This window comes from Acinonyx jubatus, chromosome B3, assembly GCF_027475565.1.
Source record: "Acinonyx jubatus isolate Ajub_Pintada_27869175 chromosome B3, VMU_Ajub_asm_v1.0, whole genome shotgun sequence".
Lineage (NCBI taxonomy): Eukaryota > Metazoa > Chordata > Mammalia > Carnivora > Felidae > Acinonyx > Acinonyx jubatus.
Window position 1 is genome coordinate 39,304,067 of NC_069386.1, and position 1,101,326 is coordinate 40,405,392.

General features: G+C 43.2%; 20 protein-coding genes, 3 long non-coding RNA genes, 4 other non-coding genes and 1 pseudogene across 84 annotated transcripts; 17 read left to right on the forward strand and 11 right to left on the reverse strand.

The window, feature by feature from the left end:
- The first annotated feature begins 7,453 nt into the window (after window positions 1-7,453).
- Window positions 7,454-27,339, forward strand: UBAP1L (ubiquitin associated protein 1 like). 2 transcript variants are annotated; one of them, XM_027067534.2, is made up of 5 exons: window positions 7,454-8,671; window positions 13,040-13,660; window positions 15,991-16,197; window positions 21,144-21,245; window positions 22,183-27,338. In XM_027067534.2, the coding sequence occupies exons 1-5, from the start codon at window positions 8,552-8,554 to the stop codon at window positions 22,315-22,317; spliced, it is 1,185 nt and encodes a 394-aa protein (XP_026923335.1). In that variant the 5' UTR covers window positions 7,454-8,551; the 3' UTR covers window positions 22,318-27,338. The 2 variants fall into 2 exon arrangements, with proteins under 2 accessions (XP_026923335.1, XP_026923337.2); XM_027067536.2 differs by lacking the exon at window positions 15,991-16,197 and having other exon boundaries at window positions 22,183-27,339.
- An 11,806-nt stretch (window positions 27,340-39,145) lies between these two features.
- Window positions 39,146-41,808, reverse strand: KBTBD13 (kelch repeat and BTB domain containing 13). Its single transcript, XM_053223871.1, has one exon. The coding sequence runs from the start codon at window positions 40,603-40,605 to the stop codon at window positions 39,226-39,228; it is 1,380 nt and encodes a 459-aa protein (XP_053079846.1). The 5' UTR covers window positions 40,606-41,808; the 3' UTR covers window positions 39,146-39,225.
- Window positions 41,809-46,325: 4,517 nt separating this feature from the next.
- RASL12 (RAS like family 12) lies at window positions 46,326-67,980 on the forward strand. Of its 2 annotated transcripts, none has more exons than XM_027067530.2 (5): window positions 46,326-46,668; window positions 48,775-48,831; window positions 55,270-55,343; window positions 56,043-56,233; window positions 58,858-60,752. In XM_027067530.2, the coding sequence occupies exons 1-5, from the start codon at window positions 46,566-46,568 to the stop codon at window positions 59,231-59,233; spliced, it is 801 nt and encodes a 266-aa protein (XP_026923331.1). In that variant the 5' UTR covers window positions 46,326-46,565; the 3' UTR covers window positions 59,234-60,752. The 2 variants fall into 2 exon arrangements, with proteins under 2 accessions (XP_026923331.1, XP_026923332.1); XM_027067531.2 differs by having other exon boundaries at window positions 46,650-46,668; window positions 55,270-55,621; window positions 58,858-67,980.
- SLC51B (solute carrier family 51 subunit beta) lies at window positions 60,998-71,744 on the reverse strand. 2 transcript variants are annotated; one of them, XM_053223872.1, is made up of 5 exons: window positions 71,441-71,744; window positions 68,346-68,464; window positions 64,678-64,778; window positions 63,549-63,639; window positions 60,998-61,324 (listed from the first exon to the last, which is right to left on the reverse strand). In XM_053223872.1, exons 3-5 carry the CDS (start codon window positions 64,772-64,774, stop codon window positions 61,111-61,113), a joined length of 402 nt encoding a protein of 133 aa, XP_053079847.1. In that variant the 5' UTR covers window positions 64,775-64,778; window positions 68,346-68,464; window positions 71,441-71,744; the 3' UTR covers window positions 60,998-61,110. The 2 variants fall into 2 exon arrangements, with proteins under 2 accessions (XP_053079847.1, XP_014943619.2); XM_015088133.3 differs by lacking the exon at window positions 68,346-68,464 and having other exon boundaries at window positions 71,441-71,733.
- A 13,873-nt stretch (window positions 71,745-85,617) lies between these two features.
- Window positions 85,618-108,579, forward strand: MTFMT (mitochondrial methionyl-tRNA formyltransferase). 2 transcript variants are annotated; one of them, XM_027067527.1, is made up of 9 exons: window positions 85,626-85,917; window positions 87,697-87,906; window positions 90,416-90,538; window positions 92,039-92,141; window positions 93,267-93,342; window positions 97,760-97,851; window positions 104,796-104,874; window positions 105,727-105,809; window positions 108,137-108,579. In XM_027067527.1, the coding sequence occupies exons 1-9, from the start codon at window positions 85,697-85,699 to the stop codon at window positions 108,332-108,334; spliced, it is 1,185 nt and encodes a 394-aa protein (XP_026923328.1). In that variant the 5' UTR covers window positions 85,626-85,696; the 3' UTR covers window positions 108,335-108,579. The 2 variants fall into 2 exon arrangements, with proteins under 2 accessions (XP_053079848.1, XP_026923328.1); XM_053223873.1 differs by lacking the exon at window positions 87,697-87,906 and having other exon boundaries at window positions 85,618-85,917.
- Window positions 108,580-117,849: 9,270 nt separating this feature from the next.
- SPG21 (SPG21 abhydrolase domain containing, maspardin) lies at window positions 117,850-137,871 on the forward strand. Of its 4 annotated transcripts, none has more exons than XM_027067525.2 (10): window positions 117,850-118,120; window positions 120,251-120,505; window positions 121,653-121,739; window positions 124,453-124,614; window positions 128,646-128,726; window positions 130,003-130,148; window positions 132,593-132,716; window positions 133,518-133,625; window positions 135,686-135,826; window positions 137,158-137,871. In XM_027067525.2, the coding sequence occupies exons 3-10, from the start codon at window positions 121,677-121,679 to the stop codon at window positions 137,272-137,274; spliced, it is 942 nt and encodes a 313-aa protein (XP_026923326.1). In that variant the 5' UTR covers window positions 117,850-118,120; window positions 120,251-120,505; window positions 121,653-121,676; the 3' UTR covers window positions 137,275-137,871. The 4 variants fall into 4 exon arrangements, with proteins under 4 accessions (XP_026923326.1, XP_053079849.1, XP_026923325.1 ...); XM_053223874.1 differs by having other exon boundaries at window positions 120,399-120,505; XM_027067524.2 differs by lacking the exon at window positions 120,251-120,505 and having other exon boundaries at window positions 117,851-118,120.
- Window positions 137,872-142,250: 4,379 nt separating this feature from the next.
- On the reverse strand, window positions 142,251-178,988 carry ANKDD1A (ankyrin repeat and death domain containing 1A). Of its 10 annotated transcripts, XM_053223882.1 has the most exons (16): window positions 178,852-178,973; window positions 175,374-175,477; window positions 173,237-173,335; window positions 169,787-169,885; window positions 164,859-164,963; window positions 164,023-164,121; window positions 159,271-159,369; window positions 158,781-158,879; window positions 156,682-156,780; window positions 150,282-150,380; window positions 149,156-149,254; window positions 148,029-148,124; window positions 147,917-147,927; window positions 145,633-145,811; window positions 143,368-143,499; window positions 142,251-142,405 (listed from the first exon to the last, which is right to left on the reverse strand). In XM_053223882.1, exons 1-16 carry the CDS (start codon window positions 178,883-178,885, stop codon window positions 142,344-142,346), a joined length of 1,515 nt encoding a protein of 504 aa, XP_053079857.1. In that variant the 5' UTR covers window positions 178,886-178,973; the 3' UTR covers window positions 142,251-142,343. The 10 variants fall into 10 exon arrangements, with proteins under 10 accessions (XP_053079857.1, XP_026923319.2, XP_053079852.1 ...); XM_027067518.2 differs by lacking the exon at window positions 147,917-147,927 and having other exon boundaries at window positions 143,431-143,499; window positions 145,633-145,837; window positions 159,271-159,387; window positions 178,852-178,981; XM_053223877.1 differs by lacking the exon at window positions 147,917-147,927 and having other exon boundaries at window positions 145,633-145,837; window positions 159,271-159,387; window positions 173,237-175,477; window positions 178,852-178,896.
- Window positions 145,819-161,841, forward strand: LOC113601844 (uncharacterized). The gene is made up of 3 exons (XR_003423129.2): window positions 145,819-146,191; window positions 149,217-149,331; window positions 161,372-161,841. It is a non-coding gene; the product is annotated as an uncharacterized LOC113601844 (long non-coding RNA).
- A 12,923-nt stretch (window positions 178,989-191,911) lies between the features above and the next one.
- LOC128315917 (uncharacterized) lies at window positions 191,912-197,736 on the reverse strand. Its single transcript, XR_008299122.1, has 2 exons — window positions 197,654-197,736; window positions 191,912-192,162 (listed from the first exon to the last, which is right to left on the reverse strand). It is a non-coding gene; the product is annotated as an uncharacterized LOC128315917 (long non-coding RNA).
- A 22,879-nt stretch (window positions 197,737-220,615) lies between these two features.
- PLEKHO2 (pleckstrin homology domain containing O2) lies at window positions 220,616-244,583 on the reverse strand. The gene is made up of 6 exons (XM_027067512.2): window positions 244,432-244,583; window positions 238,077-238,226; window positions 233,719-233,835; window positions 227,516-227,620; window positions 225,869-225,967; window positions 220,616-223,570 (listed from the first exon to the last, which is right to left on the reverse strand). The coding sequence occupies exons 1-6, from the start codon at window positions 244,441-244,443 to the stop codon at window positions 222,566-222,568; spliced, it is 1,488 nt and encodes a 495-aa protein (XP_026923313.1). The 5' UTR covers window positions 244,444-244,583; the 3' UTR covers window positions 220,616-222,565.
- Window positions 244,584-248,068: 3,485 nt separating this feature from the next.
- PIF1 (PIF1 5'-to-3' DNA helicase) lies at window positions 248,069-292,340 on the forward strand. 10 transcript variants are annotated; one of them, XM_053223884.1, is made up of 15 exons: window positions 248,069-249,813; window positions 255,061-255,637; window positions 256,554-256,686; window positions 256,772-256,897; window positions 257,024-257,177; window positions 257,269-257,383; window positions 257,460-257,566; window positions 258,917-259,056; window positions 259,409-259,515; window positions 260,205-260,292; window positions 260,429-260,574; window positions 261,252-261,443; window positions 284,286-284,492; window positions 289,591-289,729; window positions 292,115-292,340. In XM_053223884.1, the coding sequence occupies exons 2-14, from the start codon at window positions 255,080-255,082 to the stop codon at window positions 289,678-289,680; spliced, it is 2,163 nt and encodes a 720-aa protein (XP_053079859.1). In that variant the 5' UTR covers window positions 248,069-249,813; window positions 255,061-255,079; the 3' UTR covers window positions 289,681-289,729; window positions 292,115-292,340. The 10 variants fall into 10 exon arrangements, with proteins under 10 accessions (XP_053079859.1, XP_053079858.1, XP_026923311.1 ...); XM_053223883.1 differs by lacking the exon at window positions 292,115-292,340 and having other exon boundaries at window positions 289,591-289,891; XM_053223886.1 differs by lacking the exons at window positions 248,069-249,813; window positions 292,115-292,340 and adding an exon at window positions 249,879-250,020 and having other exon boundaries at window positions 289,591-289,891.
- LOC128316186 (glyceraldehyde-3-phosphate dehydrogenase-like) lies at window positions 271,774-280,605 on the forward strand (annotated as a pseudogene).
- A 5,347-nt stretch (window positions 292,341-297,687) lies between the features above and the next one.
- Window positions 297,688-325,120, forward strand: RBPMS2 (RNA binding protein, mRNA processing factor 2). 4 transcript variants are annotated; one of them, XM_053223891.1, is made up of 9 exons: window positions 297,688-298,106; window positions 314,642-314,719; window positions 315,319-315,357; window positions 315,932-315,994; window positions 316,335-316,485; window positions 317,280-317,431; window positions 321,867-321,928; window positions 323,654-323,723; window positions 323,993-325,120. In XM_053223891.1, exons 1-9 carry the CDS (start codon window positions 298,020-298,022, stop codon window positions 324,044-324,046), a joined length of 756 nt encoding a protein of 251 aa, XP_053079866.1. In that variant the 5' UTR covers window positions 297,688-298,019; the 3' UTR covers window positions 324,047-325,120. The 4 variants fall into 4 exon arrangements, 3 of the variants coding, with proteins under 3 accessions (XP_053079866.1, XP_026923305.1, XP_026923304.1); XR_008299123.1 differs by lacking the exons at window positions 321,867-321,928; window positions 323,654-323,723 and adding an exon at window positions 323,507-323,653 and having other exon boundaries at window positions 297,690-298,106; XM_027067503.2 differs by lacking the exon at window positions 321,867-321,928 and having other exon boundaries at window positions 297,691-298,106.
- Window positions 325,121-345,792: 20,672 nt separating this feature from the next.
- On the forward strand, window positions 345,793-368,654 carry OAZ2 (ornithine decarboxylase antizyme 2). The gene is given in 6 exon segments (XM_053225083.1): window positions 345,793-345,812; window positions 357,914-357,989; window positions 357,991-358,071; window positions 359,322-359,497; window positions 360,368-360,453; window positions 360,710-368,654. Coding segments are annotated over 6 exon segments (570 nt in total). The 3' UTR covers window positions 360,841-368,654.
- ZNF609 (zinc finger protein 609) lies at window positions 364,127-572,928 on the reverse strand. 4 transcript variants are annotated; one of them, XM_053223893.1, is made up of 10 exons: window positions 572,505-572,656; window positions 546,356-546,650; window positions 421,918-422,143; window positions 375,298-375,385; window positions 372,275-374,615; window positions 370,917-371,283; window positions 369,133-369,308; window positions 368,674-368,890; window positions 367,991-368,069; window positions 364,127-367,683 (listed from the first exon to the last, which is right to left on the reverse strand). In XM_053223893.1, the coding sequence occupies exons 2-9, from the start codon at window positions 546,521-546,523 to the stop codon at window positions 367,996-367,998; spliced, it is 3,657 nt and encodes a 1,218-aa protein (XP_053079868.1). In that variant the 5' UTR covers window positions 546,524-546,650; window positions 572,505-572,656; the 3' UTR covers window positions 364,127-367,683; window positions 367,991-367,995. The 4 variants fall into 4 exon arrangements, with proteins under 4 accessions (XP_053079868.1, XP_026923303.1, XP_053079867.1 ...); XM_027067502.2 differs by having other exon boundaries at window positions 545,777-546,650; XM_053223892.1 differs by lacking the exon at window positions 572,505-572,656 and adding an exon at window positions 558,959-572,140 and having other exon boundaries at window positions 545,777-546,650.
- A 4,829-nt stretch (window positions 572,929-577,757) lies between these two features.
- On the reverse strand, window positions 577,758-643,207 carry TRIP4 (thyroid hormone receptor interactor 4). Of its 4 annotated transcripts, none has more exons than XM_015085562.3 (13): window positions 643,052-643,207; window positions 639,612-639,781; window positions 638,138-638,271; window positions 626,966-627,178; window positions 625,497-625,575; window positions 618,355-618,484; window positions 615,066-615,281; window positions 610,238-610,364; window positions 606,648-606,835; window positions 602,648-602,772; window positions 601,175-601,266; window positions 585,414-585,516; window positions 577,758-578,058 (listed from the first exon to the last, which is right to left on the reverse strand). In XM_015085562.3, exons 1-13 carry the CDS (start codon window positions 643,150-643,152, stop codon window positions 577,991-577,993), a joined length of 1,746 nt encoding a protein of 581 aa, XP_014941048.1. In that variant the 5' UTR covers window positions 643,153-643,207; the 3' UTR covers window positions 577,758-577,990. The 4 variants fall into 4 exon arrangements, 3 of the variants coding, with proteins under 3 accessions (XP_014941048.1, XP_026923300.1, XP_053079870.1); XR_003423125.2 differs by lacking the exon at window positions 577,758-578,058 and adding an exon at window positions 586,137-586,241 and having other exon boundaries at window positions 585,483-585,516; XM_027067499.2 differs by lacking the exon at window positions 626,966-627,178.
- Window positions 643,208-643,250: 43 nt separating this feature from the next.
- On the forward strand, window positions 643,251-655,898 carry PCLAF (PCNA clamp associated factor). 2 transcript variants are annotated; one of them, XM_027067500.2, is made up of 6 exons: window positions 643,251-643,378; window positions 647,841-648,209; window positions 648,514-648,594; window positions 650,405-650,567; window positions 654,095-654,132; window positions 654,884-655,898. In XM_027067500.2, the coding sequence occupies exons 2-5, from the start codon at window positions 648,164-648,166 to the stop codon at window positions 654,105-654,107; spliced, it is 303 nt and encodes a 100-aa protein (XP_026923301.1). In that variant the 5' UTR covers window positions 643,251-643,378; window positions 647,841-648,163; the 3' UTR covers window positions 654,108-654,132; window positions 654,884-655,898. The 2 variants fall into 2 exon arrangements, with proteins under 2 accessions (XP_026923301.1, XP_014941046.1); XM_015085560.3 differs by lacking the exon at window positions 654,095-654,132 and having other exon boundaries at window positions 643,253-643,378.
- A 5,080-nt stretch (window positions 655,899-660,978) lies between these two features.
- On the forward strand, window positions 660,979-821,372 carry CSNK1G1 (casein kinase 1 gamma 1). 10 transcript variants are annotated; one of them, XR_008299124.1, is made up of 13 exons: window positions 660,982-661,229; window positions 716,574-716,970; window positions 737,853-737,893; window positions 744,267-744,336; window positions 773,289-773,440; window positions 774,781-775,015; window positions 780,706-780,791; window positions 782,853-782,937; window positions 783,192-783,340; window positions 784,397-784,504; window positions 795,479-795,589; window positions 806,645-807,543; window positions 815,397-815,439. XR_008299124.1 is itself a non-coding variant. In XM_015085544.3 (13 exons), exons 2-13 carry the CDS (start codon window positions 716,790-716,792, stop codon window positions 815,449-815,451), a joined length of 1,377 nt encoding a protein of 458 aa, XP_014941030.2. In that variant the 5' UTR covers window positions 660,982-661,229; window positions 716,574-716,789; the 3' UTR covers window positions 815,452-821,372. The 10 variants fall into 10 exon arrangements, 8 of the variants coding, with proteins under 8 accessions (XP_026923298.1, XP_014941030.2, XP_053079874.1 ...); XM_015085544.3 differs by having other exon boundaries at window positions 783,195-783,340; window positions 807,437-807,543; window positions 815,397-821,372; XM_027067491.2 differs by having other exon boundaries at window positions 660,985-661,229; window positions 807,437-807,543; window positions 815,397-821,372.
- Window positions 694,359-694,492, forward strand: LOC113602107 (small nucleolar RNA SNORA61). The gene has a single exon (XR_003423483.1). It is a non-coding gene; the product is annotated as a small nucleolar RNA SNORA61 (small nucleolar RNA).
- Window positions 725,850-726,039, forward strand: LOC113602088 (U2 spliceosomal RNA). The gene has a single exon (XR_003423465.1). It is a non-coding gene; the product is annotated as a U2 spliceosomal RNA (small nuclear RNA).
- Window positions 821,373-824,103: 2,731 nt separating the features above from the next.
- On the forward strand, window positions 824,104-829,902 carry PPIB (peptidylprolyl isomerase B). The gene is made up of 5 exons (XM_015085556.3): window positions 824,104-824,288; window positions 825,037-825,150; window positions 826,287-826,380; window positions 828,785-828,969; window positions 829,537-829,902. The coding sequence occupies exons 1-5, from the start codon at window positions 824,154-824,156 to the stop codon at window positions 829,657-829,659; spliced, it is 651 nt and encodes a 216-aa protein (XP_014941042.1). The 5' UTR covers window positions 824,104-824,153; the 3' UTR covers window positions 829,660-829,902.
- On the reverse strand, window positions 828,276-839,444 carry SNX22 (sorting nexin 22). Of its 4 annotated transcripts, none has more exons than XM_027067485.2 (7): window positions 833,201-839,444; window positions 832,732-832,815; window positions 832,249-832,353; window positions 831,638-831,732; window positions 831,258-831,290; window positions 830,931-830,998; window positions 828,276-830,457 (listed from the first exon to the last, which is right to left on the reverse strand). In XM_027067485.2, exons 1-7 carry the CDS (start codon window positions 833,273-833,275, stop codon window positions 830,336-830,338), a joined length of 582 nt encoding a protein of 193 aa, XP_026923286.1. In that variant the 5' UTR covers window positions 833,276-839,444; the 3' UTR covers window positions 828,276-830,335. The 4 variants fall into 4 exon arrangements, with proteins under 4 accessions (XP_026923286.1, XP_026923283.1, XP_026923282.1 ...); XM_027067482.2 differs by having other exon boundaries at window positions 831,155-831,290; XM_027067481.2 differs by having other exon boundaries at window positions 831,155-831,326.
- A 2,176-nt stretch (window positions 839,445-841,620) lies between these two features.
- Window positions 841,621-841,780, reverse strand: LOC113602077 (U1 spliceosomal RNA). Its single transcript, XR_003423454.2, has one exon. It is a non-coding gene; the product is annotated as a U1 spliceosomal RNA (small nuclear RNA).
- A 2,268-nt stretch (window positions 841,781-844,048) lies between these two features.
- SNX1 (sorting nexin 1) lies at window positions 844,049-884,831 on the reverse strand. 3 transcript variants are annotated; one of them, XM_015085542.3, is made up of 15 exons: window positions 883,066-883,306; window positions 869,596-869,704; window positions 863,746-863,873; window positions 863,132-863,198; window positions 858,172-858,215; window positions 856,057-856,198; window positions 855,286-855,364; window positions 854,764-854,839; window positions 852,024-852,137; window positions 851,744-851,837; window positions 850,307-850,512; window positions 847,415-847,558; window positions 846,762-846,842; window positions 846,224-846,295; window positions 844,049-845,167 (listed from the first exon to the last, which is right to left on the reverse strand). In XM_015085542.3, the coding sequence occupies exons 1-15, from the start codon at window positions 883,222-883,224 to the stop codon at window positions 845,081-845,083; spliced, it is 1,602 nt and encodes a 533-aa protein (XP_014941028.2). In that variant the 5' UTR covers window positions 883,225-883,306; the 3' UTR covers window positions 844,049-845,080. The 3 variants fall into 3 exon arrangements, with proteins under 3 accessions (XP_014941028.2, XP_053079871.1, XP_014941027.2); XM_053223896.1 differs by lacking the exons at window positions 844,049-845,167; window positions 883,066-883,306 and adding exons at window positions 845,206-845,636; window positions 884,802-884,831; XM_015085541.3 differs by lacking the exon at window positions 844,049-845,167 and adding an exon at window positions 845,206-845,636 and having other exon boundaries at window positions 883,066-883,300.
- Window positions 884,832-885,077: 246 nt separating this feature from the next.
- On the forward strand, window positions 885,078-900,290 carry CIAO2A (cytosolic iron-sulfur assembly component 2A). Its single transcript, XM_015085557.3, has 5 exons — window positions 885,078-885,351; window positions 890,920-891,084; window positions 895,766-895,815; window positions 897,777-897,822; window positions 899,007-900,290. The coding sequence occupies exons 1-5, from the start codon at window positions 885,228-885,230 to the stop codon at window positions 899,102-899,104; spliced, it is 483 nt and encodes a 160-aa protein (XP_014941043.1). The 5' UTR covers window positions 885,078-885,227; the 3' UTR covers window positions 899,105-900,290.
- A 21,264-nt stretch (window positions 900,291-921,554) lies between these two features.
- On the forward strand, window positions 921,555-1,040,510 carry DAPK2 (death associated protein kinase 2). Of its 8 annotated transcripts, none has more exons than XM_053223900.1 (12): window positions 921,710-922,007; window positions 927,871-927,968; window positions 986,415-986,636; window positions 994,698-994,836; window positions 1,013,923-1,014,052; window positions 1,019,490-1,019,538; window positions 1,020,337-1,020,363; window positions 1,023,241-1,023,393; window positions 1,024,420-1,024,465; window positions 1,037,194-1,037,283; window positions 1,037,393-1,037,476; window positions 1,039,873-1,040,510. In XM_053223900.1, exons 2-12 carry the CDS (start codon window positions 927,877-927,879, stop codon window positions 1,039,951-1,039,953), a joined length of 1,113 nt encoding a protein of 370 aa, XP_053079875.1. In that variant the 5' UTR covers window positions 921,710-922,007; window positions 927,871-927,876; the 3' UTR covers window positions 1,039,954-1,040,510. The 8 variants fall into 8 exon arrangements, with proteins under 8 accessions (XP_026923280.1, XP_026923279.1, XP_053079875.1 ...); XM_053223901.1 differs by lacking the exon at window positions 921,710-922,007 and adding an exon at window positions 922,032-922,513 and having other exon boundaries at window positions 1,037,393-1,037,480; window positions 1,039,873-1,040,016; XM_015085553.3 differs by lacking the exon at window positions 921,710-922,007 and adding an exon at window positions 922,035-922,513.
- Window positions 1,011,057-1,021,623, reverse strand: LOC128315919 (uncharacterized). Of its 2 annotated transcripts, none has more exons than XR_008299126.1 (2): window positions 1,021,097-1,021,623; window positions 1,011,057-1,011,321 (listed from the first exon to the last, which is right to left on the reverse strand). It is a non-coding gene; the product is annotated as an uncharacterized LOC128315919 (long non-coding RNA). The 2 variants fall into 2 exon arrangements; XR_008299125.1 differs by having other exon boundaries at window positions 1,011,057-1,011,342.
- LOC113602106 (small nucleolar RNA SNORA5) lies at window positions 1,035,275-1,035,408 on the forward strand. Its single transcript, XR_003423482.1, has one exon. It is a non-coding gene; the product is annotated as a small nucleolar RNA SNORA5 (small nucleolar RNA).
- Window positions 1,040,511-1,101,326: the final 60,816 nt, after the last annotated feature.

Genomic DNA, 1,101,326 nt, shown 5'->3' on the forward strand with positions numbered 1-1,101,326 from the left:
CTAAAAGGGGAGACATCCCCTCATCAACCATTTGGTTACTGCAGGGTACAATTGGTACAGGAAAGGCAAATACATATTTTTTTTATTTACTAGTTTTCAAATTAATGAGCTGGTTCCCTAGAATCCTCCAAAGGTAACAAGTGAGTTTTATTTTGAAGTATCATTATGAACTCAGATCTAACCATAATTGTCTTTCAACCCATTGTTATTATTTATCAATTGTCTCATCTTTGGCCACTGGGAGCCTTTTTTTTTCAATTTTTTTTTTTTTAATGTTTGTTTATTTTTGAGACAGAGACAGAGCATGAACGAGGGAGGGTCAGAGAGAGAGGGAGACACAGAATCTGAAGCAGGCTCCAGGCTCTGAGCTGTCAGCACAGAGCCTGACGCGGGGCTCGAACTCACGGACTGTGAGATCATAACCTGAGCCGAAATCGGCTGCCTAACTGACTGAACCACCCAGGCGACCCTGCTGGGAGCCTTTTTAACTCAGTTTCTGAATTCCCTTTCAATTCCAGTGTTCCATTCCAAATTTGTTTTACATATTGCCTATTCCAAACCTGGAAACATTCATTTATCTAATGATAAATTAGTGGAAAAGGTATTTATAGGCCATAATCTGCATGATAGGGGTGGTCATTGTTATTGCTGCTTCTTGTTTGTTGGTTTTTATGCTTTTCAGTCAGAACTAGGAATTACAGTTCCCTTGAGCCATCAGCCTTTTTCTAAATCATGCCTTTTTTATACCTATATTCTTTTTTTTTAATGTTTATTTAATTTTGAGAGAAAGAGAGAAAGAATCCTAAGCAGGCTCCAAGCTGCCAGTGTAGAGCCTGATGCAGGGCTTGAACCCACGAACCATGAGGTAATGACCTAGGCCGAAACCAAGAGTCGACGCTTAACCCACTGAGCCACCCAGGCACCCCTGTACCTATGTTCTTTTTATATTGAACATAAATTAATGAAAATAGAGAAATAAACTCATTCAAAGATGAACCAGAAATGTGTTGATTCATCATGTCCTGTATATACAAGAATATTGTTTATCTTATTTCCCAAAAGAGGAGACCCTGGGTTGGGAGATACTCTAACAAAAAGCATTTATTTTAAGAAATTAGGTAAATACAAGAAAGATTAAAAAATGAAATAGATTAGTTGTATGTTAAATACTAAGTGTTCTTAGTGGCTGAGTTTATGACGTCAACGAATTTGCTACAAGCCAATGAACTTAATCACTCTAAACCCATTCATGTTCCTATGTCCATGTGACTTGGGCAAGAGTGTATCAAGAAGCTTAGACAGCATTATACCATCTGCTGTAGCAATTCACTTCTACATATTTTGTCCACAGGGGAGCTACCCTGGGAATCACAAGGTAAGTACAAAGTATGTCTTGTTCCATTCAAATAATATAGAATATATAGAAGGAATGTGAGTGCTGTGAAGTATTAGCAGTGATTATTTTAGGGACTAGTGACTATATGAGGCATTTCCAACTAAATCTGTTTTTTTTCTTTTAATGCTATAACCAATAAACTATTCCTGTATAATTGTTAACTTTTTTTTTTAAAAAGTGTGAGTAATTACTACACGCAACGTGGGGCTCAAACTCATGACCCCAAGATCAAGAGTCATGTGCTCTTCCGACGAGTCAGGTGCCCCTGTTAACTTTTGGGTGTACCCATACAATAGTTCCTGACTTAGCACGTCTGGCTATCTATGAAGATTTTGTTTCCAATGCAGGTTCTGTTTGCCTTTTGGAATAAACTGAGTTTCTCACAGTCTCTGAAGCAAGGATCGAAGTCTTTGAGGCAGTTGGTGCTAGAGCACATAACTATACAGAGCAGTAGGCACCTCTCAACTTATTTAGCTCATGCTTGCCAGAATATGGATTCTAGGACTTGAACTGTGTTCTTAGAAAATGGTTTTTACCATTTGCCAGGAATGATACTAAGTGCTAGAGATGTGAAAGGGAGCAAAAAGACAGGATTCTTGCCCTCCTGGAATTAGATCTAGAGTAGAAAAGCTTAAGAATACAGATAATTAGTTGTGATATGTGCTACAAAGAAAAAGTGGTTAGTCATCATTTATATTTTCCATTGTTCAAATATTTATTAAATGCATGTTGAAACTCAGATTAATTTGCTAAGTATAAGGGCTATAATGGTGAGGGGGAATAGGTTAATATCCAATTAATGGATCCAGCAATCAAAAAATGTACTGAGTGCTTTGAAGGAAAGGTAAATGGTTCTATGAGATTAGGCCCTTTTTTTTTCCTTTTTTAATGTTTATCTATTTTGAGAGACAGAGTGCAAGTGGGGGAGGGGCAGAAAGAGGGAGACACGGAATCCAAAGGAGACTCCAGGCTCCAGGATCCTAGCTGTCCGCACAGAACCCCCCGACACAGGGCTCAAACCCACAAACTGCAAGATCATGACCTGAGCCAAGGTAGGATGCTTAACCAACTGAGCCACCCAGGTGCCCCCAGGCCCTTTAAAGTCTTAAAAGCCACTGTACTGGGTAGATCTACCCAAGTTTGGGGGGGGAGGGGGGTTGAACCGGAAAAGCTTTTTTTTTTTTTTTAATTTAAATTGTAATTAGTTAACATACTGGCTTCAAGAGTAGAATTCAGTGATCACTTACAACACCCAGTGTTCATCACAAATGCCCTCCTTAGTGCCCATCACCCATCTAGCCCATCTCTCACCCACCTCCCTCCATCAACCCAGAGTTTGTTCCCTATCATTATGAGTGTCTTGTAGTTTGTTTCCCTCTCTTCTCTTTTTCCTCCCCTTCCCATATGTTCATCTGGGTTTTTTTCTTAAATCCCATATATGAGTGAAGTCATATGGTATTTGTCTTTCTCTGATTGACTTGTTTAGCTTAACATAATAACATTCTAGCCTCATCCACATCATTGCAAACGGCAAGATTTCTTTCTTTTTGATGGCTGAGTAATATTCCAGTGTGTGTGTGTGTGTGTGTGTGTGTGTGTGTGTGCGCGCGCACGCGCGCACGTACCACTTCTTTTTTATCCGTTCATCAGTTGATGGACATTTGAGCTCTCTCCATAGTTTGGCTATTGATGTTACTATAAGCATCAGGGTACATGTACCCCTTCAAATCAGTATTTTTGTATCCTTTGGGTAAATACCTAGTAGTGCAATTGCTGAATTATAGTGTACTTCTATTTTTAGTTTTTGGAGGAACCTCCATGCTCTTCTCCAGAGTAGCTGCACCAGTTTGCCTTCCTACCAACAGTGCAAGACAGTTCCCCTTTTTCTGCATCCTTGCCAACAACTGTTGTTTCTTGTGTTGTTAATTTTAGTCATTTTGACAGGTGTGGTGGTGGTATCTCATTGTGGTTTTTATTTGTATTTCCCTGATGATGGGTGATGTTGAGCATCTTTCCATGTTTCTGTTAGCCATCTGAATGACTTCTTTGGAAAAGTGTCTATTCATGTCTTCTGCCCATTTCTTAATTGGGTTATTTGTTTTTTGGGTGTTGAGTTTGATAAGTTCTTTATAGATTTTGGATACTAACCCTTTATCAGATATGTCGTTTGCAAATATCTTCTCCCATTCTGTAGGCTGCCTTTTGTTGATTGTTTCCTTCACTGTGCAAAAGTTTTAATCCTGATGAAGTCCTAATAGTTCATGTTTACTTCTGTCTCCCTTGCCTTCAGCGACAAGGTAAGGGAGACAAAACTTCTAGTAAGAAGTTGCTCTGGCTGAGGTCAAAGAGATTGCTGCCAGTGTTCTCTAGGATTTTGATGGTTTCCTGTCTCACATTTAGGTCTTTGATCCATTTTGAATTGATTTTTGTGTATGGTGTAAGAAAGTGGTCCAGTTTCATTCTTCTACATGTAGCTGTCCAGTTTCACAACAGCATTTGTTGAAGAGTCTAGGAAAAGCTTTTCTGAGGAGATGATGTTTCAGCTAAGCTATGAGGCATAAACAGCTATTCACTAGTGCAGAGGAGACATGGAAGAAGAATGTGGCAAGAATTTGGAATAGAATATGCAAAGGCCCTGTGTTGGGCTAAGAGACCAAGGCAATTGAAGACTAGCATGGCTAGAATAAGACAAGAGGGAAGGGGGTAGGGGCCAGACACTGCAAAGCTTTGGAAGCCCTTGTCAGGAGTTTGATTTTTATTCTGAGAGAGCTGGGAACCATTTGGGGCTTCTAAGCAGGGGACTGGCTTAGTTTGCTGTTTTGAAATGATCACTTTTGTCCCAGTGTGTGAAACAATTACAATGATAGGGCATAAGAGGATATGTTGAACACAGTTGTCCAAGTGAGAGATAATGGGGGCTTGGACTCCCATGTTAGCAGTGGAGGTAGCGTGAAATGGGTGGATTTCAGAGATTTAAGAGAGGAAACTTGGCAGGGATATGAGATGAGTGGTTGTGAGGGAGAAGAGAGTGTCAGGCATGAGTCCTCAGTTTGTATATCTTAGACATTCCTTGAGACAAGAAATTCTGGGGAGGAGGAAAAGTTTGGGGGAGGGGAAATCAGGAGTTCACTTTAGATACGTAGAGTTTGAGGCACCCTTGAGAAATCTTGGAGGAGATGCCTTGTAGGCAGTGGTGTTTATGAATTTGATCTCTGAGAAGAAGTGCAGAATTTAATATGAGTCATTGGCACATAGATTATTGATGCTGTGGGCAAGGATGAAGTCATTTAGAGTATAGTGGAGACCTTTATAAAAAATAATACTTACGTCAGTGCCAGGGCTCCAGGTAGACCAATTACTACAACCCCCACTTGCCCTGCCTCTCACCCCTAGGCTCAGATGCAGCCAGACAGGCACAGACCCATGGAGAGGTCCTGGATTATAGCCTGCTGAAGCATGCACAGACTGGCCTTCCCAATATCCCCACTTCCCCATTCTCACCCCACCCCACCCCTTCAGATTCATCAAAGCTTTCTCCACTGCCTACTGAATGGAGTCAGTATCCCGTTTTCAGGGCCCTCGCCAGCTCTACCCCAATCTACCCCTTCAGTCTTAATGCAGGCTGCTTCCCAGCACAAACTATCTGAGTCATATGCTTTGTCCCCGCCCCCTCCTCCCCCTACCTCTCTCTGCCCTGCCTCTGCTCCCTGACTCAAGCTGTTCCCTCCCTGGAGTTATGCTCTCCACTCTACCTTTAACCTGCTCACAGGCTGTTCCCATACTCTTCAGGATCCAGGTCAGGGTCCTGTCAGGGTCCTTCCTGAAGCTTGCCCAACTCGCATAAGGACTAGAATACTTTCTTTCCGTTGAAGAATATCATCATTTAATGATCTGTACCATTTATTTTATACTTAGCAGGGATGACTGTCATTCTAGAGTGTGCTCTAACTAGATCATGTCTTATACTGTAGCCCTTCCTATTCCTATTTCCAGAATTCTCAAATTCTTAAATTATTCCAGAAACAAGTGTAGAACTGAGTAGAGAATATCTATTAGGATGCAGATGCTGGGTCAGAAGTGAGAGAGGAGGAGGATGGCCCTGTACCTGCTCAGTGGACAGGCGGTTCACACGTGGGTCTCAACAAAGCTGTGGCCTTTACCCACAGCTCAGAATTCTAATGACAGCTGAAAATGTGGATGATAAATCAGAGAATGCCAAAACTTGCTAACTTTCTTATGTCCCTTACAACTCCTTACGCCTCAGAGGTCCCCTGATGGAACAGGCTGATGGGGCAGATAACTTACTGATCACAATGGGACTTGTCTGATCCTGTAGCATGAAGAGCCGCTCCCAGTGCGCTGGGAGACTGTCTCCTGGCATGGGGTGGAGAAACATTTGGAGTCTTACATACAGTAGACACAGACTAGAGTGGGCAGGCAGTGGAGATGAGGGAATTAAAGGATTTGCCCATCTGGCCTCATTTGACCTCTCTGCACTCAGATTACTTACTGTGTCTCTTCTCATGATCTCCTGTGGGCATGGGGATGACCCCAGTGACCCCTCGCAACAGGGGTTTGCAACATCCTAGTAGGGATGACATTGTAGTAAGCCAGAGATACTCCCTGGTGCAGTCCCTGGTAAATCCTGATTGTTTGCAAAATGCCAGACTGTGGTCAGGAGTCTAGATTTAAGTATATATTATAGGCAGTCTCAAGAGCTTGAATTCTTTGTGAGTTTCATTATGTTAAGAGAACAGAATCTTTAGTTTAAAATACGTAACAAATAAAATCCCTTGCTGTTGTGAATATTATTAAACTAACAGATATACTTGATCTCAGCCAAAAGGCCCAGAAGCTATGTATGAATTAATTTTTCTTAGATTTCAGCTTTAGTAGTAGATACTGTTGACTAATACTAATTTAACTTTCTCAATAGTGCATGAGAGTTCATTCTCATCAATACTTGATATTGTCAGGCTTTTTAAATTTTAACCATTTGTGTGTGTGTGTGTGTGTGTGTGTGTGTGTGTGTGTGTGTGTGTGTTGGTATCTCATTGTTTTGTTTTGCATTTTCCCAATGGCTAATGAGGTTAGACAACTTTGATGTTTATTTGGATATACTCTTTTATGAAGTACCTGTTAACATCTCTTGCCCATTTTTGAATTAGGTCTTTTTCTTACTGCTTTGTAGTTCTTTGTACTTACTGGATACAAGTCCTTGGTCAGATACATGTGCTGCAAATATCTTCTCCCACTCTGATTTGTGTTTTTTATTTTTTGTTTGTGTGGTTCTGTTTTGTTGTTTTACTGTCTTAATGGTATCTTCCAATGAATGGAAGCCAGTTTGTCAGTGTTTTCCTTTATGGTTAGTTTTTTGCAACCTGCCTAAGAAATGTTTACCTATTCTAAAGTCATGAATACATTCTCCTATTTTATCTTCAAGCTTCATTTTACCTTTCACATTTAGATCTGTAGTCTACCTGGAATTGATTTGTGTGTGTGATGTGAGGTAGAGGCCAGGATTTTTTTCTAGGTGGACATCCAATTGATCCAGAACCATTTACTGAAAAGACTTTTATTTTCCTTATGCTCTCTGCAGGGCCAATTTTGTCGTAAGTTAAGGATCCATATAAATATGGATCTGTTTCTGGACTTCCTGTTCTGTTTTATTGGACTCTTTGTAAGTCCTCATGTTAGTACCACACTGTCTTAATTCCTGTAACTTTAAAGTAAGTGTTGATATAGTATAAATCTTCCAACAGTGCTGTTTCTTCTTCAAGATTGTCTTGGCTTTTCTTAGTCTTTTGCCTTTCATTTAAATTTCAGAGTTAGTTTGCCAATTTATCCCCCCAAAACAAGATGGAATTTGACATGTGGGGTCGACAAATCAATTCAGGGAGAATTAATATGTTTATGACATTGAGTCTTAACTCATGAACATGGCATGTTCCTCCAATAAATATTTTATAGTTTTTCACATAGAGGTCTTACATATCTTGTGTTAGGTTGAGTCCTAGAAGGTTGGTTGATAATATTACATGATATCTTATTTAAAATCTCACTCTCTAATGACATTTTTAAAAGACAATATTTTCATGGTTTGTTGTTTGTATAGAGAGATATAGTTGATTTTCATATATTGACCTTGTATCCAATGACCTTGCTAAATTAACTTACTAATTCTAAGAGTTTTATTTATAGATTCCTTTGGATTTTCTACATATGATTATATCATCTACAAATAATGGTAGTTTAATTTCTTTTTTTCCAATCCTTATACTTTTTTTTCTTTGCTCTTTTTACACAGGCTAGTATCTCCAGTGCAATGCTGAACAGAAGAGATAATGGGGACATCCTTGTCTCAATCTTGGGGATATCTTTCAGTATTTCACTATTAAGTGGCCTGTTTGCTTTAGATGTTTTAGTGATATTCTTGATTATGCTAAGGAAATTACTTTCTATTCCTAAGTTATTAAATGGGCTTGTTTTTTCCTAAAATCATGAACGGGCATTGATTTTATCAAGTGCTTTTTCTGCATCTACAGATATAGATAATCTATAACTTAAAATTTTTATTCTATTGACATTTATTTTTACTCCCAGTGATTGATTTTGGAATATTAAGACAATCTCTCATTCCTGAAATAAACTCAACCCAGCAATGTTGTATTTTTCTATCCAAAATTATTTTTATTGAGATTTTTGCAGTTATGTTCATGAGAGATTGACCTTAATTTTGTCAGATTTGGTATCAGGATGGTGCGGAAATAAAAATGAGTCAGGAAGTATTTCTTTTCTGGAAGTGTTTGTAATTTGACATTTTCCTTAAATGTTTGGATGAAAACTCTTGATAACATGCTTCAGCACTAGTGTCATAGGCCACATTTTGGGAAACAATTGTCTAGGGCAAGACTTAAACATGAAAGAGTCAATTCTTGTCAGTTTGAATGCTCTTGTTTTTGTTCATTTCCTCCCTATGCAGCACCAGCCGCTTTACTTTTTCCTTCCCAGCTGTGTGGGGCTCAGCTAAGTCACCACACGGGAGAGTGGTAAGGCCATTTGAAACCAAGCCTGGTTCTCAGGACTACACTCTCTCCCTGCCACCAGGCAGCCTGCCCCAGTCCTGCTCAGCCATCTCTACACTCCTCTGACAGAATGAATGCCCTCGATGATGTCCCCTTCAAGGTGCCCAATGGCTTTGTGATAGGCACAGAGCCCCTTCCTGGGCCAGAGCTCAGCGTCCCAGCTTGCAGGGAGCTTCTGCTGGGTTCTATGGTAAGTATATCTCTCTGTCCATCTATCTCCTTGTCTCTGGGTCTATAGATCTGATGCTGAGACTTGGGCTTGGTTCCTTGATTTTATTTTATTTTCATTTTTTTAAGAAAGGAGCTACAAAGCCTTTAAAAAATTTTTTTTATGTTTTTTTATTTTATATTTGAGAGAGAGACAGAGCACAAGCAGGGGAGGGGCAGAGAGATGGAGACAGAATCTGAAGCAGGCTCCAGGCTGAGTCATCAGCACAGAGCCCAACACAGGACTTGAACTCATGAACCATACATGAGATCACAACCTGAGCCGAAGTTGGATGCTCAATCGACTGAGCCACTCAGGTGTCCCAAAGCCTTTTTTTTTTTTTTAATATTTATTTATTTTTGAGAGAGAGAGAGAGACAGAGTGTGAGCAGGGTAGAGGCAGAGTGAGAGGGAGACACACAATCTGAAGATGGATCCAGGCTCTGAACTGTCAGCATAGGGCCTGATGGGGGCTTGAACTCACAAACCGTGAGACCATGACCTGAGCTGAAATCAGGAGTCGGACTCTTAACCGACTGAGCCACCCAGGTGCCCCTTGTTCCTTGATTTTAAAGGGCAACAAGGCCATTTCTGTTATATTCTAGAGAGTTTTGGAAATAACCCAAGAGGAAAGGTGTTTCATCATGAAGTCTGGTGGCTTGTGATGGGGATTATTCAGTGGGTCTTATTTTAAGCTTAGGATAACTGGAAGCCTGCCTATATGAAGCAACTGAGAGTCATTGCAAGGATACTCCAATTGCTCCCTTCTCCGTCAGCCTCCTGGCACATCTAAAATTCTACCGTTTAGGATCACTCTTATGAGCTAAGACACTATCTCCAGAATCCCCTGTTAAAATGCAGACAGTTACAGGGAACCCATTAGAGGGGATTACTATTCCATAGACCCAAAACACATCAGCCCTGGAGGCACCCTCGAAACACCCCATGCCCCACAGCTCACACACTGGGATGTGTACCCAGTGTATGTGGTGGTATCACATACCCTCGAGATAAACATGATTATTTAACTTCTGGGAGAGTCAAGTTTACTTGAAGATTTAGGGGGAGATCTATTGCATTTGTATCATAACACAGGTGTATCATGAGCTAGAACACAAAATTCACATGAATTTATAAAATGAAAAACAAGATTGCAAAGAACTGTGGAACTGATGTGGGGCCTCTCAGACTCTTGTATGTTCATTCTCCACTGTCTGCAGAGGGCTTTGTAAAAAATTCTGAGGATCTGGGTCATCCCTCACTCATTTTGCACATGGGAAACCTGAGGTCCAAAGAAGGGAAATGACTCGTCTGAATTAGTGGCCATGGCAAGACTAAAACTCAGGTCTTGACTCCAAATCATTTCATATTAGCTAAGAGCAGGATTGGAATGTAAGAGACACTGGACATGGATTGTTCCAAGGTTAAAAAAAAAAAAAAACAGGTTGTAGGAAGTCAGGTGCAGAGAGTCCAGTCCACAAAGGAGAAAGGGGCTCTAGTGGCCTGGGGGCACAGGAGCAAGAGACTCAGTGTGGTTTTTGTTTTATCTGCAGAACCTGAGGTCGCACTGAGGCTCCTTAGGACCAAGGTCTCCAGAATGGAAAGAAGCTCTGTAGAGCCCAGAGCACATGTCCAGGGGCCCATCCTCTGTAGGGCAGGAGCTCTCGCTTTCTCCAGGCAGCTTGTGCTATGGGTTCTTGCCCTGAGTCAAAGTCGGCCTCTATGGTTGGGAGTAGAAATTTGCTTTACTGGAGGTGGATCATCACAGCTTTTCCTTACATGCTGAGCTCAGGCCAAGCTGGGAAGAGGCTTTTCTGAAAGCTACTTCTCTTAGAAGCAGAACTGGGCACCTTTCTGCCAAGTCCACATCTGGTGTCCTAGCCAAGGTGCTGACCCTGGCTCTGCCCCCCTCCTCTCAGCAAGGGTATCTGCACTCCCTTGAGCCATTTCCCTTCCTGGGCCTCCATTTCTTTTACTGCTGGGCCAATCTAACAGAGAAGCATGAGACTCCAAGTATGATTTACAGCTTCTCCTGGTAAGTCCTCTGAGTTCACTGGGCTGTATTCCCAGTATTTGGAACTTGGAATACATTTTCCCATAACAATAATGTTATAGATAGAGGTTAGATTACTTGTGAAAAAATAATAACCACAGCTACTATAACTGAGCACCTGCTGTACACTGGGCCTGTGCTTAGGTGCTCTTTATACATTCACTCTTTTTTCTTTCTCATATTTATGATAACCCTTTTAGCAGGTATGTGTTCCCACCCCATAGCACAGGAAGCCAAAGCTCCCATCCAAGTGATGCACAGGGTTATGTTGCCTGTGCGTGACACACTCAGACTCCAACATGTGTCTGTCAGACCCCAAAAGCCCATGTCCACCCATCCATCTGGCTGCCCTCTCCCTTCCTTCTACACTCAGAGCCTTGGCAAGTCTGTGTTTTGTTGTTTCAGAGTTTCCCTTTAAATGAGAGTTCATCACTGTTAAAAATTTTTTTAGAGAAAAAGTACATTCACATAGTTTAAAAATGAAAAAAAAAATCTATAAAATGGTAGAGAGCAAGTGTTGACAAACATTTCCTGTAAAAGGCCAGATAGTAAAAAACTGGGGCAATTAAACTCTGTTGTAGGGAAAGAGTTATAGTTTTGGAAAGGGGTGGGTGGGAATGGTTGTGTTCCAATCACACTTTATTTATAAAAGCTAGGTGAGGGGTCAGTTTGGCCCACAGGCAGCTAGAATATCTTGGGAGAGTGAAAAGCCTCCCACTGACACCTTCTCATTCACCCACCCCCTCACTGGAGAGAGCTGTTACTCATTTTCTATGTATTCTTCCAGGGATTCTTCTGTGTATATGCACAAATAAGTACAGCTATTGCCTCCCTTTTTACACCAAAGGTAGCATTTTTTTTAATGTTTATTTATTTTTGAGAGAGAGCGAGCGAGCACGCAGAGCAGGGAAGGGGCAGAGAGAGAGGGACAGAGGATCTGAAGCAGGCCCTGTGCTGACAGCAGAGAGCTCCATGTGGGGTTCGAACTCACGAGATCATGACCTGAGTGAAAGTTGGACACTTAACCAACTAAGCCACCCAGGCGCCCCACAAAGGTAGCATTTTATACATACACTGCTCTTCTTGACTTTTTTTTAACCTAATATGTTTTAAGATCTTTCTGTATCAGTACACGGAAAGCTTCTTCAGTTTTATTTTTTGCTGTATAGCATTGTGCATTATATGGATATATCCTACTTTATTGAATGGGTGCCCTCTTGATGATCACTTGGGTTCTTCCCAGTCTTTTCCAATTATAAACAATGTTACATGGAATGACTATATGCAAATGTCCTTTTGAATTTTTGTAAGTATTTTTCCAAATTGCCCTCCATAGGGGTCACTGATTTACATCCCAGGCAGCACTCTACAAGAGGCCTGTACCTCCCACACTCTCCCACAGAATGTCCTCAGACTTTGGATCTTTGCTGAGGGCTAGGCGGATGGTATCTCAGGGTAGTTTTAATTTGCCTTTCTCTTGTCAAGAGTGAGGTTGAGCAACTGCTCGGGTGTTTAAAAGCCATTTGTATGGCTCTTTTCTGTGGCCCATCCATATCTTTTGTTCATGTTAAGCTGTTGGTCTTTTTCCAGTCTATATCTAGCACTCACTATATTAGTAAATGTAGCCCTTTGTCTGTGATGTGAGTGCTGTTTTCCCCTAGTTTGTCATTCGTTTTTGACTTCGCCTATTGTATCTTTGCCATGCAGATTTTGCATATGTGTGTATCTGTACTTTTATGGCTTTTGGATTTTGATTTACAGTGAGAAAGGTTTCCCCCACTTAAGCTTATCAAGGATTTCTTTCCTGTTTTCTCCTAGTACTTTTATGGTTTCATACATATATTTAATGTTTGATCTTTTTGGAAATCATCCTTGTATAAGAGTGAGAATTTCTTCCAGCTAGCTAACACCATTTATGTTTGTTTTTTGTTTTTGTTTTTGTTTTTAGCTAACACCATTTATTAGTTCGTCCCTCTATTTCCCATTGCTTGAGATACCACCTTTATTATTTACTAAAGCCCCACAGATATCAAAGTCTCTTTCTGGACTTCCTATTCTTTACCTGCATCCGTGGAGGCCTAATTTGCTATTCACTTGTCGTTGATATTCATCCACCCCATTGCTAGCTAAAACTGAGGGTGAGAGTCGGGTGGTGATGGATGCCTGGGATTAAGAATCGGAAGCTGCCCAGACCTGGCAAGTTTTTGGCTGAATAGGTTCCCGGAAGGCCAGGGAGTAGGAGTGCGCCCTCTGGCCCCGGTTTGGGTCCCAGAGCCTCACGTCGCCGTCTACTTGCAGCACGACTTCAGCCTGGAGAGGAGGGCGCTCTTCTGGGTAGAGGCTGTCCTCCGGGGACCCTGCCCGTTCCAATGCGACGCCCCGGGAACGGTGTCAGCGCCTCCCGCCTGGCTGTTGCTGGTCAGTCCCGACCGCGAGCCGGTGCCGATGCCTGCCGCAGACACGGGCCCTGAGGCTGGACCCCAGCAGCGGCTTGAGGAGGAGGTGGAGGAGGAAGAAAACCAGGACGAGGACCACGACGAAGAAGAAGCCGCCTCCGCCAGCGAGGAAGAGCCACGTCCCTGCAGCCCCCAGCCCGGCCCCCCTGCGAGCCCCGCCCCCCCTGCGAGTCCCGGCCCGGGCCATCCACGGTGCTCGCTGGACATGCTGCGCGGCATGAGGTCGGAGCTGGCCGGAGCGCGGCGGCGGCTCTCCGAGGGCAGGCTGGCCGCCCGCCCCCGCGCCCTCCTGCACCGCATCCGCCACCGGGCGCTGAGCCTCTGCCCCAGCCCGGCACCGAGTCAGTGCCCCGTGCCGCCCCCGGGCCCCGCGCCCCCACTCCCCAGCACCCCCGCTCCGCCCCCGCGGCCCTCCACGGCCGGCGCCATGCCCCCGCTGCGGAGTCACAAGCCCACGGTCGCGGTAAGGAACCTTCTAGCTCCGCCAAGCCCGCAGGCCAATAGTCTGGTTTCCTAGCCTGATTCGCAGCCCTAGTCTCCTCCTCTCTGCTCTCCTCCTCCTTACCTTTAACTGTTCTCATCTGGCCACGTACTATGCTGTCCTTCCTGTGGCCCTGGGCCTAGAATATTCCCTGCTCAGAGGCCCCCATTCCCTATTTCCCGCTGTTTTGCTTCTATTAGGGCACATGCCACAATAATTGTAATCATCCAGTACCTGTCCATCTCTTAGGGCAGTGATTGGATGGCGTCCATTTTTGTTGCCAGGGCACCAAGCTGCAGACTTGGCCAGTAGGGGGTGCTCAGTGAATGTCTGTTGAAGTAATGAATGTGACTCAAATCTAGGGCTTCCCACAGAGCAAGGGCTTCCTGTAGGATGGATGAGCTGGCAACTCAAAGAATACTCACTGAGTAGTTATTTGCTGCTGGGCCCTGAGTTTAAAGAGAGAAGGTCAAAACCACAGGACAAGGAGAGTTGGCCAAAGGGGTGTGGGACAAGACAGCACTGAATAGTGAGAGGGATCAGGTGTTGAGAGGAGGTGACAGTTTTTGCAGACTGGGAGGCTTTGGGACAGAGGATGTGCACCTGCAAGAAAGGGGAGCAGAAGTGAATTTAAAGTAAAACCCAGGTGACTGGGTGGCTCAGTCATTTAAGCATCTGACTTCAGCTCAGGTCATGATCTCGTGGTTTGTGAGTTCAAGCCCGAATTGGGCTCTGCACTGACAGTGTGAAGCCTGCTTGGGATTTTCTGTCTCCCTCTCTGTCTGCTCTCTCTTTCTTTCTCTCTCTCTCTCAAAATAAGTACACTTAAAAAAAAAAAAAGTAAAATCAGTGAAACTTAAGCCTCAGACCCCTCACTTTGCCTCTCCCAAGGCCTTATACCTAATTTTATCTTCACAATTGTGTGCCTTGAAAGATCCAAATTATCTAAGTACCAAACTCCATAAAACGTGGATCTGGAGCAGATGGAATGGGTCAGGATTGATAGCCAAAGGTGGCAGTTGGGCACAGCTTTCTGCCCCCCAGCTGCCCTGCAGTCAGGCCAGGAGATGCAACAGAATAAGGCCCAGCTGAAGTTTAAATCCAAAAGACAGACTAGAGGTCTGGCTTTTCCCACTCACTGGTGTGTGACCGTTGGCAAGTCACTGAACTGCTCTGAGCTATCCCTGTTCTACCTGTGAAGTGGGCCACTTGACCTCGCACAGTTGCGTAGAGCAAACTCAGAGAAGAGGCTCTGTAAATTGGACAGACCACACCGCATCAAGGGCCAGATGGTGATGCCAGGATGGCTCTTCCTGGTGCACATTAAACTTAACTCTAGCAACAACCCTGTTGGGTGGGGGAGGATTGGGGCACATGTTCTGTACAGGAGAAAATTGAGGCAGAGAGCAGCTAAGAATTTTTTTTTAAATATTTTACTTATTTTTGAGAGAAAGACAGTGTGAGTGGGGGAGAGGCAGAGAGAGAGGGAGACACAGAATCTGAAGCAGGCTCCAGGCTCTGAGCTGTCAGCACAGAGCCTGGCGTGGGGCTTGAACTCACGGACCACGAGATCATGACCTGAGCTGAAGTCAGACACTTAACTGACTGAGCCACCCAGGTGCCCCACTAAGAATCTTTTTTAAGGTCAAAAGAATAGACTCAGATCCTAAGATTTTGATGTTTTCCAGTTAAAACTGGGGGTGAAGCAGACCCTAGAGTAAGTTTCCCTGGCAGGGAACCCCTTGAAAGATAGGAATGGGTGGGGGATTCATGTCACACATACACACTCTGCCCCAAGAGCCAGGGCAGCAGCTAGGCTTCACCTGGGGAGAAGGGATCAGGGTAGTTTGTTCAGAGTTGGCAGACGGGTGCTTCTTGACAGGGAATGGGTAAGCGGTGATGCTAGCCAAACTGACTGATATGCCTTCCAGCCACCCTCCTTACTCTAGGGTCTGTGTGGGTCCTCTCAGCACAGCTATGCCCAGTCCCTGCCCTGTTCCATGCCCTGCCAAGCCCCAGTCCAGCCACACTGAAGAAGGAGGAAGATCCACCTCTGCTCTCCACTCACTAAGGTGTGGAGTAAAGAATCCTGAATTTGATTTTGAGTAGGGCTCAGCTCCCAAATGTGTGTTGCTTACTCAGTTGCTTACTCTCTGAACCTTGATTTCAGTATCTGTAAAATGGGATAATAGGATGGACCTATGATATTTCTCTTGTGGAAATATTATCATTTACTGGCCTGTCAGTAAAATGTCCTGCCCAGCCAGGTGTCACTTCCAGTAACTGACACATCCAACCTGTCTGTATTTCAGTCCCTCAGCCCGTATACCTGCCTGCCACCTCTTGGGGGGGTGTCTCAGAGTCTCAGCACCTGTAGAGCACACCCTGCTTCTGCTGACCTGCTGTCTGCCCTGAGCCAGGAGGAGCAAGATCTCATCGGGCCAGTGGTTGCCCTGGGGTATCCCCTGCACAGGGCTATCGGGGCTCTGCAGAAGACAGGGCGACAGAGCCTGAGCCAGGTAGGTGCATGGGGCCCAGAGCTGGGGGAGCTGTGGGTCTGGAGCCAGGGGAGGGGCCAAGTGGTTTTTATCTTTAATGTGAAAAAGTTTTTTCTCCTCTTTAGAAGCAGAACCTTAGCCTGGCATTAATTGTTGAGGGTTATGAGCAAGTTTCTAGACCCTAAGGCTATTTTCTCCATAAGAGTTTATCAGGAATCCCTGTGCCCAGAGAGTTTTAATATTCTATTCCTGTCCCAGTCTCTGCCCCAAGCACAGGGGGCTGGAGCTTTGGGCAACCAATAATTTTTCCAGAGATCCCCAATAGAACCTTCTGCAGAGAGAGATGTTTTATACCTGTGTTGTCTAATACAGTAGACACTAGCTGTATGTGGCTATTTGAAATATGGACAGTGTGACTAAAAAACTGAATTTTTTTACTTAATTATAATTAATTTAAATTTAAATAGCCACATGTAGCTGCTTGCTACCATATTGGAAGGCACAGCTCTAACCACTTCCTTCAATGAACAGTTTATCTGTATTCATATCCATCTCTTTCTCTTTTGATCTGCCCATCCATCCATCTAATCAACAGCATTTACTGGGAACTTCCTAGGTGTTTAGATGCAGTGGGGAGCTATGGGGAAAACTCCCTCTTGATGGAAGGGCCTGCAAAGAATTTATGGCCATTCTTAATCGACCACAAGGAGGTTCTAGTGATCAGGAAAGTCTTCATGGAGGTGGCACGTCTTCAGCTAGACTTCAAGGATGAATAAGCTCTGAATTTGAAGGAAAGAGAAGGGATGATATTCCAAGCAGGAGAAACAGTACGAGCAAAGGGGTGGAGAGACAGCAAGGAAGGGTTTGGGAGGCCCTGATCCCACCAGTCTTGCTGGAGTGCAGGGTACATGATGCAGGCTGGTAGGAGATAAGACAGGGAAAGGGAGGGGCGCCTGGGTGGCTCAGTTGGTTAAGCAACCAACTTCGGCTCAGGTTGTGATCTCACAGTTTGTGAGTTCCAGCCCTGAGTCAGGCGCTGTGCTGGCAGCTCAGAGCCTGGAGCCTGCTTCTGATTCTGTGTGTCTCTCTCTGCCCCTCCCCTGCTCATGCTCTGTCTCTCTCTGTCTCAGAAATAAATAAACATTAAAAAAAAAATTAAAAAAAAAAAAAAGACAGGGAAAGGGAGTTGAGGGCAGATTGAGGGTGCCTTGAAGACTGGGCTGAGAAGTTTATAAATGACCCACTAACAACAGGAAGGCATGGAAGGATTGTGAGTTGGGGCAGGAGGTAACATTGAATGCCACTGCCCGAACTTCCCTTCTCCCACCTGAATGTAACATCCTACTTCACGTTGTTTCTGACACATGGGAACTCTTTTGGTTGGAAAGCTGAGCTGAAGGTATCAAAAGGTCCCAGGGCAGTTGGCACTTAGTTGTCTCTGTGCCCCCCCACCATCAGAGGGCTTGGGCACTCTCTCCACAGTCATGTAGATGACTGCTATGTGCTGGGTCCCTGAGGTCTGGAGCTGCCTGCTCTTGGATAAGAAGTGACAAAAGGAGAGTAACTCTCAGACTGGAGCTGAAGCAGGATGTGCTGTTGCCAGGTTGAGGAGGTGGGCGAATGCCCCTGGCCCCCTTCCCTGCCCATATTTGCTTCCGCTCTCCTCTGGCTTCATTGGTCTGTGCCTTGTCCTGGAGGAAGACTTGCAACATGGTGACCCCCGTGTGGTTAACATGGAGGCTTCTGACATTTCTTGAACACCTTCTTTGTGCCAGTCCCTCAATCAGAGAGTATTCAATTAGGCCTTCTCAATTCCGCACAGTTGCCACCACTGTCCCCACTTTGCAGATGAGGAAATTGAGGCCAGGGAGGTTCATATAAACAATCAGTGGCAGAACTGGCATTGAGGCCAGGCTGGTTTGACTCTGAATCTTTGCTGCATGCTTCTTTTCTCTCATTTCTTGTGGGAGAACCTTCCAGGGAAGCATCCCAGGCTGATATGAAATTTAAAAGTAGACCTAAGTTGCCCCCACCTTCAGCTGCTGCTGAAAGCCAGGACCTTGGCCAAGAAACTGGCCAGGAGGACTATGAAGGACCAGGCCCATGGTGTGGGTCTGCACATTAGTTGGAGCCAGCACAGGGCACTGGCCTCCCTGTGGGTGGGCTGGAAGAATCACACTATATCAGGAACATTGTGTTTCCAGATATGTACTGACCACCTGCCTGGCCAGCCGGATCTCTGGGTGGCCTTCTTCCCTGGTGGTCAATCAGGAGCCAAGCCCTGAGGTGTGGGCCTGAAGGACTACTGGATGACTTCATCTGTCCTCCCCCACCAAGTTAATATTCCCCGCTGTTCTGTGAAGTTCCGCCATTAACTGAGCAGCTCCTTTGGGTTCAGATTCCTTCTCACCTTAAAGGATATATACTATAGTAAACCTCTTTGGCCAGAAATTAATGACAGATGGTCCAGGAGGGAGGTTATGGAGACAGAGCTCTTAGAAGAGCCAGGGAGAAAAGAGGAGATACAAAAGATAAGCTTTGTCCATGATTGCTTCGTTCCTTCCACAAGGATGGATGTGCCCACTGACTGCTTATAGGACAGCATGGGCAGTGTGTGTGAGCATCCATAGGCCAGGCACCTTGATATGGGACTCCAGGCACCTAAGGGCCCCTCTTTGAGTCTCACTTTCCCTATTCACAGAAGGGAGGGACTTACAGTCCCGTCCTGGGGTGTGAAAGTGACATCCTTACCCACCCTGGGTCCTGAGGCAGACCTGGTGGCTTCTACAGTCTTATAGGCCTAAAAGCTGACCAACCAGCAGAATCTTTACAAATGTAGATCTACAGGACCTACTCTGGAGGATCCCAGTCAGTGAATCCGGAGTGGGGCCAATGGCCTATCATTTTAAAGATCTGAAGGTGGTTCTGATATGCAGCCTGGCAAGGAGTCTACTGGTATGGATTGAGGTCAGCCGTCCCTTGAGTCAGTGGTTCTCAGCCTTGGCTGTACATTAGAATTACCTGGAAAGCTATAAAAATCCCAGGGCCCTGAAGTGCCTGGGTAGCTCAATCAGTTAAGTGTCAGACTTTGGCTCAGATCATGATCTCACGGTTTGTGGGTTCAAGCCCCATGTCAGGCGCTACACTGATAGTGTGGAGCCTGCTTGGGATTCTCTCCCCTACCCCCTCTCTCTGTCCCTCCCCTCCTCACACTCTCTGTCTCAAAATAAATAAACTTAAAAAAAAAAAAAATCCCAGTGCCCAGACTGCCCCCTAGACTGGTTATATCAGAGCCTCTGGAGGCAAGCATCAGTGGTTTATGGGTAAAGTTCCCAGGCAGCTACAGTCAACACCAAGGCCAAGAACCTTTGCTGTGGGTGAACCAAGAGGCAAAGTGCACATCCATCACCTGCTCTTGACATACTCCTGTTTCCACCTTTGGAAATCCTGTCTACTTTTCAATGCAGCTCAAAGCCCCTCCTCTAGCAGTTTGAAGCCCCTCTGCTAGCAGCTGGGCCCCTGATGGACAAGGCTGAGAGGTCAGGTGATCTAGGCTGTAGTCCTGGGTCCCTGGGCAAGCTGTCCACCCTGCTTGGACCTGTTTCTTCAATTGTGCTAGGAAGGCTTGGCTCGGTGGTTTACAAAACATGCTCAGAGCAAGGTCTAGGTGTCCTGAGGCAGGAGCATTGGACTCCTGACTCCCCTGCTCCTGCCCCCAGTTCTCCTAGAGCAGCTCCAACCTTCCTATTATTGTTGAAGCCTCCTGATGCTTGGACAGTTCAGAAGCTAAAACAGTTTGAAAACCATTAATCTGTATGATCCATGCTTTCTTCCCAGCTCTGAAGGTCTGCAGAAACCCGACCTGTTTCTTTTCCACTTATACCTGTAATTCTTGTGGTCTGCAGCCTTCACTTGGCATCAACTCTCTATAAATCTTGCTTTGATTTGCCTGGCACTCATGATTTCCCGTATCTGGTTCATCTCCCCCACTAAGCTGTGAGCTCCCTGGAGGTGGTTCTTAGTTCATTTTATAAACACAGCATACATTTCTTTAGCTCCTTCTGCCTGCCATGCTGGGTGCTCTGGGAACGCAGCAGTGAACAAGACTGATACAACCCTTCCCTCATGGAGCGAGAAGTCAGCAGATGAGAACGTTGAGGAAGATAGTAGAACAGCTACAGAGTTGTATGTGCTCGGATAGGGGAAGCATGGGTGCTGTGGGAGCAGCAGGCAAGGCACCCAGTGGAGACTGGGGGCAGAGGCTTCCCAGGGAAGAGGAGTGAGACTGACCTTGGCGGAGGGAGTTAGATATGCAGAGGCCTGGGGGTGCTGAGGGAGTCAAGGCCACTGATGGGCAGGGACAGGCCTTTGAGCTCTGGTAAGGAGGCAGTACTTCATCCTGAGGGCAAAAGCAACTTGTGGTGACTGAACACGGAGTGACTTGAACAGGTTTTCAGGCCTGTGGGATCTTCCTCTGTCCTCCCTTTTCCCGGCACTGGGGCTCACATGGTCCTGGATGGCAGACACATATGTATCCAGGGACGGGGGTGCTCACAGGTGTGGAGGGTGAGGAGGCTGCTTTCACATGGGTGGGTGCTTACCAGGGAGGGTGAACAGACCGGGATGGGTGTTGGGGAGACACCTGTGTTTCAGGCCAGTCCCACTCCCTGCTTAGGTTCTGGGAACCCTCTAGCTCATCCTGATAGCCCTTTCCCTGGATTACAGCCCCCAGTTTGGGACAGTTGGTCAGAACTTGCTGCCCACCCGTCCCTAGGTCCCCAGAGGAGGCCTTTGTCCCTCTTTTATTGGCTCACAGGGTCTCTGGGGCCATTTCATGTATGGTGGGTCGACTGGTCAGCCTGGTCTGAGCTCAGGCCTCACCGAGGTCCCCAAGGTTCCTCTTAATCTGTTGCATCGGCTGACTGTGCCACTCCTCTAACCACACCCCTTTCCTCTTTCTGGCCCAGTTTCTCAGCTACCTTAGCGCCTGTGATCGGCTGCTGCGGCAAGGCTATGAGGAGGGCCTGGTGGAAGAGGCCATGGAGATGTTCCAGTTCTCCGAGAGCCAGGTCAGCAGGGCCACCTGCCCAGGCCCAGGGGAAGGGGAGGGGAAGGATGTGGGTGCACACACGAGCCTAGCATACAGGGGCACACCAGTACCAGAGGCACAGCCTGGGGGCCATCAGGAGCTAGCCTGCTTGCTCAGCCCTGGGGAGAGGGAGACAGCCCAGGGAGGCAGAGGGAGGCAGGAAGGGAGGGAAACAGGAGGCACGGCTTTTGTGTCATGTAGCTGAATCAATACACAAATATTATAGAGTGCCTGGTCTGTCAGATACCCAGGGGAGCCAAGCGCAGCACAAAGATGCTTAAACTCTGCTTGGGGAGTTTGCTGCCTACCTGGAAACCCAGAATGCAGGCACCCGGGGGCCCAGTAGTACATTCTGAGTGGCCAATGTATATGAACTGTCCACAGTGTGCTGTTGGCCTAGGCTCTGCCGGGCAGCTCTTCACAGGGGCTGAGGGAAGGACAGAGGGATGGGAGAAATGCTGAGGAGGAGGGAGGGAGGATAAGCAGAGACTTTTCAAGCATTGGGATCAGAGGAGGAAGGAAGGCAGAGGCTGCACTGTGTGAAACCTCGGCAGGGTTTGGGGCCTGGGCAGAGACCCCAAGCTGTGCATCCTCTGGGCACCCGTATGCAGCCTCCTTCTTTCTGTCCGAGTACCAGAGCACAGAGAGTCAGGAATGGGCCAGAATGAGGGAGTAAAGCCAGGATGGAGCCAGTGGCCAAGCCAGGGCCTCCTTCCTTGGCACAGGAACGGAGGTCCACGCCCATGTCAGCCAGAGGTACAGGCAAAATGTAGGTGCTGCCCAGGATCAGGCTTACCTGGCTTGGGGAGTCCTTAGCTTTCTGGGAGTAGATACAGTGGGCACCAGGAAGGGGGCTCCACAGGGAGATGGCTGGCCTGGCAGAGTCCCCAGCACTCTCTCTGCTTCCACTTCCTCAGGCAGGGGAATTCCTGCGCCTCTGGGAACAGTTCAGTGACATGGGCTTCCAGCAGGACCGGATCAAGGAAGTACTGCTGGTCCATGGCAACCGCCGTGAGCAAGCCCTGGAGGAGCTGGTGGCCTGTGCCCAGTGACCTCGGCGCTTTCCACAATGCCTGTGCATCCCTCAACCTGTGCCAGACCTGGCAATCCATTCCAGCTCTGTTATTAAGACTATATAAGAGGGGCGCCTGGCTGGCTTAGTTGGAGCATGTGTCTCTTGGTCTCAGGGTTGTAAGTTCAAGCGCCACTTTGGATATAGGAGATTACTAAAAAAAAAAAAAATAATAAGTAAACTTACAAAAAAAAAAAGACTACATAAGAATAACAGTGAGGTGTGCTCATTGTAAAAATGTAAATAATGCCAAAGGCCAAAGGTGGAGGTAAATATTGTAGGGGAGGCCAAACTTTACCCATTTAGGTTTTCAGCTGGGGCTCTTGAACAAAAAGATTAAGAAGAGAAAAACAGTTTATTAATGCATGTGGCACACATCATGTGGGAGAAACCTCAGTAAAAAAGTAACTCAAAGCAGCAGTTACAGCTCTGGCTTCTAAAGCATTTTCAACAAAGACAGTAAATTTGTAGAGAAATACAGGACAAAGGAAACCGGTTTTAGGCTTCCAGGGATGGCATGCTGTGGGGAGGGTAAATATGTGGAAATAAACCAAGGAGTAGGAGTATTTGCAGATCCCTCTGGAGCATCACTGGGCTGATAAAAATCTACTTCCAGAAAAGGGGAATTTATACCTTAGAATTAGGCAAAATTGGGGGGTGGGGAGGCGAGGAAGGGTAGGGAGGGCCTTTTTCCTGCATTTGCTGCTCTTTTTTTTAATGTTTATTTTTGAGAGAGAGAGAAAGAGCATGCGAGTCTGAGCAGGGGAGGGGGAGGGGCAGAGAGAGAGGGAGACAGAATCCAAAGCAGGCTCCAGTCTCTGAGCTGTCAGCACAGAGCCCGACATAGGTTCGAACTCACGAACCCTGAGATCATGACCTGAGCCGGAGTCAGATGCTTAACTGACTGAGCCCCCACAAGCGCTCCTGCATTTGCTGCTTCTTAATTACCTTCAACTCAAAATAATTTTTATGTCAAAGAGGCATATTTTGGGGTGATATTCTGGTCTCCTTCAATACTAAAACAATCAGCTGAGAGTTGAAAGTGTTTGCTTCTGGGGAGGGATAGAGGGGGGAGCATGGACAAGGAACTGTGTTTTCTCATACAAGCCTTGTAAAACTACCTGTACTGGACTCTCTGTGTGCATTAGTAATTTTGATTTTAAGAATACTAAAACAGGGGCACCTGGGTGGCTCAGTTGGTTGAGCATCCGACTTTCGATCTCAGCTCAGGTCTTGATCTCAGAGTTGTGAGTTTGGATCCTGCATTGGGCTCCATGCTGGGTGTGGAGCCTACTTAAATAAATAAATAAATAAATAAATAAATAAATAAATAAATAATAAAAATAAATACATGGTGAGCAGTTCTTTTTGGTCCTGTGGGCTCCTGGTCATAGTGTGGAAAGAACATCTAACTGGTTCAGAAGACCTAATTCTTATTTTGTTTCTGCTAATGACTGGCTCAAGGCCTCTTTGGGCCTTAGTTTCCCTGGGAAAAGTGGAGAGACTGGACATGGCTACTATCCATAAAAATCCCCTGGAGAGTGTGTTAAAGAGTCCCAGGCCCTACTCCTGGGTGATTTGATTTAAAAAGTCCAGTTTGGCAGCCCCAGGAATCTGTTTTGTTTTTGTAAGAAACTCTCCAGGGTTGTTTTTGGTTTTTTTTTTTTATCTTTTTTTTTTTTTAATTGCTTTTGTTGTTGTTGACCTCCTGCACCCATTTCTTCCAGCCACTAATCTGTTCTCTGTATCTCCAAGCTTGCTTTTTGTTCTTATGGTTTTCTTTTTCAGATTCCATATACAAGAGAAATCATTGTGGTATTTGTCCTTCTCTGTCTGACTTATTTCACTTAGCATAACACCCTTGAGGTCCATCCATGTTGTCTCAAATGGCAAGATTTCATTCCATTTATGGCTGGATAATATTCCATTGTATATATACACCACAGTTCCTTTATCCGTTCATCCATGTATGGACAGTTAGGTTGTTTCCATATCTTGGTTATTGTAAATAATGCTGCAGTGAACATGGGGTGCATCTATCGTTTGAGTTAGTGTTTTTGTTTTCTTTGAATAAATATCCAGAAGTAGAACTTCTGGATCATATGGTAGATCTATTTTTAATTTTTTGAGGAGCCTCCCTAGTGTTTCCCATAGTGACTACACCAGTTGCGTTCCCACGAACAGCGCACAAGGGTTCCTTTTTTCCCACATCCTCACCAACACTTGTTATTTCGTATCATTTTGTTAATAACCATCCTAACTGTTGTGAGATGACATCTCATTGTGGTTTTGATTTGCATTTCCCTGATAATTAGTGATGTTGAGCATCTTTTCATGTACCTGTTAGCCATCTGTATGTCTTCTTTGAAAAGATGTCTATTCAGATCTTCTGCCCATTTTTAAATAGAAAAAAAAATTGTTGTTGTTGAGTTATAGGAGTTCTTTACATGGTTTGGACATTAGCCCATTATCACATATATGATTCACAAATATTTCTCCCATTCATTAGTTGCCTTTTCATTTTGTTGATGGTTTCTTTTGCTGTGCAGAATCGTTTTCTTTTCCACTTGTTCATTTTTGCTTTTGTTGCTTTTGCTTTTGATGTCAGATTAAAAAAATCATCACCAAGACCTATGTCAAGGAACTTACTGCCTATGTTGTCTTCTAGGAGTTTTATGGTTTCAGGTCTTACATTCTAGTCTTTAACCCATTTTCATTTAATTTTTATGTATGGTATAAGATGATGGCTGAGTTTTATTCTTTTGCATGTGTCTGTCCTGTTTCCCCAGCCCCATTTATTGAAGAGACTATCCTTTCCCCATTGTATATTCTTGGCTCCCTTGTTGTAAATTAATTAGCCATATATGTATGGATTTATTTCTGGGTTCTCTGTTCTGTTGCATTGATCCATGTGTCTGTTTTTACACCAGTACCTCTGAGGATTCTTATTCAATATAATGGGCCCATGGCCAGTGTGTGTGACCCTCAGGGCCAGCAGATCTAGGCCTTCTTCTGCTCTGACAATCTGGCAGTCTTTCCTCATTTGTGGAGCAGACAGGTTGGGACCAGAATTATCTCCAGTCACCCAGGCCTACCCTCTGGAGGACCCCAGGCATTGAGGGGACCAGTTGTGGGAACTGTTCCATGATGAGGCAGCAGAGGTCAGAAGCCAAGACACTAGCGCCCCCGCCCTTCCCAACTGGCCCTGTGCAAAGACCTGCAGCAGTTACCAGAGAATCAAGACCTCTCAGACATCTCCACCCAGCGAGCAGGACTGGACCTGGAGCAGAAGCCCATAAAAAAACAAAATCTTCCACGCTTCTCATGGCTTCAACCCAGACACCTTGTTGGAATGTGTAGTGAGGACTTCTGCGGGCCTATACAGGCCTAAACAACGTCTGGGACCAGAACCCAGGACTCCTCAGGTCTATCCAGCCCCTGGGTGCTTTCCACTAAGCCTCGATGCCTGCCAACTTGAAATCACATTAAAAATATTCTTTGGCCTTAAAACTTGCTTTGAGTAACTTGCGGGCAATGCAAAACTATTCGAGAACGTTGGCAAGACGGCATAAAGTTGGTCAAAAACAAAACTGCACTTGAAAAGAATAAAATTCAAGTTCAATTTCTAAAAAAGCAGTGTTAAATCCAAACCCATTTGTATTCTGTTTGTTCTTAAAGATTTTTTAAGTAATCTCTACATCTAGCATAGGGCTCAAACCCACAACCCTGAGACTGAGAGTCACATGCTCCATCGACTGAGCCAGCTAGGTGCCCCTCAAAGCTATGTGTGTTTTGATTAAGGTAGTCTGGCCTCAGCCTGCCACCTTATTAAGTGCCCTTGATTAGAAGCGGCCAATTGGTAGGCTCCTCACTCATGTTGCACGTCCTTCCACCATGCCACTCCTCCCATCCTTCGCCCACCTGCACAAAACTTCCCACTCCTAGGAAACTACTGCCTGATTTAAAATGGTGCATCAATCTGACCCCTGATTTCAGCTCAGGTCATGATCTCTCAGTTAGTGAGTTTGAACCCTATATCAGGCTCTGTGCTGATGGTGTGAGGCCTCCTTGGGATTTTCTGTCTCTCCCTCCCTCTCTTCCCCTCTCTGCTCACACCCTGTCTCTCAAAATAAATAAATAAACTTAAAAAAACAAAACTACTTTGTTAAAAAAATAAATAAAACGGGGGCATCAATCGGCACATTATAAATTTAAAATGTTTTTAGGAGGTGGGATAGTGTAGTAGTTAAAGGCATGGGTTCTGAAGCTGAAGGCGTAGATCTGAGCTGAAACTGTAGCCTTATCACTAACTAGCTGTGTCACCTCTAGAAAGTCCCATATCCTCTCTGTACCTCAGTTCCTTATCTATCAAATATGGATTCTGAAACTTCCCAGTTGGGATGACTGAATGAGATAGCACACAGGCAGCTTGTGGCATGGTATCTAGTAGCTATTTACTGGTTTATACATATTTATACCCTGCCGTGGTTCTGTAATTACTGCTACCTTTACTCTGATCATCCTCCTCATCACTTATGGTCAACAAATCTCTAGCATTTATAATGGAGCTCAGAAAACCTGGGAGAACGCCTCCAACCCCACCCATGACTCAGCCTCTCTGGTCAGCAGGATGTAAGGAAGCCACAGCAGAGGATTCTGGGAGTACCACCTGAGAGGGTAATCTCTACAGCTAATACTAAGGGTCAGGTGACTGTATTGGTGGCCCCTTGAAACAGCAGCAGATGACACACTTTGCTACCTGAAGGCAGGATCTTAACAAGATGACTCTTGGAGAGGGGGCCAGGAGGATGGCGGAGCCAGGGCACTGGGTGGCAACCAAGGTCTGGCCTGGAGAAGCAGAATGAAGCAAATTCTACCTTAGTTCTTGCTGTCACTTCTTTCCCCTCTACTCTGCCTCCTGTGTTCCCACCATGTTCCCTCAGAGCTCAGTGCCAGCAGATTGAAGAAGGCCTCCTGACTCTGGGAGTTTGGGGGTGGGGGGAGGTAGTGTCTCATAGACTATTTCTGGCTGAACTCTCAAGTTCTTTGCTCCCTTTCCGGGGTAGGGGGGTAGGTGTGCATATATTGCCCTCTAGCTGACCCTTCTGCCTCCTTCTTATAAGGACCTTTTGTGATTACATCGGACCCACCTGGATAATCTAGGATAATCTCCCATCCTGAACCCTTAACTTAATCACATCTCCAAAGTCCTTTTTACCATGTAAGGTAACATAATTCCAAGGATTAGGACATGGATGTCTTCAGGGGACCATTATTCAATGTACCACAGAGGGGCAATGCTTAACCCAAAATAATATGTGACTAATGGTGGAATTTCAAGCAGTCACATAAAGGAGTTTTGTTGTGTTTTGCATTACTCTTTATACAAAGGACGTTTCTATTTTGGAACAGAACGACTACAGAGCAGGCCTTACCCAGAGGCCAGGGTCTCAGGCAAGGCTGGGCGCTCACCAGGCTCAAGCTGACAGCTGGCTCCACTCTTCTCTCACCTCTGGTAGGAGCCTCTGGGGGCTCTTGCTTCAACTTGAGTCAGCCTTCTGCAGCTGACAACAGTCTCCTGGCACCAGGAACAGCACCAGCTGAGGGGCTGCCAGAGCCTCCTCTCAGCCCCTGACATTTCCACTCTGGGGACGGTGGAGGGGGTACACCCTCAGGTGAAGGCTGGCCTCCAACGATCAAGTGGAGAAGTCAGGATCCTCCCCTTCCTGGACCCTCCTTCTCTCTCAGCCCCCTTCCCTCCACACTTCCTCCCAGTCCCTCCCCAGGCTGACCTCTAGCTGCCCTGTCCTCTTATCTGGTGATTAGAGAATTCCTTTGGTGGCCCCTGCAGGGAGCACTCTTAGCCTGTTAAAAGAGGATTTAGGGAGAGATCAATGCTTAACTCATGAGTAGTGGCTCTTAAGTGATGGTTTTTAGGCCCAGTAAAAGCTGGCAACTGGAAGGGGTGACCCTCCCGTCTCTTCATCTCATTTGACTATCAATTCTGTCTGTTGTAAAACTCACTGCAAGGAGCATCTGAGGCTCTAGGGAGCTCTGGAAATGAGCTAATGGGGGATGGGGAGAGGTTTCCAGAGCACCCCCTTCTCCCCAGCATGGGACCTCCCAGTACATACCTCTCCTCACTCTCCATTCTCAGGGCCAGGGCTTTGTTCCCAGACATGCTGGGGTCAGAGGAAAGCTTTAAGAATCAGGACTCTCCCAGAAACTCTCTCTGGTACGCACACACCCACTGGCCTCAGGGAGGAGTTGTGGGACATATATGGCTGCGTGCTAGGGACAAGGGTGGTCCTGAGTGGGGCAAGAACTGATCACTCAGTCCTATTCCAGAGAGGACCCATTCAACTACCAAATCTTTTAAGCGTCTCCCATGAATTCAGCCCTGCACTAGTCCCTCTAAGAAGACACAGCCCCTGTTTCTAGGTGCTACACTCAGTTGGTATAGCCAAAACTACCACCAAAGAACCATTCACTTACTAATTCTTCCACCCAACAAACCTTTATTGCATACCAGCTGGGTGTCAGGCCTTGCTGGACCCACAATTAGGAAAAGGTGGGAAGAAGAATGAGAAATGGCCCGGCCTGGGGCAGGCAGGTCACCAGTGCTAGGTTGGCCAGCGTGGGTCAGCATGGCAGCTGGCTGAGAGCAGGTCTGCGCCTGTGCTGGTGACGATGGCAGTGGAGGCAGAAGCACAGGCAGGCTTTGGGCCAATGAGGGCGCTGGAGGTCGCACTTTGCCAGCTCCCCCTGTAGACCTGGGTCCTAGCCAGCACCCCTGCTGGCTCTGCTCCCAACTTAGCAGTGGGGCACTCACCCCTGTCCCTGCCTCTCTCCCTCTCCTGGCGAGTGGCCCTGCCTCCTGCCCATTCTCTTCCTGAACCTGTCCTTATAAGGCCACCCACTCAGGAGACGTGTGTGTTGTCTGTCCTCTGGGAAGTTGCCCACACAGCGTCATCGGCTGTTTTACTGTTCAAGATTTTTAATCTATGATTTTATTTATTTATTTATTTATTTATTTATTGTCATTAAAGGAATGTTTTAAGGCTTTGCAGAGACATTAACTGGGTGTTGGGTGAAGGCAGAAGGATGGAAGCCTGGGGCCCAGGACCCAGGATAGACTGGCCCCAGGGCATGGCTTAATCACAGATTCTGAATACCCTCAACAGTCAAATAATCCCATGAACCTCAGCAGGCCCTGTGCTGAGCACAAGGAAGAGAGGGAGGATGGCCATCGGAGCGGGGCATCGGGGACTCCACCATGAGGACAGAAAATCCATAAGCCACCAATTCTGGTGCAGCGAGGGCAGCCTCCAGGCAGAGGTGAGACCCCATGCTGCAGGAGCTTTGTGCCTGGCTGGGAGATCTAGGAAGGGGGCACAATTGAGCCAGGCCTGGCAGGATGGGCAGGAATTCTTCACGTAGAGAAGTGGAGGAAGGAGATTCCAGTCTGCAGTCACCCAAGCGCAGGACAACCTGGGGCTGGAGGGGAGTGGTGAACTCGTCAGGGTGCCTGGACCATTGTGGCTGGCCCTTAAGGAGTCTGGGCTTGGTGTTGCAGCCAGGGAGCAACAGTCAACACAGTGGAGCCAACAAGGATGATGGAAGAGCGACCTTAGCAGTTACTACAGTTTTCTGGACACCCATCTACTCCGTTCCCTTCTACCTATTCCATTCTATTCCAAGGTCACTCCCAATTTTAAGTGACACCAGTGAACATGGAGGAATTTCCTCCCCCAGCTGTGGGCCATCTTAGTGGGTCATCAGTCAAGATGCCCTGTCCTCCCCTGACCAGGGCATGGGCATGTGCCACCCACACAGCACCAGGCTGACTCTTCTGTGTAACCTTGGTATCTTGAGCATACTCATTCTGGCTGCAGCCTCGGAGGGCTGTAGACAGTTCCTGCTGCAGTGGACCCTTGCCACTGCTCGGCTCCTTTCCTTTCCCACACAGGTGCTCTGGCCTTCCCGGGAAGCCTGGAGCTGCCCCAAGTCCTTCCAACAGAATCCTGTTCTCCTTAACTTAGCCAAAGATGATTGCTCTTGCTGACAGCCACAGCACCCTGATGGATGCAGTGAGAGAACACGAGTAAAGGCAGCAGCCAAATGGGGTAGGGAGTGTGTCCTATCACTTCTGGAACCTAGAGAAAGGTCTAAGACTGTAAAGTGGGATGAGGGAAAGGTGGTTGGAGGCTTGCAAGCCCTGGTTCTCACTGAAGGGACTTCTCTCCATCAGGGAGCCTACCTTGTGGTCCTATAACTGCCAAAGGGGCTGCCTCCTTCATTCCTCTGTGAAGCCCTGGGTGCAGGGACTAAACCTGGTTTGTCTCTCTGACCCTGGTGCCTGCCACAACCGGTGGTTAGAGAATGTGCTCCGAAGTGTTTGCTGAATGAAGAGGAAGGAAGGAAGGGAAGGAGGAAAACCCACGAAAGTTAGCCCACTGAAGGTGGCCCATACTCAAAGGTAACTGACTTCCACAGAGGTTTCACCAAATTGCCAGGTGAAATACTCACCAGAAAGTATTAAGGAAAGCTGTGGGTACCTGGGATAACACCATCAGTGAAGTGATTTCAAGGGACAAAGGCAGCCAGTCCCCATTTCTTAAGTGCCCTGCCTCTCAGAGCCTGGAGGGACCACATGCGGGGCCTGGTGTCTACTGGGAGGGGCCTGGTGTTAATTGGCACAAGGCCTCCTAGTACCTCAGGGAAGGGATAGAGGGCCCAGTTGACTCATGACCCCTGGATGTGCTCTTTTGGAGAGAATGTGGCCCCTTTTAGATTGGCAGCAGAGCTGAGCAGAGACAAGCATGGGTCACCATCCCACAGGCCAGAAGCAGCGACCACACTCTGTGTGGTGGACCAGGCTGAGCTCTGAGGAGAAGGGCAGGTGCTGCAGGTCGAGGAAGGACCACTTCTGTCTCTATGATGAGGGCCTCTGCGAGAGCCATCCCAACCCCAGGCTAGGTGGAGACAGGTGACCAAGGAGATGGCCTAGCAGCGGTTCAGGGCTGTTTTCCAGGTTTCTAGGTCACTACTTCTGAAGCTAAGTGTTGGGTGTTCCCCCAAGGGCTCAGGGCTTTCAGTTACTGGGACCAAGAATATAGGGCTGATACTTTTCAGTATGTGGTGACAGGACTCACATGCCTGCCCCTCCACCTTACCTGGGCCTATGTCCCTAAGACAGTGCAGGGTCAAGGGGTTATATTCTGGAGACAATGCCTAATCAAGAGGAATGGTGGCAGATACCTTCAAGGCCAAAGCCCCACTCTGGCAATCTCAACCACACCATATAGTCATTAATTACCTTCTCCATCTGGAGTCAGAGCGACTACTACTGGCAGGACAACCCACTGCCCTCGCCTAAGGGCTCAGGGCTTTCTGGTTTACCGGCACTTGCTGTGGGCCTCACACTGTCCTAAGCTCCTTCTGTGTACTATCTCACTCACCTCCCAATAGCCCTCACTGACAGATGCCACCTGAGGCTCAGAGAGGTTAACAGCTGCCCTAGGTCATATGGTCAGAAAGTGCTAGAGTTAGAATCCAGAAGGTCTGAGCTAGCAGCTGGAGTATTCTGGCTCCCCTCACCATGGGCCTGGCACACACATGCCCTCATCTGACCACATGACAAACATGTGCACAGATAGGCTATCATCTTCAGTGACAGATACAATGGAGGGCTCAGAAAGGTAATGCAACCAGGCCAACATTACTCAGCAAAATGGATGGCAGCGAAGGTCTCCAGGGCCTCCCTTATGTGTCCTGTAGGATCCCTTCGTTAAACCTGGTAAAGGTCAGGTCTGGCCAGGGCTGCAGGGAACCAGGCCCTACCTAGAGGCCGGGGCTGCAGAACTGCCTGGTCCCTGGCTTGGGATGGGACAGCAGAAGCTGTGCTCCCTGAAGCTCATGCATCGGTTCTGTTTCCGTTCCCAGCCACTCCTCAGAGAGCCTCTAAAGGTCACTTTTTTCCCCTCAAATTCAAGTGGCTCGGGAGGCAAAGGCCCTAGCTTCCGGACACGGAGGCACCACCCCTTCTGGTAAGATGTTCTTCTGGTTCCCATCACTGTGTAATCAGGCCAAGGCCTGATGGACATTTTCCAGTATCCTTTGCTGTGCCCAAACCTAGCCACTCAGTGATAGAAGCCTGGAGAGACCAGGGCCAGAGGGGACAGGGCATGTATCTCAGCAGGAAAGAATGGCACACTCAAATTGGGTCACCAGAGGCTCTTTGCAAGGGCTGGAAGGCTACTACAGGAACAGTGCAAGACTAATGACAGAGAGGCTCTCACCACTCCTGGGCCTGGAGAGTGAGTGGGAGAGGAGCTGTAACTTAGGCCACTGAAGGGAGATCAGTGTGAGGCAGCCCGGCAGGGAGGGGGCTGAGAACAAAGTCCCCTGACTTCCCATCTTCCCCACCCCTCACCTTCTGCTGGTGCCTCTCTTCTGAACTGGAGTCAAGGGAGCCCAGTGATTTACCCCCCAAGGGCAGCCTCCTGGGGTGAGGAGCAGGAGAAGGGGAGAGTGGACCTGGAAGGGCAGATGGGATCCGTGCAGCAGAGGGCAGGGTGAGGGGCTTGGCACTGGAACTCAGGAAACATGTTATCTAGTTTCCATATTTACCACCTCAAACACCTGCTGTGTCTCCCCACTTCCTACAGAATAAGGACCAAGTTAGCCTGGCATTCAAGGCTGTTTACACTCAGATTCCAACCTACCTCCCTAATGGGAAGGCTAGTGGTGCCTCACATAAGTTATCTGCACAACGACTCTGTATACGGTTAAGTCTTATAATCACAAACATTTCATAAAGAAACCAAGTTTGCCCAGGTGACACAGCTGGCAAGTGATGGAGCTGGAGTATGAACCCAGGTCCCCTGATGCCAAAGCTGATGCTTACTGATCATGCCATCCTGTCTCCTCACTGAGTGATAAATGCACAGACTACAGGACAGTACTTGGCTCATCCAAAGCCTGCCTGCCTCATGAAGAGAGTCCTGATAAAGGGAGGGGGTGGAGAAAGGGATGTGGAAGGTGAGCATAACACATGGTGGCCTGTAGGTTCTCACATCACTCTTACCAACCCTCCGGGGCAGGAACTGTCCTCCCTGTTTGGAGCTGAGACACATTCATTTTAGCAACATGAAGGTACTTAGCTGTGGTCACAGGGCAGTTACTGTCAGAGCCGGGGTTGACTCCAAGATGAGCTGGCTGCCTGGCAGACACAGCTGGCCCTCTGCTGAGCCTGCAAGATCCTCAGTCCCTTCTTTCCACCCCCACCCCACTAGCAAGCTCCCTTTCTGAGCACCTGCACTTCTCTCTGCTAATCAGGACTGGGGGTGGGGGGATTAGGCGCATCCACAGAAAGCCCCTGTTGGAATGAAAATGTTACTGAAAAGCAAAGCACACTGGGCCATGCTCAGGATTATCAAAATTAGTGTGTGTGTGAGAGATTTGAAGGGCTCAGGTGCCCAGATGCCACATTAGAGTTCAATTCCTTCGTCTCTGTCCACTGAATGAAAGCGGAGGGCTGAAAGAATGGGACGCCAGAAGGGCGAGACTTAACTAGAAAAATAAGGATGGAGGTTTGGAATCAGGGAGGGCAGGCCTGATCGGTCATTTGGGGGGACCTCCCACAGGTGTCCTGCAGGCAGCACAGAGATGCAGCATGGTGTGATGGGAAGAGGATTCTGGAGATGTGGATTTTAGCTCAGGGTGGTCCCCTGCGTTGCTGTATGTCTCCGGGCTGGTTACTTCTCCCCAACCCTGACTTCCCTTTCCTCCCTGTAAAAAGAGACAGAATACCCTTGCACGAGATGTTTATACCCTGGCCCAAGACCCTGCAGCCCCACGGTAAAGAAGGCTCCCTTTACCTTGTGTTAGTTGCTGAGAAACCAGAGAGAGGGGTTCCACCTTTCCATGCTTCCCACTCCAGCTGGGGCCGAATCATGTGGGTTGCAGAGGACACCACGTGGATGAGTCCTTAAAGACCCCTCCATGGGGGTCCCATGTTCTGTGCCCAGGAGCAGGTGCTCAGAGGAGGACTCTGAGCTGACATCTGTTTCTCCCATCAGCACAGTTAGCTTGCCCCTATTCCTGGCAAATGACAGCAACCTGAAGCAAAGCAATTAGGGTGAAAATGAGACCCAGCTGCTTGGGCCAAAGGAAAATAAATGGACAGCCCTGTGCGTATTCCAGTATTCCACTGCCGAGGAGCGATTCCTCACAGGATGATTAGCACTTCCAACTCCAGTCTCCTCCCCTCTACTGAAGGCAGAGAAGCGAAGGCAGAGCTGCTGTTGTTCTCAGATCCCACTCTCCCCTGGAAGTACAGTGAACCCCACAGCGCATCACCTCCCCATGAAAGCCTCCCCTGGTCGCCGGCCCTGCCCCTGCCAGAAATGAGACTCCTCTCCTCTGAAATCTGACAGCCTCTATGAATTTTTCCTCTGATTGATCAGTTCATTCATTCATTCTTTTGACATTCATTGAGCACCATTCATTCATTAAATAATTAAGCCCCTACTATGTTCTAGTCACTGTTCTGGGTCCTGGTGATAGAGCAGGGAAAATCTCTGCCTTTGTGGAGCTCAAGTTTTAGTAGGAGGAAACAGACACTAAAGAAGTAAGTTTAGCATGGTAGATGATGCTAGATGCTATGGAGGAAAATAGGAGAAGGGAGTAGAACAGCAGAGAAGGGGGAAGTAGATTTTATGGCGGGGGGGCCGGGGGGGGGGCTCAGGAAAGTCCTCAGAATGAAAGTGGTATCTGAGCAAAGGCCTGTAGGAGGTAAGCAGTCATTCAGGGGCTAAGTGGGGGAGGTATGACTGACACAGGTACCTGTGCAAAGGCCCTGAGGTTGGAATGTGCTCAGTGTGTTTGAAGCAATGTGGCCTGGGGGAGAGTGGTAAGAGATGAAGTGAGGGAGGAAATGGGGCAGGGGATTCTGAAAGGACTTGGGCTTTCACTCGAGTGAAATGAAGAACCACCCAAGGGACTGAATGGAGAAATAACAAGGTCTGGCTGGCATTTCATTAGTATGGCTCAGGCTGACACATGAGCAGACTGAAGGGAAGCAGGCCCTGGGTGGAGGGTGGGAAGTTCCGGCTTCTCCTTCTGCCTCTGTGAGACAGGCTATATAACCAAAACAGGATAGTTTCCAGGGAAAGGAAAGCTTGGGGTGCAAGGCTTCCAGAGTCTGGGTCAAGGAGAAAGTGTGTGGCGGATTGGAGAGAGATCCAAAGAATTGGGCTGCAGGGCTGTCATGGAGGCTCAGGAAAATGTTCCTTACTGCATTAAACTCTGTGTGTGTGTGTGTGTGTGTGTGTGTGTGTGTGTGTGTGCGCGCGCGCGTGCGCGCACAGATTTCTCTGGGAGGACAGACTTCTCAAGAGTGGGTTTCCAAGCTGGGACAGAGAGATTTTTTTAAACCCTGCCATCTGGGTTTAGTAACCCCTAGGTGTCTATGTATATTTGCCCACCTGTACCTGGTTTGGCCTCCCAAACACCTTCACATGTGGTCAAGTCTAGGTGCCTGGGTATAAGAGGCTGAGAATCCCAAATCCTTGCTCTTCCACTTGACTGGCTGTGTGACTTTGGGTGACTCATTTGAGCTTTCAGGTGGTTTGCTCACCTGCACACAGACATGGTGAGTACCCTTGCAGTGGGTGGTGGGAGGAATGACAGAGCCTGACCTATAAGGTCAGAGAAGGGGGGCTGCATTATGAAAACCTCTCCACACCTTGTGAAAGGGAGGGACAATCTGTGAAAGTGCAAACAGCCCTCAGAGCCTTAACAAGTCATTAGCACCCTCAGGAAGCAGGCTCTTAGAATACCAGCTAGATCCTAAGGCAAGATAACCCAGGAAAGTTAATTTTCCTATGACAGGCAGAGGGAAAGGGCATTTAGAGGAGCAGGTAAATCCCAATAAGAGGTGGTGCAGAGAGAAGGGTAACAGGGAGAAGAGTGCTAAGGAGACTGGCAGAAACACTTTGTCCATCTCAGAATGTCCATGAAGGAGGGAAGCAGCTACAGACAATAAACATGTGGCCTTGGGTTCAAAGCTGGGCTCTGCTACTTCCTAGTTGTGCCTCTTCTAATCACGTGACCTTTGAGTGTTTGGATTTTTTTTTTTTAATCTTCAAGAGTAGGGGTTTTGCCAAGCTGTGTACCACTTAAAATTCTTACAGAGCTTAAATAAACCAACTGTAGGAAAGCTCACTGTGAACACTGCCATTATCATGCACAAAAAACATCTCAGAAAGGGCTGCTCTGAACCAAGGAATACCACCACCCCAGGAATACCACCCCACCCTGTGGACAGGTTCACACAGCGAGCTGCAAAAGCTGACAAACACAAAGCTCTGTGGTTTGAGAGGTCAGGTGAGCTGATGGATCTCAAGATGACAAATCTCAGGGTGTTCAGCACTGGTTGGGAGGAGTAAGGAGAGTGCTCTAAACTGTTAAGAGAAATTATCCATAAGTTAGGAATAGGTAGGGGCACCTGGATGGCTCAGCCAGTGAAGCATCCTACTCTTGATTTCAATTCAGGTCATGATCTCATGGTTTGTGGGTTTGAGCCCACATTGGGCTCTGTGCTGACAGGGTGGAGCCTGCTTGCACTTTTCTCTCCTTCTCTGTCTCCTCACCCCTGCTCATGCTTTCTCAAAAAATAAACATTAAAAAAAGAGAGAAATAGGTAAAAGGACTATAGATCTTTTCAATGTCATTGTGGGGCAGAGTTGAACAGTTAAGCATTATTTAATTCTCTCGGGAAAAATTAAATACCTCTGTTTTACAATGTACTATTGATTAGAGTCCTGACTTTGCAAAGCTACGTGCTAACTAGTAGCTGCATGTATAAATAGGTATATGCGTGTATGTGAAGTCCAGTACAGAACCACCAAAGTTACAGTTTTATTGCCCTGGAAGACACTAACCAGCTTCACCTCTTATTGTAGCAAAGGTACTTCAATATGTCTTTTCCAACTAAAGACACAAATCTCAAGTGGTCCTCTGAACCACTCTTTTGGTTCTCTTGTTAATGGGTTAAATAAGCCTTTGACATGTGATAAAAATTATACTTTGACAGAATCAAAAAGTGAGAGAAGGTATCCAACTCCTACAATGAGGTAGGACTGGAGAGGGAAGACGGATGTGAAAGTACTTTGCGCGTTATTCACAGGATGCAAAAATCAGGATTTATTGTTGTGATTCACCAGATTAGGCTATTCCAGGGCAAGCAGGTCCTGGGCTTCTGAGGGCAGCATTCTCCAGGGCCTGGGACATAGGTCAGGGAAAAAGGCAGCTAGAGCAGCCCTAATGCTAGGCTCCATGCTGACACTGCATTCTAGGCTTGTGATGAGGTTAGGATCTCCTATGGGTCTCAGGTCCAAGAGGATGGAGACCGTTCGGGACACCCAGAGAAGTCTGCCCAAGGGCATGGAGAAGCTGGAGGACATCTGACCAGAAATCAGGGTAGGAATATTCTAAAGAAGGCACAAGAGTCCTCATCCAACACCAGGTTCCTAAGGAGTACAGCCTCTACAGCCTGAGGTTCTTTCAGCACCTCATTATTTGATTCTGTAGGTGGGAAAGTGCTCAGGTCAGTTGACAGCACAATAGGATCTCTGCGCTTGCCATCTGCACACGTGCATGGCTTCACACATAGAATGATGTCAGTCAGGGGTCCAATGAGCAATGCAGGTAGCCAAGGTCAGGAACAGCCAACCCTGCACAGAGGAGGTGGGAACAGAGCCAAAAGAAGGGTGAGGGGTGGAGAGGAAAGGCATTCCAGGCCCAGAGAATGGCAGGAGCAGAGGCTAGAGGAGAATGAACCTGCAGAAGGTGGAGGAGGGATACAACTGAGGGAGATGTGACAGTGAGACCCGGCCAGGACTGGGCTCCTACCTTGAGTAACCTACAGTCATGGAAGTTAATAATCCACTGCCCGAAGGGTGATGGTAAATAAGTAAGTGGGCAAGGGGCTTGCAAATGAGCTCTCCCCTGCCAGTCCACATCCTGTAAGGGGGTGTGGGGAACCCTACCACCCCTCCACATCTCACTCCAGGTTTAACTCAGTTATTGTCTCTGCAAGCCATCCCAGCCTCGCCTCCTCCCCAAATGCCTCCATCCACAGCTGTTCCACCTTAAAGGCTGGGCTCTCAGAGCCTCTTGCCACCTGCCCCAGCTTTCCCCCATCTCCTCTTCTGAGCTCTGTCTGCACCTTCTGAGCCTCCCCTGCAGCAGCTAATTATCCTGCCTGTCTTCTCCATACACTTTGTATACGATCCTCCTTCCTGCAGTTACCTGTCTTTCCTCTCCTTATTTTCCCTTTGCCCGGATTTCTTCAATATTTTGTTTTATTCCATTGTGAAGGTTTTTGTTTTGCCTGTTGCCTTTAGCCCTCGTGGATCAAGACAAGTGTGTGTAAACCTTTTGCTGTCTTGGATTAGACTCTAGGGCTTTGTGGACCCCTCTGGCAACTACAGCTACATTAAGCCTAACACTGCTGGGCACACAGTGGGTGCCTAATTTTTGCCTACTGACTGGCAGTTCGATTAACATCACCTAACTCACTCCTAGCCATTCTCAATTATTGGCCCATTCACATACAAGCCTGAATTACTGAAATCCTACCCCCTCATTGGCATTGTGACCCACCATCTCTCAGCAGAGCCCAAGTAATTTGAGGGCTCAGACCCTGGCGTCGCCCTAACTCTTTGAATTTCTTGGACATGTTCATATCACCAGAATGCCCAAGACCTGGATGTCTCAATCAGGGAGACAGAAGTTCCACACAGCTCCAAAGGCCGGCTTTATAGACTCTGCCATGGCTCAGCGAAGACTCCAGGATATCCCCTCTAAGACCAGCCCAGGGTCACAGTTCTGGTGTCGTTGAGGCCACAGGCCCCGGGGCGCCAGGAGGCAGCCTAAGAAGAAAGGTCTGCAAGGAGCCGGGCCTTGGGAAACCGGCCTTCTCCCTGAGCAACCTCCAGGTGCCACCCTCGATGGCATAGAGCAGCGTAAACATGCGGTTGACCGTATAGACTGTATCGCCGCGCACCACCGCTGTGAAGAGAGCTCCCTTGCTGTTGACAAACTGGCCAGGCAGCGCCGTCCACTGGCCCGTGGCCAAGTTGAAGCAGTCGATGGCGCAGTGTAGGAAGTCGTCGGAAGGTCCATTGCGCACCACATAGAGGCTGTCGCGGTGGGCCACCATGCAGTGGCCGTAGCTCTGCGGGCGCCGCAGCTCAGCCACCGGCAGCCACGTGTCGGCCCGCACAGTGTACTCCACTATGGCCGTGGTGTCAGCCGGCCTCCATAGACACACGAAGAGGCGGCCACACGCCTGGGCGCAGGGCACGCCGGCAGCCGGCTGCGGCAGGTCGGCTACGAAGCTCCAGCAACCCGCAGCGGGGTCGTAGCGCTCCACAGAGCTCATGGGCATCCTCTGGAACTCGCCGCCTATGGCGTAGAGGCGGCCATCGAAGCCAGCCAGCGCCGTGTCGTAGCGCGGCTGGTGCGGGCTGGGGAATTCGCGCCACGTGCCGCTGGCCGGGTCATAGCAGAAGCCCAGTTCCACCACCTCCTTGCTGGCGCCCCTCACGCCACCCACGATATACAGCTTGTTGCCCAGCGTGGCTACACCCGCCAGCAGCGTGCTGGCCTCCAGTGGCAGCGCGGCCAGCGTGCGCCACGCGTCTTCCTCCTCGTCTAGGTAGCACACCGTGCGCGACGCGTCCTCCAGGAAGCCGGGCGCCGGCGTGTGCGTGCTCACGGCCACGTAGCTGCTGGGCCGCAGCGCCGCTACGTAGGCGCGCGCCTCGGGCAGCGCCAGCTCGGCCGCCAGGTCGTGTGCGCCGTCGCGGATGAAGAGCGCGGCGCTGTGGAATACGTCGTGCAGGCCGAAGACGGCGGCCGCGTCGCACAGCAGCGCGCAGTTGTCCGACGTGAGGCTGTGCTCCAGGAAGCGCGCCAGCGCTGGCGCCTGCAGGAAGGCGGCGCACTCCACGGCCTGCAGCAGCTCGTCTGCGGCCGCCAGCGCCGGCCGCTCGCCGCGCAGCACCTGCAGCATGGTGTGGAAGCCGCCAGCGCTCAGCGCGCCCAGGCGCACCTCGGCCGCGCGCGTCTCCCGCATGCCGGAGCGGAAAAGGCCACGGAAGAAGCCGCAGTGCTCCACCAGCAGGGCCCGCTCGGCCTGGAAGAGCTGGCCGCCCACCCACACTTGCACCGTGGGGGCCTCTGGGGCCCGCGGCATGGCGAGCCCGTTGGGCGGGGGGCCGCCGCGGGGGCCTGGATTCAGCGGCCACCGACTCTGGGGCTCCCCCAGAGCGGAAAAAAACTTCCCGGGGGATATAAATATCTCCCTGGCTAAAGATAGTATGGCTCATGTGATGTGGTGGCCGGCAGGCTGGATGGCTGCGGGCCGGAGGGCATCTGGGAGTCCTGCAGGGTCACTCACTTCCGTGTGGGAAATAGAAACAATAGTGACTACATATGGAGCACCTAATGCATGCGGGGCACTGTGAGAGCTGCTTACAAAGATACCCCCTTTTAACCTGTACTAAAGCGACTGTATGCTCCTGTGCAAGTATCCCAACTCGGCCTTGTTTCCTCAGAGTGTGACCAATAAGAACATCTACCAATTGGGATAATATCTGTAAGATGTTTAAAATGAGGCTGAGAGAATTTACATGACTTGTTCAAGGTCATTCAGCTGGGAAGAAGCAAGGACAGGATTAACATCGAGCCCACCCCACTGGGTTGGTGAGTAGCTAAGTTTCTTGGACGCTGGAGGGAGAGGCAGCAGAGATAAAGCAAATAGAGTGGACCGGACTGGGGTCGGGAGCAGGTTCTAATTTAGCCTGAACCTCTGCCCCTGGCTCTGGGCTGGTTCAGTCTCCTTTTCAGCCTTGATTTCATTCTCTGTAAAAAATGGGAGGGTAGCAGTTGAGCGTCCTTCAAACCTCTGAATGTGGAAGTACTCCTTGACTTGAGCTAGGAATAGGAAGCTGATGTCTGCTCCCCACTCGTCCCTCTGTTGCTGTGTAGCTCTGGACCTTGGGAAAAGGTTAGTGGGGCTGATGAGAGGATCATAAGTATATAGATGGGAAGGGGAAGGGTTCTTGAAATAATATTAGTTAACACTTAATTTGCATGGTATGTCAGGCACTTTGGTAAGCCATTCGACTCCTGTCATTCCTGCAGTAATCCTATGAATAGATACTCTCATTTTTCCTCATTTAATAGATGTTATCCATGTATTGCTCACAGAAACACTATGAGTCTCTATTTCATGGATGAAGAGACTATGGCACCAAGAGTTTAGTCACATGCCCAAGGTCACATGGCAAGAGAGTGGCAGAGCTAGGACTGGCTTGCAAACAATCTGACCATAGAGAGTGTTCCCCTGACTACTGTGCTCTGCTGCCTTTCTGTGCTACAAATGCTGGGTATTCACCTCTTGACAGGAGGTCACAATTGGAAGAAACTTCAGGCTCCTGTGGTTTAACCCCTTCATTTACAGTGGAGGACCAAAAAGGGAATTGGCCTGGGTCCTGTAGCTTGGAGTGGACAGCCCTAAGCCTCCTGCTGCTCACTGCAGGGCATTTTCCCCACTACAAGAAACTTCCTTGAGTGACCAACTAAGACTTTGGGTTCCAAAATGTCAGGTGGAAGAGAGCTTAGAGACTATTTTCTTCTGCCACCTTACTTTACAGGTGGGGAAACTGAGGCCCAGACCTGTGTAGGATGGTATCTGCCATTCAGGGCATGTTCAACTCCAGGCTTTCTTTAGGAAGATGGAGTGGCTCACAGTGACAAAGCCAGAGTTGGGAGGGGGCAGGGGAACTTCTCTCACCGCTAGGACACACACACATGCACAGATTCTCACATATGAATCTGCAGGTCAATGCAAATGTGCCTCTTCTGCCAGGGAACTCCCACCCAGTTCACTCAATCAAAGCAGGGCAGGGATATGGGGACCACTTGTGTGAGCCTGGGAAGCCAAAGGCCTGGAGGAGGCAGCCAGAAATAATCCAGGACGCTCTGCCCCAGGGACCAGACAGGAAGAGTAGGAGGAGATAGAGGGGGTGGGCAGGAGTCCTCACAAATACTATCCCAGGCCCCCTGCCAGCCTCCCTCCTTCCCTGAAGCCAGATATTGGCTGAAAGCCTGACAGTCGCCCTCCTGGAGGAAAGTGGACTCGGCGGTGCCCAGTCCTGATTCTGTCCTTGCTGGTGGCCTCAGGGGTGGGGAGAAGGTATCCAACTGTTCCCATTTCACAGATGAGGAGAGGAAGGCCTATAGATGGCTTGGGCTTTTCCTTGTTATGAACGGAGATGTGGGACAGGGTTGAATCCTGTCCACTGACCCCAGGCCCCAGCCCAGTACTAGCCTTTTCTTAGAGGAGGGAAACAGCTGCCTCCTGCCAGGCCCAACCTAAGGGACAGAGGGACACAGTTCTCCCAAATGGCCTATTCCAGGCACCTGGTAACTGGCAGATAGAGACACTGGGTGGCCCTCTTCTGAGAGGAGTGGAAGGAGAGCAACTCTTCCTGGCTGAAGCTGGCTCCCAGTCCCAGTTTTTCACTAGTCCTGCTCTGGCTTCAGTGGGTTGGGGCACTGTGTACACACCCAGCTCTGGCTTCAGCAGCCAGGCAGTGGGGAGGGGGTCACCCAAGGGGGGGTTCATGGCTCTAAGACTGGCCTGGGGATCAGCCATTTGGCCCTCCTCCCAAGGCCCCAGTGGGGTGTTGTCTGCAGCTGGTGAGAGTTTCCTCTACCAGACAGTGAGCATCCCTCTGGGACTCGGAGAGGACGAGGAACTATCCTGGCTGTAGGCAGCCCACAGAGTTCCCAGGCCCTGCCCAACCTCACACCAACCTCTCTCTCCACTTTGCACCCCCATACTGTGTGAGGTTCAGGGTGGGGCAAGGAAAGGGGGAATCTGTCTGTGTCAGACTCTGAGCCTTTCTAGAGCACTCACCTAGCCTTGTTCATCTCTCTATCCACAATACCTGGCACCAGGTCTGTTAAGTGGACTCCTGGGCCCTAAACCAAGTGGGAGTCCCCCTAAACCAAGTGTGATGGAAGAGACACAACCCCATTCCCCAAAGTGCCTGCAGTCTCATAAAGGAGACATAGCCACAAGATGCCCTGAGCCTGACGGTGGATCCCTGGCCTTGCCACCCATGGCAGTGTTTCTGCGCACAGGGTAGCGAAGCGCTTGCCTGGGCCTGAGGAAGAGCAGTGGACTAGGAGGCAGGATTCTTGCCAGGTTCTAATGCCAGTACCACCACTGACTTGCAAAAGCTACCCAATCTCTCTGGGCCTTAGTTCTTCATCTGTGAAATGGAGCTTGGATCTGACTTCTAAGGTTCTGTTTAGCTTTGACATCTGAATTTATCACTGAACGACCACAGAAGTGTTTGTCATATTGTGCTTCCAGGGAATACAGTGACGTCACAAAGGGGTCCCAAAAGCTTAGTTTTATGTGGAATGGCTCCTGGGAGGTGAGTGGCAAGGGTAGGACCTGGCATCTGGAAATCTTCACAGGCCCTACCTGTCTAGACCTATACATGTCCTACTCATTCTCTCCAGAGACATCTATCGAACACATGCTCCAGGTCCACTGCTGGGCAGGGTCATTTTGAGCACTTGAGGGCCCCTTATAGGAGCCTCAAAGATTGGGTGTAGGGGATAAGGAGGGTCGGACTACTTTGCCCTGGCAGAATAACCTGTCTCTTGACTTTCAGTGTCCGAACTTCTGTTTGCTAAACAGTTGTGGCTTCTTGGTAGATGGGTGAGAAGTATGTGCTATTCATGTCAGGGGAGTGGAGAAAACTATCTTTTGCTTTTGTGGGCCATGGGCCAAGCTCTGGGTTGGGACACTTTCATGTTATCTCATCTAATCCTTAGTATTATCCCTATTTTAAAGATGAGAAACTGAAGCCCGGGAGGGCAAAGTAGTTGATTCCATGGTCTGACAGTAAATGGCTCATTCCAAAGGCCTTTCCAGTCCAGAAGTGCAGCTGGCACTTCTGGGTGGACAAGCAGCCTACAGATGAGGAGACTGAGGATGGGGAAAGGGGCTGGTTGCAGTTGTGAGGCTGGCACTTTTATTCCCAAGCCTCATACCAGAGGCAGACTTTGGGCACTTAGCAGTCACAGCTGAGGGCTGAGTAACCAGCTGGCAACTTGTTCAAATAGTCTCTGACCTAGATGAGAGTTAAGGGTCATCTCATCCCATCTTGCAAGTCATGATGGAGTCTCCTTACAACACCTCCTGGAAGTGGTCACCCCCTTGGTTGCCTTCAATATTGGGGGGCTCACTTCCTCTAAGACAGCCCCTTCTAACTACAGCTCAGATGGTTAGCGTTCACACACCAACCTGGAACCTGCCTCCTTACAGTGCCCATCTACTGGTTGGTCTGCATTTTAAAGGAAAGTAACTTGCCCAGCATCACAGACAGGGACCTAACAGAGCCCAGGTTTACACCCAGTTGGATCTGCAGGGGTCCACAGCTTACCCTCCAGCAGTTCGCCAATGAGATTGGTTCTCTTCCCATAGACCCTTCCAGAACCAGTCTGTCCTCTCAAGACTGGGGCCAGCCCAGGGAAGTGGCTGGAACTTGGCTCCCACTTTTTCTCCACCTACAACTCAAAGGAAAACCCTTGGGCATTAGCTCTGTGAGTGATTTTGGCCCGAGGGTGTAATCTAAACAAATTTTTCCCAACACCTTTCAGTCTTAACACAGCTGGTTTACCATTATCTCCTACAAATACAATTAGGCTGAGTCAGTATTCATGTCCTATTCTGGGAAAGAATTTTCCTTCCTGGTTGAGAAGTTATTACCATCAGGCTCTGACCCCAGACTGCCTTCTGATCTGGCTTTCCATGATTTCTTTTTCACATGGGTGGGTAGATTAACTGGGGGAAAGAGAGGGAATTGGGGATGTGGGGTTGGAGGGAGAAGGGCTGCAGTGAGAGGTCTCAGACTCCTATGCCCTTTCCCACTCTAGCCTGGAGTATATTTCACAAGAGAGGCTCCACCTGGTTCTAGAAAGTACTCAGACCTAGAACGGAGGGCTGATGCTGTCACTCTCAGGCTTGAATCACATAATGGGATTTTGGATTTATTTTCCCCTTTCTTTAGTATATAGATGGGAACACCAATGCTCATAGAAGTGAGGTGACTTGCCCAAGGTCACCTAGTGAAAGAGCTGGCATTAGATTCCCTATGTAGGCCCTTTGCTCTGTCTCCATCATGATCAGATTTATCCTGGGTCCCAAAAGAAATGTCAGGTGACCCCTACCAGGCTCATCCATCAATCCTAGAATCATTATAGGCATGAGAGGGTGCCAGGTTTTAGGATAAGTAAAATGCTCCGTTTACACACTAGGCCACGAACACATGCAACTCATTAACTCCCATCAGGAGTTAATGTAATCCACAGTAATCCAGGATGGGTTAGGTTTCTTGAAGCTGGATACATATTGACCATGAAATGTTAGTAAAGTCTCTTCCCCTTCTCAGGAGTCAGGGTTCTGCCTGGAGTTTACAATGATGCCTGAGAGTCCCCACACCGAAAGGCAGGGTAATGTAGTTGGGGAAGTTGTGTGCCAAGGCTGAGCTGGCTGTGACTGTGACCTAGAGAAAGGGCAAGGCTGGGAATTGAACCGGGCAGGCTTCCCGGAGGAGGAGGCGGGGCCAGCTGCGTAGAACAAAGGAAGGAGTGGATTTTTTTGCAGGTGGAAAGAGATTGCACGGAGGTTCAGACTAGGCTGGAAACATCCCTCCCCTCACTCCGCCTACCCCAGCCTCTCTCTCTCCGGTCCTGGGCCTTGCCTGCAGGGTCCGGGGGAGCTCCAAGTGGCGACAGCGCTGTCTTCCAGGCGGAGCCTTGCTTTGGGCTGTAGGGCCGGCCAGAGCTCCCTCCCAGCGGGGGGGCTCCCGCAGCCCTTACAAGGAGTTTGGCGGCTCTCCGGGCGGCCCCGCCCGCCAGCCTCCACGGGCCCCTCCTCCCGCCCGGCTGGGCCGGGCCGCGGGAACGCAGCCCTCTCCGCTCTCGACGCCGGGCCCGGCGCGGACATCGACGGGCCCGAGCCCGCGAGTGTGAAAGGAGCCGGCGACTAGCTCTCTAGGGCCCCAACAGGCGGGCACGCGGCTCGGGGCCCTTCGGCAGAGGACTCGTGACCTTCTCAGCAGGGTCGCCATGTCCTCGGTGTTCGGGAAACCCCGCGTGGGCAGCGGGTCGCAGATCGCGCCCCTCGAGGTCAACCTGGCCATCCTGGGACGCCGCGGGGCTGGCAAGTCCGGTGAGTTGGGTAGCGGGAGGGAAGATAAGGAGTTAGGGGAAGACCCGAAAGACCGGGAGCAGGTGTGGACGCTGTGGACTTGGTTGCAGGCAGGCTCTCCCACTGGCTTTGGGGCTTCCTGCGCCCAGGTGGGTTGAGTGAGACACCGCGATTTTCTTCTTTGCCTCAGTTTTTCTGTTTCTTGTTTCTCTACTATGTTCTCAGCTCCTCCATCTCTCATCTGTCTTCTGTTCCTTGCCTGTCCTTCCCTTTGTGTCTCGGACACCAGTTGTCTTTCCTCTCTGCTTGTATCTGTGTCTCAAGGTCCTCTGCTGATCTCTCCCTTACTGTTCACTGCTTTCCATCTCCTCTCCCTGGGGCGAGCAGTCGGCCCTGGTGACTAGCACTGCAAGGACATGTTAGGGGCTGATCTCTAGCTCAGGCCCCTAGGAGCTTAGTTACAGCCTTGCTATTCTTCAATTTAGTCTGGGGATGAAGGGAGGTGGTAGAGGTCACTGGCTATTGGGATTTTCCAGGGAGGGGCCACCCCAATTCAATGGATTCTGGAACAAAGTGTGCATTCTTATCAAATGTAATTTTCAAGTTAGACCCCTCTCTTGACTTTCTGGAAACCCCTTAGACTACCATCCCAGGTGTCTGGGCCTTGTTCTTGATGAACCTAGATTTTGGGTTGCCACTGAGATCATTTCTGCCAACACCGAACTCTGGCTTAAACACTCCTGGCAGCTCTCACCCAAGTGAAGCCCAGGTGGGTGGGTGTCCCCGTAGGCAGAGACCCAGAAAAAGGTTTCGTTCCTCTGTCCTGCCACTTCACAGTCCCAGGCAGCTAAAGGTGGGCGGGCTGTTTTCCAGTTACAGCCATTAGTGACTGGCCAACAAGGGCTCAGTTAGCTATGTTTCTTTCCCCAGAGTGTTCTTTGAGACTCGCTGGGATCCTACTCTCCACTTTTGAAACCAGCCCCCTGACTCAGAGAGGGGACTCTGAATCATGTTTTCCTACAGAAAAGATTTGCCCTTTTCTCTTTGAAAATCAAATGGTAGTTCTGTCTTTGGTATAGTTTAGCCAGTGACTACATGAATGAAGGAATTTAAATTTTAAAGTATGTGTATTCCCTGGGTATTAGTTTGCAGAATGACACTGTAAGGAATCTTGGGAAGGAATTTTAAGGATTTTCTTTAAAATCTCACATTTCTTTTTAAGAGTCCGGCACAATAGTTGGCTGGCCCTGGGGCTTTATGTCACTAAATTCTGAACAAAATCAAAGTTCTATTAATGAAGTACACTTGGGGAGAACTTCATTTTAGGTTTTCCATTCTTTGGAACATCCATGATGAGTGTGGAGGCCCTAGTTGGAGCCAAGACTTGAGATATAGAGGACCAAGGGCTAGAATGTGTTTACTTGAGACATGGGTGTTCATACTCACCCTGGGGATCACAGACTGATCAACTCAGCTCTTAGTCTTTGGTGTATAGCCAAAACTGGAATAAAAGCCCCATATTTCAGAATTTTCATGACTTGACCAGGGTGGGGGATGTCTAGGTAACTGGTTGAGTGGGTCCTGGACCCCTCAGTTTGAGTCTTTAAAAACACCTGTTAGGCTTGCCTCTCATGGTTTTTCTTGCCATAAAAAAAAAAAAGGCCAGGATGCAACTAGGGGAATATGGTTCCTTATATTTCTGGTTTCTTCTGAGCTTCTTGAACCAACTCCCCAGCTTCTAGACCCATTCCCCCAAAGAGCTGAGCTTAGTGTCAGCCAGGAGTCACAGAGGCTAGATAAGTCCTCCCTAAAATGAGAGGGGCGGGGCGCCTGGGTGGCGCAGTCGGTTAAGCGTCCGACTTTAGTCAGGTCACGATCTCGCGGTCCGTGGGTTCGAGCCCCGCGTTGGGCTCTGGGCTGATGGCTCGGACCCTGGAGCCTGTTTCCGATTCTGTGTCTCCCTCTCTCTCTGCCCCTCCCCTGTTCATGCTCTGTCTCTCTCTGTCCCAAAAATAAATAAAAAACGTTGAAAAAAAATTTTTTTTTAAATGAGAGGGGCAACCTCTGGGAACCAGCAGCCAAAGACAGCAGGGGATGACTGAGCCAGCTTCTTTCTGTTTCCTGCAGCTCTGACCGTGAAGTTTCTGACCAGGAGGTTTATCAGCGAATATGACCCCAATTTGGGTAAGGAACCACTCCTCCCCATTCTCCTACTGTGTCCCACTTGGATCCCCCCTACCCCTGTCTCCATGCACCCACTTACACTGTGGTGGGCCCAGACCTGACCAGGATTGAACATCTGGGGGCAGAGGGGAGGAACCACCCAGGATGACTCAGCCCGTGGGACAAAATGTTTTAGATGCCAGAAATACATCCTTCCACAGCCCACCCCAGACAATTTGGGGGTTGGCTTAATTAGGAAAACTGAGATAGGCTGATTTGTCCTAAATTATGAGGTATGTTGAGACTTAAAAAAAATCAAACATAACAGAACGTCTGCAACCATTAAGTGTTGGTCTTCAAGATGGCCACTCAGTATACTTTTCCAGAAAAGCTGGACAAAGCATTTGAGAAACTGTCTAGTGCTACTGGTTGCTGACCCATTTTTGAACCACACAAGAAAACTCATCTTGTTTTATAGCGATATCATGATATATTGGAAAAAAGGATGCTCTGGTATCAGTCAGAGCTAAGTTTGAACCCTAGCTCTGCCAATTACTGGCTGTACAGCCTTGAAGCAGTCACCTAATCTCTCTGAGCTTCTGTTTCCTCATCTGAAAAGTGGGCGTAAAGATGCCTATCTCAGAAAATAACTGTGAGGATTGAAGAAATGACACATGTTAGCCTAGTATTTGACTCACAGTAGGCACAATGCATATTCGTTTTTCCTGCCCTTTTCCTTAACGTTTACATTTATTTTTTTTAATTTTTTTTTTAACGTTTATTTTTGAGACAGAGGCAGAGCATGAACAGGGGAGGGGCAGAGAGAGAGGGAGACACAGAATCTGAAACAGGCTCCAGGCTCTGAGCTGTCAGCACAGAGCCCGACGCGGGGCTCGAACTCACGGACCGTGAGATCATGACCTGAGCCGAAGTGGGACGCTTAACCGACCAAGCCACCCAGGCGCTCCATTAACGTTTACATTTATAACATTTGTTTTTTGTAAACTGTTCACTGAAAAAAATGGTGTGTCTGGATACTCTTAGCCTTTTGAAAATGGGGGGTTGCAGTCTTGGATTCTTTTTCACTCATTCCACTGATAAGAATGAAATGAAGCATTTGTGGGACCCTGAGGGCTCTCCAGGGAATCCCAGGGCTGTTGGGCACAGGCTGGAAACCGCAGTACAGCAGGGCATGCAGCAGGGCCCTGAGGGAATGTGCTGTAACACCTGAAGGAAAGAGCCCCTTAGCCCCTTGGTGCCCTCAGTTCACACTGGAATATTGAATCCCAGTGTCGGAGCAGGAAGGGACCTCAGGGCTATTTAGTCTATTGGGTTCTAGAATTTTTTCCCTAAGTAGCAGAATCCCTTCTTCCAAGGTGATCTTAAATAGAACCCCAAGATGTCAAAGAGAAAGCAGAGGGGGTCCCCTGGTTAAGTCAAGAGTACAGGGCAGGTGACTCACTCATAGTCCCTAAGGGATTTGTTTTCTCAAAGCTTGGTTTGACTACCTGCGCTATGACATAGCCCCTCAGTGGAACGGTGGAAGAATTAGGCCCAGGGAGCTGAGGCTTCTGGGCCAAGGTCACACAGCAGGTCTGAGGGGTCTTTTTCTTTTAATGTTTATTTTGGGAGAGAGAGCAAGCAGGGGAGGAGCAGAGAGAGAAGGAGAGAGAGAATCCCAAGCAGGCTCCATGCTGTCAGTGCAAAGCTGGACACAGAGCTTGAACTCACAAACCGTGAGATCATGACCTGAGCTGAAATCAAGAGTTGGAAGCTTAGCCAACTGAGCCACCCAGGCGCCTCCTGAGGGGAGCCTTCTTGATTAGCAGAGGTCAATGCCCATGGGGGTGGGAAACAGGATGTAATTGTGTGCTGGTCAGGGGAGTGTTGAGAGAGGCCAGAACATGGAAGCAGAAGCAGTGGGGGGATTGAAGACAGGGAGGAGGTGGGAAGGAAAGCCATACAAGCAGGGGGTATTTGGGAAGGGAAAATGAGGATTTCCAAGGGCGGTTCCTCAAAACACAGATCCTGCCTAGCTCAGATATTACATGGGGAATACTTAGGCTAAAAAACATTAGCTGTTTATCTGAAATTCAAATTTAATTGGTCATCCTATATTTTATCTGGCATCCAGCCTCCAGTTTCTTCATCCCTGCCCCCAATTCATACCTTTCCTGCCGGGTCTCGCCAGAGCCTACTACAGTGGTGGTTTGGGCTTCCTGATTGAGTAATTTTGGAGTTCTGACCTGATAGTGGAATGTGTGGTCACACTGTCTGGGGGCGGGGGGGGGGGCAGGGCAGCCCTCCACAGTGGTCAGTCACCCCAGCCTTAGGTCTCTCTCCCTGGCCTGAGAGCCTGTCAGCTGGAGAGATGACCAGATGCTCCCCTTCAGCCATTCTGGGAGACCAGTCCCACTCCTCCTTGGGATTCCGCCCCAGCATCTAAACATTCCAGCCACTATCCCATGACTGCCTGCAGCAACAGTGGACTCTAGGACCAGAGCCTTTCTTTCTGTGGAGAAAGACCAAGGAGACCAAGGAGAGAGTTAGCCATCAGGACATGTAAAACAACTGTTGCTCCTTTTCAGAGGTCTTCCTTGAACCCAAAGTGAGCTTCTCAAGCATGGAAACCTGTGTTATTCATTTCCGTTTCTAGCATGGAGTGCAGTACTGGGCATGACATATGTACTCTTAAACATGAGATTGAATTTTGGTTTTAGGTTTAGCCTTTAAAGAAGAGCTATGACTATTATCCCCATTTTACAGGTAAAGAAACTGAGGCAGAGAGGGCTCAGTGATTTCCCTATGGAGAACCTCATGTACAAAGGAAGATGAGTATCACTCCAGTGCTTCTTCACTTAGGATGGCCTTATGTTCTAGAGGGCCTGGAACCAGAGGTCTGCATAGCACTAGGCTCTGGTTTCCCCATCTGGAAGATGGGACCAATAGCTTGTACTCTGTCTGCATAAGGGTTGTGGCTGGGAATGGTGCACCTGGGTGGCTCAGTCGGTTAAGCATCTGACTTGGCTCGGGTCATGATCTCATGGTTTGTGGGTTCGAGCTTCGCGTTGGGTTCTGTGCTGACAGTGCAGAGCCTGAAGCCTGTTTCAGATTCTGTGTCTCCCTCTCTCTCTCGGCCCTCCCTCCCTTGTTCATGCCCTGTCTGTGTCTCTCTCTCTCTCAAAACTAAATAAACATTAAAAAAAATTTTTTTTAAAGCGTTGTGGCTAGGATTGCTGGTAGGAGCTGAGAGAATCAGTGCCTGTGGAAAGGCTGTGCCTGTGCTGAGCACTCCAGAAAGGGCAGGGGTCCCCAGGAGGGAGTCCTCTCAAGGAGGAGCTGGGGAGCACCTTGCCTGGCTTTCTTGGGGCAGAATGACAGCTTCTCACCTCTCTTGCCCTCATCCTGCTCCAGCAAAGATGCAGGCACCATTTCTGAGGCATCATCCTACATGCACTCTGACCAGAGCTCCCTTTGGCACCTTTATTATTATTTTTTTTAATGTTTTTATTTATTTTTGAAGGAGAGAGAGACAGAGCACGAGCCGGGGAGGAGCAGAGAGAGAGGGAGACATAGAATTTGAGGGGCGCCTGGGTGGCGCAGTCGGTTAAGCGTCTGACTTCAGCCAGGTCACGATCTCGCGGTCCGTGAGTTCAAGCCCCGCGTCGGGCTCTGGGCTGATGGCTCAGAGCCTGGAGCCTGTTTCGGATTCTGTGTCTCCCTCTCTCTCTGCCCCTCCCCCGTTCATGCTTTGTCTCTCTCTGTCCCAAAGTAAACGTTGAAAAAAAAAAAAAACTTAAGAATTTGAAGCAGGCTCCCGGCTCTGAGCTGCCAGCACAGAGCCCGACGCGGGGCTCGAACTCACGAGCTGTGAGATCATGACCTGAGCTGAAGTCGGACACTCAACCGACTAAGCCACCCAGGCTCCCCTCCTTTGGCACCTTTAAAAAGACTATTACTGGGGCGCCTGGGTGGCTCAGTCGGTTAAACGGCCGACTTCGACTCAGGTCATGATCTCGCGGTCCATCAGTTCGAGCCCCACATCAGGCTCTGTGCTGACAGCTCAGAGCCCAGAGCCTGTTTCAGATTCTGTGTCTCCCTCTCTCTCTGACCCTCCCCCGTTCATGCTCTGTCTCTGTCTCAAAAATAAACGTTAAAAAAATTAAAAAACAAAAATAAAAAAAATAAAAAGACTATTACTGTAAATGAGGGGAAAATAGTTTGGGAAAAGAAGCTTCTCTCAGCATGAAAGTCCCCAGAATGTTATTTAGAACTAGGAATTATGAAACCCATGTGATTAAGGACCCCAGAATGCTCTGGAGAGCAGGACTTGGTGATGGGAAGTTAGGACAATACTGTGACTTGGAAAGGACCCCCTACCTCACCTGCCATGGGGGAGGAAGCCAGATAAGATGACATCTGAGGCTTCTCCAAGCTCACCCATACATGTTCCTCCTCAGCTGGCCTGGGAGCTTCTGCTCTTCCCCTGTGCTCTGCCCAGAGTTGGACGATCAGCTGGTCCCCTGAGCAGAGGGTGATGGGCGGCCCCATGCCTAGATGGGGAGGCAGCCCAGTCTAGAAGGCCTGAGTTCACATTCCTTCTACTGATGGAGTGCTGTGTGGCAGTGGGCAAGGTCCCTCCTCCTCTGGGCTTCATCTCTCTCTAGTGGTGCTAACAGTAACTTTGAAAGGCTGTTATGCTGTGAGGAACCACAGGAGACCAACACTAGGCTAAGATTTTCCCCTAGACTGGGCAGGACTCAGTGACTGTTTGGGGAGGGGGGGTGTGGCACAACTAAAAGGGGTGCATCAGACAACTTTGGCAGGAAAATAAAGAAAAATCTGAACAAGATGTAGGCATCTAGGGGCAGCTCTTCTTGCACTAAATATAGTTAAACATTTGGGGCATATTTTCCATTAGATTTTTTTTTTTTGTCTTTGAATAAGAGTAGCTATTTATCCAAGTCCCCAAACAGGCTGGGGATGGGAGCTGTCTGTGATTCCTGCTGGCTGCTAGTGGACCTGGCATGTGTTCAGGCCTGGCTCAACTGCCAGTGGCCCTCAGAGAAAAGTGGTGGTGAATTCAGCCAGGGTTGGGGAGGTGGAGGAAAGCAGAGAGGGCCCCAGTTCTGCCCAGGGGTTCTTCTTGGGGTCACTTGGGGCACCCAGGGAAACATGATGGCCAAGTGGACTCATACACATGGGCCAGTGGCACAGGGGAAGGTTGGAGATAGAAAGAATGTCAATATGACAATGAGGTCCCCTTTGCATGCCAGGCCATCTGCTGCTTTCTCAGGTTTGAGGGTGTGAGATGCAAAAAAAAAAAAAAAAAAAAAGAAAGAAAAAAAGTTAAAATTCATGAAATCCAAATAAAGTCAGTAGTTTAGTTCATAGTATGGTACCAATATCAATTTCCTGGTTTTGATCATTTTACTACGGTTATGTAAGGTGTTAACCTTGTGGGGAGCAGAGGGAAGGGCACACAGGAACTCTCTGTACTATTTTGCAATTTCCACACAAGTCTAAAATTATTTCAAAAGAAAAAGAAAAAAAAATAACAGCTAGGAATGTGAACCTGCCCTGTCAGCTTTGGAGCACCACAGTCCCCTGTCCTTTACCAGACATGTATGATGGGCCAGGCCCCATGCCTGGGGGCCCATCCAGTCCTCACACAGCCCTATGAAATGCAGGAACAAGCATTTAGCACAATGCCTGGCACAGAGTAAAATCTGAAAAATGTTTAGCCAATGTTATCATGTTATCCCCATTTTAAAGTGAGGAAACAGAGCCTCAAAGAACTGCTTCAAAGACTTGGCCAAGTCACATAGCTAAAAGGTAGTTGAAGTTGGGTTTGATTCCACATTTCCAACCTAAAACGTTTGACTATGCTAGAGTCCTCTGCTATTATTTTGATGAGGAATATTTGTAAAACCTTCTTGGGACTTCTGGACACACACACACACACACACACACACACACACACACACGTTGTGTGCTTTTCTTTTCCCATCCTTGTACCACTGAGTGCAGGAGGATTGTCCTTGGGGGGTTCCTGGGGGCCAGGTATTGTGGTCAGAGGGAAGAGAGTGCAGGAGTTTGGGGTTTGGAGGGGATAGGCTGGCAGTGTAGCTCCAGAGGTCTCTGCTGCTAAACAAGACCATGGGCCACACACTTGATCCTGTAGGCTTGGTGGCCAGACCCAGAACACAATCCCAACTCCTATGGCATGTTCTGTGAGTGACCTCTTATGCTCTGACCCCTGACAGGTAGAGCAGCCTCTCCTCGGTGGGAGGTTCTGTGTTCTCCGTTTGGGTGCCAGCCAAGGCCTCCCCAGTTGTCCCAGCTCAGCCGGCTCCGGAATAGATCCCCCAGGGTCTAGCACAGGGAGGTGGGGACTCAGACACAATCACCCATTGAGCAACCTGCACTGCCTCTGACCTGGCTGACCATCTGTTGCAGAGGACACCTACAGCTCCGAAGAGACAGTGGACCACCAGCCTGTCCACCTGAGGGTTATGGATACTGCAGACCCGGTAACAGTACCCCCATTACCCCTGGAGAGCTGAGAGTCCATGCAGCCTCCTGGGAAGTCCTGGTCCCAGAGGGGATGCCTCAGATGGGAATATGTAAACTTTTTAAGCTCTAGTTTGCTGTGTGACCCTGAATGAGGTGCTGACCTCTCCATTCCGGAATCTCTTCGTTTGCCAAGTGAGAAGGGATGGGATGGGGCCTGGGGAGACCTGATGGTTGCTGGCATCAACTCAGAGATCCTCTCTTCTGGGACTTGATGCTCACATACACATGGAGACAGGTGCTTACAAGTGTTTACACAGAGACCCTCTTCGGCCCAGGTCCCCTCAGTACACACATTTTCCCTATGTTCTCACCATCCCCTGCCAGGACTGGATACCAGTTATTCTCAAAAGCCAAGGGACACCATCAACCTGACGCAAAACCAGCAGTGCCCAGGGATAGCCAGGTCTCTGTAGCAGCCATGCCAGAGTCTTGGCTCTGTGCCTCAGAGGCCAAGGTCTCCAAGTCTCTGACTGGGTGGTGGGAGTGAGGCTTACGAGACAATGTCTCTTTTCACACCAAGCCAAATCCACACTCAAGTGCCCCTTTAAAAAGGGCTCTGTTGGGAACAATATACAAAGACCCAGAGAGTGGGGAGGTGGGTGGGCAGCCCAGGTAAAGGCCTTTGCCCCCACCGAGGCTTCCCTCCTTCACCCCAGGATACCCCCAGGAACTGTGAGCGCTACCTGAACTGGGCCCACGCCTTCCTGGTGGTATACAGCATGGACAGCCGCCAGAGTTTTGAGGACAGCAGCAGCTACCTGGAGCTGCTTGCTTTGCACGCCAAGGAGACACAGCGCAGCTCCCCTGCCCTCTTGCTGGGCAACAAGCTGGACATGGCCCAGTACAGGTGAGCACAGACAGTTTGTCCTCTCTGGAGTTCACTTTCCTCATTTGTAAAGGCTGGGTGTCATCATTGGGGATTGTTTGGCTAAATTTGAATAATCCCCTCAAATTTAGGTTAAAGGTAAGTGGTCTTCCAGACAGGCAAGGGCAGGAAGGGAGGAGCTTCTGGCCCACACAGGGGTTGGACCCTGAAAGTTAGAAGAGATGCCACCCCTTCCATCCTCATGGGGCTTTGTGGTCTTTCTCGGCCTCACCCTTCTTGCCTGTCTCTAGGACATTCCATCCTCACTCTCCATAGCTTGTTGATTATTCAGTGCCCAATTCCAGGTCTGAGAAGAAAGGCTGTGATTGGCTCCTGTAATCAGGTTTCTGCTCTGGTCCAACCAGCTCTAGCCTCACCCAAGCATGGCCCCAGGCTCACTCCCAAAGTTGGCTGTGCTGAGGGCAGGTTCTCTTAGACTGAGTTGGACTTGAATCAGAGGTCACAGACTGGGCCAGAGGGCAGATTACCAGCAAATACAGCAGCATTTTGCTTGGCGAGCACAGAGTTTTAAAAGACCTAGAATTGGAATGCTTTGAGGAGGGGCATGCTCTCTCCAGCTGACCACAGGCCTTACCACTCCCCATGGCTTACCTCCACCCTCCCTATACATTTGAGCTGCTTGCCTGGCCCCTGAAAGCATGATGCTTACACTTGATGAGTGACCCCACTGGCCTTCTTCACCACTGACATTTGTCCTATGTGGCCAGCCCACCTTTGAAGTATGGCACCTTCCACCCATTTTCCACCTGTCCCTCCCTGTGCATGGCTAGTACCCTGCTTCCCCAAGCCTCAAAGGCCCATTCTGGTATTAGCAGGGAGGGGACTTAGGTGCAGAACAAATCAGATGGGCAGCGGGACAGGGGGTGCAGTCTCATGAGGAGGGGCCATGGTAGGAGCCTTTACTGGCCATTCAGCCCTCAGACCAAGACAAATTTCGTCTCAGGAAATGAAGGAAGTTGTGTGATCTTAAAACCAAAAGGTGATCTTTGAGGAATTATAGAGCTCACAGTGCCTGCCAGAGGGGTCAGAAGACTGAATTGTGGTAAGTTGTCTTTAGTATGAGGAAAAAATTTAGACAACTGTTTTGATCCTGATCTTTGCCAAAGGGATTGTCTAAAAATGGTTTGGTAGCAAATAACAAAGATTATGGGACTCAAGCAGTTTCAATTCCCTAAGAAAAGTCATGACAGTTATCTTCATTTCCTTCTTTGATCAAGTCCTGAGGTTAGTGGGTCAGGATTTGATGAGCAGTAAAACTTCTAGCTGAGCATTGGTGTGTCTCCCATAATTGTCTTGCAGCCAGAAGGTAAAATATAGGTTAGAGCAGTGGTTCCTGAACCACTGATAAAATTGTCACCAGGCTGCAACAAAATAAGAGGATAATATTACATACCTGTGTCACCCATTCACAAAAACATGTATACGTGTTCGGGGTGCTGCATATTCTAAAAATTCATGTTTCAAGCCTCTAGAGTGACAAATCTGTAGATTCAAGCCCATCATAAAAGCAAATAATACCAAGTATTCCTTCAAAAAGGTTTCTTAGGAAGCAGTGAGCTTCCAGACAGGACATCAGCCATGGGTGGGGAGTCTAGATGCTCTGCCTCTGGCCCTTTTTGTCCCAGTTACTCTCTGTCTGATACTCCCCTGGGCAACTAGCCCTCTCCCAGTCCCCCTCCCCCTCAGGAACCTCTTCCCACCAATACCCACCTGTCTCATGGGCTCTGCCACTGTCCTTGGGAATGGCGGATGGGGTGATCAACAGTGCAGGGTGATCACCAAGATCCAGCCAATGGAACCTTGGCCTCAAGACCTCAGGTACCCCCTACCCCTTCCTTCTTCTGGACATCTGACCTACACAGAGCCAGTTGTTTTCCTCTCACCTATAGTCCCATGGCTTTCAGGTCCAAAACTTCCAGGACCTCCCCAGTTAAGTATTCGATCCCACCGTCACAAAAGAGGAGTATAGGACGAAGCTGACAATGGGTGCTGTTCCCTCTCTCCTTTTATCCCTCCTTGTAATGAAATGCCACCCTTGCTCTCTCTTGCCCCTCCCCTGGACAGGCAGGCAAAACTCCCCATGGACCCTGAGAGCTCTGCTGACCACAGGCATCCTGAGTCACCTCACCCACCCTGCCTCTGTGGGTCACACCCTTCAGTCCAAACCACTGCCTTTCTCTAGAGTGAGTCCCACAGACCTGGGCTGAGGGTGGCTCATTTCCTGACCAAGGACCCATGCTGGCATAGATGCAGGGCTGGGAATGACCATCTTCCTCGGTGCACAAACAGGGTCTAACCAGTAAGCTTCTCCCTTGCCTACAGCTTTGTTTCTAAATTCTGGCTTTGGTGAGGTCAGCCATCATTCATTGAGCACTGACTCTGTGCCAGGTACTACACTAGGCACACAATACAAGTGGTTTTTCTTAATTCTTTTAACAACGCTGAGAGGTAGAGGTCACTATCCTGTTGTACAGATGAGATGACTCCAGCTCACCAAGCTGGTGAGTGGGGAGCCGAGTGCAGGCCCAAGCCTGCCCCACTTGGATGCGTGCTCCTGACCCTGCCTTGCCCTGCTTCCCCACCAGGCAGGTCACCAAGGCAGAGGGTGCAGCCTTGGCTGGCAAGTTTGGGTGCCTGTTTTTCGAGGTCTCTGCCTGCCTAGACTTTGAGCATGTGCAACATGTCTTCCACGAGGCCGTGCGGGAGGCACGGCGGGAACTGGAGAAGAATTCCCTGCCCCGGCCCCTCTTCATCTCCGAGGAGAGGGCCCTGCCACACCAGGCTCCGCTCACTGCCCGGCATGGGCTGGCCAGCTGTACCTTCAACACACTTTCCACTGTCAGTCTGAAGGAGATACCTGCCGTGGCCCAGGCCAAGCTGGTCACTGTGAAGGCATCCCGGGCCCAGAGCAAGCGCAAGGCACCTACCCTGACCCTGTTGAAGGGCTTCAAGATCTTCTGAGGGCACCCCTAAGGATCCCAGACTTAGGGGCTGTGCAGGGCTGCAGGATAGGGGCTGACTTCTCACCGCTGGCTTTCCCTCTGATGGAACAATAGCCCTCGCCCTCTGGCGGACAGTTGATCCCTCTTCCAGCACCAAGTAATTTCCCTGACACCCAGTTTACTGTGTGAGCTGGAGGGACAGGCAGAATGCTGCTCTTAGTCCCTCCAGGCCTCGGTTTCCATGGTAACCACTGCCGTTCCCCCACCCTGAAGGGAAGTAGCCACAAGACAACACGGAGACCTGGGTCTGGCTGAAGTGGAAGGAAATTGCAGTGTCCATCATGGTGCCATCACCCCTTCCTGCTCCAGCAACAGCCAGGCCAGATGTGGCCCCTAGTGGACAGCTCTGGATGGATGGTCACCACCAGTAGGCCCTGCGTACAAGGAGGCCGGAGAACATTCTACAGGAGCAGATTTGAAGTCCTGGCACCACCTAGTGGACGGAAAGGGCAGAGCGGCTACAGGTTTTGGGTGGCCTGAGCCTGGCCCTCCTGTTGTCTTCTGATTTCACAGAAGCCCCAAGCACCAAACCCCACAGTTTATCCACGTAAAATCTAGTTTAAATAATCCTATGGGACAGCCTGTGAGAAGCAAAATTCCCAGGAAGGGCTGTTTCTGGTACTTTGCCTCTCAATGAGGATAGAAGGTTGGGGGCTCTAGGTTGCCTAGGGTAGTGAGCATCCAGTGTTTTAGTCACCAGGAAGCAGACCCGCCTTGTTTTCCCATCTTAAATTAAGGATTCTCTCCACGGACCCTCAGGACCAGCTTCCTGAAGCTTAATGATCGAAGCTGCAGAAAAAAGTCATTCTCTCTAGTGACCATCACACAGGATCCAGAGAGCCTGTAACTGGCAGTGTCAGACATCCGGTAGGCACTGTTAGCCTGTCCCAGGCTCGTAGGCAGAAACACAGTAGAGCAGTTTGTAGTCTGGTCCAGCAAGACCCAGTACCTTTGGCAATGGGTCTGAATGTTCAAAGTCCACTTTTGAAAGATAGAACCTAAAGCATTTTTGGCCACCATAGCTTATACCATAACACTGTGGCTCAGATGTGGGATCAGGACAGCACTCTTGGGATTTCATTGTTAGCACAGGGAGCTCTATAGTTTTCTAACTCTGTTTACCTCAGGGCCCCTAGCCCAAAGGAAATCTCTCGTAGACCCTCAGCAGATAAGCAGGTAAAGGAAATGGTTCTGGTAGGAGGAAGGGTTGGCAAGGGGATTCTGAGCCCAGAATCCTGCTCTTGGCAATTCCAGGAGCTTGGATTAAGAACAACGGCTCTAGAGGTACCTGGGTGGTTCAGTCGGTTAAGCGTCGGCCTTCGGCTCAGGTTATGATCTCGCGGTTTGTGAGTTTGAGCCTCGTGCCAGGCTCTGTTCTGACAGCTTAGAGCCTGAAGCCAGCTTCGGATTCTGTGTCTCTTCTCTCCCTGTCCCTTCCCTGCTTGTGCTCGTGCTCTTGCTCTCTCTCTCTCTCTCTCTCTCAGAAAAAAAAAAAAAAATTTACATATAAAAAAAAAAGAAAGAACAACAGCTCTCATCCAGCCTTCAGCCCCATTATGTAGATGGAGAGGTTGAGGTCAGAGAGAGGCTATGAACTCCTCAAAACCACACTAGAAGTCGTAGCCTGGCTTCCTGACCCACAGGCCGGCTATGGATTTTGCGATTTTGCTCCAAGCCCCTTGTGTTGAACCACCCCCATTGGAACCAACTGCATTTCCAAATGCCCACTTCAGATGCATTTTAATAAAAAGGGAGGGTTTTTTTTCATAACAATATTTTGATTGCAGTTCATTCACTGAATCTGCTGACAACATGGGGCAGTGCTCTGGACCCCTCTTAGCTCTCAGATTCTTGTGGGTCTGGAAGGAGAACCAGTGGCACCTTTCTCCCTTTTAACTCAGTTTCCACCTGGGCCAAATTTTGCTTTTCTGAGAGCAAAGTCTCTCTTAGCATGTTCAGGTTGTTGTCCTCTCTGGCTCCGGCCTCAGCCAAGTCTTGGACTTCCAGAGTTGTTGTTTCCGGTTTGTTTTTCCTCAGTATCTTTTGATTTCTGGGAGGAGAGAACACGCTGTTGAATCGGGGTTCCCTGAGCTGGGGGACTGAGGGGCTGGGGCAAGACTAGGTCTCGCAAGTGGACTATCGAGGTGGAAAATCCAGTGGGCAGTTCTGGGAACTGCTGGGGGAGAAAGCCAAGATAGTGTGATGTTCTTTTGGCAGAGAAACAGTTTATACTCACCAGTGCATCGTCTCCCCAGATCCTCATTGCCACCATGAGCTCAACTATTATTGCTACAGGATCCCCTTCAAGGTGACATGTGGCTCAAAAAGGTCAAAAAGGCACATACCTTAGACATGCATTTAAGTCTCCTGACTCTGGGTTCCGTGTTCTTTTCGCCAACCCACACATTCTCTATCCCAGGACTTCATTCTACTTAGTGCAGGTCCTTGTTACCCCACACACCATCTCCACCCTCATCCCACCCCATCCTCAGACAAACTAGGGAAATTCCTAAGTAATCTTCCTGCTTCCAGGTCCTTGCTTTTCCAAACCAGCCCCCATGCACCAGTCATGTTTCTAAAACCGCAGTGTGCACACATCACGCCTTAACTCAAGCATCTTTAGTGGCTCCCGACTGCCCATGTCCTTAACCTGGCATTCAAGACCCAGCCTTCCTTCCAGTAACTCCCCTAAATGTCATCTCCCCGAAGGTGGTTTTACTCAAGGTACCCCTAGACTTCCTGGCCAGAGTAGAGGGACCGAGCTGTGGTAAGAGCTGACTGCCCAGAGAATCTGCTTGGGCCCCAGGAGGAGTAGCTCATTGTCTGCCTTTCCCATGGACGGCCACTTTGCTCCCGAGTTGACCTTGTTGAGGGCAATGCCTCCTGACAGGGTAAGAAAGGCAAGGTCACCTTTTTAGAAGCTATATCCCTTTGGTTCCTCTTATGTCCTGCATCCAGACTAACCTTGCTAAAACATAAGACTTTCATGTCCCTGTTCAAAGCTATTCCCTGGCTCCCCAGTGCCCATGAGCTAGAACCTGAATACCTTGGCATGGCCCCCAGGACCCATACATTCTGGGTCCTGCCCCCTTCTTGTCCTCCCTCTATCCCCATCCCACTTCACATGCCACAGCCACATGGCTGAGCCCTCCTCCTCCAGCATGTCAAGCTTGATATCTGCTGTCCCTCAGTCTGGAAAGCTTCCTTGGCCCACCCCCCCTCTATCTCTTTGCCCTGAAGGCCCCAGATCCCACTGCTGTGCTCCCACTGTACTCTGTATGTCCCATACTGAGCACCTGTCACTCTGAACTACACTTGTCCCTCTACCAAACTGTAAATTCTATAAGGCAGGGGCTGAATCCCTCTTGCCCGTGACTGTGGCTCCCACTCTCAGAACAGAGCTTGGCACTGAGCAGGTGCTCAGCTCTTACCTGCAGAATGAGTAGTGAATGAGGCCACAGCAATTCATAAGTACTAGTTCTCAGTGTGAACAAAGGGCACTGGGTTTGTTTTTTGTTTTTTACTTTATAGCAGAACTATGAAGAAAATTCATGCATAATATAAAAGCATAGAAGGAAGAGCACAGAAGCTAGGCCAACACTTCCTTAGATCCTCAATTACCTTATTCTGTACAATGGAAATAAATAACTTGTGCCTGCCCTACCTTACAGAGGTGTCTTGAGGGTCAAATGAGAGAATGTGAAGATACTTTTCAAATTGTAAAACATGGTACAGATATGAGGGAAGGGTTCTCATTATTTTTGTTTGAAAGTTACTGATAGTGATGACTGGTGGGTATATAGTAATTGTTGAAAGAAAAATGGAAGGGAGGGAGGGAGGAAGATGTGTGAACCAAGCATTTATTGAATCATTTCTAGAACCCAACACTGCCAGTCTCTTGGGGAAACAAAATTGAGTCAGATGTGGTCTGTGTCCTCAAGGAGCTCTCAAAAGTCAGCCCTGGAAGTTTATCATCCAGGGAATTTAGCAAAATGCCAATGACCACCCCAGACCCTTTGTATCAGAATCTCTTACTCACTTGTGAGAGTGGCAGAGCTGGGATTTGAACCCAGACCTATGTGACTCCAGAACCAGAGATCCTGACCTCTGCTTGCTGGCCAGGGACAGGGGGTAGTTTTTCAACAGCTTTGTGTTGTCAAAGGACCCCAAAGGCTGCATTTTGCTTTCCCAAAGGGTGGCTAGCCAAGCCCCTATGTGACCCCTCCCTAGATTTCCCCACCTCCCCAGAGACCACCCCTAGGCCAGCTCCTCACCTGTTTGCCTGGATGCTCTTTCTCAGGAGGACGATGCTTATCACAATCACCACACCCACCAGGGCAAAGATGGAATAATTCCAAGGAGATGCTGGGGAAGGACACACAGAATGGAGCCTTGAGGAGAGGCTGGGTGCCCCTCAGGCCCACCAACAGTTGGGGCTTGGGCTCAGCCTCAGCTCACAGCACTAATCGTCCTCTGCTGTAGGCCGGGTGTTGTAGAGAGACCCCTGCCCTGCAGGAACTCAGTTGTGGGGGAGAGAGACTGGGAGGCATGATTTCTGCTCTACAGAAGCCCTAATCTAAAGAGGGACAGCACGGCAGTTGGATAATCGTGTGGAAAGCGGGGTGTGGGTGGACATAAACTTCACACTCTTCAGAGTTGTGCCAGAGGCCAGCCCTGTGCAGTGCGAGGAAAGGAAGGAAGGAAAGGAGGCTGGGGGTGGGAAGGAAGGGATGGCTGTAAAACTGTTCCACAACTGCCGAAAGAGAACACCTGAAGTGGCTAATCTGAATTTGGATAATAAGATCTGTCCACACAGTGCCAAAGTGAGGCAGAGTCCAGCCTCAAAGCTATTGCATTAGCTGTTCCCCTGCCAGGAATGTTCTTCCCACACATAATCTGCGTGGCTAATCATTTCATCTCCTATAAGCCTTTATGCAAACAAGAGCATCTTAGTGAGGCCTTCCTTGACCATAGTACCTACACTTCTATTCCCTTTCTGTGCTTAGTTTTTCTCCTTATTACTCATCACCAACATACTATGCATTTTACTTGTGTGTCTGGTTTCTTTTCTCTTTCATTAGAATGTATGCTCCATGAGGGCATGGACATTTGTGCTTTATTCACTGCTGTAACCTCAGTGCTGAGAACAGTGCTTGCTGCACAGAAGGAACTTAATAAATACTTGTGAACGATTGAATAAATGAGTGAATGAATGACCACACCCCAAGGAGAGGAGGGTGCGGGTAGGCCAGACCCCTTGGGGAATTAAGACCCCTCAGCCTCGGTCCCCACCTTGGAGGACATGTGCAGCCTGAAGGATGAGGCTGTGTCAGGGGGCTTCAGCCAGATTCCACTCTGTGTTGAGGACAGACCCCCACCCCCCACCAGTCCCCCACCACTTACCATCTTCTACTCGAAAAAACCAAAGCATTTCTTCCAGCAGTTCCTGAGGCACCACGGTGCCAGCTGGAGCTTGGATGACCCCGTCATTGTGGTCCATGCCCCTGTTCACGGTTGGGATACGTTTCTGACAATGAAATCCTTAGGCCCCTTTGTTCCCAAGCTGCCCACCTGGCCTCCTAGGTTCTGGCCCTTTAGCAAAGCCCTGAAGACCCCTGGAAACAAAGCAGAGAGCATGGATGGATACCCCACCCCAGTTTGACCTCCCTTACTACCCTAACCCAGCTCTCCTCTGGCTCAGAGTTACTGGACCAAGACTGCCTCAGGGCAGGTAGGGTCTGGAGAGGCAGAAACCATTGAAGCGGGTGACACTCAAATATTTATTGAGACTCATCATGTGTGGAGAGGAGCACTGACCTGGGAGTAAGGAGGATTGAGTCGCTGGCAGGTTGTAAGGGACATTTTTCATTTTTGCCTGCCCAGCATCCCCATCCAGCTTCTGCTGCCCAACGCACTAGGTCACCCGGGTTTCTTAGCAAATTGTCCCACCTCTCACCATTGATGCCATGTAATAGCCTATCACAGGCTCCTGTCTCCCCACAAAGCCTGGGCCTATCAGCCTCTCTTCTGGAGACCTGAGACACAGAGCTGAGAATAGGAAAAAGTGCCAGAGAAAGGTAGTCGCCAGCTCCTGCTACTGAAAGCTGGGCTCTCCTCTTTCTCCATCACCATTCCTAGGCCAGATTGGTCAGTCCTCAGCAAACCTCTGATAACTTTTTTTTTCTTTCTCTTTTTTCTTTTTCTTTTTTTTGGACATGTTGTCAGAATTGTTTTTCTGCCATTTGCAACAGAAAAAACTGAACTCATGCTCCCTGGATAAACCCCTTCCTTAATTTGAGCCTGTTTCCATTCCCACAAAACAAAACAGGTTAAGCTAATTGTGTTTACCAAACCTCAGTCAGCCTCAAAACAGTCACACATCGTGCTTGACATATTCTTGTACTACCTATGCTATTACTGCTTCTTACAAAAATTCCCACTCTCCAGATTAAAATAAGAAATAGGTGCAATTAACTTTGTTTAATCCAACATATTTTGTTTAATCCAACATATCCCCAAAAGTACCATTTCAATGTAATCAATATAAAAATGGTTGAGATATTTTGCATTTTTTTGTACCAGGTCTTTGAAATTGGGTGTAAATTTTACACTTATTGCATGTCTCAGTTCTGACTAGACACATGAGGTTTCTGTATGATACATCCCAGGTCTGTGCCCAGGCTGGGGCCCGGCTGTGGCAGCTGATTCTCCCAGCTGTTCTGGGCTCCTGACAGGAGGCCTCAGGCCATGGGAAGTGAGCCTTGATCTAAGACCAAGGGGCTGGCCCCTCATCTGGCTCTGCCTCTGGTTAATTTGTCTAGGCAAATCCCTGGGTCCTCTGAAGAACAAAAAAGGAAATACTAAAAATAGAGGTAGAAATCAATGAAATCAAGGCAGGGGGGAATTGACAAGATGAACAAAACCAAAAACCTGTTTTTTAAAAATATATTTATAAATAAATCTCTGGCAAGATTGATCCAGAAAAAGAGAAAAGATACAAATAGAACCAAAGTTAGACCAGAGATTTAAATATATAGAAATGTGTTTTGAACCTGGGGCACCTGGCATCCAACTCTTGATTTTGGCTCAGGTCATGATCTCATGGTTCATGAGTTCAAGCCCTGTGTGGGGGTCTGTGCTGACAGTGCAGAGCCTGCTTGGGATTCTCTCTCTCCCTCTCTCTCTCCCCCTCCCCTGTTCTCTCACTCTCTCTCAAATAATTTTTTAAATGTATTTTGAACTATATACTAATAAACTTGACAAACCAGAAATGGATGAATTTCTAGAAAAATAGAAAATGTCAAAACTAGACAAGATACTTGAAACTCTCAGAAAAATAAAGTCCAGGTTTAGATGGCTTTAATTGTGAGTTCTAATAAACTCTCAATAAGCAGATAATTCTTACTTTAAATGAGTTGTCCCCCAAAATGAACAGCACCAATTGGATTGTTCTTTTAACACTGGTTTCAAAACTACATGAAGACCATGCAAAAAGAAAAGATGATAGGCCCACTCACTTATGAAAGTAGATGAAAAAATCCAAAATAAAGTACTAATTGCTCAAATTCAACAATGTATTAAGAAAATCATTACCAAGGAAGCTTAATACCAGGAATGGAAGGACAGTTTGACATTAGAAGCTTGTATGATACAACTTTTATGTGGATTCTAAAAAAAAGACTTAGGGGCACCTGGGTGACTCAGTCAGTTAAGTGCCTGACTCTTGGTTTTGGCTCAGGTCATGATCTCATGGTTTGTGAGATTGAGCACCGGGTTGGGCTCCATGCTAGGCATGGAGCCTGCCTGGGATTCTCTCTCTCCCTCTCTCTCTCTCTCTCTCTCTTTGCCCCATCTTGCTCATGTTCTCTCTCTCTCTCTCTCAAAATAAAGAACTTAAAAAAATGAATAAAAATAAAAATAAAAAATAAAAAAAATTTAAAAAGTCAAACTTGTAAAAAATGGAGGGAAATGGTAGTTGCCAGGAAATGTTGGGGGGGAGATAAGCTTTATATTATTTAAGGGTACAAACTTGCAACTAGTAGTACATAAGCCATAGTGATCTAATGCATAAAATAGACAATAATATTATGCTATAATTATGTAATGTGATAAATACAATTACAAAGACAATCATATTACAATATATAAATGTATCAAACTAATGTACACATGAAATTTACACAATATTATATGTAATGTAGATTCAATTAAATACATGAATACATAAATAAAGTGTAAAATTTGATAGGAAAGATGTAAAACTCATAATTCTCAGATGACAAGATCATCTACTTAGAAAGACACACAATTAGAACTAATAGAAGCATTTACTAAAGTTGCTATATACAAGTTCAGTAGCATTTCTCACAATATTAGTGAAATTGGAAAATTCAATAAAAATGAGACGCCACTCATAATAGCATCAAAGCCATAAAGCATCTAGATAAACTTTTCCAAGCATAGAAAAGACCTCTATGAAGAAAATTAAAACTGTAGGACAAAAAAAAAAGTTGGTCTGAATAAATGGAGAGACATCTATGATTTTGGAAAGGATAAATATATTATGAACATGTCAATTATCCCCAAGTTAATCTATTAATCCAATACAATTTCAATCAAAATTCTAGTTGGACTTTTTGAGGATCTTGATAAACTTATTCTAACATTTATATGGAAAAAGTAAACATATAAAAGTAGCTAAGTCAATCTTAAAAAAAAAAAGAGGAGAGACTGGCCCCACTAGAGGTTGAGACATAGTGATAAAAAATGTGGTTTTGGGGTGCCTGGGTGGCTCAGTCACATGAATGTCTGACTCTTGATCTTGGCTAAGGTCATGATCCAAGGGTTGTGGGATGGAACCGGCATCAGGCCCCGAGCTAAGCCTGGAGCCTGCTTAAGATTCTCTTTCTCTCTCTCCCTCTGTCCCTCTCCCCCACTCACGTGCTCTCTCAATCTCTCTCTAAACAAATTTTTAAAATACGGTTTTGACACAAGACCAAATCACTATACCAACGGATCAGAACAGAGATTTCATAGAGACCTATGTACACGTGGGAACTGGACACACTAACCAGTAGGTAAAGGAGGAATTGTTCAGTGGATGATGTCAGGGTAACTAGCTACTGATGAAGAAAAGGAAGACGAGGTGCACATCTAACAGCAAACTGAAGTAGACTCCAAAATTAAAGACCTAATTGGAAGAGGAAAAAATATAAGTTAATAGAAGCAAGGTAGGACTTCTTAAAAGCTCAAATCTTCAATAACAAAAAACTGATGGATTTGATTATATCAAAAATAAGATTATCCGTTCAATGAAGAATACCCTCAATAAAGTAACAAGCACATTTCCAGTTGGGATAAGATATTGATGACGCTTAAAATCAAGAAAAGACTGATATCTAGAGTATACAAAGAATTCTTGCAAATTAACAAGAAAAAGATAGGAACCGTAATAAAAGATAAAGGATATAAACAGGCAACTTACAAAATCAGAAACCCAAAGGCTAGCAAGCATATGAAAAAGTGATCAATCTTTTGGTAATCAAAAGAATGAAAATTAAAACAAAAATGAAATAGCACTTGACATCTATCTGATGGACATAGTTTAAATGGTAGATAATGCTGTGTGTTGGTAGAGCTCTGGGACTATAGCCTTAGGCACTAACAGAGGGCATGTAGACAGGCCGCCATCTAGAGCAAATCAGCCAAAGTGTACACGACTCACGACACAGCAGTTCTGCTCCTGAGTATGTATATATCCCAAAGAATTATCCCCAACAGATAGGGGGCATGCCATACCACTTATGAAAATTCAAAATATATGCACACAAAACTACACGTTTTACAAAACACATTTTTTAAAAAAGATACACATTACACATATTAGGATAGTTATCTCTGGGGGAAGAGGAAAAAGGGGGCAGGAATGGAAATAAAAGTAAAGAAGTAAAACAGAAGAGTTTTGAACAGACCCACGGTGAAAACGTCATGGGGCTAACCAAAAACAAACACAAAAAGAGAACAGAGGGTCTCGGAGGCAATCTCAAGCACCCCTCTTCTGATACAGCTTTCTGCAATAGCTTTGGACGCTCAGTCAGGAACATCCAAAGATAGCTGGATGGCAAACAGCCAACTAGAAAAACAAAGTACTAGTAAAAGGATTGACATCAGAGTTTTTTTCCAACTCTAAATGCTCTGCGAGAAATAAAGAAGCATCTACATATTTTGAGGAGAAATATTTTGACACAAATATAATACTAAGCAAGTTTGGGGCACCTGGGTGTCTCAGTAGGTTAAGCGTCCGACTTCAGCTCAGGTCATGATCTCACAGTTCATGGGTTCGAGCCCCACGTCGGGCTCAGTGCTGGCAGCTCAGAGCCTGGAGCCTGCTTTGCATTCTGCCCCTCCCCTGTTCATTCTCTGTCTCTATCTCTCAAAAATAAATAAACTTATAAAAATTTTTTTTAAATACTGAGCTAAGTTTTTCATATATGAATGATCATTTGCATGTCAAGATAGAGATGGAAGTCAAGGAGAAAGAAAGTGTCTTATTTTATTTTATTTTATTTTATTATTTTAAAAAATTTTAAGTAGGCTCCATGCCCAACGTGGAGTCCAATGTGGGGCTTGAACTCATGACCCTAAGATCAAAACCTGAGATGACAGTGAGCCACCCAGGCGCCCCCAAGAAAGATCTTTTTTAGACTTTCCTGGACTTGGAAGCTTACTACCTACTTACTCATTACTTACTGAACATCTGTTGAATAAGGAAAAGACAAAGTTACAGGAATGGCTAATGTATGATTTGCTGTTCCAGCTCCAGCTATCTGTCCAGAGCACTTGCTAAGAAGGGTTGTGATTTTCTGTCCAGTCTCAGATGCAGGAGGGTCTGGATTAACTAGCAACATTGGCCATAGGCTCCTGTCACATATGCAGACCCCCCCAGACCCACAGAGAAAGAGCGTGAAGGTCAAGATAGCCAACACTGACTCTTTCTGGGGAAGTGGATGGGGCCTGGATATGTGGGGTGTTCACTTTGAACATTTCTGTACTGTATACGTTTCTCATGAGTACACACTACCTTCATGCAAACAATACATGTAATTATATATTTTTTAATGTATGTATTTTGTATGTATATTTTAAGTATATATTTAGCATACTTGTATTTTTTTAGTGTTTGTATATATTCTATCTTTTGAGACAACAGCTCCAATTTTGGATGTTTAATTAATGGAACTAATAAGATGTCAGTTCTTCCCAGCTTGATCTATGGATTCAGTGCAATATCAATCCAAGATCCCAGCAAGTTATTTTATGGATATGGACAAACTGATTGTAAAGTTTATATGGAGAGGAAGACCCAGAGTTAGTCAACATAACACTGAAGGAGAAGAGAAACATCAGAGGACTGATGCTACCTGACTTCAAGACTTACTATAAAGCCACAGTGGACAAGACAGTGGTGTACAAATCTGCATGTGGGTTGATGTCCACAGTGGAATGTGTGCTTTAAATATGTATAATATTGTTGTAATAAACATACGCCAACAAACAAACAATGACAACATGAATACGAGCCTAGAACTGAGAGCCAGCCCTCCCTGCTTGTGTTAGAGGCCACAGGAACAAAGGACACGTTTCCTTCAGAGCGCTTATCCAGTTTCCTTCTAGAATGGGCATCGTATTAATATACCTGCTTTAAAAAAATTATTAACTAGGGGCACCTGGGTGGCTCAGTCACTTAAGCGTCCGACTTCAGCTCAGGTCATGATCCCACAGCTCGTGGGTCTGAGCCCCACATCAGGCTCTGTGCTGACAGCTCGGAGCCTGGAGCCTGCTTCGGATTCTGTGTCTCCCTCTTTCTCTGCCCCTCCCCCACTCATGCTTTGTCTCTGTCTCTCTCAAAAATAAATAAACATTAAAAAAATTTTTTTTAAATTATTAACTAAACTTCATGATTTATTTGGCTTTTATTTTTCTGTGAATGTCTTTTTTCCTATTCCAGGGTCCCATCCAGGATATCCCATTGCATTTAGTTATGTCTCCTTAGGCCCCTCTGGGAGATTCCTGTGTTTTACACAGGGCTTAACCATCTGCCATGGGACCATGATTCCTGCCAAAGAGCCCAAGCCACCCATCCCCATGGGAGGTTGATGACACTCACCTGGGATCTGACTTCTGGGCCTGCCTTGATCTGCTGCTGGGAGCAGCGTTGGTTTCTATGTCCTCCCCTTACCGGAGCACTGGATGGTCTCTGCGCCTGAGCACCCGTCACAGCCGTCACCTGGGGGAACAGTGCTGTAGAGCCTGTGGCAGTGGGGCCCAGCTGGTAGCTCTGCCCTTAGCACACACCCAGGCCTGGAACCTCCTCTGTCACTCCAGGGTGAATGACCTCTTGAATGAATGGCCTTAGATGACAAACAGGCTCCGCCTGGATTTCACGATCTGCAAGAGCCAGCAGCTCCATACTTTTCTTCCTATATGTTGATCTGAAGTAAAGAGAAAACATGTGGGCTGTCTTGCCAGCCCAGGCAATGGGCTGGGGAAGACCCTCAGTCTGGGGGTTCCATTACTGCAGGGGGATATGTGGTATACCTGCCCCAGGCCTCTGTTTCCTGCTAGTATCAATATTTAACCACAAAGCTGGGAGCCAAGCCTGGCCTTTTATAGCCTGTGCTTTCTCACAGTGAAGGTCATGGTCTTGTGTAAATTCCCTACAAGAAGTTGTAAAATAAGACCTTTGGAGGGCTAAGTGTTGGGGGAGGCAAGGCAAGTGACCCAGAGAGGAGGAATTCCACAGACTAGGTTGAATAGCATCAAGCGGGAAGGACTTGGTGGGGAAGCAGAGCAAGGCCAGACCCATTTGATTTTTTTTTTTTTTTTATGTTTAGTTTTGTGAGAGAGTGAGCTGGGGAGGGACAGAGAGGGAGACACAGAATCTGAAGCAGGCTCCAGGCTCTGAGCTGTCAGCACAGAGCCTGATGCAGGGCTCGAACTCACCAACTGTGAGGTCATGACCTGAGCCGAAGTCAGACATTTAACCGACTGAGCCACCCAGGTGCCCCCAGACCCATTTGATTCTGATTGTCAGTGGGCTCTGGGCTTTCCCACCCACTGGCTTCTTGCGTCTCCAACAGTCTTTGGAGTTGGCTCAGCAAGGAGTTCCCATTTCACAAATGAGCAAACAAATTGAATGAGGTCAGGTGACAGGTCCAAGTTCCTCTCTAAGTTAATACTGGTTAACGATGTGGATGATGGCACGGTGCAGAGAAAAGGAGACCCACTAGGAGAACCTAGTCCTACACGGAACCCCAGCTCCTCATCATTTCCTAACTCATTCATTCTTTCAATAAATACTACTTGAAAACCTCCTGCATGGATACATGGATACGAAGACACTGCTCTCCTGGAGCTCTCTCTTTAGGGGAGGGATGGACAAGCAATAAAAAAGTAAACAAAAGATCATTTCAGCTGGTGACAATTTCTGTGAATAATTTAAACAACAAAATGATATATAGAGAGATTGGGTGGGGGGAATGTGATTCCTATATGACTATGCTAAAGAACCGAATGCCAAGGCCCATGCAAAGATCTGGGACAGCAGGTGCAAAGGCACTGGAGAAATAATGAGCATAATGAGTTTGAGGAAAAAAATGGGGGAGGGGGTAAAGGAGTTGAGAGATAGTGATAAGGGGAAGTGACCAGAGATAAAGTTAGAAGTGGATTATGCAGAGCTTTGTAAAACAGGATGGGTTTGGGTGAGATGAGAAATCACTAGACAGGAAGTAACGTGGTCTGACTGACATTTATCTAAGATCACTTGGCCTGCTGGGTGGAGAATGGATTGTAAAAGAGCAAAAGAGGAACTAGAAGACTGTTGCATTCAGAACTAGAGACAGCAGTGGTTTGGATCAGGATAGTGACCATGGAGACAATAAGAAGTGCTCTGATTCAGCGTGCATTTTGAGGAGAAAGGCAGATGATAGTTTTCATGAGAGAGGAACTCAACACTAATTCTCTTAAGCACAGAAGGAATTCAAAAGGAATTTATTGGCTCATATAACTGGGAAAGGCAGGGTGGAGCTGACCTTAGGGATAGCTGGAACCAAGAGCCTGAAGATCCTTAGCTCTTTCTCTCTTCAGCTCTCTCCCTGCTTCTTTCTGGATATCAGGCTCCTTGTTCCCACAGGCTAGTCATCTCCAAGAACCTGGACCAGGCTGCAGGAAATCCACGCTCATATCTTTATGGATGGAAGGGAAGGAAGTCCCTTTTCTCAGATCTAGTTTGGCAATTCCTGAAAAAGGGCTCTATTTGTCCTGGCCCTGATCATATATCCATGTTTTGGATCAGTTGTTATGGCCGGGAGGTGAGGTACCTTGGATGGCTCAAATGGGTCATGCCCATCGCATAACCATGGCTGTGAGCTGGATAGCTACTCCAGTGTGGGTCCCTGGAGTGACTCCTTGACCTCAATCTTCCACTATCCTCCCTGTCTGTCTTGGAGGAATGTCATGGGGGCCTTAAGAAATAAAGCATTGCCAGAACTCAGAAGTCTTCTTGTGTCCACTTCTTGTCACTATCCCCCACAAAGGCAACCACTATTCTGACTTCTAATACCATAGATTAGTTTGGCTTAGTTTTATACTTTATGTAAATTGAATCAATCAAGTATGCAATCTTTTGTGTCTGGCTTCTTTGGCTCAGCATTAAACTTATAGCATTCATCCATGTTATTGTGTATAGTTGTGGTTCATTCATTCTTATCTACATAGTATTCCGTTGTGTGACTATGTCACAGTATTTTTTATCTATGGATCTTGTTTTCAGAAGAAAAATTTCAACCCATCTACTTCTTTCCATTGTCTTGAATACAGATAAAATGGTGAATAGGACACTTAAGGACAGAGGTCATTATATTACAACCTATGAGCCAAATTTGATCTGCGGCTTATTTTTGTAAATAAAGTTTTATTGGAACATGGCCATGCCATTTGCTTACATAATGTCTATGGCTGCTTTCACACTACATTAGCAGAATCAAGCAGTTGTGACAATGATTGTATACCCTGAAAAGCCTAAATGTTTATTCTTTGGCCCTTTACAGAGAAAGTTTGTGGACCCAGGCAATGAGATAAAGGAATCTGGCTCCCTGAATGACCTCATGGAGCAGAGCAGCCTACCTTCCCTGGACCAACTGACTACCTCTGGAGTGTTCTATGTGAGAGAAGTAAACTTTGACATGATTCGAGGTCGAGGCACTGTGCTTGGGATCTCTTCATTACAAAAATCTAGCTAGTACTGTAACTAATACATACATTATGTGTGGCTAATAACTGCTGAATAAGTGAATACCATAGCATTAGAAGAACTAAATTCTAATCCTGTTCATCCTTGCTACAACCAGCCATGCACCCCTGAGCTTGTCATGTGGACCTCTTTTTCTTATCAAACTGTATAAGCTTCAAAAAGAAGTAAAAAAGAAAGGTATTTTAGAAATTGTTATCAAGAGGAGCCAATTATGTGATGACAAAACACAGGCCCTTTAAACTCAGGAGATTTTCCCCTGGCCCAACCAATTAGCTTTTCTGTTTTAAAACAAAAACAAAACAAAGAAAAAGAGGGGCTCCTGGGTGGCTCAGTTGGTTGAGCATCAGACTCTTGATGCTTTAAAAAAAAAAATGTTAAAAAAAAAAAAACCCACCATGAAAAAGGACTTTTTTCCTAATAACAACGGGTGGTGAAAATAGAAAAATACACACTGAGTTGTCCAGGGTCTTGACTCCTCCGCTCAGGGCACTTTAATCTCAGCCCAGGGTTAAGGTACCAGGTAGGGTCCTGCCCTGCTCCAGGGTCTAAGGATAAGCATCTTCCTGCCCTCAGTCTCCTGCTTCTCACACTGAAGATATGATGTCCTCGAGGCTGACAGCCAGCAGAAGCATCAAGGTGGTGGAGACTGCTCTGTATTTCCAGGTCAGCCTGTTCTGCTCCTTGGAGTGGGCCATCTATCATCAGCTGATGCCAGGAAGGGCAGACAAGCCCTTGTTTGTTTTTACCTCCATTTTCATACGCATCACATACTCAGAAGCCAATTGAATAATTCAGTTCAAACAATAATTCTGGAAAGTCCCCAATAGCAGCACATTCTCTTCTCAGTAAAGAAAACTTAATGGAACATAAAATGAAATCTAGGGGCATCTGGGTGGTTCAGTTGGTTAAGCGATGGACTGTTGATTTTGGCTCAGGTCATGATCTCACAGTAGTGAGATCAAGCCCTGCTCTGGGCATTGAGCCTGCTTAGGATTCTCTCTCCCTCTGATCCTCTCCCACTCATACACAAGCACTCTCTAAATAAATAAATAAATAAATAAATAAATAAATAAATAAAATAAATAAATAGCAAAGGAAATCTAAAAGTAGTGATGTAAGGAAATGACAACACATGGGAGCTGAGATGGATGGATAAGGATGAAATGTTCAAGATCTGGGAAGGGGTTAAATTATGATACCAACAGAACCACATATTTCTTCTAGGGGCCAATTTTTATATTAAACCTGGAGGAAGGAAACATATAGTAGAATTAGTGGGGCATTTTTTTGAAAAGGTAGGGCAATTAATTCCAAAATTACTCGTGCTTAAGCACTGACTTGATGCCTCCATCTGCAAGATGGTGGTTGAAAAGAGAGATGGGTATCCAAAGGGAAGCCATCTTTATGCTGAAGTAAAATGATATAAGAGAGCAAATTCTTTTTCAGCAGATCCATAACTTGCTGGAAGCATTTCAGGAACATTTGCAAAGTATTGGAAGTTTGGGCAGACTGGTGTATAGCAATGGAACAAAGTATGTACTTTCTCCAAGAGAGGACATTCTGCAGCCACCACTTTCATCTTAGCTATAAGCATTTGAAACTTTCTATGTTGCTGACCCTTCTTTATAATCCTCACTTTTCTGTCTTTGACCTTTTGCTCCTGGTTACAGTCTAACCAGTTATCTCCTTCAGTTCCTGACTAAACCAAAGTCCAAGAGTAAGCAGAATAAAATCAGTCTCTCAGCCTTTCATTTTAATTATATGAGACATGTGAAGTTTAATCATTCCCGTAGACAGCCCTGTAGGAATAGCTTCGTTTGAAAATGAATTGCTAAATAATGTGAGGAATGACTAACCATTTGGTAAGAAAGCCTTGTGTATTAATCTATCTGAATTTTGTTGTTATCACCTTTCACAAGCAAGTATTCTTTCAGGGGAACTACATAGCATACAGTTGGCACCAGCATTAAAGGAAACACTTTTTTTTTTTTAATGTTTATTTATTTATTTTTGAGAGAGAGAGAGAAAGAGTGCATGTGTGCTCATGAGCAGGGGAGGGGCAGAAAGAGAAGCAGAGAGAATCCCAAGCAGGCTCTGCCTGTAGGTGCAGAGCCCAATGCAGGGCTCCAACTCACAAACCATGCATGAGGTCATGACCTGAGCTGAGATCAACAGTCAGATGCTTAACCAACTGAGCCACCCAGGTGCCCCAAAGAAAACACTTCTGACACTTTAGTTAGGACCATTTAAAGTTTTATTACAATCTTGCTATAAGGGGAAAGGCCTCTGGCACTCCTAGTTTACAAATTCACCTTTGGTAAATGGTTAGATAATCATTGTTAGACTAGATTTTTAAAAGGAGAAGAATGTTTGATGAAAAGGTCACTAAGACTCTTAACTGGTGTCAGTTGAGTGGGTGGGTGACCATTTTCTAGAACAAGTCTTAATTGTCTTAAATTTACCAGAAAATTTTCTAAGCATTTTTTTTTTTTTACCAGGAATCATAATTTCTTTCCAGAAGGAAGTTGTGAATTAAATCATTAAAAAAGGAGAAAAGTTCTTTCCTCAACCAGGTTTGGGACAATTTTTCTTTTTCTTTTTTTTTTTTTATTATGAAATTTGTTGTCAAATTGGTTTCCATACGACACCCAGTGCTCATGCCAACAGGTGCCCTCAATACCCATCACCCACCCATCCCTCCCTCCCACCCCCCATAAACCCTCAGTTGACAATTTTTCTTTTAAAGCCTCTCCTTTTGTCTCAGATTATTTTTAAAGATCTGTCTTGGTAAAAAAAAAAAAAAAAAAAAAAAAAAAAAAAAGAGCTGTCTCTATGTTAATTACATTTCTTACCTAGTTGATCACTTTTTACATCTTTTAAAATTTATTTATTTATTTTGAAAGAGAGAGAGAGAGAGCACGCGCACACAAGCTGGGGAGGGGCAGAGAGAAGATCCCAAGCAGGTTCCATGTTGTCCACCCAGAGCCCCATGTGTGGCTGGAACCCATAAACTGTGAGATCATGACCTGAGCTGAAATCAAGAGTCAGACACTTAACTGACTGAGCCACCCAGGTACCCCTGCATTTTCTTAAAAATGGAGGCAAGTAGGCATACAAAACATACACAATCATCGTTGCCAGAAGTATTCATGATCACATTAATATTATTCCTTTCAACCAGCTTTGCATATTCGGGAAGAGTTTCTAAATGAATATTGTATGATGATTCATTCTGGTGGTAACAATTTCATGCAGTTTACAAGCCTGAATTATTTAAGTGTTATTCTATGTATCATGTTTTATTTATTTATTTATTTATTTATTTATTTATTTATTTATTTATTTATTTATTACGTTTATTTTTAAAAGAGAGACAGAGCGAGCAAGGAAGGGGCAGAGAGAGAAGGAGAGGGAGTCCGAAGCAGGCTCAGCATTGTCAGCACAGAGCCCAATGTGGGGCTCAAACTCACGAACTTTGAGATCATGACCTGAGTGGAAACCAACAGTTGGATGATTAACCGACTGAGCCATCCAGGTGGCCCCTCTATGTGTCATGTTTTAATTCAGAGATCCAAAAGAGGCATCAATAAATGCACAAAGACCTTGCTGAATGGTGAGCCAAATTAGAACCATAAGATTAGAAGCAGAAAATTAACTCTTCCCTGTAAATTTTAAAAGGCCTTGGGGGCAAGTTTCCATTCTTTCCATGGTGCCAGAAATGCTTTCTACTGACCTTATCAGTGTGTTTGCTCTGAGGCCAGAAAACAAGCACCATCTAATCACCTCACCAGGTTTGGTCATCAGTTTCCAAATCTCTTCTCTAGCTCCCTAAAGTTTGTCAGTGTTTCTGGCCTGCCCAGAAATGCCAGCCTGTACTACCTTATGAATCCATAAGCCATTTCCTTGGAAGACTTTGTGGTGTCATTTGTATATATGAAATGAGGACTCACTTATCATTCTGTTTGTTTGCTTATCATTGTTTGCAGATTTTATATCTCCAAAAACTTCATGGAAGTTAATGGGTTCTTTTAATAGTCTACATTTTGGAAGTTACAACAAAAAATTTCTGTCATCTATACAAAGGAAAAATAAAAATGTATTTCACTACCTCACACTGACTCACGACTATATATACACACGGTCAGGCATGTGATCAGTGTACTAAGTTGCATTATTAATACTCTATTATATATGAGCATCCCAATTATTTAATTAATTTTGATATACCTATTACATGTGTATTTTAAATAAGTCTACTAAATATACCTCATTAAGTGTACTAATATGCCTCATTACATATATATTTTAAATAAGTGTACTAGGGGCACCTGGGTGGCTCAGTTGGTTGAGCGTCTGACTTCTGCTCAGATCATGATCTCACACAGTTTGTGAATTCAAGCCCCGAGTCGGGTTCTTTGCTGACTGCTCGTTGCCTAGAGCCTGCTTTGGGTTCTATGTCTCCCTCTGTCTCTGCCCCTCCCCTGCTGGTGCTCTGTCTCTCTCAGAAATAAAATAAACATTAAAAAAAATTTTAATATAAATAAATAAGTGTACTAAATAATGATAGGTACAATATTGTTTAAAGCTTTAAATTTTGGTTTAAAAAATAAAATTATCCTTGTGAAGTGTATGTTAAGACAATTTTACTGCATTAATTTTATTCTTGTAACTTGAATATGAGGCAAAAAGTACATTTCATACATACAAGAGTATCTGAAAACAACTTTTAAACAGGTTTATTGATTTTTTACATAGCATAGCATGATTTTTTATATAGCATACAATTTATTGATAATTTATATAACATACAATTCACTCATTTAAAGTGTACTTTAGGGGTGCCTGGGGGGCTTAGTCGGTTAAGTCTTCAACGATTTGTTTTTAATGTTTGTGTGTTTCTTTGTTTGCTTTAATTTTTAACGTTTTTATTCATTTTTGAGAGCCAGACAGAGAGACAGAGTGCTAGCAGAGGAGGGGCAGAGAGAGGGAGACACAGAATCTGAAGCAGGCTCCAGGCTCTGAGCTGTCAGCACAGAGCTCGATATGGGGCTCAAATCCACAAACTGTGAGATCATGACTTGAGCTGAAGTCGGATGCTCAACCTGAGCCACCCAGGTGCCCCAAGCCTCTGACTATTGATTCCAGCTCAGGTCATGATCTCTGGTGAGATTAAGCCCTGCATTGGGCTTTGTGCTGACAGTGCAGAGCCTCCTTGGGATTCTCTCTCTCTGTTTCTCTCACATAACAAATAAATAAACTTAAAAAAGAAAAGAAAAGAAAGTGTACTTCAATGGCTTTTAGTATGTTCAGAGTCATGTATCCATTACCAACAATTAATTTCAGAGCGTTTTCATCCACCCCAAAAGGAACCTTGTGCCAACGGCAGGCACCCCTCATTTCAACCAACACCCACCCCTACCCTACTTTCTGTCTCTATAAATTTGCCTGTTCTGGACATTTCATGTAGATGGAACCCTACATTTATTTGGTCTTTGTGACTGGTTGTAAAATATATTGTGCAATCTCCAAGTATTTGTATTGTCTCAAGCTACTTCTTTTAATTACTTAATTTTTTTTCAGATAACCAAAAATTCATTTATTAATTATTTTAGATTAATATGCCTAGCTCTTAAAGTTAATTGGTTATCTTGGAATTATGATTTAAATTGACATTAACTACTAAGTGAATAGCTGTTGGTATTAAATACACAAGCTAAATATTACTCAGGTAATGCAAGCAACGTAATTCTGTGGTTCCACATGGTTTACGACATTGCCTGAGGTTTACATACTATACTTGTTATTATAATTAAATTTAGCTGAGACCTCATGGTTATATCTACCTAGTCTTATATTTTTAGCGTTAACAATTTCAATGGCTGTAAAACAAGCACAGTGTAAGGAATTTGGAAATTTCAATTAATTAGGCTTATCAGAATATAAATCCAATCCTTACATGAGCTAAAATGGCTTTTTTGGCACTTTACTCATATTGTTATAAAATCAGAGTCTTTTTAAAAATTGGAGTATACTATACACATAGAATTCGTAAGTCACAAATGCATACCTTGATAAATTTTCACAACTGTGCAATCAGCTCCCAGACCAAGAAATGGAGTGTGACAAGCCACGTAGGAGCCCTCCTGGGCTCCCTTCCAATCACTGCTACCAAACTCCCTACAAGGATAACAACTATCTTGATTCTAACACTGTGGATTAGTTTGTGTGTTTTGAACCTTATGTAAGTGGAACCACACAGAATATACCCTTTTGTGTCTGGCTTCTTTGACTCAGTGTTATGTTGGTGACATCTATCCATGTTGTTGCACGTAGGGATAGCTGGTTCATTCCCATTGCTGTATGGTATTCCAATTTTTGACAAGTCCATAAATTGTTTATCCATTCGATTGCTTCCAGTTTGGGGCTATTATGAAGAGTCCAGCTATAACATTTGTGAATTTGTCTTTTGGTGAACGTATATACACTAGGAGTAGAGTTGCTGGGTCACAGCATATGCATATGCTGTGCATAGACACTGCTAAATGATCTTCCAGAGTAGCTCTCCCACCAATAGTGTATGAGAATTCCAGTTGTTCTACATCAGTGCCAAAATTTGGTATTATCTTTTTTGGTTTTGGCCATTCTGATAGTCATGTGTTTATATCTCATTGTAGTTTCAATATGCATTTTCTTGCTGACTAATATGCTTATTGACCCTTGGGATATCCTCTTTTGTGGGGCGTCCAGCTCTTTTTCCCACTGGGTTACCTGCCTTTTAAAATCGATCTATGGAAATTCTTTAATATTCTGAATACAAGCCCTTTTCTAGATATATGCAATGGATTTCTTTTAAACCATATTTAACACCTATTTAAAACATATTTAACTTGTCCAAGTACTTACCATAATCAAGAGTTTTGTTTGTTTTTTTAAGTAGAGCACAAGTGGGGGAGATGGACAGAGAGAAAGAGAATCTTAAGCCAGCTCCATGCTCAGCACAGAGCCAGACATGAGGCTCGATCCCATAACCCTGGGATCATGAGCTGAGCCGAAATCAAGAGTCAGACGCTTAATCAACTGAGCCACCCTGGCGCCTCACCATAATCAAGAGTATTAAGTGAAACTATAATTTTGTATAATCTGTTCTATTTGTTTATCAAGTATTGATACAACTTTTAAGAGGTTGGTTTAAAAGTCATATACAGAAAGATTTCTTAGGACTGGCCTTATATCTATTTGGATATCTTTCATTCCTTATATTGTAACCAGACACTTTCTATTAACAAAAACTCCATTGTTCTTTTTTTTTCCTCCTATTATTTTCCCAGCAGTTCTTGAGACCCTTATTCTCAAGAATAATTTTTATAAATGGTTACCAGTCTCTAGACCAGTCAAATTATGAATTCCATGAAATGTGAGAGGTATTACTATCTTGTCAATTTCCTTGCAGAGCTAGGAAAATGTACTTTATAAAAAAAAGAAATACTCCTTCCTTTTGTTAATATTGTACAGCTCTTTGCCTGGGGGGAGGGGAACCAAAGATTTTAAGATTTGATCTCTTTGTGTCTATTTTGGTATTTCTCTTGGTTTACTAGGTTACGTACAGCAGCAAAGGAAAACTTCCTTACCCTTAGGCTGCTCCTCATTCCCATAGTACCACAACTGGCTTCCCTTCCTGGGGCTCTGACATTCATCAAATGTCATTTAATCTCTCCAATCTCTCTCCTCAAGGACACCCAATCCTGTGGGCCCACGCTGCCTCTTAAGCTCTTTCCTGGGACGGAAGGACACTCAGGCTCCTAGCAGGGGACAGTCTGTCCAGAAAACAGCCTCCTTACTATTTGTGTCATCATCTATAAGAGGTGGTTGGGGCGACCTATCCCTGTCTGTCCCCAGCAGGTGGCCTTGCAGTCCCAGTCCTGCTTTACAGAGCAGGTGGACACTTGATGAGGGACGTCTACTGAAAGTAAAGAGGGCAGTAACAACACTGACAGCCAAATCTAAGTGAAAAGCACTGGAGCTTGTGAATTAATTGTCCAGCAGGCTTAACGACAGGAAAGGTTGGTGAGCAGTGCCCCCTTGCGGAATTCTGATGCAATCACAGGGGTTGGCATCCCAAAAGGCTTCATTGGACTGCAACCTGTGGTTGGGTTCCTGACTGTGGCACTGGCCAGATGCCTGTGTACGGTAGGCCTTCTCCTGGTCACATGTGGCATTGCTGTCCAGACCACATTCAGGAATTCTTGTGGATTCAGGCTTTGGCCATTTTACCAATCAGAGCTCTGACCATTTTCCTCCTTGTGCCCCTTCTCCATCTTTCCCAGTGCTCTTTCTGTTCTGTTCCTCCTTTTTTACTCTCAGCACTAAAGGGCTGATCACACACACACACGCACACACAGAAATTTAATCTGTAACAGGTCTCCCCACTCCTCAGAAATCAGATACACATATTCAGGATTAGGGTGAAATGATGGGGAATAGGGAGAGGAGATGTTCCTGCTTCCTCTCTAGATCAGCTCTCCCACCCTCCAGACATTAAGGTCAATCTAACATTCTAGATTTCCACCGAACATCTCCACTTCCATTCCAAAGCATATGAAGCTGAACCGTCATCACAGTTACCACCGAGCAGTCTTCCTGTTTGTCAATGACCCTGCTCTTGTCTTGTCACCCAGACTCAGAACGTGGAGAAATTTCATTGATTCAGCATACACACTAATTCCGCTCATCAGGAGAGAGAACTCCCTGGAAACTGGAGTACCAGGGTAATATTATATCCCAGTCCTCTTGGGTGTGCTTTCTGGACATCTTAAGTTATTACCTAAAACCCCTTGCCATCAGGGGCTGGAGTTCACATTGTCTCTGTGTGCTTTATTGTAGTTCCGTCAACGGATTTTCTGGATGTAGAAGTGGACCTCCCCATACATTGCTAAATTACTACCACGGGTTTCAGAAATATTTCCATTTTAGCATCATGGGAAAACTTCAGCCATTACAATCATATCATGTTCAATTTTTTAAAAAGAAGTTTGCTGCAAATCAAAAGACCACCCACTAGAGGGGCGCGTAGGTGGCTGAGTCGGTTGAGAAACCGACTTCAGCTCAGGTCATGATCTCATGGTTGATGGTTTAAACCCTGCATTGTGCTAACAGCTCAGAGTCTGGAGCCTGCTTCGGATTCTGTGTCTCCCTCTCTCTCTCTCTCTGCCGCTCCCCAGCTCGTGCTCTCTCGCTCTCTCTCTCAAAAGTAAATAAACGTGAAAAAGAAAAAAAGACCATCCATTAGAAAATAAGAAGTCAATGGCAGGAGACAACCCTGTAAGGGAAAGAAACCGGATTGGCCTTGGTCCTCAGACCAAGCAGTCGCTCTGTGATCGGCAGAGGGCGCTGTGAACAGCTCCTGCAACTCTAGGGAACAGGACTAGCTGTGGAGACCTTGGATTGCAGAAAATTAATCGTAGCATAATGCAGGTTAGCTCAAGGAGATGACGTAAATACAAACAGTCACACTTTAGAGGCACCTGGGTGGTTCAGTCGGTTAAGCGCCCAACTCTTCATTTCAGCTCAGGTCATGATTTCACAGTTCATGGCTCTGCACTGACAGTGTGGAGCCTGCTTGGGATTCTATCTCCCTCTCTCAAAATAAATAAATAAACTTAAAAAAAAAAAGAGTCACACTTTAGACAGCAGCCAGATTCTGGGGTGAAAACCCAAATGACTATGTGGGTTGCATTTATAGGTCATGTGGTATGGAAAAAGACCATTTTTAATATATTAGAATCATATTTTGCTTACTTGCAGAGGATACTGGAACAAAACTAGATTGAAGGAATAGAAGGTTTGGGTTCCCAGTTCACCCTCCTCATATGTGATCAGATGAGCAGAATCACTGGAAATACAGTCTCTCACTTCCTCTTTGCTTCTCTTTTCTATTCCACACAGATGAATTTGTCAATGTTTATGCATAATAAGACAACTTCCCTCAGTAATTCCAAACTGTGGTGAGAAGCAGTGATTCCCACAGAACATGAAGGAGGCACATGGAAAAGCACATTAAATCCATGCAGGCAAGAGCTAGAGGCTTCTGGGAGCATATCTGAACTTGGCATTGAATAATGGATATCATTTAGAGAGTAAGTGATGTGAGGAGAGCAGTCTAGAAAGAATAGCAAGCAAAGACACAGAAGTAGGGATGTGCAGAGCTCATAATTTAGGGAAAAGGACTGATCCAAGGTCGCTGGGTCTAAGACTATGTGATGGGAAAATGTGTTAAGAGTAAGATTAGAAAGGAATCTAATCTTCACTCTATAGCCATAAAAAAGATGTGTGATCATGCATGAGAAAGCCACTGTGTGGGCCTCCAGAATACAGAATCTAAGCACTGATGGCCCTTACAGGTCTTCTGGAGACAGCTTCTCTGATTTTTTCCCCTGAGAATCTCCCCCACAGCATCGTTCTGTGTGGGAGGGAACCCACAGGATACGGGCAAGTCTGGGGCCTTCGATTCATCAGAATGTGAGGAAATAACTGAGCCTCAGTTTCCTCAGGTACAAAATGGGGACAGTGACTTGCCTGGTACATAGGATTGCGATGAAGACCAAGTGGTTAGGATCACAGACTTTGGAACAACATGAACTAGCTGTCAGGACCTCAGGTAGGTAATTCTCTTAATTTCATTGAACCTCGGATTCTCTTCAACAAAATGATAATATTTACCTTGTATGCTTGATATGAAGATTAACTGATAAAATGGCTATAAAATGCTTAGCCAAAGCATGGCATACAATACTCGGTAAACATTACTTATCATAATTACTTAATGAATGATATTTTATTGTCTGAAAACACATGATTTGTTCCCAAAAGACTTCTTTTGGGAGACTGCCTAAATCGTGCAAACAAATGCAACAAAATTCACGGGCACCCATGAGCCCGCAAATTCCTAGTTAACGCCAACGCAGGCGGGCCACGCCTCCAACCGTGCAGGCCACGCCCCCAGTCGCTAGCAGAACCCGCCCTTCAGCTCTCCTCCCCGGCCCCGCCCCTCCGGCCTAGCACGCGCACGCCTCCCATTCCGACGCGCCTGCGCAGGATAGGCTTCCTTCAGAGGCTATGAGGGTGCTGGTGCGGCGTTGCTGGGGTTCTCGGCCGGCTGGTGGCGGTCCGGACGCAAGGCAGATCCCCCAGTGGCGAGCGCTGGCCGGGCTTGGTGCGTCCCCTGGCGGGGAAGACGGCCGGGGCGTCCGAGTCCGCGAGAAGCCGCCCTGGCGGGTGCTCTTCTTCGGTACGGACCAGTTTGCCCGAGAGGCGTTGCGGGCGCTGCACGCCGCCAGGTACCGGGGCCGGGGCTTGGGGGGCCCGGCTGCCGAAGGCGCTGCTGCCGAGCCACTGCGCCAGCTCCGAGGGCTTGGACTCCTCGTCAGGGATAGCAGCGGCGCCGTAAGGGTCTGGGCCCAGATCTTGGCGTCTCCGGGCGCCCGGAAGGTGCACCGTTCCCGTCTGGTCCCTCCGGTCTACACTCCGGCTCCCGGCTTTATCCGTTCTCCTAGCGCTACGGGGCGCTTCAAGGGGCCAAGCCCGCGCTAGTCGTTTTGCATACCTCATCCACCACAGCCACCACCCTCTTGCCCCATTTGTGTGTAAGGAAACCGGAGCTCGGAGAGGTTAGGAGATTGCCCAAGGTCATCAAATGAGCTGGTTCGGCCTTGAAACGGGGTCTGACTTCAAAGTCCTCCCCTTTCCACTTACTCCTTCTGCCTCCTCTTCATCTAATTTGTACCCTCCAATCCTTTGGGCTTCTTGCCGGTCACAGGCATACCCATGTCTCACTTTCCTGCCCCCCCCCCCATCTCCTTGTATGCAACGGGACTGTTTTCTGGAGCCAAAATGAGGACATAGTCCACAACCGAACTACTTTCAACTGAATAAATTTACAAATCAGAACTCTTAGGTATACATTTAGTATTTCTGAAATTTAACAAATCTTATTTACAGGGGAACGAATTGAGACCCACTCTGTTCTGAAAGTCCACATGGTATATGGTAGTGGCTCTACCCAAATATACTGCTCTGCCTTCTTTCTTCCAACTTCCGTTTGTTATTTCCCCACTCCGTTTTTTCCTGATGTGTCCCCAACACTCATTTCTGCCTTCTCCAAGTCTTCCCTGCAGATTCTACACAGCAGCCCTCCTATTGACTCCCCCGTCAATCCCCTTGTATCATATCCCTCCCTCCAGTGCTCTGCCCTGGCACCCAGAAACACTCCCTTCATACATGTTCCCTTTGCATACCCTCCCTGATGTACTCTCCACATGCTGCTTTCCCCAAATTGCCTCCAGAATCGCACTGCTTGTGTGCTGACCTTTCTGCTGATGTTTCACTTGGCAACTCCATTATTGTGCTTTGTCGCTATATACTCATTTTCTTATTACTTCTCCATACCTGATGCGATACCTGCTAAATTAATTAACCCCACCCCTGGGTACTGGAATACTACACAGCAGGTAAAAAGAAAGTAGTAGTACTAAATGTACTGCTATGAAATGATGCCCATGGGTGTGTGTGTGTGTGTAAAGTATTTATTGTTTGACTAGCACATGGTTGTGGTACAAAATTCAAAAGGTTCAAAGGATATACAGTGAAAAGTCAGTTCCTTCTGCCTCTATCACTTCCCAGTTCCTCTCTTCACAGACAGCTACTGTTTCCAGTTTTTTATTTTAGAAATGTTCGACAGATATACAAGCAAGTGTATATTTAACCCACTTTTTAAAAAGACTCATAAAATGGTATATATAGTGTTAAGAGGAAAAAAACAAAATGCAGAGCAATATATATAATATCCTAGTTGTGTAAAATGTCTGTACTGTATGTGTTTCTGTATGCACAGGAAATTTCTAGAGTCATGCCATCCAAACAGTAGCCACTAGCCACATGTGGCTCTTTAAAAATAATTAAAATTAAATACAAAATAAAAACTCAGTCAGTTGTACTAGTTTTAATCACTTACCCTTAAATGTTTTGTGAATTTAACCACAAAAGTACTGTGGAAGTATGGGAGGTAGTTTAGCTTTGAGTCATTGTCTTAACATTTTCTTCCAATCTTTCCAACGTAGGGAAAACAAAGAGGAAGAGTTAATTGAAAAATTGGAGGTGGTCACAGTGCCCTCCCCATCACCAAAAGGACTGCCAGTGAAGCAATATGCTGTCCAATCTCAGCTTCCCGTGTATGAGTGGCCAGATGTGGGATCTGGAGAATATGACGTTGGAGTGGTAGCTTCATTTGGCCGACTTTTGAGTGAGGCTCTTATTCTTAAATTTCCCTAGTAAGTTTTTTTTTAAAAGGAAATAAAGTATAGAGGACTTGGTCTTTGCATATGGGCCTGGTGTTTAAAGTGCAATGACTTGAATTCTAGTTCTGCTGTCTTTAGTATTTTAAGGTAAAAAAAATTGTGTTGGTGTCACGAATATATGATGCTCTTCATCTATGGGCTCTCACTCACCCTCACTTAAATTCCTTGTTTATGGGGACACCTGGGTGGCTCAGTGGGTTGAGCTTCTGATTTCAGCTCAGGTCATGATCTCACAGCTCATGAGTTCGAGCCCCCCATCGGGCTCTGCTCCTGTCAGCACACAGCCTGGTTCCAATCCTCTACCCCCCTCTCTGTGCCTCTCCCCTCCTTGCGTCTTCTCTGTCTCAAAAATAGATAAACATTAACAAGAATAATAAAATAAACTCCATGTATATGCTGATGGCTCCCAAATTTGTCCCTCCAGTTCAGATTTCTCCCTGAATTCCAGGCCGCTGATGCACACTGCCTCCTTCACAGTTCTGCTTGGGTGTCTGATAGGCGCCTTACACATAAGATGTCCTAAACTGCATTCCTGAACTTGTGCCCCAAACCTGCTTCTCCCTACGTCTTCATCTCAGCAAATGCCAACTCCACCCTTCTAGTTGTTGAGACTCAAAACCTTTTAGTCATTCTTATTGCTTATCTCACCCCACACATCCAGTCCATCAGGAAATTCTATTGGCTCTGCCTTCAAATTCTATCTAGAATCTGACTGGCTCTCTCAACACTTTTACTGCTGTTCTCACTGTCATTCTGCAGTAGCCCCCTAACTGGCGTCTATTCCTGTCCTTGGCCTTCTCAGTCTTTTACCAACCCAGCAGCCAAGCAGGGGAGAGGCAGAGGGAGAGAGAGAGAGAATCTTAAGCAGGCTCCATGCCCATCGCAGAGCCCAGCTCGGGGCTCAGTCTCACAACTGTGAAGTCATCATGACCTGAGCCAAACTCAAGAGTCAGACACTGACTGACTGAGCCACCTAGGTGCCCCAAAATGATCCTTTTAAAGCAGAAGTTTGATCATGTCATTCTGCTCAAAATTCTCTGGTGTTTTCCCATCTCAGAAGAGGTCAGAGTCCTTATATGGGCCTACCTACTGGGTTTGGTCCCCTCCTTGCTGTCTTAGTGTTATTCCTCAGGTTCACTCCGCTCCAGCCACACTACACTGGCTTCTCTGCTGTTCTTGAACTTGCCCAGCATTTACCTTCTTCAAGATCTCTGTACTTATTCCCTCTGCCTGGAATATGTTTGCATGTCTTATTCCCTCACCTCTTCACATCTTACTGATAAAATTTTCTGTGACTCCTATTAAAATTGTAGTCTCCTACCTAATACTCCTACTCCTCTGCTTTATTTTTCCCCACAGCCCTTAGAACCATCTGGCAGACTTTTTGCACTTTTTTGTTGTTGTTTATCTCCCACCCTTTGCGCGTAAGCTCCCTGAGGGCAGAATTTCTTCTCCTTTGGTTCAGTGTTGCTTGTATCCCAGCACTTAGAACAATGCCAGCACATGAACTGTGCTCAGTAAATATTTGTTGGATCAATGAGACTGGTCTGAACAGAGCTTTGAATATAAGACTCTTATCTCTTAGACATACACTCCCAAGTGCATATTCCTGCGGTGGAGACATCATTAAACTAAGATAGTTTACTTAGTAAATGATTTAAGTTGCTCATCTATGGGCAATACGTGTGTTAGGGTAAAAAAAATACATCATTGGATGGGGATTCAAGAAGCTTGTTTTAGGCATTCTATATGCAAACTAAGTGAAACAAGGGTAATTATGCGACTAAACTATAAACATTCACATTGTCCATGAGATGCACAGTAGGGTTTGAGTAGTTCTTCTCATACAGTATAAAAGGTATTTTTTGCTTTTATTTAAAAACTCCAAGGGGCGCCTGGCTGGCTCAGTCAGTGGAGTATGTGATTCTTGATCTTGGGGTTTTAAGTTCAAGCCCCATGTTGGGCGTAGAGATTACTTAAAAAGTAAAATCTTTAAGAACTCCCAGACATCACAGATTATTGTGGAACACCTTTGGAACAGTGAGTTTGTTCTTGTTCTGTTTTTAATTGAGTTTCATTGGCCTTTTATGGTAATAAAGTAAACTTAATCTCTGGCTCCCTTTACTGATGATATAAGACTAGATTTTCTTTTATTTATTTTTGAGAAAGAGAGAACACACGAGCAGGGAAGGGGCAGAGAGAGAGGAGACACAGAATCCCAAGCAGGCTCTGCACTGTGAGTGCAGAGCCCGACGCAGGGCTCAAACTCACCAACCGTGAGATCATGACCTGAACTGAAATTGAGAGTAAGGTGCTTAACCAGCTGAGCCACCCAGGCACCTCAGGTATAAGACTAGATTTAACTTTGTTTTTCAAACTTTCTCGGGAAGTATAATGATAAAAAGTAGCATATTTGTTTAGGTAGCAGGAACTAAATGGTAAAGCCCATTTGCACACTAATTTCTGCCTTTTTCTGACTCAGTGGCATATTGAATGTCCATCCCAGTTGCCTCCCGAGGTGGCGTGGTCCAGCGCCTATAATCCATACCGTGCTTCATGGAGACACAGTTACTGGAGTGACAATTATGCAAATTAGACCTAAAAGGTAGAAGATATTTTCTTTTCTCTAGATTTTGTAATTTTCAATGTTGCTGTCAATCTGTTTGGAAGGGACATAGAAGTAGATGAATGGATGGTGCTAATTCCTCTTAACTCCAGAGTGCGTTCCCTTTCTGTCTTTTCCTGGTTTCTAACACAAACTATATGTGGTTTTGTATTATGAAGTATCTCTTTAAAGTCCTTGTGAAATGTGTGGCTTGTTGATTGAAATAAATTATACCATTAACAAGTGGATTTCTTTAAAAGATGTGTAAATGAGAGGTGGATTTTTGTATATTAGTTGTTACAAATCTCAGTTCTGTTAGCCTAGGTTTCTGTGGTCAAAAATTTTTGGAACCTGAAATAAGACTATATTGTATGCCAATGTGTAATATAACTGTCTTAAACATTTAATTATTTTAAAATCATACTGTGGTTTAAGAAACAGGATTATATCAAGTTGCTATCTGTTATCACCTAATGTCCCCTTAGAAAATAATTCACAGGTTCACAAGAACAGCTGTATATCTGGGATTTGCTTTAACTAACTTCAGAAAAAGGGAGGAACATGTGAAACAAGTTGCAAAACTTTGATGATTCTAAAATCTGGGTGATGTTATTTGGGGATCAGGTGACTATTCACTCTAGTTTTATGGATGTTTGTAATTTTTCATAGTAAGAATTTTATTAAAGCTTATAGAATAGAAATTAAATTGAAATTAAATTGGAACTATAATTAACAACCACAAAGTTAAATATTTAAAATAAAGCATATTTCTAATAAAAGTTGATAGCCAGTATTTACAGAGCTAGATGTAAAAATGTAAGACTATGGGAATGCAAATACACTTGTGCCTACTTATAATCACCAGTGATTATAATCCAGGCAAAACTCTTGTCTTGTGAGAAAGGAATTATAGGAAGAAATCATTATGAATTTAATTGTACTTCCTTGGAAAATCAATTTTTTGCTCTATGCCTTCATTGTATAAATAGAAACTTTTTAAATACTATTTATTGCTAAAGGTATAATTATTATTTTTAATGTTTTTTATTTTTTATTTTTGAGAGAGAGACAGCGTGTGAGCAGGGGAGGGACAGAGAGAGAGGGAGACAAAGAATCCAAAGCAGGCTCTAGGCTCTGAGCTGTTAGCACAGAGCCCGAAGCGGGGCTCAAACCCATGAACCATGAGATCATGACCTGAGCCAAAGATGGACGCTTAACAGGCTGAGCCACCCAGGAGCACCAAGGTGGAATTATTTGTAACTGCAATTAAATCCCTAATGTGCAGCTTCATACTTATTTCCTTTGGGAAAAAATAGATTTAAGATCTAAATACAGGCAAGATTTTACTTATTTCAGACTGACCTTTCTCTTTGGCTAATGGCTAACAGTCAAATTCACAGCCAGGGTTAAACTATTCTTGTGATGTGTAAACACTCATGTAGACAAACACATTGATCTTAAAAAATAGTAATGTTATCATTTGCTTTTGCTTTTCTATAGGTTTGACGTAGGCCCAATTCTCAAACAGGAAACGGTTCCTGTGCCACCTAAGAGCACCGCAAAGGAACTGGAGGCAGTGCTGTCAAGACTGGGTGCCAACATGGTACAGTTCTCCCATATCCCACTGCTTTCTACTCATTCAGTAGGTCTCCTAACTGTTTATGATGAAAGCAACACTTTCATGATGTGAAATTTGCAGCTGTTTTCTATTAAGTGATTTCTATCCCTGGCTTTCTAAAATTTAGGTTGGCATTTCTCATGTAAGTCTTTGAGAAATTTATCGAGTACATGCTTAATAAAGGCTCTCAAATGAGATGCATGTGTTTCTGTGGTCCACCACACCACGTTTCAGAGGCCTTTAGACTCTTCTTGCCAGTCTCACCCTCAGTCTCATAGAATCACCTGGTGCCCCCGTCAGACTGGCCAGTGGCCATTCACTCGGTGACTGGGCACTTCTCCCACTTCTGTGCCTGTGCGGCCGCCATCGCCTCCACACACACTGGAGCTCTGTGGACCCCCTCGCTATACACGAGCTCTTCAGCTTTGTGTAGCTTGAATCTGCATACAGTAGGTCTGAGTGAATGCTTAGTGACCAAATTAATGATTTTCACATGAACTAGTTAATTTTCTATAGAGGACAGTTTTCCCCCATCTAGATGGTGCTTTCTAATCTAGGCACTCGCCTCAGAAGTGTTTTTGTAATAGTGGCTCTCATTTATCGAGCACTGGCTCATGTGCCAGGACTATTCTAGAAACTCTGTAGGCATTATTATTATTATTATTATTATTATTATTATTTTACCTTCCCAATAAACTTCTCAAATAACTTTTCCACAATACATGCTGGTAGGTGGTGGAATTGGGATTTGAACCCAGAACTGTGTGACTCCAGAGTACATTCTCCTTCTTTGAGGCTCCACTCCCTTCCCTCCCTCAGGGTCACAGTGTGGATTCTGGAGCACATGCTGTCCTGACACCAGAGCTTGCATAGCCAGGCAAAGCTCAGCGTTCTCTAAAAGCATAACATTGCCCCATACCCTGCAGAGAGCAACATCCACACTCAAACTCCATTGAGTAGACACATGTCATCACAGCTTAAGCCAGTTTACTGCCCTGCCCTGCCACACAGCTCCTTCAAAATGTTTGATAGTGTCATGGTACTGAATTATAATGTATTTCTGTTTTTGTTCTCATCTTGAGTGTGTTGCTCTCTCTCTTTTTTTTTAAGCTTATTTCAGTTTTGAAAAATTTGCCTGAGAGTTTGAGCAATGGAAGGCAGCAGCCAACTGAGGGAGTGACACATGGTGAGCGAGGACTGCGGAGACCCTTCCCTCCTCCATGAGGTTTTGTCGGTCTTGATAGCACCTGAACGTCCTGACTTCCTCACTTGCACATTTCTCTTAATTTTGACTAAAGATTTAGTGCCCACTTGTATGTCCCTTTCCAAAGAATGGTTGGTATGGTCTCCCTTCCCCTCTTACCCTTGTAGCCTCATGAAGGTGTAGAAATTTTTTCCCACTTCTTTATATGGAAAAGTACCAAACAGAGTGAAGTTAAAAGATGGTGAATACCTGTTTTATCCAGAGTCAACAATTATTAATGTTTGGCCACATTTTTTTTCTGTGTGTGTGTGTGTGTGTGTGTGTGTGTGTGTGTGTGTGTGTATTTATTACATATATTTTTTTTAATCTTTTTTTAATGTTTTTTATTTTTGAGAGAGAGAGAGACTGTGTGAGTGGGGGAGGGGCAGAGAGAGAGGAAGACACAGAATCTGAAGCAGGAGCAGGCTCTGAGCTGTCAGCACAGAGCCTGACATGGGGCTCAAACTCATGAACCAAGAGGTTATGACCTGAGCTGAAGTCTGACGCTTAACCAACTGAGCCACCCAGGCACCCCTATTTAGTACATATTTTTAGATTTCTGCTTAATCGTTTGGAAGTATGCATCGTAACCTGTCATCCCTAAATACTTCAGCATGCATCTCTTAAGAGAAATGAACAGTTCCCTAATAGCATCTAATATCCAGTGCATATTTAAATGTTGCTAATTGTCTAAAAACTTATTTTTTAGCCATATATTTTTTCAAACTAACATCTAATTGTAATTAGTTGTTATGTCTCCTTAATCTAGAGTAATTTCTCCACAAATTTTTTCCTTCCATGTCATTGACTTTTTGAAGAGACCAGGCTAGTTGTCTTTCCTTCCAGTGTTGTTTTAACTTGTTTTTCTAGCCCTTAGATTTCTTGTGAATTGGAAGTTTTAAAGGCTTGATTAGACTCAGGCTTGAAGTTTTTGGAAAGGGTATTTCATAGATGATATTGTGTTCCAATGATATTTGTTTCAGTTTGTTTTTAATTTTAAGGATTGCTTTTTATTTTTATGATTTGTTTCTTGAACATGTAAAACATTTACGTGATTCAAAAGTCAAAACTGTTTAAAAGGGTATACTCAGAGCTAAGTGTTGCCTCTGTCTACTCCAGTCTACTCCAGTCTTTGGATGTCACATCAGTGAGCCATAATACCAGGGTTGTATCGAGGCTGGTGAGGTTAAGTTGGATCACTTGGTTGAGTCCAGTACAAAGATTTATTTCCGCTTTTGCAGGGGTAGGTAATCTGTGGGGTAATGCTTTGGCACCATGCAAACATCCTGTTCTCTAACAGCCTTTCACATAATAATTTTGGCATGGGTTGATGCTTCTTTGTTAAATGATTTATTTCATTAGGGATTGCAAAAATGGTGATTTTCCAATTACTTTTACCTTTAATACTTGACATTATTCTGTAAAGAAGAGCTTTTCATCATTAATTGAAGATGAATTTTAGTTCATCCAAAAATGGTAGGATCAATGCTTGATTCTTTCTGTAACTACCAATTTTTAGAGTAAGAAGTGGGTGCCATAATCACCTTCAATTATGGTAGCAAATGGGATTTTGAAATTATTATATGACTCATGAATGTTCATTTATTGTGTTTTACAGTTAGTTGCATTTATAATTCTTTATACTGCTCAAGTCATCCCAAATTTGGCCAGTGGGAGCCCCTTAAAGTTGGGTCCTGTATCCTTTATTTTGTTTTTATTAATAAAAAAAATGTTTTTAATGTTTATCTACTTTTGAGAGAGACAGAGGACAGTGTGAGTAGGGGAGGGGCAGAAAGAGAGAGGGGGAAAACACAGAATCTGAAGCAGGCTCCAGGCTCTGAGCTGTCAGCACAGAGCCGGACACAGGGCTCGAACTCTGGATCATGACCTGAGCCAAAGTCGGATGCTTAACCGACTGAGCCACCCAGGTACCCCTGGTTCTGTATCCTTTGACAACCCCAGGTAGTTTTTGAGTGCTTCCTTGCTTTCTTTTTCTAAGATGTCCCAGGCTCACTTTGTGAATTCTCAGCATTGTTCATTTTAGCAGGGGGTGATATTTAGAAACAGTCTGGTGCAACTGTGTGTTCCAGGTTAAGGTGTCAATAGACAAGGTGAGGCATTATATATATATTTTTTTAATGTTTATTTTTGAGAGAGAGAGAGAGTGCGCGCGCACGTGTGAACAGGGGAGGGGCAGAGAGAGAGAGGGAGACACAGAATCTGAAAATAGGCTCCAGGCTCTGAGCTGTCAGCACAGAGCCTGACACGGGGCTTGAACTCTGAACAGCAAGATCATGACCTGAACCAAAGTCAGACACTTAATTAAGCCACCCAGGCATCCTGAGGCATTATATTTTTTAAATAATACTTGAGTTCATACTGTTACTGATTTAAATTTTAATTTCAGGGCTTTTCTTATATTTTCTTTTAAACTGTTAATACTTTCAAAAATTAACACTGACCTATTTATTTAATTGCTAGGCATAAAATAGTTTCAAAATTACAACACCAGTATTACTATAAACAGTAAAACTACTGAGTAATATTTCAGATTTCTCTGCAGTTTTTTTTGTCCATAGACTGCAAAGAGTGTGCAGTCAGAGTACCGTGTTCAAAACTTACTGGAGATGATTATTTTTTCCATGTAGTTTTGTTATCTAGTTTGATATATAGTTAAATTTATTTGCTTCAATTTGTTTTTAATTTTCAGAGTTGCTTTTTTTCCTCTTTATGATTAAATTTGATTTTTTGAATCACATAAAACATCTCTGTGATTAAAAAATTTAAGCCATTTGAGGAATTATACTCAGAGGAGTTTCACTTCCATCCCTAGTTCCTCCTTCCGGTTTCCCTCCCTCTGTAAGTAACTAAATGAGTTTCTGATTTAGCCTTCCAGTTGTTTCCTTTTATCAAAATAAGCAAAACCACATTTTTTTTTTATTGATTTTTCCTTTTTTTCTTTCACAAAAGGTGGCATAAAATATACACTCTTTTGTACCTTTGGGTTTTTTTTAACTTAACAGTGTACCCTGGAAACCCTTTCCTATCAGTAAGAAGAGATTTTCCTTGTTCCTTTTTTTTTTTTTTAATTTTTTTTAATGTTTATTTATTTTTGAGAGAGAGACAGAGAGTGAGTGGGTAGGGGTAGAGAGAGAGAGGGAGACACAGGATCTGAAGCAGGTTCCAGGCTCTGAGCTGTCAGCACAGAGCCTCATGTGGGGCTCTAACCCACAAACTGTGAGATCATGACCTGAGCTGAAGTCAGATGCTTAACTGACTGAGCCACCCAGGCGCCCCACCTTGTTCCTTTTTATGGCAGCATAGTTCTTACTTGTGTGGATAGATCATAATTTATTCAACAGAACCCCTATTGATGGGCACTTTGGGTGTTTCCAAGCTTTTGCTATTTCAAATAATCCCATTGTAGATAACTTGGAGCATATTTTACTTCCTAATCAAATAGATGAGAAATTGCATCTTGGAGTAGTTTTAGTTTACGTTACTTCTGAGTGAGGTTGAGGATCTTTTTATATGTTTAAGGACTAATTGCATTTCTTTTTTCTGGGAAAGGACATTATATCTTTTGCCCATTTTTCTATCACATTTTTGGTCTTCTCAGCTTTTAGGAGTACTTTGTATAATAGATTTTTAAAAATTTTTCTTTAATGTTTGTTTATTTTTGAGAGAGAGACAGAGCACAAGCAGGGGAGGGCCAGAGGGTGAGGGAGACACAGAATCTGAAGCAGGCTCCAGGCTCTGAACCATCAGCACAAAGCCTGATAAGGGGCTTGAACTCAGGAACTGTGAGAGCATGACCTGAGCCGAAGTCAGACTTCACTTAACTGACTGAGCCACCCAGGTGCCTCTATGTAATAGATTTAAATAAATCTATATGATATAAAGTACTCCTAGATATGTTATTATAATATTACATAGATATATATATAGGTTAGCATATAACATATTTATTATAAATCTAAAGTGTTGTGATAAAAATTATAGATACTTTCAGTTTGTTTTTTCACTTAATTTATGACCTCTCCGTCTTACAAAAGGTTGTTTTTAGTAAAAGCTTACTTTTATGTAGTCATATTTATCATTCTTTAATTGCTTCTGGATTTTGAGTCATTCTTAGGAGGGCTTTTTCTACACCCAGGTTATAAAGAAATTCACCCATTTTTCTTATAGTATTTGTATAGTTAATTTGTTTATTTTTACTTCATATTATGGAAAATTTCAAACATATTCAAAAGTTGAGAAAATAATACAAGTTCTCTTATATCTATTATTCAGCATCAATGTTACCAATTCATGGCCATCAAACCTGATATTTATTCTTGCTGTTGGCTTTATCTTTCAGCCCCTAAGATTTCTGCTGGTACCAGCTGTATAAAATGGGAGGAGCAAACTTCAGAGCAAATATTCAGACTTTATCGTGCCATTGGAAATATAGTAAGTTGGAAGTCAGATTGCAGTTTTACTTAATTGTCTGTGTGTGTGTGTGTGTGTGTGTGTGTGTGTGTGTGTGTAAATAGTTTTATTTAGGACTGAATCTCAAACCTAAGAATCCTGAAATTCATTTTATTTTTAAAACTTTAAAAAAAATTTTTGGTCAAATATAACATAAATTTACCATTTCAACAATTTTTAAGTGTATAAATCAGTAGCATTAAGTACATTCATTTCATTGTGCAAACCATTGCCACTGTCCATCTCCAGAACTTGTTCATCATCCCATACTGAAACTCTGTACCCACTGAACACTGATTCCCCCATCTCCCCTTCCCACAGTCTCTGGTAACCACTGTCCTGCTTTCTGTCTCTTAGAATTTGCTTATTCTAGGTACCTCATATAAATGGTATCATACGATATTTGTCCTTTTGTGTCTGGCTTGTTTCACTTTGCATAATGTCTTCAAGGTTCATCAATGTTGTAGCATGTATCAGAATGTCATTCCTTTAAGTTTTTATATGGGCCTTAGAATTACAAAGCACTTTTGAATATATATATATTGCAGTTTCCCATAACCAAGTTTTATTACCCATTTCATGGATGAGGGGAATGATGGGTGCCCCATCACTAAATAATATAAATCTCATTCCTAATCTATTGCTTTTTCCAGTACGTCTTTCTGCCTATAGCCAATTTTTTACAACAGAATTCTTAAATACTCAATTTCTACAGATAGTATACCAAATGGAGTTGTAACTTTAAATTACTTATTTATTACATAATTCTTTATTTGTACTTACAGTATTTATTAAATACTTACTAAAATACCTGGGGTGCCGAGCTGCCTCAGTTAGTGGAGGATGTGACTCTCAGTCTCGAGGCTGTTAAGTTCAAGCCCCACGTTGAGGGTGTAGAGATTACTTAAAATCTTTTTAAAAAACTAAAAATAAATAATTATTAAAATGCCTGAGGGACGCCTGGGTGGTTCAGTAGGTTAAGCGTCTGACTCTTGATTTCAGCTCAGGTCATGATCTCGTGGTTTGTGGGTTCGAGCCCCATGTCGGGCTCTGCACAGTACAGAGCCTGTTTGGGTCTCTCTCTCTCTCTCTCTCTCTCTCTCTCTCTCTCTCTCTCTCTCTCAAAATAAATGAGAATAAACTTTAAAAAATAAATAAAATGCCTGAGTTAAATTCTCAGTTCTTTGACAAATTTACTGTTTTTTTTCCCCTTCATTTTGATAGCCTCTTGTGTTGTTTGAACTCCAGGCCTACCAAGTGTGGGATTTTTAATGGACCACCTGTTATTAATGTTGGTTAAAAAGGAGAGCTGTCACTGAATATCTCTAGCATGCCAAGTTCTTCAGTGAAGATCACAATCACACATTGTGGGTATTATCTGATTTTAAGTTGATGAAATTGAGGCTTGAAGTAGAGAATGGATGGTTATTGAATGATGTTGCACAAGGTCACATTTTTAGTTAGTGAGAGTCAGGTTTTGAACCAGATCTGTCTCACTGTAAACCTTGTACTTTCCCCATTGCAGCAGAATGACGTAGGGAAAGGAACATGGACTTTAGAGCCAGACAGAGCTGGGTTTCCTCTTGTCTCTGCCACTTCCTAGTTTGGTAGACTTGGGAAAGTTATTTAGCTTCTGAGCTTTAGTTTGTTCATCTGAAAATTAGGGCTGATATAATGTATAAGAAGCATCTAGTATAGTTTCTGGCAAAGAGTACGTACTCATTAAATGTTATCTGCTATTATTCACATATTCGTGCATTCATTAAGCAAAATATTTTTTGAGAGCCTATTATGTGTCAGGCATTGTTCTAGGTACTAGAAATACAAATGATGTGAAAAGATGGAAACAAGCAAATAAGAAAAATATCAGTGTGAAAAATTTTTTGATGAAAATTAAAATAGGATAATGTGATAGATTAACTGGAGGTTATTTTAGATTTGGTAGATGGGGAAGGAATCTCTGAACTGAAATTTAAGTTTAGATCTGAAAGACAATAAGGAGCCAGTCATGCCAAGCTCAGGAAAAGAGCATTTCAGGCAGAGGGAGCAGCTAGTACAAAACCTAAGGAAGACTAAACAAGATAAAGACCTCACAAGAAAAGAAAGCCACGTGAATATAGCGGCTTCACAAGAATAGACTTCACAATAAAATAGGCTTTACAATATAGACTTTACAAGAAAAGAAAACCACCTTATGAATATAGCAGCAAAAATCCTCAGCAGAATTACCAAACCAAATCAAACAATGTATAAAAAAGGATTATATTCCATGACCAAGTGGGATTTATCTAAGGAATGCAAGATTGAATCAACATACAAAAATCAATCTATTAACATACCATATTAATAGAATAAAGAGCATATAATTTACTCAACAGAGGCAGAAAAAGCATTTGACAAAATCCAACACCATTTCAGGATAAAAATGTTCAACAAACTAAGAATAGAAGGGAACTTCCTCAACCTGACAAAAATCCACAGCTAACATATTTAATGGTGAAGGCCTGAAAGCTTTCCCCCTAAGATCAGGAATGAAACAAAAATGTCCACTCTCACCACTTCTCTTCAACATTCTACTGGAGGTTATAGCTAAGGCTATCAGGCAAGAAAAAAGAAACAATACAGAATCAGACTGGAAAGGAATAACTAAAGCTCTATGTACAGAATCATAAAGAATCCAAAAGAAACTTTTAGAGCTAATAAGCAATAAAGAAGACCTAAGTAAATGGAGAGACCTTGTTGTTCATGGGTTGGAAGAGTATTGGTAAGATGGCACTATTCCCCAATTGATCCACAGACTCAACGCAATTCCTATAAAAATCCCAGTTGACGTCTTTGCAGAAGTTGACATGCTTATCGTAAAATTCATATGGGATCCCAAGAGACCCAGAATAGCCAAAAAATCCTGAAAAAGAAGGACAAGATTAAAGAACTCACCGTTCCTAATTTCAGAACTTACTACAAAGCTTCACTAATGAAGACAGTTGGGTACTGATATAAGAATAGACCTGTTTCTCAATGGGATAGAATTGAGAGCCCAGAAATAAACCTTCACATTCGTGGTCAATCGATTTTTGATAAGGGTGCCACCATAATTTGATGGGAAAAGAATAGTCTTTTTTTTTTTAAGTTTATTTTTTTAGATGGAAAGTATGAGCAGGGGAGGGGCAGAGAGAGAGAGGAAGAGAGAGAATCCCAAGTAGGGTCTGTGCTGTCAGTGCAGAGCCCAATGTGGCTCAAAGTTGAGATCATGACCTGAGCCAAAACCAAGAGTCGGACACTTAACTGACTGAGCCACCCAGGCACCCCGGGAAAGAATAGTCTTTTTAACACATGGTGCTTGGACAACTGGATATCCACACTCAAACAAATTTGGATTCCTACCTCACACCATGTATAAAAACGAACTCCAAATGGATCAGAGACCTAAATATAAGAGCTGAAATGATAAGACTCTTGGAAGAAAACCTAGAGATAAATCTTCATGATCTTGAATTAGGCAATGGTTCTTAAATATGTTGCCTAAAGCTTAAGTAACCAAACTAAACATAGAGAAATTGGATTTTTTTTAATATTTATTTTTTGAGAGACTGAGACAAAGTGAGACTGGGGGAGGGGCAGAGAGAGAGGGAGACACAGGATTGGAAACAGGCTCCAGGCTCCGAGCTGTCAGCACAGAGCCTGACGCGGGGCCTGAACCCACAGACTGTGAGATCATGACCTGAGCTGAAGTTGGACGCTCAACCGACTGAGCCACCCAGGCGCCCCAGAAATTGGATTTTAAAATTAAAACCTATTGGGGCTTCAAAGAACACTGTCAAGAAAATGAAAAGACAGCTTACAGAGTGGAAGAAAATATTGGCAAATCACATATCTGATAATTGTCTAGTATCCAGAATATATAAAGATCTTATACAACTCCACAACAAAAAGACAAAACATCGTCATTAGAAAATGGGCCAAGCATCTGAATAGATATTTCTTCCAAGAAGATCTATAAATGGCCACTAACAACATGAAAAAGTGATGATTTTCATTAGTTGCCACAAAAATACAAATCAAAACTGTACAGAGATACCACTTCATACCCACTAGGATTGCTATAATTAAAAAAACAACAAGTGTTGACATGGATAGGGAGAAATTGGGAACCGTCATACATTGTTGGTGGGAATGTAAATGGGTGCAGGTGCTATGGAAAATAGTTTGATAGTTCCTTAAAATATTAAACACAGTTACATTACTATATAATGATTCTTATCTTATATAATTCACCTTTTCTCTCTGAGAACAAGCTTGTGCTATAACAGAATGAGAACCTAGGAGCCAGAAGGTAAAATTTGATTCCTAGAGCTCCCATTTACTAACCAAGAGCAAAACTCCTTTCTGGGTTTCTGCTTTTTTACCTCTAAAAGGGGTTAATGACCATGTCCACAGCTGCCAAGATCAAAGGAGATAAACCTTGTGAATTAAATCCGTGCAAACATATGATTTTGACAGTAATGATGGTGGATACTGAAATGACTATATTCTTACCATCCCTTTGCTTTCTGTAATGCTGTGATGATAAGGTGAAGATGATCTTTACCCTCCTCAAGAGCAAGAAGAATATATTCTGAACAAGAACTATATGTCTTGCATGTTTATAACTCTCAGTAAACATAAACCTTTTTTTAGTCAGCATGTTTCAAAAATATTTTGATTTCTTTGAAAGAAAAAAGTTACATGAAAATTGTTTCATAACTCTTACTGGAAGTGGGTGAAAGAAAAATAAGTCAGCAAATTTGAGAAGAGGATATTGTAGTGGGGCCCCTTGGGTGGCTCAGTCGGTTAAGTGTCCGACTGTTTATCTCAGCTCAGATATCGAAATCAGGGTCGTGAGTTCAAGACCCAAATTGGCATGAAGCCTACTTAAAAAATGTTTAAAAATTAAAAAAAAAAAGAAGAGGATATTGTACCAAGACATGTCACATTGAAGATCATGAACACCTATGAATCAAATGTATTTAATTCTTTCATGCAATGTTCAAATCTTTGCAACAACCTAATTCTTCTGAAAATTAAATTGTCCTCTTTAGGGAATCTCATAAAAAGAGCATTGAGCTGAGAATGAGAAAACACAGATTCCGGTGCTTGGCTCTCCTAACTAACTGTGTCTAAACTTGGGAATATAGCTGCATTCTCTGGGCCTCACTTTCCTCATCTATTAAATGGAGGATTGAACTACAGCCTGAAAATCAATTTATTTACTTCAGAAATTTGAGAGAACTTGTGTCCTGGTATGTGTTAATTTTTATGAGTCTAAAATCAAAAGTGACAAAAGTGGCATTTCACACTGTGGGGAAAGGTGAGATGGATTGTCCAGTAAATAGGGTTGGGACAACTGAACTGGTTAGCCATTAGAGGAGGAAGCCCTCAAATCCTGCCTTTCAAAGTCAACGTAAAATGTAGATGGATCAAGCATTTAAATATAAAAGAGTAAAGCCACAAAGAACTGGGGAAAAAACACAGTTGAATAATTTTACAATGTTAGTAATCTTAAAGTGTGGGATAGCACTTTTAAGTTTGACATGAACCACTGGAGTCATGAGAGAAAAGATTGGCTAATATTACTACAAAAAACTAAAAAAAGTTACACATAGGAAAAAATTACTGTACCCAAGATTCAAAGTCTACACACTGGGAAAAAAATATTAATAGTAATAAGAAATGGAAAGTAATTGAAATGTCCATCATAAAGGTTTTGGTTGCATAAATTATGGCATAGTCATAAAATGGAATATTGTACAAGTACAGCAGATAAAGACTGAAATAGACATGAATGCACTGATGAAAGTTGCCCACGCTTATTGTTAAGCAAAAAAGTCCCTTTGAAAAACAGTACACTCTAGATTTTTGTAATATTTGTAGAAAAAACTACAAGGTTATACACATCAAATTGTTAACAGTGGTTACTTCTAGGGATGGGAGTACAGAATACTTACTAAGTTTTTTTAATGTAATTGTGGTAATGCATTTTTTATAATGAACATAAATCTTACATTAGAAATGTTTTGGGTTTTTTTAATGTTTATTTTTGAGAGAGAGACAGGGCGTGAGCAGGGGTGGGGCAGAGAGAGAGGGAGATGCAGAATCCGAAGCAGGCTTCAGGCTCCGAGCTATCAGCACACAGCCTGACATGGGGCTTGAATCCATGAACTATGAGGTCATGACCTGAGTCGAAGTCAGCCGCTTAACCAACTGAACCGCCCCTTACATTAGAAATGTTAATAAAGATATAAACATTGATTTTTTTTTAAGTTTATTTATTGACTTTGAGAGAGCAAGCTGGAAAGGGGCAGAGAGAGAGAGAGAGAGAGAGAGAGAGAGAATCCCAAGTATACACTGCCAAGCATGGAGATCATGACCTGAGCTGAAATCCAAAGTTGGTCGCTTAACCAACTGAGCCACCCAGGCACCCCTATTGATTTTTATTTATTTATTTTATTTGTTTATTTAAAAAATTTTTTTTAATGTTTATTTATTTTTGATAGAGACAGAGCATGAGCAGGGGAGGAGCAGAAAGAGAGGGAGACACAGAATCCGAAGCAGGCTCCAGGGTCTGAGCTGTCAGCACAGAGTCCGACACGGGGCTCGAACTCACGAACCGTGAGATCATGACCTCAGCCAAATTCAGACGCTCAACCGACTGAGCCACCCAGGCGGCCCAAACATTGATTTTAAAAGAGTGTTTTAAGGTCTTACAATCTTGGAGACTTCTGTAGAAGGCCACACCTGTGTTCTGTTTTGTAAGGTTTAGAGACTTCGCTCCCAATTCCTCTGTAATTGGGAGAGAAGTCAGACCATAATAATACAAAATAGTAGTTGAAAAGGGTTTGGGGGTTAAGTGTATTCTTTTATTATACCTTCTTTAATTTTCTTTGCAGATTCCGTTGCAGACACTCTGGATGGATAATGCCATTAAACTTCTGGAACTGGTAGAAGTTAATAGTTCAATCCTCACTGGTACTAACTTTTGAATAGCTGATGTGGAAAATGTTTTCACTATAGTCCATTTGAAAATGTGTCTTTTTTACCACAGGTTACCGTTACTAAAAATAAGAGTTCTTTTAGTTTGTGTCAGTTCAATAATAATTATATTTTATATTCATTTATTGTCTTGCTCTTTGCAGTGTCCATTCACATGTATTTTTTCATTCAGTCATTGTAAGAATGTGGGAAGTAGGCAAAGCAGTGTTACTATCCTATTTTAAGCTCTGATTCTTTATACTAAGGTTTTCAGGGAGTGCAAAATGATTTGGTCAGTTTCATTCTGGTGAATATCATAATGAAAATCTTAGTGAGAATCCTAGACCAGGGTGTAGCATTTCATGACACAGTCTGTTCATTCTAAAGCCCATCAGTGCCTCCAAATGTGGTGGACTGAAGGAGTGTGAGTCACAGAGGGAGCTGGCCCAGCACAGAAGGAGTCAGAGTTCCCCAGGAATCTAAGACTAGTTTGGTCATGGATAGAAGGGCCAGCTTAGATCCTAAGCTTCCTGTATACCTCTCCACTGGTAGATAGTTATTTCCCCCAAATGGTCAAAATTTCTAAATTCAGCATTTTTAGTTTATCTTGGGAGACTAGGTGAAGGACTCATAAGTTCCTATGCATACTGAAAGCTTCCCTTTGAGTTTGAGATACACACAGCATTATGGCTCCATTGTAAGTTTGGATTACAAAGTCAGGACATCAGCAGGTATGCCCTCTCCAGTATTAGTACTGCCTCCCAGGATGTTTGTTTGATTTTTCAGAAGCGCCATGAAGTTATTTATAATAATTATTTATTCTAATATCCTTTTCCCCCCATTCTTTAGATCCAAAATTAACAGGACAACCAGTTATTCCAGGATCAGTAATATATCACAAACAGTCACAAATACTGCTGGTTTGTTGCAAGGTACATTTTTCTTTTAGTTTTAAACTATACTTGTTTTACTGAGTTTAATCATTTTTAGTTAAAATTTTACTCAGCTATCCATCAGATTGAACATTGGCTCAATCTGGGCAGTTTTTGTTGTTATTTTTAATATTTATTTAGTTTTTTGAGACAGAGCATGAACGGGGGACGGTCAGAGAGAGAGGGAGACACAGAATCTGAAACAGGCTCCAGGCTCTGAGCTGTCAGCACAGAGCCCGACGCGGGGCTCGAACTCACAGACCGTGAGATCATGACCTGAGTCGAAGTCAGACGCTCAACCGACTGAGCCACCCAGGCGCCCCTCAATCTGGGCAGTTTAATTTTCTTAAGAAATAGTTGAATCTCTAGTATAATTTTTTTTAAGTGATGTTTTACCAAAGCATTATTACTCAAAGAAGATTCAGTAACCTTAGTGCTTTCTTAAAAGAAATTTGTATATTCTCACTAATCCATTGTAATTAACAAGATCTTGTTAAAACTAACATGTCTTGGGGCGCCTGGGTGGCTCAGTCGGTTGAGCGTCCGACTTCGGCTCAGGTCATGATCTTACGGTCCATGAGTTCGAGTCCCGCATTGGGCTCTGTGCTGACAGCTCAGAGCTTGGAGCCTGCTTCGGATTCTGTGTCTCCCTCTCTCTCTGACCCTCCCCTGTTCATGCTCTGTCTCTCTCTGTCTCAAAAATAAATAAAACATTAAAAAAATTAAAAAACAAAAAACTAACAAGTCTTGGGGCACCTGGGTGGATCAGTTGGTTAAGCAACTAACTCTTGATTTTGGCTCAGGTCATGATCTCACAGCTCATGAGTTTGAGCCCCATGCTGATGGCACAGAGCCTGCTTGGGATCCTCTCTGTCCCTCCTCTGTTCTCTCTCTCTCTCTCTCTCTCTTTTTCTCTCTAAAACAAACAAACAAACAAACTTTAAAAAAACAAACTAACAAGTCTTGTTTAACTAGCAAGTTGTCTTGCTAATATGATGATCACAGAAGACAGACATATGAAAGTATGTAGCTGAACTACCACAGTGCTGGTATCCTACTTGCTTTTAGTGTTCAACAGTGGTTAAAGAGGGGATTTCTTAACTATTTAAAATGACTTGAGGGGCACCTGGGTGGCTCAGTCAGTTGAGCATCTGACTTCGGCTCAGGTCATGATCTCACTGTTGGTGAGTTTGAGCCATGCATCGGGCTCTGTGCAGACAGCTCACAGCTCAGAGCCTGAAGCTTGCTTTGGATTCTGTGTCTTCTCTCTCTCTCTGCCCTTCCCCTGCTCACAGTCTCTCTCTCTAAAATAAACATTAAAAAATGAAATAAAACAAAATAAAATGACTTTAGAACCATTATTATTTAATGACAGTGGCCTGAGAGCTGTTGCACATTTTTTCCATTTCCTGATATTTTCCTTCATGGTGTTTATGTGCAATGTTTCATGCTCAAGAGGTTGTGTTTGAAATGTGTGATAAGAGCGCCTGGGTGGCTCAGTTGGTTTAAGTGTCCAACTCTTGGTTTCAGCTCAGGTCATATCTCACAGCTTATGAGTTCAAGACCCACATTGGGCTGTGCCCTGACAGCACAGAACCTGCTTGGGATTCTCTCTCCCCCGTTCTTCCCTCCCCCACTTGTGCGCTCGCTTGCTCTCTCTCAAAATAAGTAAACATAAATAAATAATAAACTTATTAATGAATGAATGAAAGAGTGGTAGAGTGATCTGACCTACACAGACTATAGATACAGAGCTTCCGCATCAACCTCTCTTCATCTTTCTTCAACTTATTCTCGAACAATGTAGGGTGCACATGTTTGCTGTCCTTGTCTGGGTCTTTATATATCTGTATTGCAAATCTGCAGTTTACTCTCATAGAAGATGGGGTTGTCTGAACATGTAAGTTTGAGTGCCACCAGTTATGTCACGTCGGACAAATGACTCACCTCTGAGCATCGGTTTTCTCTTCTAAAATCAATTCCCTCTGGGGATGATAGTGGATCTGCCTTTTAGAGCAGTTCTATTTTTGATGACCAGTCATAGTAAGATATATGGACATACTCTAAAAACTGTAAAGTACCATGCAAATATAACATCTTTATTCTGCTTCCTTTATGTTTAAATAGGTTTAATTTATTCAGGTCTGTACATTTGTTATCACTCAGTAATAAATGCAAAGAAACGTGTATGTTACTTAGTACAGTGCTGTCTGCAGCTAGGCATTTGGTAAGATTTGTAGGTTTGTTTGTTCTCATGATAAAAGTTCTATAAACTAAAATGTAAGAGTTTTGCCACCACTGTCTAGTCACTGTCTTTTGCTCTTTAGGACGGTTGGATTGGTGTTCGATCAGTGATGTTCAAGAAAATGCTAACAGCTACTGATTTCTACAATGGATACCTGCACCCCTGGTACCAGAAAGATTCCCGAGCTCGACCAAGCCAGTGCAGATTTCAGACTCTCACACTGCCAACAAAGAAGAAGCAGGAAAACAAAATTGTTGCTATGCAACAGTACATTAAGTAGTTAGGAAGTAGATGGACAAGAATCTACTACATATTTGTAATTTATTAAAAGCCTTCTTTACAGGGAATTACCTTGACTTTCAAAGAAGATGACACTGTTGGAGGGAAAGATTATTGTCAAAAGATGAATTACCTCACTTCCCATTTTTTGTTTAACAGTAATTAAAGACTACTTTTCTATTTGAATAACCAAAAAAAGCTTTAAATAAAATTTAATTAAAATAAAATTTTTATTTATAATGTGAACTCAAGGAGATTTTATCTTCCCATAAAAGCAAATGCAACTAGTGTGTGTGTGTTTGTGTGTGTGTGTGTGCCCCATTGATTATGCTATCATTTCAGCAGTATTTAATCTACATTTCTGACTTTCAACAAGCAGTAAAGTCAGCTCTTAAAAATTTATACACCTTCGGGGCGCCTGGGTGGCTCAGTCGGTTGAGCGTCCGACTTCGGCTCAGGTCACGATCTCGCGGTCTGTGAGTTCGAGCCCCGCGTCAGGCTCTGTGCTGACAGCTCGGAGCCTGGAGCCTGCTTCGGATTCTGTGTCTCCCTCTCTCTCTGCCCCTCTCCCGCTCATGCTCTGTCTCTCTCTCTCTCTGTCAAAAATAAATAAACATTTTTTAAAAAAAATAAAAAATAATAAAAATTTATACACCTTCTAGTTTTTACAATGTAGTAAACATAATATTTAATCATCTCTGTCACATGGATTTATAGTATAAATTCATATTTTACATCTAGGTTTTCTTAAAGTAGGAATATGCTAACATTTTTCAACTTAATTGTGCAATATAGGTTATTGAGCATCTGGTCTGTACAAATTCATCTCTGTCTCCAAGAAAGTCAAGCACTTCTCAAACAGGAAGGAGATACAGTGGCCAGCTGTTGAATTTTTGAAAATCTTTACATATTGGCTCTTCCTGAAAATCTTCCATTAATTCATCCATTTCACATGTATTGACAGGGTGATTATGTAATTGGTCATTTACATTAGACACATTTGTGAGTAAAGGAAGCACTTAGAAAAATCACTCTTGGACAACAAGCATAAACCAGGACTCTCCTAGGCAAACCAGATTGTATGGACATCCATTCTATTTACTGAACGCTTACAGTGTTACCAGCCTTTGTGCTGCTTGCTGGAGATTCAGAGATTAAGTAATACTTGGAATCTTCAATCTACTGGGGAGACAAACATGTAAGCAAATATAATACTGTTAGGAATGACATAATGGAGGCATAATGGAAGCATTAAGTCTCTCTCAAGGGACTCAGTGGAGGCTTTCTAGAGGAGGTAGAGCTGACCTGAGGTTCCAAATGATGAGTTCACCATGCAGACTAAGGCATTCTAGCATGTGCAGAGGTATGGAGGCATAAAAGAACACTATCTCTCATAGGGGGTTATGGAAATGTTAACTGGATGGCGGGAGCATGATAGCCTTTTATTATCATTTTCTAAACTATAAATTTGCTATGCATTCTCTTCATTGTATGAGCCAGTTACATAAACTTACAGACATATGCAGCTAGCTGGAAAAAAGCTAACTGGATCATGGAAGAGAAACAAATGGCATGTTAAACACGGGGTGGGGGTAGGGTGGGGAAGCACAATGTTTTGAAGAACCTGAAAGAACTGACATGAAAGGAATAGGATGGATGGAGATGAGACTGGAAGAGCAAATCAGGAGGGCCACTTTGCAGAGGGCTGTGAAAACCATGAGAATCGGACCTTTGTGTTGCATGCAATAATCAGAGAAGACCAGATTTGCATTCTGGAAAGGTAACTTTGGTAGTGGGGTGGAAGATAGAGTGGAGGTAAAACCTGTGGCAGGAAGATCTGTTGGGAGGTTAGAAGTATGAATATCTGAGTTACAGCAGCAGTTATGAGGGAGAGGAAAAGGATTTACAAGATTTTTGCTTTCAGACTTCTCACTCCACCACTGACTAGCTCTTTGGTCTCTAACAAGTCCCTTAACATCACTGAACTTTAGCTTCCTCATATGTGAAATGAGGCTGAAGGTTAAACAACAACAACAACAACAACAACAACAACAAAACACTACCCAAATAGTTTTGAGAATCAGTGACTGTGTGGAAGTGCTTTTTTGCTGTTGTTTTTCAGTTAATATGCATGGAGCACTTCCCCCCTCCTTCCTCCTGTAGGGGCTACTGTCATGTTATTTCAGAGAGAGTGAGAATCAGTGCCATCTAGGAGTCTGCAGGTGTGCAGTAGGAGTGATTGCAGGCGACCTAAGTGCCCACTCAGACACTACCACAGGGAGTGGAGAACCTCACTGAGGGCACAGCTTTCCGCTTATCTCTTCTGATCTCCCACTACCTAATGGTGAATGGTGAATGGTCTCAGGTCTGCACCCCACATTTTATACTATTTCATTAGTATAAAAGGTATTTCATGGTATACCCACTATGCTAATCATGACGTCCAGCTTCCCTTTCCAGCTCACACAGCCTCACTTACAGCCCCCTACTCAGTATTAGGCTGTATTTTTTGTGCAGGTAAAATCATTGGACTGGGCTGGGCCTTGACTCACAGTCTGGCCAAGGGCTAGAGGTGGTCTATCACCAAAGATTCTGCTCAGCAAGGGCAACGGTAATTAGCTAAACAAGACAGTAACCCAAGGCACCCCAAAATAAATAAACTTTAAAAAATAAAATTGGGGCACCTGGGTGGCTGTCGGTTAAGCATCCAACTTCAGCTCAGGTCATGAACTCACAGTTCATGGGTTCGAGTCCTGCGTTGGGCTCTGTGCTGACAGCTCAGAGCCTGGAGCCTGCTTCAGATTCTGTGTCTCCCTCTCTCTCTGTCCCTCCCCTGCTTGTGCTCTCTCTCTCCCTCTCTCTCTCTCTCTCTCTCTCTTTCTCTCTCTCAAAAAAATTAACAATTAAATCTAAAAATAAAACAAAATAATAAAATGTGGATTCCTGGGCCCAACTCCAGACCTTGAATCTGAGTCTGTGGATATGGGACTCTGCCTTTTATCACACTCAACAAATAATTTTTATGCTAGAATAGTAACAGCTTTAACTAGCTTATGAGGTGCACATGGAACTATGGGCTGACCCCTAGGTCCAGGGTCCTCCTGGGAAGAGTGGAACACAGCCTATTCTGTGCTCTGGCTGAAAGGATGGATTTGCAAAAACATTGCCTCCTTATGCAAGATGCTTCTATTTGAGTTCTTGTCATTGCAGAAAAAAATCAGACTCAAAACAATTCAGTTACTCATTACAAGTTGAGTGACCTGGGACAGGTTACTTAAATTCTTTTTTTTTTAATTTTTTTAAATGTTTATTTATTTTTGAGACAGGGAAAGACAGAGCGTGAGCAGGGGAGGGTCAGAGAGAGGGAGACACAGAATCTGAAGCAGGCTCCAGGCTCCAAGCTGTCAGCACAGAGCTTGACACGGGGCTTGAACGCACAGAATGTGAGATCATGACCTGAGCCGAAGTCGGATGCTTAACCAACTGAGCCACCCAGGTGCCCCAAGTTACTTAAATTCTTTAAACTCTGACTTCTCAGTTTAAAACATGGGTTAATACCTATGATGCAGAATAGAAATACATATAGGTATGCCCAAGGAAGTGCCTGGCACAAAGTAGATACTCCATAAGTGCTACCTATTACTGTCACCACAGTCTAACACTGCTATAATGCCTTCTCTGGGCCTGCAACAATATTTCCTCCTCTGGATGGCAGCAACAGCTTGCTGAGATGCCTTTAGACCAACAGGAGGAAAAGAATTTTAGAGGGGGAAAGGATCTATAATTTAGTAACTCAAAATTTCATTTAAGAGGGGCACCTAGGTGGCTTAGTTGGTCGAGCATCCAGCTCTTGATTTCAGCTCAGGTCATGATCCTAGGGTTGTGGGATGAAGCCCCAAATCGGGCTCTGTCCTGGGCATACATTCTGCTTGAGATCCTCTGTCTCTCTCTCTCTCTCTCTCTCTCTCTCTCTCTCAATAAACATTTAAAAAAATCTTTAGGGGTGCTTGGATGGCTCAGTCAGTTAAGCATCTGACTTCGGCTCAGGTCATGATCTTGCAGTATGTGGGATTGAGCCCCACATCGGGCTCTGTGCTGACATCTCAGGGCCTGGAGCCTGCTTCGGATTCCATGTCTCCCTCTCTCTCTGCCCCTCTCCCGCTTCTACCCTATCTCTCTTCCCTCTCTCAAAAATAAATAAACATTTTTAAAAAGAACAAAAAAAGATCTTTAAAAATTTTTCATTTAAGAGATGATGAAACAAGGACTCAGCAACAGTTTGCTAGTGACAATACTAGGATTAGAACCTCAAGACCACAGTAAATTCTGTTAAAAACAAGAATTTTACTCTTGGTTTGGTTTGGGTGACAAAAAAAGTATATCTGAGCATAAACTCGAGCTCTTGAGAATGGCTGCTGAAAGATGTTTATTGTTTTATACTTTATATTTAAGCTTCTTTTCACCATTTTTCTTAATAGTCATCAAACAATTTCAAAGTAAAGATATACAATTTGGAGAGGCAGAGTCTTAGATTCAACAAACATGGCATGAGCCCTGGCCCTGCCACTGACCCTAATTCTAGGCTGGTTACTCACCTTCTCTAAATGTGTTTCCTTATCTATGAAATGAAAATTGTACCGACTTTGCAATGGGTGTCATGAGGAATATATATATATATATATATATATATATATATATATATATAATGCACCTGGTACAGTGTCTGGAACGCAGCAGGTTCTCAAAAGCATTATTAGCTAACATTGAGTGCCAGCCAGATTTCCAAGGACTTGACCTAAACTATCTCATTTTATCATTACAAATAACCTTGTGAGGCAGGTAATGTTCTCAATCCTCATTTTTCCAGAACATTAAATAGCTAATAAGCGGTACATACAGAGTTCACACTCCACTGGTCTGACACCAGTCTATGGGCCTAACCACTTTCCTACCCTGCCTCTATTTGCAAATGTTTTTATCTTTGATTAGGGAATTTAATGTGTTAGGCCTTAGTGCTCAGAAACAAAGAAATGGGAGCTGTTGTTAATTGAGTGCCTATTATATGCAGGCAATATGCTATACAACTTCTTTCAAAAAGATTTTCTCATTTCAATTACTATTTAATCACTCTCTTTACCACCTCTAAGAATTCATAAAGTTTTCTAGAACCTTACAGACAGAAGCTTATTTTGTAGTATAATAGTGCAGTTCTTGCTTTCCAAGATTCTTTATTGCAGTTTTTCTTCCAGAAGACAGATTATCACATTGTTATTTACAGAAGAAACATTAATGAGATGCTAAACTCACATTAAGAAAAAAAAAAGATGTGAGGGGCTCCTGGGTGGCTAAGTCAGTTAAGTGTCTGACCCTTGATTTCAGCTCAGGTCCTGATCTCACAGTTTGTGGGTTCAAGCCCATGTCAGGCTCTGTGCTGACAATGCGGAGCCTGCTTGGGATTCCCTCTATCCCTCTCTCTGCCCCTCTCCTGCTTGCATGTGCTCTCTCTCTCAAAATAAAAAATAAACTTAAAAAAATTTTTTTAAAGATTTGATACCTTTGCTCAGGAAAGTTTATATTAAAAAGTTAACAACGGACAAATGTTGGGGCGCCTTGGTGGCTCAGTTAGTTGAGCGTCTGACTTTGGCTCAGGTCATGATCTCACGGCTCAGCTCGTGACTTCAGCCCCGCATCAGGCTCTGTGCTGACAGCTCAGAGCCTGGAGCCTGCTTCGGATTCTGTGTCTCCCTCTCTCTCTGCCCCTAACCCACTCGCATTCTATCTCTGTCTCTCTCAAAAAGAAAGAAATAAAAATTTTTTAAAAACAATGGACAAGTGTTATCCAAGAAGTTAAAATATTGTTTCTGTAGAGAAGCATTTTTGTGTGCACACTACTTTTTTTTGGTAAGTTTGATTGGAAGGGAGAGGCAGTGGGAGATTATCAGAGAAGAGCAGCTTTGAGGCAAGGCTATTTATAAAGATTCTGTGATATATCTGTCATAAATATATAGAATCTAAAATCTCAGAAAAGGAGGGGCACCTGGGTGGCTCAGTCAGTTGAGCAAGTTGAGTGTCTAACTCTTGATTTTGGTTCAGGTCATGATCCCAGGGTCGTGGGATTGAGCCCCGTGTCAGGCTCTGCACTGAGCATGGAATCTGCTTAAAATTCTCTCTCTCTCTTTTCCTCTGCCTCTCTCTCCCACTCACGTGCTCTTTCTCTCTCTCAAACAAAACAAAGTAAAAATATTAAAAATATATAAAATAAAATCATAGAATTGCAAAGAATTTAGAGATCATTTAGTCTAACCTTGGACTCATTTTACAGAGAAGGAAACCACACTGGAGAGAAGAAGTGTCTCGCCCAAAAATAGAACTCAGATTTCTTAACTCCCGGATGGTAATGAATTATTAATTATAAATAACTGTATATAACTTGTTTGATACGACCTTTGTTCGTTAGGAAGCAAGCTATAGAGTAGACATGTCAGCATCTTTCTTGGGCAGTTCCCGAATCCCCATTCTATGTCTGATCCCCATAATTCAGTGTAGTATGTATCTGACACAGACTGGGTCTGGCAATAAGGAAACAGCATTCATTTTTCAGTCTTGGATCTCAGCATAATTTGATATACAATGCTGACATACAATGTATCCTGGACAGCTTTAAAGGATGGTATTCCAAGAACTGGTATTAGTTTAAAAAACTTAAGTGTTTTGCTTCTGTTTCACTTTTTCACACATCCATGGTTTCTGGGATAAAATAGAGGTATTTCACTCCAGTGGGTTAAGTGGAGGAGGCATTCTAAGTGGAGGGAAAAGTATATAATCACCCAGAGGTTTGAGACCTCATTGGGTATTTGGGGTCCTTTCAGAGAGCCTGACCTTCTCTCGCCTATGGACCTTGGACTTTAGTTTGAAGGCAGTAGGGAACTATTAAAGGAAGAGCAGGGTTTAGGGTATGAATATAGTTGCTTTTAATTATTATTATTTTTTATTTGAGAGAGAGAGGGAGGGAGAACATGAATGGGTAAGGGGCAGAGAGGGAGAAAGAGAGATGATCCCAAGCAGGCTCCATGCTGAGCATGGAGCCCAACGTGGGGTTCGATCTCACGACCCTGAGATCATGACCTGAGCTGAAATCAAGAGTCAGACACTTAACCAACTGAGTCACCCAGGCACCCCTTAATTATTTTTGAATCACACAATAATATATGAATACATTCTTACATAAATTGAAATACTAAATCTAGAGATGCCTGGGTGGCTCCGTCAGTTAAGTGTCCGACTTGGGCTCAGGTCATGATCTCATGGTTTGTGGGTTCGAGCCCCACATCGGGCTCTCTGCTATCAGCGCAGAGCCCGCTTCAGATCCTCTGTCTCCCTCTCTCTTTGCTCCTCCCCACCCTCTCAAAAATAAAAATGAAAATGAAAACAAATACTAAATCTAAAGCCAAGGTTCTTTACCCTTCCATCCTCTGGTTTTCCTCAGAGGTAACCACTATTCCATTTGGTGTATATACATACATGCATAGGAGATACAGCTAGGTTTATTTTGCACAAGTGTTTTAAAACAGATACTATCCTACCAAAAGATCAATTTGAAGGTTAGAGCTTGGTTTGGACAATTCTGAGAACCAGCTGGCCATCTGTTTACTTTGTTGGTGTTCACAGAGTATTTTGTGAACATTCCAGTTTTTAAGTGAGATTCTCACACAGGGATTGGTGCTGTGGGAACCATCTGGAAGACCCCAACCATGACAGCTGCAAACCCTCAAAGCCATATCCACTGGGTCTGCCTGCACTATGGCCTGCCCTGGGTCAAAAGTTTGCTCCCTGCAGTTGTGCAATTACAGGACAGCTGGAATTCACAGAGATTAAATGTTCCTTGTTCAGATTAGGGAATGGATAATGTGCCTGCCATGTGTTATAGAGCAACTGAGTATCCAAACATGACCATGGGGTCCTTTTCTCAGGGGAAAAAAAAACATTCATTACTTTGGGTTTGATCTTTTACACTGTAACAAAAGTTCACATGCAACAAAAAGTCTACATAACAAAATGGCTTTTCACTATCAACAGTTGAGTTAAAAATTATTATCAAACTAACAGAATAAGGACTTCTAATTAGGCATATCTATAGCTTAAATCTCATTAGGGCTACTACTAAAGTGAGGTCTGGGGGCGTGGGACATAAGGAAGCCGGAGTTAGGAATACATGTGGATAGATTTATTTATTCTCTCATTAACTCACTGAATATACATTTAGTACCTACTATGAGCCAAATCATGTACTAAGACACTGGTTGAATTACTCTGTTCCTTTTGCCCTAAATTAAAGTTCACAACACACCTGGGGAGACACAAATAATGTAATGAGTACCCATAGTGGTCTTTATGTGCAACCAGTGATTTGCCAGTTATTCCATTCATTAAACTATTCTGAAGTTTTGAAAAAAAGCCACAAGGTTAAAAATCTTCTGTAGAAACATGCCCTATACACTTATGTGGTACTTATAATAAATGACCACTTCCTGGTCATTACACTGACTGGAAATTCTGAAAGAAGTGATGGGGTGGGGAGCCGGAGGCTAACGAGTTACTGTGCTCCTGGGGAATGCATCTGGGATTTGTCAAAGTTCTAGACTAGGACCCAACACTCAAGAGCAGGAAAGCAGAGGTCATGACTAAGGATGCAATTTACTCAGATTCTCCCCTGACCTTAATCCCATAAACAGTTGCCTGGGTAAGGGCAAAAACCAAAGGCCTTTAAAATAGGGTATAAGCTTTCCCTAAAACAAGATTAGGGCAGGCACTTCCAACAGGACCTTGTTGCAGGATCACAAAAAGACTTCAAACAAGATTTACATGTTATCCATCCTTATCATACATTCTTTCAGCAAACTGCAAATGTTTTACTGAGTAATCTCCATTACATTTTGCTTAAGAAGAAAGTTTATAAATATATTAATATTCTCTATTCATTTAAAGGAAAGTGATGCAGGAGCTGGAGGCTTGGTTGGAGAATGACAGCACAAGTCTGCAAAGTGCTGTGAGGGGTGTTACAGTGGAGGACTATGGAGGGCGACTATGCTCGTGCCAAGAGGAAAAAATCTTGCCAAGCAAAGAGAGTATACAAAGCGCTGCTCACTAAAGCCTGTGACCCAAAGGGGGTCCCCTCAAAGCTTTACGTAGCGGAGAGAAAATGGTCCGCACCTGCTTCCTCCAGGAGGGCGCGAACTGAAGGCAGAGGGAGGTCCCAAGGGGCCAGGCGTCCCCTTCTGCCACTCGCACAATCTCTCCCTCGGTGCCCACATCAAATGGGTGACCTAGAGCTGACCCAAAGGGAACTCGAACCTCCTCCCCGCGCCCTCCACCACCTCCAGGGCGGACGCCGACTCCCAACCGGCAGGATGTACCGAGCCGGCCGGGAGTGTCTCACCTTGGTCTCCATCCCTCGCTGTCGTCATGGTGACCGCCGGAGCCACGCAACCCCGCCCCTTCCTCATGACGTGGCCCCGCCTCCTCCGAACCCGGAAGCGCGAGGCTCGCGCCCACTGCGCGAACCGTTCGGGAGGGGGGAGCGCGGCAGCTGAGGCTCGCCGGGCCGCGCGCCCCGCCCCTCGGAGGCCCGCCCTCCAGCTCGCCCCCACAGCCCGCTGTGCCTGCGGGTACTGAGCGCTCCGGCAGCAGGCGGTGACCCGGACCCAGCCGCCTCCCCGGCCCGCGCCCCTACTGGAGGGAAGAGCCGCTTTGGGGAGGAGGGAAAGGGACGTGGGGGAGGCCACGGCAGGTGAGGGGTGGGCGAGGCCCTGGAAGCGGGGTGTGGGTGTGTGATGTGTATAGGTTTGCAGGTGGGTGTGTATGTAATGTGTGCGGCTGCCTCTGTTGGTGTGACTTTGTTAGTGTGGCCCCTAGTGGGCCGGTCCATGTGATCATGCACGTGACCGCATGTCCCTCTGTGTATGTGTATCTGTCTGTCTGAGGTCAAGTTTGACTTCCTGAGGTGGTCGTTGTACTGTGACTCTGCCTTGTTGTGGCTTTCACAGGCGGGACTGGGAAAGGGTGGGGTCTGTGTTTGGATCATCTGGGGTTGGGGGTGCGGGTCTCTTGACCAGGGCATACTATTGTAATCTGGTCCCGGGGATACACTGCTGCAGCCCAGGAATATGTTTTTCAACTTTTAAGAACTCTGAGCAGAAGCTAGTTATTTTGAAGATCGCACCTCAGCCTGAAAGTGACAAATGTCTTTGTCATTGCTCAGTACCTGGTGTGAGACTTGTGAATGGGGGATGAGGAAAGTAACAGGACTAGAGTGCTTTGCTTTCCTTCTTCTGGCTTTCCTAGGGAGTTATAAATTCTGCATTTATGCTGCTGCTTTGTCTCCTTGTACACTGTTCCAGCTCCTGTTAGCAGCATGATTCAAGAGACCAAGGAGTAACTTAATAGCTGTGTGCAAATTTCCAAGAGCTTTTATACCAAGACAGTACAAGATGAGGTGTCACAGAAGAAATGTCAAGTTGGCAGCTTTTCCTCCCATGAGGTTTAGACAATAATGGAATAAGTTCCTGAAGAAGAGAGGGATAAATGTTCCCCTAAAGAAATCTGGAGGAAGAAAGGATAGCTGTGTACTGGTGTGGTGAGCTGTTGAGATTTGCATTAAAAAAGCCAACTGCATTGCCTAGAGACTCTCAGGTCCTAATATTTAGTTACTGCTGGCATTAATAATCACAGACTGTCCATATGTGGATCAACTACAGATTGAGATAAAGGATCCAAAAACCTGTGACTAGTTAATCTGGTTATGTGACTTAAACATTTTAAAAGATGATTTCATTGACTGTAAACTGGCAGGTTCTGTTGAATCCCTGAGGGGTAAGTGCATGTAATTCCTGATGCACACTCACAATTGGCAATTTTATTGTCTAGCACCACAGGGCCAGAGAGGACTGACTGTCCAAAGTACTCCCTGAGGAGGGATTTCTTTAGGCAAGATTAAGGCTGATCTCTGTAGCCCTTTTCCCACCAGCATGAACAGGTGCTTTTGTTTTTGCGAAGAATTGAATTGTGAGAGATCAGATCAGTGTTGAGCTCCTGGTCGACATTCTTTCTTATTTAATACTGACCAGTTTGGTCACAATCTCAGTTAACCTTTTTTTGCCATATACAGAATGTTCCTCTCGTGACTTGGAAAAGTATACCCCTTTAGTGAATGAAAGAGAGCTCGCAGAACAGACTTCCTTTTCATACCACTCACAGCTGCTTTCTCTTTGCAGCAGTGAGTTTTTTTTTTTTTTTTTTTTTTTTTTTTTTAACTTAGATGTCAGTTGGTCAGATGCAACATTTGGTATCTATCTTACCTTTCATGTATTGCCAAACTAACACAAGTGTTAAAATCACTTGCCTCTACAAAAATTTGGTCACAGTTGGGTGGAATCTCTCCATCCAGTGAGATTTGTTATAAAATGTTATACTGAGGTGGTTGTGAATAATGCTGAGGACTGTGGTAAGACACATCTTTCTACTTGTTGCTCTGGGAAGAAGTGGATGTCAGTGAATGTGTGTGCCTGTGTATGATCTGTATGTCTATGATAGTTTGGTTTGTACCTTGCAGCTGATTCCAAAACTGAATTCATTTATCCCAAGTCTGGCAAATCTAGAAGCTACCTTTCTGGCTTTAAGTAGCTTAGATGTTTTATAAACCTACTGAGTAGATTCCAGTGGCTTAGATTTTTTTTTTAACATGTTAATATTCGTTAAGAGAAAATGGATATGTATGCAAAGAACAATTTTCTTTATTCCAGGATGAATTATAACTACATCTGTGCACACTGATTTCAGCATAAGACTGGCTAATGATATTCTTGGTACTTTTGAGAACAGCTTATGATTTTAACAAACTTTTCTAAAATTACCATCCTAGCCTTGAGGGAACAGACCATTATTGCAATGTCAAGGTTGTAAATCAAGTTTAATAATGGATGCCTACGTCTCCCATCTCCTTGGGGTTTAGTAACCCCCCCAAGATTAGAGGTAACTGTTATGATTGCTAAGTTCCCTGAACTCCTGAGTTGGCAGATGTGGAGGGCCAAAAAGGAGTCCCCAGCTCCTGGCCAGTCCAGAGAACTGCACCCGCTGACCAACCACTCAAAATAACAATTCAGAGTCAGCCCAGGAGGTAAGTGTTATGGTCTTGAACACATCCTAGCCTTGTTAGGAAGTCCAGACTTGCTCTGGGGGTAGAGGACAGGATACACAGCAAGTATTTGAATCCTTCCACACCAGGGGGTGGAAGTTCCTCGTTTGGCAATAAGAATCTGCAACAGGGAGCTATAATTTCAAGTTCCTGTTACGACAATACAGATGCCTGAGCAAGGAGGGGCAGCCTTTCCCTTGAAGATGCCCAGCCATTCCAAAGCTGTTAGATCCCTGGGTCAGAAGAGACTCTAGGATTGCCTGATCCAGTCTCCTTAGGACATAGTCATCCATTTAGTCAACAGATAATGCCTGTTCTGTGCCAAGCACTGTTCTAGGCTTTGAAAATACAGTGGTGAAACAGTCATAGATGGGAAAGCAAGCTCAAAGAAGGTCAGTGACTCTTCCAAGGTCACGCAGCTATAAAAGCTAGAAATCACTAATCTCACCACAAGAGACTGCGTATTTCTTCTAAAGACCCATGTTTTGTTGCTGGTTATAGTGCCTTCAAGCCTGTCCTGGTATTTGATCATAGATCTTTCAGAGGAGGGTATATCACATTTAATCACATCAAGAACTGCATTAAGAACTACATGTGAGGTTCTGAAACTATGTTCTGCTAGAGTTAGATTTATGGCATTTTGTGACTTGATCAGGACGCAGGCTTCTATTACCCCCTTTCTCTAGTGTGGACTGTTCCCTGAAACTCTATCAGACATCTTTGTTAAAATGGATTCTTAAGATACTGTCAACACATAGGTGATGGTACTGCAGTTTGGAATCATTTACCTAGGACAGGCATTCTGGTGTCAGAACACACTGTCCTACCTCTGGTCCTAGCTCTGCAATAGACAGGAGATCGCTGGTAAGTCATTCAAGTTTTCTAGACCAGGTTCTTCATCCGGAGGAACTAAGAAAGTAATTATCTTTCAGGGCCCCCTCCTGCTCTGTGACTATAGGACTTCACCAAATTGTTTTTTGTAGTTTAAGTATATACTGACAAGGTAAAATAGCCCATTTCTTTGGTTTTACCATTGAAAGTATTGTTTTTATAGCTAGACCAGACTCTACATTTGGTTCTGATGTAAACATGAATTCTTGACATGAAACATCACATGCTTTTATTTCAGGGTTAACCTCCATTTCAGCTAATCATGGGAGAGATTAAAGTCTCTCCTGATTATAACTGGTTTAGAAGTACAGTTCCCCTTAAAAAGGTATGTATGGTTTTACTACACCTCTTATTTGCAAAATCTTGTATTGTTTTTGTTTGTGACTTAGATGTTATGCCTTAACAGTGTTTGAGAGTAAAGGTTATTGCCAAATATCAGGAGTCTGGGTCGTAGCGCATAAAGTTCACCCCTTCTTTGTCAAGTGCAGTGAACTCTTGAGACGCATTCAAGAGTAAAAGTGGGTATAACTGTACTCATTATTTTATAATTGCTTTTGTGTATTCAAGCAAACAGGAATATGTGTACTCTGTAGATAGTGGAAAGCTTGCCGCAACAGCAACTATATAGTACGTGCAGTCAGATTCGATTATAAAGCCTTTTCCTGTTCCTCAGATTTAAGATTTTCAATGGGCCACATTATAGATCCTCTGTAATGGTAGCCATTTTCAGGAAATCTTATTTGCCTGAGATGTCATTCACAGTGAAGTTTGACTGTCGACTCTGAGTCCCTAATTAATCCCAAATGTTTGGGGATCATACTGGACAAAAGCTAGTTAAGTCACAGAGCAAAGTCTTTGCTGATCCCTTTGCAAAAGTATGAGATGAAAATCATCTATGTCTCTGTTATAATTATTTTGTCAGGGTAGACATCTGTGGAAGTGCCATGCAGGTTTGAATTAACAACAAAACTATTCTCCATATAGAAATTTGAGATACAGTTCTCCAAGTGTAAACAGAGTATCTGCTAGACAACTGGCACTGTTGTAGGAGGTCAGCAGATACCTTATTTCATTCTTAACAGTTTAACAAAGATGGTAGTGATGTGCTCCTCTTGCAGATAAGAAAACCAAGGTCCAGAGAGGTTAACATGTTAAAGGTCACTCAGCCTGGTAGAGTCTGCCCATTAAAATTAAATTAATCTGACTTCAGAGTCAGAAGTACTTGACTGCTTACCAAAGGGAGCTGCCCTTCCTTCTTGTTCCCTGGGAAACTCCTGCCCATACTAAATGATAATTGGGTCTTGCAGTCCCTCTACCTTGTCCCATCCCCTCAAATAATTCATGTGCGCTCATCTTGATAGCTCACTTTCTCAGCAAGCTGATCACCAGACCCCAAACAACCCACACTTCTCTAAATATTCTTAGAAGTAGTTATAGGAGGTAGTTTGGTTGATGTGATTTTCTCCAGTTGTGAGATGAGTTTGGTCCACAAGTCATGATAAGTTTGCTTGAAATTTCGTGGTGCTAGATTTTAAATTATCAGATAGATATTGCATCTTCTAAGGGATTTCTGACAAAATTGCCATTCAGAGAACTCTGAGAAAATTGAAGTGATAAACAACTTTTAAGTATTTATGGCTTATATTCAGAACATACTATGTCAATTATATCTCAGTAAAGGGGGGGAGAGAACATGCTATTTTTGTTACTTTTCTCCCAAATAGATTATTGAAATAACTTCCTGGAAAATTTCAGAGATCTAAACATTCTTACCTCATATTAGTTTTATTATTACAAGATTGGGATTTACTGTGTGCACTGTCAAAAGCCATTAAGAGATTTTTACCACAATCATAGCCTCCCAAAATAAAATAAGAGCAAAATTGTGTGTGGCAAGATGCCAAGGGCAGAAACATGAGTATGAGATATTACTGTCATCATCTGTGACCTGGGGAAGTCTCACAGGGAATTGTTAGGTTCCTCTGGACTGTGCCTTGCCCCGTTTGTCTGCTCCCAGTGATGCCAGTGATCCCAGTCAGTGTGTTACCATCCACAGTGACACCAGGGGCCCACAGCACTGCCAGCTAGGAGCTCTCAGAAAATAGAACCTGGAGGCCTTAAATTTTTTAATGTAAAAGTAGGATAAATAATTGATTTGCACTGGCAAAAGTTCAGGAAGTTCAGGTACTTTTCCAAATATCACGAAAAAGTCAGCCACAGAAAACAAAAAGTAAACTATCATGCAGTGAATAATACTAATATCTAACACTCACTGAAACTCTCCCTGCCAAACTCCACGCTGAGCCCTTGACTTGTCTCAGCTCATTTAATGCTCATCTTTTTTCCCTTTGGGTTAAGAACTACTAATTCAGGAAGGTTTCTGATGCCCTTCCTCCTCCCAACCCTCTTTTCTCAAGAAAACCAGTTTTTTCCTGTGCCCATTCCTTACACCTGACTGACTGGTTTGAAACATTCTTCCAGAACAGGGACACCTACACCTGCTGTGTCCTTCCTCTTTAGCAAAAGTCTCCCCCTCAAAGACGTGGTGTAGATCAGGTTCCAGAACCATCTCCTGAGTGGTACCATCTCTCCCTAGTTTGTCCCTAGAGCCTGGAGTCTTTCCTCCCCTCCGGACAGCACTGGAGAATGACTCTGCAAATTGCCTCCTACACACACACAAAGCCAGAAGTATGGGGAAGAAATGAGATGCCAATTACAGGGTTTACTGTTTAATGGTAAACAAAACAGGCTTTTATAATCATGGATGGGAAGGAAAATGAAAAACTGATTTTAAAAAAGCTTGATAGTCTTTGGAAGGATATAAGGCAATTTTGTACAGTATGTTAGCACATAGAAGAAGGAAAAAGAGACCAAAGCAGTTTATTTATTATACATGCTAGTCTGGTGTGATCCCCAGGGTACCTTGTAACAACCAAGGCGGTGGCATTAAAATTGTCACAGAAATTATAGTGTAAAGTAACAATATCAAACCAAATCCATAAGGTTTTCCATTTTTTTTCTTATAACTTTCCCTCCAGATTATCGTGGATGATGATGATAGTAAAATATGGTCGCTGTATGATGCAGGCCCCAGAAATATCAGGTGTCCTCTGATATTTCTTCCCCCTGTCAGCGGAACTGCAGATGTATTTTTCCGGCAGATTTTGGCTTTGACTGGATGGGGTTACCGGGTTATAGCTGTAAGTATTATTGATTCACTATTACAGTTCAAGTCCACATTTTTTGGGTTTGGTTGTGTTTTTTTGTTTGTTTGTTTGTTTTTTGTATGTGGGTACTTCTGTTCCTGATTAACTATCGTAATGGGCTTTTTTTTTTTTTTTTTTTTTTTTTAGTTGAGGTAAGATTGTTTTCCTTCTTTAAAATGTGAAATGAAGCCTTTGGAAGGAAGGCGGTGTAGTACACGGACATACAGAGATGCAGAGGGTACAAACTTCTATGGAAACCTCAGTGCCCAGCTTTTATGCACATTCTCTTAACTCTGAATGGTAGGAAGCATTGTCCTTGTTTATAGATGAGGAAATGGAGGTCCAGCCATTTTGGTGATCGTGGCAGGCCATGACCACTAGGTGGTGGAAGGAGAGCCAGTCTGAGTCTTCTGACTCCATTTCCACTCCTGGTTCATTACACCACTGCCTGCAAGGGAGCTGAATGTGCAATATTATACAGCAGAGGGGTCTGCTGACATTCAGCTGACTGAAAGCTTGCTTTAATGTAAGTCTTTGACTGTTGGGATGGGTCTTATTATAGCCCATACTCTCAGCATTTACTTAAGAAGTTTTTTGTTTCTAATTGTTATTTTATCACTGAGTTTGGTCTAAATCTAGTTTCCCATTGGTCATTCTTGAATCTCTTCTGGAAGAACAGTGTAGGTGAGGAAGGCACCATTGTTCGTGACGCCTCGACTGTTTAACAACGGAGGCTGGCCAGGGGCTCCTGGGTGGCTCATTCGGTTGAGTGTACAACTCTTGATTTCTGCTCAGGTTTGTGAGATCAAACCTGATCTCACAATCTGCCTCTCTCTCTCTCTCTCTCTCTCTCTCTCAATAATAAATAAATAAATGTTAAAAACAAAAAATAATGGAGGCTGGTCTCCTTACTTCTCAGGAAGGAGAGACTCTTGGGCTTTGGAGTTGGCACTTGTTTGCGGGAGCCGGAACAGTAACATGTAAAACAGGTCTCCCTGTGGGAATATTGCTGTTACTGTACATTTTATTTACTATCTGAAGGAGAGAAAATGTGGACCAGATCTCTTTTCTCGGAAGGTAACTTAAAGTTTTACTGGGTTTACCACCAACTGGGGCCACACGGAACAAATCCAGTTCTTCCTCCTGACAGCCCTTCTCGAGAAAACTAGTTATTGTCAGCTTGCTGCCTTCCCCCCAGGTCTTTTCTTTCAGGAGAAATTCTCCACATTCTTTGATCATTCTTCATGTGGCATGTTTTGAGTCTCTGCAACATAATCCTCCCTTGTTCTGGGTTTTCATAATTCCTCTTGGTTGACGGCATTTCAGGAAAGCGGGGTGGCAAGCACACTCATCCCAGCCCTCCACAGCCTAAGACACGACAGTACCTTTCCTGGTAGCCTCTGTTGATCAGCCAGGGAGGGGAAACTGAGCGGCCACAGACGTCTCTCCCACTTCAGAGCACTGTCTGAAGTTGACTGTGTGTTTTTTGCTCCAAGCTGGCAAGTCCAAATTGCTTTGCCTTTTGGCTGGATATTTCTTCTTGCCCTCAAGCTTCTTGATGTGGGATTTCATTATTTCATTAGCTAGATAATGAATCAAGAAAGGGCCAGGGGCACCTGGCTGGCTCAGCTGGTGTAGTGTGTAACCCTTGATCTCGGGGTTGTGGGTTTGAGCCCCATATTGGGTGCAGAGATTACTTAAAAATAAAACTTAAAAAAGAAAAGGCCAGTGATGTCTTCAAAGTTACTTTGTCCTTATGTGCCTAACCCCACGAAGTTTGTTTTATTTATGTAGTTATTAAAATGTATGTATTCATTTTTGACAGAGTGAGAAAGGGGCGGAGAGGGAGGGAGGGAGAGAGAGAGAATCCCAAGCAGTCTCCACACTGTCAGCAAGGAGCCCAATGAGGGGCTTGAACCCATGAACCGTGAGATCATGACCTGAGCCAAAACAGACACCTAACCAACTGAGCCACCCAGGTGCCCCTACCTCACAAGATTTTAAAACTTATTACATACTTATCTAGCAGTTGAAAGGTACCAGTCCTTTTGTCATTTACATTTTTATTGAGATAATTATAGGTTCACCTGTAGTTTTCAGAAATGATACAGAGATATCCTTTTTATACTTTGCCCAGTTTCTCTCAATAGTAACATTTTACAAAACTGTAGTCGGATATTGTAACCAGGGTATGATATTAATACAATCCACCAATCTTAGATTTCCAGTTTTACTTGTACTCAGTTTGTGTGTGTGTGTGTGTGTTAAGTTGTGTACAGTTTTATCCCCTATCTTGGGCATAGATATTTTTAAATTAAAGGCTTCATAAAAAAATATTTTTACAATATAGGTTTCTTTTCCTTTTTGTTTTGTTTTTAATGTTTGTTTATTTTTGAGAGAGAGAGCACAATTGGGGGGCGGGTAGAGAGAGAGGGAGACAGAGAATCCGAAGCAGGCTCCAGGCTCCAAGCTGTCAGCATAGAGCCTGACGCGGGGTTCGATCCCACAAACCGAGATAGCATGACCTGAGCCAAAGTCAGACACTTAACTGATTGAGCCACCCAGATACCCTATAATAGCTTTCTTTTCTATCATCCGACTCCAGTTCTCAGATTATCTGCTAGGGAGCAGCTGTTCTTCATCCTGTCAGAATAGTGGAATCTCATCCACAAATGAAATTTTTAATAGTAAAAGTAACATAATTACAACAAATCTAAAGTTATCCTATTATATACATGACAGTATCAATTCCAGCAACTTGTTAATGACAAAAGGAATCTAAGTTCTTAAAACAACTAGCCTGTCAGACAGGTTTTGCTTATTATTAAAGAGAGTGGAATTCTTTGGTGACAAGCTGGAGTCCTCTAGAAAGGAGGTACTGACTTGTATTTCTTTTCCTCCTCCTCCTCAGCTTTTATAGGCTACTTAAGGTCAAGCACCATACTTTTTTGGCCACAAATAAAGGTACAAGAAATCAGATATGATGCCTGAGTCAATTAAGAAAAGAGGAACAATTTTATTGAATACGCACATCAAGCAATGCTGCCAAAAAGAGAGGGAATTCTCCTTAGGATTTTATTTCGAGTTCTCCTGAGCCATACTTTTAGAATTAAATTGGATTAAAGGAAAAACAGTATTTTTTCACTTGAAAGGGTTCTGCTCCTATTCACCCTTGAACCTCAGAGTTTCTTAGCTATTTGGAAAGGAAACAGACATGAATTGAAATTATTATTCACATAATACCTCTTGTGTGCTATTCTTTTTTTAAATTGGTCTGTTAGGGGGCACCTGGGAGGCTCAGTCGGTTGAACAGCGGACCAGTTTAGGTCTTGATCTTGCGGTTCGTGGGTTCAAGCCTCACATTGGGCTTGCTGCTTTCAGTGCGGAGCCTGCTTCACTCTCTGTCCCCCACTCTCTCTGCCCTTGCCCTACTTACCCTCTCTTTCTCAAAAAATAAATAAAACATTGAAAAAATAATAATAATAAAATAAATTGGTCTAGGAGCACCTGGGTGGCTTAGTTGGTTAAGCGTTTGACTTCAGCTCAGGTCATGATCTCATGGTTCATGGGTGTGAGCCCTGCATTGGGCTCTGTGCTGTCAGCTCAGAGCCTGGAGCCTGCTTCAGATTGTGTGTCTCCCTCTCTCTCTGCCCATCCCCTGCTCATGCTGTGTGTGTGTGTGTGTGTGTGTGTTTCTCTCTCTCTCTCAAAAATAAAAGGAGCAGAGCTTGAGCAAATGAGAAATGCTATTATGGGAGTCCTAAATTTTGCATATATATATATTTTTTAATTTTTTAAATATTTATTTATTTTTGAGAGACAGAGTGCAAGTGTGGGAGGAGCAGAGAGGGAGACACAGAGTCCGAAGCAGGCTCCAGGCTCTGAGCTGTCAGCACAATGCCCGACATGGGGCTCAAATTCACCAGCTGTGAGATCTTGACCTGAGCCAAAGTTGGACGCTTGAATTGACTGAGCCACCCAGGCTCCCCTGTATTTATTATTAATTAATAATGTTATTATTTCAGTTGCAGTATCCAGTTTATTGGGACCATCTTGAATTCTGTGATGGATTTAGAAAACTTTTAGACCATTTACAACTGGATAAAGTGAGTACCCTAAAACTAAATATTGACATGTGATTTTAACGCAGCATTTACATGGTAAAGCCTGGTATTGTCTTTGTTTTGTTTTTAAATGATACTTCTTTTGAGATATAATTCACATACCATTCAATTTACCCTTTTCAAGTGTGTGAGTATGGTTTTTAATATATTCATATATAGGTACAATATATATTTATATGTAAACATAAATATATTTTATATATAAATAAATATAATATAGTCATAAATAGGGTCAATTTTAGGTCATTTTTTTCACCCCAAAAAGAAACCACATATTCATTATTAGTGACTCCTCACCTTTCTTCTCCTACCCCTGGCAACTTAATCTCCTTTCTGCCTGTGTAGATGTACCCATTCTAGGTATTTTATATAAATGGAATCATGCAGTATTCATCTTTTTTTTTTAATTTTCTTAGTGTTCATCTTTTCTAACTGACTTCTTTCATTTAGCATAATGTTTGCAAGGCCCGGCTATGTTGTAGCGTGTATCAGTACTCCACCTTTTTATTGTCAAATAATATCCCACTATATAGGTGTACCCCATTTTATTTATCCATTTGTCAGTTGATGCACGTTTGGATTGTTGCCATTGTTTGGCTATTAGAAGTTACACTGCTGTGAGGTGCCTGGGTGGCTCAGTCGGTTAAGCATCTGACTTCGACTCAGGTCATGATCTCACAGCTTGCGAGTTTAAGCCCTGCATCAGGGTCTGTGCTGACAGCTCAGAGCCTGGAGCCTGCTTCAGATTCTGTGTCTCCCTGTCTCTGCCCCTCCGCTGCACTCTGTCTCTCTCTCTCTCTCTCTCTCTCTCTCTCTCTCAAAAATAAAAAATAAAACATTTTTAAAAATTAAAAAAAAAAAAAAGAAATAACACTGCTGTGAACATTTGTGGACACACGAACGTGGACATGTGTTTTCAGTTCTTTTGAGTTTGTACCTAGGAGTAGAATTACCAAATCATAGTTTTCTTAAATATAAATTACTGAGTGGTTTCATTTTCTAGTGTAATCTGTAGATAATATTTTCTTACTTGTATTTGCATGCACAGATTGTTTTCTTGACAGGATGTATATATTGTACTTAAGTGCAGTGTTTCCTAAATGTTGAACTGCTATCGATATTTTCATCTAAGGATTATGATGACATTATGTATTCTGTGGTTGGTGAGAAGTAAAACTCCTTTTTTTTTTTTTTTTTGGTATTTATGTTCAGGATTGATTGTTGTTGTAGTATCCTTCTTGTGTTTGTTTGCAATTAGGTTCACCTGTTTGGGGCTTCTTTGGGAGGCTTTTTGGCCCAGAAATTTGCTGAATACACACACACATCTCCCAGAGTCCATTCCCTCATCCTCTGCAATTCTTTCAGTGACACCTCCATCTTCAACCAAACTTGGACTGCAAACAGGTAAGAACATGAACATTTGGCCAAAATTCTTAGGATTTTCATTCAGTGGAATTTTGAAAATGTTGGCTTGGCGGGGGGTGGGGGGTTGTTGCACTAAGCGGTGGGGGTGTGGGGGTGGAAAGGGCTTGTATCTACCTCTGTCTTCTGAAACTGCCCTGGCTTTTAAAACTAGAAACAATCACCTTTGCCAAAGAAAAGAATGGAATGAACTCTGAATTTAGCTATTTCTATTACTCTGAATTATGGGTTAGCTTTGTTTACTATACATTCATGTGATCCTAAGAGGTCCTCTTCAGTTGCATATGTAACTAATATGGTGTTCTGCTTGTTCCGCCTACTGTGTTGTTAAACAGTTCTGTATATTGACGACACAGTGTTTTTAGGCATTTTGGCTTCCCCCAATTTTTCATCATGTTCTGCAAATCATTGTACATGTTGCTTTTTTCCTTCCCTTTCTGGGTTATTTCCTTGAAATGTGTTTCCAAAAACAGAGAGAATACATTTCGTCTGCCAGCACGTCTTGCACATCATGACACTTTAGTGTTAGTCTGCTTTTGGAAAGATGGAAATGGTGGCCTGCTTCGTGGGGCCACCCATGGGGCGCTTGTTTCCTCTGAGTCATCCTTTCATTGAAGAGTCCACTTTAGGAGTGCCTGGGTGCCTCAGTCAGTTGAGTGTCCGACTCTTGGTTTTGACTCAGGTCATAATCTCACAGCTTGTGGGATTGAGCCCCGTGTCAGGCTCTGCTCTGACAGTGTGGAGCCTGCTTGGGATTCTCTTTCTCTTCCTATCCCCCTCCCCCTCCCCCCACTGGAAAAAGAAAAGTTATTGAAGATAACATTTTGTTTATTTATTTTTAATTTTTTTCAATGTTTATTCATTTTTTTAAGAGACAGAGACCTAGCATGAGCGGGGGAGGGGCAGAGAGAGAGAGAGAGGGAGGGAGACAGATACAGAATCCAAAGTAGGCTCCAGGCTCTGAGCTATCGGTAGAGAGCCTGACATGGAGCTCGAACCCACACACCTCAAGATCATGACCTGAGCTAAAGTCGAATGCTTAACCGACTGAGCCACCCAGGCACCCTGAAGATAACATTTTAAGTAATTTGATAAGTATCTAATAGTACCTTAAAGCTAATTTAATGTGATTTTTTTTCATTGCTAGCAAGGCTAGACTCTACCCTAAAAGACAAAGCTCCATGAGTAAACATACCTGTATGATCAGGTTGATTTTTCACAGAATTCTCTAGGTAAACATTGTGTTTGTTATTTTCACATTTCTTTAAAATTGTAGGTAGAGCATGCAACTCTTGATCTCTGGATCATGAGTTTGAGCACCACATTGGGCGTATAGCTTACTCAAAAACAAGTTGTACTCTGTTCTCTTTAAAAATGTTTTCTGGTGTTATCTCAGTAGTTTACTCAGCATTTGTGCAACAATTTCTTACATACATTAGCTACAAATAGTTCATGTCTGGACAGTGCACTAAAGCTCATTGATTATTTTTGATGATTTTTAATGTTGTTTTAACTGTCACAAGCCAAGACTGCCCCTACTTTGTTTGTGCCCCTGCATATGAGCTACATTTTATCAGATATCTGAGTGCTTACTTTGTGCCACACATTGAGGCTACAGGGGCAAGCAAAGCCAACAGGGCCTACCCCTCACAGAGGGTACCTCATCACCTTGAGAAAATAAGGAAACCCATGGGCGGGATGGAGAAAGTTAACTGAAAGAGGGCCCACTGGCCTTGTGAGGGAAGCTCAACTTCCAACAAGCCAGTCCATTGAGAACACGCATCAGAAGGTGGTCTGCACTTTTTATAAGTCATTTTCACCATAGGTTTAGAGAAAGTAGTGTTTACCGTATATAATGGCTCTCAATTCTTGTAATTAATGGAATAAATATCAACTAAAAATCACTTACAGAAATCCATAGATTGAATTGCCTTGAATTAGCCTAATTGAATCTACTAGGAGAAATCTTTGGCAGTATAACAGCTCCTTCATTTTGCTATTTTGAAATATCAATCAATCAAGGTGATATAAACCTGAAGGTTGGGATCTTAATTTTTCAGTTTTCTAAAGGAAATAGTTTAGCCATTGGAAATAAAGCCAAATAGTAAAAAAAGAAAAAAAATAGTAATAATAATAATAATAAATAATAAATTCTCAGTATTATCAAAATGTCCACCTTGGCAAAGAAACTTGAAATACCACTTATAATTATTCTAAATTCTCAAATAAAACTTTAATCATATTAAACCGTAACTCTTTGGGAGCTCAGGAAAATGTATATAAAAACAAGATGCTTTAAAGCTAGCTCTTTGGAAGAAGAGATAGGTCTTTTTATCTCTAGATCCCAAGAACATAGCTAATACAAAGCTTCAATATTGAATGAATATTTGCTACTTTTGTGTAACCTTGCAAATTTAAATTATCAGGTCCTTGTTTTACAGCTTTTGGCTGATGCCATCATTTATGCTCAAAAAAATAGTTCTTGGAAACTTTTCATCTGGCCCAGTGGACCCTTTGATGGCTGATGCTATTGATTTCATGGTGGACAGGGTAAGGATCATGGCGTTGGGGTGGGGACACCTTATACTAGAAATTTTTGTGTCTCCTTGCTTCCTGATGATATATCTGTCTCATTGAGTATGTATTAGAGATGTTTGCTAAACCGCCTTCCATATCAACTTTAACACACCCACACAGATTATTACTGTTGATAAGTAATTCAACAGAATCACTTGGGGGAAGCTTTTAAAAATACAGATTCCAGGGGCACCTGACTGGCTCAGTCAGTATAGCATGGGACTCTTGATCTGGGGATCATGAGTTCGAGCCCCATGTTGGGCATGGAGCCTACATTTAAAAAAAAACAAAACAAAAACAGATTCCAAGGCCTTTCCAGCCCATTGAACTGGGATCCCTGGGTGTGGGATCTGGGAACCTGTATTTTTACTCTGTTCCCCCTCTTTCTCCTTGAGGTGAATCTGAAGTAGCAGGTCTACAGACTTGGATTTAGGGACTACGGGGCTAGATGGTTTTTCTGAGGTCTCTTCCAGCTCCAAAATCTCTTAAAAATGTTTATCTGTCACTTATGAGTTATAGGAAGTGGCTTGCTGCCCATAGGTACCTGGTTGAAGAAGCAATTCATGTTGAGGGCTATGGATGCCAGGTTCCCACAGTAGAAAAATGCCACCACCTGGGAGGCCCATGGTCTCACAGATACATTATATTTCCTCCTTGGTGATCTTTCTGGACCCACCACACGTGATACCACCTTTATAAGCACAAATATTACACTTAATGGAAATGTGGGAAACAAAATTAATTCAAAACCTTTGCCTGTGTTTCTTCCTACAGCTGGAAAGTTTGGGTCAGAGTGAACTGGCTTCAAGACTGACCCTGAATTGTCAAAATTCTTATGTGGAACCTCATAAAATTCGGGACATCCCTGTAACCATTATGGATGTAAGCTTCCTTTTAAGTCAAATAGATGTTTTACCCTTTTAACTGTATATATCAAAATCCTCATAATTATTTTATAATTTTTCAGTGTACCTCTTCCAATGCTGCCTTGGATTTTTTTTACACCCTCCCCCCACCCACTTTTTCAGTTCTAAAACAATCAACGTATTGCTTACCCTATTTTTTTCCTGATAGGAATAACACCATTGAAGTAGGAATAAACATAAACAAACATGGTAGTCCTTACCCATTCTGATATATTTTTGCTACAGTCATCAACAGATATTGCACTTTAGCTATTACACATCTATGTAGCAAAGAAAAGTTGCCTCATGGAGTCAGAGAATCAAGAATTCCATAAAATCTAATTAGCACAAAAGCTTGCTTCTTATATGCTCGAGTTGTGGTAAAATATATGTTACAAATTTTACCATTTTAACCATTTTTAAGTGTACATTAAGTAAACTTAAGTGGCATTAAGTACATTTACAGTGTTGTGCAACCGTCACCATCATCCATTTCCAGAACTTTTCATCATCCCAAACTGAAGCTCTGTACCCATTAAACACTAGCTCGCCATTCCCCCCTCCTTCCAGACCCTGGTACCCAACATTATACTTTCTGTCTCTATGTATTTGACTATTCTATGTACCTCACGTAAGGTACATAGACTATAAGGAATCACATAATATTTGTACTTCTGTGTCTGGCTGAATTCACTTAGCAGAATGTTTTCAAAGTCTATTCATGTCGTGGCGTGTATTAAACGCTGAATAATACTCTCTTGTATGCAGGTACCACATTTGGTTTATCCAGCATCTGTTGATGGACATTTGGGTCATTCCACCTCTGGGCTATTGTGAATAATGCTGCTGTGAGCATTGGTGTACAAATATCTGTTTGAGTACCTACTTTCACATCTTGTGGGTATATACGGAGAAGTGGAATTGCTGAGCCATATGTAATTCTGTTTAACTTTTTGAGAAACCATGATACCATTTTCCACAGTGGTTGTACCATTTTACATTCCCACCAGCAATGCACAAGGGTTCGAATTGTTCCACATCCTCCCCAACACTCGTTATTTTCTGTTTTTTGATAATAGTGATTCTAATAGATGTGAAGTGGTATTTCATTGTGGTTTGGCTTATTTTTTTTTTAAATCATGTAACTATTTTGCCTCATAAACGGGTTTATTCCTGGATTCAAATAATGTTTTTTAAGAATTGATTTTTGTCCAGAAATTTACAAGCATGTAAATAATAACTTCTCATTCTTCACTGTAATCTCTACATTCCGACATTGACCATGACACAGAACAAGCTTTTCAGTACTGTTGGTAAAATATTTTGTCCTCACAGTGCGTTTGCTCTGTTTGCCCATCTTTCAAAGCTGAGCTCATGTACCCAAAGTTTGGGTCACTGGAAACTGTGTTTAAACTTTGGCAAGTTGGAAGTGCTGTGTGTGCGTGCGCGCGTGATTAAAAAAATTACTTTTTGAAAAAATATTACTTTCTGAAAACTTGCTTGAATGTGTGTGTAAACATAAGTTTATGTGGGCAGTAAATGATGTCTAGAATCATACACTCCGAACTGTTAACAGTAGTTCCCCCAGGAAAGGATCTGGACTTTTTCTTATACTCTTAAAAATTTTGTTTTTTGTTTTTGTTTTTGTTTTTGTTTTTCACTAAGCCTATAGTATTTATGTAACTGTCTTTAAGTAGTAATAAAATTTACACGTTCTTTTGGGATTTTAGTGATCTTTTTGAATTAACTGGCATTTTCAATAATGATTGTTCACTATTAATATTCTTTTAATTCAGTTAACTCTGTTTGAGGGGAAAAAATTCATGGTAGACTTTTCTCCCAAAGAATGCAACAACAAATTCTGTAGCTTATGTTAGAAATCACCAGGGATCAGTAGGAGGAGGTGGCCCAGGCTCGCCAAGGTTCAGCAGCATCTCTTCACAAGAAAGAAATGCTTTGGGAAGCATTTTCCATGATGTGGAAAGAACATATTAAAATACCAGTAGGTTTCAGCCTTTGTTTTTTTTTTTTTTAAAGGTATTTGACCAGAGTGCACTTTCAACCGAAGCTAAAGAAGAAATGTACAAACTGTATCCTAATGCCCGGAGGGCTCACCTTAAAACAGGAGGCAATTTCCCATACCTGTGCAGAAGTGCAGAGGTGAATCTTTATGTACAGGTAAGTCCCAGCTTGGAAGCCAGGGCACTTTGAACCCACAGTGTATAGTTTGAAACACAAAGCTTGTTTTTTTTTTAATGGTGGAATAGGAGAACTACAGAATTCTCTGTAAGAATGAGGCACTTGCTTGATAAAAGTGGTTTACATTAATAATTTAAAGCAGAATTCAAGCAGGTGTGTTAGAGACAGGTGACTCTCTGCCTACCATCTCTTTTCTAAGAACAGCAGGCCTATATCCACATACCTAGAAGTAGCCATTTGGTATGATGTGACCTTGCCTCCTGGATACAATGAATTCAATCAGAACAGGATACCAGATTCATGAAGCAACTTTCCTGGTCCATTTTTAGTGCATTAAAATAATACACGCAAAAACTGACAAAAACTGCCACTTTGTCCTCTACCTTAAATGGATATTAAAATAGCAGTGAGGGGGTGTGTGGGTGGCTCAGTCGGCTAAACGTCCAACTCGGGCTCAGGTCATGATCTCACAGTTCATGGGTTCAAACCCTGCATAGGGCTCTGTGCCAACAGCTTGGAGCCTGGAGCCTGCTTCAGATTCTGTGTCTCCCTCTCTCTCTCTGCCCCTCCCCCACTTGTGTTCCCTCTCTCTTTCTCAAAAATAAATAAACATTAAAAAAAAATTTTTTTTTTAAGTTTAAATAGCAATGAGAAATTACTGCTTTGGCAGTTTGGCAAGAAGTATCAAGAACTTCAAAAAACAGTCATGTCCTTTGGTCCTGTCATCCACTTGTGGCAGTGGATCCTAAGTAGAGGACCCTAAATTCAGAAAAACTTGATGCCTGGAGCCCTTCGTGATGATCTTGCTCTGAACAGCAGAGGATGGGAAAGACCTGAGTCACAGAAGCAGGACAGGAGGGTAAACAACAACTTACGGAGTGGTGTGCCACCACTTAAGATGATGAAATTTATAGGAACTTGGGAGAGACCTGTTACATGTTAAATAAGGAACAAAGATCCCAAATTGTGGGTGTTATTTTTTAATGCTTATTTATTTTGAGAGAGGGGATCGGGAGGAGCAGAGAGAGAGGAAAAGAGAATCCCAAACGGGCTCTGCTCTGTCAGCACAGAACCTGACGCAGAGCTTGAACTTAAAAACTGCAAGATCATGACCCAGGCCCAAAATCAAGAATCAGATGCCTAAATGACTGAGCCACCCAGGCGTCCCTCAAATTGTGGTTTTTAAAAATACTTGTTTGACTTCTCTGTGTTTTCCAATTTGTCTCTTATTAGTACATATTGCTGTGTAATTTTAGAAGTATAAAATATGCCATAGTGACATTTAAAAGAACAATTCTGTGTTTCTACAGATACATTTGCTGCAATTCCATGGAACCAAATACGCGGCCATTGATCCGTCGATGGTCAGTGCCGAGGAACTTGAGGTGCAGAAAGGCAGCCTCAGCGTCAGTCAGGAGGAGCAATAGTTGTGGTGTTTGTTGTTAATGATGCGTGATCCAGAGAGTTCTTGTACAATCATGGCGTCAGTGCCCGCCCGGCGGCCTCTCCATTCGGCTGTCAGGTTCACCGGTTATCACTGTGTTTGGAAGTAGGACTGATTGTCATCTTTGTGACAGGCGGCAGCTCTTCTAAGCCAGTGTAACTGTTCCCTCTTCGGTTTTTTTAGCTTTTGAATTTGAGGAAGTACTTTTGAAGACTCCCATTTTAAGAATTGTGAAAATTTTGCTACCAAAAGTCGTCACCACTGTGTTCTTAAGCGAATATTAATTTCTGAAGTTTGGGATTTTGTGAGGGTTTGTTTCCTTTCTTTTCTTTCCTCCTTTCTTTCTTTTTATGTTATTTGCTGTAAATGCTGCACATCCAGATTGTGTATCAGAAGGACATCAGTTATTTTTATGAATTCTTGGTTATTGCCGTTATCAAGTGCCAAGCTGTCACCCTACTGTGTGCTCCCTGCAACATCAACTACTTCTACTTTCCAGTTATGCAGAATCATTTTCAGTTTTATCTGTTGTCTTTCTAGCCATTACAGTCATTTGGAATAAAAACTCACTTTCAGCGAATGGCTTTGGTGATTATTGTAGCTGCCCAACTGGGCTACATAGACATAGGACTTTCTGACAAGAAACCGTGGTGGTGTTGGCCAATTTGGTATGACATTACATAAGTTACTTAATCTCTCTAAGTTGCAGTTTGCTCATTGTAAAGTAACAGTAGGTCTCATTTATTGAGCTATTACTATGTGCCAGTTACTTTTCATACCTTCTTTCTTCCCCCTCAATGGGAATGTGTCTTAAATCTCTTAATTTTTTTTTTTTACATTTTTTTTAAGTAGGTTCCACGCCCAACTTGGAGCTTGAACTCATGACCCTGAGATTGAGAGTTGCATGCCGCACCTACTGAACCAGCCAACTGCCCCAAATCTCTTTCAAACTATATATTCCTTTTTTTTTTTTTTTCTTGCCATTAATTTGTTGAAGAAATAGGCTCATTTGCTCTATGGAATTCCCCACGATCTAGATTTGGCTGATTGCAGCCTCATGGTGTCCTTTAACTTGTTTCTGTGTCCCTGGTATTTCCCATAAGCTGGTACATACATCTAGAGGGTCAGTCAGGCTCAAATTCAGTCTTTTTGGCAGGAATGCTTCATAGGGCTGCATGCTTCCCATTATGTCACTCAGGAGGCACATAACATCTGGTGGTTTCTAAGTGGTTAACATGATGGTTTAGCTGCCCCTGCTTATCACGGCACAGATGTGTTGTTTCATTGGAGGATGCAAAACAGTGACGATAACTAATTTTTATCATTCCATTTATTAACTAGAATTCTCTGATTTAAAAACAAAAATCTTCCCCTCATCAATTATTTGGTTTCTCTGAGGTACAAGTGAGACAGAAAAATCATCATGAATGCTTCTTTCCCTTTAAGTTTTAAGAATATTGAGTTAGCCATCCTATTTCTGACTTAATCCCCACCACAACCCTGATTAAACTGATTTTTACAGGTGAGGTCATGGAGACTGGGAGGAGCCAAGAGACTTGCTCATCATCACACAGGAAAGGGCAGAGCTGGGATGTTAACTTGGATCTGACCATCACAAAACCAAGGATCTTTCCAAGTAGGCCAGTGTCTGCTCTGACTGTCTTGTGACTCGAGAACAGTCGTGAGTTATGGGAAGCACTTGGGAAGCCATGAAGGTAGGAGCTTAATGTTTTTAACTATTAGCATCTGAGACTCCTTCCCCACCAACAGGAACTCCTATGGGCAGAGCCAGGCCACACATGGCCAGTAGCCCCTTCCTCTCCTGGTACAGCAATGAACTGTGAGACTGCCCTCTGCTTTCTTTTCACATTCTCCCCGTGGGAGCCAATTTTCCCTAACAGCTTTAACTACTCCCTGGTTCTATGCCCTGAGGATTGTCATTTCCAGCCCCAACAGATTCTGAGCTGGCCTTGAATGCCTGTCCATCAGGCCAGCCTTCTACAGGCACACCAGACTCCACCTGTCAAAAGCCACACCCATGACCCCACTGCCCAAATCTAACCCTTCTCTCCTTAACCCACCGCCCCAACTCCCAGCATCACTGTTCCCCAGATGCCCCAGCTAGAAACAGCCATCTTGGATCCCACCCCATCCCCAAGTCTCAAGGTGAAGCAGATACTAAGATGAAACTTTGGGAGCAAGATGGTTATTTAGGGTCAAAGAGAAGAGGTTGTGAAGGGAAGTGGATTGGGCAGGGGAGAAGCTGAGCTGTGACACAGGCGTCCCCAAGCACCGGCTGACCACATAGAGGGCTCTTGAGCTAAGAGTGCCCATTGGAATAGTCTCCTGAGGGGCTGAAATAGCCAGGCCCTCCTGCCTCTCCAGCTCCTCTCTCCTCCTCTTCCCATGCTTCCTGTGTTCCAACCACACCATCCCCCAAATAGATACATCACACCTCCTTGCCATCACACAGACTGGTTTTTTTGCTTGGAATGTGCTTCCCCCCATTTCTGCCTTCTCTGTGAGCTTCTCAGACCTTCCTCTCCTTTCCCTTCCCCTTCTCCTTCCTCTTTCCCTTTCTCTTCCCCTTTCCCTTCCCCGAGGAAGAACAAATCCCACAGTTTTCTGTATACACCCAACACATGATAGTACATTATTGTTGTCCCAGCCCCCCCTCACCCCATCACAAGGTCTCAGAGGGCAGGAACCGTGGCTACTCAGCTCTGCAGCCCAGCTCCCAGCAGACTGCCCGGCATGGAACACACTCAGTAAATATTGACTGGTGGCAGTGAGTTGAGTGGTGTGGTTACAGACAACCAATCCACAACAGCTTGTCTGACTTGAAATTTTGCCATACTTCTCCCAAACAAAAAAACCATATTGAATGTGAAAGATGTATTTCAACATTTCAATTTTATTTTCTTTAAGAACTTGCTTTTTTGTCTCAAAACACAAAATCCATTTCACAAAATTCATCCAGATAAATAGTCTAAATCCCATGTGGTACAAAATACATTTCCTAAATGGAATATATAGAAGAGAAGATTTCTCCCCCTCAACACAGCACTTGAAGAGGAAGGGCATAGAGGCCACATGCTGCACTGGGGATCCAAACCATGCTGTGACTGTGCAGCCTCAGTCCTATAGGTGATTGTGTGTAAAATAGGTTGGTTTCAAAGGCTCTTTTTCTTTCTTTTCATAAGCCTCAGGTATTTTTTAAAAATTGTTAATAGGCTTTATTTTTAAAAACAGTTAAAAATAAAACCTGAGCAGGGATGCCTGGGTGGCTCAGTCACTTAAGTGTCCAACTTCAGCTCAGGTCATGATCTCATGGTTTGTGGGTTTGAGCCTCGCGTTGGGCCCTGTGCTGACTGCTCAGACCTTAAAGCCTGCTTTGGATTCTGTGTCTTCTCTCTCTGCCCCTCCCCCACTCACGCTCTGTCTCTCAAAAATGTTAACAGTAAAAATAAAAATCTGAGCAGATAGCACAGAGTTCCCATACACCCCTCTGCCCAGCAATTTCTGCCATATTAACTTGCATTGGTCTTGGTATCTAATGTTTGCAGGTTTATCTGTAGGATAAATTCCTCCACGTGGGATTGCTGGGTCAAAGGGCAAATGCATTTGTAATTTTGGTAGATACAATGCCGCCTGCCTTTCAGAGGATTGTTCGACTGTGACCTCCCACTGGCCATGTGTGACGGTTGAAGCCCCTTTCAGCTCTTAACAGTTTTTATTCTGTCTCTCCCTCCTGAGACTCAGACCCAGTGGATAACTCTGTGGGGAGTTTTTCTAAGACAGGGGTCCCTGGGGCACCTGGGTAGCTCAGTTGATTAAGCATCCAGCTTTTGATCTTGGCTCAGGTCTTGAATTTAGGAGTTCAAGCCCTGCATCAGGCTCTGAGCTGAGGGTGTGGAGACTGTCTCTCCCTCTCTCTCTGCCCCTCCCTCCCTGTGCACACGCAGTCTCTCTGTCTTTTAAAATAAATAAACTTAAAAAAAAAAAAAAAAAGAATGACAACTAAATGCAAGGTGTGATTCTGGACTGGATCCTGGTCCAGAAAAAGGACATGAACGGTTCAACTAACAAAATTGGAATAAGGTCTGAAGATGAGTTAATAGTATGGTATCAGTGTTAATTTCCTGGTTTTGAAAATTATACTGTGATTACGTAAGATGGTAATATTTGGGGAAGCTGTATTGTGAAGCATATTCAGAAATTCTTCATACTGTTTCTGCAATGTTTTTGTAAGTCTGAAATGATTTCAAAATAAAATTTTAAAGTTAAAAATAATTCTAGGGGTGCCTGGGTGGCTTAGTCGGTTAAGCATCCAACTCTTGATTTCAGCTCAGATCATGATCTTAGTTGTAGGATTGAGCCCCACGTGGGGCTGTGCACCGAGCATGGAACCTGCTTGGGATTCTCTCTCTCCCTGTCTCCCATGCATGCGCGCACTCTCTCTCTCTCTCAAAAAAAAAAATAATAAAACTAAATTTTTAAAATTAAATTTCTAAACAAAATGGGAAAAAAAGAATGTGTGTACCTCTTAGAACTGTCAAAGCATATAGATAAGCTTGTGAACAGAAACACTGTTTTTGTAAGCACAGCATTCATTAAAAGCCAGTGAATGAGTTAAAGGAGGTCCGTTTTGTAAGTGACAGTTGGAGTCCTTTTGCCAGGTTGGGGAGACAGGAATGCTGGGTTTGGCACCTGACCTCAACAGCCGATTAGCTGCTTATCCATTCTGAGCCTCAGTGTCCTTTCTGAAAAGATGGCCCTTGCATCTCAGGGGACTGCTGTGATGCTCCAAGAGCTGCAAAGGACTGCACCTGTGGGAAGGGATTACCTGCAAAACCTGAACTGGCCCCTGGACTAACCCCTGTGAAAGAGATTACAAACAGTGCCTGCTGGTCCTGCAGGGCTGGGTGTTTCAGTACAAGCAGCTGGAGGTCTGTTAACAGTGATTTTTTAAAAGCCCTTAAATGGTGGTCCTCTTCTGTTCAGGGGCCCCCATTCTGAGTCTCCATGCCCCTGAAGGTCTGGCCTCTCCAGTTACATGGCTGTACACCTCCTGGGGGTACCCGGGTCAGCATTTGCTTTCTTCCTGATGCTTTCTGCAAGACAGAAGAATCCTATTGCTTCACGTTGCCTAAGCTCTGCCTCACAGAGCTGGTTTTAAAAATGTTTTAATTGCCTGCGAGAGTTTGTGTTAAAAAAAAAAGATAGAGCAATAATATTTAAGAACGTTTTGAAAAAGAAAAAGTCATCCCTAATTCCTCCACTCTGAAGTGACTGTTTCCCACTTTGCCTGCAGCAGCTGTGAGATATTACAAAGGGGGGCTTTCCTTTTTCCTCTCAATAACATGCTACCCATGTTTTTACTGTTGGTGCGTGACTAACCTAGCCTTCGTTATTATTGGTGACCGCCTAACACCCTGTCCTGTGGTAGCCCCGTAATGCACCATGCCAGGGACGTGTATTACAGTATTTAAGGTTCTTTCATCATGAGCTGATTTTGTTTTTAATGAGGGATTAGTACTGAACCTTTTATCTCGCTTGCCTGATGATTCCACAGGGTGCCCTGAATCTCAAACCAGGCTTTTGGAATTGACAGACTCAAAAGGTCGTGATGGCCTCAGATATTTTATTTATTTGACCAGCTCTGACTGGTTCAACTCATATTAAGCTACTTCTGGCCTATATATATTACTGCTTGTGAAAAAAGAAGTCTATAGGCTGTTCCAGCCTTATTTTAAACTAGAAACAAAAACAAAAATCAAAGTACAGAGGGCCAGAGATGATAACACCAGTGGCTTTGGGGCTGTGAAAGCTGCAGGCATCATCTGAGCCCAAACCTTCATGGCACAGATGGGGAAATGGGGGCCAGGAGGTACTGTGGTTTGCTCAGGGCTCTGCCTGAATTCCAGTAGACAAGGCTAGGACCAGCAATCTGGAAGGTGCTGCCCCACAGCATTATGGCCTGGGCAGAACTTTGGGGACCCTGTCACACTCCAAGGTGGGCCATGCAGCTCTGATTCTGGGGCCCAGTATTGCCCTGAGCAGAGGACACTCTTACCAGCCAGGTCCCTCCTGCCAATGGCCACGAGGCCCTCGAACAGTGCTTTGTTGGGATTCTCACCGGCTATGGCCACACCATGCAGCCAGATAAGCAGCATCCGGTGGCCATGCTCCTGGTAGCTCTTGATGCCTGAGGACCATGAGGAGAGAAAGAGAAGGAGCCAAGTCTGAGCAGATGTCTGTAGTACACATGTCCAGGTGGGAAAGAGCCAAGAGGCCCTTTTCCAAGCTCCGGTGGAGCTCAGCCCAGAGATGGGGAGAGGAGGGAAGAGACAGCCTCAGATGGGGTGAGGGTGGAGGTTTTGTATCCTAGAACGTCCCCAACCCCAGGCTTTCTCCTGAGCATCCACCATGCATCCTGTTGGTGTTGCTCTGAAGAGAGAAAGATTTGGCACTTGTTGTTGTGATTCCATGATGCACACGACTGTTCCCTTCATCTCTGGCTGCTCATCTGTGCCTTGCACGCTAGCAGCCCTATTTTACAGATGAGAAAACCAGCATAGTGCGAGACACAGGTGGCCATGTTCTCTCCCCTGCACCAGTGATTCTTAGCTGTAACTGCTCATTGGAAACCCTTGGGAAGTCTTAGAAAACAGTGACACCTGGGTTCCATTACCCTCCCCAGAGATTCCAACCTACTTGGGTCTGGGTGCAGCCTGGGCGCTAAGCAGTGTTACATCTTCCCAGGTAATTCCAATGTACAGCCATGTTTGAAAATAATTGCCCACACTCTTCAGTGCCGGAGGAGGGCGTTAACTTGTTACTAAACTCTGTGACAAGGTCTGCTCTCCCAGTCGGGGACACACATGTTTGGGCACAGCCATCAGGGCCGAATCAGTCCATTCACTGGCACATTCAGCACGCACTTCCTCATGGTGCTGCCCTTGGTGTAGATGTTTCATTTGACCCATTTATTCACTATTCCTCACCCCAGCCCCATAATTTACCAGTACTCCTTTATCATCTGTGAAAGTTCTTATCCATCATAGATGCTACTTTTGGACTCCCTGCTCTATTTCACTAACTGGTGTGCATATTTTTATGTTTGGGAAAACATATGTCAGGTATCTGTCTATGCTTTATTGGAGCTTTATAAAAGGTTGGGTCTGGTTGGATTAGACCTTCTTCACTTTTCCCCCCAGAATATTCATTTAAATATTCCCTCTTTATTCTCTCAAGTGAACTCTAGAATCCTTTAGTCAAGTTTCAAAAACTTTCTATTTTGATTTGATTTGATTAAAACAATCAATTTTGGGGACACCTGGGTGGTGGCTCAGTCGATTAAGCATCTCTTGATTTTGGCTAAGGTCATGATCTCATAGTTTCATGAGTTTGAGCCCCGCATTGGGCTCTGTGCTGACAGTGCAGAGCCTGCTTGGGATTCTCTCTCTCCTCTCTCTCTCTCTGCCCCTACCCTGCTTGCTCTTTCAAAATAAATAAATAAACTTAATTTAAAAGTTTTAAAAATGAAATAAAATATATAAACATTAAAAAAAAACTTTTTAAAAAACTGATTCAAATTTTTAATCTAGTTTGGGAAAAACCAATGTCTATCTGACACTTTCTAGCCAAGAATACAGAATGTCATTCCACTTACCCAAGTCTTTTTTTAATAGTTGAACTAATTTTTACTGTTTTACTCATATGCCATTCATACTTCTTTTTAGAAACACTATTGTAAATGGAATATCTTTTCAAAAATACCCCTATATATTTTTCCCCACTTACTGATAGTACATAGGAATACTATGGTGTTTGTATACTTTATCATATCTTTAGCCATTTCACTGAATTATTTTATGCTAAGTTTTTCAGCTGATTCTTCTGGACTGCTCATGTATAGGATTATAGCACCTGAAGTTAGTAAATCTCTCTTCCTTTCCAATATTTTCAGTCTTTATTTCTGTTTCTGTTTTCTCCCTTAGTACCAGAGCCAACATTTCCAAGTAGACGTTAAATACTGGTGGCAAGAGCTGGTCCTCTACCTTTTATGGAGAGTGCCTTTAGTTTGTGTGAATGACGAGCTCATTCACAAAGAATGTGAGGTTCACAGGTCAAGGGAGAGGGAGAGGCAGAGGGCTCAGCCTGAGCAAAGGCCTGGAAGGATGGAGGAGCACACGGGATGTTGGCGATGACATGTGGCTTGCCATCCAACTTTGCCAGGTTGCACTGGCTTTTCCCCCAGAAATGCATAAAACTGAACACACAAGTGCCCCCCTTCCACCCACTGGTTGCTCTGGGGTGGGGAGAGGCCGGGTGGTACCTGTCCACTGCTGCTCGATGGCATGGACGTGGGCCTCGGTGAACTCCCAGCAATACGCAAGCTTCTTCCACTCTTGAGGCCGCAGATGCCTGGAAGCCAGTCGCCACAGCACAGAGTGGAATTGCTGCATTTCCTGCCGATGGTCCTGCTTAAAGGTCAAGTTCTTCCCAGAGGGATCCCTGGGGTCCCTGCACAACACGTGATCCTGTGGGGCAGATCCCAAAAGTGCAGCTGCCACCAGGGGGGACATCCCTGCCAGGCTCTCCCTCGGGAGCCTGGATGGGGTACTGGCATCATCACAGGCCTGGGGTTTCTGGTTTCTCACTCTGTGCCTTGCTTTGACCTCTAGACCCCCAGCTGCTCACATTGTTCCTCCATCCAGAACTCCTTTTCTCACCTCCCTGTCCCTCAACCCCATCACCACAGTCAAGAGACCATCTACATGCCATCTCTTCCAGGATGCCTTCCCAATTCCTCTCTTTTCTCTGTGTTCTCACAGCACAAGTGCCAGCAGAAGGACTCAGCAGCTGTGGCTAACACCAGTCAAGCCAAGGATCAGGTACTTAAGCAGATTTGCAGAATCTCAACAAGTAGTGAAGGGCGGGGTTACAGAATTCTTTCTATGCAAAGCAGGTGATAAAATGAGAAGTTATAAAAGAACTATGTGATAGCATCGGTTAAACCCACAAAAGCCTAAGTAAGCCCCTCTAAAGGATGTGGATACAGAGTTCTGGTTGTTAAAAAGCTCAGGTGAGTTCTGGTGTCTGCAGCTGCAAATCTTACATCCTGGTCAACAATGTTCAGTCACCTATGACATGGTGACCAGGGAGACTGGTTCTCATGTGGGTGGTTCCTCAGAGCAGTGTTCTTAGCCGCATCTGTACATTGGGATCATCCAGGAGCTTTAAGAACTACTGATGCTTGGTTCCCACACCAGAGATTCTGAATGAACTGGCCTTAGGGTGGGAGTGGGGGGCAGGCTGTGATTCTAACCACCCCGCCACCTTGACGTTGAGAACTTTTGAAGTCTGAGGTGTTAGAATTACGCACAGAGATGAATCAGTTAATCACGCCCTTGGTATTAATATTTTGGGGTTACATTGAGGAGTAACCTGTTGGACATAAAGGGGCTATGTTTTTGAGAATCTAGCATGTCCATGAAAGAGAATATCTTACGATTGCTATTGAAATGTGTTAGTAACTAATTTTGGAATAGTGATTTTTTTTTTTAATTTGAGAGGTATAAGAGAAGTTTACTCAGTTTGCAAACAATATTGAAATGTTAAAGATATTTGAGACTTACTTTATTTATAGGTTTAATTTACTGGATATACTAAGATAACTTAAGAATTTAGGAAGCATTCAAAGTACTTTTAAAAATCTATTATTCACTCAGTTTAGAATGTTTAAGATAGTTTAATTAACTAAGTTTAAACATGGATCCAAACATTAATCAAAAGGCTTCCTTGAAAGTGGAAATTCCTAAAATTCCTAAAATATAGTAGCTGTATAAATGGAATAAGATTTATAACATGAGGGGCGCCTGGGGGGCTCAGTCTGTTGAGCATCCAACTGCGGCTCAGGTCATGATCTCACGGTCCGTGAGTTCGAGCCCCGCGTCGGGCTCTGTGCTGACAGCTCAGAGCCTGGAGCCTGCTTCAGATTCTGTGTCTCCCTCTCTCTGCCCCTTCCGCACTCTCATTCTGTCTCCATCTCTCTCAAAAATAAATACACATTAAAAAAAAAAAAAGATTTATAAACTGATTTTAAAAGTTTAAGAAAAACTAGGTTTTAAAATTCATAATAAATTTAGTATTAATTTTTAAAACTCAAGTAAATGCAAAAATTGTTTTCTGTATACAAAAACAACCTTCAAAGATGTCCAAAAAAAACCCATCCCACCCCCATTTCCTGAGGACTGGAAAAGCATGGCCTTAACACCTGCTACTCTTCCCCAATTCTTCAGCAGACATCACTAATTAATCCCAGCACACTTTCCTTCTGGGCTCAGAAAGTTGCCTGAATAGAACACCCCGAACAGCAATTCCAATCACCTGAAGATGGCAGTGAGCTAAAACCAACTTGCCATCTCTTTATTCATGCATGCCGGCATGCACACATGAATCCATCAACCAGGGCCTGTAACAGAGTCCAGTAACATCTCCACACTGGCATGGACCTCAGTCTGCTTTGTTTCAGTGTGGTTTAGGTGCTCACTCATCTCCAGATGCTCACAAACAACCCTGGTGTTAGGTAAGGCAGGGATTATCACCTCCTCAGAAACTGGGGGTGGTCCTGAATTGGTCAGGGCTGGGGTTCAAAGCCAGCCCCACCTAGAGCCAAGCCCACACAGTCCCTTTGCAACATGGAGAGACCAAGTGCAGGGCCTTCAGTACCTTCTCCCATTTGTAGAGGCGATCAGCTTTTATAATCATGTCCACCAGGCTGATGTGGTTGCTGCGGGCGGCCACTGCCAGGGCAGTTTTCCCTTGCTGCAAGTAAGAAGTAAGAATGGAAGCCAAAGTTGCTACAGGTGGGGCATAGGGTAGCCTCTAGTACTGACTGCAAACATTCCTGCCCAAGGAAAGCAGTTTCCAGCAGTCTACACCGGAAAGCAGAAAAGTTTTCTGGGCATGGGGAAGGATTGAACGAGGCAAGAATAATAATTCCAGTAACCACCTCTTGTTTCTTTAGAATTTAGAAAGTCTTAGAGCTTATGAAACTCAGCCTACACAACTCCTCAACATTACCTCTGAAATAGCGGTTACCTGCCCCACTTCTCAGATGAAACCAGAGCCCAGGGAAGGGGACTGGGTTCATTAGGTCCATTTGCCCTCCCCACTTCATGCTCCCAGGCCCTTCGCTCCAGACCTCCGGCACAGGGCTGGCCTCAATCTCTCCAGGCACCTGCAGGGAGCTGGGAAGCTCCTCTTTACATATGGCCAGCTACCCTGGGGCCCAGCTCAAAGCAGGGAGTCCCTCCCAGAATCAGCCTCAGGGCCCATTTCTGCCCCCAATTCTTCCCCACACCATACTGGGCCACAGGTGCAAGCCCCTTCCACTCATGAGCCTGTGACATTCTCAGCCTCAGACCAAATCTTCAGCTGGTCTGGAACCTCCAGCACCTGAGGAAGTAGTCAGCCAAGAGGCACAAAGAGCCAGGTAGCTTCCCCACCCCTGTCCTATATTTAGGGGGCTGTGGGACCCTGCTCCTCTACTCCCTCTCCCCCTCCCCACCAGGCGACTCAAGGAGCTCAAAGTCTGAGGAGCCATGAAACAGAAGGTGACCACATCACAATTCTAGACCAGGAGAAGGGCAGGCCAAGTCCTGAGGGACCTCAGAGGAGGAAGGGGAAAGTAATGGAGGGGCAGGAAGACTTTCCGGAGGAGGATGCTTTTGAGCTAGTATATAAAGGATGGGAAGCCTTGAATAGTCTGAGAGCACGAGACATTTGTAATAGGGTCTCTGGCAAAGAGGGAGCCATGAAAGCTTGAAAGGGAGGCTGGTTGGGAGGAGAGGTACCTTATCTCTCAGGTTTAAGTTAACCCCAGTGACGAGGAGCATCTCTGCTATGTCCTGCCAGGCGTGCTCAGCAGCAAGGTGGAGGGGCGTCTGCTGCCTCTGGAGAAGCCAAAGGGACAGGGGAGTACAAAAGCATGTATGAGTGGCCCAAGACTCAAAGCCAGGACAGTTCCAAGGTGAGTACACTCTTATCTGGGCCTTAAAAGTTTCTCTAAGAAGTTATGGGAGAGGGTAAGCTGGGTTTAGTCATAAGCCTAATACCAGAGAAAACTTGGTAAAAACAAAAAGCAGAAAGAACAAAGGAAAAAATACCACTTGCTGGCTAAGTCAACCTCTGTAATGATCCTAACATATTTCTTCTAGTCTTTAATGCAGAATGCTTTTGGTTTACTGGTTTTATATGAGATCATCCCGTATATACATTTTGCATTCATTTTTCTACCTAACATAACATTTCCACATATTATAAACACTGTTTTTAACAGCTCCATAGTAGTCTACGTCTATAACCATAATCTACCTGACCACTTCTCTCTTATTAAATATTTGGGCAAGATTGCTGTTGAAGATTGATAAGCAATGCTGCAATAGATATCTTTGTGCATGAGCTTTTAATGTATTTCTTGAGGCTCAATTCACTGAAGTGCAAATACTGATAATTTTGAAGGTATGTGATATATCCTGCAAAGCTGTTTTCCACCACTAGTGGCTGTACATGCTGGCACTGAGGACTACTAGATGGTCAGGGGGAGAGTTGTGGGGATGGGGAATTAAAAGGGTGCCTGACTGAGCACAACTTCAGGACTCAGAAGCTTCTTGTTACACAAGACTGCCCCAGTCACCCCTGTCCTGGGAATTTTCCCAAAGGAAAATAGAATCAATAAAAGGGAATGGTTGAACACAGGAAGATGTTTACTACAGTGTTATATAGACCATGGCAACAGCTTGAAAACCACCAAAATGTTCAAAATAGAGTGGTTCATAAAATGATGTTCTCTTCAACAAATATTAGACAGCTTTTTACAAGCTCAAAAAATTAATTCCTCAACTCTAGGCCATGCTAGGAGATTACAGCCAAGCCCTGCCCACCTGGGAGGGTGCCCAGATGGTTTCTGCAACCACTTACATTGTCAGTGGCATCCAGGTCACTGCCTGCGTCAATGAGGAGCTGGACCAAGGCAGGGAAGTTGTGCCTCACAGCGAGGTGCATAGGAGAGGCTCCCTGCTGGGGGAGAAAACACATGAATCAATTGAACGGTCCCTCCAGGACTGTCCAGCACAGCTTGGTGCTGGGGGATCAAAGTAGGGAGGGGTATATAAATATAGTGCTTCTAGGTTTGTCCCTTCTTGCTCCTCAGAGGACATGGGTGGCTTGAGGAATCTATAACCCCAAAGGCTGAATCCCTGGAGCCCAAAACTGATCCTCAAGGTGGGTGGGAGCTTGAAGACCCAAGTTTGAGACCTTGCTATGCCAGAAACTCACTGTGGAACTGTGGGCAAGTCATGTCCCTTCTCTGCTCCTCTTCACCTAGCAAGTAATGTTTGCTGAGGTCCCTTGTAGCAACAACACTTAAAGTTTTCTAATATCTTATTGAATCCACACACGAACCTAGGAAGTATATATAGGAATGGTGTTACTAGTATTTTCAACTTACAGACAAGAACACTGAGGTTCACAAGACATAAGTGACTTGCCCAACAGCTAACAGGAACCTTGTGTTATTGGAGTTTCTCTCTTCAATACTCAGGTAGGTGCCTGATTACTGTTTATGTGTGGAAGGAAGGAACGAGGGAGCCAGCCAGGACCAGAACAGAGACCTCACTCCAAGGCAACACACATCCAAGGCCTCACTCAAGGCTGGAAGACTCCTTCATCAGTCGTCCCCTCTGATGCCTGACCACATGGCAAAGTAGAGATACTGCAATAGCATCCTTCCCTCTAGGTGATATAGTGACACACACATAGTGGAAGAGTACAAAGCCAAAACACTGATGGTGGAAAAACAGGCTCACATTTTAAGTGTAAAAAGATTACAGAACAGAGTACACACACACACACACACACACATAGATACACACCCCAAAAATGTCCACTACCAGTGTCTATTAGTTTAGGCCAGCAAATGAAAAAAAAAGGTTTATTGATATTGGAAAAGAATATTTAAACTATACAATTATTTGTAGGCAATGTGATTGTATATCTAGACAGGTTTAAAAAACCTATTACCCCCTAAAAAAAAAAAAAAACTCTAGTAAAATTAAAAGTCATAGAGCATTCCTATATTGAATGCTACAAGAAATGACATAATTAAAAAAAATATTCACAACAGTCAAAAAATATCAAGTATTTATGTAGAGTATAATTGGAAATGGACATATCAAAGGCAAACTAAAAGCTATATAACTTCACTGAAGGATATAAAAGAAGACATAAAGAAATGGCAAGACTTCATGCTCCTAGTGAAAATATATTAGAGAGGCTCCTGGGTGGCTCAGTCAGTTAACCATCTGACTTAGGCTCAGGTCATGATCTCATGGTTTGTGAGTTCGAGCCCTGCATCAGGCTGTGTGCTGACAGCTCAGACCTAAAGCTTGCCTCGGCTTCTGTCTCTCCTTCTCTCTATTCCCCTCCCCTGCTCACGCTCTGTCTCTCAAAAATAAACATTGAAAAAAATGTATAAAAAAACATATTACAAAGATGACTATTTTATATTATTTATAAGCTTAATGTAATCCCAAACTCAAATTTCAATAAATACCAAAAATTATTCTGAAACACGTCTAGAAAAAAAATTTGAACACAGGTAAAAACTACCATAAGAATTTCAACTTCAACAATGGCCTCAGATCATTGCCGGATAATAGAAATAAAAATCAGGCCCCAAAAAGGTCTGCTGTGACAGTGAACGGGCAAAAACTAGAAACTGGCTCAAATGCACGACTCAGGTGAGCCTGGAAATCTGTCCAGAACTACAAGTCTGGGCTTTCCAGGAAGCAGAAGGCCATGGAGATAAAACAACCAAATACACTGGATATAGCCTCGGTCGTCCTGGAAACGCATCTGGGGGAATGTGGTCAGAAAGGGGAGTGGAAAGAGAGCAAATATGGCTTTTAGTTGTTTTACATTTTATTTATAAAAACCAAAAGAACCAAAAAGTACACAGGTATCTAGTGAAAAGCTTTCTTCTACCTGCATTCACACACCTGCTCATACCCCCTACTCCTAAACCCCATCGGTAACCTAAATCTCTGCTTTTATGTGTGTCCTTCCAGAGACTTTTAAATTTTTTAACGGGGCAGAACTTTCTATTTTTATTTTGAAATAATTATAGCATCACATGCAATTAAGAAATAATATAGAGAGTTCTGGTGTATCCTTCACCCACTTTTCCCCAATGGTAATATCTTACAAAACCCTAGTAATATCCCAAGCAGGATAATGACTCTGACAACATCCACCATCTTATTCAGATCCCCCAGCTTCACTTGTAGTCATTTGTACATGTATGTTTAGTTCTACACCATTTTATCACATGTGTATGTTCATGTATCCACTACATAGTCAAGATACACAACAGTTTCCTCACAAGGTCCTGTGTTGTTCTTTTTTTTTTTTTAAGATCTTAATTTTTTAAGTTTATTTATTTATTTATTTATTTATTTTTGAGAGCGGTGGGGAGAGAGAATCCCAAGAAGTCTCTGCACCATCAGTGCAGAGCCCAATGTGGGGCTTGAACCTATGAACTGTGAGATGATGTCCTAAGATGAAATCAAGAGTCAGACACTGAGTAATGGACTGAGGCACCCAGGTGTTCATTTTTTAAAGTAATCTCTACACCCAACGTGGGGCTTGAACTCATGGCTCCAAGATCACGGGTCCCATGCTCTTTCTGACTGAGCCAGCCAGGCACTCCTGGGGTCTTTTTTAATTGGGAGAAAACGAAAAAGCTAATGCACACTTCGGGTGAGAGGACTAAGAAACAAGCAGCCTGGACACTGCTAGTGACTCTGCAGATTGGCACAACACTTCTAGGAAGGGTTCGGCTTATGTATCAAGAGCTAGAAAGATGCTCACGATATTTGACCTCAAATTCCCTATTTCTGAGAATCTTGCCCCCAAAGAGGTCATATGCACAAAACTATGCTACCTGCATTAGCAAGTAAACCTGATACTCTACCACAGTTGAGGAGGTTAATAAATCATGGTGCCTCCATTCATCAGACCAAATGTCATCATCAGTAGGCTCTGAGGAACCTCCATGCTGTTCTTCACAGTGGCTGCACAGTGTGCATTCCCACCAACAGGGCATGAGGGTTCCTTTTTGTCCATACCCTCGCCAACACTTATTTCTTATGTTTTTGATTTTAGCCATTCTGATTGGTGTGAGGTGATCTCTCATTGTAGTTTTGATTTGCATTTCCCTGACAATGAGTGATGTTGAACATCTTTTCATATGTCTGTTGTCCATCCATATGTCATCTTTGGAGAAATGTCTGTTCATTTCTTCTGCCTGTTTTTTAATTGGATTATTTATTTTGGGGGGTGTTGAGTTGTATCAGTTCTTTATATATTTTGGATACTAACCCTTTATCAGATATGTCATTTACAAATATCTTCTCCCATTCTGTAGGTTCCTTCTTAGTTTTGTTGACTGTTTCCTTCACTGTGTAGAAACTTTTTATTTTGATGTAGTCCCAATAGTTTACTTTTGCTTTTGTTTCCTTTGTGTCAGGACACCTAAGTAGAAAAAAGTTGCTATGGTTGATGTCAGAGAAATTACTGTCTGTGCTCTCTTCAAGGATTTTTATGGTTCCAGGTGTCACATTGAGTTCTTTAATCCATTTTGAGCTTATTTTTGTGTACGGTGAAAGAAAGGGGTCCAGTTTCATTCTTTTGCATGTGGCTGTCCAGCTTTCCCCACACCATTTGTTGAAGAGACTTTTTCCCATTGTATGTTCATTGCTCCTTTGTCAAAAACTAATTGACCATGACATTGTGGGTTCATTTCTGGGTTTTCCTTTCTATTCTATTGATCTTTGTGTTTGTTTTTATGCCAGTACTATACTGTTTTAATTACTACAGCTTTGAAATACAACTTGATACCGCTAGTTTTGTTTTCCTTTTTTAAGATTCCTTTGGCTATTCAGGTTCTTTTGGGTGTCATACAATTTTGGGGATTTTTTGTTCTAGTTCTGTGAAAAATGCTGTTGGTATTTTGATAGGGATTCCATTAAATCTGTACATTGCTTTGGGTAATATGGACATCTTAACAATATTTGTTCTTCCAACCCATGAGCATAGAATATCTTTCCATTTCTTTGCATTGTCTGGAATTTCTTTCATCAGCGTTTTATAGCTTTCAGAGCGTAGGTCTTTTATCTCTTTGGTTAAGTTTATTCCTAGATATTTTATTGTTTTTAGTGCAATTGCAGATAGGATTATTTTCTTAGTTTCACTTTCTGCTGTTTCATTATTAGTGTATAGGAAAGCAACAGATTTCTGTACATTGATTTTATATCCTGTGACTTTACTGAATTCATTTATCAACTCTAGTAGTTTTTTTGATGGAATCTTTTGGGTTTTCTATATGTAGTATCACGTCATCTGCAAATAATGAAGGTTTTACTTCTTCCTGACCACTTTGGATGCCTTTTATTTCTTTATGTTGTCTAATTGCTAGGGCTAGGACTTCCAGTGCTAAGTTGAATAAAAGTGGTGAGAATGGATATCCTTGTCTTATTCCTGACCTTAGTGGAAAACTCTCAGTTTTTCACCATTGGCTGTGGGCTTTTCATATAAAGCCTTTTATTATGTTGATATATGTTCCCACTAGACCTACTTTGCAGAGGGTTTTTATCATGAATGGATGTGTACTTTGTCAAATGCTTTTCTGCGTCTATTGAAATGATCATATGGTTTCTATACTTTCTCTTACTGATGTGATATGGGATTTTTTTTCTTAATTTCACCCTGCTGTTTCATTATGAGTATACAGGAATGCAACAGATTTCTGTACATTGATTTTGTATCCTTAAGTTTAATTTTTTAATTGAAAAAATACTTTAAATTTCAGCTGGGGAAAAAAAACATTTGAGAATACAAAAGGATAAAAGATTATACTAAGAGACAAGGATAATTAAAGGAGACTAACTTTATATGCCTTTAAAATAAATTATAAGGCAATAATAATTAATATGGTACCAGCTCAAGATTAGATATACAACTTACCGAAAGAGAATCACTTGCCCAGATATAAAGCCCATCATATATCAAACTGCAAATATGTGATAAAGAAGGAAAAAGCACTAAGAAATGTTATAATTATTTAATAAATTCACTTGACATAGAAGTATTAAAAAATTGGAGGGGAAATCTATTGAGTAATATATCACACCATATACAAAAATACATTTTAGGAAAATTAAAGAGTTAAACATAAAAAATCAAATCATAACTAGAAGATACTGAGTCCTGCTTTGGGTGAGCTCAAGCTCCGCTTTGGGTGAGCCCCACTTCTCTCTCTCTATCTCTCTCTCTGCCCCTCATGGGATTCTCTCTCTCTCCACCCTCATTCACTTGCACCCTCTCTCTCTCTCAAAAAAAAAAAAAGTTCATAAAATCATCATTTATCCTGGCAAAGGTAGAAACAACTTAAATACCAAACAGTTGAGGTACCGTTAAGTGTGATGTGGTCACTTAACTACATCTGGCATAAAAATGGTTGCTAGAAAAACTCGTAACCTTTGATACCTGAGCTGCATAATCTCCACTGGACTGGAATCAAACTTCTGATGTCTTTATGGGTAAAAACAAATAAGCATCACCCTTTCCAGAATTCTGCCTTAGCCTAGTTACCACACATATGAGGAAAACTTGTAGGGAATAAGGAAAAGTCATTGCTTTACTAGGGTGCTGGGATTAGGGATCTCTATATTCCAAAGAATTGTGTTATACTGCTTTTACAGTAATTTTAAATATAGTGTTTATTTCAGCTACAATATGACCTCTTTCTAATCTAAACAACAGATAGTTCCTCATTTACATAATGGGAATAATAAGAGTGCCTATAGATAAAGAAACAAAGGCCCAGGGAGGTCAAAGCAACTTGCCCAAGGTCGTTCAGTGCATGGCAGGGCTAGGCCTCCAAGCCAGGTTATCTGACAAAGTCCATGTCTTAACCACAGGATATACTGTCACCTGTGAGTATACCACACAATATAACAGGACAAAATGAACAACCAAGACGCTAGATTTGTAATATGAAAGATCATCACTAGGTCCCAATGGGTAAATGAGTGGAGAACACAAGCAGATAATTCACTTGGGAGGAAATGCAACTTGGTTGCTAACCCTGTTCTAGCTAGAAGCTTATCTGGCCCACCCTCATGTGGCCAGGTCCCCCAGTCCTGGCCCCCATCCCAACCCCAACGACCTAAAGTGCTCATCTCTGCCTGTTGTGCTTCACCAGTGAGGTCATGAAGACTTTGCAGTGGGGACCCCCCTCAACCCAAGCCCCCACACTTACATGATCAGCTATGTTGGTGTGGCCTCCTGCATGGATGAGGGCCCGGGCCACATCCTCAGAGCCACCAAGGGCTGCGTAGTGGAGGCAGCTTTGCTTTTTCTAGAGGGAAACAGGCATCAGTGCAATGTCCTGAAAGCCCCTCACAGTGGGGCTTTGGGATCCATTATTCCATTTATGTCTCACAACCCCGGGACTATTACCCCATTAAACCCTGAAGCTGGAGAAATCAATGTCTTGCCTAGGTCTGGTGACTGGTAAGAGGAGCTCACTGTGGTCTGAGCTTTTCCGTGCCTCCTTTCACAAACTTGAGAATGTACATCAAAGAGGGGAACAAATAAGATTTGTCAGTACAGAGTAAACCCCACCTGGTGCACACCTGCTGGAGTGGGTCTCAACGTGCCCAGGCAGGAGCCTGGCAGAGCCAGTGCAAGGGCTTCACCTTGATGGGCTTTCTAAGTGCTCTTCTTCAATCAGAGCACGCCCCTGGCCAAATGACAAGCTCACATGAAATACCCCTCCACTCCTCCGGGCAGACCCTTCTAGGTAGCCAACTGTTGCAGACTGCCCAGACTGTTCCCCAGGACTTTCACTTTCAAAACCAGGCCAGTATGGGGCAAAGTGGGACGAGCTGGTCATCCTCCCAAAGTCCTATCTGAGCTGAGTGCACAAGGGTGAATGGGAACCAGTCCACCTCCCAATGGGAAATGTAATCGCTTTGGGTCAGCCCCCTTCTCAGAGAGCCTGCAAGGGGTGGGAGTGTCCAAATAGAATGTGCCTTCTGCCAGAAACCTCAAGCCAAGGCTGGAGCACGAGGCCCAGTGCAGTGGGCAGCTCCAGCCCTGCCAATGACCGCCAGCTGGACACCACCTCCCCAGTCTCTCAACTCCTATGCTGCTACTGCTGGGGAGATAGCCTTGACATTTCACTTCTTTTGCCCCCTCTCAGTACTGAGCACTGTGCTGGGCACAGAGAAAGGGCTGCTGACCAGAGAGCAATGTCGGGCAGATGGAAGGACATAGTTGGGTGCCCTGGGGCAGGTGCTTTCCCCCTCTGGGTGGGCCTTGGTGTCACCCCAACACCCTGGGGCAGAGGGTGCTACCTGCTAGGGAAGTTCTGCAAATTAAGTGTTTTGTGACTTTTAAGCATTATTCACATTCAGGGGACTTTAACATTGATATCATTATTAAATTTACATTTGCCATTTTTCTATTTATTTTCTATATGTCTCCTGTCTTTTTTGCTCTTCTGCTTCTCCTTGACTGCCTTCTTGTGTTAAACATTTTTAGCATATTTTAATTCCTCTGCTTTTTAACTATTTTTGCTATTATTTTTATTTATTAGTATTATCGCCTTCTGATTGAAATTTAGAACAAATAGAGAATTCCAGATCCTGAAGCCATTCAATCAGCCAAGAAAGATTATTGGTCATTGATCTAAAAACAAAAAGCAAAAACAAAACAAAACAAAAACACCAACTTCCTACCTAAAGAAAGGCTACAACCTCCCTTTCCAGGGCACAGAGGAGAATTTCCAACAGCTGACTTAAGGAATACAGTAGTGAGAGAGAGGAGGCCTCTCCCAGGCTCCAGCTCTGAGGGCTGGTGTGGCCCCTTCACAGACAGGGCAAACTTTCCAGGCCATCAGCTCTGGAGTCAGGGGAATGGGCTTTTCAGACTCAGCTTTGCTTCTTACCAGCTTGTTACCTGCAAAGGCACTGAATCTCTCTACAGCTTCAGTTTCTTCATAGGTAAAACAGGGGAACTTTTTCTGAAGTAATAGTCATAAAGGGGACTCATGAACTACCAAATACCCAGCAATAAGAAGACACCAACAGGTGTTGAGCTCCTAATACATCACAGACACCATGAGGGGTATTTACTCCTCAACAGCAATGTAAAAAAAGTAACTACATAGCATCTCCATTTTGGGAAATGAGGCTCAGAGAATTTAAGTAACTTGCCCACTGTCACAGTGCTCAGTAGTGGAGAAGCCAAGACCACACCCTGGGCCTGCCCTCAGGGCCTCTATTCCCACACAATTAGGGTCAGGGCGAGCTCAGTAGCCAAGGGAAGACATCAGTCCTGGGGAGGCCTGACTACCTGGGTGAGGGCGTTCACGCTGCTCCCAGCCTCAAGGAGCAGCTGCACACAGTCAGGGTGGCTGCCTTCAACCGCTGCGTGTAGGGCAGTCAGACCTTCCTGAAACACAAGGGGAGAGGTATGAGGATGGCAGGGAGGCTGAGGCCAGACCCTGAGATGAGAAGGCCCCCCTGGCACCATGGCTCCAGGGCTATTGAAGCTCTCCACCACCATGCTACTCAGGACAATAACCTGGGTTATTTGTGGTTCCCTGAGCCCCATACCTGATTTTCTCACTTTGAGGAGCATGTGATATATTCACTCCCACCCCCACACCCCTGCTCATGTTCTCACCCTCCAAGCTGCCTCACCCCCTGCCCTCTGTCTATTCCCTTTTACTCCAGAAAGTCTCTAGCAGGGGAAAATCAGGCTGCATCACAGGCTGGGGTTCCTTGAAAGCAGGGAGTGAGCAAGCATCACGCACCTCTGCATCTTCTGGGTAGTGACTCACCACATTCTGCTCCTCCAGGTCCAGCCTGATGTCCACGAGTCGCTGCAACACAGTCAGGTGGCCGCGGCTAGCAGCCAGGTGAAGGGCTGTGTTCCCCTCCTGCAGGCAGAAGGGCTCCTGAGGGACCAGTAGAATCATAGACCCTTGAAGGCCACGGGGACCTGCTGGAACCACCCTCATTTTATAGATATGGAAGCTGAGTTCCAAAGAGGGGAAGTGACTTATCTAGGGTCACAGAACAAGTGTATAACAAACTGCAGCCCTGAACACTGGGCCAGTATCTCCCTGCCCCTGAGAAGTGTGCCTCAAACTACAACCAGGGGCACTTACAAGGGCCAAGTCCTGGTTTTTCCTATTACATGTCAAGGCAGATACATTAGTTGGGGAAAAAAAAAAAACAAAAAAAAAACCTTTCCACACTCCTCTCTAAAGCCAGCCCCTCCTAGATCCATCCCCTCCCCTGCTTAAGGCCAAGGCTCTCCTCTGTGCTCAGGCTGTGCCCAGGCAGCCAGCCACATGGCCTAGTTCAAGATGGTAGCTTCTCACCGAATAGTGTGGCCACACTGACCACACTATTTAAAACCGCAACTTCTACCCCGTGTCCTCCTGATCCCCTGATCCTGCTCTGCTCTTCTTTCCCTCTTCCCCCATAGCACTGATAACCTAACACACTCTATAATTTGCTTATATACTTTGCTTATTGTTTATTGTCTGACTCTTCCTGCTAGAACATAAATGCCTCAAGGGCAGGGATTTCTGTCTACTTTGTTCTTCAATGTTTGAGGCCTGGGGCATGTGCCAGACATTCAATAAAATAGTTGTTCAATGAGTAAATACTATGATGGAGAGACTGACATGTGTCTCCTGGAACTTGAGAGCCACAGGGCTGGTAGTTGTCTCACACTTGAGAAGTCTAAAGGTGACAGCAACAGAGCCAAGAGAGGTGGTGCCACTGGGTGGGGCAAAGGCTCCCCAACTTCTTTGTATCACAATTGGCTCCTGTCAAGGGTAGTCAGGTGGGGTTGTCCTTTTTTTTTAAATTTTTTAAAAAACATTTATTTATTTTTGAGAAAGAGAGCAAGTGAAGGGGGGGAATAGGGGAGGGACAGAGAAACAGAAAGAGAGAGACACAGAATCCGAAGCAGGCTCCAGGCCGTCAGCACAGAGCCCAACGTGGGTCTTGAACCCACAAACTGTGAGATCATGATCTGAGCCAGACTCACACGCTTAACCAACTGAGCCACCCATGTGCCCCTGGTGGGGTTGTCCTTAAAAGGATCTTTCTGCGGAGGGCAAGTGGATGGTAAAGGGGCCCAAGCAAGAAGGAGAAGAGCTGGAAGGGACCAGCCAGAGAAGAAGTATGTCCCTAAGGAAGAACCACAGATGGAAGACCAGAGCAGTGGCCCCTGAGGGAACCCACAAAGGCATGAGAAGAGATAATCCAGCTTTAGCCATTCATCATACCCACAAGGGCTATGGGACATATCTAACTGTACCAGTCATGGGGGCTTCTAGCTCAAGGTCTTTTCCTCAGCCCTGGTCTACCTCAGCACCTTCCTGAGGAAGGAATCAAGATATTCACATCAGGCACAGAACTCTTTTTGAAAAAACTTTTTTAAAGTTGTATTTATTTTTGAGAGAGAGAAAGAGTGACAGATTGTGAGCCAAGAGGGGCAGAGAGAGAGGGACACAGAATCCGAAGTAGGCTCCAGGATCTGAGTTATCAGCACAGAGCCCAACAGGCGGCTCAAACTCACAAACCATGAGATCATGACCTAAGCTGAAGTCAATGCTTAACCAACAGAGCCATCCCGGTGCCCCAAGGCACGGAACTCTGAAGGGCCCAATGAGGGTGTGAACATATGCCAATGCCAAAGGAGTACTTTAAACAGATATAGACATACCTCCCCTCAAGGTAAGTCCACACATACATAAAACAACTATAACTACCTTCTGGGCTGCAAGATGAAACATTTAAATTTCTTCTATGATCATTACCATTTTGTGTTAATAAATAAAAGTTAAGTTTAAAACATCCTCTCAACAACAATGAAATATCCCCTGGACAGCTTTGTTCACTCCTTTCTCACCTTCTCTGCAGATGTGCACACAGCTGCCTGGCTGCTGCAAGCAAGGACCAGGCTGTGGGAAGGTGGCCACGCTGTGAAGTCTGTGTTCAAAGAGACACAAAGGAAGTGGTGAGCCGTGGGGGGCCAACACATGCCCCAGGTAGCAGGACTGTGGAGACAGGGGCAGAGTTTTGTCCTCCTTCTGGGTTATAAATATCCACATCATGCTCTTTGAGGGTGCAGGTGGCACAGACCCCCTAACAGAGCACTCAGCTCTCTATCTGAGCAGGGCAGGGGGGCTCAGAGGCAGGGGAGCTAGGCAGAAGGAGGCCATGGCCTTGGGCCCAGTGCCTGCCGTCTTCTCTCCTCCTGTGAGGATGCCCAGCCTGTCCACCTCTGGGAGGCCTTGTCAGCAGCTCCTCCTTGTTCCCAGTGGAACTAATCACTCTCTCGGGCTCTCAAAGCTTCCTTATCATCACAAGGCCTGTGGTGTGCCCTGTGTTGCTGCTGGGGTGGGGGGGGGGGGGTTCTCAGAGGTCTATCTTAGCAGGCCGTGGGGTCCTAGCAGGAGTCAGACATTCAGTGGCCCAGAGCCTAGAGAAGCTTACTATGCCTCCTCCCTCAAAGAAATTCAAAATAAAAACACTTTTCACCTGAAAATACAAAACATAACAGGGGCATGCAATTTTAAAATCTTCTTTCTAGAATTTCTGATTGCAAGATTCTGGGTAAGCTCATCAAAGCTGGGCTTTGCTTGGTTTCCGGTTTTGGTGCTCCAGCCTTCCTGGCACCCTGAGTACAATCATGTTTTTGCCTCCTGGGTAGATGGGTCCTGGCAGGCACAGTCCTTTACTCCTCTCTGTACTCCCAGTTCCTGGCCCACAGCCTAGTCCAGAGCGTGACCTGCTCAGCCCATGTTTCCAGAATGAAGGAAATCAGCCTGATCTGATTCTCAGGACCAAAAGGATGAGTGTGGACAGCTGGATTGAGTGCAGACCCCAAGGGCTTAGTGCCTCATGAGGCAGCTTGAAGAGAGGCAGCAGCCCAGGGCTGGACATTAGGTTACTAATTCCAAACCCAGATGAACCTCTGTCTTTGCTGTGTGACCTTGGCTAAAGCATCCCCCTCTCTGGACCTTAGTTTCCACATCTATAAAATGAGAATGTTGAATTGGCCCTTAATGAAGAACACTTCCAGTTCTAAGACCCTGTGATGAATTTATCTATGAGCTCTCTGTCACTAACTTATAAACAGAACTCCTTTATGCTGGCCAAGCACATTAATCAGAAGATTAATAATGAAGTCGGTCCCAGGGTGCCTAGGTGGCTCAGTCAGTTAAGCTTTCGACTCTGGGTTTCAGCTCAGGTCATGATCTCACAATTTATGTGTTCAAGTCCCAGTCCTAAGCCTAACAGCATGAAGTTGCTTAGGATTCTCTCTCTCTTCCTCTCTCTCTGCCCCTCCCCCACTTGTGCTCTATTTCTCTCTCAAAATAAACTTAAAAAAATTTTTTTTAATAAAAAAATAATGAAGTCTGTCCCTTTGTTGGAAGCATTGTTTAGGATTTGCTGCAACATACTTGCGTAATGATTCACAATGGCCCCTGATAGGAGTCATTTGCAGGGTTACCTCTTCAATCCCCAGCCCTCCCCTCTTCTCAGATTGGTGAAATCCTGCTAATAAACTCTCCACCCTGAACGAACTGCTCCCTCCTCCGGCTCTCATTCTATTTTTGCCATAACCATAGGAGAAGACTAAATCACAAAGAAAGTAAATAACCAGCAGGTGTGGGGCCACCACCACCCCCTAACTCTTCCCCTCACCCCCAACAATAGACATCCTCAGGGGCATCACAGTGCTGCTCAAAACCACTCCAGGCAGCACCACCAGCTAAAAGATGTGCCATCCTGGCTCCCCACATCTGATCACAGGTTTCCACTAGGGCTGTGGCATCAGGTTCCTTGAGTGAAAAACTATGTCTTAGGGGGACGCCTGGGTGGCTCAGTTGGTTAAGCTCCTGACTTCAGCTCAGGTCATGATCTCACGGTTCGTGGGTTCGAGCCCCGTGTCAGGCTCTGTGCTGACAGTGTGAAGCCTGGAGCCTGCTTCTGATTCTGTGTCTCCCTCTCTCTCTGCCCCTCTCCTGCTCACTCGCTCTCTCTCTCTCAAAAATAAATATAAAAAAATTAAGAAAAAAAAAAAAACTATGACTCTTGGATATGTGCTTCTCACCAGCAGCACAGGGAGGACCCATAGCATGTGCTCAAGAAATGGCTGCCGGGTGAACATCAGACAGTCTCTGATCCTTAAGCTGCCTGCCCCTCCAGCACACTGGAGTCAGAAGTAGGTGCAGGTAAGGGACGCCTAGGTGGCTCAGTCAGTTAAGCATCCAACTCTTGATTTCAGCTCAGGTCATGATCTCATGGCTCATGGGTTCAAGCCCCGTGTCAACAGTGCAGGGCCTGCTTGGGATTGTCTCTCTCCCTCTCTCTCTGCCCCTCCCCAGCTTGCATGCATTCGCATGCGTGATCTCTTGCGCTCTCTCTCAAAATAAATAAATACGCTTTTAAAAGAAGAAGAAGAAGAAGAAGAAGAAGAAGACGACGAAGAAGAAGAAGGCAGCACAGGTAAGCTGCCAGTGCCACACTGGTCACCTCCCTCCCCTGGGACCCAGTTACAGTACCTTGTCTTTCACACTGTGCTCGCAGCCAGAGCCCACAAGGAAGTCCAGAGCGTCCAGCTGCCCATGCTCAGCAGCCCTGTGAAACGCTGTCCTTCCCAGCTGACGGGGGAGGGGAAGAAAGTGGCCCTTCTGCACCCTGCAGTGGGCACGCCCACCCTGCCCACCTAGCCAACTACTCTGGGCTTGCGGAGGGCCTCTCCTGACCCAGAAGCTCTCCCCTCCCCTTACCCTACATGCTTTCCCTGGAAAGCCCAGACTGAACTCTCCAACAAGATCCCACTGGGTGGGGTTCCTCCCCCACTGAAATCCTTCTGTGGCTTCCTGCTGCATACTGAATAAAGGACAGATTTCTGAGGCTTGAAGTCAGTGGAGATTTCCATGCGGGGCTCCCAACAAGCCCCCTGGCTCTCACTCCCCAAATCACAAACCATCCAAACTCACACACAAAGGGCCCTTTTCTACCTCTAAAGCTTTAGCAATGCTCTCCTCTCTATTTATAAAACCTCCCCGCTTTCCAATCTTACCAACAAAACCCAGTTCATTAACCCAGTTCATTCACCAAATGCCACCTCTTCCAGGAAGCAGAAAGCAGTGGCTCCTGTCTCTAACCTACCTAGTTAGTCCTTATCGGAACCTCTCTGAGGGAACTGATCATGTTCCTCCTTTATCTGACTCATTTGTGCCCTAATGCCCCTTCTAGGCCCGCAGTTCCCTGAGGGAGGGTCCAGTCTGCACTACCCTCATAGCTCAAAGGATGCACTTAAGGAATGGGCAGGAGTGGCCCCAGGAGCCCCAAGCCCAACGGGAAGGACAAACAGCCTTGAGGCCACTCTTACCTTGTCAGCTTGGTCCAGGGGCACATCCTCCAGGTCTTCCATTATGAATGCGAGCACTGGCACGTGGCCTTTTTGGGCTGCACAGTGTAGTAACGTCAGGCCGTCCTGGAAACAAGCCCAGGGTGGTCCCTACAGTCTACCAAAGAGGACCCTTCTCACCCACTGGCTGTCTCCCAAACGGTGAATGTTTGCAACCTAGAACACAGCTTTACCATGGAAACAACACAGTATATAAATGGGGAAAACCACAAGTGCCCACTCAGCCTCACAGAGCCTGGTAGGAATCGGGACGCCAGAGTTCAAATCCCAGCTCCAGCATTTATCAGCAATGCAGTCTGGTCTTGACCAAGTTATCTGTACCTCTATAAGCCTCCATTTTCTTATAGGTCAAATCAGGATAATAACCCCTGACTACCTCAGTGGGTGGCTGAGGGGGTTGGACAGCATCCTCTACAGCAAGTTTTGTTATACGCTGAAAAATAATTCAGGATGTAAGGTGAGGTTGTATAGCACTAATAGTCCTCAGAATACTACCCACCACAGGACATTGTTATAAGGTTCTAGCATCTGCTTACCTTGACACGGCCCCAAAAGAAGAAGGAGGTGACTAAGCACCCAGTGTCTGTCTCTAGGTGATAACCTCCTAACCTTCTGGGGAGGAGTGAGAGCTGATGGGGTCTGCAAGGACTAGGAAGTGTTAAAAAGGAGAAAACAGACCCAAAATGGAGTCACCTGTGCTAAGGCCCACCCATCACCAAATCGAGACTTTAATACCTAAGCTAACTGCAGCTTCAGCCTCTCCCAGATAAGTCATCTTAGCCAGTCAGTCTGGATCTTCCTGGTCAACAATAGGGAGGAAATCCACCTGACAGGGGCACCTGAATGGCTTAGTTGGTTAAGGGTCTAATGGTTCATGAGTTGGAGCCCTGCATTGGGCTCTGCACTGACAGTGCAGAGCCTGCCTGGGATTTTCCCTCTCTCTCTCTCTCTCTCTCTTTCTCCCTCTCTCTCTCTGTCACTCCCCCATTCTCCAAATAAATAAATAAACTTAAAAAAAAACAAACAACCACCTGATAGACCACCCCCACTGTCCCCTGAAGGAAGGTGATCTTTCCTAAAACAATCCAGTCTTTGCTGGAATAACTTCTTTGCCCCACTTCCTTTTGCCTATAAAAGTCTTTCATTTTATACAGCTCCCTGGAGCTCCTTTCTATTTGCTAGATGGGATGCTGCCCAATTCATGAATCATTGAATAAAGCCAATTAGATCTTTAAATTTACTCACTTGAATTTTGTTCTTTAACAGACAGAAGTGGCCAGGGTGGGAAAAGGGGTCGGCAGAAAGATGGTCTCTTGGCTCCAGAAGCAATATTTTAGTGAGGGAGGTTTGCAAATCCTGTTTATAGCCCAGAGCTTCTACCAAGGCATTGCATTATAGCTAGATTGTTTAGAGCACTGTTTTTCAAACGGATTGCAACCATCGATAGATCATAAAAATCAACAGAATGATGTTGTACATCTTGACAGTAATTTGGATTACGCTGAAGTAAAATTTGTCAAATCCCAGTGAATATAAACTTAAGACTTGTATATTTCATTTTAAGCAAAGAAATTGAATTCTAGTGAATGTTATGCATACGGAGTATTTAGAGGGAAGTATGGTGATGTCTATAATTTATCTTGAAACACTTCCAAAATTTATAAAGAACTCTAAAAACTCATCGATGAGATATTAAACAACCCAATTAAAAAGTCATTTGGACACAAAGAAGATATATAGGTGGCAAAGAAGCATATGATAAGATATCTAACATCATTAGTCATTATTGAAATGTAAATTAAAACCACAAAGCATTTCTGACAATAGAGTTTGGGAAGGGAAAAATGCTAACACTCCAATGGAGAAACCTGGGCGACACCACTTAACCACGTGATCAAGCGTGAAATTATGGTTTATAATAAGAAATATATATTTGGGCTTGATCCTGTTTCTGGCACATAGGTCCTAAAACCTTTGGAATTTTCTAAGTGTACAGGGCGGTTAAGACGTCTATTGTTAACGTTAATTTGGTGACAAGGGAAGCCCCAAGGTAACTGAAGACGTGGTGGGGGGAGGGGGATGGGGGACTGGTTGCCTGGGGAACCAACTAGACCAGAGGGTTGGAACTTTCAGCCCCACCCCCTGACCTCCAGGGAGGGGAGAGAGGCTGGAGGTTGAGTCAATCACCAATGGTCAAGAATTGAATCTATCCTGTCTATGAAACGAAGCCGCCATAAAAACGGGAAAGGACCGGGTTCGGAGAACTTCCAGGTTGGTGAACTCAAGAACACAGCCATGTGCCGGGTCCCATGATCCACAAGGACAGAAATTCCTTTGTTCAGGACCTCACCCTATGTATCTCTTCATCTGGCTATTGATTTGTATCCTTTAATATCCTTTGTAATAAATTTATGATCTAGTGAGTAAACTAGTTTCCTGAGTTCTGTGAGCTGCTCTAGCAAATTAATCAAAACTAAGGAGGGAGTGGTAGGAACCTCTGATTTATAGCTAATTGGTCAGAAGCCCAGGTAACAGCCTGGACTTGGGATTGGCTTCTGAAATGGGGGTGGTCTTGGAGGTCTAAACCCTTAACCAGTGGAATCTGACACTATCTTTAGGCAGATAGTATTGGAATTGAGTTAAATTTGTGGGAAACCCAGTCAGTGTCCACGGAGAATTGACTTAATTGCTTGGTGGTGTGGAAAAAAGCACACACATTGGAGTTGGTATCAGAACTGGATCAAGGTAACATCACCAGTGACAGGCCATGTTGGTACTGATAAAGTTAATTCTTATATTGAGACCTACAAAATGAAGGCTGCCCCAGTGACCTGGCCCAGGTCACAAATCTAAATCTACCTCAGCCTGCACTTACAGGAAACCTAACGTACAACAATGACGACAATCTAACATACACTCAGCTGTACTAGCTCCCCTGACCCTAGAAAACAGGACCCACTAGCCTTACAAAGAAATCCCCCTAGCAGCCAATCCTGCCATTTCTGTGTTGCTGCTTTGGGGGGCTCTATAAAATTTGCTCTTACCCAAAATCTCTCCAGAAGAGTGTTCAACTGTTGTGAAGGGCTGTACTCCCCCAACCCAGGGACTGTTTCCTTTCGAATAAAGGACATTAAACTTGCTACAAAGCTGCCTTTTGGGGGCACCTGGCTGGCTCAGTTGATCTTTAGGTTGGGAGTTCGAGTCCCACACTACCAAGGCCTTGCATTGGACACTCAGGAGTGCCTGGGTGGCTCAATGGCAGAGAGTTTATTTAAATAAATTATTTTTGTTTTGTCACTGGACAGTATCCTATATCCCCTGACAGGAGGCAATGAAGGACACTTAACCTCTGTGGTTTTCTACTCCAAATTCCATGACCCCATTCTAATCATGAGAAAAACATCAGACAAACCCAAATTAAAGGACATTGTGCACAATACCTGACCAGTGCTATTCAAAAGTGTCAAGGTCGTGAAAAACAAGGAAAGACTGAGAAATTGTCATAAAATTGGAGGAGAGTAAGGAGACAAGATGATTAAATACTTTGTAGGACATTAACAGAAAAACTGCTGAAATGTTAATACAGCCTATAGTTTGGTAAAACTCTAGATATCACCAGTGCCTGGCAAAGTAGAGCCAGGTAAACAGTGGGGGGAAAGAAAACTCCAGGGCCAAACAGAGTGTGGCGCAGTCATGGCCTGGCTCAAGGTTCCTCTACAGGTGAGATAAATACCTCCAGGGAGGTCCTCGAACAAGGAATAGAAAAGTAGTGGGTGGGACTGCTTGCAAAGATGGACACAACTATTCCTCACACCTCTGGAAACACCCAAAGCAATGGGATTGTGTACTCTTCTCATTAAGGGGGAGAATCCAATATTCTCTATCCCCTGAATCCAGGCTGGCCCTGCAAGGGGCTTCAAGCCATAAAATATAGTCGAAGTGGTATCGTGTGACTTCCCAGCCTTGGCTTCAAAAGACCATGCCACTTCCACTCTTGCATTCGCTCATCATTGCAACTAATACTAAACCTTTAAATAGAAGTTTCTAAAAATAAAAATGTCCCTTTTTTCCCCACCCTGAGTTCTAAAGGATCTCCAGATTGAGAACCCCTGGCTGACAGCGTTTGGTCCAGAAATGTTTGCATTTTCATAAGGGCCAATGACCCCCTAAAAGGTGAGACACCAGTGCAGAGATCCCCAGCAGAGATCTGACTTGCTGGGGACCCTCCTCCCTCATACCACAGAGCACACCAATGAGCCGGGAGAGACCGCCAGGTTCCCTAATGTGCCAGGCACTGAGCCAGGTACTTTACACAGAGTACTGAGTTTCTCCCTCAGCTCAGAGGTGGGTACTAGCATCCCCATTTCCCCAGTGTGAAAACTGAGGCTCAGGATGCTAAAGTAATTTGCCCAAGGTCCCAGCGTTTGGTAACCAGAACTTTCCTCCTTCCACCCAAGGGAGACAGGGCCCAGAAGAAGAGGGGAGGAGGCCCCAACCTCTCTCATTAAATCTTCCTAACCACCCTCTGAGGGTATTACTTTGACTCCTCCTGTGTGAATAAGGAGGCTGCCCAGAGGGCTAGGGACTGTTCCAACATGGCAGAGTGGTAAAGGGTCGGGGGCATTAGAAGAAAGAGGCTTTTAATGCTGATGGAAGAACCACCCCAGCAACTTCTCCCAGCCCCAGTGGAAACACTGAGCGTCCCAACTTCACGGGGCTGAGCTCAGCTGCGACTTCCAGAGGGTTCTCAGAAGGCAGGGGCAAGCTGGGGCAGCAGAGTCACCTGGGGAGTAGGAGGGAGCAGAGGTGGGAGCAGACCCATGCTGCAGGGGCAGGGCACAGAGGCGGCAGAGACTCCGGGAGCAAGGGGTCTGCCATCGAGGCCTTACCTTGTTCTTGCAGTGGATCTTGGCCCCAGAGTTGACCAAGATCTGCAGGATCTGTAAGTGGCCGAACCAGGCAGACAGGAGAAGCGAGTTCATCCCAAACTGGGGGAGAGGACACAGGGAGGAGGTGAGAAGAATGTAAACAGGTATGGCTGTGCCACCTGGGCCCATGTCTGCACTGAAAATCATACAACCATAGGGACCATAAGTGCACCCAGGCTGGGGAGCACCAAGATTTAGGAATATAAAAACCATGGCATTTTTTAAAAATAGGGGCTGGAACAAAATATAGAAATAGGACTTTTTAGTAAAGCCCAAAATAGGGGCTGATTATTGCAAACTTTTGTTTTTGCTAAATAAAATTTAAAAAGAAAACAGCTACCATCTATTCTCCCCATCATGTAATAAACAAGGAACATTTTAGGGATGCCTGGGTGGCTCAGTCGGGTAAGCGTCCAACTTCAGGTCGGGTCATGATCTCACAGTTCATGAGTTCAAGCCCCACACTGTCTGTGCTGTCAGCACAGAACCTGGTTTGGATCCTCTGTCCTCCTCTCTGTCTGCCCCTCATCCCCCCCTCAAAAATGAATAAACATTAAAAAAGTTCTTTAAAAAAAAAAAGCAGGAACATTTTAATACAAAAAGTTGGGGAGAAACTAATTAGAGAAGATGCTCTTTCCAAATACAGCTTCATGAAAAACACACTACATTGTTCTTATTTTCTGATTTGCTGTGACTGGTAAAGACCTCACCCTGGACTGGTGTTTGAGAACCAACTGTTTGAATCTCCTACAGGACGTCCTCCAGGCAGATGGCTTAAGCCAGCAGACGCCTTGCCACCTTACAAAGACATCCACTGCACTGAAAAACACCACTCACTGTTGGAAAGTCCCTCTTTCCGCTGTACTAAAATCTCAATCCCTGGTGCCTTCCACCCCACATGCCCTTTGGAACAACTGAGAATATGTCTGGGCCCTTTTTTGATGGCGGCTCACCACCTGTTTGCAGGAGCTCTTCCCCAGCATCTGTGAAGCACTCTGAGATCATCAGAGCCCCTTCCCTGACCTCTGCCCTCATGGGGTTATGCGGAAGACCCAGCACTGGGTAGAATATCAGTAATTGTGGGCTGGCTGGCTGAGGGAGAGAATGTATACTCATCCCCAGCCCCTGGCGGGTGGGGGCAGGAAGCCCACAGGAACCTGGGAATGAAAAGGATCAAGGCTCAGGGCTGGGAGAGGAGAGTCATGAGAGCCAGAGCCTCCTGTCAGTGGGAACCCCAGGGATACTTCTGCATCCTAGTTGCAAGAACTGTCCAGGACAGAGCCCTATGGCATATCCCTAGAGACCTTCCCCCCAACAGCAGGATTTCCCTCTCTTGTCTCCCTCACCCTTCTGTTACTAAAGTAGGCATATTCATCACCTTTCTTAATTTTCAAAATACATTTATTACTATTTGCAAAGAAAATAGAGAAGAGTTATAAAAGCACTCTCTCTTAACTATTCTTCCTCATACCTTCTTTTCTCACTCATTCCCTCAAGGAAGAAATAAGAAATAACAGAGCACAGTGGTAACAGTGGAGGGGTCTTTGGGGGCAAAGGCCTATCGCATGACATTCCAGTATTTTATTGGGAAACTCAGACTAAGGATCCTAGATATTCTCCTTTTAAGAGATTTTTTTTTAAATTTATTTTTGAGAGACAGAGAGAGATATAATGTGAGTGGGGGGGTGGGGGGGTGGGCGGACAGAGAGAGAGGGAGACACAGAATCAGAAGTAGGCTCCAGGCTCCAAGCTGTTAGCACAGAGCCTGACGCGGGGCTTGAACCCACCAACCGTGAGATTGTGACCTGAACCGAAGTCAGACCCTTAACCAACTGAGCCACCCAGCGCCCTGATACTCTCCTTTTAGCGACAGGTCTAAACGAGGAGATGGGGCAGGAGTGGGGAAGAAGATGTTGCTGCCGCACCCCCTAGCCCCAGTTTGTAATTAAGCTCCCCCTCATGCTGGGGCCTGGGAGCAAAGAGAATCCAGGGCAAAGAAAAGTATTTCTGTTAAAGGTAAATCTCTGCAGGGAAGTTTATAATGCCTTAAAATTTATTTATTTATCTACTTATTTTATTTAATTTTTTAACGTTTATTTATTATTGAGAGACAGAGAGAGACAGAGCATGAGCATGGGAGGGGCAGAGAGAAGAGGAGACACAGAATCCAAAGCAGGCTCCAGGCTCTGAGCTGTCAGCACAGAGCCCGACGCGGGGCTCGAAATCATGAACTGTGAGATCATGACCCGAGCTGAAGTTGGATGCTTAACTGACTGAGCCACCCAGGCACCCCATTATTTAATTATTTTGTGAGAGACAAGGAGAATGCAAGCAGAGGAGGAGCAAAGAGAGAGGGAGAGAATTCCAAGCAGGCTCTACACTGTCAGCACGGAGCCCGACACTGGGCTCAAACTTACAAACTGTGAGATCATGACCTGAGCCAAAATCAAGAGTCAGATGCTTAGACTGAGCCACCCAGGTGTTCCTTTTTTTTTTTAATTTTAGAGTGAGAGAGAGAGTGAACTGGGGAAAGGGGCAGAGGGAGAGAAAGAGAGAATCTTAAGCAGGCTCCACACTCAGCATGGAGCCTGACATGGGGTTTGATCCCACAGTGCTGGGATTATGACCTGAGCCGAAATCAAGAGTTGAGCACTCAGGAGTGCCTGGGTGACTCAGTTGGTTGAGCATCTACTTTGGCTCAGGTCATGATCTCACCGTTCTTGAGTTCAAGCCCTGCATCCAGCTCTGTGCTGACAGCTCAGAGCCTGGAGCCTGCTTCAGATTCTGTGTCTCCCTCTCTCTCTGGCCCTCCCCTGCTCACACTCTCTCTCTCTCAAAAATAAATAAACATTTAAAAAAATTAAAAATAATAATACATTAGGAGTTGGACATTCAATCCCCTGAGCTACCCATGTGCCCCTAAGCTTAGATTCTTAAGTGTATCCCTGTCAAATGTCATTGTCAGACCCAGCCCTTTCCTCAAACCTAGACCCTGTTATTCTTTAGTGCTCTCTCTCGGCAATGTGTCACCTGCCAATTTGTTAGTAAGACTGTTAGTCTTCATTCCAGTCTCTGGTTAAAGTGTTAAAGAGCAGAGTCCTGTGGCATATCATGAGAGACCTACCTCCTGAGTATTTTACTAAAAAGTCCTTTATCTATCCACCCAATTATTTGTTCTACAGCCCGTATCTCTCCCTGTTCACATGGTATCATGTGGGACTGAAAGGCTGAGAACTAAAAAGCTCTTGAAAATGGAGAGGTCCTTATGGCTGTACAGGGGAAAACTGGGATCATTGCAGTGTCACTGGCCCTTGAAGACTGAGGGAAGAGGGGTGAGGGGAGAGGCAGAGAGGCAGAGAATATGATCTCAGGATCATTTGGAAATATTAACCCGAATGAGGGGTCCCCTACCGCATCCTCATCGTCCACAGCAACCTCATGCTCCAGGAGCAGCCGCACAGCTTGCTCATGCCCTGCACCCGCAGCCCAGTGCAGGGCTACCCTGCCCACCTGCCAGGAGGGAGAGAAGAGCTGTGAGGCACCAGCTGCCTGCCTGGCCCACCTCCCCACCCCCTCCCACTTCCTTAGCTGCAATTCAGCTGGTCTGCAGGGTAGAAGGGCCTTTGCTGGCTCTAGTGACAAGAGGGCAGGGCCCCAGCCCCACTCAGGCCCCTTTCTCCTCCTCCACATGACAGCAGCTGAAATGAACATAGTCAAACACAATGACTAGACCCATCCGTCTCTCACCTAAAACTGCACAGTTTCCCACTGCTCTTGGGACAAACTCCTAACCCTAGGCCCTGTGAGGCCCTGCCTGCCACGGCTTAGAAATGCCAAACTACTCCCCCACGGCCTGTCTTTGTTCCTGCTGCTCCCTCTGCTGGACAGCCACCAGTCGGAGGATTATTGTCCTAGTCCCTGAGGGCCCCTGACTACTTGGGTCAATCCCCTTCTTCTTTCAGAATGGGCTGAAGGGGCCTGGTCCCCCACCCCTTTGTCAGACTACCCTGGAAGTTCATCATGGTCTTTGGCCTCAGCACATGTGAGCAGGACTGGGGGAATTCTCCTTCCTCCAGCTCATGACCTGCAGTTTTTAGCTTATAAGGGAACAACAAAAGGAAATGCTAATTTTCTGTGTGGTCTTCCTTCCTCAAGGCTTCTGCCCACACTATCCCCTCTTCCTGTCTTCACTCAGGCTTCTGCAAAAATCCCTGGTTGCTACAGGTAGGGGGGCCCCCTCAGACCCTCCACATGCTCTCAACTTAATCACAGTGGGAAAGAACTGTTCATGAGACACATTGTTTAATATCTGTTCTCCCCACCCGGACTCCAAGAGGGCAGGGACTCCATCTGCACAAGTTCTGCTCTGTCCCCAGCACCTAGCACAGTGTCGGCACAGAGTAAGCCCTTCAGAAATACTGACGGATTGAATGAATAAACAAACAAGTAAATGAATGAATCTGGCATTAGCATCCTATCATCCTACAAGTCCATGCTTCCTTGCAAGTGTTTGCCCAGGAGCTGAGACTGAGGCTCCAATTATCAATGAAATGTGTGACCTGAGGTGACTTGTTGACTGTCTGTGCCTGCCTTGATCTATAAATAGGACTAATCCTTCCTGCCCTCCTCACCTCTCAGGGGGTGAGTGAGGACCACCAGGAAACAGGTGGATGAGCACATCAGACATCCCTGGGAATTCCTTTTACTCTTACTGGGCCCCAGGCAGGCAGGCCCTGAAGACCCAGGTCATACCCTTGTCGTGTCACCCCAGACAGAGCAGCCTCTGCTGCATGCAGGAATCCTACATCCAACCCTTTCAGCCTCCACTGACCTCCCACCCAGGCTGACATCCCCCAAGACAAGCCTGGCAGCCAGAAGCCCCAAGGTAGGGAAAAGCTACCCTGAGTGGCACCCAGGACTATCCCCAGGGCTCCCCATCAGAAGGAATGGCTTTTCTCTGTCTCCTCCCCCAGCGGGGCTATAGATCACCCCATCGGCAGCCTTCCCTGAGGTCTGATCAGTGGGCTAGGTCTGCCTCCCTGTCTGGTCTTTGAGCCCCCCCAGGACCTGCCTGGGCCCATAGTGGGCGCTCAGAGATCTAAACTAAATTGCTTCCTCACACATGCTCAGCCTGTCTCGGTCTGGCCTTTCATGGTCTTGAACCCCTGGATTTCTGACCATAGGTATCATTTCATCTTTCTCCCTCCAGTCCTCTGCCCCTATCTGCCTATCTGTCAGCCTCTGATTCCTGACCTTCAACCCCCCTGCCCTCCTGACTCTAACCTTTGTTCCTTGTGTGTGCCTTTCAGGTGGGGGATGGGGATTGAGCGCGTGAGTTCTCAAATTGCCCAAGCCTGGCTAGGAATCCCTGACTTCAGAGAGGTCTCAGAGACCTTAAGCCAAAGTGGACAATCTGAGCCTCCCCCAAGTAACATATGCAAATGCTCCTGCCTCCGGCTCCAGGAACTGTTCCTCCTGTGTGGAGGTGTCATCATGCAGGCACTATTCCTATCCAGGCACCCTGATTTGGAAGAGCCCCTTTACGAACGTGGTTTCTGGCCCTGATGTTGACTTTCCTCTCGATCAGTTCCTTCATCCTTCCGATGTTGTTCCGACGGGCAGCTTCATGGAGCTGCCTTTCCAGAGGAAGCACTAGGGGCAGAAAAGGGGATATGGAATGAGGGGGAGAGCACCCCACACTGCATACAGAGGAGAGGTGAACAGCTCCTCCCTGGCCCTGAATGTGTCCCAGACAGGGGGTCTTCCAGGTGGAAATGGTGGCAGGGATGCCTCTCCCCCCTTTTAGGGGACGTCCCCAGACAAGCTGCTTTTCTTCACTAACTCAACCCATGTCCACACAACCAGGACTCAGCAAAACCCTAAAGATGGGACAACATGGCAAGACCATCCACAGGAGCCAGGTGTGTGCCTGTCATGGCCCCCAGAGGTGCCCCATCATCCAGTTTTCACGACCCTAAGAGCAGCTCTTGAGGAAGGGAATGGAATTCATTCCCACTGGAGTTGATGACTACCTTTCTATGGCTTTGTCCAGTGAAGAAGGCAGCCAGGATTTACTGAGCCACCTACTTCATCAGGCACGGGCAAGGCCAGAGGCATATCACCCGGCTTCTCTGTCCTCGTCCCTCCATCTCATCTCTCTTCATCCCCAATCCTAACCAGCTGTTGCCTCCCAGCTGTGGGGCCCACCCTGATTTGCCTTCTCTCAGGGCTCCTCTTGCCTCAATGCTGCACCATCATCTCCGACTAGAGGGAGCCTCAGAGCTCCCCCTGCTGGTCTCCTGCCATTGGCAGCGGTGGACTCTGCTCAGAGGGGTGGTGGCCAAGCCAGGAGGACCCGGGCCTGGTGATGTGGTCCAGGGCTCCTCTCACCAGACCCCCACACTGCTGTCATCCTGACTGCTCTTGTCTTGTGAGGATGTCTGGTGTCCTTGGCTGGACTGCAAGCTCCTTGGGGCCCTGGCCACATCTGACCCTTGCTGATCCACCTACAGCTCACAGCAGGCCCAAAGCTGGGCATAAGGAAGAACCCATAAGATTCTGCTTCTATCAGTGACACAAAAATCCTCAGACTAATAGATACCTGTCCCTCCTCCAGAAAGGTTTAGATACACTAGCACAAGGTACAAATATTTGCTGGCCCTTTGCACAGTCATCACAGGGCAGGTAATCTGTGGTTTGATTGCCCCCAAACCCACATCATCCTACATGTTTGGTCCAATGTGAATGTCCAGATCTAGCCCATTGGTGTATCCAGGGACAGGTGGCCAGTGACTTGTCAGAGAAGGCTGGAAAGCACTGAGGTGACAGGCCTGCCATCAATTTGCTTTCCAGATATGGGAGAGGGCCTTGTACTTTCCTGGGCCTCATAGATACAACCTAAGGACCTTGGAGCTGCTGCCCTTGGGCGATCACATGGCCCTAAGTTCAGCTCTGAGTCACTTCCCGGCCATGTGACTTGAGTTACTTAATTATCCTGTGCCTCAGTTCCCTCATCTGCAAAATGGGGAATGTGTGCCACCCTGTAGGGTTATTGTAATGATTAGATATAAGATATGAAAAGCCCCTAGCATGGTATCTGGCAAATAGAGCCATCATCATCATCATCACTATTATTTCTCCAAGGCAAAGGGGTCAGAGAATAAATTCTGGTGGCCAAAGACATGGAAGTGGTAGGGCCTCCTTCACTCAGGGCTCTCTAAGCCTATGAAATCCCAACCAAAGAAAGCACCTTTCCTACCTGCCCCCCTGCATTATTTTTCTCTATAGCACCCCTCACCACAGACATATGCTATACTTACATATTGATGAGGTTTATTGTCTGCTTCCCCCATTATAAGCCCATGACAGGGGAGGTCTTATTTGTTAATTGCTGAATCCCCAAATTCAGGCCTTGGCACACATTTGTTGAATGAATGAGTGACATACAAATCATTAAAACTCTTCACAGGCATTGGAACCATAAGATGCTGTCCCAATTAAGACTCATTAGTCCCCTGGAAAATCAAACCACAAGCTCAAGTAAATGGAAGGAAAGAGGCTTTGAGGGAGAGGCAGCTTCAGGTCAATATTGCAGGGGAGTGGGGAAAACACCATCTTCCAAGTGTGGTCTCCACTGCTAGCTCCACCCTTTCCCACCCCCAAAGGGGATGCCTTTCTGAAAGGTGAGAAGAGGGCTCTTCTGGAAGAACCCTTCTCAGATCTCAAACACCTCCAAAAGCACTGGGTCCCGAGCTTTTGTTTCCTTAACCTCTTGGCTGAACAACACCATGATCCAAGTTCAGGAAAAAAAGCTGGCACTTTAGATGTGAGTTTAGAGAAGCTGGGGATCTAGTACCCAGTCTGCTACTTTCTAGCAGTTCCTAAGGCTAGCCATGTGACCCTCAGAGGCCTTGGTTTCTTTGGTTGTAAAACTGCAGAAGGGTGAAGAAAGGTATCTGTAGAGATCCCTTCCAGCTCTGACTCCCTTTCTCTTAGTGGAAGCCTACAGGTGGCCTTTTAGTGGCAAACAGCCAAGGGTCTGAATGGGAGCAAGCAGACCCTGCATGACCCCAGTGAAATCAACCCTAATCTCTTTACCATCCACCTCAACCCATGCATCCTCTTTCTGGCCACATCAAATATACACTGTACCCTGGCCTGGGAGACCTTCCCATGATGCATGGTCTGCCCAAAATTCCCTCCCCCACACACTAATGCTCCATTGCTGTACATTCTTTGAGGGTGGGTTCAAGAGATCCTCTGACCCAGGCAGAACCCTGCACCCTTTGAAACAGCACCTTGATAGAGCCCCTTAACCCAGTGTGAGGACATTGGCACAATCTTTCTCTCTCCCCCTCCCAGGGTGTGCAGCCAAAGCCTCCCAGGCTGGCTGATGCCCACATGGATGCTGTCCGGCCCAGAGACACTGGCACTGAGCACACTCCTTGAGCAAGACTCTCAGGTGCCCTCATCCCACCTGCAGCACACCACAGCTCCCCTCCTGTGGGTTTCATTTTCCCCATCTGCTATGGTCTTCATTCCCCAACCAATCTCAACATTCTGGCAGAGCTGGGGCCTTCAGCATTTCTACCACTTAACGGCTGTGTGACCTTGGGTAACTTATTTAATCACCCTGGGCCTCAGCTTTCTCTTCTGCAAAATGGCGATAACAATATGTCTTACCCATAGGGCCTCTGTGAAGATCAAATAACATGCCTGTCCTGGCTCTTCCCGGCATACAAAGTAAGTACTCAATAAAGGATCGCATAACCATCTTATTTCTAGCTAATGTCTCCACCGCAGCAGCTCCCTGCTCTCGGGACCGATGGCGCCGCCAAGTCCCAGACGCGCAGCCAATGCTCCCCCCACCCCGGTGTGCGTTCCTCTGGGCGCCACAAAGAAGCCCACGACCGAGGTGGCCACGAGGACAGCGCCAATCGCAGGCTTGGTCGCTCCCCGCGGGGGTTCGGGGATCCTCTGGGCTCTGCCCACGCCCGCCCCCGGGTCCCGCGGCGCAGCTGACTCACGGCCGTCATTCTCCCACGCCGGGGGCTCCTCCATGCCGCCGCTCCGCAGCCCGGGCGCGCGCCTCTGCCCCACCGTCCGCCGCCCGCCGCGCGTCCGCCTGGGCGCGGCGCCGCGAGCGGAGGGAAGGGGGCGCTGAGTTGGGGTCGAAGGGCCTGGGTTCCCAGGCGCGCCAGGGTGCGCGCGAAAGCCGCTGCTCCAGACCCTTCGGTCCGTCCTGGCCCTTGAGCATGATGTGGGCGCAGCTGCACATCACCTACCCCCGTCCCCATCCCCGACCAGGCTGCAGGTGCCTCCTGGAGCTCCCTCGACATCCCATGCCGATGGCCCCGCGCCTTTCACATCCAAGTCTGAAGGGTCGGGGCCACTCTGGGCTCTGCAGGTCCCCGTGGATGGTGGGGGGGGGGGGGGGGGATTGTCCCAGCCTCCAGGCCCTGGACATTCGTGCAAGGCCTCTGGCAGGCCCCATCCTCAAGACTCTGGAGCCTGCTCAGCTGCCCGGAGAAGCTAAAAGACTTCAAGGGCTTAGGTGGGCATTTAAGGAACAGACACCCCAGCAAGCCTGTAAGCATATGAAGAGATGGTCAGATTATTTATGATCAGAAAAATACAAGTTAAAATGACAATGAAATATAATTTTCAATTAGACTGGCAAAATTAGAAAGGTAGGTGTTGGTAGGTAGGGGAATGAGGAGCTGTGACAGTCAGGTGGACTGCTGGTGGGAGTACCCTGGGGCAACCATTCTGGAAAAACAGTCTGGCAGTAATGAGGGAAACTAAACACAGCGAACTTTGGCCCTAAAATGCAGCTCTTTCTCTTACAGCCTCAGAAAAGGACATGTAAAAGGATGTTCTTTGCTGTGTTGTTGTTTTGTGGTTGCTGGGAGTTGGAGGTGACTTGAGGGTCAGCATTGAGGGAGTGCATGGGTAAAATGTGGTAGTATACAACCAGAGATATCAGTGTGAGGCCTCCGGATTGGGTGGGGGTTGCGGGCACAGACCATGAAAGAATTCACTCAAGGCAGAACAAAAGAGATAGAAGTTTCTTGGATACACTGCAAGGGAGCAGGGGGCAGGACAACAAAGGAGAGACTGCAACAAGGCGATGGGTGGGGAGGGTATAGTTATAGGGTGGAGTGAGGGAGTATGGGAATATATGGAATTTTCCCCTTTTTTGGTAACTGTGCCTGGTTGTATACAAGTAACCCATTGGTCATTTAGGGCTGTTTCGAGGTGGGTCACTTAATGAGCCTGTTTGTATTCAGCTTGGTGGTCACTGTGGGTCCTTTTGCCGTGCTCAAGTTCCCATTGCTCAAGTCTGTTACCTAAAAGCAGCCTCTACAACCAGGTGTGTTCATAGCAACAGGGATTCAAACAAACATCCAGTGCTGAGCTGAAAAAGTAGAAGAACCCAATGAGACCCTTAACACAATACCAATAAATGCATGCACACAAGACAACACAGATTGAAAAGACACAAACAGAAAGATACACATTAAACATCAGAATGGGTGGCATATCAGACCCCTGAGGGACTGTCCATGTCTTCTCTTCTTTGCTTTTTTGGCTTTAAGGCATTTACAGCCCCTTTAGATTTAGGGTTAGTGAAGTCCCAGGCATCTCTACCGCAAGACACAGAGCTGTTACTAGTTCTGGGATCAGAGAAGGAAGAATATATTTTAGTTGTTAGTGTAGTTCAGGAGGGCTTCCTGGAGGAGGAAGTATTGGGGATGGCTTTTGAAAAATAACATAATGAAAATAGCTAATAATTAATGAGCCTCAAGCTAAGCACATTGTGTGGATTATCTCATTTTGTCTCCCAAACCACCCTATATGAAATGGGCATTACCATTTTATGGAAGAGAAACTGAAGCACAAGAGGGTAAATAACTCTCCCTACCTCACATGGGTAAATGCTGGAGCCAGGGTGGTCTGATTCAAGAGCCAGAGCAGGAGCATCTGGCAGGTGGAGAGGACTCTGATGGAGTCAAAGCACTGACAGCAGGCAGTCAGTCACTCTCTAAGCCCTGGCTTCCCAGATGGATGCAGAAGTGCCAGGGAGCAGTTGGCTGGCATGACTGTCCACCTGCCATCTATGATATCCACTGCCCTGGGCCAGCAGAAAGAAGTGGCTGCTGCTTTCTGCATCTCAAACAAGGATGCTCATATCTTGGGATACACGGTGGTGAACGAGGGCCACAGAAACCACGGTCAGGACTTCAATTTTACATCATGCCCGGGAGAGAATAGAAAAGTTGCATTTTTATTAAAACATAAAAATGGTTGGGGCGCCTGGGTGGCTCAGTTGGTTAAGTGTCCGACTTTGGCTCAGTTCATGATCTCACAGTTCATGAGTTTAAGCCCTGCATCCAGCTCTCTGCTATCAGTGCAGAGCCATCTTCCAGTCCTCTGTCCCTGTCTCTCTGCCCCTCCTCTACGTGTGTGTGTGCATGGGCGAGTGTGCTCTCTCTCTCTCTCTCTGTCTCTCAATAATAAATAAATATTTTTTTAAAGTTTTAAATAACCAAGGTTATATGAGCAAGAGAGTAAGATGCAAAATCCAGTGGGCCACTTTGGACAAGGGCCGCAGAGTCTTGGGTGTTCACACTGCTCTATCTTTGGGAATATTTGGAGGGAGATTTTGGGGGAACCAAACCCTGGCTCTTTTTCCTGTCTCTGAGGGTATGCAGAGCCCATTTTCACTCTGCTTCTCCAGTCTTCAACCTAACCCTCCCACCCATCCTCCCCCACGCACTCACTTACTCTGGTGACCCCCAGGTCATTCTCAAAGAAGACAGTACCCAGTTCCACACATACATGCTGCCTCCATCCCTTTAGCATTAGGGACTGTGGGGTCAGAGGACAAGAAGAGGTAAATCAGAGACCAGCACAGTTGAGAGGGATAGGGAGAGAGCCTGAGAACACAGTTGCTGGAGCTTGGGGTAGGGCATGTGGGGTGGCTCCAGGACCCATGTGAGTGTGTGTGACAGGGGGACATGATTGACCTAAACACGGACTAGAAATAATGAGGAAATATCAAAGTGAGGAAACACAGATGGAAAACCTGGTTTGACTGTGGAAAAATAATGTCAATTATAGTCATTTATGAGCTCTACATATCGTTTTAGCCTTTTTGTAGCTTAGTAATGACGCACATCATTTTAATGTTTTTCAATCCCCATGTAACTGAGGCACAGGGGTGCAAGAGCACGTGGCTCTGCGGGTCCCAGACAGACCAGGCCCGACCATGGCTGCAGACAAAATCCAAAGGCAGACAGACGAGTGGTGGTGGAACAAGAAAGGAATTTATTTCAGTGAGGCCAACATCGGGAAGATAGCGGACTAGCATCTCCAAAGCGCTGAAAATACTTGCAGGATTGTATAAGGAAAATGTGGGACAAAGGTTGGTGGGTACGTGCAGGTGGGCAGTACAGGTCAGGTCCATCATTGTCCTGGGGTCAGTCACGCTGGCTTCGAGCAGTCCCTATTGCTTGAGGGGGTGGTTTTGGTTCACCGGATGCTTTGCCTGCAGGGTCTTTTGCCTGAGTTAAGAGATAAACTAGAAAGAACTTAATCAACAAATCAATCAATCAAGAACAGATGGAGTCAAAGGGAGGTAGTTGAAGTCCTCTTTCTGGGGGAGGAAAAAAAACAATTAAACTTGCTAAAGTTCCTTCAGTAGAATGAAATTTTCTCTGCCCTGCCTCAGGAGCTTTGCACTTACCATTTCCTTTTACTTGGAACAATTCTTCCCCATTCCTTTTCCATGACTAGCTCTTTGTCATTTTTTGACTGGCCTAAGTGTCAATTTCCCAATGTTAGTTGTGCCACCACTACCCTCACTGTCCCTCTCATAGCAGCCTTTTCCTCCAGGACACAGCTACAATTTGTAATTCTGTGACTCACAAATAACACTGGGACGGGGCACCTGGGTGGCTCAGTCGATTAAGCATCTGACTTTGGCTCAGTCACGATCTCACAGTTCATGAATCTGAGCCCTGCATTGGGCTCTGTGCTGACAGCTCAGAGCCTGGAGCCTGCTTCGGATTCTGTGTCTTTCTCTCTGCCCCACCACCCCGCGCGCGCGCGCTCTCTCTCTCAAAAAAAGAAAAAAAAAACCCATATATATACACGTATACATATGTATAAATAAAGATTAAAAAAAGATAAAAAAAAAAAAAGCTGAGTCTACCTATTCCTACTCAGAGTTCATTGCCCTGTCATTTCACGCACAAAAGAAACACTCGTCTGGTCCAAAGCCTTGAAAAATAATGCAAGTCATTATTTTTAAAGTGGCAGGGAATTCAGGACAGTTCAGACTGTTAAAAAGAAAATCTCAGGTCCAAGATGGTGTCACTTATGCTAGGCCAAGTCACCAAACAGGAGCGTAATACCTAAGTGCAATTTTGACGTTCCCCCCCCCCTCACAAACATAGTCCTAACTGGTCAGCCAGGAATTTTCTGGTCAGCACCAATGAGGTAATCGTCACAGGAGCCCTCTCCTTGCCTGGAACAATCCTTTCTTTTCTTTTGCTAATAATTTCTTGTCCCACCCTCCTTCCTATAAAAACCTTCCCTTTTGTAGCGCTCCTCAGGAGCTCCCCTCTATGTGCTAGATGAGCTGTGGTTTGATTCTTGAAGCGCTTAAGAAAGCCAATTAGATCTTAAACTTTACTCAGTTGATTTTTCATTTTTTTAACAAGACACAGCCAAACTTCCTGAAAGCCATACTTCAGTATCTGTTTCCCCAAAGGTCTACTGATTCCAGTGGGGCCCCCATTTCTCCCAAATCTCTGCTCCTCTTCTATTCAGATTCTCTGTTTGTAATGTCCAAATGTTCACTGCACAGCCTGATTTTTCATATAGAATAATTTTGTCTGCTCAGCTAGTCCTGCCACTGGGATCTCCCCCATCACCCCAACAGCCCTATGGGGTGTCCACAAGCAGCCAGTCACCTCCTTCAGACGCTGTAAAGACTTATAGTTTAATACTTTTGAACATGCCATGTGAATATTTATTTGTCTACTTGCTTGTTATTTACCAGCCCCACCCTTTTTTTTAAAGCAATTTCTATACCCAACATGAGGCTTAAAGAGTAATCCCAGGCTCCACTGACTAAGGAAGCCAGGTGCCCCCTCCTCTACTTCTTTAATTACTTCTATTCACCATTAAATCATGGGGAGAGAGGGAAGGACAATGAGAGGGTCAGTAGAAGGCAAGTCTTAATAGCACACAACTCCACTAGTTGATGGAAGCTCTGACATGTAGATTTGAAGTTCTAAGTGCCCCAAGCAACATTTAGAAGGAGTCCAGAGACTCCTAGATTTTACTCCTCGCTCTGACCTTGCTGGGTTTGGGGGCTGCTCCATTTGGTGGTCGGTGACCATAAGACTTCTCTCAGTTCCAAAGAACTGCTCAGAGTGGTTCCTGGGGCCCCGAGGTCTGAGCTGTGAGGCCTCTAGCTGAGATAAAAGGATCAAGACAAAGAGACGATTTTTTTCTCCTAATGTTTTACTTAGAAAAATTTCAAATTTACAGAAGAGTTGAAGGAATAGTACCACATATATTAATATTTTGCCGTATTTGCCTTATCTAAGAGACAGGAATTTTGTAAAAAAAACAACACACACACAAAAATTTACTATAGAAAATTTCAAATATACATAAAAGTAGAGTGAATGATATAATAATCCTCATATACCTATCATCCAGATTTAGCTGTTAACAATCCTAACTTCCTTCTCTCCCTTGCACTATTTTGAAAAATTTTTTTAATGTTTATTTATTTTTGAGAGACAGAGCATGAGCATGAGCAGGGGAGGGGCAGAGAGAGAGAGACACAGATTCTGAAGGAGGCTCCAGGCTCTGAGCTCTCAGCACAGAGCCTGACGTGGGGCTCGAACCCATGAACCGTGAGATCATGACCTGAAGTCTGAAGCTTAATGGACTGAACCACCCAGGCGCCCTCCCCTGCATTATTTTGAAGTAAATTCATATTCAACCATATTCAATGTGCTTTATCCATTGAAGTTATTTTCCTTATTGATGCTCAAATTATGTCCTCTTTGGCCAACTGGCACCTAAACCTTTTTACCTCAACCATAGTCAGCTTCTGACTGCTTCTGGTGTGACAAGATACTCCAGATTCATCTAGCACATTCCTCTCACCAGACCTGGAATCAGCCATCTCTCCAGGGAGTCTTGGGTCCTTTAATGGGAAAGATTTTTAGAGACCAGTCTGGGCTCTAGAGATGGTCACTGCTACTGGGTTGGTCTTATTTCTAGGACCTTTCAGTGGATAGAGCTAGGAAATGTTTCATTTGTTTCCTGATAAAATGCATCATTTATCATTCCTGATGAAATGCATTCATACTCATGACTGAATATAAGCTCAAATTCAAGACAACAGGGTTTTACCTAACATTATCAAAATTACATCTGTATTTTCTTTCTCCCATGTTGGAAGTCCCACTTCTCAGTGACTCCAACATAATTCCTCATTCACTTTACCTATAAAGTACTCACAACAGTCTGAGAATAACAATTCCAGCATAGAAAACAACAACACGATTCCTAAAAACTGTTTAGGTATTTTTAAGTTTGTCTTGTTGGGGTGCCTGGTAGAGCATGCCACTCTTGGTCTTGAGGTTGTGAGTTCGAGCCCATGTTGGGTGTAGAGATTACTTGCAAGTAAAAAAATGTATAAAAGTTTGTCTTGTCATTTGGATATATCCCACTAGGGGCATATAATCACATCACTATTTTGAAGTCACTTGGAATAGTTCCTGTGTGGGTATGCCACCAACTCAATGTGCATAGGTTTGAAAAAAAAATGCATAGGTCTCTTTCATTTTTGCTTTTTTTAAATGTTAATTTTGTTTATAATATGTAAAATATTTATATAGTTTCAAAGTCAAGTCTGTGAAGGTTGTCATGGTCAGTTGTCATAGACCAGCAGCTTCCAGCTGGTTCTTGCTCTCCTTCATTCACGTCTAGCTTTTCTTCCCACTTGATGGCCCTAATGACCAACAGTGGCCCTAGGCCACCACAGATGCTCAGAAGCAGACCGAGAGGCATCCTCTATTGAGGAAAGAGCTTCCTATAGACCTCCCTGCAGCTTCCCCTGTAATCGTTTGGGCAGCTGGACATACTTGATTTCTCATATTGGCTTGCTAGTGACTCCTCTGATCCCCCAACGCCCCCTTGCAGTCACTATCTTTGCCAGCTCCTTCCACAACTGTGCAAAGCAAATTACTATTAAGAAAGTCTGCATCCTAAAAAAAAAAGAGAAAAGAAAGTCCCTATCCTGTAATGTCAGTGATTCTGCTCTCCAACTGAATCCTAATGGACTACAATAAACTTTCTTGTTGTTGTTGCTTACCCTTATATTGTTTAATTCAATCATATATACGTATATGTAACATGATGTAAACATGTATTTTTCTCCCTTTCCTACGATAGCATACTGTATACAATTGTCTCACCTTGCCTTTTTTTGAACAGCTTTATTGAGACCATACAAGTCACCTATTTAAGTGTTCATTCCAATGGTTTTTAGCATTGTTCAGAGTTGTATTATCATCACCATTCAATTTTAGAACATTTTCATCACCCAAAAAAGAAACACCATACCTTGTAGCTCTTGTTATCCCACTACTGCTGCCACCATGGCCCCGGCAACCACTAACCTACTTTCTGTCTCTACAGATTTGCCTACTATGGACACCCACATTGCTTTATTCATAGAACCCACCAGGGTGATCTGTCTGCAGGGGCATGTCGCGATCTTCCTCATTCTTTTTGCAGCCCGAGTCCTTCATTGTGTGGCTTAGTCAACCAGTCCCTGCTGATGGATACGTGCCCTATTTCCAATCTTTTGCTATTACAATAGTTATAATGAATAGCCTCATGCATGTATCATTGGCATTTTTTTTTTTTTTTACCAGCGCATCTATGGGATCTATTCTTAGAAGCGGGGTTGCTGTGTTAAAGGGTAAACGCACATGTGATTTTGCTAGCAACTGCCAAATCCCTTCCATGGAATCTGTACTATTTTGCACTCTATCAGCAATGTATGAGAGTGCCTGTTTCCTCACAGCTTTCCCAACAGAACATGCTGTCAAACTCAGATTTTTGCCAATATGATAGGTAAAAAATGGTAACTCCATGTAATTTTAATTTGTGTTTTGAGCAAAGTTGGTTGTCTTGTCTATGTTTAAGAACTATTTTCATTTTTTTTTCTGAGAAGAATCTGTTCTTTTTTTTTTTAATTAACATTTATTTATTTTTGAGAGAGAGACAGAATGTAAGCAGGGGAGAAGCAGAGAGGAAGACACAGTATCTGAAGCAGGCTCCAGGCCCTGAGCCATCAGCACAGAGCCTGACTCAGGGCTCGAACCCACAAACTGTGAGATCATGACCTGAGACAGAGTAGGACCCCCAACCAACTGAGCAACCCAGGCACCCTGAGAACAATCTGTTCTTATTTCTAGCTCATTTTCTTTATGATTGTTGGCCTTTTCCTTAAAAGAATTTTAAAACAATTTTTATTTCCTGTCTTATTAATGAAGAAACGTTTGTTCGTTATCAAAGAAAATTTAAAGTACAGCTTTAAACAAGGAAAACTATACCCACAATTCATATACCCAAAAATGACACTGGGAATCACTTGCTGTATATTATGCTAGCCCCTTTATTTCTCTTTCTCTTTTCCTTTCTTTCTTTTTTCTTTCTTTTTTCTGAGTACAGTTTAGCTGACACACAGTGTTACATTAGTTTCAGATGAACAACATCATGATTCGGCAAGTTTAGACAAGTTTATTTTTTTTAATTAAAAAGAATTTTTTTAAGGTTTATTTATTTTTGAGAGAGAGAGAGAAAGAACGACAACGAGTGGGGGAGGGGCAGAGAGAAAGGGAGACACAGAATCCGAAGCAGGCTTCCAGGCTCTGAGCTGTTAACAGAGAGCCCGACACAAACTCACAAACTGCGAGATCATGACCTGAGCCAAAGTCAGATGCTTAACCAACTGAGCCACCCAGGCACCCTTGGACAAGTTTATAAGTTATGCTATGCTCACCATAAGTGTAGCTACCATAGCTAGCTCCATTCTAACAAAAGAAAGAAGATACTCGCGCAAGCACACACATACGCAACGGCAAAATATTTACTGGTCATGTGCCAGCACGTGGAAGCCAGAGGCTGCACTGGTCTCTCTGCTTAGAGCATCAGCCCTGTTGGGGGAGAGAGGCCTGGAATGCCTGGGAAAAGAAGAGAAGGGTGATGGCAGAAGGTTCTGACCAAGTAGGGTGAGGAGTGGCCAGTGGGCAGCCCCTGGAGAGGTGCCAGTACTGAGTGGGTAGTTTGAGTGTTGCTTACCCAGAGGGGAAGGGTAGGGGGAGGCAGCACAAGGTTAGAACTGGGCTCCAGTGCTGTTCTGCAGTGCCCATCCGTGTGACCCTGGAAAAGTCTCCCCATTTCCTCATAAGGAAATAGGCCTGGATGGTCTTTTAGTTCCCTGCCCACGCAAGCATCATACTAAAATGGGATGAATAATTCATTAGAAAAAGAAAGCATTGATTAAGGACCCAAAGGTAGGCAGGGCTGTTTTCTTTTTCAGGCCCCTGGGCAGCCCCTCAACTTACAAACCTTGGACCCCACCCACACTTCCCAACACTTGTGTACTCATGTCTTCCTGAGGCTAGTTCCAGCTCTGCCACTCTCTAGCTGTGTGACCTTGGGCAAATCACTACATCTCAATTTCTTCCCTCGATTTCTTCATCTTTGGATAATACTTTTTTATAGGGTCATTTCAAACTGCCTAAAGCAGTCCCCGGCACATACTGAGTGACTCATCACCGTGATAAGTATTATCTCCCTGCTTTCTACCCTCCACCTCGTCCCACTGAATCATCCGAACAATCCTGTGAGGCAAGAACTAGTAAATCTAAGCTCCATTTTACAGACAAGGCAAGTGAGGTTCAGAGAGGTTAATGACTTGCCCAGGGGCACACTGCGAACAGGGGAGTTGAGCGTGGAATCCAGGGGTGCCTCTCTCCGAAGGCTAACTCGGTGATCCACAGGGAACTGTAGCCCCCAGGCGAGGCCAAGAACGTCTCTTCCGTCGCGTCCCCAGAGGCGCCCCGACTCTAGGGGGCGCTCTCTTGCGGGGGTAGGAAAGCGTTTTGGAGGAAAACCTCAAGCGCAGTCACGTACTCCGGGGCGGAGGAGCCAGACGTGGGAAGCACGCAGAGGGCGCGCACGTCGCTTCTGCAGCTGCGCAGCTCGTCCAACTGCCGTTCCTGTGGTCTACACGCGGGAGAAACAAGAGCCGGCCAAGAGCTGCCGGCGGTGAATACTTTCATTGCCTCAGGTGTGCGCACCTTAGTGGGCCCCCACCACGGGCAGGAGCGTGACGGAAGCCAGAGTGGCGTGAGGAGGGAGCTGCCGGGGATGACGGGGCGGTAGTCTGACCTGAGGTTGGCTGCGTCCGCCCGCCAAGAAGGATGCTCCACGCGGAGAAGCGGGTTCCCGCCCGCCAGCTCCGAGTCTTTCGGAGCTGGTCCTTCACGCCTACTGGCTGCTGCTCTGCTTTCTGAGGCTTTCCTCAGAATCGAGGTGCAGGTCCTTGGGGGCGGGTGAAAGGGGGCAGAGTTGAAGGGATGTAAGGACCGAAGGGGGAATTGCATGTTTAATTCCCCGTCCCCTGACTTACCCCTTCACTAAGGGCCTCTCAGAGAGCCTCAGGCCTTCATTCACCTGAGCGAAAAGATACAATAACGCTATTCAAATTGAAAGTTTGGCAATTGACTATGGGCTCCTGTCGGAGTAATGGGCATTTAGAACACTGTAGCATGGAGCAAATGCTTCACCCAGAAGAACTTCTAAAGGCCCAATTTCTGAGAGGTGTTTCCCTGGAGGAGGGCTGGGATGATACGGTGTTGCGTGCTGGGAAGTGAGGCAGCGCGCCGTGACATGGGCTGCAGGGTGGGGCAGGGTGCCACCTGGGCACATGGGGTCTGCGTCTCAGCCTCTGTCAGAAGGTCACCCAACCACAGGCAGTGTCCAGAAGCAGTGCTAAAGACCCAGGGCTCTGCCTGCCCTGCCAGCATGGCTCAGAGTCCGGGCAGGAGAGGCTGGGGCTGGTGGGATGATAGTGGAAGCACAGTGATGAGAGAGGAAAAGGGAAGTTAAGAGCTCAGAGGCTGGAGCTAGGCAAGACCTTCATTCTCCAGGCCTCAGTTTCCTTATCTGGAAGATGGAGATAATAATGCTAAGGGCTACTGTGAGCATTCAATGAGTCAGCGTTCTAGATAATTCTCTGTAACCAGTGTAAAGGCTAGGCAGGAAACCTCTTCCATAGAAGCCTACCTGATTGCCTCAGACCCTGAATGCTGCTCTTTCCTGGGGGCTCCCAGAGCACATGGTCCAGCCTTCCATACCAGACCATAGCCTTGATGGGGTGACTGTTTATTTTGCAGCTACCACCATCCCACTATACCGCTTTTCCTGCCCACATCCCTGCCAGACTGAATTTCTCAAGGCAGACATGGTGGCTGATTCATCTCTGCATTAATTCAAAAACAAGGCCAGATAATACTTTGCAAAATGATACTAAAGTTCATTAAAAAAAAAAAAAAAAGTACAAAGAAGCAGCAGAGTTGTGAAAGCAAATGCAGTGGGGATGGAGGATGGGACCAGATATTGAGACAATTTGAAAAAGAGCTATCGGAATTTTTTTTAAGTGTACATATACTTTACACTCAATAACCCCATTTTGCAGAACCTTCACACAAATATTAGCAGTGATAGGGCCAAGATAAATGTTCAAGGGCATTTGCTGCAGTATTATTTGTAACTGCAGGAAAGAACTGGAAACAACCCAAGAGACCACTAATAGGGATTGGTGGTCATTTTACAGTATATGTAAATCAAACCATCACACTGTATGCTTTAAACTTACACAGTGATATGTCAGTTATTTCTCAATAAATCTGGAAAAAAATAGAGGACGGTCAAGTAAACGGAGATGCAGCCATACAGTGCAATATTGAGCAGTTGTTAAAAAGAAATGAATGGGTCTATAAGTGCTGAGGTAGGAAGAATGTCTAAGAGGCAGCAAGAAACAGAACAGGAAGTATAGTATGAGTCCCTTTCTTTAAAAACATTCTCCCACCACTGCCTTCAAGTTATCACATCTCCCTAACCCGTCTCAGGATGGCAATCTGGCAGATCCTTTGCTTTGTGGTCCCTTAAGGACATTAAAAGTCTGGTCCAACCCACTTAAAAAAATTTTTTTTCATGTTTATTTATTTTTGACAGAGACAGAGCATGAGCAGGGGAGGGGCAGAGAGAGAGGGAGACACAGAATCTGAATCGGGCTCCAGGCTCTGAGCTGCCAGCACAGAGCCTGACGTGGGGCTCAAACTCACAGACCAAGAGATCATGACCTGAGGCGAAGTCGGACGCTCAACCGACTGAGCCACCCAGGTGCCCCCATGGTCCAACCCACTTTAAATTCAAGCTCTTTGTATCTTCAAAGTACATATAGCACCGATCCATACCAGGCTTATCATTTCAAAACATTTCTTTCCTGCCACAGCCCTCTGAAATAGGCACTATGAGTATCATCCTCAATTTACAGATAAAGAAATTATGGGATAGATAGGTTAAACAATTTTCCCAAAGTCACACAGATCACAGATGGCAGAATCAGTGTTTACAGTTTCAGAACCTATGCCTTTAACTATTCTGTTATGTTACTCTAGGCTCATAGGGCCACAAATGGTGCTTTTTCTTGGTTCAGGCTTTCCATGGGTACAGCATATACCATTAACTAGATATGTTAGCCTTTCCCCTAATGAGGACAGATTGATTGTTTCCAGTCTTGTGCTATCACAAACATTGCTGCAGTGAACGTCTTTGATCAGATGTTTTTGTGCACTTATGCAAACAGTTTGGTAGATTAGATTCACAGAAGTGAAATTGCTGGGTTAAAGGGTAAATTTAAATTTGGATAGCTACTCTAGACACCTATTGCTGTATGACAAACCACTCCCAAACTCAATGCTTACCACCATTTTATTTTATTCATAATTTTGTAGGTGAGGAATTCAAGAAGGGCTCAGCGAGATGGTTTATCTTTGCTTCTGTGCCAGGCTGGCTTCATCACTCACAGGACAAGGTCTCAGTACTTCTTGACCTCTCTCTCCAAATGATGTCATACCCTCCGGGGCTCCCCCACATGGTTTGGGCTTCTCACAGCATGGTGATGTCAGGTAATTGCAGTTCAGGTAAGAGGCGGGAAGTGGAACCTGCTGGGCAAATTAAGGGATATGCTTCAAACTAGAACAGTATCACTTTTGCTAGATTTTGTTGGTCAGAGAACTTACAGACCAGCCCAAGTCAAGGGAAGGGAACATCAACCCCATCTCTCTGTGGAGGAAGTGTCAAAGAATTTGTGCCCATCTTTATTCCACCATGGTAGCTATTCCCAAATTGCCCTCCCAAATGCTGGTCAATTTACATTCCCACAGTGTTTGGGTCCGTCTTTCCCCATCCCCTCACCAACACTATACATCGTATAACATTTCACTGGTGCTAATCTGGCAGTGGAAAATGGCATTTCACTGTTATTTTGTTATGTGTTTCTTTCATTATGAGTGAAGGTGAGCGTCTTTTCATGTATTTACTGTTCATCTGAAGCTTTTCTTTCCTTGTAAATTGCCCATTTTAAAATTTGGGTACTCTTTTTTTCATGTTAATATCTAAAATGTGTATACTGAGGAAACTAGCTCTTTAGCTGACATTATGTTACAAGTAGTTTTCCCCAGTGTGTAGCCTTTTGACTTTGTTTTTTGATAATTTTCTCCGTTTGGTTTAATTAGTTACATGTTCAAATGGTCAGTCTTACTTTAACACTTCTGGGTTTTGTGTGGTGTGTTCCTTTCCTTTTTCAGAATTTTCCTGCTCATTTCAAATGTTTATTTTTCCAGAGGAAGATTAATATCATTTTCTGAGGCTCCCTCCCCCATCTTATTGGTATTTGGATTGAAATTACTTTCAGTTGATAAACCCGTTAGAGAAAATGCACAACTTTAGAATTGGAGGGCAGGGCTGATTGTCACCTTGTTTTGAGTCTTCTCTTCTGTAGGACGTTGAGGCGTATTGAGAGAGTGAGAGTGCCATCTCAGGAATGCCTCAGTACCCTGGGCACCTTGAGGGAGGGCGCCCAAGAGCCCAGTAAAGGCAGCCCTGGGGTCAGGCAGGCCCTGCACAGGCCTATCCCTGGGAACCCAAGGCTTGGCCAAGGGAGGCCTAGAATAGAACCCCACACTACAACTCTGGACCTCCATGCATGGTGAGTTCAGGCCTCCTTAAAGGAAACATTCCTTAGAGGCCAAGGAGAGAGGCCAGATGTTTCCTCAAAGAGCTGATTCATGAGGTAGGGGATTTCACAGAGTAGTGCCTTGTTCAAGAAACCAAGTAGTAAGGCATTTGCCAAGGACAATCCTACTGGTCTCCACATCACAGCCTTGGGGAGAGGCAGGGATCTGTTCTGGGAACCACAGGTACACGTGGCTGCTCTGAGCACAGAGTTTCAGGCTTGCCTTCCCAACCCTGCTGGGCTCTGCTGTCTTCTCTCCACCCCCTCCTTACCGAGGCTTACCCAAAGGCTTTCCCAGAGGCACCCAGGGAGCCTGAGTGGGCACTCATTTATTCAGGGATCATTTGATGAGTGCTTGGGATGTGCCAGTCCGTGTTCTTGGGATGCAGTAGACCAAAATCCCTGCCCTTGTGGAGTTTACAGACATAAAATAACTATGGTGATATATAAAATGTTAGGAGATAGAAGCCACGGAAGAAAATAGGGCAAGGTAAAAGGCCTTGGGGTTTGGGGTGGGAGCAGCAGAGAAGGCAGTCAGTATTGCTGGGGAACATCCATTTGCCCTCCAGCCTGGTCCACCAGTGGGGAACCCATGCAGGAAAGCCAAGAAGATGAAGAAGGTGCTCACTCCCCTGGCTCCCTCCCTGCATAGTCCCAGCTCCTGTCAGGTGGCCCTCTCCCACAGTGCTCTCCTTCCTATTTTCAGCAGCCATTTCCTTCCCTCCCCCTCAAGCCTGGGAGTAGTAAAGGTGCCCCATGCTTCTGGGCCTGGGCATTACACTCTCCCTTGGGGCTTCCTTACATCCACATCTTTGTGAATATTCATCAAATAATCCTAATCTGAGTTCTGTATCCTGCTGGAACACCGGAAAATACAGTGGCATTTGAGCAGGCTAGAAGGCAGGAAGGTGGTCTGCCATGTAGGTACCTAAGGGAAGAGTGTTCTGGGCAGGGGGAAGTATCAGGGCAAAGGCCTGGAGAGGGGAAGGCAAGTCTGAACGTTTTGAAGAAAAGCAAGAAGCCAGGGTGGCTGGAGCAGAGGGAAGGGGGGAGGAGTATAACATGGTATCAAAGAGGTGTGTGTTGGGAGGCAGGGCCCTGACTGAGGAGAGACTGATCTTTAACACTATCGTTCTGGCTGCATACGGAGAACCAACTGTGAGAGTTCAAGGGTGGAAACAGGGAGGCCAGTGAGGAGGCCTTTGCAGTATCCCTGGTGGCTCGGATGGCAGCAAGGAAGGAATGAGCCCCCAGGATTTGCTAAAGGGTTGGATGTGGGCTGCTAGAGAAAGGAGGCAAGGATGCTTCAAGGTTTCTGGCCTGTTGGATTTAGCAGGGCTGCTAGGCTTCTTGTGGCTTCCCTGCATCCACCCAGCCTGGCCTTCACATCCCATCCCTCCGGGTACCACAGACCCATCTCTTCTCTGAGAGGCCTGCCAGCCGCTGCCAGGAGGGATCCTTGAACAAGTTGCAGTGCCCTCTGCTTGGGACCATCTCTCTGCCAGTCCTTGGTCCAGTGTTAGGAGTGGATTCTGCCCCTGGGGCACTAGGAACAGAGGCTAAGCCAGATCCTAAGAGGCAGTCCCAGTGAGTTGACTATTGCCGCTTCAGTGACCTGCTTTATGGGGTACTCCCAGATCCACACTCTTCAGCCTGAGCCCTGTGGGTCAGCCAGACCCAATATGACCTGCTTCTTCTTCCATCACTCTCTCGGCTGGCTTCTTCTCAGGCTCCAGGTCTCTGTGGGGCCATCTGAGGCCACAAGTGAAGAGCCTGCCCACGGCTGGCCCAGCCCTTCCTCAGGGACATTGTGATGCTTGGCCCCTCCTGCTGGACATGGTCTTTCAGAATTCCGGTTTAGAGGGCCTCCTCCCACAGCATCCTGTGGGGTCACTTGGTGAAGCTCTCACTGCTCAGCCACTGGATACCAGCTGAGTGCCTTCTGGACCAGCTAGGCCTGGCGTCCATTGATAATAGAACCACCATATAGACTTCCGCTGAGCCGGCTCCATGCCGAGCTCTCCTCAGGCTATCCACCCAAGTCCGCTGGCGTCCATCCAGCACAGAGGGCTGGTTATAAGAGTGGGTTCTGGGGTACATACTCTGTCACTCATCTGCGTATGAGCTTGAACAGTCACCTAACTCTCCAAGCCTCCATTTCCTCAGCTGACCTCCTGGTGGCCCTCCTGCATTGGAGACCCTCATAAGCACTTTCTGAATAAGTCACTGAATGCAATACGCTTAACACAGTGCTTGACCCACAGTACGTACTTGGTAAAAGTCAGCTATTTAAATCATCCTCATCTCATGGGGTGCCTGGGTGGCTCAGTCAGTTGAGCATCTGACTTCAGCTCAGGTCATGATCATGAGTTTGAGCCCCGCATCAGGCTCTGTACTGACAGATCAGAGCCTTGAGCCTGCCTCAGACTATGTGTCTCCCTCTCTTTGTGCCCATCCCCTGCTTGTGTTCTCTCTCCCTTTCTCAAAAATAAATAAACATTAAAAAAATTTTTTTTAAATATCATCCCTGTCTCCAGATGAAGAAACTGAGGCTCAGAGAGGATAGAACTTGTACAAGGCCACAAGGCTGGGAAATGGTGGAACCAGTTTCCCCTGTGCCCTGATCCATCAGTCTATCCCCACCCATGTATTTGTCCCCTTCTTCCCTGTCTCTTTGAGGCCAGCACAGGGTGAGTGTCAGCCCACGAGGAGGCAAATGGAGAAGCTAGAAGCTTACACTCTGAGAATCCCCTAAGGGAGGGAAGACACCTGTCATCATGGGAGATACAAAGATGAATGAAACACAGTCTCAGCTCACAAAGGGCTGCTCAGTCTGGAGCTGGGAGCCACAGACCTCCAGGAGCAGCATCCTTCCCTACATAGAAGATCCAGGAAACCTCCAGGGAGAGGACACAGTTGTTGGCTCATTGGATCATATGGGTCACAAGAAATGGTGACCACACAATCTGAATTTTTTAAGACAGTCCAAGTTTTAACCATTCTAATCCATTATTGGATAAAGCTTCAAGTGCCCCCAAAGAATTCAATATGGTGGCACCTAAATGACCTCTCACAACAAAAATCTATGTTACTTCACATGTCCTCAGCTTAACTTGGAAAAATAGGGCCAGCCACACAGATGCCACCTGTCTCAGCTTTATGGGTGTGTGTATGTCCACACAGACTCTAACACCAGCCAAAGCTGAGGGTCACCCACTCTGGCGTCATTAAGTGACTCATTGGCTTGGGTAAGCACCCACTCCCCACTCAAGCAATGAAGTGCTGGGCACTGTGATGTCTGGTGGGCTGTTTGAATTTTCAGAGAAAACAGACTCTTGCCTTGCACAATTCTTGTCAGGATGAGGGGCAAGGCCTGGCATAGGCATCAGAAGGTTGCACCTAGAGTGTCTCTGACTGGACCTGCTGCCCAGGTACAATGGCTTTGTTCTCTCTGCACAGCTTTGCAACCTTAGCATTTTGCTGCAGACCTGCTTTTCACATGGACTCCTGTCAGGACTTTTGGTTTCAGTTTCTGAAAGTTGAAACAAGTCCTGCCCCTTCCCTCTGCTGCCCCTCACACTGTCCTTCCTCCTCCTCTGCCTCCGCCCTTCCTTCCCCTCTCCCTTCCTGGTCAGAAATGGCCCCCTGGTCCCTGGCTCTGTAGGGAAGGGTAAGGAAAAGAGGGGAGGGGATAGGGAAGTGAAGAGAATTACCAGAGACCTCACTCCATTTTCAAGGCTGCTCACGGTTGTGCAAATTGTGCACTGTACAACTCTAGGGGGCGCAGTCCCTTCAATGCCACCAAAGTTTGCATTATTAGCATACTTTTCAGGAAGATCAAAGTGTCCTGAGAAGAGGCATTTTTTTTCCTGAATTGTCTGAGGTGTTTCAAGTGAGATGAAGGGGCCAAGTGGATTTGGGCTCTGATTCCCCCAGAAGCCCCAGGCTGTCCTGTCCCCCCCCCCCCCCCCCCCCCCGTACCTCCTCCCAGCTCCAAATCCTTGCATTCTAACCTACTTGTCCCTCACTCCTCAACTTCTCAGCTGGGCTAGAGTTCCAGTTAGAGACTGGTTCAAAATGGACTGGCCAATCACCTCCAGGGCAATTCGCACCACCCCAAAACAAGTATCTTCCTTTCTAGGCCTCAGTTTCCACATCTGTAATATGTGTAGTGGACAAAATGATCACTAAAGGGCTCTCCAGATTTAACATCTTGAGTTTGTACCGAGGGTGCCTGGGAAGCAAATAAGTTACAGTTGAATTCAGTGGCAGGGTCCCTTTCACCCTGACGGAAGGAAGTGGAATGATGGTAGGAGCCCCAGGAAGTCACCCAGAGAGGCTGTGTGACCTGGGCAGGTCCCCTAACGTCTCTAAACCCCAGCCCCCTCCCCCAATGAAGTGGGGGTGTTAATACTCACCTTGAAAGTGTGTGGAATAAAGGGAATACCCCATGCAGCCATGCTGGCACAGAGAAGGTGCTCAGAGAGTAGAGGAGAGGGGCCCTGCAGGACTCAAGGAGCCAAGCCCTAGAGCCCTGATTCAGGCTGGGCATGTGGAGCACAGCAGGACCACCAGGCCTGGCAAGGTTTGAGCTCATGCTCCAGAGCAGGAAACCTACCTGGTTTCCTTTGGGCCTGACAGGCCACCCCCTGTCCTTCCTCCGCTGTGGGCTACCCCACCCCCTCTTTGCATGACCACACTTCCGGCAGTATGCCTAGGGACTGCGCAGCTCTGCAGGAACCCCAAAAGGCCCAAACTCTTTAGCCTGGCATGCAAGCCCCACCCTCTGCCCTACCACTCCTTCTGTTCACCAGCGACCTTGAGTCACCTGACACCCCCAAACAAGCCAAGCATTGTCACACCTCCATGCCTTTGCCATGCTCTATCCCTTCTGTGTCACATGCCCTGCCTTCTCCCCTCTCCCTGCCTCACAAGGGAGCTAAATCCCATTCATTGTTTAGAGGCCAGCTCAAATGTCACCTTCTCTGGGAAGCCTTTCCCTGTTGTCCCAGTAAAGAAAATAATCACCCTTCCTGTTGGCTCCATCAACTCAGGGCTCACAGTGAGGAGTGCTGTGGGGCTGCGTCAATCGCGTCTCCCCCCCCCCCCCCACCCCGTCTCAGTGCCCTTACCTACGAAATGTTGGCAAATCACCTATTCCTAAGGGGGACGGCGTTGGAAGACTTCAATAAAAGGGGACACATGAAGCCCCTAAGCATAGGGTGGGCATGCAGTCCATGCCCAATAACCCCTAGCTGAACGTTCAATTCCAGCCAGCCAACCCTGCAGGGAGCAGGAAGGGTGGATCAGGCATCCTTTCCATCCATTTATTCCTGCTCTTCCCACCCCGGGACGCTTCCAGCTCACTGCTCATTGGACACCAACAATGATTGACAGGCTCCAAATCCAATGATTGACCTAGTCCTTGCTGGAGCGAGTGGCCCGCCCCACTTCCCTTTTTGGAGCCTCTCTCTGAGGAAGGCAGAGGCAAGGAGTAATTTTGGGGAGATAGGTCTGATTTTCATGGGCAGCCTTGTAGCAGCCTGTGCAGCCTGCCACCCCACTGATGACTCAGGTCTACTCCCCACCCTTCCCCTTCAGGAAGAGGACATGTTATAATCGCAGTTGTGCTACCTAAAAATAGCTTCAGTTCACAGACGCTACATGACCACCAGGCCTTTCTACTTAGCAAAGAGGAAGGCCATTTCTCCACTATATTCTCCCTCAGCCCCTCTTCAAAAGTGGATCCTCTGGGGTGGAGTCCTAACACTTCTCCGCGGATAGCTTCAGCAACTGTTTCCTCTCCTGCCTTGGTGCAGAAGACTTTTTGCTGCTTTACAATCAGCTTCTCACAGGTTCCTATTTGTCCTTTACTCCAGAGATACAGGGCAGAGCAGCAGAAGTTATTGTACCCATTTTGCAGATTCAAAACCCAGACCAAGAGAGGTGAGGTCTTGCCCAAGATCACACAGTGAGCTGGTTGTGGAGCTGAGGTGTGGGTACCTGACTCCTCCTACGATGTTCTTTCTCCTCTAGCGTGTATTTCCTCCTTGGAAAATGCTGTGGTCGCATCCAAGGCAAAAAAGAGACAGGGGAAGACAGAAAGGTTGGACAGAGCGCAGATTTAAAGAGCAAGACATTCATGCAACAAACACTTATCAAGCTCCTACTATGTAACAGGCACCACACTGGACACTAGAGATATAGCAGGGAGCAAAAAGTCCACTTCCTGCCTCCATGGAGCTCTACAGTTAAATGGAATGAGAGTTAACTTTTATTGGGGATGGTTTTGTTTTTTAAGTTTATTTATTTTGAAAGAGAGAGTGAGTGCATCTGTGTGCTCACATGTGCTTGAGCACAAGCAGGGGAGGGGCAGAGAAAGGGAGAGAATCCCAAGCAGGCTCTGCACTGTCAGCATGGAGCCCTACCTGGGGCTCAATCTCATTGTGACATCATGACCTGAGTCAAAATTGAGAGTCAGAAGATTAACCAACTGAGCCATCCAGGCACCCCTGAGCATGTTCTTTACACCAGATGCTTTACAAAGCACTTTTACATGGAATATTACTTTAATTCTCACCAGCATCCCCATAAGGTAGCATATTGGACATTTGTCATTTGTGTTGGCCACCCAGCACCTGAAATCCCTTCCTATGTGTGGGGGTATTCTTCACTCATGAGGAAGAGCCCAGCTTCCACTACTGAGACTAAGTATGCCAGATACTCCATTTCCCAGCCTACCATGCAGCTTGAGGCTGGGCATGTGACCAACTTTAACCGATTAGTACAACCACCCCAGACTCTGTGTTGAGGCAGTAACTGTACTGATTCATCGTGGCAGTCAGTTAAGGACAATAGGAGCCCCATCTGGCTTCCAGAGGCACCAACAACCATTCATAGGGACAGAGTCTCTCATTCACTGCTGATGGAGCCAATGTCTGTGCCCAATGGTGGCAGGTAGTATTGTCCTTCCAGCTCTGTGGAGAGATTGAACATTAGAGCTAGTGGAGAAAGGAGAAAATCCTGCCCTGCCTGTAGGTGGGGATCCCTGTTGCTTCCCCCCAGAGGAAGTGAGTTGATGGGTAGAACCTAGAAATGTCAGGGGGTCTGGGGTGATGTTGAGACTTTGAGGCCTTCCAGCCTGAGCCCAGTGGCCTGAGCTGGGGTGGATGTGGGCACTGGGTGGTCTCCGAAGACACCACCTTGTGGCTGCATAGTCATCCCTGCCTGAATCCCTGGAGAGCCCCTGTCTGTTCTCATGCTATCTCTTTTCTCCCACCCACCCTCCTCTCCATCCTACTGATCCCTGCCTAGTTCTAGCCCCATGACCTCTGCCTGAACACCTGTAACAGCTCCTAGGTCTCCCTGCCTCAGCTTTGTGTCTTTGCATCCACTCACTACCATCCTTCTTCCTGGAGTCAGGGTGAACCTCTGGGACACAGGACTAATGGAGTCCCACCTTTCCTTAAGTATTTGCCAGGATATTCTCACCCACAAATGCCATGCCTGGCACCCAAGGCCCTTAAAACCCCCATGACTATGCATGTCAGTCCTCCAGCCCTGTCCCAGAGTTCTGGCTCCACACCTGTTTGTCCAGTCTCCCATACTCCATTGCCTCTGTGCCCTGCCCCTCACACTTTCTTGCACTGCCTTTGCTTGTGCTGTTCCCTCTGCTAGGAATGCCCTTCCCTATCCCTTCTACTCTTCTCTCTAATAAAGTTTCATTCGTTCTTTTTTTTTTTTTAATTTTTTAAATATTTATTTATTTTGAGAGAGAGAGAGAGAGAACACGAGGGGGGAAGGGACAAAGAAAGGGAGAGAAAATACCGAGGAGGCTCTCTGCACTGCCAGTGCAGAGCCCAATGCAGAGCTTAAACCACAACCTCTGAACTGTGAGATCATGACCTGAGCCAAAACCAAGAGTAAGTTGCTTAACTGGCTGAGCCACCCAGACACCTCCAAATCCTTAAACTAGTTTCAAATGCCAACTCATCCATGAAGCTTCCCTCAACCCTACCTAGACTCCCAGTACTATTATTGATTCCTTTATTTTGTTGTTGAGAAGTTCTGTGGTATTTTATAGGTACACAAGTTTGCTACTGCCTGGACCAGGTACTTTGTTATGACAAAAGTTTGGTTGTGGGACCAAGAACTTGGGCTCTTGGTCAGAGAGACCCAGGCTCAAATCTAGGCTTTGCATTTGCATGCTGAGCCATTGTGGGCAAGTCAGTTAACCTTTCCAATGCTCCATTATTTTTTTTTTAAGTCTATTTATTTATTTTGAGAGACAGCACATGCTAACATGCCTGTGAGTGAGTGGGGGAGGGGCAGAGAGCAAGGGAGAGAAAGAATCCCAAGCAGACTCTGCACTGTCAGTGCAGAGCCAGACACAGCACTCAAACCCATGGACCGTGAGATCATGACCTGAGCTGAAATCAAGTTGGAAGCTTAAATGACTGAGCCACCCAGACTCTCCTCCAATGCCCCATTTCTTCAGCCTCGTTGGGAACCCTGTGACAAATTGGTGGTTTCCCCATCAGTCTGCCCTGTGAACTATGAGCAGCCCCTCTAGGCCCAAGACTGTCTGGGGCATGGGGGCCTTTGCTACCTGCTGAAGCTGTCCTGGTCTCCATGTCTCAGCTCTCTGCCTTTCAAATCCACTTTCCACTATGGAAGCGTGAGGCAGGTCAGAGGGGACAAGCTGGGAGCCTCTAGTTTGGCGTCTCATGGCACCCAGGAGGAAGTGCATAGGTGTGTCCCATCTGTGCGCCTAAATGCTGATGAGTATAAGCAAGTGGCTTTGTGTACACAGAGCTGTGTACAGATTTGGGGGTGTGTGTGAGTGTGTCTATGTGGGGGCACGTGTGCTTGTTTGTGTGTATGTGTGTAATTGCTGTGGTGGTCAACTCAGAGCAAAAAAGCCCACACTTCCTGTTGAGTATCAATTAGAACATTTTTTATAGAAGCCCCACATCTCCCTAGAAGTGTCATCAGAGTTGGGGGAAGAAGGGTGGGAAGGCAGGGCAGGAGGATAGGAGCAGAGGGCAGGAGTCCTAGGTTCTTACCTATTTCTGCTGCCAGGTCATTGCATGACCCTAAACAAGTCACTGTACCTCTCTGGGCCTCAGTTTCCCTTTCTGTAAAAGGATGGGGGATTAGACTGGGTGATCTCTGAACCCTCCTACTCCCTCAGTTTTGGAGACCCAGATTGGTATCCAGAGTATACTCTTCAGAGGGAGACACCACTCACAATCCAGATATCCCACGGAGTGTGTCCCTCATTCTGTTGATCTAACCCTTCTCAGGCCATCCTTGGAAACACCTAGACTCTTCCTTGTGGTTTTATAGGGGAGGGGACAGGAAGGAAGTTACCACTGGGAAGGAGTTGGTGGCAGCCAGTCTCTCACCCTCATCAGTAACTTCCTCTTCGCCCCCATCCCCACCATGCCCTGCTCCCTCCCAGTTCCCACATCCTCAACCAGAAGAGAAACAAGTTAGTTCCTCAATAGGAAAAGGCAGGAGTCCCTGCCCCTTCCACCCACCCCATCTACAGTGGGCGAGAATACATGGGGCAGAGTCTGGTTTCACAGTCAAAGCTGGCCCCCTCGTTTAACAGATGAGAAAACCCATATAACAAAGAGGACCAGTGACTTGCCAGACACACAGTTGAGATGGTGGCAATGCCAGAATTGCCACAGGCAAAATCCCACAGGCTTTTGTACACCATCAGGCCACCCCTCCATGAAGAAGTCTCCCTAACTAATTCTCATTTCTACTGAGGGTAGAGCACAAGAAAAGGAGCTGACATTGCAGCACAGAGACTTGGAGTAGATGCCAGGAAGCACTTCTATACCTAGGATTTATAGACTTGGACAGGTGCCAAAGTAACACCTCCTCCCAGATGTGTTTTTAAAGTAGAATACACTGGAATGCAGTGGTTAGGAAGATGGCTGGAGAGACCAGGTTTCCTGCTTAAGTTATCTTGCAGGGAAGGGGGCAAGATTTCAGAAGGAGGAAGAAATCTACTTTGGCCAGGCCCCATGTTCAGGACTCACACCTATGCCTATGACAGCTGTAGAAGAGAGAATCCCTATTTTTAGATGAGGAAACTGAAGCTCAGAGAGGTTAAGTGAGTTTCCCAAGGTCACACAGCCAGAAAGTACAGTTGATCCTTGAATAACTCAGGGGTTAAGGGTGCTGACCATCCCCGCACAGTTAAAAATGCAAGTATAACTTTTGATTCTCCCAAAACTTAACTACTGATAGTGTACTGTTGACCTAAAGCCTTACTGATAAGTTGATTAACAGTTGATTAACATGTATTTTGGTGCTTTTTTGTTTAGGTTTTTTTTTATTAACATGTATTTTGTATATTATACATATTATATACTGCAGTCTTACAATAAAGTAAGCTAGAGAAAATAAAATGTTATTAAGAAAATCATAAGACGGGCACTTGGGTGGCTCAGTCAGTTAAGTATCTGACTCTTGATTTTGGCTTAGGTCATGAACTCACAGTTAGTGTGTTTGAGCCTCGCATCAGGCTCTGTGCTGGCAGCATGCAGCCTGCTTAGGATTCTGTCTTTCTCTTCCTCCTCCCTCTCTGCCTCTTATCCACTCACACTGTCTCTGTCTCTCAAAATAAATAAATGAACAAATAATTTTTTAAAATTAAAAAAAGAGAGAAAATACATTTACAGTACTGTACTGTGTAAAACAAAAAATCTGCATATAAGCAGACCTGCACAGTTCAAACCCATACTGTTCAAGGGTCAGCTATTGTAGGACCTGTGTGGTACAACGCCAAAATCTTTGTTCTTTCCACTAAATGACTTCCCAAAACATGGACCACAAGATGAATTTCAAAACATGGTCCATTAGATGAGTTTAGGTGATAGGTGTGTGAACTGTTTTTTTTTTTTTTCTTTTAATAATACATTGATCCAAATGCAAGTCAGTAAAGATAAATCAGCTCATCAAACTGAAGATTTCACAGATATTATTGCTTAGAAATAGGCTGAAAAAATGTTTTGTTTATCTTTTGATGCCCTTCACCCATTTCTGCCACCCTCTAACCCCCACTTCTGGCAACCACCAGTCTGTTCTCTTTCTATGAGCTTGGGGCTTGAGGTTGTTTTTGTTTTTGTTTTTTTAGATTTCACATGTAAGAGAAGTCATGTGGTATTTATCTTTCTCTATCCAACTTATTGCACTTAGCATAATGCCCTTGAGACCTATCCGTGTTGTCACAAATGGCAAGATCTCATCCTTTTTTCCAGTTTGACAAGCAATGGTTTATTAAGGGGACTTACATACAGAAGTGTGTCTTAGATGGCAGCAAGATGAGCAGATCTTCATTCCTTTTTGTGGCTGAATGATATTCTGTTGCATACATACATCCCAATTTCTTTATCTATTCATACATCAATGGACACTCAGGTTGTTTTCATCTTGGCTATTGTAAATAATGCTGCAGTGAATATGGGAGTGCAGATATCTTCTCAAATTAGTGTTTTCATTTTCTTCAGATAAATACCCAGAAGTGGAACTGCTGGATCATAGGGTCATTCTATTTTCAATTTTTTGAGGAACCACCCTACTGTTTTCCATAGTGGTTGCACCAATTTACATTCCCACCAAGAGTGCACAAAGGTTCCCTTTTCTCCACATCCTCATCAACACTTGTTATTTCTTGTCTTTTTGATACTAACCATTCTGATAGGTGTGAGGTGATATCTCATTGTGGTTCTGATTTGCATTTCCCTGATGGTTAGTGCTGTTGAGCAGCTTTTCCATGTACCTGTCAGCCATCTTGTTTGGAAATATACATATTCAGATCTTCTGCCCATTTTTCCATCACATCGTTTGTGTGTTTTTGCTACTGAGTTGTATGAGTTCTTTATATATTTTACTTTTTTTTTTAATGTTTACTTTTCTGAGAGAAAGAGAGAGCTTGTGCACAAGAACAGGGGAGGGACAGAGAGAGAGGGAGACAGAGGATCTGAAGCAGGCTCTGCACTGACAGCACAGAGCCTGCCAATGTGGGTTCAAACTCACCAACTGTGAGACCATACCTGAGCCGAAGTTGGACGCTTAACCAACTGAGCCACCCAGGCACCCCTATATATTTTAGATACTAATTCCTTATCAGATAAATGATTGGCAAATATTTTCTCCTATTCAGGAAGTTGCCTTTTTCTTTTGTTGATGGTTTCCTTTGCTGTGCAGAAGCTTTTCATTTTGATGTAGTCCTAACTGTTTGTTTTTCCTTTTGTTACTTTCGGTGTCAAATTCAAAAAACCATCACCAAGACCTATGTCAAGGGGTTTGCCTCCTACGTTTTCTTTTTTTAATGTTTATTTATTTTTGAGAGAAAGAGAGAGAGACAGAGACAGAGTGTGATTGGAATAGGGCAGAAAGAGAGGGAAATGCAGAATCTGCAGCAGGCTCCAGGCTCTGAGCTGTCAGCACAGAGCCCAATGTGGGGCTCGAACCCACAAACCGTGAGATCATAACCTGAGCCAAAGTCAGACACTTAACCGACTGAGCCACCCAGGTGCCCCAACCTCCTATGTTTTCTTGTAAGAGTTTTATGGTTTCAGGTCTTACATTCAAGTCTTTAATCTAATTTGAGTTAATTTTTGTATGTACTATAAGATAACAGCCCAGTTTCATTCTTTTGTATTCTGTTGTCCAGTTTCCCTGACACCATTTATTAAAGAGACTGTCCTTTTCCCATTGTATATTCTTGCCTCCTTTATTGAAAATTAATTGACCATATATGCATGGGCTTATTTCTGGGCTCTCTATTCTGTTCCATTGATCTGTCTGTTTTTATGCCAATACTGTACTAATTACTATTGCTTTGTAATAGAGATTTAAATCAGGGAGCATGATACCTACAACTTTGTTCTTCTTTCTCTAGACTAAGTTTTGAAAAGGAGTTGATTCAAAGAAAAATATTAAATGGATAATAAATTAGGTAGCAAAAATCTGGAAAATGATGAGTGAATGGCTGGAGATTTAGAAACAGTGCTTGAAACTACCTGGTCAGAGGCCTGTGGGTCTTTGCCTGGCCACCCTAGTTGGCAAATACCTGAGTGATTCCTGAGCGTGCCCCTCCGCCCCGCCCAAGTCCTTTGGGCCATGCAGGCCTGGGATCAGGTGTGTGTGTGTGGAGGGGGCAGTTCATCCTGGGTAACACCACTCCCAGGGAGATGTGAGATGGGGAAGGGAATGGGCCCAGCTTCTGGGGAAGGAGGCACTGTGCAGGAAGAAGGGCAGGCCTGTGGGGGCTCAGAAGTATGAGATATAGCCACAGAACACCTGCAGTCAGCTCTGAGGAGAGGCTGAAGCTCTCCACTTGGCCTGCCCAGTGTGGGTGTCCCTTCCTCCCTCAGTTTTAGGTCCTCGTTTTTGAGTCCCAGTTCCTACTCTCCTCTGTCCGTGTATCAGTTTCAGCTTTGCTCATTGTCTGAGGAGCCATCCAGGCAAGAGGGAAGCTCTAGGCCTCCCTAAGGAGGCAACTCCATTCCTGGGCCCTCCATTCGGGGCCTGGCCAAGGGAGCCAGTTCCATACGGCCGAACAGCAAGCTGGGCAGCTGGCCGGCCTCCTGGACCCAGGGGACTGAGGGAGGATGCAGAGCCCAGCGAGGGCCTGCCTGGCTGACCCTGCAGTCTGGGGGTCAGTCCCTTGGGGGCAGGTCATCAAGGAGGTCGAGTGTCTTGCTCCAAAGCTAACATAGAAGAGCCCCCGGGGCAGCAGGACAGCATCTTCCCTGTCAGTAGAAAGCTGTGGTGTGGGGTATGGGGAGGAGCTCCATTTCTCCTTAAGCCCCCTTACCATTCTCGCCCTCGGACCTGCCCAGTCTGCCTTAATCACTCATGATCTATTCACTCACTCAGGATTGGAACACTGAATAATGGTATTTTAGAGAAGTGAGCTATCTTGCCCAAGGCCAGACATAAGGCAAGAAAGAGCCAGGATTCAATCTGATTCTAAACCTCTGCTGTTTCCCCCATCCCTGTGAAAGGAGAGCTCACCATTGGAAAAGAAGTCAGTCCTTCAACTTAGACTTGACCCCCAATTTAAAGTGGTGTGTTTTTTGTTTTGTTTTGTTTTGTTTTGTTTTGTTTTGTTTTGTTTTGTTTTGTTTTTGGAGAGAGGGAGAGAGAGCAGGGGAGAGGCAGAGAGAGAGGGAGACAGAGAATCCCAAGCAAGCAGGCTCTGCGTTGCCAGCACGGAGTCTGATATGGGTCTTGAATCCGTGAATTGTGAGATCATGACCTGAACCAAAATCAAGAGTCAGACGCTTAACCTACTGAGCCACCCAGGCACCCCACTTGATCCTCAGTTTAAATACAAAGCCCACCCACTGGTGGGCTTTTTCACTGGGAAAAGCCACCCTTGAAGCTTTATCACTTTTTTCTACTTTAGTGTGAGTTGATGACCATTATGACCTTAGTATCATAAGTGTTTTCGTACCATCTCATTTAGTCCATGCCAACAAGAGCAGATATAATGTCCATTTTACAGAGGAAACCAAGACCCAGGAAAGTGGTGATGGGTCCTGCAGTGCCCTGGCCAGCCCCTCTCTCTCTGGACCTTTCTCCCAGAGCACATTTTGATAGATGGGAGAGGAGCTAGCAGGAGGGCCCAGGGCCCCGGGAGCGGGGGTGGGGGGAAACAAGTGGGCTGTAAGGAGAGAACAGAGACTTTCTGGACATTAGGGCCGTCCTGAATTTTAAACTTCATGCCCTTCCTAGGCTTCCTAGGGACCTGCAGGAATGTGAGGACGACCCTTTGTGAAAGCTAAACAGCTTCCTTTGTCCTCTTCCCCCACTAGCTCTCCCACTGTCAGCCTGTTTTCTAGCCAAAAGACCTTCAGTTCCTTAACCATTCCTCTTAGGACATTGTCTAATTATGGTGAGTGTACATGTAAAGGAAGAAAAATGTACAGAAGACTCAAGGCTGTTTCAGTTAAGTTCAACAATGTAAATGCCTGTTTGGGGGAAAGATTTTTCGGCTAATGGACTATTAGAAGCATTCAGCTGGAGAGCTGTGGATTGCTCACTGTCCAGTGATGGTGGAGAGTTGAATTTCACTTGATTAAGTAAAATACCCAGATCAGTGTTCAACTTTCCAATGTAACTGGAAAATAATCTTTAAAAAAATCAGGATCCACTTTTTAAGTGTGGGTATCTCCTAAATATTGCAGGACAGGCCTACATCAGGGGGTCATACCCTTTGTGTGAGAACATGCCACAGCCTCCTTTGTCATCTGGTAAAACCTATAGACCCTGTCTCAGAATAATGTTAAATGCACACAATAAAATAACATAACATACAGGAAAATAACTATATTAAAATATATTTATCAAAAATTTATTTAAAAAAACATTGATATAGTAACAGTGCTTCCTAATTGATGCACGAAATACCAAGATCTAGCAATAGGTCTGATAACTACTATAATTTTGAAATAGTGATGAGCGTAAACCATATTGTGAAATATCTGAAAAAGCCGTAATGGTGATTTGAAAATATCAAATCTATCTATCAGTGCCACCACTATCAGTAATTCTATCAGTGACACCATCCCAGGTCCTGCCTACAGTGCTGTGGTTTGTTGCCACATCATTGAAGAGAAAAATTCAGGTAGAGTTCAGTGAAAATAAAGATGTATTTTTTTTCTCTTCCAAATTGTTAGAGTCCTTGAATTCTATTCTCAGATCTTTGAGGATCCCACAGACCCCAACTCCCCAACTCCTAGACTAGAACTCCTGGTCTACTTCTAGCTTTTATTTCATAGCATGTATATGTAATTGTATCATAGTGTTTTTTTTTTTAAGTTTGTTTATTTATATTTAGAGAGAGAGAGAAAGAGGGAATGAGTGGGGGAGGGGGAGGGAGAGGGGGACAGAGAATCTGAAGCAGGCTCTGTGCTGACCAGAGAGCCCAGTGCAAGTCTTGAACTCACAAACTGTGAGTTCATGACTGAGCCAAAGTTGGACACTTAACCGGCTGAGCCACCCAGACATCCCTATATCATAGTTCTTAAAAATCTGCTTCAGTTTACAAACAAAGTGCCTGGCAGATAGTAGATTTCAATAACTGAGAGTCTCCTCAGGCATCTACTGTGGTTACTCCACTCAGCATTCTTCTGGGGAAAATGGACTCCTAGGGCTACATTGAAGCACTGTGCCCCAGATGCCCACAGACTGCTCAGTCCTGAGCCAGACCTTCCTCCACCAGAGTGGCTTATGTGTTCCTTCTCACACTGATACCAGTCAGCTGGAGAGGAATCGAGTTAAGTCTGGGGTTATTTTGACTTGCCCTCAACCCAGGAAGAAGGGTGGCTTCACAGCCCAGCCCTGGGAACCTCCAGCCTCCCGGGGATTCTGAGGCCTCTCAAGGCCTTCTGCACCCAGGGCCCAGAGCTGCCTGCATCACGGGAATCCCCCGGAAGCCTTTAGGCGCCTGTTTCCCCTCTTGACTCATTCGCGTGCAGGAGGAGCACAGTCACGAGCCAGTGTGACTAGGTCAGCGCTGACAGGCTCACAAGACACTTGGCTGGGAATCAGGCCACAGACATTGGCGGCAAGCTGGGAGGCCCGCAGAGCCCAGGGAACAAACAGAAGCCTAGAGAAGAGGTCCACTCCGGCCCCTCAGGCCTCAGGAAGTGGCTCAGCCAGAACTCAAGGCTCTGACTCCCCAGAGCTCATCCCCCACTCCTTGGCAGCCTCCTACCCACCACTGGGACACTCTTCCCCATGCCCATATTGTCAGTGACCTGGGGACTTGTGCCCATCCATGTGACCCAGGTCCACCACCATCCTTGCTTGCTCCTGAACATCTTCCCCTCATCCTTTCCTTTCTGCTTTCTTATCAAAACCCACCTGCTCAAACGATGAAAAATAAGAACAGTTGTTTTGTGTCCCTTCAGCCCCTGCTCTCCAGAACAACTCCCAGTTACCTGAGGTACATGGAATTTGGAATTAAAGATCTGTATTCAAGTATTGGATCTGATTAACTACAAAGTCCACTGCCTCTTGGATTCTTGTTCAGTGTCCTCATCTATTGCATGGACAAGTTTAAATTGTTACCCATGTTTAAATTCATAGCTGTTATGAGAATCAAAAACATTTTTAGATGTGAAATCACTTTATAAACTATAAAGCACTTTTATGGCTATAATATGGGACTCATGGCTGACAAGTTCAATTAGCAGGGCCTTTCTGGAGAAATGACACAATGGATGGTGTTTCAGGTGGGTGGTGGTTGGTGGGGAGATCCATCTAACCAGAGGGCCCTACCACATATTCCTACCCAGCCCTGAAATCATATCTCCACACATGTAGGCAGAGTCTGGTCTTGAATATAGGTAGGAGTTTGAAAACTCCCAAAGAATGACCACTACCACCCCCAACCCAAAACAGGAAATTGACGGAGTAGATACTGGGGTTGATAGAGACTTGCTTCTGCTTTAGATGTGATTCACCCAGCCTGTCTCAACCATTGTTGAGGGGAGAGACAATGGAATAATGAAACATCTGTTTCTGAGGAGGAAAGCCTGGGAGGTGAGGAGCTGTTGGCTCACAGGAAGGCATTTTCAAACCAGTTGTTGGCTTGGGTGCTTGGAGTGTGACCTGCTAGGAATCTTGCAGGGTTTAGCCCCAGAACGCCTGGATGGCAGACCCTGCTAAGCCACACCCAAACTGTGTGCCTGTGGGTAGGTTGCTGGTCATCTCTGGACCTAGATTTCCTATACAAGGCCTGTGATAATCCTCAAGTTAGCAGAATCTTCTGAGCATTTATGGGTTCCCAAGACAGGTGAGTTGCAGGGAAAGGTGCGCACCCACCCTGCCTCCCAGTGTTTGCAGGGCCAATGCTTCCACCCAGCACAGCCCTTGTCTAGGCTTCCTACATGTCTGTCTCCTTGTTGGGCTGATTCCTGCGAGAGAGCAGCGCCTTCCCATCTTATACTCACATCCACTGTGCACACTGGCCAAGTGGAGGCAGGGAAGGCGGTGCACCTGTGATTACTATTCCAGAACTCACATTGCAGCAGGGCCAGAAGCTCGGGAAGTCCCCTTCCTCCCTGTGAGGCTATGATCACATGTCTGCATTTGTGTTGCTTTCAGAAATTTCATTTAGCGTTCTCCTCTGGGGTCACAGACAACCTCGGGCCCAGCCAGCGGTTGCCCAGTGTCTGGGAATGTTTCATCAGTGCCCTTTCTCCTTCCTTAGAGCCAGTCTGATTCAAGCCCCAGCTCTGTTACTTACTAGCTATAACCTTGGCCAACTCAACCGTTCTGTGCCTGAGTTTCCTCTTCTGTAAAATGGGAATAATAATTCAGTCTACTATTGGATAGAAGTATATTTAGCCTTTAAGAAATGTCAGGTTTTCTTTTTTTTTTTTTTTAAGTTTATTTAGTTTTGAGAGAAATAGAGCATGAGTGGAGAAGGGGCAGAGAGAGAGGGAGACACAGAATCTGAAGTGGGCTTCAGGCTCTGAGCTGTCAGCATAGAGCCTGACACGGGGCTCGAACCCACAAACTGTGAGATCATGACCTGAGGTGAAGTGGGACGCTTAACCGACTGAGCCACCCAGGTGCCCCTGTCAAATTGTTTTCTGAGGGGGGTGTGCCAATTTATATCCCCAATAACTGCCTAAGATATGTTATGGTCCACATCCCCTTCTACCTTTGTATTGTCAAACTTTGAAAACTTTGTCAGCAAAATGGATGTACAGTGGTATTTATTATGGTGCTTATTTGCTTTTCCTGAATGCTAATGAGGTTAGGTATGCCCTCACATGTTTATTAGCCATTTATATTTTCCCTTCAGTAAAATGCCTATTCATATCTTTGGTTCATTTTTCTCTTGTATTGTTTATGTTTTTTATTAACTGATTTGTAGGAGTTCTCTATTTTTTCTCATATATTCTTACTACTAATCCTTTGGTTATATAAAATAATTTCTCTTCTCCCAGGTTGTAGCCTTATCTTTTCACTTTATTCAATGTATCTTTTGATGAGAAGTCCTTAATTGTAACAAATTAAGATATCGGATTCTTTCTAAAGGGCTTCATGTTTAACTTTGAAGTTCTCGATCCATCACTCCAGTCTAAAGTGATTTTTTTGTATGTGGTGTGAGGTAGGAGTTCTTTCTCTTCCATATGGATAACTGAATTTTCTAGGTTGAACAGTCTTAGAGCCAATCTTTTTTTCTTTTCCTGGAACCAATCTTAACTGATTTTGAGGGGGTAGGGAGGAAGGGCCCAGCGAAGTCTGACTGACACAGAATTCCCTCTAAACCTGACCAAGGACTTCTTGAGGGGGTCATATCCAAGGAGTCTAGAGACAAAAAAAAGGCCACATTGCATCTTTGCCCAAGTAACACCTGCCTGGTTCTGAGCTCGGCATTAACTATTTCATTAGTAGGCATAACATACATATATGGCAAATAATAATACGAATGGTAATAATTCAAATAGTACTGAAAAGTATCAGATGAAAGGTTAAATTCTCCCACTTCGAGAACCACTGCCCAGAGGTACCACTTTAGTAGTAAGTGATTTTTACCTTTTGTGAATTCTCTCCCTATCTGCAAGTGGTATGTTTAATGCCTCTGTTTCTTGATGTATCCACCCTAGAATAACTGTTCATTCTCTGCTGGAAAAGTTAGTTTCCTTGCATCTGCCCCGTCTCTCCTCCCTTCTTACCCCATTCTCAGTATTTGACTTTTTAAAAACGAATGCTAAATGTTATGCCAATTCCTGCAGCTGCTGCCGCAGCTATATTTCAGGAAGCCCAGCCCTGTGGGGTTGCCGCCAACCCCCCCCCCCCCCCGCTCCCCGCCGACCCAGGAGGATGTCAGAAAGGACATCCCATCACCCCATTTCCTGACTGCAGGCATCAACACTGAACTGGACAGAAGGAAAACAGCCTTTTGGTGTCTGGGGCTCTTGCCAACAGGGGTGCAAACGAGAAGAGTGGGAGTGGGAAATGAGACCCTTGGGAGAGCAGAAGACTGTTGCGCGCAGATTCTACCTGGTTGATGCCCTGCCACAGGCTCCTGTGTGACCTTGGGCAACTCTCTTCCCTGGCCTCTCCATCTGTAAATTGCAGGTTATCAGGGTCATTCCCACTGTAAACTTTCCATGCTAAGAATTAGAGTGGCAGCTCAGGGGAGGACTTTCTGATGAGGAGTAGTGACGCTCTCCAGAGAGACAGGGCGACAAACACAGTGATAGTAAGAACAGCTGCTGCTTCCTGGGTTCTTCCTGTGGGCCAGGCACTGTCCAGATGCTATGCATGCACGATCCTACTTAATCCTCGCAACCCTGAGCTGGGTGTTATTCTCCTCATTTAACAAATGAGGAAACTGGAGGATCAGAGAGGTTCAGCAACTGGTCAGAGATCACAGGGCAGAAGATCTGTACCACCAATCAAATCCATCACCCAGTCCCGTTGAAGAGCTAAGATATTTGAAAATGCTGAAAACCTCCAGAGTCCCTCTGGGCTTCCAGAAATAGGTTGGAAGGTAGGAGCTTAACCCTTCCTAAGCTCATGGAGGCGGTGATTCTCAGGCCCACTGAAAGGATTGGCCTAGCCCAGGCCCAGTGGGTCATTCTGAGACCAATTCCTTTCAGGGGACTTTTTACAGCCAGACAAAAGTGGGGGGCTCTTTGGCCTGGGGAGACCTTTGCTCACCCATAGCAAGGACCCCAAACAGTTCAGAATGGCTTGGAGGCTATTCCTTTCCCAAAGCCCTCCCCAGAGACAGAGTAGTTCACACACTCCCCACCCCACTGATAGGCACACTCTCAGCCATACCACATCCTGGGGATTCTGGGGACCCACAGGCCTCAGCCTCAGCATGGCCTGGCACTGGCCCCAGCTGGGGCAGGTCGGCTTCCCTTCAGTCCCAAGGCCACAGGCCGGGAAGGAAATGAAGGTGGGAGGGGCCCAGAAATGCTGACTTGGTTGGAAGGCTGACTGAGAGGGAAGAAGCACAGAGGGCCCAGCCCAGCGCTATGGGCAAAGCCAGAAAAGCTGCCTGGGTATCTCTGTGGATTCAGGGCCACAAGAGCCTCTCCTTGACCACCCAGCACTGTTTGTGGCCAAGAGGCTGGGGGAAGAGTCCTGAACACTGAGTCCTGTGAGAGTCCTGAACACACTGGGGGAAGTGTCACACTGAAAATAAGGGACTGAACCAGAGTCTGGCCCTGGTGGCCCAGTGTATAGGGCTTTCCCCCCACCAGCAGCCAAGTCAGGTTGGTGGGCAAAGAAATGCCCATATGTTAAATAAGCCCCTTCCCTGAGAGTCTAGCCTGTAACTCTGCACTTCTGAGCTCACTATAAAGAAATGAATGAAACAAAGAGGCACAAACAAAGCTTCTTTGCTTTTCTGTGAGGGCAGGAGCCCCACCAAGCTGGGGCAAATCTAACAAATGCCCAGAGCCCAAGTCTGAGCTGCTGAACTCCCCTGATATTGTGGCCTGCCAGGGACAGGTGTCTTACACGGCCACAAGCGACTTGTCCACTCACTCCGCATGCTCTCCTGGTTACAGCAATGAGACTAGAAATTGTCCATCTAGGTCAGGGTTTCTCAAGCTCAGCACCACCGACATCTTGGGCCAAATGTTGTGGCATGGGGGTGGGGGGGCACGGGGTGGGGTATCCTGTACATTGTAGGACGTTTAGCAGCATCCCTGGCCTTCACCCACTGGATGCCAGTAGCACCCCTCGCAGTTGTGACAAACAAAAATACCTCCAGTTTTTGCCAAATGTTCCCTGGAGGGCATCATGGCCCCCAGTTGACACCACTGCTCTAGATGCATTCTTCTGTCTTCTTTGGTAATAGGACTTGTGATTTCCAGCTGGCACACAGTCATCAGGGAAAAAAAGACCAAGAAAATGCAAGATCACCCCTGCAGCTAGGTGTGGCCATTTGTGATCAATGAGAGGTCGGCAAAGTGCAACTTCCAGGAAGTGTCTCTTTTTTTTCCAGGAAGTGTCTTTAAAGGGAAGGTGTATGTCCTTATGATCCCTTCTCCCTTCCCAGAAGTTAGAATACAAGTTATGTGACTGGCATCTTGTTGCTTGTAGGTCATGAAGTAGGAGTCAAGTGATAAGATGGCAGAACAGTAAGAGAAGAGGTGCTATAATAGATGATCATGGAGCTGCTTGCTATAATAGGGACGGACTCAACTGCCGGACTTGACTCACATGAGAGAAAATTAAACTTGTGTCACTGTTATCTTGGCCTAACACCCCCAGAGCCCAGATTCTGGCCCCTGATGAACTCTCCTGACACCATGGCCTCTAGCCAGTCACAGTCAAATCTAATCCTACAACATCTAAGATATAACTCTACCATACTCATGGCTTCAATCACCCATTGTCTGCATGTGCATGATCTTCAGATTTGCTCCAGTTCAGTTCTGGTAGTTCACTGGACCCCTCCATGTAGCTTCCATCCTCTCCTCAACCTGCCTCTTCCCTGGTGCTCCCCATCTCAGGAAAGGGCACCTCCATATCCCAAGTATTCTGTGAGTCATCTGATTTTCCTCCCTCCCATTCTAGCCCTCCCACATCCATGAGACCCAACACCCACCCTCCCCGCCCCCACCCCGGCCATCCTGCTTCCTAAAATATTCTACTCTTCCACACCTTGTCCATTGCCACCTAACTGGTCTCCCTGCCTCCAGTCTCCACACCACAGCCTGTCTCTACCCTCTTTAAAACCCACCCATGACTCCCCTCGGTCTCTAGGACAAAGTCCAAGCTTTCTGAATGAACATCACAACCTTCTGCCACCCCGTGTCCCAGCCCCCCACCCCTTCCTCAGCATCTCCTCCTGCAGGATACCACACAAAGAATTTGCTCTAGAGCCAGTAGCCTGCTGTTCCCTCTGTCTCAAACGCCCTTCCCAATTTCCCTGTTTGGTAAACTCTTACTCTTCCTTCAAGGCCCAGACAAAAGTCACCTCCTCCGGGAGGCCTTGTCTGATTCCCTCAGCAAGAGCAGCCTATTGAGCTCTGCTCTGTGCTGCTGCAGAACTTGCCCATCTAACACAGCTTATCCCACTGCACTCTCTGAGTGGGGGTGCCTGTCTTCCTGACTGGCAGTGAGCAACTTGGGGAGGGATCCCATTTTCTTGGAATCCACAGCTCCTAATATAATGTTGGCATAGAGTAGGTGCCCGGCACACAATATTGTTACCCATTCACTAAGCCCGTACTGTGCCAGGCCCTGGGCTAGATGCTTTTTATAAATTGCCTAATTTTATCCTCAAAATCACTCTGCTGGGAGAGATGAGACTGAGATTCGGGGAGGCTGAGCAACTGCTTCAGGTCACACAAATTGTGCATGGCAATGTCAGAGACCAATTCACCAGCTGCCATACTTGGTTCTCTGGTGGTCTTAGGGCTTCACTGCACTGCCAAGCCCAGATATGGTCTCCAGGGAACCACTAATCCCCACAGCTAACCACACCTGGGTGTAGATCAAGTCCTTTGTCCTTTAATTCAGTTAACATGTTGGGGTTTCTTAAAAAAAAAAATTAATGGTTGTTTATTTTTTGAGAGAGAAAGAGAAAGAGTGCTAGCCAGGGAGAGGCAGAGAGAGAGAGAGAGACACGCACACACAGAATCTGAAGCAGGCTCCAGGCTCTGAGCTGTCAGCACAGAGCCTGACACAGGGCTCAAACCCATGAACCATGAGATCATGACCTGAGCCAAAGTCAGACACTTAACTGACTGAGCCACCCAGGAGCCCCCAAGTTGGGATTTCTTAAGAAGGAACTTTTAAGAGGAAATGAAGGGAAAGTCCCTCCCCCCAAGTGTGTGTACACACACACACACACCCCTATATGTACACACACACACACACACACACATATTTTTAACACAACCAATGGGCAAATTCAGATCCTCCCTCTGAGCTATTACTTCCTCTTCTCTAAAACCAGTGAGAGGGACTTGATGGTTTCAAAGATCCTTGTCAGTCCTGATATCTGTGATTCCATGGCTAGTTTCTCAGGTGGATAGTCAGCTGGTGAATTTTGTTGGGGAGAGCAGTACCCTAAGAACACAGCTATGGGAGGAGGGGGATAGGGTCATGCTGGGCTGCAAGCAGACCAGCCCCCTCCCCTTTATGACTTGACTTGAGGGGTCCAAAGGGAGAAAGACACTTGCCCAAGAGCCTTCTCCGGCCTCCTCTCCCAGGCCCTAGGATGGCCCTGACCAATATGAAGACTGCGTGCTACCTGCTGGGCCTTCAGGGATCCTGTCCCTTCTCTTGGCCTCAGTTTGCATGTCTTCCCTTCCCTGGGCCACTGGCTGTGGTCTCCCAGGCCCTGGCTCTTTCTCCCCCCTCTAGCCAGTGGACCCTCTGGAAAGCCCCACATAGCGCAACACAGGAAGGGGAGAGAGGAGGCTGTGGGCGAGTTCCTGTGGAGGCTCGAGCTCAGCTGTAGCTGCTGGAGCCTGTCATTTCCCTTCCTCCGCCCACCCAGATGGGAGGCTGAAGAGTTTCATCACAGCTGAGTTGTTGTCCTTATAAGGGAAAGGCCTCCTGAGCCTCTCCCTTGGGCCATGGCTGGCTGGTGGAGAGCCCAGCCAGCCTGGAGTGTCCTCCAGGCTCCAGAAAAGGTGGGGATCCCCCAAGCCCCAAGTCAGCCAGAGGTTCCCTAGGCTGAGTGTCCATCTGAAGTCAGACTGTCCAGAGAAAAAGCAGGAAGCCCATGGTGGCCCCAGGCCAGGGCCCCAGGGAATCAGATCCAGATCCTGGCACTAACTTGTTGTCTCCTAGGCAAGTTGTTTAAGCTTGAATTACTAACCTGTAAATGGAGTGAACATAAATACATCTTCCTCATGAGGCCACTGTGGTGACAATGGGAGGTGAGTATAGGCCTGCTAAATAGGATGTGTCCTGTGAGGCCAGGCCACCAGGGTTTGTTAAACATTTTTTATTAGGCAGGCCACAGGCTAAGTGTTTCACAGCAACTCTGTGAAAAAGGGAGAATTAGCCCATTTTATAGACAGGAAAAACTGAGGCAGTTTGCCTAAGGTCACTCGTTCTAGATGTGTCTACCTCCAAATCTAAAGTCATGGTTTTCTACCTGCTGCTTCCTCCAGGATCTTTGTTCCTTTAATAAAATTATGACAACAGGGAGGAATGTTCACCATCATCTCTCTACCCCCATGTTCCCCCCCAGAGCCTCCTCATAACGACATAGAAACCTCCACCTGAGTGTGTATGTGGCCTTTTCTGACAGCTATGTCTCATATGTCTCTGACATGTCTTGTGTCAGGGACATGAGAGTAAAGGTCAGGAGGCAGGAAACAGGATATGGAGGAGGGACAAAACACAGTGGCACCAGAAAGACACAGGGAGCTTCCAGGGCCCAGGCTCAGGCAGGGGCAGAGGTAGGGGCAATCCAAATGCCACCCCCCCCCCCACCCCAACATTCCCTTCCCCTCTGTCTGAATATGGCCACCTTGTGGTTTGCAAAACCCTGCATTGTAACTACCCACAGGACTTCAGGCCACTGAGATATTGCAGCCACTATTCAAATGAAAGGCCTCCCCTTTTCCACATAGGCCTTCAGCCTCCAGAACCAGAGGGAAAGTTCTCACCACATCCTTCCTCAGCCCTATAGCTGGCCACTAAGACCTTCCCAGCAGCTGCTGTCTCCAAGGTGACCTTCCAGAGGGAACCTCATTCCTGGGCAAGGGGCAAGTGACACCCCTACCAATAAAGGGGTTCTTCTCCCTTACCTTGACTCCTCCTCAGAGATAAGGGACCTGTGAAGGTGAAATGATTCACCTAGGGTCTGCAGGCCACTCTCCAGCATGGCTATGACACATAGGCCAGTGGCAGGGGAATTCAGGCAGGACTCAAGGGTCATTGCCAGTCAATAGACCCTGAGTCAGGTGCTTCCTGTTATGTTGGCCACTGGACTTGTCCGGCAGCCCTCACAGAGGAGGAAGGGAGCCAGCCTTTGGGGAGCACAGCAGTGCTTTTTCACATCAGGGAGTAGGGACATTGTAAATCTTCCTTTCATAGGTGAAGAAACTGAGGCCCTTGAGGCTGAGGAGTCACCAAGGTCTCTGGGTGGGATCTGAACCTTGGCAGTTTGACCTGGAGCTCAGTACACCGGCCCAGGGGCTTCCAAAAAGCACTCAGTGAAGCCCTGGGATCCTGCTGAGATGCATTAGGGGTTCCATGGGCACATGGCAAGGCCCAGGCTAACCCCTAATCAGGACCAGGCTCTGAGGTTAAAATAACAGCTGGAATCATTTTGAATCATTATAGGGAACACCTGTTCAGGCAAGACTCCTCAATGAATACTAAATCTAGGGGGAAATTTTGATGAGGTGTAACATACTTGTGCAGTCTTAAAATATCTCCCAGATTGTTAGTTACAAGAGAAAAAAAAATCGTAACTATACAATAGAAAAATCAGACACCTTGACCAGAAGATCAAAATTGACATCACCAATGAAGGATGAATGAAGGTCATATGTCTCCAGATGTGATGCCCTGAGAAGGACCTAGTATCCCCTATACAGTTTTCTGGCTAAGAATCCATAACCTCAATCTAATTCAGAGGAAACCTCACAATGAAAAATCCCAAGTGAGGAATGATCTATTAAAAACAGAGGGGAGGAAGAACTATATTCTTCAAACATGTCCACATCATGAAAGATAAAGGCTGTGGAAACACTTCGGATTAAAGGAGACTAGAGAGACATGTATACAATATTTGAGCCTCCACTGGAGGAAAAATATGAGATTATTGGGTCAAATGACAAAACTGAAATAAGAGCGATAATAAGTATGCCAGTGTTAAACTTACTGAAGTTGATAACTGTATTATGGTTACATGAGAGAATATACTTAAGAAATACTCACTGAAGTATTTATGGATAAGGGACCATGAAAACTAATTCCCCATTTGATTCAGAAAAAAATTATATATGTTAAAGACACAAAGCACTCAAAAGATAAACCAATGGGTCAATCTGATAAAGAATACGTGGGTGTTCTTTGTACTGGTCTTATTATTGCAACTTTTCTATTCAAAATCATTTCCAAATTAAGTTTCTAAAAATTGAAAAGCATTGTGCCTTACGACACTTAGCTCCCAGCCTATAGAAACATGTAGGTAGGGGTGGGGAGGGGGTAAAATTGGAGGGCCTGGCTGAGTTTAGCAAAGATGCAGCCAAGCCTATGGGAAGGAAGCACTAGAAGGAAGCTTAAAGGACCACTGATGCCACTGACCAACCACTGCTTACCCTCTGCTTCCTTGAGGCCAGCCCTAGAGCTGGTCCCCACACCAACAAACAGGCTTGCAAGCAGAGAAGTTCCATAAAAAGGGATTTATTGCCAAACTTCAAGAAAGGCGCTTCATAAACAGAAGACATGGAATGCTATCCTCCTCAAGGAGGCAGGCCAGGCAGACCCTGCATATTCCCAATTCTTCTACCCCTCCCCTTGGGGCCCAGGTCACCAAGGCACAGGAATCCCATAAGAACCCCATAATGGCATTAGGTCACTGAGATGGCCCCAGAGCTACTTGCTCAATCTGGTCATTTATCCGAGGAGGAAACTGAGGCTCTAGTCCCTGGAAACCGGTGACTTGGCTAAAGCCCCAGCTGGTCCAGGCTGCTGGTGGGGGAAAGCTGTTCCCCAAAAGAAGAGTGCAGGGGGCCATGTGACTAGGCACCTGATGCCATTCTTGCTTTCATACTGAAGGCAGATGGAGGGATAGGCAGACCGTGGCATGGGAGCCTCGTTTGTCCAAAGAGTGTAGTTTGAGAAGGCCCGTGGGGGCTCATGGGTCAGGACATTGATGTTCACCTCCACCTCTGCCCAGTATAGGCTGCAGAGTGGATATCTGCCCCTCTTGATCCCTGGCCACTACCCTCAAGAACAAAGTAGAAGTACAGTAAAGAAGGCATTGACCTGTACTGGAAGGTCTCAGTGGGCACGACTGGTGGTGGAGCAGTGGGCAGAAAGGCCAGGACATGCAGCTGTGACCCTCCCTGTCCTCTTCCAGTAAATAAAAGTGCACATGCTAAAAACCCCCTGAGCAGGCCTTTCAGAAGCTGCTCCTACTCCTATAGGTCCCAGGGAGAGTGGCCGTGCTTCAGGGCCTCTGCACCTAGATGGAGATTGGGTGTGTTCCCAGAGTCAGGGACAAGTGCAGGGAGAATTGGGGTGGAGGGGAGGCGACAGATAGGGAGAGGCCCAGGCTGCGGGCTTGGACCAGGAAAGGGACAAAAGGAAATGCCCCTTCCACTAGGAAGTTCAGGAAGAGCAGTCCATCTACGGCCTGAGCCAGAGGGGAAGAGGGGAAAGGGAAGTGATTTCGGGCCCCAGCATACCCCCATCAGCATCCAAAGAAATGATTGGGATGTTGGGCCTGTTTGGGTTCAGGAGGAAGCATAGAGAGCCAGATATAAATCCCATCTGGGGAGGCACAGAAGTTGAGGTGGCTTCTCCTCTTAAGGTTCATTTATAATGAAGTAGGTACAGGATTTTCTGGTGTTGACCTCAGAGCCATTCTCGGGTTCACCTCTACAGGAAATGTGCAGGGCTGGACACAAGCTGGTCCAGGGGGAGAGGCTAGACTAGGAGACCCTTCTAGTTCTTCCTCTACCCTGGAGTCCTCCAATCACAGTTCATCAAAGAGGAAGGCCTGCAGAATAGGAATCCCACACAGATGCCTTCCACCTGCCTTCACAGGCCCTGGCTGGATTCCAGGTCTCACTCAGCTGACAGAAAAACCTATAACTTGGACCCAAGGCCTTGGCAGCTATTGCGAGTAGGTGGGTAGGGAGGGCTAGTTACGGCTCAAAGCTGCCTCTGCCATGACGCTCTCTGCCAGGGAACATCTGGATGTGGGAGCTGTGGAGGGGTGGGGAGGAGGGGGGGCTCAGCTGTGCTCTATTCAGAAGTCAGGAATGTAAACTACTGGGGGTGGGAAGCAGAGATGATGCCACCCCCAGAAACCCCAAGTGCCATGCTAAAGCCCTGGGGCAGTTCAGAACAACCATGCAAGCAACCAAGTGTGTGCTCCCTGCCCAAGCCCAGAAACTGGGCCAGATAGTCAGATAGTGGTCCTGGGTGGCTCCTGGCACCGTTGGCCAGGGCAGGGCAGGAAGGATACCAGGAATCTCCATAGTTCCTGGCCATACCCCCAACATGCCTGATGGCCTTTCTACGGCCTGAGCAGAAGCATGTTTTTTGGCAGGGCTGGGCTTTGATGGACTGGGTTGGCTAGGAGGGACCACGCCCTGGCCTGGCAGGCCCTAGGGTGCACTTCTCCGGTAGAGGGTCACCAGCTCTTTCCGCTTTTCCTGTAGCCCAGGTGCTTCCTGGCTCATCTCTCCCAGATCTCTGATTTCCTGCAGGGCTTGGGTGGCCTGCCTCAGCTGCTCCACAGCCTGGCTGAGCAATGTCTCAGCGCTCACAGGGGCCGGCTCACTGCCCAGCACCTGGTTCAACAGTTTCTCCGTCTGTTCTGAGGCCACCTTCACCTCCAGCTGGGCCCGATACAGCCGTTCTCCAGGCTGCCGTGGACGCCGGGGGCCTTCCCCAAGCAGGTTCCCCAGGGAGGAACAGCGGGGATGGAAATGAGATGGCAGGTCCCAGCAGGGCAGTGCTGTGGACGTTGTTGCATCCTTTGGGGTTGTTTCTGGGATGCCCGAGGCCTGGGGTGGATTGACGGGCTCCAGACTGTCATCCACGCCATTCACTGACATCTGTGCTGGATCTGGGGCTGAGGTGTCAGAGGTCTCAGGACTCTGGGCTGGCCCAGAAGCCGCCATCCCACTCATGGAAGCTCTCAGTTTCTCTGATAAGATCTTGGGTGGGGGTGTAGGAGGCTTCCCACCCTCCTTGGGCACAGCCTCAGAAGCCTCAGAACAGGGCACCTGGAGTGCTGTACTCTCAAAGTCAGGGGCATCCTCGGGGCTGGGGTTCTCCCAGCTCACCTTCAGTTTGTCAGGCAGGACCATGCTGGGGGTCTGCTCAGGGCCACTGTCCTCCTGTACTGGAGTCTCTGAGTTTGCTTGGTGGGACTCAGAGCTTGCTGAGACAGGGGATGGGGCTCTCTCCCCGGCAGGAGTCTCCACTCTGTCACTGAGGCTGGTGGTCTCCGGCAGTGGGGAAGGCTTGGTAGGAGGCATAGGGGGCCTGAGTGTCTCTTGGGGCTGGGCTGCATTGACATCATTGCTGGGGCCAAACACTGGCGGCCCACTATCTGGCACGTCGAGGTCCAGGCGCGAAAGCCCATCAGAAGCTGCATTGGCTACCTGGTAAGGGACAGTATACAGGTGTCATCTTGGATGACTGGCATTTGGATCTGTGCCCACCCATAAGGTACTCAAGTCCTCCCATCCAGGCTGTCCAGGCCCCCAGCCTCCCACTCTCCACATCCTCTGCCCTGGCTTCCAAGGTCACATGATTAGATGCTGAAGTGATTCTCTGATGAATCCTCTCCTCTCCCTCACTCCCATAGAACTCCCTGTTTTGGAATCACAAGCCAGGTCAGAGATAGGTTGTCGTCTTGGTGCCCCAGCCTGTGAAAAAGACTGCTTTTTAGTGGCAACTGTACTGGTCTGGGCAGCAAGAGACATGGCTCCAGCCCTGTTTTTGACCCCTTTCTGGCTCTATGGCCTTGAGAGAACTCCATGTGTGCAAGCACCCATCCAGGGGGGCAATGGGACCAGGACTCAAACACGGCCTCCCAAGTTGTCTCGAGCCCACTTACTTCTGCTTCCCCTCTCTGGAGACCGCTGTATGATCTGCCAGCCTCACGCCCAGCCCTCCAGCCCACATCTCTGCAGCCTTTGCCTGCCCAGCTGCTCAGCAGCCAGTGTCTACTCTCCTCATGCCGTCAGATATGACCCCAGACACAGGCAGCCCCATACCGCAGCTGACCGCCAGAGAAGAACAGCTGCACTGAGTTGGCAGCTGCCCTGCACCTGGCCCGAGGGACCTACAGAGACACCCAGCAGCCCCACGGTCATGGAGACCCTCCCAAGGAGCCTCAGAGGCCCCGGAGCAGGGCTGGGCAGGAGGCCTCTCTCAAGGTCCCTTACAGTGGGGGTCTTGGCTGAGAACCCCACTCCCATTTACCACAGGGGATCTGGCCAATACATACACTTGCTCAGTCACTGGGACAGGAGTGCCTCTCTGAATTCTTCTCAGGGGGTCCTTCTTCCCAAGACTGGCCCTTCCCCAACACGTAGCCCTCCCCCTCAGGCATTCCCTTTCTCTCTGGCTACTTCAGGCATTCCCTCTGTGGGCTTTATTCCCTCAGCTGACAGACGTGTCATTTCAAAAACAACCAAAACATTTCAAAAACAATCTCCCCAATGACCTCGGCCCCTTCCCTTCTCCCTCTTCCCTACCACGGTCCCCTTCCCTCTGGCACCCCCAGCTCTGCACCCCTTGGGAAACCTAAGCTGAGCCCTTCTCTGATGGGGTCACCGCCTGCCGCTTTCCCCAGACCTGCCCCTGTGACTTGTGGATGTCAACCTGGCTGATAACACATCCTGTGCCCTTCTCTCTCTGGAGGTGCCATTCACCTCTCTGGCTTTCTCTTCCTTGGCTGTCTACTGCCTGCCCCACCCCCCCACCACCAAATGTAGCATTTGCCGAGGTTCTTTCCTGGCCTCCAAAATCTTTCCCCTCACCATTCACCCACCATCAGCAACATTGGTCAAAAAAGGGCTCTTCCCTTACCCTCACTGTGCCCATAACTTCTCCCAATTCCTGGTCCAGGGCCTCCATTCGCCCAGTCAGGCTTGGGGCACCTCTGACAACCCTCGCCTTCTGTCTGGCCCACCTCCCCTAGCCATGTATTCAGTGGCAAGCCCAGATGTCTCTTGCTTCCCAGGGTCTCTCCCATTGGCCCCTCCTGAGCCCTGGAGGGCCCACCTCCTCCCTCTTCTTCCTGGCCCCCTGCCTCTCTCTCCCTTAACCCAACCCACGCTACCCTGGGCATCAAACTGACCTCTGGAATGTACCCTCCTATCCATCCCATCCCCAGCTCCTGCACATCCCAAAGGGATGTATAGTCAAAGGGACTCAGCACGCCCTAAACCCTCCTGCCTCAGCTCAGGTCATTCCTGTGGCCAGAGAGCTCCCTCACATCAAGTGTGACAACTGAAGCCCTTCTTGTCCTTCATGGGTCAGCTCAAGTGCCAGTGGGCCCTCTGTGGTCTCTCTTGCCTGGCTTCTGAGAGCCCTCCTCTGTATAGAAGTTAGTCATAACTCTGCTTGAAGCAGTCTGTGGACAGGTCTTTTCTCCATCTGGAAGCTGAGCTCTGAGAAGCAGGGACCAGCCTCAGGGTCTTAGTGTCCCTTAGGGACCAACTCTGAGTAAGGGCAATGTGCAGACTCAATAAGCAAAGCAGGTACATCTACACCCCAAGCACATATAACACATGAGCCTCCACACACAGACACCCCATATACCACTCAGAAAGTCCCAGCTCCAGAAGTCTCCAGGAAAAAGGTGGCCCCAAGCTTGGCTACCACCCTAAGGAGCTGTGGTCCCAGGCTCACCTGACCTCCTACCTGTCTAAGCTGGGACAAAGTCTTACCTCCTTCAGGTGGACTCTTGTAGGTGGCCGGCGCCGCTGGCCCCCACGCACCCGATCCCGTGTCACATGCTCCAGTGCACAGCTCTTGTCCACTTTTACCTGGGAAGAGGGAACAAGGTTAGTGCCCAGCAGGCCTTGGGGAGAGGAAGAAATGCCCAGACATTAACCTGACTCAGAGGCACGGTCTACACCCACATCTTCCCTTTATAGGGTCAGGGCCCTACCTCTGGCCTTCTCTTTAAGGCACCTCCCTGTGTCTGGACCTCTGCTTTGCTTCCTGTCCCTATATTGTCTTTGTCATCTCTCTGCCATCTGAGGCTCTCCCTTTCTCTGCAGCCACGCTCTCTGCCTCAGTCTTCCTGCCTGGATATGGGCTACCAGCCCTTGCCCTTCAGTATACTTGCGTATATATACAAACAGCCCTGAGGCTGTTTTTATGCTTAGCTGTGGGAGCAGAGAGAAGGCAGCCCATGATCCCCTGGTGCCTGCCTTCCAGAAAATGGACCCAGTCCTTCTCCCAGGTCCCTTGGGGATAGCCCAGGAGAGAGCAAGTCCTCTGCCCCTTTTGGGCCAGCGTGTCTAGAAGACAGAAAATCCTCTCTGATGGTAAGGAAAGACAGTCAGGAGTAGTTGGGAAGAGTAAATAAGATTTGCATGGGAAATCCAGACTCTGAACCCCGAAGTAGCTTGTCCTTGATGGGGAGTATGGCTAAGACTCTTCAGCCCTTAGGTCAGATTCAAAGTCAGGCCCACCTTGGGTGGGGATGAGGGTGAGGTTTAACTGTCTCTGTTCCTGACTGTTCCACCAAAACTGGGCTGACATCCAGCCCATGTTTCTGGGGCCTCCAATACCTACAATATGCTCTATCACCCCTCACCCATGAAACGGGGACAGTTTCTCTAGCTAGTGAAGGGCTGAGCAAGATACAGTCTCATAAAACATGACATAGAAACCACGGCTGTGAGTAAGGAGACCTGGGTGTTAAGAGGGACTTGCTTGGGAAGATTCCTCCCCTCAGGTCTTAGGCTTCTGCAATCCAAGGGGTCAGTTTAGGTGGACCCCAGGTCAATTTTAGCTCAAAGAGCTACAAAATCCATGATGTCAGAGACAATCCACCCTAGGAGATCTGGCCCCATGGGATACCCTGCCTACCTCAAACCTAATCACAGCCACTGGTGCTAGAGTCACACTACAGTACAGGGGGCTAGGTAGTCATTGCAGACAGATGGGGAGGCCCAGGGCCAAAGCCAGCCCAGCCTGGACTTTACAGCCAAACTGAAAAGAGAGCTTTCAAGCTCTCAGACACCCCCTGCCCAGACCCCTCTGGCCTGGGCCCACCTGCTGTTTTCAGCTGAGGCTGGGTTGGAAAGGATGCATGGCTGCCACCAGTTAAATTCTACTCTCCACCTATTCACTTTTTACTTTAAAACAAATTAATTTCCTGACACCTCAGTTTCTTCATCCTTAAAATGAGAACACTTTGAGGGGTGTTGTGATTAAATGAGGTAACAACAGTAGATGTCCCAGTGTCTGTAGCATAATCTCAGGGTTGTCTGAAGTGGGGGGGGGGTGCGGGGCAGGATCCTCTCTGAGATCACACATGGCGGGAAAGGAGACACAGAGCCATCCATAGGACTGCATCGCACCTCATCAAAAGCCTTGTTCTTGCCTCGGTTGATCCCTTCATTGAGGGCTTTGATCCAGGATTCCTTCTCCTCCCCACTGGTTGCTTGAAACTTGATGTCGCTGACCTGCAGGGGACATGAATGGGGTGGATGGCAGATGTTTAACAGAGTTCACATTTGGGGTCTTAAGGAAGTTTCCCATCCCAGATCCCAAAGTCTGTGATGGCACAGCTGGTCAGGAGCAAACTGAAATGTCCCCCCACAACAGGTCTGACAAGGGGCTTTGGGGGAGGGGAGGAGATAGATCAAGCAGAGAAGGGGCTGGCTCTCAGCATGATGCTGCCAGAGATTTGGATTCAAATCAGCCTTGCCCTGTGGAAAGAGCCAAGATCTGGTCTTATTCCATGTGACTTCCCCAGACCAGCTGCCTGTTTTTTCCATAAAGTAGGAGCTGTCCCAGTCTACATCCACACCAGGCTGAGTACAGTGACAGAGGTGACGGGTGTGAAGGGTGTCCATTGGTGAAGGCCCACTGGAACCAGGGCCACATGCAGCTCTCCAGAAGGCCCCCACTCAGCCCTGGCCAAGTGAAAAAGTCCCAGGGTATCCTTTCTGGCCTTGAATCATAGGTTGTATGAGAGAAAGGGCACTGAGGGTCAATTTCAACCCCCTCACCTTACAGATGAGGAAAACAGAGGCTCACAGATGGGATGAGACTTGCACAAGGTGACATAAAAGTAATCCCATGACTCAGGACTCTACACCCCATCCCACCCCAGGCATCCCTTCTCATCTCATGCAGGAGCTCCCAGTTCTTACATTAGAATCAGAGAGGGGTACCTGGCCAGCTCAGTCGGTAGAGCATGTGACTCTTGATCTTGGGGTTGTGAATTCAAGCTCTATGCTGGGTGTAGAGATTACTCAAAAATAAAAAAAAAAGGGGCACCTGGGTGGCTCAGTCATTTAAGCACCCGACATCGGCTCAGGTCATGATCTAGCAGTTTGTGAGTTCGAGCCCCACATTGGCCTCTGCTGACAGCTCAGAGCCTGGAGCCTGCTTTGGATTCTGTGTGTCCCTCTCTCTCTGCCCCTACCCTGCTCACACTCTGTCTCTGTCTATCAATAATAAATAAATGTTAAAAAAAGAAACTGCTTAAAAAATAAAAAAAATTGGGGGGCACATGGGTGGTGCAGTCGGTCAAGCGTCCTACTCTTGATTTGAGCTCATCATGATCTCACCATTCGTGGGTTTGAGCCCTACATTGGGCTCTGTGCTGGTGGTGTGGAGCCTGCTTGGGACTCTGTCTCTTTCCCTCTCTTTCTACCCTGACCCTCCTTGTGCACACGCGCGCTCTCTCTCTCTCTGTCTCAAAATAAATAAATAAACTTTAAAATAAAATAAGGAACACCTGGGTGGCTCAGTTGGTTAAGCATATTACTTCGGCTCAAGTCATGGTTTCACAGTTCGTGAGTTGGAGCCCACGTTGGGCTCTGTGCTGGCAGCTCAGAGCCTGAAGCTTGTTTCAGATTCTGTGTCTCCCTGTCTCTCTGCCCCTCCCCTGCTTGCGCTCTCTCTGTCTCTCAAAATTAAACATTAAAAAAATGTTTTTAATAAAATAAAATAAAATAAAGTAAAATTAAATTAAATTTTAATTTTAAAGTGTTTTTGGGGTGCCTAGGTGTCTCAGTCAGTTAAGCATCCGACTTCAGCTCAGGTCATGATCTTACAGTCTGTGAGTTTGAGCCCCATGTTAGGCTCTGTGCTGACGGCTCAGAGCCTGGAGCCTGCTTTAGATTCTGTGTCTCCTTCTCTCTCTGCCCCTCCCCCGCTCATGCTCTGTCTCTGTCTCTCAAAAATGAATAAATGTTTAAAAAATTTAGGGGTGCCTGGGTGGCTCAGTTGGTTAAGCAGCCGACTTTGGCTCAGGTCATGATCTCGTGGTCCATGAGTTCGAGCCCCGCATCGGGCTCTGTGCTGACAGCTCAGAGCCTGGAGCCTGTTTCAGATTCTGTGTCTCCCTCTCTCTGACCCTCCCCCGTTCATGCTCTGTCTCTCTCTGTCCCAAAAATAAATAAACGTTAAAAAAAAATTTTTTTTTTAATTAGAAAAAAATAAATGTTTTTAATCCTAAAAAAAAAAAAAGAAGAAACAGAGAGCAGCTCAGAGAACCCCCTCCCTGCCAGGATCCAAGATCAGACAAGAATTGGTAGAAGGAGCAAGACCACACAAACAGAGGGACCACTTTGCATGGCAGACACAATAGTAGTAGGTGAGTTGGACAGAACACTGCTTACAGCTGGCTGACCTTGAGCCTTAGTTTCCTCATCTGTAAGGAACCTGTGAGGCACCACAACCTGCCTCATGGAGCTGTGAAGATCAAATATGTATCTGAAGTGTTGACTGTGGAGCTGGGCATAGAGTGAGTGCTCAGCAATAGGCATTATCACTGTTGGGGGCTCAGGTGGTTAAGTGTCCGACTCCTAATTTCAGCTCAGGTCATGATCTCACAGTCCCTGAATTCGAGCTCCGTGTCAGGCTCTGTGCTGAGAGTGCAGAGTCTGCTTGGGATTCTCTCTCTCTCCCTCTCTCTGTCTCTCTCCCGTTTGTGCACGCACTTGCTCTCTCTCTTTCTCAAAAAGAATAAAGAAAAAAAAAAAGGAATTATCACTATTGCCTTCCTTCTGACAAAAGAGTCCCGGTTTCCTTATCTGGGTAAAGGCATAATGCCTAACCCAAACAATGCTGAGGGAATTAAACAGGGCTGATCCCTGCACACAGTAGGTATTCAGTAAATAGTTACTGAATGAATGAGCCAGTAAATGAATGAACTGGCCCAAAGTTCCTTCCCTTGCCCCGTTTTTGGGTCACTGCCCACTCTGACCTCAAGATGCCCTAGTTCTTTGTTGGGCGGGTCGCCAACGTGCCCATCCCCCACCCTGGTGTTAGATAGCGCCTTCCCTCCGGACACCTTCAATGTTATGTAACACCACAGTCTGCCTGGCCCCCGCAGCATCCTCGTTATATAACTTCTTCCTGGCTGCTGCCGCCTCCTCCTCATACAGGGCCCTGGGTCCCACCCACCTCCCCATGCCAGGCACAGCCAAATGCTCATTTGCATGACCAGGGTAAATTCGATCCTGGCAGCAGATCTGCAGTTAAGTCAGAAACCCCAGGGCACCTTGGCAACTGCCTCTTAGCCCAGGCATCAGGGCTGCAGGGGGCTCAGGGAGGGACAGTGGCAACATCCAGGCTCTGCAAGGGCCTACCCAGCCCTGTGATGGGGACTCCCAGAAAGGCAGCCCAGGGCCAGCCCCTTGGAGCCTAGCTGCTGCTCCTTCTTGCAGGCTCCGAGATGGTGGGGCCCCTGCTCAGTGGAGGATTCAGCATGCCGGAGAGCTGCAGAGGCATACCCTTGAAATCAGCCACAGATGGAGCAAGAGTAGGGCAGAGAAAGAGCACTGGCCTGGGAGTCAAGCTAAGAGTTCTAGTGCCACAAACCCACATTGCACAGGCTTATGCACTACTTGGGGCCTCAGTGGGACAAGATCACAGGCCCAACCCAACCTTCAATCCTTCCCCAATGACCAGCCCACCTGAGGCAGGCCTGGGCATGGAAAAGGGGTCAGCCTGTGTTCTCTTATTTATTTATTTATTTATTTATTTAATTAATTAATTTATTGAGACGAGTGGGGGAGGGGCAGAGAGAGAGAAGGAGATACAGAATCCGAAGCAGGCTCCAGGTTCCTGAAGCAGGCTCCAGGTTCTGTCAGCACAGAGCCTGACGTGGGCTCAAACTCACAAACTGTGAGATCATGACCTGAGCCAAAGTTGGATGCTTAACCGACTGAGCCACCCAGGCGCCCCAGCCCATGTTCTCTTCTGCTCCCTGTGAAGGAGGTGGCTTCAGGAAGACCTATTGTACTGGCCAAAGGAACCCCCTAGGAGAGGGAATGCAAGGTTAAATGGGACCCAGTCCCACTCTAAGGAACCTTGTTATCCTGGCTGAATGAGCCAGGCATCCCACAAGGGGGACCAGAATGGTGACAAGTGGAATACCAAGAAGTTGTTCCTCTGGCCCCACCCCTGGCCCTATGTCCTAAAGAGCCACAGGCTACACAGGTCCCTCTCAAGCCCTTCCAAGAAGCCCTGGGGCACAGGCCCTGCTTGGAGTTTCAGAACCAACAGGACTGGACACAGAATAGGCCCACATGGCCTGGGAAAGAGGGGAGGACAAAATGGCAGAGAGGAAAAAAGTGGGAGGGGGAGAGAGGCAGCAGGAAAGAGGAACAGGCCAAGCTGGCCGAGACCAGCAGGGCAGCAAGGCCCAGCTAGGCCACCCTGCTTCCTGGCAGCGTCCGCCTGTGACCTCATGGCAGGGGTGTGGGGATGGGAGGCAGGGGGAGAGGGGCATGCAAGACACTGGCGTCTTTGTTTATTTGATTAGAGGGGGGGAAAAGGCGGCCTCAGGACCAGACAGCCAGGGTCATGTGACCTCCTGGCCAGCGTGTGGCCTCACTGAGGATGGGGAACACCCAGGGCGATAGGAAAGGAGGGTGAGAAGACATGGGAGACCTGGTGCTCCGGGCGGTCCACATCTGACCCTGCTGTCTGTATGAGTTCCTCGGGCGCCGAGAGTCAGGGAGAGCTGGAACTGGATGTGCTGTCCTCCCACCGCCCTGCAGCCCCCACAACCTGCTCCACAGACTCATCTCCCTGACTTATCATCCTGTTCCCAGAGTCACCCAGAGCCAATCTGAACTCTTGGCAGGATTGGGGGGTGGAAGGCAGGGTGTTGGCCAAAGCAGCTAAGAATGCAGCTGCACAAATAGGCCTCTCTGAAGGTAAGTCCCACACTGAGCTAGGCCCCACCCACCTAAGCCCACCATCAGCTGATTGTCAGAGCTGGGGAGAGAAGAACAGCACTGGCAGAGGACAGAGAAGCATGACCCCATCTGCCTCACATCCATATAAGCTCACTCAGAGAGACACACGAAGACCCAGGCAGACCCATGGTCAGGTGAACACTCACCTCTACATAATGTACTCTGCATGTCACTCACACACATACACAACTACAGTGCCTGCTCAGAGAGGAACAGGCAGGGGCTAACTGGCCTGAAAGACCAAAATATGGCTCTCCTCTTCTTAAGAGCCCTAAGCAGCAGATGTCAAGTGAAACCTGGGCTCAACCCCCAATTCCCAGAGCTCCACAGTTGTTTCTGTGCTCCACCCACTGCAGAGTAGGACAAAGGGTTAGTAAATAACGCACCACAGCCTCCTCCAGGGCCCCAAGCCCCGAGCCCCAGCACTCAGAGGACTTAGGCTCCTGGGCCTTAAAGCTGGGGGAGAACAGAGTAGCCTCCAGCAGGCCCAGACCAGATGCTCCCCAACCCCCAGCCTCTGTGACTCAGCCTGACTCTGCGAGGCTCCACATGATGTGCATGGGTTGGGACGAGGCGTGGCCCAGCTGCAGATGGGCGCGAGCTGGAAAGAGGTGCTGTACATGCCTGCCTCAAATCTAAACTCTCTCCTGACATCTGTGAAACTATACCATGCATCAACACCCACCCAGACTCCCTGCCAGAGAAATGTGCAAGCAGCAAACATCATCTGCATACACAGCATGTCCCAGGGGGAGAACCTCCCAGGCAAGAGACTTTCTCCGGCTTCAGCCAAAAAAGGAAAGTGCAAAGGGAAGAAAGCTGGGGGGCCGCAGGTCTCTGAGCACTGAGTCCAGGACGGAGGCAGGATGGGTGGCCCACCCAAGAAGGCCTGAGATGAAGTGGAGGCCATAGCCTCCCCTCTGCCCCAGACTGTATCAGTGCTGCAGGCCTGGTGGGCTGAAGGCCTCAGTCCCCAGCTTTCCTGTCTCAGCCCCTGTGCCTCATGTGTCCAGGATGTGGGGAAAGGCCAAGGACCCCACCTCCAACTATAGCCTGGGAAGGAGACCCCAGTGCCTGGAAGGGGAGAGGGGACCAGACCTCAAAGCAGTGCCCCGAATGCATCTCCTATCAACCAGGCAGTGGGGAGACTCCAGGCCAAAATGAGCAAAAGGTCTAACCTGTGGCAGCCTCTGGGTTTGAGCCTCAGCCACACTCCAGAGACCCTCCAGGGGCTACATCCAGGGGCCTGGCCTGCATTAGAAAGCCTTCCAGGGGTGATCTTCCCAAACCAACCCAGGTGGACCTGGAGGAAGGTCAGACAGCAGTGGGCATAGCCCTACCTTGTTCCCCGGGGATCGCTGCAGGATAAAGCGGTGTTTACGCTTGAGGAGGGCACGAAGGTCCTGGCACTTCTCATAGCTTCCCAGCTCCACTGTCTCCACACACTTCTGCTCGTCCTGGGGAGGGAGATAGAGGGGCCATGAACTAGTGACAGCCAGATGCACCCAGACCCTCCAACACCCAGGCCCCACTGCAGACCCTGATCTCAGTCAGTGAGGGTATCAATCCATCAGAAGGCAACCTTGAGCTGCCAATCAATCACAAGATGTGGTATTCAAACCCCGGCAAGTAGACAGTGTTCAGTCCATGCTGGCTGGAGGGAGGCTCAAGGCTCAGCATCCACATGAGAAATGGGGCAGCCAGCCTGGAGGTGGGTAGCGGGGCTGACTCAAATGTGCCTAAGGCCAAAGGAAGAAACGGGAAGCTAGAGAAGCCTGCCTGGCGGTCCATGTAGGCCCGGAGGCCAGGCAGAGATTTGTGGAAGAGGCAGCCTGGAAGAGGGAGTAAGATATCACAAAATGAGAGAAAAAAAAACAAAACAAAACAGAAAAGGCTTTCCAGGCAGAGCCACAGAGGGAAGTTTGGGGCTGCATGCCTGCCTTTACCACAATGATCCTGAAGTGACTTCCCCACTTGGCATCTTCCTCTGCTGACCCCTGGCTAGGTGAAGAGGCCACTCTCTGTGGCCTACACAATGAAGATGGCAAGGGTTCCTTCAAAAGCAATCCCCCCACTAGCCTGCCACCCTGAGGCCTCATCACTAAGAAGACCAGTGGCCAGAACAGTGGGCCAGCCTCTTCTAGGCCACCAAGGACACTGGCAGGGCTGCCTTCCTGCCCAATAGCCCTGGCACTTGAGTATTTTCTCCATTTGGGCTCCACCTACCAGGTGCCTCTCCAGCAAGCTGCCTGGGACAAGCTCCCCAATGTTGGTCAGTTGCTTCCTCTTCCAGGGGAGACCCAGATGGAACAACTTCTCACTGTGCTGCATTCTCACCCTTGAGCATCCAGGGAAGAAGAAACCAGCCCTGGGGGTGGGAGTTAGAGGGGAGAGCTGCCCTAGATGCTGGCCAACAAGTTAAGGACATGCTTGCTACTGGACATCACTCAGAGAGCCAGCAAAAGCATCCCCAGGCACTGCGTTGGTGCTCTGCCATTTTGGGTGGGATATCTGGGAGGCAGTGACTCAACTGTTTGCAGAGGAAATGCCCTGATTTCCCTCCATGATCCTGATTTCCCTCCATGATAATCTGCATATTTTAAGAAACCCTGACACTTAGCAAGCACTTTTGCATCTCTGATTCTCCTGAACCTCTCAATCACCTGAAAGCCCAGAGCCCCAGAATTGACCTCACTGTATACAGAAAGAGAATGAGGCCTGGGGGCGAACTGATTTGCCCACGAAGCATGGACACAAATGCAAGGGGCAGAGCCAAACTCAGACCTATATCCTGATGCCCAGGCCGGAGCTCTTTCAAGCACACCACACTCCTCCCAGCCAGTCAGAGGCTTGGTGATCAATGCCTTAGCAACAGGTTGCTCTATAGTAGTGGTTCTCTACATGTAGTACCTGGGCCAGCGCAGTAGCACCACCTGAGAACTTGTTAGAAATGCCAATTCTCAGGCCCCATCCCACTAAATCATAACCATAGGAGAATGGACCTAACAATCTGACTTTTAGCAAACACCTCAGGTGATTCTGATGTATACAAAAGTTTGAGAACCTCTGCTTTACACCGTAGAATCTCAACCTTGTTAGCACCTGGGAGCTTTAAAAACCCCAATGCCCAGGCAACATCCCAGACCAATTTCATCAGGACCTGGGCATGTGGAACCCAGGCATCAGTATTTTTCAAAGGAAAGCTAAGGGTGATAACCACTGACCTGCTCTCTGTTTGGCCCCTCAAGGGAAGGAGAACAGACAGATGGTCAGGGTGGCCTGATCTTTCCCATCCAGGTTCAGTTAAGTGTCTTTTCCCGTATTTGCCTCCAAGCATCTCTTTGCAGCCCCTAGTCTCCAATCCTTTTCAAGTTCCTCCACTCAACATGAAGACTAGTAAGATCCAGGAAACTCTCCCGCCATACCCACAAGCCTGAGCCCTGATGCTTTCTCTCCTCTGAGGTCCCCCATCCACAAAGCACCTGCCAGGAGCAGGCACCATACTAGGTTCTAGGGACACCGTGCCATGGGGAAGAACAGTCCTCTAACTCCCTGCTGGGCATCTCTCTCTACCTGTGCTGCATGTGTCTGCTCTCTTTTCTGCCCTACAAAGGGCAGCCCTCAACAGGGGCACACATAGGACCAGTTTGCTGGACTGAATACCTGACTCAGAGTAAGACCCCAGGAAGTCCTCTCCCACCTGCATCCAGAGAAAGGAAGCTGCCTGGGGAAGGATGCCCAGTCCCAGAGAGAGTAGCTCCCCATGTGCAGAGGCCTCCCTCAACCGGACAACTAGTAGCCCAAATATACCCTCCTCTCTCTGAGAACAAAAAGTCAATCCATCCCCACCACCCAGCTCCCCAGGGTTGCCTGACCTGGGTCTCCTCTCCACCCGAAACGCTGAATCATCTGGCCCTTCTGCAGCTCAGAAAAACGGATAAACCAGCAGACACTGGGCGGGGGCAGCATTTTTGGAATGTCAGCCTCACTGACAGCAAAGAAACAGCCAAGAGTCATTTGCACTCGCCTAGTTCCTTACATCAGAAAGAGGAATTGAACTAATAAGCATTTCTCAATTCCTACTCCTGGGCCAACCTCCCCCACCCCTGAGTGCAAAGTTCTTGAAACTGCACTGAGGTTTTTAATAGTGATTTTTTTTAAGCCTAATTTAGATGTTTCGTGTTTACGGGATGTAAAATCCTTCCTGCTTCCCAGCTGTGGCCAGGTGCAGAGACACAGCCCAGGACAAGTCGAGCAGCGTCTGACAGGCTGACAGCTTGGGGGCTTGTCACTCAACTATTACGGCAGCTGGAACTGGAGGAAGGTGTGACAACTGCCTTTATTTATAAAAATATCCCCCTGCTGCCGCCACAGCATATCCTAATTTGGTGACGGCAGCGGTTGAGAACATCTGGGGGGCTCCCTGCATAATTCATTCCCTTGCCTTCCTCCAGCTGCTTCTCTGACACCCCAACTCCATGAGCCTGGGGACTCACGCAGGAAAGGCAAGGTGCTTCTCAAAGGCAGTTCCTCTAAACAGTTAGATCTGGTTGCCCAACCTTTCTTGGCCTGGGTCAGTTATGAATTTGCCAAGATAACCTGAGGCATGCTCAGAAAGGATGAGAGGACAGGCAGAATCCCTCTTCTGCCCCCAGACCAGTTCTTCCCCATGTATTCCATCTGTCAGAGGCACACAGTGATAGCCCACTTTCAGTGGATGGGCCTTCTAACAGCCTCAGTCCCAGAACACAAACAGCATCCACAAGCAAAATTCATCTTTCCTCCTCAGATCTCACCTAGAGCTTCATCGACTCTTACTTAACACACAATTTTAACATCCTTGGTTGTCCAAGTTTCAAGCCTACTGAAATGAGTAGGGGCACAAGCCTGAGGGGGGAGCTGAGGTCTCTGAGAAGCACAAGGACAGCAGAAGTGGCGACTGGCACTTGATGTTAAAGGAAAGAGAAAAGCTGAGAAGTACAGTCAGGCAGTATAGGATAATCTGATGATAGGGGACTCTGAGCCACGAAGGAAAGACTCACTTTAGTCCAACACCTTCTGTTGAATAAGGCAGAGGATATTCAACATATTTTAGAGGATTTCCACCAAAAATAAGTTTCAGAGTTTACTCGCCAGAATCTATGGGTAGAAAGAGCACTGGATTTGGTTTGGGTCCCAACTCCTTCATTCACAGAGATGCTGAACAATCATTTGGCCACCTTGGGCTTCAATATCTCCCTCTATAGAATGTGATGTGATAACCCTCACGGGACTACTATGAGCCTCATATGAGAGGTATGCAAGACCTCCAAACAAGCAACGTTTTGGTTGAATGGAAGAAGCTCTAGTTTTCTGGAACACTCACTCATGTTGAACCTGGCCCAATGCCAAGGAGTTACAGTATAGAAGTACACTGAGGAGACACACACATTTCTATGTACATACACTTCAAAGGGCCCCTCATGCACGAGCCTGAGACTTGCACCTGGAAGTATCGTCCCCATACCATAGAGACCCAGAGAAGATCAGGCACTTGCCCAAGGACTCAGGTCTCAAACCAAATCCAGTTGCACAGCATGTCAAAAGTGGAGCAGGTGTTCCAGTCCCAGTTCTGGGATCCTTCTGCTGGCCTGGGCTGCCATCATCCCTTTGCCTCCTGCCCCAGTAATCCCAACCTCAGGGCCAGGTGAGTCCTTACCTCATTCTCATAGACCAGCAGCTGGGCCTGGCAGAGGAGCAGATATCGGTCTTTCCAAAGCCCCAGGAGGCCTCCACTGCTCTTCTTGATCCAGCCAGCCTTGTCGGCCATCCTCGCTCCCCGAGGCTTCTCGCCCCCTTCCTTCACACCCTGTAAGATAACAACAGGACATGCCGTGAAAGCTGCTGACATGGGGTCACACAGTCCGATGGCCACACAAGGGATATGTCCCTCTGCTGGGTACCTACTCATATCATCCCACATGAGCTTCCCCACAACTCCCAAGGCAGGTATCCTTCCTTAATCAAGTATCAGAAATAACAGTAATAGAGGTGCCTGGGTGTCTCGGTTGGTTAAGTGTCCAATTCAGCTCAGGTCACAATCTCACAATTCATGGGTCCGAGCCCCACATCGGGCTTTGTGCTGACAGCACAGAGCCTGCTTCAGATTCTGTTTCCCTCTCTTTCTCCCCCTCCCCCGCTCACATGCACTTTCTCTCTCAAAAATAAATAAACGTTAAAAACAGTTATTAAAAAAAGAATTAACAGTAATGACAACAGCAACAACAATAATAATAGCAATAGCCACCTCAATACTGAACCACACATCATCCCATTTAAACGATATAACTACTCTGAGGTGGAAGCATCATTATTCACATGGTATAGCAAACTGAAGCTCAGAGAGGTACAGCAAACTGTGTGACTTCCCAAAGTCACACAGTGGGACAAACAAACCCAGAAGTCAAACCAGGTCTCTGACCCCAGGTTCTTCCAGCTCCACCATTCTGCCTCAAGGATTCATTCAACCAGTCCACAAACGCTATACTGAGCACTGACAACGTCACTGGTGCTGGAGTAAGCAGGAAACAATAAAAATAATGCATCTCTGTCCTCATAGAGCTGGCGATGCAGGGAAGGAGAAGCTGAACAAACACCAGACATAAATACATTAAGGAGCATGAAACGCTATGAAGGGAACAGTGAAAGGGGCATGAAGAAGGGAGTGAAAGTGGACAGTGGGGGACCTGGCTCAGGTCTGGGTGATGCCAGGAAGGCGTCCCAGAGAAGGACCATTCAAGCAGGAGAAGAAGGATGGAAGGAAGCAGGCAGGCAGTGGTAATCTGCCTCTCCATCCCTGCCCGTCAAGAGAATCCATTCTACGGCTTCTTGCCCCAAAGCAGGGGGTCCTCTGCTCTTGGTCCCACCACAGGCCAGGACTTGTGGGCGGCCATCCATCTGGTAAGGGCTCCAAGGACTCTGCCTTCGACCACAGGCTGGTATAGGAGGTAAACTCGAGTCCTCTTCTCAGACATGGGCAGCCACCCTGGAGCCTCCAGGCCAGCCCTCAATTATCTACTTAGGTGGCTGGGTGTCAGGTACATGCCTTTCAGATGGGCTCATTTCACCTCTGGTCCCCAGCACCTAGCACTGTTCCTTTACACATAATGGGTGCTTGAGAAATATCTGTGAAATGAAAACAAAAATACACCGATTTGCTAACCACTTTGCTTCAGTGACTGGTGCCCACAGCAGTGAGTGTGAAGGAGAGGGTAAAAGAGAGGAGGTCAAGAGCGTGTCAAATCTAGAGGATGCTAGAAGGAAATTAGCACTAATTTTGAGTACTTTATAATTTACATAAAGTTCAAAAAAGGGGCCCCAGTTAAAAGGAGCATGCCTCTCCCCAGGGATACCCTGTGGCCACAGCTGGCTTTGGAAAGACAAGCCCAGGCAGAAGCCTGGTGAGCTGTCAGGGGCTGGGCAAGGGGCTGGGCACCTCCCTGCTCGATATCATGGCAAGGGAGCCCCAGCTTGGCTCTCACTGTGGCCCCACCCCTCTGAACTGCACACTTCAGTGGTTGAGAGTCTGAGCTTTTGACACCCAAGTCACACAGACCATAGGCAAGTCACTTAACCTAAGCCTTAGTTTCTTCATCTGTGAAATGGTGATAATAACAGAAGTTGCAAGGATTTTAACTCCATGAGGGCAAAGATTTTTGCTTTGTTTCATGCAATGTCCCCAGTGCCTAGATAGCATCTGGCATACAGTAGGTACTCAATAAATGTTTGTTGAATAAAGATATGGCATATAAAGAGGTGCCTAGAATACCCTAAACTTGGGAAATGGTATCTGTCATTGTCACTGTTGTTGTCACTGGCATCCCTTCCGGCTCTCAGGGATGTTTTCCCTGGGCCTGGTTCAGAATTCGGGACAAGGCCTTTATGGGCTTAGCTGCTGGGTCTCAGTACCCTAGGAGCTTTAGGAATGTGGTGTGCCCCTCAGCATCTCTCCCTAACTTGTAGATGACTAGAGAAGTGGGGAAGTCAGATGGTCCCAAAGTATCTTCCCAGATGGGAGGAGTGTGGAAGTGGGAGGCTTGCCTATAGGCCAGTTCTGAGCCACCCTGACCACGGAGAGAGGAGACTTCAGGGACCTTTGACAAGAAGGGGGAGGCTCTCACATCCTATCGTGCACCACTCCCAACACCAGAGACCCTGTATTCAGCCCCCATTAGCTACACGACCATGACTGGCAGGGGCCTCATCTCTTCAGTGAGCCCTACAGGCTGGCCCAGGCCCAGGGCTAGAAGGGAAGAATGGGAAACCCCACCCCACATTTCACACATCACACCCCTCCATCAGCAACTACAGTGGCGCTGTTGGCCACCTCCTCGGCCTGCAGACTCTCAGTGTCTCTTGCACAGAGCAGTAGGCACTGGTCTCCCACTGCTGAGCTCCAAGCTTACCTCCTGCTTTTCAGGGGCCCACCCACCACCCCATGGGATCTCACACCCCTTTGTAAACTCCTTCCCCTTGTGACCTCCTAGGCCTGCCTCACCCACTGTCTGACACGTGAAAACTTCCTGTCAGCTGGAAGCTCCCAGGGGGCAAGGCTGAAAGCTTATGCCTTAACCACTGTCCTCTCAGGGTGTAGCAGAGCAGTGCCCAGTGAATACTGGGACTGAGTTAGTAAAGAAGCCTTTAGGGCTGGGTGGGAACAGGGTGGGACTGAGGGGAGAAGGCACTTTGGGGATGTGGGGGGAAGTGACAAGGGGCTGGAGATGGCATGAACCAAAGCCCAGGAAGGGTCTCCTTGTCAGGAATTAGCCACAGCAACAGCCACCAAAGGGAGGCCTGGCTAGAGGCCAGAGTCCTGCTTGCCTGCTACCCTCCACCCTGCCCCTCTCCCTGCCCCTCAGACACTTCCACCAGGGGGCCTGGCTATGCCCCAGTAAGTTTTAATAAGTGGCCCCTCCTCTTGGCAGGGCTCACAGGGGAGGTTTTGTCTTGCTCAGCCCAGTTTCACGGCCTTCTCTCCTCTCATTGACCAGCTGACCACTGTTCTTCCTGTTTCACCCTCTCTCTTCCCACCCATCCTCACTCAGACCCTCCCTTGCCCACTGTGAGCAGCTCCTGAGGCACCCCTGAGCACCAGACTGGCTCCCCTTTGCTTGAGGTGGGAAGATCTCTGTGTCATTCCTTTAGGACAAGAAAGAAAAGAAAAAAAAGAAAAAGATGTCAGGTCACCCTAACACTATGCACAGAAGGGAAGGGAACAGGTGGAAAGCCACAACACACGCCATGGTGGAAAGACAGAGACAAGCAGAAGAAACCTTGTTGGCATCTCACACCACAGGGAGCTTATGACAACCTTTGCCCTTTAAGCCCAATGATGTGCTGACCAAACTCTGCTAAGATCCCACCATGTCAGAGCCCTGGGATGGGGTGGGTTATCAGAGAGGAAGCATAGACTCTGCCCTGAGGGAACTTGCAGTCTGATGGGGGCAACAGAGACCCTACAAGGTAAGTCTTCAGTCTGAGGGTGGGGAGGGCATCCCCTGCTCTTGAGGGCCCCAGCCTTTTGGGAGAACATAGGACCTACCCGGAAGGAAACATGAGTCCCAGCTCTCTGGTGCAGTAGGGGTTTGGGGTTAGTTTAGGAAGTCCTTGCAGAAACTAAGGTTTTAGTAGGAGTGTGAGGCAGGCAAGAGACACACACCTTGGCCCAGAGGAGAAGGGAGGACACAAAGGGTATCAAGAGACCCTTCATTCAACCCCTTCATTATGGAATGAGAAAGTATAGCCAGAAAGGGCAAGAGATTAGCTCAAGGTCACAAAACCAGGGCTGGACAGGACACTGTCCTGCCTCTCTCTAGATGGACGTGGACAAATGAGTCGCCTGGAGCCACTAGAGGCCGAGGCAGGGAAAGGCATGACTGAGAGAGAGAAGGTGGGGGCAGAACCCCAGGGCAGAAACAGGAAAGAAACCCTAGGTTCTGGGTTTTCAACCTTACTCCAGTGGCTGCAACAATATCCCACATCTATATTCGCAGTTTTCAAAGCTTTTGCATGCATATCATCACATTTCTGGATTGCCCACCTCCCTCTTTTTGTGGATGGGGAAACTGAGGGCCTGAGAACTCAAATGGACAAATGCCCAGTGTCTGGACCCAAACTTCTTCACTAAGCCTCAGCCTCAGCCTGGTAGCCTCAGACTACCAAGCTATTGTACAGAGGAGGTCAGTGAAGCTGAGGGGGGTTGGCACTAGGGTAGCTGGGGCCCCCAGAGAGAAATGTAAGCTAGGGGAAGGGCTGCAAACAGCCATGTGGGAGTGAGGTGAGGCCAGCCTGAGGTCATGGGGCAGAGCAGGTGACTATGATCTAAGAGGTGTTTTAGAGAAACAAAGATGGGCAAGCACTGAGACCTAGAGAAACAAGAAGTGATTAGGAGAAGGAATGGGAGGACAAGAGTGAGGGATGCCTAAGACAAGGCAGGAGATAGGGAGCCCCTCTGTGTGGGAAGGAGGTGGGCAAGCCCTTAGATGGCTCAGGTATATGGGGAGCTCTTGGCATCTGGGAGTCAGTAAATGGCAATGTTAGAAACTCAGGACTAGAGGGAGTGCAGGGCTGGGCTGAGCTGGCCAGGAGACAAACCATTGGCCCAGGAGGCCCCAGGAGAACTTCCCTTAATTGGGGGCCAGAGCAGATCTGGAGATGGAGTAATCCTGTCCCACATCCTCTGGGAGAAGGGGAGGGGCCACAACCAGACAGTCTAACCCTCACAGCAGGGGCCTGGGGTGGGGGAGGGCAGCCCTACCCCTGTCAGAAAGAAACCACAGCAAATCATAGTGGCCTGACTTTGCCCCCTCCTTCCACCCACTCTGAGAGAAGGGGACACAATCACACAGGACCCAGGGAGGAGGCCAAGCCCTATATTTTATAGAAGAGGAAATGCAGGCTGAGAGGGGAAGTGACTTATCTACCATCCCACAGAAATGCAGGGCCTGGCCTGGAAGGAACCCTGACAGACAGTGGCCCCAGGAAATAGGGAGCTGGACACTGATGGGGACACAGGCAGCCTGATCCCCTCAGGGCTTTCTAGCTGGCCAGGGTTATCCCAAGAGTGAAGCCTTCATTTTTTCCCTCCATCTATCCAGGCAAACACATCCCCATCCCTTGGGCTGGGAGGGACAAAAGCTGAGATCCCCTCAGAGGACAAGAAGCAAAGTCCTTGAGACTCAGCAGGTCCCGGCTCCAATTTATTCATTCCACATGTATACATTAAGTGCTCACTGTATGCTTCGGTGATGGGGCTGATGGGAGAACTGAGTTTGCAATTCAAGGGCAGGGGTCACTGAGTGCCAGAGCAGACTCCAGATCAAGAGGGTCCTGAGGGGGAAGAGGGAAGCTCAAGGCTGTCCAGCTCCTCCAGGGAGTTGGCCCTCCCAAGGATGTGGGGAAGGTAGGGGCCAGGATCAGCCCCTATGTGGGCCTGATTCTGGGGCAAGGAAGAAGACAGGAGAAAGAGGATCACAGGGACTTATACAGGGGAGAAAAAGGCAACTTCTCCAATCCTCACCACCAGACACAGTCACAGACTCAAGATTCCTTGACACAGAGACTCCAGACCCCACAGACTCTCCAGGACACTCAATCTACCCCTTCAGGATCAGACCCGGCCGACACGGGGTGTCAACGGTAACCAGGTTCGAGCCCAGTTCCAGGCCACTTTCAGCAAGTTATCAACTGACCAGAGCTTCAGTCTCCCCCTCAATCCAATGCGAACTATAACAACCGCGATGCCGGTTGGTGTGAGAAGCTGGTGTGAGAAGCCAAAGAGATAACGTAGAAGGATGTGTCTGCGAAGTGCGGGACACGGAACACTACCCCCACCCCTGCTCTATCTGCCTAGCCTCAGCCTGGAAAGATGGGGGTGGGGTAGGGGTTAGGTGTCGGAGTCCAGAGAGAGGGCTGATCGGAACAAGGGCCTGAGCCTGCGACCCCAACAAATGTAAGGGTCTCGAAGACCCCAGCCCAGGCCCCCCCCCCCCCCCCCCGTCTGGCCTGGCCCTCACCTCCTCTTCCATCGCGAGTCCGCAGAAGTCCGGCCGCTCCGCCGCTCACTCCCCGCGCCGCGCGGGCTCCGCCACCTCCATCCACACCCGGCCGGGCGGCGTCTCTCAGCGTTCTGTCCCGCGGGCCGCCCGGGGCCCAAGAAACTTCGGGGGGGCGGGGTTGGGGGCGGGGAGAGGCTTCCGGGGGCGAGGGGGCGGGGCCCAGGGAAGGGACTAGCAGAGCTGGGAGGCCCAGGGCTGGGGCGGGAAACGGGTGGGGCGGGGCCGGGGCGGAGGGGTGGAGCCTGGACGGGGCCGGGTGGGGGTTTGGGGACTGGATGGTGGGGCCAGAAGGAGGAAGCAGGAGGGGCAGGGCGGAGAGAGGTTTCCCCGACCGCCGAGGGAGAGGGACTGGAAGGGGACAGAGGGTGCGGGGACCGGGCGGAGGGAGGGGGTGGGGGCTTCCGGCTAGAGGCCGAAGAGAGGGACGCGGGCGGGGCCCAAGGGCGGGATCGGGGTGGGGCAGGACCAGCGTGCGCCCGAGGCGCTGGCTGCTTGCGCCTTTGAAGTCTCCAGGCCCCAGAGGGCTGGGGTTGCGGGACTGGGCCACGCCGCCCTGGGCGGCCCAGAGATGGGAGCATCAAGAGGCTCCTCCTCTTTCCTCCCCGACGCTGGGGCAGTGGCGACGACTTGGTCCTCTTCTCCCAGGAGCCTCCTGGCAGGGCTGGGCCTGGACCTCTAGTCAGGTCGGGAGAGTCCGGTAACGCGAAGACTTGGGGCTGGGAGGCTGGACTTCGGGGGAGGGAGTCTTCCCCTGTTTTTCAGGGATCCTCAAATGCAGTGTTCTCCTGCCTTCATTGGACATTGCTCAGAGCTGTTCTCTCTGGTTCCTATACCTGAGGGTCACCCTCCACCCACCCCCACCCCCATCCAGCGGTGATCTTGCAACCTCGACAGCCTTGCTGGGTGGGAGTGGAGTGTTAGTTATACCGCGCGCCCTCATTTTATACTTGGGAGAAAGAGGCCCAGAGAGAGAAAGTGACTGGCTACATCCCAGCCTCCAGCTCCCCTCCTACCCCCCACCCTTTCCGTCTCAGCTCTCATAGCCAACCCTGCCCAAGCATGCTTGTGCAGGAAGAATTAAGTATGTGTGAGATCAATGGTGACCTCCTTTGGCTCTAGCTGCTATAGCAGCAGCTGCACCAGTTGACCAAGCTCCCCTTTCACTGCCTTCTGCTGGTCCTCAGGCCCCCAAGCCACTTACAGCCCTGCACGGAAAAAGGTAGCTTGGGGCCCAAGGGGGAGGAAGATGGGGGCACACATTTTCTTTATGCCTGGGCCTGGGTTCCTTTATCTAAAAGGATGAGGAAAATCCAGGCTATGGATTTGAGAAAGTCAATGTATATGGCAACCACATGGTTTTTTATTCCCTCAGTATGGTTTATTCCCTCTCCAGAGCTGGGCACCTCATGCCTGAGGACTCAGAAGATCCTGTATCTGAAAACTCAGATTCCACCTGCAAGAGCCCAGAGACCCTGAGGAATTTGTGTTGTTGCACAGCTCATGATTCGGTTGGGGTAAGGTCAGTTTTCATATCCAATGAGCTCTGTCACTTTTGGGAGTGAGCCACTGATAACCACTTTGGCATCGGTTTTCCCATCCAGCGAGCCATGCTGGCCCTCTGGTTGTTGCTCCCGCACCACATGCATTCATTCAACACAAATATTTTCTTTGCCTTGATCATCAGTCCTTACACTAATATCTGGAAGATAATGGCAAGACCCAGAGTTCCTGTCCTCCATCAGGAGAGAAAGGTGTGTAAACAGATGAGAAAACCGTTATGTTAAATGTGAGGGTAAATGCACATAGGAAGGGCACCAAAACCAGAACAAAGGGTTAACACAGGCATTCTAGACAGAGGAGAGAGTATAAGCAATGGCAAAGAAGCATGAAACAGTATAGTGTGTGTTGGCGGGGGGGGGGGGGGGGGGGGGGGAGCGGCTAAGCTGGAGAAGCCGACAGAGCTCAGTGTCTGAGAAAAGGCCTTGAAGGCTGTATTGAGGGGACTATATTTTAACCTCAGGGTAATGGGAAATCATTGAAAGTTTTTGGCTGTGGAAGTGATGGAGTCTGTTTTGCATGTACACCATTTAATCAACAAAACTTATTGGGGGCCTTTTAAGTAGGGTGCTTTCCAATACTTCATCCTGGCATTTATTCACTCAAAAGAATTTAGGGAGCCTCTGTCATCTGCTCACTGTACTAAACTCTTCACACATATCTCCTTTAATCTTCACACAAGTGGATAATGACCCGAGAGATAGATACAATTGTTATATTCATTTAACAGATCTTGAATCCAAGGCTTAGACCTGTTTAAGGTCACTTGACTGGTGAGAGGTGGTTTCAAGGATTCAAACCTCCCTTGACTCCAGAGTATGTGCTGTCTACTAAATGTTTTGGCAGCATTGTATGACCAGGCCTCACAAGATCCAGGCCCTGCCTTGGAGAGATGAAGAGCCAGTAGGAGGGTAGACAAGTCCTTAGAAGGGCTCTGATGAAAGAATACACAGTGTATGGTGAAAGCTGCTTCCCAGAGGAAGGGCTGGAGTGATTGAGTTGTATTCCACTAGGGTGGACATCTTACAAAAGCAGTAACTTTTGTAGAACATCGTGACTTGTTAGGGGAACTGTAGGCAGATTTGTGCAGTCATGTGTGTGTGGTGGTGGCGGCGGTGGTGGGAGATTTCAGAAAAGTACCATCGGGGAGGCATCAGGAGCTAGAGCATTAAGGACCTTAAGTGCTGACCTAAGGTATTTGAAATTCTTCCTGCAAATTGCAGGGGGCCACTGAAGCAGGGTGGACACGATTTTCATTTTAAAACCTCATTTTTGGGGTGCCTTAGTTGAGCATCAGACTCCTGATTTCAGCTCAGGTCATGATCCCAGGGTTGTGGGATGGAGTCCTGTGTCCACCCGTTCTGTGCTGTGAAGGCTGCTTAAGATTCTATCTCCCTATGCCCCTCTCCTTGCTCATGCACACTCTTTCTGAAATAAAAAAACCAAACCAAACCAAACAAAGACAAAACTCATTTTCATGGCTGCTATGTGAAGAATGGTGACAGAGCATGAGAGATGGGGAGGCCCACTGCGTAGGAAACTGTTACAGAAAATCCAGGTTCAAGGTGATGGAGCCTGAACCAGGCCAGTGTTTATGAGGATGGTAGGGACAGATAGAGATTCAAGAGACAGTAAGGTGGGGGTGAGGAAGGGGGTGGAATTGGGGGAAAGTGGTTAAAAGATACAAACTTCCAGTTATAAGGTAAATGAGTGCTAGACTGTAATGTATAACATGATGACTATAGTTGATACCTTTGTATGATATATAGGGAAGATGTTAAGAGAGTAGATCCTAAGAGTTCTTATCACAAGGAGAAATTTGTTTTCTTTTGTTTTTATTGGATCTATGAGATGATGGATATTAACTAAGCCTACTGTAGTACTAATTTCACAATATATGTAAATACATGGATATTTCAGCTGAGACCTGAAAGATGAAGACAGAGACAGCCACAAAAAGAGCTGAGGGGGAATGTATTTTTTTCTTCCTTTAAACAAATATTTTAAATTTTTTAAAGTAAACTCTACCCCCATCTCGGGGCTCAAACTCACGACCCCAACATCAAGAGATGTGTCCTCTACCAACTGAGCCAACCAGGCACCCTGGAGGAAGGTACTTCATGCAGAGAAAAAAAAAAAAAGTGCAAAGACTCAGGAATAGGAATGGGCTTTGGGTGTACAAGGAGCACCAAGGAGGCTATTGTGACAGAGGCATATTGAGTAAGGGAGAAAGTGGTAGACTTGAGGTCACAGTGGAAGGAAGGGAGGGAGTTGGCTGTGGTAAAGACTATGGATTTTATTCTAAGAGGAATTGCCTAGAAAGGCACGGAGGGTTTTCCCATGGAGGGAAAAGCAACATGTGTTTATATGTTTGAAAAGATCCCATCCTCTGCTGTTTGGAGAAGGACTGGATTGTAGGGGGACAGAGTGGAAGTCCGGAATCCAGTGTCATTAGGAGACTACTACTGAGATCCAGGGAGAGACGATAGGCTGCTAGCTCTAGGGTGTGGGGTGGAGACGGAGAGAATAGATCCAAATTACGTTTTGTAGGCAGACAGAACAGGTTTTGATGGTGGGTTAGATGTGGTAAGTAAAGAAGGAATCAAGGGTATGGTGGTGCATTTACTGAAATGAAGACAGGAGAAAAACAGGTGTATATGGTGTTGGAGAAGGAGATTAAAAGCTCTGTTTTGGAGAAAGTAAGTTTGACATGCCTGCTAGGCATCTGTGTGGTGATATCAGAAGAACAAATGGAGACAGTCTGGAGTTCAGGGGAGAAAGGCAGGCTAGAGATACAATATTAAGAATCAGCATATAGCTGATAATCAAGCCATGGGATTAGAAAAGATGGAAAAGAAAAAAAAAAGATAAAGTCCTCCCCACATTGAGAGGTCTGGTTGAGGAAAAGGGAGTTAGCAAAGGAGGAGCCGATAAGTATGAAGTAACGAGTATGAAGTAGACGTATGAAGAAACGAGGGGAGTGTGTTGTGGAAAAAGAGGATTTCAAGGAAGGAGGGTTACCTGTATCAGAGGCTCAATAAATGAGTGTCAGCTGTCCCGTGATGAAGCAATGCCAAGTGAAATAGTGCTCTGGAAGCTGGAAGACCATTTCAGCATCTCTACAAATTGTCCCTGTAAGCTTAGAGTTGTTAAGGCGAAAGAGAGAAAGGACCATAAAGCTTCTTTTAAGTATCAAATGAGATTATGGCCGAAAACGCATTCTGTAAGCCGCCCAGTCCTGTGATAACGTCACAGTTGGGTTTTTATTAATGAGCTGGCGATTAGAATTAAGACCACCGGTGAGGGAGAGCGCATAAGACGTACAGAAAGTTGCCAAGAAGGAAATTTCATAATGAAGAAAACTCCTGAGAGCTTGCGTCAAAACCAGGCTTGGGGTTAGGCGAGAGATACGGGAGCAATGCTGCGCTTCATTTAGAATTTAACCCTGCGGCGATAGCAGTAAGAAAAACAGGGCGGATGGAAAACTCACAGCTGAGAAGGAGGAAGTCCGGCCCCAAACGTGAGATTTCTCTGGCTCCGCCTCCCTCCTCCACGGGCCAATTAGGGTCCAACTGGCAGGACGGAGAAAGAGGGCGGAGCCTGAGGTCCGTTAATAACCGCTAAGCCCCGTTCAGTTATTCATTTGATTCCTTTCCCTCCAAGGGTTCACTGTTGCTGCTCCCACAAAACTTTGGGAGGGCATACCACTTTGGAAAAAGCTCTGGCAGTTTCATATAAAAGTAAATGTGTACCTGTTCGATGACTCAGCAGTTTCTCACCAAGGTATTTATTTTTGTTTATTTTTAATGTTTGTTTATTTTTTAGAGACAGAGTGTGAGCAGGGAAGGGGCAGAGAGAGAGGGAAACCAAGAATCTGAAGCAGGCTGTCAGCACAGATCCCGACGCGGGACTGGATCTCACCTGGAGATCATGAGCTGAGCCAAAGTCTGAAGCTTAACCAACTGAGCCATTCAGGTGCCCCTCACTGAGGTATTTATTTTTAAAAATTAAAGCATAAACCCACAGAAAGCCCAGATATCCATCAACAGTAAAATGGAAAACTAGTACAGTATATCCATACGGATGGAATACTATTTAGCAATAAAAAGGAACCAACTACTGATACAGCAACATGGATGAATCTCCAAATAATTACGCTGAAAGAAACCTGTACACAAACAATACATATTGTATAATTCCATTTACAAGAAGTTTTAGAACAACTAAATTTATGGTGAAAACCAAGTTAGAGCAGAGTTGCCTGAGGATTGAGGGTGGGAATTGAGTGGTGCAAAGTGACCTGAGGAAACTTTCTAGGTGATGATAATGTTCTTAGAACTGTGCAATGAAGAAAATGTCCCATAGCTTCTAGCCACATGCAACTACTGAGCATTTGAAGTGTGGCCAGTACGACTCAAAAACTGAATTTTAGGGCACCTGGATGACTCAGTCAATTGAGCATTGAACTTTGGCTCAGGTCATGATCCCACGGTTCTTAGGTTCAAGCCCCACCTCAGGCTATGGGCTGACAGCGTGAAGCATGTCTCCCTCTCTCTATCTCTGCCACTCCTCCGCTCGTTCGCACGGGCGCACTCTCTCAAAAAAATAAATAAAAAATAAAAGAAAACCTTTAGAAAAACAAAACTGAAGCTTAAATTTCATTTAATTTTAATTCATTTGAATTTAAAATTAGCCACATGTGGCTGGTAACTACCATATACAGCATGGTTTATATCCTGATAAGGACTTGGCTGCACAGATACATGTGTTTGTCAAAACTCTTCTCATGATAAGCGTAAGAGTTGTGCATTTCATCATTTGTGAAGTTTACATTAAAAAGATAAGCATCAGGGCACCTGGGTTCCTCCGTCCAACTTCAGCTCAGGTCATGATCTCACAGCTCCCGAGTTCGAGCCCCACGTTGGACTCTGTGCTGAAAGCTCAGAGCCTGGAGCCTCCTTCCGATTCTGTGTCTCCCTCTCTCTCTGACCCTCTCTCGCTCATGCTGTGTCTCTCTCTGCCTCTCAAAAATGAATAAACATTTAAAAAAAATTTTTTTAAGACAAGCATTAGGGGGTGCCTAGGTGGCTCAGTCGGTTAAGCATTGCACTTTGGCTCAGGTCTTGACCTCAAGGTTCCTGAATTGGAGCCCCACATCAGGCTCTCTGTTGTCAACATAGAGCCTGCTTCAGATCCTCTGTCTCCTGTTTCTCTGCCCCTGCCCCCCTCAAAAATAAATAAACTTAAAAGGGGGGAGGGGACTTGAAAAAAAAAAAAGATAAGCTTTAGGTCAACTGGCTGGATCAGTCAGTAGAGCATACTTGAATCTTGATCGTGGGGTCATGAGTTCAGTCCCCACATTGGGTGTGGAGCCTACTTAAGAAAAAAAAAGCATAAACCCTAGTTAATGCTATGCATGTTAAAGTGTTTAGACATGAAATGTACTGTTGTCTGCAACTTCAAAATGCATAATAGATGGATTCACGAATGTTGAGATGGACAGATGATCAGACATGATAAAACATTAATTGTAGCATCTTGGTGGTGGGTTTATGGGTGTTCACTGTACAATTCTTTCAACCTTTCTGTTTATGTTGGAATATGTTCAGAATAAAATGCTGGAGTTCTCAAGGGCTGAGAGGAGAAAGGAGTGGGGAGTTATTTTCTCATGGGTACAAACTTTGTTTGGGATGATGAAAATTTTGTAGAACTAGTGGTGATGGTTATGCAGTGCTTGAAAGTACTTAATGGCAATGAGTTGTACACTTAAAAATGGTTAAGGGGCACCTGGGTGGCTCAGTCAGTTAAGCATCCGACTTCAGCTCAGGTCATGATCTCATTCATGAGTTCAAGCCCTGCGTCGGGCTCTGTGCTGACAGCTCGGAGCCTGGAGCCTGCTTCGGATTCTGTGTCTCCCTCTCTCTCTCTGCCCCTTCCCTGCTTGTGCTCTCTCTCTCTCTCAAAAATAAACATTAAAAAAAAATTATTTTTAAGTGGTTAAGATGCTGGGGCACCTGGGTGGTCGATCAGTTAAACATCAACTTCGGCTCAGGTCATGGTCTCGCAGTTCCTGAGTTTGAGCCCCGTCGGGCTCTGTGCTGCCATCTCAGAGCCTGGAGTCTGCTTCAGATTCTGTGTCTCCCTCTCTCTCTGCTCCTTCCCCATTCGTGCTCAGTGCCTCTCTGTCTCTCAAAAATAAATAAACATTAAAAAATGGTTAAGATGGTAAAATTTTGATGTTATTTACATTGAACAATTTTTTTTTTTAAGTTTGAAAGCCAAAAGGAAAAAAAAACACTCGGGGAAAATCCATGTGGAAGTGTCTGTGCCTTCTCTAGAGGCAGTTAAGGGTACTGCACAGAAAGAAAGGGGAAGGAAGCAGGCTGTTTGTCAGTGTGCTGGGCCCATTTTGAGCAAAGGGTAGCGGGAAGAAAGAACAGAGGCTTTAGAAACAGACCTGGGTTCATAATCCTAGCTCTTTTCACGTTGTAGTTGTGACTGTACTTGTTTCTTAGTGCTGTTGCTGCTGTAACAAATTACCACAAATTTAGTGACTTAAAGCGACATAATCTATTATCTTGCAGTTCTAGAGGTCTGACATGTGTCTCACTGGGCTAAAATCAGGACCTGTGTTCATTATGTAGATTCTAGGGAGGAAGAACCTACTTTCTTGCCATTTCCAGCTTCTAGAAGCCTCCTCCTGTATTCTATGTCTTGATTCATGACCCTTTTCTCTGTCAAAGCCAGCAGTAACCTCTTCAAATCTTTCTCTGTTTCTCACACACACCTCTGCTTCTTTATCTCGTCTCCTGTTCTCTCTTGCTTTCCTGTTTGCTTTATAAGAATGCTTGTGATTCCATGGCCCACCCAAAAATCCAGGATAATCTTTCCATTTCAGGATCCTTAATTTATCACATCTGCAAAATCTCTTTTGCCATGTAAGGTAACATATTCATAAATTCTGGGGATTAGGATGGGGGCATCTTAGGGAGACCATTATTCTGCCTACCACAGTGATGTTGAGATTTTTCCCATGCCACTGGGGACTGATATGTCAAGATAGAACTGAAGAGGAAAAATATTTCTCCTGATTTTTTTTCTAACAGTTTTATTGAGATATAATTCATATGCCAAAAAATTTGCCCATTTAAAGCATCAGTTCACTGGTTTTTAGTATAGCCACAGAGTTCTACAATCAATGAAAATTTTCATCTTTGACCACTTTTATATATGAGGAAACAAAGTAAACTTGCTTAGAGTAACATCTAACTGGCAGGGCTGGGTCATGGCAGCAGCTGTCAGAAGCTGAGCTTCCAGTCCAGGCCTGGATTCCCTTCATGAAATTAGACGAGTCACCTGGGAGCAGTGTAGCATAATAGTTAAACAGCAGGTGTTCACGCTGGGTTAGACTTGGGTTCAAGGCTTTGCTTTGCTATCTACAAGCTATGTGATCTTTGGTAAAATCTCCTGGAGCCTTGGTTTCCTCATTTGAAAAATGAGGACAAGCCAATAAAGGAGGGGGCTGACTCACCAGTAAGATCCCTTCCAGCTATGTAATTAGAAGCGTCAATGAGGGGATTGAAAAGATAATTAAAAATACATTCTCTGAGCAGCCAGTGCATTTGACAAAAGGGATACGAACTCCTGAAGACAGAGGCTCACATGCTTCCTTTGTACTCCCTGAGCACCTGACACAGGTCTAGGAATTCCTGAACGATGGGCCTCAGCCTGCTTGGAGACAAATGCATAAAATGACCCTTACAGAGGCAGAGAAGGATGAAAAGAGGGGTAGGGGGCGGGGGCAGAGGAAGCTACAGGCCTTTGGGCGGTCGGCCCAGGGGTCCAGGAATCAGCAAGCGCCAGGTGAAGGTAAACACGGGTGGGAGGGATCAGAGGCAGCTCATCCCCCAAGGCCAAGTTCAGCCGCTGTGTGGGGGCTAAAGCAGAGAAAAAGTGTGTTGGAGGCACCGTTCTGAAAACAAATCTTCAAGCCGCGTTGTGTGACGCGACACCACGCATCGCCTTGCTGCAGCCCTCCGCCCCTTTCCACTTCCACTGGTCCACCGGCTTTGGTATGCTCGCCCACCACTATAAGCCTCCTGCCTCCAGCTTGCGATTGGTACAGCCCAAGCTCTGGGAGTTGGAACCCAATGAAAGACACGCCCGTTGTCACGCCCCTGCCTCTGATTGGCTGGAGAATTTAAAGATCCGGCCGGTGATAGGATGATTCTCTACTCCTAGATTTGAAAGTTCCTAGTGCCCAAGTTTAGTTAACTGGCCGGCTCTGCTCAGCGCGTTCCTCCGAGTGCCGGTGCAAGTGAGTGTCCACGCGATCCCGGAGGTGGGAGACAAAGTTCTGCTTTTTTCAAAAGGTCTCTGCCGGGAGGGTGCAGACGAGTGGGTCAGACGGAAGAAACAGGGATTCCTGGGCCCCAGGATCCCTCGAGATTTTCGCTGGCAAATATTCTCCACCCTATGCCCACCTTAGAGATTGGGAAGAAGAGTCAGAGCTGCGGAATCACACTAACCCTGACTCCTACCAGCCGTTGTAGCCCCTCAGTCTGTTTCTATTTCTGTACACGGGAAATAGATTGACCTGGCTGCATATAAACTAGTGAACATATCTGGAGGAAAGAAGGTGCTTATTACAAGTCAGCCCCCTGCTCATCCCTCCTCGTGCGCTTCCCCTTCTTCTTTGGGAGAGGACTGAGGATTCCCTTGTCCGCCCTGGGCCTCTTGGAAACAGGTTTCTCTTTTGTTACGGAGCCTGCTTGTCAGACAGCCGAGGCACTCCAATCCTGGGTGCATTTGATGCTGCCCATCCACCATTCTGGAAATTACTGCGTAGGAGAGTAACGTCTCTGTGAATTCTGGTTGGCCCAGGTCTCTCACCGTCTCCATGACCTCTTTGTGTTACCAGTGACAGCCTCCGTGACCTTATTTGGCTTTGACCGGGCTCCCGTCAAAGTCTCTATACCACCTATTATGCCCCTGAGTCCTCGTGACCCCTGTGCTTCCGGCCTCTTGCAGACCTCCGGAGGCGGTGGAGATGCTGTCGGGCACCCAGGCAGCGCCAGTGGAATTCGAGGACGCAGAGCTGCGGTGTCGCGTGGCTGTGGAGGAGCTGAGCCCCAGCGGGCAGCCGCGAAAGCGCCAGGCCCTACGCACCGCGGAGCTGAGCCTGGGACGAAATGAGCGCCGCGAGTTGCTGCTGCGGCTGCAAGCGCCTGGGCCCGCGGGGCGGCCGCGCTGCTTCCCTCTGAGGGCGGCGCGCCTCTTCACGCGCTTCGCAGCGGCCGGGCGCAGCACACTACGGCTCCCAGTCGACGGCACTCCCCGCGCGGGCGCTGTGCAGCTGCTGCTCTCCGACTGCCCCCCCGACCGCCTGCGACGCTTCCTGCGCACGCTGCGTCTCAAGCTGGCCGCAGCCCCGGGCCCCGGACCGGCCTCCGCCCGCGCACAGCTGCTTGGCCCGCGGCCCCGAGACTTCGTCACCATCAGCCCAGTGCAGCCGGAGGAGTTGCGGCGCGCGGCGCCCACCGGCGTCCCGCACGCCACGCCCGTGAAGCGGCCGAGGGAGCTCCGGGCGAGATCCGAGCCCAGCAACGTGAGGACCGGAAAGCGGGGACGCCTTAGGGAGTGGGTGTGCCAATGAGATGGAAGAGACCCAGGAGGTCCAAGTTTGGGGTTGGGGGGAGGATGGTGGCAGTATTCGAGGAGGTTGCTGGTTATCTCAGAGGAGATGCCCATCAGACGTAGGAGGATGACAGAGATGAGGGTTGTGCGTTATCTCCCATAGTGCAATTCCTGAGTAAACTAGAATGGGAAAAGAGGCCCAGGTCACTTTAAAAGGGAAAGAGAAGGAGGCCTAGAAAGAAAGGTGACTTTAGAAGAAAAAGTAGGAAGCTATTCAGCCTGGAGAAGGAGAGAAGCTTTTGAAAAAAAGAATTGGTCAGCAGTGTCTGGGCAGCCAACGGGTCTGATCATATTTGGGGGGGGGGGGGGGCGGTGTGCAAAGCCTGGTGGGTTTGTGAACTGGGGCAGATGGATGGTAGACTACAGGGGTTCAAGACTAAGCTGGTGAAAGGATGGAGATGGAACAAGAAAGGGGCCCTGTCCAGGCAGGGTTTTGCTGGGGTATTTTGTTTACTTTTTTTTTTTTTTTTTTAAGTAGGCCTCACATCCATTGTGGGGCTTGAACTCAGGACTCTGAGGTCAAGAGTCACATGCTCCACCAACTGAGCCAGCCAGGCACCCCATTGCTGGGGTGTTTTGAAGTGAGAGAGACAGGTTTGTGACAGAAAGAGAAGTGAGAAGAACCAGGAGATTTAGAGAAACCAGGGGAGGGAGCTGAGGGAGGTCTGGACCTCCCTTAGACCTACTTAATGCAGTAATCAGGGCACCAGGGATCAGTGGAGGGGCTTCAAGGAGTGAAGCCAGCAGAGACCTAGCATTGTGCGCAAGCTAAGGGAGGGGCAATGCCCAAGGGGTGGTAGGAAGCTCTGAGTCCTGTCCCCCTATAGGAAGCCCCAAAGTGGCCCTTGCCTGTGAAGAGGCTGAGCTTGCCCCCAAGCAAACCACAGCTTTCTGAAGAACAGGCTGCTGTGCTGAGGGTTGTCCTGAAAGGCCAGAGCATCTTCTTCACTGGGAGTGCAGGTAGTGGAGGGCAGAATAGGGGCTGGGGGAACGGAGGTGGGATACAGTGGAGGAGCAGGTGACCCTGACTTTACCCTCTGCCCAGGGACAGGGAAGTCTTATCTGCTGAAGCGTATCCTGGGCTTGCTGCCTCCCACAGGTACTGTGGCTACTGCCAGCACTGGGGTGGCAGCCTGCCACATCGGGGGTACCACTCTCCATGCCTTTGCAGGTAAGTAGGAACCTCTAGGCCTTGAGCTGGAAGCAAGCCAGGCCTCTGAGAAGGGAGGGAGAGGGGGTCAGGGTTGGGCCAGGGCCACGGTCTCAGGCTAAATACTCTCTCTCACATCACTCACAGGCATTGGCTCAGGCCAGGCTCCTCTGGCCCAATGTGTAGCCCTGGCTCAGCGGCCAGCTGTGCGGCAGGGCTGGCTGAACTGCCAGCGGCTAGTCATTGATGAGATCTCCATGGTGGAGGCCGACCTGTTTGACAAGCTGGAAGCCGTGGCCAGGTGAGTATATGCAGTAAGGGCTGTGTTCTGGTGGTTTTCCATATGGAACCTGTCCATCCCAGCTCCTAAAGTACCCCATGCTCCTCTCCAGAGCTATCCGGCAGCAGAACAAACCATTTGGAGGGATCCAGCTCATCATCTGTGGGGACTTCCTACAGCTGCCACCTGTAACCAAGGGCTCCCAGCCCCCAAAGTTCTGCTTTCAGGTATCACTCACCCTCTAGCCCTGTCCTCCATAGATGTCTGCTCTTCTCCCTAATACCCCTACTCTCCCCACACCAGGCCAAGAGCTGGAGAAGATGTGTCCCAGTGACCCTAGAGCTGACCGAGGTGTGGAGGCAGGCAGACCAGACCTTCATCTCTCTGCTGCAGGCTGTCAGGCTGGGAAGGTAGGCCCTGGTGAACAGAGAAGGGGCCACGGATGAGGATCCAAGTGTGGGTCACAGGGGAACACAGGGATCCAGAGAAGGGGGAAAAAATGCTTCATGGCCCCATAGAAGATGGTCACTATGTGAGCACTGGGACCCTGCCTCCTCCAAGGTTGGGTCCCCATCACCCAGCACAGGCCCTGGCACAGAGTAGGTGTCAGGGAAGTGTGGGCACATGGACACACAAGAGGAAATCAGAGATGTTAACACTCCTATTTCACAGATGCCGAAACAGGGGTTCAAAGAGGTGAAGTACCTTGCCCAGAGTCACAGCCAGTAAGTGCCTGGGCTGGGATTTGAACCTGGTCTGATTCTAAAGCCCAAGTTCCTTCCACTCTCAGAGCCTATGGGGTCACTTGATGAGGGAAGGAGGTTGCAGACATGATCCCACCCCAGCTAGGACAAAAGGCTGAAATGCCAGGACTAGTCTAATGTGAGAGTGGACAGGAGGACAGGAAGGTGGAAGACATGGCCCAGAGCTGGGCTTTGAAAACCAGACTGAAATGGGATGGGGAGCAAGTGGTTGTGGTGAGGGGCCTTCTATGCTTAGAGACCCCTGTCAGACAGAGGAGGCAGGTAGGAAGGTGCATAGCATACACCAGCATGTGTGGGGAACAAGAGGAAGGCTGAGTGGCAGAGCAGTGAGAGATGGTCCCGTTTTTCCCCCTTCTTCCACCTGATTTGCTGTTGTTTCCAGGCTTTCTCGTGTGGAGGAAAGCTTGAGATAGAAACACCGGCTAGGGGCACCTGGCCGGGTCAGTCGGAGAAGCATGTGATTCTTAATCTTGAGGTCCCCAGTTCAAGCCCCACATTGGGTGTACAGATTTATTAAATAAACTTTAAACACACACACACACACACACACACATATATATATACATACGCACTAGATTTTTGTCCCCAAAGCAGCAAGCAAGAGGCTAGAAGATAGTAGCCTGGAGACTGATTTGATTATAGGCTACCAGTATGACAGGTTATCGACATCAGCACCTTGTCTAGGTCCTTTAAACTTCTGGCCTATACTCACTCATCATATCCAACTTCCTCTGGAGCACTGGGGTGGGAGGGTGGCTAGCTCCTACCTGGAGGCATTCACAGGGAAGGGAGCCTGCCCATGATCATTCTCCATGTCTGGGGTCTGAGTGGGGAAGGGCAACTTGGTCAGCCTGGGGGCCAGCACATTTTGCCCTGGTGACCCTTTCTAATCCCTAAGCCTGACCCATGGCCTATTGCTTGGGCCATATCAGCTCTGTGCCCTGCCTTCCCTGGTGTTCAGGGGGGTGCTCTGCCCTGACAGCCTAGCCTCTACAGGTGCTCAGATGAAGTGACCCACCAGCTCCAGGCCACAGCCTCCCATAAGGTGGGGCGAGATGGGATTGTGGCCACGAGGCTTTGCACTCACCAGGATGATGTGGCCCTCACCAATGAGAGGCGACTGCAGGAACTGCCAGGTGAGCAGGGAGCCAGGGCTGGGCAAGACCATCTGGGAGAAGCCGTCAGGCACATGTGGGCCCTCCTCCCCCAACAGCTTGGATATTTAGGCCCCTAACTTCTCTGGCCATAAAGGCATTTACATTTGTAGATGTAACTGTAACTTGGAGAGGCAGGACTTTGAATGGGTCAAGGTCACCGAACTAGTAAATGTTGGAAGTAAGACTTCAACCCAGGCTCCTGATTCAAAAGCCCTGGCTTGCCTGAACTGTCCCCACTACCTCCTTCCATACCCTGGTCTAATATATGTTTTTGGAAACTGAACCACAAGTCAGTGACTTGTAATCTGTTTGCCCAACTCTTTTTTCCTAGGTGAGGTACACAGCTTTAAGGCCATGGACAGTGATCCCGAGCAAGCCCGAACCCTGGATGCCCATTGTCCTGTTAGCCAGATCCTTCAACTAAAGCTGGGGGCCCAGGTGAGTTGGGAAGCAGGGCCAAGACCCTGAAAGCCTGGGCCTCTCCTGTCCTTGCACCTCTCCCCAGGCTGCTTCACAGCCAGAAAGCCTAGCTGTGACCCCAGTGAACTCCCTCCCTCCCGCTTCTACCCACCTTCCCGTCTTCAGCCTCCCACTGCCCTCCTCTTGCTAGGCCTGGGAGCACCAGCAGCAATGCTTTGGACAAGTCCCTTTCTCTTGCTGAAGATCAGTTTCCACATCTGTGTAGTGTGAAAGAGCCCTGCTTCTTCCCATGGTGTTGGGGTGGGCCAAATGGGAGACTTGCCTTGGGTTCCGAAGGGCACTTAAGGGCTGGAGAGGGGTGGCAGGACCTGGGGCTGTCCCTCATGATTGCGGCCCATACACATATCGGATAACAGACATGATCATTTTCAGAGCCATGTGAGGTCTGTTACATTATTGCTCTTTCCCTCTTCCTGAGGCAAATAGCAAATGTCATTCCACTTTGACATTAGGTGCAACTGAGACCGGGGGAAATAAAGCAGCTTGCCATAGGGGTCACAGTCAGCAAATGGCAGAGTTAAGGATTAGGTCTTAGTGGCCGTCCATGAGTGCCCCCAGCCTCCTGGGACTGCTACAGCAAGTCTGGAACTGAGGCAGGGCATAGGAATGGGCTGTTCTCCATGGGTCAAGTCCTCTTTCTCTTGCAGGTGATGTTGGTGAAGAACTTAGCGGTGTCCCGAGGCCTGGTGAATGGTGCCCGTGGGGTGGTTGTTGGGTTCGAGACAGAGGGGAGAGGTAGGCAGTGGGGGAGCAGTCCTACAGCTTGGGTTTGTGGCAGGGCCCTGGGGTATGTGAGGAGGAGAAGGCCTGCTCCTCACCTCTGAGCCCTGAAGCAGGGCTGAAAGGTGGGATTTCTCCACACCTCCCTCAGGGCTGCCCCAGGTGCGGTTCCTGTGTGGAGTCACCGAGGTCATCCATGCTGACCGCTGGACGGTGCAGGCCACTGGCAGCCAACTCCTCAGTCGGCAGCAGCTGCCCCTCCAGCTGGCCTGGGCAATATCTATCCACAAGAGCCAGGTGAGCAGTCAGTGTGGGGGACGGGGACAGGGCAGGGCAGACGGGGGGACTGAATAGACCTAAGGCATGTTGAAGGGGGTTCTTAAAAGCTTTATGGAGGTTGAGTTTGCTCTGGATAGAAAGTTCCAGACCATCGCTTCTCAGCCTTTTGGCTAAGATCAAGTGTAGTCAAAGTTCCACACCAGTGGCAGAATTAACCTTTCTTTAGTGCATTTCCCATCCTGCTTCCTCTCCCTTTCCCAAACACATAATTTCCTATTCTGCCATTTTGTGAGGCACTACCAGATGTTAAATTTAATCCTTACAACTATGCGAGGTATAGATGTGATCATCATTCCTGTTCTACAGAAGAGAAAACTAAAGCTCAGAGCAGTTAAGTAACTTGCCCAAGGTTACACAGAGAGTGAGAGGCAGATCCAGGATTCATTTCCATGCTTGTCTGACCCAGGCCTGTGCTCTTTCCTTTCGCCACCATCCCTCTACTGAATTTGTGTCTCTTGGACCTCCTCCCACTCAGACACTCAGCCGCTGTCAATCTGTCCCTCTGCCTTGAGAATCTCTAGACTGGGTGAGGAGCTCCAGAGGCAGTAGCTGGACTGGTGTAGGTGGGATCAGGCTCTTGGGCACAAGGGATTTCAGGTTGAGCTGGCTCCAGCTATGTCTCCCCATTCCCCCAGGGCATGACCCTGGATTGCGTGGAGATCTCTCTGGGCCGAGTGTTTGCCAGTGGCCAGGCCTATGTGGCCCTTTCCCGGGCCCGCAGCCTGAAGGGCCTGCGTGTGCTGGACTTTGATCCCATGGTGGTTCGCTGTGACCCTCGTGTGCTGAGCTTCTATGCCACTCTGCAGAGGGACAGGAGCCTCAAGATGGTAAGATGGAATCACGTGATGGTGGGCCATATAGCGTGGGAAGCCTGGGAACTAGGACAGAGGGAAGGCCAAGGGATCCTGGGGTAGGGATGGCAGAGCCTTCTCTGGCTCTGTTGGGAACAGGGGCAAGAAGGAGATGCTGGCCCCTGGGCTGTGGCCTTAGGGGACAGCATGAACCGATGACTGGCTTTCTCTGTCTCTGATCCAGAAGTCTCCAAATGATGATGAGGCAGCCTCAGACCAAGAGAATGAGGACCCAAACCTTTGAGCCTCAAAGAGAAGACAAATGATGGTCTCCCCTACTTCTTCCTCCCTAGTGGGCCAGGCCCTCTGAAGATAACTTGGGGAAGATAGTCAACCCTTTCTCCTTCGTTAGGGCTCTCAGCCTCCTGGTCTTTCCTGGTCCAGGTTCAAGGGAGACTACTTCTTACCCCTTTTCCAGCTCTGCCTCAGTTTCTCCCTTTGCCCTGGGTAAGCTACTTCCAGGGACAGGAGTAACCCTTTCTGTGCCAACTGGGAAAGGGCTTATGGTGGCACCTGGTGTTATAGGACAAAGCTCTCTGCGAGGGCTAGCCCAGGGCCACACGGTTGTGAATGCTGCCCTCTTTGGGCTGCAGAGAGGAGAGGCAGTGAAGACAGGTGCTTCAGGAGCAGGGACAGGCTATAACAGTCCTGAACTGGGAGACTCAGGCCAAATACAGGCCCCACACAGAGAAAGGAACCTGGGGTTGTCATCACAGCTAGGCCCAGGATAGCACAAGCCAGGACACACACTCTCCTGAGCTTAACCTGAGAACACACAATGCAAACCATGTGCCTGTTATCTTAAGCTCCCTTTTTGGAGAAGAAATCATATTTAGGGGTATTGAGATGGATGTTCTCAGATCATATTTATTTAGGACAAATAAACTTGTGAATTGTGTAAGGACTCTGAGTTGAGTCTTCTGCTCTCCTTAAGAAGGCATCCCATGGGGCTCTGTTCGTTAAGCATCCAACTCTTGATTTCCACTGAGGTCATGATCATGGTCATGAGGTTGATCCCCACATTGGGCTTTGCACTGGGCATAGAGCCTGCTTAAGATTCTATCTCTCCCTCTCCCTCTGCCCATCTCTCACTCTCACATGCTTGCTCTCTCTCAAAGGCACATCCCTGCCTGAGGCACTGGCTATAAGTGTTGCCATGGCCCTCTCCCTGTGGGTACACACAGAGGTGTTTGTTTACATCACGATGGCTGAGCTCACGGTACCCTTATATGAGCTTTTATTAGGATCACCAGTTATTTGGAAAGCTGAGTTACCCAAGATTGAGACTCACAACGAAATGACAAGGTGAATCACCGTTGCCCAGTAGTCAGACAAAGGCACACAAGAGAATTCACATGGTAGGAAATGGGCCTGTCACAATGACTGAGTGCTGGGGATCTCAGTTGCAACTTTTTTATTTTGTGCCTTGCTGAGGCTCCAGCTTGAATGTTCCAATTGGGAAAGGATCATCAGCAAACTAACTTCAGTTGTTCAAAGAGTCAGGTGGAAATTGCTGAGGGGCCCTTACAGTTTGGCTAAAACTAAGGTTCCCTGCTTATGAGTAAATGTATTTTAAATATGAAGTTGACAACGGTAAGGAGTGAAACCATGCTGGTTGCAGGAAGACATGAATTCTGGGTACCTGAGAGCATTTATCCTTGTCTTCCAAGAGCCAGCAGAGGCCCCAGCACACAGAGCAGGTGCTCAAGGAGTGTCTAGTTAAATGGTGGAGACCATGGGTAGGGCAGCTCAGTGCTATGGTGCTTCGGAGGAGCTATGGATCCTCAGACCTTCCCCATGGGCTTCATGGAAGAGGCAGGGTTACAGCTTGTGGAGAATTAGACTGACAGGGGACAGACCTGGCTTTCCATCTGATTTTGCCACTCGCCAGCTGTGTAACTTTAGGCATGTTACACAGCCTCTCTGGGGGGTTTCTTTATCTGTAAAGTGCAGGTGGTAACTGTGACTTTCATGTAGGGTTGTTAGGAGAAAGGCCAGCTACATGGCAGGAACTCGGTCAGGAGCTGTCATTAACATTTATGATCACTAACGATTATCACCATAATATCTGGTTCCTACACTCCTTTGGCAGACAAGATGTGGAGCCTCAGAGGGGTGCCAGCCTCACCCCTGTACAACCCCTGCCTGTCTCCCTCTTGTCACCACTTTCCTGATCTTGAGGAGTTGATTGTTTTTCTGTAGCTTGAACCCTTTTCTTTGCCCCAAATAGAAAACACTCCTAGGAGGAACCAAGCCCATCAGGGTGACCCCCCACCCACCCACAGTGGGCAATCATGGTGGTCTTTAAATGTAGTGTCATTTGAAAGTCAGTGTTTCCCATCTGCCTATATGACATAGCCCTCCTTGCAGAACCAGCTCCTTGCAGAACCAGCTCTGAGCTGATCTCACCATGCCCTGCCCTCAAGGGGCTTACTGGTCTGGCTGCACTTGCTTTTTTCACTCTTTTCACTTAACACAGTTTGGGGACCATCCAGTTCAGCACAGATAGCACTTGCTTGTGCTTCCTAGCAGCTCTGCACCTTGGGGGTTCTTGGATGGAAACAGAAGAACTTGACTCAAGATAATGAGCAGGAAAGGAAGGTAATGGAAGGCTAGCTCAAAGAACTGATATGAAGCCCAGAAACCCAAGCTTGGATACAAGTGGGAACCAGAGAAGCTAGAACAAATGGCAAGAGTGGAGCTGGGGGCAGAGGGCTGGGGGAAGTTCTGTGTCCCCTGGACACAAGCACAGCCATCAGAGAAGGAATCCTGTATTTTCCCGCCTCCTTGCTTCACTCAGCCCACACCTAAAGGCAGGTGCAGGTATGTGGCTGGTGGGGCTTGGTCTCCAATGCAAGCCCTGCAGCTACTAGCAAGAGTACCTAGCAAGAGGTTGGATATACCATCAAGGTACGAAAGGGACCAGGGCTTCTGCCAAGAGATGAATGTCCCATCATCCCCCAGAGCCAGGCTGTTGAAGATGTTTGAGGATCCTGGCGATGCAGTCATTTCTTCTGCATCCTCTCCTGGGGCTCTCCTCTCTGACCGCTCCTTTACTACACACTAGTAGGCATGTCCCACTACCCCCAGATTTTTTCCCCTCCCCCAAGGACTGATTTTAGCTTTCCCTGGTCTCATATGGACTTGCCCTGCTTAAAGATGTCTTCCTCACGGGACTGCCTGTATACCAGAAAGTCCCTTCTTGATGTTCTCCAGAAGGCTCCAGAGAAAGGCACACATGTCCCCTGTGAGGAGGAGCTGCCCTCAGGCCAGAGGGATATGTGTAAGGAACCTCACAGTCCTTTATGTTCTTGGCATCTAATTTAATCTAACTTCAAACCTATATCCCTGAGGGCGTAGGGAAACCCCATCTTAGAATTGAGGGCTCCCCATTCACCCCTGGCATCACACAGGCTGGGAGTAGGGCTTGCAAGAGCAAGTCTCTTGTGTCCATGGCCTCATGGTGGCTGCTGACACCCACAGTGACAAGCTCCATAGGCTTTGACTCTACCCAGGCCCTAGGGAAAGGTTAAGGGTGGAGGAGAGGTCATAGCCTCTCCAGGAGCCTCACACTCTGCCCTCCAGAGCCCTGCCACCTCCTTGTGGTTCTCCCAGGGCACCTTCACTCACCCCTCACCCCTCCCTAGTTTTGGAAACCCTCCTCTCTCTGCCTCTCCTTCCCCCCAGCATAATCCCCTCAAGAAACTGGAAGCAAAAGCCAGGAGAGTGTGTTCTCAGGTAGCCTCTGGATTTGAGGCAAAGAAGCCCAAAGGCCTAGTGACCCTGCTTAGAATATGGGGGTGTGGTGGACAGGTAATTATGGTCAGAACAGAGAAAATATCTCCAGTAATCACTGTCATTCTGGGATAAAAGAGACTTCCCGCCCAGCCTGTGTGTTCATTCATGCATTGATTCCACAAATATTTACCTATTGAGCACCTATAATGTTCCAGGTGCTGGGCTAGACCCTGAAGACCCCAGTGAACCAGAAAGACATGGCCCTGGGATGCTTAGGGTGAATACAGGTAGACAGATTTATAAACAAGCAAGCAACTAACTAAGTGATCAAATAAGGAGTACCTGTGGGTGAGGAGAGCTCACTTAGAGGATAGTTGGAGAAAGGGACTGGGAGGTGGGTGCCTTCCCCCTGCATACCTTCCTGACTTGGGCTAACCTGAGATGTCCAGATTAACCCCTCAGGACTCACCTCAAACATCACCTCTGTTCCCAGGACCTAGCCCTGCCCCTTTCTAGAAAAAAGGCTCCAGTCTCAGCACATCCACTGTGTTGTCCTTGCCTGTGGGTCTGTCTCCTGCACCAGAAAGCTCCTCAGAACAGGATTGAGGCCCCTGCTTCCTGCAACCGGTGCACCCAGCCCAGCACAGGGACTGGGGCAGGCCAACAGCATGGAATGAACAAAGGATGAAAGAATGCAGAGATCCCGCAGTTAGGGGCCCAGGGGGCTTCCCACCTGCCTGAGCATGCTGTCCAGGTGATGGGGGTTCCTGTGCCACTGCTTGGGAGACCTTCTGTGTCCCCTCTAGTTGCCTAGTCATGGGCATTTCCCATCCTTCTCCCCTCCACTCTCCAGAGGAAGGCTGGAGAGAAGTTTATCAGGTGGACAAGTTGGAGAAAGCCATTTAGGAAAAGGGAACTGTGCAGTACAAAGGCATAGAAGTGTGAAAGATGGAGCTTGACATCCCACTTTAATACACTGGAAAGCAAGAGAAAATGGCTGTTGGGGGAGGCAGACATATTCCTGAGGGGGCTCGACACAGGGGTGAGAGCCCCTCCTGGGGCTAAGAGGGGCTCCTGTGAGTCCCACTTTCTGCCGCCCCACCCCCCTCTTCTGTGCCTGAAGATGGAGCACTCAGTAGTGACCTGCCTCCGATGGTAATTAGCAATTCACAAGTCTGTCTCCTCCTGGAATGAGGTGGAGCCTTTGGGAGCAAGAGACCTGGCTTCGATGTCTTTGCGTCCCCACAGCACTCAGCATGATGGACTTCAGAAAGGAGATACTTCATAAAATGTTTGATAAATGAAAGAAAAGGTCCCCTGAGAGGCAGGGATGTTTACTCTGATTTTGCAGACGAGGTAGCTGAGTCCTGGGGAGCTAGGCAGTAGCTGGGCTGGAACTAGAACTCCGTGCCCTGCCCCCCACTGTCTTCCTGGAGGCGTCCAGAGGAAGTGAAATGTGGGGCTGAGTTGGCAGACGGATGGAGTGCCCAGCTGCACCCTACCCTCAGCGGGGCGGGGGGGGGGGGGGGGGGTGCCCAGGGGAGGGCTTAGCTCAACATGATCACATCTTTCCTGAGGTCCTGGCATATTTTGCCCATCTCCACAGGGCCAATGGTCATGCTCAGACCCCCAATCCCAGAATAATAGGCCCTTCCGCTCCCCAAGCACTACACACTAGAGACCACTAGGTGGCACTAAGTGGTCATTTAGTCCCTTCCCAGAGACCTGGCACGTCCTTTGTCTCCTTGCTGTGCTAGGGAGGGGCTCGTGGACACCTCAGGAGCTGGGTGCCCTGTAGGTATAGGGAGGGGGAGGTTCCTTTGTTGAGAAACTTGCACTGGGTATGTGTGGAGTGCCTCGTGGTTTGTGTTCATTAGCCCTCTTGTTCATTTTTCCACAATAACCCTGAGAGGACGGTGGGACATTATCCCCACCGTATAGAGAGAAAACTGATTTCTTGAGAGGTTAGATGATTTAGCCACACTGCAAGCTGGGTCTAGAACCCAAGTCCCAGCTACAGGGTACTGGGGTTTTTGCAAAGTCAACAGAGAGCCCTAAAGCTCCAAATGGCTCCACCACTTCCCGTGTGACCTTGAATATGCTACCTAAATCCTCAACCCTAATTTCATCTTCAGTGAAATGGGTCTAAGAGCCATCAATGGAGTTAGGACAAGTAAAGAACTGGGGTAGAGCCAGGCATGGGTAAACCCTCACAGTTAGCTCCTATTGTCTTCATTACACTTACTTTAAGTGACCACCCTGCACTGCCCCCCTCCCTTACCCTCCCAGCCTCTTGAGTGGCCCACAGAATAACAAAGAGAATTAACAGGATCCAGAGTAAATGAATGTCCTCTTTCACAGTCTTCCCTTCTAGGGGACCCAGGCTGTGCCCACACACTATGGAGAAGGGGAGAATGAAGGCCCCCTACTTCCCCCAACAAACATAAAGTTCCAGCCCTAGTCAGTGAGTGCATTTATCAGAAATGGCCCTCTTCTTTCTTCTGTCTTTTTTTTTTTTTTAAGTAGGCTGCATGCCCAACATGGGGCTTGAACTCAAAACCCTTAACAAAACTTTGACAATTCTTTGAGGGGATCTTTAGACTGCAATTATCGAGGAGGAGACAGGCTCACAGAAGGTGGGCAGCTCACAGTTGCTTAGCCGTAAATGGCAGAGCCAGGATGGGCATAAGGCCTCACCCTGGTATTGAGAGCCTTTGAAAAAAGGAGCAGACATGAGTGCCTCTCAGCCCCCAGCTTTGTCCCAGAAACCCCACACTCAAGACTCCCTTTCTTGGGGGCTCCTAGCTGGCTCAGTCGGTAGAGCATGAGACTCTTGATCTCCAGGTTGTGAGTTTGAGCCCCATGTTGGGTGTGGAGATTAAAAATAAAATCTTTAAAAGGGGGATGGGCAGCTGGGTGGCTCAGTAGGTTAAGTGTCGGACCCTTGATCTCAGCTGAGGTCTTGATCTCAGGGTTAGGAGTTCCTTTGAGCCTGTGCTGGGCTCAAACCTAGTTTAAAAGGGGGGGAAAAAAGACTCCATTTCTTTATGATTCCAAGAGCATCACCTGCTAGGGCAGAAATGGCTAGGAGGGGCCAAGATGGAAGGGGAAGGGCTTGGACAGAGACCCTGAATAGGGAAGTGCCAGACAAGCCCCGGTGGGAGGGGGCTGACTGCTAGCCCACCTCCCACTCCTCCCACTCTTACTCCCTTGGCTCCAGCTTCCTCCTTGCCAGGAACGCCCCCTCACTTCCCTCCTGGCTGGCTGGTGTTGGGTTCAGTAAGCAGAGCCCCAGCTCCCCTGGAAGGTGTGGGGTGAGGAGGGCGTCCAATTACATGCTGGTGCTGGGGGGTCAGGCAGGGGCAACATGGGGGCAGGAGCCAAAGGCCTGGGAACTGATGGTGGGAGCAGATGTCAGGGGGAGTCCCAAGATGCCCCCACCCTGTGGGAGCCCCCCCATCCCCACCATGGGGGCCTTATCTTCTGGGCACAATTCCTCTGTGAACTCCTGGGGACTATGTGTTGTGGAGAGACCATGGCATCTGGCATCTGGTAGCTCGTGCTTGTCAGTTCCCTGAGCTGGGTCTCAGTTTCCTTATCCTCAGAATGGGGTAGGGTGAGAGTAAGCCCTGTGTGACCGATGCCCTATAGCCTGGGATTGTGCTGGGTAAACTAGAAGGGCTATGCACACCCCAGAGAAGGTCTTCTCCTCTTTCTTTTTTTCCCTCTCCACTCAGGGTGGCCTCCTCCCCCGCCTCTCACCCTGGGCCCTGGCACAGCACTCCATGCCTATTTAAGGCAAATCTCCTGATCTCCTTTTAAATAACATTCACTTCTTGTTGTGGAGAAGACCAGCAAGGCCTGAGCTTAGAGAAAGGGGAGGGGAGCCCCAGACAGCCCATCAGAGAGTGGGGGGAGGGGGATGGGGGTGAAGCAGGTATAGGAAGGTCCTTGCCCCACCTCCCACTCCCAGCCTCCCCTTTGGTCCCCTTACTGAATAGGTCCTCTATTGGCTCAAACCCCTTTAGAGGGGCTAGGGCGCTCCCAGAATGCTTCATGCAGCCCCTTATAGGCAGTGGGGTGGGGAGATGAGGACTAATGCCAGTCCCAGGGCCTAGGATGGGTGTATGTTTGGGTGAAGAAGTGGCATGACCAGGGTGACCCGTAAAGGGAATGGGAGGGTCTAGGGTAGGATTGACATCTGATCTCCACATCTTGCCTATATGAAGGATGAAACACAACAGTTCTTTGGTTCTAGAATCTGATGTTCAGAGAGGCCAAGAGACCTTCCTAGGGCCACACAGCTAGTGAGCAGAAGGGTCTGAAATACAGGCCTGGCCTGGCTTAAATTTAATGCTTTCTCCCCTTCGTACCAGGTCGCCTCATGCCTGGCATGCCTATATGTGATACCTGAGAGTGACCCTTATCAGGGACAAGGCATCCTTGAAAGCCCCCTGCACACACCCTTCCTCTGCCTGCAGAGCTCCCAGGTGGGGGTCCCTGACTCCTTCCCTTCTGCCTCCCTCCTCTTTCATCCAGGCTTACCATCCCTCTCCTTCCCCTTCTCCAGGGTTTCTGGCCCAGGCCCACTCCTTCCAGCCTGGCCCAGAACAGTTCACCTCGACTTGGTTCATACACAGAGAAAATTATAGGTGGCCGGTGGCATGACCCACAACCCTCCAGAGGAGGCAGGCTGGGTACCTTCTCACTGCAAGACCCCTGCAGGGCCCTTCCCATAGCTCAGTTCTTACCCTTTGAGATCCCAGGCCACCCTCTCCTAGTTCCTTCTCTCCCCTCTTCCTAGTCTTTCCCCCAGGTAGCCACCTCCCCAGCCTCCCATCTCTGCATGGCTAATGTCCCTGTGGTCCTCACATGACTGAGATGCCCTCTCCAGGGTTCAAAAGGAGAGGGTCAGGGATCCTTTACAGATCATGTTGCCTCTTCAGGACCAGGTACTCCCTCCCTAGGCATGTGAGCCCCAGCAACAGGACCAGCCTCAACCCATGTTAGTGTCAGACTGGATTAGGCACTAGGGGAAGCCCTAGCCTGTTTTTCTTTGGGTACTCAGAGCAGAAAGGGACCATAGCAGTCTGCTGGTCCAATGGCCTCAACAAATGAGCCAGCTGTGGCCCAGGGAATGAGAGGGGAGGCTCTGGGGTCCCACAGTAAGACAGAAGCTGAACTGGATCATACTGGAACCCCTGATAACCCCAGGTAAGGGCTTGATCCCTGGAGGAGGGGAGTCTATTATAGGAGGAAACTTGGCTCCATATTTAATGGGAGTGTCATTGAGCTGCTAAGGTTTTGTTTTTGTTTTGTTTTGGTTTTTTTAGCATGCCTCTACTATTTTATTTATTTATTTATTTATTTATTTATTTATTATTTTAATGTTTACTTATTTATTTCGAGAGAGAAAGTGTGTATGCGTGAGCTGCGGAAGGACAGAGAGAGAAGGAGGAGAGAATCACGAACAGGCTCCTGCTGTCAGCGCAGAGCCCGACACGGGGCTCTATCTCAATAACCGCAGGATCATGACCTGAGCCGAAATCAAGAGTCAGATACTTTTTTTTCTTAATTAAAAAAAAAAATATTTACTTATTTTTGAGAGAGAGAGAGGCAGAGCATGAGCAGGGGAGGAGCAGAGAGAGAGGGAGACACAGAATCTGAAGCAGGGTCCAGGCTCCGAGCTGTCAGCACAGAGCCAAACGTGGGGCTCAAAGCCATGAACCGTGAGATCATGACCTGAACCAAAGTTGGAAGCTTAACCAACTCAGCCACCTAGGCACCCATACTTTTTTTTTTTTTTTTTTTTTTTTTAAGTAAACTCTATGCCAAACCTGGGACTGAAACTCATGGCCCCAAGATCAAGAGTCCCATGATCTACTGACTGAGCCAGCAACGCACCCCAGTGTGACTCTATTGTTAACCTCTTGTGTGTCCTTAGGTAAGCCCCCTTCCTTCCTTGGGCCTCAGTTTCCTTGTGTAAAACAGATGGGTTGGGTGGATGATCTTTGAGATCCCTTCTGGCTCAGACCTCCTGCACCTTCCATCAGCCCCACCCATCCCCAAAGGCCTCTATTTCTTGGCTCTTGCCCTGGCCCAGACCTCCCTCGTGGCTCACGAAGATTGCTCCAACAGTCTCTGCACTGTCTCTGGTCTCCACTCTTTTCTCCTCCACCCCACACATCACCCAGGTAAAATGGCTTTAGGAACCTCCTGTGGTCTCCCATGGCCTCCCTTAGAATGATTCACTTCATCAGCTGGCATTCAGCACATCCTGCCTGCAGTCTTGGACCCTGGACTCAGTTTCCTCATGTGCCAAGTGGCACTAACAATCCCTGAGTTAGAGGGTTCTGTTATGGACACACTGGGGCACATGCGAAGAGCCTGGGGGAAACGCTGGATGGCCTGACCAGCACTCTTGTCTTCCCTGTGCTGGAAAGGCTGCCCATCCAACCCCCACTCTCCTTCATCCAAATTGGGAAGGTCTTCAAGGCTGGTTCCAGTACTGCCCCCTCCTAGAGAGGCCAGGTCCCCCAGCAGCCCCATCAGAGGTAACCTTGCCCATATGGAGCTGCTACAGGGCTGGACTGCCTCCATCTACAGCTCCCACCGTCCTGTGGGAATGCACAACTGGGAGCTCCTAGACAACCAGCTGGCAGGATGCTTGCTGAGAGAATGGCTGGGTCTGTGGGCTCCTGCCCATGCCCTGTTCCTTCCTACAGGGCTGTGTTTTTGACAGGGGATTATCTTTGACCCTCAGAGACAGCCTTACTGCCAACTCCACAAAAGCTCCTAGTGGGGACTCATGGCAGGTTTTTAGCTAGAAGCTTTAGACCCTCTCTTGCCCTGTTCCAATGACTGACCCAGTGGATTCTCAGAAACCTTCCCAAAGGCCCAGGAAGGAGTAGCTGGCAGGAAATACAAGTTATTAGAAGAGACATCTAAGGGAAGAGAAGCCAGAACCTAAACACTAGGAGACTTCTGAGGTCTAAACACTGTCAGCCACTTACTAATTATAGGACCTTGAGGAGATTAGCTAATGTCTCTGAGCCTCAGCTTCCTCACCAGTAAAATGGGGACAATAATACTATCTCATCCTATGACAAAATAATTAAATGATATATGTAGAGTGCTTATTACCTCATGGCTTGGCACCTCACAAATGCTCAGAAAATGGTAACTACGGGGGCACCTGGGTGGCTCAGTCGGTTAAGTGTCCGACTTCAGCTCAGGTCATGATCTCACAGTTCGTGAGTTCAAGCTCCACATCAGGCTCTCTGCTGTCAGTGCAGGGCCTGCTTCAGATCCTCTGTCCCCATCTCTCTCTCTGCCCCTCCCCCACTTGTGTTTTTCTCTCTCTCTCTCTCTCTCTCTCTCAAAAAATAAACATTAGAAAAAAAGAAAATGATAACTATAATCCTTGTTGAAGAAAGGTGGATCAAGGCCCCCAGCTGAGGTAGGAAGGACTATGGGAAGGAGGGAGGCACTGAGGCACTGGTCGCTCAGCCAGGGGTAGGCAGGTGGCTAGTAGCTAGCATAAAAACACAAAGTTCCAAGCCCGGTGCCAAGCAGTCTACATACATTATTTCATTTAAACCTTAGGCTCTTCCTTTGTTAAAAGTAGGGGTTTGGAACAGAAGCTTCCTAAGGCTTTGCCAGTTCAGTGAGCACTTGTTTTCAGTTCACAGAGGTTTTCCACGTAGAAAGTACTTTTGACTTTATAGAGCCAACTCTGTGAGTGTTCTGATAGTTGTAGATGGTCATACAACCAGATCTGGGACTCAAACCAGGGAGGACGGCTCCATCTTTCCCCAGAATCTGGTGGCAGATAGCTCTAAGAGGGTTGGGTGAGATCTGAAGTCCCACCAAAAGCCTAGGGAGGAGCATGGCCCTTGAAGGCAACGACGTCATGGAAGCTTGGCTCTGGCTCCTGCCCAGTGTCCGGTTCTGTCGGCCTGTACCGGGGCCCAGAGGCCTGGGTCTGGAACTCATCAGCTCCACCTGTCAAACCCTCCCCTGGCCGGTACCCAGGGGCCTTCAGTTATCACTAAGGAGTGCATGGCCTCAGTCCAGGGGCCCTGTATCCCTTCCCTGGTGGGGACTTAGGGCGAGGAGCTATGCCCCCATCAGACAAGCAGCCCCAGTTTGACTGAGCTCTGTTATATGACAGGTACCATGAAATATACAAAGACCTCAGTCATTTAATAAATATTTATTGCATACCTATAGTGTGCCTGGCCCTGAGCTGGCTCCAGGGAATCTGACAGAAACTCCTGCCTACACTCTAGTAAAAGAAATTGTAAAGGAAAGCAGAAGTGTGATGGGAAATAAAAAAGAGAGCAATTCACTTTACACAGAGTAAGTAGTCAGAAAAGGCCTCTGAGCTGAGAGAGGAAGTACAGCTAGAAAGAGCAGTCCAGACAGAGGAGAGGGCCCATGCAAAGGCCCTGAGATAGGAAAATCTGGACTGTCTGGAGAGCCACAAGACCACTGTGAGGGGGACCCAGCAAGCTCTCCCCCAATAAGTGCCCACTGGACAAATGAACAAACCATCACGAGAATTTCTGCTTCCAGCTGAGTTGGAGTAACCGGGATTGGATTTATGTCCCCACCTGAGATGATTAAATTCCCCACAGAATATGTGAAACAACAGTTCTCAAGGCATTGGACGTCAGACTAGGAAAAGCAGTGACTCCTGAGAGTAGGAACGAAATGGGGAGAGGCTTATGAATGCCCCACCTTACTGTCTAAAGAAAGTGTCCAGACCAGAGCACAGGGAGAGAAGGGCAGGTGGAGACCAGCAGTCTCCTGCACTGACAAGATGAAGTCAGGAGCCTGGGGACACAAGACAGAGAACCAAAAAGGAGAAAGTTGCACACAGAACTGTGGAGCTCTACAGAGGTAGTACCCCTTTGGTCATTCAGCATAGTGCCTGCATTTGAAGAAACTACTCGAAAGCACAGTTAGAATCAACCAGTAGGGTTAGAGAGAATAATCCTGGGAGCTCACACAAGGCTAGGAATAGTGCTGGCTCCCAGGAACCAGAGTGGAAACCTCACAATTAATGGGGCATTGAGTAGAGCACTCACAAGACTTTTTGACTCAGCAGTGGGTGAAGACAAAACATCACTCTGGCCCCAACAAAAGCAAGATCTGAAAAAGGACCAAATTGTTTCCAAGTGCTTTTGCACCCCAGAGCAAATCTCAAGAATATTGATAAGATTACAGAAATATCCAGCACCCAACAAAATAAAATCCACAGTGTCTGCCAACCGATAAAAATTAGCACATATACAAAGAAACAGGAAAGTATGACCCATAATGAAAAGAAAAACCGATCAATTGAAACCTACCCAGAAATTACCCAGATGATGGGATTAAGAGACATAGACATTAAAACAGTTATTATAACCACGTTCCACATGTGCAAGAAGATAAAACAAAGACTGACCATGTGAAGTAGAGAAATAGAAGATATTTTTAAAAGACCCAAATTAATTAAAATTCTAAGGATGAAAACTGTAATGTCTGAGATAGAAAATACACTACATGGATTAATGGAACATTAGACATGGCAAAGGACTAACGAACTTCGAATACATAGTACAGAAACTATCCCAAGTAAAATACACAGAGAAAAAAAGCTTCAAAATAATAATAACATGGCATTGGCGGGCTGTGACATGACTTCAAGTGATCTAATGTGTGTGTGTAATTAGAGTCCCCCAAAGAGGGAAGAGGATGAGAAAAAGAAATACTTGAAGGAAAAGGAAAAAAGAACTGAAAAACTTCTAACTTTGATGAAAACTGATGAAAATCTGATAAATCATTAGATCTAAAATATTTAATGAACCCCAAGCACAGAAACTATACCAAGCCCTCTGCTCCTCCCAGCTCAACACACTGCTGCATCTCCTTGTGCACTGCCAGTTGGTTCCCTGAGACACAATGGAAAAGCTCGGAGTAAACGGATTTGGCCATATTGGATACCTGGTCATCAGGGCCACTTTTTTTTTTTTTTTAATTTTTTGATTTTTAAAAAAATTTTTTTTCAACGTTTTTTATTTATTTTTGGGACAGAGAGAGACAGAGCATGAACGGGGGAGGGGCAGAGAGAGAGGGAGACACAGAATCAGAAACAGGCTCCAGGCTCTGAGCCATCAGCCCAGAGCCCGACGAGGGGCTCCAACCCATGGACCGCGAGATCGTGACCTGGCTGAAGTCGGACGCTCAACCGACTGCGCCACCTAGGCACCCCCACTTTTTTTTTTAAATATTTTATTTTGGGGGCACTTAGGTGGCTCAGTCAGTCAAGCATCCGACTCTTGGTTTTGGCTCAGGTCATGATTTCACAGTTAATGAGTTCGAGCCCTGCATCGGGCTCTGTGCTAACAGAGCCTGTGTGGGATTCTCTCTCTCCCTCTCCCACTGCCCCTCCCATCTCTCTCTCTCTCTTTCTCTCTCTCAAAATAAATAAAACTTTTTAAAAAAGTATTTTATTTTTAAGTAATCTCTACACACAATGATCAAGAGTCACATGCTCTACCAATTGAGCTACCCAGGCCAGGTACCCCAAGGGCTGTTTTTAATTCTAACAAAGTACTGTTGCCATCAGTGATCCCTTCATTGATCTCAACTACATCGTCTACATGTTCCAGTAAGATTCTACCCATGGCAAGTTCAATGGCCCAGTCAAGGCTGAGAACGGGCAGCTTGTCATCAGTGGAAAGCACATCTCCATCTTCTAAGAGTGAGGTCCCACCAACCTCAAATAGTGTGATGCTGGTGCTGAGTATGTTGTAGAGTCCAATAATGTCTTTACTATCTTGGAGAAGACTGGGGCTCACATGAAGGGTAGAGCCAAAAGGGTCATCATCTCTGCCCCTTCCTTTGATGCCCCCATGTTTGTGATGGGCATGAACCATGGGAGGTATGACAACTCCCTCAAGACCATCAAATGCTTCCTGCACCACCAACTGCTTGGTGCCCCCTGTCTAAAGTCATCCATGACAACTTTAGCATCATGGTGGGACTCATGACCACAGTCCATGCCATCACTGCCACCCAGAAGACTGTAGATGGCCCCTCTGGTAAGCTGTGTCATGACAGCCATATGCTGTGCAGAACATAACCCTTGCTTCTACTGGCAATGCCACAGCTATGGGCAAGGTAATTCCTGAGCTATATGGGGAGCTCACCAACATGGTCTGCCATGTCTCCACTCTCAATGTGTCAGCAGGATATGACCTGCTGCCTGGAAAAAGCTGCCATATGTGATGACATCAAGAGGGTGGTGAAGCAGGTATCAGCCCCCTCACGGGCATCCTGATTTGCACTGAGAACCTGGTTTGTCCTGCAACTTTAATAGGGATACGCACACTTCCACTTTTGACACTGGGGCTTGTGTTACTCTCAATGAACACTTTGTCAAGCCCATTTCCCAGTATGACGATGAATTTGACTACAGCAAAATGGTGGTAGACCTTACAATCCACATGACCTCCAAGGAGTAAGAGTCTCCCAGACCAAGAGCCCTAGCAAGAACACAAGAGGAAGACAGAGGCCCTCAGCTGCTTGAGGGCCCCAACTCAATCTCCCAACACACTGTATTTTCCAACTCAGACCCCCTAAAGAGTGGGAGGAGCTTGGGGAGCCTTCCTGGTCATGTACCACCAATAAAGTACACTGAACCCAGCCCACTCCCCTCCAAAAAACCTATACCAAGGTATATTGTAAGTTGTTTTTAAAATGTGATAAAGAGAAAATTTAAAAGCAGTCAGAGTAGGGGCACCTGGATGGCTCAGTTGGTTAAGCATCCAATTTCAGCTCAGGTCATGATCTTGCGGTTTGTGAATTTGAGCCCCATGTCCAGCCCTGTGCTGACAGCTCAGAGCCTGGACCCTGCTTCGGATTCTGTGTCTCCCTCTCTCTCTGCCCCTCCCCTGCTCATGCTCAGTCTCTCCCTGTCTCTCAAAAATAAATAAACATTAAAATTTTTTTTTAAAAAGCAGCCAGAGTAAAAAGACATATTACATACAAATATAAATAAGGCTAATGGATTTATTATGGTCAGAAACTGTGCAAGCAAGAAAATAGTGGAGCCACATTTTTAAAATGCAAAAAGAGGGGCACCTGGCTGGCTCAGCCAGAAGAGCATGTGACTCTTGATCTCAGGGTCGTGAGTTCAAGCCCCATGTTGGGTGTAGAGATTACTTAAAGAAATGAACAAATACAAACTTGAAAAAATAAAAATAACAGGCACCTGGGTGGCTCAGTTGGGTAAGCATCCGACTTCAGCTCAGGTCATGATCTCAAGGTTTGTGAGTGCAAGCCCCACATTGGTTTCTGTGCTATCAGCGGAGAGCCTGTCTCTGCCCCTCCCCAGCTCACATGTGTGTGTGTGCACGCTCTCTCAAAAATAAACAAAAAATAAAAATAAAATACAGAAATAAAAAATACAACATCAACCTAAAATGTTTACCTTCCACCTTAAGACACCATAAAAAGAAGAGCAAACTAAATCTACAGCAAGCAGAGATAAGGAAACAGTAAAAATTAGAGTGTAAATTAATGAAATAGAGAATAGGAAAATAGAGAAAAATCAATAAACCAAAAGTTGTTTTTTGGAAAGGTCAACAAAACTGACAAACCCTTAGAATGATCAAGAAAAGAGAAAAATCACTAGAATCAGAAATGAAAGAAGGAACATTACTGCCAACTTTACAGAAATAAAAAGGATTATAAAAGCATAAGGAATACTATCAACAACCTTCTGCCAATAAATTTAATAACTTAGATGAAATGGACAAGTTCCTAGAAAGAAACAAACTACTGAAACCAATTCAAGAAGAAATAGGCAATCTGTATAGGCCTATAACAAGTAAAGAGATTGAAGTATTAATTTAAGAAATCACCCACAACCTTAGATAGTTTCACTGAGGAATTCTACAAAATATTTAAAGAAGAATGAATACAATTCTCCACAAACTCTTCCAGGAAACAGAAGAGAGGGAAACAATTCTCAACTCATTTTATTATGTCTGATACGAAAACCAGACAAAGAGATTACAAGAAAACCACAGACCAATTATCTCTTAAGAATACAGAGACAAGGGGCACCTGGGTGGCTCAGTTGGTTAAACGTCTGACTTCAGCTCAGGTCATGATCTCACAGTTCATGGGTTCAAGCCCAGCGTCAGGCTCTGTACCGACAGCTAAGAGCCTGGAGCCTGCTTTGGATTCTGTGTCTCCCTGTCTCTCTGCCCCTTCCCGGCTTGTGCTCTCTCTCTCTCAAAAATAAATAAATAAACATTAAAAATTAAAAAAAAAATAATACAGAGACAAAAATCAACAAAATACTAGCAAGCTGAATCCAGCAATATATAAAAAGAATTATACCACGGTGAAGTGGAATTTATTCTGGGAATGCAAGGTTAGTTTAACTTCCAAAAATCTATTAATGTAATAAACTTTATCAATAGAATAAAAACCAAAAACCACATAATTGTCTCAAAAGGTAGAAAAAAACCAAAAAGCAATTGACAGAATCCAATACCTATTCATTTAAAAAAAAGTGTGGGGGGGGAATAGAATGGAATGCCCTCCACATGATAAAGGGCAGCTATAAAAACTGCACAGTGGGGGAGCCTGCGTGGCTCAGTCAGTTACACATCTGACCCTTGGTTTCAACTCAGGTCATGATCTTACAGTTCATGGGTTCAGGCCCCACATCAGGCTCTGCTGCTGGCAGCACAGAGCCTGTTCAGGAATCTCGGTCTCCTCTCTCTCTGCTGCTTGCCCATTCACACTATCTCTGTCTCTCTCAACATAAATAAATAAACTTAAAAAAAAAAAAACTACACAGCTAACATCGTACTTAACAGTAAAAGACTGATGCTTTCCTCCTAAGATCAGGAACAAGACAAGGATGTCTGCTCCCACTAATTTTATTCAACATTGTATTAGAAGTTCTAGTCAGAGTAACTAGGCAATAAATAGAAATTTTAAAAATCAAGATTGGTAAGGAAGAACATACAACTATATATGTAGATGACTTGATCTTGTATATAGAAAGTCCTAAGGAATCCACACACACAAAAAAACACTATTAGAACTAATAAACAAGTTCAGCAAGTTTACATGATGAAAGATTAGTATATAAAAATTGATTGTATTTCTATATATAAATCAAGAATCTGAAAATAAAATTAAGGAAACAATTCCATTTATAATAGCATCGAAAAGAACAAAGTACTTAGGAATAGTACATATGCTGCAAAAGTGCATACCAAAATACTTAGGAATAGATTTAATAAAAGAAATGAAAAACTTATACTCAGAAAACATTATTGAAAGAAATTAAAGATCAAAATAAATGGAAAACATCCCATGTTCATGAATCAAGAGACTGAGTATTGTTAGGATAGCAATACACCCCATTTATTCGATCTACAGATTCAGCACAATTCCTGTCAGAATTCCAGTTGCATCTTTGTAGAAATTGACAAGCTGATGCTAAAACTCATATTCAAATTGCAAGGGGCCTAGAATAGCCAAAACAATTGAAAATTAAGAACAAAGTTGGGGGATCTATGCTCCTTCACTTTAAAACTTACTGCAGGGGCACTTGGATGGTTTAGTCGGTTAAGTGGCTGACTCTTTTTCTTTCTTTTTTTAAGTTTTTTTGAGAGAGAAAGAGAGCACAATCAGGAGAGGGGAAGAGAGAGAGGGAGAGAGAGAGAATCCTAAGCAGGCTTCACACTGTCAGCACGGAGACTGATGCAGGGCTCAAACTCACGAATTATGAGATCATGACCCGAACTAAAATCAAAAGTCAGATGCTTAACTGACTGAGACACCTGGGGGCCCCAAACACCCCTGCTCTTTCTCTCTCAAAATAAATAAACTTAAAAAACATAAAATAAGACTTACTACAAAGCAGCCAACAATAATTTAAGATACTGTGATACTAGCATAAGGATAGACATATAGGTCAGTGGAATAAAATTGAGAGTCCAGAAACAAACCCATGTGTCTATGGTCAATTGATTTTCAACAAGGGTGAAAAGACCAATTGTGAAAGAATAGTCTTCACAGCAAATAGTGCTGTGACAACTGGATAGTCAGTCATGTGCACAAAAGAAAAAAAAAAAAAAGCAGTTGGAAACCTTACCTCATATCATATACAAAAAGTAACTCAAAACAGATCAAATACCTAAATGTATGAGCTAAAATTATAAAACTCTTATTTAGAAAACATAGGAGTAAATCCCAAATTAGGCAAAGGATTCCTAAATATGATGCCAAAAGCACAAACAGCAAAAGAATAATCAGATAAAATAGACTTTATCAAAATTTAAAAGTTTTGTGCTTCAAAGGGCACTCTTAAGAAAGGGAAAAAACACAGAGTGGGAGAAAATGTTTGCAAACTATATCTGATAAGGGACTTGTATACAGTATAAAGAACTCTTACAATGAGATAGTAAAAAGGGGCGCCTGGGTGGCTCAGTCAGTTAAGTATCTGACTCTTGATTTCCGCTCAGGTCATGATCTCTCAGTTCATGGGGTAAAGCACCACCTCGGGCTCCCCGCTGACAGCATGGAGGCAGCTCAGGATTCTCTCCTCTCTCTTTGCTCCTCCTTGCACCTCCCCCCCCCTGCCACTCACATGTGCACACGCTCTCTTTATCTCAAAATAAATAAACATAAAATAATAATAATAAAAAAACAAACCAATTAAAAATTGAGCAAAAGATCTGGATAGACATTTCTCCAGAGAAGATACACAAATGGCCAATAAACACATGAAAAGTTGCTTGACATGATTCATAAAAACTTTATGACAATACATTCGATAACTTAGATAAAATGGACTAATTCTTTATGACACAAAGTGTGAAAGCTAACCCAAGAAGAGGTAAATAATCAAAATAGCCCTATATCTATTTTAAAAAGTGAAAAAGGATAATCTTTCAACAAATGACGCTGGGACAATTGGATTTTCATAGCTACACAAAAAAAAAGAAAGTTGACTGACACCTCATATATATGCCCAAACTAACTCAAAATAGATGACAGACCTAAGAGTTAAAATTACAGGCAATTATTAGAATTTCTAAAAAAAATTTAAACCCTTCTTGGCTACCACTTTATTTTTTTATTATTATTTTTAATGTTTATTTTTGAGAGAGAGAGAGAGACAGAGCGCAAGGGGGGAGAGGCAGAGAAGGAGGGAGACACAGAATCTGAAGCAGGCTCCAGGCTCTGAGCTGTTACCACAGAGCCCCACGTGGGGCTCAAACTCATGAGCCATGAGATCATGACCCAAGCCAAAGCTGGACACTTAACCTACTGAACCACCCAGGCACCCCAGAATTTCTAAAATTAAAATTGCTGAAACTAAAGGTTTAGTGAAGATGTGCAGCAACTAGAACTTTCATACACTGCTGGTGGGAATGTAAAATAGTATAGCCACTTTGAACAACAGCTCAGCAAAACTTAAGCATAGTATTCACCTACCAAATGACGAAGCCATTCCACTTCTAGGTATTTATCCAAAAGAAATAAAAGCATTTATCTCTGTATAAAGACTTACACATAAATGTTCGTAGTAGCTTTATTTGCAATAGTCAAAACCTGGAAATAACCCAAATGTACATCAACGGGTAAATAAAAAAAATTGTTATATATCCATGTAATTGATTACTACTCCGCAACAGAAATGGATCTATTAAGATATACAACCACATGGACGACTCTCAAAACAATTAAGCTGACTGAAAGAAGACAGACAAAAAAGAGTACATGTTGTATGGCTCCATTTATATAAAATTCTATAAATGCAAACTAGTCTATAGTAACTGAAAGCAGCTGAGTGGTTGCCTGGGGTGACAGTCAGCAGGGAGCTGGAGGGATTAAGGAGGGACAGGAGGAAACTTTTGTGGGGGATGGTTATGTTCATTATCTTGAATGTGATGATGGTTTCACAAATGTGTATCTACATGAAAGCTTACAAATGGGGCACCTGGGTGGCTCAGTTGGTTAAGCATCTGACTCTCAATTTTGGCTCAGGTCATGATCTCAGGGTCATGAGATTGAGCCTTACGTTGGGTTCTGCACTGACTGTGCAGAGCCTGCATGGGATTCTCTCTCCCTCCCTCCCTCTCTCTCTGTCAGTGCCCTCCTCTCACAAGTGCTCTCTCTCAAAAGGAGGGGAAAAAAAGCTTCCCAAACTGTACTTTACAATGTGCAATTTATTGTATGCCAATTACACCTTGATTAATGTTTAAAACACTATTTTTTAATGTGTATTTATTTTTGAGAGAGCACATGTGCAGCTTGGAGGGGGGGGTGGAGGGGGGGCGGGCAGGAGAGAAGCCAAGAGAAAAGGAGATAGAAAATCCCAAGCAGGCTCCCTGCTGTTCCTGTGATGTCTCTGCTGCTAAATTGCTATGTGACCCCAGGCATGGTGGTAAGCCTTTCTGAGGCTTTTTTTCTGTAAAGTTCAGGAAGTAATAGAAACTACAAGTGCTTGGGGCACCTGAGTGGTTCAGTCGGGTTAAGCAGGTTAAGCATCTGTCTGCTCAGGTCATGATCTCGAGGTCCATGAGTTTGAGCCCCGCATCATGCTCTGTGCTGACAGCTCAGAGCCTGGAGCCCGCTTCAGATTCTGGGTCTCCCTGTCTGTCCCTCCCCTGCTCATGCTCTATCTCTCTCTCTCAAAAATAAATAAAGATTTTTTTTAATTTAAAAAAAAAAAGAAAGAAAAAGAAACTATAAGTGCTAGTTTAAGCCAAAAAGGGAATTTACTAGAAGGAAGCCTGAGAAAGTCATGGAGCCCCGTGGATCCCAGAGACTTTTTCCTATCCCTTATCTTTATTTCTCTGATCACAGCTTTCCCTGTTTCCCTATCTACATGGTAGAAAAGAAAAGCTACCAGCTTCTGAGCTTTGTATGTTACAGGCTTAATTACTCACGATGCTGAATTAACTCCCTGTCAATCACAGATCCAAATGTAAATTCTCAGGGAAGGACTGTATTGATCCATTTGGGTTAAGGGCTCCAACATGCACCAAGGTATGGGGTCAGGCAGCAGAGCCACAAAGGATGAACCTGACTGGTCTTAAAATCTACAGATGAAGAACAGGACAAGTGCTAGGAAAGTGCTTGGTGGACAGACCACAAGAGGAGTGCCAAGAGAAACTACCAAGATAGTAGCTGGAATTCAGGACACCTGGCTTGTTCTGTACTCAGAATTGTGTCTCTTGATAGGGGCAGCGTGTATATATGTAATGTTCCAGTGAGCAGCAGTGGGAGATCAGTGGAGGAAGAAATCACTTCCAACTGGGCTGTCTAGGAAGGTTTCATGGAAGAGGTGCCAGTATCAGCTCTGTGGGGAAATTTATGCCCAGGATTTGCATGGCCTTTAAAGTTCACTAAGTGCTCGGGGCACCTGGGTGGCTCAGTCATTGAGCATCCAATTTCGGCTCAAGTCATGATATCGCAGTTTGTGAGCTCAAGCCTCACATCAGGCTCGTTGCTGTCAGCACAGAGTCCACTTGGGTTCCTCTCTCCCCTCTCTCTGCCCCTCCCCTGCCTGCACACATGCTCTTGTGCTCTGTCTCTCTCAAAAATAAGCATTTAAAAAAAAGTTTACTAAGTGCTTTCGTATCCTCTGTTTACAATGTAGACCCACCTTCTCAACCTCTCCCCTGGGATTAGTAGTATTATACATCCCATTGCACAGATGGGGAAACTACCAATGAGAGACATTGACTGAGTGATTTGCCCAAGTTCACACAGCTTGACAGAGCAAGATGTCACCTCTAGTGTTTTGACTGGAGAGCCCTGACTTGCTCTCTCTCTCCAAGGCTGACTTCAAATGGAGTGTAGGGAGGAGGGAGCTTGCTGGGTAAGTGCTTAGCAGGGATTGAAAAGGGAAAAAAGTTCAGGTAGCAGCATTTCTGAGCTCCTGTGCAGAAGCCCTCTACCCTGGCTCCAAATACCCAGAGACCACCTTTGAGCTTTGCTTCAGACTCCCAGGCTGGTTTCCACTCACTCTCCTGACCCTTTATCCAGCAGCTCCAACAGGTTGGGGGAATCTTAGATTCAAAATGCCAAGAATGCCAAAGAAAGTCCTGCAGAATGCCAAAGAAACCTCAAGAGACCCACCCCAACCACCTGAGGATCAACACGAAGGATCAAAGAATGCTGCTACATACATACACAGGCCTTGGGCTCAGTGTGTTACACACAGTACTGATTTTATTTCATATACATTGTGAGGTAGGTACTGCTACTATCCCCACTTTACAATTGTGGGAAGTATATTCATTGGCAGTTGATTCATTGTCTCAGGTCACGTAACTGGTAAGTGGTGGATCCAAGTCTGTCTGATTACAAATGAACTAAAATCATCCTGCTAAATTGTTTCCTCTTCTCAGTTTGCCCATTTCCACCAAGCTCCCAGGCCTGAGACCTTGCCATTTCTTTCAGCTTCAGTGTCTCAGGACAGCCAGCAGCTCTGAAAGAGCTGGGGGCTCAGGACAGGTGATAGGCCATCTGCACTGATGTGGTGGGAGGCAAAGGGGGACTTGACTGTTGTGTCAACCATGGGTTTAATGTGGCTACTAACTTCTCTTTTTCAGTAATCTCTACACCCACTGTGGGGCTCGAACTCAGGACCCCAAGATCAAGAGACGCATGCTCCACCAACTGAGCCAGCCAGGCGCCCCCGTTGCTAACTAACTTTTAATCCTGACTTTTGAAGAGTTAATGTAATTGGTGGGTTGCATGTCCTGCAGGTTAAGAGCAAGGAATCAGAGATCAGAGATACTTGGGTTCCAGTCCTGTCCTGGCTTCCCTACTTTCCTGCTGTGTGATCTTGGAGCAGCTTCTAAACCTCTCTGAGCCACAGCTGCCTCATCTAGAACAGGGATAACAAACCCCGACCTCTTGGGTTAGAATGTTATGGGGAGATGGGTTCCAGTAGAGACGGGCAAGGCTCAGGTTGTTTTAAGCAGCACACTTACTCTATCCATCCCTCTAACTGAAGCTATTTTACTTCAAAACATTTAAAAAATATATTCAGGGCCCTGGGCGGCTCAGTCAGTTAAGCATCCAATTCTTGGTTTCAGCTCAGGTCGTGATCTCATGTTTGTGGGTTCGAGCCCCACATCGGGCTCCGTGCTGACAGTGTGGAGCCTGCTTGAGATTCTTTCTCTCCCTCTCTCTGCTCCTCCCTTGCTCACTCTGTCTCTCCCTCAAAAATAAACTTAAAAAAAATTGTTTTAAATTAAAAATATACTCAACTTTGTCAGATGGTTAAATCCTTTTTTTTTTTTTTTAAGTAATCTGTACACCCAACGTTGGGCTCGAACTCAGGACCCTAAGGTCAAGAGTTGCATGCTTAGCCAAATGAGTCATCCAGATGCCCCCATGGTTAAATCTTTTTGATGCCTGCTTAGATTTAATTTGTCTGGAATGTTCTTCCAGTAAGTCCACAGGTGAGCCTCAATGAGCCCCTGGACTCAAAGCAGCCTGTAGAATCAACTAAACCTGTATCTCAATGCCCCCTCTGAGCTTTTCTCATGCTAATGTGCATTGTGGGCCTCCCAGAATAGTGTTAAGGGGTGGAAGGGGAGTAATGGAACTTGCTTCCTACAGCACCTACTAATACCTCTTCTCTGGGAAGGCAGCCACTGCCTGCCATTCATATTGGGTGGGCTTTTCCTTAATCTGTCCCCAGCTAGCCTCCCATTTCCAGCCTGAGAGACAAATGTCCTATCAAATCCCACTTTCTTCTCTGTCCTGCCCCTGGTGCCCTCCACCCAGGCCCCAGGTATCACTGTCCCTCCCTCCTACTCCCCTCCCACAAAGCTCTGCAAGGCTCAGTGCTGTCTCTTTCCCGACCCCTACGGCCCTGCACTTGTCACCTCTTGATGACCCTTGATCTAGCTCCCACCAGGGTCCTAACAACCCGTGGGCCCAATTCTACTTCTTGCCTTGCTCCTTAGAGCTCCTCTCTGTTCACCTGACACTCCAGCCAAACAAGGCTCTGCATACTCTGAGTTTTTCTATGCCCATGTCCTTTCCTCTGCCTGGAATGCCCCAACTACCCATCATCAGGGTCCAGCTCTAGTGCTGTGGCCTCCCATTCTGCTTGGGCATAGTTCTTTGTGCTTGAGGCTGCTTCACTGCTGGTGAGGTCCAATGTAGTCTTTGGCATACAGTAGGTACCCATAAATGCCTGTAGCTGTAAAGAATGAGTCTAAACCAACTCCTTCATTTTACAGTGGAGGCACAGAGTTGAAGAGATGTGCACCCTGCTACTAGGAGACAGGACTGAGGGGGTTCCTGCAGGGTTACACCCCAGGCTAGGCTTTTTCTGCCATTCACTTGGAAAGGACGCCCTCCAGAGGCTACATTTTCCTGGGAAGACAACTGCCTAAAGCTCACACACTACAGACCCTTCTCAGCTAGGTCCCCTGTCCCGGGGAGCCATCCACTCTGGAAGTCTCTGGTTCATTCCCACTCTATCTCTCAGATCCTTCCCAATGTCATTCCACAATTCCTTGTACTACCACCTGGACAAAGTTTGAGGCAGAAAGGGCCTCCAGGATTATCCATCCAGGGGACCCACAAAAGCCTCAGAAGGTCCTTCACGTCCCCAACTGTGTGCACAACTCTGTGTGTGTTCTGAACACACAGAGACACCACCTAAATCTCAGGGGTGTCCAAGATCCAAATGACATACAGAACAACTTATCTGTTGAGCTCCTCATTATATAGGTGTTAATATACATAAGGCTCTTAGGACTGTACCTGGTACATTTCTTTTAAGTTTGTTTGTTTGTTTATTGGGTGTGTGTGTCGGGGGGGTAACAGAGAGAGAGGGGGAGAAAGAGAAGCCCAAGCAGGTTCTGTGCTGTCAGTGCAGAGCCTGATGTGGGGCTTGAGTCCGCAAACCATGAGTTTATGACCTGAGCTGAAATCAAGAGTCAGATGCTTAGCTGACTGAGCCACCCAGGCGCCCCAGTACCTGGTACATTTTAAGCACTCTCTAAGGTATGAGTTGGCCCACAGCCTGTTTTTGCAAATGAAGTTTTATTGGAACACTGCTATGCCTTTGTTTTTGTATTGTCTATGGCTGCTTTCCCACTATGGCTACAAGGGCAGATTTGCATACAGATGTAACTGTATAGCTCACAATGTCCATGAAGAATTGGCTGCCATTATAGGTAAACAACAGCAGGCCCTAAGGCACGCAGCTAGTAACCTGGGGCTTGAATCTGTCTGTTCAAGGATCCTGTAACACACCTCTGTGCTTCTTCACTCACCTTAACACACAGTACTCATTCATTCATTCAGCAAGGGTTCAAGGATCCCCTTCTGTATCCTCTAGGCTGAGCTATTGGGAGGAACGGTTGGGACAGGGGTTTGAAGCTGACCTTATAGATTTGAAGAATGACCTCACTCTGCCTCCAGGGCCCTAAGTGACTAGTCCTGAGTGCCTTCTTTTTGTCTGTCGAATACAAAAATATTCTTCCTACCTCAGGACCTTTGTATGTGTTGGCTTAACTGGCTCTTTACTGTCGTTCAGGTTCTAGCTCAGATACCACCACCCTGGGTATTAAAACTCCTGGGCTCCAGTCACTCTTTATTCTCACGGGGCACTTACCACCATGTGAAATATTTTCTTTACTTGTTTTTTGTTGGTCTTCCTAAGCATAATGTGAGGTTTATCTCATTCATTGCTATAGCCTAGTGCCTAGAACAGTGCCTGACCCACTGGGCTTTCATGGTATTCAATAATTGTTTACTAAATTAGTGAAATGACTCCTGGACAGGGTGTCAGGCAATGTGGCTTCTCTTCCTGGCTCTGTAAACCCACTCACTGAGCCACATTTCCCTTCTCTGGGCCTCAGTTGCCTCCTATGTAAGGTGGAATGTGAGGGTTGGGTGAGAAGCCCCTAATCTTTTGGTTTGAACATTTTATGATTTAAAAACATTTGCCAGGGACCTGCTCTTGGTAGGTTTGGTGGTAAAGGCTGTATTTGACTGTGAGCCTAAGTCCCAGCCCAGGCCCTGGGGACAGATGAGAAAGTCTCTACTGAGGGATAAGGGAAGGAGGAGGTGGGGGGAGGGGTGAATAGGAGGAGGGGGAGACCCAGAATCAGTCAGGCAGGGAAGGCTCTGAGAGCTGCAGGCCAGAAGCCAAGGAGGAAGTGCACAGAAAAGGGAGGCAGACGAAGGAGAGGGAGGATATGGGTTGTAGGGAGAGCTTCTTTCACTTTTTAGCCCACGAGCTTCAGAGTTGTTTGAAATTTGTATAACAAATATGCATTATTTTTGCAACTGGAAAAATTAAAATGTACATGCCCTTTGACCCAGTAATTCCATTTCTAGGAAATCCCTGCAGATAGAGGCATGTGTGAAATGACCCATGTACAAGGCTATTCACAGCAGCCTTGTTTGAAATAGCAAAATACTGGAAACAATCTAAGTTTCCATCAAAAGGGAACAGACAGGCTAGATAAACCAGAGCACATCTCGAAAATGGAACAGTATAAAGATGTCAAAAGCAAGAGCCTAGCAAGTCTGTACGTGCTGACGTAGAATAATCTCCAAAATCTGTTAAGTAGAAGAAACAAGGTACAGAACGACGTATCCAACATGCTGCCATTTATATGAAAAACTATACACACAAATGTTTAGAAATGCTCAGAATATCTCTGGAACATGTGCCAGTTGCTAGGGGATAGGATTGGGGGGAGAGACTCAATGTTCAATATTCTTTTTATAAAGTTGAGGTAAAATTCACATAACATGAAATGAACCATTTGAACCATTTTATTAAAAAATTTTTTTAAATGTTTATTTATTTATTTTTGAGAGAGAGAGAGACAGAATGCAAGCAGGGGAGGGGCAGAGAGAGAGAAGGAGACACAGAATCTGAAAAAGGTTCCAGGCTCTGAGCTGTCAGCACAGAGCCTGACGCAAAGCTCAAACTCCCGGACAGTGAGATCATGACCGGAGGTGAAGTCGGGCGCTTAACCGACTGAGCCACCCGGGTGCCCCCATTTGAACCATTTTAAAGTGTACAATTTCCATATAGTCCAACCATCACCTCGATGTAGTTCCACATTTTCATCGCCCTGAAAGGAACCCCCCATATGCACTAGCAGTCCTTTCCCATCTCCTCTCCCCCAGCCCCTAGCAGCCACTAATCTGCTCTCTGGCTCTATGCATTTGCCCATTCTGGATATCTCATATAAATGGAATCATACAGTATGTGACCTTTTGTGTCTGGCTTCTTTCACTTAGAATGTTTTTGAGGTTCATCCATGCTGATTCTTGTCATGGCTTTTATTTTCCACTTTAGGGATGTACCACACCTTGTTTATCTGTTCATCAGTTGGTGGAGAGTCGGGCTGTCTCCACTTTTTGGCTATCAGGAATACCACTGCTATGAAGACTCATGTACAGGTTTTGGCTTGAATACCTGTTTTCAATTCTTTGGGGTACGTATCTAGGAGTGCAACTGTTGGGTCATATGGTAATTGAAGAACTGAAAACTGTTTTCAGTATTCTTTTGTACCTTGTGAATTTTATGCCATGAGCCCCATGAGCAAATATCAGCACTTCCCCCACCCCAGAAAAGAAAAAAAAAAAAAAAAGAAGAAGGTGTACATAATGGGAAAAAAAATAAAGCATACTGTAAAAATGCAAAGGGTTGTTGTTAGGTAAGGAGTGAACAAATATTTATCTAGATGATTTCTGAAAGAAAAATGCATTTTGGACTTAGACCTCAATTCAAATTCCACTGCTCTGTTTCATTCTAGTTCTGGGTATGGTGTCCAGGAAGACTTAGCATCAAATCCCAGGTCTGACTGTTATAGCTGTGCATCACTATACAGGTTACTTAACCTCTCTGTGCCTCAAATGTAAAATAAGGAGAAATCATCTACCTGGCCAGCTGTGATGTGTTATGCCTGGGCCTATGCCTGCCCCACAGCTGGCTGCCTAGTTTAATGGCCTCACACTTGCAGAGTGCAGGAGACAATCTCTTCTCTCCTGGGATCACTGTTCTCTACAGCCCCTTTCACATAATATGCTCTGATTCCCCACATGCTCAAGGAACTCTTAGAGGCCTGGCCTGCTGAGCAGTCCTCCTCCCACAATTTCATCATCTCTAAAGCCAAACCTCTCAAAAGAGGGGCCAAACAAGGTGTGAGGGGACAGGAGTCAAGGTCAGGGGCTGGGAAAGGGGCCTGCTGTCTGCCTAGGACCTCCCAGGGACAGGAAGCATGGGTTTGCTTTATGGAGCCATGGAGCCCAGGGCCATATATGTGGAGGAGTTGGGTGGAGACACAGGGAGACAGAATTTGGGTTTACCTGGAGGAACAACTTTTTAATCGACAGGACATAATGCCAAGCATGGTGTTAAGTAAGCACTGTTACATGATTCCACACAAAGTGTCCTCATTTCACAGATGAGGAAACTGAGGCTCAGAGTCCTTTGTCACTGTGCCCAAAATGACAAAATGTAAAGTGCAGCAAGATGTGAACCCAGGCCTGTCTCAATCTAGAACTTGGAAGCTTAGCGTCTGTGCTAAGGGGTCAATGGCCAAGTACGTGACAAATGTGAATGATCACTAATCATCACGTGATAACAATATTGCTGTAAGTAGAGCTGGAGGTGGAGCAATGCAGTGAGCAGTTTGAGGTGGAGGGTATGAGTTGCTTCTTCCCAAGTTCAGGCAGAGGCTGGATTAGCTTTTGGTAGAGATTCAAGTGTTTGATACAATCGACTAGATTTGAGTCCTGGGTTCTAATTGTGAGGGTATGAGATTCCCAAGATCTGTCCCCAGAGATTTAGCTGTAGTTGTTTTCATATGGTTCCCAGGAATGTGTCTTTTTCCAAAGACGATTCAGGTCTGCAGCCACATGTGAGGTCCCCTGGCTTGCATGACCTCTAGGGTCCCTTCTAACGTCAATTCCATGATCTGCAATGCCTTAACACCCATGACGGGGAAAGCATTCCTTTGGGCAAAGCATTGCCCTCTCCTCCTATAGCCTTCTTAAATTCCTAAGGCCCTAGAGAAAATGAGTGCAGCAAGCTTTTGGGAAGGCAAAAAAGATAGCAAAGATGGAGGGCACAGAAGCCTCACTGTCACTTTCAGTGGTGACGTGATGCCAGCTCATCTTCCTTCCTTGGCCCGCTCTACTCCACCCCATGCAGAGCCCCAAAACTGTCACGTGCCCTACTGGACCCCGGTCAAGTGCAACCATTCCTACTTTCAGCCCCTTGCTCTCTCTCTGAAACTGCCCAGTGGGGTCAGCTTCCCAGGCATATCAGACAATTCTGCAGAGTTTGTCTGGTCCACAGGGTCCTCTCCCAGCTTCTAGGAGGCCAGTGACAGGCAGGGAGGCAGTCCAGAGAGGCATTCTCAGTGACCTTTGGTTCCCTGGGAAGGACTCAAAGCCGGTAAAAGTTTAGCAAGTACCATGTAATCATTGCCAAAACTCTTTTTTTTTTTTAAAAACATAGACTTTCTGGGTAATAAAATTTGAGGACTCTACAAGAAATTACCTTTGATTAGTTTTGTTTTATCTTAAACAGAAAATGTCTATGCCACCTGCTTTTGGCATTAAATAGAAAGTATGAATTCAGTACCATACTGTGTGACCTTAGGGGATTTCAGCTGCTGAACCTCAGTTTCCCCATCTGCAAAGGCCACTGGCCAGTGGTCTGGTAGAAACTGGCGCTGGGGCAGGGGCTCTGGCTGCTGAAAGGGAGGATGTTAAGTCGGGAGCCCAGAGCACAGCCTAGGAAACTGTGGTCTGCCAAGACACCCCTTTTGGGTTTCTGATCATTATTTTTTAATCTTCTGCTTTCCTTGCAGGTTCCTGGCATCCCGTTCTCTCTCCCATCTTGGGAGAAGAAATGTAGTCATTGACATATTAGTATAAAAGTACTTCTCTCAGGGATTTTTCCATGGTAACCCAAGCCTTCCATTCATTCAATGTTCATTACTGAACCCCTTCTACAAGGACTTGGGCTGGGTCCTAAGGATTCAGAGATACAAAAACAAACAAACAAGCAAACAAAAAAATCATCCCTGTCCTCAGGGATGATGTCCTCCCCTAATTTTCAGCCATGTGGGGATGGAAGAAATAGCTTTTTTTTTTTTTTTTTTTTTTTTGGAAGTGAGGGAGATGCTGCCCTTTGGTTTGAAGTGAAGTTCTAGGTTCTATTCCTTTGCTGATTTTATAACCTCTCCTCCTGTTGCCCTACAGCTCTGAGACCATCAGAGAACTTCCAGAACCAGGATTTCACTTAGCACTCATGCGAGCCTGGATAATACTCATGAAAGCCAAAGGCATCTCTAGTTTTACTATGAGAAAACTAAGTCTTAGAAAGTAAACTACCTGCCCATGTCACACAGGTTGCTATTGTCGCCTGGATTCAAACCTAGATCTTCTGGCACAGGTATTTTGGGAATACTGTTTGCCTTGGATTTGAACCTATGATACATGTTACTATGTGGCCCAGAGTAAAGGAGGCAAGAGGAGAAAGAGAGAGCTCAGGCACTTAGGGCTGAAATGACCCAATCTCTGGTCCTGATCTGCACCACTCTGACCTTGGCCTTCAAACTAGCAGTAGGACCAGCAGCAATAATCACAACCCCCAAGAATTTACCATGAGGTTATTTGTTTTATGTAACGCATCCCTGAAGTCGTGGATTAGTTTCCCCATTTTACAGATGAATTGATTGATACTTAGCTGGGAACTTGTCCAAGGTCACCAAATCAGAATCCCATCATAGGGCTGCTTCATGCTTCTTGTACCACCCATGCCATCCACCAGTAGCTAGGCAAGTTCCCCCAATATTTCTGAGCCCCTGCTTTCTAATCTATAACTAGGGATAGCAGGAACAATGCGAGGACTGTATGAGAAGGCATATTCACTGCCTAGGGTAGGAAGAAGCAGGTATTTTATAAATGACAGCATCCTGCTCCCTTCCCTTCCTGAGACCTCTTGCACCCAAGTGGAGTTTAAACCTATAAATGCCAAAAAATATACCTCAGATACATCCTAGCCTTTGGGCCTCAAGGTCACCTTCTTTACATGCCTTATTACTCAGGCTTTCCTGATGGTAGGAGAGGTGGAGTTAGAATAGGAGGCCTGCTTGGAAGTCGCCAGGCCCACCCTCAGGATGCTAGATCCCAGGCAGTGTTTCTCAAGAGGGAGGACATCTGACTCTTTTCCTTATCCTAAGAATGAAACAAATGATAATGTCTGTACAGTAGATCAGAGAGAAGGGGCCACAGCTGTCAGATAACCTGGAGGCCCCAGGAATGGCCCAGTACCATTTCCACAAAGGTTTATTGAACACCTACTACTGCAAATGCCCACCACTCATGGAGCTCTCTGTTGGAGGCCAGGTGGCTGCAGAGATCCAGGGTGGGGGGCTCTATTCACTTAGCAGGGTTTGTGAACACTTCTCAGAGTCAGAGATTTTACCATGTGGTAGGTAAGACTGAAAGACAAGGGATTCCCAGGATTTCCAGACTCACGAGGACACAGAGAAGGCACTCTGAGAACATTCAGGAAGGTCAGGAAGTTGGGAAAGGGGGGTGGTTCCAGGCAAAGGGAACAGAAATGTGATAAGTTTAGAGGTGATGTGGAGAGGATGGGAACGCTGAAAAGGCTACTAGACTCTGGGCTACTTGGTCACAGTTGGGTAAGACAGAGAAAGAAGGCAGTCTGCCAGAGTTGTACACCCCGAACTCCTCTTTTCAGCCCCATCTGCATCACCCGCAAGTTAGCATCAATGGGTACTCATGCCAGGCTGGCTAGAAGCTTTGCATTTGTATGATCTCCAAATCGCTTTGGGGCCAGACAGTCTTCCAATCCTGGGGTTATTGAGGATATACAGAGGAATAAGTTGCTGTCCCTAAAGTGCTTAAGGTCTGGGGGTGCCTGATTGGCTCAGTCAGAAGAGCATGTGGCTCTTAATCTTGGGATTCTGAATTTGAGCCCACATTGGGTGTAGAGGTTGCTTAAAAATAAAATCTTTAAGGGGCGCTTGGGTGGCTCAGTTGGTTAAGCGGCGGATTTCAGCTCAGGTCATGATCTTGCAGTTTGTGAATTCGAGCCCCACACCGGGCTCTGTGCTGACAGTTCAGAACCTGGAGCCTGCTTCAGTTTCTGTGTTTCCCTCTTTGTCTGCTCCTAACCCATTTGTGCTCTCTCTCTGCTTCTCAAAAAAAAAAAAAAAAAAAAAAAAAAAAAAGTTAAAAATAAATAAATAAAATCTTTAAAAAAACGTGCTTAAGGTCTGGTCACACAGAAAACTTTCTGAGGCATTAAGAATCCTTGTATAAGGTGTTTCTTAAGAAGGCAAAAAAAAAAAAAATAGAAATCATGCAAATGTCTAATAACAAGAGATGAAATTCTGGCATACCTAATAGCAGTTAAGCAATTATTAGAAATTATGACTAAAGACTGGTGCCTGGCTGGCTTAGTTGGTAGAGCATGCGACTCTTAATGTCAGGGTTGTGAGTTTGAGCCCCACGTTGGGTGTGGTGCCTAACTTGAAAAAAAAAAAAATTATGACTAAAGAACTTAAAAAGAAACATTCATGACAAATTTAAGGGGGGGGGAAAAGGAGTATTCAGACTATTTGGCAATTTTGATTTTTAAAATATGCACAAAGAGACTAGAGGGAAATAATAATCTTGTTCTCCAGATTTCAAATTGTTTTCTAAACTATTATGTAGCTTCTAACTGTCCAACGATAAGCATGTATTGTTCTTATCATCATGAAAGTAATAAAGATTATTTAAATAATCATCAGTCTCATATCATGGAAAAATACAGTGATGGGGGTCAATTGTGAACCCTGTTTTGTTTTGTTTAGTTTTAAGTAATCTCCACACCCAACATGGGGCTCAAACTCAGGACCCTGAGATCAAGAGTCACATGCTCCACTAACTGAGCCAGCCTAGTGCCCATTTGTTATTTCTCTGGGCCTCAGCTTCCTCACCTATAAAATGAAGACCTGAGGACAAGATGAGAATCCCTTCCTCTTTGAAAAATTCAAACTTTCTTTTATTTTTTTGTTTGAGAGTGAGAGAGAAAGTGTGTATGTGTGTGCACACAAAGAACCAAGGAGGGGGCAGAGGGGCAAAGGCAGGGGAGAGAGAGAGAATCTTAAGCAGGCTCCATGGTGGGGGGGGGGGGGGGGGACTCAATCCCATGACCCTGGGATCATGACCTGAGTGGAAATCAAGAGTCGGATGCTCAAGCAACTGAACCACCCAGGCGCTCCTCAAACTAACTTCTAAAGGATACCTGAGTTTAGAAAACTGGCCAGGCTCCTCCACCTGGAAAAAGTGGGGCTGAAGAAAGATTTTGAGGGAAGGAAGGATTTGGATTGGTAAGGGGTGGGGAAGAAAAGGAAGAATATTGCTGGGCCAAAGTTGGAGACATGCCTGATGGGAAGATCTATTCTAGGGAAGAAGGGTTAAGAGTGGGTATACAGCCAAAATGGACTGAGGCCTCTGAAAGATGGTCAGGAGATCCATGGGTTCACCAGGTTGGCTCCATCTGGAGGTGCCAGAAGTTGGGAGTACCTAGAAAACTCTGGGTAAAGTGACAGACACACTTATCACTAACATGAGTACCTGATTCCTATAGGAGGCTGTTCTCTTCATAACAGGGCCTGAATCATGTGTTGGCAATGGGGGTGGTGGGAAACCATGGTGCTCCTGGTCTTGACACAAGCACACAATGGTTCCCTGGCACACAGTAGGTGTTCAACAATTTATTAAAGGAATGTATCACTGGGAAAGATATCTCCTATTTTTTAGGCTTCCATTTAGGTTTCCATTTAGGCTTCCATTCAGGCTTCCATCTGTGAAATGGCAGATTAGGAAGGAAATTATAATTTGTGGGGGGGGGGGGGGGAACACGTCACAGGAACATTGTATACTTTCACACTCCCGTATGGTAGAGCCAGCCCTATTTAGAGGTCGGCACACTGAGGCTCAGAAGGGTTGAGTCACTTGTTCACGGTCGGGGTCCTAACCAGTTGACGACTGCAAACACAGCTTCTCTCACTCCACCCACACTGCACATCACTTCCAATCTCAAAACACAGGTGCCATTACCTGGTTTGCAAGGAAAGTCAGAATCACACCCACAGACGCCTGGTCTCGGCCGGGGTCACACAGGAGTCCCCTAACACCCCGCAGTGTCTTCCCAGGTCCAAACAGCCTCTGGACAGGATCCCCCAGGTCGGGGGTGGGTTAGAGTTCCCGGGCAGGGCCGACACGGAGGGCAGTGCGACCGGAGGGGAACAAGGGTTTTTACAAGGTGACGGCAGGGTCTGGCCCAGTCTGCATGGGTTTTCAAGTCGGAGGCAAACCAGCTGGGAGACCGCATGCTCCAGACCCGCAGAGAGGTGTCACCACCACCCCGCCATGCCCTTAGGTTGCTCTTCCCCACCCCCCTACCCCCTCCCTGGGGCTCTGAATAGGAGGAGAAAAGGTGTGTGTGGGGAGGCGGTATTTAAGCTGAGGGAGGCGAGGACCCAAAGGCGGGGTTGGGGGTTGGGGACAGGAAGGCGAATGGAATCTTCTAGATCCTTCGAGGTACCCCCTCCCTGGGCCAATAACTATTTGGGTTCCAAAGACTCATCTCCCCGCCCAGAGTTCTATTCAGTGACTGGGAGCGGGAAGGGAGTTTGATCTAAGTCCCACCCTCTGGGCTGGAAGCCTGACGCCAGAGAGGGGAAGTGATTTCCTCAAGGTCACGCAGCAAAACAGCAGCCAGTCAGGGCCAAAGCCCAGGTGTCGGGCCCCCGACGGCCATAGTCTTTAGAACCCGGCCCCCAACAGCTCTGCGTTCCGGGAAGGCAGGAATGTGGACTGGGACTGGGAGGCTAGATATGGGAGTGAAATGAGAGCGCCGAACACCCCATAACCCCAAATCATGGTCCAAGGTGGGGGGGGTCTCCTTCCTGAAGCTGACGACCCAGGAGACCCGCTTCGGGCGCGAGCGCCGCTCTCGTGGGGCCGCCGGGTGGCGGAGGGCTAGGGACACGGGGGCGCGGGTGCCTCGCACGCAGCTCCACCTCCCGCGGGCTGGGACTGCACGGTGCGAGCGGACCCTTTAAGAAAGTTCACTGGGCGAGTTCATCAAAGTTTAAAAACTTGTCGTGCAGAAGGGAAAGGGGAAAGGAGACCGAGGGAGAGAAGCCGCGGGAGAGAGGGGAAAAGCCCCGCCGGAGGCTGGCGCGCCGCGGCCCCGGCCGGGGCGAGCCCGCAGTGGGCGGCGGGGATTGGCTGCGCGTTCCCCCGGAGACCGCGAGGAGGGCGGGGGAGGGGGCTGGCCGGGCCCCAGCTGAGGCCGGTTCCGGCCCCCGCCCCCCGCCACCGCCCGGCGCCCGCCCCCTCCCCCGGCGCCCGCCCCCCGCCGCCGCCGCCGCCGCCGCCGCGGGCGCACTCGCCGGTCGCAGTGAAAAGGCGGAGGCGGCGGCCGCTCGGGCTCGGCTCCGGTTCCCAGTGCCTCCCCCGCCGCACCCCCTCCCCACATCCCGCACCCGCCAAACTTGATGTGACCCCAGCCTGACGCGGCGGCTGCCCCTCTCACCGCCCCGTGCGCCCCCCACCGCCACTCCGCCCCGCACTCCCGGAGCGCACCGCTCACCGCGCCCCTTCCCACCTCCTCGCCGGGGCCGGGCGCCGTGCTCGCCCTCAGCGTTCCCTTCCCCTCGCCACCCCCACCCCACCCCCCGCACCATGAGCAACCTGAAGCCGGACGGCGAGCACAGCACCAGCACGGGCACCGGCACGGGCTCGGGCTCCGGCGGCACTCTGGAGGAAGAGGTGGGTCTGCGGCCCCGGGACTTGGGGTGAAGTGCACGCGGAGGTGGGCGGGGGAGAAGGCGCGCGGGGCCTCCCGCGCCGCGCGGGGCCGGTCTGGCAATCGCTCGGGGCTCTTTCCCGCCGCTGCCCTTCGGTCGGGGAGGAGCAGCCCGTGTCCGGCGGGCGGGGGCGCGCGGCCTGGACTGCCCCGCCGGGCGGGCATTGTCTCCCCGCCCTCCCGGGCTCGGGGCGGGCCGCGCGCCGGCCGCCGTCCGTGCGTCCCGTGGTGGGCGAGCGGCTCGGCGTCTGCCCCACGCCTGCTGCCCGCGCGTCCCTCGTTCTCCACTCTTGGCCCGGGCCGCTACCCGAGGAGCTCCTCCGGTACTGCTGGGACTCCCGCCTTTGCTGGAAGGAACTGAGCGGGATTAGCACCACGGGCGGGCGGCACCCTCACCCTCTTGCACTTTCCACCCTGACCCCTCCCGGTGACCTTGGAGGCCCGGGACGGCTGCCCGGCACCTTGGTTCACTGTAACTGAGCTGTAGTCACGGGAGGTGGACGGGCTTTGCTTGCAGCCGCAGAACCTGGGCTTTGGCAAAGAGGTCAGCGGGGCAGTTAATTAGAGTTGAGAAAGAGATGCCTAAAGATACTTCGTTCCTGGTTCTCCCTCTCCCCCGCCACCCCCCTCCACCCCGGTTCTGCCCCAGCAGGCAATCCAGGACCCCAGAGCTGGCCTGGGTGGGATTCCGCAAGGAAAGGCGACATTATCTTGTCCACCAGACATGTGCTAAGTATGAGGAGGGAGTGAGTGTGAGGCGGCTTGGCTTCGTGGAATCAGCAGCAGCTGTGTGGTTAATGGGATGGCGAAATCGGGGAGGGTGTGTGGCAGGGGTGATGATGAGGTGGTGAATAGAAGCCTTAAGGCTGAGGGTGGCGAATGGAGACCAGGAGCTGGGCCGACAGAGACAAAAACTGATGCGGAAAGGGGACGACAGGCTTTGCATCTCTCTCCAGGGGCCTCTGGCCTCTGCTGTGTCACTCCAAGGCTAGGAGACCCTTCCTGCCGCGCCCTGGCAAGCTCTTGCCCAGGAAACCAAGGGCCAGTTATCCACCCTGAGCTCCCTTCCCCTTGGTCTGGGGGAGAAACCGCAGATCCCCTGGTGGAGGCTGGTGTCGCTGACCTCCCTCACCTCCCTCCAATGTAGTGGCGGTGGTGCCGGCTGACCGTGCTCTGGGTTTGGTGCAGAATGGCGGCAGTGGCCCACTGCTGGGCTGGGCTCCTCACTGTGGGAGGGATGGTGGGAGGGTCACACCACCAGCTCCCACTCTTAGTAATTCAGAGGCCTGCTGCCAACCCTAGTCCACCAATGGCATGGCATCTTGAGAATCTAGGTCTAGATCTCACTTTTTAGGGAGGGAGGGAGGGTGGGGGAATATATAACTCTTGACTCTGAAGGGTGGAAAGGGAGGGCCTGACATTTGTCCGCTAGTTTTGTGTGGGCTCCAGAGCGGTGGGGTGGTTTTGCCTCCTGAAGGCCCTGTCCTCCTTGGACCTTGACATGCTGACAGGCCCGTGGCACTGATGAGAACCTTAACCATCCTGACGCCACCTGGTTGTTCAGAATCTCGCCTGAGAGTTGGGGGGAGGGTGACAGGGTTGCTGGTGTTGCGGGGGCGGGGGGGGGGCAGATCGCTGCTTGGCCTCCTGGGGGTTGAAACTGGGAGAGGGAAGCCATCTCCTGTGAAGCTGGGCAAGGACCCAGAATACCGCTAATGCTAGAGGGTTGACTTCAACAGGGAGTTTACCCAAGAGGTTGTGCTGACCCTCAGACTTACCCCTTTGAAGTGGGAAGGGTGAACCATGTGGCCAAGCTAAAGCCTTAAAGCATTTGAAGTATTGGTCACTTTTTTTCTAAGTGCCTGTTCTGAGAGAGAGGGCAGGATCTTCAAGAAGTGGAATCCCTGTTAACTTCTCCTTGCGGGTAGAGGTGGGTTATAGCACTAGTGCTGCCGTGTGCTGATGGAGGGGCACAGCCCTGTGTTTAATAGAAGTCTAAAACTAAAGGCTCTGGGAATCTCCTGGAGCCCAGTGTCTGCTCTGGCCAGGTAATTGCAAGGATGAGCCCCCTCCCCTCATTAGCCCTCTGGGCCAAGATCTCTCCTACTGAGGTTCCATCTTGAATTGCTGGTTTGAGCTGGAACTGGATTCCTTCCTTTAGCTTCGATGTCCCCTAGGCAGTCATTTCTGCATCCCCCAGGAGCCACCATCTGGGGAATCTGTTAGCAGTGGTAGTTTACTTTCATGACTAACCCAGGCTGGCTGTTGGAGATTAGGTAAAGCAAGCCTAGAGAACCAAAGAGTCCTACTCCCCCTACTCATTTCTAAAGGTGTTAGGTTTCTGGAGAAAGGGGTATGTTTTCGTGGTTCCAGAAGGGGTATCAGTGGGGCTCCTCATTTTAAGCTCCTTTGCATGGGCTTGACTCCTCCTGCTTGGCCACCCTACCCACTGGGGCTTTGTCTCTATCACAGGCATTAGGTTCCTTTTCTGGACCAGGGGTCAGGATTCCAGGTGAAAGATCACAGACTGGAAGGTGAGAAGGACTTGCCAGGAGGGAATGGGATGTGGTGAAATGAGGGGATATCACCAAGTGATGCAGTGGTACCACTGAGAAGGTAGAAGTGAGCCCTCCCTGAGATGTAGCTCAGTAGGAGGTTCTTAGACTTGTGCCGGTCAGAAGGCATTCCGAGAAGAGGGAATAGCATGTGTAAAAGTGAGAGGTGGATCGTGGAGCCACATGACTTCCAGGAGTTTGCTAGCTTTCAGCAGCAGTGGGGGCCACATTGTGAAGTGCCTGAGATCATGCATGGTTGGGAAAATTGGCATTTTCTGTCACTTGGAAAGGAGAGGTGTTAGAAGCTCTCCTACCCTTTGAAAGCTAAGGAGGGCAGTGAGGAATTAAGGAGAGGGTCTTCAGGGGAAGAGCTGAGTGTCCCTTTCAGTCTAGAGCCTCTACCTTAACCCAGGCGGGTCATAGCTGGTGCTAGAACTCCAGAAGGTGAGGTCAGACAGCCCAGGACAGGCTTGCCTGTGAGGCTGTAGAATCCCAGACCCAAGCTTGTCTTAGTGATTCTTTAGGGATGGCTAGAGAGTTACAATGTTTCTGGGGAGGGGTACATGTGGTTTGAAAACAGTCTATTTTGAAAATGGAGACTTTAATTTCATAGTACAAGGTAATACTAAGTTACAGTAATTATTCATTGTGGGGGGGCTGCTAAGGAAAGTAGTATTTGGAATCTTGGGTGGGTGGAGTTCAAGTTTCTAAGAGTTGAAGTTTTTTTGCCAGCCTAATGGTAAACTGTAGAGAGGCAGGCATTAATGGCAGCCAAAGGGGCTACAGTTTGACTGGAGGGTCTTGGCCCCTTAGTGCCCTCCCACTCCCATCTTTGCTTGTCTACAACATCCAGTGGATCTAGGCCATTGTGGCTCCTTGCAGGCAGGACACCCCTGGGTCCACCGTGTGTCCTCTAGAGGTCTCTGCACTCTAGATGAAGGTGAAGGAATTCTGGGGCCCAGCATATGACTCAGCCACTTCCTCTTTTCTCTGCCATTAAAAACATTTGACAAAATCTGGGGCGTCTTGATGCTGTATCTGCAAGCTCTTTTTTGGTATGAAGGTAGGGAGGAGTCTATACTTCTGGGCATTTACCTGGACACAGGGTCCCAGCAGGTAGATCCAGGCAGATGCTATAGGCTGGGCTGCCTTCCTCCCTGGGGGTTGTTGTGCATGTGTCTTCTCTATTCAGATAACCTAATAGAGACGCTGTCCGATTAGTAGTAGTAAGCCCATACACAGTGTTTGAGTCAGGTATTACCTGAAGTAATTCACCCTTTTACCTCCTTGAACTTGCACAATAACAGCACTGTGAATTATTGTCATTACTGTTTTATAAATGAGGAATCTGACACAGGTTAAATAACTTTTATGTAGTTAGTAGGTAAGTTGGGATTTGAACCCAGAGTTTGCTCTGAACCACACACTCACTATATCTGCTGTTTTGTTTTATATTAGGGTTTTGGTGAGTTTGGGGGATAGGGGGAAAAAAGATCCTGCAACTAAAGTTTTTGAGGCCTGAGCTGTTCCAGATTAGTTCCCTTTGGGCTGGGATAGGTATCTGAAGACTGGGTGATGGGAGCTGGCAGCCCTTGTAGAAGGAGCATCTTTATCACCAACAGGATTTAGAATTGCCAGTGCAGGGTGATAATAAAACGAGATCAAGTCAATTTTATTATTGTTCAATTCCCTACAGGCAATACAACCCCTTGTTGCCTGTGCAGGGGCTTACTGCTTTCATTCCTTCCCCCACCCCACCCCCTTGCCCTGGTACCCTGATGCTTTGGACATCTTAAATAGGAAACGGTACCCACTCTAAAGCAGCTGCCTGTCATTTTTGTGGGGGTGGGTCATTCCGTTGGGTCTCCTCCTCTCCTCCTTCCCTGCTCATGGGCAGCCTGGCTAGCTTATCCCAGTAGGAACCAGCTTCTAAATCCATTGAACATTTGGACATAATGATTTCTTCTTGTTCTCATCTCCAGAGAGGGTCTGGTGAGTACTCAGAGTGGAGTTAAGACATGAAGTGCGGGTGCCTCGCTTTTTGCTCTCCTGGCCTCTAACCCATTTATCCCATTGGGGCTCCAGACAGTCCTGAGAGATATAGGTGTCCATCCCACCTGGCCTGGGGGCTGGATTCCTGCTCCATGGCCTCCAACCTCTGGTTACCCAGAGCTGAGCTAGAGTGCTAGGTTCTGGTACCACCCAATGGCCCCCAGCCTCTGCTGGGCCATTGGTTTTGGGTAGCACTGACATCTGCTACCGTATTAGTTTCTCTGCCGTTCCCTGACCATGGCTGCCTTAGAGGGGTCCTCACACTCCTGGCAAAGCCACGAGGCAGTGGGGCAGAGCCCATCACTAGACTTCAGAAACCATGCTGCTGTGAGGCCAGAACTATATAGATAGTCCACAAAGCTCTGTATGCCAGAACCCCATCTACTCCCTGCCCAGGGACAACATGGCTTCCCTCTTTCCACTGCTTCTCCATCCTATCCTTGGATGGAAAAAATATGGTTATCTCTGAGATGTGCCAAGGCTGACAGGTGGGGTCCTCCCTTCATGAAGAGTCCACTGGTGGATCCATCTGTGCTGGGGGCCTCTGGGGTATAGCAAGGGCTGTGTGTAGTGGGAGGGTCTGTGTAGGTCTATCTGCCATGGCCTTTAGTCATTTACGGCTGACTGAGCAGAGGCTCTTGGCTGTCAGAAGTCATCAAGGCTGCCTGTTTAATTGTGAACAGGCCTGGGACTCTCAGGGAGAAAGGACAGAACCTGACCTGGACCAGGCCATGGGATGAGTGTCTGGAGTACCTAGTTCCCTTTTGTGGTTAGCCAACTTCTTCCCCAAGTGGGTTTGGGCTTTTATTGGTGGAGTGGGAGGTGGTCAGGAGAGGTTACTGGAACAGGATCTAAGGCCCTTTTTTGAGAATGTTTGTTGAAATGAAAGCTGTGTGAAGAACTTCTGCCCAGACTGGTTCTCATTCTTGATGTATGGTTGTGGCCATATCCAGGCACAGCTTGGGATGTTTGTGACTGAGGACCTCCAAACCAGAATACAGGCCCTTGAAGCAGCTTCCATTCCTGAACAGTGTAGCATTATGTTAGGAAACATCCCTTCTCAGGCTTCATCTGCTTCCTTCGGGTAGTATACAGGTGTGGTAGGCTCAGTGCTATGTTCACAGTGGAATACCATAAGGTGGTTTAAGGGTTGGAGGTGTTGATTTCAGAGCTGGGGAAGGGGTGTAAGATTCCCCCAGGCCAACTCTTTGATGCATGGGTTGGTGTGTTTCAGTGAGGACAACTGCAGACCTTACCAGGCACTGGGACAAGCGATAGATCTGCACTGGCTGACCCCACAGCCCCAGGAGGGATGGGGAGGTGGATGGCATAGAAGGGAAGGAAGCCTTGCCCAGCAGGCCTCCATGCTGGGGGCCCTGTGAGCCTGCCACTTGAGTGGCCTCTGAAAACCATGGCCCCTGGCACTGTCTGGAACCAAATGGAAAGCAGTCACCCAGCCATGCCACTGAGTCTGCACGGTGCAGTTCACACAGTTAGATCTGGTTCCCTGTAAATGAGGTGTAGGCCGGTACTCACAACAGACTTTTGACCAGGTGTGTTCCCAAGATGTTTATGCCTTTTGTTCCTGAGGCTAGAAGTAGCTTGGAGCATTAGGTCTGAAGCCATTTTATTTAACACTCTCTACATACCCAGCCCTGTCCCACCCTTTAGAGAACTTCTTACCATCCCAACTTGGTTCTCTTGATTCTTAATACACACACAGTCTGGACTCTAGTACACACTGCAGGCTATAGGGGAAGTGCCTCAGGTTCCCAGACAACCTGGATTTTACTGCTGGCTCTGCCACTGGCTGGCCAGACACCTAATCCCTGAGCTGGCTCTTCATCTGTAAAATGGGCCAGTACTTCTTTGCCTGTTACATCAAAGGATTGCCAGGCTCACGTGCCAGATGGTAGGTATGAAAGACCTGGAAACCACAAAGTGCTGCCCAGAATGGGTCCTGAGAGCCACACCCTTTGATTTGGGGCTGGAATTAGCAGGGGCAGGCAAAACACTGTGGAACAGATCCTAAGCCTGGGACTTCACACCAGGTCAGACTAATGGCATTGGAGGTGTCCTATGTGGAGGGAGGCTAGAAGCTGGGAAGCGTCCTAGTCTGGGAGCTGAGCAGCCCAAAGCTCCTTGGAAGGAGCATGGGAAGCACTGGGGTTCTGGGAACGTGTGTCTCGATTCACATCCAATGTCTGGCTGTATCTGTTTGCTCTTTTTCCCTGTGTCCTTGTTCAGCCCTTATAAGTCCTGCGTCTGCGGGCCATGTCACCACATTCCATCCACCTCTCGTCAAGTGGCCCCACTCAGAGGGACTTCTTTCCCCGGGAGGGGTAAGAGTGACCTGCTGGTGCCAAGCTTAAGCCTGAGACCTGGGCAGAACCCATCCCCCACCCTGCCCCCTATACACATGCACACAAGAAAAAAACCCTGGCCTCTGAGATCTCTGGGCAGGAGGGTATATGTAGGAGACTGCTCTGAGGTTTCTTTTTGGGAACCCCAACATTGCCCCGGCAGAGATCCCTCCCAAACCTCCAAGCCCACCTTGGCCCAGGACCTGGCTGTTGACTTTCTGCTCTGTCACCCTTTTGTTCTCTATTCCCTTTTTCACCACTTTGCCTTCTTGTGGGCAGAAGGGAAGCGCTTCAGCTCCGAGCAGATGGAGGAGGGCAATGCCCAAGTCTTATACTGCGATTCAGTCACCTTTTCCTACTTCCTCGGTATCTTACAAGGTGGAATGTGAAGGGCCCTGAGGCTGGTGCACCCTTCCTCTACAGTTGAGGCAGCAGAGGAAGGCCACAAAGCCACCTGCCTGCTGGTGGTCAGGCTAGGACTTCTACCCAGGTTTCCTGATGGTTGTTTTGTTTCCATGTCTGATCAACAGGTTCTTGCCGAGCAAGAGTCGAGTTTCTTGATTCTCAGTGGGGTTTCTTCCCCTTGGAGAAGACAGAGCAGAGCTGGGTGTGATGGTGGTTGGTGCAAGCTTAGAAAGGACCTTTAGCATCTTTGTATCAGGAGAGCCATAAACTGTATGTAACGCAGGCTGCATCTCAAAAACTCCCTTGGTCAGGATGGGGTGGCCTGGGCTTCCGTTTGGACTTGGGGCTTCCTGGGGCCACATGCACCCAACTGCCCTGTCTGAGGCATATGTGTGGCCCTGTTCCGGCCCCTGCCTCCAAGTCAGTGGGACACAAGGCTGCTCCCACTTAGCTGCTGGGAATTGGCTGTCTGTCTTCCCTTTCACCTCCCTGTACTTAATGCTGTTGACAACTAACCATGGCATCATCCAGTAGCATACCCCAAACCCCCCGCCCTGAATCAACCTTCTGCAAGGGGCTGTTTCTGGCCCCTTAGGTCAGAGCCTAAAGGCCACTAATTTTCTTTTATATATTAAAAAAAAAATGTTTTTTTAATGTTTATTTATTTCTGAGACAGAGGCAGAGCATGTGTGGGGGAGGGGCAGAGAGAGAGGGAGACACAGAATCTGAAGCAGGCTCCAGGCTCCGAGCTGTCAGCACAGAGCCCGACGCGGGGCTTGAACTCAAACCGTGAGATCATGACTGAGCCATCCAGGTGCCCCAAGGCCACTTATTTTCAAGGAGCCCAAGGCTGACCTGACTGGGGTCTGAGTAAGTTGGTGTGTAAGGTTAAGGTCTGCAAAGGAACATTGACTCACGAGCACCTGGGGACCCTGGGGCTGCTTCTGACATGCTCAGTGACCACGAGCAACTCACTGGACCCCTGGGTGTTGGTTTACCTTATCTAAAAATAAGGTTTCTTCCAGCTCAAATATTCTGCATTTCAGTTGCTTCAGAGGGCTGGGAGTCAGGGAAGGATGTGGGAGTGGCTTATGAGAGGCTTGTTTTTCCCTTTTTGGATTTCCCTTCTCCCCCCACTCCCTTCCCTAAGTGGTGTTTTCCATCCAGATGACACCAGAGCTCACAATAAGTATCGAGTAGGTGGGGGGATTCAAAGTGAGCCCATCACTTAAACTATTTGATGGAATGGACAATTGAAATAGTTTTTCCTTTCCAGATTGAATTCCAGCTTTCAGAGATACTAAAGGATTGCTGCAAAGAATCCATTTTCAAGTGTCATTTTTATCTCTTTGGTAGGATGTATCTATTGCCCAGAGTCAAGTTTTCCCAATCATGTCCTTCCTGTGTCCCAGCCCCGTGAGGCAGGGATTTGCCTGGAAGGCAGGAGTCTGTCTTCTAGGGCAGAGTGTTCCTAGTGGGCCTATAGTGTTTATTTGGGGGGGGGGGGGGGGAAGGTGGGAGGGGGGTGGCCCTACTGTTTTCCTAGCTCAGCATCCTTTGTGGAGAAAAGTCTGTCCTCTGGCTGGGTGGTCCCTGAAGTCCAGGGTGTGGTCTTGGCGATGATTAAGTCTGGGGTTTTGAAGAAGGCTGTGCTTGTCCTTCAGAGTTAAAGGATAAGAGGGTTTAATATCTATTAGCATTCCACTGTTTTTGAAAGCAGTGTTTACCCTTTCTGTCTCATAACAAAATCTGGTGCTTATGGACCTGTTCTCTCAGTCACAATACCCTGCTGCCGCCCTTAACTGTGAAGTTGTATGTTTAATGCTCAGTGTGAAGGGAGTCTTGTGTCAAAAAGTTGGGGCGAGTTGGAGCTACAGGGCCCTTGGCATCAGGACTGTCCCTCCCATTGCAGAAGAGGGCACACACTTGTGAGGGCAGAGTGGCCAGGCCCCAGTCTGAGCGCAGGGTCCTCTTTTATTGGAGGAGGGCCCCCACTGACTGCCGCCCCAGTCTTGTGCCACATGGAAGCTTTTGGCTGCTTTCCTCTGTGTAGGTTACCCACTCCCTTCTCCCAGCAGCCCAGCAGCCCCCTTCCTGTAATTCTTGCAGGACCTCTAGGTGAGCTGGGTCCCCTGTGTGCCCTGGGGAGGAGGGAGCCCCCTGAGCAGCCACTGACTAGAGAGCTGGCCTGGCTTGGGGGCACTGAATGACAGGTCTACCTGTATGAGTGTTAAGGACCAGGAGAGATGTCCACCAGGACTGATAGAGGGTGAGTCCTGCCTAGAAGCCTTTCCCACAGAAGCCTGAACTTGTGCTGTAACGCTGATGCTGGGGTGCCTGGGTGTCTCAGTCAGTTAAGCATCCAACTCTTGATTTTGGCTTGGGTCATGATCTCATAGTCATGAGAATGAGGCCCACATTGGACTTCGCACTGGATGTGGAGCCTGCTTAAGATTCTTCTCTTCTCTTCTCATGTCTTCTCTTCTCTCTCTCTCCCTCTCTCCTCCCCCCTCCCGTCTCATCTGCCCCTCCTCTGCTTGCACTCTCTTTCTAAAATAAAATAAATAAGGGATGTCTGGGTGGCTCAGTCATTTAAGCATCTGACTACTGGTTTCCTCCACTCAGGTCATGATCTCACGGTTCATGAGTGAGAGCCCCACATTAGGTTCTATGCTGACAGCACAGAGCCTGCTTGGGATTTCTCTCTCCCTCTCTCTCGGTCTCTCCTCCACTCACATTCTCTCTCTCTCTCTGTCTCTTTCTGTCTTTCTCAGAAACCATAACTTTTTAAAATAAAGTAAATGTTTAAAATATATAAGGCTGATACAGTGGGTGTCACTGTCACCTTGCTCTTAAAGCCTTCTTTTTGATTTCATTTTTCTGAACATCTATAAACAAATGTCAGTTTGTCTAAAGGAAAAACAACAGACACACAGATAAGAATGAGTTTGTCAGAGTCCTTCTTCCTACTTCTCTTTAGAAGGTGATCTTACTCTGCGCTGGGGAGGACTACAGAGGGAGAAAGAGATTTCCAGCATGAGGCCCAAGGAGAAGAGCCAGGTAGTCTGGGGAGCCTGGGTGCTCTATCACGCTGGGGTTAGAAAGTGAGTTGAGAGGCTTCTTCTAGGGAACATTCCCTCCACAGGGACCTCAAGAGTAATTCTGGGGGTGAGGGAAGTTCCCCAGGTCCTGCCCTCTCTTCCTCTCCCCTGAAGCACTGGGAGCGAGCTCAGGGGCCTCCTGTGGAAGAGGTGAGCAGTGCACCCCACCTCCATGGCACTATATATGGTCCAGCACTAGCTAGTGGGAAAGGGCCCAGGAAGACACAGCAAAGACCTAGACAACCCCAGGAAGTCTGTCCACCGGTGATAGCCTGTGGTGTGGACTTACCAGATGGGGCTAGACCTCCCTAACCCCTTCACTCCCAGCAACCTGGGGGAAGAACATGCAGCAGGAATTGCCTAAAGGAAGAGCAGCCCAGTGTCCGAAACCTACTCAATGGGGGACACAGTTGTGCCAAAGGCCATTTGGTTCCTCTAGGCAAACGTGATGCTAGCTGGGATCTATAGTGTGGGTGAGTCTGTTGCTGACCATCATGAAGGCTGCATGGCCATGTCTGCAGTGACCTGTATGGCCACATCTCTCTAGCCAGTTCTTTAATCCATGTTGAATCTGATGCTTCCAGCAGGTTCCACCAGAAAAGCTGTTCCTCAGCATGTTTCTTCTTTCACTGACTTTTTTTTTTTTTTAATTTTTTTTTTAACGTTTATTTATTTTTGAGACAGAGACAGAGCGTGAACAGGGAAGGGTCAGAGAGAGAGGGAGACACAGAATCCGAAACAGGCTCCAGACTCTGAGCTGTCAGCACAGAGCCGGACGCGGGGCTCGAACTCACGGACCGTGAGATCATGACCTGAGCCGAAGTCGGACGCTTAACCGACTGAGCCACCCAGGCACCCCTTTCACTGACTTCTAAAGATTCTCCATACTGTTTCCATTTCTCCGCTAATATCTTCTCTACACTGTTCCAGACATACCTTCCACCTGTGCTAAGGATGTGACTATGGTCCAGCCCTGTCTGCTGGTACTTGCCATAAAGATGAGTATTTGTTTGTTTGTTAATAATGTTTATTTTTGTGAGAGAGAGGCAGAGTGTGAGTCGGGGAGGAGCAGAGAGAGAGGGAGACACAGAATCTGAAGCAGGCTCCAGCCTCCCAGCTGTCAGCACAGAGCCCGACATGGGAGATATGACCTGAGCCAAAGTCAGACGCTTAACCAACTGAGCCATCCAGGTGCCCCTAAAGATGACCGTTTTAAAAGGATTGCAGTGCTTTCCATGTTTCAGGATGGGAGTGGGGTATAACCCTTTGGGTTGTCTGGACACTTCTGGAGAAAGAGTTAAGTGTATGGAAGGAGAAGGGCCCAGGTAAACAAGTTTGGTGCCTTCTAGCAGCCTGGGATTGTGTGAACCACCCCTTATGTTTTCTTCAAATACTTGAGCACATTTGTGTGTGTGTGTGTGTGTTGAATTATTGTACTAAACGTGTGATGTAGGCAGGCCGTGTGTTCTTTGATTAATCTTTCTATCTTGGCATCAGTAGGCAACTGGTGCCTGAATCCTTGTCTGTACCCAAACTCTTTCCTGAATGTTGCACCTTATGGCCATGAGACTGGCTCCAGTAAGTGGCATGGAAGGAGTGGTCTCCAGTGCCAGCCTGGGACACAGGAGTTGTAAGGCTTTGGAGAAGTAACTGTGTGTCTCTGTCCCTACTGTCCCCTAAAGAATCCTGAGTGTGCCATCAGCTTATTCTGTCACCTTCCTATTCTGAAACTCAGTTTTCTCATCTGCAAAATGAGGATGTTGAACTAGCTGGTCTCCATGGTGCCTTCCACCTTGGTCATTCCCTCCCTGGGGAAGAGGAAGGAACACTAAAGAATCCAGTGACTACCTAAGGTTGACTCATCTGCATTCCCAGCTCCAGACTGACTTGGATCCAATCCAGACTCACTAGGCAACCTTATAAATAAATGGCTCATGGTACCTGATAGGGAGGTTTTTGTGCAGGTGAATGCTGTGATTACAGGAGCCCTAAGGGAACCAGTATTTTGTTGAGCCTCTCCTACATGCCGGGCATAAAGTGAGCTCTTTATCCTGGAGGTAGATGGTATCTGCATTGTACAGATGAAGAAACAGATTTGGAGAGGTGAAACCACTTCCCTAGGTCAAGCGTAAAGCTAGGGTACAGACTCTGGTGTACCCAGCTGAAGCCTGTTCTCTTCCCCATGTGTGGTGTCACCTTGCCCTGCTGGGCCACATCTGTCTATGGCTGGGAATTTCTCCTTTGGGGGGCTGAGGTGTATAGAGATGGGGGAGCATCTCAAGTGCTGGGGCCTGACTCTAGGTACCTTGGTTGATAGGAAAGTTTTAAGACTTGGCTACTGTCTCTGGGGTTTTATACAGTCCAGGTGGAGGGAGTAAGTTCAGATTGTGGGAACGATGTAAGGCAGGGGGTCCTGTCCCCATAGGACTTCTGAGGAAGGAAAGGGGAGTGAAGAAATAGAGGAATCCACAAGATGAGTGCCCTTTAGTTAAGGAATGTGGAAGGGGAGGGGTGCCTGGGTGGCTCAGTCGGTTAAGCATCTGTTAAGCATCTGACTCTTGATTTCAGCTCAGGTCACGATCTTGTGGTTTCATGAGTTCGAGCCCCGAGTTGGGCTCCATGCTGACAGCGTGGAGCTTGCTTGGGATTCTCTCTCTCTCTCTCTCTCTCTCTCTCTCTCTCTCTCTCTCAAAGTAAATAAATAAACTTAAAAAAAAAAAAAAAAGGAGTGAGGAAGGGGAAGGGGAGTGCTGAGGGGCAGCACAAGCAGCTGCCTAAGGCAGGCCTGTGTGGGTGCTTGTCTGGGGCCTGGAATAGTTGGGGCTAGGGCTGGGGCAGGACCTGATGGGGTTGGGAGCGGGAGGGAGGGTGGGCTTTGCAACCTCTTGTCCTCTCCACATGTAGTTGACCAGCCTGCTAAGGTTATACATCCTGCCACCTCTGGTTTGCCAGCTTCTTCTTATTCTTCCCCCATTACTCCAGCTGGCATCCTAAACAAGTGCCTGGGGAAGGGACTGGCTACTGAATGAACAGTGGCAGTTCTTTACCCACCCATGGGGCCAGCGAGGCCACCCGGGTACCATTCTTTCTGTCCCCACAGCAAGGTGGATTGCTGATGGCATAGATGACTAAGTCAGGGTCCCTGGATCTTATCCAGCTCAGCTCCTAAGCTGCATGCTCCCTATCTGGGCCTTAGTTTCCCTGTTTGCACAAGGGGATAGGCAGAGGGCACATCATCTTCCAGGGCAACCAAGGTCAAGTGAGAACCAAGAAGAGTATTCAGGTTAGGCTTCCTGTGACCTGGCAGAAAGGGACCTCCCACCTAATCCATAACTGCCTGACTTCAGCTTATTCCCTGAGAGGTGGCCAGGGACAGGGTGGTAGCTCTGCATTGTAGCATTTTGGACACTTGAGAACCTAAAACATGGAGCCAGAGGAAAAAGGTCATCTGGCCCAGCAGGAAGGTTGGAAACAAGGATCCTAACTGGGAATGAGGGAAAGCTCCCCTATACTCACCCTCAACCCCACCCCCAGCCCGTGTAGGAAATTTTGTGCTGAGAACTTGCTATTTAAGGGGGCCTCTGGGGAGGTCTGGTCAGAAAGGAGCCATTTGAGGAAGGGTTTAAAATTAGCCTGGGTGAAATGGGTGGCCCCTGGGGAGAACTGAGGCAGAGGTTTCTGTGGGGCGGCTCTGGCTCCACATCTTTGACCAAAGCCACGTCCTGGGAGGAGGGAGTAGTACTGATCCAGGTTCTTCCAGCAGAGCCCTGGCTGGCTTGCACTCTTTGAGTCCATCTTCGGGGGGTGGGCTGAGTGCCTGTGTTCTGGCACCCAAAAGCAGCCTGGATGAGTAGTCAGGAGACCTGGGTTTGCTGCATGACCCAAATAAGTCACTTCTGTTTGGTGGTATGCGTGTAAATTAAAGGTTCTTTCATCAAAGGGCAGGGGTGTAGAGGACTGTTGCTCTCTGGAGCCCAGGAGCTGGGTTTACGCTACCCTGGAGCTCGGGCTGTCCAGTTTTTCCCAGGTGCTTCTGGCAACAGGGCCATGCTCGAGAACTGTGTATACAGCAATGCGAGCTGCCAAGGCCTGTGAAATGTGCAGAATCTTCACGCCAGGCCTGGAAGCAGAGGCGTGTCTGGTGAGGGAAAGGCATGACCAAAGGGGGAAGATGCATCCTAAATGGCAAAGGATCCTGCTTGGTATGCTTCTTGGCAAAAACCCACGGAAGAGAAGAAGCTTGTCCTCATCCATTCTTTATTAGCCACGTGCTGGGCTCATTCTTGTGTGGGTGGGGCTGGTGACACTGGTTGGGGGTGGTTGCCTTTGCCATTCCTGGCTCTGTTGTTCAGATCTGTGTGTTGACTGGGCAGAGGTAGAGTGGTGGGGGTGTCTGTGCCTGTCGGCCCGTCTGCCTGCCTGCATTGGGTGTAGCTTTGCCTAGCTGCCCAGGCTCCTGATTCAAGCCACTGACTTTGAAAAGGCTGTCGCATGGGTTTGGCAGGCCATCACTGGAATATGGAGCACGTTTTTTGGTGCCTCTGAAGAAGGGAATGTGGCCCATTGTAGGTAGGGCATCTAAATGGTATCAGGAAAGGCCACAGGGCAGGGAGGCAGGCTGAGGCGCATGAGCTTTTTCTTATACTGGCAGGGTTGAGTTCAGAAGATCTATGCTTGGCTTGCTTGGTGGTATGAAATGAGACTTGAGGGGTGCCTGGGTGGCTCAGTCCGTTAAGTGTCTGACTCTTGATTTCGGCTCAGGGCATGACCTCGTGGGATTTTGGCTCAGGTCATGATCTCGGGTTCGTGAGTTCCAGTCCCTTGTCAGGCTCTGTGCTGACAGTACAAACCCTGCTAGGGATTCTCTCTCTACCCTCTCTCTCCCTGCCCCTTCCCGGCTTGCTCTCTTTAAATAAATAAACAAACATTTTTAAAAATTTTTAAAAAAAGAGACTTGAAATCAGGTGTCAAGTGTATAGGGAAGCTCTATTCGTTTGGATTTTTCACAACTTAGCTACGGTTTTAATATATATTTCTAAGGGATCTAAACGATGGGAAATCCTCCCTCCCCGTTATAACTATTGGCTGATCTGGCCTTGATAGTTGAGCATCTGTTGCCAGCAGCATTTAACTAGCAGTAATAACTTAGAGTGTCTGCCAACCCTCTTAGGGACCTCACCCACAGTTCAGGAGGTCGGGTTTGGTTGGAGTCACAGGATGGACACCTGGTGTCTAGCTTTGGCTTTCCCATCAGCTTGTAACCATGTTGAGGGCAAGGCTCATAACTTATAGCACTATCTGCCTCACTTGAAGCCAGTAAGATCGTACTCCTTCTTCAAAACCCAGCATAATTGTTCCATCTCTGACTCCTTAACCAGGTCTCTTATTCAGTAAACATTTAATACAGCACCATGCTAAGACCTGGGCATAGAGGCAAACATACAACATATTCCCTGCCATCGAAGAGCTTACATCTAGCGTAGAAAGCACTAGGAGATGGATGTGAACACGCCAGGCCTTCTGTTGAAATCACTCCAGGTGTAGTGTGGTATACGGCTTACTATCCATTTACATCCTTGCCTCTTCTCTAGACTAGGCAGAGACTCTCAATCTGGGGTCTATTTGTATCTTCTGAAAAATATATATGTTTTGACTTGTATATTCTTGGGGGTAAGACACCATAGCTTTCTTCAAGTCTCAGGAATCCGTGATCTGAAAAAGGATCCTTGATCTGTGTGCTTATGACACAGGGCTCTCCCCTCTTGCAGCTCTTCAGCTCAGTCTGTGTACAGAGGTGGTTAGCAGGTGCTTGTTGAGTCAACTGCAGGATGAATGTAGAGAAAGGAAAAGGTACAGAAAGGGCTCTGAAAAGTTAAGTACTATGAAACTCTGAGTGTTCATTTGCCTTGGCCTCCAAAGGAAGCCCAGGAAATACAGATTTCCTCCTTAAACTCTGGAAGGATTTTAGTTCCTTCCTGGAGGAAGAGCTATCATCCCTGTCTACTGTGGTCTCTGTCACCAGGTCCGAACACTATTCGTCAGTGGCCTCCCTGTGGACATTAAACCCAGAGAACTCTACCTGCTCTTCAGGCCGTTCAAGGTGAGTCTGGACCCATCCACCCACAGGCAGAGCCTAGGATGGAGGAGAAGCATCAGGAGTGACTCCAACCTGGATTGGGCAGCAGGAAGGCAGAGGGCAGTGTGTCAGAAACTGATCGCAGACCCAGCTCTCTGTCCTGGTTGTGTTAATTCACATGTTGCTTTCGTCGATTGCTTAGCCCTTCTGAGCCTCTCATTCCTCATCTGCAAAGTGGAAACAAGAGAGAATCTCATTAGGCTTTGCCATATAAGGAATCTTTGAGATTCAGTGTAGTCTTTTCAGTTCAAGTTTTGAGAAAACTTTAAAAAGGTGGGGTCTGTGCTTCCACATTACAAGTTAGTGGAGCAAGTGGGAATTTACGCACGAAATGATGAACGCTACCACATGATGCCCACATCGTGTGCTACACCATGTGATACAGAACACAAGGGCAGAGGGCGCTCAACACTGGTGGAGGTCAGGGTGGTGGACACGTGGTGGGAGTGGTGTGAGAATGATGCAGGCAAGCACTGGTGGAGAAAGGGGGGCTGACGTCATGGGTGGCTGGGCTAGCACAACAGGCTTCTGACCTTCCCTGTGATAACCACCTCTCTCTGCAGGGGTATGAAGGGTCCCTGATCAAACTCACATCGAGACAGGTAATTTCTCTCCAAAGTTTTTTTTTTTTCCTCCCAGCCCAGACCGACTACTGAGCTTGGACCTGAGCCTGCTACCTTTTCCTCATCTTGAGGCATTTGGCAGCTGAGACCTGCTCTTTCTCATCTTGTTTCTGTTCTGAACTGATGAAAGAGCGACCTCCACAGGTCCCCTCTCCTTACCAGTCAGCTTCTGGTCCTCCCTCTCTGGTTTTTGAGAAGCTTTCAACCTGTTGCCCCTTTACCAAACCTGGGGCCTTCCCATGTCCTTAATACATTGGTGCCCCCTTTCTTGCTGGCGAAAACACTGGAACTTAATTACTTGTGTGCATTAAAAAAAAGATTTGCCAAGAGGGTGATGTTTAATGCAGTGGGATAAAGCTGTATTGGAATCATTTCCCACAATGTAGTACCTGGATGGGAGACTTTGGGTGCATGAGAAACTTCTACTGTTCTAGCTGAACATAGGATATAGGCAAGAAGTTGTTTTTGTTTTTTGTTTTTGCTTTGTTTTATTTTTGAGGGGAAAATGGAATGTTGGGAGAGATATGAGGATGTTCTCTCTTTCTCCTACTAGCCTGTTGGTTTTGTGATCTTTGACAGCCGAGCAGGAGCAGAAGCAGCCAAGAATGCATTGAATGTGAGTAGACAAGGCTTTCTCTGACCCACAGACCTCTAGACAACAAGTATTCCTGTTCTATCTTTTACAAACTTTCCCCCACTCCATGCCACTAAAAAGGGCCTACAGATATACCTTAATCCCCCAACATCTGGGGCAAAGTGCCTAGCTGCTTTGTCTATCAAACGCCACTACTCACAAGGTCCAAGCAGTGTGTCGTCTGTCTTGGCCCCTGCATGGGTGAGTCTTTTAGGCAAGATCATTTCTGGGGCCCTTCTGTACCTGTTGCAGTGGACAGACTGTCTGAGTCCTACAAAGTAAAGTCTTTTCCTTCCTTTCCTTCCCTTCCCTTCTCTTGTAGGGTATTCGCTTTGATCCTGAGAACCCACAAACCCTGAGGCTAGAGTTTGCCAAAGCCAACACCAAGATGGCCAAGAACAAGCTAATGGCTACACCAAATCCCACCAACGCTCACCCCGCGCTAGGAGCACACTTCATTGCACGGGACCCCTGTGAGTGGCACTCAGAGCTATCATCTGCTGTCCAGCTATTGTCTGCTGTCCTTTTACTTGCCCCAGGCAAGGGGCCTGAGTGCAGTTGCATACAGAGGGAAGTTGTTGAGATTCTCACTGAGGGAGTCAGTCCTTTCCAGGAGGCTTCTTGTATCCACAGCCACCTGTCTCTGTGGGTTCCATGCTTCCTTCCTCCCCTTGTAGCCTTTGCTAGGCTGCAGACAGACTGAGCTCCTGAGCTGTCAGCATTGCCCAACTTCTCTGAAGCCTTCTCTGATTTTTCTTGGTTGAGATGGGCAGAAGCCCATCTAAGGGCTTCTTCTTTTTCTTATTTTTTTTTTTTTTAAAGAGCGTGAGTTATTTTTTATTTATTATTTTCTTAATGTTTGTTTATTTTTGAGAGAGAGACAGAGACAGAGCGTGAGCCGGGGAGGGGCAGGGAGAGAGGGAGACACACAATCTGAAGCAGGCTCCTAGCTGTCAGCACAGAGCCTAATGCAGGGCTCAAACTCATGAACCGCGAGATCATGACCTGAGCTGAAGTCGGACGCTTAACCGACTGAGCCACTCAGGCGCCCCTCATCTGAGGGCTTCTTAAAGCAGATAGGATGCTCACCATGCCAGGCCAAGTTAACGTGGCTTTTTTTCCCCGGTCTTTCGGTCCTTGAGGGAAGTCTGGCCTGAGTAGGGAGCTTATGCTTCAACTGTAGTGATAGGTCCCCTTCTCTGTTTGGAATGGTAGTGGAAGGGGAGACCAGTGTTCTGACAATGGGGGCTGTTGTCTCCCATTGTAGATGACCTTATGGGGGCTGCTCTGATCCCCGCATCCCCAGAGGCCTGGGCCCCCTACCCTCTGTACACCACAGAGCTGACCCCAGCCATCTCACACGCTGCATTCACCTACCCAGCTGCCACTGCTGCTGCCGCTGCCGCCCTACATGCTCAGGTAAGCCCCTCTGGGGGAGAGGCGGGGAGAGGATGAAGGAGGCTCTAAGCTGGCCAGACTTTGTTCCTGAATGGCCACAGGGCCACTCATGCCTCTAGAGCTGCAGAACTGCCGTCTCCCACGACATTCTCTTTAGGGCTTCAGATCAAACAGAGGAGAGGGAGAGGATTAGCTGTGAGGCCACATCGGGGATCTGAGGCAGAATGTGAGTGTGAGAGAGACCCAGCCATGGTCCCACCACCCACCAAACATGTGCAGGCGGGTGCCATACTGCGTTCTGCCTGTGGTGACAGCCACAATTCAGATCCCAACCCGAGTGTGCTCTGTGGAGCCAGGCCGCCTGCCTCTGCCTCTCTGGTCTTTACGAACTTCAGAAAGCACTTAAAAATTCCTGACTTTTTTTACTATCTAGAAGAATGAGCACAGTATTATCTGCATCAGGGTTGTTGAGAGAATTACATGTTAACACCTGTGAAGGGCCGGCACCACAGGTCCCCCCACACCTGGAGCACGGAGTGCTCAGTGAGTGTTAGTGCTTGTTTTCATGAAGCCTAGACACTCTCCATGGTGAACCTGTGCAGGGATGGCGGGAAAGAGGGAATGAGCACTTCTAGGGGAGAGTTGGGGAGGTTAGTGCTGGGCCACTCACCGAGTGCCATACCAGGTGCCCGAGGCCAGTGAGCCACGGTCCGTTCTGGCCCGGACCTCCCTGGTGCAGTGACAGGAGGCACTGCCAGGTGTATGGACAAAGTGCCACCAGGCAGCACAAGGGGGCTGAGGAGTGATGGCAAGCCCACTTTGGCCTGTGATCAGTAGAGTGAACAAGAGCTGAGCCTTGGGAAGAGCGACCTGGCCGGGAGAGCTTTGCTGTTGATGGAGGTCGCCTTACCAGGGCAGTAGGGCACGAGGAAGAACAGGGTATAAGAAGCCAGGAAGAGAGAGTTCACAGGAACCAGAAGCCAAGGTGGGAGGGCTTGGGTGCTCTGCCCAAGGGGGGGCTCAGTGTGTGTCTATGTCAGGTCCTCTGAAGGGCTTAGTGACATCTGGATCTACTCAGTTCTGAGGTGGAAGGTACAGACTCCCCGCCTACTACCCTAGCAAGCTGTTTTCCCCCATCAGGGGAGGTCCCCTTGGCCATGGCCACTTTAGATTGTACTGAGGGCAGAAGTGTGGTTAAACTTGGCACCATTCCCCAGCTGTGCACCACAGGCAGCTAGAAAATTGATAGGGGATAGGAAGGTGGTAAAGATCATCCCCCAGAGGGAAATGATTGGGTATTTACCACAAACCAGGTTCTGTGGTGGGCAAAGAGCGGGTGAGCCCAGGAGACTGTCCTCGTCCTCCGTGACCTGGTGGAGTGCAGGAGGCTGGCAGTAGTGCTCCTGGCCACGCAGGGAGTTTCACTGCAGCAGCCCTATGAGGCCTTGCCGGGCGCTTTGCTCCGATCCTAGCTGTGCAACCATTTTGCTACCTGATCTTTTGCAAGTGACTTCACCTTTGGGCCTCTGTGTGTGTCCTCATCTGTAAAATGAGAGGGCAATCAAGATGAGGTGGAGAGGGTTCTACCCTGTCTGCTCCAAGATGCTTGGCCATGACAATGGTGAGGCAGAGGTTGGGAACCAGAGATAGTATGTCAAGTTAATAAGCAGAGGTGCCTCTGCCGTTCTTGGGGTAGTTCCTCCAGCTGGCTGAAAGGGGCACGCTACTTCCTGTCCTTAAATTCCATACTGCAGGGCTATGTGCCCTCCTGTTTTCTTCCTTTCTAGCTTCCTCCCTCCCACCCTGTCCCTGCCCAGTGGCTGCCCAACTCCAGTCCAGCTGCCTCAGTCCAAATCCTGGCTCTTCCAACACCTCTATGACCTTGGGCAAGTTACTTAACCTCTCTGTCTCAATTTCTTTGGAATGGTGATAATCATACCTACTTTGTAGGTATTTGTTTTTCTGATATTAGCATAGAGGGAATGCTAGAGAAGTGCCAGTTATCATGGTTATTATTTAATATCACTATTATCTAGTGCCCCCAGGGTCCTCTCCGAGGCCGGAGGCCTCATTGTGTCTCAGTCCCTGTTTCTGGACTCCCTGGGATGGGGATAAAGCCCACCTCGAAGGCTAATGACATTTGTCGGGAGGCAGGCTAGCAACAAGAGATTGGACGAGGTAGTAACTAGTTCTGTCCCAGCTACTGGACTTCTCTGGATGTCCGTCTCCACAACAGTAGAATGCACTGCCCAAACCAAATGCAGTAATAGCATTTGTGTCTTTTCCTTCCAAGAGCTCCTTCCCTGCCCCCTGACAGTGCTGCCCAGAAGTGGATGCTGCTCATCCTGAGGGCATTATTCTGAACCCAGAGGAACAACAGAACTGATTCTGGGCCTATGAGCAAGGAGGTGACTTGGAGAGAAGGTAGTAGAAAAAGGGGATGAAAAGCAGTCCTTCCTTTCTGTGTCCCAACATACATACCCTGACTGCATGCCTTTTGCCACTAGCTCAGCCTCAGCCAAGGCATCCGTATGTGGCCGCGGGGCCCAGACCTACAGGAGGGGCATTGGAGATGGCTTAGTCCTGCTCTGTCTAGCGTGAGGCCATATTGCTCAGCCTTCTGGTTCTCTTTTTTTTTTTTTTTTTTTTTTTAAGTTTATTTATTTATTTTGAGAGAGCAAGCAGGGGAGAGGCAGAGGGAGAGGGAGAATCCCAGGTGAGCTCCACGTTGTCAGAGCAGACCCTGGTGCGGGGCTCGAACTCTCGAACCATGAGATCATGACCTGAGCTGAAACCAAAAGGCAGAAGCTTAACCAACTGAGCCACCCAGGTGCTCGTCAACCTTCTGGTCCTCTTGATAGAAACTTCTCTTTTAAGAGGATGAGGCACACAAGAGGTGTAGATGGCATGGGGTCTGGCACATGCCTAAAAGTGGGAATTCTCTGTGTCCCCTTGCATCCCAGAGTCCTCCCAGACTTGACTTCATTTTCCACTTCAACCTGAGGATGGTGGGGATCTTTGACCGGGGCTCTTTTCCCCCTCTTTACACTGGCTCACCGCTTGCTAATGACCTTCCTATTACATGAACTCCCTTGCCTCTATTTTCTTATCTGTATAATGGAGATGGTAAGATTCTCTTTTCCCTTTGCTTATTATCCTGCTCCCCGAAAATAGTTACTTTTAGTCCATAGGGTTAGTAGATAGTTGGGTGTGCGTGTATAAATAAATCCATAGATGTGGATCTTTTTTTTTTTTTTAATGTTTGTTTATTTTTGAAAGAGGGAGAGACAGAACATAAGCAGGTGAGGGGCAGAGAGGGAGACACAGAATCCGAAGCAGGCTCCAGGCTCTGAGCTGTCAGCACAGAGCCCGACGCGGGGCTCAAACCCGTGAGCCGTGAGATCATGACCTGAGCAAAGTTGGGCACTTAACCGACTGAGCCACCCAGGTGGCTTTTATAAAAGTTACACATTTAATCTGTTTAAAACTTAAATATTAGGCCATTGTTTCCCATCAGTAAATGTAGATCTACATTTGGATGCCTGGCAAGCCCACCTTTGTATAAGTGTGTCCAGCTCCCTATTGATGGTAAATTAGGTTGTTACACAATTTTCTGCTACCAATAGGCTGTGCTGCCATGGACGCCCTTGTTCACCCCTCCCTGGGTACCTGTCCTGCTGGTTTTCCTTATCATAAATTCCTAGAACTATTACAAGGTCACAGTGTAGACTTGGCAACCTGAGTGTTCCTTTAATTGACTTTCTGATGAGTGAGGCTCCCATATTTATTGGCTATTCATATTTCTTCCCATGTGGATTTATTCCTTTCTCCACCTTTGGTCTATCTTCTCAGTTAGTCCCAAGATCTGAGAGAGGACCGAGTTCATGTGCCCCGCCCCCCTCCCTTGTTTTGATGCTGCCCTTCTTGGAGCCTGGTCATTCCAGATGCCCATGGGCCTGTCCCTGTGCGGTCGCTTCTCAGGACCCCCAGAATCCCTATGAACAACTGGAGGCCTTGAGAGTGGGCTGCTCACTCACTCCCTGATGTGCTGGCTCTGATCCCTGGGCCTTGGGGGTGTCTCCTGTTCTGAGCTGGGGCAGGAAGGGACAGCACTTCTTTAGAGGATCCTGACTGCCAGCCTCTACCTGTGTCTGAGGAAATGGAAAGGCAGCCCCTCACGTATGTTCTGTCCACTGGGATGGTACATCCATCCCGAGCTCAGAAATGCAGGTTTTCCTCTACTTCTTCCTTCCCCAAAGGGGTAGTGGCTCATCTCAGGCTGGGGGGAAAGCTGCTGCTTTGGAGACTGAGTCACAGCACCTAATGGAGGGAGTGGGGGACCCCATGAAGCAGGCTTGCCGAGGGAGCCCCTTAAGCAGCCGCTGGCTTCCCCAGTGGTGAGAGTCAGAAGCCTCCGAGCCCTTCCCACACTAACCAACATTTGCATCTTGTCCAGCCCTACAAGGCACCTCACCTGTCAGGATCTCTTGTCACGGGGCTGCTCCAGCTGGAAGCCAGGTGAGGGGTGGTGGTCAGGGTCCACCGGGGGATTCCCTGAGCTGGAGTGGGCCACAAGCTTATTTGGTAGCCACATGCTGGTTTCCTTATTGTCCCTCTCTTACGGAATGAGCTCTTATGTCCAGCCACGCTTCCAGGTGGGAGTGCATCCCACAGCTCAGCAAAGGAGAGGAGAGGCTTCCTCCCACTTGGCCTCCCACTTGGCTGTTAGCCAGGAGGGGAGGGAACTGCTTCCAGATGTTGAGGCAGTAGGAGAGAAAATAGTGGCTTCTGAGGCTGGACAGCTCAAAGGCAAGAAGAGGCACTTGATCTCCTATTCTGTGTGATATGGTGCTTAATCAAGGTGGTTCTAGCAGCCCGGGTCCACGGTGTCCTGGTGAGAGCAGTGCCACATCCTTGGAGCCCAGGGAAGATTCTGGCATTGATTAGGTGGCCTAGGACCTGCTTCTGCTATATGCCAAGTGTCCTGGCATTTTAGGGTAACCAGCTTCTGTTTGCTGTTGAGCATGTGGTGAGCAGAGTCCTGGGGTGTACAAAACATGTAAGATTTGGAGGAGACACAGGAGTATGTTCTCAGGAAGCTTCCATCAGCCCGCAGACGACCTGACATTACTTGACATCTTCTCCGCTTACAGAGGCGGGGATTCCAGGCAGCCAAGTGGGTAACTGAGTCCAACTACCACACTGTCAAGCTAGTTGTCTGTGGGCCCAGCTGCTACTTGTTTTCTACATTGGCTCTTGGCGTGCCATCCCTTCCTTTCCTGAGGGGACCCCGGACTCCCCTCCCTGGGCATTCTTCCCCTTACCCCTCATTCAAGGTCTTGTGATGCTGTGTTCCCCCACTGATCCCAGGCAGCCATGGATTAGGCTGGGGCAGACATGCTGTCTATAACTGGGGCAGGTGGCCCTCCTGCAGTCTTGGCTTGGCACCCAGCATAGCTTACTGCCCAGACCCATGGGGAGGCTGTACCTAGAAAGGGAGGGCGTATGATTTCCTGACCCGTCTCTGGGAATCCTGCTTAGGGGCTACTGCTCTGAAGGGCCTTCTGGCAAGTGCCAGGGCTGAGACAGCTGCCAGGCCCCCATTGGAGGCCTCAGCTGGTGGGTTACAAATCTGTAGACCTGGGAGGCTGATAATGGAGGGAACAAGAGGGATGGAAAAGGATGGAAGCATCAGCTGGGTCTCAGCCATGACTTCCTTAGAGAATCCTACAAGGACAGGAGTCCTACCCCTTAGAGACCACAGCAACTTTGGTTTCTAAAGTGTTTGTACATTGTGTCTCACCTGATCCTCACGGACACCCTGTGACTTCATCATCTCTGTCCTGTACTTGGGTGAGGGCACTGAGACAGAAGGAAACTGAGCAAAAATGTATTAGGTTCATGTTCCTAACGTCAGAAATTCTACACTCTTCAAGTCAAGGGGGAAGGGCAGAATGCTGACCAGCACCCCCACTGCCAAAAGTCCACCTGGTACAGTTGGGCTCAGTGGAGCATAAAACACCTTGGTAACGATTCTCTCATTTGAACCTCAACCCTGCGGAGGAGGCAGGTCAGGTGGCGCTCTCCCATTTTCAGGATGAAGAAACTGATGCCTAGAGGTGAGTAAGTGGCCCGGCGTCTGCCAGTCAGTGACAGAACCAGGACTCCAGCAGGGACACTGAAGACTCCCCAGTCAAGAGAAGGGACTGCACAGCTAGCTCCTGACGTTGGCTTCTCTTGCAGGTGCGCTGGTACCCTTCCTCTGATACCACCCAGCAAGGATGGAAATATCGTCAGTTCTGTTAGTTCTTCAGTAAGTGCTGGCCCAGAGGCCCAGGATAAGTGTTCTAGAGCCTGGCTTACTGCAGGGCCATGGTTCCTCCCTCTGCCTGAGCCGGAGAGCTCACTGGTGCTAGGCGTCCACCTGGACTTGCGTGCTAGGGCACTCTGGCTGGTTTTTCCCCTTCTCCTCCCACCGACACCCCCTGCCATCCATCTTGCAGCCTCCTCACAAGGGCGAAGCCTGGGTTCATTTCTAGTCCCTCACCTCTGCTCACGGCCACCTCTCTCCCCTCCCTCCAGGTCTTGTCACCGCAGCTTGAAGCCCCTGCCCCGCTGGGGAGGAAGCCGCTCTGAGCTTCCACTGCCCCCAGGCGGCCTGTGGAGAGCTGCTGCTTCCCTCCAAAGACTGTGAATTTTAAGCCTGACTCAGTGGACTGCTTCCTGTTTCCTTTCTCCTCTTCCTCAGCCCTGTCCTTCCCCAGAGCCCCTCGCCAAGGCCTCCCGGGAGGATTCAGGGGCCTTCTTGCAGGGACACCCAGCCCCAGGCCGGAGGTCTCACTGGGACTGAGCAAGGCCTGACCCCCTGGGTCCAGACTTGCTTCCACAGCTCCACCTCAGAGAAGAGGCATTTAATTTTGCATGTTTTCTGGCATGAATTAAGACACTTAAATTTGTGTATATGTGAGTGTACAGTTTGTTCTCACATTGTGTCACCATAGCAACAGGTCCTGGCCACCAATGGTCCATCATTCCGGGTCCCTCTGTGCACACCCTCCCCTGCAGCCCCTGTCTCAGTGAGGACCGGTCCTGCAGCCTGGCACCCCCACCACCCCCACGCGCTTCCAGGCAGAACAGCAGCCACCACCCGACAGAGATAGTGTTTTCTTTTTCATTTCAAGTCCGGGTCCTCTGCGTCCTCCTCAGAGGGGCCAACAACTGCTAAGAAAATCCTTTCTCTGCCCATTTTGCTTACCTCTCCACAGCGCACCCCACCCCTGCCCTGCTCCTCATTCTTTCCGTACTTCAAAACCAACCAAAAAGTGAAAGTATTTTTGTACCCTGTGTAACAAAATATTTATGCATCATAAAGGATTTTTCGTGTGTGTGTGCAATTAATTATTAAAGAGACCTTGTTCGCCTTGTCAGATAAGTTTAATGTTTAGTTTGAGGCATGAAGAAAAAAAGGGTTTCCGTTCTCCAGCAATGAGCCTTTGTTTCAGGCGTTAGTTTCAGAAAAATGAAGGAAAAAAAATTGTGCAATTTTTTTGTTTCATGAGCACATCAGTGCTTTTGCCCTTGGCCGCAGCTGTGTGGCTGTCTTGCCGTTTTCAGACTTGGGAGACGAGGTGGCTGTTGTAATTGCTGATCCTGTGAGAATGTGAAGCTGGATAATATATGAAATGCAAAATAAAAAGTCATCCAAAGTAACTGCTCTCTGACCTTTGCTTCCACGGGACCTAGACGGCCGCCTGGAGGGCACCGCTGAAGGGTAGCTGCTGCGAGCTGGGGGAGGGAGGTGAGGTGGGCCCAGGCCTTACGGCTCATGTAGCCCTTCCCACCTTCCTTCCTTGTGCACCTTAAGTCCTGGAGGGAAGAGACTCACAGAGGACCCCTCAACAGGGGCATATCTGCCAGCCCACCCTGTGTTTGATTCATTCACTCCTTCATCCAGAGTTCTGAGGCTATGGATGGAGATTCCCTGCACCCAGAGTAAGCACCCAAATGGGACCTTTGTTTTCTCTGGGTGCTGTGCTTTAGTTGGCCTGACCTTTCCTGGCCTGTGGCCTTTTCAGGCCCTCTAGCAGAGAAGGACTGTGGTTTGGAAGGGTGGGCTCCCCCAGGAAGTGTCCTTGGTATATATTTTGTGAGGCTGTGCTGGAGGGAAGAAGGATGGCCCTAGAAAGGGCCACTCTCCCACACCCTTGTAGGCTCCCTGTGGTGGCTCTGGTTCCTGAGGGGGAGGTTTTGCTAGAAGCCAGAGTACATGGGCATGAAGAGAAATCATGTGGAGCCATGACCCTGGACCTCACTGAACCTGCAGCTGGCCCCAGTTGTTCCCTGTTGTGATTTGGAGCCTCAGTTTCTTCATCTGTAAAGTAGTGGTTTGGAATCCTTTCCAGCTGCTTCTGGTGGGTTGGAGCACTGACCCCATGGCTTTGCTGTTTGTCTTTTCCATCTATGTGCCCCCACCCCGTACCCTTCACAGCTTGGCTTGGAGCTGTGCCTACACAGGGAGGGCAGGACAGGCCCTAGAGTGTCCCCACTCTGTGGTTTCATTCCAGTCTTGCTCTGGGCGAAACTGGAGCAGCTGTGGCTGTCCCTGGTCACTTCCTCACCTATGTCTTGGGTGACCTTGGTATCCCTCTCTCTGTTTCACCTTTTCTGAATCCCAGTCCTGCACGGGGTGTTTTGGGTCTAAGATGTTCTGATAAATGTGTCAGCTGTTAAAGGCTATGGGGTGACGCATGCATCCCCAGCTGGTATCTGCATGTAAAGAGAGGACACAACCCCAGGTGCTCTGAGGGAGGAGGAGGCCACAGGGTGTCAGGCTAGAGGGTTGGTTACATGGACCCCAGGGAGAGGTCCGGGTGGGACGAGGGGAATTGGTGGCTGTGTTCACCTGTGTACCCTGTACCCCTCACCTCCCTGCAGTATCCAGAGGCATTGCTTCCCAGCCTGCAGCCTCTCCTAGTTCTGGTGAGGAGCTGCTCTGAGACCCACTACCCCCCCCCCCACCCCCGCCCCACCAGGGCCAAGCTGATGCCTGACCTACTTCAGCAGTGTCAGGAACCACTGGGTCTTCCTGAGGTGGTGAATTATTTAGCTGGGGCGCCGGGCCTTTCTGAGAGGGGCTAAGAAAGCTGCTCCATAATTTAAAGGCCCCTGCTCCTCTGGCTTCCCTGGGGGATCTCCGTCACGCCTTACTGAGCAGGGCCCAGGCCTGGGTCTGAGAGGAGGAGCCGGGAAGGTGAGGGGGCCCTCCAGCTGCACTGGGGCCTTTCCTCAGGGCGAGAGGCCTTAGCAGATAGTCATGTCTAGACTGAACTGTGAAGCTATGAACCTCGAATAGTTCAATGACTTCCTAGTAAGGACAGTAAGATCAGTCAGAAGCAGCCAGGCCCTGTCTCCCATTCTGTGCTCCTTCCAGAAAGCACCTCTTCCTTCTTGGAGGGATTTAATCCTGATCTGATTACAGGTGAAAGGTTTCTTTCCTTTCTGAAAGGATTTTAGGCATCTGGGAACAACCAAGGTTCTTTGGCTCAGGGACCCCTTGCCAGCAGCACTGAGATGGTCTCCATGGCAGAGTACATGCATCTCCACTCCTCTTCACACAAGTGAGGCCTGTGTAAATGGATACTTGTTGAGGCACTGGGGAGCCCCTGGCTGTCCCCTGTGCCTGGCCTGAATTTGTAGCCTTTGTAGGAGAGCAAGTTCCCAGCCCACCTTTGGAATTTTTAGGCTGTGTGGCCTGACAGCTTCCTTGAGAAACAGTACAGGGTAAAGGCTTAGGCTCCTTGGGGTCCCGGAAGTCTCAGGAGGGAAGGGGACTCCCTCGTCCCTTGCCATTTTCCCGCTCCTCTGCCTGTCATGCATGTGCCCTGCTTAGCTCCTTTTTCTGAGTTCTGGAATAAAGCTTTTTTTGATTTTGAGGAGCTCCTTGTTAGAATGCAAATACTCTTGAGAAATAGGGCAAAGCCCCTCAGTAGGGTTAGGGAAAGTACCAGAAGGGAACCCTAGAAGGAAATGTAAACATGGAAGAAGAAAGACTTTCCTACAAAGTATTGGGAGGAAGAAGCAAAAACCTCTCCACCCAGCTATAGGCTTCCGGGCCCCTACCCCTCCAGTCAATGGGCCACCTTCATGAGAGCAGACCCTGCTCTCTGACGTTTTCCCTGAGGAACAGAGGAGGGGATATAGCAGCTGAGGGCCCACCCTTGTGAGCAGGGAGAGTCTGGGCAGATCACTGTCCTGGCAATGGGACAGGAAAGAGGCCTGAGCTCCTAAGGCATTTCTCCTGGGTCTCCTTGACCATCACCCAGCCCTACCATACTCTCTAGTCAGTGTGGACAACACCCACAGCTCCCTCATCGTCTGGCTTCTGATTGGGTTGGGTAGTGGGAGTCCCTGCAGGCATTTGGAGAGAGGTCAGTGAGTGAAGTCAGGTGCCCCTTGGTCTTAGAGCAAACCACTTCACCTGGTTTTCTGAGGGACCCTTGACCATCAGAATGTTAGCATGGAGGGTATTTAGTCCAGTCTTCTCTCCCATTTTACAGATGAGGAAATTGAAACAGAGAGGGGAAGTGGTTTGCTCTAAAGTTATAAGAACAATGGCAAAGGCATGCTTCACTCGTGTCTCCTGACTCCCAGCCTGGCTCCTTCCACTGCCCCCCGCCCCCATCCCCTGCATGACCATTCCAGAAACACACACACACACCCTTTAGCAGAGAGGCTGCAGCCACAGGATGGCCATGGGCTTGGAAGTCTATCCCAGCAGTTCCAGAAACCAGGACTAGAGTTCAGGTTTCCTATCATGCCACTCTCTGCTTTCTGCCCAGGGAATCTTGGTCTCAGTCTGGACTGATCTCTTTCCAGGATACTGGGTGCTGCTCCCGGTTTATGGGACACAGAGAAGCCCTCAGTGACCTATCTAGCCCTGTGCTGTCTCTCTGGCCTTTTAACCTAGGGGGTAAGGTTTTTGGCCTATAGGACCCATCTGGCTTTCTGCTTATGCAAGAACCAAGATAGTGTATTTCCATTTCTGCCTGGGGTAGAGAAAATGCAACACAGTTTAGTAAGATGAGTCTCATATAAGGAATGGCTGTATCATTCCATGAAAGCCCATCTCTTCCCTCTGAATCTGGGTCCTTCTCTCACAGTATTATGAGGGTAACAGAGGAATGATAGTAAGGAATATTCCTAAAGCACAGTAGGTACTCAACAGTTTGCTATGGTTATCTTTAAAAGAACACCTGGTCATCTTTCTCTCATCCTTAACAAGTAATAAAATTTGAGTTGATTCTAATTTATGTACTCCTTGGTTATTTTCCCAGTGGATCAAGGGTTCTCAACAGGTTTATAGCCCCACATTCTACCTGGAGGAGTGGTGGAGGAAGGAGATGGCAGGGGCCCAGGAATCCCAGAGAACATCTGCAAGCCTCCAGAGCTAGCTGGTAGGATCTGAGAATTCTGACAATTATAGCAGTCATACTAATAGTAATATAGTCATAAACTGCTTTACAGTTTGCAAAACATATTCACATACACCATCTCTGGTGATCCTCATAAAAGCCCTATGAGATAAGCAAGAAAGGCATTATCTACTTTTTGCAGCTATGGAAACCAAAGTTAAGAGGGTCCCACAGAAAGCAAAAGGCTCAAGACCCGGTTTTCTGGCATCCCTGTCCAGAGTTAAATGCTTCTCTGCAGTTCTGGGCCACAGGGTTCCACAAAAGCCAGGGCTCCTGGGAGACTCTGGGAGAGCCTCATGGGAACTGGGAACCACTTGGGCAGGAAGAAGAGCCAGCAGTGACCCAAAGCTCTCTAGTTACCTGGTTAAGAAAGAGGCTAAATAAACAAAAACCAAAGGCTCCAACCATTATAGTATGTGGGAGGGAAAAAACCTGGATAAGGGTGATCAGAGCTCAGAAATCTCTGAAGGTAGACGTGTTTCCTAATTTGGCAAGAGCAGGATTACACATGTACCTACAGCAACTACTGATGTTGGAATCTGGTGATCTTGTCAGCATTTGTAAGCAACTGCATCTTCACAATGTTGCCTGAATGAGTAGTTTTTATCATTCAAGACGAAATACTTGAGTTTTTGGTGTTCAGTAACTTAAAATCATGGGGCTAGGAGAGAAGGCAGGAGCTAAAGTCTACAGCCTGGAGCCACAAAGCACTCTTATCTCTGATTTTTGCACTTGCCCTGGGAAGTGGTCTGGGGAACAACCACCTCCAGTTCATGGACAGGAAGTTCCAGTTTGGAGAGGTGCCCAAGTTGTATTTGGCTCTTGTCACCAAGGGGAAGGACCACACCCTATTACCATCCATTCTCTCTCCGCAGTCATTCATGTTTGCCACCAACTCTTATTGAACGTATACTCCCCATGTCGCCTGTGTTTGGCGCTGAGGTGGAGAATAAAGCTCCTGTTCTCTGGGTGCAGCCTGGGGTCTGGGCTATAGACCTACTTAAGGGGGTAGTAACCAGGAAGGGAAAGATTTAGAAGTCAATGGTTCCAAATGGCTCAGTTTCCCTTTTCCTCCTGGGTGCTGCCCTCCTGTTCTCTGCCTCCCCTCCCCTAAGAGTCCAGACCCTGCTCTGGAGACATGTTTTGTGGTCTCGTGCTTGGCTTCTCAGAACAGCTACATGGGTGGTTTAAGATGTGGGTGTGGAGGGAGATGCCCCCATTTCTCACCCCAAGGCAACCCCTCAACTTCCAGAGCAAGACACCCTAGATTTCAGCCCCTGCTAAAGTTGGCCTCTCCTAATAGAGGCTTCTCAGCTGTGCCTGTTTCTCTTTCCATGCCCAGGTTCTCCTCCCTGGAACCAACAGTGTGCCTCCTGGAAAGTGATTTGGGTCTCAAGAAAGAGATGAAGAGAGAAGCACCAGGAAGGGAAATAAGGAGGGAGCAACCGTTCACAAAGCGATGATCTCCACTAGGATTTTTCCCAAAGATCAAATTCCCCCAAGTTTATTTGCATATACTCTTCATGGACGTATATATTTATTTTTTCAAAGTTTTTATTTGTTTAAGTAATCTCTACACCCAACGAGGGGCTCGAATTCATGACCCTGAGATCAAGAGTTGTATGCTCTGTGACTAAGCCAGCCAGGTGCCCCTATGGACGTATATATTTAAATCTCTCTTGTCCATAGCCGCAGATGAATCATTCCAAAATATCACTTTCATAGTTTTGAAGGACTTTCTTTCATGGTTCTCTAGAGCCTATGGGCTGATGGTCAAATTCAGGCATTCAGGATCTACCCCAATCTGTCTTCTGGCCCTTTTCTTAGTGTGCAGTCAAGTGAAGACATTTGTTGACCACTGTGCAGGTTCTGAGATGCTCAGAGAGAGGTTTTTCCCTATGAAATTGAGGTAACATGGGACCCCAGTATTACCTCATCCTAGGTCTCATTTCCTTATGTATCTCTAGGCATGTTCTGTGACTCCAGCGAGTCCCTTTCTCTCTCTTTGGCTCTTTCCCTGTCCTCCCTCCTCCACATCCTCCATTGCCTCCTTGTCCTATGTCCTCTTGTGTTTACATCTCAGGAATCTTTTCTCGGCCCCCAGTGGTGCCTGAGGTGACATTTCTTTTCACCCAAGACAGCACTACTTAAGTGGCTTCTGATGGGGCCTCCCTCTTCCCAGGGTCCAGGATGGTGGAGTGGTGCTCTGGCGCCCTCTTGTGGTGAAAAATGTCCACAAGCCTCACTCACACGGATTTTTTCCCTTTTAATCTCCCAGGAGGAACTGGTGGGGGGTGGGGGGGGTGGAGAGGGGGAGGAGCGGTACTCCTGGGCCCATTTGTTCTGGGTGCCTCTGTTCTGGGTAATGCACCCAGAAGCAAAGTCAGCAGGCAATCACAAACATTTAGAGAGCATTGTTAACATTGGGGCGCCTGGCTGGCTCAGTTGGCAGAGCTTGGGACTCTTGATCTTGGGGTCATGAGTTCAAGCCCCACATTGGGAGTACAGTTTACTTAAAAAATAAATTAAGTTAGGGGTGCCTGGGTGCCTCAGTTGGCTAAGGGTCTGACTCTTGGTTTTGGCTCAGGTCATGATCTCAAGGTTTGTGAGTTTGAGCCCTGCATCTAGCTATGCGCTGAAAGCGTGGAGCCTGCTTGGGATCTCTCTCTCCCTCTCTGTCCTCCCCAGCTTGCTCTTTCTCTCTCTTTTAAAAATAAATAAACAAACATAATTAATTAATTCGACAAAAAAACATTTAGGGAGCACCTATTGAATTTGTATTCTAGATAGCCCGTTACTATGCTGGTACTGGGGATATGAAAGTAAATATCAAGCCCTGAGAAATTTGATTCAGCCCTTTGTGTTCACAGATGGAGAAGCCTTGGCCCTAAGAGGCAAAGAGATGTGCCCAAATTCACTCAGTTATGCAGAACTGACATAAAACTCAGGTATCCTGACTCACTGTTTCAAAGAAGATCAAGTCAGTTGCCTGTATGCCCTTCTGGCTCATGGAGTCAACTCCCAGATGTCTGTAGTAATGTGCCAGGAGTGGCACAGAGCTTTATAACCACAGTTGATATTTTCAGAGCTTACATGTCTAATTTCTCATGTCTGGGAGACTTGGAATTTCAAATTTGGACTGATCTCTTTCAATGCACTATTCCCAGATGTCACTATATCAGCATTGCTAGGTATTGATACCATCTGTGTAAACCTGGCCCACCTCTGCCCAGACTGGAAGTTTCTTTAGGGCACAGGTCATGCCATCATCACTCACCAGCATAGTCTCGGGCACTTGGTGCCTCACACATGCCTGCTAAGTGTCTGCTTAATTTTTGAGACAACATTGTAAGCAAGTCTCTTCTCTCTGGGCCTGTATCCTCAAGAGAATACAACCTCAACAGACATTCCCACCCTGTGAAAGCGGTCTGAGTTATCCGAAGGTGCAATGGGCTGCTTTAATAGGCAGTGATTTTCTTGTCCCCAAAGGTCTTCAGGCATATGCTGGATGCTGTTTTCTGTTGTGTTGCTGTTGTTTTTGTTTCAAGATTTATTTTTGAGAGAGAGAGAGAGAGAGAGAGAGAGCGAGAGAGAGAGAGCATGTGCACATGAGCAGCCGAGGGGCAGAAAGAGAGGAGAGAGAGAGAGAATGCCTAGCAGGCTCCACACTGCCAGCACGGAGCCTGATACGGGGCTCAAACCCATGAACTGTGATATCACTGACCTGAGCTGAAACCAAGAGTTGGATGCTTAACCAACTGAGCTACCCAGGTTCCCCTGGATGATGTGTAATAGATAAATTCTGGAGGCATTGGATGACTGGTTGGTCCCATCCTGATACCTTTTGACCCTGCTCTCCAGCATGAAATGTCCACCTAGGAGTTACAAACTCCCAGCGTGCAAGGTAAGGGGGTAGCGGAACTGAGGAAGGCAGCCTGGGTGACTGGGTGACAGGGAAGCTCTTGCCCTGCTGAAAGGGACAGAAAAGCTCTCAGCCCCAACTAGCTGCTGCTCAGCAGGATGGTGGCCTCATATAGCTTGATGTTTTTGATTTTTCAAGAGAAACTGGACATTCCTATTTTAATGTGAAATTACCTGATTTGGGACGTTGGCAACTAACCCAAAAATTTGAAAACAGTTGCATGGGCTAAACCATGCCCTTGTGCTGTTGTTTGCATCTCAAAGACTCTTTCTAGTTTTCACTTTGTGTAGTAAGTCCAGGGATAAAAACTCCCCCCGGCCTACACCCAACCCATGTGTATGGCCCCCTCCTCTCTCTCCTTAGTTCCTTTCCTTTTCTACAGCTGCAATTTTGGCCATCTTGTCCTCACCCACATCAATCCCAGATCCCCCTAATGATAATTCGGCTTCCTTGTATTGGCAATGACTCCAGAGGCCACCAGGGGGCAGTGTCAGGGTGCAGAGAACGCTTGGTTTTGACTGGCAGAAGCATGAGGTTTGTTATTGCCACCTGATTCAGCCCTGAATCCAGGTTTGGAATTTCAGGAAGTCAGCTGGGGTCACTCCCTGAGGATGCAATATGGCTCGCCATTCCCTGCATCACCTCTGAAGTGCAACTTTCTACCTGGACTCCCTGTCCCTGCCCCGCCACCCACCTGTCGGATTCCCCAACCACCCAGCATTCACTAATGTCAGGCTCATCTTCCTAAACCCACTTTCCACAGATGTTTCAAGAGCCTTTAATGACTCATCATTACATACAGCTTTTCAGAAGTGGAGTCTCAAGACGCTGATCCCTGTTGGGTCAAAGAGAGTGGGATGGAAAGAGCTTCTACTTCTGTCATCTTGATTGTGATCCTAAGGGCAAGAAGCCTTGTTATTCCCACTGCACAGATGAGATTGAAGCATACCAAGAAAAGTGACCAATTCAGCCATCAAGCAGAACTCACAAGTTCTAACTGTTCTTGCTAGATAATATGGGGTATATAAAAACTTACATATGGTTTCCATCCTCAAAGAAACTACAACTTGTTAGGAAAACATGAAACACATATATGAAAATGTAATTAACTCCTCTAATAGCTTCCAAATGGATAGTAGAGGCAATAATGACAGGAACTCAAAGAAGGTCCCTGGATCTGAAGGGAAGGCTTCACAAAGGCAGCAGTGGTCTTCACACTTGGGCACATGTACCCCTAGAGGTGCAAAAAGGCTTTCTTAGCGAAGGGTAGGTGGCAGGGTTATGTTGACGGGAATCAACTTCCAGAACATCATCTTCAAGGACTAGGCTGTGCCTGTGAACGCGTCTCCTCCCTTTATTTCCACAATTTCTTGGCTCCCATTTTACAAAAGACAAGTGTGTTAACCATCAGTGCTGCTCATCCATGTTCCCTGTTCTCTTATAGGTACTTTCCCACCTTTTAGAAGTCAGGTGTGGCCATGTGACTTGCTTTGGACAATGATACATGAGCAAAAATGTGTCTTCTGGGTGGAAGCATTTAAGAGCCAGCGTATGATTCTCCTTACTTTCTCTCTGCCATGGTGACCAATGACATTTCAGATGATGAGGTCTAGATCCCTGAATGACGATGGCATGGATCAGAACCCCCAGCTGACCTGTGATGGATACGTATTGTGAGTTTGGGGGACAGAGGGGAGAAGAATCTTTGTTGGTTTAAACAATTGAGATTTTTGGTATTACTTGTTACTATAGCACAATTTAACCTATACTATTGTACAAAAGACTTATCTTTGGCCCATCCTAACTCTCATTTTGGTATGTTGCCTTAGTGTGTAAAAATCTCTGGGGCTCCAAAGAAACAATTTTTTTTTTAGTTTATTTATTTATTTTGAGAAAGTGATAGAGAGTGGGAGCAGGAGAGGAGCAGAGAGAGAGGAAGAGAAAGAATCCCAAGCAGTCTCCACACTGTCAATGCAGAGCCCAACGCCAGACTAGACCCCATGAACTGAACCCATGAACTGTGAGCTCATGACCTGAGCTGAAATCAAGAGTAGGCCGCTCAACCATCTGAGCCACCCAGGTGCCCCCAAAGAAACAATTTAAAATAGTGATTTCAATATTGAGAAAGCAAATGACTCGGGTTGTCTGGGCAACAAATTGTTCTGCAAATCAAAATTTCCCAATATTTGCCTTCCACAATTGAAGGAAGTAAAACAAATTCATTTGTCGCCTGTTGAATGATTAGGTGGAATTGAGCGACCCTGCCCAAACTTCTTCAATTCCCATGTACGTGTTTATGTGAACGAGATTTCTCAGCATTATCATCTATCAAAATAGGATGTAGAGATAAAATTGATGCTGATCACGGTCTCATTCCAGCATGTATATGACTATTTCAATATGAGTTGTATTTCTTTTTCTTTTCTTTTCTTTCTTTCTTTCTTTCTTTCTTTCTTTCTTTCGAGTTGTATTTTTTATAAATTTTACTATTTGGGGCACCTGGCTGGTTCAGTCAGTAGAGCAGGGGACTCTTGATCTTGGGGTCATGAGTTTGAGCCCCATGTTGGGCATATAACTTACTTTAAATTTTTTTTTTACTCATGTTTAATAATGCTCTATCAACATTTGCAATATATTTATGTTGTTTGACAAACAGTAAACTAATAATAATTGTAATGATAAGTCAATCCAGAAGAAAATTGTAAGCTCTGGAGCCTTATGGCCACAAAAAATAAGAAAAGAATACAATTTTAATTTTTATATAAATATAAACATATATATTTATGGCAGAGAAGTATTGTTTGATGATCAATAAAAGATTTTCAAGGGGCGCCTGGGTGTCTCAGTCGGTTAAGCATCTGACTTTGGCTCAGGTCATGATCTCATAGTCTGTGGGTTCGAGCCCCACATCGGGCTCTGTGCTAACAGTTCAGAGCCTGCAGCCTGCTTCAGATTCTGTGTCTCCCCCTCTTGCTGCACCTCCCCTGCTCACACTCTGTCTCTCTCTCTCTCTCTCAAAAATAAAAGTAAATATTAAAAAAAATAAAAGATTTTCCAGCATAAACTATGTATTACATTATGATAGCATTATATGGGAGAAGTGGAAAGAAAATTCAAGGACAAAAGCAATGATGTAAATTTTCCTCTAAGAGCTTGCTTATGCAATTCGCAAATGGTGATGATGAGTATCAAATCACTGTGATTCCAGTGAATACGTTTAATATAAGTTTTTTTTAATGTCAATATTGGGGGGCGGGTGTGCTGGGGTGGCTCCGTTGGTTAAGTGTCAGACTCTTGATTTCCGCTCAGGTCCTGATCTCATGGTTGGTGAGATCGAACCCTGTGTTGGGTTCTGCGCTGACATCACAGAGCCTGCTTGGGGTTCTCTCTCCCTCTCTCTCTACCCCTCCCCCACTTGTGCGCACATACTCTATCAAAATAAATACATAAACTTTAAAAAAGAAGTTAAAAAATAAATAAAATGAGGATAACGGGGCACTCGGTTGGCTCAGTTGAAAGAGCATGACTCTGGATCTCAGGCTCACGAACTCAAGCCCCATGTGGGGTGGAGAGATTACTTAAATAAATAAAAACTTAAAAAAAATAATAACATAAAATGTAAATATTTCCATTACACCAGAAATCATACCCTTTGCAACGGCAGTTGACCCTTGAACAATGTAGGTTTAAATTGTAAGAGTGCATTTATATGTACATTTTTACAGTACAGTACTTCCTTATGTTTTTTTAATAACATTTTATTTTCCCTAGCTTATTTTATTGTAAGAACACAGTATATAATACATACAACATACAAAATATGTGTTAATAGACTATGTTATTGGTAAGGCTTCTGATCAATACTAGGCTGTTGGTAGTTAAGTTTTGAGGGAGTCAGAGTGGTATGTGGGTTTTTGACTGTATGGAAGTTGGTACCCCTAACCCCTCTGTATTCAAGGGTCAACCGTATTTAAACCTAGTTGGAAAGAAAATTTTTTAACTTCAAGAGAATATATAGTTTTTTAAAAACCTGCTTTATTGAGGGGTACATAATTTAAAACTTTGTTTAGGGTGTTCATGGGCTAAATTTAAAAAAATGTTTAATATTTATTTATTTTTGAGAGAGGGAGAGAGACAGAGTGTGAGCAGGGAATGGGGGTGCAGAGAGAGAGGGAGACACAGAATCTGAAGCAGGCTCCAGGCTCTGAGCTATCAGCACAGAGCCTGACACAGGGCTTGAACCCATGAGCTGTGAGATCATGACCTAAGCCAAAGTCAGATGACTAACTGACTGAGCCACCCAGGCACCCTCATGGGGTACATTTTTGAAAGACTACTGCCTTGAGTGATGGGCTGGATTTGGCTTGGTAGAGGAGGAGGAGAAAGGCATTCTGGGTATGAAAAAGAGAAAAGCTATGGGCACAAAAATTGGGGAATAGGAAACTGTGAGTCGATCAGTTCATGGAGATAAGCAGGAAAGATAAACTGAGGTGAGACTAACAGCAGGCTAAGGCATCTTATGCATGATTATAATCTCCTTGTAAAATATTAAAGCTTTAGGGATAGGCTTGGGACCATCACCTCCATTTCTGGTCTCCTCCTCACATCCCCAGAGGTGACCTTGGTTTTCAGTTTGGTGTTAGCTCCTTCAGGTGTGCTTCTGTGTATTCACATGCACATCTTGCAGGGTGCTGCATGAGAGAACACCTAAGGTAAGGAGTTTCAGCTTTATCACAGGGTCATTAGCAAGCAGGTGCTGGGGATTTCTCCAGTACATTACTTTTGTAGGCTTACAGCTGGAATTTGCTCACTGAGAAAAGGAGAATTATGATTTGGGGGTGAGGGAAGGAGTGGGGGGACAGTTTTGGCACAAAGCATTGACATAGTATTGTCAGAGGGTGGCATTAAGCATCATGTCACTGGAAAGTGGAGGGGATGATGCAGAAAATGTGGCAGAAGGACATCCAATCCCATCTTTGTTTGCTCATGGATATACTTGCTGCATAGAAATATTCTCTCTAGAAACAGGTGGCCCTCTTTGTTTCTTTTATTTCCCCCTTTTGATAGAGACAAAGGCCCAGAAAACTATGTAGTAATCACACAAGTATGATGAGCAACAGCAAGTGATACTTAGCCTCAGTGTTGAGGACAATGGGGACCGTAGGGACTGTGGGAACATGGACAGCCCACACTCTTTCTAAGGGAGTAGTCATTACTCAGCCCAGTCAATGTTGTCTTGGGGAAATAGGGCATCAGTCTTAGCCATATCTTCTGATTTCTTCAAGAGACTATAGAAATTGGGATTTTTGTGTGAAATCTTTCAATATTGGTTCAAAAATTTCTTAAGTGCTGTGCTGGCTAAGCAAGGCATGTGTTTACAGGATGCATTTCACCTGTGTGCTGCTAGTTTGTGACCTTTGTATTAAGGCTTCTTGTCTGAAGGCTGAGTACTGGACCATCATATAATCTCTTGGCATGCTGCCTGGCTCTAAGATCTGTGGTTATGAAGGATTCTAGGCTTTTTAGGGAGATGCTGTGAGAATTATTGACTCCACTCCCCATGTCTGGTTCCCACCTGCTTTCCAACATCCCTCTAGTAATAGAGTTCTGCCAGGAAGCTGGAAGCTTTGCAGAAGATTCCAGAAGCATCCTCATAAATCCGGGGAAGTCAGCCAATGTAGAGTCACTAGAAGTCAAGACTTCAGGGAGTTGGTCGTAGGCCTCCAGTGTCCCTCTCTCAGGCGTTGGGGCGGGTTCTTGTGCCTCTCCCAGGGCACAGCCCAGTGGGAACATAGACTGGTGACTATTTCTCAAAGGGCTTTGTCTTGTGACTAAATCCAAGCAAGGCAGTCAGACACAAATGAAAAAGTGCGCTTGCGCACACACGTGCGCGCGCACACACACACACACACACACACACACACACACACACACACACACTGTCCCCAGCACTTCCAAGAACTTTTCCCACGCAGTCCCCTGGCTGCCGGAAGGGCAGCTGGTCATGGGAACAGACTGGAGGCCCCCTCCCCCAATGGAAGCTCCACCCTGCTCCATTTACTCCCAGCCATGCAATCCTGGTCCCCTCCACCCGCTTACTACTTCCAAGGAAGGAAATAGCTGAACAATGCAGCAGATCAGAGACTGGGCACTGAGCCAAGAGCCCTGGGCTCCAGCCCCTGGCTGCTCTACTCCCACTGCACACCCCTCCCTCTCAGTGGCTGTTGCTGAAGGTTGCCTTCCTCAGACCTTCCCCCCTACCTTCTCACCATCCCTGGGAAATTTCAGACGGCTGACATCACCTTTCACCCCTTTCCTGGGTTGGCCCCTTCCTTGCTGTATGGTAGCCAGGGATGTCTGTGCTTCCACTTGGGTATGATTCCTGGCATGAGGGATAGAAGCTAGGCTTTGATGGAAATTTTGGTCAGTGAGTATGGGTGGGAAGGAGGGGTCATTTTTCCTGAAGTTTTTTTCCAGAGGTGAAAGCAAGTCCTAAAAATAGAGAGAGTGCTGGAACAAGAGCCCTCGGGAGTCCTCATTCTCTCTTCTGGGCAGAGCCGTCTTGATGGGGCAGGAGGGGATGGAGGCGCTCACAGGCCTGTTGGGGCCATATTCTCAGAGGAACAGAAAGGAATTACTAGTCATTTCCAGTTTCCTTGGTCTGGGAAGTCAGTGGGAACCACTACTTTTCTCTTTCCTTATTGGTCTCAAATAATGTTCTCCTTGGGTCCGGAACCCCACGCCCCAGGCAGTACTGCTCTTTGCTCATTCTCGGTTCTAGTGCTTTCCCCTGCCTTGCCTTCTGCCTGGCACTTCCTGCCCTGGGAGCCAAGGGGCAGGATTCCTCAGTAATCTTTGCCACCTCTAAAAGCCAGGCTTCCCCTTCTTCCCCAGATCCTGACTCAGGGAGTAGGGAGTGGGTTAGAAGTTAGAGTTTGTGAGGGGAGCTCACCAGATAGATGACAACAGGCCAATCCTCAGGCCCTTTCTCCTGATGGATGAGATGAGTCCTGAATTCCAGTCTCCTTCCCCTGACATTTGGCTTCCCTCCTTCAGCGATTTCTGTCCCTGTGTAGCTCTGCCATATGCAAGGGGCCACTTGGGAGCCTAAAGTCTTGAGAGCAGGGAAGAGTGCTCAAGAGCCCACTCCCAAACTCCCAGACTGTAGGTGAGAAGCTCAGGCACAAAGAGCGCGTGTGCATTGCCCAAGAGCAACAACCAGTAAAAGGGAGAAAACTGGGACTCTCAGGTTTTCTGACTCCTGGGCAATGTCTTTCTGTAAACCTTCTACGATTTCCAAAGGCAGTGTTGGCATAGCCCTGAGAGGGAACAGAAGAAAAAACGTCAGTCACTTGATGTCCTAATCTTCTTGCTTGGGCCTTTTGGAACCTCTATTTTTGTCTACTTTTTTAGTACCTCAGGCTCTATTTTCACCTTGAAAAAGTGATACTTGAATTGTCTTTTGTTCTTAGCAAAGAAGCTGATGCTTATTCTAAACTCCTGCACTGAGGGGCTGAGCAACCTTCTTTTGCGCTAATCTTGGCATCTGCGCTTGCTTCTAGTTTGTTTCGTACGTGTAAATCATGTCTCTCCAACGATGCCGCAAGTCTGCCTGCACAAAATAGTCACCGAATGTTATCAAAATAAGAAAAGTGTCTACACTTGAGTGTCTACTACAGCCCAGGCTTTTTTGCATCTCACCCTTGAAGAGCTTCCAGTCTAAAGGGCGTAAGAGACTGTGAACAAGGCAACAACTGACTAATGACAGCAGATGTGACAGTTGATGTGAAGGGAATGCCCAGGGTTTAGTGATGTTCCCAAGGGCTCTCTGAGGAGGTAGCCTTTTAGTTGAGATCTCAAGGATGGGAAGCCAGCCTTATGAAGATCTGGGGAAAGAGAGATCTGGGCCAGGAGAATAGTGGGAATAAGTGCCCTGAGCTTGTCATGTTTGAGACCCTGAAAAGGAGCCAGAGTCACTCCAGGAAGGAGAGGGATGCAGGAAGCATCAGAATATGCAGGAGGCTCAGGTCCAACAGTCTTATATGAAGGAGACGTGAGGAATTTAGATTTTATTTTATTACGAGTTAGGAAGCCACTGGAGGGTTTAAAGTACGACATGATCTATATTCTGATTTTTATTGTCTGTCTACCTATCTATCTATCTATGTCTATTTTTTGAGATAAATAGCTAGTTTACTTTTTTCTGAGCATGAACAGCTCATTTCTGGAACATGGTAGGTACCCTGTGTTTGAGTTCAACATGATTTCTTTTTTGTTTGTTTTGTTTTCTGGGTTTATTGAGATGTAAGTGACATACAGCACTGTATGAGTTTAAGGTGTACAGCATAGTGATGTGTCTTACATACATTGTGAAATGGTTATCACAGTAAATGTAGTTAACACCCATCATCTCACAGAGATATTTTAAAAAACCACAGACAAAAAAAAAAACCCCAAAACAATAACAAATTAGTATATGTTTTTTCTTCTCCTTGTGATGAGAACTCTTCAGATCTATCCACCTAACAACCTCCCTATACATCACACAGCGTGTGTTGACTAGAGCCATCATGTTGTATGTTCTACCCCTAGTTCTTATTTATAACTGGAAGTTGGCACTTTTTGACCACCCTCATCCAATCCCCCCGCCACCTACCCATATTTTTAAAATACTTAAAACATTAATCATCCTGGCTGCACTGGAAGGAATGGGCTGGAAGAGGGCAAGAAAGGAGACAGGAGGTCATTTGGAGGCTGCAGTGATCCGAGCAAGTGATGGTGGTGGGTTGGATCAGGGTGGAAGAGATGGAAAAGAAATATACCCCTTCTGAGAAAGAAATGACAGGACTAGTTATGATGTGTTGGATACAAGAGGGGAGGGGTGAAGGAAAGAGAGGAATTGTAACAACAACTAGGTAGCTACCTGAGCAACCAGATGCCATTTGTGAAGATGGGAAACATGGGCAAGCCTGGGGAGGGACAAGGGTTGAGGGGGCAGGTGGAATCAAGGGTGTGGGCATGTGAGGTTAATAGTGATATCATCACTTAATAGTGATGTCAGGTTGTTATGTGATTGTCATATATCATGTCATATGGCCTATATGGCACCATCCTCAAAGAGCTAATGTTACACTTGATGGACAACTCTTTTAAATCTATTATAATCTACAGATCTTCCCTCTCCACTTCTTTATCACCCCCTTTTTGGTGAAGAAATAGAGATTTTTGTCCTTCAGAAATTTCCTATTCAGGATTTTGCTGATTGCATTCCTATGGTGACATTTAACCATTTCCTCTATCTCCTTTCATTTTCTGTAAACGGTTGTTAGATATAAAGGCTTGCTTTGATTCAGGTTCAGGTTTTCATCAAGAATACTCCATAGGTGGTGCTGTGTCTTTTCATCAGGAGGCACATAACCTTCAAGTGTCTCTCCTTTGTAACATTACAGCTATTGATGATCTTGATCTCATTGAGGGTTTACAAAATGGTGATGTTCTATTATTCCTTTTTCTCTTATTACCTGATTGGTTACTTTGAGGTATTGATTTTGTTTTAATGTTTGTTTGAGAGAGAGAGACAGAGTGTGAGTGGCGGACGGGGAGATAGAGGGAGACAAAGAAGCCAGCACAATTGGAGGAGACAGAGCAAGAGAGTGATTAAAGTAATGGATGATGAAAATAAAGGTAAGAAAGAAGGAATATAAAAGTGAATCTCATGAGTAGTGAGACATTAGTGAAGTCAAGGGATCAGAACTCATGATGAAGGTCAAAGAATTATTAAGGGAGATTTAATTAAGGAAAAGGTTGTAGTTGGAAAGTCTCCATATTGGAAGTGGAATGGCTTTTGGTGAACACAAAGTTGAGGGTGTGACTACAGAAGTGGTCCAGCTGCTGTGGAGTGTGGAAAATATCTCTGGAGATGAGGTGGTCAAGGAAGTGATGGAGAGGCCATCACATGGATGTGGAGCTCACTCAATATAACAAAATTTAGGGTGGAGAGAGAGGCAATGAGCCAAGAGTTAAATGATGGGCAGTAAGAGACCTGGAGGTTGATTGAGGACATTAACCAAGATGGTATGCCCAGACAGTGAAGCTTCAAAGGAACAGGGTTTTTGTAGGAGGGGTTGGGGGAGCACTGGCTTAGAAATGGCATTCAGGTTGGGGGAGGAATACACTTACCACTTCCTGACCTGAGGTACAGGAGAATGAGAAGAAAATAACATTCACTTAAGAGTGCTGCTAAAGAATCAGTGTACAAATCAGGGCTAACAAAATTTTAGGTAAGTCAAGGAGGTGAAGACAACATTCTGAGAAAAGGCTGAAGATATGGAGAAATTGCTGATTACAGGTTGCAGAGGGCACAGAGGAAGGATGTGCCTGAGGGCAGGGAGCAGGGAACTTATTGCCAGTGGGAGGACAAGAATGGAGGTGATAACAGATGAGGGAGCTTGAACCTGTGGTGATGACTGAAATAAATAGGGATAGGGGAATGATGGGACACAGTGCTGTCCAGAACTTTTGGTGTTGATGGAAAATCTGCACTGTAACTACTAGCCACACATGAATATTAAACACATGAACTGTAGTCAGTGGGACTGAGAGGTTGAATGTTTAGCTTTACTTCATTTTGTTTTTTTTAATTTTTTTTTAAGTTTATTTCTTTTTGGGGGGGAAGGGACAGAGAGACGGGGAGAGCACCGTACGGTCAGCACAGAGCCTGGTGTGGGGCTTGATCCCACGAGCCATAAGATCATGACCTGAGCCAAAATCAAGAGTCGGAGCACCTCATAGCTTTACTTCATTTTAATTAATTTAAGTTTAAATAGCCACATGTGGCTAGCGGCTATCATATTGGACAGCACAGGTTAGAGGAAAGTGGCTTCCCATTTTTGTGACGTTTTCACTTGCTGGCCAGGTGGCCATCAGGATGATCATTCCCCCAAATAGCAAGGTGTGCAGAGACCTTCTCATTCCTCTATCGTATGAATCCAGACAAAGCACAGAATCAGGCCATTTGGGGTCCAAATTCTATCTCCACCACTCACTGGCTTTGAATTAGCAAATAAATTAACTTGCTTGGTATGTATAGGCCTTCAATAAATATTAGTTGGCAAAATCTCCCTGAGGTTTCTTTTCATCTGTAGAATGGGAGTGGGGAGCTATTGTAAAAATTAGTGCCTTAGCGTGATGTTCAATAAATAGTCCCTATTATTGATGTAGTGAGTTCTCAATATTTGCTGATTGGTCAAAAACTATCCTTCAGGTCAAAATGTTACTTGTTCAGGGATGTGCTGGCAGAAATGAGACATCCCAGTTCCCTTTGAGTTCCAGGTCTCTGGGACCACAAGATGGAATAGATCAGGGCTGGATTTAATTGTTCAGTTCTGCTATATACTGACATAAGAATATTCCACACCTGAACTTGGAAGTGGTGGTAGGGATAGCCGAGGGGACAAGGAAGAGGATCTAAAGTGAACCAGATTGTGGGAGACTGTAGTCATAATCTGGGAAGTTCTAGTATCATTTACTGCTTTGATTTTTGCTGGAAAAACCTTTGTTTGGTAGCTCCAACCTTTCTTCCATCCCTGTATCCCCATCATCTAAGAACCGAAAACATGGCGTTTGTGAAGGAAAGTAGCAGTGTCCTGAGATGATTCTAATGTGGGACATTTGTGATTTGGGACTATAGTGAACTCTGATTTGGAGTGATTTTGACAACCCTTTTGGTGAAGCCATCCATAATTCCATATTTTCTCTGTGGTCTCAGATTGAGCACTTACTTACTTCATATTTTGATGGCCTGCGTCTCTCTTTCTGACTAGATTGTGACATGTGAGGCAAGAACTTTGCCTAATTGACCATTGAGTAGCGCTGGACTCTAGCACATGCCTGGAGCACATAGTAAGTAGCTGCTCAATAATTATTTGTTGAATAAATCAATGAAGGGGCTTTGAGGTAATATCACCCCACCATGACCTAAGATAATGTGACCTCTCTTGTGACCTCCAGAGTCTGGATTGACTATGAACAGATTGTGTTGAAGTACTTGTGTCTGTGGCCTGCAGTGACTGTCATCTGAGGGGTCTGTGCCCCAGTGTTTGTGACCTGTTGTCACTGACCTGTGATAAGGACCAGCAGGGACAGTGAATGGAGGTGACTGTGAACCTTGCATGATTGTGATCTCAAGTGAACGAGTTAGTGATAGTGTCTTCCATCACTGCTGTCAGGTGACTGTGATCCTGACCCACAGAGATTTGGCTTCAGATGACCACCAGCCACTGTTAGACCTTAACCATTGACCTGAGGTGTCTTTCAGATGCAGAGATTGTTGATCTCAACTGGCAGCTGAGATTATTGATCTGCATTGTGAACTGAGGTAACTGAGATCTTTGAACCTGGGCTTAGTCTGGGAATGGCGCAAATATATGTGTACTACTCTTAGATTTCTGATTTTGTTTTGTATAATAAAATATCCTCCTAGGGCCTACAAATGACACACCTCTGCTCGGCCCCATGCAAACAAGGCCTAGGGACGAGGACTAGGTCGGGCCAATGCTCAGAAAACTCTACTTGAAATACGACGCACCCTTCCTGCTGCGCAACTTAAGGCCACCGCCACGGCCATAGCCGCCCGCAGAGGAGGGTCCGCATCCAGACCCTCCTCACGCCCTGGTGCGCCTGCGCGGAGGCGGGGCCGGGCTTTGCCCTTTGTTGTGAGCCCCAGTTTCCCAGGACACCGTGCGGCGCTGGGGTGGGGCTATGCAGATGAGGCACCGGGGGCGGGGCGGTTGCGGCGGCGTCGGCGGCGGCCGGGGAGGGTCAGTTGGAGGCAGGCGCTCGCTGAGGCAGGAGGAGGGCTCTGGGCCCGCGGCCTGACAGGGACTTAGCCCGCAGAGATCGGCCCCGCGCGCGCGACCCCACACCCACCCTCTCATCCACCTACCCATACCCTGCGCCGCCTCCTCTCACCCTGAGCAGAGTCGCCGAGGATGATAAACACCCAGGACAGGTAACGGCCCGGCCCAGGCTCCCCGCCCCCATCCTCCCCGCATCTGCCTCAGAGGGCCTCCCCCCATCCCCGGCCGGTTCCCGCTCCCACAGCGGGGTCCTGCCCACCCCCCCCCCCCCCCCCCACTGGGTCCTTTCCCTACTTCAGCCACCCCAGTCCAAGCCCCAAACCCGCAACGGGGCCTCCTTCCGCCCTTTAGCCCCTTCCCTCCAGCCTGGCCCATCCCCCTCATCCGGGCCTCCTTCTCCCGCAAAGCCCCCACCCCCAACCCCCACGCAAACCAGGACTCAACCTTCGAATCCAGTCCCCATTTCCTTTAAGTCCTGTCGGACGGTGCCCCATTCCCCAAACCGGGCTTTCTCCCTCATCCACATTCCCCAAATTGTTTCCCATTTCCCCAAATCTATCTTCCTCCCTCTTTAGTTACTTAACCCTTGGCTTTGACTCTCTTTCCTTGAAACTGCATCCTCCAAACCCCTGTCTTATCACTGCCGCCCCTCCCCCAGTTAGGCTCCAACCTTCAGCTCTCAACTGGACTCATTACCCCTTCCCCTCCCCCGCTTTTCTCAGGCCTAATAGTTTTTACAGTGATGCCCCACTGTCCCTCTGGTCCCTTAACTCCTGCTTTATCTTTTCCCATTCTTCCTCCCTCGACACCCCTTTCCCAGTTAGCTCGTTTATCCCTGGCTCCCAACCTTCTTCCTTTTATTTTTCAAACACTTTGGACTTGTGTTTGCCGTCCTTTTCCCCTAGTGGGGTTCCCCCAACACTCTTCTAAACTCTCCTATCCTCTAAACACTTGATCTCAGCTGGAACTCATTTAACTCTTATTCTTCCCTTCTTAATTGAATCCCATCATTAGATCACAGAACTCAGCCCACCCTGTTTCTATTGAAGGCCTCCTTTCTTTCTCTGTACCTCCAATGCCTGCAAATCAGGCCCCATACTCTGGATACTGGGCCTTTGCAAGTTTCTTCCCTCAAAATCTGATCCCAGTCTTCTCCCATTAATTGGAGAGAAAGGCTGCACGTCCTTCTGAAACAGCACCAGTGGTTTTCTGAACTTGCCTCATACATACTTGCCCCTGCCCAAGCTAGGCAGAATTTATCACTCAGCTTTCCTCTCTCTACTTCTCTTTTTCCCAAGGCAGCCCTTGTCATCCATCTCTTCTTCAAATATACTCTGTATTTCTGCCCCCACACTCTTTGAAACTGCTCCATAATCCTGTTTCCCCACAATTTTTAACCCTTGTTGTTTTTTTATACATCAGAATGCCTTCTATTTACAATTTGGGTCTCATTGTCTTCCTCATTTTACCCCCTAGACTTGTTGCTGTCCTTTCCGAAATGAGGCTGAAGCTCATTTAGTTCTCCACACCAGACCCTTTGTCCCCAGAATTGGCCTTATGGCCTCTGCCCCATACTTGGGCCTCATTGGTTTGCAAGCAGGTCTGTTCCCTGTATATCCTCCTTAAATTGTGCGGTGGTGTCTCCAGAGCTAGACTATAGTTCTTTTTACAAACTTATCCTTCCTTATTGCTTTTCTTCCCATAGGGCTCTACCTACCATTCAGGGGTCCTCCCAAACTTGGGCTCCCTTCTCCCTAAGCTGGTCTCTAACTTGCCTTTTCCCAGTCCTTCAGCAGCACCATCCTTAAATATTCCAGCTGTGTTTTTAGCTTTTCTTGTATCTCCATGTTTCTCAACACTGGCTGCTCATTTGAAAAAATCAGTCACCTGGACCCCACCTTCAAAGATCTGGTGTAAGGCCTAGGGTGGGGCTTGGTTATTTGTATGTATTTTTAAAGCTCCCTAGGTTAATTCTTTGTAATGTGCAGCCAGGGTTAAGAAACACTGCCTCCGCCCCCTCCCCCTCAAGACCTTTCCCATCATATTTCTTTAGTGAATGTCAGCTCTTTCTCTACTGAAAAGGGCCTTGTCTCCTTCAGGGGTTTCTTAGTTTTTCTTTCTCAGGTACTATCCAGAAATTCCCAAGATACCCACAACAGCCTCTTAAACTCTCCTACCTTGAGTTACTCAGTTCTCAGGCATTAGACATTTTCATTCTCAGACTCTTACCTAGCCCCCACACCTCTGTTTCTTCCCAACATGCAGAAAGAAAATCCACCCCTCATTTCCTGGTTTGTTATGGTTGTATTTGACCCATTACCCCCACCTCTCAAGGCTTCTTTACAGTCCCATTCTGTTTTCTTTTTCGGAGGCTATCCACGTCCATGTCCCTTTGCATTCCCGCTTTTATTCCATCTTCTCTACCCAGCCCCTCTGGAGCTGAGGAGGTGGAGGTGGATGCAGAAGGTATTGCTTGTGATAAAGAAAGCCGTGTGTGATGAGGATAAGACAGCAGGTATGAGAGAGGGCTGGATGACGTGCAGGGGTGGAGGGAAGCAAAGAAACCTACAGGGAAGTCTGCTAAAAGGGTATAAGAGATGGGTTTTCTTTTCTGTTTTTATGTTTTTGTCTCCACAGTGGGATTTGGAGGGTGGTGTGGTCTCAGCAGGCAGTCTCTGGAGTCCTCTGGACTGAGCTGGTCTGGTGCCAAGTCCTTTGCAGGCTGAGCCTTGAGAGTTGGGCACTTGGAACCAATACATAAGGGCCTTGGTTGACTGTGAGGTTGCAAGACCTGAGTTCTAGATCTGGCTTGGCTAGTGTGCTTCCATATAAAAAGAGGGGGTTGGGTTCGCTTAACTCAAGATTCCTTCCAGCTTCCTAAGTGGCAAAACAGGCTTGCTTGTCTCCAAGGCCCTTAATGTGTTGGTAATTTGAGGGGCTTGGCTGTATGAAAGGCAGGTGGAGGGAGGAGCCAGCTGGCCTGCCAAGTCCTGGGCAGGAGCAAGGCCTGGGATCAGGCTCCTCCACTTTGGCCTGGGGGTGGGGTGGTGTGGTGTGGTGTGTGCAGGGTGTCTGGTTTCTTTGAGTTATGGCAATCCTATTTCCATAACATGTTTCCCAGCCTTCTGTGGCCTGCCTGTAACTTTCTAAAGGGATTCTGGTAGGCCCTAACTAGGGATCCCGATAAGAGCCGGATGTTCTTCCCAGTCTGTGTGCTTGGTGTTTGTATCCGCAGAGGGGAGGGGGAGCTGGCTAGGAGTTGAGCTCTCATTGGGTGGGGGATGGGCTTTCTAGCTTCCCTGGCTCTAGTGAAATACTCAAGAGGTGGAGGCTTGGTTTCCTGGAAGAAATAGTTGCAGAGGAACCGGCAGTATGTTTTGGAAACAAAGCTCTTCCTTTTCAGTTTTGTTCTGATTAGTACCTCCAGAATGTCAAAATTCCTGATGGTGGCGGAGGGAAGAAGACACAGGAACAAGCACTTTTATTAAGGTTTTTGAACATGAGGTTTAAATCCAAGGAAATCCAGCTTCATGGCCTTTCTCTCCCCTGGATTGGTGGGGGCAAAAAGACAGTCTCTGTCTAGGGCCTGCTTAGCACCTGTGTATGTGGAGAAGTGCTTGCCTGGGCCTTATATCTATATTATAAACAATCTTGGTTTGATGGGCTTTGAGAAGCATTTGGTTCTACAGGTGTTTTCTCTTGGAGGTGGACAGGGCATGAGAGCACATCAGAGCTACCCTGGGTATCTTCACAGAATGGTTCCCTGAGTGATGGAATTTCTTTCTCTTCCCCCAAAGAATATGGTTTTGCTTATTCCTTATTTATTGGCACTATGGCTTTTTGGGTATGGGATAGTAAGGAGAGCAAGTTTTCCTACCATGTACCTTCAAGGTCATTTCCACAGAGAGAGCCAGAGAGACTCCTAGTATAGTTGGGAATCCCCCCGAATTGGAGGTATGCTTCAGAAAGCAGTGTGGACTAATAATAGTAATTCCTCATACTGCCAAGAAATCCAAATTTAACCTCAGAGCTGCTCAGAAATATAAAAAGGGGGACTGCGGAGTGGGTTAGAGGATGTTATATATGTGCATTTCTAGAAAAAAAAAAGTAATTCATCCCTTTTTGAAACAGTATGCAGTGTTGATTCAAGTTGGCTCTATGACTCGTAAGGCTGTAAAGCCTAACTGAAAGCTATAGACCAGAAATAGCCAAGGAGGTGAGCAAGAATTTTGTTACTTGAAGTGAACCAAACAGATAGTTTCCTGTTAGCAGCAGAATAAAATGCTTTGCATAAGAGAAACCCTAGGAAAATTTCCTAGGCCTTTGATACCATGTAAACAATGAAGTAATTCTGTCCTGGGAAGAGAGTCTGGAACTGGGTGATGAGTTCACTATCCAAACTAGATCAAGGTGGACACCTGGATGGCTCAGTTGGTGTTCGGCTCAGGTCATGATCTCATGGTTGGTGAGTTCGAGCCCCACGTTGGGCTCTGTGCTGACAGCTCAGAGCCTGGAGCCTGCTCCGGATTCTGTGTCTCCCTCTCTCTGCCCCTCTGCTGCTCACACTCTGTGTCTCTCTCTCCCTCTCAAAAATAAACATTAAAAAAAAAAATTGGATCAAGGTACTTAAAATGTAAAATTAAGGTTTAATTTTAATGCATGAGTACCTAGCTATCCATCCACCTCTGGCGTATGTGGTTATGCCTACCTTTGGCAAAAGATGTACCAGTATCAGTTGTGTTATAAGCAAACCTCAGAGGCGGATATTCTGCTGCCATTGTAAGTGTGTTTCTTATGGAGAATCAACCAAAACCCAGTTTTGCTTTCAGTCTGTGATTCAGAGTGGTGATGTCATTTTCTTTATAATTGTGCTTAGCAAGTAGACTCCCTTTGGCACATAGAACAGCCCTAGTGAAATGACTTATGCCTGGCATCTGCCCAGGGTTCCTTTCTCATATGGAAGGGAATTGGCAGCTGGAAATCAGCCTCTAAGGTCCCACTAGACTGGAGGTGGCCATCACCTCCCACCTTTCTTCCTATTTCTTCTTGGCTAAATGTGATGGCAGCCCTGGATTGGTTCCTCTTTGCGTAGGGATTAGTCATCAGAGACCTTCCTAGTCTCAGTAAAAGCAGCCTGTGTGAGAGAAGTCTGAGCCTAGAGAGTGTTCTATGAGGTAGGGCCTGAGACAAGAATGGATCAGAAGAGGTTGAGAGAGGGGAATGTATTTAGAATGCTTGGGAATGTGGTTTTTATGTCTTTTCACTTGATACAACAAAATAGGTAATACCAAGGCCATCTAACACCCCTTCCGATAGGTAATGGAAACCAGAGAGAAAGGGTGCAGACCTAAGCAAGCTCAGGCCACTGATTCAAGTGAAACATGATCAAAAGTATATCAAGGAGAATATGAATTCACATATTTGTTAGATGTAGCTGAATGGAAGTTAGCCACAGAATTACTTTTATATTAAATCTCTACATAGCAGGCTATCCACTGCTTTGAGCAAACTAAATATAAAAATCAAAACTGACAAAGAATCAACTGGAAGTGATTCTTTAATAGATTCTTTACTCTATTAAGAGATTTAAAGTTCCTTCCTTTAAATAGTAAGCACCCTAGAGATTTAAAAATAGGATTTGAATTATAAAAATTTGATTTACCAGCAACACTCCCCAGGAATACATCTGCTACGTGCAGTGCCTGTCTCTAGTCAGTGTATGAAATTAGACATTTCAGGCAACGGTTTCACAGAATGCTTTAAATTAGAGGCAGCAGGATGTGATCTGTCGTAGCACTCATATGTATCCTGAGGAGTGTTTCCAAGGGCATGTCTGATAACTGAGAAAATAAAGACACTAACAGATAGGCTCTGATCTCCCATCTTTCTTCTGAATTGACTTGGATACTTGACATCCTCATTTCTAGCATGGTATATTTGTTTCTTCTCCAAAAGCAAGACCAGACCAAGTGGATGTTCGGGTTCAGGCTGATATATTTGATTGTTCTTAATGAGCCTGATCTTGCTGATCAAGCCTGATCAGGCTCTAGACTGAGCTGCTGCTTTTTATTTTTATTTTTTAATGTTTATTTATTTTGAGAGAGAGCTCACAGTCGTGAGTGGGTTAGGGGCAGAGAGAGAGGGAGAGAGAGAATCCCAAGCAGGCTTCACACCTTCAACATGGAGCCTGATAAGGGGCTCGATCTCATGAACCATGAGATCATGACCTGAACCGAAATCAAGAGTTGGATGCTTAACTGACTGAGCCACCCAGGTGCCCCTAAGACTGACTTTTTAAATCCTCTTTTTGGTGTTAAAGATTAAATCATGCCTTCCCCCCAATGGAGTGAGCAAGATGTGAGGAAGAAATGGAAAAAGCTGGGCATTGGAACCAGTAGAAACACAACTGAACTGAATATGAAACCTAACTTGGTTTGGATCTTGTGACAGAAGGACCTGTGTTTAGAAGCCACTTTCACTGTACTTAAGTTCTTAAAAGATTCACTGTTCTCTGTTGAGATTGGTGGCATATTTTGCCACAATACCATTTCGAACATTAAAGCCAATACAAGAACAGAAGGCTGTTCTTTTTTAAATTAATTAATTAATTTTTTAAGTATTCTTTACACCCAGTGTGGGGTTTGAACTCACGACCTTAAGATTAGGAGTTGCATGCTCTACCGACTGAGCCAGCCAGGTGCCCCTGTTCTTTTTTTTTTTTTAATTAAAGAATAACTGACATACTATATTGTTATTAGTTTTTAGGCATACAGCATAGTGATTCAGTTTTTATATATGTTTCAAAATGGTGCCATGTGTCATGTACAAAGTTGTTACAATATTATTGACTATATTCCCTATGTTGTACATCATAGCCCCATATCTTAATTTATTTTTTAACTGGAGGATTATACCTCTTAATCCTCTTCATCAATTTCATCCTCTGGCAACCATCAGTTCTCTGTGTCTATAAGTCTATTTCTGTTTTGTTTGTTCATTTGTGGTGTTCCTTTAGATTCCACATATAATTGAAATCATATTTGTCTTTGTCTGACTTCTTTCATTTAGCATAATGCCCTCTAGGCCCATCCACGTTCTCACAAATGGCAAAATTTCATTCTTTTTTATGGCTGAGTAGTATACCATTATGTATATATATATCACAGCTTTATCCATTCATATATTGATGGGCATTTAAGTGGCTTCTGTATCTTGGCTGTTGTAAATAATGCTGTGATGAACATAAGGGTGCATTATCTTTTTGAGTTAGTGTTTTCATTTTCTTCAGATAAATACCTAGAAGTGAAATTGCTGGATTACATGGTAGATCTATTTTTAATTTTTTGAGGAACCTCTGTACTGTTTTCCACAGTGGCTGCACCAGTGTCATTCCCACCAGTAGTGCACAAAGGTTCCTTTTTCTCCACTTCCTCACCAACACTTGTTATTTCTTGTCTTTTTGATATTAGCCATTCTAACTGGTATGAGATGATTGTATCATTGTGGTTTTGATTTGCATTTCCCTGATGATTAGTGATGTTGGGCATCTTTTCATGTGCCTCTTGGCCATCTGTATGTTGCCTTTGGAACAATGTCTATTCAGATCCTCTGCCCATTTAAAAAAAAAAAATTTTTTTTTTTTAAACGTTTATTTATTTTTGAGACAGAGAGAGACAGAGCATGAACGGGGGAGGGTCAGAGAGAGAGAGAGGGAGACACAGAATCTGAAACAGGCTCCAGGCTCTGAGCTGTCAGCACAGAGCCCGACGCGGGGCTTGAACTCATGAACCGTGAGATCATGACCTGAACCGAAGTCGGACGCCCCACCTCTGCCCATTTTTTAAGTAGTCTCTGCGAGGAGCTTGAACTAATGACCCTGAGATCAAGACCTGAACTGGGAGTGAGTCAGACACTTAACCGACTAAGCCAGCCAGGCACCCTTCCTCTGCCCTTTTTTTTTTTTTTTTGCCACACCCCTCCCCCTTTGCCCATTTTTAAATTGGATTATTTTTGATACTGAATTGTATGAGTTGTTTTTGTTTTTAAGGTTTTACTTTTCTTAAAGTAATCTCTGCAGCCATTGTGAGGCTCACACTCAAAATCTCGAGGTCAAGAGTTGTATGCTCCACTGACTGAGCCAGCCAGACACCCCTGGCAGCCCTGTATGAGTACTTTATATATTTTGGATGTTAACCCCTTAGTGGATATATCATTTGTAAATATTTTCTTCCATTCAGTAGGTTGCCTTTTCGTTTTGTTAGTTTCCCTTGCAAGCTTTTTAGTTCTGTGTAGTCTCACTTGTTTATTTTTTGCCTTTGTTGTCCTTGCCTGAGGAGACAGATCCCAAAAAATAGTGCTAAGACTGATGAAGAGCTTACTGCTATGTTTTCTAGGTGTTTTATGGTTTCAGGTCTTACATGTTAAGTCTTTAATCCATTTTGAGTTTCGTTTTGTGAGAAAGTGGCCCAGTTTTATTCTTTTGCATGTAGCTGTGCAGTTTTCCCAACACCATTTATTGAAGAGACTGTATTTTCCCCAATGTATATTTTTGCCTTCATTGTTGCAGATTAACTGACCATATGTGTATGGGTTTGTTTCTGGTCTCCCTATCCTGTTTGACCTATATGTCTGTTTTTGTGCCAATACCATACTGTTTTGATTACTGTAACTTTGTAATATACTTTGAAATCTGAGAGTATGATACGTTCAGCTTTGCTTTTCTCTCCAGAATGCTTTGGCTATTCAGGCTCTTTTGTGGTACCATACAAACTTTATGATTATTTGTTCTAGTTCTGAGGAAAATGCCATTGGTGTTTTGATAGGGATTGCACCGAGTCTTTAGATTTGGGTAGTAGGAACATTTTAACAATATTCTTCCAGTTCATGTCATGGTATATCTTTGCATTTGTTTGTATCATCTTCAGTTTCATCAGTGTCTTACAGTTTTCAAAGTATGGGTCTTTTATTTCTTTCATTAAATTTAATCCTAGATATTCTGTTTTTTTAAATGTTTAGTTTTGAGAGAGAGCACGAGTGGGGGAGGGCCAGAGAGAGGGAGTCACAGAATCTGAAGCAGGCTCCAGGCTCCCAGCTGTCAGCACAGAGCCTGACATGGGGCTCGAACTCATGAGCCGTGAGATCATGGCCTGAGCTGAAGTTGGATGCTTAACCAACTGAGCCACCCAGGCACCCCTCTATTTTTTTTTTTTTCCTGCAATTGTACATGGGATGGTTTTCTTAATTTCTCCTTCTGGTAGTTATTAGTATATATAAATGCAACAGATTTATATAAATTGAATTGATTTTGTATCCTGCAACCTTACTAAATTCATTTATTCTAATAGTTTATTGGTGAAGGTGTTGAGGTTTTCTGTAGAGAGTAGCATGTCATCTACAAATAGTGACCGAGTGCCTTGTATTTCTTTCTCTTGCCTGATTGCTGTTCATGCCCCTTAATTTCTTTAACCACCATGTATATACCCATCTTCCTGTTCTTTTCACTTCAGAAATGGCAATCAGGTTTTTTGAAAGAGAAGCAATTTGCCATTCACAGCAAATAACTAAAAGCAGATCCATTATGATGGACAATGAAGAGGGTTGTTGACTGTGATCTCCAGTCTCCTAGGTTTATCCTAAACTGTAGCTGTTTCTGGTAGGGAACTGGAAGTGGATCTCAGGATGGGGACCGGAAACACCCGTCCACCCTCACTCACAGACACTTGCTTTCTCATGCAGACTTTGTGGGGTAGGAGGAGGAGTTTCCAGGAGCCTTGTGTAAGAGTGGGAGAAGTAAATGATTTGTCACCTTGGAATAGACTTCTTGCATTTACTTTAAGAGGAGTGAGCACATAGGTTAGTGCTGGACATAGGGCAGGCTCTAGGGATTATTTCTAGGAAGAAGACAAGGGGATTCTGGATCTAGAAAAAATAATCCACCTTATTCTGATCATTTCATTGGGTTGGCCCCATTGCTTATGACATTTGCAAGTAAAAATTAGCTCATAATCAAGATGATGGTTGGAATGCCCATCAAGGGTTGAATGTAGCTCTCTCATCTAAAGACCGGGGAAGAATAATTTCTCTGGAAGTAGAAGTCTGAGCTTGAGAAATTGGCACCAAAATTCTAGAAGTGCAAGGGCTTTGGTGATCTGGTTTTGTGAACCCATGCAGTTCTGGTATAAAAGGCTACATCTCATCTTTCTATCCCAGAGGAGAGGTCTGCCCAGTTCTTAGGTAGCTCTACTGACCTACAGGCAAGCCAGCTTTCCTGGTGGCTTTCAGTGGCCCAGCCTTCCTGGTGCTCCTGCAGGAACCTCAACAGAGGCCTGAAGTGGTCCCTAGGGAATGGGAACAGAACTTACTGTGGGGGGGTGGTGGTGGTGTCTGTGTGTGTACCTTTGCTTGGGAAAGCCCCCCCCCCCCCCGTCATAATTTTTTGTGGTCTGGATACTCTATTATTCTATCCCTTAACACATTGGAATGGGGGCATTATAATCGTTCTTTGTCCTCAGTAGAAAATAAGTCCCTCATTGGAAAGAGCATAATCCTCAGTCATGCTTCTTCTGCTTCCTCTGTTACTGAGGCTAAGAGTAGGGGAGATGAGGATGGCCTGAGGTTTTCCAGAGGAGGCAGGAAATGGTGCATGTGTTTTTTTTACCTCCGGTGTTGATGCTGCTCCGGGCCCACTGACATTGCCCTGGGAACTCCCATCTTCCAATGAAATTTCTAAGTGTAATTTCAGGCCCCTGGTTGAAATCCTTGGAGAGAAAGGGGAGCTGAGCTAGAGCAGTGAAGGGTTTGGACTTCCTGTCTCAGCTGTCTCTTAGTACTGAGGATCTTAGCTGGATGCCCTTTGCGTTATTGTACCATTGCCGTGTTAGGTGTGAGTTCAGTTCTGTCACTCTGAGCCCAAGTGAAGAACTCAAATCTGGCATGCCGTATAAAGCAAATAGTGTGAAGAATGGGGCCTTGCATTATTTTGCAGCCGCCTTTTGGCGGGGGTGGGAGGGGGGGAGCCTTGACTTCTAGCATTTGATGATTTTTGTGGTGTAAATACTTCCCCCAGAGCCATTCAAGCTACCAGCATGACCTCATTAAACACACAGTTGGGAAGAGATGGGCACAGTCCTGTGAGCTGGCTCCAGCACCCACTGCAGTGTCCTCCTATATGTTATCCATTGCATTCCAGCTGCCTGCTGCCTGGGGTGTTGGGGCCAAGGGACAGACCTATTGCTGAGTTGTGTACACGCAGTCTGCTTCTTTGCTTCACTTGCCGCTGTCCTGTGAAGTGAGCTACATCTCAGCTTAAGAAACTACTAAATTGGATTCAGAGAAGGCAGTGGAGCAGATCTGGAGCCCTGTAGGGTCCACCTGAAAATCATGGTGGCAGTAAGAGTACACACCTGGAGATCACAGGGAGCTCCTTGAGGAGCCTTTCACCCTCTCTGATCCATCTGATTATTGGCTTTCTTACTTAGTTCCCAGCAAATCTACCTTCTAGCAACACCCCATCCTTGATACACATGTACCTGAGTGTCCATACCAGTCGTGTCAGTATAATCTAAACACCCATGCCCTGGTTAGAGTCTAGCAAAGGGCAAGGAAGCCCAACATTTGGTGGCATACCAGGGACAAGCTCAGAACATAATACTCTGTACTACAGTGTACCTCTTCTCTGGAAGTCAGATCCCTGGATTTAATTCAGTTCTTGACCGTGGAGAGATTTGGGTCATTGTCTTCTTGTTCAGTTCTTTTGTTTAGATTGGGGAGGAAAAGTGGCCTTGGGTCCTCAAGGACATGGTACCCCATCCATGTGGTATCTTGAGGCCTATATGCCTCTCCAGCCAGAAGTGACTGTATAGGTTTTGAGATTCTGTCACATAGGTTGTTGAGACACTGTTAGGGTAAGGAAAGGGACTGGTGGGGGTACAGGGTTCTAGGCCTTGAAGGCAAGCCAGGATCTGGTTCCTCTCAAGGTTTGTCAGTGCCACAGAGATTTGTTTGATGTTTAACAGGTGCTCCTCTGGTCAGATATGTCCAACTGACTCCCTTAGCACTTCTGGGATTCCCCCTGCTTTCTACACGAGGATGGGTGTGCTTTAAGAGGGCAGACTACATCTGGAAGCTAAAGCCAAAAGGATGGGGGCAGTGGTGTAGTGCTTGTTTAGGGAGAACCGGGTAGGGGTTGGAGGGGATGTTGAGATGAGTCTTCAAGTCTTGGTGTTTACGGTCTTACCTTCTCTGTCTCTTGCAGTAGTATTTTGCCTTTGAGTAACTGTCCCCAGCTCCAGTGCTGCAGGCACATTGTTCCGGGGCCTCTGTGGTGCTCCTGATGCCCCTCACCCACTGTCGAAGATCCCCGGTGGGCGAGGGGGCGGCAGGGATCCTTCTCTCTCAGCTCTAATATATAAGGTAAGGAGGACTCTGGGCTGGAAGGCTTGGAGTAGAGCCCTCTCGGATACCACTGAGCTGCTGCTTAAGGGCAGTAATTGAGGCCCTTTGGTCTTCCCTTAAGCCAGGCCAGTAGGGGATCGGGAAGAACTTTTTCAGTGGAGGCTGCCGTGTGGCTTTTGGGGAGTACTAGGAGGGGAGGATATGTGCACCAGCAAACACTGCCATCTTCTCAGCTTGGTGGTCAGCGCTTCAGTGCCAGTTCAGGGTCCTGAGTGGGTGGGAGAATGAATGGGAGGGGTGCAAGAACTCTTTTTGGTGTGACTCCTCAGTTTCTCTTGAGGTACCAAGGGCCAGGAGGAGCAGTTTTCCCATTGTCAGAGACTATTAGGCATTCTGCTGTCCATCCCATACTAGCCTGATAGGGGGCGGGCAGGTAGTGTAGCAGGGGGTAATGAGAAGGGGCTTTGCAGCTCCATCATCTGTCATCCTGGCAGCATAGGGTACATCCCAAGAGCTTAAGAGATTGCTGGCAGTCTGGCCTGAGAATGATCTGGGCTAGTGCAGTCAGCCCTTTGCTGCCTTTTAATCTCCTGTGGTTGAGGCCCAGAAGTTTAGCTTCTCCCTAAGATTGGCATTGAAAGGTCGCAGGGTGGCTGAGTTCTGGTCTCTTGAGACTGCCCAGGGGAGACAACATTGACCCTGCAGTCTACCTGGAAGCAGGCTTTGGTTGAGCTGGGCCCCAGCCAGACCCTCACATATATTTTCATTCGTTGCTAATGTTGCTCTTTCAGAGAGAGAAGGGGAAGAAAGAGCATGACGTTGGGGTGGGGGACACACATGGGCTTAGAATCAGGGAGACTTGGTTTGAGTCTCAACTCTGCCATTTACTAGCTTGGGTCAGTTGCTTAATTGTTCTGGGCCCCAGTGTGTCAGATTTTAAATGGGGATATTAGTAACTACTTCACATACTTGAGGTGGTGATTGAAAAATGGGAAAGCACCTTGCACAGAACTTGGCATCTCCTGGACATTTGGTAAATATTTCCTTTCCCATTGTGCTGGCTTTTTGCTGCCATCAACTTGTCTTTGTGCCTGATTAGTGATGGATGGCTCTATTTAGCCAGCATGCAGCACTATATTTTCAGTGCTGTTTATCCCATGCTACCCTGAGATTGGCCCAAGAAGACTCCCAGGACCCACCAAGGTTAGGGGGCCTATAATGTGGCCAGAGCGGTAGTGATCTGGTCCTCTGATCTGATCTCCTCCCAGGACGAGAAGCTCACTGTGACCCAGGACCTCCCTGTGAACGATGGAAAACCTCACATTGTCCACTTCCAGTATGAGGTCACTGAGGTGAAAGTCTCTTCCTGGGATGCAGTCCTGTCCAGCCAGAGCCTGTTTGTAGAAATCCCAGATGGATTATTAGCTGATGGGAGCAAAGAAGGGTAAGGAGCTGGGGGAGGGGAAGGAGGGCCCATTCCAGAGAAAGGCATGTGCTTATTGGGGATAACAGATGAATTAGGGAGTCTGCCTTCTTCCCTAGCTCTAGGTTTCCCAAGCAGATAACATTTTGTACAAGTTATTTTTAGCCAGTAAAACAGGCCTGCCATAGGTTATAGTTAAAGGGAATCATTATCACATTAACCAAATCCCTGTCATTTAATCACCCCTTGGTTTGCTCTTCTCAGTAGACATTAAATCCCCCTTGAGCCACCATACAGTGATGCAGTTCAAAAGGCCAGGAAGCTCTGAGATACAGTGGGATTTCATTAGATTGGGCAAGGCCAGGCCCTCCAAGGCAGTCAGGTGTGTAAGAAACAGTCTTGTAGAGTTCTTTTTTTTTTTTGGTGTAGGTTTTTTTTTTTTTTTTTTTTTAATTTTTTTTATTTTGAAGATAGAGTTCTCTTGATGGCCCCTGTCTCTTGAGGAAATCCTTTTAGGCAGTGTTAGGACCCAGAGTCCATCTCAGTAGCAGGTGGTCATCAAACTTGGCGACTTTAGAAGACCCCTGAAAAACCAGGCTGTCTTGCTCGACCCCCTACTGTCTTGTGAACTGCGTTAGTGAAGTTGGTTAACACTGTTAATTTCAGATGAAGAATCCTTACTCCAGTAAGAGATAATTCAGTAACTTTTTTCTTTGGGATTGTGGCTTATTTTTTTCTGAACTCCAGCTCTCGAAATAAGAAACTTCTCCCTGGAGGTTCCTTATTTATAATACTGGCTGTGAGCCTCAGAGAAGCCTTTTTTTGAGTGTGGAGGGTGGAAAGTCTAGAGAGGTGGTAGTGGGCCTGAGTTGTTTTCTTTGCTTCTGGCAGATTGTTAGCACTGCTAGAGTTTGCTGAAGAGAAGATGAAAGTGAACTACGTCTTCATCTGCTTCAGGAAGGGCCGGGAAGACAGAGGTGAGGAGTCCAAACAGCCTGAGACCTACTGCCCAGACAGCGGGCAACTAGTGAGGGGAAAAGGGGCTTCTTACTGCGTGAAGTAGGGCTTTTGAGTTTGCCTTATAAACCCTGGGAAATCATAGGGATGGGAGTGCTTTTGAAGGGTCTATATAAGTAAAGGTCTAGTACTTCTTTATTGTAGCTTTGTTTCTTGTTTTCCTTTGATTTGAACCTACTCTTGGTTTATCAGAATCCTTTTTACACTCTCCTACAGCTCCACTCCTGAAGACCTTCAGCTTCTTGGGCTTTGAGATTGTGCGTCCAGGCCATCCCTGTGTTCCCTCTCGGCCAGATGTGATGTTCATGGTTTACCCCCTGGACCAGAACTTGTCCGATGAGGACTAATGGTCAGAGGATGCTTTGCCCAAGAGCCACAGTGGGGGGAGAGGGGAAGTTAGGCAGCCCTGGGACAGAGGAGGGGGCTCCTTGCTGTCTAGGGAAGGACGCTGAGGGGCTCAGGGTGAGGGTTGCCTATTGTGTTCTCCGAGTTGACTTGTTGAAATTGTTTTCCATAAAGAACAGTATAAACCTATTATTCACATGTAATCACCAATAGTAAATGAAGATGTTTATGAACTGGCATTAGAAGCTTTTTAAACTGCGCTGTGTGATGTGCTCTATCTAGCCTAGGGGAGGACATTGCCTAGACGGGGAGGGACTGTCTGGATCCAGGGGCAAGGCTTGGGGGGCTGGTGGACGGCACTGTCAGGCTCAGGTTCCCCTGCTGTTGTTGGGCTTTCTTTTTTGGTTTTTAAGACTGTGTATTTTCTTTCCTTGCTTCCTGTCAACCCAGGACTCCTGAATATAGGCTTTTCAGCCCCTGGGCTGTGTCCTTGAGTTTTTCGACACTCTACCTGGGCTCCTCTGTGTGCATTTGTGTCTGGCCTGGAGAAACCAGGTCTCACCCCCTCCTTCTTTACAGCTTAGTGTTGTTCTGGCATTTGGTTAAGCTGGCTTAATCTGTTTAATGTTATCAGTGCATTTCAAATAGGGGCATTGAAGTTCACTCCCACCACCAGGGCTTTCTTTGGGGTGCCTGGGCCTTAAAACACTAGCCAAACTCCCAATTTGCAAATCATAGCCAGGAGTTCTTGCTCCTGGCTGTAGGCCCAGGACCCAAGGTGTCTCTTTCTTAGGGTCACAAAGAGCAGAGAGGAAGAGGAATAAGCAACTCAGGGCCTGGGGGTTGTGTGGGAATCTGCTCTTAGGGACTGGATGCCTCTGCCTGGCCGAACAGTGCTGACTGCCCCTCTTCTCAACAGGTTCTGAGTAGTGCCTGAGACCCTGCCCCATAGGGCTTAGGGGTGGGATTGGGGGTGTAGAAGTGGCCTGCCCTTTTCTGTTTTCACTGAACAGCTCATCCTAAGGGGGGAGGAAGGGGGGAGAGATCTAGATTGGGTGAGGGGGGTGGGGGTGTCAGGGAGGCAAGTGTGTTGTGTTACTGTGTCAATAAACTGATTTAAAGTTGTGGTTGGTCTGTTTTTCATTCCTGTACCAGGACCAGCTTTCTACCATTACTCTTTTGAGTCTAGAGCCTAACGTAGCAGGGGTGTGATACATGCTTCTCAGGAAAAGCGCTGCAGTGCATCAGGACAGATAAACCAGCTGAGGCTTCTGGGGCCACCAATATACTGCAAAACACAGTTGCTAGGCGCCTGGGACAAACTGCCAGTACCCCCCTAGAGAGGTATGTACACATCTGCTTCATCCAGAATAGAGTCTATACCCAGGATCCAGGTTGTTCTTAGTGTTTTCCTTTTGTGTAGGAGGCTGGGTCCTGAAACTGGGTTTCGGCTTTTGCATGGAGATGCCTGACATTCCCATTTCTGGAGGTGTTTGAAGGAAGCAGCACATACCTTCCCTAGAAAGGTGTGGCTGCCATTCCCCTTGCACCACCAGCTGGATGAGTAAGCTCTCAGTGGCACTGTAGGGAGCTAGATTCCCCCCCACCCCCCTTTGAAAGTAGGCTACACGTGGGGAGCTCGAATTCAGAACCCTTAGATCAAGGGTCACATGCTGTACCGATTGAGCTAGCCAGGTGTCCCTTGAATTTTTCAAGCGCTTACTATCATTTTTTTCTCTTTTGCTTCTGTTTTCCCAAGTGATGGACAGGTTTTTCTTCCTATAGCTTTGGAACTATCTGCTGTTGAGCTGTGGCTGTCCTTAGTTTTTCTGAGTCTTTGGCCCATTTTCACAGTGTTCTGTGTGGCACTTGTGTTTTCACACTGGCCAAGTTACTAACTTTGGACTCCACCTGATATTCATAAAAATGAGCGCAATACCTCCATCTTCTACAGTATTAGGGGAAGGTCTGGGGCTGGATATTCAACGGAAATGGGAAGGACTTAAATCTGTCCTCCATGGATATAATCCCTAGAGGCAGCGAATGAAAAACGGTCACTGCTGTGAGATACCTACAGCAGAGGTCTGCATGAATGCGGACATTGGCCAAGTTAATGTAGGCAGTTTAGGATTATGTTGAACTCAGACTTGGGGAATCTACAAGACAGGAATAAAGAACCAAGATCAAACGCAGTCCTTCAAACTGATAGGAAACAAACACATTGGAGGTTCTGCTGCCATCTGCTGATGGACCCCCTTCAATACAGCTACAGTTAGAAGCGTTGAATTGGAAACCCAGGCCCTCAGGTAAGCTTTCCTTTTGGAAAAAGAAATTTTGCTAGATAGGACCCCTGGCAGGAAAGAAATATGGTACCCAAAAGCTGCACTCCAATCAAAAAAGTAACTTAGAAGGTGTTAATATTTTGAGGGGTGATGGAATGGGATAGGGAGGATATGTGAAAGGCAAACTAAGTCTAAATTTAAGAACAGGGACATTAAAAACTTTATTCAATAAATACAACAAATAATTTAAAAATATACTTCAATTCCAAAGCCAATTAAGAAAAGGAAGTAGAGAGAAAGGGGAAAAAAAGGGGAGCAGGAGATCAGAGGAAAAGGAGAAAATTCAAGAGGCAGAACAATGGTTTGGTTGGGCTGTGTTTGAGAATATACCACCCTCTGAAATTCTGATCAAATGCTCTGGACTCATAAATCCTTAGCCCTTGTTCTGATGGGGTAGCCATAGGAGTCCTCCAGCCAGGAATGATTCTCTGGGCTCTGGATCAGAGCACTCTGGAAGCTGGAATTGGGGAGGGGGTGGGAATGTTAGGGGACAGTTTCTCTCTCATTCCTAAAAACCGTCCGTTCTAACTCCCAGGGAGTTCAAGTAGTGCAAACTCTTAGAGAGCTCCCAGCTGCATAGTTTTACAGTGAGTGTCCAAAGCCAGGGCCTCCGGGGGGATAGACCTCAGGGTACTTGAGGGGTCCAAAGCCACTTTGGTGAATGGGGTCTAAGGGGGAAGACAGGAGAGGCCAGGGCACAGGATAAAGCCCTGGATAAGCCAGTGGCCAAGCTGGAAAACACCACTGGGCAAGAAAGGGCTCAAGGGCAGGTAGTCTGGACACTGGATTCAACAGTTTGCCATCAGCCAGGGAAGGTGGAGCTGAGGATGCATATGGAGCAGGACCAGGAAGATCAGGAAAGCTGAGGGAAAACAGAAAAGCAGGGAAGGAGGAGGAGGCAGCTCAGCAGCAAACTCCAAGAGAAATAACCAGCAGCCCTCACAGATTTGTGATTGTCTCTTAAAAAGATTTATTTTCTCTTCTTGCCTGAATGTACAAAGGCAAAAAGAGTACAGTTTGTATATATATATATTTATATATATATATATATAAAAAACAAGGAACTTGGTAATGTACACTTTACAGAAGGGAAGAATCAGGAAGACTGAAATTAAATCCAACAGAGCAACGCCAATGGAACAAAAGCTATGAACAGCAACACTGCCCCTCCAGCCCGGGCCTCCAGCTCGCCCCAACCTGCTCCCAATGGGGGGCTGAGCACCAAGGCAAGCGGGTGGGCTGGGGCAAGAGGGGCTGGGGGCGGGGCCTGGGAGGGGCTTGATCCCAGGAGGGGCCCATGGCAGAGGATCATCAGAGAGCTTCCTGGGATGCCCTAGTAGTAAAACAAATGACAAAGGCCCAGAATTATGGGGCCAACTAGCTGCCCAGTTAAATCACAGGGGCAGGAGAGTAGACATTGGGATGGTAACAGGGTACACAGCATAATGAGCAACAAGGGTGACCTCAAAGCCCGTGTACAGTAACTCTAGCCCTTCTACAGTCTCACCCTCCCACCCCAAAACCACATCCTCTCACCCTCCCCTTGGAGCCCGGAGAGAATATTCAAGAATCACCATTTCATTTCCTGGGGTGCCTTCTTAACCATTCTGCCTGTGGTCATTTGACCTGGAGACGTGTGGAGGGAATGAGGTAAGAGAAGGGAACTTTGTACATGTACACATACATGTACAGGCAGGGAAGGGGGATGACGGAAACCGGCACACCTTAAGTGAGGAAGCAGATGTGAACCCTAAAGAGCAGCTCTCCCAGCCCTGGCTGTCCTAACTGGGGATGAGGCTCCCTCCCTGTAGGTCCTCTGTGTGGAGCCCCGGTGAACGAGGTTTGTGAAGGGGCAGAGGTGGCTCATAGAGAGCTTTGGTCTGGTGGTCTTGGTCCCAGCAAGCTATTCCAGCCTTTGCTCATGGGGTGGAATCCCTGCTGAGTGTCTCATCTCTCTGAGCAAGTCATGGGTGCCACAGGTACTCCTACCTGTGTGCCTCCTCTCCATAGAGGCTGGAGGTGGACAGCAGATCCTTCACTCAGCACTTGTCAAGGATCTCTGCTTCCTTCGTTGATGCAGCTGCTGCATGTTATTTCAGGGAGGGAAGACTGGACCTGGCAAGGAGCAGGGACCAGGAAAAGACAGTGCTATTCTGCCATTGTTGCTTTCACCTGCTCTTCTGGGAGCTCAGCTCCTACCCTTCTAGGGAGACTTGGATATAAGGATCAGAGAGCCAAATGTTTCTTTGTAAGGAAAAAAAAAATTCCCTTCTGCAGAACCCAAGGCTGCCCTGCTAATACAGAAGTTCCTCTTCTCTGTGTTACAGAACCAAGTGGAAGGGGCAGGAATGTGGGGCCAGGCCTGCCCAATGGGAACGAAAATTACTCCAACGGTTTCTTTACAATATGTACAGAGCACGCTGTAAGCCAGCGCCACAGTTACAAAACACATAACAATATTTAAAAACAAACAGGAACAGAGATGGGCCCTTGGCTCCACCCCATAGGAGTCTGGGAGGGTACAATCAGGCTGAAATTCAGAGTCATCCTCTTGGTGGGGGTGACTCAGGTTAGGTGGGGTGAAGGTGTCCAAACCAACTACTTCCAAGGATGAAAGGGAAGTCACTGCCCAGAGCCCTGCCCTCTGGGTTTAGCAGGAGGCAGAGGGAATGATGGGGAAAAGGGAGGCTGCCTGGGGGCCTGCAAAGTGGTCTAAAACAGTGGGTTTTGGGAAGGATTCAACCCAACTTGAACAAAAACAACTGACATGAAAGCCTAGAGGAGAGGTCTATAGGTGAAAGGGGCTCCTCTTGGGCAAACGACCCTAAGCCAGGGCTCTTGGAAAGCAGCCTCTGCTGGGCATTGTGCTTATTGTCTTCCACCCCCATGCCCCAAATGGAGTCCGAGCCAAGTCCTTGCTCTTAAATGGTCACTTTGGCACTCTGGTCACAAATACCCTTCTCTAGCCTTAGGCTGGTGTATGTCAGTCTTTCTCAATCCAGAAGGTCAAGGAAAGATAGCCAAGGAGCACAAAGGGATGATAACCTCAAAAGCAAAATAAGAGCTAAAGCTCCTCATACCTTGGGGAAGAAGTGACTCCAATAAAGCTACCAAATCATGGTCACTTTCCCAGGGCAAAGAGCATAAAGCTGGGCTGGTAGACTGCATTTCTAAGGAGAGCAGAGAAATGTCTGCTGCCTCATAGCACAGCTCCACTGAGTACACTCTGGCTCTGAGGAGTAATGGCTTGGATGTGTTATCTCAGGGTCTAAGGAACCCGTAACTTTCCATGGCCAGTGGCCCCTAAAACAAAAACGTGTGTTAACAAAGAAACACAGCTGATATTGGCACACTTGGGGTTATAGATTGAGCTATATAAAATCATGTACTTGTATACAGAGGAACTGGGCTGTATATATTTGTGGCCCTAAATGAGGAGGATACTCAGATGGCTGAATGGACAGGACACCTCTAAGAACTGCTGGGTGCTCCTAGGGCCTCCCTCCTGGGCCTTGCCCGAAGGTGACCTGGCAGACTCCAAAGCTCCCCATGCTGGGGGGAATACTATTTTACCTGCCTGAGTCTTAAGAGCCAAGCAGTGGAAAAGAGAAGGAGAGATCAGCATGGGGATCCCCCTGGGAAAGGCACCAAGGGGTAAGGAGGAGAGAGAGAAAAGGGCAAGGAGTTGGGGGCTTAGAAGCAGCAGGACTTAGTGGGGATGCAGGTTCTTTTTCACAGACTCCATTCATGCTCCAGCTCACTCCCAAGTATCCCCAGGGAGCCCTGTGCTGGTGTTGGGACCTCAGCCCTCTGCCTGACAGGTATCCCAGGGCCATGGTGAGGCAAATGCCTTGGTCTTCCTTTCCAGGCTAGGCTCTGAGCATTTATATGTGCTCACATGAGAGGGGAGAAGTCTTCATGGGTGAAGACTTTGTTTTCACAAGTACAGAGAAAACAGCCCCCAATTTCTTTCCTGAGATTCTAATTCCTCCACATGCTGCCAGTTCCCAGGGCCCAAACTGCTGGGGAGATGCAGGATCTGGTGATTGTGGTAATGACAGTGACAGGGGTATGGCTGCTGTGCTGTCTTCAGACCTTACCCAGTACTTGTGAGTCCCTCCCTGGGGGTGGGGGCTGGCACTGCTCTGGCAGCTGACCAGGGGCTTGGGGAATGGAGCAGTTACTTCTCTGGGCTGAGGCCATGTTCCCCTGGTTGCTCCCCGTGCCTTCATCTCCACAGAGGCCACAACAGTCTCAACTGTGGCCAAGAGAATAAATATTTTTGCTAAGTACCAGCTCTCCAGCTCCTGAGGAAGAGGGAGGGTTGGGGAGTCCAGGGATCTGGTGGAGGTGAGATAGCCAAGGGTCTGCCTTCGGTCATGGTGGGAACGGCAAACAGGATGATCAACACCATTTAACTGATGTCTAAATGGCACCTCCAGCACCTCCTTGGGCGAGCCAGTCCGGGCCCGTGAAGCTGACTTTATCCGGGCACTTGGTGTTCTGCAAGGGAAACATGGACAGATAACCAGGCACTCAGCCTTTTGGTGTAACAACCACAAGGTGGCGCTCCGAGAAAACGAACTGCAGGGAGGCCACTCCTGGCCCCAAGGGACACCTGTGTTCCACAGCGCTCCTCAGACGCACATGGCTTAATGGGAGGCTTGTACAAGAGGCCTGGCCGGCGGTCCACCATTTCCAGACCACTGACCCCACATGGCTTTCCCTCACTTAGGCTCCACAGGGATTCTGTGATACCTATCAACTATCCCTGTTCTAGGTGTTTGTCCCCAGTTAAAAAGTGACTTACCATTCTCACCTCCGTGGGGGTGGGTAGAGTGAGGGAGTGGAGCCTTGCTGGCTGGCAACAATGGCTGTAGAAGAAAGCCCTGAGTGAGAGAGGACGGCATGTTTAGTGTAACTCTCCGAGAACTCTCTGATTAAACACTTTCTCTTTATTAGATGGGAGGGTATTGGGAGGAGTTTCTCCTTAAATTCCTGGCTCCACTGAGTTTTGGGGTGCTGACAGAATAAAATCTGATACTTGGCCAGAGAGAGTGGCTGCGGATAGTATAGTAAAGCTCTATTTTTCAGCTGCTTCTCTCTGGCTGTGGGAACACCTGGTCCTTATTCTTCTGAATATCAAAGCCAATTTTCTAGAGTAGTTTGAGAGTCCCTAAGCTCCAAGGGAAGAAATATCTGTCATATGCTTTAATGACTGTCTGAAGAAGGCTAAGATCCTGGGCAGATTAGAAGCTCAACAAGAGACAAAAAAAAAAAAAAGGATTCTTGCTGGGGGTCCTGTGCTGTGGGCAATGCTACTATGCTACTGGGACGGAGTCAAAAAGATAGGTGGTGGTGGGGTGGCACCTGGCTGGCTTAGTCAGTAGAGCATGAGACTCCTGATCTTCAGGTTGTGAGTTCAAGTCCCATGTTGGGTGTAGCGACTACTTAAAAAAAAAAAAAAAAGAAAAGTAGGGGAAGGAGGCTTACCTGCTGCGTAGGGTAAGTTGTACTGCGCTGGGAGCAACGAGTACCCCAAATGGTGGTGGTGGTGATGTGTGGACATCAGGCGCTGAGAAGGGGAGGTGCGGGGCCGGTCTACACTTCTTTCACCCCCGCCTGCTCCCCCGACGCTGCTACAGCTGCCACCACCCCCAACCACCCCACAGCCTCCCCGATCTCTCTCCTGAGACGTTTTATCACTTATCTGGAAAAAAAAAAAAGCAGACACAAAGCACTGTTGTGAGACACACACACGACAGCAAGATGCTCTGAGCCCACGCTATGATTCCTTACAAACGCAGGACACCTAAGAATCATGGAGTTGCCTGGTGACGCCAGCGTCAAAGTCAGCCAGGCTGCACTGTAGTTAAGACCTGCGCTTGCCCACCTGCTCCCAGAGCCTGGATCTGGCCTTCCTGGGTTCTGGGAGCAGCCAGTGCCACTTACCGTGGGAGACTTGCTCTTGTAGTGACTGGCGTGCTGCTGCAAGATGTCCAGGGCTTTGGACTCTGAGCTGGATTTACAACTGACACTGGGGCTGGCTCGTGCCTTGTCAGCATCTTCACCCCCTGAGACTTTGCTGCCATATGGGGAGAAAGAGTAGCTGGAAGGTAGGTAGGAACCTGGGGAAGGAGAAATAAAGCAGTCAATGAGAGAAGTAAAAGAAAGAAGCTCTGCTTTGGTGAGCCCGGTTAGGGCAGGCATCAGCTTTCCTAGACAGAGGCTGAGATATTTCCCCCTACGGTGTCTTCAGGCTGAAACTTTTAGTTTGTCCTTTCTTTACTGAGCACTAGAGGCAAAACTAGCTAAGGGATATTAGGAACAGGGTCCTCAACTTTTGGGGAGTCAGCTTCGCTAGAGCCCTCGTGATTCATCTTGGACGGGCATTACGGTGAAGTGGAAAGATCATAGGATTTGGAGTCAGACAACCTTGGTTTTGAATGCACCTCTCTTGAGACTTACCAGCTGGGTAGCCTTAAGCAAATTAACAACCCTTCTGAGCTTCAGTTTCTTTCCCATCAAAATGAAGACACCAATACTTACTCCATAGGGAAGATGAAATAAGATAATGCACATAAACTACCTAGCACAGTGTCTGGCCCAGAGCAGGCGCTCAGCAAGTGGAAATATTATTTTTATATGGACAGATGGGGTAATAGGGAGAAAGGAACACCACAGGTGACACAATTTCCTAGCTCTGTTTGAAAAGCCTACTGGTGCCTTATAACATTCTGCCAGGGTATCAAGACTGTTTAGGCTGCTCTCCAATAGGGAGGTGGGAGCTCTGAGGAGTGAAAGAAGTGCTCTCTCACCCCAGAAGCATCCCACATGGCTCTTCGGGCAACAGAAACCAGTGAGTGGAGTTGAGGACCATTTTCTTCCAACAAGTTAAATATGTACACCCCTACAATGTGCCCTTCCCCAAGAAGTCATGGGCAGCAGTATAAAGAGCTTATTTTTCCCAAGCTGAATGTTTTCTATTGGACTTCCCCTCCATTCTGATTTCAAACAGCTCTTCCTCTCTCCCACTGCCTTCCAAACCTTGCAGCTGAACCTGTCTTATAAATGAATACATGCATTGCCCTGGTTTGAATTTTATTTGTTCCATGTGTCTCTCCTGCTACGATTAAGTTGAAGCTCCTTAAGAAGAACTAGCCCTGTTTCTTTTGTATTTCTACATTGCAAAATGTAGAGTATGTGTTTAAAACAGTTCCAGCTGAGAGAAGATGGTAGTGGTTTAGTGGGAGTTTTGCCTTCAGTTATCCAGGAAAATGGACTACAGAGGCAAGACTCTAGCTGGAGCAAGGGAGGGAGAGGCGGTCTCACAGATTGTAGTTTGGGTCATTCAAGGAGCTTGGGGCTAGACTGACCACTCACAGAATGTTACATTCAAAACAGGGCAGTCATCTATCTGAGTTTCAATAAGCGTTAGGGCCTGGGGTGCCTGGGTGGCTGAGTTGGTTAAGCATCCAACGTCGGCTCAAGCCATGATCTCACAGTTCTTGAGTTCGACCCCCATGTCAGGTTTTCTGCTGTCAGTGCAAAGCCCACTTCACATCCTCTGTCCTCTTCTCTCTCTCTGTCCCTCTGCCATTCTCACTCACTCAAAAGTAAATGAACATTAAAAAAAAAAAAGCCTTAGAGCCATGCAAGAAAACTCTGGATCTGAAATCTGTGCTTCATTTCCCCTCCCCGTTAATAGAGCACAAGTGGGAAGAAGGGTGCTGTACCTGGGTAGTTCTGCATCATCACAGCAGGCATGCCCCTGTAGCTGGGGTGGTTGGGGTCATAGGACTGGCTATAGGAGTAGCCGTGCATGTAAGGGATGTAGGACTGGTGCTGGGTGAGGGGGGAGGACACAGGCACATGGACACTTGGTCGGGGCTCCTTGCTCCCGAGGCGGGATTCCTCAGACGTGGGCAGCTTGCAGTCACTACTTGTGCTTTCCTTCCCATCCTCCTTGGGGGCAGAGTCCTTACTCCGATTCCTTTCTTCCTTCAATTTGCGGTCCCGCTCCTCTTTCCACCGCTCATCCTCTGACTTGATGTCCGAGTACTTGGCAGGATAGACATACGTCCACATCCGGGGCTCTGCTTCCTACAACAGTCACAGAATGAGCACTGAGTGTTGTATAGGTAAGAGAGAGACTTCAAGCTCGAGGTCGCAGCAGAAACACGGGAGCAGCTAATACTAGACACCGGGGCAGAATATTTACAATTAACTCTGGTCCCTCCTGCTTTTTTAAAAAAGCCTGCCCCCCTCCTTGCCCAAAAGGAAACAAGATGTGGAGAAGGAAAAGGAAAATCCATCAGTGGGTCTTCTCTAGGAGAGAATATGCATTCTGGGGAAAGGAGTCCTTGAATAGAAGAAGTTGCTCCTTTTCCAAGGAATTTCAGGTTGTTTCACTTCTTTAGAGGAAGCTCCGGAGCAGAGAGGTGTGAGTGCTGCCCAGCTCAGAGGAGGGAGGTCTAACTGTGGCACTAAGAAGAAAGGGAAGACTTTCTAAATCTCATGAGCAGAGCATGATGTGAGACCAAGTTCTCAGTTCTAAGTTTACCTATAAAATCTTTTTTTTTTCTTCTTAAATTTTATTTATTTAAGTAATCTCTATACTCAACGTGGCTTGAACTTGCAGCCCTGAAATCAAGAGTCGCATGCTCCACCGACCGAGCCAGCCAGGTACCCCTCTATAAGACCTTTTTGAAAGTAACTCAGTCTGAGTAGTAACTTACTCTAGAAAATGGAGAGATCACCATTCCACACAACCAAATAGTGGAAGAAACACCGACTAGGAACTGAGATACCTGGGTTCTAATCGCGGCTCTGCTAGTGAAGTCACAAGTTACCCTACACAAATCAAGCTAACTTACCTTGGTCTCTCTTGTCCAATGGGAAAAACACCTTTTACTGACGTAACCTTGCTTTTTAAAAACATGAAAATGATTTACAAAGGTAAAGAATCTTTAAAATTATAGATTTCTCCCGCCAATCTGTATTCTGCTGACACCCTACATAAGAAGAGCCCGGACTTGTGAGAAAGAGACAAAGACTATCAAACAGTGTTTGGGTTTCCTCCCAGAATAGTTACCTGTCGGTACCAGAGTATTGGATCCACCTCTGCCTGTCGGCCACACTCAGCGCCTGTCTTAGCCTCAGAGGCCTCCTTGCCTAGGTGGCTGGCCTCACTCAGCTTCACTTTAAGTCCTTCCGGGGCCTGGTTGGGCAGTTTGGAGGAGTCGTCTAACTTGGGAATAATGACTGATTTGGCAGGGTCAGCCCCTGGCTCCTTGGCCTTCCCGGGTCCTGACTTGACCAGGTCTGTCAGGCTGGGGGCCTTCGTGAGAGTTGGGGGAATCGACGGCTTTTGCTTCCATTCTTCCTTGAGTGCCGCCTCCCGCTCCTTTAGGCCCAACTCCACCTTCTTGTCCAGTCCCCGCTGCTGCTGCTCCAAGCTCTGCCGTTTCTGCTGTTCCTCATATTGCTGCCGGTAGGCTGTGTTAGTGCTCAGGAGGTGGGTGTGGTAACTCTGGTCGCTGTAGCCATACGGGGGCACGTAGGCATACTGGTTGTAGTACAGAGACTGCATGTACATGTTGGGACGCTGCTGGATGACGGAAGGCTGCTGACTGGAACTGCTCAGCTCTGGTTTCTTCTCGTCACAGACATCGTTCTTCACTTTCCCCTCTATGCTCTCAGGCTCCTCATCCTTTTTTGTCTTCAGAGCTTGGCTCTCCACTCCTGCCTGGCTGCTGGGGTTCAGAGCCCCTGGGCTAGACTGTGCATAACTCGGAGAGTAGTAACTCTCAAAGCCTTGATAATATGGCGAGTCTTTGCTCTGTGGTTGAGGGGGAAAAAGAGTTTTCTTAGCCCCTTCCTTAACCAACTGTTCAGAGTCCTTTGATTTGACGCTGTCCACTTTGCCCTCCCCATCCTCCCCAGCATCAGATATGTCGGAGTATGCAGGGCTGTTGGTTTTGACCGAGTTGGCTTCGGCTCCGTTCTGGGTCACTACATGTAAGGGAGTCAGGGGCTGGGTAGGAGTAGTGCTGTCTATGCGGCTACTGCTTCCAATTGAAGGGCTGGGGGCATTGTCCGTGAAGCTGTAGATCTTGTCAGCTTCTGCCTTGATGCTAGCCAGTCGGCTCTGGTGGGGGTCTGATGAGCCATTCAGGAGCCCCTCCATTTTCATCCCATCTCCCGAGGAGTCCCTGAACGGGCTTTTGCCTTCTTCTGCTCGACATACCTTCCCAGGGGTCAGAGGACTTTCGAGTTCCTTTGAGGACTCCTTCTTTTTTTTGTCTTTCTTTTTCTTGTCCTTGGCTGGGGTCAAGGCAGGGTTGACTGTGAAAGGTTCTCCCATCACAGTGGGCTTGGGCTGAATAGGCTTGAGTTGGGGGCTGTTGGGCATGGCTTGGACCACTGTGGTGGTCAAGCCTGAGGAGGAGCCTGGGCTTGCTGCTGTGAAGGTGGCTGTCTGGAAGGTGTAGATTTGCTGTGGAGGGATGGCAGGGGCAATAGGCCGCGCTGACTTTAAGCTTTTGGAAGGAATCTTTTCAGGCTTCAAACTAGAGGGTTTTTTACATTTTTCTTTTTCCATACACTTCCTTTCTAAAGAATCAAAGGCATCATTGCTTGTTTCATCCATTACTGAGGGTCCATCATCAGAGCCATCATTAGATAAGGCCCCAAGGTCTGTGTCCCCTTCCCCACTAAGCTTTTTCTTACAGAGGCCTTTTGTGCTGAATTTGCTTGAAGGAGAAGGGCTGTGGGGCTCTATGAGCCGAACTTTGGGGGTAGCTGAACGGGCAGGGGACAAGGAACCTTTTTGTGAGACGGATGCACCATTGCAGCTCCCAAGGTCTGCATGGAGGGTGGGCTCCTCTCCATATTCACTGTCTCCATCTGCTTCCGGCTTGCTGTCATCGTCTGTGTGGGCATGAGCTTGGTGGTACTTAAGTCCATTGATGTGCTTATACTTTTTGTTGCAGTTTGGGTGGGGACAGTCAATCAGGACTGGGGAGGGACAATTTCTGTCTAGAACAGTGGGTTCAACCTTGGTCCCAGGGAGGGGACCAGTGGCTGAGCCCATGGAATTCGTACGGACACGCTTGCTCCCTTTGGAGTCCTCTGAGCTGGAATTCAGCTCCATGTCTGAAAGCGGTTTGTTTTTCCGCTTATTAGCTGAGGAAGGGCTGGCCTTGACATCCTCAGAGGTGCTACTGGCAGGTGGGCGATGCTCTGAAGAATTTTGGCTGCCCCGACGGCCTTTGCTATTGGCTCCTGCTCGGGTTTTGCTGCTGCTGCTGGTCCCTTTGCTGTCAGAGGCAGTGGCTGTCTCATTGACAGGTGTGTTACTGTTGGGACGCATGCGTTTGCCTCTACCCCGGCCGTTGCGCATTTCCAAGTCACTGGTGGGGGAGTCACAGAACCTTGGCAAAGGGCAAACACAACAAGATATTGTTAAGAAGAGAAAACACCTTCAAACCAGTTTAGGTGCCTCCAGAACTGTCCAGATGGTAACTATCATTTTCAATGAATATGACTTGTTAAAGGAACTTTTGAAACCATGGGAACTGCGTTAAGTGGTGAGCTCCTAGGGTGCTATCTGCATATTGCTGTACATCATTCCCCAACATTTGAGTTCCCCAAACCCTGGCAAACTGGGAACAAGCTGTAAAGTGCCATTCACTGCGATGTCAACCTGAAAGGTCCTTGCGAAACCCACATAGTCCAGTGTTCTTAAAACTGCAAATGTTCTTGAGGTTAAACTCCTGAGAAAAAGCTACTATCAAAAAGCATCATCAATAAATGTTTGTTCACCTGTAGGCGGACTCGATGGCCTTAGTCTCAAGGGGACTACTGATAGAAGCCAGAATTCAATAATTTCACCCAAAGGCTTAAACAGGATCTCCTCCCCATTCCTACCCAACCCACCAACACCTAATTGATTTATTCTTGAATGCAGTGCCTTCCTCATCTCTACACCATCATAGTCTTGAAAAGCTAGGTGTCTTAAAAGCTATCCAACTCTAACAGGAAGAAGGGATAAGAAGGGATCACCGATTAGACTGGTTCAGACTAATATTCACCAAAAAGCTGTAAAGTGCTTACCTGGGGGGTGCCCAATCATGCCGCGTGCAGTCAAGAAGTGTGCCTACATAGGTCTTGTTCCTCCATGTTACATTTACCACCAACATCCCTGGAAGACAAGAAGATTCAGATATAGACAAGGGAAACCCTGCTGGCCACTGAGAGGAATACTTTTCATTTGAGGAGCATCCTGGTTCCTGGAGGAGGATTTAGGGTTGCCCTGGGTCCCCATGAGACAAGCAGGACTGGGCCAAAATACCATTATGGAAACTGCCTACTTAGCTCAATGGATTTATAAGATTTAGTGCCATACTTACATCAGATTTCTCTTTTAAAGTATCATGGTTACAAAAAGCACTCTTTACTGTATTTTCAAACTTTGCATATTGATGGGATCATGCTGGGGTGTAACTTAAGTTACTTAAGTTAACTTAAGTTTCTCACATAACATTACAAACTTGAGATTTATCTATGTTGACATGAAAAGCTTAATTAACTTATTTTAACTGTGCTCATGAAGGACACTGTATGATTTGACCATAATTTACACATTCTCCTACCAATGGGTATTTAGGGTATTTTGAGCATTTCACTCGAGAATGATTTCACAATGAACACTCCTGTCATGTTCATATTATTAAAAAATGCTTTTGGGTGGCTAATATAGTCATATTCCAAAATTCAAACAGTAGCAGACAAACCCCAATATAAATGAAGTGTTTCCTCCTATCCCTGTTTTGCAGCCTTCTGGTGCCTCCATTCAGAAATATCCATGGATATCCATGGTTCCTCTAGAGATACTTTATACATTTATAAGCAAATATGCTTACATGTTCTTCCTCAAATGGTAGCAATATACAATGTTCTGTATACTTTTTTCATATATATGAAATCTAAATACTTTTTGAATCATTCTCTATCAGTACACATAGAACTACTTCACTCTTTTCAATGGCTGCATTTGAATGATTGCAAATCATGCCACAGTTTATTTAATCAGTCCCCTGTTGACAGACATTTAGGCTGTTTCACTATTTTGTTATTACAAATAATGCAAAAATAACCCTGTACAAATGCTTTACCTTACTTACACGAGTATGTCTCTAAGATGTAATTCCTGTAAGTAAAATTAATCATGGAGCACTTAAATAAATTTTTAAAAATCCAAATATATTTATTTTGAGAGAGACAGAGTGTGAGCAGGGGAGGGGCAGAGACTCCCAAGCAGTCTCCCTGTCAGCACAGGGCCCGACGTGGGGCTTGAACTGATCAAACTGTGGGATCATGACCTGAGCCGAAATCAAGAGTTGGACACTCAACTGAGACACCCAGGTGCCCCTGTATTTGGATTTTTGATAAACACTGCCAAATTGCAAAGAAGATTCACCTATTTATACACTCATCAGCAGTGCACGGTAACACCAGCTGTCTTTTTCCTTTGGTAACACAGTGTTCTCAAACTTGTTGATCTTTGCCAACCTGACAGGAGAAAAACAGTGTTTTATGTAGTTTTAATGAAATGTTTCCTATGATGAGTCTGTGTATCATTTCATTTTAAGACATCATTATGAAATGTATTTCCTTTCTAGTGAATTGTCTCTTTATATAAAGCTTTCCTCATTTTTCTACTGAATTATATAGTCTTTTTCTTATTTGTAACTCTTAATACACCAGAGTGAGCCTTTTGTCTGTTGTACAAATCAGGTATTCCCCCCTGGTTTGTCATTTGCTAATGGTGGTTAAGGCTATGCAGAAATTATTTACCTTTTTTTAAAGTAATCTCTATAGCCAATGTGGGGCTCAAATTCATGACCCTGAGATCAAGAGTCACATGGTCTTCCAACTGAGCCAGTCAGATGCCTTGAAATGATTTACTTTTGTTTTTACATTTATCAATCTTTTATGGCTTCAGAGTTTTCTTGTCATATTTCAAAAGGCTTTCCTCGGGGCGCCTGGGTGGCTCAGTCGGTTGAGCATCCGACTTCAGCTCAGGTCACGATCTCACGGTCCGTGAGTTCGAGCCCCACGTCGGGCTCTGGGCTGATGGTTCAGAGCCTGGAGCCTGCTTCCAATTCTGTGTCTCCCTCTCTCTCTGCCCCTCCCCCGTTCATGCTCTCTCTCTGTCTCAAAAATAAATAAACGTTAAAACAAAACAAAACAAAACAAAACAAAAAAGGCTTTCCTCATTTCATCACTTCATTAACAGTTTTTCTTATGATTTCTTTTAGTACTTTTATAATTTTTATTTTTTTAACATTTATTTATTTTTGAGAGACGGAGAGAAACACAGCATGAGAGGGGGAGGGGCAGAGAGAGAGGGAGACACAGAATCTGAAACAGGCTCCAGGCTCTGAGCTGTCAGCACAGAGCCTGATGCAGTGCTCGAACCCACAAACTGTGATATCATGACCTGAGTCAAAGTCGGTCGTTTAACCAACTGAGCCACCCAGGAGCCCCATATAGTTTGATTTTTTATATTTACATCTTTAAAAAAATATTTATTTTTGAGAGAGAGCGCGAGCGAGCATGCATGCATGCAGGGGAGGTGCAGAGGGAGAGGGGGACAAAGGATCTGAAGCAGGCTCTGTGCTGACAGCAGAGAGCCCAACACACGGGTGGAACTCATGAACTGTGAGATCATCACCTGAGCTGAAGTCAGATGCTCAAGTGACTGAGCCACCCAGGCACCCTTTGATTTAAATCTTTAATCCATCTGGAATTCAACTTCGTATAAAACTTAACTTTTTTGTATTCTTAATTTATTTTTAAAAGTTTATTTAGAGAGAGGGAGATGGCCAGTGTGTGGGGAAGGGGCAAAGAGAGAGTATTCCAAGCAGGCTCCACACTGTCAGATGGAGCATGATGAGGGGCTTGAACTCACAAACCATAAGATCAGGACCTGAGCCGAAATCAAGGGTCAGATGCTTAACGACTGAGCCACCCAGGCGCCCCTCAAAAAAATTTTTTTTAATGTTTTTATTTGAGAGAGCGAGAGAGTGAGAGCAGGGAAAGGGCAGAGAGAGGAGGAGACACAGAATCTGAAGCAGGCTCCAGGCTCTGAGCTGTCATGACAGCACAGAGCCCAATTCAGGACTTGAACCCACGGACTGCAAGATCATGACCTGAGCAGAAGTTGGATGCTTACCGATTGAGCCACCCAGGTGCCTGGTTTTTACATTTTTAGTAATAGAAAAAATGAAAAGGATACTATTATTTTATGTTATGTGATATCATATGAAATTCAAATATCATTACCCCTGAATAAAGTTTTATTGGAACATAGCCACAGTTACTATTTATGCCTGATTTCACACTACAAGGCAAGATTGAGTATGCAACAGAGAGGCTGTACAGTCTGCAAAGCCCAAAATATTTACTACCTGGCCGTTTATGGAATGAGTTTGCCAACCCATTGGAGTCATTCAAGTCAAAACAGTTTCTAGTCACCCTGGTGATTTCTATTTTTTTTTTATTAAAATGTTTTTTATTTATTTCTTGAGACAGAGAAAGTGTGTGCGCAAGTAAGGGAGGGGCAGAGAGAGAGGGGTACAGAGGATCCTAAGTGGACTCCATGCTGACAGCAGAGAGCCTGCTGTGGGGCTTGAACTCACGAACTGAGAGATCATGACCTGAGCTGAAGTTGGACACTTAACCAATTGAGCCACCCAGGCGCCCCTAGTAATTTCTTTTTTGATCCTGGGTTATTTAGAAAAGTGTTGTCAAAGTTTCAACTATCTGGGATTTTCCAGATATCTTTTTGTTATTTATTTCTAATATAATTTGTGGCAGAGAACATACTCTACGATTTCAATCCTTCCAAATTTATTGAGAATTAATTTATAGTCTGAAATATGATCTATCTTGAAGAACATTCCATGGGCACCTGAAAAGAATATTTTAAAATGTATACTCTGCAGCTTTTGGTGTTCTATAAATGACTGATAATGTTATTCAAATCTATATTGCTACCAATTTTCTGCTTTCTTATCAATTATTTGTCCCTTGTTCTTGCTTACTGGAAATCCTATTTCTCTAGAAATTTGGACCTTCTAGATTAATCATCTTTTTTATGTTTTCACTATTTTCCATTCCTTTATCTGTCTTCCATTCCTTTGTCTATATTCTAAGGGATTTCCTTCATTTTCTAAGTTATATACTGAAATTTCCATTTTTACTACTGTAGCTTTAAGTTTAAAAAAGGCATCCTATTGTTTCATGGATACAGTATCTTATCTCTCTGAAGATATTTAATTACACAACACAGGTTTGAAGTGTGCAGGTCGGCTTCTATCTGGATTTTTAAAAATAAATACAGCACATTACTGTAAATGTTTCTCTTCCTTATTTGTAAAAATAAATTCTAGTATAATTAACATACTGTGTTATATTAGTTTCAAGTGTCCGATATAGTGATTCAACAAATCTATCCCTTACTCAGTACTCATCATGATAAGGGTACTCCTTATTTCTTAGCTCTCTTTCCTCCCAACCTCAGACAAAAACAAACAACTAAAAAAACCAAGCTTTTGTTTTTTCAGGTCTCTTAAATCAGTACTTGTGCATCTGCTGTCTAGTTTCCAAAGTTCTACTGATTATAACTGCTTGCAAGTAGTCTTGGTCTGTTTTTAAAGAAACCTGTGTGTTATATCTTAAAAACAAAACTCCTTTACTGACATTTGAATGAATTATAAAGGGAGAAAGTGGGAGGTAAATATGTACTTTCAATCTACCATGTTTAACCAAAATAATGCATTTACTTCTATTTATCTGGTATATTTCAAACCTACAACCTACCTCAACAATTAGGTCTCTAATTAGAATCTAGTTCAGGAAAATTATCACCTATTATCTATTCATTTATTGTCTCTCTGCCATTCTTTCAATCTTTTTTATTCCCTAGGACTCCTATCTGATATGTTAGAGCCTCTCAAGCCATTATCTCTCCATTTGAGTTGATTTGTGTTTGATTCTTCCAATTTATAATTTGTTCTAGAATTTATCTAAGGTATTGACTTAAAAGGAATTTCAATGGCTATAGTATATAATTATATTTCAAAGACTGTTTATCATTTCAAAAATTTTAAACTGGTTACTTTCTCATATCTACATGACATTATTTAATTTCTAGCTCTTTGGTTCATAGTTTTAAAAAAAATGTTCATTTATTTTTGAGAGAGAGAGAGTGAGGGAGGGGGGCAGAGAGAGAGAGAGAGGTAGACAGAGGATACCAAGAGGGCTCTGCGCTGACAGCTGAGAGCCTAGAGCCTGCTTTGGATTCTGTATTTCCCTCTCTCTTTGCCCATCCCCTGATCATGCTCTCTCTTTCTTTCTCAAAAATAAGTAAACATAAAGAAAATTAAAAAAAAAAAGTTTATTTATTTATTTTGAGAGTGAGAGAGAGAGAGAGCAAGTGTGTAGGGGCAGAAAGAGAAGGGAGAGAGAGAATCCCAAGCAGGCTCCGCACCATCAGTGCTTAAACTCACAAACTGTGAGACCATGACCTGAGCCGAAATCAAGAGTCAGACGCCCAACCGACTGAGCCACCCAGGTGTCCTCATAATTTTATTTTTAATAGACATTATTATTCTGTTTCTTCTTAGGAATTCTAACCAGACTCCTTACAGAGTCTCTGTAAATGTTTGCACCATACAGTAATTTCATTCATTCAATTCCTGGTGGTTAAAATTTTAAAATTAATTTTTATATTTTGAGATAGAGATTCACATACAGTTGTAAGAAATAATAGAAACCCCATTGTACCCTTTAGTCAGTTTCCCCCTATTGGTAATGTCTTGCAAAAAAAATACTGCAGTATTATATCTCAACCAGAATCTGACATTGACACAATGAAGATACAAAATACGTCCATCAACACAAGGATACCTCATACTGCCCTTTTACAACTTCAGTCACTTCCCTCTTACACTCATCCCTCCTTGATTCCTGGCAACTACTAATCTGTTACTCATTTCTGGAAGCATACAGCATATAACCCTTTGGGACTGTTTTTCTCCCTTTACCAGCATATAATTATCTGGAGATTCATCCAAGTTGTTGCATGTCTCAACAGTTCAGTCTTTCTTATTGGTGAGTGAGGGACCGATTTGTTTTACCATTCATCTGCTGGATGTGAAAGACATCAGGGTTGTTTCCAGTGTTTGGCTATTATGAATTAAGCTGCTATAAACATTTGAGTACAGGTTTGCAGTGAACATGACTTTTCATCTCTCCAAAATAAATACTCAGGAGTGCAATTACTAGATCATATTGTAGTTGCATATTTAGTTTTTTTAAGAAACTGCCAAACTGTTTTCCAGAGTAGCTGTGCCTTTTTCCTTTTTATATTCTCACCAGCAATGCATGAGAGATCCAGTTTCATTGTATCCTTGCCAGTATTTGGCATTAAATTTTAATTTTAGCCATTCTAACAGTTGTGTAGTAGTGTCTCATATTGTAATGTTTTTTTTTTTTAATTTAACTTTTTAAATTTACATCCAAATTAGTTGGTGTATAGTGCAACAATGATTTCAGGAGTAGATTCCTTAATGCCCTTTACCCATTTAGCCCATCTTCCCTCCCACACCCCCTCCAGTAACCCTCTGTTTGGTCTCCATATTTATGAGTCTCTTCTGTTTTGTCCCCCTCCCTGTTTTTATATTATTTTTGTTTCCCTTCCCTTATGTTCATCTGTTTTGTCTCTTAAAGTCCTCATATGAGTGAAGCCATATATTTGTCTTTTTCTAATTTCGCTTAGCATAATACCCGTGAGTCCCATCCACATACTTGCAAATGGCAAGATTTCATTCTTTTTGATTGCTGAGTAATACTCCATTGTATATATATATACACCACATCTTCTTTATCCATTCATCCATCGATGGGCATTTGGGCTCTTTCCATACTTTGGCTGTTGTTGATAGTACTGCTATAAACATTGGGGTGCATGTGTCCCTTCGAAACAGCACACCTGTATCCCTTGGATAAATACTTAGTAGTGCAATTGCTGGGTGGTAGGGTAGTTCTATTTTTAGTTTTTTGAGGAACTTCCATACTGTTTTCCAGAGTGGCTGCACCAGCTTGCATTCCCGTCATATTGTAGTTTTAATTCGCATTTCTCTAATGACTAATGATGTCGAACATGTTTCATGTGCTTGTTTGCCATCTGCATTATCCTCTTTGGTGAAATGTCTGTTCATGTCTTTAGCCCATTTTCTGACTGGATTGTTTTCTACTGTTGAGTTTTGAGAGTTCTTTATATATTCTAGATACTAGTCCTTTGTTGGGTATTTTCATCCATTCTGTAGCTTGACTTTTCACATCTTAATGGGGTCTTTCAAAGAACAAACATTTTTAATTTTGATGAGATATAATTTATCCTTTTTCCCTTTTATGGATTGTATTTTTGTCAAATCTAAGAACTCTTTGCCTACTGAAGAGTTTCTTCTAGGTTTTTCTGTTTAAGTCCTTGATCCATTTAGAGTTAGTTTTTGTGTAAGATTCTCTTCCTTTGTTTTGGCCCATGATGTCCACTTGTTCCAACATCAGTTGTTGAAAAGGTTATCTTTCACATCCCAAGAACTGCTTTTGTACCTTTGCCAAAATCAGCTGGGTATATTTATGTATCTATTCTGGGCTCTCTGTTCTGTTCCATTGGTCTGTGTCTATCCCTCTGCCAGTATCAGTCTTGATTACTGTGGCTATGAATCTTGAGATCAAGCAGTCTGATTCCTCCCACTTTTTCCTTCTTTTTCAAAACTGTTTTAGCTTATTTTAGTTTGTCTGGCCTTCCCATATAAATTTTAGAATGATCTTGTCTATACAAAATATCTTGCTGGAATTTTGACAGGAATTACATTAAATCTGTGTATCAATCTGGGGAAAACTGACATCTCTGCTATGTACTCCCCATTTATTTAGATCTTCTTTGATTTCTTTCATCAGCATTGTACAGTTTCAGCATACAAATCTTGGAGATATGTTGTTAGATTTACATCTAAGGATTTCACTTTTCTGAGCTATTGTAATTGGTATTGTATTTTTAATTTGTGTTCATGTGTTTATAGCTAGTATATAGTAGACACAGAATTGATTTTTTGTTTATCCTATATTCTACAACCTAGTTAAACTCATTCATTAGTTCTAAGACTTTTTGTATACTCACTGAGATTTTCTATTTAGACAACTATGTAATTTGTAAACAAGTACACTTGTATTTCTTCCTTTCTGATCTGTATACCTTTTATTTCCTTTTCCTGCCTTATTGCACTAGCTAGAACTTCCAACACTATGTTGAATAAGGGTACTGACAGCAGACATCCTTGCTTTGTTCCTGTTCTTACTGGGGTAAGCATTCAGTCTTTCATCATTAAATATAATGTTTGCCTCCATGCTGAGGATATACAAGGCAAAAAGAAAACCCAGGGAATTTACCACCATGTTGTTCCTCAGGACTTGAGGTCCCCAGACAGTCTGCTTCTTCTCCCCACCTTCACAACCTTGTTATATTTGTTTTATATATAATGTATAGGGTTTTTAGTTGTATTTAGTGGGAGAAATAAGGAAAAGTATGTCTACTCCATCTCCCAAAGTTGAAGTCCTGGTTAATTTCTGTTTGTTATCTTTCTTAGCATTAGATTTTTATTATATAAAATTATACTTTGCAGACTCTTTTTAAGTGGGATGTTTTTGTTACTAATTACCTCTCTTCTCTGTTTAAAAGTTTGCAATTTCTTCCATCTAGTCCCCTAAAGACCTAGTCTGAACAGGTCTTTTAATGGCTTGTGCCATTAGAAGAAATTTAGGATATCATAGTTCTAATCACTGAACCAGCAGGCAGTTTGCCATACTTCTTCACAACTCCTTAGGCTTCTTTCCTCCCCCACTCAATTAACTTTTTAAAGCCTCCTTTCATGAGGCTGGTTGGGGTTTGGCATCTCACTCCCCTGGCTTCAAGTTCTATCTCTTTATGGGGCATTTTAGTATCCAGTTCTTGCTGAAAAACTTGTCTCTCAGACACCATTCTCTGTTCCTCAATCTGGAGGCCCCAGGCCCAAAGTTTCAGCTTTACCCAGTGACTTGAATCTCTTCTGTTTTTGTTGTTGTTTTTGAGCCCAAATATGTTGGTTTTCACTTTATATATTTTACTTCTTGCTATATGTCTGGAACACAAGGGATATATCAAAAGTGTGAACATAGTAAATCGCCTTGATTGGAAATCCCAGAGCACAGGGGGGTGCCTTGCTGGTTCAGTCAGAAGAGCATGAAGCTTGATCTCAGGGTTATGAGTTTGAACCCCATATTGGGTACAGAGTTTACTTAAAAATAAAATCTTAAAAAAAGAAAAAAAAAAAAAGGGAAGTCCCAATCCACATTTCCTATGTAATACAGCTGCAGAATAAGTCTGGGGACTGTAGAAGCGGCCTTTTGTCTTTGGTTATATACTCAGAAAATATTATTTCATCTAGCACTCCCAGGGCCTATCTGTAGTAATTCACCTATATTCATTTTCTTCTTTTATGTGGAATGCTGTCTAAAGATCAATGGACTTGGAATCAGAAAGCCTCAGTCCATATCCTCACTCTGTTACAGTACAATCTTGAACAAGTCACTTAACCTCTATGACTCTCAGACTTTTAATCAATACTCTAGGATTAAAACAAATAAATAATAAGATTATTAAACTAGTTATTATATAACTAGCCACATAGCCTTTCAATAATTCAAAGAGAGTGCTTTAGACAAAACCATAGAGCATCAATACTTGAGCCCTAAACTCTTGAGCATGGCTTTAAATAAGGCCTTATTTAGTCCCTGTTTTCTTTCAAATCTGATTTTAGGATGCTTGATCATAAAAACAGATCAGACAAGGGAGTTAGAAGAAGGAAAAGGAAAAAAAAAAAAAAAAAGGATTGCCCTACTAGAAAGTTTCACTAATGAAATCAGGGTAGGAAAGAATTTTGGTTTAACCAATTCTAATTCAAACATTTATTGCACATCTATTATGTGCTAGGTGTTTTCATACTCATTATCTTATCAAATATTCACAGCCTTGTTCACTTTTTGAACGAGGCAGACAACAGAGAGAAAGCACAATCCTTCCAATAATCCTGGCAATATAGGGATTATTATAGCTACTTTGCAAACAAGGAAATGAGAGCCCAGAAAAGTAGTATTTTTTTTTTTTTAAAGTTCATTTACTTATTTTGAGAGAGAGAGCATGAGGGAGCATGCAGGCGAGGGGCAGAGAGAGAGGAAGAGAGAGAATCCCAGGTAGGCTCCACATTGTCAGCACAGAGCCTGATACGGGACTCGATCCTAAGAACCATGAGATCATGATCTGAGCCAAAATCAAGTCAGACACTTAACTGACTGAGCCACCCAGGCACCCCAAAGTTAAGTAATTTATCAAAGATCTCATTATTTATTAGTGGCCAAGGCATTACACAGCTATCTGTAATGGATTTTGATTCTTTTTACATAATTTCCTTAAAATGTCCCTTTATCTTCATCTTAAACAAAAGACACATACAGGATTGCAGGGGGGCATTCAGAGAGGAAAAGGACAGAATTTCTATTTCTTTCCAAGGGCTCTGGCATCTTAAGGGAAATGGCAAACCTCCTAAGAAAGCAATTAGGCTAAATTCTCTCTGGCCATTAGCAAAGTGAATTCAAATGGATGTCTCCTTCTAGTGATGGGTTGCTCTGATTACTGCATTACCAATTTGAATTGGAAAAGAGTCCATTTATTTCTAGACGACGTAAGGCTTAGAGATAGGCACCTCATTAATAAGGGCAGATGAGCACAGCTGTATATAGAGAGCAGACATACAATTAGAAGATGAATGTTATTCCTACTCTTGAAACAGCTGGGCAGGAACACATGTTTATAAATCTGTCTTCTTCCTCTGGTATAATCTGCAAACCTTAGCAATAATGAATGAGCTGAAAAGAAGACAGGTCAGACAGAGGGCTGGAAACAGGAGAGGGGAAGTGGAAAAATTCTAATATGGAAAAACAAAATGGAGGCTTGTTTAAATGTCAAAGCAAACACATTTTTCTGAAGTGTAACTCTCTTCCTACAAGGTTCTGAGTTGAGACAGCTGGAAGAAATAAGAGGACAGGAAGGAAAAGCAGAAAATAACACTTAACAGACTTAGTTTCTCTATTAGGGCAGCAAGTAGGCTAAAGAGAAAAACTGGTTTTCATTTTAGAAACACTTTTTTTTTTAAAGAAACAAGATCATTACTTTATTTAGTCTTTTTTTTTTTCTTTTTAAGTAATCTCTATACCCCACATGGGGCTTGAACTCACAACCCTGAGATCAAGAGTCCTATGCTTCACAAACTGAGCCAGCCAGGTGCTCCTGAAAGCTTCCTATTTTAAATCAGTGTTCACAAAATAAGGAAAAGCTTGGCATATTTGAAGATAATAATGCTAAAATTAGTAATAATAAATACTGCTTTGTTTCTCTGGGGTGGTTATTTTCATATTTACCAAGGGTCCCAGAGACATAATCTCATTAAACATTGAATTTTCGAGTGCTGAGTATTCTCCCTTCTTACAGGTGATCAATACTGGAGCAAAGTAAAGGGAAAACGACTTAAGTATGAGGTAGCAGACAGATTCCCCCAAGTGTCAGGAGTGTAGTGTTAAGAAAAAACTCAATCCCAAAGCAGCACTGCTTTGTTTCAGAGGACAATTCAAAGCCTCAAAACAGTTGTGCAGCCAAGACTGATCCAAGCACAATAGTGGGATACCTCCAGGGCCCTCATTTTTACCACTTCTGCTAGCACCTTCTTTCTCTCAGGGATCTAGTATCTACAGGCTCAGGTGACCACTCTCTGAAACACTTCCTCCACTTGGCTTCCAGGACAAGGACACCACACTCTCTAGGTCTCCCTCTCACCTTTCTGGTCACTCCTTCTCAGTACCTTTTGTTCTTCTTCATCTCTAACTAATGACTCTCAAACTTCTCTGTTCAGCGCAACCTGTTCCCTGGACTCCAGATTCATGTATCTAATTGAAAATCTGACATTTCCATATGATATCTACATAGAGATCTCAAGCCTAACATCACCCAAACTGAGCTTATATCCACTCTGCCCTTGAGCCCCTGTCCCCAACCAACTTGCTGTGAATTTTCCCTAGTTCAGGTAATGGCATCTCCATCCTTTCAGGTGCTTAGGTCAAAAACCTTGGAAGTTTTACTTGATACCTCTCTCATGCCCCACAACTTAGTCAGTAAATCTTGTTGGCTCAACCTTCAAAATACACGCAGATTTTGACCATATCTGACAACCTCCACTTCTGCTCCAAGCACTCCTTAAGTTATAGCAACAGCTTCTTAACTCACCTCCGTTCTTCTCCCTCTCTGACCTATTCTCAACACAGGAACCAGAGAGATCTGTTAAAACCCAAGTTGTATCCTATCATTCTCTTCTGCTCTAGCACAGTGACCTACTTGTTCCTTGAAAACAACAGGGATGTTCCCATCTCAGGGCCTCCAAACTAGCCATACAATTTACCTATAACATTCTACCCTTCATCCCCTGTATTTTTAAAACCTCCTCTCCTTTTACTTCTTTTCAATCTTTGCTCAAAAGTCATCTCAGTGAGGCCATCCCTAATTCCTACCCCCTCACTTACATACTCCCTAATTCCCTTTCCTACTTATTCTCTCTTGCTCCAAAATATTTACCCATATGTAACATAGAAGAAATTCTATTTATTTATCTTGTTTAGTGTCTGTTCAGTCCTATTAGAATAGAAGCTCTGTGAAGGCAAGGATTTTTGTCAGTTTTCTTCACTCCTGTAACTACTAGAAGCATATACAGCAGGTGCGCCTGGGTGGCTCAAGTAGGTTAAGGGTCTGACTCTTGATCTTGTGAGTTTCAGCCCTGTGTCAGGCTCTGCACTGTCAGTGAAGAGCCTGCTTGGAATTCTCTCTCTCCCTCTGTCACTCCCCCGTCTCTCTCTCTCAAAATAAATAAATAAACTTAAAAAAAGAGCATATATGGCAAATAGCAGGTGCTCAGTTAACATTTACTGAATGAATAAATGTTTCTTACTTCTCTACAGAAACACTCTGTTCAAGGGAAAAAAACCAAGTAGTTCCATCCTTATACATACTGGAGCTAAGGAGTTTTTGCTTTGTTTTTTAAAAACATTTTCTTTAATTAAAAAAATTTTTTTTGAATGTTTATTCATTTTTTGAGAGGGAGATAGAGCACGAGTGGGGAAGGGGCAGAGAGAGAGGGAGACACAGAATCCGAAGCAGGCTCCAAGCTGTCAGCACAGAGCCTGATGCGGGGCTTGAACTCATGAACCATGAGATCATGACCTGGCCGAAGTCAAACACTTAACCGACAGCCACTGAGGCTTTTTTTTTTTTTTAAGTTTTATTTAAGTAATGTTTACACCCAAAGTGGGGATTGAACTCATGGCCCTGAGATCAAGTCGTGTGTTCCTCCAACTGAGCCATCGAGGCTTCCCTAAGGAGTCTTATTAGTATTTGAATAATGGTTTATTTTGTGGGTTGAGTAAACATCTACTTCACCCAACTGAGGCAATAAGTAGTAGTATAACTCTGGTTAAGCTATTTTATCTTCGTGGGTTTCAGTTTCCTCATCTGTAAAATGAAAGAGTTGGACTAGATGAACTTCAAGCCCCCTTCCAACTCTAAAATTCTGTGATTCTATGAAATGCTGTGAAACACAAGCACTAAAAAGTATAAATGAGTGATAAAATGCTATTTCCCATGGAATTTTAACAATGATCAAAGGGACTTAAGCTAAAGAAAATATAAGGCATGAAGTATAAGGCATGTCATTTTTTTTTTTTTTTTTTTTTTTCAACGTTTTTTATTTATTTTTGGGACAGAGAGAGACAGAGCATGAATGGGGGAGGGGCAGAGAGAGAGGGAGACACAGAATCGGAAACAGGCTCCAGGCTCCGAGCCATCAGCCCAGAGCCTGACGCGGGGCTCGAACACACGGACCGCGAGATCGTGACCTGGCTGAAGTCGGACGCTTAACCGACTGCGCCACCCAGGTGCCCCATGGCATGTCATTTTAGACACTATTTACCTGTTGGAAAATTTTTTTACCTAAGTAGGAGTATAAACTGTCAAAAACCCTCTGGAAAACTGGGGTGCATGGGTGGCTCGGTTCTATAAGCATCCCACGGTTTGTGGGATTGAGCCCTGCATCAGGCTCTGCACTGGGTGTGGAACCTGCTTAAGGTTCTCTCTCTCCCTCTCCTTCTGCCCCTCTCCCTGCTTGTGTGCTCTCTGTAAAAAAAAAAAAAAAAAAAAAAAAAAAACCACTCTGAAGAACTATTTTATTTCTACCAAAACTCATGTATTTATAAGCAGATCCCCAAAAGCTGATCATACATCTACCATATGACCCAGCAAGTCTTAAAAATAACAGCTTATATCAGGGCCCCTGAGTGGCTCAGTCGGTTAAATGTCCAACCTCAGCTCAGGTCATGATCTCACACTTCATGAGTTCAAGCCCCATGTCAGGCTCTGTGCTGACAGCTCAGAGCCTGGAGCCTGCTTTGGATTCTGTGTCTCCCTCTCTCTCTGCCCTTCCCCTGCTCATGCTCTGTCTCTCTGTCTCTCTCTCTCTCGGGGGGAACAAAAAAGAGCTTATATCCAACAAAAGACATGTAAAAGAATCTTTATAGCACCTTCCTTCATAGTAGCCCCCAAAGGAAAGCAACTCAAATGTCCATAAAGGATAGAATGGATAAATAAATGATGGTATATTCACAATGTAATACTACAGAGCACTGAAGAATCAACAATTGTTACACACTATAGCACACATAAATCTCACAGACCTAATGTTGAGTGAAGTAAGTCAGACAAATGAGTTCATACCATGAGATCACATTTCAAAATAGGCAAATTCATCTATGATAAAAATCAGAATGGTGGCTACCTTTTAGGGTGGTTCTGACTGGAGAGGGCATGATACTGATAATGTTCTAATTATGGATCTAAGTAGTGGTCACCAAGTTATATACATATGTAAAAATTCATCAAACAATGTACTTAACACTTGTGCATTTTATTTATGTTATACTTCAATAAGATATTAAAGTGATCTACAGCAGGCAATGGGTTCTCAGTAGCATTCTCCTTTAGCCAAGAGTTAAAATTTCTCTGAAATGTAGTGACCAACTCAATTACTAAACTTCCACAAAGAAAGTCCACCTCCCCTGAGATGAATCAACCAGTAATTATTAGGCATCAACATGTGCCAGGGGATTGTGTCAGGCACAAAGCGTAAATAATGTAGGGGCTCCTGGGTGGCTCAGTCGGTTAAGTGTCTGACTTCTTGCTCTTGACCCAGGTTATGATCTCATGCTTTGCGAGTTTGAGCCCCATGTCAGGCACTGCACTGATGGTACAGAGCCTGCTTGGGATTCTGTCTCTCCTTCTCTCTGCCCCCTGCTTGTTCTCTCTCCCTTTCTCTCAAAATAAATAAATAAACTTAAAGTATGTAATGCTTTGTTTATTGCCAATATTGCTCCACAAATTTTCTAGCAATTTTTAAGAAATATAAAGAGATAGTTAAATTGTCAAATCTTTAAACTTTTTCTACTGTTAATATGCCTAGAAAGGGAAGTGGCCACACTCATACACTGCTAATGGGCATATATAGTTGGTTCAACCTCTGGTGACAATCTGGCATTACCTTTCTTAAAAAGCACATACTCTTTGACCCAACAAATCCTGCAGTCAAGATTGCAGGTGTTTACCTATAAATATTCTCAGTGTAAAATGTTCTCAGTGTAAAACACGGTATTTGCTGCAGCAGTGTTTAACAGCAGAAGATGGGAACTAAACTAAATGCCCTTCAATAAGGGAACAATTAAATACATTTTCGTACATCCACGTAACAGAATACTATGTAGCTGTTAAAAAGAACTTGAACTAATAAGCAACTAGAAATAAACTGCTATGGAACAAATTCTGAGATATACAGGCTGAGTAAAAAAGAAACAGTTTTTTGGGGGTGCCTGGGTGGCTCAGTCAGTTGAGCATCTGACTTCAGCTCAAGTCATGATCTCACGGTTTGTGGGTTCGAGCCCCATGTTGGGCTCTGTGCTAACAGCTCAGAGTCTGGAACCTGCTTCAGATTCTGTGTCTCCCTTTCTCTCTGCCCCTCTCATGCTTATGCTCTCTTTCTTTCAAACAAACATTAAAAAAAAGTAAAAGAAACACGTTTTATAGAACAGTAACCACAGTAGGTTACCATCTGTGTGGGAAAAAAAATACATAAATTTGTATTTATAAGTGCGTAGAAGGTGTCTGGAAATAGCAGTATTATTCTCCAGGGAGAGAAACTGGGTGGCTGGGATTCCGATAAAGGAAACTTGTTTTTCACTGTATAGTCATTTACCTTTGAATTTTGCCTATGTATGTCTTACGTGTTAAAAAAATAAATAGTTACTAATTTTGGTAGAGGAGTATTTCAAAGATGTCTTACAATTTTTCCTTTTAGGCAAATGTGCAGGCAATACTGGACTTGAAAAGGGCATATGAGTGGCAGGATAGACACTGTCTCTGCAACTTTGTCTCATTTCCTCTAAATGGCCAACTTCTCTTTACCCAATTCAGAGTATCAGAGTGATTATGGCAGTCTTAAAATATGTCCACAAATTCTTTGATATTCCTCCCTTCAAGGGAGGCCTAATTCCCCTCACGTTGTGTGGGTTGTACTTAGCAACTTACTTCTAATAACCCGAATGTGGTGGAAGCAATGTACAACCTACACTAGGTGATAAAAGGGATCGTGGGCTCCTCTTTGCTTTTTCTCTTGGATTACTTCTCTTGGGAAGCCAGCTGCTGTGATGTGAGGACACTCAAGTTGGCCACCCTATGGAGAGGTCGATGAGACTAGAAACTGAAGCCTCCTGCTAACAGCCATGTGAGTGAGTCAACTTGGAAGGAGATCCTCCAGGATTGGTTAGGTTAAATAAGCTTTCAGATAATGGCAGCCCCAGGTGACATCTGGCTTGCAACCTCATGAGAGACCCTGAGACAGAACCAGCCACCTAAGCCATTCCTGAACTCTTGATCCAAAGAAACTATATGAGATAATATTTATTGTTTTGGACAGCTATGCTTTGGGGGTAATTTGTTACTTTACACTAGATAACCTAGCACTGTCTTACCCTGAGTAGACAAAGAATTCACTTAACTTACTGATTACTTCCTGGAGCAAATATTTACTGAGCCTCTATTATTTGCCAGGCATTATGCTAAGTACTGAAGTTACAAAAAACAGCTACAAAGATACCAAGGTCCAATCCTGGGCTGGGAGCAAATGTTTATTAAAAGCCTACTTTGTGGAATTCATTGGCCTACCTACTGAAGAAGAAAGGTTAATAAGGCTGGCTGCTTGTCCTCAACATAAGTGACTGAAAAAGGGAAAAGGAAGAGGGAAGAGGTCACATGTTACTCCAACAGGCTTGAGTTTTCAAATGCAAACATTAGCATTTGTATATACATTGCTTTTAAATCTTATTTCAATCTCAATTGTCAATCCTGACTGATGTTGACAATTACTCTCTGGATAAAGGCTAGCATGCATGTATCTCTCTCTCTCTTTCTCATCATTTGTTCATTTAACAAAAGAACACCTACTCTGGGCCAGTCACTGTTCTAAAGTGATGGGATATAACAACGCTTAAAACTAATCAGCCCTTGCTCTTACGCAACTTCTTCAAATGATGGGAGAGAGATAATAAATAAATGAACAAGTAAATGTATGTTAGTGGTAAACCCTATGAAGGAAAATAAAGCAGAAGCAGAGGAAAAGAGAATGTGAGGGTTGAGGATGTTGTTATTTTATAAAGGTGGTCAAAAAAAGCCTTATTGAGAAGGGAATGTTCAAGCTGAGATCCCTGACAAAGGTGAGAGAGTGAGCTGTGTGAAGTTAGAATGAAAAACACTTTAGGCAGAGGAAAATGCGGACCCCATAATGGGAATGTGCCTGCCATGTTTTAAGGAACAGCAAAATGGATATGAGGCTCTAGTGGAGTGAAACAGATGAAGTCAGGGAGATGAGGGCGGGCCAGCTCATGGAGGTCAGGGGTTGAGGGACACAAACAGGTAGCCACCTGGATTTGGCACCGGGGCCATAGTTTGCAGACTAACTCCTTGCAGGGCAAATGATAGAAGCCAAAGGGAAACACTATATAGGCCCAGACTTTGGCCTCAGCATACATTCTCTCACTGAAACAAAACTATAAATCAGAGCTGGCATACTTTTATTGACATTAGGCACTCAAAAGTTATTTGTTGAACAGTTAAAAATGTTTTGAAGATTAACTCTGGAACACAAGCCATTCATAAACTGAGGACTCTCCATATACAAGAAGATATGTTAATTTCTTTCTTGACCCAGGGAATTATCCTAGATATAATAATCTTATGGTGTGAAAGAGACGTCCCTTTAAAGGTTCCAAGAGAGGGATGCCTGGCTGGCTCCGTTGGTGGAACATAAGACTCTAAATCTTGGGGTCATGAGTTTGAACTCCACAGTGGGGGTTGAGTTTATTTAAAAAAAAAAAAAAAAGGTTACTGGATTATTAAGGATTAATGGCTCTCTATTAATTGTGACCAAACTGCTTTGTTGAATTTTTGTGTTTGGCTTTTCAGTCTCCTCTCTGGTTGTCAGCACTTTTTCTTATCATTATTAGGTCTACCTTTTACAGTAGCAGTTGTTTCCTTATCACCAACTTCTGTATCACATCCAACTTCCTTCTTGTAATCTATTCTAGAGGAAATCTGGGAATCAACACTGATAACAGCTCAATCATCAGGCCCTATAGGTCTTCTTATTTGACTTCATGGCCACATACATTCGATATCCATTAATGCCATGATTCTCTTAAGAGTCTGTTATATTTGGAATTCAATGTTCATGGGGTAGGGTGCCTGGCTGGCTTAGTCGGTATAGAGTGCGACTCTTGATCTTGGGGTTGTGAGTTTGAGCCCCAAGCTCGGTGTGCAGATAGCTAAAAATAAAAAATCTTTAAAAACAAACAGCAACATTAAAAAACAAAGTTCATGGGGAAAAATTCTATAGCTAGTAGACCAAGGAATCAGTCAGACAACCATTTCTGGCAACTCCCTACAACTAGTTTGTCAGTGAGCTTTTAGATGCAGAGTGAAGATTTGTTTTTATTCCTCTTTTGTTATTTCTACCAATAGGCAATGAGGATTTTAGTACAGGTGCCAAGAATGCCCAGACATGACTAGAAAATGAAACCTACATCTTTTTTTTTTTTTAATGTTTATTTTCTTTTTGAGAGAGAGAGAGAGCGTGCGTGCTAGTGGGGGAGTGGCAGAGAGAGAGGGAGACACAGAATCTGAAGTGGGATCCAAGCTCTGAGCTGTCAGCACAGAGCCTGATGCGGGGCTCAAACTCACCGTGAGATCATGACCTGAGCTGAAGTCGGAAGCTTAACCCACTGAGCGACCCAGGTGCCCCGAAACATACATCTTTAATCCTCTCCTAGAGAGAGAAACCAAAAAGCATTGCTTAAGGCAGTGGTTCTCAAAGTGTAGTTCAGGGATCCCTGGAAGTCCCAAAGATAGCTTCAAGGGATCTGCAAAGTCAAAACTGTTTTCATAAAATACTAAGACAAAGTTGTCTTTTTATTTTCATATCCTCCTGAATTTATTAAAGAGTTTTGCAAAGGCAGGGGTGCCTGGGTGGCTCAGTTGGTTAAACATCCAACTTCAGTGCGGCTCACGGGTTCGAGCCCCGTGTTGGGCTCTGTGCTGACAGCTCAGAGCCTGGAGCCTATTTCAGATTCTGTGTCTCCCTCTCTCTCTGCCCCTCCCCTGCTCACACTCTCTCTTGAAAATAAACATTAAAAAATATTTTTTAAAAAAGAGTTTTTCAGAGGCTGCATGACATGTGGTATTTCAACAAATCAATATAGAAGCATAGGTGAAAATCCAGCTTGTCTTCTATTAGGCCATACATTTAAAACATTTGTAAAAGTGTTGGGGTGCCTGGCTAGCTCAGTTGGATAAGTATCCAACTCCTGATTTCAGTTCAGGTCATGATCTCACAGTTTGTGGGATTGAGTCCCACATCGAGTTCTGGGTTGACAGCACAGAGCCTGTTTGGGACTTTCTCCCCTTCTCTGCCCCTCGACCACTCACACTCTCTCTCAAAAAGAAACATTTAAAAATAAATAAAACATTTGTAAAATGTAAAACAAAGCTACTCTTCCTACTAAATATTTTTGTTTTAGAAACTATTTTTCATAAACATATGTTAGCATGTAATAGGTTTTTTACTGTTTTTAAATGGGTTAATAAATACATAAACAGTTCCTCAGTTTTAGATTCCTTCTATGATAAATATCAAGAGATATAATATCAATAGATACAAACAAAAGCTCTTAAAAGTCCTTCATATCTGTCTATTTATTTAGTAATCTCTTCACCTAACTGGGGGATTCAAACTCATGACCCAAGATCACGAGTCACATGCTCTTCTGACTGAGCCAGCCAGGTACCCCTTAATAATTTTTTAAGGGTGAAAGGAGTCTTGAATCCAAAAAGTATTAGAACTGCTGACTTAAGGCATAAAACCCAGGCACTGTTTTATTTCTGCCTTTTTTTTTCTTAAGTAAACTCCATGCCCAATGTGGGGCTTGAACTCATGACCCTGAGATCAAGAGTCACATGTTCTACCGACTGAGCCAGTGAGGTGCCTCTACTTCTGCCTTTTTATAGAGATGTTGACTAAACTGCTAGGAAGCTGGGAAGACATAGAGTTGGGGACCAGCCAGTTCTACCACTATTGTCAATTTTGCCTTCTGGAGATCTGCCTGCCCAGCTGGAATTCTCCTAAGTTATGAGAATTCTGGACCCTGAAGAGAGGCAACTGACAAACTGTAAAGGAAGCAGGGAACTTTGACATAACCAGGAGGGATCATGGGCTGAAAAAGGAGGAAGCAGGCTGGCTTTCTGTGGCATTTGGATAAGAGCCAGTCACCATGGCTATCATTCTGCCTCGGAACTCTTTGAACACATGTCTTCCTCTCCATCCCCACACTACAACCACCAGAGTCCAAGTCCTTATTAACTCACCTGTAGACTACTCTAACAGCCTCTGAATTGTGTCCCTAACTGCAGGCTTTAATGCTTTCTGTCAGTCCAGCTGGTAAACCACTATCAGATCAAACTACCTGATACACTGCTTTTATGCAATTAGCTAGCAAATATATATCACTTATTATACCCCATCGTTATGCCAAGAACTACTGGAGATTCAAAATTTTCACTGAATTTAAAGTTTTACTCTCTTTGGGGGAAGGGGGAAAATGAATATACAAAAATTGTTAATAAAAAAATTACATATGCTACATACTATGGTAGAGCTATGTAGATCGGAGAAGGAAGAATAGGTAGGATTGCATAAATCTTAAAAGGATCTGGGATGAGCATGACACACATAAGGAAGAGGGAGATGATGATGAGTTGAGACTATTTCAGAGAGTAGGAAAAAAAGCCTTGAGGTCCATCTAGGGGCACCTAGATAGCTCAGTCAGTTAAGCATTTGACTCCTAATTTCAGTTCAGGTCATGATCTCATATCATGGTTCATGAGTTCAAATCCCATCATGGGCTCTGTGCTTGACAGCATGGAGCCTGCTTGAGATTCCCTCTCTGTCTGCCCTTCCCCTGCTTAGGCATGTGTGTGTACATGTTCTCTCTCTCTCTCTCTCAAAATAAATAAACATTAAAAAAAAAAGTTAAAAAAAAGTCAGCTGAATGCCTGATGCTAAAAATACTTGTTAATTGTTTGATTGGTGCACTAATGCATTAACTTATAGATAGAAAATAAGATAAAAACTTTTAATTTGTGTGCTGGTTTGCTTAATTTACCTTCCCCCAACAACTGTTGCTCATCCACTGCTTTCTAAATATGGTTAAGAACAAAGGTTATGGTTTTCAGCCTCTTTTTGTTAATTACTTGACTCCTTTACACAATTCCCATGCCCCTTCTTCCCAATAGCCATTCTCTATGTTTAATGTACAAACTTTTGTATATATTCATATAAAATGTATACTATTGTTTTGATTTCATGTATTTTACATATATAGGACTATATTATAGACTTCATTCTGTTTTTTTTTTCCACTTGGTACTATGTTGTTAAGAATCATCTGTACGGTTGTATCTAACCCATAGGTTATTTGTAATGTCTATATCTATCATTTAATAATAACATCTAATGAGTTCCTATCAGCAGTTAGGAGCTATGGAGATACACAGAAAATAGAAGCCATGGTCCCTATCCTATCTTCATGTATCTTACAATCCAGCTGGAACAGATAAACACACACACACATAATAACATGCTATCAGGTAGCAATGGATAAAGACAGAGTAAAGTTCGGTTGAAGAGCTGAGTGAACTATACCTTACCATAATATATTTAGTAAAACAGGAAGACAGGAAGGATGTGGCATCTAGATTTAAATGAACTGATATGAAATTGTAAAATAACATTTAAAACATTTCTAGACTTTCCTCTAGATGGTGCTAAAGCAACCATATTGTCTATACTATAACTGAAATTTCCTTCAAAATTATAATGAATAGGAGGTGATTTATGACTTGTTAGCAACTTGATAGCTCCACCTCCACCAATTTTTTTGCCCTTTGGTTCCCAGTCTTGGGCAGTGAGAAATCCTGGACATTGCTAAGAAATTAAAACCACAGACAACTCAAACCCCAATGGTTTCTCATCCAATCTACAAAGAGCTATAAATTCAAAGCAATGTGCTATTTGTGTGTGTTTGGAAGTGGAGGAATGGGATTGAATAATTTTCTGTCTCTGCTTCCAGGGAATTTATAATCTAGAATGAAACAGAATGGGCAAAACACTTAAATAGAGCAGAAGACCTCATTACCGGCAGTGCTTTCCACTACTACTCCAACACATCACAGGGATGCATAGAGTAGGTAATGAATATTCTAACCTGCTTAAGGAAAGAAATGGTTCTTTAGGGACTAGTAATAAGTTTTTAAAGACTGGCTTAAAATAAAGTTGTTGGATGTACATATAGTAGCCACCCAAGGTTCTGATGTATTTTAGGTATCTGGACCAAATAGAATCCCTGTTTAAGAACAGCCACAGCGTGCATTCCACACAGACTTTCAGTATCTTAGGTAATATGGTATAACAATACAGAGATGTGAACTGAACTCTAAGATTTCATGTTAAGAGGTTTTATTGGTTTGTTTTTAAAAATATTCTGAATAACTCAACTTCTAGTACACAGAGATGGTGGGGACAGCAGTGGTTTACGAGATAGTAAGATATGAGAGAGCTGTAACAAGTGAATAAGAAACAAAACACCTTCTACTTCCTCCTCAAGAGGACAGCATCTGTAGAAAACTACAGTGTTGGTATCTGGAGAACACCTGTAAGAAGCTTCTAACAGGCATCCTCCCTCAGTTACCACTGCCAGAGGAGCTTACAAACCTTTAGGTCATCTTCTATCGTTGCTATGTCAAGAACAGTTTCTTCCTGTATAGGCCTCTTGACAGCTCCTGTCACAATCTTTCCCCTCTAACGCTAGTGATGAATGGATTGGGAATGCCCATAGTGAGTAAGAGGCTGAGCGATGGCTCACTGCTCGTAATTAATAGCATAATATTAGGCACCAATTGTAGTTACCTGGTTTAAAAAAATAACTAGGCTAATAAAGAATGGGTGTGGACTGCTCAGCTGCCTTACCCAGAGTCACCCTTTTAGGAAAAGCTTAAAACTAACTGAGCCTCTATAATTTAGCCAGAAGTCTACTTAAAATTAAAAAACTAAAAAAAAAAAAAAAAAAAATACTGGGAAATACTGAAAATACTGGGGCACCTGGCTGGCTCAGTTGGTAGAACATGTGACTCTAGGTCTTAGGGTTGTGCATTCGAGCCCTTCGCCCTTCGTTGGGTGTGGAGTTTACTTAAAATAGAAAAAGAAAGGGAAGGGAAAAGAAGGGAAGGGAAAGGAAGAGAAGAGAAGGGAAGGGAAGGGAGGGGAGGGAAGGAAAAAAAGAAAAGAGAAGAGAAGAAAAAAATAATAATTTAGCCCAAAGTGACTTCTTTTGGTTCTTAATTATATGGCATCTGCTAATTGTATCATTAATAGGGCTCTTCATACATGCTACTTGGTGGTATAATTATTTGCATATTATTTATTTGAAAATACTTCAGTTACAAGATTTCCTGAAAATGAACTCCCATACACAAAACAAATGTGAAAAAACAACTTCCCAGCTTCAGGAAACAAAGCTGCCTATTTGACATTAAATGGCAAAAATGTGACAGGGTATACATTTCTTTTCATTCAAGCCCATTTGAAAGTAAACAGGACTAGCCTTAAGCAATGTTGTTCAAGATGTTCTTCGACTTAGTAAAGGTTTACACTTTTTAAATTAATTTTTTTTAATGTTTATTTATTTTTGAGAGAGAGACAGAGGGCTAACAGGGGAGGGGCAGAGAAAGAGGGAGACACAGATTCTGAAGACGGCTCCAGGCTCTGAGCTGTCAGCCCAACACAGGGCTCAAACTCACAAACCGTGAAATCATGACCTGAGAAGAAGTCAGACGTTTAACTGACTGACTGAGAAAGTTTACATTTTAATGTAACCAAATCTTTTCCTTTGTGATTTCTTCCTTTACTTTTATGGTTAGACTTTTCATCTAGAAATATGGATATTTATTTAGTATTATTTTAATTAAATGGTTTTATAAGAACCAAACATGTACCCCTTTAATAAATCTTGATTTTATATACATGTATGTACATATATTTATATACTTATACACAAACATACATATAAACTTATCTTTTCTATTTTGGAAATGTTTTTATTTTTTTAACTTTAAAAAATTAAGGTACAATTAACAAAGTTATAATATATTTGAAGTGTACAATGTGAACATTTACATTTCATTTGTTTTTGAGAGAGAGAGAGAGAGAGAGAGACAAAGCACAAGTGGGGGAGGGGCAGAGAGAGAGAGACACACACACACACACACACACACACACACACACACACACACACACAGAATTCGAAGCAGGCTCCAGTCTCTGAGCTGTCAGCACAGAGCCCAAGGTGGGGCTCAAACTCACAAACCGTGAGATCGTGACCTGAGCCGAAGTCAGACGCTTAACTGACTGAGCCACCCAGGCGCCCCATAATGTGAACATTTAAGATCTGTACATATGGGGTACCTGGGCGGCTCAGTCGGTTAAGCAGCTGACTTTGGCTCAAGTCATGATCTTGCAGTCCATGAGTTTGAGCCCCATGTAGGGCTCTGTGCTGACAGCTCAGAGCCTGGAGCCTGCCTCAGTTTCTGTGTGTCCCTCTCTCTCTGCCCCTCCCCAGCTCGTGCTCTGTCTCCCTCTCAAAACTAAATCAACTAAACAAAATTATTATCTGTATACATTTATATAAACTTAGATAAATAAACATGAGTTTCTAAATCAGTTTTTTTTCCTTCACAGAGGGTTTCCCCAATTCCTATTACTAAAGATCCTTTCTATTTCCACTGGTTTGCTTATAAATTAGGGTCTGTTTCTAGACAGCCAAATGGTTCTACTGGGCCATTACCAAACAGCATTTTTAGTGTTTTTTTTTTTCTTTATTAGTTTTAAGTAAATGGCAAAAGATTTCCCTCTTAACCCCAACACATATATTGTACACTAAATGAGTATTCTGATAATCATGTTAGCTATTGTCAGTGTCAGATGAAGATGTAAACTCTGCAAGGTTTTTCCTCAAAGCTGTACTGTCTCCTTTTTTAATGTTCTGTGTAATGGTCTCTCTCTACCAATGCCCAACTCCTCAGCTTCCTACTTTCAGGTTGAGGTGATAAAGACAAGCTACTGGAGTTAGCAGAGAGGATCGCTTTCCCTTTAACACATGGTTGTCCTTCCCTAGTATAGGTTATCTTCTGCCTACAGATTTTCTATACCTCCTCTAAACTTAAATCTATCTCAATCCTCTAAGTCCCAAGACTTCCAGACACATATTTTTTTGTTGTCTCTTATGACTGAACTTATTTTATTTAGAAATTATTGATTACTTTCATTTCTTATCTGATATCCCAAAATGTATCCCTATGCCTGATATTTCTATTTCTAGATAAATGTTCTGATTTAAAAAATGATATTTGGGGTGCCTGGCTGGTTCAGTTAGTGGGGTGTGCAACTCTTGATCTCAGGGTTGTGAATTCAAGCCCCAAGTTGAGTGTACAGATTACTTGAACATAAAAATCTTAAAAAAAGTAAAAAATGATTTTAACAACTATACTTTGAAATTGTACCTGCTGTTGTCTCAAGGGAGGTGACCTCGGTGAACAAGGGAGGAAGACTTTCTATTGTCTACCCTTTTTGTATCTTCTGAATGTTGTGCCACTTCATATATGCATGCAAACAATAAAAAGTGGCACCTGCTCTCCCAACCCCCCCAAATGATGCTGCATTAGAAGAGATAACATCTATATATTTTTTCTTTTCCCTACCTAAGTATTCAGCAGTTACTCAGTAACTAATGAATAACCCCAATACTGGCTTAACCCATCACACAGGGTTTAGATAGGAACCAGATTCCATCTCTGGCTGATGAGCTAGCTGACAGAGTAGGAACTCCTCAACTACTTACTCTTCCTTCTTTCAAAAAGTTAAGAATCTCAGTTGGTTTCTTATTTTCAACCCAGGGTGGTTTCACCAAATTTCTAGTGGCATGGGTATGACTGTGTGTGTGTGCGTGTGTGTGTGCGTGTGCGTGTGCTGGGGTTCAGGGAAGTTCAGCAATAAAGAGTTTGTATGTTATTAAAATGTAGTGTTAAGATCTAGAATTTTTTAAGAAACCACAACTAAACTAAACTGAATCCTTTATTTCTGATGCTTTGTTTAAAGTTATAACAATTCTACTTTTTCAAAATTCACCTAAGGGTTAATAATGTAAAAACCAAACCCACTATACACATTTTACTTCACTGGGCTCACATTTAAAAGCAAATGTCTGTATCTGTCTGACAGTCAGTTTGAACTGGAGTCAATTCAAATTCTTGCCTTTTATTTATGTCTTGCTGCCAGACAAAATTTGTTGCAGAATTTGCAACAGGCCTCCATCTCCCTCTTCCACTTATACGATGAACCATCAGCAGCATCCTAGACCTTAACTGTTACCACGCTGAGTGTGGCCACTCAGTTAAGACTTAGACTAATATAATCTCACCAAAGTTGTAGAAGAAGTTTCTCAAGTTCTAATGATATAAAAAGTAAAGATGCTTAGTCCCAGGCACAATAGGCTAAATATTTTGTTGCTCTCTGATTTTGGGGGTGGTGGTGGTGGTGGTGGGGTGGGAATGTACAGTATTTCTCCTTGATGGTTTTCAAGATAATAGTTACCATTATGGGGATGAAAAGTATAGCACAGGGAATACAGTCAGTCAGTAATATTGTAATCAGGTAGGGTGACATATGGTAACTACACTTATCATGGTGGGCATAACATATGCGGAATTGTCGAATCACTACACTGTACACCTGAAACTAATTTAACATTGCATGTCTACTAAACTTCAGTAAAAAATAAAAAGCATTGGGGCTCCTGGGTGGCTTAGTCGGTTAAGCATCCAACTCTTGATTTTGGCTCCGGTTATGATCTCACGGTTCCTGAGATCGAGACATGCAACAGGCTCTCCACTGACAGTGCAGAGCCTACTTGGGATTCTCTCTCTCTCTCTCTCTCTCTCTCTCTCTCTCTCTCTGCCTCTTCCCCACTCGTGCTCTCTCTCAAAACAAACAAACCTACTTCATTAAAAAAATAAAAGTAAATAAAAAGCATTGCTTGTAATTAAAAAGTTATTGTGTTTAAGTGTCTTCCATATATTATCTCATTTAATCCTCTCAACAATCTCCACAGTAGTATCATTCCCGTTTTATAGATGAAGAAATGGAAGGTTAGAACATCTGTTCCTTTGCTAAATAAGACACAAAGTCAGGATGTGAATCCAAATCAGTCTGACTCTGAACTCTGACTTTTTACTATGTTGCCTCATAAGATGAGGATACACTTCTGGGTTCTCAGCAGCCCACATTTCCAGGTGTAAAACACTAAATGGTCTGTGTACTGCACTTGAGAATAAAATTGTGGACTACAGTCAAAGACATTAACACTTGTAGGTTTATTTTTAGCTGAGGAGCAGGTTATTGATTTTATGTTTGACCTCTCTATACCAGAAAAGAAAGCAGCAATAAAACAGTATACTGGTGGCAAAGAGGAAGGTACATAGAGAAGAAGAAGCAAGAAGCAAAAAAGAAAATGTCAGAGTAAAAGGCAGCAAGAGGCAGAAACAGGAAAAAGAGTTAGGGGACAGAAACTCAACAGTGCAAAGCTGCAATGTTATTATGAAACACATAATGTGTTTCCTTTGTATTCTATTGATGATATGAAAATCAAAGCTCAGTTCTTGAAGATCTGGAAAATTTCAGAAGTACCTTTTTTTAAGTCATGAAAAAAAAAAAGAATGTAAATTGATTAAATCAATCATGATGCATCCTTAACATGGAATGTGTGGTTTTAAAAAATGTTATGGGAAGGGTGCCTGTGTAGCTCAGTCAGTTAAGTGTCCAACTCTTGATTTTGACTCAGGTCATGATCTCACAGTTTATGAGTTGGGGCTCTGTGTCAGGCTCTGTGCTGACAGTGAGAAGCCTGCTTGGGATTCTCGTATCCCTATCTCTCTGCCCCTTCCCTCTCTATCTCCATCTAAATAAATAAGTCAACATTAAAAAAAAAATAAAAAATGTTATGGGAGACAATTTAATGTTAGGAGAATGTTCATTATATATTCATCTATAAACAAAGAAGATTACAAATATACACAGACAGGTCCCAATTTGTTAAAACTAAAGCTATTACAAAGGTGTATCTATAATATAACAATCATAACAGTAGTTATCTCTGGGTGATTTATGATTTTATTCTTTGTGATTTATGCTTCTCTTTTCTGTTTCCCAGGTTTTCAATAAAAAGTTACTAATTTTTTTGAGAACTATAATTATTTTTTCAAAACTTCTTCATCACTGAAAATAGACATTCTGTAACCATTAAGCACTAATTCCCTGTTTCCTCTGCCCTCTGCCTCCTATTAACTCTATTCTACTTTCTGTCTCTATAAATTTGCCTATTCTAGATACCTCATATAAATTGAATCATATACTATTTATTCTTGTGTCTGTTCACTTAGCATGTTTTCATGGTTTATCTACATTGTAGCAAGAATCAAAATTTCATTCCTTTTTATTGCTGAATAACATTCCATTGTTATACCACATTATGTTTATTCATCTGTTGGTGAATTTGATTGTTTCTATCTTTTAGTTACTATGAATAATTTTGCTACCAATATTATATTTGTGTACAAGTTTTGTTTGAACACCTGTTTTTAATTAGCTGTGGTATATACCTAGGAATGGAATTGCTAGATCATATGTTAATTGTATGTTTAACTTTTTGAGGAACAACCACACTGTTTTCCAGAATGACTACAAGATTTTATGTTCCCATCTATAATCCAACAAGGGTTCCAATTTCTTCATATCTTCTCCAATACTTGCTATTTTCTTTCTTTCTTTCTTCATATCTTCTCCAATACTTGTTATTTTCTTCCTTTCTCTCTTTCTTTCTTTCTCTCTCTCTTTTTCTTTCTTTCATAATAGCCATCTTGTTAAGTGTGAAGTATCTCAGTGTGGTATCTCACTGTAGTTTCACTTTCCATTTCCCTTGTGATGAATAATTCTGAACATCTTTTCATGTGCTTATTGGTCATTAATACATCTTCTTTGGCAAAATGTTGATTCAAGTCCTCTGAGCTATTCTGAATTAGATTGGTTGGGTTTTTGTTGTTGAGTTGTAGGAATTCTTTATATATACTGGATATAACCCCTTATCAGATACATGATTTGCAAATATTTTCTCTCATTCTGTTAGTTGTCTTTTTAACTCCCATCACAGTATATCTTTCGATGAACAAAAGTTTTTAATTTCAATGGAATCAAATTTAACTATTTTTTTGTTCATTGCTCATGCTTTTGGTGTCATATCCTCAAAAGCAGGCATTTTTAAATCAGTAAAAAATGCAATTAAAAAATATCAGATGAAAAAATAGTTGCTAGTAGTAGGGGAGAAAATAGTTTACTGCCTCTTATTCTGAATTCAAAGCACAGTATAAAAAAGCTCAAAACGAAGACTGTTTTAAGCATCTACGTTCCCCTTCTTACTAGAACATGACCCAGTAGAGGATCTCTTGGTCAAAGGATACGTATAAAAGCTTCTCTACTTCAAAAAAAAAGAAAAAAAAAAAAGAGCAAAAAAGCTTCTCTACTTCCAACTTGCAACTTACTAAGTTTTAGAATAAAAACAAAGCTACCCCCTGGATCAAGAACTCATCAACTATGTCCACCATTTGCAGATGACATATCATTTGCATAGTTTAAAAACAAATGGACTTAGCAACAGCCTTTTGGTACCAAACCATTTCATATGTTCTATGCAATTTACAATTGACCCCCAAGGCTTAGGTCTTAAGGCAGAAACCATGGTAAAGGGATTTATTCCTGGATGTACAAACATCTGTTCTGTCTTCTATTATTATTTTTTGTAATGTTTATTTATTTTTGAGAGAGAGAGAGAACATGAGTGAGCAGGGGAGGAGCAGAGAGAGAGGAAGACACCGAATCTGAAGCAGGCTCCAGGCTTTGAGCTGTTAGCACAGAGCCTGACATGGGGCTCAAACTCACAAACCGTGAGATCGTGACCTGAGCTGAAGTCAGACTTAAACTTAAATGATTGAGCCACATACATGCCCCTATCACCTGTTATTTTTTAAATACCCTTGTTTCGTTTACTTTTTTTTCTCTTCTCTTTAAAAAAAAAAAGCGTGTCACCTTAAAAAAAGATTCCCTTGGGGGAGCCTACGTGGCTCAGTCGGTTAAACGTCTGACTCCTGATTTAGGATCAGGTCATGATCTCACAGTTTGTGGGTTTGAGCCCTGCTTTGGGCTCCATGCTGATAGTGCAGAGCCTACTTGGGATTCTTTCTCTCCCTCGCCCTCTGCCCCTCCCCCATGCACGCATACACCCTCTCTCTCTCAAAATAAATAAATAAAATTAAAAAGGTAATCCCTTTAAAAAAAACAATTCCCTTGGAAGCTGTATTTCCTTAGTATGATTAGAGAAAGAAAAAAGTGTTAAGCCTAATGTCCAGTGCTAATGGCAATGGTTAAAAATAAATGATTGCCAGTGACAGTCTTTACACTGATGCCAAAGTGTGGTACAATTTAGTCCTGTTCTCTAGAAGTTGAATATGCCTTCAGTTGTGCTCTTCTCTTTGCTTTCCTGGTAAAGTCCTCTTTATACTCCCCAGGCCTCATATTTGGGTCAAAGGTCTTTTTAGCTGCCTCTAAATGATCAAGAGCCTGTTAAGAGGGCTCCACATAGTTCTAATTTCTTTGTAAATGAAAATGGCAGACATGTTTTTCAACTGGTACCTGGAGTGGGGGCAAGGAGGAGGAGGAGGAGGAGGAGGATACATCTGCAACAAATACCTGAAACTCCCAATCAATACTAATTTCAGTTTTTCTAGTCCTCTGTAGAGATGGTGGTAAAGGAAAGTAAGTCACAGTTTCTTAGAAACCTGTAAATATAGCTACATCTTGGGCTGGAGCTGTATCTCATAGGAAACTGGTAGGACTGAGAGGAAACAGAGTTACAAGAGGATGCCTATGAGGAAGGCTGGGTTGAAACTACTCCTACCTCTGTGAAAACCCCAACTATGGGAAGGTAGGAACTGTTTACTTCCATAGCTGATCTCTGGCATACTGCCTAATGTTTAACCTTGCCATGTGATTAGAGATTATGAAAATTTTGAGCACCGTTTCTCCCAGGACTAAAGTTCAAACCAGAGATGTATGTAAAGGGTAAATATAAATTCACACAGAAATTCATGTGAGTTAGTCACCTTTAGAAATGAAAAGACTAAGGAAGATTAAGGCCATTTGTGGTTCATCTAGTAGCTAAGATTTTTTCCCCCAAATTGGTTGTATTCTCAAAACTACTTTTTTTTAATGTTTATTTATTTTTGAGAGAGAGAGAGAGAGACAGAATAAGAAGGAGCCTCCAGGTTCTGAACTGTCAGCACAGAGCCCAACATGGGGCTTGAACCCACGAACCATGAGATTATGACCTGAGCCGAAGTCGGATGCTCAACCAACTGAGCCACCCAGGTGCCCTGAAAGCTATTCTTTTTTTATGGGTTTGCCGTGTAGTAACATCTGGAATTTTGATAAAGAGTGCCATATTTTAGGTAAAACTCTAGTCCTAAATTTGTCTACTGCAGTTCTGAAAATTATTAGAATACTTTACTATGCTATATATTCTTATGTCCTACCAAACCTCAAGCAGGCAGAACCTCAAATCGGCTTAACAACAATATCCCCAGGTTTTTTGTTTTTGTTTTTTTAAATCTCACTTATCCTGGTAATCCATTCATCTGCAAGTCGGGGATTTGACTACAGGGAAGGATCAAATCATGTAGGAGTCTTCCAAAACCAGAAACCCAAAGGCAGAAGTGTGGTTATTATTCCCCTAGAGAAGATACTTCCAAAGAGAATCTATTATTTCCCAGGAGCCCTTTATTAATATTCTAAGTATAAATCTCTGAGGTTATCCAATAAAGCAATTTGGGATAAAGTCTTCTGCAGAAATGTTTAAAGCTTGTGGAACAGTGGTTCCCCAATTTGGGCACATGGGATACACCCTGAGATGATTACAAATACTGACACCTGGCTCCTACCTACAGACATGGTGTTTTAGTTTAGCTGGGCAAAACGTGGGCATCAGGCCTTTCAATGCCTGTCTCCACATTCTAATGTGCAGCAAAATCTGGAAACCACTGTTACAAAAATGGTGTCTTCAAATTTTTCTGCCTTCAGTTCTGGGATTGACAGGAAACACAAATCCTAAGCCCTTATTTCTGGAATCTTTTGGGGCTGAATGAAACAGAGAAAGCACAAGGTAACACCCACCATGTTGGAACCATTTTCACATGACCATAGTATTTTCTCTCCACAGAATTTCAGGCAAAGTATAATAGAGGGCCAGCTGAAACCACTGTGAAGCAAGTATCAATTTGGGGAGTTGTTAGGTAGATCTGTTATAGCTAGAACTATAAGCAGGCAAAGAACTGGTATAGGGTAGAGACGGAAGACCAAAGTGGGATATCCATCAAATGTAAACCACTCCACCCCCAGACTGTGGGGACGGGGAGGCTGGGGAGGAACAGGAAAGATCAAATACAACTCCTCCTCCCATCTATAAGTTCCCACACCATGGAAACTTTGCATAAGTGCAACAAAGGCCGGTTCACCACACCCTGAAATCTCACACCCCCCTCCCTTTCTTCTTGCTGAGGTAACCACACACTGTACCCACAGCGGGAGGCAGCTCAGCAGAGGTCATCGTGCCCTCAGTTATCCAGCTTGAGTCCTTGTCTGAAAGCTACTGGGAATAAGAAGGACGGTACCATCTCAGTGGGACAGCTTTGAAGACATACTTGCCTGAGGCTGTGATGGAATCATACCTGTCTACAGTTTCACTGCTTTATGGCCTAGCAGGAAGAACCAGGGTAAGAACATGACTAAGGGCTGGTCTACATGAGGCACTTTTCCTTTCAGCCTTCTTCAGCTAGAGGCTGACAGAAACAGCTAACTGCTGAAGCCTCTTTTTCTTTCTGGTAATCTCCACTTGGTATTTTCAGGGTTTGTTAACAGAGCAGAACCAAACCACATTGTAGGTCTCAGTGCCAAAAAGAGGGGAAATAGTAACACAGAGAGGAACGGTTGAGATCAGAGGGTGGATGTTCTTCTGCCCAGAGTAGCTCTGGGAAGCAGAGCCTCCTATAATTATAAACAGTTCTGGTTTCCTCCCTCTCTCTAATCTGTGACAGTAATTATTTTCAAGTTTTGGGTGGCTTCTGTTATGGGCTGAGTTGTGTCCCCCCAATACAGATATATTAAAGTCCTAACCCCCGATACCTCAGAATGTGATCTTATGTGGAAACAGGTTCTTTACAGAGGCAATCAAGTTAAAATGAGGTCATTTAAGTGGGCTCTAATCCAGTATGACTGGTGTCCTAATACAAAGGGGGAAGTTTGGACATACTGACAGATGCGCAAAGAGGGAAGAAGATGTGAAAGCACACAGGGAGAAGACAGTCATGTGACTGCAGTGATGACATTTAGAAACCAATGGATGCCAAGGATTGCTGGCAAACACCAGAAGCTAGAAGAGGCAAGGAAACATTCTCCCCTCGAAACATCCGAGAAAGCACAGCCTTGCTAATAACCCCTTGATCTATGACTTCTGGCCTCCAGAACCATGTGACAATACATTTGTTTAAAATTTTTGTTTATGTTTATTCATTTTTGAAAGACAGAGAGAGACAGAGCACAAGCAAGGGTGGGATGGAGAAAGAGGGGTACAAAGATTCTGAGACAGGCTCCAGGCTCTGAGCTGTCAGCACAGAGCCCAACGCGGGGCTCGAGCTCACAAACTGCGAGATCATGACCTGAGCCGAAGTCGGACGCTCAACCAACTGAGCCACCCAGGCGCGCCCCGACAATAAATTTGTTTTAAACCATCCAGGTTTTGGCACTTTGTTATAGTAGCCTTACGAGATACGGCCCCAAAGTAGACCTGGTGTTGATGAAATCAGTCAGATTCTACTTCAATTAGCCTCAGTGAATTACTGCTGCTAGCCAAGATTACAGTCTAGGTCAGTGGCTCTCAAATAGGGTGGGTGGAGAACAGTGGTGATGGCAGCAAATCATAATTTCTTGGGAAGCTATTTCAGAATAAATGCCTAAGTTCTTTACTGAGCCCACTGATTCAGAATATGAGGAGTAAGGAATAGTTAACCTATCTTTTAAACAAGCTCCCCAAGTGATATCGTTGACTTGCTCTGATCTCATGTACCACTACACCACCCCCAACTGAGTAACACTAGCTTAAATGAAAGGATAAAACTCTGGGTCTTCCCCAAATTGACCTGTAGATTCACTGTAATCCCAATCAAATTCTCAGCAGGTTTTTTTTTTTTCATAAAAATTCACAGACTGATCCTAATATTTATATGAAAATGCAAGGCCAAGAATAGCCAAGGTAATCTTGAAGAAGCACAATAAAACTGAAGATACCAAGACTCATAAAGCCACAGTTAAGACAGCATAGTACTGACACAAGACTAGACAAATGGATGAGTGGAAAGAAAGAGTCCAGAAATAAACCCACACATATGTCATTTGATTTATGACAAATGAGACACTGCAGTGCAGTGGTGGGGAAAGGATGGCCTTTTCAATAACGTGCTAGGTAAATGAGGTATCCATATGGAAAAAGTAGAATCTTGACTCAACTCATACCCTAAACAAAAATCAATTTCATATAGACTGTAGATCCATATATGAAAATAAAAACAATATAGTTCTCAGAAAAATACATAGGAGAATATCTTTATTACCGTGGGAAAGGCAAAATTTTCTTAAACAGGACACAAAACACTAACTATATAAAAAAAAAATAAACTAGACTTTATAAAAATGAAGAAACTTCCATTCATGAAAAGGTACCATTAAGAGAAACAACAAGATATAAAATAGAAGGTATTTATAATACATATATCTGATAAAGGACTCATAATCAGAATATACAAAAAATTCCCACAAATTCATAATAAAAAAGATACAACCCAATCCTAAAACATAAAAGGTTTGAACATGTATTCTGTAAGATTTCCAAAGGCCAACAAGCACATAAAAAGATGCTCAATTTCATGATTTTCATGGCAATGCAAATTAATATCACAAAGAGATACCATGCTATACAGCAAACAGGATGGCTAAAATAAGAAAGAAAAATAAGTTCAAGAGTTGGTAAGGATGCAGAGCAACCAGGATTATTTGGAAGTAGGAGTATAAACTGGTTCAGACACTCTGGGAAACTGGCAATATCTACTGGCACTGACGGTGTCCCCTAATGACTCAGGAATTCCATTCCTAAGTATGTACAGAATAGGAATGGGTACATGTATTCCTCAAAAGACACATACAACAATTTCTGCAGCAGCATTTTACACAAAAACCCCAAACTGCAAACAATCCAAATGCTCATCTGCAACTGAATAGTGTTGAATTCACATAATAAGTATTATAAAATAATGAGAATCAACAAAGTATAACTACATGCAACAACATGGATAAATTTCACTGGCATAATGTAGAACAGCTAGACATAAAAAAGGTCATACTGTAATGATTTTATTTATATAATGTTCAAAATGGAGAACACTAATCTCTGATGCTGGCAGTCAGAAGTGATCTTTTTTTAAAGGGGTTAGCTATTGGAAGCGAAGTATGAAGGGGTTTCTGGGGTGGGGGTAATAATGCATTTCTTCATGTAGGTACTAATAACCAGAAAGTGGGTTCACTTGGAAAATTCAATGACCTGCATGCTTATAATTTGGGCACATATTTTTATTTCTATTATTGTTCAATAAGACATATTAATGTAAAAACAAATACACTTGGGTTTGTGACTCCTCCAGGATCAGCTGAGGTGCAAGCTAGTTCTGTACTTGGGGCAGTCTGCCCCAACTCCAGGGTAGCAAATCAGTCTAGTATCTAATGCAACAGCACTTGGGGGGATGGTAGGGGAGGGTTTCTACTTTCCTCATCCATTCTTCCTCCATACTGATACTTGATTCTGTTAGATTTTTAAACAGAATAATTCTAAGAAGCAGGCTAAAAGCTGAAAAGCAGAGGAGAGCTTGGTAAATGGGAATATGCACAGTATTTCAAGTGTACTGAATGATACAAGAAAATTTTCAAAAGATGGGGATAATCAGAGTCAAATAAGGAGAAGGCAGGTTGTTCACTGAATTAGTTCAGGGTTAAAAAGTTTCATTTGACTGTGAGTTCAATGGGGGTAGAGAAGTATTCGATAGCAGTCTTTTAGGCTTTTTAAAGACATACTAAACAGAAAATAGAGTACAGCTTGTGGGAGGGGGAACTACTCAATTTCTCACCATAGCCTTTTTGTCACAGAGCTTGTTGCTATGGAGAAGGCCATGAAGGCAGCAACTAGGGGAAATAAAGGATCTGGCAGGAGTAAGCACAGTGACAGTGGATTAAACAAAAATTCCTTGAGCAATTAGCAAGTAGCAAGGCCTATAAATGACACACTTTCCATTTTTTCCTAACCCCTACCCTTCTAAAAGTACATGGGCTTGGTTTGCCACTATAATTTAACTCAAATACAGAGAAGCCTGAATGGGCCTAACAAAGCCTAAGCCTGGCAGACAAAACACAGGCCATTTAGCAATGCTGCTTCATGCCAGGGGGAATCGGCTACCTACCCACCCCTATCCTGGGGAAATGATCTCCAGCTGCCTAAATTATAAAGTTGATGCCCTATGATTTCTTTGTTCTGTAAAGCCTGAGGGAGATAGGATAATGAAGTACCAGAAGAGGTACAGAACAGCCCCTTGTTTCATAAAGCAGTCAGAGGCAGAGAGAGAGAAGAGAGAGAAAGAGGGAGTTCTTACTGGTATCATTAAGAGGCAGCAGCAGCGACCTGGGAGCAAAGCTCTGCCTGAACTGGTCTGAAACTACTGCTGTGGGAGAAAAGGCTGGTTGCCAAGTTTGTTAATAGCTTCTGCCCATCATTGTTACAGCAGCTTTATCAACCAGGGCAGGGCCAGGACCTGTTTTTAGCAGTGTAAGCACTGAGACTGGAGGGTTCAACAACATCTTCCAGCAGATCTCACTACAACCAATGATTAACAAAGACAGTTCTCTCTTCTGTCCCACACAAATGATCACAGAATTGTAAATATCACAGCTGGAAGGACCACAGAGATATGCAGACCAACCCTCTCGTTTTATAAATGAGGACACTAAGGCCCGGACCAGTTAAATGGCCTTATACCTCTTGGAATCAAGAGCCAAAGCTAAATTAACTGGGGCTAGTGATCAGCCCCAGTTTATACTAGACTGTATTTATTTCCTAGGTATCACTTACTGGGTTTCATACATAAGTATCAGGAACTAAATTATTTGTTAAAGGATGGCATTAATAACAAAGTAGGTCTGTCTCTGAGCCCATCTTAGAGAGTTCTTTTCCTGAAATATCAAAGAATTTCATTTGAAGCAACCTTGCCTATCTGCCAAGCCTGCAGTCTGGCCAACTGTACCACCCCCCTCTGTGCTTTGCTGGGCTGAGGGAGGTGGTAGGTGACAGTGCACAAAAGGACATCTCTCTCCCTTGGAGATTTAGTTTATTTTGCAATTTGCAAAATGAAACTCAAAAAAAAAGTCTGTAAGTGAAAATTTTTCTTAGGGCTTCAGGATTTAAATATGTGACAGTGGGCAGATAACATAATCCAGAAAGGTATATAGACACATAACTGCCCCAAAGCATCTCCTGGTTGTAAGCTGCTAGGTGGGAAAAATGTGTTGGCTGTTGTTTTGGGTGGGGGAGGGGTGAGAGAAAGTAAGTATTGATTTCCCTAATGTTTCCTTTGTGTGGCTGCTGTTGCCATGTGGTGGTCTGTTGCTATGAAGATTTGTGGTGCCAGACAATGGCTGCTAGGCTCCTCATGACTGTGCTATTGGTGGAGCTGTTTCTGCAGGAGTCAAGCTAGTAAGCAACTGGCTAAGCAGTGGAGAAAGCATGGTCACTGTGCACCATGTCTTCCTCCAGGTAAGTGCTGCTTGAGGCAAGACTGAAGGTGAAGGAGCGTTAATTATAGCCAAGGAAAAAGAAAAAAAGCCGAGAACCAGTGTAACTTTCCAGTATAAATCTCTAAAATTAGATACTTCACAGTTCACACACATACTTTCCTACATCAGAATCACACAGAATAAAGCAAGGGTAACTACCAAGGTTACCATTTCCATGAAAGAAGATTAATAGACAGACCCTTCTTTTTAGTAAGAAGGATAAAGACCCGCAGCCAGGATCTGCAATCAGATGAGGATGAAGAACTGCTGAGGCAGGTTCTCAGCGGAGCTACCACAGGCAAACTTACTTCCTGCTAAGCAAAACCACTGGCTATTACTCTGATAATGAGAAAACTGCAACTCATAGACCAAAGCACAAGGCAGAGTTTGAAGCAGGGCCAAATGTTCTCCCAGGTAATAAGGGCCAGAGTCATAGAAGTCACCCTGGGTCTGTGCAGATGTTGGCTATTTACCCACCCTCTTTATCCTCCCACATATTTACCCTTCTTTCTATCTCAGAGTCTGTTTACACTTTTAGAGTACATATAATGTAAAGATCATCTAGCCTCTATTGCAGTCCAATACAGTAAACCACTAGATACATGTGACTATTTAAATTTAATAATCCTCATCAACAAAACTAAAAGGCAACTGACAGAATGAGAGAAGATATGTGCAAATGACATATCAGATAAAGGGTTAGTATGTAAAATCTATAAAGAACTTATCAAACTCAATATCCAAAAACCAAAAATCCAGTGAAGGGATGGGCAAAAGACATGAACAAACAGTTTTCCAAAGACGGCATCCAGATGACTAACAGACACATGAAAAGATGCTCAACATCACTCCTCATCAGGGAAATACAAATCAAAACCACAATGAGATAGCACCTCACACCTGTCAGAATGGCTAAAATTAACAACTCAGGAAACAATAGGTGTTGGCAAGGATGCAGAGAAAGGGGAACCTTTTTGCACTGCTGGTGAGAATAAAACTGGTGCAGCCACTCTGGAAAACAGTATGGATGTTCCTCAAAAAATTAAAAATAGAGCTACCCTACAACCCAGCACTGGATAGTTATCCAAAGGATACAAAAACGCTGATTCAAAGGGGCACATGCACCCCAATGTTTATAGCAGCACTATCAACAATAGCCAAATCATGGAAAGAACCCAAATATCCATCGACTGATGAATGGATAAAGAAGATGTGGTGTGTACATGTGTGTGTATACATACATACAATGGAATATCACTCAGCAATCAAAAAGAATGAAATCTTGCCATTTGCAACAACACGGACAGAACTGGAATTTATTATGCTAAGTGAAATAAGTCAGAGAGAGATAAATACCATATGATTTTAGTCATACATGGAATTAAAAAAAAACAGATGAACACACGGGAAAAAAGGGAAAAATAAGATAAAAACAGGGAGGGAGGCAAACCATAAGAGAGTTTTAAACACAGAGAATAAGTTGGGAGTTGCTAGAGGGGTGCTGGGAGGAGGGCTGGGCTAAATGTGTGATGGGCATTAAGGAGGGCACTTGTTGGGATGAGCAGTGGGTATTATATGTAAGTGGTGAATCACTGAATTCTACTCCTGAAACTATTATTATACTATATGTTAACTAACTTGGATTTAAATTAAAAAAATTATCCTCAGTATCATGTGCCACATTTTAGGGTGCTCAATATCACATATGACTAGACTACCATTTTGGACAGCTTATTTCCAACACAAGAAGTTTTACTGAGTAGTATACATCTAACCCAAGCCCTCATAAATTAGAAATCTAAGGCCAGGAGAAGTTAAGAGGCTTACCCAAGCTGACACAGCTAGCTAAAGGTATGATCTGTTCTGGAATCCAACTTTCCTGACACTAGTTCAGATATGTGTTCTATACTATAATGCCTTTAAGACACTATTAGGCCTTGAAACAGTTACTCTCAAACAGTTCCCAACAATCTTAGTTATTGAATAAAATGTGGAGATGGGGATGCCTAGTCTCTCTAGGTGTACTTGTGCATATATATGACAAAACCTTTAACAAGTGCAAAAACTAAAAATGCCTTCCTCCCCACCAAATCTTTAAGCTAGAGTTCAGCTTTGGAAGATGGACCAAATGTATCATATAGCTTTTCATAGTATACAAGGGAGTTGCCCTCACTTCAGCTTCAAAAACATCATCTTTTAAAAAACTTATTCTTATTTATTTATTTTTTTTATTTTCAAGAGAGTGAACAAGGGGAGAGGGGCAGAGGAGGCGAGAGAGCAATAATCCCAAGTAGGCTTCACACTGAGGAGCATTAAGGGGCTCCTGCTTAGGAGCATGAAGACAGAAGGAATTGGGCTAATGAATCTTGAGAATGAGGCAAGTATTGGGAAGTGTGAATATAATAGGGAGATGAAGGGATTGCTAAGCAGTACTGTGAGCTCAGCTTATGTCAGCTAGCATATACTTGCCTCAAAAGCAGCCGGGTTTTGTAGGATCAGGAGTTGAAAAATGAGAGTGGAGATTTCTTGAATTGGGGAGTGGCAAGGAGAGTTGAGTTTTTTTGTTTGCTTGTTTTTTGTTTTTTTAGAAAACAAATCTATTAAACAAGTGTATAATGAAATTTCATCATTGGTATTAAAATTTTTTAGTTTTCATTCTCATGACTGTTCATTTTTAAGATGAACTAGTATGGATGGATCCATACTGATTCCAAGGTTTAACACAGATTCTTACACTTAAAAGATGGAAGGTCCTTATTGGTGACCTAATTCAACTTTACTTAAGAGATGAGGGAACTAAGGACCAAAGAAGTTAAGGAACTTGCCCAAGGTCACAATCATAACAGCAGATGTATACAGCTCACCTGGTTTTCACACCAAGTGCTTTTTGCTGTATTACAAATTCTTCCAGGAAGCACATTTGCCAAAGTAATGCTACACTTAGTGTGGCTGCTTAAGGAAAACTTACAGGGGTGCCTGGGTGGCTCGGTCGGTTAAGCGTCCGACTTCGGCTCAGGTCATGATCGCACAGTCCATGGGTTCGAGCCCCATGTCGGGCTCTGTGCTGACTGCTCAGAGCCTGGAGCCTGTTTCAGATTCTGTGTCTCCCTCTCTCTGTGACCCTCCCCCGTGCATGCTCTGTCTCTGTCTCAAAAATAAATAAACGTTAAAAAAAAATTCTTTTTAAAAAAAGAAGGAAAACTTACAGCATCTCCTGGAATTTTTTTTTAAATTTATTTATTTATTGACAAAGAGAGAGAGAGAGGGAGGGAGGGAGACAGAATGAGTGGGGGAGGAGGGAAGGGGGAGGGAGGGAGGGAGGGAGAGAGAGAGAGAGGGAGAATATCCCAAGCAGGCTTTGCACTCATCACTGAGCCCGACATGGGGCTAGATCTCACAACCATGAGATCATAACCTGAGCTGAAATCAAGAGTTGGGACACTTAACTGAGACACCCAGGTACCCCTAGCATCTCCTAAAATTCTTTTTTTTTTTAATGTTTATTTATTTTTGAGACTGAGTGTAAGTGAGAGAAGGGCAGAGAGAGAGGGGGACAGAGGATCCAAAGTGGACTCTGTGATGACAGCAGTGAGCCCAACATGGGGCTCAAACTCATGGATCGCGAGATCATGACCTGAGCTGAAGTCAGGCATTTAACCAACTGAGCCACCCAGGTGCCCCTCTTTTTTTTATGTTTATTTTTTTTATTTTTGAGAGAGAGAGAGAGAGAGAGAGGATCCAAAGTGGGCTCTGTACTGACAGCAGAGCCTGATACAAGGCTTGAACTCATGAACCATGAGATCATGACCTGAGCCAAAATCAAGAGTTAGTCACTTTAACTGACTGAGCCACCCACACACCCCAGCCTGTCTTCCTTAAAAGCACCAGCCAAGCCAGGAAGCAATTTTGCCTCAGCAAAAGTATATGGTCTGCCTTAAGGCTTCTTATACACTGTTTCTGGGGCCTTGTATTAAAGTAAGCCTTGTGAACTAGGAATGGACTTGGGACCTATTATTTCAATTTGAAGTGGGGTGGGACAAAGTGAAATCAGGTGGAATCAGACCTCTGTATAAATGCTAAGTCTCAAAAAAAGCCAAGGAAAACATTCCAAGTTATACTTGGGTCTTAACAGTACTAAGGTTGAGCCTAGTCAAGGAGGATCTTTGCAGTGCTGGCTGTATTGTGGACAGCCTAAAAAGAGATGGAATCTGCAAGAATTTAAAAATGTCTCCAAGGCAAGGTTTGCACTGAGAGTGAAGGAAGCAACACTGCACGACAGGTAGGCAAAGAAACCAGGAAGAATTGAGGCCATGACCCCTACACCTGTTCTCAGCAAGGTGGCTCAGTTCTACAGGGACCTCATGATCCTCCATTTCCCTCAGAGGCCAAGCATTCACAGCTTCTTTCTAAGCTCTAAGGGTTTTTCCATTTGAAGATAGTAGTTTGCTGGGCAAAGAGACAGACACAAGCACAAAGAGTCGGGTAGCAGACAAAAAGCCTAGGAGGCTAAAGGATTTTTTTTAAAAAGTATCTGTACATAGATCTTATTATTAACTTGAAGACTGACTCAGTATACTAGATCTTATAGATCTGCAGAGAAAGATCTTTGCAGGAAATCTCTGTTACCTGAAGATGAAAAGGAATGTAAACCAACTCTGATCCCAGTTCAGACCTTTGCCAACTGACAGTTCAGGTGAAGGCCCTTTGGGAGAGGCAGAAAGCAGAGGAGAAAATCTATAATTGCAGACAAGTTCCCTTTCCCTTGCGATGAATGAAAAAAAAAAAAAAAAAAAGAGGAGAGGTACTAAGCCCCGGAACACAATATAGGAAATGAGAGAAAATATGGTATTAAAAGTAGGAGAATTAAAAATCTTATAGATATAAATAAATGAGTGATCTCAAACCTGGTGACAATAGTACTTATTCTGAGTTTCAGAGGTCTAGAATTTTGTAAAGTATTTGATATGATTTCTCAGTTCAAACAATATTACAGTATCTATAATATTAACAAAGATCTACAAATGACAACTAGATGTAACATTCATTCACTCAAATATTTTTGAGGGCCTACTACAGCTACCAAGTATTAAGTATTAGATATTCAATGGTGAGCAAAACAGAGTCCCTGGGCTCACAGAATTCTAAAACAGTGGAAGAGACAGACATTAACAGAAAAATATCATTCTATAAAATTGCAAACTGTGATAACTACTGTGAAATAAAACGCAGGGTGCATTCAAAATGTACAACAGGGGAACTTGGTAATAAGCTGCCAGGTACAACATGAGAGTCAGAGCAAACAACTAAAAAAAAACAGGGGCGCCTGGGTGGCTCAGTCGCTTAAACATCTGACTTCAGCTCAGGTCATGATCTCACAGTTCATGAGTTCGAGCCCAGAATCAGGCTCTGTGCTGACAGCTCAGAGCCTGGAGCCTGCTTCGGATTCCATATCTCCCTCTCTCTCTGCCCCTCCCCTGCTTGCATTCTGTCTCTGTCTCTGTCTCTCTCAAAAACAAATAAACATTAAACAAAAAATTAAAAAATTATAAAAACAAACAAACAAACAAACAAACAAATAAAACCCCCAAAAAACCTGTGCTACTATCTCCTTGGCATGGAGGGAGAACAGGGACTCTCAGATAAAAAGGTATCCATTGGGGGCGCCTGGGTGGCTCAGTTGGTTGAGTGTCTGACTTTGGCTCAGGTCATGATCTCATGGCTCGTGAGTTCAAGCCCCACATTGAGCTCTGTGCTGACAGCTCAGAGCCTGGAGCCTGCTTCACATTCTGTGTCCCTCTCTCACTCTGCCCCTGCTCATACTATCTCTCTCTCTCTCAAGAATAAATAAACATTAAAAAAATAATAATAAAAAAAAGGTATCCATTGTTCTCAGGAGAGTGAAAGGGTTAGTGCCTCACATTCTTACAAAGTTTTCATCGGTTAACATATATGAAAAGCAACTTGCTCTTGGAGGAAAGTCACCATCGTAAAGATGGACAGAATAAACAGGCAGGAAATTGATGTCTTCTATCTTCAATATACTGAGGCAAGAGGCCCCGAAGGCTGGTTGGTGTCAAAGAGCTGTGGGCTGGATATGTTTGTCATTCCAACAGACTCTGTGGCTATTCAGACCTTTGGCCAAAGGCAGATGACATTTTCAAAATTAGAGATAGCCACTTGTGATTTCCAGACTATCTACTGAATACACATATCCAGAGTCAACCTCTAGGGTCAACCCCTCTCTCCACGGTCTCTGCATCAGTTTCTAACACAAGAGAAAAAAAAATTTTTTTTTGGCATTATGGTCTCAGGCACACAATAAAACCTATCAGCAATGTTATTCTGAAAGCTGAAGCTTTACTGTATTGTTATCAACAAGAAAGCCAAAAACAGAATTCTTAACCTGTGTCACATCAATACCTATTGCATGACAGACTTTAAATAAATACTGAATCACAACAAAATATTCAGAGGAACAGACTTTAATTAGAATGACCAGAATGAAATGCTTGAATTTCCATGGGCAAACTGACAAGATAGCTTATGATAATTAGAGATAATGAGCTGTGCTCCTCTGGGCCTCTAAACTTCAGAGTGGGGATGCTTTCAAAGTCTGGTTACTGATGCAGAGACCTGATGGGACTCTGAGGCCCAGCCTCTATAAACATACTCTGTATAAACATACTTTGACAAGAACTTGGAATCTTTATAAAAAGAATCTATGTGCTGAAATCAAATTGCCACAGATGGTACCAAGGGATCAGAAATACCTGGTCAAGTCCCTTCACACAACTATTTTTTCAGGTTTATGAACTTCTAAAATAGAAGAGACTCTGTTCTCAGGGGCAAATGGAACATATAAGAAGTCTGGATGGTAGCCTCAGGCAGAAGCACCCTGCAGTGAGCCAACTGCTTAGTGGATGCCTGAAAACAAGACCATGTAAACATTTCCCTATTGCCTAGGCCTATAAAATCTGTACTAAGTGACAGATGCATGAAGTGAAGTGGGTGGCTGGGCAATGAGGCAACCAGTGGGAAGGAGCCGGCTGCACCTCCAGGTGTTAAAAAAGGCAAGAGTTGCATATTCAATGAGCCAACAGTAAGTCAATTTAAGAGTGACTGTTTTCCATTTCCTTGACTCCCACAGCTGTCCTTTTATTACTTTTTTCTCTTGAAGCCTGACCCAAAAGTTCATTTACATTCAAATTCTCCCATATAAAATGATAAAGAGGAGTATGGAGAGTAGAGACACAGTGTGAATTACCTGGCCAGCACTTAACAAATGACTGCTTAAATGCCAGGGCCAACAATGTGGATACCCATAAAAGAGAGATAATTAATTTTAAAAACTGGCAATCTTGGGAGACCTCAGTGTTGGGCTCAGTGGGTTAAGCCTCCGCTCCTGATTTCAGCTCAGGTCATGACCTCACGGTTCGCAGCATCAAGCCCTGCGCTGGTGGAGCCTGCTTGGGATTCTCTCTCTTCCTCTCCCTCTCTGCTCCTCTCCTGCTCCTGCTGTCTCTCTCAAAATAAATAAATAAACTTTAAACAAACAAAATGGCAATCTCCAGAAGCTGCGCAATTTTACTGAGAAGTTTGCTGTGATCTCCTGGGTAGGTGTCACTAGCAAACTATGGTCACTTGAGACTCCTAATAAATACTTGGTGTTATTTACAACGATAAGCCCCTGTTGGCAGAACCAGGTTGAGAAGAGATGGGAAAAGACGCACATAGCACTTACCATCTTCTGTTTCCTGCCACACGATGCCCTCAAGGTTGACGCTTGTTCCAGGTTCACAGGGGCCCAGGCACTCAGGCTCTGTAGCTAGAGCCACATCACATGTGTTGACCCCAACTGATCTGGTACGGACCATGATCTGCTCACAGGGGGAGGAGATGTCGTTATTGACCACTGGTACCAAAAGGTGCAGTGGCAGCACTGCTGGTGTAGAGACAGGGGACTCCATCTGTAGGGGAAGAGAAGTAGTAGCTGAGTGGCAGAGAGAACATTTAGAGGAAATACCTTCTCTGTATTTAATCTAGTCCTACATTCTTTCCTGCCAGTGTGGAAGGCTCTAAATATAAGACTTTGGTCCTTCCTTTCAAGTTCTAGCTCATGATACCACTACAAATCTAATGGTTTATATGAGCACACCCTGTGGTAGAAGCTCTATTTCTTATTAACGATCTTCCTCACAAATGGTGCTTGGCTAAAAGTGTATTAAAAAATGTGGGGGAAGGAAAACGGAAAAAATAGTTTCAAACAACAGAGAGGGAGGCAAACCATAAGAGTCTCTTAAATACAGAGAACAAACTGAGGGTTGATGGGGGTGGAGAGCGGGGGAGAGGGGAAAAGGGGTGATGGGCATTGAGGAGGGCACTTGTGGGGATGAGCATTGGGTGTTGTATGTAAGTGATGAATCATGAGAATCTACCCCCAAAACCAAGAATACATTGTATACACTGTATATTAGCCAACTTGACAATAAATTGTATTTAAACAAAATCTTGTCTCATTTGAAAATCTCCAGTGATAGAGAACCAGGTCCAGATTTCAACAGTAATAGAGCACATAGATTGATGACAACGAAAAGGTTTCTGAGGCATGTTCTACTGCCACCACTATCTTTCCCACCAATCTATCATTCAACAAATAATACATTAATCATGTATAAAATCCAAGAACACAGGTAGGGATAAAAAAGGAAAAAAAAAATCTAGATCCCAGGAATGTCACTTTAAGAAGACTAGAACTTCAATTCATCTTTAGCTAGAAGGACATCTACTTAAAAGTTTTAAGAGGGCTAGGAGCAACCTGATGGGGGTTTCTAACACTTAGAGATTACAACAGCGACTGGTTAGTAAGAATGGCATTTTGGAGCAAGAATGTAACATCAAATTTATCTGTAACAAACAGCAGGTGCTGTTAGGACCCAGAAGCCTATTCATGGCAGTCTGTAGAAGAAGTTGATCACACACATGCACAGACAGAAATAGGTGAGCACAAGGACCAGCATCTACCTCTAAAACTAGAATCTCGGGGAGCCTGGGTGGCTCAGTTGGTTAAGCATCTGACCTCGGTCTGGGTCATGATCTCACTGTTCCTGAGTTTGAGCCCCATGTCGGGCTCTGTGCTAACAGCTTCAGAGCCTGGAGACTGTTTCAGATTCTGTGTGTCCCTCTCTCTCTGTCCCTCCCCCACTCATGCTCTGCCTCTATCTCTCAAAAATAAACATTAAAAAACTTTTTTAAAACTAGAATCTCTCACAAGAGTGCAATTACTTAGAAACCAGTAATTCAACATATCCAGAGTTCAAAGTTGTAATATGGAGGGTAATAATCTTTTAACTCTTTAAATCCTAGCATTTATCAGACTGACAAAGTACCCTGAATCTACACTGCCCAAATCCTAACGGAACACAGTGTCCTGCATATGCAAAAGCACTCAATTCACACACTGACTAATCTTCCCTGAAGATTAAGTATGATACCACTCAGCAAACCTAGAAAATAAGAGTCAAGGATTGGGACCCTCTTCCTCTTGTGAAAGATTTTTTCTTTCTTTTCTTTTTTTTTAAGTCCAGTTTGAATGTACTTCTTCAACAGACCTACATCCAGAGAGTTACATATGCACCCACAAACCAAGCTGCTGGACAGGTCTGCAACAGAACTCTGGTTCTGAAACAGTTTACTGAATGACCACTGCTATACCTGTAACCCACCTCTCTAACACAGGTGCGTGTGTGTGTACGTACACACACACACACACACACCTCTAGAAGCTGAGATCTGGGTACTATATCTACTCTCTGCAGTTAGTTAGCTCTGACTTCTTGGCTTAGAGGTCACTGCTATTTGTGAATCATCACTGTCAAGAGTCCACTGAATGCTAGAACACGGATTCTGATTAATTCTGGTTCCTGAAAAGCTGCCAAAACATTATGCTTGTCTGCTTGGCAGGCACGCCCCACCCCTATACTTCCCTAACTCCACCTTTTTCATAAAATGAAAGTTGAAGCCCATATAATGAATTTTCTGCATTATGGTCAATGCCAAAAGGCTTTTTTGCTTCTTTTTGCACTCTTGAAAATCAGGCATTGATCATTTTATTTGGCAACCTTCCTGGGATGTGGTAGATTCCTAAAAGACTTTAAAATTTCTATACACAGATTTGAAAGTAAAAACACAGAAAAAGTAAGTTCAACTCTATGACTCCTGTATATGGCTGGAATCTGGCTCTAATATCTAGCCCTTTCAGGAATGCTTCAAGAAGATAGCTAGTAACTCTTTGGAAAGAAAGTTTCTTGGAGATTTTACCCCTGAGAATTACTAAAAAGGGAAAATTAGAGACAGAGTATACACAGATCATCTTTACTCTTGGCCTCACCTCTGTTTTTCTATTTTTTTCTTCTGGGGAAAACTGAGACAAAAACAATTTCATAATCAGTATGTGCATTTCCTTTGCTTAGGGTTTGTTCTCTCCTCATAGGGCTTGATCCTGTGAATCACGAGATCATGACCTGGGCTGAGATCAAGAGTTAGATGCTTAACTGACAGAGTCACCCAGGAGCCCCAAGTTTGTTTTCTTTTCTATACTATTCTTCTACTAGCAAGAGAAATTCCTGCAAGGTCCTCTTTCTTGGACACAGAGGTTGGCCTACATCTTTTAGGTCATTTCTCTGAACTTTCTCATTGCCTCATGTGACCATATCCTGTTACTAACCTGTTCCATTGCTAAGGCAGCAATTCCAAGCACAGAAGGAGGTAAGTCCCCAGGGAGTCAGTCAGTCTCTCTCTCTCTCTCTCCCTCTCTCTCTTTCTCTTTCTCTCTCTCAGCTATCAAGGACAGCTGTTTTCTAGAAGTGGTTTCATTTCCTGCTAGGTTATTCAGTGCTTATGGGAGACCAGGAAGAAAAGAAGCTACTAACACTGTACATGAAGCCAAGCCTCCAGTTTTATACTGACAGATCCAGAAAACAAGATCTAAGATGTGTAACTAGGAGACACCCCTGTTGCATTCAGTTTGCCAAATTAAACCCTGCTACAGAATATGTGGAGAGAAGGAACTTAGTTGAACTGATTAGAAAAATAGAACTAATATACAAAGAGCCAACTGACATGTATATGCAGCAAACTGCTCTTACTGCTCAGAGATACTAAGTAGAATTCAGGAGCTCTGTTTGTGTGAGGATGAATTTATTTAGTCAGTTAATTAATTAAAAGAAATTTGGGGGTGGGGAGAAGTGAAGAAATCCACCTATGGGTTTGGAACTATTCAGTTTCCTACTTTGCAACAGAAATCTGAGGAGAAATCACAGAGCAACACAATAATGTTTAATTACAGCTCCAGCTCTACTAATTACCATTTGGTCACATCTATAATCTACATTAAGCCATACTGTATAATAAGCACCTCTGTGATATTCATCTAATAACTGAGGTGGCTTTATGGGATTTCACATTCTACTATTCACTGGAACAAACACAGTTTCATTTACCACTCTCCAGGAGAGGATAAATCAGAAAAGGACTTTTTTGCCACCTCTCCCATATTCCTAGGATACAAGAGCAGGAATTGTCAGGAGACTGGGGACAGGAGAGAAAATTAAGTAACAGGAATATAAAAAGTTAAAGTCGTTAAATATCTTAATAGCTACAACAACAATAAAAGCTGGGCCAATTCTTAGTCTCTGAAATGCTAAGGAGTGCCAACCTGGCTCCCGGACTCCATGAATGGGGACATAAACAAGACAAAATTAAAACTTGAAAAGAGAGGATTTGAAGTTGGAGATATCTGAAGTTTCCCAACAGTTCATGTCCTTTACCTTTTAATGATATTTCTTTTCAATTCACCTTTAGATATTAGTCTTAATAGCACCTATTAGAGATCTAAGTGCTGATAGGCAGGTGATGCAGAAATGAGGACTGGAGAGAATAAAGAAAGGCCAGAGCCATTAATCTCCCCACAAGAAGTAATTATACACTGCCTTCAGCTGCCTCCCACACAAGAGAGGCACTGATGGCAGAAAAATTTCAAGGCTGCAATATAATTTTGGGGGTAGGAAATGCAGCGAAGAAATATTTGGGACAGATTCTTCCCTCTCTCCTTCTCAGGAGTCTGATATCTTCACATTCACAGTCAAAAGGCAGAAAGGAAGTCTACCAATAACTGCAGTAACTCTAAGAAAATTGCTTTATCCAAGAATGAAAGATAATTGGAGATAATGGCTAGATAAGTGTTCAGATTTATTCAGAATGATTGGATAAGATTATGTAGAATCAAATATTTTTTTAAGTTTATTTATTTATTTTGAGAAAGAGTGTGTGGGGGAAAGGGCAGGGAGAGGGAGAATCCCAAGCAGGCTCCACTTTGTCAGCAAGAGCCCAATTGCAGGGCTCAAACTTATGAAACTGTGAGATCATGACCCGAGCCAAAATCAACAGTTGGACGCCTAACTGACCGAGCCACCCAGGTGCCCCTGCCATCAAATATACCAGATTTTGTATTAATAACATGCTCTTTTTCCTTGATAATTCCAAAGGTCTTTCAAGATTTTACAGTGACTCAGCATCAACAATGCTAACAGTAATATAGGTTCCTGATTCATAAATAAACATGTAAGTACTGCCTCTAATAATATTTGATCTGCTCACAAAATTTTTACTGTGGGTTATTAAAAAGAACAGGTATTTATTTAAAATCCTATTTATGAATTTATTATGTTGTTTCTCAAATTAAAATACAAAGGAAAAAATCCTCAGTTATTTGAACTGCCTCCTGTTGACTGAGATTGAGATAAAATAAATTTAATGTATTTTTAAAAAAATAATTAAGGTTTATCTTTGCTTATCGTGAAAGTTCAGTAATTGCTTATTTTCAAGAGCCTGATGGGTCGAAACCACAGAGCAACTGGGGCGCCTGGGTGGCTTGGTCGGTTAAGCATCCGACTTCGGCTCAGGTCATGATCTCACGGTCCGTGAGTTCGAGCCCCGCGTCAGGCTCTGTGCTGACCGCTCAGAGACTGGAGCCTGTTTCAGATTCTGTGTCTCCCTCTCTCTCTGCCCCTCCCCTGTTCATGCTCTGTCTCTGTCTCAAAAATAAATAAACGTTAAAAAAAAAAAAAAACCACAGAGCAACTGAATTCTCCCTTTTCACAAAGCTCTTGACACAATGCAATAGAATATTCCATGTAAATCACGACACAATACAACATTTAAGTGTTAGTGAAGGAGGAAATCACTTCCTTTTCCAACACTCTTTGAACCTGCCTCTTGGAAGGAAGGAAGGAAGGAAGGAAGGAAGGAAGGAAGGAAGGAAGGAAGGAAGGAAGGGAGAAAGAAAGAAAGAAAGGAGGGGAGCCTGGGTGGCTCAGTCGGTTAAGCATCCGACTTCGGCTCCGGTCATGATCTCACGGTCCGTGAGTTCGAGCCCCGCGTCGGGGTCTGTGCTGACAGCTCAGGGCCTGGAGCCTGTTTCAGATTCTGTGTCTCCCTCTCTCTCTGACCCTCCCCCATTCATGCTCTGTCTTTCTCTGTCTCAAAAATAAATAAACGTTAAAAAAGAAAGAAAGAAAGAAAGAGAAAGAAAAAGAAAGAAAGGGAAAGAAAAAGAAAGGAAAAGAAAAGAAGAGGCTGCAGGTCTGCTGAACTCCTAGATTTCACATAAGCTTGCCTTGAAAAAGAATTTGTTTGTAACTCTGGTTAATTTCTTTTTTATTTCTCTTAAATATATTTTTTTAACGTTTTATTTATTTTTGAGACAGAGAGAGACAGAGCATGAACGGGGGAGGGGCAGAGAGAGGGGGAGACACAGAATGGAAGCAGGCTCCAGGCTCTGAACCATCAGCCCAGAGCCCGAGGTGGGGCTCGAACTCATGGACCGCGAGATCGTGACCTGAGCTGAAGTCAGACGCTCAACCGACTGAGCCACCCAGGCGCCCCTACTTTCTAAGACATCCTGTAGCAGAAGGCAAGGAGGAAAAAAGAGAAAAAGAAAGACACAGTAGCTGGCACCATAACCAGACATCAAACAATTCTTTGAAGGTAGGTATTCTGTTATTCACAGAAGACTTACTTTAGTACTCAATTTTAACCAATCAGCACCTGGTCAAGGTCAGCAGTGGAGACTGTTGGAGTTTGTAGTAGAAAATGCAAGTGCAAGTGAACATATAATTTGAAGACTGTAAGACTAGCCACAGGGAGCTCTCCTGCAACCATCACAATAGAGTCTCAGGCTCAAACCCATAAGATTTCTTCCGGTAAAGAGGGAAGAGCAGATCAAATGATCCTAATATTTAATCCTGTCTAAATTCTGTGTGTGGGAATGGATATATTATGCTGGAAATGTAACAAAGAAAAAAAATCTCATAAATGAAGTCAATGCATAACACAGATCACATGGTAGTGTCCCATTCCTGTGGCAAAGGCTTTTGCTGAAAGAAGCATCTATTCTGCTCTTCTAAGTCTTCTCACTCTACAATCTCCTGCCTGCTTGAAATTCACCACATTTTCCTTCAGCAAAGCTATTAACTTTGCAGCTGATGAGTGATGATAGCCACCTAAGTACTAGCTCTGAAATGACTTTTTTTTTCTACAGAAGGTTGATGATCCCTCCCATTCCTGTACTGTTCCAAGGGAAGCATGAGAATTAGCTTTTCAAGAATAAAGAATGAGAAAAATTCATTCTTTGGCTGCAACTACTTCCTCTCCTGAACACAATTCTTACCTCCTTTCACATACTCATTTCCTAAAAAGTCAGGGCTGGAGCTTGTCATCTCTACTCCATTCTCTTACCCCCATAGGATAGAAAAGCAAATAAGCAAATAAACAAACAAAAAATAACCCACAGACCAAATAAGGTGAATACAACAGAAGCTAAAGCCTTTTTCTGAATCATTCAGAATCACAGATGTCAGCAGAAAAATCTCAATTTAACCTGTTTCATGGATGGGGCAAACTGTACTAAAGAACCTAATCATCATTCATATTGACAGTCCTAGGAGAAAACATGAGAATTCTAAATTGAGACATCACAAACCATATCTTGTTCTGTAGTAGCTTGGGAAGGAGAAATGAGAATGATTCTTCCTGCTTCAAGCCAGCTGTTCTTAAACATTTTGGTCTTGGGAAACCTTTAGAGTCTTAAAAACTGAGAACCTTACAGAGCTTTTATTTATGTAGGCTTTATCAATTGATATATACTGTATTAGAAATTAAAAGTGAACAGGGCGCCTGGGTGGCTCAGGTGGTTAAGCGTCTGACTTTGGCTCAGGTCATGATCTCACAGTCCATGAGTTTGAGCCCCGCGTCAGGCTCTGTGCTGACAGCTCAGAGCCTGGCCTGCTTCAGATTCTTTGTCTCCCTCTCTCTGCCCCTCCCTGTCTTACACTGCCTCTCTCAAAAATAAACATTAAAAATTTTTTTTAAAAAGTGAAAGATTTAACATGTACTAATTAACTTATTTTAAACAACTAATGATTTCCAAATGACAAAAGCGACACATAAGAACAGATTAGTAGTGGCCAGAAGGAAGGGTTGGTGGCATGTAGAAGAGAGTTGAGTATGGCTAGGAAGGACAACACAAAGGATTCTTATAGTGATGGAGATGTTCTGTATTTTGTGTGGTAAATACCCAAGCTTACACATAATAAAATTGCATGGAACTTAATACACACACACACACACACACACACACAGAAAAATATACAAGTGAACACATGTAAAATGGGGAAATCTTAACAAGATAGGGAGATTGCATTATGTCAAATTCCTGTTGTGATATTGTACAATAGCTCTGCAAGGTGTTACCATTGGGGGAAACTAGGTAAAGGCTACATGAGATCTCTCTGCATTATTTATTACAACTATTAATTATCTCAAAACAAAAAGATAAACAAAAAATTGCAGATCCCAAAGAACTCTAATATGGAATATATCTATTGATAGATGTACAAATATATATAACATTTTAAATAAAAATAGCTGTAATTTTTCAAAAGAAAGGGATAGAAAGAGCAGTGGCGTTGATTTACATTTTGCAAATCTCTTCAATGGCTGGTTTAAGACAGCTAGATTCTCATGCCTGTTTTTGCATTCAATCTGCTGATAAAATGTGTTGAACTACATAAAGAAAACTGGCCTCACAAAGGTTTCATATATGTATCCTTTTCAGACCATTGTGGCTGTTCTTTGATATGACACCAAAACCGAACAAATGATAGTTCTTAAAAGTTAGTGGCAATGTGGAATCTGAAACTATATCGTTGAACCTTTTGTACTCTGTTACATTACAATCCACTGGTCTGTCTAGTACTTTGAATGCTTCTCTTACCCATGCATGATTTTTAATATCATATATTAGTCATTTGGAAAATATTGGTTCAAAGAGTTATACAGCTCTTTCAAACACTGACACATTCTATTAATATAAAGAAGTCATATTTGTTGATACTGCCTCTGAGCTCATCAGAAAACCTTTTAAGTATTGGCAGGCTGTCAAACGGATGGGGGGCAGATACAAATTTTGCAAAATTATAATGTTTGCTGGAAAGCTCATACTTTATCATTAATAACAAAGATTGTCAATTGTCTTCCTTGGAGTCAACAGGCTTATTTCATTTATTTTTAAGAAAATGTCTGCTAAATACCCAACTCTGAATACCTGTACTGTCAGTTGTTCTTTCAGGTAAAAACGACATTCCACACACACACACAAAAAACCAGGCTAGGTCAGCTTGCAACTCAGTTGCAATTGCTTTACATGTACTTTCCATTTTGTCACATAGAATACAAAAGGACATGGGCACTTTGGTGGCTGTTGAGTCAGTCTGTCGAGTGTCCGACTTCGGCTCAGGTCATGATCTCATGGCTCATGGATTCAAGCCCCACATAAGGCTCTGTGATGACAGCTCAGAGCCTATAGCTTGCCTGGGATTCTGTGTCTCCCTCTCTTTCTGCCCCTCCCGTGCTTGCACTCTGTCTCTCTCTCCTTCAAAAATAAACACTAAAAAAACAACAACAAAAAAACCCCAAAAGGACATGTACTCAAAAGGCGAGATACAATTAATATACAATACATATAAAGAGTTTTTTTTAACGTTTGTATATTTTTGAGAGAAAGAGAGACAGCAGGTGTGCAAGCAGGTGAGGGGCAGACAGAAAAGGAGACAGAGAATCCCAAGGAGGCTCCACTCTTGTCAGTGCAAAGCCTAATACGGGGCTTGATCTCACAAACTGTGAGATCATGACCTGAGCTGAAATCAAGAGTTGGATGCCTAGTGGGGGCCTGGGTGGCTCAGTCAGATGTCAGTCAGTCGGACATCGAGTGTCCGACTCTCGATTTTGGCTCTGGTCATAAATCTCACTGTTTGTGAGATTGAGCCCCATGTCGGGCTCTGTCTGACACACTGAGATCCCCTCTCCATCTCTCTGCCCCTCCCTTGCTCATGCTGTCTCTCTCTTTCAAATTTCATTTATTAGCACAATGCTCTGAAGGCTCCATTCATGTTGTCACAAATGACAAGATTTCCCCCCACTGTTTTTTAATGGCTGATTTTTTTGTTTTTTTAAGTATAGCTGACCCATGAAAATAGCAAGATTTAATTACTTTTTGTGGCTGAGTAACATCCCATTGTATATACCCCATGTCTTCTTTATCCATTCCTTCACTGATGGACTCTTACATTGTTTCCATACCTTGACCACTGTAAAAAATGTTGCAATAAACATGGGGGTACATACATCTTTTAGTGATTTTGTTTTCTTCAGATAAATACTTAGAAGTGAAATCGCTGGATCACGTAGTAGTTCTATTTTTATTTTTTTGAGAAACCTCCATACTGTTTTGCATAGTGGCTCCACCAGTTTACTTCTTTCCCAACAGCAGTGAACTTTTTCCCACTTTCTAACCAGTATTTGTTATTCCTTGTTGTTTTGGTAATAGCTATTTTAATAGGTGTGAAGGAATATCTCATTGTGGCTTTGATTTGTAGTTCCCTGATGATTAATGATGTTGAACATCTTTTTATATACCTTTGCCCTTTTGTACGTCTTTGGGAAAATGTCTATTCAGATCTTCTGCCTAGTTTTTCAACTTTTTTTTTTTTTTTCTGTTGAGTGGCTTGAGTTCTTCATATATTTTGGGTATAACCCCCCATCAGATATATATGCTTTGCAAATATTTTCTCCCATTCGGCAGATTGTCTTTCATTTTGTTGATGGTTTCCTTTGCTGTGCATGCAGAAGCTTTATGTTTTGATGTAGTCCCATTTGTTTATTTTTCTTTTTGTTGCTTTTGCTTCTGGTGTCAGATTAAAAAAATCATTGCCAAGACTATGTCAAGGGGCTTACCATGTATGTTATCATCTAGGAGTTTTATGGCTTCAGGTTTTACATTCAAGTCTTTAATCCATTTGGGGTTAATTTTTATGCATGTTGTAAGATGGTGGTCAAGTTTCATTCCTTTACACATGGCTGTCCAGTTTTCCCAATACTGTTTAATGAAGAGACCGTCCTTTCTCTACTGCATATTCTTGGCTCCTTTGTCATATATTAATTGCCTGTATATGCTTGGGTTTATTTCTGAGCTCTCTATTCTGTTCCACCGATTTAATGTTTCTGTGCCAATACCATTCTGTTTTAATTACTGTAGCTCTGTAATAGAATTTAAAATCAGGGAGAATGAGGGGCACCTGAGTGGCTTGGTCAGTTAAGCATCTGATTTTGGCTCAGGTCATGATCTGATGGTTCGTGAGTTCAAGCTCCGCACTGGGCTCTTTGCTGACAGCTTGGAGTTGGCTTCATATTCTGTGTCTCCCTCTCTCTCTGCTCCTCCCCTGCTCACACCATCTCTCTCTCTCTGTCTCCTCTCTCTCAAAAATAAAAATAAACATTAAAAAATTAAAAAAAAATCAGAGCAGGATGCCTCCAGCTTTGTTCTTATTTCTCAAGATCGTTCTGGCTGTTTGGGTCTTTTGTGGTTCCATACAAATTTTATTATTCTAATTCTGTGAAAAATGCCATTGGAATTTTGACAGTGACTGCACTGAATCTGTAGACTGCACTGGGTAGTACGGATACTTTAATGATCCTGATTCTTCCAATCTATGAACATGAAATACCTTTCCATTTATGTTGTCTTTAATTTCTTTCATTAATGTCTTGTGGTTTTCAGTATACAAGTCTCTCATCTCCTTTGTTAAATTTAGCCCTAATTCATTCTTTTTGATCCAACTGTAAATGGAATTTTCTTAAATTTCTTTCTGATATTTTGTTATTAGTGTATAGAAATGCACTAGGTTTTTGTACTGATTTTGTATCCTGCAACTTCAGTGAATTCATTTATTAGTTCCAATAGTTGAAAAAAAAATTTTTTTAATGTTTATTTATTTTTGACAGAGAGAGAGAGAGAGAGAGAGAGTGAGCGAGCATGAATGGGGAGGGGCAGAGAGAAAGGGAGACATAGAATCTGAAATAGGCTCCAGGCTCTGAGCTGTCAGCACAGAGCCTGATGTGGGGTTCGAACTCACGGACAGTGAGATCATGACCTGAGCTGAAGTCGGACACTCAACTGACTGGCCACCCAGGCGCCCCTCCAATAGTTTTTTTAATGGAGTCTTTGGGGTCTTCTATAGATATCATGTCATTTGTAAATAGAGACAGTTTTACTTCCTCCTTTCCAATTTGTATGTCTTTTTTCTTTTTTTTTTACATAATTGCTCTGGCTAGGGTATCCTATACCATGTTGAATAAAGAGGCAAGAGTGGGCACCCTTGTCTTGTTCCTGATCTTAAGGGAAAAGCTGAAAGCTTTTCACCACTGAGTAAGATGTTAGCTCTGAGCTTGGCATACATTTATTATGTTGAGGTATGTTCCCTCTACACACACTTTGTTGAGAGTTTTTGTCATGAGTGGATGCTGAATTTTGTCAAATGCTTTTTCTGCATCTACTGAGATGATCATATAATTTTTACCCTTCTTTTTGTTAATGTGTTGTGTAACACTGACTGATTTGCAGATGCTGAAATATCTTTGCATTCCTGGAATAAATCCCACTTGATATGGTGTATGATACTTTTGAACTGAATTTGGTTTGCTAATATTTAAACATTTTTTTAAAATGTTTACTTATTTTTGAAAGAGAGAGAGAGACAGAGATGGAGACAGAAAGTGAGGGGGTAGGGGCAGACAGAGAAAGAGACACAGAATCTGAAGGAGGCTCCAGGCTCTGAGCTGTTAGCACAGAGCCCGATGTGAGGCTAGAACTCATGGAATGTGAGATATTGACCTGAGCTGAAGTAGGACGGTCAACCGACTGAGCCACCCAGGTACCCCGGTTTGCTACTATTTTGTTGCTAATTTTTGTACGTGTATTCATCAAGGATAATGGCTCATAATTTTCTTTTCTTGGAGCATCCTTGTCTATTTTGGTGTCAAGGTAATGCTGGCCTCATAAAATGAGTTTGAAAGAGTTCCCTCCTCTTCTACATATAGTTAAAGTAGTGGATTAATCATATATAAAGCTAGTGTAAAGGCTAAATGATGAAAGTAGGAAAAGTAACTATGATTACAATAATTAGTAATAATAATTAGTAGGGATACACAATAATTAGTAGGGATACACAAGATAAAAAGATGTAAAATATGACATCAATAACAAAACCTGGGTAAGGGGAAAATAAAAATATTAAGCATTAGAGTGGAATCAAACTTAAGTTGTTACCAACTATAATAGGCTGCTATAGATATAGGTTGGTATATGTAGAACTCATGGTAGCCTCTAAACAAAACCTGTAGTAAGCACACAAAAGAGAAAGAGAAAGCAATATAAGCACACTACTAAAGAAAGTCATCAAACGACAAAGGAAAGAGCAACAGAAATGAATAGAGAGTAACTACAGTTAGAGCCACAAAACAATTAACAAAATGGCAATATGTATCTATCAATAATTACTGTATTTTAAATTATATTCATTCATTCATTCATTCATTCATTCAATTTAAAATGTTTTTTTATTTATTACACATGAGCTGGGGAGGGGCAGAGAGAGAGGGAGAGAGAGAATTCCAAGAAGACCCTACACTGTTAGCATAAAGCCTGACTCGGAGCTCGATCTCATCAACCGTGAGATCATGACCTGAGTCAAAATCAGTTGGATGCTTAACCAACTGAGCCACACGGGCGCCCCTATTTATTTTTTTAATTGAAGTATAGTTGACATACAATGGTATTACTTATAAAGTATCAATAATTACTTTAAATGTAAGGAGACTAAACTTTCCAGTCAAGAGAAACAGAGCAGCTGGGGCACCTGGGTGGCTAAGTTGGTTGAGTGTCTGATTTTGGCTCAGGTCATGATCTCGTGGTTTGTGAGTTCAAGCCCCGCATGGGGCTCTGTGCTGACAGCTCAGAGCCTGGAGCCTGCTTCAGATTCTGTCTCCCTCTCTCTCTGCTCCATTCACTGCTTGTTCTCTCCCTCTCAAAAGCAAATAAACATTAAAAAGAAAAAAAAAAGGAGGAAACAGAGCAGCTGAATGGATGAAAAAACAAGACCCATCTATAGGCTACCTATAAGGATATTCACTTTAGATGTAAGAACACACAGAGATTTAAAGTGAAGGGTTGAAAAAAGAAACACTATGCAAATGGAAACCAAAAGAAAGCTGGAGTGGCTATATTTATACCAGATAAAACAGACTTTTTTTAAAAGATTTATTCAACTTTCAGAGACAGAGCACTGGGTGGCTCAGTCGGTTAAGCTTCTGACTTCGGGTCAGGTCATGATCTTGCGGTTCGGTTAGTGAGTTCAAGCCCCAGGAGTTCGAGCTGAACCGACAGCTTAGAGCCTGGAGCCTGCTTCAGATTCTGTGTCTCCTTCTCTCTCTGCCCCTACCCCACTCACACCCTGTCTCTCAAAAATAAACATTAAAAAAAAATTTTTTTTAAAGTCGCATACTCTTCCAGCTGAGCCAGCCAGGCACCCCAAGAAATAAAAGTCTTATAACAACTAGAAACTAGAAAGTAGAAGGAATTAGAAAAAGAAGAACAAATGAAGTTCAAAGTTAGTTGAAGGGAGGATATAACAAAGATTAGAGCAGAAATAAATGAAATAAAGACTCAAAAGACAGTAAAGAGGACCTAGGAAATGAAGAGGTGGTTCTTTGAAAAGATAAGCAAAACTGACAAGACTTTAGCTAGACTCATGGGGGGGGGGGGGGCGTGGTAGAGAAAGAACTCAGATAAAATCCGAAATGCAAGAGGACATGTTACAACTGACATCACAGAAATACAAAAGGTCATAAGACATCACTAAGAGTAATTATATGCCAACAAATTGGATGACCTAAATTCCTAGAAACATACAACCTATCAAGACTCAACCATGATGAAGTAAAAAGTACAAACTAATTACTACTAAGGAGATTGAATCAATAATCAAAAACCTCCAGATGAATAAAAGTTCAGGATCATATAGCTTCAATGGTGACTTCTACCAAACATTCAAAGGAGATTAATATCAATCCTTCTCAAACTTTTCCAAAATTTTTATTTTTTTTTTTAAACATTTACTTATTTTTGAAAGAGAGAGAGTGAGAGAGAGAGCACGCACACAAGCAAGGGAGGGGCAGAGAGAAAGGGCAACAGAGGATCTAAAGTAGGCTCCATGCTGACAAAGAGAGCCTGATGCACGGCTCGAACTCGCAAATGGTGAGATCATGACCTGAGCCAAAGTCGGACGTTTAACCGACTGAGTTACCCAGGTGCCCCCCCCCCCCCAAATTTTTATCTTTTACTGTGAGGTCATAGCAGTGAAGAATGTGAGGGCTATTAGTACAATCTGGTGCCACTTATCTGATTTGTACCAAGATACTAGCCATTTTACCCACCACTGCTTTTGCATTATCAGTGCAAATGTCAACAGAGAGAAAAGCGCAAATAATGTCTTACTATTATTATGAAAATAGTTCTGATCTAGGAGAACCTCTGAGAAACTCTCACACATATCTAGGGGTCTGAGAATCACATTTTGAGAACAAATCATCATGTTCTGGGATTGAAGAAGTCATCAGCTTCTCCAGAACCATATGTCCATATGATCCCTGAAGATTCTGTTAACAAGGAAGTTGAGGGACATTGCCTGTTCAGTGGGCAAACAAGAGCGTCTTCCACAACAGGGCCGTTTGGAAGTAACGGTGGAGGAAAAAGAGACACGAGCCAGGGAAAATTATTAGCAGGAGGTGAGTAGGAAAGACTGCTCTTAGGATCAAGGATTTTGTAAGTAAGGGATGCTTACAAGTTAGGTAATAATAAATTTCAGCAGTTGGGCAATGAGTGTTTTAAGCATTTGGGAGAATGAAGAGCTCACTTAACGGTTTAGTAAATGGACAAATGAATGACGATCATTACTGATAAAACTGACCTTACCATTGTGGGAAGAGGGAAAATCAGTCTCTCTAGCACCTATTTGTTTTCAAATTGCCACGGATAAGACCTCTCTGAAAATATAGCTTAGTAGTTCAGAAGTTAAACATACCATCGTCTAAAAGAAATTTTCAAACGGTTCCTCAATTAACCAGGAACCATCATTTCTTACAGAAGTCTTCCTTGTCCATGCTATTTCAACTAAAGGCCTTACAGAGATAAACTTCAAAGTGGTACAAAGGGTATTGTGCAGTACAGATTAACTCCTGATTATGGACACGTTAGCACTGTTGAACCAAGCAGGAAATGACCATCTGCTAAGATAGGCTTCATTGCCCAAGTGTCTCCTGGGTAATTTCGTGTCCTAGAAGGTCACGGAATGCCAATGATTTGGTATAACAATGGGTAATTCTGATGAGACATCATTTGTTCTATAGAAAGCACCATAAGCAGCAAAGCTGATCTGGGTTCCTAGAGAGCCTGTGTATACTATAGCACCTCACTTTCTATCAGGTATGTGTTCCCAAAAGAATGTGCACAGAAAAATCATAGCATAGTGTGGAAGAATTTTAAAGATCATCGAACTAACCACTCAAGGGTGAAATATTTCCCATTAGGGTAGTCATAAAAACCTCATTTGAACTCCATCCCTACCTACCTATATGGGTGGAGAAAATAACCCCATACTTTACTGAGGTTGGTTTAAAAGATTAAATTCTTCTTTTATAGGTTAAGGACCTAGCAATGTACCTATAGTATTTTGGCAATCTTGAATGATACCCATTGTTAGTTATTCTAATAGTCAAGTCACTCTTGGAAGCTCATACTGAAATTAACATTCATGAAAACTCTCTAGATCCGGGTGCTTGGGTGGCTTGGCTTAGTTGGTTAAGTGTCTGCCTCTTGATCTCTGCTCGGGTCACGATCTCATAGTTTTTGAGTTCGAGCTCGCATTGGGCTCTGAGCAGACAGTGCCAAGACTGCTTGGGATTCTCTCCCTCTCTCTGCTCCTCCCCTGCTCACATGCTATCTCTCTCAAAATAAATTAGAAAATTAACAACAACAGCAACAACAACAAACAACTCCCTAGATCTTTTCTACTCAAACTGAAAAGATTCTCTTTCATCCCTGACTCCCAGTTTCCTTTCCAAGAAGCAACCAACATAATGCATATGTATTTGCTTGCTTATATGTACCTTTATTCTTTTTAAGCAAATGACAGTGTACTATATATACGGTTTTATACCTTATTTGTTCATGTAACAAAAATGTAGATAATGATTTAAAATTTTAAATGCTCATCTTCCTAAAAGACATACTGGTTGATATCTCAGCTCTATTATTTAATAGCTGGGAGGTCACACACATTATGCAATCTTTCTGATTCTACTTCATTCTGTAAAATAAAAACATAAGGAGTGCCTATATTTCATAGGGCCACTGTAGCAATTAACTGAATATAAAGTGCTTAGTATACAATGCCCAAAACACAGCAAAAGTTCAATAAATATTAGCTGCTGCTGCTGATAGTAATAATAACAATATCTTGTTAATTTAATTCCGCCTTTCAGTCTCTTATAACATTGTCAATCTCTCAGACATTCAGAACTTATGCTCTCCATTTGTAGTGGTTTGTGATAGTACAATTTTGGCTTTTCATCATGCTTTCCCTTCCTTCTTCTTCTGGTAGAGGAATTTCTCTTTCCTGTGAAAAACCTGGAACAACCTAATTCCAGTACAGGAGTGGGCCCAACTCTACACAAAATACATGAAATAGGTTCTTCAAAGGCCATAGAGATTCTTCCTCTGATCTCTTAGGCTGGAAGGACTAATTAAAATTGGGGCTGCTAATAACCATTCTTCCGAATAGATGACAAAGACTTGACTAAGAATAAAGCCAATTCAGGGGAAAGGAGAATAGGGAAAGGAGCAAAGACAGAATCCTGATGACATTTATTTGAGCTCCTGCTGGAAACTAATCAACTCTATCTGTGGGAACATATAAATTCCTTGTTTGTTTAAACTAGCTTGAGCAAGGTATCCATCACAACTGAAAAAATCCACATCACTATATACTACCCAAAGATTTATATGCCTAGTTTATATTAAGTCAGGCAAGTTATGCAAAAAATGTTGAATAAAAGTAGCCCAAAGGCAGAGTCTTGTGGTGCACCACCTTCACCTAGCTGACAAACATCTAGTAATCAATACTCTTTAAATATAGCCCTTTAGCCAGCTATAAAGTCACCCAGCTGTATCGCCATCCAATTCACATTTCATCAACACGTCATCAAGAATATCATGAAAGGCTTTTTCAAATACCCAGAAGAAATCCAGGCATTCCAATCTACCTACCCAACAATTGTATTGGGAACACAGAGAGAGAAAGAAAGTTTATAGTACCTTGGTTAAGGACTTAAATGGTTTCTAATAAGCAAAAGTTTTCTGGATTCCCTTCTTCATTCAGAAATATCAAATACTTAACATGGTATAAGCACTGTATTATGGCAAGTGATAAATCTAATATGATCCCTGTCCCTAGATCTGGTGGGGTAAACAAATGTGAACAAGTAATTAAATCAATGCCATTAACGATGCAAAAAGTTAATACCATTGTTGGTGGGACAGAATTAGGAAACAAATTAAATTCTGGACATGTGTTTTAAGTAGGCAGTTAGATGTGCAGGACTGGAACTGAGAAGAAAGTTCAGGACAGTAGTTAATAGAGGCCATGAGCTTGCTTGGGTGAGAGAGCCCAAGCATACAGGATAGAGAGGAAAAAAAAAAGAAGAAGGCTCGAGAGAGAAAATAAGGAGTATCATCATTTAAAGGATTAAATCCAGGAAGAAAAGACCACAAAGAACCTGAAAATTATAATAATCATGATGACAGAGGTAAACTTTAATTTACTTCTTGCTACATGTGTGCCACGTACTTTTCAAAGCATTTTATATGTATTCCTCAAAACCATCTGCTGTAGTAATATAGTAACTTTTATTTATTTTTATTTAACAAATCATCCTCAGGCTTTTTTTTTTTTAATATTTATTTTGAGAGAGAGAGAGAAAGATCACATGCATGCGTGTGCACACACACAGTGGAGGGGGAGATAGAGAAGGAGAAAGAATCCCAACCAGGCTCCACTCTGTCAGTGCAGAGCCAGACGTGTGGGGTTAAGCATCTGACTCTTGATTTCAGCTGAGGTCATGATCTCACGGTTCATGGGTTCAAGCCCCATGCGGAGCTCCATGTTCACAGTGTGGAACCTGCTTGGGATTCTCTCCCTCTCCCTCTCTCTGCTTCTCCCCTGCTCATGTGCATGTACTCTCTCTTTCTCTCTCAAAATAAATAAACCTAAAAAAAGTTAAAAATTAAAAAAAAAATAAAATTTATTTTTATTTAAGTATAATCAACATAAAGTGTTATATTAGTTTCAGATGTGCAATATAGTGATTCAGTAATTCTCTATATTACTCAGTGCTCATCATGATAAGTGCACTCTTAATCTCCTTCACCTATTTTACCCATTCCCCCACCACCTCTCCTCTAGCAACCACCAATTTGTTCTCTGTATTTAAGAGTCTGTTTTTTTTGCCTTTTTCTTTATTTTGTTTCTTAAATTCCACACGAGTGAACATATTTTCTTTCTCTGACTTATTTAGTGTAACATCCTCTAGGTCTATTTTTATTGTCACAAATGGCAAGATTTCACGGCTGAGTACTATTCCATTGTAGATACGTATGTCACTTCTTTATCCATTCAGTTCTCAGTGGACACATGGATTGCTTCTATATCTTGGCTATTGTAAATAACGCTGCGCTAAACATAGGGGTGCATATATGTCTTTGAATTCAAGTGTTTTCATTTTCCCCATAAATACCCAGTAGTAGGATTACTGGATTATATAGTAATTATATTAAAAAAATTTTTTTTATTACATTTCTTTATTTTTGAGACGCAGAGATACACAGAGTGCAAGTCGGAAAGGGGCAGAGAGAGAGGGAGACAAAGAATATGAAGTAGGCTCCAGGCTCCGAGCTGTCAGCACAGAGCCCGATGTGGGGATCGAACACATGAACTGTGAGATCATGACCTGAGCCAAAGTCAGATGCCCAACCAACTGAGCCACCCAGGCACCCCAATAGTAATTCTATTTTTAATTTTTTGAGCAAACTCCATACTGTTTACTACAGTGGCTGTACCAGTTTGCATTCTCACCAAAAGTGCATGAGGGTTTTTTTTTTCCCCTACATCCTCACTAACATCTGTTGTTTCTTGTGTTTTTAATTTTAGCCATTCTGACAGGTGTAAAGTATTATCTCATTGTGGTTTTAATAACATCTACTTTTAATTTTAATTTTTTAATGTTTATTATTTATTTTTTGAGAGAGACACAGAGCGCATGCGCAGGTGAGGGGCAGAGAGAGAGGGAGACACAGAATTCGAAATAGGCTCCAGGCTCTGAGCTGTCAGCACAAGCTGGACGCAGGGCTCGGACTCACGAATGGCAAGATCATGACCTGAACCGAAGTCGAACGCTTAACCGACTGAGCCACCCAAGTGCCCCGGTAGTATCTTCTTTCAAAGATAACTATACTAAGGCTAAACAGGTTAGGTTTGGCCAAGGTGATACAGCTACTAAGTGATAAAACTGGGATTCAAACTTGGGCAAGTTGGCTCCAGAACCTATACAGTAATAAAGAAGTGAGAATCAAAACCGAATGGTGTCACCAAAAGTCAAGGGAAAAAGGAGATAGCTATTGTCAAATAATCTTAGCAAGAAGTTGAAATTGCAGGAAAGGGTAAGGCACAGAAGTTAAACTGACTGTGCTGGGTAAAGAAAAGCACGAAGTGGTGAAGGGAAGATAATTAGAATTTATTACAAGTCTACTGTGTGCCAGGAGTTCTACATATGTTATCTCATTAAATCTCCTAATATCCCTATGAAGTAGATGGTAGTTTTGTTTGATAGAAAATAAACAGAGCCCTGGGAAGGTTAATTGATTTGTCTGTAATTACTCAGTTATTAAGTGGCAGGGCCAGGATTTTAACCAAGGTATGTCTGACTCTGAAACTTAAACTCTTCCCCTTTATATCATATTACTCCAGAAAAGCTTAGGCATGATCAGGAAGGAGAGTGCAAGTAGCTCACACTATCTATTTACATTTTGCTCTAGGATTTTGCTAAAGATCAATGTAAGTTTAAGGATCCATAATTCTGAAAACTTGGACATTTGCCTGTCCAGTGTTCTCCTTCTGGTTCTCTCCCATTTGCCAGGATTCCCTAGACCACAGGATCTCTGACTCCACATGCAAACTTTTTCAATATTTTCCAATATGATTAATTTGATTTAGACACCTGAACTCCATCAAAACTCAAGATGTTTGTCAAAGAGGAAAGAGGGTACTTGCTATTTTGTAGTCCTCTGGTAAAACAAACTTATCTTTTGTAAGAAGAACAAAAGTTGTTCAAGAGTTTTAATCTATTTTTGGATCTGGGTTTGCACGTTAGTTTTGGTAAATCCTTAGTTTCATATTTTGATTTTTGCTTAAAGTTGCATAATATGGTTCTGTTTTCAGTATAAATATCCTCTGAAGTGGGACTGAAACATCTGTCACAAAACAGTCAAGTCTTGCTAAACTATATTTCATTTTTTAACAATTACTCCTTAGCTCAGTTCTTCTAAAAATGACCAACAAACCCCCAAATACTAAATACCAACACTATATGAAATTTAGAATTTTGTATAACATACTTAACATACGGGGCTCACAAAATCCTATAGAAATTGAGTGGCACAATTCATCTTTCAAGGGACTGAAGGTTTCTTAAATACCATAACTTAGAAAGACATCATAATATTCTGATATTGGAAAGAATCTGCTCTTAAAAAATCTCTTTAACCGAGGTAGTGCATTAGGCAAACCCAACAATGTAAGAGTAACTATATTCTCGTTAATAGGTTTTTAATGCTTTTACTACTAAACATGGTCCTTATTCTAATACAAATCCATTCAACAAAGTAATAAAATGGCGAATCACACAACTTTATAAGGCTCAGAAAACCAGATGCCTTATTTGTAGAATCAATACAAAGTTTATGTCCTTGCTTGCAAAACTTCATTTTAGATTGGAGGACAAACTGGTAAAAAAGTACAATAAGGATGAACAACGGGCTTCAAGTACTGGCCTAGGAAGTGATTGCCAGAAGGGACAGAGAAGACTTCATACGTGAGTGGGCTAAAGCACAAGGAGGAGTTTCCCAAGTAAAGAACAAAGTGTACTCCAAGGAACAACCCATTCATTCAAAGGTGCACAGGCAGTAACAAACACTATATATTTAAAGAATTCCAAGTTGTTTGATTTGGCTGGAATAAAGAGAACAGGGAGAGTGAGATTGGGATTTATCTTTCCAGGTATTAAGAAACTACTAAGGAATTAAAGGGAATCATGTCATTAGATTTCTATATTTAAAGGTAAAACTAACTCAAGGGGGTAGACTAAAAGAGATTGAAAAGGAGGGATCCTAGCTAGATGCCTGTTACAATAAACCCAGTAAAAAAGAAGGGGATGACAGGAAGGATTCAAAAGACACTCAGGATATATGTATAAGGAACTTAACTTCACGAGGTAACAGACATGCAGGTAAATCAGTAAAGGAGTCAGGTACGATCAGAATTTCAGACTGAGGAGGGGTGTCTGGGTGGCTTAGTCAATTGAGCATCCTACTCTTGATTTGGGCTCAGGTCATGATCCCAGGGTAATAGGACAGAGCCCCACATCAGGCTCCACACTGAGCACGGAGCCTGCTTAGGATTCTCTCTCTCTCCCTCCCTCTTCCCCTCTCCTCTGCTCATGCTCACTCGCGCTCTCTCTCTCTCTCAAATAAAATTTAAAAAAAAAAAAAAAGAGAAGAGAATTTCAGATTCAGATAGTTGGGAAATGATTCATTCCACACATATTTACTGAGCACCTAATACATGCCAGGCACTATTCTAAGTGCTGGAGATATGCTATAAACCAAACAGACTAAAATGCCAGGCTGTGCAGCTTAAATTCAGTTGGATGGTATCCCATACCTGAAAAAGAAAGAAAAAAGGGAAGAAACAAACAGGTTTTAGTTTTGGAGAGAGGCTGAAGAAAGATGAATTAGTTTTTTTGGTTTTAATATTATTTTTTAATGTTTACTTTTGAGAGAGAGCATGAACGGGGGAGAGGGACAGAAAGAGAAAGAGAGGAAGACAGGATCTGAAGCAGGCTGTGCACTGTTCACGCAGAGCCCTATGTGGGGCTCCAACTCACGAACCATGAGATCATGACCTGAGCTGGAATCGGGCACTTAAATGAACCACCCAGGCACCCCTCTTGTTTTTTTTTTTTAACTTGGCTCAGTTGCCAGTACTCTATGAAAAGAAAACTAGAAGTATATTAGAAGTAGGTAGGTCGTCAATGCATCATCTAAGGGAACATCAGAATAATATATAAATATAAATTAAAACACAATATAATTTTCCAATTTCAGACTGGCAAAGATGAGTAAGTTGAACAAATATCCAAGCTGGCAAGAGTATGGAAAAAAAAAAACACAGGCATTCTGTTGTAGTTGGTAGAAACATAAATTGGCAGAAACTCTGTAGAGGGTACTTTGGCAATATGTATCAAAATGTAAATTGCACATGCTCATTTGGCCCCCAAATTGTATTTCTATAGTTTATATAAAGAAGATAACAGGACAGGTACACAAAGATGTATGACAGTTTGTTTCAATGTCATTTTTAACAGCCAAACAAAAAAAGCCCAGAAACAATGTAAATGTTCATCATAGCATAGATCTCAGTCATCAAGGAGATATCCACAGCATATTTTTGAGTGAACAGAAGGTTACAACACAGCATGTACTAGATTAGCCTATTAATGTTAAATTGATGTCTACATTAAGTATATATGATTCTTATACGGTATGCAGATCAGAAATTAGAAATGGAAATTGAGATCTGGAAGGATGTTCTTGAAGTCACTCTGGATAATAAGAATCTGGATGATTTTTAGTTTCTTGTATTTTTCAGTATTTCATTTTTCATTTTATTGAGAATTTATAGTTCTTAAAAAGTTATTTTTATTTTAAAGGAAAAGGAAGAGATGTTTACATATGTGAAGGTTTAGGTTTATTATAAGAAAAGGGGGTGAGGCTGATGAAGAAATGGACAGGTAGGGGAAAAGAGCAGCAACAGTGCGGCATGTGAGTAGACAGGTAAGGATATTAAGTCAGTACCTCCACTGCACAGGTCACTGGGCAACAGGACTGGCCCCACACAGCTGAGTGGCTCCTAAGAGCTGGAGAAACAGGCTGTTCTACACAAACATCTCCACGACCTTCGTAGGCAAATATTCATAACCTAGCAACTACCCGTATTCATTTAATTCTAGCTGTTGAGAACCAAGTGGCATATTTCGTGCATGTGCAAATATGCAGACTCTTTATTGAGAAATAAACAACAATTCCAACCCCCTCTCTGTGGCAACCAGAATCCTACCTGGAACAGGGCCAGAAAAAGCCATGTCTCCAGCACTTCTGAGAAAACTGTGGCTGCTGTTTATCAAATTAAAATGCAAAGCAGCACACTCCAGTGTCACTGGGAACTGTCAGAAAGGGATTATGGTTCCCACCCCAAGGATGCAGGTCAGCTAAACAATACCCATCTCCTTGTGCTGAGAAGGAGGGAGAAGGAGAAAGATTAGGCCTGTTTCCAAATAGCAGTCCCGCCTGCTTGTTACCGTGGTAACCTCCTTTCCCAGAGCTGTTCTCATTTGTCTCTCTCTGCCTGACCTTCATGTTGTTCTGACAGTAACTGAGGAGGAAAAGGTGCCTGCCTGCCAGCTCAGCACTCAAGTTGAGGGCACTGAGCAAGAAAAAGAGGCACTCAAAGTCTCTCTCATTCTAGACTCTAAACGGTGACCTTAGAGCGATTAGAGTCCTGAAAGAGATTTCTGGTAGCCCCTGTCATTCCATCCTTCCCTCCCCTGCTCTCGGGGCCACCTCACTTCTCTGATATACCCTTTCAGTGTGAGGAATCTGAGCCAGAGTCAAGTGGGTGGGTGAGAAGTCACAGAGAAAAGAAAAAACAAGGCATGACAGGCTGAAGAATAGAGGTAATAAAATATTAACTCAAAAATGCCTGAGACAATTATCAGTATAATGGTTAAGTGCAGCCTTTAGTTTCCTCTCTCTTCAGGATTCATTGCCGTATGTTCAGTCAGTGGAGGTGTGAGGGCAATTAAGGTACTCCCACAGGGCTAAGTGAAGAGCCCAAACACTCAGTGCTTTCTATTGTTTTTCTTCAAGCCACAGATACATACAATTCAATCATTTAACAAATAATTATCGAGTCCCCTCTATGTGCATGTTCTGTGCTAGACACTGGGCATGGAATGGTAAAAGAAAAGAAACTGATAAATACAAAGGAATTAGAAACCTACTAAGGAATAGATAGGGAAAGTGATAAGAGAACAAAGTGATCAATCTAGGGTAGTCAGGGATGGAATCACCAAAGAGGTTGGATTTAAGCAGAGACCTGAAAGATGAGAAGATATGGAGAGCCTGGGGATAAGCAATGCAGGCAGAGGAAACAGCACATGCAAACCCCTAAGGCAGGAAAAAGCTTGGAATATGTTTGAGGTCCATGTTTCATTTCATATTACCGGATACACTCATAGAAAAATGTTTCAATCTGATGATCCTAGAAGCTTAGGAGGCCCAGAGAATGGGCAACATTAGAATAGCTAGTCAGATACATCCACTAGGTCCACAGAGGAGTTTTGAAGATATCAATCATGAAATACTATGGTCTATGGACAGAACTCTTACCCAACAGTTTAGAACAATAACTACTACAATACTGGAGTCACTTCTCTACCACCAGTAGTCACAGTCACTCCAAAAGACACATTGTATAAGAGTGGGGCTGATTTTCATTAGTTTATCTTAAATGGCATCCCAAACCTACCCCAAGCCCATCAAAGACTTTAACCTAAGCCTAGTTAAACTGATTTATATTGAAGTAATGAGCTTATAAAGCAGGTGGCAGGGACAGGTTTTAGTTCCAGTTTCTATCATTTAGCTGTATAGCTTTAGGCAAGTCAGTTCACCTCTGCAAACTTCAACCTTATGAAATAAAGGAGTTGGATTTTATCATCTTTAAGGAGATGGTATGAGGGCTTTCTCAGTTCCAAGTGGCAGAAAAGCATAGCCTAACTGGCTTAAAAAAAAGGGGGAGTGTGTGGAATTTAGTAGCTCTCAGATAACTAAAAAAGTCCAAATTATGCATCGCCTGATATAGGGGCACCAATGATGTCATGGAGGCCTAGTTTTCTATCCCTCCCTCTCTTGGTACTGCTTTCTCTGGTCCATCTTCATTTTTAGAAATGCTTTCCTCTGGAGTAATATGGTAGCTACAACAGTTCAAGCTCTTAGCTCCAAGCCCAGCAGAAAGATGTGTTCTCTTCTAACCACTCTAACAAAAATCCTGATATTCAGTCTGGTTGGACCAGATTCTATACAAGAGCCAATGTCCCTGAAAATCTTTATAATTTTTAAATTTTGTAAATTCTTTGCATTTTCAGGTTTTAATTTTAAAAACAATAGTGTACACATAGTTTTTGTATGCCTAGCATCATCTTTCCTATAGAAAAACTACTCCCCTCCCAGGCCTCTTACTAACAGACAATCACAGTGTCTCTCTAGTCGCCTTGCTCTGGAGTGGGTTCAGCACCAATTTTTTTTTAAACCAAGCTATTGATAGATTATTTCATTTTTTTTTTTTTTTAGAAACTAAAGCCATGCTTAATATGCCTATTCATGAAAACCCTTTGAACCTCTCCTGCTCTTGAAAGTATTAAATTTTTGCATCTTCCTCAAATAAAATACTTATTGTAAGATAATCAAGGAGTTACGCTATAAAAGTATTATTATGGCCAGGCAACAACATACCCAATTATACTACAGGAATAAATTATGGTCAGATCATCAGAACATTCTGGATTACTCATAAATATGGGAATTTTTTTGAAGATCAACTGGAATTTTCAGACTGGAAAAGGCTGTATTATTAGGATTTCACTGTATCATGAACATTTTTGTATCAATAGCTATTAATTTAAAACATAATTTTCAATGTCCGAATAGAATTCCTCTGAACAAATAAATCACAATTTGTCCAACCAATCCCCTACAGGTGAATATTTAGGTTTTCCCAATTTTAATTTGTTTAAACAAGGATGAGAAGAATATCTTTTTTTTTTTTTTCCTTTTAAGTAGGCTTCACACCCAATGTGGAGCCCAATGCGAGGCTCAAACTCACAGTCCTGAAATTGAGACCAGAGCTGTGCTGAGATCAAGAGTTAGATGCATGGGGTGCCTGGGTGGCTCAGTCAGTTAAGCGACTGGCTTTGGCTCAAGTTCTCACAGTTCGTGATTTCAAGCCCCACATCAGGCTCTGTTGCTGACAGCTCAGAGTCTGGAGCCTGCTTCAGATTCTGTGTCTTCCTCTCTCTCTGTCCCTTCCCTACACTCTCTCTCAAAAAAAAAAATAACATTAAAAAAAAAAAATAAGAGTTGGATGCTTAATTACTGAACCACCTGAGTGCCCTGAGAAGAGTATCTTTAAAAAAATTTTTTTTAATGTTTATTTTTAAGAGAGAGAGAGAGAGAGAGAGAGAGAGAGAGAGCGAGCATGAGTGGGGGAGGGCAGAGAGAGAGGGAGACACAGAATCTGAAGCAGGCTCCAGGCTCTGACCTGTCAGCACAGAGGCTGATGTGGAGCTCAAACTCATGAAGTGTGAGATTATGACATGAGCTGAAGTAGGATGCTTAATCGACTGAGCCACCCAGGTGCCTCAAGAAAAATATCTTAATACATAAGTCCCTTGCACCTGTTTCACTATTTTCACAGGGCTAAAGTCTTACATACAAGAGTATTGAGTAAAAGGGTATGTATATTTTAAGGCTTTTGTAACACACTATTCCAACAACTTTCAGGCAGTTTAAAAAAAAAAAAGGCTATAGTATTGCCTATATTTCCAGGATAACTTATTTACCCTTCCCAGGACCTTTTTAGGTATTATTAAGAATGTAATGTTCAAACTATTCCACTTTCAACTTATTTTGTCTTTATCCCTAAAGGATAAACATCCCTAAAGGATGATAACATTTTCTGTTTGTTTTTAATGTCTCCCTAACTATAACCCTGTAAATTTACATTTACAGCCTTTGCTCTCAAGGAGGTCTACACTAATTTCTGGATTCCTTTACTGGGGTACAAATGACTACTCAAAACCTAGAGATATAAAATATATAATGTATGACATACAACATACAATATGCACTATATATGGGGGTTTATCTCATGCCCTACCACTCCCATATGCATGGCATTTTTTTTTAATGTTCTTTTTTTTTTTAATGTTAATTTTTAGTTTTGAGAGAGCAAAGCAGAGGAGGGGCAGACAGAGAGGGAGGGAGACACAGAATCCAAAGCAGGCTCCAGGCTCTGAGCTGACAGCACAGACCCCAAGGCAGGGCTTGAACTCATGGACTGTGAGATTATGACCTGAGCTGAAGTCGGACGCTTAACTGACTGAGCCACCCAGGTGCCCCTAAAGGCTAGGTTTCTAAGAGCACAGGTTGGGATTGAGATTTCTAATCAGCAAGTAGCTGGCAGACAGTAGAGATTTAGTAAGTGCATAAATTAAATGCGGCCATGTGCAGTATGTGTTTTTTCTTCTCCAACTTCTCCAGGCAGTTCTTTGATTTTCTAGTCAACCTGAATGTTTTAGTCTTTACCATAACCAGTATGGTCAACCATACATCCCACATTTAATTTTTTACCAGCACCTATCAGTCTCAGTTTTCATTGTGAATTCCATAAGAACTTTTCTTTAAAAAAAAAAAAATTTTTTTTTAATGTTTATTTATTTATTTTTGAGAGAGAGAGACAGAATGCAAGCAGGGGAGGGGTAGAGAGAGAGGGAGACACAGAATCCAAAGCAGGCTCCAGGCTTTGAGCTGTCAGTACAGAGCCTGACGCAGTGCTCAAACTCATGAACCATGAGATCATGACCTGGGCCAAAGCTGGGTGCTTAACCAAGTGAGCCACCCAGGCACTCCACATTAACAGCTTTTTAAAAGAAGTTTTTCCTGACACATATTTTTAAAATTTTTTTAAGTTTATTTATTTTGAGAGAGCACGTGTGCACATGAGCTAGGGAGAGACAAAGAGAGAGGGAAAGAGGGAGAGAAAGAATCCCAAGCAGGCTCCACACTGTCAGCACTGCCTGATATGGGGCTCAAACTTATGAACCTTGAGATCATGACCTGAATCAAAATCAAGAGTCGGACAACAGACAGCCACCCAGGCACCCCTGAGAAATCTTTTTAATCAACAAAACTCTTAAATTTCTGGGTCTGTTTCTAATATGTAAAATTTCGTCACCATTTATAATTTTAACCTTGTAGAAAAAAAAAAAATCTCATATAAAATATCCCTGAAAATGTCTACAGATGTGGACTATTTTAGGAAGTAGAGGGGGATTTTTGTTTAAGAATGGATAAGGGAAGAAAGACTGCTTCAAACAGAAGGATAGGGTGGAAACAAGTAGGAGAAGGTGCCTGGGTGGCTCAGTTGGTTAAGTGTCCTGTCTGACTTCGGCTCAGGTCATGATCTCATGGTTTGTGGGTTTGAGCTGCACATTGGGCTCTGTGCTGACCACTCAGAGCCCGGAGCCTGCTTCGGATTCTGTGTCTTCCTCTCTCTCTACCCCTTTCCTGCTCATGCTCTCTCTCAAAAAATAATAAAAAATATTTAAAAATTTTAAATAAGTAGGAGATAAATAGTTAAGGGGCACCTGGGTGGCTCAGTCGGTTAAGTGTCCAACTTCAGTCGGGTTATGATGCTGCCATCCATGAATTCAAGCCCTGCGTTGGGCTCTGTGCTGACAGCTCAGGGCCTGGAGCCTGCTTCAGATTCTGTGTCTCCCTCTCTCTCTGCCCCTCCCCAGCTTGTGCTCTGTCTCTCTCTCTCTCTCTCTCAAAACAAACAAACATTGGGGCGCCTGGGTGGCTCAGTCGGTTAAGCGTCTGACTTTGGCTCAGGTTATGATCTCACGGTTCGTGAGTTCAAGCCCCACGTCAGGCTCTGTGCTGATGGCTCAGAGCCTGGAGCCTGTTTCAGATTCTGTGTCTCCCTCTCTCTCTGACCCTCCCCCGTTCATGCTCTGTCTCTGTCTCAAAAATAAATAAACGTTAGAAAAAATTAAAAAAAAAACAACAACAAACATTTAAAAAAATAATTAACAGAAATGGACTTTGAAGATAACTAACCTGGGTTCAAACAGATCCTCCACTATTGGCTACTGCAACTTTAGGCAAGTCATTTAACTTCTTCAAGCCCCGGCCTTCCCATTAGTAAAATAGAAATCACATTAGTACACATCTCACAGAATTACTGTGAGAATTAAATGAAATATTATACAAAAGCATTTAGCACTATTTCCTGGCACAGAGCCTGATAAATGTTAAATGCTGCTGCTACAGTTTCTGTTTTTATTAAACAGGCCCTAGGGATATTCCAAATGGGCTTCATCCACCGACCTTTACCTCAGAACAAAGATTAGAAAGTTTACAAGCCAGACAGCAGCTTTTTCCAGGCTAAAAGCGGGCCAAGAGTTGGTTACTAAATCACTGATTTAAAAAATCAAATGAATTTTCTCCTTTTTACCTTTTCAAGTCCATCCTTATGTCAGGTTCGAACATGTGCACATAAGGTGAGTGCACCTTCCATAATTCTTTTATGACTCTACAACTGGGCTCCATAACAAGAGTTAAAATGCAACTTGCTAGTGCTCATCTATGCAAGTCAGGAAAAACCCAGGAGATAAAGTCCCCAAATGACATTCTGATGTGTAGTTAAACCACCTGCTTTATATATGGGTAGCTGAAACATTATCCTTCTTGCACTATTAAGTCTGAGAAAGAAGTTTCCATTATCTCCAGTAGTCTGTACATCCTTCCCCTTCTTGTAGAACAAATTGCAGAACCCACCAGCATAGTTTCCCCAAGTAGATAAAAGTGGTCAGCAGGTGACAAGTTGGTAATAATCCTGTAATTCTCTAAGGAGTTAGAAAGAAAAGCATTTAATCTCTACTTCAATGAGGCATTTAGCTAATCACTGGCCTGAGAAGGAACATTTGGAAAAACAAATGGGTGGGGCAGCTTCTAATCAGGGAAAATGTCCATGGCACAAGCGCTTCAGCAGTCTTTAAAAAGATCAGGGAGTTCTCCCTCAATCTGTTCCTCTTCTGCCCTCTAGAACAAGCCAACCTTCGTTCTGCAAAGAAAGCTATCCTGGCTCCTATTACTCAGTTGTCTAGCACCCTCAAGATTTCTAGACATTAGCTGCAGTCACTTAAGCTCTCTTGGCCTCAGTTTCCTCATGAGATTAATAAATGCTAGGTTTTTAGTCTCTCTCTAAATCCCAATCTTGCCTAAATCCTAACTGGCATGAATGTCTGAGGGCAGCTATCCTTAACAGCACTGTTATTAACTTGAGCTTTATTACAAGGGTATTCATCAAAATGAAAACCTCTACATTCAGACAGGCATTTGCAGCACAAAAATTAAACTTGCCAACCAGGAATCTCTTCAAAATGATCTGAATGAGATAAAGGCAGCAGCTGAAACATAATGACTCTGGACTGACATTATTACGCTTAGGGTCCAAGCATGACAGGTGTTAGAAGAGGTTCTTTCGAGCTCCACAAAGATAGGTATATTTTAAATAAAATACATAGTGAAAGAGGTCAGATGTATTTATCCCTCAGGCAATGAGATATCTTCTTTCAATCTAGGAAATATTAAAATGGCCTACACTGAAATGTTTTTCACACCTCTAGTGTTTCAGAGCCTAGTATTCTTTCCTTTCTCTTCCTTACAGGTTTTGCTCAGGTTGCTAGAAAAGATTCTATGGATTTCTAGCCTCAAAGCAGGATTGATCTGAGTAAAAGATTAGACAGCAGGCGCACACATGCAAGAACTACAAAAAACTCAACAAACCAAATTACAACTGTCAAAAGAAGGAAGAGACCAATACAGAGGAGAGATATTACTTTAGTATCTCTAACAAGTACATGTGGCAGAAATACATGATTTTCAACTTCACTGTTCTCCTCATGTCCTCAAATCAATATTCAACTAATTCTACCAGTCTAAAGAGAAACTCCTAGTAAAAGTTCACTGTGTGCATCATTCTGTACATAACACCAGGAGGCCCAAAGCAAATCTTAACGTTCTCCCACAAACTAAGGTTTTACCTAATAGTAAATCAGAGAATTTTTCTCAACTTCTTTAGAAAAAAAAAGTCACATTCTATGTTCTTATTTCATAATACACAGTATTTCAAGCCATGTGGCAAAGTACCAAGTCATTTCATTACCATCCTATTAAGACTAGACTTTCCATTCCGAGAGAAAGTATAATCACATATATTTAGAAGGATATTATCTCTGTACATGGTCTTTGTTTCATAGCGCTCAGGAAGTGATACTTTGTACTTTTTTTTTTAATGTTTATTTTTGAAGTGGGAGAGGGGCAAACAGTGGAAGGCAGAGGATTTGAAGTGGGCTTTGTGCTCACAGCAGAGAGCCTAATGTGGAGCTCAAACTCACAAACCACAAGATCATGACATGAGCTGCAGATGGACGCTTACCTTGTCCTTTATAAACCTTGGGGTAAGGCCTCAGAAATTTTAAATTCCCAGCCCTGTATTTATTTTCAGGGTTATTTCTCTTAAAAAATAAGAGAATGAAAAGACAGATTTTGGTACACAGCATACTGATAGATGTTCACACTGTCCTTAAACCCCTGTTGGCCATATTTAAGATGGTATTATGCACCAACCATACTGGCAAAAATTTTAAGTTGACAATAACAAGTACCAATTAAACAGAGCAGATGAAAGGGAAAACTACTGGTATAACCACTTTCATAAATTGGCCTTACTCGGTGAAGTAGAAGATGTACACACCCTACTGTCTAAAAACTCCACTCCTAGGTTTGCACCCTAGAGATACCTTTGTACATGTACATCAGGAGACATAACAACGTTTAGAGCAGCAATTTGTATTGCAAAAAATGCTGGAAAGAATCCAAATGTCCACCAGTAGACTGACAAACATATTTTCCTATATTCATAAAGTGGAACACTAAACACAGTGAAAATAAATTACACTGCACATATCAACATAAACAAGGGAAAAAAGGCATGACATAATGATTCCACTTATTTTTTAAAAAATATTTGGTTTTTTTATTAAAATTTTTTTTATGTTTTTATTTATTTGAGAGAGACTGAACGAGTGGGAGAGAGGCAGAGAGAGGTAGACACAAATCTGAAGCAGGCTCCAGGCTCTGAGCTGTCAGCACATAGCCCGACATGGGGCTCAAACTCACAAGCTGTGAGATCATGACTTGAGCCGAAGTTGGAAGCTCAACCGACTGAGCCAACCAGGCGCCACTAAAAAATATTTTTAAGTTAATCTCTACACCTAGCATGGGGCTCAAACTTACAATTCCAAGATCAAGAGTTGCATGCTCCTCCAACTGAGCTAGCTAGGCGCCCCCATAGTGATTCCATTGAAATTAAGAACAAAATCAGGAAAAACTAAGAAAAGATTGCTTGTTGGGGCGCCTGGGTGGCGCAGTCGGTTAAGCGTCCGACTTCAGCCAGGTCATGATCTCGCGGTCCGTGAGTTCGAGCCCCGCGTCAGGCTCTGGGCTGATGGCTCAGAGCCTGGAGCTTGTTTCCGATTCTGTGTCTCCCTCTCTCTATGCCCCTCCCCCGTTCATGCTCTGTCTCTCTCTGTCCCAAAAATAAACGTTGAAAAAAAAAAAAAAAGATTGCTTGGTGACACAGATAAATGGGAAAAAATATAGAGATAAATGGATGAATGATTAAAAATATCAAATAGTGGGAGGTAAAGAGGGAGGAGCAGGTAACTCTCATTAGGAAAGGGTCACCACACAGGAGGTTCTAAACTTGAAATGTTGTTAATGCTTTAAGGGGGGTAAAAGGTATGGGTATTCTTTTTATTGTTTTTTTCAAAACAGTTTATAACTAAGAGAAAGAAACAAATCATATCCAGAGATAAAATATTCCTTATCATCTAGTGCCTACACATTGCTACAATGAGGAAATATGCTAAACCTTCCCAATGACCTCTTTAGGTAGTACGGTCTTTCTAAAAACCACATTAGTTTTCTAAAAAATTAAGCTAGAGAGTCTACTTCCATATTACCTCAGAGGTATAATTTTCTTTTGTAGCACTTATCTTTCACAAAATGACTTTTTGTACTGTCTCCCTCCCATGATAAGCTAGAAATTCCATGAAGGAGGGTATCCCCTCCTCCAACACTCTCAGGGTCTTTAACACGGTACCTGATCGTGGGAAGTACTCAATATTTTTTGAAAGAATGGATAAATGAAAAACGTTAATCTAATTACATTGGCTAACTTTTACTAGTCTGTCCAAAAATGCAGGAAAACACACCACAATTTTCCAACCTGATGCTTCATCCCTGTTGTTAAGCATTCTGACACTGTCCCAGAACTTGGTAGTTATTTCAGCATTTATGCAACCAAGTTTAGTGAGGGCCTCCTGTAAGAAGGCACTGTGCTAGGTGCTGAAATTGCGGCACTGACAGAACTGACGTAGTCTCATGTATCTACACAAAAGTCACTACATGTATAAAGGAAGATGGTAAGATAGCCTCCCTCTAACCTCCCCCCAACCCGCCCCCAACAGACCTCTTAAGACACTGAAATGTGTACAGAGACAAAGCTGAGATTTCAACAACTGGTGGGTGGCAAAGATCCACCCCTCAGAGAACAATGGGCTGCTATTTCCTTCAGCTGCTCTGAAGGATGAACTAATTCCTTTAGTCTCTGCCATCCTTGTGAGTTAAATTATATCATTCTTTGTTCTGCAGAGTAGCTTCTCATAAAATATTGAATAAACAGCAAAAGCACTGTCCTTCTGGAACCTCTTCTAGAAAACAACATGCACAGACAACCACTCATAGGAAAAAAAGCTATAAAGGAAAGAAATTATTATCCTGAAGACAAACATCTCTGTTCTGGAGATAAAAGAGAGGAGCCATAAGCCACATTACAGCTGCCTTTCTGCCTCCAATATATGGGAAAGGTTAAAATTAGAGACAACCAATGAAAAAACATTAAACGATAGTTCTAATAAACTTGAGGACTGTTATATTGCACCACACTCACTTTTGCTGCCTTTTATTCAGTTTCAATACAGTCATCATTCTACCAGCATTTCTTTAAAGGCCATGGTAAAAAATGCTGCTGACACCTATTACCAGCTCAAGCTATTCCTGACTCCCTTCTTCCTCCTTCCTTAAGCCAAAGCCAAAAGTTAAGCAAAGATGGTGGGGAGTAGTGTAGTTAGGTAGGACATGAAGGGGACAACTAGCACCCCCAAAATGAACTTTGTTTCTATTGTCTTAGAGAATTAAGTTCTCTCTGAAAATTTAACAAGGTTGTCAGTAATCTGACTTCACAATGCATATTTCTATTTGCAAACTATCTCTATTAAAATATGCATTTCAAAATCTCTTAGATTCAGTCTCCTCCTCTGTGAATCAGTGTTTATGGGACAAGAATCTGGCATTCAGAATGCTTAAGTAAATTAAGGAGACTGAGCACCCAATTAGGTGCTAAATAGCTACACAGAAAACTAGTTAAGATTTAGAAATAAGACCTATTTCTCTATTCAAAGGGAAGACATACACAACTTACCAAGAATCTGGGAAACTGAACCCAGGAAAAAGCACTCACAATTTGCTATAGAATTGAAAAAATAAACCAGAAATACACATTATATTCAAGCTATCACCTGAAGACAACAGCAAAAAATATATACCCAGGGCTACCACCAATAAGGATAAGGCCTTTGTGAATGAGAAGTTGCCTTCCTATGCTAACCAGGTTGAAGACATGGTGATATCAGACTGGATTTCAATGCTTCATTCAACCTCCCTCAGGAGGGGACCTTCCTGAAGGCCACTCAGTACAAATGAGGATGACTACCCTACATACGTGTTTCTCTCTTCTAAAAACTCATTAAAATGAAAACACAGAAGTAGAAAAATAGTCATAAAGCTGTGAGGACAAAGCAGCAGACATGAGATGTCAAAAACATTTTGGAAACTACAAAGCACATGGACATGGTTAGCCTAGCAGACCAAAGGAAGTTGAAACCTAAACCTGTAAGAGACTAAGTCTGTAAGCTGGGAGTGAAAGAACTATGCTAGCAAACATTCAAAACTCAGGAAAAGCTTAGTGACATCAGCTACTTGTGCAAAGAGGGTAAAACTCAAAACGGAAAGATCAGCTCAAATTCTTAAAAAAATTTTTTAAATGTTTATTTTTGAGAGAGACAGAAAGAGACAGAAAGGAAGCTTGAGCGGGGAAGCAGCAGAGAAAGAGAGAATCTGAAGCAGGCTCCACACTGATAGCACAGAGCCAACACAGGGCTCGAACTCACGAACCGTGAGATCATGACCTGAGCCGAAGTCAGATGGCTAAATTAACCAACTGAGCCACCGGCTGCCTGTTTTTATCACGCGCGCGCACACACACACACACACACACACACACACACACACATTAATGTTTATTTTATTTCTGAGGGAGAGAGAGAACGTGCAAGTGAGCTGGGGCAGAGAGAGGGAGAAAGATAAAGAATCCTACAAGGGACAGAGAAAGTGAGGGAGAGAGACAGAGAGAAGCAAGGCTCACCCAGAGCGGGGCTGGCAGTCACTTGAAGCAGAGCAAGAGCTCACCCAAAGCAGGGCTTGAACTCATGAACCGTAAGATCAGGACCTGAGCCAAAGTCAGATGCTTAACCAATTGAGCCACCTAGACGGCGGAGAGTCAGTCTTTAAAAGATACAATCAGATTAGACTATCTCCACCACCCAATGCAGGCTCCCATCTCTTTATCCTACCCCTTCTGATTCTAGCAGAAGTCTGAAGGTTTACTCTCTGAATATGTTGAACATCCAGGCTCTGTACTCACCCACAGCACATACAATTGAGAATAGGGATAAAGTACAACACTGAGAGCACCAGTGAAACACAAAACCCTTTTCCCTCCACTGGGTTCTGTGACAGCAGGCAAAAGATTGGTTGATTCCTCTGAGAGAAAAACAACTTGTCTAAGACAAAAGAACCTACAGATGTTGGCAGCTGGATGACCCCCACATAAAATACAGGAAGGTATAAAGTATACAGCACTAGTAAGCTCGTTACCAAAGAAAACAATTGTTATATTTATATTTATTTTTTTTAATGTTTTTAAATCTTTATTTTTGAGAGAGAGATACAGACTGTGAGCAGGTGGGGGGGGGGGGGGCGGAAAGAGAGACAGAGGGAGACAGAGACTATGAAGCAGGCTCCAGGCTCCGAGCTGTCAGCACAGAGCCTGATGCAGGACTCGAACTCATGAACTGTGACATCATGACCTGAGCTGAAGTTAGATGCTTAATTTTTTTAAATGCTTATTTGTGTGTGTGTGTATGTGTGTGTGTGTGTGTGTGTGAGGGGGGGGTGGGGAGGGGCAGAGAGAGGGGGAGACAGAATCCGAAGCAGGCTCCAGGCTCCGAGCTATCAGTACAGAGTCCGATGGGGCTCAAACCCACAAACCGGGAGATCATGACCTGAGCTGAAGTCAAGACACTTGAGCCATTGAGGCACCCCTATATTTATCTTTAAAAGAAAGCAAGGTGGGGCGCCTGGGTGGCGCAGTCGGTTAAGCGGCCGACTTCAGCCAGGTCACGATCTCGCGGTCCGGGAGTTAGAGCCCCGCGTCAGGCTCTGGGCTGATAGCTCAGAGCCTGGAGCCTGTTTCCGATTCTGTGTCTCCCTCTCTCTCTGCCCCTCCCCCGTTCATGCTCTGTCTCTCTCTGTCCCCCAAAAAATAAATAAACGTTGAAAAAAAAAATTAAAAAAAAAATAAATAAAAGAAAGCAAGGCATACCAAATGTACTGATTTTTATCCAGTTTTTTCATTTTCACATGAACGTTTTCCTCTGCCATTGAGTATATAGTTTTTCATGGCTGCATAATATTCCTTATACAGATAAACTGGAATTTATCTAATTTGCTTCCTATAATTAGAATTTTGGGTAGCTTGCAGCTTTTTAGCACTCTTATCCATAAATCATTGCAAATACTTCTAATTACTTACTTGTGACAAACTCCTAAATAAGTGGAATTGAAGGGTACAAACTTTTTCAATACATATTCTTAATGTGTCTTCTAGTAAAGCTGTATCAAATAACTTTCCTACGCTTTATATCCTGATTACAATGGTCAGCCTAGTTTTGTATTTTGTCTGTTTTTACATGAAACTTGTTAAGGTATAACTGACATACAATAAATCACACAAACTTAAGTTATATAATCTAATAAATCTGACATGTGTAACATTGTAAAATCATTACCATAATCAAGAGAGTGAACATACCAGACATTCACACTAAAGTTTCTTTATGCCTCCTTGTAATCCTTCTTCCTGGTCTTTCTCAGTCCTTCCAGAACTTCCCTGACCTTCCCATCCCATTCCTCACCAAACACTGATCTGCTTCCTATCACTGTAATTGGTTTACATTATTTAGAATTTCATATAAATAAAATTGCATAGTATGTACTCTTTATATAGTTTCTTTTGTTTAGGATTATTATTTTGAGATTCATTCATGTTGTGTAAATATATCATTCCTTTTGGTTGATGAGTAATAATTTATTGCATAGGTACACCAAAATTTGCTCTTCCATTAACCAGCCAATGGACATTTGAGCTGTCTCCAGTTATGGGCTTCTATGAATATCTGTGTACAAGACTACACGAAAAAAAAGTAAATACCTTGTGATGGGATGACTAAGTTATGTTAGGTAAGTGCTAATTTCTTAAATAAATTGGGTACTGATTTCCCAAAGTGCGTCTATCATTTTGCATTCCTATTAATAGTATAAGACAGTTGATTCTCAGATACTGGGTAAAGTCAGTATTTTTATTTTTTTAATTTTTAAAATGTTTTTATTTATTTTTGAGACAGAGAAAGACAGAGCATGAGCAGGGGAGGGGCAGAGAGAGAGGGAGACACAGAACCTGAAGCAGGCTCCAGGCTCTGAGCTGTCAGCACAGAGCCTGACGCGGGGCTCAAACTCATGGACTGTGAGATCATGACCTGAGCTGAAGTTGGACGCTTAACCGACTGAGCCACCCAGGCGTCCCTGTATTTTTAATGCTAGATATTCTGATATAGGAATCCAGCGGTATCTCACTGTAGGTTTAACTTACATTTCCTTATTGGCCAAAGATGTTGGTGAAGTTATCTGTTCAAATTTGTTTTGGGGTTGTTTTTTCCTTATTATTGAATTTCCAGAGTTCTTTATATATTCTGGATAGAAGTCCTTTACAGATACATGATTAGCAATTATTTCTCCCAAAATTGGTAGCCTTCCTTCTCATTCTCTTAATGGTGCCTTTCAGCTGTATGTATGTATGTGTATGTATGTATATATATGTACATATGTATACACACACACACACACACATATATATACGTATTTTAAATATTTTTTCTTAATGTTTATTTTTGAGACAGAGAGAGACAGAGCATGAGTGGGGAAGGGGCAGAGAGAGAGGGAGACACAGAATCTGAAGCAGGCTCCAGGCTCTGAGCTGTCTGCACAGAGCCCGACGTGGGGCTCAAACTCACAAGGTATGAGATGATGACCTGAGTTGAAGTCAGACACTTAACCGAATGAGCCACCCAGGTGTCCCTGTATATATTTTTTAACTTATTATGGTGCCTTTCAGTTATATACATACATATGTATACATACATATACATATTTTTCAACTTATTTGAGAGAGAGTGCACATGCACACGAGCAGGGGAGGGGCAGAGAAAGAGGGAGAGAATCCCAAGCAGGCTCAGCATAGTCAGTGCAGAGTCCCACCTGGGGCTCGATCTCAGGAACTGTGAGATCATGACCTGACCTCACCCAGGTACCCTTTAATGGTGCCTTTTAAACAGCAAAACTTCCTGACTTCAATCAAGTCCAATTTATCAATATTGCATTTTACAGACTGTACTTCTGAAGTCAAATCTAAGAAATCCTTGCCTAATCCAAGGTCAGAAAGGTTTTCTATTATAATTTCCTCTAAAATTTTTATAGTCTTAGATTTTACATTTGTATAAATCCATTCTGAATTACATTTTGTTCATGTTGTGAGGTATAAATAGAAGTTCACTTTTTGGAACATGGATATCCAATAGCTCCAGCACCATTTGTTAAAGCTATCCTTTTTCTGTTGAATTGCCTTTACATCTCTGTAGAAAAATCAATTGACCACTTATGTATAGGTCAATTTCTGGACACTATTCCACTGATGCACACATTTGGCTACCTCAAGGTCCCTGCCACATTGCTGTAATAATTGTAGATTTAAAATAAGAATTGAAGTCAGGTAGTTTAAGTGCATTTCCTTATGAATTTTAAACCTGCTTGTCAATTTCTATTAAAAAGCCTGCTGAAGGGTGCCTGGGTGGCTCAGTCAGTCGAGTGACCAACTTTGGCTCAGGTCATGATCTCATGGTTCATGGGTTCAAACCCCATGTTTGGCTCTGTGCTGATAGCTAGAGGTCTGGCGCCTGCTTCGGATTCTGTGTCTCCCTCTATCTCTGCTCCTCCCCTTCTTGCACTCTGTCTCTGTCTCTCTCTAAAAAATAAACATTAGAGGGGAAAAAAAGGCCTGCTGAGAATTAGGAATCACTAGTCTGTCAACAATTTGAGGAGAATTGAGATTCTAACTATTGAGTCTTTCAAACCATGAGCATGGTAAATCTCTCCATTCATTTAGGACTTATGTTTCTTTCAATTATGTTTTGTAGTTTTCATTACACAGGTCTTACATATATTTTGTCAGGTTTATCCCTAACTATGTAATACTTCTGATGCTATTATAAGTGGCATTTAAAAAACTTCAATGTGACTAACACTATATAAAAATACAATTGATTTTTTTTAATGTTTTTTTTTTTTAATTTATTTTTGAGACAGAGACAGAGCATGAACGGGGGAGGGGCAGAGAGAGAGGGAGACACAGAATCGGAAGCAGGCTCCAGGCTCTGAGCCATCAGCCCAGAGCCCGACGTGGGGCTCAAACTCATGGACCGCGAGATCGTGACCTGAGCTGAAGTTGGACGCTTAACCAACTGAGCCACCCAGGCACCCCACAATTGATTTTTAAACACTGAATTTGTCTTGCAATACTGCTAAACTCACATATTTGTTCTAACAGGTTTTTTTTTTTTTGTAGTTTCCTTAGCACTTTCTACATACATGATCATATCATCTATAGTTTTATTTCTTCCTTTCCAATCTGGATGCCTTTTATTTATTTTTCTGGCCTTATCAGACTAACTAGAACCTTCAGTGTAATGATGGATATAAGTAGTAATAGAAAACATCCTTACCTTGGTCTTTATCCTAAGGCAAAAGCATTAATTTTTCACCATTAGCTATGATATTAGCTATAGGTTTATGGTAGATACCCTTTAGCAGGAAAAGATTCCCTTCTATTTCTACTTTCTTGAGCAAGGTAAGGCAAATGAGGCAAAGGAGGCATGAAAAGAACTCACCTCATGCATATAAAATTTAAAGGCAAAAATCCTCAGTAATCAAGTGGTATATTAATGCAATAGTTTTTAAAAGCCAAAATTACTACAAAACCCCACAATGAACAAAATATCAAAATTTAAATAAAAAACTGGATTGGTATTATTGATTTTCCCTTTGCCTCTGGCTCCAGTATGGCTCTGCATGGCACTATTATTGAACCTGGCAGAAGAATGAGCATTGCAGGCAGAAGGAAGAACACACACAAAGGCTAAAATGTAGGAATGTACCTGGGGCATTTAAGATATATTAAGGAAGTTAGTATGACAGAAAAAGAGTGAGAGGCAGAGGAGAGAGCACATGAGGTCAGAATGAAAACAGGAGCTAGATTATGTCATTGACAATAAGAACTTTTTTCTGAATGATATGGGAAGCCACAACACAGTTTTAAGGAGTAAAATAATCTGACACACTTTAAAAGGATCACTCTGACTACTATGAGAAAAGATTACAAGTCACTAAAGACAGGGAGACAAGTTAAGCACTATTATAATAGTCCAGAAGAAGTTAAACAGTGGTTTGGACCAGCTGGTAGCGGTGGAGGTAGGGAGAAGCGGTTGGATCCTAAATATATTAGAGACAAAGCCAGTAGGATTTGTTGGTGGATTATATGTGGGGAAGAAGACAAAGAGTCAACAATACCTCCTTGGCCCATGCAATTAGAAAAATGGGATTGCAGGGTACCTGGGTGGCTGAGTTAGTTGTTTGACTCTTGATCTCAGCTCAGGTCTTGATGTTAGGGTTGTGAGTTCAAGTGCTGCACTGGGCTCCATGCTGGGTGTGGAGCGTACAGAAAGAAAGAAAAAGAAAGAAAAGTAAAGAAAGGAAGGAAGGAAGAAGGGAAGAAAGAAAGAAAGGAAGAAAAAGAAAGTTGAAGAATAACATGCTTGAAATGTAGATAACAGAAGAAATAAGCTCTAATTTTAAGGCAGGAATCAGTGAGCTTTTTCTTTATTTTATTTTTATTTTTATTTTTTTAAATCTCCCATTTATTTATTTATTTATTTATTTATTTATTTTTTCAATATATGAAATTTATTGTCAAACTGGTTTCCATACAACACCCAGTGCTCATCCCAAGGTATTCTCCTCAATACCCATCACCCACCCTCCCCTCCCTCCCACCCCCTAAGTGAGCTTTTTCTTTAAAGAGAATAAATATTTTAGGCTTTGAGGACCAATGGTCTCTGCTGTAATGGCCAATTCTGCTGTTGCAGTCTGAAAGAAGCTATAGACAATACATAAACGAAGGCGCATTCTATATTTAAATAAACGTTATTTACAAAAATAGATAGCCTAGCCCAGAGGCACTGGTTTAGGATATGACCATGGAAGCAGTAGTTGAGACAGGATGGAGGACAAAATCACTGGGAGAGTGGTGGTCAAGGAATTAAGAAGCAAAGGTGTTGGCAAGATCGTTATAAGGACACTGAATTTACCATGAGTTAAGCCCAGAAACAATGTTGGAGAGAGTGACTTTAAAGAACAGGAGGTGGGGGTGGGGGTGTGGAGGAATCAGTGAAAATGGCAGAAGGATCTCTGAAAACTCTCTCCTCCATAAAAGCAATAAGAAAACTGGCAAAAACGGTCAGAATCAAGTTTTACAGAATTCTGGAAATTAACCAAAGGCTTGGAGCAATCTGAGAAGCATTTATTCAAGAACAACAGCTCATATCACACATTGAGGTTCAAGTCCGATATTGAATCTCAGTAAGAGCAGTGAGCTTTGTGGCATCTTAACTTGCCTTATTCCCATCCCCTGCTCTGAAAAAAATCAATACTCTACAATCACAGAGAAAAGCAGCAGCTTGACAGCCACTGAAGGGGCAGAACATGACCGGGGCTCCTTCCAAGCTTCATTTCTAAAGAATTCTCATTATCTGACCTTTCTGATAGTTTCCTGGGAAGACCCCACTTTGTAAGATGGTCCATATTTAACCAGACTTAGAGTTTGCGCATCACAAAACGCTTTTTTCCTGAGAGTGGGAACATCTGTAGAAAACACTTGCAGGCACATGTTTAACTTTGTGGCTGCCCGAGGCAATGGATAACAGGTGGGGCAAATAACAGACTAGCCAAAGAGCTTAAAAAGAAAGGTAGGGAAGGAGATGTCCATAAGAGCTTGGCAAAGTTCTGACACGGTCCTGGGAATCTAGAAGTCCATATGCATGCAGAAGGTTGTGTTTATGTTCAGGGCTGAGCACATACTTAGAAAAGGCCTGAGAAGGCTCTAAGTTCTCACTTCTGGTTGACTTTGAGGCTTTGCGCAAGCAGAAAGTGAACACTAAACCAAAGCATCAACTGCCTGAGTGTTGAATTCTATATGCAGCAAACCTATTCTTCAAAAACTAAGAGAAATTAAGATATTCCAGATAAACAAAAATAGAGAAATCAATGCTAGCAGACTTCCCATACAAGATATACTATAAGAAATCCTTCCACCTGACACAAAAGGACACTAGGCAGTAACATAAATCCACAGGAAGAAATAAAGAAGACCAGTAAACTCCATAGTTGTATTAGTTTTCTATTGTTGTTGCAACATAAAACCAGAAACTTAAAGGCTTAAAACAACACCATTTACTATATAGTTCTGGAGGTCAGAAGGCTGACATGACTTTCACTGGGCTAACATCAAAATGTGAGCAGGGCTGTATTTCTGTGTAGAAACTCTTGGGAAACATCTGTTTTCTTGCTTTTTCCATTTGGAGGGGGTCTGCATTCCTTGGCTCAAGGCCTCTTCCTCCATCTGCAAAGCCAGCAGTACAGCATCTTTAAATCTGACTGTTACTTTCTGTCTCCCTTCTTCCCTTATAAAGACCTTTGTGATTAAATTAAGCCCAACTGAATAATTCATGTTCATCTCTATCTCTCTCTAAATCCTTAATTTAATCATATATATAAAATCCCTTTTGCTATGTAAGGTAACACATCACATGTTCCAGAAATTAATAAGGCAGATTAAAAAAAAGTTTACTTATTTAGTTTGAGAGAGAGAAAGACAAAGAATCCCAATCAGGTTCCGCACTGTCAGCACAGATTCCGATATGGGCTCCAACCCACAAACCATGAGATCATGACCTTAGTGGAAACAAGAATCAGGTGCTTAACCAACTGAGCCACCCAGGTGCCCCTAAGGCAGACTTTTTTGGGAGGGTCATTATCCTGCCTGCCATAGTAGGTTAATACAAAAAAAATAGAAGTGTATTTTTTGTTTGTAACTCTTTCTTTCTCTTATTTGATTTAAAAGACAACTGAACAAAGCAGTAATTCTAATTTGTGGTGATGGGCATATAATGTTTCAAGATGGTATTTGTGAGACCCTGGGTGCCTCAGTTGGTTAAGTGTCCGACTCTTGATTTTGGTTTAGGTCACGATCTCATGATGAGTGAGAGGTCATCATCTCATGACGTTGAGTTCATGAGTTTGAGCCCCATGTTGGGCTCTGTGCTGGCATCGTAGAGCCTGCTTGGGATTCTCTTTCTCCTTCTCTCTCTGCCCCCTCCCTGAGCGCGCGTGCTCTCTCTCTCTCTCAAAAATAAATAAGCTTAAATTTTTTTTAAAAAAAAGATGTCATTTGTAGACAACAACAGCACAAAAGAGAGAGGAGGGAAACAGAGCTATATAAAAAAGTTTTACACACTACTGAAATCAAACTGGCATTAATCCATACTAGATTATTATAAATTAAGATGTTAACTATAATCCCTGGGCAACCACTGAAATATTAACTTAAATACTGTATTAAAAGAAACAAGGGAATTAAAATGGTACACTAGAATATATCTATTTAACACAAAAGAAGACCATTGTGGAGGAATACAGGAACAGAAATAACATAAGATTTATAGAAAGTAAACAGCACAATGGCACACATAAATCTTATCAACAATTACATTAAATGTAAATGAATTAAACATCCCAATTAAAGAATTCAGGGAAGTAACCTCACAGTTTGTAAGATGACTAAAATAGACGACAAAACTAACAAACCTAGGAGATTTTAGACAAAAAGGAAACAACAATCTGCAAGTGGGGAGAGAAAAAAGGAGGACACCAACTCTACTTTTAGGTCTAGTGTTATGAGGAATGTGAGAGAGAAGACATACTGCTTGAGAGGACTGCAGTGAAGCAGGATCCTTTGGGGATATTTATAATCTTTTTTGATATAAGAAATCAACAGTTTTTATTTAATAAAACGTTTCAATCTTTCCCTTTGTTTCTTTTCCTGGCATTCATGCTTAGAAAGTCATTCACATCCTGAGAGCAAATAAAACATATTCATCTATATTTTCTTTTTATATACAAGATTCTTAAATTAGGCCCTTGGTTCATTTTGACCTTAGTGTGGACTCTGCTGTAAAGAACTCTCTTATTTTTCTTTCATAGAATCAGAAGTAAGGAAGAGGAAGGAGAATAAAGGAGACAATGATATACCCTAACAAGAACACTGAATTAAAAGTTAGCAGTACTGACATTTAATCTACACTACAAAGTCATTGGGTGGCAGCAGCTTGATCTCTAATCTGACTTCCTCTTCCCTCACTACCATAGTTCAACTCCACATTATCTCTGGTCTATGGCTATACGTTATTGCAATTATCTCCCAGTTGGCTAAGTTGACACTGGTCTCTCCTTTTTCCAATGCATCCACCACAAAATCTAGAAATACAGTCCTTAAAAAACCTTAAAATGAAGGATTCATACCTATAGTTTATATACATCATTCCTACAAATCATTAAGAAAAATAATTCAACAGAAAAATGAGTAAAGGGTATGAACAAGCAATACCCAGAAGAAATAACAAATGACCAATAGATACTTTTAAAAATAACATTCAACCACATTAGTAACTGGGAAGGCACAAATTAAAATGACAATGCATCTCTCCCATCAAATTAGGAAACTTATCAAGAATAATAAACACTCAGTTTGCATAAAGATACACAGAAAAAGAAACCCGTGTATTAAAATCTTGTTTAGGAGTGCTTGGGTGGCTCAGTTAGTTAGGCATCTGACTCTTGATTTTGGGTGAGGTCATGATATCACAGTTTTGTGTGCTCTCTCTCTGTCTCAAAATATATAAACTTTAAAAAAATAAAATAAACTCTTGTTTACATTAAGGAGTTTCATACTTAATAATAAGGAAATCCAAACTCCTTAAAGTAATTTAAGGACTTTCATAATCTGGATTTGGTTTATCTTTCTTTTCTGTATACTCTACTCACCCTCACACACACAAACAAAAAGCAATGGAACATGTCAGATTTTTCACCCCCCAGCAATCAGGGTCATACTGTTCTTAATGCCTGAAACAGTCCTTTCCCTTCATCTCCTCAATGCAAATGACATATTTCCTTTTCATATGTAATTCCAATACCCCCTTCCATGATGTCCCCAAATTTAGTTGTCGAGCTCTCCTTTGTGTTCTCACAGCAGTTTAAAACTCAAGAGCCCTTAACATTCTCCCACTGGAAGTTAACTGTTAATAATTGTTTTCCTAATGGACTGAAGATGGAGGCCCTTGGAATTGTAGTCTTATTTGTTTTTCTAGCACTGAGCATACAGTTGGCACTCCATAAAAAGGGAATTAGTAATATTTCATCTAGCACCTAAAGCTAACAGCAAAGCTTTTTAATTTCTCAGAGTCTACAAAGACCAGGATTTATTAGTATCTTAAAATTACACTTCTCCAACATACCACTGTGTCCAAAACACCAAACCCAACTACCTTATACTGGTAATCTAGGTTTTATTATTGATCATCTACAAAGCTAAAAAAAGCTCAATATTGCTTTTATCAATATATGATTTTAGTAGGTTAATTAGAAATAAAAATAACGCTGTTACAAGTAACTGTGGAAGACAACTGACTCCATGTTAAGAGACTGAAATTGGCCAGAGTAAGATTATTTATGCCATGGAAACTGGTAAACACTACAAATAAGCCCTGCCTCATTCTCCAAGCTGGTTAAACATTTACCAACATACCGGTGGACAAAAATATATTTATTCTAATAGGACAGCACTGTGACCAGCTGATGAGTAAACAGTAGTTCGTTTTCCTTCTTCTTAAAAAAGTTTCCTGGTCTAGTCTAAACTCATATATTTCCCCCAAATTTAGAACTTCTAAAGTACTTTCACCCAAGTCAACAAATTTTATTTACATTCATCTAATTCATTCAATAAATATTTACCGAGTACCTATGACACTGTCCAAATTGATGGATCAACTGTTTTACTAATTTTCTTTTTTTCTTTAACTAAACTAGGTAAAGCTTCTTGAAAGAGAAGTGGGTTCTCAGTAGGTACTTAATAGGTAATGACTGGCATAGCAGACATTATGTTAGACTCCCAACATCCATTTAATCTGAGACAACCAATCTAAGACAATCACTGAAATCCCATTCCCCTGGTAGTTTAAAAAGAGGGTTTATGACCCAGTTATGGTCAAAGAGATATGAAAATAAAAGTCTGCTGGGAGCTTCTGGAAAAGGCTTCCTTGCTCCTAAGAAAAAGAAGCAGATTTCCCTTCTTAACCTCGTGTGGTATTTGGATTAAATATTTATAAATCTGCAGCCATTGCATTTTCCAAAACCAACCAAACCAACCAACCACAACAAAAAAAATCCCAAACCTGACCTACCATGGAAATTCTGTTATGACTGATAAAAAAAATTTCCTTATTAAGCCATTTAAAATAAGAAACAGGGTTTCTGTTACTTGCAGCCAAAAGCATATTAACTGATAAATCAGAAATGGGGACAAAGATCTATGTGGTAAACTAGGATTCTTACCACAGTAAAATTTATTGTTAGAGAGTAACTAATTATATGTGTTTATTTTTCATTTTATTTATGTTTTTATTATTTTTTGAGAAAGAGAGAGTTCTTGAGCAAGCAGGGGAGGGGCAGAGGAAGAGGGAAAGAGAGAATCTTAAGCAGGTTCCATGCCCTGAAATCATGACTTGAGCCAAAGTCAGGAGTCGTCCCAGTGTGTGTTTTTTAAAAGGGATATTTTATCTTAAGTAGGCTCCACACCCAATGTGGGGCTTGAACTCACTACCCTGAGATCAAGAGTTGCACACTCTACCAAATGAACCAGACAGGGAACCCACTTGTGTTTTTTCTTTCTATTTTTTAAAGTTTATTTACGTATTTTGGGAGAGAGCACACACGCAAGTCGGGGGGGGGGGGGGGGAGGGAGAGAAAGGAGACAGAGAATTCCAAACAGGCTCTATACTTAGCACAGAGCTCCATGCGAGGCTCGATCTCATCACTGCAAGATCACATTTCAGCTGATATCGAGTCCAATGCTTAACAGACTGAGCTACTAAGGCACAATTATGTTTTAAATTACGTTTTTTTACCATTTTCCTCCCAGTCATACAACTATTTTTTCAAAGATCAAAGTTAAACATGCACATAATTTAAATAAATCAGTTCTACAAAGTATGTTAAGAAAAACAGTAGCCCTCACCTCTGTTGCTGTCTCATTTCCAGGCCTTAGAAGCAAACCACTTGTACTTCGTTCAAGTGATTATTTTGGAATTGATCTCCATGTTTCTAAATGACATGTCCACGTTGTTACCTCTTAATTTTTCAGTTTTAGGAATTATCTATTGATTTTCCACTTTGAAAGGTGATTTAGAGCTCTCTTCTCTTGTACCCACCACACACATGTATCCTTTCTATCTCCCCAACTATCCTTTATAATGATACTGTAATTTTGGTTAGTTCACTATTCAGTGTACACTCTTGTAAGGGCTATGTATGCCTATTCACATTTGAGCTATACAGTAAAAACCACGATTCCTTTTCCTTTCCTGCACAACTTTTTGCTTTTCCTGTAAATACTATCTTTTTTGGTCATTTACTTAGATTTCTATGTATGTATTATTATTTCACCCCAGAAAAATTTTGTCAATTGTCTCCATTTCCTCTTGAGACACTAAGACCCACCAAATATTCTATTTCAACTTCCTAAAGAAGTCTCTGTTCTGGGGGTGCCTGGGTGGCTCAGTTGGTTAAGCATCTGACTTCGGTTCAGGTCATGATCTCATGGTTCATGGGTCTGAGCCCCACATTGAGCTCTGTGCTGACAGCTCAGAGCCTGAAACCTGCTTTGGATTCAGTGTGTCTCCCGTCTCTCTCTGCCCTGCCCCACTCATGTTCTGTCTCTCTCAAAAATGAATAAACGTAAAAAACAAGTTTCTGTTGTGGAGACTTCAAACTTTCTCCCATGTGGACTGGATGGCCTTAGTGCTGGTAAATTATTGTTTATCTGAAATCTCCATTCATTATTTGGAGGAATCCCCTAGCCTGCCTGCCTGCCTGCCTGCCTGCCTTCCCTCCTTCCCTTTTAAAAAAATTTTTGCCCTTTAGGGGAGCCTGGGTAGCTCAGTCGATTAAGTGTCCAACTCTTGATTTCAGCTCAGGTCATGACCTCACAGTTTGTGAGATCAAGCCCCATGTCAGACTCTGCACTGACTGTGCAGAGCCTGCTGGGGAGTCTCTTCCCTCTCTCTCTGCCTCTCCCCTGCTTGTGCTTGCTCCCTCTCTCTCAAAATAAATAAATAAACAATAAAAAAAATATTTTTTTTGCCCTTTAAAAATTTTATAAAATTTAAGTATACTTGACATATTACTTTCAAGTATACAATATAGTGATTCAACAATGAAATACATTATGAAATGGTCACCAACAATAAGTATATTGTAATATTATTAACTAAATTCCTTGTGTTATGCTTTATAACTGGAGGTTTTATAATCCCCTTCACCCATTTTGCTCATCCCCAACCCGCCAGACCCCATACCTAGGGCAACCACCAGTATGTTCCCTACATTTATGAGTCTATTTCTAGCTTTTCTCGTTGACTGAATTTCCTGTTTCCTCTCCCATACGTCTTCCTCTTTCCTGGTTTTATACCCTTATTTTGTGAAGAACATCTTCCACCAGCTTCCTAGAATGCTGTATGGGAAGTATATTTTTTGAGACATTGCAAATTTACTAGTTTTTCAGACAAGACTGATAGTTTGGTTGAATAAAAAAAAAAAACCCTCTACGCCGTTTCTTGGATACAATGTCTGACAATGATGTGTATGGACTTTCTTTTTAACCTTTAGAACAAAAACTTGATGTTGAATTCTGAATTAACGTAGAAACTGAGAAGCACCTGACTATGTAAGTCTGAATCATAATTTATCATACATGTAAGCTAGCCTACAGTTAGGGTTAATGTTTAAAGAAAGCCTCATAAAATTGGCAGCAAGTAGGTACTGAATAAATGGTAATAACAAAATCATATTTATATTTGTGAGTTCTGATATAAATGAAGTAGATAAATTTGATCAAAACCCAGGGGTTTTGTCTTCTCAAGCAGCTTAATCCTGATCAGTCTCCGATTTTATTAATTTCTCAAATATATTAATTTTTTTTATATTTGTTTTTTCAATTGGGCAAAACCAGCTTGCTTGGTTGGATGTAGATTAAATTCCAAATACAAGCAAAGTGGCTATATGTCATTAGGTTTATCTGGCTAAGATCCCAAAACCTTCTTTTTGTAAACACACATAGGTTATATATTGTCCAGGATCTGTAATATACGTACCTAACAGCACATAAAAACCCTGAATAAGAAAAGGGAATTCATTATCAACAAACAAACAAACAAACAAACAAACATGGTGACCTCCCTGAGGAAGCAAAATAATTTCCTCAATGGCTGTTACTCCCTTTCCTGTCTCCAAAAGATTCACATTGCCAAAAATTTCCTAAGCATGAGTCAAATCATTATAGGTAATTCTGCTTCTCTCCTCTTCTTTCTTTCCCTCCCAACCTCTAAGGAGGCAACATTCAAACCACTGGTGTTCAGAGGAAATTTTTTTTCCCCCCTTAATGAAAACTGTGTTAGTAGGGGATGTTTAGCCTTCCTTTGGTTCCCTGTTATCTTCTCACTTACCAATGCTTACTATCAATCCAGCATTCTCAAATACAACAGTCAAGGCTCAGTATTTAGGAAAATCTCTCAGACTAATGGAGATTTAAACTAAGGGCCAGGAGAAATTTGATGAACTTTGTACAACTAAATAACAGTACTACTAAAATATTAATAAATATGTGAAGGATTAATACTGATTATGTAGAATGTAGTCTCAACCTCTGTAAGAACTATACTTAAACTTATGTTTAACAGCAACAAAATTTTTACTTATTAATATGATTAAAATATAAAACAATGGGAATAATATGTTTGTTTAAAAATAATGACCCCACTCCAGTAGCAAGGGGCTTGCCTAGTGCCTACATCTTTTTTTTTTAATTAAGAATAGGAATCAAGTCTCCTTGGAGAGAAGGGCTGATTCTAGGACTAGGACAGGAAGTATATAAAATAAATCTACCTCATTTATAGTGCCAGAATATGAGGAAGTATTAAAAAATAAAGCACACAAACACATATGCATGGACACACACACAGCATATGACAAAGGAAACTAACTGAAGGGGGTCCTAATGGCTGAAGCTGGAACAATTTGAGCAACAAAATAAATTAGTATTGGGTTATAACCCAAATAGAAAACAAATATCCATGAGTCCATACTGTTATCTAAATAAATGCTTGAGTAAATGGATAAATGGGGAAAAGAGACAAATCTCCCATGCAGAAAAATTCCAAATAATTTATATGGATACTCTGCCCTCAAAGAAGGGAGAGCAAAACTCCCTACTCTTTAGGCTGTGGACTCTACATACCGATTTCCCTCCAGAGAGAGAGAGAGCACAATATGGAAAGAGAAGAAAAAAAAGGGAGTAATTTTATAGTGAAGAACCTGACAAACACTATTTCAACCAGGTGATCAAGGTCAACATCAACAGTCATAAATCATGTTTATATAGTATGTGTGCTGATATGATGTGATGAAAATGGCACTTCACTTCTGTGGTTACCTTCCTAATTACTCATAATCCCAGTCCTATCACGAGAAAACAGAAGACAAATTCCCATAGTGGGGCATCCTACAAAATACCTGACCAGTACTTCTCAAAACTGTCAAGGTAATCAAAAACAAGCAAAGTCTGAGAAACTGTCATGGCCAAGACAGACCTAAAGACACTCAACAACTAAATGTAACGTGGTATCCTAAATGAGATTCTGGAACAGAAAAGGGAAAAGTAAGTTAATCTGGTCGCTCGGTTGGCTGGGTGTCCGACTTTGGCTCAGGTCATGATCTCACGGTTTGTGACTTCAACCGCTGCATCAGGCTCTGTGCTGACAGCTCAGAGTCTGGAGCCTGCTTCAGATTCTGTTTCTCCCTTTCTCTCTGCCCCTTCCCTGCTCTTGCTGTCTCTCTCTCTCTCAAAAGTAAATAACCATTAAAAAATTTTCTTTTAATAAATATAGACTTTAGTTAATAATAAGAATTATAATATATCAGTATTAGCTCATTAATTATAACATGTATCATACTAATGATAGAGAAAACTAGGTATGAGGTGTATGGAAATTGTCTACACTATCCTCTCAACCTCTCTGTAAATCTAAAACTGTTCTAAAAAGTAGTCTATTAAAAACGAAGAAATAATAATGACCTTTCCTGCCAGATCCGAGTGCGATCTAACCAAATCAGGGTGGGTGAAGGAATTTAGTAAATTAGAGTTCACAAAGAAATAGACATCACACATTTCCCCTACATTAGAAAACAATTTAGAACCTGTTAACCCAGGAACATAATATCAGATCAGCTGTCTCATCAGAAATATAAGACATTTAAATTTCAAGGTAATTAGGGGCACCTGGGTGGCTCAGTTGGTTAAGTGTCTGACTTCAGCTCAGGTCATGATCTCATGGTTTGTGGGTTCGAGCCCCGTGTCGGGCTCTGTGCTAACAGCTTGGAGCCTGGATCCTGCTTCAGATTCTGTGTCTCATTCTCTCTCTACCCCTCCCCCACTTGTGCTCTGTCTCTACCTGTCTCTCAAAAATAAATAAATGTAAGAAAAAAATTTTTAATTGCAAGGTTAATTACATCTTTGAGTATCAGAATCAAACACCCTAACAGATATATAGCTAGCAATAAACACAGAGGATCTGACAAGAGATCTGTGGGGAGAGGGTGGCTGAAAGTAAAATTGCAGATAATATTATTAACAGACTAGCCTTGCTCGAAAGTAAAAGTGGTGATGAGCACGTACTGTTATACATAGGGGATGAATCACTGGATTCTACTCCTGAAATCATTATTGCACTATACGCAACTAACTTGGATATAAATTAAAAAACAAAAGTAAATAATAATAAAGTACAAGAGGATAAAAATCTTTGGAATCTATTACATCCTAAGAGAGAACTAATTACTAGAAAAATCAAATGAAATAAAATCAAACCAACAAATACTGAGTCTTAGGTATGCATAAGGCATTATCTCTAGGTCAGTATTACTCAAGTATTTCTAGATAGGGAGCATCAGCACTTCCTGGGGACCTGTTAAAAAAGCAAATGGGCCTCACTCCAGATAGTGAATTAGAATCTCTGGAGAGATCAGCCTAAAAAATCTGTTTTAACATGCTCTTCAAGTGATTCCTATGCTTGCTAAAGTTGAGTTATCACTCTGGTAGGGAGTGTGATCCCTCTATAGATGTGGCAAATGCATACACCGCTCTGGAACACAAGTAAGCAGATGAAAAATTCATGTCACATGGCAACCTACCTGCTACATGATTACCAAGCAGCACTGGTAAAGTCAACCATCCTCTACCAGAAACTGAGCAGAAATACAATGGTTAGATCCTCAGAGCTTTCTGCAGCAATTTCAAAGACAAGCAAAAGGGAAAGGAAGTCAGAGTGGAGCTGAAATGCTAGCCAGGAGGAAGACATACATAATTGCAGGTATAGTGTATATTCTACCCAGTGACCCAAAATAGACTAAGTGTTGCAGTCCAGTTCGCTTAACATCAGGTTCTTGTTTTCCAAGGAAACCTGTGGATTTGGTTTTGACTCTTCTGCACTTTGAGACTGCTGTTTCCATCTTGTTCTCACCTATTTAAAAATGAAAAGCCCTTTCTATATTGCCAACAAATGCAATTCAGCAGGATTCATTTCTATATACTGTGCTGCCAAATAGAAGCCCCATTAATGAACAGCACAAGGGACTACAGCTTGGCTTGGTAAAATAATTTAGAGTATCAGGAGAAATCTAGCTCTGCAAGCTGCTGCTTTTAGAAAAACGCATTTAACTGCAGCCACAGGTCTCCCTCCTCTTGCTTCAAAGTCAGATGTTCACCCATCCCTAGCAGCAAGATGAAGACCTTAGAGAGAGGGCCCTGACAGCAAACCACAGAGGCTGCAGACACATCTCGTTTTAATTGCATCAGCAACTGCAATGCAATTAATGAAGAGAGAAAGAAGGAGAGAGCATCAGGGCAAAGAGAAGAGAGCCTTGAGCAACCATGTGGAAATACTTCATCCTCACCCCAATGAGAGCAGGTTATTTATGGTAGTTGCACGGAGTATCAAATCTTTGCATGTGAAACTCACAGGCACTTTCCAGGCAGCAATAAAGCTACATAGTCTAGATTTCCTCTTGCTTACAGTTCTCTATCTCTCATATTCTTCCTTGTAGCCACCAACAAAGATTACAGAGGGAGAAAGCCAACAGATCAAATGGGTGATTTAGCTATTAAGTCCCTTGGGCAGATTCTATGCTTTGTACAATACTGGGATATGAGGATCAGTAAATACTAAATATTAACAGCAGTGATTCATCAGAAGCATGCACATACTAGGCATAGGGCATGGTGGGGCAGGAACTCCATCAATAAACGTCTGCAGTTTCCTTTTTTTTCAAGCTGTATCCTAATCCTATCATAGAAGAGAAAGACAGTAAGATAAAAACCACCAACAAAAATCTCTCAGAGAGAAAGTGAATTCTCAAATGTGGCCTTGGGTGCCAAAAAACCATCAGCATGCAAGAGAAACAAAAGCTCAAATAGTGGTTTAATGCCAAGATTCCAGCTGCCATCTCCTCAGGGAACAGGGAACCCTAAATCACATCAGTGAAGGTTGGTGCTTTGGGGGATTAGGCGTGGAAGTTGATGACAAATTAGATGGTCTTGACTAATTCATTTGGGAAATTCCTTATTTATTTATTTATTTAGGTTTTATTTATTTTATTTTTGAGGGAAAGAGCATGAGTGGGAGAGAGCAGAGAGAGACTGGGGGCGGGGGGGGGGGGGGACACAGGATCTGAAGTGGGCTCCGCAATGACAGCAGAGAGCCTGATGTGGGCTCAAACTCATGAACTGCGAGATCATGACCCGAGCCAGAGTCAGATGTGCAAATGACTGAGCCACTCAGGCACCCCATGGGAAATTCCTAAATACAATGTTATGTACTCTCATCTCCCCCCTCACTCACTATTCCATCACAAGAACCATAGGTCCTGGGTTTTCTGCAACAACCTGATTGAAAAATTCTACTCTACTGTGTCTAGATTTGAGGTTACAAGAAAATATGGTCATTGCATATACAGCTTATCCCAAGGCCCCTTGCATAGAACTTGATAGAACATAATAAGCCAACATATACAGGCAAAATGCAATGCCAAACAGACAAGGGTGAAACAGGTAGGCAAGAGAGAGATCCATGAGGCCAAGGTCCAAAAATATCGAAAGGCACACACTTCAGGGGTGCCTGGGTGGCTCATTTGGTAAAGCGTCCAATTTCGGCTCAGGTCACGATCTCACAATTTGTGAGTTCGAGCCCCGCATTGTGCTCTGTGCTGACAAGCTCAGGGCTTGGAGTCTGCTTCAGATTCTGTCTGTCTGTCTCTCTCTCTCTTTCTCTGCCCTTCCCATGCTCACTTTCTCTCTCTCAGAAATAAACACTAAAAAAAAAAAAAAAAAAAAAAAAAAAAGAGGTGGACTTCAATTAACTTGGCCTATGCCTTTCTGTACTACAGAATTACTTGAACTGCTTATTAAAAATGCAGGAAATTATCATTCAACTAAAAGTGTTCCAAGGGACTTCCCAGATGACTGCCACCAGGGGGTTGGGGGGAGGACAACAAAAAACAAACTTGTAGAAGTCCATACTAAATCTATTTCCACCCACCTCTCATGACTACTCTCTCCCCCTCACTTTAAACTATCCCATCATTCCACAAATATTTAGCCAGAGCCTGCTATATGCTAATGCTGTTGTAGGTACTAAGGATACATATAGGTCTATCATATCAATTATGCCTTGTGTAAGGGCTCCTAACTGAAGAAGGAGGAAGAGGCTGCAATCCAGATCATGTTTTGCTAGCTAAGCTGCATGTCCTAGCATGGGGCTGCAATCTCTTGGGAAGGAGACTTGTTTGTAATTTGCTGAAAGAAGGACCACAGCCTGAGAGAGGCTTAGGTATGGTGACAAACAAATCAGGTAAAAATCTGTCTTCATTGAGCTTATTTCCCATTTTGTAAGGAAACAGAGGAATCAAAAAAAAAAAATCATATAGTATGTAAGACAGTGGTAAGCATTAAGGAGAAAATAAAAGAGACGAGGGAAAAGTGTGTAGGTGTGTAATTTTAGAGTATTCCGGGAAGAATTCAATGAGAAAGTGACACACCTCTGTTGAGAACCTTATCAAACCCATTCTTCCTGTCAGGCCTTTGCACCTGCCTTACTCTCTCTACCCAGATAGCCTGGCACACTGCTCCTCCCCCATTTTTGTATGGTTACCTTTTTATCTTTCCATTTCAGCCTAAACATCATCTCCTCAAAGGGGCCTTCCCTGGCTACTCTAAGTAAACAGCTACCCAATGTACCTAGGCATTCTTTTTATTTTTTAATGTTTATTTTTGAGAGAGAGGTGGGGGGGCAGAGTGTGAGTGGTGGAGGGGCAGAGAGTGAGAGACATAGAATCGGAAGCAGGCTCCAGGCTCTGAGCTGTCAGCACAGAGCGCAATGCAGGGCTAGAAATCACCGACCTGGAATCACGACCTGAGCCAAAGTCAGACTGATTGAGCCACCCAGGCGTTCCTGTACCTAGGCATTCTTAACCAAATGAAGACTCAACCCCACAGACTAGAGATTTGAATTCTATTCTATTTCCTGGTTTAACCTCTGGCATTTAGCTTCCCCATCTGCAAAATGGATTAAAAAAAAAAACCAGTAACTATCTTAAAGGGCTGCTGTGAAGATTAATTACAACCATCACTACAAAATAATAATAAAAATGATAACAGCAGCTATTACTTACAAAGTTACACTATGTACCAGGCACTATTCTATGTGTTCTACATTTATCCACCTACTTAATCCATTCAATTAATACATTTAATGTTTGCTGTCATTTTCATTATCAGTATCATCAATGACAACATTTTGGGCTATTCAACTAAAGTATTTATCTAAGCCCTCTGCCTTTCTGCCCCACTGAAGGATCTATGACCAAAAGTTTCTTATATTCCCTTCAAGGATTAACAGTCTATGGAATTTATTTATCAACTTCAGCACTCACTCCATGCAAAATGATCTTTCATTCCTGGCAATGGCATGGACTTTCAAAAAGAAAAAGACATAAAATTGTCTTTATGGATCACAGGCTACAAAAGTCTCGGGCGGTGGGGGGGGGGGGGGGGCAAGTAGTAAGGTAGTATGGAATTGCAAGTCAAAATCCTTGGATTCAATGACTCACAGAATGTTAGAGGTTATCCAAATTAATCTCTTACTTTACATATGAACAAAATGAAGTTCAGAGAAAGTAAGTCATTTGCGAACTTGCTTAGTTACTTATTTCTAGTTCATTACAGACCTGGAACCAGAATCTAAGTCTTTCATGTCCCAATCCAACACTTTTCCTATTACTCTACAGAACCGCCAGTTCAAAGTGACCACTTGTGAAGTAAGGGAAATGAACTTATTCATCATAGAAGTCTCTTCTCAATCTGTTCAATGCTGTAAAATTCTAATAGGAATGCCATCAAGAAAGAGATAAATAGAGCTCCAAACAAACTTTCAATTTTGGGAAATCTTGGGCTTTTAACGCTACATCAAAATTTAGAAGGCAATAGGGTTGAAATCCAGAGGATTTACACGGCATCAAGTCTGTGGCAAGGCAATAAAGGAAACTAAGGCCCTGGGAGGAGCAGTATTATTGGAATAAGAAGAAACAAAGTTAAATAAAATATCTTGTTACACATGGATAAGAGATGATATTAAAGAATTACTGTGTAGTGTAACAGTGGTATATTGGTTATATAAGCAAAGGTCCTCATTTTTTGGAATGCATGTTTAAGTGTTGAGGAGAGAAACATCATAATGTTTCAAGCTTCTAAATTGTTCAGTAAAACAATAAAATACACATATATAAACAAAGCAAATATGGCATAACTTTAACAATTATTGAATCTAGGTGGTGGGTGATCAATTTACTTAACTTTTTTTGTGTATTTAAAATTATTATTAAAAAAAAAGGTTGAGGGAGGGAAAATATCTTGCTACAACACAGTCAATTATATTTTAAAAGCTGTCTTGGGAATTTTTTTTTTTTTTTGATGGAATACCAGGCTCTTTAAAGGAGATCCCCCACAAAAAAGTATGTGCCAGTTCATGCTAGCCCAGTTGAAAATATAAAACAAAAGCCTGCTTCTGAAACATTTTTTTAAATATTTAAAGTTTGTTTACATTTTCTCTCAACACTACTTATTAGCAAGATCCCTTGTAGCTCTTTATTACCTTATAACTGTATAATAGGTGAAACTCACATCCTCTCCAGAGATTATGATGTTTTACTCCTGGGAATCAGATTTTCCAAAGCTGACCATTAAAGGCCTCTGTGCTATCAGCAGCTTCAGGCTGTCTGCCATGAAATAGTCCTCATCTCTGAATGACACTAAGAGATATGACCCATAGTACCTGGAAGAGGATGGTGACCTCCAGCAAAACTGAGTTACATACTAGTAGGCTGTGATACAATCTCCACTAGCCTCAAAAGAAGGTTAGAATTATTGAACTATAATTAGGGCCAACCAAGGTGAAACTGGGAAGGAGACAAAATTGTCTCTACCATTCCCTCCACTGGCAGTTTAAGACCCCTCCAAATCTAAACCTTTCCCCATCTCTTCCATATCTGTGTCCTTAGTCACATTTAATTAAAAAAAATTTTTAATGTTTGTTTATTTTTGAGAAAGAGAAAGAATGTGAGCCAGGGAGGGAGACAGAGAATTCCAAGCAGGCTCCAGGCTCTAAGCTGTCAGCACAGAGCCTGATGAAGGCTTGAACTCATGAACTGTAAGATCATGACCTGAGCTGAAGTCGGACACTTAACCGACTGAGCCACCCAGGAGCCCCTACTCACATTTAATTTTAAACTGTGTGTCAACTAAGTAAATTAATCCTAATTAATTAAATACACTGAGCTAAGTGGCCTTTTAAGAAAATGGTTAGAATTTGGGGCACCTGGGTGGCTCAGTTGGTTAAGTGTCCGATTTCAGCTCAGGTCATGATCCCACAGTTCCTGAGTTTGAGCCCTGCATTGGGCTCTGTGCTCATAGCTCAGAGCCTGGAGCCTGCTTCAGATTCTGTGTCTCCCTCTCTCTCTGCTGCTCCCCCACTCATGCTCTGCCTCTCTGTCTCTCTCAAAAATAAAAATAAATCTTAAAAAAAAAAGAAATGGTTATGATTTCTGGCTCCTAACTGTCTCTTCAAATCACATCATGGCCACTTATTCTGATCAACATTACATACACACATATTCTGAAGTACCTACCTATAGAGTCTCATTTGAAGTTCCCATTTTAAAACCAAGTCTACTTTTCAGGCAGTTCAAAAGTGGACCAGTAACTGGTCACGCTTACATTCTTTCTCCATGGTTACTCATGGCTACTTACTTAAATTAGAAAAGTCTCTGACTGAATGGAGAGGTCAGTGTTAAGTGGGTACTTCTTGCCCTCCTTACTTTAACCAAAACTCATGGTGAATTTTAAGAAGCCCCAAAAAGGAACTGAGCTCAATATGAAGGGCACTTATTTCAGTATCATTCCTATCTTGATTCTCTTAAAAGATGATCAGAATCACCACAGCGATAACTTCAAATGCCCTTGCCATTTTGCTCGTTTTCCATTCTGTATTCAGTACTTCTAAAATTAAAGACATGAAATGCATTTGGTACAATGTTTATGGTATGTAACTTGGTGGGCATTCCTAGTAGCTGAAGCAAAAATTAAGGGTAAATATGAAGTAGTTTTATAAATTATCAATAAAGAACTTCATTCTAGTAAAGAGACAAACACAAAATTAAGAAACTATTAGTGGATAAAAAGCTATGTTTAGTGAGCAGTATGCACAGCAATGAATACTGTTATTCACTACAATCTAAATGTACTGAAGGAAAGTGGTTGAGTTTCCCATGCTCTTTTATATAGCCAGTTTAATTAAACTCAGTAGATCAAACAGATTGAAGTCACACTGAAATGGGTACACAATTCTTCACTTGCTCTACAACAAAACATAAAGACCCTGGTTTCCCTTGTGAATATGACAAAATACCATGGAGAATCAATTCTCATTAAGGGATGGTATCCTTATGCCTGAAAACAAAACAAAACAAAAACAAGAGTGTTTTTTAGTCCAAGTATAAAAAGCAAAAATAAAGTAAAAATGAACCTTCACTGTTTGCTCTCAGCCTCTTAACGTTAACCTCTTCCTTACATCACCCCACAATTTAAACATGACCAGAGAAGCAATAATAGAACACTCAGCGTGCTTATAGCTCCTCTTATGTGATTATCTAGTCCTATAGTGGATTTCATAACAAGCAGCTTCCCTGACCACAACAGCTCTCCCTTCTCTGAGCCACTGAGGAATTATTGTGACTATTACTCATCTGGCTTGCATATTGTTTGGTATACACAGTTATTTTAATCCTTTTTATAAGTATAGGTCACTCCTTTCCCTCAACTGGATAATTAGTAATTGCTCTCTTTCTAGGCAAACACAACACAACACAACACACACACACACACACACACACACACACACACACAGCTGCTACTAATATTAACATTAAATTTTTGCTGGCTTCAGCTTCTGAACTATTAACTCAGTTATTTTTTAATTATGACAATCATGAGATTACTGCAAATAAACCAAGACTGCAAAACCTCTTCCTATTTGTCTAGCACCATTAGTTAAATTTGAGAAATGTAACAGAATTACTTAGAGTAATCTCAGCCAGGAACTCAAAGAATGTGTGTGGCTGTGATACAGAGGGATTATTAGTAACGTATGAGCCTAATGTGGGTGTCATATTAGTGCCTCCATCAAATTAAATGATACAGGCAGCCAAGCATTGTAGTAAAATGACCAGCTTTGAAGTCACACACACAGACCTAGGTGATAAATCAACTTCTATTCATTTCTAGTTGTGTGATCTTGGGGAAGTAAATGTGTCTAAGCCACAGTTTGTCCAAATGTAAAATGAGAATAGTTACCACCTTCTTGTCAAGGTTGTGAGATTATCAAAATAAACTGTTGCCTAGCACAGTCCCCTTTGAAGGCACTCAAAATAAATGATTGCTATCATTACTAATTACAATGACTTTCAGTGAACATAACTTTTATACTTTTTGGGAACCAACATTTACCAATACCCTTGGTATTATGCCAAACTAAGTATGATGAGTGGATCTTGGAGAACGAAATTATTAGGCTTCATAGTACGATCTGAGATTTATTCTCAGGAGTTGCAAGGAGTTTGGAAATTTGTAAAACTCAAAAGGATAATTCAGGTGTCTGATGGCACATTATTCAACATAGTATCAAATTTTTCACAGGCAGCAGGATGTACACCACATCTCACTGAAACTTGAATTTGAAATCCAGTTCTTAAGGTAACTTAACAAAATAGCATGCACCAAGCCTCCTCTGAAAAATAATTGAATGACTTTGATCTTCACAATACCCAAGCACAATAATGTTTAGTTCCTGGTTCTCAGCAGATAGGAAACACAATGTTAACACTTGATCAGTTGACTGGGATAGGTTTTTGGCTACAAGGCCTTGGTAGATCTTAGTCTATCAGTAGGTATCAGTGCAGAAAGAGGAATGACAACTATTATGAGAGAATCTATTTTGCATTATAAAAAGGGAGTTAGAATATAGAAACCTTAGGTCCTAAGCAATCTTAATAAGTAACATTATTATTTTTTTGAAGTTAAGATCTATCCTATTTTGATTTACTATGTTAAGACATACAATTATGAGGTTGGGCAATGGTACTTACTCTGCAATCAGTGGACTAGGAACAAGCCTCACAAAGATTTCTCTACAAGAGAAAGACTGGCTAACAAGCAAAGAAGACAGTTTTAGAAAGTGCTATTACAAAAATAAAATGAGGCAATGGATTAGACCATGAATAACTGGGAGATAGTCCCATTAGATAAGTGAATCTGGAAGAACTGATGGCTAAGCGATGAGTAAGCCAGGTACTAGGGAGGAACAATCAGGTTGAGGAGCCATTAAGTGAAGAAGTTTAACACTTAAAATACACATTCTATGGATTTCAGTCATCTTTGACCTGTTTCTATTCTTTACTTTCTAAAATCAGTCAGTTAGGAAGTCCTGCCAATTTCTCCTTCATAATACTCATTTATTCCTTTTACCCAACATCTTTTCCACCTCAACAACAACAACAACAAAAAATGGGGCACCTGGGTGGTTCAGTCAGTTAAGTGTCTGACACTCAGTTTCGGCGTAGGTCATGATCTCACGGTTCATGAAGTTCAAGACCCGCGCTGGACTCTGCTGACAGAACAGAGCCTGCTTGGGATTCTCTCTCTCTCCTCTCTCTCTGGCCCTCTCCTGTTTGTGCCCTCTCTCTCTCTCAAAATAAATAAATTAAAAAAAATTTTTTAAATAAATAAAATCTTTTCCATCTCTTGTTCTTTTCCTGATTGTCTCTCAAATATGTGTACGTTTGCATAGAGAGTAGCAAAAAACTTAAGAGATAAGCCTGTCAGAAAGAAGAGGTCCCAAGTTTCCTATGTTAGAATCTAAATAATGAGTGTGAAGGAAAATTTCACTTTCAGAAATAGAATATAAGGGATTCCCTGGGTAAGAGAGGAATATGAACAAGGAATAAATGAATTCTATCGAGATGGAATACCATCTGATGCGTTGTAGAAAGCCAAAGGACCCTTTGCTGAAAAAAATGAAACCAAAGCAAAAAATAGGGAAAGAGGAAAAGTGTTAAAAGTATGTGGCTACTCTAGATCCAGGACAGAGGTATAAAAACTCATCTGGTGTAAGATATGGCTACATAAGCTTCTAGTTTGCTCTACTCTGTTTATCAAGACCTTATCTCCTAAAATGGCCTGGTTAAAAGAGCATATGTTGAAAGAGGCTTTCTGTGACCTTACTAAGCCACAACTAATTTTTTCTCCTTTATAGTCTTATATTTGAAATTCCATTTAATTCAATCTATTCTGTCTTATGTCACACAATTATTCTTCTGGATACTTATATTAACTATCTTGCTTTTATCACAGAGGGGATGAACAGGAGAGAAAAACAGAATACTAAATGAGCTATCTGTGAAGGCACTTAGTAAACTGAGAAATGTTAAACAAATTCATCTATTCAGTTAATATTTACTAAACAGCTACTATGTGCCAGACATAAAACTGGACACGGTCTGTGTTCTCATGGGGGTTTATACCCTTGGAGGCACTGAGGAACATTAGCAACTATTAATGTAATTATTCATTTAGGTCCATCTTTCCTATTAGATGGCGAAATTCTCTAAAGGGCTAGATCATTTTTAAAAATTCCCCCTAACAATGACCACCGTACCTAGTACACGGCAGGTGACAAATAAATGCCAGTACTGGAAATACTTTACACAAAGGCTCTTCTAGTGCTCAGTCACAAGGCCCCTTCTAAAGGTCTTGATGTGGCCACCAGTATTCTCCTTGCTACAGACCCCAAGCCCTCAGCCAGTCGTCCTTTCCCCTGAACTGCTACCCACCATTTTTATCTTTGAGGTTCTCCCACACTCCATCCCTGGCTGACTAAGCTCTCTGCTTTTTCATCTCCAGGACCTGGGTCTCACTAGCATCACCTTTGGTTCCATTTTAAAGCCAAACTATTTTGTGTTTCCAAACAGGTGCTGTGATTAAGGTAGAATAACAGTACTTCCTTGATCTAAAGTGAAAAAATTTACATCTTTAAGCTCAACATTAATAGAGTTCATAAGGTTAGAGTCCAGCCTGGGAATTATCCTCTCTGGGAATTTCTTCATAGCCAAAGCTAAAGGGGCGAATTTAATTGCAAATGTATAAATTCCCTCAAACACTAAAAAGGTCACTTAGTACAACAGCTTGATTTCAAACTGATGGACAAAAATAGGATGAAATAGAAAAATATTAAATTCTAGGGTGAAGGTCCAGATGAAAGACTTGCTAATTAAAAGGGAATGGTGAGTGACAGAAAAAAAAAGAAAAAAGACATCCAAAATTTCAAATGAATGCATCTCAGCTATCCCCAAGAGCCAGAATTTCATTCTTTTTAAAAATTTTTTTAAAAATATTTTTTAATGTTTATTTATTTTTGAGAGAGACAGAGAGAGAGTGTGAGCAGGGCAGGGGCAGACAGAATCTAAAGCAGGCTCCAGGCTCTGAGCTGTCAGCACAAAGCCTGATGCAGGGCTTGAACTCACCAACTGTGAAATCATGGCCTGAGCCAAAGTCAGATGCTTAATGCACTAAGCCACCCAGGCATCCCCAGAATTTCATTCTTACCAAAAACATCAGCAAGAACTACATTTAATACTAAATTATGTTTACTGAATGTGTCTAGATGTTAGGTATAATTATCCTATTTCCTCTTTATGGTTTTTGTATCTTTAATGCTTAAAAGTCCTCCTGTAGGTCTTATTTATTATAAATTGCATGAAATCCTTTTTCTAAGCAGATAGGATATAAATAATAATTTAAAATTCTCGTAATTGGTGAATAAATTTAAATACATATTAAATCTAGTCAGTAGAAAATAATTTTAATAGCCCTCAGTAATGTTACTGCCATTAAACACACTGTATATAACATCTGAATGCTCGTCAACATTATGGCATGAGGCTACAAATGCATTAAGTACCCAAGTATGCAAAGACTAGTAGTATTCAGTATCAGTGGCTAGGAGGGAAGGATAAAAAACAGTTATCTGAGAGTTAAATGAGTTAATGTATAGGAAGTATTTAGAGTAATACCTGACATTTAATAAGTACTGACAGAATAGTAGTCGTAATAAAGGGCTCATACAAATAGTTAAAACAGAGATCCACAAAGTCCCAAAATTAAAATGAAAAGAAAAAATCCAAACAGAACTTGCAAAAAATATATATGAACAAGTATAAGACATTTGAAAAATTATTGAACACTGTTATTTCACTTTTAAGAATCAACTCAAGAGGGGCGCCTTGGTGGCTCAGTTGGTTAGGCAACTGACTTCAGCTCAGGTCATGATCTCACAGTCTGTGAGCTGGAGCCCCACGTCAGGCTCTGTGCTGACAGCTCAGAGCCTGGAGCCTACTTCAGATTCTGTGTCTGCCCCCCCCAACGCTCCCCTGTTCAAACTCTGTGTCTGTCTCTCAATAATAAATAAACATTTAAAAATTTTTTTAAAAGAAAAGAATCAACTCAAGAAAGAAAATAAATGCCAACAGATATGTGCATCAAGGGGGCCACTGTAACATTATTTATATCTAAGAATGTATCCACAACAAATAAATGTAGATTAGAGAATTTAATCTATTTGAAGAATCTGGAAATTTTATTTATAAAGAAAAAAGTTTCAAAAAGCCCTAAAAGTTTAATGGTAGGGGATTAAGGAAACAGGTAATTTATGACACATCCTGACTCTGGAATATTTAGCATTAGCCAAAGATATTTACAGGGAATTTTTAATGAAACAAAAAGGCAAGTTAAGAAAGCAGCAGGAGGTCAATGGCTCAAAGCAAAATGCATATAAGGGACAGGTACCCAATGTTAAAAGTGGTTATTACAACATGTTGAATTATGAATTTTTGTTCTCTACACTTCTCTGTGTCTAACAAGTTATCCATAAGTACAGGTCAGTTTCACAATAAAAAATTAAACATTTTTAAAGTGGGGGGAAAAATATCTGAGGGTTCCACTCTGCAGAGATTTGGAGACACAGAATTCCTACTGAATAATTCCTGTAATTCCTATTACAGTTATTATTACGAAGTTGTGTGGTGTCACATCTTTAAATTAAAAAAAAAAAAGTTATACCAAAGTCAATGGCAATAAATTATATGGCTGGCAGTAAGCTGATGTGATAGATTTTACTTGTTTTCCAAACCACATGTACCACACCTCCAATAAAAACATCTTTTTAAGGAAGAACAAGCAGGTAGGAAGGACGAGATGACAGTGGAGGGAAAACAATACTTTATCCTAAATTTAGATTTGCACAGAAAGTCAGGAGGGAAAGAGATCTTTTTTTTCGTTTTTCTTGTTTTAGATATGTACTAAACATATTTGGTCCAGTCCCAACAGTCCATAGCCCTCATCAAATAAAGAAAAAATTACCAAGACATATAACAGAATTTTCACCATGCCTTTTATCTCCATGAACATTGCTACACTATAGATTCTGCCATCATTCTGAAATGACTCACCTCTAGGATATTAAATGACAAAATCTCCCTAATTGTAACTCCTATCCCCTTCTCTCTAGACTCTTGGTCCTGCAGGTTCCTGTGATCCCTTGCTTGGAGTCATTGAAGGACTCCAGGACTTTGATCTCTCATCATATTCCAGGTTCACCCTGGTTATCACAATATCACCTGCCACTCAGCCTGATTTCAAGACCAACCATTTAAATCAGGATCTCACCAGGGCACTTGTGTGGCTCAGTCAGTTAAGGGTCCGACTTTGCTCAAGTCATGATCTAATGGCTCATGAGTTCAAGCCCCGTGTTGGGCTCTGTGCTGACAGCTGAGAGTGTGTAGCCTGCTACAGATTCTGTCTCCCTCTCTCTCTGCCCCTCCCCTGCTCACGCTCTGTCTCTCTCTCTCTCTCTCCTTCAAAATAAATAAACAGTAAAAAATTTGGGGGGGGGGGCGCCTGGGTGGCTCAGTAGGTTGAGTGTCCGACTTCGGCTCAGGTCATGATCTTGCAGTCTGTGAGTTCGAGCCCCGCATCGGGCTCAGTGCTGACAGCTCAGAGCCTGGCGCCTGTTTCAGATTCTGTGTCCCCCTCTCTCTCTGTCCCTCCCCCACTCATGCTCTGTCTCTGTCTCATAAATAAATAAACATAAAAAAATTAAAAAAAAATTTTTTTTTAAATCAGGATCTCACTATGGTGGATTTCAGACCACAAACTAGCTGTGAAAAAATAAAAAATAAAATAAAATAAAAGTAAAATAAAATAAGGAGACTAATATAAGGTTAACAACTTTTTTATTCGGTCAAAAAAAGGATAGTAAAAAAAAAAAATCAAAAGCTATCATCTACCATGATTTCATAAAAGGGCATTTAAATACCAAAAGTAGGAAAGTCACTCTCAAAGGACAGTGCCTTCTGAAGAAGAAAGGAGAAAAAGAGAAACAAAACAAACAAAAGTTAATTTTTTTCAATGTAAAATATTTTCATTTTCAAATTTAAAAGGTTTCCTTTATAATATCTTTTTTGTGTAATTACTTTCTTTACCTAAGGAAATCCATTTGTAAAGCTATATTCAGTAGTGCCACCAGAGTTGAAGTTCGAATGTCAATTCAGAATTTTCAGGGTGAACAGACCCAGTTAAAGCCATTAATTAGTCTCTGTCCTCCAACAGTACTTAGGACTTTTCCCTTAAGAGCTGGGATGGCAAACCAGGTCTGGAAAAGGTGCAAGGCTATCTTCCATCACTCAACATGAAGATAACAAAAACAAAAAATCAAATGACAAAAATTATCTCTCTGAAAGAGACTTTAAAGACCACTAAAAACAGACATAAGTCCCTTGTTTTAGAATACATCTTCTGGAACTTCTTCTTAGAAGATATTTTCCCCACTTTTGAATGGTTCTTCCTTTCCCCTTTGAAGAAATCTGCCCCTATCCACACCAACCTCCTCCAAGGCCACCTACAATAAATGAATGAACTGTGCAGGAGTAGGCAGATGGGAGGCATTAAAGAGAACCGTTAAGGGAATGGAGTTACACAAACATTTAAAAATGTGAAACAAGAGATGTAGAGTGAGTGAGATCAATGGTTCTCAATTCTTTGACCATAATATACAGTGAAAATTACATTTCATTTCATCATCTCTCACTTGATTATATTTCTCTCCCAAATGGGTCTCCCTGCTTCCACCCTTGACAAACTTCAGTCTGTTCTCAATACAGCAGCAGCTCGAGGGATCCTGTTAAACACTGAATGATGAGTTGGGGCGCCTGGGTGGCTCAGTCAGTTAAGTGCCGACTTCAGCTGAGGTCATGATCTCACAGTTTGTGGGGTTGAGCCCCACATCAGCCTCTGTGCTGACAGCTCAGACCTGAAGCCTGCTTCAGATTTTCTCTCTCCCTCTCTCTGTCCCTCCCCAAATCATTCTCTGTCTCTCTCAAAAATAAATAAAGTTTTCTAAAAAAAAAAAAAAAAAAAAAAACAACCCAAAAACAAAAAACAGCACACTAAATGGTGAGACTTTCACCTTCAGCCAAGACTGGATAATAGAGATCAGATTTACCATCCTACCTGAAACAAAGAAAAAGACAATAAAAATATATGAAATGCTTTTCAAGACACTGGATATCAGGAAATGAAAACAGTGATCCCTAAAAGATGAGAAACAAATGAAGTAAGCTCTACAATCACCCCAGCTTACTGCCTGCTGCTACCTGAGGAGGAAGAACCCAAACAAAACCCAGGATTCTCCTAGAGTTGAGGAGTTAGAGCTGGAAGTTCAAAGAGAGTGAAAACAGCTAGAGTTTACAGGGCAAAGTACAACAGAGGAAAGCACTACAAAAATTCTCGAGATCTGCAGAGGGTCCCCTTCAAGTTATCAGCTGAGTACTGGTCAGCAAATGTATATGAGAAAACAACCTAAGGCTGAGAAGAGAACCAGTCAAGAGTATTATAAAGGGAAAATACTCTAAGCTCACACAGGACAGGGAATAGTGCCTGCCCCCACCACCAATAGGAAAACCTCACCACACAGCATATGCAGGTACTCTCTGACTTTGGTACCTTTGCACTTGCTCTTTTTAACCCCCAACCCCTCCTCAAACGTTTTTCCTCCAGATATCCTCTTAGCTCGCTTCCTCGTCTCCCTTGGGTCATTTATCAAAAGTCACCTTCTCCTTCCACTCCCTCACAAATCACCCACGCCACCTCCTCTGCTTTTTCTCCATAGCACTCATTACCATCTAACATACTATATACAGTATTTCTTTTGCTTATTGTCTATATCTGTCTACTAGATTATCAATTCCATCAAGGCAGGAATTCTTCCTCTAGATCCTTGAATCAGTTATAATTTTATAGTTATAGTTTTGTCAGCTGGACAATCTCTAGGTCTGGTAGTATTTGCATTGCCGTTTTGTGTATCTCTTAACATTTTTATTGAACTAAATACTGTGTCTAAAAAAGGAGAAACTGAGGTAAACAATATTTATGCCCAGAAATAAGCACACCTGTTTCTGTCAGGCCATTAGGGTGGGGATTTGAATCAATTCAGTGTATAGGTGAGATGGGTTTGGGTTTTAGTGTTACTTTTGGTAGCTTCAGTGCATCACAGTCTTCAAATTCTTCCAGTGCTAAATTGATAGTACCTTGTGTTTTAGTGTGAAAAGTGGATTCATGGAGAATATTCCTTAGAGTTCTTGCTTCATCCTCAGTTTTCAGTAAGTCTTACATACCTGTGCCATAGAGTAGTTGTCTCTCCATGTTCTTGCCCCTTCCCCAAGTGGTAGATTTATGTTGCTTTTTACTTGGTAAAAGCCTAGGGGGTAGGAACAAGATTGTCTTGTTCTAGGTTTGGCCTTAGGCAAGCCCCGTACACCTGAACCTCAGGGTTAGAGCTTACCCCAGGGGCACACAACCTCTTTCTACTAGTGCAAGATCTATGTAGCTCAGGCAGGTTTCCTACAACCTTTCTATCTCTACCCCTTGCACTGCCCCCTTTTCCTCCCCACAGGGCAACTGAACTCTGTTTACACAAGAGTGCCTTGTACTTTTTTTTTTAACATTTATTTATTTTTGAGAGAGAGAGAGAGAGAGAGAGAGAGAGAGAGAGAGAGAGAGAGAGAGAGAACGCTTGTGCACAGGCACACAAGCAGGGCAGGGACAGAGATAAGAAGACTAGAGGATCCGAAGCAGACTGTCAGTGCTGTCAATGCAGAGCCTAGAGCCTGACTCAGGGCTCAAACCCAGGAACCCTGAGATCATGACCCAAACCAAAGTCGGTCTCTTAACTGACTGAGCCACCCAGGCGCCCCTACTCTGCCTTGTATTCTAAGAGGTTCTTGGGCAGGAGGAAGCAAAGGGTAAGGATTTTGGTTTGTTTAGTAATGTATCCCTGTTTGGCACAGAGTAGGCACTCAACAAATGTGATTAATTAATTTTATGTTCAATAAGTATGCATTCAAACACACACACACGCTTGAAATAACCTTACTGTATTGAATTGCTTTAAAAAAATGCTGGTTGCAACCAATTGATTTTATAACCCACTAATGATTCAAATCTGCAATTCATGAGGAGGGTGGGGACTTAGGCAAGCAAAGTGTTGTGTCAGTCACATATAGCCACGTGCAGGTGCAGAGTAGGGCACTCAAGAAACAGTCACAGAGATGAACACACTGAAGAGATGTCTAACTGTGCTTTTTGACTTTGGCTGCCCTTATGATGGTTTCCTGAAACCTTACAATAACTCCCCAACTGACTTTTGTTGGAGTGGATTTCTCTTCCTTACAACCCAACTATTTCTAATACAACCTTAATACCACCACTATTCAATTTTTCGCTTTTGTTTTTATTTTTTTATTTTTCTCCTGGCTTTGCAATTCTTGCAAATTCACATAGCTGTGGTATCCTGCCCAACAACAAATTCCTGACAACCATCCTTTGGTACCCCCCATTTTTTTAATGTAATTTAAAGAAATTTTTTAATATTTATTTTTTTTTTTGAGAGAGAAAGCGCAAATAGGGGAGGGCCAGAGAGAGAGGGAGACACGAATCTGAAGCAGGCTCCAGGCTCCAAGCTGTCAGCACAGAGCCCGACACGGGGCTCGAACGCACGAACTGTGAGATCATGACCTGAGCCGAAGTCGGATGCTCATCCGACTGAGCCACCCAGGCACCCCCTTTATAGCCCTTTAATGCTATTCAGCAATCAACCTATTTGTTTCTGCACAACTCCCTATCCTAAATTTGTCAAACTTTTCTAAACAACTTGGAACTCCCCAAACCATCCCCAGTATTCCCAATCCATGCTCAGCAAATGACTTTGCCACCAAAATGAGACTAAGATTTATCCATCTTAGGCTCCCCTAAATTTGTTTTAATTCAAAAGTCCTTTATAAAATTTTTTTGTTCATGGGAGTGCCTGGGTGGCTCTGTCGGTTAAGCATCTGACTTCTGCTCAGGTCATGATCTCACAGTTCACGAGTTCAAGTCCCACGTAGGGCTCTGTGCTGACAGTTCAGAGCCTGGAGCCTGCCTCGGATTCTCTGTCTCCCTGTCTCTCTGCCCCTCCCCCACAAGTGCTCTGTCTCTTTCTCTCTCTCAAAAAAAAAAAAAAAAATTAAAAAAAATTTAAAAACAAAAATTTTTTTCACCTATTTTCTCTGCTCCTTTCCTGTCTCAAAGGAAGATTTAAACCTTCCCCTGATGTGGCTAAGCTTTCTAAGCTTTATTCTTTTGTGTTCTGTTTATTTTTTAAATTTTAAGTTATTTCTATTATACTTCAAACAGGTAAGAATAAAGATCAGAAATACCTTGGTACCCATCAACCAACTTATTGAATCCTAGTATTATGTCATATTATTTCAGTCCCCTCCTTTTTAAAAATTAAAACATCATAGATTCAGGCCTCCTATGTATCCTTTCCTCATCCTAATCTCCTCCTCCTGTTCCCAAGGGAAACCATAATGAATTCATGATTTATCGTTGCCAAGCATAAATTTCAAGCATTTACTATATATTTATGTAATCCATAAACATTATACATTATTGTTTTCCAAGTTGTTTACCTTTTTTTGCTTAATACTTTTTTGACCTCTCTAAATTTTCTCCAATCAACATGTCATTAAAGAAAAATATTCTCTTGGGGTGCCTGGGTGGCTCAGTTGGTGAAATGTCTGAATTTTGATTTTGACTCAGGTCATAATCTCATGGTTCATGGGTTCAAGCCCCATGTCAGGATCTGCACTGGTACTGTGGGTCCTGCTTGAGATTCTCTCTCTCTCTCTCTCTCTCTCTCTCTCTCTCTCTCTCTCTCTGCCTGCCCTTCCCCTACTTGCACACTCTCTCTCTAAGTAAATAAACTTAGAAAAAAAAATTTTTTTTTAATTTTTTTAACGTTTATTTATTATTGAGAGACAGAGAGAGAGAGCATGAGCAGGGGAGGGGCAGCACAGAGCCCAATGCGGGGCTCGAGCTTACAAACTGCGAGATCATAACCTGAGCCGAAGTCCGACGTTCAACCGACTGAGCCACCCAGGTGCCCCAGAAAAAATTTTTTACAAAGAAAAATATTCTCTACTTAACAACAGCAATCTTTTTCTTTTCCTCCCCCATCTAACTACTGAGATTTCTAAATGAGTAATCAATCTATACTTCCTACTGCCACTTTTTACTATTTACTTTCTCTATATCCGTTATGCCAACTCTTTAAATTGAGGGTGGGAGGTAAAGACAATAGGCCAGAAATTAAGCCATAGGATAAAAGTTGGATCTTTATCTTATACCATATATAAAAACTAATTCAAAACAGATCAAAGACCTAAACTTAAGAGCTAAAACTATTAATACTCTTTGAAAAAAACATAAGGGACATTGGATTGGCAAGGATTTCTTGGCTGACAACAAAAACGCAGCCAACAAAAGATAAAATAGATAAATTGGACTTCATGAAAATTAGAAACTTTTACACATCAAAAGGTGAAAAGACAACATATAAAATGGGAGAAAATACTTGCACATCACAGATCTAATAAGGGATTAACATACAGATTATGTAAAGAACTATAACTCAACAAAAAACCCAATGCAATTCAAAAATGGGCAAAAGATTTGAGTATCTTTCCAAAGAAGATATATTGTATGTACAATAAGGACATGAAAAGATGCTCAACATCATTAGTCATTAGGAAAATGTAGATCAAAACCACAGTTAGGTACCACTTCATACTTATGAGGATCTGGGATTGCTATTATAAAACAAAACAAAACAAAACAAAACAAAAACAGACAATAACAAATATTGGTGATGATGTGGAGAAATTAGATCCTTTGTGTCTTGGTAGGAATACAAAAGATAGCGCAGCTCCTATGGAAAACAATATGGCAATTCCTTAAAAAATTAAACATTGAATTATTATATGAGTCAATAATTCCTCTTCTGGGTATATACTCCAAAGGATGTAAAGCAGGGACTTAAGCAAATATTTGCACACATATGTTCATAGCAGCATTATTTACAGCAGCCAAAAGGTGGAAGCAATCTAAGTGTTCACCTAAAGATGAATGGATAAACAAAATGTGGTATATACATATAATGAAATATTAAACAGCCTTAAAAAGGAAGTAAATTCTGACACAGGCTGTGACCTGACTGAACTCTGAGGACATTATGCTGAGTAAAATAAGCCAGTTACAAAAAGACAAATATTGTATGATTCCACTTATAAAAGGTAACCTAGGCTGGTCAAATTCACAGAGACAGAAAGTAGAATGGTAGTTGTCAGGGGCAGGGGAAGAAGGGATTGGGAAATTGTTTAATGGATATATTAGTTTCAGTTTTGCATGACGAGAACAGTTCTGGAGACTGGTTGCACACCAATGTGAATGTACTTATTAACACCACTGATTTGTATACTTAAAAATAATTAAGATCAGGGGCACCTGAGTCAGTTAAGCATCTGACTCTTAATCTCAACTCCGGTCATGATCTCATGGTTTGTAAGATGGCAAAGAGCCTGCTTGGGTTTCTCTCTCTGCCCACCCCCCAACCCCCACCTCTGCTCATGCTCATGTTCTCTCTTTCTCTCTCTCTCAAAATACATAAATAAACTTAAAAAAATGGTTCAGATGATGAAATTTATGCTATGTATGTTTTACCACAATTTTTTTTTAACTAAAAAAAAAAAAGAAAAAGAAAAGTAAACTCTGGAACCAGGTTACATGGCTTTGAATCTTGGCTTTGCTGCTTCCTAGCTTTGTGACCTTGGGTAAATTACCTAACTACCCTTTGCCTCATTTCCTCAGCTATAGATGGGGACGTTAACAGTACGCACACCACTAATTTACTGTGATGATTAAATTAGTAAATACATATAAACTTACAAATAAACTTCTCACAACAGTCCTAGCATAGAGTACTATTTTTAAATGATTCTTATTATTATTAGAGTTACCATTTTGAAAATATAATTTAATGTGGAATTCAGACCTATGGGCAAAATTGAGTTTCTTCTATGCACAACTGAATAAAACAATTCATATGTTCTTTTCAGGTGAACTCCTCATATAAGGCAGCACTACCACTTGCATACACTGAGGAAAGATTTCCATAATATCTTATTTTTTCAAAGGTTTCATTTATGATTTGGATATTTCATCACAAATGGTTTTAGCAGATGTGCAGAATGTTCTAAGACTTTCTCTTCAGAGATTCTAACCAGTGCTATTTACTGGGCACATTTATTAATGTCTACTGATTTCATCAATCTGTAATGAGAAGCATGGATTTAATAGCCATCTGGTGTAGTGTTGTTTCTATGGCATCTGATGTTTTACAATGTCCAAAGTAGAATTATTCAAAAGTGGCACCTCTTCTGTTTCTTCCCTGATCTCAAATATAGTATTGACCATTTCTAAGCAAGATAGCAAAATAAACAATTCTACAATTCTGTAAGGCTACAACCTTTCTTTCCTATTTTGTATTTATAGATGCTGAAAAAATTCAAACTTTTTTTCCTGCGAAAATGAGATATTTTGTGGTTACAGATCAGTGTAGTCTGTTTGGAATGGTTTCTTCTGCAAACTCGTCCTTGCAAATAAGACAATTAGGTTAGAGAAGAAAATCACTGCGGAATACCTATCTAAATTTAAGATAATCCTCATCAGAGGATCATCATTGACTGAATAATTATTAATTAACTTTTTTTCCTACTACTTGGCTTGTGAGGTGAATCTGATGACTTTCCAGCTTTAATTAAGTAGTCTATAGGGGTCTTAAAAATGGCATACTTCCTACATACCCAACCCTACTCCTTCTCTACTCATTTTTCTCCAAAGCCCTGTTCATTGTAAACAGCTAGACAGATTTTTATGCTTAATATTTATTGTGTATTTCTCCCACTAGAATATAATCAAAACAGACTTTCGACTGTTTGTTCACTGGTATATCCCCAGTACCAAAACAGTGCCCAGTACCCAGTCGGCACTCACTCACTGAATATTGTCCAATGAATGAATCGGTAAGCGGCTTTACAAATGGCTGGAGGAAATGCCATTATCCTCTGATGTATCTTGGTTTCACGAAACGCTTTTTTTGGGCTAGAGCCAAATTTCATTGTTCCTTAGAGCTCAAGACCTTCCTTCTAAATTTTTAAAAGCCCAGAAGGCAAAACAGCCTTGTTTACCATCTGCCATGCCAGTTCTACATATGATTATTATTGCGACTGTGTTCACCCACTTCATATTCACGGTTCACACTTCGATTGTGTCATCCTTAAGTACAGAGGCCTATAAAGATAAGGCTTTCAAATATCCAGAAAATTACAGAAGCCCAAAGTCCAGATTATGTGGATTCTATGCTTACTGCCTAAAGTTGAAAGAGTGAAGTGCAATATCTACACACAGTATGTAGAAAACACTAGTTAATCTAAAACAAAACAAAACAAAATGCTAGAGAAAAGAACTGAATGACTTTGATAAAAGGTCACATACAATATTCAGCTGCATTTCTATACACAACAACAAAAAAATGAAAACTGAGGGGTGCCTGGGTGGCTCCGTCGGTTAAGCGTCCAACTTCAGCTTAGGTTATGATCTCATGGTCCATGGGTTTGAGCCCTGCGTCAGGCTCTGTGCTGATAGCTCAGAGCCTGGAGCCTGCTTCGGATTCTGTGTCTCCCTCTCTCAATCTCTGCCTCTCCCCCACTCACACTCTGTCTCTCTCTCTCTCTCAAAAATGAATAAATGTTAAAACAATGAAAACTGCAATTTTAAAAAACATCATTTGCAATATCAAAAAAACATAAAGAATTAGGGGCACCTGGCTTGCTCAATCAGTAGAGCATGTGACTCTTGATCTCAGGGTCGTGAGTTCAAGCCCCATGCGGGGTGTGGAGCCTACTTAAAAAATAAGTAAGATAGGGGTGCCTGGGTGGCTCAGTCGATTGAGCATCCAACTTCAGCTCAGGTCATAATCTCACCATTTGTGGGTTCGAGCTCCACGTCCGGCTCTGTGCTGACAGCTCAGAGCCTGGAGCCTGCTTCAGATTCTGTGTCTCCTTCTCTCTCTGCCCTTCCCCTGCTTGCACTCTCAAAAATAAACATTAAAAAATTTTTTAAATATGATACCTTTACAAAAGAATTAAAAAACATAAAAAATTAAAATCACAATGAGATACTACCTCACGTCCACTAGGATGCTATAAGGAGAAAGACAGACAATATCAAGCTTTGGCAAAAGTTTGAGGTAACTAAAACTCCCATACATTGCCAGTGGGAGTGTAAACCGGTACAACTAACTCCTTAGGAAAATAGTTAGCCAGTTTCTTACAGAGTTATACTTTTATAACCCAGCAATTCCACTCTTAGGTATATATTCAAGAAAAATGAAACTCTATGACCATGAAAAGCAATGTACAGATATTCATAGTTTTATTTATAAAAGCCCAATACTAAAAATAACCCAAATTTCCTTCAACTTGTAAATAAATTGTGGTACATCCATACAATAAAATACTCAACAATAAAAAGAAAGAAATTGCTAATACATGCAACAACATGGACAATTTTCAAAGGTGTTCTATTGAGAAAAAGAAGCTGGAAACAAAAGAATACACTGTATGACTCTTTTTATACAAAATCCTAGAAGAGGTAAAACTAATCTATAGTGCCAAAAATGAGATTAGTGGTTGGTTGCAATGGGGTGGGGAGAGGAGGCCAAATGCAAAGGGACACAAAGGAACTTTCTGGGGGAATTAAAATATTTTACTTTTTGGTTTGGGCAGTGGTTAAACAGGTGCATCAATCTGTACATTTAAAATATGTAATTTTCATTGTATGGATATTATACTCAATATAGTGATTTTTAAAACTCCTGATTATCTGGATCCTCTTCTCACCATACAAGCCCTTTCCTCGCCTGCTTTTATCAAACTAATCTAGTTGCAAAATAAAGGGCTGAACCCAAGAGACTCAAACGCTTCAAGAAAGACGTAGGTTTCTACTCTCACTTAATCCTTCTAAGTAGCCAGTTTTAGTCTCTTTTACCTGTTAATCAGAATGGCAGAAACCACAAGTACACACTTGTCTCAGAACAGGAAAATCATAGCTTTCTGTAACTGTTCAACAATTGGGGGCCACCTGAAAGTACGCAGCATAACACCTACAACTTGATGCACCAACAGCAGAGGACAGAGCACTGACTGGCAATCTGGAGACTGAAAACCAAATGCCCTTTAACAACCAGTGTGTCTGCCCTGTATTCCTAGCTCATGGCTTTCATGCTAGACTGGTGAGAAGGGGTTTGTTTGCTGACAGCTTAGAGGATTTATGAGGAGGGATTAGTCCTGGAATTGCTGTTCAGAAAACTCTGGGCAAAGTCTGACAGTAACCCATGGCCTTGGAAAGAGGTTTCAGATGAAGCCGTAGAAGAAACAAGGTCTTCATCATACAAACAAAAAGAACGCTGCCTGCTGTTTCAACACAAAGTAAGCAAAACCAGCCTGAACGGAGAACTGCCAACTGCAGCATCATCTGTTTGGGTGACAAGAATTACCTCAATCAACATTCTGCATGAATCTGGATACCAAAAACCAGTGAATATATAAAAGACATCAAACTATATTCCAAAGGGCCCCAAAGTCCTTCCAAATTCTTTGATTTTGTTGGTCTTTGGGTCTAATGAATGTTACTTGCAATAAATGTGTCCAGAGCTCAAGCTGAAAAAGCTTTCTGTTCCACTGAAATTACTTTCTTTTTTAACATGAATGGGATTCAGTCAATGTGTATTTATGGAGAGCAGCTACTTGGAACCAGGTGCTGTGTTAAGTAATATGAAGCCTAAGATGACACAACACTTGCCCTCTAGAAGATCTTAGAATCTGAGTGGAAAAGAGTAGCATGGTGTGATAAATGCTATGACACAAATACATATGAGGTCTTTGGAAACAAAGCTTCCCAGAGAAAAACTACTGATTCCTAAGTAGAACTAGAAGTTAACTGGTCAAAGATGGCAGAGAAAGGTTCTAGGGGCACCTGCGTGGCTCAGTCAGTTAAGTGGCTGACTCTTGATTCTGCCTCAGGTCATGATCTCAAGATTTGTGAAATCGAGCCCTATGTCAGGCTCTGCAGTGCAGAGCCTGCTTGGGATTCTCTCTCCCTCACTCTCTGCCCCTCTCCAGCTCTCTCTCAAAATAAATAAACATTAAAAAACAAAACAAAACAAAAAAAAAACCTAGGGAAAAAACAACCCAAAAAGGTGTTCTAGGCAGTGAAAAAAGTATATACAAAGGTACAATGACATGAAACAACAGGAGGTATGAAACCCCATGGCTTGTGTAGGGAACTGTGAGTACATTATATGGTTGAAATAAGGAGTGGTAGAAGATAAAGCGAGGAAAAAGACTGGAATGGGTTTCTGGACTTTGGGTCTTAAATTTAGGGAAATGAAATTTAATCTAGAACATTATGGGAAAAAATTTATACTTAAAAGTGAAATTTTTTGAATGTTTATTTTTGAGAGAGAGAGACAGAGTGTGAGCGGGGGAGGGGCAGAGAGAGAAGGAGACACAGAATCCGAAGCAGGCTCCAGGCTCTGAGCTGTCAGCACAGAGCCCAACAGACCGTGAGATCATGACCTGAGCGGAAGTTGGATGCTTAACCGACTGAGCCACCCAGGCACCCCAAAAGTTTAAATTTTTTTTAATGTTTATTTTATTTTTGAGACAGAGAGAGAAAGAGCATGAGTGGGGGAGGGGCAGAGAGAGAGAGAGAGAAAGACAGACAGACAGAATCAGAAGCAGGCTCCAGGCTCTGAGCTCTCAGCACAGAGCCCGATGTGGGGCTCAAACTTGTCAACCGTGAGATCATGACCTGAGCTGAAGTCAGATGCTCAACCGACTGAGCCACCCAGGTGCCCCATAATTTTATTTAAAAAAAATTTTTTTTTAATGTTTATTTATTTTTTGAGGCAGGGAAGCAGAGAGACAGAGGGAGACACAGAATCTGAAGCAGGCTCCAGGCTCTGAGCTGCTGTCAGCACAGAGCCTGACGTGGGGCTCAAACCCACAAGGTGTGAGATCATGACCTGAGCCATAGTCAGACGCTTAAGTGACTGGGCCACACAGGCGCCCCATAATTTAAAAAAAAATTTAGACAGAGAGAGTGCGTGAGCTGCGGAAAGGGATAGAGAGAGAATCCTAAGCAGGCTCCATGCACAGTGTGGAGCCCAACATGTGGCTCAATTCCATGACTCTGGAATCATGACCTGAATTGAAATCAAGAATCAGATGCTCAACAGACTGAGGCACACAGGCATTCCATAATTAAAATATTTTATGTAGGAGTCTGATGTCATGCTGTCATTTTAGAGAGATATCCTGGCAGCAAAGTGAGAATGGTCTGGAGAGGTAATACTAAACCAGAAGCAAGGAGACCAATTGGGAAGTAACTGGAATGATGTAGGTAGTAAGTGATGAGTTCCAACTTAAGGCAAAGAAGTGGAGATGGAGAGAAGGAGAAAAGATATTTTTAAGAGGAATCATTCACAGAGCTTGTGACATGTGCAGAAGTGAAAAAGAGAGTGTAGGACAATTCTGTTTCACCTTCAGCAATTGAGTGGATGGTCCATTAAACATCATCAAGCCATGGACTATCAATAGACAGGATGAGGTAGAAAAGATAAGGACTATTTTAGACATGCTGATTAAAATAGGAGTATTCGTCTGTAGTGCACAGAACCTTGAAAGGTGACAGTATTTAAATCTTATTTTAGTATTACACAGCCGAAAACCCATTTGATGATGGAGAAAATAACACAGAAATCTTTAGTCAGAAAGGAAATCACAGGACAAAAAAGTTTAAATCTCATAGTTGAACTGGGAAGAAGTTATCATTTCTGTCTCCCTCTCTCACAATAAATATTTCCAATACAATTCTAATAAATTCAGGCAAGTTGTATTTTAATTTTTGCCCAAGAGGTCTACAAATACTGTAAGGCAAATTCAAAGTCTGAGAAAGAGGGGCACCTGGCTGGCTCAGTCAGTAGAGCATATGACTCTTGATCTTGGGGTTGTGAGTTTGAGCTTCACAATTTTGGATGTAGAAATGGCTTTTTTTTTTTAATAAGCTTCCTAAAAAATATTTTTAATAGTTTATTTATTTTGGAGAGAGAGAGAGAACGCAAACATGACTGGGGGGAGGGCAGGGTGGGGGGGGGGAGGAGAGAGACAGAGACACAGAGAGAGAGAGAGGGAATATGAATGAATGAATCCCAAGCAGGCTCATACTGTCAGCACAGAGCCTGATGTGGGGCTTGAACTCACAAAGAGAAGATCCTCACCTGAGCCAAAGTCAGACACTTAACCTACTGAGCCATCCAGGTGCCCCGGACGTAGAAATTACTTAAAAAAAAAAAAAAAAAAAATCAAAGTTGAACAAAGACTGATTTTAGACCATTTTTTAAGCTTCCCTACTCTCCACACAGCATACAAAACATACACTGAGGAGCAGGTTCTGGGCTCACCCTTCTCAGAAGGACCCACGTAAAATGAACAGAAGACAAGTCTCAGTTCACTAAATAATAAGACCCGAAAGGCAAGGGCAAAAGGAGAGATTCCATCTGGATAACAATTCCCTTTCCATAAAATCATTTACAGTCCCAGTGCAACACATTTGCAATGTTCCACTCTGCCACTTTTTCTCCTTCTAGGGAAATGCAACTTTTTTCCATTTTTCCATATACAGGTATTCTATCTGGTAGAAAAGAGGAAGGGGACAAAAATGGATTTTGTTTTGCTGTGAGACTTGAGTTTTTCATTTACTTTTAAACCTATATGTTTTCATAAAGATTAATGGCCTATTCTGTATTACTAATCACACAATCATCAACAACTGACACAAAGAAAAGAGGTATCAGTGCCCCAATGCTTTATTATTTTTTTTTTAATGTTTACTTATTTTTGAGAGAAAGAGAGGGAGCACACATGCAGGGGAGGGGCAGAGTAAGAGGGAGACAGAGAATCCCAAGCAGGTTCCACACAATGTTAGCACAGAGCCCGATGTGGGGCTCAAACCCACAAATTCTGAGATCATGACCTGAGCCAAAATAAAAAGATCAATGCTCAACCGACTCAACTGAGTTAACTAGATGCCCCAGATCCTCAATACTTTGAATTAGAGTCTCTTCTTTTGACCAGCCCTTCTCTCTAGCCTTTAAATCCTCACAAAGCCCTGCCTACTCCCTACTTTTCTAGGAGTACATGTTTTAAGAAAAAAGAGAAGATGAGGATGGGGATAGATGGGTGGAAAGAACCTAGTCTCTACTGAATTATAGGGCAAAGGAGATCCCCAGAAAGCTAACATCATAAACCAGCTGGTAATAAAAATCCTCACTTTACAAACAAAATTAAGAAAATTAAACTCTGATTTCTGCCTATAGTTAAATTTACTAATAAACTGTATATTAGAAAAATTTTTTTAACGTTGTTATTTATTTTTGAGAGAGACAGAGACAGAGACCGAGTAGGCGAGGGGCAGAGAGAGGGAGAGGGAGATACAGAATCCAAAGCAGGCTCCAGGCTCCAAGCTATCAGCACAGAGCGTGACGCAGGGCTCGAACTCACGAACTGCAGGAACAGGACCTGAGCTGAAGTCAGATGCTTAACTGACTGAGCCACCCAGGCGCCCCTATATCTTATTTTAATTTTTTAAATTATTAATTTTTTAATGTTCATTTTTGAGAGAGAGAGAGAGAGCACAAGTGGGGAGGGGCAGAAAGTGAGAGGGAGACCCAGAATCTGAAGCAGGATCCAGGCGCTCACCTGTCAGCAAAGAGCCCAACATGGGGCTTGAACTCACCAACTATGAGATCATGACCTAGGCTGAAGTTGAACACTTAACCAAATGAGCCACCCGGGCACCCCTTAAATTTATTTTTTGAAGTTTATTTATTTGAGAGAAGAAATGCCAACAGGGGAGGGGCAGACAGAGAGGGGCAGAGAGAGAAGTCTCTGCACAATCAGCACGGAGCCATTCAGGGCCCAAACTCAAGAACCCAGAAGATCATGACCTGAGCCAAAATCATGAGTTGGACACTCAATGGACTGAGCCACCAAGGCGTCCCACAATAAACTATATTTTAAATGAGTAAGCCTCAACTAATTTGGTGAAAAATCACCAAAATTTCAAAATGCTCAGATGGTAATATATGACATGTTGACAGTCAAGTCTCTTAGCTTAGAGGTCTAACAGTGGATCCCAACATACTATTTGAACACCTCAAAGCTAGAAATATTTAAGGAAATCTAACCCATTGGAAAATTTCTTTACCCTCCTAATGTAACAAAGGAAGGCAATTTACCTGACCAGAACACTATTCTAGAGCATGCATTTTCAATGAGAACAACATTGTGCCTAAGGGGGGGGGGGAGAGGGGGTGTCAAAGAAAAAAAAAAGATACTGTCATTGTTTGTGTTCCACCAAAGGGCAACAGTATACAAACAAATATAAGGTATACTCTGGTATTAAAATTTCATGGGAGGAGCACCTAGGTGGCTCAGTCGGTTGAGCACTGGACTCTTGATTTTGGCCCAGGCCTTGATCCCAGATTAGTTGGGTCGAGCCCCACTTCAGGCTCCACACTGAGCATGGAGACTGCTTGAGATTCATTCACATTCTCTATCTCCCCCTCCGCCCCTCTCATGCAGGCTCTTTCAATAAATAAACAAACAAACAACTTTAATAAAATGTGTTCTTGATATTTAAAAAAATTTCATGGGAGGAAGACATATTGGGGAAAAAAAGTCTAAAAAAAAAAAACTCCTTAGGAAACAGTAATGAAGAAAAAGTTTGAGAGAAACTGCTCAAGATCAGGGGTTGGCAAATCTTTTCTGCAAAAGGCCTAAGAGTAAATATTTTAGCCTATGAATAGTATATAGCCAGTCACCATTCAATTCTGCAATTGTAGTAGGAAAATAGCCACAGATGATATATAAAGACCAGTGTGGCTATGTTTCAATACAACTTTATTTATGGACAATAAAATCTGAATTTCACAGAATTTTCACATCATAAAATATTGCTCTTTTGATATTTTCAATCATTTGAAAAAGTAAAAACCAACCTAAATGTCCATCAAATGACAGATAAATAAAATGTATACTCATATCATGGAATATTATTTGGCAATAAGAAGGAATGAAGTATTATTGAATCATGCTATATAACACAAATGACCCTTGAAAACATTATGCTAAGTGGAAGAAGCTAGCCACAAAAGACCACATATTTATTGTATAATTCTATTTAGATAAAGTGTGTTCAGAATAGGAAAGTAGATTAGTGGTTAGCTTGGGCTGAGGGGTGGGGAGAGAAGTGGGAGCTGACAAGGTTTCTTTTTGGGGTGATGCAAAATGTTCTAAAATTAGTGGTAAACCATTTAACTCTATGAATATACTGAAAACCACTGAATTGTATGCTTTAAATGGGTGAAACTTATGGTATGTGAATTGTGTTTCAATGAAGCAGCTTTGGAAAAAGGTTAAAACCATTCTTAGCTCACAGACTGTACAAAAACAGAAGTGACCCTGATTTGGCCTGCAATCTGTGATCTGACAACCTGTGTTCTACATACATCAGTTCAGCAACTATGATCTTAAAGGAAGAGAACATGAACTAACATCTTAGGAGTCAGACATTGATTAAAAGAGAAAAGATTTTTCACAGCCCTGTAGGAAAAGCAAATGTTACTTATAGCCAATATGCCACGAGAATTGCTATCTAGGCTACCATGGCACACTCAATAAACCAAACCAGATACTCAAACTTTAGACTGTATCAGAATCATCACTGGTGGAGAGCAGGGGGAGTGCGGGGGGGGGGGTGGGGTGGGGAGGGAGGGGGTGGTGTTAAGACACACTGATTGTTGGGCCTCATAACTAGAGTTGTCAGATGGTTAGGTCTGAGACAGAGGTAGAAACTTGGCATTTCTAACAAACTTCCTATATGATACTGATGCAGCTTATCTGGGATCACATTCTGATAATCACTGATCTAAACCAAAGACTGTAGGGGCGCCTGGATGGCTCAGTCACTTAAGCATCTGACTCATGATTTCAGCTTGGGTCATAATCTCAACAGTTTGTGAGTTCAAGCCCCGCACCGGGCTCTGTGCTAAACCATGAGATCATGATCTGAGCCGAAGTTCGAAGCTTTAATTGACTGAGATTCTGTCTCCTTCTCTCTCTGCTCCTCGCCCACTTGCTCTCTGTATCATCCTCAAAATAAATAAACTTAAAAAAATAAATAAATAAACTCTGGGTGCCTGGGGTGGCTCAGTCGGCTAAGCTTCTGACTTCAGCTCAGGTCATGATCTCATGGTTCGTGGGTTTCGAGCCTGGTGATGGGCTCTGTGCTGATAGCCTGGAGCCTAGAACCTGCTTCTGATTTTGTGTCTCCCCCTCTCTGTCCCTCCTCTGCTCGTGCTCTCTCTCTCAGAAATAAACATTAAAAAAAAATTTTTTTTAAATAAACCAATGACTGTAACTAGTGATACACACACACACACACACACACACACACACACACAGACACACACACACAGAGTAGTCATATTTGAATCATATTTCAGATTATTTGAGAAAAAGTGAAGATATACCATGTCGTATTCACTCCAGTGGGCCTTGGTCTTTGGCTCCTAAAGCAGTATGACAAATATTCTTTCAATGTGCAACATAGCTATATGTAGTCATAAAACCTCTTCCTCCTTTTTTAAAAAGGAAGTTGGCTATTCAGAAACCATCAGAGCCCTAGGTACATATTTTTGGACACAGGTACATAGACAAAGCTCTCAGTGTTTTTCAGAGGCTCACTAAAATCATTTTCAGAGAAAGTCTAGACAGCAAAAGGAGATGAAACAAAAACAACCTAGACCAATGAATCACAACCCAACAGTTTACTGAGAGCACCTGACATGACTTTACAGAAATGAGAACCTAGAGTCAGACCCTTGGAGTTGGGGAATTCTGTGGAATACCTCACAGCTTTCCACCTTTGTCCACCATCATCAACTGAGTTATTTAAAAGCGTAACAGAACCACTCATGCAGAAGAATTCCAAATAATTTCTACCTGTCCTCAAGAAGAAAGAACACTTGATTGTCTCCACTAAGTATAGACTAAGCAGGAGGAAGACTACAGATTTCCTCCAAAGAGCAGAGAATAGAAAATGTGGAGGGAGAGTAGCTTTATGGTAGATAAACCTGACAAACACTTTCTTAAGTGAACAAAGTCACCCTCAACAATGATAAATCACATAAACAGTATGTACCTTTAATGTAATGGGATAAAAACGTTACTTTATCTTTATGGTGCTTCCTCCCTAAACCCATAACTTCGGTCTAATCAAAAACAAAACATCTCAGGGTCGTGAGTTTGAGCCCCACGTTGGGCGTAGAGATTACTTAAAAAAAAAAAATTTTTTTTTAAAGAGCAAATCATCACTTAAATATCAAATGAGAGGCATTCTACAAAATATCTGACCACTAAGGGGTGCCTGGGCAGCTCAGTTGGTCGAGCATCTGACTCTTGGTTTCGGCTCAGGTCGTGGGTTCAAGCCCTGTGTCGGGCTCTGCATTGACAGTGTGGAGCCTGCCTGGGATTTGCTCTCTCCCTCTCTCTCTGCCCCTCCCCCTGCTCTTTCTCTCTCAAAATAAATAAACTTAAAAAAATAAAATTTAAGGGGCGCCTGGGTGGCTCAGTCGGTTAGGCGTCCGACTTTGGCTCAGATCATGATCTCATGGTCTGTGGGTTCGAGCCCCGCATCGGGCTCTGTGCTGAGAGCTAAGAGCCTGGAGCCTGCTTCAGATTCTGTGTCTCCCTCTCTCTCTGACCCTCCTCTGTTCATGCTCTGTCTCTGTCTCAAAAATAAATTAACATTAAAAAAATTAAAAAAAATTAAATTTAAAAACATCTGACCACTATGCCTTGGAACTGTCAAGGTCTACAATTTCAAGTCTGATTCCAAATACATATTCCAACAAATTACTTATTCTGAGAAAAAAAAAAAAAAACAAACAAGAAAAATCTGAGAAACTGTCATGTCCAAAAGGAGTGTCAGGAGACATGATAACTAAACATAAGGTCTCCTGGATGGGATTTTGAAACAGACATCTGGCAAAAGACATCTGGCAAAAACAAAGGAAATCTGAATAAAGTATGGAATTAGTTAATAATAATGTCTTAATGTTGGTTCAGTAATAATAACAAATGTATCACACTAACTAGTAAGATATTAGTAAAAGGAGAATCTGGGTGTGGGTATATATGGGAACTCTGTAATATTGTCTCGATTTTTCTGTAAATCTACAATTGTTCTAAAAGATAAAGTCTACCCCTGCCCCCCAAAAAGTAAAACAGCATAATTCCAAGCTAAAGCTAGTGAACTGTTGGAAATCACTAGGCGCCCAAACAAAACTCATGTGACCAAGGTATCTTAAATCTTTTCAAACAAACAAAAAAGCCTAAACATACAGGCCAGCTACACAATATTTAACTCTGAACTAAAGTTCATGGTAACTCTGAACTAAAGAATATCTTAATTCTTTCCATTCCTTCCAAAGAGCACTTAAAGGAAATAATTAATTAAATCTTTAAAAAAAAAAAAGGTATTACATGTCAGACACTGAAGATGCAGAGATGAAGGAGTCCTTATCAAATGGCTCATAGATGGGGATTGGAGAGGTTGGGGGGGGGGGGGAGGAGGACATCAGACCTAAAAACAGAAATTACAATAGAGTAAGGCAAATCAGTCCTATAATAAAATCTGCAAAATAATCATGGGAGCAAAGAAAAAGGATACTCATTTGCATCAACTTGCTGGAGAAGAACAGGCCTCAATTAAGTTTTACTTTTATCTGGACAAAGTAAATTATGGAACTATATTTACAAAAAAAAAAAAGTGAGAGAAAGCTCCCAGAGGCCTAGGATGCCTGATGGACAAACGGATTATTGGTTATCCAGACATTTTAGGGAGTATGATTCTCAAAGTATAATCACAAATCAAACAGTTTTTAAAAGTTAAAATGAAAGAGAATAGCTCTCTCTGCCCCTTAATAACTGAAGGTTGATAGCCTTCAGTGATTTTGAAAAAGAACTGCAAAAAGAAATGTCTACATATTCTTCCACAGGCTGACTTGTAACACTCCCAGTTATACACAGTCATGAGAATCACAAATAGTGGAAGAACACACTTCTCTGGCCTACTTTAAATATATAATCCTAACATCCTCCCTCCTTTTTTTTTCCTTCCTGATTTTGGTCAGTATGAAGCAGAGCTATCTAAATATTATTAAAAATTTTCAGTGAAAACAATTAACAATTACATTTTCCTGACTGACTTGTATCTTTCTAAATATTTCTTCTTTCTATCCAAATACTATACTATTTGACTCCTACTTTCTCTATAAACCTGTTACCAAATACTCTTCCAGACTTTTCCTTCTTTTATATAACTTATAATCTGTTTTATATAAGCCATCACATTTTTGTGTAATACAGATGTAGTATTTCATGAGCTGTGTCTCACTAAGATGTACACTTCTTCAATATGTAATGTGGTTTGTACTCTAAAAATTCAACTACTTACTGTATCAGATGGTTCATGGTTGTATTTACAGAAACTAACTCTGGATGACTTAAGCAAAAGATGAAAGGTTGGTTTTTCTTTAAGCTTTTAAAAGTAATCTCTACATCCAACATGGGGCTCGAACTCACAACCCTGAGATCAAGAGTTGCATGCTATACTGACTGAACCAGTCAGGAACGCCGTAAGAGATAAAAGCTTAATAGGTGACTCACAGAACTACCTAAAAGTCTGAAGAATTAGTCTCAGAAAACAAGCAAGCACAGGAAGAAGCTATACAACCAGAACCACTTACAAAATCATGCTACAGTATCTGCTTAGTAAGGACACTGCTGCCTCTGAAATGCTGAACCACTGATGCCTCTGGAGATTGGATAGTGATGTCACCACCACCAGAAACCATTTTCCATTGTCCTTTGGCATCAGAGACATGAAAATATCAGGGATGATACATGTGGTTAGTGAAGCTTGGGTCAAAGTCTCAAACTCATTGCTAAGAAACATAGTAAAGTAAGCATCTGGCATTTTCTGATTTTATAGTAAACAGTGGACTCATAAAAAGATCCACCAAAAGGCAGAGGCTCAGATAATTGGTAGGAAAAAAGAAAAAGGCATTATATGTTCATTATACATATTGAATTATTCCATTTTCAAACATATCAAAGGCATTATCTATGTAAAAGACCACATTCTAAATAAAAGCATAGTATATTAGAGGAAAATAAAAATTATATTTAATCAAAATAAGTAGTACAAAGTGAAGTAAGAGTAATTATTATTATATACGAGTGGTGATATTGACCTTTCTCAATGACTTAAATCTAAATACTGTCAGGACACCTGGCTGGTTCAATTGGTAGAGCATGCAACTCTTGATATCGGGGTTATAAATTCAAGTCCCACATTCAGTGGAGAGATTATTTAAAAATAAAATCTTTTTTTAAAATTTATTTATTTTGAGGGAGAAAAAGTATGAGCAGCGGAGAGGCAGAGAGACAAGAAGAGAGAGAGAAAATCCCAAGCAGAGTCTACACTGCCAGTGTAGAGCCCCACATGGGGCTTGAACCCACGAACCTTTTTTTTTTCAATATATTAAATTTATTGTCAAATTGGTTTCCATACAACACCCAGTGCTCATCCCAAAAGGTGCCCTCCTCAATACCCAGCACCCACCCTCCCCTCCCTCCCACCCCCCATCAACCCTCAGTTTGTTCTCAGTTTTTTTAATTTTTTTTTTAAACATTTTTTATTTTTGAGACAGAGAGAGACAGAGCATGAACGGGGGAGGGGCAGAGAGAGAGGGAGACACAGAATCGGAAGTAGGCTCCAGGCCCTGAGCCATCAGCCCAGAGCCTGACCCAGGGCTCAAACTCACGGACCGCGAGATCGTGACCTGAGCCGAAGTCGGATGTTCAACCGACTGAGCCACCCAGGCGCCCCTGTTCTCAGTTTTTAAGAGTCTCTTATGCTTTGGCTCTCTCCTACTCTAACCTCTTTTTTTTTTTTTTCCTTCCCCTCCCCCATGGGTTTCTGTTAAGTTTCTCAGGATCCACATAAGAGTGAAACCATATGGTATCTGTCTTTCTCTGTATGGCTTATTTCACTTAGCATCACACTCTCCAGTTCCATCCACGTTGCTACAAAGGGCCATGTTTCATTCTTTCTCATTGCCATGTAGTACTCCATTGTGTATATAAACCACAATTTCTTTATCCATTCATTAGTTGATGGACATTTAGGCTCTTTCCATAATTTGGCTATTGTTGAGTGTGCTGCTATAAACATTGGGGTACAAGTGCCCCTATGCATCAGTACTCCTGTATCCCTTGGGTAAATTCCTAGCAGTGCTCTTGCTGGGTCATAAGGGTAGGTCTGTTTTTAATTTTTAGAGGAACCTCCACACTGTTTTCCAGAGCGGCTGCACCAATTTGCATTCCCACCAACAGTGCAAGAGGTGAACCCACAAACCTTGAGATCATGGCCTGAGCTGAAGTTCAGAGTCAGACGCTTAACTGACTGAGACACCCAGGCGCCCCAAAAATAAAATCTTTAAAAAATAATCTAAATACTGTCATCTAGTCAAAGCAGCAGCAATTACATTCGAAAGGAAGCACAGGGATAAACAATTCTGTACTAAAATGGAGAAGACAGATTTGGTAAAGACAAAACTCTAGCAGCTCTCTCACAATTTCATCCATCATTTAAAAAGATTTGCATATCAGACACTGGGGATACATGCAGAAGCTTAGAGTCTAATAACAGAGAACAGACATGACAACAACCGAATGTAATAAAACGTTACTGGATGCTATACACGGCCATGAGAGGTTCAAAGGAAAGATGCCAGGGTGGGGGTGGGGTAGAATGACACAAAGTTAAAAAGCCTTTGTTGAAGAGGTGTTCTTGAATGGTAAGACTAATAGCACAGAAAAAAAGGCAGGGGGAGGGAGAAGAACAAGTAAAATTAAAATATCACCCTAATACAAGATAGCCCTATTTCCATTTATCACTCCAAACACTTTTAAAATAGAAGTGAAAATAATAACAGTTTATATGAATACATAACAAAAACAAGTCAGGAGATGTCACTCAAATTGGATCACTGGGATTTATTTTCCTAAAAACAAATGCAAAATATGGCTATGGTAGTTTGAAAGAAAAAAAAAAGTCATAAATTCTTCCTTTCCCTGAACCCACCCACACTTTGCAATTCTCTCATCAAGAAACAGAATTCAACTTATTTACCACTTGATTCTGTGCTGGCTTGGTGACTTGCTTTGACCAACAGAAAGTGGAGGAAGCAAAACAGTGCCAACTTTCTGCCTCAGCTTCAAGAAGGCTGGCACACATCCCACACTTCCTCTTGGGGAGGGAGACCACCATGTGAATAATCCTTATATAGTCTGCGAGGGAATGCAAAACCACATGGAGAAGGTGGCTCAGCAGTCCCAACAAAGCCAAGCCAAATCTGGTGCAGATCACCAGAACCACGTAGTACAATCCAGCCTAAACGGCTAATCCTCAGAATAAATAAAAAGCTAAATAAATAGTGGTGGTTTTAATCCATTAAGTTGGAGTGTTTGTATGTATCAACAGGTAACTGAGGTAATGTTTGGTTAAGTTCCTAATTAAAAGGTGTATATTCACCATTATTAAATTTCTGAAGTAGAGATAAGTATTAATTGTCAGATTTCCTCATCAGTATATTTCAGAAAAAGTCCACAGCCCCTGCAATATTAAGAAAAAATGGCTGAGAAGTGCTCTGCAAAGAATAAATGCTCAAATACTCATCACCAGCAGAATGTTTAAATAAACTGTGACATATTCTCTCACAATGGACTAGTACAGAGAGCAAGGATAGTGAACAAACCACAACTGCATACAATTATGTATATGACACTCAAAGACTCAAAAGGGTAGGACTCTCCATTTGAATAAAAATTTAAAATAAGCAAAAAACTCACGTGTGCTATTAGAAGTCAGCATAGTGGTTAGCCTCAGCAGGCTTATGACTAGAAGGCAGCACAATCGAAGTTTCCAGAGTCTACTGATGTTCTGTTTCTTGATCTGGGTGCTGGTTACACGGGTGTATTCAGATTGTGAAAATTCTCTGAGTTGTAAGCTTTTAACTAGTACACTTATGTATGTATAATAAAACCTCTTTTTTTTAAATGTTTATTCATTTTTGAAGGAGAGAGAGCATGAGTAGGGGAGGGGAAGAGAGAGAGGGAGACAGAATGTGAAGCTGGCTCCAGGCTCTGAGCTGTCAGCACAGAGCCCCACTCGGGGCTCAAACCCACAAAGTGTGAGATCATGACCTCAGCTGAAGTTGGACATTTAACCGACTGAGCCAATCAGGTGCCCCATAATAAAACCTTTTTAAAGGGGTGTCTGGCTGGCTCAGTCAGAGGAGCATGTAACTCTTGATCCCGGAGTTGTGAGTTGGAGCCTTACATTGGGTATAGAGATTACAAAAAAAAAAATAAGTTAAAAAAAAAGTACATAAATTTCTCTATATAGTTTGTAGTTATCTTTATTTACATATATATGTAACATATACAACTATATATATACATATACACACATACACACAACTATATATATATATATATATATATATATATATAGTTTCAGTCCCAAAATGTTATTAAAAACTTCAAACATAAAACAAAAATAGAATAGTATATACTGCTGTACTTTGATAGAAATTCTACTGATGTTTTAGCTCAACACTTCTTTTTTTATTTTAGAGAGAGTGTGCACGTGAGGGGGGTGGGCAGAAGGGGGAGGGAAGGAAAAGGAGTGGGGGGGAGGGAGGGGAAAGGGGAGAGGGAGAAGGAGGAGAGGGAGAGAGAATGAATGAATGAATATCTCATGCAGGTTCCATGCTCAGTGCAGAGCCCAACATGGGGCTCAATCCCATGACCCTGGGATCATGACCTGAGCCGAAACGAAGAATCAGATAGATGCTCAACAGACTGAGCCACCCAGGTGCCCCTAGATACACTTCTTAGTCAAAATATACAGCTGTTATGTTTTTTACTCGTAACCCACTCCTTCCTAGGAAAAACACAACCACTTATCAAACCTAAATAATTCTGGGAGAAAAATCAGGAAAACAAACAAAAAGCATGGTTTAGGGGCATGTGTATATGACATCTCCTGTAGCTCTCACTTGCTGTATGCCCTAACTTGCTATTTCCTTGAATCCATTAACTGCTATATGCAAGCTGGGGATTTAGTTTGGGGCAGCTCACTTACACATGATCAAAAGTAGTTTTTCCTTTAAAATTGAACAATCTAAAATGCAAAGCATTCAGCTAGAGTTTGCAGGAAGACATTAAGAAAAACTGAGGAAAGAGGACAGTGATCCTAAAAACTGAGTATACAGGCATCTTTCCCAGAGCAAAGAGCTGGGGGACTTGCCCTTAGAAAAATCTCAATACCCAAATTCAAAACTGCATTTGCATATTTCCTTTACATATATTCACTCAATATTCACGTATATATTCACATTTACTATGAATTTCATTATTACTGTTCCAAAGGCTATCACTCCTTGAGTTTTTCTTTTTTAATTCATTCAAACATTCGTGCACTTTAGGATGAAAAAGTGAGACAGCACTTAGAAGACCAGCTTAAATAACCAATGTAGATGAAAACACCTATACAGCATCTAATGATGTAGCCTACGGCATCATTTTTTTTTTTTTAAGAGAAAGAGAGTGAGAGCACAAGTAGGGGAGAGGGGGAGAGGGAGAGAAAGAGAGGAGAGAGAGAGAGAGATAGAGAGTGTCACTGAGAGACAATCTTAAGCAGGCTCCACACTCAGCACTGAGCCCGACACAGGGCTCAATCCCACAACCCTGGGATCACGACCTGGGCCAAAATCAACAGTTGGATGCTCAAATGACTGATCCATCCGGGAGCTCTCATCATGTTTTTATGCCACTGTTAATTCTAGGGAAAATGTGAGCCAATAATGTCATACTCGTAAAGTTTACATAGGTCCCAATATTCCTTTCTTTTTGTGTTTTAGATTAGATGAGAACAGAAAACAATCCCTTGGCATGCCTGGGTGGCTCAGCCGATTAAGTGTTGGACTCCTGATTTTGGCTCAGGTCATGATTTCATGGTTTTTGAGTTCAAAACCCACATCAGGCTCTGTGTTGACAGTGTGTAGCCCTCTTGTGATTCTCTCTTCCTCCTCTCTATGCCCCAACCTACTTGTGTGCTCTCTCTCTCAAAATAAATAAACTTAAAAAATTTTTAAAAAGAAAAAAGAAAGAAAACAATCTATTTATTAAACCCAGAACTGACATAAGACCCTACACTTGAGTAACTGAAGAAATATACCATGTTTTTAGGTAGTAAAGCCAATATCATATAATGACAATGCAGCAGTTTATTACATTATTATAAAGACCATTTCTTTTTTTTTTCATTTTTTTTCTATTTATTTTGAGAGAGAGAACATGCCAACATGTGGAGGGGCAGAGAGAGAGAGAATGCCAAGCAAGCTCCACCCTGTCAGTTCAGACCCCCAACGTGGGGTTTGATCTCATGAACCATAAGATCATGACCTGAGCAGAGATCAAGAGTTAGATGCCCAACTGACTGAGCCACCCAGGTGCCCCATAAAGGCCATTTCTCCCTCAAATCTATAAAGTCAACATAATCCACTCAGCACTTCTATTCTTAGAAGAAAACGTTTTTAAAACTAGTCTAGAAAGAAGAAATATGAGAACTCTGTCCTGTTGCAATAGCCTAACTCTTACATGGCATTTACTGTGTTACAGAGCATTAAAAGAGCTTTACATAGGAGCACCTAGGTGGCTCAGTTGGTTGAGCGACCAACTTCAGCTCAGGTCATGATCTCGCAGTTTGTGAGTTCGAGCCCCGCGTTGCGCTCTGTGCTGATAGCTCAGAGCCTCAAGCCTACTTCAGATTCCATGTCTCTCCCTCTCTCTATCCCTCCCCTGCTCACGCTCTATTATCTCTCAATAATAAACGTTAAAAAAAATAAAAGACCTTTACATATATTAATGCATTAATCCGCACAATAACCCTAAAATGTGTATTATAATCTTATTTTGCAGAAGACATTGAAGTCTAGAGAATTTAAGTAACTCACACTAAATCATCTAAGTTGGTAAATGGTGGAGCTAGCATTCAACTAGGCAACTAGAACTAAACTCTTTAACTATCATGCTATGTCTCCTCCTAGACACTACAATGTCTCACAGATCCACAATCAATCATTAAAAATAACAGATAACTGGACAAACAGTCCAGAAACAGACCCAAATATATGTAACAATTTAGACTATGATAAAGATGGTATCTCAAATCAATGAAAAACTATAAATAACATTCAGTAACTCAGTACATGATGAGAAGACAACTGACTCTCCAACTGGGTTAAAAAAAAAAATTAGATTCTGATAGCACACCAAGTAAGTATCAGATGGTTTAAAAAACTAAATTTAAGGGGCCCTGGGTGGCTCAGCTGGCTAAGCCTCTAACTTCTGATTTCGGATCAGGTCATAATCTCACAGTTCATGGGATGGAGCCCCACGTTAGGCTCTGCGCTGACAGCATGGAGCCCGCTTGGGATTCTCTCTCTTTCTCTGCCCCTCCCCTGCTTGAGCTTGTGCTTGCTTTCACTCTCTTTTTCAAAGATAGATAAATAAACTTAAAAAAAAAAAAATCCTAGCAGGGTTTTTTGTAGCTATAGATAACCTAATTCTAAAATTTATTTGGAAAAGCATTAGTGTAAGAATAACTAAAACAATCTTGACAAAGCAAAATAAAGCGAGAAAAATCACAGCATCCAACATTAAGCTTATTAAATAGCTACAATAATCAAGGCAGTGTGGTATTGGCAGAGGGAAAGACACATAGATCAATGCAACAGAGCAGAGAGCACAGAAATAGACATGTGTAAGTTTGCTCAAATGATTTTTTGACGAAGTTCTAAAAGCAACTCAAGGGAGGAAGGTTAGCCTTATCAACAAATAGCCCCCTGAACAACTGGATATCCACAGGCACACACACAAAAAGTGAACAACCTCAAACTAAACTTCATACCTTCTATAAAAACTAACTCAAAATGGATCATGGACTTAAGTGTAAAACAAAGTTATAAAAGTTTTAGAAGAAAGAGGAGAAAAGCTTCAGGATCTAGGACTAAGCAAAGAGTTCTTAGGACTTGACACCAAAGACATAATGTATAAAAGGAAAAACTGGTAACTGGACCTCATCAAAATTAAAAACATTTGCACTGTGAAAACTCATGTAAAAAAGATAAAAGGATAAGCTATGAACTGGGAGAAAATATTTGCAACCATATATTTCACAAAGTACTAGATCTAGAATATATAAAAAACCTAAAAAAACAGTGAATAATTAGAAAATGGGCAAAAGACATTCAGAGACATTTCACGGAAGAGGATATACAGATAACAAACAAGTACAAGAAAAGATCTTGACACTGTTAGTCATTAGGGAAATGCAAGTTAAAACCATAATGAAATATCACTACACTCCTGACAGAATGGCGAATTTAAAAAACAGTAGTAACACTAAATACTGGTAAGAATGCAAAGAAAATGGATTTCTCATGCACTGTAAGTAGGACAAGTAAAATGGCACAGCCACTCTAGAGAATAATTTAGAAGTTTCTTAAAACAATGAACGTACAATTACCATGACCCAGCAAATGTACTCTTGGGCATTTATCCCAAGAGTAATGAAAACTTAGGTTTGCACAAAACCTGTATATAAATGTTTACAGCAATTTTTCCTAATGCCCAAAACTGTAAATAGCCCAAATGTCCTCCAACAGGTGATTGGTTAAATAAACTCTGGAATGTACATATCCATACCACAGAAACTCAGCAATAAAAAGGAATGAACTACTGAAAAATGCAACAACCTGGATTAATCTCCAGAGAATTATATGCTGACTGAAAAAAAGCCAATTCCAACAGGTCACATTTTGTATGATTCCATTTATGTAACACTTTTGATGTGACAAAATTTTAGAAATGGAGAACAGATTAGTGGTTGCCAGGGATTCTCTAGGTGGGGGATGCATATAGAGAGGGAGGCGGCTATGGTATTCAAGGACAATATCAAGGATCCCTGTAGTGATGTAACTGTTTAGAATTTTGACAGTGGTGGTAAAAAGACAAACCTCCACATCTGGTAAGATTGTATAAAACCACACACACACACACACACACACACACACACACACACACACACGAACAAGTAAAACTGGTCAAATCTGAATAAGATTGGTGGATTTTAATACACTTCAATATCCTAGTTTTGATATTATACTATAGTTTTGCAAAATATTACCACTGGGGGAAACTGGGTAAAGTATTCTCTGTACTATTTCCTACCACTACATGTGACTCTACAATTATCTCAAAAATGCCAATTAAAAACAAAAAGGCAAATGACACACAAGAAAACAGCTGCCATAAATATAGTTGACAAAACCACAATAAAGGATTTTCCAAAAAAAAATTAAAAACACACGAAGAAGAAAAGGAGACAACTGTAACATTTTGGAATTTAGAAGCAAATGAAAGAATGGCAATTGATCAAGCACATACAAGAACGCTGCAGTAGGGACAACTTCCAACTCTACCAATCAACCCTGCCAGCCAAGAGCTTAGGAACTCAAGAGCAGGTAACTCAGGCTTGGGTGGGGGTGGGGGACTGGTGTGATTAAGAGTGAGAATGACTAAAAATTGTTTAAGCAAGCTATAAACTTAATCCCTGTTCTCATTAGGAAACTCTACCCCTCCCCTGCTCAATGCAGGAGACTAGAGGTTTGTTGTCTGGAGAGGGTTAAACAGAAGATTTTAGGACTAGGGCGCTCCAGGCATAGAGAAGGACATGAGGACCACACCTAAAATAAGGGGACTAAACGTGGATTTAAACATACTGAATGCACAAGGCTGAAGCCCCAGCTCTCTTATCATGTGGTAAAAAGAAAGCTGGCAGTTAGTCCTCACCTTGAGGAAGACTACAAGAGGCTTTTCTAAGGAGTCTGGTAAACCCGTGGGGAAAAACCTAAAGATACCGACATCTAGGGTTTGCCAATTTAACAGCCATCGCACTGTGAAGCTCACCATAAATATACCGCGCTAATGGCACCTCAGAGCTTCCAATCAATGTTTCAGCGCCTCAAACCTGCTCATGGTTTAAGCCATGAGCAGACAACAACTACTAGATATGGAGGAAAACCTCTAACATACGAGATCTAAACCAGTATTTTGTAAATGTGTTAAATGAGGCTTATATCAGCTGAAAATGATACGAAAATTAGTATTCACCACAATGGACAGCTCATCCATATATTTAACAAATATTTAATGGGTAGGGTAATATTAAACGTGCTTGGAAAACAAGAGTAAAGAAGCTAAAAGAAGCAAACAAGGAAAATCTCTTCCCTAGCAGAGTTTACATTGTAGCAGAGAGAATTGGATAATAAACATATGGGGTGCCTGAGTGGCTCAGTTGGTTAAGCCTCCAACTCTTGGTTTCAACTCAGGTCATGATGTTATGGTTCATGGGATAGAGCCCCACATCGGGCTCTGCACTAACAGTGTGGAGTCTGCTTGGGATCCTCTTTCTCCCTTTCTCTCTCTCCTGTACCACCCACCCCCTTTCTGCTCATGTGCATGCACGTGCTCTAAATAAATAAACATGAAATAAACATAATAATTAAGTTCTCATTTAATAAATTAGTAGATTAGTGCTTTGAGAAAAAATAATGGGACAAGTTAAGGGGGGGGCAGTGTAGAGGCAGTTGCAAATTTAAAATACGGTGACGGTTGTAAAACTTGAAGGAGATGAGGGAGTTGACAAGTCTATGAAAAGAGAATTCCAGAAGTCGGAATTTTCAATGTAGGAACCCTAAAGCAAGAGGAGCATGCCTGAAATATTCAAGGAAGAGCAGAGTCCAGTATGGCTGGAGAAGAGTGGGGGGGGGAGGGACAGAAGATAAAGCCATAGAGGTACAGCAGGGAGAAGTACAGATCATGTATACAAGGGCCTTAAAGACCACTGGCTTTTTCTCTGAACTAAATATAGGGCTGATGGAGGGTTCTGAGGAAAAAGACATGATACTGATTGGACAAGTTTTCAAAGAATAACTATGGCTGGTGTGTTAGGACAGCATGAAAGCAAGAAATACCAGTTAGAAGGACAAACAGGATGGAGTCTCTCAAAATTTTATTTTTTTTAAAGATTTTACTTTTAACTAATCTCTATAACAAACACGGGCTCAAACTGACAACCCCGAGGTCAAGAGTCCCATGCTCTACCAACTAAGCCAGCCAAGGCACCCTGAGTCTTTCAAAATTTTAGAACTGACAGGGGCCTTGGAAGTAGTTTTTTCCAAGTCTTTCATTTTAGAGATAAGGAAACTGAGTCCCAGGAAGCTAAGTGAGTTTTCCAAAGTCACATGTTCAAGTCTGGAATAATCCACCTTGCATTTGTGTAGCCTTTTCAGCACTTTCAGGTTCATTATCTCATTAGTGCTCAACAATCTTCTGGCAGTTCATAGGGTAGCTGATAGCTGATATTCATTTATCAGATAGGTGGTCAAAATTAGGGACCAAGTCAAGAATATTCTCTCAATACTCAATGTAAAACTATTAATGGTCTTTACAGGGAGTGATTCTGCAGTCTGGCTTCTAATATCACAGAGCATTAAATAACCTAACTAATTTAGACTAATTTTTAAGTAATTTTAACTAATTCTTTAAGTAACAGAAATGACACACTCTTACAAGATCTAATCCCTTATTTGGTAGCCTTGGCTGTTGCTACCAAATGTTGCCGTGGTGTATTACGTAGCATGATGTCCATTACAAATTAGTAAAAAGAGTAATTCTGAGGCAAATAGGAAATAGTGATTTTGTTTCCCATGGTGCTGTGTGCTTAGGTCTCTTCTCCCCTTTCTTCCCACCCAGTCTCATTCTGCAAGGACTTTTCTTAGATTAGAGAGCAGCTGATAAACTAATTCCCATATGATAATTCTTGATAATAGCACAAGGTGTTATCACTCCAAGGGAATGTGTAACCTTAATAGGAAACCCAAAACCTTCAAATCCCAAAGGAATTGCAGTCAAGTTAACAGAGAATACAGTATTATTATGAAGACCAGCTAGCATTTTGTCAAATCACACTAAATAAATTCAAATCCAACAACTGTTTATTGATGGACATGGTTCCTGCCGTTAAGATATTCAGTCCAGTGAAAGAAGACAACATAGAAAATACTAGCTTTAGTTGACTGAACGTCTGCTGTACATTAGGCACTAAGCTAACAACTACTTCTCATAAGCAGTATGTATCAAGTATTATATTCAGCTCACTTTTTAGCAAATAATAAATGTTAATAAGTACATTGTGGCCACGATGACTATAATCATTACCTTCATAACTGCATTCAATCTTCACTTCTGCTCTATGAAGGACTTATTAGCTTTACTTTAAGATAAGGAAATTGAGGCTCAGAGAGGCTGAATAATGTGTTCAAGGTCATACAGCTATTAAGTGCCAGAATTCAAACTCAAGTCTGTATAATGCTACAGCTTATGGTATTAATACTGTACAATATTTAAAATTTCCACAACATTAATAGAAAGATATTTAATTTCACTTGAAAGTTTGAAGAGTTGGCTAATAAGAATATGCTATAAAGAGGAAGTGACATTTAAGCTGGGTCCTGAATGACAGTTTACCAACTGGGAAACTAAGGGGGTGAATAGAGTTTGGTCCAGGTAAAAAATGATGACAGTCTGAACAAAGAAAACAGGGAGTACAAAGAGGGAAGTAACAAGAGATATGTAGGAAATAATAGTCTTTCAAACAGCCTTTGTGATACTAGATATGAGCAGTGAGAAAAAAGTATTAAGGATGACATGAAGTTTCTGGTCTGGGTGAATGGAAGGAAAAAAATTTCACTACTGAAATTAAGAAAGTATGGAGAAAAGTGGGCTTTAGGGACACATTATGATTTTGTTTTGGATATTATGAATTTGAAGAATATTTGGGACAACCAAGCAAGGAAATATGCTAGGCAGTTGGAAACCATGGTCAAACGTAGAAAAGAGGTCAGGGCAGAAGACAGATTTGCGAGTTACTGTTGTGACCTCAGTAGTTTGAAAAATGAGCATATAAGAGATCGACATATATGTAGTACTTGTGCTATGTACATATAAAGCCATTCTTGATGCTGATACCATACTGAACTCTGAAAACAAGCAGGGCCTAAACACATGCCCCACACATCAACAAATACCCAACATCTCCATCTTCACAGATGAAAAAACTAACATTACTGAGATAGAGTGTAAAGTAGGGGTACGGTGATATCCAAGGACAAAGACCTCAGCCTATTTTTACTTTAGTGTCCTCAAAAACATATCTAGTAAACTAGATGTTCAATAAATACCCAATGAACAGAAAGCAAAAATGAAGAAGGCATAGAGAATAAAAGAGAATGCCTATAGTTAAATAGTTTATGGGGTAGAATGGACTGTAGGATCCAGATGCTCTCAATCTTGTATGCTTTAAATTCCACAGGTGTTTCTAACCCCCCCCTCCTTGACACGTGCGTGCACGCGCGTGCGCACACACACACACACACACACACACACACACACACACACAATGTCCCTACCTCAACGTCATGAAAAAAATGCTCTTAAATCTCCAACAAGAGCATAAATGTTCCCTTCAAAATTCCTTATTACCAGACGGCACCTCTGAAAAACCCACGGTTAACATTATACTTAACAGTGAAAGACTAAAGGTTTTCCCCTGATATCAGGAAGAAGCCAAGGATGTCTGCTCCTTCTTCTATTTAACATTGTACTGGAGTTATAGCCAAGGCAATTAGGCAAGAAAAAAGAAATCCATATTGGAAAGGAAGTAAAAATATCTCTATTTGCAGATTACATGATCTTTGTATACAAAGTCCTAAAGAATGCACACACACAAAAACCTGTTAAAACTAATAAGTTCAGAAAGGATGCAAGATACAAGATTGAGAAGTACAAATTAACTGTGTATCTATAGAGCAATATGAAATTGAAAAAACAATTCCATTTACAATAGCATCTAAAAGAACAAAATACTTAGAATAAATTTAACAAAAGAAGTACAAGCCCTGTATTTTTGAAAACTGCAAAATATCACTGAAAGAAATTAAAGAGGACCTAAATAAATGCAGAGATCCCATGATCATGGATTGGAAAACTTAAAACTGTTAAGACTGAAACTCTCTGTGCCACAGATTCAACACAATCTCTGTCAAAACCCTAGGTAGCTTTTTTGTAGAAACTGACAAGTTGATCCTAAAGTTCATATGGAAATGCAAGGGACTCACAACAGCCAAAACAATCTTGGAAAATACAAAGCTGGAAAATTCAATTCCTGATTTCAAAATATACTACATAACTATATTAATCATGATGGTAATACTGGCATTATGACAGACCTCTAGATCAGGGGAACTAAACTGAGAGCCCAGAGAAAAACCCATACATATACAATCAAATGACTTGTCATAAATGACAAATCTATGAGAGTGTCAAGACAATCCACGAGGAGGAAAGAACAACTTTTTCAATTAGTAGTGCTGGGAAAACTGGATATCCACATGCAAAAGAATGAAGTTGGACTCCTACCTCATACCTTGTACAAAAATCAACTCAAAATGGATCAAAGGTCTAAATCTAAGAGTGAAAACTATAAGACTCATAGAAAAAAGCATAGAAGTAAATCTTATGACCCTGGATTAGACCATTGTTTTTTTTAGGACACCAAAAGCACAAAAAACTAAAGGAAAAATAGATGAATTGGATTTCATTTAAATTTCAAAATTTAAAACTTTTGTACTTCAAAGAAGTACACTATCAAGAAAGTGAAGACAATCTACAGAAATGGGAGAAATTACTTGTCAATCATATATCTGTTAAGAGACTAGTATCCAGAATATATAAACTCTTAACAATTCAACAAAAAGACAAATAACCCAGTTAAAATATGAGCCAAGAATCTAAATAGACCTATTTTCAAAGAAAATATATAAATAGCCAGTTAGCAAATGACAAGATGCTCATAATCAATAGTTATTAGAAAAATGCAAATCAAAATCACAATGAGATACAATTTCACACTCATTAGGATGGCAATAACCAAAAAAAAAGGACAATAACAAGTGTTGCTGAGGATTAGGAGAAATCAGAATCCTTGTATATTTGCTGGTGGGAATGTAAAATGGTGCAGCTACTCTAGGAAAAGTCTGGCAGTTCCATTAAATGTTAAACATACAGCTATCGTATGACCCAGCAATTCCCATCATGGGTATATACCCAAGAGCAGTGAATACATGTCTACACAGAAACATTTAAGTGAATGTTCATAGCAACATTATTCACACAGCCAAAAAGTGAAAACAATCCAATGTCTATCAGTAATGCAAAGGTAAACAAATCTAGTGTATCTATATAATGGAATATTATTCAGTCATAAAAAAAAAGAATGGTGTACGTGTATGAACCTTGAAAACATTATGCTAAGTGAAAAGAGCCAGACATAAAAAGTCACATATTTTATGATTCCATTTATACGGAATATCCAGAACTGGCAAAGCTATAGAGATATAAAGTAGATTAGTGATTGGCAGGGGCTGAGGGAAAAAGAAAATCGTGTGTGTGTGTGTGTGACAGAGAGAGAGAGAGAGAGAGAGAGAGACAGACGTAGAAAGACAGGGAGGGAGGGAGGGAGGGAGGTGGAGAGGGAGGGAGGTGGAGAGGGAGGGAGGGAGAGAGAGAGAGAGACAGACAGACAGACACACAGACAGATTGCTGATAGGTACAAAGCCTTCTTTTAGAAGTGATTAAAGAATTGTGGAATTGAATAATGATGATAAGTTACCTGTAAAGCACACTCATCCCAAAAATTTTTTCCAATTTTATGGAAAAAGATTATTTTCTATTTTTTGGCAATATCAAAGCCATCTGATAAACATGCAAAAAGCAAAAATTCTGTCCACAGGTTAGGCCACCAGACATCATTTCTCAACCTTCTATTTAAGTTATTCACATGGAAGATTTTCAAATTTTCCTAGATTTCCTTAAAGTCTTAAGTCAGGCTGTTGGCAAAGCTTACCATTAGATAGTCAATCATGATTAATTTCTTCAAACCAAAGTGCTGATGATAGTTCCAAAAGTTAGTCTCAGAGTTGCTAGAGTAACTGTTTTGATTGGAAACTCCCTCTCCCTTTTATATGGAGAATCCATGTTAAATGAAAAGAAAATCTATAATAACAACCCATCAGTATAGAATGCATACGTTCAGAGAATATAAATTACAATATACCCAGCTAGCATCTCTCCTCATTTCTGTCCTGTTCCTATTATAAGGGTATATTAATGAATGTCCCCTTTGGGAATGGCTACACCTGATGTTGCAAATGCCAAAGAGTACTTTTAAACATCAGTCTCTTATAGTCCCATCTCATTTCAACATTAAGGAGGAATAATAAATATGTCCAAAATACATTTCCCTATTAGGCTAGGATTTCCACTTTCTTTACCACAAACCTCTAAGAGCTAAAAATCTAAATATCTAATAAGCAGAAGCTCCAGCCTAGACAATATAACAAATCCAGATGGAAAAATTATACAGAAAAAGAAGTGGATTTGTTTCCATGTAGTTGCCTTAACTAAAACGTTACTCTAGGGTAAAAGAATCCCTGTAGCTTGGTTTGTCTCAAAATTCCACAAAAGATAGCCCTTTTCTATTTACACAATAAAAAAATCTCATGAGACTTTCTTGACCAAGTTCATCAATGAAAGCAAATTATTATGTTAACTGACACCACAGATACCTTTTTCCCAAAAGGAGAAAGTGGGTTAACATTCAGCCTTTAAAAATAACAAAACCTTTCCCCCTATATATTCATTAAAGATACCAGTTCAGGTTGTGATCTCACGGTTGTGAGATGGAGCTCCAAGTTGGGTTCTGCACTGACAGTGTGGAGCTTACTTCGGATTCTCTCTCTCCCTCTCCCCTGCTCTCTCCTCTTTATCTCTAAATAAATAAACAAAACTTAAAAAAAAAAAAGACAATCATAGATAAAGATAAAAATTTGGCTTGAGACAAGTTATAAAAAATTTAAATATGGATGACAGAGTTTCATACTCCAGGGTGAGATTTCATCAAATGTAATAAAACCTAGCCAAGCAAGGCCAGACCAGGTCAGTTCCCTAGTGGGAAAATTAAATAAGCTTAAGGGAACAGAGTTGAGATTCATGAGGTATAGATGATGTCCAAGCCAATTCTGAACCAATAATCTAGCCAGATTCACAACATTAAAGAAATTATTCTAAGAAAATGATAGAACTAAATATGATTTTTCTGTTTTTCCTTTTAACTTTCTGCATTTTCCACATTTTTAATAAAACACTTATTACTTTTATGATATTTAAAACTTTTAAAAGATTAATAGTTTTTTTCAAGAGTAGCATTTAACACCTAAATGCTCAAACTTCACTGACAGAAAATAATCTCAAAGAAACATAAAACCAAGTGGAAATGTTGCTGTAATTCACAAGGTCAAGACAGTCTCACTTGCCAAGTAGACAGTTTACCCTGAGGGCATCAGAGATAACAATGCTTGTACTTTGCCCCAATCTTTTCTCTGACAAAATAGGCTTTTGTCTATAGTCACCAGATGCCTCAGCAAGTGCCTTAGCCAAGTGCCAGAGGCTCAGAGCATAGATAACGCAGCTGAATCTTGGTACTCTCGTACAGGGATTAAGAAACAATCCCCAGCCCACAACCCTATTGAGCAAGCTTTGGCAGTTGCCAGGGTCAGTAAAGAATAATGAGGGGACAGGGGTCCAGAGGCATAGTTGTACCTCTTTCCCATACCAATGCTCTCTCTTTTGTTCTCAGCTGTTTCACTCGGCTGCCAACTTCAGATCTTACTGATCTCCTTGGTTTAGCCACCATGGCTGTCTATCTTCTTTAAAAAACCATGCTGGCAATGATTGGATTTTAGTAAAACTTAAAACACTTCCAAATAAACTGAGGGTTCCTTGTTTAGGGCACTTTCATAAAAGTTACGAGCCCTGATTCTACCTAGTGAAATCCCTTCTGGCTTTCGTTTTAGCAGACCAGAATACTAACAGCCTGTTCTAGAAGAGTTGTAAAACACTCAATATCCAACTATTTCCTGTACCTTGAAATGTTAATACTAAGAAAGAAGGAGGGAAAAAAATAAAACAAAACAAGAAAAGGAAGGGGGAAAAAACTCTTCCTCTCAGGGCAATGCCCAGACCTCAGAGACCAGGTCCAAGCTCCCTCCCTGCTCTATTTCCAGTCAACCTACGGCCAAAGCCAAGAACAATCCTTCCACTTACAGAGCCTTCCACACTTTTCTCTCCTCAGCCAACTTTGGAGCCAGGATGAGTGACTCTGTTGGCACATGCCAGTTCTTGTTTATGAGCTCAGTTGGTTTTTACCACCTCAAAGGCTGTCTGGCCCAAGGCCTGCCCTCTCTTTACAGGATCTTTCAAACTTCAAAACAGTATCTTTTCTTGGACTCCTCGCAAGACAATGAGGTGTGTTACTTAACCTATTGCTTTCAGCTTGGGTCCTATCCAAAGACTTCTCTGGAGACTATATTCTCAGGGAGCAATGTCACCTAATACAGAAGGACATTCTACCCTTCCATACAAAGAAGATAAAAACTGAAAGATTATATATATATTTTTTTAAGGGGGGGTGCAAGTGAGCAGGAGGCAGAGAGAGAGAGGGAGACAGAGGAGAGGGAGGGGGAGGGGAGAGATGAAGGGGAGAGGGAGGGAGACGAGAGAGAAGAGGGGCTCACCCAAAGCAAAGCTCATGTTTACCTGAAGTGGGGCTCATGCTCACCCAAAGCCGGCCTCAAGCTCACCCAATGTGGGACTCAAACTCACAAACTGTGAGATCATGCATGACCCGAGCCAAAGCCAGAGGCTTAATGACTTAGCCACCCAGGAACCCCTGAAAGACTTTATATTAAAGGTAAAAGCAAACACTTTGAGAAGTAACTTCAGTGACCATCAAGAAAGGGGTCATAAGAGTTGAAGTGACAAAAATAAAGCAATCCTCTTCCTTTGCTGTCACAGAATAGCAGAGTGGGTGGGAGGGAAAATACCTGTTTTGCTGATATTTCAACTCTGTCCTGTGTCCAGAACTTATTTCTGAAAATCTTGTAAAAGAGATTTTCCTAGATTTAATTCCACACCCTATTGGCTAGACTATGAGTGAAAATCTAGATAGATATCATTATGGGTTCAGCCTGGTTCTCTATTGCCTTTAGTGAAAACACTTTGTTTTGTGGAAACATAACATTCACAACAGAAAACTGTATATTTTATATATACAACTCCCTCCATTTTCATGAACGTACACTGCTGTGTAAGTAACGCAACAGGAAACAGCGTTTTAGCAAATGGTTCTCTAATGGAGATTTTTGCTCTCTAGAGGACATATGACAACGTCTGTAGACATTTCTGGTTGCCTCGATTTAGGGAAAATGCTACTGGCATCAAGTGTGTAAAGGCAAGGATGCTGCTAAACATCCTACTATACACAAGACTGCCCCTCACAACAAATTACCTAGTCTCAAATGCCAACGGTGCTCTTACTAAAATCTGTAGATTACAACAATGCAGAAACTCTCTTGTGTTTCCTCTCTAGAAAGGACTTTGAAATGCAAAACTCCTTTACTTTAGTAGAAAAGCTGCTATTACATGATGCTATAAGGAGGTAAGACAGAGCCTCAGTGATCACAGATGAAAAAACTCACCTGCCTAGAAATGCAGGAGAGGTTCCAAGGAAGAGAAAAGAAAATGGTACACACATTTGTTGCTGGCCTACAACTACTAGATAATCATATACTGTAAATGCATAGTATATGAAAAGTGACATTCAGAGGTAATTTTGCAAGATTCCACATCTATTAAGTGCTGAGATGCAAATACAAATCTAATTGCAAAGTCTATGCTTTATAATTATGTAAAATTTATGGAAGTTGAGACTGATTTGGAAGAGACAGCAAAAAGCAGAAAAAATATGGGAAGTGGTTAAAGTAAGAAAAACAAAGATTACCTTCACTGTTTACAAGTAGCACAAACAAGAAAGGAACTTTCCCTTAAAGCATGACTCAAGCCAGTAAACCAAATCTGACTATAGAACCAAGCAAGTTCTAGACTACCTTTCAGGGGATTTTTAAATGTTTTTGTAGACATGTGTTCCTGTTGTAGTTTTGTATGCTCTCCATTTCACAGCGAAGCACTTCTTAACATGCCATTTAAGTTAGTACCTTCTTGGTGTTCCTCAAGGACCTATCCTGGGCCCTCTTCTTTTCATCTCATTCAACAGACATGTTCTCCCTGGGTAAGCTCATCCAGTTGTATGGCATCAGTTACAATTTACTGGTTCATATTAATAACTCCTAAATCTTTATATTTCCAATTCTTTCTCATGACCTCCAGACCTTAAGGAACTTTTCTACTTAGTTGTTCATCATTTAACTCTCTCCTCCAAATTAGCTACTATTCATCCTTCAGATATTTACTCAAACCTTTTCATGGATATTTTCTCTGCACCTACCCTGATATGCATGTGATTATTTGCTTCCATTCTATCTCTCCTACTAGACTGTATGCCCCATTGGACTTATTGTTCAGTAGCATGCAAAATGAACTTTGGAAAAAAAAATTTTTTTTTTAAGTATTCTCTACACCCAACATGGGGCTTCAACTCACAACCCTGACATCAGGAGTCACACACTTCTCCGACTGAGCCAGCCAGGTTCCCTGAACTTTGGAAATGGTTTTGAAAGATACAGAACACATAAGCAGTAGAAATGTGGGAAGGAACCATCCCTAAGATAAGATCAGTAAAAGAATATTTAAGAAAAGATCATTTTTAAGGATGCCTGGCTGGCTCAGTCAGTAGAATATGTGACCCTTGATCTTGGGGTTATAAATTCAAATCTCATGGCAGGTGTCGAGATTACTTAAAAATAAAATATTTTTTTTTAAAAAAGATAATTTTTACTAAGTGAGCACCACACTAAAATCTAAGTGTCCTTTATAAGTACTGTTTTTGGAGGGCACCCGGTGGATGGCTCAGTCAAGTTAAGCGTCTGACTCTTGGTTTTGGCTCAGGTCACAATCTCACAGTTTGGGAGTTCGAGCCCTGCATCGGGCTCTGCACTGGCAGTGAGGAGACTGTTTGGAATTCTCTGCCTCTCTCTCTCTCAAAAATAGACAAACATTTTTTTTTTTTTATAAGTACTGTGTTTTCGTTTCTCGGGAGGTATGTAGGCCCAAGACACCATCACTTCCTATCAACTCCTAATCTATCCTAATCTCAAATCTATCCTAATTTCAAATCCCTAGTCATAACCATTTCTAAAGATAAACCAGTCATTTGCCATTGTCTTACTAAGAGCAAGTAAATGCTTGGTAAGGAAAGTACAAATATTTGTTTGTTGTTGTTAAAAATAAAAACAAACCACCAAAGTTTACTTTCAAGCACTCATTCCCCACATCACAGAGCCCAACCCCACTATCTCTTCACTGCCACTAACTTCCAGACATACCTCTCACGCTGTCACCAGTTTTTTTCGACAAGCTTTCACCAGTATCAAAGCTTTATGGGGGCAAGGGAATGGGAAGGATTAAAGTGGATGTGCTGGCCCTTTTCTCCTGACTTGGGTTATTAGATACGAAATAGTGGGTGAAATGTGACTAGGGAATAAAAACAAATGAAAAACCTGAAAATTTTGGACAAATATGAAAATGTCATTGTATTGTTTTCCACCTATCTTCCCAGACTTTTCTCTGCTCTGAATGCCACTTCAGGTCACTATCTAGCAGATAGCAGATGCCAGGGACAGCCCTACCTAACTTGGGTCCTAAGTAACAATTAATCTTTGCCTCTGTGTGACATCTGGACACTTACCTGTTTAGTTCTAAGGGAGTGTTTAGAGGGTGGGGAAGTGGCATTATTTTAAGACTTTAAGTCTGTTCCACATCTATTACCCGTTCTGAAAAGAAGCTCCATTTCACAAAGGCTAAGGGGCAAAACCCAGAACTTCCCAAGTCAGTAAGTTTAGAATGTCCATTTCTGGGAGCTTTGCCCTGCCCAAACTGCTTCCTAGGTAGAGGCAAACGGTACTTCTCTTCTTTCTCAGCGATGTATTGGCCTACACCCAGAATCATTTTTATTTAGCTCTTTAACATGAAAACTTCTGTTTAACCTGTCCTCTTGGGCATTTTATAAACTATGTTCTGTCCAAGAGCTGCCACTAGTGTACAGCTAAAAGCATAGCATGGGCATCAAGCCTTCAAATAAGGTATACCACATCTCTAAGCAGTGCCATCTCTAAGCAGGAGCTAAGCAGTAGCTTAATAGCAATTTCAAAGTATGGGTAAAACCTCATTGTCAATAGTATAATGGTTTTCTTGATACAACCAATGCTGTGCCCAGACCAAGATGGATGCCCATGTAGAACATAAAAAATGGTCCTTTTTTTTTTTTTTTAAAGGATTTTATTTTTAAGTAATCTCTACACCTACTGTGGGGGCTTGAACCCACAACTCCAAGATCAAGAGTCCCATGCTCCACAGATTGAGCCAGCCAGGTACCCCCCCAAATGGTTATATTTTCCTGGTTACTTATTTTCAACGGGGGAGGAGGAAGAAAAGACCTCTCTAAATCTGCCTAACTAAATATAATCCCACTTCGTTAAGACAGGATTCTCAGAAATAACAAAAAATAATTAAAACAACATGCTGTTTTAAAAAGCATAGTTTAGATTCTAGCTCAAAGTCAGAAAAGGACAGAAAGCAGAGTACCTCAAAGACGTCACCAAAGACACTAAGCTTAAGAGAGACTAGGCTCAGGGATATTTATGTTGGTAAGAAGAGAATAGCTTTGTTCTTCAGTTTGCCTATAAAGTAATTCTTGTTTAATTCAAGGCTAAGACTTGAGGCTACCATATAGAAATGGACTATTTCTTCACTGATCAAAGGAACTTAAAGAGAAAGAATTTGTGGGTATGAAGAACATTAAAGTTAGACTTGAAAAGTAAATGCTACAAGAGAATAATCATATGAAGCCGGATTCAATCCAAGGACCTATGAATCTCCACTACATAGAGAAATCTAGACCCCAAGATTTCCTCTGCCATAAAATAATTTGGTACACTAAATAGATAACTGGATATATACATTTACCACAATCAAAAAACTTTATGTGGCTGGCAATTAAAAGAAAAGAAAGAACAATTTCAAAGGTATAGGCCTCTTGGTTATTCCAGTCATTGAGTATACACTCTGGAGCGAGCCAGAGATGGTAGACTTGAACAGCCGTTCACTTATCTGGTTTCCAATCCCATGTGCTTCTCATAGTGTAAGTACTTAGCCAGGATTAGGGTAACTCTAGTTACAAACACACTTCATCAATACAGTCCATAAACACAAGCCAGGTTTTACACGAGACCTCAACAAAAAAATAATGGTTTGTTTCAATGATGGAAAAAAAACTGGGTTGAATTTATGAAGCCAGTATGTCAATCTCCCAACATGGTGTCATATTAAGTGATTTTACGAGTATTTTCTGACCAAGTACTTCATACCCTGACTTTAGAACCTGATCCTTGTAAGAGATGGGAAAGGATAGGACAGATATCAGACATAAACAAAAATTAAAAATTTTCTCAACCTCTTTCTGAAATTGTTATAAGCAATCAGCTTGTTTGATTTCAAGTCTCCACATTCTCAATCTAAGCACATATGTATAAGCAAAATGAAAAATGCCTTATGGCATATTTTATCTCAAACAGACACTCTACCAGATGTTTAGGAATCTGCATACTGACGGATTTAAGATCTAGTCTAATATGGTGTATATAAATGTGTAGTCACATCGTATGATGACTTCTTCCCACATTTGCCATTTTTTCTCTTCCTATTCAGTGGTATATGTATTTGAAATACTCCAAGACCTAAAAGGATCCATCTAAAGTAGAGATTAATGTAAATTCAGAAAGCATAGGTAATACATGTGCTAGTACTCAAAACCACGTTTTAAATTTTATTATATGAGAATTTAAGGTCACATAATTATAATTCTGGCCAAAATATGGCATTCCATAATGTTCTGAACTGAATTTGCAGCATATTCAAATATGTGTTCATCTCTGAAAGCAACTGTAGCACTCTAATTATTCTTCCTCAGAGACTTAAAATCCCAGCAGGGAAATACCTTATACGCAAAAACACTTAATTCTCTTCTTGATTTCAAATAAGTAGTATGCAGTATAAAGAAAAAAAAAAGGAAATAACTTAGATGAGACTTCTATTTATGTGAGGTGATGCTCGGTCTTCTAAAAACAGCATGTTTAAAATCAGTGTGTCCAGAAACATGCTCAGGAATAAGGTCTTAATTGGATAGCTGCATTATTTGGGGGTCATGAATTTCCAGAAAATTAGGGACACCTATCGTCTAATTAATAAGCACAGAAATACATTCAGAAACAGATTAGAAAATAAACTGGAGCACTTAGTTGGCAAGCATCTGACTCTTATTTTCGGCTCTGGTCATGATCTCACGGGTTGCTATCAAGCCTTGAGTTGGGCTATGAGATGGGCTTGGAGCATGCTTCAGATTGTCTCTCTCCCTTTGCCCCTCCCCAGCTTATGCTCTTTCTCAAAGGAAAGAAAGGGGAGGGGGGAGAGGAAGAAGGAAGGAATGAAGGAAATAAACTGCTTTTATATTAGCAATAAGTTTAGATTATCTAAACCTGTCTTCTGCTCCCTTCTAATTTATGTTTTTTAAAATATCACAAAGAGTCAAATGCCAAATGTAGTCTTAAGAATTTTGCTCAAATTTGCCTTAAAAATTCTGGAATAATTTAAAATTGAATCAGTAACAATGATACGGATGTTCTCACTTAAAATCTATAACTATGAGAAACTCAGTAATTAGTTCTCCTAATTAAGGGGGTAACAAGAAGTTAGAGTCATTCTAACTGTATTCCTAACTGATTGAACCCAACACAATGACTGAGAAATGAAAAAGGAGAGTTGGAGGAGAATCTTGAGCATGATGAAAAACACTTGAGAATCATATATCTAAAGTGCAGTGCATAGCTCCATCTGGAAATGGCAAAAAACCAGGGTCAACTTCTACAATGACAGTGGCTTTTAACCAAGAGGTACAATAAAATCACCTGTTAAAGTTAAAAAAAAAAAGAAAGTACATGTTTGGGGTTCCGCCCTAAAGGTTTTACTTCAGCAGGGGACTTTTACTTTTTTAGTCACTCTAAAGTGACTCTGATATGCACCGCCAGTTGAGAAGCTTCCACACTAAAAGACTCTGCAGCCTGAATGTTAATTTCTCTAACCTCATATTATTTTGCTTGGTGTATGATGAGTACATACACCTCCTTTCTACTTCACTCTCTGTACCTTTCACTAAGCTTTCATTCAGATACAGGGGTAAGTGCTTTACTTCTGAAGAAACATATCTAACAGGAAATATCAACTCTGAGTTGAGTGAGTTGGGTACCAGTTTACAAAAAACTTTAATGGAAAGAACCCATTACTAAACAAAAACAGAGGCCAAGAGAAGACATACAGATGGCCAACAGGTACATGAAAAGATCTTCAATGTCACTAATAATCAGGGAAATGCAAATCAAAACCATATTAAATCATGACCTCACACCTGTTAGAATAGCTATTATTAAAAAGGCAGGGGCTCCTGGGTGGCTCAGTCAGTTAAGCATCTCACTTCGGCTCAGGTCCTGATCTCACGGTTTGTGAGTCTGAGACTTGCATCAGGCTCTCTGCTGTCTGCACAGAGCCTGCTTTGGATCCTCTGCCTCCCTCTCTCTCTGCCTCTCTCAAACAAACAAACAACAACAACAAAAATTGTAAAAAACCAAACCAAACCAAACCATGGGGCGCCTGTGTGGTTCAGTCAGTTGAGCACTGACTCTTATTTCAGCTCAGGTCATAATCTCGCAGTTCATGAGTTTGAGCCCTGGGTCAGTTGACACTCTTAGCGCAGAGCCTACTTGGGATTCTTTCTCTTCCTTTCTCTCTGCCCCTCCCCTGCTCTCATTCTCAGCCTCTCTCAAAATAAATAAGCTTAAAAAATAATAATTTAAAAAAAGGCAAGAAATAACAAGTGTTATATATATATATATATATATAACAAGTTTGTTATAGAAAACAAAATCACTAATTTGAAAAGATACATGTACCCCCATGTTCACTGCAGCATTATTTACAATCACCAAGACATGGAAACAACCTAATGTCCACCAATGGATGATTAAAGAAAATGTGGTATATGTATATATAAATAAAATGGAGTATCTTTCATTCATAAAAAAGAATGAAATCTAACTATCTGCAGCTACATGGAGGGACCTTGAGGGCACTATGCTAAGTGAAATAAGTCAGAAAAATACAGGGGTGCCTGGATGGCTCAGTCAGTTGAGTGTCTGACTCTTGATCTCAGCTTAGCTCATGAACTCATGGTTTGTGGGATCAAGTCCCAAGTTGGGCTCTGCAGTGACAGTGCAGAGCCAGCATGGGATTCTCTCTCCCCCTCTCTCTCTGCTCCTCCCCTGCTTGTGTGTGCTCATTCTCTCTTTCTCTCTCTCTGGCTCTCAAAATAAATAAGTTAAAAAAAAAAAAGATAAATACTGTATGATTTCACTTATATGTGGAATCTAAACAAAACAAATAAACACTCAAACTCATAGATACGGAGAAAAGACTGATGGTTGCCTGATGTAAGGGGTGAGGAGAGGGTGAAAAGGAGTTGAAATGAATAAGCTATGGAGATATAATTAATGTATGGCATGGTGACCATAGCTAGTAATATTGTACTGCAGGGGTGCCTGGGTGGCTCAGTCAGTTAAACCTCTGATTTCGGTTCAGGTCGTGATCTCACAATTCATGGGTTTGAGCCCTGCATCTGGCTCTGTGCTGATAGCTCAGAGCCTGGAGCCTGCTTTAGATCATGTGTCTCCCTCTCTCTCTCTCTCTCAAAAATAAACACACAAAAAAATTAATAAGATAATACTGTATTGCATATGCAAAAGTAGTTAGTAGCATATATCTTGAAAGTTCTCATTGCAAGAAAAAATTTTGTAAATATATGTAGTTATGGATGTTAACTAGACTTACTGTGGTGATCATTTTGCATCATATACAAATACTGAATATGTCATACACCTGAAATAGTGTTACATCATTATTTACATACAATGTTACATCATTTATAGCTTATAACGTTACATCATTTATAGCTTAAACTAAAAAGACCAAGAAAAAATTTAATGACCAGGTCTGGCTCATCTAAACACAATCTAGTATTGGCTACTATGGCTAAAATCCAATAATCTAAAATTAAAAAATACTCCATTAGTGTATTTTTCAGGCACAGTCAAATTATACTCTCCCAATGGACAACATTTCAGGTTAAAAACTGACCTCTACCAAAAATCTAGGAACTGCCTTTTTATTTCCTGCAGCTAGTGACAAGTCTACAAAAAGAAGTATCTTAATCCTTATTCTTCTCCTGCCTGTTCAGACTACCTATAGTTCTAATTCCTTCAAAAGGCTGAAATCTGCACTTCTTATGGATTAAAAGAAGGAAAAAAACTTTCTAAACTAAAGCAATGTTCCATTCATTTCAATCCTGAAAAAATGGTTCAGAAGGCCTGAGTATATATTAAAACAAAACAAAACAAAAACACAACTCTGATTTTAATGGGAAACAGCTAAGAGCCATGGTTCTACAACCTGAGATCAGCCCTGTACCAAAAGGAGTTCAACAAATGCTTCTAAACTAATCAAACAGTGTAACTCCAAACCTCAATGGCTCCAAATGCTCTTAATCAATCTCTCCTCAAGCCTTCCTCGAAATCAGGAGTTAGAATACAAGCGATCATCAACTCATTCCTTTCTAAAACCACCAGGGAGTTAATTCTTTAAAGTCACTAAAGATATCCTTGCATCTTAATTTCACAATGACCTTGCACCTCATACCTAGTAACAGTATCAGCAATAGTTAACATTTATTGAGTAGTTACTCTACGCTAGGCACTGTGCTGATTGCTTTTGTGCTTTATCTGATCTAATCTTCACAATAAGATCAGTACTATTATTCACTTCTATATTACAGAAGAGAAAAGCTTGGAAAAGTTAAATATTTTAAATACCTCCACTGCTCTCAAAGTCCCAAACCCTTAGGTACTCCTTCCAATTTGCTCCTCACTATTAAGAGGGGGGAAGGTGCTCTACAACAGCAGATCTCAAACTTTAGTATCATAGTCAAAGAAAGAGCTAATGTTGAAATACAAATTGCTGGGCCTCAACCCCAGGGTTTTTGATTTGGGAGATTGGAATGGGCTCTGATATTTGCATTTCTAACAAGTTGCCGGCTGCGCTGCAGCTGCTGGTACAGGGGACTACTGCTTTAGAAAGTAAAAGGAAGCAATCCCCTCTCACCTAAGCTGTCACTTTCTCATGTGAAAACACTTCTCTACAGAGTACTTCTAACAAGAGAGACACTTAGGATTTAAAAAAACCTCCAAGGTCTGAAAGCTGAAATACTTCTTTCTTCCCCCCACTTCACAAAGGTTCTAATATCACCAATGACATTAAGGCAGTGGATATCCAGAAAAAGGAAAATTAAGAACAGAATGATTGTAAATTCTGCTCAAGAGCCTCTTACCATCCCCATTTTACTTCTTCTGCCTAAAAGTATTTCCTTTGGGTATCCTAGGGCAAGAGAAACGCCAAAAGAAAAAGGAGGTGGACTGTTTTATAATACTAAAAAATCGAGGACAGCTTCTAAAAATGTAATAGAATTTTGCCCTATAAACAGAAAATCTCTAAATGCTATAAATTTCTTCTCTTTTTTGTCATACTATCCTTCATCTCAAAAGAGCTATTCCCCTTACCCAAGACTAACCCAAAGTCTATCCTTTCTTAGGGAGCTTCAACATTGATTATGTCAATGTCATCTAGGATGAATGACTTCAGGCATAGGATTTGTTAAAAATGTCTCCTCAGCCAGCCAGGGAAGCTTCTTACTTGGGTGGGTGCTGTCAACCATGACTAAACTGTACCAAGAGAAATATATTTTAAAACATTAATATGGCCTGGCACCTTCCTGATGTTAATCCTTCCAGGCCCATCCCAATGGCACAACTGGGAAATTAACTGAAGAGAAAAGCAATCTTCCCTTTGCTCTCTACTTTCAGATGCTCCTCTTCTACAGCTTTGCCATGCACAGCCTCATTCTATACATATACACAGAGATAGAACATGCGCGCACACACACAAATAACTCTCGGCAGGAACCAAAAATCAAAGCCTAACCCCACGGTTTTGAAGTGAGCAAGTCCAATTTCCTTCTTTGTAGCCCTTGACACATGCTGGCTGGGAGCCGTCTGGATTTTTTTCTGCCTTGTTCCTGCACCAGAAGGCTCTGCACTGCAGGTCAGGGGATGATAAGGAAATGAACAGTGTAATTTCCAAGGCCTCTGAACACGGCCCTGTCAGCAGCTCTGGAGGCGGGTTACTCAAGCATGGCTTGAAGAGTGAAAACCACAGAGAGGAGGGCTCAGACAGCCAGCAGTGGCAGGATCTCAGCTGTGTATGTTACTGCCACCTCCAGCCTGAAAGCCCAAGCCCTGCTGCCTCCCTGGATGAGCTCTGCTGGTAAAAGCTCTTATACCCAAATGGCAAAAATACAAGTTCACACTAGGGGAGGAAGATTAAGAACTAGGACTTAGATTTTCCATGCACTCTTGTGTAGAAACAAAAAGCATTTAGTGTTCTTCCAGCATACACAAGATCGCGCGTGCTGGCAAACCCACAATAACATCTATCCAAAAAACCCAATCCCACATCAGGGAGATGGCCAGAAAGGAAACTCAATTTATATGAAATAATGAAATTCAACAGGCTACTTCAAGATCTTTTGAAGCCAATTTTTGGTCTCCCCCCTTCTGCAACCCCTACTATAAACACCAGGGGCTTTAGAAAACATCACCAGCATGAAAATTCCCTAACCTAGGCTTGGAACTTCTGAGCACAGTGCTCAAAATCTTAGCCAATATGTTTATCTATTTATACTGGGTTTCCTATACAGGTGGAATGTTATTGTATTTCAGCCCATTATTGCCTAGGGCATACTGAGACATATTTTAACTTAAATCATGTTTTTTTCTTTTTCTAACATTTACGGAATGCTTCCTACGAATTCAGTATTTATTTCAGGGCTTCCTACTGAATGCTAATCACTGTTCAAAGTGTTTTATATGAATTAAGTAGTTTAATCTCACAACAACCCTATGAACTATTGTTTTCCTCATTTTGCAGAAGAAAAAAATGGAGGTAGAACAGTTAACTTGATTAAGAACACTCAGTTAATAAGAGGCAGAGCTGGGATACACACCAGGTAGTCTGGCTCCAGTTTATGTGAAATTTAAATTTAGAAAGAAGGCTGGTGTTTTAACTCAAAAGTGGTGTCCAATACCCCCCTTATAAAGAAAATTCACAATGGTTCTCAAATGTTTAAGTATGTAACAATTATCTGGAGAGACCCTAAAACTTACTTAGCAGAACTGGGGTTGGGTCCACGAATCTGCATTTTTGACACTCAGGTGATGTGATACACATGGTTTTATGGGCCATATATTTAGGAACTCTACTGTAGATGGTAAACTGTAAGGTTCAAAGAGCAGGAATCTTCTGTTTATTCACTATATGTACCCAGCACTAAGCACAATACCTGGAATCTAAAATGCACTCAAAGTGTCAACTATTCTTCAATTAAAAATCTTTCAAATAAATAAAAATAAAATGCACTCGATTAATGTACCAAATGAATAATGGTATCCAACAGTATATCATGTCTTTTCAAAACAGTTAATATCTACAATACATTTAAGGTCTCCCTATTAGTGATAGGTCCAAGAAGCACCAGGTTTTTTTTCTTTCTCACAATTGCAAATAATGAGGGAGCTGGCAATGCCTCAATGATTACAATGGAAATTTGAATGCAATATTCCAGAACATAACACACACACACACACACACACACACACACACACACACAACCAAGCTCAAAGTAGCAGCTTAAAAGTAACTTTCCCTCTTTATATAGGATAGGTTCAACACCAGCTAAAATAGTTCTCTGCAAACATCATTATCATACCAAAGAAACTCACACTCAAGGATCCTTTGTTTACTGAGCCTCTACAATGTTAAAATCAGTAGGAAAAACAATGAAAACAATTTCAAGAGTATCTGGAAATTCACACCCAATGTTTCTAAGGTAGTCTTTAGAGTAGGCAAACAGAGAAGCCCTCCTGACAGTTGAAAACTTTTAACAAACCCCTGAGTAACAATATGCTATAAGAACCTGGGCACCAAAAACCTGGTCTCTAGGCCTGGCTTTGTCACTGACTACCTGTGAGAGCCTAGGCATGTCATATGACCTCCCTGGTCTTAGGTTCTTCCATAAAATGAGGAGACTGGACAAGATAATTTCCCTGTGGGCCCTCCTTGAATTACAACACCCAGATGGAAAACAGAGCTACTGAAGAAAAAATAAATTAAGCTCAGGCTTTGTTGCATCTCTGTCCCACATAAATATCAACTTGTTTTTAATTTTTTCCATGAAGAAAAATGCTGGAGGGCATTTGGCTTCAGGAGGAAAGGCTGACTGCTATGCCATCAATAGCTGAGATTGAACAGCTAGCTGAAGGAGGAAGGCGTTAAGAGCAAAAGCCTTGGATCAGAAGGAATAAAAGAGACCTGACCTTGGTTGGGCAATGAGAGATTGCAACAGGAGAGAACTGAGCTGGAAGGCATAAACTAGGGCAGGAAAAACAAAACCAAGGGCAAAGGAAGATGCTCTTAGAACACAGGATGCGATAGCAAGCATGATCAGAGGGGGAAAGAGCAAAGAGCACACACTTAATGGTTTTTTGGGTTTTTTTGTATCCTAAACTAATGGGGGTGGGGGGAGAGTGGTAATACATGTAACTTTCTGAGAGTAGCAGAAGCTGAGACCCCAAACAAGGGGAAAGCACAGTGCAGACTGTTCCTACCTTGCAAGATCAAAAACAGCAGCCAAAGAGCCCAGGGGAGCTTCTGGTTGCAAACCTATAGATCCCTTAGCCATTAGAGCCTACTGGTTACTTCATATGATTTGAAAAAAATAAGGAGTCTCACCTTAAATTCCTGGTTTAAGCCCAGACTCTTTCACAAGAGTCTGTACGGCAGGACAGACTCAGCACAGATACATCACTGCCTTCTGTGGTTTATAAATTCTTTTCTTCTTGCCTGTCAGACTGGCAATGCAAGCACTAAGCTCTAAGCTTGGAACATTCAGGCAGGCACGCTTCCTCCTCCCTACCTCCCCTTCCATCCCTAACTTAACAATCTATCAATCAAACCAAAGGCAAGGGAACAGGCAAGAGCTGAAAGGCTCTTGTTTATTCCTCAACATTCCCTCCCCCATCTCTTCAGCTGGCAGGAAGTAGGAGCAGCAGTATTCAATAACAATTTAGGGCAGCAGCAGTCGCTAAGAGCCATTTCTAGTCTCTCCTAGAACTCTGGGAAACATCACAGAAAGCCCTGCCAGAGAAAGGTGTGGTGGAGCTGAAGTGGGATGCCATGAAGGGAAATCCACATCCTTGGCTGACAGGTAATTCCCTCAGCCATAGCCTGAGATACCTACCTAGATGAGAAAGAAGGTCCTGAGGCAGATATTTTGAATACTCAAAGCTCCCTCATTAGCCAATGGGAGACATGTGACAATTCTATCCTATACCACAAACTCTATTTGTCTTCTGACACCAGTCAAGACACTTCCCAAATTTTATGAGTTTTCTTTCTTCATGATAGTTCCCAGTTCAGAGTATATAATTCCTAGATTATGTCAAAACATCTGTTTTGCTGTTTTAGTTCTGTTGGTTGTCCCCACATAGAAGGAACATTCCAAACCAATGAAGCCATAGGCAAGCCAGTATCTCAGACAGAAAATCCTAAAAGAAGTTTTCACAGATTCAACTTACAAGCTATAGGAGTAATCATCAAACAATGAGCCCCTATTATGCCCTAAACCCTGGAGTCCTTGTTTCTCAAAAGCTTTTCTGCTTTAAGACTCCTAGCCTTCTTTCCCCTTCAGTCTTTCCCTCCTCCCATTCCAGAAACACTCTCTCTCTGCACAGTGTTTTTATCTCCTAGCAACTTCCAAACATTTATTTAAATAATTATTTCAACAATCAAAAGGCTTTGGAAAGGCACCCCCCAGAACCAAACTGCTCAGAAGGGTTGAAGAACAGGGAAAGGAATTGAGAAACCAGGGTTTGGCTTACAGTAACATCAAACTGCACAGCAACTTTCTGCTTCTAAAAGTACTTCCCAGCAATTTTATCTTTCTTCCAAAAACCGAACCACAGTCTCTCTCCCTTTTCTCTCTCATTCCATTGCCCCATTTTCAGTCTCCTTGGGAGACAAGCCTTATATAGCACAGTTATATTATTAAAGGGCAAACCTCTCTGGCACCAAGTTGTTTTCTTTGCTGAATACATTGCATCTTTCAGCCCAATTATAATGTGAAGGGCAGCCACCCAACCGGTCCCTGGACATCTAAGAGAAAATAAGTTCCATTTGCTACTCTGTTGGAGACTACCATGGACATTTAGACTTAAAACTAACACGAAGCTCAGCATCATTAATCCTTTTACCTGTAGAGGACTACTGGGCCTACATGATTGTGACATGACTCAAAAGTTCTAAACCGAAAGGAAAATGAAGACCATTCTCAGAAGTGGCCACTTGTCAGCACAAGAAGAGCAATGATTATGAACATGGATATATGGCAAGAGTTTACTGCAGCCAGATGTAGGGAACAGTCTAATGGGCCTGGAACAGAAGCAAGAACTCCTGGTACTCCTAGGCCTCTTTAAAACAGTATTATCCATCTGCCCCCCAGAGAAAATGGTAAATCACAGCCCGCACAGGACGAGCCATGCCAGTAGCCAGCTGGAACTTGACGCTTCTGAGGTGGACTATAGCATCTGTCACCTAAAAACAGGCAGCTTCTCTGGCAGCTGCCTCTGGTGAAATGGAATGAACCATTGTGTTATTAGTGGAAGAAAATTCACAGCCCTGTTACTAGGGAAGCCCAGATGTTACTAAGAGCTACAGATGTGCCAGAGGCAAAGACCAAAATACCTAAGGCAAAGAAAGCAAAAGCTACCACTGGAATCCAGGCACTGAGAGGACACCACCACACAAACATACACATCCAGCCTCTATTTATTAACACTTACATATGGAAATAGGTATTCCCTGTTGCAGCTGATGTAATTACAGAGAAACCAATTTATGCCACATCTGCTGGGTTCAGCTGAAAGCACAGGGTGAGCAAACACAAAGCAGAAAAATCAAGAGCCAGTGAAGAGTTCATCACCAAGCCAGCCGCTTTGCAGGAAATTGTAAGCTGCTGAAGTTTAAAGCAGCCTGAGCTGACCCCAGACTCACACCGACTCTGCTCCAGCCCCGCAAGCTCTATTTCCTTAGACATGAACTAAGATCATCTTCCCAGAGGAGGAAAGCCCCTCCTGGGGCTGTAAGCACCTGTCCTTCCAACTCAAGCAGAAGGTAAGGTATCATTACACTGTTTGGCAGCTATTAAACCACCTGGACACTTTGATTACCAATAGTTGAGGGAGATTCTTGGCCAAGAACCATACTCTTAGTGGCCAAAGAATCTCTTTCAAGGCCAAACATGCATAGCCACAACACCAACTCATAAGGCCTGATTAAGTACCTCTTAGTACAGTCAGTACTTCCTGCTCCCTTATTTACCTTCCGCTTTGCTCTTTGGTAGACACCAATAGAACACCTGATAGATATCATGCCATGAAACTTATTTAACCTTTTTTCTTCCAGAAACCCAGCAGCACCATCTATCCCATTAAGAACAGCTCTCCACTGAAAGCCTATCATCCGCTTAGTAAGTTCATCAATAATTCTAAAGATGAAATACCAGTCAAGATGAGAAAACCACATACAGGCTGATGCTGGTCTCCAGCAACAAGTGTCTGAGGGTGATGGGACTAGGACAAGGTGGGAGTTTCTCCACTTGACTTAGAAGTCATACCAAGTAGCTGCCCCCAGCAATAGATATTCTCCAAAATGCCCAGGCCCGCTGTTAATGAATCTGTAGAGAATCCCCTAATTTGGAACAAAACCACATTATCATTACCAGCTGCTCTGACCTTGTAATTGGTCATTACCCACAAACTAATGAGCCTCCCACAGAGTGCACAAAGCATTTGGTGATTAGTCCAGGGCAGTTCTGACTGGCAGTAGGCAGCCAGATCTGGCCACCTCTTACCTTTTCAGACTTGACTTTCTTTAGCGGGCGACACTCATTCTCCCCTTCCTCTGGCTCCGGTTTAGCTCCCAAAGGATTGAGCGCTGCCCCAGGCTCAATAGCTATACTCCCAAGTGGCTCCACAGCTCCTGTATCCACCCCTGCACTTCCATCATACTGACCACCCCGTCCTCCCAAGGGAACTGGCTGGAGGACCCCAGGATCCTTTTCTGAACAAGTCCCCACTCCTTCGCTTCTCTCCTTCTTGCTCTTAGATGAGCTGTTCTCCTTCTCCTTTTTGGAGCCGGCTACACTGCGGGATGCCTTAGCCGCCTTCTCTGAGCCCTTGGGAGCAATAGCAGCAACCAGGCTTCCTGCATTGGCACCATCTCCTGAGCGTCCCTGCACCTCTTTCTTGCTAGCTGCCCCCTCACTTGGAGTGAACAGGGAAGTCCCTGGAGTGGGCTTGCTAGTGTCTTTGCCACTCTTATTCCTTTTGGATTTTGATTTGCCTTCCTTCCCTTGAGGACCTGGCACTGGGGTCACAAACTTGATGTTGTCTGGCAGTGTGGCCACAGCATTGGGAGCCGGTATCCCCACCTCCTTTGAGCCTGACATTTCCAGTTTCTGCTGGTCCTTTTCCAGATCGGCGTCCAGGTCAATGATGAGATTCCCTACTCCAATGTCCCATTCATCCCCACTGTCGTATGTCTCAACCGGGTTTGCATCCACTCCTTTCCCTCCGGAGGCTCCACTGCTCAAGGACATCTTAGAGTCAACGTCCCACCTCAAGATTCAAGGCTCTTCCTTGCCCCCAGCTTTCCTATTTTCAGCTTCAGCTATGTTCTCAGACCTGCCACATTGGTCAGTACATGCCCAGTGGACAACATCATTGCTGGAAAAAGAAAATTTAAAGAGCTGTTAAAGGAAACAATACAGGCAAGGAGACAGCCTGAAATAAACTCCCACACAAAACAGACTGTTCCTAGGGGGCTATCACATCACAATGGACAAGACAAACAGGTTCAATTGTATTTCTAACCAAGTCACATTGGACCAGGGGAAAAGTTAATTCCCGCTCCATCTCCCTAGGGGAGAGTACAATATTTCCAATTGCCCAGAGATTCCGTGTTAAGTCTTAACTAGGAAACCTCTAGAGTTAGTTTCCCATTCCCCAGAGACTTCTTTCTACCACCACTGCCAGCTGGCAATCCTCCCTCAATCAACTCAGGCCCTGGCACATAACAGATTCAAACTCTAGCACAACTTTACTCACACCCCCTTGGTCTTTGCTTCTTCTTGAATTATCAGAGACTCAACATGGACTTGCAAAGGCTGAATAAGCCCTCTATTAACAGGACCTGTCCTTACTAAACATAATATGGATTCTTTGTCATTTGACGTTTGGGGGGAAAACGTCTTATTATGATTAGGAGTGAAAGAAAAAAGCAAGCAGAACTAGGAAAAATACATTAGGATAGAAGACAAATATTGCAACTAGAGGAGACAATCCTCAGAGAGATGACTCAGTCAACCCGCTTAATTTCAGTTAAATAAGCCTTACTGAACTCGAAATAGCATAATTCAGTGTGGCCTTTCCCACTTTTCACTAAAATGTCTATGAAGACACACACGAAAAAATTTTACCCTGACTCAACACTACTAAAACCCCTAACAGCAGAACGTGAAGTAACTCTTCACATTTTTATATAAGACTGGTGGCACTGTATTGATAAATACCAAAGGCTTACCACATGAAACAGGGATTGGCTAAAAAAAAAGGCGGGGAGGGTAGAGAAGTCAATTTATAACTCTCCAATCTCCTGACTCATGAGACCTGGAAAGTGTACCAGCTAGAAAATCTAGAAGCCAACAGATACCATCCAGGTATTACTATGACAAAGAGTAAGAGTTCTGTTCTTGAAGGCAAAGCAAAATCCAACGGATAGCTTTCTACATCCATTTACAGAAGAAAGCTCCTAAGATGACAAAGAGCAAACCAGTGGTGGCACAATGAATCCTACAATGTGGATTTCCAACAGGTAAATGCTACAGATATGACAGAGAGACAAGACAAATTGTACTTTTTAACCTACTCTCTCAAGACAGTATCAAAGAACCAGGGTGCAGTTACAAGAGAAGACGTCATCCCAGGAAAGCAGAGCTGTACCAAGTAAATGCCTCCTAGCAACTCGGGTTGAAAAGAGAAAGGTATGCACATTAATCTGTCATTTAGCTGTAGATCTGAGAAGAAAATACATCCTTTACCCAAGTAGAGAGAGAGTTTAGTACCAACAGGAACAACCATTGCTGGCATCAAGTCTACACAGATCTTACTTCATAACAGGAAGAGCAAAATGAGGGTGGGAGTGGGAGGTGGGGTGGGGGAAGGCATGATGTAGGAACTATGAAAACATGACACCCACAAGGTAAAGGAAACATAATCCCTGAAGAGTAAGAAAAATGGTACCTCTGAAAACGTCTAGAATTCTAAATTTTTGTTAAAATGTTTGGAATTCTCAATACTATCTAAGAAATCTTGGCCTACAGTAAATACTAGTGTAGCACATCTTTGTTCATTCATTCAAAAAACTTGTATTTATTACCTTCTCTGTGCTAGTCTCTAAGCTAGGTACTGGGGATACAACAGTGAATAAGTGAGTAAGGCAGTGGAACATGGTACTGAAAATAATTCTATTATGAGGGGCAGCAAGGATTTCTAGAAAAGGGAATGCCAACTGAATCTGCACTATAGTGGATTATTAAAGCATAGTTCTTTCCAGCATCATAATTTATTACCTCTGCAATCTTTGCAATTGTGGCTAGGCTTAGAGCATAACACATTCACATTTACTTATGGCTTACCCACTTTCCTCCAGAGCTCTACTATCATCAGTCTGTAATTCAGCCATTAAAACAACCCCATGTTTGTTTAACCCTGGAAAAACAAAACTTTCAGAAGACTTTCCTTTAAAAAAAACACAAAACACAACCTTCTTCTAGAAAACAGGACTGTGATGAAAGAGAGACTCTAGGTAAAAGAATATAAAGTACATAAAAATGATAGTGCTCAAAGAGCTTGACAGTTCTCACTTTACTATACTGGCTGAGCTATCATATGGAGCAAGATAAATGAAGTATGTCAGTAAGGAAGAGATAGCATTAAGAAGAAAACAGGCAAAAATAAAAGGATATGAACTTAGACAAAAGGATACGACATTTTTTTAAAAAGATGCAAAAAACAAAAAATGAACTTCCTATTAAAATTCATACAGAAATCAAAAAAGCACAGACCTGAAACTGGGAAATGATTCAATAAACTACAAGAAAACCTGAGATATTTTTCTAGAACACAAAGGAAAAGGCAGCAAAAAGTAAATGAGAAAAATTGAGAGAGATACACCATTTAATAACACTGAAAAGAAAACTGAGGAGATTAGAACTGGGAGGAAAACCACCCATCAAGACATAATAAATGAATAGTGTTTTGAGCTGAAAAAGATCCTGCATGCAGATTGAAAAGATTTACTACTTTCTCAGCAAAATCAATTTAAAAAGCCAAACTTGCACCCATTCTGGCCAAATTCTCCCAATTATAAAGGACAAAAATTGGGCCAAATTCAGACTGCTCTGCAATATTAAACGTTATAAAAGAATGAAAAAATCTACAGAATTTTGAAGAAAAAAGGTTGTTGGTCAAGTCTTGCATGGAGTCAAGGTGTTTGTCATGTATAAATGTAATAGATTTTCAGTCATGTAAGAACACATGTACATGTATATCTATCTTGTTAAAAAAAAAAAAAAACTATCTAAAGTCCTAAAGTCAGTTCAGTAACATAAATGTGAATAATTCTTGGAAACACAAATACCAATTAAATTTTGTAATCTGAAGAGTAAACTTGATATTAAAGATACTAAAAATTATTCCTGAGAAATATGAGGTAAAATCAATGCCTATAATAACGCAGAACCTAAAGTTCAGCCTTAACACTAGTAAGGGAAGACACTTCCTCAAATTCCTCTTGCCCCAATTCCATATGTCCTGGCAAACTGTTTTGTTTTTTCTAGTAAGCAAGATATATTGCAATTTTTTTTTAATGTGCTTCTTCTCAAAAAAGAGCTGGAGATGAAAATTTGAACATCTGGTGGCCTGTGCTCATTTCCAGGTTCTATATCTTAAGTGATATTCATTAAATAGAAGGGTGTCCAGAAGAGTATAATGAAAGACCAAGAAACCATTTCTTGTAAGAACAAAGTCTTATAAATTGGTATTCCTTAGTCTGGAAAGGAGAAAACGAGCGAGACAAGTTGGTAAGCTTCAAACTTACGATGGTTGCAATGCAGAAGAGAGAAACTTATCCTCTGATGCTGACAGTAGAAACAGGACCAGTGAGTAGAAGTTACAGAATGACAGATGTTTAACTGACGAAGAAATTCAATAACCTGAGATTTCCAACACTGGCCCACAATGCCATAATGAAGCCATATCTTTATCTCTGAAAGTACTGAGCAGAAAAAGCTTAATCCTCTGTCAACGAAATTACATAAAGAATTCCTCTATGTGTAGTAGAAAGTAGTCTGGACATGCCTAGAGCCTTTTTCAAATCTACAGTTCTATTAATATATCTATCAAAAAGTGCTTTCCCTACTACAAAATTACCCAGAATTTCTGAATAAAGAGGATGCAAACAAAATATATCCTAAGGACTGATTTTAGTAGTTTTAATGTTGTTTGGAGAGCCACTGTCCTATTTTTGAGAGTGTTGAGTTTTCTTAAGTACTACTTTTACTCAGGTGACTTTTCAGAAAATCCAGTTTTCCAAACCCAGCAGGCTTCACAGTAACTTTGGTGGTACCTTTCCAAAGATACACTGTAAAATTGCCAAGGATTCTTTAATCAGCCTGGCTGCAACAGCCAAACCACTTCCCATCTGCTCCCTACAGCATCCCTGGCTTTAGACTGCTAATAATCAATTCTCTGACAGGTCACTGCAGAGATGTTTAACCCCAGGAGGCAGGGCAACTAACATGCTTGCTAGAAATGAAAAGCACTGACCTCTTGCTTCCATGGCAGTTAAAGTGAAGAATCAGGAGAACCAATACCTTACAGAGACCACAAGGCACTTTGAACTTGCAAGAGCTTCTGCACATATTTTCCTCTCTCTCTCCTCCTTCTGCCTAATTGTACTCCACTTCCTTATTTAGGACCACAGTTCACCAGACTCTGGAACTACTTGACAGTACCATTTATTCTTTGTTCCTGCACCTGATTGCCAACAACTCCTCTCTGTGCGAATATAGCTAAGGGACCAAGATAGGCCAGGACAATCACTCCCCATATCCTGTACCTATAACAACAGAAATTCAAATCCCACTTTCCTCTCTGGAATCCAATTCCTCTCTCAGACTCCCAGCCCACAGACTGGTTTGTAATCACATATTTCGGGTCATTAATTACTTTTTATTTATTTATTTTTCAGAGAGACAGCGAGAGAGACAAGGGGAGGAAGACAGGGAATCTAAAGCGGGCTCTGTGCTGTCAGTGCAAAGCCTTATGTGGGGCTCAAACCCACGAACAGTGAGATCATGACCTAAGCTGAAGCTGGACGCTCAACCAACTGAGCCATCCAGGTGCCACTGTTAGTTACTTTTGAAATACACATGCCACGGATCACACCACTCTCCTACCTCAGGAATGAACAAGGCCTCTCTTCAAGATGGCTAAGAATGAAAAAGAGTCTTCATGGGAGGTCTGTGTCCCTCCCCAGAGGACATAAGCAGCAAGTGACCCTAATGATGTCCAAACATAATAAGGACAATACTTCTCTTTCCACCCACAGAGAGCTCTGTATCCACCCTAGAGGACTATATGAAGACAGCATCTCTTTAACTGCCAACTACCCACAGATAATCTGGTTTAAGTAGCAAATCGTCCAATGATGTTCCACTGTAAATTTATCTGTCCTCTCCTCTTCTTATGGGTTTTAGATCAATCTTCTTATAGTCTTCGGCCTAAGTGACAGTTGTATATGAGTATATATAATCTGCTTGGGACCACAGAGGTCATACACATTTAAATGTGAGGGTGACCTGACTAGGTAGTTCCCTCCAAAAGCTGTCAGGACAAAGGGAAAACAAAAACAAAAACAAAACGCTACATTCAATTTTACCAAGATAGCATGATGTAGAAAAAAGAGCTCTGAATTTAGAATCAAGATATGATTTCTGGGTCACCTGGCTCAGTCAGAAGAGCATGAGACTCTTGATCTCCAGGTTGTGAGTTCAAGCCCCAGGTTGGGGGTAGAGATTACTAAAAAATAAACTTAAAAAAAAGAGAGATGTGATTTCTAGACTCAAATTTCCAATGATCCTAGCCAAGTTGCTTCATTAAATAATAATTTTTTTTCATTTATAAAATGGAGGAAGTATCCATCATGGTTCTAAGCATATTATGAGCATACAAATTTGAAAAATATAAGACAACTCATATTTAAAAAAAAAAAACTCAAAACTATAAAATGACCCACATACTCTTTTTTGTTTAGAAGAATTTTTCACAAGTTTATTTTGAGAGAGAGAAAGAGAGAGTGAGCACATACACACACACAGGGAAGGGACAGAGAGAGAAGGAGAGAGAATCCCAAGCAGGCTCCACACTGTCAGTGCAGAGCCTGACACGGGGCTCAAACCCACGAACTGCAAGATCATGAACTAAGCCAAAATCAAGAGTCAGATGCTCAAATGACTAAGCCACCCAGGTGCTCCCACCCACATACTCTTATCTGGTTCTAGGAACTGAAAGAGGTCTGTTTTACAATTATACCTTGTACAGAGTATCAGGTATTTTTACAAATTAAGTTGCAGGTAGCACTGATCTCAATCTAAGTTCTGTGAAAGAAAATGGCAATCCTTTTTTCTTCCATGAACTCAGCAGTCCCAACTTTTTTTAGGATACTCCTACCTTCAGGTGTAGTTCAAATCTCTACACTATAGTGACAGACAGACTCACTCTATCTTCCTTAAAAAATCCCTCAAGGCCTGGGGCACCTGGGTGGCTCAGTCGGTTGAGCATTTGACTTCAGCTCAGGTCATGATCTCACGGTTCGGGGGTTGAAGCCCCGCATGGGGCTCTGTGCTGAACACTTGCTCAGAGCCTGGAGCCTGCTTCAGATTCTGTGTCTTGTTCTCTCTCTCTCTGTCCACCCCCCCCCGCCCCGACCCCTGGTTCATGCTCTGTCTCACTTTGTCTCTCAAAAATCAGTAAATGTAAAATTAAAAAAAATTTTTTTTAATCCCTCAGGGCCAAGGTACCCATCTTAAAGCTCAGTTTTAACATCCGGGCTATCTCTTTTACCACCTGTTCCAATCCACTAGGTTGTTGACCCCACTGATAGGACAGGACTTCAAATCTAGATTGTGTGAGATTCATGGGTTTGATGTCCCAGGGAAGGGTCAATAAGCCAATGGGATACAAAAATGCTGCTAGAAGAAAACCATATTATACCATCTTCCCTGAATTCCACACGCTACCCTGAAATCACTTTGGGCTTAGCCAGCCTCAGATGAGGCTAATACAACATGTAAACCATCCTCAGTGACTCTGAGCTTACCCAGCTGGAAGAAGAGGCATCTCCCTCTCCACCTGCTACACTTCATAGGCACTCACTAATCAACTGAATTTCCACCTAGGGCTCTAACGAGAAACAATCAACTTTCCTTTGGGTCTCTCCCTTAATTTATTACATTAATTACTGTAACAAAGGAACTGTGTCATCTCCTCAAGTACCGTAGCTCTCAGCTTGTATCTCCAATGGGGGATCAGATAAAGAACAGACTAACAGTGCCAATTTGAGAAGATGGATCCAATTCAACAGGGCTCATCTGACCATGTGTCACCTAAGGACAGAAGAGTAAAAGGTATAGCATCTCAGTCCCTGAGTGTTTTTATGCTGCATCTCATGAATGGTTTTATGGTCTTCACAGGCTGCTATTCTCAGACAAAGATTATGAGGCTTGACCTGTTTCATCTCACATAAGCAAATGACACTTCCACCAAGACACAGCTATTCAACAGGGCTCAGGCTTAGAGCCTTGGTGTTTGTTGATACTGCTCTGTGCTAGCATACATCTCATAATAGGCTAAACTGTATACTGAACATGTAAATAATTCCATCATAACACTACAGGGATTCATTTAGTGGAACCAGTCCACAGAGAAAACCCTTACCAAGTGCTACGTGTAAGTAGACCAAGAAGCAAAGACCATTTAAAAAATAAAGCCCGACCATTCCCCTAATAATTGGAGGACTATATAGCCCTTTATAATTTAGTTCTAATCGCCAGAAATAAACTTTCTGTGCTAAAGAGAAAGAGGTCAAATTCTCAGGGGAAAAAGTGAATCGTGGAGATAGCTAGGAATCAGATCTAAGAAATCAGCCCTCCACACAGAACTGCTGTGTGAAAACTTTTCTGTATCCCAATCATCTCATCTCTAAAATAGGTCATAATATGGGATGAGTTCATAGGCATGAGGGAAAGGAAATAACCCCAGTATTTTTCAGGAAATACAAGGAATTACCTTCACTTCTTATAGACCTCACCTCCCTTCCTAAATCTTACACAAGAACTACTATGCTATACTAACTCTAAAGAGCAAAGAAAACCTATCAAAAGGTAGCATCTACACTGTTAGCCATTTGGGGGGGGGGGGGGGAAGTGGTGGAATCCACATGCACACCCTCAAGGCTATCTAAGCCAGGTCTATTCTACTTCTCCAGCCCTATCTCATAGTCACACTCTGTCTTCTGTAACACTCTCACCTTAGTGCCTTATAGCTTTTACCTGAAAGGCACTCCCTGTGCACGTCCTACCTCCCAATGTGTGTGATGATTTAATAATTGTTTTATCTACTAGACTGCAAGCACCCCAAGGGCAGGGGCTGTCTCTTGCTCACCATTGTATCCTAACAGCATTTGGTTCACAGTTGACCCTCAATTAAATATTTTGGTCAATAAATGAGGGAATGAACACTGCTTCCTCCTCAACAGGTGAGGTCCCCAGGCTGCCATTTCTCCTCTATTCTTCCTTCAGTTTCATTTGTCACTAGTTATAAACTGTCTCAATTATCTGACAGTCTTCAAATGTACTTGTACAGAGTATGGATTCCTCTCTCTAGGATAAAGGATGCAGGTTCATTAAGAGTCCAGAGGGGTTATCAACAGTCAAACTATTCAAAGAGCCCAAGTGTCCATCAACTGATGAATAAAGATGTGGTATATATATACAATGGAATATTATTCACTCATCAAAAAGGATGAAATCTTGCTATTTTGTGATGTGGATGGAGCTAGAACGTATTATGCTAATAAGCAAAATAAGTCAATCAGAGAAAGACAAATACCATATGATTTCATTCATATGTGGAATTTAAGAACAAAATAGATGGGGTACCTGAGTTGCTTAGTCAGTTGAGCATCTGACTCTTGGTTTCAGCTCATGATCTCATGGTTCATGGGAATGAACCCCACATTGGGCTCTGAGCTGACAGCACACAGCCTACTTGGGATTCTCTCTCTCCCTCCTTCTCTCAAAATAAATAAAATTTTAGGGGCACATGGGTGGCTCATTAGGTTGAGTTCAAGCCCTGCATCAGGCTCTGTACTGACAGTGTTCAGCCTGCTTGGGATTCTTCCTCTCCCCTCTCTCTCTGCCCCTACCCTGCTTGCTGTCTCTCTCTCAAATAAAAAAATAAACTTAAAAAATTAAAAAAAAAAAAAAAAACCTTAACAAAACCCATGAACATACGGGCCAGAGCAAGGGAGGGTGGAGAACAGAGGGAAACAAACCACAAGAGACTCTTAATGATAGAGAACAAACTTGCTTGACGGAATAAGATAGGTAGGAGATGGGCTAGATGGGTGATGGGTACTAAGGAAGGCACTTGTGATGAGCACTGAGTGTTGTATATAAGTCATGAATCACTGAATTCTACTCCAGAACCAATTTTGCACTGTATGTTAACTAAAATTTAAATTAAAAAAAGAGAGAGAGAGAGAGAGAGAAAGAGAGTCTAGGGGGATGGCTAGAAAACAAAAGTCTCCACATTTCTTAAAATACCTATGTGCTCCTGAGTATTCTCTTAACCTTCAAATAGTCTCATCCATACACAACACAGCTGCTTCCCAAAATAGGGCTGGTACACAGATCAGGTGTTCTGGACATAAACAACTCCTGAGAGTCCTCATTTATAAACTTAAATGTATGGTAAAATCTATCAGACTTAAACCACGAAGTTTTTACATTTTAAGCACTTATAAATCAAAGATGACAGAAGTCATGACAGATGACATGTCTGTGGGGGTGGTGGTTAATGGCTGGGAAGAAGCATGAAGGAATCTTGTGGGGCTGGAAATGTTCTCTATCTTGAACTAGATGGTGGTTATATGGCTGTACAAATATGTAAAAACTGAGTTGTACACTTAAGATTAGTGTACTTGATGTACTTTATTACATGCACATTATATTTTTTAAAAAAAGTAAAATAGTAAATATCCATGAACAAGAGAGCTGCATTACTGGATCATGTTCTTGGTCCTAAAGCAGCATTTCATGCAATCATGGTAAAAAAGAACCATGGCATTGGGGTGCCTGAGTGGTTCAACTGGTTAAACGTCTGATTCTTGATTTCAGCTCAGGTCATCAGCTCTCGGTTGGTGGGATAAAGCCCTGCTCAGGCTAAGTGCTGACCACATGAAGACTGCTTGGGATTCTCTCTCCTTCTTTCTCTGCCCCTTCCCTACTCCCTCTCTCTCTCAAAAATAAATAAATAAACATTAAAAAACAAAAGGAATCATGGTATCAATCTTCATAGGCTAGGACATTTAAGGGGAACAGTAAAGAAAAAAGAAAAAGGAAAAGAAAGGAAGAAGCTAATTAAGCACTATCCTATGTTTCACTATGTCTCACTATTGTGAGATTTACAGATCTGGTAAAGAATCTGAAAAAAAATAGTGATACAAACCAAAATAAATAAGGTAGTTAATGATACTGAGATCCTAGAAAAGACAAAAATTATACAAAAAAAAACATAACAGTAGTATACTAAATGGCTCAATAGTAAACAATATGTACACAACACAATGAATAATGAATACTGATTTAACCAAAAATTGTGACCCAACTATACTAAGAGGATTTGAAGGAGAGAACAGTTGGAAAGTATATTATTATTTAGATACAGGAGTAAACCTAAGATAAAGACTAAAAAGTGTAAAGCTGTTGCCTGCTGGGAGTAAGACTTGGTGGTAGAAAGGTATAAAAAGTGGATTACTGATTTTCATTAAAAGACATAGTACTACTTGATTTTCAATATATAGTTCATGGAAAGGCAAAAACAAAAAAGTATATTATTAATCTGATTAAAAAACACATCCTGAAATTTTATAAAAAGGATATACTCCCCTAAAATCCCTGGGTTCACTTAATAGGTTATCATAAATGTATTAATCCAATAATTTATCAAAAATCTTATGGTAGGGGAGCCTGGGTAGCCCAGTCGGTTAAGTGTCTGACTCTTGATTTCGGCTCAGGTCATGACGTCACAGTTCATGAGTTCTGTCTCCCCCAATCTCTCTGCCCCTCTTCTCCTCACAAGCTCTCTCTCAACATAAATAAATGAATGGATGAATATTTTTAAAAATCTTGTAGGAGACAGGAGGAGGGGCAGCAGAAGTGAGGCAGGTGTGGTTATAAAAGGGCAAAGTGAGGGACCTTTGGGTTGACGGAACTGTTTTGTATCTTGACTGTGGTAATAATAAAACTGCACAGAACTAAATATATACACTCATAAATGGGTACAAGTAAAAGTGAAGAAATTTGAAGTGGGTGGATTGTATCAATGTCAATACCTGGTTGTGATATTGTACTATATAGTTTTGCAAAATACGAGCATTGGGTAAACTCGGTAAAAGGGTACGAGGGATCCCTCTGTATTATTCTTATAACTGAAGTAGACTCTACAATTATCTCAAAATAAAAAGTTTAATTAAGAAATCATTGAAACAAAAAAATCAAACACAAAAACTTTCTTGACCTTGTTTTTATTTTTAATTTCTACTTTTAAGTATTTTATTTATTTACTGTTGATAAGAATACCCATAATTAAGCTAAATTTATTTCTGATTTGAAAGAGTGCTCTCTATCCAATACAGGATCTTAAGAACTGGTAAGTAAGTCTGTATGTTCTTCTCATCACTTGATAGGATTTGGTAATCTAGTGTTTTTAAAAGACGAAGTTTCTTTTGATATGTCTTGATTAAAGCTTTTACCACTTTTGGTCAACAGCTCTGGATATATTTCTTAGGGATAAGCAGAACAGACAGTTATCACAAACATAAACAAACCTTGGTTTTACTGAGGGAAATTTATTTTTACTTTACTGAGTTCTGATTTTCTTCCTAAAGATGCCCACCATTTCCCTGGCAGCACACTGAGCTAGTTTTTCTAGGAACAGCTGACCAAGATTCCTAGTCTTCTTTGGGGCTACAAGTGCTAGCTTGAAGTTATTAACTCATGCTAAGAAAGTGGTCCAGACTTTCTACCTGTTCTTAAATGTAACACTTGTCTACATTAAAACTCATCTTCTATTTTTCATCCCCCCAACACACCCAAGATATTCCTGATGTTTATAATCTATACAATTTGGGAGCCCATCTGAAAGAGCTTAATGTCATGGGAAAATTTGAGTATGTCACTTATGTAAAACATTCATTAAAAGGTCAAATAAGATGAGTGTTACTGCTTCAACTCTTCTACCTAGAAGAACTCATCAGTATGGTTCCTGGATGTAATGTTATGAGGAACCAGCACAGTACAATGGAAAAAACAAAGCAAAACAAAACTAGGAAAGAGGCAGAAAAGCTCAATCCTACTCCTTACTCTCCCTTAGATGTGTAAACATCTCAGGCAAGTCACTGCACTTATTTGAGCCTCAGTTGTTTCACCTGTAAAAAGCTGAGATAATCAATATACCATACAAAGTGTAATACTCTCAGTAGAAACTGGGACTGCCCCCTAACAGTAAACTCCTTGATATTCCATAGCAAGATGAATCTTTACTTGAAACAGAACCAAAAAAACAACAACAAAAAACAAAAGACTAAAAGTTGCCTCTTAATTAATAGTTGAAGTCAGGTTTGTGCCTACCTTACGAAAGCCCAGTTTTTAGAGCTTTTGAGGTTTAGAACTGCAGAGAAGGAACCATGGACCTATAAAAGTATTCACTGTCAGAAAGTCAGTTTGCTAATGCACAACAAAACATTTTCTCCCATTCCATAACTAAAGTTTTTAAATAGCCTTGGCCTAACTTTAACTAAAGTCTTTTCAAAGTAAACAACGTCCACTGGTAACAACTCTGTCCCCACACAACTGTTAATGATTTGTCATATGCGACTTATGTAAACTAACCTATTACCTTAGCCCCGATAAGTTATATGAATAGTACCAAGTCAACTCAATCTTTAATTTATATTTTATCAATTTCCCAATATAGTTTTTAGTCTCTCCACCTCCAAAGCCTTCTTATGGACAAAATTACATTTGAACAATCTACACCAGTCCCTTAGCGTAGTAACCATGACACTTATAAATTGAAGTAATATATTTTCACTAAGAGATTCATATTTTATCCTTGAATTCTTTCTAAAATCTTGGGTAGATGCACTTGATCTAATCAAGTATATTGATTTGGTCAAGAAAAGCCTAGGGAGCTGGAAAAAAATGTGTTGGGAATACTAAATAAATGTTCACATTTTCTTAATATTTTTCTATACTTTTCATGCTTTGAAAAAGATTAATTCATGTTCTAATCAGAAAAAAAAAAAAGTTAAGCATCTATCATCATCTGACCTAGAAACTTTAATCTGCTTGGGTGGAGGAGAAAAATAGAGTGGAAATTCTCTAATGTTTTCATCCCTGAATGGATCCTTCACACCATAATCAAGTACTCTTACCACTTTTCTAGCAGCCTTTCCATTTTTAACATGTCCTCTTAAAAAAATAAACAAACAGGAAACTTACCATTAGCTGTGCAAAGAGGCTTACTGAATTCATCTTTTTTTTTTCTTTTACCTAATTTCTAAGTGGCATTCACCCATTATCACTTTGTGGGATTCTTTGGCCTTGATTGAAAATGTTTCTTATTTCTTCTCTCCACAGCCTCTAAGACTATGCCAAATCACCATCTGTTTTGTATGGTCCTTTTGATCCCTAGCTTTCTTTTAACGTGGACTTCTAATATAATGATTTTTAAGAATTTAAGCTGCCAGTGGGTTATTTGCTTTCTAAAATCTTTTTTTCTGGGGCGCCTGGGTGGCTCAGTCAGTTAAGCATCCAACTCTTGATTTTAGCTCAGGTCACGATCTCATGGTTCAGGAGTTCCAGCCTCACATTGGGCTCTGCGCAGTGTTGGAGCCTGCTTGGGATTTTCTCTCTCCCTCTCTCTGTCCCTTCCCTGCCCACGCACTCTCTCTCAAAATAAACAAATAAACATTTAAAAATTTCAAAAAAAGAGAAAGCTTTAAGGGGCACCTGGGTGGCTCAGTTAAGTATCCAACTTCGGCTCAGGTCATGGTCTTGTGGTTTGTGAGTTGGAGCCCCGTGTCTGACAGCTGCTGACAGCTCAGAACCTGGAACCCGCTTCAGAGGCTGTGTCTCCCCCTCTCCCTGCCCCTCCCCCACTTGTACTCTGTGTCTCTCTCTTTCAAAAATAAAAAATAAATTTTAAAAATAAATAAAATCTTTCTACTTTTCTTAATGTACATACTTGATCATAGCTCAATTTAACACTGAATCCCCATGTGATAGATTTTGTTCTCCTCTCCCTGAAGAATGCTGAGCTTAATCAATATATGATTACTATTTTTTGTTTGGTTGAGAATTAGATGAGCCAACTTAATTTCCTGGCCTGGTAAAATGAGTGCACACAGTCCATCACAGGAGTGGTGCTCGGTACGCAAGGGCTAGTACAGTTAATTCTTGAGGCTTCTCAGTTGGCTGGGAGGAAAAGAGCCAAGATATGATTACTGTTAAATAGTGTTGACCTACAGAAACCTTTACCAATTCTTGTTTGTTCCTCAAAGTAACACGCAGTTTCTTTCTTCGCTTTGTAGGTTCTAAAACTGCCAACTGAAGAAGTAGTTTCTCTACCTCAAAACCACATTTTGCATTTGCTCCCAATGAGGTATTTAATCAATCTATGTATAAATAAACTCCATTATTTTTATTATCTGGTCTAATTTTACAGCTTCTTTAATCTCCTTTAATAGTTTCAATTCAGTCATATTAAGAATATGACATTTTTATTTAAGCAAGGATTTCAATCCTTATAAAAACGTAAATACCTTGCTGTTCCTATCGCTGCCATCAAATGCAGAGCCTAGCAGCACATTTCAACGATTAGTCTCCTTCTCTCAAGTACCTGAGATATGAATTAAATTATTGTATCATTATTTTGCCTACCAAGAAAGAAGGAAAAAAATTTATATAGGGATGACAGAAATGGCACTAATCGTGTTTAAGTCAGTAACACTTTTAAATAAATCTAATGCTTCAGATCACATATTCAGGTAAAACATATTACACATCTGTGGCTGGAAGAAAATGTCACTCCACCATTGTGTCACCTACCCCAACTTGACCTTGTTAAAACTGAATTTCTTTCTTATAGAAAGGCTCAAGAGAAACAATATTGCCAAACACTGCCCTGCACTTCTCCCTCTGTCAGATAGTGTTATGGAAAGCATCTGAAATTCACACTGCCAGGATTTCTAACTCTGCTAGGATTGGAAGGGCCAACTAATACAAACCACAGAAACATTACTACTAAAAAAAAACAGTTTTCACCAGCAACCTAAGCTATGTTAAGGTATTTTTAACTAACAAAGCAATACAACTTGGTCAATTAAATGGAGATCCTTTCAACCACTAAAGAAAAAAACAACATACACTTGAATTAACAACTGCCAGCCTTTAAGTTCACAGTATCAGTATTGTATTATTGTATGATTTAATACATGTAGTGAAAAATCTATGATTTCAAGTTTGATATACAGCAAATTCAGAGAAAAGCTATGTGAAATGTGCTTAGGAGTCCACCTAACATTAGAACCATCTGCCCAAAGGTAACAGATTCTTCTTAGCATGGCCCTGAGTTCATTAAGAACCTTTATTCTAAAATTATTTATCAAAGAGAGCACATTTTATGGCATAGCAAACAGGTCTCCATGTGCACTGCAACTGCACAAGCTTATGTATAAATAACTAAAAATAGCGTTCAGGTACCATGCACCTCAGCTATCTCAAATAGCAATATAGTATAACCAGCTGAGAGCTTGATGTCCACAAGCTGCGTTCTATATAACCCAAGGATAGAAATAAGACATTCCATTTCTTGTATATTAGGTAGGAATTCTAGCTTCCAGCCAATTATCAAAGTGGCAGTCTGACCTAAGGCATTTCTGTTTCCTATCAGCTTTGTGTAAGCAAAGGAAAGACGTAACAGGAAAAATAATAAAATAGAAGGGGTAAGAAAGGACAAGAAAGGGAATTATAAGAAAATTTACAATACACAAGTCAAACAAGAGAGCATCTTCATCCTCAGGCTAATGCATTAGGTATTGAGACAGAACACAGTTAACAATGTGGTGAGAGGAAGTCAAAATACCACAAACCTGAAAATTCAATTTTTAAGCTGGGAGCAGAGTGCACGCTCCTTGAAAGCTTATTTTGCTGAGGCCTCACAAGAAAGGTCATGATATTGGGCTTTTTCCCTTGAGAAAGGAGATGACTCAGAGGCCTACCTCACCCAGTACTCTAGGCATCCAAGACCCAGTCGGCAGAAGGGTAAATCCCACCCCTCAGGGAAGTGGCTACAGGGCTCCAGTTCTACCCCTGGTGTCTTCGAGACATGACTGACTGCAATTTTCACCATGATTAACTTCCAGGAATGCCAGCCAGAGGAGCAGCCAGGAGAAAAGAACATAAAGAGTAGCTATTTCCCCCTCTACGTCAGCTGGACTCTTTGGAACAATTGCAGACACTGCCTCTCTCTTTCTGCGGGTCAGAACAGCATTCAACAACCTCACTGAAGTGCCTAACAACCAGTAACACACCAGCACCACACTTCTCAAAGACCATCTTACTTAAAGCTATAGCACTCCCAACCTCTCTCACCTTACACTAGGAATCCAATAAATATTTATGGAATGAGAGAAATAAATAAGAAAAACTAAAAAAGACCTCCCAGAGGTCAACAACAGCCAGAGGGCCCAACAGTACCTATATTCCCTCTACCAGAACCAATCTGGTTCCCATGTCTGACCTACACTGCTTCCACCTGCATGTACTACTCCTTCCCCTCCCCAAAGTCTTCCATCAGGTAGGACGTATGGAGCCACAGTATTGCTGCAGGAAGTAAAAGCAACAAATGCTTGTCCTTGAGTCTGAAGGATTTCTGAAAGCTTTCATAGTCTGCCTTGTTCCTAGGTTATTCAGTTTAGGATAAAATGCGTTGAATGAAAGTCACCTTAGCGTAAAAGGAGGCCTGAAAAAAAAAAAAACTACAAGAAGTTTCTGTTTTCAAAAATCAAATTCCAATTCAATTCAGCAAGCATTAATTAAGCATGAAGTTATATTCAAAGCATTGGGCTAGATAGAATCCATGAGGAACAGAGGAGACAGAGGTGTTTTAGGCAGCTAAAAAGGAGGGAGGAAAAAATATATTCACAAATAACTATAATTAAAGACAATGTGTGATAAAGTACTGTAACAAAAATCCTAGCAAAGAGTTTGGGAGATACAGAGGAAGATGAAATCAATTCTGGAGATAATTGGGTGGGAAGAAAAGCATTAAGAAAGGCTTCAGGACAGAGATGAAATTTTGGGGCAGGTTGAAGAAGGGTCTGATTTGGAGTTGAATGCTTTGGACCTGGGAAGGTCATTCCAACAGAAAAGAAAAGAAAAAAAGAAACAGGGTGTTGAGAATGAAAAACACAAAGTAAGCTGAAAGAATAGCTGTGAACAGAGTAAGAAATAAATGAAATAAGGGTGAGAAAGGCCAAGGTTCGTCAGATTATAAAGGATGTGGAGTTCTGGCCTATGCAGGCAACAAGGAGCCACTAAAGGTTTTTCAGCAAGAAGTGAAATGATAAAGACTATATAGGGGCACCTGGGTGGCTCAGTCGGTTGAGCGTCCGACTTCGACTCACGTCACAATCTCGCGGTCCGTGAGTTCGAGCCCCGCGTCGGGCTCTGGGCTGATGGCTCGGAGGCTGGAGCCTGCTTCCGATTCTGTGTCTCCCTCTCTCTCTGCCCCTCCCCCGTTCATGCTCTGTCTCTCTCTGTCTCAAAAATAAATAAAAGTTAAAAAAAAAAATTTTTTTTAATTTAAAAAAATTAAAAAATTAAAAAAAAAAGATTATATAAATCTATACTGGGGGGATGCCTGGCTGGCTCAGTTGGTAAAGCATGTGACTCTTGATCTCAGGGTTGTGAGCTGGAGCACCATGCTGGGTACAGAGTTTATTTAAAAATAAAATCTAAAAAAACAAACAAACCAAACAACTGGGACACCTGGCTGGCTCAGTTGGAGAAGCATGTGACTCTTGATTTTGGGGTTGTAAATTGGAGCCCCACATTGGGTGCAGAGATTACTAAAAATATACATATTAAACTGGAAAAAAAAACCCAACTACACTGGGGTTCCTTATTATATACTCTTCTAGAACCAAAATCTTTCCATTCAGAGCACTTTAGTTCATAATCATACTTTTATCAGTTGATTGTTGGTCAGAGACCATGTCTGGCTTGACAGTTAAGTGAATAAATAAAAAATTATAATAATCTTGCAGCAGTCTGTACTACAGAATACAGAAAGAGGCAATAACCATGAGGTTACTGCAATAACATACAGATGAAGGCCTGAACTAGGTCGGGTGAAAAAGCAAAGCTAAATAAATGGCAAGATAGCTAGAATAATCCAAATTTAGTGAATGATTAGATGAGACAGCCAGGAAGAAAAAGAACTAAATAGGAGTTCAAAATTTTGTGTCATGGCAACTGGAAGAAGTGTAATGCTTAGGAGAAAAAAGGGTAGGCAGAAATCAAAGACTGGAGGTACTTTTAAAAGCAGATGTCACATAGAAAAAGCTTTCCTTCTTCCTTATATACTTTTCAGATTTATATACTCTATAAGCTGCACAATTTCATTTCTCTTCCTATAGTTCCATTTCTGACATCACTCTTTAAGACTGCTCTAGGAGCATCAGTTCCAAAACAAAGATAAATGCTGAGTTTGACATCAACACTCAGAATTTATAACTGAAATTTACAAAGTACATTCTTAAACATCCACTTCTGCTCGCATAAATGAAAGTTCATCCCAACAAAACCCAGTCTCCTCCACCTAGGAGTGTTGCTACAAACATTGCTGATAACATGCCAAAAGCCCACTAGCTGTACTTTGTACACAGAATAGAACAAACACCGCTGTCATCCCCTACAAAGACTGAACTACAGCCTAAGAAACTACAGGTACAAGTATGCAATGCAGTACCAATCATGCAATGTTGCCTAACTGCCAGGATCTGGATTTCATTCATGGTATAGTTTCATTTCCAAGGGTTGCATGGTGTATACTTTGGCCACTTTCCAATTCAATAACCTATGTGTCACCTGACACTTAAAAAACAAAACAAAACAAAACCCATCTACAAAAACCACTTATATTTCTAATATTAATCTTTCTAAAATCTCATATTCAAGTGGAGCACTTCCGAAAATAACCTTTACATTACCTAAAAATTAGTAATATGCTAAAGATGGCAGGTAACAAAGCAAAGCACTCCCAAGACTTTTTGTGAGTCCAAAACAAATAACAGTTCCACCCACCAAATTTTTCTATTACAGACTGATGGATGTTTTAAGTGCAAATTTAAAAACAGTGAATGCTTCTTCCAATGTTCAAAGGTAGATTAAACATGTAATGTTGTTATATTAATAAAGAAAAAGAAAGAAAAGACTAAAAGACCACCATCTTCTTAACTCTCAATAGCTGCTATTGTCCCAAATCCATGAATTAACTAGGAAATGCTGATAAAAATCCTAACTTGGAGAATTAACTTGGTATGCAATTTTATTCCTTTACACTGCTTGAAAGCAAAGATTTCTTAATATTACTGTCAATTCCAAAGTTCCCACAATCACCTACCAGCTTTCAATCCCTCAGTCCCTCAGTGTATTTCAGGGATCTTCCTTGTTAGTCATAGTTCAACAAATGTCATTAATTTAGCATTTCTGGCATGAAAAATCAAATCATTTTATTTTCCAAACAAAACACAGTGCGTAACCATATTTAATCCCAAGAAGTTAATTCAAAGCAAGTTTTCTAGTGACTGGTCAAAAATGGAAAAGTACCCAACCCACCTCCACAATCAGTCTCATTTGGCTCAAACGAGCCAATCTGGCTCTTTGGCTCAAAGATTTCAGATATAAGAGATTTAAAAATCTTAGATTGCTGACTTAACGCATAAAATTACTTTCTTGATATCTAGGCAAATCCTATGAGGTGCAATTTCCTTCTCACAAGCTGAGGTTCTTTTTCTACAGCTTTCTGATTCCTACATCTATGGCTTGAGCAGACTAGAAAAAAATACATTTGACAAGCTGGTGAACCTGCAGAATTAAAGTATAAGACACTCTAAAAGAAGATGGCCTATTAAAAAACGCACACCATATGCTTTACAAACATATCAAAGAAGAGTGAGGGTCAAGCCCCAGGGAACTAAGGCTGTACTCATTAGCCTTTCTGTATACTGACTATATTTTTGACACAGTAAAAGAACTGCTCACTTATGTCAAGCAATTTGTCCTGTTCTTCCATCACAATCTTAGTACCATAAAATTCTACAGCTAAATGGAACCTTAAGAGATGATCTTGTTTAATTTACTCATTTCACAAATAAAGACCGTGAAAACAGTGGAGTGACTAGCACAAGGTCACACAGCTAGTCAGAAGCAAAATAGTGATGAGAACCGGGGTTGTATGACACCATACCCTATGCTTTGAAAAGCTATATTAGCAAAGAAAACGTAACACTCTTAAATCAGACAATAACTCCGCTGTAACTATAACTAACCCACAAAAAATAAAATTCACCCATGTAAGGAGAAAAAGGGTTAGAACAGAAAGTATCCTGAATTAAACAGAAAGCAGCAGTTATTTGTTGATACAGTACAGGGGTTTCTTATTAAGGGCATACACAACCTTGCACATATTTTCTAAACCATTTTATTAATTACTACTTGCTAGCATGTATGTCCCATGCTTCTGTTTAATGTACCTCCTTAAGACAACGCCACATGGTCCTAGTGGCAACGGTTTGAAAAATGAGAACTTCTGGTACAGATAACTGGTGGCACGAAAGGAACCCATAAGTGTGGTACCAACAATCAAAAAGGACAGAAGTTGGAGGGGGTAGAGATATTGCTGGGAGCAAGTAATCCTGAAAACGGTGTAAGAATAAAAATCCGAGAGAGCAAAGTCTGGCCATAATGACCAGAGAGCACAATAAAAAGAAGGCAGTTTCAGAGCCTGCCTGGCATCAGACAGCTCTCACCTGCAAAAGAAAGAAGGAAAAAATTCTCACAGAGACAAGAGAAAGATCGGAGGTTTGCTCCTGAGTGATGGACTAGATATGACCTAATAGGTATTTGCCATCTCTTATTTCTGGGACTCTGATCCAAGAACAAACAGCAAGAGGACCATGAAAAATCAGCCCTGTTGGATCTGGAGTTCTGCCTTGACAAGATATAAAGCTCATTCATAGATCTGACTGTGCTCATGAGACTGCAGTTCAACTCCCGCTGCTAGAGCAAGGGGAGGGGGAAGGAAGATAGAAAGGGGTGAGTGGGAAGGAGGTGGAAGATCTGGGTTGTGACTATAATAGCTACAGTAATTAGAGTGTTTCCAAGCTGCTGGAGAAGTCTTCAGAGCAGGGAACTAGGATGAGAGATGGGGGAAGGGAAAAAGCATGAGGAAGCAAACTACTGAAAATGCTAGGAAAGTATATGGTGGTTTATGAACAGTTTAAAACAAACAACTGTGACGGCTTCATATAGGCAAATAGAGAAGTTTAAGTTCTTTCCCAGAAGAGAATACTATACAATAACTGTTAGGCTCCCACTTAAAGCTAGGTTACAAACTAGGTTTAAGCAGATTATTGCAAATGTCACTGTCTTTCAGTGGTCCACTGGCCCTGTCTCAGGGTCATAATGTTGCCTCCCTTTCCTCTAAATCAATCAATTGATCTATGTATCTAAATCTTTCTGGCAAATAGGTCATAGCCTTCACTCCACTTGGAAAAGGGATTTCTGAACTTCAAAAACAGTTAGCATCACATATTTTCCTTCAATCAACTGTTAATTAATACCTGGTGAATTCAATGAGAGGGAGAAAGAAAAAGATGGAGATTCAGTATGAGTACACAGCCTGTTGACCTAACACAGAAAATGACTGGAAGGCATTAAAAAGTCAGAACATAAATACCCAAGTTACTACTTGCTTATACATTTTAGGTTGTATGGCACTGCCTACTAGAGTGGCATGAAGATGTGAAAGAAAACTATTAATGGAAGATGATGATAATAACCTAGAAGAAAAACCAGGGAATATGCAAAAAGCCTAAAAATAGAAAGTCCTCTTCCAAGTTAGAGGAAATGCTATACTTGTTTTTAAGATAAATATGTAGCTGAGGTATTTCCTTAACGTGATTTGGCCCTGGGTGATTTGATCCTAACAAGTGATGTTAATCTCAATGCCAGAGGAAAGAATTATAAAGGTACTGGGAAAAACTAAAATGGAACAGGACAACTGAAGAGATGCAAACTTCATGGGGAGATTTACATTCACAAAATAAAAACACATGCAAATTTCTTGAGTGAGGCATGTCAGGTGGACCCACACAAAGTCAATTATATCCTTTGCATAAAACCTGCTGGGTATCCTCCCAGTGGACTAAATCTTTTTCACCACACTGAAAGCAAAGAATTTTCTCCTTCCCATTTCCCTCTAATAAACAAGCACTAGAAAACTGAATTACCACTATTTCCTTCCCATTCATAGGGCATAAAGCCAGAAATCACAGAAATACAATAGGGCCGGCTAGGACCATGTCTAAGGCATGCTATTCAGTAATCTAAAAAGAAACACAGAGAAAGAAGAATCTCTTCTCTTTTCCATTATCATCTCACTAACAAACCTGTATCAGGCATTAAGAAATGTGAAACAAAGAGCAATTTCACACATACGAACTGAACCTAAACCACGGAAGACCCAGTATTTTCTTGTCACTGTGGCATGTGATTCTTTAACCACCTGCTCAATAATCCCTCTTCAGCTGCACAGCTGCTGCCAATTCCACAAGCCCAGCTAGGCAGGTGCTTCAGTGAATTACCTGTTCCCTAGTGAAAAGAGTCCTTCACTGACACTTAGTGGGCCCAGAACCTGCCAATCAGAATCACCGATCTTCATTTTTGTCTGCCACAGCCAACTTTTATGAGAGATATCATGAAGGCATATTTAGCACACTATGTGATTTTGTATTTGGTGGGGTTTTATTCTTGTTGTTGTCCTTTGTTTTATAAGGAAACGGATTTTTCAAAATCAAGCAGAAGTGAGAACTCAGCTGCTGAAAAGAAAACTTGCCACACAACATAAGGCTGCCTCATCTCAGAGTGGCCCCATCTGTCTGGCAGTATTCCCACCCATGACTAGTTTTCCACAAGGGAAATAACAATTGCTCAGCTACCTTTGTAGCAGAAGAAAGTGGCAGTAGAAAGTGCTATGGTACCTGGCAGTAATGAGAGGGAAAACTTCTGGAGCTCACACATCATCCCTGTACTTCTTAAGTCTCCACGGCTAAGCCCAGGCAGTAGCTTTCCGAGTCAAATAAATAAGGAGTGGCACTTCTACTCGACAGAGCAATCACTAAACCCCTCAACAAATTATCCTGTTCCAGTCGTTTAGTTGCTATATGCTAATTGCAACATAATTACTACCAGGAGCCAAAATTATGCTCCTATGTCCTCACACAAAATAAGCACTAATCTGCCCAGCCATCTAGATCTCTCACAAGAAAAACATTTTCTACGAAGAAAACCAAAGTGCTCTCTGCAAGATGGTCACAACCAGAAGACTCATAAAGACCCCTTGTGCCAAGGGCCCAACTCTGAAACCACTACATCTAATCAGGGCAAATTTAACATGAGGCTTCTGCCTTCACTGTCACCTGACAGGATTCAAAATGAAGGTCCACAACCCACGAGCAAAATGCTTGGGACTCTGTTTAGCTGAGACTTCAGACGCTGAGGACAGATTGTTGGAAATAGCCTAAAGACAGACAACACCTCTAGCTAAGACTTTAATAAGAGTTTTGACATCAAGAACATGTTCCCTCCCAACAAAGCCCAACACCTAAGTGGCAAGTCATCATTTTCAGAAACTCACTGAAATAAAGGAATGAGGGAGACAACACAGTCACACTCAACACCTCAGAAAGACCTCTCCCAAAACCAAAGGCTAAAATTCCTATTCAAGAATACCTACAGGATATAGGTGGCTATTGTGTACACAGTGCATTGTGTATAACTGCCCTCTCACAACGAATCTGCTTTCCAATCTCTTCTTAAAGCAAAGTTTTCTTTAATATTCTAAAAGGAAACCTCCTTTCTAATCCCAAATGATTTCTTACCCAACTAATAGTACCTAAATACTACCTGGGCATTTCTAGGAGATATTTACAAGGCTGGGGTTTCTTCTAGCTCATTCTCATCCTTCTCTCATTAATTACCCCCAAGACCTCAAACGATTTTTATGTTCATCACTTTGACCAATTTCTCCCTAATGCAAAGGCAGATATGGCGTTTCTGCATAATGAGCACATCACCTCTTTTCATCAGAATTAAAATAAAGATTAAAAGGAAAGTTTTGTTTCCACAGCCCCTGCCCAAATAGGCAAATTCTGTGGCTTTTGTGTTGTGCAATTATTACTGACCAGGAAGTCACCATTAAACAGGTACTTGGTCCTTGACTTCCTGTCTTAACCTTGCAAAGGTTTTTAGTGGTGTTCCTAAACAAACAAAAATCATTGTTGAGTGTCCCATCTCTATAAAAAGAATTAAATATGATGGTTCAAACAAGAGTGAAAACCTCCACTTGGAGTCTTCTTCCTTAAAGGTCTGACACAAACATGGGGATTAAGTCTCCCAGACACTATTCCTTCACAACTTAGTACAGGCTAGCCAAAGAGGCAGGCACAACATGGCTGGCATCCCCTATTCTTCTGAAAAATGTGTGCCAATGAGCTCTGCATTGTTCCTCACTCAAAAAGAAGAGCCTTTCTGTCTGGCCTCCTCCAATGGCAAGCCCCAGTCTGGAAAAGGAAGAAAATGGCACTGAGAAGCCTGGGAGATGGAGCATATCCAAAGCTCTCAGACAAGACTTGAACCTATGACCTTCACTGTGTACACAATAGGCGGGTGAGAGGGACCGGTTTATCTCTGCAGCAGCAGTTCCCAGCCCTGGGGTAGCACTCCCGATAAAATGACACAGACTATTGTGTGTGGCAGCAGAACAGTCATCTCCTCACAACAGCCTAAACCAGCACTCCCTCCCCCAAGACAAAGCAGCAGGGGTGAAATTAACTCAAGGCTGCAGAGCAAAGCCTAGTACAGAAAAGAGAGGCTTGTGGGGGATTGGGGACTCTCCTCAACCCCTGGGGCTCTGGACACATGGCTGGAAACGGACAGGCTTTCTCCCCCATCTTTCCCACTCTCATTTAGGTAGGAAGCTGTTTCTTAGAGAATTTAATCATTTGTGATTTGTTCAGAAATATTCCCCCTGAAGGGCTCTGATCTCTCCACCCTGTGTGAGCCTAATTCCTAGAAGCTGAAATGACTGTTTGCTGCTGCCTGTTTCACAAACACACATTAATTGGTCAGATGTGTCTCCTCCTCCTCAACCCCGGAGGGAGGAAGAAGAATCTGAGCAAAGCACAGAGATGATCCAACCGTAATTACACATAAAGGGAAAAGAGGGCAGCATGGGTTTTTCCAAACAGGACAGGGTCACAAATCCTCCCGGGGGTACATAGAGAGCAGTTAAGGGCCAGGCCCAGGGATCCCTCCATCTTGAAGAAAAGGACAGGAGTAAATGTGACCTGAGACTGGAAGGAGCACACACCCACAACCTACTTACTGCACACTCCCAGCCACCTTGCTCCCCCCCCTCTCAGGGCCGCGCACACGTCTAGCTTCCAACCCTTCGCCCTGAACCCCCCTAACTCTGACTAGCCCCAGCCGCCCTGCGCCCCCTCGAGATACCCAGACTCGCCTCTGAAACTCTCTGGCCTGTCCCCACAACCTGGTCAGACCCTAATCCCCTCTTGGGCACCCCTACCCTCAGGCTGAACCGACCCCGGCCACGCTTTGAACTTCACCCCGCGCCCCTCGACGCCCCCTCCCCCACCCACGCAACGACCCCCCCCCAACACACCTTCCCCTCGCTCCGCCCCAGCCCCCCAACCCCCACTTCCTCCGTCAGGCGCCGCTGCCCCCGGCCCCCTCAGCCCCGGCCCCCCTCAGCGCCGCGGCCTCTCTCCTCCCCCAGCCCCGGCTCCACACAAAGCTCCGGACTCACCGCGCGGCCGGTCCCGGGAGCCGCCACCTCCGCCCGCCCGGGGCCCCGGGCCGTAGAGCCGCCGCAGCTACGGGGCCCAGGCCGCCATCCGTTCCCGCGGCCCCTCCCCCCCACCCCACCCCGCCTTGGCTCCGGCTCTCCGCCCCCTCCCCGCGCCGCTCCGCCCCGCCCGGCCGGTGCCGCTGTGTCCGGGGCCGCGGGTCCCTCAGCCGCCACCGCCGCCGCCGCCGCCGCCGCGATCCGGGACAACCAGGGCCGCCCCGAAGACCCGGACACTGGACTACCGGGCCCTCGGATCCGGATTCCGGGCTGCTGTGGAGTCTGGAGCGGGAGAGCGCCGGGGAAACCCGGAACCTGGATGAAAGAGCCAAATCCTGGGTCTCGGAATGCGCGGTCACACGGAGCCCGGATTATAGAGTCGTAGCTCTGGGAATGTTGGAAAACCCGGCGAGCCGGTTAAAACATAGAGAAACTCGAAGAAACCTGGATTGGAGAGCTCGAACCTAACGCTCTCTCCTCCTGGAAAGAACTCTCACTGGACCTGACTTCCCCGCAGAGAGGTCTCTGGAGGAAGTATCATATTTTAAATACAGAAGACACCAGTTCCGTATGTATCTTTCAACCATGAGGTGAGGAAAAGGCCGTGAGGGATCTGAACGTGAACATCCACAAAGAACAGAAGAGCTAGGACAGCTCATAATGGTTTCATCCATTTTATCCCTTGGTTCAGCAAAGTATCACCCCCCCCCCCCTAATTTTTTATCCTTTGTTCTCCAGTTTTTTTTTTCTTTTCTTTTTTTTTTTTTTTTTTTTTAGGATTAACGCTTGTTTTCCTCTCCAAAGTACCCATTTATCTTTCTAGATCTCATCTCACCATCGGATATTACCAAATCTTGCTTTTTATTATCTAAAAGTCCTATTTTGTACTTCTTCAACCCACCATTCTTTTTTCTAACGACTGTAACTTCTGTCTTTCCTTATCTGTCATTCATCTGTTATTGCCCAGCGCACTACTACATAGTAGACATTCAGGCAATGTTTACCCGAACCCTCCCACCCACCTCTTGCTTGTGAAACAAACACTTCATGACCTCTTCCCTAAAATTTCCACCTCTTTCCACAGCAAACAGAAATTTAATTCTCAAAGCTCCCCATTCTTAGCCCCTCTTACGTCCTTCTTGTGTCCTTGACCATCTTAGCTCTGCAGTTTTATCTTTCCTTTCTTCCCTTATCCTGAGGCATCCTTCAACAGTGCCATTCAAGATAAGTGTGTGACTTGGGGATAGAGCCAAGTCATAAAACCCCTTTACTCTTCATCTACACACACACACAGCTGAGGAAGAAGAATCTCCCTTTGGTCCACCAAAATTCAACTTGTTCCAGTATAGTGCAGGACATAATTGATCCCTGGGGATAAGACATTTCCAGTCTTTACTGGACGACGTTACAAATGAGGAATCAACTACTTAGCAGGCAGAGAAAGAGTATGGTTCGGTGTTTTAGACTTGGAAGTGACTTAATTAAGGGTTAACATTCAAGTAGTCATCATTTACTGAAGAACGTGACTCTATCATTGGAGATGACAGGACTGCAAAAATAGGGAACAAAGGAAAATAAACACTCCTACAGCGAACCTCAATTTTTAGCCGAAGTTATCAAGCCTGGAAGAATCACCAAAAATTTTCAAGTGACTGATATCCTGTACACTCAAAGATTCTTAAGTTTTGACTTCCTATTCCTCTAGACCAGGGATTGGAAAATTATGGGTCACACACTCACTGCCTGTTTTGGTATGTCCCATGAGCTAAGAGTATTTTTTTTTTTTTTTTACATTTTTAAATGGGTGAAAAACAATCAAAAGAATATTTTGTGTTGTGAGAATTAATATGAAATTCAAATTTCAGTGTCCACAAATAGAGTTTTAAGGGCTCATAGCCAGTCATCATTTATGTATTACCTATGGATCCATCTGCACTGTAACAGCAGAGCTGAATAGATGTTAACAGAGACTGTAGGACCAGGAAAGCCTAAAATATTTGCTATCTGGCCCTTTACAGAAAAAGTGTGCTTGATCTGTGCTCCAAACTGTCCAGTAGAACTTTCTGCAATGATGGAAATGTTCTATATTTATGCCCTCCAGTTTAGAAGCCACTAGCCCCATGTGACTGTTTGGGCCCTTGAAATATGGTTAATGTGACTGAAGAACTCAATTCTTAATTTTATTTAATTTAAATAACCACATGTGACTAATGGCTACCATATTAAACAGTACAGCTCTAGACTCTTGTCAAATCTTATGTACTGACATTTTTTTTGCCCCTTGTGCCAACATCTTATTCCCTTCCTATGTCACAACTTCATATGGATTCTCAGTCCCTCCCATCCACCCCCCCATCGCCCTATTTATCTGACTCCAAACTAGGATGCCACACTTACTAGGTTTTCTTTCTGGGCTCTCCATTGTCACAACTGAAATCTGAAATCTGATCAGTTTACCAAGTTTCACCCCATGAATTAATCTACATTATGTGCACACATATAAATGGACAGACATTTACACAAGTTTCTTTGTGTCAGATGGAACTGTGGCTATGGTCTTTCTTCTCTGCATGAGAGAAGTAGAAAAGCCTTCCACATGCTGGATCCCTTGCTGCTGGTGTCTGTGATATGGATCACCTCCCTCCAAACACATTCACAGAAGCTGAGAACAGCAGATGTGTACTTGCTATTTGAATCTCAAGGAAAAAAAAATCCTTCATCACAGGCCTTTCTTTCCTCCCCCTAGGCCTAATAAACTGAAGTTAGTTGATTTCTCTAGTTTAATAGATGCTTGCTTTTTTTACTGGTCTTTTCTAGCTGGGCAAGAGAACAACCCCAACACTGTCTCAATCTTGGCTAGGAGTTCTAGCAAAAGCATTAAAAAAAATTTACCAAATAAATGAAATCCATATAAATGGGCTTTAGTATAGACAGCAGTTAAAATCGAAAGAGATTAAGGGTTATAACTCATAAAAACCCTAACTTTGTAATTTTTGTAAAAATAATCTTCAAAGTCTAAGTTTTTCACAGCTACTCCCTAGGAAAAAATGGGTTTCTGTACACTTCCAGATTGAAAAAAGGGGACACCTAGTTCTTTCTCTAGATTAGCTATACCAAGCAAAAAAAACCCCCTTACTCCAATCCAAACATCTGACTGGAAAGTCAAAGCCTCCTAAGTCCTGACAGAGAAAGTATCTTGTTTCATGTATCTCCCACTCTGAGCTTACATAATTGAGACAGGACCCTGTCTAGAAAAGCAAAAACAAAAAACACTAAACCCTTCAGGTACTATACACATTGAGAGCCACTGAACCCAACCATCCAAAAGGGGGCGTAGATATTTAGGCTGCAAAAGAAAACCAGCTCAGAAATGTGAAACTTCCCTCAGGCCAAGCTGTCCCAGAGTTAACAGGGTCAGTGCAAAGTGTTGTAAAGCACTGAAAGGCAATTCCTGGGCGAGTTTGTACTCAGGATGCTAAGAATTTCCACTAGGCTTTAAATTATGCTATTCATCACTGAGCAACTGACGGCCATCTACCCCCAAGTCTCTCCCACACTTCCTCCCGAGTGTCCCACAAATAAAAGAGAGACTTTACACCACCAACCACCACGTGAACTAAAAGGCTTTCACAGTCTAACCATGAAAAGAAGTTTCCAAGTTACTCTGCCATTTACTCATGTGGCACCAGCTGCATATTTTGGATGCTGAGGTGGGTTCTTGTAAATCTGTAATGTTCTTGTAAACTTTCTTATCACAGCACACAAAATGGTTGCATAACCTGAACTCTTGCAGCTCCTGATGTTTTTCTTTAGGTGTACACACACAATCTACCCAGGTGAAAAAAAATCAATCCAGACTCCTCTGTGCTTGAGCTGTCATTCACATAAAAAGGCAGGTAACTTTTTGTGGTTGTTGTTTCCTGGGTCCTTCACCTCCTGCCTTTTGGTTTTATTTTGGTACTCAGAAAACGAGACAATTCCAGTGCAGAATTCAAGATATTACTGCTTGGTAAACTATTAACACAGTGTGGCTTCATTAATAATACTAGGGTCTTCAGGAGACCAGAATGAGACTTTTTTTTTCCCTCTAAAGAAGTACCATTAGCTGTCCTTTCCATTTTCTCTACAGAAGTTGAGCAGGAAAAGAAAGAGAATACTGCATATTTGCATTACCAGAACAAGAATCGGGTAGGTTTTCCCTGGGAATCCAAAGTGATCAGGCCCCCACAAAACCAGTGCCTAGAGCTATGCAACAAGCAGAGTTCACAGTTGAGTGAACATCAATGCATATGAGTGGAGGCATTTCAATGCAAATACATGCTGAATATGAAGGATTAAAGAAAGGGGAAATTAATCTTTTTCATAACACAGGGCACTTTTTTTTTTCTCTCCTGCGTGCTCTCTTTTTTAAGTCATGCACACAACTGCTGGAGGGAATCCAACTTCCCTAGTGTGGTGGTGGTGCTTTATAAAAAGCAGAACATACACATTTAAGACCATGAATTTCCTGAGGATGCCAGCAACTGAGATTCTGACAGCTCTGCTGAACAGACTCAGAAAAAAAGTGTTTCACTAAGTAGGGCCAGACTGATGAGTAAAAAATCTCATTTCAAATCAACCTATTTTTTCAAAGCTCATAGCTTCCTGAGGTGTGATGGTTTAAAAGGTTGGGTTTCAGCATTTGGGGGTATATGAATACATTTACTGAAGGGACTTTATTTTTTAGTTTGCTTCTAACTGTCCCATCTAAGTGATGCTTTTGCAATACCCACAAAATAAATAGGGCAGTTTCATGTTGCCTGAGCAAGTAGCTCTATCTTCTCCCAGTCTGATCTTCTTATGTCCTAACACCTCAAACCAAAGAACAAAGTGGCAGCACCTTTTCAGGTTATCCCTTAAAAAAAAAAAATCTGCCAATGAAGGTTATTCAGCTGTTGAAGACTGTTCACTTCAAGACATGTTGGACTAGAGCAAAAAACTTGTTAAAACCCTTTCTGTCCCATCACAGGTATGCATTAAACATAGGATTCCTCAAACACCTTAATACTCTAACCAGGCTATTACTCTGAAAAGAAACTTTAAAATTCAAGTGGTCTCTCAAAAAATTGTTAACCTTTGCTAAGAAGTTCCCAATCTCAAATCCAAGCTTCAGAAAGGAATTTCCAACTTGTTCTTTTCTGATACCATTTTGAGAAAAATGTCAAAGACCTAGAATTTTTAAAATAGCATTTTATAAATAATGTATTCAAAGATTTTGACCTACTACATAAAGTAAGAATCCCACTCTTTAAGAAAAATATACAGATTTAGGTAAGAGTCTAAATTCTCAAAGATTCAAGCCTGATGCCAAGCCTTTAGATTTCTAATGCTTCAATTCCAAAGGACCAGTGGATAGCAATTTTAGTACACAAAACTCCACTATGCTGTATAGCTCCTTTTCTCCTGGGTCAGACAGCTTTATTCTGCTTCATTAACCCCTTCTTTGCTCCTTGATGGATCTTGGAATCCAGTTTCCCTGTAAAGGAGAAAAAGAAGCCTCATTATTTATTTTTTATATTTGCAATGCAAATCTTTCCTGGCCTCCCAGGTCTTCTGGTTCCTGTTTTCCTGTCACATTCAATTATCTTGCTTCAGGACTTAGACACTTTCAAACTTCAGAGTTTCATTCTGTAAGAATGAGGAAGCAGTGGGAACACTGTTTAAAGACACACAAATGTGGAGACACACACACACACACACACACACACACACACACACGATGAGTATTCATTCGCCTAAAGAATCTAAATCGTTAATATTTCTAATTTTGTAGCTAGAAGAAAAGAAACAACACGTTTTTCAGGAGGTCTCATGCTAAGGCAAGTTTGAAAAGAATACACATATATAATAAAGGAAGGCATTTCACACAGTGGGAAACTCATTCCTCTGACCTGTTAACTGGCTGAGCATAATGCATGAACCTCCCTCGCAGTGAGAAAAGCAGTTCAGTTCACCCCTTTGCTGCCTCAGACTTAATAGGGGGAGTGACCTGAAACAGTGGAGTAGAATCCACATGAATGGTTTACTGACAAAGGGCCCCTATCAACAGCTAAGAAGGGCAAAGGTCATAGGCTGTATGACTCTTCTAAGTGTTAAAGTTAGAAAACAAGCAACCTTCCTGTCCCAGGTGACCCTAATGAGAGGTACTTTACTGATGTGGTCCCTGACCTCTGACTCCTCAGATCTACCAGGACGGTTTGGTTCAGTGGTAGCAGCCTTAGGAGCCATCCATCTCATGCATGAAAACAATCTTAACAAAGTTCCTGTCTGTCTTACACATTGATTTCTCCCACAAAGAGTCTCACTTAAGTCAATAGTGATACTGGCACTGAACTGAAACAGAAACAGGTCAGTTTAGCCTCAGCATTACAAAAAAAAAAAAAAAAAAAAAAAAAGATTAACAAACAAGGAGCTTCCCTTTAAGGCAAGCCAGGTGTACTGCAGCCCACACCCATAACTGCCCCCCCCCCCCACATGCTGTCATTTTCATTTGTTATAGCAATCAGGTGTACAAGAAAGAGCAATGGAATAGAAGTCAGGAGACTTGGGTGCTAGTCCATCCCTCTGTGTTATTAACTAGCTGTAAAACCTGGGGCAAGTCATTTAGTTTCTCTAGACTTTAATACTCTCACTTGTCCAACTAAGAATACATGTCTTGACTACTGCAAAAGATTGTGAGAAAATAACCTCAGGGCGCCTGGGTGACTTAATTTCAGCTCAGGTCATGATCCCAGGGTCGTGGAATTGAGCCTCTTATTGAGCACCACCTACACGGAGCATGGAACCTGCTTAACACTCTCATTCTCTCTCTCTCTCTCTCTCCCCCTCTGCCCATCTCCCCCCACTCATGCTCTCTCTCTCTCAAATAAAATTAAAAAAAAAATTAAAAATAACGTCATCCTAGTTTCCCTTTTTAAGTTTTCTTAAGTTTTGTTTTCTTTTTCTCCTCATCTCTCTACGGGTATACCTGTCTCTGGAATAACATTACTTCTTTTTCTGGGCTTCCTCAGAAACCATCAGTAAGCAATACCCTGAATGCTATCCACTAGCATTGTCACAATGCTGCTGATTTTAATTTGGGCTTTACAGCACAGAGTATTCCCAGGGATTTAGGAGTCTTTCATCCCCCAGGCTGCCCAGCTGGAAATCCGAAAATGTGCCAGCAATCTGGCAAAAAGCCCTACTACAAGGCAAGTTTGCCTTTATATTCCTAACGCTACCATAGTGAGCATCAAATGGTAGGTGCTTGGTAAATGTGTTCATCAAATGAATTAAAGAAAGATGGCAAGGCAGACATTACAAATTTGAAAACCTTTGCACTGTAGGGACTAAGTAACCAAAATTAGCAGATATCAGATAAACACTAAGAGTATCCATTGAAAAGGTGGTGGTACCAGAAGCATAAGGAAGTACTGCATCTCACTCAACTTTTTAGGACAAGCTAGGACAGAATTCAGAATCCCACTTAGGACTTCACACTTCTAGTTCTCTAGTCCCTGAGACTACCTAGCTGTATGTGAGGAAGTCACCTAGTCACTCTTGTTCTCAGCTTTTTCTATGCCAAGAGGAAATTGGACTATGTTGTACAGGAGGATTCTTCCAGCTCTATGATATTGTGCCCTAAAAATGAAATGTGATTAGAATAATTTGTTTCTGAGGCAATCTGATAAAGTGCAAAGAGCAGGAAAATCAGAGACAGAAAGATGTGAGCAAAATACAACTTCTATAAACCTATTTACTCAACTGAAAAGTGAAAGGAGTAAAAAATTCCTAACTTACAAAGTTATTGAGAGAATTACAGCTAACATTAAGTGCTTTCTAAATACCAAGCACTATGCTGTTTTTTAATATACATTAAGTCATTTAATCCAATAACTAATTGAAATACTATATGTTAAAATGCTTCATAAACTCAAAATTCTCTGAAAAAGGGTAGTCATATTTATGCTGAGGCTTGGGAGTATGTTTCTTACTTATGGTCCCAGTTTACCTTACAACTCTAAGCAAGTCTATTAACTATATGTATTTCAGATTCCTCTTGTAAAAAAAAGAGCCATTACCTTCTTGACACCCTCAAAGCTTTACTGTCTAAGAACATTCCAAGTATAATCTTTGGAAAACTCCAATCTGATTGTGAAAGCCCTCAAGTGAGACCAGCTCAGGTAAGATCAACCCTATGAAGCAAAGCCCTCAATGGATAGGCAAACTAATCCCTGGCTTCAGGGATGATGTCATAAAATGGAAAATAGGAGGAAGGAGATATAAAGGAAGTAGGACTTCTGGAGCATTCCCAGGGATTCAGAAATTCTTTCATCGCCTAGACTGCCTAAGAAAACTATACATGTGCCAGCAATCTGTAAGCTCCTTATAAGTAAGGACTTCTTTACATCCCTAACATCTACCACAGTGACTGCCAACAGTGGCCAGCTTAGGCCAGTTGCAGGTAATAAAGGCAAGGGACTAGGGCCTCTTGCACGAAGAAGCAGTCATCACAGTTCCCCTAAGATGGCAGGAATTCTGAACTAGTTCTAGTTCAGCCTCATCTTTCAAGACTTGGGATCTGGACAGTTAACTACAGTTACATACAGTACACTCTTTTAAAAGCAGAGTGGTAATGCTTAATTTCTGTATTTCTCCAATATTTTTACATTTAATACCTACAGCATCTCAGTGTTAACCACATCCTCAATCATGGTGCCTAAGGAAAATCAAATGCATGTGCAGCAAATGGACAAGAAGTTAAAAGGGGAAAGAGTATTTGTCATCAATTGATATAACTCTCCTAGGGATTTCCACATGCTTTGCATAACATACAAGGCAGTACTTAAATGCATTTATAGAGCAAGTAGTTCATTTAATGTAAAAAGATTTCCTTTGTCTCTTTGAGCATTTAACCTACTCTATTATACTGTTTTGCATTTCCTAATTTGAGCAGACACACAGCCAAATGATATCATATTACACACTGTACTTTTCTGAATGATTTCAAGAAACGGAATTATCCCTAGGTCAAGCAAGCTCAAGTTTATGTGTCCAAAAGCATAAACCAAAATATATGCCTTTACTTCCAGTTATGGAGTGAATAAGTCATGGGAATAAAAGGTACAGCATAGAGAACATAGTCAATGATATCATATTAGTATTATATGGTGACAGATGGTAGCCACACTTGTGATGAGCAGAGCATAATGTATAGGGATGTTGAATCACTATGTTGTAAACTTGAAACTAATGTAACATTGTTGGTCAACTATAGTCAAAAAACTAAAAAATGTATACATACCTTTAAATTTAAGGCATACACACACACACACACACACACAGGGTACAGCAGGTAAATAGGTTGTATTCTAAAAGCTTATTTGCAAGTCAGAGTTTGGAACTTGGAACATTCTCATAGAACTAATCTATAAAAGATTCCTAAGCCATCCTACAAAACAAAAACAAGAACAAAAACATTTAAGCCAAAGCACTATACTTGAAGGAGAGTATTATTAATATTATGGACCTTTACCATTTAGTGGAACAATATAGCTAGAAGAAAATGTGAAGCATTACAGATTAACAGCCAACTATGTATTTTCCCCTGTGGCAGTGAGAGTAAAGACTTTTTCCAGCTGTAAGCTACTGAAGGTGGCTCCTTTGGACTACAAGAAGAAAGTTCTGGCAGAGTCTAAGATTTTAAGAGATGGTAAAGAGGAATGAAGGATGAAGGAATGAAGAGTTACAGGGAATAGAAACTTCACACCCAACTATATCCTCAGGTAGGATGGTTCCCTTTCAATAGAATTTTTTTTTCCAGGGTGCCTGCCTGGCTCAGTCGGTAGTACATATGACCCTTAATGTCACGGTCACGAGTTCAAGCCCCACGTTGGGTGTGGAACCTAAAGAATTTTTTTTTTTTCTGATGCACAAAGGGATTGGTCACCCATTCTTTCATTTTTTCTCTTTAAATTTCGCTTATTTCTGACTGATGTTTCACTTTGGCCTAACAAGAAAGAAGCTGCGGTCTCACAATTTCTACCTGAAACAAGCAGACAGCCCATTTGGCTTTTTAAAGCTTTTAACTACAATCGGGAAAGGACAGAGGGTTACTAAAGCTTTCCTCTAAGAGCATCATTCCTCCCCACCCCTCTACCCCCCACCCCCATTAAACCTTATTGAGAAAAACAGAGGCCATATATGTAGTGAAAGTAGGTCTCTGGGTAGAGAAAGTACTGGAGTAAAACATTTCACAGAAATATCTAAACTGTTTACAGAGAACATTTTCTCACAGGAGATTAAGCAGCAGGTAAAAACCAAGATAGGGGAGGAAGCTAAGAAAAGGTTATGGGGACTAAAGATCAAGTAGCACTGGGTATGGGAGAAAAGACCTAAAATGTTTTCCTGCTACCACCAGTGCTGATATCAGTGCCTAGAATAAGGTGAGAATGGAACAGGGAGGGATAGAATGCCACAACCAAAAAAGAGGGACAAGAGAGAGATTTAAATACTAAATAGCGGAAGAGTGCCTGGCTGGCTCAGTAGGTAGAGCATGTGACTCTTGATCTTGGGGTTGTGAGTTCAAGCCCCACTTTGAGTCTACAGATTACTTAAAAATAAAGTCTTGGGGCACCTGGGTGGCTCAGAATGTTAAACATCCGACTCTTGATTTCAGCTGATGTCATGATCTCACAGTTTGTGGGATCAAGCTCCAAGTTGGCCTCTGTGCTGACAGTGCTGAGCCTGCTTGGGAGTCTCTCTTTCCCTCTCTCTCTGTCCCTCCCCAGCTTGCACTGGCTCATGCTCATTCTCTCTCTCTCTCTCTCTCTCTCTCTCTCAAAATAAACTTTATGGGGCGCCTGGGTGGCTCAGTCGGTTGAGCATTTGACTTCAGCTCAGGTCATGATCTCACGGTTCGTGAGTTCAAGCCCCACGTCGGGCTCTGTGCTGACAGCTCAGAGATTGAAGCCTGCTTCAGATTCTGTTTCTCCCTCTCTCTGCCACTCCCCTGCTCACTCTCTATCAAAAATAAACATTAAAAAAAATTAAAAATAAACTTTAAAAAAATAAATAAAATCTTTAGAAAATAATGATGAGATCGATCAATCAATCAATCCTAAATAGTGGAGAGGAAGAAAAAAGTTTCCAGGGCCACTTGGCAACCAGCTGGGATAGTCTGAGTTGAATAATATGTAGAAGTCAAGGGCAACTTATGTTCAGATTTTCTGATATATAGGAATCTAAGGAACATATGTCTCATAAATCATAAGAGTTGCCTGAATTTTGTGATGAATATACATTAATCTAAATTCACAGTCCAAGCATCTTATTTTGTGATCGTAAGCAGTATTACTCAAAGTGTAGTCAGCTGAGCAACAGCATCAGTATCACTTGGAAGAAGGCCCAGGAACCTATGTTTTAACAGCTCTCTAGGTGATTTTTATTTGCAGTACAGTTTGAGAAGTTCTTCTCTATAGAACAGATTTATCAAATGGCTAGTTGGTCCCCCAGGTACAGTGTGAGGTAGAATTGTGCACAACCTAAGACAATGCATGTCCCCAAATTATCCAGTTCACAGAACGGGAAAGCAGTGTCACAGAGGCACAAAATAGTAACTGATGTGAGCAAATGGGACAGTTTCTGAGGTTGTTTTTATTTATTTTATTTTATTTTATTTTTTAATGTTTGAGAGAGCGTGCATGAAAGTAGGGGAGGGGCAAACAGAGTGGGGAGGGAGAGAATCTGAAGCAGGGTCATCACTGTCAGCACAGAGCCTTACTCGGGGCTACATGCCATGAACTGCATTTGCGTTATGAGATCATGACCTGAGCTGAAATTAAGAGTCAAGACACTTAACCAACTGAGCCACCCAGGCGCCCCAAGGTTGTTTTTAAAAATAAGTTAGGCAGAAAGACTACCACTATGTATTTCCTGAGATAGCTTTGAAACAGAAGAGGCTGAGGTAGGACTAGACAGAGGAAGAGAAGTTAGTAGTAGTAGAAGAGTTAGAGATTGAAAAAGTAAAGTCAACAAAAAGTGATTAAGAAGTGAATATGCAAGGGTGCCTGGGTGGCTCAGTTGGTTGAGCGTCCAACTCTTGGTTTCAGCTCAGGTCACCATCTCAAGTTTTGTGAGTTTAAGCCCCACATCGGGCTCTATGCTGGCAGTGTGGAGCCTGCTTGGGATTCTCTGTCTCCCTCTCTCTATGCCCCTCCCTCACTCTCGCTGTCTCTGCCTCTCTCAGGATAAATAAACTTCTAAAAATAAAATAAAAAGAAGTGAATATGCAGGAATTCAAAGAGGGTACTATAATCATAAATACATAAAGCAAAAGTTACAGAAAAAATAAATCATCGAGAGGTTTCAAAAAGAGGGCTAGGTTAGAGCTTTAGGAACCAGCAATCAAGGGCAAATTGGGAAGTGGAGCCTCCAAAACACTCAAAAAATAGACACACAAACTTCAGTCTTATTCTTGGATTGAAGACTGAAGAACAATGAATAAAGGTCATTATTGCCATTGGCATTGGCTTACTACTTCCTTTAATGAGCAGTGCAGCAGAGCAGAGCATACTCTTTTGGCTGACAAATGAGGATTTTAAATGTAATGGGATCTTAAATGCAAGCTTAGAGTGATTCACTAGCATACCATTAACTGTGGATCAACGTACACTTTGGAAAGGCTATATTGTAGTTAATTTAACATTAAAGTTATCACTAAATATAATCATATTAACCCTCCAATACTTGACATGCCATAAAACAGAGGAAGAAGAGATTTTTAAAAAGTTGAGCAAGTGAGACACAAGACACAAAGAAAAGAAAATTAGACCATCAAAGTTTGTGACTTACAGATTTTTGGATTTCCTTTAATAGGAAACTTCACAATCATTTCCTGGGGATTTGTGCAGATGAAAACAAATGGAGAATCAGATTCTTGACTCATGTCTGGATACTGTGAAATATAAAAATAACAAGTTCAGACTAGTTGGGACAAATTTTGAATTTCAAGGAGATTAAAGGATGTCCCAGATTTCACCTCAACATTCTGATGATAGCACTCTCCATTTCAGTCAGGTAAAGAGGATTATGCTTAGCAAGCAAGAACAAACCTTCACCTTTCCCCAGGCCTTAGCACAGTGGTCTTATGCAATCTATTGCCTGCCATTTCTGACTTCCTCTAATGGGAACTTCTTTAAAAAAGAATACCTGATATCTTCCCAGAAGAAACAAAACTGACTGTTCTTTTTCTTTTTTTAAGTTTATTTATTTAAGTAATCTCTACATACAACGTGGGGCTCGAACCCACAAACCTGAGATCAAGAAAAAACTGACTGTTCTTTTAACATAAGTGACTGAGAGTTGGGAGAGTCACAGGTCTCCTTCTGGAACATCGGGCACCCCCTAGGTTAACTCAAGTAAAACACTGGAAGATTTAAGAAAAATAGAACATTTGTGGAAATTCTGCAAGAAATAATCAACAGAGCCCTTCTTTCACTAAAAGGAAGGAAGATGATTCATTCTGAAAGGTATGAACATGCAAAAGCTGTTTTGCTGGATGCATTCCAGACTTACTTAGGGTGAAAAGGTAACTGGTAGAGCAATTCTGAAAATTATTTAGAAGCCTCCTTTGGATCTCTCATCACAAATCTGTGTGAATACTTAGGACTTGTATTCCTTCTGCAAAGACAGACACAGAACCTGGAGTAAGACTATGCTGGCCACATAATTACAATTTAAGGAACAACTGAGGGTTGGCAGAAAGTGCTCTCTAGCAATGCCCAACTGATTTGTTGTTTCATTATTTCCTACCTTGGGATGTCTTGTATTTAGCATGTTTGACAAATATGACTCATAGGCTGACTACAACTATGGGTCAGACTTCATTCCCAGAGGAGCCTTTCTCCTAGTAGCTACCATCCTAGGTACGCACTTATTTTCCTCTCTTAGTCACCTGCTAAGATATACCCTCTAAAGACCTAAGGCTCTAAAGTAGAAATGGAGGTTTCAGTAAAATAAGAAAATTCTAATTTCTCTGTAACTAGTGGAAGCATAAACAGTTAAAACTTCTTTACTGACCACTTGACCACTCTGTCTTAGGTGGCAGGTAACGCTATGGAGAAAACAGAGGAATTTTAGCAGCTTTTGGTCCTGCCCACATACCATGGCTTTCAGTGTGGGACAGGTGTGGCATGTACTTTGATAAAACATAGCTTAATATCAAGCATCAGACACAATTATATTCTGAGGCAGGATCAAAATGTTCATGGCAGAAAAGAAAGACTGAAGATGAGAAGGAAAATCCTCTTCTTTCCTTATCCCCTGGATCTTTAGAACTCAAAGAAAAGCAGGTTCCAGCTGTTACTGCTGAGGTGCTTTGGCACGAATAAAACCAGAGGCTGCCATCAAGATCTTTCAACCTAATTCTACAGAGGGCAAAACAGCAGCAGTCACAATTTCCATCTCCAATTTTCTTCCTCTCCCCTCTGTGTCTTAGAGTATTGAGGCAGAGGACAGGCTGCCAGGACCTCATGGCTCTGCTTTTCTGGAACGACAAGCTATTTCAGTCATCCTCTCCTCTTTTTCCTGCATCAATAAATGTTCCCTCTCTACTGAACCAATCCCATTAACAAACATAACTTCTGTAATGTCTGCCATAAAGCAAAAACTCTCCAGATCTCGCATTCTCAAGCTACTGCTCCATTTCTGATTCTCTTTACAACAAAATTCATTAAGAGATTGTCTGTGCTCTCTGCTTCAAATTCGTCTGTTTTTTTCTTGAATTCACTATAAACAGACTTTCACTCCCATCACTCCACAAAAATCATTCTTCATCAACTAAAGGTCATTGTTCACTTCCATGTTACTAAATCAAATGGTCACTTTTTCAGTTCTCATCTTAATTGATCTATTTGTAGAATCTGACAGAATTCTTCTCTCCCCCCTTCTTGAACACATTTCTCACTTGGCTTCCAGGATATCATTCTCTTCCTGGTTTTGCTATTTTACTGATTGCTCATTTCCCCATCCTTTAAATGTTGGGAGTGCTTCAGGGGTCAGGCCTCAGACCTCTTCTCTCTCTACATTCACAACCTTGGGGATTTCCTTCAATCTCAAGAGTTAAAAAATAAGGTCCTGAATTTCTAACTAAGAGAGGTGATGGATGTTAATTAAATTTATTGTGGTAATCATTTTGCAACATATATATGTATCAAATCCTTCTGCTGTACACCCTACACTAATACAATGTTATGTGTCAATTATATCTCAATAAAACTGGGGAAAAAATGAGGTCCTGAAAGTAAAAACCTAAACCACAATGAGATACTAGTTCATGCTCAAGAAATGACTACAATAAAACAAAATAAAAAACAAAAAACATGGAAAATAACAAGTGCTACTAAGGATGTGAAAGAATTAGAACCCTCATGCATTGCTGGTGTGAATGTAAAATGGTGCAGCTGGAGTGGGAAACAGTGTGGTGGTTCTTCAAAGAATTAAAGCAATTCCACTTACGTGTATATACCCAAAAGAATTCAAAGTAGGGACTCACATACTTGTGTACCAACATTCATAGCACCATGATTCACAATACCCAATAGTATCCACAATCCAAATGTTCATCAGCAGATGAACAAAATATCGTACATATGTACAGTGGAATATTATTCAGTCTTAAAAAAGAATCGAATTCTGATATATGCTACAACATGGATGAATCTTGAAATATTATCCTAAGCGAAATAAATCATGCAAAAGGACAAATATTGCATGATTCTACCTATATTAGGTACTTAGGATAAGCAAATTCATAGAGAAAAAAAAGAGGTTACCAGGGGGTGAGGGGAGGAGGAACAAGGAGTTATTATTTAATAAGTACAGAGTTTCTGTTTGAGATGATGAAAAAATTCTGGTGGATAATGGTGATGGGTTGTACAACACTGTAAAAGTACTTAATGCCACTGAATTGTATACCTAAAAATGGTTAAAATGGTAAGTTGCAGGTTATATATTTTATCACAATACAAACAAAATTTTAAAAAAATCAAGATCCTGAATTCTTTTCTAAACCTGCTCCTGTCTTACCCATACCCCCTTTAAAATGAGTGAATGATCCCATCTTTCCAGTGGTTCAGGCCAAAACCCCCACAATCAACCCACTGAGAAATCCTGTTAACTCTACCTTCAAAGGATGTCCAATACCTCACCATTTCCTAAGACCTCTATAGCTACTCCCTGATCCAAGCCATCATAATGTTTCCTTGGATTACTACAATAATCTAATTGGTCTGTTTCTGCCCTTAACCTCTTTCTTTTCTATTTTTAACACAGCAGTCAGAACTATTTAAAAAAATATACCAGATCATGTCACTCCTCTGCTTAAAACTCTCCAGTGGCTTTTCATCTCATTCAGAATAAAAGCCTAAATCCTCACCGTGACCTTCAGGTCCCTAGACAATCTGGCCCCCCATTTTCTTTCTTTCTTTCTTTTTTTTTTTTTTTAATTTTTAATGTTTATTTATTTCTGAGAGAGACAGAGTGTGAGCAGGGGAGGGGCAGAGAGAGAGGGAGACAGAATCCAAAGCACACTCCAGGCTCCGAGCTGTCAGCACAGAGCCAGACGTGAGGCTTGAACTCACAGACCGCAAGATGCTGACCTGACCTGAGCTGAAGCTGGACGCTTAACCGACTAAGCCACCCAGGTGCCTGTGGCCCATTTTCTGACACCTTTTTCTACTACTTTCACCCCCACTTTCACTCCACTGTAGCCACAATGGCTTGTTGTTCCTGTCTCTGGGTCTTTCCACTTGCCTAGTCCCTCTTCCTGGAATGCTCTACCCCCTAGCCCAGATATCCACCTGGCTTCTTCTTTCTTCAGAACTTTATTTAAATGTCAACTTTGCAGTAAGTTTTCCCTCATCATTCTATTTAAAATCGGAGCACCAAACTCCTCACAAACTTGACACTCTCAACCCCTCTCTTTTTTTTTTTTCTTACAGCACTTACCATCATCTGATACTACATAACTTTACTTAAACTTTTAAAAGATTTTATTTTTAAGTCATCTCTACACCCAACATGGGCCTTAAATTCATAACCTATAAGCTTCCAACTTCGGCTCAGGTCATGATCTCACAACTTGCGTGTTCAAGCCCTGCGCCAAGCTCTGTGCTGCCAGGTCAGAGCTTGGAGCTTGCTTTGGATTCTGCTTTCCTCTCTCTCTGCCCCTCACCCACTTGTACTCTCTCGCTCTCAAAAATAAACATTAAAAAAAATTTTTTTTTTTAGTTCACAACCTAGAGATTAAGAGTTGCGTGTTCTACCAACTGAGCCAGTCAGGTGCCCCTAAAAATTTAAATATGGCTTCCCTTTACTAGGATGACAGCTCCATGAAGGCAAGGATTTTTGTCTGTTTTGTTTATTCCTAAGCACTTTGAATCATGCCTGACACACAGTAGGCAACCAATAATTATTTGTTGAATTTGGGGCATTTGGGTGGCTCAGTTGGTTAAGTGTCCAACTCTTGATCTCAGCTCAGGTCGTGATCTCAGGGTCATGGGTTCAAGCCCCATGTTGGGTTCTGTGCTGACAGCTCAGAGCCTGGAGCCTGCTTCAGATTCTGTGTCTCCCTCTCTCTCTGCCTCTCCCCCACTCACACTCTGTCTCTCAAAAATTAATAAATGTTAAAAAAAATTAAATTTTTTGTTGTTATTGAATTAAAGAACAATGAATTTATCAACTTGTGCATTAAGGTTATCTTTTTTTAATTTTTTTTTTTAACATTTATTTATTTTTGAGACAGAGAGAGACAGAGCATGAACAGGGGGAGGGTCAGAGAGAGAGGGAGACACAGAATCTGAAACAGGCTCCAGGCTCTGAGCTGTCAGCACAGAGCCTGACACTGGGCTCGAACCCACGGACCACCGGATCATGACCTGAGCCGAAGTCGGACGCTTAACCGACTGAGCCACCCAGGCGCCCCTAAGGTTATCTTAATCATGCTAAATACACACAGGCTGGGAACTAGACACTCTTAGGATGACAGCCCTGGGTAAAAGCAGGTGCTATCCTATAATCTGTTACCACCCCCCCCCCAAGATAAATTAGAACTCTTGGCAAGTGGGCCAATAAGGCCTTATGTTTAATATAAACTACCCTGACATATATTAATAGAGTAAGCAAATGTCAAATAACGGGGAAAATGATGGACAAATGAAATTATAGAACAAGAGGTTTATGGGACTCATTCTTGCTTCACAATAAAGATAAACATCAAAATCAACTTTCCAAACTTAATCTAAATCCAAGTTTTATGTGAATATCTCTTTTCCCAAACTATTACTGAACTTCAGGAGGCTTACAAGAAACAGAGCTGACGAGCAAAGCAGCCTGCAAAAAAATAAAGCAAAGGCCTATGTGTTGGGAAAAGGGGTAGAATACATTAAAGCAAAGTCAGTTTGGCACAGCCTCAGTACCTCCAGAAAAGCATAATCACTGCAACTGGGGTCTGGACACTATGGACCACATTAAACACTGACAAGTCAGTGACTTACAAGAAAGGGATTTTGGTCTGAGAGTAAAAAGACAAAAATGCACCTGATGGAGAGAAAAGTAAATTAGGGGCACCTGGCTGGCTCAGTCAGTAGAGCACATGACTCTTGATCCTTGCGGTAGTGAGTTCAAGCCCCACATTGAGTGCAGAGCTTGTTTTAAAAAAGAGAAAAGTAAATTAAGAGAAGGTTCATATTTAGAAACAGTGTGAATAAATTCCGGACGCTACAATAAGGGTCAATGAGAGCACATCAGACAGGTTAGGGAATGTGGATTTTAAGATCAGGCAACTCAAAGCAACCATTCAAATTCAGTAACAGATTCCTCAGGAAGTTGCTGCTGTTCTTGGCTATGAAAACATGACTCCTATCACCTGGTTTCCAGCCTGATGAGTGGGGGAGGTGGGCCTACTCTTCTTTCATGCCTCATAAATTTCATAGCTGTCTAACATAACAGGTAATTAACTACTAAACAGCCATTTTCTTCTCTTCTCCAGAGGGAAATTGTTCACCAGTCATTTAGAAAACATTTCTTTTGCCATTTTCATAACAGAAAAAAAAAGGTTAGTAGTTTTTGGCAATCACTACTAATTCAGTCAAGTGGCCATTTTCACCAACTCTGCAAGCCTCCATTTAGTCCTTGTACTGAAATGATCAGTAACTCCTAAATGATGCCACTCTTGACAACAAATCCCCAGATGACCTATAAATCTTATACCTGTCTCCAGAGGACTAACAGCTACCGCAAACAGTTAAGAAAGAACTCACTGACAAAGAACATATATTTGCTGTAGGTTTTCTTGGTTTAAACTTTGGGGAACTAGACAGGACATGAAATCAGGCTCTGAAATCTAGTTAGCTGAAAACCAACTCCACGAAGATTGAGGTGATAATACTCAGAAAGAGAGAAGGAAATAAGTCTGATAAAAAGGCTACAAGTAAGACAGATCCAAAGAAGCATATCCTGAAAGCAATTCTCTAATAGTTCTCTAATAGTTCTTGTTTACCTTTTCTGTTAAAGCAATTCAACAAGTCTACAGGACACACAACTAGTACCTTAGGCCCCACTATACTGGAGGATAAAACTTTTCTCACATCAGAATAACATAGGAGTAGTGATGCTCTGACAAGATGACAACTGTATATTTGACTGGAGTTGGATAGAGACCAAGCCAGCTGGCCCAATATGGGATCACTGAATTCCCACGTACAAGTACCCAAATCAAATCATGTGCTCAGTATAGGGGCGCTTGAGTGGCTTAATCAGTTAAGCATCAGACTCTTGCTTTCGTTTCAGGTCGTGATCTCAAGGTTTTTGAGTTTGAGCCCTGCAATGGGCTCTGAGCTGATAGGGCAGAGTCTGCTTGGGATTCTCTCTTTCCCTCTCTCTCTGCCCCTCCCCTGCTTTCTCTCTCTCTCTCTCTCAAAACTAAACATTTTTTTTTTAATAATCATGTGCTCAGTATCAAAGATGGAGGGATTGCAGCTCAATGCTACAGAGTTCATATTTGCTCCAGGTGAAAAGAATAATATGCAGCTTAAGGGTCTTACAGCCATTTGTGGAAGATGACCTAGTTGAAGCCACACAGCATTGGTTTCCTGGTCCCATCCTACTCAGTTAAGTTTCCACTGTGGCTTTCTGTGCCCTTTGGAATTCTATGCTAGAACCTCCATACACAAGAGAACCTAAGCAAGTGTTTTTCTCTAAAATTAACTGCATAGCTTTTCTGCCTTCTTTAAGACCTAAATGGGAATCACCCACTCAAAACAGTTATTTTTGGTCTTAAATTTCCTATAGCAGGTTTTCACTCCAACTTAAACTAGTGAGAACCAAAAGAAAATTACTCTTAATTAAAGATACTATGTTGTAAGGTCCTTTAACCATTGAAGTCTACGTTTGGGACTAATAACTCAGAATGCTAAAACTCCTCTTAAGGGATAGGACTATTTTAGAATTTATCTCCCAATGGGAGATAACTTAACTGAGAACAACTGTTTTGAGGCACAGTTCAGAACATCCTTTGACATCAGTTAACATACCAAGGTAAGATAACTGTCAGGCAAACTGGTGCTATTAACAGTAACAATATGCCTTTACTGAATGATATTTGTCTTTGAGAACAAAACAGATTAAAACATTTTAAACTATCCAAATAAAAAATCATAACACTGTATGTTAACTATACCGGAATTAAATGTTTTTTTTTTAATTTTATTTTTAAGCGATCTCTACATCCAACATGGAACTGAAACTCACAACCCCAAAAATGAGAGTCACATGCTCTCCCAACTGAGCCAGTCAGGCACCCCTGGAATTAAAATTCTTCTTTTTTATCATAAAAAAATTGATTTTTGTATGGTGATTACATATTATAGTACTTCTTTCCTTTACTGCTATAATATAGGTTTTCTTTACCACAGGTCATTTATTTCAAAGTTATTTATCTTAAAAGAATATTTTCTCTCTTTTCCTTAAAGTTTAGTTATTTATTTTGAGAGAGAGAGAGGCAGAAAGAGAGGGAGAGAATCCCAAGCAGGCTCTGAGCCATCAGTGCAGAGCCCAATGTGGGGTTCGAACCCAGAAACCATGAGATCATGGTCTGAGCTGAAATCAAAAGATGGACATTTAACTGAGCTATGCAGGTGCCTCAAGAAAATTCTTTTTTTGTACACTCCATGTGGACTAATGATACTACCATTCACCCAATTGCCAGAGCCCAAAACCCAAGTTTATCTTAGATTTCTTTCTCTTATCTTTCATATCCAATCAAATCACCAAGTCCTATAGACTTTACCTCCTAAACATTTCAATCATCTGTTCCTTTCTGCCCAACTCATCTGCCAGAGCAATAATAGAAATATGAACACAGTAGCCCAGGGAAGGAAGTGATTAGTCTTGTTAGGGAGGAGGAAATAGACTGAGGTCTAGGAAGACACTACAGAGAGTGACATCTGAGTTGTTTAAAAGGATGAATATGAACTATCCTGGTGGAGAAGAGCATGGTGACCTGATAAATGATGGCATACTGAGGAAGACAAATCCTTTCTTCAGGACTCACCTTTTTTAGAAGCTTCCTTAACCTTCTCCACCCCGCCCCCAGTCAAGCTGCGTTAGGAGTTAGGGCCTCTCACACATTCCTTTTTCATATGATAATTAGTATGGTTGGGTTTTCTTGTCTCAGTCTCTTCTAGTAGACTGAAAGATCCACAAAGATGAAGTATCTGTTAAAACTCTGGATCCTTAGTCTTTTTTTTTTTTTTTTAATGTTTACTTATCCTTGACAGAGAGAGTGAGACAGAGCGTGAGTGGGGGAGGGCCAGAGAGAGGAAGACACAGAATGGGAAGCAGGCTCCAGGCTCTGAGCTGTCAGCACAGAGCCCAACGCGGGGCTTGAATCATGAACATGAGAACATGACCTGAGCCGAAGTTGGACGCTCAACCAACTGAGCCACCCAGGCGCCCCTGGATCCTTAGTCTTTAGCGCAGTTCCTGGCACATGACAGATGGTCAGTCAATACTTACTGAATGTATGATTGTATAACATTCCAAGCAATAAAATCTTAGATAATTTGCTACCTGGTTCATACAGTAGACTAGGTGAAAAATTAAGAAGACTTGAACAGATTGCAAGAAGATACCAAGGCTACAGCAGATTCCTTCTAGATCAAGCAGACCACTTTCTCTCTAAGCCTCAGTTTACTTACAGGTAACATGAAGGTGTCACATTAAGTGATTGATTCTACTTACATAAAACCTCTTACATCTATTCCCCTCTTGTCTAATTTCACTGGCATTATCCTAGAACAGACCTTTGAAAATATCTCGACCCTGGAATGACAACTGCCATCTCATTAGTCTCCCCACCTTCAGGCTCTTCACTGCAATTAATCTTCCACCTTGCAGTCAGATCCATTTTCCTAAATGGAGGCCCTGATCACGTTCCAAACACCCCAGCTCCATTCCACAACTGACTACAGATCAAAGTCTTACCTCTGAAGCCTATCATTCAAAGCTATCTACCATCTGACCGCAACATACCTTTCCATTCTTGTTTGCTGCTTCTTCCTCTTCTTCTCCCATACTCGTCTCTCAACAAACTGGTTTGCTATTATTCTCTGGACAGGTCCCTAACTTCCCACCTCACACTACTCCTCCTCCTTGGAATATGCTTTTCTTATCAACTAAGTAGGAAGACCTGAACAGCAATCCCAATTCTACCATTTACTGACTGACACTATGCAAATTACTTTAACTCTCTGTCTTGAATTCTCTTCTCTTTAAAAGAGGGATAACGATACTTAGCTTGAAGTGGTTGTGAGGATAAGAAAATAACATACATAATAGGCCTTGTATATAATAGCTGATCAAAAAGTGATAGATTTTATTATTATTACCTTTCAAGGCTAATTCAAAAGCCATATTCTTTTTTTTTTTTAAGTTTATTTATTTATGTTGAGAAAGTGTGATAGAGTATGAGGAAGGGGCAGAAAGAGAGGGAGAGAGAATTCCAAGCAGGCTCTGAGCTGACAAAGAAGGCTTAAACTCAGATCATGACAGAGTTAATCATCATTAACAGAGATCATGACCTGACCCAAAATCTAGAGTCAGATACTTAACTGATTGAGCCACCCAGGCAGCCCAAAAAGCCATATTCTTAATAAAGTCTTTTGGGGTCCCTTCTAGCTAGAAGCAACCTTTCTGTCCTTTAAATTCCTCAGAGACACTCTACTTTTCAAGACAGTTATCCTTGCTTTTTATTTTGTTTTTCTTTGTTTACATACATATTTTACCTATCTAGTAGTCTTTTAAACACCCTGAGGACAGACCCCATGGCTAATTCATCTTTTTGTTTCTTGTAGTGTCTAAAACAATGTCTGATTTATGGTAGGCACTCAAACATTTACTGATAAATACTTAAGAAAACCTTAAGAGTTATAGGTTTGTTTTCAGATGAAAAGGTAAAAACATTAAAGAATTTACATTAAATGTATAGACAAGTGTTAACGTTCCCCTCCTCTTTTCAGGATAAGTACAAAGGAAAGCAAAATGCTTTCTGGAATATAAAAAAATATACATGGTTGTGCTCAACTCAGCAAGTAGGCATTTGACACCCAGATTACAAAACAACTTTAAAGATAGTCTGCTCTGACCTAGAAATTCCAGTAAATATTCTAGTCTTCATGAGAATTCTGAAATTTGTTCCCTGTTTCACTCAAGTAAGCTGTACTTTTAAAGAACAGCCTAGGGTAAGGCTAGTTGTGGCAGACACACAGTTCCCCTCTTTGTTGGGTCTCTGACACAGCCCTCATGATCCCTTAGAAATCCACATTTTAGGTCTATAAATATGCAGGTTTTCTCAGTATGACAGAGGACACTTTCACATATTTTAAAAGAAAGTAGGGGCACCTGGGTGGCTCACTCGGTTGGGTGTCCAACTTCGGCTCAGGTCATGATCTTGCCATTTGTGAGTTCGAGCCCCGCATCGAGCTCTGTGCTGGCAGCTCAGAGCCTGGAGCCTGCTTTGGATTCTTTGTCTCCCCTTCTCTGTGCCCCTCCCATGCTCGAGCTCTGTGTCTGTCTCTCAATAATGAATAAACATACATACATACATACATACAAAGAAAGAAAGAAAGAAAGAAAGAAAGAAAGAAAGAAAGAAAGAGTTTGTGGGGGTGCCTGGCTGGCTCAGCCAGTAAAGAATGTGACTTTTGATCTTGGGGTTGTGAGTTCAAGCCCCATGCTGGGCACAGAACTTACTTTAAAAAAAAAAAAGAAAAAGAAAAAGAAAATTTGGGGATACTGCATTTTTCAAGGCTGTTATCTGGGTTGAATACTAACTATTACTTCCTTCATTCTCTAATTTCTCACCTCTCTCAGACCTACAGACAATCCATTGATTGATGATAGAAGCTGATGATTTCCACACATGATTTTTGCAAACCTTCCTGATGATCTGTATTGCTTGGATACCCTTATAGGAGAAGGACAAAATAATACTCTCTACCCCAATGAAGACTTCAATTCTATTGCTAATGTCAGTTATATAGGCACCCAGCAGAACTGCTTCAGCATAACTCTTTAAAGATAGGGTCTTGGCTATTATAAAAGCCATAAGATCAAACAGACTGAAGGGTCAGTAAACTGGCAGGAGAGGAATGGATTTAGTCAGAAGAAATGGAATAATCAATGACCTTGGATATTTCAGACAAATCAGATTTTCTATTGAAGGCAGAGATATAAATAGCCCAAACACAACACAGACAAGTAGAAACAAAAGCCACCAACTCAACTTTCTGTTTGAAAACTTGTTAGGTCTAGAGAACTGTTCAAACCACAGCTGCTAATGGTTATGGATTTGGCAATCAAAATGTCTTTGTTAAAAAAAAAAAGTTTTAACTGCCTTGCTATTGAGGTTACAAACCACAGCCTTGATGCATTGTTGCAGTCAACATCCTCCCTGCTGTTTTTGAGAGCTTACATCTGCTGCTGGCAGATAAAGTGCTGGCAAACTGCATGGGCTCCTTCCAGGGGAATACAGGAGAAGCTGTAACTAGATGGCTCTCATCTACCTTTCTCTCCTGAGTTGAGTCCACAGCCTTTGCTGCATCATTCTTGTCTTGTCTAGGTTGATTCCCTGCCATTACTCAGAGGGCTGAGGGTCTAGTGGGATTTTCTTCTGGCACAAATTGGCCATGCCAGCCATACTACTCTTAGAAGATAAAAGGAGGACGAGTTCTTAGCTCAGGGCAAAGCATTTTAAGCACATATTTTAAAAAATCACTTAGAGTATAGTGTACCTGATTTTAAACAACCTCTAATAAAACTTTTTTTTAAAGAGACTAAATGATCACATTATGCCAAAAATAGTGAGGGCTTATTATATTTTAACTTATCAAAGAAAGGCCAAGAATGTGAGGTCAGGAAGTAAGTTACTGAGTTTCTTTGGGGAAGGAAAAAGGAACAAGATGGAGAAGTAAAATGTGGTCCAAGTCACACATGAGATTAGTTTCAGTTGAAATAAAAACTACTAGATCTACATTGGTTTTCAAAGAAAATGTCATTCAGCTGGGTAATGAAAAATGAGTATAAAGGTGCAGAAAGAAGGCATAGGTCAAGAAATTGTTTCCTGTATGATTCTCCCTCAGTGAGATGACCTATGACAATAAAAGAAAACCAAACATACTTAGGCTAGCACTTTCTTAGCTGTATATACAAGATACCAGTTCTGCAGTATGAAAGTAGGTAGTATGTATGAGGTAGGGGGAGGGGATTTATGGTTGAAAAGTTTAACACTGTATGTTGTATCCATTAGACGTAACAGACAGTTGTATCAGAGAGTCATAATGCACACTAGCGTATTAAGGTCTCTGAGAAGGTGTACAGTAAACAAACACATTTGTCTGATACAAATACATTTTCCAAATGTATGTGTCCATTCAGAACCACCTCCCCCTGTTTTTATTTCCCCAGAGAACACCTATACATGGAAGAGTTTGGGAAATGCTAGTCTAGGGCTATTATTCCTAAACTTTCAACTCATTCTTACAGTAATGAGAGTAAGGTTTGTAAAACAGACTAGGCAATCACATTACTAACATCACAGAACCACAGCTCAAACAAAGACAGGTAGATTACCAAAGACGCTTGAGACATTTTCCGAAAGGCAGCCAAATACCAAAGCTACAACTTTTAAAAGATCTTTATCTAATAAATAATCCCCAAATAAGACTAATATCAATTCTGCATACATTCATGAGCTACCCCCAAAGAAAAGAAACAGTGGGGAAAAGCCCCAAAAAAGCTGACCATAGGGAAAATGAGTAAGGGATTCCTATTTGATGAAGCCTACTGGCTTCTGGCATTTGGAGATATTCTAATGACATATACCAGAGAAATTCATAAGGAGAGTTGCCAGGACCTCCAGCTGGGAACATATGGAAGGATTCCTACATTTCTATGTGCTGCCCTCAGCATCCTCAGGATAAAAGACAGAATCTAAGCTCAAGGAGGAGTATCACGCTGACCTGAAAGAGAAGTATCCATGAGAAACCAAAAAAGATTTCTAACTCCCATAAGCTTGCTGTACTCCACAGACTAGGATTACTGTTTCCTACCCTTCTCTACACATTTTGTGGAAGGAAGAAGACTGGCTGTCTAGTGATTGAAATCATTTGACCTTGTATCAGATGGTGGTTTGCTTGATGGACAAATAAAAAAATAAAGGAAGGCCCTTTGCCAAACCCCACCACCCACATACCAGATGCTCCAGATTCCCCTTTTTAAATTTTTTTTAACTTTTAAAAATAGGTTTATTTATTTTAAGAGAAAGACAGAGAGAGCAAGCATGTGTGCACACGTGCAAGCAAGGGAGCAGCAGAGAGAGAATCCCAACGTGGGGCCTGAACCCATGAACCAGGAAATCATGGCCTGAGCTCAAACCAAGAGCTGGACGCTCAACCAACTGAGCCACCAGATAGCCTGATTTCCCTTTAAGAATGCAGATATCCTATGAAGAAAATATACTGATAATATATTAATTCATCCTAAGCTATTAATGCCTGTGACAGTCTTTAAAACTATAAGGCCTACACCAATGTAAGCAATTTTTATAACTGTTACTTCTAGACTGAAAAAAAAAAGGGGAGAGAAAGAGAGGAAAGAAGATACTGGGGAAATGGGCAAAAGGCCCATGGAAGCACAGGTACAACGGTGTGGAAAAAAGGGTCTCCACATGTCCATGGTTTTGCCTAGGTCTGAATTAGGTAGTAAGGTTCAGAACAAAAGGCTAGGGGTCAAATCCATGCCAAAATGCATGCATTGTACTCCGATACATAAAGTAATCAGAGAAGAGCTAAGGAGGCAATCCACAAGAAAATGAAAGAAAACTAGAGGGATAATTACTGGCTAAAATCTGTGAGGAAAGGGTAGAGAGGGTAAGATAGATAGGATCAGGTTGGTTTTTTAAGTTATTTATTTATTTACTTATTTAGAAAGAGAGAGAGAGAGAGAGAGAGAGAGAGAGAGCGTGTGCGCTTGCATGAGCTCACAAGCAGGAGAGGGGCAGAGACAGGAAAGAAATCCCAAGCAGGATCCACACTGCCAGCGCAGAACCCCGTCAGAGCAGAGCCTGATGCGGGGCTCAAGCCCACAAACTGCAAGATCATGACCTAAGCCAAAATCAAGAGTCAGACGCTCAACTGAGTGAACCACCCAGGCTCCCTAATAGGAGTTTTTACAACAGTAATAATGTTATCAAAAGGCAAATAGATCTGGAAAAGAAAGAGTTTACTGAGAAAAATTAAGCTGAAAAACATTTTCCTAAGTACAGTGGTTGCCTAAGGCAATTGTTGAAAGTACAGGAAAACCATACTGTTAGGTAAGACTCTACAGGCTTCAAGGATAGACTTTGCCATTTTGGATTCTGCTAGTCTGAGTCTAAACATACAGCTCTAAAATTTCAGGCGTTCTCCAATGAAGCTAAAGTCTTTAGGCTCCCTCTGCTGTTCAAAATTGAAATCTAGTTATGTCAGTCCAACCTTCAATGATCAAAAGAAATAAAAATACATACCTACACATGTGTGCACATACTCCCTCGCATATACACTCCCCAAATATGGCACAGTCCAGGCAATCAGAAATCAGAATTCAAACTTACTTGCCTATCATGAATTCTCTGGCTTGAACCAAATCTTCTACAATAATAACAAATCCTATCATCCTCACCACCTAATTGAAATAATTCAAAGGATAATGGAGGGTATCTTTACCAAAAGCAGCAAAGTTTTATGAAAGGTGAGGACCCTTTATTTGTTAGCTTGACTGGGGAAATAGCTTTTTATGCAGAAATGTACATGTATTAGAAACCAGAACAATCACTAGTTTTTCTGTTTCTGCACTGGTCTTGTATCTGTCCAGTATTTCCCTATGAAAAGATTATCCTCACATGTCTAAATTCAGTTGCTATCACCTTACTATCAGCACGATATTTTGTATTGAAGGATTTACAAGTCAACTATGGTGGCAAACTAAGCATGTATCCAAGAGAAGTATACTTTACCCACCTGTTCCTTAAACTGCTTCTGGGACAAGCAGTCAATGAGGTCCACACAGCCCAGAAGACAACCTGATGGATAGTCGTTGGGAAATTCCACATCTGAATCAAGAATAAGAGAAGCATCAGCTATATCTCCTTTTTGTTCCCCTGAAACTCACAAATCTGTCTCCAATTCTGAACAAATCACTATCTCTATTACCTACTGTAGACACAGAAAAACAACGAGGTTTTTATTTAGCACAAGTGTTTGCATTTTAGCAACAAATTTAGTGAGTGTCTGGCATAGTCCACTATCTACATTCTAAGCTATAAAAAAAATTACCCTTACACCATCAAAGTTCAAGGACCCTACAACTTCACTCCAAAAAAAGTTCAAGGACCCTACAACTTCACTCCAAAAAAATCATTCCACCTATACTCAATTGGATTAACCTGGAGTTTGGTGGTGATGGGTTTTGGAAACAAGCTACAGCTGTGAAGAGAAAAACCAAAAAGTGTAGTAAAACATTTAAGAACGACAGAACACAGGGGGAGAGAGAGAGAGAAAAAAAAAAAAGAATGACAGAACATAAATTTAAAACAAGCTAGTCATATCAGTCAAAACATTGTGCTTTTAAGGAAACAAGCACCTTTGATTCCTCAAGTTTTGGTTTCCTTAAAACTTTTAAAGGTAGTTCTATAATCATCCTCTCATTCTACCTTCAAAACAAGTGTATGAGTTAGATAAGAGGAAGGAAAACAAGACATCTAAGAGTCAGAAACAGTTTTTTTGGATCCAAATATGATGTGCTTGGGGGTAATTCCCAAAATATAATGGTTAAGTCAACCAACTCTGACCTGTCCAAATCCCATAGCAGATGTTTATTTGGGTCAGTCCCCTCAAAAAATTCTTATTGTGGTTGTTCTTCCCAATCTAAAGATCCCAGAGTTTATAAAAGTCATTATACTCTCACAGTTAAAAATTTTTAAAAAAGAAAATTTTCTTATATTAAGTTAAAACAGGTTGGTTGATTTCTGGTCTTGGGAACTGATAAGCATATTTTTTAATGTTTATTTATTTATTTTGAAAGAGAGGAGACAGCAGGTGTGAGCAAGGGAGGGCAGAGAGAAAGGGAGAGACAGAAAGAATGCCGAGCAGGCTAGTCGCTGCCAGAGCAGAGCCCAACGTGGGGGCTGAACCCACGAACGGTGAGATCATGACCTGAGCTGAAATCAAGAGTCAGATGCTTAACTGACTGAGCCAGTCATACGCCCTGGGAACTGATATTTTTATTTGCACTGTTTGATGAATGAATGCTTTGAACATCTGCCCAGGTTTGCCGCTAAACAAACAAACGTACACAAAGATTAAAGTCCCTCTCATCTACTTCCCTCTCCCCCCCCGCCAAAAAAAAAAAGTCAGAGGAGGAAGGGGGTGAAAGAAGATGAACTTCTTTCCTTCCCATTAAGTAATACTGAATGGAGAATATATGTCTGTCACCTTTCCCACGAAGAAGACGATATGTAGTCTGGAGTTCTGAGACTTCTTGAGGGGAGGGTCTTTTGGCTGTGGCTGCTATCCAAAGACGTCCTCTGTGAGGAGTGTACCAACTTCTGCCCTCCACCCTTAAAAAAATTACAAATTTAGTAGAAAGGATCTAAATTCTAGTGTCCCACAGGATCTCATCTAATATAGCAAATCACCCAGCTAAACCAAGAGATCTATAGAAGATATCTCACAAAGAGGGGTATTTTGTGTGAAAAACATAATTATAACACAATACCCTTAAATGGAGTATGAACCCTGTTCTCTAGCTTTTCCTATCATCAGAATAAAGACAATGATCTCTTTCAGGTCCTATTTTTAACTCCTTCTCTGTAAGTCAGACTTGTATCTTTCAGTAGCCTTGTGACTTCCACCATTTAAATCTTACACTTTTAAGGCATCCAAACTGTTCCACACAAAGGAAATCCTTGATATTCTTTGAGTCACGGGCTAACTTTTTCTTGGAAGATTTGTTAATCGTTTTCTAACCTAACAGGAAAATCTTCACCAACACACAAGTCTCTAAGAATAGTACTTTTATAGTTGTCACTTTATAGAATTTAAATAAATAAAAATGTTTATCATCTTCACTCTTTAAATTGCAACCATATTCATTTATATTTTCTAAGTATTTTATAAAGGATTATGTTCTTTGTAAATAATTAAACAACTTGACTAGTTTGAAAGAATTTTTAGGTGGAATAACAATGCATCCAAGAGAACTTAATTACTCTCCAAGGATTACAAAAAGATATTCCTGGGGGATGGGATGTTGGGCAAAATGAGTGAAGGAGAAAAGGAGATACAGGACTCCAGTTATAGAATGAGTTAAGTCACGGTAATAAAAAGCACAGCATAACGAATAAAATGATATTATAATAGCAATGTAATGGGACAGATGGTAGCTATACTTATGGTGAACACAGCATAATGTATATAAACTTGTCAAATCACTAAGCTGTCTACCTGCAACTAATGTAACATTGTGTGTCCACTATACTCAAAAAATAAATAAGTGAAAAGAAGAAAAAAAAGGATGTTTCTCTTTTAGTTCCAATCAAATAAAATACCTTGATAATATACTCCTATTACACTATTCTTACAATGGGAAATAGGGAATTTCTCATATCCTTCATTTTCCAATATAGATGAACTGAAATAGTGCCAGGCACATACATAGCAGATGATCAAAAAATGAAGAACTAATCAGTATCGTTCTTCCCTCCACACCAAATAATCTGAAGGGTTATTGGGAAAATGGTCTCACAAATGTGGCAGAATCATTCATTTTATTTGTGGGATTAGTGATTGTGAGCTGGATGTTTCTCATCTGTTCTTTTCAGTAACAAAATCTGAAGAACATAGATCCAAAATAGGAGAGAAATGTAAACATTCTGATTCTCTCAGCAGAAAGTGAGCTGTTTAGTTTTCTGCTTTGGAAGAGGGAAAAGACACCCAAATTGTAGAAAACTGAGTAAGAACAGATACCTGAGGGTCTAGTTGCCCTGGAGCAGAAGCAGATTCACATGCATTTGTTCTAATGGCATTACACACATGAACTAAAAAGCAATTACAAACCAAAGCAAGAAGACCTAACCTTCAAGAAGGGAGAAAAATGACAATGCACCGTAATGAAAGAAGGAAATCACAGCTAATAATGAATACACCAAAGTAGAAATGATTGATACTAAATGCCAATAAAAAATTTTCTTTCAGAAGACAAATGACTGAAACTTACACAGTAAGACTGGAAAAAACCACTAAAAACTTGAACTCAAGTTCCATCTCTGCCACTAACTAGCTTTTAATTCGGAGAAAGCTACTTTATCTATAAAGTGTCCTTACGTAAGTGTCCTCATTTGTGCAAGACTGTAATAATACTGGCCTTATCTATTTTATAGAGCTACTGCTGCTTTTAGAACTGTAAAAATTTATTTAAGTATATTACTACTGTTATGAGTTAGGACACTGTCAGGCATAGTAAATTCTAATAGATAAAATAAAAAGGAACAAAAAGATATCTGCACCCTCAAATTCACTGCAATATTATTTATAATAGCCAAGATATGGAAACAACCAAATGCCCACTGATGGATGAATGGATCAAGAAAATGTGGTATATATACATAATGGAATATTATTCAGCCATAAAAATAAAGGAAATCCTGCCATTGTATTTACAACAGACCTTGATGGCATTGTGCCAAATCAGACAAAAAAGACAAATACTGTATGATCTCACTTATATGCAGAATCTGATAGAAAAAAGTGGTGGTTGCCAGAGGTAAATGGGTAAAAATACTCAAAACTTTGAGGTATTAGATAAGTAAGTCCTGGGGAAGTAATGTACAGCATGGTGACTATAGTTAACAATACTGTGCTGTATATTTGAAAGCTGCTAAGAGAATAGATCTTAAAAGTTCTCACAACAAGAAACAAAAAATTTGTGACTATGTGAGGTAAAGGATATTAACTAAACTTACTGAGGCAGCCATTTAAAAATATATACATATATCAAATCATTATGTTGTATAACTTAAACTAATACAATGTTATTTGTTAATCAAAGCGTAATAAAACTGGAAAAAAAGGGAAAGCGAGTATGTTGTAATGATAAGTGAAAGAAGTAAAATACTAAATATATTTTATTACCTTACTATATAACAGCACAGGAAAATAAATATAAATAAGCCCTCTAAAATTCTAAAAGTAGGTGTTTCTAAGTGGTGGGATTATAGGCGATCTTTCTCTTTCTAGCTACTTCACCGTATTTTCCAATTTTCTATTTATATCTATAAAAGCAAACTATTTTTTTATTTTTTTTAAAGATTTTATTTTTAAGTAACTTTATACCCAACATGGGGCTCTAACTTACAACCCCAACATCAAGAGTCACATGCTCTACCAACTGAGCCAGCCAGATGCACTGAAAAAAATATTTTTTAAAATTGAATTGAGAAGCGGGGCACCTGGGCGGCTTAGTTGGTTGAACGTCCAACTTTAGCTCAGGTCATGATCTCATGGTTCGTGAGTTCAAGCCCCACATCCAGCTTGCTGTTGTCAGTGCGGAGCCTGCTTCAGATCCTCTGTCCTTCTCTCTGCCCCTCCCCCACTTGAGCTCTCTCAAAAATAAATAAAAAACTTAAAATAAAATAGGGGCACCTGGGTGGCTCAGTCAGTTAAGTGTCTGACTTCAGCTCAGGTTATGATCTCACAGTTTGTGGGATAGGGTCCTACACTGAAGCTCAGAGGCTGGAGCCTGCTTCAGATTCTGTGTGTCCCTCTCTCTCTCTCTGTCCCTCCCTGGTTCACACTCTGTATTTCTCAAAAACAAACAAACCTTAAAAAAAAATTTTAATAAAAAAATTAAAAAATAAAATAAAATTGAATTGAGAAGAAACATGAAACCATAGAACATTAAGTTCTAACCATCATGAATAGGTACAACCACTCAACCTTGTAATAAAGCAACTTAACTCTTAAATCCCCCATTTTTCTAGACAAGTAGTTTTTCATGTGATTAGTCAGATTAGTACATAGATATATGAAAGAAAAAAACACAGTTGGGCTGTTGTCTTAAAAAAATTAATAAATAGCCATAAAAACTGCATTTCAAATAAGATCAAACCATTAATGTTGCTGAATACTATATTCCAAAGGCAAAGCCAAGAGAAATTTTGTCAAGAGACTTCCTTCTGAAGATGGAAAAACTGGTATTTTATTCTTTTTTTATGACTAGGATCCTTAGCCTTTCTAACCTCAGGGTTTTTTTAAGCTATTCAGTAAAAACACTACTACCAAATCAGTAACATGAATATACTGCTTAAAGTTCTATGTGCTGAAGAGTATTATAAATCATCACTATATTGGGGAAAATGAATTCTAATCCATAATTCTAAATCAAGTTTATGTCACTGTAAAATCTTCCACTGGCAAGATTCATTTCCGTCCTTACCTTTTGATCCCTCTGACAAGCAGAGAAGCCCAGGGCTGATGCATAGAGAGGCACCAGCCACCATCAAAGCCTTCCTGAAATTCTTGGTCCTGGATTCGCAACTGGTGCCGATAGGAGTTCAATTCTAGTTCCGATCCTCCTGAATGGAAAGCCTTCTTCTGTGAGGCTGCACCTGTCTGGTCTATCCACTACACAAAAAAGAAACCAAACATACAGTTCTGTTTGACAAGGGAAGAACCTGGGGTAGGTATACAAAATGAGATGACTGCTAACAATGAGGAAATCATACTGGGCACATTTTCTTAAAGTTTATCCCACCTTTGTTTGAAACAAGGACATAAAAGGTGTAGGTATAAATTCAGAAGGAGTTGTAGATATGCTAACAAGGTCCTATCTTAAAAGATAATTAGAATGCTGAAATCTCCATATGTAGATTCCTAATTCCAGCAAAAATACAACAAGCAGACCAGGTATAAGGTCTGTAATTACTTCTACTGTAAACTTATTAATGATCCACTGTAAACTTATTAATGATCCATAATGGATTCTGGACAATTTCCCAACATAATTGCATTAAATGAAGGTTCCAAATTTTGGTCCACACACCTTTCATGTGCTTAAAGGCAGAGTCACATGCTGGGACCGTGAAAAAGCCAATCAGATGCTATCAGGGGCAGTAGTTATGATTGTTGGATGCAAGACATACTCTCTTACCCTGAAAGGAACAACCTGTCTTTTACAGAAAGGATGGAGAATTACTGAAACAAGCCCCCCATTACATGAAAAGAAGAGAAAATTATAGGACAGTGGTAATATAGAAAACTGATGTGTCCTGGCAGTTCTGTCACAGAATGACAAAGATTCGTGTTTGTTCCAGAACAAGAAGACTGAAAGTCTTCAAAATTAAAAAAAAAAAAAAAAAGGTCTTTATTAAGATGAAGTTTTTGGTTAGTTGTCTTAATTTTTTGACTTGTTTGATAATTTATAGGGGGAAAAACTAGAATGGTAGTTTAGAGACTCTAAGCAATCATTTAACCTCTAAAGGTTTCAGTTTTCTCAATTATAAAATGATGGGGTTGGACTAAATTGATCTTTAAGAATCTTAATGTAATATAATTTTATGACTCTAATCAACTGCTTCATATCTTAAAAAAAACACAAACACTTATTCAGTACTTGATCATGTGAAAAGCACATCAAGTATAAAAAGGATACAGTTCTTTCTTTCAAGGCACTTATGATTCTAGTAGAAGAAAAACACATAAATAGCTAACCAAAATATAAAGCAGAATTAAGTAAATACTACCTGGGGATAGAAGCCCTTAACTGGGAATATAGAGGAAGGACTCATCCATTACAGGGGAAATAAGTGATTTCATAAACATGTTGGTACTTGAACAATTCTGAGGTCCACATTCACTGTTTTATCTCTACTACAGTTATAGTTTATATTACCTGTTTCTCTATTCCCACATCCACTTTCTCAAATTAACCTCTTATCTCTCACTAATATTATTACAGAGCCTGCTAACTGGTCTCATCTACATTTTTAGCCTTTAAGTAACTCTCTACTGTCCTACTAGTGTTACTACACTAACCTGGGCCCTCATCAGCTCCCCACTATACTACTGCAATAACCTTCTTAGCAAATTCCCTGCTTTAGTCTTACTCCTCCCTCGAATCTCTATACAGGCATGGAAGTCATGCAATCTTCTACTAAAATTCTTTAAGGACTTCTCTTTGCCTACTTTGAAATAAAACCAAACTCCTTAGCATGAGACATAAGGCCTTTCATGGTAAGATGTTGCCTACTGTACTGGGTTGAGTAGTATCCCCCCCTAAAATTTACATCTACCCAGAACCCGTGAAAGTGACCTTATGTGGAAATAGTTTTGCAGATGTAATCAAATTAAGATTAGGTCATACTGGGTTAGGGTGGACCCCAAACCCAATGACTGCTGTCCTTATGAAAAAAAAAGAACACATAGAGAGACAAAAACAGGGAAGAAGACCATGTGAAGACAAAGGCAGACATTTCAATGAACCCCCTATAAACCAAGGGATGCCTGGGGCCAGGAGAAGCTCAAATAGGCAAGGAAGCATTCTCCTATAGAGCCTTTGCGGGGAATGTGTGGGCCTGCCAACGTCTTGATTTTGGTGTTAAGGAACTGTGAGAGAATAAATTCCTGTTGTCTTAAGCCAACTAGTTGTGATACTTTGTTATGGTTGCCCTAGGAAACTAATACACCCACTAGTCCATCTCAACTTTTTTTTTCATCTTAGCTTCTAACAATACTTAATTACCTCTGGTTCTACCAAACCTACAATACTCCTAAACTGCTGAACCTTTGTACATGAATTTCCTGGAATTTCCTCCCTAGATTTGTCTCATTGGAAATTGTTATTCATCCTGTAAGTCTTCTCTCAAACACTATTTCTTTTGTGACTCCTACAGTGTTTATGAACACTTTCCTAAAGTCCTACTCTATGCACAACATGTGTCTATCATTGCACTTTTTTTTAATTGAAGTAGAATTAACATATAGTATTATATGAAACTATCTTAAGGAATTCAAATTATTTGTATTCAAACATGTTTCCCCACTAAGTCTTTAAGGATAGGAGCTGGGCCTTTACCTTTTAATTTTCTAGCACCTGGCAAAGAAGCTGGCATGTGTAAAGTGCTGAACAAGTACCTACAGTTAGGCTGTTTAAAGCACTGCTCTGACTGCATCTCTTTGCGGAAGAACTTTCTATGGCACACATTTATATACAAAATAAAAATATGAAAAATTGCTAGACATTTAAACATTTTAGTGATTTGGTTCTACCTACCTAACCGTAGTCTGTTTCTCAGGATAATCCCTTTGATAACCATTATCTATGCAGCCTACATTCATTTTTCCATAAATATACAGGCCATGCTTTCATGTACCCATGCTTTATTCCTACAGTTCAGTCTGCTTGGAATGTTTTTTTCCCCACCATCCCCAAACACCCATTTTCTTGGATATTTCCTTATAATGAATGTAGCTTCCCTATTAAAGCTTCTTTTATTCTCAACTGGAAGTGGTACTTCCCTTCTCTGGGTTTCCACCATACTTTATTTATATCTCTATTTGTATTAGAACTGCTTATGTGATTTTTTTCTTCCTACTAGTCTATGAGTTCTTTGAGGATAGAAGCAACATACAGTTTGTCACTTACTATTATGAATGCACATAATAGATGCTCAACGATATGATGGAAAAATGAATGACAACAATGAACGTATTAATTTAAAACACCACTCTATGGGACTACCCATATTCTATAAAAGGTAGAGAAAACATCAACAAAAGAACCATGGGATTATTGTCTCAATCTCTTATTTAACAAAACCCTCTCTTGGGAAATACTCAGAAGATAATGCAGGCCAACTTGTAAGAAGTATTGCAAAAAAATGGAAAAAACTGGGGACAGAAAATAAGGTCGGTGGGTGTGTGAAAGAGCACACTGATATCTAAAGCCTATGAAAGAGGCACACTTGAAAGGAGAAATATCGGGGCCCAAACTCCTCTCATTACCAGTTACAGCAAAGGTCCACTAACCTGGGGAGGGGACTGGTACAGGTTGGGATTCACCAGAACTCCCAAAGGCTCGTCAGAAGATCTATCCAATTTGGTGAGTGGTTGGTTCAAGGTTCCATTGGCAATTGCCTGTATTGTCTCATCTAGTCTGTGATGACAAACCAAAGAATGAAATAATTGGTAATGTTCTATGCTCAGAATATCCTTACTTACCACAACATAAAATCCTTCAACAATGAGAAAATGTGAAATTCAAAGAGGGGTCCATGGATGAACTTTCCTACTCCCCACCACCAACTTCCTTCTCTTCACTCCAAGAACCCTAAGGAATATGAATTAGTAAAAGTTCCAGAACACTAAGAAAATAGGTAGGGCACACTACAATCATTCATCTGTTTAACAGGATTACTAAAAATGCCAAGATTAGAACAGCTGCCTAGAAATAGTCTGACCTACAGCAGATTATTTATCCTATAGCAGCCTATTTACTCAACACATTCCATTACTCCTCTGCACACTCAGGAGGCCCTCTCCACTCCTCCAGGCTGACCTAGATTCTATCCTTGTTTCAAGGTCCAGAAGTTGTAGTAAGGTCCTCTACTGGCCCAGCACAAAAGTGCTTACTCCTTTCTCTGAAGTCCTATAACACCTACTATTTAAATAGTTATCAGGGTGCCTGGGTGGCTCAGTCGGTTAAGAGTCGAACTTCAGGTTGAGATCAGGTCATGATCTCACGGTTTGTGGGTTTGATACCCACATTGGGCTCTATGCTGACAGCTCAGAGCCTGGAGCCTGCTTTGGATTCTTTGTCTCCCTCTCTGTCCCTCCCCACTCATGCTCTGTCTCTCTATCTCTCAAAGATGAATACATATTGAAAAATATTTTAAAAATCAAACAGCACATACATCCCATGTTATCCTGTGCCCATGGTTTGCTATTTATTTTGGCTCTAAATTTACAAAACAATGTGATGATTTCCATTTAAAGACTGTAGAACTAATCCTAGGGTGGTAGGAGATCACAGATCTTAGAGGAACTGTATCTTATTCTACCCAGTACCTCTACATTACCTACTGCTATACTCCATGTCCCTGTCAGATGCTTGACAAATGTTTGTGGATAACGATAATTCTGAGGCACAACATAATGAAAGGATTTTACCAGTAGAAAAGACCAAAGATATTTTTTAGGAACCTTTTATACGCAAGGCGACTTAAATAAGGTATGGAAAACATGGTTCTTGCCTTCAAGAAGCTTTGAATCTAAATGGCAGGTTTAAGATAGCTATGAAGATGATGAACAAAACATGGAAGGATGTAGTGCTCCTATGACAGAGTTATTACAATGATTATTATTATAATCCCATGCGTTGTACCAAGTAGGTAGACATTTCAAAGGCAAAGATTGTGGGAGAGATTTCCAAACCAAGGAAAAAGCAGAAACACAACAGGCATAAAGCTAAAAAAGAAAAAGAGAGAGAAAGAAAGAAGAAAAAAACCAAGAATTTTGAGGGAAGAGGGGAGTCTAAATAAAATAGGGTGGGGACAGTGGGATCTGAAGAAGGAAATAATTTTGAAATATAATAAATGGTAAATGTACCTACAACTCTAGAACCTATACAAGAAGCAATACAAATAGCTAATCAGTACATTTTTAGAATGTTTAGACTTACCAGCATACAACCAAAACAAAGAAATATAAATAAAAATTTTCACAAAATAAATACAATTTTTCGTATGTGAAAAGAGCAAATGTTTTTTTTAAATGTTGAGAAGGGGATGAAGAAACTAGTATCTTACTACCTGATTATAGCTGGTAAGTCAAAAAGTATGCATAATTTAAGATACAATTTGAGATACTGTCCAATTTAACTTCTAAAGGGCTGTATGTACTTTTTATTGAACATAAAAATAACTTATTATAAAGGCAATTTATAACTGGAAAATACAAATTAATGGGAAAAAAAAAGAAAAATTCCTAAACCCATCACCAAAAAATAATTTTACTTTTTTTTCTTTATGTTTACATATCACATACGTAATAGGTAAGAACAAATAATTATTTTGAAGCTAGTGGTAGAATTTCTTTTATGGAGAGAACAACCTTTGTTTAGGAAAATTCTACAATGGATTTGACAGATCCGAAAGAGAAGGCCAAAACTGAACCTTGTGGAAAGCATTACTATGTTTACCAATATCCAATTGTGGGGGGGGAGGGGGGAGAGAAAGAGAGAGAAAGAGGGGTGGGGAGAGGATGAGAAGAGAAAAGAGGGATGGGGAGGGAGGGAGACAAAGAGGGAAGGAGGAAGAGAGAGGGAGAGAGAATGAGGGGAAGGGAGAGAATGAAAGAGAAGGGGAAGGGGATGGGGATGGAGGGGGAGACAGAGAGGGAGAGAGAGAGAGAGAAAGGGGGTGGAGAGGGAAAGGGAGAGAGGAAGAGAGAGAAAGAAATAGAAAGAGGGGTGGAGAGGGAGGGAGGAAGAGAGAAAGAGAGAGACAGACATACAGACAGACAGACACCATTTCCAAAACAAAAAACAGGAAAATCCTGTGCTTTCTTTTCAGTGCTATGCTGGAGCCAATACACATGTCTCTGAACTCTTATGTTCAGTGACTTCATGTTGGTAACTTGAAATTGGCCATGATGGGAATTTTTCATGAGACTTTATTTCTTAGAGCAGTTTTAGGTTCACAGCAAAACTGAACAGAAGGTTCACACATTTCTCATATGCTCCCTGACTCCACACATCCATACCTTCCCATTATCAGCCATTCCTCACTTGAGTAGTCCATTTGTTAAAATTAATCAACCTACACTGACACATTGTCACCCCAAATCCATAATTTACATTAGGATTTACTCTTGGCATTGAGGCTGTACCATTTTAATAGTCCCATCCACAGTAAGAGAACATATTCATTTTCCTATACTCACAGACTATGCATGTAGTATTTTGTATATATGTATTTTTTATTTCAGCCAATTTAATGATACACTGTTTTAAAATCTCCATTTCCCTTATAACTAATTGAACATTTTATTTATTTATTTATTGCTTAAAGTTTTATTTAAGTAATCTGTACACCCAAGATGGGACTTGAGCCCAGAACCCCAAGATCAAGAGTCACATGCTCTTCTGACTGAGCCAGCCATATGCCTCTAGTTGAACTTTTAAAAAAAAATTTTTTTTAATGTTTATTTATTTTTGAGAGAGAGACAGAATGCGAGTGGGGAGGGGCAGAGAGAGAGGGAGACACAGAATCCGAAGCAGGCTCCAGGCTCCGAGGTGTCAGCACAGAGCCTGACACATGGCTCGAACTCACAAGCTGTGAGATCATGACCTGAGCTGAAGTCAGACACTCAACCGACTGAGCCACCCAGGCGCCCCAGTAATTGAACATTTTTTTAAAAATTTCTATTGGCTGGGAGGCCTGGGTGGCTCAGTTGGTTAAGTGTCCGACTTCAGCTCAGGTCATGATCTCATGGTCTGTGAGCTCAAGCCCTGCATCAGGCTCTGGGCTGACAGCTTGGAGCCTCCTTTGGATTCTGTGTCTTCCTCTCTCTCTGTCCCTCCCCTGCTTATACTATGTCTCTCTCTCTCTCTCAAAAATAAAGAAACATTAAAAAAAAAATTTTTTTTTAATTTCTATTGGTCATTTGTGTTTCTTCACCTGTAAATGGTCCTTGGGCTTCGCTCGTCTTTCTACTGGATTGTTTGGTATGTTTCTTTTAATTTGCAGGTCTTTACATACTATAGATCTTCCTCTTTTGACTTAAAAATGTTTAAAATATTCTCTCAGCTTGGTAGCATTTTTTTACTTTAAAATATCTCGTCTTAGGGGTACCTGGGTGGCTAAATTGGTTGAGCTTCCGACTTCAGCTTAGGTCATGATCTCACAGTTGTGCAGTAGAGCCTCACATAGGGCTCTGTGGTGGCAGCTCGGACCCTGGAGCCTGCTTCGGATTCTGTGTCTCCCTCTCTCTCTGCCCCTCCCCCACGCACACTCTTTATCTCTCAAAAAAAATAAGTAACATTAAAACATTTTTTTGACATCTCGTCTTTTTGTCTTCTGGGTTGTGTATTTTGCTTAGAAAGAGCTATGGGACACCTGGGTGGCTCACACAGCTAAGTGTTGGACTCTTGATCTCAGGTCAGGTTATGGTCTCATGGTTCATGGGATGGAGCCCTGACTCCCTGAGTCAGGCTCTGTGCTGACAGCACAGGGCCTGCTTGGGATTCTCTGTCTCTCCCTTTCTTTGCCATTTCCCTGTGCCCACACACGCACGCATGCTCTCTCTAAAAATAAACAAACGTAAAAAAAAAAAAATACTTTATTACACCAAGACTGTATCTATATTCTCCTGCACTTCTTTATTTATTTCTGATCCTTTTACCTCTTTTACATTTAACCATTTAGCCAAACTTATTATCACAGTATGGTTTGAAATAGAGATCGAATGTCAATTTTTTCCAAGCTGGTGGCCAATCATCCCAGCATGTATTTAACTCTTTCCTTATTATTTACAAATGCTACCTGCTTTAATTACTAATTTACACATGTATACACACAAACACATACAATGCAGGTTTTGTTCTGGATTCCTTTACATTCCCATGCCCAAATGGCACCTCATTGTTTAAAAAGTTTTTTATCAAACTATAGTAATTATCTGGAAAAGTTACCCTCACTGTTCATTTTCAAAATTTTCTTAGCCACTCTTACATTTTTCTATTCCAAATGAATGTATTATTTTTAAAATCAACAAAAATAACAGATCCATGAGAGAGGGCAAATCCTTTTTAGACAAAATGCCCCCTCCCAGACCCTTTCTGGTGCTGCACACTTACTTGCTGTGATACTCTGCTAGAGGATTTTCATCTTCCATGATCTTCCTGCCTGCAAAGTCAATGGTGATTTTCTTAGAGAGCCGAGACATATGTCGAAATTCTCTCAGCTCCTCCTCTCGTTTTTGCAGGGTCTCCCGCTCAATTTTAGACAACCACTGGTTAGAATCACTGGCAAAGTAATCTGACTCATCATCAATGACTTGCGTCCTTCGAATGCTAAGGAAATAAAGAGAACACATGTCAATTGGGTTACCTGTTGACAAAACAGGGACTTGATTACTGGAAAACTGTTTTAAGGCAGTTTACTCTTTGCTATCCTAAAAAGTATCTCAAACACAGATGCCCAAAAAAGTTCCATAATAAGGTCAAGCTCTGCTTGGTCCCCAGCTTCGGCATGTACCTTATCCCCACAGCAGGCCTAGCTCAGCTCATAAAACTAATCTCACCTTCAGGCAGAAAAAGACACAGCCTCACAACCCATTGTTCTTCTAACTCTTTCTCACTAGTCCAGCCATAACTGGGTTATCACCTGGTTTTGCTGCATCTGAGTTCATGTCTTGGCTGCTTACTCACTATCCTAGTCCCTCAACAACTGGGGTCCAGTCGATTCCTGCTAGTCCCAACTGCTGCATTTCCCTTAGAAACTTAAAGAGTTCTATTCTGGACAGTTTAAGGCCCATGGCTTACTCTTAGGACATCCTACTACCCTACTACTACTATATGTCAGTTTCTACCCCTTGCCCCCCCAATCTTATCACTTGTCCCTCACTAAAACACTGGATCAAATTCTAAGATATGTCAATCAGACCTATTTCTAAGATCATATCAACAAAGAAACTGAGAACTAGAAGGAATTTTAATGACCCAATTCTCTCATTCTACAGATAATGAACTTGGGGTGGGGCTCACAGAAGTTAACTGACTACTCCAAATGCGCAAATCCAGTCACAATTGACTCTGTGCCTAATTATTACAAATTAGTGATATACAAAGGCATAGGGAAATACTGAAATCAGATTCATATACTGATTTCAGTTTTTCAGGACATGGCTGGAATTACACAAGTTTTAAAGTAGACTGAGAGTGGGAAGTTTCAGAGAGCTCAGGAGAAACCTGCTCCTATATGTGAACCTAAATAATGAAACTAGTATCCTGGAACACACAAGAAAAGGAGCAATATCTGTGGAGAGAGACCCTTTTCTAGTTTCTATTTACCAAGAAACGTACTCCATTGCTAATTCTATTTCTAATGACAGTTTTATTGAGTAGGGCTAGAAGTGATACTTAAAAGATTAAGAGTAGGGGTGCTTGGGTGGCTCAGTCGATTAAGCATCCAACTTTGGCTCAGGTCATGATCTCAGTTTGTGAGTTCGAGCCCCACACTGGGCTCTCTGCTGTCAACGTGGAGCCCATTTCAGGTCCTCTGGCTCCCCTTTCTGCTCCTCCTCAACTCACACACACGTGGTCTCTCTCTCAAAAATAAACATTAAAATAATAATAATAATAATAAATATTGAGTGAATAGGAGTTACAAACCTTGTGATGGGCTTACTTCAGAAATAGCTTTCATTAGTCAGAGAAAGACAAGTATCATATGACTTCATTCATATGAGGACTTTAAGAGACAAAACAGATGAACATAAGGGAAGGGAAACAAAAATAATATAAAAACAGAGAGGGGAACAAAACATAAGAGACTCTTAACTATGGAGAACAAACAGAGGGTTACTGGAGGGGTTGTGGGGGGGGGATGGGCTAAATAGGTAAGGGGCATTAAGGAATCTACTCCTGAAATCATTGTCGTACTATATGGTAACTAATTTGGGTGTAAATTAAAAAAAAAAAAAAAATTAAAAAGAAAAATAGCTTTCAAGGCGCCAGGGTGGCTCAGTCAATTCAGTGTCTGACTGGATTTTGGCTTATGTCATGAGCTCACGGTTCTTGAGTTCGAGCCCAGTGTCACGCTCTGCGCTGACAACACGGAGCCTTCTTGGGATTCTCTCCCTCCTCCTCTCTCTGCCCCTCCCCTGCTCTATCTCAAAAATAAATAAACTTAAAAAAAAAAAGCTTTATGGGGCGCCTGGGTGGCTCAGTCGGTTAGGCGTCCGACTTTGGTTCAGGTCACGATCTCACTGTCCGTGAGTTCGAGCCCCACGTCAGGCTCTGTGCAGACTGCTCAGAGCCCGGAGCCTGTTTCAGATTCTGTGTCTCCCTCTCTCTCTGACCCTCCCCCGTTCATGCTCTGTCTCTCTCTGTCTCAAAATAAATAAACGTTTAAAAAACAAAAAAAAAAAAGCTTTCAAAGTTGTATCTCAGATTTACAGCAAAGGGTTTGGAAGGAGGAAGTATGTCTAACCAAAAACTTATAATGCCAGAAATAGACTCCTAGGTCAGTTACAATACATAGGAAATTAAGGGTTCTCCAAGGACCCTCACAGATTCCCACATGGCCATTTGAGAAATGAATGTATAAGTCCTATTTAAACATTTTTTACCACTAACTGGCTTTCAATACATATTTTGTCTAAAAGAAGAAAAAGGTGAAAGAGAAAGAAAAAATGAACTAACAAATTGATAAAATTGTCTCCTACAGAGAAGTCAATGGGCTAAATGACAAAAGTGTAGGAGTGTAAAAGCCTATTTAGGAACTTTTTTTTTTTTTTAAGTAGGCTCCACGTCTGGCAGAGCCCAACACAGGGCTCGAACTCATGACCCTGAGATCAAGACCTGAGACGACATCAAGAGTTAGACACTCAACTGACTGAGCCACCTTATCCGCCCTAAATTTAGGGACATTTTAATACACTGATCATTAAATCAGAAAACAAATTTAGTGTTAACGGGAAGGGGAAGGGTAAACCAGGCCTTCCCAGGATATGCCACTACCTATGCTCTTTCAGAAGCAATTTCTTATAGATCCTCCAGAGCCCAGCACAGTCGTTTGCACATGGTAGGTACTCTAACATATGGCAACTGATGGAATGAATGGCTGCAAGGAAAACAACTGGGGAATTCTGTCAACCCAAATCAACTTTCTGGCGGTATACTAGTACTAGCATCTGGCAAAAATTTAATAATGTTGCAGGGTAAGATGCTCTTTATGGGAACCTATCTTACTCAAACATGAATTCAAAAACAAGATGTAGGCCTCCTATGTAGCAGAGCTCTTCTTTTGCTGTGAATCTTTCATACTTCACTGTAAAAAGGTATCAAGTTCCAGAATATTGTTTTAATGGCCAGGATATGTAGACCACTCTATTTCTTACCATTTGTTATTCTAACCACATACCTAGTTCTGTCATATTCTAACAGTTTGTCCTTATGCTTAATAGCCTTCTCCAGACCAGACTTAATTCGCAATTCTTGATTAGGAAGAAGGTCCTTGGTAGAGATGTCCACCTTTCCAGAACTCTCCGTCCCTGAAATTCAATAAGGAAACCAAATGGTATCAGACTGTAATATAAATTAGTTGTATCACTGTGCAGCAAAGAACAAAATATCAGAAGATCTGGCTCTGTTTTAAATGGCTGACAGCCTTCATTTCAATGAAAAACAAATAACACGTGCTAGGCTTTACTTATTAAGCACCAAGCAGGGTTTCACACAAGATTGGTTTTCAGGAAACATTAGGATCCACTTCTTCCCATGTGGAAATTTGGATCACTAAGGGTACCAAACTGTTAAACAATATAAAAATGCCATGTGAAGGAAAAGATTTATTAAGTAGGGGTGACTACAACCTTTAAACATACTTTCAGGGGTGCCTTGGCATCTCAGTCGGTTAACCATCTGACCCTCGATTTGGGCTCAAGTCATGATTTCATGGTTTATGAGTGTGAGACCCATGTGGGGATCTGTGCTGACAGTGCAGAGCCTGCTTGGGATTCTCTCTCTCCCTCTCTCTGCCTTTTCCCCATTCGCAATCTCTCTCAAAATAAATAAACTTAAAAAAAATAAACATACTTAGACATAGCAAAATTAAAAAAGACAATGGAAGAAAAAAAGAGTAGAAATTGCAGGAAAGGGACAGAAATGAATACTGAAGGGCGCCTGGGTGGCTCAGTCAGTTAAGCGTCCAACTTTGGCTCAGATCATGACCTCACATTTCGTGGGTTTGAGCCCTGCATTGGGCTCTGTGCTGACAGCTCAAAACCTGGAGAATGCTTCAGACTTTGTGTCTCCCTTTCTCTGCCCCTCCCCCGGTTGTGCTTGATCTCTCTCTCTCTCAAAAATAAGTATAAAAAAAAATTTTTTTTAATACTGAAAACTTATTAGATGCTAAGGCACTTAATATATATTATTTAATTCTCCCAATAACTGTGTAAGACAGTTTATATTATCTTTGTTTTATAAAAAAAGAAACTAAAGTTTAGAGACGATAATATACTTACTGAGTCACTCAGAAATTAAAACGTGGAAACAACATTTAAACTTAGGTCTAACTCTAAAGCCCACATTCATTCCTCAGCCCATGTGTCATCTCCTACATGACAGCAAACCATAAACCTATATATCACAGAAAAGAGAGCCATGAATTATGATAAAGCCAAGATCTAAGATGCATTAGGAAAACAACGAGGCTATAATTAAGGCTGACCTTATGCTTATTTTAAACTCCAGGCCTGTTCAAATTCCTATCAAAACTCTCTCTTAAGATTAAAACGAAAGGGGAGCATGAGGGACTCAGTTGGTTAACCATCAAACTTGGCTCAGGTCATGATCTCACAGTTTGTGGGTTCGAGCCCCATTTGGCTCTGTGCTGACAGCTCAGAGCCTGCTTCGGATCCTCTGTATCCCTCTCTCTACCCCTTCCCTGTTAGCACATGTACATGCTTTCTAACAAACAAATAAACATTTTAAAAAAAGACTAAAGAGAGAGAGAAACAGAGATTCTTGTGTTCTGAACATAAGAAAAACACTTAGGGGGCACCTGGGTGGCTCAGTTGGTTAGGCTTCTGACTCTGGCTCTGGTCACGATCTTGTGATTCATGAGTTCAAGCCCTGCATCAGGCTCTGTGCTGACAGCTTGAAGCCTGGAACCTGCTTTGGATTCTGTCTCCTTCTCTCTCTGCCCCACCCCCACTCGCACTCCGTCTCTCTCTCTCTCAAAAATAAACATTTTAAAATATTTTTAAAAAAAAGGCATTTATAACTACCTTTTCTCATAATAATGACCTTAAAGAAATTCTAACTGAAAAAATATGGAGATAATGTTCAACCTCTTCAATAAAATAATTAACTACAAAAATAAAAATATTTGAAATGTCAAAATTCAATAGTGACAGATTTTAGCCATTATGCTGTTGTAGACTGATACAATATTTTGGTAAAGTAATGTGGCAAATACATTTTAAGTGTCAAAAATGATCATATTAAAGACAAATACCATATGATTTCACTTATATGTGAAATCTAAAAAAAAAAACAAAAAGCAGAAACAGACCCCTAAATGCAGAGAACTGGTGGCTGCCAGAGGGGAGATGGATTGAGAGACAGGCAAAAAGGTATGAATGGGAGTGGGAGGTACAGGCTTCTGGTCACAGACTGATTAAGGAAGAAAAGTACAGCATACAGAATCTACTCAATGGTATTTTCATAGCATCATATGGTGACAGATGGTAGCTACATGTGTGGTGGTGAGCATAGTATAACATGTACAATCTAAGTTATGTATACCTGAAACTAATATAACATTGTGTATCAACTATACTTCACTTTTAAAAAAAATAATAATATTCTTTAAAAAAATAAAAAGTAAATAAATAAAACTCATCTTCTTTGGGGTGCCTAGTTGGCTCACTTGGTGGAACATGCAACCCTTGATCTCAGGGTTATGAATTCAAGCCCCACGTTGGGTGTAGAGATTAATTAAAAAAAAAAAAAAAAAAAACCCAAAATAATCTTTGACTCAGTAATCCCATTCTTGGGAATTTATCCCAAAGCGATAAATTGAAAGATATATTAACAAAGGTGACTGTAATATTTATAATTTTTGAAGAGTCAAAATTTTCAGTAACTGGAAGTAGGTGATCAAATTACAATAAATCAAGTTAATAGACTATTTTGGGCCACTAAAATCAATAAATGTGAAGAATATATAGCAACATAGAAATTATAAAATACTAATAGAGAAAAATGAAAACAAAAGAAAAAAAGGAAAACAAAATCCTATACACACTATGATCACTAATACTAACCAATTTTTATTTTTTATTATTTTTTTTAAACATTGATTTATTTTTGAGACAGAGAGAGCATGAACAGGGGAGGGTCAGAGAAAGAGGGAGACACAGAATCTGAAACAGGCTCCAGGCTCTGAGCTGTCAGCAGAGAGCCCGACGCGGGGCTCGAACCCAGGGACCGTGAGATCATGACCTGAGCTGAAGTCGGACGCTTAACCGACTGAGCTACCCAGGCGCCCCCCCCAACCAATTTTTAATGGAAAAAAAAAAAAAAGAAAACAAAACTATGAACTAAAGCAAAAACAAAAATTTGCATAAGTGGAAAGTAATGGATACATTGTTTTTCCTTTTAAAAATGTCCTGGGGCGCCTGGGTGGCTCAGGCAGCTAAGCAACCAACTCTTGATTTCAGCTTGGATCACCATTTCATGGTTCATGAGATCAAACCCTGAATTGCGCTCACGTTGTTGGTGCAAAGCCTGCTTTGGATTCTGTGTCTCCCTCTCTCTCTGCCCCTCCCCCACTCATGCTCTGTCTTTCTTTCTCAAAAATAAACATTAAAAAAAATTTGTTTTTTGATTCTTAATGCCCTTAAATATTTTTAAGATCTTTGTAATGTTTGTTTGTTTAATGTTTTATTTATTTTTGAGAGACAGAACGTGAGCAGGGGAGGGGCAGAGAGAGAGGGAGACACAGAACCCCAAGAAGGATCCAGGCTCTGAGCTGTCAGCACAGAGCCTGATGTGGGGCTCGAACCCATGGGCAGATCACAACCTGAGCCAAAGTTGGATGCTTAACTAACTGAGCCACCCAGGAGCCCCAAATGTCTATGTATTCTTGAGAGAGAAATAGAGTGTGTGCAAGAGTGGGGGAGGGGCACAGACAGAGGGAGACAGATGATCCCAAGCAGGCTCTGCACTGACAAGAGAGAGCCCAATTTGGGGTTCCAAGTCACAAACTGTGAGATCATGACCTGAGCTGAAGTTGGACGCTTAACCAACTGTGCTACCCTAAGCTGAAGTTGGACGCTTAACCAACTGAGCCACCCAGGTGCCGCCCCCCAAAATTTTATTCTTTTAAAATGTTCATTTATTTTTGAGAGAGAAAATGTGAACGGGGGGGGGGGAGGCAGAGAGAGAAGGGGACAGAGGATCTGAGTCAGGCTCTGTGCTAAGAGCAAAGAGCTCAGGGCAGGGCTAGAGCTATGAGATCATGACCTGAGCCAAAATCGAAAGCTGGACTTTTAACTGACTGACTCACTCAGGTGCCCAGAATGGGGCTCGAACTCACAACCCTAAGATCAAGAGTTGCATGCTTCACTGCCTGAGCCAGCCAGGCACCCGTGTCCTTAACAATTTTTATTAAGTGTTTTTCAACTATAAGAGACAAAGAAAAGGGCATCTGGGTAGCTCAGTTGGTTGAGTGTCTGACTCTTGGTTTCAGCTCAGGTCATGATCTCACAGGTTTTGAGTTTGAGCCCTGCATCAGGCTCTGCAATGACAGTGGGGTGCCTGCTCAGGATTCTCTCTCTGCCCCTTCCCTGTGCTCTCTCAAAACATAGGCTAACTAAAAAAAATAATAATAAATTATTAAAAAAAGACTTAGAAAAGAGTTGCAAAAAAAAAAAAAAGAAAGAAAAGTTCTATATAACTTTCTGTCAGTTTCCCTTAATGCTAATACCTTATCTCACATAACCATAGTACAATTATCAAAAGAAATTAACAATCGTATCCTTTTTTTTAATTTAAATTTTAGTTAGTTAACATACCGTGCAATATTGGTTTCAGGAGAATTCAGTGATTCATCACTTACATACAAACCCAGTGCTCATCACAATTAAGTGCCCTCCTTAGTATCCATCACCCATCTAGCCCATCTCCCACCCACCTTTCCCCATCAACCCAGAGTTTGTTCCCAACAGTTAAGAATCTCTTGTGGTTTGTTTCCCTATCACCTCTTTCCCCCTCCTTCCCATATATTCATCTGTTTTGTTTCTTAAATTCCACATGAGTGAAATCATAGAGTACTTGTCTTTCTCTCATTGACTTATCTCCCTTAACATCTGCGTTGTTGCAAATGGCAAGATTTCATTCTTTTTTGATGGCTGAGTAATATTCCATTGTATATGTATACCACATCATCTTTATCCATTCATCAGTCGATGAACATCTGGGTGGCTGCACCAGTTGCATTCCCACCAACAGTGCAAGAGGGTTCCCCTTTCTCTGCATCCTTGTCAACAGCTGTTGTTTCTTGTGTTGTTAATTTTAGCCATTCTGACAGGTGTGCGGTGGTATCTCACTGTGGTTTTGATTTGTATTTCCCTGATGATGAATGATGTTGAGCATCTTTTCATGTCTCTATTAGCCATCTGGATGTCTTCTTTGAAAAAGTGTCTATTCGTGTCTTCTGCCCATTTCTTCACTGGGTGATGTTTTTTGAGTGCTGGGCTTTAGAAGTTCTGTAGAGATTTTGGATACTAACCTTTTATCAGAGAAGTCATTTGCAAGTATCTTCTCCCATTCCGTGGGTTGCCTTTTAGTTCTGTTGTTTCCTTCACTGTGCAGAAGCTTTTTATCTTGATGAAGTCCCTGTAGTTCATGTTTGCTTTTATTTCCCTTGCCTTTGGTGAGGTGTGTAGTAAGAAGTCACTCTGGCAGAGGTCAAAGAGGTTGTTGCCTGTGTTCTTCTGTAGGATTTTGATGGTTTCCTGTCTCACATTTAGGAATTTCATTCATTTTGAATTTATTTTTGTGTATAGTGTAAGAAAGTGGTCCAATTTCATTCATTTGCAGGTCGCCATCCAGTTTTCACAACACCATTTGTTAAAGAGATTGTCTTTGTTCCACAGGATATTCTTTCCTGCTTTGTCAAAGATTAGTTGACCATATAGTTGTGGGTCCATTTCTGCGTTTTCTATCTATGTGTCTGTTTTTGTGCCAGTATCATACTGTCTTGATGACTACAGCTTTGTAATATAGCTTACTATAATATTATCAACTAAATTACAGTCTTCATTTGGATTCCAACATTTTTTCCATTAATGTTATTTTCCTGTTCTGGGATCCAATTCAGGATCCTACATTACAGTTACTTGTCATGTCTCCTCAGTTATCGTCTAATCTGTGACAATCTTCAGTCTTTCCTGGTTTTTCATGACTTTGCAAATCTGCTATTCTTTAACTTTTCATCCAACAGTTTTAGCATCCATTGGTGGATCTTGCCTGTAGCAATTACTACTGCTGTGGTATTCTAAATGGCAATTTTCTACAACCCTCATTCCTTCACATTATTAATTGGAATTTTTCTATAAGAAAAAGCTGACCCTTCTCCCCTATTTATTAACTTATTCATTTAATTCAGGACATTAATTTTATTATCTCAGTTATAATCCAATATTATTATTAGTTTTTTACTCAATGTTATGTGGCTTTAACACTTAAAAAAATTTTTTAACATTTATTCATTTTTGAGAGTGAGAGAGACAGAGCATGAGTGGGGGAGGGGCAGAGAGAGAGGGAGACACAGAATCCAAAGCAGGCTCCAGGCTCTGAGCTGTCAGCACAGGGCCCGACGCGGGGCTCGAACTCACAAACCGCGAGATCATGACCTGAGCCAAAGTCGGTCGCTTAACCAAGTGAGCCACCCAGGTGCCCCAACACTTTTTAAATAAATAAAAGCTTGTAGGGGTGCCTGGGTGGCTTAGCTGGTTAAGCCTCTGACTCTTGCTTTCAGCTCAGGTCATAATCACACGTTTCAAGAGACTGAGCCCCGCATTGAGCTCTGTGCTGACAGTATGGAGCCTGCTTGGGTTCTTTTTCTCCCTTTCTCTGCCCCTCCCTTGTTCATGTGCACTCTTTCTCTCTTGCACAAAATAAATAAATAAACATTTTTTAAAAATATAAAATAAATGCTGAGAGAAGCACCTGGGTGCTTCAGTCAATTAAGCATCCTTCTCTTGATTTTGGCTCAGGTCATGATCTCGTAGATCCTAGGATCGAGCCCCACATCAGGCTCTACTCTGACAGCATGGGGACTGCTTGTGATTCTTTCTTTCCCTCTTTCTCTGCCCTTTATCCACTTCTCTCTCTCAAAAGAAAAAATAATATAAAAAAAAATTTTTTTAAACACCTGTAGGATAAATGAGTAAATAAACTGCATCTTGCATACCAGTATACAAGAAAAACAATCACAGACACAACAATATGTATTAATCACCATGGTAATCCAATCAGAACATTGTTGCCTACCTGACATTAGCTTCTTCAGCAATTTCTGGCTTTTGTTTGAGTCACGCTGTAAAATATCCTGTTCTTCACGAGTACATACCTATAAAGTAACAAGAACAAGACACATGATCCAATAGTTACATTAATTTTGTCTTAATATATCTAAAAAGTAACCTCAAATTACACGAGATATGGCAATAAAATGAGACCATTGGTGCTTTTTGTTATCCAAACCTAACAAAAATATACAAATCCAAATGAGTTTGCCCTGGTCTCTTTCGATTTTTCCCTTCTTACGTGAACCATAGAAAAAATTGATCTCATTGGAAGTGTCCCTAAATGATTTGATAGCTAAAAAAAAAAAAAAAAAAAGAAAAACATCTAACTTACTTTCAAAGGACAAAGATTTGCCATCATTGAATATTGGGGAAAAAAATATAATACTTTTTTTTTTAAAAAAGACTTCCAGTTCTAATCATTTAATCCAAGTCTTACAAAAGAAATTATAAACAGATGTCTTATTAGAAAGAACCAGAAAAAGCAAATTACAGTGCCACCAGTGAAAACTAGTCTTTTATACTATACATATTTCATTTGTCTTTGAATACTACCTACTTATAAAATAATGAATATATTAAGCAAAGAAAAAGTTCTATTTATTACAAAATGACTGCAATTATAAGGGAGGCAAAAAAGGAGTTTTTCAAACCAATTTCATACTGAGTTTATAAAACTACAAGACTTCAAAGGCCAATCTGCTTTACGTTACTCTTTCTTGAATTTAAGGATTCAAAAGACTTATCAGAAAACATGGAAATTGCCTAGAGGTTGCTGCAGTGGCACAAAGTTCCCACTAGCAGCTATAGGGTGTTTTTCTACAGAAAGCCCCATATCAGAGGATATTTACTGATTTAAGAATGTATTTTTTCATTTTATATTTTTTATTGTAGATACTATATTTTTCAGGTCATCCACTACTAGCTTATTTTTTTTTTCAGCTTAGTTTTTGAGTGTACTGTAAAAAGGCACCAGAGAAGGGAAAACAAGGCAATATATAAAATGGATGCCTTTACCAACATCAAACACCATTGCTTCTGCCAACCAGCTCAACTGGCAGAATAAGCTTTGCAGACAACTCATTAGGGTGTTTGTAAGACAGTCATTACTACCACACTCTTGAGATCATTCTCTCAGACAACGAAGATGGAGATGAGTTGTCCTGGAAATAGAAGCTATAATAACCTCAGGATTATGTTATAGTACAAGACTTGGAGCCTTCAACAATATATATACTCAAAACTCTTCTCACTAACAGTCCTCAGTACTAAGATATAACCTTGGTTTCTTGATTAATCGAATTCCTGCTACTGGAGTTTACTGGACATTTGAGGGAAGAAATTTCCTAAGAAAAAAGAAATTACTAAGGATGTGAATGTCCCTATGTACTCAACCAAAAGATAGTAAAATAAAATATAAAAGAAACAATTTACCAGAGTGCCACAGAAAAAGCAGGGGCCAGAACCTTCTTGTTCACAGACAATGCGCCCACAGATCAGACAGTTATTGATCAGCTTGTGCTTCTGGCCCAGGCAATCACAAGGATGGCGACCAGGAATCAGGACTGCAAGCCTGTCCTGTCCCTCTTTTGTGTATAAACTGACAAACTTTGTCTTCTTCTTTAAGGAGCTGCTGTTCTCCTGTGCCTAATTGTACAAAGATATCAGAAATAACATTAAAAAAATTAATGACAATGAAAATAGTCAAGAAAAGAAAAACCTCAGTTCTGTTCAATGACAACTTATATACTACCTAGGAACCATGACAGAAGGTAGTGAGAGAAACACAAATTAAGGGTTATAATCAAGGGTCTGAAGAAAGGTTATATTCTAGAAAAGCTACCTGATATACCTTGCCTTTTTTGCTAGTAGCTTTCAGTCCCCTATTATAGCTGGTAGAAGGTAAATCTAGCAGTAAAAGCTGTTTACGGGACATATATAAGCATGCTTAAAGTGGAGATCATAAAAACAAGAATGTCTCTAAAAGCAGATGATACAGGTTTAAAATAAGAAAAATTAAAAAAAAATGACTCAATAAGAAAAAGACAGATGACACAATAGAAAAATGGGCAAACTATCTAAACAGGAACTTCATTCAAGAAGATATCCAACTGGCCACCAGACACAGGAAAAGGTACTTAAGCTACCCTTCATTACTCATCAAGGTAATGCAAAAGAAAACCAAAATTCAATACCAACCAGAATGGCTAAACTGAAAAAGAAAATACAGAAGAGTGCTGGTAAGGATACAAGAACAATTAAAGCTTTCATACACTGTCAGTGGGAGTGTAAACTGGTATCTACCAAAGTTGAACATATGCATATCTTGTGACTCAGCAATTCAGTTCTTGGATATATACTCAACAGAAATGTGTAAATATGTTCACCAGAAGACATGTACAAGAATGTCACTGCAGCAATGGAACTGGAAACTATCCAAATGTTCAACAGATTGACGTATTCACTTAATAGAATTGTCGGTAGCTATGAGAATGAAAAAGTATAGCTACACAAAACAATATTGCTAATTCCCATAAACCATGTTGATTGAAAGAAACCACAAACAAAAGAATACACACTATATAGCTCCATTTACACAAAATTCATAAGCAGGCAAAACTAATCTATGGTGTTAGAAGTCAGGAAGGTGTTTTCGCCGGGGAGGGACGTCATTTTTTTGGGGGACAAAATGGGGGTCTTTTAGAGGAAGGGTGATGTTTTGTTTCTGGCTATAAACATATGGTCAGTTTGTGAAAATACATCTGTTCACTTCTGTCTATATGTTGTAAAATTAAAAGTTTAAATAGAAAACTTTATTTATCAGCCTCTTAGTCCATTCAAGCTGCTATAACAAAACATAACAGACTGGGTAGCTTATAAACAACAGAAATTTATTTCTCACAGTTCTAGAGGCTGGAAGTCCAAGATCAGAGTGTCAGCATGGTTGGGTGAGGGCCCTCTTCCAGGTCACAGAAATGATTTCTTCTAGATCACTGTATCCTAACACAGCAAAAGGGGCAAGGAAGCTCTGTGGGATCTGTTTTACAAGAACACTAATTCTATTCATGAGGGTTCTACCTTCATGACATAAGAACCTCCCAAAGGCCCTACTTCCTAATATAATCGCACTAGCATTTCAACATATAAATTTGGGTGGGGGGGACATAAACATTCAAACACTTATTTATATAGATGCCTCTCGCTTTCCCTTTTCAGGGAAGAAACATCTTCAAGAGTTTTAGCGGATGGGAAAATTACTACAAGGAAAAGAACAATTCTTTGCTATGACATGCTAGAAGTTGAGATACCCAAAGCCAGAAGTTGAGATATAGAGACAATACCATAGAAGTCAACTTAGGTGAATATTAAAATCTGAGAGAGTGCTAAAGATTTTATCTAATCTAGCAGGTGGCCATTTTTCAAACTAGTCAATTATATTTTTGGCTGTCAGTGATCATGGTGAGAAGATTAAAATCTCTAAGCAGAAACTTGTATTTGACTCCCATTAAATTATCCAGTAACATTAACATAAGGTATTTGAGGGCTGTGCTTTGATGAGTTCCCATATACATAATGGGCAATGAGTACATATTGAGAAATACAGGAGAAAAAGGAAGAACAGGACAAGTAAGAAAATTCATAGCCTATCACTGCACTGCTTAAAACTATTCACTGCCTTCCCATTGTGCTTAGAATAAAATCCAAGCTACTTATAATGCCCTATAAAACTTTACATATGGCCTCCAGGTGCTCTCCAATCTCTTCTACATATCACTCTTCCCCTGTTCACTATGCTCCAGCCACACAGGCTTCTGATAATTGCTAAACACCTGTCTCCATCTCTCCTTTACACTTGTCATTCTCTCGATCTGAATGGTTCCTAGCCCATCTCTTTATATGCTGCCTCCTTTTCTTTTTTTTTTTTTCTAATTTTTTTTTTAACGTTTTATTTATTTTTGAGACAGGGAGAGACAGAGCATGAACAGGGGAGGGTCAGAAAGAGGGAGACACAGAATCTGAAACAGGCTCCAGGCTCTGAGCTGTCAGCACAGAGCCCGACGCAGGGCTCGAACTCACGGACCGCGAGATCATGACCTGAGCTGAAGTCGGGCGCTTAACCGACTGAGCCACCCAGGTGTCCCAGGGCTCCTTTTCATTGTTCAGTTCTGAGCTATAATTTCACTCCCTCTGAAAGGCTTTCCCTGAATACTCTACCTAAACTAGCTCCCTTCCTACCAACTACTGCCTATCACATTGCCCTTTTTATTTCTTTCATGGCAGTTTTTATAATCTATAATTAATTATTTTTTTCCAACTGTCTTTTCTATGTTTCCTTTGAACCACTAAGATGTAACCTCTAGGAGAGCATAGAAACCTAGAGTGTTTTATTTACTGCTATAATGTGTAATGCCTAAATCAGTTCTTGACATACAGTAGACATGCAATACAATTTTCTGAATTTTCTAAATAACCAAATGAACTGCATATAGAACATGGAGACAGATTTACCTACAGGACCAAAAGTGGAACTGTCAGTACACAGCTTGATCATTACTCATGATTCCAGGTCTATGAATTTGCCTACTAACTAAAATCTATTTGTAACCCCCAAATCAACACTCCAGGTGCTTTTACAACCATTTGTGGACATGAGCAGGGTGGCAAAAAATCTGAGCCTCTAAATGTATAGATTTCCCGCTAAGGCCGAGCGAAGGAATGATCTGCCTTCTTGTTTCAGCTGTCACGCTGTAAACAAGTGTCTTATTTTCAGTCTATTTACTATCACTTTTTTTGCATTTTTGTGCTTTTTCTTGGTGATCCTAGTATTTAAAATGGTCCCATGCATAGTGCTTACATGTTGTCTAGTATTCCTAAGCACAAGGCTGTACCTTATATAATAGATGTGTTAGATAAGCTTTCTTCAGGCATAAGTTATAGTGCTGTTGGCTCTGAGTTCAATGTTAATAAATCAACAAGATATATTAAAGTGTCTTTAAACAGAAACACACATAAAATAAGGTTATGTATTGAATGTTTGATAAAATTGTGACCAGATGCTCACAGAAACCTAATCCTGTATTTCTCCTATGTGTAATGGTTCAGAACTCACTAATTCAGTATACACTGCAGCTCTAACAAGAAATTCCTGTATAAGAGATAAAACATTTTTTCAAAATCATTTTCCAAGTTTGCTTAATGAGTAGAAAATACTTAAGAATTAAATACAGACTCAGAAACAGGTTGTTGAGGGATAAACTGCTCTTAAAGCATTAAGAGATATGAAATCAAAAGTTAAGTCATTATTAATTTGAAGATCTTTCCCTACCCAAGCCTGGGAAGTTATGAGTGAACCATGGTTTTTATTTTACCTTTTGAAACCTATATAACAACAAGCATCAAGGTACCTTATTCATTAAGATCCATTAGTAAAAACAGTGAAATACTTTGTTAAACTAAGATTGGCATCTACTTAACTAAAAAGCTAGGTTGTAGCTGTAGAAACATTGCACAGTCAAAGCAAGCTTCTTTAATGTGGATTGGTAAATGAGTAAGTTGACCAAACAGACTAAAGCAACATAGGACTAAATGGATTAAAAGATCAAATGATTATAAAAAAGAAACACTTAAAAAGATTGCAATATAAAATGTTAAAATATTTAATGGGGTGCCTCAGTTGGTTGAGCATCCGACTTTGGTTCGGGTCATGATCTTGTGGGTCATGATTCCTGAGTTCAAGCCCCATGTTGGGTTCTGTACTGACAGCTTGGAACCTGGAGCCTGCTTCAGATTCTGTGTCTCCCTCTCCCTCTGCCCCACCCCTGTTCACGCTCTGTCTCTCTCTTTCAAAAATAAACATTAAAAAATGTTTTAAAAAATATTTATCAACAACTTCAAAATTTTTAAAAACTGAACTGGAATTTGTGAAAAAGCATCCAGAGGAAACTGACTCAAAGGAGAAAACATAGATAGTGGTTTTCATGTTGTTTTCAACAACTTTCTCTCCTGGATGTTAAAAATTAATTTATTAAAAGTTCATTAATGTATTGTATGCTATTATTTCATAGCTATTTTTAAAAGAACAAAATAAGACTTTAAAATTTTTATCCATTGTGTGGGGCACCTGTTTGGCTCAACATGTGACTTTTGGTCTTGGGGTTGTGAGTTCAAGCAGCACATTAGGCACAGAGCTTACTTAGAAGAAAAAAAATTATTATCCATTATTTGATAACTCTGACCAGAAAATATTCTCTTTATGGTATGAATTTTACTTTTACATTAAGATTCTATACACTTGCAGTCACCACTTATAAAATATATTTACACACGTCTATGTAATACTTCTACTTTATTTTTTTTTAATTTTTTTTTTTAACATTTATTTATTTTTGAGACAGAGAGAGAGACAGCATGAACAGGGAGGGTCAGAGAAAGAGGGAGACACAGAATCCAAAACAGGCTCCAGGTTCTGAGCTGTCAGCACAGAGCCCAACGCGGGGCTCGAACTCACGGACCGTGAGATCATGACCTGAGCCGAAGTCAGACACTTAACTGACTGAGCCACCCAGGCAACCCAATACTTCTACTTTAAAAACAAGTATTTTACTGATAAGAGTAATACAAAAAATTACTCAAAATAATGTTCAGATGGATTACAAACCTAAATGTGAAAATTTTAACTTCTAAACTATTAGAGGAAAATTTAGGAGAATATATTTTTCACTTCAGGGTGGGAAAATGCCTTAAAGCTTAAATAAGCTATAAAAAGCATAAAACAAAGAAAAAGATCAATATATTTGACTACATTAAATTTAAAAATTCCTGTGAGTCAAAAGATACCACAAACGAAAAACACAGACCAGCAGATATCTACAACACATATAATAAAAAAAATAGTACATAAGGGGCATCTTGGTGACTCAGTTGGTTAAGTGCCTGATTCTTGATCTCAGCTCAGGTCATGATCTCACAGTTGGTGAGATCAAGCCCCGAGTCGGGCTCTGTGCTGACAGTGAGGAGCCTGCTTGAGATTCATTCATTCTCTCTCTCTCTCAAAATAAATAAACAAATTAAAAAAAAAAATCTATGTATTAAAGTATTATATAGAATAAAGAACTCCCATAAAACAATTTGAAAAAGACCATCAACTCAACAGAAAAGCAGATCAAGAATATGAATAAGTAGTTCATGACAATCCAAAAGGCCAAAAAAAATGGAAATCAAAAACAAATCAACAAACTATTCAAATGACAGAGCCTCTATTTAGAATTCATGTGTGTGGAAAGCAAAATTAAATACTATTTCTTATACTTAAAATGGGCAAAACTTGGGGCACCTGGCTAGTCAACACCTCAGTCAATAGAGTATGTGACTCATGATCTCGGAGTTTTAAGATCAAGCCTCACTTTGGGTATACCGATTACTTAAAAAATAAATAAATAAAAACAAGAATTTAAAAAAGGGCAAAACTTTAAAGGCCTCACAATATTAAACACTGGCAAAGAAGGAGAAAAGAGAAATTGCTTACCTTGATAGTAGGAGGATGAAATTGTTACAACTACTTTAGAAATTGACTGGGAGCACCTGGGTGGCTCAGTCAGTTAAGCATCCGACTTCAGCTCAGGTCATGATCTCATCATTCAGAGTTCAAGACCCACATTGGGCTCTGTGCTGACAGCTCAGAGCCTGGAGCCTATTTCAGATTCTGTGTCTTGCTCTCTCTCTCTCTCTCTCTGCTCTCCCCAACTCATGGTACCTTTTTCTCCCTCTCTCCCTCTTTCTCTCTCTCTCTCTCTCTCTCTCAAAAATAAACACTAGGGGCGCCTGGGTGGCTGAGTTGGTTAAGCGTCTGACTTCAGCTCAGGTCATGATCTGTTGGTTCGTGAGTTTGAGCCCTGCATCCGGCTCTGTGTTGATAGCTCAGAGCCTGGAGCCTGCTTCAGATTCTGTGTCTCCCTTTCTCTCTGTCCCTCCCCTGCTCTCTCTCTCAAGAATAAACAAACATTAAAAAAATTCAAAATAAATAATTAAGTATTTTTAAAAAACTTTTAAAAATAATTTAAAAAATTGGTAGTTTCAATAAAAGAAAAATTAACAAAGCCTATACCCTGTAATTCTAGTAACAGATAAATACTAACAATTCTCAAATGTACCTGAAGGAAATACATACAAGAATGTTCACTGCAGTTTTCACAACAGCAAACTATTATAAACAAGATAAAAGTGCATTTATGACTTAATGGAGAAATTGAATCAGTGGAATCTTGAGTTAAGAGAAACAAACCAAATTTATGTATACCACAGATTGCTCTCAAAAAGTTCTAAAAAGCATCTGCAAAATGACATTATGTTATTAGCCTACCTTTTTTTTTTTTTTTAATATTCCATAGTGCAGCCATCCAGGTATGGACTATGGTTATCTTTTTTTAATGTTTATTTATTTATTTTGAGAGAGACAGAGAGAGCATAAGCAGGGGAGGGGCAGAGAGAGAGGGAGAGAGAAAATCCCAAGCAGGCTCTGGGCTTTCAGCACAGAGCCCAAAGCGGGGCTTGATCTCACGAACCCAAGATCATGACCTGAGCCAAAATCAGGTCGGAGGCTTAGCCAACTGAGCCATGCAGGTGCCCCGTCTATTTACTTACATTTTAAAAATGTACTATACTATACTATACTATAGTATATTATACTATATGCTGTTAATATATTCCTATATATGAAAAAATAGACTACTGATTTTAAGATTCACACCAAATTCAAGATAGTAATCATCTGTAGGGCAGAAGGAAACAGAACTGTGTATTAGTTTCTCAACCTAAGCACTACTGTTTCTTTTTTGTGGAGGATGCCCTATGGTAAGTAGGGTGTTTAACAGTATCGTTGGCTTCTACTCACTAGATGGCAGTAGTACCCCTTTGCCCCATGCTGTGCCAGCCAAAATGCTGCCAGACACATTTCCTGGGGGGGCAAAATCAAGAACCACTGGGTAGAAAGAACAAAGAGAATTTCAACATTCTTAGTAAGGGTCCATTTATTTTATTTATTTTATGTAATCTCTATGCCCAACATGGGGCTTGAACTCACAACCCTGAGATCAAGAGCTGCATGCTCTACTGACTGAGCAAGCCAGGAACCCCTCATTCATTCATTCATTCATTCATTCATTCATTCATTCATTTTTAAAGAAAAGACCTGGGGCCCCTGGGTGGCCCAGTTGGTTAAGCATTTGATCCTTGATTTCAGCCCAGTCATATCTCATGGATTTTGAGTTCAAGCTCCTAGTTGGGCTCTGCACTGACAGCACGGAGCCTGCTTGGGATTCTCTTTCCTTCTCTATCTGCCCCTCCCCTGCACACATGCTCACTTGCTCTCTCTCTCTCTCTCTCAAATAAATAAACTTTAAAAAAAAAGGAAAAAGAAAAGACCCGAAGCAAATATAAAAAATGTTATGAATTGGGGTACCTGGGTGGCACAGTCAGTTAAGCACCCGACTTTGGCTCAGATCATGATCTCACAGTTCACAAGTTCGAGCCCCATGTCAGGCTCTCTGCTGACAGCATGGAGCCTGTTTTGTATTCTCTGTATCCCTCTTTCTGCTCCTCCCCTGCTCACACACTCTCTCTCTCAAAACTAAATAAACATTAAAAAAATTAAAAAAAAAAAAAAAGGAAATTCTGTCATATGCTACAACATAAATGAGCCTTGAGAACATTATGTTAAATGAAATAAGCCAGGCACAAAAAGACAAATACTGCTTGATTCCATTTAGATGTAAAGCAAATTCACAGAAACAGGAAGTAGAATGGTAGTTGACAGGGACTGGCAGCAAGAGAAATGGAGAGCTATTTAACTGGTACAGAGTTTCAGCTTTACAAGATGAAAAAGTTCTGGAGATCTATTGCACAATATGAAAATACTTTTAGCACTACTAAAGTATACATTTAAAAAACTAAGATGGTTAAAAAACTTATCAAATTGCATATCTTAAATATGTACAATTACATATGTATTTAATTACACCTCAGTGAAGCTGGTTTTTAGGAAGGCTATCCTTGTTCATTGTAAAAAAGTAAAAAAAAAATAGAAAATATAGTATAAAGAGGAAAATAGAGTATAAAGAGGAAAAATTAAAACATTTATTGTCATAACACCTGAAGAAACACCTTTTTTAACACTTGCCTTCAGTCTTTCTATGTGTGTGCATGTGAAAATGTTTGTGTGTGTATAGAGTAAGGTTTTTTTTGTTTTTTGTGAGAGAGAGCACATGCATGAGCAGGAAAGGTGAAGAGGGAGACAGAAAGAGAGAATCCCAAGCAGGCTCCACCCTCAGCTTGCAGCTGGACTCAGAGCTTGATCCCACCAACTGTGAGATCACGACCTAAGCTGAAATCAAGAGTTGACTACTCTACTAAGCCACCCAGGCGCTCCAAGTATTTTTTAAAGGCAAAAAATCAATTAAAAAAAAACTTAAAAAGACCTTTTTTTAATGTTTTATTTATTTTTGAGAGAGAGAGCAGGAGCAGGAGAGGGTCAGAGAGAGAGGGAGACACAGAATTTGAAGCAGGCTTCAGGCTCCAAGCTGTCAGCACAGAACCCAATGTGGGGCTCAAACCCACTAACCATGAGGTCACGACCTGAGCCGAATGAAGCCTGGAGCCTGCTTCAGATTCTCCCTCTGTCTCTCTGCCCTTCTGCCACTCATGCTGGCTCTCTCTGTCTCTCTCTCTAAAATAAGTAAACATTAAAAAAAAAAAATTTTAAACACAAAAAAATCAAACCTACGTATTTCATTCACACATTTGTCACTCAATATTTTATGACAAATGTTTTCCCAAATGATATATTCTGGTGAACAATTTTATTAGTTGAATGATATTCCATCAAATGAGGGAAGTATAATTTTAGTCTTTCTCTTACTGCTAAACAGATCAGTTCACATTTTCAATAGTTCTTTTGTGTGCAATTCTGATTACTTTCTTATGTTAAATTTCTGAGTCATATTAACAAGTCAAAAAGATAGGAACATTTCTGGTTCTTGATGTATGCTACCAAACTGTTCCCCAAAGAGTTTAAACCAATTAACATTGCCACCAGTAGTGTACAGGGGCTCTTGTTTTAATACAACTTCATCATCACTGAGTATTCTATTTTTAAAATCTTTAGCAATTTAAAATTATAGGCGGGGTGCCTGGGTAGCTCACTGGGTTGAGTATATGACTTGGGCTCGGGTCATGATCTTATGGTTCCTAAGTCTGATCCTCACAATGGGCTCTGTGCTAATAGCTCAGAGCCTGGATTGGATTCTGTGTCTCCCTTTCTCTCTGCCCCTCCCCCACTTGTGCTCTCTTTCAAAAAATAAACATTAAAAAAATTTTTTTTAATTATAGGCAATACCTCAGGGATTTAATATGTGTTTATTGATTACTAGTGATCAATACAATCAATACACATTAATACACAAACTACCATGGTTTGCTTAGGACTTAGGAAAATCCCAGAATACTGGACTTACAGTGCTAAAACTGATAAAGTCCCAGGCAATTAGGGTGACAAACTGGTAAAGTTAAACATCTTTTAATGTTTATCGGTCATTTGTGTTTTTCTTTTGCTTACAAGGCTTCTTTGCTCATTTGATTCCACTTGGGAAAAGGCTTAAGTCTCTCTTTTTTTTTTCCCCTTGAACTTAACATTATTTTGCAAACACTTTTCCATGTTTTATTGCATGGTCATCACACTCAGAATTTTTTGATCACCTACCTGCCATCTCAGCATAATTAACTATTCCCTTATGTTGGGAAATTTAGTTTCTCAAATTTCCCTGATTATAAATATTTCTGCTTACCTCACAGGGCTATTTTGAGAGCCATGAGAGAATATGAAAAAAACTCTAAACACTAAATGATGATGACGATGGTGCAAGGGCAGATGGCTCAAAGTAGGAACACTCTTCTAATAACAGCTATAATTGTGCATTTTTTTATTAAAAACCCACACACACAAAATGCTGAAAATGAAGCCCTGGTGCACTTCATCAAATATTTTCCATTATGTATATTATATATATATGTGTAAGATATATATATATATATATATAAGTATATATATGTAAGATATATATATATATGTATATATGTATATCTTTCTCAATCTCATTTCTAACCAAGATGTCCTTATAATAATTATTTAATCAGGATGCCAGGGGCACCTGGGTGGCTCAGTCGGGTAGGCATCCAGCTTCAGCCCAGGTCATGATCCTGCACTTCATGGGTTCAAGCCCCACGTCAGGCTCTGTGCTGACAGCTTGGAGCCTGGAGCCTGCTTCAGATTCTCTGTCTCCCTCTCTCTCTGCCTCTTCCCCGCATGCACTCTGTCTCTCTGTCTCCCAAAAATAAATAAATATTTTAAAAAAATTTTTTTTAAAATCAGGCTGCCAAAAAAATCTACCATATAGAAAGTAATGTATCATCATTATCACTTTTTCTCCATAAAATTCATGCATTTGTTGAATAATTGCCACTCTAGAACAATTTGCACACTTTGCTCTCTGAAATGTATCAGTCACTTCCTCTTTTTCATACAGCTAGGAAATGATTCATTCTATAAGCACTCACCTTGGCCAAATCAAAAGGTGTTTTGACCTCCGTGGTTGTGTCAGGTTCAGCAAATGCAGGAACTTCCTGTCTATTTCTGCCTTTCCTCCTACTCCTCTTTAGCTGGTCTCCTGATCTCTGCCCATCCAACATTTCTTTAAAAGAAAAAAAAAATTATACATATACGTATATAGATTGATAATAATGGGATTCATTGGTGAACTGATAGGTAATAAACAGAAGGTGATGCTGAATATTTAGAGTGAAGATATGCAGTCAGGAAGGTTTTTACATTAGCTTTTCCTCTCAAACCAGAATTAAATATAAACCATAATTTTCAAGATAGTCAGTGGTAAAGACTACCGGCTGGGATTAAGAAAGTAAATTAAAATCTGCTACTTTATTTTATTTTTAAAGTTTATTTATTTATTTGAGAGAGAAGAGAGGGAGGGAGGGACGGCAGAGAGAGAGAAAGGGAGGGGGGGAGGGGGAGGGAGGGAAGAAGAGATAAAATTCCAAGCAGGCTCCATGCTGTCAGTGCAGAGCCTAACATGGGGCTCAATCTCACAAACCATGAGATCGTGACCTGAGCCAAAGCCAAGAGTCAGATATTTAACTGGCTGAGCCACCCAGGTGACCCTAAAATCTGATACAGTTTAGATTATATAATAATGACAACTTAGATTATTTAGTTTGGTGTTTATCTTTCATATCTTTTAACTAGTTACTTCTAAATGCTATTCATACTAAAGTTGGTCAACATTTACTTTCATCCAGGTATACAGATAACTAAAATCTTTAAAAAATTTTTTCCCAATGTTTATTTGTTTTGAGAGAGACACAGAGAGTGAGTGGGGGAGGGGCAGACAGAGAGGAGACAGAATCCAAAGCAGGTTCCAGACTCTGAGCTGTCAGCACAGAGCCTGATGCAGGGTTCGAACTCAGGAACTGTGAGATCATGACCTGAATGGAAGTCGGATGCTTAACTGACTGAGACACCCAGGTACTCCTGAAAATTGTTTTTTTAAAACATAGATAAATTTTTCAAACTATTCTGAAACCACATTTTTATCTGCAAACAGGTATTCTTGTGATATTTTCTAAGTTGAAAAAGTCTCAACAAAACAGTATTGATTCCAGTTTGAGTAGAACTGAAAAATACGGATACATATGATTCTGCTTAAGTTAGCTGTGAGGAAATAGCAGTTACAGAAAATATGAGGTTCTATAAACCAGCCCATTACTTAATTATATTAACTTACCACCTTTTTCTCTAAATTTTTTTTTTAATGTTTGTTTATTTTTGAGAGAGAGACAGACAGACTGAAAGCAGGGGAGGGGCAGAGAGAGAGGGAGACACAGAATCTGAAGCAGCTCCAGGCTCTGAGCTGTCACCACAGAACCCAATGCAGGGCTTGAACTCAGGAACCATGAGATCATGCCCGAGCTGAAGTCAGACGTTCAACCAACTGAGCCACCCAGGCGCCCCACTTACCATCTTTTTTGAAGGACTTCTGCAGAGCATCAGAACTCAACTCCTGATCATTCTTTTGCCATTTGGCTATAAGCTCCTCTATGAATTGACCTTTTTTGTCCTCATTTCCCTGAAGGAGGTCAGTGACATATTCTCGTATCTCTTCAGCACTCTCAATTGACAAAACATACCTCAGGAAGCAAAAATAGAAGTTGTTTAAACAAGACTGCTTATACTATGTCTTTCAATAATCACAATATAAACTGACGTAGTACAAACTATTCATTAATCCATTAAAGTGTTTACGATTTTTTTTAAATGTTTTATTTATTTTGCGGGGGGGAGACACACACACACACACACACACACACACACACACACAGTAAGTGGGGGAGGGAGAGAGAGAGGGAGACACAGAATCCCCAAAGCAGGCTCTAGGCTGTCATCACAGAGCCCGACACAGAGCTCAAACCCATGAACTGTGAGATCACGACCTGAGCCGAAGTCAGATGCTCAACCAACTGAGCTACTGAAGTGTTTACTTTAAGCCAAATTCTATGCTAGGTGCTAGGGATATAAGTTTGATTAGACAAAGATCCTGACCACAGCTTGTTCATAATAAAACTTTTATGTAACCCTCTTGTTGGAAGAATTAAATTACTGTTTTGAAGATAGGCTTGTGGAGCTATCCTTAACATAGGAATACTTCCTATAACTACATATCTGCAGTCATATTTTCCGAGGAATACAAATCACTTAATCTCTATATTATAAAACCTAAAATTTCTTTTGCTAAAAATATGAGTACATAGAACAATCTAAACAGTTGTTGATTTAATATTCTCAAAAATTATATATCAAGATTGGTATCACATCGTAATGAGCAGATCTATTTTAAGGAAATGTTATAAAGGTTCATAAAAGTGAAATGGGGTAACAGTTCAAGTCAGTACAACTTGTTTAAAAATTGACAGGCCAATATATTTGAAGTGCCTTAAAAATAATCCGGTAATTCCATTTATAAGACTTTATAAGACATAAGAGACAGGAAATTTTATGCAAAAGTTAACTGCCTCACTGTTTGAATTAATGAAAAACTAGAATCTATTTAAAACATCTATTGATGGAAAAGGGACTAATGAATTCAACTTTTTGGACTTTCAAAAATGTAATATGCTACCACTAAATGTGAAAGTTTTGAATAATTATTATTCTGAGAAAATGCCCTCCTATAATGGTAAATGAAATAATAGGATAGAGTGCAGAGCATATGATTCCATTTGCTATAAAAGCAATGTGTATACACATACACATGTGTAGAAAAAAGGCCAGAGCTTATACCCCCAAATAATTACCACTATGGTCAATTAACAAGAGTTTATTTTTCTTTTCTTTTTTCCCCTAGGTTTTGAAAATGTATTACAATATGCATAAGAAAAAAACACGAAGAGTGAAACAATGATAATCTCTGGATTGTGGTATTATGGTTAATTTTGGTTTCCTTCTTTATCTTTTTTCTGATTTTTTAAGATTTCTACAGTGAATATATTACACCATTAGAAAAGAATTTTTAAAAATAACTTGTAAATTAAGATATCAGACCATGAAAGCATTATAAGATCTGAATAAATTGTAATTCAGATATACTGGTATGGGATATAAGAAAAATTGTAATAATGCTGTATCATTAAAAAAAAATGAGATTTTGCCATCACCAGTAGCATATGTACTAGGTTATTTTCTTAATGTGGTGGATGCATTTGCAGTGCTATGATCTATAGGTGAATAAACCTGTGCCATTGGGCATCAAGAGCATCTTCTAATCCATCACAGATTAAAAAAGAAAAGACCACTGTTTTTCAGGACTTTTACAGTTTAATCAACTTGATCCCCAAAGTTAGCATCCCATCAAAAGATTAATTGCTATTGAGTTCTCACAAAAGGACGGCAAGAAACCTCAGGGGATCATTTAACTCTGGTATTCAAATTACCAGGGAAGGATTTATGGAGTTCCAGTAACATTTGAATAAATGTCATTTTAACTATTTAACAAAGTCAAATAAGGAACATACATCTAAATGTGTTATATAACAAATCTTTCAAAACAGAATCATCCAAAACATGAGCTAATGCAGATTGTAGAACAGTTTATTTTGCTAAACCTGTGTACAAATCTTAATGTTCCATAAGTGAATCACTGATTAGGAAGTTAACAGTTCTGTGCTGTCTGTAAAAATTCAGGCCATTCATGCCAAATTGTTCAAGTTAGCACACTAGTATAGTACACCTGAGTAATTCTCAGTAAAATGCCAGGCAAGACACAGCAAATATACACAAAAATGCTTTCAACATGGCATCATAGCCTGTTGTGCAATAACTATAAAAACCTAGTAAGTGAAATGAGTTCAAATAGTATTATATTATTGGTAGCCAAGAAGTGGCTGTGCTGACAGCACGGAGCCAGCACAAATTGTCTCTCTCCCTCTCTTTGTGCTCCTCCTTCCCTCTCTCTCAAAATAAATAAACTTAAAAAAAAAAAACTTTCAGGTTCCTTGATCAAGCCCAACTATTAAAGAAGTTTCCCCCTCTGCCTGAACACTGCACTTCCACCTACCCACCCTTTAGTTTTCAGGTGAAAGTGATTCCTTGAAGTAAACCTTTCAAGTTTCTCAAATCTTAGTGGGAATCCTTTACTCCGTGCTCCCACAACACCCTACATTTCCCCCAGTCAGCACTCCTCAACCACGCGGAACCCAATGGTCTCAAGAGCCTTTATGGCCACAGCATGTTATGCAGCAGAGCAACAAATATGTTAAATCAATTGAAAGAAAAAATACTAAATTATGTCACGATCTCCATTTTATAGGTATCAAAGTATTAAAGATAAACTCTGCTCAGTATTCAGTTTACACATGAGGAAATTAAGGTACAGAGAGGAAAATTAGGTAGCCCAATATTTAAAAAGAAAAAAAAAAGTTGCCCAAGATCCCGAAAGTGGTAAATGACAACAGAAAATAGAACCTGGGACTCCTCAGTCAGGAGCTATTTGCACCTTACTTCAGCCGCCTCCATTTAAAGTCCAGGTCCTATTTAATATTAAACACCACGCAGATCCGGCAAACTCAAATGCTCAGAGTAAGGAATTTTTGCAAAGATAATTTGGCTTGGCCCTTCTCTGCAGAATCTATCAGGAAATTGGCTCCAGGGACAGTCTTACAGGTTTAGTTATCAGAGATCTGAAGTTTTCCTAAGAAAAAAGGCCCCACCGACCGATTGTGGAGCCTGACACCCTGTCCCAGAAGCTGCAGTGTAAAGCCGGAGGTCAAATTCGGCGCCTAGAGTCCCAGAGCAGCCCTTCTATATTTCTTCACTCTCATCAACTTTTTAGTCTTCCCCTCTTCCCCTTTCAGCCAGTGCACATCCCAGAGGTCCTTCCCGCCTTAGACCCCAACCAGTCTCACTGCATGATCTCCTCGCTGACATCCAGGCCGAAAGTTTTCCTTAACTGCTGGGTACACCAGCCCACCAGCTGCTCCCGGGACGCCGCCCCAGCCACCGCCATTTTTCCCAGCCGGAACCAGCTGGGCTCCAACAGCCCTAAGTCCTGCACTGGACTAGTCCCCTTCGCAACACCAACCTCGTTCGCGCGGGTTCCGCCAGCCTGCACCGCCCCTCGCGGTTGTACCGCCCCAGCACAGATCCCTCCCACCTGTGCCGCCTCCTCCTTCCCACTTCCTGGTGTGTTTATGCTGGAACCAGAGCTAATCTGCGCCTGATTTTTCTGCGTGGTAAGATGTAGGACTCGAGAATCAGGAATTCGGTTGAGAAGACAGTGTAATTACCTATAAAAACTATAGTCGAGGTAAAGATAAATCAAAACTGTAATCTGAGAGGCCAGCTTTTAACTTGTTCTGGTTTTGAGGCCCCTGGGTAAGATTTACTGGGTTAAGCATGGGACTCTTGATTCCTTCTCAAATCATGATCTCCCAGTTCCTGCGATTCAGCCGGCTCTAGGGCTCTTCTCTGGCAGGTCGGGACCTGCTTGGGATTCTCTCTCTGACTCTCCCCTGCTTGCATGCACTCTTGCTCACTCACGCCCTCTCTCTCTGTCTCTCAAAATAAACTAACTTAAAAAAAAATTGCTCTAGTTTATGTAAAACATTTAAAATAGCACTTGCAAGCTAGAATAACTGCTTCAGGGATTTGCTTTGGTGGTCGTGGTTTTATTAATACTCTGTATGGTCTAATACTAGGTTCATGCTGCAAGAACCTTTTTCTATTTAATTTTTGAGCCAGGTCTTTTCCAGGAGGGCCAAAACAAGTCAGGAAGCTCCAGGAGGAAAAACTTGTAATATAACAGGTGTTATGATTTGTCTTTAAAGAACTTTGACATAAATTCTGAGTGATTTTTTTTTTAATTTATGTAATACTTTTTTTTGGCCAACAATGACTTCTCTTTTTAAGTTTTGTGTTTAATTACAGTTAACATACAGTTATATTAGTTTCTGATGTACAATATAGTGATTTAACACTCCCGTCTAACACCTGGTGCTCATCACAAGTGCATTCCTTTTTTTAAATTTATTTAATATGAAATTTGTTGTCAAATTAGTTTCTATACAACACCCAGTGCTCATCCCAACAGGTGACCTCCTCAGTGCCCACCACCCACTTTCCCCTCCCTCCACCCCTTATCAGCCCTCAGTTTATTCCCAGTTTTTAAGAGTCTTTTATGGTCTGGCTCCCTCCCTAACTTTTTTTTCTCCCTTCCCCTCCCCCATGGTCTTCTGTTAAATTTTTCAGGACAAATGCATTCCTTAATCCCCATCACCTATTTAACCTATTTGCCCACGCTGCAGTGATTTTTAAAGAGTCAAAGGTATTTCAACCCAAGAAGACCAAACTTGCATGTGTGTCAGTACTCTCTACTCCACTGGGACGATGGACTGATGAAAATTTAGCCAGACTATACTGGAGAGCTTTAACGTCCTCTGATATATTTTTTAAAATATTTTATTTTGTAAGTAATCTCTACACCCAATGTGGGGCTGTAACTCAAAACCCTGATATCAAGAGTTGTGCTCCACTGACTGAGCCCATCAGACGCCCCCATTAATAAATTTAATGGCTGACTTCGTTTTACATTGATAGGTTCTTCATTCCCATTAGGCCATCTAGACTGAGCAATTACATTAATTGGTTCCTGCTTCAACTTTTTGTGCTAATGTTTCCATTGATATAAATGATCGAAATCATATAAGTGTATTGATGTACATTGGGTATAGATTGTCTTTGTTATTAATGGAAAATATATGATTTTCTAGCTTAAAAAAACCCAAATTCTCTGTGAATATTTATTAACAGTGGATACAAATTTTGTTTCTTCATAAAAATCTTCTACATTTTCTATATCTGTTCAGTTCCCATAATTTAAATGTTAACCTCTTGGGGTGCCTAGTGGCTCAGTCAGGTCCGACTCTTGATTTCTGCTCAGGTCATGATCTCAGGGTTCCTGAGGTCAAGCACCACATCCGACTCTGCACTGACAGCAAGAAGCCTGCTTAGAATTCTTTTTCCCTCTCTGTCTGCCCCTTCCCTGCTTGCACTTGCACGCATGCTCTCTAAATTAGTTGATTAATTAACAAACATTTTAAATGTTAATTTCTTGAAGACAGAGACTATGACAGGATTTTTTTTTTACAATAGGGCTTAGCACATCATATAAATTATGATGAAATTTTTAGGTCCTCAAGAATAAAGGTATTCTGGAGGCGCCTGGGTGACTCAATTGGTTGAGTGTCCAACTTCAGCTCAGGTCGTGATCTCCCGCTTTGTGAGTTCAAGCCCTGCCTTGGGGTTGCTGATGTCAGCATGTCAGCACAGAGCCCTCTTTGGATCCTCTGTCCTCCTCTCTCTCTGTGCCCCTCCCCTGCTCATGCTCTCTCTTTCAAAAAATAAATAAAACGTTGAAAATTTTTTAAAGAATATGGGGCAGCTAAGTGGGTCACTCAGTTGGTGAAGCATCTGACTTTGGCTCAGGTCATGAGTTCCAGCCCTGCGTCCGGCTCTGTGCTGACAACCCAGAACCTGGAGCCTGCTTTGGATTCTGTCTCTCCCTCTCTCTCTGCTCCATCCCACTCATGCTCTGTCCCTCTCTCTCAAAAATAAATAAACATTAAAAAAAAATTTTTTTTAAGAATAAAGGTATTCTTTTTATTTAAAGGATATGTTAATTATTGCAATCTCTGGTTTGTAATATATGTCATATAATGCAATGCTATTTACAGTGATTATCATTTATGTAAAAAAATTTTTTAATGTTTATTTATTTTTGAGAGAGACAGAGCACAAGTGGGAAAGGGGTAGAGAGAGAGAGAGAGAGAGAGAGAGAGGGAGAAAGAGAGAATCCAAAGTAGGCTCCAGGCTTAGAGCTGTCAGCACAGAGCCCAAAGAGGGGCTTGAACTCACAAACACTGAGATCATGACCTGAATTGAAGTTAGATACTTAACCAACTGAGCCACCCAGGTGCCTCCATTCTGCCTGAGCAAAGCAAGCACACCTATTTTACATGACTTAAAAGGGTTTTTTTTTGTATAAGTTTAGGCAGATATTTCATACAAATGTACTACAACTTTTCTTAATGCCCTAGGCCTTTGACATTTTAAAGTTCACACCACGCAGTTCTCTGTATTTTATTTAAATAAAGGAAAAGCAAACCTCAAAGGAGAAGCTTTCCTCAAAGTAAACATTTAAATTAAAAACTTCTGCGGGGGGGCCTGTGTGGCTCAATATGTTAAGCTTCCAAGTTCAGCTCAGGTCATGATCTCGCAGTTGGTGAGTTTGAACCCTGCCTTGGGCTCTGTGCTGACAGCTCAGAGCCTGGGGCCTGCTTTGGATTCTGTCTGTGTCTCCCTCTCTCTGCCCCTCCCCTGATCACACTCTGTGTGTGTCTCTTTCAAAAATAAATGTTAAAAATATTTTTTAAAAGAATATCTGCTAGAGATCACTGCTTGTTTCCTAATTTTTTACCTTAATACGTTTTCTTCCCTATTATTAAAAGACAAACATAAACATAGCTATGGTAATAAACTGCTCATGTGTGCAAAGGTATATTTGCAATTATTTCTGGCCACTTACTTGGCATCTGAACTATGAGAAAGACCAGCAGATTCTCTATGCTGTTCTAATCTCTGCAGGGACCTAGGAAATGAGTTTGAATTAAGTAATTCAGGCCTTTGTAGAAGCCACTTTAACTGAAAAAGAAATAATGTGCATTCAAGAACGATTATGTATTGAGAGGTGTGTGATGACAAAGAAGAAAGTAATACCCTGAGGCTTGTTGATTTTTCTGGTAGGAATTCTAATGTAGTCTTAGACTCCAAGGTTTTTAGACAAAGCTACAGGTTATTTCCAATACATTTCCTGCTATTATAATATAATTAGTTAATTAATTGAAATATAATGTAATTAATGTAATTGTAATATAATATATAATTTCACCTGTTGTCTAGATCTTTTAAGATTCTTTAATTCTAAAACACAAAGTGGTTGTTGATTCTGTTGAAGTACTGACTAGCCTATTTTCTGAAAGTTCAAGCATAATTTATTGGAGAGAATTAATGCCGTGCATACACTTTTAGGATTGCCTTTCAAGTGAGCATTTAACAAAATACATCCCAAGGCAAGCTCATCTGATCATGTTTTATGCATGGTTTTCAGAGAGTGAAAATCACTCCCCAGGGGTATTGTAATTAGAAGATAGGCATAGGGATAGAAAATAGTGTTGAGTTCCTATTCTAGATTTATAATCACTGTATGCCAGGGATGTACCCTTGGCACATTTGGCATATTTTTAAGGAACTCTGAGACCATTTGGATCTTGGGAAGACGTTTCATTAATTTGTTCTTTTTTATGTGTGTATATATACACAATTTACTCAGTTTTTTTTTTCTTTAGTTACAAGTTACCATACGGACTAAAAACGTAGAAAAGCCTCATAAATACCTTCCTTTTCTAAAATTCCATAGAATTGTTTTGTTATGGACCCGGCAGAAAGAGTTCGTCTGAGGGTTTTTTTGTTTTTTTTTAAGTTCTTTATTTTGATTTTCATGAAAAAATCCGCTTCATTTCAAGTTTCTCTTCCTGGAGTCAATTACATGGATTTCACCCTGTGGTAACTTTTGAAGAAATGGAATTCGCTGTCTTTCCTGGGTCTTCTTTTCTAAGCAGGTCCATTTCCCTTACTCAGAATCTTAGCACTCACTCTTGGGGCGCCCCGAAAAAGCACCTTGGCACCTCCCACTTGGGGCGGGAACGAATCACAAGCTTCTGCAAAGTTGATGGACGGGACGGTACTGAGCCAAGCCTCGTTGCTGTCATCGCTGGACACTGGCGATTGGTTGCGGGCGTACGGCGCGGAACCAATGGGAGCGGCTTCCCGGGAGACTCCGTGGAGCGCGCGGGAAAGAGACCAATATAAACTGTGGCGGGAGATTCGTTTTCGGGTCCTTGTCCAGTTAAACACCCTCGGTTGGGAAGCCATTGATTGCTCCCCTCTCCTCGCGTTTGAATATGGTGCGGACTAAAGCGGACAGTGTCCCAGGCACCTACAGAAAAGGTGAGGAGGTTGAGCAAGGCAGTGGGGGGCAGGGGGTTCTCCCGGCAGCCCCTCTGCGAGCGGGAGAGGCCAGGGCTCCCCACCGCCCTTTGAGCCAAATGGTCCAGCCGTTCAGGAAGCAGCGGCCTGGCCCCTTTACCAAGAGGGAGGAGCGCACGGCCAGGGGATGGTTGGCCTGCTGTACTGCATCGCGGGGCTCTCCTCACCAGGTGGCGGGGTCGGGGACCGTGGTGAGAACGTGGCACTGAGACTCGGTGTCGGAACCTTACAGCTCTGTTTTGAATACCTCCTTTCCTCTCCACAGTGGTGGCTTCTCGAGCCCCCAGGAAGGTGCTTGGTTCCTCCACTTCTGCCAGTAATTCCGCATCGCTTTCGTCGAGGAAAGGTAAAAAGCGCCCCTGCAACCCCTGGAGGAACCTTCTCCAAAGAGGATCAGGCCGGGCACCGCAGTTCTGACCTGCAAGCCCCTTGACCCACCTTGGAATTTATTTTCCTGAGATTCTCACACTCGAGTTTCTTTCTTGCCCTCTGATATAGTGAGGGGGCTTTGGCTGCCTGACAGGTTGGGGTAAAGGTGGGGGTCACAAGGAAAAGAATCTCAGGCCTCAGGGTTAGGGATGGACACGATTTATCTTCAAACCTGTTTTTCTTTTCTAGTTTAGCGTTTTTATTTTTAATACTGACAGATGTCCTTTTCTTGTAGGAGGCTATTTAAGCTCTCTTTTACTAGATTAAGAATTAATCTAGTAGTTGACCGTGGTAATCAAGTTGTCTGCTTAGCATAAACGTTTTTGTTTTCATTTCTGCATGTTTTTTTTGTTTTTTGGCATGATGTCTGTGTGTGTGTGTTTTCCAACTGTGCAGCTCCTGATACCGCCTTTGGGACATTAGGAGGGAAAACTTGGCCCGATGAAATAGCTTCACACTACTCCTTCTGTGCAAGGAGAGGTTGAGAAAATACTGTGCCATCTGGTGCCTCATTCCTTTCCTAGGAAGTTGAGCAGTTAGGAAGATTAATTCCACAAGGCCTAGTTAAGAACATACAAGAAAGCACTGTGAAGAACTTCATGGGTTCTTAAGTTAACTTAAACTTCCCCCTGTTCCAAATTAGAAACAACTTACCAAAAAATATATGCATGTGTGTACTAATTTGCTCTCTTTAGATATAAAGGAGCTGTAGGTCAAAAGTATAAAGGTGATGAATTTATTGAGAATATTCCATACCCTGTACCATTAAATTCCAGTTAGGGCTACATCCCATTGTCTGGTCCACTGTTGTATCGCCAGAGTCAACTGAATAGGCCCTTAATGAACTTATGTTAGCCAAATGCACCCCTTAAGGCATTTTAAAGATCTCTATTTTTTTTTTAAGTTTATTTATTTATTTTTGAGGGAGAGAAAGCAGAGGAGGGGCAGAGAGAGAGGGAGAGGGAGAATCCCAAGCAGGCTCCAAACCGTCAGCACAGAGCCAGACCCAGGGATCAGACTCAAACCTGGAGATCATGACCTGAGCTGTAATCAAGAGTCAGACTCTTAATCAACTGAGCCACCCAGTTTCCCTTTTTGTTTTCTTTAACAGGTAGAGTTTGTGACAAATGTGTTTAAAGCAAAAGATCTATGTAGTGACTCAGTAATTTGCTCATCTTGCTATTCTAACCATTACTTCATTAGGAGGCAGAAATTTTTCCTCTATATTACTGTTTTAAAATAATCAGGAATCGGGGCATCTGGTTGGCTCAGTTGGTAGAGCATGTGACTATATCACGGTCATGAGTTCAAGCCCTAGATTGGACGTAGAACTTACTTTTAAAAAATCAGGACTTGGATTTACCTTATGAACTGAAAAGGAGCCAATAGCTTTGAAAAGTGAAACCTAATTTTGTGGAAACTTTCACACTGCGGTCTATTTGTTTTGCCTTTCACAGGTGCTTTAACTAAATGACTTTGTTAAGTAAAATTTTGGTGGTTTACACTACACTGTGCTACCTCATATTAGGAAAAAATGTGTCATGTTTTAATATGACAATGGGTAAGACTATTTGAATAGTTATTTGTCATCGCACATTTTCTAATTATTTTAAGATGAATGTAATACCATATACTCTTTAGATTTGATGTTAAAGAATTGTTTCCCTTTAAGGAATGGCAGTTGTATCCTTAGTTCTTACTTACTTCCATCTGTTTATATTTTATAGTTGAAAATAAGTATGCCGGAGGGAATCCAGTTTGTGTGCGCCCAACTCCCAAGTGGCAAAAAGGAATCGGAGAATTCTTTGGGCTGTCCCCTAAAGATTCTGACAAAGAGAATCGAATTCCTGAAGAGGCAGGAAGCAGTGGCTTAGGAAAAGCAAAAAGAAAGTAAGTTTCACATTCTGGAATATAAAGAAAATACTTATATTGTTTAAAAAATTTTTTTCATGTTTTATTTATTTTTGAGAGAGAGAGAGAGAGACACAGAGTGCGAGTGGGGGAGGGGCAGGGAGCGAGGGAGACAACGGAAACTGAAACAGGCTCCAGGCTCTGAGCTGTTAGCACAGAGCCGAACTCAGGGCTCAAACCCATAAACTGTGAGATCATGACCTGAGCAGAAGTTGGATGCTTAACCGACTGAGTCACCCACATGCCTGAAAATACTTATATTCTTGAAAATAAAAGACAAGTGGAAATTGAGTAACTTTGAAGTTTCTCCCTGAACAGATAAGAAAACACAAACCAGAGGTTTTTTCAAACTTGTACTATCTTATTCTAAGTCACTCCCGAATTTCAAACATCAGTGAAAGGTATTATTTTTACTCCTTTCAGTCATCCAAAGAGGATCAGTTCCCAATCAGATGATAAGTGCTATATTATTAACCATGAACTTCCTGTCTTTATTCTTTAATTTTTACTGTCTATTTTTTATAATCTTTTTTTCAAAAAAGAAATTTCTATGTTGGTTTATCTAGCATCAATTCTATTATGTCCACACCTCAAAAAACTACTAGTTCAGCCTCTACAAGAAATAAATAACCAATGTAGAAAGGTTAGAAAATCCAGAAATTTTCATCACTTAGAAAATCACAACTAACACCATGGTGTATTTTCTTTCCAACTTCTCTAAAAATACATAAAAATACTTTAAAAATAAAACAAGGTGGGAATAAAACTGCATGCATACAAAGTTGAGTGTACACGCTTTTTAAAGAAGATTATTAAATCATGCTTTTTAAGCCTTTAATGTCAGGAATATGCTCATTACCGAGGTTAAGCAAAAATTCAGCACTCAAAAGTACAATTTTTATGCTGTAAAAACATACCAAGTATCAATAGCAATTATTTCTGGGTAAAAACCTCTCCTCCTACTCATTCAGTGCTACCAACTTTCAACAACAAACATACTTCTAAGAATTGGGACAAAAATAATGCTACTTGAAAAAAAAAAGGCCAAGGAAAGCTGCTTTGTAAAAAATAGACTTATAAATAATAGGATCCAGGCTCTTTAAGCAATTTGGAAAAGTTGTGGTTCAAAGACAAATTATTTGACTGGAGGTATGGGGAATGGTGAGCATGGGTGGCCACATGGTGCCATATCACTGTCATTATGCCCCTCAATTTACGACCCTGCTAGCTCTCTCTCCTGTACCAGCCAGGAGCCTGTGATCCTCCAGCATACCAAGCAGCAAGTCTGACCCAGGGCCCAGTGACCAACGTGGGCAAGAGAATGGTGGCCATGCTCAGTCTGGGACTGCTGCTTCTGGCACTGTTCTATTGACACAGATTTATTCACGCATTCCTTTAACTAGTATACCAGGTCCTCTGTCTGAGCCCACAATGTCCACCTGTGCCCTGCAGTTAGCAGCCATTTTCCTTGTGGTCTTGCTTGCTTTTCTATATTTCTACTCTTAGACCCAGGCCAAAGAACTCTATTGTTCACCATTGCATATTCTAAAGCCCAATCCATATGGCGACTAGAAGTCCAATGTGACAAGGAAAACACAGGTCTTCATCAGATCTACTAATTCCACTCTTTATTATGTGAGTCCCCAATTGGACTGACTTACAGAGCATCTGAAGGATTTCACCAGATAACAAATGCTAATATTAAATCTGCTGGGAGTTTCACGTACAAGACTGAAGAGAGACAAACATTGAAAATTAATGATGTGACCAGGGGCACCTGGCTGGCTTCGACTTCAACTCAGGTCATGATCTCACGGTTCGTGAGTTTGAGCCCCATGTCTGGCTCTGTGCTGACAGCTCAGAGGCTGTAGCCTGCTTTGGATTCTGTGTCTTCCTCTCTCTGCTCCTCCCTTGCTCAAGCTCTGTCTTTGTCTCTCAAAAATGAATAAACATTAAAAAACATTTTTTTTTAAAAAATAGACACTCCATGAAATTTTTGGTTCACGTTTTCACACACTGATGCTTAAATGTTACAGTATCCAATATGGCCATAATAGGCTTAAGAAGTGTTAAATCGGGGCGCCTGGGTGGCTCAGTGGTTGAGCGACCGACTTTGGCTCAGGTCATGATCTCACAGTTTGTCAGTTCGAGCCCTGCATTGGGCTCTGTGCTGACAGCTCAGAGCCTGGAGCCTGCTTCTGATTCTGTCTCCCTCTCTCTGTCCCTCCCCCACTCATGCTCTGTCTGTCTCTCTCTGTCTCAGAAATAAATAAACATTAAAAAAAAAAAAAAAGAAAGAAGTGTTAAATCAAGTTAAACCATCTCTCTTTATTTATTTATTTATTTATTTATTTATTTATTTATTTATTTATTTATTTATTTAGTACAAGTGGGAAAGGGGCAGAGAGAGAGAGAGGAAAAGAGAAAAATCCCAAGTAGGCTCCATGGGGCTCAATGCAGGGCTTATCATGAACCATGATATCCTTACCTGAGTTGAGATCAAGAGTTGAATGCTTAACTGACTAATCCTCCAGGCACCCTAGATTTTTTTTTTTTAAGTAATCTCTACACTCAATGTGGGGCTCAAACCTATAATCCTGAGATCGAGAGTCACGGGCTGACTCATCAATGCTCCATGGACTGAACCAACCAGGCACACCTTTTTGGCAATCTTTACACCCAACATGGGGTTCAAACTTAACAACCCTGAAGTCATGAGTTGTATGCTCTTCTGACTGAGCCAGCCAGGCTCCCCTGTTATGAGATATTTAAAAGGAATGTCAAACTCTAGATCAGTAACTAAATTTTGGATTTTAATAGACTTACTTTCATGATCCTGTAAGTTTATTCCAGTTCCCTGTCACTGTTTGGTACCTTGTTCTTTCTCATTCTGATATGACAGGTTAATAGTCAATATTAGGTCCAGAATATATTACAACCCTCTTGAATTATTTGTGACTTCTACTAAGGAAACAAAATATTTGGCAATGTAGCCAAATATGACTACATTGATCATCATAACAATAAAACCTATATTATAGGCTTTCAATTATATGGAGAAAAATTACACATATATTCTCATAAAGAATTTTGATCCATGGTGTAATAAAATTTGTGACATAAAACTAAGTAATAGAGGTTTATATTATTCCTTTAGGCCCCTTGCTTAGATTTGTTTGTTGAAGAAAGTTGTATCTCTTTATTGATAGTAAATCAATAGATTTACTTTTGATAGTAAATAATAAATTATCAGTTTATCAGAAGGAATTCTGCTATAAACTCCCTAATTTATAATCTGAAACATGGCTACTCCTACGGCTTTATTTTTCTCACAGAGGCAGGGTAAAACTCCTTTCAGTTGCATGGGGGGGAATTCAGAATCAAGAAAAACTATCTACTTAACACCTTGAATAGAAAGAACTATGATACATAAAGTACAGCAGGTCCTTGCCAAAAGTATGCTTGGCTTATGATCGTATTCATTTGTTAACATGATTTACTTCCAGGAAAACACAATGAAGACCTCTTGGTAATCTAATAGTAGGTAAGTCAAAGATAGTCTCATACCAAGTTAGAATACCTTTGTTTTAGCTTCCTTCTTTCACTACCTAGCTCTATGACCATTTAGGCTTATGGGATCTAATGTGAAAACTGCTTATTTCAGAATAGATCTCACAGATCTTCATCAGCTCTTAAAAAATTCTGAATTATGGTTAAGTTTTTAATTGACTTTCCTCTATAAAAAGTGTAATGAGTACAAAATGGCTTTGGGGTAATGTAAATTATTTTTCAAAAGCTGCAACTACCATATGCAAACTTAACCAATTTTGAGATTTTTTCCAATTAGGTAATATGTTTATATGGTTCAAAAGGACATACAGTTAAATATGACAACTTGGTATGTTTTCTCTGCTCAAATGGATTGGTTAATTTTTTTGCTTTTTTATTATCACACAGTCCTTACTGTATGAAGGATTGATATACTGTTTATTAATCCACTTAACCTGTTGAAAGAAGATGCTATAGAATTAGAGATTCCATTTTTAATAAAAATAGCAATGTATCCTAAAGGAGAAACACTCATCTGACAAATTAACAAGTAAAATAAAGATTTTGTTGCTCTGGTACTTGGAATTTTTAGGTGTTGGTCAACTAATGGAGTTTAATTTTCTCTCATTTCTATTCACTTGATGAGACCCATTGCACTATTAAGCTTCATGATTTATATAGGTTGATAACTTTTTTTTTTTCAGCAGTTGATATTCAGGTGACTGAGTTCTCTATTCTTTTCACAGAGCACGTCCTTTGCCACCTGATCACACAGATGATGAAAAAGAATAGAACTCTCTTAATTCATCCTTGACTAATGTCTCCTGTTTATTATTCTAGGATGTAAATTTGGATAAATGTATTTGTTCCAATTAGCTTTGTTGAATAGGCATTTAATTTAAAAAATGAGGCTTATATAGAGTTACTCAAAAGCAAGTAATTATGATATTGGAGAATTTGTAAGATTCGTTATTGGTTACTTACCTTGGTATTCAATATAACGCAGTATTTGGTTTCTTTTACCTGTTATTAAGCTTCTTGTTCTTGCTAAAAATTAATCATTGAATGGTGTTCTAATTACAAATCTGCTGTATTTGAGATTTTCTTAGATCTTTGTACTGCTGCCATTTTTATTGGCGTTTGATTATTAGAATGGTGCCGTATTTTTGTTCCTTTTATTTGCTTTAAGAAGCAGAGTTAGATTTTTGCACATTAAAAAAATTCAGTATTAATTAAACTGAACCTAACCCTTTTTAAGAAAGAGGGCCAAAGATGCAATGTTGAAGAAATTTGGATGGCTATGTATCTTCTCCTTAAGAGCAATATGGCCTGAGAATTTAAACAGTTGATAAAGTTTCTAACAACAACAAAGCAGATAAAAGAAGAATTTTATAATTAGACAGGAAGATTTCATAGACTACATTAAAAGAGAGAAATTTTCCTAGAAATGCATTTGATTCAGTATCATAAAATACAACCTTTTGGGCCTGTACTTTTCAAATTGGAAATCAATAAAACATAAAAGGCAAATCATGCCATAAATCCAGAGATATGTCTAGAGTCCTTAGAGCTACCATTATATATTTTAAGATAACCAGGGGTATAATTAAAGAGGTGGGTATAATATAACTTAGTAACTGATATTCTTGCTTCCTTATCACACTTTTTGCTTCCTGATATTCTGTTGTCTAAGTTTACCATGTTTTAACAAGTATGTTCTTCTGAAGTTTGTTTTTAATAAATGAATACTTATTTTCACAATAGATTATCCATTTGTGTGCTTCCTAAGATTACCTCCTACTAGATAGTTCTTTGTTTTTCCTTCCAAATACAAATCAGTGCATTGATCTGATTTTTATCAACTTCCGAACTAAGTTTTGATGATTGTAGATTATATTTTTTTGCTTTGTCTTTTAGAGATGGATATTAAACAGAATGTTACCAAATTGAGAACCAAGTTTTTATCCTTAGTACTTCCTTGATAATTAGTTTTCTTATTAAGGAGTAGCTCAAACCAACTCTATCAAAGTCAAGTTTTGATGGATCTGAAATCTGATTTGCTAGTTTTCACTGATGGAGAGAGAAACTTCATGGTGCTGTATGCAATGAAGTCTAATACTGGTATGTAATTGTTTCTAAAAAAATTTGACCTAAAGTACCTGGTCTTTCCAAATATACAACATATGATGATGTCTCACTTTAATTAGGCAAAGATTCCATGTAATCTGTTTCATTGTCAAAACTTTTGTGAAATATTGGCAACTTAGCCTCTTCTAAACATAAGGGAAGTACAGACTCCCTGTTTCCATTGAAAATTGAATCAAAAAATAAAATTTATACATTAAAAAAATAATTAAACTTAAGTTTGTAATTTCATACCCTTCACAAAGTTAATCTGGTTTTCCTCTGGTTTGTTAAAATTATGTTATATTATTTATTTATTTATTTATTTATTTACTGTTAAAAAATTTTTTTTATTGTTTATTATTCTTGAGAGAGAGAGAGAGACAGACAGAGAACAAGCAGGGAAGAGGCAGAGAAAGAGGGAGACACAGAATCTGAAGCAGGCTCCAGGCTCTGAGCACTCAGGACAGAGCCGGATGCAGGGCTCGAACTCACAGACCGTGAGATCATGACCTGAGCTGTAGTCAGCTGCCCAACTGACTGAGCCACCCAGGCGCCCCATGGTTTGTTAAAATTATTAATACTAGTGTAAATATCTTTGCCAAACAGTGATTAAAACTACTTTTCTGGGATTTTTGAACATTGTGAGGATCATATGTATTTTGTGTTTATCTAATTTCACAAAGGAAGAGCAATACTGTAGTGAGAGTTGTACAGTGTGCTCAAAGAGTTATTTATGGACAAATGCTTATTTTTTTAAAAAGCAGAAAATAAAGCCTAAATTAACTGAACTTTTCCATATATATATATACACTGCTTACAGATTTCACTGTACTTAGAATATGTCATGCTAATTCACTTTTGGAAAAATCGAATGTTCAGCTGGGCCTTGGTCCAACCAAAATTGTTGTAATGGTTCTTTTTACCTTTGAGGATAGCATATGGAGGTGGAAGAGATCCTTACTGAATCAAAACTTCACTGAACAAGAACTCATCTTGTTCACCTAAAGCCAGTTACAGCTGTTCATTAGGTGAACTGTTTTATTAGTTGGAAACTCTAATTATGAAAAATGTTATGAGTTAAAACTTAGAATTTCTCTAATTCCCCTCCTCTTATACTTGGTTCTGTCCTTGAAATAACTCATAACAACTTACTCCTTCCACATTACAACCTTTAGGTATTTCAAGATAGCTATTACATCTTTAGCCTTTAGCCTTCTCTTCCTAAGGCTAAACATTCTATTGTTTATATCACATGTATCTTAAGTGAGTCCTTGTGTTAGGAGCTATGTCTTTTGTGTTATATATTGCTTAGACATTTAAGTAGTAAATTGGGCTACATTTCTTCCAGCTGATCCCAAGTATTCACTAACTGTTACACTCTAGTTTTGGTATCATTTATATTTGGAGATGCCAGTGAACTCTAGAATATTTAAATATTAATTTACTTTAGGAATACTTAAATATTAATTATTGAGTAACAGTGTTAGTGGGGTTTTTTTTAATGTTTTATTTGTTTTTGAGAGAGAGAGAGAGAGAGAGAGAGAGAGAGAGAGAGAGAGAGAGAGAGAGAATGAGCCGGGAAAGGTCAGAGAGAGGGGGAGACACAGAATCTGAAGCAGGCTCCAGGCTCTGAGCTATCAGCACAGAGCCCAATGTGGGGCTTGAACTCACCAGCTGTGAGATCATGGCCTGAGCCGAAGTTGGCCGCTTAACCAACTGAACCATCCAGGCACCCCTGAGTGTTAGGGTTTTTTTTAATCATTTAAAAAAATTCTTTACTTATTTTTAAAATAATCTCTATACTAATGTGGAGCTCAAACTCATGACCCGGAGATTAAGAGTTGCATGCTCTTCTGACAGCCAGCGAGTCTCCCCAGGTTTTTAAAAAATAAATGTTAGAGATCCTAATTTTTTTAAGTTAATTTATTTTTGAGAGAGAGAAAGAGAGAGAGAGAATCCCAAGCAGGGTCCACACTGTCAGCATGGAGCCCGATGTGGGGCTCAAACTCAAAAAGTTAAATCATGACCTGAGCCAAAACCAAGAGCCCAACGCTTAATCAACTGCACCACCAAGGAGCCCATGATACCCTAATTTTCTTAAACGATTACAAGGGACAATTAAAAAAAACTGAAAAAAGCTTTCAAGAGATTGGGGGAAAAGACCAGAGGTCCCATATTGATCTACAGGATGAAAGAACTGTTCTGACTTTGAAGGCTATTTGACATCTAGTCCAGATCTGAGAGAACTGTCTTAGTTATGGTTCATATTAAGAAAACTCCTCCAGTACTGCTCACAAAATCCTAAAAATGTAGTTAAACCCACATAGCTAGTTTTAGGTGTGGATTTTGCTGCACAACTTTAGAGGTCTCCAAGCAATGACTATGCTGAAAATGATAGAATTATAGAAGTCATATGACCAGTTAGTAGTTAGAGTTATTCATACACCTATACAAAAGCAGCTGAATTGTAAAACAGAACTGTAGGAAGAGAGGATTTAAATGAATGCTTTAATAACTCATTTCCTCAGGCAGTGGGAAAAATGAATGATGCACAAGAACCTGCATTTCTATACTACCATGTTTAATCTTAACTACCCAATAAAGTAATTCTTTCTATAGAGCACATTTACCATAATCATGTTTTAAGGTTTAGAGACATCTAAGTCCACCATAGTTTTAGATAAATCATTGCTCATTGGGCTCAATAGTTTTATTTGTTTTTCTAATTAAATTTTTTATTCTGTTGGCAATTGAAATACTATTATCTATTTTGTCATGGTAACAGGTTTAAAACTTGTCACCCACCTACAGCCAGGTTTGTTTTTGTTTTTTGATTTTTTAATTTTTATTTTTTTAAGTAATCTCCATACCCAACGTGGGACTTGAACTTGCATGTTCTACTGACTGAGCCAGCCAGGCACTCCTTCAAAAGCAACTATTAGTTACTGGGTGTATTCAGATTCCACTTGAAAATTTTGTGTGTGTATACTCTCACATATTTGCATGCCCATGGCAAGGGTAAACCACCTACTACTGACTTTTGATTCTCAAGTGATTTCCTAAAGCTTTTGCTGAACTGTCTAGGGTAAATCATTTTAATGCCGTCTCATGTGTACAGGAAACCAACAGACCTGCTCTCTTTTAAGTTACCAAAGCTCATTTCCTCTGCCTCAGATGAGGTGAACAACAGTTTAATATTGGTGACTAAGAGGCTATCATGACCAATAAAATGAGGCCAGCAGTTGCAAGCACATTCACGGCCATGGAATAGAGAACAGATTCAGGAGCTACTCAAGCTTCACTGCCTTTTTTTTGTTTTTTTAAGTTTATTTATTTATTTTGAGAGCGAGAGAGAGCAGGGGAGGGCCAGAGAGAGGGAGAGACAGAATCCCAAGTAGGCTCTGCGCCGTGCGAGGCTTGAACTCACCAACCCTGAGATCATGACCTGAACCGATATCAAGAGTCGGATGCCTAACCAACTGAGCCACCCAGGTGCCCCCAAGCTTTACTGTTTTAAGCAGACATATTCAAGATAAGAAAGTCCATCCAAGATTTGTACTAATTTTTTTCTGAATGCTCAACTACATTCCTCTGAATATTTAACTACCACTGATATGGGTCATTTTTCTTTCTTATTTTTTTTTTAATGTTTATTTTACTTTTGAGAGAGAGAGAAAGAGACAGAGTGCAGGCGGTGGAGATGCAGAGGGAGAGGGAGACACAGAATCTGAAGCAGGCTCCAGGATCTGAGCTGTCAGCACAGAGCTCTACATGGGTCTGGAACTCAAACTGTGAGGTCACAATCTGAGCGGAAGTCAGATGCTTAACCCACTAAACCACCTCGACACACCCGTTACGGGTCAATTTTCTAAAGATATGATTAATGATATTGGGTTTCATGATAGCCCATAGTTTCCTCAAATACTTTCAAAACCCAGATCACCCTGACAGAAGAATAAATGAGGTCTCCTAACATTTTCCTTCTCCACAGTGTAGGTATGAAAGTTTATTTTGAGTGGAGGATTAAACGTCTTCCTCCTTTCCCAGTTTGATTACTGGCTTCTTTTGACCTTTTCTCATTTTTAAGGATCAGAATTATTCTACTCGATTGATAGCCAATCGTTGTTTTTCCTCCATTTAAGCGAGGTTATTTCCAGATCGTACACAAACGTGTGCAATCCTCACGGAAGAGAGGTGAAGACAAAACTTTTCTCACCATTCGGTTTCAGGCTGTCACAGGAGAACCAAGTGCCTGAAAAAGCTTTCGTAGCATTGAAGACTTTTTAAAACCAGTTGAAACATAACTGAAAATCCACAAGAGGGAGATGCTTGCTAAATCGCCAGAAAATAACTCCTACAAGGGACCAGACAGAGCCTTAGGAAGAGCCAATAGGTCGGCCTGGGACTCAGGGAGGGAGGGAGCAGGTGTATACAGTGGCTGGAGATTGGCGGGGGGTGCCGCAGCTGAAGGGAAAAGCAAGTTGGGCTGCGTGTCTCTGGTAGCTAAGAGTGTGTCTCGTCTAAGACCAGGAGCAAAAGGTAAATGGGTGTCGCCAAAGATGAGCACCCGCTCCTAGCTACCTTCTGGTAGTCCCAAAAGAAATGGGGGTGGTTATCTTTGAAGGTACTTCCGCTTAGCAACCCCACGCGGTTGCTAGGGAGGGGCCGTAGCCTGGATAACCCGGAAGTGATGGTGTCCATTTCTCACTGCCTGCTTTAAGTCCGTCCTATCGGGAGCGCCAGGGTACTCTGCGCCCGGCCGAGGGTGGGGCCAGCACTAGTGGTTCCGGCTCGGCTTCAATAGCCCCTCGGCTCCTCGCTTTCCCCCTCCCCTCCCGCACCTCTCCTCCCTCCCGCTCCTGGGAAAGAGAGGAGCCACCGCTGCGGGTGGGTAGAGAAGCACTCGGAGCCTCCGGGAGGGGACCGCGCCCGCCCCTTCTGCGCCTCTGAGTACCGCCGGACCAGGTACTCACTCCGGCTTCGATGGGGTCCGGGAGGCAGGAGCCTGAGGGTGTGCGTGTCTGTAGGGGCTGGTAGGGGGCCCTTCTCCGGGTTGGGGAGGGGGCCGGCGGAGATCCTGGGTGGGGCGCAGGCCGGCGTGTGTGTGGCGGCTAGCGGGGGTGGAATGGAGGGTTTGGGGGACCCCGCTGGCAGAGAGTGTCGGGTGGCCAGCTCGAGGTTGTGGAGGAGGCGCCCCCTCGGATGCAGAGTTCGGCCGGAGTGGACCGGGAGTTTGCCCCCTGGAGGATTCGCTCTGAAAGGGGGAGCATCCTCGGGCCAAAAGGGGAGCATGGACCTCGTCAGAGTGGTTAGGGCAATTCCTTGCTTCCCTTGCCTACCCTCCTGAAACGGAGCACGGCTTTCAGGGTTGTGGGGGGTTGTTAGTCGGCTGGGCACCGCGGGGAGCCGCCCTTGGCTGAGCTAGGGCAGAAGAGTGGGTAAGGAGACCTCTCTCCACCCAACTTCCGTGTGCTTCCTCCACTTCTTCCTTTACTGCTCTCTCGCCCCAGAGTCCTTATCGGAGCGGTACCCCCAAGTGGGCAAACATCACAGCCTATATGAGAGGTTGGAACTGGGTTCGTTGCCCCTAAATGATACTTCAAATGTTTGGAAAGTGCCAGAATGGCATATTTAACCAGGTATCCCAGCTCGATATTGAATCTGGTATAAATTGTCTTAGAAAAGTGCAGTACGGAAAAGCACCAAACTACAGGCTGGTCGGGTATAGCCTTGTTTGGTAGATATGCATGTTTGTAAAAAATAGGTTGGGGGAACTGTATAGATATAGAGGTCTAGGCGAGACATGTTGAGGCAAGCCTCTTTTTCCAATCTGTTTATCTGCCTGTAAGCCTGTTCTAGTTTAAATGAAGCAGAAAGACCCTCTTCATTTATATTTCAATTAGCGACTGAATTGTAGGTACTATGGTAATAGATGTCCCAGAATAGATAGGTAAACGTTCAGAGACTAGATCCTCTGCTTTTGAGCCTGTCTCTTAATCTTTTAAGGAGATAATTGTGGTCAAGTGGAAGTATTGGCTTTGAGATAGGTAAATCTGGGATTGAACCCAGACTATGCCACTGGCTAGTTGTTGACCTTGGGCAAGTCATGGGACCTACCAGAGATTTAGTTTCTTCGTAAGCAGAATGAGTAAAAAATTTTACCAGTATTTTAAGAGCGTGTGTGTGTGTGTGTGTGTGTGTGTGTGTGTGTGTTGTATTTAAAGAACAGTTCACTTCAAATGGAAGCACCTTCTAACTGAAAGATCGGTTATTATCATTAATCTCACACAGTCTAGGTAGCACAATTTTGTGGAATGAGGTTTGAGACAGGAAGTGAATGGATAATATTGCAAAAGCCTATGTATACAACAGGGCTTTCAATGGCTTCTAGAAATTGATCATAAGTAGCAGGAAAATCAATGATCAGATGTTTCTTTAAACTCTAAATAAAGGACAGTATATGCACTTACTGAAGTGAGCAATATTGTTTCTCTCAGATTTTTCTCAGATTTGTAATGTGTCTAGTGTAGATTGATAGAAAGATATTTAAAGAGTAATGTACAGGGGAGGCTGGGTGGCTCAGTCGGTTAAGCTGCCCTCTTCGGCTCAGGTCATGATCTCTTGGTTCATGAGTTAGAGCCTTGTGTCGGACTCTGTGCTGACAGTTCAGAGCCTGGAGCCTGCTTCAGATTCTGTGTCTCCCTCTTTCTCTGCCCTCCCACTGCTCGCTCACTCTCTCTCTGAAACAAATAAACATTAAGAAAAAATAATGTATATAAATGTTTTTAAAGTTTTTAATTCCAGTTAGTTAACATACAGTATTATATTAGTTTCAGGTAAACAATATAGTAATTCATCACTTCCATACGTACAACATATAGATATTTTGATTAAGTTCATATGTCTCTGCAGAGAATTAAAATTGGGGCATAAACTAGAAAATAGTTGTGATTTTAAGATTAACATCAACATCAGTAGCATGACTCATCTTAATTAGACTTAAACTATTAGCAGTACTTATAGAATTCTTATGTGTAATTCTGTAAAACAAGTGAAAATGGAATGAATTTCTGCCTTTAAAGCCTTCATGATGAGAATATAGAACTAAATCCCAGAAACTGTCTTTATATTGATCACTTTATAGATTTAAAATGATACAGTTACACGTAACCCATTATATCAGATTACCAAATAATATATTTCGCTTTGTAATGTCAGCTGTAGTTAATAATTTTTAAATGTACTTTATACTCAGTATAAGTCAAATCATTTGCTTTAATAAGATTGTTTATGTGTGGAAAGTGGGTATAAAGTTTGTAATTCATTATCACTTTTTAGAGTGGTTTATAGGTTTTACATATTTTAAGAGAAATTTTCAAATAAATTTCTTTCCCGTGTCTCTGCTCACAGAGTTCAACTTTTTTTTTTTTTTAAATAAAACTCTGAACTCTGTGGAGCATTGGGTGACTTAGTTGGTTAAGCGCCCATCTCTTGATTTCGGCTCAGGTCATGATCTCAAAAATAAATAAACATTAAAAAAAAAAAACTCTCTAACTATATTGCATGCTCTTTGAAGTAGAAATACTATCTTAAGTTTTGTCTGCCATTGCAGCTACATAACAGGCACCAAATAAATGTTGGTCAAATTGAAAAATGGCTGGATATATACAGACCGTTAGGACACTTCTCAGTGAGCTTTTCTACTCAAAGTATGTGGCCATTCCAAGGATCTTTGCAGTTGTCCTTTAGGAAATTTGCTTGTCAGGAAATCTAAAAATGACTAAACCCTTTTCAGTATACATCTCTTGGATGATCTCAAAAAGTTTGAGGAAAGATTGGGAAGGTTTATATACCACATACGAGAATCACGTAAGGAACAAAGTACAGTTAATTTTATCAGTGCTGCCAAATTAGTAGTGAAAGAGTTACCGTGGAAATGTTTTAAAAATGCCAAGCAGTGCTTTACTCAAACCAAATGAATATTCTTCCAGAGCTTGTTCCTATTTTAAAGTATATTACTTTCTGCAGATATGATTTGGTCTCTAATAAGGATAAATAATCACTGTATAAAGAAAAAAACAGCTGATATCGTAGACAAACTTTAATATTGCCAGTCTTGGTAGAAACTGCTTCAATGGCTTTAGATAAGTGGAAGTAGATTTTCATGAAAGAACTGTAGAATTTGTGGAATGATAGTTTTTCTCTTTTTAACATCTTTCTTATTTCTACTCATTTCTGCCTAAGATAGAAACTTTGAGACGCTGGGAGGGGGAAAAAGTGAATTTACTTCAGAATTACCATTTTAAGTATGTGGATTAGTTATTTGGAGAGCTAAATTGGATTTTGACATTATTGGGATTATGTTCAAGATGGACTCAGGAAAAAAAAAATCAGATGCCATCTGTTTCAGATTCCTTATTCCCTCACCCCTTCGTGTTTTATGGCTTTGAATTCAACAGATTATTTTTCAAAACTAAAAATCCTCAGTAGATTTAGGTTATATAATTTCAGCTATATCAATGAACATATAACTAATAGAACTTGCATGTTTATATTGAGTTACACAAAAAGATCACAGACAATGGTTAAAAGTAATTTAAACTACCTGACTATTAAGTAGCTTCTTGTATCTTGGTCATCATTGACTTAATAAACCATTTTTGTCAGAAATACTTGTTGGTGGAAGTTGCTTTAAAAAAATTGGGTAACGGAGATACAGAATAAATATTTTTTAGTCCTTGATGTTGCCACTTACAGAAGAGAAGTTTCTGCTGAGGATTTTTTCATTTTAGTGATAAGTCTGTTTAAACTTAGGCTTTCAGCAGGGAGTTTGGCCTTACCATATACCAGCTGCTATTGTTTTCATCTGAATGGCACCATATACTTCATAGGGCGCATACTTGCCATTTTTCAGTTTGGATCTTAATAAATCCTGAGGATAGGCTTTTGGGTTTACTGAGCTGGAAAAGACCATAACTTGTTTAGGTTATAGTACTTGGCACCTGGCATGGACCAGAAATACCCAAGCATCTTTGAGAAACTATAAAGTAGTATCTTAGAAATGGCCTGAAGAGAGACCAATCTGGATAGAAGAGAGCCATGTTTTATCTGCAGCAGGAATATTCTGGTATTGTAGGAGCACTGATGGACTGCCCCTGTATCGTTTAGTCTGTTCCTCACCAGAAGCTCCAAGTGTGCAATGTAGTTATGGCAAGGGCTGGGGTGTCAGGGATGGGAATTGTTCTTCAATAATTGCTAACCCATCACAATGGAGGCATAGACATATTGGGGAAAGGGATATTCTCTTGGATTTTGCCTTGGCCAGAGAAGCTGAGTGAACAGAGGTAGCCATTGCCTTTGCCATCCAAGAGGACTTGGTACTATCAACACCTCTAGGTGCTGGGTAAGCAAAACAACGTGGTTTGATGCCTTCATCAAAATAACAGGTAAATTTTCCAAGGAACAATAGCATTGGACCCACATTGATTTCTATAAATTACACTTTTTTTTTTTTTTAAGTTTACTTATATTGAGAGTGAGAGAGAACAGGAGCAAGGGAGAGACAGAGAGAGAGGGAGAGAGAAAATCCCAAGCTCCGTACTGAGCATGGAGCCAGATGTGGGGCTTAATCCTGTGACCCACAAGATCATGACCTGAGCCATTATCAAGAATCAGATGCTTAACTGACTGCCACCCAGGTGCCCCTTTGGCTTACATTTTCTAACCTAGAAAAAGGGGTGTTGAGGACTACGGGCCTCTGAATAAATACCATGCATTTATGTTCCTCTTAATAAGCTTATAAATACGTTTTGTCTTCTGGTATTAATGAGTCACATGAAAATGTGTGTGCATGTGCACGTGTGCACCCATGATAATCACTGGATCTCATTTTAATTCTTCATCCCAAATTGCTAACCATACCTGTGGTGAAGCAGCTTCCTAGCTGGATTTTTTTCTCCATTTCCTAGAGGTCACTCTCTCATGTAAGTGATAGTGAGCAGGGATATAACCAATGCCAGGAAAAAGGCAAGGAGATTGAAATTAATTTTTTTAAATTTATATGAATTGATTTAAATTAGATTTTATTTCACGTTAATTTCTTTAATTTTTCTCAAATTTCAGTAGTGATGTCTACTGTTTGAGATGTGGATGCCCAGTTTTTTTTATTCAAATTTTTTTTTCACAGTTTTAGATTTACGGAATAATTGAGCAGATAGAGTTCCATATCTCTCCTTATCCACAAAACTGCACTCCCTCCATTTCCTCTATTATTAACATCTCTTGTTAGTGTGGTACATTAGTTACAATTAATGTACCAATATTGATAACATTAACTGTAGTTTCGTTAAGGTTTACTCTTTGTGTCATATAGTTCTGTGGGTTTTAACAACCTCATAATAATATGTATCCACAGTTTTATATAGAAGAGTTTTTACCACCCTAAAAATCTGTTGTTGTTTTTTTTTTATATTTATTTTGAGAAAGCACATACACACACGTATCGGGTGGGGGGAAGGACAGAGAACTAAGAGAGAATCCCAAGCAGACCCTACTCTGTCAGTGCAGAGTCCAATGCAGGGTTCAATCTCATGAACTGTGAGGTCATGACCTGAGTTGAAGTCTGACGCTTAACTGACTGACCCACCCAGGCACCTGTTTTTTGCTTTTTGTTTTTTTAATGTTTATTTATTTTGAGAGAGAGTGAGAGCGAGAGAGAGCTAGCTAGCAAGTGACCATGTGTGTGAACGGGAGACTGGCAGAGAGAATCCCAAGCAGGCTCCTTGCTGTCAGCCCAGAACTTGACATGGGACTCAATCTCACAAATCCTGAGATCATGACCTGAGCCAAAATCAAGAGTCAGATGCTTAACTGGCTGAGCCACCCAAGTGCCCACTAAGTTGTATTTGTTAACTAGAATTCGCTTTCAGTTCGCTTTATTAACTATCCTTTCCTGGACTTAGAGGACACCTTACATTATCCAAAGCATCTTAATCTTAATTGGTATTTTGACCTTCAGATATTCTGGTTATCTGAGGTATGATGCAAAAACTGTTTAAAAACTCCATATTTGGTAGGTTTTAATTTGCTTTTTCACCTAGTTAATTAATAATAGACCCAAGGGACAATCTGTGTAAAGCACTTACACTTTGTAGAGATAGATGCTCTCCAAATCAATCAGGGTGTAAGCTCACTTTGTTTTTAATGGGATCCATCTGGTTAATGCTTGTGTTTCTTGACTTTCATTGATTATGGGATCATAAAGCTAAAAGAAAACATAGAGATGGTCTAGTTAGACCCTTTCACTTTTTAGTGGAGATTACTGAAGTGCAGGGAGACTAAGTGACTCACTCAAGATGATCTAGCTATAAAGAGTCAGACTGGAACACGTATCTCCAGACTCCCAGTCCAGTCATCTTTTTTTATAATACACAAGTTCATTCATTTTAGTGAATGAAGAAATTATGATTTTGTAAGAAGTACATTTTCTAGAAATTCTATACTACAGTAGTGAATTCAAGATTTTGGTTGAATTCCTAGTTAATTTCTGAAACGTTGAGTGTGTATTTCTTAAAGTACCGGGTGTCACTGGATCTTTAGTTAAGAGCAAATTTGTCGTTTTTCACATTTTAGATAGAAATCGGCCAATTAAAAAATAACAAAGATATTATAGCTTGTATTTAGTAAGCACACGTTCGGCTGCATTAAAATGAATCTTACTGTATTTTTTTTTGCACAGTGGAGATAATTTGTTAATATTTAATGTCATAAAGCAACAGTGGAATTCTGCCGTATGTGGTACTGTATAAAGCTAGAGTGGAGTGTTATGTAAAACTAAAAGTATGGATTAATTTAATATGCATCTGGTAAATTCAGGGCTTGAAGGATGCACATCTGTTGAGAAAACAAATCATAGAACTATTCAGAGCTTCAGCATCTTTAAATATGTGTGCTTTGATTCTCTTTAACTGTTTTGAAACAGTCTTTAATGAATTCAAAAAAGGCTATTTGCTGTAAGGAAGCACTTGTGAAGCCATTTATGATGCTATTAATCATTTTATTCTCCACAGCATTTGATACATTAGTATTTTTCTTTCCAATTTAGTTATTGGGGAAAGAAAGAGTTAAATGATCACCATAACAAAATAAGCTTATTGCAAAATGGTGTTTAAAAAAAAAGAAAAGAGGTGGGTGCCTGGGTGGCTCAGTTGGTTCAGAGTCCGACTCTTGGTCCGATTCAGGTCATGATCTCAGACAGAGTTTTGTGAGTTCGGGCCCCATGTTGGGCTTAGTGCTGGCAGCACAGAGCCTGTTTGGGATCATCTCTCTCTCCGTCTCTCTGCCCCTCCCCCACTCACGCTGTCTCTGTCTCTCTCAAAATAAATAAAGTTAAAAAAATTAAAGTGTTACTCTTCTTTCTCCCTCCCCTTAAAGAGAGAAAGAGAGAGAGCATAGTTTCCTAATTGGGATAAATTAGAAATCGTTTAAAGCTCTGACTTCTAATTTGAATCCATAATCAATGAAGAAGTAACCACAGAGTTCCTACTGTGTATTCACCATACTTGTGCTTTAGGAATATAGAAATTGAAGATAATATTTATTTGGAAAAACAAGACTTAAAATGGAAGGTTGAGAGTAATACAACGTGATAAGTAATTAGGTGCAAACCTGGTATAATCTGGGAATACTGTAGGACTTAGGAGGGAAGAACATTCAGTTCATAATTCTAATGGAAATCAGATTGAAGGTAAAGTAGTGGATCTTGGCTCTGGCAGCTGTTTAGAATCACTTGGGGAAATTTTTCCCAGAATCAGTTGAATCAGAATCTCAGGGGTGGTGAGTCCATAGTTTGTGAAAAAGCTTTCCCAGGTGATTATAATGTGCAGGCAGTGCTGGGAACCACAGGTTTAAAAGATAGATACGATTTGGGTAAGCAGGAAAGTGTTTTCAGGCAGTAGAGCTAAGCAGGGAGGGGGAATTGGGTGCAGCCTGTGAAAAGACTAATCCAAAGCTGTGTGGGCCAGTTAGGGAGTAGGAAAAAATAAGCTTAAGGAGGCAGAATGGGGTCATATGTAAGAGCAGGACTTCTCAAAGTGTGGTTCCCCAACCAGCACCATTAGCATCACCTGAACATTTATTATGAATGCAAATTTTGTGGCCTGCTCTAGACTTACTGAATTGGAAACTGTAGGGGTGGGGTCTACCAATCTATTTTAACAAACATTCCAGATGTACACAAAAGTTTGAGAACAGTTGTTAATAGAGGGTAATGAAAGGCAGGCAGAGGAAGTTAGATTTGATGTTGGCAATAAGTAGGGACCCAGTGAAGGTTTTTTAGGCTGGGGGAGTAACAGCATGCGTTTGTATGTCTGAAGGCAAATCTGATGGTGATGTGCAGAATCCTTTGGGATACTAAAAGATATGAATGAAGAAAGCCAGCTGAAGAGGTACAGACATAATCTAATGATACAATCAGGCAGGGCCTGTTCTAGCGAATTTTTGGTGAGAACACAGAATAGTCATAACAGTGATGACAGTTTGACTGTTTATGTAATGGGCAGTATGCTAACTGCTTTGGACACATTGTCTCCTTTTTCTCACAACAAACCACTGCTGTGTGGCTATTACTACAATTTTACAGATTGGGCAATGAGGCCAAGAAAGTAGCTAGCCCCGAAATTCACATTGTTGGTAAGTGGTAGACACAGGATGCCAAGTTCAAGTATCTCTAACCTCTAAAGCCTCTTTTGAAGAAACAACTAGTAATATCTGGAGACCAAGAAATAAAGGAGAAGATTGACTCAGAAAAGTTTTAATCCTAAATGTCAGATAGGAAAGGGAAGTCCCTGTTAGAAGGGAAATAGTGCTTACACTGGGTAACACGGCAAGTCAGAAAACTTGAAACTATTTTGTAAAAGTGATTGTGAAAAATAACTAAAGGAAATTTTTGTATTGTGCTTTATAGGTATAAAATTTGAAGTAATTTGGGATAGCTGAGTTTTCAGGTTTTGTTTGAACTTTTTGCTCATGGTGTCTAAATTAGCCACTTCATCCAGCTTTTAAAAAATAGCTTTTAGGGGCACCTGGGTGGCTCAGTCGGTTAAGCTTCTGACTTTGGCTCAGATCATGATCTCATGGTTCGTGGGTTCAAGCCCTGCCTAGGGAGGGCTCTGTGCTGACAGCTTGGAGCCTGGAGCCTGCTTCGTATTCTGTGTCTCCCTCTCTCCCTACCCCTCCCCTGCTTGTTCTCTTTCTCTCTTGAAAATAAACATTAAAAAAAATTTTTTTTAATCTTTTAGATTTTATAGTAAATAAGTCTGTGAATAAATTATGTTTGAGAAGCTTTCTATAATACTCTTTAAAAAAATTTTTTTTAATCCTTATTTATTTTTGAGAGAGAGAGACCGAGTGTGAGCAGGGGAGGAGCAGAGAGGGGGACACAGAATCCAAAGCAGGCTCCAGGCCTCAAGCTGTCAGCACAGAGCCCAACGCGGGGCTCGAACTCACGGAACTGTGAGATCATGACCTGAGCCGAAGTCGGATGCTCAACTGACTGAGCCACCCAGGCACCACCTATATATAATACTACTCTTGTCTCCAGAGAAATATTGTGATTTAGAAAAAAGTCAGGAGCATCTTTTTTTTTTTAAGTTTATTTATTTATTTTAAGAGAACGGAGTGAGTGGGGGAGGGACAGAGAGAGAGAGAACCACAAGCAGGCATGAACCTCGAATTCATGACCTGACCTGAAGTTGGATGTTTAACCAACTGAGCCACCTACGCGCCCCTCACTCAGGTTTTAATCTCAGGGTCGTGAGTTGAAGCCCTTTTTGGGCCCCATGCTGGGTGTGAAGTATACTTTAAAAAAAAAAAAAAAAAGAAATATCTTAGTGTTGGGGTGCCTGGCTGGTTCATTTGGAAGAGTGTGCAGCTCTTGATCTTGGGCTCGTGAGTTTGAGCCCCACGGTAGAGATTATGGAAAAAAAAAACAACTTAAAAAAAAAGACATAGGGGCACCTGGGTGGCTCAGTTGGTTGAGCGTCTGATTTAAGCTCAGGTCATGATCTTACAGCTCACGAGTTTGAGCCCACGTCGGGCTCTGTGCTGACAGCTCAGAGCCTGGAGCCTGCTTCGGATTCTGTGTCTCCCTGTCTCTCTGCTCCTAACCCACTCACATTTTGTCTCTGTCTCTCTCAAAAATAAATAAACATTAAAAAAATTTTTTTAAAAAAGAAATATTTCAGTTTTATTTTTAGTTGATAAGTAAGAAATAGTACAAAAACTTGACATGTTTGGGTAATTGTTTTCATAAGATGTTATTAGTTTCAGTACCCTCTTACTTTACTTATTGAGGTAAAATTGATGTGATGTAAAAGTAGTCATTTTATTTATTTATTTTTAATTTATTTTTTTAATTTACATCCAAGTTAGTTAGCATATAGTGCAATAATGATTTCAGGATTAGATTACTTAATGCTCCTTACCCATTTAGCCCATCCCCTCTCCCACAACCCTTCCAGTAACCCTCTGTTTGTTCTCCATAGGTAAGTCTCTTATGTTTTGTTCCCCTCCCTGCTTTGATATTTGCTTCCCTTCCCTTATGTTCATCTGTTTTGTCTCTTAAAGTCCTCATATGAGTGAAGTCATATATTTGTCTTTCTCTAATTTTGCTTAGCATAATACCCTCTAGTTCCATCCATGTAGTTGCAAATGGCAAGATTTCATTCTTTTTGATTGCCGAGTAATACTCCATTGTATATATACACCACATCTTATTTATCTGTTCAACCATCGATGGACATTTGGACTCTTTCCATACTTTGGCTGTTGTTGATAGTGCTGCTAACATGGGGGTGCATGTGTCCCTTTGAAACAGCACACCTGTATCCCATGGATAAATGCCTAGTAGTGCAATTGCTGGATCTTAGGGTAGTTCTATTTTTAGTTTTTTGAGGAACCTCCATCCTGTCTTCCAGAGTGGCTGCACCAGCTTGCATTCCCACCAACACTGCAAAAGAGATCCTCTTTCTCCGCATCCTCGCCAACATCTGTTGTTGCCTGAGTTGTTAATGTTAGCCATTCTGACGGGTGTGAGGTGGTATCTCCTTTTGGTTTTGATTTGTATTTCCCTGATGATGAGTGATGTTGGGCATTTTTTCATGTGTTGGTTGACATCTGGATATCTTCTTTGGAGAAGTGTCTATTCATGTCTTTTGCCCATTTCTTCACTGAATTATTTGTTTTTTGGGTGTTTGATAAGTTCTTTATAGATTTTGGATACTAACCCTTTATCTGATATGTTGTTTGCAAAAATCTTCTTCCATTCCTTCGGTTGTCTTTTAGTTTTGCTGATTGTTTCCTTTGCTGTGCAGAAGCTTTTTATTTTGATGAGGTCCCAGTAGTTCATTTTTGTAAAAGTAACCATTTTAAAGTGTATAGTTTGGTGGCATTTGGTACATTCATGGTGTTTTGCAACCATAACCTTTATCTAGTTCCAACACATTTTCATCATCCCCAAAGGAAAACCCCAAACCTATTAAGCAGTTCCTCCCTGTTCCTCTTTCTCCATACCCCCTGGAAAACACTAATCTGCTTTCTTTCTCTTTGGATTTACCTATTGTGGTTATTTTGTAACATGAAATCATATAAAATGTTTCTGCTTCTTTCACTTAGCTTAACGATTTCTAAGTCCATCCATGTTGTAGTATGTATCAGTACTTCATTTTTTTTTTATGGCTGAAAAATATTCTGTATGGATATACCCCATTTGTTTGTCCATTCATCAATTCATAGATGTTTTTAGTTGTTTCCATCTTTTAATTATTGTCAGTAGTGTTCGTATGAACATTCATGTAGAAGTTTTAGTTTGAGTATTGGTTTTCAATTCTTTTGGTTATGTAACTAGGAATGGAATTGCTGGGTCATGTGGTAATTTTACATTTAACTTTTTTTTAAAAACCTTTTTTTTTTTTTAAGCTTATTTACTTACTTATTTTTGTAATCTCTGCACCCATCATGAGGCTTGAACTCACTACCTTGAGATCAAGATGCTTTACTGACTGAGCCAGCCACGGGCCCCTACATTTTGCTTTTGAGGAACTGCCAACTGTTGTTCACAGTGGCTGCACCATTTTAGATTCTCACCAGCAATGTTCAAGGGTTTTTAATTTGGAGAGGGGGAGGGAGGAATGGAGAGGGACAGAATCTTAAGCATGGAGCCTAGCATGCCCAGCATGTAGCCCAGTGCAGAGCCCCACATGGAACCTGACTGGGGTCTCAATCTCACGACCATGACATCATGACCTGACCTGAGCTGAAATCAGCTTAACTGACTGAGATACCCGGGTGCCCCTAGGGTTTTCATTTTTCTATGTTATCACCAAATCTGTTACTTTGTACCTTTTTAAACATTTTTTATTATTTTTTTTATTTTATTGTTTTTATTTATTTATTTTTAACTTTATTTTTTTAAATTTACGTCCAATTTAGTTAGCATATAGTGCAACAATGACTTCAGGAGTAGATTCCTTAATGCCCCTTACCCATTTAGCCCATCCCCCCTCCCACAACCCCTCCAGTAACCCTCAGTTTGTTCTCCATATTTATGAGTCTCTTCTGTTTTGTCCCCCTCCATGTTTTTATATTATTTTTGTTTCCCTTCCCTTATGTTCATCTGTTTTGTCTCTTAAAGTCCTCATATGTGTGAATTTATATGATTTTTGTTTTTCTCTAATTTCACTTAACATAATACCCTCCAGTTCCATCCACGTAGTTGCAAATGGCAAGATTTCATTCTTTTTGATTGCCGAGTAATACTCCATTGTATATATATATACCGCATCTTCTTTATCCATTCATCCATCGATGGACATTTGGGCTCTTTCCATACTTTGGCTATTGTTGGTAGTGCTGCTATAAACATGGGAGTGCATGTGTCCCTTCGAAACAGCACATCTGTATCCCATGGATAAATGCCTGGTAGTGCAATTGCTGGGTTGTAGGGTAGTTCTGTTTTTAGTTTTTTGAGGAAACTCCATACTGTTTTCCAGAGTGGCTGCACCAGTTTTCATTCCCATTTTTTTTTTTTAAATTTTAGAGAAGAGAGAGAGTATGAGTGGGGGAGAGGGGCAGAGGGAGAGAAGAATTTTAAGCAGGCTCCACACTCAGCTCGAAGCCTGTATTGGGCTTTATCCCCATAACTGGGATCATGACCTGAGCTGAAATCAAGAATTACTTGCTCAACTGACTGAGCCATCCAGGTGCCCCACTTTTTTTTTAATGAATTTTCTTTTTTTTTTTCTTTTTCTTTTTCTTTATTTTAGAGAGGGGGGAGCCAGTGGGGGAAAGGCAGAGAGAAAAGGGGACAGAGGATGCGAAGCGGGTTCTGTGCTGACAGCAGAGAGCCTGATGCAGAGCTCAGTCTATAATATCATGAACTGAACTGAAGTCAGATGCTTAACTGACTGAGCCACTCAGGCACCTCCATTTGTCTATCTTCTAAGAGTGTGATACTTTTAGCTCATATAGTTAGATCTTTGATCTATTTCGAGTTTTACAGTATGAGGTTAAGGTTCAGCTTTATTCTTTTGCATGTGGGTATCCAGTTGTCCTAGTACTGTTTGATCTTTCCCCAGTGAATGCCCTTGGCATATTCTTCTTGAAAATCTGTTGGTCATAGATGAATAGGCTTGTTTCTGGACTCTTATTTTGTTGATCTATATATGTGTCTTAGTGCCACTTACCACACTGGTTTAATTATTGTAGTTTTGTGGTGACTTTAAAATAATTTCAGAAAGTAGAAGTCTGATTTTGTTTTTCAAGATTTTCCAAGATTGTGTTTGGCTATTTGTTGTTCCTTGCAATTGCATATGAATTTTTAAATGTTTTTAGTGGTTGCCTTATAGTTTGCCTTATACATTTATAACTAATCTAAGTCTACTTCCAAATAACACTATATTGCTTTATGGTTTGTGTTGGTGTCTTATAACAGTTGTCCCAATTCTTCCTTCCTGTCTCTCATAACATTTTTGTGATTACTTATCCAAGCTGTAGTCACCTAGTAAATTGTTGCTATTGGTATTTTGAACCAATACTTAGCTGTTAGATCTATTAAGAAAAAGAAAAAAAATTTACTTTCATTTATTCCTTCTCTAATGGTCTTTTCGTAGATCTAAGTTTTGTTACTTGTTTTTGATTTTGAGAGGGAAAGTGCTAGTGGAGGAGAGGGGTGGGGGAGGGGAGAGAATCTTAAACCTGCTCCATGTGCAGTCCAGAGCCTGTTGCAGAGCTCGATCCACAACCCTGGTATCATGACCTGAGCTGAAATCAAGAGTCAGACTTTTAGGGGTGCCTGGGTGGCTCAGTTGGTTAAGCATTCAACATCAGCTCAGGTCGTGATCTCATGGTTCAGGAGTTCAAGCCCCTTGTCGGCTCTGTGCTGATAGCTCAGTGCCTGGAACCTGCTTCAGATTCTGTGTCTCCTTCTCTCTCTGCCCCTCCTCAGCTCTCGCTCTGTCTCTCTCAAAAAAAAAAAAAAAAAACTAAATAAAAAAAATAAAATAAACATTTTTTTAAAAATTAAAAAAAAGAGAGACATTTAATCACCTGAACCACCCAGATGCTCCTAGATCCAAGTTTTTTATCTATGTCATTTTCTTTCTGAAGAACTTTTTTTGATATTTCTTGCAAGGCAGGTCTGCTGGTGACACATTCCCTCTGTTGTTGTTTGAGAAAGCCTTTATTTCTCCTCTACTGTTGAAGGATAATTTCACTGATAGAGAATTCTAGGTTGGTGGTTTTTTGCCTTGACCAGTTTAGATATTCATCCTATTTTGTCTTTGTATGTATGGTTTGTGAAAAGAAATAATATCTCCAGCATGGGTTTCTGCTCCTAGGTTTTGTTTCTCCCTGTACTCCTTTCTCTCCAGTTTTCAGGACAGTGATTTATCCTGTGACCTCATTTCTCTGGTGGATCTAAGAAGAGGTCTTGTCTTTCAGTTTTCTTGTTGTAAGGAAGAGAACCACGGCTCCATGATCTTCACATGTCAGCAGAAACGGGCAAGCTTTATATGAATTTTAGAAACAGCTCTTCTATTTCTGAAAAAAAGGCCATTGAGATTTTGGCAGGGATTGCATTGACTCTGTCCATTGTTTGAGTTGTATTGCCATAACAATATTAAGTCTTCCAATGTCTGGACAAGGTATCTTTCCATTTATGTTGGTCTTCTTTCATTTCCTTCAGTTTTTTCCAGTTTTCAGTGTACAATGCTTATACCTTCTTAGACATTTATTCCTAGGTATGTATTTTTTTGATGCCACAATAAATGGAATTATTTTATTTTTTAAAATAAATGTTTATTTATTTATTTATTTTGAGAGAGAGTGCAAGTAGTGGAGGGGCAGAGAGAGAGGGAGAGAATTCCAAGCTCGGGACTCAATCTCCCGAACCAGGAGGCCATGACTGGAGCCGAAATCAAGAGCTGGACGCTTAACTGACTGAGCCACCCACATGTCCCAGAATTGTTTTCTTTATTTCATTTTCAAGTTTTTCATTTTTTATTTCATTACTAGTATACAGAAATAGAACTGACTTTTGTGCTGAATTTGTTTATTACCTCTAATAATTTTTGTGTATATGTTCTTTAGGTTTTCTTATATAGGACTTGTCATCTGTAATAGATAGTTTTACTCTTTCCAAATTGAATGGCTTTTTCCTTCCTTTAAAAAAATTTTTTTAATGATATTATTATTTTTTTTGCCTAACTGCTCTGGCTAGAACTTCCATTCCAACATTGAATAGGAGTGGCAAATGAGAGCATTCTGCTCTTGTTCCTTATCTCAGGGGCAAAGCTTTCAGTCTTTCACCATTGAGTATGCTAACTCTGTGGTTTTCATAACATTTTTTTCTTATGTTGAAGAAGTTTTTTTCTATTCCTAGTTTGAGTGTTTTTATCATGGTAGGATTTTGTGAAATGCATTTTTTTTTTTTTTTGCATCAACAGAGATGATCATATGGTTTTTCTCCTTAATGGGTGTATTATATTGATTGATTTTTCTAGTTGACCCACCTGGAATAAAGCTGTTTGTCATATGTGTAATCCTCTTAATATGCTGTTGGATTATGTTTGCTAGTATTTTGTTGAGCATTTTTACATTGTATTTGTCTGTAATTTTCTTGGAATGTTTTTACCTGGTTTTGGTATCAAGGTAATCCTGGCTTCACAGAATGAGTTAGGAAATAATTCTATTCTGGATTTTGAGAGAGTTTTAGAAGGATTGTTAATTATTTTTTTAATGTTTGGTAGAATTTACCAGTGAAGTCATGTAGTCCTAGACTCTTCTGGGTGGGAAGTTTTGACTGGTGATTCAGTCTTTACTTGTCGCAGGTCGTTCAAATATTCTATTTCTTCTGGAATGTTTTGGTACTTTGTATGTTTATAGGACCATATCCATTTCATCTAGGTTATCTGACTTATTGGTGTACAATTTTTCATAGTTTTCTTTTATAACCCTTTCCATTTTTAAGGTCTGTAGAATGGTCCCCATTTTCATCTCTGAAGTTAGTAATTGAAGTCGTTTTTCTTGGTCACGTTAACTAAAAATTTGTCAAGTTGCTGATCTTTTCAAAGAATTAGCTTTTGATTATGTTGATTTTATTGTTTCATTTTCTGTTTTATCTCCCCTCTAACCTTTTGATGTCTTTTCTACTGTTAGCTTTGGAGTTAGCTTGTTCTTTTTCTAGTTCTTTGAGGTATAAACTTAGGATGTCAGTTTGGGATCTTCTTGTTTAATGCAGGCATTTAAAAAAATTTTTTTAATGTTTATTCATTATTGAGAGACAGACACAGCGTGAGCAGGGAAGGGGTAGAGAGAGGGGGAGACACAGAATCTGAAGCAGGCTCCAGGCTCTGAGCTGTCAGCACAAAGCCCAGTGCGGGGCTCAAACTCACAAACTGCAAGATCATGACCTGATATGAAGTAGGTCGCCTAACTAACTGAGCCACCCAGGCGTCCCTAATGCAGGCATTTATATCTATAACCTAGGCTCTTAACACTGCTTTCACTATATTTCATAAGTTTTGGTGTGTTGTGTTTTGTTTTAATTTGTGTATTTTCTACTTTTCCTTGTGATTTCTTCTTTGAACCATTTGTTGTTTAAGATGATGTTATTCAGTTTTTACTATTTGTGAATTTTCCAGTTTTTCTTTTGTTAATTGATACCTAGTTTCATTCTTTTATCATAAATGATATTTTGTATGCTTTCAGTCTTTTAAAATGTATTGAAACTTGTTTTGTATCCTAACATATTATCTCTCCTGGAGAATGTTCCATGTATATTTGAGAAAAATATGTATTCTGCTTTATCAAATGGAATGTTCTGTATATGTTAGGGCTAATTGGTTTATAGTATTGTACAAATACTCTATGTCCTTATTTATCTTCTGTCTGATTGTTCTATCGTTGATAATGGAGTGGAAGTCTCTTAATTGTTAAGGCAGTATTGTCAATTTCTCCCTTTAATTCTGTCAGTTTTTGCTTCATATATTTTGTAACTATTGTTTGGTGTGTTTATGTTTATAATTGATAGGTCTATCTGTTTTCATCCTTTTACTTTTAAACTATTTTGTCTTTTGATATAAACCGGTGACTTGTAAACAGCATTTAGTTGGATTGATCTTAATCCATTAGACTAATCTTTCTTTTAAATGAAGAATTTAATCCATTTACTTTTAAAGGAACTTAAAGGAGAGGGTTTTTGCTATATTGAACTTATTTCTGCTATTTAGCTATTTTCTGTTTTATATATATATATATTTTTTTGTTTCTCAGGTCCTTTATCACTGCTTTCATTTGCAATTATTTACTGTTTTGTCTAGTGTACTGCTTTATTCTCTCCTCCTCCTCCTCCTCCTCCTTCTTCTTCTTCTTTTGTATATTTAAAAGTTGTTTTCTTGATGTTACTCTAAGGATTACAACTAGCATCTCAGTCTTATGATGTCAGGTTTGAATTTACATCTCAGCTTAGTTTTAGCAGTACGCAAAAACTCCTATTTAGCTCTGCCCACCCCCCCCCCCATTTTGTTAGTGTTAGAATTACATCTTTATACACTGTGTTTCCATTAAATAGATGTTTAGTTATAAAAACATATTACTTCAGGCATTTTTCTTTCAAATCATGTAAGCCAAAAAAGAGTTAAAAACCAGTGATGCAATAATAGTTTGTATATGAACTTGTGTAGCTATCCTTATTTTTGTTCTTTATTTCTTTGTATGATTGTTACTATCTAGTACTTTTTCATTTCAGCCTTAAAGAACCCTCTTTTAAATTTCTTATAGAGCGCTCTCACCCTCTCTGCCCCTCACTCACTTGTGCCCTCTCTCTCTCAAAAAGGAAGGGGGGGGCGCCTGAGTGGCTCAGTTAGTTAAGCATCTGATTGGTTCAGGTCATGATCTCATAGTTCGTGAATTCAAGCCCCACTTCAGATGACCTTGAGCCCCAATTTGGGTGAGCATGAGCTCTGCTTTCTCCCTCTCTCCCTCCCTCCCTCCCTCTCCTTCCCCTTGTGGGATTCTTTCTCTCTCTCCCTCTCTCTCTGCTCCTTGCTCACTTGTGCCCTCTCTCTCAAAATTTTTTTTTCATGTAGAGTAGATCTGCTAGTGATGATTACTCTTAGCTTTTATTTTTCTGGGAATGTTATTAATTTTTCTTTCATTTTTGAAGAAGTTTTGCTGGATATAGAATTTTTGGCTGACTATTTCTTTGAACACTTGAAATGAGTTATCTCACTGATTTCTGGCTGCTATAATTTCTGATGAGAAATTGGCTATTAATCTTATGGAGAGTCCCTTGTATGTAATGAGTTTCTTCTCTCCTCCTGTTTTCAAGGTTCTTTGTATTTTCACAATTTGAGTATAATGTGTCTTGGTGTTGATCCTTTTGAGTTCATGCTGCTTGGAATTGGTTGATTAGATGTATAGATTCAGGTTTTTTATCAAATTCTGGAAATATACAGCCTTTAGTTCTTCAAATACTCTTTCTACCCATTTCCTCCTGCTCTGGGGTTCCTAGCATGTGTTATGGTGGTACACTGGACGGGGTCCAACAGGTTTGTTAGGTTCTATTCATTGTCTTCATTATTTCCTCTTCCTTTGACTGGGTAATCTTAATTGACCTGTCTGCAAGTTTGTTGATTTTTTTTTTCTCTTTCCTGCACAGATCTGCTGTTGAACCATTCAGTTAATTTTTATTTCACTTACTATACTGTTGAGCTCCAGAATTTCAATCTGATTGTTTTCTTTTTGACCCTCCCCTTCAATTTGATTCTTTTTTATAATTTCTGTTTCTTTATTGATATTTTCTACTTGGTAAGATCCTGTTTTCTTGGCTTCCTTTAGTTCTTTGTGGTTTCCTTTGCCCAGGCTTCCTTGGCGACATTTTCTATATTTCTTTTTTCCTGCAAATGAGCCCGATTTTTTTGTTTGTATGCCTCATAATTTTTTTTTTGAAAACTAGACATTTTGATTATTATTATGGATCAACTCTAGACATCAGATTTCCTCTCCTCTCCGGGGGTTTTTGTTGCAGCTTGTTGTGTGTTAACTGTTTTGTTGTTGTTTCGTGTATTTTCTATTTTTGTAAAGTATGTATTCTTGGTCATGTGTGGCTCTTGAAGTCTATGTTTCATTAGCTTAATAGTCAACTAATGTTTTGACCAAATTTCCTTAAATACCTATAACCCAAAAAAGAAAATAATACTCTCAATTTTGACTAAATGGTTCCGTGTTTGGGTATTCCTTCAACACTAGACCAAGCTGTTTACAACCCTCCCTTACCCTTTACTCCCTGTTTGTGTGGAGCCTGAAGGTAAGCTATAAGTGAAAGCTTAGGGTCTTCTTAGGCCTTTTCTGTGCACATGTCTAGCCTTGGGCGTAGGTATATCCTTCTAGATTCCTTTTTACATCTCATAGCTTACACAGACCATTTCTCCCCACATACCTCCTTTCTCAGTCTCTTCCTTCCCTATTTTCCTTAACCCCACCCAGGCTGCTTGCTCTGGGAATGCTCCAAGTCAGGCAAAGCAAAGGCAAAGTCCTTGTGCCAGTCCTCCAGGAAGCTGGCTGCCAGTCAGGTCATAACATTCAATCACAGTTCTGGGAGACTAAGGTTTGTATTTCTCCCTTGGGACTATCAACCTGCACCAGGAACGCAGCTGCTATCCACACTGCCCTGCTGAACTGGGGAGTAGAGGATGAGAGGCAGGTGATTTAAAACCCTGACACTCTTTTATTACAATGTAGCAGCTTCTTTCTTTACAAAGCCTTCCCTTGTTGTTTTAAGTTTTTGATTAGATTCCAAAGTTCTGCAAAAGTTGATTCTGATAGCCTTTGCCAGCTTATTTGTTGCTTTTTTTTTTTTTTTTTTTTTTGTGGAGGGGTGAAGCCCTGGAGTTCCTTACTCTGCCATTTTTGGTGATGTTCTTCCCTGTTCCCCTCCTTTTTTTTTTTTTTTAAATCTTTATTTATTTTTGAGAGAGAGACAGAGTGTGAACAGGGGAGAAGCAGAGAGAGGAGACACAGAATCCGAAGCAGGCTCCAGGCCCTGAGCTGTCAGCACAGAGCCCGATGCGGGGCTGGAACCCACGAACCGTGAGATCACGACCTGAGCCAAAGTCGGACACTCAACCGACTGAGCCACCCAGGTACCCCCCTGTTCCCCTCCTTTTTTAGATTTCCTACTGAATCTCTTCAAAGTAACCAGCTTTATTTTTACGATATGTTTTCAAGAACTACAACGTACATACATATAAAGGGTCATGTATAAAGACTAAAGTTAACACTGCATTCCCATCACTCATGTAAAGAAACAGAGCATTACAGTACCTTAGGAGACTCTAGGTACCCCTTCCTTTTTCTGACCTTCTAGGAAACAATATCCTGAATATTATTAAATATCCTAATAGCTAATTAGATATGCACAGAGGCAGGAAAGTATAATCTATAACTAGAACAAAAGTCAGGCAATAGAAACAGACCTAGAAATGCTGAGATGATAGAGTTAGTACTCAAGGACTTTAAAAACATTTATTAAAAAGTTGAAGGATTTATTTTTTTTAGGATTTTTAAATGTTTATTCTTTTTTGATTTTAGAAAATATTTATTTTTGAGAGAAAGCAAGCATGGGAGGGGCAGCATGAGGGGACAGAGGATCGAAAGTGGGCTCTGCATCAAGAGGCTGACAGCAGCAAGCCCCAGATGGGGCTTGAACTCATGAACTGTGAGATCATGACCTTAGCCAAAGTCAGATTTATCGACTGAGCCATCCAGGTGCCCCAAAAAGTTGAAGGATTTAAAGGCAAATGTGAAAATACTGAGGAGAGAAACGGATACAAGATACAAGAAAGAACCAAATAAAACTCTTCAAGCTAAAACATACCCAAATTGTTGCTTTTAAATTCAGCATTTTCAGTATAACTTACTGAATGAAGAATGTCATAATAGTCCTTTTTGAGCTCATAAAAGATAAAAACGTTAAGATCTAAAAAATGGGCATGTGATCAAGATGATTGTTGAATGAGGGAGGTAAGGACTAATATGGTTAAAGTAGGATCTAAGTATTTACTGTAGAAATATCTGAGGGGTACCTGGGTGGCTCAGTCAGTTAAGCGTCCAGCTCTTTTTTTTTTTTTTTTTAATGTTCATTAATTTTTTGAGAGAGACAGGGTGTGAGCGGGGAGTGGCAGAGAGAGAGGGAGACACAGAATCTGAAACAGGCTCCAGGCTTTGAGCTGTCAGCAAAGGGCCTGACACAGGGTTCAAACTCACAAACTGGGAGATCATGACCCCACCCGAAGTCGGATGCTTAACCGACTGAGCCACCCAGGCATCCCAAGCGTCCAATTCTTGATTTCAGCTCAGCTCATGCATGGTCTCACGGTTTGTGAGTTCAAGCCCCACATCGGGCTCTGCACTAACAGGGCAGAGCCTGCTTGGAATTCTCTTCTCTCCTGTCTCTGTCTTTCCATCCATGTGCATACTCTCTCAGAATAAATAAATAAGCTTAAAAAAATTGAGAATGATTAAACACAAGTATTTCATGAAATATATCTACATTATTATTATATTTGTATATTTAATATAAATTAAATAAATCGACTTAACATTTTACTTAATGTATGATAAATAGTAAATAAAAACATTTTATATTTTTAGTGTATAAATAGTTATGTATTAGTGTTTTTTTCTTAAACTGAACATTTTTAATCATTTGGTATGTAAGGCTGTCCTGTGTCCTTCTTGCTAGGACAGTACTGACAGCATAAACCTCTTTATGCACTCAGCTATGATTAAACTAAGGTTTACATCCTTGGTATTAAAATACTGCTGCCCATTTACTAAACATACTTTAAATCTTTCTAAGTTGCCAAACTTACCAGTACTGATTTCAGGGCCGTTGAGATTTGTTTTTATGTGGGCCAAGTTAGGACAATGAATTCTTTTTCTTTCTCTTTTCTTTTTTTCTTTTTCCTCCTTTTTTTTTTTTTTGTAAGTTTATTTTGAGAGGCAGAGAGAGTGGAGGAGGGACAGAGAGACAGAGGGAGAGAGAATCTCAGGCAGGCTGTGTGCTGTCAGTGCAGAGCCCAACGTGGGGCTCAAATTCATGAATGTGGGATCATGACCTGAGCTGAAACCAAGAGTTGGACACTCAGCCAACTGAGCCACCCAGGTGCCCTGAATTCTTTTTCTTTGGTTAAAAAATTTAAGTTTTGGGGCGCCTGGGTGGCGCAGTTGGTTAAGCGTCAGACTTCAGCCAGGTCACGATCTCACGGTCCGTGAGTTCAAGCCCCGCGTCAGGCTCTGGGCTGATGGCTCAGAGCCTGGAGCCTGTTTCTGATTCTGTGTCTCCCTCTCTCTCTGCCCCTCCGCCGTTCATGCTCTGTCTCTCTCTGTCCCAAAAATAAATAAATGTTGGAAAAAAAAATTTAAGTTTTAATTCTTTTTTCCCCCCAACATTTTATGACTTATTTTATTTATTTATTTATTTATTTATTTATTTATTTATTTATTGTTTATAAATTTATTGTTGGGAGGTTGAGTTATGAAGTATCAACTTGGGGGGCACCTGGGTGGCTCAATTAGTTGAGTGTTGGACTCTTGATTTTTGCTCAGGCTCAAACTCGCAACCCCAAGATCAAGAGTCAAATGCTCCACCAACTGAATCAGCCAGGTGCTCCTATCCAATCACAGTTTTATACCCATACGAACTCTTGTAGTTTTATTTCTCTAGGAGTATCATATATTCTCATTGATAGTGGAGAACTTGAGTGAGGGCTAGGAAGAATGTATTTTAAAAGCATGAATCCTAAAACTCATGCTCTTTTCTTCAGAGTATACTTTTGAAGCTTACAGGAGCATGTTCCTCTGACTTCACTAAGTCACCTAACTTTACTAACAGGTTTGCTCATAGCAAATTAAAGGTGCTTCTAGAGCTGAATGCACCAACAGCTGGGAGAAGTGACTTTTGATTCAAGAAGAAAAACATTTAGTCTTAAAACTTAGTAGGGGCGCCTGGGTGGCTCAGTCGTCAGTTAAGTGACTTTGGCTCGGGTCATAATTTCGTGGTTCATGAGTTCAGGCCCTGCATCGGGCTCTTTGCTGATGGCCGGAGCCTACTTTGGATTCTGTGTTTCCCTCTTTTTCTCTGTCCCTCCCCCGCTCACACTCTTTGTCTTCCTCTCTCAAAAATAAACATTAAAATTTTTTTTAAAAAACACAAAACTTAGTAGCATGGGGCCATTTAGTATAGTAACACCATTTGGCCATACAGACTTCATTAGGGCTGGATGACATAATTTTTCATAGAAGAATATAGTGGTTGTTCTCAGTCATCAAAAAGGTTAAATTCACATAATGTCATGGTTTGGCTGCCTAAGAGCCCATGTGTGAGCGTATGCTCTAAAATTATTGTCTCTTCTCTTTTTTTTCTCTTCCTTTCCAATATTTGTATCATATTTCTTTTTGAATTGTCTAGGACTCTTAGTTAAGTTACTTTTGTAGTAGCTCGTATTTTAGTATTAAGTATGTAAGTCTAAACTTTTCGGGTTTAAAAGGATAAACTTAGTGTTCAGGACATAATTTCCTAATGATTAGACTAATGACGGATTCTTATACTTAAAGATAATTATATCTGTGCACATAGTTTGACACATACACACACACACACATATATGTATATATGAAGTACTTGATTAGACAGAATTGTGATTGATAGAGACATGAATAGATTAGAAGGTGGGATAAGGTCTGCCAATTATGGGAAAGAGTAAAAAGATTAGATAGGTGTGTGAGTGATAGGTGGGGAAGATAAAATCTCAAGATTAATATGTTACTACTTTAATCTTGTAATAACTCATTAAAGGAAGTTTTTCATTTTCTGTTTAAATTTCACTTTTACCCTAGGAATTTTGTGAATAATCAGATACTGTCCTTTAGTTTTTTGAGACTAAAGATTTTATGTAACTGATTAAAATGATTTATGATCATTAACAGGTGGTAGAAAAGGAAAAGGGGACAAGTGAAACTGAGTTATCTTTGGAGTAACAGGATTTTATTCTGCTCTAGTATTATAAAACATTGGTTTAGACATGGACTTTGATGCAGCCAAATGTACAAAATTTTGTTTCGCTACACTGTCTTGATAATTGAATTTGGCCCAGAATCATGGGAATCCTGTGGGTGTGTGTATGTTTGAGTTCTGAGCAAGCTACTAAAGAAGGGTTGAACTAATGGCTCCCAAAGAAATGTTAAAATAAGGATTTTTAGGTGTTTTTGTTTGCTTCTTCATAGTGAGCCTGCCAGTTGTTTCTTTTCCCATTTTGCTTTTCTTGGCTTTAAAGAAACATTCTTCTTGACCGTTGCTTTTACTGTTTCAAAGTGAAACTGATATGCATGTCCCTTACTTTAGTGTAATGATACTGAATACAGAGTTAGCAGCACTTTTTTCTCCTCTGAGGTGTTGGGGAAGCATTTCCTCATCTGCTTCTCTCAAACGTTATCTTTTAGTATTTTCACTGGGTTTTCAACTGAGGGTTTATTTCCCAGTCAGAGACTCTTACTGCAGATGGACGTCTCAGAAGTCTTAATGGATTCTTGTGAATTCAGTATGGAGGCACAGGAAAGAAAGGAGAAATTTCTGGGTCTTTCTGCAGTAGCAATAAATATAAACTGTCAAGCCATAACAAATTCAAGTCCTTTTCAGAATTTTGTTGTTTGGTATGCAGGCACAAGAACAGGAGAAACTTCTTGGCCCTCTGTGAGGATATGAGGAGAGGTTATGGTTGTCTTTTGTCTGCTTATTTTTCTTACCTACTTACCTCCACCTGCTTTGAACGTGTTGACAGGAAGAACAGAATGAAGGGGGAAGAGCCCTCTTGGTGGATTGCCCCACCTCTCTGATAAGTTTGTGTGTGTGTGTTTTTAAAGTAGGCTCTATGCCCAACATGGGGCTTGAAGTCAAGACCCTAAGACCCAAAGTAGTATGCTGTACTGAGCCAGCTAATCACCCCGATTTCTGATCAGTTTTGCTGTTTTTCTGTGGTTATCATTGTTGTTTTAGCAATAAAGAAATTGAGGCCTTATCAAAGGTTACTGTTTCCCTAGATTTTCTGTCCATTGTTTACGATGGAACCCTTTTGTGAGTCTGGTGCTTTCCCCCACCTTTGAGCTATGAAGCCATCCTAACTTCTTCTTTACAGAGGAGGTGCATTGAAGTAGTCATTTACCACTTTGTGATTTCAGCCTGATTGGCAGATTGTGATGTTGGAGCTACATTGGTTTTGCCCATGAAATACACTTGTGGCTGATCTGACAGCCACAGAGAGTGAGTTGTCTTTCTATAGCTTTGAAATTAAAATGCAGCTTGACAAACTTTATATGGTAACTGTTGCTTACATTTGGCTGCCTACAGAAATTTACTACATTCTAAAACAGTTACATGAGAGAATGGCTGATAGGGTTGAGTTAAGTAGCATATTTGTATGAATAATTTTTCAACCTAGTATAGAAAAGGAGAGCTAGTTAGTTTAAAATGGTGGTAGTATTCATTTTGTTGCATAAGTAATGTAATGAAAATACTTAAAAATGAAAAGAAAATGAGAATTTTACAATTCTAGCACAGAGATCATTTTTATTTTCCATTCTTACTTGCACTGTGTGTAAGTATACCATACTTAATTTTTATTATTTTGTAATATCATAAATACATATGTATAATCTGTAGAGCCATGTTTAAAAAATTTTTTAAGTTTTATTTAAGTAATATCTACACCCAGCATGGGGCTCAAGCTCACAACCCCAAGATCAAGACTTGCATGCTTTTCTGAATGAGCCAGCTGAGTGCCCCTATAAAGCCCTGTTTTAAAAGTTAGAGATATGGGGAAAGTTTTAGGGGTCTTAGAAATGGATGGTAAAGACTATGAAGTAATACTTCCTTATAATTATTTGATAAAGGACACCCCTTAGAAAGGAACTTCGAAGGAGTGAAAAAGAATAAGGAAATGAAATAACACAAGAAAGCTATAATTTCAGAACCACTGGTGTAACATAATCTTACATTATCAGTTTAGAATAGAGGTATACATTTACTTTATTTCCAATGATAAAGGAGACTATTTTTTTCCCAAGGGATACTATCTTTAAAAGCAAATAAAATCTTCCTACTATTAAACACCTAAAAATGATAGATTTATTTTTTAAGCTTTTTTTTTTTTGATGTTTTTATTTATTTTTGAAAGACAGAGACAGAGCACAAGTGGGGGAGGGCAGAGAGAAAGGGAGACACAGAATCTGAAGCAGGCTCCAGCCTCCAAGATATCAGCACAGAGCCCGACACAGGGCTCAAACCTACGAACGGTGAGATCATGACCTGAGCTGAAGTCGGACACCTAACCAACTGAGCCATCCAGGCGCCCCCTTAAAAACTTTAAAAAGTCATGGTTGAACTAGCAAAAAGTAAAATGAAAAAACAAAACACAGAGAGCCCAAATTCAGAGAGGTATAGAAGCATCTGATGACTGCTGTGCTGAAGGCATCTACTAGTTCCAGATGACTTGTGTTTTCAGTTTTTAAGAGGTACACATGGGACTCAGGAGACAATAGAAGCCATGCATTACAGGAAGTCAGGCCAGAGATCCACCTTCCTAAAATGAGAATCCACAAAAAGCTATATGCCCACTAGGAAAGGGAGAAGCAGAAAAAAACTCACCCTAGCAAAGAGAGACAGAAACTTATCCTTCTTTGCCTTGAATATAAACCGAGGGTGAAAAAAGTTTTCCCTGAATGTTTATCATTAGAAACATGTCCTCATAGAGATTTGAGACTCCACTACCTCTGTGACTTCAAAAAATCTCTAAGATGAGACTTGTTTTGAGTGATTATGGCTTGGTATTGTGCCCTGGCAAAGACAGAAATGAATCCAAATGCTTTCTGGAGGAATAACCTCTCAGAGTCTTCAAAGAATTACCAAAGATATATTCCAGAGAATATGAGCTGTCTTACACAAAGCACATGAGGAAACAGGTTACCATGAGCAAAACAAAATATCTAAATCAGACCCACAGGGAGTTCAAGTATTGTCATTACTGGATACTAAATACAGAAATAAATGTGCTTAATGTATCTGATAAAGCAAATGGGAGAAGTGAAATTATGACAAAGGATTATCCAAAATAATTAGAATCCAGAAACAAAAATATAATAATTAAAGTGATAACTTCAAGGGCAGGTTTAATAGCCTATTGGATTGAAAAGAGAATTGGTGAAGTAGAAGACAGATTTGAAGAAGTAATTAGGAATGTTATGCAGGGAGATATCCTAACTCCTAGAACCTGTGAATACATTGCCTTAAATGGCAGGGGAACTCTGCAAATGTGATTAAATTAAGGATTTTGAGATGGGGAGATTATCCTAGATTATCTGGTGAGCCCATTGTAATCACAAAGGTCCTTGTAAGGAAAAACAGTAGGCGGGAGAGCCAGAGAAATTTGAAGATGCTACATTCTTTGCTTTGAAAATGGAAGAAGGAGCTGTGAGCCAAGGAATACAGGTGGTTTCTAGAGGTTGAAAAAGACAATGGATTCTTCCTTGGAGCCTCCACAAAGAATGCAGCCCTGTCAACTTGAGTTTAGCCTGGTGAGATCCAATTTGGACTTCTGACCTCCAAAACTGTGAGATAAAAAAAATCTGTGGGTTTTTTTTTTTTTTTTTGGCCACAAAGTTTGTGATAATTTGTTACAGCAGCAATAAAAAATGAATTCAACATCTAAACAAAATTCTACGTGTAGACAAATGAGAAAAGGGTAAGAGACATATAGCTTGAAACTTTATATGTGCATTTAAAAATTTCCAGAGTAGTCCCTGAAAGAGTAAAAGTTGACTAGAAGGCAAGTGGAATAGGAGAGGGGAATTTCAAATAATATGGAAAAAAAAGGAGAAAGAAACAAGAGTGGGACAAAGATATGGTAAAAATAAGGCCAAATAGATCACTAATCATAATGAATGTAAATGGATCAAATGCTCTAGGTAGAAGACAAAGATCGTCAGACTCTATGTAAAACATAAGCTAAAACTAACTTGTGTGTTTTTTAAAAATATACAGTATTTTTAAAGTTTGTTTGTTTGTTTTGAGAGAGGGAGAGAGAATACCCAGCAGCCTCTGTACCATCAACATGGAGCCGACTTGGGCCTCAAACCCCTCAACTGTGAGGTCATGACCTGAGCAGAAATCAAGAGTCAGATGCTTAACCGACTGAGTCACCCAGGTGCCCCAACAACATAAGGTTTTTAAGAGATTAAAATATTACAACAGAGGAAAGTTGAAGATAAAAAGGATGCACATGTTATACCTGGCAAAATAGGAACCAAAAGAAATTGGTAGTTACATTAATATAATAAGATTACTTCAGGGAAAGGAGCACTATTAAACCGAATCCGTGTTTCAGATGTGAATTGATTTTTGCTGCTAGTTAGATGCAGAAACTAACAGTGACTTAAAGAAGGTAGGTGTATATTACCCCTTCCTCCTGCCCTTGAAAGAGTCTAGAGATTTAAAATCTAGGGCTGATTATGGAGGTTTCATTTTTATCATCAAAGTCTCAGGATACTTCGCTGAGTGTTTTCAGTGCTGCCATCTTTTGTGGCTAACCTTATGGTAAGATGGCTGCTTTCGGCACCAACTCTCACAGACTCCATGTAGGAGGAAGGATGAGGGATGGGTGTGGAGCCTATGCAAGCTATTAGGCCATCTCTAAATGTGGTTCATTGAAGTTCCACTTAGCAAGACCATTATGAAATGTATTTTAGGCAAGCATATTGCTGCCTAGAGCAAAATGGGATTTTATTTACTGAGGAAAGAAGAGAGATTGACTATTGGAACAGATCACCAGCAGTCTCTGCCACTTTATATAATAAAGGCTTTGTTTACCAGAAGATACTAGGATTACAACTTTATTTGTACCCTATAACACACATTCAACATACATAAACTAAAAATAACAATTACAAGGATAAATGTACAAATGTACCACCAATACAGATTAAAAAAAATTTTTTTAATGTTTACTTTTGAGGGAGAGAGAGAGATGGAGACACAAAATCCAGAGCAGGCTCCAGGCTCTGAGCTTGTTGCACAGAGCCTAACACGGACTCAAACTCACGAGCCATGAGATCATGACCTGAGCCAAAGTCAGACACTTAACTGATGGAGCCACCCAGGCGTGCCCCCCCACCCCATCATAATAGATTTTAATAAAACCAAAAAAGTTACTAAGGAGATAAAAGACTTGAACAACACAATAAACAAGCTTGAACTACTGGGTGAATATAGAATATTGTATTCAAAAACTTTTTTGAAATGTTTGTTTATTCTGAAAGAGTGTGTGCAAGCGGGGGAGGAGCAGAGAGGGAGAGAGAATCCTAAGTAGGCTCAGCACTGAGCGTAGAACCCAACGTGGAGCTTGACACGGAACTTGATCTCACAAACCATGAAATCATGACCTAAGCCAAAATCAAGAGCAGAGTACCCGACTGAGCCAGCCAGGTGCCCCACGCTGAATTCAAATTTTAAATAATCAGTACCATAGAATTGCTACTGTGTGGAATCCAAAATTTCAGATAGTGCAATAGATAATCACTTAACCTTAAAAAGTGCCCCTGAAAATCTCAACAAATTTCAAAGAATATATGATATTCAGATCACTTTCTCTGATGACAATGCAAACTAAATTGGGCCTCTGTTTTTTAAAAGGTAACCTTAAAAGTCTGAAAAAAAATATATATATACTTGTAAATAACTGGGGTTACAGAAGAATTTATGATGGAGTTTTAAGAATATTTAAAACTTGGGGTGCCTGGGTGGCTCAGTTGAGCATCCAGCTTCAGCCCAGGTCATGATCTCACAGTTCGTGAGTTTGAGCCCCAGGTCAGGTTGTGTGGTCACAGAGCCTGGAGCCTGCTTCATATTCTGTGTCTCCCTCTCTCTTTGCCCCTTCCCCACGCATGCTCTGTCTCACTCTCTCTCAAAAATAAAAAACATTAAAAAAATTTTTTTAAAAAGAACACTTAAAATTCAATAATAATGAAAATGCAACATCAAAATTTGGATAAATCTTAGTCGTTCTTGGCCATAGCACAAAGCTAACTTTCATAAATATCCCATGAAAGTTTGAAAAGAATGTCTATTTTGTAGTTGTTTCTGGCAGTGTTAATTAAGAGAGACCCAAACTTTTCAGGGCTTAATGTTAACATACACTGCCTTGTGCAGTTTGACCTCTGACAGTTGTCTGCTTTCTTTGCTTTAATATTAATTACAGTTCCTTGATCAGATTAGATCAGTAGTTCTGAGAGTTTAGTGTATATCAGAGTCATTTGGGGGATTTGTGGGGGGGGTTTTAAGTTTATTTATTTATTCTGAGAGAGAGAGAGAGCATGTGCACAAGTGAGGAAGGGGCATAGAGGGAGAGAGGGAGAATCCCAAGCAGGCTCCACACTGTCAGTGCAAAGCCCAGTGCAAGGCTCAAACTCACAAACTGTGAGTGGGGTCATGATCCCAGCTGAAATCAGATGTTTAACTGATTGAGCCACCCAGGTTCCCCTAGAGGAACCAACTGAGCCACGCAGATGATTTGTTAAAGCACAGATTGCTGGGCCCCACCTCCAGAGTTTATGATGTAATGGATCTGGGGTGGGCCCCAAAATTTCCATTTCTTCCTTCCTTCCTTCCTTCCTTCCTTCCTTCCTTCCTTCCTTCCTTCCTTCCTTCCTTCCTTCCTTCCTTCCTTCCTTTCCTCTCTCTCTCTCTCTCTCTCTCCCTTCCTTCCTTCCTTCCTTCCTTCCTTCCTTCCTTCCTTCCTCTTTTTCTTTTTCTTTTTCTTTTTCTTTTTCTTTTTTTTAAATTTAGATTCAAGTTAGTTAACATCGAGTGTAGTATTGGTTTCAGGAGTAGAATTTAGTGATATGTCCACTTATGTATAACACCCAGTGCTCATCCCAACCCCAAAATTTCCATTTTTAACATATTCCTGAGTGATGTTGATGCTCCTCACCTAGGGACCCTGCTGTGAGAACAGCTGTATTAGAGACTACATTCTGTTGACTCCATTCCCTTGTACGTATTTTTTTTCCTCTGCTGCCTTTTCTCTCAAACTTTTTTTCAGGAACCCTTACACCACTCCTCCCACCACACACACACAATTTAAATCTCATTCTTCTTAGAACTATTTTTACCCACTAAATTGTTAGGTGTTCCTTGTCTATACTTCCCTTATACTGCCAATATCTCTTGCACATCTGTAAGAAGCCCTTTCATATTTCTTAAAGCCATTAAAATTTTTTTAGTGTTTATTTTTAAGAGAGAGAGACAGAGACATAGAGCAGGAGTTGGGGAAGGGCAGAGAGAGAGAGAGAGAGAGAGAGGGAGATAAAGAATCCAGAGTAGGCTCCAGGATCTGATCTGTCAGCACAGAGGCCCACACAGGGCTGGAACTCATGAACTGTGAGGTCATGACCGGAGCCAAAGTCAGACACTCAGCTGACTGAGTCACCCAGGCTCCCCTCTTAAAGCTGTTGAAAGCTATGTATTTTGTGTTTTTAGCCAGTGTATATCTTAATACCTGGTACATAGAAAGCAGTCAATTAATACTTGTTAATAAATAAATGGGCTTTTGCCATTCATATTTTGATTGTGTTTTGTAGGAAGAAACAATTATGGAAATTTATCCAGTACTATGTATATAGCACAGTGTTAAAATTCTGTGTTGTATATTCAGAAATACATGATTAAAATATACTTTAGGAAGGTCACCTGAGTTTGGAAAGCTTCCTTTTGTCTTCCTGCTATTTCATGTCTGGCTGGAACAAAAAGATACGGGAATAAAGATGGTGAAATGAGAAATGAACTGCTTGCAATGGATTGAATGAGGATAAAATAACTAGGCCCGTGGTTCTTCCTTGATTCATTGTATCAGAGTTGAATCTAAAAGAAAGATCAGGGGCACCTGGGTGGTTCAGTCAGTTAAGTGTCTGACTCAATTTCAGTTCAGGTCATGATCTCACAATTCATGAGATTGAGCCCCGTGTCGCGCTCTGGGATTCTCTCTCTCCCTCTCTCTCTGCCCCTTCCCCATTCTGGTATATGTGCCCCCTCTCTCTCTCTCTCTCTCTCTCAAAATAAATATTTAAGAAAACACCAATTAACCATATAACATTGTTTAAAATGTACTGTTTTAAAGTAAAAAAAAAAAAAAAAGAAACGGGATAATACAGAAATCTAAAGTTTTAGAGTTTACTTTTGGGGGGGAGGAGAAATTAATACATCTTGGACTTGTTTCCTGTCAATATACTTCACTTCATTTTTTAAAATAGTTGTAGAATTTCTATGGATATGCCTAAGAAATTTCCTATAATGTTGAATACAATTCTGAAAATTATTATCTGAAATTTTAGGTATGAATCTATAAATTTCTGGGCAGGCTGACTAACCTTATTTTCCCCTTTTCACTTGTACTGCTATTAAAATCAGACCTGTTAGTTAAGGGTAAGCCTACAAACTTGAAGCTGGAACTTCTCATTAGATCTGAATGCTGGTCTTCGTTATCATAGAGGGAGGAAAAAGAACACTGAAGCTGGCCTCCCAGTGCTTATAGTCTGGTATATAGGTTGTGGGCTAGTTTCAAACAAGGTAAAATAAATAAATAAAAATAAAATTTTCGGGGCGCCTGGGTGGTGCAGTCTGTTAAGTGTCTGACTCTTGATTTCAGCTAGGGTTATAATCTTGCGGTTTGTGGGATCAAGCCCTGTGTCAGGCTCTGTGCGGACAGCGCAGGGCCTCCTTGGGATCCTCTCTCCCTCTCTCTCTCTCCCTCAAAGTAAATAAGTAAATATTTAAAAAAAAAATAAAACTTGACTGAATACTGAAAAGCTGAAATATCAGTAGCAGATGGTCATTTTGTGTCAGAAAAATTTTGACATATTTTCTTAGTTTTAAAAGAATAGGCTTGGGGCGCCTGGGTGGCTCAGTCGGTTAAGCGGCCGACTTCAGATCAGGTCATGATCTTGCAGTTTGTGAGTTCGAGGCCCGTGTCGGGCTCTGTGCTGACAGCTCAGAGCCTGGAGCCTGCTTTGGATTCTGTGTCTCCCTCTCTCTCTGCCCCTAACCCACTCAAATTCTGTCTCTGTCTCTCTCAAAAATAAATAAACATTAAAAAAAAATTTTTTTTTTAAAGAATGATTACAGGGAAAAGTGGCCATGGTTCCAGATATCACAGAAATTGAAATGACCAAAAGAATTCTGTATTAAATTTTGTATTAATCAACTTCTAATGGTTAAGACACTTTTATGTGTTCAGAATTTACTCTACCTAACATGTTATGAAGCATTGGACTCCATAGTAATAAATTTTACCTTACATGTTCAACATCATCTTCTTGACAAAACTTGAATATACTTATACATGCAGATGTACTCATATTTCCTAAAAGAATACATTTTCTTGTGATAATCTCTGTGTTTGTTGTGCTAGTCAGAGATGAATCTTAACCATTAAGAAGTTGGATGGGGTTCATTTAAACCTCTGGCTACAGGAGTATGCTATCATAGGGCACCCATATGCTTCTCTTCCTGTAGGTTTTAGTTATCAGTATAGTGTTCATAAAAGACTCTTGAGTCAGGCTCCCAAGTATACTGGCTCCATTGCTTCCCAGTTTTGTGAATCTCAGGCACACCTTACTTGGTTTCCTCCAGCATGAAATGAGGATGATAGTAAAACTTTCACTATCTTCTAGGGTTGTAGAAGGATTTAATGAATTAATATATTTAAGGCACTTAAAAAGTGCCTGGCACAAAAGGGCCCAATAAATTTTAGATGTTATAGTTGTCACTGTTCTACAGTCTGACAGATGTGAACTATCTCAGGTTTTCATTATGTCCTATAAAGTATATGCAGAGATTAATAAAATCTACTGAGAAAGAGTGGTTTTATATTAAGAATACTAGAAGGAAACTACTCCTTTTGTACTACCATGTAAGCTGTAAAATGAGAGAATAAGCAGATGATGGCCTTTTGAAGGAAAGAGGGGGATAAATACAACTTAAAACATTCTAATCAGATAGGTGAAATTGCTTTTATGTTTAGCCAGTGATTAACAAATAATTATTTGACACTGGACAAAAGTTAAATAAAAATTGATTAATATTTGTATTAATATTACAGCAGATTTTCAACAGCAGCTCTTCAAGTTACCAATAAAAACAGTGGAAAATGGAGACTCATTCATGACAAAAGCAAGTGGAAGATAATAGTGTAGTGCCTTTCATACTGCTATGATTAAAGTGCAGCCCTGTCTTAAACTTCAGGGTAACTGAGTTTTAAAACTTAGCTTGCGGGGCGCCTAGGTGGCTTAGTTGGTTAAGCGTCCAACTTCAGCTCAGGTCATGATCTCACGGTTTGCGAGTTCTAGCCCCATTTTGGGCTCTATGCTGACAGCTCAGAGCCTGGAGCCTGCTTCAGATTTTGTGTCTCCCTCTCTATCTGTCCTTCCCCTGCTCGGGCTCTGTTTCTCTCTCTCTCTCTCTCTCTCTCTCAAAAATAAATAAACATTAAAACAATTTTTTAATTAAAAAAAAAAAAAAGCTTAGTTTGCAGGTACCAAGTGAGAGCATAGTATGTACCTGAGATGAAAACAGCTTAGCTGTTGGCACCTTTGGGAGAAAGAACCAGATTTTTTGTAACTAGTTTATGCATAAAACTGAGAAAGAGAAAGCTGAATGTGGGAACATTTCTGTTATAAGCCTTTATGCTCCATGAGGTGAGAAAAACATGTTATAGAATAAGGATTTCAGAAAGTGAAAGACAGTTACTATTTAGGGTAATTGTTAAGTCTTTGACTAGATGCTTTAAAAAAAATTTTTTTTTTAAAATTTTTAGAGAGAGAGCATGAGCAGGGGAGAGGGACAGAGGGAGAGAGAGAAAATCAAGCAGAGTGCAAGGCTGGATCTCACAACCTGGGATCATGACCTGAGCCGATACGAGAGTCGAACACTTAACAGACTGAGCCACACAGGGGCCCCAGACCAGATGCTTTTAACTGAAATTTGTGATGTCTGGCCATAAGCTAGCTCAGTATCAGAAGCAGCTTGTGGGCTTATAATTTTGTATGATATAACATAGCCTTTTTCCTTTATAAACCCTCTGTCATATAAATGCTTGCGTTATCTGATGTGGAATAAACTTTTGTTTTGAATGCTGCTCATTTCCTTTGAATTCTACCTTAAATTGTTATCATTTGGATTTGAAATTTAGAAATGGGAATATTCCTTGAATAAGAAATAAATTTATATAGTTAATAGTACTAGTCATGATATTCTGAACTTCTTGGTAGAAAACATCATTATTTCAGACTTCTGCTTTTCATGAGGAGACTTTTGGGAGGGGGTTGGAGTGAACAGGTACTTTTTAGTTTAAACATGGTACTATTTTTGTGGGTTCCCATCCTTGTTTTTGTCAATGGAGATTATTTATGCTAAAGACTTTAAAAGCTGTATTTCACTTGAACAACTTTAGATCAGAGGTTGTAAACAGATGTCTTGGAGAGTATTTAAAATCTAAAATAATTAATTGCCAGCATATAAAAATGAGATTTTATTGAAATTTCAGTGACTAACAACTCCTGTAAAATCAGTGCTGGTAACATTGGCTCTGTATTCTTACATGGTAGAAGTCAGCAGGAGCTGAGAGATATCTGTGCTATAGTTGGGATATCCACTATTCACTTTACCACCACATACCTTTGAAATGATCATGACTAATCATATTGATATCTGGTCCTTCTCAGCATTATAATTTCTGCATCAGTGAGTTTTGTTTTGTTTTTTAATTTTTTAAATTTTATTTCAGGGGTGCCTGGGTGTCTCAGTTGGTTAAGCGTGCAACTTCGGCCTAGGTCATGATCTCATGGCTCCTGAGTTTGAGCCCCACATGGGGCTCTATGCTGACAGCTCAGAGCCTGGACCTGCTTCAGATTCTGCGTCCTTCTCTCTTGCTCTGCCCCTCCCCTGTTCTGCCTCTCCCCCACTCATGCCCTCTCTATCTCAAGAATAAAGAAACATTAAAACACACACATACACACACACACACACACACACACACACACACACACACACACACACAAATGAGATCCCTTGGAGAAATTCTGCTACAAAAAGGGGGCATAAATATCATGTTCAAGTGATGAAGAACATAGTGTGGGAAATAGAAGAAATTTTAATTCATTCAAGGGAGACGGAGACTTAGGCTGGCTTCCTAGTTAAAAAAAAATTGTGGACATATTTAAAAATCACTACACGTTTTTGGGGTTTTTTTATAGTTTCAGGAGGATAGTTGTGAACCAGTAAGCTTTTGATTCATTGGGGCTCAATGGGTGAGTGAGTGCAGGCAGGGTCCTTTGGTAAGTGTGGCAGATGGGAGAGAGCTCAGATTTTGGACTCCTGGCTGGGTTTGACTGTGTGACGTAGTCAGTGACTATAACCTCTCTGAGCTTCAAGTTCCTCATCTATGGCAAGGAATAATTGGCTTTTACCACAGCAGTAAGTCCAGGTTCATTTCACTGAATAGGTCACATAGCACTCAGAGTTAATCATTTTGAAAATGTAAATGTCCTTTATAAATCTAAATCCCTTTATGTATAAATGTCACTCCATGGCTTTAAATGCTTAAATGGTTTCTTGCAGTATCAATGATCTATAAAAATCCTGAATGATGGACTCCTGCTGTATCTTCACCTTGAGAACTGTAATCCCCAGCCTTGTTGGTCTTCTTCCACCAAGTCTGTTTTTATAGGCTGTTTCTCTGTCTGGAGACTCTGTTCGTAGCTCTTGATAAGACTGGCTCCTTCTCATCCTTAAGGACAGTGTTGAATTGTGGCTTCTACTAAAGGTCTTAATCCCCTTCTGTCTAAAACTCTCCCTTTTGACTTCCTCATAAACTTTATTTCAGCAGGTCTTTTTTTCTTTGTAGCATGGCCCAAATTTGTATTTCTTTTATTCCTGTTATTGTGATGCCACCTCTAAACTGTAAGCTTTATGAGAACAAGAACTACATATATGTTGACTTCACCATTTTATCCCTGGTGACTATCCTAGTTTCAGGCACATAGGAGACACTCATTAAATGTTTGTTGATTGAATTAAGAACTCCACTTTGAATAGATATAAGTGCTTGTACTTTTCCTTGTCAACAGCTGAAAATTATGCAGACTCCTTTAGTTAATTGCTGTTAATTCCTTAAAGCTCTTTTATGTGGATACAATATTTTAAAGAGTGTATATCTTCTTTTAAGACTTCATTTTTTAGAGAAATTTTAGGTTCACAGTAAAATAGGAAGGTAAAGAGATTTACCCCTCATACACCTCTCCCCCCAACACACATACATAGCACTGCCATTGTCAACATCCCCCACCACAGTGATAAATTTGTTATAATTGATGAACATACCTTGACAAATCATAATTACTCAAAGCCTGTAGTTTACATTAGGGTTCACTCTTGGTGTTGTACGTTCTGTGGTTTGGACAAATGTATAATGACATATATCCACCATTATAGTATCATACGGAATACTTTCACTGCCTTAACAAATCCCCTGCTAGAAGAGTACATACGAGGTACACGTTACATGGAATTGAGGAGTCAGGAAAAGTTTTCCAGAGAAAGGGACATTTAAGGTAAAGGCTAAAGAGGAGCCTAAGTTAATTTAAGGGATCCAGGCTGAGCGTCTTTGGGAAGGAATGAAGTAAGTTTGGTGTTAATGTAAGGAAAGAATTGAAGCTGGGGAGGTAAGCAAGTGCCAGATCAGGAAGGACTTTAAGCCACTTAAAAGATCGTACCTTTTTTCTGAGGTCATTGGAAAGCCATTGAAAGCCTTTGAGTTGGAGGATAACGTGACCAGACTTGCATTTTAGAAAGTTTCCTCACGCTACAGTGGTGAACAAATTACTATGGAGAGGTAAGATTTGAGAGGAGAAACCTGGAGCAAGGAGATCAGTTAAGAGATTCTGTTCCATCCCTCTGGGAGGCTGGTTTCTTTGCCAGGCTATATTAATCAAGATGGAGAAAGCTTATGGATGTGAATGTTATTTAAGAGCTAAAATTGACAGTTCTTTTGTCTCTTGTTTAAGTCACAGGGTAAATGGTTATTAGTATTGTGCTTTGAGATAAGATCCCAAGAAAATAAAGTAGGTTTGAAATTTTCTTAGGGAGGAGGGAAGTGTTGGGAGAAATGGAAGCCAAGAGATGAATTCACTTGGTGGTGTTCAGTTTGAAGTGTCTGAATTTTTTTCATTTAGGTAGAAAACTTGTGTATGCCCCTGACTATATAAATCTCAACCTCAGGAGAAGGGTGATAGAGCTGGAAGTGTAAATTAGGATGCATCAGTGCGTAAATGAATGTATGATATTGGTGCTTAGAATAATGTAGCAGTGCCTGGGAATGATGTCTTTTACATAATAAATGCTTAACAAATTTGTGATGCGTGAATGCATGTCTAGGAGCCATGAAGTGGTCTTGAATGAGAAGAGAGACTTGGGCCAGTATTCAGAAGAAATGAAACAATTTAGGGACAGGCTGAGTAAGAAGGAGCAGACACAGAGATAGGAGGAAAGTCAGAAGAGAATGATAGCATGAACTCAAAGGGGAAATAATTTTTTTTCTTAGACTATTTAAATGTTTATTTATTTTGAGAGAGAGACAGAGCATGCATGTGCGCACATGAGCGGGGAAGGGGCAGAGAGAGGGGGTACAAAGGATCTAAAAGGGGCTCTGCACTGACAGCAGCAAGCCCAATGTGCGGCTCAAACTCACAAACTGTGAGATCATGACCTGAGCCGAAGTCGGACGCTCAACCGACTGGGCCACCCAGGCGCCCCTGTACTATTCTTAAAGTAAGCTAGAGAAAAAAATATTGAAATCATGAGGAAGAGAAAATACATTTACAACATTGTACTATATTTATTGAAAAAAAAGTCCTTGTATAAGTAGACCCATGCAGTTTGAACCCTGTTGTTCAAGGATTGACTGTATTATTATTAACTGAAGTCCATAGTTTACATTAGAATCCAGTCATTGTGTTACTTATTTTATGGGTTTTCTAACACATAATATGTATCTACCATTACAGTATTCTTAGAATAGTTTCACTTCTCTAAAAATCCCTTCTACCTTTTCATCCTTTTCTCCCTTTGTCTCCCTGAAGCCCTAGCAACCACTGATCTTTTTACTGTGTCCATAATTTTTCCTTTTCCAGAATGTCAAATAGTTGGAATCATATATATAGTATTTTCAGATTAGTTTCCTTCACTTAGCAATATTCTTTTAAGTTTCCTCTGTTTCTTTTCATGGCTTGATACCTTATTTGTTTTTATCATTGAATAATATTCCTTTACATGGCCATATCATAGTTTATCCGTTTACCTATTGAAAGACATCCTGATTGCTTCCAATTTTTGGTGATTTCACATATAAACATTTACTATGTTTAGCTGCTCTAAACATTATGTGAAGGTTTTTGTATGGGCTTAAGTTGTCTGTTCTTTTGAATAAGTACCAAGGATTGTTGGATCATATATTAAGAATATGTTTAATTTTGTAAGAGACTGCCAAACTGTCTTCCAATGCGGTTGTACCATTTTGCATTCCAAGCAGCAGTGAATGAGAGTTCCTGTTGCTCCACATCCTCACCAGCATTGGGATTGTCAGTGTTTTGGGTTTTCATCATTGTAATAGTATAGTGGTACCTCATTTGAATTTGCAGTTCCCTAATGGCATATGATGTTGAGCATCTTTTCATATGCTTAATTGTGACCTGTATATCTTTGTGAGGTGTCTATTCAGATCATGTGCCCATTTTTTTAAAAAAAGTTTACTTTTGAGAGGGTAGGAGGGGAAGAGAGTCAGAGACAGAAGATACTAAGCAGGCTCTATGCTAAGAGTGGAGAGCCCAATGTGGGGCTTCAACTCGTGAACTGTGAGATCATGATCTGAGCTAAAATCAGATGCTTAACTGATGAAGCCACCCAGGCACCCCTCCTTTGCCCATTTTTAAAGCAGGTTTGTTTTCTTGTTTAGTTTCAAGGTTTTTGTATCTTTTGGATAACAGTCTTTTCTCAGATATTTGTTTTGTGAATATTTCTCCCAGTCTGTAGCTTGTCTTTTCATTCTTTTAACAGTGACTTTTGCAGAGCAAAAGTTTTTAATTTTAATTAAATCGAACTTACCAATTTTTTCTTTCATGGATTGCAGTTTGGTGATGTGTATGAGAAATCATTGCCAGACCCTAAGGTCACTTAGATTTTCTCTATAATATCTTCTAATAGTTTTATAGTTTTGTGTTTTACATTTAGATCTGTGATTCATTTAGAGTTAATTTTTGTGATAGGTATGAGGTCTGTGTCTAGATTCACTTTTTTTGCATGTAGTGGCCATTTTTTCCAGCACCATTTTTGGAAGAGACAATCCTCTGCTGAATTGCCTTTGCTCCTTTGTCAAAGATCAGTTTGATTACATTTGTGTGGGTCTATTTCTGGGCTTTTTGTTCTGTTCCATTGATCGGTTTGTCTATTCTTTTGCCTGTACCGCACTGTCTTGATTACTGTAGCTTTGTAGTGAGTCTTGAAGTTGAGTAGTGTTGGTTGTCTTTCTTCTTCTCTTTGAAATATGTGTTAGCTATTCTGGGTCTTTTGCCTTTTCATACAGACTTTAGAGTTACTTTGTCAGTACTCAAAAGATAACTGGCTAAGAATATTTTTTTTTTAACAGTAAAAGTTTTTTCTAAATGGGGAGATGTGGGGAAAATGTAAGGTACAGAAGCACTGAAAATGTTCAAATGGGCTTGGCCTTCATTCCAGTCTAAGTAATGACATAGGAAGCTCCTGAACTTGCTTCCTCCCATGGACACATCAAATCTATAGCTACACACAGAAGAATTCCCTCTGAAAGGAATTCAGAAACTAGTTGAACAACTCCAATACATTGAGTGAATGAGGAAAAAATCCCACATCGAAATGGATAGGAAAGACTGAGACACATTCTTTCTATAAACCCCACCCCTGGCACAGCAACATACAATTTAGGAGGGAACTCACAATTCCCAGCTTCTCCCTGAGGAGTAAAGGGTTTGCAGTCAAAATCTAGTGCCTCAAAATTTAAGGCTTCTGTCTGACAAATGGGACCCCAACACACCTAGCTCTGAAAGCCAGTGGAGCTTGTGTCCATAGGACCCAAAGACTGTAGCAAACAAACAGTGCCTAAGAGCCCACTGAGGAATCTGCTATGGCTATCCGCACCATGGCTCAGTGCAGAGGCAAAAGACAGAAATGCCCATCTCCTGGTCTTTACCTGAAAGAGGACTGTTTGTTTACTTGAAAAAGCTGCTGCCTGAGAGTCATGCTTCTAATTTAACACACATCTAGGGACAGACCACAATCCTCCATGCAGACCTGGGAGGCTGGCAGGTGCCGCTTCTACATTCTCCCTCCGACCCACTCCCTGTTACCAGTGTCTCTTTAGGATGAGTTTCTGTAATCATCTGGTGCCCTGGCCTTTGTGACTACTGCCTGAGGGTGTGCACCCCTTGATTTCCTGAGTCTGGTGGCCAGCAGGACTTGTGTTTGTGAGTCCCACAAGACTATAACAGTTTTTAGCTATCGCCCCCAGGAGTGAGTGCATAGGAAGTGTACTGAAAATCCCAGCTCTCAGTCTCCCTGAAAGAGATCTACTTTCATACTTTAAAAGCTGTTACTTGAAGGTCTGGCTTCTAGTTAGGTCCGGCTTCTAGTTAGCCTTCATCGAAATGCTGACTAAGAGCTTCTCCTTTGAGACACTGACAGGTCTTGGCACATCCTCAACTACTGAGAACCATTAAGAACAAACAAGGTAGCTTGGACAATCACAAAGATTTCAGAAAAAACTAAGAGCTAGGGCCTGGCTGAGTAATGAGGTTCATCTCCTGCAGGAGACTACTCTGTCAAGATTGGGAGGGGTAGGTGTTTATCCATTACACAGAAACCAGTGAAGTCAAGGAAAATGAAGAAACAGGAGTATTTTATGAACAAAAGAACAAGATAAAACTCGAGAAACCGATAAATGATTTACCTGATAAAGATTTCAAAATAATGGTCATAAAGATGGTCACTGAAGTCAGAAATCCTTTGGAATTGAAGGAGTGATAGTTTCTAGACAAGCAGAAATTGAAGGATTGATTGAAGGAGTTCAGGGCACCTGGGTGGCTCAGCCATTCAGTGTCTGACTCATGAGTTCAGCTCAGGTCATGAGCTCAGGGTCATGGGATCAAGCCTCACATCAGGCACCATGCTGAGCTTGGAGCCTGCTTAGAGTTCTCTCTTTTCATCTTTTCTGCCCCAACCTCCCTCCCTCCCTCCCTCTCTCTCTCTCTCTCTCTCTCTGAAAATAAATAAATAAACTAACAGGAAGCCGTATGAATGTATAAATCTCATTGGTAAAGGTAAATATATAGTTAAATCCAGAATACTGTAATGTTGTAATGGTATAGGTAAATCACATATATCTAGTGTGAAGGTTAAAAGAGAAAAGTAGCTGGGGTGTCTGAGTGGCTCAGTCATTTAAGCATCCGGCTCTTGATTTTGGCTCGGGTTATGATTTCATAGTCTGTGAGTTTGAGCCCTGCATCAGGCTCTGTGCTGACCGTGTGGAACCTGTTAGGAATTCTCTCTCTCCCTTTCTCTCTGCCCCTCCCCCACTTAGGCACACGTTCTCTGTCTCTTTCTCAAAATAAATTTAAAAAACTGAACATTTAAAAGAAATCACTTACATTTAAAGAAAAAGAAATGTAGTAAAAATAACAAGCTACAATTTCTTTTTTTTAATGTTTGTTTATTTTAAATAATAAGTTATTATAGCCCCAAGCTACAGTAATTTCTTAATGGATACACAAAGTAAAAAGATGTAAATTGTGGAATCAAAAACATGGAAGGGGGGTGCCTGGGTGGTTGGGTTGGTTATACATCTGACTCTTGATTTCAGCTCAGGTCATGATCTCACAGTTTGTGAATTCAAGCCCTGCCTTGGGCTCTGCGCTGTTGGGTCTGCTTGGGATTCTCTCTCTCTCCTCTTTGCCTGTGCTCTCTCTTGCATTCTCTCTCTCTCTCTCAAAATAAATAAACTTAAAAAAATAAAAGGGGGGTGAGTAGAAATATAAAGCTTTAGTGTACATTTTACGTTATCAGCTTAAAATAGACTATTATATAGAATATATAAGTCTCATTGCAACTATAAAGCTGAAACCTATAATAGATACTTGAAAGAGGAAGTAAAAGGAATCTAAGCATGCACTAAAGAAAATCGTCAAGTCACAAAGGAAGAGACAAAGAATAAGAAAGGAACAAAGGAAAAAAAACAAAAACAAAACAAAAACAAAAAAACAAAAGAAAGGAACAAAGGAATTGCAAAACAGCCAGATAACAGTTAAAATGATAATAGTAAGTCCATATATATCAATAGTGACTTTAAATATAAACGGACTAAACTCCCCAATCAAAAGACATGTAGTGGGTTAATGGATAAAAAGATAAGACCCAATTATATGCTGCCTATAGGAGACACATCTGGTTTAAGGACACACACAAATGGAAAGTGAAGAGATGTTAAAAGATAATCCGTACGAATGGAAAACAAAAGAAAGCAGTGGTAGCTATACTTATGGTCAGGCAAAACAGACATTAAGACAAATACTGTAATAAGAGATGAGGTCATTATGTAATGGTAATGTTTAGTCCAACAAGATTATAGAACTTCTGTAAATATTTATGCACCCAACATCGGAGCTCTTGAATATATATCAATATTAATAGACCTGAAGGGAGAAATAGGAACACAATAATAGTACGGGACTTCAGTACCCCACTTGCAATAATGGATGGATCATCCAGACAGATATTCAGTAAGTAAACATTGGACTTGAAGTATATGCTAGACCAGATAGACTTAATAGCATTTACACAACAGCATAGCATTTATTCAACAGCAGCAGGATATGCTTCTTGTCAACCACACACAGATATTCTCTAGGATAATATGTTAGGTCACAGAACAAATTTTAATGAGCTTAAGAAGACTGAAAGCATATCGAGCATCTTTGCAGACCACAATGGCATGAAACTAGATATCAATTACAAGGAAAAATGGAAAATTCAGAAATATGTGGAGATTAAACAACATGCTACTGAAAAATCAATGAGTCAAAGAAGAAATCAGCGTAGTACTGGAAGACCTAGCCAGAGCAATTAGTCAAGGAAAAGAAATCAAAAGGCATCTAAATTGGAAAGGAAGAAGTAAAATTGTCACTGTTTGCAGTTGACCTGATACTATGTGTAGAAAACCCTAAAGTCTCTATGAAAAAAACTTTAGAACTAATCAACAAATAGTTTCAGGATGCAAAAATGAATGTACAAAAATCCGCACCTCTCTGCAGTAATGAACTGTCAGAAAGAGGAATTTTTAGGGGTGCCTGGGTGGCACAATCAGTTAAGCGTCTGACTCTTGATTTCAGTTCAGGTCATGATCTCATGGTTCATGAGATGGAGCCCTGCGTCAGGCTCAGAGCTGAGCACAGAGCCTGCTTGGGATTCTCTCTCTCCCTTTCTCTGTTCCCCTCCCCTGCTGTCTCTCTTGCTCTCAAAATAAGTAAGTAAGTAAGTAAATAAATAAGAGGGATTTTTAAAAGTCCCATTTATAACTGTATGAAAAAGAATAAAATACCTGGTATAAATTTAATCAGGAAGGTGAAACTGAAAACTGTGAGACATTTAAAGAAAGAAATTGAAGAAGACACAAATAAATGGAAAGATATTCCATTCTCATGGATTGGAAGAATTAATATTGTTAAAATGTGCATACTACCCAAAGTGATCTACAGATTCAATGCAATCTGTATCAAAATTCCAATGGCAGTTTTCACAGAAATAGAAAAAGTAATCTTAAAAATTTGTATAGAACCATGAAAGACCCAAAATAGTCTAAACAATCTTGACAAAGAACAAAACCGGAAACATCATACTTTTGGATTCCAAACTGTAATACAGAGTTATAGTAATCAAAGCAATAGGGTATTGGGCTAAAAACAGACACATAGATCAGCAGAACAGAATAGAGATCCCTGAAATAAGCCCATGCATATATGGTCAACTAATTTGTAAGAAAGGAGCCAAGAATGTACAATAGAGAAATGATAGTTTCTTCAGTAAATGGTGATAGAAAAACTGGACCCCTGTCTTACATCACAGAAAACAACTCAAAATTGATGATAGTCTTGAATGTAAGACCTGAAACTGCAAAACTCCTAGAAGAAAACATAGGGGTAAGCATCTTGACATTGGTCCTGACAATGTTTTTTTTTTTTTTTTTTATTAGTTGACAGACTAAGCAAAGGCAACGAAAAGCAAAAATAAACAAGTGGGATTACATCAAACTAAAAAGCTTCTGCACAGTAAAGGGAGCCATCAATAAAAGGAAAAGGTAACCTACTGAATGGAGAAAATATTTGCAAATCATATATCTGATAAGTGGTCAATATCTAAAGTATATTAAAAAATCAAGTCAGTCAAAAAAATCTGATTAAAAATGGGCAGAGAAACTGAAAAGACATTTTTCCAAAGAAAACATACAGGTGGCCAACAGGTATATGGAAAGATGTCATCAAAATGATAAATAAAAAGTTGGTAAGGATGTGGAGAAAAGGGAACCCTTGTGCACTGTTGGTGGAAATGTAAATTGGTACACCTGCTGTAGGAAACAGTAAGAAAGTTCCTCAAGAAATTAAGAGATAACTTTACCCCCATGTTTGTTGCAGCATTATGTGCAATAGCCAAGACATAGAAACAGGCTAAGTGCCCATCAACAGATAAGTGAACAAACAAGATGAAGTGTATGTGTGTAATACACACATACACACATATGCACACACATGATACTATTAAGCCATAAAAATAAATAAATACTGCCATTCAGGGCAATGTGAATGGACCTTGAGGGCATTATCCTAATGAAATAAGACATGAATCCTAATGAAATGCCTTAATGAAATAAGACAGAGTAAAACAAATACTGTATGATCTCACATGTATGGAATGTAAAAAACCTGAACTCAGAACAACAGATTGGTGTTGCCTGAGGCAGGGGGCAGGAGGTAGGAGTGGGTGTGGGAAGGGTTGTGAAGGTGGTTAAAAGGTATAGTGGTCCCCCACCTTATCTGCAAGGGATAAGTTCCAAGACCCCCAGTAGATGCCTGAAATCATGGATAGTACTGTGCCCTATATATGCTGTATTTTTTCCTATACATACATACCTCCGATAAAGTTTATCAGTTAGGCACAGTAAGAGATTAGCAACAATAGCTGACAGTAATAGAGGTTACGTGAATATGGTTCCTCCTGCCAATCTTACTGTACTGTGTTCACTCTTTTTATTCTTGTGATGATGTGAGATGATCAGGTGCTTACATGATGAGATGAAGTGAATGACATAGGCATTATGACGTAGCCTTAGGCTTCTATTGACCTTCTGATGATATGGCAGAAGGAAGATTATCCCCGCCTAGATGGAAGTTGACCGTTGGTAACCGAAACTATGGTTAAGGGGGACACAGGGAGACTCCTGTACAAACTTCCAATGATAAGATAAATAAGTTTTGGGAATGTAATGTACTGCATGGTGACTATAGTTAACACTGTATTTTATATTTGAGATTGCTAAGAGGGTGATCTTAAAACTGAAAAAATAGGGGCACCTGAGTGTCTCAGTCAGTTAAACGTCTAGCTTCAGCTCAGGTCATGATCTCACGGTTCATGGGTTCGGGCCCCACGTTGGGCTCTGTGCTGACAGCTCAGAGCCTGGAGCCTGCTTCGGATTTTGTGTCTCCCTCTCTCTCTCTGCCCCTCCCCTGCTCACGCTCTGTCTCTCTCTCTCTCTCTCTCTCTCTCTCTCTCAAAACTAAATAAACATTAAAATAAATTAAAAAACTGAAAAAATAATCATTAGGTGAAAATAGACCGAGCAGTGAGGGATAGGGTGGTAAGAATGGGAAACATTTGGGAGACATTAATAATTGGAATTTGTGGAAAAGAGAAACAGTAATACTATTAGGATCTGTAAACACTGTTCTTCCCTTTAATAATAGCACTCCAGTAATGTGGCTAAAAAGTAAATCAATTCTGGTCATTTGTTAGGTTAATTAAAGTGATGTTCTTACTGTGCCTTTTTTTTTTTTAAGCTAAAATGACTTATAAGACTTTCATTTGTCCTTAAATTGTCTTTTAATTTTTTTTTATTGTGTAATTTTTGACATTCTTTTGGCACACACACACATACAAGCACATGCACATATACAGATAGCATTTTTACTGAGTAGTTACTCAATACCTTCTGTAGGTGTGATGCTGCTCTTGAAATTTATTCTGTGTTCTAAATGTGAGGTCAAGCCTGGTCTCATTCTTTGAGGAGCTTACAGTGAGAATTTCAATACCGTTGCATGCGCTCTTGGCCACGTGACACAAAGGGAATTTTGCTCTCGGCTCTGAGAAGAATTTTCATCCTTACCAAGAAAAAGATACATGACAAGAAAGTCTTTTGCTTTGCACTTTCTTTTCTGTTTTGGATACTGGTGTGAGAAGTGATATCTGAAGCTGAAACTTGTGACTGAGAGGCCACAAGCCTTAGTACCAAAGCTAGTAGATGATAGAACAGCAGAAGGGTTTGGTCACTTCAGAGACTCTTTAAGTAAACATACAGTTACCATACGATCCAGCAGTCCTTCACCTCCAAGCAATTTCATCCTAAATTATCTCAGAAAAGAGGGATTGAGATGCCTGTCTCTTGTCTTGACTAACAACAAAGACCATGTGTGTTTGGCTTTAAAGTTTAAGTATGTTACAAGCCTCATTTTGACAGTGCCAATGTATGAGAATCTGAAATAACAACCAGTAATTCAGTGACTTATTTTCTCTTAACAGATTCACAGCTGTAATTCTTTAAACATTGTCTTGTGGTTTTATAGTATGGTTCCAGTTTTTTAGACTTCATGCAGCTTCTCAAAATACTGTTACATAAATCAGTAAATTCACTTTAGGCATTTGATTCATGATAGAAGACCATACCTATCTCTTCCACAAAGCATCTGTTACTGCCTTACAAAAGAGTGACTTTGAGCCAGATGAACTCTTGGTTTGGGATGATTTCTTTTGTATGTTGGCACAGGACAGTTGTTGCTAGAAACGTAAGTTTCTCTCATTTCAGTGTGATAGAATGCTTTAAGATATCTTCTAGAGAAATCTGTGAAGGAAAACTTTTCACTGACCACAGCTGAGGATAGCCATATTCTTCAACTCTTATCATAAACCAGCAGATATAGCCTCAGTTCCCTACCTACAATTTGATGAATTGGATTTTTTGATTTTACTATTAGCAATAATTCTTTAATCTACTAGAGAGCTCTTAAAATTTCCCAGTCAGGAAAGCCATGTGTATAAATCTGTTTGTATTCACTAAATGAGGCTTAATTGGTGGGGTGATGCCTTCTGGGAAGGGTTAAACCAGTTCCTGAAATGAATACTTTTGATTACAAAGAATACATGGAGTGTTAAAGTTTTGTTTTTTTTAAGTTTATTTATTTATTTTGAGAGAAAGCACAAATCGGGGAGGGTCAGAGAGAGAGAGAGGGAGAGAATCCCAGGTAGGCTCCGCACTGTCAGCCCAGAGCCTGTGCGGACTCAGACTCAGGAAACCGTGAGATCATGACCTCAGCTGAAACCAAGAGTCCAGCACTTAACCAACTGAGCCCTCCAGGTACCCTTGGAGTGTTATACTTTAAAAAATACCTTTCCTCTTAAATTAGGCATGCTTAAATTCAGAGAAACGATAAGAATTAAGCTTCCAAAGGAACTTGCTGGTATGACTCTAAAAATTTGTCATAACATTTACATGTCTAATAAATAAATTGCTAAGTGGTTTATTTACCAGAAAAAGAAACATCTGCTTATTACGTGTATATAATTTCTCTTCCCCCTTTTTTATTTACATATAGTTGACATACAATAAATACTACATTTATTTCAAGTGTATGACGTGGCAGTTTAGCAATTATATACATTATGAAATGCTTACCACAATAAGTGTAGTTACCATCTATCACCATATAAACTTACTACAATATTAGTGTCTACATTCCTTATATTGCACTTTTTATCCTTGTGACTTATTTACCCTATAACTGGAATTTTGTACCTCTTAATCTCCTTCCCCTATTTTGCTAATCCCTCTCCCCTGTGGTAACCACCAATTTGTTCTCTGTATTTATGAGTCTTTTTTTGTTGTTCATTTGTTCATTTGTTTTGTTTTTTAGATTCCACATATAAGTGAAATCATATGGTATTGTCTTTGATTTATTTCACGTAGCATAATAGCTTCTCAGTCCATACATGTCACAAAATGGCAAGATTCCATTCTTTTTAATGGCTGAGTAGTATTTGATTTGCATACACACACACACACACACACACACACACACACACACACACATCTTCATTCATCTATCGATGGACACTAAGGTTGCTTCCATATCTTGGCTATTGTAAGTAATGCTACAGTAAACATAAGAGTGCATATATCTTTTCTTTTTTTGTTTTTGTTTTTTTTTTTTTTTTGAGAGAGAGAGGGAGGGAAGATCCAAAGAGGGCTCTGTGCTGACATTAGCAAGCCCGGTGGGGGGCTTGAACTCATGAACTGTGAGGTCATGACCTGAGCTGAAGTCAGATGCTCAACCCACTGAGCCACCCAGGTGCCCCATATATCTTTTTGAATTAGTGTTTTTGTTTTCTTTAGGTAAACAGCCAGTAGTGGAATTACTGGGTTATATGGTATTTCTGGTTTTTTTTTTTTAGGAATCTCCATTCTGTTTTTCAGAGTTGCTACGTCCATTTACATTCTCACCAACAGTGCAGAGGGGTTTCTTTTTCTCCACGTTGTTGCCAATACTTCTTTCTTTTTTTTTTTTTAAGATTTTATTTTTAAGTAATCTCTACACCCAACATGGGACTTGAACTCAGAGCCCCAGTATCAAGAGTTGCATGCTTTACTGACAGAGCCATCCAGACGTCCCATTTCTTGTCTTTTTTTTTTTTTCTAAGTTTATTTATTTTTGAAACAGAGGGAGACAGAGCACAAGCAGGGAAGGGGCAGAGGGAGAGGGAGAGAGAGAGAATCCCAAGCAGGCTCTGCAGTTTCAGTGCAGAGCCCAAAGCAGGGCTTGATCCCAAGAACTGCAAGATCATGACCTGAGCTGAAATCAAGAGTCAGAAACTTAACTGAGCCACCCAGGGTGCCCCTCTTGTCTTTTTGGTACTAGGTATTCTGACTGGTGTGAGGTTGATATCTCATTGTGGTTTTGATTTGCATTTCCCTGATGATTAGTGATTTGAGCATCTTTTCATATGTCTTTGTCTTTGGAAAAATGTCTATTTAGGCCTTCTGTCCATTTTTTAATCAGGTTATATGGGTTTTTGGTGTTGATTTGTGTGAGTTCCTTATATATTTTGGATATTAACCTTTACCAGATATATTATTTGTAAATATCTTCTCTTATTCAGTAAATTGCCTTTTTGTTCTTTTGATGGTTTCATTTGCTGTGCAGAAGCTTTTTAGTTTAGTCCCAATAGTTTATTTTTACTTTGTTTCCTTTGCTTAAGGAGACAGATCCAAAAAAATACTGCTAAGGCTGATATCCAAAAGTTTACTGCCTGTGGTTCTTTTTTAGGAGTTCTAACTAAGGTTTCAGGTCTTACATTTAGATCTTTAATCTGATTTGAGTTGATTTTGTATATGGTGCAAGAAAGTGGAATTCCCCTCCCCGCTTTTTATACTGTTAAAAAAAAAAAAAAGAGGACAAATCATATAGTTTGTCTTTTACTGCTATCTTTGGAAGTCATTTTTTATTTTTATTTAAAAAAAATTTTTTTTTAACATTTATTTATTTTTGAGAGACAGAGAGAGACAGAGCGTGAGTGGGGGAGGGGCAGAGAGAGAGGGAGACACAGAATCCGAAGCAGGCTCCAGGCTCCAAGCTGCCAGCACAGAGCCCGATGCGGGACTCGAACTCACAAACCGTGAGGTCGTGACCTGAGCCAAAGTCAGATGCTCCACCGACTGAGCCACCCAGGCACCCCTGGAAGTCATTTTTTAAAAATAAGGTTAAGGTATGGGGCGCCTGGGTGGCTCAGTCAGTTGGGAATCTGATTATTGATTTCACCTCAAGTCATGATCTTGCGGTTCGTGGGATCAAGCCCCACATTGGGCTCTATGCTGACAGCATGGAGCCTGCTTCAGATTCTCTCTCTCCCTCTCTCTCTCTGGCCCTCCCCAACTTGCACTTGCTCTCTAACTCTCTCAAAATAAATAAGCATGAAAAAAAATTTTAAATAAAAACAAACTTAAGGTATAATTTTTATTTTCATGTTTACTTATTTTTGAAAAAGAGAGAGGGAAGGTCAGAAAGAGGGAGACAGGATATCCAAAGCAGGCTCGGCGCTGACAGCAGAGAGCCTGATGTGGGGCTTGAACATGCAAACTGTGAGATTATGACCTGTGCCAAAGTTGGATGCTTAACCAACTGAGCCACCCAGGCACCCTGGTTAAAGTATAATTTAATGTTTACCTTGGATGTTCTGTTTGACCTGGTTCTTGAGCTCTTTTTCATATGTTATCTGCTAGTAACTAAAAATAAATGATTTAATAATATCTTTGTGAAATGGAAATCCTAACTAGCCTGTCTTAACACTAATGATTGAAATGAAAGAATACTAGCTTCTTTTCTAGATGAATTCTAAACGTATGGTTAATCAGGATTCTATTTACATGTATTATTTTGTGTAAATATTTGGTTATATTGTTGAAAATCTGTTTTTTGTTGAGCAAGACCATCATAATTGTTAGTATTTATTAAGTACCAATTACATATAAGAAACTAAAGAAGATAGGACAAGAGCCCTAATTTCAAAGGCTTATAATCAAATTGAATACTAGAGTATATCAATATAATCTGTTGCATACTGAGTGGCAAATATATACACTGTATACACAGGGGTGCTCCAAGTGTTAATGATGAATTGGTTATGAAAGATTTCGCAGTGGGCATAGGATGTGAGTCAGGCCTAAAATAAGAAGAGTTATGAAGCCATTCTAGTGTAAGGGCCAACAATGGATACACCTTGTGTTTATGCAGTAACTTTTTTTTTTCTAATTAAAAAAACATTTGTTTCTTTTAAGAAGCCTCCACTCCCAGTGCAGAGCCCAAAGCAGGGCTTGAACTCACAATCCTGAGATCAAGACCTAAGATGAGATCAAGAGTTGAAGAGTTGGGTGTTTAACTGACTGAGCCATCTAAGTGGCCCTGTAATAACCTTTTAATACAAGAATTTAATTAAGGAGTTTATATTTAAGGGATTAGAGAGAAGATATTTACAAGTGATATATCTGGTAAGGATTAATATCCAAAATACATAGGAACTCACACAAATCAACACCAAAAAACCAATAACCTGATTAAAAAATGACAAGCTAAAGAGTTTGTATTTGGGAAGTAGAATATAGTTTTGAACAGTGGGTAGTGATAAATAAACAGGATTTTTAAAAATTTAATTGTTCAGTTAGTTTGGTTTCTTAAATGAGAGATGCCATATAACAGTAGTATTAAATATTATTCATCTTTCATAATTATAGATTAGACCATGCTCATGTTCCATGATAGATTAGAAAATTGATATCTTAAATGTAAGTTTTTTTCCATGTTTGTGGGAGGTAAAGTGATTCTTCTGGGGTACAGGCAGGTGTTAAAAACATCCTTTTCCCAGCTGAACACGAATCTTTACTTTGTGCAGGTTTCTAACCTGGGAAGTGCTGTATGTTTTTCTAATACATACATGCAAGTATACATGGTTACTGAGGGCTATATGTGATTACTCCACCTAATGTTTCATGAGTTTAAGTGCAATGGAGAAAGTTAATGACAAGCATTATAAAAATAACCTCCATCTGTTAGAGTGAACACATATGAAAAATAAGAGCAGTAGATAAGGTGGTAGTACAGTTTTCCAAATCTTATAAATGAAGCTATTATAGTAGTAATAATTTATAAAAATGTGGGAGTTAGTCGAATGCTCAAAATTGCCTGGATAGGCTAAGACACATCTTTTTCCTGCCTTCAAAGAAATTTATAACATAAGGAAAGAAAGAATAGCTTGACAGTTTCTCATACATAGACACATGCTCGCACCAGTTAAGATAGGGCTATCTAAAACATCTTAAGTTTTATTTCCCTTCTCTTACTAATATTGTTGGAGGGACTTTTGGTAAACAACAAAGATAATTGGAAGATATTGGATACAATTGCAAAAAAGAGAAAAATGAGAGAAATATGAACTCAAAATGTTGTTCAAGTAAGAAACCCAGTAATTGCTGACCTTCTCATTACCCTGATTTTGTCTTAAACAGAATATACATTATGAATGTGGATGTGTTGTTTCCCGAATTCAGAGAAACGTATCTTATTGATGATTAGCTTTGTTGAAGCCTAAAGTCATAATACACTTTTAGTAATACAAGGAAAACAGACAAAAAAGATGAACATAAACAGTTTATTTTAATTGTTTGAAGTAAATAGATTTTATCTTGGATAATATGCGCATTTGTACCATCAGCTCACAGGTTTGTCCCTGTGCCTGTACTCAGAAATTAAAGATGTCCATGAGAAGCTTGCAGTATAGACATTTTGCTTTATTGTATATATGCAGTAACAACCAAGCAGTTGTCCTAATTCTCTTTTTCCTTAAAATTTCAAGGAAAATATTTAATGAAAGTAAAACATAAGCATGTGTTTTGTATGTGATTGGTGATAACAGAATTTTGTTGTTGTTGTTAAAGATTACCTGTTTTATGAAAAACAGCATCAGAATTATCTCATTTTAAACTTTTGTCTTGGGCTTAGTCTTGAATTGTAACAAAGGAGAATTCTGATAGGGATTGATTCTACTTAAGATTTTTTTGTTTCTCAGCTTTATTTTTATTTTGGAGTTGTGCTTCATGACTCTGTCACTGTATACTCAGTCTGCAGTGAAAAGTAAACCAAGAGTTGAGTTTTACAAAGCTTTAGTCTAGAACTGCTTAGTACCACCAGGGTTTTGGAAAGTCTTTTACACAAGTAGTCTGTGTCAATCAATAACTTGTTTTGGGTTATTTTGTTGCCCTCAGTGCTTGATAAATGGTGGAGATGGAGGAGGGGGACAGTAAGTAGCTTCATTTCTGACAGGTTCTGTCCAAAGTTAAAGGAAGAGCTTTTAATTGTCTTCAGTTTATTTAACTAGGCTTAATCTATCTTTCTGTTACCCAGTGATGAAAAACGGAGCAGACAGCTTCCTTTTGGGTCATATGTACAGTACTAGAAGACAGCATTTTCTATTAACGACTTGTGTGTTCCCTTAGCTGCCATGGTCTGCAGCCTACTGAGCTTATGTTATCAGATAAATAACTAGTCCAGATGGCTAAACTGTTGGAGGATATAAAATCAAGACCCATTTCAGGAAGCTATCCACTTTGTTCATTTTTGGATAGGATCCATTCTAATTAGTGGTAACTTTCTGGATTTGTTTTAAAATTTAACTTATAACTGTATATTTTCTTGATTTTTACCCAGGTTACAAAATACCCTCCTATGCTTGAGATCCACAGACTACGTGTCCTACGAGAACGAATCAGTTGTTCATCTCCTGGAAATACATTAGAAACATAAATATGGTGCCAAAAGATTTCCTTACCTTTCTCTGACTACAGTTTATTTGGACATACTTTTGTATTGAAGAGAGGTACACAGACTGAGGCTACTTGTGCAGAGACTCTGTCGTGTAGGATCATGGACCATCCTAGTAGAGAGAAGGATGAAAGACAACGGACAACTAAACCCATGGCACAAAGGAGTGCACACTGTACCCGACCGTCTGGCTCCTCAACATCCTCTGGGGTTCTTATGGTGGGACCCAACTTCAGGGTTGGCAAGAAGATAGGGTGTGGGAACTTCGGAGAGCTCAGATTAGGTAAGAACTTGTTTATATCGGCCGCTTCCACAACCACCAACAGCTATAATTAGCTTTTGTGTGTTTCAAGACAAGAAGTTTATGATTTTATGAGAAATTCTCCTAAGGAGGACCTGTTCATATAAGCAATAAAGAATTTGTGAAGGGGACTGGTCATTATCAGTTAGAGTTGTATCCAAGGTTCCTCTCTGTTTGTGTGTGATAGGTTCTTAAATTTACCACCAGTTCTGAGATTTTATGATGTAGGGAGATCTGCGTACAGATATCAGTAAAAATAAAAATTATGATTTAGCTGTTCTGAGAGGTAGAGCCCTAAATTCTGTTTAACAAATTTCCAGGTCACCTAGATATTGCTGGTCCTTGGGCCACACTCTGAGAAGGGAGTAAGGCCTTGCTTCAATTCAGACTGATAAGGGAAGAGTAGAGTAGATTCTTAGTAACATGCAGACTCAGTCTGTAAGGACATACATCCTGTTGAGAGAGGCTTTCCAACTGATGCTATGTTTGCATTTCTTCCTGGAAATCCTGACATCAGGATTGAGCTAGAACTCCAGGGAGAAATTATGCAATTTTATTTCCCAACCCAGGAAATGGATTTTTAAATTTCAAGTGTGAATATGTGAGTGAGATAATGAAAAACAACAGAATAAAGCAGAAATTGAGAAGAAGATACAGTAGGTACATAGAAACTTTTCTATGGCTCTCCCTGAGCGAATTGGGAAGAGAAAATGAAAGATATAAATACATGAAGTTGGACATCAGTGTGGAGAATGTGAAGAGGTCGCCTTTTAGGCTAAAGTATTTGCTTTTTCTCCATAGCCGTTTTGGGTATGGATTAATATGAAGACCTGTTGTAAGGGACTGTAGCCCTTGGGGGAACAGAAGTGTGGGAGCATAAGATAATTATTGTTTGCTATCTCTAATACTAATCTGCAAAAGAAGAAGGAAAAATAATCTTGTGTCTAATCCCCCATAGATTCAGGAAAGAGTCAGTACACTAGCCACAGATCACTGGGTACACAATTGAATTTAAGGATGCTGACAGTGAATTTATTTTTACCAGTGGAAGGCCAGCAGCCTGGAATTTTAAGACCTGACTAGTGTAATGGAAGGCTCTTTATATTTAGTGATGGTCGGGTTAGCAAAGCCAGCAGATGCTGCTGAGAATAGGAGTAAGATGTGTAATTTCACACTGTTTGAATTCCTAGCAACTACTGAGTTGTTTTAGAACCTAGTTTCTTGAATATTCATTTATGTAATGGATTGACTTTGCTCTAACATCACAGTAGTAAGTTGGAATTAAATAGGTTGTGACATGAACATCCACGGAATTACTGCTGAGAGGCAGTTTATGATGCATATAAATTCTTGCATTCTCAAAAGGTCACACAATTGTTTTATTTCTCTAAAGGTGAAGAAAAACTGTAGTCAATGAAAACTAGAAATCTGTCTAATTACTTAAGTCTGGATTTGTATTATACGATCTTTAAGTTTACATGGGATTAGAAACACTTACTGAACTAAAAGGATAAATTTGTAGCCCATGTGTATTTCGGAGTAGTAGAGTGTTCTGTTTTATTTCCTCCCATGAATTTAGGATAATTTTGGTAGTTCTCATTTTGGCTTGCCTTGTAGTCAGTGGAAAGGCTTTTCTTTCTTTTGAAGTGATTTTAGTCTTATGTGCTTACCAGGTTTTCATTAGCTCTGGGGCCATATTGTCAGGACATTGTATCTAGGAATATTTTAATCAATAGAAATGAGAAAAGGTACTTCCAGAATCGTTTGACATCTTCCTAACAACAGGATGGGTATGCTATATACTCCCTTCCATTGCGCTTTTGCTGTGACATTAGTAAGTAGGAGGTTGTGTGACCAACAGGAGATGTAAACTAGGAAATTCCAAATTCAAGGCAGGTGCAGATGGGCCTTCACCAAGGCTTCCACCTACAAGGCCATGCTTTCTTCTCCAAATTCATTTCTTTCTCTAGCCACTGTCTCTGGCCCCTCAAGCAGCCAAATGCATTTCTGCTTCAGAGCTTTTCACTTAGAGTTCCTTCTACTACAGAATTCTGCCCCCAAATTTTGCTTAGGTGGTTGCTTCTTATCCTTTAGGCTTCAACTTCTGTTACCTTCTCAGAGAAACCTTCAGTGATTTCTCCCTAGCCTCCATTTAAAATGGCATATTTCTCTCCTAGCCGTATTCTATCCTATCAAACTATTTTATTCATCACATGGATGAATACCTGATATGATTTATTTGTATTTGTTTACCTGTTAATTGTCTCTCCTTAGTTGAATATAAGCCCCTTGTAGGGTGGGGATTCTTTATGTATTACTGTTGTTAATTTGTGGGATGGATAGATAGCCAGATGAGTAGGAAGAGAGGAAAAAACATGACCTTCTTCAGGCTCCTGGTATGTGGGGGTGATGGTAGGTAGTAGCCTTAGTACCACTGGATTTAGGTAGAACTCTGGATTCTAGATAGAGAAAAAAAATAATGTAATGATTAGTACATTTTTGTTCTCTGCATATCTGTTTCCACCCATCATCTATTTAACAAACATTGCTTGAGTAATTACTGTCTTTCTAGACTTTGGGTAAGGTAGCATAACAAAATTAGTTTCTGTCCTTAAGAATCTCAGTTTCATAGGGTGCCTGGATGGCTCAGTTGGTTGAGCGTGTAACTCTTGATTTTGCCTGAGGTCATGATCTCAAGATTTGTGAGTTTGAGCCCAGCCTTGGGCTCTGCACTGACAGTGTGGAGCCTACTTGTGATTCTCTCTCTCCTCCTCTTTCTTTCTGCCCCTTCCCTTCTCTCTCTCTCTCTCTCTCTCTCTCTCTCTCTCTCTCAAAAATAAATAGGGGCACCTGGGTGGCTCAGTTGGTTAAGTGTCTGACTTCAGCTCAGGTCATGATCTCACGGTTCGTGGGTTCAAGCTCCACATCCAGCTCTGTGCAGACCACTTGGAGCCTGGAGCCTGCTTCGGATTCTGTGTCTCCCTCTCTGCCCCTCCCCTGCTCACGCTCTGTCTCTCTCTCTCTCAAAAATAAATAAACATTAAAAAAATAATAAAATAAATAAGCTTAAAAAACACTTTCAAAAAAATCTGTCTCACAGTTTAGCAGTAGAAAGAAAAACAAATATGAAGTGATAAGTATTTCAATAGATTGTATAAAAACTACATTGGCAGAGGTTAATAAAGGTTTCAGAGAGGAAGTATTATTTGATAGTAGGATAGGATTTCCGCTGGTGGGCACAAGGAAGCAGGGCTCTCCAATATTAGGAGCACAAAATATTATCAGCAGCAGCTAGTTGTACATGACTGAGTTATTGGATGTGAAGTAAAAGAGAAGTAATAAGTACCATTAAGTGGGTTGGGACCAGACTGTGAAGTGTTTGGATGGTATTAAAACATTTGGACTTTATCCTGTAGGCAGTGGAGTAGACTCACCAAGGACTTTACCACAGAAGAGTGACAGATCTGGTTTGTATTCTAGAAAGATAATTCAGGTAGTTTTAAGATTAGATCAGATAAGAAAGAGATTGACATCTTGTGGATTTTGCTCTATTGTAGTACTTGTCACATTGTATTATCTTGCTGCATCTCTCTGCCTCCGGATGAGCTTGATGGTAGTACTTTGCTTCATTAATCTTTATATTCTTAGCTCCTTTTTACTGTTTATGGCATATAATGTGTACTTAAGAAATGTTTAATGGGTACTTAAGAAATGTTTGTTTGCCTTTAGAGTCTAAGTCAGAAATGGGTGGGACTGCCTTAGCTCTTAGCTCTGCAAATGACAGTGAGATTGAGAGGAAGAGATGAATGAGGGAAAAATTTCAGAAGTAGGCTGTAGGCCAGATTTGACCAACCAGTTATTTGAGGGGAAGGTTTCCAATACCGCTGAGTTTGCCAGCTTGGAGAGACCAAGTAAATGTGAAAGCTGTGATCTCACAAGCTGTGAGATCATGACCTGAACCAAAGTCGGACACTCAACCAACTGAGCCCCCAGGTGCCCCAAAAAAAATTTTTAAAGGAAAATTTTTAAAGAGAAAATAACATGTCTCTTGCCAAAGTTTTCTAATTTTTCTTGACACGTTTCTCAAAGATAACCACTAATTTCATTTAATTAATTTAATTTTTTAGAATTTAAAAATGTATATCAGGACATATTTTAGAAATGCAGTCAAGAGGTGCCTGGGGTGGCTCAGTCGTTGAAGCATCCGACTTCAGCTCAGGTCATGATCTCAGGGTTCGTGGGCTCAAGCCCCACGTCTGGCTCTTTGCTGATGGCTTGGAGCCTGGGACCTGCCTCCGATTCTGTGTCTCGCACTCTCTCTGCCCCTTCCCCGCTTGCACTCTATCTCTCAAAAATAAACATTAAAAAAAAATTTTTTTTAAAAAGGAAATACAGTCAAACTGTACTATAAACCTGCTTTTATCACTTAATATAGCAGGAACTTCTAATTTAAAAAATAGATCATTCATTTTTAATGTCTAGTTAATTCAGTAATTTATTTAGTCAATATATATATGTATAAATTGTGTTTTTTCATATTATAAATAATACTATACTGAACATCCTTGTAGATGCTTGTAGTACATCCCATCTTCATAGTACAAACTTGGCTGATTATTTTCTTAGGATAAATCCTGGAAGTGTACACTCTGAGTCAAGGGATATACATACTTTCAATTTTATTACATATTATAAATTTGCCTCCTAGAAAGGTGGTTTCTCTTTACTTTCTGCCTCTCTGTGCATGTGTGTGCTTAAATGGTTCTTTCTCTACCCCTTCAAAAACCTTGAACTAAATTATTGAAAATATTTTCATCTATGGTAGTCTGATAAGGGAAAATGGTATCTTGTTAAATGTGTATAGGTTCATGGGTAAAATTAAATATCTTTTTTAAGTAAACTCCATCCCTAACATGGGACTCCAACTCACAACCCCAAGATCAAGAGTTGCATGCTCTACCAACTGAGCCAACCACATGCCCCAAGTTAAACATCTTCACACGTTGATTTATATTTCTTCTTTTAAGAGTTACTTCTTTGTGGCCTTTGTCTGCTTCTCAATGGAAAGATTATTTCTATGGAGTCTTATATGTGTACATTGATTGCCTTAGTAGATAAGGGAATTTTGAAGATTCAAGAAAGGAAGATTGATGAAGAATGATTGTGAATAAAAGCTAGGAGGACATGATGGAGTAGACACAGATCTGCAAGTTGTTTTTTATTAAATGAGAAACATGGAGGCTAATTTGAGGACTTTTTTTTTTTTTTTTTTTTTTTTTGGAAGTTTTGAGTATTCTGCTGAACCTGGTCTGGAAAGAATCATGTAAACATTAAGATGTAAATGATTCTGTTCCTCCACAATTAAGAAAATGTTGTCTACATTTAATGTAGTCTAGTAATAATGGCTTGTTTTTCTTTAGTTGCAAGAATAAGGAGATGATATTTCTTTTACATTCTAATGGGTATGTACTTATATTTATGGCAGACCCCTGAGACTCTACAATCTTGCATATAATTTTAATAATCTTCATATTACCCTTGTGAAATAGAACATTGTTAGAAAATCTTTTTACTTGCAAATAAAAAAATGGAAGCATAAAGAATTGATTTTTTTTTGCTCTTTTTCGTCTTTGTTATCTGATGAAATCGCTAAAGTATGTTAGCACAGAAGGTAAATTGGCTAAGGGTAGCAGCTTATCCTTTGACACACTCCTCCCTGACTTCTAAAATAAGATACTTACTTCTGTGTCTAAAGTAGGGTGTACATGACAACTTCTCTGCATATTGTTGTTTTCTTACCTGTCACTAATGAACTTAAATTGGAATTTGTAACTTCAGCTTTTACCAGCAAGTTCTGTTTTTGGCAGTTGTGATCATTAACAGTTTACAGATTCTAAAGCACTTGGTTTCATTTTGTGTCCCACAAAGTCTCAGAGCCTTTATTTTGCACTGTGAGGGAATGAGAAAGGAAGAGTGAGGAGACAGGATTCTGTCACCTATATATTAAGTTTTCAGTAAGATTTTATTTACAAGATACTATTCTCCGTTAAAATTTTTTGAATATCATTCATCTGAAAGAATATAGGCTTAAGATAAAATTTAAGTGTTTATTCTCTAGATGAAAGTGAAGGCATTGTATAATCAAATGTTACTTTTTTATTCATAGTTTCTAGTAAATCTTATCATTTGAACAAATAGAACAAAGTCTGTATCAGCCAAAAACCATGCCAAGCAGTGAAACATTAACACTGATTATAAGGTGCTTTTACAACATTGTTAAGGTTTTCCTATATATTTGCAAATTTATAGGGTCTTTGGATGGAACAAACTAAAACAAGTTTAGAAGTCGTGTCATTACTTTCTTTCTTAAAAGTAAGAGTCCTGAAGTCATATTGCCTTTCCAGGTTTTATTTTTTTCCTCTATAAGATGAGAGTAGAAATAATACCTAATTTAGCAGATGTGTTGTGAAGATAAAATCCAGGTAATGCATATAATCATTTAAGACAGTGGTTGGTACATAGTGAGCATTTAATTTGTACACATAATACAGATATTCTTGATTTAAAAAAATTTTTTTAAGTTAATTTGAGAGACACAGAACGCAAGTGGGGGAGGGGCAGAGAGAGAATCCCAAGCAGGCTCCCTCTGTCAGTGCACAGAGCCCATCTCAGGGGTTGAACCCACGAAACTGCGAGATCATGACCTGAGCTGAAACTGAGTAGGATGCTTAACTGACTGAGCCCCCCGGGTGCCCTATAATACACATATTGTTTAAACTTTTGTTTTAATTTTTCCCAACTTTGTATGAAGAAGATTTTCAAAATTTTACTAAAAAGTAAAAAAAACCAGGTTGGCAATTATCCATAATACACTGTTACCTCAATTTCCCAGTTAATGTTTTTTCCAGATGCTTTATATCTTTGGAGGTATGTTTGTGAACATTGGTGTGAGAGTGTGTGTGTGTGAGAGAGAGTGTGTGTGAGAGAGAGAGTGTGTGTTTGAACCATTTAAAAGTAAGTTGTAAAACTGACAAAATACTTCGCTAAGGGATGTTTATGTTCCCACTTAACAGTTGTATAATAGAATATATTCTTTGTTTTGCTTCTACAGTATGTTGTGGAGGGACTTAATTTAAAATTGTGATTCCAGGGGTGCTTGGGTGGCTCAGTCGGTTAAATGTCTGGCTCTTCGTTTTGTCTCAGGTCGTGATCTCTAGGTTGGTGAGTTCGAGCCCTGAGTAGGGCTTCTGCTGAAGGTGTGGAGCCTACTTGGGATTCTCTCTCTCTCTCCCTCTCTCTGTCCCTCCTCCACTCTTTCTCTCTCAAAAATAAATAAATATTTAAAAACATTAAAATTCTGATTCCAGAAATAATGTGTTTTAACTTTCTTGAAAAATCACAAATAAGTATAAAATTCTTGTTCCTAGTAGTATCATAGCTTAAATTTCTTTTAGAATTACATTCTGTTGGTTTTAACTCCAGGAGTTTGTTAAAGCACTTTAACAGAGCTTAAGGAAGATTTTTTTTTTTTTTCCTCAGCACGGTCTATCAAAAACTGGTAGGAATCAACCACTTTATTTATTTTTAAGTTTTATTTATTTTTATTTTTTCATTTTTTAAAGTTTGTATTTAAATTTAGTTAACATATAGTTGTAGTATTGGTTTCCTGAGTAGAATTTAATGATTCATTGCATATATTATACCCAGAGCTCATCAAGCAAGTGCCCTCCTTAGTACCCATCACCCATTTAGCCCTTTAACCACATTCGCTGACACACAGTCCGTATCACATTAATATGGTAATTTTAGAGTGTCACAGATAAGATTCTTGCAGGATTATGCATTGGTATCTTGGCTAGTTTATCAGGAGAATTTAATGGTGAAATTGCCAGGATTGCTAAAAGCCATCTGGAATTGTGTGAGCAGTACTATGAAGCAAAGATGATTTGGGATTTATTATGAGGAGAGTTTAGAATCGATATTTACATGATGTCATCATGCATCCTAAGGAGAAAACTGCCTGAACTTGTACTTTTCCAAAAAGTCTAGGTTAATCCAGTTTTTTCCTGAATTGGGGTTACTAGGGCAAGAGAATGCTTATAGATACTTACTTACTTACTTACTTACTTACTTATTTATTTAGTGTTTTATTTATTTTTGAGAGAGTACAAGCAGGGGAGGGGCAGAGAGAGAGGGACAGGATCTGAAGTGGACTCTGAAGTAGACTCTGTGCTGATGGCAGTGAGCCTGATGTGGGGCTTGAACTCATGAACTGTGAGATGATGACCTGAGCTGAAGTCAGATGCTCAACCCAACTGAGCTGCACAGGTGCCCCTAGATAATCTATTTTTTATAATTTAATTTTTTATTTTAACTTTATTTTTTAAGTAATCTCTATACCCAGTGTGGGGCTTGAACTCACAACTCTGAGATCAAGAGTCGCATGCTTTACTGACAGTCAGCCAACACCCTTTTATAATTTAATTTTTTTAATGTTTGTCTGTTTTTGAGATAGTGTGAGAGAGGGGTAGAGGTAGAGGGGGACAGAGGATCTGATGTGGGTCTTGAACTCACCAACTGTGAGATCATGTCCGGAGCTGAAGTCAGATGCTTAAACGACTGAGCCACCCAGGTGCCCTATAATAATTTTAATGAAAATAACCATATGGCATAGGTAGTAAAGTCCTGATCTCTACAGACAAGCATTTCCACTCTTTTAACCATGTCCTCTAGATGCTTCCTTTTTTTAAGTGTTATTGAATATTGGTTTTCATTTTTCTTGTGTACACCATCCCAGTCACTCCCCCATGTTCTCCCTGTATACTTACATCATATACTTTGTTAAACCATTTTTCTACACAGTTACTTCTTGGTCTCTTGGCTAAGATCAAGTATAGTATCTGTTCTTATTAGTTTAATATCTGATATGTCCTGTATCCGAGGACAGTAAGTTAAATGTTTTTTAGAGCAGGGAGATGGAATAGGTGCTTGCCCCATTCACTCTGTGCATCAACGTGGTATTACAGTACCTCCAAGAATGGTGCACCCCCTCTGGGGCTAAAGCACACACACACAGACACAGACACACACACACACCAGGTTTTTTTTACATTTATAGTTGTATGGTTGTGAAAATATTGTTCACAACTGAGCTATGAGAGCACTTTTATGTACATCCCCATGCCCCTTCGGTCAGAATTAAAAATTACTGATACTTGGGGTGCCTGGGTGGCTCAGTCTTTTCTAATTAAAAGACATAATATCCTTCTGGGAATGGATCATGAGAGAAGAGGTCCAAATTGTTATTAAACAAAAGCATCTATATTTAACCTGAAAACAAAGTTAAGAAAACAATTCTGTTTACAATACTATCAAAATAGAATAAATTTAACAAAATGAGTTTAAAATTTATACTCTGAAAACTATAAAATGTTAAAAGAAATTAAAGACCTAAATACATGGAAAGACCTTCATATTTAGGGATCAAACTTAATATTGTTAAGATGGTAGTACTCCCCAAACTGATCTACAGATTTAACATAATCCCTGTCAGAATTCTAGCTGGGCTTCTTTGTAGAAATTGACAGGCTGATCGTAAAATTCATATGTAGTTGCAAGATGCCCAGAAGAGCCAAAACATTATTGAAAAACAAGAATAAAGTTGAATGACTCACACTTTTTTATTTCAAAACTTACTACAAAGCAACAGTGATCTAATGCCAGTGGTACTGGCATTATAATAGACATAATAGATTGAAGAATCATCTGTGATCCATTGCTTTTTGACCAGTATGCCAAGACCATTCAATGGAGAACTATATTTTTTCAATAAATACTCTTAGGACAACTGAATACTCACATGCAAAGGATTTGATTTGAACCTAGACCTCATACCATATTCAAAAATTAATCCAAAGTGGATCAAAGAACTAAATGTAAGAGCCCAAACTATAAATCTCTTAGACGATAAGTCTAAATCTTCACACCCTCAGATTTGGCAGTGGATTCCTAGTTAAGAACAAAAGCACAAACAACAAAAGAACAAATATTAATAACATATTAGACTGTTTTAGCTGATGATCAAATTCAAATAATTGACAATCCATGGTTTTAGTTTTTTTAGAATCACTTGCTTCTAGAACCACTTTGAACTCTTTTCATAGTTGTATTTTTTCACTTTCAATCCTTTTACTGTTGAAAGGACCAAGTAGACTTTTCTTCCTGAGTGGCTTGAATGTCTGACTGGTATAGCCTTCTCCTTGTCCATGGATCTCCATTTGGTCTTCTGATTTGCCACATTTATATTGCAGAAGTCTTCAAATACCAAGTCATCTGCCTGTTCTGAAAAAGTACTTCACATCTATTAGAGATTCATAATGAAATTTTTTTAATAAAAAAGTTTTTTTAATGTTTATTTTTGAGAGAGAGACAGAGCATGAGTGGGGGAGGGGCAGAGAGAGAGACAGACAGACACAGGATCTGAAGCAGGCTCCAGGCACTGAGGTTTCAGCACAGATCCTGACCCAGGGCTTGAACTCACGAACCATGAGATCATGACATGAGCTGAAGTCGGATGCTTAACTGACTGAGCCACCCAGGCGCCTCTTTAATGAAATATTTTTTAGGAAAATATAATACCTGGGATTTGCTTCAAAATAATTTAGTTATTGAAATTGGGTGAGGTTACATGGGGTAATAATTATAAAACTTTAAAACTTTACATAATAATTAAATTCAAAAAATAAAGTACTTTAGTATTTTTCTGCTGCAGAATATCATGCTTTCTGGAGTGATTCATTCCAATTTTTTTTTCTCACCACTCTGATATAGAAAGTTTTACGCATTTGCTTAGTAAAGCAGAGGCCTCTGTAAGTACTTCATAGGCTCCCCTTCTTGAAACGGGATATATGGGTCTTTCTTTGATCCCATTTATAAATACCGTCCCACCCTTTTATCTCACCCTACTAAGCCTTATTCCAGATTTTGAGCCATTAGAGAACCCCTCATTTTTCTTACTATCAAAAGTCAATGAAGTTAGGCCAATCACTGACTCAAATTGAGATCATTGAAACTGCTTTCCAGAAGGTTTTGATTAAAAATTTTTTTCATGTGCATGTTTTTTTAAAGTTTTTACTTAAATTCCAGTTTGTTAGCATACAGTGCATTATTAGTTTCAGGTTACAATATAGTGATTTAAACACTTCCATAAAATACCCAGTGCTCATCACAGCAAGTGCTCTCCTTAATCCTCATCACCTATTTTACCCATCCCTACCCACCCACCTCCCCTCTGGTAACCAACAATTTGTTCTCTAGTTAAGAGTCTTTCCAAAAAAAAAGTGAGGGGGGGGACACTTGGGTGGCTCTGTCAGTTGAATGTCCAACTCTTGATTTCGGCTTAGGTCATGATCTCAGGGTCATGGGATTGAGCCCTGTGTCAAGCCCCTATTCCACAATGGGTGTGGAGCTTGCTTGAAATTCTCATTCCTTTTCTTTCTCTCCCCCTCTTGTCCTCTTCCCCAGTCATGCTCACTCTCTCTCACTGTCTCTCTAAAATTAAAAAAAAAAGTTTGATTCTTGGTTTGCCTCCCTCTTTTTTACCCCATTTGTTCATTTGTTTCTTAAATCCCACATATGAATGAAGTAATATGGTACTTCTTTCTCTGACTGATTTATTTCACTTAGCATAATACTCTCTAGCTCCGTCTGTGTCATTGCAAATGACAAGATTTCATTCTTTTTTAATGGCTGAGTAATAATCCATTGTGTGTGTGTACGAATGCGTGTGCACACACACATACCACATCTTTATCCATTCATCAGTCAGTGGACACTTGGGCTGTTTACATAATTTGGCTGTGGTAGATAATGCTGCTGTAAACATCAGGGTACATATATCTCTTTGAATTAGTATTTTTGTATTGTTTGGATTAAGAACCTAGTAGTGCAATTGCTGGATTGTAAGGTAGTTCTATTTTTAACTTTTTTTTTTTTTTTTTTTGGAGAGAGAGAGAGTGTGCATGGGAGCACAGGATGGGCAGAAGGAGAGAGAGAATCTTACCAGGCTCCATACTGAGTGTGGTGTGGAGCCCAATATGGGTTCTACAATTGTGAGATCATGACCTGAACTGAAATCAAGAGTCAGATGCTTAACTCGCTAAGCCATCCAGGCACCCCTGTTTTTAACTTTTTGAGGAACCTCCATACTGTTCTCCAGCGTGGATGCACCAGTTTGCGTTCCCACCAACAGTGCAAGAGGGTTTCCCTTTCTCCCTATCCTCACCAGCACCGGTTGTTTCTTGTATTGTTGATTTAAGCCATTCTGACAGGTGTGAGGTACCACCTCATTGGAGTTTTGCTTTGCGTTTACCTGATGGTGTGCAATGTTGAGCATGTATGTCTTCTTTGGAAAAATGTCTATTCGTATCTTCTGCCCATTTCTTTTTCTTTTTTTTTTTTTTTAAGTCTATTTATTAGAGAACCCCCGAGAGTAAGCACAAGCAGGGGAGGGTCACAGATGGAGAGGAGAGAGAAAGAGAGATAGAATCCCAAGCAGGCACCACACTGTCTGGGAGAAGCTCAACATGGGACTCGAACTCACGAACTGTGAGATCATGGCCTGAGTTGAGATCAAGAATCAGATGCTTAACCACTTGAGCCACCCAGGGACCCCATCTTCTGCACATTTCTTAACTGAGTTTTTGTGTTTTTTGGGTGTTGAGTTTGATAAGTTCTTTATAGATTTTGGATATTAAACCTTTATCAGATAAGTCATTTGCAGATATCTTCTCCCGTCCCATAGGTTGCCTTTTAGTTTTATTGATTGTTTCCTTCACTGTGCAGAAGCAGTTTATTTTGATGAAGATCCCAGTAGTTTGTTCTTGCCTCCCAAGACACATCTAGAATTTGCTATGACCCATGTCAAAGAGGTTACTGCCTATATGTTCTCCTCTAGGATTTTTATGGTTACAAGTCTCACGTTTAGGTCTTTCATCCATTTTGAATTTATTTATGTGTATGGTATAAGAAAGTGGTCCAGGAGCACCTGGGTGGCTCAGTTGGTTGGACGTCCGACTTCGGCTCAGGTCATGATCTCACAGGTTCGTGAGTTTGAGTCCCATGTAGGGCTCTGTGCTGGCAGCTCAGAGCCTGGAGCCTGCTTCTGATTCTGTGTCTCCTGCTCTCTCTGCCCCTCCGCCACTCATGCTCTGTCTCTCTCACTCTCAAATATGAATAAATGTTAAAAAAAATTTTTTTAAGTAATAGAAAAGAAAGTGGTCCAATTTCATTCTTCTGCATATAGCTGTCCAGTTTTCCCAGCACCATTTGTTGAAGAGACTGTTTTTTTCCCATTGGGTATTCTTTCCAGCTTTGTTGAAGATTAATTGACCAGATAGTTGTGTCCCCTTTATGGGTTTTCTGTTCTGTTTCTTTGATCTGTGTGTCTATTTTTGTGCTAGTAACATACTGTTTGATAACTATAGCTTTGTAATGTAACTTGAAATCCAGAATTGTGATGCATCTTTGCTTTTCTTTTTCAAAGTTGTTTCGGCTATTTGGGATCTCTTGTGGTTCCATACAAATTTTGTGATTGATTGTTCTAGTTCTCCAAAAAATGCTCCAAAAAAAAAAATGATAGGGATTGCATTAAACGTGTAGATTGCTTTGGGGAGTATAGACACTTTAACAGCATTTGTTCTTCTAGTTCTTGAGCATGGAATGTCTTTCCAATTCTTTGTGTCATCAATTTTTTTCGTAAGTGTTTTACCCTTTTCAGAATACAAGTCTTTTACCTCTTTGGTTAGGTTTCTCCCATGGTATCTTATTACTGTTTTGGGTTGAATTCACTCCACCAATTAAGCCACCCAGGTACCCCCAGGTTTTTATTAGTGGCTTTTGTTTTTTGACCATGACACACTAAAACGAATACGCTATGATCCACTGCATACACAATTTAATATGTATATATATCTGAAGCAGACATTTAATGAAATAATACCCATGCTAAGAGTGGTATACTGTATTTTTTATTTTACACTATTTTTTTTTTTTAAACATGTTGGTCAGGACCCCTTGTATTTATTTATTTCACACTTCACTAGTGGATCACGTCATGCACTTTAGAAAACATTTTAACAAACATTGCCTAAAATAGACATGTTTATAAATAAATAAGTAAGACCTGTTTTTGCATATTAACAGTAAACATGTTCTATAACATTACCGGTGTTGTTGAGCAAGATTTAATTTTTTAATAATATACTACTAATAGTGATAAGTAATCCCTTCAAGAAGCATAGCACAAGGAGAAATTACTCTTGTTAACTGCTAACCATTTGGGAAACATTTCTGCACAGTGTACGAGTTCACTAGTAGAATTAAGTAAAAATGGAAAACATTTGTGGCTCTTTTCTTTAAAGCTATAGTTCTATTTGTTATCTTCTTACCTCTAATCATAATACCTACTTAAAAAGATGTTCTCTGGGTAGTAGAGGCGCTAGGCCAGTCTGCCCTGTTTGCCCTGAATAGACATGGTAACCAATGAAAGTTACAAAAAAACCAGTTTCTTCTTTTAACACAAAATACCTCAAGTTCATTTGGCTGGATTTTTTGTTTGTTTATTTGTTTTTACAAGTTCTAGGTAGTGATTTATAAATGTACTACTTTCACTTTAGGACCAGAAAATGTGACAGCTGGAGATCTAACTAAACTGGGAACCCGAGGCTGTATGTTCCTTTATCAGTGTGACTCTTGAGAACTGAGGCTTGCTGGTTCTTTGAAATAATGCTGTGTCTGATGAAGCTTACAGTAAATGTTGTCTCTGTAGGTGACTTACTAAAATAGGAAGTCTTCGTGCAGTGGGTTTTATGGGCAGCATCACATCCAGGGCTGCTGTTTCAAAAGGCTGAGTTTAGACATAAAGCTCCAAAAACTACTATGTAATGCAGTTTCATTTCCATTAACAATAAAAGAACTCATAGCCAGGAAGTGAGCGTGGGAAGCATTGTGGATTTTGTGCAACAGATACTAAAAGCTTTGAGTGCTTGGGATCATGCCATCTCATCGGTGGCATTTTGCTGTCCATTAAAGTGCCTTTCTCACAGTTATTGATATGTTTTAAATATATATATATATTTAAGAAATCTATTTTAGCTGAAGCAGTCATTCATTTTAAATGGGCAGGATTTTAACCCTCTGTCTTTGTAACTAAATTCTTCCAGAGCAAAATTTTTGAGTAAGTATATCACTGAGGAGGATGGTGGCTGAGTGATTATCTAGACTTTTACATGGCTGCACTTTGTGTTGGCCTGTTCAGTCCTCCTGATGCCACTGGCAAAGGAATTCATTTGAGTGATGCATAGCACAAGAGAATTATTTCATCACCTCCAGTGCCTCTTAGGATTAAGGATAATTGCTTTGGAAGAGGGTGACATGTGTTCAGTTCTTTTGGTGCCCCCAGAGAAAGTAAGCAAACACAAGTCAGCATTCTGTGATGTATCAGCTATCACATTTGGTGTTAACATAGGCTTCCTTATTCCTTGTGTTTCTGTGATTATATTTTTAAAATTCTTTATTCATCTATTTTAAGAGAGAGAACGTGAGTGGGGGAGGGGTGGAGAGAGAGAGAATTCCAAGCAGACTTCCTGCTGTTAGTGCAGAGCCAGACCTGGGGCTGGAACTCACAAACTGCGAGATCATGCCCTGAGCCGAAAGCAAGAGTCGAACACTTAGCCAACTGAGCCACCCAGGGGCTCCAACTGTTTATATAGATACGAAAGTTGAAGCTGAGAAACATTTCATAATTATAGATTACTTTTTGGTTTAGTGGGAACTTGGAGGGAGGCATCGTAATGGTAGAGTGGCAGAGTGCCTCGTCTTGTGGTTCTTTCTGTTCTCAACTGATGAAGACTTTTTTGACCCTTCTCTTTTCCTTCTCCTTCACATTTACAGGTACTCCAAAGGTTATTAGTTTTGTCTCATTGAAATGCCTTGATTATAAATCATATTTTTAAGTTGTTTTCTTCCAGCAATTATTGGGTAATACCCTGCAATAATAAGAGAAGTAGATAAAAATTAGATTTATCTAGCATTTTGCAGTTTAGAAAGTACTTTCACATATTCTAACTCATGGAATGCTCATAACCACATAAAGAACATTTATTCTTTAAATGTTCTGCTATCAAAGCTTCCCCTTCATCTTCTTTCTAGGTATTCTCCTCTCCTCTTTCTAGGTATTCTCCTCTCTTTTATTTTATACTTTGGGGCCAGATTAATATTTTTAAAATAAAATTTTTACCATTATGCTTTTACTCGTGGCACGAGACCTTTGTTGGTTTCACAGCAAGCTGAATAAGGAAACCAGAACTCCTATATATGCATTTAGGATTATCCATATCTGATTATAACCTAGGCTTCTTTTTTTATTATCCTAGAACTTTGTCAGAACCTTCTGAATGTTAAATGAATTTGTTTTCACTGCAGCAAGCATCTGTTACCCATTACATATCAGATACTGTATATGTTGCCAGGGCTAAAGAGATGAGTTGAACATTCTTCTTGACCTCTTTAAGGCATAAATACACACACACACACACACACACACACACACACACACACACACACACACACACACACCAAGTGAGAGAGAAGAGGAAAACAAGTGAGAAATGTTAATAAAATTTTTGAAGCTGGAGAGTAGATAGTTAAGTGGTAATTGACTTAGCAGTCCAGAGCAGGCTGATGATTGAAAGGGTAGGGGGGTTTGTAACATAAATTACACTATTTAAACTAAAGAATTGGAGACACTAGGAGCTCAGAAAGCAGGGATGAAGTAGGGAGAAGGAGTAAAAACAGAGAGCTTAGCTGCAAGTCTATATGTGAGGCAGTCAGATGGCTAAATCATCTCCCTCCCTGGCATCCCCTGGCAGATACCCTGTACCACCCTCACGGGAGATGGCAGGTTCACACTGTAGAAAGTGAAACACACTGTGAAACCTGGGCTGCCCAATGGGGAAAATGAGAAAAAGCTTACCCACTGATTGGTGAGACCTCCCCCCCCGGCCCCCAATCCCCGCCCTGGACTCTGGAAGAAGCAGATCTGTAAGTGCCTGGGATTTCTTTAAACTCTTACCTTTTTTTTTTCTTCAAAAGAAATCTGTGCAATTTCTATAATATAAAAAGTTTGTTTTACTATAAAAAAGATTTTTCCCAAATCTTCAAAGGAAAGTGAGGATCTAGTAAAAGCATGCCTTATTTGTATAGCTTATGCCCTGGCACATCTCCACATACGTTTGGTTGTGCATACCCTAGGGTAAGAAGCTAGCATTCAAGGTGATTCACACTCTGTCCCTATTGGATCTTTCTGACTTGACTTCTCACCGTTTTTCTCCATTTATTTTGTGTTCCATTCATGTCGGTCCACATGCAGTATATCAGATTCTGTGCATTTTCTATCATGTTTCCATCTCACTATTCACATTAGTATTTTTTATATACTATGAAATACCCTTTATTCTCTCCTCTGTCCTTCTGAGACTTACTGTGAGTGCCGCTTGTGGCCAGATGCTTTATACTCCCTCCATCCAGGCTCCTCTATTGACTTGTTCATATTTCTCTTTTAACTCTCATCACATTATGTGATTAATTCAATAAACTTGTGTGCCATCTGTACAAGGCCCTGTGTGAGGAGCTAGATTATAGTCTCTGCAGGGTGAGAACTGAGTGTTACTCATCTTAGATGTCTGATATCTGCATATGATGGGTAATAAATGTTCAAATGCTTACCCCTACCTCTGGTCTTTTATTTTTTTAATTGGTCATTTATGTTTCCTCACAAGTGGTTATTCAAAACACAGGTTTGATCATGTCACTACCCTACTCAAAAACTTTGTTTTAAACTTTAAGTGGCATTGAGGACTTTTCTCATGTATACTGACTCTTACTTTTCTAGCCCTGTTTCTACCGTAACCCCTCTTTGTCTGTCCCTACCACTTCCTGATCCTCACAATGCAACTTACGGTCCGTCTACTCCCAGACCACCTAACATTCTTAGACTGTGCCATCTACTTTGTCACTTTTTTGTTTGTTCATTCATCTTCTTCGCTTTGGGATGCCTTTTCCGCTTATTCAACTATTTAATTTTTTTTTTTTAACATTTATTCATTATTGAAAGACAGAGACACAGCATGAGCAGGGGAGGGGCATAGAGAGGGGGAGACACAGAATCCAAAGCAGGCTCCAGGCCCCAAGCTGTCAGCACAGAGCCCGACGCGGGGCTCGAACTCAGAAACTGTGAGATCATGACCTGAGCCGAAGTCAGACGTCAGACGCCCAACTGACTAAGCCACCCAGGCGCCCCTCCCCTTCTTCAGCTATTTAAAGTCCTACTCATTTTTTAAGACTCTTGGGGGAAGGACATAGAGGGAAGATAAAAAGAAAAGAATTTATTTCCTGAGAACTCCTGAATTGCCTTCTCTCTTTTCTTGCTCACAGATCAGAATCTAGGTTGGTTACTCTATTACATTTCTACCACTACCATACTTCACTTTAAATGTTGTATCTATGGAATTAAAGATCTGTTACTTCACACATATACTTCAAAGATTAAGTTATCTCCGACACTAATGGCATGTTATACTTTAAATGAGTGAGGGATGAATTTTGGTACCCCTGACTCCCATAGGAATTCTCACTGTAAAAACTGGCGGGAGGGTGTGTCCAATTCAGAAAGACTCCTAAACATACTTACAATTTGAAATTGACTGCTTGTCTCTAAATAATACTAAGTTCTTAGGGTCAGCCTTGTGCCAGAATTGACTTGGGGTCACAATAATAATGCTTATACTGTGCCAGGAAGGGCTATCCTGAAAAATCTTTATGCAGAATTGTACCTGGTGTGAGATAAGTCTGTGGCTAAGCTGAAGTTTTTTGTTTCTGTTTATTTAAACAGAAAATAAAATTTAATTTTGTACATGCAGGGAACTTTAATTTCCCTCCATTGGCTGTTTCTGCCTCATCTATTCCTCTCCCAGTTATTAGTTTCCTTTTCACAATTTCATCAGATACATTTTTAAAAATGTTTTTGGTGGGAAGATTAATCAGAAACACAAATTGACTTTTAGAAGCTGAATGCAATTAATATATAGGAAAAAATACCTGTTTTCTACTTTGGTTTCTTTAAAAAAGAAGTTGTTCATCTTTAATGGTATCTTAGGTATTTCTCTGGCAGTCAGCAAGTCCTCTTTATTATGTTACTTGCACACAAAAGTTATTCCTAAATTAGTGTACTCTTTGACACATAAAGGTGCTCAGCAACCTGATAGCCTTATTAAAAGTATAATGGTATAGTTTGCAAAGGGCTGCCTGTTGTTTAGATCTTCGTTAAAATAGTATTGTAAGCAGCCTTTTGTTTCCAAGATAAAGTATGTGTGTGTGTGTGTGTGTGTGTGTGTGTGTGTGTTTAAGAAATAGTCATTTTAATACCTTAATGTATATCTTTTTATATTTGCTTTTTTATATATGAAATTTATTGTCAAATTGGTTTCCATACAACACCCAGTGCTCATCCCAAAAGATGCCCTCTTCAATACCCATCACCTACCCTCCCCTCCCTCCCACCCCCCATCAACCCTCAGTTCTTAGTTTTTAAGTCTCTTATGCTTTGGCTCTCTCTCCCACTCTAACCTCTCTCTCTCTTTTTTTTTTTTTCCTGCCCCTCCCCCATGGGTTCCTGTTAAGTTTCTCAGGATCCACATAAGATTGAAAACATATGGTATCTGTCTTTAATGTACATCTTTGTATATCCTTCTCCATGCCTTTATATTTAGCCATGTACGTTATGTGTGTGTGTGTATGTGTGTGTAAATACATTTACTTCTATGTGTTATTTAAAAAGTAATTATACGTGCTGATACCTTTTCATCAGTCAGTGTTTGTTTTGAGTGTCTGTGATGTGCAGAACAGTCAATGAGGCATTGAGAGAACTGCTGGATAAATATTTCCTACCCTCAAGATATTTATAGTCTAGCTGATTAAGATAGGACAAATGTATAAGAAGAAATGTGAAGTCCAGTGCAGTGGCTAAATCACATGGTATACACTAAACACTCTGGAGGAATTTAAATTCGCCTTTAAGAATGAGTAGAGGTGGGGAGGTTAAGATAGCTACATAGCCAGCATGTAGTATGAGCTCACAAAGTGGATAATTGCTGCCTTCATCCTCATCCTCATCCTCACTCCAGGCACTTCCTCTAGATGTCTAGGAGAGTATTGATTCCACTTATTGAAGTAGAGAAGTTGAGAGGAAATAATCCTTACTATTTCAGGAAGAACTTGAGATGTTTAAATTATGCAGGTAGAGAGCCGTTTTCTGCATATAAAGAGCTAGAGTTGTGGTGCAAAAGCCAAACAGCTTTGAGAATCATCTACTTACAGACAGTAGGTAAGTTTTAGGGCAGTGACAAATAATCTATAATTCCCATTTGTTAGTTTAAAAAGTGAGGGTGTGTGTTTATTGTGCCAAGAGTTAAAATTTCTGCATCTTTGACATTCTGGCACTTCTTGGTTTGCTTCATGGCTTAGTTGTCGGGAAATAATAAATAACAAAACGTGTGTGAGAGAGAGGAGACTTGTTTTCTTTTTTCTAAGTTCTCACGTCTAACTTAAATTTCCAAATTCTCAAGTGGTTTCTATTCTTGTCTTACTGGGTCTCATTATTTCTTTAGCTTTTCGCTTATAAATCATGTTTCATATATGTGAATAGCGTTGGGAACGTGACCTTTCTCATGACCCTGTAAGCTAAGATTTTGCTTTGCATTTCCCAAAATAAATGTCACTAAAACATATACATTCTGCTTTTCCCCTAGGTAAAAATCTCTACACCAATGAATATGTAGCTATCAAACTGGTGAGTAGAATCTATGTTTGTAGTAATTATATTTTGGTGCCCTCACCCTTCACATATCTTTTCACAGGAAATAGTTGTAAGCATTCACAAAAATAGTAATGTTTTTTTCTTTTGCATATGGTCCCACATAGTCATTTTCCTTTAACCATATATAGTGCTATAGTGATGAATCACTGCACACTGTATAACACTCTATAGTTAGATGATGCCAACTATACTTGTAGCAACAGTTGCATCAAAAAATAGTTATTAAAAATAGCTTGAAGAAAAAAAAATTACTGGAAGACTAGTAATTTCTGTGCGGTTTGTACCTTTCATAGTGCTATTTTAAAAGATAAAAGCATTGGAAATGTTATATTTTCTTTTGCTTGACTGATCCATTTTTAAAATGTAAGGTATTTATTTATTAATATACTTAGTAGAAGCCCAAATCTGATCATCAATTCATTGCCTTAAATATCCGTCAAATGTGAAAAACACATCTTGTCAAATTCAAAGCAAAAAGTTCACTTAGTTTTGTCAGCACTAATGAATAACTAACCTAGTCATTAAAGATAGCATCCTCTTAAAAAATGTGTATTATTTTTGAGGAATAGTAATTTTAGGAGAAAATTATTTTATATTTAAGGTCGATACATAATCATTTCTAGTCATATGAAATATGTCATATGACTGGTTTCTATGAAACTGTGTAAATGTTTGTCCTGGTAAGTTTCCCAGGATTTGCAGCCAGTTTGGGCCTTTACTAATTGGAAGATAGGAGTTAATGGTTGAAGGAAGTATCTTGTGATAATTGTAGTAGTGCTGTTCTCTTCTAACGAATTGCACTTAACCACATCCACACCTGCTGTGTGTGTGGATTGAGCTTGTCATTTTGTGGAGGAGTCAGAGGTGTTTTGTGAAGACAACTATCAGACGTTATCAGATTGGTTTCTTTGCAAAGATGTAGACCAGAAGCAGGGCTTAGAGCAGGTAGCTGCTAGGGAACCAAGGGTTTTGTTTGTTGACTTGGAACTCTTTTTAGAGAAATGGGAGCAGGAAGACAGTTAATACTGTAACAATGCAGGCCAACCATTGTCTCAGATTGAATATCAAAGAATTAACCATAGTTTTTATTTTTATTTTATTTATTTATTTTTAATGTTTATTTATTTTTGAGGCAGAGACAGAGCATGAATGGGGGAGGGCCAGAGAGAGAGGGAGACACAGAATCTGAAATAGGCTCCAGACTCTGAACTGTCAGTACAGAGCCCGACACGGGGCTCAAACTCACAGAGCTCGAGATCATGACCTGAGCCGAAGTCGGACACTTAACCGACTGAGCCACCCAGGCGCCCCACCATAGTTTTTATTTATAGGAATTTGGTTCTGTAAAAGCGTTCTCTAGCTCATCTGCTTTTTTACTTTTTCTGTTTTACGACTTTGGTAAGTTGGACTAGCAACCAGGAGTAGCTCCTGAAACACTTGAAATACTGTCTCAATTCTGTATATTTGTTACTGTCCCTTTATTTATCCAGACCTCTCTAGAGCCTTTTTGTTAGGGGCAATTTTTTCTATCTATATTTCTTCTTCCAAGTTCATACTAGTCAACCTAGTTAGATAAGCTTATATAATGTATTGTTGACATGACGGATCACTGCATTTCACTTACAGTTTATTAAACTTTATTCTACTTTGTATGGCCTAGAATAACGGCTAAAAGTAGATCTCATGTCATCTAGTATGGTGTGTCTCAGGAGCTCATTTCTCTTTGAAATAAATCTTAAATAAAGACTTTTTGTAGGATAGCAATCTTGTCTGTGGGTCTCCTCTTTTGCTGTTGGGCTGTGTTCTCCATGGGAGATAAGAGGGCAGTAACTGAGCTCTTTTCATTGTAACAGCAAAATTTGCCTTAAGCATTATTGTCCTGCAAGGTAGCCGTCTGCTGTCGGTTTAGGATTTCAGGCAGACATGTGTGTTCCAGAATAACTGTGATTCTGGCAAATAGCCAGCCCTCTGTGGAAATGTAATCAGCATCTGGCACAGAAATACAAGGAAGCCCTGCTGGTACTGTTTTCCTTCCACTTTGTTTAGATCTTCATTTTGGGCTCTTGTTTATTAGATTTGGAGGAACCTTTTTAAAAAACCATACACAACATAAAATAATATAATGAGCCCTTCCTTTACCCCCATCACCAAGATTTCCCAGGTTCTTTTTAACAGAAGTTTTCTTTCTTTTACATATATATATATATATATATATTTTTTTTTTAATGTTTTATTTATTTTTAAAACAGAGAGAGACAGAGCATGAGTGGGGGTGGGGCAGAGAGAGAGGAGAGACACAGAATCTGAAGCAGACTCCAGGCTCTGAGCTGTCAGCACAGAGCCTGACGCGGGGCTCGAACTCACGAACTGTGACATCATGACCTGAGCTGAAGTCGGACTCTCAACCAACTGAGCCACCTGGGTGCCCCTTAACAGTTTTCTAACAATTGTTAAAAAGAAAAAAAAAGAAAAAAAAATCTCTTTATGCTGTTAATCTTGCTGCCTGCCACAAGATGTAGATTTAGTGTTTACAATGTCCTGTATTCATAGTCCTTCCAGGAGAGCACCTTGAAGCTTCAGTTGTCTGAGCAGTCTTCAACTATATGCTAAAGGGGTTGGCTTGAAGGGAGTAACACTTTCATCTATGATGAAAAGCTCCTGCTGTCCGAATATATGTGATATGCATGCCCACGTTCAGCCTTGTAACTCTAAAGAGTTTTTGCTTTTTCACTCTGCTAGCTTAGTTACCCAACATCAGGTCAAATATTTCCTATCTCAGCATCTACTGTGAAGTTTTAGAGTATTATGTTTGAAGAAGGATCTGTGGCTTTTTCATTCATTGCTCCATTTTTCTCCAGAAAAACCATACAGAATGATCAACCTCTGCTTCTATATTAATTTGTTGTCACTGTTTCTGTTGGGGTTCTTGTGAATTATTAGCAATTGTTCTGAAGGACAAATTCTGTAATTGGCTGCTTTAGTGGTGCTCCAGTGGAAGATCTAAAACCAGATGGAGACTCTCCAGAGTGATCCTTTCCTATTTGAAGAGAGAGATGAATAAAGAAGTGATTATTTAGAGTGTACTTAGCTTTATGTACTTTTTCTTTTGACTACAAGAATCTTGAGAAGCTTGAACTCCCAACTCTGATGATTGCTGATTTTATAATCAAAGAAGGATATGTGTTCTTTCATAGAGCTCATTAGGGGTATGAACTATTTTAGCCTGCCTGAATTTATTTAGAAAAACCTTCCTAGAAGCAAATGGATAGACTAGATAACTTCAAGGAACTTCTGAATTCTGTGATTTATGGATTCTATTTCTTAAGAAAAATGCAAAAACTTCAAGTGGGTGCAGGAAGAACTTTCAAAGATGATCAAAGAACTCAAACAATAGGACCAATGAGGAAAGGTTAAAGGAATTGAAATTACTATGCCTCAATAAGAGATGTCTAAGAAATGATTGAATAGTTTTATAATTTGAGGATAGTTGTTACAGTATTCACAGGTTATTGAAGAGCTATTTTATCTTGTTGAGGACAAAAGAGAAATAGACTTAAGTTTTGGTAGTAGAGATTTAAACTACTTAAAATACCTTTGAAATCATGAAATGTGTTAAACGTCAGCATAAATTGTCAAGGGAAGCTGTGGGATCTCCTTTCTTTGAGCCTGTCTTAAAAAGAGGACAAGTAACCATTCACCTGAGAAAGGACAGTTTTTTCAACAAATGTTTTTGGGAATATCAGATATCCACATGCATTGAAGTTGAACCATTACCTTGCATCCTATGTAAAAAATTAACTCAAAATGTATCAGAGACCTAAATGTAAGAGCCAAAACTGTAAATCTCTTAGAAGAAAACTTGGAGGAAAAGCTTCATGACATTAGATTTGGCAGTGATTTTTTTTGATATGATACAAAAAGCACAAGGAAGAAAAGAAAAAAGATAAATTAGACTTCATAAAAATTAAAAACTTTTATATTTCAAAGGACTCTGAACATTGTGAGAAGGCAACCCATGGAATGGGAGAGAATATTTAAAACTCACATATCTGATAGAGAATTGTATCTAGAATTTATCATTTTTTTTCAGAGTTTTTATTTGTGAGAGTGTGAGCACAAGCATGGGAGGGGCAGAGAGAGAGAGAGAGAGAGGATCCCAAGCAGTGGCTTAGACCCTGGAACTCTGAGGTCATGACCTGAGCAGTAATCAAGAGTCGGATGCTTAACCAACTGAGTTAACCAGGTGCCCCTAGAATTTACCATTTTAATAATTTTTAAGTGTACAGCTCAGTGACATTAAGTACATTCATATTGTTGTGCAGCCATTGCCACCATCTCCAGAACTTTTTCATCTTCTTCAACTACAATTCTGTACCCATTAAACACTGACTCTCCATCCCCACCCTCATAGCCTCTGGCAACCACAATTGAATTTTCTCTCTGTGAATTTGACTACTTTAGCTACCTCATATAAGTGAAATCATGCAGTATTTGTCCTTTTGTGTCTGGCAGATTCCTTTCCTTTTCCTTTTCCTTTTCCTTTTCCTTTTCCTTTTCCTTTTCCTTTTCCGTTCTCCGTTCTCCTTTCTCCTTTCTCCTTTCTCCTTTCTTTCCTTTCACCTTTCCCTTCCAAGTTTATTTATTCTGAAGTAATCTCTATACCCAACATGGGGCTCAAACTCACGACACTGAGAAAAAGAGTTGCATGCTCTTCTGACTGAGCCAGGCAGGCGCCCTGTGTCTGGCTTATTTCATTTAGCACAATGTCTTCAAGTTTTATCCATGTTGTAATATATGTCCGAATGTCTTTCTTTTTTATGGCCAAATGATATTCTGTGTATGTGTAGAACTAAAGGTAATCATATTTTGTTTACTCATTTGTTGATAGATACTTGGGTTGCTTCTACTTTTTGATTATTGTGAATAATGCCGCTATGAACACAGGTGTACAAATATCAATTTGAGTCTCCACTTTCAGTGTTTTCAGGTATATATCCAGAAATGGAATTGCTAGATCATGTGGTAATTCTGCTTAATTTTTTGAGAAGTTACCATACTGTTTTCCATAATAACTATACCATTTCACATTGCCACCAGCAATGCGCAAGAGTTCCAATTTCTACGCATCTTCACCTACACTTACTTTCTGCGTTTTTGATAATAGCTATCCTAAAGGGTACGTAGATCAGTCTTCTAGGGTAATGTTTGATTTTCTTGCTAAGTAGTCTACTATACAGTCAGTTGAGAATAATTAACCAGCCAGTTCTTGAAGTTCAATGTAGAACAAAATGACCTGGTAATTTGGCTGTTTTATCTCCAAGGGCTTTAGAAAACTCTGTTTTTGTAAACTTGAACATCATATTGATTAAAGATACATAGTTTAATTGCAATTACAATCTTTAACTCTCTTAAGTGTAAAAATAAATATGCATATAATGTTCCAACAGCTTTATTTGTAATAATGAAAACTTAAAACAGTCCAAGATGTCTGAAAATTATGGTATGTGCATGTATGCATGTGCACGTGCACACACACGCATACACAAAAATACTACAGCCATTAAAATTTATATAAAGCTTTATGGGGCACCTGGATGCCTCAGTTGGTAGAGCATGTGACTCTTGATCTCAGGATTGTGAGTTCAAGCCTCACACTGGGTGCAGAGCCTACTTAAAAAATTATATAAAGCTATGTATGGCCACGGATAGACGTCATTATTACATTGTTGAACTTAAAGATACATTACAGAAGAGCAAATATACTATGATCTCATTTATTTTAAATATATTTTTGAGTATATATTACATATAAATATGTGTATGAATAAATACTTGGAAGTACATTCACCAAAACATTAATAGTGCTTTTCTTTAAAATGATAGAATCTCAGATTATTTTTACTCTCTTCGTAATTTTTGTGTATTTGAAATTGTTTTCTGAGCATATGTCATTTTTCTAAGAATAATAAACCTATTTATCACCCAAAATTCATAATAAAACAAGCAGGGAATACATGCTGGTATTTAATTAAAAGGTTTGGCATCTGGTTTCCTAGGAGAATGTATTTCAGAAGAATACTTCTTGGTGAGGGAACTGTTGTTGAATGATGGCTCATACAAGAGTATGTGTATTTAAATATCCATGGAAGGGATTGTATATACTTCACCTTCATCCTTCCCTAGCTGTGCTTTCAAAGAGAAATTGTGGTAAGAAAATGCTATCATATATGGATATCATCTCTAAGATACTAAGTGGTCTTGGCCCTGGTTTACTTTGAAAAACCTAGGAATGGAAAATTTTTTTATTTGTCTAAATCTGATCACAATTTCTCTTCTTGGGTTTCAGGAACCAATAAAATCACGTGCTCCACAGCTTCATTTAGAATACAGGTTTTATAAACAGCTCGGCAGTGCAGGTAAGTCAAGTCTGTTTTCTCCATGTACTTAGTCTATAGCTTAGCTGAAAGACCAAAAGTATGCACATTTTCTTGTCTACTGGACCTTTTTTTTTTTACTAGACCATGTATCTCCCCTGCTGGCTGGATAGGTAATTAAACACAGTCAACTAAAGCTACTTGCTCTCTGACTCCTGGAGGGCCATTTGATTGGGGATTTATGATGCCATGACTGTGACCACAAACCACCTGAAACACACTGGTTTGAAGTGTTGCTTTATGGTAATTTCATTCTCTTCTCATTTCTTTACACCAAAAGAAAAGAGGAGGGGTTGGTAATTTGCAAACAATATTTTATCATAGTGAGACTACGTATCTATTTTGAGGATCTACTAAAATACGTGTTCTGAAATACCATAACATTGTCATTTTATCCATTTGAAAGACCTTGCTTATGTTATTGTAATAACCTAAGACCTTTGAGGAGTTTTTAAAATTAAGTTTATATATATTTTTTAAACGTGCCTATTTTTTATCTAAAAAATCTAATTTCTGAAATATCTTAGTGGCTTCCAGGAAAATATCTTGAGTAAGCAAATGTTACCAACCCTAAGGAGGTTGTACCTATGGGATATTGCTTGCAGAAGATGAAATTGTTCAGCACTAGTTTCATTGTTTGACATTAGTTAGACATTCCTCTACTTTTTGCTTTCTACAGTGTGATGGTTTTTCCTGAATGACTGAAGCATGTTTTTATTTCAAGTACCACTTATTGAAGGTACTATTGAAGGAATTTGAGTTTCACTTCCTAGAATATATAGAATTATATAATAGCCACACAATGTTATTCAAGTTGTCTTACACACTGACTGTGACAGTAATCAGCCATAGTCCTAACCTAGCAAGGCCACGATAGGCATTTGCCTTTCATTGAACCTAAAATGAGTTCTTACTCACAATAGCTTCTTACTATATGTTTGTTCATTTAGTTTGCAGGACATATGTATAACTTGAGGCTTGTCTTTCCAGAACTAAACTTTCTTTTTAAGTTTATGTATTTATTTTGGGAGAGAGAGCATGCACAATGTGGGGGGGGGGTGGGGAGAGAGAGAGAGAGACAGAGTATTCCAAACAGGTTCTTTGCTGTCAGAGCAGAGCCCAATGTAGGACTCGATCCCATGAACCATGGGATCATGATCCAAGCCAAAATCAAGAGTGAGATGCTCAACCAAAATCAAGAGTGAGATGCTCAACCAACTCAGCCACCCAGGTGCCCCCCAGAACTGAACTTACTTAAAGTTAGCTGTTATGTTGTTCGTGTTTTTATAAATTTCAGGGTGACAATTATTACAACTCATTTATGATATTTCTATTAATTTAGATGAGCTATTTTAACAGCCATTTCACTAGTTGACCTTTTTGTTTTTATGGAGTTTTACTCAACTGGAACCTTTACCTCTTTTATATATATATATATAAGTTGGCGTCAACCCAGGCTTTCTGAATTTTGTGGTAATATAATTGATTTTGAGCACTTAAACATCTTTAATGCCATATTGGGATATTTTTCAGTCTTGATTCTGTTACTGGTGATTACATATCGAATGCTCTTTAATTGTAATTACACATTCCATCCCCCAGCCCTGCAATAAGACCATAAGCTCCCGAGAACAAGGCTTGTCTCTTCTGCACCCTTGTGTCTCAAGTTTATCTCAAGTCCTAACATAGTTCTTTCACATAGTAGGTAGTTAGGAAGAATTTTTGTGACAGAAAAAAGTTAGGAAGATTTGATAAGTTTTTGCCTTTTTAGATTTTTGCCAAGTTATTAATAAAAATATTTCCTGAGGATGGCCAAAAAAGGAAATTTATTTTGCAGGTAAATCAGTTGACAAGAAAGTAGACAGGATTTGACCATGTCTTATTATAAATGTAAGCATGGGGGCCCCTGGGTGGCTCATTCAGTTGGGCGTCCAACTTCAGCTCAGGTCATGATCTCACAGTTCATGGGTTCAAGCCCCACATCGGTCTCTGTGCTGATAGCTCAGAGCCTGGAGCCTGCTTTGAATTCTATGTCTCCCTCTCTCTCTCTCTCTCTGACAGCCCGGAGCCTGCTTCGGATTCTGTGTCTCCCTCCCTCCCTCTCTCTGTCCGTCCCCCACTCGTGCTCTGCCTCTCTCTCTCAAAAATAAAGAATGAATGAATGAATAAATAAATAAAGGCATGAACTCCTAGTTCTAACTTACAAGCACAAACATTTCTCTCCCTGTTTTTCTAGAGTGAGTTCCAGCTGCAAATGTGACTCATCACTAGTTAATGTTTAACCAGCCAGAGCTTATATGCCACTCTCTTCAGAACCAAGGTGATGTGGCATTGTAAATAAACAACCTTCCATGCCAAAGGCACACAGTGACCAAAATAATCTAATTGTTGTTTTTATGCACTAGTGTTTGTCTGTCATTATTCATCATATGCCAGTGATTTGCAAAATATTTGGGTATCATGACAAGCAATAGTTTAAAAAAAAATGCATTGTGACTTAGATTTGTTCAAGGAATTAATCAGTCCTTTAAAATGGATGAATTTTGGGGGGAGGAATTAATGCTTTTAAATTAAAAAATGCTATTCTGACCATGTTGTGAGACTTTACATTTCTTTTTTTTTTTTCTAATATTTACTTATTTTGGGAGGGGGAGGGGCAGACAGAGAGGGAGAGAGAATCCCAGTCAAGCTCCACACTGTCAGTGCAGAGCCCGACACTGGGCTCAAACTCATGAACTGTGAGATCATGACCTGAGCCGAAATCAAGAGTCGGACGCTTAACCAACTGAGCCATCTAGGCTTCCTGAGACTTTAAATTTCTGAAATAGGAACTTTTATATTGGCTTGGGAGTGTGACCATTCCTTCCTTCTTAATATCCAGGTCTTAATCATTACCTTGGGTTTTTGACCCCATTGCCCTGACCATATGATATGATCTGGAAATTCATAATCAGTTCCCTATTCATACAAAGATAGAATGGTGGCGCTAGATGATTGTGAACACAATTTAAGCTGGAGCTCTTCCTGACTGTCCCTTCTTTGATCTCTACCATCTTCCCTTCCATTCCATTCTTTTCTCTTGTGGGCAGTCACACCTCATGCTTTGTTGGGTGATTGTAACTTTGCCATCAAGAAATTTCAAGACCTGATTATTTACTATGACGATTGGTATCTCCAAGATAATCAGGGAAGAAAGTAAAGAGGACCTTGAAACTGAGAATGATCATCTTGATCATCGTAATAGCTATCATTTTTTTTTCATTCATGGTAGAAATTAAATTATAAAATATGAAAAGATATTTTGAAAAGAAATGATGATCCATGCTCTTACTACCCTAACTCCGCTACGTTTCATTTGACTATCTCTTCACTTGCAGACATGTTTCATGGTTAATCTAAGTTACCTGTAACTACATCTTCTTTCATTTAGCATTACAGCATTTATTGTAATGCTGCAGAGTCTTTATGTTTCTAATAATTGTGTAATAGCCCATCTTCTTCATAGGCCATAATGTAGGCACCCACCGACTATTTTGTGTTGTCATTTAGATTGTTTTTATTTGAGGAAATCCTTTCCCCTATTGATTTCTGATATTAGAGCTCAACACTTATATTTAGTTTCCCATTTCCCCCATATGATGGCGATTTTCAAATGTTTAAAGAGCTATTAAATGGTAGGTTAGGTTTATTCCAAATGATTTAAAAGAAATTATCGAAAGAAATTTTAGGAAGGATAAATTCTGGCTTTGTATAACTAGAATAGTATGGAAGTAATCTAAATGTCATCACTATGGATCTGGATAAATAAATGGTATATTTATACCTGTGAAATTAGCTATTAAAAAGAAGATAGAGCCCTATGTACTGATATGGAAAGATGCCCCAATATATTTTTAAGTGAAAAGGTTTACAAAACAGTCTAGTGTCATGGTTGTATAGTATAATAAGAAATACGTATATAGTACAGCTATGTCCACATGAGCATAGAAGATATCTGATTGGATATACAAAAATTTAATAATGATTACCTTTGAAGAGTATGATTAGAAATGGAAAGTGGTGGCACTCTTAAGTTTTTAAATTAATCCTTTTTTATTTTTGCATTTTACCCCTGATTATGTATCATCATCATCATCATCATCATCATTATTATTATAACATCTAGTTTTTTAAAAGACTACAGCAGTGCATTTATGGTCTCCCTCCTTCCTCTTCTATCACCAAGTAACCCATTTCTGTCCCCATTTATCCTGGGCCACATGTTAACAGTTTCAGGCATAAGTTCAACAAATGATAATAAAGTGCTACAATGTCTTATTTCCTTTCTTTCCAAACACTTTCTTGTAGGAAGAAAAACAAATTGTGAACTGGAATAAGCTGTTTTATGCAGTAGGATTTCTCGTCTCATAGGGGAAAGGCAGTTTTCAGGCAGAAGTTGAACGGTTATGCATTCTGGATATTGTGAGGGAGATTTGTGCATTGGGTAGAAGGTTAGAATACGTGACTTTTTAAAAAAACTATTTGAACCTAAGATTGAATAAAATTTTTTTTAAAAAATCACATGTTACTCTACAAGAAACATCCTGGTGCAGATATTTATGCTTGGTAACTTCCTTGGTTTCAAAAGATAGAAAACAATTTTTAAGTTAATTACATTATAAATAGAACCCTGCCAAAGTGAATTTCCAATGGCCAAGTGAATCAAAATGGGAACATTACCTAGTGTTTTCACATAATGAGATGGCTGGGGATGGGGTAGATTTTTATTTGCATATTGTGGTTGTACTCATTGAGTCCGAGATTACTGGAGGATTTCCAAAGTTACTACAAAGAAAAACAGTATTTTTTAAGTGTGAAACTGCAATGGTATGTAAGGATTAACTATGAAAAAGTATTATATTCTTCACTGTTGGAAAATAATTTCTTCAGTTTTGTCTTATTTTTGTTTCATTCCTTCTTAAATCACTGTGTTCTGATTTTTCAAAGCAGAGGGCTTTGGCAGTGAGCACATGTATGCTTTTCTTTTCATATTTAGCTTCTGTAGATTGTTCTGAATATATAAGAGTAGGAGTCATGGCTTAAAAATCGACTCTGGATTCCCTGGAACTTGCTTGCCCTCCTAGTTGCTTTAGTATTTGTTTGATACAATGGGCCGGCTTCTTAAGAGAGAACAGTAGTATTTAATCATGATAATTAAAGGCTGCAACCTTTGCAGTCAGCAGGTGAAAGTAACCATCTTGTTTTCTTTTCATTTTTTTAAATCATCGACGTTGTGGTAATTGTGTTATAGTCATTATGGGTAAGTCCCAAACTCATGTTCATGTTATGAGATTGTTTTTAGGTTTCCCTGTGCTCTCAGGGTCCTTTTACTTAGGAGAGTATATATATACATATATATATACATCATCAATTTTAAGATTTCCCAGCCCACTAATCCTTTATCCAGTACAGCACTTTTCCTGGTATCCTAACACAAAGGAATAGACTTGGTGGATGACACATTTGAGGCCAAGATGGGCAAAACCAGAGGCCTAAACAGATAGGAGGCCTAAACATGAGAGAGGGGACAGTATGAGCCTGAAGATTCATAGCTACATATGGACTGGTCATATGGTAAAGGCCTAGTGTATGTTTGCTAAATTAATAAAAGATGAATAAACCAGAACCAAGCATGCAGCTAAAGTGACAGGAGAGAAAGGGAGGGAGAGAGAAGGCGTGAGCAAGGGCAGGAACAAATGAAAAAGGATGGGGAAGGGAGGAGTAGGCAAATGGCAAGAAAAGAGGACTTCAGATAGAGAAATGAGAATGCAAATAAATAAAATAGGGTGGAGACCTTTGACTTCACCAGAAGGAGCTATAAAATTGCCATCTATTAATGTTCTCAGAGTTAACTATTTCTTAGGAACAGTGGTTTTGAATAATAACTTTGGCCTTTTTAGAGTAAAAGTACTAGAGTAGGGTATGGTAAATTCTCATCACTTCACTTGACATTTTGAAAGGCATAAATGTAATACAGACAGACACTACAATGGTCTCTTTGCTTCTGCACCCTTCTTAATTGTATTGAGAGATCCTGAAGGTAGTGGAGGAACTCCCTTTGCTCTGCTTAAACAGTTAATTCCATTTCCACCCAGCAGCCTGCCTAGGAAAAATCTTAGGGACTCTGAGGATAAATGTCATGTCATAGTTGATCTAAGTCTGAGCTGACATGTACTGGATTTTCAGCAGCTATTCTAATCTGCTAATGAGCATTCTGCTTTGGCTGTCTTGTAAAGGAGATGTTAATCCTCAAATTTAAAAAGACAACAAGATACTTACTGCAGTTTCACAGTGTAACAAAGTCCAGCCAAAATCTTATTGGGCGAGAAAATAAGTCAACTTAAGTATCCAGTAGGTACTTCATATGGTTGGTTATGTTTCATTTTTCCCGTTTTTGAGCACAGGGGAGTTTGGTAACTTACTTACCCAGTCACAGGGTAGGCACACCTGAACTAGGAATGTTTTTACACAGACTTTTTTCTTGTGTGTATACATACACATATCCCTAGTAGATTCCTGGGGACTTCCACCCATTATCCCTTACCTAATTATAATAGAGTGGTAGAAGATAGTCGTGAGAGTGTTTTTAACTGAAGCAAAGGCCCAGAACTATCCCCCCCTCCCATGAAAGAGTAGGATTTCCTGTTTCACATTGTGCCCTCAAATTTTATGCTTTAGAAGGCTGCCTTTGTTACTTCCAAAGCCTTTTATGGTCTTGGGCAATCTAGGTTTTGAAGCATTTCTTTCCAAAGTAAATTAATCACTTACATTGAATGTATATGCTGTGTGTACAACAGAGAAGCTCAGTGCTACCCTATGCAAGCCATTTCACCCACTGAAACCTTTATACTGTGATTAAAGACCATGTTCATAGAGCTTATCAGACTTTACAATTTTGAGATTTCTAGGAGAGAATGGTTTTATATGTCATCAAGAAAAGGTAGGAGGTTTTTCTGGTCCCAGAAAAAGAGCTTTGAATCTAGACAACTGTTAAATTAACAGGAACATGGTTCTCCTTCAACAGAAGAATAAAGCACAGATCTGAAGAAAATCATCAGAAAGTGTGAGATTGACAAAACCTTCCTGTAATGTTGTGAACTTCCTTAGGAGTATATTGTAAATAAGCTGGTTTAAACAGGAAAATTAAAAATAAGAAAAGCTGAAAAAAAAATAAGAAAAGCTGCAGGGATATTGCAAAGATTGGAATTTTACTTAAAATAGAAGTGAATCATGTAACAAGAGTAGTTGTGAACAAGTAACATACCTCAACGTTGATGTCCAGTATATAGGAGCCCTTAAGGAATTTAGAAGAAACTTTTTGGTCTCCAGTTGGGTAGAAACTTTTCATAACAAGAGAAGAAAGGATGAAATAATGAACTGGATAAAAGAAAGTGAAACCTGGACCTTTCTTTCCACGTGTAAGTTTTTCAGAAGTCTGTCTGCTAGAGGTATTGTAGGGGGAGGAGACATATACTACTAAATTCAGGGAAAACTGATCTTAATGAGTATAAATGGGCAACTTTGAAATTACATTTTAAGGACTGGAGATTTAGACATTTAACATCTCTGATTATAGGCAATGTGAATAAGTGGAGACAGCTAAGAATTGGAGCAAGGAGCAAAGGTTGGCTCAGTTTTTCCCACTGATTCTTTGACTCAGCGTTAACCATGTGCCCTGCTGTGCCTCAGTTTCTTTCTGATACAATAGGAAAAACTGCTTTGTATAGTTTTTAGGCCTGCTAGGGTTTAATGAGGTAATGTCTACAAAGGCCTTGCATTCTTAAGGCAGTTACTGTTTTACATTGAAAACTGAAGATCTTACTTTTCTGTAGAAATGGAAATATACGTGTATTTCTCATAGCCTTTTTTTTTTTTTAATGTTTATTTATTTATTTTGACACAGAGAGGGCATGCAAGCGGGAAGACACAGAGAGAAAGGGAGAGAGAGAATCCCAGCGCGGGGCTCAGTCTCACAATCCCTCAAGATCATGACCTGAACCAAAATCAAGAGTCAGATGCTTAACTTACTGAGCCACCCAGGCCACCCCATTTCTCATAGCTTTAAAAAAAATCTCAGAATGGGGGCCCCTGGGTGGCTCAGCTGGTTGTGTCTGACTTTTGATCTCAGCTCATGTCATGATCTCACGGTTCATGGTTTCAAGCTCTGCATCAGGCTCTGTGCTGCTGGCACAGAGTCTGCTCGGTATTCCGTCTATCCCTCTCTCTCCATTCCTCCCCCACATGTGCACTCTCTCTCTCAAAATGAATAAACTTTTTTAAAAAATCTCAGAATGAAGAGGTAACAGTTTCGTCTTTGAAGGCTTTTTGATGGATTCTCAAGCAGTAGTGACTTAATATTTCCTAATCCTGACTCAAAAGAGCAGAATACAGCTACAGTGAACCCATCACATTTGTGATTTTGACGGTAGTGTGTTTCTTTCAGAGGAGCTGCATGTGGTCATGTTGGAATACACTTATGCTCACTTAGGCCTCCTTGGTGAGAACGAATACTTCTACTTGCACAACTCCCCCGCTTTTCCTGTCAGTTTGGAGGGGACACTTGGCCACAGTGGTCTTTATAATACCTGGGAAAAGAACCCCAGGCAAAAAAGATCACATTGCCATACCTGTTTTTGTTCCATAAAACCAAATTCAAACTATTATGCAAGACCCAGGCCAGCTGGTTCAGTTAATGTTTGGTCTTTATATAACTAGATTTGTTTATGAATTTGCAAAGAAAGTGGTGTTACTAGTGTTGAACTACTGAAACATTGTAAGTCAGGTTTATTACAGAGTCTATGGACTGTTAGTGAATATCAGTGCCCCCAGAAAAGGAAGGATGTATATAATTGGGCTATCCCCCTACTTCCAGTGTGGAAGATGAGATTTCTTATGAATCCAGATAGTATAAAGGAACAGATAGTAAATACTTTAGGCTTTGTGGGCTATCAGTCTCTGTGTAACTATTCATCTCTGTTCCTGTAGCACAGAAGCAGCCATAAACAGTAAGTAAATGAATGAGCTATATTCCAATGAAACTCTATTCATGGGCACCAAAATTAGAATTTTATGCAATTTTTGTGTATTATAAAATATTAGTCTTTAAATTTTTTCAAATATTTAAATATATAGAACCCATTCTTAGTTCTCTAATCATACAAAAGTACCTGGGCCAGATTATGGGCTTAGTTTGGCTGATCTGTGCTCTAGCATGGCAGTGACCAAAACTTTTCTTTTTTTTAAAGATTTTTTTTTAATGGTTATTTTTATTTTTGAAAGAGACACAGCATGAATGGGGGGGGGGGGAGGGGTGGAGGAAACAGAGAGAGAGGGAGATGCAGAATCCAAAGCAGGCTCCAGGCTCTGAGCTGTCAGCACAGAGCCCGACGTGGGGCTCGAACTCACAAACTGTGAGATCATGACCTGAGCCGAAGTCAGACACTCAACTGACTGAGCCATCCAGGAGCTCCAGTGACCAAAACTTCTTACTCCTTTTTATCACTCCATTCAGTTTGCAGAATATGGAAATTACCTCAAAGAACTCTGTGCCACTCTCGAGGCACTGTAATGAGGGGACTTAGCCACATCTCTATCACTGTGGATTTTTCACAGTGTAATATGCTGCTGGATTGTGAGCTTTTTAAGGGCAAGAAACATCTTGTATTCATTAAAGTATTGCTTGCATATTACTTGATCCAAAGAAAAGACTCAACAAATGTCTGTTAAATTGATGAAATCCCAGTATATAAGTTCTTTGGACAGTATTTGACTGGCAGTGCAATCACCAACTTAAGTTGAAGCTTCTTTCTTTCATGCATACTGTCCTCTCCAAACTCAGGCTCTTCTTTATTTGCTTGTGATAGTAATTATTAACTGTATTAAGCAAGCAGAATAGAGATATGAATGAATAACTGAAGATATTAGAATGAAGTCCCCAAAATTATTTCCACAAGGATTTGCTATACAATCAGAGACATTTATATTCATTACTACCTACAAACAGAGTATCCAAGAACTAACTCCATGGTGAAAGTTTTAGAATTGAAGCCCATGAAAGGTAGGAATTGTGTGTGGTTTTCTCATCAGTATAGTGGCTATAGCATTGCAAGTCTGAAGACCACAATAGCCCATTAGCAGCTAGAGAATGATTTGGATACAATCACATTGAACTGGTAGTCATACCTCATCAACGTTTTGCTTGGCTTCCACTCTTAACAGTTATAGTTCAGAAAACACAGCCTAGATCTCTTAACTCTGCTACCTAAAAAGGAGAGTAGCGTTAGAGGATAAATTTGCAATTATCTATGTGCAGTTTGCCCAAAGGTAACGAGAAGTTTTTCACTTAAAAAATTATTTTTGTAAATTCTGGAGAAAACTAATATCACTGAAGGTTTAGAAAAATATATAAAAGAAAGATTGAAGTTTTGGTCACCACCGTGGTGAGTCTCTATTCACAGCTATTATTTTGTATATTTCCTTGTTTTTTTTAATGTATATATTTTTCATTAAAATGTTTCTGATTTATAGATGATTCTGTTTATCAAATGGAAAGGAATAAATTTCAAACAGTGCTGTTTCTTTTAGGCTTTTTTTTTTTTTTTTTTAATTCCAGGATAGTTAGCCTACAGTGTTATATTATTTTCAAGGGTACAATGTAGTGACTCAACAATTCTATACATTACTCAATGCTCATCATGGTAAGTGTACTCTTAATCTCCTTCACCTGTTTCACCCATCTTCTTCCCCACCCCCAACCTCTCCTCTGGTAACCGTTCCTCTGGTAACCTTATGTTCTCTCGAGTTAAGAATCTGTTTTTTTGGTTTGTCCCCTTTTCTACTCTGTTCATTTGTTTTGTTCCTTAAATTCCACATTTGAGTGAAATCGTGTGGCATTTGTCTTTCTCTGACTTATTTCATTTATTAGCTTTATTATTTAATACAGATTTAAGAGATGAGGTACCAAAAGGGTGAAATGAGTTCAACATCAAGTTGAATATTGTGATTGAAAAATAATGGCAGGGTGTCTGGTGGGGTCTGTTGGTAGAGCATGAGACTCTTGACCTCAGGGTTGTGATTTCCAGCCCTATGTTGGTGTAGAGATTACTTAATAATAAATTAATTTAAATTTTTTTTTTTTAATTTTAGATAGTGCAAGCAGGGGAGGGGGCAGAAGGAGAGAGAGAATCTTAAGCAGGCTCCATGCTCAGCAGAGCCTGATATGGGACTCTGTCCCACAACCCTTGGGATCATGACCTGAGCTGAAATCAAGAATTGGCCACTCTACCAACTGAGCCACCCAGGTGCCCTGAAATTTTTTAAAAAATAAAATTTATTAAAAAATTTTTTTAAAATAAATGCATTACTGAAAGTATTGAAAATAGTTCTAGAAAGATAATAAAACATGTTAGAAAATAGATTGGCGAGGGCTCATTTTTGTGCTAGTTTATTTTTAATTTCCTGTATGGAGGCACTGTCATAATGGGGACTTGGTACCTAATTTGAGGCTATAGGCTTTGTTCAAAATTCTAAGTTATTTCTTAGAACACCATAGTTCAGTTCACTTGGCTGCTAGGATTGCCCAATAGTCAAATAACTAGATTGCCACCAGCTGTCACAGATCACATCTAACTACCAGTTTCTAGGTATCTTATTTAAAATGCTAGGATTTCTAGGGTGATTGTTTTTCTATGGAAGCCAACTGTTAAATACAAAGTCACATGTAAGGTTAGGAGCTAAAGATAGCACACAAGTGAAAATCACATACGATCAAAGTTAGCCTTGAAAAATCCCTTATATTGCCCATAGAATAATAGTCCAACTGGATTTGTATATATGATCATAGTCAGTAAATATGTATTGCAGAGTATGGTTATATAATATATACAATGGTACATAGTTTATCTAGTAAAGTATACATCTGCAAAAGATTTTATGGTAGTTTTTAATTCCTCAAACTTTGACCAAATATATATATCGTTAAGTTTGAGTCAGTAAATTTGGTTCTTAGGCCATTCCACATCTACTCTTTCTTCATTATACTAATTTTTATGAAAGGCTTGATCTGGTACCTATGCTAGCAGTTTACGTCTCTGTTTTCTACCTGTAAGTTCCCTAAGGGCAGAGTCTGTGTCTTTTTTATTTCTTCGCTCCCTAAAGCAAAGTGTAGCGTCATCTACACACACATAACTGCTCATCTTCCTCCTCTTTAACCATCATAAGGAAAATGAACAGTTATGTGTGTGTATTGGTCAACACTGTTTTGATTACCATTAACAGAATCTATTCTGAATAGCTTAGATCCAAAAGGAAATCTTACTGGAAGATCACAGGGATGTGTCTTGGAATAGGAAGGAAATATTATACAGATCTCACTAGGGATTGGTACAAAGCACTGGAAAGCCTCTAGAAACCAAGACAAACTACTCTGTCTCTGGCTTTCTGTTCACCTTTTCCAGACTCTTAATGCTTTATTTGACTCTTCTGCTTAGGGTCATAAACTGTCTTGCCTCATTGTTTATTAGCCCTCTTCTTTTCTCCACATTACCAGCTTTCTCTGCTTCTCCTTACATGTGGTGGAAAAAGGCCTTTCACATAGCCCCTGTTGATTTAAGCGCCAGCAGAGATGGACTGCAGACCTGTGTCCCAATTGCGAGTTCCTGGGAAAGAGACCGGCTGACTCAGCTTGGAAAGGCTTTCCAGTTCGGGCCTAGGTACCTTATTCAGTGGGTACGGAATCATGTAGAATTCACCATTCCACAGAGAGCAGGTTCTCTAAGAATGTGGCTTAAGAACTGGGAAAAAAAACAGTTGATCGTGTGATAAGAGAAGGATGAGTTTACTGACCATATTTTTCTTTCTCTTCATTTAACACTTGCTTAAAATGCAAAACATTTTGCCTTAGGACATTTCAGCATCTTGAGATTCTCAAAGTAGAGTGCGAACACAGCAACTGTGTATCGTCCTGGCATAGGGTAATGCATATTCCAAAAAGAGAACTGCCTCTTTCCCAGTTCATTGTGCCTGTGTTTATTGTACTTACCATACTCTTACTGAAAAAGTAATGCTAGGAGGGAAACCTGCTTTGGGCCTTTATTATCAGAGGCAGACCTTCTTATACTCTGAGGAAGTCTGGGATGATAAATTGAAATATAAAGCCACATCTGCCAAACTTAAGGACTTGCTCTTTTCAACACGAGTGGCTCCTTTCAGCATGAGCATTTCACTTATTGAAATAAGTTAACATTAGGACAGTAGCGGAGCCTCTTATTAAAAACAAACAAAAAAAGGTAAAGTCCTATGCATTGAGTAAAAGGTGAGGGGGATGTTTGAAAATATCTAAACCTCTGAATATACTTTGCAGAAGGAGCGACCCCAGTGCCACTCTTGTTCTCTGAGGGAGCAGAACCTAAATATAAAAATGTCCTTAAGTTGGTGACTCAGCAGCAAGAACCTGAGATGGGTACATGGAAAGCATCTTCATTTTACAGTATATGGAATGATCTTTAGACAAGGAAACGTGTGGTGTGGTCTTCATCTTTTCCTTTAAAAGTGTGTATGTGTATGTGCATGAGTGTGTGTTTCCAAATCTATGCACACTGTCTAGAAAATTTAAAAGGACATTTAAATACTTTCATTGATGTTACAGTATAAGTCCAATCTGTGGCTAATGCTTAATTTTATGAAGAAAAAATAGAAAGGGTTGTTTTCATGTACTGGGCTATGAAGGGTGTAATTCACATCCTTAGTACTAATAATTGCTAGTCTTTAATGGAGCTAATTTAGTAGTGATAGTTCTATGAATGTTCATTCATTCTCCTAAGGATCCTAACCTAAACCTGTATTAACTAACCTCACTAGTTAGCTGAACAAAGGGAACTGTTATTTCTAAAGCACAGCATTTGGTACACTTCTGGACTAGGATAAATTCAATCATTGTATATCCTTTGTGTGTGTTTTTCATAGTTTAGAGAATTGGGATGTTTCTCATATTATGGCTAACAGTGTGCCCTGTGGTATAGTGAAATAAAAGCAGAAAAGTTTATATGTAATGCTGTAAGACACTTGCTTATCTGTTAGAGTCAAACCCCACGTAGCCCTTCTTTGCCCCCTTAAAACTCTAAAATAGCTCTAAATCACATGAAGCATTTTGAGTAATTACCTTTAATTACGTATATAAAATTTGTCCCACTCCCTCCTGGTTGAGGGTGGGGGGGCTTTGATTTTAAACATTTTACTGGTGAAGACTTGTGCCAGTAATCTCTTTAATTGCAAACAGAATGTTATGAGTTTATTATAGAAATTGGCCTGCACACACCTCACAGTAACACAAAGTACTAACACCTTTTGGTGCATTGTTTTACAAAATGCAAAACTGCTAGAGATACTTGTTCAGTCTGAAGACAGAACTTGTTACTTAGATTTTGTCTTCTTTTAAGGAACTTGATGAAAAAATAGAAGGAACTTGATGAAAAAATAGAAGGCAAGTTTCCAAAAATAGACCCAAGTAACTTATATGTAAGTGGAATGATCTGGAGAATTGTGATTAGCTGCAGAAAATTGATACAGTGCTATATGGGTGAAGGTTGGGGAAAAGTTGATCAGTCAGTAGAAGCTTGCTTATAAATCGACCCAGAACCTGAAGTTTCTGATGCCATTTTCTCCTTCAGTTCTAGCTCATACTTTACTTTTCTATCTTGATTCACACCTCTTTTGCTATGTACCTGAATGTTTCTCTTCCTTCAGTATCCTCACAACCATTCTTCAGTCATTAAGAATGGCTTAGTGATTGCCCATAGAGAATGCTTTTTTAAGGAGGACACAGGCAGGAGAAGTTTCAGCCCAAACTAAGGGCTAGAGTATGCTTGGTGACCATCACAGGACTGGCCACAGCCCTCAGGCACCATCCCCTCCTAATTCACAATTTGTCAAGTTTAACAATTAAGAAGAAAAGTAACATTTCATAACATCCTCAAAGCTGTGGAATTCTATGGAATGAAAGAGATGAATCACTGACCTGAATTATTCCTTTGAGTTACAAGAAGGTGGAAGCATGTATTTACTGTCTTGGATTAAAACTTAACAAATTCTGGGGTCACTTGGGTGACAGTCAGTTAAGCTTCCAACTTTGGCATAGGCCATGACCTTGGGGTACATGAGTTCGAGCCCTGCATTGGGCTCTGAGCTGTCAGCACAGAGCCCGGAGCCTGCTTCGGATTCTGTGTCTCCCTCTCTCTCTGCCCCTCCCCTGCTCACTCTCTCACTCTCTTTCAAAAATAAGTGAACTTGAAAATTTTTTTTAAGAAACCTTAAATTCCTTTCCAGTGTCTGTCAGTGTCATTGGTGAAAGAGAATATTTTCTTTAAGTTCCAATAATAGGCTACAAAAGATAGATAAGTCCTTGTATCTCCTTTCAAAATAGTAATCCAATTGCTAACTAAGCCCGTTAGTATTTGTAGAATATAACTTACCTATAAAACATGCTTAAGACAAAAACCAACACAAAAATTTTTTTAACGTTTGTGACCAATTGTATTTGTCATCTTTGAACAACTCATAAGCAAGTAATCTATATTCTTCCCATTTAAAAGAAGATTTGTCAGCTCTGTACTCTTTTGTGCTTTCAACAGTCTGACACAGTTTTAATTTTTCCCTACATTTTCCTCTTTATACTTTATTTGGTTTAATTCATCATTCTTACCAGCCTATAGCAATCTTGTACTAATAATTACTGTAGTCATAATGCAAGGAGATGAAGCTGAGCATCAGCTGTGTCCAGAGCACTATACTGAGAGATTTGAGGGCCATAGAGTTCTGGGTCGTACGGTCTCTGCCCTTCAAGAAACTAGAGGAAAAGAATATGTAATGTTTGTTGAGCTTCCAGTATGTTTATCATGAGGTATTGTTGTGTAACTGTCAAGGAGCTCACCAATGTATATGAATAATTATAATGCAAACAAAAACAGTGGAATGTTAGGGTTTTTTTAAGGGACTACAGATAAAATGATACAGAAATTCTGAAGGGAGAAATGGCTACTAATTATGGGAAACAGGGAAGGCTGTATAGAAAGGGTGGTAGCTAGGGGCTGAACTTTCAAAAAGAGGTATGATTTACTTGGACATGTTCAAATACAAGAGTAAGGAAAGGCTTCCAAGTACAAAATAAGCTAAAGCCCAGAGGCAGCTATGTGTCTGTTCGTGCATTTATTAAAGAAGTATTCAGTGAGCATCCCACTTGGGATAAGTACTATTCTAAGCTAAGCCCTGGGGATACAGTGGTGAACAAGAGTAGGCACTGCCCTTAACTATTTTCTAAAAGTGAGAACACTCGAGCAGAAACAGCTATTCTGAAGAGTTGAGAGAAAGGAGAGAGTTGTAGGCTTCAGAAGTAAAGAAGCCTCCTTGTTTGGGGTGATGCAGGTTTCTAAGTATCGAACCTCTTTTCTGCACCATTTCTTCTGTACCTAAACCAACCTCACTTACATCTCTCAAAACTCCTTACAGAGCTGAGCCACTAGCCACATGTGCCTATGAAGCACCTGAATTAGCACTTATAGGTAATCGAATATGCTGGAAGTATAAAATGTACACTGAATTTCAAAGATTTAGTCCCCCCCCTTCCCCCGCCAAGAATGTAAAATACCACAGTGATTTTTAAATTGATTATATGTTGAAGTGTTGATATTTTGGATGTGACTTAAATAAAATATGTTATTAAACTTAATAACACCTAATTCTTTTTTTCCACCTCTTTAAAAATGTGGCTTCTAGAAAATTTAAAATCAAATTCATGTTTCTCATTCATGGCTTGCATTGTATTTCTGTTCGTGCTCTATAATGCAATGGTATGTTCCTGTGTATACTTAAAATTCTTCCTGTGAAACTATTATTAAAGATGCACTAAGGTAATATAGGTATATAATATTTAGATAAAATCCTTATTTTTCCTTTATTCCTATGATCTTTTTATTTACTCAGCTATCTCTGCCTTTTCAACTTTATAAATGACCTCTGCCATAATTTTTAAGGACATTTGTTAAACCAACTGGTGGTTCAGAATTTAAAAAAACTGTGGGGGTGCCTGAGTGGCTCAATTGGTTGAGCGTCAGACTTTGGCTCAGGTCATGATCTCACAGTCTGTGAGTGTGAGCCCCGTGTCAGGCTCTGTGCTGGCAGCTCAGAGCCTGGAGTCTGCTTCGGATTCTGTCTCCCTCTGTCTCCCTCTCTCTCAAAAGTAAATATTTAAAAAGAAAAATAAGCTATGGGAGAGAGAAAAATAGTCTTAGTTTTTCTCATTTCAGAGAGCTTTTGCCTCTTTGCTTTTAGCTACCTATATGCTCCCTTAGCCTGTACGATTCATTCTCTCCACTCCAGCCTAATCGGCTCTTAACCATCAAGACTCAGCCCACGGCCCCTGCTCTGTGAAGCCTTTCCCATCCCGTTCAGTCAAGGTTAGATGCCCCTCTTTACTGTTCCCCTCGCACTCTGTTCTCACGTGTAGTATTTGATGAATGCACAGACTGACCACCAGACTCTTTGAACTTAATTGAATTTGAAACTAGAAGGAACATTATGGCACTTATTCCTCAGACTAGCTGAAAATCAGCAAGAAAAATGAGTTCACTTTTCTTCCTTGTAAGTCTGCATGCCTCCTCAGTGACCAGAATTATAAGGTCATCTTGAATGTTCCATCAGGTCACATCTGTTCTTACTGGAGACATATTTGGGTGAAGGCTCAAATGAAAAAAGAATGGCAGGCTGTAGCATCTGTTCCATTGACTGGTTGTTCTGTGGCAAGCCACTTAAGCTCTATGCTTCCATTCAGAAAGTGAGGGTAACACTTGGTTCTTTACTCTCCCAGGGCTATTTTGATACTTAAGGAATGGTATTACAATATTAAGAGAGTTCAGTAGTAGGGGGCACTCTGCTTCTGTGCTATGATTAGACTGTGTGCCTTAGTGTGTTTTGTTTTTTTAATCAGAGAACTTCTGGGAACAATTTGTTACATGGGCCCAAGGTTAATGAAAACAAATGCTTATCTGTTTTTTATACTTTCTGTGTTATTCTAAGTGTATGCCAACCTGCCTTCTGAATTCCTAAATGATGTATTAAATTATTAATAGGCTTCTTTTAAAGATTGACTCCTTAGTTGTTTTATTAGGAAAAGACCATGCACTTAAAAAATATTTTTTTTAATCTTTATTTTTGAGAGAGAGAGAGAAAGAGTGTGTGTGAGCAGGAGAGGAACAGAGAGGGAAACACAGAATCCGAAGCAAGCTCCAGGCTCTGAGCTGTCAGCACAGAACCCGACGCAGGGCTCAAACTCATGAACTGTGAGATCATAATCTGAGCCAAAGTCGGAGGTTTAACCAACTGAGCCACCCAGACACCCCTGCATTTATGCTCTCTTAATGTAACCTTACCTGGGCTTTTATAAGGGAAACATTACTCTTTCTTTATTACTTGAATTCATAAGGTATCAACACCATTAGTATTTTGTGATTGTCCATTAGGTTCATATATAGGCAATCTTTTATTGAATCTTTACAAAATGGGTTAATTTCCTTTCCAAGAAATGCGACTGGGTAGAAGTTACTGCCACTTTAGATGTCTGTGAACTTAGAGCACAGATGCGTACCTGTAGTAGAGTAAAAGAGCCTAAGACTTAGAGGCAGAAGTTGGGGGTTTAGGTTTGGCTGCACCACTCATTACATGACCTGAGCAAGTCATTTCAGATCAGTTACCTTACCTATAAAATGGGAATAGTAATACCTATATGTACTAATTGTTAGGATTAAATGGGAGAACCTATATAAAAACACTTCATAAACTTGTGATAGAGGTATGCTTTGAGGGAAATTTTATAATGGTAGCATGGAACATAATGGGGTAGGAAAGTCTCTTGACTTGGAAATATCAGTAGTAATTTGGATACAAAGCTTAAAGTTGCTTTCAGACACATTATGGCTAAATATAAGAGAGAGGATAGCCTCGAGCTGGGGCTTTGGAAATAATAGATCAAGGCAGGTTCTGAAAGCATTTTTAAATTCTCCATGGGCCTAGATTTTTAAGTAATATGACTTACATTGAAAGTAGGTCCAGGACTAGAGACACACGAGGGACCAACGAGGATTCAGACCTCTGGCAATTTGGCAATATATAATGAAATGTAAAATACACATGTCTCTTGACTCAGCATATTCTCTTGAAGGAATTTACCCTCAAGATACGTTTGCAGTCATGCCCAAAAATGTAGGCACAAAGCTTTTTGCCATATTATCTGCATATTTGTGTAGACTCTTTCATTTTCAGATGATAGAGTTCAGGCTTACTTGGGAGGGCGAGGAGAGGGGAAGAATTTCTTGGCTCACAGATCCAGCAATATTCTCACTGCAGGCCAGCCAGATTTAGGACCAACACTGTCCTTGGCTTCAGCTTATGTGACATATTTATCTGTCTCCATTTCTCTCAGCTCTGCTTTTTCTGTGTTTGAGTTTCAGATAGGTAGTCCCTATTTTCATTTGGTAGTCTCTGGCAGCTTCATTCAGGCTAAGCTCCTTCCAGTTTAGCAGTGAGGGAGGGGGTGAGGAGGAATTGTTCCTCCTTCTCTATAGTTCCACGAAAGTCCTAGAGTTGACTCTGTACTGACATGGGTCAACCACACATCCTTTTTTTTATTATTATTTAATTTTTTTTTAGTGTTTATTTATTTTTGAGAGAGAGAGAAACAGAGTGCAAGTGGGGGGTGGGCAGAGAGAGAGAGGGAGACACAGAATCCCAAGCAGGCTCCAGGCTCTGAGCTGTCAGCACAGAGCCCAAAATGGGGCTCGAAATCATAAACTGAGGTCGTGTCCTGAGCCGGTCGGACACTTAACCGACTGAGCCACCCAGGTGCCAGCAAGCACACATCCTTGACCCAATTCCTCCTGGCAGGGGAATAGAATACTCTGATTAACTTGGCTTGAGTCATATCCTTGGGGTGGCAATGGGAAAGGACTTGACCCTGCTTTAACCACATGAAATAACATCAAAGAAATGGTGCTTTCCCACCAGAACAGTAAAATGTTATTAGAGGAAGAGGATGCAGGCCAGGCAAAAGCAATAGCTGTTCACTATCATATCTATTTCTAATAACAAATAATATACAACCGAAATGTCCATCTGCAGGAAAACTTAAGCAAATATGATATATCATAGGGTCAGATACTATGTAGCTATTAAAATAAATGAGGTATAGGGGCGCCTGGGTGGCTCAGTCGGTTAAGCGTCCGACTTCAGCCCAGGTCATGATCTCACGGTTTGTGAGTTCGAGCCCCGCATCAGGCTCTGTGCTGACAGCCTGGAGCCTGCTTCGGATTCTGTGTCTCCCTCTCTCTCTCTGCCCCTCCCCAGCTCATGCTCGCTCTCTGTCTCTGTCAAAAATAAACTTAAAAATAAATAAAAATAAATAAATAAATGAGGTATATCCATGAGGTGACAAGAAAAAATGTCTACTATATAAGATTAAATTAAAAGTGAAGTCGCAGAAAAGTATTTTTAATTATGTGTCTGTTATGTATGTGAATACTTTTTCTTCATATATTTCTGTACTGCTTTTGGTTTGTTATTATATTTGATTTTTTTAATGTGTATATATTAACTTTTATAATTTAAGAAATAATGCCCCAAGTGACCCTTATTCTGGACTGGTGACTGGAATTGACAAGGCTCAAGAACTGTGGAGAGATGGACATATGATAGGAAAGCTGAAAAGATAGTATTCATGGAGCTGATATAAAAATAATGGGAACCCAGGGAATGAAAAGGACAGATGAAGCTGCTTGTGTAATACAGCAGGGGATTTATATCCTAGAAGAGTGACAGAGAATTGCTAGAAAAACTAAATGTTAACCAAAAAGGCATGTGGTTTGGAAGAGATAGGATAGGAAATACAGAAAATATCTTCGGCCACCACATGAATGAAAGGGAAGAAGAACAGAGGCAGAGAATATAGTCAGCTTAATGGAAGAAGAGAGTGGTGAATCTGGAGTTGAGAGATCTGGTTGTATTACTTGGGTACCCTCGTATGTAGGACAGATCATACAGCATCTCTCAGGGTGTCTATCTCATATGTAAAATGGAGTTTATTAGTATTTTCTTGTTTTCTTCACAGGACGACTGTGAGGTCCAAGTGAAATGGAAAAGGGCTACTTATGTAAAGAAAAGACCATGGAATTCCAGGTTAGCCTGGAACAAAGTTAAGAATTTGTCTCTATATATAAATGGAGAGAGAAGAAAAGGGTAGGAAGATGTCCTCAGACTGCCTTTGCACATTAGACGACTCAGATGACTAATTTTGTTGGTCATTTGGTCTATTTGGATGGGCAGTTGCTTTTTTGAGAGAGGGGAAGAAATTTACATTTGTTTGTGTGTAGCTTTTGGTACTGTTAACTAAAATGAATAGTTCCACATAGTTCACCTGCATGTGGAACAGCAAGGTAAAACTACAGATGACTGTGTAGAACCATCATGGAAAAATAGACACAGAAGAAAGTCAATGTAGAAATATTACAACTCTGAGTTACGTGGAATCTTCATAGTAGCGACTTGCCCAACAGAACATTTTTTTAAATATCATTCCTGTGAAATTCAAACAAGAACTACTCATTAGTATCACCTGTGTTAGCATGTACCGCACATTTAAAATCTGATTAAGTTATTTTGCTTTACATATGTGTGTTTTAGCATTTTGAAGTAGGTATTGTGCATTCCAGATTCTCAGTGACATTTCATTAAATTGTTACTTATTTATTTAGTACTTATCCTGACCTTATCTACCAGGCGCTTGGACCCATGCTAGACACTGACATACAAACATAATTAACACATAATAGTCACTGCCTTCAGTCTTCTGTTAGTAGGGAAGACAGACACATGGACAAAGAAAGTATAATGGGAGTGGGGCAGGATTGTCAAGGAGTTCACTGTTCTTTGAGTGACCTCATTTTTTTTCTTTCATTCCTTTTAAGTGCTTGCTAGAACTTTCTTGACATTTTATTATTGTTGTTCAGGTGTGTGTTAAGAATTGTGTATCTCTTTTTAGCTTTTGAAACTCAATAGATATTCAATCTCTATAACTAAAGCACAGAAACTGTGAATGCATGCAGTACTAAAGAGAGCAGAGATTTTTCAGGGACTAGGTTTTTATCCCGTAAATTAAAAAAAAAAATTTTTTTTTTTATGTTTATATACTTATTTTTGAAAGAGAGACAGAGACAGCACACAAGCGAGGGAAAGGCAGAGAGAGACACAGAATCCGGAGCAGGCTTCAGGCACCAAGCTGTCAGCACAGAGCCTAACGCAGGACTCGAACCCATGAACCACAGGATCATGACCGGAGCCGAAGTCAGATGCTTAACTGAGCCACCCAGTCATAAATTTTTACCAGTTCTGAGCTGAATTAGTCTTTTTGGAAGGAGAAGAGATCTCCCACCCCTACCTAACACATTTTTAAATTGTTTTTATCTCAGATACTAATAGAGAAGAAATCTTTTCTCCTACCTTAGGCTTTCTTTCCTGGCTCTTTTGGATAAATAAAACTCTGAATATGCTTTGTGGCTCAAGGCCTTGGTAATTGTGTGTATATGGTAGAAAAACTCTAAAAGTTCAATTTTTTGTGGCTCAGAAATGTGAGACTATTCGTCTGCTCTTGCCTTTCCTCACTTTCTCTTCCCCAACATACAAACTGATCTCATGTTAGCAGCAAATATCCAGCAATAGTCAAGTTCCCAAGAGGCCTGTGAACAAGATGATTGTAAAACATTTTTCATTATAGGACAAAGTAATTCTGATTCCTTAATTCTGGGTCTAGCTGGGTTTGTCTGTTTTTTTATTAAGCCAGCATTTTGAGTAGATGTCATATGTGTACTGGTTCATATTATAAAGAGGCATTTTTCAGAGTCTGAGAAATGGAATAAAAAAGAAATACATATATTGTTTCATATCTTTGTAATGCATTGCTTTTCTAGGGTTATTTTCTCAGTTTTAAAGGCTATGCTTTTATTTTCCCTGTTCACTTCTAACTATGGAATATCATCCTGTTTATCTGCCTATTCTTTCTGCTTTCTTGTTAAGTGGACTTGTTTAATATTATCATTAATCCTGATGATCGTTCCCCATATGCAGTAATTCCCTGTATGAATAGTAATTCCTTGATGGCTCAGAGACACTAAGGAACATTCAGTAGTTGTGCTGGAAGGCACTACCATGGGACAGTTAAGTTTTGAAGAAGAGCTGTCCTATTTTCTTTAAATATTAAAAATAAAACTGTATAAACAAAAGACGGGAATTGCCAAAGTCATTATGTCCTTAAAGGTTTTCACTGGCCCTAACTTCAGAAGACAGTCATCCCCAACATATACTTATCTTTTAAAGAAATATTAAGGTGTTATTTTTTACATCCAGATATTAATGTAGGTATGAGATTTATTTGAACTTGCTTCATAGCTAGGTAATTTAGTTTTTCAAAAAGAATCAAAGGCTAATTATTAAGCAATAATGTGATCAAATTACCAAAAGCTTCTGGGTGGTTCTATTTCAGTTCTCAGCCTGAGGTGCATTTAAAAATATCTCTACTTAGAGTAGTTACTGTTCATAATGTTTTATGGAATATTTTTAGGTAACAGCTTGGATGATAAAGAAGCCATTATCCTTGATTTGGTATGTTTAACCCAAGTTAAATTTATGACAGACTGAAAATTAGCTGTAGTGTCCACCCCACTTCCTGTTCTGTACCACTTGATATATGTATGAGCCTCATGTCTGGCAGGATTTATAAGAATATGTTATTGATGGATGGGAAAGCTGTTTCATAGTACCCTGCGAAAATACACAAGATAACAAGTGCAGGGTATATATAACCTTGCAGTTTGGGTTTATAAGAGACGTAACCTGGGGGAACACCTGGGGGCTCAGTTGGTTAAGCATCCGACTTTGGCTCAGGTCATGATCTCACGGTTTGTGAGTTTGAGCCCCACATCAGACTCTGTGCTGTCAGCACAGAGCCTGCTTCAGAACCTCTGTCTGCCCCCTCTCTGCCCCTGCCCCACTTGTGCAGGCACATGCGCTCTCTCTCAAAAATGAATACACATTTAAAAAAGAGAGAGAGGTGTAACCTGTGGCTAAAGGACATATAATGAAACCTATTAGAAATTTCTCAGAAGAAGGGTATTCAGGATTTACTTCTTTAATTCCTGGGCTTTTATGTAGTTGACCAATTTAGGAAGGAGATCTTATTAGTGATTTATTTCCAGAGCAGATGAGAAGTTATAAAACTACCTTAGTTTCTGAAATACCATGAATCAAAGAATTCAGTGCATAGCTGCCTTGCCCACCTCTCTCACTTCATTCCCATTACCTCATCATTACTTCTAGTAAGTACCGTTTTACCACACATATAGCTTTTGTTGCATTTAAGGCTGTGTCCTCATCCCCTATCTTATTAAAGGACTTCACAGTATAATGTTGATTGATTAAAAATTTCATAAGCAGTGGATTCGACATGGCTCTGCAGAAGAGTGAAATAGAATATATAGAATTTCTTATTTAAATGCAGCCCAGGAGGGGTGCCTGGCTGGCTCAGTTGGTGAGTGTCTAACTCTAGATTTCAGTTCAGGTTATGATACCAGAATTGTGGGATCAAGCCCCATGTCAGGCTCCATGCTGAGCATGGAACTTGCTTAAGATTCTCTCCCTCTCCTTCAGCTTCGCCCCTGCTCACATTCTGTCTCACATAATTTTAGTTATATAGATAGATAGATAGATAGATAGATAGATAGATAGATAGATAGATAGATAGGTTTATTTAAATGCAGCCCAGGATAAGTCATTACTGTGTGCTAATCTTTGACCAAAGACACAGACTTTTCAAAGTGGGCTTATGTCTGTATCTTTTACCACCAACATTGGCCACTTTATGGGCAGTCATGTGAAAAACTAGGAACAGAATGGAACTTGCGTGGGCATCTTTCTGTACAGATAGTTCTAATAAATTATGGCTATGTCTCCCAAAGAGACTTTTCTATTTGGCACATTTTCTGTAATACCTAAGAAACTAAACAGGCAAGTCTTTTAAATAGCCTTAAAATGATTCCAGTCAAAAGATACTGAGTCCAGATGTTCTGATGTGAAAGAACTTCTGAAAGAGACTGTCTGTTTTCTGAGTCCTCATAATATATTGATCATAACACATAGCAATGCTTTTTTTTTTTTTTTTTTAGTTTATATCCAAATTAGTTAGCATATAGTGCAACAATGATTTCAGGAGTAGATTCCTTAATTCCCCTTACCAGTTAAGCCCATCCCCCCTCCCATAACCCCTCCAGTAACCCTTTTTCCAGCTGAGGTGGCACTTCAGAATCATTTGCGGAACTGTGCTTTACATTTGCTACCAAAAGTTCTGGTTTAGTAGTTTTGAAGTGATGTCACTGCATCTGTTTTTAAAAATTTTGGTGCTGTTTCTAATAGACACACTTCTGGTTGACTACCACTCCCAACTTACTTTGTAATTTGAACCACACATATTCTTTATAACCTGGAGCCACGCTTTCATTCATATAGGTTCTGTGGCTTTACAAAGAGAAACCTGGAAGGTAGCTAGAAGGAAACCCTAGCTATTGTCAGAATTTTAGTTTTAAGAGGAAACTAGTCCAAACCTCTCCTCTTTACAGATGAAAAAGCAGAGACATGTAGGAATTTTCAGGGTTGGTAGCAGAACCAAATACTAGATCGAAGACTGATTTGAGCCTTTTCTCCAGTAGCATCTTGGATTAGTCCCGTCTTTGAGAAAACTTCAAAGCTACTTAATAATCTAAAATTGTCCTGAGCATTCAAAGCCTGCCCCAAGATAGGGTGAGGTCTCAGGGTATTTCATACAAGGAGCAATAATGCAGCCAACAGGAATGCCTCACATCTTTGTAGGAGTAGGAGTAAATTCCTTATGGGTGGAGTTATGAGTGATAGAACTCATAGGTAGAAATTACAGACATCACCCAGAATGCTTTTGTGACTTCTTTGTAAACATGGAAATTTCTGACAGATGCTTGGATTTATTACTAAAGATTGTCAAGAACAAGATGATCATTTGTCTCATTTAAACTGATCTTTAAGTATCAGAAGCAAGCCTAGGGAATTATGTCAGTATTATATATCTAAGCAGACCTTACTTTTAGTTTACTTATACTTCAGAAGGAGGATTTTGTGCCCAGATTTGCAATTTATCCAACTAAAAGAATAATATGTTTATTAATTACGATTAGATTTGACCATGAAAAAAGGTCCAAATAACAGTTTACCGAAGATAGAGATTGATTTTTCTTTTGGATTAAAAAAGGGCAGGGAAGTCCAACATTGGTTACTTCACAGCCATTAGGGACTCACTTTTTTTTTTTTTTTCTTTTTTGTTCCACTCATTCTTGCCACTGTCTGATATCCACAAGGTGTCTGATGGTTCTAGATGGCTTCTGGAGCCTAAGCCATCATCAAAGCGGGGCATACCTCCAACTTGAGTCAGCTCCCATGGAAGAGCTTTTCTAGAACTACCTCATCCAACAATTTCTGATTCTCTCTCACTAGTCATAGTTGTTATCAAAGGAAGCTAGAAAGTTACAACCAGGCAGGTGGCTATTTGCAGTAATTAGAAGTTTTGTTATGAAGAAGAAGAGAATGGATACTAGACAGGTAACTAACAGATCTGCCACAGCTGTTTTGAAGAATGTACTACTTTTTTAAAAAAGAATATAATATTTATATTAGGAAAATCAAATTTTAGTGACATCAGAAACTATTATATAGCATTTAAATTTGAAAGATCCCCAAACTACCATCTACCATATGTCTGATTAGTAAAAGCAGTAATTCTCTACGATGGTGTTCTGCTTTGGATTTTTCAGCAGGACTCATTAGGAACAGCTGTTAGGTTTTGTATATTTTAAAGAAAGTGAAGAATGAGTTCAGAACAACAGGGAGATAAAAGACACTTTAAATTAAATCTGATTTCTTTTGGAGATAGAATCAAAACAACCACAAGGACAATTCAGTGGATATTTATGGAGCTGACAGGAGCAGAGTATGCTGTATTAGGTGATACAAGCTGGGGATGAGCATCCTAAAACACTCAAGTTTCTTAGTACCTAGAGGAACAAGGTAGACTCCAGTAGCACATGAAACAGTTAAACACATATCATAGCAACGAAACACACCAACTCCAGATAGACAAGATTTTTCCTGGGGACAAGGATGGGCATCTTGGGTTAAAGCTTTAAATAGTAGATATTGTCTTAGTCTATTTGGGCTGCTGTAACAAAATGCCAGTAGACTGAGTGGCTTATAAACTCAGAAATTTATTTCTCACAGTTCCAGAGACTAGAAGTCCAAGATCAGGTTGCCATCATGGTCAGGTTTTGGCAGAGACCCTCTTCAGACTTTGTGCTGTGTCCTCACATGGTGGAAGGGGCTAGGGAACTCTCTACAATCTCTTTTACAAGGGCACTAATCTCATTCATAAGAGTTCTGCCCTCATGATCTAATCACTTCCCAAAGGCCCACCTCTTAAAACCATCACATTGGGCATTAGGTTTTCAACATATGAATTTAAGGATGATGAGGAGACACAAACATTCAGATTATAGCAGGTAGAATCACCTCTGCTTATCTCTTATCTATACATATAAAAAGAATGAGGAGAAGGAGAGATTTTGTTGTCTAAAGAACTTGTAGGGGCGCTTGGGTGGCCCAGTTGGTTAAGCGTCCGACTCTTGATCTCAGCTTAGGTCATGATCTCACACTTTGTGAGTTCGAGCCCCGCATCGGGGTGGCATGGAGTCTGCTTGGGATTCTGTCTCTCCTTCTTTCTGCCCCTTCCTTGCTTCTGCTCTCTCTCTCAAAATAAATAAATAAACTAAAAAAAAAAAAAAAAAAAAGAACTTGTAGGCAGAAGCAAGTAGTAATCTGTAGCATATATAGCTGCAGAACATGGTATACATAAATGTGTGAGATGGAAGTGTTTCTGCTCTATGAGACCAGATTTTTAAAAAATGTTCTGTAGTCTCATTCATATCCACTGTTCACATGGTGCCATTTAACACATGTTTACTGAATGCCTCATATTTACAATACGCTCTAAGGGAGAAATTCATTCACAAGTTGACACTTAGGTGAGAAAGTGTCTAGATTTTAGCATCTTAGAGCTATGAATTTCAAATCTAGGGAAAGCCCAGCCTTGTCATTTATTTTTCCTTTTCCTTTCAGAATTACTTACCAGTAACCAAATGCTGTCTGTTGACTTTGCCCCAGCTGATAGAAAACAGGAAACTACAGAGACTCCCTGTGAGAAGAGAGCCAGGCTGTACCCTCTGTGACCTCAACCTTTCAGTCTGAGATCTCCTTGGGGCAGCAGTTGCAAACAGCTCCACGTGGCTTTTGGCAGTTAGCATAGGGAGCGCAGATGAAAACAGCTAATGCAACAAGGCCCGTTAGGCTGGCCTGTGAGCTCAGTGAACTGTCTTTTAACCTTCTGTGCTACTGTACTTTTGGGCCTCCTTGGGGAAGAATAGTTTATGCTCTGATCCAGTAATGGATCAGGGACCGTTCGCTGTCTTCCGTAGCAGTGGGAATACCTTTGTCACTCTGGTATTAAATAGCTGCTTGTTTGAGGCTATTAGGTGATGACTCACCTTTCCTACGTGTTACTAGTTCGCTTTGAAGCTGCTGTGCTCAGTTTAGGTTCTCCAGGAGTGACTATGAGAGAAAATGGTAATCTCACAAATTGTACTTTCTTTGTATCTACCCAGTGCTGATGCAGCTATCTCACATTTTGGGTTTTGTGTCCCCCACTCTACACCCTATTTCTCCTCTGCTTGCAGGTGAAGGTCTTCCACAGGTGTATTACTTTGGACCGTGTGGAAAATACAACGCCATGGTGCTGGAGCTCCTTGGCCCTAGCTTGGAGGACTTGTTTGACCTCTGTGACCGAACTTTTACTTTGAAGACTGTGTTAATGATAGCCATCCAGTTGGTAAGTTGGCATTGCTGTTCTGCAAAAGGATAGGTGGGTCCCCCAGCTGCATTCCTGTGTCCCCTTTAGGGCTCTCCCAGATGTCGTGACACATATTGAGTGCACACTCAGAGGTTTGATGGCATTCTAGGAAGCAGGCTGGGCCAAAAGGGTTAACCTAGAGAAGACATACTGCATCTTCTGTTCGCTCTATTTTAAGAATTTGCACCTTGGAGCAACACCGTGCCCTCAACTGAAGTGGAAGCATATAATTTAGTTTGGGGATAAAGAGGATGATTAGGTGAAATTGTACAAATGCAAGTAATTTCCTTGATGTTTTATTTATAGGTTTTAAACATATGGCTGTAAAGTTTTGTCCTCTCCCCTCACCCTTGCAACCAGGAAGGGATTGGCCACGTAACCCACTGCCCTAACAATCAGATTCCAAAATCGCGTGACCAAGAACCTGCCTTAGCTCTCTGGCCTCCGGTTCTTACAGAGACTGGCAGAGCTGAAGAGACAGCTCCCTCAGCTCCAGCCAAATTACACAGCAGTGCCAGTTCAAGAAGCAGTTAAGACAGTTCCCTTGAGAAGTCTGTCAGCCTCTCAGAGGAAGGATGCTCATGCATCTTTTATTGGTCTCAAATGGTGGTGGTCTCGCCCACTTTACAGTAAAAGCTTGGAAATGTTAGAAAATTGACCTTGGCTTTTGAGTCCAAACTTAAGATGCCTCGGCTTCCCTTTGTGTGCTGTAGATAGAAATAAAACAATGAAATTTGAAATAATTTTATGGTTATTATTTGGGGCTATATTTAATTTCACATAAAAACTGCTCTTCTACCTCTGCTGCTGATTAGCTCTGTAAAATCAATGCAATCTTTACTTCTCTGGACCTCACTTCCCATATTTTTGCAGCAGAAAGTACTAGGTTGGGGAGGCCTGCCTGACTGAAGATATAAAGGTGTGGGCAGAAGGTGAATGTGACAGTGGCACCTGTCTTCAGAGGTTGCCAACGTATTGTGATAATCCTGGCTGGGGATACTTCGAGCCTCTCAAATGTATGCTTTCTGATGTAGCATAAAAACACCTAATTCTATTCATCATTTACAAATTGTAACATTATGAGCTGAACTGGCTGTCTCACTTTCATTTAACTTGATACTTGTTATGTATGTATTTGTATCCGAATTTTTTCTGGTTTACAAGCGTGAAGTGACTGGGTGGTGAAGAAGAAATGAGTTTTACTTTCATTTCAGTAGTTAAAACCTTTGGGCTGATAAAAGAAAATGTTTGGATGTTTGTTTGGTTTTTTCCCAGTAAACTTCTTTAGAGTATTTTCATCATTGTGTATTCTCTTTTAGCTTTCTCGAATGGAATATGTGCACTCAAAGAATCTCATTTACCGAGATGTGAAGCCAGAGAATTTCCTGATTGGCCGACAAGGCAACAAGAAAGAGCATGTTATACACATTATAGACTTTGGACTGGCCAAGGAATACATTGACCCTGAAACCAAAAAACACATACCTTATAGGGAGCACAAAAGTTTAACTGGAACTGCAAGATACATGTCTATCAACACGCATCTTGGCAAAGGTGTGTTTATTTTCTGCTCAGTGAAAAGGGGCGGGTCCTTAAAATAACTTTTTATTCCAATAATACTTTTGTCCCCTTTGTGCATTACAACTTGTGGTTCTTCTTGCTTCACAAGGCAAGTGATTTTTATACTTGAGAAACTAAGATGGTGAGTTAGTAACTTTCCTAAGTATCCTGTTGACAACTTAAAGATTTTTCTTTAAGTAAAATTCTTTACTTTTTTAATGTTTATTTATTTTGAGACAGAGCAAGCGAGAGAGCATGCACAAGCAGGGGAGGGGCAGAGAGAGAGGGAGGGAGAGAGAATCCCAAGCAGGATCCATGCTGTGTGCACAGGGCCCTATGCAGGGTTCAATCTCATAACCATAAGATCATGACCTGAGCTGAAACCAAGAGATAGAAGCTTAACCAACTGAGCTACTCAGATACCCCTATTTAATTCTTTATACTATGTTTCCAAATGCTTAGTTTTTTAGCAGTGTGGGCACTTGAATTGTTGTATTAAAATGATAGCATTTGAGTAAGTCTAGTGATGAATTTGGTGTTTACATATGAATGAATGACTCCATGTATGACAGTCCTGAAAAGGACATCAGATTGGTTGGTATCTGAACTGGGGAAGAGTGTGTTACTAAAACATGTGCTAGGCTTCTGTTCACTGTACATAATTCCATGAATAATTCTTTGAGGAAGAGCCTATGTCTTACTCAATGAAAATAGAGGAGTTGTACACTGTATTCAGGATAGGCAATTTGTGAAAGCTCAATCAAGGCAGAAGGCCTTACTTGTTAGAGGAACTAGTTCAGGGGAGAATATTTGTAAGAGAAGCCTAAGGAACAGTGGGAAAGCCAAATAAGCCCTGGGCCCCTCACTAGCTTCTCCAGAAAAGCTTCCGTTTTTATCTATTTTATATATTGGGCTTCTGTGGAAGATTCTATATGAAGAAAACATTCTAAAGTGATTGTAAAACTATGTTTGAAATTCATCACTCTTGGGGCGCCTGGGTGGCTCAGCTGGTTACATCTGACTTCGTCTCAGGTAATGATCTCACAGTTCATGAGTTCAAGCCTTGCATCAGGCTCCATGCTGACACCTTGGAGCCTGCCTCACATTCTGTGTCTCCCTCTCTCTCTTCCTCTCTTTCTCTTTCTCTCTCTCAAAAATAAATATTTTTTTAAAAAATACATCACTCTTGAGAATAGACATGTAAACAGAATATTATCAGGTTCCATACTCCTAGACATAGCTAATTATATTGGGTGTTTAAATATTAATGAATTGTTGTGCACTAACAAGTATTTTAAAGACTAAATGACTACAAAGTTGCCTTATTGACAAAACTGCCTAGGTTTTCAAATGAGGATTCTAGTGTTAGTGAAGAGTAACTATCATATTGCAAAGTGATACAACTGGAACAGAAATCCTGAATGCTATCAGGATTTTTTCAGTAAACGTATGAAAATCCTCACTTAACTAAATGTAATACTTTAAAATTAGACTAGAAGGGCTTCTGCCACTTATTATCTATGTCATTTTGGACAGGTTACTTAATCTTCCTGAAACTTATCTGTAAAATAGAGTAATATTTCACAAGGATGTGTTTGTGGGTTGAATGGGTAGTATGTGTAACATAGTTCTCTTGCATAGTGTTCAATATCCCCTCTTTCTTCCTTTTTACTTAGATAGACTGTGTTGTAAATAGTAAAGTCATGATTATTTGGTTTAACTGACAGACTCTAGAAGTTGTTCTAATTCCTGCTTCCTAGGCACAGCAGTCCATGTTCTGATTTTATTATTCTTGTCAGGAAAGGCAAGAAGAGACAGAGATGGGTCTCTTTGTTATGTACAGATAATGGTTTATAGAATATGTACAGATAAGGTACAGATAATGGTTAAGAAAAAGGTTTGCAAACCCTGGCTCTTGCGCTTAAATCTATATGATTTTGGTCCAGTAAACTTTCCTCAGCCTCAGTTATCTCATCTATGGAATGGGTATGATAATAATACATTATACTATAGGATACTGAGAGATAATACATATAAAGTATTTAGCACAGTGCCTCATAGTAGCAAAGACTGTAAATGGTAGTTATTTATTCATTCAACAAAATACATTTTAAGTGTGTAAGATCGTCAGACTGGTACTTTCATCTCCTGGTATAGCCATTCCTGCTGGAACTTTGAGTTTATCTCCAAACTTGAAATTCCTGAGTTCTAGAGTTTTTTGGGTCACATTGAACCTATCACCATATTTTTGCCCTCTCCAGATTACAGAGAATACATATAGATGGTTATTATATGCCCTTTAAATTCTGGCCAGGGTCTCAAAGCAGAGAGGTATTCCATAGGACCTTGAATCATACTGTTTTGTTTTGTTTTGTTTTGTCTATTTATTTATTTTGAGAGAGAGCGAGCAAGCAAGCAGGGGAGAGGCAGAGAAAGGGAGAGAGAGAATTCCAAGCAGTCTCCGCACTGTCCGTGCAGAGCCCTGTTTGGGGCTCGAACTCAGAAACAGTGAGATCATGACCTAAACTGAAATCAAGAATGGAACACTATTTTTTTTTTAATTTTTTAAATGTTTGTTTATTTTTGAGAAAGAGAGAGAGTGCAAGCAGGGGAGGGGCAGAGAGAGGGAGACACAGAATCTGAAGCAGGCTCCAGGCTCTGAGCTGTCAGCATGGAGCCTGACATGGGGCTCGAAATCATGAACTGTGAGGTCATGACTTGAGCTGAAGTCAGACACTTAACCAACTGAGTCACCTAGGTGCCCCAAGAGTGGAACATTTAACCGACCATGCCACCCAGATGTCCCCATATTGGTTTTTAAATGTGTAGCATTCTGTATGTTGTAATGAGGAAAAAGGGAAGTGCATCTTCAAATGACTTGGGGAGAATTGCCTGTTTTGTAAGGGAGAACAAGGGAAGAAGCCTCCTAAACCTGACCATATCAGATTAGCCACTTTGTATTCTTAACGACTGAAGTTAGGGTAAGAACACTGGGTCATCTAGACCCTTTCCTCCAGCAAAATATATTTGACCTAAAATCAGAGGTGTGATACATGTAAACCAAGCATGTCTTTCTGAATGGTTGAAAGCAGGCCTTTATGGTGTGAAAGAATTCTATGTCCTACTTTGTCCCACTTGTATTGAAACCTTTCTTCTTTGAAAAGGAAAATACCCTTCATGAAAAAAATGAGAGCATGTGGAAATTCTGAACTAAATGAATACAGTTTTCAGAGAAGTACACAAATAAAGCATGACTCTGGTTTTCACTTTTTTGAAAGGATTAAGTTATCATAGATTAATTACTAATGGGTTAAATTATCATAGATTAATTACTTTAGAATCTTAGAACTGGAAAGTGACTTTTCAAATTATCTACATCAGCCAACTTTCTTTTCTTGTTTATTTTGAGAGAGAGGAAAGAGAGTGCGCGTGCGTGAGCTAGCAGGAGAGGAGCAGAGAGGGAGGGGAGAGAATCCCATAGGTTTCCCACTCCACACTGGGCTTGACACAAACCCAGACATCATTACCTGAGCCGAAATCAGGAGTCTGATGCTTAACCAACTGAGCCACCCAGTCACCCCAACCACTTTATTTTCAGGTGAGAGGACTGTGGACCAAAATCGGTGACTTGGCCATGCTGAATTTCACATGGATCGAATGAATGGAAAGAATGGGCCAAGAGCTAGATAACCTAATTCGGGAGCCATTGTTTTTCCTATTATGCCATATTCCACAACTATTTTTCATGGTGCTCAGTAGTTGGAAAATCACTTTATTAGTTATTCTAGTGGGTTTACATGTGTTTTTGGGGTGTGTGTGTGTGTGTTTATTTAAAAAGCACTCATTTAATAATGGGCTTTGCTGTGGAGAGAAGTTGGGCGTTTTTCAGGATTGATCAGTATTGAAAATGTGGAGAGGTTTGCCCTCTAGTGCTCAACCAACAAAAGTGCAACTGTCCAGTGAATTTTTATTACCAAGGGGCCTCTTCTTACAGGAAGTGGATATAAAAATGGAAAGGCAATGTGTAGGTGTGATACAGTGTGAGAAACTGCAGGGTGTGGTTTCTTTGTCTGCCCTGCTTTATGAGGTGCCTCAACTCACCCTGCTTGTTCTTTCTTTTTTATTTGTGTGTATTTAGGTCCTATTAACAAACTCTTCCAGTCTAATGCCTTTATGTTTTCAATTATATATAAAATTTGGTGGCAAACCCCAGGCAAGCTGTGTAGACAAAAGCTTCTGTTGGTCTTGCCGTTTTACTTCATTCTTTTTAAGATTATTTCAATTGATGTGCATCCACTCAATTTTATGTTACTTATCTCTTGTCAGGGTGCCTCTTTTTCGCATTAGTGACCACCTTGCCAAAAACCGTTTTCAAACTGCAACTTACCAAGTTGCCTTTTCTTTCCTGATCCACCCTGTAGAGTTCTATTCACTCTTTGTTGTGCACATTTTCCCATAAGTGAAGGCAGCCATTAAACATGTTGTACTTCTGCATTTTGAGCTGAGTAGCTCTCCTCCCTGCTTCCCTCGTAGGTTTTACTTTCTGCACAAAGAAAGTACAATCAAGTTTAGAGTAGCCCCTTAGTCTTGTCTTTTTAACTTCTCTTGATAAAGCCCTCAACCTGATTCTGAGAAATAAACACATAAGATATCTGGGATGAGCCATACTTGGCAAATTAGGAATAGAGGCATGTACTACTTACATTCAGTCTGACAACCCAAGAATATATAAGGACGTTTTTTGAGATGAAGTTACAATATTTTTTATTATCTATTCTTTAGTTTTTTACTATCTTAGTCTTCCCAAATGAAAGAAACTAAAACCTAGCAATTTGTTTTGCCTGATAAGCTCCCAGAATGCGGGGATCCTGTTTTATTTTTCCATATAGGGCACCTTAGTGATAAATTACAGGGGAGGGGCGTGCACACACACACACAGAAATACACACACAGAATCTGAAGCAGGCTCCAGGCTGTGAGCTGTCAGCACAGAGTTTGATGCGAGGCTCAAACCCACAAACTGTGAAATCATGACCTGAGCCAAAGTCGGATGCCTAACTCACTGACCCAACCAGGTGCCCCAAATTTTAAATGTTTCTTAAGGTAGCTATGGAACATGGTACAAATGGCATGGAGCTGAGAGATGATACATTGATGTTTGTTTATGTCAAACTATATTTTAAGTGTTAATTTTTATGATGAATTAAAAGCACTAGACATGTATGCTAGGCATTCCACAGCTTGTGTCTTTGCAGACCTGGCCATTAGGATGGACCATTTAAAAGTTTTAGCTGCCTTATCTTCTCACTTTCCCTCATGGTAACCCAAAGGGTAACTGTAGCCCATATACCGGAAATAACATTTCATTTAAATTATCTCACTTTCAGGAAGGTGACAGCAGTGACCAAGGGGTGGCTACTCACCATTTAGTGATTTAGATTTGGTTTTAGTTTAGGATTTGCTCTTTTCACTTGATATTTACTTGCCAGTGACAGCTCTAGGCAAAGGAAGCACACAGTATTTTTTGGTTTTGATCTGAAATACTATCCCTGGTTTAGATATACAAAGAATTAGTAAGCAGCGCCTTTCCAGAGCAGAAGGGTTTCTGAAGGGATTACTTGGTTTTGAACCCCTTTCTGCTTTAATAACTGCAAACATAATGTGTGATCTGTCTTCCCTTTTAGAGCAAAGCCGGCGGGATGATTTGGAAGCCCTGGGCCATATGTTCATGTATTTCCTTCGAGGCAGCCTACCCTGGCAAGGACTCAAGGTATCCTTGAAAGTGCTCAGTGGAGGGCTTTGTTTCAATACTCAGTTGTTAATGAAGGGGTTGCTGACTTGACGTCTGCAAGAAGCACAATTGGGAAGATTGGCTGGCTGCAGAGATGAAAAGCAGGGGCTGGTTATATTGTCTATACTGTAGATGCTTCCCTGGGCTTTGGGAGCTCTGTTTTGCTCACATTTGTCTTCTTCCCCTTGTGAATCCTTCTTCCTTGTTTTAGGGTTTTCCACAGTCTCTTCCCTTGTTCCCTCCCAGCCTTGGCACTGCTGCTTTTCTCTGTGTCACTTTCCTCCTCCACTACCATTATGTAGCAAGAAGAGTGTTCCCAGTGTACTGGGGAATTTCTGGAACAAATTGATGACAGCAGCTGCTACACATTTTACCAGCAAGGCCAACAGAGCTGGGTGTGCCCCTAAGGAGAACTGGAAAATATTTATTCATCCTATCAAGGCTAAGGATCCACCTGAACTAAAATAAAAATCCAGGTTTAACATTGCTGTTCATGTGTCTTATTCAATAAATGCCTTTGCAGACAATAGCCATTCCTCGTGAAACATGTAGTTTAAATAGCCTACCTTAGGTATCAGTACAGTGTATTTGTGTCAGAGTTAACTACTGATAATAATTTTAACCACTGTAATTATTCTGTGCCTCTGGCTGGTTAGACTAGGAAATGGTGAGCTTCTAACCCATTTTAAGTCCCATTTTAGATAGTTAAATGTGAGGTATATTTTTGAGTTGTGATTTATTTCAACATGTTAGTATGGAAAGAAACTTAATCAATAGATTTAGGTACTTACACACCCCTTGGCCCCCTCCCTTTCTCCCTCCAGAAGGGCAGAATGATTCATTTGCTGTGCTTTCTAGACCGTTGTCCTGAAAAGTAAAGCTTCTGCCTCTTCCCTTTGGGAAGATTTTATTTCTTTCCCCTTAAATTCTTCTCCTAACACTTCCTAGTCTTCTCCTAGTCACATGTATCTTTTCATTGGTATAGATAGCTGTCAGATAGAGTTTCATATTCTATTTACTCATTACATAGCCAAGCAATACATTTGTGTATTAATTGAAACTCACTCACAGTCTATGAATCATTTTAGTGTCAGTTGTAGATCTAAAATTTCTCCAACTTTATTTTATTTTATTTTATTTTATTTTATTTTATTTTATTTTATTTTTATGTTTTTATTTTAGAGGGAATGCAGGCATGCAAGCATGGGAGAGAGGCAGAGGGAGAGAGAGAGAGAGAACCAAGGCTCAATCTCACGACCTTGGAATCATGACCTGAGCTGAAATCAAGAGTCAGACTCTCAACCGACTGAGCCACCCAGGCAGCCCTCTCCAACTTACTATAGAACACTATTGCTTAAAACTGGGTGCAGCCAGCTAGGGAGAGCCTCACAAGAATCCCTTCAGGCTACACTGTTGGTCCAAGCTCCAGGAGCCTTCTGTCTATAATCCTGAACAAACTTAGTTTGCTTTGAGCTTCTGACATATATGAAACCTACCTGTTAGCCTGTTAGCCATGCCTCTATCATAGGTAACACTTTTCCCTCTGGAAGCACATTGTGGAAAGGCATTTTCTTCTACTACTTATTCTTTTTTTTTTTTCCCTATTCAGATTCACAGTAAATATTCTGTGGAGCCATCTGTCTGCCCCACACTTAGATTAGCAATATTTTTAATCTTATAATAGAACTGATCTAAGAAGGAGAAGGCTGAATTTTTGAACCCCAGTGGTCATGGGAGATTACTAAGCTTCTGCAGTTTTGAAAATAACTGCTATATGATATTTTTATTTCCTTTTCCTAACCACTCATCTCATTACATTTGATGGTGTTTATCTGAGACTACTAAATATATTTGCAAATAAAACCTTCCAGAACAGAGCAGACGTTAAATACATCATCTCTGTTACATTGCTTATGTATTAGAAGATGGAGCCTAGCAATTCCTGCCAGTTTGAGTGAAGCAACCATTGCATCCCCAGACATATTGGACCTCCCATACGTGGCACCTGTTTCCAAATAACTTTCTCCCTTTGCTCTACAGGCTGATACATTAAAAGAGAGATATCAGAAAATTGGTGACACCAAAAGGAATACTCCCATTGAAGCTCTCTGTGAAAACTTTCCAGGTAGGATGCTAGAAGGACATTCCAGCCATCGTGACTAAAACTTTGAAGTAGGTAGAGACAATGACTTGGTGTCTCTAGATAAGGGCGCTCTCTAGAAAATTCACATTTCCTTTTATTGTCATTTAGACCAAGACAGGTTTTATCACTTTCATTTGGGTCATAAGGAAAACACAAATATTCCTGACTTGGCTCAGAGCTTCTCACCATAGGAAGCATTCAGCTCATGAGCATGGCCTTTCACCTCTTTCCTACAGAAGAGATGGCAACGTACCTGCGCTATGTCAGGCGATTAGACTTCTTTGAAAAACCTGACTATGAGTATTTACGGACCCTCTTCACAGACCTCTTTGAAAGGAAAGGCTACACCTTTGACTATGCCTACGATTGGGTCGGGAGACCTATTGTAAGTATCCTGTTTTACCTCATCACTTCAGACCAGCACTACCTCGCTTGCCAGACTTTCTGCTTAAATCTATGGAAAAAACATTCCTTTGACTGTGGACTTTACGTATGCCAGCCTTTTCAGGGTGATGCCATAGGTTACAATTACCAGAGTTAGAAAGCAGGAGCAACTCCTTTATACGTTTTTAAGATTATGACCAGTATGGCCTAAGATACCAGAACTTAAGCCAGTTTTTAAGAAGAACTTTTGCTTGAATGATCCAGAAGCTGGTGCTACGTAAGCTGGTCCTGCTTCTGTAGAAGTGGAACCCATCACCATAAGAAATTTTTTTTTATTATTCATTTTATTAAAAAAATTTTTGTTAAATTTTATTTATTTTTGAGCATGAGCGAGGGATGGGGAGAGAGAGAGGGAGACACAGAATCTGAAACAGGCTCCAGGCTCTGAGCTGTCAGCACAGAACCTGACATGGGACTCGAGCTCATGAACTGCCAGATCATGACCTGAGCCGAAGTTGGATGCTTAACCGACTGAGCCACCCAGGCGCGCCTGTTTATTTTTTTTTTAATTTATTTGTGTGAGAGAGAGATGGAGTATGAGCAGGGGAAGGGCTGAGAGAGAAGGAGAGAAAATCCAAAGCAGGCCCTGCACTGTCTGTGTGGAACCCAACTCGGGGCTTAAACTCACAAACCATGAGATCATAACCTGCGTCAAAACCAAGAATTGGATGCCTAATGGATTGACCCACCCAGGCACCCATCATGAAAAACTTTTGAATTAGTTCTTCTGGCCAGGAGTTCACAGTACCTGAGAGCAAGCTAACACATCACTGTAGGATGTTTTCTTATTTTCCAAGGTAAGCTGCTCTCTAATGAGCTATTGAGGACCAGGTGGCCTCCCTTTTGCAGATAAGCAAAGTGAGAAGACTTGAAACTGCCCATGATGACTGAAAACAACAATTAACCACTGTTTTATTAGAATTGGAATGATGCTCTCCTTTGCAGAGTCATTAAGTCGGGCCCATCTTCCATTTGACTTTTTGTTATATTTTTCCAGCCTACTCCAGTAGGGTCAGTTCATGTAGATTCTGGTGCATCTGCAATAACTCGAGAAAGCCACACACACAGGGATCGGCCGTCACAGCAACAGCCTCTGCGAAATCAGGTATGTGCTGGACCTTCCTTGTTTCAGACATTCTCCTTCTTACTAAAACCAAAATTTTTCGGCTTCTCTGCTTAAGTGTATATACTGAAATTGAATACAAAGGACTTGCCTTTTCTCAGGCATGTGGGGTGGCATTCCAGCATCCCTGGGTGCTATAACGGTACTGAGGTGTGGTCAGGCACCTGATACGAAGTATCCAGTCAAGAGAATTAGGACTTGTCCAAGTCTGTTGGCTGAAAGGGGCCGTCTGCCACAGGCCCGAAAGACCTGCTGAACCACACAGGATCAACAGGGTAGCCCATTTGGGGTCTCATCTGTAGTCCAGTGTGGGGTACTCTCACTGGTGCTGGGGTGGCTTTTGGTCGTCTCTATTTTATTTATTTGTTTAAAAAAATTTTTTTTAATGTTTATTTATTTTTGAGAGAGACAGAGACAGAATGCGAGTGGGTTAGGGGCAGAGAGAGAGGGAGACACAGAATCAGAAGCAGGCTCCAGGCTCTGAGCTGTCAGCACAGAGCCCGACGTGGGGCTCGAACTCACGAGCCGTGAGATCATGACCTGAGCCGAAGTTGGTCACTCAACCAACTGAGCCACCCAGGCGCCCGATCGTCTTTATTTAGTTTTGTTTTTGTTTTTGTTTTCTGATTAAGAAGAGTGGGTAATTTGGACTTCTAGCTGACCTGGGCATAAACTGGCACCTCTGTTCCACCTCTGCTCCTGTCCCCATGTGAATTCTAGAGCTGGCCAAGTAAAGTGAAGATTCACCTTTGCTTTAGGCCACTGCAGAGGAGACCATGCCATCCATCCTTCAGTGTTCATGGTTTGAGAAACTAATGGTCTATGTGAGAGAGGCTTCTCTCAGCCTAAAGACAGAGGAGGCAAACACACAAAAATCAGCAAATTTGACAATATTTGAAGAAAGACGTCACTGATTGGGAAGGAAATATGACAACTTTCATCTTTATATCATATACAATTGACCCTTGAACAGCACAGGTTTGAACTGTGTGGGTCTACTTATATACAAATTTTTAAATAAATATAGTATAGTATTGTAAATGTAATTGTAAATATAGTATTGTAAATTTTCTCATGATTTTTTAATAACATTTTCTTTTCTCAATCCTTATTTTAAGAAAACAATATAATGAGTATAACATACAAAGTATGTGTTTATCAAATGTTTATGTTGTTGGGAAGGCTTCTGGTCAACAGTCAGCTATTAGTAGTTAAGTTTTGGGGGAGTCAGAAGTTATATGGGGATTTTCAACTTCACAGTGGTTAGTGCCCCTAACCCCCACGTTGTGTTGTTCAAGGGCCAGCTGTACGTTGCTAAGAGAAAACTGAAGACCCCAGTAGATAAATAAGCAAAGGATAATAAACAGATACACAACATGTTCAGTCATTATCAACTCTCAAATTAGCTCGTAACCCTGACCTCACGTTTTAATATTCACAGACATATTTATAATAAAATGCAAAAATGCTTATTTCAGATGCACATATGAGAAAGTACATAGGTTAACAATAGCGTATAGAAGTACATACACACAGGGAACATCTGACTGGCTTAGTCAGAAAAGCATGTGATTCTTGGTTTCACGGTCGTGAGTTTGAGCCTCACGTTGGGTGTAAAGATTACTTAAATAAATAAAACTTAAAAATTTTTTTCTAAAAAGAAAACATATACATGTACAGTGAAGTACATGCACAAATATGGATAGACTCACCAATAAGCACATATTCTTGGCAAAATGTATGTCTTGGTAAAAAAAAGTATAAAGGAGGGAAATCTGTGTATTTAGTAGCTAAGAGAGAGTAGACAGGCAAAAAGGTGGGGTTTAGCAAATCACATACACTAACTGGATCCATCGTTACATGCTTTAATCAAAGTAGTTGGCTAAGAATTACAATTTGACTGGCTTCTGATTGACACAGAATACTGTTGATTCTGTGGTTGTTCTCTTCTACCTCTCTTATTAAAAGTGTAGCTGAGTGCACACTTAAACTGACACTCTGAGACGTGGCTCTGGACTTTGAAAATCCAGAATCAATTATTGGAATCCATTTTAAGAAAACAACCCACGATATAGATTAAGTTATGTGCATAAAATTGTCACAGTGTCACTTGAAACAAACGTTTTAGAAATGATCCACTTATTATAAGGGAATGGTTATGGATCCAGCTGAAATCTTTTAGCAAAAAAACTAGGTTATAATAAGGTAAATTGTAGTGGGCTTATTCAGTAGAATATTATGTAGCCACTTAAAATAATATTTAGGAAAACTTGTAGCAACCTGAAAATGTTTATGGTTTGTAGGGTGAAGAAATCAGAGTACAAAATTAGAATGACAGCATGATTTCCCCTCAGGGAAAGGGAAAATGAAAAAAATCAGTGGAAGGAGATAATGCCAACATATTAGAAGAAACAGATAATGTTGTAGGTAATATTTTTCCAGACTATTCTATGAAGAAGTTACATTATCCTATAATGAAAAATGCACTTAAATAGAAAAGGTATGGAAAGAAAAAAAATCAGTAGTCAGTAGTGAAGTCCACATAATCAGCATATCTGCCCGAGTACTCATGTTTTCAGAAAAATTAAAAATAAAATAGGTGTTTCCTATAGTTTTCCATGTCTTTTCTGCTTCAATGAATTCTTAATGCTGCTGTTTTGATTGGATTTTTAAAGTATGGGAAAAAGAGATGTTGAAAACCTGGATTGCCAGGGTGAAAAAATTAGTCAAAGCTAGTATCTGAGTAAAAGTACGCTGATTTTCAGTGTACTTTTTAAAAAATTATTTATTTATTTATTTATTTATTTATTTATTTATTTAGAGAGAAGAGCAAGCAGGAGAGGGGCTGAGGGAGGGTGGAAGGGAGAGAGAGAGGGGGAGGGAGGGAATCCCAAGCAGGCTGTATGCCCAACATGGGGCCCTATGTGGAACTCAGTCCCACAGCCCTGGAATCATGACCTGAGCTGAAATCAAGAGGCAAACGGTTAAACTGAGTGAGCTACCCAGGTGCCCCTCAGTGTACATTTAAGTGAAGGGTCTTTAAACTAGTGTGTATAATTAGGAAATCTTACTGCAGTGCAATAATAAGCTTCTTTCTGAAGAATTGAATCTTGAAATTCCCTCTGATTTCTTTTTTCTTTTTAGGGTTCTTAGTATCCCTTGGCTGCTAAGGGATTGAAATTCCCCACATTAATGCAAATTTTATACCTCTCTCCCAGCAGATTCTGAATCCTTGCTGGGTTGAATTCTTTCTGCACTCTGCCCTGTGGGTAAATGTATTTCTAGTATCTGTTCTACCTTTACACTGTGTCTTAGTCTGGTCTCTTTGCTTTTATTCCATCTTTAGGGTTGTTTTCTTATGTTTTTCGGGTTTTGTGCTTGTTTTTTCAGAAAAATTGCAGCCAAGTATGTCCTTTACATTACTCCAAGAATTGAAAGAAGTATGTTATTTTTTGGATTGGTACTTTTCAAGTTTTGAAATCAGCAAAAGAAGAAAGTAAAATCTCTCTTTGAGAGATCCTGACAAGTATTAACCTCACTTTAGGGGCAGCTAACTTTTTCTCAGCAACTTTGACTAAATAAGTCTAGCTGGAGACCTGCTCTGTGAAAGTATGTCCTGGGGATACCAAGATAAGTAGGGAGTCATTGTCCTCAAAGAATTGCCAGGTAGATCAGCCAGGTAGCCAGATAACCATAACACAAGGCAGAACAGAGAAGTTCCCCAAGTTTCAAATTATCATCATCAGAGATTGGAAGAAGAAGACATTTCATCTAGTTTGAGTGTGACAGTTTCATGAAAGAAGGTGCATTTGAAGTGCTCTTGGAAGAGTAACGTGGACATGAAAGAGGCATTCCATGCAAAAAGGAATTATGAGCAACAAGAAGTTATCTAGTTCATTTTCCTAAAATATATGGTGTGAATAAAGGAGACAAGGCTAGGAAAATTATCTTGGAGCCATTTGATGAAGTTCCTGGAATGATGGGCTGGAGAGTTGATACTTAGTTTCACTAGGGAATAGGTAGGTACTAAAGGTTTATGAACAGAGAGGAGTGATGTGATCAAAACTTGGCTTTAGAAATTTTTTGGCATAGAACATAATAATGGCTTGACAGCCAGCAGTTGTATTCGTTCTCTTCCATTACAATGAGAATTTTCAGAGAAAATAGGCTTTGCTATTCTAAATTGTAGGTATATTGAATTGAGTACTATTTGGTTCCTAGCTGCAGTGATAGGTCTCAAATATGGTTCCCAAAGAACTGCATTTAAACTCACCTACATAGGGGCATCTGGATGGCTCAGTCGGTTAAGCATCCGACTTCAGCTCAGGTCATGATCTCATGGTTTGTGGGTTCTAGCCCTGCGTCATGCTCTGTGCTGACAGCTCAGAGTCTGGAGCCTGTTTCAGATTCTGTGTCTCCCTCTCTCTCTGTCCCCCTCCTGCTTGCCCTCTGTCTCTCAAAAATAAATAAACGTTAAAAAAAATTTTTTTAATAAAAAAAATATTAAACTCATCTACATATACTAAATCTGTTTTTTACAACTATGTTAATATCAGATGTTTAAGAACATTTTTTTAAATGTAAATTTTACCCAGCTAGAGAACTATAACCAAATCATGAGTTTGGATAGAACAAATACTGATAAAAGCTAGATCAATTTAGAAAATTACCAATGGATTTGTCTTTTCTGTTATTTTCCCCTTGGTATTTGTCCTTTCCCAGGTCCAAAGATGGTAAATCTTACCATGGCTGTGGTTCCTCTGTAAAGAACCATCCATTAGGAAGGGGTTGAAAAATAGTTCTGCCTCTTTCTACCTGGCAAGCTTCCCTTTGCATTCTCCGATCGAATGTGATCAGGAAGTAAGTCCTGGCAGTATCCAGAGATCTAATTTGGAGTGCAGTGTATTGCACTGTTGAAGGTTTTATTCATTGTGTTTGCTCAGTGTGCTGGATATAGAATCTAGCATTGACTAGGATGTGCGTGCAGGAGTATGATTCCTGCTCTTTCTGAATCTAAGCCTGTGGCAGTCCTTACTCAAGTAAATGCTATACACATGCTACCATGGTTCAGCAATTTTGATAGTTACATAGGTTTCTGTGGGCCTATGAAGAAGGGGTACTTGACCTAGGAGGTTAGGAAGAACAGATCTGTTTTGAGGTTGGAAAGAGTCACATTGGTCATCAAGAGCTGTTAAACTCTATCAGACATGGTATCCTAACATCATAATATTGAATAGCACTTACTCATTTTTATATGTACAATATGTGTTCAGGGGAAATAATTTTATTTTTGTAATTTTCTACTCGGTGAACTGTTTATTTACAAATTATCAAGTTTGGCTGGGCAGGAAAATATGAATCAAATGTCAGAAAAGCCGATCTCTCATCCATCTAAAAGAACCATGTTTAAACTAACTCAGTACCTTATAAACACACAAGAAATGAGCAATAAAACTTGAAAGTGTCGAGTCATGTTGAGTTTTGAAGGTGTTCCCCCAGTAAAAGTGTTTCAAGGGCACCTGGCTGGCTCAGTGTGTGGAACATGCACCTCTTGATGTTGAGGTTGTGAGTTAAAGCCCCACATTGGATTTAGAGATTACTTAAAAGTAAAATCCTTTAAAAAAAAAATTAGTTCAGATTTGTTTGTATCTTGACTCCCAAGAGATGAGATTAAAGGTATGTAAAGCCTTAGAAAAGTATGTTGTGGTTTAGTGCTGTGGTGCTTACTGGAAGAAGCTTGTTATAAACATAGCTTTTCCAAAGGAGAGATTAAGCCAGGTTGCTAAGTAGCCAAGATGGCCAAAGATCTTGCTAAAATGAATATCTTTATAGATTCTTTTGAAAGTCCACTGGCTTTGGAAAAAACAAAAGTTGATTAATTCTCCATTCACTTCTTTTGACATAATACTACTTCGTTTTCAGCAAGGTTCATAGTTTGTTAGTTGAAGAGGCAGGTGAGTGTGCTCAGAGAAAGTTTACGTCCCTTTGACCTGTGTGTAATTTCCTAACTTGCTGCCTGCTGTCTAGCAGGAACTTGGGTATAGAGATTGTACTTTCATCCTGTCACCCTCCAGCATAGAGCCCTGTGCAGAATGGGGCTGCACTCCTCATTTCTGGGACCTTTATCCAAAGGGAGACATCAAAACAAGGAAGTGTAAAGAAAACTGAAATTCAGTCATTTTCTTACCTTCTCCCATTTGTCACCTATTTGCTGCTACTCACCTCTGCTCTAATCCTATATTCCATATTAAAAGTTCTCTTTGTGCAGTGGTCCCTGGCTAGCTTAGTGAAGCACGTGACTCTTGATCTGAGGGTCACAAGTTCAAACTCCATGTTGGACGTGGAGCCTACTTAAAAATTATAAAAGTTTTGTGTAGTCTTCAATATTTTGTATTTCAGCAGACATCTTGTGTTGTAGGAGGGCGAATCTGGAGTAGTCCTACCTAGATAAGTCATCCTTCTCTAGTTGTGGCAGGATGGGGATTGAAGGGTGGCTTCTACCCTTTTGAATAAGAATAAGCAGGGGCACCAGGGTGGCTCAGTCGGTTGAGCTTCTGACTTCGGCTCAGGTCATAATCTCACAGTTCATGGGTTCAAGCCCTGCATCGGGCTCTGTGCTGACAGCTCAGTCTCGAGCCTGCTTCAGATTCTGTGTCTCCTTCTCTCTCTGCCCCTCCCCTGCTCACACTCTGTCTCTTGAAAATAAATAAATGTTAAAAAAATTTTTTTTAATAAGAATAACCAGGGTTTGAGTAGAGTGTTTCAGACCTCTGGAATGGTTCCATGATTTTTCTCAGAGCTTCGCAGAATTGACACTACTGTCTCTGTGGACCTGCATTTATTGAATTTGGGAATAATCCCTCCCAGGTTATCAGTGATTTTCCAACATCTCTGATCTTCACTATCAAGGTTGTAGAATACAAGAAGGCGTTGTTTACACACACAGCAGGTTGCATGGAATCATCCTTGACTGGCACAGAAATTTGGTTCTATTTCATGAACTTAACAGAAGAAAATTTTTTAATTTTGTTGAAGTATACACTTCAGTAACCTTGCCACCTTTTAAAAATTTCATACCTAAGGTCAAATATGCTCCAGAAAAATTTCTTGAGGTATTTCTTGCCCCATTTTTTTCTCCTTACATCTTACCCCTATTACATTAAAAAAAAGGTTTTTTTTAGTGTATGTGCTGCCAAAGCAAGCACAACAAAATTGTTTTTCATCTTGGAAGTGTGGTAAGACAATGTAATCTAGTGTATTCATTGCTAACTTTTTGGTACTACTCAGTCTCTATTTTTGTTAATTATAGCTTAAGACTGTAATTATATAATGAGGCCTAGAAGACCAGCATGTGAAACCAAAATGTTCTGTTTAGGTGGCACCTTATAGAGTACTTTGGGAGCCATAAAGTGAAATGGAGAAAGTTCTTTATAAATATAATCAAAATTAACTTTTCAGAATAACTATATAACTTTATATAATGAATGGAATTCAATGATTTATGTGCTGCAACAGGAGAAAAATGTTTGCCTGCCTTTTGTTTCAGAACAGGAGCTTTATCTCTGATAAGTATTGGAAAGAATTTTCAAGCCATAGATGGTATCTGAGATGTTTTCAGAGAGTATTTTCCTGCCCTCTTGTGTCATTGTCCCCAATGTCTGTCCGTTAATCCCTGCTAGATGACTGCTGGGAGAGATTCATTTCCTCTGCCCTAAATCACGGGTGGTGGTTTTGACTCTTTACACCAGGCTCCTCGGTGTTTCCCCTTAAGTAACTTTTGTTAGCTTTGTCTTTGATTTATGTTAAGCTGGATCGCCACTTTCTTATTTCCATGTTCATCTACTGGATAGTAAACCAAGCATTTCCACACAGGTAATGCAATCCCAACAGAAGATTTTAAAGCGTTCCCCCCAAGGAATTCCTACTGCTTGAGATTCCTGCTCCTGCCTTTGGGAATTTACACACTCCATGTGGACCTTTGCCTTTCAAGTAATGCAGAGAAATTGATATTGCTGAGTGACTCTTCTGTCCATCAAAGCTCCTGACTGCCTTTTAGATAGACACGTGTGCATGAGTGGTCTTTGAGAGTGAAAAGTTCACATGCCGATCTCCTCTACTGGTTTGCTTAGTAGGACTATATCCTGTGCTGATTCTGCCCAGTCCTAATCCCCTGTACACAGCATTGCCTAGAATACCTGTCAGGTACACGAGCAGAACACTGTACTTGTCAAGATTCCTCAGTTTCATCTAGTTCCTGGGCACTCAGTTGCTTTCTAAAACTGGCAAATGACCCTTTCTCCTTTATCAACTTATATATACCAGTCTAAGCTCTTAAATTCTAGAAGGGAATAGACACAGAGTTTAGTATTATGATGAAAAGTAATTCCCAAAGTTATGAACCGACAACCGCAGGTTCACATCTGTCTCTTGGTTTTGTTGCTTTCAGTGGATATAGAAGTCACTGGAGGGCAGTAGTCTGGTGCAGTGTGCTCTTCATTCATCACAGTGGAAGCATTTAGGAAGCAGCCTGGAATTGTTAACATTGTTTTTCTCTTTCTAAAAGATAAATAACACATTGCTTTAATGATGCAGATGGAGTATGACTTTAGGCCTTTGGAAAATGTCTTGCTATTTTTGAAATCCAGACATAAATGTTCATTCTTTGAATAAATTATGTATTTAGCTAGAATGAATACAAATAACTACATAGTCCTGTGAATCAGACAGTAGCATCAAACCAGACTTCTGATATGTGTTTCAGTAAAAAATGGAAATAGTAGTTGATCAGCTGTCCAGGTTTTGTTAAAAGCATATGAGTTTTATACGTACATTTCTTGCCATTTTCATTCAGTTTTATCTGCCTTAAAAACAAGCGCAAAACAGAGCATTCATGAAAAAAGTAATCACATTAAATATTTTATCATGGAACTCAAAACAACACCGAATGGCTTATAAATGTGTGGATATTGTTTAAACATTTAAAGTTTTTGAGAACTGACAGTTGTTCATAGTAGTTTAGGAGCTTAAATAAAGTCCTAGAGAGAACTAAAGAAGCTATCACTAATACAAAATAGTTATTGATATTACTTATAGTATTAGATTTATTCTCGGGGCACCTGGCTGGCTCAGTTGGTAGAGTGTGCAACTCTTGATCTTTGGGTTGTGAGTTCGAGCCCCACATTGAGTGTAGGGATTATATAAAAAAATAAAAGATTCAAAAAAAAACCTGATTTATTCTCAAATCTCTAGTAATAAGAAGATATGAGATTAAGTGCTCTGAGAATATGGATACTGTCAATAAATTTATAAAAACTAAGAGTATGTTATAAACCACAGTCTTATTTGAAAAGTGAAACATCTGAACCTCTGTTGGCAGAAATAGTTGGAGGGACAGATATTTTGGGTACTTTTGATTCTCAAATGTGACTAGAGGTATAGAGAGCCAAACCCCTCTTTGGTTAGAGAATATAGCAAGCAAATTAATACAAGCTGCCTCCTTACAGAATATGCTCATTCCATGAGGAATATCAGAAAACATGGCCAAGATCCTTTACAGTGCTGTTACCCATGTGGCTTCATATTACATTAATAAAGATGAGTAAGTTTTAGCTGGTATATGAGGCTTGGGTTTGTTGTTGTTCTTTTAATGTAAAAAGCTTTTTTAGTGACTTACCCTTGAGCTTTACATAACTCTTGTCAATGAGATACAGAAGAGGGAGACTGAGTATGAGTCTCAAACCACCACTTCTTTCTTTTTCTTTTTTATAAAATGCACCATTGATAGCTGTGAACATCTCTAAGATTTATTGCATCCTTGCTGGTTTTCGTGCAGAGCAGCAATATCACATCCCAACCCCTGCTGCTGTTTATATCAGCAGCAATTAAAATTTGATTTACCAATCCCTCATTGCTGCCTCTCCAACTCCTCATTTTTCATTTTGTAGAGCCTTAGGACTGTTACAGCTGAGCATCATGATGTTAACACCTCCTCAGCCATCTGGTACAGGGGAAGAGGCACCTAAACAGATTCTTCAGAACAAAAATCACAAATGAGCAAGATCAGAATAGTATGAGATCTAAAAAACAGGTAAAGAAGGAATGAAGAGAGCCTGAATGACAGCAGAACTGAAAGCAGAACTCAAAAAGGTTTTGGATTTAAAGCCCTCCTTTTTCTGGGGGAAAGATCTGCCTTTTGATATCTCGAGGAAAATAATTCATAGTAGTCCTATCTAAAACTATTTGTAATTCCAGACTAGAGGCCATTAGCTAGAGGAAGCAGGAAAACATTGTAGCCTTACCCACCGCCACCCCACCTCCCCGGCCCCGCCATCTTTTCATGTTCTTGACCTGTGAACCTGTTTTGAAGAGATACTTTTTTCATTCTCTTAGATAAGAAAGTATATTCCAGCCACTGCCACTGCTCATTTTATTGTATTTGAAAGTCTTGTGGAGGTTTATGTTGAGAGTGGTAAACTCCCTAAAAGCCATATTATCTTGATTTCTAATGCTAGGAATTTTCTGTATTGACTACTGTCTATTTAGGTAGATCTTTAATCAGTGAAATGATTTGTAAGTATGATTGTTCCTTTGTCCAATAGTCTTAACATTCTGAATTTGGTCTGCTTAGTGGCTACTGAAATTTTACTAATATGGAAGCTAAAATTGATTCCAGCTTTTTGGTGGTTCCCTGGTGGTCCCCCCACCCTTTTGGTGATTATTGTTTTTCTGTGTCTGGGTGAGGATGGTGTGCTGTAGAGTGTCATGTGTTGGCTCATTGGGCTGCAGTGAATGTAGCCAAGCTAACTTTTTTCCAGTGCTTTGCAGCGGTTGTTAGTTTAAAATCCAAAACGAAAACAAAACCCTCAGGGACACTAATGTACTTGATTTTGTTATTGCTTGCTGTTGCTTCACCTTTCCTTCCATATCTTGCTCTCATGCTTCCTAATGCCTGAGCAGACTGCATCGTCAGAGCGCCGAGGAGAGTGGGAAATCCAGCCCAGCCGGCAGACCAATACCTCGTACCTGACGTCTCACTTGGCTGCAGACCGCCATGGGGGATCAGTGCAGGTACTTACTGCCTTTATTGCCTTTTCTTGGCCTTCTCAGCTTGGCTGGTGGAATGTTGACTTGCTTCTGAAACTTTGGTTCCTTTAAAAAGGAAACTTACTGCAAGGTTGAGCTGTTTCTATAGTTAACTGAATATCTGTGTGCTAATTTTCTGCCTAAGTAGCCTTGGAAGAATCACTGGATGGGATGATTGTTGGTTGTCATTGACTAAGAAACATCTCTGTGGTTTCTGATACTGATTTCTGGTTAAACTTGTCCTACAACCTTGATACAACTCATGATAAACTGTAAAAATAACGTCAAGGTACAAGTATGTTAGTGTCAAGTATGTGAATTTTAAAGACTTGAAATGTATAAAGTAAGTATTTTTTGGATAGAGGACTGCATAATGTAGCTCATTTCATGATGATATGTGCCTTAGCACGTAACGTGAGAATGCTAATTGGTCCAAGCCAACCATTTTTGAATGCGTACCCAAGAAGTTGGGCTGTTTCTTTTTTCTTTCTGGAAAAAGTGTGGTCTTGGGGAATTATTTCTGATTTCATTTGGACTATTTTGAAGCTCTGTTGTCTCTAGTACATAAGAATATCTTGTGTCTCTTTACTTTTCTTATATGTCACTGTTTTAATAATCTTAACTCAAATACATCTTTCATACTATTAAGTGACACCACCAGTTGGGGCACACAGGTGAACTCAGAGCTACCAAATCATATAAAGGGATAGACAAACCTTTTACATGTAGAAATGTATTTTGATAGGCTTGATTGTCTAGCATATGCTTTTTTATATGAAGTGATGCACTGAAGATCGTGTTATTCACAGGAAGTCAGGAGACAGCTGTGGTTCTGTAGAAAAAAAAAATCAGAAAAACAGGAACATCTAGGTAAAAAAAGTCTGTGTTCTAGGAAGCCACAGAACCCTAGATGCTCTCTCCCACCCTAGCAAAGACCAAAGACTTATTCTTTGCTAAGGGCAAAATAGAGGGGCTGTGGATAAGAGGAAATGAGGCACATTTTGAGGGAGGGGTGCTATCCTGAAGAAAAGGTACAGACACTAAATGAATGTGTGATCCATACTTAAATACTTAAGACTTTAGTCTTTGCAGTCTCCCACTTGTGTAATTATTTTTAAGTTTATTTTTTTAACTTTGAGAGAGAGCGAACAAAAGAGGGACAGAGAGTGAGAGAGATTGAATCCCAAGCAGGCTCCACACTGCTAGCATGGCACCTGATGCAGAGCTTGAACTCACCGACCATGAGATCAGGACCTGAGCCAAAATCAAGAGAGAGATGCTTAACCAACTGAGCCACCCATGTACCCTTGCAGTCTCTCACTTTTAAGTATAGGCGGCAGATGGAGGATTATCAGATTTCTGAGGAAAGCCTTTAATAAAAAAGGGACCGAAGCAAACAACAACAGTAACAACAACAACAAAAACTTCATTATTAATATCCCCACAGACAGAAGATATTGCAACTATGAAGTAAGGATAGGATGCTATTTTAAAAAGGAACATTGTAAGAACAAATTAAAAAGAAAAAGAAAAAACAGAGCTCTTGGAAACTAAAAACATAATAAAAACTTTAAAACTGAAGAGTTTGGAAGATAGAGTTATAAGGAAGGCTCCCAGAAAAAAGATGGAGGTTAAAATAGTAGACAACATTTCTCAAAAAAAAAAAAAGAACTACCATGCAACCTAGTAATTCCACTTCTGGATATTTGTCCCAAGAAGATGAAAACACTTACTGAAAAAGGTATGTGCACCTCTATGTTTATTGAAGCATTATTTATATTACCCAAGGTATGGAAGCAACCCCAAGAGTCTATCGATAGATGAATGGATAAAGAAGATGTGGTACACATGTGTGCATGCATACACACACACATACACATGCATTACACTATTAGTCGTCCATAAAAAAGAATGAAATCTTGCCATTTATGACAACACGGGTGGACCTAGAGGCTTTTGTGATAAATGCAATATGTCACACAGAGAAAGACAAATATCATATGATTTCACTCATCTGCGGAATCAAAAAAAAAAACACACAAACCAGAAGCAGACTTATAAATATGAGAACAAATTGATAGTTGCCAGAGGGGAGGCAAAAAGGTGAAGAGGATTAAGAGGTATAAACTTCCAAACTCAACACCCAAAAAACAATTCAGTGAAGAAATGGGCAAAGACATGAATAGACACTTTCCCAAAGAAGACATCCAGCAGACACATGGAAAGATGCTCAACATCACTCATCATCAGGGAAATAGAACTCAAAACCACAATGAGATACCACTTTACACCTGTCAGAATGGCTGAAATTAACAATTTAGGCAACAACAGATGTTGGCAAGGATGCAGAGAAAGAGGAACCCTTTTGCACTGCTGGTGGGAATGCAACCTGGTGCAGCCACCCTGGAAGACAGTATGGAGGTTCCTCAAAAAATTAAAAACAGAATTACCCTGCAACCCAGCAATTGCACTACTAGGTATTTATCCAAAGGATACAAAAATGCTGATTTGAAGGGGCACTGTCAACAATAGCCAAAGTATGGAAAGAGCTCAAATGTCCATCGACTGATGAATGGATAAAGAAGATGTGGTATTATAATGAATATTACTTGGCAATCTAAAAGAATGAAATCTTGCCATTTGCAACAATGTGGATGGAACTAGAGTGTATTATGCTAAGCAAAAGACAAATACATGATTTCGCTCATGTGGTATTTAAGAAAGAAACATGAGCATAGGGGAAAGGAAGCAAAAATAAGATAAAAACAGAGAGGGAGACAAACCATAAGAGACTTTTTTTTTAATTTTATTTAATTTTATTTTTTTTCCAATTTATGAAATTTATTGTCAAATTAGTTTCCATACAACACCCAGTGCTCATCCCAAAAGGTGCCCTCCTCAATACCCATCACCCACCCTCCCCTCCCTCCCACTCCCCATCAACCCTCAGTTTGTTATAAGAGACTCTTAAGTACAGAGAACCAACTGAGGGTTGCTGGTGGGATGTTGGGCAGGGGGATGGGCTAAATGGGCAATGGGCATTAAGGAGGGCCCTTGTTGGAATGAGCACTGGGTATTATATGTAAGCGATGAATCACTAAATCCTATTCATGAAATCATTATTATGTTATTATTATATATGTTAACTGACATTGATTTAAATAAAAAATAAATAAAAAGGTACAAACTTCCCATTAGAAAATAAGTAAGTCAAAGGGATGAAAAACACAGCACAGGGAATATAGCCAATAATGTAATAACTTTGAGGGCACCTGGTTGGCTGTCAGTAGAGCATGCGGCTCTTGATATCAGGGTCATAAGTTTGAGTCCCACATGGGGCACAGAGATTTAAAAAAAAATTTTTTTAATCATATAATAACTGTATGGTGACAGAGGGCAATATACTTATTGTGGTGAGCATTTTGTAATGTAGATCATTGTTAAATCACTACGCTATACACCTGAAACTAATATATGTCAACTGTACTTCAATTAAAAAAATTTAAAATGATTTTAAAAATGAAATAATACAAACAATGTAAGATTTAAAGTTCAGGAGGTCTAATTTCTTAATAATGGGAATTCCAGAGAGAGAACAGAGAAAGTGGGGTAGAGGAAATCATTAACAAAATAATTCCCCAGAACTCATAAAGACTTGTTTCCAGGTCAGAAAAGCCTACTGAGTGCCCAGCATAATGGATGATAGAACCACACCAAGGTACATCATTGTGAAATTTCAGAACATGGAGGGCAAAGAGAAGATCTTTTGAGCTTCCAGAAAGAGAAACAGTCAACATGCAAAGAAAGGATCAGGAATTAGTGTAGCTTCAAATTTCTGAATAAGCAGTTCTGGAAGCTAGAAGGCAATGAACAATGCTTTCAAAATTCTAAGAGAAAATTATTTCCAGTGTGGAATTCTATACTCAGCCAAACTGTCAGTCTGGTTGGAATATAGAAAAAAGCTGTTTTCAAAAATTTGTGCTCTTAAAAATTTTACTTCTCATGTACCCTTGTGCACTGTGAAAATGAGTGAATAAACCCAACGAAGAGGAATATATGCGATCCAGGAAATAAGATCTGACGCATGAAAGAAGTGCAGGGACTCCCCAGTGCAATGGTAAAGTTAGGAGATCCCAGAAAGACAGCAGTGCACCAGTAGAAGAGGATAGCCTGTCCCAAACATAGGTGTTCAGGGGGCCTTGAGAACAATTTTACCAAGATGATGAAATGACTAGGATACCAATTTGTCAGAATATCTTGAAAGCAGCTGGGTAGATAAATGACAGAGTTTGGTTAGAATTAATGATTACAACTAATACATAAAAACCTAAGTAAAAATAAATTTTAGTGGCCGTTTGGTAGCTCAGCCGGTTAAGCTTCCAACTCCAGCTCGGGTCATGATCTTGCAGTCTGTGAGTTCCAGCCCCACACTGGGTTCTGTGCTGACAGTTTCAGATTCTATGTCTCTCTCACTCTCTGCGCCTCCTCCACTTGCACTCTTCTCTCTCTCAAAAATAAACAAACATTAAATAAGTAAATAAAATTTAAAAGATAATTAACTCCAAGGAAAAAAGGAAATGATACAGGGAAGTAAAGAACCATGGTATATACTTCATGGTACAGCTATAGTTTTTAATAGTCATAATGTAAAACTAAGAATTGATCTAGTTAAAATTACAGTATAAAGTGTAATGAAAGGGGCACCTGGCCACCTCAGTCAGAAGAGCATGCAGATTCTTAATCTCAGGGTCATGAGTTCAAGTCCCATGTTGGGTATAGAGATTACTTTAAATAAATAAAGTTTTTAAAAAACTATAATGGAACTAGAAGGATGAAAAAGGTGAATATATGCCTAAAAATGAAGAATCAAGATGCATGCAATTCAGAGATGTGGAGGTAAAATAAAAGAATCAGTTGTAAAGGAGGTGAAATGGTGGAATAGGGGAAAGAGACTGCTGTTTTTCCTAATGATCCTTGTAGAAATATGTGCTTCTTTATGCAATGTGTTCATAGAAGTCTGATTTAAACAAAACCTAACAACTTAAAAAATACATAGACAGATACACACACGCACACACACATACATATCAGTTTTCATCTATCACATTTGTAGTAAATTATAAATTTAAGAGCCTATCCATCTACTATTGTTGAAATGTGAATTACAGCTATTTTAGAGAGTTCTTCGGCACTATCTTTTCAAATCAAATATCTACACTTTTTGATTCAGTGAATCCAGTTTCAGATAAATATTCCTCAGAAATGCACAGATACTGAAGATACATATTCTAGAACAGTGCTGCTAAACAGGACATCAATCGTTTGTGATTTCAGATTTTCTAGTAATCACATTGAAAAGGTAAACATAATCAGGTGATAGTAATTTTAATAATATATTTTAACCCAGTTTAAAATAATTCAATGTATAGTCAGTATTAAAAATATTTATGGGGGGTGCCTGGCTGGCTCAGTTGGTAGAGCATGAGACTTGATCTCAGGGTTGTAAATTCGAACCTCGAGTTGGGTGTAGAGATTACTTAAAAATAAAATCTTAAAGGTCATCTGGATGGCTCAGTCAGTTGAGCATCAGCTCAGGTCATGATCTTGGGGTTTGTGAGTTTGAGACCCATATTGGGCTTGCTGCTGTCAGCCTGTCCATGTGGAGCCTGCTTCGGATCCTCTGTCCCCTCTTTCTGCCCCTATCCCGCTTGCACTCTCCCCAAAATAAATATTTTTAAAAGTAGTAAAAAAAATAAAATCTTCAAAAAGATTCTAAGATATTTTTACTTTTTTTATGGAGTGTTAGAAATCTAGTGTGGGGGCGCCTGGGTGGCTTAGTCGGTTAAGCATCCAACTTTGGCCCAGGTCATGATCTCGCAGTCTGAGTTCGAGCCCTGTGTCAGGCTCTGTGCTGACAGCTCAGAGCCTGGAGCCTGCTTCAGATTCTGTGTCTCTGTCTCTCTCTGCTCCTCACCTAATCATGCTCTATTTCTCTCTCTCTCTCAAAAATAAATGTTAAAAGGAAGGAAAGGAAAGGAAAGGAAAGGGAAGGGAAGGGAAGGGAAGGGAAGGGAAGGGAAGGGAAGGGAAGGGAAGGGAAGGGAAGGGAAGGGAAGGGAAGGGAAGGGAAGGGAAGGGAAGGGAAGGGAAGGGAAGGGAAGGGAAGGGAAGGGAAGGGAAGGGAAGGGAAGGGAAGGGAAGGGAAGGGAAGGGAAGGGAAGGGAAGGGAAGGGAAGGGAAGGGAAGGGAAGGGAAGGGAAGGGAAGGGAAGGGAAGGGAAGGGAAGGGAAGGGAAGGGAAGGGAAGGGAAGGGAAGGGAAGGGAAGGGAAGGGAAGGGAAGGGAAGGGAAGGGAAGGGAAGGGGAAGGGAAGGGAAGGGAAGGGAAGGGAAGGGAAGGGAAGCAGAAAAGAAAAGAAAAGAAAAGAAAAGAAAAGAAAAGAAAAGAAAAGAAAAGAAATCTAGTGTGTATTTTACCCTTACAGAACATCTCTGTTTGGACTAGCTACATTTTTAGTGCTCAGTAGCCACATGTGGCATGTAGCTATTGTATTCGATGCTGCAGTTTAGAATGTTGCCACTTGTTTCTTTTTTTTAAAACATTTTTTTAATGTTTATTTATTTTTGAGAGAGAGAGACAGAGTGTAAGTGGGGGAAGGGCAGAGAGGGAGGGAGACACAGAATCTGAAGCAGGCTCCAAGCTCGAAACTGTTGGCACAGAGCCCGATGTGGGGCTGGAACCCATGAACTGTGAGATCATGACCTGAGCTGAAGTCCCACACTAAACCAACGGAGCCACCCAGGCGCCCCATGTTGCCACTTGTTTCTAATACCAGAAAATCTGAGGCAACTAAATGTTCATTAATTAGGCATTAACTAACATAATACTTCCATACAGTGAATAGAGATCTCTGGTATTATGGGAAATGTCCAAGATGTGTTGTGGAAAAAGCAAGCTGTAAAATGATATATGAAATTTGGCCCCATTTTTACTTATTTTCACATACATATGCAAATATATATATATAAGAGGAATAGCATACATATATGTTAGTTTATGCAGAATGAGAAAAAAAAAGCAATGTAGAGTAGGGGAGGCAAACACAGCCAGTGGGCTAAATCCCACCCTCTGCCTATTTTTATAAAGTTTTATTAGAACATAAACACATTCATTTGTTTATATGTTGTATATGTCCACCTTTATGTCCAGTGGCAGAGTTGAGTAGTTTCCACACAGACTGTATAGTCCAAAAAACCTAAAATATTTACTAGGTATCTTTTTATGTAAATGATTTGCATGCCCTTGTTCTCAAGGAAGATATACTGAATTTCCCACTAGCCATGTCCATGTGATTTCATCATGGGAAACCTGCACTTTCTTATGTAGTCTTTTTTAATACTCTTTTTTTTTTTTTAAACAATAAACATGCTTACTTTGTAACTAGGGGAAAATACAAAGATTAAATAATTTTTAAAAGGAAAATACCTCATAATCAGGCATATCTAGACAGTTTAGTTAACTAGATTTGTGTTCCCAGAACACAGAGGTACCCATTTGGACAGTGTTTCCTACTGTCCACTGTAAGGGGGTCTCTTTAGAATTGAGTCACGTAGAGTCTCTGACAGCACTTTTGGAAAATGCAACCTGCCTGTACTCCCTGTAAACTAAGTTCTGCCAGCTTCCCCCACTTGGATAGGGGACAGGCAAGTGTGCTGTTTCCCTAATATTACATTAAGCTCTGCTGCTCCTCACTGCATCTGCCTCTTTAATTGTAGCCCCAGTTTTTGTAAACTCAGAAAGGCTATGCTTTTTGCAAACCAAATCAGTCCTACTTTTTTCTGGCGCAGCAGATGCCCACGTATTTTCGAGTTGTCTCACTTTCCAAAGGTAATGTGTTCAAACCATGCTTAGCCTATCTGGATGACCTGTAGACACCACAAACCTGGTAGGGAGTACAGAGGACCAAGATGAGAAGAGTTTGCTCTGAGAAGGCACATGGACAGTCCCGTTCTAACCTATTTCATTTGCAGACCCCACCCCCCCTCACCGTGCTTCCCATCCTTCCACTGTTTCCACAGGTCTTCCACATGTGGAAGATCTAAATTCAATTAAGGCAGTATGTTTTTCTCTTTCAAAAAGATGACTCCAGAATTGTTTAAATGAAAATGTATATGAAATATCTAGAAACCTCCAGGGCCAAGCAAAGGCATGAGACTTAAGGATGACATTTAACTTTTAACTAATATTTACTTTGCTCAAATCATTATAATTTTAAATTATTTACAATTCTTGTTGAGGTCAGTATTATTCCCATTTTATATATAGGGAAGCTGAAGTACAGAATTACCAAATATGTTAGGTGTAAGAAGAAGGATTGAAATGTTGACTGTCAGCTAAAGTACTGTTCCTTTGGTATATAGCTCTCACTTTTCTTCATAGTAATGTTTTGAAAAATGGGACTTACTAAATCAAATTTTTTTTCAAATTTTTTATTTAAAATATTAACTTATTAAAAGAGATGTTACCAATATTAAGGACTAAAGTTCAAAATAGCACTTCACCTTAGTTCCTTCCATGGGTAGTTCCTTATGATATTAACTACTTTGGTCTTATGTGAGATAGCCAGAAGAATGTGGGATTAATTTTGATAGTGATTACAACAAGTTAACTTTCAGTATTCCAGGTACACAAATAAGCTTATTTTTTAATGAAGTTATACTAAAAATTCAGTAGGAAAGGTATAAAAATGATACTGCTTAAAATACTAATAATTTATTGCATTCATAAGGGTGTTTTGATTTGGGGATTTGGTCTTTTTGTTTTTTACAAATTGTCAAATTGCTTTCTTCAACATCATTATTTTTAACTTGCCATAGTAATTATGAAGTAGGTGGGACCAAGGTTGTTGGCTTGGTCTTACAGAATTAGAAACCAGAGGAGGCTGACGGTAGAGCAAGGCCTGGAATCCGGCTCTTTGGTCACCTACACTAGCATTTGTTCCATTGCACATCTAGGTAGCTGTTCAGTGGTTTGACAGACTACCTCCAGCCTAAAGTGAATGCTTTAAAGACCTAAATAAGTAGCCACTGATTCGCAAGCATATTTTAGTTATAGTTAGAAGTTAGTGACCAGGTACTCACTGATAACAGATAAGACGTCTAGTGTATAAAATGTAGATCACCTCTTCTTTCTTAGATTGCCCAAGGATATTGCTTATAGGCCAAGTGACAATTTGTAGCAAGGAGAAGTTAGAGAGCATGAGACACTTGAAATACTGTGGACAGGCACCATGACCCAAAGTCACCAAGTAGTCAGCAGTGGTGATGCTTGCTGACTCCTGCTTTATTTGTACCCATTGAGGCCAAGACATTTTCTTTAACATCTTACCTAGCTCCGGAATTGTTCTTTAAGAAACTTACGATGCTTTCTTCTCTAGCCCTTGTGCTCGCAGAATACATTTACCAGCGTGACCACCAACCAGTGTTCAGCCAGAACATGCCCCAAGAAATAAATGTAGCCTGAAGAGGTTAACAGGACAGCACTAGCATGAGGAGCTGTGCTTCTCTAATCTGTAAACCTTCACTCCTCAAATTTTGTTTTTGCTGGTATTTTTCCTTCTCATTTTGAAATTTTCAAATTTATAGAGAAGTTGGTGGTGGCGGTGGTCCAATGAACCCATGTATATCCCTGACCTCAATTAATGATTATTAAGATTTTGTCATATTTAATTCTGTGGTGGTATTATGGGGGTGGCAGAGGGAGAGTGTGTGCGAAAGTGTTTGAAAGTAAATTGTAAACATCATTGTATTTTATCTCAAAATGCTTTAGTTGGCATGTCCTAAGAACAAAGACATTCTCTCATGTCACCAACAACACCATTGTCATACCTAAAAAATAGAATAATTCTGTAATATCTAATACACAATTCATATCGCATTTCCAGTTGTCCTCAAGATTAATTTTATAGGCTCTGCGATCTAATGAAGGTTTGCATTTAGTTGTTATGCCCCTTTAGTCTCTTTCAGTCTCTTAGTTGTTTAATCTACTCATCTGTAACAGTCACCCCTGTATTTAAAGGGAAAAAGTAAAGTTTTTTAAGAGTCCAGGCTTGCTTCCTATAGAATGTCCCACATTTTAGGTTTGTCAGTTTTTTTCCATCATACCAAAAGTTCAGATAAAACTTGTTTTGGGCAAGAATATTACATAATGTTATATAGTATTTTTTTATGTCAGGAGAAAAATAAGGTTGAGTGGTTCCATTAATCAAAGGTGCTAAATTTGATCACTAGCAGATTCCTAGGGTAAGTCCACATGTAATGTTGTAGGTTTCTTTGACTAACCATACAGCATTGTTTTAATTTTTTTTAAGCGTGTATTCTTAATAAGAACAATACATATTTCTGGTTTAGAAATAATGGTAAGGAGAGACTGCTAGTAAGTAGTGTTTACCTTGTGTGCCCTTTATTCTTTGAGTAAATACCCCCAAAGATCCCTTATACTAAACATACCCTCCTGCCTTCCTCTTTATGACTGCACAGGAAATTTTTTTTTTCTTCAGATTAGCTGCTGGTGAGGACCCCAGATCTAAAGGGGGGTAAGAATAAACATTAATGGAGGGAGAGTAACAGTAGTATGAACACTTGCTGGGCCATTACCATGTACCATGGCACTGGGCTAAGCACTTTCTGTGGATTGTCTGCACGGTAACCCTATTAGGTAAGCAGCACTGGTTCCCCATTTTGTGGATTAGGAAGCTCAGGCACAGAAAGACTGAGGATCTTGCCCAAGGACCCACAGCAAGTAAGTGGTGGAGCTAGGGTTCAGACTCAGGGTTGCCTAAATCTAGAGCCCGTTCCTTACTTGCTGTGCTGCCTCCACTATTGTGTGCCAGGTATTGTACCAGATACTGTCTCATACATTTGCTTCTATAATTTTCACATCCACCTGTAAGAAACAGTCTCAAATAGCTGAAGTTACTTATCCAAGAGCATATGATATCCGAACCATTCATCCTATTTTGTGGTTCTCTCTCATGTTTCAGCCAAGGTCTTTAACAGCAGAGAGGTTTGTCCAGCGGGGTCCCTTTTCCCACTCCCCAGCACCCACATAAACAGGAATCATGTGCTGGAAATGAAACCAGGTGACAGAAGCAGCTGCACAAGCAAGAGAAGCCTGATCGGGTCTATATTAACCAGATGACAGGAGTGTGAGCCTTCAGTGAGAAATGGGATGACACTGAACCTGAAATAAAGGTTGTTGAAATAAGACTGGTCTTCCAAGGAAGAGTGTTTCCTTACCGTTTGTCCTCTCACCAGAGAGGATGTGGCAGTCTTGTTATTTGAGTGACTTCAAACCAGTGATCAAAGCCATGAAGAAATTTCTGAAGGGAAGTGTGATTGCTTATAATCTCTAATGCCCATTCTTGATTTCCTTTTTAGAACTTTTTTTCAGCATCATCCCTGAGTCTATTTATAATTATAGCATAATAAACTGAGAGAAGTAGAATTAAAGAGAGTGATATGACCTATTCCATAGGCTTTTTGGGAAGATTAAATTTACACACAGTGTAGCCGAGCACTGACACAGAGTAGGCATTCGGTGTGGAAGTTCTTACAGGATTACATCATTGCATTTTGTGTTCTCACATGACGTGGGGCTGGGAACCTTACCTAAATTAGGACATTTGGACCCTCAGCCCAGGAAAACCAGCATTCCAGACACTGCCTGGTCAGTACCTAAACTGCAGACTAAAACTCCCTTAGAGACCCTCTCTGGTGCTGTCAGGAAGCCCCTATTGCCATGGTGTCTATCACACTCCGTCTTTCTGTTTCAGGTGGTTAGCTCAACCAATGGAGAGCTGAATGTTGATGACCCCACAGGAGCCCACTCCAATGCACCAATCACAGCTCACGCTGAGGTGGAGGTAGTCGAGGAAGCTAAGTACGTTCATCTTCCGAGGGGGCTCTTGAGTTCTAGGTTGAAAGATCTTCTTTGTCTCTTCTTCTCCATGTGCTGCTCATCTCAGACTGGATTCCTCATGCTTGTGTCCTCAGCTTTCTTCCTTTGACCATTTTATTTTTTGCATGGTACCCTAAGGCTGCTTCTGCCCTTCTTTAGCTGTGATTTCTGGGAAGACCATCACATTGTTCTAGTCCACATCAGGCAAAAGGCCTAGTGAACCAAAAGAATCATGGTATAAGAGCTAGAACAGATAGTAGTCATGAGCCTCTTGGGTCCCTCCAGGATACAGAAAACAATCTGCTTATGTAAATCACGGGCCACACTGAACAGCATTTGATTTCTGGTTCTTGGCTAACAACTCTGCATGTTCAGCCCTAGAGCGAGGGCTTCAGGGCCATTTTGTTCTCACTTAAAATGATTCTGGATTCCGAGAGACTCCAATAAGTCAGGCAAGATAGTCTCTACACCTGTGAGTAAAAGAGTCTTGGGAGGAGAGGAAATCACAATGTTTCCAAGATGGGGAAGAGGTGACTCTACTTCCTTTTCTGCCTCTCTTGCCTATGAACGTGTTGCCCTGCCTGTACCACCAGCCCCCAGGTGCTTTCTGCATAGCGTGTGGTTAAACTCTTACATATGGAGTATAGCAGGAAATGAATGCCATTTCTGCTGCAGAAGCAGCGTTTCTATCACTTCTTCCCCTTTTTGCCCCATCCCAAATTCCGATCCAGATTTAAACTCCCAAGAAGACATGAGGTAGGGAGAGAGAAGTCCTTTACAAATCAGTAACTGCTGCCAAGCCTGATACAGATGACCTTTCCTGTAATGAGAATATTCAGGCTATCCCGGTCCTGTCAGAGGCAGACAACATATTAATAGTGATACCCGTGTCCTAGGTGCTCTCTTGAGCCCCCAGATGGCCTCAATACAAGCCAGAACATGCTTACATCTCTGGGAGTAAGTGGTGGGAAGCCAGTCAAGACCTGCATTCTTCCCTCCAGTTATACTTTCTATGGTTGTCCCCCCACCCCCACCCACCCCTCTGCTGTCCTGCCCATCTATATGATGAGTTCACTTTGCTTCCAAGAGGTCCTTTCCTTGGAAAGGACAGGAATCCTTTGAGGATTCCTACCCAGTAGATAAAAAGCACCCAAGGACGACTTGGATGATCTCTCACAGGCACGAGTCACTCAGTCCCTGATGACTATAGGCAGCTTTAGGTGCTCCTCTCCTGGTTTATATAGGGCTCTGGTAAGTAAGAAAGGCAGGAAGAGTTTTTAATCCTGGGAGGAAAGCATTTTTAGTAAGGAAACATGCTCCCTATTCTCAGGGACCTTGGAGATTTTAATGGTACTCACAGTGTTTCTTCAGCTTCCATGACAAAACTTCATTCTCCAAAGTAAACAGTATGGTACTTCTTATCCACAGTGTTCTCAACCTTGGCTGCACATTGGAAACACCTGGGTATGTTAGAAAATGCAAATGCCTGAATCCTGTCCCCAGAGATTCTGGTTTATATAGGATTATGGCTTGAGCATCAGGAAATTTTAAAAGTCAGGTGATTCAAATGTGTGGCCAAGGTCAGGAAACAGGGCACTAGGCACGTTCTGATTCATACATTGTCTGGGCTTGAAAGATGGCTGTACCCATTCCCACCTACCTCACTCCCAATTCATGTTGTGGCTATTACTTTGAAGGCTAGAAGTTTAGCTCTGGATTTAATAGTGTACTGTGAATACCAAGATTCAAAGAGTTTTGTTCTTATCGTTTGCCTTATACAGGTTTATCTTTTGAACCCATTTCTCTCATTTGACTTCGGTAAATGTGTACACTGATTGTGTATGTGAGTGTGGTGTTTGTGTCCTGTGTGTAAAATAGGGGGCTGTTCACACAAAGAGATTTCAATGTGGTGACTTCTATTCTGGTATGATCCAAACTCTAGGATAAAGAGAGTTCAGAGTCTCCCCATTCAGTAAAAAGGACTACTGTGACTGCCACCAGTTCTAGGTTTGGGCCTTCTGAAATGTATGGACCAGAAGGGAGCAAGTGTATTTGACCAGATGTCCTCCAGAAGCTCAAAGCTTAGGGCATTTTGTGTGCTGATTCCCCTAGTGATTTCATGAGCTACCAATCCATCTTGCCCAGGGAACTGTCTGGCAGGGCCATGTGTTTTTTTTCTTGGCCTTCTATGTGTTTTGGAGGAAAGGAGGGGGTAGCCATCAATCCACCTGCTCATTTTCATGGGAAGAAGTCACAGCTAGAGAAGCACGAGACGTCCCAAACAACCCCTCATTGCACGCAGCTGTGATGCCATTTGTCCATGCAGCCTGCTTGTGGGAAAAAGAGAGCTGTTGCCTATATTAAGATTCAACCAGAGACTGAGGAGATAAGTGAAACCTTCATTTCCAAGCATTTGATTCACCCAGCTTGTTTTATATAAAGGAGGAGAGAAATAACAGGGTCTTGGTTTTTGTTCTTTCTACAAAGTGAACATCTAACTGCCCTTTTCTTCTGGCTGTGGGACACATGTCCTTGTTTAAATATAATTGGTAAGGCAAGGCAGCTTTTTGGTTGATTTTTGTTATGGAGTTTTTGCTTACTCACTGACTTTAGCTATAACTTAGAAAATGTGGACCTCATTTCTCCTGAGAATTAACAAGAATGGGATTCTTGGCCCTTCTCTGGCTGTTATACCTTAGTCCAGAGCAGTGACCCTCCTTGCTCTGATTCATCTCCTACTAAAATAAAGTGTTGCTGAAGCCTTTTCCCTCCTCTAGAGGAAGAGCTAACTGCCAGCCAGCTGCTTTGGTTAGGCATGTTGGACTTATAGAAAGGCTAGAGACTTGTCTTTCCCTCAGAATAGTTGGAAGGTCAGCTTAACATTGCACAGTAAGACTTTGTGTGGGAACCAAAATGGCTCACTTGGTGCTTGATTGAATTCTTACAGGCAGAATCATTTCCTCTTTCTTGTGCTATCTTCCCGGAAATTGCCCAGGAAAACCCGCTGTGGGGCTCCCACCAACTCTTTCTGTTCTACCTTACCCCTCACTGAGATCCAGTTCCCTCCTCAATGCTTCTATCAGGCACCTGCCCCTTCCATCTTAGGGTGGGGGCCAAGTGACCTGGGCCTACTCACCCTACCTCGACAGAGGAAGAAACGAAACACCAACACATACTGCATGTTTGCATGGCTCACAGGGAGTCGCTTCCATCTCACCTCTGTGGACTAATATCTCTCTCTTTCTCTCTCTTCCTTTCTGTGTTTTTCTCTTTACACACTCTATAGCTGCCTGAAAATGCTCAACCTGTGGTGAGTCCCTCTCTCCAGTCCACATGCTAGGGGAGCGGACCAGACTAGGCTGGGATTGGCAAAGCCAAACAAAATGCCTTAGGAACACTGAATGGCTTCCATACGCCGCCTTGTGCCATAACCACCCAGACTGGGGAACTAGATCCACAAGGTGGGGATGGGGCAGGCCTACACCCAGGAATTAATCTGTTCCTTCTTTCCTTTCAAACCCATCTCATTGCTGTCTCCTCCTGTCAAAACAATATCCCCAGTATCCAAAATTATCTTTCTATTTTGAGCCGAGTGAATTGTCTCCCAAATTAATAGACCAGATATTATCAGACAGAGAGGGACAGAGGCAGGAGGACAAGGTTACTCTATCAGTTGTTTAGATTATTCTTCACAACCCCAAGGGCAGTTATCACCAGATGATCTCCCATTCTGTGGTTTGGTCTCTAACTGGCTGCTTCAGAAAAATCTGTGACTTTTCTTTTGATTCAACTGGTTCTTCCTTCTGTAGAATGAGTCTCCAAAAGAGCTCCTTCTTGGGGGGAGAAATGGACATTTTGTTGTTGTTTTGGGGGTTTCTGTTTGTTTTTCGTTTATTGTCTTGTCTTTTCTTTTCTCTTCTTTTCTTTTCTTTGCCCTGTAAGAGTACATTTAGTGGGCCAAGGGCTGACCTGGCTAATGAGATATTGGAGCCCTTCTCTTCCACTCCTGGAAAAGGTTCCTTGAGTGGAAGGGGGAGCCCTAAAGAATCTGCGTTCAGTCAAGTACACTCTTGATACAAGAAAGAGCCCTCTCCCCAGCTTTCTTCTTAGATGTTGCCTGTGACCTTCCAGGTGCTCCTGAACTGGTTGGTCTGTTGCAGTCTGGAATTATAATTTCCCCACAGTGTCTGCATGCATGGGGTCATATTCTATGTGGTGATAACAGCCTCCTGGACTCTGTGTTTACCTTGTTTCTATTTGTCTTCAGTGACTAGGTTGGACACCAGTTTCTGAGCCCCATTGGTCTAAGCCAAGTTGCCTATGGGGCTTCCCCAGGAATAGGGATATATGGAAGATAAGTCAGGTTTTATGGAAATAGAATTTGTAGTCTTATGGTACTGGGGAGTACCTTTGACCTATTTATCTAGCAAACATGTCTGTGTAATCTGACATTGTCATAGTCTATTTTTTTCCTGTGAGATGTCACTCACATAATCCTGACTGCAAATACAGGGTCCACTGTGTGCTCCTCCAACTTTGCTTGGGACTCTAGGGGGTTCACCAAAAGCGTAGGTTACCCAAGAGCTTAGATACCATCTAGCTTAGGTACTCCGTAAAGTTTAGATGCTGTCTAGCTGTAGAGATAAGACATATATACTGGAAAAGACAAGTAGGTCTCCAGGAGACTTGTTATTGTCCCTCAAGAGGTCACTATGGACAGGAATGGTCAAGAAAGACTTCATGGATACTGTGGGGCTTGAGCCAGGTATTAGAGCAAGGGAAGAATGTAAAAGTACACCAAAGAAGAGAAGCCTGGCAATGAAAAAGCAAAAGGGGAGAGAGCCAGGACATAGCAAGAGAGCAGTGTGGGAATGGTAATGGCTCAGAGGTCTAGAGAAAGAGCACTTGGTGGCTTGTGGGTAGGGAGACTGGATTGATTCTGACTCCAGCATGCTAAGAATTTCTGGTCATCCAATCAAAGAATCAACTAGAAGAATATTTACGACACAAGAAAGGTTCATCACTCACCTTCCTTCTCTTTGGAGAGTTAGACATTTGTGTGGAGTTAGTAGGTGGGCTTGGTCTGGGGTCTGACCCAGCTTAATAGGTCCTATTGCTGGTAGTCACCACAGAAACCAAAGAATCGAAAAGCAGATTGTGGGGCCTGTTTCCTTTTGGGTAGAACTGTGAAAAGCTGCCGAAGCTTTAACTACAGTAACTAGCAAAAATTAATCCGGGGCTCTAAACCGTAGCGCACATTGCCCTCCAGTCAGGCAGATTCAGCATGTTGTGCCTCAGCAGTCAGGTTATGATGTGCTTGTGAGCAGACACTAGTTCTTAGGACTTGCCTCGAAGGAGGTAAAAGAGAAGTGAATAGTGTAGTTTGACAGGGACCAAAACAGTATTTCAGACTTCTTTGTGATTGCTCTTACCTACTAAAAATACAAAATCCTCATTTTAGCATCCTCCAAAAAAAAAAAAAAAAAAAATAGAAATTGACTTAAATATTAATGATGTCTCTGAAAATCGTGGTTAACAGGGAATAGGGAACTCTGGTATAATACTGGTGCTCCCATGAGTTTTAATTTGCCTTGTTTAATATTAATATCAGGACTTTCAACTTGGAAAATGTTCATTTTCTAAAGCATATATAATAGAAAAAGATCATTTTTTTTTCTTGAAATCTTCTCTGGGGAGAGGACTGTCTTAAACAATCAGGAGCATTGGTCATTTTTATTTCAAAGAATTTATTCAGTCTCCAGATTCATATGCCAGTTTGTTTAGTGACTATATTCATACCCATTTAGTATTTTACAGGACTCATGGCTGGCTCAGTCAGAAGAGCATGCGGTTCTTGACCTCGGGGTCCTGAGTTCAAGCCCTATGTTGAGGGGAAAGAGTACATAAATAAACTTGAAAAAAATAGTGTTTCATAAATGTCATTGATACCTTTGGAAAGTCTTTTTTTTTTTTTTTTAAATGTTATTTATTTTTGAGAGACAGAGACAGAGTGCTAGTGGGGGAGGGGCAGAGAGAGAGGGAGACACAGAATCCGAAGCAGGCTCCAGGCTCTGAGCTGTCAGCACGGAGCCTGATGTGGGGCTCGAACTCACAGACTGTGAGATCATGACCTGAACTGAAGTCGGATGCTTAACCAACTGAGCCACCCAGGCACCCCATCTTCAGAAAGTCTTTTTTTTTTTTTTTTTTTTTTTAAATTTTTTAACGTTTATTTATTTTTGAGACAGAGACAGAGCATGAACAGGGGAGGGGCAGAGAGAGAGGGAGACACAGAATCGGAAACAGGCTCCAGGCTCTGAGCCATCAGCCCAGAGCCTGACGCGGGGCTCGAACTCACGGACCGCGAGATCGTGACCTGGCTGAAGTCGGACGCTTAACCGACTGCGCCACCCAGGCGCCCCCAGAAAGTCTTTTTAAAGACCCTCTTAAGAAGGTCCTATTTCCAAAATTTTCATGTTTGATTCATTCAGATATGGGTAAAGGCTATCATTACTTGTATAAATGTCTATTTCCACATTCTAAGAAACCTTCTCCAGATTTTTAACAACTTGTCCATTGGGTGTTGAAATACCAAGGAGCCTGGCTGGAAAAGGAGAGAATCTTAGCTACAGTGGAGAACTTAGGAGAATGGGAAGTAAGCACCAGTTCTTTATGTTCATATGAACAGCCCTGGCATTAAACCCAGAGATTTAGGCAAGAGAACCAGACAGAGTTTTCTCCGAAAAGCTTTCCTTTCAAGGGTCCAACAAGTTTGCAGCTTGACTCCCCTCCACCATCTGGCATCTTTGACTCATCCACACCTTCTGGCCCTCACATTCTCATTTCCCATGTGTCAGCTTCCTGGAAAGGACATGTCTTATGCACCAGCTATGCCACAGCCCTCATCACCCCCTTCTGGACTTAGTCATGCCTCAGCAAGAGCTGCTTCCTATTCCAGAGACAGGAGTAAGGAGGGGATGCTTGGGCCTAGGGCTGTGCTGGAGCTGTGGCTATTGTCCAGGGGCAATGCGTGGAGGGCGGATGAAAGGAGCAGACCCCAACCTCCGCTGTACACAGGGCTAGTCCTCTAACCTTGTTTGGCACGGCAGCAGCGGTCTCAGTAGCTAAGCCGAGGACCCTGCAGCCATATGCTTGCCAATGGTCAACTCCTGGGCTGTGGCGCTGGTCCCCTCAGAATGAAATGTGGGCTGTGTTGATAACAGTCAGGGGATCTAGGCTCACAGTACTTGTTAAGAGTCAGGGCTCCTTCTGCTTGCTCCGGGTAGCTGGGTGGGGATGGAGGTATGGGATGGAGAGAATCCTTAATCCTTCATTGGCAGCATCATGAGATCCTGCTAAAATTGCAATCATATTTTGTGGGGGATTCATCTGTCTCAGTTTAGCTCCATATCCACTGGCCATTGAAGCTGCATTAAATTATTGTGCCCTCTGTATCAAGGGGCAGACGATGCAGGCTAGTCTTAGGCAGCCCTGAGGAGCCCCCAGCCTTGGTTCCAGATAAAGATGAAATATCTGGATTCAATGATAAACCTTCATCCTTCCAAAAAACACCTGTTTGGACCCTGCCTAGCCTGCATCATTTTGATGATTGAGTTTGGTAGCAGATTGAAATGAAGTAGCTATTTCCTTGGGCTTTCCTGGCAGACACTGCCCACTGCTTCCAGTGTGTGCACTGTAGGTGGTGGGTGTGGGTGGCCCTGTGGGTGGGTGCCAGGGGGGAACTGCCCCCCACCCGCTGGGCAGTAAGCAGAAGCAGGCAGAAGTCTGAAGCTGTAAGCTTTCCACACTGACTTGCAATGTTCCTTGTACTCCAGGTGCTGCTGTTTCTTTAAGAGGAAAAGGAAGAAGACTGCCCAGCGCCACAAGTGACCAGTGCCTCCCAGGAGTCCTCAGGCCCTGGGGACTCTAACTCAATTGCACCCGCAGCTCCTGCCATTTTTCATTGGAAGGGACTCCTCTATGGGGGAGGGTGGAGGTCCAAACCAAAAAGAAGAAAACAGATGCCCCCAGAAGGAGCCAGTGCAGGCAGCCAGGGCCCAGTGGGTGGGTCAGTGGCCATCCTGCCTGCCTACAGCTCTGAGCAGGTCCCAGAGCTGCGGCTCCTCCACTGCTTGCCCTCGGGGCTGCCTGGTTGACTCTCCTTCCTATTGTTTACAGTGAAGGTGTCATTCACAAAAACTCAAGGACTACTATTCTCTTCCCTCCCGTAGTTTACTCCCGGTTCTTGCCCCACCCTCAACCCTCTCCAGCATAAAAGCTAGTGAGTTAAAGGCTTTGTCTGCTGAAGGAGCTCAAGAGGCTGGGGGTGCGGTCAAGAAGGCAGGGGGAAGATGGCAGGCCTGGCAGGAGAAGAACGTTCTCCACCTACCAGGTGTGCCTGGCAGTATGGCTCCGTCCTCTGTGCCTCTGCAGCCTCCATCCCCAGCTGGCCACGGGGTGCAGGTTCTTGCCACCCTCCCTCCTGTCAAGTTACACTGTCGGACACAAGCTGTGAGAAATCTGCAGTCTACTGTCCCTGCGCGTTGGCATTCTTCGCTCTCTTGACAAGCGAGCTCTGTTCTCCAGACGGTAGTAGGACAATGCAAATTGTCCTGAGCAAAGGAAAAAACTGACTTTATTGCACTTTTAGTTTTTTTTTTTTTTTTTTAAACAAAAAACATGGCAGATGCATATTGTGTCTGGTTATATTGGGAGTTTTACTTTTTTCTGTTTTGAGGGGGATGGGGCCAGCCAAGCCATTCAGAGAGAACATGGGTCCAGAGGACATTCTCAATGGAAAAAGTTGGGTCTGCAGCACCCAGAAGAGAAGAAGCCAAACTCTTGTCATTCTGAGTAAACACTCAGGTTGGCAAAAAAACATACTTGAATTTTCATTCATCTTCTCAGCTGCTGAAGAATGTCCCTACCAGAGCCTCTTGACCTCATCAGCCTACAGTTTGGACCGCCTAGCTCTCCAGCACATGGGATGAGCCAGCCAAGCCAGACTGACCAGGAGAAGGAGATGCTTGACAAAAAAATTGGAAATACCAGTTTCCTCCACTGCCAGGGACTTCCAACTAAATAGCCATGTGACTTTCTTAGTGACTTGGGGGACAAAATTAGTGATGAAATGGCCACCGCCATATTGCCGCTAGTGGACAAGAAGAGGAGGACTAAGTGAACCCGCCTTCCAACTGCCAGAAGAACCTCAGGATTTGGCATCATAGGGCCAGGAAATAAAATCATTGTGTACTGTCTGCCCCGATAGCTGAGTGATAGCATTTGGGCTGGCCTGCCTTACCAGGCACCAGGCACCTGCAGATCTCCCAGCAGGTCCACAGCAGCATGCTTAGGACTGAGCACGTGGGGCTGTATGAACAGGAAGATAAGATTGGCTGGTGCTGGAAAATTCCAAGGGAAAGGATACTGAAATGAAAGGTCTGAAATTATCTTCTCATTTGGATATAGACTCCTTCCAAATAAGATGGCCATGTACCTAGAGCATGTTTGCCCCAGTCCACTGTCTGCCACCCCATGTGGGTTAGCCACCTGATCTACTACCATGAAGAGTCTTGGTTCTTCGTTCACTGCTTGGAAAGTAATGTATGGAGTTAATCTTACTGTGCTCAGTTTTCATTTGAGTTCAGTGGCTTATGTAAACAGTGACCTCTTTCCAGATGTGATAGAGGAGAAAGAACCACTTACATCAGGGAACAAGGCCTTGTATCTGGGAGTAGAGAGAGCTAACTCACCAAGGAGGACAGTGGCTGGTGACTTAGTCTGGTGGTTTTGGGAACTCCGAAATCATTGCCTCTGGCTTGAGATGGAGGGCCGTGTTTTGGACCGGAGGATGTGGGGATACTTTCTGGTAGTTGGCATTTCCTGACAAGTCCCTTGATGTATCTTACATGGAGCAGAGATAGCAACAGTGGCATGAATCGGTTACTGGGCTTTACCTGTTCCATCGGGCCTTGGCTAGGAAATACCATTTTACTGGCTTCAAACCTGCTCAGCTCATGTAAGGATTGTAATCTTTCATTTCTTTAAAAGAAATTTTCCTGTATACAAAACAGAGTGGCTGGGAGACACAGTGTCACATCCCTTTTCCACAAGGATTTTGAATATTGAGGTTTGCTTCCTTGATAATACCTAGTGGTTAAGGCACCATCACAGAAATGTACAGTTTCTCAGTTGGCATTTGGGCAACTCTAACTTCCTGTATAGAAACTTTAACTTCCTTTTCCCTGTGTAGAAGAAAACCTTGCCTCTCAAGGGATGGCAAGGGGAGGTAGTGACAAAGCCTGTAGCATCCTGGCACTCCACACCCCCACTAAGTGCCTCCCACCTCTGCTTCCACAAAAAAGCAAAGGCATTGACCAGCTTGGCTCAGGGCAAGCCCCCCTGCAGCTGAGTTTGTGACTTTTTTTGGTCTTAAATGTTTTAAAGGCTAGCTCTTGAAGGGTTAAACCTAAGCAGTTATGGGGGGTCCTTCCTAATGCACTGTTCTCATTCTCTGCACCACCCCCCCCCCTCCAAAATCTCTTACTAGGTATCTGCTTTTCATAACAAAGGCGAAGAGCCCCACGTCCCTCTGGCATGTAGGGTAATGGTGATTCTTCCAAGGCCATTAGCACTCCAAGGTGGTCCCAGGCCTCTGAGAGATTGTATTGTGATCTTCCTGAAAATTAAAAAGTAAATAAAAAGACTACCTAAGGAATAATTTGGCCATCAGTTCCATCCCCACCAGCACATCAGGGATCACTCTTCAACCCTGTTGCTATAGTTGCTTAGTTCTGTGCCTCAGCCGGGTCCCTGAGGTTGGGCACTCCCTCCACCCACCACCCACCCAAATCCACTCACTATAGTTTTGGAACTTTCTCCATTTCACAGCATGGTGCCTAAGGATCTTTTTCTTTGGGATTGATGCAGTTGCTTCTGAGTTAGCAGTAAGTACTAGCAGCGTTCACTCAAAATATTCTTAATAGTATGCCATTAGGAGGACATCTCCCAAGCCCTACGGTCCTTCAGGTATTGCTTCCTGAGCAGATTAAGGCACGCAGGCCAGGAATCCACCAAGGCATAAGCGGTCCTTCTCATATGACCAGAGGATGACCTATGTCTGTGCAATGAAGCAGCTAAAGGTTGATCACTTACACACACCTTGGCATTTCCCAGTGGTCTCACTCTGGACTCTGCAAGGGTGGGCAGTGTGCCAGCAGCGAGTGTGCTTTCCTGACAGCCTTAGTGAACATTCTGCTATATTGGGTCTGTCTAGAAGTAAACAGGGTCTAAGAAGGTACAAGTCAAGTGACTAGGCTAACCTCCAGTTAAAGCTCCATTTCACTCTGGAACGCAGAGGCAACAGGGGACAGCAGAATCCTGGGCTTTTCAGTAGAAATGTTGATTTGCCTGTTTTATCTGCATGAATTCCAGGTACAAAGAAACCACCTCTGCCGTTAGCCAGAAGAGGGTCCATCACCTCTATATCCCAGCTTAGTTAGTGCACTGGAAATGGACACTGATAGTGCATATTCATTGTTGATTCTCCGTGTTAGTAACCTCCTTTAATGTCAGAAATATGCAGTGATGGTAAATGTATGTCACATTGGTTACTAAAGATCATAGCCTTAACTTTTTTGTATGCAAAAGATAGAATTAATTGCCCCTGTCGACAAGCATGGCTGATGTTTCTCAAAAATAAGTACTTCCATGACAGCATAGAAAGCATCTCAAAGGAACTTGATCTTTTGATGCATCTCTCCCAATTCCACATGCCTCCTGTGTGTCCCAGTCACCTCCATTTTCATACTGAAACCAGTTTTCCATTCCCAGTGAATTGTCCTGACAGTGTCGTCTCCAGCATCAGCCACATTAGGGCTCGAATTACTCAGATTGGGAGCTTACAGCGCCATACAGCCAACATTGCCTTTGCCAGTCCACTGCCACTGTCCCCGCCATTGCCCCAATGTGGGCAGATGAATTCCAGCAACCCTTATGGAGCCAGGATAACCAGGCACCCCATCTGGATTGGCCATATATAAGCACCAGGCACTTGTTTTGGGGGCTCTTGTTTTGGCAACTCCGGGCCTCCAGGAAAGCCCTGTCTAGAAATTGATGGCCAGTGATTCCCAGTCTTCCCTATGACGGGTTGGCAGGAATCAAAATGGGATTCCTATGGTTTTATTGTTTTGGGGGTGGGGGGAGGGAGGCAGCAGAGGGGTGGCTTTGTTTCTGAATAAAGAAGAGAAGAAACTATGGCCCTTCTGAGGGTTTGCAGAGTTTGAGCAGTGTTTTAGCCACAAATAAATCTTGGAAGTCTTTGATCAATTAAGCAGTCTTAAAAACATGTTTTTCATAACTCCTTTTGCAGGTGACTGAGTGCAAAAGAATAGGTTTCTCCACTGTATTCAAAAATAGTAAGTAGGTTCCCTGGATATAGACTGTAGTAGTTGACAAATTTCCTCAAAAAGCAACCAGGAAGTCCACTCCAGTATTTGTAGATCAGCTTACAAAGGAAAAAGTGAACATGTACTCCATATATTTCTAGTTTTGTTACCAAACTTGATGTTATAAAGAAACCTCAGTTCTGTGGACAGAATTTCTTTTGTCGCTTTTCTTTTACTCCTCGCAATCTTATTTCCGGTGCCATCACCACCTTCAGAGTCTCAGAGCAGAGGGTTATCCTTGGTAATAAATGGGGGTGCAGTGCAGTCATCCCAACAACACACACAGGAAAACAGCTGTTCTGACTGCCTCTTCCCTGCAAACCCCCTCTTTCAGGGCAGGTGAGACATTTTCAGTGTTCCTCTTCATGAGCTCCAGACCAAATCCCAGGCCAGCCCTTGCACTGAAAGCTTTTGTAAGAGGTTTATCAATCTGTTAGGAATGTCTCAGGAGTGATGAGCCATTTCTTTGGGGGGAAATCTATTTACAGATGGGTGTGTGGTTGCGCTTGTATGCCTGTGTGTGTGTATATGTGCGTGCATGCGCACGTGGTCTCATCTGTGCATTTCACTTCCATAAAGACTCACAGGCCAGGCTGCTGGGACCATGTGTTTAGGAATATCCTCGGAAGTAAACAAGTAACAAGTGAGCTTCTCAAACTAGTGTCACAGCAGGCTGGCTCTGGGAATGAGCCCCATTTATCAAGCAGAAAAGTAAACAGCAGAAAAGATAGAGATGAAACCAAAAATATTATAACCCCCCCCAATGGAAAATAATGTTGATTCATCAATTCCCATTGGATATATTACATGCTCTAATTTATTATATTATTATTTTGTCTGTTTCTTTAATCTTTGCCCATTGTACTTTTAAAAAGATGTTGGGATGTTGATTGCAATTTTTTAAGACTAGATAATGTATAAATCAGCTGTGGAAATCAGTTTTAAATGCTGTGTGGATGTGTCTGATTTATTGTTAAATGCCTTTTTTTTTTTTTAACTTTTTGTTTTATTTTAGATATGTGTTGTTGTTTCATAAACCCTGGCACTGGTCGCAAAGCTCAGCTGTGAAAATGAAATTTGTAGTATTTTTTAACATGAATGTTTATTTCAAGTGTATTTGAAATGGTTCCTCTGGGAGAGAGATTTGTACACCATTAGGAAAAACTCCTCTGCAGAGGAAGTAAGCCGCCTTTGGAGAAAACGGAAAATGGGTCTTGATGTGTTATCTCAGAGTAGCCCATTTCCTAGGGCACCATGGAAAAACACAAATGTGATCTTTAAGTATACCTCTTCCCTAATTTGGGGAGGAAAGGACTCAGTTTGCACCCTTTTTGTATGTAAAATAAAATGTCTTACCTTTCTTGACTAATTTTGTTTGGTTAGTTGGTTGGTTTGTCTAGTTTTAAATTCCCCTGGCTCGTTTGTAACTAAGAATCCAGCTAGGATTCCTTTGATAGGATTCAGGGCTCTAGTGAATGAAAATAATGCTTGATACCTTGGCATTCTTGCTTCATTCCTTTGGGTTGAACATTGCTCTCTCCTGCTGGTCACTTTATTTCTGTTTATTTATTTCTAAGTTTATTTGTTGATTTGAGAACCAGAGTATGAGCAGGGGAGGGGCAAAGAAAGAGAGAGAATCTCAAGCAGGCTCTGCCCTGTCAGCATGGAGCCCCATGCAGGGCTCAAACCCAACAAGCTTTCAAAACCCAAGAGTTGGATGCTTAACCAACTGGGCCACCCAGGTGCCCCCATTTTTTTTTTTTTAACTTTAGAGCATGAGCTGGGGCAGATGGGGAAAGAATCTTTTTTGAATGCTTATTTTTGAGAGAGAGAATGAGCAGGGGAGGGGCAGAGAGACAGACACAGAATCTGAAACAGGCTCCAGGCTGAGCTGTCAGCACAGAGCCCAATGCCAGGCTTGAACTCACCAGCCGCAAGATCATGACCTGAGCGGAAGTCGGATGCTCAACCAACTAAGCCACCCACCCAGGTCCCCCCCCCCCCGCGAGAGAAAGAGAATCTTAGGCTCCACACTGAGTGTAGAGCCCGATGCTGGGCTTTAATCCCCTGACCCTGGGATCAGGACCTGAGCCGACTGAGTCACCCAGGCGCCCCCTGTTGGTCACTTTAAATATTCCTGGCAGAACGTGGACATTCATCCCTCACATACTGGTTCCTGTATCCCTGTGGTTCTTAGGTGGTAGAACATCAGGAAGTTAGGATGTACTCTGTGGAACAGCTTTGGAATAGCTTTATAATGCTCTACTAATGAACATCTGCACAGGGGATAAAACTATGATGTGCAATTAAAATCAAATAGAGAGAGAGAGCGCGCGCGCCACAAAGTAACTGTCAATCGGCATGATTGGTTCCAGCTTTTTTGTTACTACTCAATTACTACTTGATTTGTTTTTTCACTGGGTAGGCAAGTAAGCAGAAGACACTTAAGATCATCATGAGAGAAAAACTTCACACCGAGAGCATTTTATCCATCAAGCTTTTTTTTCTTTCAAAAGTTGGGGGGAGGTGTGGAGGAGGCAGGTTTTATGTGTTTTAGCATTAGCTCCTCAGATGGAGGCTACTTTGAAAAAACATAGTTTGGTAAACATTTTTTCTCAATGGCTATGGAGGGCATGAGACCAGTGAGTGGGGAAAGAGGCCTGACCAAAAAAATGGTTGGAGGATCAGAAGATCAACTTTGTCAGTGCAACAGTTTTACCTAGGAGAACCTTTACCGGATTGAGGTGTGAGGATTAGAAACAGCAAACATCACTTGTGTTTACATGAGAGAACTGTGGAAACTTTGCAGCCTGACTGCAGTGACCTCAGTGTAAGCAAGGACAAATTAATGCCAGTGGCCATGCATAACCTCAAACTTAGGTCAGCACCTCATAAAGACAACAAATTGCAGGGCTCAACTAATTGAAAGGGAGCTGTGCCTACCTAGAATTTGGGCTGTGAAGACCAAGACTTTTTATATTAAGCTTTGAAAAGTGATTTAAGGGCACTTGGGTGGCTCAATCACTGAAGTAACCAACTTCAGTTCAGGTCATGATCTGGGGGTCGGGCCTTGTGCCCTGACAGCGAGCAGCCTGCTCAGGATCTTCTGCCTCCTTCTCTCTGTCCCTCCCCGCCACACGCACGCATGTTCTATCAAAAATAAACATTAAAAAACAAAAACAAAAAAACAGCATTGAGTGGGGCACCTGAACCCAGGCCGTTTCACAGGTATTATTTCCCACCTCGGTACTAAGTATGACGTTACTGCAACCAAAATTTGTTGAACACTTAGCCCTGCAGCAGTGTTGGCGGAGTTATATACAAAATCAGTGCAACACAATCTGTTGCTCACGCGCACACAAAACGGTTACTTGGAAAAATAGGCAAAGAAAGGAAGTTAAGAACCAGAGTATACAATATTAAAGTGTGCACTGACTCATACATACAGCAGTAAGCACGGTAAAAACCAGAGAACAGGTAGTATAGTGACATGGACTAAATCAAAAAGGGGTTCGAAGCAAGTTTTACAAGACAAGTAGAAGGAGCAGTATAAGGTCATGTTCTGGGTAAGCACAAACATGCCCCGAGTTTGGGGAAGCTACCATATTTAAACCCAAACTGATGGTGGCTAATGCTTAACTGGCCCAATTCGGAAAATAACAAGTGCCTTCTCTCCCGCTATCCACCGACTTCCTAACATAAACTGACCCTCCAAAAGACTTCCACTCCCACAAAGGCAGAGCCGGCCAAGGGACCCATCGCTCTACATGCTGGGGCTTGTAGTCTCCTCAGAGACCCAATCCGCGCGCTCTTCAGGGCCGGGCGGTGCCGCCTTCAGGGATCCTCTCCCCGTGGGTGGGCGTTGGCTTGCGGGGGAGCCAATGAGGCCATAGTAACGTGGCAGCCACCCACGAGCCCGCGTCTCAGCCAGCAGGGTCCGCGAGGCGGGCTCCGCCCCCCACGGGGACCTACTACACGGCGCCGACCTAGAGGGGGGAAACAGGCCTCGCCTCCTGCCAGGAGGCCTGTAGGAGCCCCGGTTCCCCCCCGCGGCCGCGCTCGGTGGAGGCGCCGGTGCCCACGTTGACGCGTCCCCACCCTCTTCCGGCCCTCGGCTGCCCGGGCCGCGCTCGCTTCGCCCGGTGGATGCTGCGCCTCTCCGAGCGGAACATGAAGTTGCTCTTCGCCGCCGCCCTCATCGTGGGCTCCGTCTTCTTCCTGCTGTTGCCAGGTCCTTCCACGGCCGACGAGAAGAAGAAGGGGCCCAAAGTCACCGTCAAGGTCCGTCTTCCCCTATCCCAACCTTCCTGGCAAGGCCCACCCTCCGTCCCCCGGGTTCCGGCTTCGGCGCCGCTGGTTAGCGGTGTCCGAGGCATTTAGGCTCCCGGAGCTCAGGCCCAGGCGTCCTCAACTTTGGCTCAGCCTCTCCCTAGGTTCTCGGCTGTGGCCTCGTGGCGTCCGTGCAGTCCTGCTCGTTGAGACCGGAGAATGCTCGGCTCCTCCCCAACACCCCAGCCCTTGCCGTGATTCAGGAGCCGACGCCGGGCATGTCCAGCTGGGGCTGCCACTGTCAGCCTCAGAGCAGTCTTTTTGCAAATACTGTCCAGCGCTGGGGAAATGGTGAACGATCACGTCTGCCGAACAGAATCCTTTCTTTACTTGGGCCAGGTTTTACCCACTTCCAATTACAAAACACAACAATCTAGTTTAAACGTGCGTGGCAAGCTTAGGCTCTTCTCTTTATGGTTTTTTGATGTTCATTTCTAGAATCTGTGCTCATTATTTATTTAGACTAAAGGTGGTTTGGCACGCTATAATCTTAGGGAGAGCGCATTTTCTAGGAGAAGGGTCTGGAGTCTTCATTAGATTCCCATGGTAGAGTTTTTGTCACTACCAAAATCAGGTTCGGAATCACTGTTTTCAAAATACCGCTCTGTTCTCTCCTACCTTCATGGTAGCTTCTTGGCCCTTCCCTTCCCTAACAAGGCCCCTTTAAAAAGGCTGACTTTGAAGTGGTGTTCTTCCTCAGGTGTATTTCGACCTGCGAATTGGAGATGAAGATATAGGCCGGGTGGTCATCGGTCTCTTTGGAAAGACTGTTCCAAAAACAGTGGACAATTTTGTGGCCTTAGCCACGGGAGAGGTAAGTGACCAGAGCAGAGGTAGTCAAACTCAAATGAAGTGAAATTGGCAAGTAGGGCTGGCAGGAAACTGAAGTGCAGAGCGTGGCCCAACTATACCAGGAGTACTGCTCCTGTGAGTACCCTCACAGAGTACTGCCGACCCATAGTACTGGGAACCACTATTATCACATCTTGCGGGTTTTATAAACTGAATTCAGAAGTAGATTTTTTTTTTTTGAGAAAATTGTTTATTATTTTTGTTTATAATTTTTTTTTAACGTTTATTTTTGGGACGGAGAGAGACCGAGTATGAACGGGGGAGGGGCAGAGAGAGAGGGAGACACAGAATCAGAAGCAGGCTCCAGGCTCTGAGCCATCAGCCCAGAGCCCGATGCGGGGCTCGAACTCACGGACCACGAGATCGTGACCTGAGCTGAAGTCGGACACCTAACCGACTGAGCCACCCAGGTGCCCAAGAAAATTGTTTATTTTTAAGACATTTCAGTAGTCAAGGAAAAGCAACCAGAACTTTCTTTTAAGGGTGAAGGGCCCAGAGCTTCCCAGGTTTTAAAGAAACAGTAGTGCCCCATTTAAGAAAGTTTGTATTCCTCTTAACTCTAGAGAACAAACTGGTGGTTACCAGAGGGGCTGGGGTTGAGGGACGGGTGAAATAGGCAAAGGGGATTAAGAGTACACTTAACCATAATGGGTGCTGAATACTGTATAGAATTGTTGAATCACTATATTGTATACCTGAAACTAATATAACATTGTATGTTTTTATACTGGAATTAAAAAATTATCAAGGAAAAAAGTTCCTATTATAACTTTCCATTGAATTAGGTAACTTTTTGATGTGATTTGATCAGTTTTCATGCATCTGTTTCTATGATTAGAAAAAAAAAGAGGGGAAAGGTGGAAACATTATGTGAAGTAGAATTGTGTAAAGTCTGGGAATTATATAAAGGCAGAGGAATGTGCAGTCTTAGCCCCTCTCCTGGATCTGTGTGTTCCATGCCTCGCCTGTGGGAACTGTTCACTCAGTGGCACATGGAATGATGAATCTGGTCAGCAGTGGTATCTCTTCCATGATGAGTTGTGGGCTAGGCTGTGCCTGTGCCTCATGCCACCTCTCACCTTTTCATTCCCTTTCTAGAAAGGATTTGGCTACAAAGACAGCAAATTCCATCGTGTGATCAAGGACTTCATGATCCAGGGTGGAGACTTTACCCGAGGAGATGGCACTGGAGGTAACCTCAGGTCGTCTGGGCTATAGGATCTGTTAATGCAACTTCCCACAGGGGAGAGCTGGGCTGTGTTGGGTAGACAAGGCCTCATTTTCGCCCAGGTCCAGAGACAGGACTGGCACCTGCATTGAGACCAGCTGCAGCCTTCTTTGTACAGGGAACCCAGTACGAGAGGAGAAATGAGGGGTCATGTGGATCTTACCCCGCTGACAGACCTGGCAATCAAGGCCTGCAGCGTTGATGACTTTTCTCTAAATACCCCCTGGGGGGAAGGGAAGCAAAGTGTACCATGTGGGTGATTCTGGGTCATGCATGCAAAGCCTGAGTGGGCAACCTTGGAAGCCCCAGCGGGGGTGGGAGCAGCTGCTCCCCTTGGCAGTCTTCCACCAGAGACCACTTGGCAAGAGCCAACTGAATCTCCCCTTTGCATTACTTGTACACATAAGGACAGAGAGACAAATAGCCTGGACTTACCTAACCCATGGGAGGGCTCACCGTACTTGGGTGCCCAGCATACTCTTCCCTCAAGACTAAGGCTGACCCTCACCCCATCAACAGATATCTGTCGGGACAGGCTTTATGGTAGGTGCTGGGTGCAAAAATCAGGGGGACAGCAACTTGCTTTCACTGCTAAAGAATGGGATGAGTTGGGGGTTCTGCGTAGTAGGTGCCCGGCCTATGGTAAATCAATCCGGCCATTTTCAAAGTGCCAACAAGCAGAGGAATCACTTCCTGGCCAAGCTGATCAGGAAGTGGCCTTGTGAATATGAGGGAAGATTTGAACTGGGGTCCTGGCTGGGGAGAATTTGGACAAAGAGGCAGGGCTAAGGTGAACCCAGCTATGTTATGCCACAGGAGCTTGGCTGAATAATGGGGTCGGGGGATGGAAGTAGAGCACATGCCACACTGGGGTCCCGGAGTGGTGGGCCAGGGCAGACCTGGCAACCTGGGCTTTGTCCTGCATGAAGTTCCATAGAGGACTTGAATGGAAGACCCAGTCGCAGAGGAGTTTTAGGGAGGGTGATGTGGCAGTTTATACACTTAAGATATTCACAAGGGTTCTCCAGCATACTCCGTTACCGCTCTGAGCATTAGCCGTACCTGCAGTGGGGCTAGCAGGAGTTCAGAGGAAGAATGCACAGCTAACGGGGGTGAGAACCATATGGACAATGTGCAAAGGAAAAGGTGTCAAAAGAGTAACTGAAGTCTGGAGGGGAAGACAGTATGTTGAACTTTAATTCGAGCTATTCATCTGAGTTTGGGAGTCCATGTGTGTTGGGAAAGTGACTGAAGTACAGATGTGGGGAAATCCTGCAGTTGATCGAGATTTACAAAGAGGACTCTGATCTTAGCCAGCACTTGAGCCAGGAGTCACTGCAGAGGGCAGGGTTCCTCCCTAGCCTGGGTGTGAGATGTCCCTGTCAGCATCTAGTGACTCTCAGGTTCAGACTTCCCCACCTACTACAGTCAGAAATACCTCCTGAAGAGCAGCTGTCCAGAACCACTTCCCAAGTGGGGTCCATCCTCTGGAACCACAGGGTGAAAATAAGGTGTACTGAGGAAGGAAAAGGAGTTTTGTAGGGGAGTCTGAAAGGTGTTGGGTAGGGGCGCCTGGGTGGCTCAGTTAAGCCTTTGAGTCTTGATTTCGGTTCAGGTCATGATCTCATGATTTGTGAGATGCATGCTAACAGCATGGAGCCTGCTTGGGATTCTCTCTTTCCCTCTCAAAAACAAACATTAAAAAAAAAAGGTGTTGGGTAAAACAAGACAGGATTTCTCCTGGAAGCATCTCTGAGAACTTGAGGGAGGATTTCTGAAATGACGTAGGGGTCTGCCCAGCTCCCTTTGTCATTTACCCTCTGGCCTCGGACCCCTCGTGGAAAGACACACCACACACATCAACAGGCAGCTTTTATTTTGTGTTCATTAATAAGAGGTTCTTGATTTTCCAGAACCCAAATGGCAGCCCCTCCCGCCTCCTCTCAGTATCTTTTGTGCCATTAGGAACAAAAGCTGTCCTCTTCTTCTGGAGAGCTCTTACCGTCCCATGTCCCCTGCACAGCACCTCTCTCCACCAAAGTCCCTCAAAGTTCCTATGGCAGACCTCTCAGGCCATAGCTAAGGGTAGCTGTTGATCTGTGCCTTATTTAAAAGCCACTAAAGTCTATTCTCAAAGTAATCGATCAGGTGAGCTGTTCACTAAATCAGCCTGGCATCGTGCCCCACTTGGTCTGTCAGCATGATTTGGCTCCAAGACCAGAGGGTAGGAAGAGCACAGCTTTTATGTCCTTATAATCCATTTGAGCCTGGCCTGGCACAGAGGTCAGGTTGAGTCCCTGGCATCCTCACCCCAAAGATCTGCTTGGTTTGGGCCTACCCAGCTCCCTGACCTACTCTTTCTTCCCAGGTAAAAGCATCTATGGTGAACGCTTCCCTGATGAGAACTTCAAGCTAAAACACTACGGGCCTGGCTGGGTGAGCATGGCCAATGCAGGCAAAGATACCAACGGCTCCCAGTTCTTCATCACTACGGTTAAGACAGCCTGGCTAGATGGCAAGCACGTAGTGTTTGGCAAAGTTCTGGAAGGCATGGTGAGTTTCAGGGGCTAAACTTGGACAGCTCTCATCAGGAAAGCACCGTATATTTTATCGTTTTCCCAAAAGGGGACCCAGATTCACACCACTGTTCATGTTTACAAACTTGGGGGGAATTAAGAACTACCCTACTACTCTATGCCCCCAAGTTCTCAGTTCTTCCAGCTCCAGGCACAGGCTCGGGAGGAGGCCTGTTGAGGCTGTACAGGTGCAGGTGCCTCCATTTCACCTAGTGATGTGCAGGCACCACCCTGACTTGTACAGGACATGGCTTAACATGATGTCCCTGAGAAGCCACTTGGTGCCCACTCCCCAGCCACCTTTTTCTTCCTCCTTGCCCTTAGCTCAGCCTGGCTCGTACTTCAGGGATCAAAACTATTGCATTTTCTGGGTTCTCCCTGCCCTGTCACCTGGCTATGGTTCTATTAGGATTTTGGTGCCTGGAGCTTGGCATGCTATTCATGGGGGCATCTCATCCCTCCCTGGCCATATTGTGAGGCCTGTCTCCCTTGATAGGGGGACCTCCTGACCTCTCTGCTTTACTGCTTCTGCCTTCCTTTCTAGGAGGTAGTGCGGAAGGTGGAGAGCACCAAGACAGACAGTCGGGACAAGCCCCTGAAGGATGTGACAATCGCAGACTGTGGCAAGATTGAGGTGGAGAAGCCCTTTGCCATCGCCAAGGAGTAGGCCCCCAGGGACTTCTTCCCTTTGAGCCACCATCTGTGCGGCCCTGTTGCCCTCCAGGGAGGGGGTGGGGTGGGTGGGTAAAGATGGCCCGCCACACGGCTCCATGCTGCACTGGCCCTAGTGCTGGCATCTGACGGAGTGGACTCCTCACCTCACATTCCATAGGCCTCCAGGCCCGGTTTTGTAACAAACTCCTATCCATGCTGACCAATAAAAAAAAGAGGTGGTTTGTTTTTTTTTAAACCAGTGTGGGCTGAGTTCTTGGGCCTCCAACACCTGCTCAAGTCTCTGTCCCAGCATGTCTGGGACTCTTGGGGCAGGGGGTGCCTGTCCCCATCTGAGGCTCTGGTCTGACCCCTTTCTCTAGACACTGCCTATAAAGTTGCAAGCAGGAGCTTTTACTCCTCGTTTCTAACCTTTGCCACTACTGTGCCTCAACCTTTGCTTGTCTCCTGCCCCTTTCTGGGGTAGGTGAAGAAATACACCAGTCTCTTTTCAAAGCCTACCTCTAAATTGGACTTCTCCCTTTATTCCTTATCCCCTGTTGTCCCTGCCCTGGCATCTGGGGTGGTTAAATCCTGGGTCCGGGCCAAGGGGGACCCAGCCTCTGAGAAGGGGGCTCATACACTGAGGCACATGCCTGTCCTGGCAGGTGGCCCACAGACCTCTGGGCTGGTCAGGGCATCGGTGGCAAAGGAGCAGGGTGACAGGGAGCCTCGGAATGGGCTTTAGCTGAGCTGGTGCTGAAGCCATAGAGGCCCTGGAGCACGCCATTCACCACCATGTTGGACAGAGGCTCTGTGGGACAGAAGGAAAAAGGGAGGGAGGGGTAGGAGACCACAGAGAAATTGATGTAGAACAGGCCCAGCCTCAGGCCTGCAGCTCCTAGAGCCCCTGCGCCCATAGGCTCAGCCCCTTCCTCAGGAGCAGGAGTCCCCGCCGAGGCCAGAAGTAACAACAGTTGGCCACCCCAAATGGGGCCTTGGGTTTCCTGGCTCATATCCTGTTCACAAGAGCTTGGTAAAGCCAAGCAGGTGAAGAATGGAGACCAGGAGAGCCAAGTTTATTTCACCATGTCTGCCTCCTGAAGGAGAACAGAAAGCAGGCTATAGGAGCAGCAGGATAGGTGTCACCCCAAAGGAGGGCATTAGGAGGGAGATAGTGCCTGGGGGTCCTGAGCTGAAAAATGCCATGTTCACCCCTGACTCCCACCCTGCTACCTAGGCCCTAAATATAGATTATAGGTCAGAGCCCATCCCCCCACCCCTCACCTGGGGATGGAATGCAAACGTAGGGATCCATGCAGAAGCTCATGACAGGCCGGTGGTGGAGCTGGGAGCTGGGGGTGGGTAGGGGAGGAGAGTCATAACAGTGGAAGGAGAGGCAAGGCAGGGGCAGGGTCTCCTATCAGGTGGAGACTAGGGATTAAGATCACCAAGCACCCAAAAAGGGAAGGTGACTGAGAAGTGGTCTCAGGAGGCACCAACAGAGATACCTGGACTGCTGGGAGAGGCCAGACACCAGCAGGCACAAGGCCACTAGGGGGCAGCCTGAGTCGGGCGGGGAATTGGGGGCGGGGGGGTGGGGCTTCCACTTGCCTGCTGTTCTTGGGCAGGAACTCCCCCAAGGCGCTGAAAAGAGGAGACCCGCTGTGAGCGGCTGTCGGGCTCGGAGTTGGGGGGAGGCACGCGCGCGTGAGGAAGGGGTGGAGACACGCAAGCCCAGCACCACACCTCCCAGGGGACCACTGCTTCTATTTGTAACAAGCTCAGTTCCGGAGGTAGCTGGGGTAAACCAAGACGGTCCAGAAAACAGTCCCTCTGCCCAGAGCAAGAAAGCTAATGAGGGAGGCCATATCTCAAGGAACAATCAGGCCTTTGCCTCCAAAACCTTGCCTCACCTGCTTACTTCAGGGAGCCCCTGTCCCAACACTAGGGCCCCTCTCTCTTGCCTGGCCATGGCCCCTAGAGGTGCTCACCCCCAGTTGCTGGCCTTAGGGTCTGTGGAGAAGTGCCGAAGGCTCAGGAATTCCAGTAATTCCTTGGGCACATCCTGGTTCAGGTACAGGACACCCTGGGGAGGAGAACAGAGGAAACCTATAATCAGACCCAGCTATTTAACATAGAGCCCAGTGCAAAATGGAAACTATGGGGGCCTTCCCAAATGACTAAGCCAGAGCAGAGCATTAAACCAAGTTTGGGCCCTTCTGAGCCCTGGGCCCTGAGTAACTACATGGGTCGTATGCCCAGCAAGCCAACCTGGCCTATAATCTGGCATCACTGTGTGGGGAAGGGGGGGGGGGTCTCCACCCAAATCCTCATCACTGAGGGTAGCACAAGCTCTCACCCTGGAGGGAAGAGAGCTAGCTTTCAGTGAACTGAAACCACCTGCCTCCGCGTTACCTCATTCCCTTCTATCAGTACTGAAAGGGCTGTTTGGACCCATTACTGTTCAGAAAATTGAGGCTTGGGGTAGTAAATAACATGCTTAAGATGTGGGTCTCCTTCATTCCATGCCCCCGCACCTCTCCCTCTGGGTCGCACCTCTGCTCCAGCAGGCTGGGGGCAGCAGAGTGAACCCCATGCACACCTGGATATAGGCCTCCAAGCCCTGCCGCCGCTGCTCCAGTCCTCTGGTCCTCCAGTTGGGCAGGCGTTTTGAGGGGAAGTCGGGCACTTTGTACAGTTTCTTGATCTGCCAGGAGGTTACCGCGGTGCCATCAAAGCATCCTGATTGAGCCCTCAAGCTCACTTCGGCCTAGCCAAGAGTCTCTCCCCAGGCCTCCCCGCCCCCACCTCCAAGACCCTAATGAGTGATGGTTGGGACAGGGTGGAGAGAGGCCCCAGCACCCTCCTCCCCCAAAAGCCCGAGGTCTGGCCGGCCACACATTGGCACCCATAGTACAGGCTGCACCCTGCCCCTTTGCGCCCACCCCGCAGCCCGCAGGGAGGTCTGTGCCCAGGACAGGAACTGGAGCGGTAACGGGGGTGGCAGAGACTGGGGCCGCAGTTCGTCTCCCAGGAGGTGGGCAGGAACCAGGCCGAGGTCGGTGAGTCGGCGGCTGAGCCTCACCCTCTTGTGCAGCGCGTGGAACTCGCTGTAGCGCCTCTGCACGATGTGCCTGCGCCCGCGGCACAATACTTCCACTCGGAACACCTGGCGGGCGCGGGCGAGCGGCCAGGTGCGCGTGAGGCCCCGCAGGAGGGCTCAGCAGGACCCGCGCCCGCAACACGCCCACCCTCCCGCACCAAGCGGCCTAGGAACCCCGCCACTCTCCGGAGACCCTCCCACGCTCCTCACACGTTTAGGAAAGGGGGAGGACAGAGCCTCCCCTCAGTTCCCTGCAGTCCCTTGTGAACCTGGACCGCCGTCCACGGAGCTGGCACATCCCAGCGGCCCGAGACCCTCGGCAGGCCGTCTTCTGACGGCCTGACCTGCCGCGCTCAGACGCCCCAGCCCAGGCGCGGGGTCCCCACTACATTCGGCGCGGGGGAGTCCGGCGGGTCCCCGCGTACCTTCCCATCCACTGCCCCCCGCTCACCATGTGGCCTTTCTCTGGGCTTTGCCTGGGATCCTCGGCCTCAGGTCCCACAGACGGGATGTGAACTTCCAGCATCCGCGCCACGGCTCGAGCCCCTCCGAGCGCAACGCTCGGAGCGCGAACTCTCCGGGTGTAGATCACCGACCCCAGCGGGCCCGGCCCCTCCTCCTCGGGCTCGCAGGCCCCGCCCCAAGCTGGCCCCGCCCCGGGCGTTCCCTCGCGCCGCCGAGTCCTGCGAGGGGCTGATTAGGCAGCGCGGGGGGAGGTGGGATAGGATACCGCCCCTCGAGTCTAGTGGGCCGCAGGTGGGGACCCTTCAGCGGCGGAGAGCCAGCTGTTTGTCAACATTTTCTGAGTGCCCGCTAACAGCCGTAGACGAGCCAAAATTTCACCTACTTTTTATTGAGCGCCTAGTAAGGACTAGAGCCTGTGGGCGCTCGGCAGGAAGGGACGCGGGGCCCAGACCTAGGCGCCGACCTTGGGGGCCAATCAAGGATGTTCTTTGAGATCCTCACACCCTTCCCCTAGACCAGGCTGCCGCCCATCTCCTTTCCTCCACCTTTCACCTGGACCCTGGGAGCGCGGCCACGCCTGGGGAGGGCTTGGGCCAATTTCTCTTTGATGTCCACCTCTCCCACCATCCACAAGCCCCTTCATTTCATTCATTCATGCATGCATGCATTCATTCATTCATTCATCTTTCAGCCCCAACCTTCTTCAGATCCAGTTTGCCTGGATGAAGCAGTTTAGGGACCTGAGCTCTGCTTTGAGGGTCAGATAGCTTGGATTTCCTGAACTGTTTAGACCTGTTCTCATCTGCAAAATTGAATACTATGCCTAAGCAGGGTGTATGGAAATGGAGATGATCCCTGTTAAGCCCTCAGCATAGCAGGTGCTGAGAAACTGGCAGCTTGAGGGCTTGTCCTGGAGGCAGAGGTAGGTGGTGTGTGTACAGGGCAATAAACGGGGAAGAGGGACTGTGGGAGATGGCACTAGGCTGCTACTGCCCACCCCTCTGGGCAGGGCCTTCCTGGGTATGTGGCAGGATTTAATCCAGAACTCTCTGACCCCTTGGGCTAGAAAGGGCCTCTGCTCCCCTACTAAGCCCCCCTACACTTCAGCCATAAGAGATCTGTCCCATTCAACAGAGTCCTCAACTCCCCTGACTTCCCCCAACAAAGGCCCAAGCAGACAGTGGAGGGAGGGAGGGCTGGAGGCCTCAAGGTGGGAAGGAGGAAACAGAGCACCTGCCTTAGGGGTAGAGGCTGGCAGTTGGGGGATCACTGACTCCCTCCCTCCCCTGCTAGTGCAGAGGTGCTTCTGAGCTGGAGCAGAATCTCTCCCCACCCCCCACCCAGTTCTGCCCCTAGAGAGAAGGTGAGAGGGTGACCCCAAAGAAGGCAAGCAGGTCTCACCAATATTATGCCCCACGCTTTCTTCCCCCAAGTTCCATCTCACAAAAGCCCCAGAATCAGGAAGGTGAAACTTCCCGGAAGGGAAACCACCCACTGTGAACAGAAGTGCTGAGATTTCATTTCCTTGTACTTTGGAGCCCCCACACTCAAAGACCCTGTTCTCCTTGTCTACTGACCAGTGGGTCCTCTCCCAGGACCTCAGACCTCTAAGCTTCTCGGTCACCTGTCCTAATGACTGCCCTACCATCTAGAAAACTGCTACATCTCTTAATCGATCTCCCTGTTTTTCCTTGCCTCCCTCTCTCACACAAGGTCCATTGTCTACCTAGCAGCACAAACCACCATCAAAGCAACTGCTTCAAACCTTATGAAGGCTTCTTTCGTGTTGTACTTTGAAGAAAACATCCCCTCCCTACCACAATCTACAGAGCTCTAAGTGACCTAGCCCAGCCTCCACCTCTCATCTCATTTCCTCTCCTTCCCCTTCGTGTACCAGGCCCCAGCCAGTGACCTTCCAGTTCTTCAAACCCAACTCGCTCTTTCCTGCCTTAGGGCCTTTGTGCCTGCTGTGACTCCTCACCTGGTGGGTTTAGCCTAGAACTTCCAGCTCTTGGCCTAAAACTCACCTCTTCAAAGAGACCTTCCTTCCTGTCCACTTACCCTATCATATCACCCTGTCTCTGCACTTAGTTACGTAGTTACTGTTTGTTTATTGTGGGTCTCCCTGGTTTTCCCGACTCTGCCCCAGGCTCTGAGGGCCATCAGGCCAGTGTCTTGTCAGTGGTTGCTGCCCTGGCACCAAGAATGTAAGAGACACTCAAACATTTGTTGGTTGAAAGCCTTTCTGACTGAATCGGGGGAGGAGATGTTGGGGAGAGGAGGGAAGGCCTGGGAGAGAGGCAGGAAGGGAGGAGTTAGAGGAATAACAACAGGAATCCTCTGCCCACCTTCAGATCCGGACACCTCTCATCGTTGCTCCGTCGCAGACTGTTGAACACACCTCGTTTATCTGCTTAGTTTTCAGGTGTTCCTGAGACGCCTCAAATTAATGGATTCCCAGCACCAGTTATACAGGGAGATTTGATGCACCTGACTTATAAAACATCTGGTAGGAAACCTGCAGCTCCTGATTCTTCAGTGTTCCGTGGCCATGAGTGAAGATCCAAATGAAGAAAAACAAGATCCTTGGCTTGCAGACATTTTGGGATGTCTTTGGGGAGATAAAACAAGCTATGGAGAATATTTTCCTGTAAAGGGGAATACGTGACATAATGTAAACTCCAAAGCACTTGTTGTAATCGAAGGAAAACTTATTTTCTGTATGCTGTAAGCACTGGCCCACTCAGTCTATGAACACTGAGCTGAGTCCCACCCACTATGTAGACCCTCAAAGTGACTTGTTTTTAGAATGAGTTTTAGTGTGCAAGCCTCTGTCTTTTCTCCATCACTCTCTAACACATGACTTTAATTTCCAAGTTTCTAAGGGAAGGGGGCTTAAAAGTACTGGTCGGTCACACACCAACTTGGCCAAAGTATTTCCACATCAGATTATAGAGCGGTGGTTCTCCAACCTCCGCAGGCATCATCATCACCTACAAGTCCTGTTAAATCTCAAATAGGGCTCTGAGCCCAGTTTCCTGAGTGCTTGGGCCTGGCGTGGAGCCTCATCGTGTGCGGGTTTTCACAACTTCCCCTGTACCAGTGCTGCTCCGGGTTGGGGACCACGTTGTAGACACCAGTCTCTTGACTCCCACGCCAGCTCTTGGAGATGAGGATGGTGGCCAAGCAGAGGGCAGCAAGGGCTGGGGGCAAAGGTGTTCCCCTCTTGGGCTCGATCTGGTGAGCCTCTCTGGGTGGGGGCGGGGCAGGTGGGACGGACCACAGCTCCCGCGGTGGCTGGGCCCTGGCCCTCGGGGGCCCTCCGCACAGGCACGCAAAGCCGCGTTCACTAGGCAGGCTGGACGCTGCTCAGGAGGTGGTTAACCCGTTTAAGAAACAAACAGCTCCTGGGCTTGTGGGCGCCGCCGAGGCACAGAAGCTGGATTCTTCCTGCGGGACTCGACCTGGCCTGGCCGGCAGCGGTGGGAGGAGGCAGACTAGACCGAGGGGGGCCCAACAACCTAGCACTGCCAGAGCAAGGTCGCCAGGATGGCGTCACCCAGAGGCTAAGGTCACCCAGGCAAGCTCAGACAGCTCCCCTCGCTCAGGGTCCTTATCAGCAGAGCAGAGCGCTGTGTGTGGATTGAAAGATCATGCTTCCAAAGTGCATGGGCCTGGCACACAGTAAATAAATGTCAGCTATTATTATTTACTGAATTAAAAGAATTTGCCCTAAGTCAAAACGGCGGGTTGTTGGCAATTATATATGGTCCAACCTAATATATTGCTGCTGATTCAACTTTAAAATAACACAACTTTACTATTCCTCTTTCAGTATCCTGAGATTGCAGGCTTAGCTTAATAAATGAACTATTTTAACTACTAACTCTGTGATCATAATTTTCCTGATCTTGTCCATATTGTGCAACCCCAAAAAAGGTAGAATCAACTGGAAGCAGAGTTTGGTGTAAATTAGCAACTATCCTGTTCATCCTAACAGCCTCTGACTTCTTACTGATTGCCTTTTTAATGAGTACATCTTACCAATTTTGAATAATAAAATAAGACGAAATACCGGGGCACCTAGGTGGCTCAGTCGGTTAAGCATTCCCCTCTTGATTTCAGTGCAGGTCATGATCTCATGGTTCATGAGTTTGAGCCCCACGTGGTCGGGTTCTGCACTGACACTGCTTGGAATTCTCTCTGTCTCTGTGCCTCTCCCTAACTCATGCTCACTCTCTCTCAAAATTAAATAAATAAATAATAAATAAATAAATAAATAAATGTTAAAAAAACACAACACAGTACCTTTATGTTGAATACTGAACTTTGGTGTAGATGTCTGAGAAAATAGTTCTTCTCAAACATCTTTTGAGAAGTCTAAACTCTTCATTTTATAGATGAGGAAACTGAGGTGTGAGGAAGGAGAAGTGAGCCTCCAGGGGAAGGTTGTGTTAGGAAGGCACCTTTGACAAACAGGTCCCGCCAGAGCCCCAAAAGCAAAGTTTGGCTCAGGGTAGGCTGGTAACCAGCTTCTCAGGGGACATACAGGCTCTAGCCCTGGGGCTCCAGCCAGCAGTGTCCCCCCTTCCAGATGACAAGGACAGCTCAGTTGCTTCAGACATGACCCAGGGATGGAGCAAAGGGAGCTGGCAGAGGCCACCCCAGCCACCTGCCATCCAAGGCTGCACAGCTTCCCAAGGAGATTTTTTTCTGGCGCTACAGCGACTCCCAACACCCCTAGAATGACTATGTCAGGGAACCAACCACTCGGCCCCCCTCATGTGCCCAGCACTGAGGTTCAAGGAACAAAGATGTGCTCAGGAACCCTCAGGTCACGGGGGTTTACTGTGAAGAGTTGTGAGACCAAGAACTGAGGCCAAGTGGAAAGCCAGGCCAGAGGCCGGGAGGGGCCGCAACCCCAGGCCCTGAGGTCTGGAACTGAGATGCTCCCACCTCCCATTCTAGCTCTGGGTTCTGTCTCAGGTCTCTCAGCAAGTGGAGGTTTTAGTCTCTGCCGCAAAAGGTCCCCAGGTACTCACCCAAGCTGCTCCTGTCTTCCAGATTCTGCTCCTGCTCCCCAACTGGGCCACACACTGTGCCTGTCTGGGGAGAGAGGATCTCACAGGGGTCAGAGAAGCTCACAAGCCTATGAGGCCAGGTGGGTGACATGTCCTTAACAGGTCTCTTGTGTGAATTTATTCAAGTCTTTAAGAAAACAACTTAGTGGGTTAATATCTAGGTTCCTCTTGTCCATCCCTGTCTAGAATGTGTGAGACATGGTGTGGCAGACAAGCTGAGTCAAGCAGATTGGGTTCAAGTTTTAACCTCAGAGCTCTCCCGGGGGGGGGGGGGGTGCGGGGGGTGACCTTGGGCAAATTGCTTAATTTCTCAAAGCCTCAGTCTTTTACTACCTGGAAGTTCTCTGGTGCCAGATATGTTTCAGAGCCCAGAGGCACAGAGTAGGTGTTTAACACATGACAGCCCTTATCCTTAGGCCCCTCGTGGGAAGGGGTTATCCTGCCCCCACACTTGTTCCACCTGCCAGGTGCCTTATTATTTCTGGTGAGGCTGTGCGGAGACCTGCTGGTTGGGCCCCTATGGTCATCACTGCTGCCACTCAAAATGGAAGAGGAAGCTGAGACCTCTGAAGCTAGGAGCGGGGCAGTGATTTGGAAACAATGGTCACATGCCTTTAGGGAAAGGTCCTAACTCAGATTGAATGGTTTTTCTGTGATTTTTCTGGACCCAAAATGCATCCTATGGAGGCTGTGCACCTGGCTCCCTGGGACCAGCCTTGGGGGTGAGTGGTGTTTTCTGCCCCAGAGGTTTGGCCATCATAGCCAGAGGGGCATTTCCACAACCGAGGAGGGCAAAGGGGAGGAATCTTGGCTGAGGCAAGCCTTGGGGCAGGTGGCTATCACCTCCCAGCCTGCAGGCCTCCCCTGGAAGATGGAGCACCATTCCTGCCAACCACAGCACGGCCTACCAAACCCCAGATCAAGCCTGATTTCTGAATGTCTTCAAAACCCCCAAGATCTGGGCCCACAGACTCCTAAAACAATAATCACCAGAGCTGAATGGCAGCCATTGCCCCCTTAGGCTGCCTTTGTGGGTGGAAGGGAGCATGGAGATAGGTAGGAACAATACAGTCCATGATCTGAAGGAGTTCAGAACCCCAGAGGCTAATGAGATCATCTCAGAGATAACAATGCACACAGGGTGAGAAAGACCAGAGGTTTAAGAGGATGACAGAGCGACAGAGGAGGTGGTCTCCCGTTCCAGTCTGGGGGTAGAATGGAAAGTGCATCAAAGAAAGCTTCCCAGAGAAGGTACATAGAGAGTAGGCCTCAAAGGATGCACTGCATTTTTTTTCCCATAATGAAAACACTTTATTTAATTTTTATGATCATAAAAATACATAGAAATTCCAAGCAACATAAAATACTGTGAAAATTTTAAATAATGCAGAATTCCATCCTGCTAGGGCAACCATAGTTAACAATTCAATCAACATTCGTTCCATATATATAGTTTTATATAAACTTACACCACACTATACATGTAATTCTATAGCCTACTTTTTTCACTTAAAAACGTTTTCCTTGTCAATGAATATAGCTATGTATCATCTCCAATGACTGCACACCCAATCGTATTATGTACCATAATTCATTTAATCCCTTCCTGCTGTACAGAGATTGATTTCAATTTTTACAACCATACACCTTGCTAAGATGGGCCCCTTTGCAGAGGCTTCTTCATGGACTTGGTTTCTAGACGTGTCTACAGGAATCCCCTGTGAATGTTCTGACACGTTTACCAGTGCCTTCCATCTCCATCTACTTCCACTCCCATTCAGACAGGTGTAATTCTGAGACTGAAGAGAGGAATGGGAACCGAGACAGGGCATGTCAGGTACAAAGCCCACCATTAACAAAAGGCTCCTTAGGCCTGGGCCGCACAGAACTGAGGAAGCAAAGAGCATTGAGCATGTTTGCGGGCAGTTTCTGTCAGGGGTCGGGCGTTGTTGTGAAGTGCTAGGACATAAACAGGAAAGCGAGCGGGAATCCTCTCAGAGAACACTGGGAGTGCCAGGTGGCAGAACCTGCAGTTGGAGATCATTCAACCTTGATCTATCTGGTGCCTATTTTGAGCCCAAATCTTTGCTGGAGATCATGGAGTGACAAAGACGTACCACTTCGGAGAGTTGACCGTTTGGCAGGGAGCGCCAAAATCAACCACACATCTGGTGCCACAAGACGTTGGCAGATGACGCACACACCCTTCCCATGGCCAGTAGACACGGATGAGTGGTTCTCACCCATTTCTAACTCTCAGCTCGGGCCCGACTCTCCCCAGTCATGGAGCGTCTCTCCCCAAGACACTTAGCCAGTGTCTCCAAAGACAGGGCATTCAGTTCAGGTGCATGACAATTGCAGCAAAGGTCTGTTCTTCTTTGCTCCAGGAGGGATCACCATCATCTTCCCCTTTCCTCCTGCTCCCCTAGGCTGCTGTGGAGAAAATTGCACCACTTTGGGACCTGATGTCCGTCAAAATCCATGGTTTCCACTCCCATTTGGGCCAGAACCATGCTCAGCAACGGACACTCCTCCATCACCATGCTCTCTCTTCAATCACTTCCTGGTCCCATCCTTAGCAGATTTCATTATCATCTCTTGGTTTTTAAACTTTAAGCTGCAAAGGTATTCTTTATTTTCTTTATGGTTCCCAGCTATAGGTGCACTCAGAATGAAAGTCTTCTGGAAAGAGTTCAAAGTTACAAATACCTATGCGTGACACTTTCTATCATTCCCACTTCTCATTTAATCTGTCACTCAGTACTCATATTGAATGCTGGGGTCCCTCCAGCTCAAAGTTTCATGCTCTAGACTCTGAAGCCCAGAGATTCTTTGGGGAAATAATGCATGGGGAAGTAGGGAAGTACAGACTCGTCTCCACACCTCTTCTCTAAACCACTTGACTCAAAATAGGAAAACCAGATATCTCTATTTGAGAACACTTTAATTACCAAGCAGGAGACCTATATTCTCTGCCCCACCCTGTCTTCCTTCCCCACGCCTCCTTGCTTGGCAGTGAGGCTCCCTGCTCTGTGCATTTGTCCCCAGACACAGCTCTGATGGCGATTCCCTTTCTCTCCTCTGAATTTTATTAAGATGCCAAGTCTGACCCACCTTTAAATAAAACAAAGCCTCCTTTCACTAGGTTTCTCTCCCACCTCTCAGCACGGGCCTCCCTTCCCATTCAGAGGAGCCTCTTATGCTACATGACACAGGCAGCACTGACGGCTTCTGCTCCCATCTGCTCCAAACCTACTTGGCCTTGTGTTGCCTGTGTCATTAAGGGCTCCCTTCACTGTCTATCCTTCCCCCACCGCCCCCTCCTAGGGGGAAGCATGAACGCAGTCCCCCACTACCATAAAGTATGCAGTCGAGTTCCCCACTTTTGGGGAAATCGCAGGGGTCAGCACATCCAGAGTGCAATGGATAAGCCTTGCCCTGGGGGAAACCACCTTCATGATCATGGTATCTTCCCTGCTAAGTATTCTTCACTGTCTATCCCGAAATTCCAGCCAGAAACCTGCAAGTCAGGCTAGCTCATCCCTCAGGCCTCTCATCAGATCAGTGACCAGGTGTCCGGTGGTTCCACGTCCACCTTCTGAGCCTCTCCAAGAGACCATCCCTTCTGTCCTCCTCAGCAATCTGGCTGGCTGGGATGAACATGGCTGCTCTCCTTGCCTCCAGTCTGATGCATCTAAATCACAAATGTAAACATGTTATTCCCTGCTTGAGTCCCTTCAGTGGGTCCCCACCCTTCTGGATAATTGTGCCAAGTGCTTCACAAGTTGTATCAAGCAGTGTGATCTGGTTCCTATTTGTCACTCTCTGTGGGCTGCCCAATGACTTGACCCACACCATACCAAGCCACCTACATTTCCCTAGATGCCTACCTCCCACTGTCAAGAGACAGGGAGGTAGAATGGGCTCAGCAGAAGGGGCAAACGCCTCTTCACCTTTAAGCCACAGTTCAAGCATCCTCTTCTCTACAAACGTCTTCTTCCTGAGGCCCCAGGTAGAATGACTCTATCTTTTGTACCACTGTGCAGGCCTTGGGCTCAGTACCCTTAACCTGTTTGCTTTCTCAGTTTCCATGTGTGCAAGCTCTGTACAGAAATGCACAGGCCTGTCAGCCTCCAGTGCCAGATGCTAAGGAGGAAGTTCTGAAACCACAGTCCATCCCAAGGAAATAATAGACTTGCATCAAGATGATCACAGGATGGAATATAACAAAGCAAGGATAAAGTTTTACAATTAAGTTTCTTTGGAGAAGAGTTACAAGTATGGAAAAGGGAGAAGACTTAGATAAACCCAATGGGGTTAGACTGTAAGGATCTGTGTGAATTCATGCTTTCTAATATCTAATTCTTTATGTCATCTCTCTCTCTTGCTACTGCTATATATCTTTGTCTTTCATTACTTTCCTGCTCTGCCAAAAGCCTAGAAGCAATGACACTGCAGAAGCAACAAGCACACTCAGCACGCAGATCTTGGTTTCTATATATATTTAATTCTCCATTAAAAGAAATCAGGACTCTGTGGAGAAATGGCTGATTCCAGAGCTGGGGCAAGGAAGATATAGGAGAAGCCTGAAACATTTTATTATGCCAGAAAGTAAGAAAAGTGTTAAAAAAAAAAAAAAAATGAAGGGGACAGGTTAAAAAAATCATCTGGGATGATTTGAGAATCAAAGTAAATCAAAGCAAGGGCTTGCAATGCACTTTGAGTAAAATAGGAATCCATTCATGCATACTGATAAACAAGTAGATTATTAAGTAGAGAGAAAGGATGTTTTTCTTTAGTAGAATGCCAACCAGTAAATGCAGATTATGGAGCCAGAAAAGCACACTGGAGAAGGAACAAAGTATTTAGATGATCTCAAAGTACCTCCCCACAAATTTCTTGTCAATTACAAAGGGGAAAATAGTAATCAAGTGATCAGAGTTAACTTCAGCATTAACGGGACCGACATCATGTGCCAACTTAAAATGCTCTGAGGACGCATCACTTCTGTGATGTTCCTGCCTAATTGCAAAACCCTAATATAGTCACACGGAACCATGAGGCCAATCCAAGTCAAGAGATATTCTACAGAATACCTGGCCTATATTCTTCAAAAATGCCAAGGTAATGAAAGGCAAAGAAAGGCTGAGAAACTCTTCTGGATTAAGAGAGACACAAGTGATCGCACGTTACAACTAAAGGTAACACATGATCCTGAACCAGGAAAAAGGGAATAGCTATAAAGGACACTACTACTGGGATAACTGACAACATTTAAATACGGACCATGGGTTATGTAACAGTATTAGTTTACTGTCAAACTTCCTGATTTTGATAAACATACTTATGGTTGTAAATTATGAGAGATGTCCTTGTTCTTAAGGAAATGTATACTAAAGATCTGGGGGTAAAGGGGCACAATGTCTGCAATTTACTCTCAAATGCTTCAGAAAATACAATATGTAAATATAGATAATAAATCACAAAGCAAATAAGGTAAAATGCAAACACCTGGTAAATCTGGGTAGAGGCTAGATGGGAATTCTTCGTGATACCCTGTAACTTTTCTAGAAGATTTAAATTATACTAAAATTTAAAATTTACCACACAACCAAGAATCCAACAACAAGGGATGAGTCAGAATTATGGTACAAGCACTCTGTGGAAGCCTTAAAATTACATAGCCTTCTAAATAAAGTTTGTGAAGATACGTAACAATAAAGAAGAAATGCTTACAAAATATACAGTGCTGAATGATAAAAGGATACAAAATATTTCACGTGGGTATTATTACAACTGTGCAAAAGCAAACGCAAGACTGGAAGGAAAAAAATCAAGAGTGTTAATAAAGATATTGGGGGATAGGGAGAGACTGAGTGACTTTTTCTAAAACAAAACAAAACAAAACACCCAACTGTTGAAAAAAATACTTGCCAGCACTGCACCCCCACCCTGGATCCCTGCCCCCACCAGGCTGGTGCACTGGAAATCAGTGCTGTTTACTGCATTCTCTTGCCTCAGGCTGTCCCTCCCCAAACCTTAACCACCCACCCAAGAGAACTAACAGAGCAGGCCTGGAATGCCCACAGAAAGGGGCGTCTCTGGGGCTGGGGGGTGGCGGACAGGAGTGGCGAGGTTCCATGGCAGGCAATCTGCCAACCCTGCCCCACAGAGCAGCTTCACAGACCACTCTGATCAGCCAGCTTAAGCAGCTGTGGACACAGCTGAGGGGAAGCCCAGCAACAGCGCATGTGAGACTCCAGTCTCCCTGGCCAGGCCAGGACAGAGACCCCTTTGAACGCCCTTGGCCTAAGCTGACAACACTCGGGCCCTGTTGTTGGCATGCTACCTCCTGGGCACAGAGAGTAAAACTTCTTGGAACCTCAAAAAGTTTAGGAACTCTTGGATGACCTGATCTAGAGGCAAAGTGCTGGCTCTGTTCTCAACGGAGATAAAGTGTTAAGTCCTTATCAGCTCTTTACACTTTTAGCAGGAATCGGTCTACTGGGGACTTGGCAGAAAGAAGTTCAGAACAGAAGTCTGCTATCAGAGGGCAAGACTGAGAGAACCCTGGGCAGCTAAGGGAAACAGGGTAGGAATAAAAGAAAGTCTGCCTCCTTCGCAGGAGAATCCATTGTCCCTCTTACTATAAGAGATGTCTTTACAACTCCTTCCCTAAAAAAGTAGGAATAAGAATTAAACAGGTTAAGAGACCCTCAGAGTACGTAGCAGAGGTACATAGAAAAAAAGAAATTCTAGTCCCATAGGGAAGTAGCAGCAAAAGCTTAAACTCCTGTGGAGAGAAACTTACTATACCTGGGCAACTTCTTTGTTCGGAGTATTCTGGACCTGTTTCCCAACTGCTCCCCAGCCTAAAGCAAAAAGCACCACCATTCCGAGTCACGTGACCTGATTTTAAAATATTTTATTACATAATCTTTTCATGGCACCATCAGGAGTAACAGAAAACGTTATTCCCAGTTCCTAACCACATCCTGAAAAATATACATTTGTATTTATATATTTATATCAATACTCCACCCCTATCCCCTAACTCCACCACCTAGTGTAGGTCTTTTGCTTAAAGCAAGAAACTATTCTCTCAGGTAAGAAAATATATATGGAAGCTAAATGAAGTAATGGTTAGAATGGGCACAGGTTGGTCGTGGGGGCAGGGAAGAAGGGATAAAGTCCAGGCTAGGCAGGATGCATCACTGGAGTCCGGCGGAGGTGGAGAACAGTGTATAAAAAGGCAGCGTCAGGCAGGTGGGCTCTGGTGTCCTTGGTCCATTAGGAGATGGCCTTTGCCTCAGGAAGGAAGGCTTCCCAGTACTTTGCCAGCTGCAAAGAAGTGGGGACAATAAGCAAGTGCCCCCACCTAGTGGCAGAGACTGAGCCTGGGAGGGGAGCTAGCACAGTGCCACGCACTCCCCCGTGGTCTCAGCCACCCAAAGGGAGGCCAGAGCTGAGGCCAAGCTGAGGAAATGGCTAGGCTGAGAGTGGACCCTGGGACAGATTGGCCAGGCAGCCAATCTTACCCCTCTTCAGAGGAAGCATCAAGTACAAGGGAAATCTCTAAAGACAGTCCTGCTTCTGCCCTGGAGGAAGTATCCCTGTGGGGGCTACAGCTTTGCCCAGCTCAGTTAGCTCCTCACAATGGGATCCACTGTTCAATACAATGATTGGGTCTCAGCCTTAAGAGGGTTAGGTGGTACCATGGGGGGTTACAGGGAGAGGTAGGGTTTGTCCTTAAAAACTAACTTATTGTAGGATTAGGGCTACAATATCCTGCTTGGCAAAAGACCCTATTAGATTCTCCATGTTAGAGCAATACAGCCAGCCCAGCCCATCCCATCACCAAAGCCCCAGGTAGGCAGCTGGCCTCTGGAGGAGGCATAGAGAATGAAAGTCATGCATAACTTACATACCTGCTGCTGTGAATACAGGAGTGTCTCAAGGTACTTGATCACGTGGTTTTTAAAGTCCTTGGATTTTTCTTTCTATAGGAGACAGGATTCTAGACTGATCATCCAGACAGTTGCTCCTACCCCTCTTGATGGGATGGAGTTTATTGCTGACCAAGGCCAAACACAGCCCCAGAAACTATAGCTAGCAGCTGGAATAGCTATAATTTCTAGCCAAATGGCTTCTGCCAAGGACTTGCAAGGCTTTCTTGCATGGTGGGCAGGGGATGGGAGGTGGAGGAAGACAGGAGAAAGAAAAGGGAACCAGAGGACACAGGAAAGTTGCAAGCTTTAACTTCTCTGGTCCAGCAACAAGTGTAGGACAGCCACTCTGCCTCAGAACATAAATGTGAACACACACACACACACGGCCACGTCTGTTCACAACTACCAGGTCACTGGCACTTTCATCGGTCTCCCTACTCAATAGACTTGAACAAAACCAACACCACCACTAAACAAGGCACTGCACACTTGTGAGAAGTAGGATATTCTATCTCACCTCAAACCGTATCACTTCTTTTCGGACCACAGTTGAAATCCTTTCAAAGTCCCTTTCATACTGAGTCACCCGAGACTCCCACTGGGAAGAAAGGGAACAGAAAGGATCACTTAATATTATGGTATCATTACTGAGTCTTTACCTTTGGACAGCAATTCTACATGTGAGACCTCAGTTGGTCATTATGTCTGTTTGCTCCTCTGGGTAAGATTAGAAACCATATGGACATTCAGTGTGTAAGTCTAAGTCTAGGTGAAGGCCATCTGGCTGGAAAAGAGATGCTGTGTACTCCAGGCCAGGCCTGGTCTCAAAGTTCTGGCACCCCAAAGCCCCTGGTTCAGGTACCCACCACAAAGGCTGGGAGTTCCAGAGAACTGAATTCAGTTGTTGCCATACTGAATCGCCTTGGGAGTTTTTCACAGACCCACCCACGACCCCTCCTGCAGAGAATCTGATTTGTTAAGTCTGGGTGGAATGGGAAGAGAGGAAAAGGGCCAGGCCTCAAAGCAAGCCTGGACTCATTCTCAGAGGCTTCCCCAGCAGCCACAGTCCTTTAGACTCAATTGGCTCTCTCGCCTGCTGTGGGGTTTCAAGCATCTGGGTGGGATGGGACCCGGGCTCATTCAGGAGCCAGTCTGCCCTGTGTGCCTCACCTCTAAGATCTCGTCCTTGGCCTGCTGCAATTTGTCAGGCTTGTTGGCCCAAAGCAGCCGAGCCTCAGCCTCCCGCTTCTTCTGCAGCGTCGCCTGAGCATCCTGCCAGCGCTGCCACGTCTTCATACGCTGGTCGAAGGCAGCCTGTGGGGGTGGGGGTTGGGGAAGAGCACAACCAGCCCTTCAGGAGCTCCCTTGGCTCTGCCTGGGGTAGGGCTTGGGGGGAGGGGGACTCTCTCCCAGCAGCTGTGCTAGAGAAGGACTGACCAAGGGCAGGTTCTGCAGCCGTGTGTTAGTGCCCAGCTGGAAGCTTCACATCAAAAAGCACAAGCTTGGGTAAGACTCCTCTCCAAGCCTCCAGTGGGGCGGTGCCATGCTGCTTCATGCTACTTCCAAGGTTGGATGGCTGGGAGCACAGCAGGTGGCCTGATGCCAGTGCCCAGTTCTATGGCTTCTGAACTGCCTCCCTCAGATTAGTCTCTGGGTCTACATACTTTTCCTGATCTCCTGCCTGCCATGTGCCAGGAACTAAGAATACAGTGGGGAATGAAACACGTGGTTCTACTTTTATGGAGCTTGTTAGAGGTTGACATATATTAATAATTGCAAATAAATAATTACAAGTATGCAGAGTACAGAGTAAACAAGCAGAAGATCTATCTCAAAATATCAAACTTGGAGACCTAGCTTAGTCTGGGAGATATACCAGGGAAGCCAATCTAAGGAAGCAACCTTAAAATTAACACATCCAAATAGTATACAGGATTAGCTTAACAAGTCTTTAACTAAATACTTGAAGCTACCATGGGGACACACACGGCTTCCATCCCATCCATACATTCAACTGATAAATCAAGGCCCCCAAGAAGCTCCCCAACGTCCACGTGCTGGTTTTCCCAGTTTCCAGTTCTTTTCTCTTTTTTAAGATTTTTATTTTTATTTACTTCATTTTTAATTTTATTATCATTTTTAAGTAGGCTCCACCTCCAGCGTGGAGCCCAATGTGAGGCTTGAACTCATGACCCTGAGATCAAGACCTGAGCTGAGATAAAAAATCAGGTGCTTAACTGACTGAACCACCCAGGCACCCCTAAAGATTTTTATTTTAAGTAATCTCTATACCCGTCGTGGGGCTCGAACCCACAGCCCTGAAATCAAGAGTTGCATGCTCTACCGACTAAGCCAGCCAGGCAACCCATCCCCTCACCGTTTCCAGTCCCTCGATCACATTTCCAGAGGACAGTGATTGGCGTAACCAAGCCATCCACCACCCCCACTGGCTTAGTAGCTTCAAGAGGCAGCCTGGATGAGAGATCTGTACCTGGGGTCAGCCTCCCAGCCCTGCTCCAATTTGCTCTCTGCAGAAGTTTTCTGGATGTTTTCTAGGTCTCCTTAGGGCAGGCCTTTGCCAAAGTTTGAACCTTAGGGAGTGAAATGCCACCAAATTCACCTTCCCCAGCGTTGACTGTCACTGCTGTTCACTTGCAATTTCTAAGCAGCTCTCAATGTCAAAGTATAGGTAAAGGGTAACCTCGTAAGACTCAAGCCTAACCCTCTGGGCTAAGGGTGGTACAGTTCCAGGTTCAGGGAAGAGCATAAAACAAATATCTGCTCATCTCCCCAGCCCATCACCCTCTCACGATTATGAAGAGGGCAGGTTAAGGGTCTCTAAGAAAAGCCCAGCTTGCAGTTCTGCACTCAAGCATGTTGCCTCAGTCCCTACATGGAGCTCTAGGCTGGGGCTCTCTCATGCCTGGGGGGTCACATCCAAGAGCTATGCTCTCCTGAGGCTGCAAACGATGCCCCTCTCTGAAACTTTCCCAGAGAGGGCCCTTCCCTAAGGTAGTGCTCCAGCCTTCATAGTCTGACCAGTTCTACAAATTCCAAAGCAGGTTATTTTTCCAGCCTCTTATCACTCTGGAGTTAGCAGCAAACCAAACAGCTGAGGGAGACAATGAGCGACCTCACAGGCTTTATTGAGCAACTCTGCCACAGAGGAAATGAGAGCCCTGGGAGCAGCTTGGTTCTTGACAACACAGGGGCTCCCTGGTCGGGGAGATGCTGGGGATGGGGAGTGAGTGTGGCTCTGTTCCAACTCAGAGGCTCATCCTGGTCCCAAGCTGGAGAAGGGGCAGATTCAGTCCCTTATAAGGCAGGCACCAGGATCCCTCTTGGCTCTTTCCTCTGTCTCAGGGAGACCATGCGAGAGCTAGTATCACTGCCCAATGAAGCTGCCTCGGCTGCTCTAAAAATGGGAAACCAGACTCTCCCAGTTACCAGGAGAAGAGGTGAGGTGCTTGATCTGAGAGGTAGGCTGCAGTGTTGTTATCAGTGTGGTCAGCACAGCACACAAAGGACTCTGGTGACAAGCTCTCTCAGCCCTGTGGCCACACTCCTCCATGCAATGCCAAGATGATTCCGTGTAGTTACCTGACTGCCCACATTAGAGGGACAAGTGGAAGCCACTAAGAGCTCTTACGAAAGGCAAAGCCGCCGCTTACTGTTAAGGAGGCAAAGACCAAAGAACTGAGGAGTCATTGCTCCAGGGGGCCAAGACAGCAGGTCTGTAATAAGCCTCATTTGAAGAAAGGAGCATAGAGGACTGTGTGCAGCTGTAGCAATAAGGAGGGGCCTACCTGAAAATTCAAGAGTAGTCTTTTCTCCAAATGCATTTTAAAAACTGGCTATAAGGCCTCAAAAATGACATAGTGATAACTAGCTAAAAGTTAAAATGGATTTTTTGGTTCACAAGATACCTTCTCTCTTGAGAGTAGAAAAAAGTTACACCTACTTTCAGCTATAATGGATGAAAATTTCTTGGGAAGGGGAAAAGGAAAACAAAGGCAAATTAAATAAAGGGGAGGAAAAAGAGGAAAGCAAACAGAAGCTTACACGGACTATGGCCAGGAGACGAATGTAGTCACTCAGGAGCTCAGCAAGAAGGAAGAAGTCATTGTTGGCCTGTTCCTGGTGAAGCTGCTCAATTTTTTCTTCCACCTCAGCCAGCTGGGAGAGTGCCCGTGACAGTGCTGTGTTGTCCTCAGAGCTCCCAAGCATGGCTAGACTCTTTGCAAACTGGGCTGTGTTCAGTGCGAGCTCTGGAAGGAGGAAGACAGCAGAGGCCTCTTATCTCAAAACGAAAAGGGACAAGTCAGCTGGCATTGCATGGCATGCCTTAGAAATGCTGCCTTCTGCATATCTAACAACTGTGGGCTCTGCAACCCAGTCACTTACACCACAGCCAACTGTACTTAGAAAAGTGAGGGGAGTGCAGTGTGGTCACACGAGCAGGGAGAGACATCTGCTGTTCTAAGTTTCACCAAGTTAAGGCCTAGCCTACTTGGAAGCAGCAGCTTCAATATTCCTGGAGAACTAGGGGCCAGTTAATACAAACAGGCCAAAGGAATGATTCTAATTTTTATGTTAAAGCTCATTGTTAGTCTATTTGCACGAGAGTGAATGTACGTGCACACTGCATAGTCTTACATGTCCTAAAGCAGGACAAACTTTTTTTCTAGGAAGGGCTAGATGATTTAAGCCTATGGATCACATATCGGCCTCACTTTCTTTTTTCACTCATCCCTTTAAAAATGTAAAAGTCATTCCTAGCTCACAGCAACAGGCCTAGGGCTAGGTGTGGCCCATGGGCTGGGCCATATTTTGCCAATGCTCACAATGGCTTCATTTTAACAGTTTTCTGCTTGTTTTGATTTCTGTTTATTACCATGTTTGTTTGTTTATTTAAGTAAGATGCATGCCCAGTGTGGAGCTCAATATCGGGCTTGAACTTATCACCCTGAGATCAAGACCTGAGCTGAAATCAAGAGTTGGATGCTTAACTGACTGAGCCACCTAGGTACCCCTGATTATTACCATGTTTAAGGCAGAGAAGGAAAGCATTCAAACTTGGCAAATTTTACTAGCTCTTAGACAAATCTCACCAAAGAAAGGTGAAGAAAGGTTAGGAGACATATATAGTTTCCCTGAATTTACATATTGTCCATTTGACCATGTAGCTAAAGTATGTGACATCACTTTGGATATAAGCCACCAATTCAAATCATACCAACTGAAGTCCATGTCCCACGTGAAGCTGTATGTGAGGCAGTTCCCCTGCACCCCTCCCAACTAGAAGGCACAATGCTCACAGTGGCTGAGTCATGTTTCCTGCCAGCAGGTGCAGGGCGTATCTTTTTGATGAGAACATCAAGGACCAGGTGGGCTGAGAATTTCAACTTGAATGGCTGACAGGGTTGGGAACAGCATGCCCTCCCACCTATAGCTCACTGGAGACATCTCCAGCTCCGAGTGCATTTCCGAGGTTGTTACCTTTTCTATGGTTCACCAGAGTTTCTACAACAGCATGCAGCTTCCGTAAGCGCTGCTCTTCACACTCTACTTCCTGGAGCTTCTCCTCAAACCACTGAAACACACAAGTCCAGATCTTTAATAGAGGGGAATCCTATAGGCATACAGCACAGGGTTTCCTTAAGGGACTGAATTACCTTAAAAGATAAGTCTCTAATCTGAGAAATGTCAGGATTTCTCAGGGCTTCTGACCCATAAGACTGAGGGGGCAGGGGAAGCCGAGAGGCACAGGGCTACTCACAATGTCTGATTCATTCATCTTGATGGTCATTTTGCTGACTGCGTCCGTGGCTTTGTTGAACATCTTGAGGAGACCAGCGCCACTCAATGTCTGGGTACCCACGGCGCGTGGCAGCTACAAGACCAAGAAGGCGGGGATGGCAAGTTATCTTCTGCCCCTATTTTAGGTTCAGAAGAATTAGTATCCATCAGATGGCATGCCCAAAACTTGCCAAACAATTATTTGAAATGTAGACTGTTGTTTTCAAAGGCAGTTAGACACATCTGTAACTAGCACATATAGAAATAAAAAAAAATCAAAGGACTATGTTTAACATAATAACAAAATTTTCATTTTGAGATAGGGTACAGAAAGAAAATACAGTAAGATTGTTATGTAGCCAGGTGATCTCATGTTGAGATGGTCTGCTATCCCACGCATGAACTGCTTAAATACCAAACATGCTTTTGTTAAAAGTTACGAGATCCTTTGGACAAGCATACTCTACACACAGCTGGACTTAAGGTCTTGAGAGGCTCTAAAGTTGTGCTGTGATTCCATTTGAACAAAGGTCTAAGGACAGGAGCATTATTTACTCAGATTGGGGTTACTTTTAGGGATGATCTTGTTAAGCCAACCATGCCAAACATTTAGAAACAATTTGGTTGGTTCAGTCTTACAACTTCTTTCCTAAAGTATGAAAAGAATGCTAAAGAATCTACAGTAAATATATCATACGACAGTGAAAAATTAGATTTTAGTGCTCAGGACGGTTAGTCAAGTAATTCTCAACTTGGGGCCATTTTGATACGTAGGGGACATTTGGCCGTGTCTGTAGATAATTCTGGTTGTTAAAACTGGGGTGGAGATGCTACTGGCATCTGTTGGATAGAGGCCAGGGATGCTACTAAACTTATAACACACAAGGCAGCTCTCTACAACAAAGAATGATCCAGCCCAAAGTGTCAATAGTGCTGTTGTCAATAAACCCTGTTTTAGGGGTATGAGGGAGGGATGAGGGGGTAAAAGGGAAAAATGGATACAGGAACCCCAGAGGAGGAATGAAAAGATTTAATCACTAAGTAAAGAAATTTTAATTAAAAAATTTCATTTGGGGGGGAAAAACCACATATAGCTAGTACCATTTTCTTCATTAACATAATTCACACTGTATGCAAATTAAGTAAAAATTAACAAGTAAAAACACGGGGGCACCTGGGTGGCTCAGTCAGTTAAGTACCTGACTCTTGGTTTCGACTCAGGTCATGACCTCATGGTTCCTAAGTTCAAGCCCTGCATAGGGCTTTACATTGATGGTGTGAAGCCTGCTTGGGATTGTCTCTCTCCCTCTCTCTGCCCTTCTCTGGCTTGCTCTGTCTCTCTCTCAAAATAAATAAATAAAAACTTAAAAAAATAGTTAAAAAAATAAATAAAAGTAAAAACAAAATGAAAAAATAAATACAAAATGATAGTCCTATCCTGTCACTTATTTCCTTCTACTTTTCTTTCATATGGGATACAACATCGTTTGATTCCAGTGTTGTTTTTGATCTTTACTGACTAACATGTTCCTATAGCTCTATATACCTGCTGTTTCAAGTTTCACATTTTATTTCATTTTTTAAGTTTATTTATTTTCAGAGAGAGAGAGGGAGGGAGGGGCAGAGAGAGAGGGAGAATCCTAAGTAGGCTCCATGATGTCAGCGCGGAGCCCCATGTGGGGCTTGATCCCACCAACCATGAGATCGTGACCTAAGCCAATATCAAGAGTTGGATGCTTAACCAACTGAGCTACCCAGGTGCACCAAGTTTCACTTACTATTATTATTATTTTTTTTAAGTAAGCTCTACACCTGACATGGGGCTCAAACTCACGACCCCTCAGATCAAGAGTCACGTGATCCACCAAGTGAGCCAGCCAGGAGTCCCATGTAATTCTTATAATATAGATTTCCAATGAATATATATGAACGCTTCTGTATACTTTTGTTTTATGATGAGAATAAAGTATTTGCTGTATTGATATATAATACTTAATTCTTCAATTATTAGCAATTGGGCCATCTCCAGTTTTTCACAATCATGAATAGCCTATGCATAGCCTGCAAAACAGACGGTCTACTTGAATCAACACTTTTGCTATATGGCAGTTCTGTGGTCGGTGGTAATTGGTTTTGACTTAATGCCCCCCAGCTCCTTGCACAAAATAAGCATTCAATTTGAGCCAAGTCATAACCTATGAAAGACATACAAAGGACTTGCCAAACAGATCACTGTGTTGTTCCAGTAAAACACCAGGGTGCAGTCTGACTCCTGAAACCAGTTGCTTTTAGGGTGCCTAGGTGGCTGTCAGTTAAGTGATCAACTTCGGCTCAGGTCATGATCTCACAGTTCGTGAATTCGAGCCCCACGTCAGGCTCTGTGCTGACAACTCAGAGCCTGGCGCCTACTTCGGATTCTGTGCCTCCCTCTCTTTCTGCCCTTCTCCTGCTTGCACTCTGTCTCTCTCTCTCAAAAATAAATAAACATTAAAAAAATTAAAAATAAAATAAAATAAAATAAAATAAAATAAAATAAAACCCGTTGCTTTTGACTACAGGCAGAACTTCTTTTATTTCAAAGGCTGAAAACTACCTGTCATTCTTGAGGGCTTACAAATTAAGACACAGTCTTATACTAGGTTAAATGCATATTGAATGAACTAGTTTCATTTCACTAGAGGCAGGTATAAATTATGAAATTCAGTTTGTACAATACTAACCTCTTCTTTTTCTAAGAACTCCCTGACATCAGGATCCTGTAACATGGTAGGATGATTCACAATCCTCTGAAGGTACCTACAGGGTATAAGCAGTTATCTGGTTAGTCAACCTGGCCTCACAAGGTTTTGGGTGTCAAGCGTATGTCTTTCACTACTTTAAAATGTGCTCAGATAAGGCACTTAAGTATGACTCTGCTAATAAGCACAAATTCATGTTTTTCACATTTCCAAAGAGAGAAGAAAAGTAACTGCTCGGAAAGAGACCTCAGAGCCAATTATATCTGACTGCAAAAGAGAATACCATTGTCTGCTCACTTAGGGTGAGGAAAGAAAAGAAGATGGTCTGTTCCTAAGGTGGGAAGGTCAGAGACAAAGGAAAGGTTAGAGAGCTAAGAGAGGTGTGAATCTTTAATTCAGTCAAGTCTCATCTCTACTAACTCAAGTGAATGTTTCATAATTAAGTCTGTTTCAGCTTTTCACTTGTTCTTATGTTACTCAGGAAAATGGATGTATGGCATTTACCTTTCTAGAGCGGCCCTCCGTTTTTCAAGAAATTCTGCAGAAGAGGAATCTTCCTTCCCAACTTTTACTTTTGTCATTCCTGGAATGGAATTTAAAAAGTAAAAATAACTGTAAATCATCATGAATTAAAAAACAAAACAAAACAAACACCTGTGAGAAAGCCCACAAAAGGAAAGGCAATGAGAACAGCATTACCAAAAACAACCAGAGGCCACTTCTACACCCCTACGTTGCGAGGAGACATGAACAAAAGATTCTTTACATGAGAATCATTTTTTGAACTAGTCTCAAAGTGCTGAAAGTTCTCAACTCTGGGACTTGCAGAATATTATATGTTTTCTAAAAGGGCCACAGGACTCTAAGTCTAGATGAACAAACATCAACTGATGGCAATGGGAAGGTTCCTCAGCTCCCCCAAACCTCCATCCAATTTAGTACATTTCAATCTGGAGGAATTAGGAATCATTTAAGACTTCTGATACCAATACAAACTCAAACACCACACGTGCATGCACACACGCGCGCACACACACACACAGAGCTGTGAAAGCTCAAAGCATAGCCTCCTACTGCACCCAAGGAAAGAGTACATGTCAAAACATGCTATTTCTCTAGGCCTCATGTGATTTACAGGAAAACACTGGAAATATTTCTTTCCTAACCATAAGATTCCACAGTTAAGAGAAGTATTCTCATATACTAAGTAGAAAGTATACTGCAGAAAGAACACAAAGGAAAAAATCCAGGCAGAATTAAAGACCACATGCTTACCTATTAGGCTTTTCTCGGGTGGAGGAGGGACAATAAAGCCATTCTGAGAATGTTTCTCCGAAAGCTTCTCGTAAAGACCCAGAAAGTCACTAAATCTTCTTTTCACTGCAAACTGTTTACTCCTGAACATTGGTAGGCTCGTCTTGGGGACAGAAAAAACACAAGGCGATATCATTTCAAATAGAAGATGAGTATCTGTAAAGTCATCTGGTTGATGTGAAAGGAGTTTACTTCCCAGATCCCTGTCCTTTAGCCACCTGGCAAATAACTTTCTCCAAGGCTGAGATTCTTAAACCTTCTGAACTACAGTCTCCTCTGCCAGGAAGTCTACAGAGCCCTTCTCAGGATAAGAATATTAAATGCATAAAACAAAATGTATAGCGTTACAAAGGCAACTAATTAAATTCAAATCCAGTTCTACTTCCAGGTTGAGAACACTTGTTCTAAAAGGAAACAGAGGGGGGCGCCTGGGTGGCTCAGTCGGCTAAGCGTCCGACTTCAGCTCAGGTCATGATCTCACGGTCCGTGAGTTCGAGCCCCGCGTCGGGCTCTGTGCTGACAGCTTAGAGCCTGGAGCCTGTTTCGGATTCTGTGTCTCCCTCTCTCTCTGACCCTCCCCTGTTCATGCTCTGTCTCTGTCTCAAAAATAAATAAACGCTAAAAAAAATTTAAAAATAAAATAAAATAAAATAAAAGGAAACAGAGGTTGAAGTCTAGTTTAAAGAGGAAATCTATGGTCACCTACAACCCATTCATCTTGCACTGCCTTATTAAGGGTATTTGCCGCTGGAAACAAAGCAGTGAAACAAAAGACAGACTAGAGGGGGGAGGATCAGGTGAAATATCTACACTGTAGACACTTTAAACTCTAAAGTGTCACAGGATCTAGAACTCACAGGGCGCAGGCCAACAAGTAGTAGTAAGACAATATAAAGGAAACTTCTAGCAAAAAAGACGAGGCCTATATCATAATGACAGATCATTATAATACTCACCAGGTAGGCAAAATCTAAGGAGGCTGTCCTTGCCAGTTGTTAGCAGGGGAGTATATCAATGGGAACTTTTACACACATGCCAGTGGGAGTATAAATTGGTACAAAGACTTTTTTAAAAGTTTATATTTAAAAAAAAGCAGAAACAAAAACAAAAGTTTATATTCCTTTTCCTCAATATCTGCTCTATCTAGTACCCTGGGGGACTCCTCCTGTTTTTATACACTCTAGAGAAACTCTTCTACGTGTGCACTAGGAGACATGTGCAAGAAAGGTCGTGGTTCATAATTACAGAAACTGGAAACATGCCAAATATTCACAACAGGAAAACAGATAAATATATTATGCTATAATCACACAATGGACTAACTACAGCTACACACAACACAGATGGGTCTGAGAAACAATGCTAGTAAAGAAAGCGCTATTTTCAGCATGATGCCGTTTTTATGAAACTTAAGGACAAAGCAAAACAGCATATTGTTTAGAGATACATATGTGAACAATTTTTATAAAGGAAATGAGAGACAACTCAGGAGAGTGGTTGTCCTTAAGGTGTGAGGCAGGGGATATGACAGGGAGAAACACGCAGGCAGATTGAATGGTACTCATCTTAAGACTGGTGGTAGGTTCGGGGCTTCATTTTTTATGCTTCATAACCTGCATACAACATTGTGTAAGTTTTGTATGCATTAATGTTATATAAAAAAGGAAGACCAGACCTGAGGGGTAAAAGGGCAGGGAAAGTATTAAAAGAAGTTCCACACAGGAAACCTCATAAGAACTGACAATTTTTAAACAGATGACATAGTTTGGGGCAATCCACCAAACTAGTTCTAAGCCACAAAATTCCTACAAAGGACGGGAAAAATGTCAGAGATACCACATGTCTTAATAAAACTTACAAAGTTTCACACTGAAGTGTTAGCTCTCTGGAAGAAAAGTGGAAAGGCTCAGATGAGATTACCAAAGGGATGCAGGCTTGCTCCATCTTGAGTAAACTTGAAGGAGGATGTTGGCAAAGAAACTAAGGAAATACCCAGAAATAATCTGAATGATGACCTTCTTGGTATAAACACCCAAGTCTATTAAGTTGGTTACCAGCTGGGTCGCTTGGACTCACCTGTGTTGTAACTTTGTAGGCTACATAGGCATTCATACCATCCCCTGTGGGAAAACAAGAAAGCGTGAGAGGAGTATTCTGCAAACTAAAGCAGTGCTGATCTTGCTAATATCTAACCAGGAATCATAGACCACAGGGGCCCTGTATAAGAAGAGACACTTGTTTCATCTCCAAGCTTTATAAACTATCCTACAATCTCCTACTTTGCCTTAAGGTCTTTGCGGCACATATCATGCCCCCACGGATGCTGGCGGGGTCCCAGGTTGAGTTAAACAAGAGAGTCAGCCCCCTGTTCCAAGGCCAGGCTCCATTTATACCCTTCACAAAGCAGCACTGGATACTGACAATCCATCGGTTGTTACCATGCCAATATTTGGGCTGGTTATACACATCTGTCTAAAATCAAACAATTCTCTTGCTGTATAAAGCAGGAGGAGAAGGAAGCAACTGATGTAAAAGGAAACAAGCAGTTCTACCCTAAGCTAGCTCTGGGCTTGGTTTGCTCTTTCAGAAATACTGTCACGGACCCCTCCATTGGTGCTGGGGGACACTGACCTCTCTCATCTAGCATGTTCATCCAGAGCAAAGGACCTGGCAGGAAGACGCTTCGGCTGCCTGATGTCACACAAATCTCTTTCCTGGAGGAATTATTTTTCTGAAAAAGCCTTTGACTGTTAAATAATTTGGGATTCAAGCAATTGTTTTTCTCTGTGGTAGTGTTCTGACCTAGACCACTTAGGGACATAAAGGCACCATTGACTCCCTGAGCAGTGAAAAGACATACAGTGGACTCTGACAAAGCTCCAGGGCTAGAATGTGGTGTTTTGGGTTGGTTTTGTTCCCTTCTTCCCCCACTCAATTCTTCCTCACACCAAACAGAAAAACCTAGGTCAACAATTACTAGGTGCTTATGATTCTGAACTGGTCCTGGGAGAGGGCCCAGGGGAAGAAGGTACAGTACTGGATCGGCAGGGCACATACAGCAGGGAACCTGGTTTCAATGAGACGGCTAGGAATGCCTGTTTTTAAAAAGTACATAGAGAAGTTGGAGATTATACAGGAAGGAAGGGCTTGTCTTCTCTACCTTTCTAATACTACCAAAAGGGTGTACGTGAAACAGAAATCATACGCTAACCCTTAGAAATTACTGCGTATCAATTACCACTGTTAGTTCTCTTCTAACCACTACATTGCCTAACACTACCAAGAACATTTACCACTGTTAAAAGGAAAAAAAATCTAAATTTACTTTATAGAAAAAGTATTCAAAATTTCATTCAGAGGTCATAGTCAAATTTCCAAGTGGTCAACCCCGTAATTTAGTGCCTGCAAAAAAGGAAGCCTAAGTGCAAACATACGTAACACCTAACAGCAAAGCAAGATCATCAGTTTGCCAGCCTATCAGCTGCTTTTACTGAGGCAATGAGTGAGGGAAAACATACCTGCATGTACACACAGAGTTCATAAAATATGGAAATGGGCTAGTAATACAGCAGTTTTAAATTTACATTAACTTCCTAAATAATTTCAGAGAGTTGGAGATGGCATATGCAAATTACCATGGCTCTAAAAAGCACATCCTGGTAGAAGTGGGATCCTATTTATTTATTTGTTTGGTTTTATTTTTTGTTTTCACTTTTTAAAACGTTTATTTATTTTGAGAGAGAGAGAGAGAGAGAGAGAGAGAGAGAAAGAGAGAGACAGAGACAGAGAATGAGAACACGTGCGCAGGGGAGGGGCAGAGAGAGAGGGAGAGACAAAATCCTAAATAGGCTGCACTCAAAGCATGGGACTCCATCTTATGAACTGTGAAATCATGACCTGAGCCAAAATCAAGAGTCAGATGCCCAACCGACTGAGCCACCCAGGTGCCCCAAGGTTTTAAGTAATCTCAGTGTGGGGCTTTAACTCATGACCCTGAAATCAAGAGTAGCATGCTCTACCAACTGAGCCAGCCAGGCACCCTGGTTTCTAATTATTTAGATGTGGGAAGGAGAAGCACACGTTGAATAAACAGCCCACACAAATAGAAGGTGTGGTTGTAAAAATCAGGTTTTTTTGTTTTTTGTTAATGTAATCTCTACATGCAACATGGGCTCAAACTTACAACCCTGACATCAAGAGTCACATGCTCCAATAACTGAGCCAGATAGGGTGCCCCAAGATCAGGTCCTGAATATGAACATGCTCTAAGCAGCTGGTTTCTTGGCATCAACGTGACTAAGAATCTAGACTATGATACAGGGAATGAAAGCTTATCATCAAAGGGATCTGTGTTTAAATAAATCTGATCCACAGGATGTTTAAATTACTGTTATGGAATGAATTCTGTACTCCTAAAAAGATATGTTGAAAGTCCTAACTGCCAGCATCTCAGAGTATGACCTTATTTGGAAACAGGGTCTTATAGAAATCAAGTAAAAATGAGGTCAGTAGTAGTGGGCCCTAATTCAGTATGCCTTCTGTCCTTATAAAGAGAAATGTGGACACAGAGATAGACATATATAGAGGGAAGACAATGTGAAGACGCCCAGGTAGAATGTCATGTGACAATGAAGGCAGAAATTGGGGCGATGCAGCTACAAGCCAAGGAATGCCTGAGGCTCCCAGAAGCTAGAGGAGAGACACAGAAAACCTTCCCTAGTGCCTTCAGAGGGAGGATGGCCTTGCTGACACCATGATTTCAGAATTGTGAGCAAATATATTACTGTTGTTTTAAGCACTCTATTTGTAGTACTTTGTTACAGAAGCCATAGGAAACTAATATACTCCCTCCCTCTTCTCGTCTATTAAACTTCATGACTTTTATTTAATTATTTTTTCAAAACATCACGACTTTTATTTATTTTTGAATGTTTATTTATTTTTGAGAGACAGAGAGAGAGAGAGACAGAGTATGAGCAGGGGAGGGGCAGAGAGAGGGAAACACAGAATCCGAAGCAGCTCCAGGCTCTGAGCTGTCAGAACAGATCCCGACATGGGGGCTCAAACTCATGAACTGTGATATCATGACTTGAGCTGAAGTCGGACACTTAACCAACTGAGCTACCCAGGCGTCCCTAAAACATTATGACTTTTAAATATTAAAACAATTAGTATTATTCAATTATTCTTATTCTACTAAGGATTTAAAGCAGGTAAAGTTTGGGGCGCCTGGGTGGCTCAGTTGGTTAAGCGGCCGACTTCGGCTCAGGTCATGATCTCGCAGTCTGTGAGTTCGAGCCCCGCGTCAGGCTCTGTGCTGACAGCTCAGAGCCTGGAGCCTGTTTCAGATTCTGTGTCTCCCTCTCTCTGACCCTCCCCTGTTCATGCTCTGTCTCTCCCTGTCTCAAAAATAAATAAAATGTTAAAAAAAAAAAAAATTAAAAAAAAAATAAAGCAGGTAAAGTTTAACTAACTTAAAATCAATGTGCTTACAAAATACTTATAAATATTGGAGAGGCAAAAAATAACCCCACACATGTAATCCAAAGTACTGGCCCAGGCTCTACCACGAACCATACTGTGACCTGACAGGAAAGCTGCATTTCACCTAGTAGTCCTCAGTTTCCTCTACTACTGGATGGGGAAACTGTATAACATGCTCATAAACATCTTATCAGTGCAACAATCTAGGAAAAGTCAAACTCAACAAACCATTTTGGCATAAAGTCTAATTACAGTTTATAAATTCCTGTTTCTAGGGGTGCCTGGTTGGCTCAGTTGGTTAAGCATCCGACTTCAGCTCAAGTCATCATCTCACGGTTCGTGGGTTTGAGACCCATGTCAGGCTCTCTGCTGACAGCTCAGAGCCTGGAGCCTGCTTCAGATTCTGTGTCTCCTTCTCTCTCTGCCCCTCCTCCACTTGCACCTGGTCTCTGTCTCTCAAAATTGCATAAATGTTAAAAAAAATTTTTTTTTAATTTCCTGTTTCTAGTTCAGAACAAAGGGTTGGAAATTACATTTTCCTCTTGACCATATAAACAGCACCCATGTTTACGAGGAAAGGTTCTGTAAAGCCTCTTTTCTCAGGGACTGTACCTAGAACAAGGAAAGTTGAGGCCTGTTGCTCTCTGCTCGATAATAGCTTTCACAAATTTGCGACATGGGAAGGCCATCCAGAAAACCCAAGTTCTGGCCAAAATTATGTATTGTGCTTTTTGAAAACCCAACTTCCCCCAAACTTGACCAAAATTCAACCAGGTCCTTTAGTCATTACCTATCAAAGAGAGATAGAAACTTAGGTACTTCTTTAGGCTATCAAGAATGCATGATAAATAATATGTGACAAGAATTCCAAACTTTTTAGGGGAAAAACAAATTTAGTACCCTCAAATTTTAGAACATGTTTTAGGATGCTTAAATAGAATTTATGATTTCAAAGAAAAGTAAAATGGTCTTATCAACTCTGTGGGAAAAGCAATTTTTGGTTGTTTTTTTTTTTAATGTTTATTTTTGAGAGACAGAGAGTGCAAGTAGGGGAGGGGCAGAAAGAGGGGGACAGAGGATCCAAACAGGGGCTCAAACTCAGAAACTGTGAGATCATGACCCGAGCCAAAGTCGGATGCTCAATTGACTAAGCTCAGGTGTCCCACAATGTTTGGGTTTTTAAGAAAGGATTCTGGGGCACCTGGCTGGCTCAGTCAGCGGAGCATGCAACTCTTGATTTTGGGGTTGTAGGTTTACGCCCCATGTTGGGTGTAGAGATTACTTAAAATCTTTAAGAAAGAATTCTAATAGTATTTAAAGTCTCTGATTTTTTTTTCCCAAAAGCAAAAAAAAAAAAAAAGCCTAATTAAGTACTAGGTAACTACTATTTCTAGCGTTAGAAGCATAGCAAGGGGAATAATCTTACAGGAGAGAGAATGATGAAGCACTTCACATTTGCTAATTCAGCTCTAGAGGTAACCATGCAGAAACTGGCTAGCCATGTTTTCCTTGGCCACATCCTAACATCAGAAGGATGTTCGAGTACACTTACCTATCTTCTCAGGATCAGTTATACCAACTGTCAAATCAAATTGGTCTTCCTGTTCTTCTTCCTCTAGCTTTTAAAGAGAAGACAAACCATGAGAGTTAATACACAAAAAAGGGTGTTAATTTTGCCCTGTACTTACCTTGTTTCAATTTAACAACATTAATTTATATCCTTCTACACATCAGTGTTAAGTTCTGTCCATTTCCAATAATTCCAATGAATAAACCTCCACAATTTTAAGGTGAAGATTGCTCAAAGGACTTTGTTACATCTATTCACCTAAAACCTTATTGTGATCATAATAAATAATTACTAGATTTTGGAAGACTTGTGTTTGTTGGGCTAAAGAGAGAATGAGGAAAGACTACACTCTTGAATATGGGAGCTTCAGACATTAAGTATCATTAGTGTTCACTGAAAGCCTCTGTGTTATCCTCTGGGTAATAGATACTCTGACCAGGAAAGAGTTCTTTATTGGATTTTGGCTGTCCATTAACCATAAAAGTCTTCTTCAAGAGTCATAAATATTTTTTCAAGGTTCATAGTCAACTGAACTTTAGACTGGCAACACAGTCCTAAAAATCCAAAAGAAACAAGACCAAAGCACAAAGTCTCACCTCCTCATAGCTTGTCTGGGGCTTAGAAGAATTTGTGGCTTCCTGTGGAGGAAGAGAAATCAGCATTTTGGCTGGCACCTTCTTCTGATTATTTTGTGTACTGTCCAGGGAGAGCTCCACTGTGGCATCTAAAAATAGTTGATATTTTACAATGCAGATCCATAATGGGTCTCTGATGGCTAAACTTCAGTTCTATAGGCTAAGACAAAAAACAACAGCAACCACTCACAATACTTACACGTTTTCAAACTAAAAGAGTGAGAGTAGAGAAATTTGACCTAGGTGAACAGAACAAGGGAAGAAGTTTTTACATAGATAAAAGGGGAGTATGGTAAGAGAAGTGCTCTTTTGGCACTAGTTTGGCAGAACAATCTCTCCCATTTCCAAATACAACTGCTTAGCTATCCTCTCCTACATAAAATTTAGGCAAGAATCAGGTATTAAGCAAAAAGACTACATAGCCAAAGTCAGATTTTACTTTACTAATTAGGAATTTACTTTACTATTTTACTTTACTATTTACTTTACTATTACCAATTTACTATTAGGAATATTCCCTTAAAACCCTATATAAACTCTATTTATTCCTGTTATAACTATTTGTAAAAGAAGAGTGAGTTCAGCTAGAGTTAGATGTACTGACAGCAAAAAAATGACATCAAAGGAAATCAGGAAAACCGTTAAGCTAGAAAAAACAGACCCAAAATACAAACACCGTAACACTTGGGAAAAGACACTATTCGTCACACCTGAGATTGGCAATGTTGTTTTAGCACAGTTTTTGTTTGTTTTTTTGTTTTGTTTTTTTTGTTTTATAATGTTTATTTATTCTTGAGACAGAGACAGAGCGCGAACAGGGGAGGGGCAGGGAGAGAGGGAGACACAGAATCTGAAACAGGCTCCAGGCTCTGAGCCGTCAGCACAGAGCCCGACGCGGGGCTCGAACCCACGAAGTGTGAAATCATGACCTGAACCGAAGTCGGACGCTTAACCGACTGAGCCACCCAGGTGTCCCCCCCACCTTTTTTTTTAATGTTTAGCACAGTTTAAGAATTGTTTACAGGGGCACCTGGGTGGCTCAGTCCGTTAAGCGTCCGACTTCGGTTCAGGTCATGATGTCAGAAGTTCGTGGGTTCAAGCTCCTCCTCGGGTTCTGTGCTGACAGCTCAGAGCCTGGAGCCTGCTTCAGATTCTGTGTCTCCCTCTCTCTCTGCCCCCTCCCTGCTCACACTCTGTCTCACTCTCAAAAATAAACATTAAAAAATTGTTTACAATTATACTTTTAGATCATCTTGCAAAGATTATGTTTAACACACGCTATCCAAGGGGGATAAAAAGATGTTGTAACATCTGAAAATCTTTCTAATAAAAACCGTTAAAAAAAATAGTGCTTAAAATTGCTTTTGTCTATCTGGGAAAATCTCAGTTGAGCACAACAACTCATTCCGTAAGTGTTCTAGAAAGGGGATTTTAAAAGAGCATTATGTACCATTTTTAGACATTAAATTTTTTTTGACAAATAAAAAGAATGCACTTTCAACTTGGAGCAATACAACTAGAAGTTCAAAACCTAAACAGCTAAGATTTTTTTTCCTTTTTAATAAAGAAAAACATAAATAACTACTTGGGTTTAGCCTGATCAGTAGGCATTCAATTTTACTCTTAGAAAATTCAAAGAAAGCTATTTGTTTTTCTTTTCTAGACTTTCCTTGGAGCTAAAATGAAACAAGAGATGGGGATCTATAAGGTATAACTAAGTCCTAGATCAATGTTCTAACCATTAAATATGAATCATGTCTACAAACATGGATGTCACACTGTTGGAACTGGTAGCTACCAGGAAAAGGTGGCTATGTAATCTGACCCTGGTGTGGGTGTACAAAACAAAAAAAAAAGTACACATGATAAACGTCTCAGGGTGGTAGGGCTCTTTGGAGCAAGCAACCAACTGAAGTATGTTAAAGTTACACCATGTAGGCCCCAAGTAAATAATTAAGTTAACAAATGTGTTTGGAAATGAAACAGGAGGCACTTTTTTGAGAGAATGTGCACATGCAAATCGAAGACGGGTAGAGAGAGAGAGAAAAAGAGATAGAGAGAGAGAGACACTACCAAGCAGGCTCTGCACAGTCAGCGTGGAGCCTGATGCAGGGCTCAAACCCACAAACTGCAACATCATGACCTGAGCAGGAAGTTAGATGCTTAACTGACTGAGCCATCCAGGCACCCTGGAGGTACTTTTTATTTTAAACCTTTCACTTATTAAGTGCTACTGAAAGCCTTTTGAAGAGCTATGTATCTTTTACTGATATTCATGTGACAAAGATGCCTAATCTTATGTTAGAAAGTGGTTTTTTTGTTTGTTTGTTTGTTTTTTCAGGGTGCCTGGGTAGCTCAGTTGGCTGAGCATCTCACTTGATTTCAGCTTAGGTCATGATCCCAGGATCATGAGATTGAGCCCTGTGTTGGGTTCCTCACTGAGTGTGGAGCCTGCTTGAGATTTTCTCTCTCTCTCTCTCTCTCTCTCTCTCTCTCTCTCCCCACCCCCCCCCACCCTTCTCCCCTGCTTCTTTCTCTCTCTCACTAAAATAAAAAAATAAAAATTAAAAATTTTAAAGGGGTTTTCTCTGCACTCTTGACAAGAGTAATGGAAAAGCCTTTGTGCTCCATCACAGAGACTCAGATTGTCACTGAACTAATCATGTGGAAAATAAACTCAGAACATTTAAATCTCCACAATCCATATCTAAGACACCTGAGAAGCTACTCAAGTCCTAAATTAAATGTCTCATTACAGGTATTCCTTTCATGTTCCTTTCTTAGTAGTGAGGCAGGTACTGGCTGCTTATGAAAACAGTAGGGGATCAAAGTAAATCAGAATCTTCATTACTCATGAATATGTCCATGATAAAGATTTCCTACATGTTCATGTACATAAAATCCAGCCATAGGGGTAACTCAGTCACACTAAGATTTCAAGTCTTCTTATAAGGAAAGATAATATGAATGTTAAGGACCCAGAGAGAACCCCCCTTTTTTTTTAAATTTTTTAATGTTTATTCATTTTTGAGAGACAGGGAGAGACAGCATGAGTGGGAAGGGGCAGAGAGAGAGGGAGACACAGAATCCGAAGCAGGCTCCAGGCTCCAAGCTGCCGCATAGAGCCCTCAACACGGAGCCTGACGGGGGGCTTGAACTCACGAACTGCGAGATCATGACCTGAGCCTAAGTCGGACACTCAACCTACTGAGCCACCCAGGCGCCCTGAGAAAAAACCCTTTTTAACCTGCCATATAACTAAAGATAATTCATTAGATAATTGCATTTCTCCTCCAGTAACTTTATCCAAAACAATTACTACCAGAATGAACAGTGTGCACTTTTAAGTTTCAGAGATAAAAGGTATTGGAAAATCTTCTAATAAATGATTAAAGTCATTCTAACTTCTCTTTCACGTCTTTAAAAACAATTTTTTTTTTAATGTTTATTTATTTTGAGGGAGAGAGAGAGACAAGAGTGCAAGCGGGGGAAAGGCAGAGAGAGAGAGACTGACACAGAATCCGAAGAAGGCTCCAGTCTCCAAGCTGTCAGCACAGAGCCCAACGCGGGGCTCAAATTCACTAACTGCAAGATCATGACCCGAGCCAAAGTACAACGCTTAACCGACTGAGCCACCCAGGCACCCCACTTTCACGTCTTTTAAATTTCCTACCAGAGTTCTAATGAGAGGACCTTCCCAAGATGTTATCCTCTGCCCTCCCATGTCTCCCTTTGCTCACCACTCTTCTCTGAGTTGCTCACTCTAGGAAAACAACTCCTGTGTGTTCCGTTCCTCCCTCTCTCCCCAGGTAGAGTACCACAATTCAAATCACCTCCTGGGCATTTTCCTTTGCATTTCAAATTTAAAATATCTCAAACCCAAACTCACTTTTCCCTCAAAGCCAGTTTCTTCTTTCAGAATGTAGTTCTCAAAATGCTCATTTTCTTCTTAATCCTTGGATTTGAAACCTTTGACTCCATCTTCAATTCCCATTTTTGGATGTCCATTACATCCAATCACTAACAACAACAACCAAATTTTGTTGATTTCTCTTTTGAAAAGTTTTCACCTTTCCCTTCCTATTTATATCCTCTTATTTTTGGTCATTGCCATATCATTCTTTTTCTTTCTTCTTTCTTTCTTTCTTTCTTTCTTTCTTTCTTTCTTTCTTTCTTTCTTTCTTTCTTTCCTTCCTTCCTTCCTTCCTTCCTTCCTTCCTTCCTTCCTTCTTTCTTCTCCTTCTTTTCTTTTTTTGAGAGAGAGAGGGTGCAAGTGAGCGAGGGGCAGAAAGACAGAATGAAGCAGGGCTTACCAGAAGTGGGGCTTGAAATCACCTGATGTGGGACTCGAACTCACTAATCATGAAATCATAACCTAAGCCGAAGTCAGATGCTTAATGATTGAACCACCCAGGTGCCCTGCCATTTCATTCTTAAGCAAATCTGTAACTGCCTTCTGAAGTATCTAGTTTTTCTCTACTGCAATCCATTTTATATAGTAATTCCACTAGATCAGTCTTCTCAAAACATTACTTTACCCGTATCACTCTATTTTTTTCTTAAAATTTATTTATGTATTTATTTAGAGAGAAAGTGCATGTGCAAGCAGGGGAGGAGCAAACAGAGAAAATCCCAATCAGGTTCTGCACTGTCAGCACTGAGCCTGACATGTGGCTTGAACCCATGAACCAGGAGATGAAGACCAAAGCCCAAATCAAGAGTCAGATACTTAACCTACTGAGCCACCCAGGAGCCCCTGATATCACTTTCTTTATTCAAAATGGCCAGTGGCTCTTAGTTGACAGTAGGATGAAAATTCAAACTGTAATTATTACTGATGTCTAAAAGCCTCCCAAACTACATTTCAAGCCTTTTCTTCCAGGGCTTCTCTAAGAACTCCCTGCTCTGGTTCAAGTTTATTGACTGGCTTTCAAACTTACCTGCCCAACCATTAGTACTGTTTCTCCTTTTTCTCCTACATAAATTCTGCTTCTTCCAGGAAGTCTTCCAAAGTCACTCTTAGCCAGAGTTTCTCAATGTGGGCACTACTGACATTTTGAGCTAAATAATTTTTTTGTGAGGGCTTGTCTTGTGTATTACAAGGTTTTTAGCAGCATTTACATCCTCTATCCACCAGATACTAATAGCACTACCAGCTGTGACAACCAAAAATGGCTGTCACCATTGCCAAGTGTCTTCTGGGGGGCAAAATCACCCCCTGCTGAAAACAGGGAGGCCCTCTCAACAAATAATCATTAGGCCCAAAATGTTACTAGTGCCAAGGTTAAGAAACCCCACACCATACTAATGTTTTTCAAACTGCAGGCTGTGGCTCTTTGGTGAACTATGAAATCAACTCAACGGGTTGTAAATAGCAGTTAAAAAAAAAAAGGAGAAACAATAGAAAATTTCAGATTGTATTGTAAAAGCAAGTCACTTAATAAAACTTTGTTTCAGTTTTATATAAATATGTATATATTTTGGATTATGACACAAAATGTAATTCTTACTATGAGTCTTGGTCTTAAAAGTCTAAAGCTACTACTTTAGTCTGATCTCAAAGATCTGAGACTTAGTATTTCTAGCATTCTTGCCACATTTATATTGTTTAGTAGCTTGTCTAACTCGATCTGTATGTTTATGTCTTACTCCCTAAACCTGTCAGAATCTTGATAGCAGGGACTATATTCTACATGATTTGGAATCCTCCATAACCATATCCTTATGTGGAGTTATGTTTCCAATATACATCTTGCTTATTAACTCAGCAACTTAGAAGACTTCTAGTGTAAGTTATGAGTCCATACTTGCCTGCAAAGAGATCCTGTGGTTCTTGGTCTTGTTCCTCATGGATCCCATTTTCTTTGGAGCCATTGTTGATGGGAAAGGAAGCAACTCTCTTTGGAGACTGGGGCTTATTCTGAAAATGAAGAGACACTCAGAATAAAACAGTACCATTAAAAACAAACCTAAAAAGTGACTTAATGCATCCCTCAATTGCACCCCCAGGTGTTTAGGGAAGACGGGCCCACGATTCAGTCAGTTCAATAAGCAGCAAATCATCATTAGTGATGTAAGTACTGCCCAATCACAGAGCTAAAATAAACTCACAGATTTCAGGGTTAATTTCTAACACCATAACCTTGCTGAAATGCCCTATTCCAAAGCATATGATACTGACATGGGTATGTGTACACAAGATAATTTTCAAAAGAACCTATCCAAATGCATTTCTCCTTCTCACTTGATGACCTTTATTCTTTCAAATGCTGATGGGGCACATTCTAGTGACCAGTAAACCACATTGGAGTGCAGAATTAAAGCTCTGATCCTACCTTATGGTGTGGCCGTGACTAAACTGTTCACAGAAACCCAGTTGGGTAGATAATCCTGACCCCATGACAGGCAAAGGAAGGTATGACATTTTATATCTAATGCTGTTCATAAATACAACTTATCTGATAAAAAGATAATTTTATCCCTAAATTACACAGACACAATTTTCAACCACACCCATGCCAGGCTAGCAGAATAAAAACCAGTCACAGCCTCCTGGGCACATGGTAAAAATACAGTCAGTTGATGGCCTTTATCAAAAGCTCAGTGATCACCCACAAAAAAGGGTTGGGTGGGGCCCCAGACCGGTACCAGAGCGAACAAAGCCGGATTGTGCAGAACATGAACAGAACGCTGGGAATCTGGCTTCAAAAGCCATGGTGTGGTATTGCAGCGTTTTGAAGTCAGACCCCAAGGCCAAATCAGTTAAAAGACCTGATTTAAGGAATCTTTTATGAAACATTTCCTTAACAAATCTGAGGGAGTTTGTTCCTCAGAAACAGGCCTTTTCTGACCCAAAAGAAAATGTAAAATGACAGATCTATTGGGTACTCTGAATTTGCCATGCAAACAGCTCAGTCTCAATACTGGAGCCACCCTCAGGCAAAAAACTGCTACCAATATGTAGATTTATGTTAACAAACAATGCTCCTACTGGAACTTTTCTATGCTAATAAAAGTTTAATGAATACTTAGTTGCATATGCTTAAATGTTATACCAACTCAAGGACAGTGATCCTGTTTTCTAGGTGCTTAAAACAACAAAAAAATTACTGCCGAGACAAAGACAACAAATAATAGGGCAAAGCAAAATCCACGGTTCCCTTTTGCCTCATACTTTGCCAACTACTTTCCTACATACGTATTTCCTTTCTATACATACTCTAGTGCTCTTGTACAGTATGGGGATCTCACAAAAAGCCATCTGATTTTTTTTTTAATGTTTATTTATTTCCCAGAGAGAGAGGGAGAGAAACAGAGTGCAAGCGGGGGAGGGGCAGAGAGAGAGGGAGACACAGAATCCGGAGCAGGCTCCAGGCTCTGAGCTGTCAGCACAGAGCCCTACGCGGGGCTCGAACTCCTGAACTGTGAGATCATGACCTGAGCCGAAGTCAGTCGCTTAACGGACTGAGCCACCCAGGCGCCACAGCCATCTGATTTCTTTTAATTCAATTCTCACAGATACCAGTCATCTCCAAATGGAGATCTAGGAGATATTAAAGCTTGTGGCACATTAAGGGTGTGTGTGTATGTGTGTGCGCGCGTGCATATATACATATATATGTATATACACACACATGTATATATATACATATACATACATAATATATACACATACGTATCCAAATGTAATTTACTAGTTCACCAGGAAGACTAAAGCAACAGGAAAGGCAGAGGTTAGAATTTAGCCATTTTTTAAAAAAAAAAACACCTAGATTAACACATTCTTGTGATATGGAGATGAATAAAACAAGCTCTCCATTTCTGATTCATCTAAAGTCGGAAGTTTAAACACTAAGAACAGTTTCTGAAGCAATGTTAGAACACCAGCCTGCCTTTCCTTATAATAATCAAAAAAGACAGACCCAGAACATTCCAAAGACAACCAGAGCATGGCTGCCTGCCTCTCTTCCTCCCCCAGATCCCCTTTTAAGCCCAAACCATAAGTCACTTGACTAGAACTGTGACATGAGCTAAAAACAAAGACATGTGACATGTGCTAAAAACAAAGACATGTGCTCCAAGTATGCTAGGTATGCTAGGTAACAACTACCTGTGAGAATAGAAAACTCCTCAGATATACTCTGGGATTCCATCCCCCAAATCAAACTACTTCCGGCTGAGTTCAAAGAAAGCTGAAGATAGACTGATTACTGTATTTGCTACCCTATTCTTTCCTCTGCAGTTCTTTTATAAAATTAATCTTCTATGTGTGTAAAGCTTTGTATTCTAACCCCCCCCCCCCCGCCCCACACCATTTGAGCATTTTTTCACGTCATCAAGAGTTGAACAAAAATCGCACTTTTAGTGATTTAACTCTCTATTGTATGGGTATACCACAACATAGTCATCTCCCTAAGGAGGGACACTTACAGTTTACAGGTTTTTATCATCACAAGTAATGCTACAATACTCATCCCTATACATAAGTCCACATTTGATTATTTCTTTGGGATATATTGTTTTTAATGTTTATTTTTGAGAGAGAGTGAGCATGAGCAGGGGAGGTGCAGAGAGAGAGGAACAATGGATCGGAAGTGGGGTCTTTGCTGTCAGTGTGGGCTTTAACACACAGCCATGAGTTCATTATCTGAGCTGAAGTTGGACACTCAACCAACGAGCCACCCAGGTGCCCATCCTTGGGACAGATTCTTAGGTAGAATTATTGAACATAACATTTACAAAGGCTCTGCTAACCTGCCTTCCACAAAGACCACCAATTTATATTCCCTCCCCTACAACGTGTAAGTGTCATACCCCCAGCAACATTTAGCACTCTCTATTTTTCTTCAAGATTTTATTTTTAAGTAATCTCTACACCCAACATGCCACTTGAATTTACAACCCCAAGATCAAGAATCACATGTTCTACAGACTGAGCCAGGCAGGCGCTCCAAATTCTTTCTCTTTTAAAAACTGTTTGCCAGGCTGACCGGTGAAAATTATTTAAAAAAACTTTTTTTAATGTTTATTTTTGAAAGAGAGCGTGAGTGCGGGAGGGACGGAGAGACAGGGAGACACAGAATCAGAAGCAGACTCCAGGCTCTGTCAGCACAGAGCCCGACGCAGGGCTTGAACCCACAAACCAGATGCTCATGACCTGAGCTGAAGTCATATGCTTAAGACTGAGCCACCCAGGTGCTCTCTGGTGAAAACCCTTGTTTCCATGTGTTTACTGGCCATTTGAACCCCTCTACTTGTTGTCTTGATGTTCTTTGCCCATTTTTCTATGCTAAGTCAACATTAGTCAGATGTACACTTTTCTTACATAAGTATACGTTAAGTTTATTTAAGTTTCTTACATAACCCTCACTCGGGTATATCATATAGCACGCAAGTTTGTCTCTTTTTGTATCTGTTTTATTTTTGGCTTTACCAAATTTATTTCAGTTGAATGATCTGGATTGGCATTGGACAAACTAAGCTTATTTCTTTAGGCTGGGGAGTACCAGTACCCAGGTGGCCTTTGAGGCATAATATTCTCAAATTGTACTTAAAATCAGATTCAGTAAAAGTGAGACCTATTTTTAAGGATAAGAAATGGACATAATATCCCACATTCACAAAGAATTGTTAACAGAAAACAAGTCTTCCATGAGACTAGGGTCTGTAATAACAGCTTGTCATCAAAATAAATACCCACCTGGACCTAATAACACATTTCATATGTTATGCCCAAGGTTAAAAGTCTAATATTTTTTTCAATAAATTTTTAAAAAGTTTTTATTATTTTTGAGAGAGAGAGAGAGAGAGAGAGAGACAGAGACAGAGAGAGAGAGAATGTGAACGGACGAGGGGCAGAGAGGAAGGGAGATAGAGAACCAAAGCAGTTTCCAGGTTCTGAGCTGTCCGCACACAGCCCAATGTAGGGCAAGATCATGACCTGAGCAAAAGTTGGATGCTCAACCAACTAAGCCACTCAGGCACCCCAAAAGTCTAATCTTTAATCAGTATTATTAAGGTATAATTTACATTAAGAAGCTAATTTTGGGGGTGCCTAGGTGGCTCAGTTGGTTAAGGGTCTGACTTGATTTCAGCTCAGGTCATGATCTCAGCTTGTGGGCTTAAACGCTGCATCAGGCTCTGCACTAACAGCGTGGAGCCTGCTTGGGATTCTCTCCCTCTTCCTCCCTCTCAATAAATAAATAAATTAAAAAAAAAAAGCTAGTTTTGAATCAAGAGTTATAATTTCAGAAAGGACTCATTTTGAGGGAGGCGAGAGGCACACTGATTATGCTGAGCTGCAAAATGAATACTAAAAATAAGCTTTGCTTTATAATTCATATTTTAAAAACCTCTTGTCAGTAAATCACAAAACATTCCATTTTTTTTTTTTTTACTCTTTATTTTTGAGAGAGAGACAGAGTGCGAGTTGGGGAGGAACAGAGAGAGAATGAGACACAGAATCCGAAGCAGGGTCCAGGCTCTGAGCTATCAGCACAGAACCCCACGCAGAGCTTGAACTCACAAACTCCAAGTTCATGACCTGGGCCGAAGTCGGACGCTTAGCCAACTGAGACACCCAGGCGCCACTTCATCTTTTTGAAGGGGGTTAAATTTCTAGGCAATAGATACAACTATTTTCTGTGATGAAAACAGTATGGTTGTGATATAGTTAGTAAAGTAAGACAACAGCCTTGCCTACCTCCCCATCCCCCCAACCTTCTCCTTTTTCTGAAATAAAGGAGGCATTCTTTCTTTAGTGACAGAATCCTAGGCTAGGCTATCCAACACCTGCTGCCTCCTTTAGGCTGTTAATTCTATCGGGTCATTCCAGTGATACTCCTGTTAAAAAGTTTAAGTACTTCTGTTTATAATTACAAGACACACAGACAGCCTAATCTAACTCTCACAGAGGCACTAGAAAGATCTGCAGTGAGAGCACTTGTGCTAAGAGCAAACAGGTATTCCTCACCAATTACCATCCTCAAACCATGAGGCCAGGCCACAATGTTCTCAGCTCAGGGAAGGACAGACCTGGGTTTGCTGTCCCCCACAGTTGACATAGTCATTCAATCCTGAAAGGTACTACTGTGATTCTGGGTAACTTCCCTTTAGGTTAACCAGTTGTGATTCTTCCTTATACTGCTCAACTGCTCTTTGCTCCATGCAGAAGCCTTGCATTATTCAAGAGACCCCAAAAGGGTAGTACTGTTACAACCCTCAAATGCATTTAGAGGTCGAATCTAAATTAAAAGCTAAGGTAACTGTGCTTCTGGAACTACAGTACTGATTTTCTGGCAAAAAAAAAATTTAATAATTTAGTAAGGCAAGGTAGAGCTACAGAATCGTGTGATCATACTAATGTAACAAGGCAAGGATGATTAGGAAAAACCCATGCCCAGAAGTTACACCCACATAACAGGGCAATCATGAAGTCTTTAAAAGTCACCCCTGAAGACCTTGGCATGAAATACTGATCCATTTACCACCTCTACATCCATGGAAAAACAAGCTAAGTGGCACGGCGCATTCACTTTCTATCCCTACTGCAACACAAATTTAACAGTTTAAACAATGCAAATTTATTAACTTACAGTTTTGTACAAGTTAATATAGGTTTCACTGGGCTAAAATCAAGGTGTTACCATGGCTGTATTCCTTTGTGGAGATTCTAGGGGGTGAAACTGTGGCCTTGATCTTTCTAGATTCTAAAAGCTACCCACATTTCTTCACTGATGGCCTACTTCCTCCAACTTCAAAGCCAACAATGGTTGCATCTCTCTGTACCTCTCTTCTGTAGGTACTCTTTTTCCATAGTCACTTTCTGACACTTTCATTTTAAAGGATCCTTGTCATTACACTGGGCTCACTCAGATAACCCAGACTAATTTCCCTACCTAACGGTCAGCTGACTAGCAACCTTAATTCCATCTTCAACCTTAATCACCCTTTGCTCTGTAACCTAATACATTCACAGCTTCTGGGATTAGGATGTGGACATCTTAGGGAGGCAGCAATTATTTTACTTACCATACCCACTTCCACATGTTTCAAAAATGGCACAGATGCTGTAAAAGCTTCTGTACTTGGGAGAATGGAATTTACTATCCATTGGATTTGGGAATAGAGTGCATCTTACTTTACAAGCTGATTAAATATTTGATTAACCCAAATGATACCACAATATTACCCCCTTTACAGTTGAAGGAGTTAAAGTAGGGGAATTCAGGAGATATCTGTGAACTTAGATGGGGATAAAATTACAATTTCCTTTTCACTAACCTCTACCTGAAATTGAGCATTATCTTCAATTACAAAGATAGCCAACAAACCATAATAGTAATAGCAATACTTGAGAATATAACTAATAGAAATCAGATAATTTTATTTGACATTACAGTTATTAAAGTTCTCAAAATATCATTTATGCTCATCTCTATTTACAAATTAATTATGGTGGGGCATGTGGGTGGCTCAGTTGGTTGAGTATCCACCTTCGGCTCAGATCATGATCTTGTGGTTCATGACTTTGAGCCCGCTTTGGGCTCCCTGCTGTCAGTACCAAGCCTGCTTGGGATCCTTTGCCCACCCTCTCTTTCTCTTTGCCCCTTCTCTGCTCTCTCTCAAAAATAAATATTAAAAAAATTATGGTAGTTATTATACCTATCCTTAGATCTTACTACATAAAGCATTAAAAATCACATTACTAATATAAAATTGTTTTAAGCTTTTGCTAACTGCATTTCTGTGTAATTGGTTTCCTTTGTAATCTTATGTATTTTATACACTTAAAAACATTCTGAGAATGGATCCACAGACTTCACTGGACTGCTAATGGGTCCATGACACAAAAAAGGTAAAGAACCTCTGAGCTAGTCCCTCTAAGACTATGAAAATAAAAAGGGGAAGCCGGAAGGGTGGGGAAAATGAGAGACATCAAAGTGAAAGGGCATACCATGGTCTGTCAAAATTTAGCTACAGACAATCAACTGAATTTTCTGGTGTAATTTCCCTACTAAACTTTTTGCGTTTCAAGCTAATATAACTTAGAAGGGCCCAGAAAACTGCAGTAGGATCAGAGTTCTAATGAGTGCATTAACTTCCATTTTGAAAAAGCAAACTCAGTTCAAATGTGCTCTGAAAGCAGAATGAAGTTCCAGCTGTCCATCTGACTAAGCAAGAGAATAAGCCAGAAAAAGTTGAGCAACAGGCTTTTCCTGGAGATGAGATACTTATGGCTACTTGCTCTAGTAACTGTCAACTACTCATTTATTTATGCCAACAGTTACTCAAGAGTACCGAGAAGCTTTGAGTACCAAGAGAAACTGGAGTTTCTTTTTCCTCTCTCCCCTCCCAACCAAAAAAAAAAAACAAAAAAACAAAAAAAAAAAACACAAATGGCTATGCCATAAGAACTACCCTAACACCTGAATAAGCAAAGGAGCAGCAGCTCCCTACAGAAACCAGAAGTCTGACTGCAACCTTTATTGCTTCTCTCATAAGCCCCAAACTTGAATTTTAAATACATTTTAAGTTATTAATCATCTTTAAAAGTCTTCTCTCGTCCCTCTATCTCCAAAACTGCTTTGTAAATACTTTTGTTAGCTTTTCCTGCATCACCTTGAAAACTAGGTTAACTGCTAGTACAATTCTATGATCAAGAAATCAATGACTCTATGTACTTCAAGAAAATCTAAACTTAGTAGTCGTAAAACTTGCTTACAATTTGAGCTGAGCATTAAAAAAGAATATCTGGATATAACACCAGTTGCTGACTTTTTCAAGAACATATGTATCAGATCAGTGTCAAAAATGTGGAATTTCAACTACTGATCTTTCAATGCCAAATATGACCACCTAACGTGATGTTAGCTCCAAAAAACAAGTGTTTGAGACAACATGCCTATAGAAAATACTATACACTAGAGGAACACTTATCCATGACTGTTATAACTACACCATCAACTAAAGAAACTAAGCAATAAACTGTTGTTTATGGGGAGCCTGGGTGGCTCAGTCAGTTAAGCATCTGACTTCAGCTCAGGTCATGATCTCAAAGTCTGTGAGTTTGAGCCCCGCTTAAGGCTCTGTGCTGACAGCTCAGAGCTGGGAGCCTGCTTCGGATTCTGTGTCTCCCTCTCTCTCTGCCTCTCCCCTGACCATGCTCTGTCTCTCTCTGTCTCAAAAATAAATAAAAACATTAAGAAAAAATTTAAAAATACTGTTACATAGGGGCAGCCTGAGTGGCTCAGTCGGTTAAGCATCTGACTTTGGCTCAGGTCACGATCTCACAGTTCGTGGGTTCGAGCCCTACATCGGGCTCTGTGCTGACAGCTCAGAGCCTGGAGCTTGCTTCAGATTCTGTGTCTCCCTCTCTCTCTGCCCCTCCCCTGCTTGCACTCTGTCTCTTTCTCTCTCAAAAATAAACATTAAAAAAATATTAAAAAACAGTTTTTTAAAATACTGTTACATACATTAAGTCTGATTAATAATAGAGAAAAGATATTATCAAGAAATTTACTGAGGACATGTTACATCCTTGGGAACAGCCACCATGTATTTTGTAGAACAGAATTAAAATATTAGCCAGCTAAACGACCAATCTCCTTAGAGCTTTTAGTTAAAACTACCAAATTCTGTCCAGATCTAAAGAAGTTATCCTATAAGCACACAAAAGGAAATAGACTAGTTTGGGGATTGTAAAACAGTGATGTTATGGAAAATAGTAGGGAGGTTCCTCAAAAAATTAAGAATGGGGGTGCCTCAGTCAGTTGAGTGTGTGACTCTTTACTTCGGCTTGGATCATAGTCTCAAGGTTGTGGGATTGAGCCCTGCGTCGGGCTCCATGCTGAACTGGAAACTGCTTGGGATTCTCTTTCCCTCTGCCCTTCTCCCCTGCTTGCTCTCTAAAGTAAAAAAAAAAAAAAAAAAAAATTAAAAATAGAACTACAATATGATCCAGTAATCCCACTTCTGGGTATATATCTAAAAGAACTGAAAGCAGGGTCTTGAAAAGATATTTACATACCCATGTTCTGGCAGCAGTATTCACAAGAGCCAAGAGGTAGAAGCAACCCAAATGTCCACTGAGGAATGAATGGATAAACAAAATGTGGTATATACATACATATGATAGAATATTATTCAGCCTTAAAAAGGAAATTCTGATGAATGTTAGAACATGGATGAACCTTGAGGACATTACGCTAAGTGAAATAAGCCAGATACAAAAGGACAAATACTGCATGACTCCACTTATATGAGATTATTCAAAGTAGTCAAATTAATAGAAACAGAAAATAGAATGGTGGTTTCCTGGGGTTTGGGGGAGGGGAAAAAGGGGGGTTTTTATTTAATGGGTAGTGAGTTTCAGAACTGCAAGATGAAAAAGGTCTAGAGATCTGTTCCATAAAAATGTGAGTATAGTTAATACTATTGAATAGTATAATTAAAAAGGTTATGATGGTAAATTTTGTGTATGTTTTACATACAGTAAAAAAAACCCTGATTTATTCTCCCTCAGGATACATATTGATCACAGATGTAGGGCTGGATTCTAAAAATAACATGTCCTTTCCTGTCTAAATGTTAATATACAACTTACAGTTCTGTAATTCACTATAGTCTATGAAACATGGTCAATCAGAAACCACTTGCTATCCATGACTTTTGAATACCAATAAGAGTTATAATGTTCTTTAGTCTTAAATACCAGAGAGAATATGTAAGTAAGTCTTGATTAATCAAAGACTAGTTCTTCAATAAATGACTTTTCAAGCCTCCTGCTATTCCTTCATTCTGTTTTATTCTTCCTAGCCATTTCTGTAATTACTAGGGTTTCAATGCAAGAATATGAGTATTGGGAAAAAATTCTAATTGGTCTGATGGATCACTGTAAGAAGTAGTTACCAGATTTGGCCACAATGTGAAATGAAGTTTTTATCTATGTTTTCTTTCTTCCTCTTAACATGAGAAAAACCTCCACAGTTCTCTTCATTTACAAGGCAGATCTAATTGTGGCCCCGGCATACTGCTAAAAAGAGATGGGCATATGAGAACTCCTGGGAAGGTAAATAAAAAACTTGCTTCAATTCTATCCTTCAGTTTTAGAAGTATAGAAGTAAGACCAATGAGGTTAAATGAGGCATAACAATATGTATGCCATTTAGTCTTTTTTAACATAGTATTAAGATTTAGGAGGGCTAAAAATTGCTGTCTCCTTTTGGTAAGAGGAAAAATTAATCTTATCCCAGAGCTAAGAAAGTTTTAACTAAAAAGATACATATTTAGGTTCAGGTCCGATCAAACATTCAGATAATATATTTAGAATTTTAGATCTTTTTATTTATAGGCCCGCAAAGTAAGGAGCAGAAAGAAGGAAGATAAGATCTTAGGTATTCTTTTTCAATTTATTTTATTAAAAATTTTTTATTTATTTTTTGGGGGGGAGGGGCAGAGAGAGAGGGAGAGGGAGAATCCCAACCAGCTGTCAGTACAGAGCCCAACATGGGGCTCGAACTCACGAACTCTAAGAGGACGACCTGAGCTGAAACCAGGAGTTGGACACTTAACTGACTGAACCAACCAGGCGCCTTAGGTCTTAGGTATTCTTAAGAACCATTTTAAGATATTTCCCAGCTGGTTTTCAGTCTTAAGACAATGATTTCAGATTTGTGTTAATAATCCTTTTTACTCCAGTCTATCCCATTAGTAACTGGTTTGCAGATTCTGAAATGCATATCATGGGCTACTCTTTTGATCGTAAATCATACGTTTATTACTGTATTAACAAAACCTCTTGGGCTCTAAAAAGGAACAGATGGGATGATTAACAACAGCAGCTGTTACATCACTGTCCAGGATATTACATGCCTACCATAAATTATTTTAAATTTTATATGCCTCACCTTCCCAATTTTTTAATACTCCTCCTTTGCCTCCAATACACAACAAAACACACCACGAAGGTAAATTTAATAAGATGCTACTGATGTCATTAAGTGCCTTCTTTGATGACTTTTAGCTAATCAAATCAATCTTATTACTGGTTTGATTTTGATAAACTATATATGTAACTTTTCTAATACATTATTAGATTCTGTTGGTTTTTTGATTCTTAGAGTAATTACCGTTTCCAATGTTCAACTGTTTCATGAGTTATTTCACAGGTATTCTAATTTAATCCTCACAATGGTGGACATAAATACTACTATTACTCACATTTTACAGGTTAGGAAACCATACAAAGTAATTAAGTACTCTGCCCAAGTAATAATCTAGATGGATTTTTTTAATGTTTATTTTTGAGAGAGAGACAGAGGGAGAGAACTTGAGCACGGGAGGGGCAGAGAGAGAGGGAGACAGAGAATCCTAGGCAGGTTCTACACTGACAGTAGAAAGCCCCATGCAGGGCTCAAACTCCCTAACTGTGAGATCATCACCTGAGCTGAAGTTGGACACTTAACCGATTGAGCCACCCAGGTATCCCATGGATGGATTTTAATCAGCCTTCAAAGCCCTTGTTCTTATTTTATTCTTCCCCTATCTTCTCACACTGGCTCAAAACTAAAACATTTACTGGAATATAATTTGTATTTAATGACTATTTAACAAAAAAGTCACAGTTTAAACAGTGAGGAATCTTGGGAGTCTTGGCTTTCTGAAGATTAACATCAGAACAGGCAGCTCAAGAAATGGCTTACAAGTAGCATTTTAGTTTCCTCAGCAACTCAATTTTCCTGGATCAAAATCTAAAAATAATTATGCTCTCTGTGGTAGAACAAATTCATTCTGACTCCCTCCTCCTCTCTTTGGTTGGAAATTAGGCAAAGTACTTTAACAGTCTTACAAGAGAGAAGTATTTATGCCTCTGTAAAGTAATCCGGTATCAATTACGTCCTAACCTCTTCAACATTTTAGAAAATAACTATCACCCTTCCAGGGTCCTTTTTGCAAAATAAATCATCATTTGCCTATGTGACCACTTTCAATATCAGAGTTTCTATTTTCAGATATTCGGTTGGATTGTCTACCATCCCAGCAGTTATTAACGAGCTGTTCTCGATACCTTATGGGAGAATTACTAAAGGAAAAGACCAAAAATTTATTTTAAATGAGATACAGAAAGACTAAAATAGTAGAAAGCGTTATCTCTTAGAATAACAAAGACTTCATTAGACAGTTTAAGTGGTTATATTAGCATCAACAAGTACTTTTTGAGCTGGGATTATGAATTTAATTCCTGAATATAAAGGGAAAATTCTAAAGATGTCACCAAAGATATTTCCTAGAAACATAACCTTTCTGACATAAATGAAACAAACTTCAAACTTTTTCAGACACGTGCTGCATAAAGAACTTAACACTGTTTTATTTAGTCGCTCATATACTGAATAGCTACTATGAAGAGAAGTATTATCCAAGATAGAATAATACATAAATTCACAAACCTAGTACTGAAATTTTCAACTAGAACGAACTGTACCAAGTGGTATGAGTCAGTATTCTTATAAAACAGCCCCAAACATCTCCAATGGTTCCAGAACAGATTACTGATTTCCACATTCCACATACAAAGGTTAGTTTTTCCCAACACCTCTTACGAGAAACCTGGATATTACGAAGGGAGATACCATTTCCTCCTCACATTTACAAATCTGATCCCACAAAGGTACGTAGGCACTTTAATAATACATCCCTTTAAAAGAGACAAAGCTTGCGGTCTATGTAGTTCTGGTAGGATTTTCCTTAGAGATCAGGAGTCAAATTAACTCTTATAAACTAGACTCAGAACGGGCCTTTGGTAATTATCGGTTTGCTCTGAAGTAATGAAAGGATTTGTGGGCGGGTCGCCATCCTGAACCACTCCAGATAACACTATTCATCCTAGGAGCAGTAAGGTTAGGGAGAGCAAAGTCTGCACTCCATCCCCTTATGCTGACCTATTAAATCAAGCCGACAGGAAACCACCACAAAACAGCTCCGTGGGTCTTTGGGGTCACCACACAGCAGGGCTAAATGCCGGCCTGGGCAGCTCTTAGCTGTCAGGGACCTCGGCGAAGCCACCACACCCCTCTCACCGTCCGCCCCAGGGGCCTGGAAGTCAGGCCCCTACATCTTGGCACTCATTAATGGCCCCCAAACCACGACCATCGTCACCAACGCAAGGTCTCGCCGGGCCCACTCTGCCCAGCCTCCTCGACCCTCGCTTAGCCTCTCTTCCCTTTTGGGGCGCCCGCCCGCCCGTCCGCCCGCCGGTTGCCCCGAAGGGTGCGAACTCACGACCGCAGCAGCGCCGGTGAAAATATCCTCCCCCTCGGTGTCGCTGTCCCCAGCCTCGGGTTCTGACCCCCCGGCCGCCCCCTCGGACTCCGGCTCCAAGCCAGGAAAAGGTGGAGGGAATCTCTCCGAAGCGCTACAGCCACCACCACCCGACGCCATCTTCCTCCACCCGCGGCGGAAGCCGCAACAACAACTTTATAGAGAGATAGCGCCGCGAGCAAAACGTTCCAGAGGAACGAGGAGTGGGATCATCGTGATCAACCCCGTGGGACGCACAGGGCGGGGGCTCAGGGGCGGAGCCTAGCCGCTCGGGGCACGGCAGGCCTGTTCACCACTGGTGCCCAACAAATCCGAGCCCTGCATCGCCACGCTGAGATCTTAACCAGGGGGGCGAATGGGCCAGAAAAGGAGGAGCTAGGTATGGGCTGCTCACATTCCTAGGGTTCTTTGTGTTCTGGATAGCCTTATCTAACAGGCTTCTTAAGATGTCGTTCGAATAAAGGAGCTTGAAAACTCTTCTACATGCCACGTACCTATGGCAAGCACAGTGCTGTCACTGAGATTCAATAAATATTTTTGACTGAGGGCTCTCAACAGGCTGCAGTAAAGTTTCGCCATTTATTCTTTGTTCATTTAGTTAATTCATTCAAGAAATACATATTGAACATCTACTGTATGCCTGGCATCCTACTATGCGTTGGAGATACAGAAATAAACGGACTCAACAGGCACTTGAGAGACAGGCATGCAAATGAACAATTCAACGTGTTCAGTGCTACAGTGTGCTCTGGGAGCCGTGTGAATGAGTATCAGTCATGCTTGGAGACGCTGGGAGGCCCTACAGAAGGTGAGACCTCAGAGCCCTAAATTTGGTTACAAGGAAGTGAGGATTATCCTCTTAATTGCTGTGGAGTGAAGTGGAACAGATGGCAAAGAAATTCTTAAACTCTGAACAGAATTTTCCTGGGGCCTAAGCTATTCACTTGTTGTCTGGTGAGACTAAAGTCTAAATCAGTCAGACAATACTTTAAACAAAAGTTTGAAGATAAATGGGATATGTTAGCATAGGATAATTGTGCAAAGTAATCCTTTCTTCTCAATAGAGATGAAATTTGCCATCAAATGTGACAAAAGATTTGTTTCTAATTGCAAATTCCTCAACATCAGGGATTGGCTCCTTCCCAGGTCTATGTATGAACTGTTTGAATGCAGGGGCCGCCTCCTAATCTTGGTATTCTCAGCGTCTGTAGACCAAGTTTGGCAAAGTAAGTGCCCAACAAATGTTTGAAACTTGACTGGAGAGATGGATGGATAAAAATAACATCATCAACCTTGATACTGGCATTCATCACAGCCACGAACACCAGAGGACTTAAACCATTCTTTTTGGGATAACGATCTCCAATGTGTCACTACTGGATGCCCTGGGCCCAGCGCAAGCGCTGTCGTTCTAAGTTGTCTTTGAAGGCAACTAACAGAAATAGCTCGCAGTGGGGAGTTGTGCCGGCCGAGTCCCTCTGAGACGAGAAAATCAAAAAGCCCTCTCCGCCTCCGCGACATCTAACGAACCTCACTGGGCTCCCAAGGTGTTCCGTTTCACCCCAACGGAAACTCACTTCCGGCGTGACTAGGAAGTAAGAAAACTGGCTGGAAGCAGCTCCCTCAGAAAAATAACAGTAAAGTCTCCTTGCACACGCTCCTCCAGCGCTAGAAATCAAGATCTCCTTTCCCCCTACCTCTTCAGGATTCATCTTTAGCTTATTGAAGGCGCTGAGTGAGGCAAACAGTGGCAAGTAACAGACCGTTACCTAACCCCCTTCCCCGACAGAGACTACAAATCCCAGAATACAGCTCTCTGTCTTCCGAAGAAAACGCCCCATACGTCCCAGCACGCAATGCGCCTCACGTGCTGGGAGGAATTTTTTTTTTTTCCCCCCTGTCCCGCCGAAACCGAGGAAAGCATGCTGGGGCTTGTAGTCATTGCGGGGCCCTTCCCTAGGTCCTCCGCGCTACTCCGTCGGGTCCCGCCTATTTTCTTCTCCCCTGGAGCTTTAGGCTCGTCTTGGCCCATTTGAAGACCAGGAAGTTGATAAATCGCGAGGCCCACTGCTGAGAGACGGTGGCTCGGGTGGGACAATCGCCAGGGATGGCGGAGCGTAAGGATGGAGCGGGTGTCCGGGCTGCTTTCCTGGACGCGGAGCAGAGTCCTGTGGCTCTCCGGCCTCTTTGAGCGGGGAACTGCCCGGCAGCCCCGGATCATGGAAGAGAAAGCGCTAGAGGTTTATGGTAATTAATTTTACCCAGGGCAGCGTGTGGCTTTGTATGTGGAGACGGGGGTAACAGGGGCTTCACCTGAGGGCTGGGGGTGGAAACTCCGGTTTTTTCTGGGTCTCGGCGGAAAGCTTGGGAAGCCTTTTCTCCGGAGTGGGGAAATGTGGGTCTTTCTAGGACTGGGGCTCTTCCCAAACTTGGGGCTAAGCCGAGCCTGGAGGTCTTAAACACCTCATTTCCCTCTCATGCCCTAGTGCCCTTCTCAAGACTTCTGGGCAGAGCAGGCGTCTAGGGTGCTTGGTTAGGAAGGAACGCTGGCGTGATTGCACTACTGGTCTCCTTCCTTGCGTTCCCTAACCCCTGGATACACATTCCTCCTCCTGCCACCACCGAGAGCACTGCTGGGTGACTAACGAGTTGGGGACTGGCCCAAGGTTACAGCCGCTCTCATGTGCAAAAGAAAATGCAGAGATTCCCCCGAGAGAAGAGGAGGACAAGACTGGTTCCCTGTACCTGGGCCTCGAAATTAGAGTTTCTTATCACAGCCAAGCCTGGAGTGCAAAAAACGAATACACAGAAACACACATATAGTCACATGTGTTTGTTTTGTTTTTAATCCCTTGGGACCATGAGAAAACAAAGGTTTAGAATGGTTAACTACCCAGAGGTCACGCTGCCACTAAACCAACGGCAAAAACCAAACCCCGGATCTTCTGATTTCAAACTTCGTGCACTTTACACCATTTCACAATTGTCTTACGGCTGTTTTTGGACTTAGGTAGTATTGTTTTTGAAAACTAAAAAGACTGGGACTAACTAATGTTCAGAGATTCCTGCTGACTGAGGGAGAAAGATTTAACCCTAAGAATACAAATAAAATGTGGGCAAGGATTATGGGCCAGTAGAAGGAGGTCACAGTTGGAAGGGACCTTTGGAGCCAATCTAATTTACCCCTCTCTTACTAGAGGCAGGACTTAATCAACCCTAGCTATATGATTATTGTGAGTGGAATGATCCCCACAACACGGACACATTCCTGTCCTATCAGACTTATGTCTACAGCATCTCAGGACGGACGGGCACTTGGGGATACAACCTTGGAAGAGAGATGATTCTTGTCCTCAAGTTTATATTGAGGGAGACCTATGTACGCAAAAACAGACTTTTTCATTATATGCAGTACCAACCAATAGACTTGAATAAGAGATACAATAGGAGGAAGGAGAGATCCTAATCTCTGATTGGGGAATCTGGAAAGAGTTTAAGGAGGAATCACTTGAGTTAGGCATTGAAGTAGAAGTAGGTTCTGGATATATGGTGGGTAGAAGGCATACTAAACAGAAAAACGAGCAAAAGAATGGAGGTGAGAAAATAATATGTTAGGGAATGGCAGATAGGTGGGTCTACAGGTTAGGGTTTGTGGTTTAAAGGTGAAAGTGCTGTCAAAAATTGTTTTAGGGGCACCTGGGTGGCTCAGTCGGTTAACTGTTTGCCTCTTGATTTCATCTCAGGTCATGGTCTCATAGTTTGTGGGATGGAGTCCTGTATGAGGTTGATGGCTTGGAGCCTGCTTGAGATTCTCTCCCTCTCTCTCTCTCTCCCTCTCTCTCTCTCTCTCACTACCCCTTCCCCTGCTTGTGCCATCTCTCTTTTTCTCTTTGTGTCAAAATAAATCAATAAACATTTAAAAAATTGTTTTATATACCAGGTTGGAATTGGATACTGAAGGTTTAAATGTAAATAAAGAATATCTGTGCAGAGCCATAGAAGAATTTTTATCAGGGGAGTAATGTGAGAAGAGCAACATTTCTTTCTAAAGAAATAAATCCAGAGCTCTCAAATCATTAGAAAACCAGAGAAGTTTAATGCAGGATGAAATTTAATATCAGGCTTAAGTAACATATAAAGAAAATAATGTGGCCTGTATAAATGAGCCTTACAGGGAACATGCCTAGGATGAGGGGAAGCAAATTTCTTTTTAAAAAGCAGTGTTTCCCTGAGTCCCACGATGATAGAGCCTTGTGAAGAAGAAGCTTTTGTCTTTATTTTTCCTGCCTCCATTTTGAAATTCTGTGGCTGATCAAGTGATAAGCCCAGGAGTTGCTGGGGAAAAGTTGCAATTTGATTGGTTTAGTTTTCCCAGTAGCATTTCTGATTATAAGGGTGCTATAAATAATACAACAAAACCTCAGGCCTGAGAACGTTGTCCCATCCTACGTGAACTCCCTCTACTCTCCTTTCTGCCTCACCATTTTTGTCTCATTCTCCTTTTCCATCTTTTTCTACAACCTCAGAGTAGGAAGGAAATCTTGTCCTCTCCAAGGCCAACCCAGGCTCCCACATCCTTGGTCTCATTCCCTTCTGTTTATTTTGCCAGTCGTGCCCCGCCCCCCCCATATTTTCAGTCTCTCTTCTTCTATTTGGTTCTTCCCCTTGGGCTATATATAAAACACTCAAGTTTCTCTTACCCTTGTGATTGTTCTAGCTTTGTCCAAACCCGCAATTCTTTTCTTTTCCCTTCCCCTTCCCTGCTGAAGCCCTAGGACTACATTTTTAGTTCCCACTCAGTTCCCCTTTTGCAAGCTGGCTTCTACCTTCATCCCTCTACTGAAACTGCTTTTTTACAGGTGATCTCCTGAGTGATAGATCCAAAGACCTATTTCAGCTCTCGTCCACCTGAATTTTTCTGCAGCGTTTAATATTGTTAACCACCCCCCTTTCCATCTCTGCTTCTTGCTTTTATTTCTCCTTCTGATCCCTGAATTAGGTACTTCCCACAGATCTATTCTTGGGTCTCTCCCTTCACATTAGTGGTTCTCAAATTGTACTAAGAGGAACCTGAGGAATTTTTTAGAAGTCACAATGCCCAAGCCATGCTACCCATCAGTTAAACCAGGATCTTTAGGGGTAGGGCTTTAACATCAGTTTTTGTTTTGTTTTGTTTTTAAAGCAGTTCTGATAATTCCATTGTTCAGCCAAGCTTGAAAATTACTGTTAAACTCATTCTTCGTGAATCTGTGGGTTCAACAACCACTGTAGCTTTGGTGTTCTCTCTCTCCCCTTTTTTAATTAAGTTTTTAATTTTAATTCCAGTATAGTTAACTTAGTGTTATGTTAGTTTCAGGTGAACAATATAATGACTCGACAGTTCTATACATTACTCAGTGCTCCTCATAAATGTACTCTTAATTCCCTTCACCTGTTTCACCCATCCCTCAACCCACTCTGGTAACTGTCAGCTCTCCATAGTTAAAAGTCTGTTCCTTGGTTTGTCTGTCTTTTTTTCCCCTTTGTTTGGTTGTTTTGTTTCTTAAATTCTGCATAAAAGTGAAATCATACAATATTTGTCTTTCTCTGACTTATTTCACTTAGCATTATATACTCTCTACCTCCATCCATGTCCTTGCAAATGTCAGTATTTCATTTTTTTTAATGGATGAATAATATTCCATTACATATACAATGCAATATCATTCTGTCTGTCTCACATCTTCTTTAATCATCTATCAGTGGATGCACTTGGGCTGCTTCCATAGTTTGGCTTTTATAAATAATGCTGCAATAAACATCAGGGTGCATGTATCCCTTTGAATTAGTGTTTTTGTATTTTGGGGGTAAATACTCAGTAGTATGATTACTGGATTGTAGGGTAGTTCTATTTTTAATCTTTTGAGGAACCTCCATCCTGTTTTCCAGAGTGGCTACGCCACTTTGCATTCCCACCAAGAGTGCCCAAGGGTTCCTTTTTTCTCCACATCCTTGCCATTGCTCATTTCTTGTGTTGTTGATTTTAGCCATTCTGACAGGTGTGAGGTGGTATCTCATTGTAGTTTGATTTGCATTTCCCTGATGATGAGTGTTGTTGAGCATTTTTGTAAAGTTTATTTATTTGGAGAGGGGAGTGGGCAGGGGCAGAGGCAGAGAGAGAGAGAAAGTATCCCAAGCAGGCTCTGCACTATCAGCATGGAGCTTGACTTGGGGCTCAAACCCACGAACTGTGAGATCATGACCTGAACCAAAGCCAAGAGTCGGTTGCTTAACCGACTGAGCCACACAGCACCCTGAGCATCTTTTTATGGGTCTCTTTAGCTTTGGTGGTCTCTTAAGCCTTATGTACCATTCACTGTTTGCTGGAATGTTCCTTTGGGTTGCCCCTTAAGCACTTCAAAATCATTATGTATAAAATTGAACCCAGTTGCCCCAGCCCCACCCAACTTTCTTCCTGTGTTCTCCAGCTTTTTTTTTTCTTCATTCTATCAGTGTTCTCCCAGACAGACTTAAAACCTGAGTCGGCTTCCATTTTCCCTTTCCTTGTCTTCTACATCCAAACGCTTGTCAAATTCTTTTGATTCTGCTTCTGAAATGACTTCTCCATCTCTCACCTCCTCTCCATTACTATTGTCATGTGCCTGTTTTGGGCCCAGCATTTTCAGCTGGTATCCCTGGGCTCTACTCTTAGTTCTGATTCTACCAGCTGGTGGATGAGTTACCAGCTGACAGTATAGTGCTGTCCACGTTTACTCCCTTGTTCAGAACCTCTTGATTCCTTATTACCTGTGGCTGGCTGTAAAAACAATCCTTGATGGTCTGGATGAATCTCTTATATCCTCACTTATGCTGAGTTCTAGGCAGACTAAACTTTTTTTTAATTAAAAAAAAATTTAAGTAATCTCCTACACCCAACATGGGGATCAAACTCACAACCCCAAGATCAAGAGTCTCATGCATTAGCAACTGAGCCAACCAGGCACCCCTCAATTTCTGGTCCTTTAGTTTCCTTCAACCTTAAATGTCAGATATTGAAATGTCACCCATATTTAAAGGCTTGATTCAGATTCTGCTTTCATAAATCCTGATACCACATTCTCCGACACTTCTTTCTCCACATTTCTTTCTGACACTTTTCTCATTCTTATATTCTCTCTGCAATGTTGGATCCAAGAAATGGGTGTGATCTAATAGTAATCCAAGAAAACTGTCTTCTCAAAAGGAAACTGGTAGTGAAATTTTCCGTCAGAAATCTGGGGAGTTACTGTGATATTTGGTTTTAAAAAAATCAGTGTTTGGATTAGAGCTGGCAAAGTCATCCTTATTTAGAATACTCATGGGTCTTTCTGTTTTTGTTTTTGTTTTTATTTAAAAAAATTTTTTTTAACGTTTTTATTTATTTTTGAGACAGAGAGAAATAGGGCATGAATAGGGGAGGGACAGAGAGAGAAGGAGACACAGAATCGGAAGCAGGCTCCAGGCTCTGAGCTATCAGCCCAGAGCCTGACGCGGGGCTCGAACTCACGGACCGTGAGATCGTGACCTGAGCTGAAGTCGGATGCTTAACGGACTGAGCCACCCAGGCGCCCCATGTGTTTTTTTTTTTTAATGTTCGTTTATTTTTGAGAGAGAGAGGGAGACACAGGATCCAAAGCAGGCTCTGCACTGGCAGCAAGAGACTGATGTGGGGCTCCAACTCAGGAACTGTGAGATCATGACCTGAGCCGAAGTCAGACGCTCAACTGACTGAGCCACCCAGGTGCCCCTAGAATATTCATGTTTTAACATAATACCTTGTCTCTGATGATTCTATAGATTTGATTCGAACCATCCGGGACCCAGAGAAGCCCAATACCTTAGAAGAACTGGAAGTGGTAACCGAAAGTAGTGTGGAGGTTCAGGAGGTAAACGAAGAAGACTATTTGGTTATAATCAGGTTCACGCCAACAGTACCTCACTGCTCTTTGGCAACCCTTATTGGTAAGGTTTTATATGTAAATATATTTTTAATCCTAAGTTATTTTACTGATAGTGACCCCGAATAACAATTAGCATCATGTATCACACTTTACAGTTCGCACAGTATTTTCAGATGTGTATCTTCTGTAGTCCTCACAGGCTATGAGAGACTTTTCAGATGAGGAACCTAAGACTCCGAGAGTCTAAGTGACTTGCTCAGAATCACATAGCCAGGAAACGACGAAGCTGAAGCTCAAACCCAGGTCTCCTGACTCCAAACATGATACCTCCTTTAGTTACACCATGCTGCTTCTCTTTGGTATACACACCTACAACGGCTGGAGAGTGGGTGTGAGCCAGTCCTCCCCTCAGTTTTGGAGATTGGAGTGGGTGCTCTCAGACTGGCACTGCTACCATCACCTTCTTCTCTAGCTGCTCTGTTGGCTTCAGTGAAGTATAGGCAGAAGTCCTAGTGGGAGAGGTGTTGTTTTTGTTTTTTGTTTTTTGTTTGTTTTTGTTTTTTTCTTTGGGGGTTTATTTTGAAGGCTGTTTTCTATTTGAGAGGCTGCATCCAGTATTTTGGAATAGTTAGCAGTAAGATACATAAGAGGTGCCTTTGAATACATACTTTGTTATAAAGAAGAGAAAGGACATTTATTTCAAACCAAAATGTTCATCGGTAGGGGATGGTTTAAATAATCAGTGCTGGTATGTATTAACAATGGAATACTATGTAGCTCTTAAAGAGAATGAAGAAACTGTCCATGTGCTGATATGGAAAGATCTTTATTACATAGTGTTAAGAAATAAAAGCAAGTGTAATATTGCTACGGTTGTGTAAAAAAAGGCAAAAGTAGACATTTGTATTTGATGGCCTATGCATGAAGAATACATAAGAAATGAATAGCTGTGATGGGGGTGGGTAGTAGTGGTGGTAGGAACGGGGCAGGTTGGAGGCAGGATGGGAGGGAGACTTTACTATGTACTTTTTCATATTTTTAAGTTTGTGAGCTATGGGACTATATTATCTATTTAAAAATAGATGTTTATAAAAAGGATCGAAAAGGTAAGCATTTTATTATTGCTTCCATGCTTGTGATTTCTGTCTTTTCTCGCTTATTGATCTGGGATCCCTATTAGTGGTTTCTAGTATACGGGCCACATCTTGAGGGACTATAGGGTTTGTGAATCCATAGGTAATATTGTAGTTATTAATATTCCATACTAGAAAAAGCATTTTGGGGTGTTTGTCTGTTTGTGAAGATTTTATTTTTAAGTTACCTCTGTACCTAATGTGGGGCGGGAGCTCACAACCTCGAGATCAAGAGTCGCATGCTCTGCTGACTGATCTGGCCAGGCACCCCGGAAAAAGTGTTTTTGAATGCATACTTATCTTTTTTGTCATTGGACAGTTTCTGAATTGCCAGATTCCAGAAGTGCTGCTGCTCTTTTGATGTGAAGGGGGTGTCTTAAAATATTTTGGTATATAAGGGTTCTTAAACAGAGGGTCTATTACTCCAAGAGTCTTCAGCAAATTGATTTTTCAAAAAGTAATGTTTATTTTGTGTTTTTTAAATTGCAAAAGTAATATCTTGGCAATAATTTGGAAACCCCACGAAAGCATAAACAACAAAATAAAAACCAGCTGTCATAAAAGAATGTGTGTTTGGGTTTAAAACTCCAGCTCCGTCAGGTCTGCCATTTTGTGGTCTTAGGCAAGTTACTTAACCTTTCTGGGCCTCAGTTTCCTAATCTGTAAAGGAGAGATAGTAAGAATAGCAACGGCATCACAAGGGTTAGATAATAGAAAGCTTGAAATAGATAAGCATAGGCAATTTTTTATTCATCATTAAATATTAGTTTTTAATTATATAGTCATGTAGGTCTGTGTTACTAGCACAATATATTATGTTTTATACCATTTAGACCACTTCTAGGCTTTCACAATTATAAATTATACTATGATGAACAACTTTATATGTAAATATTTTTATATGTCTCTAGTTATTGCCTCAGGATAAATTCCTTTAATTGGAATTATTGGGTCATGTGGTATAAGTATTTTCAAGCTTCTGGGTACATATTAGGAAATCCTTCTTAAAAAGTTTCTACTCTTTGAGGAATTAAGGAAATAATTCCATAGAAGAAAACAGCATGTACAAAACATTTATCATAAACTTATAATAAAGAAATCTGGAAGAAATTATAGTATCTATTAAGGAAATGGCATCCAATATAATGGGATTTCTTATTGCTATTGAAAATGATAAATATAATCAAGGAATCAAAGTATCTGAGCAATGTATGAAAAAACTTAAATGCTAAGTTGAATTTGCATAATGATTGTAATTATTGAAAAAACTGTGTTTATGAAAGTCCATGAAATAAAAGTAAATGTAAAGACACCAAGATCTGATTATGGTAGATATTTCAGATCTATACACTTCAGGTGTTGTTTTTGTTTTTCTGTTTTTGAGAGAGAGAGAGAGGGAGGGTGCAAGTGAGCGTGGGGCAGAGAAAGAGGAGGGAGGGAGAGAGAGAGAGAAAGAAACGGGACTCACCTGAAGCAGGGCTCGAGCTCACGAACCATGAGATTAAGACCTGAGCTGAAGTCAGATGCTTAACCGGCTGAGCCACCTAGGCACCCCCAGATCTGTACACTTCTTGAGCAAAGTTTTGTCGGGTTTTTGTTTTTGTTTTTTTTTTGGCTCTTTCAATATGAGTTTCAGTTAGGACCTTTGCCTTTTTAGAGGTTAGTAGAGTAGTGTAGTAACCATGTTCAATCGATATGATCGGAAAACTTAATAAAAAGAGCTCTCTTTCTGACATTTGGGAGGCATTTCCTGTGAGCAGATAGTACTAAACAGGGAAAGGCACCTGGGTGCATTCCCCTGGGATTGCTGATGTTGTCACCTACTCAGAATTATCCTGGTAGATAATTGCAGAGACAAAGGAAACTCAAAGGGGCTGAGCCGGGTAAGGCAGAGAAACCAGTTGTTAACTATTTGTGTAGACTTAGTCTAGACAAGACTAGCTGGAGGCAGGTGTGATCCAATATGAAGGGCATAGGATTTGGAGTCAGAAGGTCTATATTTAGCTCCCAGCTGTCCACCTGTTAACTATATGATGTCAAACAAATCACTTATCTTGGTTCCTGGCTGTAAAATGAAAATGATAACAATAGTAATGGCTAATATTATTGGATACTTTTTATGTACCAAGTACTATTTTAGGCACATTGTGTAACTATTTATTACTTATAACACCCCTATATAGAGTGGTACTGTTATAATACTTACTTTATGGATAAGCAAACTGAAGTTCAGAAGAATTCAGTAGCTTGCCCAGGGTCACATAGCTAGTATGTTCTGGAGCCACTCTTGAACCCAAAGAATCTATCTCAATAATGCTGTACTGCTTCTCTTGAGGATTTTGATGCTCAAGAAAGTGCTTTGTGAGTTGTGAAACAGTTATTATTTACTTTATGGATAAAACACCTACCAACGGTGAGTAGAACACATGAGAATGTTCAGATGGTGTACAGGTAACAGATAAAAGAGACAGCGTGGGGAGAAGAACTCTCCAGATAGGCTTTAAGGAAATGGTTTAAAGGGAAAACCCCTTAAAGAAATGATATATTGTGTTTAGAGTTCTTTAATATGTATTATGAAATTCCTGTGTTCTAGACTCGAAGCACTCCGGAACACTTTCTGTGCATAATAAGAACAATTTGACTTTTGTGTCTTGGGATGTTGATTTAATTAAAAATTCATTACTTATTTTGAAGTGGGGGAAGAAGTAGAGCATGGGCACAAAAGAGTCTGTTCCAAGCCCAGTTTTAATTTCTCTTACAAGTCTCAACAAGGGGAAAAAAAATCATTGAACTGTGACTTGGTGTTGGGGTGGCTAACTGAACTTCAGAGGAACTTGTTTCAGGGCAACAGCTCTATTTGTACATTGCGGCATAGAGGATTCCAAACTTGGGAAGTTTCTTGTGGTCCTTTTTAAGTGGATCTTACTTGGTTTTATTTTATCTTATTTTTAAATTTTTTTAATTATTTATATTTGAGAGAGAGAAAGAGAGACACAGTGCTTGAGTGGGAGAGGGGCAGAGAGACAGAAGCCCAGAATCTGAAGCAGGCTCCAGGACCCAAGCTGTCAGCACAGAGCCCGACATGGGGCTGAAACTCATGAACCACGAGGTCATGACCTGAGCCAAAGTTGGATGCCCAACTGACTGAGCCACCCAGGCTCCCCTAAGTGACTCTTACTTGGTTTTAAATATTTGGGTGATCTGGTCTGTTAGTGTTCAATAAAGTGTAATGAGTGAATTGACCTTTGCTTGAAGGCAAATCGATGCAGTAGAAAGGACGTAGGCTTTGCAGTGGTCTTGGGTTTTAGTCCCAACTGCCACTTTACTAGCTCAGTGATGTTGGGCAAGTTACATTGTGACCTTGGTTTCATAATTTATAGAATGGGTTTGGTAATATTTGGCTCACTGGAGTGTTATGAGGAGTATGTAAGACTATATAAAAGTTGCTAGCATGGTGCATGGCTCAGAGGAAACCTCCACTGGGTTGAGCCAAAGCTTTTCCAGCTACTGTACTGTATGGAGATATCTACACACAGCTGTATGCTTTTTCAAGAACTAATAAAAGAATAGATAATTGGGGCCGTTTTTTTTTTTTTTTCCCCTCTACAGGGCTGTGCTTAAGAGTAAAACTTCAGCGGTGTTTACCGTTTAAACATAAGGTAAGGAAGATTTTCTTGTTTTATAACTGCTTTATTGAGATTTAATTCACCTTTCACACAGTTCCATCTGTTGAAAGTGTACAACTTAATTGTTTTTAGTATATTCACTGAGTTTTGCAACCATCACTACTATCAGTTTTAAAACATTTTTATCACCTCAGTAAGAAACCCCACACCTATTTCCCCAAACCTTCCCCTATCCCCAGCTAACCACTGATCTACTTTTGGTCTCTGTATATTTGTTTATTCTGGATGTTTAATTCAAATGGAATCATACATTTGTCATCTTTTTTCACTTAAAATATTATTTTCAGAATTCATCCATGTTGTAGTATGTGTCAGTATTTCAGTCCTTTTTATTGCCTTACACTATTCCCGTTGTATGAATATGCCGTAGTTTATCTTTTGATTAGTTGACGGACACTTGGGTTGTTTACGCTTTTTGTCTATTATAAATTTGTTTGGGCATATGTTTTCATTTTCCTCTACTAGGAGGGGAATTGCTGGATCTTTTGCTAACTGTATTTAACCTTTTGAGGAACTGCTAGACTGTTTCCCAGAGCTACTTCACCGTTTTACATTCAGTAAAATGTACATACTGCTACTTCACCAGCAGTATGAGGGTTCTGATTTCTCCACATCTTTACTTACACTTCTGTTTGATCTGTATTATTACTATCTTTTTCATTATAGCCATCCTGGTGGGTTGGAAGTGATAACTCATGGTTTTGATTTCCATTTCTCTGGTGGCTAATAATGTTAAGCATATTTTCATGTGCAAAAATTTTAAACCAAGTAAGAACCACTTAGAAAGGGCCGCAAGTAACCTCTCGAATTCAGAATCTTCTATGCCTACCCGGTACCAAACCAACTGTGTGGTTTCGCTGAGGTATTGTTAGTTCATATAGGAATCACAGGGTAAGTGCTTGACTTTTCCCCTTTATTTACCATTTTCCAGAGTAATAAGTCGTGCATAATTTAAACCAAAGTAAATGAGTATAAAGTGATTTTATACCTGTTGCTTTATTGTCTGGAAGAAGAGTTAGTGTCATGCCACTAGGGGAATTTATATGGTGTTTTGTTTTTAAAAAAAGACTGTTCTAGATGATCTCTGGGGTCTCTTTTAACCATAATAAGGTATGATTTTTTTTTCACTCTTGAAAAACGTTTATCTCAGTAGTAAAATAACTTTATAAGAATTAGTTAATACACTCCACTGTTCTCTGGAAAGTAGACACGAGTTTATCATATAGCATGCTTTATTTGCCATGGGATTTGCAGTAATTTTGTGGGTTTATCTCAGAAGCTCCAGTTCTTGGAGGTTAGCTAATCTGAGGGAGTGCAGGAGGCCAGGAGGGATACCTTAACTGATATTATACTTGAGAGGAAATTTAGCAAGATAACAGTGTATGAGAAAAAGGAGGATACTGACAACTGTATATTGTGATCCTATTTTTGTAAAATAAGCAAAGAAAAGAAACTTCCAACCTTGGTGTGTGTTTGTGTGTGTGTGTGTGTGTGTGTGTGTGTGTGTATAAAATCTATATTCCATTATTAGGTATGGAGAAAAAATATGGAAGAAACTACACGAGATTATTAGTATAGCTTGTTTGGGGCTTGGGGCAGGGAGTAAGTTTAGATACTTTAGGTACTAATCTGGGAGGAAGAGGTAGAGAGATCCATGAGTGAAATATGTTTGAGATCTCATTTGTGTAAACTTTTATTTGTATGTATGCATTTTAAAAAGTAATTAATGGGAATAACCCTGCAAGCCTTCCCACAGGTGACCAAAATTTAAAATCCTGCTAATTTCAGTCCTTGTTTTAGAGGGATCTGTCACTGATGTTAGAAAAAGGAATTGGGCTTTCATCCTTAGGCTCTTGAGTCCTCTGTGCATTGCACTTCACTCATTATCATAGAGTACTCTAAATGTTTTGCTTTTAATATTTTTTTCTTCCTAGTTGGAAATCTACATTTCAGAAGGAACCCACTCAACGGAGGAAGACAGTAAGTCAATCCTGACTCATTATTAGAAAGAAACAACTTTAGATAGTACTTCATCTTGGATACCAAGTTATTCTGCCATCCAACTATCTACGGGGTCAAAAAAGTGCAGAATTAGTTGTTAGCTCTTGCTTGAGGTGGGGGAATCTAGACTTTTCAAGAAGTAGTTTTTCTGTAGGACTCTAGGTGAACTAGAGGTAAGACCTATGGATATTGGCTGGTTTAGGCTAGGAGCTGCACATCTCTGAAGAATATCCAGCTTTAGGGACCTTGACTTATAAACTCTAAGGAGGGCTTGATATTTTTCTTTGATGCAGGATAGAGAGCTATGTACTTAAAATTTAAATTCAAGGTCCAGAAAAGAATATGGACATTTCTTTTGAACTCTTACATCAAGAGTGCTTTTAGCAAATTATAGACAACAGATATGGGCCAGTACCTTAATTATATGAAGATCCATGCAGACTCATTAAAAAAAAGACCTAGTAGATGAAGGAAAATTCACAGAACTAAGAGATAAACATGGGGTAATGTTCGCACTCATCATTAATCAAGGGATTATAAATTACAACAAAAATATGGAGCCATTTTTCACTTCCTCTTTTATGTGTGTGTTTATTTGTTTTTATTTATACTGTCAGATATTTTTTGCAAAGTGATAATTCATGTATTGTTGTTGACAATATAATTAGTTAAAAAATGTTGGGAAGTAATTCAGTGATGAGAATCAAAACCATGAAAATATTCATATCCCTTGATCTAACAATGCCACTTTTAAGAACCTTTCCAAAAAGAAGGGTGTATGTATAAAGGTGCTCAATGTAGCGTAGTCTTTATAATTAATTTAGAAGACATATAATTTTTGATGTGTTAAATTACCCTGTAATAAAAAAAAAATAGGTTAAAGGGGGAAAAATAGAAAATTTTAAAATTTCATTTACTCTTTACTCTGTATGGAAATATGTATATGGACAAAGACTAGAAAGAAAGAAATGAAAATAGTTGTGGAAGAGTAGTAGGATTATAGGGTGTAATTTTCTCTGTAAGTCTCCCTTCTAGAACTTAGGAATCATTAGCCAAAATAAGCTTTAATTTACAAAGGAGTTAAATTCTGTTTTAACAGGCTAAAAAAATTTGTTACTATATATTGACACAGTTCCTTTGCTAACTTCGTCTGTATTTTGCAGTCAACAAGCAGATAAATGACAAAGAGCGAGTGGCAGCTGCAATGGAAAACCCCAATTTACGGGAAATCGTGGAACAGTGTGTCCTTGAACCTGACTGATTGCTGTTTTGAGAGCCACTTAACTTTAATTGTTTGGTATATTTGTTTAAATTCTTTGTAAAATGTAAAGACTCGTGTTTAATACGTAGGTGATTTGTACCTCGAAGCATTTTTTTAATGGATGATTTGCAAGCAAGATTTAATTATATGTAGTACCTAGTTTGCTCAGTGTATAACATTCTCAGGATTTGTAACACTTAAATGATCAGACAGAAGAATATTTTCTAGTTATTATGTGTCAGACAAGTTGCTATTTTTCTGACGCCTCTTCTGGTACAACTACTTTTCATGTCAAATATTTACTGTGCCCAAATGCGTTCAATTTAAATCATTACTCTGTAGAATAAATAAAACAGAGATGATTCTTGTAATGACATACTTTAGAATGTTTTTATTGAATTATAAATTTTAGTGTAAATGTCAACTCAAAAGAAATTTAAAAGCTTTATTTTCTTATTAGAATGTAGAATCAGAAATCAGAGAACAAGAAAGAACCCTTAAAATCAAGCCTAGGCCCTGCTTTCCTTCAAGGACAGTCTGGGACCCATTTGTAGATGAGGAAGAAACATGGAGAGGGTCAGATATCGTACATAATTTTGAAGATCAAGAAGTCCCCAAAGAAGTTTTGATTAAACCAGTCTGAATTTACGGTCTCTTCTTTACTTGAACTTTGTTTAGTTTGTTTTAGGGGCTAATGATACTTGAAGTGTAACAGGGTGTGGAAGGCAGCCGCCGAGATGTTCCCCAGTGATCCTTGATTTCTGATGTTCATGCCCTGTAGAGTTGCCTTCCATATTGAATCAGAGCTAGTAGGTGTAGCTAATCAAGAATCAGAGGTGATAGTGTGTGACTTATGAGGCTAGATCATAATAGGCGTTGTTGCATTCATCTTGATTTCTTGAATTGCTCACTCCTCGGGAATCCAGCCACCCTGTCATGAGAACAGTCAAGCAGCCCTGTGGAGAATTCCACAAAGAGAGGAACTGAGGCATTCTACCAACAACCAGCACCAAATTGCACGCCATAGGAGTGAGCCATGTTAGAAGTGATCCTCCAGCCTCAGTCAAGCTGATATTTTGATTGGAACCTCAAGAGACCCTGAGCCAGAACTGCCTAGCTAGGGCGCCCAAATTCCTGACCCAGAGAAGCTGTGAGCAATAATGAATGTTTATTGTTTATACCACAAGTTTTGGGGTAATTTGTTGTATAGCAATAAGTAACTAATGCACAAGTTCCTAGAATGGAACTCTTCTGCCTTAAATTTAATTGAGGACACAAAGGGGAAAACAGGAGAACTTATTCCAAGGCTCTTGATAACCCTTTATCCACTTTGGGAATACAAGTTTTGAAAGAACAGAGAGGATTTTGTAAGAAGTTTAATGAGATTTTTCGGATAAAGTTGTTGCTGTGTTGAGTTCCAACCCCCATTTTGGAGGAAGGGTAGGGAAGTGATATCTACCACTATCTTCAGAGGGAAGTTCTCAGGGGACAACTCAGAGTTTGGGAATGTGTTCCCTGCAGTTGGGAGATGCAGCAAACTGGTACCTGACTCAGGCCTGAGAAAGAAGGTGGAAGTGGGCTGGAGGCCGGGCTGTAGGTGAAGGCTGACTCCTGCCTAGGAAACCTAGAGGAAAGATAAGGCCAGTGACTTTGGTGACAGAGCCCTCCTGGCAAGGAACACATGAATACCTCTCATGGACTGTGCTGTGGGTTCATATTTGACAGTGTCCAATAGGCCATCAGCAGAGCCAAGGAGACCTCCACAGAAAGGGTCTGGACATGTCCTGCCTGGTGCCCAGGGACTGAGGAGAGAGGACAGCAAATGAGCAACAAGGGGGGAGATGCATCTGCCGGGGTCAAGGGTGCAGCAGGAAGCTCTGGAAGGCTCATGAAAGTACCAACCCGAGAGAGAGACCCAGCTGTAATCACCAGGCAGGCCCAGAGAGCACGGAGTCCAACAGCTAAGTCAGAACCGTTCAGTCTCCAGTGTTCCTTCCTCCTCAGCCTCCAAAGCAGTGGTAGAATAACTAGCAAGCAGGGGAGTTGAAGAGGAGGAAAGAAAAGAGAGCAAAGGACTGCATCCCATTGCCCTGCTGTAGGTTTTTAGCCTGAAGCAGACTCAAAAGACTTAATGCCAAGTTTGTAGTTTTGACTATTAGATGTGACTAGATTCTCTCTTTTTTTTTAAACTAATTTATTTATTTTGAGAAAGAGCTGGGAAGGGGCAGAGAGGGAGAGAGAGAACTCCAAGCAGGCTCTGTGCTGTCAGTGCAGAGCCCGACGCGGGGCTCAGTCCCACAAACTGTGACATCATGACCTGAGCCGAAACCAAGCTGGACCCTCAACCGACTGAGCCACCCTGGCGCCCCTAGATGTGACTAGATATTTGGTGATTAAAACTGATAGGAAGACAATCTGACAGAAAATCATGTGTCTGCCCAAATCTTCCCTGTTGGGCAGAGGAAAATCATGTCTTCTCAACAAAGTGTCAAAGGATAGTGGGGGACAAAAATAAAACTAATTATTTTTTTATTTTTTTTTATTTTAAAAAAAAATTTTTTTTAACGTTTATTTATTTTTGGGACAGAGAGAGACAGAGCATGAATGGGGGAGGGGCAGAGAGAGAGGGAGACACAGAATCTGAAGCAGGCTCCAGGCTCTGAGCCATCAGCCCAGAGCCCGACGCGGGGCTCGAACCCACGGACCGCGAGATCGTGACCTGAGCCCAAGTCGGAGGCCCAACCGACTGAGCCACCCAGGCGCCCCTAAAACTAATTCTTATATAACCTACTGATTATAGACATGCTTTTGAAACTGTCTTGGCTTCTGCTAAGGCTCTGTGCTGCCTCAGCACAGCTTCATCCCCATGTTCTCTCTCTCTCTCTCTCTCTCTCGTAATTACTAATGGTGCTGCTGTCAGAAAAATCAGACATTGTGACATTGGAGCACTAGCCTTGTAGAAATGTCACTACGAGTTGCTGATCTGCTAAGAAAGTTCTCATTGGCTCCTTTTTTCTGGGGCATTAAGAATCTGTCCCCCAGCATCTATACATAGATCCACAAGTCATAAAATGTTGCTGTTTTTTAGTCATCACTGTAATCACTTCTTTCTAAAGTACAAATGCACCCAAGAAGGTCCTTGGCACCAACACTGAGTTCCTTGTTTCATGGCAACTTGCAATCAGGGCCAGGGCAAGAGCTGTGTCCCTAGTGTGTATACCCGGTTTCATGTTCTCCCAGCCAGTGTACACATGTGCATACAAGTACTTTTTAACTGGCTGTCTGCCTTTTAAAAAAATGTTTTTTATTTCATTTATTTTTTAGAGGGAGACAGAATCCCAAGCATGCTCCACGATATCAGCACAGAGCCTGACGTGAGACTCGAACCCACAAACTGTGAGATCATGACCTGAGCCGAAGTCGGACACTTAACTGTTGGAACCACCTAGGCACTCCTGGCTATCTGCTTCTAAAAGATATGGCTGGTGTCATCAGAGGGGCTCTGAGACTAACAGCCTAGGATCAAATTCACATCCCCAAATTCTGACCATTTCTCATCACTGGGATGTCATGGTTAGGGGTTAAGGAACAAGGGCTGTCTTTATGTTCCCTTCTTATGAGACCCTGATGTATGAAATGTTCTTTGCTGGTTTCAGGTGGCTGGAGTCTGATGAAGTCAGAGATCCCTAGTGTATACTCTCACCAACGCACACACTTACTCCTCGGTGCTCTCATCCACAGATATTTTAGTGAGCACTCTGAGTACCAGGCACTGTCAGGTGCCGAGGATACAAGGACAGATAGGCCACTCTCTGTCCCCTTGGAGTTCATACTTAACCAACCTCTGCCTTCAGTCCCTCTGCTGCAGGCAATGAATGACGCAGCCCATCTCTTTATGTGCCTGAGTTTGGCTTGGCTGGGTGACACAGAGGCTAGACAGCTAGAAGCAAAGACAAAATCATACCTCAGGGACTGTTGAGTGACGCACAACCAGAAATGGGTCACTGCTGCAGCACTCCCATCCTGCTGGCCCCAATGGTCTTAGAAGTTAGATGGGACTGTTATGTCTCCACATTGCCAGGATGATCTCTCCTCTCCCTGCCGTTTTGTGTGATTCACTCCAGCTTCAGAGCCCTAGATGGGGTCTCTAATCCCAAGTCCCACGTCCTTGCCCTGGCTGCCACAGAGGCGGGAGAAAGGAGAGTCTGGCCTTCTGTATGGGACACGAACTCTGTCTCTGCAAGAGTCACGTGGTAGGAACTCCCCAAATGCAGTATGATGGTTCCAATGACTAATGTCCCCTACGTTAATAACATACTTAGATGAGTTTGTACTTAATCACAACAACACCAACACACAAGAGAAGAGAAGAGGCACCCATATTTACAAGATGTATTATCTAGTCCCATCTCTGGCAGGGTCCGCAAAATTTTTTGGAAAAGGGCCAGATAGTAAATGTTTAGGCTTTGTGTCTCTGTTGTAGCTATTCGGCTCTGCTCTTGTAGCACAAAAGCAGCTGTGGCAATATGTAAACGAATGAATGTGGCTGTGTTCCAATAAAACATTTTTTATGGACACAACTTTGAATGTCATTTAATTTTATGTGTCGTGAAATAATTCTTTTGATTTTTTTTTCAGCCATTTAAAAATATACAAACCATTCTCAAAACACAAAAACAAACATTCTCAGCTTTGAGGGTTGTATGAAAGCCAGTATTAGGCAGGATTTGGCCTGTGGGCCATTTGCCGACCCCTGATCTGTAGGAATGATTCATGACCTTTTCGGAAGTTCTCAGACCTCTTTGAGAATCTGATAAAAGATAAGGAATGGATCCTTTTCCTTTTTCTTTTGGAAAAAAAGCACTCGCATGACACTTTGCATGGGACTCCAGGATTTTCATGGATTTGCTGAGGAGTCAGTGGAAGCCAAGTTTGTAACTCTGGTCTGCAAATCATGCTGCCTGAGCATTTGGGCTTCCTATTCTTTTGATATCTCCTCAGAGCCCTGGGCTTCACAGCTTTGATTAGGAAGCCACTACCTTCTCAGACTGTAATAAATAATCAAGAAGCTTTCTCACCTCTACTGTGAAACAACAGCTTTGTTACCCAAACTGCAGATGTCTCCTGCAGGACACAATTAACTGTAACCGGGGGAGGACTTTTTTAGGAAGAAGAGAGATTGCTCTAAAAGCCACATTGCATTCATAGGCCATTTGGTATTCCTTGTGCATTAATACAATGGCAGAAAACAAGCCAGTGAACTAACAGCTGAAACTCCTCACTGATGCATCATCACTGGAAATGCTATTTTTTTAAAGCTGCTGGTGGGTACTGAGTATTTGTTATGTTATTCCTTATATATTTTTCGTATATATGGAATATTTTACAAACAATTAAAAAAATTTTAACGTTTATTTTTGAGAGAGAGAGAGAGAGAGAGACAGTGTGAGCGGGGGAGGGGTAGAGAGAGAGGGAGACACAGAATCCGGAGCAGGCTCCAGGCTCCGAGCTGTCAGCACAGAGCCTAACGCGGGGCTCGAACCCGTGAACTGTGAGATCATGCCCTGAGCCAAAGTTGGACCCTCAACCGACAGAGTCACCCAGGCGCCCCATACAAATTTTTTTTTTTAATTTTTTTTTTAATGTTCATTTATTTTTGAGACAGAGACAGAGCATGAACAGGGGAGGGGCAGAGAGAGAGGGAGACACAGAATCGGAAGCAGACTCCAGGCTCTGAGCCATCAGCCCAGAGCCCGACATGGGGCTCGAACTCATGGACCGCAAGATCGTGCCCTGAGCTGAAGCCAGACACTTAACCGACTGAGCCACCCAGGTGCCTCCAAATGTTCTTTTTTTAAACCCACTGGATTTAGCCTGGACCAGAAGTTGTCCCTTAATCAGGTTAGAATGCCCATACGGTAGAGGCAAACTCAGTCTCTGTGTGAACTTATTTAGGACAGATGTACTTGGGGAAGGGGTAGGTAGCAGTTTGCTATGTGGGCTATAAGGTTCTCTCTGTGTACTGTTATTATCACACAGATCTTTGCCCCTCACAAAGGAGGTGGTTCAGAGCACAGACCCTGGTGCCAACATGCCACCTTGTTCTAATTCTAGACTTAGCCACTTGGGTAGCTGTGTGACCTTGGGCAAGTTACTGAACCTCTCTGTACCTTAATATCCTCATCTGTAAAGTGAGGTATTTGATAGGGCTGTTAAGAGGATTAAGAGAGAATGCTTGTAAGTACTGAGCACAATGCCTGGAACATAGTAAATGCTTCATTTTAGTGTATGTTAAGTAAAAATAGACGAGAGGGCCCTTTGGTACCAAGTTGCTTGATGGAGAGGACAGTTTTCCTTCCCGGCTGGGTGCAATTACCTGGGGAGCACTAGATGGCAGCAAAGCATGATTCCTTAGTGCTGGCTTTCAGGTTTCCGGCCAGCCTGCCAGGAACAAGACAGAGAGCACTGATTGCTTAGTGTCAGCTGTCCAGGGTATTCTCAGCACCTTCCCAGGGACCTGCAGAGGGACCCTCCAGGGCACCCTCGCCACCACTCTTACCCGGCTGCACTAAATGCCAGACCACACTGAGCGCATTGCCTTTGTTCTGACTGAGGTGATTATCACAGAAGACTTTCTTAGATGTGGAATTACTTTGCTAAAGGTTATGAATAATTTTGAGGCTTTTGATATATATTGCTGAATTTCCCTCGGAAAAAAATTGTGCTGATTGACATCCTACCAAGAATGGGGGTTTGTGAGGGGCACCTGGGTAGCTCAGTCCGTTGGGCGTCTGATTTTGGCTCAGGTCATGATCTCACAGCTTGTGAGGTCAAACCCCACGTTGGGCTCTGTGCTGACAGCTCAGAGCCTGGAGCCTGCTTCAGATTCTGTGTCTCCCTCTCTCTCTGCCCCTCCCCAGCTAGGGCTCTGTGTCTCTCTCTCAAAAATAAATAAACGTTAAAAAATTTTTTTAAACAAAGCATGGGGGTTTGTGTTTCTGCCCCACACTACTACAGGGTATTGTTATTTTGTTTTTGGGAGGCAGGTATTGTTATTTTTAAAAAATCCCTGCCCTAGATGGAAGATTTTTAAATGCAATCTTTTTTTTCATTCACATTTGATAAGATTAAACATTGGAAAATAGTTTTCTATTGCGATTTTAAAACATCACCTGTTGATATCCTTTGCCCACTTTTCTATTGAGATGTTCACTTAAAAAAAAACTATACAGTATGAGTTTTAGAGTTTTTTGTCATATATACAGCAAATATGTTTCCCAGTGTTTTGGTTGCATAGGCATGTTTAATTAATGTCTACTAACTAATGTAAACTAAATTAACATGTTAATAAATAACATGAATTATTTATTCAGTTTTAAAAATTTATTTTATTTTTAATGTTTATTTTTGAGAGAGAGACAGAGTATGAGCGGGGGAGGGGCAGAGAGAGAGGAAGACACAGAATCCGAAGCAGGCTCCAGGCTCTGAGCTGTCAGCACAGCGCCTAATGCAGGGCTTGAACCCATGAACTGTGAGATCACGCCCTGAGCCGAAGTCAGATGCTTAACCAACTGAGCCACCCAGGTGCTCCTATTTAGTTTTTGAATGAATAATACCTTCAGGTGGTTTGAACATCAAAAAGCATAGTATAGGGACACCTGGGTGGCTCAGTCAGTTAAGCATCTGACTTCAGTTCAGGTCATGATCTCTTGGTTTGTGGGTTCGAGCCCTGCATAGGGCTCTGTGTTGATGGTGAGGAGCCTGCCTGGGATTCTCTCTCTCTCTCTCTCTCTCTCTCTCTCTCTCTCTCTCTCTTTCTCTGCCTGTCCTTCACTCTCTCTCTCTCAAAATAAATAAATAAACAAAAATATTTTTTTAAAAGCATAGTATAAGGCCTATGGTGAAAAGATTCCTTCCCATCCTGTTCCACCCAGTTTTCACCCTTCCCCAACAGGTTTCATGATTAATAATTTCTTACTGCTCCAGAGAGTTTTATGCCTGTAAAAGCCAATACAAATATATATACCCTTGTTGGCACAACTTTTTGCATACATTGTGCCAGACCACACTGTTCTATGCCTTGCTTTTTTTCTATTTAACAATATATCTTTGAGATATTCCTATATCAAATCTACAAAGAACTTACCCATCATTATTTACAGTGTTATAGTGTTTCATTTTATTTAATTTTTTTTTAATGTTTATTTATTTTTGAGACAGAGAGAGACAGAGCATGAACGGGGGAGGGTCAGAGAGAGAGGGAGACACAGAATCTGAAGCAGGCTCCAGGCTCTGAGCTGTCAGCACAGAGCCCGACGCGGGGCTCAAACTCACGGACCGTGAGATCATGACCTGAGCCGAAGTCGGCCGCTTAACCGACTGAGCCACCCAGGCGCCCCTATGTTTCATTTTAAATAACAAGGCTCCTGTTGGTAGTCATTTAGATTAATTCCATTATTTTGCTATTACTAACCAGGCTACAATGAGCAAGCATACCTCATATCATACGTTTACAAGTGGATCTCTAGGATAAATTTTTGAAAACAGGATTGTTATAAAGTATCTATACATTTACATTATATAGCTACTGATGGATTGCCCCTCGTAGCGATTATGCCAATATACACTTGTACCATCAATGGATGAAAGCGCCCATTTCACTGCAGCCAAATAAGGCATCATCAAACTTTTAGATTTTTGTTAAACTAATACGGGAAAAATTTTATCTCAGTGGAATTTTAGTATTTTTCCCATCATGAATGAGGTTAACATCATTTTTACATAAGTGAGAGGCATTTATATTTTCTTTTTTTAATGTTTATTTATTTATATTTTGAGAGAGAAAGAAAGAGAGAGGGTGGGGCAGAGAGAGAGAGGGAGACAAAGAATCCCAAGCAGGATCCGAGATGTCAGCGTGGAGCCTGACTCAGGGCTTGATCCCACAAACATGAGATCATGATCTGAGCCGAAATCAAGAGTCAGACGCTTAACCATCTAAGCCACCCAGGTGCCCCTATATTTTCTTAATGTGAAACGCTCATATCATTTGTCCATTTTTCTGGTTAGTCTTGTTCTTAGTGATTTCTAGGAGATCTGTACATATTAGAGAGTAGTGATATGTGTTGCAAGTTTTTTTTTTAGTTTTTCACTCGTTTTTTAATTTTTCTCATTTTTTATTATCATGGGAGGAGCAGAGAGAGAGGGAGAGAGAGAATCCTAAGCAGGCTCTGTACTCCCAAACCATGAGATCATGACCTGAGCCGAAATCAAGAGTCAGTTGCTTAACTGACTGAGCCATCCAGGCGTCCCACATGACCACTATTTTCAAATCTTACTTTATGAACCATTTGGTCACATTATTTTTTATAAAGAAAAGTGTAAAACTTCATGTCTAACAATAGGTAAAGTGCTAAATAATTAATACTATATTCATTTAATGGACTCAATGTTTTCAAAGACTTGTTAATTCCATGAGAGAATTCTCAAGATAAATTAAGCAAGAAAAGCAAAATATAAAACAATTTATTCCAAATGATCCCAATTAAAAATGAAAGAGTGCATTTACATGTAAAAATGGCTAGAAGGAGGGTGCCTGGGTGGCTCAGTTGGTTAAATGTCTCACCTCGGCTCTGGTCATGATCTCACGGTTCGTGAGTTCCAGCCCCACATTGGGCTCTCTGTTGTGCTCGTGGAGCCTGCTTCAGATCATCTGTCCCCCTCTCTCTCTTTGCCCCTCCCCTGCTTGCACTCTCTTTCTCTCTCAAAAAAACAAACAAACAAACAAACAAGCACCTTTAGAAAAAACTAAAAAAAAAAGTGGCTAGAAGGAAATCTATTAAAACTTTAAAAGTAGTTATCTCTGCCTTAAAAAAAGTTTATTTGCAAAGAATATGTTTTCTTTTAATAATATGATAACCCCTAACAAATGTTACTAAACACACACACACACACACACACACACACACACACACACACCTTATGGTGTATGTCTCCTTCGTAAAGCCATTTTAAAACATATATTTTTAAGGTGGGAGATAAATCAGTAAAATGTTATTTTACCCTTTGGGTAAGTTTCCTTTGATCCTATCAAAGTACTACTATCACACTGCTCATATTCTTGGTTATCTTCAGTGTGTTTTATTTCCTATCTTCTTAGGTGCCCCCTGTATCTCCCACAGCTCATGATACATCGTTTTCTTGTTGAATGACTTTAGGCTCACCTTGGTCATAATGAAGGGATTCAGCTTTACAAGGGCTTGAGCCTTTGGCATTTCATATAAGGAATGTCCACTGCATGATGGGTCAGACCTGACCTTTAATCCTGGCTCTGCCCAGACAAGTATGAACTTGGATAAAAGTCACTTCCCTTGTTTTTGGGCTTTCTTCTTCCTTCTATAAAGTGAAGGTGTTAGATAATCTCTCAGGCTCTGTCCGATTTAAATTTCTACCTGTTAGAAGCCACAGTGGATTCTGGCTTTCTTGGGCTTCCAAGAATGCATTAACATCATTAACAACGACAGGAATGATTAATATTGAGATTGGCCCACAGTTGTTAATATGTTGATTTATGGAGAATTTAAAATGATAAGCAAAGCTTATCAGGTTTTTTTTTTTTTTTATGGAATGTATGCTTCTTTGGTGATGGTTGTTGTTGATGATGTTATTGTTGTTTTGATTAAGCTATCTAAAGTAAACTGGGTCACATCAGCTGAGTTTCCTTGTTACTGGATTCCTGAGGCTGTTATATCAGTGTTCCGTGGCTACATTAAGGTGAGGTCTGTTCAGATGAGTCAGAATATAAAATGAATACATATGTTGAGCTCAAGATTGCCTTGCAGGGTAAAATTTACCAAGTTGCAGAATCTTGCTGGACCTTTATTTCCCCAAGTGAAATACATGGCTACCATCAGGGACTGTGGGGGCTGATCTTATGTTAATCTAATCCTACTACTTGATTTTATAGGTAAGAAAGAAAATGGTGGGCAGGAGTTGTTGAGTGACCTGTCCACATTCACACAGCATGGAAAAATCAGATCCAAGACTATGGGGTTAGGATATATGGAAAAAGGTCTGGATTCCAAGTGAGCGTTTGCCAATAATCAAGCAGTATGATTTGGGCAAGTCATTTCTCTGCCCAGATTAAAGTGAATCAAAAGAATAAAATGCAAAATTTTCTAGATTATTTAATTATTTTGTAGACTAAAATAGGGGTTTAAGTAGATTGACAAAGAATCCTCTGGTAAAAAAAATAGGACGTAATAGTACGTAAAAATCATGATATGATTCTGTCATTTTCATTAATTTCTCAAGGATATTTACATCTTAATATGTCTTCACATTAGTGATACTTAATGTTCTTTAGCAATATGTTTTCCTCTTAGCAAGTCTTAGTAAAAAAATGCAACACCTTTTAATAGGTGCTGTTGTTGAGCAGAAACGGGGGTAAGGAAGCCAGGCAGAGCTCTAAGAACCTCAATATGCGTAGAGAGGTCCATAAACTTAATGAGCATTAATAGGCACCACACACGATATTTATTAATTCTTTTCTGGAATGAAGAGCCCTCCGCGGATACAAGCTTACATCCTCAGGGCAACCTCTGTTGTATGTATTTTGTCGTATTAATTAATTACTAGGTTTCTTTTTTTAAGTTTTTTTTAAAGCTTTTTTAACGAGTGCAACCCACTCAGGGCTCGATCTCATGAACTATGAGATCATGACCTGAGCCAAAACCAAGGGTTGGATGCTTAACCGACTGAGTCACCCAGGTGCCACAATTGCTCGTTTTCTTTCATCACAAAAGTAATATAGATGCATAGCAAAACCAAAAAAAGCTCAAAAAATATAAAATGAAAACTGGTGGTGTCCCTTTCTGCCCATCTGTGTTACTCCCCAAAGACAATCAGTTTCAACAATTTTTAGTTTTAGTTTATCTGCCAATTACCATAATAGATGTTGTTTTACTCTCCCCAACTTTTGATTTTGAAAAACTTCAAACTTCCAGAGAAGTTGCAAGAAGAATTCATCTAGATCTATAGACCGTTAATAGTTTGCCATCGTTAGCTTTCTTTTACTGCACGTATATACATGTTCTCCTTTTTCCTGAAACATTTGAGGAACCACTGTAGACATAATGCCATTTCTTCTCAAAATACTTCAACATGCATACATCCAAGAATAAGGACATTGTCCTCCAGAACCACAATATAATTCTCCCACTCAGAACACATAGTATTGATATCATTACATAGTAAAGTTTCCATATTCAAATTTCCATAATCGTCCAACAATGTCTCTTTTAACTTCTTTTTACAATCCAGGATCCACTCACTCATCACACATTGCACAGAGTTGTTATCTTTTCGCTCTCCTTTAATGTAGATCAGTTATGTTTTCTTTCGTGACGCTGATATTTTTGTTTATTTTTTAAGTTTTTTCTTTTTTTTTCTTTTTTCTTTCTTTCTTTTTTTTTTTTTTTTTAATAATCTCTACACCCAGTGTAGACCTGGAACTGACAACCCTGAGATCAAGAGTCACATGCTCTACTGACTAAGCCAGCCAGGCACCCTCCTGGCACTGATATTTTTAAAGAGTATAGGTCAGTTGTTCGGCAGAATGTCTCTCAATCTGGGTTTGTCTGATTGTTTCCTCATGACCAGTTTCAATGTCCACATTTTTGGCAGGAATACTACACCAATGATGTTATCTTTCCCAGTGCAAATAACGTCCATTTGTCCCATTATTACTAATGCTCAGTTTGGACATTTTATTAAGGTGGGATCTGCCAGATTTCTCCATTGTAAAAGTACCTTTTCCTCTTTGTCATTAATGAATAGTCTGTGACATGGTGGTTAGAAACCAGCTGAGTATCTTGTTCTCCAACCATCTCTCACTCAGTGGTTTTGATATCCAGTGATTGATATCAAATATTGATATCAGTGATTGCCTGAACACCCATTGCTATATGGTGGTAAAGTGGTGATTTTCCTAATTCCATAATGTCCACTTATGTGTTGGCATTTTTCTTTAAAAAATTGCTTTCTTTTCTTTTCCTCTCTTTGTTTTAATTTTAATGTTAATTTTAATTTTAAAAATAATTTTTATAAATCTCTGAAGTAAACAGGGTTAACTTTTTTAAAGCTTTTGTTTGTTTGTTTGTTTATTTATTTATTTTTAAGTAAGCTTTATCCCCAGTATGGGGCTTGAATCTGTTACTCTGAGATCAAGAGTCACACACTCTATTGACTGTGCCAGCCAGGCACCCCTTAATTTTTTTTTAAATATCAGATTAGAACATATCGATTCTTTTTAAAATTTTCAACATATTATAACCTATTCCTATCATTATTTATTTCAATACTCAAATTATTGCAAATCTAGTCAGTGGGAGCCCCTTCAAGCTGGCTCCCTTGTCGCCAACACATTCGTTACCATCCATTTTTAGTACTTCCTTACTTTCTGGCACAAGATGTTCTAGGTCGTGGAACATCTTGTACTCTCCCTGCCCCAGCCCTGGTATCAGCCATTTTCTTTAGGAGCCTTCCATTATAATTAAAAATAATATAAACTGGAGCAAACTCCTTTCCTTCTACCTCTTCTTTTCTTTCTACTTCCCAAATTTGTCGTGTGTGTGTGTGTGTGTGTGTGTGTGTGTGTGTTGTCAAGATCTATAGCATCACATATTAATCTGTACCCACCATTAAACTAGCTCATTCTTAGCTTCAGGATTGTTTCTAAAAATTAAAAACCAATAAATGAGATGCATTTTATGATCGTATATAATCCTCTTTAGAAACAAATATGCTGGAGCACCTCAGTAGCTCAGTCGGTTAAGTGTCTGACTTCAGCTCAGGTCATGATCTTGTGATTTGTGGGTTCGAGCCCTGCACCGGGCTCTGTGTTGACAGCTCAGAGCCTGGAGCCTGCTTCAAATTCTGTGTCTCCCTCTCTCTCTCTGCTCCTCTCCACCTTACACTCTGTCTCTCGTTCTCTCTCTCAAAAGTAAATAAACATTAAAAAAATGTTTAAAAAAAGAAACAAATATGCATTGGGTGTCAAATTTTAGTGTAGATATGAATCTCCTAAAAGGCCTGTTAAAAATTCACATTCCTCAGCCCCACCTCCCAGAAGCTCTGAATCCATTCATTTAAGGGGTCTGGTGATTCTAAGACATTGTGAAGTAGTACTGGGTGCATAAAGAAAGAAATAAAATCCCATGTCATGAAAGTTTGTCAGCTTGATTGAGAAACCTTCAACTGTCAGCCCCTAAAGAATGCTTTTGTTTTCTTTCTAGCTGTGTTCCATTCTTCTGGGTCCCAAGCTATTTCTTGTATCTTGTATCATCCACTCTCTTGGATTCTTTACACATTTTCTGCATTTTCCAGAGTAATTCTTTTTTCATCTTGGATGTGTGTGCTAAAATTTCTGAACCATTTTGAAAAAAAAAAAAAGAGACTTCATTTTGCTCTCATGTTTAGGGGACAGTTTGGTTTGATAAAAGAGAAGTCTGTTGTTCATCTGATTTGTATTCTTGAGGCAAGATGCTTTTCCCCTCTGAATTCTTTTAGGATTTTTTTCTTTATTCTTAGGGTTCTAAAATATCATCATGATGTGCCTTGGTATAGATATGTTTTTCATTAACCCTTCTTGGCCCTTGATGGGTTCCTTTAAATCTGAAGATTTTTATCTTTTTTTTTAATTTTTTGCCAAAGATAATTTTCTTTTAGTATATCTTCTATTATTTTTCCTTCTCCTTGAATACTCATTTTAGACTAATGTTGGACTCCCTAGATATATTCTCTATGCTTCTGAACATCTCTTCATATTACACATCTTTTTGTTTTGCTCTTGGAGACTTCTTTATTTTCCAGTTTACAAACTGTGTAAGTGGGTTGGGTGTGTTGTTAGTCTAGCTTTCCTATTAAGGACTGGGTAGGGACCAGAAGGTTGGGGACAAACTGCCAAGATAAGTAGACTTTTACTCTGAGCATGATACACTGTGGTGTATTTCACTGCTAGATGAAGCTATCCTTTTCTGCCCTCTGCCCCTCATGGAGGGCCAGGCTTACCTCTGCTCTGCTTCTGCCAAGGGTCCCCACCACCCTGTCAGGAAGGTAGGTTGTTCTCTTTTTTGCATAGAATTATTCTCACTCAGGCTTTCTCTCAAATTCAAAGCTGTATACTCTAGCCAGTGGATAGGTGGAAGAATAAGGGAGGGGCCTATCGGCCCCACTGTGCTTGGTGTGGTATTTTGTGATTGATCCTGTCACACCATACACTGCTCCCCAACTCCTGCTCTCCCTACTGTTCAATGCAGAACTTGGAGATTTGGGGTATGGCATAATTGGGGCTCTGGAGTCAGACTGCCTGAGTGTAAACCCTCTCTCTGCTTCATGTTAACTGTGTGAGTCTCACTAAGCCTCATTTATAGAATGGAGATTATAATAATAAGTGATTGGTGCACAGTAAGTGTTCAGTTATTGTTAGTGACTATGAAGACTATGAACTCTGATACCATGGGCTATGTTTTTAAAAAATATTTAAAAATATATTTTCTTTTTTAGAGAGAGAGAGAAAGAGAATACTAAGCAGGCTCCATGTTCAATGCAGAGCCTGATGTGAGGCTCCATCCCACCTTTTGTTATTTAGCACCATATAACCAAAAAACATATTTATAATCCTATTTAATAACTTTTCAATTTAATATATCTATTGATTTCCTACGATGAAAGATGAGGGCTTAATGCTCATAGTTTTCCCCATCCTGCAACCTTCTCTCTATTGAGAGAAGATAAAAATTTATAATTCACATTTTACAACATGTAAATATTTATTCAGAGCTCAGAGCTGAGCTGTGGTGTATTGCGATGAACACTTCGTTACTTACATACTTTTTTGTTATTTTCTGGAATTAATAGTCACTTTGTCATTTTTATTCATTTAATTTTTTTGTGTGTACCTATAATAGATGCATCCCCAAATTTTCCTCTCAAAGAGCACCACTCAACAGGTTAAAACACATTGCCCAATGTATCAATTTCACTTCTCTCTTGGAGCCACCACTCTTGAAGCCCTCTGTTCCCTCTGCTCTAATCTCAAATGGTTGCCTTCGAGGCCTGCTGCACACTGTCAACCTTGGGATCCCCTTCACGGTCATCCTGGGAGCTCCATCCACTTCTCTCTTGTGTTGGAAACTCCGTGACAAGATAGAAAACTCCAGGTGTGAAGGAAAATGTCTTCATTTGGTTCCTGGCTCTTCACCATTGAGCACGTTCCTGTCTCTTCCAGTTGTGCTGGTTGTTGCCAACTTAGCACAAAAGGATTCCCTGTAAGGCTAGAGGGACTCAGAATCAAAGAGACGCTGGAATAGGAGGAACCAAAGAGGCTCTAGAGGTTGGAACCATCTGTCCAGCATGTCTCCACTGCTGCTGCTGCCCAATGAACATCTTGGCAGTACTCACCTGAGATCCAAAGTGCTGGGCAGAAGTATGTGATTGGCCAAGCCTAGTCTCATGAAGACTGGGTTGGAAGAAGGAGGATTTTCTCCCTACAGTTTTGGTGGGAGATGGTTCATCATCTCTGCGTATACCCTAGTACTGCCACCATAGTTGTTCCCTCCCAAATGGGAGGAAGGCATTGGACATTGGACAGTCAAAACAAATCAAATGCCTACTACATTCTTTGAGTTTCAGTTTATATAATATAATAAAATATAATAAATATATATAATAAAAATACTATCAGTCTATACAAATATTCAACTTGGGGATTAAATGAAATAACAGGAAAACTCAGTACAGTGCCTGACTCAGGGCAGATTCTCTGTAAATGTTGGTTTGATTTGAGTAGAAAGATGAACATATTCTATGTGGATGGAGTAACAGAAACCAAGGCTGAGAGGCTAGAAAACCTCAGAGGAAAGAGCTGAGGAGGTCTGGGGTCCCTTACACTGGAGAACAGTTCTGGTGAGGAAGGAGGCCCAGTTCTGTTTGGGACAGAGGCCACTGTGGACAGCTGGTTTTGGCCTTTTTGCCTTTGTTTTCCCGGATGCAGCTGCTTATAACTGGGTCAGGACCTGGGCTCAGCTGGGATGGAGTCAGCATACAGACCAGGGAGGGCAGGTCAGGAGCTTTGAGTTGGAGGGTCAGCCCATATGGAGGTCAGGGATCAGCCATGGGTGTGGCAGGAGCCACTGCAGAATGACCAGGTCTGGCCCTGGAGTTTCTTTTCAGAGGGGGTTGGGGGAGGAAATGTTGTCTTCCTCATCCTTCCCTCATGGATCCATGAAAGGCCTCTGATGGGTCTAAGCACATCACCAGCAAAGTGTGGGAAGGATGGCGGGAGAGACTCAAAGGACCCATTAACAAACATGGGAAGGTGAAATCTTATCTTCAGCTCAGCAGATATAATTGTGACATTGAGGAAGAGCTCTCTCTTAAGAGGAACCTTCCTGCCCCAGCCCCCAGCACTCAGGGACCCTCCCTCCCACCCCTGGGCTCCTCTGGGTCCCTGCCTGGGCTCTGGCCTGGCCCCAGAGCATAGGGGGTTCTGGAACTTTGTTTCCAGGACAGCTTCTCTTCTTGGCTTTGAGCTCCTGAAGAGCAGGGCCTGTGTCTCACTTCTCTCAGGGTCCAACCCAGGGCCTGGCCCATGATGGGCACCAGCAAATTTTGAAAAATGAATGAGGCTGGAATTGGGCTGAGTCTTAGATAAAGGAAGGTCAAACGAAGAAAGTATTTCATAGAGTTGCAGGAACAACATGGCCTGAGAGATATGGCACAAGTGACAGACTGTTTTGAGAGAGGGACGCACCCGTTTGGGGAGGGAAGGTGACATTTGTACCAGTGCTTTCTCAAATATTTTGTCTGGTCCTCACATCAACCCTGAGGGAAAAGGTGTAATTATTCCTATTTTATAGATGAGGCAACTGAAGCTCAGAGAGGGAAAGTGATTTCCCTAGAAAGTGGCTGGACAGGAATATAAATAGGGCTACTTGATCCCCGAGCCTAGAGTAGTAAGTAGGTGAAATTTGTAGCCCTAAAGGTAGGCATAATTTGGGGGCCTTCTCCAAGAACTCAGTGTGCATGCCAGCAACCTCTGCCCCAGACTGAAGGTGGTGGCAAATGCCTGGGTCATGATCCTACAGTGTGACCCCTATGCTGGCTCAGGTGGGGGTTGGGGCAGTAAATGGCAGGTGGTTCCATACACCCAGCCCTTTGTCCACACAACTACTCCCACCTAATGTGCTCCCTTTCCCTCTACCTCCTACTCACTTGGTCCTCTTCTTTCAAGTTTGAATCAAGCCTCTCCTTCCCCTCAAGCCCCTCATGATGCCTGCTAGACTACTCTAGCCTCCTGACACTTCTGAGCACTGAGTCTATACTTGCCCCTAACAGCATCCAGCCCCAGGAGGCGCCCTTGAATGTTTGCAGAGTGAATGAGCATGTACACGTGCCCAGGAAATCCCCATCCTCTGGGTTTCCAGGAAAAGACAAGGCTTCCCACACCCCAGCCCCTTCATTGGTGGGGTCAAGGCCTCGCTGAGTCCAGTAAGGCTAGATGTTGAAGCAGCCACCTTTGGCTTCAGGATCCCGTGGGCCTCCTGAGGGAGGAAACAGGAATGGCTTCCAGGCCTGCTCCACACCCTCGACATTGCCTGGCTGGGTGTGGGAGAGCAGAGGGCACAGGGCAGGGTGGGCAGGGCTGGGAAGGGCTGAGAAGCCAGGCTACCAGGCCACCTTTGGGAGGAGGAGGCTTCCTGCCTGCCTCCTACCCAAGAGGCAAGCCAGCCAGCCAGGGAGGAACCACCTGTGCCCTCCCCTGGCCTGCTCCAATAGCCTAAGAAAGGAGTCAGTGCTGGGCCCATTGTCAAGAAGCCTGCATTCCAGACTTCATGTGACCCTTGCTAAGAACCTCCTCTGGGCCAGGCTGGTGCTGGGTCGGGTGCAAAGATGGCTAAGATCCATTTCCTCCTCTAGGGAAGCTCACACCAGACATTAAAGGAAAAATTAAAACAGCTAATACTCATTGAGCACTCTGCCACATGCTAGACCCTGATCTAAGTCCTTCACATATATCTCTAATGAATATATGTTGTTGAACATCCACAACGCTATTCTTAGCTCCACTTGGCCGTTGGGGATAATGAGACACAGAGGGATCAAGAAGCTTGCCCTAGATCACACAGTAAGTGAATTACATGCTGGGATCCGCACTCAGGCTTGTGGCATCATTTAATCCTCAAACTCTGCACTCTCTGTATAGATTCCAGCGCCAGCTGCCCCAGCCGACTTGTGCAGCAGCTTAATCCCTGCCCTGTCTCCTTGCCAGCAGGTTGTTAGGCTCTGTAAACTTGCCAGGCACCAAAGTGTGCTTTAGGATATCGCCATGTTCATTGCCCTCTGCTGCTTGCTACGGTTACCTCTTTCCCTGTGGGCTTATTCCCTGTGGAAGCTTCAAGCTCCTGTGACTCACCCATCTCACAGTCCCTTGGAGAATCTTGCACAAAGCAGGTGCTCAGATGTGTTTGCAGTTTGGTGGGCTGATGGAGGATGCTTTCATTTCCCCAGATCTCTGTGACATGAACAAAGTGGTTCTCAACCTGTACACTGGAATCACTTGGGGACTTTTAACCACTACTGATGCCCAGATTCTACTTCTAGAGGTTCCAATGTAATTGGTGAGGGGTATAGTCTGAGCATGAGGATTATTAAATACTCTCAGGCAATTCTGGTGGGCAGCCATGGATGAGAACCCCTGTATTGACACGGTTTTAGAATACTTTCAAGTTTCCGTGGAGAGCAGTGTGTGGAAGGGGCAGAGGAGCAGAAAGATCCTGGATTTTGGAGATGGACAGGCCAGATTCACCGCACACTCAGCCTCTTACAAGTTGGGTGAGCTTGGTGGGCAAGTCAACTTCCCCAAACCTCAGTTACTACATCTGTAAAAAGGGATAATTGCATCTACCTTGAAGTAAAGTTCTTGGCACTGAGATGGCACATGTTGGAAGAAATGAACCGTACATCTCTCCATCCAACATATGATCACTAAGTGCCAGGTACTTCGGTATCCTTGGGGGACAACAGAAACAAGACAGTTGTGGTCTTGCGACATTCACATTCTAGCAATCCAATTTAACAAACTTTATTGGGTTGGAGATATCAGACATTGCCTCGGTACAGAGATGAGCAAGCCATTGTCCTTGCCCTAAAGGCAAAGAGAAGTGGGCACTAATGATAACTAAAACAGGGGAAGGGGAATGCCAATTAGGTGCAAACCAAGAGCGGTGGGGTTCAGGGGAGAAAACCAGCTGGAGGTAGATCAGGAAGGTTTCCATGGAAGATATGATACCTGAGAGGGCCCTTGAAGGAGGGGTATGATTTTGTAGGATGGGATGGGGGTGGGTGAGTGGAGTGGCTTAAACAAAAACATGGATGTAGGAACAGCCAATAATCCAACCTGGCAAAGAGCTGGATGTGCATCCACAGGACGGAAGAGGATGTATGTGTAGGCCTGGAAAATGTAGGCTGGAGCTTTAACTGCCAAAGTGAGGCATTTGTACTATTTTCTCAGCTGTTGGAACCATGCAGGAGCTGGAGTGGAATTGCTTGATTCTTACCTGGCCCTTCCTCTGGTTTCATTATGGAATACGTGCACTGTCGCTCCCACACTTGGGACCTTTCCTTCTCTACCCACTGCCACTCTGGTCCTATGTTCAGTGCTCAATGTCCTGTCGCTGCTGTCAGACGAAGGTCTGATAAGCTCACTCAATCTTAAGCAAAAAATGCATTTCCAGATGGTATCTCCTTAGGCACTTGCATTTGACAAGTACAGTGGAAAGCACACCAAACAGAATCTGGCAGAGGCCTGGTTCTAATCCTGGCTCTGCCTCTTACCAGCTGTGTGACCTTGGGCAAGTCACTTTTTCTTTTCTGAGCCTCAGTTTCCTCAGCTGAAAAATGACAGGCTGGTTGGGGTGATTGATAATGACTCTTCCAGCTGCAATGTTCTTTGACTAATTTGCCAAGTATCAAATCTAAGAATTACTTCATGCAAGGGGAATGCTGTTGTTGCACATTAGGTGTTAAGCATGAGGCTCAGAGGGGAAGTGATGGAGAGGCTACATGTAGGTGTTCTGGCAGTGTTGGCCGAGTCCAGCTTGGATGCATCATAGCCCAGGCTATGATGTGAATGAAGAAGCCTCCAGAATATTCCATCTCCCAGCCATTCAAGTCATTCCCAACTACTCAAGTCTTCCCAGTTGAAGCCCCAGACACTGTGGAGCAGAGATAAGCCAAATTGTGCAATGTCTGAATTCCTGACCCTCAGAATTTGTGAGCCTGACAAGATTGCTGTTTCAAGCCACCAAGGCTGAGGTGGTTTGTTACATAGCAGTAGATAACTGGAAATGGGTGGGGTGTGTGTGTGTGTGTGTGTGTGTTTTGAGGGTACTGTGAGGATGAAGGGTCGCCCTACGCTGATGAAAGCTCAGTGGGTATCCTTCTCTGTCACTGACATTGGAAGCCACCTCTGGTCTTGGGTATTACTCCAGGCAGCATGGTGTTCTTGGGACAGGAGACTCAGGGCCTGCACTGTCCTGGGATGTGAAAGTTTATAAACAAGGAAGTTCTGCGGTCTTTTTCTGGGCTGTCTCAGGCACTGGTCAGCTGGGGGGCGGGGCTCATCTGTACTTGTCAGTACCCCCAGTATGTGGGGGAGAGGTTGCCCACACTGGTGGAGGTCCTGTAGATGCAACTTGCACATGCTTTCGTTTCAGCCCCATGTAAGCTCCATTAGACACTCTAAGAAGGGTTGTTTGCCCCACTTAACTGATGAAGGAAAAGCTCGGGTGCCATGCCTAAGACAATACATGGGGAAAGACAGAGCGGGGCTTTGAACCAAAGGGCAGAGCTCTGAATCTAACACCTTCTCCTCTAGGACTGTCTTGAGGAGCCCTGTGGGTGACTTAGGGATGGAAACTCTGGGAAGGGGCCTCCATTTCCTTTTGCTAAACGGTCTCTTGTCTTGAAGTAAGTTCTGTCTTGGCTGTGATTCTGTTTCCGCTTCCTTCTTCCCATCACCCTCTCCACTCTCACTCTTCTTTTCCCCTCCTGGGATTCTTGGCAGAAGGACGAGAGGAGGAATCCACTGCCAAGTCCTTTATTAAGGAAGGCTTGATGGTGATGCGGGGCTTCACTTACCAACCTTGCAGAGGCTGGGGGTACGGAGGGCGAAGGAGGTTAGGCTGCTTCCAAGCTGGGGCTTGGTGGTGAGGAGGGGAGTGTCCCTCACCATCTCAGCCCCCACCCAGCTATGAAACGTGGGTGGTGAGGTTCCCAGAAGAATATGTCAGGGAGCCTTCTGGCTGGGAGGGAGGAAACGGCCTATTCCCTAGTGGGACTTCCTCTCTCACAGTGTGCGTGTTGGGGGCGGGCGGTGTGGAGGTTAGGGGTGGAGGGACAAGGAAATAACATTGTCTGAGCGATTGTGCCAGGCTACGTCACATTATCAGCAGCTCATTTAAATCATTTTCCAGATAAAGCTTGGAGAGGTTCGTTGACTTGCCCAAGGCCACACAGCTTGTGAACCTCAGAGCCAGTAAGGACGCCTGGACGGTCTTGCCCCTGGCTCTCTCCCTTGACTCCTGGAAGCGTCGCCGGACCTGGTGGAAGGCTGTCGGCCCTCACCTCGGGGCTGTCCGGAGGGGGCTCCCAGCAGGGGGCGCCCCGAGCCCCGTCCCGGGGAGGCCGGGAGCGCCTCCAGCCGGCGCCTGGGACCGGGCAGGCCGCTCCGCCCCCTCGGCTCCTCAGCGGCTCCGCGGGCGGGCGGCCGGAGAGCAGAGACGAGCGCCGCGCACCCGGTCGCGCCTGCCGTGCTCGCCGTGCCCGCCCAGCGCAGCCTCCCGCCGTGAGTAGCGCCCGTGTGCGGGCTCGACGGGCGGGACGGGGCGCGCGGGGCTGAGGCTGGCGGGGACAGATTGGTCCCGGGATCTGTCTCGGGTTCCCCAAGCCCGCCGCCCCGGTCCCTGACGCCACCCCCCCGGGTATGGCCGGCCTTGCCCTTGGCGCTGTGGCCGGCCCTGGACCTGCCCGCTGCGCCCCAGAGGGCCGCGCTCCGAAGCCTGGCACTTTGACCCGAGGGACCGGGTGGGGGCAGCGGGCCGAGGCCTGGCACCCAGGCGAGAGATAGAGACAGACTTTCATCAACGTAGGGCGCCTTAATGGAGAGAGCACTACAGATTCCCGGGAGGAGAGGGGCCAGTCTTCTCAGCAACGGCCACCTCGCACACCTCCTCTCCCCATTTGCACAAGGACTCGTTTCAAGAAGGCTGCTCTGTACATAGTCAGCTTGCTTGTGGCAGAATGAAGCTGTGGTCCCCATCGTCAGGGGCCCAGACTGAGGCCAGAGCTACGGTGGGCATGGGGGTAGTCAGTGGGTCTGGGGTGGAAGGGCAAAGGAAGGAAGGCATTGTCAGTTGTTGACCCTGATTCTGGACCAGGCAATGTGGATGCCTCATGGCATGTGTGGGTCTGGCTAGCCCTCACTGTGACTTTGCCATGTGGAAATAAGTATTCTCACTTTGGGAAGGAGGAAAGAGGTGAACACTGAGGACATGAAGGTAGTGGTACGTTAGGGGTACACCCTGGAAGAGAGGAAGTCATAGCTGGTTGCCTCAGAAGCAGGTGGGAAGAAGGTCCCTGGGGGCATGTGGAGAGAACACAGCCCCTGACACCTTGTTCTCTAGAATCCAGCCGAGGGCAGCTGGGGGCTGCTGCTATGGTTTCTGACTCTGATTCCCAGCTGCGTCCATGTAAGGTATTTCTGGGAGAGTCCTGGTGATTAAGGGGAGCTGGTGCCTTGGCCTCTTCACAAATACTTTCAGAGCCCTGTTCTTCCCCAAACTGCCCATCTCCTAAGATGTGTTTTTAACACCTAAAGTGGCCCCACTGATAATTCAGCTGCTTTGGGAGAGGCTTGGGCAGAGGGTGCAGGGGTGTGGATGAGGGTGGGTGGGTGCTGGTCTGGAGCAAGTTTCCAGCTGGCAGGAATGAGACCTGAACTGTCCTGACCACCTCCCTCAGATTTGCCTCCTTATTAGACATGAGAGTGAACAAGCAGGCTGCACATGGACTGGACCTTCACTAGAAAAATGAGGTTTTCTCTTGTCAATTTAGGCAAATGGCTGATGTCTGAGCCCAAGTTTCTTTATCAGGGGTTGGAGTTCATCAAAGCCTTGAATGCCTGGAGGGGGTCTGTGATGCTGGAGTCCCTTTGCTTTTTTTTTTTTTTTTTTTTTTTTTTTTTTTCAGATTTTTTTTTTTAATGTTTTATTTATTTTTGAGACAGAGCGAGACAGAGCATGAGCAGGGGAGGGGCAGAGAGAGAATGAGACACAGAATAGGAAGCAGGCTCCAGGCTCTGAGCCGTCAGCACAGAGCCCGATGCAGGGCTCGAACTCACAAACTGTGAGATCATGACCTGAGCCGAGACCTCAACCGACTGAGCCACCCAGGCGCCCCTAGGGTCCCTTTCCTTCTGTGGATGGCCTCCTCAGAGCCTGGGTGATGATTCCTAGTGTGGGGAGGGGTATAAGAGGACCATCATGCCTGCTCCCTTGCAGTGGTCCCATGTCACTGACTTATATTGGGTGAGGTGGTGTGATGGTCTCTGAATGTTCAGCAGTATGAGCAGGGTTGAGGGTGCTGTCATCGACGCCCAGGGCAGAACAGCTGGAGCGGACTAGCTGTGTGACTCAATACGTCCCTTCCCCTGTCTGGTCCTTAGTTTCCTTCTTTTGTAAAACAAGTGGGTTAGGCCAGACACCAGTGGTTTTCAACCACCCCGCCCCCCCCCCCCGACCGCCATGAATTCTTACACAGAGCCCTAACTTAAAATATAAAGTAGAACTGCTGTGCCTCCCCTTCCTCATGCCGGTGGCTCCTGAAGCAGAGTTTAAAAATCCCCTAAATGATCTTTGAGGTCCCTTTTTGTGAGGTTCTAGGAAATCTGTGTTAACCCTCAGAAGTGTTGCTTATTATTAGGGTTGGGGGCAGGAGTATGATTTCTAGCGATTCCATTAAGAGAAATGTGGGCATTAAGATGGGCTTCATCCTTGGAATGTCTAGAGCTGATGGCCTGTGCCTCTGACCAAAAGCTGTAGCTGTGTCCCTCCCCTCTGACGTGTGCTTTCATCTTTTCAGGGCCCGAAAGGTTCCTGTGCCCTGGGGCCTTTTCTGGGTCCTAACTGGTGATTATAATTCCACCTCAGAGTTTCTCCCCTTTAGTTCATGTTCCTACATTGAGAAAATTGATAAAACACAAATTCATCTTGGGGAGAGATATCAGGAAGAGGCTTTAAGTTGTTATTGGTTATTTTAACTTGAAGCATCTGAGCAGTGGCTTTGAGAATGGAGACTGGGCCACTACCTTTAAATCAACCAACATTTATGGAGCACCTGCTGTCTACCAGCTGCTACAAGGGGACAGAGGTGAGAATGTCACCACCACTGCCCTCATGGGGCTCCAAGACAGTAGGCAGGAGGGAAGGAATTCATATTTGTTGGAACCATCTAGACACTACTTAAAACATTTTACGTATGATATCTCATTTTGTCCGAAAGTAGATATTAGTCTCATATTTTATTATGTAAAATTTTGATTGTATGCAAAGTAAGTGTACATACCACATAGCCATGTAACCACTGCCCAGATCAAGAAACAGCATTGCCTGTACCCTGAAACCCCCCTTGAGTCCTAGACATCACCTCCCACCCAGGGGTAACCACTATTCTGACTTTTAGCACCACAGGTGAGTTTTGCCTAAGTGGAATCACACAGTATGTAATCTTTTCTGTCTGGCTTCTTTCATTCAACATTATTAGGCTTGTGAGTTTCATCTATGTTGTTGCAGGTAGCCGTAGTTTATTTATTCTCATTGTTGTGTAATAATTCTATTGCATGGGTATAACTCTATTTACGTATCTATTCTTCTATTGATGGCCATTTGGTTGTTTCCAATTTTTAGTTATTACTAATAATGCTGCCGTGAACATTCTGACATGGGCCATTTTGGAAGGCATCTACATGCATTTCCCTTACGGATGTCCATAGAAACTGCCCAACAGATTTCCAAAGTGGTTGTCCCAGAGTGTGCTTCTCCTGGCAGTGTTTGAGAGTTCTGATTTCTCCACATAGTCACCAACAGTAGGCATTGTCCAGATTCATTTTCCATGTAAGTAATTTGAAGCTTAGAAAAGTTGTCCTGTGCTCAATGTGTGCAGAGGTTGTAGAGCTGGGGTTTAAACCCAGGTGTGACTATGGAATCTGTGAATTCTCCTTCTGGGTTAGACATAGACAGTTATGAGCCAAAATACGAAAGCTCTAACCCTAAAAATGTATGATGAGACGTCTCTGGGAACTGAAAGGGAGAAGGGGGTTTTAATTTGTTTTGATGAGTAAAAGGGTCATGGAGCCTCAGAGTTGGTAGCATTTGAGCTAGGTCTTGTGGAAAGAGAGCTGTTTTCCTAGGGAGGCTCTCCAGGTGGGCCTTCCATGGAAAGGGGCCAGGTTGAGCTGAGGCATGGCAAGGGTGGAAGTTTTGGGGGAAAGGGAAAGGTCTACTTTAGCTATACTATAGGTATGTGGGGGGAGGGAGATAAGGCCAAAACGTTAGTTGGAGCCAAACTGGTGGTCCTAGTTTGTCCTTAGGGGGCTCCCTTGCCCCCGAGCCCCTGGCTACCCCTGGAGCCCAAGGCAGGGGCTCATGATTTTGTTGGGGAGCTGGGGTTGCTTCGAACCCCTCTCAGCTCCTGATAGCAAATGGAGCTGGCCTATTGCCAAATGGAGGATCTTAGCTGTTCCAGGGGCTGCTCTCAGTGTATCTATCAACAGAACTTCTTGGAGTTTTCTGCTTTTCTTTAGTTGTGTGAACTCAGTAACCCCACCCCTCAGGACTGTGTGAAGTAGGTGATATGGATGTTATCAGCCCCTTTTACAGATGAGGGGACTGAGGCCCAAAGATGGTGCCAGCCTGTGTGGGTTACACAGCTAATACACACCCAGGCTAGTCTACAACTGGGGCTCCTGGGAGCCTGCCCTTTTTTGTATTCCATGCTTGCTGGGCTCAGGCCAAGCACAAGGTGAAGACCAAAGAGGGAGGAGGATGCCCGATGGACCACGTGCACTGACAGGGCAGGAGGTCGGCAGGTGACCAGGAGAGTCAGGCTGGGGAGCCAGGCCAGCTCTGCCTGGGGGTCTTCAGGGATGTGTGCTCCATGGAAGGGAGGGAGGCAGGCTGCATCTCAGTAATAGAGCTGTGGTTTGCAGGGGGCAGCACTGGAGGAAAGAGGGTGAAATGTATACATTTTCTGAGAGTTGGAACAGCTCCAGCCACTTGGCACTGATGAGACTCACCCTTATGTAATGGTGCCTCCACCCAGCTTGGTGAAAACAGTCTTTTGGGGCTCATGGGGCCCTGGGCGTGGTTGGTATCTGATTGGCAGGCAGAAGAAAAGCTGCCAACTCTAGCCAAAATGAGCTCTGAGAGGCCTTTGCTAATGACTCTCGAAAGACACATCCACAGGCAGCTGGTTTTATCTTTGTCATTTGCAGGCTGTGTCCTGGGCCCTGCCCTTGGGGTGCTGTCCAGGATGGCATATGGAACTCCAAGAATGGGTGGGGCTTCTTGGGGCAGGGGGATCCCAGGGTAGGATGCATACAGTCTCTTCTGGTGTAGTGGTGAACACTCCCCATGGCTCAGAGTTGTCTTCTGGCTCTTACTGAGGTGATCTGGGTGGGCAGGTGGCTCCATTTTATAGATGAGGAATCTGAGGCTCCTCTGACAAGAGATGAGGTCACAGAGCTAGTTGTGGGCAGAATTGGAACTAGAACCTGTAGCTCCTGACTCCTGGTGCTTATTGTGATTTGTCACACCACTCCCGTCCATCTTTCCCTTGGGGGTGATGAGTGAGAGAGTTTATAAATCAGTTCAGACTCGCAGTTGGGTGGCACAGCCCCTGAGGGAACTGAGGTGATGATAATCCCTTACCTTTTTACAGCATTTTATAGTTTACAAAATAATTTCATGATTTGCATTAAATAGTATTAACCCATCTCACAGATGAGGAAACTGAGTCTCTGGCAGTTTACATGACTTACCCAGGCAATTGGGACTTGAATCCAGAACTTCTGACTCAAAGATGAGGGCTTTCTCTCCTGTCTTATGGTTGCTTCTTTTCTCAGTAGACCTGGATTTCATGAGTACAAATTGCTGAAGCTGGCCATGGTGTTGTTTCTCTGAATTTGTTCAGAGCAGATCTGAAGAAGTGAGGAGGGCTCTTTTTCTATCTCCTTAACAAATTTGAATTGGTATACATCAAATAAGAACCGTATAGGGGCACCTGGGTGGCTCAGTCCATTAAGCGTCTGACTTCAGCTCAGGTCATGATCTCATGGTTCATGAGCTGGAGCCCTGCGTCAGACTCTGTGCCAACAGCTCAGAGCCTGGAGCCTGCTTCTCCCTCTTGCCCCTCCCTCACTTGTGCTCTATCTCTCTCTCAAAAATAAATAAATATTAAAAAAAAAAAGAACCGTATATTGTCAGTCATTGGTGAGAAAAGACTTGCTTGAGCAGGGCAATTCTTAAGGAACCAGTGCTGTGGATTATTGTTAAATTATTAGCTCCTTGCAAGCTGATTACTTTTAGGCCCAGACTCTGAGGCTTCCACCAGTGTTCATGGCTGTCCTGACCTCCCGTTTCCTCCCGTTTCAGGGCTGTATGCTCCAGGCCTCAATGAAGAGCCCAAACATGGAGACGTTCAAGCAGCAGAAGGTGGAGGACTTTTATGACATCGGAGAGGAGCTGGGGAGGTAAGAGGCTGGGAGAGATGGAGGGGGTGCCTCTCCTGGTACACTTGTCACTTGATCTTGTAGGCACAGGCTTGTCACAGGACTCGTGGGAAACTTTAAAAACAATCCTGAGGCATTCACCTTCGTGTGCAGCTCTGCAAACAGTCATCTCTCTGGAAATAAAGACTTGCTGGCATAAGGGACTAGAATTCTTGAGCTCTAGGTTTTCAGTATAGCCTGGCTGACAGTTATGGTGAGTCTAAATGCTTCTCGTTTCATCTGTTACTTTTCTCACAAAGCCACTCCCAGGTTCTGGACTGAGATCTGGTCTGTTGGTTTTCTTCTCTGAGTCCCACTTAGGATTCTCCATGGCTCTCAGGATTTTGTTTCATAAGCTCAGTGCCTGAATGGGAGGTGAAGTAATCCTCCTGAAAATGGATTCATGTTGAGTAACAGGGTACGCGAGCCTCATCACGAAGGTTCCTAGGATCTGAGTTATTGGGTGCATTTTTGGGTTTGCTAAATCTAGAATGCAGCCAGGGATAAGTCCTGATATCTGAAAGTAGTTACTCTTCAGAAAGGAATGAAGATTTCCCAAGCTCTCTTCTTGCCTTCCATTTCCAGAATCTGCTAATATTTAAACAGTTTTTTAGTGATTACAGATCACCAGCCCTAGGGTTGGATTCTCACTGCAATGCAAGAGATAGGAATTCATTTCATTCTCATTTTGCAAGTGAGGAAACTGGCCCAAAGAGTTTAAGCAAGTTGCCTGAAATTGGTCAGCCAGCGAGTGATGTGGCCAACGTCTGGCCAGTCCAGTTTGCACCCGCACACCTGTCATGCCCTTTCCAATGAGCATGGCACTTACACACTCACATATGCTTACCGGTACACCAAGCCTCACCCCTTCACACACCCAGCAGAGTAAAAACTTGGGGGCTTAGGGCCTTTGCTGTATCCACGATGCAACACAGGAGGCCTTTCCCCTTTATAGAGCTCTTGGGTCAGGCCTAATTCTCTTACTTTCTTTTATGTTTAAAGACAAAATTGAAAGAGTTTCAAAGCCAGAGGAGCCTTACTCCAAGAGGAAGGTGCAGTTACTTCAAGTCCAGGGAGTGCTTGTCCTGACTGACTAGCTGGCTGGGTGGGGGAGCAAAGACTGCAGAGACCCTGGAGGGGAATGGGTCCTCAGCCTTCTGCCTGAGCCGGCTGCCACTGGCAATCCAGGGGTGAAGGGGTGGGAAGAAGACAGAGGGCCGGAGGCTGGAGGGTGGTCAGTTGGAGTCTGCCTCTGAGTGGGAAGCCAGGTGCTTCTCCTGCCCTTGGTGATACAAGGGAGAAAGTGGCAAGCTCAGCAGCAGACTCTGGCAGGCCTTGCCCGTGGCATTTGATTTGGTAGCCTCACCTTGGCCACATCCTATGGGGGTCTGTGCCAAGTGCTCTGGGTACAGATATGAGCAAGACATGGATAGTTTCAGTCCTGGACGTTCAGCCTGGCCATAGGGGCAACCGTGCACATGCCAAGGCCAGAGTTGGATGGGACCTTGTTGGGGCGGGGGCTCTGAGGAAGAAAGTAGAAGCAGTTTCCTGGGGGAATTCATCTATTCTTCCTTCTTAGTCCCGTCTCTCCCCAATTTGTACATCAGGGCTATTAGAACTGGAGGAGGCCTGGGGCACCTGGGTGGCTCAGTCGGTTAGGCGTCCGACTTTGGCTCAGGTCATGATCTCACAGTTCATGGGTTCGAGCCCCGCATTGGGCTCTGTGCTGACAGCTTGGAGCCTGGAGTCTGCTTCAGATTCTGTGTCTCCCTCTCTCTCTGCCCCTCCCCTACTCACGCTCTGTCTCTCTCTCTCAAAAATAAATAAACACTAAAAAATTTTTTATTAAGAACTGGAAGAGGCCTCTTCTCTGGTCCTTCACGTATAGCAGGGTGGAGGGCCTGTACCTCACAGCCTGGGAACCTTGGATGACTCCCCCTCATTTCAAAAGGGTTGACTGGACACAGGGTAGGTAAGAGGCTGAAGAGGCCTGAGGCCTTTGGAATGGCTTGAAATCCTAGGATTTGTGGTCTAGAGGCCAGATGAGCTAGAAGGCTTATAGAGATCCTTTCTTCCAGGCTCTTCATCTGAAAACTGAGGAAACTGAGACTCAGAGAGGGGAAGATCTTGCCAGGGGCCATAAACAGGCTGGAACTAGACCTGCCAGCAGATGAGTGCTGAGATTCAGAAGGGGCAGTCCTCTTTTTCTCTCCTCCCCTCCTTTTCTTCACTTACCATGCTTCTGAGGAGGTTCCTTGTGCCAGGCACTGTCCAAGGTAGTGGCAAACCAGCAGATGCATTCCTGTCCTTTTGCAGCTTATGATCCACTGGTGGACAAAGGCTCTAAACCAGTGAACAGGGGAACCAAGAGCATAATTCATTATGGCATGTGTTAAGGGCTGTGCAAGGAGAGAACAGGATGCACTGAGACAGAATAGGGGACACAGTTGAGACCAAGTGGTCAGGGAATGCTGCTCTGAGGAAGTGACTATCCATTTGAGAACTGAGGGCTAAAGGTGCAGGCGAAGGCAACAACATGGACACAGGCCCAGAGCTGCTGAAACTTGAGCTGTAGGTGAGCAGTGCTAGATGAGGTTAGAGACATAGGTGTTAGACACGTGGCCAGTGAGCTTTGTGTCAACACAGAGTGGTGGAAAGGTTTGGCACATATTGAGATTTGGGTCCCCTTCCTAGCTGTGCAACCTTAGGACAGCTTACTCAACCCCTCTGGGGCCTCTGTTTTCTTACCCATAAGATAGAAATAATAACAGTACCTAGTCCATGTTCGTGGGAATCAAGTGGAATGCCAAGTCTATGGTACCCTCATGGAACCAGGCACAGAGTAAGTGCTCGATGAACAAGAGCTTCTGGCCTTTGAAGTATATTTGGGACACCAAGGCCCTGCCTCCCACCTCTGGAGCGCCCCCAAGAGGGAGGTGTGGGACTCTGCAGGAAGAACAGAGTTGTTGGGTCATGCTTATTTTGGGGAGAGGTGCGTGTAAACCTGCTTCCTCTGCTGTCAGTGAGCACCCTAGGCTAAACTCAAGGATGTCTTACTGATTTAGCTCCTCATTCAGTCCTTCCTGTGCAAAAATGAAAGCAAGCAACACCATTTTTCATTTTTACCCGTACTGATAGATAAGGCTCACACACCTAATGTTGGGTAAAGAAAGCCAGGTGCAAATGAGTCCGTACTGTATAATTCCATTTGGGTAAAGCTCAAAATGGGCAAAATAAATCAATGGTGCTGGAAGTCAGAATAGTGGTTATTCCGAAAGAACTAGTGACTGGAAGGCGGCATGAGGGAGGTCCCATGGGGTGGGTATTGTTCTGTTTCTTGATCTGGGCACTTACTTCACAGATACATCCTTTATGAAAAGCCATACCTCTTTATGTGCATTTTTTTTCTGTAGGCCTGTTAGATCTTAACTAAAACCGTGTATTAACAAACAAGGAATCTTTCACTCTGTTCCTTGGCCTAGTCTGGTCCCTAAAGCTCATGTTTTTGATTCATTTGGATGTCTTTATGTCCTTATCCTACAAGTAAGAGAGCATCTGGGAGTAGAGCTGCTAAATCCACCTTTGGATTGGGACAGTGTGCCCTGGCCGGAGGGTCCTCAGCTGCTTGACCATGTGATTCTTAACTGATTTCATGCCGAGTGCAGATACTTAGCTGTGCCATTTTGGTACCAGCCTGCTGGGGATGCTGGAGGTTGTCTGCTGGAGAAATGCTGCAACCTACAGATTCTGGCTTCTCCCAGCCTTGGTAGCCAGGGTAGGGTAGAGCAGGGGAATATTAGAGCAGGACTTATAAAGAAAAAACCCATCCAATTCCTCCTTTTTAGACAAGGCTAGGTCCAGAGAGGGGAAGTGACGTGTCCGAGGTCACTCGGGGAACTAGTCATAGACCAGGATGGGGACCGGTGGTCTGACTACCCTTAGTCTGGGGCTCTGGCTACCACACCGTAAGGACCCACAACGTACAAACTCATTTTTGCTCTCATTTGAATGCTTCTCAGGGAGTGGAGGAGAATATATAGTAGGGTGGTCTTTTCTGTTTGACCTTGAGAGTAGAGCAACAGTGTCAGAGTCAGGAGGTTGAGCAATGGGGAAGGAGTGATGTTCCCCAGGGGGAGGGCACTGATAGATACTCCCTCCCCCTGGGGAGTATGCCCAAGAGTACAAGGTATTTTAGTGAAAGCAGCATGTAATGATCAGTGCTTTCTTCTTTCTTGTGCTTATATTACTTTCCTTTACTTAGATTATTACATTGACATAAAATCATAAAATGTTATGCTGAACTGGATTTCAACAAGAAGTTAGTCCAAATCTCCATTTTATAGATAAGGAAAGTGAGGCCGAACTCACCGAGGAGGTGAGCTGATTTGTCCAAGGTCCTAGAGTAAGCAATATGGAAGGTGGAACTTAAAGAAGCTTTTATATTATTTTATTTTAAAAAATATTTTAAATTTATTTATTTATGTATTTAACACAAGGCAGGAGGGACGAAGGGAGAGAGAATCTCAAGCAGCCTCCATGCCCCTGTCGAGGGGCTTAATCTCACCACTATGAGATCATGACCTTAGCCAAAATCAAGAGTAGGATGCCTAACCAACTGAGCCACCTAGGCACCCCAGAAGCTTTTAAACTGCACTGTGCTAATTTAAACAAACATACAGGGGTGCCTGGGTGGCTCAGTTGGTTCAGTGTCCGACTTTGGCTCAGGTCATGATATCATAGTTTGTGAGCTCAAGCCCCATGTCGGGCTCTGCACTAAGAGCATGGAGCCTGGAGCCTGCTTTGAATTCTTTGTCTCACTCGTTCTCTGTCCCTGCTTGTGCTCTCTCTCCAAACAAATAAACAAACAAATGTTTATCGATATATACATTCAATTTTCATCCATAGCCCCAGCTCTGTCAAGGAGCCTACCTCACCATTACCCCACACATGCCTCACCCCACCCGCCTCTTCCCTGGTGAAGACAACAGCCATAAGCCTTGCTCCTACTTACAGGAGGTTCATGTATGAAAGGCTGAAAGGTACCCTGCCAGGCACGTAACCTGCAGAATCCCCTTTTGTAGGGACAGGAGCCTTGGGCCAGGGAAGGAGCCACTGTTCTGGACCTCACCCTTCCTAAACAGAGCTGAGGAATTTGCTGCGACATCCATATTGACAGGGCTGCCTGCCAGACCTGAGTCACCCGATGGGGTTCTCAGTGGTTAAGATCACACATGTAGCTTAGCCAGGGCAGCCTCTTTTGGGAGAGAAACAAAACCTACAGGAATGTGTAGAGCTCAGATTTACTCAGGCTGGGTTCTATAGCCCAGTCTAGCCACAGAGCACTATAGGAAACAACAATAATAAGTGTTTGGATTTACCTGTTTCAGTCTTTGGGGAAGGGTTTCCAAGGTGAACTTTGAAGCAAAGAGGATTTTGGTATTTCTTTTTAAATTACAAACTTCTTTTTTTATTATAGAAGTTATGCATGGCAAATGTCATAAAGTTCTGAAGAGTTCAAGTAAAAGGTCAACTCCCTCTACCCTCCTTCCTTGTCTCGTGCCCACAGCTAGACTTTGATGATAATTTTCTTCTGTTGCCTTTTAGAACTTCTCTAAGCAAAGCAAGTGTGTACAGGGGCCCAGATGGGATCATATGACCATAACTACAACTTGCTTTATTCACTTAATGAAATACATTGACTATCTCTAAAAATCTTTTAATTTATTTTTTAATTTGAGAGAGAGAGAGAGAGAGAGAGAGAGAGAGATCACAAGTGGAAGAAAGGGACAAAGGGAGAGAGAGAGAGAGAGAGAGAGAGAGAGAGAGAGAGAGAGAGAGAATCCCAAGCAAGCACCATGCTCAGTGCAGAGCCCGATGCAGGGGGCTTGATCCCACGACTCTGGGATCATGACCTAAGCCAACAGCAAGAGTCAGAGGCTTAACTGACTGAGACACCCAGGTGCCCCTGAATATCTTTCACAGCAGTATATAGAGATCTTGGAGACTTATTTTGGATGAAAGTTGTTTTTTTTTTTTTTAAATAAAAAACTAGAGAAGACAAGCCAATAAGAAATGAGTAGCCTTAACTCAGCCAACTATTTTTATTTGACTTCTACCTTCTCATTTTTCCAGAGCTGTTTCTCACACCCACACATCCCCTTCTCTTTTGTGTCTGCTTGAGGCACATAAGCTCAGAGTTAACATTCTCCCAAGTGCTGAGCTCCTGGGGCAGGGTGGGGAGGCCGGGGGGGAGCAGGGCAGCGCTCATGGCCCCGGGATTGCCCAGGGATGAGATGAGGCCTATCTCACATTTGTTTGTTTGGGGCCATCAGCTCTTTTGAAGGTAGGTTTTCTTATTTTGTTTATTTGTTTGTGTTTGTTTGTTTAAGTGTTTATTTTAATGCCAGTTAGTTAACATACAGTGTAATATTAGTTTCAGGTGTACAATATAGTGATTCAACACTTCCATACAACACCCGCTGCTCATCACAACAAGTGCACTCCTTAATCCCCGTCATCTAGTTCACCCATGCCCCACCCTGTCCCCTAGGTTCTTACTTTGAGTGTCACTATAGCACTGAGACAGAGGCCGAAGGTCCCAACAACTTCGGTGACTTCTCCTTGTTCTTGCTGTTCCCTTGCTCTTGGATAAGTTAAATTTTTCCTTCAAGGTCTAGGTCAAATGCTCTCTCCCTAGCAAAGCCTGACTCACCCCATCCTACTCCACCCTGTTCTGTAGACGTAATTACTGCTTATTCTGGACCCACATCCCTGTTAAGTGCTCAGGTCATCATACCTCATGTTACCTGAAAGAGTTCACTGGTCATCTTCCCACTGAAGATTCCTCCAGGCGGGGCGCCCCTCTATAGTGTCCAGAGCAGGCCTTTTACACTTGATAAGTGCTCGGCTCCCACAGATACCCATCAGGAGACTGCAGTGCTATCTGGAACCTACTCAGAGTTAAATCTGAGGCAGAAAACCTCAGCCAAGTCCCCAGCACCCATAGACCTTGGCATCCATGAACGTTCAGAATTTTGCAAACACAAAGTGGGAAACAAAATGCAAAAATTACTTCCATTTCCTGGACACACGTTATTATATTTAATCCTTATAACGTCCTGAGAAGAGTTATTACTCCTATTTTATAGATGAAGAAACTCAGTCTCCAAAATGTTAGGTAACTGGCTCAGGAAATACAGATCTACCTCATCAAGGAGAAGCCAGCTGGGAAATTCCACTCGGTGCAACACAACAAATCTTAGAGAAAGTCAGAAATAAAAGCCAGAAACTTTTCTGGGCAGAGTCCTGTCACCTACTCTGGGCTGGGATTTTTGTGCCTCTCTGATAGCATACGTGTTTATATTTCCTGTTGCTGGGAAGGTGAAAGTGGCTGACATATGTTAAGAATCTTCTGCACTCACGTCAGTGTCTGTGCCGAGTGCTTCCCATCCTTCTAGGACAATATGAGCTGGGTCACATTCCCACTCCCCAGATGAGGAAACTGAGGCTCAGGGAAGTTTTACATGGACTCTTTTTGTCACTCATGCCAAAAGCCTTCTCTGCCACTAACACCAGGCTTATCTTCTTCAGGCCCAGGAAGCTCTCAGCTTGGTGTTAGTGGCAGGGAAGCCTTTTGGGCCATAGTTGTCTCCTAGGCGAGCTAGTGGTTTCTGAAAGATGAGTGGGGTGTGTGGATGCATACGTACACATCTGTACTTTAGGTCATTATCATAGTCCGATGCCTCTTCCTAGGCACCCACTGTGTGATGGGCACCATTTAGGGCTCAGGCCTTGCCCCAGAAGAACTCAAGCTCAGCTGGGGCACAAGGATACTCTCCTCAAAAGCTAGTGAAATGAGATAGAACAGTCCATGAGCTAATAGGGGGACCCCTAAAACATGTGCCAGTTGTTCAGAGGAGGAAACCATCACCCTGGGGGTAGGACAGCTCCTCACAGTCTAATCCGGGAGATGGCAGATGACCACCCCAAGGTAAGGGCTCTGCCAGAGACTGAGGGGCAGCAGGCCTGGGCTTGGGCAAGAGAGCACATAGTGGGGGTCGAAGGGATGGGGCTGCCAGGAGGACGAGTGACCGCAGAGGGCCCTGGATGACAAGAGGCCACGGATGAAGGAGGGAGGTGCTTTCATCACTCATTGTTAGGAAAACAAAGCACAAAGCCACTCAAACAAAGTGGCTGCATTGCCCACGCTTCCGTCAGAAGCTGGCACACAGGGTGAATCGCTCGCCCTGAGGGGTAGGTCTCATTGAGCTCAGTTTGCGTTATGAAAACTGTAAGAGCTGGAAGGAGGTGCTTATGTGGGGATCACTGAAATCATGATATACCTATATCTACAGCATACACTCTCTTTTCTACCTCATCGCCAGTATGCACATTTTGTGTTGTGTTGTTTTTGGGTTGACGTTTTATTTATACCTTTCTGTGTATCCAGAGTCCGTATACCTTAAACATTTTCCATTTCAAAATAATTGCAAGTTTGATAAAAGTTTTCAGACTAACAACTCCCATATATTCTTTATTCAGATACAGCCTTTTAACATTTTGGCTTCTCCCTCCCTCCTTCCTTCCCCCTCTCCTCCTCTTCCCCCTGCTCCTCTCCCTTCTTTCTCCTTCTTTTCTTTTCTTTTTTCTTTTCATTTCTTTTCTTCTTTCTTTCTTTCTTTCTTTCTCTCTTTCTACTTATCTATTATTGCTTCTAAGCCATTTGAGAGTGGGTTGCAGACATTATACTTCTTTATCCCTTAATACTTGATTATGCATCTTCTAAGGGCTTGGCTATTCTCTTTCATATCCATAGTACAGTCTTCAAATTTAGGACATTTAACTCTGATATAATGTTTTTATTCAAGCTGTCACCCTTGTTCCAATTTTGTTAATTCTTTTTTTTTAAATTGTTTAATGCGTATTCATTTTTGAGAGACAGAGTGCAAGTGGGGGAGGGGCAGAGAGAGAGGGAGATACAGAATCCGAAGCAGGCTCCAGGCTCCAAGCTGTCGGCACAAAGCCCGATGCGGGGCTCGAACTAATGACCTGTGACCTCATGACCTGTGACCTCATGACCTGAGCCAAAGTCAGATGCTCAACCAACTGAGCCCTCCAGGCACCCCAATTTTGTCAATTCTTGATAGCACTTTTCTCCCTGCAGAACAAGATCCAATGCAGATCATCCACTACATTTTGCTGTCATCTCTCTTTAGTCCCCTTTAATCTGGAATGATGCCTCAGCTTTACTTTGTCATGACACCGGTATTTTTGAAGAATGCTAGCCTTAAAAAAAAAAAGATACAATACAGTCTATATACTTTTGTTAACTTCATAGTATTCTGCTATGTAGACATTCCCAGTTTACTTAAGTTCCCCCTGTTATTTCTCACTGCTAAAAATAAATGTTTCTGTGGACATATTTGTTGAATTTCCTCTCTGCATTATTTCTGCTGGGCATACTCCCAGAGGTGAAATACTGGGTCAAAGACTATGACTGATTTGTGTAATGGTTGAAACTAGATACCGAATCAGTTTGCCAGCTCACCAGCAGGTGCTTATTTCTGTATGGCTTTGTCAATATGCTTTCATTGTTTTTTTGCGTGTTTTTGGCAGTTTAAGAGTTTTGTAAAGACACATTCATGTTTTCACAGTGGGAAAATTTAAAGTGGTTCGAGTCTCCTGTGCTTCTCCCTTAGTTCCAAACTTTATTCTCTCTGCAACTTTGCCCTCTTTCGTGTGTTTACATTTCATTTTCATTTTGTTGCATTTTTGGTCATTGGAGAATGTGAAGTTTTGAGAGCAACAGAAGGCAGGTAAGGCAAATGTAATCATTCCCATTTTATAAATGATGGAAATGAGGCTCTGGAAATTTACCTGACCCAGCCTTGTCAGGACCAGAGGTAGAGAACTCTTCCCTATAGCCCGATGGTGTTGCCTCCCTCCCCCAAGAGGGAGGGGATACGAGGTCTTAGGGAACCAAGAAAGTCCAGCACAAGATTCCACTTCTTTGTCCATACTTTTAGAAGCTGGCTGGAAAGGATCTAAAAGAAAGTTTTCTGAGGGGTGTCTGCGTGGCTCAGTTGGTTGAGCGTCCAACGCTTGATTTCGGCTCAGGTCATGATCACAGAGTCATGGGATCGAGCCCCGAGTCAGGCTCTGTGCTGAACACGGAGCCTGCTTAAGATTCAATCTCTCTCTCTCTTTCTCCTCTCTCTCTTTCTCCCTCTGTCCCTCTCTCCCACTCGTGCTCTCTATCTCTCCCTAAAATTAAAAAAAGAAAGAATGATTTATGAGAGCTCTGAAAGAGGAGTTGCCTGGAAAGGGGGCTGCTTTTGAGGGCAAAGGAGAGAGCATGGTTCCCCTCTACTTCTTGCTGGGGAAACCCACATGAGGGGTAAGAGCTGAGGCCAGTGGTAGAGTTCAGGCCTGAGGTACCCATCACCTCAGCTGCAGTAAGGCATCCCAGGCTTGGACAATGCTGGTGGGGGGTCTTAGGAGACCCCGAAGCTTCCAGGTCTTCCCACAGAGGTAATGGCTGTGACCTTTGGGTCTTTCTGGGAGATTGCCCCGGACCCTAAAGCAGCCTTCAACAGACTTTAGAGCCCAAGAACTTTAATCTGCATGGGCTCCTACACTATCTAGTCCAGGGGACAGAAAACTACAGCCCTATAGCTGTATCTGGTCCGCTACCTGTTTGAGTGGTCCTGGAGCTACGAACTGGTTTTACAGATAAACAGTTCCAACAGATTGATTATAGAAAACACAGACTTTGGGCCCCAGTTAAGTAATATGTTTTCCCCCCACCAAAAAAGTTCCATTCTTCTAATTGGAAGGCCTGTATTACAACAAACAAAACAAAACTCATTTCTTACTATATTTTAAATTTCATCAACTAAAAATTTGTGGAAATGTTTATTTTCTCCCTCATTATATAAGTACCTATGTCATATCCTTAATTTTGCTTCTTGATCTGCAATGAAGAGTATTTACTGTCTGGCTCTTTGGGGAAAAATGTGACTACTCCTGATCTTCAGTAGAGTTTACTATTTAAGCAGCAACATGTTAAAAAAAAATGGATTATTGTAGGGTGGGGGACAGGATATAAACTGATCAAGGTGAAGGTGCTGTTATGGAAAAGGATGAAGAAGGGGTTAGCAGAGGTCCACCTGCCTCCCTTCCCTGTCCTCCCTCTCATAGCCCTTGAAGAACCTCCAGGAAGACAGTTTCAGAACCACTGTCTACCTAGGTTAATCCTGTCCTTCAGAGAGTGCCAGGGTAAGAAGAAGGGAAAGGAACTCTGGGTATTAGGGATTGAGTGTCTTCTCTAAATCTGGTCCTGCACTACACACGGGTGTTCATTATGTGGCTTGTGTAGGGCTCTTGCAGCCCTATGTGGTGGTAAGTGTTTCTCCCATTTTAAAAGTGAGAAAGCTAGAGCTTAGCAAGCTCAGCTGACTTGCCATAGTAAGTGCCAGAGCTAGAAATTAAGCCCAAGACTTCTGACTCCTGGTCCAGTACTCCTGCTGAGGTACCAAGATGCCCAGAATTTTCTTTCTTAAAAAAAAATGTTTTAATGTTTATTTATTTTTGAGAGAGAGAGAGAGAGAGAGAGAGAGAGAGAGAGAGAGAGAGAGAGAGGGAGAGAGAGAGAGAGAGAAAATGAGCAGGGGAGGGGCAGAGAGGTTGGGAGATACAGAATCCAAAGCAGGCTCCAGGCTCCGAGCTGTCAGTACAGAGCCCAATGCGGGGCTCGAACTCATGAACTGTGAGATCATGACCTGAGCCAAAGTCAGATGCTTAACCGACTGAGCCACCTAAGCACCCCACCCAGAGTTATCTTTTTGCCTGAGACCCTCAGGTCCCCTCCAGAGAACAAAGAGGGAGGTTGATACAGTTGGTTCACACTCTTGGTGGACTATTGGAGGAGATCTGCTGAGAGCCCAGTTGTCCTGCATTTGATGTACCTCCAGGGCTGGCACTGCCTCCCTGCTCACCCCCAGTCCTTGGCAGCCAGTATCTAACTCTGAGACCTCAGAACCCTAATCTTGAATTCTGAACTGCTGGCCCCTGGTGTCGTGGCCACAGGGCCTAGGGGGTGATGAAATATCCTTCTCTCCTTGGGGTGAGGTTAATTTGGCACCCTGGGGCAGGGCCCACAAGCTACAGAGGAGACTTTAGCTACAGTGTGGTTCTAGGAGGCAAAGAGTTTGTACCAGTCTTTTGGAGGACAGTCCCCCTTCTCTCCTCTCTGTCCCGCCTTTTCAGCTGAGGAGACAGGGCAGAGGAGAGAAGGGCAGCTGAGGGACTTCGGCAGGAGGACAGGCTCAGCACGAGAGGCTGACAGTGACTGTTCTGGGTGCTGGAGCCACCAGGCACTGGTATGATTTTGACTCTGCTGCTATGAGCAGGTTGGACCTCCAATAGCATCACTCTCGTGGGCTGTTTTGTCATCAGAAGATGGTCCCTGTCTCACAGAATTGTTGAAATACCACTTGTGGAATCAAGGTCTCTTCATGTTTTCTAGCCTTCTGGGGTCCCATTCTTTAATGGCCAAATAAAAATAATGAACATTCCATTCCAGGGCAACAGGAAGTCCTGTTCTTAATCCAGCCTTTCTGGCTCTCCCCAGGGAGCACTCACATCTCAGTTATCGGAGCCTTATCTCAGAGCCTTGGGCTCAGGGGCCCCTTCCTCCTTCAAGACAAGGCTGAGCTCCCTCTGTGACCTCGTGTCAGGCACAGACTCGGGCCCTCTTCTGAGTGCCTTCCCTCAACACTGAGATTGGTTGCAGGGTACGCTGAGGAGACCCTCTTTTCTTCACATATACCCAGTTTAGCTCCTTATTGTTGCGACCTCTCCCTGAGTGGACCCTGGCCTTTTTATCCTGAATGAAAGGCCCTTTCAAGTTTTTCCCAAACAACAGCCATCTCTGACCTGCACTCACCCTGCCCCCATGATGGAGTCTTTTGTCTCTTTTAGCATATGGTAACAGCTCTGAGCAGCTTTCAAAATACCACTTTCCCCATTCCTGCCCTAGACGTGAGGGGTGTAGCCTGGCATTTGGGAAGTGCCCAGCAAATAGTCACAGATATGGACACCATTATGCTAAAAGCCTGGTGGTCAGTTGTTTTGAAGAGCTCATGGGAAGGAGCTGGGTTGGGCAGTTTCTCTGTTACCTCATCTGATCATGAGACTCTTGATTGGCGTAGGCAGACAGGTGGAAGTCACTGTCCCCATTTTACAGATTAGGAAACAGAGGCATAAAATCCAGTCCCTACTGTTGAGAGCAGGGAGACCTGATCAAATGGAGACAAGGCTGTGTATCCACGAGATTTTGTAAACAGGTCCAAGCAGCAATATTGAAAATATGTCTTAAAGAAAGACATTTTTTAAAGCACCTTCAGAACTAGCTAACTAGCATTTGTAGAGATTGGGGTCCTGACATTCTTTCTGATGTCTCGCCCTGATATAGGATACTTCCTGGAGTCCACACATGTCTCTGAGAAGATGTTAGCTTTCTGCTGGTCAGGAAGCACTGCCAGGTCCTGGCTAGTTTGGCCTGGCTCCACCCCCACCCCTCCAAGTCCCCTGGCTCCCAGTGCTGCTACCTTCACTACCTTCTAGCAAGGTCTGTGGCTGGGCCATCTCTAATGGGGCAGCTGAACCATTCCTCTCCAATACAGAGAATGTATCGCTCAGATGTGGGGGGGTCAAACTTGGGTAAAACTGACTACTAGTGACTGCTTGTGTGACCGTGACCTTGAGCAAGTTACTTCACTTCTCTGAGCCTTGGTTCTCTCATCTGTGAAATGGGGAACATACTACCTACCTTATCAGGTCAGGATGTGAACGTAGATCTTTCTTGACTCCAGAGGATTGATCGAGATTAAGACTGGAACATGAAACACCATGGTTGTGATCCCCAGGGGTATATCTGAATCACACAGGAGATTTAAAACATACAAATAAATAAACAACATGCCTACATGCCAGGGAATTGAGGTTTAGAAGGCCTTGGGTAGGGCTCTAGCATCTGTATTTTTTTAAGATGTCCCAATTTGTGTAGAATATACAACTGGATCTGAGATCATTTCTTCTAAATAGTACTTGAGACACATAGCAGGCTCTCAGAGATGTTGGTTTATTTCTTGCTTCTCTTGATGGAGCAAGTCTCTGTATTATCCTCTGTCCTGGCTATGTTAATTTTACCACTTTGCCTTTGCTCATACCAGACGTCTGCTTAAATGCCCCCTCTCCCCTCTCCACCAACCCCTGCTGTGCATGGCTTCTATCATACTCAACATTCCTTTCTTGCTAGAACTACATCTCTTGCAGAAGATGGACAAAAGTCTAAAAGATAGCCATTAAAAATGTAATGGTATTGGTCGCAGGGGTGGGGTGGGGAGGAGGGGAAGGTAGGACCATGGATAATTTAACAGTTTTTTATTTATACTTTTCTGTATCTTCTAAAAAACATTTAATATTTTTTTCCATTGGATATTCTTTCCTGCTTTGTCAAAGATTAGTTGGCCATACTTCTGTGGGTCCAATTCTGGAGTCTCTATTCTATTCCATTGGTCTATGTGTCTGTTTTTGTGCCAATACCATGCTGTCTTGATGATTACAGCCTTGTAGCAGAGGCTAAAGTCTGGGACTGTGATGTCTCTCACTTTGGTCTTCTTCTTCAATATTACTTTGGCTATTTGGGGTCTTTTGTGGTGCCATATGAATTTTAGGATTGCTTGTTCTAGCTTCGAGAAGAAACATCACTCCTCATAAGGGAAATACAAATAAAAACCACACTGAGATATCACCTCACGCCAGTCAGCGTGGCTAAAATGAACAAATCAGGAAGACTATAGATGCTGGAGAGGATGTGGAGAAACGGGAACCCTCTTACACTGTTGGTGGGAATGCAAACTGGTGCAGCCACTCTGGAAAACAGTGTGGAGGTTCCTCAAAAAATTAACAATAGATCTACCCTATGACCCAGCAATAGCACTGCTAGGAATTTACCCAAGGGATACAGGAGTGCTGATGCATAGGGGCACTTGCACCCCAATGTTTATAGCAGCACTTTGAACAATAACCAAATTATGGAAAGAGCCTAAATGTCCAGCAACTGATGAATGGATAAAGAAATTACGGTTTATATACACAATGGAATACTACTTGTCAATGAGAAAGAATGAAATATGGCCTATTGTAGCAACGTGAATGGAACTGGAGAGTGTTATGCTAAGTGAAATAAGTCATACAGAGAAAGACAGATACCATATGTTTTCACTCTTATGTGGATCCTGAGAAACTTGACAGAAGACCATGGAGGAGGGGAAGGGGGAAAAAAAAGTTAGAGAGGGAGGGAGGCAAACCATAAGAGACACTTAAAGACTGAGAATAAACTGAGGGTTGATGGGGGGTGGGAGGGAGGGGAAAGTGGGTGATAGGCACTGAGGAGGGCACCTGTTGGGATGAGCACTGGGTGTTGTATGGAAACCAATTTGACAATAAATTTCATATTAAAAAAAAAGAAAAGCCAAAAAAACCACATTTAATCTGTATTTCTCATATAGAACATATTGCTTTTTAAGTATTTCACGCTCAGGAGTTTGGATTTCTTGCTGGTTTTACATTGGAAGAAAGGTTAATGGGACTGGAGAGAGACAGGGGCATGGGAGTCAGGCTAAGGAGGAGTGAAATGCTGTAGAGAATGTGAGGTGATGAGATCTGGAAGCTCTTCAGGGGAGGGATGGTGGCTTCACTGTCTTGCATCCTTCATGCAGAAAGAAAAGACTCAGTAAACCCTTGCTGAAAGATTGGTGAGTGAGTATGGCAGCTGCTAACAGGGAAGGTAACAAGGTGGTGGCAGATCCATACTGGTACCAACTGTGAGTCTCCCATCTCTCTTGTCAGAAAAATTCTGGCACATACCCCAAGGGGTTTGGAAAGTCATTTGTGATCATGCTATCAGAATTTAAACCAGAAGGGTCCCAAGATACCATATGCCCTACCTCTTCAATGCACTGTGAGCTCTTCAGAATAATTTTTAAATTTTAAGTAGTCTGTTCTTCACAGAAGTGGTCACCATGCACAAGTCCTTCTTTCTTGGGCCTTAAAAAAAGTGACTTGACTTTCAAAGAGTCCACTCTTTAGGGATCTTGTCTGTTGGGTGAAGTGACGTATACTTGTATGTATCCTAGCTCAAACCCTAATTATGCTGACTTTAGGAAGCTCTTTCTAAATAAGAGTTTCCCCCAAATAAGTCTAGAGAACCTTTGCCTAATGCTTTGAAGAACATGAGCATTAACTGAGACCAGATCCGAAGCAACATTAATAACTACAGGTGCTCATTTAGTAATAACTCTGTTGTACATTTTCTGTTTTCTCTGTGACATTGCCCAGTGGCCAGATATTAAGTGGCACTTGGGTGGTTGGTTACTCTTGTAAAGCTGTACTCTATGCCCACAGGTATATGGCTCTGATTTATTTGCCTTTCCTTTTTGTTGCCACTTTAGCTTCCTCTTTGCAGGGAAAGTGATTTAGGCCAATGTTAAAGCCATGTCTTCCGTAGATTCTGTCAGGCACAGAGTCAGGAATAAGTGGCTGGTCAACTAAACTGAAGGCTGTGGCTGACTTAGTCCCATTATTTTGCCTATTCTTCTTGCCCAAACTTACCTCTCAGTACTTCTTAAACTTTCTCCACCCTAGCTGCTGTGCCCCTCTGTCTGAGCCTTTTATTTTTAAATGTTATTTTTTTAAGTTTATTTAATTAGAGACAGTGTGGGCAAGTGGGGGAGGGGCAGAGAGAGGAAGTGAGAGAGTCCCAAGCAGGTTCCACACTGTCAGCACAAACTGTGTCTTATAAACTGAGATCATGACCTGAGTTGAAATCAAGAGTCCAACGCTCGACTGAGCCACCCAGGCACCCCTAAATGTTTTTAAAAGTTTTAATTCCAGGGATGCCAGAGTGGGTCAGTCAGTTGAGTGTCGGACTCTTTGTTTTGGCTCAGGTCATCAAGTTATGATCCCATGGTTTGTGGGATTGAGCCTCAAGTTGGGCTCCATGCTGACAGCATGGAACCAGCTTGGGATTTTCTGTCTCCCTCTTTCTCTGCCCTTCCCCTGCTTGCGTGCATATGCTCTCCCTTTCTCTCTCAAAATGAATAAATAAACTTTAAAAAAAAGTTTTAAGTTTTAATTCCAGTTAGTTAACATACAGTGTTACATTAGTTTCAGGTATTCAATATAGTGATTCAACACTTCCATACATCACCCAATATTCATCACAAAAACTGCATTCTTTAATTCCCATCATCTATTTAACCCATCCCCTCCCACCTCCCCCTCTGGTGGCCATCATTTTGTCCTGTATAGTTAAGGATCTGTTTCTTGATCTCTCTCTCTCTCTTTTCCCCTTTCCTTGTTTTCTTTGGTTTCTGAAATTCCACATACAAGTGAAATCATATGGTATTTGTCTTCCTCTGAATTATTCCACTTAGCATTGTACTCTCTAGCTACATCCATGTTATTGCATATGGCAAGATTTTATTTCTTTTTATGGCCGAATAATATTCCATTATATATATATATATATACACACATATATGTGTGTGTATATATATATATGTATACATGTATATATATATATGTATATAAATATTTACCACATCTTCTTTATCCATTCATCCAACAGTGGACACTTGGCTGCTTCCATATCTTGGCCCTTGTAAATAATGCTGCTATAATATAGGCATGCATGTATCCCTTTGAATTAGTGTTTTTGTATTCTTTGGGTACATACCCTGTAGTGAGATTTCTGGATCACGAGATAGTTCTGTATTTTTAACGTTTTGAGGAACCTCCATACTGTTTTCCACAATGGCGGAACCAGTTTGCATTCCCACCAACAGTGCGCGAGGGTTCTTTTTTCTCCACATCCTTGCCAACACAGGTTGTTTCTTGTGTCTAGGCCTTTTAATGAGATGTTCTTTTCCTCCTTCAGAGCACTTTCTCTGTCATCTCCCTCTTTTCCCCTAGTTCTCCTCAGTCCTCAAGTACAGTGAAAATGCCTCCTATTCCTCTGCAGCCTTGAGAGGGTACTTCCCCCAGCCTCATCTATCTCTCTAGCTTTGAGGAGCCATAGCCCTTAGAGTCTGTGCCTCATACAGAATTGCTCTTAAGTACAAGGCTTTTTGGAGGTTCATTCTGTGTTCCAAGCCAGACTGTGAACCCCTTGAGGATAGGGGCCAATGTTTATCTTTCTTAGTGCTCCCCCCACCTCTAGTATGGGGTGGGCCCATAGTAGGTACTCAGCAAACACGGCGGCTGGTGCAACCATAAGAGGAGCTCAGCCAGCGCTGAGCCCCAAGGGTCTGAGTTTGTGTCTACAAGCCCCGGGGAAAAGTAGAAATGCAGCATCATTTTCCTCACAGCCCTGCTCACACGACCTTCTTTGTTTTCTTGCCTGGAGGAGGGGGGAGCAGGGGAGCAGGCCAAGTGTGCAGAGCTGTTTGACAGCCCAGAGCTGTACAGAATGCTCGCTTGTTCTCCCTCTCGTGTGCCAGAATTGCCCCACATCACAGCTTCTTCCTGCACTGGGGTTAGCCCAGTGGCCTCTGTCCTGCTCCTGCTTCTCTGGGAAGTGGCTGAGCATCGTTCTATGAACCCAAGTGGAGTACCTAGTTCTAGGGAAAGAAGGTGCCATGGCTTCCCCTTGTGTGCAGGAACCAATCTCAACTGAGGAGACGAAGAGAAGTCCTTTTGCTGTGGAAGTTCCAGATCAGACTTGTGGCTTCTTGGGGCTGTCTGAGGATAAGAGAAGTAGAAAACCTCATCATGGCATCTGAGCCAATAGCCATGGATGTGGAGTCAAGAACTTGATTCACATCCCACTTTGTCCACCAGTGTGTTGTGTGGCCTTGGGCAAGGCGCTTTCCTTCTCAGGGCCATGCAGCAGTTTGGCAGTGCAACAGGGACCTGAATGCAGGTCCTTTGTTGTTGTTTCCTATCCTTTCTCTTTGGACTTATTTCTTTTAGTACCTGAGGTGCTCTTGGGACTAGGGACTTTCTTCCAGAGGTGTGCTGTCAGGGATCTACTGCCAAACCACAGTTCTACCACATTTCCTTCCTATAGGTATTTCCCCTTAAGCCTCAGACTCCCTGATGGTCTGTCTCCTACAACAGCTGCAGGGAGATCCCAGAGCAGGTGGGTAAAGTAGAGCTGCTTTGATGAAGCAAGCAATACCTTCCCATAGCTGGGTTCAGTAACACTTAGTTACATGAATGCACGAATGAATGAATTCCAGCAAGAGACAGGAGAATTGACAATGCCATCACTGTAAGAGAGCAGGCCGCTCTTGGGAAGGCAGCCCTGTGAAACTGACCATCTCGGAGCAACTCTTGCCCAACTGTCAATGAAGGGTCTGATGAAGTGAGTCTGTTCTTTCCTGCGATCTCTGCCGTTTCTCCGTGTTGAGGCATTCAAGGAGAGTGCAATAAGACAAAGTCTGGTGTGGAGTGAAGCGGTCCAGGCTTTGGTTCCAGAGCTGCATGTGCTTAGGCAAGTCCTTTCCCCCACACGGTCTCAATTTCCCCATCTATCTCTAATAGTTAAGTGTCTCCTGGCACTACCCTCCTGGATTTTATGATTTTGTGAAGCATCCTCACTGGGCCAGAGGCCACCTCTCAGTTAGGTCAGGAGTCACTCACCTGGTGCTGTGGCCTGTGGCACAGGAAAGCATCCAGTGCTGTTGGGGCTGCTGCTGAGATTAGACAGGGACATTTGGCACTGAGTCCATGCCCTGGGCCTGTTTTAGCAACACGGCTAGTAAATATTGACTCTGTGGCACGAAAATGGATAGCAGAGATGACTGTGTTAACTCACTCAAAGGGTAGGAGTTCATCAAGCCCCGATAAGACGAGGTGTAGTTATGCATTGTGGACATGTGTCACGAACAAATAAGTTGTTTAGGGGTGGGGAGAATGGAAAACAGGACAAGGAAGCCTTCACTGCTTTCCTGTGGGCACTGGCTGGCCTGCATTTTCATCTTTTAAATCAGAATGGATACTTACTTACCTCCTTGAGGCATGTAGAGGAAAGAATGCAAGGAAATACACCAAAACATTCACCATGACGTTCTCTAGAGATGGTGAAAGTGTCACTAATTTGGATTTTTCAAATACTTTTCCTATTTTTTACAGTGTCTGCAATGATCCCGTATTACTTTTATAATTAGAAAAGGGCAGTATGTTAGGAATAAAATATTTTCCTTTGAAGAGTCCGAAGGATATTTCAGAATCTGCCAAGTACCTCAGATCTTTGTGTTTGGCCTACTGGACATTGTGTAGTAACATGGTCATCAAAAGAAAAGTCCATATGAGAGAAACTGCTTTTCTGCATAAACCCTGATTAAGTTTGTTTACTTATTGATTTGTGCCCATGAAAGCAGAATGTGGTGGGAAAAATTCCAATCATTTGAGATTTCAGGATTTTTTTTTTTCCCTAAGCAAACAAACACTTACTGCTTTGAGTACTTTCTGTTTGCCGGCTGTGTATACCACAGTGGCCAGGCCCAGCTTGGCCCAGAACTGGCAGGTCTGAGAATAGGACACTCCGATAAGTGGGTACCTGGGAGCTGAAGGTGGCAGGAGCCAGGTTTGGAGAGACTAGGCCTTAGAATGTGGAACATGGGGGTGGCCGTGCCATTATAATAGCTGCTGCTAATTAAGCACCAATCGTGTCCCAGGAGCCTGCCTTATAATATCACGAATGCTTACAAAACCATGTGATAGGCATTAGCTACCTTTTAGGGATGAGGAAACCAGAGCCAGGAGAGTCACCTTTCCAAGGCTCCAGAGCCAGTCAGCAGCAGGCCTGGATTCAAACCCATGTCTGCCTGGCTGCAAAGCATTTGTTCTTCCTACCAAGCCAGGCTGCCTCTCAAGTGATTTGGGGTTTTGCACTAGAGAACATAAAAAGTTCCAAGTCCCCTTTGTTAGCCTGAGCTAACAAACAAGGTGCATGCAGGCTCCACCCAGGATTGAGGGTCTTTGGAGGAAGGGGCAGCCCCAAGTATAAAATGTGGGCGAGTAGCTGCAGGTAGGATCCTTGTATGTCAGCCCTGATCCCAGGACTGGGTGTGTCTGTCCTCCTCAGCCCTGGGGTGACCCAAAAGGGCCAGTAGGGCCATGAGAATCCCCCTACCACAGGATAGGTAGGCCTCCTTTGAGGTCACTTCTGGCCAGTCTAGAGGGCCTTTTATTTGCTGACTGCTTGTGAGGTATGTGTCGGGTGGGGGTGGGGTGGGCATTTGTTGGGGAGGAAAGAGATCGAGCTTAAGGTTGTAGCATCAAGGCCTGTGGGGGAGGAGATTGGTCTGTGGGTCTTATTTATGCCTGGTGACTTAAAAACTAGTAAAGGAGTCTTACCGGTTGCTTAGCTTCTTAGCTGGATTAGTAGAACTAATTTCTGAGTCTGAGGCAGTGATTACCTCTTTGGGTTCCTAGATCCAGTCCTCACAGCCCTTGGGACTGGCCAGAAGCCCCACTTCCTCACCCACTGCCCCTGGAAATCTGTCTGCCTGTAAACTGTAACTGGAGAATGCTCTGTCCACCCCCTCACCCAAGAAGGCTTGCCTTCCGAGAATGAATGTCTCGAAGTTGGACTTCATCACTTAAAGTTGGTTTCCACTTATTTTATTTTCTTAGGAGCAAAGATGTGTGTTTTGGGGGATGGGGCTGAATTGTGGTGTGTGGTGTTTTAAAAAAACTATTTTTTTTTGTCCCCAGAAGCCAAGTTATTTGAAGCCCAGCAGCACCCATTATGGAAATAGCTTATCTTGTGGTTCTCCAGAGTTGTGGCTAGAATGTTTTTGGTTTCCTGACAAAACCATCTAGAACTTTGATAGAGAAGTTTTCAAAGTTGCCAAAATTGAAAGGAGCTGAGGTATTTGTGCTTTCCTCCTTCTGGCCCAGGAGTTTGCTCCTCTGAGGCTCACACCAATGTATATAGTGTCTGTTTTTGACATAATAATGATAATTATGATAATCAGTTCACAAAGCACATTCACATACATGATCTCATTAGGTTCTCATGGCTACATTTCTAGATCTGTGGGAGTAATTAACTCTCTTTTACAGCAAACTGAGGCTTGGAGATGTTTATTTTTGAATTTATTTTTAAATTTTTATTTTTGAGAGAAAGAGATAGAGCACAAGCAGGGGAGGGGCAGAGAGAGAGAGGGAGACACAGAATCTGAAGCAGGTTCCAGGCTTTGAACTGTTAGCACAGGGCCCGAAGCGGGGCTCAAACACACAGAGTGCGAGACCCTGACCTAAGCTGAAGTCAGACACTTAACCGACTGAGCCACCCAGGTGCCCCTGAGGCTTGGAGATGTTTGTTAAGTGACCTTGTCACACAGCTAGGAAAAGGCAGTGTCGAGAGTCCAGGCAAGGTTTTCTGACTCCAGGCTAGGAAAGACAGGGAGATTTGCACCCAGTTTAAGATGTGGCCCTATCATTGTCCTGAAATGCAGTTTCACTGTAACTGAGGCCCAGCAGAGCCGACCTCCATAGGCCTAGAATTATAGTTTAGGGCCTTGCTTCTATGGGCTTCTGTGGCTGCTGTCTCTGTTTGGTCTTTGCAGTTGCCCTATGAAGCCTCAGAGTAGGTAGATGCTATTGTCTCATTTCACAGATGAGAAAAATGACATTTCAAGAGGTTGGGTGACTCACTCAATGTCATTTATTTGTTATTCACAAAACAAGTAGGTATTGGGTGCCTGTTGGAGGTACATAGGGGACTGGGGTCATACCTAGTGACTGGGGAAGGAGGGACTAAGAAGAGGAAACACAATAGGTGCTCGACAACTCTCTGATGAGTGAGAGCCCTTGAGGACAGCCCCCAGGTTGTGACTCTCTTTGTATCCACCACAACAAGGAGAATGAGGTGGGCTCAGGCCAAAGTTCTAGAATAACTTCATTATTTATGTAAATGATAATGATGATAATTGTTACCATTTCTTGTGCTCCTGTTATATAGCAGACCACAGATTGGGCATTTTACACGTGCTATTTCTAATTGTCATAGTTGCCCTGCGAGGCAGCGGTTACTTATCCCACTTTACAGATGAGAAAACCGAGGCTCAGGAGATTAGTCACTCATATCCCAAGTCACCTTGGGATTAAAATATAGGTCTCTTTGGGGTGCCTGGCTGGCTCAGTCGGAAGACCATGTAACTCTTGGTCTTGGGGTTGTGAGTTTGAGCCCCACATTGGGTGTAGAGATTACAAAAAAAACACAAACAAACAAATAACCCACAACCCGGGTCTGTTTGACTCCAAAGCCAGAACACTTCCCACTGAACTATACTGCCTATCTATGATAATGGACTCCGAGAAACTCACTGGATGGTATCAGTTACTTTTGTGGGGTTCATGGGCAAAGAGGGTCAAGTGTGGATCAGGATGGATGGACAGGACCACAGGTTTGGACAGAGAACCCAAGAGGCAGTGCACCCTGCTGCCTGATGGGTGAGTGGGGCAGGCTCCTATTCATGGCCCCTGTATCCAGCTGCCCTGAAGTCCTCAGGAGCCAGAGGCTGCTTTGTCTTATGACCCCTGTTACACAAATGTGAGTGACATCATCTCCCAGAACTCCTGAAACTCCCAGCCTGCTTCCCCATCCCCTGCCTTGCTGTTTTAGTTTCCTGGGGCTGCCATACCAAATACCCTAAACTAGGTGGTTTAAAACAACAGATGTTTATTCTGTCACAGTTGTAGAGGCCAGAAGTCCAAGTTCAAGGTGTTAGCAGTGTTCTTCCTTCAGGAGGCTCTGAGGAAGAATGGCTTTCATGCCCCGCCCCCTGCCCTGCTAGCTTCTGGTGGCTGTCGGTAACCCTTGGCGTTCCTTGGCTTGTGGATGCATTACTCCCGTGTCTACCTCTGTCTTCACATTGCTGTCTCCCCTGTGTGTCTCCATGTGTCCTCTTCTGTCTGATCTCCCTCTGCCTCATTCTTTTAAGGATCCTTCTCATTGGATTTAGGGCCCACCCTGGTAATCCAGGGTGATCTCATCTTTAGATCCTTAAATTAGTTATATCCTCAAAGACTTTTTTTTCAAATAATGTCACATTCATGTGTTTTGGAGGTTAGAACATGGACATATCTTTTTAGGGACCACTACTAAACCTGCCCAACCTGCCACCCCTTTTCCCTCTTGGAGCTGACTGAGATCTTTGGGGTCAGTGCTCTCATATGCAGCTGCCTCTCCTCTGCAGGCAGCCTCTTGGGCCATATGGTCAAGTGGGTCTTGGCCTCCCATAAACGGGAAATGGGAGGCTTTTGTATAAAGAGCTCATAGAGCCCTGGTGTTAGCTGCTTTTGAACTTCAGAGCAGTAACTCCCACCTGGGACATGCTGTCCTTGTTGTGGATGGCATAGGCAGGAGAGGGGTATCCTTGGGCCCCCTGGGTCAGCCAGGCTGTTTGTCTCCTGCCTGGCTGTAGCTGGCACAGGTCCTTGACCATGAGATACCCTCTCCTGCCGCCTCACCCTGACTGGCCACCCTGCAAAGGTCTGCTCTCCAACTCTGGCCAGATTTCCTTATACTTTCTGGCCACCTCTTCTTAGGATTCTTCTTTACTCCATGCTTTTCACTTATCTAGGTAATTTCTCTGTCCTCCCTCAACAGTGCCAAGTCTTGTTTGTATTTAATGGCATTAAGTTTGCCAAGGGATCAGGTCTATTTTTTCATTTTTTTTAAATGTTTATTTATTTTTGGAAGAGGGAGGGGGGAGTGAGTGGGGAAGGAACAGAGAGAGAGGGAGACAGAGGATCTGAAGCAGGTTCTGTGATGACCACAGAGAGCCCAATGCAGGGGCTCAAACCCACAAACTGTGAGAGCATGACCTGAACCTCCAAAGTCAGGCACTCAACTCACTGAGCCACCCAGGCATCCCAATGTTTTCGTTTAGATGTAAGCTCCCCTGTGGTACTTTGCGTGTGGTCTTTGATAAATACCTAGTGGTGGCCCATCAGCTGTTCACCTGGCATAGGAAAGCGTGGACTCTGGGTCTCATTCAGGATTTGGGGTCTCCTTCAGAGACCCGAGGGTTGTTGGGAGAAATGAAAACCCAGGAAGTGGATGACTATCAGGTGGCTTTAAACAAGTCACTCACTTCCTTGCTCCTCATTTCTTTCTCTGGAACCAGTGTTGAGCTGTTAGATGCTCTGGAAGGTTGCCTTCAGGTTGAATGTTGATGTCCCAACAGCTCTCAGGTCTCTGAAGCATCGTGTCTGATGATAGCAGGGCCTGGACCAACACAAAAGTTCTCCCTGTATCCAAGGTAGGTCAGAGATACCCACTCCTCCACCTCTTTTCCCAGGATCCCTGCCTCCTCAGGTGGTACTCCTAAAAAGCCAAACTGCAGGAGGGACCATGCTTTTCTCTGTAAGGAGTCTTTAAGATAACCCCACTTCTCTAGGGTCAGGTTCTCCGGGCCTGGGAGAGGCCATCCTGGAGCCCAGTTTAGAGGAAAATGAGGTGAATAACATTTGACTCATGTCAGCATAACCTCACGAGGACTCTGAGCATCCCAGCCCAGAACCCTATCCGGAAGGTGTTTCTTTCTGGCAAAGCTGCCAGCCACACCCAAAGAAGGTCGGGATTTACTAAGTGAACTGACTAATTAGTACTGAAGCAGGAGATTTCTATCTGTTCACCGTGGCATCATGATTTATTCATGGGAGGCTGGAACACTTCCAGAGACTGGGCCCTTGTTTCCTGCGGTTTCCATGTGATGTGCAGCCAGCTGTAGTTTTCCAGAACAGATAATTTCTCAGATCTAGCCTGCTTTCCCAGTTGCTGCCTGGACGCCTGTCACTGGTCACTTAGTAGCCGCCTCCTTCCTGGGTCTGCAGTCACTTTAGGAGGAATGCATTCTTTTCAGAGCCTCAGTTCCTTCTCTGGCAATGTGTGGGTTGCACTAGATTGTATCTCAGCGCCTTCCACCCCTTAGGTTCTTTACTTTTAAATTCTTGCCCCTTCCTGAAGCCACCCCTTCTGTTTTCCTAATGTATTTGCCTCTATGGGGTTGCTGCAAGGTAATCAGAGACATCTCAGCTGCTTCTGAGCCTTGTGCCTGGCTTCACTTCGCTGCCAAATACTTCATCTCACAGGCGCCTAGTATAGTTTAAGCTGCTAGTTTCTGATCTTTTAAGATTGCACAGGTTCGCTTAATGTCTTCCAACTTGCAGCTCCTAGCCTAAAACCTTAGTAACGAAGAATAATGTCTCAGCCCCTGGGTAGAGGGAAAGCAGGTTTATTCCATCTCCACATTCCCTCAGAGTGAGGGAGCTGGACCTGTCTCACTTTACAAGACCTTGGCCATGTTACTGTGACTGCCTCCCGCACACTGGCTGTGGAATGAGAGGCTCTTTAATGATTTGGTTGCCACCTTGTGGATTGGCTAGGGCTGGGGATGGCAGGGGCCTCGGGCCTTCAGGGACTAGACTGCTAGAGACAGTGTCATGATTTTGCTTCTGTGTGTCGTTCTTTTTGGTCTGTTTGACATTATGATAACCCCAAGATATAATTTATATCCCATTTTCCCCGATTACATTACAGTATAAACATTTTTTTTCTGTCATTCCCTCAGTAAATGTATTTATTGGCTATGTGACATTCCAGCTATAATTTCTAACATGATCAGGTTTAACTTTTATAGTTGAAAAAGAAAACTAGTTATAAAAAAAATCAAATAATGCACTGGAAATTTCCTGCCCCATCCTCTTGAATTTCTCTAGCCCATCCTCAGAGGTGACCATTGTTAAGTTTCTATGTATCCTTCCAGAAATTATCTGTGCATACACAACCATACATATGCACATTCTGTATTTTTTTAGAATGTAGGTGGGATGAGATTGTACATGGAGGTGGGATCAGAATGTTGTTCTGCAATTTGATTTTTTTAATCTTGTGCATTTTCCCAAATCAACGTGTGTGTGTGTGTGTGTGTGTGTGTGTGTGTGTGTGAGAGAGAGAGAGAGAGAGAGAGAGAGAGAGAGAGAGAGGGAGGGAGGGAGATTCTTTTTCAAAGTTAAATGTACCACCTATTATGGATGGACTGTAACGAATTTAACCAGTGTCCTTGTTGGTAGACATTTAGGTCATTACTGCAGTGAGCATCCTTGTACTTCTGCATATCTGTACATGTACCCTGTACATCTGTGTATCTCATTTATTCACCTTCTAACTACCAAGGACAGTTTCAGGCACTGAGGATTCTGCAGTAAATAAGTCAAACTCTTGTGTCAGACTCTGACCGGTATGATTGTCAGATAAATTCAAAGTGGAATTGTTGGCACATTGATTTAGTACATTCATTGAACGCATATAAGCCACACAGAATGGATGCATGCCTCATTTTATTGTGCTTTGCTTTATTATGCTTGTTTTTTACAAATTGAAGGTCTGCAGCAACCCTGAATGGAGCAAATCTGTTGGCATCATTTTTCCACCACCATTTACTCATTTCACATCTCTGTCATATTTTGGTAATTCTTGCAATATTTTAAACCTTTTCATTATTATTATATTTGTTATGGTGGTCTGTGGTCAGTGATTACAACTCACTGAAAGGTCAGGTGATGATTAGCATTTTTTTTAGCAATATAGCATTTTAAAAAATAATGTTTGTTTATTTTGAGAGAGAGAGTGTGTGAGAGCAAGCAGGGGAAAGGCAGAGACAGAGAGAGAGGGAGAGAATCTCAATCAGGCTCCCTGTTGTCAGCACAGAGCCCAATGTGGGGCTTCATCTCACTTTTTGTGAGATAATGACCTGGCTGGACATTAACCAAATGAGCCACCTAGGTGCCCCAAAATAAAGCATTTTTCATTAAGGTATATACATTGTATTTTTGGACATAATGCTATTGCACAGTGAATAGACAAGAAGTATAGTGTAAACATAACTTTAAATGCACTGGGAAACTGAAAAATTCATTTGATTTGCTTTATTGTGATATTTGCTTTACTGCAGTGGTCTCAGACTCGAACCCGCAATATCTCTGAGGTATGCCTGTATTTTGTTGAATGTCTAATAAATCAGTGGCTGATTGAAACTTTCTCCTCTCCCCTTGCGGCCCGGCCATATTATCATCACCCTGTCCCCAGCCTCCCAGTGGCTAAAGGGCCATTTACTGAGTCTTCAGGAAGGTCATTACAGCATTCATGTGTGGTGACTGGTGACTAATGTGTTTGGTAGTACCTTTAAGGCTTCTTAGGGTACAGCTTTGCACTGTGTCCTCATGACTGTGTAGGGAAGTCAAAGTGGCTGGTGTGCACTTTGCAGAAGGAACTGGGTCACAGAGAGGTAAGACTGAGTGAAGGTTGGTGATGGGACTCCTAGCTCCCCAAGAAACTGGCTGGGGGCAAGGCTGGGATGAGGTCCCAAGAAGAGGGACTCTTCTTCCTGAGACTCCTTCAAGGGGTGCTCAGAGTCTCTCTTCTTTAAATTAAAGCATTTTAGGGGCTCCTGGGTGGCTCAGTCAGTTAAGCATCTGACTTCGGCTCAGGTCATGATCTCAAGGTTCATGAGATCGAGCCCGGCGTCGGGCTCTGTGCTGACAGCTCAGAGCCTGGAGCCTGCTTTGGATTCTGTGTCTCCCTCCCTCTCTGCCCCTCCCCTGCTCATGCTCTGTCTTTCTCTCTCTGTCAAAAATAAATAAACATTAAAAAAAATTAAAAAAATAAAGCATTTTAGGGGCACCTGGCTGGCTCAGTTGGAAGGGCATGCGACTCTTAGTCTCAGGGTTGTGAGTGTGAACCCCACATTAGGTGTAGAGATCACTTAAAAATAAAAGCTTCAAAACAGTTAATTAGTGAAAGCTAGAAAAGTAAGTTAGCTTTTTCTTTTCTCTTCCTATGTGGAGATAGGGTTTTAAAGGACTTGCATTTCTTGAATTCACCTAGAGCTGTGCCCTGCAGTAGCCATCAGCCACAGGTGACTAATTTAAATTCAAATGTAAAGGAATTAGAATTAAATAAAATTATAAATACATCCCTCAGGCATAGTAGCCACATTTCAGGTGCTCAGTAGGCTAGCAGCTACCATGTAGGATAGGACAGCACAATTACAGAACATTTCCGTCATCCGTGGCACTGGTGTAGAGTTATCAATAAGCTCTCCCATCAGTTTTCTTTTCATGAACACTTGGTTGTTTGTGAGAGGAATTTTTGAGATTGTCTTCACTTTCTAGGTTTACAGGTAGGGAAAAGGAGGCTGTCAGATGGGAAGTGACTAGCTGCCCATAGTTGCGGAACAGTGGGTGCAGATTACAGTTAGAGCCAGCCCTCCTCCTGTATTGACTCCCCCCAACCTGCCCTGTTTATCCCGAGGACCCTTTTGCTTGTGGCTTCATCTGTTTCCTTGCCCTGACCACTTGCTAGAGCCAAAGGGCCCAGATCAGGTGCCCTCTGCCAGGTAGCCCTGGGTCTGCATTCTCCCTGTGTTCCCAAGACCGGGAGCTCACAGAGTGAGTCGGCCACCTGTGTGTGGTGATGCTGTGCCCTGCCAACTCTCCCCCCAAAACTGCAGGCCTCCTCTTGAACCCTCTTCTGATGAGGTCAGAATAAGCATCCACAGTTTATAAACAAGATTACAGGAAGCTGGGCTGCTGCTGGGCACACAAATCCACCCCACTCAGCGATCTGTACCAGGATGGGTGCTAAAGAATGAGGGGATGTGAAGCTTGTCCTCACGGATGGGGTAAAACTGGAGAGGCCAGCAGACTGACCCAGTGTTTTCAAAGGTGGGGGTGGGTACCCAAATTAGAGACCAGAGCCTTTGGTAGGGGCTTAGAACAACGAAAGTGCAAACTGAAAATCGAGATGATTGAGACGGCAGTCGGTGAAGCCTGCACCCCAAGCCTGTCCTCTGGGGTTAGGGAGTGATGAGAAACCACTGGTTAAAACTGAGAGGCAAATGGGGAACATGGTCCACTGAAAGGGTCACGAGTGCATATACTCTACACCTCATAGATTTTATCTTCTGCTCAGCCTCTTGCCCGTGAAAACTGCTGGTTCATTAGGAAAATTGGCAGAGTAGTGAGCAGTTGGTACCTGTTGTTATTACTGGTACTAGTAGTAAGTAGTAGTTAGTACTAACTAGGAGCAGCATTGAACAACCGCTCGGTACTCTCTGCCAATTTTCCTAACTACAGTTTTCAATTTTAGTGGCGGTAGTGGTTAATAGTAAACAGGACAACATGAGTTAAAAGTTACATCCATAGGCAGTCTTTAGGGATGGGAGGAATTGCTTTTTCTGATATACCAGGATATTCCTCTTGTGTGTTTGCACGAGTGGTTCTCGGAATCCCCCAGAGGGCTTGTTAAGCCACAGATGTTGGGCCCAACGCTCAGAGTTCCTGACTCAGGAGTTCTGGGGTAGGGCCTGAGAATTTGTTTCTGACAAGCTTCTAGGTGATGCTGAAGCTACTTACTGGTGTCGGAGCTATCAGGGGCTAGAGAGAACACTGTGTATTTCAGTGGCATAGATTTTGGTTTCTAAACCCCTTTTACAAACCCTCCTCCCCATGCCCCAGTGGTGCCGGCTGCCTAGAACAAGCCTCTATACCACCTGGAAAACGCTACTGGCATTACTAATCATGGCTGTGTTGCAGATTTTCAGATGTAACCACCAGTAAGTGTTGAACTCCTGCAATGTGCCTGTCTTACAGTGGGTGTGGTGGGTCACACTGATGAAGTGTAATCTTGCCCTGCCCTTAAGAAGATTAATCTGGTTTGGGGGTGGGAAGAAGACAAACACAGGAAAGAAAAGGGTACAGAAAGATTATTAAGTGTACTCAGCTTTGGGGCTGACACATTCAGAGGCAAGGATCCCTGGGGGTTGGCATGGTCAGGAAAGGCTTCAGGAGGAGTTGGAACTTGAATTTAAGCAGAGGTAGGAGTTGAGTAGGCAGAAGGTATCTCAGGGATAGGCAAACAGGGCTAGTAGAAGCCTGGAGGTGGGAATGAGTGTATTGGATTGTGCCTGCTGGGAAGCCAGAGTACAATCGGGCAAGTAGAATGGGGCCAGGTGATGAAAGGGCCCTGGGGCCTGGCCAAGGTGCTCAGGCTTGATGGGAAGGGAAAAACAGGTCTTGATTAGAGGAGAATGGGATAATATCAGCATTTCAGGAAGATGGACCTGGGATGTGTGGGTAGAGGACTGTGGACAGGAATGGTGATCAGGAGCTTGTGCTAAGTGTATTTGTGTGCAAAAGTCTAGCTCAAGAGGGTGGTAAGTATGAAGAAAGTCTAGTCAATTCCATTCAGAAAACATGTACTGTAGACCTATGGTGTGTCCGGCACTATTGGGTGCCTGGCAGTACAAGGATGGGTGGTCACCGGCTCTGCCTGAGGACCTCCCAGTCTAATGAGGAAGAAGAATATATCAAGAGACAATTCCAGTAAAATGTGCTAAATGCCATGAGGAGGTGTGCACCAGAGATGAAGATGGGAATGGTCTCATGTCCAGGACACAAGGCGCATTTTGAAGGAAAGACCAGTAGTGACTGAATAATTCTGGCTGACGTTCCTGTGCTCCTTTGGATCTTATGTTTGCAGACTTAAAAGGGGGTCCTGCCCTTTCTTCCCCTGTTGCTGTTAGGCCCTTGGTGACCCTGCAGCTCAGGGGCCTGGGTTACAGAGACCACTGATGCCTACCCCCTCCCAGTCCCTAGAGTTCACCCCTGATTGGATAATTACAGTGCTCTGGGGTGTCCATTCAAGTGTTTATTTTCTCTCTCTCTCCCCCGCCCTCTCTTTTCTACTGTTAAAAAAACACAGGAAATTTTTAAAGGGAAGTTTTCAGTCAACTATTCATCATCCTAGCACAGTTTTGCATCTGTGTTCCCTGTTATGTTTTGGCCACACAAGTGAATTTGAAACAAAGCCAAAGTGGTAATCAAACTGCACATGTCGTTTGCACATATTCACTTAACATTATTTTGTAACATACGCTGTTCTTATTTATGGTTTTAATGTTTCTGTACTCTTCCACTGCATCCAGAACAACTAAATGCCACGACAGTTCCTTAGTGGAGGATGTTCTGTTTGTTTCCACCTTTTCCTTGTGTATGGAGCTGTGTTCTTTCTTTCGAAGTCTCTGCATAGGCGACATTCCCAAGAAAACACTGTACTTAGACTCAGATCACCTGACTTTCGGTTCCAGAGCTGTGGCTAGTTAGCTATGTGACCTCAACTCCCTGAGCCTCAACTTCCTGGTCTATAAAATGGTGATAATAGCAACTGCACAGGGTGTTGAGGTATGACCCAGGACGAATGGATGTAGAGTGTTGCGCGAAACACTTGCTTATTTAGGTACAGTTGACATCACCCGGTAAATCATGTCCATGTTTTTATTGTTCTTATTCTTTTTTTTTTTTTTTTTTTTTTTTACCTCTTGAAGTGATATAATTCACCTACTGTACAATTCACCCATTTATAGTTATACAATTCAATGAATGCCTTTTGCACATCATTAACATCATCAATTTTAGAACTAGAACCCTGAAATAGAAACCCTGTTTCCATTAGTGCAGTCATGCCTCATGTCCCCCAATCCCTCTAGCCCTAGACAACCATGAATCTAATTTTGTCTCTATGGACTTGCCTATTATGCTCATTTTATGTAAGTGGAATCATATAATATGTGGTGTTTTATGACTGGCTCCTTCCATTTCTCATAATTTTTTTTGAGACTCATCTATGTTCAGCATGCATCAAAAACTTCATTCCTTTTAATTGCCAAATAATATTCCATTATATGCATATCGCACATTTTATTCATCCTTGCATCGGTTGACGGCCATTTAGGTTGTATGACTCTTTTTGGTGTCATTTAGTGGTAAATGACATTTATTAAACGCTATTACATGTCCCATACTGTTTGATGTGCCAGAAGGTAGGACTTTTGGTCTTACTCTTGGGCCCTTTTTCAGTGGAACAGTCAAACTGTAGAAATTAGGCAACTTTTAGTAGACCCATCAGAGAACTGTCCCAGTGGGTTAGGAGGAATCCCTGCAGAAAGTAAGCACAAGCCTTCTAGGAGGAGGCTTCCTTCCTTCCAAGTGCTAACTTTATCCAGTTTGGGAGATCAGAGGAAGGGCTTCAGGAGGCAGAGAAGGCTGCCTGGAGGAGGGCGGCTTCCATCTGGCCCTTCAAGGATAGAAAGCTCTGGCTGGAGCTAGGAGGAGGTAGACCTCTTGGGCAGGTGTGAGCAGGAGGCAGGTTGCTATGACAGGAGAGCAGAGGGAAGATTTAGGGGCACTGACTGGGTTGGCCAGATTATGGGCTAAGGGTATCTTATACCTTCTCATCATTTTGAGGGTACATGAGAAGGGGTTGTATGATGGTGAGCATGATAAAATAAGGATGGGCCCACCCCTATCTTTTAGCTTTCCTTCTTCCCTGTGTAGCTGGTGGAGGTTTTTCTGAGCAAGATTTGAGCTTCTCTGCATTTTCAGCAGCTTCCTGGAACCAGGCCATTTGTTGGAGCTGGGCTACCTGTGGGTGGGAAGGAAGAATAGTCTTCACTTCCTTCTTGGCTACCTGTGAGACTGATGTAATCTGGACTTGGCCTTCTCCTCTCCTAGTTGCCAGGCCTTCCCCATGCAGGCGCCAGGTCTGAACTGTCTGAAACATGAGGCGTGGTGGAGAGCAGAGAGAACTGGGCTGCCTGTCAGGAGACCTGTCTGGCCCTGGAACTGTCCCTGCCTGGGAGAATAGGGGACTTGGGCAAGGCCATTCCCTTTGCTCGGCCTTGGTTGCCCCATCTGTAAAGTGAAGATGATGGTGACAAGCTCCCTTTATTTCTATGGGTTCCGTGAGGTTTGCCAGTGTCTTTTGTGTACTGGTGGATTGCAGACAACTTTCCTTGGTTGGCTCTGTCCTGCTTTGGGGGGTGTGTGGCTTTCCTTTAGGGTCCTGACATAGGGACTGCCCATCCTTAGCCGGGGGGTGTCAGGGGCTGACATGTATTGTGTAAACCAGGACAGACACTATTTTGGTGTTGCCTCCTCCCTGATTAGTCAGCCTGGAGGCTTATGGCCTCTGATTCTCTGTCTCTGGCCTGTTTTTGGCCAACTAGCCAAAGTTATATGTCAGATTCAGGTTGGTACACACCTTGGTGGCAGGTGCTGCCTAATGACAGATCTTGGTGGAAGGCACTGCCTAGGGCTGGCCTAGGGGAGTTGGGTGGACGAGTATGGTGGGCTGGGACCACTTGGTGTGGGTTGATGGCAAAGGCAGAGCAATGCCTGGCTGGCTGGTTTTGCTCATGTTGCAGAGATTTACGTGGGTTGGGTCTGGTTCTGCCCCTGGATCCAGTCCTTGTGTTCACCTCCCCTCCTTTGTGGGCAAGACAGATTCTTGTTTTTTCCCCTCCTGCCTCCACTTTGGCCATCTGTCTCCCAGTGTTTGCTGTTGGACTCAAGCATGCGGGACTCTGGGCAGATTGGTACAAGCCCATTCCCATCTTGGGAGGGCACATGGCTGTTCTCCCACCTCCTGGGTTGTTTCAGGCATCCTTTTCTACATCTTCTCCAGCACCTGTGCATCTTTCCTGAGCTGTACATGATATTCCTGGACTGGCAGCTGGGATTTAGGTCAAGGCAGGATAATGTTTCTGCTCGTTTCCAATATCTGTGCTGTGTTTACTAAACCCCTGATCAAAACACATGGCATCACACACACAGCTTGAGAGTAGAACAAAAGTGCTTACAATTGCTGCTATTTGGGAAAAGCTAGGCAGCATAATTTGCTATGAGCTAACTAGAATCCCTCCTGCTGAGAGCCTCTTAGCTCCTCCAATACCACAGGCAGCACGATCCCTCAGGGGTAGCTATTGGACTTACTCAGAAGACATGTCTTTGTCTTGGTTAAAGGCAAGATCTTAAGAGTAGGACAGCAAGTAGTCCAGCCAATCTCTTTGGGCTCAGTTTCCCTGCCTGGGGAGTGGGGCTCTCTGTTAGTCACTTTCCTTAATCACTTAAGTGCGGGAGGATTAGGTAAGAGAGTGTTTTGAAAGCTCTTAAAACCCTCACCTAAAAGGAGCTGTGGGAGTAGAAGGAATTAATGTTTCAAAGGAAAGAAAGAGAAGTCGTCACTATTTTGGCCCTGAAGCCAAGAATGTGAGGTCAAAGAACAACCTGTGGCTGCTGAAAGGGAGGGTGTGGCTTTCAGAGTTATAGGATCCTTGGGTTGTGTCTTGGCTGATCAGGAGGAAGTTCTGCCCATGCTCAGTGCATTTGTGAGAGCCTGTGTGCACCCCAGAGCCTGTTCCAAACCTCAGTGCCCACCATGTGATTGTTTTGATCAAAGCTGAGGCCAAGACCCCACCAAACAAGCCAGTACAGACCCCCCTTTCACCCTATGCTAATGGGGCAGTAACAGCTTTGAAAGTCTGTATCCCACTAAGGAACTCCAAACCTTGAGAATACTCTAGGGGTCTAAAAGAAGCTGTCCCATCTAAGCAAAGGTGTCAGCATGTGGCAAATCATGGAATGATGATGACTTTTTTAAAAATGACCCCCATACCCTGCACTGAAAAGCTGTTAATATTACAAAGAGAGAGATAGCCATGTAGCTCCTGATGGAAACACCTATGGAGTTTTGCCAGAAATTTAAACCTCAATCTGATCAAACCCAACTTCCAATCCATAGGAAATACAGGGCACAAAGGAACATGGTCAACAACACTATGGGTCAGCAAAATCCTGAACTGGAAAACTCTGCAGGTCAAAAGATCTAGTATTTTCAGCAAACGAATTTTAAGAAAAAGAGAGAGATGGAAAGAAAGAGAAGAGGTGTGTGTGTGTGTGTGTGTGTGTGTGTGTGTGTGTGTGTGTAAAGTAGAGAAAGGAGAGGAGGGGAGAAAGAAACCTAGATTAACAAAGACTGGGGTGCCTGGGTGGTTCAGTGGGTTAAGCACCTGACTCTTGGTTTCAGCTCAGGTCTTGATCTCATAGTTCGTGAGTTCGAGCTCCGTGTCAGGCTCTGCACTGACAGCATGGAGCTTACTTGGGATTCTCTATCTTGCCTCTCTCTTTCTCCAAAAAATAGAAAATAAATAAATAAACAAACAAACAAACAAACAAACTTTTAAAAAAATAAGAGAGGGGTGCCTGAGTGGCTGAGTCGGTTAAGTGTCTGACTCTTGATCTTGGCTTGGGTCATGATCTCACATTTTGTGAGTTTGAGCCCCGCATCGGGCTCTGCGCTGACAGTGCGGAGCCTACTTGGTATCCTCTCACTGTCTGCATCTCTCTCTGTCTCTCTCTCTCAAAATAAATGGACATTAAATTTTTTTTAAAAAAAATAAGAGAGACTTAAGAGACATTGTCAATCAGTTGCAATGTATGGACCTTATTTGGATTTTGATTTGATGAAACAAACTATAAAAAACCCTTTATGACACCATAGGGGAATTATTAGGACCAATAGGATATTGATGGTATTAAAGAATTATTGTTATTTTTTAAAGTGCGATAGGTACTGTGGTTATAGTTTTTTAAACAAGAGCTCTTATTTTTTAGATATACATACTGAAATATTTACAGATGTTGTAATACTAGTGGAGTGGGAAGTCAGTAGGCATAAGATGGCTATGAATTGATAATTGTTGAAGTTAGAAAAATTTGGCTTGTTTGTTTTAAGTTTATTTATTTATTTAGAGAGAGAGACAGCATGAGCAGAGGAGAGGCAAAGAGAGAGGGAGAAGAGAGAGAATCCCAAGCCTCTGTGACGTCAGCACAGAGCCCGATGTAGGGCTTGAAGTCATGAAACCGTGAGATCATGACCTGAGCTGAAACCAAGAGTCTGAGCCAGTAGAGTCTAAGGTAGATGTCTTGAACCACGCAGGTACCCCAAGAAAAATTTGTTTTTAACAACATTGGACAAAAACTTTTATGGGACTGCTTGACCCCAGTCACAAGGTGATTCAGAAACCTTATTCAGAGACATGCCACTAAGTCTTGAGTGTCACAGGTGTTACTGAAATATTTGCAAATCAAATGAACTCCAGTGCAATAGAACATGAAATAGAATAAGACAATTTTCAGGGATCCTGGGTGGCTCAGTTGGTTAAGCTTCTGACTTCAGCTCAGATCATGATCTTCTGGTCGGTGGGTTTGAGCCCTGCATCAGGCTCTGTGCTGACAACTCAGCCTGGAGCCTCCTTCGAATTCCGTGCCTCCCTCTCTTTCTGCACTTCCTCTGCTTGCACTCTGTCTCTCTCTCTCTCTCAAAAATAAATAAACGTTAAAAAAAAAAAAGAATAAGACAATATTCTGGGTTGCCACAAAGTAGTAATAATAAGAATATTTAACATCCATAGAGAATCTACTGTGCATTGGATGGTGTTTAGTTCATTTGATCCTCACAACTCTGTAAGGTAGATGCTATTATTTTGGAATGGTTTAGATGCACAGAATAATTTGAGATTTACAGAAAAGTTATAAAGATAGTATAGAGAGTTTCCCACGCAATATCACCTAATTCTAATAACATCTTACATACCCATGGTATATTTTTCAAAAGTAAGAAACCAGCATTATTACATTGTTATTAACTAAACTCCAGACTTTATGTGGATTTCACTAGTGTTTCCATTAATGTCCTTTTTCCATTCCAGGATCCCATCTAGGATACCACATTGCATTGAATTGTCGTGTCTCCTGAGACAAACCTACAGAGAAATTTGCCTAGAAATTCAAACCTGAACCTGATCAAATCTCTAGACCCAATTACTAATTTATAGGAAATACAGGGGACAAAGGAACTCTGGTCTGTGGCTATTTCTCTCTTTCTTTGTTTTTTGTGACCTTGAGGAGTTTGAGGAGTACCAGTCAGGTATTTGTAGAATGTCCCTGAATTTCAGTTTGTCTGATGTTTTCCTCATGAGGTTCTGGACTTGGGGGAAGAACACCACAAGGTGAAGTACCCTTCTCATCACAACAGTAGGGGGTACCTCACATCAGCATGACTTATCACTGGTGGTGTTAATCTTGATGACTTGGTTAAGGTGGTGTCAGCCAGGTTTCTCCACTGGAAGGTTACTCTTTTTCCCTTTTCATACTCTGTTAGTGAGTCACTAAGTCTGGCCCATACTCAAGGGGAGGGGAATTCAGCTCTACTTCATGGAGAGGGGAGTATCTTTCTCTATATTATTTGGGTTCTTCTGTAAGGGAGATGTAATGACCTCATTTTAAAGATGAGGAAACTGAGGAATAGTGACAAACTAACTTACTCAAGGGATGAATTCCCCATGGGCAACTGCAAGCTGTGTCCACTTAACTTTGTGAATACCCCAACTCCAAGCTCGGCCAATTTCCTATGTAGAACTGGTTGCCTGACTTGTCCCTAAGAATAACTTTGGCTCCCAGTTCACCTTGACGTTCTTCACCAGCTCCCAGAATGAATCATGGAGTCCTGTCGGCTAGAGATAGACAGGGACATAGAGTCAATCTGACCCAGTGATTTTCAAGCTGTGCACCTTAGAACCACAGTCCTTCCAGGCACCACCACAGGGGAAAGGGGGAGGAGGATCGAGCATGTGGCTGTCCCAGCCCTAGCATTTCTGTTTTCAGTTGCTTCACATATTGGGCTTTACTAGTTAAGAAGTTTGAAGACTATGGATAGATCTACTCCAGCCATCTCATTTAAAATGAGGCAACTGGGGCACCTGGGTGGCGCAGTCGGTTAAGCGTCCAACTTCAGCCAGGTCACGATCTCGCAGTCCGTGAGTTCGAGCCCCGCGTCAGGCTCTGGGCTGATGGCTCAGAGCCTGGAGCCTGTTTCCGATTCTGTGTCTCCCTTTCTCTCTGCCCCTCCCCCGTTCATGCTCTGTCTCTCTCTGTCCCCCCAAAAATAAATAAACGTTGAAAAAAAAAATAAAAAAAAAAATAAAATGAGGCAACTAAGTCCCAGAGAGGATGATTGATTTATTCTCAATCAAGCAGTAGGTTAAACCTGGGTTGTTGAACTCCAGCAGGGATCAGTAAAGAAACAGGAATCCTGGTGATGTTGGAATGCCCTGTAAAGACCTTATCTTGCAGTCTACAATGTGTGCCCAGGTCTCTGCCAGAGCAGTGGCACTGGCTAGGATGGAGCATGCTTGCTAAACCTTCCCCTGAATGTGGGTTAATTTCACACCCTTTGGAGGCATTGGTCTTCTGAGTTTTAACTCAGTCATTGAAGAGGGACAGAATCTGGATATGTGGCCTGGAGGGAACAGAGGAGAAGAGCCAGTAGGGCTTGTCTATACCCCCAAAGCAGGCAGGCCCCATCCTTTCTCCCAAGACCAATTCCCCCCACCTCACTTCCCTGTGTCCATCTTGACCCTCCTCAGCCTTAGTCTAAGCCTAGGTCCCATTCTTACTAATTCCTGCTTTGGATGAGTTGAAAAAGGATGTGGCCTTAAACCTACCCCACCACCTCTCCATCCCTACACATGCACACACCCTCCCTCTGCTGCTAGTTTCATTGACGGGATGATTCTCTGTTAAAGAGCTCCAGCACTATAAGGAATACCACTTTAGAGAAATGCAGTGTGGGGGCAAGTCCCCCAAACTCTTACCAATAGCTTCCCATTGTTTGTGAGACCCACAGACAGTTTCAATGTGTTTGTGTAGCCTTTTGCAGTTTACAAAGTGTGTTCACTTCTATTGTCACAGGTGGGTCTCACAGCAGTCTCCTGTAGATGCGAAGTACCCTCGTTTTACAGAAGAGGAAACAGAGGCGAGAGAGTTTATGACTTATCCCAAGTATGACAGCTCTCTGGAGGAAGCTGGTACCAGATCCCAGGCCACCTGAGTCCCAGGATGATATATCCCAGCTGTAGACAGGTGACTGTCTACAGGGTCGCAGGATGGGTGGTCTGCCTGTGTGGGCCTATCCTAAAAGTCTGCGATCACCTGTGACTGAGGTAGAAAGGAGCATTAGGGTTCAGGGGTCAGCTGGTGACTTCTGTTTGGGTGGAACAAATAATAAGTAGAAAGTTGGGTTGATTACTCTCTCATGGCCAAGTTCCCAGCACACTCTGGTGATGTTCAAGGATGGACCAAACTTGATCCTGCTTGGCTTTCAAAGTGAACAAGATCCTGACCTCCTATCTCATCATCTCTCCCCAGGCTGCTGACTCCATTTTTTACCAGTTTCCTACCACTCTTGATGAGGCGATCAAGGTCAGGAGTAAGGGTCTGGAGCCAGTTCTTTTGGGCTTAAATTCCAGCTTTGCCCCTTCCTAGTTGTGTCACTGGAAAATTACTTCCCCTCTATGAGTTCCAGTAGCCTCATCTGCAAATGGGGCAATGATACCTCCCCTATATGACTGCTAAGAGGACTGACTGAGTTAGTATATTCTAGAATGGTGCCTAGAATATAGCAAGAGATAAATGTCAACTGTTACTTTTAAAAAGAGTGAAACGTCTTTGTAAATAGAGAAAGTTATAACTAGAAAATAATGAGTGATCCGTTGTTGTTGTTGTTGTTGTTTTTAAATAAACTGGAGAATTTTCCAAGAATGCTGTCCATTCTGGAAATAGTTCTAAAACTCCTTCCTGGGAGTTACCTTCTGTGCCAGCCTGCAACCCATGAGACAATCAGACACATTATGGTCTCATTCTATGAAACTTAAGTTAACTGTAATCCTCTGCCAAATGGAATTGTATGCATGTGTACATGCATGACCTTTTAAATAGGCAGATTAAAAGAAAAGATGATATCAGGAATCTGGTTTATATTGTAGGGGTAGGTCCCCAATTTCTTATACCTATAGCTTAGTTTACAGAACTTGGTCCATTTTGCAGATGGCTAAAGGAGCCTGCAAACTGTTAAAGGTCCAAGGCAGTTCCAAGGACCAAACACTTACAGTTGATCCCAGTAGCCAAACTGAGTGATCTAAAAGCAGAAGGTATTTCCCATAGGAATAAAACGGTGACACCCCTATTCCCCTCCTGTCCCCAGCTCACAGGTGGCCCATCCCCTCACCCCCACCCTCAAAGGGGTTTGACTTTAGGTCCACACCAATCTCCCACAAGGCTAGAGGTGGGAGGTTCCTAGAAGGAACAGGTTCAAGTCTTCTTGGAAATAGATGACAGATGAAAAGACATGTTCTGAAAAATTTGCCATATCCATCTAATCATTCATTCATTCAAAAATATTTATTGACAATTACATGCAAATTACCATGATAGATGCTATGGAAGACACAATAATAGGAGAACTTGAAGACCTTTCAAAATCTGTTAATCTTCAAAAACATATTTGATCAAAGCACATATGCAGGATCTTGTTCATTACTAGGGCAGGTAAAGCTGATTCATGTTCCCAATAAGAATGCCCAAATAAGAAAGGAATTTCTGATGAACTCTGTCAACATTTTTAAAAACCAGGCCATCCTTTCCTCCAGTAACTATGTATGCATAATCTTTGTTGATCTCTGACATTTCCACCAGATGTAGCTCCTAAGTGCCACGTTGGAAGCTGTTTGTGCCATTCTCTCCAAGACCCCTGTGCTTGGCTCCTCCTCTGTCGCAGGGGTCAGTAATACCTGTCCCCAAGGGCCTCCTAGGGATTTGGTGAATATGAAATAAGATAACTCACATGAAACCACTTTGTCAATCATAATGCTACTCTTTAAGAGTTATTTATTATTAAAAGAAAGAGTCATTCAAGAGATATTTATTAATTTGTGTTTGCTCATTATTCTGCCTTTACCAAAATATGAAAACAGTCTTATAGGTCCAGACTTCCAGCACGAAGGTCCAGAACCAAAGAGAATGTGGAGTGAATTTTTGGGTGCTCAGAAGCCTATCAAGTAATGGATTGGGGGCTTGCTGCAAGTTTTTCTAAAACCGTGCTTCTCAAACTCTAATGTGTTCATGAATCACATGGGAGTCATGTTGACTTACATATTCTGATTCAGTAGTGCTGGCATGGGGTCTGAAATTCTGCCTTTCCAACAAAGCCCTAGGATCTAAAGTCAAATTCCTTTGAGAGTGGGGATGAGGGGATGGGCCACCTGTGAGCTGGGGACAGGTGGGGGATGGGGGTGTCACCATTTTATTACTATGGGAAATGCCTTCTGCTCTGAGATTGCACATTGAGGAGTCATGTTCTCAGGGGTAAAATGTTCAGCGGTGAGGAAAGGAGAGGAAGCACAACCCAAGGGCCTGGGAGGGAGATTTCTAGGAAGTTTGTGTTGGGAGCTGTGATTGTAAAACTCAGTGCCCCCACTTCCTTCCCATCCCCATCTGGAAGAGGCTGTTATCTTCCTGGGCTGTGTATTTGCTCTGCATTTTGGAGAAAGAAAGTGTGCATTGTGAGTGCTTGGGGGAAGGAGGTGGAAGGAAGGAGATTGCAGCATCATGCATGGTAACTGTCCTATCTAGGTAACCAGGGGCATTTTCCCATGGCTGGACAGTGATCTAGAGAGAGCAGAATGAGCCAATTCCTGCCTTGGGCATCCAATGGGCAGCACAGCAGAATCTGGTGCAGACCAGAACTTTTTTCTTTGCCAACTGGAGGTGGTTGGAGAGTGTTCTGCTTTTTCCTAGGTACCCCAGTTCTCCCCACCCACAACTTATCCCTTCTTCTCCTTTTACATCAAAGTTTCCTTTTTCTTCCCCAGCATAGCTGAATTCTGCCAGTTGGTAGGAAAGTAATCTAATTCAGTGAATTTATATTAAGGCTTACGTGACTGCTAATCCAACAAGCTATTAGTTATTTGCGTTTTTATGAGCTGTGACACACGTGGATTCCTCCCAACTTTTCTCTGTCTGGTCAGAGCCTGAGCTGTAGGAAAGCCTGATGCTTTGTAGAGGTCTCTTTTGCTATAGATGCTGATACCTCAGGAGTCTGGGCATGGGAGGAGCTGTGGGGACAAAATCCATGTATACCTGCTTACAGAGGTGTCTGTTCAGGGAGCAAGGTTCCTTCTGCCTCCATAGCAGGAACCAAGTAAGAGCAGGAGGCTGTGATGTAAGGGGAAGTTGCTGTAATGGTGTGGTTTCACACTGAGTTTTATGGTGCAGACTTAGGGGCTTTCCTGTGTGTGTGTGTGTGTGTGTGTGTGTGTGTGTGTGTGTGTGTGACTCTACTCTAAGGCCTTCTGTACAATTTCATTTTTATTTAGCCACGGTCATGTATATTTAAGACAGAAATAACCAAAAGCAGAAAAGGAGCTCTGCTCCTAGAAAAAGTTTGGAAATCCTTCCCACATAGAAAGACACAGAGTAGGGGGGCCTGAGTGGCTTGGTCAGCTAAGTGTCCACCTTCTGCTTAGGTCATGATCTCGCAGTTCATGAGTTCGAACCCTACATTGGGCTCTGTACTGACAGTGCAGAGCCTGCTTGGGATTCTCTCTCTCACTCTCTCTGCCCCTATCCTGCACTCTCTCTCAAAATAAATAAATAGACTTAAAAAAAAAAAACAAACCAAAGACACAGAATAGGGTCTCAGGCTGCTCTGCTGTGAATCACTCCATGACCTTGGACAAGCTGAGTATTTCATCAACTGTGAAAAGGGTCCTTCCTCTCCCCTGTGGTTTGACCCTGCAATTCTGTGAGAAGCAGCTATTGGCAGTTGTGGGGGCAGAACTGTTCCTCCCACTCCCCTACTGTGCCCTGGAAAGGCTTGGGTCTGACACCTAGCCTATGGATCGTCCTGACTCCCAGCCCCAGCTTGGTCAGATAATTCCTGGGCTAGAGAGGAGGGGGAGTTTTGACCAAAATACCTTGCATCTTACTCGCCACTGGGATCATGAGAAAATTCCTTACAGAACAGAGAGGGGCTGGGTGGGTTTACAGCAGAATGTACATGCAGTGCTTCTGAGCTGAGTGTTGTCTGTGTCAAAGTGGCTCTTACTGTGTACCCTTTGTGAGGTTAGATGTCCTGGAGGTAAAGAGAAATTCCCACAAACAGCTCTGCCCTCAAAGAACATGGGAGGGGAGACACACAGAATGCTTAGAAAAGAGATTTGTGAGCATGCCTTCTTCAAATGCTTGATGGTTCGTAGATGAATGAGGATCTATGTCTTGTTCATCTGTGTGTCCCCAGTGCCTACACTCAAAACTCACTTATTCAACTCACATGCACTGAGCACAGATAAATGCCAAGAGCACAACAGTGAGCAAGATGGCACTGTCCCTGCCTTTTAGGAGTTAACAGCCCCGAAGGAGGGGAGGAAGGCATGGTGGGTGGGATTCAGGCAAGTAGACAATCAGAATAGCCCAGGGCAGAAAGAACTGTGATGAATGCTGAGTTGTGTACCCAGAGGGCACCTGTTGTCCTGGTCATGGCAATTTCAGCCCTCCTGCCTGGGATTCCTGGCAATTCCCCCAGGGTCTGCTCTGGCGTGGGCCCACCCAACAGAGACCCAGGTACCTAGGCACCCACACACCTTCTCTGTGTGTAAATGAACCTTGCCAGGACATGGCAGGGGATCCTGCAGAGTCCCTGACCTGCAAGAAATGTGCAGTGGCGGAGACCCAAGGGAGACAGTCTGTCCCCTGGTTGTTCTGGGCCCTGACGTGTTGAAACACAGCCTGGCTTCTCATTCTGCTCTGGAGGGAAAGCTGGGACCTGCCAGCAGCTCTCAAGATAAGGCAAGAATGTGCCTGTCTGGCCAGGCTGGGGCCCGTGTGGGGCCCATATGGGTGCCAGTGACTGCTCTGTTGGCACTAAGGGTGAAGGTGATTTTCTGAGATACTGAAAGGGCAGCCCGCAGCCATAGGTGAAAACGTGTGCTCCAAACCATGGCAGTCATTATCTGATTTATTCACCCTTCACCATTCAGAAACCATTCACTGGGCAAGAAAGATATGCCAGGCTCTGTGCTAAGTATTCTCATATTTCTCTAATTAAAATTTCCCAACAATCCTACAAATTAAGTGTATTATTTCCACTCTACAGGCAAGGAAACTGAAGCCCAGAGAGCTGAAACTAAAATCTTATTTATTTATTTACCATACGGCACATGCTGTTCTGAGCCCTCACTCAGGTCTACCAGTGTATCTAATCTTCATCACAGCCTGTGAGTCGTTGTCCTCCTCATCATACTGATGAGGAGGAGACTGAGGCACAGAAAACCTAAGAAACTCACCAACGTTTCCAGAGCCAGCTAGTGATGGAACTGGGTTGGGATTATCCTGGGGTCCTTCCCAGATCAGAGTCCCCCTGTGGCCTCAGAGCATTGCTGGTGAACCTCTGCCCTTCTGTGTCTCCGGTGTGGGTCACGTGTGCAAGCACAAGGCCACACTGAGGCAGCTAGTGAGGGAGGTCTGGTAGGTGGGTTTCTAGAGGGAAGAGGCCATGGGCCAGGGTCTATTCTAGATTGCAAGTTGGGTAGATAGAGGAAAAAATAAATCACATTGGACGTGACACGTACCTTTCCTGCATTCTGACAATTAGGCTCAAAGGCAACGTGCCGGGCATGCCAAATGCTGTAATGACTTAGAGCAGCAGAGTTAGAGGAATTGAGAAGGAGTGGCAGCGCTGAGGACGCCTAGTAGCTGCTAATTGGGGATGGTGATGACAGAAGAGGTGGCAAAGCCCCAACTCTGAGCCACTTGCCCAACAGTTTCTGGCTTCTGCTGGGGAGACAGGGCTGGGTAGGAGGACGGTTTGGAGGGAAATCTGCTTCCAAGAGGACTTGGACCTGTTCCTCTCACCCCACCCCACCTTCAGGCTTGTGGGAGACTGGGTGTGGATCAAAGTCAAATCCCTTTGAGGGAGGGGATGTGGGGATGGGCCACCTGTGAGTTGGGGACAGGAGGGGGATGGAGGTGTCACTATTTTATTCCTATGGGAAATACCTTCTGCTCTGAGATTGCCAAACTTGGCTATTGGGATCGACTGCAAGTGTTTGGGTGGTCCCGCCTTGGACCTTTAGTGGTTTTGGGGCTCCTTTTAGCCATCTGTGAAATGGGCCAAGTTCTGGCTTTGTGGTGGTGCTCCGCAGCTCACTGTCTCTGTGCTACCGTGATGGCAACACAGAACCACTTATAGTTCTTCCTGTTCGTGTGTGTTAAGGATTTGAGGCAACACAGAATAAGAGGCACATAGACGCAACTGGAAAATAAAGGCAGAAGATCAAAAGCCACATGCCCTCCAAAGATTATGCGTTATCAAATCTGTGGTGAGGCATTTGGCATTTTAAACAAGCTCCCCAGATGCTTCTGATACACCCCTGAGTTTGAGTACCACTGGTGAGAAGGAGGAAGGCAATACCCCCAAGGTCCAGGCCACCATAGTTGTTGTTACTGACCACCAAGATAACGAAAAGGAAGTAAGATAATGTCATTTTCATTATCTGAAACACGGAAGGGTGTCAGTTTTTCAGGGTGGACGGACATCTTCATGGTGCTGATTTCTGAAAGAAAGCCGTTCTGTGAATCCTGTTACAAAGGGCACTAAACAATATAGTGGATAATTTGGGGACAGGAGAGGTGCTTTGCATCCCTCAAGGGGTCTCTTGTGCTGGTCACAAGTGCAGCTGTGGCGCATGCAGGGGGCCTACAGCAGGACACGCTCACCTTCAGATGCCGTCCCTTCCCGCAATCAGCCAGGAGGAGGGACATTGCCAGGAGGAAAAGTGAGGGGACCTTGAGGAAAGGACCAAGTGTGGGGGATAGAGAAGGCAGTGGTTCCCCTGGGCCTGAATTGAGTGCCCAGGTGAGCAGCCAAGTCAAGAGTTCCACCCCAAGGCACAAGGCACTTCCCTTCACAGTGTCCCTAAAGCACATCATCTGGGGGATTGAAGTGTCAGGCAGGAGAAGAGAAAGGTAAAGGGGGAAAAACTGGTTGACACCATCTGATGCTGAGAAGACCTGAAGCTCCTCTGTAGACAATACAATCAGTTGGGGAAAATATTTGCAACATACATGACGAATGGTTAATATCACAAATATGTAAAGAGCTTTCATGAACACTTAAGAATAAGGCAAATGCCCCATTAGAAGAATTAGCAGAGCATATACGAGTATGCAATTCAAATTACCCATAAACATCGGAAAAGATGTTCATTCTCACTAGTAATCAATTACAATTACCCTTTTTCTACAAGTTAATTAACTTAATTCAAGTTAGAACAACAATGAGGTATCACCTTTCAAGTATCAAAATGGTAAAGCTGAAAAACAGTGATGAGCCAGCGTATGTTGAGATGTGTATGGGGTGGGAAATGCAGGAGCTAACAATATTTATGGCAGTCAGGAGTATTAACAGGACAGTATTTCTGGAGGATAATTCGTGAAGCATGAAAAACACCTCAAAATTGTACATCACTTTTGGCTAAGGATTCTATTTCCTGCCATTTATCTTGAGGAAAGAAAATCAAGGGACATATAGAAAGATTTATATGTAAGGGTATTTATAACAGTGTTATTAATTATATTAAAAATTGGAAGTAATATAAATGTCCAAAGTTAAGAATTTGCTATAACAACCATGGGTTATCTGTACAATGGGATACCATATAGCCATTTAAAATCAAGTAGTAAAAGAATTGTTAGTTATGTAGGAAAATTTGAAGTAGATATATTATTAAGTGGAGCGTGTAAAAAAAGCAGGTTCCAAAATAGTACTTATGGTGGCATCCCCGTTACATTAAAAAAAAATAACAAATAGAAAAGACTTTACACTATGCTCTGAAACAAATCCAAGAGAGCAGACACCAAATGACAAGGATGGTTATCTCAGGAATGTGTGATTAAGGACAGTTTTTAGCTTCCTCTTTGTGCTTTTCTGTGTTTTCTTTCTTTTAGATAATGAACATGCTGCTTTTGTAATAAAAAAAAATATCAGGAACATGTTGTTTTTTTAAGTGAATCTGCCAATAAGTAAGGGATGATACCCTTTACCCCACTGCCTGCTGCCTCTGTTTAAATCTTCCTTTCTCCAAGCATTGACTGCCTACCTGCTTTGTGCTCAATGCTGAGCAGGGTCTATGAGAGTTGTTACTCTCCAGGCTCTTACGGGTGGTTAGTGGTGAAGGGTAAGGTGAATGCCCAGATCATTTGCTGTAGAAATACTTTTGGTCCTTGGTGTGTTCAGCATTTTGCTGGTTGTGAAGATGGTATAGGGGCACTTGCTGAGAGTGCCTGAGATCTGCTTTGCTTGCCTGGAGCCCTAATCCTCTTTCTTTGGAAATTTAATTGGTTAACATGTGACTGCTAAACCTCAGGAGCCTGAACCATGGCTGGGGTCTGTGCAGTGGGAAACCCAGAAATCACCCTATATGTTTCAAACTGATAGATCCATGTGACATATTGGCCTGCATCAGAGAATCCTAAGAGGGCAAGCTAGGAGGGAGGTAGGGAGGTGAAAAAGACATCTGGTCCAACTCTTAATTTTTCAAATGAGAAAACTAAGGCCTCCACAGAGAAGGGGACTTGGAAGTTGGTGACAGAGTCAGGACTCCTACCCTCGTGCTCTGCCCACATTTATAGCCCTGAGTGTTTGGGAGATGTGATCTGGGATGTTGTCAAGTAACGGCAAGGAAGCAAACAAACTTGGGATAAAAAATGAACAGAAATTCTGAGAAGCAGAGCGCATCCACCCTAGACAGCTAAGAACTGAGTATATCAGTGAAGAAGTTGCAACAAGAATTCCCAGGACATTAAGATTCAGGGTACAGAAGAGCACCGACAAGAAATAATTGGTTATTATTTGTTCACACACCCACATTCACATACACAGACACACATAGTCCTCCACCGAGCCCCCTATTTGGTGTGAATTTTAAGAAAGTGGAAAGACCTTTTTATCTCCAAGGAATTTCTCCACTTGCCCAATATGGCCATAGACTTGCCACCTTAAAGCCTCTCTTGGTCAAGGATGCTGTGAAAATGTGAATACGTTTCTTTGGAATGCGGTCAGGTTAACCCTTTGGAATCCTTTGTCACTTTATGTGGGTTATGGAAAGGATCCCAGAGGGATATGGACCACAGGGAGGTGAAAGTTCACGGGAGACAGGCTGGGCACAGAACTCTGCACTGGGGGGAGGGGTCTGGCAAGTTGGGAGGGAGGGGTTAGAGAAGATAAACTGCTCACGTCATCATTTCCTGAGGATGGCCCTGTACCCCCATAGTAATAGCAGAACCTCAGCCATCTTGGATTTTTCTGTCTTCCTTTTCAGTCCCTTTTCTGCTCTGTGCCACGAGCTCATGTTTTAGGTCTCATCTGTTATGGTCCAGCCTCCTGGGCTTTGCTAGGCTGTGAAGGCCAACTGGCTGACATTTCTAAGATTGATCTAGCTGACCTGTTCCGTTGAAGTTCTTTCACTAATCAAATGTATATCTGATTGTCAGGAGCCAGGGGGTGAGAAGGGGCCCCACCCCAACTGAACATCTTTGTCGGCTGACCACTTGCTCTCTCCTACCCTCCACCCCCACAGAGAGGAGAGGAAGGGGCAAGTGTAGCTTCCTGATATATTTCCTCAGGAAGTGGCCACTTGAGGGGGAGGAAGTGAGGTAGAGAGGTGATGACTTGGGGCATCCACAGAATAAAGCATTCGTATATCGCTCTCTGCTTTGGCTTTGGTGAGCTGTTTCCCTTTGCCTGCCTGAATCCAGCTTTTTCTGCCAGGTTTGGTCAAATTCTACCTGCTCTATAAGGCTTCCACCGACCCCTGTCAGCTGGTACTCCTTCTCTGTTCTGACTTGCTGCAGCATTACTGTTTGCTCCCTCACTTGACCCTGAGGCAGGTGTCTTTTACACACCCATGTCATATTTCTTTTTCTATTAGTATGTGTCTCATTTCCCCAGCTGACTATAAGCCTTTCAAGTTGTGGGATGTGTCATGCTTATAGCCCTTCGGACACTGATCAATAAAGGGGGGGTGGAGGAATGAATTAGTGAATGGATGGATAGGTGAATGGACAGTTCGGTGGATGCAGGAAGGTGGGTGGGGAGATAGGGAGGTGAGTGGGCGGTAGGCTCCAAGCCCAACGCTATATTGTGTATAACCTACATCATGTCAGTGTCTAGAACCTAGACTCTAGACTAAGAGAATAACCAGAGAACACTGAGCTGTATTTTCAGTGAAAACCTTTCTCTATGTAGCCAGGTGCAGCTTAAATTAGGCCAGACTTCTTTCAGGTGTTGAACTTATGGGCTCATGTTCATTTGACAACAGCTATCAAAATGTGCTTATACCTCAAAATAGATTCCAAAAAGTAATCATACCTCAGCCTGACTTGGCTGTGCTCAACAATTCCTTCCTTTCTGTGCTTTAGGAGTTTTTTTCTGACAAAAAAAAAAAAAAAAAAAAAAAAAGGTCAGAGGAAGGAAGTTTGTCTGCAGGGGCAGCGTATCAAATGAGCTAACCTGTGAATGCAGCTGTCATAGGCCAGCATGAGCATACGCCTCTGACTCTGTGGACAGAGGCCATTTGTAGGTCACGGTTCAGCTCCTGGAGACTTGTGGTTCCTGATTCTATGTATTCCTTACTGCTGACCCTGAGCTTGGTTTGGTTGGAGTGACTTCTTGAAAGACTAGATAATAATTTTGAGAAATATCAGTGTTTTCTATCCACGCCCCCCCCCCCCCTTTTCCATGTACAGTTTGGAACTGTTTGGAGATCATCAAAGAGCATGTGGCCACATTGTACAGTGTGCTTCCCAAATTGTGCTTTGTGGAGCTCTCAGGGTTCCACAGAGCTCGTTAAGCCACAGGGGGTAGGCTCTGAGTTGGTGGGTTCTGAGTGCCTCTCCCCCAAAAGAAGCACTGCTTTTTATCTTTTTTACATATGGCACGTATTCTGTGCAAGATTTATTGGAGATGGGGTTCCACACCTCCAACAAATTTAGAAACGTATGTCAGGAGGCTGTCAAGGCATTCACAACATGGTCAGAGAGGAGAAACGGATTCATTGGACAGACTGCTTGGCTCACTAGCTGGGAGAAAAGTCCACTTAAATTTTTTTGTTAACGTTTTTTTTTATTTTTGAGAGACAGAGAGAGACGGAGCACCAGCAGGGGAGGGGCAGAGAGAGAGGGAGACACAGAATCCGAAGCTGTCAGCTCTGAGCTATCAGCACAGAGCCCGAGGCAGGGTTCGGACCTACGGACCTCGAGATCATGACCTGAGCCAAAGATAGCCACTTAACCGACTGAGCCACCCAGGTGCCCCAAGAAAAGACCATTTAGATGGCTCCAGGAACTCTTGTGTCTGTAGGTCTTGTGCTGATGTTTCTACCTGCTCCAGAGTCTCCACTCACCTCCAGCTGGCTTGGATGTTCCTCCTGTGGGTCTCACACTCCTTGCTTGCCCACCTAGTTCCCGATGTGCTGCCCACCTGGCTTTTGGTAAATTTTTGCTCATTACCCTTATCTCTCTGTCCTGGAATTCTGACCTGATACCTGCGATTTCTGGTGACTTTATACTTCTTCACCTTATTTTGGCTTCCTGGAAAATTGGTTCCTTGCCCTGCCCTTGAGTAACTGTGTCCCAAGTATCATCTGCCTTCCTGGATCCTGGCATCCCCTGGGACCCCACTTTTCATCTGCCATGGCCCTCCCCAGCACTATCTTCTTCTTCTTTTTTTAAATGTTTGTTTGTTTGTTTGTTTATTTATTTATTTATTTTGAGAGAGAGAGATAGTGAGCAGGGAGGAGCAGAGAAAGAGGGAGAGAGAGAATCCCAAGCAGGCTCTGCACTGTCAGAGCAGAGCCCAATGCGGGGCTCAAAATCACGAACCTCGAGATCATGACCTGAGCCAAAACCAAGACTTGGATGCTTAATGACTGAGCCACCCAGGTGTCCTGCAGCACTATTTATTTTTAAGCTGGGATCTGAGGAGGCAATTCATTGGGGCTGAATCAGGTTCAAGAATGTGCTGGGATTGGAAAATGGGGACCAGGATGTGGATGTGGCAATCTAGTGGATGGAAAGAAAAAATAATTAACATCCATGGAAAAGTTCTAGTTCACATAGTGCTTTCACATTTCATTCTCATCACAGTCCTGTGAGATTGGGATATTCTTATGTCTGTATTACACACAAGGAATGTGATTTGCTGAAGGTAGAACTGGAAACAGAACCTGGGTCTTTTGACCCTTAATCTTGGACTAGGGTATAGGAGATAAGAAACAGGTTGATTGCTAAGGCAATGAGGAGAAGGCTCTTGTTCATGGGAATTGGGAGTGGCCTGACTAGGGGCTGGATGTTTTGGTAATGGATGGGAGATAAGAGGCAGAGTCAACCACAAAGGTCCCACAGTCAAGGCTGGCTAGGCAGAGGAGTGAGGAGGGGGCTTTGTGACACCATCCCCAGACAGGCTGTTGCCATGAGATCGGGGTGTGAGTCCTCTGGGATCAGGCTGATCTGGTTCTTGCAGACTACAGATTTGAACTGCTCCTGCCCGTGCCTTTGAGACATGTTAGCTGACGAGCCCATTCCCCAACCTGTTAGGCTGCACTTGGGGTGGCCTTGATTGGAAGCATCTAAGCATTATCCCTGCCCTGTAGCCCTGAAACTTGCAGGGTAATTCCAGAAGAATCATGGCTTATTGTTCTGCAGTGTGGGAAGAGGAACTGTAATGACCACTTGGGGGAAGCAGGAGGAAGAACCTGGTCTCCGCAACCCTATGACTCGGAACACTGCACGTTTGCCACCACTCCCCTCAGTGGCATCTCACACCTGGGTTTGCATTCTGTGCAGCTCTGCCTCATCTCTACCTTGATAAACTGGTGACTTCGAGGCAGGTTACTGAATTCATGGACACTTTAAAGTTGACTGAGAAAGGGGTGCTTGGGTAGCTCGGTTGTTTAAGTGTCTGACTCTTGGTTTTGGCTCAGGTCATGATCTCATGGTTCATGAGTTCAAGCCCCATGTCAGGCTCTGCGCTGGCAGCAGGGAGCCTGCTTGGGATTCTCTCTCTTTCTCTCCCTCTCTCTCTGCCCCTCCCCTACTCATGCGCACATGCACTCTCTCTCTCTCTCTCTCTCTCTCAAAATAAATAAATATTTTAAAAATTAAAAAAAAAGTTGTCTGAGAAAGGAAGTGAGTTAAGTCCACTCTATTCCTAGACCTTACAAAACGCCTTTAGCAGCCCACCCCTCGTGATTGCCAGAGCAAGTCAGACTGGCCGCAGCTTACCATGGCAGGTAGGGGTGGATGGGCTGTGGATGTGGTCTCCTTGATGCAAGCCATGATGGGTGCATTGTCTTTTGAAAATTAAAACCAACAATAAAATAAAATAAAAATAAGTCTGCTTTCTATTTTCATGTGCTCATGCAATTCTGAATAATATCAGTGATAAAATATTCCTCTCTTCTGGGGTGGGCCCCTCTCCTCACTGCTTGGTACACTAATGAAGCTAGAGTCAGTAGGCGGGATTTCATGTCCTAGACCTGCTATCAGGGCTGGCTACCGGGCCCAACTACCAGGTCACTTAACCTCCCTAAGCCTCCGCTTTCTTTTCTGTGAAATGGAACTAAGAATGATACCTGCAAATATTAAAAGAATGAATGTAAGATTAGTTTATAAAGAGAAAAGCTGGGTATAAGTGTTGTAGTATCTACATTGCTATACAAAAGCTAAACAGTGTGAGATCTGGGTCTTGCTCGGGTTATTCTTTGGCAGCAAAGAATTTGGGGGTGATTGAGCCAGGTTCTTCCGTGAAGTTGAGGAGCTAGTGTTGGAGATGTAACATTGTTTTTGGCACTGAGAAACTGTTCTGGGTTTACGCCTTTTCATCTGATTCCTGGGTAGACACTAGGACACCCTTGTGGGGCATCACCCTGGGTCCTGCTGTGTTCTGAAATGAGGCCCATCTGTCTCACTCGTGATGCAGCCTGCTTCATCCTCAGGGGGTGCTGAATGAGTGAGGAGCTGAGCCCTCTGCCTGGGAAGAGGGGTGTGTTCCTGACTTAATTGCAGAAGAGTGTGCTGGCATAAGCACAGAAGGTAGTGTGTGTCTGGAGGATTGACTGTCCCTTACTAAACCAGGCCACGTGACTTCACATGCCAGCCTTCAGCACTGAACCCCCCTCCCCCGCCCCGCCCATGCCTCCTGCCTTTCTACAGGGCTGGATAGTAAAGCCCTTTCTCAGGCATTATTTGTGATTTCCCCTGTGACGTGACCAGTCTAGGTTTTCTCACCCCCACTTGACAAAGGAGGAAACTGAGGCCCAAGGAGTTGAACAGGCTGCCCAGGGTCAGGGCAGGGCTTTGACTGGAACCCACATGGAGAATGAAGGGAAGGCCTTTACCTCTGTTCAGTTTGCTGTGGGCTTTTTAGAGCTTTCTGACAGAAGCCTTCTGAGGTGAGACTTCAGGGGACAGGTGGAGAAACACAAACTGAGAAGGCAGTTCCTTGTCCCAACCCATGAGGCTTTGATGGCAGGACCAGGAATTAGGCCTCCTGACTGCCAGCCCTTTGCTGCATTAGACCATGGGTTAGGTATGAAGGGAGGGGAACTGGAATATGCATGCTTTGTGCATATGTACCCCATGTTTATCATTCCCATAACTTCTGACTTAGTGTTGATAATGATTTTCGTTAGAGATTGGGTGCCTTCCCTCTCTTCCCTCTCTGGATAACACCCTGGGGTCTCTGTCCTAACCTAGAGAGCTCCTCGCTGCCTACCTCTTGCCCCCATAGCCAAGTTGGGCAACTTCTGCACTGTGGGGCCTGAACTCCTATCTTTGGAACATCCTAATGGGCAGATGAAGGCCCATCACCATCACTGCTTTTACCTGCCCATTACCAGGCATAATACAGAGTCACCTCAGCTCTGATTTTATTTTGTTTTTTTTTTTTTACCTCAGCTCTGATTTTTGCATTTGCGACCAGGGTGTGTCTGAATGTAAACTTCCATTCCTGTTACCCCCAAAGCCTAGGGTAATCTTCTGTCTTGGTTTGGAGCTGACCCATCAAGCAAAAGACTCCTGGTGGGAGAGACGACCCTTCCCTTCTCCCCCTTACTCCTTCCCTCGAATGTCAAATCAAAGAACTAAGGGAGAGGGTGATAAAAGGACAAGGAATAAAATGAGTAACAGCAGTATAGTATCTTTATCTGTCAAAGGGAGATGATCAGAGGACTGTTGTCAGGCGGTGTTTCTCAGCCCCGGCTGCACATCAGTCACCTGGGAAGTTTTTAAAGATCTCAGTTCCCAGGATGCAGCCCAGATCCAGGAGACTGGGATATAAATTCCCTGGGTGATACCAGTTTACAGACAGTTGCTCCAAGGATTAAAAGAGTTGGTTAACTGCTTAGAACAAAGATATTCCTGTATCAGGTTATGCACTAGACTCATCAGAAGGACTTTCAAAATGGTACTGATTCCCTGGCCGCATATTGCACACCATTTAAATCAGTGACTTCTGGGGTGCCTCTTGCTTGGCCTTCATGTGAGCAATACACTAGTAACAGTTATACTAGCTATCATTTTTTAAGCTGACTGTGGGCCAACATCGCAGGTATTTCCAGTCATCATGATTCCCTGGTAGGGAGTCATGATTCCCATTTAACAGATGAGGAAACTGACGCTCAGAGCAGAGAGCCACTCTCCCCAGGGGACAGCACAAGTTTCCTGAGTCCAGGCCTGTCTGCCCCAGAAGGCTGCTTTTGCTGCCCAAAGCCTGGCAGCCAAGAGGCTGGCCTTAGTGGAGCATATTCTCCCCTCTTCTCCGTAGTGGCCCAGCAAGAGGGGAAAACCCATAGGTGGCCTTAGCTCTCCTTGGGCTCCCCAGGGCAGGTTGAGTGGAGGATCCCTCCCCCAGGAAGAGAGGGGGAGATGAGGGGTGCTGCTTGGTATTTGGCTCTCAAAATACCTCCTTTTGGTGTGAGGAAGTTGCCTGCATATTAGGACTGACCCCCGGTCACCTCTCATTGCCACAGCTGCTCTCTCTCACAAACACTCATTTGCATTTTTGAGAGTTTGAGGAATTTTTAAGTCATGTGATACAGAAAAATGCCTCTATTTCCCTCTTAAGACAAAGCGAGGGGGCTATCTCAAGGTGACTGAAATATTTTGCTCTGCTTTATAAAAACCTTGCACCTCCACGTCTGTGCTCTGTAGGCTTAAACAAAAATGCTTAAAATCCTTAAGCTTTGGTTTCCCCATCAGTCAGCTGGAAAGAGTAAGCCCTGTCTGCCCTCAAAACTGCTGATGCCAGGTCCCTAAGATGTCAGAGAAAAGAAAAGCATGGCCATCTTGACACGGAGACTCACAGTTGCCTGGGACTGGGAGTTTTGTCAGATGTTTCCTGGCTCCCGCTAAGGGACCCAATGTCCCTGAGGCCCATAGTAGCTCCAAGCGACCAGTGTTAGAGATCTCCCTGAATGTGTTCACTCTGGCTTTGGGAGGCCTGGCTTCACTCCGCTTGTGTCAGCTCCTGTGTGTAGACAACTAGGAGCCAATATTTGGGGCATAAATAGCTGAAACTTTATTTAAAAATTTTTTTTAACATTTATTCATTTTTGAGAGACACGGAGAAACAAAGCACAGCAGGGGTGGGGCAGAGAGAGAGAGGGAGACACAGAATCCAAAGCAGGCTCCAGGCTCTGAGCTGTTAGCACAGAGCCTGACACAGGGCTCCAACTCACGAACCATGAGATCATGACCTGAGCTGAAGTCAGATGCTTAACCAACCAAGCCACCCAGGCACCCCTGAAGCTTTAGAGTTAGTAGACAATGGAATATAAATTTGGTTCCACAAAGCCATCCTTGTCCAGCCTAGCCCAGGCCCCAGGGCCCCTCCTTCCCCAGAGCTCCCTCTGTACCTGTTATCTGTGCCTTTGGTCCTTGCCCCGCACAGGACCTGGCACAGACCAGACACTCAGGCAGCACTTAAGTGAATGAAGGATGAGGGGATGGAGACATACAGGAATATGTATCTGGTGATGTCTCTAAGGTGGTTGCCATAGAATGCTATTTAAGTGTTGGCATATCTATTCCTTGCTTGCTCTACTTGACTTTTTTTTTTTTTTGTCACTTAGGTTTATTTTGAAGACTGTCTCACTGAGGATTATTCTAGGAATGGAGTGGTTCAGATGTGATGCTATTTTCTGAGGTTGAGGCAAATATCCCGAGAATTTCATCGTGTGTAACTCTTTTACCCCAGAGCCGCAAAGAGAGTACATCTTAAGTGTGGAGTATGGCATCGCTTGTTAAGCCATTAAGCTGAACCTGCAAACTTTCTGAGTTCTGTCTTAGCAGTGGGTATTGTGAGCAAACGTGGGGGCACTTGTGGGAATGATAGAAGGGGAGTAGGAAGACGCCAGGAAGGGTGACCACTGGGCCGTCTCCAGGCCCTTAGAGCTGCCCACCCACCCTGACCACCTGAACTGAGATGGTGAACAGAAGGCTGCTTCCCTCCCCTGTGGAGTGGGCTGTCCTTGGAACGCTCAGAGAAGCTGGCTCAGGGCCACCTGCCACTCGCATGGACACTATCCCATGGCTACTGTATTGGTCTCCAGAATGAAGCATTTCTAGGCCCAAACCTGAGGGGCACTTAGCATATTCTTGACTTCTATAACTACTTAGTGGCTTTGTGGACAGTGAGCTGGGCACCTGAGCTGGCCATTAGCTCTGTGATGACCTCACGCTTGTCACTGACCTCTCCTGTGCCTCAGTTTTCTAACACTTTGCAATTCTATGGTCCCATCAGCCCTCTCGCTGTGACCAACTCCCCCTTACGGTTATTAACAGTGTTAGGCTGCCTCCACCGACCCCCGCCTCCTCCAGGATCCCACCAACCCAGCCAGCAAATCCTCTGGCCTTGTCTTTACATTAAGTGTATCACTCTCGTATTTTCTCTGTCTCCTTACTGAGGACTTGCTTTGCTCAGGTCATTGAAATTTTATTTGTTGGGCGGAGGTTGGGGGCAAAGGTACAAACATGAGAATATAGAGATATCACAATTATAAACGGATGAACTTATACTTGTGTCCAGGTAAGACAGACTCAAATTCAATAACTGTTACCATTAATATTTTGGCCATACCAATATTTATGTTTTTCCTTGCTAATCTTTACATTATGTAGTATAAGCCTCTGGACATTGTGATTTTATCTAGCGGATACTGGACTTGAGTTCTCATAGAGACTTAAGAACAATGAAGCTGTGTCATCCTGATCAAATAGGAAACCGTTCAGGGCCTCGGTGCTCACATCTGTACACGGGGAATGACAATACTGGCATTCATTCCTAGTAAAGGCAAAGTACTCATATGAACAGAAGGAAGCCCAGTACCTGGCCCCTCTCAGCCGCTCGTTACCTGGCAGGGGAGGATGCAGGCTGGTGATATAATTTGTCCTACTCTGGCGGAATGAATTAGTGTGGCCTGGGGCTGACAACTGGTCACTTCCTTGATGGACACAGTTACACCCTGATTGTGCTGGTCTGTGTCCCCACAGCGGCCAGTTTGCCATTGTGAAGAAGTGCCGAGAGAAGAGCACGGGGCTGGAGTACGCGGCCAAATTCATCAAAAAGCGGCAGAGCAGGGCCAGCCGGCGGGGCGTGTCCCGGGAGGAGATCGAGCGGGAGGTGAGCATCCTGCGGCAGGTGCTGCACCCCAACGTCATCACGCTGCATGACGTCTTTGAGAACCGAACCGACGTGGTGCTCATCCTCGAGCTGTGAGTGGGTGTTTGGGACCCATGGGGGGCAGCAGAGGCAGGTAGGGTGGTGGGTGCTTCAGACACAGGTCCCAGAGGGCAGCGGCAACCAGACCTCATGAGCTTGGCCCAAAGAAGGTGAAGTCAATGGTGGGTGGTTTTCGTTGGTTGCTGCCTCCCTCATCCTCCTTCTGAGCTTGGGCCAAAGGTGGGTGGGTTTGCTGAGCATCAGGCACAGAAGGGTAGGGTCTGGGTCTGGCTTTCATGGGACCCTGGGGATAAAAGGGAGGCAATGGCTGGCCCCTGGGTCGTTTCCTGGCGGAGCATGTGGGAGGATGGTGGGGGGTAGGGAGCGGTGTAAGAAGGTAGTATGAGGGGAGGAGAGGCTGTTCGGGAGGGGTCTTCTCTATGAGGAGGAGAGGAACAAACATCCTTCAGGCTCTGCAAAACCCTTCTCCAGCCCTTTCTTGGGAAAAATTCCCACATTTGTTCTGTTTGATGCCTTCATTATCATAATAATAGCTATTATTTAGAGAGCCCTAGTATAAGGCAACCATTTGTCGATGCTTCTTGTTTGCCATCCTGTTCAGTCCTCACAAAGACTATTGAGGGAAGTGTCCTCCTAACACGGAGGAGTTACTTGGTATTCACTGTATTGAGCACTTCTGTTATCTTATTTAATCTTCATAAAAATCTTATCACACGGAAGCTCTTACTATCTCCATTTTACAGACAAGAACACTGTGAGAGGCCAGGTCTCTTATAAGACCCTAGAGCCAGGAAGAGGAGGGACTTGAGTCCACACTGCTTGTGCAGACAGCTATGAGCATGAGGTGAGATGGCATTATGCTGGCCTAACTGGGCAAGACGTCATAGTCTGATGATACCAAGACTCCAGGAATTGGCCACCTTGTGTCCCTCCTGGAGGTGTCTCCATGGAATGGGGAGATAGAGCTTTGGCAGGCAACAGAGTTTGAGTTGGACTGTACAAGTCACAATGGCTGTGTGCAATCAAGCAACACGACCTGGTGTTGAGAGTGTTCCGAGCCTCATGGGCATATATGCATCTGCTGGTTGCAGAGGAGTGGCAGCATTTGTTTCAGAAATCCCTGACTTTGTGACCTCGGGCAAGACACCTCACTCCTCTGAGCTTCAGCTCCCATCTGTAAATGTGACAGCCATCCTTAACCTGCGCACAAGTTGGGTGGACCACCTGACATTTGAAGTCATTCTAATTTGAGAACTAAGCCCTGACGTTACCAGGATATAGATTTATGTAGCAGATGGGCATTTGCATACTCTTGCATTGATGCTTAAATTATCCATCTCACTGTTTCAATGCATAGACTCACCCGTGCTATTCCTTTCACTCCAGCGTCCTCTGGTCTCTCCCATAGACCTCTCAGCCACTTGGACTAGTTGGCATATGCCGCTGCCTGACTCAGCAAGCCTGGGGGCATCCCACAGGTGCGGTCAGCCATGTGGACAGCCCAAGGTGTGGCATGCCGCAGGGCTAAGGGTCAACAGTTGGCACAGTGTTCCCAGCAGAGAGCGACAAGCTTACCCCCGCTGGGGAGGCTAGGCCACTGCTTTAAAAAAACTTTCCAGCAACTGAAAAGAAATTGCATTTACAATCCTACCATCCAAACATAGCTATTCATGTTTTTCTGTGGTTCCTCTCGGCCTTTATCTATTTGTATACAATCATTGTACTTGCACAATTTCTTGCTCTACTTTTCCCCTTCAGCATAATTTCACAAATAGTTTTTTTTTCTTTTAACTGACTGTATCATGTTTCATTGAATTACATACTCGTATATCCCTATCGTTGGACATTTCGTTTTGATTTTCCAGCTTTTAACCATTACAAATTTCAGTGCCAGAAAACAACTTCCTTCCCATAATTTCCCACTTTTCTTTTGAATTAATCCTTTCAGATCAATCCCCAGGAAGGGGATGACTAGGCTGACATTTGGAGGGCTCTTGATATCCTCACTTTCATGGGATGGTATTAGTTAACTTGTAGGACGTACAATATAGGAGCGGTTTCCAGTTTGCCCGCAGCCTTGTCAGCCCTGGGCCATTTGTTCTAAAACAGGATTCATTATTCATTTGCCTTTATAGTTATCAAATGATTTGTTGTTGTCATTTTTATAATTATAAGATTAAAGTGTTTTATTCTTTAATTGCTAGAGAAATTGCCTGCTTCTCCTGGTTTGCAGAACCCTAGGAGTTGGGGTCTGGGATGCTCTTGAGATGTCCCTGTTTCTCCCAGCAGGGCTCATGGTCAGCAACAGTGATGTGCCCTCTTCCAGTGAGTTGTCACCATCCCTACCATCAAGCTGTCGCACTGGTACTCCCAGTGTGACTTGCTTGAGCTGCTGTGCTTGCTCAGTTCTGTCTATTCATAGTTTCTCTATCACCTCTTTTACTTTGAAGCTGTCTCACTGCTCTTGGGGTGTCTGACTATGGAGTGCTGGGGATTGCTAAGGCTAGCAATGGTGCTGGAACAATGTGTGACAAGGGTGTCCCAGGGAGGACCTCCCAAGAGAGAAGGGGTTTTCATGGGCTTTTGTGTTGGGATTTGGTGACCCCTGTTGGGCTGATCAGCAGCCTTTGACTGCCTGGTCCTCACGGTGCCCTAACAGGTTAGTGGGTTTGCCCAGTGTTTAAACATGACTATCAGTGCCCGCCTTGTTCAGTTGGAATTGCAGGTTTTGTGGATGGGTTTACCCCAATCCCATTGTCCCTCTCAGCAACTGTTGTCTGGTGCAGGGCTTGCTTTTGCTTTCTGCTAAAGTGACCAGTACTCAGAAGACATACCCAGCCCTGACTTAAGTCCCTTTAAACTGTCATCACTCCATCCATGACCTCCTTAGCAATAGCTGCCTCTGGTCAGGGCTGTTGAAAGCAGGGATGGGAAGGATTTGGTTTTGCCATATAAATTGACTTTTGTATGGCATAAAGAATATTTTCAAAATCTCGGTAGATTAATTCATGTCATATGTGGAGCTTGCTCTGAAAATGTAAGTCAGCCCCAGGGGGGCGGGGGAGTTGGCAGGCCTCTTATCCAGGCCCCTGACCTCTCTGGAGCCTCCTGGGCTCCCTGCTAATGGAAAGTGATACCCGTGTGGTTGCATACCAGAGAATGGGTTGGCAGATCACCCCACGGGGTCAGCAGTGCTTTCCAGTGCCCTAACTTGAGTGCACCTTCTTGCGCCCAAGTGGCTCTGGCAGCATCCTTTCCAAATCACTGTCTACACAGATCATTTCAGTACACATCCAAGAAAGCATCTGGAAAGGTTTTCTAGCAAGCAGACCAACCTGTGGGGAGGAAAGAGGCAAAGGTCAGCTTAGCAGGAAGGGGACTGATCCTGGGAATGCTGAGAGGAGAGGAGAAGAGACCCAGACTATTGGGTTTTGCTTTTCATCTTTAAGCTGAAGAGGTTTGGGATGTGAGAGGAGAGAAATTTGGGAGGAGATGGGGAATGGCTCCGGGGAAGAGAAACCCTTGGGAAAAACTATGTTAGAGGAAAAATGAACAAAACCTTGAGGAGAGCTGCCTGAGCACTGATGTGAGTGTCCGCAGCCTGAGGTCCAGACTTGGACGTTTATCCCTGTGGGCTCATCAGCCTCCACCATTCCAAGACTCTGAGGAATATTCTAAGGGCCACCGTGGCTGGGATCCAAAGGAGACCATGTCTCACCCAGTCTCCTGCTCAGATCACACCTTCAAACAAAATGGCTGATTACTGTCCCCTAAAGTCTTCACCCAGCCTGGGCCTTCACATCAGTGGTGTTAGGTGACAGGACACATCCACGTTATCATAAGATTCTTTTACACTTATGTAGCATTCTATTTAAGGTAGGAAGGGTAGGGTGTGCCCGAGGCCACAGCCTCATAGGACCCAGCAGGGGCTAGAAGTATAGAAAACAAGGGCCAGGCTGGGTCCTGTGTTTCAGAGGGGCCCTGTGGATTTGAGCAGGTCTGGACAGGTCTCTTGCAGATGCCGAGCCTTCACTTTTATATGCTATAGAATATGCTATATCATGTTGATATTTTTAATGTTTTTTTTCCCCCCTTTGTTCTTTTATCCACCCACCTTCTATTGAATGTCTTTGTTTCACAAGGTGCTGGGGAAGCAAAGATAACCTAGCTGGGGAGAGAGGCAGACAGGTAACATGTGTGATGAGGGCTCAAATGCAGCTCAACAGGGATGTCAGAGGCCTACCCAGTACTTGGGGTGGCCTTGAGCTTTCCTTTTTGCACCCATTCAAACTTTATAATGTGGAGACAATGTGGCGAGAGGAACACACAGTGGACTGGAGCTGAGAAGATCTGGCTGTGACTCCTGGTTCTGTGGCTTACTGTGCGACCTTGGGCAAGTCACTTGCTCTCTTGGGGGCTTCAGTTTCCTCATTTGAAAAGTCAGGCCAGAAGTTCCGTCTACCCTCAGGGTGGATATGAGTCTCAAGTGAGAGAATGCTTGGGAAAGCGCATCGCTCCAGTGGCCAGCTCGGAACCAAGCACCCTTCTGCCACTGCTATGCCTCATGACAGTATGGTGCGTGTTATTTACTTCTGGGACTTGATCGAGGGTCTCATAGCACTTGTCCAACTCTACAGCGAGATTCCCCCCTCCCAGGGGGCAGTGAGGCTGGTATTTTTCCTCATTCCTGTTTTGCAAGAAGAAAAGCTCAGCCCTGGGACTCTCACGTGCCGCACCCCAAGGGGAAGGTTGGGTCTGTGTTAGGGAAGGATTGGGACCACTGTCCTGGCCCTTTGACCTGGGTCTGCAGAGCAGACTCAGAGTTTCTGCTTCAGCCGGTGAGAGGGGTTCAGGTTCCAGCACCTGCCCAGGTAGGGGTGGGGCAGAGGATGGCCTCACCCATGAAACACATGGAAAAGTAGTGCACAAGCCTCGCTGCCAACACCAAGGCAGATGCCTTAGGCCACACCCAGCTGACTGAGTAGAGGGGCACTGTGGCTCGAGCAGATAGTATGCACCCCTGCACCTTCTCACCTCATTCCCTCTTCACCCCTTTACCACCACCCCGCCCCACTTTCTCTAAATATTTATTCAGCATCTGTCACGTGGTAGACACCAGCCCTGAGGATGAGGATCTGATTCATGGCTCCTGCCCTTGAGAAGCTCACACCCCAGCAGGAACAGAGGCTTCTGGCATTTGTCTGTCTACTAACGGGAGATATTTTCAACCCCATTTGACAGATGAGAGAAGACTGAGGTGGAGAGTGACTTGGTAGTCAGTGGCAGAACCAGCACGCCAGCAGGTCTGCAGCTCATCTCCGAAGCCGGCCAGCGCACAGGGACTTCTTGCCACATACATGCCCTGCGCTTGCCCCCATCTCTGTGCCTTTGCAGAGAGATGCCTGCCTGTTACAACTGTCTCATCCCCTTGCTCCCTGAGTCCAGACCCTACCCAAGCCTCCCTGCATTCCCAGCACCTTCTCCCACCACTTAAGCCCGCATAACCATACTTGATAAGCAAATAATAACATCATGGCAGAAGTCCCTGCTGATGGGACACAGTCAGGTGCTGGTCACTGTGCTGAGTGCCTTCCTTAATGCACCAACTTGTTTGCTCTTCAGAACAAGGTGAGCAGGTAGACGTTCCCATTACCCCCAGCTCCTGAGAGACCTTGCTGAGAGAGTTAGGGCGGCTTATCTCCTGTCACATGTTAGTCTGAGAAGACAGTGTTGGACTGTGGCTGGGGCCTGGACGCGGCCTTGACCGCACGCTGCCTTACTGGGAGACCTTGTGTAGCTCCTTCGCCTCCTGTGGGCCTTGGCTTTCTCATCTGTTATGAAAGAACTTCCAGGTGATCATGGTCTATGTGGGAGCACGGCTGAGGGAGATCATGGAGTCTCCCCCCGGAAGTTTCCTGTTCACTTATAGTGGATTTCAAGCATACGCAAAAGGAGAGAGAATAATGTTGGAAAAACTAGGTCATTTGTCCCATTGGTTGTCTCACAGTCTGGATTTGGCTTATTCCTGCCTCATGCCATTAGTTAACTTCCTCCTTTATGTCTTGTATTTCCTGTAAACTAATAGTTAGATCTAAATGAGATACCCTTTATATTGACACTGTTTGATAGAAATATAATATGAACCGTATATTCAATTTTAGATTTTCTAGTAGCTGCATTAAATAAGAAGTGAGAAGAAATAGGTGAATTAATTTTAATATTTTTATTCAATCCAATATGTACAAAATATTATCATTTTAACATGTAATTGATATAAAAATCATTAATGAGATATTTTACATTCTTTTTTCCGTATTCCATCTTCAAAACCCAATGTGTATCTTACACTTACAGCACATTTAGTTCATTCTCAGTGCAGTGGTTAGCATGAAATACAATCCTACCAAAACAACAAAGCTGTGTTTACGGGAAAATATTTCACACCATTTCAGTTTTTGAATTAAAATGACTTCAAATGAAATAAAATTTAAAGTTCAGTTCCTGGTTGCACTAGCCGTATTTCAAATGCTCAGTAGCCACGTGTGACTAGTGGCTGCTATATTGGGCGGTGTTCATAGAGGGCATTTCCATCACTGTAGAAAGTTCTGTTGGGTAGCACTGAACAAGAGGCTTAAGCAGATGTAGGTGTCATAAGTGTTGCTGTGTACTTACTGTTGTACCTCATTGTGTCCAGTTTTTCTGTTTTTCAGGATGCTGAGATTGATTAGTGTGTCCATGGGTGCTTCTGGGCATTTTTAAAGAAAGGAGAAAAGGAAATTTTGGTGCCGTTTAGGGTGAACTAGGTGGCAGGGAGTGAGTGATTCCCCAAAGTGGGACAGAGGCCATTCTAGCCATATAAGCATCATCTGAGGACACTTAGTATGATATAGTGGTTGAAAGTCATTCTTCCTGGGTTTGAATCCTGACTGCCACTTACTAGCTCTATGACCTTAGGCAAGTCACTTAACCTCACGGAGCCTCTGTTCCTTCAACTGTGAAATAGGAAAATACTAGTATTTAGCTCACAAGTTATTATGATGGTTAAATGAGATAATGTGCATAAAGCACACATTATGCACAGAGTAAGTAAGTAGTCAATGAATATTAATTACTAATATTATGTTACTGTAAAAATATGGGTTCCAAAGCTTTGGGGCTAGAGAATCTGATTTGGTAGGATCTGTGGTAGGACCTGGGATCTGCATTTTGAACAAGTCTCCAGGTGATCCCCCTGGCCCAGATCCCTCCCCGACATTTTTCCCTGGGATGACCCTTGGCTCTGACCCAGCCCCCAAGAAGCACATCCTGGCTGAATACCCCAGCGTCTGTCAGAGAACAGACAAGCCCAGTAGAGTTGCCAGATTTAGCAAATAAAAATCCCGTATTGTATCTGGCAACCCTAAATCTCTAATCCAGCTAAAACTGTAAACTAGCATTTATAGGAGAGGTTGTTCTGCGCCGTGGGTCTCCATTCCTGCCATATCTACCATAAGGTGCAAGAGTGTGGAGTGTGAGGACAAAAGTAGCACTTTTGGGTTTTTAGATAGGTCTTTACGTTTCAATTAGGGACCATGTCTAGATTTTTTACTCTGAAGAGGCCATCTTTTATAAAATCCAAGAAGGGGCTTTAGGGGCCATCTTACTTCTTCTGCTCATTCTGCAGATGGGGAAACTGAGGTCTGACTGGAGAGGGGGAGAGGAGTTGTCCAAGGTCAGTGGCAGAGCTGGACTGGAACCTAGGTGTCCAGCTGCTGGCCCAGCATATGTTCTTCTCTGTCATCCCACAGTACTTGTTTCTGTCCTCTGCTACCTCACTCGTGGTGGGGGAGAGGTAACACCTAGGGTAACCAGAGGCCCTTCTGGTAACGCCCTAAGAGTGGCTCATACCCTTGTGATCCAAAGGGAAGAACACAGCGAATAGAAGAAAAGGCAGTCGCTGGTGCTGGCTGGACAAAGCCCCAGAGACGGGTGAGGGGATCCTGCCATACGTCCAGATGGTGGGGGTCAGGTTCAGGAGCTGCCCCCTTTGGCCTGGCTCCCTGACATACAGGTCTGACTGGGCCTGGGCCCCACCCCACACCGGTGTCTTGCAGAGTGTCGGGAGGAGAGCTCTTTGACTTCCTGGCCCAGAAGGAGTCGCTGAGTGAGGAGGAGGCTACCAGCTTCATCAAGCAGATCCTGGACGGTGTGAACTACCTTCATGCCAAGAAAATTGCTCACTTTGATCTCAAGGTCAGTGAGGGGGTGAGGGAGGAGAATCATTTTAGGAAGAAGGAGCCCAGTCCCTTCTGATGTCACTGCCGGGAAGGGCTCAGTGCCTGTTTGGCCCTCGTCCCTTCTCTTGCTGTAGAAAACTCTGAGCTCCTAGGAAAGAAATGATGCCACAGAAAGTGTCCCTTTCCTCACTTTCATTTCACCTATCAGGCTTTCTGCACATAGAGACTGACTGCAAGAAGCTTCTTATTCAGACCACAGGTACCTTATCTCTCTCAGGGAGCAGGTGGGGTGCAGTTTTTAAATACTAGACCAACAACAGGAAACTTGAAACCAAACACATTTCACAAGACTGGACTCTTCAGTAACTGAGAACTAACTCATGAGCAGGCAGAAGTAGAAGCGTTCAGGCAAGGACTACTGAGGTTGGCTGGCCCTACAGGCCCTACACAGCACAGCCTTCAGCAGCCCTGGCCCAGAGGTCATCAATCTTGGAGTTCAGGGGCCTCTGGCTGCCCTCCCTGTTCCCATCCCCTACTGTGACCACAAAACTGCTTCCAGGGGCCGCTCATCATTTGTGGTCACTGGTATTCAGGGTCAAGAAAGTTCACTGTGACCACATAGGACCTCATAAAGCAAGAGTGTGGTCAAGTAGAAGGAGCAGTTCCCATAGTAACTGAACTCAGTCTAGTAGACTGATGAGCCTTTACAGACACCCAAAGCTTAAAGATCCTCTAACCTGTGATCAGAGGGACCTATTTCCCAGGGTGAAAACCCACTCATGTTTCTGTCCAGAAATTCCTGTTGTGTTTCAAGCATTGCGCCAGGCACCTAGGTATTGCTACAGATACAAAAATCAACTGGGACCTGTCTGGGCTTAGTTCCTCTTTTCTAGGAAACTTAGTACAGGAGACAGAAAAGAAAGACCAACAATAGAAGGAAGTATAGGGGAGCTAGGGAGCTGAAAGGAGAGGGCATCTAAGTCAGACTGCATTATCTGAGAGGGCTTCCTAGAAGAGGTGTTATTTGAGTTGAATTTTGAAGGACTGGTAGGGGTTATCAAAGGAGAAGAGTCTTCTAAGGAAGAGAGAACGACAGTGTACATGGTCCTGAAATAGCACAATGCATTCAGGGAAATACAGGCAAAGGGTGAATGTTCCAAATGGCTGGAGAATAAGCCAGGAAGAGAGCAGAAGGCAGACACAGGGTTTGAGAGCTAAGCCAAAGAGATTGAACTTTACCCTGAGGGATATAGGGGCCAGGTGATCAGGGAGGTGAGGCCAGCACATGTGTGTTTTGGAAAAATCCCTCTGGCTGGAAGGATGGATAGAATGGGGAACACCTGGAGGCGGGTGTAGGTGCCATCCGGGAAGCTAGTGCAGTAATCGGGTGAGATGTGGGAAGTGCAAAACTAATGTAAGGAGGGGACAGATTGAAGATCAATTACAGAGGTTGGTCTGAGGATTGATCAGGTGCCTAATTAGCTGTGGGGGATGAGGAAGACTGCAGAGTTCAGGATGACACCCAAGTTCTGACTTGGGAGGACTGGCCCAGAGAGGGCATGGCATGCCTGCGGTCTCACAGTGACTGCTTCAGGCAGTGGGTTCAGTTCTTGCCATGAACCCCCACCCCAGCTCTTACCCTGCCCTGTGGGGTGACCTGCCGTGATTCCCCTCGGTGGGGTCCTTACTTCTCTGCTGATTGCCGCAGTATTTTGAATTCCTCCAACAGGAGACACCTTGCAGTGTTTTACACAAGAATCTGGGGTAAAAGTTGGAGTCACCGAGGAGGGTGTGGCCTAAGGGGGACTTTGGACCTCAGAGTGGTAATACACTAAGCAGGCAACCGTCTACCCGGACTGTATTTGTGTCTCCTTCCTGGCAGTACTGTGGACAATTAACTGGCTGTTTTCTGTGTCTTTACTGGCTCCAGGAGACCGACCTCAAAATGGGCTCCTTTGTCTTTTCTCTATGGGGTCTGGTAGAGGTAGGAGGTGTTGTAATCCCACAGGCTCCGTGACTAAAGCGGGTCCACGTTGTTTAGTTTGCTTGTGTGGCTGCTCGCTGTGGTGTGGGGAGTGCTGGCTTGGAGGTGGCCAGGTCGGGGTTTCATCTTCATCCTACTGTGTACCAGGGTACAACTAAACCTCAGTCTTTTGGCTTCAATGCAAATAATAATCCCTACCTGGTGCGGTTGTTAAGGGTTAGAGAAGCAGCATTACCTGCTGTGTACCAGACAGTGCTCTGTAATAATACCTGCTATTGTTATTTCCCCTCCCAGAATAGAGGAAAAGGAAACACAACTCTTGTTACAGTATGTTGGGCCCGCCAGCCTAGAAAAACAAAACTGCTAATGCAATTCTCGATTAGCCAGCAGAGCTGAGATTCGTTGCTACTGGGGCAGGTCTGGCTCCTGGGCTCAGTGTGGATGCTTTCCTTGGCCTGGAGATGGTCACTGGGTTTCCCCCGGTTGTGTGTAGGGTGATTCTGCTAACCCCCGTCTCGGCCTCCTGTTCTTAGAGTTGTGCACACTGTGAGCATTCTGACCTTTCCTCCCCATCTGTGAGTCCCTTGGTCCAGGCTCAGCTGAGCAACTTCAGGAAGTGATGAGTAGCTGGATTACCTCATGATTGGGTAGACACTTCCTGGAGCCAGAATGTGGGTAGGCATGCCCCCGGTTGGAACTTTCCACCAGCTGGAGGGGGTCATGTAGAAAGCCCAGCTGGTAGCTTAGAGGGGACTTCTTGATTCCATGTTGTTTCCAACCACATAAAATTCATTTTACACGAATACAGTTTTCTCCCTGATTTTCACTCCCTGTGAGGTGCCTCTGCTTTTCTCAACTCTTATATTCTGTTACTCCTCACCAAGTGAGTCAGGCTAGCCTTGCTGCCCCATGGACACAGCCACTGTGTTGTCTCCATGCCCCTACCCATGACCTGTTCTCCATGCTCACCTTCCAGGAGCAGGTAATGGAGGACAGTGAGCTCTCACCTGTCTTTGGAATATGAACTTCTCCTGGATCTTCCCATGATAAGCTCCTCCTATGTTCAGTCACTGTGCTAGAGAGGTGAAGCCCTGTCCCTGGTTAACACATGCTCCCAGCCTTGTGGCAGAGAGCAGATAAATGGACAAATTAATGTATGATAAGCAGTCTTGGTAAAAACAAATCATGGCATGCTGTTGCCCAGAAATCTATGTTGGGTCCTTGTCATCTGTAGGATAAATAAACCTGTTCAGCATGGCATTCGGACCTTTCTTATCCTGCCTTAGTCCAGATTCTGGTCTCATCCACCTTTCCCCACTCCAAAACACTAGCCCCAGGCAACAAGATGACAGATACATGTTCTGGCCTCTCTCCTTCTATGTTCATGCTGTTCCCATACAGGAAGCTGTTGCTCTTCCTTTCTCTGTCCATGGACATCCTTCCTGTTCATCCTTCTAGGCCCAGCAGAAATATCATTTCCTCTAGGAAGCCTTTCCCTTCCCTACTACGTCCCAAAGCATAACTAAGAATGAACTTGCCTTTATGCTTCCGTTGCCCTTTGTACAGTCTGAGAATGTCTATTGCTGTTGGTCACTCTTCTGCTTGTATCTAGCACTGTGCTTGGCACATGACACATTACTCAGTGTTGAATGAATGAGTAAATGAATGAATGAAATGACTTAGTAAGACCAGATGCATGCATGGATGGCAAAGACCCTTTGATGTCACCTGGGAAATGCAAAAGAGTTTGCGGGCAGAAGTCAGTGCAATGATGTGAACATTTATTGGGGGGCTATAGTATGCCCAGGAGTAGAGTGACAAACATCAATGTGATATGGTACCTGCCTTCCACGGGCAGGAGATGGCCACGGTGAGACTTGGTGGGGAGGCCACCTGAAATGAAAGCTAACCATGACTCTTGCCAACAAATCCCCACTACCAAGGGGTAAGTGTTCCACCTCAGCAGAGGGAATACCAGGCCAGTGTGTGCTGTAAATTCACCATAGAAAGGCTGATTGAGGTGGGTAGGTAGGAGTGGTAAAGGTAGATGATGTTGCCTGTATTTACATGGTTGGAAGGGACATTGGGGCTGCCTGCCCTTCAGTCACAGGGAGCACCCAGTGTGCCTTCAGACATGCCTTTTGCGGGACAGATTACCAGGAAATGGGGGTCAGTACCACCTAGGAACCTTACCCTGGCGTGTGATCCCTACACAAACAAAGGCCTTGTCGAGGGCGGTTTTGTGTGGTTTTGTGTTTATTTTGTATTTGGGAATTTCCCTTCTGAGTTTTGGTATTTCTCCCCTACATCCTAATCCAACTTGAGGATTCAAAAATGGAAGGTCGGCCTCAGGTCTGACTAGTATTTTAAGCAAAAAGAACAAGTCATGAGGATTGAAAAAAATTATATGCAAACCAGGAACCCTCATGGGGCTTTTTGGCTTATATAACTACTAGAAAGGAAGAGTGAATTTCTGAACAAGTACTCCAAAATTCCAAATTCCTCTATGCCCTGATCATCTTTTGAGCTGTTTTTATGTTGACGATGTGAGGGGGTTTGCTTGTCAAGCTTTCATAGGAATGATATCAACAGTACTTTAAATGTATATGGCACTTTCTATAATACAGCATGCTTACACGTTTGTTCTCTCATGTGATCCTTATGGCCACCCATTGAGGTATAGGTATTGTCACTTTTTTACACACAAGGCAATTGACATTCAGAGAGGTTAAGTAACTTGTCCAAGATCACACAGGTTTTTTTTTTTATGTTTATTTATTTATTTTGAGAGAGAGAGAGAGAGAGTGAGCATGAGCAGGGAGGGGCAGTGAGACAGAGGGAGAGAGAGAGAGAATCCCTAGCAGGGTCTGCATCCTCAGCGCAGAGCCGGATGCAGAGCTCGATCTCACAATTGTGAGATCATGACCTGAGCCGAAATCAGGAGATGGGTGCTCAACTGAGTCACCCAGGCACTCCAAGATCACATAGGTATTAAGCAAGATAGCTGGAGCTTGAACTTAGCCAGTGAGGAAACACTAAGCCAAACTGGGTATTACCAGCTTTTTCAGTCACCAAACTGTGATGGTGTAGACTTCTTACTTCCTTGGTCCATGCCTCTTATATTTAATTAATCCAAGGGTCTGAACCGTGTCATACATTTATCCTTTACATGGTTAATTTCTCATCTGGTTACATTGTTTTTTCTTTCTAATATCCTCATAATTTTTAAAAAGTGCCTATTTTATTAACTGCTATAAAATGTGCATGCATTTGAAAGTAGAACTTACAAGAATGAGATTGTTTCCATACTAAAATCTGGTGGCATGAAGTGAAGGTAAGACATGGCAGAGATTTAACTTAGGATAGGGTGAGATTGTGATGGTGAAGGCCAGACCAAAGAGTCTGTATAGGCAGTCACAGCCATGGAAGGCTTTTCCCCTCAAATGTTTTTATTACGAAAACATTTCAAAACATTTAAAGAAATTGCAAGAATACAGAGGACACCATTACACCATCCCCCTAGATTCAACACGTGGCCACATTTGCTTTACCTCTTTCTGTAAAAAAGAATTAAAAGGGGCGCCTGAGTGGCTCAGTCGATTGAGCGTCCGACTTCGGCTCAGGTCATGATCTTGCAGTTCATGGGTTCGAGCCCCGTGTCGGGCTCTGTGCTGACAGCTCAGAGCCTGGAGCCTGCTTTGGATTCTGTGTCTCCCTCTCTCTCTGCCCCTCCCCCACCCCTGCTCGGTCTCTCTCTCTCAAAATTAAATAACATTTAGAAAATTATAAAAAAAAGAAAGAAAAAACTTTTTACTTATATAAAAGTATTTTATGTCTGTGTATCTACACACAGACACGTACACATGTGTACATATTGTATGATCTTTAGAATTAAAATCATTTTAAGTACAAATTAAAATAAAAACATGTATGTGATTTAAAAATTTTTTGGCATAATTTGAGAGAAGATTATAGCCATCCTGACACTTCATGCTTGGCACTTCTGTAGGCTTCTCCTGAGACTGAGGTTGGTCTCCTACAGTGCATCATACTTAAGAAAATGAGCAAGCATTGGCGGAAGACCTTTAATGGGTGGATAAACAAGATTCTATTTCTGATATTGAAAGAAAATTCTGGCAGGGCAGAGAGAGTACGCCAGTTGGAGGCGGTGATAAGAATATGGGAAAGAGATGAGCCAAAGGTACCCCTTAGCATCTTTTAAAATTTTTATTTAAATCCAAGTTAGTTAACATATAATGTAATAATGATTTCAGGAATAGAATTTAGTGACTCATCACATATATATAACACCCAGTGCTCATCACAAGTGTCGTCCTTAATGTCCCTTGTCCAGTTAGCCTATTGCCCCACCCAACACCCCTCCAGCAACCCTCAGTTTGTTCTCTGTACTTAAGAGCATTTTTCAAGGGAAGGATGATCTTTTATGCTATTATAAAAAGTAATAACTCATAGAAAATGTAGAAACTTACACGGAAGTTACCCACAGACTTTCCACTCCAAAGCAACTATTATTATCACTTGGTGTGGTTATGAACAGGTGTGTGTGTGTGTGTGTGTGTGTGTGTGTGTGTTAGGGTACTTGTAACTATATTGCTTTTACAGTTTTCTTTTGTGCTTTTTTTTTTAACTTTACATATTAACCCCAGCAGCCCACATGGGCTGTCAAGTATTTTACTTTGCTGTAGAAACTTTTATACAAGTATTTTCTGATTTCCTTACCCCCTCAGGATATTCTGAGAGGTGGACCCTGCTTCCTGTTTCTCAGATGCAAAGTTTAGCTTGTGCCCTCTTCATCTCCGCCCCATGCATAAGACTGTGAGCCCGAAGCCCTAGAAATACATGCGGTTTGCTTTATCAACTACTGCAAGGCCACCCTAGGGCAACCTGAGGAGAAGTGACCCTCAGAATGCTGAACTTCTAAATAGTGGAGGGAAGGAACAAAATGTGCCCAAATGTAAGCTATAGACAGCCATTATTAAAAGAATTGAAATATAGATGCTTTGAAATGGGAAGCATTAAACCAACCAGGTGACTCTTACAAGATACAGCAGGAGGCCACATGGTGAAGTAGAAAGAGGAGAGGATTGGGGGTTGAGCCTGCATTTGAGTCTCAACCTATGCTGTGTGACGTTGGGAGTTCACCTCTCTGACGTTTCCTGGCCTTGAAAGTGGAGATAATATTGCCTCTTCTTCCTGTCCCGTGGGGGTGGAGCAAAGGACCAGGGAGGTATCAGTATTAATGAGAGGGCTTGCAAATTCTAACACTTCCTGCAAATATTGGTTCTCAGTTTTAACTGGTCTTATTAGGCCACATTTCTCCCTATTCCTCTCCCTATTCCTCTCCCTACTCCTCCCTATTCCTCCAAAGGGATTCAGAAGGGAAGGTGGGCATGGAAACATCCAAAGGGGGAATGAATAAGGTAGCACTTTCCAGCCAGCCGGCCGGGAAGATTTTGAGGGTGGCAGGACACTGTGTAAGACTGCCAGGAAACTAGAAATGCAAATTGCCTTTGCATTCGCTGTTAGGTGCTTAGAGGCCTCCTGGGGCTTCTAGCTGCCCATGCCCTCCACTGGGGGCCCCTCCCTAGGCCTGGCCTCCAGGGAGGTATCATGTGTTCAAACAGTTACTTCTAGGTTCCATTCACAGCTCCACTGTCAGTCCTCTTACCGCCTCTGATCTCAGTAGGAGTGAAAGAATCTGATTCTGGAAGCAATGAAAATTGTAGAAAGAACAGGAACCTTAGCACTAAGAAGACCTGGGCTTGAATTTTTTTTAAGTTTATTTATTTATTTTGAGAGAAAGAGAGAGAATGTGGGAGGGGCAAAGAGAGAGGGAGAGAGAGAGAATCCCAAGCAGGCTCGCACTGTCAGCACAGAGCCTGATGCAGGGCTAGAACTCATGAACCATGAGATCATGACCTGAGCCCAAACCAAGGGTCTGATGCTTAACTGACTGAGCCACCCAGGTGCCCCGACCTGGGCTTCAATTATAAGCCCGGCTCCACAACTTAGTTGTTTGGCCTCAAATAAGTTACTTAACTTCTCTGTTCCTTAGTTCCTCGTCTAGAAAACACAGAGAGTACCCTCCTGTGTGAGGTTCTTTGCAGTGGTATTCTGGGAGCAGCCAGATCTCCAGAAAACAAGTGTATGTTTATACACACACACAAATTTATCCTGAATTTTATGATACAAAGATTTACAACACAACTTATAAACAATAAAGTAAATAAAACTTTTTATTGTAAATTCCATAGAGCAAGTTGTTTCTCATAGCACATTTTCTTCGTTTTTTTGCCAAACCCTTGTATCCATAGCCAATCTATGGCTGCAGGTGACACCTGAGTGTAGTTCTGACCAGAATGTTGGTTGATCTTTTTGTCTACGTTAACAAGTGAGATAAAAACCAAACAATGAAGACATGCGTTGGAACTTTACTCGTTTGTCAATGACACGAATGACTTCTTTGCTGAACTAGATAATAGTTTCTGAATATCAAAAAAAATATATTTCCTCAGTTTCTGTGCTATTCACAAAGTGACGGCTACCGACACGGCACCCTTTTAAGTTTAATCTGCATTATTAAGGGACCTTCTCCAGCGCTTCTTAAGTCTAGGATCAAGAAGACCACAAACGAGGTCCTGATCGGAGCATCTGCCAGTTTCCATAGTATCAGTACACCCACCATGGCCAATTTCAAGGAACCAGCGTGCAATTGCACACCATTAATTAGTATTTCCCCAACACAGAGATAGAGGGCAGAAATCACCTCAAGAGCGTCGAGACTATTAACACATAATTAACAAAATTAGGAAGCAATGAGTTTTAAGGGTTGTTTTTAAGATAGCCTATTTAACTGTAAGTTTATATAACTTAATTTTAATATTAAAATAATACAGTTACATAGCTCTCTTTAACAACCAGCTCACAAAATTCCTTCAAATTTAACAATTGGCTGTCATGAGCCAGTGGGCACCCCCCCCCCCAGCACCCCCCTGGGTCTCAGAGACTTTGCAGGTGAAAGCATTTTGTGAACAGGTTTCGTGCTCTATGCAGGCTGACTGTTGTCAGGGGTGTAGTGATAATAATGGCAGCCAACGTTTCCTGAGCACCTCGGAGACACGCAGGCTCTTCTCTGAGTGCTGTGCTTGCGTTCGCTCTTTTTATCCACGCAGCCACACTGTGAGGGAGGTTCTGGGTCATGCCCATTTTATAGAAAGAGGAGGTTGCTCGAGAGCTCCTTGGGCTTTATTGTGTCTCCTCAGAACCTCTTAACATATTAGTATTCCCATTTTTCAGATGAGGAGCCAAGGCTCAGAGGGGTGACTGACTTGGCAAGGGTCACACAGCTAGCACAGGGCAGAGTGGGATTCAAACCTGTGTCTGTCAGGTGACTGGGCCCTCGTTGGCACTGGTTTCCCAAACATGACACTGTCCTCTTCAGACTTGCTTAGAGAACTTGCTTTCCAAAACCAGTACAAGAGCCTCACTCCTGGTGAGTTGATTTCTGTCGGTTCGGTAGCATTAGCACAGTCTCCAGAGGATTACAATGGGCAACTAGCTCAGACGTGGACCCCCAAAGCACAGCTTGGGGGCTCAGAATGTCTTGATCCAAGCCCAGATTCCTCACTGGTGAGATGGGGCACCAGCCATCCATAGCTGGGTGGCTGTGAGGATCTAATAAGGTGATGTGCGGGGAAAGCTCACCACAAATGCTAGTTTGGCACAGACCATAGATCCAACATTGCTGATTGGCCCAAAGCCGAAAGCCAGTGGTCCTGGAATGCCTTTGAAAGTGAATTTTTATTTCTGCCCCTGCTGCTAGGGCCTAGAGACAGAGTAGGTAGGTAGAGTAGGTTTTCTCCTCTGCTTTACTGAATAGGGCAGTGGGAGGTCAGAACCATGTAACAGCCTTCCCCAGAGGAGGAGGCCATGAGCGAGTGGCCAGAAGCTGTGGCTTAACAAATCCAAGTGCAACCCAGTTGGGGTCCTTCCCTAAGCCACAGCTGTGGGTTTTCTGGGAAAAACATGGAGCTGGGGCAGGAAGCTGCTGAGGCACCAGGGCCAAGATGGACGTGCCCACTTTGCCAGCAGGCAGGAGTGACCCCAGCAGGCACCCTTGCATCAACTAGAGGAAGGGAGGGGACGTGGAAGAAGGGAGAGCCCACAGGATCTGGAGTCAGCCAGAACTTGAACCCTAGCTGCACTACTTATTACTGAGGCACCTTGGGAAAGCACTTAACCTCTCTGAGCCTCTGTTTCTTCATCTGTAAAATGGGGGTGATGATGGTATCTGCCTCAGAGAGTGAGAATCAAGTAAGTATGAATGCTTCGTAAACTAAATGCTATAGGTTGTGCTTTTAGGACCGTAGAAAGAGCATGAGAAGTCCGCCTGCTCTCTGCAAGTGGGCAGTCTTGTTGGGGAGGCAGGACTAACAATCAGGGTCTTGGCGAAATGGTTGGTACTGCAGGGCGAGGTTGCTGCACAAGTGTGGAGCCAGGACAAGGAAGGAGAGCTGGGCTGGGTATTCAGATGATACTTCCTGAGATAGGAATTTTGGCTGGGCTTGGAAGGATGGGTAGGAGTTCAGTAAGCAGATGAAAAAGACTCTCATTCTGAGAAGGAGACACATGATCAAGGAAATAATCATAGAGATGATGCTGGGGCACCTGGAAGGCTCACTCGGTTGAGCATCTGACTTCGGCTCATGTCATGATCTCACGGTTCGTTGGTTTGAGCCCTGCATCAGGCTCTGTGCTGACAGCTCGGAGCCTGGAGCCTGCTTCGGATTCTGTGTCTCCCTCTCTCTCTCTCTGCCCCTCCCCTGCCCATGCTCTGTCTCTCAAAAATGAATAAACATAAAAAAAAAAAAAAAGATGATGCTAACAGTTATAGGTCACGTTTTATGCCCTGTTTGATCCTCTTGGTAACCCTCATGAGGTAGGTTTTATTATCTAATTTATTGCTGCTTATTTATAGGTGAGAAACCTGTGGCTGACAGGCTAAGGAACTTGCCAGTGTCACACTGCTGGTAAATGGCAAAACTGGGATTCAAATCCAGGTTCTAAGTCTCTTAGCTGTGATCTCTCTTGATTCCCTAAAAGCAGAATGAGCAAGAGACGCATATGTGGTTTGTCCATTTGTCCAGCAGACAATTCCTGAGCACTTACTGAAATAGCAGCCACTCTTGGGTCCTAGGGGTGGCAATGGCAGGCAAGGCCCCCATCCACCTTGTGGGGCTTCAGGATAGAGGAGGGAGCTCACATAAGGAATTACAGTGCCGTTGGTTCTCTGCCAGAGGCATGTCGGGGTACCATACAGGCCCTGACGGGAAACAAATGGCTGCACGTGCCAGAAGGGAGGGGATCACAGAAGATGTTCCAGTGTGTGTGTTGGAGTTGGGCGTCAGGGGGAAGAAAAAGCTTGTGAGGAAGGCCATTCCCCCAGAGTGAACTGCAGATTGGGGTACGGGTGATGAGGAGGTCGGTTGGCATGTGAGTGTCCAGTGATAGGAGGGCCTTGAATGCCAGACGGAGACGGGCCTTGGGTATAGGCCACACTGGAGGCTTGTGGGAAGGGGCTGCCTGTGGTCTCATCCACGGTGTGCCAGGGGGAGAGTTTGCTGCAGCACCATGGAAACCAGCCCAGAGAGGCCTGGAAGCAGTCAGCCTTGCTTTCTCAGTTTGCCCAGCGCTTCCTGAATAATCTGGGGCCATGCTTGATATTTGCAATGAAGGTTCATCTGCAGCCTTCTTGTCCCCATAGCACAGAGTGGCTGGGCCCCTGCTCTGCTGAGGTAAGCGGCCTCACCCAGCGATAGGTAGGCTGCGTAGGCACCTGGAGAGGATGCTGGGTAGGGAGGGGGTCAGCAGACTTGGGCTCTGCTCCTTGCTCAGTGACCTTGGCAGTTTCTTGACCTCTTTGAGCTGCTCTGCAACCATGAAGGGACTAAATGACCTCTGAGGTCCCTTGTAGCCTCACCATTGTGAACACGGTATGGTGAACTGGGGGTGAGCAGGTGCCCCAGCATCATCTCTATGATTATTTCCTTGATCATGTGTCTCCTTCTCAGAATGAGAGTCTTTTTCATCTGCTTACCGAACTCCTACCCAAATGAGTGGGACAGGAGGCAGGTCAGGTCAGTGAGAGGGCATGGTCTGCAGGTGTGCACAGGTGACTCAGCAGGGATTTAGTAAGATTCCCAGGGCTGACTGTTGTCATTGCTGCATCCCAGAGAGGAGCAAACAAACATAGCTACCATGGTTTGAAATCTTGCTGGGCATTGATCCTTACGTGCACCATCTCTGAATCTTCAGAACAACCCTCTGCCATGGTAGGTGACTCATTTTACAAGTGGGAAATCATGGTTGCAAGAGATCCACTGACTTTGAGCAGGTTTCACTGTGAGTGACAGAGCTGGGATTTGAACCTTGACCTGCCTGGCTCTAAGCTCAAGTCTTTTGCACCTTACTGTGTAGCCCCCAGAGGCCGCCTTCATCCTGCAGGGGCTCTTGGTCATGCTGTACTGGACTGGTGGGGATCACCCACTGACATCGGTCCTGCCAGGAGGACTGGCTTCTGGTTGGCACCATAGCAGGCACCTCTGACCAAAGCTGCTGGGACATGGAGGGGCATGTTGGCCTCTCCCACAGCTGCCTGCCTGGTGGGCTGAGCTGGGTGATTTGTTTTGACAGATGAGAGCAGTCTCACCTCTTGGTAGCAGCTCCACAAACCCAGTGCTGGGCAGTGGGGGCACCTACTGGAATGTGATCCTTCTTTCCAGCCATGCTTTGGAGGTGATGGCAAACATGTGGGTAGTATTTGGTTGAAGCAACTAAAGCTGGAGGAAAGGGCAGATGGTTAGGACCACACTATCCCAAAGAGCGTCCTGGCTTGGGCCCAGTAGTTTGTGGTCACAGTGGATTGTTCGTCCTTCCTGACCAAGAGCCAGGAGACCTGAGCCTTTGTATGTCTCGCTTTGGGGCCCAGAGGAGTGGGAATTTGCCCGGCCAGCTTGGGAGGTTATGCCACCTTGCAGTTGCGGAGGCTAGAGCGCGAAGGGGCTCTGGATCCCATCCAGTGTCTATTTTAGAACTGGGGAGCTGTGACCCAGAGAGAGGAAGTGATGTGCTTAAGTTCACATGGCCTCATATGGTAGAGGTGGAACTGGAATTTCCCACTACCCAGGCCCAGGATCTTTTCTAGTGCCCTACCCTGTTCAGGAAGGGGGAAGCAAAGAAGCTTAGAAAACCCCCCTGGGGGAACTTCTGCTTTATTGGCCCTCAGACTACCCTTGGGGATCCTCCCTCGGTCATTTTTCTCCTGGCCCAGCCCTATAGCAGCCCTGTGGGGAGGAGTGCACTAGGGCCCCCCTAGTGGTGGTGGAGGGCCTCCACAGGGCAGAAAAGGAAGGACCACTCACTAGTTCCCAATTCTTTCAGTACACGTCAGCGTATTTCAGTGGGACATACAGGATGCAAGACACCATAGGGGAGGCCAGGAAACTTAATGCTGACCTGAATTTTCCCAGGGAGGCCACCACTCAGGAGAGCAGTGTCACAATATGAGAGACAGCCTGCAACTTAGGACCACTTGCTCATAACCCCCACCTAAGGGGGTTAGAGCACAAGGTCAGGGGCTGCTTCATTGAAAAGTAAGGGAGTAAAACGAGGCAGGGATGGGGCATCATCTCTGAAAGTGTGAAGAAGAGTAGGAAAGATATTCTAGGCAAGGGGAAGAGCCAGAGAAAAGGATGGAACTGAGATGTCATTCTGGGTGTGGTAATACCCACCTTGAGGGGATATGGGGCAGGTGCAAGCAAATGATGGGCAGTGAGGCTGGGAAGGTAGTGTGGGGCAGTCAGTGCAGAACTTCGATGCCTCAAATATCAGGCAGGGCACCTTGACCTTACTCTCATGGTCAGTGGGACCGCTGAAGATATTTAACCAAACTGGGTGAAGTGGTGGCGAGCAGGGGCTGCACTGCCCAGGAAACCCACCCTGATGCCGCCATGATGAGCTGTTGGACCTTAAGCCAGTGCTTTAGGTCTCTGAGCCTCTGTTTCCTCATCTGTGAAATGGGGGTGATAATAATCCACCACTCAGAATGGTTGCAAAGATGACATAGAGCGCTAGTGCGCTGCTCGCCTTGGTGAATGTTTGGAAAATAACAGCCCCTGCTTTGCCTCCTGGTTAGTGAAGGCTGAGACAGCAAGAAGGAAACCCTTCTGAAAGCGAGAGGAGCTGCAGATATAGGGTCTATTTTACTGTTTTGCTATTTGAGGGCAGGTCTGAGCCAGAAGGTACATTTGGTCCAAATGGCTCTGTGTGTGAGTGGTAAGGTGAGGACAAGAATCTGGGTCCTGACACCCAGTAGAACATTCCTGCTGCCCTAAGGTCACCTCTCAGCCTGAAAACCACAGGCCATATCACTTTACCCAGACTCTCTATGGGGACTCTGCCAGGACCTCTCTTCTCTCCTTGAAACAAGGTCGAGCCCAGGAGATCCTGAGATTCCTTTTCTGAGCCTTTGAACCCAGCGTGAGGGCAGGCCAGAACTGCACTCGGGGCCCCTCACCTGGGTAAAGTGTCACTGGAAGAAAAGGCGTGCAGGGATGGGAAGCAAGTGCCAGGAGAGCAAAACAGCTATGCCTGAGCCAGGGACCAAGCCTGCCCTAGGTTGCCAGCCTGGAGCAGAATATCCACTTCCCCCCCGGGATAGATTTCCCAGAACCTTTGGGAAGCAGGAAGATCATTTACTCTAGTTGTTAGAGCAGAGGTTTTGGAGTCCAACAGATAGAGGTTAAAATCCCCATGTCCAGGAACACCTGGGTGGCTCAGTCGGTTGAGCGTCCAACTTCAGCTCAGGTCATGATCTCACAGTTGGTGAGTTTGAGCCCTACATCAGGCTTGCTGCTGTCAGCGAAGAGCCCGCTTAGGATCCTCTGGCTCCTTGTCTCTCTGGCCCTCCCCCACTCATGCTTTCTCACTCAAAAATAAAAAACAAAACAAAACATGAAAATCCCTGTGTCCACAAGCCAGTATTTCAGTCTTGGTTTCTTTCTGAAACAGGGAAATGATAACATCCACTGCATAAGATAGCTGGAAGGGTTCAATGAGGTAGAAAGTATGTCCCGTGCTGGGTTAGCACATTGCAGCGAAATGGCAGGTGTCTTCACTCAGGGAACAATTATGAGCACCTGGTGGATGCTGGGCTCTATCCTGAGCTTTAGGTAGTTGATAGGAACAAAACCCTCAGGAAGCTTATAACCCAGTGTGAAGAGACAGATAAGTAAGCGACCACCTTGAGACAGTGTAAGACACATTGAAATGGGGGAAGCACAGGATGTTATGGGAACTGGGCAGGAAATGTGTGTGTGTGTGTGTGTGTGTGTGTGTGTGTGTGTACGCATGTGTAGGCCTTCTGGAGGAGGTACTATTTTTACTGAAACATGAATAGGAAATTAGCCAGGTTTGGGGTAGGGACTGTGCAGGAAGAATGTTCCAAGCAGGGGAGAAGTCACCTGCTAAGTGTTAAGTTCTTGGAGTGGGCAAGAACTTGCAGGGACAGGCAGTACTAAGGTAAGAAAACGTGGCCTGACCCTGAGGTTTTCACAAGTCAGTGCAGAGGCTGTTTCCTCTGGACTGTGGGACACAGAGGTGAGAGGATATAAGGCAAGGATACTTCTCACCTCTCAGAGCAATGCTGCCTGGGAGAATTCAGCCTCCAATTGTTTTTCCTTCTCCCATGTTCCCTACCCATTTCCTCCTGCCCCATTATCCTGGGGGTCACCAGGTCTGGTGTGACTGCTTTTGTCCACTGTGGCTCCCATCCCCATTCAGTGTGTGCTGTGCCTTGAGCACTATGGTGGTCAGGAAGACCCCGGTTCTGACCCTCCTCTGCCCCAGAAGCAAGCCTCAGGGCCATTCCCTGGAGGAGAGGGGAAGTTCCTAATAAGGTAAGATGGTGGGCAGTGGGGAGGGCACAGCTTACGGCATGGGGTTCCAGAACACTCGAGGTCCATGAGCAGCCATTTGAGGGCTGGATTGGGGGTATCGGAGTGGGGCCATCTCTCTGGGTCCCATCTCCTGACCTCCCCCCTCAGTCTCCTTTCTGCAGGACCTAAGATCCTGCTTTGCCTTGGGAAAGGACTTTGACACATTTTCACAATCAAGTTGAGAGAAGTCTCCAGAGGGGAAAAAGGATAAACAAGCTTAAAAAATGCAAAAGGAAATGTATTCTTTATTTATTTTCAAAGTCGGGGGAGGCCACAGCCAGCTCATTTGAGTGAAAGTTTCCAGCCACTCTGACATGAGGTCACAGAGACTTCAGGGAGCCAGGACGTTTGGGATGGGGCAGCTGGAGTGTCTTCAGGCCAGATTCAGAATCAATTCAGCTAACAGGGCAACCGTCAGCCTGCCAGGCACTGTGCTCTGCACTGTAGGGGTGAACATGCAAAGACCTAAATCCTCCCTCCAGCTGAGAGTCCGGTAGAGGAGCTAGAACAAAGATAGCAAGGACTGGTGGACAAGGAGAGAGTGTGACAAATGTCATAACAAAAAAGTTCAAATAAGCACCAAAGGGACAGGAGGGGGATTCATTTCTGGTGTGTGTGGGTGGGGTACTCATTGAGGAAAGCTTTCAAAGCTTTCAAGGACTAGCTGAGTTAGACTTTGAAGCCCAGCTAGGATTTTAATGGGCATAGATCAAGCAGAAGGCTTTCTGGGTAGAGCAGATAATGTGAGCAAAGGTACAAGGTGGGAAATTCTTCTTTGAGAAATAGGGATGTTTGGGGCGCCTTGGTGGCTCAGTCGGTTAAGCATCCGACTTCAGCTCAGGTCATGATCTAACGGTTCATGAGTTCAAGCCCCACGTTGGGATCTGTGCTGACAGCTCAAAGTCTGGAGCCTGCTGTGGATTCTGTGTCTCCCTCTCTCTTGCCCCTCCCCCACTCGTGCTCGCTCTCTTTCTCTCTCTCAAAAATAAATAAACATTAAAAAATTAAAAAACAAGAAATAGGGATGCTCGATTTTCTTAAACGTGTATTTATCTATTTATGTGTTTATTCATTCATGTAAAACTGCTTTATTGAGATATAAGTCACATACTATACCATTTGCCCATTTAAAGTGTACAATTTAGGGGCACCTGGGTGGCTCAGTCAGTTGAGCATCTGACTCTTAATTTCCTTTTTTTAAGTTTATTTATTTAATTTGGGAGAGAGAGAGAGCACGAGCAGGGGCGGGGCAGAGAGAGAAGGAGAAGAGAGAATCCCAAGCAGGGTCTGCACTGTCATTGTGGAGCCCAATGTGGGGCTTGAACTTATGAACCTCGAGATCATGACCTGAGCCAAAACCAAGAGTCAGACACTCAACCACCTGGGCCACCCAGGTACCACCTGACTCTTGATTTTGGCTGAGGTCGTGATCCCAGGGCTGTGAGATTGAGTCCCACATCAGGCTCCCTGTTGAGCATGGAGCCTGCCTAAGATAATGTCTCTGTGTCTCTCTCCCTCTGCCCTTACCTGCCTCTCTCTAAAATAATAAATAAATAAATAAACAAACAAATAAAATAAAGTGTACAATTTACAAAGTTGTGCAGCTAATACCACTATCAATTTTAGAAAATTGTCATCACTCCAAAATGAAGTTCCATACCCATTAGCAGTCACTCCCCATTTCCCCAGTCCTGAGCAACTGCTAAACTACTTTCTCTTTCTATGGATTTACCTATTCAGGATATTTCATATAAATGGGATCATATAATACACGGTCTTTGGTGACTGATTCTGTCACTTAACATCATGTTTTCAAAGTTCATCTATGCTGAGGTATCAGTATTTCATTCCTTTGTATTCTTTCTCTGCCTTCATTCCTTTTTATGACTGAATAGTATTCCACTATATGGATATACTGGGTTCATCAGTTGATGGGACGTTTGTCTTGTTTCCATTGTGGGACTGTTATGAATTTGATGCTTTTGTGTGGATGTATGTTTTCAGGACATTCCACTTTGAAATTTTTTTTTTAATGTTTATTTCTTTTTGAGAGAGAGAGACATAGAGTGTGAGCAGGGGAGGAGCAGAGAGAGAGAGGGAGACACAGAATCTGAGGCAGGCTCCAGGTTCTGAGCTGTCTGCACAGAGCCTGACACGGGGCTCGAACTCACAAACCTTGAAATCATGACCTGAGCTGAAGTCTGATGCTTAACTGACTGAGCCACCCAGGCACCCCCAGGACATTCCACTTTGAATGAAGTCTAGGACAGTCATGGTGGGGAGCGGGAGGGGAGAGGGTGAAGTGGAGAGACCTGCTCACCCATGTTCAGGCTCTGAGCAGTTGGGTGGGAGTGAGACGGGTAGGCTCAGAAGGGTAGGCTTGTGTCTGGCCTCCCTGAGAGCCTGTGGTGTATGAGGCCAGGGCAGGGCCATCCCCCCACCAACACATACCCACATGGTTGTGTCACATCTGGCAGCTGTTTGCTACACTGGAAATAGCCTGGGCAGCTGGTATTTTCCCGGGAAGTCAGGTGCATTTTTTTCCAGTGTCCTGTCGAGGGCCAAAATTAGTTAAACCCATAGAGAAGTGTGAGCTACATGGTTAGGCCAGAGGAGGGGAGTTTGTCAACAGGAAGCTGGCCAGCCAGGGGAAAGAGGTGGTCAGGAAGACAAAGGTTAATAAGCCGTGTGTAAAGCCAGGCTAAGCTGCTAGGCTCCCACCCCTATGGTCCTCACACAGAGGCAGTGGTTTTGTTTACAGGAAATGCTTTGAATTTCTCACTGGCCCCATTTAACAGATCAGGAAACAGAGGCACTGCATTGAAGGATCTGCCATTCAGAGACAAAAAGGGGACTAAAAGCTAAGGTCTCTGGTTCTGCTGTGAGCAGCAGATTTCATAAAACCCAGCCCTTGCCCTCAGTGCTATGTCTGTCTTTGAGTTCACAGGAGAAGACAGGACACAAAAACAAGAAAGAATTTTAGTCTCCTAAAAAAGAACACCAAACCCCACCCCAATCCTAAAGCAAAAACACAAAACAGGGCTTTAATTACCATCTTTTCATCCTTTCCTTTTTTACTTTTTTTGTTGTTGTTGTTCTCCAGCCAGAAAACATTATGTTGTTAGACAAGAATATTCCCATTCCGCACATCAAGCTGATTGACTTTGGCCTGGCTCATGAAATAGAAGATGGAGTTGAATTTAAGAATATTTTTGGGACGCCAGAATTTGTTGGTAAGTTTTAGGCCTATTTCTCTCCCAGCTAAGTAGGCATCTGGGATCAAAAGGTAGAGAAATTCTGGGCACAAACCCTGTGTCTGTTTGAGAGTCTGGGCTAAGAGATGGTGCCTTGGAGACTCCCCCTTGGAAACCTAATGGGTGGGGAAGAAAATGTCCTGCAAGTCTTCTGGGTAAGGGTCCAGGTGCTGGCCTTGAGCACCCAGTGGGGCAGGAGGAGGCCCGGTGGGGCTAGAGGCCTTTGCAGAGTCAAACCCTCCCGGAGCTGGCCCCACCTCCTGCTCTTAGATGAATTTATTGTGAAGATTTAAAATTTCCTCACCCTCTGGCATTCCCATAAACTCAAGTTTCTCTGAAGTAGCTTTTGACTTCCTGAAAAGGATAAGGGAAATCATCTGCTAAATGCCAGATCCACCCACTCACCTCTCCTGTGTGCCTGGCCTTTATTCTTGCACAGGGGGCCCTGCTTCACAAGAGCCTTGGCAGCTCCCCCATCCCTCCGTTTCTATCAGCCTTGGCTCAGGCCCCAGAAGCCCCCTTGTGGGACTGGGGCTGCAGGCTGAGGGTCCTAGAGAGACAGCCTTACAGAAGGGAGAGGAATGAGAATTGAGGATCACTGTCTCTCTGCTTTGGGAGTTGAAGTGGTCTTGGAAATGGAAGGAGGTCATGGTCTCTCCGAAATCTGGGGAAAACTTCTGACATAAATAAAATAAGGAAAACAGAATGTTTCAGATCATCCATCCTGATGGATTTTCAGGTCACACATGCCAGCCCCACAGCCACTATGGAATGGTGCTGTTAAGGCTCCACAGACCCCAGGGTAGGGGAACTTTGCTGTGTGCCAGGCACTATGCCGGTGCTCTGCAGACATCACCTCAGCTAATCTTCAAACAACCTCATGAAGCAGATTTAATTATTTTCTCTATCGGATGCTTTGTTCAAGGCAAAACAACCAGTAGGTGGTAGAGCTAACATTCAAATACAGATACATGCAACATCAAAACCTGTGCCCTCTTGGTTACACGGGGTTGTCTCTCTAGAAAGACCTTGTCCCGAGGAGGCTTACAATTTAGTTGCGGAAACATCAAACGACCGAGTGTGAGTGGTAGAAGGATCTTTTTAGGTCATCTGGGCTAGTTCAACAAATGTAGTATTGGAAGTCTGGGGGATTTTAGTGAAGGTCAACCAATGGCTGTTCTTCATCTAGTATCTATGACAGATATTAGGTGCGGTACTGAGGACACAGTGGCGGCAGGGAGCCACACTCAGAATGATTCATGCAAGGTCACACAATGAACTGGTGGCAGAAGCAACCTGAACCAAGGGCACAAGACATCTATTCTTGAACTTTGTCCAAGATGGCAGTTGCTGCCCACCATTCACATATGTGGTGAAATGCATATATTTATTCACTTAAGTTCAGACCAGATGCTAACAGTAAATGGTTCAACTAGACATTCAGGGCAATAGTGGAAGAGGTGTCACAAGACAGGATGTGATTAATTATAAACTGAATGATAGAGACCTCTCTGAAGACTTCTCAAACAAGATATTCACTCTGGCAAAGTCAATGGGATCAGTCATGCCCTTGAGTCAATGAGAGACAAAGGGCTGGTGTTGTGGGTTGGAGAAGTGTGAGGAGGGGTAGGGAAAGAGGCAGGGTAGAAGAGGAGTATACATCCCAGTCTCAGTCATTCATAGCAGTGGGGAAGGCCAGAATTAGTACATTTATCCAGGACAATTCCCTGTCCACTATGGATGAAACAGAGAGTTCCTATCAGAATGGCCATGTGAGTGAGACATTGATGGCTAGGGCCAGACTATGGAGGGTTCTTTCCAGTGATACAGTGTTAAATGTCTAACAACTGGGTCTCCAAAACAAAACAAAACCCAACCCTAATTTATAGCATTTGCCAATTTTAAGCTACCAACTTGTCACTGAATTCAGAGTTGGGAAGAGATACACACAGTTGACCCTTGTGAGCCAGTATGACCCAGCTCTAGCCTAGAACTGGTTTTGTTTGCACCTTACAAATATACAGGGTGACTTCTCTAGGCCTCTGCCCAAATTATGATAACTTTCTTTATCCAGGACTCCTGAGAAACAGGTTATAATTACTTGTCCTACTCCCACCATTACTCTGAAACTTCAACCTGAGACACAGTATTGAGAAGTTACCATCAGCTTCTAGGAGCATGGTGGACCCGGTCTTCCAAAAGCCCTCCGGCAACAAAACTTGATTCTTGAGAAAAATATTCTTTATAATGAAATTCTGGACTCATGGGAAATAAGAGAAATCTTTAAGGGTAGTAACTCTTCCTGCATCACCTGCCCCACCTCCAAAGCCAGTGAAATATGAACTTAGAGCTGGAGCTGTGAGCAGCAAGAAAATTCAAGAGGAGGTCCTCTCCCAAAGGCAAGTGTATGTATCAGCATTTCAATCAGAGACTAGCAAGACTTAGACATCCAAGGACATAAGATATTTAAATGATCACATGTTGACTGTAAAATCAAGGGAATGTATATAGAAACAAAAGAATCATAAGAATGAGCAGGCAACAAGAGACTGTCAAAAATGACCAGGCAAATGCTAAAAAGAACCAGGAAGAAGTTTAAGAAATTCTATACTCCTAGAAATTTAAAATTTAGTGAATGAGTTAAACAGCAGATTACACACAGCTGAAGAGAGAATTAAAGAATTGAAAGTCAGAGCTGAATAAAATTAGCCAAAATACCACAGAAAGATCGAGATACAGGAATATGAAATAGAGGACAAGTGTGAGAGGGTGAAAACAGAAAATCTAACACAGGTCTGTTTGGAGTCCCAGAGGAGGGAATAGAGACAACAGAGGATCAACATTTGAAGAAAATGGCTGAGAATTTTCAGAACTGTTGTGAAAACATGCATCTCCAGATACAGAAAGGACAATGTATATCAAACAGAAATAAATAAATAAATAAATCCATTATAATTACACTGTAGTTAACACTATAGTTAAACTACGGGGTACCAAAGACAGAGAGATCATGAAAGCGGCCAGGAAGAAAAGACAGATAATAAATAAATAAATAAATAAATAAATAAATAAATAAATAAATAAAAATTTGACAGTGTACTTGTTAAAACAACAGTAGAAGCCAATGTCCAATAGAATATTATCTTTTAAGAACTAAGGAAAAATTAAAAAACAATGATTAGGGAGCATCTCTCTACTTGCTAGATGGGATGCTGTCCAGTTCATGAATCACTTAATAAAGCCAATTACAATCCTCAAAAAAAAAAAAAAAAACCCAAAACACTCTTAACTCTACACCCAGCAAAAGTTATATTTCAAGAATGAGGATAAGTGATTCAGGCAAAACATAGCAAAATCCAAAAATTCAAAAAAGAACAATACAAACCATAAAACAATTAAGCCACCAACAAACCTTTATTACTAGAGCTTCTAAAGATGTGCTTGTGAACTAAATGTTCTCTGAAGGAAGACCTCACTGTGTGAAGTAATAGAGCAAAGAAATAAGTAAACATTTGGCAAATATAACCATTTTCTGTTTAAAATGATGATGGTGGTGGTGATGATGATGATGATGACAGTGATGGATGGTCATGGATGTTTTAATTGCAGGGTTAAAAAACAGAACTAAAAATTGAGGAAAATAATGTTAGATAGGAAGGAGTTCTTGAAATGAGTGTTCTAAGGCTCTTGTAATATTAGAGGAGAGTCAAAAGAGTGCTTATGTTAGAATTTGTTAGATAGCCATCCTAAAGTCTCAAGGGTGGCCATTACAAAAATGTAAGTAGGAAAGGAAACCAGTAAGAGAAGTAATAAAATAAAAAACACCAAGAAAGAAGAAGAAAAGCACAGAAGAAAATAGACAAGCAAATGCACGTAGAGAACAGAAGTGAGTGTATATGTGTATCAAACAGATAAGCCTGGGAAGTGAGTTGTGCTTCTCAAACTCTCTATGGTTAAAGACTTAAAATTTTTTTTTTCTTCAATCTGTCCTGGACTGCTTCTTCATTAAAGACACAAGAAAAATAAATCCCTAGAAAAATCATCACAATTTGAACGTCATGGCAATGACATATTGCTGTACGAGTTTCTAAAAGCTTACTCCCCATTTCTGGACCTATTGTGTCTGGACCAGTGACTCTTTGTCTTCAGACCACACTTTGAATCACTGTGCTAGAGAATGTCTTTCATGTTTGTGAGGAGACTTGTGCCAAAAAGTTCATAGCAATGTTCTGATAAGAATAGAAGTGGAAACCATCCAAATGATCACTGAGAGGACAATGACTGAAAGATGATACATATTAACACAGTGGACTATTACATAGCAGTGAAAATGAAAGACCATGTATGAACATTCAGTGAACACTAGAAGCATAATGTTAGAGGGTGGGGGGATCAAGTGACTACATTATCTCTGGGATGACATCGTTTTGATGAAGCTAAAAAATAAGCAAAACCAGAAAAGTGGTTCCTTGTGTCTCTAATTAGAAAGGGGGAGGGGGATGGTGGTCACATGCTACAGATGCAGTAGTTTTAACATTGTTCTAGATGCACCAGTGTAGCCTTTCCCACCCTCTCCCTTTTTCCATTATGATTAAACAGGCTCAGTCCTTCTCCCTTCTCTAGCTATTCCCCTCTTTTTCTCCTCAGTTTCATGACCAAGCTTTTTTTGTAGCATTGTCTACATCCTTATCTCTACTTCCCACAGTCAGGGCACCTCCGGACACCACACACTTTCTAAGTGTTTGCCTGCTTGATCTTTGGGTGGCATTTGGTCCTCTTCTGTCCTGGGTAGACTGTTCTTTCCTAGACTCTGCACCCACTCTTGGTCACCACATCATCCACACAGCTCCCGTTTCCACCTGTACGATGACTCCAGATTTGATGGCTCCAAGTCACTCTCCCATACCCGGGGCATCTTTGCCTGGATGCCCCTCGGGCACCTCAGGTTCATCATCTCATTGGCCCCAGATTGTTGTCATTCTTCTCAGGGAGGAGGTGTCCCTCTTTCAGACCAGATTCAGGAACATGGATTCCCTCTCTGCCTTCTTTTCTTCGTTATGACCTTCCAGCGCTGACCTAACTGTTTTCCACCAGAGACTTCTAAAGCAAGCCTTGTTGCCAGGCCCCATTTCCCCTTCTGGCATCTTCCTTACCCCACCCTTCTCTTCCTCTTCCAGGCATCCCTCTGTCCTTTCCTTCTTCCTCACTATTAAGGCCTCTTTGTAAAATATTTCTACCAGGATAACAGGCAACTTCATTTCTCAAAATTCTTAGACCCAGATTATCTCCATCTGTTGATTTTTCCTTAGTGAGGATTCAGGAGGGAGACATTTGTCACCAAACTCCCTAAAATTCCCTATCACCATCTCTTCTCATTTTCATACTCCTGCTGATTCTTCAATATGGCTTCTTTCAGCTCCAGAAATTGTGAACTACGAGCCCCTGGGCCTGGAGGCTGACATGTGGTAAGTTGTATAGACAACCCAGGTGACCTTGGGGTCCTTTCAAGGGCAGAAGGCCTCAGACTCTGACTCTGGCTGACATCATCCTGCTTGACCATGAAAACCCCTTACTCCACACGTTCAGAGCCTCTGGCTGCTCCCGGTGTGCTGGACCTGTGGCCCAGAGAAGCTGGAGGCAGCCAGGCCTGGACCTGAGGCCTGTTAGAACACAGCCGAGGCAGAGACAAGGGGAGAGGCTCACCCTGGAGGCCTGCCACAGCTATGATAAAGAAATAGTAACAATAGCTTATTTAGTTAATCAACCAAGTGATCACTGAGAGCCTTGTAGGCTCTAAGAGCTGTGTTGGGCCTGAGGATACCGTAGTGATTGATTTTCTGCACAGACAGGACTCATTTCATTTGAACAGGGCTTTATAGTTGGCTGAGTGAGTACCTTGATTGCTTGGTTTTCTAAAATCCTCCCAGAAGTTTTGTGAGGTAGTTATCATTAACCTCATTTTATGAGGAGAATGAGGCTCAGAGATCATAAGGGACTTGCCCCAATCACAGCCTGCAAGTGCAGAAGTCTGACCTTGAACTTGGGTCCTCGGACTCAGTGTCCAGAGCTTGATGACTCCAGATGCATCCCAGGTTGCTGCTGAAGACTGGGATGAGTGGAGAGGGCTATGGACTTGAGGTGACATCCTTAGGCCACTGTATACGGGCACGTGGCTCTTCCCCTTGAGAAGCATGGGGGGGAATCCCTTGCCGGGCTGGGATCAGAGCCAGGTGGCTCTGACTTGCCTGTTCTTTGTTTTGCAGGAGTATAGGCGTCATCACCTACATCCTGTGAGTATCCCTGATGCTGGGGTCCCAACCTAGCTTGGATCTGGGGAACTGGGAGGAATGAGAGAGGGGTAGGGACAGGCAGCCTGAATTTACTGGTTTTACTCATGAATCATTTACCACGAGCCAGATGTGTTCAATCCACACAGCACACCTGGGCTCCATGCTTTTAGCTCCTTTACATACTCTTGGCCCTAGGGTTGACCTTGGGCCTTGTCTGCATCCCTACCCTGGCCAGGCATCCAAAGCTCAGCCTCACCCAGGCTGCATTTCCTGTGAGAAAGTCAGCTTTCACCCAGAAGCCTTGGGACAGCCCTCAGGCTGCTGTGCCTTCCCCCATCCTGCTCCTTCTTTCTCTCCCAGTCTCCCCTTCCTTCCCCGGCTCTCACGTGCTCTCGTCTTTCTCCCCAGAGTCTCTTTCCCACCCCTGAAGTATTAAGTTGCTTAAGCAGACATTTCCTGTGTAGCTCCATGTGCAGTGGATCTGTCACTTTCTATCTTTGTGACCTTGGGCAGATACTTAACCTCTGGGCCTGTTTTCCTCATCAGGAAAATAAGAATCACAAACTTCCTGCCACGGTGTGCTGTGCGGGTTAAATAAGCAGACATGTGTGCAAACTTCCTAGCGCCGCTTGGTGTTCATTCCATCAGTGCTTCTCAACCATTTCCCCCCCAACAGCACAGCTGGAACGTGCTCTTTTTGTCCCAGAGGGGACATGGGGGCTCCAGTACTCACCAGCTGAGGGGGACCATCTCTCCGCATTCCTGTAAACCAGTTCTCTGACTTCCAGCATCACTTAGACTGGGAGCTCTTTACAATGTGGTGGACCCCTCTGAGCTATGGCAGAGTCTCAATCCTGGCTCTACCTTAGACCTTTTAATACCTAACACTGCCCAGGCCCACTGCAGATCTATTACATTATAATTGCCAGGGATGGAGTCTGGCCATCAGTATTTTTTTTTTAAGCCCCAGGAGAACTGGATGCAGAGAAAGAGAACTTGATGCATTGCTCGATGGTTCCAGATTCTGTGTTGGCTCTTAAAACCTTGATTTTTTTTCAGAACTCGGATTTCCATTTTGAAATATTAAGGAATTCCAGTGTGTACAAAGCATATAGTCTTCTTTTAGCTTGTTTGAATTCTACACAGTTTATTGAGTGCCTGCTCCATGGTGGGCACTGTGCCAGGCACTCAGGATACTGACATGGAGGAGGTCTGCCCTGTGTGCCTGGAGCTCCCTGTGTTGGAGGGAGACACCACACAGCTCAGTTGCACTCAATAGGACCAAGATTATGCTGATGTATGAACATGCCTGTGTGAGGCACAGCTGGGAGAGACACTCGTTTGCTGGGATTGTGGGAGATTTAATGAGAAAGAGATTGAGATTAATATGAACTGGCCTGTACAGAATGAGATTAATTCTCTGGGTGGAAAGGGAGAGAAGGGCTGTCTGCTGAGGAAAGGAACAGTGAGCCTGTTAAAGTGTGGTGAAATGTACTGAGCGTGTGGTAGGGACCAACTTCCAGTGTCTTGCTCAGGAGTTCAAACGTGATCCTATAGAAAATGGGAAGTCACAGGAGGTTCTTTGTGTTCTAACAAAGATAGTAGTAATGGCCACCAATTCCAGAGCTCTCAGTATGGGGCAAGATTGCATGTAACATTGTAAATATATTTATTTTTCACAACCATCATGTGAGCTGAAGAGTTTTCTTCATTTTATGGAGGAGGAAACTGGAGGTCAGAGAGGTTGAGTAACTTACTTAGGTTCACACAGCTAATGAGTGGCAGAGCTGGAATTCAATTTGAGGAATGAAATATCAGCATTTTCCCAGTGCACCTTGCTACCACTATGCTAAGACAGTGGCAGTGGAGATGGGGAGAACCTTTAGGAGATATTTAGTAAATAAAACCAATAAGACTTTTGGGCCAGTTAGATGTGGTGAGGGAATGGATGGAAGAGTCAGAGGTGACCCCTGTGTTCTAACTTGCGTGCATTTGTGAGGTAACATAATTAATCAAGGCAAGGAGCTCATGGAGGGAGGTTAGGGCACAGTGACAATGGCACATCTAGGGAGAGGAATCCCATAAGCTGGGATATGAGTCAGGAAGCAGTAGATTTGGGAGTCACTATTTGAATGACACCTTCTTTTTTAAAATATTTATTTTGAGAGAGAGAAAGAGAGAGAGAATCCCAAGCGGGGCTCAATCTCATGAATCATGAAGTCATGACCTGAGCTGAAATCAAGAGTCAGATGCTCAACCTCATGAATCATGAGATCATGACCTGAGCTGAAATCAAGAGTCAGAATCAAGAGTCAAGTCACCCCTGAATGATACCTCTTGACAAACCCTGCAGGGGAACCTTACACGCTCTTCTAGTCCCTACTGGTCCATGTATTTCCACATCTCTCAGACTCTGCTCAAGTTGCTCCCTTAGCCTAGAACACCTTCCATCTCCTCCTCTACTGACAACCTCTTCATTCTTCAGGACACAACTGATACAAATGTCAGTTCTCCCATGAAGCCTGCACTTGGATGTCCCCTCTGTCCTGTGCCCCCCTAGTCCTTTGTCTGGTCTTCCATTGTATTCTGCTTTGTTCCCTTTGGGATTATGCAGAGTCATGTCTCTGTTTCTTCCCCTCCTTTTTCGAGTTCCTTGAAGACACAGTTTCAGTCAAGAACTTAGTAGAAGCTCCGTAAGTGTCTTGAATCGGACTCAGTTTGTTGAAAAGGCTGCTGACTGGCTGCCCAGAGTGGGCAGGCGGTGTTGCTGGGAGCCTCCCATCCCCATGCAATAGTATGAGTCAGGGTTCCCTGACTGTATCACCTCCACCTCCATCTACTTTCCTATAGTCACGTGTTCCCTCTCTGTGTGCTCAGCCTAAGTGGAGCATCCCCTTTCCTGGGAGACACAAAGCAGGAAACGCTAGCAAATATCACAGCAGTGAGTTACGACTTTGATGAAGAATTCTTCAGCCAGACCAGCGAGCTAGCCAAGGACTTCATCCGGAAGCTTCTGGTGAAAGAGACCCGGTAAGGTGACAGAGAAAGGCACGGGCTTCTCAAGTACTGACCATCTCCTGTCCCCTCCCCCAAAGATGTGCTAGTCCATTCCTTCTTTGCCACAGGCTGCCATCCGCACCATTGTGGTCTAATCTGGGCAGGTGCTGAGAAGTGTGGATTAGCTGAGACTTGGCATTCATCTTGTTTGCTCAAGTCTTTCTGCTTTCTTTCCTGCCCCAATACAAATAACTCTGTGTGTGTGTGTGTGTGTGTGTGTGTGTGTGTGTGTGTGTGTGTGTGTGTTTGGAAGTCAGCCTAGGTTTCTCTAGGACACATTATCTTTTACAGTCTTTGAAAAGGAAAGTGGCAGAGTTTCCAAGCCATTTCAAGTGGGAGTTGGGGTGGAGGCAGACTCAGAGGGGTCAGTAAGTGGGAGAATAGGAGACCTGTTGATCCTACCCCTCCTTAGGGCCCAGGGTGAGCCCTGTGGCTGAAGAGTCAAAGTAGGAGATAGGCAGGAAATTGTAAGGTGCCTGGTGCCAGAGCGTGGACTAAATGGGGCAGGAGTGAGATCCACAGATTCTAGAAGGTCATGTCCTCTTGGTCCCACAGACTTCAGAGAGAGTGCAGGGGCCTGGTTTCCCCATCTAAGGGCGGTGCTAGGTCAGATCATAGTACCTGAGCAGGGAAGGGCAGAGAAGGGATCTGGGAGGCAAATAGAAAAACATAGACCAAAGGTTTAGCTGTGGAGAGCTAAAGCTCACAAGAACACTTATGACTTCCTAGAGTGTGGTGTTAAGCCCTTCAAGTTTGGGACCAGAGATGAGGGTTTATGTCATAATATCATTCTACTGAGGGGTCCGCCTGGGCCATTTTCTCTGGAATGCAGGGAATTCAGCCCATTCCCCAGCCATCTCTGCATCCCCCCCATTATTCTGGTTTGATAGAAGTGGTCAAAGAATGCCAAAATGCAGGTCTGACAAGAGTAAGAATGGAGACTGTCACTCTCAGCTTCCGTATTCATGGATTGTCATTGTTTTCTGATCCTCATTGCAGGAAACGGCTCACAATTGAAGAGGCTCTCAGACACCCCTGGATCACGGTAAGGGCATGGTGTTGCGTTCCAGTGAGCGGGCAGGTCCCTGGTCTGCTGCCAGGGCCAGGAGGGGTGGCCAGATGCAGGCAGCCCATGGAAAGGCCTTTGCTAGAAACATCCACCCTGGGGCACAGATGAAATCCAGTTGGGGGGTGCCAACTGATCTGGGTTTGTTCAAATAGGTTTATAGGTTTATATTTATATTTCATGGGCTCAGGTGATTTATGAAATGGAGCCCTCACAAACCTCAATTGAAACCCTTTTCCTTTGGGGCCATCATAAAAAGTGTTCTTTGTCAGAGGGCATGTTGCTGTCATTCTCAAAGCAGTAATCAGGGCTCCCAAGTTGTAGACAGAAATCGATGACAATTAAAAATGTCAACTTTGTAACCAAGGCTCCTTCTTTCTGACTTTCGGGGCTCTGAATAAAGGATGACACTCCAACCAGTCAGCCAGCTTCTTTAGGCACCTTGAGACCTCAGGGAATCGGGCTCAGAGATGGAAGCCTGGTATGGAGGAGAGATGGCCACTCTCTGGGCGATGCTCTTCCCTCTGGGGAGGTGGGGGGTACAGAGGGACTCTAGCCTGGCCTACTTTGTAATTGGGCTCCCAGCTACTTGTTTGTGGAGGGTCTTGCTCACAGTACAGTAAAGTGCTAGTTAAAGGCACTATGGCCAGGGGTGTCTGACTGCCTCACTTTGTAGAGCATGCAAATCTTGATCTTGGGGTTGGGAGTTCAAGCCCCAGTTTGGGCATAGAGATTACTTAAATTAAAAAAAAAAAGGGCACTTTGGTGGGGTGGAAATCAGGAGACCAGGATTCTGGCCCTACTTCTGCTGATTGATGAGATGTGTGCTCCTAGAGCATCACCAGATTTCCCATTCACCTGGAGGAAATCACCTGGATTGTTAAATGAGAGGCCTAGCCAGCTTGATCTGAGCATGCAGATCAGCACAGGTAGGGCTATGGAGGATGGAGAGCAGGGAGGGCTGGAGTGCTCGGGAGAAGGTCAGGTTCATCTGCTTGTTAAAGGGCCCTCTAGGTTTTGAGTGGGCCCAGAGCACAGAGCTAGGCAGCTTCTCGGGCTTAGCATGCTGAGTATTGCTGAGGCCCAGGATGCCACCTGGTCCTGAAGGAGAGAGGTCTCTCAGCCTCTCTCTGTCAGCCATGGCCTTGTCTGCTCCTGCTGTGGAGTGGATGCCTGCAGAGTCCTGGCTATAGTCTGCTTGTCTATGTGAGCACCTCTAAATGCTATGTGTGTGGAGACCTTCTCTAATGGCCATGGACCACCCTGCCCTGAAGTGAGCATGGAGGCCGCACCCCCGTACTCTTCAGTCTTTTTTATCATCTGTGGGGATGCTCATCCCACCATGGTCCTCCCCATGGCCTGATGCATGCAGTGAATGCCTAAGAGGCTGCTTGTGTGCCTTCTTCCTGCACCTTGAACTGCGCTTTGGATTTGGCATCAACTTAATTCTGGCTGTTCTGTCTAAACACCCACCAGTCCAAAGGAGAAGTCAGAGCCCCGGAACAGCAGGAGACAGAGCCTGCCCAGCTGAAGACCAAGCGCCTAAGAGAATACACCCTCAAATGCCACTCAAGCATGCCTCCCAATAACACCTATGTCAACTTTGAGCGTTTTGCCCGTGTAGTAGAGGACGTGGCTCAGGTGGACCAGGGATGCCGTGCCCTGGCAGGGACCCATGACACCATCCAGGACGACGTGGAGGCTCTGGTCTCCATATACAATGAGAAGGAAGCTTGGTACCGGGAGGAGAGTGAGAGCGCCCGGCACGACCTCTCCCAGCTCAAGTATGAGTTCCGCAAAGTGGAGTCCTTGAAGAAGCTCCTACGAGAAGACATCCAGGCCACAGGGTCCAGCCTCGGAAGCATGGCCAGGAAATTGGACCATCTGCAGGCACAGTTTGAAGCTTTAAGGCAGGAGCTCTCAGCAGACCTACAGTGGATCCAGGAACTGGTGGGCAGCTTCCAGCTGGAGAGTAAGAACACAGATGGCCTGGGCTCCGTGTTCTGCAGGGACACCAGGGAGTCCCTAGTGGAGCAGCTCGACAGATCATGCAGCAAGGAAGTCTTGGCTGGCTTGAAACTCTGAGCACCAGAATCTAGTCAGTAATGCATCCTGGATGATTTGCAGAAGCGTGTTCCCAAGTGCCCTGCCAGAGCATCAGCTAGAATTATCCTTAGGGTGTGTGTATGCAGCATAGCCCTCCACCCCCTTCACAGAATCCAGAATCAGGAAGGCGCTAGCTAGTTACTCATTCTGCACCTCCTCTCACCAACCTGGTTTTCTGGGAGGTGGCTGGTGGAGCAGCCAAGCTATTAAAACAATTGAGAATGAGTACCTCTCAGCCTACCCTTTTCCAGAGGGAGGATGGCTGGCCCCGGGGAGATGCTTGTAATTGATCTGTGATAATGGATTTCTTCACATCTCACCTCCCACCTATATGTCTTAATAAATTGCAGATCTTGGGTAATCTTTGAGCTAAGTGGGGATAACAATAAGCCAGTTTGGTGCTTTCCTGCTGCAGAAGGAGGAATTTAAAATGCACAGAAAAATATTACCTTCCATTTGCACTGACTTTTCACTTACCAAACACTGTCTTTGATCTTTAAAAGAACTCCTTGAGCAGAAAGGTGGATGGTATTATTCTTGTTGTTGCTATTATTTCCATGTAACTGATGAGGAAATTGACTCTGAGAGGAAAAATGACTTACCCAAGGTATTTCACAGCTAGTTGATGCAGATGAGACAGAAACCTAGGATGCCCGACCCTCATAAGAGGTATATGGAGAAATAGTGAGACTTTGCTATAAATATCCACCTTAACATTACAGTTCAGCTCCAGAGGAAACGTTAGTAGCTTCATGTATTTATTTCATGTATTCTGACAGGTATAGGTGGAATGTCTCATACCTTTAAACGATTGTCCCAAGAAACAGGTCCTAGAAGATGCAGTTCTCTGTTCCCATCCAGCCCTGTCCCTGGCTGATTTTCAGCAGGATGGAAGGGGCAGTATGTCCCCCTTCTCCACTTTTCCCCCTTCTGACTGAGGGCCCCAGCCTTGTGTTAGAAATGAAGCCAAAAAAGGACTCAACAAGAAGATCCCTTTTCTTATGTACTAGGGCATAGCCCTGAAAGGGCTGAGAAATTCCAGAGCGTTTAAGACTGGAAAGCACAGGCTCAGTGGTCCCTTCTTGACTCCAGGCTTCAAGCACACCTTCTTGAGGACTGTATTATGTCCTCTCCTTTTTCCTAAAGGAGGGACATCAGCCAGCTCATATGGACAGAGTGTGGGCCCAGCACTGTGCTAGAAGCTTGGGGGTGAGGGACCAGATTGTATCATTTCAAAGTTACTACACAGACTCACAGAACACCCTTGTCAGATAGGCAGGGTAAGTGTTATTCCCAATTTGGAATTGAGGAAACAGAGAGGATGTGATTTGCCCAAGGTCACTGTAGTGGCAAAAGTGGAGGCCTTCTGATGATATGTCTGTTGCTCTTTCTGCTTCCCCTAACTGCCCCAGGCTCCGGGAGTTTACTCTTTAATTATAGGGCAGAGACACCCAGATTCATCCATATATCCATTGACAAATGTTTATTGAGCACCTGCCAGGCACTCAGCCTGGCACAGGGGATACACTATTGAGTGGAAACAGGCTCCTTTCCTGCCTTCATTGAGTTGACAGTCAGGTAAAGGATTCCAGCATTAAACAAGAACATTCTACCGATGTAGGGCTGCAGGTGGGATACACGCTATGAAAGAGAAGGATGTAGTGCTGCACAAACATGCTATGGGGGTTTGATCTAGTCAGGGAAGGCCTCCCTGAGGTGGTGATGCTGGAGTTGAGGTCAGCTAAGCAAACCAGGGAGAAAGAAGTGTTCCTGACAGAGCTGTCATGCCAGGGCTCTGTGGTAGAGAGGGCATGGGCAGCTGAAATTGCACGGACAGAAAGCTGGATGGCAGAGGATAAGGTGTGTATATGGTGTAGATGTGACTGGAGAGGATGCACGACCATTGGTACTTTGCCATATCAAAGAGCTCTGCCTTTATCCCAAGAGTCATAGGGAACCATGATGGGTGCTGGGCTAGTCAACAGCCTGATGTGCCGGGCGGGGGAGGGGATGTCCAGAGAGCAGCACAGATGGCAAGTGGTTTAGGAGGAGACATGAGATTTTGACCCCGTGCAGCCATTTTTTCAGAACCCTACCTCCTTTTCCATTATTATGCCAGATCATTTCAAATATTGTATATAACATTGGTTACAGAAACTTTTTTCATCAAATATAAGAGACCGTATTTCCACCAAATATAAGATGAGTTGTTATTTTATATACCAAAAATAAGAAAGAACAAAGCCAAGTGCAAGAGGAGACCGCTTCCCCTCTCCTCAAAGCTGGGACGCCCTCACTGAGAGGGTAAATGAGAAATAAAACCACCATGCAAAAAGGGAAGGCAAGGAAACCTGAGTCTTTCACCCTTCATGCTAGATGGAGGGATGGAAAATCCCCCCTGACAAGAGGGGCCCCATGCGTGTGGAATTCACACAGGTTTGCTTTCTGAATTTGCACAATCAGTGTGATCCAAAGGAACTTCAATTAGAGAATCTAATGTCATACAGTCTGAGGCTGAATGGCCCCCAATGTCTGGCAGAAGCGGTGTGGTCATCTTCTGAAACACCTGCCTTTGTTTCAGACTGACAGTAATGACATAATGCCATTGATGGGAAAGAAGTCCTGATTTCAGAGATCCAAAACTGTGTATCTTGGGATCAATGGAAGATAGCAAAGCTCTTTTTCCTGTGCCTTGCCTGGGAGACTGGGTATAAGTGACCTGTCTACAGTCTCTCCAAGAACTTACTTGCCCTGTCATGAGTTGTGATGTACTCGTTTGACATGAAGACCCTGCAGATATTAAAGGTCCCTTTGGCTATGTCAGTAGACCTTGACCTCATATAGCCAGATTTCCTCAGGAAAGGAAGCCCCCAATTGAATAACTCAGGTTAAACTTTCTTGTGAAAGTCCAAATAAAATGCACTTAAAGGAGTAAGATGTTGAGGATGATTTGATTTGGAGAGACTGGAAACAGAGAGGGGAAGGTAGTTAGTTGAGAATCGTGGCATGAGTCACTCACTGTTTGTACTGAGAAGTGGACCATCAGACACCTTCACTTTACAGCATTTGACAGGACAGAGCCTGCCTGAAGTCACCCAGCGGGTCATCCCCAAAGCTGGAGCCAGAACCATAAGTGATTCTCCTCACAGTAGTGGACTCATCTTCTCTGTGATCATATCTAGTCATTACTAACTATTTATTATTTAGGTGTTTTATAAGCAGACCCTTTTCTGTACTAAGAGTTTCCAAAGACAAATCAAAATAAACTAAGAAGCGCTCCCAAGTCTTTCAGGGAAGGTGGAGGAGGAGACCATGACCTTCCTCTGTCCCCTGGCCAGTCCAACTCTCCTCACCCTTTGGCATCAGAACCTGATACTGAGGGGGAGCCCAAGGAGGCCTGTGGAATGTCAGAGAATCCACCTGACTCCCCACCACATGTTCACAGCTGGCATTTTAACAGTGGAGTCAAGGGTAGGGTGGGCTGACAGTGGCCTGAGGGGGTGTCAAGAGGGGAATGTTTCACTGGGACCTAGAGGGAGGAAGGCCTGGGGGGGGGGGGCTGCTGCTAGGCCCATCTGCCATAAAGGAGGAGTTTTCATTTACCAGGCAGTGAGAGGTTGGCCTCTGTGCTCTGTGCAAATGCCACCCTGGGCTGTTGGGGAGGGCAGGCTGAGTGTGTGACATCTTCCTGATCATGGGTTCCCAAGGAAGCTGGAGAGTCGGCACTTTGGGAAGGCAGCAGCCTGTCCCTGCTCTGAGCCGAATGCCCATGGCACATGGTAACTCAGCTTTGTGTTAGGAAAGGTGGAAAAGGTGTGGTAACAGGTGATTCTGCAGCTGTAGGAGGCTGGCAGAGAAGGGATGGGGCGGAGTAATAATGACAAGAGAAGCCAGTCTCCCCCATGAGTCCTCTCCTCACATCACCCACCCTTCCCTAGAGGTGATTATGAAGATGGTGGCTTCCCACCTCATTCCGTCATGCAGCAGTCGGCCTATGTGGGAGGTAGCTGTGTGCCCTGCACCCACCCCCACTGCCAGCCTCTGTAAATGTCTGTGGGACTGAATGGCTTTTTCTCCTTTGTCTGTGAAACTCTTGGGTTGTGGGAAAGATTCTTTGCTCTGTAGAGGAAGACCCAGCAGTGGGTACATTTGAGGAGCAGAAGGGGCCAGTTCATTTGAACAAACACTGATTGTGCTCTGGCTCTGAAGGGAGGTGACAGATAAGGACAAGACAGCCCCTGAATAAAAGACTCAGTGTCTGGAACAGTTGGGGACCCCAATTGGGAGATGGGAAAGGCCATGAGAAGTGGTGAAATAGAGGTACCTAGTATTCCAGAAGACGGGAGAGAGATGAATTCTGACTGAGAAAGAGTAAGAGGGGCATCAGGGGGCAGAAACGTTCTCAGGGAAGGTCCCCCCTCCAACATCTCCTTCCCAAGCCATAGCCTGTGGAGAAGGTGCCACGTAGAATTTGGGGGTGGGGGTGGGGATGAGCATGAGCACAGATTGGGATCAGGAGCCAGGAACTGTTAAGTGGAGGTAAAGAGGAGATTTATAGAGACTTAACAGAGGGCAAGTTTTTGTTTCAAATTTTTTGTTATGGGAGATTCTCATCAGTATCCAGAATGTTACAGTGAGTTCCCTGTGCCTGTTACACAGCTTTGACAGTGAGCGAGTCATGGCCAGTCCTCTCCCATTCATCTGCACCACGGCTTTTTCCGGAGTATTTTAAAGCAAACTTTGGACTTACTTAACTTAAATTCCTCAGTATGAATTTCTAAGCACTTTCTTTTTAATATTACTTCTGTGCCATTATCAAGCCTGACAGAAACCAAGAATAATTCCTTAATATCATGTGGATACACATTCCATACTCCCACGTCCCCACTTTTCACAAGGATGTCCTGTTGTAGTTTGTTCAAATCACGATCTAAACATAGTCCACACTTGGCATTTATTTGGTGGTTACATCTCTCAGGTCTCCTGTCTCCTGTAACCGTCCAGGAGGGAGAACTTTTGAAGCTTTTCCTGGGGACAAAAAATGTCTCAGAAAACTGAAGGTCCTGGGGCACCTGGGTGGCTCAGTTGGTTAAGCACTCGGCTCAGATTATGATTTCATAGTTTGTGGTTTCGAGCCCTATACTGGGCTCTGTGCTGACAGCTTTGGAGCCTGGAGTCTGCTTTGGATTCTGTCTCCCTCTCTCTCTGCCCCTTCCCTGCTTATGCTCTGTCTCTCTGTCTCTCAAAAGTAAATAAACGTTAAAAGAAAGGAAGAAAGAAAGAAAGAAAGAAAGAAAGAAAGAAAGAAAGAAAAGAAAAGAAAAGAAAAGAAAAGAAAAGAAAAGAAAAGAAAAGAAAAGAAAAGAAAAGAAAAGAAAAGAAAAGAAAAGAAAAGAAAAGAAAAGAAAAGAAAAGAAAAAACTGAAGGTCCTGGAAAGAGGACCTAAGGGCTGAGACCTAACTAAGAAAAGTGAGACCAGGCCGGGCAAGGAAAAGGGCATTTCCACGTGTTTCCATTGGCTTCTTCAAGGTATAAAACAACTGGCAGGGACACAGCCTTTCTATAGCTCTCCCCACCCATATATAAGGAACTTGACACTCAGGCCCCCTTCAGCCTCACATGTTCCTTTCCTGGGAAAACTGGGAAGTGAGGCCAGCAGGGCCCAGGCTCTAGCCAGCAAAAGGGGAAGTTGGAGATGCAAACTATGGAAAGACTCCATTAAGGGAGATTGGTGGGGGAGGCAGAGTGGCAGACTGAGGTGGCAGAGGGGTGTGGGTACTCAGGTGTCCCTGGCTTCCAGTGGAGGACGGGGCTGGAGAAATGGCACAGTTGGAGGTTTGAGAAGTGGCGATCTGTTTGCAGTTTTCTAGAGGAGGCCTGGTATTGAGAGAAAAGCTGGAGTGCCTCTTCTGTAAAGCCAGGCTTCCTTTTTTATGCCCAGGGGAATGGCTGTTGTTCCATCTCCCTGCTCTGTGGACGTGGGTGTTGACCTGGCACACCCCTCGTACTGTTTCAAAGCCGTTTGCATCTCCGTAAACAAAACCTGACTCAGTCGGTGTTCTGTCTTCTTGACTCGCTTCCCAACATTTTTCTGAGAGACTAAACATGCTCCTAGGAGCCTGGTCAGAATCGCCCATACTCTCTGCCCAAAGGACAACAGGCTTAGAAGGTGGGCACTGTCTGTTTGCAGAGAGGGCCGGGCCAGGAGGAGGCAGAACCCAGTCCCACCCTACTGACACCCCTAATTTAATCAATGGTGTTGCTGCCACTTTCCTTCTGGGAACAGATTTCACTGCAGAATTTATGTCTCTGACTTTCAAGGATTAGATGGTATCAGCATTTGCTTGAGCCTCTTAGCAACCAAAGAGGCCCATTGATTAGGAAAGGCCAGCCTGATGGATTTATAGCCTGGGTGGCCTCCTTCTCAGAGTTCATGCTGCTTTGTGTAGCACATAGAGCCCTAGAGGTAATTGCATCACTTCCCCTTAATGGCCTCTGGGAATGATCCCCCCTCATATTTTAGTTGGGCCTCGTTGCTCCACTGCTGGACTAGTTAGAAGGTAGGATTCTTATTAATGGGATTCCTCTAACTGCATGTTGACTTTCCGCCCACGGGGTTCAGGCGTCTCTCTTCTGCAAGAGTGTTAATCAGTAAGTGGATAAAAAGAGGTCCGTACTCTTCTAGAGTCTACCGATCCCACCTCATCAAACTCCAAGCAAAGTGCAAGTGTCCCCTGCAAGGGTTAGGCTCAAAAGTGAATCACAGACAATGGTGAATTTAGAGGTATAAATGTTCTGTGAGTTGGGAAGGCAGGAAATCACCCTGGAAAGGAGATACTAGTTGCTGGGAGGTGCAGGAGAGGGAGATTAACACAGAACAGGGGCACCTGGGTGGCTCAGTCAGTTAAGCGTCTGACTTCGGCTCAGGTGCTGATCTCATGGTTCGTGAGTTCGAACCCTGCATCGGACTCTGTGCTGACAGCTCAGAGCCTGGAACTTGCTTCAGATTCTGTGTCTCCCTCTCTCTCTGTCCCTCCCCCGCTCATTTTCTCTGTCTCCCTTGAAAATAAATGAGCAGTAAAAAGTTAAAAAAAAAAAAACAGAACAAACAAATACAGAATCAAATATCAGGTAGCGACAAGTGCTATGAAGAAATAGGGCGCAGGCACAGTGAGTTGTGTGGGGGCAGTTGGGATGCTATTTTATATAGGATGGTCAAGGGAGGCCTCCCTGTGGAGGTGACATTTGAGCAAAGACCTGAACAAAGTGACCAAGTGAATATATGAAGGAGCAAGGGCAAAGACCGTGAGATTTGGGGCTCCGGGGCCAGTAAGCAGACTGTGCGATGGGAGACACAGCAACAGAAAGGAGATAGGGAGGAAGTCGGTTGGAGAAAAACCCAGATGGTACAGTCCTCGGGGGTCTGGATGAGCTTGTTGGGTTCCATCAAGAGTGCCGGGAAGCTGCTGGAAGGCTTTGATACCAGAAAAGTCAGGCTCTGCCCTCTTTTGCATCTCCCCTCAGGTGAGACCTAGACCCAGGGCTAGGCTTGCAGGTGCGGCAGAGGAAGTGAGAGGCAGTTAAGGAAAGAGCTGCGAGACCTTGGCCTGATGGTCCCCTCAGTACCCTCGTCTTTTTCTCTGTCTTACTTGTCCCCTCCTCCCATTCTCTTTCACTCTTTGGCACAAAGAGTGTTTTAGTTTGGGAGGGTGAACAGCCCCTGGCTTTCTCGTCCCCCGCTCCACGTCAGGGTTGTTGTACGCATTTTCCTCCCTGACCCCAACAGAAGTCTGCTGGCTCCCAGGCGGAGTTGTGGGGAGTCGTGGTGTCATGGCTGCTGATCCAGGTGCCCGGGGCCTCTCAGGGGCAGGAGAAAGCAGGTCCCAGGTCCTAGGATCTCATTCCAGTGTCTCTTCAGCAACTCGGGGAAACAATTTAGCTATACAACTGTTAAGCACCCACTGGTGTATGCTCTGGGTGGGGAGGAGATGGGCCAGAGGACATTGACAAAACCATGAAGAAAATTCTTTCTGTGCCTTCAAGTTGTTTTTCATTAGTGAGACAACCCCACCGCAGAGCTGGCCAAAGTCAGTGAGAAATATTGAGGGAGCCCACATGTGTTTCTGTCATGGCAGGGAGAGAGACATTGCTTTTTGGAAGTTGTCTTGGAGGAGGTCACGTTTGGACTGGGCTTTGGAACACACGGAGGACTTGCAGGAGCATGGGGGTTGGGTGAACATGGAAAATGGCTTCTGCCAGAAGATTGTAAGTCCCGAGTGGTGTGGGCCAGCTGTATGCACTGGCTTCCCAGGTGCCGAGCGCCATGATGGAAAATAAACAAAAATGGAGGAGAGCTCCCAGTGTGGATGGGAGACAAGACCAGCACTCAGGAGTCCGTGAGCTATGTCACTCAGCATTCAATGGGGGGGAGGGGGGCGCGGCAAATGAGGCATGGCTGTGAGGAGGCTGTCGGAGCAGAGAGAAAAATTGAGCTGGATGGGACCACACGTATCATCCTGGGCAGTTCATTTGTTGAGACCACAGAATTCTTTTGAGAATGGATGAAATCTGTCAGCTCTCCTCAGAAGAAACGTATATCTGTACACATGCATTCAAGTGAAATATTTATTAAGATATAATTCACATACCATAAAATTCATCATTTAAAAGTATGCAAGTCAAGCAGCCGTGTCAAATTCAGGGCCCGCCCGTCCGTGGCAGGTGCCGGCCCAAAAGGCTGCCACAGAAACACGGCGGCTCATGGACCCTGATCTTCTGTGCTGGGCCTCAGGGATAAATTCAGTCACAGACACCAAGAAAAAAATAAATAAATAAAATAAAAGTATGCAAGTCAGTAGTCTTTAGTATCTTCACAAGGTTATGCAATAATCATCACCCTCTAACCCCAAGACAATTTGTCACTCCAAAAAGAAACCTCATACCCTCTCAGAGGCCTCTCCCACCCTCCCCTCTCTCCAGCCCCGGCAACTACTAATCTAATTTCTGTCTCTATCGATTTGCCTATTCTGGGCATTTTATGTAAATAGAATCCTACAGTGTGTGGCCTCTTGTGCCTGGCCCCTTTCACTCAACATAATGTCTTCAAGGTTCATCCACGTTGTAGCATGTGTCAGGACAGTGGACGCTCGAACGACCCAGGTTTGAACTATGAGGGTCCACGTTCATGTGGATATTTTTTATGAATACAGTATAGCACTGTAAATGTATTTTCTCATCCTTACAATTTTCTTAATAATACTTTCTTTTCTCTAGCTTACTTTTTTTGTGAGAATACAGCATGTGAAATATAGAACATACAAAATATTTGTCAGTCTGCTGTTTATGTTATCGGTGAGGTTTCCAGCCAACAGGAGGCTATTAGTAATTAAGTTGTGGAGGAGTTAAAAGTTATATTGTGGATTTTTGACTGCATGGGAATTCAGTGTCCTGACCCTGCATTGTTCAAGGTCAACTGTACTTCATTCTTTTTTATGAACAATATTTCTGAATTATATTCCATTGTATGGATATATTCCATTTTGTCTATCCACTTATCAGGTGATGCACATTTCAGCTGTTTCCATTTTTTGGCTTTTATGAATAATGCTGCTCTGAACATTCATGTATAACTTTACATGCTAAAATTTGCAGAGCATTTCAGGAGGTTCATAGGACCTCTGAAACCCATCTCTGGATCTAGGAAAGCCTGTTTTACAGAAAGAGAGGAATTCAAGAGGGAATGGAGTCATCGAATTGTTTGCTTAAATATGTCCAGTTTTTTATGTCAATTATGTTATCCCCATAAAACAGATGAGAAAACCGAGGCTCAGAGAAGCCATGTCAGGCTTGTTGGAGAAGCCAGGATTTAAGCTGAGCTTTGACTGCCAAGCTGTGAAAGGCAATGATATATCCCATCTCCTCTCAACCTCCACCGAAGCCCCTATTTCCTTCAATTTACTTTTTTTGTTGTTGTTTGTTTTAAAATGTTTATTTATTTTTGAGAGAAAGAGAGCACAAACGGGGGAGGGGTAAAGAAGAGAAGTGGGGACAGAGGGTCTGAAGCGGGCTCTGTGCTGACAGCAGCGAGCCCAATGTGAGGCTCAAACTCATGAACTGTGCGATCATGACCTGAGCCGAAGTCGGACACTCAACTGACGGGGCAACCCAGGCGACCCCTTTCAATGTACTTTTGAATGGGGTATTAAGCTTCTGTTTGCCAACAAAGCATCTCTTTTGCTAAGCCCAGAACCAGCCCAGTGCACAGTGGGCATCCTAGACTGCTGCCCAATGACCCTTCCCTAAAGTGAGCTGTGACTGAAGGCCCTGCCTCTCATTCTTCCCCTCTGGGGGGCCGATTCTCCAGCCCAGCCAGAGTGTGTATCCGGCTGCGGTAATAATAGCTCAGGGGCACCAGGGCCGTCTCCTGAACAGCTGAGACATCTGTAACCCTTGCCCTGAGTGTGTTGTCCCTGTGCATGCCCTGCCCAATGAGGAGGTGCCAAAGTCAGGCTAACGATGGCATGTGGTCGGGGGTGTGGAGAAGGGGGTGGCTGCCGACCCAAGCCCTGTGTCAGCCACCATGCTCTGCTTTGTCTCCCAGCCGGTGGACAACCAGCAAGCCCTGGTCCGCAGGGAGTCTGTGGTCAACCTGGAGAATTTCAAGAAGCAGTATGTCCGCAGGCGATGGAAGGTGTGTCAGGGTTCAGGGGTGGGGGGCAGGGGGCACCAGTGGGTTCCTGGTTCCCTCCAGGGTCCCTGTGCACATTCTCACCAGGCAGTTCCTTTTCTGTCTCCCTTAGCTCTCCTTCAGCATCGTCTCCTTGTGTAACCACCTCACCCGCTCCCTGATGAAGAAGGTGCACCTGAGGCCGGATGAGGACCTGGTAGGTAAATGCAGTGTTGTCTTGTTGGGTAGAATTCTGGGGTGACCTGCAGCTTGGGGATGGGAGGGAGCAGGTGGGCCCTAACTGTTTCCCACCAGTTCTGCTCATCCTGTCCTCTGCGTGTGTGATGGGCAGAGGCTGCATATTCCGGGACACCGCTGGGGTGGTGCTGGGTGGGGGGCCTCCGATGGGCAGCATGAGCTCCTGGAGGATCTTGCATCCTTTCCTGGTTCACCTTCAAAGGTACTGCTGCTGCCATTTCACTGCCCTAGTCTCCCCCTGAGGACTTGTAGCCTGTTGGAGCCTTGAGGACTCTGAATAATAAAATCACCACAGTCAATCCACAATTTATACCTGGCAATCCAAAGATCTGCTGTAGAATGGGAGCTTAATATTCATTTTTCAATTTTTCCATTTCTGTTTTGCTTTAGATTGCCAATAATAATAATAATAATAATAATAATAATAATATTTAGATGATATTTGACTAGCTTGCTACTGTTTTGTGTACATCTAAAATGAGGAACTTATATTGGTCAAGAGCGTGGCTTCTGGAACCAGACTTTCAGGATTCACATCTGCCACTTACTAGCTGTGTGACCTTGAGGAAAATACTTAACCTCTCTGTGCTGAAATGCTGTCACTTGCAAAATGGGGTTAACAACAGTTCCTACCTCATAGAGTCGTCACAAGGATTGAATGATGACATATTCTTAGAGCCTGGCATTATATGTGCTTAATATGGATTAGCAGTGATTCTTGTGTAAAATCTCCCTGTAGACTTTAAAGTGCAGTGCCAGTGCCTCAGAAGGCAGTGTTAGTATTTAGACAATAGAGGTGCTCTGGACAGATGTTCCCCAGTACTCGTCAAATGTGGTGAGGCCCCAGAGATGTCTGGGATGGCACAGGTCAGGACAGAAGCGACTCCTGTTCAGGAAGAGCGGCTGCCTGAGATGGGTGGGCAGCCAACGCTGAGCAGCCTCAGGACATACCACGCTCGCACTCGGGCTGCATCCCAGGACCTGGCACGGTGACTCTCTCCCCCCACCCCCAGGAGGGGATCCTCTTTCTTCAGCCTAAGCTCTTGTTGATTCTTGCTCTTGCTTTAAGGATTTATGGCTCCAGAGGCCCAAAACAACTGTATGGCTTTGGCCAAGACATGTCCCTTCTCTAACTGCTTTCCTCATCTGCCATTCAAAGGGACTGGACTGTCCCTCTGAAAATCCCTGCGAATGACAGGCAGACTTTCCCCCAGCTTACTTTTTCATTGTTTGGCTCTGACTCATGCTACAAAGTTGCTATTCAGCAGAGCTTGAGTTATTTTTATTGTTCTAGCCAGGCTTGGTCCAGGATGGATTTGGCTTAAGTTGATCTTGACCTTGGATTTCCAACTGGCTTATGCCAGGGGAAGGAGAGAAGGCTCTGGGAAGGAACATGGCACAGGAGTTGCTCTGAAAATTCAGGCCATGGAGAGAGAGGACTAGAGGATAATTAGAAAGAATTTGTATTTCTTTCTTAATTTTTGTCCTTGTGCAAATACTTAAGAACAGTCCTCTTTTTATGCAAACACTCAGCATCATCAGTTCAATAGCTCGTTCTACAGGTGGAGAAGGAAGGCTTGGGTCCCAGACATCTATTCTACAGTTTTCCAAAAGGGAATTTCCTTTAAATATAATAATAATAACAACAACAACAATAATTAGTAGGTCCTTTTTTTCAGGGAGCCTTAAATTTGAACATCTGACAACAGATGTGACTGAATGAATGAATGAATGAATGACTGAATGAAAAAGTAATGACCTCCAGGGTGGCTGCCTTGACTCTGGTTTAGCCATGGAATGCACTTTACTCTTTTCCTCTTTCATAAAGATGGAGCACAGAGGCCCTGTCCCTGGCAAGGCTTGCCAAAGGTGCGGCCTAAGCCAGTCAGAGCAGAGGGGGTGTGGAACAGTGGCCATCAGAGCTCGGGGAGGTCCCTGTGGCTCATCCCTGCTTCCCGTTCTCTCCAGGCTGAGTTCAGGAGGCCACTCAACCCACAGAGCATGTATCCAAGTGGGCTTGATTATGTGACAGCTACAGAGAACATCAGATACCATTTTCATTATTATGATGATGATTTGGCTTCTCTTGGTGCCTGGTTTCCCCTAGAAGCACTACCTGCTTTCCTTCCTCCTGGGATGGAGGCCTCAAGGCAGTGGTCTGGCCCCGTTTCCAGGTCCCTCCCCACCCCCACCCAATCCACCCCCCAGACTCTGGACAGAGTAACAGCCTTCGCCTCAACATCCACTTCCCTGGCTTGCAGGCCCCTAGCCCAGGTGCATAGGCCCAGGCTGCCCAGCACAACTCCATCCCTGGCCTCTTGTGACGCTCTTGCCCTGGGCTTCTCTTTTTCCCAGAGGAATTGTGAAAGTGACACAGAGGAGGACATTGCCAAGAGGAAAGCTCTCCACCCTCGGAGGAGAAGCAGTACCTCCTAGCTGGCCCGGCTCTCTCCTTGCAGACTCCGGGTCTCCGCTTGTCACCAGCACCTAGGCATTCTGCGTCCCTGAAGACTTTGCAAGACAGATGGGCCTGCAGGGCTCAGAAGAATTTCCAGGGGAGCCGGGAGCCCCTGGGAGCGGTGGCTGTCTCCTATGAAGGAGGCTCCGGCATTCCCAAAGCTCTTATTCTCCAGAAAATGGCTTTCGCCTGTCTGCCGACCTCAGAACCTGGGCTGAGGTGTGGATTTGAGAAAATGATGCAAATGAACGTCATCATCACGGGGAAAGGTCAGACTCAGGCAGGTTTTTCTCACAGGATGAGGGAGTTCAGAGCTAGCCTGGTCAAAAATTACACCAGAAAGACAGAGACCTCCCCCATGGGAGCAAGACAAGTGAGTGAAATGAATCTTAGGGTGTGAGGGACCAATCTTGTGACCTCCCAGAACCCACATGGAATCAGCCTGTTGGGCAGACCAACATATTTGACCTTCTAAAGCAGCCCACTGTATTGTAATTTTTTTTTAAATTTTTATTAAACTTCTGGTTTTACCTGGTGCTTGGCTTCTTTTAGGGCTATCCCCATCCGGTTTTCTTTAGCTCAGGTGCCTATGAGTCCGGGGGAGCCCCCAAGGTTGGGGTGTTGAGTGGACAGTACCTCAGAAGGTCACACTGAACCATGCCCTCTGGACTGTAGGGCACCTGCCTTCTATATCCTTCCTTAAGGGTTTCCATCCCCCCAGATCAGTGCAGATACAGCATATAATGCCTGCACCACCTCTGCCACTATTCCTATCACTACTGCTGATACGGGCTTGATTGTGTCTCCCAACCTCTAGTACCACAGAATATGACTGTATTTGGGAAGAGGATCTTAAAGAGGTAATCCAGTTAAAATGAGGTCATTGGGATGGGGCCTGGTCCAATGTGCTGGTGTCCTTACAAGAGGAAGAGACTAGGACATCAGAGAAAGACCATGTAACAACACAGGGAGAAGACAGCCAGCTACAAGGTAAGGAGAGGGGCCTCAGAAGAAAATAACCCTGCCAATACCTCGATCTCAGACTAAGGGCCTCAAAAGCTATGACAAAATAAATTCCTGTTGTTTAAGCCACCAGTCTGTGCCACTTTGTTAGGGCAGTCCCCAGAAATAAATACACCTGCCAACTATGGCCAAGATAGGGGCGGGGGACTTTTGAAAGATGTAGAGGAAGAAGGGCAGAGAAACCCACAGGGAGAAAGGAGAGGAAAAGAGGTGGGTTACGTGGACCCTGGGGTGAGCATAGTAAGGGAACCTTAATGAAATGGAAATCTGGGCCCTGCTTTCCAGGTCGAATGAATGGTGATGCTGACCAGAAACCCAAGAGAAGGTCCTTAGAAGCCAGAGATCAGGGTTGAGGCACTGAGGCTGAGAAAGTATGTGAGAAGAGATGGGAAGAAAGGGTAAGTTTTGAAAGGTGAATGGGGCAAAGGAAAAAAGAAAAGAAAAGGCCCAGGGAACAGGGAGTCATCCTTTCCCTTTGTCAGCAGCAGGTTTGAAGCCAGGGGGTCAAACTGCCTTCAGCTAGTGCATGGATCCAGAGCAAAATGGCCCCACAGGCACAGAAAGGCAGTCCAGTTTCGGAAAAGCTTCCAGGGAGAAAGGGAGCGGACCTGCCGGCGTGTTGAGGAAGTCCTGCAGCTGACCTGTAGTTCCTGGGTGTCCCCAGTTCTCCGGCAGGACCAGCTCTGTGCCTCGCAACAGCCTCTGGAGGATGGCTGATGCTGGGAGCCACGTTCAAGGCCCCTGGGCCTGTGAGGGGCTCTTGGCTGTGGCTGGGGGGAACAGGGGCTCAGTGGGAGCTCCTGGGAAGTAAAGTGTGGTAGTGGGGGGACTTTGAGGATGCCTCCAGGGGCCAGCAGCCAGAAAAAGCCAGGCGCCCATGCCACTCCCATAGAGAGTCTCAGTCCCTGTGACCTCTCTGCTGGCAGATGGCGGGTACCCTCCAGGTGTGAAGATGAGGGGAGCAGCTGGCCCATGGGAACCAGGTATGTTGGGTTAGCTCTGAAGAAGGATGTGTTGGCCAGCTGACACTTCAAGGCCGAAAGAGACCGCAGTGTGCTCTGAGGCGGATGGAATTTTCCAGTGACGAAAGCTGTGCTCGGTTAAAAGGCAAGTCTTCAAAGAGATCTGAGGGAGCCCTGCCCCGGAGTGTTTGCCTGTGTGTTTGCAGGATGCCACATTAATATTTCACAAATGCACACATAAATATTTTAGCGTACTGTGTTTTAATGTCCATCTCACCAGCTTTCCTGACTCCAGATCTTAGAGTGCACTTGCCTTTTCCAGTCACATACTTATTTGCTGAAAACCTTACTTTGGAAGCAAATAAAGGCCCTATCATAAGAGGTGAACCACAAAATTTCTATGAGAGAAAAGTCAAGCCCTGTGATGTATGGACATGTAGGTACATGTGAAAAGAGCTGAATTGAAGAATCACAAGGAATTTTATCGGGCAGAGGCTTGTACAACTTTCTTTCCATCTGGTTCCCAGCTTGTTGTCATCCCGACATTGTTCTGTTCACTGTAGCTGGACCCCAAAGAATAATGTCTTCTTTGGTGGTCTGTTGAGAGGATCCCATTCTAAGCAAACCTTAATGGGCTGAGGGATGGGAGCAGTTGAAGAGTTGTGAACAATGGGTAATTGACATTTCAAAAAGCAGAAACACAGTTGGTGACCTTCCACTAATAGTTTCTTCCTGTTTTTCCCTTTCCCCCACCAGTTCTGTCTCCCCCTCCTTCCATTAGCAAGTCATAATATATAGCTGAAGTACATACTTTAGTAATGTCTTCACTTACTGAATAAAATTCATGTTCCCAGTTCTTAATCTAAAAAACAGTTGATTATATTATCTAGGGAGAAGTAATTTTGTAAGGATTCCCCACCCCCACCCTCCCACCCCCCGACCAGTGATCTCCACCCCTGAGCTAGAAGAAAAATAAGAGGAAAAAAAAAAAAAAACAACAGAGCTCACAGTAATTTTTAAAAACCTGTTCCGCAGGAGGAACACTTGACATACAGGCTTTCACTAAACCCTCTGCATAACCTTGTCAGGGGAACAAGAACCCCATTTATACAGATGAGGAAGCTGAGACTCAGCAGAGTTAAGAAATTTGCATGCAATCACACAGCTTGAGTACTTGGGATCTAGATTTCAGCCCAGTTTTGCCTACCCTGCAATCCACATTCTTCTCTACTGTTCCTGGAGAAACAGTGTTGAGTGAAAAAAGCATCCCGGAAAACCACATACAGTATGATACTATTTTTATAAAGCTCAAAAACTATACCATATGTTGTTTAGGGATACATGCAAGTATTATAAAACTGTATTTTAAAAGCAAGACAATGACATCATTCACAATTCAAGGTGAAGCTTACCTCTGGGCAGCTGAGATAGGGAGGAGCTCAAGGGTGGGTACTAGGCTGTTGGCAGTGTTCTAGCCAACACCAAGTTCACCGCGGGCTCTCAGAGTTCATTTCACCATTGGGCTTTCTTACTTACATATTATCAACCCTTGCAAGTATAAAGTATTACCTTAAAATAATGAAGAGAGGAAGTGAGGTGAAAAAAATAGATCCTAATGGTCATCGGGTCATCAGATGCCACAGTGTACAGGACACGAAGCTGTGTGGTGACTACCCTTGCGTGTGCCTTGCCCCTCGAAACTCGATGGCGGGCTGCCCTCCGTCCTTTTACTGGCACCTTGATCAGAGCTCATCCTGCCACCCTATGAGAGTACCTGGCTTGGATTAATATTCCTTGTTTATTTATTTTTGAGAGAGAGAGAGAGAGAGAGAGAGAAACAGAGTGCAAGTGGGCTAAGGGCAGAGAGAGAGGGAGACACAATCTGAAGCAGGCTCCAGGCTCCGAGCTGTCAGCACAGAGCCTGCTGCGGGACTCAAACTCACAAGCCGTGAGATCATGACCTGAGTCAAAGTCGGATGCTTAACCGACTGAGCCACCTGGGTGACCCCTTAATACTCCCATTTTATTTATTTATTATTATTATTTTTTTTTAACGCTTATTTATTTTTGAGACAGGGAGAGACAGCATGAACGGGGGAGGGTCAGAGCAAGAAGGAGACACAGAATCTGAAACAGGCTCCACGCTCTGAGCTGTCAGCACAGAACCTGACGCGGGGCTCAAACTCACGGACCGCGAGATCATGACCCGAGCCGAAGTCGGATGCTTAACAGACTGAGCCACCCAGGCACCCCAATACTCCCATTTTAAAGAGAAAGGGCAGAAAATATTCCCTGCCCGTCCCATCTCTGCCTTCCCAGTCATAACCTCCCCATGGAATTTGTCTAAGGACTCTGGTCTGAGGATGTCTTCTGAGGCCAAGCAGTTTGAGCTTGCCAACCCTTGCTCTGGGTGTCTCTTTGAGTTTAAACCCAGAAGCTGGGTGGGATTTGAACTGCCATCTGGGCCATTCCCCTGTTCTTGGGTAGGATGGCCCTTGGGTTTCTTCATCTCATTTTGAATTGAGAGAAGGCGATCCTGTGTCTTTTGTCAATTCCCTTTTCTGGTTCTTATCGGTCCTGATTATATCGCACCACTCCGAGCCAAAAAGTTTGGGCTAAATCCTGCCACTTTTCAGCAGTTGCATCTTGATCTTGTCATTCAACTTTTGCAGACCTTGATTTGTTTGCTTGTTTATTTAAGTAATCTTTACACCCATCGTAGGGCTTGAACTCATGACCCCGAGATCAAGAGCTGCATGTTCTACTGACTGAGCCAGCCAGGCGCCCTGGACCTCAATTAAAAAAAAAAAAATTTTTTTTTAATGTTTATTTATTATTGAGAGACAGAGAGAGACAGAGCATGAGCAGGGGAGGGGCAGAGAGAGAGGGAGACACAGAATCCGGAGCAGGCTCCATGCTCAACGCGGGGCTTGAACTCACAAACCATGAGATCATGACCTGAGCTGAAGTCAGATGCTTAACCGACTGAGCCACCCAGGTGCCCCTGGACCTCAATTTTTTAATCTGTGAAATGGTGATAATAATATTGTTACTTGTCATGAGTGCCTTATCGAGACCTACTTTGCAAAGGAGATTTGTCGACTTCGAAGAACTTGGCAAACATAAGGGATTTTTTATTTACATAATGTAACTGCACTCTGGGGCCACAGGCAACTTTGAGAAGTGCTAAAAGAGAATGACCATGGCCAATAGTGACACTCAACACTGGTGGCCTAGATTCCTGGTACAGGGCTCCTGGGGCCTGGATGTACCTCTTGCTCAGCTCTCCTTCTCCTACACGTCTGTGTGATGTCTGATTCTGCCCAGACACTCAGCAAAGATTTATTAAATATAGGAGAGAGCAGGAAGGGCTTTCCTCCCACACTGGTGCCAGAGGCTGTCAGCTGGCCATCTGATTCTCCCCTCTGGAGGGGGCCCGCTGGAAGGCCAGAAGCAGAAACAGAGTCAGGTATTGAGCGGCACTTACTGCTTCTTTGTCTTTTCATTCAGGACCTGTGGTATGATTACTAAAGATCTAAGGAGAGAAGGCACAGTGAAAGGAGTGATGGGAGGAACGAGGGGAGAAAGGAAAGGAGAGAAGTGTTGCAGCCACCAGGTCAGCCACTAGGCTCTCCTTCTGGGGGTGGGGATCCTGCAGTAAGGGGCACTCGTAACAGCTGCCCCAGCCACCAGCACATTCTCCCCAGGCTAGTCTCTCCCCAGGCTGATGACTGAGCCAATGATTGAGCATGGCAGGGTGGGGGCTGGGTGGGAGGAATGGCAGGTTCTAGAACCAGGCCACTCCTGTCCAGTGTAGGATGCCTTAATCCTTGTTCTGGGGCTCCCCAGCCCCCTGGCTGAGACTCTCTCAGAGCTGCAATGTGGTCTGAGCCCCTTCCTATCCAGCCCTCCTTCCTTCCCTCTCTCCTGTGTTCTGTGTCAGACCTCCTTGTGTCTGAAACACCCCCTTGCCCACTCCTGCCCCCTTGCCCTTTATCTTTCCTAGGTAACCGTTCACCCATATCTCCTGCATTTCTGATTCTATTCCATCCTGACATCTGCTTCCCAGGGCACCTGCACTAACAAAGGGAGAGAGGGAGATGGCGGGGAAATTTGAACTTGTGCCTCCTTTCCATCTCCGCTGATCTCCTTTGGCAGGCATGAACTGACAGAGCCAACTTGCTCCCTCGATGACTGGGGGCAGAGCAGCCAGTGCTGAGTTCACGTCTTTTGAAAAAGTGATGGTGGTTGTGTCTTTGGCTAAAAAGCATTTTTCTTTCTTTCTTTCTTTCTTTCTTTCTTTCTTTCTTTCTTTCTTTCTTTCTTTCTTCTTTCTTTCGAGTTTAATTTTTTTTAGTAATCTCTCTCTCTCTCTCTCTCTCTCTCTCTTTTAAATAGGCTTCACACCTAGCACAGAGACCAGTACAGGACTTGAACTCACCACCCTGAGATCAAGACCTGAGCTGAGATCGAAGAGTTAGCTGCTTAACCGAGACACCCAGGCACCCCATATTTTTTTAAGTAATCTCTACACCCAGTGTGGGGCTTGAACTCACAACCCCAAGATCAAGGATCACATGCTCCACCGACTGGACCAGGCAGGTGCCCCCAAAAGCATTTAAGTAAAAGCTAATCCCCTCTTTCTGTTCTTTCTCCTCTTATCTTGAATCCCCAAATCCTGAACATGGCCAAAGATGCACCTCATGACCTGACCCCTGACTGTTGCTCTAGCCCTCGAGCCCTTTGCTCACTGTGCCCCAGCCACAGGTCAGGAGCACCCTGTGTTCCTCTCAGGTGTTCCTTCCTGCTTGCTTCAGGACCAGGCACATGCCCGTGGTCCACAGGGTCCCCTCTCCCACCCCAAACCCCATCTAGTTTCTACCTTTTGGGAGTTAACTCCTAATTCTTTAAGTCTCAACTTAAATGACCTTCCCCCACTTCCAGAAGAAGTTAGGTCCCCCTTCTATAACCTCTCATTGTGCCTTTATGAAACTCCTTAATTTTAATTAAGGCTGGGGGGCTTAGACAACTCAACTTTATTTACTCACAATTCTAGCAGCTAGAAGTCTAAGATCAAGGTGTCAGGAAGGTTGGTTTCTTCTGAGGCCTTTCTCGTTGGCCCTCCTTCTGCATGTCTGTGTCCTAATCTCTTAACATTAGTCATACTGGATTAGGACCGCCCCCCCCCCCCATGACCTTATTTTAAGAGGTAATTTACCTCCAAATCAGGCACAGTCTAAGGTATTGGAGGTTAGGACTTCAACATATGAATTTCAGGAGGAAAAGAGGGAGATAATTCAGCACACAACAAATGCTTACTTTAAGAATTACTTAGGGGGCCCCTCGGTGGCTCAGTTGGTTAAGTGTTTGAGTCTTGATTTCAGCTCAGATCATGATCTCATGGTTGGTGGGATTGAGCCCCACCTGGGGCTCTATACTGAATACTCAGAGACGGCTTGGGATTCTCTCTCTCCTCCTCTCTCTCTGCCCCCTGCCAAAATAAATAAACATTAGAAAAAAAAAAAAGCGTTACTTAGGTTTTGATGTCTGTCTCCTCCGGTAGGCCATAAGCTCCACGGGAGCAGCACTGGGTCTCCCCATTTGCTGTTTTCTGTACAGTACCTGTGGGTGCTCAGTAAGTATTTATGGAAGGGATTAATGAATGAGTTTTCTTTCCTGGGTAGATCCAAAATGGCAAGGGTAGCTGCAGGACCTCAGAGTTGTAAGAAGCCACAACAGAGCCCTCCGAACCAGACAACGGGCAGCCACACTCTCCTGGCATGCCCATCCCTCATGGATGTACCCAGTTCACACACTGGTGTTGAAGGCCTACTGTGCATCAGACTTTTGTCTGGCCTTAAAGGACGAATAATCTTCTGATAAGAGAAGGGGAAAAAAAAAGGTATGGGTTGGTGTTCTGATTTCTTGTCCTTGTGACTTTTCATGATTGGACTTTGGAAAATTACCAAATAAATGAAAGAGCAACACTTCTTTTCTGGGCACTGAATCAGTAGTGTGATGAATTAAAAATTCTATGCTTTTCCCCTCCTCTAGTCATTGTGTCCCTGTTTCTAGGTCAGAGACCCAGAGGGCCCTGCCAAAGAGCTGGGAGCCACTTGTTGGGGTCAGAACAGGGGTTCAAGGTTAAGTAAGCATGGAGGACAGATCTGACTCTGACCAAGTCCTTTAGAAGAGCGTATGTGTGTGTTTCTGGGTGTTCCCAGGTATCCGTGTGTGTGCATGTCTCCGTGTGGGTATATTTGGATGTGTCTATGTGTATGTGGATCACTGGATGTGTCTGAGTTTTCTGTGTGTCTGTCTTTGTTTCTGTGTGTGTTCGTCTGACTGTGTGTCTAGGTGTGTCTGGATGTGTGTATCCGTCTCTATGTGGGTATATCAGGATGTCTGGGTCTTGTCCAAAAGGACTCATGGGGAAAGGGCCTCTGGGGCCACACTTTGCAGCACCTGGTTCTAATGCTGTCATACCTCTGAGGCTGCTCTATTTGACATTCCAGGGGACAGGGTTGAGGACAGCCACCTCTGCTGAGTCATAAGGATGTGGGCTATATGTGTTCACAGTTGGACATATCTCCTTTCACACACACGGGGAGGGGAGATTTCAGACGGGTTGGCTGGCCCTGCATTCTTTCAGAAGGTGATGACCTCAGCCAGCCCCAGGAAGGGGCGGAAATGAGAATGTTCATGAGACCCTCAGGTTGACAGAAGGTGAACTGAGACCCTGGTGTTCTCCAGCTGGGTCCCCTGGGTCATGGCGTACTCAGGCCATCCCAATAACCAAGCTGCCAGCTTTGAAACTGACTGATGGGCACTCCCTGATGAGGGAGGAAGCCAGGGTGGATTGTCTTGAAAGGTACAAACAGCAGACCTCACCAAACTCTTACAACCAGTGCTGACCCTGGAAGGCCCTGCCAAGCCATGAGTCTAGACCCTGGAAAACCCTTCCTTTTCCTCTTCAAGCCAACCAACCAACCAACCAACAAATAAACAAAGTCCCGCAACGGTATGCTTAGCCAAAATGCAATCAAGTGAGTCTTTCAAGCTTGTCTGATTCAAACAGTAAAATATCCCCCCAGGGATGGCAGGGGCAGAAAGCCCCAATCACATGCCCCTTGACTGGAATGGGTTTCCTAGGCTCTTTCCCAAGAGCAGATGGGAAAGGGCAAGAGGACATTTGCCCATGGGTGTGTACTTGGTAGGGCATCATGGATGGGAAAGGGTTTGAGCTGGGCAGGGGATGTAAACATACACCTTCTGAGCATTCATGTGTGCCTGGCATGGTGCTAGGCATGGTTCTCAAGGAGCCCAGGAGCAAACCTGTAGAGATTCAGCTTACCTATAGATAAGCTGCTTCCCCTCGCCCGTGAAGCTGGAGGCACAGGTGTAGATAAGGTGAGGGAAGTGGGTGTGGGTGGGCCAAGGACGGGTTAATCCTTCTAAGGAGGCCATAATCAGAGGAGGGAGATCGCTGGCCTGGTACAGGGGACCCTCACCACCGTCCTGGGTTGTATTTAGACAGTGAAGACCACGGACAAAAACTCATGTTTGTCTACCATCGCTCTCCTCCGGTAAGGTCCAGCCAGCCTGTGGAGCCCTGGGGGTCCGGAATGCAGGGCAGTGGGCTTGTCGGGGGTCAGGTTTGCCTGGGGAGAGAGCGGCCTGGGAAGGAGGTTGGGTGGTCAGTACCTGCCTAAGCAGGGACGTCAGTGACTTTGTAGATGCTCCTCCAACCTCACTGAGGGTGCCCAGAGGTAACAGGGAGCTCATGCTCTCCTGGAAGGACCCTCCAGAGCTGATGTCAAACTGTTCACTTTGTTACAAGTTCTTTCTCTGGTTGAGAACAAATCGGTCTCCCTGAAGATCCATCCATTGCCCTCGTTCTGTCTTACGGGGTCACATGCATTTAACAAATATATGGAGGTAAAGTTGAAAAAAACATTCTGTGTCCTCAAGTGACAAGCACAGCCGTTATGCAGAGCAGGATGAAATAGAGGCTAAGCTGTGAGCTGAGGGGGGAGACTTGTGTCCTGACTGATGGGAGCCCTGGGGGCTTCCAGAGGAAGTGAGATTACAGACAGGCCTCTTTTTTTAAATATTAAATATAATTTATTGTCAAATTGGTTTCCATACAACACCCAGCGTTCATCCCAACAGGTGCCCTCCTCAATGCCCATCACCCACTTTCCCCTCTCCCCCACCTACCCTCAGTTTGTTTTCAGTATTTAAGAGTCTCTTATGGTTTGCCTCCCTCCCTCTCTTTAACTTTTTTTTCCCCTTCCCTTCCCCCATGGTCTTCTGTTAAGTTTCTTAGGATCCACATATGAATGAAAACATACGGTATCTGTCTTTCTCTGCAGACAGGCTTCTTTAAGGGTATTTGCGTTTGTGGAGGGGCTGTGGGGGCCAGGCCAAGCCACAGCTTGAGCCAGGAGACGGCAGAGAAGCTGCTGGGGCCATAGAGTAGCCTGGCAGGATGAGGGCCTGGTGTGGAGGGCAGCTGTGCTGGCTATGGCGGCTGGATCACAGAGGCCTTGAACCCAGGCTTGAGGAGGTCCAGAAGTTTTGTGAGACTTTATCAGAACTGTGGTTTACATCAGGTATTCTCAAAGTGTGGTCCCTGACCAGCAGCATTAACATCACCTGGGACCCTATTAGAAATGCATATTCTCAGGCTCTACCACAGACCTGCTGCATTACAAACTCTGGGGGTGGGACCTAACTGTCTGCTTTATTAAGACTTCAGGTGATTCTGATGCAGTCTTTTGAAAACTAAAAATAACTGAGGGCTGAGGGAGGACTGAGGTGGGAGGGGTCTGGAGGAGGAAGAACAGCCAGGGCCCCTGGAATCACCCGCATTGGCAGGAAGCAGGCCTGGCCTGGGGAGGGGCCAGGAAGCATTAGACAGATCTGGGTTTTGGTGTCGACTCCTCACCTGGCTGCATGAACCTGGGCAAGGAATGTGCCTCTCCTAGGCCTCAATTTCTGCATCTTCAAAAAGGAGTCCCAGCTGGCGGATGGTAGGAGATCTCGCCAACAACTGTCCCAGGTTGCCCAGGACCGAGGGCAGTCAGGGACACAGGACTTTCCGTGCTAAATCCACGAGCGTCCAGGGCAAACCGGGATGGTTGGTCCCCCTACCCCCTGTGCAGTACTCAGAGAGAGACACTACTTAGAAGGTTTATGGAGGGAGGGCATGGGTGGATAGCAGGGTTGCTGAGGTGCCCAAGCCCATTCTCGAGTTGCCAGCCCCTTTTGCCACCTGTTTCTTGGGCCCAGTGGACCTGGCAGGAGCCTCTCTCACCTGCCTCTTCACTGGTCTAGCTCTGGACACCAGCAGAAAGGGAGACGGGGCCCAGGCCTGAGGCAAGGACGAAAGGTTGGCTCCCCATGGCTGCGTCGCTGGCCCAGTGCCTAGGTCACATGAAATACAATATGGCTGATGCCTCTCAGACCCTGCTGATGCTGCTGGAGGCTGAAAATACCCAGTGCCCTGGCCTGGGCGCCTGCCTGACTCTTCCAGGCCAGGAGTCAGAAGAGTGGCTATGGTGTCTGTTTACCATACTGCTTGGGTCTCAACTGGGTCTTTGCCACTGTAGCTGGGGCCCAGGGGCCTGTGTGGTGCTATTGCAGGGCGCCGTGGCCTCCCACCTTTCCTTCGGGTTGAGTTTTTTTAATAGACACCTGAGGTGTAAACACCAATAGAAAAGTTACCGATGGAAGCTTTCTCAGCAAAGTGGGGTGGCTTCTTTCTGAAGACCCCAAGGAACCTCTCCATGTGTTTTGCTGGGGACTGGGGGTGGATTAGGTAATTTGTTTAGGCCTGAGACCCAGAGCCATGGAACCTGCTTCCTCCCAAACTAACGGGGGGATCTGAGGTCACTGCCAAGAGAAACGGAACAGATGTCAGGAGAGATCTAATGTCTCCCTCATTTTCTTCCCCTTTCCTGCTGGGCAGTGCTGTTCACCACGTTCTCCCTCTGGGATGCCCTCTACTCCTTCAGGGTTTCCTCATGAGCAAAGTCCCTAGAGTTCAAATGAGACTTCCCACTCCCAGCACGGCCCCACCCCTGCCCAAGAGTCAGGCCGGCTGCAGCCTCCAAAGCCAGGCCAGGCCTCTGGCACCCAGTTCTGACACCTTCGTGGCCAGGTGACTTTCGGCAAGGAGGTGAGCCTCAGTTTTCCCTTTTAAAACTGGGATGACAATATGTTCATTGCAGGGCCGCGGTGAGGAAGTTAGAATGAACTAACGCGCATAAGCTGAATATCATAGGTGCCCCTCACATTGCACTCAGAGAGTGGTTGCTGCATAACAAGGATGCTTCTTAGTTACATCATACAGTAAAAGAACAAGAATAAATACGTAAATGAGAAACTGGAGCAGGAGGGAGGGGAGGATAGAGTCTCCGTGTAGTATTTCTGCCCCTGGCCACTGCTTTGGTAACTACAAAGCATGGGGTTGGCAAGTGCCTTAACATGAAAAAGGGGTCACAGGCAGACAGAGGGAGACAGAGAATCCCAAGCAGGCTCCATGCTGTCAGTGCAGAGACTGATGTGGGGCTTGAATCCAAGAACCATGAGATCATGACCTGAGCTGAAATCAAGTGTTGGATGTTTAAACCGACTGAGCCACCGGGCACCCCCACACCTCTTAATCCTAAGAGGCTACGCCTCCTTGCCTCCTCAGCTTCCTCACACTGTGGGCTGGGGTGTGGCCCCCTGGCCTGCATGCAAGGCAGGGTTAGTTAGGAAGTCTCACTGCCCAGCCAGGAGACACGTCCTGCTTTCCACGCATCTGCTCTCCTCCCCCCACCCCCGCCCTGACCCCCCCACCCCCCACCAGGCTGGAACTCTGTGCTCCTACCAGGACCACCAGCAAGTACAAAGCAGTCTTGCTGCCGCAGCCAGGCCTCTTCCTACCTGTCTGTGCCAGGGAAGCGATTGTAACAGTGGTCCCACCTGTGTGCCTGCCATGTGCCAGGTGATTTGCATGTGTCATCTTTAGTCTTTACAACAATCCCAAGAAAGAGCTATCTATTGCCTCTGTTTTAAAGGTGAGGGGTACTGAGGCTTAGAGACATGAATGACCTTCCAAAGACAGCATAGGCAACAAACAAACAGGAGAGTTCAGGTTCAAATCTAGCTCTAGCTGGCTCCAAAGCACGAGTGATTTCCACCACATCATGGGGGAGAAGCCTCAAAGTGCACGTTAAGGTCATCCGCTGGGACTGGGGGGAGCACCTCCCCTCACCGGACCTTAGATTCCTCATCTGTGAATCAGGTGATGCCTAAGGTCAGGATTCTTTTCTCCTGACATCTGACTTCTCGAAGGTCCTTTGCCACCATGGTACCGAAAACAGCCAGAGCTGAATTGTGACACAAGTGACCTGGGTATTTCCTAATTTCCTCTTGTGAGGTCCTTCCTCTGGCCAGGCTGGTGTCTTCCCACTGCCAGACAGCTTGTAACGGGTGGTCACCCCTCCCAGGCTGCTTTGCCCTATTCTCTGAACACTCTTGCCCACAGCCTCAAATAAACCTTTTTTCAGTCTAGTGTCTCATCTCCTTTGCGTTCTGCCATCTCTGAGAAGACCTAGAAGGGAGGCTAAAATGCTAATCTGAAATAAGGAGTGAGGGGCTAGTGGACTTTTTAGTTGGATTTTATCAGGAGCCTCTAGAAACAGTGTCTTCACCCAGAAGAGCAAGTGGCCAACTTAGTGATTTCATCAGTGCTTCTCTGGTGCCCTCACCGTCTTGTGCATTCATTGTGATTTTTGCTTTATTTGGTTCTCTCTCCTCAGATTATATGCTCCCTGAGGGCCAGGATTGGGCCTTGCTCTCTGGCCAGAGGAAGTGCTTAATGGAGCACCCAGGCCTCCTGGGGGAATGACTAGAACTGGACCTGACCTGCCTGTGGGATTTGAAGCCACCTCCTGGGTCCCCCCTCCCCATCATCAGCCAGACCAGAATTTATTCCTTTGGTAGCTAAAGCCAGAAGGTGGAAGGAAGAAGGGAGAATGTTTAGCAATACCAGAAGCATACAGATTTCTTTTTCCTCAGTCTTTGCAATGCTGAGTCCTCCTGGCACTCTAGCCACAGCAAGCTCCCAGAAGCCACGCTACCCTCTTTTGGGCAGAGGAATAATTTTTTTTTTAATTTTTAACATTTATTTATTTTTGAGAGACAGGGAGAGATAGAGCACAAGCAGGGGAGGGGCAGAGAGAGAGCAAGGCACAGAATCTGAAGCAGGCTCTGAGCTGTCAGCACAGAGCCCGACGCAGGGCTCGAACCCACAGACCGTGAGATCATGACCTGAGCCGAAGTCGGCCACTTAACCAACTGAGCCACCCAGGAACCCCAGGCAGAGGAATAAACTCATCAAGAAGTAACTAAAGGAAAGAGAATTTAACATTTATCAAATTCCTGCTATATGCAGGCATTTTTCTAGGTTTGCCTACAAACTATCTGACGTTTACCTGTACCTATTTGGTGATGAGAAAACTGAGGACATAGGAGACTAAACTATATGAGATAACAAGGCTAGTAGATGGTGGTGCCAGAGCTTGAACTCAGGTCTTACTTTAAAGCCCATGTGCTGCGTGCTCTTTGTAGGTTGCCTCTGGGTGGCTCCTTGGGACGCAGGGGTTGTGGAACTTCTGGAGCTGTGCTTCATTCCAATCAAGACCCAAACATGTCGCCCTAGAGGCTGTGTGCCCACTGGAGCCATCCACCGAGCCTGTGGGCACAGTGCCATGTTACCCTCTCCTTCATCTGTATCTGCTGAACATCCTCAGATTTTTCACAGGGATGCTTGGAATCTTGTCTAAGACCACCAGGTGGCGCAGCATACGCCACGGGGCCTTAACTCCTGGATCTAAGGCTCTGCAGGTTCTTCGGGATCTTCCACCACAGGCCAAGATTCCTCTAAAAGAATCCCAGTTAGCCAAAAACTACAGGTCCCATCCCTGAGAGTCTGGTTTGATATTATGAATTGGGTTCCGAGAATCTGCCATTATTTTTATGTTGCATTTTTAAATTTCTGAATTGGTGAAGTATCATTCACATGGTTCAAAAATTTTCAAGCATGACAAGAGATACACAGAAAAATCTCCATTCACTCCCTAGCAGGTATTTACTACTACTTGTGAATCCTTCTAGAGATTATATATATGTACGTAATATATAATCATCTTTATATAAACTTTATCAACTTTATATAACTAAATCAACTTTATATAAGTTATATTTTATTATATAATAATACAGAAGGATATTCTTTCCCCTTTTTATACAAATGGCTACATATCTTTTCGCTAACTGATTATTATTTTGTTTTATTCAATTTATTCAATTTCAGGCTGAGAACCTGCGTGGCTCAGTCGGCTAAGCGTCCGACTTTGGTTCAGGTCATGATCTTGAGGTCTGTGGGTTCGAGCCCCACATTGGGCTCTGTGCTGACAGCTTGGAGCCTGGAGCCTGTTTCATTCTGTGTCTCCTTCTTTCTCTGCCCCTCCCCTACTCATGCGTACTCTCTCTCAAAAATAAATAAACATTGAAAAAAAATTTTAAATATATATCTAATCACAAGTTTTGTGAAGAAGGAAAAGATATATTACAGTCCTTCATTACATCAGACCAGTTGCCACTTAAAGCAATAAAGCAATATGATCCAAGCCATATTGTATGTGATCACATACAAATATGAAATGTATACATCTAACAAAAGAAGCAAAATGAATAGATTTAATTAAAGTAACAAAATAATGTATTGTTATGCTCTCTAGCAAAACATAGGTTATCCCAAATAAAAATATTAACAAGCAGCAGCTATTGGTGTGGCAGGAATAGGACCATGTCAGCCGTGATCCTTACTATAAACATTCACCTGATTTTTTATTGGCTAATCTCAAATTGTGATTTTAGGACCTTTCGGGGTCACCAGGTTTGTGATGCTTACTTACTTTGTCTCTCTTTCGGCGATACTTGATTTCCACTTACACAGGCTGTCCAGAAACTTTTGGTCATTATGCTTCTTCCACTCAACTATCAAGTGATGCCACTCGTTTACTTAATGGAAGCCAAAGTAACATGATGCCTCTGGTGGCTATGTCTGGTTCTTTCCACATGTCAGCCAGCCTCTTAGTTGTGGGTAGTCTTGGTTCTCATGATCACCACTTTGGGAGCTGGATCCTTAACCTCTTGCTGTATGATAATGCCAAACACCTGGCTGTACGTTTTCCAAGCACCCTCATGATAGGGTAGCACTCACTGGGTCCCCAACCACAGTTCCCTGTGGAATCTGCTTCCATTGTATGGAGGTCTGTTTTCTTCTTGGGGTCAGAATGTTGCATATTATGTATACTGTTCCACACTTTTTTTACTTAATAAAATAGAGGGATTTTTTTTCCATATCAGTTCATAAAAAAAGCTTCCTTCTTCTTTGATACAATTGTATACTAGTCCTCTGAATGGATGAAGCATATTTTTACCAGTTACCTAATGATGGATATTTAGGTTGTTTCCTTTGCTATTACAAATAAGGCTATAATGAATAACCTTGAACATATGTCATTTCATACATGTGTAATTCTGAGGGTAAATTCCTAGAAGTAGAATTGGTAGATCAAATGGTATGTGCATTTAAAATTTTTACAAGTACAACTGAGAACAAACTGAGGGTTGATGGGGGGGTGGGAGGGAGGCGAGGGTGAGTGATGGGTATTGAAGAGGGCATCTTTTGGGATGAACACTGGGCGTTGTATGGAAACCAATTTGACAATAAATTTCATATATTTAAAAAAACAAATAAATAAAAAAAATATTTAATTTTGTATCTAAAAAAAATAAAATAAAATAAAATAAAATTTTTACAAGTACAGCAAAATTGCACCTGATAAAGGTTGTACCAATTTATACGTCTACCAGAAAAGTATGAGTGTGCTTGTATCCTATCAACTTCAGTGTGATACGTTACCAACTTTAGGATTTTTGCTAATTTGATAATGTAAAAACTGATACCTCAGCACGTATTTTATTATGAGAGAATTTGTGGGATATTTTTGTATTTTTAAGATCTATTTGTGTTCTCTTTTCTGTGCTTTGGGGAGTCTGTCATTTACAAAATTTTCATCACAGCATTAGGCAGCACACAAAAGCACAAAGATGGATATATTTAACTACATTTAAATCACAAACTTCTTTATACTAACCGAGCATTAAAAAGCTTAAAAACCTAAGAAGGAAAAAAAATGTCCAGCATGTATTCCCAATATAACTTGCAGAAGAACTTTGAGAAAGAATGGAAAAGGCCAGAATTTGGACTTTGTACCACCCCTCACCATTTTTATAGCTTGCAAGGAAAGTGTGCTCATACCGTATGACTCCTCAAAAAAGCCCATTGAAGTGAGTGTTATCATTTCATAAAGACTGTAAGCTCAGAGAGGTTAATCGACCTGCCCAAGGTCACACAGCTGGGGAGAGGAAATGAGGTGTAGTGGCTCTACCACATACAGTTCCTTGAACTATGTAGAGACCTGGGTTCCTGCTCAAGCTTGGCCACAACCTCTAGGCAACCTTGGAGAGGTCTTTCCTTCCTCCACCTCAGTCTTCTTGTCTACAAAATGGCTGGATTTTTAAGGTCCTTGCTAGCTCTAGACTTCTTTGTGGTGGGGATGGTGGAGGAGGATAGGAGTAAAGTGTGGGATGGGATTTGTGAGGGTGAACTGTGGGGGTGTATCCATGATGGGGAGGTGGTGAGTATAAGTGTGTTCATGGTGTGTGTACAGCAAGGGCATTTCTGCAGCCAGAGAGGCCCTTCCAGGGAGTTCCTGGGCTCTTACAAGAAGGAACTTCCATCCAGAGCTTCCTCTGACCCCATTCCTGTCAGCAGGCCAGGCCCCTGAGCCATGGGGGACATTGTTTTGTCTCCAGGGCCCACTTGCTAGCCTTTTCCCATTTTCCAGAACTTACTGTATTCAAGTTCTTCCTCGGGCTCTTCTTTCCTGAGTTTCAAGGAAAAGGAATACCATAAGCTCACCACTTTGAGAGAGGTGCAGTTTAAGAGACCCTATAAGGAAAGGCCAGCACTCAACCCTGAAGGAAGACAGCCATTGGCGGCAGCTATGGACGAGGCTGATCTTTTCATAGGTACCCAAGTGGGGACTCATATCCCATAGATGCTGATCCAAGAGGCCTGCTCTGTTAGGAGTCACCTTTCTACCCAGTCCTGGCCCTGGCCCTGGGGACAATCTGGAAAATTGACCTAAGCACAGAGTGGAGGGCAGTAAACTATGATAGGAGCCATGAGATCCAGCCACACAGCCTGCTGGACAGATGACCCCAGGGCCAGGCTGCAGCAGGAGTGGGGCTAGGGAAAACGCTAACCCTACCCCCACTCTCCCCACATGGCACTATAACAGGGGCCTAGTTTGCCCCGCATGGGTACATAACTTGACTAAATGGTCAACGAATATTCTCTTTAAGAAAGAGAATGGACAGAAGGAAGGAGAGAAGGAAGAGAGGAAAGCACTGGATAAAGAAACTTTGAAAGTTAAAATAAAAAACAAAACATGATAAAATAAAGGCGTTATCTATAAATACAACATTCTAGAGTTCTAAGCAGGCTTCGAACGTCTCTGTTGTTGGCATTAGTCGTGGGTTCTGTTCGTGTATGTGTGTGCATGCGGCTCCCTGGGGGGGTCTGCGTCTCCTGGGGCATCATGTGGACAGGGGGTGGGTCAGAGGAAGGCCAGTAGGGGCCCTTCCCAGGCTCTGTGGCTTTCTGGATGACAAGAGATGACCCTGAACAGGACCTGGCCCAGCATCTGCCTGGAGATCTTATCCTCCCCCCTCCTGAGCTCACATTGACCTCAAAGCAGAATGCCCCAGGCTTGGCCCAGTGTCACGGAAAAGCAGCTGGGGGCAGCTTTCCCAGGCTTCCCGCCCAGGGCTTGGCCCTCAGAGGAGGTGCTGACAGAAGGTCACTGAGGCCTGGCCCAAGGGGGAGGAAATCCTCCAAAGGAAGGAAGTGGAGCAGGGGTCAAAAAGAGAGAGAGAAAGGGGAATACATCCTTTGGGAAACCAAGCAGCCAGGGTGGGTGAGTTCCCCTCACCACTGAATAAAGACTTGTTTTTCTCAGCATGGGATCGAGGCTCAGAAAATTGACAAACAATCTTAGGACCCTTTGCCGCCTTGGTCCACTTGAATCCTATGAGGGTCATGAAGAAAATACGGCTCTGCTTCTGCCTTCTGGAAGCCCACAGGACAGGCTGTGTCCAACAGAGGTTTAGTAACAGTGCTAGGGGACTGTGGAGATGGGAGTCACTCCTTAAAAATGAGGGGTAACATAGTATAAGATCCCATTTGCACAAAGGACAGAACAGTCAGCCCTCGTCTGTGGGGTCAGATTAGGAGTCACCTCTGGTCAGAGGTCGGAGAGGTGCTGGTGGTGACTGGCAGCGACACGAGGGGACTTTGGGGGCTTGACTGGGATTGATTACACAAGTGTATTCTGAAAATTAATTGAGCTATACTAAAGGATTTCAAAATGTACGACTCTGGCATGTGAGTTCTTTGAGCCGAAGGTAATCAAGGCCCAAAAGACTCAGGAAGAACTTTTTGCCTTCCCCTTATCTGCCCCTAAGAATTTAGATAGGAGGCCTTGTCCAGGAAGAGCACTCCCACCACTGGGAGCAGGGCCTATTTATTCAAATTCCTGTCTGTGTCCCTTTGCCTCTATGTAGCATGAAAAACATGTATTTACCATTTCATACATGTGGCTCTAGTTCATTGATTTTTTTAAATGTTTGTTATTTGGGGGTGCCTGGGTGGCTCAGTCAGTTAAGCGTCCAATTTGGCTCAGGTCCTGATCTCATGGCTTATGGGTTTGAGCCCTGCTCTGATGGCTTTGACAGCTCAGAGCCTGGAGCCTGCTTCGGATTCTGTGTCTCCCTCTTTCTCTGTCCCTCCCCCGCTTGCACTCTGTCTCAAAATTAATAAACATTTTTTTTTTATGTTTGATTTTGGGAGAGTGGGTGCACAAGTTGAGGAGGGGTGGGGGGGGGATGGGGTGGACAGAGGATCCTCGAACTCACGAACTGTGAGCTCATGATCTGAGCCAAGGTCGGACATTCAACCGATTGAGCCGCTCCCCACCCACTTCATTGATCTTAATTGCTATATAGTATTCCTTTATCTGATCTTAACCACAATTCAGCCCTTCTCCTGTTGGCGAATCTTTTTTTAGTTTTGCAAACATCACCACACTGTGCATTCTGGTTCATGTCTCTCTGTGCCCATCTGTGAAAGTTTCTCTGATATATACACTCAGAACTGGAATCCATAGCTCAGGGGCATGAATATCTACAACTCACTAGATACTGCTAAATTGCTCTCCCAACCAGCTCTATCCATTAAGCTCACATCAAGCAGTGTTGAACACGTCTTTAACACCCTCCCGAAAATGAGTGCAATCAGGAAGTGTAAATCACTTTCCTTTGGTCTTCCTGTTGGGAACTGAGCAATTTTATTTGACCCTGAAGTACTTTATTCCTGTAGCATTTCATGGGACCAAGTTGTGAGCGACACACAGGAGACCTTACTGCCCATTTTTTCCCTACCCTATCACACGATGAGCCAGTAGCAGCTTAATAGCCCTTCATTCCCATTGTATTTTATTTTTTAATTCTTATTTTAGAGAGCATGAGTGGGGGAGAGGGAGAGAGAGAGAATTTCAAGCAGGTATCCATGCTTACCACCAAGCATGATGCAGGGCTCAATCCCATGACCCCTGGATCCTTTTTGTTTGTCTGGTTTTTTTTTTTTTTTACTTTGGACTTTTATTCTTTAAACAAATTATACAGAATGGAAGGAAAATAGGTTATTTACAGAAAATATCTAATATGTACAGAGAGGAACAAATTTGGTGACAGAAGAGAAGTACATGCTGGCATCTCAGAAGCATTTCTCAAAGAGCTTAATTTTATTTTCTTGGATTTTAAGAATGTCTAAGATCCTTCTTCATCCTTGATCTTGGGAGCCAAATAGTACTTTAAATGTCTCCTATCAGCAATTTTATACTCTACAACAAAGGGTACCTCTGCAGACATACTGAGTGTTACTGTAGGAGAGAGTGGAGTGGCTTTTGGAAAGAAGTTCAAGTATCCCAAGTGCAAAAGTTAGCTGAACTGCCTCATTTATGTCTATGGTAACAGCTTCCTCCTCTTTATTGACATTTTCGACCTGAGTAGAAATCAAGGGTCGGATGTTAAACCATTTGAGTCACCCAGGCACCAGTCATCTTCCATTTTAATTCAACAAACATTTATTAAGCATCTGCTGCGAGCAGGCACCAGGAAAACTCAGTGCAGAACAAGACTCCTTTCTGGCCCTCGAGGGGATTACAGTCTGGTGGGCCAGACAGACCCAAGTATGCAAACCATTATCCAAACCACATGAAATCATCCATGAATTACAAACAAGACTCTGTGGTGCTTCATAGCAGATGTAAGTCTTTATTTTCGTTTAAGTGAGGATTTTTGTTTGGATTCTGTCATCATAGAGTCCTTTTGGAAAGAGAAAATTGGCCACCCAGAGACAGTACCTGTATTTACTGTTAATGCTTGGGTGACTCATTCTGAATGGGGTTGTGGGCAAGAGGTGGTACATGAAGTGTGAGGAAGAGGAGGGTGCAGGTCCTCGTTACCTGAAGTCTGACACCTTTAGGATAACAGCCCCTCCCTTCCTGGATGGAAATTACGATACACAAGGAGCTGAGACACCTTTATTAAAGTCCTGGTCCATCAAGTCAAGCCAGTCCTGTCATGTCTGTGGGCCTCAGTTTCTCCATGTTTAGACAGATGAACTCAAGGTTTTTTCTAGGTTTCACACGTGGGCAGTCTGGCCTGCAGCTGGCGTACTGGATTTGTTAGTTTAAAGTCAGATTATTTTCTTTTCTTTAATAACAAATGAAGGGAAGCAAAGCTAAACCCCTGTCCCTCTCAGACAACAGCTCCTATTCTCCCTGCATTCCTGTCCCCACCACCTCTGTTGCAGCCCTGAGCAGTGGGAAGTTCCAGGCCGGAGCCATCTCCCACTATCCTGGTCCTGATGGCTCTGAAGCTGGAGGTCCGTCTGCTTCTGAGGACCCACGGAAAATGCCAGGCAAGTGCTGGGTGAGCCTGGCATACAACCTGCGCTCAGCAGTGGTTATTATGATTTCCTGACCCTTGAAGGAAATTCCCCACATGCTAGGCTGGCTTCTGGAGGCTTAGGGGCTCTGACCATTACTGCCCTTTCCTCACTCTCAGGGACCCTCCCAAAAGGGGCCTATGTAGTAGCCCCAGAGGGGAGTAATGTATCCAGGGGGTAAAATTTGGGCAAGCCCCTGGGATTCCAGATCCCTGGGTGTACCTGGATGGTATGCAAGGCCTGTCCCTTCAGCCCCGCCCTGCCCTGCCCTCACCCCACTTGGTCAAGATGATTCTGCCGATGTCAATGTTTGCATCAGACCCAGGTGCTCAGAGAGTGTCCACCCACAGGCCACTCTGCAGCAGCACAGTCAAGGCCAGTCCCAGATAACCCACTTGGAGCTGGCTCTGGTATCAGCTCCAGCTTCAGGATCAGCCAGGTCACTCAGAACCCTGCCTGAGGCTCTCCGTGCATTGGGGCCGGGCTCTGGCTTTGTCCTGGAACAGCTATGAAGTAGGCAGCCTTCCCCACTTGAGGCCCTGCAAGGAAGACAGGAAGTCAGGCAGGTAGGCAAAAACAATGACTAAGCACATCTTCACCCAGGTGTCTCTATCCATCTTTTGGACAACCTCGGACTCACTAGTCCCCCATTTTGGGGATGAAGAAACTGAGGCTCAGAGAGAGAGGTTATTAGTCCTAGTTCACTCAGCTAGCCAGTAGAAGAACCTGGTTTGAACCTACATTCTGTCTGAATCTCCCAGATTGGGACCTACTTACCCTAAGACCTTAGGGCTTAAGCTCTCTGTCTAGCTTCTGGGAAAATGCATAGAGCTAACTCATATGAGAATGAAAATGACTGAAATAGGGTAAGAGTGAGTATCCTCTTTCCCAGGGGGCTCCAAGGTACAGGCCCAGGTGTGACCTCCCTTGTTCCCCTTGCAGCAGTTCATGGGGGTGGTCCTGGGCCACACAAAGTTGATTTAATTGAACTATTTCTTTTGGGAATTTCCCCTAAAGCTAAGGCATTTCCCTCTCGGTGTCACTGGAAAGTTCCCAAGAGCCTACCTCCCTACCCTCTCTGCCTGGTTGGCCCTAGGCCAGACAAGAGGTCGAGACAAGGATGTGGCAGTTGTGGGGCTTGTTCTGCCTTGCCCATTCGCAGCATGTCTATAGCCCCTACACGGGTTCCTGATCCTTCAGGGTAGGGGGAGGGCAGAGGGTGGGGGTGGGGATGGCAGATGGGGAGACTTGCCAGCTTCACTGTAAGGAGCATGGCTTAAAGGCACCTCTGATTCAAATGGGTAAGGGGCGCTAAGGAGGACACTTGTTGGAGTGAGCACAGGGTGTTATACATAGGGGACGAATCACTGGAATCTGTTCCTGAAGTCATTATAGCACCATATGCTAACTAACTTGGATATGAATTAAAAAAAAAAAAAAAAGGTACCTCTGATTCCCAGGCCCAGGCCCAGCCAGGAGTTCTGCAAAAGCACAGCTCCCAGGGGCTTGCTGCCATGTCCCTCTTGAAGTCTCTGGGCTTGAGGAGAGAGGGGAATTCGGGCGACGGATTCTGACAGAGTGGATTTGAATCCTGGCTCTGACACTTCCCACTGAATGCTTACGGGGAATTAACTTCATCATTCTGAGCCTTGAATTCCTCCTCAGAAAATGGGGACACTACCTAAATAAGAGGCTGCTGTGAGGACTGAAGAGGCGATGCGTTGACAGTCTAGCAACTCAAGTGGCGACTCAACTTCAGTAAGTGGCAGTGTCTGCCCTGGGCGCTATGTGGACAGTCAAGAGTGCAGGGATCAACCAGTTGTGCCTGCCCCAGGTGTGACCTGCTAGCCATCTCCAGCGTGGTACGTGGTGTGAAATGACTAGGAACTCCATTTTCCCCTTCAGGAATTCACCTGTCCCACTTGTCACTCCCTTGCCTGCATGTGCTTGGATGTCACCTGCCCTTTTCCTCCCCTAGCTAACAAACCCACTGAGCCTCTTAGGGTCTGCGGTTAGCATCTCAAAAGAGCCTGGATTCCTAATTGCAGAAATCTCTGTCCTCCTGTTTTTGCCTCAGGAGGCACATCGCTAAGAGCCTCCCTCGGATGACTGACAGAGAATTCACTTCAGATTTGGGAGTGTGTATAAATGTACGATTTTGAAAAAAGCCTATACTTAGCAAATGACTCCAAGTCTACATGCCGAAATATTAACAGGGGCATTATATACATATGCACATTATATATTATACTGAACTTCATTTCCTTCTTATACATGAACATATTTTTCAGTGAACATGCATTATATTTATAATGAGAACGAAGTCATGTTGAACAATACATTTTCCTTTGTGTAATGGTATCTATGTTGCTTTTTCTTCGAAGTACTGAAATCTGTATTGGCAGGTGAATCAAGTTTAGATGGAATCGCTCAAACGTCTTCCAACCTCCTAACCTCTCCTTTCTCGTTTCGGTCTTGCGAATTCTGAAGTACCTTTGAAAACCCCCAAAGATTCCAACTCAGTTTCTCTCCCCTTGACTCAACATCCATTTGCTGAACACCGTGCATCTGGCTCTGTGCCAGGGGCTGGGGGATTATGCTGAAGATGGGGTGGTCTCCATCCCCACATGGCTGGGCAAATGAAGGAAGGAAATACACATCTTTCCGTGACTGGCGTTTAAAGAGGAAAGAATTATATGCAGGAAGGAAAGAGATAGAAGGAGGCTTCCCAGCTGGGCAGTGGGCCTCAAGTACGCTGTGGAGCTCTCTGAGGAGGACCCCTCTTCCATGCTAACTCAGAGCAGAGCCATCCAGATCTGGGTTCCTGGGGCATGTGTTCTGGGGAGCAGCCACTAGACCAGGCTCCTGTTGGCATCTCCTGGGGCGTGGAGGGAGTGCTGACTCCAGGGAGCCCACTCCTGCCTTCAGAGAGCTGCCTCCCGGCCCAGAGGAAGAATGAATCCTCTGTCCTCAGGTCTCAGAGAGAGGTGGCCTTGGTGACCTGAATCCTTAGGGAGGGAGGGTGTGCCTGGCAGTTCCCCAGTGGGCTCCACCTGCAGCTGTCCTCACTGCCAGGGGTTAGAGCACCAGCTTCTCCCTGCTACCAGTGAGATCAGAGAAGCGGGGCCAGGGTATGGGGTTCAGAGACCTGGGACCTTGTCCTCGCTGTGCCACTAATTCTCTGGGCACATTCGGTGATACTTGTTACCTAGGAGGTGCCAGACACTATGTGAGATACTTTACATTTTTAGCAATGTGTTTTCTCTCTTTTGCAGGTGAGGAAACCAAGTCTTGGGGAGGCTCTGTAAATTGCACAAAGTCACACACACAACTGGAGTTGCAATCCCATTCTCTCTGGCTCCAGAGCTGGTGTTATCTTTCCCCAGCAGGGCCGGTCTCTGGACCTCTCATCTCTTCCTCACCCTATAAAGAGGTTGGACTTAACTTGATGAAAGGAGAAGGCAGGAAGGAAGCCCTTCAGCTAAACAAGCCTCCCAAGGGCTTACTGTCATTGCCATCAGAGCCACTGGGCTTTGGGGCGGTCCCCACCATTGCTTGGGGTTGCACCAACTTTTCTGGTTTCTCAGGGGCTGGGTCCAGAATGTCCCTATCTGGTGTGTCTCCCATTCACTGGCATTGGCTCAAATCTACCCAACAGGTTGTTTTATTCTCCCTTCCCTTTCCTTCCCTTCCCTTCCCTTTTACCAGCTAGGGTCAGAAAATCAGCTTAAGAAGGAAAATACAAATAAAAAGGCTTTCTGCAGAGAAGACCCTGATCACAGGAGAAGCTGTGACTGGAGACTACTTTCTGCAAACTTTTGAGGATTCTGTAGGCTGTGCCTTTCTCGACCTGAAGGTCCCCAAATCCAGGCTCTTTCTTTCTCTTCCACCCTCAGGAGCTCTATCTCCTCTGCCTCTCAGGGTTCTGGGAGCAAATTTCCAGCTGTGATTCCACAGCCCTCTTGTTACTATACCACCATCACAGCCAGCCCTGCTTTGTTGTGGTAGAAGAAAGGGGCCACTGGGCACAGGGTTCTGTGACCATTTGACAGATGAAGAAACTGAGGCCATACAGCTAGGAGGTAGATCCTCTGAGTCCTGGCCCCTTGCTTAGGTGAGTAACTGAAGCTTCTGATCTTGGCATTCTGTGGTCCTTTTTCCACCCTCCATGGAGTTTTCTTGCTGAAGTTGTCCGGAGTCTGGAATGCAGCCTGTCTCCCTAGGTTTCCCAGATTTGTGCCAGCAGCTTCTAGGCTGGCTCTTCTACAGGAATTGGAGCTGCCCTCTGCTCCATTCCTGCTGACTGGAACACCCGAGAGCTTTGTTTCTCCCCAACGCGAAATTGGAAACCTGTTGGTCTGCCAAAGGCTCCATCAAAAAATACTTCCCGACCACTTGCCCTTGTCTCCTTCCACCCCAGGGAGGAAACAACAATCTCCCAGGACACACGCAATGGGAAGCTGGCAGCAGGATTTTGTCACAGCCTTTGGGATCATGTGAATCAGGGGAACCAAACACTCATGCTCTCCTTCCAGATAAGATAAAAGTTTCATTTTATTCTTATTGGGGAAGGAGTGACCTTGCCAGGTGCCAAAAATGTTAATGAGGCCCCAAGAGGGAACCTGCCTGGTAGAAAGAGCTCTGAACTGAAAGCCACATGGGGCTCCGATAATTCCCAGAGGTGCGACTTTGGGCAAATCAGGTTGCCTTTCTGAGCCTGCCTTGCAGGGGGTTGGAAAGACAATGAGGCAATACTGCAATGTTTATGGCCTTGGAAAGATGCTCATGATACATGGGTATGAAAAAAGCAGGTTACAAAAAGTTGTGTAGAGTAGGTCCCCATTAATGAGAAATATAGACAAATAGCTGAGAGCATATACCACCATGTTAATAGTGTTTATTGTGGACGATGGAATCATAGATTCTGATAGTTTTCCCTTCTTTCTTATCTATATTTTCTAATTTTTTTCTACAGTGAGTATGTATTATATATTTGTCAGCTATTCCCACAATAATGCTGCATAATAGACTAGCCCAAAAAACAGTGGCTTATATCACAAGGATTTATTCTCATTCTCATGGTCTGTCGGTCAACTGCAATTTGACTAATGTTGGTCAGCCTTGGTAAGGCTGCTATGTCTCAGGCTGCAGGTCAGCTGGGCCTGGCTCCTTGCTGCCAGTTTGGGTTCAGGTCTGTTCCATGTGTCTTCGTTTTGGGGTTCTGAGTAAAGGGATAGCAGCTATCTAGGACTTGCTTCTCTTTCCAGAGCCCAGGACACAAGCCGAAGTGTACAAGTACATGGAAAGCCTCTGCTAACATCATTTCAATAACATATCATTGGCTAAAGCCAGTCACATGTTGGCTAAACCCAACATCAATGTCACCACAGTAGGAATGGGAGGGAAGTAAGTATATGCTGAATAATAACCCAAATTCATTGGTTATTACTTGCATAAAAAACGAGCATGATATGCTTCATTCATATTGTCCACTAGAGAGAATCCTATACAACTCTCCAAGAATAAGATGTGGAGCTGCTGTATAATCTCATTAAAGAATAGAACAAATGTTAAAGGGATAAGCTGACCCTCTCTTCCTTTATCCTATATGGTTGTCCCTTTAAGACAACCAGACCCTGCCATTTATGGCATCCACAGTCCCACAAAGGAATGTGGAAAACACAGGTTTATGAGCATTTATAGCCAAAGGCCAGACCTATGCTAATTCCCATCCAAATCTATCTGAATCCACTTCCTGATGATTTCCTCTCTTTTGGCTTCTCTCAGTTGATTCAGCCATTCACTCAAGATATATTTATTGAGAACCTGCTATGTGCTAGAACTCTTCTAGCCATGAATAGGGTTATATTGGTAAATAAGGCAAGTACCAATAAATAAGAAAATCTCCCTAGGGTTTACATTCTAGCAGAGAGATGAGGTGGGTGCTGGGTGTGGTGGGAAATGCTAGTGATATTGATAATGCCAAGTAGTATGGATGCTAAGAATGAAATAAAATAGGGTAGTGCTCTAGAGATTGATAGGGCAGGGCAGGGCTACTTTGGGTGGGTGACGCAAGGGAAGACTTCCCTGAGCAAGTGTTGCTGAAAGTTATTGGAAGTACCTCTTGGGACCTGATATTTGTATCTGGACTCTCCAGACTGGACACTGAGTCGCACTCAAGAACTTGGCTTGGGGGCATCTATGTGGCTCAGTTGGTTAAGCATCTGACTCCAGCTCAGGTCATGATCTCACAGTTCATAAGTTCGAGCCCCATGTCAGGGTTCTGTGCTGACAGCTTTGCGCCTGGAGCCTGCTTTGGATCTGTGTCTCCCTCTCTCTCTGTCCCTCCCCCTGTCACGCTGTCTCTCTCTCTCAAATAAATAAATATTTTTTTAATTAAAAAAAAAAAGAACTTGGCTTGGACTTTTCCCACCAGTTCACTCCCTACTTTGGCCTGCTTTGGGGAGCTTTCCTGTCCTAGCTGCATTTCAGAATCCAACCCAGCTTCCCATCCGCTGGCTGGTGCCCCCATCAGCTTAGCTAGTTTTCATCAAAGATGGGACCCAGGGTGCCTGGCTGGCTCAGTCTGTAGAGCACGTGACTCTCGATCTCACTGTTGGTGAGTTCAAGCTCCCCACTGAGTGTAGAGCTTACTTAGAGACAGAGAGAGAGAGAGAGAAAGAAAAGTATTAGGTCAGGCCAATCATTTATTGAACTCCTATTGTATACCAAACGAGCAGGCATTTATTGAGTACCTTCTGTAAACCAAACCAATAGATGTTTATTAAACATCCATTGGATAGCAAATCTACATTTATTTATTGTTTACCGTGTATGCAAGTCAGTAAGTGTTTGCAGATGGTCCGCAACTTACAATGGTTCAACTCAGTTTTTCAGCTTTATGATGGTGCAAAAGTGATACACATTCAGTATAAAACTATACTTCAAATTATAAATTTTGATCTTTTTCCCACGCTAGCTATATGTGTACAATTCTCTATCGTGATGCTGGGTATTGGTAGCACGCTGCAGCTACCAGGCAGCCGTGTGATCACGAGGGCAAACAACTGATACATTCTGGTTTTCATTTTCAGCATAGTATTCAACAAGTTCTACGACATATTTAATACCTTGTTATAAAATAAGCTTTGTGTCTGATGACTTTGCCCAACTGTGGGCTAATGGGAGTGTTCTGAACACGTTTAACGTAGGCGCGGCTAAGCTATCATGTTCAGTAGGTTAAGTGTATTAAACTCACTTTCAACTTAAAACATTTTCAACTTATGAAAATGGGTTTATTGGGATGCAAGCTTATTGTAAGTCAAGGAAAATCTGTACTTTATGCCTGGAATTGAGGAGAACACACAAGTTGTAGCTATTTCTAAAAACTTGCAACTGAGTTGTGGAGCCAAAATGTTATACAACTATGGCTATAAAAGGCAGGGCTTACTACAATAAGTGCTATGTTGTACAGAATAGCCTCTAAGCCCTTTGAGAATCTAGAGATGGGCCTAGAGATCTGCATAGAAAGGGGAGGCCATAGAAGGCTTCATGGAGGAGTTGAAACTTGAGCTGGGTTTTAAAGGATAGACAGGACTTAGATAGACAAGGGGAGTAGGGACTGAGGTAGCATGGCTGGCCAGGGCTGTATGTATTTTGAACCCTAGGATATAATTCTTGGCATCCATTATTTGAACCTGGTGTCCTTTCCTTTCTGATTTTCCAGAATTCTTGTAACATCCAGATCCTCCATGATCCCTGTTTCTCCTAGGCCACAGCTGATTCCTTGCCAGTCTATAATAATTTGTCCGGTGATCAAGGGCTGATGTCATTTGGCTAACACCAGAATGGGCAGCCTCGGGGAAAGGTATTTATGATACTTTCAGCAGAAAAGGGCATAGAACCCATAAAAGTTGGTTTAATCACATCTAACTATGGTGGATTTCTAGTTCAGGTGTCCTCCTACCTTCTAACCCAGAAGTCTTTAAAATAATCATGTTTATTTCCTCTGTCTGGAGCCTTGAGACAGCAACAAGGCTGTTGAGAATTTACTAGATTGAGAATTTATTAGATGGTCTCAGTGACCTCTTCCCATATTTCTGAAAGCAGGAAGAATGACATTTTACTATTTTATTACTCTAATGGCCAATAATATAGTCTACTTTCTAGAAATTAGTCATAAGAATCGTCTGACCTCTCTGAGTCTCAGTTTCCTCAACTGCAAAGCAAAGGTTATTTAGAGGATTAACTAAAACAACACACTTGCAGTGTTGTGAATGGAGTCAAATGCCCAATACATGTTCAGTGAACACAGATTCCCTTCATTCCCTTGTTATACCCCATCTGGTGGAAAGTTCAACACAGCAACATGACCTCTCCACTCAGTGCATCATCAACCGTCCTTCCTCCTTCTCCCCTCCCAGCCATCCACATGAGAAGGCCAGGCCTGAGGCCTTGTGCTTTGGCATCCAGGCCCTTGAGCCTCTATCACAGACAATATGGGGCTGCAGCCCATGACTTGGCCCTGGGGTGGGGAAGAGGAAGACCCAGGCAGGATCAGTGTCATTCTTAGGGGAATTTACAGCATAGTGAGCCATGCCCTCTGTGGGACACCCTCAGGGAAGACTCTCAGGCCAGCTCTGTCACCAAGTACTTTGGGCTGGGGCACAGACAATCTGCTGCCCCTGGACTACTGCATTTCTTCCTTCATAGGGAGACTTTGGGGACGGCTGTGTAAGACAGTCCTCCACCTCTATTTTCCCACAACTTTGACCTTACTGTTATGCTCGTGCCATGCTCTTCTCTGTCTTTGTCTGTGTCCTCCACTTCTCCTCCCCCACCCCCCACTCAATAAGTCCAGATCTTTGTGCCTGCTGGTCCATCTTCCTAAAGTGTCCTTCCCCTTCCTGCATCCTCCTAGACGACATTTTCTTCACCAGTCCAGCTCAGATGTTTCCTCTTCTGAGGAGACAGACTCCTCAGACTCCCTGACTCACCCAACTTACTATATCCAGTCCCCTAGGTATGTCTCTGTGCCTTGATTTCTACATCTGGAAAATGGGGCTGATGATGCCAGTATTATCATAGCTAATCACAGTGTAGTGGTAAAAATGGAATGAGATAATAGTAAAAAGCACCTTGTAAAGGACTGTATAAGTAAGCACCATTGTTAATGGTAGGTTTGTGTCCAACAGAAACTGGTCTGTGAGTGTGTAATATTGTATAGTGGGGGATGAGATCCCATAGTGTAGCAGTGTGGAAGGAATGCTGGACTCAAGAGGCAGAAAACCTGCTTCTCTCTACTGCTGGACTAGGTGTTCCTGAGCCAACCCCCGCCCTCTCTGGGCCTCAGTTTCCTCCTCTGCATGTGAGTGTGGCCTCCAAGGGCCCTCCTAGTTATGCTCCCTTGGCTCAGACACTCTGGGTACTGGGCTGTGCAGGTATTGCCTGAGCTCTGAGACCCTGCCCAGCTCCCAGGCTGGACAGCTCCCTTGGAATTTCAGAAGGAAGCGGAGGCTCCCAACTCTCAGCATCTGGACAGCACCTCAGGTTGGGAGGCTGGAGAGCCCCGGCTGTCAGGCCTGGGGTGGGGTGTGGGAGAGTGGGAAGCTCACTTCCAGAGGAAAAGAGTAGAGATCAGCAGTGGTAACGAGCTCCAAGTCCTCAGAGAGCAGGCGGGAGGGGTCTGGGCCAACTCTAGCACCTTAATGAAGAAACTAAAAGACGGTAGCCTTTGGGATTTGGCTACAATATTTAGGGCCAAGATCACCAAAATCATTTAGACCCTGATGTCCTGATTGGCCCTAATCCAGATATAAGACATAGGATTCTCACCTGATGCTATGGAGAAGAAAAATTTTCCACTGTGATTGTTCAGCATCTTATTAGCAATCAAGGGCACTATCTCACACACAGCAACTATGGGAATTTTTTTTTTTTGAAGTCCTTTGGTGTGTCTTGGATGCTGGATCCAGTAATTGGCTGTTAGGTTTTAAAGGCTTGGCATTTCCACTGTGAGTCATAACTGTTCATTGACATACCTCATTTATTTCTTAATTCCTTTTAAATCCCCAAAAGATAAAACACATTACATGAAAAAATTTAAAACTGCACTTCTTTAAACAGATTCTATGTTGTATACTTTTCCTAGGTCTTTCAGCCATTTATTTACCCATCAAGTGATCATCTAGTGTCTCTTGTGTACTGACAACTTCTCTTACTTTCTAACCCTCACACCCATCCTGTCACTTAATAATCACAACCACCCTATGAGCCAGGGATAGTTACTCTCTTTTCACAAGTAAGGAAAATGCAGCCCAGAGAGGTTAAGTGACTTGCCCAAGGCCACACAGTAAATGACTGAAACAGGATTTTGACTTAGGACATTGAACTTCTAATTGTATCATTTTGGCCTCCTCTCACCTTCTTTGCTCTTCACCCCCATAGTCCTCATGCCCTGCCCCCTACTGTTTTGAAGCAGAGAACACTGAGGACAATGATAGTTGGGTAGATAGAACACAAACCAAGTGGAGGAACACTTGGTCTTACCCCAGAGACCTAAAGATCATGGTCACCCATTACATGCCAGGACCCATGGGGGCTCAATAGCATATGACTAATACTCTGGATGAGAAGGGGAAATTAAACAGGGGCACAAATAACTAGGCTTCAGACAAGATAGCTGGTCCTGTAGAAGAGCATCTAAGGAAAGGAGAAGGAGAAAATTCTACCAATTAGAAATCAAGTCTGAACTTGATGCAGGCAAGTAGGGAAAAAGTCAGCAATTCAAAAAACCTTCTGTTCCCATTAATCTCATGATGTTAGATTAAGATGTTTTACATAGTGGGGCACCGGGGTGGCTCAGTTAGTTGAGTGTTTGACTCATTATTGTGGCTCAGGTCATGATCTCACAGTTTGTGAGTTCGAGCTCTGCATGGGACTCTGGGCTGACAGTGCAGTGCCTGGTTGGGATTCTCTCTCTCTCTCTGTGCCTCCTCCCCACTCTCAAAATAAATAAACTAAAAAAAAAAAAGATTTTTATGTAGTGGCAGGATAGGGTATGAAACTACATCCTTTGGCAGGAGGTGTTGTGAGGTGGGGAAATGGCAGCACTCTGTTGGCACCATCAGATCCTTGGTATTCTCTCAGGCAAGTAGCCTGATCTCTTCTGGTCTTATTTCTTTATCTGGAAAAGGGAGATCTTTCCCATCTCTTGGGATATTACCAGTAGATTAAACAAGATAACATGTGCAAAGCCCTCAGTGCAATTCCTGGCATGTGGCAGCTGCTTGAACATTGTTATTTAAATTCCATGAGTTATGTTGAGTTAGTTGGTCCAGAGTAGAGGCGACTCAAAATTGGGGCCAAAAGAGGGCCCCTGGGACTTAAGGGTTAACATAGTATAGACATGATTCTTTGTAAAAACATACTCTTTTTTCCAACGTGCCGATGAGACTCCTACAGCCCACCATGGAGTTGGTCAAAATGGAAGTGAAGTGAGCTCCAATTTGAGAATCGTAATGGACTGTTGATGTGCCAATGGCAAATGCTAATGATGATTGCAAACAAAGGGTGGTGGCCTGTAGAAATGAAAATCTTCTACGTTCTCTGGAAGAAAAGAAATATTTATTTGAGACCACTGGTTGGGTGCTTTAGGCTGAAAAAGGCAATACAATATGGGAGACAACATGGTAGAGGGAAGCCTGGGCTTACAGCAAGAGGATCAAATCCCAGCTTCATCCTCCAACAAGCTTTGACACTGTGGGAAAGTCACCAAGTGTCCTGCCTTGTTTATGGGAACCGTTGTCTTAGTACCTGCCTTATCTCTGTCGTAGAATTATTGTCAAAACATGGGGCACCTGGGTGATTCAGTCGGTTGAGCGTCCGACTTCAGCTCAGGTCATGATCTCGCGGTCCGTGAGTTCGAGCCCCGCGTCGGGCTCTGTGCTGACCGCTCAGAGCCTGGAGCCTGTTTCAGATTCTGTGTCTCCCTCTCTCTGACCCTCCCCTGTTCATGCTGTCTCTCCCTGTCTCCAAAATAAATAAACTTAAAAAAAAATTAGAATTATTGTCAAAACAAAGAGGTAGCTTCCTCAAAAAATTAAACATAGAATTACCATATATCTAGCAGTTCCACTTCTATGTATATACTTAAAAGAATTGAAAGCAGGGACTCAAACAGATGTTTGTACACCCACATTCATAGCATTATTATTCAGAATAGCTCAAAGATTGAAATTAACCAAATGTCCAACAAAGGTTGAATGAATAAGAAAATGTATACATATACAACGGAATATTATTTAGCCTAAAAAAGATGTCAAATTCTAATACATGCTATAACCTTGATGAACCTTGAAAACGTTATGCTCAATGAAATAAACCAGACACAAAGGTGCAAGTATTGTATGATTCCACTTACATGAGGTACCTATAATAGTCAAATTCAGAGAGGAAAAAAAGTAGGATGGTGGTTACCAGGAACTGGGTGGGGAGAGGAATGGGGAGTTATTGTTTAATAGGTACAGAGTTTCAGTATGAAATGATAAGATTTGAAGGTAAATGGCAGGGATCGTTGCACAATATGAATGTACTTAATGCCAACGAACTGGGCTTTCAAAAATGCTTAAAATGATTAAGTTTACATTATGTATATTTTACCACAATTAAAAAATGATAATTTTTTTAAAGAAATGGCATACTGTAGAAGAAAGTGCTTTGCTCTCTGTAGAGCTATAGGAACCAATTAGCTGTGGTAAAGAGGTTAGAATGTAGCATTTACATTTCTGTTAGAGCAACCACCAAAATTGCGGCCGGCCCGGCCTAGAACTTTCACAGCTGTTTTCTCATCTGTACAATATCAGGAAGATGTAGATATGAAAAAGAAATAGCATCCACTAAGAGTTGAAAGTAGGGCTTCCTCTGAAAAATCAAAAACAGGAGTGGGGGACTGCTGTTTTTCCTAATACACTTTGTAGAACAATTGGACTCTAAACTGTGCAGATATAGGGATGCCTGGCAGGTTCAGTCGGTGGAGCGTGCACTCTGGATCTCAGGGTTGTGAGTTCAAGCCCCATGTGGGGATGATTACTTAAAAAATAAAATCTTTAAAAGAATAATAAAACAATAAATTGTGCATATACATGTTTCACAAAAATAAACATAACTTAGGCATTATTGGGGCCCAAATCAGAAAAAATACCAAATGTTTCTAATTCATTACTTTTTTAAATGCTTCTCATTTACTATCTGTTCTGTTACTGACTTTCATTACATAATAAAATGAACTAGGCCAATGAAACCTGGGTGTTATTGTCAGAAAGAGGTATCTGACGAACACTGAGCACCCTGAGTTCTTCCACTCTGCTTACTAGGCACCCTGAGAGGGGAGGGCCCTGTCCCAGGACCCTCGGTGTGAGCCCATTGGTAAATGAATCAGTCGGCTTTCCTGTTTATTAATCAGTCTCCCAGGAATTTGGTGCCAAAGCCTGGATCCTTGAGAGGTTGGTTTCCTCACGTGAACTTTGCAGATGGAGTTTGACAACCTCTAAAACCAGGACAAAACCCAGGATCTGTGAGGGGCCCGTCAAAGTGTTCTTTGAAGTTCCTCCTTCCTTCAGGTCTTAGCCCCTTTAATTATAAAACTTCGAGCAAAAATCTAATGATAAACTCTGTGCATAAAGGTCAGTATATACCAATAAGTAAATATTAACTTTGGCGGTAGGTTGGCACAATTTTTAAATTGCACTTCACAGGTACTAACCTAATCTGCCCATTAGCAGTTTTTAACATCATTATTGAGATGTCATTCACATACCATACAATAAACCCATTTACAGTGCAAACATTAATGCTTTTTGGTATATTACATTACTAATTTTTTAAAATTCTAGGTAATATATATATAACATAACATTTTTTTAAAAGTTTGTTTTGAGAGAGAGCATGTGTGCATGCCAGCGGGAGAGGGACAGAGAGAATCCCAAAGAGGCTCTGCACTGATGTCTGCATGAAGCCCAACGCAGAGGGGCTCAATCTCATGAACCATGAGATCATGACTTGAGCCAAAATCAAGTGTTGGACATGCATTGCTGGTTTTACTGCATGAATATATAAGTAGCATTTCAGTAGTCTCCTTTTGCTATGCTTTTCTCCCATTCTTGACTTAGTATCATCACTCAAGGGTCTGAAACACATGGTCAGTCTTTTGTCACATTTAATCTAATTTTGGTTATTCCCATGATGACACCTATTGCAAATTATCAACTCATAGCAAACATGTTAAAGAAAATAAAGAACTATTAGGATTGAGAACAACCACAAAAAAAAAAATCAAGAGTTGGACATGTAACCAACTGAGCTACCCAGGCACTCTTTAACCAATTTTAAGTGTGAAATTCAACGGCATTCATTACAGTCTCAAGTGTTTCATTGTTTCATTTCATACCTGTGAAGACACCATTTTATAGATGGGAAAACTGGGTCTGAGTGAAGTTAACAAATTTACCCAGAGTTACTCGGTGAGGAAGTGACAAGGTAGAGTTGCAAGCCCTGCCAACCCTGAAAGCTGAGCTCTTCCCAGTGTGTAGTTTTGCCTTCTACTGAGGCAGAAAGGTTTCTTGGAGGTAAGCAGTCCAGAGTGGCCAGAAGGTGGGCTTGTAGGTGCCTAAAGGAGCTAGGCAGGGGCAACTGTGGAGTAGAGTATGTTCTGCTTCCCTGTGCCTCCTGGCCCACCCTCCCCATTCAACTTTGAACCAATTACTTGTGCTCTCCTTTGTGCCTGTCACTCGTTCTCATCTGAGGACTTGAATAGGCCACGCTTCTGGCCAAGCTTTGCAAAAGAAGGACCCACAACTGTCTCTGCTTCCTCATTCCTTATTATTCCTCAACCTGCCGAGATACAGTCCCATGGCTCCTCTGATGTGACCCTCACCTCATTGGTGTCACTGAGTGGCCTCAGTGACCCAACGCAATGGCTGACTCTCTTGGAAGCTATGCTGGCTTTTCCCATGGCTCCCATGGCATCCTTCCTGCTCTCATTATCCTCCAAGTTCTAACCACTCCTCTACCTCCCTCAGTCTGCCCTTAGATGCTAGGTCACCTCAGAGTTCAGTCCCCAGTCCTCTGCTCACTGTTCCTGCTTGCCCTGGACAGCCTTCTGTGTGACCACAGACAAACTTACAAGTCCCACCAGACAAACCTACAAGTCCCACCAGACCAGACCTCTCATCTGAGCTCCAGCCTCAATCCATGCCTGGCCGTCCTCGCTGGTCGTCCCACCAGGACCTTACATGAACCATGTCTAACATGGAACTCAGCATCCTCTCCAGCTCCAAACCAGCTCCTCTCCCCTTGTCCCAAACTCAGTAAGTCACAGCCCCATCATCCACCCAGGCACCAAGGGCAGAACCTGGAGTCATTCCCTTGAATGTGAACTCTAGTGACACAGAGACCTTGTTCCCTTACTTTTTTTTTAACCCTATACTTTAAGCACCTGGGACTGTGCCTGGCTATAGGAGGTACCTAATAAGTATTTGTTGAATAAACTTTTTCCCTCTTCCTACATACACAAACTATCCCCAGGACCTGTCTATTCTGCCTCCTAACACATCCTTCCATATACCTCTGCTTCGTCCAGGGGCTCTACTGCTACTCTAGCCTAATCCTCCCTCAACACCTGCCTGGGCAAGTACAACAACCTCTTCACTGTTACTTGTGCTCTCTACTTCTGATCTTCCCACTCAAGACCATTCCCCAGGTCACCAGCCAGCAAATTCTCACAAAAACCCAAATGTGTTCTTGCCCTTACCTGCTAACAAATCCTTTATCCTGCTGTGATCAGGATAAATTACCTGGCATTAAGGGGGTCAGCTGTCCTCTCTGTAGCAGATTTAAGGCCAGAGAGTCTTTGGCCTTCAGCTCAAAACTCTCTTCCTAGGGGAGTAGTGTTGTAGATCTCTCTAACATCAGAGACCTCTGGTAGCTCCCGGCAAAAGTGCTGGCCTGGGTTAGGGCCATGTCGGGCTCCTGCTCCACATCCTCTCCCTGTTTGTCCTTCCCACTCTCGAGTCCATGCAGGGGTCATGACTTGGAAGTTGTGCCCAGTCATTCTGCAGAGTGGGGGAAAGAAGAGAGAGGGACAGAGGCAGAGCTGCCAGGGTGATTCATCTCTCTCCTTGCCTAGGATCCCCCTTTCCTGCCATCATGCGTCTGCATCCTGATCTGCCTGCAGCCACCCCTGAAGATCTAGTGGGGACCCTAGCCTGCCATCAAGGGGCAGAGGCCTTTGTCAGGGTAAGCAGAAGGGAGACAGACCTAGCTACCTCCATTGAAGAGAAGGATTTCTGGCTTCAGCTGCCTTAATGGGCTTGGGTCTTGGTAACTTAGAGCCTGGAGTAATGGAGATTGGGGGTACAGTGAACTCTGCAATCAGGCCAGGGAGTGGGGTGTTGCTGGGCATAGGACATAGAGGGATTCAGGCTGTAAGGAACTTCTGGAATGCTTTGGACTCAGGCTGCAGGAACACTTGAGAAATTCTGAGTATCCAGGCTCAGAGGACATCCTATTGAAGTGGCTCAACTGAGGTTGTGGGACCTTTTTGGGAAATGTACTACATTTAGGCTGTAAAAGCCGTCTGGGGACTCACAGATTTAGGCAGGAGGCTTCTTGGAAAATGTGCTGACCCTGGCTGTGAGGATGCCCAGGAAAGGCTACTGGACTCAGGGCCAATAGGTCGCTTTGGGGGACTACATAAAACTCAAGTTATGGGGGCTTCTTGGAGAGATCAATGAACTGAGTTTATGAACGCTTCTTGGGAAGTTTACTGAATCCACACTGCAAGTCTGGAACTTTGCTTACAGATTCAAAGTCCATGCAGCTTCCCTTTGCCACACAAACCCAGAGTTACCCAACCTACAGACAGGCAGGACACAGACTGAAGTCACCCACAGGGTCATTCAGTCTCTCTCTCTCAAGTACACACACACACACACACATTTCACACCACCTTCCCAGACCTTTCTTCTGGTTCTTCCACATTTTCCTGACCTCTAACCACAGGAGTGCTCAGCCCTCAGTCCTCAGACCTCTCCTCATCTTATTAGCTCTTACTCCACAGGGATCCCACCCAGTCTAGTGACATTACACACCATTTATTCTCTGTCGACTCTCCATTTTTTGTCTCCAACCTAGACCTCTCTGTCAATTCCAGACTCATTCATATCCAACTGTCTGCTTGACACATCCACCTCGTTGGCTGACAGACATCTCAAACTCAACATGTCCCAAAACAGACAGACTTACTTCTGACCTTCCCTCCCATACTCCTTCCTCCCATAGTCTTCCCCATCTTAATAAGTGGCAACTGCATTCTCTCAGTTTTCTGTGTCTAAAAACAGAGTCATCTGGGATCCTGTCTTTCATATTCTGTATCAGCAAATCCTGTTGACACTACCTGTAAAATATATTCAGAATCTAACCTCATATGACCACCTCCACCACATCCACTCTGGTTCAAGCCATCAGCAACTCTCCCTAGCCTCCCAGTTTTCTACATAGTCTCCTTGCCTCAATCCCTGCCCTCCTCTAGTCTATTTGCAATGCTGCAGTCTTTCAAGAATGTAAGCCAGAGGGGTACCTGTGTGGCTCAGTTGGTTAAGCGTCTGACTCTCGATTTCAGCTCAGGTCATGATCTCATGGTTTGTGAGATCGAACCCAGCATCAGGATTTGTGCTGACAGCATGGAGCCTGCTTGGGATTCTCTCTCTCTCTCTCTCTCTCTCTCTCTCTCTCTCTCTCTCTCAGAATAAACAAAATAAACAAAAAAAAAATGTAAGCTAGAGCACACCACTCATTTCTTTACAACCTGCCAGTTGTCTCCATCTCATAGTAAAAGCCAACATTCTTACCTTGACCTCTATTGTTTTACGGTATTCTTCCTCCCCACTCCTCTCTCTCTTCCTTTATTCCTATCACCCTTTCTTACATTCACTCCACCCCAGTCATCCCTGTTTTGCTGCTGTTATTAGGACATGTCAAGGCTACTCTATCTTGGGATTTTTTTATTTTTTTATTTTTAAAGTTTTTTTTAATTTTTTTTTTTAGTCTTTATTTTTGAGAGAGAGAGAGACAGAATGGGAGGGGAGGGGAACAGAGAGAGAGGGAGACACAGAATCTGAAGCAGGCTCCAAGCTCCAAGCTGTCAGCACAGAGCCTGATGTGGGGCTCGAACCCACTAACCATGAGATCATGACTGGAGCTGAAGTTGGATGCTTAAACAATTGAGCCACCCAGGCGCCACTGTTTTAAAGGTTTTTATTTAAGTAATCTCTACCCCCAACATAGGCTCAAAATCATGATCCTGAGATCAAGAGTCACATACTCTTCTGATTAAGTAAGTCAGCTGCCCCAGGATTTACTTTTGTACTTGCTTTCCCCTCTACCTGTGATACTCCTCTCTCAGATAATCACACAGCCCACCCATCAGTGCTGTCAGGTCTCTCCTCAAATGTCACCTCACCAGAGGGATCCTCTTTTTACCTGTGTAAAAAGGCAATGTTCTCTTAGCCACTCCCCACCCCTTTTCTCAGCTTTTTATTTTCTCTGTAGCTCTTATCAGCATCTGATAGGCTTATTTGTTCATTGTCTCCCTTCACTAGAATATAGACTCCAGGAAAGCGAAGATTTTGTCTTGTTCACTGCTGTATCCTCAGGTCCTACAACAGTACCTGGAAAATAGTACGTTCTCAATAACTATTTGATGAATGAATGAATGAATGCTGGGAACCAAGTAAATATTTATTGGAATGAATGAAACTTTGTTGGTCTCACAGACCTCTATCTTCATTTTCAGAAACTTTAGGAAACAAAAAGGAATTTTCTAAATCAGTTACCAAGATTGTTACATGGGAAAATCAATACTTAGACTAAAGGGAAGGTGTTTAGGACTTGTAGAACAGTATGGGATTGTCACAGACTATGAATCTGGAGTGCTCTCTTGTCCAGCAAGAGAGCTGACACAGAATTGAATATGAGAGAGGCTAATGTCCAGAAGGAGACAAGAGCCCAAACAGGGGTTTTGTCTCCGTATTCATTGAGCTCACAAGATATTACCCTCATGGTGAAACATGAAGAAAACAAGATCTTACACATGTGAACGTGGAGAAAACAATCATACAGTAATCATTAACTTGTGTGAGTAAGAAGCAAAGAGTCTGGGGCGCAAGTAAAGTTTGTCTTCAAGGTACATTGGTGCCAGATGGAAAGTAATTTCATGCAGGTGATATAACAAGTTTCTCATGATCCCGTTACAATATCTCGATAATTAACCTTGGGTTTTTGCTCCGTGGTGGCCCCTTTCTGCCCTAAGCTTTTTTCTAAACTATTTATGTAAGTAGAACCTATTTCCCCACATGGGATGCTTGAAGCATAACAGCTAAAAGGGTTAAAGAACAGATATTGGTAATGTCTAGTCTGGAAACAATAATCACTTTGAGTATATAAAACAGAGATGTTCATAAAGAGAACTGGCTACAAAAGGGATGGAAGGATGAGAAACCACTGGGGAACATAATGCAACTCAGAGGTTAGCAGCAGCAAGAAGCCAGTTCTACCCTTAGGTTGGAAGGTCCCTGGGAGGAGGTTGCTAGGGCGCAGGATCCAGGGACACCAACAGAAGCTGGAACTACAAAACAAAAGCAGAGATGCAGTCAGAGGTGTGTGTTGGGGAGAAATAGTCTGGCCTTTCCCCAGTATATCTCCCTTCCAGTGCCTCCCATTGGTCAAATATGCCAGAAGCTGGGAAATGCAGCCTGCAGGGGTCGCCTCCTATAATACAGACCAGAGCAGGGAGAAAGAAGGACCAGTGTGGAGGGCAAATGGCCCAGGCCCAAGAGAGGGACAGAGGCACTTCAAAAGGTAGAAGAGGAGAGAGAGAGACACGCGGAGGGAGGCAGAGGCAGCAGCAGAGCCCATGAGTGAGAAGAAAGGAAAAATCAGACCTGAATTATACTTTGAGTTTGGACTAAAGCTGTGGGAGGTGCTGCCCCGCACTACCATATATAATTTTTATCACTTGCTTCTAGTCTCTCACTTCTGGCAGTCGCTTTAAAGAGAGGAATCTGGGGCTCCTGGCTGGGCTTCCAAATCTGCTTCTGCCCTTCTCTTGCAAGGTTGACCTATTGTTGTTATTCAACACCTGTCTAGAGCACTGCCTTTAAGAGTCCTTTATTATATGGCAGGCACCAGACTGGTATTGTCCGTGGGCCCATGGGACTCTGATGGTTTCCAGAGCATCCACTGTTACTGTGGCAGTGGAAGATGGCAGAATGCACCCCAGGTACAACTGGTGCCTTCAATTTAGCAGAAGCACCCTTCAAACTCTTTACTGCTCTTAGAGGCCTCACCTCCAGAAGGGGGAGAGGGTTTGTTCAGTCTCAGTAGAGCCAGGACCAAGGGGGGCACATTTCTGAGGAGGAAGGCTTAAGTTAGGGAAGAAGTTTTAACTTCTGGCTGTCTTGTAGAGGAGTAAGGTTCCTGTTCCAGGAGGCATTCTAGGAAAGGTCTGTCCAAAATGTTGTGGAGGGGAAGCCTGCTCTGGTAAACTGAAGGGAATGCATTCTCCCTTGTCTCTAACTCTGCCCAGCTCTGAATTCTGTGGGTGACCAGCCCTCTCCTTTCATTCTGATCCTGTTCTCAACACATCCTTCTGCAAACCAAGGCCAAGTTCAAATTCCATGACCCTGGTGAGGGAGCATCTGAGGGAAGGGCTGGTGTGTGCCACTCACTCAATGGGCCTTTCTCTTCCTGCCTGGTTTTGGGTTGTGCAAACTGGCCCTCGGTGGGTGTGGTAGACAGAATAATGGTGCCCTAATCCCTGAACCTGTGAATAGGTTACTTTATGCAGCAAAAGGGACCTTGCAGGTGTGATTAAGTTAAGGATCTTGAAACAGGAAAACAATCCTACATCGCTTATATGCAGGTGCCTCTGGAATCTGGAAAGGCAAAGGATTCTCCTCAAAGCTTTCAGGAAGAATGCAGCACGGTGGACACCCTCAATGTCAGCTCCATGAGACAAGTTAGGCTTCTGACCTCCAAAACTCTTAAGATGATAAATTCTTGTTTTAGGCCATTCAATTTGTGGTAATTTATCTAAATAGAAAACTAACACAGAGTATTTGTGACCAAGTCCTGCTCTTGGTCACAGCCTGGTAGTCGGTGGAAGACTCCTCTCTCATCAAAAGAGAGTGAACATGGCATTTAAGAGCCTGGGCCTTAGAGGCAGATAGACCTGGATTTGAACACCAGTTCTGCTACATTACATGATATCTCAGAGCTCTACTTCCTCATCCATGAAATGGAAGTACTAATACCTACTTTGCCCAGGGGGGTTGAGAAGATGAAATAAAATAATGCAAGTAAGGTACTCAGCATAGTGCCTGGGACATAGGAAGTCCTGGATACACAACAGCAGAAGTTATTCTTACTACCATTTCCGCCACCAACACTGTTATTATTACTACTACCACAGCTATTATTGCTACTGCCGTTGCTACAACTACCACTGCCAGCAACAACAAGAGCAGTCATTGGCTGAAGAGCAGTGCAGGTGTCATGAAAAGGATGACTAGAGACAGCAGCGGGAAGGGAGGGATCAGGGAGCAGCAGCAGGGAGGGTGGGATTAGGAAGGGTCAAAGGGTGGAAGTCACAACTTCAAACTGCTGTGTGACATTGACTTTGGCCTGAGCGCTCTTGAGGCTGAGGAGCATAACATCTGCACCAGCCTGCCCCAGATGTGTGCTAGATGTTCCTGGGGGTGCGGCCTCCTGGCTCAGAGACCTTGACTCAGAATCACCGGCCAAGGCCTTCCGTGTGTGCTTCTGTCTGGCCTAGTACCCTCTGTCCAGGCCTGGAGCAAGGGGAACACCAGAGAAATGCAGAAACATGAAAGAGACCGAATTCAAGGCCTGGTCCTCTGCTCTGGAAGACAAACCAGGATCCTGAACCCAAGTACACATTCATTTCCTCCTGGTGTTTTCCAGCTGAGAGAACAGGTCAGATAGAAAAAGAATGCGCTGGCAAGGTATGAAAGCCTCCTCATTATCTCTGTAATTCTTTCCCAAGGCCCTATCGTGGGGCTCTCCCTGCTTTTCTTTGAATGTACACAGAGGCACCAGGGGGCTTTTCCTGAAGACACTGGGTTTGATGAGCAACTCACTAAGACAGTATGTTGTAGATATTTTTAGCATGCTTTACCACCTAATGTAGTGGTTAAGAATCTTCCTCTGGAGTCAGATAAAATCTAGCCTCACACTCTGGCCTTGTCACTTTTTAACTGTTTGGCCTTGGACAAGTTCCATAACTTCTCCAAGCCTCAATTTCCTTATCTTAATAATTGTTGTAATAGCAGATATCTTCTAGAGTTCTTGTAAGGAGAAATTAGATGGTCCATATATGGTACTCAGCATACTGCCTGGACTTTAGCAATTACTGAGGAAATACGATATTGGTGACTGTTGTTGATAGTATCACTGTCATGTTATTATCATTTATGGAAAAAGCTTCAGCTCAGGACCAGAGGCAGCCACACGTCTAGATGCCAACTTGGCTTTATGTCTCCATTTTGTCACAGCAGCCTGAGACCACATGCTTGGTAAGGTCTGGGAGCTCAGGCAGCCTGTAGATCTCCCTGGTGGGTTCAGCTAGGCACAGCTCTAAGAGACCAAGAAGAGATGTTGACATGTTCCAGATATGTTTCACAGCTGTTGTAGTGGGGATTGGTGCTGTCTCTCCTACTAAACCATAAAAAAAAAAAAAAAAATTGTTGCTGGGAAACTGGTTTTTAAGTTCATGTGTCTCTGGACAAAAGGGTTGAATTGGTGGACAGGCTAATTCAGTCATGACTGATGAGAATACACCTGAGAAACCATGACACCTCAGCTTTATCTCCAACGTGGTGACCAGGAGCATATTTCCCCAGGGTACAACCTGGATATAGAGAATGAGTCAAATGACATTTGGCAACAGCTTTGAACTCATACTCCTGGAGTGACAACAATTGATGGGATGCAGTGAGACAAACAATCTCCTTCGTCACTGGTGCTAGTGCAATCACCATGACCTTTGGGAACGCCATTTGGCTATTGGTGTCAAAGCTTTTCCTTAGGCTTGGAAAAGCTATCTCTGAGGATCTATCCTAAACAAATCATCCACAAACTTAAAAAGAGCTGTATGCATGAGTCTGTTCATTGCCTCTTTGCATATAAGAGTCAAGAGATGGAAACATCCTGAATATCAATCTAATGGTCTAACAGGAGAGAGTTGGTTAAATAAACCACAGCATATCCATTCAGTGGAATGTTATACGGCCATTACTAATGAGTATCATAAAGGCCAATGCCACTGTACAGGAAAAAGTTTATGGTATACATCAAGTGAAAAAGTCAGGCACAAAAAGTCACACACAAAACTGTGTGGAGGACTAAATGGAAAAGTAGATGGGAAAGAGTTACAGAAATATTATTGGTGGTGGGTGCCTGGGTGGCTTAGTCAGTTAAGCGTCTGACTTCGGCTCAGGTCATGATCTCGCGGTTTGTGAATTCGAGCCCCGCATGGGGCTCTGTGCTGACAGCTCAGAGCCTTATGCCTGCTTCAGATTCTGTGTCTCCCTCTCTCTCTGCCCCTCCCCTGCTCATGCTCTGTCTCTCTCTGTCTCTCAATAATGTTTTTAAATAAACATTTAAAAAATTAAAAAAAAAGAAATATTATTGGTGATGATATTAAGATGATGGAGGAATTGTGGGTGGCTTTTTGGTACATCCTCCAGGTTTTAAATTTTGTAGTTATATAACTTGTCATGGTAAGTACAATAACCACCCCCTCAAAATCTCCCCCAGAACCTCCAGAAGGAACAGAGCCCTGCCAACACCTTAATTTTAACCCAGTGAGACCTATTTTGGACTTCTGACCCCCAGAATTATGAGATAATGAGTCTCTTGTTTTAGGCCACCATATTTGTGGTAACAGGAAATGAATACAATATATACAATAAAATTGAAATGACTAATATATATAATAAAATTAATTTCCTAAACTGTAAGTTATTATACTTTGTCATCAAATACAGTGGAGTAATTATATATTTTCTTTACACTTATGACATTCCTTTGAATAAGGAAGAGGATTGATTTGGAGCATGCAGACCAGAGTTTGCGTCTCAGTCCCTCAGCTGTGTGACTTTGAGTCATAAGTTCCCAGAAAACTCTCATCTCCTAACCTACATATGTGTGGACCCTGAAATATGATCATTTTCAACTGCAGTGGGCCCTGAGAGGGTAGACTGCTTTTCTTTAATCATTTTTTTGAAATTATAAAAATAATATAAGATCACAAACAAAACTGAAAATATAGAGGGAAAACTCCCATAGTTCCTTTACCTTAACACCATAATTTTTCCATGCATTTTCTTCATAGATACATCGTGTTAGTCAAGACTCACTTTCAAGTAACCAAAACCCAACTCAAAGTCGCCTAAGTTAAAAAAGGAAATTCATTGTTTCGATAACTGGGATAGCTTTTGGGATAGCTAGATTCATGTGCCAAAATGATGTTAAGGTCCTGTGTCTCTCCACGCACTGGCTCTCCTATTTTCTGTGTACCTTTAATAATTCTGGGGGCTCTCTTTGTGTGATGGGGAAGAATGGTCAATAGCATGAGGAGGCTTCTGTGGTCCTTACAGCTCTTGACCCCAGAGGAAGATAAAGTATCCACATACCAAATATCATGCTGAGACTCTGATTGGCCTGCCATGGGTCTCATGCCCAACTCTTGGACAAACTAGTGTAGGTAATGGAAAGGGGTGTCATGATTGTCTGAGCCTGCGTCACTTGTCCACTCCTGAAGGCAGGGATTGGAAGGAACAAGGTGATTGCCATACAATGAGGGGGAAAGGCAGTTCCAGAAGGTGTTGGGCATGCAAAAACAGGAGCTGTCCTCTATCCATATTTTATAACATGAGTAATTTGTTGTTTCATTCCAAAGTCTTTAGAACTATCATTAAATTTTTTTAATTAAAAAATGTTTTTTAAAAAATGTTTATTTATTTTTGAGAGAGAGAGACAGACAGAATGTGAGCAGGGGAGGGGCAGAGAGAGAGAGAGAGAGAGAGAGAATCTGAAGCAGGCTTCAGGCTCTGAGCTATCAGCACGGAGACCGACATGGGGCTGGAAATCAGGAACCCCAAGATCATGACCTGAGCCAAAGTTGAATGCTTAACCAACTGAGACACCCAGGTGCCCCCTTTAAAACTATCATTTTAATGAATTTTGGTTTGCAACCTACATATTTTGCCTAACCCTCATTAAATATTGTTGGCTACTTGGATTGTTGTAAAAATTCTTCCACTATAAATAACGCTGCAATGAACATTTTTGTGCAATAGTTTTCTCCGAAGTTTAGATTATTTCTTTTTTTTTTTAATGTTTATTTTTGAGAGAGAGAGAGAGAGAGAGGAAAAAGAGAGAGCGCACACACATGGGAGGGAGGAGCCGAGAGAGAAGGAGACAGTGAATCAGAAGCAGGCCCCACCATAACAGGCAAATCCAGACATGGGGCTCAAACTCACAAACCATGAGATCATGACCTGAGCCAAAGTCGGACACTCAGCTGACTGAGCCACTCAGGTGCAGCTAGATTATTTCTGAAGACAGATTCCCAAAAGAGGGTTTACTGGGTTACAGGTGGCAAATTGGTTTCCAGGAAGGTTGCACAAATGTACAAGAAATGGTGCAGCTGCTTTGAGTAAGTGGTAGAGCAGGGCCCTCTCCCAGGTCTTGCAAACTGGGGTGGGTTGAAAGGATACCACAGATTGCTGTGCCCTGAGGCCATGACCAAAGCAACAAACAGGAAGTCTACTTACCCTGCCTAAAACCAAGAAAAAAATGCAAACTCACTTGTGGTTAGGGAAATGCATATTAGAACTATCTCTCATCCATTAGGTTGGTGAAACTTGAAGACACTGATAACATACAGTGCTTCTGAGACTGGGGGAAGAGGCACCCTCAAAATCAGCCGATAGAGATGGCAATTAGGACAGTCTTTTGGGAAAGTAATCTGGCCACATGGATTAAAACTGATTTGAGAATACCTCCATTGTATCACATAATTACCATTTCTTTTGTGGCGAGAATGTTTAAGATCTACTCTCTCAGCAACTTTCAAGAATATAGTACAATATTATTAACCACAGTCACCACACTGTCCATTATATTTCCAGAACTTATCTATTTTCTAACTGTAAATTTGTACTCTTTGCCCAACATTTCTCCATATTCCCCACCACCACCCCCTGGTAACCATTTCACTTTCTTTCTAAGAGGCTTTTTTAGATTCCACATAGAAGTGGTATACAATATTTGTCTTCCTTCCTTCCTTCTTTCCTTCCTTCCTTTTTTTTTCTTTCTCTTTTTAAGTAAGCTCTACACACAACATGGGGCTTGAACTCACAACCTTGAGATAAAGAATCTCATGCTCTACTGACTGAGCCAACCAAGTGCCCCCAGTATTTGTCTTTCTATGTTTGACTTATTTCACTTAGCATAATGCCATCAAGTGCATCTAATATCATTGCAAATGGCAGCATTTTCTTGTTTCTCATAGCTGAATAGTATTATAATATTTAAATATATCAAATCAACATGTTGTACACCTTAAACTTATACAACATTACATGTCAATTATATTTCAATAAAGCTAAAAAAATTGATTTGAGACTCTCATGTTTGTGAATCTTTAATTAAATAATTGACTGATTTAGAGAGAGAGTGCTTGCAAGTAGGGGAGAGGAGCAAAGGGAGAGAGAGAGAGAGGGAGAATATCTACGCTCAGCATGGAGCCCAACATGGGGCTTGATCTCACGACTCTGGGATCATGACTTGAGCTGAAATCAGGGGTTGGATGCTCAACCAAAGGAGCCACCCAGGCTTCCCTCAGGTTTGTGAATCTATTCAACAAAAACAAAGTACCGGGTCTGTTTCCTGGTGGTGTCACTTCCTTTTTCTTCACAGGTTATGGCTCCCTGCATGAGCTAGATCTATCATGTGCCTCTGGCCTTAGCAGGTGCCATACCCATCTCGGTCTTAAACAACTAAGCATTTGATGTGGACTGTGGCAGAGGCAGCTATCTCCAGTGGCTATTTCCCCTTCCTCCTTTCAGTAATAGATCCCACAGAGCCTATGACCATCCAGTGAGAGACCACATAACCCTGCCTCCCTTACAGCTAGGTGTGGCCCATAAGATCTGACCAAGAGGAGATGATTGGAAGTGATGTCTGCAAACTCCAAAGGTGGAACAGTTTGTTTGTCTGGAGACTCTGGCCTCTGAGAGATATCAGTGAATATTTGCTGATCTCCTGAACTGAGAAGAAAGAGAATTGGGAGCCACAGGGTGGCTGCTTTCTGCCATGAGAACAGAGAAACAAGGAGAAGCAGTTTGCCAAGAAAGGAGAATGGAGTAAATGCAAAACAGGAGGCAGGATGGGGGTATGGTGAGGTGTGAGGGGGTTCAGAGCCACTGTCCCAGCCCTGGCTCTCATTCCTCACGAATGAGGCCACACCACTCCTTTGCTTGGGTCCTTTTAATAGATCCCCCATTTTCCTTCACCTAATTTGAATAATTTTTCTGTTACTTGCAAAAAAAAGGGGGGGGACTTCACATAGATAGAGCCCTCCAGAATAACCCTTTCTTTGGCATATGATAACCAGTAAGGAAAACTTATTGAGATGATATATTTTGCTTTTGCTGTTGTGGAAAAATTAGAAAGACTAGCAGTCATTTGTTTATTTATTCTTGGGATTTTCCCTTCCTGTTCTGAGAAGGTAGACAGGCTTTGGGTTTCCTGCCTCAGAGGAATTTCAAGCTATAGGGCCGTGAGAAGACGTTACCTAAGACAGCCTGCTGTCCTAGGTTTTGTTTCCAAAAGTTTGAGTTCCCATGGAAGACCATCCTGGAGGAAGGGAGAGAGATTCTAAGTAGGGGAGGTAGAAGCAGTGACAGTGAAGGGAGAATCCTTGAGATAAGAGAGGGATAAAGTCTGTAGATTCGGTGACTTTGGGGAACTTGTAACCTAACCTGGCTAGTCCCAGGGAGATTCCAGGACCCTAGAGGGGACCAGAAGCTTAGTGCATCAAGAGAGATTGGATCCTGGTTTTCTGTGTCTGACTGTCACTTCCTGACCGTAAAACTTTACTTATAAAAACAGAAGTTTGGGCAGACTTAGCCCATAGAACATAGTTTGCTGATCCTTGAATCAGAATATGTTCATTTCACAACCCTCAGTGCATTAAAAGATATGGGTCTCATGCATCAGTGGATGTCAACATCATTTTTAAAAAGTGAGATGACCAGGCATTGTGTGCCTCCTATGGTCTTGCCAAAGGACACAACCAGAGTCTAATTCAGTCTCTGGATGCATCTACATATACGCAGGAAATCTAGGACACAGAGAAATATGTTGAAATGCACCAAGAGTATGCAATCAGCAAAATCTGGACTGTGGGAAACTGCACAAGTCAAAAGGATTGTTGGACAGATTGGATAAAGTAAAAGGATAGAGGGATGAGGAGATACAAGTTGAAAGAGATTTAGGGTTGTATTGTTTTGGAGAAGGATGGGCAGGACTAAACTCCAGTTTAGGGATGTATGTACTATAGGGTGAGCGTTATAAAAATCAGCCCTGGAGAGGTTTGTGATTGGAAAGGGGCCCCTGGATGGTGCTTTTGGGGTGGGTGGCAAGATTCTATTTCTTGATCTGGTGGTGTTGATAAGAATGTTCACCCTAAATTGAGCTATGCATTTGCTTTGGGTTTTGTTTGTTTGTTGTATTTATGTTTTATTTTGTAATTAAAAAAATATTTCTTATTTATTTATTTATTTATTTAAATTTATTTATTTAAATTTAAGTTAGTTAACATACAGTGTAGTATTGGTTTCAGGAGCAGAACACAGTGATTCATCATTTACATATAATGCCCAGTGCTCATCCCAACAAGTGCCTTCCTTAAAGCCCATCACCCATTTAGCCCATCCCTCCACTCACCTCTCTCCATCTACCCTCAGTTTGTTCACTACAGTTAAAGAATCTCAGGACACCTGGGTGACTCAGGGGGTTAAGTTCTGACTTCGGCTCAGGTCATGATCTCACGGTTCCTGAGTTCAAGCTCCACATCAGGCTCTATGCTAACAGCTCAGAGCTAGGAGCCTGCTTTGGATTCTCTCCCTCTGCCCCTCCCCAACTCGTGCTCTGTCTCTTTCTCTCTCAAAAATAAATAAACATTAAAAAAAAATTTGAAGAGTCTCTTTGCTTTGTCTCCCCCCAAAAAGAGTTCTAAGGACGACTTAAATTTGGAGCTGCTAGGTGTCATCGCTCCTGTATGCAGAAAGCTGCTTTGGGAACGAAGTCCTGCCCAGAGTAACACAGGGTCTAGAGACAGAATGTGAGACATTAAGTTGTTAAAAAACAAATTTCAACTGAATAAATTTGAAGATCTAATTGGCTTTATTCAGATATTATTATTTGGGCGGCATCGCATCTAATAAGTAGAGAGATGCTCCATGGAGTTGTACAAATGGAAGGTTTTCATAGGCAGTAGGGTGGGACAAGAAGGTATTAGTAAAAGAAATGATTGATTCGGACCTGAACATTTGGTGGGGGGAGGGGATGGCAGGTTTTGTTTATTTATCATGCTGGTCACTTCACTAGTGCTGATCAGGAAATTTCAGACCGGCCTTTAAAGGATCACATTCCTGGGACTGTCATTAAATCTTGGTTTGCTGTAATGGGTGGACAAATGACTCCATTTGGGGCTTAAAAAATTTTTTTTTATGCTTTTATTTTATTTTTGAGAGAGAAAGAAGAGTGTGAGCAGGGGAGGGGCAGAGAGAGAGGGGGGAGACAGAATCTGAAGCAGGTTCTGGGCTCTGAGCTGTCAGTGCAGAGCCTTTTAAAAAAAACAAACAAACAAACAAAAAAACAAAAAACAAAGTCCATGATAATCTTGTTTGATTACCTGCATCCAGGCATTTCTGAAGCTTGATGTATCCATGGAATTTTCATTTATATGAACCAAGAAAGTCCCTTTTTATTTATACTGCTTTGGTTTGTAACCAAAGGAGTTAATCCACGTATCTGTAGATCCTCAAAAGGCTGGTAAATGTTCCTCAAGAAACTGCTGGTTTTGTTGGATTTTTGGTGATTGCTTTAACTATCTGTGGTAACTCACATTCTCTGCCACACACAGCAAATCTGTTCTTCATTCTCCTGACAGTCTTGAAAGCTTTATTCCATATTTCATAATGATGGGGTCCATTGTCATTCACTAAGGTACGGTTCATTCTGACCTTGTTTGAAAGTTGGGAGAGCTCACTGAAGGACAGGATGGGAAGGAATGTTCTATCAAAAGAGAATAGGTGCCTGGGTGCCTCAGTGGGTTAAGCGTCTTACTCTTGATTGTGGCTCAGGTTATGATCTCATGGTCACGGGATTGAGCCCCTTGTCGGGCTCTGTGCTGAAAGTGGAGACTGTTTGCGATTCTCTCTCTCTCTCAAAATAAATATATAAACATTTTTTTTAAAAAAGGGAATAGGGGCGCCTGGGTGGCTCAGTTGCATAAGCGTCTGACTTCGGCTCAGGTCATGATCTCACAGTTCGTGGGTTCGAGTCCCACGTCGGTTCTGTGCAGACAGCTCAGAGCCTGGATCCTGCTTCCGATTCTGTGTATCGCGCGCTCTCTCTCTCTCTCTCTCTCTCTCTCTCTCTGCCCCTCTCCCACTCATACTCTGCCTCTCTCTCAAAAATAAATAAACATTAAAAAAAAATTTTTTTTAAAGGGAATAAAAATCCCATCAGCTGGAACGGTTGACACATTGGTGGGATAATCTGAGGCCTCGGGGAAGCAGTGAGCAGTCATGTGTTTCAGGTATCATTCATTCATTTGTTCATCGCATATTTATTTATTTCCAGGCACTAAACATAACAGCCCCAGGCTCAGCTTTCAGGAAACTCATAGCCGGGGTTGGCAGGGTGGGGTGAAGAGCTATGTGGTACAACCTGGGGAACTCTTGAAGGCTTATTTGTCTCTGGTATGATTCGTTTTCTGTTCTAACTTCTGAAATTTCCATCATATGAATTATTTCTTAATGTTGTTGTAATACTCCCAGGAGGTCCCATTTAGAATGCAAAAATGTATTTAAAATGTGTTAACTAGAGGAGTGAGCACACTTTAGGACACAATATCACTATGGTGAAGAGTAGGAGAGGACAGATACTTTTTAATTTTTTTTAATAAGGCCCACACCCAACATGGGGTTTAAACTTCCCTCCCCCCCCAAAAAAAATAAATAAAAAAATAAACTTTCCTCCCCAAGATCAAGAGTTGGATGCTCCACCCAGGACGGATGCATTTTGATGAGAAGACAGTCTCTGGAAAGAATTTACAGCCCTGGGCAGCCAGGTGGTATTGTCTAAGGTAAGGGAGGGGGTAGGGAAAAGGAATGGGTGAGAAATGCCTACTATTTCACCAGCTTTCTTGGGTTTAGGTGATACCCATGCCTTGAATATCTCTCCCTGGTAAGGAAGTGGACTTATTTTGTATTCTAGGCTTTGAGGTCAGACAGATCTGTGTTTGAATCCCAGCCTTGCTACTTACTAGAAAGCACCAAATTACTTCTAAACTCAGCCTCAGTTTCCTTATCTGTATAATACAGAGAAAATCTTCACCTTACTGGATGGTGGGGGGTAGTAAAAGATATTAATGTATATAAAGAGCTCAGCCCGCAGCCCAAGCGCATTGGTTTTTTTCAGTGAATGTTAGTTTCCCTTCTTGGTTGAATAATCTTATTCATTTAATGGCATTTAGCTCAAAAAGACAAGAAATTTCAAATGGCTCTTTAGATCAGCTTTACAGATGGGGGGGGAGGGGGAAGAAAGAGATAGAGAAAGAAAGACTGACCTAGCCCAATCTCATTCAGTTGACATTCCACAATCACATTTCTCAATATTCTAGAATCTTTCTATTTATTTTGTAGTATTTCTCTTCCTGGCCTATGTTAGCCCCTAAGTCAGACCCTAACTAATCCCCTCTATATCAGAGACAAGGGGTCATAGAGTTCTTCCCATTGTTTTTGTGTTCTCAAAGTATCACCTTCGGGTGCCTGAGACAATCAGGAAATGAGAGGAATTTCCTTTTTTTGGCAACAAGTAATTAAAAATAATGATTTATTGAAGGTTGGCTATGAACCAGGCAATTGGGCTCTGCATCTTACATGTTTCTTTAATGTTTCTTTAATGTTTACAACAACCAGGTGTGTGGGGATTATTATCTCAGACTTACAGAGCCCTCTAGGGTTGTTTTGAAGATTAAATGAAATCATGTTGGAAAAGTGCTTAGAACATCTAGATTCAATAGAAGTTAGCTGTCATCATTACTATTACTTTTCAGTGAGGAAACTGAGGGTCCAATTAGTTACAATACCCACCTAAAGTCAACCAGCTAGAAGGTTGAAGAAGGATCCCAGGTCTTGCTGTCCTTAAAGTCAATGTGAGAGATCCACCATGTTTCATAACATCCCGACTGAAATGACAAAACATTAATCAATTTGAATAATAACAAAAGTTTCAACCCTATCTTAACTCATAGTCTAGAAAATGTTAACCGTGATTTTGGGCCAACACATTCCCGCCACTCTCCCACAACCCCTTGGTTAAAAAACTCGTTTTACAGATGCCAGTTGCAGTCCTTACCAACTTCCAGAGCACAGTCTTACAATTCTCAACTGCCTTTCCAGATCCATCTCTCACTTTTTCTCATATGATTAGTGAGTACTATGGTGTACATCTATGGTGTACCCTAACTTTTCTCTTGGCCCTGGGATTGTTCTAGGGATGAGCACTGATCCAAGCCTGGACGATCAGCACTTTTTTCCCCCAGGATTTCTCAAACTTGAATTAAGGGTATTAGTTCTTTTCTAATGGTAGAAATAGCCAGATGTAAAACTTGGGAATGCCGTATTTCCAGATATACAAAGAATGTCAGTCTTGGGAACTTGGCTGATTTAGTTGGAAGAGCATGTGACTCCTGATCTTGGGGTTGTGAGTTTGAGCACCATGTTGGGTGTAGAGATTATTTAAAAAAATAAATTAAATAAAATTTAAAAAAAAAAGCCAGTCTAGGGGTGCCTGGGTGGCTCAGCCGGTTGAGCGTCCGACTTCTGCTCAGGTCATGATCTCACAGTCTGTGAGTTCAAGCCCCACGTTGGACTCTGTGCTGACAGCTCAGAGCCTGGAGCCTGTTTCAGATTCTGTGTCTCCCTCTCTCTCTGCCCCTTCCCCACTCATGCTCTGTCTCTCTCTGTCTCTCAAAAATGAATAAATGTTAAAAAAAAATTAAAAATAAAGCCAGTCTTGAGCGAAACTGAAGCCAATGCAGCAAGGGAAGCAAGGAGAGAGCAAGAAAGATCTGGTAATGCTGAAGTTACTGGTTCCAAAATTTCCTGAAGCCTCAGTTCATTTTTCCCCCCATCTCCCACTTTCAGTTTGATTATTCAGCCATTTTTCTTGATTCCTTGAACTAATTCTTCTCCTTTATTTTTGCCCAAGCAAGTTCAGGTTGGGTTTCTGTCACTTGGAACCAACAAATCTGGATAACATAAATATCATATAGTCACAACTAAACTGGACTGCCTGCTGATCCTGAGCACACTTTTGCTTATGCTGTTCTTTGTGCCTAGAATGTTTCCTATTCCCACATGTCTAAACTAACAACTCAGTCTTCAAGGCCTCATCCCTCATGCACTATCTCTGATCCAACTGTAAAAATTAAACTATCCCCCTTCTAAGCTCCCCAGTCCTTTAAAAGGGGAGAAAAGTTATCTTATTATACTCAGAACTCTCTAACTTGTGTTATAATTATTTATATATACACCCTCTCTACTATTTTCTTTCCAGAACAAAGATTTGCCTTGTTCATCTTGTTCCCACTGTGCTACCACAATGTCTGGCATGGATACCACTGTATAAATGTTAGTTCTTTTCTTCTTCGCCTTCTCGTGGTAGGCACACTGCTTTCCTGTAGCTTCATTATCTTTCCCTGGCATCAACATTCCATTGCCTGCTGCTGAGTGAGAAAACGTTCATCTGCGTCTGCCCCAGGCAGTTGTGTTTTGATGAAATAACACTAACAAACTGTTGTGAAAAGAATTTAATTTATCTGAAAATGGTTATTGCATTGTAGGCTTAAGGAACTATGTGAGAGAATTGGTTAGTGCCGCTTAGATGGTGGGTTGCCCTGGTATGTGTGATATTTCATCTAGAATGTGGATTTCGAGTGGGAAATCCACTCGAAGGCTTGTATTCAGCAAGAAGGGACTCCATTTACCAAAGGACTACCTGTTTTTAGTATCTCTGCTTCCTTTCAAACCTCTTTGCCAGATCAAGTATTTGTTAGTGTTAGTGAGGAAAGAGGTAATGAAAGTGTTCTCATATGCAGATATGTTAAAAAAAATTCCAGGCAACTTTTGAGGCTTGGAGGTTGGTGTTTTGAGAATACATTATTATCAAAATATGTAACTTTTTATATTTAGCTCTCAGCTTCCCTCTCAGATTCTACCACCTGGATGAAGTTCTCTCTCTTCTGCAATCTATATTCTCTTTTCTGAGTTCTCAGAATATTTATTTCTCTGCACTTTCTTTTAGTTTGCATCACACTGCTTTTTAGTAATGGCTGTGTGTGTGTGTGTGTGTGTGTGTGTGTATGTGTGCAAGTCTTTAAATAAATTTAACTGGTTTTGAGTTTAGCCTATTTCATATCTTACCTGTACCCAGAGAAAATTATAATGCTTACACACTGGTTAAAGGATGATGTATTCCAGGGGACCTATTAAAATACCTATCACACATTTACAAATATCAAGTTACAATAAACATCTTGTCCTTCCTTTGTATCCTGCCTCTTTGGAGGAGCAACGGGATACACAAGTTTCAGAAGTTGGGCACCTGACTTTACAGTTTTGCTCATTCAACCAATGAAAAATATATAGGAATAGAATCCACATTGTTGGTTATTTAGCTATCTTTTTATGGATATGTATCTCCATCTTTCTTTTTGTTTTATTTTTTAATGTTTATTTTTGAGAGAGAGAGAGCGAGAGCAGGGGAAGGGCAGAGAGAGAGACACACAGAATCTGAAGCAGGCTCCAGGCTCTGAGCTGTCAGCACAGAGCCTGACATGGGGCTTGAACCCACGAACTGTGTGTATCTCCATCTTTCATTTTCAGAACCGTAGAGGGCATGGACCTACTTTGTATAGCCTATAGTTCTAGCGTGATGTATTATACACGGTAGGCACCGATAAATGTGAGAAATGATTGAATGATACATACACTCTCTTACAGTTTCTTTGCAGGATAACATGACTAAGAATAAAGTGCTATTAGTCATCTGAAAGTCTTTTTTGTAAGGAAGTGGAGTATAAATAAGCACATAAATAAGAATAAGGTATTATTATCACATTTTGGAAAAGCCTCTTGGCCTCTGATCTGCAATATTACCAGGATCAGAAAGACTGGCTGAGGGAACAATTGGGGACCAAGAATGTGAGGTAGAATTCATTCTCTTTTTCTGGTATTTAAACACAAGCTGTAAGAACAAAATGTTTCTAATTAAGATACCACTGATTTTTCCCTCCATTAATTCCATTTTTCTTCCAAGCTAATGGGTGTATATAATGACTCCACATCAAAGACTCTTTCCTAATGGTTTAAGAGATGTGAGTTTTATTAGAACAAAGCAGAATTCACAAGCCACAACAGAGCAACTTGTCAAAGTTATTTCGGAGTTGATTTACAAATCATTCTTCATTGTGTGTGCTGTGCTTCTAAACCTCCTTCTCCAAGATTGCTTCAGCTCTTTGCACTTCCTCTTGCTAAGTCCTTCCCCTCCATACTCTTCTCACCTTGCACTCGCCTCACATAATATTATAATGATCTATTTTCTTCCCTATCACCTTCTATTAGACCAGAAACTCCTTGAGGGCAGGTATTAAATCTTGCTCACCTTAGTACATTTGGTGCCTTGCAAAAGCTCTGATCTCTTAAAAGAATGAATGATAACAGTGCCTCACATTTATACGGCACTTTAGACTTAGAAAGCAGTTTCCTATGTTATTTAACTTCCATGATATTCTGAGGCAGGCAAAAAACCCATTATCATCCATTTTTACAGATCTGAGAAGTTCAGAGAGGCTGTGTAACGTAAGGGAAAATAGGCTGCAATTTCAGGAGACCCCAGAACTAATGACTATGGATTCCAGCTCTAGAGTCCTTTTCTGAACATTGGAGCTGCTTGTTTTCTGAGCCATGTGGCAAAGGCAAAGCAGACTTATTCCTTGAATGCTTTTAACTTTCTGCCTCCACACTTTGCTCCTCTCTTGGGCCTCTTTTACTTCTGACCTAGCCTTCCTGATAGGGAAGTTGAAAGATTCCATAAAAATCTACTTTTTGTTCCGTTTCCTACTTCTATTCTTGCTGGGACCTGCACCCCCACTTCATACATGCCTCATAAAGCAAATAGTGTATGTTCTCCTTGTAAGGGATGAGGAGTTAATTTCTTTAGAATATATTGCATCTAAGGAAGGACCAGGTGAGAAAGACCAGAGGAAGCCATCATCTGTGTATTCCAGACCACCAGCGCTAGACATCTCGATGCCAAGAACCCCTAGCTCCAAGAAATAAGGCCCTTGTCTTTGTTCCAGTGGGTTCCTGGATGCCTGAGAGGACATGCACACTGGACCATAATCCTTAATAAAAACCCCAGATCCTGAGCAAAGATGAGACTCTCTCTCCCTCCCTTTCTGTACTCTACGCCTTCAATAAACTGCGTTCATCTCCTGCTGACTCCTATTTGATTTCTATCTTGTGAATAGCCAGGGACCATCTTGGCTGCTCCTGTGAAACCCCCTGTGGGTCCTCAGTCCATCACTACTTTTTATTTAGGAGCCACATATTTCCTATGTGCAGTTGAAAAATGAAAAATATATACTCTTCTGTTGATTCTCCAGTTCCTCTGCCTGGGACCTCTTCGTTGAGGTGTAGGATTGTGGAATATGTGGCATGAGATGGGTATGATGTGTATTTGTGGGGAAAAATGTAGCCGACTGGTGTGGCACTGAGCAGTGCACGGCTCAGAGGACTTTCAGGGCAAGGGCCAGCAATGCTGAGGCCTTGGCTTTGAGTTCTTTCTAACAGCCCCTCCCATCTCCAACATTTTTCTCTAGTGGAAATCTGGATAAATTGAACTGGTAGAGTTGGGAGAATGATACAATAAGACTCCAGAAGATGTTGATATAAATATTAAAGAGTGTTTAGAAAAGAAGTGGAGTGGTCAAGGTGAGGGTGGAAAGCCAGGGTTTACTTGCTGACATTAACTATATTTGATAATTGTCTGCAGTTGAACTCAATTGTCTAATTGTTCAATTCTCCTTTGCACATAGCTCTGAGGGTGGAAGCTAAGGAGAGGGAAGGAGGGACTCTCTTAAATGGCCTTTACAATAAGCAGAGTCCTTTTCTTTTCTTTTTAAAATTTTAACATTTATTTATTATTGAGAGACAGAGAGAGACAGAGCATGAGCAGGTGAGGGGCAGAGAGGAGGAGACACAGAATCTGAAGCAAGCTCCAGGCTCTGAGCTGTCTGCACAGAGCCCGACGCGGGGCTCAAACTCACAAACCGCAAGATCATGACCTGAGCCAAAGTCGGACACCCAACCAACTGAGCCACCCAGGTGCTTTTTCTTGAAAAAGAATGAGTAAAAGCAATAGTTTTACAATCCAGGAAAAATGAAATGTCATGGGATACTTGAGTGGCACAGATGCCTACATCATCAGCAAGTTAAAATGAGAATGATAAGGGACTTGTTGGCCTTATCTCAGTTTCACATGCAATATCCCTATCATAAAGCACTAGCAATATCACTCCATGTATACCCACTCCCTCACATCTAGTTTACCAGAAATACACAGCATATTTTATATATAGAAACTTAAAAGTTACACACATAATAAGGCCTACCATTTAAAGAGTAATTAATATGTGCCAGGAGCTTTACATACATTTACTCCTCACAGGAACCCTGTGATAATAAGAACCAACATTATAAGTTGATAGATAAGGAACCGAGGTTTAGGGAGGTCAAACAACTTGCCCAAGGTCATATACCAGGTAAGTAGAACTCCAGAATTCTCACCTACGTCTGATAGTGGACTTGGGCCACACTGCCTCATATATATCCAATTTAACCACTGGCAAGCACTCTGTCTTCTGCCTGTATCATAATTTTTTACATGAGTAACACATACATGGCTTGTATGTTATGAACTCCTTTTATGTCCCCAATTAGATTGTGAGCTTCTGGAGGGAAGAGAAAGGCTTCAGATCCTCACTCAGTTAAGCAGTAACTAAGTAGAATATGTTTAACAAAGGACACCAGGAAGATGGCTAGAAATGTGGAAGTCTAGTAGTAAGAAAAGATAACAGAAGGGAGGAGACAGGAATATATTCTTTCAATAATTTAATGAGGACCTGGACTGCTGTTAGGTGCTGGGTGTACGGTGATGACCAAAGCCTGTTAGCGTTCCCACCCTTCACGGGACTTCTTTGTGAAGGTCTGGGTCATGATCAAGGATGTAAGTCACCCAAGGGACAATTTAACTCGGTGTTCCTCAGCAGAAAAGAAAACTAAGGAGTGGCAGGCCCCAGCATCTGCAGGGTTCTAGCAGTCCTGCAGCGCAAAGACATAAATAAGATAGAAGTATGCCAAGTGAAACACTTTTATATGATTGAACTTGACCGGCCAGAGGTTTAGGGCCATGTGTGAGGGGAGATAATGAGCGCAGAGAACCAGGCGCGCTTCCGAGATAAAGGGGTGTGGTCGCCCCGCCCCTGCTGCCAGCTTCCCCAAGCGTCGCTTCTTTCGCCCTGGACTCTGGGCGGTGAGGTCTTCTCCGCCCACCACGGGGAAAACGGGGACTGCTGGATGGCCCCCAACTCCTCACCCGCCCTTGTGAAACGTCTCCAATTGTGCCTCATAAGCAGAGTCCAGTCCCCGCGGGTGGACGGGGTTGT

Coding starts and splice junctions, on each gene's coding strand:
- RASL12 (XM_027067530.2), top strand. CDS start 46,566: ATGTCCTCGGTGTTCGGGAAACCCCGCGTGGGCAGCGGGTCGCAGATC. Junction 48,832..55,269: donor CGAATATGACCCCAATTTGG/GTAAGGAACCAC, acceptor CATCTGTTGCAG/AGGACACCTACAGCTCCGAA. Junction 56,234..58,857: donor CTGGACATGGCCCAGTACAG/GTGAGCACAGAC, acceptor CTTCCCCACCAG/GCAGGTCACCAAGGCAGAGG.
- PLEKHO2 (XM_027067512.2), bottom strand. Junction 233,836..238,076: donor TGCTGGTCTATGAGAATGAG/GTAAGGACTCAC, acceptor CTCCCTCCCCAG/GACGAGCAGAAGTGTGTGGA. Junction 225,968..227,515: donor AGAACAAGGCTTTTGATGAG/GTGCGATGCAGT, acceptor CCCTCTTCCCAG/GTAAAAGTGGACAAGAGCTG.
- SLC51B (XM_053223872.1), bottom strand. CDS start 64,774: ATGGACCACAATGACGGGGTCATCCAAGCTCCAGCTGGCACCGTGGTG. Junction 63,640..64,677: donor GTTTTTTCGAGTAGAAGATG/GTAAGTGGTGGG, acceptor GTCCTTCCCCAG/CATCTCCTTGGAATTATTCC. Junction 61,325..63,548: donor AAGAGCATCCAGGCAAACAG/GTGAGGAGCTGG, acceptor CTCTCCTCCCAG/AAATCAAAAGATACTGAGGA.
- PCLAF (XM_015085560.3), top strand. CDS start 648,164: ATGGTGCGGACTAAAGCGGACAGTGTCCCAGGCACCTACAGAAAAG. Junction 648,210..648,513: donor CCCAGGCACCTACAGAAAAG/GTGAGGAGGTTG, acceptor TCCTCTCCACAG/TGGTGGCTTCTCGAGCCCCC. Junction 648,595..650,404: donor ATCGCTTTCGTCGAGGAAAG/GTAAAAAGCGCC, acceptor TATATTTTATAG/TTGAAAATAAGTATGCCGGA.
- KBTBD13 (XM_053223871.1), bottom strand. CDS start 40,605: ATGCCGCGGGCCCCAGAGGCCCCCACGGTGCAAGTGTGGGTGGGCGGC.
- CSNK1G1 (XM_027067491.2), top strand. CDS start 716,790: ATGGACCATCCTAGTAGAGAGAAGGATGAAAGACAACGGACAACTAAA. Junction 737,894..744,266: donor AATATGTAGCTATCAAACTG/GTGAGTAGAATC, acceptor CTTGGGTTTCAG/GAACCAATAAAATCACGTGC. Junction 744,337..773,288: donor TAAACAGCTCGGCAGTGCAG/GTAAGTCAAGTC, acceptor CTCTGCTTGCAG/GTGAAGGTCTTCCACAGGTG.
- TRIP4 (XM_015085562.3), bottom strand. CDS start 643,152: ATGGCGGTGGCTGGGGCGGCGTCCCGGGAGCAGCTGGTGGGCTGGTGT. Junction 627,179..638,137: donor CACCTTTTGATTTGGCCAAG/GTGAGTGCTTAT, acceptor TTGTACAATTAG/GCACAGGAGAACAGCAGCTC. Junction 625,576..626,965: donor GCTTTTTCTGTGGCACTCTG/GTAAATTGTTTC, acceptor GTTACTTTATAG/GTATGTACTCGTGAAGAACA.
- SNX22 (XM_027067481.2), bottom strand. CDS start 833,275: ATGCTGGAAGTTCACATCCCGTCTGTGGGACCTGAGGCCGAGGATCCC. Junction 832,354..832,731: donor TCCACGCGCTGCACAAGAGG/GTGAGGCTCAGC, acceptor ACCTCCTGGCAG/ATCAAGAAACTGTACAAAGT. Junction 830,458..830,930: donor CGTTTGCATTCCATCCCCAG/GTGAGGGGTGGG, acceptor TCTGTCCCACAG/AGCCTCTGTCCAACATGGTG.
- DAPK2 (XM_015085549.3), top strand. CDS start 922,463: ATGAAGCTGTGGTCCCCATCGTCAGGGGCCCAGACTGAGGCCAGAGCT. Junction 986,637..994,697: donor GTGGTGCTCATCCTCGAGCT/GTGAGTGGGTGT, acceptor GGTGTCTTGCAG/AGTGTCGGGAGGAGAGCTCT. Junction 1,024,466..1,025,962: donor TCAGACACCCCTGGATCACG/GTAAGGGCATGG, acceptor AACACCCACCAG/TCCAAAGGAGAAGTCAGAGC.
- MTFMT (XM_027067527.1), top strand. CDS start 85,697: ATGAGGGTGCTGGTGCGGCGTTGCTGGGGTTCTCGGCCGGCTGGTGGC. Junction 85,918..87,696: donor CGGGCGCTGCACGCCGCCAG/GTACCGGGGCCG, acceptor TTTCCAACGTAG/GGAAAACAAAGAGGAAGAGT. Junction 105,810..108,136: donor TACTGCTGGTTTGTTGCAAG/GTACATTTTTCT, acceptor TTTGCTCTTTAG/GACGGTTGGATTGGTGTTCG.
- RBPMS2 (XM_053223891.1), top strand. CDS start 298,020: ATGAGCAACCTGAAGCCGGACGGCGAGCACAGCACCAGCACGGGCACC. Junction 315,995..316,334: donor CAGCCAAGAATGCATTGAAT/GTGAGTAGACAA, acceptor CTTCTCTTGTAG/GGTATTCGCTTTGATCCTGA. Junction 321,929..323,653: donor CTGCTCCAGCTGGAAGCCAG/GTGAGGGGTGGT, acceptor CTTCTCTTGCAG/GTGCGCTGGTACCCTTCCTC.
- SNX1 (XM_015085542.3), bottom strand. CDS start 883,224: ATGGCGTCGGGTGGTGGTGGCTGTAGCGCTTCGGAGAGATTCCCTCCA. Junction 855,365..856,056: donor ACCCGAGAAAAGCCTAATAG/GTAAGCATGTGG, acceptor ATTCCATTCCAG/GAATGACAAAAGTAAAAGTT. Junction 846,843..847,414: donor CCAAGGACGAGATCTTAGAG/GTGAGGCACACA, acceptor CTTTCTTCCCAG/TGGGAGTCTCGGGTGACTCA.
- ZNF609 (XM_027067502.2), bottom strand. CDS start 546,523: ATGTCCTTGAGCAGTGGAGCCTCCGGAGGGAAAGGAGTGGATGCAAAC. Junction 375,386..421,917: donor GTGGCAGGAAACAGAAGATG/GTAAGTGCTATG, acceptor CTTGTCTTCCAG/GGATGTTGGTGGTAAATGTA. Junction 369,309..370,916: donor GATGATGCAGAACTACCCAG/GTACAGCACCCT, acceptor CTCCTTCCCCAG/GTTCCTACCTACCTTCCAGC.
- PIF1 (XM_053223884.1), top strand. CDS start 255,080: ATGCTGTCGGGCACCCAGGCAGCGCCAGTGGAATTCGAGGACGCAGAG. Junction 257,384..257,459: donor CCCCAAAGTTCTGCTTTCAG/GTATCACTCACC, acceptor TCCCCACACCAG/GCCAAGAGCTGGAGAAGATG. Junction 260,575..261,251: donor TATCTATCCACAAGAGCCAG/GTGAGCAGTCAG, acceptor CCATTCCCCCAG/GGCATGACCCTGGATTGCGT.
- CIAO2A (XM_015085557.3), top strand. CDS start 885,228: ATGGAGCGGGTGTCCGGGCTGCTTTCCTGGACGCGGAGCAGAGTCCTG. Junction 885,352..890,919: donor GAAAGCGCTAGAGGTTTATG/GTAATTAATTTT, acceptor ATGATTCTATAG/ATTTGATTCGAACCATCCGG. Junction 897,823..899,006: donor CCACTCAACGGAGGAAGACA/GTAAGTCAATCC, acceptor TGTATTTTGCAG/TCAACAAGCAGATAAATGAC.
- SPG21 (XM_027067525.2), top strand. CDS start 121,677: ATGGGAGAGATTAAAGTCTCTCCTGATTATAACTGGTTTAGAAGTACA. Junction 121,740..124,452: donor GTACAGTTCCCCTTAAAAAG/GTATGTATGGTT, acceptor CTTTCCCTCCAG/ATTATCGTGGATGATGATGA. Junction 124,615..128,645: donor GGGGTTACCGGGTTATAGCT/GTAAGTATTATT, acceptor TTATTATTTCAG/TTGCAGTATCCAGTTTATTG.
- ANKDD1A (XM_053223875.1), bottom strand. CDS start 178,885: ATGGAGGAGCCCCCGGCGTGGGAGAATGACGGCC. Junction 159,388..164,022: donor AGCACAGTGTGAAAGACAAG/GTACTGTAACTG, acceptor CTGGTCCCTCAG/GAGCCCTTCTGCCTGCAGGA. Junction 156,781..158,780: donor GCGTGAACGCCCTCACCCAG/GTAGTCAGGCCT, acceptor GTTTCCCTCTAG/AAAAAGCAAAGCTGCCTCCA.
- UBAP1L (XM_027067534.2), top strand. CDS start 8,552: ATGAATGCCCTCGATGATGTCCCCTTCAAGGTGCCCAATGGCTTTGTG. Junction 16,198..21,143: donor GGCGACAGAGCCTGAGCCAG/GTAGGTGCATGG, acceptor TTTCTGGCCCAG/TTTCTCAGCTACCTTAGCGC. Junction 21,246..22,182: donor TCCAGTTCTCCGAGAGCCAG/GTCAGCAGGGCC, acceptor CCACTTCCTCAG/GCAGGGGAATTCCTGCGCCT.
- PPIB (XM_015085556.3), top strand. CDS start 824,154: ATGCTGCGCCTCTCCGAGCGGAACATGAAGTTGCTCTTCGCCGCCGCC. Junction 824,289..825,036: donor GGCCCAAAGTCACCGTCAAG/GTCCGTCTTCCC, acceptor GTTCTTCCTCAG/GTGTATTTCGACCTGCGAAT. Junction 826,381..828,784: donor CCGAGGAGATGGCACTGGAG/GTAACCTCAGGT, acceptor CTTTCTTCCCAG/GTAAAAGCATCTATGGTGAA.